The sequence below is a fragment of the Molossus molossus genome, unplaced genomic scaffold (assembly GCF_014108415.1).
Source record: "Molossus molossus isolate mMolMol1 unplaced genomic scaffold, mMolMol1.p scaffold_m16_p_13, whole genome shotgun sequence".
NCBI lineage: Eukaryota > Metazoa > Chordata > Mammalia > Chiroptera > Molossidae > Molossus > Molossus molossus.
In genome coordinates this window covers 21,682,258-22,835,690 of record NW_023425348.1, presented here as the reverse complement: position 1 = coordinate 22,835,690, position 1,153,433 = coordinate 21,682,258, and the positions used below count along the sequence as shown (strand labels likewise).

The 1,153,433-nt window shown below is 35.7% G+C and overlaps 1 protein-coding gene and 2 pseudogenes across 1 annotated transcript; 2 read left to right on the top strand and 1 right to left on the bottom strand.

Annotated features, from left to right (window-relative positions):
- The first annotated feature begins 214,966 nt into the window (after positions 1-214,966).
- On the top strand, positions 214,967-1,115,355 carry CNTN5 (contactin 5). The gene is made up of 26 exons (XM_036258335.1): positions 214,967-215,081; positions 414,924-415,047; positions 573,371-573,378; positions 575,047-575,050; positions 612,761-612,970; positions 638,286-638,409; positions 638,535-638,710; positions 713,239-713,334; positions 754,933-755,136; positions 793,815-793,917; positions 831,374-831,555; positions 841,297-841,433; positions 843,445-843,574; positions 845,664-845,814; positions 966,911-967,038; positions 969,339-969,514; positions 993,507-993,627; positions 1,020,430-1,020,588; positions 1,036,100-1,036,249; positions 1,048,101-1,048,171; positions 1,050,255-1,050,489; positions 1,059,811-1,059,920; positions 1,101,364-1,101,550; positions 1,101,988-1,102,100; positions 1,110,184-1,110,352; positions 1,114,749-1,115,355. The coding sequence occupies exons 2-26, from the start codon at positions 414,984-414,986 to the stop codon at positions 1,114,847-1,114,849; spliced, it is 3,309 nt and encodes a 1,102-aa protein (XP_036114228.1). The 5' UTR covers positions 214,967-215,081; positions 414,924-414,983; the 3' UTR covers positions 1,114,850-1,115,355.
- LOC118629195 lies at positions 590,995-591,149 on the top strand (annotated as a pseudogene).
- Positions 921,758-943,075, bottom strand: LOC118627710 (annotated as a pseudogene).
- Positions 1,115,356-1,153,433: the final 38,078 nt, after the last annotated feature.

Sequence of the window (1,153,433 nt, the reverse complement as noted above, 5' to 3'; positions counted from 1 at the left end):
CTCGTTTTTATTCTTTTCCTTTTTAACTTGAAGAGCATCACACTAGACTTTATAGAGATGTGAGATTTATAAACCTCATTCATACATCTTTTGTAAATGCCAGTGCTAAAGCCACATCTCAGGTTTTCCTCAACAGTAATATAATATTAGTGGATATTCTCACGTTCAGGGGAAAAAAAATCTATATTAACTAAAATGTTATCTGAGTTACTTTTTCATAATATGCACAGCGTGAGAAACATTGTATCATCAAACCTACAAAACTGTATCCTTTGTACGTAACAGTTATGCCTTATATGTGGTCACACCAGTGATCTATCACATGCTATTTAGTCTTTGATGGTGGGTACAGGGATTAATATCCTCATACATCTATCACCACAAAATATATCTAAATTCTTCTTGAATTTATTTTGAATGCTATACCACTTCTATTTGTATGGGTCATCTTGATGGCAGTACCTGAGGCATCATGTTGACTGCAAGGAGTTTATTTTACAGGTAACTATAGAAAGCAGTAAGGCATGGAAGAATGAAAAACAATAGAGGCTATGACTGCCTCTGTTACCATGGCAGGCATCTGATATGTGCTCATGCTGGGAACACCTGGAAGAAATTTTTAAAATGCACTTCAGAATTGTTCATTTGAAAGGAGGTGGTCGAAACATTTCTGCCCTGCTTCCTACTAATTTTGGTTGAAGGTCATTATCAGGGGTGTTAACTCCCCGGTAATCCTGGATAGCTCTATGTCCTTGAAATGAAATGCTGCCAGTGTGCTTGAGAACTCTCAACCATAGTTATAGCTGAAATAATCATAGATGAGCAAAAGAATGTGTTGTCGGCACAAATACTGTCTGGTATACCACTTACTTGGGAAAAAAGCTTTCAATAAATTTCTTATTATATAAAGAATTAGTTCCCTGTGTTTTTCTAAACCTAAGTATCTTATAATAAAAACCCAAAACAGCCCTGGCCAGTTTGGCTCAGCGGTTGAGTGTTGGCCTGGGGACCAGAGAGTCCTGGGTTTGGTTCCTGCTAGGGGCACATACCAAAAAAAAAAAAAAAAAAAATCCAAAACAGATTCATTTTACTTTCTCATTTAATTATAAATCAATACTTCTAAGGAAGCCCCATATCACATTTGAGAATTCTTCCCATAATTTGCATTAAACAATCAAAGTCATTAAACAATCAAATTATCTATGTAATTTTGTCACATTTATAGTATATTTCATAATCCCTGAAAGTAGAGACTGGTTTTATTTATTGTTTATAGGTTCATAGGGTCATTCTAGTTGGCCTTTGGCACTGTTACTGAATTGAATTTCATAGAGCATGTTCATGATATTACTATGTGTTTTGATCAAATTGTTCTTTACCCTTTGTCTTACCAGTGTGATTTATTTTAATATCACCTTATTTGGAAGATTTGTGTTTAAATTTGATTTGCTGGCCTTTGAAGAATCAGAAGTTACATTTCAAATATGTTGAGTTTGAATTGTCTATAGGACATCTAAGCAAGTGGAGAAAATTGTTAGATGTATAAATATGGAACATAGAGGAAGGTGTACAATTTGAGAATCGCCAGCATAAAGATGCTTCTTAAATTAATAGGAATTTTATAAGTTATGTGGAAGCCATGATGGAGGATTTAAACAGTTAAAACTTTAGTAAAGGAGGAGGACCTAACAAAAGATACTGAAGTTAGAGAAGATTTTAGTTCAAGAAGGAAGAATTGGTTCACTAAATAAATTTCCTTCTGAGAGTTTAAGGTGAGTTGTTGGAAGAAAAAAAAAAAAGTTATGTTCATTTTTTTTTTTTTTCATCACCAAAATAAAATTTAAACTATTTATAACACTAAGAAAAATGCACAAATTATAAATATACACACAATGAAATTTCACAAAGTGGACTCATCCATAGTAACACACAGAAGCAGAACATTGCCAGCATCTGAATGGCCTCCTTTGTACTTCTGCTTAGTATCACACCCAAGGATAACTGCTATCCTGATTTCTAACACCATAGGATTGTTTGTCCTATTTTACAAATTTATATAATTTTATAAAAACAAAGTTATATGTATAAACATATAATACATATTATATATTTATTTACTTTTTAGGAATTTTACATAATTTTATTTTTTAATTTTATTTATTTTATTTTATTTATATTTATTTACTTTTTAGGAATTTTACATAATTTTATTTTTTTCAATATTATATTTGTGAGTTTTATCCATGGCACTTCATGTACTTAGTTTTTTTTTTATTCTCATTGTTGAATATTTTTTTACTGTGTAAATAGATTACAATTTAAGAAATGCTTTCCACGACCAAAAGGTGGTTTGATGTGTAAGACATTATTATGTATGGTGCTGCTGTCAACATCTTTACATATATTTTCTAGGAAATACATATATACATTTCTGTAAGAATATACATAGGGATGGGACTGGCAGGTCATTAAGCAGATTATGTTTATCTTTAGTTGATATTTAAAAAGTTTTCTAGCCCGGCCGGTGTGGCTCACTGGTTTAGCATACACCCATGCACCAAGAGGTTGCCAGCTTGATTCCCGGTCAGGGCACATGCCCATGTTGTGGGCCTGATCCCCAGTGGGGGGCATGCAGGAGGCGGCCAGTCGATGTTCTCTCTCATCGATGTTTCTATCTCTCTCTCTCTCCCTTCCTCTCTCTAAAAATCAATAAAGAAAAAAAGAGTTAAAAAAATAAAAAAGTTTTCTAAGTCTAGTTGTACCAATTTATATGCCCATGTCAGTATATGAGACTCTCACTTGTTTCAAATTCTTGCCCATTTTTAGTTGGTCTTTTACATTTATGGCATTATAGTGGATGTCTATTATATTGGAATCTCACTGGGGTTTTATTTCATGGTTTGTTGATTTCTAATGAAGTTAAGACATTTTTCAAAAGTTTAGTAAACACTCGGTTATCTATGGACTGCTTTTCTTCTCAGTGTTGCTGGTTTAAACTTCAGGCTATCAATCAGTATACTGGATGGTGATTAGAACATTTAGATGCCTGTTTCACATAAGCAGTGGTTTTGGGGGGTTTCTTCTTTTATTGGTTTATTATTTGTATTCTAGGGATTCTCCTGAAGTTGTGCAAAGAACTTTGGCATTCACCTGAGCATAAAGTATGGAAAGTATATAAAATATAATTTTCTTAATAAAGATTCAGGATAACTCACAAAACAATAACCTTAGTCACTGTTCCGTAACTGAGCCCTATGAAATTATATTTTCCTAAAACATCTAAGTTATGGAAGTAAGTTAAATTTAAAAAGATATTTGAAAAGTAATTCACCAAAATAATTCTTGGAATTTTGAATCACTGGTATTTAACCTAGTTTTTTAATAATGTTGAAAAAATAAACACAGCATAACTTAGTTATTTTTTATAAATATTATAAAAAAGTTTGGACTGCATTAATATTACAAATTATCACTTTATATATTAATAGAAATATTTAAAATTACTGAAACTTGTTAAAAGTCTTACAATGAATGTATTATATTTTATGTCCATTAATTCCACCTTTACTAATTTTATTTCCAACTAAATACCACAATGTTATCAAGCATGTGGATAATGGGATAAACCATATGCCCTAATGCTTAGAAACTCTGTCATAACAAAAGGTGTAGGAACGGAGGACCTCTGGAACCTTGATCCATGTTTAGAAAGTTATTTTGATAAATTTCAAATACTTGGGTGATTTTTACATATCATTGTTTTTAAATAATCTTTATTTCATAGCGAAAATAAAATATAATGACCCCATTGAATATTTGTGTTTTGTTATTCCTGATAGAATTCTGTATTATAACTTTAAAGATTATGTAAGGTATAGTAATTTGCAATCTGCAGGAATCAGAGTGGTTTATTGTACATTTCTCTTTATTATAAAATTCTAGACAAGATACAGACACATAAAATTTAGTCAGACACTTTTCTCCAGATTTTGAAGGATAGACTTGTGGGTTTATTAATAATTTATCAGAACTACACATTGTACGCAACTTATCAGAATTGTGTATTCTCTGAGATACAGAATGTTAATTAAAAGTAAAATGTTTCAGTTAATAACTTTATTAACCAGCACACCTACACCATGAATCATTAAACTCAACTTCAAATAGACCTGTTATCACTTTGTTTCACTTTACTATAGAAGTAACTTAGAAGTCTCAAGGGTTGTGTGCAGAACAACATTTAGAAACATTCTGCTACTTATTTACACAGATTCTGGTCTCCGCTGCCAGAATTGGGATTTTAGTGTTGTCTAAGTGTTCTCAGTCCCCTAGGGCAGTAGAACTCCCTGGGAGAGCTTGTCAAATAGGCTTGTCCATAACTCACTGCAAAATCTCTAGGGCAATTTAGAAATGTTTTCAAAGGTAAAATGTGTCCTGATCCATTTTATTACTTGCTCTTGGGCTAATATTGAACCTCAGCAGTGTTATCTACACATAACCCTATGCTATTTAGACTAGTGTTAACATTCAGTCATAGGTTTCATACCTCATCCTTTGAGGCACCAAGGATCAGATTCCTCTCTCTTGTTCATAGACACATTAAACAAACAAACAAACTAACAAAAATGCAGTCAAGAATAATTTTTAAAGAGTGACTCTCTGAGTGGAATTTTGCCTTTCTGTGTGTTCTCTTTCCTTCTTCATATAGATCTGATTTATTTTCTGGGAAGGACCATACAGAGCTTTGCTGTACCTTGCTTTAGGAGTTATAGTCACAGTTTTGAATCCCATTTATTTTCAACAAGAAGGAAAAAATATATTTGCAGATATAGAATATGCTCAGGCACATAAAACAATTTTTCATAAGTATTCCCAAAAGTGAGTAAAAGGAAAAAAATTGTATTAAAAATGTGTCACTCTTTAGAGAAGTTTAAACATACTTGAATAGAGAATTATATATAAAATATGGAAACATTTTTAGGTCAACAGATATGTAAATACTATCTTCATTTATGAGGGATTAGAATATGTATCCTATTGCTTTCAGATGAAGTGTTCTGTATGTGTCTGCCGGGTTCATTTTATTTAATGTATAGTTTAAGTCCAATGTTTTATTACTGATTTTATGACTGCATGATCTATTTATTGTAGAAAGTAATATATTTAATTCCTCTGCTATTATTGCTGGATATTTCTCACTATAGGTCTGTTAGTATTTGCTTTATATATTAAGTTGTCCCTAAAATATATATGTTAGGGTAGATAATATAGTTATAATATTATATCCTCTTATTGTACTGACCCCTTTATCATTATATAATACCCTTCCTTTTCTGTTGTTACAGTATTTGGCTTAAAGTCTATAGTGCCTAATATAAATATAGCTATCTTTACTTTTTTTTTTTTTGGTTTCCATTGGAATTGATTTTTTTTTTATCTCTTTATTTTCAGTATGTATATCCTTAGATTCACAGTGAATCACTGGTAGACAGCATATAGTTGCAACGTGTTTGGTTTTTCCATTCAGTTATAATTTGTATTTTGATTTGAAAATGTATTCCGTTTATAGTTAGAGTAATTATTTACAGGTTTAAACTTACTATAGCCCCTTTGTTCATTATTTTCTGCTTGTTTTACAATTCTTTTGTTCCTTTTTTTTCTCTTACTCTCTTCTCTTGCAATTTATTTATTTTATGTAGGAACATGCTTAATTTCATTGTCTTGAACTTTTCAGTATCTACTATGGGTTTTTCTTTATGGCTATCATGAGGCTTGTCCAAAGCATCTTACATTTGTAAGTTTATTTAAATCTGCTTACTACTTAACTTCAAACATATAAAAGCTCTACATTTTTACATTCCCCTTGCACACCTTATATTTTTTGATGTCACAGTTTATATATGTTTACATTGGGATCATGAAGAAATTATTATAGTTATACTGATTTTAATACCCTTTTCTTTTAACCTCTAAACAAGAGTTATAAATGATTTATTTACCTATCACCATTACAACATTAGAGTATTCTGAATTTAAGTGTATATTTTTTACTAGTTTTATATTTTCATATTTCCTGTTACTAATGATCATCCTTTTGTTTTAGCTTAAATAATCCCCTTTAACATTGCTTGTAAAGCAGGTCTAGTCGTGATGAACTCTACTTTTATTTGTCTGGAAAATTTCTGATTTCTCCTCTAATTCTAAAGAACAATTTTGGTAGTCTTCTTGATGGCATTTTTATCTTTCATCTCTGTGTATATATCATGTCACTCCCTTCTGGCTTGCGAATTTTGGCTGAAAAATCTGCTCATGATCTTATGGGGATTTCCTCATATAAAATAATGTTTATATTTTATTTGTTATTACTGCTTTTAATATTATATCCTTGTCTTAAATTTTTGACAATTTAATTGTAATGTGTCTCAATATCGGTATTTTTGGATTCTTCTTATTTGGGTTTCTTTGGAGGGGGGGGGGTTGTCCCAGATGTCAATATCTGTTTCCTTTCCCAGGTGAAGTTTTCATTCATTATTTTTCTGAATAGGCTTTCTGCTCATTAACCGCCCCCCCACCCCACCCACCCCGGGACTTCTATGATTCATGCATTGGCACACTTTCTGGAGTACCACCGGTTCCTTAAACTACCTTCACTATGTTTTATTCTTTTATCCTTTTTCTCCTCTGATTAGATTAATTCCACTATCCTGTATTTGAGTTTGCAGATCTTTTCTTTCAATTTGTCTAGTCTACTATTGAACCCAGTACTGACTATTTTAAATTATTGTGCTTTTCACCTATAGGAATTCTATATGGCAATTTCTTATATTTTTAATCTTTTTCTGAAATTCTCACTTTATTCATGCATTGTTCTCCTGACCTTGATGAACATTTCAAACTCTGTTATTTCAAACTATCTAGTAGTGCCATAAAGTCTCTTTCATTAAAATATGTTACTGGAGATTCATCTTTATTTTATTTGGGATATATTCCTTTGTTTTGTCATTTTCTTGACTGTGTTGGTTTCTGTGCATTACATCAAATACCATCCTTCCCAGTGTTGGCAGGGTTGTCTCATCTCTGAGAGGAACCTCGTCATTTAGCCTGGCCCAAACTTCTAGTTTTCTCTAAAACTTTTGTTATTGCTCAAGCTGCCTACTTTGTTCTTAATGGCTCCCAGTAGATGACAGTGTGAAATGACCTGTCAGTGTCCACAGGGAAGGATTTCAGTTAGTACCTTGATACATACTGATGATAAAATGTAGTTTCAGGCAGCTGCTGGGGAAATACATTGTTAAACCCCTTCCAGGGAGAAACTGGGAAATGGGCATTTTTGCCTTCAGGGCCCAGATGTATAGTCATAGGGGAGTGATTCTGCAGCCATTAAGAACTGCTTCTTTGTTTGATGCTATCCTGTGAGACTCTTAAATGAAAGCCCTGATGGCTGTCAGAGCCAGGCAATGGATCTCCTCTCGGACACCTGCCACAAAAGCAAACTTTTGTTCAAGCTCCTTCTTTGGAGATGTTGGCGACTGTGTTTTGTGGTTACAGTGGGCTGATGGAAGAAGTCAGGGTAGGTGTCCACCTGCTTGCCCAGTCTCATGGACATGGACAGCCCGAGATGTGTGATAAAGCTGGAAGCCGTGACTCTCGGGCAGTAGCTGGTTAGTATGCAAATAGACCCCTTTCCGGAAAGACTGGAAGGTGGGAATTTTTGCCTGCTACGTGTGAACTGGTATCTGAGGGGATAGCTTGTTATGAACTGTTTGTTTGCTACAGTCTGTGGACCTCATGAATGTAAGCCCCATTGGCTATTAGAGCCAGGTAATCAGTGAACTGTCTCTCAGCCAGATGAGATGGGTGAATTTGTGTGTATATGCTATTGCCCAGAGGAACACGGACAACTTGGAGTAGACTGGGAGGTGAAGGTGGGGTGGTGGTCTCTGGTTTTCCAGGTTTCAAGAAGGACTGCAGTCAGACCTTAGGTGTGTGCTGCTTTGGAGTGCTGATCCTTGGACAGCAGCTCTTAAAGTATACAGATAAGGTCCTTTCAGGGAAAGAGTGGCAGGTGGCATTTTGCCTGTTCCCTTTGCACTAAACCCTGGAGTAATAACAGTGATGAATGGCCACACACCCATTAAGAACTTCTTAGTTTGCTAAAGTCTGTGGGTGTCATGGATGGTAAGCCCCATTGGCTTTCAGAATTAGCTGTGTTGGGGGCTTGTCCCTTTGGTGGAGCCTTTAAGTTGGGGTGCTGAATTTGAGGTCCAACCCTTCTTTCCGCAGAGAGAAACTGGGAGTTACCTCTCGATTGTATGCCACTGTGTTAGGAGTGGGGTTAATGGGAAGAGTGTGTCTTAGATTGTCCTACTCATTTCAATGTGGGTATTTTTTCATTCACCTAGTGTGTTGGAATCACTCAGCCAGTTTCTGTATCTCTTTCAGAGGGAACCTGTCCATGTGTCACTATACATTTGTATGTCTATGGGAGGAGGGAAGTTCTGATGCGTCTTACATGGCTATCTTGATCAACTTCCTTGAAGTCTGAATACCTCCTTTTTATTGCATGTGACCTGAACTTATAATTTAATCAGGACAGTGATTTTGTAGGGACAGTTTCTTTGGAGAGATTTAATATGTATTTTACTACAGGCTTTTTATTAGGCAATATCAACAGATTCAGTAGAAACATTTCAAAACTGTTGAATAACCTAAGTGGTTTTCTAATTAGTCTCATTAGTGTCTTTTAGGTATTCTTAGTGTTCATGGGTGTGTCAGACAGGACAGTAAAATCAAAATTTTGATGTTAATATTAACAGGGCTAGTACTATTCTTAGATCTCTGCTGCCTTCAAGTCCCTGTTGAAATCAGTAAGCTCCTCTGTAGCATATTTTCAGTATTTAGTTAGCAATGTGACTAGAGAGACAGGCAAGAGATGCTGAAGAAAATTTATTAAGCAGTGTTTCCTGCCTTCTACTGGGCAGAAGAATTGGTCTGTGCAAGATGTACTTTTTGTTGTTGTTTTTTATCCTAGGCAATCATTGCTGGATATTTAACCAGGTATTGACAGCTAAGATATATTAAAAAGAATGGTGCATTTTCCTTTCAATACACTTTTGAATCAGTTCGCTAATATTTTGTTGAAAATTTTTTCATCTGTGTTTATCAGGGGTATTGACCTGTAATTGTCTTTTCTTTTAGTGTCCTTGTTTGGCTTTGGTTATAAGGGTAATGTTGACCCCGTAAAATTGTTTGGAAGTGTTCACTCCTGGTCATTTTTTTCAGTAGAGTTCGAGAAGTATTGGTATTAATTTTTCTTTAATGTTTGGTAAAATTCCAATGAAGACATCAGGTTCTAGACTTTTATTTGTTGAAAGGTTTTATTTCTGTTTCAGTATCCCTGGTCATTATTGGTCTGTTTAGATTTTCTATTTCTTTATTATTTAGGCTTGTTAAGTTTTATGTTCCTAGAAACTCATTTCCTCTATTAGAAGAAAACGTAAGGGACACACTTCTTGATATTACTCTGTGCAATGTTTTTTTTTTTGGATATGACCCTTAAAGCTTAGGCAACAAAAGCAAAAATTAAGAAATAGGATTGATTCAAACTAAAAGCTCTGCACAGCAAAGGATTGAATGAAGAGACAACCTCTGGAAGGGGAGAAAATATCTGCAAACTATTCATCTGATAAGGGGTTAATATCCAAAATATATATAGAATTCAAACAAGTGAAGAGCAAAACAACAAATAACTCAATTAAAAAATGGGCAAAGGACTTGAACAGAAAGTTCTTTAAAGAAGACATACAGATGGCCAACAGGTATATGAAAAGGTGCCCAACACACTAATTATCAGGGAAATGCAACTCAAAACCACAATGAGATGCTAATACGTTAGGATGGTTATTATCAAAAAGATGAAAATAAACAAAACAAAACAAAAAACAAGTGATGATGCAAGTGTAGAGATAAAGTAACCCTTGTGCACTGTTAGTGGTAATAGAAATTGTACAGTCTTTAAGGAAAATAGTGAAGAAGAAAAAGAAGATGAAGACGAAAAGGAGGAGGAGAAGGAGGAGGAAGGGGAAGGGGTAGGAGAAACTACCTCATGATCCAGCAATCACACTTCTGGGTACATATCCAAAGGAAATGAAATTAGTATCAGTATCTTGAAGAGATACCTGCATTCTCATATTCATTGCAGCATTATTCCCAACAGCTAAGATATTGACACAACCTAAGTGTCTGTCAAGAGATGAGTGGATAAAGAAGATGTGGTTTATATAGTCAATGTAATGACATTCAGGCAGGAGAAAGAAGGACCTCCTGCCACTGAGACCAATGTAATGAACCTGGAGGACATTATGCTAAGTGAAATAAGCCACATAGAGAAACAAAAATTCTATATGATCTCACTGATATTTGGAATCTAAAAAAGTTGAACTCACAGAAACAGAGAGTAGAACAGTGATTACTAGAAGCCAGGGTGAGGTAGGGTGGATATGGGAGATGTTTGTCAATGGGTAAATATTTTCAGTTTGCAGTTATATAAGATTAATAGGTATAGAATTCTAATATACAGACGCTATTACTATACTTAATAATACTCAACCGAACACTCGAAAAGTGCTGATAAGAGTATATTTCAGATGCACTCGTTATTCAAATAAAGTGGTAAGTATGTGAGATGAGTTAATTAACTTGACTGCAGTGATCATCTTTATATTCATATGAACTAATCATGTTGTATACCTAAATGTATATAAAATTTTTATTCAAATTTTTAAAATTAAAAATTTTAAAGGGGAGTGAAGTTTTGGATTAAAGACTTGTCTCAATTTAGGGTGATAAGTTACTACTTAATATCCAGGTACACTCTAGTGCCAGTATACATACACCATAAAAAGTACAGATGGTCCGCCCTGGCCAGTTTGGTTCAGTGGTTAGAGCGTCAACCTGCAGACCAGAAAGACCCGAGTTCAGTCCCTGCTAAGGGCACGTATCTTGGTTGCAGTTTGTCCTCGGCCCTGGTTGGGGTTGTGTGGGTGGCAACCAGTCGATGTGTCTCTCTCACATTGACATTTCTCTCTCTTCCCCCCCCTCCCCCTCCTGCTCTATCCAAAGATAAATGCAAAAAAATGCCCTCTGGTGAGGGGAAAAAAAAAAGTACAGATGTTCCTCCCCTGGTGAAAATGTAGTAAAGTTCTTCATTCCTGCCAGTTATGGTCACTTTAACCTTTCAAAATTTAACATTCTTACCTTAACTGATATATTATAGTTTAATGGGCTCTATGGTAGTTCTGTTATTTTTCTTATTTCTTATTAAATATTAATAAAATGCACTTTGGCTTCTCCTTCACCACTGCAGTAAAGTTGTGCTTCTTATTGCAATTAAATGTCAATGGATACACATCAGTATTTTCCTTATTTGACTTATCTGAAGCATGTGACACACTACCATTTACTCTTTACAAAAGGCAGTCTTTCTGTGGCATTTTTGAAAAGACATTCTCATGGTTTTCCTTCTACTTCGCTTAGAGGCTATTGTAAGTTCTCTTTGCTGGATCACCTTCCTCACAGAATCACCTAAACTTTTACATTTCCAGAGTTGTATGATCTGCCCTCTTTTTACAAAACGTCAGAGCCCAGAAGACATTTGAATTTGCGACTCCTGTTACAGAGTGGCACTCTTCACGGACCATGCCATTTCCTTCATGTCCGCCACTGCTATCTGTATATTGCGGGCTCGTTTTTTTTTTTTTCTCTTCCAATTCAAATTATGACTTTAGCTTTAGAATCAATAGCTCATAGTCTGCTGTGTATTTTGATATGCAGAGCCTCAATATAAGTCAAACACAAAAGTTAAAATACAGGATCCATCAAGCCCACAAATTATTGTGTCTCTTTTTCTCCCTCACTCATGCCTCTTCCTCACCTACATCCCCACCTCTGAAATGTATAATTTTTTTCTTCATGTCTGTATTTTGTCTTTCATAGCATAGGTATTTATCCAAAATCAAGATTAAGATGGACATCTTTATGTCATTTGTTACTTCTGACACCATAATTTCAACTGCAACTATTAGTCTAATACCATCCTCTTACTTGGACACTTAAGGCATGTACTCTGCTTGTAGTCATGTCCTTTGATTAGCCAGAGTGAGCCCACTACTCTAAATAAGCCTCTTCTGTAGTTCCCAAACTGCCATTAGGATCAAGTGCAAACACCATTGCATGACACATGCCCTTCAAGGTCTCACTTCACCACCTGTAAAACTCCTCTCTGGCTCCTCTTCTGCACTCCAGCCCTGCGGAACCTTGTCCACATTAGATTCCTGGTCCTGTGACTTCAACTTTTTTTCATTTGCAACCTTCTCAACCTGAAATCCTGCTTCCTTGCTATAGTAATTGTTCATCAGGATCCCCATTATGTGCCATTTTCTTCACAGAGCATGCCTTCACCTTTAGGGCTCGGTGAGGTATTTTCCCATTCTGTTGTCCCGTAAATGTCTTTATCTTGGGACAAAATGTGAAATGGTATAGGATGTATTAATTTAATTGCTATTTATCCAGCTTGTCTTTTCAAGAATCTCTCAGGGCTCTCTACTAGGCATAGACAGTGCTAATTATATATGTGTATATATATACATATACACATATATATATAATCAACCACTTTATTTCATAATATTTATTTACTAAATAAACCATTAATTTAACATATATATATACATACACATATGTATATATACATACACATATATACATGTTAAATTAATGGTTTATTTAGTAAATAAATATTATGAAATAAAGTGGTTGATAATCATTTGACAAATAATCTCACCTCAGTAATATTAAAAGTAACAAGTATAAAATAACTGAGATACCATTTTTGAGATATTGTTTGCAATTAGGAAATGTTATAAATAAGAACATTTCAGATGTTGATGACCATAGTAAAATGCTCATTTTCATATGTCACTAATATAAGTGAACATAGTTTTGACTTTTCAGATATAACTTGATGCTATGGATCTAGAGACTATACTTCATCAAAACCTTTAACTCAATTCTACTTGTACAGTTTATTGTAAGAATTTTATTTTGAGTTATAAGCAAATTATTGTGTGTCTATATGTCATTAGTTTAATTAAAAAATGAAAATGGATATCAATTATAAAGCACTACTGAATGGTTAAATGTAGCTGAAACTTCTATACTACAGGATAATGCACAGCCAACATAATGATATTTAGGATGAGAACTTTATAATGTAATCCCCTCAACATTCTGCTAATTTCTAAGTATAAAATTTCTTATTCATTTATCCATCCATTCATTTATTCATTCATTCAGTCAGTCACCAAATATTGATTGATTAGCATTAAATATGACAGACAAGGTACATCATTTCTCCATTCTACTGGAATAAGGTAGAATATGAATAAGCAAGCAAGAAAATACATACATTAATAAAGTCTAACAATTATTAAATAAATAAATAAATAAATGTAATTTGTGCTATGCCAGAAATAAGTAGCAGTAGATAGAGGGGCATCATAACTCATGAGGAAGTACAAAAACTCATAACGAAGTGTAATAGGTGGTATCTGATAACTAAAAGAAATCAACCATGCAAAGGGCCAGGAAAGGGCTTTCCACACAGAGGAAAAACACAGTTTTATTTAAATACATTTAAGTTCCTACTCCAAACCTCCATTAGCCTTCTTCACATATTTCTGTTTCTTTATTGTAAGGCCCTGTTATCATTCTGGTTATGTTTGTAATAGGCCCATTCTTTTTACTCCTCTTTATTCTGCAATGCAGTGTCCCTCTCTAGGCTCTCTCCCTTGAAAATATCATGTTCTTCCAAGGTTGCCATCCTCCTCTCTTCTTGGATGTAGGGGCATGCATTCCAAACTGTATTTCAAACATAGACCAACAGAAGAAGCAGCCAGTATATATCTTTGCCTCAGACATCTCATAGGTGTGCTCTCTCAACTGCTCTTTTTTTTTTTTTTTTTCATTTGTAGGTTGTTAACAGTCATTATTTTATTTTTATTTTTTATTTTTTATTGATTAATTTTTGTTACAGATGATTCTCCTTTTTTCCCCCACTGGTTCCCACCTCCCCTGCCCTCCCTGCCCCTTCCCCAGATTGTTGTCCATGTCCACTATTCATGCATACATGCGTATAAGTTCTGTGGTTCATCCCTCCCTCACCTCCCCACTCCTTAGGGGATTGTCAGTCTGTATCCCACTTCCGCGTCTCTGGGACTACCCCATTCCTTAAACTGCTATGTTCATTATATTCCACAAATAAGTGAGATCATATGAAATTTGTCTTTCTCTGTTTGGCTTGTTTCACTTAGGATGATACTTTCCAGGTCCCTCCATGTAGTCTCAAAGGATAAGAGATCATTCTTTCTTAACGCTGCGTAGTACTCCATTGTGTATATGTACCACAGCTTTTTGATTCATTCGTCTACTGAAGGGTACTTGGGCTGTTTCCAGATCTTAGCGATTATAAATAGTGCTGCTACAAAGATGGGGGTACATATATTCTTTCTTATTGGTATTTCAGGCTTCTTAGGGTATATTCCTAGAAGTGGGATCACTGGGTCAAATGGAAGATCAATTTTTCATTTTTTGAGGTGACACCATATTGTTTCCCATAGTGCCTGCACCAGTCTGCATTCCCACCAGCAGTGTACTAGAGTCCTCTTTTCTCCACACCCTCGCCAACACTTGTTGTTTGATGATTTGTTGATGGCGGCCATTCTGACAGATGTGAGGTGATACCTCATTGTTGTTTTAATTTGCATCTCTCTGATGATTAGTGATGATGAGCATTTCTTCATATGTTTCTTAGCCATTTGTATGTCCTGTTTGGAGAGGTGTCTATTTAGTTCCTCTGCCCATTTTTTTTTTTTTTTTTATCCTCACCCAAGGACATTTTTCCATCTTTTGCACAGATAGAGTAGAAGGGAGAGAGAGGAAGAGAGAGAGAGAAACATCGACGTGAAAGGGACACATCGAGTGGCTTCCACCCACACGACCAACCAGGGCCGGGGACAAACCGCAACCGAGGTACATGCCCTCAGCGGGAATAGAACCTGGGTCTCTCCGGACCGCAGGCTGATGCTCAAACCGCTGAGCCAAACCGGCCAGGGCCCTCTGCCCATTTTTTAATTGGATTCTTTGTCTTCCTTTTGTGGAGTTGTATGAGCACTCTATATGTATTGGAAATTAACCCCTTACCTGATATATCATTGGCAATTATGCTCTCCCATACAGTGGGTAGCCTTTCCGTTTTGATGATTGTATCTTTCGCTGTGCAGAAGCTTTTTAGTTTGATGTAGTCCCATGTGTTCATTTTCTCCTTTGTTTCTATTGCCTTAGGTGATGTGTCAGTAAAAATTCTGCTGCGTATGATGTCTGAGATTTTGTTGCCCACAGTCTCCTCTAGGATTTTTATGGATTCATGAGTTACATTTAAGTCTTTTATCCATTGTGAGTTTATTTTGGTGTAGGGTGTAAGTTGATGGTCTAGTTTCATTTTTCTGCAAGTAGCTGTCCAATTTTCCCAACACCATTTATTAAAGAGGCTGTCTTTACTCCACTGTATGCTCTTGCCACCTTTGTCAAATATTAATTGAGCATATTGCTTTGGGTCCATTTCTGGGTTCTCTATTCTGTTCCACTGGTCTATATACCTGTTCTTGTGCCAGTACCAGGCTGTTTTGATTATAGTGGCTTTGTAGTATAACCTGAAATCTGGTATTGCGATCCCTCCAACTTTGTTCTTCCTTTTCAAGATTGCTGTGGCTATTCGAGGACTTTTTTGGTTCCATAGGAACTTTTGAAATAATTGTTCTAATTCTGTGAAGTATGCCATTGGTATTTTGATGGGGATTGCGTTGAATCTATATATTGCTTTGGGTAATATGGACATTTTAATGATGTTAATTCTCCCAATCCATGAACAGGGTATGTGCTTCCACTTTTTTATATCTTGCTCTATTTCTTTTTTCAAAGACCTGTAGTTTTCTGCGAATAGGTCCTTTATTTCTTTGGTTAAGTTTATTCCTAGGTATCTTAATTTTTTTTTGCCACAATGGTAAATGGGATTTTTTGCTTAGTTTCTCTTTCTGTGAGTTCATCATTGGTGTATAAGAATGCCATCGATTTCTTGACGTTAACTTTGTATCCTGCTACTTCGCCAAATTCATTTATTAAGTCTAGTAAACTTTTGCGGGAGTCTTTGGGGTTTTCTATGTATAGTATCATGTCATCTGCAAATAATGACAATTTCACTTCCTCCTTTCCAATTTGGATCCCTTTTATTTTTTCTTCCTGTCTGATTGCTGTGGCTAAGACTTCCAGTACTATGTTAAATAGGAGTGGCGAAAGTGGGCATCCTTGTCTTGTTCCTGTTCTTAAGGGAAATGCTTTTAGTTTTTGCTCATTGAGTATGATGTTGGCTGTAGGTCTTTCATATATGGCCTTTATTATGTCTAGATATGATCCTTCTATTCCCACACTGCTGAGCGTTTTTATCAGAAATGGATGCTGGATTTTGTCGAAGGCTTTTTCAGCATCTATTGATATGATCATGTGGTTTTTATTCTTCATTTTATTTATGTGGTGTATCACATTTATGGATTTGCGAATATTGTACCAGCCTTGCATCCCTGGGATGAATCCCACTTGGTCATGGTGGATAATTTTTCTGGTGTATTGCTGGATATGATTTGCTTGTATTTCGTTCACGATTTTGGCATCTATGTTCATCAGGGATATTGGCCTGTAGTTTTCTTTCTTAGTAGTGTCTTTTTCTGGTTTTGGAATTAGAATTATGCTGGCTCCATAAAACGAGTTTGGAAGTCTTCTTTCTTCTTGAATTTTTTGAAATAGTTTGAGGAGAATGGGTATTAGTTCTTCTTTGAATGTTCGGTAAAACTCCCCCGTGAAACCATCCGGGCCTGGGCTTTTGTTTGCTGGAAGAGTCTTGATTACATCTTCAATTTCTTCTGTTGTTATTGTTCTGTTCAAGTTTTCAATCTCATTCTGATCCAGTTTTGGGAGACTGTGTGTTTCTAGAAATTTGTACATTTCACTTAGATTTTCGAATTTGTTGCCATATAATTGTTCATAGTAGTTGTTAACGATCTTTTGTATTTCTGTTCTGTCAGTTGTTATCTCTCCTCTTTCATTTCTGATTTTATGTATTTGGGTTCTGTCTCTTTGTTTCTTGATGAGTCTAGCTAAGGGTCCATCAGTCTTGTTTATCTTTTCGAAAAACCAGCTCTTTGTTTTATTGATCCTCTGAATTGTTTTTTTGGTCTCTATGTCGTTTATTTGTGCTCTGATCCTTACTATTTCCTTCCTTCTACTTGCTCTGGGGTTTTCTTTTTGTTTACTCTCTAGTTCTTTAAGTTGTGAGGTTAGGTAGTCTATTAGAGATTTTTCTTCTTTTTGGAGGTAGGCCTGTAGTGCTATGAACTTCCCTCTCAGAACTGCTTTCGCTGCATCCCATAGATTTTGTATTGTTGTGTCCTCATTTTCATTGGTTTCCAGGAAGTTTTTGATTTCTTTCTTGATCTCCTCGGTGACCCATTTATTGTTTAATAACATTCTATTTAGCTTCCATGTGATAAAATGTCTTGGTATGTTCTTCTTGCAATTGATTTCTAGTTTCAAACCATTGTGGTCTGAGAAGATGCTTGTTATAATTTCAATCTTCTTGAACTTGTAGAGACTTAGTTTGTGCCCTAACATGTGGTCTATCTTTGAGAATGTTCCATGTGCACTTGAGAAGAATGTGAATTCTGTAGTTTTGGGGTGTAGTTCTCTGTAGATATCTATTAAATCCATTTGGTCTAGTGCTTCATTTAGAGTCTCTCTTTCTTTGCTAATTTTTTGTTTATAGGATCTATCCAGTGATGTGAGCGGTGTGTTGAAGTCCCCTGCTATGATTGTATTGCTAACGATTTCTCCTTTGAAGTCCTCCAATAGTTTTTTACTATATTTTCATGCTCCTATATTGGGTGCATATATGTTTATCAAGGTTATATCTTCCTGTTGGATAGATCCTTTCAATATTACGTGGCCTTTTTTGTCTCTAGTTATGGCCTTCAATCTGGAGTCTATTTTATCAGATATAAGTATTGCTACCCCAGCTTTTTTTTGTTTTCCATTTGCTTGAAAGATTTTTTTCCATCCCTTAATTTTCAATCTATGTGAGTCTTTTGTTGTGAGGTGGGTCTCCTGTAAACAACATATAGATGAGTCATGCTTTCCTATCTAATCAGCTACTCTGTGTCTTTTTATGGGAGCATTCAGTCCATTTACATTTAAGGTGGTTATTGATATGTACTTATTTATTGCCATTTTTGTTTAGTGTGGTTCTATTTTCCTTCCCATTTCTCCTGGTAATTACAGCAGTCCTTTTAACATTTCTTGCAGTGCTGGTTTGGTGCTAATGTATTCCCTTAGTCTTTTTTTGTCTGAAAAGCTCTTTATTTGACCTTCTATTTTGAATGATAGCCTTGCTGGGTAGAGTAGTCTTGGATTCAGATCCTTGGTTTTCATGACCTTAATTGCTTCATGCCATTCCCTTCTAGCCTATAGTGTTTCTTGTGAAAAGTCAGCTGAGAGCCTTATGGGGTTTCCTTTGTAGGTAACCTGTTGCTTATCTCTTGCTGCTTTTAGATTTCTCTCTTTGTATTTAATTTTTGGCAGTTTGATTACTATGTGTCTTGGTATGGGCCTGTTTGGGTTCTTCTTACTTGGGGCTCTCTGAGCTTCTTGAACTTGAATGCCTTCTTCCTTCACCAAATTAGGGAACTTTTCTGTCACTATTTCTTTGAATATATTCTCTAGCCCTCGCTTACTTTCTTCTTCTTCAGGGACTCCTATGATGCGAATATTATTCCATTTCCAGTTGTCCCACTGTTCTCTTAAGGTCTCTTCCTGTTTTTTAATCGTTTTTTTCCTTTTGGTTTTCTGATTGGTTGATTTCTTCTAGCCTGTCTTCTAATTCACTGATCCGGTGCTCAGCTTCCCCTACTCTGCTTTTTAGACCTTCCAGTGTGTTTTTCATTTCTGATATGTCATTCTTCATTTCTTCCTGTTGGTTTTTCATTCCCAGCTGGTTTATTTTCAACATTTCTATGTCTTTACTCATGTTGCTCATGTCCTTACACATGTTGTTGAGCTTCCGCAACATCATGGCTCTAAATTCTAGTTCTGTTAACTTGCTTAACTGCACCTCATTTATTTCATCTTCTGTAGAGGTCTCTTGTTCTTTCATTTGGCTTTTGTTTCTGTTTCTCACCATTTTGGTTATCACAGTGGGCTTTGGAGTCTGCCAAGTTTTCCCAGTGGGTGTTGGTGTTCTGCTGTTTGTGGCTCCCTCTCCTGGGTTTGGATGCACCATGGAGGACCCACTTTAAACACTACCGTCAAGTCTTAGCCTTTCTGGTTAGTGTTGCACGCCCAGGGAATGGTAGTTATCCTCTAGCTTTTATTTTATTTTTTTTGCCTGGAGGCTATTAGTAGAGGTCACCTGCAGACCCTTGGATTCTGTGTTGCCTGGAAAACTCCCTCAGTTGCTCAGTGTATGAGGATTTCCTGAGAGTGAGGCAGGTGTTCGTTGTTGTTGTTGTTAATGGGCCTGAATTAGCATTTCAATGGCCACCAGGTGGGGTTGAATCTCTAAGGGAGGGGCCACCGCCTCTCCCCAGGGCCCTGAGAAAAAGTAAAATGACCACAGTCCTGCGTGGCTGCACTCAGCGAAGGCTCTTAGCACCCTCCAAAACCCGAGTGTCCCTACACAGTTCCAGTCCAGTCTGCCTTCCGTCCGCCGGAGCTCAAGGTGAGTGGCTGCTGCCAATTTAGCCTCTGTCCGGACTCTGCGTTCTGGAGCCGCCTGGGACTTTTAACCCGAGGGTGCTGCTTCCCGCCAAGGGCGGCTGTGGCTGTGGCACCAACTGAGGGGGTTGCACTCAGCAGAAGCCCCAGGACTGAGTCGCGGTAGCCGGACACTGCAGAGGTGGCAGTAGCATCTAGCACAGTCCCCTGGTCCACGCGAGTCCGCGGGGCGCCCTCCGAGGGCTTAGCATGCAGAATTCGCAGGACTCAGCCTTGGTAGCAGAATCCCGCCAAGTCCCCTGTTCTCCGGGAGTCTGTGTGGCTCTAGCCGAGAGCTTAGCAGGCTACAGCGTTCCCAGGGCCCATGCAGGGTGGCAAGGGAGGCAGTGGGAGTAATTTCCCGCCGAGTTCCCTGGTCCCGCCGAGTCCCCTGGTGCCCACGATTCTGTGGGCCTCAGCTGAGAGTTTAGCAGGCTACAGAGTTCCCAGGGCCCATGCAGGGTGGGAAGGGAGGCGGTAGCAGTAACTTCCAGCCGAGTTCCCTGGCTCCTGCCCAGGCCGCTGCGGACCCTGGGCTCTCGGTCCCCTCTTGCATCCTCGCAAGCCTACCAGGATTGAGTGGGTGTTTCTGGTTAAGTGGTCCTCCAAGATGTCTTTTGGCTGCCCTTTCCTGACGGTTTGCCTTTATTTTCGTTGTAAATCCAGTTTGGTCTTGGGAGATGGTCTGTGTCGCTCCATTCACTTCGCTGCCATTTTCTAGATCCAACCTGCTCTTGAACTTTATATCTGAAACCTATTTATTTTGTCCTTGAATTGGCATATCTTTCAATAAAACCAATTCCATTAACTCAAATTCAGACCTACAAATGCACCCTTAATATATCCTTTTATCTCTTTCTTGATGATCTTATTTCCTTCACTGTGTCATTCTACCTACACATTACTCATTCATAAACCCTACCTAACATGTACAGGCATCCATTCTTTTACCAAGAGCAGCATAGTTTTAGGTCTGAAATATGTCCTTTTTGTATCTCTTCTATATACACCTTTATCTTATTTTCTAAGGCTGAAGGTTATCAGGTATCACATAGTTGAGATGTAGGGAGAGGAAATGGCAATATGTAATGTAGTTTTAATTGCCATAAGCAGCACAGGTGTAAGGGAGAAAGAAGGCATAAAAGGAAATTGGGTTGTTATGGACTGTAGATATCTGCATTTCATCTCCATATTAATGGCTTTTGACCAACACTATGATTATGTAACATATAAAAATGTAACATTAATTACATATTTTATTATGAGTAAATTAGACTGCAATGTGAAAATATAACTTATTTTTTATTTTTAATGAAACATGTTAAGATATTGAAAAATAATTTTTAATTTTGTTCATGTATTAAGCAAGCAATGTATTTAATGATGAAGTACACAACTGCCTTATACTCATGATAATGTTAAGAATAAGCATGAGTATGTAATATAATAATTATACAAAAGCTTTCTGTTGCCATAAATTTACTTGACATACCACTTTATTTATTAAGATATGTGCAAATGATCCTTAGTAAGGCTATGCATACATCGTGTGTTTAAACTTCATACACACTGTATACTTGCAGATACAGTAATCATTAAACATCTCAATTGGTGATTCTAAAATCTATACTGAAGCAATTAAAAGAAAGCAGGCTGGTTTTAAACACACCATCTTCTGAAGCAGGCACAATGTATATTTTTATTTTTTGTTAATCCTCACTTGTGGATATTTTTTAATTGATTTTTAGATAGAGCAAAAGGTGTGGGGAGGGGAGAGAGAGAGAGAGAGAGAGATGTGAGAGAGACATTGATTGGGAATCAAACCCACAACCCTTCAGTCTGAGGGTTGACCCTTTAACGGGTGAGCCAAACTGGCCAGGCACAATGTATACTTTTAGAAACACAAAATGTCTTCAACATCTATTATAACTGTTCTAAGCTATTGAGTATGCATGGTCCCACCTACTTAATGATATTTCTCTCAGTTTCTCTCTCTCTCATTAACACTTATTGTTTTTAAAAAAATTTTTTTTATTGATTTTAGAGAGAGAGGAAGGGAGAGGGAGAGAGAGATATAAACATCAATCAGAGAGAACACCAACTGGCCATCTCCTGCATGCCAACATTGGGGATTTGGCCCACAATCTGGGTTGGGGATTTGGCCCACAATCTGGGTATGTGCCCTGACCGGGAATCAAACTGGTGACCTCTTGGTGCATGGATCAAAGCTCAACCTCTGAGCCACACTGGCTGGGCTCATTAGCACTTATTGTATGAGGTAGTTTTCTTATCACTTAGGTAAGAATTATATAGATGATATTTTAAATTAAGCCAGGGTAAAAGAATAAAGCTATGAAGAGCCAACAGAAATATTCTAAAAGGTTATTATTTTTCATTCAGTTGGCTTCATAATCTTTTGCCTAATCTATTCTTTAAATTATATAAAGACATAAGTATTTTTGTTTGTAAGGAAATGCATTACACCACTACTTAGTTACCACCCATCACTTCTAGAAATAGTGTCACCTAAACACTCTCCTATGACAGGTAAAGCTCGAAGCACTCAGGTCTGCCAGGTCTAGAACACTAATGCTATCTGTGTTCTTTATTATTTTTCCCAGAAAAATCCTTGCTTATACATAAATCTACCAGACATGGAGACAGAGCAGAGGAAAGAATGTTTTTTCTTTTCCACTCTTTTTTAACACTGAGACTCTTGGGTTATAGACATTCTCTTGGCATTGAAAGAGAAATAAGAATAGTCTATGTACCCGTTTTTCTATCAGTGATATAAAACCAGAATTGAGTCTTTTCTTAATTAAAAATATTTTATACAATTTATTAGAATTAAAATTATTGCATATTTGTGATAGCAAAAATTTGAGCAGATTTTTAAAAAATGTAACTTATTTATGTTTAATTTTATATTATATACCAAAAAAGTACAACCTTTCTCTTTCTATTATCTCAATATATAGCATAGAAATATTTTAATCAATACATATACACATACCACAATTCAACATAAGTTTTAGATGTTTGTATTATTAGCAATTTTTTTTTCTTTAATAGTGCTAGCTTTTTTTCCTCTTTTCTTATCATACTCTATTCTAGGTATAAATCTCTCTAAGCCCATCAGGAAGATGGGTTAAATGGTAAACAGAGGTAAAACACTAAAAGTTCCTATTTGGCAGGTTTAACATACAAGCATTTGGCAGTTATGTTAGGTGAGAATGAGTGGTTTTTAAAAATGCTTAATATAAAGCCAGGTACATTTTAAAATTTTTCCTTCAATCACTTCTAGCTCTTAAACCAAAGTAATCTTAGTGTTTATTTTCAAACCATGTTGAAAAGCATTATAGGATGTTTCTGACATTTAAAGCAGTGGCTGCTTCAGCTATTGGCTATTTACCTATAATTAGTTGATTGAGCATTAGAAGTAAGACTTTAGTGCAATGAGATTTGCAACCTTGTTAAACGGAACTGTTTCTCTTTTACTACCTCTAATTTTAATTATACCAATTAATTCTCCAAATCCATAAATAACATTAGAAAACCAGCACTAAAACATAAAACGAAGCACTCATTTGCTGAATAATATAGATTTGATTAGTTTGAATATATTGAAATAAAAAAATAATTGGTCCTCACAAAACATATATGAAGCAAACCTTCAGTCCAATATTTTACCTCTACAAGATTCTCTCTGTTTTGTGTTCTGAACAACAATAGATGTTCTAGCAGAGAAGCAAACAAATAAAACTGCAGCTACTTGGCTAAAGAATAGGTGTTGCTTGTTACTAGACTAAAGGGGTCTGTTTGTGCACATAAAAGCCCAATAAACATGAATAGGAGCTTGCAGCAAAGAAAGTACGAGTTTATTAGCTGAGGAAGTGGTATCAGGCTCTGAGCCTAAGGTGAGCTAATTTCCCAGATGGCTTTTAGGGGATGGGTTATATAGGGGACTCACAGAGTTAGGGTTGTGGTCTCTGCTGATTGGTGGGCTGGTCAGTGCTAGGGTAGGTGTAGTTGATAATTGCATCTGGTCCTGATGTCAGCTATGGTTTTGCAAGGATGTGGTCTGTGGGGTTGTTCTGGAGCTGAAACTAGATGTTATCTCTAGTTTGACTGAAACTCTTTCTTTGTAGTTAACAGACACCCCCAGGCTTTGTTCCTAAAATGAGTTGATGCCAACCAGAACCTCATTATCCTGAGGGCTTAATGATTGAGAGAGTGGACATGCAAGGGAGAAGGAGGCAGGTGAGACAAGGTGCTGGATAAGGCCAGCTTAAATCAAAAAGAAAAGAAAGGAGAAACGGTATATTAAAGAAATGAAGTTTTAGCATAGTTACAGCTTTTGCCCAGATAGTAGAAACAACTGGTTGTGAATAGAGTGATAGTTCTACAGAAAAGTCAAGAAGCATTGTAGTCGATAAATTTAGTCTAGAAAGGTTGTTTGGATTGTGGAATGCTCTGATTTAAAAAATTGGAATTGAAGAGAAAATTAAGCTTTTTATATGTATATTTTACTATAATATAATTAATCATATGTTATAGAGACCCAGGCAACTAATTTCACGTCAATTGAGGAGCATTTGAAAAGCACTTATTGGATTAAATGGCATTAAGTCTAAAGTGGTTTATTTTTCAAATACAATCTGTGTTTAATGTTTTTTATCTTTGACTTTTAATTTATCTTGTTGAATGTTTCTTTATTTAAAGATAAGTCCCCTGAAGTAATCGATGTTTGAGTTGAAACAATAAAAATTCCTATTTGGCATTTTTGATGTATAAGCATTTGGAAGTTATGTTAAATGGGAATGCGTGATTCATTATCTCTAGGATTTTATTTGGAGCAACTTTGTGGGTTAAAATACTGGTTGCTGCCCTGGCCAGTGTGCTCAGTGGTTAGAGTGATAGCCCGCACATGGAAGGGTCGGAGATTCAATTCCTGGTCAAGGGCATGTACCTGGGTTGCAGGTTCAATCTCCAGCCCCAGTTGGGGCCCATGCAGGAGGCAACCAATCAATATGTCTCTCTCACGTTGATCTCTCTCTCTCTCCCCTCCCTCCCATTCTCTCTAAAAACCAGTGAAAAAATATCCTTGGGTGAGGATTAACAAAATAATAATAACAATAAAATAAAGTAAAATATTAGTTGCTTACAAGAGCAACATTGGAGGTAGAAAGAGTTAGGGAAAGGGTCCAAGAATCTTTTTCAATGTGTAATTATGCGATTTGTAATGCTTATTAGGTATGATGTCTAGCAGATACATATATCCATATGTATACAGATATATGTATGGATATATGTATCTAGAGTTTAAATAAATTCAAGGCTTGAGATAGAGATTTGAGGATCATCAGCATACAGAGAAACTATGCAATTAGAGAGGAGAGTGAATTTCTGAATAGCTTTGAAAAGATGCCAAAATTTAAAGGCTAAGCAATGGAAATGGGAGAGAGATAAGAGAGGGAGGGGGGAGCGAGGGAAGAAGAAAGAGAAACAGAGTCTTTCTTACCCTGCAATAGATACTTCTAATGCATTTGTCACTTCCACTACATGTACTGATCCCCAAACAGTACACCTCAAGCAGGAGGAGTCTGCAAAAGCCGCCTGTGTTTTCAAGGAAATTAAACTACCTAAAAGGGAAAAAGCAAGAAAGGGCATTTAAAAATGAAGTGATATATAGGCATAGCGACACAAAATGCAAGTTAATGACACAGCTACAAAATAAGTGATGCTTGTTTTGCAAATTTTCCATTATTTATTTCTGATTAGAAGTTCACATTATTATCATACATTGTCCACAATGTGTTAGAAAATTGGTTAGAACAATTTAAGTAATTGTTATAAAAACTGTGTTTATAGTAGCTGATATATTAAGACCCTTCATTATTAGAATTATATTCTGGCTAAGTTTACCCTCTTGTCTGGGAAACCCATAAAATCAGGTGACAAATTAATAAAAAGGAAACAATTTAAATTGGGAGTGTCAGCTATTCTTATTTTACAGGTAGGATATTTTGATACCATGATATCTCAATAAAAACAAATATCAGGAATATTGTGAAGTATAATGTGAGCTTTGTAACATGTCACTGATATCAGTGGATAAATTTCTTGATTATATTTGCTAATGAAAATGTTCTAATACAATGAATTCTAAGACTTTTTCATTGAGTTTTTTTTCCTTCATTCTTTTTGTAAAATAGATTAAAACAATCTATTGGATTTGTTCATTTTTCATTTGTAAATATAACTCCTTTTCCTCACAATTTAAGTTTATAAAAATTAAAATTAAATGGGACTTTCCTCTAGGCAATTTTTTTGTTACTCTGAAATGCATCAACAGTGGTTATAAATATTTAGAATATTTTATTTTACTCTACCTATCATCCAAAATTAGATCTTGAGCTCCTTTTTGTCAGATAAAAGACAGAATAGCTTAAGCAACAACCATGGCCATCTCTACCAAAAATGATGATGATGATGATGATGATGATGGTGGTGATAACGATGGTGATGATGATAGTGATGATGATAATGATGATGATGATGATGATGACGATGATGATTGTGAAACATGAGGACTTTATAGACCATTGAGAAAATGCTTGCTCCTCAAATATTATGTAACCTTGAACAAGTTACTTAAATTCTCTGTTTCAGTTTCTTCAACCCAGAAATAGAACAATAATAAATTGGCTAGCATAAGAAGTGCTATAAAGATAAAAATATTTAAAAATGGAATAATGTATGTGAAAACTTTTTTAAAAAGTACAATACTTTGATTTATTTTTTTATAGTAATGGTAGATTTGAGCAGCCATCTCCTCTTTGTGTACAGTTGTGTCTCCAATATCTAAGAAGGTTAGCCACACAGAATTGATTTGTTTTATATGTAAACTTAATAGATGTATGTGCTTATAAATGTCTTAACACATCAGCACCCTGAATTAATCAATCAAGCTAGTTAACCCTAATGGTTAATGTCAAAATTATACTTTGATGTATATAAACTGTGAAATACTTATATTTAGCCAGTATTTCCCACTTGAAAGGAAGATTGGAAAAGTATCCTAAGGATACTTAAAAAAGGGGAGGGGGAAAGATAATCAGTACATCATACCCAACTATAAAATAATTTACACAGGGATTAATGAATAAAATCCAAGCAAAAAATCTAGGGTTTTCTAGAAGAAAAGGTAGACATATATATATATATATATATATGATCTCAGTAAAAAACAATTTGCATAATTTTGTTTGTTGTTCAGATAGAATGGGAGGGAGGGAGAGAGAGAGAGAGCGAAACAGAGAAACATTGACGTGAAGGGGATACATGGAGTGGCTGCCTCCCGCACAACCCAACCAGAGCCAGGGACAAATGGCAAGTGAGGTACGTGCCCTTAGCAGGAACCGAACTCAAGTCTCTCTGGACCACAGGCCGACGCTCTAACTGCTGAGCCAAACTGGCCAGGGCAATGTATATAATTTTTTTTAAAAGATTTTTTTTTTTTTTTTTTTTAAAGGAGAGAGAGAGAGGAAGGGAAAGGAAGAGAGAAAAACATCAGTGTGAGAGCAGAATATAGATTGGCTGCCTCCTGCACATCCTCTACCAGGGATCAAGCCCACAACCTGGGCAAATACTCTGGGAATTGAGCCAGCAACCTTTCCATGTGACAATACCTGACCAACTGAGCCACACTAGCTACAGCAGATCTGAATAATTTTTTTAAAGCCTAGATACTAGTTCATGAATAAAGATAAGTTAGACTACATAAAAATGAAACATTTCTATATTATTAAAGACAAGTGCCAGACCGAAAATATTAATTGCAAGAAAAGAAGTTCTTTTAACAATATAAAGTTCACTTAAAACACAGTAGGAAAAAACTTGTCAATCAATTAAAATAGCCACGACACATAAATTAAAATGAAATGCATATGGCTAATTAATCTTTGATTAGATTTTTAAACTCATGAGTAAGTCAGAAAATACTAATTAAAACAAGATATTTTTCCCATCAGATTAAGCAAAAAAAGATTAATAATAGCTCATTTTTAGGAGGATGCACACATACTGGTATTCTTATAGCTCTGCTAGTGATACTTTGAGTTAATAAGACATTTTTAGAGTATTCTACAATGCTATTAGAATTTTAAGTATACACACATTTGACCAAGTAATTCAACCTGTAGGACTTTTTCTACAAAGTTAATTTCAGTTGTGCCCTAAAATGAAAGTATACCGTAGGCTATCAGTATTACAGTAAGCATTCCATCTCTCTCTCTCTTCCTTTATTTTGACTTATTAACTTTTCCCTCAAACTAAGTCCATTGTTATCCTGGCCTTTTTAAAGGTGATATTTACCCTGTCAATATTGTTCTTTTTCATAAAACTTTGAAGAATATATATATAATTACATACAGTTTAATTACAATAACTATCAATAAAGATATGGTGATATTACAATGTGCACAAATATACAGTGTGCTAAAATATAATACAAAAATTTCCAAACAAAGCTCAGATGTAAAATCTGTATTTGAATAGTAACATTATATAAACAAGCTTGGTGCAAAGTGTCACTGAGAGTGTTCAGTCCTACACACTGAGTCTTTTTATAGTAAGTAGCAATTATAATTCTTATCTCTAAAGTCATTGGGTTAAAATATACACAAATAGACTTTGTCTAGTAAACATTTGTCCATTTTCAATTAGAAGACTTAGAAGACATAGTAGTATTCTTTTGAGGAAATTTTTAGGAAATACATATACTTTTAAAAAATTTTAATGGCTTTGCTACAATCTCTATGTGGGTCATTTTTAATTTGGTAATGTATCGTTCTATGAAACTGTCCTTTTATCTAGACTTCTGTGAAAAATCAATATACCATTTCCCTATTTATTTTTGAGCAATTGAGTTGCTTTCAAAATCCACACCACACATTTTGTTAAAATATATTGCTGCATTTAGTAACTATCTTTATCTTTCAGAGCTACATTTTTGGTACATACACGTGCAGCAGAAAAAAAATGATATGAAATTGTATATTAATACCACATATTAAAGTGAATGCTAAACACACATATACATGTATATTTTATCCTCACCCGAGGACATTTTTTCCATTTTTGTTCAGATAGAGTGGGAGGGAGAGAGAGGAAGAGAGAGAGAGAGAAACATTAACATGAAGGCAGACACATTGAGTGGCTGCCTCCCTCATGACCCCAACCAGGGCCAGGGATGAATCACAACTGAGGTAGGTGCCCCTGACGGGAATCAAACCTGTGACTCATTGATCCGTGGGCTGACACTTTAACTGCTGAGCCAAACCTGCCAGGGCTCCGTGTGTATTTTTTAAAAGAATGTCTTGGTTTAAATAACACCTACTCCGGAAATTGAGATGAGGACATCTTAGAATACAAACATTAAAAATAAGCATCACAGATTACTACCGTTTTTCTCCAATCTAGAATAGTATTCACGTGGCATATTTGGATTGCTTGGTCATCTCATGTTATACTATTTACATAAAAATATTCTAATTTTTTAGAGAGGTCAAATAACGTCTTGGGAAAGACTGAGGACTCTTTTGTGATATTTGGATGTCAATCAAGTCCAGAATATGATAAGCAGCTATATCTAAGTAAATATTTTTATATATTTGGTGTATATCCATTCATTTATGCAACAAAATTCAACACTCCTTAAAGAATTAAAACAACTTTTATATCTCTGCATCATTTAACTTTATATGTTTTAAACTATATTTATCAATAAGAGTGGCTTGAAAAATATTCCAGTTCACCTCAACAAACTGCACTACCTGCTAGATTTTGTTCTAAACACGAATGAAGCAAAATAGAACACAAACAAACAAAACACCTGGGTTTAGAATTCCTATAGTAGCAGAGGAGATTAAAAATTAATAGTTAAGAAATTGGCCCAGCCAGTGGGGCTTAGTGGACTGAACGTTGTCCCATGGACTGAGAGTTGTCTCGTGGACTGAGAGGTCCCGGTTCCATTCCTGGTCAGGGCACACATCCAGGTTGTGGGCTCAATCCCCAACGGGGTGTGCAGGAGGCACCAGATGTTTTTCTCTCACATCAATGTTTCTGTCTCTCTCCCTCCCCCCCCCCCCTCTCAAAAAAAAAAAAAATCAATAAAAACATTTAAAAAAGAAGAAATTGAGTGACATATACCAAAACACTGGTTTCTATAGGGTATATAGTAGGTGCATAAGGGAGTGGTATTCAACTACATATAGAAAGTTGGGGAAAGCCTTCTATGTATTTATTCGCTACATAACTGTCACCTTAATTAATGATTTTACTTTCTTTGACCAAATAGAGATAACATATCTAGACAGTGATTAGGCAAATAATTCAACTAACTTGAAAGACCAAAAAAAAAAAAAAAAAGTGGAAATAAACTTTCTGCCTTCCTGAATTCTCCACTTAGATATCTTCTTTGTCATCTCAAATATGACATGTTAAAACCTTTTTGATATTCTGCTCCCAAACCTGTACCTCTATAGTCTTCTAAACTTGGTAAATGAATTTGTGTAGGTCAGGTCAAGGACCTAAAGATCTTTGAAAGTGTGCTTCTTCTCCCTCAAATGTTCTTGCCTGGATACCAACAGCTCTTTCCCTCATGGTCTTCAACTGAGAATAGTCAGTTTCATTAATTTGCATACATTTTGGTTTTCCTTAAAAATGTGGCTGGTTAGTAGCTTTTTATGTATATTGAAGGAAAATACAGTATTAGAAACACTATTAAAATTCCAAAATAAATTAACTTTAGGTACCATAATTTTTCCATAGTTATGCAATTATGATCTTAAACATGGCAAAGGGAAATAGGAGGTACAAGTTTAGCCCTTAGTTTTAAGATGAAATTATTTGCTAGGAATATGATATTATAAAATTAAAGTAAGCCAAATTAAATTTTAAAAGCTGAACAAACAACAAAAAGTCTCCTCTGTAGAACTATTCAGAATATTATTAAATAAATATCTTGCACAGTGTATCATGTACAGCACTGATTTTTGTGAGGTATTATGTTAATGAATGTGGACACATCTTATATTAAAGGAACTTCTTTTGGGTTATTTAAACTCTCCATGAATTATAGACATATTGATTATTGAAACTTTAAAAACTGAATATCACTTTATGAAATTTGGTCTCATTACTCAAATTTTACACGGGTAGTTGCCGAGGTAGTATTAGTGGAATTTATGAACTCTGTCTTGCCTATCTGCTCACTCAAATGAAAATGATATGTGACTTTTCAGGCCTCAGTTATCTCACAGACCGATAAAATTAAAAACAATTTATTCAAGATTACATTGGGTAATGCTTGTGAGATTCTGTTTTACTTTAGTGCTATATTGAATTTTAATAAATGCATATTTATTGAATGGGTATGGTTGAAGATACACACACACACACATATATATATACATATCCACACTATTGTTTATTATACATCCCATCAGGCTCAAAAGGGACAGGTAAACACATGGTTTAAAGATCTAATACAATATTTATAGCCTAAAGACACTTCAAGGGAAGCAGTTATCTGCAAGGTAACTTTTAAAGTAAAGATTCCATTAATTTTCTAAATTCCATGGCATAAGGCATAGATTAATTTAACTGGTAAATTTGTCATATTAATAAATAAAGGAAAACATAGAGAAAGTGCCTGTTTTACCTCAATAAGTATTTTTGTTGTTAGTCATTTGAAGTTTTTAAATAGGTCAATGAAGTCTGGTCTAAAAAGTAATCAAGTCAAGAAAGAAATTGTATTAATTGTCAGAAAGTTTATTGTTTTAAATTGACTTGTAATTTAGTAATGCTTATTAACCTCTTATTGCATGCCAGGTTCTATTTTAGACCAAGGAGCACAGATGAACAAAATGAGATTAGTTCAGCTTGCATGAGATTTAAACTTTAATTGAGAGGGTGCACACAGTTAAATACAGCATTAAAATTATGATATAGGAACATCTCTTGATTTTCTGATGTTTATCAGAACATCATATTCCCTTCCAATCTTTTGTAAAGGATGTTGAAGTAATTTGGCTAGTGTACGAAATAAAAATGTTAAAGGCCAGTGATTTTACTTTTATATCTTGGTCATACACAGTTAATGATTTGGGAATTATATAGCTCAACTTAGCTCATGGCTTGAATTTTTTTGTTATTGTTAATACTCACCCAAGGATATTTTTCCATTGATTTTGTTTGTTTGTTTTTAGATAAAGTGGAAGGGAGGGAGGGAGGGAGGAAAAGAGAGAAACATTGATGTGCGAGAAACACATCGATTGGTTGCCTCCTGCATGACATGACCAGGACCAGGTATCAAACCTGCAACTGAGGTATGTGCCCTTGACCTGGAATCAAACCTGAGACCCTTCGGTCAATGAGGTGACATTCTAACCACTGAGCCAAAGCGGCCAGGGCTCATGGCTTATATCTTTATGAAAACATATGGGAAAACATGGTAAGCACATGAAATGCTTTGTTTTGCTTTTTGATGGATATGCAATGACCATAAATATTGTGCAAAGGACATGAGCTATGTCTTAGGTAAAAGTATAATAGTACCTCAGTTCCATCATCCATACAAATCTATGGATTGTGTTCTACTTCTGCCATGTCTGTTTCGGCCTTCAATTTTTGCACTATATCTATCTAGAACATCACCAGCAATCTAATGTGACCTATATTTCTCTTGTCTGCTATACTGAACTAATAATCATTATTTATAACACTTAATTTCTCAAGACCCAAGGGGAGTAAATTCAATCAGTCTCACACACCAACAGTGCAGACTTGCCATCTAGTGATGACAGAAGGTAACTATGGATTTCAAAAATCACTACAAATATTTATGAAGCATTTACTCTGATGTAATGACAAAGTTACAAAGATTAGTAAGATACTGAATTTGAGCCAAAGAGCGCAAAATACAGTAAGGGAGAAAAGACACAAAAACAACTAATTTTGAGGCAAAACAATTTTTTAAAGGAAGAAAGAGTTACATATTATATGATGAGAGATCACAGAAGGATGAAGAATGAATTCTGACAGATCTTGGAAGTATTGATTGTAGGAGATAGAATTTGAACTGGTTTCTTACAAGACTAGAAAGGTTTTAATGGTCAGGATACTGGGGAGCAGATGTATTTGTTTACCAGATTTACACATTGGAATGAAAGAGTTAGAAATTTTGGAAACATTCTATAGCTATTACAGTGGATGTAGGGAAGAGGACTTTTAGGGGAGAAATCCCAGCATATCCCGTTTTTCATTAAGGTCTAGAATAGTCTACCAATAGACATGTACCAGAAATTCGGTTAATATTTGTTTAAATATTAATTACTGAAATATAATTAGGAGATATGATCATAGAAAATTCTTGGGAACTATACATAGGGATATTTAAAAGTTCTTGTTTAATCTGTGAGGAATAGGACACATTATTGAGTATTTTTGAGAACCTATGGCATTCACTACAATTTGCATACTCAATGCTCTGTTACTGTTTCTTCCTTATAATGGAGTCTCAATTTTATTTCAGAGCAGCACATTTATGGAATGATATTTCTCCATCTCCTTTCCATATGAGGATTCTCAAATGATATATTTCTGCCATTGAAATAAATGCAGAAATCACTGGATTGGTTTACAGGGGAACCTGTAAAGAAAGCCTACAGGGATGCTTGTCCCTTGGTCTTCCCGATTATGGCTGGAGCTCCTGTAGCCCACCTCTAAACATGGAGCAGGACACTGAAATGAAACCAGCTTCCTGGTTACATCAGGCAACTATTATAGCAGCCCTGGACTGATTCACTCTAAAAATATTATTTATGTGAGAAAAGTAACGCTGTAATTGCTTAAGCCATTTGTTCCCAGATTTCTATTATTTGGAGCCAAACAATTCTAAAATTATACAGATGCTGAGTAAAATGACCTTACTCAGCCAGTACCATTGTAGGTGGCAAAGAATGAATTGAACTCTGGGATGTTTGGAACAAGAAACTAGCTAATGTTATATTGTCACTAAGGATTTTTGTTTTGTTTTGTTTTGTTTTCTTTATTGATTTTAGAGAGAGAGGAAGGGAGAGGGAGAGAGAGATAGAAACATCGATGAGAGAGAACATTGATTGGCTGCTTCCTGCATGCCCCCCAATGGGGACTTGGCCCACAACCTGGGCGTGTGCCCTGATGGGGAATTGAACCAGGCACCTCTTGGTATATGGGTCGACGCTTAACCACTGAGCCATACCAGCCGGGTGTCACTAAGGTTTAATCACACTTTGCCACTATGGACACTATTCCCCATATCTCCCCAACAAGTAAACACTACTCATAATGCAAGGAAAGTGTCACCATGATGCCTTGCCTAATCTCCATTCATAGTCTATCCCTTTTTCCTATGTTTATTTTGCCATTGTTACTATTGCTTTCCCATCCCTACCCTTCCTTAGTGAACAGAACCTCATTTTTTTTTTTCTAGAAAGCAAAATTATTTTGCCCTGGTGGTGTGCCCAAGTTGATCTAAACCAATAATAGCTATCCTGTTCTGGTTTTCTGGTTTGAATAATAATTGTTTTCTCTGATTTCTGTGCAGCTATGGATGTTCATATCACCCAGTTCTTGAGAAAAAAGAATAAGAAACAGAGACAGATGCTTCCTAGAAATGTTTTCTTTCATTGATAAAAGAAGAAAGCCTTTGTATTAAAAACAAAACAAAAACTTTGCCCTTTCACCCTCTTGCTTCTGCCTTTATTTCTATTTTTTCTTTACTACCCCCCTTCTCTCTGGTCACAGCTATACTGTTGTCTGTGTCTATGAGTTTCAGTTTTATATTCCACATATGAGTGAATCGTATGGTTTTTAGCTTTTTTTGTCTGACTTATTTCACTTAGTATAATATTCTCAAGGTCCATCCATGTTGTTGAAAAGGGCAGTATTTCTTTTTTTCTTGTGGCTAAGTGGTGTTCCTTTGTATGTCTATACCACATCTACTTTATCTGACCATCTATCTCAGGACACTTCGGTTGTTTCCGTAGCTTGGCCACCATGGATGCTGCTGCAATGAACATAAGGGTGCTTGTATCTTTGTGAATGAATGTTTTCAATTTTTTCTGCTAGATATGCAGAAGAGGGATGGCTGGATCATATGGGAACTCTATTCTTCATTTTTTGAGGAAACTCCATACTGTTCCATAGTGGCTATACCAGTTTACATGCCCACCAGCAGTGAATGAGAGTTTCTTTTTCTCTGCAACTTCTCCAACACTTATTATTACTTGTATTATTTATAATAGTCATTCTAACAGGTGTGAGGTGGTACTTTATTGTAGTTTTGATTTGTATTTCTCTAATAGCTAGTGAAGTTGAACATCTTTTCATATTTCTGTTGGACATTTTTATGTCTTGGGAGAATCTGTTCAGGCCCTCTGCCCATTTTTTAATTGGATTCTTTGTTTGTTTGGTCTTAAGTTGTAGAAGTTCTTCATATCTTTTTGGGTATTAACTACTTGTTGGAGCTGTTGTTTGCCAGTATCATCTCCCATTTCATTTGTTGCCTTGTTGATTTGTTGGTAGTTCTTCTACATTTAAATGAACTCCTCGTGCTTCGAGCTGCAACGGCAGTCTTAAAACCACAAGGTAATAAACCTAAACATGAAATGTCAGCATCCCACTGATGGGAAAATTCTGGGTCATTTTTGGTGGCCAGCCATTTCTACACTTCATGTCTTGTGTTAAATTATGCCTCCTGCTTTCTAAAATTGCTGACCAGCACAGAAAGCAATAATTTTTTACTGTGCACTAGTTGCTTTCTATAATGCATTATCTAATATTCACAAACACTGTAATACTACATATAAAGAAATAGAGGCTAAGAACATCAAAGTAATATGTCTGAAGTTGCACAGCTCAGAGAAAGATGTTACTTGAGTGATACCAGTTTCTTTATTTCTTTTATTATTTTTAAATTTTTTAAATGTTTTTACTGATTTAAAAGAGAGAGAAAGGGGTAGGGAGAGAGAGACAGAAACATCAGTGGGAGAGAAACATTGATTGGCTGCCTTCTGCACACACCCTACTGGGGATTGAGCCTGCAACCCAGGCATGTGCCTGGATCAAGAATCAAACCGGCAACCTCCTGGTACAAGGGGAGGATGCTCAACCAACTGAGCCACACAGGCTAGGCACAAGTTTCTTTGATTTAATTAAAGATGCCTGTGCATAATTTCTAACCCCACTCATAAAAAGAACAGTTGACATTTTTCTTTTACCTTGTTACTTTAGAAATAAATTATTAGTGAATTTCATCAGTGGAGACAAAGATTTCATTTAATGATAATTTTAAAAGACAAATCCAAGATGATCATTTTAGTTTAAATCACTAATTTTATCTATTATTGTTAGAAACAGAGTTAAATTGGTCAGATGGTAGACTTCTTTAAGCGTTCCTCATTTAATATGTGACAGTCTGCTTTTAGCTTCTCTCTTTACACCAAACATTATTTTTTTACGAAGAAATTATAAAAATGAGAATAAAAATTGGATCTTTTTTACACACCATATTATTGAACTCACAGCATACTCAGCAGTCTTTATCGCAGTAACTCATGTCATTTGCAAAAGATACAAAATCATAAATAAGAAATATTCTTATTGAAATGTTTCCGGATTATTGATTAACTTCAATTATTATAATTTTACAAGAATATCACTTTGCAGAAACAAAATAGATTTAGATTGTTTTCTAGAATACACTTCATTTGATTCATATAAAACAGAATAAAAATGAAAGATCTCTGGAGTCTTAACAAATCTTAATTAATTGAGTCTTCCTCAGGCGATAGGCTTTTCAGTTCTTTGGAATAACATCCTTTGAGCATGTGTGTCTGTTTTCTCCAATTATTTTAATAATTAATCTTTAAATTTTTTCTAATTATCTATTTTCAAATAAATTTCAATAAAATGATTTAGCAATTTCTTTAAAATCTCTATTTAATATACATTTTAGCAATATCATGTTTTACTTTTATATTTCCAAATATATTCTTTATATATAGATTCCTCATGTATTTCTTATTTGGTTATAAACTAAAACTTATTTTCTCAGTGACATTTAAGATTGTCATAATATTTACAAAATAATAGAAGTTTCAGATTCTAATCTCTTTTGGAATTATTAGACATGATATACACTAAAAACTGGTCGGGTTTGTTTATTTCTTGATTGGAATGGACTATTTAACCTCCACCTATATTTGGTTCCCCACAGAGATTTTCTTGAGTGTACCACTTCTTTTTGTGTAAACAAGTAGCAATTCATTGTTAGTATAACTCTTGCTTGGAGGTGAAAACAATGCAAATATGTGGAACTAGTTAAAAATTGTACCTTACTTTGTTGCAAGTTTTTTGTATTTTCTTGTAATACATTAACCTGATTTTTAAAAAATTCACTTTACTTCTCAGATTAATATGAATAATTAAAAATCTTATTTAGAAAATATACTTGCAACTGAAAAATAATAAGCTCAGAAGTATCTGTAAACATTGAAAGAGAAAAGAATTTCAAAGATATATAGTAGCTGAGTCAAATTAGTACAACACATTAAGAATAAACTGTAATATTTGTGAACATTTAGTTAATTAGAGCTTCATTATTAGAACTCTATTTATCATATGGTTATATAGTGTAATTCTGCTCTTCAGAGTAACATTTTTTTTTGGCAGTGTAATGAAATTGGAAAATTAATCTGAGAATCAAAATCTCTAATATAATTATTAAAAATTATAAAATGCCTATAAAGAGCAAATAGTTTTCTGATAATCTATAAATTAAAATGTAAAATAATAAATATGAAATCATCATTTATTTCAGACATTGCCATTCAGACATTGCTTCTTTGATTATGCAGCACAAGTTGGATGTGACTGACATTGTAGTTGTGTGTGGGTTTGTGTGTACATATGAAAAATGAATATATTATATAGCTAGCATAGCATATATGCTGTATATGCATATTTATATGTATATGAATTTATATTAGAAAGATATCTCTACATAGAAGTATATGTATGTGTGTGTGCACGTGCACATGTGTGCATATGTGTATGTACATATTTAGAGAGAGTGTAAACAGTTTCTATTCCTTTGAAAAAATCATATAGGCAACAAAACCTTGCCTAGTTAATTGTTTACAAATAACTTTCCATTTTTATAAGTCAGAGCACATAAAAGCAATTCTTAAAATGATTTTGTTTATATCAGTGATTTAATGAATATATTTTTGGTTCTAGAATGAAGTTTACTGCAGCATACAATTTAGCATTTATCTACCAATCAGTAGTTAACGGGATTGTAAACCTGATAGTTGTATGACTGTTTCACATCTTGTTAAACCATTAATAAGGATTCATAAAACACAGGTGAAAGTTAAGCTTTTTTTGGTTTGTTTATAGAGGCTGCCAGTCTGAAATAATAAAGGATCGTTCATTAAATTCACTAAATAAGCAATATTTCAGAGACAAATTAGATTATAATTATTATGTATAACCAAGTAATATTACAATTTGAGAAGGTCAAATATAGCATTTCATGCATTTTGCTAGCATTTTCATTGCCATAGTTATATTTGGCTATTAATTAATTGGTTTTACCTTAGATACCTACAAGTATACTGTTGTTATTTCAGAGGGGAGAAAAAGGGAGGATGCTAACATTCAAATGTATATTATTTTGGCCTCAGTTAGGGTATTTTTGGGTAAATTGAAAATATCAAACTCAAATTAATTTTCTCTCATAACAAGAAGCTGAGAGGGGAGAAACTTCACAGTTGTTTAATTCCATAGCTCAGTGATATGGCACAACCCATGACTTTGCATTTTTCCTCTTTGATTCAGTGTTTCCCATCTTCAAATATAAGAGATCACATCTAGAAATGATACGTCTCTTCACAGTGAGACAACAATCCTTGGAAATTCCTATCACATTGGTCTGACTTGGTGTATGTGCCTATCTGAAGATATCATTAAAAATAGAAATAGAGCCCTGCTGGTGTGGCTTGGTGGGTGAGTGTTGACACATGCACCAAGAGGTCGCTGGTTCGACTCCCGGTCAGGGCACATGCCCAGGTTGTGGGCCTGATCCCCAGTGGTGAGCAAGCAGGAGGCGGCCAATCGATGTTCTCTCACATCGATGTTTCTGACTCTCTCTCCCTCTTCCTTCATCTCTCTCTAAAAATCAATAAAGAAAAAAAAATTTTTAAAAAAAGGAAACAGAATTTCTAAGATTATCTTAGACCATCATCTTGGGTGAGATGGTGGTTGAGAAATAAACATTGATATTCTGCAATATCTATCCTTAAACTTTTATGATATGAGTAATATATGTTGAAACTTTAATCTATGGACAGTCCATTTATTTTGATATTTAAAATTTTTATTCCTTGAATCAACCTGGAATATAAAAAACAATGATTGGGGAACCATAATTTGTTGGTCCCCTAATATAGACATCATTTAAAAATGTGAGTTTGTTTTCTTAAGACTCCAAACCTAAAACTGGAGTTCAGGTACTGAGCCAAAATGATGACCAATGTACACTGGAGGGAGTTGTGGATGACCGGAATGACATGATGGTAGCTACGAGACATGTCTGGACTGTCTTTGATTGTATAGCAGACACTGATTTTAAAAGGTCATACATTTACACTCTCGTGGCAGAGAGGAAAGCGGCCTGAGCTCAGGAAGTTGGCCTAGCATTTTATATGCCTGTCACATGTACGGTGGGCACAATTTAGTTTTTTCCGTTGGATTTGTGCCCATTATATTGTAGTAAGGGCAGTCTCCAAGCCTTAGGTCTATTTGAAGAATATATTTCTTTGAGTTACATCTTGGTTTAGTTCCATAATTTTATTGAAATATTTTAAAAGAAGCAGTGTTAGATCATTTGTTTTTAAATCTTGCATAGGGTTATTGAAAACAACATCCACCACATTTTTCTAAAACCCAAGTGAAATACTTCTTTTAAATTTAATTGCTTGAAAAACTATTCTACCCCTGAAGGAGTAATATGCCATATATATATATATATATATATATATATATATATATATATATATTTTTTTTTTTCATTAACTGAGAAGCCTATGATGGGTATATGGATGATTTTTGTTGGTGGTATTGTCAGAAAGTTTACTCCCAAATTTGATAAGAAATTATTAGAAAAAATATTAAAGTTTTAAGAATATATTTGATGATATTTTTATCTCAGTCTTAACATTCTACTGATCTATTGTTCAGTCTCTGTGGTTCAGTTGCTTTTAAAAGTATTTTGTTAGATTTGACAAAGTGTTTACAAACTGAATCAATTTAATATTAAAAGGCAAGAGATAGTTCAGACTTATATAAGAAAATACAGGTTGCACTATGTAAATTATGCAAATAATGATTATTCGCAAGATGGTGTGTAAAAAACTAGGAGTTGCACAAATCATTGCTATTGTTATTTTTGTCTAATTAGATCAGCACTTATAGAAATCTAGCCTGTGACTATTTCTATTTGAACTATAAACACAGCTACAGCCCTGGCTGGTTTGGCTCAGCGGTTAGAGCGGCCGCCTGCGGTCAGGAGAGACCTGGGTTCGGTTCCCGCTAAGGGCATGTACCTCGGTTGCAGTTTGTCCCCGGCCCTGGTTGGTCGTGCGGGTGGCAGCCACTCGATGTGTCCCTTCACGTCGATGTTTCTCTCTCTCTCTCCCTTCCTGTCTCTCCCTCCCACTCTATCTGTACAAAAAATGGAAAAATGTCCTCTGGTGAGGATAAAAAAAAAAAAATACAGCTACAGAACTTATCATTTTATAAAATTAAATTTTAGTTTCTATGATAATTGAGAGTCAACTACTTTTGTAATCAGGAACTTATAACCCCATATGAGGGACAACTAAGATAAGAATTTTTATTGCTTTCTGGATAGTGATTCATTGTCTAATAAGTACAGTCATGGATGGGGTTTTATGAATGACACTGGGATATGTGAGAATTTGTGGGTTTATTCACTTTATAACTAGCACATGGTAAACAAATACCTCTATATAATATCCAGATTCAATATAGCTTCACTGTAATTCTTTAATAATGTCTCCATAATCTCTCATAATCTATTTTGATATAATGAGGAGAAGCTTGAATATTAACAACCATATGTAATATCCACAATATGGATATTAAAAATGCACCTGATATAAAGGCTTATTTTTATAAATTTATTCTTATCAGGAATATATTTTTTATAGAAGTAAACCTAAAAGTCATGGCTACAGACTCAGACTACATCATAACCAATTTTGATAAGAAAATGAAAGAGAAGTAATATAATAGCTTTAATGAAATACCACACACAACAAAGATAGAATGTCATGAGTAATCCGAAAATATAAAGGCAAACTTGAATGAAATACATTAAAGTATGTCAACTATTATTACTTTAAGGGAAAGCAATAAATTAGTGGAAGTTGAAGAAATAGATGAAAGCTTTGGTAGAGTATTTGAAAACCTTCTGCACACTCTGTGGACTGTTAGTGCCACTGCATTCATGTGAACACAACTGTGGACTCTAAATAAATTGACCTGGCTCCAGTTTGAGCATTTGCACTTATGAGCTTTGGACCTTTATGGATGTAGCTGAAACTCCTTGAACCTCACACCCTCACCTGTAACATGCTGTTAGTTTCTCTGCCTCCTTGCCCAGATGATGTAAAGATCAAGTATTAAAGAGCTTTGTGAACAACAAATTTATACCTCTAAATGTTGTTCTTTGGAGGGTAATGATTAAGGAAAAGAATAAAAACGGGAATAACATCTCAGGTTTCTCAAACAACACAAACAAAGCATGACTACTGATAGCAGAATACAGAATATTTGTTCTTTGTCCTTGTTTTAGAAAACGTGTTCTCTTTTGAAGCATTGTATGTGATAATACTTATGGCTGGCCTCCAGAGTGATCTCTGAGTATGCATATGCCACTAGTTATAAAAGAACTAGAGCTCCTGAAATGTCTGCACCATGTAATATTCATGGCTTGGAGAAGCAGCGAGAGATTATAAATACACAAGTAGATGTAAAATAAGTTTTGTATTCTTAAAATATATGTATCTTTCCACACACACTTATATATATATACACAATAGTATTAGAGGACTCATTAAGAAATATTAAGTAGGAACTAAAGAGAAACAAGAACAAAGTGTATATTGCTAAAATCTAGGTACCATTAATAAGGCAAATAAAGGCGTTTTCAAATATTTGACTCACCTAGGGAAGAAAAAGAAGAGTTTGGGTACACTGTTCCTGGCACTGGCCCCCTAATTGCGTTGATGGCCCAAGGCAAGACAGAGAGAGAGAGAGAGAGGAAGTGAGGGAGAGAGGGAGAGAGAGAGGAGATAGTTTGCATACAGATGAGTATATTCATGATTTTATGTAAAGATTGAATTTTTGTCACTTTAACAGGGTAAAAAAAATCATCTTTATATGTCTGAATTATGTTATATACAATCCTCACCTTGGATTGTGTACTATACAGGGATAATATAATATACAAAGAAAGAATCTAAGTTTTTCAGGTATACAAATAATTGAATAAACATAATCTAAACATTTAGGTTAAGTAATTAATAAGTTTTCAAGAAAGATAAACTTTATAACAGATACTAAAAACTGCTAGTAAAGGGAATATTTTTTGCATTTGGAGCAAAAAAGAAATTATTTTTTATTTTCCTAATAATAATTACTAACATTTTATAGCATTTATTATATGCCAAACATTGTCCTATATATTTTAGAATATTACTCAATTATATTAAGTAGAATCTAATATTATTCTTATTTTACAGATAAAAAAATAAGGGAGATTAACTGTATTTTCCAAGGTCACACAGAAAAAAATATATATAAAAGATAGAGTTCGATGAGTACCCACTCAGGTTGGCTTTGGAATTTTGTTATTAAGCACTGTTAAGATACACTGCTCTCCTGAGGCAGAAAAGATTAATAAAGAAACAAGGAGTATAAGGGCTGAAGGGCTGAAGATGGGATTATTATTATGATAGGAATGAGCATATTTCTGCTTTATTTTTTATCCTGGTAAAACATTCCAAAAGTGTATTTGAATAATAGAATGACAGGGAAAGCTGATCAACTACTATGATGTTAAATTGTGGAGGGTAGGGAGCATGCTTTATTCTTCTTGGTATCTCCATGGCCTGACATTAAACATGGCATGCAGGAGGAGCTCAGTATATGGTTACTGAATGAACACCGTTTTGGAGAGGCTGAATAAAACAAGTTTTAGAAACAGTAGGAAACCTGATATACAACTTTAAGGTGAACAATTTATGTTGAAACTGTTGTGCATAGAAGACTTTCTTATTGGGAAAATTTATAAAATCAATAATTAGAGAAGATCGCTTGGGGAATAATACAGAGAATTGCAGAACTGCTTAAAAGTAAAAATCAAGTGAAAGAGTTGAAAGGTAATCAATATTTATACAATGTTTATTACCTAAAGACAGATGGATGACATTGAGAAAACAATTCTAAGAAAAAAATAAACCCAAACATAAAATGTAAACATGGAATATGGGGAAAAAACAAATATGCTAAATAGTGGAAAGCAAAAACTAATTAAGCATGACTACAATAATTCGAACTTATTTTAAATGTTCTCATTCACCGTGTAGTTCTCATAATATAATACTGGTCTTCAGGTCATGTCTGAACTTGGGAGATTTAGTCAAAACCAGCAGCAGGCTATGATGACAGGTTGGTCTCTTGGTTTTCTAATCCATAAGGTGTGACTTTGGACAAATCACTTTATTTCCCAGGGGCTTGGTTTCTTGATGTCTAAATATATAAGGTGTATTGGATGATCTGTAAGGTTGCCTCTAGTTCTAAGTTTTATTACTGTATCTTGGAATTAAAAGTCATGCTCTAGATTATTATAGTTTTAAAGAATTATATACATATAATTGTAGATCGCAAAAGAGAAAAGAAACATTTTTGTCTTTTATTACAAGTGATTTATAAGCCATTAAGTAGGGCTGAGGAGATGCATTTTCAATTTTATGTTATTTCTTAATCCAAAGGAGGCTGCTGGCTCCTGGCAGCTGCTACATCGGCGTTTTGCAGGCACACACAAACCCTCTTTTAAATGCTGTGTTCTCAGTGCTGAACAGTCAGTGATCATGAAGTCATGATGGCACTACCAAGAAAAAAAAATGATGTCATGTCAATTTACAACCTTTAGAAAGGCATTTCTAAATTAAATGGAAAAATATGCTAATGCAATAGTAAGGCTTCAACTTTAAAAGTAGAAAAGTCAAGACCTACAGAAGTTATGGTTTTCATTATCATTATTGACATGATAGTATCGCATACACTGTATCTATTAGTGTTTTTTAACCTAATTTGTAATCCAAATACCATGTTTTTAACCTAATTTAGCTTCATTAGGGGATTTTTAGAATGCATTTTACAAATTTTGCACTTTATATTTGCATTCTTAACTTTATTGAGAAATTATTTCATAAATGCATATGCCAGAAAGGTTTATATACTAAAAATAAGCAATCAACATAATATTCTAGATCATATGTAACATTCACGTAAAGTTTGTCAGAATTTGTATGTATACAATGGTAAGTTTTTCTCTACTAAAAAAGTTTAGTTGTCTAACTTACCATAGTAGACTGCCTATATTCCTTTATTAAATATTATCTGACATTAGCACTGTCTCATCTAATCATTTAGTTCCTCTTCCTTCAGTAGTTATCCTGTCAATTAATTATCAATATATGGCCCATATTCCAGTTTTCTCTAACCACCTCCCATTAAAACAATCCTGCTCTCTGTCCCTATTCCTTTTGATATATTAGGTGGTGAATTCCTGTTTGTTGTCGTAGATATGGGACATAAAATCAGCTAATATGCTTTAAAAGAATTAAGTTATCCATACTTCACTCAATCCAACTGAAACAGAATTTTTTGAGATGGTTTGTTTTACATACACATTTTTTCAAAAAGTTACTAGTGTGATTCCAATGTATTTCTCTTGCTAAGAAACATTTTGTTTGATATTTCCAAATTAAAGTTTTATTTTTACTAACATTGTCATTACCATTAAAGTATTAATGATCAGTAATGATAATATATCTCTCATTTTCAATTACATTAGCTTTTAAAAAATACTCTCAGGATTTTAATGCCAGGGAAGGAATACTATGAGAATTTAATTTAGAACCAATGGAAAGTTACTTCGGAATTACTTCAGAGACTAGATTAATATTCGTGTGGTCAAGTGTAAAGAAATTCCTCAATCAAAACAAGCAGTTTCATTTTAAAGCCAGAACCATAACCATTATATAAATTTATGCCAGCAAACAATAAAAGACAGACACATATCTGTACATCTTTTATATACAGAAGGCAGATATGGTGGGAAACAATGTATCAGAGACTTCAGATAAAAGTTCCAGTTCTTCCACCATGGCTAAGTGATACTAGTTAAATCACTGACAATCATTAAGATTCAGTTTCTTTATATAAAAAAATATGATAATTATACTAATCTCTGAGTAACTGATAAGAAGAATAAAGGAGACTATGTGAAAATGTTTGGTAAACCTAATGCAAGTTATTTATAAAAATATTGTTGTTACAGATTAATTTCAATGTAAAGAGTTGTGAACACATGATTTCCCATTTATTTATAAAGTTTTTTTTTAACTGAATGAGGGTTTTCTTCTTCATTCAGAAAATAAATGCATTTTGCCTTCTGATAAGAAAATTGTGCTCAATATTTTGTATTCAGACTGTGGAATAATGACACCAGAATTCAACTTGAGTCAGGAAACCTTCATTTGAGATAACATATCTACATCTTTTTTTTTTTTTTATGTATCCATAAAAAATTATAATATCTTCCCAACTAACAAATTAATTCCGAGAATTAAAACTCATAAATTTTGTAAAATAATCAAGTGGAGAAGGAAACTATTAATTAAATAACCACACAGTTGAATCTGTAGTGGCAAGCAAAGAAGAATTCTAAAGAGAAGAAATTGAATAGGAGAACATTTAACAGAAATTTGGCCTAATTGGGGGCCTACTTGAGCCAAGATCTGAAAAAATGTTTACCAGTAAGACCTTGGTTTAATTAGCAGTGAGATTCCTATTATAAATTAAATGAGATTTAAGTATATTTTTTCCCTCAAATAAAATAACTCTGAAAGTAGCTAATCCAGGGCTTATTTTGGTAGTTTCTGGGTTCTCTACAACCTATAATACCTTCACGTTGAGATTCTCATCCACATGGTCCAAAGTGGTGGCTAGAACAAAGCCATCACAATTAATATGCAGTCAGTAATGGAAAAAGAGAGAAAGAAGACATATCCCCTTGCTGGAAGGTGACTTCCCTAGAAGTTCCACAATATTTCATAATAGATTTTATCATCAGAATGTATTGCTGCAAAAAAGGCTGAATGTCAAATTCATGCTTCGATTGTGACATTGGCAAAGTTGGGTTCTATTTAGTGGGGAAGGCAGGAGCTAAGACAGTGGTCATTAGCATTCTCTACTGTTTTTGTCAAAACAATGACAAGATCGTTTTCTGAACAAAGAGAACATCATATACAAAAGTGAAAAGAAGGGTTGAAATCAGGCTAATAAAAGCACATTGTGAATATTTGACCATATTAAGAAAACTGGAAATCAGAGAAGGAACATAGTCAAATTCCTATTTTGAAAAGACATTGTGGTTGCTTTATGGAGAAAATATTTTATGCAACCATTAGTATACGGATATTATATTCAGCTATTAAGGCAATCCAGGCAAGAGATGCTGGTAGCTCAAACCAGGATGATGGCAATTGATTTTTTTTTAAAAGATGTTATTTAGTAGGTTAAATCTATATGACTTACCATATTGAGGATAAGAAAATAAGTACAAAGATGACATCTTTATTTTATCAAAAAAATTTTTTTATTGATTTTAGAGAAAGAGGAAGAGAGAGGGAGGGAGAGAGAAAGAGAAACATCAATGAGAGATTAGATCAAGTGGCTGCCTCCTACATGCCCCACACTGGGGATTTGACCCACAACCTGGGCATGTGCTCTGCCTGACCAGGAATCGAACCGGCGGCTTCTCGGTGCATGGGTCGATGCTAAACCACTGAGCCACACCAGCTGGGCCAAAGATGACGTCTTTCATTCTTTTCAATTATATATTAGTTATATTACAACTGAGATACAGAATGTCATAAGATCATGTATTATTTACTTTAATAAGATTTATGTAATGTTCTTGATTTCTAAATGTGGGGTTCTTCATCTTTTCCTAACCTTTCAGATCGATTCATTAGTTGGCCAGACTTCCTAGATTAAAAATATTATCTGCCTTTTGAACATTCTTCGTAAGTCACCTTGACTACACACAGGACAACCTAAAGTTCTTCTTTCCTCATGTTAGAACCAATCCAGAAGCTCAGAACCAGGCTCTACTGAGTGAAAGCCCCGCCTGTAGTGAAAGTACCACGTAATCGCTAAGTCGTTATACAAATGTAGGTATTATTATGCAAATAAATTTTTATTCAGATATTTTCAATTCTGATTATTATAGTATTAATTTTAATTATATGCTATATATATATTAAGACATATATTAATTAATTATATTATTTATCCAGGCATTACACATTTTCCCTCTGATGAGTGTATACCATTATATTTGGAAATTAAAATTTCTGCATTTAAATGTAGATATAGGTGTTAGTTCTAATGTATTAAAATCTTAGGCTTACTACTTTATGAATGTTTATCATCTTGTAACAAACTGCCCTTGAAAGGGGCCTGAATATATATATATATATATATATATATATATATATATATATATATATTATAATCTAGTAGGAGGAAGGAGAATATAGCTCTGTGAACACACAAAGAAAAGAGGCAGGCACAAGGGTGTTCATAATTTAAACCACCATAGGAGCAGGAAAAATATGAAGCAGTTCTAGCAAGCTTTAGAATTCACTGGAGGGGAAGGAGGCAGGAGGTTGTTTTTTTAAGTGTTAAAGAGGTAGTTGTGTCTAATCAAAATAGAGTCCTAACTAGGAAAATTTATTGAAGAGTCAGGAAATGGAGTGGGACCAGACCTTAGTAAAGGGTTAGGATAATACAAAAGTGCAGGCTTCAATTCATTAGGAAGATTGAATAAAAGTGCCTTTCTCCTTTTTACCAGAGAATTTGGCAATCCAAAATACCTCTTCACAGACATGGATTTGTCAGTCTACTGTTGGATTATATGCAAGTATTCCAGAGGGGTCAGATGCAGTATTAACGTAGATTATATAAGGCTCTTTCTCAAGAATCCCAAATCTTTTCAGTTAAGAGAGTGGATCCTAGCCGAACTGGAGCTACTTAAACTCTTCAGTGGTTTCTAATCTTTCTCAGGCTGAAAGCTCTTGTAATAGTTTACACAGTTGACATGATCTTGGTTCTAGGTCCACTCTGACCCTATCTGCTACTTCTCTTCTTCTACTTAGCCCCTTTTCATCAGTAGTGAACTTTCTGCTATAAATTAAACCTGAACAAGCCAAGGACCAAGCCCAATTCCAATCTCATGGCATCTGAAGCTTACAGTCCTACTGTCTGGAACATCTTACCACAAATGCTGCTTTGTGCTCACTTCTTCACTTATTCCCAAGCTCTTTCCAGTACTGCCTTATCAGTGAGAGCTGAAGACAGCATATTCACCACCCAGCATTCCCTGTCCCTACCCTGCTCAACTTGCTTTAACATTTGACCATCATCTGACTCTTTTAACATGCTACTTGCATGTTTATTTTCTCTCTTCCCACTATATAAGGGCCATATAGTGTCAGGAGATGGAATAGTGCCTGGCACTTGGTAAACATTCAATAAATATATTTGTTGAGTGAGTGAATAAATGAAGGATTCAACAAATTAATTTTAAAAAGAAGTATTTTCACAGCTGAGAAACAAGAAAAGCCAAAGAGCAGGTTCTGTTTGCTTTCTTGGAAATCACCTTTATGTGCTCCTGTTCAAGTAGGGGTTATTTTTTTCTCACATAAAAAAAGTTAAGCATGGGTATGGTCTGTCAAAGATTTATAACAGAGTGTCTGGGTATCAGTGTGGTGAGCAGACTGAAGGTGTGGGCTGGCATGTGAGTGGTTACATGTCCAGAGCATGTAGCCGAACCAGCGAGAAGGGGGAAATACATTTAGTACATGAAAAGTGACCTTAGTGACTAGGTTGTTAGGCTAAAGCCAGTAAAGCGAAGATGTATTCTTCATGAAAAGACCAAAATAAAGTACAGAATGCTACACAAGTAAAGAAGCTGAAGTCAGCAAAGTTATGCAACGCATATAAAGTACATTGCACAAAAGGATAAAGACATAAAAAATTTAAATTCTATTAATTGTTCAGAGACAACTGATGTAGATTGGCATCAAAAGCAGCATCAGTGGAAACAGAACAAGCTCTTAAATTGGAATGACTGATCCTTGAGAAAAATCAAAGAAAATCTTTAAGCCCCTGTGATATTTTAAACACTATTTACCATGTAACCATTTATGAAGTTAATGGGAGAGAAGTAAAGTAGCAGATGAGAGAGACAAATTCTATAACTAAGATATTGAACAGACTTAGCCAGCAGCTTTAAAAAGCTAACAACTCGAGAGACAGGAGGAATGAGTGGCAGTTACGCAAATTGCACTTATACCTAAAATTCTTTGGAAGGATCTAGTTTCTGAAAAATTGTTTGTACATTGGTTTTAGAGTACATTTTCGTGCCTCTCAATAGTTTTAAATATATTAAAAATAAGTACTGTGTGACATGGAGCAAATTTTATCTTGTGGTTAATTTTATTCATCTCTACAATGAATGAGTTTAATATTCAGAACTTTAGGTGTAACATTATATTTTTCTTAATGTAAATAAAAAATTTTAAACATCTAAAATATGTACTTTGGAGTGGAAAAGTAATCCACTCAGCAAATATGCATTTAATGCTAAAAATATGTCAGGCACTGAACATATAACATGAAGCAAGATATCAGTATATAGCTATAATTGACCTTTGAATAACACACAACACAGGTTTGAACTATGCAAATCCATCACATGCAGAAATTTTCAAAAAATACTATAAATGTGTTTTCCTTATGATTTTCATTCTTTCTTTTTTTTTTAATGTTTTAAATCCTCACTTGATGATATGTTTTGTTGTTGTTTTTTTAGTTGACTTTTAGAGTAAAAGGAAGGAAGAGAGAGGGAGAAACATGAATCAGTTGCCTCCCATATGCACCCTGACTGGGGATCAAACCTGCAACCTGGATATGTACTCTGACCAAGAATCAAACCCACATCCTTGTGGTGTACGGAATGATGCTCAACCAACTGAGCCACCTGGCCTCTGGGCCGTTAAGATTTTCTAAATAACATTTTCTTTCCTCTAGTTTACTTTATTATAAAAACACTATAGATGTAACATACTATACATGTGCAATAAATATATATACATTATGCATTTTAAATTACCTTCTTTTTTTGTTGTTGTTAATCCTCACCTGAAGATATTTTTCCATTGATTGTGAGAGAGAGTAGATGGGAGGAAGGGAGGTAGGGAGGGAGAGAGAGAGAGAGACATCGATTGGTTGCATCCTGCAAGAACCCGAACTCTGGCGATGGAACCTGCAACCCGGGTACGTGACCTTGACCCGAATCAAACCTGTGACCCTTTAGTCCAAGAGCCAAAGCTCTAACTGTTGAACCAAACTGGCCAGGGCAAATTATTGACATTCTTACAAATATGTTCAAATGCACGTCTATTTTGATATAACAAACATAAATTACACTTGCAATGAAATTAAAATATAATTTGTTTTACCTAATGTATATACATTTTTTAAAAATAATTTTTTATTTTATTTTTTTGTTACAGATGTTTCTTGTATTTTATACCATTGACACCCTCCTCCTCATCCCCCCAGCCCCGTCCCCGGCTTTGTTGTCCATGTCCATTGGTTATGCATACATGCATATAAGTTCTGTGGTTTATCTCTTCCCACGCCCCCAACCCCTCTTCTGAGGGAAGTCAGTCTGTGCCCTACTTCCATGTTTCTGGGTCTGCCATATTCCTCAGAGTGTTATGTTCATTATATTCCGTATATAAGTGAGAACATGTGGTATTTGTCTTTTTCTGCTTGGCTTATTTCACTTAGGATAATACTTTCCAGGTCCCTCCATGTCATCTCAAAGGATAAGAGATCTTTCTTTCTTACAGCTGCATAGTACTCCATTGTGTATATGTACCACTGCTTTTTACCCATTCATCTACTGATGGACACTTGGGCTGTTTCCAGATCTTAGCTATTGTAAATAGTGCTGCTACAAATATGGGGGTACATATATTCTTTCTGATTGGTGTTTCAGGCTTCTTAGGGTATATTCCCAGAAGTGGGATCACTGGGTCAAATGGAAGTTCAATTTTTAATTTTTTGAAGTAACACCATATTGTTTTCCATAGTGGCTGCACCAGTCTGCATTCCCACCAGCAGTGCACTAGAGTCCCCTTTTCTCCACACCCTCGCCAACACTTGTAGTTTGATGATTAGTTGATGGCAGCCATTCTGACAGGTGTGAGGTGATACCTCATTGTTGTTTTAATTTGCATCTCTCTGATGATTAGTGATGTTGAGCATTTCTTCATATGTCTCTTGGCCATTTGCATGTCCTGTTTGGAGAGAGGTGTCTATTTAGTTCCTCTGCCCATTTTTTAATTGGGTTCTTTGTCTTCCTTTAGTGGAATTGTATGAGCACTCTTTATATATTGGAAATTAAACCCATATCTGATATATCATTGGCAATTATGCTCGCCCATACAGCGGGTAGCCTCTCCGTTTTGATGATTGTATCTTTCGCTGTGCAGAAAATTTTGAGTTTGATGTAGTCCCATGTGTTTATTTTCTCCTTTGTTTCTATTGCCTTAGGTGATGTATCAGTGAAAATTCTGCTGCGTATGATGTCTGAAATTTTGTTGCCTATAGTCTCTTCTAGGATTTTTATGGATTCATGAGTCACATTTAAGTCTTTTATCCATTTTGAGTTTATTCTTGTATGGTTAAGTTGATGGTCTAGTTTCATTTTGTTTCATGTAGCTGTCCAATTTTCCCAACACGATTTATTAAAGGGGCTGTCCCTACTCCACTGTATGCTCTTGCCACCTTTGTCAAATATTAATTGAGCATGTTGCCTTGGGTCTATTTCTGGGTTCTCTGTTCTGTTCCACTGGTCTATATGCCTGTTCTTGTGCCAGTACCAGGATGTTTTGATTACAGTAGCTTTGTAGTATAACCTGATATCTGGTGATGGGATTCCTCCAAATTTGTTCTTCTTTTTTCAAGATTGCTGTGGCGATTCGAGGTCTTTTTTGGTTCCATATGAACTTTTGAAGTACTTGTTCTAATTCTGTGAAGTATGCCATTAGTATTTTAATGGGGATTGCATTGAATCTATAGATTGCTTTGGGTAGTATGAACATTTTAATGATGTTAATTCTTCCAATCCGTGAACAGGGTATGTGCTTCCACTTTTTTATATCTTCCTCTATTTCTTTTTTCGATGACCTGTAGTTTTCTGTGAATAGTTCCTTTATTTCTTTGGTTAAGTTTATTCCTAGGTATTTTAATTTTTTTGCCGCAACGGTAAATGGGATTGTTTTCTTAGTTTCTCTTTATGTGCGTTCATCATTGGTGTATAAGAATGCTATTGATTTCTTGACGTTAATTTTGTATCCTGCTACTTTTCCAAATTCATTTATTAAGTCTAGTAAATTTTTTTTTTTTTTTTAATCCTCACCCGAGGACACTTTTCCATTTTTTGTTCAGGTAGAGTGAGAGGGAGAGAGAGGAACAGAGAGAGAGAAACATCGATGTGAAGGGACACATCGAGTGGTTGCCACCCGCACAACCGACCAGGGCCGGGGACAAACTGCAACCGAGGTACATGCCCTTAGCGGGAACCAAACCCGGGTCTCTCAGGACCGCAGGCCAACGCTCTAACCGCTGAGCCAAACCGGCCAGGGCAAGTCTAGTAAATTTTTTAATGTAGTCTTTGGGGTTTTCTACGTATAGTATCATGTCATCTGCGAATAATGACAGTTTCACTTCCTCCTTTCCTATTTGGATCTCTTTTATTTATTCTTCCTGTTTGATTGCCCTGGCTAAGACTTCCAGTACTATCTTAAATAAGATTGGCGAAAGTGGGCATCCTTGCCTTGTTCCTGTTCTTAAGGGAAATGCTATTAGTTTTTGCCCATTGAGTATGATGTTGGCTGTAGGTCCTTCATATATGGCCTTTATTATGTCGAGATATGATCCCTCTATTCCCACATTGCTGAGTGTTTTTGTCAGGAATGGATGCTGGATTTTGTCAAAGGCTTTTTTGGCATCTATTGATATGATCACCTGGTTTTTATTCTTCATTTTATTTATGTGGTGTATCATGTTTATTGATTTGTGAATATTGTTCCAGCCTTGCATCCCTGGGATGAATCCCACTTAGTCATGGTGAATAATTTTTTTGGTGTATTGCTGGATCCGATTTGCTAGTATTTCGTTCAGGATTTTGGCATCTATGTTCTTGAGTGATATTGACCTGTAGTTTTATTTTTTTGTAGTGTCTTTTTCTGGTTTTGGAATTAGAATTATGCTAGCCTCATAAAACGAGTTTGGAAGTCTTCCTTCTCCTTGAATTTTTTGAAATAGTTTGAGGAGAATGGGTGTTACTTCTTCTTTGAATGTTCAGTAAAACTGCCCCGTGAAGACATCTGGGCCTGGGCTTTTGTTTGCTGGGAGGGTCTTAATTACCTCTTCAATTTCTTCTGTTGTTATTGGTCTGTTCATGTTTTGTATCTCTTCCTGGTCCAGTTTTGGGAGACTATGTGTTTCTAGAAATTTGTCCATTTTGCTTAGATTGTCAAATTTGTTGCCGTTTAATTGTTCATAGTAGTTGTTAATGATCTTTTGTATTTCTGTGGTGTCAGTTGTTACTTCTCCTCTTTCATTTCTGATTTTGTGTATTTGGGTTCTCTCTCTTTGTTTCTTGGTGAGTCTAGCTAAGGGTCCATCAATCTTGTTTATCTTTTTGAAAAACCAGCTCTTTGTTTCATTGATCCTTTGAATTGTTTTTTTGGACTTTATGTTGTTTATTTCTGCTCTGATCTTTAAAAGTTCCTTTCTTCTACTTGCTCTGGGGTTTTCTTTTTGTTTGCTCTGTAGTTCTTTAAGTTGTGAGGTTAGATAGTCTATTAGAAATTTTTCTTGCTTCTTGAGGTAGGCCTGTAGTGCTATGAACTTCCCTCTCAGAACTGCTTTCACTGAATACCACAGATTTTGTGTTGTTGTGTCTTCATTTTCATTGGTTTCCAGGAAGTTTTTTATTTCTTCCTTGATTTCCTCTGTAACCTATTCATTGTATAATAACATGCTATTTAGCTTCCATGTGTTCAAATGTCTTTGCATGTCTTGTTGTAGTTGATATCTAGTTTCATGCCATTGTGATCTGAGAAGATGCTTATTATGATATCAGTATTCTTGAACTTGTAGAGACTTAGTTTGTGTCCTAACATGTAATCTATCTTTGAGAATGTACCATGTGCACTTGAGAAGAATGTGAATTCTGTAGTTTTGGGGTATAATTCTCTGTAGATATCTATTAAATCCATTTGGTCTAGTGCTTCATTTAGAGTCTCTATATCCTTGTTAATTTTTTGTCTAGCAGATCTATCCAGTGATGTCAGTGGAGTGTTGAAGTCCCCTGCTCTGATTGTATTGCTATTGATTTCTCCTTTGAAGTCCTCCAGAAGATTTTTAATATATTTTGGTGCTCCTATATTGGGTGCATATATGTTTATCAAGGTTATATCTTCCTGTTGGATAGATCTTTTCACTATTATGTAGTGGCCTTCTTTGTCTCTAGTTATGGCCTTCATTCTGAAATCTATTTTATCAGATATGAGTATTGCTACCCCAGTTTTTTTTTTTCCTTTCTGTTTTCTTGGAAATTTATTTCTATCCCTTCACTTTCAACCTATGTGAGTCTTTTGTTGTGAGGTGGGTTTCTTGTAAACAACATATAGATGAGTCATGCTTTCTTCTCCAATCAGCTACTCTATTTCTTTTTATGGGAACATTCAATCTATTTACATTTAAGGTGATTAGTGATATGTTCTTATTTATTGCCATTTTTGTTTAGTGTGGTTCTATTTTTCTTTCTATTTCTCCTGCTAGTTACAGCAGACCTTTCTACATTTCTTACAGTGCTGGTTTGGTGCTAATGTATTCCCTTATCCTTGTTTTTTCTGGGAAGCTCTTTATTTGACCTTCTATTTTGAATGATAGCCTTGCTGGGTAGAATAGTCTTGGATTCAGATCCTTGTTTTTCATGACCTTGATTACCTCATGCCATTCCCTTCTGGCCTGTAGTGTTTCTGTTGAGAAGTCAGCTGAGAGCCTTATGGGGTTTCCTTTGTAGGTAACCTGTTGCTTATCTCTTGCTGTTTTTAGTTTTCTCTCTTTGTCTTTAATTTATGGCACTTTGATTACTGTATGTCTTGGTGTGGGCCTGTTTGGGTTCTTCTTACTTGGGGCTCTCTGTGCTTCTTGAACTTGAATGCCTTCTTCCTTCACCAAATTAGGGAAGTTTTCTGTCACTATTTCTTCCAATATATTCTCTAACCCTTGCTCAATTTCTTCTTCTTCTTCGGGGACTCTATGATGCGAATGTTATTACGTTTCCATTTGTCCCACAGTTCTCTTAAGATGTCTTCCTGCTTTTTTATTGTTTTTTCCTTTTGGTTTTTTGATTTGTTGATTTTTTTTTTTTACTCTATCTTCTAATTCACTGATCCGGCCCTCAGCTTCCTCTACTTTGCTATTTAGACTTTCCAGTGTTTTTTTTTTTATTATTTTTATTTCTGATATGTTATTCTTGATTTCTTCTTGGTGGTTTTAAATATCCAACTTGTTGATTTTCAACATTTCTATGTCTTTACTCATGGTGCTTATGTCCTTACACATGTTGTTGAGCTTCCTCAAGATTATGGCTCTGAATTCTAGTTCTGTTAACTTGCTTAACTGAACCTCATTTATCTCTTCTTCAATAGAGGTCTCTTGTTCTTTCATTTGGCTTTTGTTTCTGTGTTTCACCATTTTGGCTATAACAGTGGGCTTTGGAGCCTGCCAAATTTTCCCTGTGGGTGTTGGTGTTCTGCTGTTTGAGGCTCCCTCTCCTGGGTTTGGATGAGGCACGGAGGACCCATGTTAAACACCACTGTCAAATCTTACTTTCCTGTTTAGAGTTGCTAGCCCAGGGAATGATAGTTATCCTCTAGCTTTTTTGCCTGGAGGCTATTAGTAGTGGTCACTAGAAGAACCTTGGTTTCTGAGTTGACTGAAAAACTCCTTCAGGTGCTCAGTGTAAGAGGATTTCCCAAGGGTGGGGTAGATGCTGGTTGTTAATGAGCCTCAATTATCATTTCAATGGCCACCTGGTGGGGTTTAATCTCTGAGGGAGGGGCTGCCACCTCTCCCCAGGGCCCTGGGAAGGAGTAAAATGACCACAGCCCTTTGGCTGCAACTCAGCAAAATATCTGAGTGCCCTCCAAATCCCAAGTGTCCCAACACAGTTCCAGTCCAATCTGCCCTCCCTCTGCCCGAGCCCAAGGTGACTGGCTGCTGCTAATTTAGCCCCTGTCCTGGCTCTGCGCTGTGGAGCTGCTTGGGACTTTAACCCCAGGGCGCTGCTCCCAGCTAAGGGTGCAGCTCCCAGCTAAGTCCAGTCTCTCCTGGCTGAGGTTGTGGCAGCTCCCAGCCAAGGGCGTAGCACCTAGCCAAGGGCGAAGTTCCCATCTGAGCCCGCAGGTCCCAGCTGAGACCGCTGCCCGTCTCAGCCGAGGCACAGGCAGGTCCCAGCCGCGGGCAAGGTCGCAGCGGAGACCGCAGGTTCTAGCCCAGGCAGCTGCAGACCGTGGGCTCCTTGCCCCCTTTCGTGTCTCCGCAAGCCTACCAGGATTGAGTCAGTGTCCCTGGTTATGTGGTCCTCCAAGCTGCTTTTTGGTTGCCTTTTCCTGACGATTCGTCTTTATTTTCGTTGTAATTCCAGTTTGGTCCTGGGAGATGGTCTGTGTAGCTTCCATTCAGTCCGCTGCCATTTTTTTTTGTCTCCCGTTAACCTAATTTTCAAAATATGTTTTTTACTGATTTTGTTTGTTTTTTTTTTAGAGAGGATGGGAGAGAGAAAGAGAGAGAGAGAGAAACATCAATATGAGAACGAAACATTGATTGGTTGCCTCCCATACGCACCCTTAATAGGGAGGGATAAAACCCTCAACCTGGTTTATATGCCCTGAGCGGAATTAAACCTGATTCCCGTTGGTGCAAGGAGTGATGCTGAACTAACTGAGACAAACTAGCCAGGCTATATGCAAGTTTTTGAAATATATTTGTCTTTTAGCTCATTATCTGGCACTTAAAATATTTAATAAATGTCATGTCATCTTATTCAGAGTTATTTATGCTATATAATTTTATTATTCTACAGAAGTACAAAGGAAATAATTTTTAAAACGGCAGTATTACACTACTAAAGAGCTCGATGTGTATTCCTTTACTTGGAATCAATAACACCAGGAATTTTGTTTGTGTAGAATAATGGAGAAAATTTTAATTATTGTGAGAAAAAAATATTAATCTCTAATAGAAGTTTAAAATAAATACCTAAACATAGAAGGCGCTAGAAGAAGTAACATTTAGCATACAGGTGAAAAGACTAGTCATTTGTGTACAAATTCTATTTGACATCGTATAGTGTTTTGTTTTGTTTTTAAAGTCACATTTAGTTTACATAAATCAATCCCAAATTATAAATAAATATTCTGAAACTAAGTTAGGAAGCAATTAGGTGATTGAGTATATATCTAAGAAGATACACAAGAAAAAGAGAGGATAAATGTAAACCGAGAAACCAACTTGCTCCAATCTTCTCTTTGGGAGAACACAAGAGAAAAAAAAACAATTAAGAAAGAAAAAGCATCAAGAATGAAAATAACAAAACCAGAAAAGAGAGTCTATCTTTCTCAGATGGTATGGTTAGTGAGATTTACATGAGTAGTTTGATTAGAATAATTTAATAACAATATTGTTTGATTCATTAAAATACTTTTTGAACACCTATGATGAAAGTGGTTTATAAAAAAACACTTAAAACATGAATATGGTGAGTTAAAAAGTAATCTTGATAGGGTTTATGGGTGATAGTTAGGAAAATTAGCACTAAAATAGATGAATTTCTTTAAAAAATAAAAAAAACCTTGGTCTCCTGAACTCAGAGACAATGGACAGTTATTTCTCAGAAGTTGTTTTCCTTCAGGCACAAAGCAATATACAGTAAAATCATGAAAAGGATCTTTTCTGTGACCTTAATTAGGATCATTGTGAAATAGATTGAACTGTTATCTTATACTTTGCCTATTTGAATACATTTTTAAATATATAAATACATTAAATCTGAACTAAAAATTTCCATAACTAAATAAGAGCTAACGATTAAAAACTTTTTCCTAATTGGAGCTAAAAGTATGTTTTTTTTCTTTGGTTAAAAAGTAGGGGCAATAAAGTAGAAATGTTATAATGATTTAAAAATAATCCATTAATACATAGGCTTGTCAATACATCAAATAACAGGTTCTTCTGCAAATGCGTAACAATATTACATATTATTTAAAAGCAGAAATAAGAGAACATTTGGAAATTTTCCTTAGAGATAATTATACAAAAATAAAATTTAATTTACAACTGAATTTTCTTATCAACATTTCTTCCCAAGTAAATGTTATTGTCTTTGGTTCTATTCCATCACAAACCACACAAGGAGAAAGTATTTTATCCCTTATAGTTCCTAAAAAATACACAATAAAGGGAAACTTTTTTACTTTAAATTCTCTTTTTCATCATGACACTCACAGCTAAACTTTTTACCAAAGATTTCAAGTTTTTATTTTGTTGGGCAGAAATATTTTCTTCACTGAACATTTGTAGCTACATTTAAATATTTATTTATTTATTTATTTGATAAAGGAAGGGAGGGAGGGAGAGAGGGAGAGAGAAAAACTGATTTGTTGTTCCACTTATTGATGCATTCATTGGTTACTTCTTTCTTTCTTTTTTTTTATCCTCACTCGTGGACATTTTCTATTTTTTATTTATTTTTTGCACTTATCTTCAGATAGAGCAGGAGGGAGAGAAGGGGGAAGAGAGAGAGAAAAACATTGATGTGAGAGAGACACATGGACTGGTTGCCACCCACACGACCCCAACGGAGGCCATGGACAAACTGCAAACGAGGTACATGCCCTTAGCAGGAACCAAACCTGGGACTCTCTGGTCCAGAGGCCGATGCTCTAACCACTGAGCAAAACCGACCAGGGCCATTGGTTACTTCTTATATGTGCCCTGACCAGAGAGCAAATCCATAACCTTGTCTTATAGGGACAAAACTCTAACCAGCTAAGCTACTGGGCAGGACTGTAGTTACATCTTTGAAATATGTACGTTAATTAGTTTTCAAAGTTTCATAACATAAATTGAACTTTATTCTTAATATATTTTGCCTTCTGTAACTAGTTTTCTCACACAGTGCATTTTATTCAAATCCAGTGTTTACTGTCTTCATAGTCATTGTAATAGGATGTTGGGTGTAACTTTTCCTACTATCCTGAAATTGTCTTCATGAACACAGGATTGAAGACAGTGTAACAGTACCCACGTTGTCTAAAGAGATACTTCCCTCAGAAAAGTAACCACTTTATCAATGTATAAAATAGGACTGGGGGGAAGCAAGAGATTAAGCAGCAGGGATACTTGTAAAATCAGACCATGGCTGAAAGAAAATCAGTTTGGGATCCTAATCTCTGCTGGAGTATCTGATTATCAATGCACTTGTTGATTTTCCTTGAGTCTGATGATGAAAAAAAAGAGAAGACAGATTACACCATAGAGGTATGAGGGTTGAGCAGACAATTCTCAAGGATTTCCTGTGGATCAATGGACAGTGAAGACCCTTCTTGCCGGTCTCTGACCAAACAACATTGAGTGATAATTGAAATTTCAGAAAAAGAAACTGAGAGGAGTGTGCCTGTAGCTGCTGGAGCTAAGGGCTTGAGAAGAGCTTCACCCGGGCTTTTCTCCCTAACTGTTATTTGGATCCAATGAGAACTGCAGTAGTTTGATGTCCTCACCACAGAGCATTGGCAGTCAGCATAAAATGAAGTGGCACACAACCCAAAGTGAAGATTATAATTAAAGACAGTAAAGTAACAAAAGGTGCCTTCTCCCTTATTAGCCCTAACCAGCACTTAACACCAGAGAAATCCACTACGTAAGGGAAGTGGCCGTATCCTAGATACCACAACACTGCCCATCTACTTCAGGTACTGGAGTGTTAGAAGCAGTCACTTAGCCAGCCCTGCTCCTCAGTTCTTTCAGGGCCCTGGAATCTCAAGCTTGACTGGCAGAGTTGGAAATGAGTGGAAAGGGGGGAGTTAAAGTACTGAATCAGTTACGATATATGAGTTTTAAACTGGTCTGTGGTAGATTTTAATAACTAAAAGAGCCAAAAACTATGGGGATATATATATATATATATATAAAAGATTTTGTCACTTCTTTTACAAATTTAAGATCAGAATGTTTTTTGACAAATTTCTTCAGTTCTGTTTATTTTTATGCTAAAATTCTTCAATTTGGTTATTTATTTTCTTGATCTTATATTCTACTCATAACAACTTCAAGTGAACAGTATCAGTATTACTACAAACTCGAAATCTACTAAGAGGCCATTACAATTTCTTTGCATGTCTCTTTATTGTTTAAATATTGTGCTTTTAAGGCAATTATTTTGTGTGTGTGATAGTTTTGACACTATGCTTATACCTAAATTGTTGATTTGTTTAAATTGTAGAATTTTGTTACTTTTTTTCCCTATTTTTTTTTTCTTTATTGATTTTAGAGAGAGAGGAAGGGAGAAGAAAAGAGAGACAGAAACATTGATGAGAGAGAACATCGATTGGCCGCCTTCTGCATGCCCCTCGCTGGGCATGTGCCCTGACTGGGAATCAAACCAGTGACCTCTTGGTGCATGGGTCAACACTCAACTACTGAGCCACACCTGTGGAGCATATTTTGCTACTTTTTAACTTGATTTTATTTCCAATTGTGTAAAATGCTTTTGATTATATAATATGTAAGAATAAAAAACACATGGTGATGTACATTTCAGAAAAGATTTATTTCATCCCTGAACTTTCCTTTCCCTATGGATAGACATTTCTATTAACTGTTGACTAAGTTTTGAGTTTATTATCACAAATATAACCAAATATGAATAAGTATGTATCCCTTTCTTTTACAAAATCTAGCATATATCAACACTATTCTGTACTTCATATTTTTATTTAACATATATTCTGGAAATTATTTTAGTATAGATATCTTTCACATTCTTTTTACAGGTGAGTAGTAATTTATTGTACAGATATACCACCATTTATTCAATCAGTCTTGGGTGATGAACAGTTGGTTTGATTTTTCTTTTATTATTGAAAATAATGCTAGAATGCATACTCATGTACATATGTCATTTCATGTTTTAGCAGTGTAGCTATTGTATAGATTCCAAAAAATGAAATTGCTGATACAAAGGTGATTGCATATGTGATCTTGTTGGAGATGGTCAAGTTGTCTCCATTTCTCAGTCTCACCATTTGTATATGTGTGTCTCTTTCATCACATTCTTGCCAACAGAGTAGACTGTCAGACTTTTTATGTTCTGTTTTTCTGATCAATTGTAAATGGTGTCTCACTATACATAAATAAAGATTTTTTCTAAGACTTAGGCTAAGCAACTTTTACGTTTATAGGCTGTTTGCAATTAGAAACATGATTTTTCATAAACATAATTATATGAAAATACACAATTAATTTAGTTTTTAGCTATGAGGTAAATAGCTAAATGTTAAGCTATGTTTGCTTTAATTTTTTTATTTTCTTGAGGTTTTCCTTTTAATTCAAATTAGTTAAAGAAAAATTCAGTTTTAAAATTAGAAAACCAGTATATAAAGAGTATAGCTATATATGCTAGCATACTTCAATGTATAAGAAAATATATTTAAATGGCATTAGATACTGGAGTTACAAATTATAATTACCTTATATTACTTTATGAAAAGTATCAAAAATACGTAATATCTGTCATTCAGATATTGAAGTATTACTGTATATACATCATGCATTTCTTATACCATGCAAGCTACAAATATATAAAGCTTAGCTAAGACATGCTTATTTAAATCTACCATATGGAAACATTATATTTAAAAAGAACATTCACTGGTTGGTATAAATACTGAGGACAGAATGATAGATCTTTACTTATGTTATATTTGTTTTCTGGAGACTTTAGTTAAAAGTAATATTAAGTTGTATCTGCTATAAACAGATGCACATATAGCAGCACTGAAATGCTAACTCCAAAGTAAATGACCATGTCCATTTGTTTCTGGCAGTTATTTCTTTTGCCACTATATATTGTACATAATTATAGACTGTGTGTTACCACTTGAGAAAAACATTCATAATCTGTCATGAAGACTCAGAGACCAGTTCAGTTTTAAGTAGACTTACTGTTTGTTTGTTTGTTCGTTTTGTGTACCTTATTAGGATACAGCAGTACTCCATCTTACCTGGGTTTTTGCTTTCCAGTTTCATTTATCTGAGGTTAACTGTGGTCCAAGTGTATCAATTGGAAAATTCCAGAATAAGCATTTCATAAGTGTTAAATGGTGTGGCATTCTGAGTAGCATGATGGAATCTCACACTGCCAGCTCTGTCTCACAGGAAGTGAATCATCTCTTCATCATATACGCACCCTGCCTGTTTGTCACTGCATAGCCACCACCTGGGTGATCAGTCATATTATCATAGTACTTGTGACAGGTAACCCATATTTTACTTCACAATGGCCCCAAAGTGCAAGAACAGTGATGCTGGCAATTCAAGTAACCCTTATAGAAGCCTAAAAACGGTCACAATGCCAATGTCATTTACCTCACTTCATATCATTATGTAGTGGTATCATCCATTACAAGAAGGGGTGAGTACAGTACAAAAAGATATTTTGACAGAGAGAGACCAAAGTCACATAACTTTCATTATAGTATAATGTTATAATTGTTATACTTTATTATTAGTTGTTGATCTCTTACTGTGCTGAATTTATAAATTAAACTTTATCTTAGGTATGTATATATATATATAAGAAAAACTATTCACAGTTTCATTTATCCACTTGGGGCTGGAATATATCTTTACCAGATAAGTGGGGGAGTGTGGCTACTATATAAGCATGAGCATAAGCATAGTTGCAATGTGAAATTATTATTTTACAAATAATAAGTTTCCTGTAGATGGATATCTTTCATCCAAATTTTTCTTCAATATTTAAAGACTAATATACAAAGCCCTATCCCACTATAAACATAAAAATTAGAATAAAACATGATTTTTAATATATAGCAAAGCTGAAAATAAGAAAGAGAAAGCCCTAAGAACCAAAAGTGAAAGTGAACACAGAGTGAGAGCAGAAAGCATAGTTTGAAACTGAATGGCTCAGGTAAGCATGAAAATTGTGAATTGCATGTTCTCTAAGACTCAGGATCTAAAATTGTACGGGGATGGTAATCAAGGATACCAGCATTTTGTGCAGAAGGGAGTTGCAACTGATCTCTGATAAATTAAAGAATTAGGAAGTATGGACCCATGTCTAAATATAGTACAAAAAAAATCTGCTTCCTAGGTTCAGAATGGCACATGAAACTGTCCTTCCCATGCACTGTAAATGACTAAAGAGCTATAACTGAAAAGTGGAAACCCAGGCTTATACTCTACATAGATGTTGGGACTTTTCAAACTGCACTAAAGGTGCTGAAATTCTGAAGTGCAATTAATGACATATGATGCTGATATGGTGTAACCTATGAGTCCATACATAGACAATGCAAGTGAAAATTGAAATGTACAGAAAGATATTTCAGAGGAATTACATTAGTATCTATAGATTCAGACTATGAATTGAAAACAATTTCTGCAGTGGATGATTTTTCAGTTAAAATATTGCATCCTTAAGAGGTGAAGAAAATAGTCTACTCTAAAAAAAAAAACTACATTACAATGTATATGTTTTAGAATTAATAGAGAAAATGGTTGGGATAAAAACAATAAAGTAAGATTAAAACATTTTGATAAAGGAACAGTAACATTTGAAAAAATAAGACTTTAGAAATAAAATATTTTCTTAAATATTTACTAGACATATTAATACTAGTTTATTCTGAGCTGAAGAAATATTCATAAATTAGGTGTAGTTTTAAGGAAATCACCCAAAGCAAAGATAAAAATGTTAAGAATGTGAAATTAGAGTTAATAAATAAAGACAGTAAAATAAAAATCTCTAACCAGTGTTTAATAAGACTAGTAGAGGAGGTGAATTCAATGAAATAGTGGTTGTTAAATTTTAGGAGCACAGAGAGACATTAAACTGCAAAGATGAAATAAAAAAACATTAAAGTTATGAAAGAGAAAATGTAGATTTCCTTCAAAGAATTGCTTTAAGACATACAGCAAATATTTCCCAGTAACAATAAAAACCATAACACAGTACAACAATATTCTATTTTCATTGGATATATTCTAAAATCTGTGATTTCTGGGAAAGACTATCCATAGTCTTAATTATGTTGTCATGTTTGTTTTTTCAAAAACTTAAATATTCTTCATTCTAAACAGCAGTATACAAAAGGACTCTTTATACTAAATTTTTGTAAAAGTAATTACTCTTTTTTATTTTTGACAAATTGATTTTTAGACATTGTATTTTATTATGAATTGTATGTCCCTGATATCTAGGGAAGTCTGAAGTATTTTCTCACATGCTTAGCACTGGAATTTCATTTTCTGTGAATTACCAAATATTTGCTTAAGTTACTTTTTGGATTTTGGTCATATACTTGTTCATCTGTAAGATGCTAGTTTAAAAATAGACTAAAATCTGGAGTGCTTGTAATATGCACTGGATTAAAAATGGACTAGAATTCAAGGGCTGTTTATAATATATTGTACCTGGATTTAGATTTTATTTTAGTAAGCATATTTTTTAAAGTGATTTTGTTCTACACTTTATGTATATTTTACTCTACTTTTTAGAATTTCACAAAAATAGTTTGTCAATCCTATAAAATGTCAAAGCCTATTTAAATGACAGCACTATGGCTTTTACTTCTCTTTTAAATTAATGTATTTTATATTTATTGTTGAAAGTATTACAGATGTCACCCCCCCACACACTTTTTTTCCCATTGGCCCCCTTCTCCCTGCTCCCACCACCTCCTGCTTTTCCCAAACTATCGTCTGTGTCCGTTGGTTTTGCATATATGCCTGTAAGTTCTTTGATTTATTTCTTCCCAACCCCCTAACACCCTTCCCTCTGAGATTTGTCAGTCTGTTCCTTACTTCCATGTCTCTGGATCTATTTTGATCAACAGCTTACTTTGTTCATAATACGTTACTTCTTTCCTGAGTATTTTAAGAAATTCTGTATCACCAACACTTGTCTTGTCGCAGGGGATGATATAGCACAGAACTCTGAGTACTGTACATTCAATTAAAAAAGTGAGTCACAAGAGAAAAATTTTAAATGTGAAGTCCTAAGAATGTCTATACAAATTTATTTAGTTATTTTTTTTAGTTTTAGATGGTATTGGTGATTGATGATAAAAATCCATGTATGTTTAAGTCAAAGATGATCTTTAAATAACTTAAATACCAGTTCCAAATGAAGAAATAGATACTAACATTTTGTCTCATGTATTACAAATATTTCACAATCTATTTTTGTTATTTGATTTTGTTTGTTGGATAGTTTACCTTACAAAAAATGTAAACTCTCGTATTATCAAATGTGCTCATCTTTTTTATTAGAGCTTTGAGTTTCATTTTTCACATGGTGTGTGAGTGCATCTGTATGTTTGCATGTGTGTGTATTTTCCCATTGTTATCATTTTCTTTTTTCTTTTTTATATTAAAGTATTTAATCCATTTGGAATGTTTTGAAACTAGTTTTTGTGTGTCCTTTAATCTAGGTGATACTTTATGTTCTTTCTGTTGTGAAAGAAAACTTATTATTTTCCCACTAGGTTTTAGTAGAATTTTTTGATATATTAAATTTCTACATATACTGATTTTATATTCTAGACTTTCTATTTTGACTTACATATCTGTGTTTCTATATTTGTGACAGTTTTATATTCTTGGGATAGTGAAAGTGTTGTGTATTTTACTGTATGATGAACCAAGTTCTCTCTCAAAGTTATTTTCAAAATTAAGTTTAAAAATTGTTTAACTATGCCTGGTCAGTGTGGCTCAGTGGATTGAGCTTCATCCTATGGACTAAGAGGTCTTGGTTCAATTCCCAGTCAGGGTACATGCCCAGGTTGCGGACTCAATCCCCAGTAGAGGGTGTGTAGGAGACAACCAATCAATGTTTCTCTCTCACATCAATGTTTCTATCTCTCTCTCCTTTTCTCTCTAGAATAATCAATAAAAGCATATTTTTAAAAAAATTGTTTAACTAGATGTGCACATTAAAAATATAAAAAGAGACAATAAAAGAATGGAAGAAGTATGTATATCTTCCAATCTAGAATGGAAGGGGAATGAAGAAAGTATTATTATTTCAATTGAAGTCAGAAAAAGAAAAGTAAGACAGAAAAATCACATAACTTAGTAAATACTCGAATCAGATAGTTCAAAGTCAGGAAATCATAAGAGAAATTGACTTAGAGGATAGGAATAAGAAAGTGAATATACAGGAAATAAGTTTAACAGAGAAGGAGAAGAATTTTATGGAGGAAAGAAAATACCACCTATATTTATCTATTATGAATTGTTCTATCTGTTTGCCCTCTCTAGCGCCCCGCCCTTTGTCATAATAATTAAATTCCTAAGCACACATAAAATAGTTCCAAAATTGAATACATACTCGGCCACAAAGCAATTTCTAACAAATTCCATGAATGCATGTTATATACAACACTTTTTTTGACAATACTAAAAAATTACAAATTTTATAATTATTGCTCAACACTTACAATATATAACAATAAGATATTACAATAAATGTTGAAACCAGCCCAGCTGGTGTGGCTCAGTGGTTGAGCATCGATCCATGCACCCAGAGATCGGCAGTTCAATTCCTGGTCAGGACACATGCCCAGGTTGCAGGTCCATCCCTGGTGGGGGCGTGCAGGAGGCAGCTGATTGGTGTTCTCTCTCATCAATGTTTCCATCTCTCCTCCCTTTTTCTCTCTCTTAAATCAATAAAGTAAAACATATATTTTTTTAAAATTTTAAACCGTACATTCATATTTAAGGAAATGCATAAGTATTTTTATAAATTATTAATTGCATACATAGCAAACTCTTAGGAGCTATTTTCTATTGAAGAAACATTTCTTCCTCTAAAATTGAAATTCTCCAATATATGTTAATTGAGAATAAGATCCAGAATATAGAAATTCAACCCACAAATATTTTTATATATCTACTCAATAATATATAAAATTAAGAAAATTAAAATTTGATGTATTTTCACTCTTTTTCTTCAAGCAGTATTACATTTCCAAAAATAAGAACATCTAAAAACATTGTACAAATTATTTAATAATAGTTACATTTTTTCCAACCTCACTGCAAGTATGTCACCTTGAATAATATTGCCTTGCCTTTCTTCACCAACACTTTTGTTCTTACTTCTGCTTGCTCTTGAGCCTGTCTGTCCCAGTTCTTAGAATGGAAAGAACATTGTATTGAAGCAAAAGAGACCTAAGTTCAATTCTCAGTTGGATTACTTAATTATTAGATAACATTATGCACAAGGATTCACTTAATTTATTCATTACATTCTAATTTTAAGAAGTAGATAATGAGAAAATTGAATATTGAAAGAGAAATGAAATAATTTGTGTGATAAACATTAGGTACTTAAGGCATGCCAGTTGTATACAGATGGACTTCCTCTGTTCTCTAGCCTTAAAAATAAATATCAGCCCTGGCCGGTTTGGCTCAGCTGTTGGGGCATCGGCCACGGACTGGCGAGTCCAGGGTTCGGTTCCCGCTAGGGGCACGTACAAAAAAATAAAAATAAAAATAAATAAATAAATAAATAAATAAATAACAGTTTAACTTTGTTGCACATTCCCTGATGCCTTTCTCTTTTTTTTGTAATTGTTGAAAATACTATAGACAGCCCGGCCAGTGTGGCTCAGTGGTTGAGCATCCACATGCCCCAATTGTGGGCCCAATCCCCAATTGGGGGCATGCAGGATGCAGCCTGTCAATGTTCTCTCTCATCGATGTTTCTGTCTCTCCTTCTCCCCCCTCTCTCTCTAAAAAACCAATAAAACCATATTAAAAAAAAGAAAGAAATATTACAGATTCTTTCCTTTTTTTTTCTCATTGACCCCCTCCTCCTTGCTCCAACACCCCTCCTGCTTTCCCCCACCTAATTGGTTGTGCATATATGCATACAAGTTCTTTGGTTTATCTCTTCCCACTTGTCCCACCCCCATCCCTCTGAGGTTTGTCGGTCTGTTCCCTACTCCCATGACTCTGGATCTCTTTTGGTCATCAGCTTATTTTATTATGTTCCATAAATAAATGAGATCATGTAGTATTTGTCTTTCTCTGACTGGTTTATTTCACTCAGCATAATCCTATCCAGGTCCCTCCATGTCATCTCAAAGGGTAAGAGATCTTTCTTACAGCTTCATAGTATTTTGTTGTATATATGTACCACAGCTTTTTTTATCCACTCATCTGCTACTGGGCACTTGGGTTGTTTCCATTTTTTAGCTATTGTAAATAATGCTGCTATGAACATAGGGATGTATATATTCTTTCTGATTGTTGTTTCAGGCTTCTTAGGATATATTCCAAGAAGTGGGATCACTGGGTCAAATGGAAGTTCTATTTTTAATTTTTTGGGGAAACAGCAAATTGTTTTCCATAGTGGCTGCATCAGTCTGCATTCCCACCAGCAGTGTACTAGAGTCCCCTTTTCTCCACACCCTCGCCAGCACTTGTTGTTCCATGATTTGTTGATGGCAGTCATTCTGGCAGGTGCGAAGTGATATCTTATAGTTGTTTTAATTTGCATTTCTCTGATGACTAGAAATGATGAGTATTTTTTTCTCAACATCTGCTGACGTATGTCTCCTGGCCATTCGTATGTCTTGTTTGGACAAGGTCCTCTGCCCATTGTTAATTGGATTGTTTGTATTCCTTTTGTTGAGTTGTAAGAGTATGCTATATATTTTGGATATTAACCCCTCATCTGATATATCATTGGCCAATCTAGACTTCTTGAGAGTGTCCTTTTCATTTTGATGCTGGTTTCTTTTGCTGTGCAGAATATTTTTAGTTTGATGTAGTCCCATTTATTTTTTCCTTTGTTTCTCTTGCCCTAGGCGATTATCAGTGAAAATTCTGCTATGTTTGATGTCTGAGATTTTTCTGTCTACATTGTTTTCTAGGATTTTTATGGTTTCACAACTGACATTTAAGTCTTTTATTCAATTTGAGTTGATTCTTGTGTATGGTGTAAGTTGGTGGTCTAGTTTTATTTTATTTTTTTTGCATGTAGCTGTCCATTTTTCCCAACAACATTTATTGAAGAGACTATCTTTTCTCCATTGTATGCTCTTGCCCCCTTTGCGAAATATTAATTGTGCATATTGTCTTAGGTCGATTTCTGGGTTCTCTGTTCTGTTCCATTGATCTATATGACTGTTCTTGTGCCAGTATCAGACTGTTTTTATTAGAATGGCTTTGTAGTATACTTGATATCTGATATTGTGATCCCTCCCACTTTGTTCTTCTTTTTCAAGATTGCTGTGACTATTCAGGGTTTTATTTATTTATTTTTTTGGTTCCATATCAACTTTTGGAGTATTTATTTTAGATTTTGTTTTGTTCATACTCACCCAAGGACATTTTTCCACTTTTGTTCAGAGAGGGAGAGAGAGAAAAACATTGACATGAAAGGGACACATTGAATGGCTACCTCTTACATGACCTCAACCTGGGCTGGGGACAAATTGCAACTGAGGTATGTGCCCTTGACCTGAATTGAACCTGCGACTCGTTGGTCTGTGGGCTGACACTCTAACTGCTGAACCAAACTTGCCAGGGCTATTCTAGATCTTTGTAATATGCCTTTAGTACTTTAATAGGGGTTGCATTGAATCTGTAGATTGCTTTGGGTAGTATGGACATTTTAATATTGTTGATTTTTCAAATCCATTAATATGGTATATATTTCCACTTTTTTATGTCTTCCTCTATTTCTTTTTTCAATATCCTGTAGTTTTCTGAGAACAGGTCTTTTACTTCCTTGGTTAAGTTTATTCCTAGGTATTTTTTTGCTGTTGTTTTGTTTTTGTTGCAGTGGTAAATGGGATTGTTTTTTTTCTTTAGTTTCCCTTTCTGAGAATTTATTATTGGTGTATAAGCAGGCCATTAATTTCTGGATGTTAATTTTGTATCCTGCTACTTTGCCAAATTCATTTATTAAATCTAGTAGATTTTTGATGCAGTCTTTAGGGTTTTCTATGAACAATATCATGTCATTTACAAATAATGACAATTTCATTTCCTGCTTTCCAATACAGATCCCTTTTATTTTTTCTTCCTGTGTGATTGCTGTGGCTGAGACTTCCAGTACTATGTTAAATAAGAGTGGTGAAAGTAGTCATCCCTATCTTGTTCCTGTTCTTAAGGGAAATGCTTTCAATTTTTGCCCATTAAGTATAATGTTGGCTGTAGGTTTTTCATATATGGCCTTCATTATATTGAGATATGATCCCTCTATTTCCACTTTGCTGAGTGTTTTGTTTTGTTTTTTATCAGAAATGGGTGCTGGATTTTATCAAATACTTTTTCAGCATCTATTGATATGATCATATGATTTTTATCTTTCATTTTGTTTTTGTGGTGTATCACATTTATTGATTTGCGAATATTGTAGCATCCTTGCATCCCTGGGATGAATCTCACTTGGTCATGGTGAATAATTTTTTTTACATATTCCTGGATTCAATTTGCTAATATTTTGTTAATAATTTTGGCATCTATGTTCATCAGGGATATTGGCCTGTAGTTTTCTTCCTTTATAATCTCTTTATCTGGTTTTGGAATTAGGATTGTGCTAGCCTCATAAAAAGAGCTTGGAAGTCTTCCTTCTTCTTGAATAGTTTGAGAAGAATGGGTGTTAGTTCTTCTTTGAATGTTCAGTAAATGCCCCTGTGAAGCCTTCCTGACCCAAACTTTTGTTTGCTTGCAGTTTATTGATTACAACTTCAATTTTCTTAGTTGTTACTGGACTGTTCAAGTTTTCTGGTGTGATTCTAGAAATTTTTCCATTTCGCCTAAGTTGTCCAATTTTTGGCTCCCTTTTTCGTCTCTCTCTATCCCTGCCTTCATTTAGAGTTAATGATCTTTCCATGTCATCCTCCCTGTCCTTTTGCTTCATTTGCTCTACACTTACCTCACATTATTGCAATTATTTGCTTAAATGTCTGTTTCCCATAAGGGTGAAATCTGAAAGTATAAGCTGTGCATTTTGACAAATGCTGTACATAGAGTTATAAGAATTGTATCAGATAAGGAGCATTTTACAAAGAGATTAAGTGACTTTGTTGGTTTAAGTATTTAGAGTATTTTGCATACTTATGAACATGATCAAAATGATAGGTTATAGGCTGTTTGTTGCTCTGTGACCCTAGAAGCACAATAGACCACGCACAGTGTGCAGGAAAGCTAGATGGGGAAAAACAAACAAACAAACAAACAAACAAATATATGCTCTGCTCCTAGTTATCATGATTATGGTGCTCCAGTCATGTTTACTTATATTTAAAGGGAAGACATGTCAAAAGATTGAAAAAAGACAGAACTGTTTGATAAAAAGGGGCATACATGTAAACATTTATCATAGGTTTATAAGAAATTAACCATGTATGTTCAACCTTTTGTGTATTATAAAATACTGCTATTGACCTTACAAGGTGAAAGGGAGGGAAGTTACATTTTGTAACTAATGTCCTTTCATTCAGTGTTGTTTCATTATAATGTTGATGAGACAAAGAAAAAGATTCTCCAGTAGAGCCACCGTCTGTGTGGAGTTTGCAAATTCTTCCCATGTCTGCATGAGTTTTCTCTGGATCAGAATAGGCTCTAGCCATCCATGACCCTGAATTGGATTAAGAGGCTGAGAAAATAATTACCAGACTTGTTTTTATTTAATTTATTATTATTATTTTTATTCTTGAAAGCATTACAGATGTTCCCTTTTTCTCCAACCTTACTTGTTTTTATTAATCTTTCTTAAATTTATGTATAGCTCATATATATTTTTTAATGATTAAAATGAAAAGTATTTTGGGTCTTCATTTAGAAGTTTGATGATGTTTTTGTGATCAGAAATAGGTTGTAGAAACTACTTCCTCTTTATAGCAATCAGTCTAAGGTAAAATTGGTTTTGTTTTACTTTGTTTTGCTTAGTCATAGTCTTATCAATGATGTTAAGTGAGGACTCACTGTACTCATTTTATATTCAAGCCAAGAAACAGACATCAGTACCCAAAGTACTGTTTAGACTTCTATAGCTTCATTTCACCATTGCCAATATTATTCTACTTCACCGACCAATTCATTTGTATACCTAACCTCTGATAAGAATTACAGAGCGTTGCACACTTTTTGTTAGTGATTGCTGTGTCTGCATCCCTATGTAATCTGACACCAACACTCCCCAGCTGCCCTGTGTGTGTAGCTTTCTGACTCAGTGTTTCTCTGCCAAGATAGAATAGTGGGTTTGAAGGAAAGTATTTAGCCATTATCATGCAGGTACAAACCTGGAATTACAAAGTGGTTAGCACTCTGGGAATAGAAGCTGGAACATAAATACTACCTTTTTTCATTGGTTGGACAGACATTTCTATTTCCTAAAGTTGTGCTGGACTTCATGGTTTATTCAAGCCAATCAATTAACAATGAATTCAATTTACGTTTATTCAGTGCCCAGCATGCTAACAACATTATAGAAAATATAAGTTGAATTGACTCTAAAATTAATTTATTTTGACAATGGTAATGTGAAGATCCTTTAAAATGTAGATCACAGATAATTAATTAATGTCTAAGAATTCAAAGATAACAGTAAACAATATAAAATTTTCAAATATATAAGAGATATAGCCTTTGTTTTGGTTTCTTTGCTATATGCTGAAGTAAAATGTACTAAAACTATAAGTGAAATCAAGGGGAAGCCTTAGATGACTTTAATTATCATTCTTAATAATATAACAAAATTAGCCCTATAGGAAATAATAAATTTCATTTTTTATTTTTTATTATTCAAACTCTGGATTTAAATATTTTATTATTTTCGTTATTTTGTACTATGCATTGTATACTACAATGCAAAAAATGCAGTTCAACCCTGGCCAGTGTGGCTTAGTGTGCTGGGCATCATCCCATGTACTGAAAGGTTGCCAGTTTGATTCTTGGTCAGGGCACATGCCCAGGTTGGGGGCTCTATTTCTTGTAGATCTGTAAATTGAAATTCAGTACATATCCAGAAAAAAACAGAGAGGGGGAAAGAGAAAGAGAGAGATTGAGAGGGAAGGGAAGGGAAGGGAAGGGAAGGGAAGGGAAGGGAAGGGAAGGGAAGGGAAGGGAAGGGAAGGGAAGGGAAGGGAAGGGGGTAGGGAAGGGAAGGGATGTGGGTAGGGAAGGGAAGGGATGTGGGTAGGGAAAGGAAATGAGGGAGGGAGGGAGGAGGGAAGGAAGGAAGGAAGGAAGGAAGGAAGGAAGGAAGGAAGGAAGGAAGGAAGGAAGGAAGGAAGGAAGGAAGGGAGAGATTAATCTAATATCTACTTAGCATTTATTTTGTACCAGAGAGACCTCGCTAGGTGGTAGTTGACCTCATGTCAGTACTCATCCTGGGGATAACCCTCACCTTAAATATTATTCTTGCAATTTTGCTAGTAAGAACACTAGAGCTTAGAGAGACACATTAGTAAAAGTTTACCTCCCAATGCAATAAACTTGGAACTTATTTGAGGTCCTTCAGTGCTATTATACAGAATATCCTTTGGGCTTCATGAAAGTTCAGATTGCTTTATGTACCATCTAACAGCAAAATATTGACTAACTGATTTGACTTTGAGAAGAGAATGTTGGTGTAGTTCACTTTATGAAGGAGAGAGGCATTTCTGAATTTATTACATGATTTTCACTCTTGCATTTTAAATTTGTTTTATAAAGCAAAGTACAGTAGCGTTTACTATATGAAAAACACTTATGATAAACCTTTTTTTTTTTGTTAATCCTCACATGAGAATATTTTTTCATTGATCTTTAGATAGAATGGAAGGGAAGGAGGGAGAGAGAGAAAAAAATCAAAGTGAGAGAGACACATCGTCTGTTTGCCTCCCACATGACCCCGACCAGGCAGGGATCAAACCTGCAACCCAGGTATGTTCCCCTGACGGAGAATCAAACTCATGACTCTTCAATTCATGAGTCAATGCTCTAACCGCCGAGGCAAATGGCCAGGGCTGATAAACCTTTTTGTAAACTTACAGAACCCTTAAAAGACAATATTAACTGTAGTTGCAGAATTTCATGTATTTTTTATGGCAAGTGCTATCTGTTGCATAAGCCTAGTGCTGTTTTAGTAACCTTAAAATAAATTTCACATTTGGAAACTGGCTTGTAAAGATGCTGATCGATCTAGAATAAATGCTTCATTATTTTCTAAATGAGTACTCTTAGTTTAAGAGTCTTATTACAGTGATCTTGGTTAATACAAATATTTCATAATAGTCTATCAAATCAGTAATAAATATTAAGTATATATTAGACTTTTATATGCTTTGGGAAAACTAGTTGTTTATGCAAAGGTGATTGTTAATTCTCAGATTCTTGAGACATAGAACATCAAAATTCAACGAACTCATAAATTAGTGTTTGCAATAATTTTCCAAGACGAGATTTAAATTTCTGACAGTATGGAGATTGATAATCATGTCTAGATCGGAGAAATTCTCTAAATTGCTATATCATATCATTCTCAGCCTGAGAAATTTTACATGAATGTTAGAATTTGTGACCATACTCTTCTTTATCCCTGTAACAAGTGTAATAGTTAAATATTCATATTATTGAACCTACTATTAGCATACCTCCTCCTTATAGCAGAACGATTAAACTGACTCTCAGAGGAAATGTAGTGTTATAAGAAAAAGGGTCATTTTCTTTTATTCTTTTGCCATTTTGTCAGAAAATCATGACTAGCTTCTGGCCATGACAAAAGTTATGTCAGCATCATTATATAACACCTGTGATCAGTGCAGAATGGAAGAGGTTTAAGAGCCAGAACTGAGTATATAACTGAAAAGTTTCTCTCTATAATGTTAAATGCACTGCTCAGTCCCCTAGAGTAAAGTAAATGGCCTGCAGCGAGGTCTGAAGAAAGCTCTGAAACCATGAATATAGCGGCATGAAAGCTGGCACAGAGGTATTCAGTTCTGAACCTGCTTTGCTTCAAAATATTAAGCCTACAGTTCCTTGCAGCTCTTATTTCCAAGGCATTTTTAGCTCATTGTGCTGAACAGGTGTACTTTCTGAGCTGGATTGACATTCTGGAAATATTGATCCGACAGTTCAGTGAACTTACATTCTATTAAATAAGTGTTCATCACATAACATTAGGTTCCCTCAGTCCAAATACCAAAGAATTGTGTTTTTATTACAAAAACCTTATGTTTACCTTAAAATAAAATAGTCTGATAATTTAAATTCTGAATTGCAAGTGTAACCTGAAAACTTTGATTGTTTAGAATTAATGTAGAATAAATATCTGAGAAGCTCAAAGAGCAAAAACAAACACCACCATCACAACAACAAAAACACAAGAAACCACTCTGGAATACACGTTTTCCTAATTACTGAACAATACCAAAATTTTCTGAAAAAGAGAGTTCCTAATGATGGATCATATTTTCTTCTGTGGAAAAGACATCACATAAAGCATCATGTCCCATGTATATAATACCTAGGTCCATCTCTATTGCTCTAGAAGAAGCTGTTTTCTGTCAAGGAACAAAGCGATGCTGCTGCCTTCCCTTAACTCCCAGGATGGGCTATCTGGTGTTGCAGTAATTCATATCTGACTTCCTTTTCATTTTCTCTTCTCATTGGCTTGTTCTCAGTGTCAAATTATTGTTAATGAAAGGTTTTATTGGAGCATTAAAGGGCTTCTGAATCCTCACCTTTCTAAAAATATCATTATTCTACCATTTTATTGATTGATCATTTCTCTGGTTATAGAATTATGGCTTGAAATCATCTTTGAGTCTCATCTCTGAGTTACTCAGTGCTTTGTGAGAGCACAGTAGGTTCTTTCTTATCTATTTCCTACTCTTGAGTTCTTAAAATTGCCATATTGGTTACCTACCAGTCAGGAGATTTGACAGCCCCCTTTGATTTTCAGAGTGTTTATTTTATTTTTTTAATGTCTTGTGCCCATTGCCACTCTGAATTTCCCATGATTTAATTATATATATATATATATATTTAATTTTCTATAGTCTTTGATATAGGAGATATTGTCTGTGTTCAATTCATCATCTTTAATCTGAATTTTTACTGTGACTTTCCAAAAGTGTTTTTTTTAATCATTCTTAGATAAAGTTTAAAAATAATTTCTTATGTGCAAGATAAGTCAGATTAATAATCAGTGCCATGTCTACTTTAGGAGCAATAGTGAAGTAAAATTTCTAAACCCCAAGATATTCTATTTGCATGTACCACCTTTCAAATAAATGTAGACATCCTTTAAATAAAACAGAATTTGAATTTTAGAATACTGCCAACAAGTAGGATAATACGTCATTCCACATGTGTCTACTAGTTTTAGAAACCTGAACCCAAAACAGGGAAAATTTAAAAAAAGAAAACGAAAGAATCCCCGGATGCAGATTTATCATCATGAGTGTTTCTCTCAATTAGTCTTGCCCAGAATACTGCAATTCCTCTCTTCCACTTCTGGAATCTTTAAATAGTAATGACTTACTCCTAGGCATAGTCTTTTAAGTTCTCCTTTTCCCCAAACCAAAACTCCCTTTTCTGCATGTACTGTAATTTCTGTAAACTCTGGAGCAGACTAATGGTATGTGATAGACTGTCACCCGAGTGAACATCACAGCCAATGCCCACACATTGCTTTGTGGAAGAAGATATTTCCTTTGTCAGATTCTTGATATTTCCTTTATACATTATCACCCCAACACAGATGCAGCTTTATATTTGCTAGTCAGAGATGTTTTCATGTGCAGGAAATTTAATTTGGGAGTCAGGATCTCAGCTATCTTAAGAACTGACTGATCTCTGAGGGTAAGCTACACCCACAAAATCCTAGCATTTATAAAGAGTGGTTGCCTACATCTTATTAATATATAATTCTATTGTAATAAGTGAACATTTAAAATGGGATAGCATATGGGATGGAAAAAATTTGGTGACAGATATACTTAGATTCATATACTAGGTTTCCACCATTCAGTGCTTCTATTATTTATTGCTATAAACAAATTACCCTAAAACTTAGTCGTTCAAAACAAAGGATTACTATTATTTAAGTTTCCATGGATTAATTAGACTCACTTGTGAAGTTCTTGCTTGGGGTTTCTCTTGCAGCTGTGGTCAGATAGAAGCTGAGGTGAGAGGCATCTGAAAGCTCAGGTGAGGGTGGATGCCAAGGCAGCTCATTCATCCAGCTCGCTCTTGATGCTGGCTGTTTGCTCTGAAGTTAAGTATGGCAGCTGACTGGAGCACCTACATGTGACCTATCTGATCTATCCATCTGGTTTCCCACAGCATAGTAACTGGGTTCTCAGGGGAAAAATTTGAAGAGTGAGCATTGCAAGAAGCTGCTGCAAAGCTTCTTATGACCTAGCCTCAGAAATCACTCAATATTGCCTGAGTGACAGGACCGTCCAAGATTCAAAGGAAGGCACAAATACCAAGACTTGTGGTACACTGCCGGAAGGAGGATATTCTGTAGACTAGCTCCCCAAAAAATTATCTAAAGTGAACTATTGTAGACTGTTGAAAGATTATCTCCTGCTATGTTACAATAAAATTCATATTCATTCATTCCTATGTTGAAGTGCTAATCTCCAAAACTTGTGGTTTTGGAGGTGGGGCCTTTGAGAGGTAATTAGGGTGATATTAGATCATGGGAATGAGGCCCTCATGATGAGATTAATGTCCTTATAAAAAGAGGTAGAGACAGGAGAGCTCTCCTTCACCAAGTGATGACACAGCAAGAAGGCAGCCATCTGCAAGCCAGGAAAAGAGCTCTCACTGGGAACCAAACCCATTGCCACCTTGATGATGGACTTCCAGCCTCCATAACTGAAAAATAAATTCTCCTGAATAAGTCACCCAGTCTGTGGACTTTTGTTATGGCAGACTGAACTGACTAAGACATTCCATCTGGGGATAATTAGTGTAACTCATGTTACAACTCTTTTGAAGTATCTTTCAGTAAGCACTGGAAATAGCTATTGAATTAATTTTAAACTTTTACAGTTATTTGGCCAAATCTATATTTACAAATAGACACAATTTATTTATTTTTTATTTTTATTTATTTATGTTTTTTGTTAATCCTCACCCAAGGATATTTTTTCATTGATTTTTGAAAGAGTGGAAGGGAGGGAGGAAGAGAGAGAGAGAGAGAGAGAGAGAAACATTGAAGTGAGAGAGACACATCAATTGTTTGCCTCCCCCATAACCCTGACCAGGGCAGGGGATCAAACCTGCGACCCAGGTATGTGCCCTATACCTGGAATCAAACCCAAGACCCCTCAATTTGAGGGCTGATGTTCTAACCATTGAGCAAGAGTGCCCAGGTCCAAATAGTCACACTTTAAATAGTATAGAAAAGCAATAGTTACCCACAAAATCCTTTCCTAGCTTCAGTCCCATATCCAGAAACAGCATTGTTAGATAATTTCTATTTTTAGCTGAAATGTATTTAAAATTTTATTGTGGCGCGGCTGGTGTGAATCAGTGGTTGAGCATCGACCCATGCACCAAGAGGTCCCCAGTTCAATTCCTGGTCAGGGCACATGCCCAGTGGGGGGCATGCAGGAGGCAGCCAATGTTCTCTCTCATCGATGTTTCTATTTCTTTCTCCCTCTCCCTCTAAAATCAGTAAAGCAACAAAAATTGAAAATAATAAATACAATTTTATTGCTATATATTTTCACATCCTGCATTGGAAAACATTAAAATCTTGAAATATTTAAATATCTACTTTTGTCATTGTTTTATGTCTATAATGAGAAAGCAGTTGAAATTTACTTGTTTTGTTTTCTTAAAGGAGCATAGTATTTGTCTTTTTCTAATAAATTTTGGAATCATAGTCTACAATTTTATGAGGTAAAACATAAGTTTTTGTATTTGTATTAGTTTTACACACTATAAAGAGTGCTTTGGCTCTGGTAAAGTTACTTTTTGCTTCTTTTTAAATTATTTACCTGATTTCTTACTATTTTGTTGATTCTTTGAGGTTTATTAAAAATACAATTCATTTCTTTTTCTAAATTATATATTCTATGTTTATATTGAATCATTTTATGAATTAATTTTATTTATTTTAGAAACAATTCTCATAATTTCTAATAGCTCCTGTTTTGTTCCTGATTTATTTATTTTTAGAGTATTTTTTTTATGTTTTAAATATTATTTCTTTCAACCAATTTTTTGAGTGTTTATTTATTTTTAATTTGCATATTTGATTTTTATTTATTCATTTTCTATAATTAATTCATTTATTTTTGTTACAGATGTTTTTCCTTTTCCCCCCATTAATTCCCCCCTTCTCCCTCCCCCTTGCCCTGTCCTCAGCTTTGTTGTCGATGTCCATTGTTCATGCACACATGCATATAAGTTCTGTGGTTTATCTCTCCCCACCACCCCCTCTTCTGGGGATTGTCAGTCTGTACCCCACTTCCACGTCTCTGGAACTACCCCATTCCTCAGACTGTTACGTTCATTATATTCCACAAGTAAGTGAGATCATATGATACTTGTCTTTCTCTGATAGGCTTGTTTAGCTTAGGATAATACTTTCCAGGCCCCTCCATGTCGTCTCAAAGGATAAGAGATCTTTCTTTCTTACAGCTGCATAATACTCCATTGTGTATATGTACCACCACTTTTTTATCCATTCATCTACTGATGGACATTTGGGCTGTTTCCAGATCTTAGCTATTGTAAATAGTGCTGCTATGAACATGGGGGTACATATATTCTTTCTGATTGGTGTTTCAGGCTTCATAGGGTATATTTCTAGAAGTGGGATCACTGGGTCAGATGGCAGTTCAATTTTAAATTTTTTGAGGTAACACTATATTGTTTTCCATAGTGGATGCACCAGTCTGCATTCCCACCAGCAGAGTACTAGAGTCCCCTTTTCTCGACATCCTCGCCAACACTCGTTGTTTGATGATTTGTTGATGGTGGCCATTCTGACAGGTGTGAGGTGATACCTCATTGTTGTTTTAATTTGCATCTCTCTGATGATGAGTGATGTTGAGCATTTCTACATATTTCTCTTAGCCATTTGTATATCCTGTTTGAAAAGGTGTCTATTTAGTTCCTCTGTCCATTTTTTTAAAAAAAAAAATTTTTCTTTATTGATTTTAGAGAGAGAGGAAGGGAGAGAGAGAGAGAGAGAAACTTCAATGAGAGAGAACATCAACTGGCCACCTACTGCATGCCCCCCACTGGGGACCTGGCCCATAACCAGGGCATGTGCCCTGACTGGGAATCGAATCAGTGACCTCTTGGTGCATAGGTCAGTGCTCAACCACAGAGCCACACCAGCCAGGCCCTCTGCCCATTTTTTAATTGGTTCTTTTTCTTCCTTTTGTTGAGTTGTATGAGCACACTATATATATTAGAAATTAACCCCTTATCTGATATATCATTGGCAATTATGCTCTCCCATACAGTGGGTTGCCTTTCCATTTTGATGATTGTATCTTTTGCTGTGCAGAAGCATTTTCGTTTGATGTAGTGCCATGTGTTCTTTGTCTTCTTGGTTTCTGTTGCCTTAGGTGATGAATCAGTGAAAATTCTGCTGCGTATGATGTCTGAAAATTTTTTTTGCCTATATTTTCTTCTAGGATTTTTATGGATTCATGAGTAACATTTAAGTATTTTATCCATTTCAAGTTTATTCTTGTGTATGGTGTAAGTTGATGGTCTAGTTTTATTATTTTGCATGTAGCTGTCCAATTTTCCAAACACCATTTATTAAAGAAGCTGTCTTTACTCCACTGTATGCTCTTGCCACCTTTGTCAAATATTAATTTGAGCATATTGCCTTGGGTCCATTTCTGGGTTCTCTTTTCTGTTCCACTGGTCTATATGCCTGTTCTTGTGCCAGTACCAGGCTGTTTTGATTGCAGTGACATTTGATTACAGTGAAATCTGGTAATGTGATCCCTCAAACTTTTTTCTTCCTTTTCAAGATTTCTGTGGCTATTCGGGGTCTTTTTGGTTCCATATGAACGTTTGAAGTATTTGTTCTAGTTCTGTGAAGTATGCCATTAGTATTTTAATGGGGATTGCGTTGAATCTATGGATTGCTTTGGGTAGTATGGACATTTTAATGATGTTGATTCTTCCAATCCATGAACAAGGTATATACTTCCACTTTTTTATATCTTCCTCTATTTCTTTTTTCAATGAACTGTAGTTTTCTGTGAATAGGTCCTTTATTTCTTTGGTTAAGTTTATTCCTATGTCTCTTAATTCTTTTTTGCTGCAGTAGTAAATGGGATTCATTTTTAGTTTCTCTTTCTGTGAGTTCATCATTGGTGTATAAGATTTCTTGACGTTAATTTTGTATCCTGCTACTTTGCCAAATTCATTTATTAAGTCTAGTAAATTTTTAATGGAGTCTTTGGGGTTTTCTACATATAGCATCATCTCATCTGCGAATAATGACAGTTTTACTTCCTCCTTTCCAATTTGGATTCCTTTTATTTTTCCTTCCTGTCTGATTGCTGTGGCTAAGACTTCCAGTACTATGTTAAGTAAAAGTGGCAAATGTGGGCATCTTTGTCTTGTTCCTGTTCTTAAGGGAAATGCTTTTAATTTTTGCACATTGAGTATGATGTTGGCTTTCATATATGATGAGGTCTTTCATATATTTACTGTATTATGTCGATATATGATCCCTCTGTTCTCAGATTGCTGAGCGTTTATATCAGAAATGGGTGCTGGATTTTGTCGAATGCTTTTTCAGCATCTATTGATATGATCATATGATTTTTATCTTTTTGTTTTTGTGGTGTTTCACATTTATTGATTTGCAAATATTGTACCAGCCTTGCACCCCTGGGATGAATCTCACTTGGTCATGGTGAATAATTTTTTTGATGTATTGCTGGATTTGATTTGCTAATATTTTGTTAAGCGTTTTGGCATCTATGTTTATCAGGGATATTGACCTGTAGTTTTCTTTCTTTATAGTCTCTTTATCTGGTTTTGGAATTAGAATTATGCTGGCCTCATAAAAAGAGCTTGGAAGTCTTCCTTCTTCTTGAATTTTTTGAAATAGTTTGAGAAGAATGGGTATTAGTTCTTCTTTGAATGTTCAGTAAATGCCCCTGTGAAGCCATCTGGGCCTGAACTTTTGTTTGATGGAAGAGTTTTGATTACATCTTCAATTTCTTTTGTTGTTATTGGTCTGTTCAAGTTTTCTATTTCTATAAATTTGTCCATTTCGCTTAGGTTGTAGAATTTGTTGCCATATAATTTTTCATTATATTTGTTAACAATCCTTTGTATTTCCGTGGTGTCAGTTATTATTTCTCCTCTTTCACTTCTGATTTTGTGTATTTGGGTTCTCTCTCTTTGTTTCTTGGTGAGTGTAGCTAAGGGTCCATCAATCTTGTTTTATCTTTTCAAAGAACCAGCTCTTTGTTTCAGTGATCCTTTGAATTGGTTTTTTTTTTTTTTTTTTTCTCTCCATGACATTTATTTCTGCTCTGATCCTTACTATTTCTTTCTTCTACTTGCTCTGGGGTTTTCTTTTTTATTACTTTCTAGTTCCTTAAGTTGTGAGATTAGTTTTTAGAAATTTTTCTTGCTTCTTGAGGTAGGCCTGTAGTGCTGTGAACTTCCCTCTCAGAACTGCTTTCGCTGCATCCCATAGATTTTGTGTTGTTGTGTGTTCATTTTCACTGGATTCCAGGAAGTTTTTTTATTTCTTATTTTATCTTCATGGTAACCCATTCATTGTTCAATAACATACGATTTAGCCTCCATGTTTTCAAATGTCTTTGCATGTTCTTGTTGCAATTGATTTCTATTTTCATGCCATTGTGATCTGAGAAGATGCTTGATATGGCTCAACTGGCCACCGTCCTCTGTGGCCACAACTCAGCAAAAACTCTGAGTGCCCTCCAAATCCCAGGTGTCCCCACAGAGTTCCAACCCAGTCTGCCCTCCCTCTGCAGTAGCCCCCAGGTGAGTGGCTGTGGCTATTTTAGAGCTCAGTTCTGGCTCTCTGTGCTGTTGAGCGGACTTGGTCTTAATTCCCCAAGTGCGCTGCTCACAGCTAAGACTGCTGCTGTCCATGGGCTCCCAGCCCACCACCCTATCGCACCTCCGCAGATCCTACCAGTGTCCCTGGTTATATGGTCCTGTCCTGCTGCTTTACTGTTGCTTTTTTCTGAAGATTTGTCTTTATTTTAGTTGTAATTCCCATTTGTCCTGGGAAGTCGTCTGTGTAGCTTCCATTCATTCCTCAGCCACTTTCACTTCCTCTATGCCTATCTTGTGCACAGCTGAGTCACACATGCCTCTCTGGTGCCCTGCACTCTGTAGGTCCTGTGGGTAACTGGATCACACAGTCCCTTTGAGGACCAGGCTCTATGCCTATCTTATGGGCTACTGGGTTGCACACGCCTCTCTGGTGTTTCAGCACCCCACAGTTCCAGTGGTTAACTGGATGGCACAGTCCCTGTTGGGTTGCACAGGCCTCCTTGGTGTGCCAGCACCCTGCAGGTCCTGTGGACAGGCAGCTGGATAGCACCAGTCCCTCTTGGGCTCTGGCTTCCCACAGCTCTTGTGGGCTGCTGGGTCACACAGGCTTCTCTGGTGCCCCAGCACCCTTTAGGACCCACAGGCAGCTGGATTGTACCAGCCCCTCTTGGACTCCGGCTTCCTCCTGCTCTTGTGAGCTGCAGGACCGCACAGGCCTCTGTGGAGCCCCAGGTCCCACTGCTGGAGGCTGGGGAGTGCTGCTGCCCAGTGGGGCTCAACTCCTGCTCAGCTTTTGCTGTAGTTTTGGGGGATGGTTCTCAGCTGCTGGTCTGTACTTCTGTTGCCTGGGGATGGATGTCTGTTCCCCAGCCTCTGTTTCTGGGGGTATATCTTGACTCTGATTGGGCTGCTAGTGGGTGATGGTGCTGGGTTCCGAGGCTTCTGTGACTGAAACCTCTGACACCTTGGGAGCTCCACTGCTATGCACTGGTCTGTGTTGACACAGAGTGTCCATTGGTCTGATGGTGCCAGGTGCGCTGGTGGGCTCAGGTTGCTGGGCCCTAGCTGCTCCCACTGCCCTTCCCTTCAGAGTATGTTTCAAATGGGTGCAATACCTATTTTAATCTGCATATAAAACTTGGAATAATTTTTACTTTTACTGTTTTTTATTTTATTTTATTTTTTATATATATTTTTTATCCTCACCCGAGGACATTTTTCCGTTTTGTTGTTGTTGTTGTTCAGATAGAGTGGGAGGGAGGGAGAGAGAGAGAGAGAGGGAAACATCAACATTGATGTGAAATGGACACATCAAGTGGCTGGCACCTGCACAACCCAATCAGGGCTGGGGACAAACTGCAACCTAGGTACATGCCCTTAGCAGGAACCGAACCCAGGTCTCTCTGGACCGTAGGCCAACGCTCTAACCACTGAGCCAAACCGTCCAGGGAAGTGTTTTTTTTCATTTTCTTGTTTTTGTTTTCTGTTTCCTGAATTATGTGTTTCCTCTGGTGTCAGTTTATTTGCAAAATGATTTAATGTATCTTTGTGATGTGCCTGCTTTCGTCTTCTGTCTGCTGACTGTTTTTTTGTTTTTTTCATTAGTACGTATATTCCTAGTTCGGGTTTCCTCTGACATTGTGTTGGTAGATTCGTTTACAAAATATCTCCATGTTTAGGTGGAAAATCTTTCTGAATAGGTACTTTATATTTATATAAGTGGGCGGTATATGTACTATCAGGCATCATTTTATGATGTGTATGTAATAATGGATTGTAAAGGAGGCGGCTGTGATGCACCCCAAACTTTGGAACTAGGGAGGATTTTCCTGCAGGGAAGTTTTCACTCTCCCCAGATAGTTTGTCCTTTAAAAAACAAAACAAAACAACAAAAAAAAAACACTTGCTTTTATATTTGTTTTTCAGTCTAGGGTTAAACACGAGGCAGTGTGTGCTCTGCAACTCAAGATGGGAGACCCAGTTAATCCATATATCGTCACTTGCTTCTGCCCTGATTTTTCTTCTACTCCCAATTGTGTTTGAGTATATGTGTGTGTGTGTAATTTTTAAAGGATTCTGAAAGAATTTTATTCCCTCATTAACTTAGCTTCACTAAATACAGTTCCAACCAATAGGCTGTTGCAATGATCAGAGCTTCGACCTTGTTTTTTGTATGGTTTGCATGCTTTCCATGGCTTGTTGACTCTCTTTCATGACAATAACTTTAGCAAAGTCAAGCACATAATTTAGATAGCAATTGAAATGCAAATAATTTTATTTAACTTATTTTACCCAAAAATTACTTCCACATGTAACAAATAAAGTTGGTAAATAAACATACAAACCAAAGCACTAGTCTTGCCTTGTTTATCACTACCTAGATGGTGTCAAATTACTGTTTTCTATGAAATGAGAAGAAATTATAATTCTCAGTATAACAAGCATCGTATAAAATGGATACAAATGATTTTTGTTGCTGCTAGTCTTGTTCACAGGCAGTATCATATGAGCCCTTGCTAGTTTAATTTTTTTCATTGTCTTTCTTTGAAAATTTATGTGATGTTGAAATATCATGACTCATTAAAATCTGAAACAGGTATACATAAAATCTTATTTATAATAAAGTAGATATAAATTGAATAATTTTGACTCAAATAGAACTGTTTGTAATGTTGTATAGGAAGAATCTGTAGGACACACCATATGCAGTAATTATAGTAGCAGCTCTCAAAGGAATAAAGCACAAGAAATTGTACTGCACCCATCTGCAGCCACCTAAATTAATCCTCAGAGGAGGGATGTACCAGTCTCAAATAATCAGTAATAATTGTGTTGTATTCCTGAAGCACACTCCAAGAAGTAGTTTCTCCTACTCGCTGAATTGCCTAAACAACTGAAATTTATTAAGCTCTGACACAAACCCATGATCAATGGAGATCCAAGAGATCTCAGTACACAGGTAACATTACTATTACAAGCGTTTTTTCATTATTGTTTTAGCTTTATATCTATTTTTTATTAGATGAATTTTGCTAATAATACAATTTTATTTACCATAATAAAAATAATTTTAAGTACTTGAAGAATCAAAAACATGGAAAATAATGATTTATAATAAAATATACTAACTGTGATAAAGGGATTTACTTATATTTACACTATTCTTTTAACTTTAGAAGGTTGTCTGCATTTTCAAGCAGTCTACCACATGGTCATGTCACTCATTTTGCAGGGAGCATATATAAACTGTATACAAAAATAAAAGTTATTCTACAATAAGTAATACTAAAAGGTTACTGAATTTAACTCTAGTTTGAGTTATTTCAAAGATGTCTTTGTTAATAATAATGTCCTTTATAAAGCCATTGAATGATGTTAATTAAATCTCTGCTTAGTTTCACAGTTGTGTTTAATTAGCTCAATCACTTCTTGAAATGTAACTGGCTATAAAAAGAATGATCTATTGACAGAATGTTTAATGGCAAATTGTTAGCTGCCAGATTTGATCCCTAAATGATCATTGGAAATGTGGAAAAGTGAAATGCATCAAAATCATTGAATTTATAAACAGTCTCTGTAGCTGGAGAGGTTAGTGAATGTAATTCAAATGGTTTCCTTTCTATATTGGAAGGGAGTTATACAATATGAGTTTAATGGCATATGTATTATGTACTGAAGCTTTTCAATAAAGGCAGAAATTACATTTACAATACTCTTACTATGGTTATTTGAAATATGATTTTGCCTAGACAGACCTTAATCTTTGGCAATATAAAAAGTGCCATGAGGTACATTGGACTTTAATCCTGCTTATGGGAAAGTTAAATTAATACCCTAAGGATACATCTTCTGCAGAGAGTCATAATTATTACTGAGCTATTATAACAATATACACTTTCTTGAACAAATCCACAATAGGTTTATAAACAAGATTTCAATTAAAGTTACTTCCTAGAACATGAGAAAGAAAGCTAGTTTTATTGTACTGTTTCATAAAAACACAATTCTAAACTTACTTTTTTAATGGGTAGGAGATAGTGTGCCAACATGGTTTTGTGTAATCTAGGAAATCCTCAATATTTCCAAATGATCAGTTAGTAGTTGAGAGGAGGAATGAGATTCAAACATAAGAATCTTATAATAATGTCAAGCAAAAACAATTATACTATCTAAATAGTTGACTTATAGAACTGTTTGGCTTTCAAAATGAGAAAATGTAATTTATTTTTTCAATAAAGTTATTTGAAATAAATATTGGATCAATATTTTATTTATCATGGAATAAAATAAACAGCTATGTTTGTATTACATAAATCAAATGATTGCTATTAAGCACTTTATGCATCTGAATTTTCAAGTTACGATGCAAAATAGAGGCAAGTGATTTATTTTAATAGTATTGAATATATTTAAGCATTTAACATGTAGAAAGATAGATTTATTAAATTGTAAAACAATTGTATAAAATATCTAAATACACATAATGCTCTACTAATACAATACCTATCAGAGAGCCAATTGTGATTCATCTGTATTAAGAATATAGCTCCATAGTCGAAACTCCAGTGATAACTGGGAGCCTTACAGGTGCTTCAAAGAAAATAGTAAGGTCCTTCTGAAGGTTTTAGATTTGTTATTTGCTGTTTAATCTGTATTATTGATCAGGAATAACCACCTATTTTAAAAGTTGTAGACAAGTAAATATTCTTGTAATATATTTTTTTTTATTTTTTTAACAGAGCAAGGGGCGGGAAGAGATAAAACAAAGAGCTTATATGCATATATGCATAACCAGTGAACACAGAATAGTGGCGTGAAGGTGGAAGAGATGGGAGAGGGGAGGAGAGGTTCAATGGGGGGGGGGGTGAGACATCTGTAATACTTTAAACAGTAAAGATAAATTGAAAAATAAAAACCTCATACCAAAATATTGCCCAAGAGAATTCCTACTCCTATCTTCTATAATTCTCATCTGTAACACAACTATAAAACATTTTTATAATGTATGATCTAGAAATTGATTTTAGAGATCATTTAGTTGGAGGATGGCAACTACATATTAGTTCAGTGGCATCTGCATATGGGTCTGAGTGATGAGGGATTCAGAGTGAGAGCTCGTTCAAGCTCCGAAGGAAACAGTGCTGATGATAATGGCTATGTATATTATAGATGGGCATGTATGCTTATGTAATTTTTACAGATCTTTTTTTTAAATTTCCCATCCCCAGGTCCCAACATCATTCTTTAAATCAGTCAATCAATCAATATAAAAGACTTTTAGCGTAATCTTTGTTTAAATCAAATTTAGTGCTTAAATTATTATGACTGTAAAGATTGGTCTTAGCTATTTCACGTATTGGAATAGGATTACATTTTCTTTTTGGGGCAGTATTATTTTCCTAGAGTTTATCATTTCCTACTCAGTTTTTTTCTTGACTGCATGCTCTAGTAAGGAAGATACCATGTTCACTGCTGTACCCTAAAATATCTAGTGTAATACCTGAAGGCTATTACAAGCTCAAAATTTTTGTGAAATTAAAAATATTTATTTTCTAAACTTGAATAGAACTATAAAATTTCTCTCTTTATTATCAGTCACATTCAGCTAATTCTTAGGTTCCATTTTAATTCTTCTAGACACTTTCCTAAAGCCCTATACATTGCTGCTCCTGTCTGGGTGGATTTTTTCTTGGCCTACTACATAGCTGTGATTCTAGGATTTCCCTTTTATTAGCATCCTGGAAATTCTTCTTCTTTTTTTCTTGTATAAGTTCTCTTATATCTTGGATTGCATGATATTCTTTTTCTTTGTTTGCTCACTTGTTTTAGTGTAAGCATATTCTTTAGTAAGTTACTATGAAAGAATGTATAGATAGAAGACTTTATTTTTTATTTTTTATTGATTGGCTTGCCTCACTGAATCTTTCTTCTGTTGTCTTAACTTTGAACAAGGCAGCCACGTTCATTTCCCAGCCTTCCAGCTTATCACCAGGAAGACTTTTTTTTATTGATCTTAGATAGAGAGGTAGAGAGAGATAGAGACATCAATGAGAGAACATGGATTGATTGGCTACCTCCTGCATGCCCCCCACTGGGGATCAGGCCCACAACCTGGGCATGTGCCCTGACTGGATATTGAACTGATGACCTCTTGTTGCATGGGTTGATGCTCAACCACTGAGCAACACCAGCCAGGCTAGATAGAGGACTTTTATAGAGTAACTAGATATTAAATTCTAGGTTAGAAAATATTTTCCTCATTTTTCTGACAGTTCAGATTTCTAGTAATGCTTTTATAAAGTCTGATGACATTGTGATATATCTATGACATATTTTGTGATATGGCTTTTTGAACTGGAGGCCTTGTTATTTGGGAATATCTATTCTACAATGCTGAGAAATTTGATATTTTCATGTCTTGATTAATTTGCTCTTTTATTCTGGAATATTTTCTAAATTTGAACATAGCATTACATTAACCATGTAATTTTCCTTTATTTTTATTTATTTTTTTAAATAATTAGACTGAAAAATTTGCTCAACTTTTTTTCAGCAGTATGATTTCAGTTATATATGGTATCTTATTTTCAACTTTGAAGTTCAAATTCTTTGAATATCACTTTTAAAATATTTTTATAGCATCTAGTATATGCTATCATGGGTGCTTTACTGTTTCTGGATCAGTGAATATATTTATATATTTTTTTTATTTTCTTAATGTTATCTTTTTGTTGGTTAAATGTTTGATTTGTTAAGTTTAGTTTTGTTTGAATTTCTTTATTTTTAAGTTAGAAGGTTTTAGTGATGATTGATTTTGTTTCTTAAATTTAAGGTTCCAAAAAATGCTCTTTGGCAGCATTGTGTATGTTGGCACAACTTTCAACAAAATGTAGTATAGGCAAAATAAAGAGCATAATAGAGGCACAGAGTCTTGAGAGAGCATGGCATCCTAGGAAACATAAAGTATTTGAGTGTGGCTAGAACTTGGGGATCAGAGAAAAAAAATTACTTTATGTAAAGCACTCTCATTAAATTGAATCATCAAAGGGTAAAATATATATATATGTGTATATATATAAATATATATAAAGTATCTCAGTATATAGTACTGTAGTATAATGCAATTATTAGCTGTACTAGATACCAGAAAATATAGTTTCTATTGGCTGTGTGAACTTTGACAAATTCCTTAATTTGTGTAATCAGTTTAGTGGTTTGAGACCACTTTTATTTTTCTTCCAACCCTGATTTTATTGACGAGATATTAGCAACCACAGTACTATTTGGCAGGTCCTTTTGAAAATTCTGACATTTCTGCATCTCCCTATTAATTTAATGACCCCCCAACTAATCTGGTGGAAACTTTTTTTTCTTGCTCACACCATAGAATGTTTTACACATTGTTCCAAATGTAGATTCACTCAATTTCATGCTGGCAAAGAATCCAGGTTTCAATGAATTAGAGAAACATGATGATATAGATCCAATGATACTAAAATTCTAGTCCTCATCCAGCCAACTACCCAGATGATACTTAAAATCTCTCTACAGCATCCCCGCCAGTGGCTATCTTGACAATGCTTGAATATTTTAAGTAACCTTCAGCTAGGTACTCTAATATAAATCTATGCTATAGACTGCTCTGACTATAAGTTGCTTCTTTTTTTTTTTTTTTTTATCCTCACCTGAGGACATTTTTCAATTTTTTGTACAGATAGAGTGGGAGGGAGAGGGGGGAAGAGAGAGAGAGAGAGAGAGAGAGAGAGAGAGAGAGAGAGAGAGACGTCGATGTGAAAGGGACACATCGAGTGGCTGCCACCCGCATGACCAACCAGGGCCGGGGACAAACTGCAACCGAGGTACGTGCCCTTAGTGGGAACCAAACCCGGGTCTCTCTGGACGGCAGGCCGATGCTCTAACCACTGAGACAAACCAGCCAGGACAGTTGCTTCTTATATCATTCTTGTAGACATTGTTTTAATTTTCATGGCTTTGGAGGTTGTAATTAAGTGGAGTCTATCATGAAGTGTTATTTCAAGAAAGAGAGATAATGGATTTCCACTGCCTAGCCCAGTGCATGGTTCTTTAGCACTCAGAAAGTGTTAGTGATTATTTGCTCTTCAAATACTCCAAGATAGCTATCAAATTATTTTCCTCGCAAATTCAGGTTTATCTTCTCAGTTGGAACCAAGCCAAATTCTTGTAATTATGCCTCAGCTGAGAGTGTTTTTAAGGCCACTAAAATTTTAGGTCGCTATAGCTGTTTTTTTTAATCATTCTTAAATTGTGAAGTCACTATCATGCTTTAGAAGTAGAAACAAAGGCAACAATGAGGAGGCTGTTAAAATCATTCAGGAAGAGATGATAGAGGTTAGTGTAGGATAGCAGCTGATAAGATCAAAGGAAATAGATTTCAGTAAGTTTTGGTGGTAAAGTTCATAGGTTTTAATAATGGATTAGATCTAGTTTGAAGGAGAATGAAAGGAATCAAGGTTGATTTCTTGATATTTGGCTTAAACAGCAGAGGAGATTGTAGTGCTGTATACTAAGATGGGGAAGATTTTGGGGGAATTAGATTTTGTGTGTGTTTTGGACAACATTTGAAATGACTGAAATATGTCTGAGAGGAGGTCTCATATAGGACAATGGCTGAAGATGGCTAACTGAAAACATATCTCATTTTAAAATCATGACTACTAACCTCAAAAGGGCAACTAGTCATTTGGCCAATCCTACTACATTTCCCTTACCGATGCGCTCTCCTACTCTGTGAGGCTGGTGCTTCTCAAAGATAATGTACAAACACATCACTTAGAGATCTTATTAACATGCAGATTATGAAAATTTTGTGAGATACCCAAGATTCTTCATTTCTGCTGAACTCTAGATGACACCAATATTAATTGATTTTGATTCACTTTGAATAACAAGGTCTGACGTAAGCAATTCTTAGTTTTATTTAATCTCATAGTTCCTGATGCTCACTATTAGCTATACTTGCCTTATTTAAGGAGAAAATAAAGGAAATCAGAAGAGAATTTTTGCATGCTATCACATGCTATCAACCCCCTCATTTGGTAGGTCCTCCCTCTTTCAAAAATGGGCTTCTATATAAAGCCAGTCCCTCTGCCTTTTTACTAGACTGCATCTCATTTCCTCAACAATATTAATCCCATAATTGCTATCTCCTTTCCAGGCATCATTACATTTTTACTTTTAACTGAATCATTCTCTTCAACATGCTTACAGGCTAAGATATACCATAGTTTTAAATTAAAAAAGAAAGTCCTGGCCAGGTGGTTCAGTTGGTTGAAGTATTGCCCCATACACCAGAAGTTTGTGGGTTTGATTCCTGGTCAGGGCACATACCTAGGTTTGGGTTCGGCTGAATGATGTTTCTCTCTCACACTGATATTTCTCTCTCTCATACACACACACACACACACACCCTCTCTCACTCTAAAATCAATAAAAACATTTCTTGGGTGAGAATTATTTTTTTAAGTGTCTTGATGTTCCTTGACTACCCTATCTTTGGCTAAATTAAATCATTTCCAAAAAAGTATATACTTTTTTTTAAATTCCTTATTTTCCATTTTGTAGTGATAATTCTACTAAATATTGCTAAGACTAATACTTTTCTTTACATTGTTAAATCTAATGGTATATTCTCAGTTTTCATTTTATCTAATCTATAAAGATCATTTACATCATTCTTTTTTTGAAACACTATCTTCCCTTGGCCTTTGTGACACCCTTCCCTTTGATTTTCCTCTGATTTAGCTAGTTTGGCTTCTACTCCTTTTTTCTGGCTTTTCATTCTTTTTTAACCTCTATATTCTTGAGTACCTTGGAGTACCTATAGGATCTCTTTTCTACTATATCTATATAACAGTTATCTAGATCAACTTATACTGTTTCATGTTTCTTATGTGTTATTGATTCCAAGAAGTACATCTTTAGCCCAGATATTTCCACTGACCGGCAATCCTAATATTTAAGATGGCTGTGTGATTTGTTGTTTAGATTAGTATACTTTTGAATGTGAATATAATTATTTCTTTGACAACATGTGTGAACCAGGACTAACAATGACTATAAACTGTTTTATATGATCACCATATCTATATCCTATGTTCTCTCACCATTTGCATTTGAATTTTGTGACAAAGATGGTTATGAAAAAATATTCATTTTTACTTCTTTAGTGATAGAAAGCTGACTCTTCATCTGAGCACATAATATCCTAGAATAAGAACTCAATATCCCAAACTCTCTTGCAGTTGGATATGACAAGGTGACTAATTCTGGGCAATACAATATAAAGTAGATCGGTATGTGAAACATCTAGAAAGCAGCTTCAATGTTGAGTATGTGCCCTGCTGTTACAGTGTTCCTGTTCTGCCTAGATAATGAATGCAAGAGCCATTTAGAAGCTCAAAGTAGAAGACACATATGGAGGGCAGCAGTAGAAAAAATGGAAGGAGCTTTGATATTGATACTTTATGAGGCATCAAATTAGCCCCCTAGACTGCTTTTATGTGAAAGATAAACTCTTGTATTGTTCCAACTTTTTTTTTTTTGGTATGTGCCTCTAGCGAGAACCGAACTTGGGACTCTCTGGTCCGCAGGTCAATGCTCCATCTGCTGAGCCAAACTGGCCAGGGCCCAACTTTTTTAAATTTAGTATTTATTTCAGTTAAAACTAATGCTCACTAATAGAGGTGTCTAAAAGTTATTAATTAATTATTTATTTGACAAATATTTATTAAATGACTGGAACTTTATAGGTATTTGGGGAAATGGTGATGGTGTTTTGAACATCTGGTAATAGGAGGAAGGTTGATAGTCTAAATAGTGTCATCTTTTAAAAAAGGGTAGATTTCCTTTTTTGGCAGGTGACAATGAGTCAAGATTTGAACCAGGTGAGCAGTTCACCCATGAATGTGTCTGGACGGGGGTTCTTCCAGGCAGAGGGAATATCCATACAGAGACCCTGGATTAGAAGTGTGCTTGTTCAGCTCTGGCCGGTTTGGCTCAGTGGTTAGAGTGTTGGCCTGTGGTCTGGAGAGACCCAGGTTCAGTTCCCGCTAAGGGCACACGCTTGGTTGCAGTTTGTCCCCAGCCCTGGTTGGGGTCGTGTGGGTGGCGACCACTCGATGTGTCCCTTTCACGTCAGTGTTTCTCTCTCTCTTCCTCCCACTCTATCTGAACAAAATATCAAAAATGTCCTCGGGTGAGGATAAACAAACAAACAAAAAAAGAAGTGTGCTTGTTCAAGGGGAAGTATGAAAGCAAGTAAAGCAGGAGTTGACTGTTTAAGTGGAGACTATGAGATGAGGTCTGAGAGGTAGTGGAGAGGCAGATCATAAAGCGCCTATAGACTATGGTAAGGACTTTGGCTTTTACTGTGAGTAAGATAAAGACTGTTGCAAAATGTTGAGCAGAAAAGTGACATGATCTGAGTTTAGTTTTAATAAGCTCTCACTGTCTGTATTGTGAAAATATACTGTGGGGATAAGGGATTTGAGCAAAGGTAGAGAGAAGCAAGGGAACTGGTTTGTAGGCTACTGAATTAATCAAAGTGAGGGATGATGGTTGTAAACTCAATATGTCCTAACTATAATGCTTGACTTTTCACCACTGTCTCCTATCCAAAGAGCTCTTTTTGTAGGCTTCTGTATCTCAGTAAATAGAAGCTTCTTTCATCTAAACACTTACACCAACACCTTTGGGTATATTTGGAATCATTTAGAAATGAAAGCTTAGAGAAACTTGTTGATATTGATTTTTATGCATTTGTTCCTAAGGCTCAGTTGTACCCTGTCCTTCTCAGTTTTATTTAGTGATTTTTAAAATTATGTATGATAATACAGTATTCTCTTAATAAATTCTTTTCTATATGCAAAGTAGCTCACAGTGGGTTTCTGTCACTCGAAGACATTTTGTTACCAAAGTCTTTATAATTATTTACAAGTCATCAATACTTGTTAATTTGAAATGACAAATAGTTTCTATAAACTATATTTTTACATTTGCTAAGTAACTATTGAGTGTGTATTATATGATATTTTAATCCAAATATTAAAAACAACAGCACTGTCTTATCTTTAGAAATAAAGAGAAATATCCATTAATACTCTAGAATTTTTATTACATAAATATTAATTCATGAAAAATGTAAGGTGAGGAATATGAGCAAAATTTTACATTCAGAATTATCACTGTCTCAACTTTATTGTACTCTTTGTCAGGAGTATGCTATATAAAATGAATTTCAAATCACAATTAAATAATTGTAGGTTAAAAAGAAATCGTGATTACCCATCAATAGATGACAGTCATTCTAAAGTTACATTTTAAAGATGTAATTGCTTTTATTTGCATTTTCCCAGTTTATACTGCAATAGAATATGTATGCCTGAATAGAATTTATATAATTTTACTTGTGTTTTTAAAAATGGTACACATCAAAAAGTCTGACTAATGGGCCAGATTAATACCAAGAGGCACTATATTCAGAAAACATTATTATGTTTCCTTAACCCCATATAATTCAACATAGAAACAATACAAAAGCTATAAATAAATGAAAAGACTCAAATAATTTTGATTTTCACCTGATGAATAAAATTATATATTTAAGCATCAATTTTGTAGTCTATCAAGTGGGTGATCCAGTACATAAAAATGAAGAGATAACCAATTCTGGGGTTTTCTCGCTTGTCCTAAAATTTATATAATTTACAGACAACTTAAGTTTCAACAGTCAGAGAAATGATTCAGTTATTTTGAAATTCAGGTAAATATGTTTAAGGGGTTAAAATTAGACAAATTAACTATAAAAGATATCTATTATTAAATCCATTTCAATATAATTCTGTAATTCAAACAAAAATAGCTTTGATAATTTATACTTATTCATAGATAGCTTTAAATTTTCAAACAATTTAAATTCAGCTTTTAAAGGATATATTTCTACTTTATTTAATTCACAATGGATACATAATAGAAGGAAAGGATTAAATGTCTTAAACTAGCTCAGAGACACATAATAGAGAGAAAACTTAATTTCTTTCTAAAGTTCTATTTCTTAGCTTACTAAGGAATAACTGATCAGTGGGACTTGTTTCCTGTTTAAAAATTAGAAATGTAAAATAAGTTTATGCATAATAATACAGGTATATGAATTCCTTTTTTTGTCTCAAGAGTGACATAAATGTCTCATACGTTCACACAGAGCATATCTTTTCAGCTTATTCTTCCCTGGGGGAAAACACATTAATAGTTATGCTTTCCCCTTTTTAGTGTTTTTTTTCAGATTGATGATCATAACCTTTTTATTCTTTTGTATCCCAAGAGTGAGATTTCGGCTGAAATGTGTTTTATAAAATTTAAAGTGAAATAAAATAAATAACCTGTAATGTTATCTAGATCTTTATATCTTTTATATTAATTTTATTTAGAGGCATACTTTTGGATTAACACATGTATATAATGCATAAACAATTTTAGGACTCTGGGAAGTAATTTAGTATGAGCCCTCATTCTATATTTTGCTGTAACACACACAAACACACACACTCAATATACACATCACATGTATTGTTATATTATTTTGTATTTTTAATTTATAAGTAAAAATTTTACTTTTATTTAATGTAATATATGAATAACTAACAAGTAAAATGATTTAAAACCACTACATAAACACATTTAATAAAGGTCAACATACTTTTTTGTCTTCAGTAACCTGTCTTTTAGAGACTAATCCCCATATATTTGATTATTGATGCCATATATGTTATTTTAGCAAAAAATTCAAATTAAAACAAGAAACAGTACCTGTTTTGTTTGCTTTGTATGGTGCTTGCTAAGACAAAATATTCACATTTTACAAATATATATTGAGTTGATGAAACTAACATAAATTATTTGTGTAAACTTTACAGAATGCAGGTGATATTCATTTATAAAACTATGTTAATCATTCAACAAAAATGAGAAAATGTATACACATATGTAAATAAGAAGGATAGACAGAAGGAAGGAAGGAAGGAAGGAAGGAAGGAAGGAAGGAAGGAAGGAAGGAAGGAGGGAGGAAGGAAGAAGAGGAAGAAGTGGAGGAAGGAAGGCAGGGAAGAAAGACAGAAAAATGTAGTAAGTTATGAATTAACCCAAAGGGAAAATATAATGTTCAACCCAGACTCAACTTCACTAAACTTAGTCTAATCTGAAAATTACTCAGAAGTTGTATTGTTCATATGAATAAACATTAAAATAAAACTTTCAAACCTCTTTTATGAATATTTCAAAAAAGCAAATAAATGATATATTACACATTGTATTCATAAATCACAACAGCATATCATTGCTCATTTATAAACCTTTGCATTTGGATATTCTCTCTGACTGAAATTCCAAAGACTGCAAGACTCAGATATATTGTATTAAACTTAGGGCCCAGTTTTTGTTTTTGGTTTTTCATTTAAAATTATAAATAATTCCATTTCTAACATATGGTATAAAGTTTCCATTGCAAAATTATTTTTGTGTTTCAAGTCAATAATTTAAAGTTTACTAGTATTTTTCTTTGTTTGCTCTTCATTATAAATAACTGTTTAGATCAATTTAAGAATTCTGTAATATGTACTAGGTGCCTAAAAAAAAACAAGACATTTATTAGGTATATAAACATATTTATTAGGAAACAGAAATGACTCCCGCTCACTCTATTCTTCATCCCTTGGTCAATTTATACTTTTCTTCAAGAGTGTTGATAATGATCATGGATCCCCAGGAACTCTGCTTCAGCTTCCAGTGTGTTTATCTTTCCTTTGTCAAAGAGAGGGAGAGGAGTGGGCTGGAAAACGGTTTTATTAGGGATTGTACTTAATTAGTAGGAAATCCTCTCTGCCTATTCACATAACATGCTGTGCTATGTTATGCTATGCTATGCTATTCCTTCCTCCCTGTTTGTGTCCATCAGAGGGGGAAAAAATAGCTTACTGATTCTTCTTCTCTATAGTTTTTATATTAGAAATGTAAGAAAGTGGGAAGTGGGTCTGATAATCTTAACTACAGTCACTTATTCAGAAAAAGTTCAGTAAATCACAACATATTTCTGGCTTTATGTTAATACTAACCTAATGTAATTATTGGATTCAATTGAACTAAAATATATGTATTCCTTACATTTTAAAAATAGTATGGACTTAATCCATTGTTTTGCCTTGCTGTCTCTGAGTTCTGTCTGTGTCTCTCCTTTAATGAACAATATGAAAATTTGTATTTAAATGGACTTATCTTAAAAGAATATACAAAGAAGTTTATGTAGAATCACAGAATCTTAGGTATGGAAAAATCTTCAGTGTCATCTAGGAGTATAAACAAAACTTGAGCTCTATTTACATCATTACAACAAAATCTTCTCTCTTACCACTTGAAAAGCTCCAGCAACAAGGAATCTCCCACTCTGTCAGAAACTAATTACATTATTTGATAGCAATAATTTTCACAAAGTTTTTTTCTCACATTAAGTGGAAATCTGCCTTCTGAAACTTCCTCTCATTAATAGTTCTGTCACTTGAAACCAATTATATCAATCCTAGATTCTGCTGCCACATGCAACTCCTCAAATATTTAGAGTGGCTTTTTATGTCTTCCCTGATTATTCAGTTCTCCAGCTAAGTCTTCCCAATTCCCTCAACCATTCATGATAGACTATAGTTTCTTAAGTACATTCATTTGTTATGGTCTGTATAACTGTTTCTTCTCCTCATACATCATGAATCTCAAAAAGATAAAAGAATGGGGTGTCAGCATTCCTAACATAAAGCTAGGCTACAGAGAATGCCGTGCAGTGGACCCATTACAAGTGGGACATAATTTTTATAATCTAATAATGTTAATAAAAGGGCTGCAAACAAGATAATAAGAATATTAAATATTTTATCTGCATGCCACAATTTAGCTGACAGATCTTCTAAAACCAGTCATGTTTCTATTTTTTATTGCTATTTATGTATTTTATTGTTATCCCAACATAAAACCGATGTTCAGTGTATGCAGTGTAAGTAATTATTAGTTTAATGTGGTTTTGACCATCCCACCACTGACTACCCCTGCATTTATTGTATAGCAACATAGGTAAATTTCAACATAGTTACCTTTGCCAAAAAATAAGCTCAGGAATTTGGCAGCTGCTCACTAAATATGACATAAGTACCATTCAGAAAGAATAAAAGTAACTTGGGTAAAATAACACAAAATTTTCAATTGTTCTAGATGATATTTGTAATGGATGCAGTGATGTGTATCCTAAACCCCATCTCATTTAAATGGAATCATTCATTTCACCAGCTAGAGAGAGTGATGATGAGTGAAAGCTCACAGCTGGGTCCCTTCCACACTGGAAAGAATCATCACCTTAGGTCATAGCCTCTTTATAGGGGAACTCATGTCCAATCACTGGTGAATGCAGAAAATAAAGGCCTAGTGTTCAGGTCAAGGACTCCAGTGTAGTTATTCTTAAAAACTGGAAATGAGAATCACACATTTCAGAAATGGGGATGGTATTTTGAACTGGAGATTTTGGAGTATTTGTTTTGAAGGGCTATTGGGAGCTTATTTGGGAGCATGTTAAGTTTGAGACATTTCTAAGACATCCAAGTGGAGATGTTCAGAAGTTCTAAGGAAACAGAGTTTGGAATTTAGATGCGTGATCAAGTCTAGCAATATATGCTTGTTAGTTTTCATAACAGACAAATGGCATTAAAGCCAAGAGACTAGATGAAATCTCAAAGGGAGTAAGCGTGAATAAGACATCTAAGATGTTCCCCCTGGCTCATGTGGCTCAGTTGGTTGGGCGTCATGTGGCCTCCTATGTTTGGAGAGGTTGACCGTTGATTCCCTGCCTGGATTGAGGTTTGGTCCCTAGTAGGGGGTGTGCAGGAGGCAGCCAGTCCATGTTAAGCTCTCATATCTATGTGTGTGTTTGTTTTTTTTCTCTCTCCCTCTCCCTATAACAATATATATATATATTTTAATTTTTTAATTTAAGACACACTCTGACATTTCAGGGTTGAAGAGAGGTAGAGAAATCATTGAGAAAACAGAAGAAATACAGAAGTAGGAGGAAATTGAGGCAAAATGGGTATGTGGCCCTCCATGTAGGGCAATAGAGGCCTGAGAGAAGAGAGTGAAAAATGGTTACTGCTGAAAAGGGAACAGAAACTATTTTGTGTCTCTTTTTATATTTCACAAAGTAATTACCCATGCAGCAGAAAGAGTCATTTACCCAGCAAAACTCATCTCTTAGGAGTGAGTTCTGTTATGACTATCTGAGAGGTTTAGAATTTCACTTCAAAAGCATTCAAGAAATAAGCTTTGTTTAGCCTTCCTTGGATAATCTTTACCTATTACCATTAAGAATTTTAACTCTGTTGCATAGGCCCCAAACATTCCAACGGTTTCTTTTGACTTACCAGGACAAAATCTTTTAGGCACTCCTTAAATTCTCACTACCAAATCTGTGTAGCAATGTTTCAATGCTTATGCAGATCTCTGATGAAAAGTTACAGATTCTTTTTCCTTAATTAGTTTTTTTTAAATACAATTTATTGATTTCTTTTTCATATGTGCTAAAAATGTTGATAAAAAAATTAGTACTGCCATAGATATCTTGGCATCTTGTCTTAATAAAAAACACTTTATTTCATAATATGTACTTAAAATACTCAAAGTGGATTGGCATGAGAGGTTGATATCTCTACAATTAAGTATGTAAATCATAAATTCATAAGACAGATATATTTGAGGAAGTATACTAAAGATCACTTAGTCCTGGAATTAATAATCATTTAGTAAAGTACATTAATTTAAGTCATTATGGAAATCGTGATATTTCACAATGTATCATAAACTGTTCAACAATTTAATAAATAATATTTTATTTGAAAAACCATGGGTACAATTTTTAAAATGTTATATATATGGCTATACTCTATTAAAAATGCTTTAGGCTTGCCCTGGCCGGTTTGGCTCAGCGGTTAGAGCATCGGCCTGCGATCCAGAGAGACCCGGATTCGGTTTCCGCTAAGGGCACGTACCTCGGTTGCAGTTTGTCCCCGGCCCTGGTTGGGTGTGTGGGTGGCAACCACTCGATGTGTCTCTCTCATGTCGATGTTTCTCTCTCTTTCTTTCTCCCTCCTACTCTATCTGAACAAAAAATTGAAAAATGTCCTCAGGTAAGAATAAAAAAAAAAAGCTTTAGGCTCTAACAAAATAACTAGAAATAAATTCTAGCCAATCTATCAAAGAATTTCATTCTTAAATGTGAAATTTAGAAGAATGCCACCACACTAAAGGAGCAGTAAAGTCCCCAGAATGCCCTTTCACATACTCTAGTGTGTACATACACATAGTATAGGTGTGGCACAAAATATTTATTAACGTTGTTTAAATATATAGGTCACAGAGAAGTGACTGAGTAATATTTGACTCTGTGCACATTTTCACCAGTCATCTTGCACTTCCTATCTTTCATCCCTATAGTTTATCTCATTTGTAACTTTCTCTCTTCTCCACAAAGTCAGCCTGCCAAATGTACCCAGCTAAAAGGCTGTCTCCATCATAACATCTTATTTTGAACTCAAATAGAACTCCATTACATTTTATTAGCCTATGAGTGGGCATTTTTCTTATGGATAATCTATCGTGAAAGCAATATGAATGTATCTTTCTATCTCTCTAAATATTAAGTTTCTAATAGGCAAAGATAACCTGTATATGTTGTGTCTTCATCTATTCACCTTCCTGTGGCTCATATCACTTCATACATGCTACTGCTGTTTAATATTTTTTTGCTACACACAGTGCAAAACAGAGCTCAGTTCCAATACACCTTTACTAGTTGTCCAACATGAGGTAAATTAGTTACCTTTTTAAGCATCAGTTTTTCTCATTTATCAAATAAAATTAGTAATGCCTACTTCTGAATTCTCTAGGAATTTTACAGTATGATAATTATAAAATTTATTATCACAGTTTCTTACATGAAGTAGTGGAGATTTATTCACAAAATGTTAGTTCCCTTAATTCACAAAAGTTATTAAAAATTATGATATGCCTTCATGTGACTACAACATTGTTTGTGTTCAATAACATCATTTTAGTAATTGCCTGGAGGCAATTATATTTTCATGTTAGTAACAAAGCTTAAACTCTTGGACTAAAAAGAATTACTAGTGGTCAGAAAAGAAACCCATTCACCTTTGGTTAGGGTAATAATTTTAACATGCTGGTAATGGAAATCAACACATTTATTTCTGAACAATTTTATATAGTATTTTGAAAATTCCTTAACATGCTAAATTTTTTTAAGTATAGAATGATACCACTTAGAAATCATTTTTCAGTTTTTTTCTACACACATTTCTATGAATCATAAGTATTTTTAATATAATTAGGATCATACTATATGTCTGTGTGTAATTTTTATTTATATATCAAGCAGTTTGTCATGCCATTAAATATTCACTTACAGTGTGTACATACTAATGTATTATATTGAGTATATGAACTCATAAAATTATTTTATAATTTAATATTTTATATATTATCCAAATGGTTTACTTAGTTTGGGATTCTAGATAAAACATGTCATATTACTAATGTGTTAAATATAAGAAACATCTCTTTCTTGAATAGACCTAAATTAGTGAAATGAGTTGTTTAAGTTATTATTGTAGGTCATACTAATATCCAGTAATATGAATAGTTGTTAATTGATGCATAGATGTTTTCCTGTATTATTTAAATTTTAGGTTTTTGCTTTTTGTTTTTTTTTTACCCCAGACATAATGTTTAAATAAAGAGCTTCTGTACTTAAAATTATTATTTTTATCACTTAAATGATAATATTAAATTATGATTTTAGGAAAAAAGGCAGGACACAGCATGAAGACAATAAGTGGGGAAAAAAGAGTAAAGCACATTTTATCTCCAGGAAAGAAGCCAGTGACTGTTACTCAGAACGCAGAAGGAGAGCATGATTTTAAACATTTAGAGAAAATCATGAAAGCCTGAAGGGCTTTCCTCCAGAGGCACCTTGAAGGAATTCATGTTTCTAAAATAGGAAACATTTATCAAGACTTCGAGGACAGAAGCATTTACATGCTACAGTGTCAGCATAAGTAGAGCAAATGAACTTTCTGGTCTCAGTGGTCACTTTGAGATTTCTGTCAGCATGGTGTGCTTTTCTCTAAAATATATATATATATATATATAATATATATGTATATAATATATATGTATATAATATAATATATATAATCTTATACATTAATGGACAAATAAAAAAGTTTCCTATTGCTACAAAACTACTGATATTTTAAAATAATAGGTAAATTGCAAACTATAACATAGCAAACTTTCATTAAAATTTCCCAGCACTAATTTTTTTTGTGTGATTATTTTATAAAGGATTCAAATTTACATTTGATAGTTCTTCTATTATCAAATTTTCATACTTAAAAGAGCCTAGAAATCATTTTTTTCTCTGATGGTGGTGTCAATGTAGAACAGTGTATATGCTTTATAGAATTGAAAAGGTGATACTCCTTTTGCCTAGCAAGAACACCATTATGCTGGCCCTGAACATAGCAAAATGTGATAGCAAAATGGATGTCAGCCTGTTTGGAAAAAAACAAAATACAAACCACAACAAACAAAATCCATTAAGCAGTTAGTTAAGCATGAAATGTGACCTTTTAATTTTGGGGTGAATTTGCTTAATTTTAGGAACAATGTCAAATTACCACAAACTATATTATCTAGTTTTAGATAGGAAAAACCCATGTTATGTGTGATTGGCTTGTTTTCATATTGGCTTGTTTACTGTGTGTTTATTATTTTGACATTTAATGAGGGCTGTAGGAAGAAGCAGAGCAAAAGCAATGATCATATATGAAAGATTTTGTCATATCAACTGAAAGCCGATTATCAGTGATTATTAAATTTTTGGCATGATATCCTATCAGTCTGTAACCATATTTTTTCCCTTTTTAATCCTAGACCTGTTTTAATTTACTGTGGGATACAAATGTTATATCATTTCAGTTTTGTAATTAGCAATTGCCAAAATGTCCTAGTACTAAATCTGGGATTAGCTAGAGTCAATATGTACTTACCCAAGTGATCTGATAACTTTGGTTTGCCTATTAAGTTCCTGGAATGCATAGCTTGCTTCCCAATTTAGTTCATAAAAAAGTGAGCTCTTCCTCTGTGCCAATTTTAGGGTCTGGGATATGAGAGTATAGATAATGGTAAATGAAAAAAATGATGACAATATGATTCTTTAATAGAAACAGGAATTTAAAGGTCATTTTTACACAATGTTGTATACAGAGAGGCTGTATCATAGAATTGTACACTTGAAACCTATATAATTTTATTCACCAATGCTACCCCAGTAATTTTAATTAAGAAATAAAGGTGTAAGACGTTTATAGATTTTTATGGGAGCAAAAACACAGGGTGCTTTGTCCGTCCAGGGAGGGAGTTCTGAGAAAAGGCTTTCTGCTGAAAGGCATTTTCAAGTAACTTGTTTTCTTAAAACCAAAGCCAGGCATTCAAGGCTTCATTTTCCTCCATGTCCACATGGCTACATTTAATTTCAGATAACACAAATACAAGTTCTTTATAGTTGCTTTCTCACAGCTGAATTGAATTACTCTAAATAAGACTTTTTAAGCCAAGAGAAATATGTCATTCACTCACAGCAAGGGAAGAATTAGTTTCTCTAAAGCTGCTTTTTCATGATTCTCTTATAATCAATGAAAATCCCCAAACAGGAACTCCTCCGCTAACATCCTACTTAAAACACACACAAAAACTAAACAAACTACAGAAATGAAAACATTTCCAAAAGCTTATTCTATTTGGAAATATGAATTTTGGGTATGTGCTGATTGGCACACAGGTATGAATAGCATACTGGTTCGAATTTTAGAACGACGTTTCAAAGCCCTCAAACACTAATATTCTTTGTTTGTGAGTGGTGACAAACCTTGACCCTGTGTATTTTGTACAGAGTTAACAAGCAAACAAAAAAATAGAGTTAAGTCATAATGAAGGAGTAAATGGTATAGAAATGGAATACACATTTAAAAAGTTTAATCATATGTGGATAAAGTACCTTGTCTATATAGATAGATATAGATGTAGATATAGATAAATGTAGATATATAGATATAGATATAGATAGATAAATAAAAGTTGAAAATAAATGAGGAAACAAGTTACCTATGAAAAGGAAGGAAAAAATCTGAAACGTAAAATCGGAAGGGGAGCACAAATAGAGAATTCTGTGTTCCTCAGTGATTTATTCCTAGAATTTAGCAATATAGTCACATATAAAAGATGCTCACTAATAATTTTTGAGTATTTACAGACATTGCAGAGTTTTTTTTTACTTTTTTAAGTTTAATTATATAATTTCACCCATAACTCCTTGTGTATATATTTATCACTGTACCTATTGCATTATTGAAATGACTTGTTTTGTGTATGTCTCTTCCATTACTTTAAAATTATCCTAGAGTGCATGATCCAGGTCATAATTATATTTTTCTCCATTACCTATAGAGTCCTGTGTCTAATAGATAATGTTAAACGGACTGAGCTGACACAGATTCCATTGTGTCCCTCAGCACCATCACTGTCAGTAACAACAGGTCAACTACAATAGTCCTGAGAAACTACGCAGCTGCCATGTCAACTACGTGGGGGAGGGGGGAGAGTGCATTTAAAGTAACTACACTCAAATTAATCTCATATATATTTATAAACAAACATTAACACTCATTCACTTTTAATGGTTTAGGAAATTTACTCATTCATTCATTCATCTTGAATGTTCTAGGGAAAAAAATTAGGGAGCTGAATTTCTTCATAACAAATGAAACCAGTATATATTAAAAGGAAGTAAGAGAGGGATGAAAAATAAAAAGAAAGAAAAAGTAAAAATTTCAGATAAAAAGTAATCAAACATAAGGCTAAAGTTATGCTTTATTCTCACATGTACATTTTGGTGACCTATTCATGAGCCACATATTTAAACCAGTCATCTAATTGCTGAGAAGAAAGAAAAAAAAAATATTATCAGTTACATAATTTGATACCCCCCAAGATTAAAACCATAAAAAAACAGTTACCAGAAAACAATATGTCTATTCAAGTATTCTTGAATATGTCACAAATGGCTCTGTAATAATAGAGAAAAGTGTTCTTGATGATATACTTACAATAGACATATCTATTAGTTAAACAGAGCTATTTTTTATAGCAGTCATCAATACAATAGCATCTGAATACACTATCTTATTTAGATCTGTTTAGATTTTAAAATATTTTAAAATACTTGAAAAATTGGTTGGATTTATTTTCCTTTGAATTTTATTCACTTAGTAGGTTTTATCAGTACTGAATTTTGAGTATATCATATGTAGGATGGTGAAGCAAATGTTTGGAATGCCAGTAGAATTTTCCTGGATAAAGTTTAGATTCCGATGTTTTAGTAGACAATTGAACTGGGATTAGGTTTTATTAATTCTAGTGACAGAAAGTGACTGGAATCTGGCCTCTGGGGTGAACAAAAGGGAACATGACACACTTTTAGAAAAAGAAATTGATTTGAAACCATTCCAGTACACAGTAAAATGAACAGTAAGAAGTCCATAGTTATGGAGTCGTCAATAAGTTTTTAATCTGAAAAGAAAAAAAAAGAATGTAGACAATAAACGATGTTCACCATGATGAAGATTCTCTGTACTAGAGAATAGATTTGCGTAGTAGTATTTTCTAGTATACTATTGACAATAATTCTGAAAATTCCCTACATAACTAACTTGGTTTATTTGTTTAAGTATTGGAGAATACTGGTTCTTTTCATTCTGCTTGTCTTCCTTTGATTTCTTTCTTTTTCATTACCCTTCTGTATTCCCTTCCTTTCCTCCAGCATTTTCCTTTCCTATTCTTTCTTTCTTTTGGAAATACCATTTGTATCCTTTTAGATGTTTGGCACTAGATGCCAAGCCACTCAATTAAACCTAGTTAGTTGTCTGTTTAGGCCATCTTGTTTAAGATAATAAAATAATGTCATTTGCAAATATCAAAAGGTTTTGTTTTTGGCTCTGTATCTCAAGAGGTTATGTATCAATGTGTACAAAATTTTCGTAAGATAATTAATAAAACCAAAACAATGAAGACTGAAGGACTCCATGCTTTGTGTTCTTTTAAATAACATTTTTTGCTTTATATTTAATAATATTTTCAAATTTTAGAACCCCCCCACACACACATACACATGCACACACAATACACATGCACACACACAAAAATAGCAAAAAAGAATTATGAATTATATCAGGCCAGATTCTGGTTCAATTACTTACTGTATCTACAATTTTAGACAAATTATTTTCTCCAAGCCTTGTTCTCCTTATTGGTAAAACAGAGATAAAATAGTATCTTTCTCATAGAATATGTGTTAGGATTATTAAGTGACACGGTCCATATAAAATGCTTAGTTTAATGCCTTCCATAGAGCATGTCCTTTAGAAATGTCAGCTATTTATAATAATGTTATTACTGCTAAAATTAAAACTATGGATAATTGCACTGCTGTTGTAATGTGGTTTATGTCCTTCTAGTCTTTTTCTATCAATACAAAACACATTAACAATACCTGCTAAATATACTGTTTTTACTTGGCCATTATTGTGAATATTTTTATTTGGAAATTATTGTGAATATTGACCCAGATCATTAATATGCTATGTTAATATGACATTTAATGGCATAATAACTTTACATTATAATGATCCTTAATGACATTCTCATTATTTCCACGTTATCTGTTCTAAGCATAATGTTGCTATGGACAAACTTATACATACATATTTTTATTAATATCTCTGTTTTTTTCCTTATAATGCATCATTAGAAATAAAAAGTGCATTTAAAAAACTCTAACTATATGAAATACCTGTATTTCAGAAAGGGTTTTAAAACATATACTCTTATCAACATTGCATTGGAATGTCTACTCCAAAATCTTTCTAACTCAAGGTTTTATTATGTTTAGACTCTACTAGTAGTTTAAAATAATTTATTATTGTTTTGACATACATTTTCTTGATAATATTTATTTAATATTTCACATAAGTATTGATAATTTATAGTATTTCCTTTATTAGCTTCATGGTTGTAACAATCATAAGGCAAAATATATTTCATATAAGAATGAAAGGAATTATTGCAGCCATCTCAGATAATTTACCACACAATCTAAGACATTGCTCCTTATGTTTCCACTTATATGTGTAACCTAAGGAACAATATAAATGAACAAAACAGAAACAGACTCATAGATTCAGAGAACAGACCAATGGTTGCCAGAGGAGAGAGGTGTTGGGGGACTGGTGAAAAAGGTGAAGGGATTGAGAAGTACACATTAGAAGTGACAAAACAGTTATGAAAATATGATCAATGATACTGTAATAACTATTTATGGTGCCAGTTGGGTGCTGAAAATATCAGCGAGAAGTGTGAAGTATATGATTGTCTGCCCACTATGATGTACACTGGGAACTAATACAAAATGGTATTGAATGTGAACTGCAATTAAAAAAAATTAAAAAAAAGAAACTGCTTGTTATTTTTCAAAAATACTTTCATAACATTTTTATTTATTTTTACAGGTGAAATTTAGATTCATCATCAAGTTTCCGCTCTCTCATTCAAATCAAACTGCCCCTCATTCTGCCCAATCCATTTTGAATTCTTAAGGGAATAACATTATATTTGTAGATAATTGCCATCAGTAGATTATTCGTTATTTCTCCATATAAATATATTGAACTTTCTCGTTCTATTATTCTTTTCTATTCCTAAGACATGTTTTAATTGTCTATGTAATTTCTATATAATTTGAGTTCTTACTTATGGTGTCTTTTTTTTTTTTTTTTTTACTTTTCACCACTTTATTTTTATGATGTCTTTTTATCACAATATTTTTCAACTTGATAATCCTCATATACAAAAATATTTTTTTTTACCTGTATATTTATTTCTGTAGAGTGGTTCCATGTAATTAATTATAATTTCAAAGTATTTTTTTCAAAACATATTTTTAATTAGGCCATAATGCCACCCCACAATATTGAAGACAATATGCATGTACTTTTTATGCATGTACTTTTTTTCATATTTTTCTTTGTATTTTAAAAAATATCCTATTGAAATGAGTAAATTGCTATTTTTGTGGGATAAATTTTTGTGTTTTAAAATTTTATAAGGTTTTTGCTATTTTTGCAAGATATAGATCTATTCAAAATTGAGGCTTCTATTTTTAATTTATTAGAAGATATGATTTATTTAATTAATCACTTAATGAAATTATAGAGGGCCAGTATGTGCTTCATACTTTTATCAAAACTTAAAAATGAATGTATAAATATAAATATTATTTAATTTTAAATTATTGTATGTAAAAATTATGGGACCAGTTTTTTTTTTTCTTTTATTAATTAATTTTTGTTACAGATGTTCCTCCTTTTCCCCCCACTGATTCCCCCTCCCCCTCCCTCCCTGCCCTTTCCCCAGTTTGTTGTCCATGGCCACTGTTCATGCATACATGCATATAAGTTCTGTGGTTTATCTCTCCCCCACCACCCCCTTCCTGAGGGGATTGTCAGTCTGTACCCCACTTCCACGTCTCTGGGACTACCCCATTCCTCAGACTGTTATGTTCATTATATTCCACAAATAAGTGAGATCATATGAAACTTGTCTTTCTCTGTTTGGCTTGTTTCACTTAGGATGATACTTTCCAGGTCCCTCCATGTCGTCTCAAAGGATAAGAGATCTTTCTTTCTTACAGCTGCGTAGTACTCCATTGTGTATATGTACCACAGCTTTTTTATCCATTCGTCTATTGATGGACACTTGGGCTGTTTCCAGATCTTAGCTATTGTAAATAGTGCTGCTACAAACATGGGGGTACATATATTCTTTCTGATTGGTGTTTTAGGCTTCTTAGGGTATATTCCTAGAAGTGGGATCACTGGGTCAAATGGGAGTTCAATTTTTAATTTTTTGAGGTAACACCATATTGTTTTCCATAGTGGCTGCTATGGGACCAGTCTTTATGATCAAACGTAACTTGATTTTACTTTACCTTCTTCAATGTATATCATTAGTGGTTATAATCCACAGAACAAAGAAAAAGTCAATAAAAGCTCTAAGTGACCATATTGCTCCTGATGTATTTTTTTTTAAAGTGGTACATTATATGAGTAACAGAGCACTAAGGAGAATAATCATATCAAAGGCTGCACATTCTTTGTTATATAACTTATAATAGCTATTCTATACGTTGAAAATAAGGTCCTTCAAAGTAATTGTTATGAGGACATTATATACGCATAAATAATAGGGGAAATAGAGCACTGCATTTTTTGGAAAACGGGGTAAATCATGGCACACATCTGTTTAGGTGAGAGGACTTATTGGACTTAATGCCCTGTAGTGAGATCAGTTAGATGCTTTAGAAAGGTATTGGAATATATATATAAAAAAGGAGCATTTGACTTTTATATTCAAATCAGGAAGAATTAATTGATTTGTCAGATAAAGACTGGAATATGAGTCTACACAATCTCAATTACCAGATTCATTCTGAAATTATTTCCCAGAAATATCTACCACTGCTGCGTCTTACACACCAGTTTGGAAGCTCTGGTATGGTTGCAATTTAAGAAATCTTTTTGAACCAAGTTAGTTTGCAAAATTCATTATGGATCTGTTAAATGAAAATTGTATAATAACATCATACAATTTGGAAGCATTATGATTTTGGCACATTGCCTAACTTGGCAACAGAAACAGTTTGTAAATAAGAATTCTAACTATCCTGTCACTATGCTAAAATATTTTTTGTCATTTTTTTCACTGTTTTCTCAAAGAATAGTTTTTCTTGGAAATGTTATAATTGATTATAAGGTTTTCTATCTAGGTACCAGGGTACAATCTGCACCTCATATGACTTTATGCAGTTGTCAGATGAATGACCCTTACAATGAGTAAACTGATTAACCTAATAATATAACTCATCCATAATTATAAATGTTAAAATATGTTGATAAGAAAATGTTTCATTGTATTATAATCTTTGTGAGTATAGAACACATGGCAAAAGCAGAAAAGTAATGAGTTCAATAAAAAGTGTCTATAACCCTAATTTCTAAATATAATTTTTGTTGACTATGATATTTCATTATAGATTTATGCATTATTTCTCTATTCTTCTGTACGTCTTTAGATACAACTTTTGTTGACTCTGATAATTCATTATAGGTTTATGCCTTACTTTATTTTTCTATTCTTTTATACCTCTTCATTAGGCTCCCCCCCCAAATTTCCATTAATTATAAGTAACAGTGTAAATTATTGTACATAAATATTTGATCATATTACTGATGAATAATGATATTATTTAAATTTTATTTTACTGAATTTATTGGGGTGACACTGGTTAACAAAATAATATAGGTTTTAGGTGCACAGTTTCTCAATTCATCATCTGTACACTCCATTGTGTATTCACCACCCTAAGTCCAGTCTCCTTCCATCACCTTTTATATCCCCTATACCCTTCTTCAGCTCCCCTCACCCCCATCCCCTCGGCAACCACCACTCTGTTGTCCATGTCCATGTGTATTTTCTCTTTATTCTTTTCTGCTTTGCTCAATCCCTCCACAACCCAATTTAGACCCCACCCCAATCCCTGTCAGCTTGCTCTCTATTTATGAGTCTGTCTTTATTTTTCTTGTTCATTATATTCCACATATATAAAAATTATACTAAAATTAATTTTTTCATGGAAGTGTAAGACTTTATAAACATTCAAACTAATGGAACTGAAACAGGGTAAAAATTAATTTCTAATAATATTCTGAGGTTAAATTAAATCGAGATTTAGTCAGGTTTAATTATCAACTGAAAAAGCTCTAAATTATTTTCTAGTTTCATTTTCTGAGTCTTGAGTGATAATATGTTTATGCAAGTATGATTTCATTATGGATCAATGGTTTACGAAGGTTTAGTTTCTAGTCCAAGTTAATGGAACCTTTTCTGATGTAGCCATAATGTCTCATACATGTTAGGTGACCTCCATCTTTCCATATGAATTGGTCATAAAATGGTTGAGGCCTGGAAAATTACTATGGGAGGGTGATCTGTAAACCAACTGTGGCTTTCCATATATAATAGGACACTTGTTCACATCTAATAATAACTCATCTCTTTTCATAGACTCATGTACAGATTCATCAAATTATGACAACTAGGATGGGACTAGGAACCATGAAAAGTCACATTAGAGACTAAAAAATGTTGAAAATTGAATGCTTCTATTGTAGTATTTTAATTTATGTACTAGTGAGGCATTTTATTACTATTCAGAATAGTGTTTTAAAAACCCTGTTTCAAATGCACACACATTAGTGTGGTAAATCTGAAGCATAGGTCACAATGAAAGTAGACATATAATGTAAATTTCTGTATCAGTTTTTTTTTTAAATTATCACCCAAAGATATGTTTTTCATTGATTCTAGACAGAGAGAAAGGGAAAGAGAGAGAGAGAAACATCAATGTGAGAGAGATACCTCCATCGGTTTGCCTCCCAGACACGGTGCAGACAGGGATTAAACCTGCATCACAGACGCACCTGCCCTGACTAATAATCGAACTTGGTTCCATGGACAACCCTCTTACCAACTGAGCCACATCGGCCAGGCTCTTTATACTTTTTTGTTTGTTTGTTTGTTTGTTTTTTTTTTGTTTTTTGTTTTGTTATCCTCACCCGAGGATATTTTTCCACTTTTTGTACAGATAGAGTGGGAGGGAGAGAGAGGAAGGGAGAGAGAGAGAGAAACATCGATGTGAAGGGACACATCGAGTGGCTGCCACCCGCACGACCAACCAGGGCCGGGGACAAACTGCAACCGAAGCACGTGCCCTTAGCGGGAACCGAACCCGGGTCTCTCCAGACCGCAGGCCAACGCTCTAACCGCTGAGCCAAACTGGCCAGGGCTCTTTATACTTTTTTAATTACTATTTCAAACTTCCATTTTTTTACATGGTGAAAACTTCATATTACACAATTGGGGGAGATTTTCCCCTCTGTTTTTGCCTATGGTTGCCTTTAAATTCCACAGCATTTTGAAACCTAGGGTTTTGGGATAAAATTCAGAAAAAGAATGAGAAAAAATGTGTTAAATATTTGCAAGGGAGAATGAACAATAGGGAGGAATAGGAAAGCAGTCATTTTCTGATCTTTCAGGATACTGCTTTCTGTATTCTCCTTGTTTGATCCAAAAACTATAATGAGGTTCATCAGTTTGCTATGCTATATCCAAGCTACATTTAAACACATAAGAAAATGTTTACCTGCTATGCATAACATATGGGAATCTTTTAGGGCCATCTCAACCCTGACTGCCTACATAGTGGGCAACGAAACAAGCCTCTTCCTCCCTCTTTTTTCTCCTCCACCTCCTCCTTTTCCTTCTTTCCTTTTACTATGCTCATCATGGAAAAATATCTGTTCTTGCAACTTTTGGATCCCTAAACCTATCTAGGAGTTTCTGTCATTCTTTTGGATTTAAATTATAAACTCTGTATAAGGCATCTCATAATATATGCATTTTTGTTATTCATTAACGTGTTATTAATAATAATATAAATAACCAGTTTCATGTGAGTAGGCTCCATGCTAATAAAAGAAAAATTATTGCCACTCAAATTCCTGTGGTCAACTGAATTAATTCCCAATTCTCATCTTATAGTTAATTGATTTAAAACATGCTGAAAATTATACTTTATTTAGTGAGGTAACATAGCTTCTTGTTTAGCCCTTAAAGTTATTACTTTAACTTTTATAATGTCATGTAGAAGCAGTAGAGAAAAGAGGAATTTTTCTTCAATAGGTTTTCATTAGCATCCTCAGGAATTTCTGAAAGTATGCCATGCACTTTTTCAGAGATTCTTTAAGTCTCAAGAAGCATGAAACAGTGACTTGTTAGAAGTTAAAAAAAATGAGAAATGTTTTTAAATTGGAAATTAAAATTATTCAACACTACTTAGAATCTCTGGTGGCAGAGCAAAGAAACTTTGTTTAGCAATCCCACCAGGTGATTCTGATGTAGCTGAAGTCTGAGAATCACTGTGTCATGTTACTTGCTTTCTCTTGTCTTCCCCTCCTGGGCATACAGAAAAAAAATAGTGAAAATATATTTATTTATGCATCCTTCTCAAGGGAAGTCGTATTTAACATCAGCAAATTTCCCAAAGATAGAATTCTAATTTATTTTTTTTCATAACATAAGATAGATGCTTCTACATCTTCATGACTTCATGTAATTTTCTATTACACTTTTGGATTTTTTGTCCTTATGTCTTTTACTTCCTTCTCTGACTTACAATCACATTCCTTAAAACTCTGTTCTGAATATTTCCTGAATTTTGGCACAATCCTGGCCATTAGAAACAGAGAGGTTTCTTTGTCATTTGCCCAGACTCTGGGCCTCTAACATAGTGACCTAGTACCATTATTTCGCATCAGGACAGTCATAATAATAAATAGCTCACATCTTCTTGATATCTAAATATCTCTCCATATAATAAGTATTATTTATTATTTAATCTATAGTATTCATTATTTCATTTAATACTAATATGATTCTAGAATGCTTGACTTTTTAAATTTACTCTTTTCTCTCATTAATTATCATTCTGTAGTGATTACTTCCATGTGTGTATGAATGTGTGACACATACATACATAGATATTTCATATTTCTAAATAATTGAGAATAAGAAAACCAAATAACTAAATTTGCTATCATTTTATACAGTAAGACTAAACTTTCAATGGGTTCTAGAGTGACTGAGCCATAACTTATTGAGCGAGATTCAATGCATGACCACTCTGTCAAATGCTTAAGCAGAACACAGTTTCATTGGGATAGTGCTTTTAAAGGTGTAGTTATTATTTTTTCTTTTTAAAATTGAATTATATTTTTTATCACCATTTATCTCCTCTGTGCTCTATTTCACCCACCCCCACCTCCCTGCAGTCAGTAAAGGTGTAGTTAACCTTGCTTTGTCAACTCTGGACACTGGTGTCCTAATTGCAAGAACCAGACAGTGCCAAATGTAAGACACGTGTCATGATCCTCAGATGCATGGTAGGAGCAGAAAAAACATTTAATGTTTGTTAAATGAAGAAATTAAACTTTGTGAAGACAAGATGCTTTGTAAACTAAACCCATAAAATGAGAACTACCTGAAGTCTATTACATTTAAGCACAAGACACAAATGATTAAGACTAATAATGATTAAATTATGACATTGATCCTCAGTTCTGTATCACTAAACAAATAAAAACAAAGTAACAAATCCTTTACTAGTGTGACTAAGGGGATAGTTTCTGTTTGAGTTTAGAATTCTTTCATGATAGTATCTGGCCCTTAAAACCAGACATACAGTATATGTTAGTATAAGAATTGTATTATTTGTAACTACTAAAAACAAACCATGCAGCATAAATATAATAAATGTGAAATTTACAAATTAAAATGGTTTTAAATTAGTAATTACTCTAAATATTTCCTGCAACAAGTCAGTATGCAGATACATACAATTCCAAATTTAATGGATATTTCATGTGAAATATATATTTTTACATCATTTATGTAAGTAGTAAAATTTATTTTTTTCAACCCTTTTTTATTTTAAAGTTACCCTCCATCTTTACTAATGTGAATGCTCAAGAATATCTTTGTGCATGTTCCTTTAGCAATTTATTTCCTTGGATGTATTCTCCCTTCATGTAGTCTACAAAATTCTAGCCAATTATTGCATATCTGCCAACAAAAGACTTTGTATTCTCTATCCTGATTACTCCTTTCTTTGATTGTATTCCCTCCTTTGATACGATTCCTTCTAGTGCTTTGATAGTAAAACTATGTTCTATTCTCTTGGGATAAAAGAGTCACTTAATGATTAGGGATTAACCTGAAAACAACTTCTTCTTTAGGCTAAAATGCAAGCACTAAAATCACTAAATTTCTACTCAGTGTTGAAAGGAAGTTGTTCTGATTAACATTTTATGTCCAATGAAATGCAGGCCATGTAGTTATATAAGTGTGTGTGTGTGTGTGTGTGTGTGTGTGTGTGTGTGTGTGTGTAGAAAGAGAGAGAGAATTTTTTTAATTTTGCTTGGCTTATATGGTTTTTAAATTGTTTTTAAAAGTGTTTAATCACTCTTTTAGAGCATATGGTCCTTTTATAACTCTATGGAAAAAAAATCCATGATTGAATAACTTTAGGTAACACTGAATATTTTATCATGTCTTAAAAGGACCATGATTCACAATCACATAATAAAAGCTACAGGATAGTCTGCAGTAAATAAATAGATTTAAATATTGCATTCCAGAGTTTTTCAAACACTTTTCATTATTTTTATTTTATTGACTGGAATACATTTAAATCCTCCAAATTTAGTGTCCTAGATGAGAAATCAATAAAAATACAAACACATAATTTCTCTTTATTATTCAGAGTACTTTTAAAAATTTTATTATGTTATGCCACACAAAATGTATAATCTGACAATGTACGTGATTTTAACACTGAGGTTTAAAGGCAGGCAAAATTAAATGCATGCAATAGTTCTTCACAAGTGGAAAACAAAACATGGCAGAAGGATTTGTCAAGATTATTAATTTTAGTTACTATGTTACAGGTGGCAACCACATCATTTACAATATGAGATATGATGTTGCTTTGAAGTAAAATATTGGCCTATTAATTTGGCATCAATTAATACTTCAAAAATATGACTGGTGGAATTATGGGTCTATGGAGAGGAGTATGGAGAAAGAACATATTTCAAAGGAAAGAAAACTTTAAATTATTATTTCATTCAGACCTTACTAACAGATCACCCTAAAGTATGCATCTGAAGACAACTATTAATTGTGTTTGTCTTATGTTGATAATTCATTTTCTGTCTCCCCCTGTTGGAATGTAAGCTCCATCAGGACAGATTATTTTGTGTTTTATTCATAACTATATCCCTAGTGACTAGACCATTCCTGGCAGATAACTGGCTTGTAATAAATATTTGTTGAATCAATGAATTATTATGAAAAGTTAAAAATTTATTATTTAAAGTATTTAAACTTTATTGACTTGTCTATTTAACCCTTCCTGTTTTCCCTTTCCCAAACTGTATCCCTTGTGGACTTAGCATTATACCTAGTAAGCTACAGATTTAAGACAGTATTTCAAAAACTATGGTCTGAAATCATTGGCACACAATCACTAGAACACTTTGTTTAAAAATGCCTGCTCTGAGCACTATTTACAATAGCTAAGATCTGGAAACAGCCCAAATGTCCATCAGTAAACAAATGGATAAAAAAGCAGTGGTACATATACACAATGGAATACTATGCAGCTGTAAGAAAGAAAGATCTCTTATCCTTTGAGACAACATGGAGGGACCTGGAGAGTATAATGTTAAGTGAAATAAGCCAGTCAGAGAAAGACGAATACCACATGATCTCACTTATTTGTGGAATATAATGAACATAACAGCCTGAGGAACGGGGTAGTCTCAGAGACGTGGAAGACAAAAGAGTATCATTTTTGTTATAATTCCAATACAGAGAGGCATATGCAAAAATTATTGACATCGCTGTCAGATGACATACACTCAAGTTCATATGCCTTCACATATATGCTTAAATTAAAAGAGTTTAGGTAGATTTTTACTGTTGATATATCTTTGTTTCTACCTGCAATTAACTCCAATAGAAAAATAGTTAAGACTCATTTTCGGAAATGTATAATTATCCTTTATACTTATGACCATTTTTGCACTTCTTTTATTTTAATTTTTATTGCAAAAACATTTATATGTGATAAGCATAATAGAAACCAGAAAACAGCTTTACAGTACCTTGACTATATCCCACTGAAGGGCATTAGTTAAAGTTCAAGTTTTTTGCCATGAAAAGCTTAGGTTATTACCTTCAGCACTTGTGACATTTGGGCCAGATGATTCTTAGTTGGAAGGGGTGTGGGGGATTGTCTTGTGCATTGAAAGAGGTTTATCAGCATCCCCAGTCTCTACTCACTAGATGCCAGTACCACCCTCCAAGCTGTGAAAAGCAAACATTTTTTCCAACATTGCTTAATGTTCTCCAGAGGGCAAAATTACCTGTGTTGAAACCTACTTTTTAAAGAGATTTGGATGAGACTGAATTCCCTGGATATTTTCTTGACTGACATTAAACAAAGTTATGGAAGTTAATATCACCTGATACTCATCAACCTGATTAGTTTAACCCAAATTATTTGCATGAAGTTTCAACAATTGGGTTCAATAGTAACCTACTTTATTCTACCTATTAAGAAAGATGAGATGTAAGATCATATAGTCATATCACAAATTTAACTGGAGAGGTAGTTGTTATCCAGTGAACTCATTATACACTGTTAGCCAAGGCAGGTAATGCTACAAGAACTAGAGTTGTTCATCATCATTACACATATTAAAATAATCTAAATTACACTACCCACACATTATTTCATCTAATTATATAATAACTGGCAATGGCAGGAAGGCAGTGTCTGTTAGCCAGCAGGTCCTTGGAGAATTGGCATACTGACTGTATGACCAAGTTGGCCTCAATATAGAGGTTTACAGATTAATAGTAGAAGGACACTTTTTATATTGTCAGGGGACAAGAGCAATCATTACAGAGAATTGCAGTGCAAGTAGTAATAGTCTGAAGTTTCTGGGATGCAGCCATGATTTCAAAATAGAAGCTATGATTGTCCCTATAAATGCTTCCAAATGCTATACGCTGGATGATTATGGTAGTATATTCCAACAGATGCCAAATAGTAAACTCAAGTGTGAAATCACTGTATTTTAAAAATATCTTTATCAAATGAGGCTTAGCATGGAAATATTTGGAAAGACAAACCACCCCAACATGACATTTTATAAACTGACTGGTCCTTCTCTGAGAATAAACAATATTCAGACTATGAAGTTGAGTATTATAGCAATAAAAAGCAGTATTTAACAAAAACTAAGATAATTACTAATCACACTAGTATCTATATGAATGTGATACTAAAAAATTAATAAAGCAGTAGTTTAGAATTACAGCCAAATTATGAACAACACTGTACTAATACATATGCTGTTGGTTTGCAACTTAATGTTTGGATTGAAAACTTTTCAATTAATTGAGGGTTAATTGTTTTATAAAAAAGTTTATATCTTTACTAAAAAAAGTGTAAAGTCAGAAAATCAAAATGAAATATTGTAATAGTATAATCAATTATATAGAATTTTCTATATGCCTAGCCCTCTTCTATAATATAGAAAAAAATTTAAAGCTTCTTTGCTTAATTTTATGGAGTTACTAGTATTTATTATCACAATGGGTGTTAAAAGTAGAAGAAAGAGATTCCAGGATGGCTGTGGAGTAGGTGGAAGCTTCATTCAATTCCTCCTTGTGCCAAACCGATTTACAGCTAAAGTATAGAGCAGTCAACCTGTATAACCAACTGAAGGTCAGCTAGGCAGGAGCATTATAATAAAAAATTTACAGAAGACACAAAGAGCCTGGTTAGAAGGGGAAGACATGGAGAGGGTTGGCCTCTGCTCCCACGTGAGGCATCTGAGAAGCCAGAGGGATATCTCAGATGCAGAAGTCCTCCCTGAGGAGTGTGGGGTCACAACTCCATATCGGAGACCCCCAACCCAGAGCACCAGGGTCAAGGAGAGGAGCTTGTGTAGCATCTGGTAGAGAAAATCAGCAGGATTCTGCCTGGAAGAGGAGGGAGTCTGCTAGAAAGGGCCAGTGCACAGGATCTTGCACTTGAGCACTCAACCGGGGCTCCGGTAGAAGGAAGGCGACTCGGGACACATGGGAGTCATAAAGAGAAGGCCCGGGTGGCGTGGCCTTGAGGACAGATTAAAAGGTCAGCCACTGAGGTCCTGGTCCTGAGTCAGTATTTCACACAGTGCTCAGGCTCCAGCTTCCCAGGATCGAGTGTACCTGTTCTTGGAGCACCAGCCCCAAAACTGCACTAGTCCAGATTTCCAACTACTGGTGACACCACCCTTCCAAGTTTGAGTCTGGCAGAAAGATCTCTTAGGTTTACCCATAAGGGACCTTTAATGCACTCTTTTTCTGGAGAACCTCTCAGCAGACACTCAGAGATTTATTGACCTGTGTGACTTTGAAATGGGGGCCAGTCTTACCCATGACCTGCAGATTCAGCTGGCATCACCCCTAACAGGAGAGTATTTTGGTCCACCTTACCAAGTCACAGTGGCCCCATCCTGCTGAGCTCAGTTCCACAGGGGGAAGGGAGCACTGCTTAGAGCTGGGAACTTTGGAAAGAATTTCCTTCAGAGGCCCCTGTTCTTCCAGTGAGCACAGCTGCAGAGCTTGGGTAAGCTTAGCACCTTTACCCATCTAGTGGACTCAGCTGGTGCCACTCACAGTGGAAGACTATTTTGATCTGTCCAACCAAGTCTCAGTGGCCCCACCCTGCTGAGCTTGCTCCTGAAGTGGGGATGGCTGGTTGCAACCAACCTGAAACTTCAGTGCCCTCATCCTGGGAAAGCTAGATTCGGAGACTCTGGCAGAGACTGAGTAGGGCAATGGAGTAGGGGCCATTTTCTCCCCGTTGAGTGCCTGACCAAGTTGCCTAAGTAGTAGACCCACTAGTTCCATCCTCCTGACCCCAGTTTCCCTGCCCTATCAAGTTTGCACCTGGCAGAAGGGTATGTGGGTTGTGGATAGCCTGGGCCCACTCTACAACCTTTCTTTGGAAGTCTCTTGAGGAAGTCCACGTAATCTCAGTGGGTGGTAGAATTGTCAACAGGCGGAGGCAGAACTCAGGGAACCTTGGCACTTCTATTGATCTGCTCCCAGCTCAGAGTTTCAGAAAGCTAACTTTTTTACACTACTTGGCCCCTCCCATGCACACCCAGACCCAGTAGATGCAGCCACAAACAGTATGGCAGCTCCAAACATATTCCAAGACCTACTACTCAAAACACCTGACATTGACCTGCACAAGAACATTGCCCAAATGGATTCAGAACCAACTCAACCAGTGTTGGGCTTCAAAGCACACCAAAGCTCAACTCAGCTAGCCACACAAGCAGCACACCCAAAGGGTGATTGCGGCAGGCACTAGACCCTGCTTGGAACAACTCTGCCTCAGGAGGAATCCCCTCCACAGGGACTCATACATGATAATCAAGGTTTATTCTTATAGTCAGCCAGTCTGACAGTTAAGTCCACCCATGAACAGGCCAACTGCATTCAAGACTCTACTACAGCAGGAGAGCACACATAACTTACACAAGAAATATTCTTTTGGTCTTCTTGAAATCTTGCAATTTTCCAGATTACCTACCTCAGGTGATCTAGAAGATTGTGCCACTGAGCCCTAACTGACATCATAAAGCCATCATAACAAGTTTGGGAGTCATAGCAGATCTCCCAAATACAAAAAGACAAACACATAAAGGCAGGAAAAAATGGGGAGAGAAATAAATATGCCCCAACTGAAAGAATAAGAGAAATCTTCATTAAAAAAGTTAAATGAAATGGAAGCAAACAAGATGCAGAGTTAAAAACAATGGTTATAAGGATGCTCAAGTATCTTTGGGGAAGAACGGGCAGTCTCATAACTTAATCAAAGAGATAGTAAGCATTATAAAGGACATAGAAACCACACACACACACACACACACACACACACACACACACACAGTCAGAAATTAAGAATACACTAGGAGAAATAAACAGCAGGTTACATGAAGCAGAAGATCACATCAGCAATTTAAAGGACAAGAGAACAGAAAACACCCAACAGGAGCAACAAACTGAAAAGAGAATTTTAAAAATGAAGAAAATCTAAGGGACTTCTAGGACAACATTAAACATAACAACATCTGCATCAGAGGGGTATCTGAAGGAGAAAGTAAGCAAGAAATTGAGAAACTTTTGGAGAAATAATGGCTGATAATTTACTTAACTTAGTGAAAGAAAAAAAGACACACAAACCCAGGAAGCACAGAGAGTCCCAATCAAGATGAATTTGAAGAGGCCCATACTAAAACATATTATAATTAAAATGGCGTAAGTTACAAATAAAAAGAGAACCCAGGCCAGTTTGGCTCAGGAGAAGCAACTGGCATGAAATATTAAAAGTGATAAAATACAAGGACCTACTACCAAAACAACTCTACCCAGTAAAGCTATCATTTAAATTTGAGTGTGAAATGAAGAGTTTCTCAGACAAGAAAAAGCTAAGGGAATTTGTTACCACCAAAACCATATAACAATAAGGGTAGAGGGCCTTCTTTAAGAAGACAAAAGAGTAAAAAAGAAATAGAGAGTGTGAAGAACATAGGTTTAATGAATAAAATGGCAGAATATAAGTACCTATCGATAATTACTTTAAATGTAAAAGGATGAAATGCTCCAATCAAAAGACATAGAGTACCTGAATGGATAGCAATACATGACACATATGTCTAGAAGAGACACACTTCAGAACAAAAGATACACACAAACTGACAATAAAGAGATGGACAAAAAGTTTATGTAAATGGAAGTGAAGAAATAGGTGGATTAGAAAAAATTATATCAGAAAAAATAGACTTCAAAACAAAGGCCACAACAAGAGACAAAGACATTACATAATACTAAAGGGATTGATCCAACAGGAGGATATAACCCTTGTAAACAAATATACACCCAACATAGGAGCACCTAAGTATATAAAGAAAAACTTGGTGGACATAAAGGGAGATATTGATAGTAATACAGTCATATTAGGGGTCTTTAACACCTCATTGACATCAATGGATATACAGTGATACCTCGGTTCTCGAACGCCTCGGATTTCGACCAAATCGGTATTCGACCAGGAGATTCGAGAAACTTTTGTCTTGGAATCCGAACAAATATTTCGAACTCGAACTTCCGAGATGAGCCGAGTTGAGCCGAATGGCGTTCATTCGGCCCAGCGTGCCTTGCTTGCGTCATCAGTGTGAGTGCAGAGAGAGAGTCACGCTTTGTGGAGAGAGTCACGCTTTGTGGAGAGAGTCACGCTTTACACTGAATTTAACCCTTAGACATACTGTACACTTTTATTTCTTGTTGAGACTTATGTTTTTCTACATATTATATACAAATTAGGCCAGTAAATAGGCATTTTCTGGGGCTTGGAACGAATTAATCCAGTTTCCATTATTTCCTATTGGTTTCATTGCTTCGGTTCTCGAACAATTTGGTTCTCGACCGTCCTCCTGGAACGAATTATGTTCGAGAACCGAGGTATCACTGTATATTCCAGCAAAAAATCAACAACAGCAATCTTAAGTGACACACTGGACCAAATGGCTTTAATTTACTTTTACAGAACATTTCATCCGAGAGCAGCAGACTATACATTATTCTTTTTTTTTTTATCCTCACCCGAGGACATTTTTCCACTTTTTGTTTAGATAGAGTGGGAGGAAGAGAGAGAGAGAGAGAGAGAAACATCGATGTTAAAGGGACACATCGAGTGGTTGCCACCCGCACGACCCAACCAGGGCCGAGGACAAACTGCAACCTATACATTATTCTTAAGTTCACAAGGAACATTCTCAAATATAGACCATATGTGAGGATGCAAAAGGAGTCTAATACAATTCAAAAGGAGTGAAATTATATCAAGCATCTTCTCTGACCTCAGTGGTATGAAACTAGAAATCAGACAATGAAAACAAAACAACAACAACAAAAACACCTAAAAATAACGAAACACATGTTATTAAACAATATATAGATTGACAATAAAATCAAGGAAGAAATAAAAAGTTATCTTGAGGAAAATGAAAATGAACACACAACAACCCAAAATTTATTAGACACAAAAAAAACAGTCCTAAGCAGGAAATTCATTATAGGACTATCTCAAGAAGCAAGAAAAATCTCAAACAATCTAACCCTACACCTGAAAGAACTAGAAAAAGAACATTAAACAAAGCCAAGAATCAGTAGAAGGAAGGAAATAATAAAGCTTACAGTGGAAGTAAATGGCATAGAGTCTAATAAAACACTACAAAAGTCAATGAAACCAAGAGTTAGTTCTTTGAAAAGATAAAGAAGATTGAGAGACCTTTATCCACACTCATCGAGGGAAAAAGAGGACCCAAATAAATAAAATTAGAAATAAAATTGGAGAAGTAACAATTGACATCAAAAAACAAAATGGATTGTAAGAAAATACTGAGAACAACTTTATGCCAACAAATTGGACAACCTGGGCAAAATAAATAAATTCCTAGAAACATACTATCTTCCAAAACAGAATTAGGTAGAATCAGAAAATATGAATAAACCAATTACAACTAATGAAATCGAAGCAGTAATTTAAAAATCCGAGCCAAAAATAAAAAAATCCTAGACTGGATGGCTTCACAGGCAAATTTTGAAAACATTTAAAGAACTAACACCTATCCTTTTAAAACTATTCCATAAAATTCTAGAGGAAGAGCCAAGCTATTTTACAAAGCCAGCATTATCCTAATTCCAAAACCAGATAAAGACACTACAAAGAAAGAAAATTATTATAGGCCATTATTTTTGATGAACATAGATGCTAAATTCCTCAACAAAATATTAGCAAACTGGATCCAGCAATACATTGGAAAGATCACTGTAGTGTTATTTATAATAGTCAAGATCTTCAAAGTGCCCATCAGTAGAAAAATGGATAAAAAAGGCTGTGGTACATTTACACAATGGAATACTATGTGGCTATAAAGGAAGGAAGGAAGGAAGGGAGGGAGGGAGCGAGCGACAGCTTGGATGAACCTGAAGATTATTATGCCAAGTGAAAGACAAATATCATATAATGTCACTAATATGTAGAATCTAAAGAACAAAATAAACTGATGAACAAAATGGAACCAGAAGCATTGATACATGGAACACTGACAGCTGTCCAAGGGGAGAGGTGTTGGAGGACTGGATGAAAGAAGATGAAGAGATTATGCTAAAAAACACATATACACATAATACGTAGACAAAAACAGTGTGAAAGGGTAGGTGGAGTTGAGCAAAGAGGAAGGAAATGGGGCTGGAAAGAGACTTTCCCTGGGGCAATGATTGCATTATGCAGTGTGAAGATGATATTTTTTGAGTTGTATGCTTGAAACTTTTACCACAATAAATTCAGTAAAAGATTATATCATATACCATGATCAACTGGGATTTATTCCATAGGTGCAAGGTTGGTACAATATTCACAAACCAATAAACGTTATACATCAGATAACAAAATGCAGAGTAAAAATCACATGATTATATCAATAGATGCAGAAAAAGCTTTTGATAAGCTCCAGCACCCATTTATGATAAAATCTCTCAGAAAAATGGAAGAAAGGGAACATAACCTAATAAAACCCATATATGACAAACCCATAGCCAACTACTCAATTTCGAAAAATTGAAAGAGTTTTCCTTAAGATCAGGAGCAAGTTAGGTATGTCCACTTTCACCACTCTAATTCAAAATAGTACTGGAAGTTCTAGCCAGAGCAGTCAGACAAGAAGAAGAAATAAAAAGCATCCAAATTTGAAAGGAGGAAGTAAAATTGTTGTTATTTGCAGATGACATTATACTGTATACAGAAAAATGTGAAGATTCCATCAAAAAACTATTAGAATGGATAAATGAATTCAGTAAAGTATCGGGATACAAAATTTATATTCAGAAATTTGTGGCATTTTTATATAGTAATAATGAACTATCATAAAGGGAAACTAAGAAAACAATCTCATTTAAAATTGCAACAACAAAAATAAGTTACCTCAGAATAAATGTAACCAAGGAGGTAAAAGACCTGTACATGGAAAATGATAGGATGCTGAAAGTAGAAATTGAGGTAGATACAAATAGGTGGAAGCTCATACCGAGTTCGTGGATAGGAACAATTAACATTATTAAAATGTCCATACTACCCAAGTCAATCTGTAGATTGAGTGCAATCCCTATTAAAATACCAATTGCATATCTCACAGAACTAGAACAAATATTTCAAAAATTTATACGGAGCCACATATAATTAAGAAGAAAAGGTTGGAAGAATCATGCTGCCTGATTAATATAAACTGTACTACAAGGCCATAGTAATCAAAACAGCATAGTATTGACATAAAAAAAGACCTATAGATCAATAGAACAAAATAGCCCAAAAATAAACCTACAACTTTATGGTCAATTAATAGTTGACAAAGTAGGCAAGAACATACAATTGGTGAAACACAGTCTATTCAAAAAGTGATGTTGGGAAAAGTATACAGATGACATGCAAAATAATAAAAGTAGACCATCAACTTACACCATAAACAAGAAAAAACTCAAAATGGACTAAAGACTTAAATGTAAATTGTAAAACCAAAAAAGTTCTAGAAAAAAAAAAAACAGGCAGTAAAATCTCAGGCATTTCTCATAGCAATATTGTATCTCCCTGGGGAAGGAAAACCAAAGGAAAAAAATAAACAGATGGACTACATCAAACCAAACAGCTTTTGAACAACAAAGGAACCATCAACAAAATGAAGACAGCCCACTGAATGGGAGAACATATTTGCCAGTGATACATCTGAGAAGGGCTTAATTTCCAAAATTTATGAATAACTTACATAACTCAACCCCAAGAAAACAAGGTACTCAATTTAAAAATAGGCAAAGGACCTGAATTGACACTTCTCCACAGAGGACATACGGATGGCCAACAGACATATGAAAGGATTCTCAGTGTCACTACTCATCCAAGAAATACAGATTAAAACCACAATGAGATATCACTTTATGCCTGTCAGAACAGCTATCATCAATAAATCAACAAACACAAGTGTTGAAGATGCGGAGAAAAGGAAACCGACATGCCCTTTTAGAGAGAATGCAGATTGGTACAGAAATTGATAATCAGTTTGGAATTTCTTTAAAAAATTAAAAGTGGAACGACCTAACTAACCAGCGATTTCACTACTTGGAATGTATCCAAAGAAACCTTAAATACTAATTTGAAGAATATATACACACCTATGTCCATTGCAGTGTTATTTGCAATAGCCAAGATCTGGAAGCAGCCCAAGTGCCCATCAGTAAATGAGTGGATTAAAAATGCTACATTTACACAGTGGAATACTACTCCACCTAAAATAAGGAAATCTTACTTTTGTAACAGCATGGTTGGACCTGGTGATTATTATGCTATGTGAATAATCCAGTCAGAGAAAGCCAAATGCCCTATGATTTCACTGATATGTGGAATATAATGAGCTAACAAGCAAAATAGAAATAAAATCATAGATACATAGAACAAACTGACAGCTATTAGAGGGGATGAGAGTTGGGGGCTGAATGAAAAAGATGAAGGGATTAAGAAGAAACAACCCCACATTAAGATGGATAACAGTATGGTGGGGGAAATGGAAAAGGGGAAAGGGAATAAATGGTGTTGGAAAGAGACTTTACTTTGGGTGGTAAGCAAAAGGCACAATATGCAGAAGATGTATTGTAGAATTGTACACTTGAAGCCATACAGTTTATTAACCAATGTCATCACAATAAATTCAATAAAAATACATGGAAAACTCAAAATTATAATGATATTGAATTTTGTTTTATTTTAGAAGTCTTATGGTCCATAGTCTAGATCAAATAAATTTTTGCGTATAATGGTAAAAAAAAAAAGAAAAAACGAATGTAACTGAAAATAAAAAGCTCAATATTTAGATATAGAAAATTGAGGTACACATTTTGATGGCATCCTTATATTTAGAGATATAATTTGATTCAATTTTCTGGCTTCATGTCTTCATTTGTAAAAAAAAAAAAATGTGTGTGTTTGTGTGTGTGTGTTTTAGGGGAAAATAAAGAATTTATTCCAAATTCTGGTATATCAGTATATTATGCTAATCACTTTCATTACTTTATTTCAAATAAGAAAATGCAGCTTTATGATGATCTACCATATTTTCTGATATGATAATTGATGTGACAAGACCTTGCTGAGAGATATAGGTGTCTAGTACTCTGTGTGACATGTCGGTATTCAGTAGCTCTGATCAGTTAATGAATTAATGTATTGTTACAAAAAAGATGAAATTTAATATCCAGAAGGAGTGCTCACAGAATTAATACATATAATAATTGCACAAAATATATGCCAGAAATATTCTAAGTCCCTTAAAAGGGTTGTGTTATTCAAAATTCTATATATTCTCTATTATAGGGATTTTTATTATTCTCCTTTTACAGATGAGGAAACAGAGGCAACAGCTTGTCTAATATCTAACATACGGGAACCAGGGATTTAAACCAAGATAGGAGAATACACACTCTTATCTATTGTGGTACATACTTCTCTGTTCAAATGTTTACAATTATATAATTATACCCAGTGTTGATAATAGAACATTGCAAGCATATTCAGTATCAATTATATTCCATAAATACTAAGGCCCAAATAGTGTCCTTTTTCATTCTCTGTGACTACTTTCAGGCAGATTATAGTAGATCAGGCATTCTGAAAAGAGTTATTTCTGAGTTTGTCATATAATAAGGCAATACTCCTGTTGGAGTATTTGGGGATGAATCCCATTGGGATAGTTATCTGATTCTCAATGAAAGTATTATAAGCATTTTTTGTGATAACTGAATATATATATAATCTTGACATAAATACAGTGATTAGGTGATGAAGCTCTAAATAGTGTTGTCTTCTATATTACTTTGTTCTGTATTGCTACATGGCAAACCTGTCACACTTAGCATGGATCGTTTTGGAACAAGGTCATTTCTTTAATGCTGAGATTGTGTAGTGATTGCTTGACATTATAAATTCATTGGGTGTTGATTAATGTCCAATACTAGGAAATACATAAAGGATATTAAATTTTGAAAATGCTTTGGGGTAATAAATTCTTAATTCACTGATAAATTTAAAATACCAATAGGGAAAGTCAGGTGATATAAGTTTGAAAAAAATGTTCATTTCAAGGAAATAGCATGTAACTATATTAAAAATCTAGAGAGATGTAGGATATTTACTGCTTTTTAAAATTTCATGACAATTAAAAAAAAATTAAATTCTAGTGTATTTGTATAAGTTAGTTGTTGTTTCACAAGGATTCACAATTCTACTTTAATTAAAACATGGATGGTATTGTGTTAGGGTAGCAAGTACTATAATATAATCTTATGTTCTAATAATATCTCAGATACTAGTTGACATATTGGACAAGTCATTTATCCTCTCTGGGGTCTGAGTTTCTTATTCTCTAGAAAAATACTTTAAAATTTTTCAAAATCTAAGGTTCTAATGTGAATACTATCATCTGAAGATAGCATACAAGATTTTGAAATTAGTTCATAAGGTATAATTTTGAGTACTATATATTTTTCTAGTGTACAAAGGTTTTATTGGGTAAAAATAACTGTTGATAGCCACTTCCTAAATTTTAAATTTTACTAAGATTAGAAATGATAATTTTCTGATGCCACAATAACCTAGAAATCCGATATAGCTCTCCAGGGAAAAAAAGTAATAGATTATTATTCAACTATGTGTTGCCCTTTAAAGTTCTTCATTTTAGAATTTTAAAGAAAATGGGTTGTTTGTATTTTTATATTGTTGTCTCAATATTCTTCCTACCAGTGTGATATATGTTTTATAAGTCATTTAATATAGTAGAAAAGATGTGATTTTTACTCTGTCAGATCAATGTGAGATAATGATTCCTTCTATACCTGTGTGGAGAGGGTATGTGTTTAAGGAAAACAAGGTCAATCAATTCAAGCTGAGTTATTTTAAATGCCTACAAAAAGGGGAAAAAAGGCAATCTCAACTAATAACTAGCTAGTTAGTTATTAAAATAGGAGTTTATTTATTTATTTATTTATTTTCCTTTTATTGATTTTAGAGAGAGAGGAAGGGAGAGGGAGAGAGAAATAGAAATATTGATGAGAGAGAACACTGATTGGCCACCTCCTGCATGCCCCCTGCTGGGGATTTGGCCCACAACCTGGGCATGTGCCCTGACTGGGAATGGAACTGGTAACTCCCTGGTGCATGGGTCGACGTTCAACCACTGAGCAACACCGGCCAGATGAAATAGTAGTTTTTTAAATGTGCAACAGCAATACACAAATTAACTAGTAATTTACACAATAAACATAGATGGTAATATATAGAGTAAATATATTTCTAACTTAAAGAAACATTAAATTTGATTCTCTGCCCTACCTAAGTATTTATTTGAATATTGAACTGCAGCTACCCCAGTTGTCAAGTAGAATTATCCAGTGACTTCTTTATTTTATGTGAATATTTGGATATTTAGCCTAATAATCCAGTTTGAAGAATAAAGGAAGAATGTTAGAAGTTAAAAACTCTTTCGAATATGATGATAATGTTTAAGTTCATAAAATACAGAAATGGTGGGCAGAAAGCTTCCTTGTACCCATGGTTTAATGGATAAGCTTTTGTGTCTTGTCATGAAAAGCACAATGATAGGGACAGATAGAATAGATACAGCCTTAGTATTAACTTACTTTTAAAAAAAGGAAAAAAGATAATTTCCCAGATTTAAGTTAGTATAAAATTATTTATAAAAATATTAATTTACATTTCTCTTTCCAATGGCATCTTCACTGGGGACTTCAGTCCGCATCTTTATTAAAGATTCTTCATTGGCTTCTGAGATACAGCTTTCACTGATTCTCCATTTTATATCACTCCACTCCTTACTCTTGTTTCCTTTTATCTGTTCTTCCATTGATAATTTAACAGTATTTATTTTCAGGGAACCATTCCTGAATGTCTTGTTTTGTTTTTGTTTTTTTTTTCATATGTGTTCTTCTTGTTAATTTGATAATATTTTTGTTCTTCAACTATAACTCATTTATCCATGCCAGATATCAATTTTAGGTTTTACTCATCAATGTTCTTTTAATTAATGACTATTTCAAACAGATTGGGTTTAAAAATCACATCTAAATGTTTTCAAAACTTTTTCTTTTCCTGCAGTATCTTCCTAAAATTAGTCTTTAATAGTCTTATTTCAGCAATAAGGAGTATTAAAATGACCAAATTCTCAACCCAGACTGGCTTGTGGTTGTGGCGAGGAGAAGGTTCTATTGTCTCACGTAAATCAATGGTACAATTTTTTTTTTCTTTATTTTATTTTATTTTCAATTTTATTTTTGTTACAGAAGTTTCTCCTTTTTTACTCCATTGACACCCTCCTCCGCATCCCCCTCTCCTCGTCCTCAACTTTGTTGTCTATGTCCATTGGTCATGCATACATGCATATAAGTTCTGTGGTTCATCTCTTCCCACCCCCACCACCCCCTTCTGAGGGTTGTCAGTCTGTACCCTACTTCCATGTTTCTGGATCTACGCTATTCCTCAGACTGTTATGTTCATTATATTCCATATATAAGTGAGATCACGTGGTATTTGTCTTTATCTGCTTGGCTTGTTTCACTTAGGATAATACTTTCCAGGTCCCTCCATGTCATCTCAATGGATAAGAGATCTTTCTTTCTTACAGCTGCATAGTACTCCATTGTGTATATGTACCACAACTCTTTTATCCATTTGTCAACTGATGGACACTTGGGCTGTTTCCAGATCTTAGCTATTGTAAATAATGCTGCTATGAACATGGGGGTACATATATTCAAAATGGAAAGGCAATCCGTTGTATGGGAGAACATCATTGCCAATGATACATCAGATAAGGGGTTAATTTCCAAAATATATAGAGTACTCATACAACTCAACAAAAGGAAGACAAAGAACACAATTAAAAAATGGGCAGAGGAGCTGAATAGACACCTCTCTAAAAAGGACATAGAAATGGCCAAGAGACATATGAAGAAATGCTCAACATCACTCATAATCAGAGAGATGCAAATTAAAACAACAGTGAGGTATCACCTCACACCTGTCACAATGGCCGCCATCAACAAATCATCAAACAACAAGTGTTGGCGAGGGTGTGGAGGAAATGGGACTCTGGTATACTGCTGGTGGGAATGCAGACTGGTGCAGCCACTATGGAAAACAATATGGTGTTACCTCAAAAAATTAAAAATTGAACTTCCATTTGACCCAGTGATCCCACTTCTAGGAATATACCCTAAGAAGCCTGAAACACCAATCAGAAAGAATATATGTACCCCCATGTTCATATCAGTGGTACAAATGTACACTCCCATCAGCAGTGTATAAATGTTTCTTTAGACCTATCATTCACATGAACTGGATATTAAAGTTTTAACAGTATTTCTCCAATTTAGGAATGTGAATTGTGGTTTAAAATTTAAATCTCTGATTTCTAATTAGTTTGCTTGTTTTTTCACAGAATTTGGCTATTTATATATTTTTTTTTAAATGCAGTATTAGTTAAACTTATTAGCACATTTTCTACTGGGTTGACACCTCTTTATCCAGTCTATGTACTAATTCTTTAGAGATATTTGTGCTGCAAATTATTTCACCCAATTAAGGTATAGTTGAATTTATCATATTTTTCTTTATTATTTTCACATTTTCCATCTTATTCATTAATATTTTCCTATCCCGAGAAGGTAAAAATGTTCTCTGAAATGTGCTTGTTTTGACTTCTCATTTTGCTAGGGTTCTGTTTTTGGCTTCCTTTCATATTCCATGGGTTTATTTGTCCATGCCTATGTCAATATCATATATAACTCTTTAAATTTTTAATTTTTTTGCACTTTGATGTTTATTTCAGTATAAACTTTATAAGTTCTATTAATATTTTTAAATTTTAATTTTATTAAATCTATATATAGGTTAACTTGAGATTGTCACTTTCAGATGATTGAATCTTCCTGTCCTTGAAGGTGACATTTTTCTCCATTTATTTTTATGTATATTCTCTGATAAACATATTCCTGATTATTTATGATTTTTCTTGTAAATGTAATTGGTATTTTATTACTTTTTCATTCATTGCATCTGGTGTTTATAAATATAATTTTTTATATGTATTGACTTTACATACAGAATTTTGCTAAAACTCATTAAACATAACAGTTCACGTGTAGATTCTACAGTATTGTCTATATGAAAATTCATGAACAAAAACATATATGTAAATACTATTATGCAATAACATGCACAAACTCTATGCATTTATATATATATACACATATATTATTAAATTATTTTAAAACTAATTTGTAGTATTATATGTTTAAAATGATATATATAAATTTTGTTAACTTATCCTTAACTTCCTAACATATTACAATAAGACATGGTGGTATATTCTTAGCTTCAAGAGTGGTGAAAAATACTAATATTCAAATAATGCTATATTAGATTTTGTGAAGAAAGAATTTAGGTGGAATGAGTTAGTTGACGATGATGTCATGGAGGAATTTATACTGCATAGTTGAGGTCAAGAGAAATGGATATAATATTTGAGAGAAGGAAAAGCATATTAGCATAATCTTTGGAAATATATATTTATACCTCCACACACGTACACACACACATACGTATACCCAAACACATTAACAGCATGAATGTTCAGTGACCCTATTACTTTGGTGGAATGGGGTAAATTATGTGAACCTGTATAAAGTCCTGCCTAAATACAAGGTTGGGAAAAAGTATGTTTATAATAGTTTGTATGAAAAATAACATAGTAATTAATAAATAATTATACAAGAATAAACTCTGTGTTTCACATACTCACAACTGTGAACCTTTTACCCGCTCTATATATAATGCAAACTCAATTGACAGTTATTTATACAAGAAGTATAGTTTCTTCCCTTTTAATCCAATTGAGAGAAAAAATAGTGAGAAGGTAGTTTTGCAATGGTTAAATTTATCTTTACATGTAATGTAACTATTCCACTGGTATACCCTGCTAATTTAATTTTCTGATGTTTCTAAAGGCAGCAGTAGAAGTAATAATATGAATCTACCTATTCCAGATTTCTTATTACTGAGTCAAAGTGTAAAGTTGATACCTTGAATAGAAACTTTTTCTGTTCCTATTTTAGTAATCTTAGTTTCATAAGAACAAAAAACTGTCTCAAAGGATCTTATTTTGATGTGTGTAAGGACCTGTTTAAAGCAATAGATTTTTATAATAGTATATGCTTTAGATTAGTTAACTATAAATGTGCTCAGCAAATATTGACAACATAAAGTTTTCTCATGTTATCCCAATTATGTATTGACTATTGAAATATGGGAAAAAAAGTAAAATGTGGTAGATAAAAAAATGATTCTAGAAAATAATTATACAAGGAAGATACAGAAGCCCTAATATTTCTGTTAGTATTCAGTTTGGCTAGGAATTCTGTGTCCATTAAATAACATACTATTTTGAACAAGCCAATATTTTTAATGAGGTTTTGCAGTGTTAAATTATGGTATAAAAAGTAAAATACTGGTCCAACAAGATAAAAAAAAAGAACGGAGTAAAAACAGTAATAGTTAAGAAATTATTTCTATAATATACATTATCTTTAGCAAAGTTCGTAGAGAGAGTCATTAATTTATCACTTGAGTAGAATTGAACAGTAAACATTTGTTAGGTGAATAGTGCAGTGAATGTTAATGCTAGAAATGAATCTAATGATTTGTTATCAGTTATTTTTAAAAATAGAGCCAGAAAATAAAACAGTTGATGAATGTAATTGAGCATGTATGATAGTGTTTTGAGTGAACAAAGGAAAATAAAAGTAAAGTTATCATGAGTATTTAAAATTAATGTTTACAGTGAATAAATTGAAGAACATTTTTACTCAATATGAATTCTGTTTAAAGATTTTAGAGTGACTAATAATATTTGAACTGATTTGCTGAACAAATTAAGTAAGTAAACTAGAGGCACATATATAAAATAAATGTTTATGCGAAGTTAAAATAACTAACTTTTTATCACATGAAATTAAGAACTGCAGAAATAGCCCTGCCGCTGTGATTCAGTAGTTGAGCATAGACCCATGCACTAAGAGATCACTGGTTTGATTACCAGTCAGGGCACATGCCCAGGTTGTGGGCCAAATCCCCAGTGGGGGGAGGGGGATGCAGGAGGCAGCCAATGGATCTTCTGTCTCATCAGTGGTTCTCTCTCTCCCTCACCCTCTCCTTTCTTCTCTCTCTAAAATCAATAAAGAAAAAAACAATTTTAAAAAATGCAAAAGTATATTCAGGAAATAAATAAGCCTCAGCAAAAATATACATCCCTTTGTTAGTTTGTGAGTAATGAAGAGCTAGTAACCAAATAGAAATCTGTTTAATAAATATACATCCCAAAAGTTGTACATTTTTACAGAATAAAAATATGGTCACTCCGCCCTGGCCAGTTTGGCTTAGCGGTTAGAGCGTCGGCCTGCGGTCGGGAGAGACCCGGGTTCGGTTCCCGCTAAGGGCACGTACTTCGGTTGCAGTTTGTCCCCGGCCCTGGTTGGTCGTGCGGGTGGCAGCCACTCGATGTGTCCCTTCACGTCGATGTTTCTCTCTCTCTCTCCCTTCCTCTCTCTCCCTCCCACTCTATCTATACAAAAAATGGAAAAATATCCTCAGGTGAGGATAAAAAAAAAAAAATATGGTCACTCCAATTTTTATTTTTTGTGATATCTTTTATTGTGTGTTGTTTATTCATTTTTCCAGTTGTGATTAAATAAGTCACTGGTATACTTCAGAACAGTTGTTTCTGAAGATAAGGAACTCATGGTTGACACTCAAAATGTTTATTGCATAAATCTATATAAGATTATTGATGTGAAAAATAATTATCAGTAGGTTATAAATACATGTATTCATGAATGACAGACAGTATTTTCTTCTACAATTTCGTAGAAGAGCATATACAATTAATAAACATATTCAGTATATCTTTAGTTTTGCTGAAAATAAAAAAACAAAAAATATGAAATGAAGAGCTCATTTCACTGCAGTTTTAACTAATCTGGACATTAGGGGACAAATTCTCTATGGCTTAGATATGTTTGTTACACATCTGGACATCTAAACTCTTTATAATGTATATAAATGTCAAACATTTAGATTTTTATAAATAAAGGCTTTCTCTGGTCTCACTGTACAATTTCTTAGAGAAATGAGTGTTCTTTTGAAATTGAAAGGTTCCTGCAGCTATTTGTGATAGAACTGCCAAAAGCCATCTATGAAACTATTAAGAGTGAAGAACTATTATATTTGAGTTCAGCATAGTTTTGGAGAGTACATTTTATATACTATATGGTTATATTTCATTTGACCACAGATTGCAATTGGAATTGGACTGAAAATCTTTGAGTTATTTTTATAGAAAACATTTCATAAAGTTCAGAAAATAGTAATAGAAAATGTTATTATAATAAAATGCCAGATAGAATTATATATTTTAAAAGTATAATGTGTGAATAATCAATGGAAAGGAGTTTTACTAATATCAACTCTTCGTGTAAACAAATAATTTATTTCAATAGTTTCTGTTAAACTTAGGGTAGAGCAATTAAAATTGCAGCATATTTCTTATACTCATAATGTACATATAGAATATAAAATAATGAGACTGATTTTTACTCATTATTTTAGATTTACATTCTATGCATTTCTGTGATTTTATAACATTTAACCTACAATCACATATAAACTCTCCTACAAAATGTTTTAAGAAATAACACGAACAAGTACAAATTTGATTTCTTGCACAGAAAAAATAGTACTTGTTCCATGTATCATTTAAGACTTCCAGGAAGTAGATGTTTTAAGTGTCTTAAAGGAAATGGATAATGACTTTATGACAATAATGAGGAAAATGCTGATAACAATAATAGGTAAAAACTTACTGAGTACTTATTGTCTACCAGGCAATCCAGTGCTTTGTTCATATGATCTAATTTAGTGCCCACAGCAACCCTATGAGGCAGAATATTATTATTATTATTATTATTATTATTACATTTGTGAAGAAATTTAAACTTTAAAAAATCAAATCGTTTCCCCCAAATCACTGAGAGACTAAATAGCAGAGCCAGATTCAAGTCTTGGTCTGCATCATTCTCAGGGCCTGACGTACAAGTTAACGAAGGTGCAGGAGCTTTGGAAGAAAGGTGGTAGGAACGAGATCTGGGAGAACTGGGCAAATTTATTTCTGTTCTCTCTTGATTAGATTTTGAAATAATAACTCTGTTGTTTTCAGAGTAGTTTCACATATAATTACTCAAACATATCTATATCCCATGCATAAAGGGAGGCAGAAAAAACAAGGTGTCATTTCAAATATAAAGATAGTGAGCTATCATAGGTGGAGTATTGTTCAGAGTTTTAGAACCTTATTGTAGACAAGTAGAGAATAAACACATGCCCACAAACTGCATTAAAAATAATGCTGCTTTTAGTAGTTTGCCAAAGACCAAATCCTAAGTACATATGTTAAAGGAGCTGTTATTTCAGGATGAGGGAGAGCAGCACTTTACAGACATTGATTCAAGCAATTGAAAACATTGTGGATTTTCATTTATTTTCAAATGAAATGGAGTTCTAATTCATTTTTACACTTATTTCTAATATTAAAGGAGTTATAATTTCCAGATCTGGTTGTAGCAATTTTAGATTCCAATTTTAGCAATTGATAAACATAGTCATTTTTAAGCTGAAGCCGAGGACATGAAGACTGTCTTCTAATTATCATCTTAACAATGTTTATCTTCATAAGAATAGTTTACATAAATGATCTAAGAAGCTGAGCTTTAAGGGAAGTATTGTAAAAGAGTGGAGAATTCAACTGTTTTGGAAAAATATAAACAAAAGTATGTAAACATCATAATCATAATTCTCTGTAGTGGCATAATATCTACAGAGGAATCGCCAGGGACTTCACCTTATTTTTTAAATCAAGTCTTGAAAAAAGTATCATTCCCGTTTTACACCTGAGAAAGGTGACAGGCTGACTCACTGAAAGTCCCACAGGAAGAGAATGGAAGCTTACTCAGATGAAATCTCACATTCCTTTCTATACCATATCTCTCTCCTTCTGGACATCTAAAAATAAAATTCTCACTAAATGTGGAAACCAAATTCTTGTGAGTGCAATCTTAAATGTCTATTACTTACTTATTTTCAGACGACAACACAGTATATTCTTAACTGCTTGTGACTGAACCTGTTATTACTTTTTTTGCCTATGACATCATATTGAAAATCACTTCATTTTTTATGCACATGAGTATTTTATGTACATTTCATTTAATTACACAAGGAAGAAACTTTTGAGTTAGTGAAAAATTATTCATCTCCAAACATTTAGAAAATAATATCTAAAATTCAGCTTGAAAGAGTTTAATTAGACATTATAAACTCATTTATTGTAGTGATCATGCAATGTCAAATAGGGTATCCAGGTTTTTGGTGTGTGTGTGTGTTTTGTTTTGCTTTTTTGTTTGTTTGTTTGATTTTGCTAGATTGAATTACAAAGAAAAAAGGAAAAATAATTGAGAAGTGAATGTAAATTACACTCTATACAGTCAATAGATGAAGTCATGATTTGGGAAATAGAACGGACACTCAAATATAAAATGTTTCAAAAGCATGCTTTTAGGTAGATTTTATATTCTAAAATGAACCATATCCAGAATTATATTATTTATTTCCAAAAAAAAGTAATGTTTCCATCTTCAGGAATTAAATATTGATGGCTAAAGAGTAATATGTTTATAAGGGAAGAAAAATTTAAGGAAAAGCATACTATTATTTTCAACTTATGAGTGGTTTTTAATAAATAGTATGAGTTAATATGCATGTTATCACATATAGTCCATGCACATATTATAAGATGTATGTGTGTGTGTATATACATATATGTATACACGTATATATACACGTATACATATATATAGTACAGTGTTTGTTATTGCATTTGTTATACAAACACAAATTATATGTCTATAAATGTATCTTCATGAATATAATAAATATAACCAAATAGCCAGGATTTTTTGTGTGCATGACATTTATTTTTCATGTTAGCAATTTAGTATTTTCTTTCTGCACCCCTAAACTCCTATACATATATATGTTTATATACTTTTACATAGACACTAATATTAGGATAAATACTAGTTTTTTGCTTAAAAATATTATACTAAATATACTTTCTTTGTGCCTTGATTACTCTATGATACTTTCCTGTAGTGGTGATGAGCTAAAATAGCTCTAATTCACTCCATTTTAGTATATGGCACAGGCAAGTCACATGATTCTCTTTTGATGGGCATTCTTTATTTCTACATATTTCTCTCTGAACTACTGGGCTTTTATTTCCATGGTATAGATTCCAAGGCTAAAAACTGTTGATTCTTGGTTGAAAGGTATCTATGTGTCTCTGCGTTGTTGTGTGTATTATGTAAATTTTAAAATTTAATAGAGTTTTCTCAAATTGCTTTTGAAATTATTGTAACATCACATTTCTAGTAATATTGAATGATAGTACCCTTCACTCTCCATTTCTGAAAACAAGTTGTAGATTTGCTTACTTCTTCCAGACTACTGGCGCATAAAATATCTCATTATTATTATAATTTCCACTTGCTAGGCTAATAGTGAACTTGAGCATCCTTTCCTAATTTTTGGCACTTTGGATTTGTTGCTGCATGAACTGTCTTTTTATAACCTTTGATCATTTTTTCCTTATGTTTTTTTTTCTTGTCATCTTATAAGTTCTTTTTGTATAATATAAATATTAATTCTTTATCTGACACCTGAAATGAAAGGATTTTTGAGATAAAGTGCTATCTTATTGAATTTGTTGTTGGCATTTTTCATTATGCAAATATTTTAAATTTTTATAAAATCAAACATGACTATCTTTTTTTTTTCCTCACCCCAGGACATTTTTTGATATTTTGTTCAGATAGAGTGGGAGGGAGGGAGGGAGGGAGGAAGGGAGGGAGGGAGAGAGAGAGAGAGAGAGAAAGAGAGAGAGAGAGAGAAACATGGATGTAAAAGGGACACATCATGTGGTCGCCACCCACACGACCCAACCAGGTCAGGGAACAAACTGCAACCGAGGTACGTGCCCTTAGCAAGAACCAAACCCAAGTCTCTCCATACCCCAGGCCGATGCTCTAACCGGCCAGGACATGACTATCTTTTTATAACATCTGGGGGTTCCCATTATTCTAAATAGTGAGTCTAGCCTTTCCTGACACTTTTAATAATTTATCACGTGTGAGCATTTAATTACTTCTCTTGTACATGAACGTATGTGTGTGTGTTTGTGTGAATGTGTATAATAATTGCCTTCCCTATATTTTGTATTTCTGTTTATAGGTGCTGATTACTAACATGTAAGAAATATAAAGTCAACATTATAATAATAAGTTTTAATATAAAATGTCTCTTGGATTTTCTAAGTTTATAATCACATAATCAAAAGTAAATTCTTTTATCTCCTTTTAGATATTGCCAAATATAAATACACTTTGTCTCAAAACTTAACCCAAGTGATCAATAAAATACATATATAGTTAAAAGTAGCATAACATTAAAAATCATATTCCATATTTATAGTTTTCTTCGGAGAATCAGTTTGGTACTACTGGGTGAACATGAGAGTTCTATTTATATATTCAAATTACTAACTATATATCCTTGATCAATCTAAACCAGTTCACTTGTCCATAAAGTAAGAAAAAAGCCTACCATATAATATTTTCTTAGTATCAGTTAGAGCTCTGGATGCCACTTGGGAAACTAAAAATGCTGTGTAAGTATAAAATCACTAACTAGAAATTTCAAACTCTTCAAAAGTAGGAAATAGTTATTTCCCTACTTTTAATTGGATTATTGTGTATTGACCTTTGGGATTACTCAAGCTGAATTTGTCTCTAAAGGCAAAACTTAGAGATTATTATAGAAATAACGCCTTTTTTCATTTGTTGAAGCTTCCATTTATCTTAAAGTCTACTATGCCATTATTTTTCAACCAGTAAAAAATATAATCAGCCAAAATGTACAAATTAAAAGTTTTGGAATATTTAGAAGTGAACTTATAATGCAAATAATGGGACATATAGAACATTATGTATCACATGTTCTATGACTCTTGGGTAAAAAGATAAGCAATAAGAAAGTTGAATTGAGTCTTGGAGTTGATTCATGATATGGAATTCATGATAAGCTTATAATCTCATTAAAGTATATAGTGATCAATAGACAGTATCTTTATAATGGCAACAAAATAGAAATACCAATTAAATAGCCACTGTGTATTGGATTCAATGTGTTAATATATTAATTTTTTAAAAGTTTTATAATTTAAATTATAATACATTATATATATGTTAGCAGTTATGTATTTAATATTTAAATAAATCTATATTTAACTTAGATAGTACCAAAAACTGTCTTTGGATTTTCTAAGTTTATAATCACATGATCAAAAGTAAATATTTTATCTCCTTTACCTCCAAAACATCACAATAGGAAATACAATAATAAACCATTAAAATCTTTGGGATAAAGATAAATGTCATTGTCACTTCTTTGTTAAAACAGTTTAGTAACCTATTTTATATAAATAAATAAATTTATATTTTAAGGGACTGCCTTGGAGCTGAAACATCAGGCTCTGAAACATACAAGTGTTCTCAGTTCTGAAGTGTAATTTTCATAATTAACAACAAGATATACCAAGACAGGTATAGGGGAGGAATAATTTTCTCTTTATTCTTCTAGGTTCTTGGCTGACCCCTCCCCATTAATAAAAAGATTAATAGAATAAAAACTAACGGAAGTTTAATAACATATATATCTTCCCCATATATGGGAGATACCCAAGAAAACTAACACCCCCAAAATGGCACAGTTCACCATCTTATATACCATCTTCTGCTAAAGACAAAAGAAGGTATTGAGGAGAGGGAGGCCAGTTATGGGAAGTTATCAGGCGAAGCAAAGTAAACTCTAGGGTATGGTTGTGATGCAGATTCAAGTTAGTTGCCTTCTCCCTTGATAAGAGTTGGCAGAGATTTACTCATACCCCTCTCCTTACAAATGGAGATTTCCCTTATAAATATATGTGTCTCTTTTGGAGGGGTAACTCCCACTTGGTTTGTTGTTTCTTTTTATTTTTCTCATAAACTGATATATTATTTATTTTTAACTTCATTTTTATTGTTGACACCATTACCTGTACCCTCACCATACACACACACCCCACTTTGTTCACTTCCACCCAGCTCCCACCTGATTCAACATAATCCTTATGCCAAAGAAACATCTTTTAAGGTGACATATTCTGCTTCCTTTCATAGTTAAGGTGGCAGGTGTATTTGAATTTGACAGCACTCTGTGGTAGCTCTGTGTAGACTGACTTCTCTGAAGTTTACAATTTTATCATGACATATTATTGGTGGCAGAAATCTCTCAGTACAAACTGTCTGACGTAGGACAATTATCTTCACTGTTTCTTTTCTACTTTTCTCTTTTGTAGTTCATCTTGTACATACATATAAATGACAGTACCGTAAAGAAATATGAAATTAAATTTACATCAGTTCTTTGAAATCGGGTTATAAGATAGCCATGTTTTACTGTGCTGTTTTGTGGAGTCACCTTTAATTCAAAATATTAAAATGAATTCTATTGCTTAAAGTTATTTATGCATTTATTTATACAGATTTGAGGTAGTTGAGAATAACTGGGATTAATTTAAATTTAAAAGTCCAGCCAGGCCAGTGATTAGAGCCTCATCCTGCACACCGAAGGATTATGGGTTCCATTTCGGTCAAGGGCGTATACCTGCGTGGCAGGTTCAGCCCATGGCCCCAGTAAGGCCACATGTTGGAGGCAACCAATCGATGTGTTTTTCTCACATTAATGTTTTTTTCGCTCTTTCCCTCCTCTCCCCCTCCCTCCTTCCCATTCTACCTGAAAATCAATGAAAACAAAAAATCCTTGGGTGAGGATTAACAAAAATAATAATAAAATAAAAGACCAAAGTAAGAAGCAACAAGTATTGTTTTGAGGTAAAAAAAAAAAGAAAAAAGAAAAAGAAATGCTGGAAAGCACTGATTCAGGCAGAAACCCAGATCATCTTTTGATGAAGAGTTGAAGACAAGTGGTATTTATGAGAATGGGAAGGGAAATAATTACAAGAATAAAAGGAAGGAATTTCTATTGGTGTTAGTAAGCCAAAGAAAGAATATATAGATGCCAATAAATCACATTATTCTTTAACAATATATGGTGGGGTTAATTCCAAAAAAATATCTTCCAATTCTTATTAGTAGTCAGGATGTCTCCTTTCCTTTTAGTTTTGTAAGCAGTTGTTTGGAATACAATGTGATTTAACTCAGGCTAGAGGATATTTTTTCAGGTCCAAGCATTCCAAAGATTTAAGGAGTAAGACAGGCAAGACAATTCCTGTGGGATGTCAGCTCCAGTTCCATTTTGAAAAAGCTCTGTTTGTATTATTTTTCACACTGTAGTGACCTACACTTCTTTTCTTGTTCCTGTAACACCTACCACAGAGGTGCCTTACTGTGTTTTCTTTTTCTTTTTAACTTTTTAAATTGATTTTTAGGGAGAGAGGAAGGGAGAAGGAGAGAGAGAGAAACATCCACCAGCTGCCTCCTTCATACCCCCTACTGAGGATCAAGCAGGTGCCCAGACATGTGCCCTGACCAGGAATCGAACCAGAAACCCCAGGTGAATGGTGTGAAGCTCAAACAACTTCACCACACAGGCCAGGACACTGTTGGTTCCTAATAAACATTTCTTATGGTGAAATGTGTTAAGGAAGTATGGATAGTTGGATTACATATTATAACTATATATTTTTTTTCTACCTTAGAATGGATTTTATGGGATGCTGTGAGTCTGATTACATAAAATGCACCAGCTCATTGATCCTTAACTAACATTAAGTTAGTGAAAAGTTCTATCATCTGAAGAAGACTTTTGGAAACTGACATTAATAATTCAGATTTCTGAAAATAGTGAAGTAATTTGGGGGACCAGCAGATATCTGAAATGGCATTTATGTATTTTCTATTCTCTTTCGCATCCAGAATTTTTGCTTGGAATGCCCTCAGTAGTAAACATACTTGCTGAAACTTTCTTCTCAGTCCCTTACCTTTTTTTTTTTTTTTTTGAGCAGTGTTGTATCTTCCTGAAAAGCTGTGTGATATCTAATGATCAATTATGGTATATGCTAGTTGAACTTTGCTGTTTGCAAATTGTATTTATAATAAAAACAAAGTTTAGAAATATTATACTAATATACCTCATATTTTATATAAATATGATGCATGTGGTACATCTGATTATATTCTGAAGAAATTAGTTTTATCTAATTAATTTTTCTGGAAAATTAATTCTGATAATAACACATACACATTGTACCCTGAACATCTAGGAAAATTGTGTAAAGCTAAGGATAGCTTAAAAATCTTGCTTTAATTGGAAAAGGGGAAAAGGAAAATAATTTGGCTACTTATAAAATGTATCCAAATGCTACTTTAGTTGTTATCCAAAATAATAAACTAAATAACCTAATCAATGTATATGTATTTATTCCTTATTTGATATTCTGTTTATAGCTCTGATTGCATTTTTCTGGTAGAATTATATTGAGCCGTCTCCTTGAGAATGCAGGAATTATAAGGCAAAAATACCAGTTATATACTTAAATAAAAATGCACCCTAATAAAATTTCTGATTTTAAAATAGTGTAACTCTTGCTCAGTTGATGTCTATTTCTCTAACTGTGGGTTATAAAGCACAATGCTTATTCTAAATTTTACACAAAAATACATATTTAGTCCTGCTTGTTTTTCTAAGCAGGTTAAATTAGAATTTGTAGGCTAAATAATTAGGCAAAATTTATTTGGATTTTGTTTAACCTTTTAAATATTTTTGTTTTATATTTAAATATCTTCTCATTTTATTGAAATTACTTAAATATACTATTAAGAAAAAATTCTATAGAATATGACTCTATATTATACAGGTATTATGAGAAACACGGAGTTAGAAAAGCTTGACCACAATTGGATGGATGATTTTGTGAGGTGTTGTATTTTTTAAATACATTTATTGGGGTGAAGTTGGTTCATGAGATTATATAGGTTTCAAGTGAACAATTCTATGGTGAATCGTCTGTATATTCCATTGTGTGCACAGTGAACAAAGTCAAATCTTCTTTAACCATATGTCTGATCCAATTTACCCTTTACTACCACCCTGCACACTGTTTTGGGGTGATGATGAGAACACATTGGGCACTGGAGCAGAGTAAATACTAAAAGCAAAAACAGAAGTAAAGGAGACATACTTGGCCAACTTCACAGTGATACAACTTGAAGATGATGGATTTTATTTAATGAAACTACAAAGTTTGTGGAAAACTATTTTATTAAGTTCTCAGTAGTTTCACAGATTTTAAGGAAACTTTATATCTAAAACTAAAGCATTAGAAACTCCCTCTTACCATTATTTTTTCCAGTTTCTTTAACTGCTTTGTGAACTAAGAAATTATTTTGGTGAGGATAAAATATATTGTCCAAGGACAATTTCTACATAAAATAACATTTGCTTTTTTTGTTTCATTTTCTGGAAAATGGATATTGATTCCTCTTCCTTTTGGGAGTGCTAAATATTAGCATGACAGATTAGGTAGTGATATTAGTTGAAACATTTATTATCAGTTAATTTTATGTTTCTATAAAACCTTAAAAGTGGTGAAAATTCTTAAGGAAATTTTATTGAAGAAATTATTAATGTTAACTATTAAACTAGACAAAGGAAGCAAAGTCTCCTAAATGAGTGTATTTAATGAGCTTAAATGAATTAAGGTAAACACTTAAAACTTAGAGTATTATCAATGAATTAAAATTTATACAATGATTTTGCCATACTGACAGCTGTCACGGGGGAGACGGTGGGGTCTGGGTGAGATGTGCAAAGAAAAAAGAAAAAAAAAGATTCATGGACACAGACAAGAGTCTGGTGAGTGCCAGAGGGAGGCATGGTGAAGTGAGGTGGACGAGGGTAAAGGGGGCATAAATGGTGACGGAAGGAGACTTGATTGGGGTGGTAAACACACGATGCAATATCCAGATGATGTATTGTAGAACTGTACACCTGAAACCTATATAATTTTATTATCACTGTTACTCCAATAAACTCAGTTTAAAAATTTTAAAATATATTAGGGGTACTTGCAATTGTAATGAGTATAGAGAAAACTATTCAGAAATTTGGAGTGAGAGTAATATTGGAGGAAAATATGTCTTTTTTCATGGAACTATAAAAATGGGGAAATTGTTCATATTGTAGAACTGAGTCCAAATATGATTTTTACTGAATCATTTATTTTAATAGGTGTTTAGAAAGGGGGAGTATAAATTTGTCATTGTTATCATTGCTTTTGCCACTGGCAACAGGATATAATAGTGAAAGTTAATTTGGGACCATGACCCTATATTGGCACTCTAATTACTTGGCTTAGCAGCAAAATGTAGCCTAAGGACAATAAAACTGGGGAAGACAACATGTCAGAAAATTGGAATGATTAAAGCTCTAGGCAAAATGATTAGAGGTATTGCAGATTGCAGAAAGAAGGTTGAAATATTTGTATCTTCTTTAAAGGGCTCTCCCTCCCTAATGTTGAAAATAAATTGCTGCTTGACTTTGTGTTTTCATTTTTAGCAATTTAGGAGGAAGGCTGCTGTCTGGCTCCACTCCCACCCCACCCACATTTGAATTCAAATATTTATGTCTTGCAGAACACGTCGTTTATTATTAGGACCGTGGTATTTCCTGCCTTTTTACCTTTGTGATACAGTTTTTACCCATTAAATGAAGAAGGCTTTAAAATAATAATAAAATAACATTTGTTCAGTAAGCAGCTAGTGTGTGTCTGTTACCTACTAAGTTTGACATAAGTGATGGACAGATGAATACAAAGCTAACAAGGCTACTCTTGAGTCCCATACATTACTGAATAATTTGGATGTCAGTGATGGAAATGTGCATGAAAAGATCATGACAATATGGAATTGTGTATCATAGGATATAAATGCGCTGTACATGAGAAGAATAGAGAATTAGTGACTAAATTTGTGCAGAAGAGGTGGAAATAGGGGAAGTATGAAAACAAGTTCACAAAAGAGACAGTGATTGAGCTGTTCCTCGGTGAATAAATAATATTTTGCCTGACAAATGTGATGGAAATAGACATTTCAGCAGAAAGATAGAGGAAAATGAGCAACTGCAAACAACTATGAAAACAAGAGCCATATGGTATTTTCACAGAACTGCGAGCCATTAGTTCAGTGTGGAACATCTAGGACGAGAGACAACAGACACATTTAAAAGATCTAGTATTTAATACTAAGAAAAATCTGAGCCATATTCTGTAAGTAGTGGAGAAGAGTAGAAGGCTTTAAAAAGGGATGGAAGTAATGGATACGACTAAAATCCTAGAACCTCATGTGCTAGCATCATGGAGAAAACTTGAGAGGATATGACACTGATAATAAGAATCCAGCTAACAAGACCTGAAATAGTTTTTAGGAAGATGGAGACCTGAAATAAGACATTGGCTTTTGAGAATAGAATTCCCAGTGATAAGATTATACATAGTTAAACCAAATAACCAACTCGTTCTAACAATATGACAAATAGCCATGTGTTTGTCAGTTTTTTTATTTTTTTATTTTAAGATAAAACAAAAGTAAATGATGGAATTATTCTTAGAAATATGTAGAATAGAAAATATAATTCTTCTTCTTCCACTTTGTGCCTTTAATGTAAAATTCAGTCTTTCTAAAGATTTATATTTTTTGGTTTCTAAGTTACAATCCATGTGTACCTCAAAAATATAACAAACTCTGGTCCTTCTTTCTCATTATGTAAGCTAGAGAATGAAATTTAATTAAACCCATTTCTTCATTCAATAGTAGAAGCCTTGCTCGTTTAATTGATACTTGGTCAAAGCAATATTGATATGATAAAAGCAAATCTATTTCTAACCCTAACAATTAAAACATTTAAATGGGCTCCATCTTCATGATGAAAGAACATAAAACCACTATCAGCTGCCCATAAAATCAATGGAAAACATTAATAAATGAATTAGCATTCATTTCATTGGGTCCCTTTTTAAAATTTTCTAATGTACTAAAACATTAAAGTGTATAGATTCATCTGTGAGCACCAGATATCATTCATTCTCTCTCCGTCTCTCTGTCTCACACACACACACACACACACACACACACACACACACACACACACACCACCCAGTGTCATAGTATTTTTAATATGCAAATCAAATGTTTTGTAGTGTGTATAATCAGTGGGAAATGATTAGGTCAACATACATCAAATATATTTCTGAACAAATATATGGTTTAAAAAACTATATTGTTAGATCTACCCAATTTTTAAAAAAGTATATGTATAATAAATTAAAGGCTTTTAGTGTAGTTGGTTGATTTTTCTTTTGCAGCATTTGTCTAATGCTTGTTTAATTCCTTTTAAAGTATGTGTTTAGACAGGTCCTAGCATTTGCTTGTGCCTACATTTAACCTAGATAACATTTTAGAGAAAACTCTGTTGTGAAAAGGATGCTAATCTCCAAAGACCCTAAAATCTTGCTCTGTAAAATCAGTCTCTTGATGTAAGCATTTGGCCGGTTTTATGCTGAAGAGCTAGATCACAGCAATTACAGGCTTGTATTTCCTGGCAGCGAGACAAGCAAGGATAGATTTCCTCTGTTTTATGTTTGTGTTAATTTAACCTGTCAAAGTTAATCATCCTGTCTGAGTGCCAAAGCACCACTCTGTTGAGCACCAAAGAGCTGCCTGGTGTTGTTGCCCCATTTCCATCTCGGCTAGAGACTTGCTAAGTGTCCTTTGTTAAACCTGTTTGTCTCTCAGTATATTTGTTTTTAAAACAGAATAAATCATTGTCATTCTTATTTTATATTTATGCTCTATTTTAACACTTTGAATAATATTTTTAATGATATAAACCAGAAATTTTATTTCTGTACCCTGATTTGTTTTTAATTATGGGAAAGAAGAAAAACAAACTATTAATAACAAATGTTACTTGAAAAATGGTGTACTTAAGAGAGCTGATCTGTTTTTTTGCTTGCCATTTAACACTGAATTACTTATACAATGCAGTTTTTCTTCTAAACAGACATAATTCAAATGAGAAGATCTTGCAGTTTGTATATAAGAGAGAAAGCATTTCTTAAAACCATTTTAATTTTCTCATAGTAAGAGTAGGAGTCTAGCTTCATGCCCAGATATATCCTCATAATAAAAATATTGACTGAATTTTCATTGGTCATAATTTATTTTGATACTGAAGCCTATTGGTTTATCTAGGAAAGTCCACTATTTGAAATATAAAATATTTATTATATAATTGCAAATATATTAGAAAAGTAATATAAACTAATGCCTTTGGGAGGAGTATTTTTTCTGAACAACATGTCTTTAGAGCAAAACAATCCTACAAGAAATAGAATTTAAAATAAGCAAAGTGATTCTCATGAAGATTCAATTTTATAAATGATAATATATGATTGTCTAAATTGGGTAGTTTTTCTGCATTTTTTCTGAAATATCAAGCTCTTAATCAGGCAAGAAATAGAAAATAAAATGATAGACTTGGCAGATAAATTCTTGAATGTTTTACACCATCATTACATAAAACTGCTTAAGGTTTATGTGCATCTTTTTCAATCTACTTGTTTACTTCCAACCCTTTCCTGAGCCCTCTGCACTAATTCACCCCTTCTCTGCCAGGCCTCCAAATGATCTGTTCTGTGTTTATTTTAATCATTAAAAGTATGGGTTCACAATTCTTCCAGTTTAATCTACACAATTTTATTTTTATGTAAGCACAACTCTCCTCTCCATTTTGCTATAGTTCAGAAAAATTGTGAATCAAATACTTTTTTTCAGTAGCTTCTTACCACAGGGATTATCGGTGGTGACCTAATCCTGAGTGCTTCAGTAAGACAGCATCCGTAATCTGCTCTTTTTCAGGGTTATCACTCTAAATGTATCAAGGTCAGTCTTTTCTATTGAGTATAAATATGAGTCTACGTAAGAGCTCTCCCCTTGACTATCAAGATTCATCTTAATTTATGGAACATAATTTTTTCTACTAATAGGATTTCATGCATTAAGGGAGAAATATAATAAGAATTTAGGAGCATGGAGTCTCTCCAACATTTTTATTATTATGCCTATAAGCTCTCTATTATATACTTAAAAATAAATAATACTAAATCCAAATCTAATCAGAAAGCTGGTACCAATAAAACCATTGTGGCTCTGTCCTATCTAATGTATTAATTATCTCTATGGGACTTTGCACATTTTCATATTCAACACAATGGCAGTGATCTGATAAAAGTTTGCATATTGTTAAAATGACAATCAGAGTTGTAAACATACTTTTCTCGACTGTATACTCCATGAGTCAAGGGATAATATTTATTATCTTCACCATCACGTGTTCAGTATGTAGAACTATGTTTGGAACATGATGAATATTTTTTAAATGAATAGATGAATGAATTTACTGTTTTATATTCTCAATTTCTAAATTGACTTAAGTTATCATACAACAAAAAACGTTTTATGTTAAAGTTAACTTGTATCTTATGATATTAAAAACATTTCAGCAGCCCGGCTGGTATGACCCATGCACTAAGAGGTCACCGGTTCAATTCCTGGTCAGTGCACATGCCCAGGTTATGGGCCAAAACCCCAGTGGGAGACATGCAGGAGGTCGCCTGTAGATGGTCTCTCTCAATGTTTCTATCTCTCTTTTCCTGTCCTTCCTCTCTCTCTAAAATCAATAAAGAAAAATTGTTTAAAAAATTTTAGGCAGACTTAATTTTTAACTAAGAACAATTAAGTACTTGCTAAAATAATGTAACATATTAATGGAAAATGTCTTTTTATTTGTTTTAATATTTATTTTGATAAAAACACCTTTGGTAAATAAAATAATATATTTTAATCAGTATTATGTTAATGTTTTAATCTTAATAAATGTTAGTCCTACTTTTCAGTTGTCACAAAGCACCAGAAACATTTAATTTATGGGATAGGAAAACAGACATTAACAAATTTATTTATTTTCAGAATAATGTCTTAAATGCAGTATAATAATAATGACTAACACTTGTATTAGTTACCGAATTTGGGGTAACAAATTACCCCCAAACTTAGCAGACTGAAACAACATATATTAATTATTTCAGTTTCTGAGTGTATTTCGTTGGGAGAGACTTAGGTTTTTCTGACAAATGTTTCTCTTGAACTTGTCCTTGTGTTGGCTGGGGCTGCAGTGGGTCCAGAGGCTTAACTGGAAGTGGAGAGTCACTTCCAAGATGGCTCATTCACCTGGCTGTTACCAGGTGACCTCCTGTCCTTGTAGACTTTCGCAGGAGGCCTCAAGGACTTTTTCTTAGTTATGCTGTAGTGTTCTGATAGTATAGCAGCAGCTTTCCCCAGAGTGATTAATACAAGCGAGACAGTAACTCTGTGTTTTATGACCTGCTCTTGGAAGTCACACTCAATCATTTCCACCACATTCTGTTGTTAGACGCAAGGCACTAGGTAACAGCTCACACTCAAGTGGAAGAGTGTTAAGTGCCATTGAACGTAAGTGCATTGAAGATACTCTGGTCATATTTTAAAACTAACACAAGATTATATTATCAAATTTCAGTCCATCATTCAAGGTTTATACATGAAAACTTATTTAATTCTCACTCCAACTTTATGATGTAGGTATTATTTGTTAGTCCATTTATTCATAATATCTGAGTCACAGAGAACCTGAGTGTATTTCCCAAGGGTACAAAACAACATGGTTATATCACATTTCCAGCTCGGGTAAGTTGGTTATAGAATGCATGCTTTTAAATGCTGCCCCATGCTGCCTCTTTAACTGTGTTTGGCATAATCAATGGGAACCTTTTTACACAAATAGTAATTAATTTTAGTTTTTAAACTGCAAATCACAGTTTACTGATTTGTCCACTTAAAGATTTTGCCATTCAAGTCCTGTAACTCATACGAACTTCCCTTTTAACCTCACAGAAATACTACTTTAATTTAATTATATTTTACCTAAATTTAAATTATTTCAATAATTTATTTCCTCTCATTCACATATATTATTTTACATAATATGGAAACTATGGTGAAATGTACTCAATCTTAGAAATTAACCTGTACCATGTGACATACATTAAAGGAAATATTGATCTCATTCAAGTATAAAGAACACATGCCATTGCAGTGTGACTGCAGAAACAGTTTCTGTAATTCCTAAATTTTGATATTTGATATTTACATTTGTGTATATACATATGTACAATACAAATATTTATTTTTAAATATAAACCAATTAAAATTCAAATGGTCATCAGAACTATATCTTAGTGTATCCTTATCAGTGATTATGTTCATTTATTGACCAAAGAGGAAGAAATTTAAAACTATATTTGAAGATGATATTCCTTATAAAATTTCCTGTTGAAATCAAATTAAGACATTTATATTGAGAAAGTAAAATATATAGCAGATTTTTAAAAAAATTGAAAGCATGTCCCATTGATTTCAAATTTACACAATGTAAATGAAAGTTATTGTGCCAAGAGGATGTGCTTACTCTTATAGCTAAGGGTACTGTATTGTGGAAAGAAAACTCTCCAGAGGTAAGGGGAACCAGGAGTCAAATTTGTGAGCCTCAGTGTTTTGAGGAGGGTGGCCCTATTTTTTTTTTAAGAAGTTTTTGCTGATTTTTTTAGAGAGACAAGGAGAGAGACAGAGAGAGAGAGAGAGAGAGAGAGACAGAGAGAGAGAGATACATTGATGTGAGAGAGAAACATCAATCAGCTGCCTCCTCCACACCCCCTGCTGGGGATTGAGCCAGCAACCCCAGTATTTGCCTTGACTGGGAATCAAACTGAGACCTCTCAGTCCATGGGACAATGCTCAATTCACTGAGCTGCACTGGCCGAGCAGAGGGGTGGCCCTCAGTTTACCGCAGAGAAAGTCTAAAGCATAAGGGGCTGCCTGGATGGGGTGGCTCAGTAGGTTGAGCACTGTCCTGTGCATGGAAAAGTTGCTGGTTTGATTCTTTATCATACGTGGGTAGCAGGTGCAATCCCTGGTAGGGACACATATGTAAGGGAATCAGTCAATGTTTCTCTCTCACATCAATGTTTCTCTCTCTCTCTTTCTCTCTCCCTTTCTTCTCCTCTGTAAGCATGTTTTCTGGTGTGGACTAAAATAAACAAACAAATAAATAAAACACAAGGAGCTTCTTCTGCACTGATTCTTGTTTGGAGCTTACGAAGGCTACCGCTTTTGTGATTTTATTCTCCAAACTTATTCAAATACATTGAACCTCAGTAGAAGAGACAAAGCAAAATTAATTTTCTTTCCCACCTTGCAGATGATTCTTACCACAGAATGCACATTGACTTAAACAAAATGTTAATGTCGGAGAATACTAGACCTTCTTCTCTAGTGTATCCCAAATGGAGAAGTCAACTTTATTTGCACAGAACCATTTTTCTTAGAAAATGAAAAATACTGATTTATACTTCTTGGTGTTTGTCTCTCTTTTGGTTCAATATGAAGTGAAAGTAGATATGAATGAAAAGAGAAATTCTTTTCTTTCTAGTTAAGATGTCACACATTATTACTATAGAAATAGTTTCCAAACTTCTTTATCTTGTCTAGATTTAAATTTTATTTTGATACTTTTCTGAGAGAATTTAAGATAACTGATTATTTTCTCATTTGTTCTGTGCATTATTTTATTTATTAGAATTTATAAGCATGATTGAATTTGAAAAATAACCATACTTTGTTGAAATTTAATTCTAATTATGCTTGATGACTTTCTGAATAGTCAAATGAGTTTAAAGCTTATAAGGCATACAAATATTTATCATTTTAATTGGTTTAGACATTAACCGACATAAAAAATACTTTGCTTCTTATAAAACTTGTAGGAAAAAAAAGTACCTTTCATAATCAGTCCTCTATAACTTTGTTAACCGCTATCCACATATAGTTATTTATACCTATATTTAATTAAAATAAAATCTTAAAAATTGTAATTTCTGCCTGGCCATTGTGGCTCAGTGGTTGAGCATGGACCCATGCACCAAGAGGTCACCAGTTTAATTGCCTGGTTAGGGCACATGCCCAGCTTGTGGGCCAAATCCCTAGTGGGGGGCATGCAGGAGGCGGCCAGTCGATGTTCTCTCTCATTGATGTTTCTACCCCCCTCTCCCTCTCCCTTCCTGTCTCTTTCTAAAATCAATAAAGAAAAAAAATGTTTAAATGTTTTTTTTTTGTTTTTGTTTTTGTTTTGTTTTTTTTGGTGACACCAACCACACTTCAACTGTTCAGTAGCTCATGTGACTAGTGGCTACAATATTGGAAAGTGCAGATACCAAACATTTTAATCATCACAGAAAGTTCTATTGTATATTCTATTTTATCCATTTACTTACAGATTTTTAATAATTTAGAAAGTAATTCTAAATTTTAAAAAATTATTTTCTTTATTTATTGCCATTATTCTTTCTTGTTAAGGCACATGCCTAGTTTGAATTTATGATCTAATGGTGACACAAGATCATCTCAAAAAGTCATGTATGTTTTTTCTGACTTTTTGGAAATGTTTGTTAACATTCTTGAATATTGAATTAGTTATATCTTTTTAACAGAGAAGAGACTTGAATTTAGTAGGTGTTGAATTTAGAAGGTATAATTTCTCACATTTCTTAATTCAGTATCTTAATTCCTGTAGAATGTGCATAAAATAATGCAAGTGGACAGAAAGACTACAAATATGTCTTGTTTTTACAAAAAATTTGAGAAGACCTTATTTAAGTCAAAGAATCTTCAGGTTTATGTAGTTCACACATAGTAACTATTCAATTAATAATTAATATCTATTAAGTGGACAACAATCTGGGGAAGGGGCAGGAAGGGGAGGGGAAGGGGGGAATCAGTGGGGGGAAAAAGGAGAATCATCTGTAACAAAAATTAATCAATAAAAAAAAATTAAGGCAAATATGGAGATAGAAACAACTGATTTACATTTTGTGATTTTTATAATAGTGAAGTAGCAATCTTTATCTAGAGATTATTGGATAAAAAAATCTACCACATGTAATATGCTTAAATGTATATAAAGTGTGTGTGTGTGTGTGTGTGTGTGTGTGTGTGTGTGTTTTCTAATGCTAACTCACTAGCTTATTCTGTGAGACTTAGAAAAGTTTGTTCATTTCTCTAAAGCTTATTTTTTATATAAGTAAATGGAGAAAATTTCATTTCTCAAGGATTATTGGATAATATCTTTAAAACATTTAGCAAGTTTAAGCAGTTTAATAAATGCCAGATATTATTAATTTCAATAGTAGTTGTAGAACTTATCACAATTCTTTACAAATAAATTATAGTACACCACAATATTATGAATATTTTATAATATGGAAGTACAAATTATGCAAATATCCTAAGTTTTATAATTTTTGCTTATATATAAACTTGGATGTGAATATGCATCTATAGATTCATATATATATATACCATAGTAATAAAATATTTACTAATTTATTATGAATGTAAATATTATTAAAGCTACTAATTTGATGAAATACTATATCTCATGAACTCTATAGAAAAACCAAGTTAGTTGATAACAAAAAAACTAAGTCAACAAACACATCTTTGATTTTCATATCACTGCTCCCCAAATTAGTATTTCCTCTTCTAGGTGGATAAGACACTATATATTTTACTTACATTTTGCATTATAACTATATTATATATGTTCATATTTAGTCATTATAATTATGCAGCACTTAGACAATGCTTGCATGTAACATATGGCTAATAAATACTTTTGAATGTGTAAACATATTAATGAGGATATTGTATTAATCATTTCTCTATTATAAACTACCCCAAAACTAATTAATTTAAAACAACAACCATTTATTATTTATTGGTCATGAGTTGGCGTCTATGGGCAGTTGTGAATTGGGTGAGTAGATTTGCTACTTTTGACTGGACTGAAATATATTGGGCTTTGACTGGACTGACTAAGCTTACTCTACTTTTTATACATGATGCCTCATCACCCAGGAGGTAAGCATTTGCTTGCATACTTTGTGGCTAAATAGGGTGCTGAAAGAACAAGTGTTAAGAGTATCTTGGGGCACAGACTCAGAAATGTACAATATCACTTCTTTTACACTCTATAAAATATTTTTTCAAGGGTCATCTTCTCAATAGGAGATGAATCAAAGTCATATTAATAGGTCATTAATATAAGAAATGAAATAATTGAAATCATCTACCACAGGCAGATCCACACATCTCTGCCTTGCTCTTGCCCTAGGAAGCTTTATAAATATATATACCACATCATAACCACAAACAAATAACTTACAAAAATAAGCAGAAAAGACTCAAACATAACACTAAGTATAAACATCAAATGACAAGAGAAGAAACCAAGAGAAGAAGAAAAGAACAGAATAACTAAAAAACAAACAAACAAACAAAAAAACAGTTAACAAAATGACAATAAGTAATATTTGTCAACAATTACTTTGAATGTAAATGGCAAACTAGTCCAATCAAAAGACATAGGTTTGTTGAATAGATTGAAAGAAACAAGATCTGTCTATAGATATATAAGATGCCAACATGAGACTAACTTCAGATCTAAAGATATACACAAACTAATAGTGAAGGGAAAGAAAAGATATTCCATGCAAATGGAAACCAAAAGAAAGTTATGGTAGAAATACTCATATCAGACAAAATAGACTTTAAGACAAAGACTGTAACAGAAGACAGAGGTATTACATAATGATAAAGAATTGATCCCCAGCCAGTTGGCTCAGTTGGCTGGAGCATTGGCCTGTGCAACAAAAAGTTGTTGGTATGATTCCTTGTCAGGAAACATACCTAGGTTGCAGGTTTGATCCCCAGTCAGGCTGAATACAGGAGGCAACCAATCGATGTTTCTTTCTCACATCCATGTCTCTCTCCCTTCCTTTCACTCTAAAATCTATAAACATTTCCTAGGGTGAGAATTAAAAAAATAATAATAATTCAATCCAAGAAGATGATATAACATACAAAAATATTTGTTCATTCCACATAGGAGCAAATGTATAGAGAGCAAATATTAACAGACAAAAAGGGCAAAATTGACAGTAATACAGTAATAGTATGGGATTTTACCACACTAACATCAATGTATAGATCATCCATAAAGAAGAGCAATAAGGAAACATTGGCCTTAAAGGTTATATTAGATCAGAGTACATTAACAGATGTATACAGAACATTCATCCTAACCAACAGAATGCACATTCTTTTCAAGTGCACTTGGAACATTATCCATTGTGGATTACATGATAGGCCACAAAACATGTCTCAGTAAATGGAAGAAGACTGAAATCATAGCAAGTATTGTATCCAACCTCAAAGATATGAAACTAGAAATAATTGCAAGAAGAAAACTGAAGAAACACAAATTCATGGAGACTAAATAACATTGTGCTAAACAATCAATGTGTTGAATAAAAAATTTAACAGGAATTTAAAAATACCTTGAGACCAATAAAAATAGACACACAAGTTTCCATAAGCAATTCTAAGTGAGAAGTTCATACTGAGACAGACCTGCTTCAAAAAACAAGAAACAGTTGAAATAAATAATCTAAGTTTACACCTAAAGCAACTAGAAAAGAATAGAGTCCATTTAGTGGAATTATAAAGATTAGAGCAGAAATAAATAAATGAGAAAGAAACATAGAAAAGAACAATGAAACTAAAAGCTAGTTTTTTTGAAAGATAAATTAAATCGATAAACCTCTAACCAGACTCATCAAAAAAAGAAGAAATATTGCCCAGAAAAACTTAGAACTGAAAGAGACTTTACAAATGGCATCACAGAAATACAAGGGATCAGAAGAGAATACTGTGGAAAATTATACGCCAACAAACTGAAAAACCTGGAAAAGAAATAGATAAATTCCTAGAAGCGACACCCTTCCAGAACTGAATCATGAAGAAATAGAAATCCTGAATAGACTAAATACAAGTAATGATTTCCAAATAGTAATTTAAAAAATAACTTCCCCCAAAACAATGTCGAAGACCAAATGGCTTAACATGCAAATTCTAAGATTTAAAGATGTAATGCCTGTTCTTCCTATGTTATTACAAAATACTGAAGTGAAGGAACACTTCCAAACTCATTTTTACAAGGCCAGTATTGCCATCATACTAAAACCAAAGACAAAAAAATAAAAAATAAAAAAAATTACAAGACAAATATTCTTTATGATTGTAGATGTGAAAATGCTTAACAAAATATTAGCAAACTTAATTCAGCAATACATTTGAAGGATTATACATTATGATCAAGTGGAGTTTATATCAGGGATGCAAGAAATGTTCAACATTAGCAAATCAGCATGATAACACCACATTAAAAATGAAGGATAAAAATCATTTGATCATCTGAGTAGATGCAGAGAGAGCATTTGACAAAATTCAAGTGTTGGCCAGGATGTGGAGAAAAGGGAACCCTCATACACTGTTGGTGAGAATGTAAAATGTTGCAGTCACTATGGAAAACAGTATGGCTATTCTTCAAAAAATAAACAATAGAATAACAATATGATCCAGGAAATATGATCTGACTATCCAAAGAAAAGAAAAACACTAATTCAAAGAAATATATGCACCTCTATGTTCACTACTCCATTACTTATAATAGCCAAGATATGAAAGCAATTTAAGTATCCATCTGTCGATTAATGGATAAAGAAGATGTGGGTGTTTTATACTAAATGAAATAAGTCAGAGAAAAACAAGTATTGTATGATTTTAGTTATATGTGGAATCTATAAAACGAATGAACAACAACAAAACCGAAACAGACTCATAGATACAGGAAACAAACTAGTGGTTACCAAAGGGGGAGGTGTTGGGTTGTGGGAAAAATAGGTGAAGGGGATTAAGAAGTACAAACCTCCAGGTATAAAGTGGGACTGGAAGGTACAGAACAAGGAATACAGTCAATATTATTTCAATAACTTTGTATAGTGACAGGTGGTAACTAGATTTCTTATGGGTATAATTTTGCAACGTATGTAAATATTGAATCACTATGATGCACTCTTAAAACTCATAGGATATTGTATGTCAATTTTAAGTCAATTAAAAAGATATTTGAGCCCTGGCCGGTTTGGCTCAGCGGTTAGGGCGTCGGCCGGCGGTCCGGAGAGACCCGGGTTCGGTTCCCGCTAAGGGCATGTAGTTCGGTTACAGTTTGTCCCTGGCCCTGGTTGGTCGTGCGGGTGGCAGCCACTCGATGTGTCCCTTCACGTCGATGTTTCTCTCTCTTTCTCCCTTCCTCTCTCTCCCTCCCACTCTATCTGTGCAAAAAATGGAAAAATATCCTCGGGTGAGGATAAAAAAAAAAAAAAAAAGATAGTTGAATATAATTGTTCTATAATTAGGATTATTGCAAATAAACACAACCAAAGAACTAGAATTGTTAGAGAAAAACAATAAAGTATTTTTAAATTAACATATATATTTCCATTGCTTTCCCAGTATCATTTGCCTGTTTAAACTGTTATAAGTAAAATATGAAGGACATGATTTATTACAGCATAATATATGTCATTATTTTGCTAATCTTATAGAATAGCAAACACATACCATGTGTTTACTAGGTGCTATAGGAAGATGATTTGTATTAGATGCAGTTCTTTTACCCTAGGGAAAGTTTCATTTAAAAAGTAAATGTTAGGCATGACGTTTATCCACGTCATTTTTAACCAGTTACATTTTCTCTATTCTGAAATAATCACTTGCATCATTTGCCTGTGTATGGTTTGTACTCACAGCATTTGAATACTAATATTCTGGCTTCATATTTTTTTCTAACCTTGATTTCTACATTTTATATATTCATTTTCTTGGCTTTGATACTGGATTTATCCTCTGCAATACCTGCAATCATACAATTGAGGCTAGCTGTGCCTGGAATTGTTCTTTTAGAATCCTTGTTCACTGTATTACCACACTGCTATGTAAAGACCAGTGACAGCCTATTGTTTTATTCCTTGAATTGTGCTGACACTGTTGTTTTCTTTCTGAGACACTGTGTTTGTAGTTCATGACAAGAGAAATGTGTTCCTTTTTTTTTTACCTTCTCATTTTAAATATATAGCATTTTGCTATTTGCAGTACAAAACTTTGTAACTCCAGTAAGAGAAAGGACTCATATATATCTAAGAAGAAAGTTGGCTTCTTTGATGCCTATTTTAAATATAGATCCTTGAAAACCAACATGTATCACAGTAATTTGGTATATTAAAACATAAAACAAGTTTAGGAACTGTGGTGGATACAAAGCCAAACATTGACTAATTTCCAGTACAGAAATATTTGTAAAAACAAGAAAGGGTTTTAAAAAAGCCTCTAGGTGACTTTGTAGAATGTAGAGCCAGGTAAATCCACACAAGCTATAGATAGAAAGGAACTTAAGATTATTGAGGTAAGTTTTTTAATACAGACAGGTGTGGATGTGAACACGGCTTCAAACAAGTGCTGCTGTATATACGTTTTTCATATGCAGGGACAGAAGGCACAACTTTGCATTCAGAATCAGGAATCTGCTTGGCTCCAGTATTAACACACAAATTGTCCCTTCCTTTAGTGTCAGTGTTTTCTTTAGCAGAATCAATTGTTATAAGATAAAAATACTTGGAAGGCTTAGTGGTGTAATCAAATACAACATTTATTATATGCTCACTACATACTAATGCTGGGCAAAGCCTTTTAATTAATATAATTTATTAACAACAAACCTTTCAGTTATTCATTTGTTTAACAGATATAGTGATGAAGACAATGCAGAGGATTAAAGACACTAAAAACAATGAAAATGAGATCAGTTTGTCCTATTCCAAAATTCATTTTTTCTCACTGTGGCACATTTCCTAGAAAGTAAGATTCTTTATGTTTATGAGATTTTTATAGTAAACTATTACAAAATCTTGTGCTCTAGAGAGCAAGTTTGGTATGGAATACTAGAGATGATGTGCTATAATGATGATGATAATGAGCTACAACTTTTATGTCAAAGGCACTTTATTTTCTTTTTAATTTTTTTTATTATTATTTTTTTAGAAAAAGAGGAAGGGAGAGGGAGAGAAATTTCTGTGTGAGAGAGAAGTATCCATCAGCTGCCTCCTGCACACCCCCTACAGGGGATAGAGCCAACCATCTCGGGCATGTGACCTGATCAAGAATTGAACCAGGACCTTTCATTTCATGGGACCTCGCTCAATCCACGGAGCCACACTGGCTGGGTGTCATAATTACCTTAATACATGTTTTATTTTCTTTCCCCTCAATATCTTTTAGAAGAGTCATATCAGAAAAGCATTGTTGTTATACCCACTTTCAAGGTGAAGAGACAAGAACTTAAATACCATAGTCATCCTAGAAAGTAAATATCTTAGCCAAAGAAGTATGACTTATTTACATATGACCATTAATAAATAGTTATAAAGGGTAATATGTCTTAAATACATATTACTCAAATGTATTCCAAAGACAACACATGCCATTTTCACCAATTTCACTATATCCTTGGAATTAGTGACTTCCTGTCAATATAATGGAATATAGCCTTATAGCTTGGATTCCATCTCAAACTTGTCTCAGCTCTTTTAAAGAAAAATCGGGGTGGCGGGTGCAATAACAAATGAAAATATTAATATAGTATAGAATCCAGGGGATTAAATATCACTCTAAAAACATCCACCTCCCAAACTGCATCCACTCTTACATTCGGCGGTTTGGTGTTTTGTTATCTCAATATTTCTTTTTAATACTTTTCTATCTCAGTTATATTTAATCTTTCTGTTGAACCTATTACACTAACTACCTCCTTTTTATTTTTCAAGGAAGTCTTTTGATTATCACTCTAATCCAAAGAGGAAGCCACACCAAAATGCATACATGTCTCAGCTGGTGAACTTTAGTCTGCTGATTCGCCAAGACACATTCTGGTTCAGAAACTAGACTGCTGGAAATGTCTCACCCTTATTCACCAGAGCAGAAACAGTTGGAGCTTGCTATGCTGCACTGAATTCTAAGATAGTCTAATCAATCTAATTCCGTCTAAACCTATTTACCCTGTCCAAGAGATCTGCTAATGAGGATTGCCAGTAACTTCTAGTTCTTGACACTGATCTCCAAAAGTGAGTTAATGAACCAATTTAAAGGGACATGCTTGACATTTGCAAATTAGTTTTCCTTGCTTATTGAGGCAGCTTTGCATTGTTTTGAACTGATGTGATTGTCATTAATTCGTTCCTTCATGTGAGATTTTTATACTTCAGTAAACTTGAAAAGACATCTTAACTGAATAGGTACATGTTATCATTTTAAATGTATTTTTAAAGTTTTTTTTATTATTCATAATAATGACTTTAGGATTTTAAAAACTTTATTCCTTTATTCTACACAATAATACTGTGCAATTTTGTGATGATCCCCATTCCCAATTGAAAGTAACACATTTTGCACAATAGTGTGTATTGTCAATAATTACAGGTTGTTCAGTGCTTTCACCAGAATGTACAAATGGGTTTTATGGTTTAAATATCTGCCTCATAGGGAAAAAAGGGAGGCACATTCACATATTTTTAGACAGCAGCACATAATATGTCTCTTATTTAAAATCTACTCAGAGAAGAGGGGGGAAAAGCAAATCAATTATTTTTAAAAGGTGATATATTTCTGTTTAATTATAAAAGAAATATATTAATTTAAAAAATAGAGAACAGCCCTGGCCAGTTTGGCTCAGCAGTTACAGTGTAGGCCCACAGACCAAAGAGTCTCAGGTTCAATCCCTGTCCCTAGTCAGTGTTGTGTTGTGTTGTCCAGGAAGCAGCCAACCAATGTGTTTCTTTCTCATTGAAGTTTCTCTCTCTCTCTCTCTTTCTCTCTCTCTCTCTCTCTCTCTCTCCCTCCCTCCTTCCCTCCCTCCCTCCCTCCCTCCCTCCTCTATCAAAAAAATAATGGAAAAATATCCTTGGGTGAGGATTTTAAAAAGAGAACATTCACCGAAGTATCCATTAATCTATTTTACAAAACATATTTGTGTGGCCACTCTATTTTAAGTCCTGAGCTAAACACTGAGCATCTAAATATAGATGATAAAGGTATATCTTTCCTTATGGGGTTTAAATTAGGATGGATAAAACAGACACCGAGAAAACAAACAAATAGAGTTTTACAATTTTTTTTATATGAAATAAACCATTCGTGATTGAGAAAATTAATGCGAGCTAAGGGAAGGCTTATTCTATCTAAATTAAAACTCTGCTTAATAGTATCAAAAGCATTGAACCAAGGGATTAACAACACAGTTCTGGGTTTGCCTAAGATGGAGAGTTGAAACTGAACCCCAAATAAAGGTAAGAAAATAAAAAAGATACGCATTCAGTGAAAGTGTTCACTAGAAAAAGTTGCCAAAAAGGAAGACAATGTGGAAACATGTCTCAACATATTAATCAAAATAAGCACAGATAAAAAGAAAATCTCAAAGATAGGAGAAATGAATAAAATTAAAAGATATAATTAGTATCAGAAAAAAAGAGATTGAGAGAGAGAGTGACGAAAGTCATTATTCAAAGTGATGGTGACTAGAAATGATCTAGAAAAATCAAAGGGATTTTCAGATTTGAGAAGCACAAATCCAAACCAAGAAGAATAAAAAGAAATCCTAAGAGATGTAGGTGTCAGATTATATGGAGATTTATAAGCCATGAGAAAATGTATTCTAAATTGTATGTAATCCCAGGCATTTATAGGTAACATGATGTGACACGTGTATGTATGTGTATACACACATAAATTGCTCAACTGTTTGATTAATATGTTTAAATTTATTTTCAATATTATTAATTGCATTGCTGAGTTGATAATATGCCTTTAGATCCATAAATTATTTTTTTACATTTAATGATTAACTGGAAGTTCTACCTGTTGTCAGGTTTTAATTTATGGGATTAAAACCTGTCAATTAAATAATTTCATTTCCTTCAGGTTTTAAAATATCTATTTAAAAATGATTATTATTGGGTAAGTCATGATTCACTTAGAGCTTTTCTCCTCATTTCCTTCAGCCAAGAGGTGCCTGTGTATAGCAGAAAGTTTTGGGGATGTCATGGAGACTGGAACAGTGCCTCATATTTGCATGTGTGTTCTTGTTTTGATGTCTACTAAGGTAGGAAACCATAATTTTAAGTGGGAGATTCAGTAAAGGAAGGCATAGTTACTAGATCTGGAATACATAAATGAGCAGAGAATGGTAGAGATGTACATTCACAGTAAAGAAAACACACACACACACACACACACACACACACACACACAAATAGTTGAGGATGACAATGGTAGTGGTCAGCCTGAATGATATACTGTAGGAGGAAGCTATGGACAGACAGCAGGGATTCATGGTGATCTAAGATACATAGTGAAAAGCAGAGAAAGTAAGGTAAAGGTAAATTTCCCATTTACCTTTAAATGATCATCATTCTTTCCCACTATGTATTATTACTGACTGGAGGACATTTGGCAATATCTTCTGTTCCTATGAAAAGAGGGAAGAGCTATTTTTCTGATTCAGTTCTGCTCCCCTAAATTTGTGTAGCACGTACATCTCTTCCCTATACCCAGTCTACTGTCTGGTCCTACTACTCAAGCTGTGGGTTCTCTCATTTCCAGCTCGCCTAATATGCTGCGCTCCTAAGGGAGTGGGCCTGCAGAAACAGAAATGTTGTGGTGAGGTAAGGTCTGCTTCAGCACTGTTTTGAACTTGACCTAACTATAATGCAGCTATTCACCTAAGAGTTGTCTCGTACTTCCAAGACAGATGAAGAGAATTCAAATGACATATTTGTCCATCTCACGGGTGCTGTGAAAGACTTAAGGTTACAGATGTTACTTAGATGTATCCAATCCTCTGGGAAATGCTTTAAACTTGATAGGCTATCAATGTTTTCAAAGTCTCTGAAATTTTAGGTTAAGAGATATTATCATACATATTAACAAAATAAGCCTAACTATAAATCTTTGCTAGAAGAGCATCTTGCTGGTTCCTGAAACTAATTAAAATAATTTATAAAAATAAGGTATTCACAGTTCTTGATTCATATGTTTCTAGTAAATAAAATAAGCTCTTTTAAGATAAAATATAAAAAACTTACTTTGTCATATTATACCAAAAGATTTAAACTAAACTCTCTAAAACAAAAATATGATATTTCTCTTGAACTATATAAAAAAATAAACCACATTGTAAAACTTTGCAAATCTTAAAAAGCTGTAATATTTTAATTATCTTTTAGCATATCTATTAAGGTTGGCTGCACTGTCTCATGATTTCAGAATACGTCAAAGACATCTCCTTAAATAATATTTTCTTTTAATTTGAGGAATTTATGTACTTTCTGGAAAGAGAAGTGTTAGGAAGACAAGCTAACTGTCTTTTTAAATATTTAAAAGACTGTTGTTTGAGACAGTGGGGCGATCATCTCTCTTTCACTGAAGACATTTTAAGTAGAAGCCATGTAAAAACTCAGGATACTATAGCCCTGGCTGGTTAGGCTCAGCGGTTGGAGCATCAGCCTGCGGACCAGAGAGTCCTGGGGTCAGTTCCCACTAGGGGCACATACCAAAAAAAGAAAAAAACAACTCAGGATGCTGTAAACAGCACTAGTCGAACTGGTTGACATTTATATTTCATCCCATTTTATGCACTCAGTTAGGAAATGCATTGTAGCTTTTAAAGGTAAAATGCTATACGTGTGTGTTTCTGGATATAAAGAACAGAGATGAAGATGGTTCAGCATGGTTTTTAAGGAATGTTTTAGAAGTGTAAAAAAAAAAAAATAGTGTACCTTTATCCAGTAAATATAGTGCCTTCTAGGTTAAGTTCTAGTCGTAAGACTGTCTCTCTCATTATTCAAATACCCTTTCCTCTCATTAGTCACAAAGACCAACTTACAGTCTAGCTGAGAAGCTGCTATCCTTAAAGCTATTGCTTATTTAAATTTTACTGTTTAATTAATTCCTTGCCACTACCAGTAAATTATATGTGACTATAGAGGACCAACGCATTAAAAATATAGCTACATTTATATTATGCAATATCCAGGAATGACTTTGAAAATTGTTAGTTTTCTTGAAAGTATGTCATGTGTTTCTCTGTATTTGAAAACGTTAACTCACTACAAACTAATGAAAATAGTTCTATAATATTACATCAGAAAATCACTTGTTTTAAGAAATGTTTTATTACCACCAACTCACGTCTTTTTAACAGCTAAAGTAACTTTGAGGTGATCATAATATTAGTTATAAATTTGGAGAAGGAGGAGAGGGACGAAGGATAATAGGGAGAAAAGAAGGAGAAAGGGAAAAGGGAGAAGAGAGGGAGGAGCAGCAAAAGAAAGAGGAAGAGAAGAATTATTTTTCCAATACTCTTCTCATTTAATTCTACATTCTCAAAGACCTGTATCTTCCTCTTCACTTTAGAATGTTCATTGTGTTTTGTCAGCACTGTGCTGCAGACATCCATGCTTACATGATAAAATGAACAGGAAAAATCTGTTTTCTTTGTATTTTTCCTTTCTGACATCCAAGCATAAGCAAAAATGTCCAGAAGCAAATGAACCAAATGATTGTGGGTAATTAGCTAGTGGAATATATTAAAGCAAATTGTTTGCTATATATAAGCAGAGTTTTGGCTTCTTTTTCTCCCAATTGGACACTCCCTGAAATTTAGCCAATTATAAGTTAACTCTGAGCATTTCTGCAAGACGTTTTCTAGAATGTTCAAGTGGTTTTAAACATGATATAATTTCATCATAATGTTCATCTACTGATATTAATAGAATGGAGTAATTTGATCTCTTTTAAATAATAACCTTTAGATTAGGCTTTTATCACAGTATTTGGTATCATTTTGAGCTCTACAATGAGGTAATTGATCTCATTGTTATTGTGTGCCAATTTCAAGATACATAATTTTCTTGACTGTCATTTATTACACTTTATAATCACCATGGGTGATGACTACAACTTTAATGTAGTTCTTTTTTGATTAGTGTAATGTCATTTCCAAGTTTCATTATCTACAAAGGGTAGAAGAATTTTGTCTCTATGCCTGTCAAGTCTTACACTTTACATGAACACTAAATTCAGTTCAAAGAATCTATTAAAACAACTTTCATTAAATCACCCTTGCTTAAATAAAATGAGCTGTTATTCTGAAAAAAACTACACATATAATAATAAAAATCCTTAACTGGGGAGTTTAAAGTACTAACACATCTTCACTATTTGCCAAATACAAAGTTAGGAAAAACAAATTGTTTATCACATATCTTTATCTGTAATCTCCAGAAACATCTTCACCGGTAATAGGAGTTTTGTATTTGGTTTCCAAATCTTCATGGAGACATCATGAAAGAGTGATATTTATAAAGTCAGAGCTATTTGTATTCCTAGTTTTACCACTTACTACCATTTTTTCTTAGAAAACTTATTCATTTTCTCATTTTCATTTTCTGATCGGTAGAATGAAGATAGTGACATCAAGTTCTTAGACTTACTTTGAGGTGATAATATATGTAAAAGCAACATAATATCACTTCCTAGACTCAGTTTAAGTCTCTTTCTTCATCCACAGTTACATCAAGCTTTTTTTTTCTTTTTACCACTGTGTCTGATTTATTAGTGTTTTTATCTTTATTTTCTATTTGAAACTTAAAATTTTCAGAAAAATCTATTAATTAGGATGAACTACAAGTGGACTATTTGATTAGGTAAGAAATAGTCTCCCTTTTTTTCATTATTCTGTTAATATACATGGGATACATATACGTATTGCATATTGTAACATTCTCTGATCATTTCAGAATGAAGAATTACATTGTTGGGAAATCAAGTGGTAGACAAAGCCGGTTACGTACTTAATATATTTTTCTCTTCTTCCTCATTGACAAACATTGATTCATTTGAATAAGCACCATTATACTCAAGCAAAAATACTTGCTTTTTCTAAGCTTTTTATTTTGGAACTTTTTAAATATTCTTGGCTCATCCTATATAGTCCATATTCTCCAAATTATGAACATTCTGCTTCAGTTATCTGGGAATTTTTTTCTTTAAATACTTCTTGTGCCTACTCATACCATTCTTTAATTCACTGAAGAACCTGTCTCCATCCTTTCAATCTTCCAGAACCAATTTTATCTCATAATATATATTTCCCAAATATTCAAGGGTATTTCTCAATAAGTGTCAATCATTGTAACAGATCTAATTTAAAATTTTACATCGTCATGAATGAATTGATGTCCAACTACAATTGGAAATAAATACATTTTTTTAAATAGTATTCACAAGACAACAGTGATTTTTTGTTATGAATGATGTAGCTTTTTTGTTATAGTCATCTGGGCTTAGTATCTAATGTCTTCTCTTTTGCAAGATTGTAGTTTCTTTCTGGAGTTTACACTACTAAGTGCTTTTAAAATGTAGATGAATTTCTAGTAACTGTTTTGATGATGTCACTATTTTCTTTATAATTGTAAAGTGACAGTCTGCTATAGTGAATAAAAATAATGTGGGTATATTTTAATACTCCCACTAATTATTTTTCATATTTAAAACAAAAACCCTCGTTTGCTGGTTACTTATTGAGGGCTTGGCACCGTAATTACTTTTTTTGATAATCACAGAATTCTAGGGGAATTAGCTATTAGTATCCTTGTTGTAAAGTTGAAGATAGAGGCTTACACAATTTCTGAAACATGTCTTACAAATATCAGAGACTAAATGCAAGTGCTTGTCCTAGTAACTCTAAAGTAGGTAATCATTTTTCCTTACTTTTTGCTAAAGTTTATGGGTATATGTGACCAGAGAGTTGAAATCCTGCATGATTGAGTAAATACCAGGGATCTCTAAAATAATTCAAGGTAAAAAGAAATATTTGTGGGTATCCTCACCAAAGAGTTTTCTAGGTAACACAATAAAAAAGATAGAATTGACATTAGTTTTTTAAATTCAATTTTCACTACAGAATGATTTATTATATCATTTGTATGGTGGGGATGCAGATCAAGTAGGGAAAATGTGAATTCCTTTTCTAGCTGCTGGAGGTCTGTTTTATGTAGAGACTCCCATTTCCAAAAATACCACAAAGTATTATCTCAATTAATGGAAGAGAAAGAGCTCCAACAAGCTTTCCAAAGACTTCTACTATATAAAACTTTCTTTTTAGTATTTAACTACTATGGTCATCACTGGTGAAATGCTAGCTTTGTAAAATTTATCTAACTTTTCTAGTTTTTTATTAGTGTTCATTATGCATTCAGTATCTAATAATTTGAAATATTTTTATGTGATACTGTTATCATAGCATAACTATTTTTGGCATTCTATCAAATATATTCTCCCATATTACGTGTCTTATAACATGGCCGTTGATTTGGATATACAGCCAAACACAGCTCTCTGTCCAAATGTGTAACTAATTCTTAACAATTGAACATTACAAAAATATCTCTGAAAATGTGTTTTTATAGTTTATTTAACAAGAGATGTGATCATATAAAAAACAGTGAGAGACCTGGCTGGTTTGGCTCAGTGGTAGAGCATTGGCCTGCAGACCGATGAGTCCTGAGTTCGATTTTGCTCAAGGGCAGGTATCACGGATGCGGTTTTTCCCAAGCCTTGGTCGAGGTCATGTGGGAGGCAACCAATTGATGTGTCTCTCTCACATCGATGTTTCTTTCTTTCTCTCTCTCTCTCTCTCTCTCTCTCTCTCTCTCTCTCTCTCTCTCTCTCCCCCTCTCTCTCTCTTTCCCTCCCACTCTATCTGAAGTTGAATGGAAAAATATCCGTGGGTGAGGATTAAAAAAAAAAGTGACAGATTATTTTATTAAAATCAGGATATTTTTCAGTAAAAATAAAATATTTGGACAAATCCAATACCTCTCTGATTATCATTTTCTTCATTTATTCAATGAAGAGTTTAGAGTAAAGGTTTTCAAAGGTCACTCTTTGCTCAATATTTATCAAAGTTGATATTTCTGCAATAATGGGATTTACTCAAACTATATTTTTAAGGCATTAGAATAATGACATCTGTTATAAAACTACTGCCTTAGTTTGCTTGTGCTACCATAACAAAATACCCTCTCACACTTATGGTGGATGGAAGTCCAAGATCAAAATGTCCGTTGATTTGATTCCTGGTGAGAGCTCACCTTCTTTCCGTCTTCTCACACACCTCTCTTTTATGTGGACATCTCTCTCTTTTCTCTTTTATTTATTTACTTATTTATTTATTTATACACTTTCTTTTTTTTTATTGATTAATTTTTGTTACAGATGTTTCTCCTTCCGCCCCCCAAATTCCCCCCGCCCCCTCCCTCCCTGCCCTTTCCCCAGATTGTTGTCCATGTCCACTGTTCATGCATACATGCATATAAGTTCTGTGGTTCATCCCTCCCCTACCTCCCCCCTCTTTAGGGGATTGTCAGTCTGTACCCCGCTTCCGCGTCTCTAGGACTTCACCATTCCTCAAACTGTTATGTTCATTATATTCCAGAAATAAGTGAGATCATATGAAACTTGTCTTTCTCTGTTTGGCTTGTTTCACTTAGGATGATACTTTCCAGGTCCCTCCATGTAGTCACAAAGGATAAGAGATCTTTTTTTCTTACAGCTGCGTAGTACTCCATTGTGTATATGTACCACTGCTTTTTTATCCATTCATCTACTGATGGACACTTAGGCTGTTTCAAGATCTTAGCGATTGTGAATAGTGCTGCTACAAACATGAGGTACATATATTCTTTCTGATTGGTGTTTTAGGCTTCTTAGGGTATATTCCTAGAAGTGGGATCACTGGGTCAAATGGCAGTTCAATTTTTAATTTTGTAAGCTAACACCATATTGTTTTCCATAGTGCCTGTACCAGTCTGCATTCCCAACAGCAGTGCTCTAGAGTCCACTTTTCTCCACATCCTCGCCAACACTTGTTGTTTGATGGTTTGTTCATGGCGGTCATTGTCACAGGTGTGAGGTGATACCTCATTGTTGTTTTAATTTGCATCTCTCTGATGATTAGTGATGATGATCATTTCTTCATATGTTTCTTAGCCATTTGTATGTCCTGTTTGGAGAGGTGTCTATTTAGTTCCTCTGCCCATTTTTTAATTGGATTCTTTGTCTTCCTTTTGTGGAGTTGTATGAGCACTCTCTATATGTATTGGAAATTAACCCCTTATCTGATATATCATTGGCAGTTGTGCTCTCCCATACAGTGGGTAGCCTTTTCGTTTTGATGATTGTATCTTTCGCTGTGCAGAAGCTTTTGAGTTTGATGTAGTCCCATGTGTTCATTTTCTCCTTTGTTTCTATTGCCTTAGGTGATGTGTCAGTAAAAATTCTGCTGCGCATGATGTCTGAAATTTTGTTGCCTACAGTCTCCTCTGGGATTTTTATGGATTCATGAGTTACATTTGAGTCTTTTATCCATTTTGAGTTTATTCTCGTGTAGGGTGTAAGTTGATGGTCTAGTTTCATTTTTCTGCAAGTAGCTGTCCAATTTTCCCGGCACCATTTATTAAAGAGGCTGTCCCTACTCCACTGTATGCTCTTGCCACCTTTGTCAAATATTAATTGAGCATATTGCCTTGGGTCCATTTCTGGGTTCTCTGTTCTGTTCCACTGGTCTATATGCCTGTTCTTGTGCCAGTACCAGGCTGTTTTGATTACAGTGGCTTTGTAGTATAACCTGAAATCTGGTATTCTTATCCCTCCAACTTTGTTCTTCCTGTTCAAGATTGCTGTGGCTTTTTGAGGCCTTTTTTGGTTCCATATGAATTTTTGAAATAATTGTTCTAATTCTGTGAAGTATGCCGTTGGTATTTTGATGGGGATTGCGTTGAATCTATACAGTGCTTTTGGTAATATGGACATTTTAATGATGTTAATTCTCCCAATACATGAACAGGATATGTGCTTCCACTTTTTTATATCTTCCTCTAATTTTTTTTTTTTTTTCAATGACCTGTAGTTTTCTGCAAATAGGTCCTTTATTTCTTTGGTTAAGTTTATTCCTAGCTATCTTAATTTTTTTTTGCCACAATGGTAAATGGGATTGTTTTCTTATTTTCTCTTTCTGTGAGTTCATCATTGGTGTATAAGAATGCCATCAATTTTGTGACGTTAATTTTGAATCCTGCTACTTTGCCAAATTCATTTATTAAGTCTAGTGAACTTTTGATGTAGTCTTTGGGGTTTTCTATGTATAGTATCATGTCATCTGCAAACAATGACAATTTCACTTCCTCCTTTCCAATTTGGATCCCTTTTATTTTTTCTTCCTGTCTGATTGCTGTGGCTAAGACTTCCAGTACTATGTTAAATAGGAGTGGCAAAAGTGGGCATCCTTGCCTTGTTCCTGTTCTTAAGGGAAATGCTTTTAGTTTTTGCCCATTGAGTATGATGTTGGCTGTAGGTCTTTCATATATGGCCTTTATTATGTCTGGATATGATCCCTCTATTCCCACACTGCTGAGCGTTTTTATCAGAAATGGATGCTGGATTTTGTCTAAGGCTTTTTCGGCATCTATTGATATGATCATGTGGTTTTATTCTTCATGTTATTTATGTGGTATATCACGTTTATGGATTTGCGAATATTGTACCAGCCTTCATCCCTGGGATGAATCCCACTTGGTCATAGTGGATAATTTTTTTGGTGTATTGCTGGATCCGATTTGCTAGTATTTTGTTCAGGATTTTGGCATCTATGTTCATCAGGGATATTGGCCTGTAGTTTTCTTTCTTTGTTGTGTCTTTTTCTGGTTTTGGAATTAGAATTATGCTGGCTTCATAAAACGAGTTTGGAAGTCTTCCTTCTTCTTGAATTTTTTGAAATAGTTTGAGGAGAATGGGTATTAGTTCTTCTTTGAATGTTCCGTAAAACTCCCCCGTGAAGCCATCCGGGCCTGGGCTTTTGTTTGCTGGGAGAGTCTTGATTACATGTTCAATTTCTTCTGTTGTTATTGGTCTGTTAAAGTTTTCTATCTCCTCCTGAACCAGTTTTGGGAGACTATGTGTTTCTGGAAATTTGTCCATTCCACTTAGATTGTCAAATTTGTTGCCATATAATTGTTCATAGTAATTGTTAACGATCTTTTGTATTTCTGGGGTGTCAGTTGTTATTTCTCCTCTTTCATTTCTGACTTTGTGTATTTGGGTTCTCTCTCTTTGTTTCTTGGTGAGTCTAGTTAAGGGTCCATCAATCTTGTTTATCTTTTTGAAAAAACAGCTCTTTGTTTTATTGATCCTTTGAATTGTTTTTTTTTTTTTTTTGGTCTCTATGTCATTTATTTCTGCTCTGACCTTTACTATTTCCTTCCTTGTACATGCTCTGGGGATTTCTTTTTGTTTGCTCTCTAGTTCTTTAAGTTGTGAGGTTAGATAATCGATTAGTGATTTTTCTTCTTTTTTGAGGTAGGCCTGTAGTGCTATGAACTTCCTTCTCAGGACTGCTTTCGCTGCACCCGATACATTTTTGTTGTTGTGTCTTCAGTTTCATTGGTTTCTAGGAAGTTTCTGATGTCTTCCTTGATCTCCTCGATGACCCATTCATTGTTTAATAACATGCTATTTAGCTTCCATGTGTTCAAATGTCTTTGTATGTTCTTCTTGCGATTGATTTCTAGTTTCATGTCATTGTGATCTGAGAAGATGCTTGATATGATTTCAATCTTCCTGAACTTGTAGGGTCTTAGTTTGTGCCCTAACATGTGGTCTATCTTTGAGAATGTCTCATGTGCACTTGAGAAGAATGTGAATTCTGTAGTTTTGGGGTGTAATTCTCTGTAGATATCTATTAAATCCATTTGTTTAGTGCTTCATTTAGGGTCTCTGTTTCCCTGCTAATTTTTTGTCTAGAGGATCTATCCAGTGATGTCAGCGGGGTGTTGAAGTCCCCTGCTATGATTGTATTGCTATCGACTTCTCCTTTGATGTCCTCTAGAAGTTTATTAATATATTTTGGTGCTCCTATATTGGGTGCATATATGTTTATCAAGGTTATAGCTTCCTGTTGGATAGATCCTTTCAATATTACGTAGTGGCCTTCTTTGTCTCTAATTATGGCCTTCATTCTGAAATCTATTTTATCAGATATGAGTATTGCCACCCCAGCTTTTTTTTTCTTTTTTGTTTGCTTGGAAGATTTTTTTCCATCACTTCACTTTCAGTCTATGTGAGTCTCTTGTTGTGAGGTGCGTCTCTTGTAAACACCATTTAGATGGGTCATGCTTTCTTTTCCAATCAGCTACTCTGTGTCTTTTTATGGGAGCATTCAGTCCATTTATATTTAAGGTGATCATTGATATGTAATTATTTATTGCCATTTTTGTTTAGTGTGGTTCTATTTTTCTTTCCATTTTTTCTGGTAATTACAGCAGTCCTTTTAATATTTCTTGCAGTGCTGGGTTGGTGCTAATGTATTCCCTTAGCCTTTCTTTGTCTGGGAAGCTCTTTATTTGACCTTCTATTTTGAATGATAGCCTTGCTGAGTAGAGTAGTCTTGGATTCAGATCCTTGTTTTTCATGACCTTGATTACTTCATGCCATTCCCTTCTGGCCTGTATTGTTTCTTGTGAGAAGTCAGCTGAGAGCCCTATGGGGTTTCCTTTGTAGGTAACCTGTTGTTTATCTCTTGCTGCTTTTAAGATTCTCTCTTTGTCTTTAATTTTTGGCAGTTTGATTACTATGTGTCTTGGTGTGGGCCTGTTTGGGTTCTTTTTACTTGGGGCTCTCCGTGCTTCTTGAACTTGAATGCCTTCTTCCTTCACCAAATTAGGGAAGTTTTCTGTCACTATTTCTTCCAATATATTCTCTAACCCTTGCTTACTTTCTTCTTCTTATGGGACTCTTATGAAGCGAATATTATTCCGTTTCCAGTTGTCCCACAGTTCTCTTAAGCTGTCTTCCTGTTTTTTAATTTTTTTTTTTTTCCTTTTGGTTTTCTGATTAGTTGATTTTTTCTAGCCTGTCTTCTAATGCACTGATCCAGTCCTCAGCTTCCCCAATCTGCTTTTTAGACCTTCCAATGTGTTTTTCACTTCTGATGTCATTCTTCATTTCTTCCTGTTGGTTTTCAATTTCCGACTGGTTTATTTTCAGCATTTCTATGTCTTTACTCATGGTGCTCATGTCCTTACACATGCTGTTGAGCTTCCTCAAAATCATGGCTCTAAATTCTAGTTCTGTTATCTTGCTTAACTGCACCTCATTTATCTCATCTTCCGTAGAGGTCTCTTGTTCTTTCATTTGTCTTTTGTTTCTGTTTTTCACCATTTTGGCTATCACTGTGGGCTTTGGAGTCTGCCAAATTTTCTCTGTGGTTGTTGGTGTTCTGCTGGTTGTGGCTCCCTCTCCTGTGTTTGGATGAGCCAGGGAGGACCCACTTTAAACACCACCGTCAAGCCTTAGCTTTTCTGGTTAGTGTTGCTAGCCCAGGGAATGGTAGTTATCCTCTAGCGTTTTTTTGTCTGGAGGTCACCTGAAGACCCTTGGTTTCTGAGTTGCCTGAAAAACTCCTTCAGGTGTTCAGTGTAAGAGGTTTTTCCAAGGGTGCCACTGCTGCTTGTTGTTAATGAGCCTCAATTAGCATTTCAAATGCCACCAGGTAGGGTTGAATCTCTGAGGGAGGGGTCGCTGCCTCTCCCTAGGGCCCTGGGAAGGAGTAAAATGACCACAGTCCTGCGTGGCTGCACTCAGTGAAAGCTCTTAGCACCCTCCAAAACCCGAGTGTCCCCACACAGTTCCAGTCCAGTCTGCCTTCCCTCTGCCGGAGCCCAAGGTGTGTGGCTGCTGCCAATTTAGCCTCTGTCCAGACTCTGCGTTGTGGAGCCGCCTGGGACTTTTAACCGGAGGGCGCTGCTTCCAGCCAAGGGCGGTCGCGGCTGTGGCACCAGCCGAGGTCATTGCACTCAGCAGAAACCCCAGGACTGAGCCGCAGTAGCGGGACACTGCCGAGGTGGCAGCAGCTTCCAGCAGAGTCCCCTGTCCCCGCGAGTCCATGCTGCACCAGCCGAGGGCTTAGCAGGCAGCAGAGTTCGTAGGCCTCAGGTGGGGTCGCAGCCGAGGCGGCAGCAGCAACTTCCCGCCCAGGCCGCTGCGGACCGTGGGCTCCAGGCCCTCTCTCGAGTCCTCGCAAGCCTACCAGGATTGAGTCGGTGTCCCTGGTTATGTGGTCCTCCAAGATGCCTTTTGGTTGCCCCTTCCTGAAGATTTGCCTTTATTTTCGTTGTAAATCCAGTTTGGTCCTGGGAGATGGTCTGTGTAGCTCCGTTCACTCCGCCGCCATTTCTCCGGTTTCTCTCTTTTCTATAATGCCATTACTTGCATTATGAGGGGCCCCGCCTCATGACCTAATCTAGTCCTAATTATCTCCCAAAGACCTCATATCTAGCAATTATCACATTGGGAGTTAGGGCTTCAACATACATCTTATAGTAATTGAATGTCTTCTAATTACCTTTGCCCCAGTTGTGTTATGGATTAAATTTTTTTTTTTTAATTTTACTTTTCAAAAGCTGACTTTCTGAAAACATGAATCATGAAACAACCTGAGAAACATAAATAAAATGAATCATTAAAATAAGTGTCCTTAAATTAAAAGTGTACAATTATATAAAGTATAGATACGTTTTATGTAATGTATGACACATGCTCTATTGTAAAACAGTTATTAGAAAAGTGAGTATCTTCTCCATTTCTTAATCTATAAAAAAGAGAAATTAGCTATTCTACCTGAAATTGCCTAAAACAGGAAACAGTTGTTTTGAATGTGATAAATGAGCAGGTGGCTAAGCAATGCATTTTGACTGAGCATAGTGAATTCACACTGAGGCTAACAACACCTTTTATTGATAATCTTCTACCATCTGTTCTGAAGATTTAATCATACATAGAAAAAGGCAGGTGAGAAGAAAAATGCAAATAAGTGGCAATACTTAAATTCTGAATCATGCTGTGATTTTGCAAAGTAGATCAGTGCTAATGTTGCTTTTAAAACCATTACAATGTTTGAACCAGGAAAGTGGATGGTTAATTTCCATTGATGGGACATTCGCTGATATGGATCGGAAGGTGCTTCCATAAATGTCAGACTCACAAAGTTAAAAAGTTGGTGGGAACAGTCCTAATATAATTTAACATTTGTATGGGCTGACATGTTCAGTGTGGCAAAAACAAAAGAATAATGTACATGGTCATGAGCATCTCAATTAATATAAATGAACAGGCAAAGTGGTAATTATGGGTAGAATAGATAATTTATGAAAGTTTACAATGTTAAGAAACATAGTTGCCACATTGACAGGTGCTTGTTGGGCAGAGCTCTTCAAAGGTAGTAATAAGTCAAGGTAAATCTAAATCTGGAAGACCAAAGGATAAGGGCCTTCCCAGTGAAATAAGCAAAACAGAGCACTTATGTGTGAGGAATTAAAGAAAAGGACTGAAGAAATGGACTGGGGGATGTGGACATTGAGATGAATAACAGGTAAGGTACTATCTGGAGCCAGGAGCAGGAATAGCTAAGTGATTCAAGAGTTGCCAAATGGGTTAAAGTCCAAATAGAAAAAAAAAAAAAAAAAAAAAAGCTAAGATAATTAGTATTAGAATAAGAAGTACTGTCTTTAGAGTGGTAGTTCAAAAGATAGATGTTGATATTGAATTTTGGAATGCTGAACTGTGGACCTCATTGAACTCTTCATCCCAGAAAAAGCAGTAAAAATATGTAGTGAAAATCAGCCATTTCAGAATTCTGCAATTATTCAAAGTCACAGAATTAAGTGAAAACTCTATCCCAGAGAAACTTTGGAATTCCAGTAAAACATTTGGCTCTGTGATGTCTCAAATTGGGGCCATTCCCATCCCCTTTTCCTGCCCAGCTCTTTGGCACAGTAACCAAATTTCAGCAGCATTGCAGATAATGGAGAGATCTCACCACATTTATAGGTTTGTAAAAAGCCCTATTCTCAGAGCATAGTCAATATTTTACCAAAATTATGTCTTCCTGGGAATTCTCTAGTATCAAAGACTAGTAGGTATTTGATTTGACTGGGTTCAGAATTGGTAAAAGAAGCATACTCCAAGGGCATTATTGAAAAATAGCAAACTGCAGACAATATCTCTGCTGCCTAAGGGTGCTTTGAGCTTGCTGGAAGGAGTTGGAGCCCAGGTTTTGGATTTCACCTGCCCTCAGAAACAAGCTCATCAAAGGTTACAAGCCAGGAGCAACAGTCAGTGATGGTCCCTCCCCCTGAAATCCATCTATTCCATGGGAGAATCATTATGCTGGCTCAAGACCCTAGAGAATGCACACCCCAGCAGGGAGCAGCTATTTTCTAGGACAGCCAACCACCTTGGGAGCCTGCAGATTATTACTGGCTCGCTTGTGGGGGTATCCTAGCTGCAGCTCCAAACTTCATGGAGTTTTCTACTATTTACTGGTATCCACCAGCCAGAGGAATGCTTTTCTTCATTGCAGGAGCAGCTACTCAGATTGGTGTGGCAAACTCCACAATTCCTGGGATGGAGGTCAGCACAGGGCTGAACTTGGTCTGCTCCCTGTGTGCTGGCCTCACGGTATATGCCTTTGTGGTCGAGCTGGCTGTCAGCACTGGGTGTGGCTGTCAGCACTGGGTGTGGCCCAGAAGAGTCTCTTGGTGCTGCTGCTGTTCTTCTCAGTCATGAAGCTGGTCATCTCTTTTTTGTCCACCTTCTTAGGCTTCCCTGTCATATTCTACTACACCTGAATGTCCCTAAAACCTGGCCCATGACTATAGCTACTCCTCTCAAAAGTCTACCATAACAGGTGCAGCAGCCCCCAGCCACAGCCTGAAACCAAAACACCTGCTCTTCCTGAAAGCTGAACTCAACAGGGCCTCCAAGGACACTTCTCTAACACCCAGCCTCTCCAAGTGTTTGTTAACTCTCCACCAGGGAGTTGGCCCACCCTTTATCATGCCAGCTCCATAGATTACTATCCCAAATGTACACACACTCTAGCATGGAGACAGGGGCCTGCTCTTGGTGTCTAGGGAACATTAATCAATGTTGCTGCTTTGCTATCAATAAAAGGTTGAAATTTGGCTTGAGTCAAAAAAAAAAAGTTTGATTTCAATTGGTACAAACCATGCAAACCATAGCTTATCTGGGAATTTAAAGGAATGCCAGAAAAATAGACTACCATAAGGAAATTTGAAAATCTCCAACATCTTTCTGCATTTACAAAAGGACCATACAGGCTCAGAGCTGCGTTTGCCCAGGAAATACCAAGGAAAGACAGCACCAGTCACTAGCATGTGGCTGACTTTAGAGGTGCTGAGCAAGAAAGAGGTTTAAACAAAGGTTGTCCTATAAAATGTCACTCTCAGAGTAGCAGACATAAACACAAGGCATTTAAGGAAATCTTCAGACCAATTATTGGCTAGCAATCTAATTATACTGACTCAAGCATGGACCCTTTATAGTCAGTTTTAAAACTAAAATGAATCTTTAAAATATAGGATAGCAGAGAACTCAGTGGTTACACACAGCAGGGAACAGGGTCCACAGAATTGTTTGAAGAAAGTACTAAACAAGTAAACAGTACCAACATAAACAACAATGACAACAATAAAAGCACCACTTCAACAAACCTGAGGAACAGAAGGTGGAGACATCTGAGATCAAAGTTGTTACAGTATGTCTAGTTTTTGACAACAATGATGAGAAAAATATAAGACATACAGAAAAGGAGGAAAATTTGTCACAAGCCCAGAAAAAATGTACAGCCAATCAAAAACATACCTGGGGAGGCATAGATTTGGGATTTACTAGAAAAGAACACTTTAAATCAGCCTCCCTGACACTTAGCCCTCCCTGACTGCTTCCTCACAGCAGGCCCTTAATAAAGGGTTGTTGAACTGAACTGAATGATGATCAACACTTCATTTTATTTTGGGGGTATAATTCATATGTAAAAACTGCACATATTTAAGATACACAATTTGATATGTTTGGACATATACACACACTCATAATGCCATCACCACAATCAACATAATAAATATATTCATCACCTTCAAAAGTTTCCTGCTAAACAATAGTTTTAAATGAATATCCTCCACTCAAAAAACCCAAAACATTGAAATTTATAAAACAGATATATAAATAGTGGTGGTAGTTGGATGTGAGGGAAGTTAAAATTTCACTACAAATGATATTTTAAATAGTAAAGGTGTCAAATAATAAACCAATAGAAGATAAATTTAGAAAATTAAAAAATATGTGCAAAATAAATAACACGGTCCTGAAAACCCTATGGCACAAAGAAAATAAATTCTAATGGTACTTAGAAAATTTTGAAATAAATGAAAAGGAAAATAGAACATATCAAAATTTATAAGGTACAGAGATTCCAAAATGGCGGCAGAGTCAACAGAAGCTACACAGACCGTCTCCCAGGACCAAAATGGAATTACAACTAAAATAAAGAGAAATCAATGGGAAAAAGAAACAGAAAAGCAGCTTGCGAGGATCACATAACCAGGGACACTGATTCGATCCTGGTAGGATTTCAGAGGCATGAGAGGGGGGCTTGGAGCCTACAGACAGTAGCGACCTTAGTATGAGCAGTGCCCTCCAGTTAAACTCCCAAGTGGCTCCACAGCACAGAGGCAGGACAGATGCTAAAATAGCCACAACCACTAAACTTGGGCTCCGGCAGAGGGAGGGCAGACTGGACTGGAACTGTGTGGGAACACTCGGTATTTGGAGGGCACTCAGAGCTTTTGCTGAGTTGCACCCACACAGGACGGTGGCCATCTTACTTCTTCCCAGGCCTCTGGGGAGAAGCAGCAGCCCCTCCCTCAGAGATTCAGACACACCCAGGTGGGCCTTTGAAATGCAAATTGAGGCTCACTAACAACCAGCATTTGCCCCACCCTTGGGAAATCCCCTTACACTGAGCACCTGAGGGAGTTTTTCATTCAACTGAGAAACCAAGGCTCTTCAAGTAACCACTACTAATCATCTCCAAGCAAAAAGCTAGAGGATAGCCATGGCTGGTTTGGTTCAGCGGTTAGAGCGTCGGCCTGCGGTCCTGAGAGACCCGGGTTCGGTTCCTGCTAAGGGTGTGTACCTCGGTTGCAGTTTGTCCCCGGCCCTGGTTGGTTGTGCGGGTGGCAGCCACTCCATGTGTTCCTTTCACATCGATGTTTCTCTCTCTCTCTCTGTTTCCTCTCTCTCCCTCCACTCTACCTGAACAAAAAATGGAAAAATGTCCTCGGGTGAGGATAAAAAAAAATTAAAAAAAAGCTAGAGGATACCTGTACCATTCCTGGGCTAGCAACTCTAACCAGGCAAGTAAGACTTGACAGTGGTGTTTAAGGTGGGTCCTTCCTCGCTCATCCAAACCCAGGAAAGGGAGCCACAAACAGCAGAACACCGACACCCATAGGGAAAATTTGGCAGGCAGGTTCCAAAGCCCAATGTGATAGCTAAAATAGTGAAACACAGAAACAAAAGCCAAATGAAAAAACAAGAGACATCTACCAAGGATGAGATAAATGGGGAGCAGTTAAACAAGTTAACATACCTGGAATTCAGAGCCAGGATCTTGAGGAAGCTCAACAGCATGAGTAAGGACATAGAGATATTGAAAATCAACCAATTGGAAATTAAAAACTACCAAGAAGAAATGAAGAATGACATATCAGAAATAAAGAACACATTGGAAGGTCTAAATAGCAGAATAGAGGAAGCTGAGGACTGGATCAGTGAATTAGAAGATAGGGTAGAAAAAATGAACCAATCAGAAAACCAAAAGGAAAAAAAAAGACTATTAAAAAACAGGAAGACAACTTAAGAGAACAGTGGGACAACTGGAAACGTAATAATATTTGCATCACAGGAGTCCCCGAAGAAGAAGAAAATGAGCAAAGGTTACAGAATATATTCAAAGAAATAGTGACAGAAAACTTCCCCAATTTGGTGAAGGAAGAAGGCATTCAACATCAAGAAGCACAGAGAGCCCCAAGTAAAAAGAACCCAAACAGGCCCACACCAAGACACATAGTAATTAAAATGCCAAAAATTAAAGACAAAGAGAGAATCCTAAAAGCAGCAAGAGATAAGCAACAGGTTACCTACAAAGGAAACCCCATAGGGCTCTCAGATGACTTCTCAAAGGAAACATTACAGGCCAGAAGGGAATAGCATGAAATAATTAAGGTCATGAAAAACAAGGATCTGAATCCAAGACTACTATACTCAGCAAGGCTATCATTCAAAATAGAAGGTCATATAAACAGCTAATGACATATAAGAGACAAAAAAAGGCTAAGGGAATACATTAGCACCAAACCAACACTGCAAGACATGTCAAAAGGACTACTGTAATTAGTAAAAGAAATAGGAAGAAAAATAGAACCACAGTAAACAAAAATGGCAATAAATAAGTGCATATCAATAATCACCTTAAAAGTAAATGGACTGAATGCTCCCATAAAAAGACACAGAGTAGCTGATTGGATAAGAAAGCATGACTCATCTATATGTTGTTTCAAGAGACCCACCTCACAACAAAAGACTCACATAGGTTGAAAATGAAGGGATGGAAAAAAATCATCCAAGCAAATGGAAAGGAAAAGGCTGGGGTAGCAATACTCATATCTGATAAAATAGATTTCAGAATGAAGGCCATAATTAGAGACAAAGAAGGGGACTACATAATATTGAAAGGATCTATCCAACAGGAAGATATAACCTTGAAATACATGTATGCACCCAATATAGGAGCACCAACATATATTATAAAATCTGGAGGACTTCAAAGGAGAAATCGATGGAAATACAATCATAGCAGGGAACTTCAACACCCCACTGACACCACTAAATAGATCCTCTAGACAAAAAATTAGCAAGGAAACAGAGACTCTAAATGAAGCACTAGACCAAATGGATTTAATAGATATCTACAGAGAATTATTACACCCCAAAACTGTAGAAACTATAGATGCACATTCTTCTCAAGTGCACATGGGACATTCTCAAAGATAGACCACATGATAGGACACAAACTAAATCCCTACAAGTTCAAGAAGATTGAAATCATATCAAGCACCTTCTCAGATCACAATGGCATGAAACTAGAAATCAATTGCAACAAAAACATGCAGAGACATTTGAACACATGGAGGCTAAATAGCATGTTATTAAACAATGAATGGGTTACCGAGGAGATGAAGGAAGAGATTAAAAACTTCCTGAAAACCAATGAAAATGAACACACAATAACAGAAAATCTATGGGATGCAGTGAAAGCAGTTCTGAGAGGGAAGTTCATAGCACTACAGGCCTACCTCAAGAAACAAGAAAAATTTTCTAATTGTCTAACCCCACAAATTAAAGAACTAGAAAGCAAACAAAAAGAAAACCCCAGAGTGAGAAGATGGAAGGTCAAAAAATTCAAGAAGGAAGACTTCCAAACTCCTTTTATGAAGCCCGCATAATTCTAATTCCAAAACCAGAAAAAGACACAACAAATAAAGAAAACTACAGGCCAATATCCCTGATGAACATAGAAAACAAGATCCTGAACAAAATACTAGCAAATCGGATCCAGCAATACACCAAAAAAATTATCCGCCATGACCAAGTGGGATTCATCCCAGGGATGCAAGGCTGGTACAGTATTCGCAAATCCATAAACGTGATACACCACATAAATAACATGAAGAATAAAAACCACATGATAATATCAATAGATGCCGAAAAAGCCTTAGACAAAATCCAGCATCCATTTCTGATAAAAATGCTCAGCAGTGTGGGAATAGAGGGATCATATCCAGACATAATAAAGGCCATATATGAAAGACCTACAGCCAACATCATACTCAATGGGCAAAAACTAAAAGCATTTCCCTTAAGAACAGGAACAAGGCAAGGATGCCCACTTTTGCCACTCCTATTTAACATAGTACTGGAAGTCTTAGCCACAGCAATCAGGAAGAAAAAATAAAAGGGATCCAAATTGGAAAGCAGGAAGTGAAATTGTCATTGTTTGCAGATGACATGATACTGTACATAGAAGACCCCAAAGACTCCATCAAGTTTACTAGACTTAATAAATGAATTTGGCAAAGTAGCAGGATACAAAATTAACATCAAGAAATCGATGGCATTCTTATACACCAATGATGAACTCACAGAAAGAGAAAATAAGCAAAAAATCCCATTTACCATTGTGGGGAAAAAAAAAAAAAATTAAGATACCTAGGGATAAACTTAACCAAAGACATAAAGGACCTATTCGCAGAACACTACAGGTCATTGAAAAAAGAAATAGAGGAAGATATAAAAAAGTGGAAGCACATACCTTGTTCATGGATTGGGAGAATTAACATCATTAAAATGTCCATATTACCGAAAGCAATTTATAGATTCAACGCAATCCCCATCAAAATACCAACGGCATACTTCACAGAATTAGAACAATTATTTCAAAAGTTCATATGGCACCAAAAAAGGCCTCTAATAGCCACAGCAATCTTGAACAGGAAGAACAAAGTTGGAGGGATCAGAATACCAGATTTCAGGTTATACTACAAAGCCACTGTAATCAAAACAGCCTGGTACTGACACAAGAACAGGCATATAGACCAGTGGAACAGAACAGAGAACCCAGAAATGGACCCAAGGCAATATGCTCAATTAATATTTGACAAAGGTGGCAAGAGCATACAGTGGAGTAGGGACAGCCTCTTTAATAAATGGTGCCGGGAAAATTGGACAGCTACTTGCAGAAAAATGAAACTAGACCATCAACTTACACCCTACACGAGAATAAACTCAAAATGGATAAAAGACTCAAATATAACTCATGAATCCATAAAAATCCCAGAGGAGACTGTAGGCAACAAAATTTCAGACATCATGCGCAGCAGAATTTTTACTGACACATCACCTAAGGCAATAGAAACAAAGGAGAAAATGAACACATGGGACTACATCAAACTCAAAAGCTTCTGCACAGCGAAAGATACAATCATCAAAACGGAAAGGCTACCCACTGTATGGGAGAGCATAATTGCCAATGATATATCAGACAAGGGGTTAATTTCCAATACATATGGAGTGCTCATACAACTCCACAAAAGGAAGACAAAGAATCCAATTAAAAATGGGCAGAGGAACTGAATAGACACCTCTCTAAACAGGACATACAAATGGCTAAGAAACATATGAAGAAATGATCATCATCACTAATCATCAGAGAGATGCAAATTAAAACAACAATGAGGTATCACCTCACACCTGTCAGAATGGCCGCCAATCATAAATCATCAAACAAGTGTTGGCGAGGGTCTGGAGAAAAGGGGACTCTAATACACTGTTGTTGGGAATGCAGACTGGTGCAGCCACTATGGAAAACAATATGGTGTTACCTCAAAAACTAAAAATTGAACTTCCATTTGACCCAGTGATCCCACTTCTAGGACTATATCCTAAGAAGCCTAAAACACCAATCAGAAAAAATATATGCACTCACATGTTTGTAGCAGCACTATTTACAATAGCTAAGATCTGGAAACAGCCCAAGTGTCCATTAGTAGACGAATGGATAAAAAAGCAGTGGTACATATACACAATGGAGTACTATGCAGCTATAAGAAAGAAAGATGTGCTATCATTTGAGATGACACAGAGGGACCTGGAAAGTGTCATCCTAAGCGAAACAAGCCAAACAGAGAAAGGCAAGTATCATATGATCTCACTTATTTGTGGAATATAATGAACATAACAGTCTGAGGAATGAGGTAGTTCCAGAGACTTGGAAGTGGGGTACAGACCAACAATCCCCTAAATAGGGGTGGGGTGGGGAAGAGATAAACCACAGAACTTATGTGCATGTATTCATGAACAATGGACATGGACAACAAAGCTGGGGACAGGGCAAGGAGGGTTGGGGAGGGGTAATCAGTGGGAGGAACATCTGTAACAAAAATATATTAATTAATTAATTTAATAAAATAAAAAATAGCCAAACTTTTACCTAGAATGACCAAGAAAAAAATAAAGAAAACTCAATTAAATCATGACCTTACAGAAATAAAACTATAATAAAGCAATACTGTTAGCAATTATATACCGTTGAATTAGATACCTTCCAAGAAAGGAATGTGGAATTACTGCTTAAGGGTACAGAATTTATTTTGGAAAGAGTGGAAATTCTCTATAATTATTTTTTGCTGCAAAACTCTCTGAATGTGCTAAAATGGCAGAACCATACACTTAAAATGGGTGACCATGATGGTATGTGAAATATTTCTTCATAATGATTTTTTAAAGAGTAATACTCCTGTACTTGAGAAATGTATAAAAAAAAATGGTACAAAGATGTTCTTCGATATGTAGAAGTTTCTGAAAACAGAATGGAGCTCCAGAGTACACTATGATTTTCAAACAGAAATATTTATAGCCATGAAGACGGGCAAGAATTTTCTTGTGACTGCTGTTAATAGTTCATATAAATACAAATTTTGTATTTAGTGTTTACTATAACATAGGCTATAAAATATTTGATTTACACTTAAAAATATAGGTATATAGCACTGCATCAATACTTATATGCACATACATACATACATATACATATATGTTTACATAAGGATATATACAATATACTAAATATATAAATAGAATATGTCAGGATATTTCATAACCTTTAAGAGATAAAAAACAAAATTATATAAATAACAATAGTTTTAAAATATTTATCAATATGCTAATTTTGAAGTAACAAGTATAAATTTTTTATTCAGTATAATTTTTGTTTATTTACCAACACCCTACTGACCTCCTATTACAACTCACATGTTCTTCAGTGCTTATTGATTTTAGAAGAAAGTTAATTTTAAATGTTAAATTCTAAAATGTGTCACTCTGTATATTTATGTTGAAATAGCCCAGAATGTTCATAATTTTCATAAGAACTGGACTCGTTTTTATTTATAAAGTAGTTTGAATAGATAATGTTACAATATAAAATACTAAACTTAGAATCAGAGCATGTGATTTTAAATAGTGGGTCACTGTACAAATATAATTAATATTACAAATTTGAAGCACATTTATCTTCAAAGCAATTTAATGCAAATTAGAGTAAATGATTTAATAGCAGCATAATTATATCTACCTTGTGATAGGAAATGACACATGAGATTAAAACTAGAGGAAAGAAATAGAACATCTTGACCCAAACTACCATCTCTGTAGCTCAATTACATGCCACTGAATGTAGGCTTTAGTCCTATATTCCCTTTGGTAACTATGTTCGAAGTGCTTGAATAGTACTCATCAGCACTAGTGATTAGCATTTTGAGGTGGAGCACTTCTCTTTAGTGATTGTGTCAGAATTTCTACAGGTGATTTGAAGTTTGAAAAAGATAGCAAGGTGACTATATTTATGTTAAAAACGTCGATTTATCGTCATCTTAATATTTTCTTTTTTTAAAGTTATCCTTACTCTTTAGTATTACCATTTTTTAAATAAGTAGCATGTTTGTGCGTACCTGTAAATGGCTTAAAGTCTCCCCTCTTCCAAAACACAACCTTCATCTATTTGTTGTCTGTTAGAAATATCTTCCAGTTAGTGCCTGTATCAACACTGGTAAAGTCCCTTTCTTCATGTATCTTGTACTATGAAAATAGCAATATTTAAAAATAATTTAAAGCTAAAGGATAGTTGTTCTTGATCTGGAGGAAGAGTAAAATTTGTAATATAAATTAAGATGTGCCTGTACTTCCTGTACACAGGACCTCTCTTCCTGTCTTCCCTACCGACAATAATCTAATGCTTCTAATCAAGCGTTATGCATGCACTGATTATCCCAGACCAAGACTACCTTGAACAGTCCCCACAGTCCAGGGTTACCTCTCAAAATCTCTAAACTCTTCCATCAAAAAACATTATCTTGGTATACTTTGGGTTGACACGCTAACCGCTGAACCATACTGGCCAGGGCTATCTTGGCATACTTTGTATAAGAAAAGTAATTAGATTAAAATAATTCATGTATAAATCAATTTGCCTCACTTCTGGAGTTGAGGATACAAAAAAGTGTATATATCTTTAAATAAACAATTTAGGACTAATTTCAAGGTACCTGCAAAAATGGCCTTCACTATTCTGAAAACAATTGAAGAATTACTCTGTGAATAATTCATATTCTAGGTCAGTTTTATTGATGTGATATATTAAGACTGGCCTACCGTTAGGCCTATTATATATAGGCTTTCGAGTAACTGAGAAAAATATTTTCTTTTCTATAAAATTAAGCAGTAAATTTGAAATTCACATTACTGTTAGTAGTAGTCAGCGTTGCCATTTTAGCTTTCTAAATAGGAAATAGAAAATTGTGCAGTTTTCATTTTGAGTTTTACCTTATAAAGTTTTCTAAAAGAACTACAAGAAACAATTATTTAAAAAATTGAATTTCATACAATTTCTTAAATGTTGAAATTTTATCCAAAGCTGCCACATTCTTCTAGGTAACTATATAACATAAGTAATAGGGAAAAACTATACTTTGTTTTTTTAAGGTGAGCAGCATGGTATTACGCTTTGTGTTACAGTAGGAAAAAATGAATTTAAGTGTCAGATAATTGATTCAAAATACAAGCTATGACTTTTTTTTTAAATCTCTGGACATTGAGAAACTTACTTATCAAATGTGAGTTTTATTTTCCCCATAAGTAGAATAATGCTTGTATTTTATGGTGGTTGTGCACCTACACAACAAATGAGGTAGGGATATATAAGCAAGGCAAAAACATGAAGCATATAAATATAAGGTAAATATATATATGATATAAAAAATAAAAGACCTACCACAGTGCCCATAAAATTATAAACATGCAATGAACTATCATTATTAGTATAGTAATTAGTTAGCAAGATAAAGATATTTCCAAGTTATTTTTCTAGAGCATGAATTGCTGATGTGTACATCTCGAACTTTTAGACATAAGCTCAACTAAAACATTTAAACTGGCCCTGGCCGGTTTGGCTCAGCGGTTGGAGCGTTGGCCTGCGGTACAGAGAGACCCGGGTTCGGTTCCCGCTAAGGGCACGTACCTCGGTTGCAGTTTGTCCCCGGCCCTGGTTGGTCGTGCGGGTGGCAGCCACTCGATGTGTCCCTTCTCATCGCTGTTTCTCTCTCTCTCTCTTCCTCTCTCTCCTTCCCGCTCTATCTGAACAAAAAATGGAAAAAATGTCCTCGGGTGAGGATAAAAAAAAAAAAAACATTTAAACTGTTTTTATATATTTATAACAAAGTTTTAATTGTGGTAACAAAAAACAGAGTTTACCATTTTAACCATTTTCAAGTGTATAGTTCAGTAGTGTTAAGTACAAATCCATCAACTTGTGAAAGTATTAAGGAATCACAAAGTCTTGTTTCTGATTTTTGTAAAAAAGTATTGTTTGTAAAAATGAATTATCCTCATGAATATGGCTTTAAATTTCCATTCCCCATTGGTGTGACAACATTCATACTTTTTGTTAGCATTCAAATTAGGAGTGAAAACAACTATACTGATTTATTACAATGACTAAAAACTATAAAAGTAACTAACATTGATTGTTATATATTCATTTTTTCCTGAGTTTTAAAATAAATTTCAGATGATATTTTCTTGGTCCTTTATAAGACAAAGTAGGAAACCACGGCCTCCATAAAGTAAGTGACTTGTGTAACAGTTATTGTCTCGCACTAGAACTAAAGAACACTGATATCTAGTTAAACATTCTTTCTAAATCTTTAACATATTTTTATTTAAATATATAAGCTTTCAAGATAAAATAGTGAGTAATTATTAATTACTCCTGGTAATTTTTCTCCTTTTCTTTTCATGGTGATTTCTCTTTTATACTTTGGTATTGATGAAATGAATTTTTAGTGTTTTTTTTTGTTTTGTTATGTTTTTAGTAAGATCAAGGTAATGCTTTTGTTATTTTGTTCATTTACTGAGGAAACTAAAAAGAAAAAAAGAAAAAAAGTATTCTAAATATTCTTAAATTCTCCCTAAAAACATTCAGCTTTTTCTAACTATAGTAATGGGATAATTATATTATGCCTGTGGCATTTATCAGAGATTCATCTGTCTACACTGAAATTAATGTAAGAGGCTTCTATTTGTTGGATTAGAGCTCTAATATCATTATTCAAAATGTGAGCTGCTCCCTATTTGAATCAATAAAAGGCTGAGATGTCTTGACAAGCTATATTTTTTCTAATATTGATCTTGATGACCAAGCTGGTGCCCTAGAGTCTAACCATTGATTTTAAAGGAGAGGTCTGTCAAGTTGGAGGCCAATGTTGTGCTATTAAACAGATCAGGTCTTGTAATTAAAGAAAATGTTAGACTGTCATATTTTACAAGAGGACCATGGGAATATTTTCACACAATTTTCAAGCAAATTAGAAGGTATGCAGACCTGCTGGAGCCAAACACATACACCAAGCACAGCATAAGCTTATGCAAAAGCTAAATCAATGTTCAAATGGTATGTGATTCATTGGCTTTCTATTTTCCCAAGACTCAATGATTTAAGGAATAATTTATGATTCCTGGCTTTAATAATATGCCCTGCTGCATCAACTTAAAATGCATCAAACTATTCTGAAAGAAAGTAACATCCAAATGAAAAGCTAATTTACTGTCAGAATAATTGAGCATATCCAAACTGTATTCTACATACTCTGCTTCTTTTCTGTTCCCTTTTAGTACTAACTGTAAATCATAACTTACTTCCCTGCTTTTATTACATATGTTCTTTATTCTGTCCATTCAAGAAAGATTTACAGAGAACCTACAAGTAAAGAGCTGTTGAAGTGCTCATCTTAGAGTAGAAGAAACAGGTTAATAAACAAATATAATATATTTATTGTAATATAGGTGTAGTACAGATGCTTTTAAAAGATAAGAAGTGAGTGACTAACTGATTTAGAGATAGTTAGGAAAGTTTTCATAAGCTGTTATTGAGGTGAATTTTAGTTTCCTGTATAAAAATTGAGTCTTGACATTTTACAAATACATGATAAGATCTTATTTATGTTTTAAAATTGATTTTTGAGGCTAGGGGTACTCTAAATTGATAATAATAAATATAGAGATTTTATTTTTTTATTTTTTTATTTTTTAGCACCACAAACATCAACTCATTTCTTTTTATTTATTTATTTTTTATCCTCATCCAAGGACATTTTTGCATTCATCTTCAGATAGAGTGGGAGAGAGAGAGCGGGGAAGAGAGAGAGAGAAACATCGATGTGAGAGAGATACATCGACTGGCTGCCACCCACACAACCCCAACCAGGGCAGGGGACAAACTGAAACTGAGGTATGTGCCCTTAATGGGAACCCAACCCGCACTCTCTGGTCCGCAGGCTGATGCTCTAACCGTGGAGCCAAACCAGCCAGGGCATAAATATAGAGATTTTAAATGTGGGGAAAAAAATACTAAAACAGCAAGAAGAAAGTGAAACAGAAACACCAACAATTTTCAAAGGAGGAAATACACATGAGTATAAGCATTTAGAAAAATGTCCATCCATTATTTTGTTTCATTTTTTTATTGATTTTAGAGGAAGAGAAAGGGAGAGAGAGAGAGAGAAATATTGATGTGACAGCGAAATACTGATTGGCTGCCTTCTGCACACCCTGTACTGGGGATTGAGCTGGCAACCCAGGCATGTGTGCTGACCTGGAATGAACAAGCAACCTTTCTGTGCATAGGACAGATGCCCAGCACACTGAGCCACACTGGCCAGGACCACCAATTATTTCTTCACATATTTATTTTGTCCCAATCTCTCTCCTTTCCTTCTAGAATTTTTATTATACTTATATTAGAACTATTGCCCATGTGACTATGATTTTATGCTCCGTACCTCTCATATTTATTATTCCCTTTCAGCTTAAATTTACATATTGTCTATTGACCTATATTCAATTCCCTTGATGTTATCTTTGGCTGTGTTGAGTCTGCTGCTAAGCCTAGTCAATAAGTTATTAATACTTGATATTTTATCTTATCACTCTAAAACAGAGATTTAATTATATATAGTTCTCTGAGATCTTCATTTTTCATCTTTTCCATATTTTTTTTTAAATTTTTTTTATCCTCGAGGACATTTTTCGATTTTTTGTTCAGATAGAGCGGGAGGGAGAGAGGAAGAGAGAGAGAGAGAAACATCGATGTGAAGGGACACAACGAGTGGCTGCCACCCGCACAACCAACCAGGGCCGGGGACAAACTGCAACCGAGGTACATGCCCTTAGCGGGAACCGAACCCGGGTCTCTCTGTACCGCAGGCCGACACTCCAACCGCTGAGCCAAACCGGCCAGGGCTCTTTTCCATATTTTTATCTTTATTTAATGTTAGCTATAATTATTTAGAAATCATTTTCTGCTAACTCCAGTGTCTGGATCATTATGGGTATGCATTTATCAACTTTTTTTTTTTTAGTTTTTATCAGTCACTTTTTCCTATTTTTAAAAAATATGTAGTTGTTTTATTTTTTTTTATGTTAGACATTGAAAGTAATGCATATTGTTGAGATTTTAATTCCTATATTCTTCCTCTAAAAAAAGAAATGTACTTTGTTCCAGTAGGAACCCTGATGCTTGAGGTGAAGATTTTGCTTTGTAACGTTTGGTTTGTATGATTTTCTTTTTTTTTTTTTTAATCCTCACCCGAGGACAGTTTTCCATATTTTGTTCAGATAGAGTCAGAGGGAGAGAGAGAGAGAAAAACATCGACGTGAAAGGGACACATCAAGTGGTTGCCACCCACACGACCCAACCAGGGCCAAGGACAAACTGCAACCGAGGTACATGCCCTTAGCAGGAACCGAACCCAAGTCTCTCTGGACCGCAGGCTGACCCTCTAACCGCTGAGCCAAACCGGCCAGGGCGATTTGTTTTTTTCTTAATCTTAAAGCCTAGTTCTTGCTCTTATGTTGTGGTTCTTTTTCCAATTTGCATGGTGTTTGGGGACCAATGGAAAGAAATAGGGTGTCCACTCAATCTCTGTCTTCTGACTGAGCCAGAAAAGTGATGATGTCTTCCCAACACTGGGAGACCCCAGAGCCTTCACTTGTTCTCAGCCTCACAACAGCAGCTGCCTCTAAAAAGTTCCAAAGTTTTTCTGTGTTCTTTTGCAGTCTAAGAATTGGCCAAAGATAAAGAAGTATTTTTATACAAATATTGGGGATTCTTTTTACACTATTCCTTTTTAATTGGGATGTCCTGTTCCATCAATCACAGCTTCTTCTGTAGCAGCTCCAACTTGTAAGATGTGCTCAGTCACTTACCAAGACCATTGCTCCATATTTGAGATCTACCTTCCTACACTAAAGACCAGAAAATATTTCAAGACATAGGTGAAGGTGGTAGTTATTTAGTGCATTCACCTCTATAAAGAATCCTACATTGGCGATTGTCCAGGGCCAGTATTCAGTTGCTTTATATAATAATACTCAAAAAACAATTGTTTTATGTAATTCTATTCAGAAGTAAACACATAGATTGATCTCCAAATTATTGTTCCAAGTGAAAGACAAAAAAAAACAAAAAACACATTATAGCAAATAATTCTGTTATGTAAAAAGCTAGAAAATGCAGTGACTGGTAATGCCATTGGACGGAAGGATTACAAAGAGGCATGAATAAACTTTTAAGGGCATTAGAAATGTTCATTATCTTGACTGAGGTGATTGTTCATGGATGAATACATATAATAAAACTCATAAAACCTATACACTTTAAATGTGCACACTTTAGTGTATGTTAGCTACACCTCAAAAGTTGTGAATACACACAAATGCACATGTATATATATAAGGATACATCTAAGGAGAGATACATGATGCTGATAGAAAATGTATAGTAACATCATAAATAAATATAATAATTTAATAATGCAATTTAGTAATATGTATCAAGAGATTAAACAAATGTTCAACTTTTTAAACACTGAATCCCAAGAATATATTATAAACTGTAAACAAATGTGTTTTCAAAAGGACATTTATAACAGCATAATTTAAAATCCCAGAACACTTGATGCAAAATAAATATCCAAAAGCAGTGCAACCTTAAATAATGGCATAGCCATGTAATGAATTAATAATATAATTAATTATTAAACTAAAAAATATTTTCATAATAAAGTTTGCTTCTTTTATTCTTCTTACCATTATATTTGTACTGAGGTGCATTACATACAGTTAATTTATCACAGTGTATATTTTAATGAATTTTGAAAAATATACATACCTGTGTAACCACATTCCTAATCAAAACATACACTACTTCTATTCCTGAGAGGTACCCTTGTGACACTTTCATTTAATTTGTACCATAAATAGGCAACCATTTCCTGATTTATATCACCATGGATGGGTTTTGCCTGTTTTTGAAATTAATATAAGTGATATTAAGGAGCATTTACTCTTATTTCTTGAACTTTTCCTTAGCATAGTTTTGAGATTTGTTCATTATTGTGTGTATCAGAATGCTTTATTTTTATTTATAAAATTATATCACAACTTGTTAATACACTATTGGTTGAATTTTGTCAAACATTTTTTCAGCCTGTATTAAGATGTACATATGCCTTTTTTGTGTTTTTATTTTATTAATATAATTAATTGGTTTGCTAAGTTTTTAAGAAAACTATGTAGCATTCTTTCCCAGTAGGTCATGATATACTTATTATTTTTTTTTTTATCCTCACCCGAGGACATTTTCCATTTTTTGTTCAGGTAGAGTGGGAGGGAGAGAGAGGAACAGAGAGAGAGAGAGAGAAACATCGATGTGAAAGGAACACATCGAGTGGCTGCCACCCTCACGACCAACCAGGGCTGGGGACAAACTGCAACCGAGGTACGTGCCCTTAGCGGGAACCGAACCCGGGTCTCTCAGGACCGCAGGCTGACGCTCTAACCACTGAGCCAAACCGGCCAGGGCTATACTTATTTTTTTTATATGTTGGCAGGTTTACTTTGCTATTTTTTATTTTTTTTACAAAGATTTGGGTATCTATATTTATAAAGAAATTTATATATTTTTTCTTATAATGCCATTGTCAGATTTTGGTTTCAGGGTTGTATTGACTTCATAAAATGAGTTGGAGGTTGAGATACTTGAGCCATCTTCATGGCCACACCCACAAGAGTGAAGCTTTTCATTCCAGTGAGGGGTACCAGGTATGCAGTGAGGAAGCAAGTCATGGTCAGATAATATAGACCCTAGCAGTTCTAATACATATTTAATAGATTTCCTTCAGTAAATGTTTGTTTCTTACGGTATACTCCCAGGACATTTTCTAGAGACTTTAAACTTGTTAAATAATTTTCATCAATTATTGTTGTTTCTCTAGGGAGAGGATTCAAAGAGCTCATCACACTACCATTCCTGAATTTGTTCATTAGGTATTCTTTTTATTAAAAACAAGAAATTCTTATTTTGATATTTTCCAAAGGTATAAAAATTATTTTAAATGTATTTTAACTAGTTCTTGAAATATAGGTTCTTTTCAAAGAGTATAACTTTCGAATAAATTAAAAGTATAGTAATTTTAAGGAAAGCATACCTTAATTTTCATACTAGTTTGGTGTAGTATTAAAATTGACCATATCCTTGAATATGTAGGATTCCAGTACCTTTAGCTCTCTAACCATCCTCAAAACCCCAAGGAAAGATTTTAAAGTATTTTCTATTAAAGAGTACAAATCGCTAAATTTTTTGTTGAGGTTGGTCTAGTTAAAAGAAAGGATGGGGAGAAGTAATAAAGGGGGAAAGGCTGAATATTTGGGGTCTGCATATATTCTTGTTCAGTACCTCTTCCTGTCAATATATAAAGGGGAAAATGCCCTTGGAGAGGACCATGGTCTTCATAGAAACAACATGGTTCAAAACCCTGGTCGGTCATAGAAGCCTGGAAATTCTACCCAAGTCGCTTTGATAGGCTCCATGAGAGACAATAAAACGTATTTGTTCCATCCAAAGTCTGGGTAGGTTCTTCCTTATACTGTGGCAGATGAGCAAAGCATAAAATCAATGTTAATGACATTTATTTAAAACTTGGCTTACAGACTCTTGGAAATACATTGCTTGGTAAATTAGGCATTTATATCTCATTTATAGTTAAGTAATCAAGGAGAAGAAAGGGGCAAAGAAGGAAGTTGAACTCAGGTCTCCTTTTGAGAGCAGGTGGTTGAGAGGGTGGTTAATTGTGCCCAAAGCTACCAAATTTTGACACTGACAGTGCTTTAAAATTGGAACAATGTTGGCTACTTAAAATAAAATTTTCTTAACTCAATTCTTCAACAAAATATTATTCTGAGTTTTATGGTCAGCACTGTAAAGTAGCCTTGAGGAAGTCATTTTCTTTCTTTTATCTCATGATACTTCATTTTAAAAATAGAAACCTGAAAAAAATATTTTATTTTAGCTTCTCTTTATCTGAAAAGTATTTCTTTTTCCTATTTACTATCTAGAAATATAGCTTCCAAAGTTCTTTTCAGACTTTTTATCTCTTAAAACACTGTTTCTTAAGGCATCACAACAGGTGCTGTTTTGTTAACTGTCACCTCCTTTTAGCTGGGAGAGAACTTTGAGAAAGCCACCAAATCCTTCTTTGACTGCAATCAGACCTGTATCATCAAATGAAATATTGGAAATGCAGTATAGAAGATTTTAATGGATATAGTCATTCTACTCTTCCGCTGTAAAAAAAAAAAAGAATGATTTTATTCAAAAGGGAGCAGAAGGAAGAGATAAAAGAACAGGATCACCCTGTATTATTTGGAAATATACCACACCCAATTCAATTTTCTATAGACCTATGCCTTCCTCTCAGAAATCATCCTGTTACCCAAGATTTCAAGGTTGGTTTTGTTGTTTTTCTACCACTGTTATTTTCTCTAGGATACCAAGTTCAATGAATAGAAATCAAATATAAACCAAATAATGTTTAATTATCAGCATGTAAGTTCACACTAGGAAAATACTTTTGAAGATATAGGTCATGATTCAGGAGTAAAAGAAAATTATCTTGAAATACATAGATCATTCTGACCCATTTTCAGCTTGACTTATTTATGTTTTGACATAGATCTTCACTTATTTGGTTATAAAAGAGGTCTTATTAAATTCACTGTTATTTGAATTATTAATGTCTAAGATAAACACATTCATCCAATAATTTATTTTAGGCTCAAGACTTCCATAGCTGGCTAAAAATTGCTCAGAAGGTGTTAACATTGAAAAAGCAGGATAACTCTCACCTTTTGAATGAAAGGACAAAATGATTTATTTAGAATTTGATGGGTATCCTTCCTGCTTAGGTGAATTTTTTTTCTTTATTGATTTTAGAGAGAGGAAGAAAGAGGGAGAGAGAGATAGAAACATCGTTGAGAGAGAACACTGATAGGCTTGCCTCCTACATGCTCCCCACTAGGGATTGGGCCCACAACCTGGGCATATGCCCTGACCAGGAATCTAACCGGCAACCTCTTGCTTCATGGGTCAATGCTCAACTGACAGGGCCTGCTTAGGTGAATTCGTTTACCACAGAACACAGTCCTTGTGTTTGAAATAAAGCATCTTAAAGTGTACATTTTCAAGGAAGGATTGATTTACATTAACTTGACACTTGGTATTTCTATATTTTTTAATTATAAAGGCCATTTAACAAAGCCTATTTATACTGTGTCTATAATAATCAAGACAAATGAAAGGCAAATATTTAATTATTTACATCTGGAATAGTAAATATTGTGTTTCAAAAATGTGCCATAGTTTTATATCACTTGACCTTAGTCATAGCCCAGACTTTATTGACCCAATAAAGCATTTGTCCATGAAAGGATATTCTAGAATGAGTATACGCCAGGCTCCAGATAAAGAAAATTGGTAAGGGCTGTCTTGCCCTTACGTATCTGGGGATATGAGTTAAAATGTAGATTTGAAACTAAATTAACTCAAAAGAGTCAGAAATATGTAATATGTGAAAGCCATTTGAGCATGTATAAGCAAATTTCAAGATCCAAATCAACAAATATTTAGTAAATTGAATAATGACATTTTTGTGGATATGCAGAGCTTCTCAGTGGGATAAAATATGTAAAAAGTGAAGCATAAATTTTCCAAACATCATATATCCCTTTAATTACCAAAAATAATTATTTATTGTTAGTCCAAGTGGAGTGTGTACATGTATATGCTATAAAATACTTTTATTAACTGAAATGCTTTAGCAATCCACAATTGCTCCTCTAAACTTTAGAACTGTACAGATATATAGATAGTGTACTGCATGAAGGACTTTGAATTGCTGTTTCATTCATTTCATGAATATGGATATGTCCTATATATATGTTGGATTTACAGCGTCTCTCCAAATAACTACTCTCAGTGGTTCAGTGGTGACTAAGTTTGTGAAGGCTGGTGTTACTTTTATAATCACATAAGAAGAAAGAATATTTAATTTCTGGGCAAAGAAAAGACAAAATCCAGCCTTCACTGGAGCAAGATTAGAAGGAAATTTAGGCTGGAAGGAGAAATCAGAGTAATTGGTTGGCACACAGCCAGAGGAATATATTAATATAATAACAACTGCTACTACTGCTCCTCTTAATTACCAATAGCATGTGGAAGAGAGTCGGAGAAGGGAAAAGAGGGAGGAAAAGACAGATGAGAGGACAAAGAAAGGGAGGAGGTGTTCAAGAATAATTGAAATATCCATAACAAGTCATAATATGAATATATTAAGATGTGAAAATAATATAGTGGGAAGATGAATGGAGAGTGACTTCTCAGAGGAGATAATCATTTCGTGTACAGTAAATGGTGAGGTTTTGTAAAATTAGGGACCCTGACTCAGTGGAACTGGCGTGATCCTGATATTCTGCACTTCTAACAGTCTCCCGGGTAACATGGATGCTGCTGTTCTGCAGACAGCACTTTGAGTAGCAAGATAAAGGGTGGAGAAAGTGTGGATGTCTATTACAGGCAGGGTGAGTGAAGCGTTCACTTTACATTGTGGAAGTATGAAAGCATTGGGTCTGGTGAGGAGTTCAGGTAATGAAGTTGGATAAAAGTAGATTGTAAATGGCATCAGGCTAAAGATTCTGAGCATTAATTTTGGCAGAGAGAGGTCTACAAATGCCTCTGTTCATAAGCTTGGCACTGTAGTTTTGTTTGTAAGGAAACAAACAGGTTATAGTTTAAAAGACGAGACAAATCAAGGTAGTGAGAGAAAAAGCACAAGAAAAGCTGTCAGATGGTTGTTGCCATTGCTCAAGAGAGAAAAGCACAGGTTAAAAATGAGCATTGAAGATGGCAAGGAGGGTCCCGATTTGGCAATTATTTCTGGGTTATAATCACAGAATATAGTAAATTATTAGATGAAACAGTTGAGATCAACAAACGTCAAGGAAAATGATGCTTTATATTTTGTTTTCATTTTGCTTTTGCCAAGTAACTGCATGAATGAACTAACCACAAGAATAATATGTAGTATTTTAAAAAGTTAAACTTATAGGGGGTGTCATAATAATGAGGTTGAGGAGCCCATATGGTAATCATATATGTGTACTGGTTAGACACCTATAGGTTTGGAAGATAAAGGCTAGAAGTGGGTCACTGGTGTTGACAATTAAGAGTGAAGGGGACTGTACTGATTGAACATAAACAGTAAGCCAGTTGTTTTTTCATACTAATTTCTTTTAATTATGAGTCTACTATAAATGTAGCAAAGCTGTTTTGATAGAATTATACAAATAAGAGGGAAGGAAGTTAATTTATGTAACCTCGTGGGAATGTGTGCATATGTGTGTATAAATATGAAATTTGGAGCTGGGAAAGTAATGCCAATGATATTTGTCCTTTTAATTGGATGATAAATGGAGCATATGCCTTTTTTTTTTTTTTTCAAGAGAGGCCATTCCTGTTTTCTAATTATGTGCTCTGGATGCAGATGTCCCCAGAAAAGTGTCCATGAGCTTTGCTCCAAGGCGAAAGGCATCCTACTGTAGATGCTGACAAATAGGTTAGTAAATTACCATATTCAAGTTTAGGGCTGATGATAACTACAAATCAAAAAGTAATTGATGATGCCAAGCGGTTCTTCAATATTCATATCCCTGAAGTCCCATCCCTAGAGAGAGGCATCTTTGTACTGCCACTTAGTTGTTATGGCATTGTACTAAAATCAAACAGTTTTAAGAAAGGCGGATATAATAGAATTATTTATGCTTTTTTGTAGTAAATTCCAGAATTTCTTAAAGACTGAGAAAATACTTCATGTATTGATTATTTCTACCTATATATGATCAATCTTCTCTAATTAGAACTCAGAGTTATCAAAATAAACATGTAAATGTTGTACATCTCTCATGTATTTGTTGTTTTCAAATGGGATCTCTTCTCCACAGAAGACACACACATGGGTGGGGAATTGGAGAACATGTTTTAATTCAAGCCATTTCCTCCCATGTATGTTTATGAATTACAGAAATCTGAACCATAATATTCTAAACACCTCAGTTAATCTTTAGTTTTGAAATTAAACCTTTCAACAGAGGGAAAAAAAACAAAAAAAAACAAAAAACAAAACAACTTTCATTCCATTGATGTGAAGGAAATCAATTAAAAACAATTGGAGGAAACAGTGATAACAGATGTCCAGCTCCAAGCAGAGTCTAACGAGATGATTACGGCTCTGGCGGCCAGCCAGACTGCGAGGCTGCTTTCCTGGGTGTTATTTTACTGACAGTACCTTCACGACATGTGTACCTCGACACCAGAAGTGCTAACAGCTGTAGTGCCCGTGGAAGAAAGGCAGCAACGACCTTTTTCAGCGGTAGTTGCTCTCACAGGTTCTCTGCACCCTGGAGAATAAAGTCTATAAAAAGTGACTTCAGCCTGGCCCCTCTTTTGTGAAGATTTTTGCTGCGGTGTCTGAAAAGCAGTTTTGTTCCATGACATTGGACTTAGGGGAGATAAGAGTTTCTCAAGATAGAAGACATGTGGTAAATGTGTGACTAATGGCAGTAACAAGGTTGGCCTGGGAGTTCACAGTGTTATGAAATGAAATATTTCAACGACCGTTTCTGTGCTCGGTTATTTGCTACAGGCAGCCCCTTTGACCCCTCAGTGAGGAAGCCAAACAGGACTAAAGGAGAAAAATTCGAGTTATTTTCAAGTTAGATGCTATTCTTAACTAATAGTGACACAGGTAACAGTGTGACGTTTAGTGGCTGCTAAGAGTGGTAGAGCTTCGTGCTGTGGGCAAGTGGAAAGGTCAGGAGGTAAGTGCGCACCTGTGAGGAAAGGGCTCAAACGAGAAAAGGTGAGATGCGGTTTTAGGGAAGTTTGTTCTTGAAACTCTACCCAGTCTGTCTTGGTGTGTTCAGGGCTATTCTTGGCAAATCAGTATGTCACTAACATTTGAGCAAACTCTTGAGAACCAAAGCATACGGTGCTGTTTACTATCAGGGAGCCACTATCCGCTGATAGCTGATTTTTTTAAATATTAAGACTCTTTTTTTATTTTACTGTTGCTACCATTTTGGTTTTAGAAATGGGAAAATTTCTTTAGCTAAACATAATTAACTTTCCATAGTTGAAAAAGCATTTAAGAGACACTCTATAACAATTAACTTATTATAAGAAAATTTCCTTTAAATGTTTCAATCACTGATGCTGTATAAAATAAGCAAAATTTTAGTAAAAAGTCTGTACTTTGAATTTTATAAGTTTGTTAACTCTCTTCTTTCTGAAAACTCTATTTTAAAATTTCGGTATAATACTTTTTTATTGATATTTCAAACATCCCCTATACACAATGAAAAGACTTTTAAACTGTATGATATCCAGAAATATGAGATAGTTGAGAAACATAAGTATCTATTAATGACTCTAAATAAAGCTGAAGGAAACAGGAAAGTGAGAGATAAATCTATAATTAAGCATGAATCAATCACTGTGCCCACAAATGTGTTTTCTTCATGTGAAGTTTGATGTCCAGTGTAGTAAAAAGAACTATGTGATTTTGTGTAGTTAATGAGTGACTAGAACGTATGCCAACTCTCAGTGTTAGGGTTCTCTCTAATACTACATCCCTGGACATGCTCAGAAAGCCGAACATTAGAATATGTATATTTTAAGGCACTTATACTGTGATTCAGGTTAAAATGGAAACCTCAAATAATGTTGAGGCAATCTAAATAAACTAATTAAATATGATGACATGACCTCTTAGAAGTTAAAAAAAAAAAAAAAACAAACTTTTTGAATATTAAGGACATTTTTTGTAATTAACTCTCAGTCGGGCAATGAGAGGGAGAGAAGCCTTAGGAAAAAAAAGAATTATGCATTATCCAAAATGTCCGCAGGGAAGTCTGCACATTTTTTCCATTTCATTGCTAATGAGTCATTTTCACCTGACTTCTGCTCCCACCACTCCCCTCTGAAGAACCAGCTGTCAGTTTCCACAGCTGAGTGGGTTTGGTACCAGACAGGTGGCAGCAGGGTGGGGAAGAAATTGTGTCAGTGGGATATAGTTAATCTGGAATTAGGATGATCCACCTGGTATCATTAAAAATTGACTGCATGTCATAAATGATTCGCTACAATATAATTAACACTTAAATTAAAAGTTACAGTTTTAAATATCTTTAAAAGACAAATAAGAATATTTGGCAATAATTGAATATATGAACAGTTTTCTATACAATATTATGTCAGTAAAGCCCATTTTAAAATGATATAATATTATATTTTGTTTATAGAAAAAGTGGATTGGACTATGCTAGTCTGGATTCTCACATATACTTGCTCTGTAACCTTCTGTAGGCTATCGGCTCTTTGGAAAAATCTGTCTTGACATCAGTAAAAGTAGGTTGAAGTTTAAATGGCCTGATATATTCAGAAATGTTTTCAAACTGTGATACTTAATATGTGTATAAGAATGTAAATAACTGCTATCATTGGTATTTATTCAACAGACTATTTTTAATTCTCACAACAACCTGGAAAACAAGTCTAAGTTCTTTAATGCAGAAAACAAGAAGTCTCATCACATAACTCAGCTTATCTTCCTGACCAAAACTGTGGCCCTTCATGATTGATTACATTCTGCTATTTTTTTCAGCTGGGAAGTCACCTCTACCTGAAAGCCTTCCCTGGATGCTCAGTAATGGTCTGGGTTCCCTCCCTGTGATTCCACAGTTTCAGGCTGACCCTTCTATTATGGCACTTATCACACAACCATGAACTTGGCTGTTCAACAGGCTTGTACTTTCACTGCATCTGCTTAAGGACACGTCTTTATCCTCACATTTGAATTTTTAAAAATATTTTTCTTTATTGATTTTAGAGAGAGAAGAAGGGAGAGAGAGATAGAAACATCAATGAGAGAGAACATCAACTGGGTGCCTCCTACATGCCCCCCACTGGGGATTTGACCCATGTGCCCTGACCAGGAATCCAACTGATTGACACTCAACCACTGAGCCACACTGGCCAGGCTCACATTTGAGTTTCTAATAACTAGCACAGTGCATAGCACATAATGAGACAATAATAGTTATAGTCATGCACTGCCTAATGACATTTGGTCAATGATGGACCACATATACTACAGTGGTCCCATTAGATTAAAATGGAGCTGAAAAATTCCTGTCGCCTATAGACATCATAGCCATTATAATATTGTAGCACAAAACATCACACAACATGTTTGTGGTGGTGCTGGTGTAAACAGACCTACTGTGCTGTCAGTCACATAACAGTATAGCACATACCAACATGTACAGTACATAATGCCTGATAATGTTATGGGTTTATGTGTTTCCTATACTTTGCTTTTTATTTTTATTTAAAAGTGTACTCTTTCTACTTATTTTTAAAAAGTTTCCTGTACAACAATATGTCATGTTACACTGACAACAGCCTTGGACATTTCATATTAACTGAGTCTCTTGAATGCATCATTTTCTCTTGTGCTTGATTTTATCTCAAAATGTTTTGTATAATAACATGCTGTATAGACTTGTAGCCTAGAAGCAATAACCATATAGCCTAGGTATATAGCAGGACATACCATCCAGGCTTATGTAAGTATGCTCTATGATTTTTGCATAATGATGAAGTCATCTAATGATGCATTTTTCAGAATTAATACCTGTTTTTAAATGACACATGACTATGCATGTGTGTTATTGAGATCAACTAGTTTTATGAATATATATATGTATATATATATTCAGAAACATATAAATAACAAAAAAACAACTAATATCCAGCCATTTATTTGATACACATTTTGAATTATCCTGGCTACAGCATGAAGATTATTTTATGGTGTCTTTCTGTTTGTTTGTTTTGTTTTTTCTATGGAATTTTTTAGAGAGAGAGAGAGGAAGAGAGAAATATTGATGTGAGAGAGATACATTGATTGGTTGCCTCCTGCATGCCCCCTACCAGGGATTGAGCCCACAACCTGGGCACATGCCTTGACTGGGAATCAAACCAGGACCTCTTAGTCCATAGGACACTTAATCCATGGAGCCACACCAGCCAGGCATGAAAATCATTTTAAAGTGGGATAATGGTGAAATGCAGGGAGACCAACTCAGTAGAAAATGCAAAAAAATATGCTCATTTAAAGTGGTAATGGACCAAAAAAGACCTTGAATAGCCATAGCAATCTTGAAAAAGAAGAACAAAGTAGGAGGGACCACATTACCATATTTCAGGTTATGCTACAAAGCTACTGTAATCAAAACAGCCTGGTACTGGCACAAGAACAGGCAGATAGATCAGTGGAACAGAATAAAGGACCCAGAAATTGACCCAAGACAGTATGCTCAATTAATATTTGACAAAGGTGACAAGAGCATATAGTGGAGTCAAGACAGTCTCTTCAATAAATGGTGTTGGGAAAATTAGACAGCTACTTGCAAAAAAGAAGCTAGACCACTAACTTACATTATACACAAGAATAAACTCAAAATGGATAAAAGACTTAAATGTAACTTGTGAATCCATAAAAATTCTAGAAGAGACTGTAGGCAACAAAATTTCAGACATCATACACAATAGAATTTTCACTGATGCCACACCTAAGGCAAGAGAAACAGAGGAAACAATGAACACATGGGACTACATCAAACTAAAAAGCTTCTGCACAGCAAAAGAAACAGCCATCAAAATGGAAAGGGATCCCACTATTTGGGAGAGCATAATTGCCAATGATATATCAGATAAGGGGTTGATTTCAAATATATATAGAGTGCTCATACAGCTCAACAAAAAGAAGACATAGAACCCAATCAAAAAATGGGCAGAGGACATAAATAGACACCTCTCCAAAAAGGACATACAAATGGCCAAGAGACATATGAGAAAATGCTCAACATCACTCATCATCAGAGAGATGCAAATTAAAACAACAATGAGGTATCACCTCACACCTGTCAGAATGGCCACCATCAACAAATCATCAAACAACAAGTGTTGGCGAGAGTGTGGAGAAAAGGGGACTCGGGTACACTGCTGGTGGGAATGCAGACTGGTGCAACCACTATGGAAAACAATATGGTGTTACCTCAAAAAATTAAAAATTGAACTTCCATTTGACCCAGTTTTCCCACTTTTAGAAATATACCCTAAGAACCCTGAAACACCAATCAGAAAGGATATATGTACCCCTATGTTCATGGCAGCACTATTTACAATAGCTAAGATCTGGAAACAGCCCAAGTGTCCATCAGTAGACTAGTGGATAAAAAAGCTGTTGTACATGTACACAATGGAATACTATGCAACTGTAAGAAAGAAAGATTTCTTATCCTTTGAGATGGCATGGAGGGACCTGGAGAGTATTATGCTAAGCGAAACAAGCCAAGCAGAGAAAGACAAATATCACATGGTCTCACTTATTTCTGGAATATAATGAACTAAACAAACTGATGAACTAAATTGTCCCAGAGACATAGAGGTGGGGTACAGACTGACAAGCCCCAGAGGAGGGGGGTTGGTGGGGGGAGAAATAAACCACAGAACTTATATGCATGTATGTATGACCAGTGGACATAGACAACAAAGCTGGGGATGGGGTGGTGGGGATGGGGTGGAGGGTGTCAATGGGAGAAAAAGGAGAAACATCTATAACAAAAAAACATATTAATAAATAAAATAAAAAAAATAAAGTGGTAATGGAAATGGAGAAGACAGAGATCTAAAACATACATAGAGATCAAATAAAAATGATTTGTTATATATTAAACAATTGAATTTATAAGATGAGAAAGACTGAGATATAAGAGGAATTTTGTTTTGTAGCTGGGAAGATGGTGAAATCATTCACTGAGACAGAACACCAGATGATGATTGATTAAGGTGTTCGTCATCTTATTAGGAGGGTTGATGAAGGGAAAGGGATATAGTTCCTGGTTTCAACCTTACACATGTTAATTTTATCACAACTTTGAGAAATCCAAAAGAAGAAAGGGTTATAAATGCGGAAATTGTTCATGTATAGGTGGTATATTGACATCTTGGATTGCCTAGGAATAGATTGTAAAATAGAAATTTAAGAAGACCAGAACTAAACTTTGATGAATCCCATACTTAAAAGACTGGAGAGGAATATGATCCCATTAAGGGTCAATAAAAGAAAAGAAAAAGGAAATATTGAAAATGATGGTAAATATCAATGAGGAAGAGAAAATAAATGAATGTGAGGTGTAAACATGAAGGGAGTAAATACAGATAACTCTTTTGAGGAATGTGGTTGTGTTGTATATGAGTGAAATAAGGCAAAAATTAAAGGAGAATGTGGTGGTAAGAAAGTTGATGCTTAGTTGACTGGACCACAGGATGCCCAGACATTTGGTCAGACATTATTCTGAGTATGTCTGTAAGAGTGTTTATGAATGAGATTAATTTTGAATCCAAGGGTAAGTAAGGCCATTGTTCTCCCTAATGTGATTGGCTCCCCTCAATCAATTGAAGGCCTGACTAGAACAAAAAGACTGACATTCCTGTAAGAGGAAATTTCTTCCGTTCAACTACCTTCAAGTTGGGATGTCAGCACCTTCCTGCCTTCAGACTTGAGCTGAAATATTGGCTTTTCGTGGGTCTTGAGCCTGCCAGCCTTCAGTCTAGAATTGCATTAATGGCTCTCCTGGTTCTCAGACATTCAGAATCAAAGTGGAACTATACCACTAGCTCTCCTATGTCTCCAGCTTGCTGATTCCAAATCTTGGGACTTATCATGTGTTATACTTGAGATAAATTCCTTGCCATATTATATCTCCTATTGGTTCTGTTTCTGTGAAGAAACAGAACCAATAGGAGAAATTGAATAAATACATGTAGGAGACAAATGTTTTTAAATACCATTAAGAATAATCCCATTGTGTCCACTGATGTACCTCTTATGTTATTATGTAGCAATTGGTTGCATGCAATTGACATTCAAGTTCTTGAAAATGGATCAGATACTCAGTAACTTCCTCAAGAATGTTGCTGGCTAAAGACCAGTGGGCAAGAAATCAAAATCTATACCTACAATATGGATTGATTCATGTCGGGAGGAAACCCTCTCCTTTCCAGGTTGTAAGGATATCAGTGTTGCCAATGTATTCAACTTTTCACCAAATAGTTGGTTGAAGTCCTCATGGAATAGGATCATACTGATGGAGGGCAGTGGATAGGCTCAGTATTGATCTCTATTGCTGGCAGGTTGGAAATTCTACAGCAGGAGTATATATATCAGCTATATTGAAGGATCTCCCATGTTGTTGGGTCTCTGCCTAACCACTATCCCTGCCAAGATGGCCAGTGTGTTCATTAGTCCACATGCTTCTATTAGAATAGCTGATAACAGGGTTTTACTTAGTTGACCAAGCCATTCTGTTTACTGGTTTGTTTAGTGTTTCTTCTTTAATGGATGCTACAATGATCATTCCTATATATAAATCTATGTCTATTCTTCACATATTCCTGTCCACAATTGGAATAGTTTGCCAGAGTTGCCAGACTGGGTAACTTAAAACACAGAAATTAATTTTCTCATAATTCGGGATGCTAGAAGTTGAGGATGAAGGCATTGCCAGGTTTGATTTCTTCTGAAATCTCACTCCTTGTCCACTTTCTCTGTATTCCCATTGTTGCCACTTTGTGAACACTATTTTGTGTGTCTCCCTGTGTGTCCATATTTTCTCTTTTTATAAAGATATGGGTCATTTTGGATTAAGGCCTACCTAAAGACATCATTTTAACTTAATCACCTAGTTAAGAACTTACCTCTAAATATTGTTACATTCTGTAGTACTGGGGGTTAGGGCTTCAATATATACATTTTGGAGGAACACAATTTAGCCAATAACATCAGCCTTTGAATCATTTTCCTTGCAGCCCCTGACCAATGAGCCAACCCATATACCACTGTTTACTATTCTTTTATATATTCTTACTTTGGGCTATTTCTCTTTCAACAAAAATTGGATGACCAGGTTCACTTTCCCTTAAAAGATGTCTCTCATCCCCCTGCAGACATCCTTCAAAGTCAGCCTATTGTAATATGCTCAGTTTCAGGATACAAACACATATGAGGAGACTAAGCTCTCACTCAAGCTTGGCTTTTGCCTGTCTTGGTCAGCTGGCCACTGAAGCCCCTCCAAAGGCATAAGGATGATACAGTGGTGAAGATGTTGAAGTCAGCGATACCTCCACTGACACATCTTTGCATAACATCACATAGAATCAACAGATATCCTTTACAGACAATGACGACAACTGTTCCAATTTATAATTCTTCTGATTATTTCTGATCTTGGATGCATTGTCTATATTTTTACCTAGAAGGAATGGGTCATGTCAGAAAGTTCAGAGGGAATCTAATATTTTTGGAGTGTTTTAGAAGATGTATTTATTATGTCTCAGCATCCCACTCCTTTCCAACCAAATCTTTGATGTGGGGGTGACAGATTTGTTAGGTTTGAGAATTAAAACTATCTGGAGCTCAGCTACTTTTATAATTAACTGAGACTGCACTTCAATGTCTGTGCCTTCTTCCTCTAAGAGATTATAATCTTTATATGCTATTAATAGGTGCCCTGGTGTTCACACTTTAGATTGGTGATTAACAGTAGTATGCTGGAAAACCAGTTAAGTATATATAAAATTTTCTAATTTACTGCGTTTGCTGATTCAGAGTTTAAGTACTCTCACCTTGGCTGGATGCAAGCATTGACAGGAGCTTGAAACTTTCTGAATATTTTGTAATTGGCTATTGCAAGTGAGCTGACCCCAGCACACTGCTGGAGTGACTTCGAGCCTCTTAGTTTTTCACAAGTGAATTCATAGAACCATCTTTGAATAGATTCATGATTTTTTTTTCAGTAGCTACTATCAAATATTTGAAGAAAGAAAATCACTACTTTGATTTAAAAATAAACAATTAGAAACAAAATGGATTTTCATCAATTAGAAAAAACATACATAGTAAACTTACATATTTTTCTCCTCTTTCAAATGTAGTATAAATTATTCATGAGTGGCTTTATTATTATTGACAGTTATATTGTGACCCACTTCAATGAAATTTGAGGAAGAATCAGACCCTGATGTTTAGCATTTTGTTTTGTACCTTCCTTGGTAGTCTCTGTAGAAAGGCTAATATGTGACAGAAAAGCATGTTGACTAATTTTCTCATGTCTGAAGGAGGTCATTTCAGAAGTGTTGAAATGTCCTCAAACAGCGAGATGGTAAAAATAGGAATGTTCTGCTGTTATATATATCCATTCCAGATCTGTCAGACTTATCTTTGTTAGTTTCTATGTTTCTGAAAATTCTTATACTTAATATATATTTTTAATAGAAATTTTCTTCATTTTTGAATAAAGTGTACATTATATAAATAAGTATTAACTATGTTGCTACCTAGTTAAATTCAGTCATCTGTGTGTATATTTTAAAGTAGATTTAAAATTGCATCAAGAGAATTCTTACTTTGGGTGAGATGATTTCATGAGTGCATGAAGGACTTTAGGAGGTGATATAAATGGATATGATATTAATATATCACTTAATGCATGACAGTACTGCTAATAAAAGATGTAATAAATTTCAGATTTGTAAGAACACAAAATAATTAAATCTTTCTGGAGTTATCAAAAAAACTAGAATACTTCATGCCTATTCTGAACAGAAATTTTATTATGATTAGATGCTCTTCACGTAGACAAGTGTTCATTTGAAGCATGGAATGGTGCTAGATACTATCTTAGAGTTAATATGTTGTTAATAAAGATTAAATATCAATTTATAGGTTAGCTATATGTTTTTATGTTAAATTCAGTTATATATATTCCTAGTCATCCATACTTTAGAAATGAAAAATTTTAAAGTAGGTTTTGCAAAAATGTTTTTCTCCAGCCTGATAAAAATAAGAAAAGAGATGAAATATAAAGAAGATACATGCATTGGAGATGATTGAAAATACATACAGTAATCTAGGAATGTAGAAGAGAAAAGGAAAATACCAGGTAGATTGCATGATTTTGATAACTTTAGGCTTGTTGTAAGAACTTACTATTTTTACAAAATAAAAATTCCTTATTAAATAAAAAAACAGCAGAACCACTGAAGATAAATTTATGTTGATCAAAAATGAGTGAAGCAGGGTTATGAATAATGAGACAGCTCACCTTTTTTAACAAGTCACTTAGAATTTCTGGGTGGAATTTGATCTACTCTTAAAAGAAGTGGAGAGAAAAAGATAGGTTGGCAAAGGTCATAACTTTTCATAAGGTAGGATTGGGGATATAGCAACTGACATATGTAAAACTGAATTTAAAAAGAACTTTCTCATCTATTATTTCTTGAGCCTTTTTATTACAATCATTTGAGTAGACAGAGGGGATCTGACATTATTGTCCCCATTTTAGGCACTGGCTCAGAAATGCGAAATGACTTGCTCAAAATCTAAGAGTAGGTAGAAGCCTGAGGAAACCTGACTTTGGCTTCAGATAAAGTGGTTTCTTCACCCCAACATAGTGTCTTAAATATAGGCATGAACCTAAGAATACAAGACTTAAAAGTTTTGCTTCTGAGATGTAAAATTGGGAGCATTCAAAAACAAAAAGACCATATCTACATCACCATTTTATTATAATTTTTTTTTTATTTTGCTCTATTAACTGATAAAGTGGGCAGATAATAATTAGACATATCCATTCAATGTTCAATATATATCAGGTATATTGGTAAGCTTTTTATGTGCATTGTCTCACTTTCAGCTATTTATTGTTAAATATGATATTAGCTTGTCTTATACAGCCTTTAGTATTTTGAGGTTCATTTCCACTATATTGAGAGTAATTACCATAAATGGATCTTGAATTTTGTCAAATCCTTTCTCTTTATATATTCACATAATCATGTTATAACTCTTCATTTTGTTAATGTGGTGTATCGCATTGATCAATTTGTGAATGTTGAATCATCCTTATATCCCTGTAATAAATCCCACTTGATCACATTGTATAATTCTTTTAATGAATTGGTGAATTTTGTTTACTCATATTTTGTTGATAATTTTTGCATGTATGTTCATCATGCATATTGGCCTATAATTTTTGTTGTTGTTGTGTCCTTGTTTAGATTTGATATCAGGGTAATACTGGCCTTGTAAAATGAATTTTGAAGTATTTCTACCTCTTCTATTTTTTGGAATTGTTTGTGAAGGACTAGTGTTCAGTCTTTAAATAGTTGGTGGATTTCACCAGTGTAGCCATTTTGTCCTGGACTATTTTTTTGCTGGAAATTATTTTTATTATTGATTTGATATCTGGTACAGATATTTATATTTTCTGTACCTTCATTATTCAGTATTGGTAGAATTGTATGTTTCTAGGAAATTAACCATTTCTTCTAGGTTTTTCACTTTTAAATTCTCACCTGAGGATTTTTTTTTAAATTGATTTTAGTGAGAGAGAGGAAAGGAGACAGAGAGAGAGAGAAACATTAATGTGATAAACATCTATCAGCTGCCTTCAGTATATTCCCAACCAGGGATCAAACCCACAGCCTGGATATGTGCCCTAACCGGGAATCAAACCCATGACTCTGGTACCCTGGAAACACTACCATCAACTGAGCACCAGCCAGGGTATTTCTTCTAGGTTTTCAATTTGTTCTTGTAAAATCATTCATAGTAGTCAGTTACGAACTTTAGTATTTGTGTGGTATCGGTTGTTTTGTCTCCTCTTTCATTTCTTATTTTAATTGAGTTCTGTCCCTTTTCTACTTGGTAAGTCTCACTAAAAGCTTGTGGTGTTTGTTTATTGTTTCAAAGAACCAGATCTTAGTTTCATTGTTGTTGTTTTTTTATTTTATTTTTAGTCTGTATTTTATTTATTTTCACTCTGACCTTTGTTATTTCACTTTTTTCTATTAATTATGGGTTCAGTTGTTCTTTATCTAGTTCTTTGAGATATAATGTTAGGTTGTTTATTTCAGATTTTTTTTCCTTCATGTGGGCTTTTTAAAAATTTAATTTACTTTAATTTTTTTTCTTTTTTTGCTATGCTGTTTTCTCTTTGAACACCTTCTGCTGTACACCCAAAGTTTTGATATGCTACATTTCCATTTTAAAGATATTTTCTATTCATCTTTTGATTGCTTCTTTGCCCCTTGCTTATTCACTAGCATATTCTGTAATCGTCACATATTTATGAATTTTCCAATTTTCTTCTTGTAATTGATTTCTAGGTTTAACATTATGGTAAAAATACACTTGATGTGATTTCAGTCTTTCAAAAATTTATTAAATCTCCCAGCCATTGTGGCTCAGTGGTTGAGCGTTGACCCATGCACCAAGAGGTCACTGGTTCAATTTCAGTCAGGGCACATGCCCAGGTTGTGGGCCCAATCCCCAGTGGGAGGCATGCAGGAGTCAGCCAATCATTGTTCTCTCTCATCGACATTTCCATCTCTCCCTCTCCCTTCCTCTCTCTCTAAAATCAATAAAGAAAAATATATTTTTTTAAATTCATTAAGTCATTTTTCCTAAAATATTTCTATCCTGGAATATGTTCTATGTATCTATGAGAAGAATCTGTATTCTACAGCTGTTGGATGGAATGTTCTGTAAATATCTATTAAGTTATTTGATCTAATGTATAGTTTAAGTCCAAAGATGCCTTTATTTTCTGTCTGGATGATGTGTTAAATGTTTTAAGTAATCCATGAAAATTTAGTTAGGATAATATTCTTTAATGTTTATCATGAAATATAAATTACAAAATAAAAATTATATCTGAAAACAACAACTACATAAATATATTTAATTAGAATTGTTGTATGTGCTGATATGGATAACAGCATAGTAATTTCTGTTTAAATAGAGACTTGATATAAAATATTTAATAAGAATAGGTTTTATTTAAAAGATCAATTGTAATCACAATAATATATTTTTTTCTTAATAGGTGACCTTAAATGATTGCCATTCAAAATCGACTAAGCATCATTTTTGCATGACTACTGTAAAAGGATAACTTGACAAAAACCGGTTCCTTTTTGAAGTTCACAATTTGGACCCTGTTTCAGAAAGCAGGTATAGTTTATCTTTTGTTAATCTGCTTTTAAAATTGAAAAGAATGTTGAAGGGGTAAAGAACATAAAACCTATATGTTTCATTTATGGAAATCCTGAACAATACCTCAATATATTAAAGCTTAAATTTTATATACTCAAAATAAGTGTTTTATCTTTGAATTGAAAAAGACCTTAATTGAGTCACTACGCACAAACACTAAAAATATTCTTGAAATAATATCAAGGTGAAAAACAGTAAAATATTTTCTTTACTAAAGTTTTAATTTGATAATAAGAATGACAAGTGCACACATATGAGTTAATTTGCTGTAAACAATAAGAGGAACAATACTCTTATGTAGTCTCCTGTTTCATAATATCTTCCTCAATAAACATACAAAATGCTAGTGAATGGGTTTATAATTTTTGACAGCTTCAGTTTGAAGGCAATTCCATTGTATAAGCCAGAAGTTATGGTCAATAAAAGTTTGCGTCATTCCACCTTAATAGGGAATCTGCCAAATGAAAGTGACGTTTATGCTCTTTTCTCAGCAGCTCCACACTCTTATGTGCTTATAAAACAACCAAAATTATTAAATGTAAATTCAAACTATTTTGAGTGAAAGTGACCATTGCATACCTTAATAATAGTCCTTTAAATACATTCATTAAAATATTTTAGAATACACCTGGACAGTTTGGCTCAGCAGTTAGAGTGTTGGCCTGCAGTACAGAGAGATCCGGGTTCGGTTCCCGCTAAGGGCGCGTACTTCAGTTGCAGTTTGTCCCTGGCCCTGGTTGGTCGTCTGGGTGGCAGCCACCCGATGTGTCCCTTTCACGTCGATGTTTCTCTCTCTTGCTTCCTCTCCCTTCCTCTCTATCTGAACAAAAAATGGAAAAATGTCCTCGGGTGAGGATATAAAATAAAATTAAAAAAATTTTAGAATACAAAATTTGATGTTTAATATTCACAGTTAAGTGGGCATTCATAGATTTTCTTAAATTAAACCCACAGTGTGCTACTTACATGAATATTTATGTTGTATTTTAGATAATCAACCAAGGATGTCAATTAATTTTGGATATATAATTATATTTGTCTTCTAATTATTTGTAAAATATTGACAATATCACACTCGAATCCAAGGCTGCCATATATCTGCCCTCTAATATGTCAAGTTAATTTAAGTTAATTGATTCAACATATTGGGAAGTATTTTTCTCAGCCTGTTCTTTGCTTTCTATTTTGTCAGTCTTAATTAGAGTTAAGGAATGTGACTAAATCTAAATTTGCGAGCAGTTCTGTAGGAGAGTGTAAGAGTCAAGGGTTTGACCAATGTGATTTTACTTTATACTAATCATGCCCGGACCCTGGAAGGTCACTGCAGAAACTTTTACATTTTAAGTATCTTTTATTCATTACATTAAATCATACTAGTTTGTCATTTTCATTGAAAGCCCGAACTGCACCAGGTATCCTTAAATTAATTTTGTGGAGAAAAAAATCCCATAAATTTTACATTTCCTCAAAGACTAGAAAACAAGTGAAGAGAACACATAAGGAAGCAGGTAGACAGTATGATAGTGAATCCTCAAACTATGGGAAAGAGTGAGTTCCCCATAAATTAATCCATTGCTATGTTCTAATATTAGTTTTTTAAGCCAAATTTTGCCATCATAGTGATCTCAGAATAAGTTACATGTAGAAAATAAAATTAAGATAATGATTTGTATTCTGTCTAGAAATAATGTATATACATTTTGGAAGATATTTCATATATCTGTGAATACCAGAAATAAATCATATGTAGACACCTTAATTGAATTTTGGTTTATTTATGGTTCTTGTGACATTTTCAAAGAAAGACAACTGAACACAGCATAGCAGCTGTAGGTAAGAGGATTTGGGATCTAATGCTTACTTCCAGATGGATGACAGATATGCAATTTAAATGTATGGTTAGACATATCAACAGATGGAAATAGAATGGAGTGAATGTCTTTGCCACCTGTGAATTGGTGCATTCTATCAATTACCAACGAATTATATTAAATTAAAGTAGTTCAACAGAACTCTAATTAATTTTTGAGAAGAGACTTTTTGTCACCCTATTAATAAGTCTACATTTCTAGTTGCGGATATAGAGCTTGCTTAACAGTACAGGGAACCTATAGAAGCAGGTGTGGCAGAGTGTAGTTCAGCCTTGTCATGTCACTCCTGTTATTGCTCTGCCCAACTAATTGAAAAGCATATGGGTAAACTAGGAAGCAGTTGAGACAAGCAAGACAGACTGAGCACTTCAAAAAGATGTAAGTGAATTAGAATTGATGAATCTTGTGACAGTGGATTCACAGTGTCACTTTAAATAAAACTCCATTTCATTCATGTACTTGTACCTAATCTGTTCCCACAACTACTCAAAACATTGATGGAGACACTGACAGTTTCATCTTGACACAATCAACTAAATTCCTGCTATAATAAAAGGCAACATATATTAAAAGGGGTCCTTAGTTCAGCCTCTGAGAATGAAATGGCTCACTCAATAATTAACACAATTCTGTCCAGTAGGTGTTGGCTCAGTTCCAAGAGAAAGAACTTTGTTCCATTAGAGAAGCACCTAAGTGGCTCTAGGTTTACAGATTTTCAGAACTGGCAGGATTTTTATCACTTGATGAAATAAACAAGCAAAAAAACCCACCCTCTATTGCTTAGTATTAATGTATACAACTACAGAGTGCTACAACTGAAAGAAATAAGAGTCGGGTGTTCTCCCAATCTCAAAACTGGAAAAGTTAATTTAGATCCTTAGTGGTCTTGAAAATTTTGTAGAAATTGGAAAGAAAGAAAAAAAATTTTATGCTTATGTAGGTTGTTACATTGTGTTAGAATATTAACAGCCCTGCTATTTCCTATAATGTTTATAGTGTGGTATCCTGAATTGACAACATAAAGGAATGGGGGAGGGGTGTTCCATGGAGATAGTTTTTGCTGAATATTAGAAACAATTTGTAATATTTGTAGTGTTTACAATGGTCCTTCAAGGATAGTATGTTCAAATAAATGGGAATGTACAATTTATTTTTTTTTAAATTTATTTACTTATTTTTGTTACAGATGTTTCTCCTTTTCCCCCCACTTATTCCCCCCTCTTCCTCCCTCCCCACCCTGTTGTCCATGTCCATTGTTCATACATACATGCATATAAGTTCTGTGGTTTATCTCTCCCCCACCCCCCTCTTCAGAGAATTGTCAGTTTGTACCCCACTTCTACCTCTCTAGGACTACCCCGTTCCTCAGACTGTTATGTTCATTATATTCCACAAATAAGTGAGACCATGTGATATTTGTCTTTCTCTGCTTGGCTTGATTCACTTAGGATAATACATTTCAGATCCCCCCATGTCGTCTCAAAGGATAAGAAAACATTCTTTCTTAAAGTTGCATAGTACTCCATTGTGTATATGTACCACTGCTTTTTTTTATCCATTCGTCTACTGATAGACATTTGGGCTGTTTCCAGATCTTAGCTATTGTAAAGAGTGCTGCTACAAACATGGGGGTACATATATTCCTTCTGATTGGTGTTTCAGCCTTCTTAGGGTACATTCCTAGAACTGGAATCACTGGGTCAAATGGAAGTTCAATTGTTAATTTTTTGAGGTAACAACGTATTGTTTTTCATAGTGGCTGCACCAGTCTGCATTCCCAACAACAGTGTACCAGAGTACCCTTTTCTCCACACCCTCACCAACACTTGTTGTTTGATGATTTGTTGATGGCAGCCATTCTGACAGGTGTGAGGTGATACCTCATTGTTGTTTTAATTTGCATCTCTCTGATGATTAGTGATGATGAGCATTTCTTCATATGTCTCTTAGCCATTTGTATGTCCTGTTTGGAGATGTGTCTGTTTAGTTCCTCTGCCCATTTTTAATTGAGTTCTATGTCTTCCTTTTGTTGAGCTGTATAGCACTCTATATATATTGGAAATTAACCCCTGATCTGTTATATCATTGGCAATTATGCTCTCCCATACAGTGGGTTGCCTTTCCATTTTGATGATTGTATCTTTTGCTGTGCAGAAGCTTTTGAGTTTGATGTAGTCCCATGTGTTCATTTTCTCCTTTATTTCCGCTGCCTTAGGTGATGTATCAGTGAAAATTCTGCGTATGATGTCTAAAATTTTCTTGCCTACAGTTTCTTCTAGGATTTTTATGAATTCATGACTCACATTTAAGTTTTTTATCCATTATGAGTTTATTCTTGTGTAGGGTGTAAGTTGATGGTCTAGTTTTATTTTTATTTTTTGCATGTAGCTGTCCATTTTTCCCACAACCATTTATTAAAGAGGCTGTCTTTACTCCACTATATGCTCTTGCCAACTTTGTCAAATATTAATTGAGCATATTGTCTAGGGTCCACTTCTGGGTTCTCTATTCTGTTCCACTGGTCTATATATCTGTTCTTGTGCCACTACCAGGCTGTTCTGATTACAGTGGCTTCGTAGTATAACCTGAAATCTGGTAATGTGATTCCTCCTACTTTGTTCTTCTTTTTCAAGATTGCTGTGGCTATTTGAGGTCTTTTCTTTTTTGTTCCATATAAACTTTTGGAGTGTTTGTTCTAGTGTTGTGAAATATGTCGTTGGTACCTTGTTGGGGATTGCATTGAATCTATAGATTGCTTTGGGTAGTATGGGCATTTTAATGATGTTGATTCTTCCAATCCATGAACAAGGTATATGCTTCCACTTTTTCATATCTTCCTCAATTTCTTTTTTCAATGACCTGTAGTTTTCTGTGAATAGGTCCTTTATTTCTTTGGTTAAGTTTATTCCTAGGTATCTTAATTTTTTTTTTTTTTTTGCTGCGATGGTAAATGGGATTGTTTATTTAGTTTCTATTTCTGTGCATTCATCATTGGTGTATAAGAACACCATTGATTTCTTGACTTTAATTTTGTATCCTGCTACTTTTCCAAATTCATTTATTAAGTCTAGTAAATTTTTGATGGAGTCTTTGGGGTTTTCTACATGTAGTATCATGTCATCTGCAAATAATGAGAGTTTCACTTCCTCCTTTTCCATTTGGATCCCTTTTATTTTTTTCCTCCTGTCTGATTGCTGTGGCTAAGACTTCCAGTACTATGTGAAATAAAAGTGGCAAAAGTGGGCATCCTTGCCTTGTTCCTGTTCTTAAGAGAAATGCTTTTAATTTTTTGCCCATTGAGTATGATGTTGGCTGTAGGTCTTTCACATATGGCATTTATTATGTCGAGATATGATCCCTCTCTTCCCAGATTGCTGAGTGTTATTATCAGAAATGGATGCTGGATTTTGTCATAATGTTTTTTCAGCATCTATTCATATGATCATATGATTTTTATCCTTCATTTTGTTTATGTTCATTTATTGATTTGCAAATATTTTACCAGCTTTGCATCCTGGGATGAATCCTACTTGGTCATGGTGAATAATTTTTTTGATGTATTGCTGGATTTGATTTGCTAGTATTTTGTTCAGGATTTTGGCATCTATGTTCATCAGGGATATTGGTCTGTAGTTTTCTTTTTCTTTTTTGTAGTGTAATTTTCTGGTTTTGGAATTAGAATTATGCTGGCCTTATAAAATGAGTTTCAAAGTCTTCCTTTTTCTTGAATGTTTTGAAATAGTTTGAGGAGAATAGGTATTAGTTCTTCTTTGAATGTTCGGTAAAATTCCCCCATTAAGCTCTCCAGGCCTGGGGTTTTGTTTGCTGGGAGAGTCTTGATTACCTCTTCAATTTCTTCGGTTGTTATTGGTTTGTTCAAGTTTTCTATCTCTTTTTGATTCAGTTTTGGAAGACTTTGTGTTTCTAGAAATTGGTCCATTTCGCTTAGGTGTCGAATTTGTTGCCATATAATTGTTCATAATATTTGTTAATAATCCATTGTATTTCTGTGATGTCACTTATTATCTCTCCTTTTTCATTTCTGATTTTGTGTATTTCGGTTCTCTCTCTTTGTTTCTTGGTGAGTCTAGCTAAATCAATCTTGTTTATCTTTTCAAAAAACCAGCTCTTTGTTTCAATGATCCTTTGAATTGTTTTTTTGTTCTCCATGTCATTTATTTGTGCTCTGATCCTTACTATTTCCTTTCTTCTACTTGCTCTGGTTTTTTTGTTTTGTTTTGTTTTCTTTCTAGTTTTTAAGTTGTGAGGTTACATATTCTGTTAGAAATTGTTCTTCTTTTTGAGGTAGGCCTATAGTGTTATGAACTTCTCTCTGAGAACTGCTTTTACTGCATCTCATAGATTTTGTGTTGTCCTGTGTTCATTTTCATTGGTTTCCAGGAAGTTTTTAATTTCTTTCTTGATCTCCATGGTAACTTATTCATTGTTCAATAACATGCTGTTTAGTCCTTATGTTTTCAAATTTCTTTGCATGTTTTGTTGCAGTTGATTTTTAGTTTCATGCCATTGTGATCTGAGAAGATGCTTGATATGATTTTAATCTTCTTAAACTTGTAGAGACTTAGTGTGTGTCCTAACATGTGGGCTATCTATAAGAATGTCCCATGTGCACTGGAGAAGAATGTGAATTCTCCAGTTTTGGGGTATAATTCTCTGTAGATATCTACTAAATCCATTTGATCTAGCACTTCATTTAGAGTTTGTGTTTTTTTGTTTTCTAGAAGATCTATCCAGTGAAGTCAGTAGAGTGTTGAAGTTCTCTACTATGATTGTATTGCTATCAATTTCTCCTTTCAAGTTCTCCAAAGGATTTTTAATATATGTTGGTGTTCCTATATTGGGTGCATATAAGTTTACCAAGGTTATATCTTCCTGTTGGACAGATCTTTTCAATATTATGTAGTGGCCTTCTTTGTCTCTAATTATGTTCTTTACTTGAAATCTACCTTATCAGATATGAGTATTGCTACCCCAGCTTTTTTTTTTTTTGCTTTCTATTTGCTTGAAAAAAATTTTTCAAACCCTTTACTTTCAACCTATGTGAGTCTTTTGTTGTGAGGTGAGTCTCTTGTAAACAACATACATGTCAGTCATGCTTTCTTATCCAGTCAGCTCCTCTGTGTCTTTCTATTGGAGCATTCAAACCATTCTCATTTAAGGTGATAATTTATATGTACTTATTTATTGCCATTGTTGTTTAGTTGTGATTCTATTTTTCTTCCTATTTCTTCTACTAAGTACAGCATTTCTTTTAGGATATCTTGCACTGCTCGTTTGGTGCTAATATGTTCCCTTAGCCTTTTTTTTTTTTTTTTTTTTTGGTCTGGAAAGCTATTTATTTGACCTTCTATTTTGAATGATAGCCTTGGATTCAGATCCTTGTTTTTTTCATGACCTTGATTACTTCATGCCACTCCCTTCTGGCCTGTAGTGTTCCTGTTGAGACGTCAGCTGAGAGCCTTATGGGGTTTCCTTTGTAGGTAACCTGTTGCTTATTCCTTACTGCTTTTAGGATTCTCTCTTTGTCTTTAATTTTTGGCATTTTAATTACTATGTGTCTTGGTTTGGGCCTGTTTGGGTTCTTCTTACTTGGGGATCTCTGTGCTTTTGAACTTGAATGCCTTCTTCCTTCACCAAGTTAGGAAAGTTTTCTGTCACTATTTCTTCAAATATATTCTCTAACCCTTGCCCATTTTCTTCTGCTTCGGGGACTCCTATGATGTGAATGTTATTACATTTCCAGTTGTCCCACAATTCTCTTAAGCTGTCTTCCTGTTTTTTAATTATTTTTTTTTTCTTTTGGTTTTCTGATTGGTTGATTTTTTTCAACCTGTCTTCTAATTCACTTCTGATCCAGTCCTCAGCTTCTTCTACTCTGCTGTTTAGTCCTTCCAATGTATTCTTAATTTCTGCTATGTCATTTTTTATTTCCACTTGGTTGGTTTTCAATGTTTCTATATCTTTATGCATGTGCTGATGTCCTTACTCATGCTGTTGAGCTTCCTCAAGATCATGGCTCTGAACTCTACTTCTGTTAATATTCTTAGCTGCATTTCATTGATCTTATCTTTGATAGAGTTCTCTTGTTCTTTCATTTGGGATTTGTTTCTTTGTTTCACCATTTTGGCTATCTCAGTGGGTTTTGGAGCCTGCCAAATTTTCCCTGTGGGTATTGGTGTTCTGCTATTTGTGGCTCCCTCTACTGGGTTCGGATGAGCCTGGGTGGGCCCACGTTAAACACCACTGTCAAGTCTTACTTTGCTGGGTATATTTGCAAGCCCAGGAATGGTTCATTTATCCTTTAGCTTTTTCCTGGTGGCTAGTAATCTCAGTTATTCAGTGCCTTGGACTGTAGCCTTGGTGTTCTGCCTAAGAGGATTTCCAGAGGGTGGGATAGTTGCTGATTGTTACTGAGCCTCAATTTTTATTTCTTTGCCTTACCTGGGAAAGGCTGAATCTCTGAGCAGAGGGACTGCTGCTTTTCCCCACAACTCGGGGAAGGAGCACACTGGCCACCGTCCTTTGTGGCTGCAACTCAGCAAAACCTCTGAGTGCCCACCAAATCCCGGGTGTCCTCACAGAGTTCCAGCTCAATCTGCCCTCCCTCTGCAGTAGCCCCCAGGTGAGTGGCTGTGGCTATTTTAGTGCTCTGTCTTGGTTCTCTGTGCTGTGGAGTGGGCTTGGTCTTTATTCCCCAAGAGCACTGCTCATAACTAAGACTGCTGCTGTCATTGGGCTCCCAGCCCACCACCTTCTCGCACCTCTGCAGATCCTACCAGTGTCCCTGGTTATATGGTCCTGTCCTGCTGCTTTTCTGTTGCTTTTTTCTGAGAACTTGTCTTTATTTTAGCTGTAATTCTTATTTGGTTCTGGGAGATCATCTGAGTGGCTTCTTCTTACTCTGCCCCCTTTTTTACATCCTCTAAGCTTACCTAATGCGTAGCTAGGTTGAACAAGCCTCTCTGATGCTCCTGGATCCTGCAGGTCCCACAGGTAACTGGATCGCACAGTCCCTCTGGGGACCAGGCTCTATGCCTATGTTATGGGCTGCTGGGTTGCACAGGCCTCTCTGGTGCTTCAGCACCCCACAGACCTCATGGGTAACTAGATTGTGGAGTCCTGCTGGATTGCACATTCCTTTCTGGTGCTTCAGCATCCCAAAGGCCCTGTGGGTAACTAGATCACGCAGTCTCTGCTGGGTGGCACAGGCCTCTCTGGTGCCTCAGTACCTCGCAGGACACTTGGGTAACTGGATTGCACAGTCCCTACTGGGTGTCACAGGCCTATGTGGTGCCCCTGTACCCTGCAGTTCCCGGAGGCAGGCAGCTGGATAGCACCAGTCTCTCTGGGGCTTGTTCTTCCCACTGCACTTGTGAGCTATTGGACTGCACAGGCCTCTGTGGAGCCCCAGGTCCAGCTGCTCGTGACTGGGTAGTGCTGGTGCCCCGTGGCACTCAACTCCTGCTCAGCTTTTGCTGTAGTTCTTGGGGATGGGTCTCATTTGCTGGTCTGTGCTTCTGCTGCCTGAGGATGGATTTCTGCTCCCCAGCCTCTGTTGCTGGGGGTATATCTTTACTCTGATCGGACTGCTACTGTGGGGTATGGTGCTGGGCTCCGGGCTGTTTGCGGCTTCCGTGACCAGCACCTTGGGAACTCTACTACTGTGCACTGGTCTGTGTTGACACAGATTTTCCACTGATCTGATGGTGCCAGGTGTGCTAGTGGGCTCTGGTTGCTGGTCACTAGCCACTCCCAGTGCCTTTTCCCAGGGAAGACCCAGGATATTCCAAAATGGTGATACCTCCCCGTGGTGCAGAGAGCAGTGCCCTGAAGTGCTGCTTACAGCAGTAACTGGCTGCTCCTGTCCACAGCACAGGAACCTTCTGCTCTGCATCTCTGCACTGCAAGAGTTTGGCCGTCCACCTTCACGTCCACTCACACTCCCTCACATACTCGCTCATGCTCTCACACACTCACCCTCCCTCCTGTCCTGCCCACCGCCATCTTCTGGGAATGTACAATTTTGTAATAGTTAGGAAGGGAGATGGAATAGTCCCTTCCAAAATTGTTGCTTAATAATAAAATTATAATTCATTTTAAGATGTGTTACAAACATCTGTATTTTGCCATTTATAAAATTAGTTACTTAATTTTAACTGTATTTGTAGGTTTGGAGGGAAGATATTATTTTAAAATATTTTATAGGAAAATTTTTTATATAAAGTGTACCAAAATGTCTAGGTATGTTAATCAAAATAGAATGCCTCAAGTAATTTATCAGTTTGAAAAAATAATGCATAATCTCTATCATCTGCCATTTATAGAGGGGGTGGATTGCAGTGGATAACAAGGGGTATCTTTAATACAAGGTTATTTATAGAAGATATGTCAGTGAATTAATATTTCTCAAGTTTATTGCTAAGGATATGAAAGGAAACTAAGTTTACCTAGAGCAAGTAGAGGAAAAAAGCAACATAATACATTTTAGTGAAATGTTATGACAGTGTGCTTACAGATAGAGGTCTTATATACCTTTAGAGGAACAATGCAAGATGTTCACCATTCACAACTTGTAAACATTTCAACAATTCCAGTCATTTGAATGTATGCAAAATACCTCATACATGATACCTACCTAGTAAATAACTTTTATTGAATATTTCTATTGTGAAAGAATTTATTGAAACAGAGAAAATACTGACATTTAGACTGTGTCATTCTTTCCTACACCTTTAAATGCCAAGGGAGACTAAGCATGGAAACAAATGCCAAAATGATTTTTCTGGAGCAGTTTTCAAATATGAGAACATTTCTGTGTGCTCATACGATGGAAACCTTTAGTCTGAATGCTCAGCTTCCTGGCTGCCTCAAAGCTACCCTAACAAAACATAGGAGGGGCTCCTTCTCTACCACTAGATGTTTGAGATTTAGTTTGTCTGTCTGTACTAAGCCTAGTATACAGACAGACAAATGATTACCATGCAGACTTTTCCCTAAACATGATCACATTTGCTGAGTGTATGAGGCAATTTTGACAAATGGAAAATTACAGGTTTTGGAATAAATCAGACCCAGAATTGAAGCTCTCATGTAAGTTTGCTGGCTTTAGAAAGTCGGGCTTAATTTTTATGAACCTCGAGATTTCTTCAGCTTTAAAAAGTGGATACTGTTTCATTTTGCAAGTATATGAGATGTTGATATTAAACATGTTTTTCTATCTGTGTGTCTAAACATAAACACACACACACATATACACATATTTGGAGTTGGGATTCTGGACGGTGTTTAACATGATTGCTATTGTGATAGAATGAGAACAATGTGTTTACCACTGAGTAGAACAAACTTTATTGGGTATCTAGTAAGATTTTTGCGACAGAGAAAAGAAGAAAGAAGAAAGGAGAGCAGGAGGGAGGTAAAGGACACAGGAAAGAAGTACAAAGGAAAGGGAAGAAATCAAGGAAAGAAAAAGAAAACGAATGCTATAGGGAGGAAGGCGGAAGGGAAGGGAAGGGAAGGGAAGGGAAGGGAAGGGAAGGGAAGGGAAGGGAAGGGAAGGGAAGGGAAGGGAAGGGAAGGGAAGGGAAGGGGAAAGGAAAGGAAAGGAAAGGAAAGGAAAGGAGAAAGGGAAGGAGAAAGAGAACTAAAAGAAAGAAAGAGGAATAAATAGAGGGAGGGAAAAAGAGAGAGGAGGGGCAGAAGAGAAAATATAGATATGGTCCTTTTTCTTGTCACATAGTATTTGCATTCTAGGGCTGGTGTAGGATATAAGATGAACAGTGAAGTGGTTCATTTGCCATAAATTATTAGAAAATGAAATATTTTTTAAAAAACCACTCCTAGTCATGATCTACAACATTGATTATATAATACTCTGATGGATTTTGTGTTGGCACATTGCACTATTTCCTCATTCTTATACTCTCCAGTATATTAGAGGACCTGGGGGCCTATTAACTGCATTTCTCTGAAGACCTGTCCCTGAGATTTAGGATTAGGTGCCAATCAATAAGATTTATGGGCTATTGAAGGTATAAGAGAATTAGAAGTCTTATCACTGTCCTTCCAGCGACAGTGGCCCTGGATGTTTTTCTTGGAATCATCTGTGTCCATGCTGGAAGCTATGATCCCTGGGGGCAGTTATCTATAGTTACATTGTTTCTAACTCTTTCAAAGCTAGCAGTTAACTGAAAATTTATCAGTGGTCTTTTCTTACATTTGTTCTTTGATCCTTCTAATAGTTTCCAAGCACCTAATGTATGAATCCATTTCTGTTTGAAATACCATGAGTTTTCTTTTTATTTTCTTGACAGGTAAAGAATATGTTTAAACAAACAATCCCAAAATAAGCACATATACAGCCCAAATATATACAAAAAACAAACGAAATGCATAAAAACATAGATATATTATGTTCATTGATAGGTAGACTCAATTTCAAAAATGTATCAATTTTCCCTCAATTAGTTTTATTTTTGTGTAATTTCACAACTAAGATAGTGTGTTAATTGGACAGGGTAGACTACTGAGATAGACCTCTGAAATAAAATAGCACAGAAAATGTTCTATGTCTCTGTAAAAACTTGTTAAACAAGTGATATATTGCTGCAGATCAGTGGAGAAAGAATGTACTATCCCATAAGTTATTCTAGTAAAATACATTATCCATAAGAAAAATATTTAAATAAAATCAGATCTTTAAGCATTCCAAGCTAAACTACAAACAAACTCCACTTAGATTTAAAACATAAACTTAAATGGAAGAATTTTAAACATTAGGAAGAAAACATGCTAATAATTGTATTACCTCAACATAGAGAAAAATATTTTTAACCATGAAAAGCAGTCTGAAAACAAACAAAATGACAGATGTGACTACAGTTTTTAAAAGGAAAGAAAATAAGATTATGGTGAAATGTCTTGGTACCCATACTTTTAATAGCTCTCTTTTGCTTGTAAAATAAAAAACAGACTCTGATGCTGGCAATCAGTACTTTCACAGATGTGCTGTAGAATAACTTTCCAAGTTAGCATTTTACCAATGTGCTCAATTGCACTATTGTCTGTAACTCTTCACCTTTTTCTGGATCTGTATTATTTGCCATGTGACTTCCCAGTTCTTCTAAATGTGAGTCAAATATAGTATTACTTGCCCTTTAACTTTGGGCTTAGCTATGTGACTTGCTTTGGTCATAGAATGAGGCAAAAGTAATGGTTCATCAGCCCTATAGTTAGGCCTTAAGATATGTTTCATATTTCCACTAATCCTGTGGCTCTTTTCCCATTCACCAAGAACATAAGGAGGAAAAGAGATATGTGGAGTAAATCCACCCCAGGTAAACCATCCCAGCCAAGACTAGCCTTAATTAGCCACCCAGTATAAACGAGTGATAATATATCTTTGCTGCTCTAAACTTGGAGATAGGGGATGGTTTGTTATGCAGCCGTGGCTGACTGATATCACAATTATCCAGAAAGAAATTTATGTTCCACTTATTCTTGATAGTCATTGTCCCTAAATATGCATTTCACTGCCCTTTCAAATTCCACTGGTATTAACCCTAGTTGGCATGCATTATTCCTCCAGTTTTTTCTCTTTTCATGTTCAAGATCAAGATAAAATACTCTTTCTACAATACATTTCAGTTTCTTTGTGTATGAAATGAAAGAAATATGCTTCATACTATCATCAATATTTGTTAGTTTTATTTTTTATATAGTACTTTTAAAAGTTAGACACTTTAATTTTACACTAAGCTCTACCTTCCATTGAATTTTACACATAGTGTATTCTTAATATCTAAACCAAAAATGTACAAATAATAATTGATATAAATGATATTCATTGTTATAAAGACAGATGTTTATATTACATAGAGAAATTAATTTCACTCCAAAATTCTTCTTCCAGATTTGTTTTCCCTTACTTTTCTATGGGGAGAGAGTTGAAATCAAATAAAATGAGTTGAAGATCATGCCTCTACAGATGTTAAGAAATCTTTAAATGATGATCGACCATCCTCAGGGCTAATGTGTAAAAACTGGGAAGTAGAAAATCCCTACAGCTAATCTATGGAGAGTTAACAAATTAGACTCCGAGCAGTAACGATTACACTGTAAATGGTTTGCTAGTGACAGTATTATGCCTTAGTAAACTTTTATAAAATGTGATGTCATTTCATGAATGATATACTTCACTTAGCACAATAGCACTTCTTTTTTTCTTTGAAAATATTTTTATTTTCTTGGATCATAACTTAGAAATTGGTACTGCTATATGCTTTTCAGTAATTAGTTCATATGTAGAAGACATGAAAAATTGTCCACAAATTTTCTCTGGTAGCTTTTAAATTGCACACAAGGCACCAGATTTTGTAATTACTTAGTCAATTGTAGTCCATAACCGGGTTTGCAATTTTAATTTTTTTTTAATTATGCTATTAATTTATCACTACATTAAGCAAGTTAATATATTTACTTTACAAACCATTTTTTTCTTACCTAATTTTCTTCTGTCATGTTGAGGATGGGAGGAGCACTTGTAGTAAAAAGCTGTTGCTCACACATGTTCAGGTGAGTTGGGGACTATGCTTGCACATATGATGCAATAGATAGGTTTCAGGAGAATAAAGAGGCTTAATATTTGCAGTTGCTTAAAGTTACTATAAATGTTCTCTTTTTTTATGCTTTCTGGAATGGTGTAAATCTGTAAGAGTTAGCTTGATCCCCATTTCATAAATTTAGCCTACAGACAATATCTCTGTTGTGCTAAATACTTCATACCACCTATGTGTTTTTCAAGTAGATACATTATTAAAATAATTAAACATTTCATCAGGACGTACATCCTGAATATAACTTTTAACATTAAAAAATATTTTATATTAAGCTAGCATGTGGAATGGAAGGTATGAAAGGCTCTCTGAGGTTTATTTGGGATAAAGAAGAAGGTGAAAAATGACCCTTGTGTTTATATGTCACTATAGCACATCATTCTAAGATTTCAGTGATGCATAACAGTAGAAATAACAGAGATGAGTACAATAGACTTTTCCATAGACTGAGTTTTCCAGGTCATTTAATCCTCTCTAGTGTCTTCAGAACACTCCAACCGAGTTAATGATAACAGATTGTCACATTATTGTCCTCATGATCACCTGTTTGGGTAGAAGATAAAAAATGCTATGCTCCCAGAGCTTTGGGTAATAATATAGTGATCATCAACTCATCATATTCCTCTCTCTCTCTCTCTCTCTCTCTCTCTCTCTCTCTCTCTCACACACACACACACACACAGACACACACACACAGAGTGATATGAATTGTTGTGTTGTGTCATTTCATTAGAAACTAGAGCATAAACTCTGAAGAATGAAATCAAGAGCTGAGAAATAAAGATAAGCAAGAAAGGCCAAAATACGCAAGGCTTAAGTGATAAAAGGCTTGATGTCTTTTCCTCTCAGAATTTCTCAGACTTTTACTCACAACCATGGAAGCAATTTTCACAGAAATGGTTGTCTGGCTTCCCAGTTCATGACAGATTAAAAACAGAACGTGAGAAGATAGCTCCATCTTGCACCAACTTCCCTCTGAGGTTGCACATAGAACATGCTTGAGGATTGTTGCACCAAAGAGATAGGAAAGTGCATTAAATGTGTCCTTCATTGGTCTCACTGATTGAAGGTTAACTTTTGGAGAATTAAATCCTGGGGCCATTTTTGGCTGCCCTGTGTTGGCTGACAAAGCTTCCATGGTTGCAGAGAAAGCCTTGAGACAGAGAAGCAATGATGCAATGCAGACCCAGAAGGAGAGAAAGTGTCAGTGAACACAGGAACTGTCCTCTGCAGCTGCAGGTGAACTGAGGGATTAGGGATTGGAAATTACCAGCATCTCCTATTGAGGTGTAATTAAAATCTGGTCAGATTCTCTGAAAACATAATAATTCCTACAACAGATTTTTTTCAAAGAATGGGTGAGCCTTCTTCACCCTTACCTTAGACTTGGGCTAAAAGTAACTTGATTTTAGATTGATTCTGTGATTTAATTTATTGGACAGACATGTCTGCTTACACATAATGAAGTCAACAAATATGAACTAATTTATTGAATTTAGTATGTAAAACACTGAGACAATTCAGTCAAAAATATCAATGGATTTTATCTATTAGGTATAAAGAGTCAAATACATTGTTTAACAGAATTGTCACCTTTTTGTAATATATTAATATCATCTCATATTTTTTTAAAAATTATTGTTGAAAGTATTAGAGATGTCCCCCTCCCTGCCCCATATTGACCCCCCTCCTCCCCACTCCCACATCTCTCCTTCACCACACTATTGTTTGTCCATTGGGTATGCATATACGCATGTAAGTTCTTTGGCTTATCTCCTCCCGTTCCTCCCTCTCCCCTTTCTCCTGAGGTTCTTCAGTCTGTTCCCTGCTTCCATGTCTCTGGATCTATTTCATTCATTAGATTCCACATAAAAGTGAGAACATGTGATACTTGTCTTTCTCCGACTGGCTTATTTCGCTTAGCATAATACACTCCAGGTCCTTATATTTTAGATGGAGAACCTGAGCGTAATTAGAGCACTCAGAGTTGCTTAAATGACATGGTGTTACACCATGCAAGACAGGGTAAAAACTATAGTGGAATCCTTACCTAATATTTATTTTATCATTTGTCTTACATTCCCCTTTGCTATTACTTATATTGTGGAAAATAATAATTTTTCTATTTACATCAAAAGTTTATTTATGTCTATGAACTAAACAATTAAGAATAAGAACTAGGTACAGAAAAAAGAAAAATATGACAATTATGTGCTAAGAGGGTGACTAGCTTAGGGGTACAATTTCTATAATCATTACAAAGTCTTAAGTTGTAACTAAATATTGTAATAACTATGTTTTGTATACTTTATGTTTATACTTTAAAATTTAAGTTGACTTAGAAAGTTACTTTAACTTAGTCCTTAAGGACAATCATTTTAAAATCCTGTGGGGATACTTACAGAGCATTTGTTAATACCTTTTGGAGCTAGAAGGGAAATCATAGTGTAAGTTCTTGATAATTTTTCTATGTAATTTGTTTTGAGACAGGCAGTGTATTGTCTTTTCTAATATTTAGCTGTATGACAAATGAGGATAAGCAAAATCTTTGAAAAGGCTTTTTGAAATGTGTATTCTACATATAGAATTTAAATTAGTTTATAGAATTACAGTAAAAATATTGTTACTTTTTCAGGAATATCTAGTTATTTTCTGCTTGAGGCCTTTTAAAGAATAAAGATGATAATATTTGAGAAATATTTTTAGGAATAGCTAAATGTGTAATGTAAAGAATCATTTCTGTGTTCTATAAAAAGTTAAATTAAAAAATAAGATAATAACACTACACTAAATTAGTTTTCCTTACAATTAAATGACTACTATCATATAAAAATTGGCCTAATTATTTAACTGTAGTATACACTTTCAGGGTATTGTATGTCGTGTTATATGCTTTAGTTTAACTTTAATCCATGAACTTATTTGTTTGTAAAAATGAAATTGATGTAATATAGGAAATGCTTTCTTTCTATTTTTTTAAGGAATAGCCTCTTCAACTCTGTCTCCCTCCCTCCCTTCATCCCTCCACCATCCCTTCCATTCTCTCTAGTATCAAAAGAAAAAGTATCCTTGGGTGAAGATAAGAAAATTTTAAAAAAAAGTGTTCAAAGTCACACAACCAATATTAACCTTATGTCAACAGGGTGTTAAATCTTCTGCCTTTCTATCACATAAGGTATATAGTAAGAAAAACATACATGGAGAAGACTCAAAGCTTAGTTCTATTCAGATGTTAATTGTATACATTTGCTGTTATGCATATAAAATTATTATTTAATTCTCCTCAGAATAACTATAAAATATATTTCAATTTTATATACTTTTACCTAGCCTCTTTGATATAGATATATTAAAATTTTATTGTATTGTTTTCAAAAGTTAATAGCAACAGAGTACAAAACCTCAAGTATTTAAAATAAAACTTTCAAAACAAAAGAGTGACTACATATGTTAATGCATATAATATACTATTGAAGGAGAAAAAATGAAAATATTTTATATATATTCATACCACAGTAACAGAATACATTTTAAGTCGTGTTTTCTTTCAGTTCTTGTCCATAAGCATAAATAATTTCACAGTTATAATGGTACCATAGAAATAATTCTATATTTGACTTTTTCCTTATAGTATATCTTACTCATGTCAAGACTGCTTTTAAATATTGACTTTGTATATTAAATATAGCTTATTAGCTTGTCACGGATGTACTGTGAGGCAGGGCAATAATTCTGCTTAATTGATCAAACAAAAAGGAAGTGTAATTAATTTTGAAGAGGTAATGCAAATATTGTGAGCTAATTTATCTTCAGATCTGTCTATGTAGCACTGCAAACACCTGCTTCCCTTTTTCTATTCTTGCAAACACTCAGACTGTGCTGTGCCAAGGCCTTGATCTTCTGGGGCCTATTGGCCCCTTGTTATTTACACCCACATGGGTTGTGACTACTCCACAGACCCAGAGAGAAAGCTCCTGAGTTCTCCACTTAGGTGGTCACAGATGTGTGAGCTCCCTCACAGTTTTTCTGCTACCAGTAGCCACACTCTAATATCAAGGAGTTGAACCCATCAGTATGTTTGTGATTGAGGAATTAGGTGGAGGTACAGAATTGCAACAGGGAAGGAAAGAACAGCAGTTGCCATAACTGCCATTTTCTAGCAAAAACAAGCAATTCTGAAAAAAACTGTGTGGCTCTGGATCGAGTCTACTGCTGAACTAGCTTTCCTTGCTGTGGCCTTGACCCAGTACCCTACTGTTTTTTAAGACAACTCCATCCCCACAATAGAGAGACATTTTTATTAACTTATTTTTTTAAGAAAGATGTGAATTATTTCCCAATAGAATTCCTAAATGAAGGTAATCAAATTTTAGAAAATCTTTTACTTTAGAGTGATGAGAGGAGACAGGTTTGGTGCTCATTTTCTTTCTTTTTTTCTTCCTCCCTTTCTCCCTCCCACCCTTCCTTCCTCCCCCCTCCCTCCATTCCTTTCCTTTCCTCCCTTCCTCCCTCCCTCCCTCCCTCCCTCCCTCCCTCCCTTCCTTCCTTCCTTCCTTCCTTCCTTCCTTCCTTCCTTCCTTCCTTCCTTCCTTCCTTCCTTCCTTCCTTCCTTCCTTCCTATTTTCTTCCTCTCTCCCCTTCTCTTTTTTCTTCTCATTCTAAATGATGGATCAATCCACCCTCCCGAGGTCATCATACACCACTGATCAGATTATTCACTGCATAAGGTTCATGGCCAAGGAGGAAATTTGAGCCTGAAATACTATTTATGCTCCATTTGCCAAAAAAAATTAGGGCTATATCTTCCTATGTGGGTGTTTTTTTTCTAGTTCTCGGAAAAGTTTACTAAGGCTGGTAGCAACCCTGCCCTCCCTCTTCCTGCCACAGAGCTATTCAAATCCTGCTTCTTAGAGGTCAGTCAGCTGCCTCTCACAGACAGTGAACCCAAAGAGTTAATATATCCAGGTATTGTACAGTAATTTTTACTCTGTCTTTCTCTATAGAAACTTATCCGAAAGTTTTAGCAATTGTTTAGCAGAAACATCTTAACTATGCAGTATCACAAAATACATTTATTTGAATTGAAAAAAGGTAAGATTTATGGGTCAATTGAGATATTGGTATTCTTTAAATATTAGTTCAAATGGCATTTTTCTTGATTCCTTAAAAGTGAAATCCCTCCACTTTTTAAATTACATAGCAGTCCTATTTGTCTCTTTGTTCTCCTGCTATTGTTGCATACTTCCTGTTTTGCATGTTAGTCATTTGTATGAATGCCTGTGCCTTCTTCTAGGTTTTATATTTATTCATGAAAAGACTATATTCTATTCATCTGTGATCCCATGACTGGTTGTGCATCAAAAGAATACTCTGCAGAAATGAAACATACTAATGTAATTCTATGTCTGGAAGATATTAAGGAGAGCTATGAAGCTATAACAACCCTAAATAATATAAATTCAAAGCAGACTGACCCATTTGAGTCTGTTGATATGTTTTGTATTTATAGAAAAAAAATCTATACATGAATCAGTTTTGTCTCAATCATCATAAAAATTGTGTTCTATTTTAACATCACCTTAAAATGGAAGTCTATCCTGAGAAAACTTAACATCATATAGATATTAAAAAACAGAAACACATATTTGCATGCACACATGTTAATATCATACCCAAAGCTAGTTCTGTTAACCAGTTTTATTACAAAAAAGGAAGAAGCTTTTGCCTATGTTTACACAACAGAAGACATATTGGGCAAATCATTTGTATTTTAAATAAAAAATTAAAGTAATCCTGTGGAAATTATTGGAAACAGACATTAGAAACATTGCCAAAAAAAATTTACAGGAGTTATGGGTCTTAAGTCCTTCCTTCCTTTTTGGCTTGAACCACACCAATTTTTATGACCTGTCTTCTTCCCAATTTTAGTTTGAATTATATATACTCTTTCCAGTCATCAAAGCACTGGAAGTGGAGGTGAACTTGAGAAGAAGACTAAGTATTGGTAAAATTGTTTTATTGCTTTCACCACATCTCCAGATTTTTAGGAAACAGGATTATTCAGTGGTTATATGGCGCTTATCAAAGGGGTCATCATAGTTCAGAAAGTAAATTTTTGTGAAGGAAATGTTTTCCTTTGCTTTTAATGAATACAGTGATGAAATTAGTATACTGTTAATGACACTACAATTATCATTCATTCTGGGTAAATGGTTTTATATTTATCATCAGGAAAAATATGGATGAACCACATTGTTAGAAATTGTAGACTAGTTCAGATCAACTTAACTGATATCTTCACTCCTATATTTGTATAATTTTATAAAATATTGATATTTATCACATTTTTGGAAAAACTAAAGATAGCCTAAAAATAAACTTTCTACAAATGCACTCTTAAGTGTTTTGCAAAGCAGAGCATTATTATAAGTAAGAATTGGAGCACATAAAGAAAAATATCAGTCATCTCTAAATCACTTCTTTGAGCTCTAACATTTTATAATTTTTTCCAGCACATTTTGGTTTTATTGAATGAAAAATATTTTCATTTGTCTGGAGCTGTATTTCAATGTCTTTTGTAAATTGACATTTTATCATTGATAAAAATTATATTGTTGATATCTACATAAGGATTATCTGAATGTGTCTGTATTATGGAATATTTTGTCCATATTCCAAATAAGAAATTACAAATTTTGAATAGAGCATTTATGTCCTAGAATTATAGGACCTCTGAACTAAACAAACAAACAAAGAACCTTGAAATGTCATTAAAGATATCTGCTCACTTAACCTTTGAAGATGCTTTATAATATCTTAGACTTTAACAGTTCTCTAAATAATTAACGATATTTTTCTTTTAATTTTGCTATAAGAAATTGTTTTATTGAGGCAGAAATGTTATTGCCATAATTTCCATCATTTGTTTTTTGTCAAATCCTTTAAGAAATAAAGATGCAGCAATTCATATGGTGCTTTTTCTGAAATATAGCTAAAGGTCATTGAGTGAATGCTATGTACCAAACACTGTGCTCACCATTTCATATGCATTGTGTCATTTATTTATTATATCAAGTGTATGAGGCAGGCAGTTACCTGCCAATTTTTTAAAAATCTCTAGCTAATTATCCCTGTTTCATTCAAAGAGTCATGTCTCCCAGAGTTTCAGGTTCTATCATAATTCTAGTTATTCTCTGAACTATTACAATGGTTTTGTCCATGGCCTGTGGTGTATTCTGGTAATATCCCTGCTGTTTGTTTTGTTCTGTTTTAACAGCATGAAAAGGCTATAATTTTCAGGGATACAAGAATGACATAGGGCTTGTCAAGTATTGCAAACATTCAAATAAAGAGAATAAAAGATACACATGGATCTCAAAGTTTACATTCCCCACTCAACAAGAACAAAAATAATCAGTATAATTGAATGCAAGCTATATATAGAAAAAATAAGTTATATTAAAATTTCTCTGTTTTCTTACATATAACAAGAAAAACATTGAGTCATAGTCACTTTCCTCTGGTTGGTGAGCAGCCCAGTCCTCCTTTGCATGTGTCTGGACTGAGATCAGTTCGTTATGTACTTTAGATGACTGGGGAAATAGGAAAAGAATTTAGTAAGAAGATGTTTAACAACAGCAAGCAGTGTACTTACTAATTTCCAATTCTCTTACAACCAAATTCCAACTTTACCATGCTATGATCATCAATGATTTGGGGATCTGAGGTTGGTAAGAGTTGTTTTTCTCAGGGGAACTCTTGCCAAGTCACATCACAATCATTTCTTTCCATCATAGTGTGCTAATTTTATTTACCAAAAAGGGCATTCATCTGCTATTGCCATAAAATATGAATTAAAGAATATGGTCAGATTCCAAAATGGCGGTGGAATGAATGGGGAAGCTACACAGACCATCTCCCAGAACCAAACTAGAATTACAACTAAAATAGAGACAAATCGTTGGGAAAAAAGCAACAGAAAAGCAGCCTGTGAGACCATATAACCAGGGACACTGACTCGATCCTGGTAGGATTGTGGAGGCACGAAAGGGGGCCTGGGAGCCCATGGACAGAAGTGGTCCTCTTAGCTGTGAGCAGCGCCCTTGGGGTTAAACTCCCAAGCGGTTCCACAGCACAGAGACCCAGGACAGAGCGCTAAAATAGCCACAGCCACTCACCTTGGGTTCTGGCACAGGGAGGGCAGACAGGACTAGAACTGTGTGGGGACACTCTGGATGTGGAGGGCACTCAGAGCTTTTGCTGACTTGTGGCCACACAGGAAGGTGGTAATCTTACTTCTTCCCAGGGCTCTGGGGAGAAGTGACAGCCCCTCCCTTGGAGTTTCAACCCCACCCTATGGACCAATGAAATGCAAATTGTGACTCATTAACAACTAGCATTTGCCCCACCCTCAGGAAATCCCCTTACACTGAACACCTGAGGGAATTTTTCATTCAACTGAGGACCCAAGGCTCTTCAAGTAACCATGACTAATAGCCTCCAGGTAAAGAGCTAGAAATAACTGAACCATTCCTGGGCTTGTAACTCTACCCAGGAAAGTAACACTTGACAGTATTGTTTAACGTGGGTCCTCCCACACTCATCCAAACCCAGTAGAGGGAGCCACAAACAGCAGAACATCAATATCAACAGGGAAAATTTGGCAAGCTCCAAAGCCCACTGAGATAGCCAAACTGGTGAAACAAAGAAACAAATCCCAAATGAGAGAATGAGACCTCTACCAAAGATGAGATAAATGGGCAGCAGTTAAACAAGTTATCAGAGCTAGAATTCAGAGCCATGATCCTGAGCATTGGTTTTCAACCTTCCTAATGCCTTTATTTCAGTTCCTCATGTTGTGGTGACCTCCAAGCATAAAATTATTTTTGTTGCTACTACATAATTGTAATTTTGATACTGTTATGTCTTAGGCAACCCCTGTGAAAGGGTCGTTTGATCCCCAAAGGGCTCGGAACCCACAGGTTGAGAACCGCTGATCTTGAGGAAGCTCAACAGCATGAGTAAGGACATCAACACCATGAATAAAAACATAGAAACATTGAAATTCAACCAATTGGAAATTAAAAACCACCAAGAAAAAATCAAGAATGACATAGAAGAGATAAAGAACTCACTGGAAGGACTAAACAGCACAGTAAAGGAAGCTGAGGAATGGATCGGCAAATTAGAAGACAGGGTAGGAAAAAATCAACCAATCAGAAAACCAAAAGGAAAAAACAATTAAAAAAACAGGAAGACAACTTAAGAGAACTGTGGGACAACTGGAGACAATAATATTCACATCATAGGAATCCCCAAAGAAGAAGAAAATGAGCAAGAGTTAGAGAATATATTGGAAGAAATAGTGACAGAAAACATTCCTAATTTGATGAAGGAAGAAGGCATTCAAGTTCAAGAAGCACAGAGAGTCCCAAGTAAGAAGAACCCAAACAGGCCCACACCAAGACACATAGTAATCAAAATGCCAAAAATTAAAGACAAAGAGAGAATCCTAAAAGCAGCAAGACATAAGCAGCAGGTTACCTACAAAGGACCCCCATAAGGCTCTCAGCTGACTTCTCAACAGAAACACTACAGGCCAGAAGGGAATGGCATGAGGTAATCAAGGTCATGAAAAACAAGGAACTGAATCCAAGACTACCCTATCCAGCAAGGCTATCATTCAAAATAGAAGGTCAAATAAAGAGCTTCCCAGACAAAAAAAAAAAAAGACTAAGGGACTACATTAGCACCAAACCAGCACTGCAAGAAATAAAATAATAATAATAATAATAATAATAATAATAATAATAAATGCTGTAACTAGTAGAAGAAATAGGAAGAAAAATAGAATCACACTAAACAACAATGGCAATAAATAAGTACATATCAGTAATCACCTTATATGTAAATATATTGAATGCTCACATAAAAAGACACAGAGTAGCTCACTGGATAAAAAAGCATGACTCACATATATGTTGTTTACAAGAGACCCACCTCACAACAAAAGACTCAAACAGGTTGAAAGTGAAGAGATGGAAAAAAATCTTCCAAGCAAACAGAAAGGAAAAAAAAGCTGGGGTATCAATACTCATATGTGATAAAATAGATTTCAAAATGAAGGCCATAACTGCAGACAAAGAAGGTCACCACTAAATATGGAAAGGATCTATCCAACAAGAAGATATAACCTTGGTAAACATATATGCACCCAATATGGGAGCACCAAAATATATAAAAAAAAATCTCTGGAGGACTTCAAAGGAGCAATTGACAGCAATACGATCATAGTAGGGGACTTCAACACTCCACTGACTTCACTGGATAGATCGTCTAGACAAAAAAAAAAAAAAAAAAAAATTAACAAGGAAACAGATACTCTTAAAGAAGCACTAGACCAAATAGATTTAATAGATATCTACAGAGAATTACACCCCAAAACTGCAGAATTCACATTCTTCTCCAGTGTACACAAACTCTCTACAAGTTCAAGAAGATTGAAATCATATCAAGCATCTTCTTAGATCACAATGGCATGAAATTAGAAATCAATTGCAACAAGACATGCAAGGATATTTGAACACATGGAGGCCAAATAGCATGTTATTAAACAATGAAACGGTTAACAAGGAGATGAAGGAAGAGATTAAGAACTTTCAGAAACCAATGAAAACAACACAAAACCTTTGGGATGCAGCGAAAGCAGTTCTGAGAGGGAAGTTCATAGCACTACAGGCCTACCTCAAGAAACAAGAAAATTTTCTAATAGACTATCTAACCTCACAACTTAAAGAACCAGAAAGCAAACAAAAAGAAAACCCCAGAGCAAGTAGAAGGAAGGAAATAGTAAGGATCAGAGCACAAATAAATGACATGGAGACAAAAAAAAACAAAACAAAACAAAAGAAAAACAATTCAAAGGATCAATGAAACAAACAGCAGGTTTTTTGAAAAGATAAACAAGATTGATGGACCCTTAGCTAGACTCACAAAGAAACAAAGAGAGAACACAAAATCTGAAATGAAGAGGAGAAGTAACAACTGACACCACAGAAATACAAAAGATCGTTAACAACTACTATGAACAGTTATATGGCAACAAATTCGACAATCTAAGCAAAATTGAGAAATTTCTAGAAACAAATACTGTCCCAAAACTGGACCAGGAAGAGATAGAAAACTTGAACAGAACAATAACAACTAACAAAATTGAAGATGTAATCAAGACTCTCCCAGCAAACAAAACCGCAGGCCCGGATGGCTTCACGGGGGAATTTTACCGAACATTCAAAGAAGAACTAACACCCATTCTCCTCAAACTATTTCAAAAAATTCAAAAAGAAGGAAGACTTCCAAACTTGTTTTATGAGGCCAGCATCATTCTAATTCTAAAACCAGAAAAAGACACTACAAAGAAAGAAAACTACAGGCCCATATCCCTGATGAACATAGATGCCAACATCCTGAACAAAATACTAGCAAATTGAATCCAGCAATACATCAAAAAATTATTCACCATTACCAAGTGGGATTCATCCCAGGGATGCAAGGCTGGTACAGTATTCACAAATCAATAAATGTGATACACCTCATAAACAAAATGAAGAATAAAAACCACATGATCATATCAATAGATGCTGAAAAAGCATGATGATAAAATCCAGCACCCATTTCTGATAAAGACGCTCAACAATGTGGAAATAGAGGGATCATATTACGCATAATAAAGGCCATGTATGAAAGACCTACAGACAACATCATACTCAATGGGCAAAAACTAAAAGCATTTCCTTTAAGAAGAAGGAACAAGACAGGGATGCCCACTTTTTCCACTCTTATTTAACATAGTAATGGAAGTCTTAGCCACAGCAATCAGACATGAAGAGGAAAAAAAGGGGATTCAAATTGGAAAGGAGGAAGTGAAACTGTAATCATTTGCAGATGACATGATATTATACATAGAAAATTCCAAAGAGTCCATCAAAATTTTACTATACTTAATAAATGAATTTGGCAAAGTAGCAGGATACAAAATTAATGTCAAGAAATCGATAGCATTTGTATACACCATTGATGAATTCACAGAAAGAGAAACTAAAAAAACAATCTCAATTACCATCATGGCAAAAAAAAAAAAATTAAGATATCTAGGAATAAACTTAACCAAAGAAGTAAAGGACCTATTTGCAGAAAAATACGGGTCATTGAAAAAAGAAATAGAGAAAGATATAAAAAAGTGGAAGCACATACCTTGTTCATGGATTGGAAGAATTAACATCATTAAAATGTCCATACTACCCAAAGCAATCTATAGATTCCATGCAATCCCCATAAAAATACCAACAACATATTTTACAGAACCAGAACAACTACTTCAAAAGTTCATATGAAACCAAAAAAGACCCCTAATAGCCATAGCAGTCTTGAAAAAGAAGGACAAAGTAGGTGCGATCACCCTACCAGATATCAGGTTATACTACAAAGTTACTGTAATCAAAATATCCTTGTACTAGCACAAGAACAGGCATATGGATTAGTGTACCAGATATGGACCCAAGACATTATGCTCAGTTAATATTTGACAAAGGAGGCAAGAGCATACAATGGAGTAAAGACAGCCTCTTTAATAAATGGTCTTGGGTAATTTGGACTGCTACAGTATGTTAAAAAATGGAACTAGACCATCAACTTACACTATACACAAGAATAAACTCAAAATGGATAAAAGACTTAAATGTGACCTGTGAATTTATAAAAATCCTAGAAGAAAATTTAGGCAACAAAATTTAGGACAATGTACGCATCAGAATTTTCACTGATACATCATCTAAGGCAACAGAAACAAAGGAAAAAAATGAACACAAAGGGACTGCATCAAACTCAAAAGCTTCTGCACAGCAAAAGAAACAACCATCAAAATGGAAAGGCAACCCACTGTGGGGAGAGCATCATAGCTAATGATACATCAGAAAAGGGGTTCATTTTCATAATATATAGAGCACTTATATAGCTCAACAAAACGAAGACCCCAATTAAAAAATGGGCAGAGGAGCTAAATAGACACCTTTCCATAAAGGACATACAGATGGCCAAGAGACATATGAAGAAATGCTCAACATCACTAATCATCAGAGAAATGCAAATTAAAACAACAATGAGGTATCACCTCACACCTGTCAGAGTGGCCACCATCAAGAAATCATCAAACGACAAGTATTGGCGAGTGTGTGAAGAAAAGGGGACTCTAGTACACAGACTGGTGCAGCCACTATGGAAAACAATATGGTGTTACCTCAAAAAATTGAAAATTGAATTGCCATTTGACCCAGTGATCCCACTTCTAGGAATATACCCTAAGAAGCCTGAAACACCAATCAGAAAGAATACATTACTCCTATGTTCATAGCAGCACTATTTACAATAGCTAAGATCTGGAAATAGCCCAAGTGTCCATCAGTAGATAAATGCATAAAATGGGGTGGTACATATACACATTGGAGTACTATGCAGCTGTAAGAAAGAAAGATCTCTTATCCTCTGAGATGAATGGAGGGACCTGGAAAGTGTCATCCTAAGTGAAACAAGCCAATCAGAAAAAAGACAAATACCACATGATCTCACTTATTTGTGGAATATAATGAACATAACAGTCTGAGGAATAGGGTAGACCCAGAGATGTGAAAATGGGGTACAGCCTGACAACCCTCAGAAGGGGGGGGAGGGAAGAGATAAACCACAGAACTTATATGCATGTATTTCATAACCGATGGACACGGTAAACAAAGGCGGGGACAGGGTGTGGGAGATGGAGGGAGGGTGTCAGTGGGGAAAAAAAAGAGAAACATCTGGAACAAAAATAAATTAATAATAAAAAAAAGACTGTAACAACTTGACAATAACAGAGTGACAACAGGATGAAAGGCAGAGTTGTTGTTGGCATTTAATAGTTTTACATATTTGTTTTACTAGCAAGGGTTAAACATAAAATGAAAACTAAGATGGTAATTCCAGACTGTTTCAATCAAATGCTTTAGTGGTGTAAGGTATCTCTTGGCATAGTACTTATAAGTACAGGATTTGGTGTCAAAACATTATAGAATTAAACTTGCTGTTGAAACCTTCCATTTCTGACACCTTGGTAAACTGACACAACCTTCTGAGATTCTGATCACCCATTGGTGATATGTGGCATAAGTACTACTGCTTTGCACTAGTAGGAGGTAAAATAGAGATAAGTAGGTGTTTAAAATGTTAGTTTATTCTTTAAATAAAAGTCTATGGCAACAACAACAACAAAAAGAATATGGTCAAGGTATGGAGTTTATTATAGACAAAATACTATACTTATTTTGAACAAATACAGGAGAATATGTTGAAAAATTTATATCTTTATATATTTGAATTATCATTAATGAATGACCATGTTATTTATTTAATGACAATAATTTATTAGGTTACTAACAAAATTTAAATAATTTCACAAAAGGATAATTGTTGTTCATCTGTTTTTCTAAAATATATTAAAACATTCTCCTGAAGAAGTTAGACTGGTTCAAATTTCAAGACCTAGAACATAGCAACAACTCAACTACTACTCTATAGTTTTAACATTCCTGATCTGATTTGAAAAACTCTACTGCTCAGCCAGTGTGGTGCAGTGGTTGAGTGTCGACCCGTGCACCAAGAGGTCCCTGGTTTGATTCCTGGTCAGGGCACATGCCCAGGTTGTGGGCCAAATCCCCAGTGTGGGGCATGCAGGAGGCGGCCAATCAGTGTTCTCTCTCATCAATGTTTCTATATCTCTCTCTTTTGCTCCCTTCCTGTCTTTCTCAAATCAATGAAGAAAAAAAAATTTTTTTAAAGAAAAACTTTTTATAGATGAGGCTTTTTGCTTGTGAGTGGACCCTAAATAATTTGACTAATCTTCAATCCAAACTGAACAAATCGCTGATATCTAAGCCTTTTAACTTCTGTTGGAGAAGCATTAATTTACATATTGCCTTGAGATATTTTTCTTAATTCCTTATATGCTCTTAGTCCCTCTCCTAGGTAGGTGGCATGGCCCCAGGATTCTTCATACCCATCTACCACTGGTTAGCTATGATCTACCTTGTTCCAGATGAAAGGTTCTTGATTTGCTTGTTAACAGCGTCTATGTAAGATGTATGGCTCTTAACATTATTATTTTTAGCTCTGGAAAGCTGCCTAGATTATGCTTGACGCTGACATACATTTCTCCTCCACAAAGTGACCCAGTTGGTACCCAGGTGCTCTGCACATGTTTATTCATCTATGCATTCCACAGGTACATACCAAGCTCTATGTGCCTCAGGTCAGCAATGTAAATAACAAAGCATGCAACAAAAATGCCTGCCATCACAAAGTTTATACTATAGTGGGTAAGTTCAGTAAATTAAAAAATGAATAAATTAAGTAGCTTTAAAAGGTGTTAAGTGTTATGGGGGCGGGTGCACTTTGGGGATAAAGAAGCCTGAATCTGATACAGTGTTCATGAAGACCTCCTGAGAAGACAGCTTTAAAGCCAAAACTTAAAAGAGGGAGGCACCTTCCTGATGGAATTAAAATATATGCCCTTGAGAAACCTAAACCTAAATCTCCTCCATTGTACAACTATAGATATCTTATTTTTGTGGAAGACAGGAAAAGTACCTGACAAAGATGTTGGTAGGTTTGCTAATCTTCTCCTCTCAACCTTTAAGGGAAGCGCTCCTTGGCTTCCTAGCCCATTTTGATAGTTTGTTTGTTTGTTTGTGGTTTTGATTCAGTTCGTGGCAAGGTGGATAGAATCTGTATCAGTCCTTACCTTCCTACTACATAGGTGCATGCACTGGGTTTGGGCATATGTTCTTGTTTTTAATGATCTTTTAACCTTTATTTATTATAGATATGCCATGGTATAATGGATCACTTGGGGGTATTAAACACTTGGATGGTAGCAGTTCTGCTCCAGACCATATGGAAATGCTGAGGAGGGGGAAGTTTGCTTCCTTGTGGATAAGCTTTAAAAGGGAATTAATTATGTATGAATTCAAGATGGCCATGTAGGTAAATGCAGCACTTGGAACCTCTCACAACCATATCAGAATTACAACTAAACTACAGAACAACCATAATTCAAAACCTCCTGAAATCTAGCTTAACAGAAGAAGCCCTATAACTAAGAATATAAATAAGCCACATCAAGACTAGTAGAAGGGATGGAGGAGCAGAACAGGCTGGTCCTACACCCAAATATGGTGGTTAAAATCAGGAGGGATGCCTCAGCTGTGGAGGTCCCCCATGAGGAGCCAGGGGTACCAGCGCCACACCAGGGCCCCAGCCCAGGATCCCAGTGACAGGAAGAGAAGCCCCCATAACTTATGGCTGTAAAAAACAGCAGGTTTGTGGCTGAATGAGACAGAGGACTTCTAGAGTCCCAGGCATTCCTCCTAAAGGGGCCACACAGACTTGGTTGGACTCACTCGCTATGAGCTCCAGCACTGGGGCTGCAGCTGAAAATGCACCAGGAGGAGAAACTGCAGTACGCAGGGAGGAACTGAATTGTCTGTCAGGACTAGAGCTGGAGGGGCAGCTTTCTCCCAGACAGAAGAGCTGGCAGAGGCCATTCTTCCTGTGTGATCTCATTTTTCTGGCATCTGCTTTTCACCTTTCAAAAATTGCTATGTAGAACAACAAACAAATATATACATACAGATACCCACCTGAATATCTAAAATTAAAACACACATTCATCTGACAATACCAAATATTGGCAAAGTGTTTGGGATGCCCAGAACTCACATTCACTGTTGGCGGGAGTATAAAATGGTCCAACCACTTTGAAAATGTTCCTGCAATTCTTAATAAAATAGATCAGTCCAACTCTTAGGTATTTACTCAAGATAAAATGAAACATGTGTCCACAAAAAATACATGCATAGACATATCTCTTTTTATTGCACTTCACTTTATTGTGTTTCTCAGATCATTTTTTTGTTTGTTTTTACAAATTTAATCTATGACCCTGCACCAGCAAAAAGATTGTGACTCACTGAAACCTCAGATGATGGTTCAAATATTTTTGCAATAAAGTATTTTTAATTATGGTATGTACATCGTTTTTCTTAGGTATAATAGTATTGCACACTTAGTTGACTACAGTATAGTGTAAACATAACTTATATGCACTGTGAAGCCAAAAAAGTTGTATGACTTGTTTTATTGCGATATCTGCTTTATTGCAGTGGTCAAATTTACAATATCTCTGAGGTATCACTGTATAACAAAAACCATAGCAGGTTGATTCATAATCACCTAAACCTAGAAACAGTCCTGGTGTCCATCACAGATGGATAGACAAACACATTGAAATATACATATGCAGTGGATACTACATAGCAGTATGAGGGAATAAACTACCAAACCTTACACAGAGGAGTAACTACTGTGTGATTCTGTGTTTATTCAGTTCTCAATAAACACAGGCAAATGTCATCTACAGTGGGAAAAATAAATCAGAAAAGTAGCTATCACTGAGGATTGGGTAGGTGATGACTGAGAAGGTCTGAGAGAGAACTTTATGGGATGATGTCCAGTGATGTTTTAAATGATTAAAGAATGCAAAACAATCACATTTAAGCAACAGAAAACACTTATTGTATAACAGCTAAAATTATTTTCTTCTCCAGGAAAAGTCTATTCCAGTAAATAGAGAAAAGGATGTTTTTACATGTTTCCTCTAATTCTCCATTTTGTGCATTTATCTCCTTTACCTGTTAAGCAGGATCCTTCTCCTCCAAGTTTGAAGAAGGAAAGGGGTAGAAAGGTGAAGTCTGGGGAAGGTATTATTTGACTGGTAATTTTATGAGCTGGTACTTATTCCAGTGTTTGACATATATTTAATACTAAATCTTTATCTGCAGAAATTTTGAATGTTTTTCAGAGACATTCCACAAATTGACCATTTCTCGAGGTCTCTCCCCTGCAGTTCTCTTAACAAAGATATATGGTGGTCACTTACAATTCCTCAGCTCCTAAACCTACACTCTCATATTGCCAGTCTCTATTAGCTGAGGTCTACTGATAAATCTCCTTAGCGGGTTCTAAGACACCTCCGGTGCCCCCGCTTTTATAGATGGTGTACTTGAAAATAGTAGATGTGACCTGTGGAAAATATGTGCTGCGCTTCATTTTAGTGGGAATGGAGTTATTTCTCAGCCTGAGCCCTGTGTTCCTCTATCACCGACTCCTTCATAGCCACCCACAACTTTATTTTCTCAAATGTCAGTCAGAGGCAATCTACTCTGACCTACAGGTTCCAATGGCCACATATTAAACTCTCCTGGAGGTGTTTTAAAGCCTCACTTGAAGGTCTTGATGTGAAGGGGAAAGCACAGCTGCATTCTTTGAAGACCAGCTGGAGAGTACTCAAAGCACCTTTGAATTTCTTCCCGATGAAATCCTCTCTCTGGTCTCTAACTTTTTGCTTGGCCTCACCAACACCTTGTACAGGCTGATTGTATGTACTAGCTCATGGTGACTAAGTGGTTTGAAAACCCAGCTCTAGTGAACTATCCCTTCATTTTGCAATATGCAATGTCTGCCCTATATTTGCTGTCTTGGGTTTTCTTCTGAAACAAAGACAGAAAGAGTCCCATTTTAATTCTGTTACGCTAGTAATTATTGAGTTTTATTTTGTACTAATACTAGCCTCAATCAACTACAGTCCCTAGTGTTTTGCATACATCATCTCATGTACTACTCACAAAACTACAGGAATAATGATTGGCTCCATTTTATAACTATAGACACTAATGCTTATAGAGAGTTTGGACAACTTTTCCTTCCAAGTTTGTGCAATCTCTGGGGATGGATCTGATATTCAAATCGAGGCTTGTGTAACTTAAAAGCAATATAATTGTTGTGGTATACAATTCCTCCTATGCTTACCCCTTATTTTTCTTTCATTTTAAAATACTTATTCCTGCATTTAATTTATGGTGTTTTATTTTAACTTATATATAAAATACCTAAACACCGGTATTTTCTGAAATAAAACATGGTGTAAACAGGAAACACACAATCATTTTTAATTTGACCCCAATTTACCTATGTTTATTCCTCTCCATGCCTAGCTCTCCAAATTCAGTGCAACATTTCAAGATCTCCAATGAAATGCTATATAAATCAAGTATGAAATATGAAGTTCAGTGTTACTAAGGCTATCATCCGAATAGAAATACCAAAAGATTACAGCCATCTATTTTGTTCTCTTGCCAAATAGACTAGACATCTGCCAAGGAAGCTCACATCTCCAATGAAGTAGAAATTGAGTTTGAAAATACAGAGTTAAATATCCACTGTAGCTAGAACCTGATTAGAATGTAGCATTTCTTTTTACCCTCCTGCCAAACAAACTTTGCTTCTGTCTAGGAAATGGAAATTTAAAACAGATGACATTGACAAGACAAATGCCATTAATAGAGAGAGAGATATGCCATGTACAGCACAGACTGAGACATTAAATGTCCAGCATTAAATAAAACTAGAAAGTCCAGAATTCTTCAGTGTGTCAGACTTGTACATGATAGCTGTGTGTATCTCCAGGCGTGTGATTAGACCAGCGTGATCTTGGAAGAGCCCGTTTTGTTGCCATAGAACCTGCCTTTCTGAAAAACTGTGGAGTGACCTTAAAGCATTGAAGAGGCAATCTGGGAATAAACGTTATATATTTATGATGCCTATTATAGCTGAAATGTTTCATTCTTTAAATTATCTCATGCATAGACAGGTATTTTGAGAGTTTTAATGCAGTTGAAATGACTTTTATTGCTCCTCTTCTTTTCCACAATATGTTTATTTTTCTGGTTTAGTTCTTATAATTTATATAATAGCAATAATAACTGATGTAAAAAGAGAAATTGGGACCTGTCCAGTGTGACACAATGGTTAGAGCATCAGCCTGTGCATCAAAGGGTCACAGTCATAGGTCTGATTCCCAATCAAAGGGTCAAGGGCATCTGTCTGGGTTACAGATTCCATCCCCAGCTCTGACCCAGGCCACTTGTGGGGGGCAACCAATTGATGTTTTTCTCTCACATAAATGTTGCTCTCTCTTTCTCTCCTCTCTCTCTCTCTCCACCCCACCCTCCCTAGTCTTTTGTAAAAAAAATCAATGGAAAAAATATCCTCGGGTGAGGATTAACAACAACAAAAATGATAAGAATTGAATCATGATAAGCCAGATATAGAAAATTTTATTTTCTAGGATTGATTTAATGGGTCTTTGGAGCCCCTATTTCTTAAGTAAGAACAAAGAAAACAAGAATTAAGCTTGCTAAATAAACCTCAGTCTTCTGTACTCTCCACCATTTCTGTGTGAGTAAATAGTCATTAGTTCACAGAACTCTCTAACAGAGCATGATCTCCCAGACAGGGAGCATACTCCTCCACCACTCCTTCCCCAGGTGTTTCTGCCAGCAAATGAGAGCATAACTGTTCTAGTTAGAAGACAAGAGGAAGGCTCTGGTTTTCGTGCTGTCCTTATGGTTGAAGTATCATGTCCCATCTGTCAGTGTCGTCTCTCTTCTTGGTTGGCAAGTGTCAACACCTGGCACAGTTCAGAAGGTGTTTTGTGAGTCTGTCCATGCTGGAGATGACAATCTTCCCTCCCTGACTGGAAGAACCACTTCAGCCTCCCTGTCATACCACATATCTCCCGAATCTGGGCTCTGAATCTCCTGAAGTCCCTTCCTTCTGTGCCATCACAAGCTACCATCCCCTCCCATGCCCTTCATAAACTTGAAGATGCCCTATAAACCCTGCAGACCATGGCAAAGAGGAGGTACTATCTAGGGCCCATTGTCCTATTTCCAATCTGTTGGACAAGACACAGGAGAGGCAGAAAGGCACCCTACCTATTCATTCCTGCTTTGGCCCCATAGGAATCGCTCTCATTTTATAAATATTTTGCTTCTCATTTGAATTGATGACGTCATTTCATTTACATATATGTCCTGCAAATTATTAGCAGAGTATGTAATTCTTGTAAAAAAGAATGACTCAGGGAATTCTGGGTACCTGACCCTTGTTTTAGTTCTGCAATATGAAATTCAGGAATGTACTTGTCTCAAGTCAGAGTTGTGAATGGTGATTCTTTTCTGGTCTATGTATGTCTTACTGTACCTAGCAGTCACATTACATTCTACAACTCTGAGACTACTGAGGTGCAGACAGTTTAATTGCTATGGTCTCCAGCACATACAGTGGTCTCCTCTTATCCATAGTTATACTTTCTACAGTTCTAGGTACTCACAGTCAACTGAGGTCTGAAAATATTAGAAGGAAAACTCCAGAAATAAACAATTGCAAGTCTTAAATTGTGCACCGTTCTTAGTAGCATGTTGAAATTCCATGCCATGTGAATCATCACTTTGTGCAGAGTATCCATGATGTATATGCTACTCACCACTTAGTCACTTAGGAGCTCTCTGGGTTATCAGGTTGACCATCATGCCACTGCAGTGCTTGTATTCAAGTAATCCTTATTTGGCCCAAAGTTCAAGAGTAGTGATGATGGCAATTCTGATATGTTGAAGAGAAACTGTAAAGTGCTTCCTTTAAGAAATAGACAACTTCCATTACAATGTTCTTCCAAAAGTTTCAGAAATTACAACAAAACAAAAAGACTCCAACTGTTTAGAATCCCCAATCACTGACAGGATCTGCTCCTGACATTCAACCATAAACATCATCATGGCTTGATAAGCTAGGATCCCCTGAAGCAGATAATTCTCCTTAGTTTTTTTTTAATTTAATTTAATTTTTTATTGAATTTACTAGATGATATTGGTTAATAAAATTATATAGATTTCAGATGTATAATTCTATAGTAACATTATCTGTATATTGTATTGTGTGTTCACTACCCCAAATTAATTCTCTTTTCATCTCCATTTATTCCTCCTTTACTTTGTTCTACCTCTCTATCCCCCTTTCCCTCTGACAGTTACCATACTGTTGTTTGTATCTATCAGGGATTTTTTTTTCTTTAATTCTTTCACCTTTTTTACCTAGCCCCCAACCCACCTTTCCTCTGACTGTTGTCAGTCTGTTCTCTATATCTATGAGTCTAAACAAAATAAACTAACCAACAAGATACTCCTCCTTCTGACTTATCACCAGAAGGTCAATAGTAGCCTTATGGTAGTCACAATTACCTCGCGTTTTCTCATCTCAGAGGCATTGTATCATCTTATTATCATCACAATAAGAAGAGTGAATACAATACAATAAGTTATTTTGAGAGAAAGAGCATTCACATAATTTTAGTATAGCATATTATTATAATTGTCCTAATTTATTATTGCTGTAGTTAATCACATAATGTGCCTAATTTCTTAATCAAACTTTATCATGGTATGTCTCTCTCTATATATGGTTTGGTACTATCTGCTGTTTCAAGCATCCACTTTGGGTCTTGCACCATATCCCCTGCAGGTGGGAGAGGAATTACCATACACTAAAAACATTGAATCGTGGTCAGATTTAGCTGTGAATTTAAGAGTAAGTCAAAAGAGTGGTTCCTCATTCCCTCAGCCTTATCATCTGCAACTCTGTCCCAGTAGTGAGTACAAGTGGGAATCACCAGGACATTTGCAACTCTGTCACTGGAGAATGTGGTTGATCTGTCCGCTGTGTCCTGATTTTGTTAATTCCTTTCTCTAGTCTTTAGATAAATAAACCTATTTGATTACCCACATTCTATCTGTGTTTGGCTCACCATCAGTCTGAATCTGTTATTGCCATCTATCATTACAGTGGTTGAGGTATTGTTGTGTATAAGTAACTTTTTTTTTTTAACTTCTCTTTATTGTTGAATGTATTATAAATATCCCCCATTTCTGCCCCCATGACCCCCTCTTCCCCACTCCCACCCCTCTCTGTCTTTCGCACACTATGGTCTGTGCCCATTGCTTATGCATATAAATTCTTTGGTTTATCTCTTCCTGCTCCCCTCCCCCCTTCCCTTTGAGATTCCTCAGTCTAAAAACCAATTTGTACTTTATAATCCCTTCACCTTTTTCATCCCTCCCTTCAAACCCCCTCCCATCTGGCAGCCAACAAAAAGTTCTCTGTATCTATGAGTCTGTTTCTGTTCTGTTTATTGATTTGATTTGTAGATTCAGTTGTTGATAGATATGTATTTATTGCCATTTTATTGTTCATATTTTTTACCTTCTTCAAGAAGACCCTTCACCATTTCATATAATACTGGTTTAGTGATGATGAACTCCTTTAGTTTTTTCTTGTCTGGCAAACACTTTAAAACATTCTGTATTTGAAGAGTATGGGTGGGGATAGAAGTGTTTATTTGGGAGACAGTGCTTTTTGTTCAGGCAACCAGGGATTAGGCTCTGAGTTCTGTCACATTGCAGCTGTGTAACTGTGGTCAATTAGTTAGCGTCCCTTACTTTTAGGTTCCTCATCTATTAAGATGAGAATACCTTCTCATACAGTTTTTGTGACCATCAAATAAAATAAGATGGGTTATGTGCCTAGTACAGCATCTGGGATATAATAGTTCACCCAATAAATAATTTGACCTGTAGTTTGGCCATATCATAGATTTACTAGGCTTTTTTTTTTAACTGTGGTGAAATGTACATAACAAAATTTACTACTTTAGCCATTTTTAACTGTACAATTCAGTCTCATTAAGATCACTCATTGCCACTGTTTTCTAAACTTTTGCATCATCCCCGAACTCTGTACCCATGCCAATATATTTATAGCTATTAGCAATATTGTTATCATAACAGTATACTATACTATAGTTATAGTTTTAACAATATAGTTATTAAATAACTCTCTATTCTCCTTTTTCTTTAGCCGTTGGTAATTTATGTTCTACTCTTCATGTATATGATTTTCTCTATTCCAGATGCCTCATATAAGTAGAATTATATAGTATTTGTTCTCTTGTCACCGACTTATTTCATGTCATCAAGTTTCATCAATGTTGTAGCATGTATCAGAATTTTATTCTTTTTCAAGACTGAGTGATATTCTCTTGTATGCAGATACCACATTTTGATTATCCAGTCATCTGTTGCTTTTGTTGTTTCTACCTTTCAGATATTGTGAGTAATGCTGGTGTCAACATTAATGTTCAAGTATCTATTTGAGTCCCTGTTTGAAGTTTTTCTGGATATACCTAGGAGTGCAATTGCTGGATCACACAGTAATTCAATGTTTAACTTTTTTAAAAAAATTGATTTTAGAGAGGGATTAAGGGAGAGAGACCAGAGAAAGAGAGAGTAAAAAAAAAAATCAATGTGAGAGAGATACATTGATCAGTTGCCTCTCATATGCACCCAACCAAGGATTGAACCTGCAACCTTGGCTATTGGGACAACACTCTAACCATCTGAGCTACCCAGCTGGGCCATTTGCCCATTTTTAAATTAAATTGTTTGTTTTATTGTAGGCTTTTTATATGTTTTGGATAATAACCTAAAATTTCTCCTATTTCTGTGGGTTGTCTTTTCACTCTCTTGATGATAACCTTTGATGCACAAAAGTTTTTAATTTTGATGAAATCCAATCAATCTATTTTTTTTTTCCTTTTGTTGTATGCACTTTTTGGAGTCATGCCCAAGAAAATGTTGAAAATTTAAGTTTATAAGATTCCCCACTATGGTTTTCTCTAAGAGTTTTATAGTTTTGACTCTGATGTATAAGTCTTGGATCCATTTTGAGTCAATTTATATAGATATGGTATAAAGTAAGGGTCCAACATTATTATTTTGCATATGTACATCTAGTTTTTCCAGTAGCATTTATTTAAAATATGGGCCTTTTCCTATTGGTATCTTTGTCAAAAATCAATTGATCAAAAATATGAAGATGTATTCCTGGGCTCTCTAATTTATTGCATAGGTCTATAGGTCAGTCTTTATGACAATACTTCACTGCTCTTACTACTATGGCTGTAAGTTTTGAAATCAGAAAGTGGAAGTCCTCCTATTTATTATTATTATTTTTAAGATTGTTATAACTATTCAGAGTCCCTTGAGATTCCATATGAATTTTATCATGGGTTTCCCTCTTTTCGAAAAACAAACACACACACCCCAAAATCCTGACACCAGTGGCATTTTGATAGGGTTTGCATTAAATCTGTAGCTTGTTTGGGGTAGCACTATTGTCCTAATAATATTAAGCCTTCCAGTTTATGAGCACAGACTATCCTTCATTTACTTATGCCATCTTTAATTTTTTTATCGATGCTTTATAGTTTACAGTGTGCAAGTCATTTTGCTCATTGTTTAAATTTATTCCTAAATTTAATTTTTTATTAAATTTATTTATTTTTAAACATAACCCTTTGCAATTTTGATTACCAAACTCTATTTACAAAGAACATTTGTTGTACTATAATGTGTCAGGTAAAATGTAGAAACTGACATTAATTTGTAAATAGAAAGAAAGGAAATACTATTAGTCATCTTTTACAAAGTTATGCTGTATTGTGCTACAATAACCAAGTATTTGTTGTGCACATCATGTCAGCTCTGGGTGAGGGCTGAAGCCCTGGGTTCTGTAATGGTCTGGAACTGCTCCATGTCTCTTCTGCGTCTGGGACCCACATTGAAAGGCAGCCCTACTGGGAACATGATGTTCTTTAGTGTCAGAGGACAACACCAAGAGGGTAAACAGAAATACGTAATATTTCCTAAATCTTTTACTGGGAGTTAGCCAACTCTCAATTTTATCTATATTTCCTTGATCAAAGAAAATTCCAGGGTTACACCCAAGATTAATGGAGCAGGGAAATGTCAGGAGCAAGGAGGGAACAAATAATTGTGAGCAAACAATCATTTCCATTGCAGGTACAAGTAAGGAATAGCGTTTCATATTTGTGATTGTTAGTTTCTTTTAGTATAGACATGTGTCTCTTATCTGGGTGCTATCATCCAAACTGTTTTCTTTCTTTGTGCATCAGAAGAAAATTTCTTCTTTCTTCACATAAAGACATAATAATTGAATGAGAGCATAATTATAAAATGCTTTGAGCAAAATAGAACCAAAGTGATCAATTTCTAGTTTATGATGCTTACTAAAAAGACTCAAGATTCTTTATATTTTGAAATAGCAAATATCCATGGAAAAAAGGTACAGGGCTGAGAGGGCAAGAAAGTAAAATATCTATTTGATAAAATTTATGAGTCATGAAATATTAATAACAAAAATTGGAATTTTAAATAAATTAAGATTTCCATTAATGTGATAATTGTGTTTATTTTTTTATTAGATGGTTTTAACTAAATTGAATTGCTTGTTTGCAAAGCTCAGACATATCAATATGCTGTATTAACTTCCTTAAGTATCCAGTTCACAGCAATAATAAATTCTTATTTTCACTCAGGTGGTTATAAGATTAGCATAATATGTTAATTTTTCTAGCTTATCCAACATGTATTTAGCATATCTTGCTCACTGAAGTGCACAATGTGTTTCTTAAATGTTTTTATATAAGCCTACCTCCTTGCTTATAGGTAGCTCAAGATTATCACCTAAAATTCAGTCAGATGAAATGGATGGTGTTAAAAAACAAAATTCAACTGAGTAAATTTAAACATTTAATTGATTTTTTCATGATTCATGAATCAGGTAGCATCCCATTGAGCTTTTATAGGCAGAAGGGGGTTGGAAAGGAAGATTCTAACAAGGATTTAATTGTTTCTGTCAAGATCACCTTCCTAAAGGTGGTTAAAGGGGTCTTTCTATTGGGTTTACCTTACTAGTGCTGACCACATAATTCCAGGTTGACTAGGTTAGATACTCAGCCTTGGTTTGGTGACCTGCGCCAATACAGGTGACTCCATTTTGGGCCCGTTGCTTCTTTTAAAAAACAAAAACAAAAAAACAATGGGTTAATTGAGTAAGGACATAAGGATAAGACCTAGTCTTCTATGATTCCATTTTAATTAACGGGACAAGCAAGTATTGAACACTAGTTGACATTTCAAGCATTAATAATGCTTATAATGTCAGAGTATAAAGATTTTGTGAAAAATTGAATTCAAATTTGAACAGAACCCTCCAATCATTTTGTGAGAACAAGATACCTTCACTTCACAGCTTGGTTAAATTATAGGGCATAAAAGGGTAGTGAAGTGCCTAGAGAAAAAGGATCAGGAAGATATGCTGAGATTAATGGCCCTGTGTAGGAGTTAAGTGAGCCATAGTGGGGGTAGACTAATATACTTTAGAGAATTTCTCCTCTTGAAATGTCCACAAGTTGTTATTGAGTGATTTTAGGCAGCAGTAGTATATGGTCAGATCTTCACTTTAAATAGATCACTCTGGCAACTGAATAAGAATGACTTTGGTAAGAGAAAAGACTAGAGGCAAAGACATACTTGAAAGGCTGTAGCTAAATGAAATGAAGACCCAAATGAGTATCTAAATTAGACCAGCAGAAAGAGGTCAAGTGACCCAAAAGGTAGGAGTGTGGGTTTTGCTGTCAAATTGACCTGGCTTTACCCAGCTTCCCAGCTCTGCTACTTAACACTCTGACACTGTATACTGTTCTTATTCAATATAACCCTCAATTTCCCTTCTCATTTGTAAATGAGCATAACACAAGTGCATTTTTCATAAAGCCTTTATAGGGATTTAGTGAGTAAGACATACACATTTAGCATCATGTCTAACAGATAATGAATATTCAATGAATCAGAGCCAGTATTCTAATAGGTAACATAGTTTTCAAAGTTTGTATTTTTAGCACTAACCTGCCTCTAAGCCTTCTGACTTAAATTTTATGGACTTTCTACTCTACCATATGACTTCAAAGAACATGTAGAGATAATAGAAAATAATTTTAGACAGGTTTAAAGGCAGTCTAGTGTTATAGCTGGGGGTCTACTGAATGACTTTGGCAATCCATTTTATTTCATTTCAAATTTTCTAATAAGTACTTTCTTTGTATCAGAATTTGGTGATAAGCTAAGCTGTTCCTCTGACAAGTTACTAAATAAGTGAAATATATATAATATGTAATAACTTTACTGAAGTACACAGATTGTTTCAGATTGTTTCATATTCCTCTTGGTATTCCTCATGCATAGTGTGGTATGGGATCTGACACATAGCAACCCTGAAAAAAGGGTTCCTGTATGAATACATTACCCTCTTTGTGAGAAATGGCTAATCAAATGTAGCATAATTGATTTGAATAAAAATAACAGATTAATGCAAATAGCAATGAACAACTGTCAGGGAGTGGAAGCCGTTCTTACCCTGCTCTTCTCTGGTAATAGATTGTGGATGCTTTTCCTTAGAAATTATTTTCTTTCAGGGTTGGCTGGGGCAAAGGGTATCACGGAAGGTTTTCGTTATGGTATCAGAAACTTAAAGGTGCCAGAGAAAAACCCTGAGGTCCCAGAATCCCATCCACCCTTGTTATTAACAGATTCTCCATATAAATCGCTTCAATTTAAAGTGAAATTACTGAAAGCCTTAATGTTATTGCTGGTTTGCTCACTAATGATTATTTTTCTTGCTCTGTTATAATGCCCTGCCTGGAAAATCTGTTGCAAATGAGTGGCCAGAATTTATAATACGTCTAAGGAAGTAATTTCCACACGTGGTTAATGATTTTGCATCCTTTCAGCTCAGCCTTTACACCCCTCCATCCCTGCCTAACTCATTCGGTTATAGATATTAATCACAATCACAGGACAGGAAATACTTTATTGTAATGTTTAATAAGTTCACAACTCTTCAAAATTATTTGCAATGTGAATGTTGGTAATCATTGCCCTTTAATGCTATGAGCATATCTGAAAATACTGAGAAAGGAAGGTGTCCATTGACAACAAAGACGAAATAGCAAATATTGATACAAAAAAGGACAACATTCCCTTTCTTCAACTTTAAAGAAGATTAATAGTTATAATTAAAGATCACTCCCATAGGTGTGCATTGACTCAAACCAGGCTGAGCCCCGCAAATACTGCTCACAGGCCAAATCCCAGTCTGTATGTGGGTAAATACCTCTGTGACGTTGCCACAGGGAGTTGGCTTCTCTGTGCATTGACAGAAATGAGGCAGTAATTAGAAGTGAGTGACAAGGTGCTTTTCATCTTTGATGAGGAAAGATTTTTTGTGTCAAAATATCTCACCAGAGGAGTAATTTTCTCTGTGTGCATTTTTTGTCCAGAAAGCATTTTGCATGATAATAGAAAGGGGGGAATTGTTTCTGAATGTTGCTTGGTGACAAATAGCAGACACACTGTCTTTGCAGATAGCAGGCGTCTGAATGCTGTCATATTGTGATACAGACAGATAGGACCCAGAGTAAGCTGGGGATATTTACAATGAAAAAGTAATTTGTTTTTGATAGAATAAAATCAAAGATATTAAAATGTTTTTATGGTATTATGCCACTAAAGGTTTAAAATTACCTGACAAGATTTAATCATTCAATTCTGAATACTTTTTAAGGATTTAATCATCTGGAATTTTCAACACAATGAGGAGACAAATAACCAGTATAATACATTTGCTGTTTTACAAAACCTGCCTTGTCACTCAAAATATGAGCTGCTGTCAGTTCAGACCATTTTCAAACAATCCATAATTATCCTGGGAAATAATCTGCCTTGACTATACCAAACTGGAAAATTTAAAAACAACTACTCATGAAGTTTAAAGGTTTGAAACATGAAAAAAAGAAGCATAAAAAAACTCTAATTTTAGTTTTGCCTGGTATTAGTTTCTATAAGTTTGAAAGGAGGAATTTGATCTTAAACTTGAAACTGATCATGTTAATAAAACAGTGCTTTCTTCCATTATTTCTTTTCATTGCAGGGTATTGCAAGAGCATTTTTTGGAATATAAATTAGCATATAGCAATGAAAGGTAATAGGAGGTGGAAAGAAAGAGAGGAACTATCTGGAAATATGAATCTGATACACATTGCTATTTGTGTAATACCAGTATACTGTTATGGAAAATGTAGTAAGATCAGCACTTTCTAAAGAATCAGTAAATTAGGATTATCCGATTGAGAAAATATTAGAGAAGATCTGTCAACAAAAGAGAGGCACGGGGGAGAGAAAGGACTCTTAATATTGGACTTCAAAGAAGAATTTGATTGAGTTAAGAGCACCAACATCCAACTATGAATATCCTAGCCTGTAACCTATTGTAGGCAATTAGAGGGTGTACAGTATTAAGATGTTGAAGAGTCTTTTGTCATAAAGTGAGATAAAAAGGAATAGACTTGGAAATAAAGTATTATCCTAATTTCTGAAGTTTAATTTTTTGAGTACCTTTATTAAATTCAGGCTGATGATGTTCTCTAACAGGAGTTTGCAATAGACATTATCAACTTATCTTTCAAGATCCTATTTGTCTATGGGTTTTTTATTGTTGTTGTTTGTTCTCACCTGAGAATATTTTCCCATTGATTTCTAGATAGAATGGGAAAGAGGGAAGGGAAGAGAATCATCGATGTGAGAGAAACACTTCAATTGGTTGCCCCTGCACAACCCCAACCAGGAATTGAACCTTGACTGGGAATCAACCCCCCAACCCCCCAGTCTGTGGGCCAATGCTCTAACCATTGAACAAAACTGGCCAGGGCTGTCTATGGATTTTGATGTGACTATAGTCCTTGAAAAAACTGGGATCACAATGCTAATGTTTGCCCAAATCAGATGGCCAGTAAACAAATTAATTTTGTTTTCTCCACATTCCCTTTTATCAATTAATTCAGAATAACTGTGAGAACTTAATATTTATTGGGTCATTCAGAATATCCTTGAATATGTTACTCAGAACTCTCAGCCTAAAAAAAATATATAGCTCCATATTTGTTTTAAATGCCCACAGTTATTTTAACTTTATATTTATTTTCAGAACATTAGATTTATCTTCAGATCCTAAAACAGCTAATTTAATAATAAAAGATCATATACTGATAATTATTTGATGTGCTGTGTTTAATCAGTTATTAATTATCAGTGCTTACAGTATATCACACAAGGTTTGTGTTGAGGCCTTTATGTGTATAATTCTCATATTAGTGCTGGGTGCATTACATGTATAATTCCCATATTATCAATCAGAAAATGAATGCTTAGAGTGCAATATAACTTAGCCCAGGTCTCATGGTTACCAAATTTCTTGCATTGGACAAAATTAAACAGCAAGGAAAGTTTTATTCACAGCTGTTGCTGTAGGGGAGGAGATTGAACTCTACTGAACCAAAAGATGGAAGAGTTTTAAGCACTAGGTGAGCTGCTGCAAAAGTGCTGGAGGACATTCGGGAAGAGGTTGAGCAAAGGCATCTGTTGAGCACATTAATGCTTTCCTGAGTTTAGATAGTTTTTTTTTTTTTTCCGTCAAGGATTAGGCTATCTGTGTTCACCCACCAAAGTTAGGATCTTACTCTCCTAGAGACTGGAAAAATCTTCCTTATAATTACATTTCAAAGAGATGATACCCAGTCCTTGACAAAGACATTCTATGGGTCATAAAACTGACAAGAGACTAGATTTATACACATTTCAAATGGGCAGAGAAATAATTTATAAGGACATGTTTTCTAAAGTAAATGTCCTTTAAAAAGGGAGGTCAATGACCTGTATTGAGGAAGACACCTGTGTAACATTTAGTCAAGCTGAGGGCAATGTTAGGGCAATCTCAGTCAAAGTTCATGTTAGACACCAGTGCAAGAGCTCCTTACCCTGACTTTATACTGAATCCTATTTATACTGCTTTCCCACCAACAACTGAGAATATTAACTGCTTGTCCATAGAACAGAGGTTTGTTTTCTGACCCCAAATTGTAGAACAATAATAAGCTATTTTCAGTTAATATTTATTTGCTGGGTGTATTCTGAATACAAAAGAACTTTAAAATATTTTAGAAAACATTTGGATAAATTATGTCAAAATACAGTTGAATAATTTTGGATTTGCCTATAAAAACACACCTAGGTAATAGTAGAAAAGAGATTTGAAATCAGATTTTTCCAAAATCTTATAGTTTATGTGTCTTTTTTCATCATTTCAAACTATATGGATATTTATCATTTTATTCAATAAATGATTACTGAGGCCCTGGCCATTTGGCTCAGCGGTTGGAGCATCAGCCTGCAGTCCCAAGAGACCTGGGTTCAGTTCCCGCTAAGGTAAGGGCATGTACCTCGGTTGCAGTTTGTCCCCGGCCCTGGTTGGTCGTGAGGATGGCAGCCACTTGATGTGTCCCTTTCATGCCGATGTTTCTCTCTCTCTGTTCCTTTCTCTCCCTCCCACTCTACCTGAACAAAAAAATGGAAAAATGTCCTCGGGTGAGGATAAAAACAAACAAACAAACAAACAAAAACAAATAATTACTGAGTACCTATATTGATTTACCTGGCACTATGCTAGGTGCTGGAGATATTTCTATGGGCAAGAGAATTAAGATCCCTTCCTTTTGGAACTTACAATCTAGGAAGAAGCAGATATTTTATTGACATTTTTATAATTAGTTAACCATTGTGATATGTGCTTTGAAAGGAAACATAAAAAGTTCTGTGAATACAAAAAACACTCCCATCAAACTTAGACAAAGCAGCCCCGGCCCATTTGGCTCAGTGGTTAGAGTGTTGACCTGCGGTCCAGAGAGACCCGGGTTCGGTTCCCGCTAAGGGCATGTACCTTGGTTGCCGTTTGTCCCCGGCCCTGGTTGGGTTGTGTAGGTGACAGCCACTCGATGTGTCCCTTTCATGTCGATGTTTCTCTCTCTCTCTCTCTCCCCCTCCCTCCCACTCCATCTGAACAACATCAATAACAAAAAAAGTAGATTTCCCCAATGCAACTAGGACCTGACTCTGCCAGATGAAGAGAGAATCTGAGAGAGCAGTGGTGAAGGTCACCCTACTACTTTTCGTCATTTACCCCAAACAGAAAGAGACATACTTTCCACTCCTGCAGGAAGATGCTTCAATACTCTACTACTTCTAAGAAAAAGGATCATCTCCTTACTAGACGGTCATGTAGCCAACGAAAGACTATTAAAACACAGCTAATGAAAAGTCACCACATCCCCTCTGAACCCCCCTTTCCTATTATAAAAGAACGATCCTCATCTTTGTTCTCTGGACTTGTATGAGGTTGGCCATTAGACTGCATGTGCTGAACTACAATTCTCTGTTGTTCCCAAATAAACCCATTTTGCTAGAGAAATATCTGTCTGTCTGTCTGTTTAAGGTGAACACATCAGAGAGCTGGCATAAAGTACAGAAATGGGATAGGTCCTCTAGAGTCAGGAATGTGTGAGGATGAGGGATATTGTCACTGCTTTGTGTTGAAACATATACATTATAATTTGTTAAATTTGGTCAGGGCTAGTTTGTACAAGACTCTTGTGGCAAAGCAGAAATGAGTTGCTGAACTTTTGAAAAGAATGGATTATTATGAAATTTAAATAATGGCAAAGATAATAAGAAACAAATGCCTGTGGGTATTTGTTTCCCTACCTCTTCTCCTACAGTGTTTGGGAGAACATGCCTCTAGCATTTGATTTCCAGCAGCTGTCAAGGCAGGGAGCTCCCCTCACCAGGGTGAGCTTGCTCTGCTCAGAATAATTGGCTTCACAGCCTTCTGTTGAGGGGAGGCAGCTTGATTCACCAGATTTCTATTTTTGCTCATTTGTTTGTTTCTTGGAAAAGAAAATGCATGTTTTCTACACCACATATAAGTCCTTACTTAGTGAAGAAAGCTTTGTTAGTAGAAATAAGAAAAATTAACCGATAAAGATTAGCTGTGGGTGATAGTTTGAAATATAGCATGCATCACTCTATATTCAAATTATATCATTTGTAAAAATGTACAGATTTTAAAATTCATATATGATATAATTACATAAATATTTTTCAAGATATAATAGATTTATTTGATATATAGTTGTCCTTAATAATTACACACACACACATATATTCCTTACAACACATGTATATTGAGTAATTAGTCAGAATAGGTCAGAATTGAGGGCTGGAGAAATATAGAAATCAGACAGTCATAGTGTTTGATGTTTTTTTCATGAGTCCAGTGATATTGAGGTGAGAATTTGATGGACTGTTTTCTTAGTGAAAAATTAAAATGAGGTTAAATTTATTTCATAGAATTTTGCCTTTATATTGATATCTAATATTAAAGGATAAAAAGAGAACCAAGATTGTCCTAGGTACAGGGATCAAACTTTAGGTATCATTCTTCCCACATTTTGTTTTCAGCTTGAGTGCTTTTTATGTTCTAGCAGGGCTATTTTTAGCTTTCCTTAATAATGCCTTTAATTTACATGCATTTAATATTTTTAAAAATCACCCCTTACCAAGAAAAAAACATATAACATGAAGTATAATTTTTGTGGTCTTAGGTACAATCATGTATATTACTTCTTTAAACACCTAAGTATAAAAAGCCTCAACTATTTTCTGTGGCACATTCGTGTTTTCATGCGTACATGTTTATATGTACGTGTTTAATTGTGAAGTGCCAAAGCCAGTAAGAAAGCATGAAACCTCACAGAAACAGTTATTGACACTATACAGGGAGGGAAAGAGAAGCTGCCACATGTACTTATGATAAACGCATTTTACAGGAGAGCAGTTCACATCATGTTTCACAAACTCATACTTGCTCTTGGAGAAAATCTAATCCAAAAGGTTATATTTCCATTGACTTTACACATACATATGTTTTCTCTTTACTTATTATTAGCCATTTTAAAATATTTTAATTGTTCTGTTTGATAGCCTGTAGATCATCATTGCAATACTCAGAAGTATGTATTTAAAAAAAACAAATGATTGTGGTACCATATAAGCTAGAGTGCAAAGGAAATGAAACAAATATTTTAAAGCATGACACACATGTCACCAAATAACAAAATATAAAAATATAAACCCTTAAAAAATCTAAAGGAAGACTGTAAATATGCTGGGCACCTGGCACTATGGAGGACCTCTTAGAAAGGGAGGGGTGGGACAGTTCCATATCTGAATGGAGACTCATCAGTTATTGCCAACAAGCTTGCAGTTTTAAGATCCATTTGAAAAAAGGGAGAAACTTTGGCTAGAAATCAAGGCTTAATGATGCTATAGAATAGGACATTTCTCAAGCAATTTTTTTTATGTCTGGTTCGTATTGTACACAAGTTATGCCTAGATTTATCTACAAAATCCTCTATGAAACACTTTGACATCTAAGGTTATAAAATCCAAGATTCCTTAATGCATAAAGTATTTTTTTTTAACCAATCACTTGAAACATGACATTGAAACATGGGCCATTTTTTACATTATAATTAAGTTGTTTAAAATATATTAATGAAACAAGTAACCTATGAATAGCCATGTCTGAGTAAATAAATTTTATCCTGGTGATTCAGAGCATGTGAAAAGAAAAAATAAGCATAAAATAATTAGGAACATATACAGTGCACAAAATAATAAGATATTATTTACAAAATTCTTCAGTTCCTCAGTAGTATGTTTATATTTTTATTGTAACTCTACGATACTATATTATGCCAGATCAATTTACAGTACTTTATCACCTACTCGATTCTAAATTGTTCAAAGTCAGACATTTACAATGTATTTGTTCTTCTCTAACCAACTTCTAACATATCAGTAGAGAATGATTTTATATATTTATACAATATATTATTATATAAAAACTAATGTATTATAGCATTATATATAAAAATATATGACATTTTTGTAGCTTTACAGGAGAGTACTTGACAAAAAATTGTATATACTTATGGTGTAAAGTGTGATGTTTTGATATGTAGATATACATATACATATATATATATTCCACCTCACCTGATTTCTCTCTCAGACACTAAGAAACTTGACAGTGACAATAATATCTTACAGATATCTATCTATCTATCTATCTATCATCTATCTATCTATCTATCTATCTATCTATCTATCATCTATCTATCTACACATTGTAAAATGACCACCAAAATCAAGCTAATCAACATGTCTGTCACCCCACATGCTATCTTTTTTGTTTATTTTTATGGTGAGAATACTTAATATCTACCAACTTAGCAAATTTCAAATATACAATACAGTATTGTTAACAATAGTTACCATGCTATACATAAGATTTCCTAAACTGATTTATCTTGTATAGTAGAAACATAAATTACTTTTCACCCTAGTTTTAAAATGTAAAGATGCATCTACATACAACATTTTCATATTTAAAGACCCAATTAGTAGAAGATTTAAACTGTCCTCTATGATTCCAGGAAACACCTATGTTCTTGCGTAAGGTGGATGTCAAGAAATATTTCTTGAATGGGAAGAGTAGCAGGTGGGACACAGGGGCGCTTTGCCTGGATACGAGGTTTCTGAGGACAGACCACTGCCACCTCACCGTAGAGTAGGAATACAGATGAAGATTTGACACAGAAAAATAGAGGTGAAATGTGCATGAGAAACCTAAGTAGGAATTTTCTAGAAAGCTCATTTTCATAGTAGGCACCTAGTATTCATAAAGTATTTTTTCTTGATAAATTGAAATCCTGGCTGCTATTTGGATTTCTCTGTAGTCTACATATCATATTCCTTTATCAGTAAGGTATTGTCACTGTCAAGTTTTTTAGTGTCTGAGAGAGAAGTCAGGTGAGGTGGAATCTGGCAATGAGGAATCAGACTGTGCAGTGATGGAAAACCAAAAAGTTCAGACTTCAGTTAGAGGTTCTAGGTCCAGGAAAGTCATCTCACTAAGATACAAAACTGAATGGAGCACTGAGACCAGAAAGGTAGAGACTAGAAATGAAGGATTCTGATAGACTAAGAGGAGGTGGTCCTTAAGAGACATCTTGGAAGCTCGCTACAATAAATTATATGCTCAGTCTTTCATATTTCCCATTTTTATTTAATTTAAATTAACTGATGTTTTTTATTATTTTTATTACCAAAAAAACTAACATGGAAAAGGAAATCAAGCATATACACAAATGTTCTCATTCCATTAACATTTCTATATTTTTAACATAATAATGAAAATTTATACTTTTCTTACTATTATATTGCTTAACTATTCACAAGTCTAATTTGCCCCTTATGCCTGAGGAAATTTATCATATACTTTCTCTAAAATATGACAAATATCATATATCAAATCAAATGACATGTGTTACTTCTTAAATTTATTGTTCATATAACCCAGAAGTATAAGTAGGATGTTATCAAAACATTTTATCATTTTTCAAAAGAAATCTCTAGAAACAGATAAGAAAGACATTTTCAATTTACTCACTAGTAAATGATATAATAGAATTTTACACACTCTAAGCTCTAATTTTCTTTGACTAATGACCAAAAGTCAAAGGTCCAATTCCATAGCTAGAAGAATGTCTGCCCTGTTCAACATATCTATTTATAATTTCACATTCATTTTCTTTTACAGATAATATCAAAATGTAACAAATAAATTTGACTAAGTATAAAGCACAAAGCCTTTGGCATCAGATACATCCAAATCTTGGTTCTAACATTTATTGCCCATGAAGCTCAGCACAAGTCATTAATCTCTCTTGGTCTCAGTTTCTGAGTATATAAAACAGAGTAAAATAAAATAAAATTTTTTGCATGTGTGATTGTTGATGAGAGAAATTGTTTGTGACTGAGTGTGTAGTGGTAGGTAGGTAGGTAGATGATAGATGATTAATAGATAGATAGATAGATAGATGATAGATAGATATATAGATAGATAGATGATAGATATAGATAGATAAATGATAGATACATAGATGATATAGATAGATAGATACATAGATAGATGATAGATAGATAGATAGATAGATAGATAGATGATAGATAGATGATAGATAAATGATAGATATAGATAGAAAGAAAGATAGATGATAGATATAGATAGATGATAGATAGATAGATGATAGATAGATAGATGATAGATAGATAGATAGATAGATAGATAGATAGATAGATAGATAGATAGATGATAGATAGATAAATAAGAAACTCTGAAAAAAACAACAGCAGAAGACTAACTGATTCAGCTAATATAAGTGTTGAAGGTGTTGGTGGAAAGTGGGTGGGGAACATTTAGAATGTTCACAAAAGAGTGCCTCAGAGTTCCCACCTTGGATTCTGGGCTGGACAGGAAAGACATGAGTCAAAAAATAAATAAACCTGGAGGAAATGGAGACAGCAAGTGATTGAAGTGTGAGAGAAAAAAAGAAAAATAAAGTTATAGTGGAAGGAGTAAAATATTTGACTTGAAAGAATCCTTCACATAAGCCAGATGGCAAGAAATTATTTCCAGCACACTAGATAATATTGGCAATTATGGTTTCTCCCAGTTACTCCAACCACTATCATTTACCCAAAGACCGCAATGTGAGTACAATGGAGAAAGAAATGCAGATACTGACTTGATAGTGACACCCTGTTCCCCAAGGACCATTCCAAAAATAACACTTCTATTCCTGTAATTTCTACATTTCTATATCATATCAGAGGCTGCCAGCAGTTAATAATCCTTCCTATTCTCATACCCACACAGCTTATTCTGCAAAGCTTAGCCACACACACAGTGAACTATGAGGTGTCTCACTAAGGAGTTAGGGTGGGCTTGATATAGGTTATGGGCTTTTGCTGGGTGATTTAGAAAGGGCTTAAGGAGGTAGGGGATCTGTTTTGCATTAGATTTTGTCAGGAAGCAGGGCAGTTTGATGACCGGGTATCTAAAAGGTTTTTGTCTAGGACGTGTGAGGATCAAAGCAGGTCTATCTAGAGTTGTCATTGTTAAAAAAAGAAAAGAAAGCACTCATATTAGTTGTGAGTGGGGTTTTTTGTGTGTGTGGTAGTCTAGTATCCTTGTCTTTTTCTTCCAGTCCAACAAGTTTAAAAATTGGTTTTGTTTTTTCTCAATTTTACCATGTCACAAAATACCTTGTCTTGTTACTGTTGATATTCTGTAGAATTGTTTATATTCTGACTGTTTTCTGTTAATTTCTTTTATTTTAATCTTTATTAAAGGTTCAGATTTTTTAAACATTTTGTGTATATTGCTTTACATTCCTTCCTTAGCCACTCCTAATTTTCTTCCTCTGTTCTCAACTTATTCTAAAAATCATAAAGCGCCACTTCAAATAATAGACTTATTAATCTTTGTCATTTAGGCTTTCCATAAATCAGTCCCTGACATTGCTATATCATAACCTCAGTTCTACTCCACAACCTCCATTTACAAATGTGAGAATACTTGGTAGTGACAACTGAAGTGTTACAAATTGTTCCCACTCCAGAAAGTTCCTAGAAGCTATCTGTCTTTGAAGTTTATGAAAGACAGTATGGGAACCTAGTGTATAGAATAGTTCCTTGCTGAGTCTTAGGGTTGACTCTACACTTTTTTCTTTTTTCAGGATGGAAACTTTCTCCACAGAAATAATTTTTATTATTTTTGCAACACAATAGTGACCTTTAGCTGAGAGAACAAAATGGCAATGGGGAAAGGTATCAAAATGAATAAATAAGTTACTTTTTAAAAAATAAGAGCAAGGCACTATCAATGGTAATAGTTTAACATAAATTGAAGAACTTAGTTCTATAGTTCTCTGCATATGGTATCCAATAAAATAAATAAAATAGCATTCATTATTTATTTAATATTCTTTTAGTACTATGGTCTCCTGACAAAATTTTTCTAATTTATTGTTTACTCCCTGCCTCTGCCCATCTTCCCTTACTAGGAAGATACCTTCATAATAGCAAGGGACTTTATTTTGTTCTTTATTATTTAAATCATGTCCCCAGAACCAAAATAATGTGTGGCATCTATTAGATACCTAAATATTTATTACACAAATTCATGAATTACATAGATAACTATAATAAATTTAAGATTGTGCCATAATTGAAAATTTCAAAATGAAGAGAATCTGTGGTGGGATTAGGTAGTGATGATAGAAGGTAGAGGAGTAAAAGACATTTAAGTAGTTATCAGTAGATAATAGATTTCTGGTTCAATAACCTTCTCAATTGAGATGTCAAATCTAATTAGTGTTTCAGCTCAAGTGCCACTGGAGACTGAGTAGAATATAATCAATATGACATGAAAGGAGATATTAATGATTGAGTGTTATATCTGACCCAGAGAAAATACTACCAGCTATGCCCATATTACCATCATTGAGCAAAATTTACTTTAAAAATTTTTATTAATTCACCCAGCTGATGTGGCTCAGCTGTTGAGCATCGACCCATGCACCAAGAGGTCACCAGTTTGATTCCCTTCCCGATCAGAGCACATGCCCAGTTGTGGGCCCAATCCCCAGTGAGGGGCATGCAAGAGGCGGCCAATTGATGCTCTCTCATTGATGTTTTTATCTCTTCCTCTCCCTTCCTCCCTCTCGTAAAAGAATCAATATAGAGAAAAAATTTTTTTTTAATTTTTTCATACACTCTAAAAATTACCTTGCCCCAAAAACATATGGAAATATAAAAAACTATATGTGTTATATATGGTATATGTACACACATATATATAAAATACTGTGTGTGTGTGTGTGTGTGTGTGTGTGTGTGTGTGTGTAGTTAAAATGATACATCCTACTTTTGAGAAAAAACATTTCTTGCCCTGGCCAGTTTGGCTTAGCGGTTAGAGCGTCAGCCTGCGGTCCAGAGAGACAGAGGTTCGGTTCCTGCTAAGGGCATGTACCTCGGTTGCAGTTTGTCCCCGGCCCTGAATAGGGTAGCGCAGGAGGCAGCCACTTGATGTGTCCCTTTCACGTTGATGTTTTTCTCTCTATATGTATATATTTTTCTCTCTCTCCCTCCCACTCTTTCTGAACTAAAAGTGGAAAAATGTCCTCAGATGAGGATTAAAAAAAAAAATTCTTATGGCCAAGATGATAATTTGAAAAAATATTTGATCTTTGTCTATTCAAAGAAGCTAATGATGTTTCTAGATTTTTTTCAGGGAATATTGTACATCTCAACATAAAATCAGTATCTTGCTATTTATCCACAGCTTTATTTCATTCACTTGCCTTCTCTATCCAAAACATTTCTATAGAAATGAAAGTGTTTTGTAAACTATAAATCCCTTTAAAAATGTACAATGATCATGACACTATTTCTATTATTATTCAAAGGAGAACATTGTTCAAGTCAGTTCACTTAAATACTATTTCTCAGTACCACTTGAATACCAGACATGTTTTTAGACACAGGTTACAATGAGAACCCTTATTATTTTGAATTACTATCAGGTACAGTGGTTTTCAAAACTAGTTATATATTAGAAACATCTGAAGTGTTTAAAATATTTTAAAACTAGAACCCAGCTACAGCCCAAATGAATTGAAATCTCTAGGAGTGGAACTCAGGCATTATAATAGTTTGTAAAAATCTCCAGTTGATACCCGTGTGCTCATATTGACAACTGCTCATTTAAAGAGTGCTATGTATGTATATAGGTAAATTTTTTTAAATTCCATATCAGCATAACAAGTACTATCATAATATGAGTTTTCATGTAACCAATAGAATCAACAAGATTATCAGGTGGGGGATCAGTTAACCTGAGATTTGAACAATAAAGAAGCTTGACACTTTTCTGAAAGTTAATGGGGTGATTTAGACAGAAAGAAAAACAAAGAACAAAAACATGACATTACTGACAGAAATCTGCTAGGTTCAAGCTCATGGGACTGCACAGATAGAAGAAGACGCAGAGGGAAGAGAAAATACAATTACAAAGACTTTTGTTGTTTAAAAAAAAAAGGAGATTAAAAAATACCACTCCATGATAATTTGACAGGCCTCAATTTAAGATATGATAAATAATCATAATAGTTCCTATTTTTTCCCTTTATTTTGTGATGAAAGATCACATATACCTGTATATGCTTTTAGATAAGTTGCTCTTTTCCTCTGTACCCACTTGCCTTCTCTTTATGATATGAATAGACAGGTGACTTCACACTGACTAATTAACTCATGATGCTCATGGGCCAGAGATAGGTGATCTACAAATAATGTTTTACTGGTTTTTTTTGTTGTTTTTATTGTTTTCTAATTTAGGGTGGACCTTCAGCTTTTAACAAGATTCAGTAATACACACTGTATTCCCAAACAAGTCAGAGGAACCCAGCAAAGTATCTCACTAGTGTCTATAAATGATTTTTATTTCATTAAAATATTTTTATGGCCTGGCCAGTGTGGCTCCGTGGATTGAGCATCGTCCCATGGACTGAGAGATTCCGGTTTGATTCCTGGTCAGGGCACATGCCAGGTTGCGTGCTCAATGCCTAGTAGAGGGCGTGCAGGAGGCAGCCAATAGATGTTTCTCTCTCACATCAATGTTTCTCTATCTCTCACAAAAAATCAATAACAATGTTAAAAAATAAGAATATTTTATGAAGATGAAGTAATAATTTTTATTATTTTTGTTGTATATAAACATTTAAAGCCTTCAAAGCAATAGAAATCAAATGACCTGAAAAAAAATCATGAGTAACTGTTTTTATTGTTTTTTTCTGAGAGACAGGTCTCATATATCTGTGGTTTTATGCTGAACAGAAAAAAAAAATTAATAATGAAGTACAACATACTTTAGAAACTGGTTTTTCTATGTACTAATTAGAAAATTTTGAGGCAAATATTGCCATTTATGTCTAATTAAGTTATTGCTGTTATTTTTTTCCATATTTTGTTTCTGACTAAATTTATATAAGAACAATGACATCATAGCTAGTAAACAGGCTATGCAAGGGAAGCATTACCTGCCCTCCGTTGGTGCTCTTCAAATACTCATATTTGTAGGTTTAAAAAGCTTTTTTTTTACTTTTCACATAAGCCTACATATTATACTTCTGTTTTACTGGGCAAGACAACCTATACTTTACTTCAAGTATGTTTGTAATTTTTTATGGCTGCTGTTGTTTTTGATATACAGTATTTGGAAATGCTTGTCTTAACAAGGCAGAAGCTGCTTCACCCGCGGCTTTCCACATGGAGGATCATCTGATGGTAATGACATGTTTCCAACAGTGTCGTGGAATCTGCCAAGGACACAGAAGCCCTGTGCAGATGTCAAGACTGCTCAGTATGGCACTGCCATGGTTAATGCACCCGAACTCTAAAGTGCCTTTAAATTCCTTTCACATATAAGAGGACATTTGAAGTTCAGCCTCCAAGAAAGAGTATTAAAAAGACCAGGAGGGTTTCATCCAAGTTCCATGGGTGATAAAACACATCAATCTGAAACATTACTAATGCGTTGCTGATTCCCTAGCCATTCTTGGCATTTGCTGTAGCCGAACAATGATAGTGTTGTTCCATCAAGGGAAAATGATCCCTCCTCCCCTCAGAAAGCTTTTTACAAGGCACAGCTATAAAGTGCTAGATTTATTAACAATTTCTATTTCAAAAGAGGCACTGTTTGCATGGCAGTAAAGCTGTGCTTTAATGCAAATGCAGCACTTCAAGCCTGTTTTCGTAATGCCTTCACAACCCCTGAAAATAATGTATCCCTGGGTGTCCTCCTTTACTTTTAAACAATTTGGGCAAACCGGCTCAAGTTGTAAAACTACAAATGTACTTCCTTTAACATAATCATAGTTGTGTACACATTCTGGAATTTTCCAACGTGCTTTTAAAAATTTGATTGATGTTTGATTGCCAAAATGGGAATGTACCTGCCAATTTCACCTTACATCCAAGGGTTCCAGAAAACAGAAATGTGAGGATGTACTCCAGCAAAATTTGAACAATGATAAAACTGATTCATGGTGTTGTGAAGATCTGTATCCAAGTTTTATATACAAAAAGCTTCATGGGGAAACATCTGTATGCCAGTTTCCCATGGTAGATCTGAGTCCAACGAGTGTTTTTTGGGCTATTTTAATTATCTTAAACAATAAAACCTGTTTCAAACATACTCTAATCTTGAGTAGCCCTTCCCTTTTACTGTATGTTTGTGTTTTAAAAAGAAAGAAGATACTGCAGTTTTCAATTAAAATGTTTATGATTTGGCAATTAAGGATTATTAGATGAGCATCTAAGGATTGTTTCAAAGATAAATTTCATGAAAAGGAGAATAACAGATTTTGAACAATAAAAATCTCTTCGAAAGTAATATATACAATCTATATTGGGTCAGACAAGGCTACAACTGGTGACTTGGACTGAGAGGAAATAATAGATGTTACATTTTATTCATAAACTAATAATTTCATAGTAGTGTTTCAGCAAAGGAGAAAAATACATTAAATGTCTTGGTGAGAAACTGAGTTACAGCATGATTGCACAGATAAGTAATCTATCTCTTTGAAAGACAGTAGTTCCTAATAATGAACTCGACTTTTGTTTTTAGATTGCTTGGGTATCATTTAGGCTTTTTTGTTGTTGTTGCAAGTGGCAGACAAACCAATGTAAAATGGCTTAGGCAATAAAGGGAGCCTATCAGCTCATACAACTGGAAGGTCAACGGTTAAAGAGAGCTTTATCCAAGGATGTCTTGAGAGATCTCTGTCATACATTCTACGAGGTCAGTTATCCTTACACAGGCTTCCTCGTGTTTTTAAAATGGCTACAGCCATTTTAAGCTTCACATATGTAGAAGGAACATGAACATCTATCTCCAGTGTAGTTATTTTAAAAGACCTGTGGAACTTCATGACCTGGAATTTTCAGCACGATTTCCTTGAGGGTCATGTGGCCGCCCCTGAACAAATCTCTGACAACAAGGACTAATGGCAGGTATTAGTGACTCAAGACCTTTTTTATTTTTTAACCCAAACTTTGTGGAGAAGTGGACAGCGTGCCCTTATTGGCCTTCAGTGAAGCAGAATCCACCTCTGGAACTTCAGTAATGTCAGTTTCCTCTGAGGCATTTGGGAAGTGTGGGAAAACAAAAGGTAATTGAAGAAAATTCTCAGTACTTAGGATAAGCCAGAGAGTGGGAAAAAGATGCTGGGTAGGCAACCAACTAATGTCCACTATTCTAAGTCATTTCTCCTCAAGTTTAAATATCTTATTGACACTCAATAAGATTCATTAAAATTCATCTGTCTTGGTGATTTATTTTTTTGTGTTCATGTGTGTGTGTGTTTCTGGTGCTATTTCTAGGGAAGGTTTTGTTTATTTAACCTGTGCTGTTCATTTTATTGAAACTTTAATTAACTATAAATATTTTGTCCACATATATAATATATATGACTATAAGCTAGCCATATACTCTCTCCAAGTTGATATCTTTTCTTCCTAGACATATATTCTCTCCTCATCTAAGCTATGATTAGCAGGAAGGATAAGTAATAGAGGCTTATTTTCTACAGAATGTTTGACTTATGAAAAATATAAATCATAAGAAAATGTCAAAACTAATCAACACTGTAATTATCCTTTGAAAATTCTATTATCAACATTTTTATTATTCTCTGGCTAAGACCTATGTTTCACTGCATTCTCTGTTATCAATAAATGATTTTATTTTTGCAAGAAATATTTTGTTACTACACTGGAATGACAGTAAATTTAGTTCCAAATAACCTGGGGTTAAATAAGTAAAACTTTTATAAATCTCTTATCATTATTATGTACCATTTCCCCTAACTATACTTGAACTTTTAAATGGATTTCAAAATATTTATTATGAATAGCAGTGTACACACCAATAGAAAGTTAGTACTAACTGGCTAGAATGGGTTCAGCTATCAACCTGACATATGGCCATCATAAAATGGTCATCATAAGATGGTCATCCCATCTAAAAAATGCCCTTTCCACACTCAACTGAAGGTTTTCTCTTGTTTTCTTTCTGGGCCTCCTACCACCCAGCTACATAGCTGTGCCTACTGCCCAAAACCCTCTAGCTCCATCTTCCACACTTCCACCTGTCTTCTCCTTGACCTCATGCTGAGATTGTTCTATGTACTTAGACATGTCAGCTGTCTTCAGTTCCAGCCCTTTCCCATGCTGCTGTAACATTGAATGGTTCTTAACCTTGATTGCACTTTGCAACCACTGATGAAGCTTTTAAGTATCTCAGTCAAAAGAGAGTGCAGTTCTAAAATATACATAAATAATTCGTGAATAAAAACATCAGTTAGAAGTAAAAAACAAATCTTAGTCAAGCAGCAACTAAGACAGATTAAATAATAATATCTGGGGGTGAAGCCCATGTATCAGTATTTTTTTAAAAATCCCAGTTGATTCTGATATGCAGGCAGGATTAAGAACCTTCACTTCACCCTCCTAACTCCTGATTCTCTTTCAAATCTCTGCCTAAATAGCATTACAGAAACTTCCCTTCATGCCTCAGTCCTCTGAAAGATGCTTTCACAGCTTCTATATTTCTCTTCCGCAGTATTTTGCACACTTGTAAGCTACTTGAAAGTAGGTATGGTGTATATTTAGTTCACAAGTGTATGTTCATTTCCTGGAATGATGGGCAAACAATAAATATGAACTGATTAGTCCTTGTCACTAGGATAAGCCCATTAAAATCAGATTGCTGCTCATAATGAGACCAAAATGGAAGCAACTGACAAATTGTACTTAAAGCTCTGAATGAGTAAAAAAACAACATAAAACTTTTACCACTGTTAATATAAAATGGACCTTTGCTCATAGCACTTAGGTCTAAATCTGCAGTTAGGATCGCTTGTAAAGAAAATCTTGCCTAGTTCTCAACACTTTTCTGTGACAGAACAGGTTTACTTCTCAACCTACTTTCATCACACACACACACACACACACACACACACACACACACACACACCACACCATACCACAACCACTAAATGAAGTGCTCTGGGTATAATTTGCAGTGGATTTCAGTCCAAATCACTTAAGACCCAGAGAGCGATGAAAAAATTGTATCCTTAAGCCAGTTTAAGACCTACCTCTCCAGATCTTATTTTCTACACCAGGTTAAGCCTCTTCTTGATGGGATAGAGAGTAGAAATAACCACTACCTTCAAGAAAAGTCTACCCAAGCCTCTACTGTGTATAATAAAGTTCACATCATAATTCAACAGTAACCCATTCTAAATTATTGAGCACTGTAACTTTAGCCTTGCAGATAAAGCACAGTACTGATTAAAGCAAACTGATGATTTGTTTTGTTGTTATAGATTGGAGTCAGCCTGGTATAGACATTACTTTTATGTAATTCTCATCAAACACACACACACACACACACACACACATAATCACACACTCAAACATACAAGTGAAATTGTGATATATTTTGTTTTAGATTTGGCACAGTAACTTTTGGAAAGAAAGTAGCAGTGTGACTAATGGGATATGAAATGTCTGAAAACAGGCAGATGCAAATCAGAACCTAGAATTTGCCCCAAGCAGTAGGAACTGAATATGATTAGAGATTTAAAATTAATTTGGAAAGTTATGGTGCAGGATTTCATTTAGTTATTCCTTAATGGTTTCTTAATTAATAAAAATTACATTAACCAGAATGGGCCTTTTCTTTAATCGAATCTGAAAGTTTGATTACTTTTGGATTCAAGTTAAAACTTAATTTTAAGAGAGTTATCATCATAATTCTTAAAACTTAGACTACCCTGTCCTAGATATCAGGTGCTAAAGCATACTTTAATGATCTAAGTAGTAAAAACACAGCACAGTACCTGCCATGTAGGAAATGTCTGATAAATACTGGTGAATAATTTAATACTTAAATAACATAAAACCCTTGCCAACAGATGCAAAAAGGAAATCAAATATTTGCTTTTAAAAGAAAAACATATGTGTTATTTATAAGAAAAAAAGAGCCCAGCTGGTGTGGCTCAGTGGTTGAGCATCGACCCATGCATCAGGAGGTTGCTGGTTCGATTTCCAGTCAGTGCACATGCCCAGGTTGTGGGCCAGATCCCTAGTGGGAGGCATGCAGGAGGCGGCCAGTCGATGTTCTCTCTCATCGATGTTTCTATGTCTCTCTCCTTCTTTTTCTAAAAAAACAACAAAGAAAAAAAATTTTTTAAAGGAAAAATTAAATTTAAAACAATTATATCTGCTACTTATAGTGAGTTTATGACATACATAGAATATGTTTAAAATATTATAGTTTTACTCATTAGATTAAAATAGTCTTATTTCAGATCCTTACCATATTGTATCAAGTTTAGAATTTTAAATCTATTTGCTTATGCACTAATGAGGTATAATTTAATTTTTCAGCTTTATTGAGCTATAATTGGAAAATAAAATTGTACAATATTTAAAGTACACAATATGATTATATATATATATATATATATACATATATATATATATATATATACCGTGAAAAGACATGATATACATATAGAATGTAAAAGATTCCCCTGAGTTAATTAACATTTACCACCTTGTATATTTACCATTTTTTGAGAATACTTAAGTTTTACTTTCTCAGCAAATTTCAATTATACAAATGCAATATTATTAACTATAATCACCATGTTTACATTAAGTATTAATACCTAATTTATCTTATAACTGAACGTTTGTATCCTTTTATCTACTTCTCTGTATTTCCCTCAATTCCCACCCCTGTCTACTACCTTCTACTTTTCTGTTTCTGTGTTTGGCCTTTTTTGTTGTTGTTTTATTATATTCCACATATAAGTGAAACCAGGCAATATTTGTCATTCTCTACCTGTCCTATTTCACTTAACCTCAGGTTCAACCATGCTGTCACAAATGACAAGATTAAACTTCCTATTTAAGACTAAGTAATATTCCATTGAATATATTTCATGTATTTCTGATCCATTCATCCGATGACAGACATTTAGATTTTTTCCATATCTTGGCCATTGTAAATAATGCTGCAATAAACATGAGAGTACAGATATCTCTTCAAGACAGTGGCTTCATTTCTTTTGGGTATGTACCTAGAAATGTGAGCACTAGCTCATATGGTAGTTCTGGTTTAAATTTCTTGAGAAAATTCTGTACTACTTTCCATAGATACTGTTTTAATTTCTCAACAGTACACAAGGGTTCTTTTTTCTCTACTTACTTAGCAACACTTGTTACATCTTGTCTTTTTAATAATAGCCATTCTCATTGTGATTTTGATCAGTATTTCCCTGATGATTAGTGACATTGAGAACCGTCTCATGTATCTGTTGGCCATCTGTGTATCTTCTTTGAAAACTGTCTTTTTAGATCCTTTGCCCATTTTTCAATAGAATTTTTATTTGCTATTGAGTTATGTGAGTTATTTATATATTTTGTATATTAACCCCTTATCAGATATACAGGGTGGAGCAAAAGTAGGTTTAGAGTTGCTCATATGGAAAATAATACAATAATTAATAAAAATAATGAATAAATTCTGTATTTCTCATACAGCTGTAAACCTGCTTATGCCCCACCCTGTATTAGTTTCAAATACTTTCTTTCATTTGGTAAGCTGCCTTTTCATTGCACTGATGGTTTCCTTTGCAGCGAAGATTCTTAGTTTGATGTAGTCCCACTTGTTTATTTTTGCTTTTGTTATCTTTGCTTTTGGTGTCAAATCCGAAAAAAAAAAAAAAAAAAAAAAATCATTGTTAAGACACAATGCAAGAAGCTTACAAGTTATTTTTTTCTAGGTTTCATAGTTCCAAGTCTTACAGTCATGTGTTTTAATCCACTTTGCATTAATTTTTGTGTATGTTCATTCTTTTGCATGTGGCTATTCAGTTTACCCTACGACATTTACTGAAGAGGCTTTCTTTCCCATAACATTGAATGTTTCTCAAAAATTCATTTAGCATGTACATGTGGTTTCTTACCTGGTCTTTCTATTCTCTTCCATTGATTTATGTGTCTGTTTTTATAGTAGTACCTTAACTGTTTTGACTATTATAGCTTTGTAATATAGTTTGAAATTAAGAAGCATTTGTTCTTTTTCAGGATTGCTTTGGTTATTTGGGGTCTTTTGTCGTTCTGTCCACATTTTAGGACTGTTTATTTTTGTGAAAAAAATTATTGAAATTTGCCCTGGCCGGTTTGGCTCAGCGGTTAGAGCGTCAGCCTGCGGTCCACAGAGACCCGGGTTCGGTTCCCGCTAAGGGCATGTACCTCGGTTGCAGTTTGTCCCCGGCCCTGGTTGGGTCGTGTGGGTGGCGGCCACTCGATGTGTCCCTTTCACATAGATGTTTCTCTCTCTTCCTCTCTCTCCTTCCCGCTCTATCTGAGTAAAAAATGGAAAAATATCCTAGTGTGAGGATAAAAAAAAAAAATTATTGAAATTTTGATATGGATTACATAAAATGTTAGCATGCTTTGGGTAGTATAGACATTTCAATGATATTCATCTTTTCCGTTCATTAGCATAGAACACCTTTCCAATTATTTGTGTCCTTTTGAAGTTTTTTAAACAGTTTCATATAGTTTTTAATGTACAGGTCTTTTAACTCTTTGGTTCAATTTATTCCTAGACATTTTATTCTTGATATAACTGCAAGTGGAATTATTTTCATAATTTCTCTTTGGAATAGTTTATTGTCTGTGTATAGAAATACAGTTGATTTTTGTATTGTGCAACTTTAGTGAATTTGTTTATTAGTTCTAACAGATGTGAAATCTAGATTTTTCTGTATATAATATCAAATCATTTGCAAATAGTGACAGTTTTACTTCTTTATTTGCGATTTGCATGCTTTGTATATCTTTTTTCTTGCCTAATAGCTTCAGCTAAGACATCCAGTATTATGTCAAATAAAAATAACAAAAAGTAGGCATCCTTATCTTTGTCCTGATTTTAGAGTAAAGGCTTTCAGCACTTCACCATTGAGTATGAAGTTACCTGTGAGGTTGTCATATATGGTTTTTATTATGTTGAGGTACATTTCCTCTATAACCCACTTTGTTAAGGTTTTGTTTTGTTTTTTGTTTTTTGTTGTTTTTTTTTAATCATAGAAGAATGTTGAATTTTGTCTAATGCTTTTCTGTATTTATTGAGATTATTATATGGTTTTATCTTTCATTTTGTTAATATGATGTAACATATTTATTGATTTTCGGGTGTTGAATCATCCTTGCATCCCTGGAATAAATCTCACTTGAGCATGGTGTATGGTCCTTTTAAAGTGTTTTCTATTTTGGTTTACTCATATTTTGTTGAGATTTTTCTATATATGCTAATCTGAGATATTGACCTGTAATTTTTTTATGGTCTGGCTTTGGTTTCAAAGTAATTCTTCCCTCATAAAATGAGTTTAGAAGTGTTTCTTTCTCATCTATTTGTGTGTGTGTGTGTGTGTGTGTGTGTGTGTGTGTGTGTGTGTGTGTGATAGTTTTTGGAACCTTGGCATTAGTTATCCTTTAAATGTTTAATAATATTAACTGGTGAAGCCATCTGATCCTAGACTTTTCTTTGTTGGAAGATTTTTTTATTATTGATCAATCTCTTTACTAGTAATTGGTCTGTTCAGAGTTTTTATTTCTTCATTATTCATTCTTAGTAAATTTTATATTTCTAGAGACTTAATCTATCTCTTTTAAGTTTTCCTGTTTATTCACATTTAATTGTTCATGGTACTCTCTTATGGTTTTTAAATTTGTGTAGTATTACTTCTGATGCTTCCTCTTTCATTTCTAATTTTATTTATTGGAGCCTTCTTTCTTAAGTCTATGAACAGGTTTCTCTATTTTGTTAATATTTTCAAAAATGCAGCGATTAGTTTCATTGCTTTAAAAACACTTTTAGTCTCTATTTTATTTAATCTTTTCTCATTTTAAATATTTTCTTCTTTCTTCTAACCTTGGTCTTAGTTTGTTCTTTTTGCAATGTATTGCGGTGTAAAGTTAGGTTATTTATTTGAGGTTTTTAATATTTTTTTCTTAATGTATATGTTTATGCTATGAATTTTCCTCTTAGGACTGATTTTATTGTAGCCTATATGTTTTGGCATGTTGTATTTTGATTTTCATTTGTCTAAAGATATTTTTTTATTTCTCTTTAGAATTCTTCTTTGATCCATCGGTTGTTCAGGTGAATGTTGAGTATTCTAGATTTGAATTTTCTAGATTTCTTCTTTAAATTAATTTTTAGTTTCATTCTACTGTGGGCAGAATAGAGGCCTAATATGATTTCAACAGTCTGAAACTTATGAAGACATGTTTTTGGCCTAACATATGAATTATTCTAAAGAACTTTTCATGTGTGCTTGACAAACATATGAATTATTCTAAAGAACTTTTCATGTGTGCTTGACAAGAATGTGTATTCTGCTCCTGTTGAATGTAATGTTCTGTATACTTCTGTTAAGGTCATGAGAAATAATAATGTATTTTAAGCCCAATTTTTTAAATTGATTTTCTGACTGGATTATCTATACATTGTTGAAAATGAGGTATTGAAGTCCCCTACTGTTATTATATTTTTGTTTATTATTCCCTTTGATCTGTTTATGTTTGCTTGATATATTTAGTTCATCTGATATGAGTATTTTAAATATAGGTCTTACATGGTATTAACTCAGTGTTTCTAAGGTTCCTTTTCCTGTGTTATTTGTTTGTGTGTTTTAAATAAAGTGAAATAATTGCTAATAAGCTTTAAGACTCGCTAGTTATATTTTCAGATATCTGAATCATTTCTATTGAAGTGCCCACAATATAGTCAAGTATAATTTTAATTATACTAACACAAGAATTTAATGAAACAGCAATAATTCTTAAACTCACATTAAAATATTTATGAAATTGTATACAGTTAGTTCTTAAATTATTATTTAAAAATCTTTTATTATCAATATATTTATTTTAGCTCATTTATTCTTCTGATTTTTTAAATAAGTAATATTGGTTTATTCTGGAAAATGAAAAATAATTTAATTAAATTGTATCACTTTAAAAATCATTTACTAACTTACTCCAGCCAAAGTAAATAATGCCTCTTGTATTATTAAGTCTATTTGTAGTTTAAAATCTTAAAATAATTTCTAAATCTCCAGGCTTATTTAATTTCTTTTATAATGTGGAAGATGAAATAATCCTCACATGTATAATCTATTAAGAATACATATAATACTAATTCAAAAATAAAACCTGATCTTCAAATCTGATTCTTCTGCTAAAAATAAAAATAGAATAGATATTTGTAAATACTAAAATAAATGTTCATATTATTTTAAATGGATAACAAATCCATCCATTAGCTTCCATTTTCTATGTCATTTTTCTAATTTCAAATGTTCAGAATTTAGAATAATGTGGAAACACTTTTGAGTCTTAAACAAACAAACAAACAAACAAACAAACAAAAAACACCTGCAAATTTAGCAAACTAATGAATGGGAATGAAAAGCCCCGGATTTATGTTTTGGTGCTGCTATAAAATAACTGAGATCTCTGGTCACACCACATGTGCACACACAATCCCTTTCTAAGACATTACAACATTGTATAGTTTACAATATACTTTTACCTGCAGCATTGAAATAGATTCTTAGAGCTTTCATGTGGAATTGGCAAAACAGTAAAATTATTATTTACAATTTGCAATATTAAAAAATAAAGCCTGATGTTTAGTATCAGTTTGCTCTAATGTTAAATTTGAATGATAATTATATATAGTTACACTCTGGAAAAAAAGTTAGTGAAGATTTAATATAAGACCATCTGGTCCCAAATTACTTTCTTTTCATTTAATGGAAGCATTTTTTTATTAACTAGGTCTCCATGTTCCTATAGAATTCTATTTTCTAATATTAGGCATATAGGCAGCACAAACTGAATATTTAGGTAAACTGTATTCTGATTATCAGCATGACTTTTAACCTGTACACTGCCCATACACAAGAAAAAAATATAAAGAAATTTAATACAGTTCTCATAATGGTAAAATGAAACAATGCATAGAAAATGCTGAAAATGTTGTAAACTGAAATGTCATAAGGCTGAAATAGTTCACATTATGTGCTTTTTAATAGAGAGATTGTGGTTCAGATATTCAGTTAATTACCTATTAGCCGTGTGGAACATGAATCTCACTAAAAGTGAGATTTTCTCTTATGGCAAATAAAACTTAAATGATATTTTTAAGGTTATTATGAGGAATAAATGAAATAATATGTGATGTTTTAGCATAGATCAGTGGCATAATAAGTGCTCAACAAATAGCAATTATTATAGTTATTATACTCGTGTAAGGGTAAATGTCTCAAGGAATTGTTGTTGCTGTTGTTACAATCATTATTAATGGAAATGTAATACCAAAAAGAGGAGAAAGATGACCTCTCTCCTCTTTTTATTTCGATTAATAAAATGCTCATCCTCCTTTATATGATTTAGAGGAAGTTAACAATCCAAAACCTTACATGATGACAATTCTTTTAGTTATTGTTGCTGAAATATCCCTGGTGTTGACAGATAAAGCTATTTCTTTCATGCAGCCCATCAAACAATACTGACTTTCATACCATCTGCATTTGCCAATGATTGTGCTGACCTGAATGCATGAGTTTGGATATTATTATCAGGCCCCTAAGGCACCTAATAAAACCTTCACTAATGTATTTCAAATGATGACAGTCTGTTTTCTCCTAAAAATGTACCAATTCAGAGACTATCTAAAAAGTATCTTTCTTTTTGAATTTATGGTGAAAGGCAAATGGTGTACCAGGAGCAAGATCTTGTATACAAAGTTTGTCACACATCTGTCACATTCTCAATTTTTAAAGAATAAATAGTAAAGAAAAAATAAAGGCAGATTTTAAAATCAAATTAATCATTCCATATCTAATTTAATAAGCAAAACAACGGGGATGCCTAACCATACAAAGTAGAAGTGGAATAGTTATATTCAATTTACTATAAAATAAACTTTATTGAGAATTGGCTTTGAATACTGCATAGAAACAAAAATACAAAGATGTATAGGTTAGTCTATCTGGGAGACATGTGTGTAAACAGAAAATTGCATTCAGTTGTAGTGGTTTACATAAATTTATATACAAACTCAGAAATAAAACAATCAATTTTTCCAGGCTATTACAGGAAAAGCCACTTCAAGGAGAAATAGGCTAAATGCTGAAAGAAGAACAGGAGTTGTACAAAATAAAAATACCCAATTGGAAGGAAAATCCAGTTAGTAAAAATACACACACTCTAGAACATGGAAATAGGAGTTTGATATTGCAAAAATACACTTCAGGACATAGGAAGGAAGAAGTATGTAGGATAATCAGACAAGCATTGGTTGGAGTAAAAACCATGGTTAACTAAAGAGTTATCCAAAGGTAGTTGACAACTACAACTATGTGCCAGGATCTGTGATAAATGTGTTTTGTTTGACATGATTAATCCTCACAACTAGTTAGGTTAAATAGTATTGTAACCAATTTATAGTTTGTGAAACTAAGGCTTGGAGAGCTAAGTAAATTAATCAAGGTCATACTTCTTTTTTTTTAATCCTCAATGGAGGACATTTTTTCCATATTTTATTCAGATAGAGTAGGAGGGAGAGAGAGAGAGAGAAGCATCGACGTGAAAGAGACACATCGAGTGGTTGGCATCCACACGACCCAACCAGGGCCGGGGACAAACTGCAACCTAGGTACATGCCCTTAGTGGGAACCGAACCCGGGTCTCTCTGGACCGCAGGCCAACACTCTAACCGCTGAGCCAAACCGGCCAGGGCAAGGTCATACTTCTTATAGGTAGTAGAACTTATGTTCAAACCTAAGTCTGACTCTTTGGGCCATGTTTTATTAACTGTGTCATCATGCCTTTCTTCTGATTGTTCTTTTTTGTCACTTACCATTTTTTGTTACCCTTTTACTGGCTTCTCTTGCTTCATCTTTTTTGTTCCTTGAATATTGTGGTTACCCAGAATTTCATTTTTGTAAAAGTGAAGGAAAGTATGTACAATTAGATAGAAAATGTATGTGAATTATACAAGCATTTCGCTAGAAATAAAACAACATGGGGATAAAATCAGAATACCGTCAGAAACTATCATGCTTTGATTAGTGAGCACATATTAAATTGTAGGATAAAATACAGAAAACTAGGTAAATAGCCTATAGATACCCATCAAACTGTTTAATTAGTATGAGAATAAAATGATTAAAAATTAAAATTACTTAAGCAAGTTCTCAGGCAAATTCTCATTTCTATTTCTTTCTTAACGAGGCTTTAATTAGCTGAAATTACATTAGGGAAGTTTCATGCCTTCTATATCTTTGCCAAAGTACAAAATACTCTCTTTATTCAGAAACGATGGGTGTAAGTGGATAATGAAACATATTCCTCAGGAGAAGGCAAAATTGTAGTCAATTTAGTATTATTGAATATCAACTTGTGTGTATTTTTGGCTAAACAAAATTAAAGTTAACAGTAAGCAAGGGAAAATTTGGTTAGAAATATTTCATGGTGTTTGTTTTTCATATTCCTCTGTAAAATGCTTTGAAGGAAAAAGCATAAAATCTATTTTATTATAAAGATTTAATATATCTTTGTAACATTACAATAAAAAAGGAATTATCTGTGATCCACATTAAAATTGTCATCTTCCAAAATATAAAATAAACACCATGCTAAAATTATAGAATAACTTTATTTTTCTGCTATTCCAGAATTAAAGTAGATGCTAGATTTCTTATGGTTTATGAGAAACTGTGATATGAGATTATTTTCAAACTAGTAATTATTTTTTGCTTTTTCTTAATGGTACACACAGTTGGACATGTTAAGCTTTTCTAGAATAAACATACGGAGGAAATAAACATTTTGTAAAATACCTAAAGGGCTTGCAATCCTTCAAGTAATTTTTGTTTCTACATAAAATACAAGAGAATTTTGATTATCTACAGTCCAGGTGATTGTGACTTTTGCCATTTTTACAAACCCAGTAAACATCCACCTGTATCATTTGCACTTGTGGTTGTAAAACCACAACTTGTATTTATAAACTTCAATCCATCAGCATCCTTAAAAATTCAATATAACATTTCCCTTTGAAATTAAGACATAAGACATTTATTTTTTTTATCCTCGCCGAGGACATTTTTGCATTCATCTTCAGATAGACTGGGAGAGAGAGAGAGGGAGGAAGAAAGAAAAAGAAAAATCAATGAGAGAGAGAAACATCGAGTGGTTGCCACCCACTTGACCCCAACCGGGGCCAGAGACAAACTGCAACCGTGGTACATGCTCTTAGTGGGAACCAAACCCTGGACTTTCTGGCCCGCAGACCAATGCTCTAACCGCTGAGTCAAACTGGCCAGGGTTAAAATATAAGACATTTGAGGTACATTGGAGAAATAGAAGTTACTACTGCTATCATAAGCGAATGTATCTATGACCCCAAACAGTAAATAGCAAAAACAATCAAAACTGTGAAGATACTTTAATTGGAGGAAAGCATTTTCAAGGAAGCTGCTTCTGTCATATATTCAACATATTTAAGGCTGCCTCCCAAAATGGAAAATAGCCCAACATTAAAAGGATAAGGCATCTTTCTATTTTATTTTAATGAGGAAAGTGCGGGTGAAATAGTAATACAGAACTGTCAGGGACGTGAAAGCACTTGAGAATGGACTAAGCTCCTGGTGATACATGAAAGGAGGAAAAGGAAGAGAAGGGGTATCTATTTAGCACCCCCAATATTGCAGACTAGGTTTCTTGCCTACACTATCCCACTGAATATGAACCCTTTGCCTTAGGTGCTATCATTCCAGCTTTATAGATGAAAAAAACTGAGCAATTCAAAATGTTTGACTATTTGCCTAAGATCTAATAGCCAGGAAGATACAAAGTCAATATTTAACCCCATAACTCTGATGCCAAAGGCCAGCCTCCTCTTGATTATGACCGTTTCTTCACATTGTCTAGTTGTTGATATCCTTGACAGTTCAAGGAGTATTAGTGATGCGTTTTGTAGAATATCTCTAAATTGGTATTTGCCTGTTTTTCTCATAATGAGAACAGGGTTATATATAATTTAGAGAGGAAGATGAAAGAGTAAAAACAATTCTCAACAATAACACCTTATCAAGAATAAATATTGTCAACATGACTTATCAAAGTTGATGTTGCCCTTCATCAACTCTCATAAGTTTCTCCATGTACAACGATACTTGTTTTTCTCCCTTTTCATTGTATACTCTTATGCACAGACCACACTTAAGCAATTATGACCCACCTCCTTAAGAGCAGCATATCTACATAAAATTTTGGAAATCTGCACAAATTGAACAAGGCAATATGGCAATGTGTTATTTGAATCATTTTAAATTAGAGAGAGAGAATCAACTCCTCTATTAATCTGCAAAATAGATCTCTGCTCAAGTTCCTTTTTTAGTAAAGCATTATCTTCAGTCCTGAACAGTATGCCAGTTCTGTTTCTATCTTTAATGTCCTTTCTGACTTTAGTAATCCTGAATTATTCCATTTTCAATAGTCTGATAATGTGCAATTCTTATTTGTTGAAATAATATACTTGATATTTCTAGTAATTCTCATTACTTTTATTCAGAAACAGTTTTTAATCATTATTTTCAATTGACATTGAAATAAATGTTATTCTGATCAAAATATTTTTAGTTGGAGTTAAGTTTATCTTTAAACAGGAACAATAAATCATGAATTAATACATATTGGTGGTTTTATTTATTTTTTAATCCTCACCTGAGGATATGTGTAGAGAGGAAGGGAGAGAGAGAGAGAGAGAGAGAGAGAAAGAGAAGAGAGAAACATTGATATGAAAGACAAACATCGATCAGTTGCCTCCATACAAGTCCTGACCAGGAATCAAACCTGCAACCATTTTAGTATACAAGAGAATGTTCAAACCAACTGAGCCACGTGGCCAGGGCAGTGGTTTTACTTTGTACAGAGAGGTGGACATGATGAAGGAAAGAAGAGCTTTATAAAAGATACAAGTTTGGTAGAACAAGGACAGAAAGCAGTGTAGTAATAGTTGTTAAAATGACTAAAGTGAGTGAACTCACAGAATTGCTTAGACAGCCCATTGCAGCCATCAAGTGTGGATTATATTTTAATAGTGCACTACAATGACCTAAAAAGTGAACCAGAAATGGAAGTTAATTTGTGAGAATAATATGGCTACTTAATAGAAGAAAAAAATGTATTGGGAAAACTAACACGTTGTCTTTAATGAGTAAAGGTAACTATCATTTATTGAGCACTTACAGTATTCCAAGCCAAATGTTTGGTGCTATCACACATCATCAACCTATGTAACTCTCAGAAAATAACTTTATGGCAACATTGTGTATGTGTGATGAAGGGGTCTATTCACCCATCAAACATTAATTAAATTTCTAGGTATCACAAGGTGGTGTAGTAGGGATATCATAATTAAGTTGTATGCTTGTTCAAGGACTAGTTTGCAAAACACATTTATAAGTAGATAATAGCAAGAGGATAATTAATATCTTGGCAAAATTATGTAGAGAGTGGGGAATGACAGGAAAAGAATAGTAAACTCTGCCTTGGTTGCATCTTAGAGTTTCCTAGCTAGAAAATGAGAAATAAAGTTTAAATTCAATTCACAAACCATGTAGCCTTGTTTTATTTGTCCCAATTTATAAAAACATAGCAAGTTCCTTTAGCGTTTACAGAAGAACTGACACGATTAAAGCAATGGATGTAGACAATGCTCAGAACCAACATGGAGTGGTAAAATGAATATGCCTTTCCTTTTCTTCATAAAAGGCTGGCAAGCTAGATCGATATTGCTGGAGCCATGAAAAAGTGCTCTAATATGTTAGATGCCTGATTTGAGTGCTAACTATGGAGCAAATGGCTTCTAAATGTAATTTCTTTACAAATATTTTTCTTGAAGATGAGAGAGAGAGAGAGAGAGAGAGAGAGAGAGAGAGAGAGAGAGAGAGAGAGAGAGAAAATTAAACAGCTGTAAATTTCTCCAGAAAGTATTAGTCAGATTCTTCTTAAATTTCCCTGGGCAACAATCAGCAGACTTCTCATTAGAAGGAACTTTAAAAGGTGTGCCGATTTGCAAAACATGGCATGAGTAATGTACACATTACTTCCATAATTGGTTTTGTGCATACATATGGCACATTCTATTTTGGAAATTCACCCCCTCTGTGTTCATTATACCTATTGTTCACTCTACTCCATGATAATCATTCATAGTTACCAGTCACAGTTTATTATTAGAAACGTAATGAGTCACAAGTTTTATACCTTCTTTCATCTTAGAATTTTCTAAACCACAGTATATGGTAATAGAAAGCAAGTGGATTGCACAAATTTACTTCTGGATATTGACCTATACATTTTACAGAGATTATCTAAACTTTAATAAGTAAGTCTTCCCTTTTATTATCCTTAATGAATTCTACTATTATACTCAAAGCAAATGGTTTCCTTTATTTAATAATACATGTTAAACTTTTAATAAATCTGTGTTGGCAATATAAATTTATTCCTACATTTTATATTGAGATATACACAATGTATAGCTTCAGTTTTCAGTTAGAGAAGCCAAACGTCACATAAGGAAAAGAGAGGGGTATCTGTTCTTTTCAGCATAGCACCAGGCTTTTGTGTGGCGTGGAGATGATCTCAAGGAGAAGTACCACCTAGGCAACCCCTTTCATTTGAACTTTTCTAATTCAAATTATTCCTATTCCTACAGTTCAGAACCCAAGGAATTAGATGTTTTTGCCAGATTCTAGATCCTCGGACAAAGATTTTAAGCACTAAACTGTTTACAAATCACCATGCTAAGCACCATAGTCTCATTGTAACTATGGAACACCAGTTTCATATCTTAGGTATGATTCATTTGTAAAACAGTCTTTTGACCCCACATATATATTAGGAAAATTAAGAATACACGCAATCCTATTAGACCTTAATTGTGACCTCTGGGCCTGACTAGGTATGTCCCTTTGTACTATTTTGATACTGTAAGAAGCATATCACAATAAAAACAAATTATTGGCGAAATGAAACTATTAAATATTATAATTTGAAATTATTTCAAGTTACATTAAAATGTCTTATAGATGTGTAAGATTTTCCTGTGTGATTATTATATAGGAGAAAGATATTATCTGGACCTTTTGAAGAAGGTAAAATGCCCCCAATTTTTCATACATCTCTCTTAGAAGCTTAGAATAGAATTCTGATTAAGGCATTATTCTGTACATCGGTGAAGAACAGGGGGGAAATAAAGATGGATAGACCACAAAATACCATTCAACATTTATTGAATATGTTCTGTATACCAATCACAGCTACTGTGACACTTCAAATATATAGAAAAAGCCTATCTACAATGTACTCAGAATCTGTGGTTTCCAATTAGCCTTACTCTAGTAGGTAATTATGAAGGCTAATTCTAAAGAATGAATAATATTTAGCACTGTAATCAGTTTCACATTTCATCATCACTCTCATCTCCATAATCACCTAACATGTTTTATACAGTATTGTATGCCAGTCACTGTGCTAAGAATTGTTTATATTTTATTTTACCTAATCCTCACATTGAATCCATGAAATAAATGCTGTTTTAATTCCATTTTACTGAGGAAGAAATTGAGCCTTGAAGAAGTCATAAAATTTATATCAGAGTCAGCATGAACACAGTCTAGTTTTTCAGTGCGCTATCATGCTGCATTCTCTATTAATTTCTTCCTTTGCAGAATAATCAATATTGTATCATTGTTTTAACCCATAAATTAGGGTGTACTATTGTTATATATTTCTATAGGTAAATCAATATGTATAACTTTGAATTAGAAGATTATCAACAAGTAATCAGAACAGGATAGGTATAACTAATTTAATTGTTTTTTATTGCTGAAAGTAAATCAGCAAGCAGACATCAACTACAAATTGCACATTTGACCTTATGACTTATTATAAACTGTAGTAGCAGATGGAGTCCAAGACCAATAATATAGTTTATCTGTTTGCACCTTGATATCCTTTTATTTCACGGCTCTTTAAAGTGAGAACTCAGTAATCAGAGAATAATCTGCCTCTGCTGTTTCTCTGTAAGCAAATTAATGTGTATCCAAGAACCCTGGAGAAAATATTTAGAGTCAAATATTAAAAGGGGTATAACTTTAAAGGGAGCAAATAAAAAAAAAGATTAATGCACAGCAGAAAACCAACCTCAAAACGAGATTAGTCACAAATATTCTGGTATGATAAAGGATAAATTAAAATATGACAAGGTTTTACTATGACATTCAGTAAGGATAAAATATCAGTAATACTAATTTGAAGCCTAATTTTTCTTATAAATCTTTATTGACTGACAATTAAATCTATACACAGGGTGAGGCAAACAAAGATTTATAGTTGTGAGTATGCAAAACACAGAGTTTATTTATTAATAATTGTATTATTTTACATATGAACAACTGTAAACCTACTTTTGCCAGACCCTATATTATTCATGGCTCTCTTATAAAATGTTTATAAAATTGGTATAAGTACTATAGTGAGAGACTTCTCCATTTGCAAGAAAAAAATACTTATATGTATAATCTTAGCTACTCTGCCAAAACCAATTTTTCTGTCTAGAATAAATTGATTTTTGGCTGTGCATAAATTAAATGTCAACACATCTCTCACAAATCTACTTATGGGCAGCCAAAAACCAGGCTGTGGAGCTGGAAAACAAGTCAATACAAATAACTGTATCTTCTCGTTACTCAACAAATAACACAAAGGAAAAGGAGCTTTTGTGATCCTAGTATGTCATTGTTAATTAGTTGATTTTTGGAGAAACATTCTACATCCTTTTGCCTTCCCACCATGGACTGTTAAAGCTGTTATAGATTATCTTTCTGTCCAGCTATGTCTTATAAAACATTATCTCCAGTTGAACAAACACTAAAAAATAATTTAAAATACTCATTTATAATGTAATATTGGTTTAACTTTTCATTTTTATATATTCTATTTAAATTGACTGACAATACCCTCTAAAAGTTTCAGCTGAGCACGTGCAGGTGATGTTCTTCCTCTGCCCCCACTAAAAAGTGTGTGTGTGTGTGTGTGTGTGTGTGTGTGCTTAATGAGTGTCTATTTAATGTCAAACACTCTTCTAAACACTGTGACTTATGCAATACAAAGGAAAACTGAATTATTAACTATCTAAAAAAATCCAGCAATTGAACAAATACATATAGAGTATGCTGTGGAGTAGATAAGTGCTAAGAAGAAAAATAGGGCAGGATAAAAGGATAGATATTGGTAGAGTTGTATTTTGAGAGGATCCTTTTATAAAAGGTGATATTTGAGCAGAGACTTGAGGTATGGGGGGCATAAGTGTGGATATTTGAGAGAATGTGTTCAGGCACACAGTGGAGTGTACAACACCCTGAGACTACAGTAAGCTTGATGTTCTCAGGGTCTCTGTGTTTAGAGTAGAGTGAGAGAGAAAAGGATGGTAGGCAATTAAAGGGGTAACTATGTTAAGGATATTTAATTTTATTATAATAGAGAATGGTAGCTGTTAAAAGATGGTATTGTCAGTGGTTTTTAATTGCCTTTGGCTCAAAGTTATAAATGTATGAACTATAATATTTTTTCAAAAAATAATCAATTTGAGATGACATGGAGAAACCTGGAGAATATACACCCTAAGCGAAATGAGTCAGTCAAAGAAATATCACATTATCTCACATATTTGTGGAATATAATGAACACAGGAAGCTGTTGAACAGAAGAGATCCAGAGACATAGAAGTAGGGAACAGACTGACTAACCGCAGAGGGAAGTGGGGTAGGGTGGGGGGAATGAAAAACCAAAGGATTTATATGCATATAGGCATAACCAATGGACACTGACAACAATGAGGTGAAGGCAGGGGGTGGGGACAGGGGGAGCAGGGAGAGAGATGTCAGTGGGGGAAAGAAGGGAGGGACATCTGTAATACTTTCAACTAATAAAAATATATAAAAAATCAGTTAAAATTGACAACTCAATCTCGTAATCCTCAAACTGTATGCTCTTATGGATTGTCAACAAAACATGGGAAAAGGTAAATTCTGTAATACCCAACTCCACTGATATGTTAACTAGTTAGCAAATAGTTGTGCAATAAGCCCTTTTCATTATTGTCAGTTACATAATTCTTCAACACTCTAGAGTGGTAGAGGGACATCAAAAGAATATTATGAAGTGAGAAATTGAGATCCATAGAAGTTGAGTGACTTGCCCAAACTTAAAAGTCAATTAATTATGCTCTTGATTTTGTCAATATATATATATATATTTTTAAGTCTAAGTTTCATTAAAACAAAATCAGGCAATGTAGAACATGACACATAATGGTGTACTGGGGTCAACATATATCTGATTTAATATTTTTGTGTGCGTATCTTCCTAACTCCAAGTGCAATGATGTCACATTGGAAGCTTGAAATTAGCCATGATGGGAATATTATGAAGACTGACAACTGCTACAAATCAGGGCTGTATGTTTTTTACTGAGAGCTTGATTACCAGGCCTTTGTGATTATAGATTTTTTTTTTTTATCCTCACCCAAGAACATTTTTCCATTTTTTGCACAGATAGAGTGGGAGGGAGAGGAAGAGAGAGAGAGAGAGAGAAACATCGACGTGAAGGGACACATCGAGTGGCTGCCACCCGCACGACCAACCAGGGCCGGGGACAAACTGAAACCGAGGAACATGCCCTTAGCGGGAACCGAACCCGGGTCTCTCCGGACCGCAGGCCGATGCTCTAACCGCTGAGCCAAACCGGCCAGGGCTAGATTTTTTTATATCATATTTCTTTGCATTAAAAATGAACATTTAATATTAGTCCTGTATTACATTTGCTATATTTTATTGAAAGTATGTGCTTAAATGAAATTTTAAATTCCAAAAAGCAGACTACCGACCTAGACTCTAAGGACAAATATGTGTTGACTCTAAACACTATTATATTAATAGAGAAAATGTTTGATGAGTTATCTTTTAAAATTATTAAATTCTTTCAAGTTTAAAACAATTTTGATCTAATATGTCAAGAGTTTGATTATGTTTTATATGTTTGTATTTTTTTTCAGTAAATCATCTTCACATTAGGTAGACCTAATCTAATGTCAGTGATAATATACAGTGTGATTAGACACATTTATAGCTTGATTTCCTGAAAATATGGATTATTAAAATACATTTTTATTAGCCAGTAGTTATAACCAGGGTAAAAATTCTAAGTGTAAAATAATGACATGAGCCCTGGCCGGTTTGGCTCAGCGGTTAGAGCGTCCGCCTGCGGTCCGGAGAGACCCGGGTTCGGTTCCCGCTAAGGGCATGTACCTCGGTTGCAGTTTGTCGCGGCCCTGGTTGGTCGTGCGGGTGGCAGCCACTCGAAGTGTCCCTTTCACATCGATGTTTCCCTCTCTCTTTCTTCCTCTCTCTCCCTCCCACTCTGTACAAAAAATGGAAAAATGTCCTCGAATGAGGATAAAAAGTAAATAAATAAATAAATAATGACTTGAGTATGTCAAGCTACACTTATTACCCAACAAAACACTATCCATACTACAAATCTAGTTCATTTAACATTAATGATATTTTTCCTGGAAATGCATAGAAGATATTTTATTAAGGATAAAACTTAATTTTATTTCTAAATGGGTTTTAATTGTCTTTATAGTTCTTAATGTTGAATTGAAATGCTAAACTGTTCCAGCCATTTTATAAAGGTTTGAGTTGAGGATCTAATGTATATTAAGTTATAGTACTCTGAGAGCAACGACTATTTCCGTGTGTTACAAATTCATAGTGCCACAAGTAGAATTTTTATTTATTACTTTCAATCTTCAACATATGCAAATTGTAAATCATTTTCTTTTAATAGTAAAACCTAGTCTACGTATTGTTAGATTTAATAGTCTGTATTATTTGCATTTTCGTGAGATGAGGCAGTCATCCGAGGGGAATGGGATATATTCAATTTTGGTAGTATATTAGAAAACCTTTGTGTTTAAACCATGATCTCTGGTAAGTTATTCAGGTGAACTTTGTTATGTTGATATGGACATTTTAGTTTTTTTATATTTATGAAACTATAGCCTTGGTCACAAAAGTTATTTAAGAAGTGAACTGTTCGGTTTATACTGTAACTATTTACCAGCTATGAATGGGAAAGATTATTTGCATGTCCCTAATTACTCACATGGTAACAGCAACAACAACAAAACAACCATTATGAAAGATTTCTAAATATTTCACCATTCTCCTCAGTGTCTTTTAAAATACAGATCTTGCAAGGCCTGCCAAGGAAGTTTGCACTGCTGTCGTAGGTCTGGAGGACAAGACAAGCTTGCAGTCCTAAGGAAGGATGCAGCAATCCTTTCATCAGTATTCAAATGGTTCTGGGGATTGGAACATCCTTCTAACGTTTAGATCTTCAGACATCCCTGCTTTTCTGTTTGCTTCTCACCTAGAAATTTTCCTTGTAGAGAACATTTGATTTTATTATTGGCTCTTCAGCCAAAATAAATTTTCTTATTGGAGGCTTTTAGTACAGAAAATCATTCCTGATTATTGAGACTAACTTGATGCACTTGGTTTTAGAAGCCACACCAACTACCTTTAGGAAGAATTCCTTGGGATTTTTTTCTTCCCACGGCACTAGGGCAGCTGACAGCCTTTGAAGCTTCTTGGCCTCTTCAGTAAATTCCACCCAATACCTGTTCTACTGACTCTGCCAGTTATTTTTCTAAAATATCTACATAATCATGTCATGATCATGAATAAAACTTATGTCTCCCTATTGCCTCCACACAAAGTTCATATCCAGTTACATGATATGCAAGACCTTTAATTGTTCAGAAATTACTCATGTGAATTGTGGAAAAGTTCAGGCTTTGGAGGCAGATGAACCATCTAGCAGAACATATGCTTTGCCACTTAGCTAGTTATGGCACTTCCCATATTCTTCTAAAGCTCAATGTCTTCATTAAAAGTGAATATTATATACATGAGAAGATATGCAGAATATCTACCTAGTGCAGGGCCTGCTACTTTGTAAGTACCAAAGTAAACGAACAGCCAAGTTTATTTCTACTTGCCCACCTCCTGTTTCTCAGGAAAGCTCATCAACTATGCAGAGAGCATTTATCTTGCCACCATCACCTTCCATGTCCAGCTGCCCTACTGCATAGCCCCAGGGATGGGCTTCAAACTGGAGTCATATGAATTGTACCCTCTGGAGGTGTAAATAGATAACATCACTTGTCATGGCCTCACTCATTTTCCAGAGCTTAGGGTATGCTTCTCGATTGGTTGAAAGGGTAATAAAAAAACCCGAATTTCTCAGAACTTGAAAGGTTCATTTTATATCATTATAAAAATGTTTTACGAATTATTGCAATTCTTTATTTCTGGGTTAAGTGGTTACTTCTGCTTTTATCCTCTGACTCCAAATGAATGTGGAAACCATGCTGTGCCTAGAAGAGCTAATTGGTTGTTTTAGCTTATTAGGGCTGGAAGTGTTAAATACAGATCCTGACAGCAATGAAATTAAGGACAATACTAAACCAGAGTTATATGGACTGTAGCTAATGAATGGTATGTATCATGCCCAGTTTTTAAATTGGATCTTTTACTTACAGTGGATTGGGTTATGCAGAGGGGGTGGGATGAGGGGAAGCTGGAGGAAGTGATGTACATTTCTTGGGAAATTTAAGTTGGCGGTGGGTTTGCAATTTGTGATATTTCCCTTGACAATAAAACAATTGCATAACTTCTTGTTATTCTTATACACCAATGAATTACTTCTCTGTATAACTCATAGAGGCTTGTTAATTAATTTTATTATTTCAATAAATATTCAGCAAACACTATGCACCAAGTATAGTGATCTTCACCAGATATGTGGTAGTCAGCAAGATGGAGACTGTTCCCACAAGACTCTCACAGTCTAATGAAGGAGGTAGATAATTAAAATAAAGTAGCATAAGTATTACAGTCAGGGTAAATGCAGGGTGCTAGGGAAACATGTCTAGCACGCAAAGATTGTTAGAGGTGATTTAATTCAACTCTCTCATTATAAATGTAAAACCATGATTCGATTGACTGTTGCCTTGGTTTGACTCAAATGCCCTCTTCAGTGAATCTTGAATAACCAGTCACCTAGGCCCCTTTAACAGAAAGAAAATTACTTCAGTGAAAAAGTATTTGGAAAAATAAAATAAGTTAAAAAATAGGGGGAACAAGTTTTCTCCAAAAGAATACATAAACTATGTGTCACAGTTTGTAGATAAATGTCTTTTTTTTTTTTTCAGTGTACATGACAACACTGAATTTTTAGAAAATTTAGCCTCAAATTCAAAACAAAGCATGTCACTGTTAATAACAATAAATTATAACAGTTCACCTATGTGATGGTATATCCATAAAAAAAACTCTGTATTGAAACAAAAAGAGCAAATTTCTAGAGCTCAAATCCCATACTTCCAGAACTTGAACAACATACAGAACCCTCCAAAGCCTCAGCACCCTTGTCTGAAGATTAATAATGTTCACATAATTGAATTGTGGTGATTAAATAAGATAATTATGAAAAAGTACCTTGTTGAATATCTGATACACTAAAAGCAGTCAATCAAAGGCAGCTTAAACTAAATTGCTACTTAACTGTGAACTCTCAGTTCTTGTTATTACATTAGAAACTATAAGAAAGATAAAACTTTTTTTTCCCATTTGGAATAAATTCCTGCTTATATTTTGTATTTCCAACTTGAATTTTACCCTCATGTGGACAAAGGACTGGACAGTTCTCAGCATCCCTGCCGTTTGTTTTCCAGGGAAAGGCAGGCTATTCTCCAGTCGCATTTACAGAAATGTAGTTTCTGGAAAAGATGGACAGACAACAGGACTCTTCTTTCAGATACCTCCTTCTCATTCTTTTTTTTTTTTTTAATCCTCACCCAAGAACACTTTTTCATTTTTTGTTTGGATAGAGTGGGAGGGAGAGAGGGGGGGAGAGAGAGAGACAGAGAGAGAGAGAGAGAGAGAGAGAGAAACATCAACGTGAAAGGTACACAAGGAGTGGCTGCCTCCCGCACGAACCAACCAGGGCTGGGGACAAACTGCAACCAAGGTACGTGCCCCTAGCGAGAACCGAACCCGGGTGTCTCTGGACCACAGGCCGACGCTCTAACCGCTGAACCAAACTGGCCAGGGCCCTCCTTCTCATTCTTTCCTCCCTCCCTCCTTATTGCCTGAAAATTATAATCAGTTCTTTCATTAAAAAGATTCTTTCCATCAGAAAGAGCCCTCAAAAACAATAAAGGAGGAACTTTCTTTTATATTCAGGATGTTATTCAAGCTGTATATTATTCATTGAAAAGTTTCTTCTAATAAATACTTACAGAGTGACTACTATGTGCTAGGTACTGTTTTAAACTCTGGGGAGAAAGGGGTGAACAAAATATTTCACATCCCTTAGTAGAGGTTATGTGGTATTGAGGAACAGAAATAAAATAAATAAATAATTAAAGCATAATTTCTAATAGTGAAAAAATTCCACAATCATTCACTGACCAATGCTCTAATTGCACTTTAAAGAAGTTACTAAGGAAACTGGGAAGGAGGAGCCCATGCTGTATATATTCTCATTATTGAAGGAAACTAGAAAAACAGAAACAAAATTTATGAGCAAAAGTATCTTTTTTCCTTTCTTGTTGCAAATAGCTACCTTAGAAACCCTGTGAATAAAACTGTTGCCATATACAAAATAATTCTATTATGTTCAATTTTCTAAATAGAGTTGATCCTTGAATGACACAGGTTTAAACTGCAAAGTTATACTTACACATGGATGGATTTTTTTCAATAAACACCTGTACTGTTTTCCATCTGCAGCTGGGAGTTCATGGATGCAAAGGGATGGCTGTATGCATTATCTATGCATTTTGCACAGGGAACTTGAGCATCTGCAGATTTTGTTATCTTTAGGAGTTCCTGGAACCAATCTACTGGGTACTATGAGCAAAACCAGGGGAGGCAAAACTTCCATGCATAGTTTTGACTGAGTGGGGGTCAGCACGCTTAAGCCCTGTGGTGTTCAAGGGTCAACTGTAATGTGCTTTATTCTGTATGACATTGGTATGATAGTGTTGAAGTGTAAAAATAATTTGCCATTTTTATTTTATTTTTTTTCTACTTCTGGGTGATAGTGCATTGCATATTTCTGAAATTCAGGAGCTCTATAAATATATATTTTGGTGAAGTTTCTGTAAGATTTTCTTAGTTGAATAAAACAGCTCAGAATTCACTTTGATTTGTAAATCTAACACAGAAATTTGAGTAATTCTTCTTATTTCTCAAAATCCAGTTATTGCTCTTATTTACTTTGCCTTTTAGAATTATGTTTTTTAGTGAAAAATAATAACTGTCCTACATATCTTGCAAATAAATCAACAACTTACCATAGATTTTTACATGCATCACAAATTTCCAGACTCAAATTTTGTGGTAATAATGTCATCCTGGAAAGAACTGCAGCTATCTGTTCAGGTGTACTGAATTGCTACTTGATAGGAATAATTACCTTCTACCCTCACTAGGTAATTGTCTTTTGATTGAGGTCATCAGAGCAATCAAGACAGTGAGAGGTGGAAATCTCTAGTAGGAAAGGAGACAAAGGGAAGACTCATGATCAGAATTTTGAAAAGAGAACAAGAAAGGTGACAATTCTTTATAATATTTTACTTTATAATAATAATATAAATAGTAGCAGTCATTAAAATCACCATTATGTACACCCTAGGTTAATTGGTTTTATAGCTTTATTTTTTTGGACTGAAAAAGTAAATATTTTAAGCCTTTGATTAGGATCATTAATACATTCATATGAATGACACTCCCTAATTCAGTCTAAAATTATTGATTTCACAAATATCTTGTAAAAGGTACTTTACTAGGAACTGGGAGAGAGAGAGAGATGGGAACACTACAAAGAATATTCTTGTCCTAATAGAGTTTACATTCTGATAATTAAAAAAAATAAAATAAAATAAAATTTATATTATTTTAGATATTAGGAACAAAGAGAATTTAGAGACAAAGAGGATAGAGAGGGTTTTTATAAATAGAACCATGAAAAAGAAATCTTTGGTTAACTGACAATTTTTTAAGTAAATAATGTGGACATTGGAGTTAGACCTCAGTTTTTTAGTTTGGCTAAGAAAGAATTCAGAGCCAAGAACTCAAATAAAAGCACAAGTTTATTTAGAAAGTCACAAAGATAGTAGAAGTGAGCTGATGGGGCTGTGTGGACTCAGGAAACAAGTTACAGGGGCAAAATAAGGGCCCTTGGAGTTTAGGAGAAGGAATGCAAAGGTACATGCCTAGAGGAAAAAGAAGGGAAAGGTGAGGACTTGCTCCAGAAAGAGTTCCCCTGAGGAAACACAGGGTGGGGGGAGGCATAGGTGTGCTCAAGAGACAGAGAACACACATTGGGACCTTCACCTTAAAGGCTTTTTTAAAAAAAATAAATTAATTGATTTTTAGAGAGGGAGAGAGAGAGAAACATCAATGTGAGAGTGAGGCATTAGGTGGCTGCTTTCTACATGCCCCCTACCAGAGATGGAAGCCACAATCTGGACATGTGCCCTGACCAGGAATCAAACTGGCAACCTTTCACTGAAAGGTTGTACAGGACAATGCCCAACCAACTGAGCCACACTGGCCAGGCTTTAAGGGCTTTTATCTGTTTTTTAAAGTTGGGGATTTTAAGAGGAAGATCCCATAGAATATTCATTAGCTTTCCAGGTGTGCTCTTTCAGGGTCATTGTCTCCACTGATAGGTTGGCATTTGAGCAGGGGGTCATTTGTCATTGCATCTGGTCCTGATGTCAGCCATGGTGTTGCTTTGTTTGGTTTTGCTGTTTTTCTGCTCGAAACTGAAACACAACTGAGGCCTAAATGTTATCTCTTATTTGACCAAAACTCTGTCTCTGTGGTCCTAAGGCCCAAGTCTTTTTCCTTGATTATTTGATATAGGTCAGAACCTTATTGTCCTGAGGGCTTAATGCTTAAGGAAGTGGTCATACAAGGGTTTGTATTGACCTGGGGCCCGGAGGCTAAGGCTAGATTCCATTCTTATGTTGGCCTCTTGGCTAAGGTGACTAAATAACTCCATTTTTATCATCAATGGACCTTCCTCGATATTTTTCCAATAATAGGTTAATTACCCCTAGAAATAAAGGAATTTTGCCTAAGATTATAGTTGCCCCACATGTTGGGAAGCATTTGCAGTTTTCAGGATCTATAATTGCAGGCAGTTGCAGGCACTTGTAGCCCAGTAAATAATGCTAATTTTGGCTTCTGTAATCGCTGTCACACCCACTATTGTACCAGTCCTCTGAGGGGGAGTTGGAGGCAAAAGGAGGATGTGGCTTCTGTCTTTAAAATCGGATGTGTAAGAAGAATCCTGGCTGCTGATCTGAGGGAGACTATGCCCCCCACAGCCCGCTGGCGAGAATAAAGCACTCCTTTACAATATGGCTGTGCATCTCTCGTTATCTTGCTGACACATTATAACAGTATGAGGCTATTCTCTGGTCCCCTTGTTCCTCCTCTAAGGGGGTTAAAATGCATAACTAGAGATATGAAAGTTCAAGGGATCTAAACCACATGACTAGCAACATGCTAGAGGAGGAAAAGTCACCCTTGGGGTACGGTCCTAGCCAATAATACTGGTTTTCCCATTTTTGGTCATTGCCAGGCACCTGGGACTTTCCATCTTGGTGACATTATGTACCTCTTCTATCATTCCTGCTCTGCTCATGCCTAACTGCCTACCTTATCAGTAAGACTCATCTTGGAGATGAGCTTGCTTACAGAGAAAACAGTAGTTTAAAGTGTATCGAATGTTTAAGGAACTTAAAGGATACCACTGTGGCTAAGTGTAGTGTGAGCAAAGGATGTTTTAGAATTTTGCAGATCAATAAGTGCATTCTACTTAACTTCCAAATTCAGACTTGCAAATACTGGCAAAATATAATCAATAACAAAATCTTCTCCAAATTCAGAAATTCCATCTTCAAAGGTAGTAGAGAAACAAAACACTTTTATTATTGAATGAGCATTGAACAAGAACATGATGTTGCCTCTCACAGGTAACCAGTTAAGAGATTGCAAAGAACAAAAGGAGTCTCACCCCTTATATAACAAAGTGAATACAACTCAATACATAATGTGTCTTCATGATAAACAATAGTCCTCAAGTGAGAGTACTTGATAGCACCTTTCGTCATACATAGTTCATCCTAACATGACCTAGTAATGCCAGTGGCCATTTATGTTAACTTATTGGCTTTATCTAGAGGGACAAAAAATATCTATCTTTTTGAGGGTAGCTAATTTTGCAACTTGAAGCAGGACACCCACTGAAGCCATGCTCCTATCTTCACAGAAACTGAGAGAGAAGGGTACTAGCTCCTTGATATTTACATTTCAAAGAGCTGGCTCTCAGGTTCTTGAGAAAGACATTCACAGGTGATAAAGCTAACAAAAACCTTTTTTTGTTACTAAAAAGATTCATTATTATTTCAAAGAGATACAGAAAATAATTATATTTTCAAGTTTTCTGTGGTAAATGTTATAAGGAAAAGTAAGAAGAGGGAAATCTCTTCCATTATTTTTAACTGAGGGGACTCAACACCCCTTTTTTTACTGGTGCTTGTCCTTATATAAGGAATACTTACATCCATGCTTTTTAAATTTGAATGTGTATAGGAATAGCCAGGTGATAGTTTTTTAAATGTAGATTCTGGTTTAGTGGATGTACTCTTGGGCCTGGATATCAAAATTCACAACAAGCTCTCTGAGGATATCAATACTAAAACTCAGAGTTATACTGTTATAGTAACCTTATTATTATTTAACAAGAAAGGAGTGAAGGGATAACTAGATAATATAGACATGCCATTTTTACAGCTTTGCCAGGAAGCTGCAAGTTAATACTCTCCAGGTCTTTCCCCACAGTTTGATGGGGGAAGGGATTGAACAAGGGTAATTGAGAGGCATGCCCAATAAGGTCTGAGTAACATGGGAAAACGCTTTTCTGTCAGTCACACCTGGGAACATGTCACTGGCTAGAATAGGCTTGGCCACTACAAGGGCATGGAGTCTGAGATGCATAATCTCCTCAACAAAGGACATTCCCTGTCTTATTTCTTTGTTCTTCTGGTCCTATTATGACTCCTGTTGCAGGGGAAGCATTCTCTTGCATTCACCCACTGTGGCTCATTGTCATGTGGACTCCACACAATGGATTAATAGACTGAATCTAGCTTGATGCTCTGCTGGACCCAGCTCCACCATGGAACAAATGCTCTGGACACTGGCCGTGCTTCTAGCTCTGCTGAAACCCCAGCTGCATGTCTTGTAGGACTGGATTAGGGGAACTGGGATTTTGGAACCCAAGAGATACAATTTCAAGCAAATAAAAATAATTTATTCTCCTGTGTGAGTCTCAGAAAATTCCTTTTCTGAAGATATTGAAAGAGCCCCAAAACTTAACTTTGGTGAGGAGAGAACGAGAACAAGAGTTGGCAAAGAGAGGATAGAGTTGAAAACTGCTAGGATCAATAGATTAGATGTTTTTACTGGAATCCAGGTGCTAAAATGATGAGACAGAAAATAGAAGGAGGAAATTGAAGAGTTGGATATGCAAAATTGCTCTAGTGAAAGTAATGAGGTTCTGGGTAATGACATGATGCAATGTGATATGGAGTGGTTGGCTGAAGTATGGTTAACTAGCCAGATTATCAAAGTAAAGTAGATTATAAAATTAAGGGGCAAGAGTATTGGAATAATCACTGCCTTGATTCTGATATCACCAAAGTTATCAGATTCCTTTGGATGGGAGTGAACAGTAACTAGACATTAAATCTTCAAAAAATGAGGATAGTGACTCTAGAGGTACAAATGACTGCCAGGAGGAAACTTGCTAGGCAGTGTAAGTTGATGGCCTGACCTTCAAAGCAGGGGCTTTTCAGAGAAGATGGATGACTAAAGTTCTGGAAGCAGTAATGAGGAACAAAGAGAACATTCACCTCACTCCAAGCCCAGTGTTCTGAAGTGTCATGTAGAGAAATCATGACCACTTGAGGGTGCAGAAGGAAAAGCAAGGTCCTCTAGGGAAAACCAGGTTTTGTTTAGAACAAGAAGGTGAAGGGGTGGTTAAGAAAAAGATGTTGAAAATATAAGTAATCTTGCTAAAAACGGACTGATTTTAAAATCACAGAGAAAAGTCAATAATTATAATTTTTCTTATCGTTTATTTGGTAAAATATAAAATGTGTGTGTTTGTGTTATACTTTGACTTTCAGATTCCATTATTATAATAATTATATTATTTACTGTAAATCATATTGTGTTCACATTTACAATAATATACTTAGTATTAAAGATTTTTTCTTTTGATTTAACACATTAAAGATAGCCTTGTGCCTGGCCGATGTGGCTCAGTGGATTAAGCATCAGTCCCATGGACTGAGAGGTCCTGGTTCGATTCCTGGTCAGGACACATGTCCAGGTTGTGGGCCCAATCCCCAGTTGGGGACATGCAGGAGCCAGCCAATCGATGTTCTTTCTCACATCAATGTTTCTCTCTCTCTCTCTTTCTCTCTAAAAAATCAATAAAATATGTTTAAAAACAAAGATAGTCTCGTGTTAATTTATAATATTACTTCCTAGGTATGCAATTAAAGTATTGCCAAAGTTACTATGTCTAATATTTAACTTTGATGAGTACCATTATTAAGTAAAATGATACAATAATGTGCAAGAAACTAAGAGGGGACATTTCTAACTTATATGATTCTTAAGATTAGAAAATACTATAATGTGATTTTAGTCAATACATGATAGTTGACAGATACTTACAAATGTGATTTATGGAAGAGGTGGTTTCTTGAAGTAATTTTTAAAAGGAGGAGATTGAAATTTGACATTGATTATATATCGTCCAACGCTTGGTGACACAAGAATGCTATTGCTTTGTGACTTATATTAAACAGGTTTTGCAAAATTGTGTTGTATAAGGCTAAAATATTTTATAAGACTACTAGAAGTCACAGATCTGAAAAATATAGTAACTAAACTGAAAAAATATAATAGATAGGTTAAACAGCAGACTAAATGAAGCAAAAGGAAGGATCATTGAACCCAAAGGGCAATGGAACTCACTCTGTCAAAGCAGCAATAACAAGAAAAATTTAAAAAGAATGAAAGTGAAGAAAGCTTATGGCACAACATCAAGTAGACCAACATCTACATTATATAGGTCCCAGAAGGAGAAGAGAAAAATGATCAGAAAACTTATATCTGAATAAATAATAGCTAAAAATGTTCCTAACTTGGAGAGACACAGACATCCAGATCCAGGAATTTCACAGAGTTCCAAACAAGAAACCAAAGAGATCCACTTCAAGACATGTTAAATTTAACGTGTCAAAAGTTAAAGACAAGGATAATCTTAAAAGCAAAAAGAGAAATATAACCTGTTACATACAAGGGAACACCCATAGGACAGTCAGCAGATTTTTTAATCAGAAACTTTGCAGGACAGAAGGGTGTGTTCCAATATATTAAAAGAACTGAAGGAAAGAAACAAAAAACAAACAAAAAAAACTTCTAACCAAGAATACTTTATGTGGCAAAGTTGTCATTCAGAATCAAAGAGAAGTACAAGATAATCAGAAAGTAACAATGTGGCAATAAGTACATGCCCATAAGTAATCACTTTAAATGTAAATGAACTAAATTATCCAGTCAAAAGATAAAGAGTGGCTGAATGGATTTTAAAAATTCCTCCCTTATGTGTTGCCTACAAAAGACTCACTTCAGGGATAAGGACACACAGACTAAAAGTAAAGGTATAGAAAAAAGATATTGCATGAAAATTGAAACCAAAAGAATGCTGGTGTAGCTATACTTACATCAGAAAAAAATAGGTTGTGAAACAAAGACTAAAATAAGAGAAAATGCAGGGCATTACGTAATGATAAGGGGATCACTCCAGGAAGAATATGTAATATTTTCAAATATGAATGCAGCTAATATAGAAGCACCTAAATATGTAAAACAAATATTCACAGACTAAAGGGTGAAGTAGATAATCTTACAATAATAGAAGGGTACTTTTATACACAGCTTACATCAATGGATAGATCACCCAGATAGAAAATTAGTTAGGAAACCTCAGCCTTAAATGACACATTAGGCCAGAATGATTTAAAGATATATATGGCACATTTCATCCAAAATCAACAAAATTCTCAAGTGCATACAGAATATTCTTCAGGAGAAATCATATTAGTTAAGGTACAGGACAAGTCCTAATAGATTTAACAAGACTAAAATAATATCAAGCATCTCTTCCAACCATAAGAGTATGAAACCACAATCAATTAAATGAGAAAAAAAAAAAACTGTAAAATTTACAAATATATGAAGATTAAACAGCATGCTGCTAAACAATCAGTGTATTAAATAAGAAATCTAAATAGAAATCAAAAAGTATCTTGAGACAAATGAAAATGAAAATGCAACATACCAAAACTTATGGGATGCAGTGAAAGCTGTTCTAAGAGGAAAGTTTATAATGATAAATGTCTATATCAAGAAACAAGATAAATCTAAAATAAACAACCTAACATTACACCTCAAGGAACTTGAACATGAAAAACAAATTAATCTCTCACTTAGTAGAAGGAAGGAAATACCAAAGATCACAGTGGAACTACCTTAAATAGAGACTAAAAAGACAATAGAAAAGATCAATGAAACTGAGAGCTGGTTCTTTGAAAAGGTAAACAAAATTGGCAAATCCTTCAGCTAGACACACCAAGAAATGGAAAGGATTCAAGTAAGTAGCATCAGTAGTAAAAGAGGAAATGCTACATTGGTATCATTTACATCACAGAAGTACAAAGGATCATGAGACTACTATGAACAATTATACACCACCAAATTTGGACAAACTAGAAAAAAATGGATAAATTCCTAGAAACATACAACATATCAAAACCAAATTATGACAGAATAAAAAAATCAGGACTGCCCTGGCCGGATTGGCTCAGCGGTTAGAGCGTTGTCGGCCTGTGGTCCTGAGAGACCCCAGTTCGGTTCCCGCTAAGGGCGCGTACCTCGGTTGCAGTTTGTTGCTGGCCCTGGTTGGGTTGTGTGGGTGGCAGCCACTCGGTGTGTCCCTTTTACGTTGATGTTTCTCTCTCTTCCTCTCTCTTTCTCCCACTCTATCTGAAAAAAAAAAAAAAAAAAAAGGAAAAATGTCCTTGGGTGAGGATAAAAAAAATAAAATGATTAAAAAAAAATCAGGAAAGACTGATTACTAGTAAGAAAATATTGAATCAGTAATCAAAACGTTCCAACAAACAGAGATCAGGACCAGATGGCTTTACCAGTGAATTCTATCTAACATTAAAAGAATTAATATCAATCTTTCTCAAATTCTTTCAATAGAAGAGGAGGGAACTCTTTCAAACTCATTTCAAAAGGCCATTTTTACCTGGGTACCAAAACCAGACAAAGATGCCAAAAGAAAAAACAAAGAAGAAAAATAAAGGCCAGTATTCCTCATGAACATAGATGTAAAAATACTCAACAAAATATTAGCAAACTGTGTTCAACAGTACCTTAAAAGAATTGTACACCATGGCCAAGAGGGATTCATTCCAGGGCTGTAGGAATAATTTTACATCAGAAAATCAATCAATGTGAAATGCCACATTAACAAAATGAAAGATAAAAATTATGTGATCATCTCAATAGATGCAAGAAAGCAGTTGATAAAATTCAACGTGCATTCATGATAAAAAAAAAAAAAAACTCTCAAAAAAGTTGGTATAAGTTGGTATAGAGGGAATGTACCTCAATTTACTAAAGGCCATATTTGTCAAGCCCACAGCTAAAAAACAAAACAAACAAAAAAACTGAAAGTCTTTTTGTTTCAGAAAATAATAAGCAGATCAAAAAGGACACATTAGCAGATACTGTTATCATTATTATTGTTGTTCTTATATATTTGTCGCTTCAGTGTGTTTGATGTTATTGCTCTCATGAAGATTACAGTTCCAGCCATAGACATACAATCTTAGGAGAAGAGACAAGATGGTTTAATTTGTTTTATCCTTTAATTAGTAAAGTAATGAATGAAGTGGGGTTAGAAGTATGTGCTGCACACAACCTTGATTTTTTCTCCATTGTTAAGAGAAAATTTTGGTGCAATGGAACTCTCCTATTTGTCATTCAGCATATTTCTGAAAAAGCAATAGATAGCATTCCTTCTTTTGAAAATGTTTTGTCATTCCTAAAATTATGTATGGAAATTGGCTTTATATTCCATGCTTACGTTAGCATAATAGATGTACTTTAGTCTAGTGAGTTGAGCTTTGGGAGGTTTTCATTTTATGAAACAATATACTATATTATGTTGTATATTGCAGGTAAAGCTAAAACATTTAAATCATTTCCTCTGGGTCTATGCAACAGAAAGCAAGATGCATAGCTTTTTATTTTTTATTTTTTGCTATGCTCAGAAGTCTTTACTATAATTCAAAACTTTTCACACATTTTGGAGTCTGTGCAAAGAATAACATAAGGCAAGTTTATTCCAGTATTGGACACAGCTCCTCTAATCAGAATCATTTTAATTTTTTTTTTTTAACAAGAGCAAAATTTAAAATCTGATATCTGGAGAGATAAAGTGATTTGTCTTCAACAGCTGTGTTTGTTTTTATTATTCATTTTCAGAAGCATGTTCCATAAACAGGTGCCCCAAAACCTCTGTGCAATTGGTGCACATATTTAGAAATCCACTATTTATACTGGGTGTGTTGTTTTGACAATTTAAGAAAAATTTCTTAATTAAAAGAAATACTGTACTCCTTAATTTGTTAGCAAAATCAGTAATCGAGAATATTTGGTACATATTGTTTAAAATGTAATTTTACATTCAATTTCAGGGCTGTAGTTACTGTATTATCTAACAAAGAATATAATCTCAGTCATTTAGTCAAAATGCTTGAAAGTGATGTAGCCTAAGTCTAAATAAATTTATTGAAATAATTAATTTCAGTTATCTTTCTTTTAATGTTTGAAATGATGCTTAAGTAAAGAATATTGCAATATGATAATTGGAAGAACAAATATATTCTCCCTTTTATTACATGCAAGGCAGTTTGACAGTTCTCCTATGACATGAGTAAAAAAAGATGTACTTCTTTTTTGATAATAATATTCATAACTGCATTTATTAGCACATACTCATTTTGCTAGGCTATTCATGTACATTATTTCTGTATTCACAACAACCCCACAGAACTGTCATCTTTTGTGGATGATAAGTGTATCTGTCAAGGTAGTATGGATATGTCATGTTAATAAATAATATCCAAATATCACTGATTTAGAATAATAAATTTTATTTCCTTCTCAAGAACATTCTGCTGCTAGGTGATTCTCAGCTATTGTGTAGGCTGTAATTCAGAAATTAAGTCTTTTGGAATTTTATGGTTTTGCTATCTCAACAGGGACAGCCACACTGGTAAGGACTCGGAAGGAAACACCCAGAGAGTTCACACTCTCAAACCCACACCCTCTGTGTTTTAGCCTAGACATGTCACATCTCTTTATTTCAACATCACTTTGTCCACCTGATTGCATGGATCTATTTAACTGGAAATAAAGCTACAAATTGAACAGAAAACATTACATATTTGGTAAACATTATCTGCTCAGACAAATGAGGAGGACATGTAAGTCTCAGATTGGTCAAATAACTTGTCTATAATGTACAATCAATAAGATGCAGTACTTGATGTTGGGGCCAGTTCTGTTTGTTACCAAACCCACACTATTTCTTGTACATGGTGTACTCTCCTTCACTGGGGAATAATATACATAGAGAAGCTTTAATTTATTCTCATGTTATGACATACACATATGGGCAATGAAATTGTATATGAAGACATGTATGGGAAAGGCACAAATCAAAATTCTGTGTCTGTCCCAGACATATTCAGAATTACAGTGCAAGAGTTTATAGCTATTAGGAAAAGATGGAATTCGACTTTAAAATGATCCATCATTTCATCACATTTTCATAGACATTTCAGGTTTAAACATGTTAACTAAATAAGATATTACAAACCAGCTAATATACCAACTCCTCCTATGACAATGGTACCAAAGGTCTTACTATTCTAAAGGAATAAGAACAGCCCTGACCAGTGTGGCTCAGTTGGTTGGGTGTCATCCCAGCTACCAAAAGGTTGCTGGTTTGATTCCCAGTCAGGACACATGCCTGGGTGGTGGTGTTTTGCTCTCACATTGATGTTTTTCTCTCTCTGTCTCCCCCTCTCTCCAAAAATCAATAAAAATACCTTTTAAAAAATGATATAAAGGAATAAGAACAGATCATTAGAGTCAGGGACACCTGATTTGAATCTTCATTGACTATTGTGGTTGCAGTGATGTCAATTACTAAATATTGAGTGTGGTTCTGAGGATTGTGATAAGCACTTATGAATATGACTTTACTCCTACAGAGAACACTATGAGATAAGAACTATAATTCCCTCCATTTCACATATGAATGAATGCAGACCTAGTGAGACTACATTACTTGTATTGAGATTCACAATGAGATTGGTCAGACATCGTGGTCTTGGCAGTAACTATGTTTGATGGTTCTGAACACAAAATAGTTTCCTGACATCTTGCACAATGTACTTTACTTTTGAATCTTAGTCACTTCATAATATTTATTCAGGATGCTATGCTAAGGTAGCATTTTTCCATCTTGTATATATTATTTTATAGTGATTGATGTTTCTCACATGATTGTGTTTAGCATTAACAAATATTGCTTTGATTTAGTTGATCTGACCTGTTATCTGAAAAACTTTATCACCTCCAGATCACTTCTGGCAACATGTCTCTACCTTTTTCAGAGAAGCAACAACAATGTTTTGTGTATGTAACACTATGTCTACAAGTACTCTCAAATTGTAATATATCCTCACAAAAATTCTTTTTTTTTTTTTTATCCTCACCCGAGGACATTTTTCCACTTTTTGTTCAGGTAGAGTGGGAGGGAGAGAGAGGAAGGGAGAGAGAGAGAGAGAAACATCGATGTGTAGGGACACATTGAGTGGCTGCCACCCGCATGACCAACCAGGGCCGGGGACAAACTGCAACCGAGGTACATGCCCTTAGCGGAAACCGAACTCGGGCCTCTCCGGACCGCAGGTGGACACTCTAACCGCTGAGCCAAACCGGCCAGGGCACAAAAATTCTTATAACAATTTCCTTGACCTTCACAGTCTTTTTCCTCCCACTTCACTAGTCATCATCTTCTGTTCTTTGCAAGCTTTCCTTCCTGTCAACTTCTAGATGTTTGAGTACCTAATAACTTCATCCTGGGCCCCTTTAATTTATATTTTATAACCTCTTCAAAGAGATTTTCTCTACCTCTAGGCTGTTAATTCCGTCGATATGCTGGAGACTTACAGATGTCTTTCTTTTGTATCCATCTGTTTACTGAGCTCCATCTTCTTATATCCAGGTTCTTACTCAACTTTGTGTTTTGGATGCCTGTTAGGTAGCTTACATTTACAATGTCCAAAAGTGAAGCCTTTTCTCTCTAAAAGTTTCACCAATTCTTCGAGTAAGTAATTGAAAATACAAATTTTAAAAGGTTGTGTAGACTCAGGAATCTAGTATTTTACATGACAAAGAGTACTCATTCAGACTGTGCCAGATAAATGTTGATGATCTTTAATGATAAAAATATGTGATTTCCTTAAAGATACTTAGCTCACAAGGGCTTGTATGGGAATCACAGATGGGCGTGTTGCTATGTAATTCTAGGATTGGTTTAGGACTGTATATTATTATCTAAAATTTTATTTCATATATTCCTCTTTTATGTTTAATAAATGTATTTTAGGATAAAGTTAAGTGCGAAACTAATCCAATATAGTCCAATTAAATTACATCAAATCAATTGTAACATCAATAATATAAAACACTTAAACATTATTTCCTATTTAATGTAGCTTTTCTGTTTTGTAGCTGATCATATAGTATATTCAAAGTAATGAATCTGAATGAACAAAAGCTATACAAAAAATTATAAAACCTCCCAAATTTCCACTACCATGAGGCAATCACTATTACAGTGCCAGTGTATTTCCTATTTATTCTATATTTTATAGATGAGATCGTGTTCAATATAGAGTAAGTCATCCTGTTTTTATTGCTTACCAAAAGATTGTTTATATATCATTTGCTTATAAGTAATCATTTTAATGCCACATTTAATTAACAAGTAAAGATTTTTATCATGATAAAAGATTAATAATAAAGTAAAAAATGATTTATTCTGGATCCATTTATGATGCACTTCAATTTTACAAATTCTAGTTGGTATAGCAAACATTTAATAGGACATAATTGAAATACCTAATAACAATTGATTTTATATTTTTGTAATTCTTTTGTAAAATGTAGATACTTGAATAATAAATGAGAACATTAATTGATGTTTAGCATAGGCTGAATCTACTATAAGGAGTATTAATATTATCTCCATTTTATCAGTGCAGATTCTAAAATAGCAAAAATGTGTTGCATGCTAATTGTTCCAGCCAATGATTATTGGACAGGAATTGGGCCTGGCAGTCTGACTGCAGAACCTGGGATCCTAATTACACTATTCTATGTCCTCTAAAGGATCTTCAGATATCTTCTCACCACTTTTATTCTCCTTTGTTTTCTTTTTCCCTTCTATTTTCTTTTCTCTTCCCTCTCCCTTTCTTCCCCCAACACCTCTCTCACACACACATATATAACTTTTTTAAACAATTTTATTTATTTAATTTCTGAATACATTATATACCAGATGCTTTAAAGACATAAAAATATCTAAAAAATATACTAATATGTTTTTCTCCAAAGCCCTGATTGTATTATTCATTGGGTCTACTCAATGTCAGAGTTACTATTCTTTAATCTTTTGTATCAAACTAGAATGTTTCTATATACATAAATAAGAATATGTCTATGCCTCTGGCATTTGTTCTATAGCAAATCAACAATACATATTAAATGTCATGTTTCAGGGATATGTTAACTTTTACACACACTGCAAGAGCCTTGGTGATACTAGAATGCCACAGAACTGCTGGCAGGTAGTGAAAAAATAAATAATAAACAAATACATATCATAAGTTAGATAATTTGTGGATATAAATAAGCATATAGAATAAAACGTAAGCATAAAGTGGGGTAGACAGTGATATTTTGTGAAAAATCTGTATTTTAAATAGAGTAACTTAAATGATGAGATGATGAGATGATGAGACATGGCAAAATTTGATTAAAGAACATCCAAGAGAGAGAAATAAGCTTGGATTAAAAGTCCAAAGGACAAAACAAGGGTTATGTACTCAGGGAACTAACAGAAGATCAACCAATATGTCTACAGCATAGAGAGTTATGGGAGAGGAGATAGATCAGGAGACAGGTTAGAGATAGTTTATGCAGATGTGTAGGCCACTAGATGCAGTGAGGATTTAAGGAGTCAATATGCACCTTCAATTTAAAGAAATGTTAAGATAAAATTTAGGGTCTCAATTTTAAAATATACCTGTTCAAATGTGCCAAATACTGAACGCTTAGTGACATTGCACATTTACATCTAAATGTAGATATATATTTAGGTATAGATAAAATACATGCACTTTTGCCACTATCCAACAATTAAGATTTTACCAGCTGTATTCAAGGAAATACATTAGCATTTGGAATATAATTTAAAATATATACAAAACATTTAAATCAGTGTAGATGTGGGTGGAATGAAAAATAAAATATATAAGACAATACAGATAATTCAGATAAATTAGAAAAACAGCAAATGTTAAAACATTAAAATGATTGAAGACAGCAATAAATGTATTAGGTTTCTTGTGATTATGATGAGGATTTAATTCACTCCAGCTTAGTTCCTTCAGTTAAAAAAAAAAGTTTCTTCCCATTTTTTTCATAACTTGAATACATGAAGATAATTACAACTAAAAGCGATTCATCTTGATAAGTGCTCTTATAAATTATAGCAGCGAATTAGGGTTATTGGGACACAGCTGAGTTAAAAGGGGTATGTTTTTCTGTTGAAATTTTCTTATTAATTGAATGACTTATGCAACTAAATGACAACTGAAATTATTACTAAAATTTAAATCTAAACTGTTTTGTTTGAACATAAAACACAATTTTATGTTTTCTTGGTTTGAACCCCTATAATTGAGAAATTTCTTTATTCAAAAAGTGTTAGTTCGGCCAGTGAGGCTCAGCAGTTGAACATCAACCCATGCACCAAGAGGTTGTCGATTCAATTCCTAGTCAGGGCACATGCCTAGGTTGTGGGCCAGATCCCAGTGGGGGGTATGCAGGAGGCAGCCAATCAGTGTTCTCGCTCATCAATGTTTTTCTCTCTCTCTCTCACTTTCTCTGTCTTTAAAATCAATAAAGGGAAAAAAAATATATTAAAATATGTTATTAAGAGAATGTTTATATACCATTATACCTAACATGAGTAAACAACTCAGTTTTTCTAATCCACTCTGCTATCTGTATAGACATTCACAATTGCTTGTTGGATAGTTATTTGGACAGATAATTCATTAATTAGACTGTATTATTAAAACCTATAAATAGAATGCTCTTATTCTTTTTCTGTATGCTTCATATTTGGTAGAGTTTAGTGAGGATCTTGGAAAGATTCACAAAAGGGAAAAGAACACAGAGGAGCAAGTTTGGGAGTAGAAAAGGAACAGATATGTCCAGGTCAGAAAGTCACTGGCTAGAATTCAATCCCATGATCACCATACCCTATTGCAAAGGAAGCTGAGAAATGCAATTAACTGTGTGCTCAGTAAGAGGAGAAAAACACACATTTTGCTGAATCATTTGCAGCTACTATTTAGATAATGTCATTGCAGAGCAAGTAGAACAACACTTTGTATTTGATAGCTTGCTCTAAGGCTGCAGTTGTGTGACCCTGTCCTTTTTGTTTAGCTGTTCATTTATAAATGGTGCTTCCCAGTGGCTTCCCCAAGAAAGCATCAAAATATTGAGACTAATTTCTGGTTAGGACAATTCAAGCTAGATATGTCTTCTTTACCTCTTTTACATTTATATACAGGGTTCTTTTCTGCATTTTATCCAGAATTTTATTTAAAAAATAAAATGATCTCTAATTTCAAGCAAAGTATGTATTGCCCTAATTTTTTTGTAGGTTTCCTTAGAACTTTTTTTTTAATATGCAGATTTTTAAAAAATTAATGTATTGGGGTAACAATTGTTAATAAGATTATATAGGTTTCAAGTGTACAGTTCTGTGATACGCTATCTGTATATGGCATTGTTGGCCCGCCACCCAAAGTCAGATCTTCTGTCACCATATATGTCACCCCCTTTACCCTTTCTTATCTCCAGCCCGCTTTTCTCTGCTTACCCCCACACTGTTGTCTGTGTCTATGAGTTATTGTTTGTTTTTCTTGTTTGTTCATTTGTTGTTTGCAGTTTTATATCCCACTTATGAGTAAAATCACAGTTCTTAACTGTTTGTCATTTCTGACAACATGGATAGATCTTGAGAATATCATGATAAGCCAAATAAGTCAGACAGAAAAAGTTAAGAACTTTCTTACATATGTCAACCATGAAACTCTCCCACATTAATATGTAGCATCTAACATTGGCTCTTGCTCCTTGCATTGGACATGTAAATAAACTTTTGGCAGAACCCATTTTCTCTCCAATATGAAACTAATAAATTGGCAGTTCCTTCTTAAGGGGCAGCTGGAAATTAACATCTACCTCTTTCCATTGTCACTGATGGTTGGATTCAGGTGAGCCAAAGTAACTAATCACAATTTGACACAAAATATGAGTTGAACTATTCCAATTGTCTTCTCAGGAGATTAAATTGTAACATTGCCATGAATCAAACACTTGGGTATATGGGTATCAACAGAAGGAATCTTGACCATATTTGGTACCTCTGTAACACATTGGTAATCTTACACTTTGGCTTTAAATTCTTTGATTTAAAAATATATATGTGGCCCTGGCTGGTTTGGCTCAGTGGTTGGAGTGTCGGCCTGCGGTCCAGAGAGACCCAGGTTCGGTTCCCGCTAAGGGCACGTGCCTCGGTTGCAGTTTGTCCCCAGCCCTGGTTGGTCGTGCGGGTGGCAGCCACTCGATGTGTCCCTTTCGCATCGATGTTTCTCTCTCTCTCTCTCTCTCTCTCTCTCTCTCTCTCTCTCTCTCTCTCTCTTCCTCTCCCTCCCTCGCACTCTATCTGAACAAAAAATGGAAAAATGTCCTCGGGCGAGGATAAAAAAAGAATATATATATATATATATATATATATATATATATATATCCAGGAAAAGACTAAAATCTTTTTAAAGTCATATTTAATTTCTTTTGAGATTTGGCACTGCATATATTTCCATCAATGCCCAGCCTAACCAGACTATCATTGAGCTTTTAACTAGCCTACCTCTCTACCTTTCCTTCTGGTTGGTTGAGGAGTTTTTTCAGGAAAACACTCTGATATCTCTTCATCGAACTGACCACTATCTCCTCCAGGGTCATCCCCTAATCATCCTAAGTAGAATTGCTCTCCTACTTCTTTGATTTGTTTCATATATTGTAGTTATTTGAGTGCATGCCTTGCTAGCCCTGTTTCATTGCAAGTACTGGACTCAGGCTACCCATAACTATGGGGTTGTTTATTAAGTATACCCATGTCAATCAAAGAATAAGAATTTTTGTGGATATTATATTGAGGATAGAGTCAATGAGCCTTTCTGTCATTCTCTTTTATTTTAATCTCTATTATTTGATATGACTCTGTTTGTCAACGTGTGCATGTATTTATGTGAGTATATGTCTGTGACACCTAAAATAGAAGTTAGATCAAAGACATGAAAATCTTTTTTTTTTTTTTTTTTAATTTGTAGAATCTAAGCTTTAGTTTCTTTCTTTCTTTTTTTTTTTTTTTCCAAATCTTTATTGTTGGATGTAAAATGTATTACAGATGTTCCACATTTTTCCCCCATTGACCCCCCCTCCCCACTCCCGCCCCCCTCCCACCTTTTCCCACACTATTGTCTGTGTCCATTGGCTATGCATATAAGTTCTTTTGTTTATTTCTTCCCACCCCCCAACCCCTTTCCCTTTGAGGTTTGTCAGTCTAGCAATGAATTTGTGCTCCTTAATCCTTCACCTTTTTCACCCGTTCCCCCAACCCCCTTCCCAACTGGCAACCAACAAAATGTTCTCTGTATCTATGAGAATGTTTCTGTTCTTCCTGTTCATTTTGTTTGTAGATTCCATTGTTGATAGATATGTATTCATTGCCATTTTGTTTGTTCATACATTTTATCTTTTTTTTCAAAAAGACCCTTCATCATTTCATATAATAACGGTTTGGTAGTGATTAACTCCTTTAACTTTTTCTTGTCTGGGAAAGTTTTTATATGTCCATCAATTCTAAATGACAGCTTTGCAGGATAGAGTAATTTTGGTTGTAGGTTCTTGGTTTTCATCACTCTGAATATTTCTTGCCACTCCCTTCTGGCCTGCAAAGTTTTTTTTTGAGAAATCAGCTGACAGCCTAATGGGAACTCCCTTGTAGGTAACTAGCTGCCTTTCTCTTGCTTAAGCTTTAGTTTCTTACTGCTCGCTTGTCACCATCCCTGGGAAAATGAAAAAAATAAAAAGAATATAAAAATCTCTACATTTCAAACCTGTATCATAAGGTCAAAGGGAAGCAGAGTGAAGATAGTATAACCAGTACTAATGAGGGATCTTTGGGCAGAGACCAAGACTGTGAACCAAGTGCTACAAGTCATGACCCCTTGAGAACGGTCAGAGGCTGCAGTGGCAGAGGGTACATTCCATAGAAGGGGTTGTTGTCCCTTCTGCGGGCCTCGTGGCTGACCAGTCTTATACAAGTCTAGTTACCTATATAAGATGTTAAGACTTTCCCAAATGTGTACTCCTTTATAGTGCCTGGGACTGTGCCACTTAAACAGTAAGTATTCAAAAATAGTCAAATAAACTGATAAAATAACTTACAAGAGAATTGCAGTGTGAGTATGAAAGTATTTTGAAAATTAAAAAAAGAAACTGAAAACAAGTCATAAATTTAAGAAACAAAGGCAAGGATTGAAATTCCTAGAAGATTGTTGGATAAATGAGTGTCTGCATCTACTTATCAAAATGCTGACACAAATGAAAACATGGAAACATTTTCTTTGATCCTAACACAGGTGGATCTAAATTGCAAGTTATTCAAGAATGATTTTCTGCTGCCATTTTTCATTTCTATTTGTTTGTTTGTTTATTTGTTTGTTTTTTAGTACGTGCCCCTAGTGGGAACCGAACCTGGGACTCTCTGGTCCGCAAGCCAATGCTCCAACCGCTGAACCAAACCAGCCAGGGCATTTTTTGTTTTTATCTCAGTATGTAATTGTGGTGAATTGTTCAGAAAGACACTGAATAGCCTCAAATTGTTACTGATGCTTTTTATGTAAATATTTTTAAATGATTTTTTATTAGTGAAAATCCTGTCTACATTTTGTTGGCACTTAGACAAAAACTTTGCAATAAATGTCACAGTCAGTTTTTGCCAACAGTCAAAATCAAAACTCCAAGAAAAATGGAAATAGATGTCACTTCCCATTTGTAAGAGGCTTGAGAATTATGAATTTATAAATATTTATTAGCAGTGGGTCAAACAGAACTTTGCTCTTTCCGTTACAGTTTATGCCTGTTGGTATATGTAGTAAATATAGAAGAGCTTTCTTCAGTCAGGGCTACATGGATTGAAAAATTAGAAACAGGATAATATTAGGTGGTTTTCTAGGAAGTGGTTCATTGCCTGGTGACCTACAACTGTACATAGAGTACTTGTTTTGGTTCATTAATTTTTCCTAGTCTGAAACAGATAGCATTGCCAGTGGTATTAAACTCTGTCCAATTTGGAATAGAAAAGGAGGAGAACATTTTCTATTTAGGCAATAAATAACATTGAAAAAACTGTTATACACTACAGAGAATTTCTTGTACATTAGATCAAGTTACAAGTTATCTGTTTGTCAAAAAACAATACTAAAATGAAGAAATTTTAAGAAAACAAAATATGGAGGCTTAATTGATATTGTGGTTTAATTAAAGCACTTTTCATAGTTTTAAAGGATGGTACTATATGGGAAAAACTGAAGGGCTAAAAGAGCTAGTCTTGCTGTGTTTATATTCTCTGTGCACTTATTAGTGAACAAAAAAGTATGTGAAAAAATATAAAATATATTTAATCAATGATTATCTATCTTACATTTATTTTATAAGCAGATATGAAATTTATTGATTACTTGTCTCTTCAGAGGGAGCAAACATTTTTTACTGTATTTTTTTTTTATCCTCACCCGAGGACACTTCCATTTTTTGTTCAGGTAGAGTGGGAGGGAGAGAGAGGAAAAGAGAGAGAGAGAGAAACATCGACGTGAAAGGGACACATTGAGTGGCCGCCACCCGCACAACCAACCAGGGCTGGGGACAAACTGCAACCGAGGCACGCGCCCTTAGCAGGAACCGAACCCGGGTCTCTCAGGACCGCAGGCCGACGCTCTAACCGCTGAGCCAAACCGGCCAGGACCACATATATTGTTTTAATATTTATATTTATATATGAAAAGTTAAGCAGATTTAGAAGGCCTTACTTTTCTGATATTTCCACTTGATTTTCTATTTTATTGAACATTTATCCTAAAAAATAGAATATACTTTAAGATGAACTTACAACCAAGATTTAAGGAGTATAGAAAAAAGAATGTGGAAAGTTTGGATCATTTGAATAATTTTGGTGGCTTTCTTAGAAATTCAGAGTATCTTGAAATAAAGTGGGATAAAATTCAGTTTTATTCGTTCCAGAGGACTGTGTATGTTTAAAGTCTAGGTATATCTGTGGGATCTATAATATAATCTTTTAAGATAATTTGATTTACACATGGTTAAATCTAGTCCCTCCTTTTTCCTATAGATATTCATCAAGCAAGAATATTGTCATCTTGACACTGGATAGTTGATAGTTTTTCTTCATTTTATATATGTGTCTGAATATTAACATGGAAAAGAACTTAATCAGAAAATAGTTAATTTATTCTGCAGTTCATGATTTAGTTTTTCACCTTACAGGAGATATATCTATCTAGCTACCTACTATCTATCTATCTATCTATCTATCTATCTATCTATCTATCTATCTATCTATCTAGATATAGATATACCTAGAGATAGATATAGATATAGATATATTGAGTTAAGTTTTCCTGCAGTTAGTGAAGTAAGGGTTAGTCATAACTTTTTGGCAATAAGTTTATAACATGTATAGCAAATCCTACAGTATATTTTCTTAGCAACTTCTCAAAGTGTTCATGTTTCCCAGAAGATAGAAATTGCTTGATAAAAGTTAGTTTTCTTCATTTCTTAATGAATAAATTCTGTCTGCTCACACAGTGACTCGTTTCTTCATTTTATGTCTTATCTTTAGTAGCACACATTTATTACACACCTGATGTCAGACTTGTATGTACATCTTATTAATCTATATTTATCAAATGTAAAACATTTTCTTTGATCCTTTATATTATATCTATTGTTCTCATCTTCTGCCTTCAAAGAATTAGAATGTTGCTGGATGAGGAATGAGAGATGTTAACTTGGAGATGGACAGTGTCTCCATTTGCCATTCACTCAGTCTTTTTTTCCCTCATTTTCAGAGGACAGAATATTTGTTTCTTTGTAAATACTTCCTTAGAGTTGTAGAAGCTTGTGCTCCTTATTCCTGTGACCGCACCCTATCAGGCTTTCCTCTCAAATTGCTCTGATTCACTTTCCTTCGCTGACTTCTCTTCTTTCTACATTTTACCTGTGGCTATTTCTGAAGGTTTGGTGCATATTACTATTTTTGTCTGTGGCACATTTTCCTAAGACCTCAACTTTGGAGAATGTGCTATTGGTCTCATTATTTAGGGTCTGTCTGCTCTCCTGCATCTGGTCAAATGTACATTTAAAAAAATATTTATATTGGTTTTTAGAGAGAGAGAGAGACAGAGACAGAGAGAGACAGAGAAAGAGACAGAGATGAAAGACAGCAATCCACTGCTTCCTGCACACCCCCTCCTGGGAATAGAGCCCACAACCTGGGTATGAATCAAACCACGATCTTTTTGGTGCAGGGAAGACGCCCAACCAATGGAACTGCACTGGCCTATGCTTTCACTTGGCTATCTCAATTTTACCTCAAATTCAGTAAATTTACTACTAATTTCAATATTATTTTACCAAGATTATTATTTTCTCCTTGCCATTTGTCTCTTTCAGTCAATGAACCTACTAGCTTGTATGTAATACGGATTTAAAATTAACTTTTAAATAATCTGCATTTTGTTGTTGTTGTTATTTAATTTAAATTTTATATTCAGCCAGCCAGTCTGGTCTATATACTATACAATTGTGCATCTTAAAAGTGTTTTATTGAACTAAAGTTTTATCAGGATGTATATAACTTATTATGTCTGTATCTTTCTTGTATTTCTCTTTCTGTCACCAAGATATCTTGCCTATTAATTCACTCGGCTACTGTCTCTTAGCTGACTTCCCTGCTCATATATAGTCAATATATTCTAGGCTAGTCTACCTTTGAAAAACATAGTTGAACTTCAGCCCTCAGCCTGCTCTTCACAAGTGCCCAATACCCATCTCTACACCTCAGCCTGGCTTTCAGATACCGCTTTATCCAGGGAGTCTCCACTTGCTTTCTTGTGTGCCCTTCTTTGTCTTTTCAATCTATTACGTACAACCCCATGTTTTAAGGACAAGAAAAATCCCCAGCTTCTCTCTCCCGAGGCCCTTTTTTTATGTATGCCATTGTTATATTTATTAAGCACTTCTCAGCAGTTTGTCTCCCCGACCCTTTAAACTTAAAAACTGTATCTTGCAATATATATTGTTAAAATTTCTCTGAACATTTAGAACAATGCTGAAAACAGAAGACAAAACACTCAAGTTGCCTGGGTTCAATTTGTGGCTCTACTACTTAAATTTACTTAAATTCCCTGTGACAGTTACTTCATGTGCAAAATAAAATATAATAAATTTTCTAATTCAGGGGTTTGTGAAAATAAAATTAATCAACATGAGTAAAGCACTTATAAAACTCTGGTTATGTGGATATTCTAATATATCAGATCAGACAATCAGCATGATCTGCTTGAATAAATTACTTTATAATAATTTTATACATTTATTTTATACATAGTCTTATGATAAATAAACATACATAGAGATATTTGTGAACTATGTGGTTAAATGTATAGAGAACCATTAAATATTCAAAAGAGGAGGGGTTTTTGAAAGTCACCTTTTGTTGGAAAAATAGAAATGGAAATCATAATGTAGAATCCTACAATGGATTACCTCAGAAGACTTGTGAAATGACAAAATTTCTATAAATACTACCTGCAAAAAAGCAGGAATTTGTTTGACTACATTAATAAGCAAGAAGTTTAGTTGCCAAACTGTTGGGGGCCCTAACATATGTAAATGTTTTCTGTTAATAGCTAAAGTACATCATGTATATGCATAATTTATCACAAGTTTTAAAAGAACTTGTGGAGAAATAGTAAAAAAAAAAAAAGAAAATACAAACCAGTAAGAGCCTAGAAACCTTTCAATTTTATAAACATTATATCAAATATATCATTAAAAATAATCATTAAAATCACATATACAGTGCTGGGCCAGTGTGGCTCAGTGGACTGAGCATCATCCTGTTGGATTCCGGTCAGGGCACGTGCCCAGGTTTCTGGCTTGATCCCCAGTAGGGAGTGTGTAGGAGACAGCTGATCAATATTTCTCTCTCACATCGATGTTTCCAGTTCTCTCTCCCTTCCTCTCTCTCTAAAAAATTAATAAAAACATTTAAAATCAGATATACAGTAACTACAATTTGTGTAAGACGACTGAATGTGAGCCTCTGCCTTAGGCACTTGCATTCTTTGGTTTCATGAAATTCTGTAGTGAATGTTCCTATGGTAGAAACTTACTCTTGTTTTACGTAACAGTCTCTCACTACTTAACATGAGATTGCCATTATACTAGTGGACACAAAGAGGAACAAACACTTGCATATTTCTTCAAGGACCTACCAATTGCTCAACAGATTTTTTAAATGAGTTTTCAGTTTTCAGAATTCTGTTGAACATTTGTGAGTTTTCCTAACTACACTCAAAGTTCATGGGTAATGATCTTGCACATTAATTTTAAAGCTGACTTAAATAGAAGCCATTAGCTAAATAGAAATTATTGAATTTCAGTTGTTCTCGGCAATCTGTTCCCTCAGAACAAAAAGTAAAAATGTTAAAGAACTTTAATTGCTTCCTCAAAATTTACAATATTTGTATGGTTTGAAAATTAATTGCAACATTCAAAATGCTCTTTCTAATATGATCAAAAAATACTTGAGGGGTTTGCTAATTTTTGTGTAATTACTGATTTCATTTAGCATTTCCTATATAAATGGTGCAGCAATATTCCAGAATGCAACCCCCCAAAATTTACCAAGTCTCTACTGGTGTGGCTCTGTACTTGGGCTCATGACCCACTGTCCAAACGAAGTCACTTTGGTCAGGCCCGCATGTGGGAAAGACCTATAGGCTCTGGATGTATTATTGTTTGTTTCTTTTTTTTTTCTCTATACAATGCTGTGACCAATTTTAAAGATTTTAAAATAAGTAATCTAGAATGGATAGTGAGAATCATTAGTATTTTATTAATCGAAAAATTAACGCAGATACAAAAGTAATTGACCTAGGTTAAAAGTTCAGTTGTAAGTAGAGACATTTAATATTAGGTCAATTATATCATAAAGGCTACTAATTCAGTGCATTTATATATATATATACTTTTTTTTTTTTTTAGGATAACCTCCAGACTTAGTAATTATATATTTCAAATGAGCATACAACCTCATGCTAATATGTTTAAATCAGCTTGTAAAGGTTGTCAAGAGTATCCTAAAACTCTTTTAGGGATATGCTTCACTGCCTAGGGAAAAATAATTGAAAAGGGTTAATTATGCTACTGATTGGTTTTTTAAGGCTAGGTTTTAGAATAGTTTGGTTGACAGCAAGATGAAGACAAAGAATCAGACTTCTCTAGACCCCCTCTGACACGGGCAGGCACAGCTTTCCCCTTATCATCAACATTCCCCATCAGAGGAGTTTTTTGTTACAATCAGTGAACCCACACTGATACATTATAATCTCTTAGAGTCCATGTGTACATTAGATGCCACTCTTGGTTTTGAACATTTTATGTGTTTGGAAAAATATATAATGACATGTATTCATCATTATAATATCATACAGATTGTTTTCACAGGCCTGAAAGTCCTCTGCACCTCACCTATACGTCCCTTCCTCCTACTCCCCATCTCTGCCAAACACTGATCTTTTGCTTCCTATCTGTCTGTAGTTTTGCCTTTTCCAGAATGTCATCTAGTTGAAATCAGATAGGCTTCTTTTCAGATTGGCTTCTTTCACTTAGCAACATGCATTTAATTTTCCTCCATGTAATCATGGTGATTGCTTTTTAGTAATTAATTTCATTAATATGTCCACTTTTGAGTAAAATTATTTATGAAAACCATCTAATAGAGTAGATATAGAATTACTTTATAAAACTGTTTAAATTTAAAATGAATCTTATTATATAATAACTATTACAATAAATACCAAGATAAAATAAGATTATATTAATAAAATAAAACACTATGCGCACCCTGGCCTGTTAGGCTCAGTAATTAGAGCATTTGCCCTCGGACAAAAGAGTCACGGGTTTGATTCAGATCAAGGTCATATACCTCAGCTGTGGTCCCCAACCCAGGTTGGGGTTCTGCAGGAGGCAACCAATCGATGTGTCTCTCTCACATCGATGTTTCTCTCTCTCTCTCTCTCTCTCTCTCTCTCTCTCTTCCCCCTCTCTCTCCCCCTCTTCCTCTCTCTCCCTCCCACTCTATCTGAAGATGAATGTAAAACTATCCTAGGGTGAGGATTTAAACAAAAAAAGAAAAGACTGTACAAAAAATGGTTAGAGAGAAATAGTTCCATATTAGGTAAAAATTCATAAGTATCTTTAAACAGTTAATGTTAAGATTTTAATTTGCAGTATTAAGGAGGGGGAAGAGCATGGCAGGGAGAATGACACTGCTGAGATCATAGCATTGTGATTAAAATTCCATTACTCACTTGCTGTGTCCTTGGGCAAAAGAAAAATCTCTCTTATTTGTATTTTTACCCTTTCATAGAACCCTGTGCATTATACCTCTTTAGTAATTAACAAACTCTGACATTTTACAGTGAATTAGTTGATCTGTTGTTTAATATTTCTATTTTATATCTGCATTTCCTACTAGGCAGCAAGATCCCTGAGGGTTGGAACTCTGACTGCCTTGTTCCACGCTATGGTGTATTCACAGTATCAAGTATAAAGTCCAGTACAAAGTAGGTCCTCGATAAATAATTACCCAATAAATTAACTAAGAAATAAATTAACTGAGAGAGTAGTGGTGAAGACTAGTAATTAAAGATGGAAAAAATTCAGTAGTTTCAATACACACTGATTGCCTCATGAGTTAACAATTAATTCAGATATTTGTACTATAGCTCAACTACTTTCCAAAGTAGAATCCTAAAAGCCCCTGCTTTGTTCTGTCCTTATATCTGCCTCTATTGCTAGTGGCACTGAGGTAAATCGCAAAACTATTAATAAAAGTTTAGATAATAATAACAGCAAGAAGAATGGCTACTAATAACTACTTACTCTCAGCTACACTAGATGTTTTATTTATATTTATTACCTAATATATTCCCACAATAATCTTTAAATAAAATCTTCTGATAGATTAAGAAACTGAGATATGGATAATTAACTTTGTCCATTCATTCAACGGCCATCTGAGTGCATACAACTTGACAGGAATTGTGTGTAATTTGTACATATAAAGTTAAACATCACAGATAATAGAAGGCTGACCAGGATTAAATTCAAATCTCTTGGTTCCAGTGCTGTGCTCTTTGTTATACTGCAGTAATGCAGTAATTCTTATTTTGCTTTATCCTAAGAACAGTAGTAGCAAAGAATCAAATATTTCTAAGAGAAAATATATATTAAACTGCAGTGCAATGTGGACTGGTGTATAGACATAGTTTTAGAGAGATACAGGTTTTTTTTAAAAAATTATGGTAATGTTTGAAACAAAAAAATAGATAAATATTATTATTTATTTTGTGAGTCTATTATTTAAATTTTAAGATTTATTTATTTATAGGCTATTTTCTTTACAGTTCATATTAAACTTATTAGTTCCCAATTTGTTTAAGTTTTATCACCTAAGAACCATACAACTGATCCCATTGTTTTATTAAAAGGAATATAAAGAGTTAATTTTCTCCAGTAAGTCATGCTCTGTGGCTGATAACACAAAGCTAAAATTTAAATTAAAAAACTAGATATATAAAAGGTGTGGAATAACATTAACTTAGTTTCTATTAAGGCCTTATTATTTAATGCTTTCATATTTATGTTTATTGCTGTGTTATTGATAAACATCCTCATGTTGCCATTGCGATGGGAATATTTACTCAATGGAAGAATGAAGAAAGTTGCCTGAGTTTACAACCAGTAGAGCAAGTAATCAATCAAATTCAGATTTTCTAACTTGTAAACCAATTATTTCTCTACTACACTGAAAAAAATTATATTTAAAATATACCAATTATATGCTCAGCAATAGAGATTTAAAAATAATAAGATTCAGCCCAGCTGGTGTGGTTCACTGGTTGAGCATTGACCCATGCACCAGGAGGTCACCAGTTTGATTCTTGGTCAGGGCACATGCCCAGGTTGTGGGCCAAATCCCCAATGGGGGGCATGAAAGAGGTGGCCAATCAATGTTCTCTCTCATTGATATTTCTGTCTCTCTCTCCCTCTTCCTTCCTCTCTCTCTAAAAATCAATCAAGAAGGAAAAAATTTAAAAAAAGAAAGAATCAATATGTCTTTGGCACTGTAGTTTTATATATATATTATTCCAATAATACATATGTACACACAAAATTACACAAAAGAAAACCATGATTATCTGTAATGGATGAGGATATTAATGACCAGAGAGTTTATGTAACTGGCCCAAAATCACAGTGCTAGAAAGCAAAAAGCCAGGACCCCGTCTCAAGGCTGTTTATGTTCATCTCCATTTTCCCTGATATTAAGCACTATGCTAAGTTTTGTAGTTTAAATATCTAGGTTGAGACTCAACTTTAACATTTTGAAGATTAAATAACACTTAAAAATTTGGCAGGGTCTGCAGTCTTTATTTAGATATGAAAATTGTGGAGTCCTTGTAAGGCATTCAGGTAATAGTTTCCAGTAGGTAGGATTATAATGATGAACCTAGGAGAGAGGTCAAGGCAGATGATATAAAACTTGCAATGTTAGTCTTAAAATAGCTTTATAGTTTTTCTTGAGAGATTATTGAATAATGATTCTTGCAGAAACTCAGAAAATGAATATTTCTCACTGACAAATAGTATTGCTATTGGAAATATTCACATGTGTTACATATTATATGTAGGTAATATGTGTGTATGTAATATACATAGTGTGTATATATACTACATATATGTGTAATATATGTGTATGTATATATGTATATAGAGTTAGTTCTCGTTATCCATAGTAATGTTCTGTAAAGTTACAACAAACCCTGAATTAGTGAATACTGAATCATTGCTGTTAGGGGAAATATATATATATGACATAGATTCAAATCTTAAATCCTACAAACAGCTCCTTCTAGCAGATTCTATTTCTTTTTTAAAATTTTTAAAATTTTTTATCAATTAATTAATTTATTTTTGTTACAGATGTTTCTCCCTCCCTGCCCTGTCCCCAGCTTTGTTGTCCATGTCCATTGTTCATGCACACATGCATATAAAGAGAAAACAAAGTTCAGAAGTGTTAAGTGACTTTCTCAAGGCCACCCAACTAACAGGTACCTGAGTTGGGATTCAAATACCATCCACTGACCACAGGCCAGAAGCTCCTTGTATTACACTGCACTACCACCACGTCCTCTGGCCATTTCCATATGGAAGTTGAAACAAGGAGGCGCCATGTTGCCTTGTTTAACCTCAGCTGGGAAGGTGTTAGTGGGGTGACTCAATTATCTTGCTGCTCTGCACATGCCTGATAATGATCAGTAGATCACTCTAAGTATTGATCTTAGGGTTACAAATAAATTTTAGTGAGTCGGCAAATTCTCAAGTACAGAATCTTAAATAATGAGGAGTGGCTATATCTAGATAATAAGGGTTATTCTACCAAAAATTAACTCAATAAAGCAGTGATAATAAATGTAAAGGGAAAATCATAAGCATAAACTATCTATGTTCTCCCCAACATAGTCTGAGAGAACTGTCTCTGTTTACCCAGTTATTAAATTAGTATTAATTTGTGAAAGGGGTTGCTTGTAGTATGCTCTTCTTAGTGAGATTTGAGATCATAGCTTAAAATCAAAGGAACTGATAAGAAACTTAAAAAGTTAATAAATTACTATCCAAATGCAATGGCCTGGGACCATTCTTAACTAGAGCAACTATTTTCACCCCACTTGTTCTTTAGAATAAAATTGAGCCATATTATAGCCTTCACACAGAATAAAGTAAATAAAGGTGACTCCATGTTACATTATAAAACTTTGTAAGGTGGCATTCAGATTAGCATACTAAGAAATTAAGGAAGGCCTAGAAATCTGCAAATAGTTTATCAAAATAATTCAACTTTAAAATTCTTGAACTACATATGGTAGAGTTCTATTTAGAAATTTCAATAAAATAGGACCTCAAATCTTACAAATGTCAAATTAACTCTACAAATGGCAGATATGTTAGTATTTACTATAGTTCAGATTTTATCACATGCCAGTTTTTTATTGAAATTAGTTTTTATACATTAGAAAGAATCATGGCAGGATTATTTTATTGTTGACTAAATGACTTAATGTTAGATATAAAAAATAAAATTAGGCTTGCATTTGATGTAAGATATTTATAAATACCATTGTATTCCTTTTTTAGACAAAGTGCCTAGATAAGAGCCGAATTGATACATAGTCAGTTTTAAAATTTTAGCTGAATTAGTTTTGAAGCCATAATCTTTCCATGTTTAAATTATTTTATATAGTTTTGCCCTGGCCGGTTTGGCTCAGCAGTTAGAGCGTCGGCCTGTGGTAGAGAGAGACCTGGGTTCGGTTCCCGCTAAGGGCACGTATCTCAGTTGCAGTTTTCCCCGGCCCTAGTTGGGTCGTGCAGGTGGCAGCCACTCAATGTGTAACTTTCACGTCGATGTTTCTCTCTCTCTCTTCCTCTCCCTCCCTCCCATGCTACGTGAACAACAACAACAAAAAATATCCTTGGGTGAGGATAAAAAAAATAAATTATTTTATGTAATTTTTCAGTTTGGATGATATTAATTTATTAGATTATTCCCATTTACCTTGGGTTATTCAATAAATCACACCCTACTGGACAAACATTCAATTTTTTCAAAATATGCTATTTACTTTTTTACAAAGTTGCTCCAAAGGAAAAATTGCTGTGTACTAAAACTTTATAGTAAAGTTCTGGTGCAATTGTATAATATTGTCAGTTTTTGGAAGCATTTAAGAATCAAATGGAACTTTAGTGATTATGTGTATCAAAATCCTTTGAACTTCATGTGATGAAACCAAAGATGAGACATTTGTTGGCCAAGTCATTGATATAGAATAGATTGGAAAACAGACTATTAACTGTAAAATTCTATATAAACTGAAATAATGTAATTATTACTTTTGAAATTCACTCAAATAGTCAATAGCTATCAAGATTAATATAAATTTGTCAATTCTCAGTTCAAATTTCTTAGTCTTCTGTCAGACTAAAATACACACACACACACACACACACACACAAGTTTAAGGTAATTACAAAACTGTAGCGCTTCCTTAAGTATTGTGGTACATTGTGGTTGTAATGCACCTTGATAAATCATGCCAATAGCAGTAGGTGAGCCAAGATAGTGATGATAATGAGAAAATTAAGAAAAAGAAGGGTATAGGTATACATCTTAAATTATCAGGCAAGTATTTTTTGCCAGACAGTGTTGCTAAACATTTCCATGTATTTTATCATACAATTTAACAAATAAATCCCGAGAGATACTCATTAACTTCCCTATCTTATAAATGGAAATAAGAAATATCATGTAACTTTACTGATGTAGCAAAGCTAAAAAATGCAGGGCCTGGATTTGCAGCTGGTATGTTGTGCTGTCAGTCACTTTTTATAGCACTTCCCAGATTCAAAATATTTTGCCTGTACTATTTTTTGTTCTTATTTGGATTATAACATGTAAAAGTAGTGGCAAAAGAATTTGTGTAATATTGTGGAAAAGCAAAGGCTGGAGAGAGGGAGGAAACTCAGGTAGAGAACTGAGAACAGGGAGAAAAGTCCTTGAAGCACTTCCTTTAATTTGTTATTGAAATCACTTTTCTGTAGATTTCCAGTGGTAGACACAACTCATTAAGAGATTAGTGTTTGGATTAAGGAATGGAAGGTTGACTCTTTATTACAAGATTCCCTTTATCTAATATATAAAAAAACCAAACAAAATATTAAAAATAATAAAAAAGTGAAAACTATGTAACAATAGTACCAAATACAATTTTAATCTAAACCTAATGCAAGAAATTTCAAAACTTGTGAACAAGGAAAACAACAGACGATGCAACAAAATCTTGAAAATTGTTATTACTATCTGAAACGTAGAGATAAATGAACTTTGTGCCCTTAGGTTGATTCTTCAATAATGTAAAATAATAGTGTTAACAGCGAGACCAGGAGAACTCGGCTCTTGTCTTCTTGAAGGACAGATTTCAATCAAGAGAGAAAAAGCAGCAAAGCAAGCAAGAATTTATTAGCCGCAGCAAAAACACCCTTAGAACAGTGAAACGAGGAAAGACATAGAAGAAGCAACAAGAAAGCCTAGGCTGGGCTGTTTTGGCTCACTGGGAGGTCAGAGAAAAGGGGGCCTTGGAGACAGGTTCAGAGGGTTAGCCCTGGTGGAGCTACCTCCGCCCATTGCTGCCCTGGTTGCAAGCATCCTGGGGTCCCTTAGAGGGAAGAAGGGGAAAGGCAATGGCAAGGGCATGCTCCCCTGGAACGGAGCGCTCACTGGGTCCCTTCGTGTTGAGGGTATTCATCTCTCACTTGCATGTGGGAATCTTAGGGAAGTTCTCAGGGGAGGGTCTTTTTTAAAAAAATCCTTAACAAGGTTATTTTTCCATTTATCTTCAGCTAGATTGTGAGGCAGAGAGAGAGACATAGATGTGAGAGAGACACGTGGATCCCATGACTCTTTGGTTCTCAGACCCACAGTCTAACTGCTGAGCCAAACCCACCAGAGCTCAGGGGAGGGTCTTAACAGAATATTCATCAGCTTTCCAGGTGTGCCCTTTCAGGGTCGTGGTCTCCACTGATTGGTTGGAGCCAGAGGAGATCATTAATCAATGCATTGGTTCTGAGGCAGCCACAGAATCACATGTCTGGTTTTGCTGCTTTTCTGGGCCTGGAGCTGAATTACATGTGAGGCTTAGATGTTATCTCTAGGGAGGGAAAGTTCAGTGGGTCTAAACTGCATGACTAGAGAGATGCTAGGGAGGAAAGGTTACCCTGGGGGCAAGGTTATTTTTTCCCCAGGTTTTGCCCCTTGCTAGGCATCCAGGGCTTTATGCCCTGGTGAGTTTCTGTACCTGGCGGCCCATAGTCCTTGCTCTGCTCATGTAACAGTAGGAATGGCTTGGGGGAGGGGGGACGAGAGAAACAGGGGGAATGATCAAAGGGAACGTCTCTGATATAAGTGAGGACTCAGGGAATGTGATACAGCTTCAGGTGGAATGAATCCTGATGTTGGACAATTAGGAACTTCTCGCGAGAGTTGAGAGAGCTAAATTATTCTGTTCAAGTTTGTTTATTTCTTCAGCTGCATTAGAATCCTGACTTTCACTCAAGTTATGGAAAGATAGATAATATATGAAATACTCAGCTGTAATACTTAGCTTAAAGGGCTAAGATTTATAGTTTACACAAGAAATCACCCCCAGTATATCTACCCAAAGGAGATGCCCAAACAGAGTTTCTGAGGATAGCATAATGAAAAGAAACTACATTGAACAGTCAAAATATGCCAAGTGGGGAGGGGATGAGAAAAATAAAAGTAGAATATTAAAAATATTAAAAATAAATAAAGATTCCAAGCTAGAAAATAAGAAGACACAGGAAATAACCAGTTATTTTACTCTATAAAACTACCTAATTATATTAAAAATTAATTAGTGTGAGACATTAAACAAGAAGATAACAGGACTTCCATTTGGCACTGTTGTAGACTGATACTCTAAAAGATAGTCTGGAATAAAACATAATATATCTGTGCCCTGACAGGAAGGCCAGTCCCCCACCAACCAACTAACAAACAGAAACAAAGTTGATGTGTTAGGAGAGAGTAGTAAGCATTAAGCAAATACAATACTATTTTGTTTCTTTGGTTGTTTTGTTTTGTTTTGTTTTGTTTTATCCTCACTTGAGGACATTTTTCCATTTTTTGTTCAGATAGAGCGGGAGGGAGAGAGAGGAAGAGAGAGAGAGAGAAACATCGATGTGAAGGGACACATCGAGTGGCTGCCACCCGCATGACCAGCCAGGGCCGGGGACAAACTGCAACCGAGGTACGTGCCCTTAGCGGGAACCAAACCAGGGTCTCTCTGTACCGCAGGCCGACGCTCCAACCGCTGAGCCAAACCGGCCAGGGCTCTTTGGTTGTTTTTTAAAGGCAAATTTATACACTGCACTGAACCTAAATCCTGACAAGTGATGGGTGGATTTGCTGAGCCTGAGGTAAGCCAGTAACCTGGCAAGAGTTCAGATGGTTCCAGGTTAACAGTGTTCCTTGGCTCAGGCAGAAGGAAATGCAAAGTAGAAAAGTAACTCCAAATTTGGCCTTAAATATTTTCACAGATAAGGTCATCAAAATATGACTTCAAATAAAAGATCAACTCAAGAAAAAAAACCATCAGGAATAAAGGTGGGTAGAAGCAAGATCCAACAGGTTTTAGTTTCTGTTACCAAAGTCCTTTTATTTTTGGAATAACCAAAATAGTATATAAAATTTCCACATTCAATAGGCAGCTAAAAATAAAAGATAGTAATCTAGGAGAGAAGATTTAAAGAAAAGCATTGGAAATAAATAGTTAAAAAACAAAAACAAAACGTTGGGAATGAGCAGAAATTGGGGAACTAATCAGGAGCGATTAGTGTTGCTGAAATTAAGGGAGAAATTTCAAGAGGGAAAGCATGGTCAATACTATTCTGCAACAGAAACTCAAGAACACAGAAAGGCCACTGGATTTAATACCGACCTCAATTTAACCTTCCTCTCTTGTCTGACTGATCTTTGCAAAGACTCCTGTATTTGCCAGCAAAAGCAGCCATAGAGGAAAGAAAGCACAGGGGTGAGAGAACATTGCATTTTTCTATTCAAAATTATTAATAGCCAGAAAACATTAAAAAAATGAAACATTATCCAATGAATGAATACATTGTTTCAAGCCACTAAAGGACAGTTGGATATTATTTATTTTCTTTAAGCATCATACTGTTTTGCTTTCTTATATATGTTTTTCCTCTGTTTCTCTTATAGCCACTTTTCAAGACACGCAATTATTATTATTATTATTATTATTATTATTTTAATTTTCAAAGTATGGATTTGGCTTTGCCCTTTGCTCATAGCAGAAAGAGTTACCATGACAAACAGGGACTCTGTCAACACACAGGTCTTTTTTTAAAAGAAGTCTATTTAATGCAGAACGTCAATTCTATAGTTTCTAAAGATAGTCTTCATTGAACTTTCCCATTACTCTTTTTCCACCTTTTTTCCATTCAGAGAATTTCTACAAGTCTTTCATTTCAAATCTCTTGAAATGAAACAATTGTGTTAAGTTGGAAGCAAACTTTTCTGAAACTAAAAGGGAAGTGAATATGAAAAGAAAAGTCAACTGAGGTACACTTGAAAGGATCATCAAGCCACCTACAGAATAGGTGTTCCTCAGAGGGACCATGAGACACTTTTAGATAATTTATGCTAATAAAAATTGAGGAAAAATACACATTACCAATCTGTTACCTTTGACTGTAATAGTTGGAATATGAATCAGTGTTAAATAACAAAATTGTAACAGCTTGAAATATTAAGGATACCTTGTGGAGAACTAGCAAGAGAATAATGATTCTCTTATGTGCAGAGCTATATGAATCAATCTCTAGAACTAAACTGAAATCTTTCTGTAATGTTTCTGAGCAAGGGATTCAGGAGACATAGGGACAGCTTTAATCGAATATTGTAACAAAACAGTCCATCTCAAAAACACCCCACGTAGACTTCCTCTCTAGCACTTGCATTTTTATGCTGCCTTTCAACTATTTGTTCTTTTACCATTTGAGATAGAAGGTCTAAGTTTTGTTTTAATACATACTGAAAAAAATGTAAGTTGCCATAGCACTAAACCACAAGTACACAAATAGATACCCCTAATTATCAATGTAGGGAAATACCACTTCTGTTATTTTTATTATTTTTAAGTTGATAGAACTAAATTTTAGGGTGTATACTCAAGAAGCAATGCTAGACATTTTATTTTAATAAACATAATCATTAGTTATTTTTATATATTCAACAATGATGGAATATTTCCTATGTTTCAGGCAGTGTGCTGGGTAGTTTCACAAAGTGGAAAAGAAGACAGGCAAGGCCTTTGCTCTAATGGAGCTTAAAATCAATATGAGATAAAATTTTTCTGGAGATTTCCAAAATTATTTGTGATTAGTGGATAATATTAATCATGTGAAGGAATGAATGCATGCTTATGTATGTCAGTGTGTATACAAATAACGAAAAATGCATCAGTGGGGAGAAAAAATCAATCTGTTTATGCACGAATAACACAAATAGTGGTCGTCAAGAGAGTTTAAGGGAGGAAGATGTTGTTCTACCTAGGGTGATCAGAGGCAGTTAAAAAAAAATAGTATGATTTGAGGTATCTCAAAGAATGGGTAGAATTTCAGTACTTGGAGAAAAAAATAATAACTATGTGAGGGGAAAAGGTCAGGAGAATAGAACTTCATTACCCCTGTCCCTAATATTCTTACTATATTGTGAAAGAGACAAAAATTAGCCTGGCCCGTGTAGCTCAGTGGTTGAGCATCAACCCATGCACCAAGAGGTCGCAAGATCGATTCCCAGTCAGGGCACATGCCCAGGTTGTGGGCCAAATCCCCCATGGGGGCAGCAGGAGGCAGCCAATCAATGTTCTCTCTCATCAATGTTGATGTTTCTATCTCTCTCTCGCTCTCCCTTTCCTTCTCTCTAAAATCAATAAAGAAAAAAACAAAAAAACAACAAAAAAGGGGACAAAAATTAAGCCCTTTAAAAAGTTCTGTGAAATTATGCACTTTGAATATGTTTAAATTGAAATATAATTTTTATTATAACTTCAAGAGCTATAATTTCCAGAGAGTGTAAATGTTATTAAGTAAAACTGTAATACCATCTTAATAAATATGGTCAATGGAATTGAAATAATTACAACTTGATAATCACCATTATTTTTTAAAATAAATGATCAAGCTTATCTTTTACCAGTCAGAAATTGTAAATCATTTATTTTTCTCCTTGAACTGCAATTTTCACTTAGATTAATGTAACATATTTTATTCTTGAAAGTCTTCTATCTTATCATAGTTCTCATTAATTACTTATTTAAACTTTTGTTGCCGTGAGACTCTAATTATTAATATTTAGGGACTGAGTAATCATTCTAATATTAGTACATAACTGGTTTGACATATTTAAATATATTAAAATTGTAATAAATTATTAATAATAGTATTACTTTGAATGGATCTATTAAGGAGATGAATGAGGCTTTTTTTTAGCTAGTTTTAGTATCCATGGATGAATATTAATTATTCTAAGAAAACAAGTTTTATTATTAATTCTATTCTTATTTTTATAGATTGAAATGTTAAAAAATTATCTACAAAGTATGTAGATGGAAAAAATGGGGTTTTAAAACATTAATACAACTCAATTTTTAAAAAATCTTTCAGTGTTATAATTTAAAAATCAGAAATCTATAATGAAAAGTCACTTGTAGTGAACAATCAATCAGCTTACACCCAAAACGCATATGAGTTATATGTTACAGAAAGTCTCACTTTTATAAAGAAAGGTAATGCACTTTTTTTTTATAAAGAAAAAAAGGTGTGTTTAAGAGAAAGTTAATTGTGAATTGGCACTTTATAAAGGAAAATATACATCTCTATTATAAATGTATTTTCATGTGGACTAAAATTTAGTAAAACTGTGCCTGTAAGTTGAGGTTCTGAAAAATGATTTTTTAAAAACAATCTGTGTCAATACTACATACTCCGTGAAACATTTTTGCAGACACAGAGGGATGCCTATACTTGAGTTTGAAAAAAAAAATAATAATAAGGCTGTATGAACACATATAGCTTGGGACAGCAAATAATTCCACGAGAAAGTTAGTAAAAGGATACTTGAAATCTTTGAGGGATTGACCAAATACAGTTTGGGTTGAGGAGTACATAACTCATTAGTCAGTGGTGATTGTATTTGCAAATCTAGGAACTGAATGGAAACATGATGTACTGTAAGAAGCAAGTGTGAAAAGTCTCATGTCTTCTGAGGTAGTAGTATATGTAACACAGAGGTTGAAAATTTTAGTAGAGAAGTATGGGGAGACCAGATGATAATAAGCATTATAAATCAAGTTGTGCAGTACAGACTTACACCAAGGACATTAGTGAGCTACTAAAGGGATTTTAGCAGGGAAAATAGCTCTGTATTGTTTTTAAGACTACCTAGGGGCAATAGGAAAATACATCTGAGTGAATACAAGGTAACAGGAAGATCAATTAGCAGGTGTTTGGGGGTAATCAAGGAAGATATGGTGATTGCTTGACATGAGCTGATGGCAAAGAAGAAGAGGGGACACAATAAAATTTGAAAGAGATTAAGGATATAAAATTGACCTAACTGAGCTAACTGTGGAGACAGAGGAAAACATATTTTCGTCACTAGGTGTTACTGGGAAGTTAGAATGAAACCAGATCATGGAGTTTGGGGATGCAAGTTGAAGGAAATGGTGACTCTATTTTTAGGTATTTGGAAACATTTGAAAGTTTCTAAGCAGTAAGACTAACAGGATAGAAATGACATTTAGGAGTATTAATACTGTTGAAATATGCGATTAAAATCGAACTAGAAGAATGTGTGAGGAAGTGAGTATAATTTTAAGTGATATTATCCTGAACTATGGTAGATGAAAGGGAGACAAAGGATAGTTTTAATTCAAGAGGTATTATAAAATAGAGCATGGAATGATATGATGAATTCAACCCTTCAGTAATTTTTTTTTCTATCCCAGTTATGTGCTAGTCACTGTGTTCAGACAGAGCAATGAACAAGGTAAGTTTACAGTCTAATTGAGCTTAAGGTCTAGTAGAGAAGAAAGTAATTAAATATGTATGTATATACATTCACAGTGGTGATGTGTCTTAGAAAAGAAGTACTAATAAAGGTTTTAATGAGAACTGGGAACAAAATGACCCAAATATTTTAGAGATGTGAGAAGGGCAATTAAGGAAGTCAGTTAATGAGATATATGGACTCAGACTTGTCATAAATCATGTATTGAAAAACATATATTATTACTAGAAACAGAAATTAGGAGGGGGTTATTTATATGTAGGACTAGAGCTTAAAAACTTAGAGTGTAATTATATTCCAAATAAAAGGTGTAGTAAAGAATCAAATTATACAAAATATCAGGAAAACATGAAACTTTTTATGTAAAGCAATGAGAATTACAATACATGTATATAGCAGTAGAAAGCATAGTTTCCATGCATTTTTGAGAAGTAGCATTTCTTTGTAAGATGTCTTCAAACATTCTATTTCCCCTTCCATTCTTTTTTAGGAAAGACATATTTACTCTCTTCAGTAAACAAAGATATAGGGAACACTAAGAGGAAATAATTGTTTTTATAAAGCTTAAAGTCTAAATCAGGAGATTAGACAATATTTGTGAAGTTTAAAATATTTAGAAGGAAGAGTGAAAAGATAAAGTAAAATATAGCTACTTTTAGCCAAGATATAATAACTGAACAGATGTACCTTCATACCTGAAACAATTAAAACACTACAAAATATATAAACCAATGGTTTCTAGATATTGCATACCAGACAACCTAAACAGTGAATCATAAAAAAAATGAGGGAACTGGAAATCTCATTCACTACTAGTGAGACTGTAAAGTGATAGAAATTTGCATTATGTTCAGTGAAAAAATAAAGAAGATTTCTGGCCTGGTGTTGGAGCATCATCCTGTACACCAAAAAGTTTCGTGTTGCACATACCTAGGTTGTGGATTTGATCCCTGGTCAGAGCACATACAGGAGGCAACAAATTGATGTTTCTCTCTCACATCTGTGTTTCTCTCTCTCAAAATCAATAAAAACATATCTTCGTATGAAGATTTAAAAAAAAAAATTAGGAAGAAACAAAAGCAGGAATGAAGTAAAGATTGTTCTATCCATTTTTTTCACAGTTACAAAGTACTCAAGTTAGCCAAAATTTGAGGAGAAACAGCCTCAGTTCTCTAACTGACATGAACAAGCATTATACTGATGTGCCCCGAAAGAGACACTAGCCCACCAGGTTTTCACCACTGCAGGTTGATTTATACTACCTTCCGGTAGTATTGTGATCAGTGGAGCATAAATATTGGAAATACTCTCTTCTTTAACAACGTTTTCGAAACTCAGTGGTACTGAATTTGCTCACCTCTTTGCTGCTACCACGTATACTTCTCTCTTAGCACCTGCTACCTCATTGGTAAAATAATGATTTAGACACCGGGACTGCAGGAGTATGGGCAGAAATGCCAACTAGAAAATGCAATAGAAAAATGATTGAGAAATCTGGCTTTCACTAAAGAATTAGACTCATTATACTTTGAAGAAAAGTCTGATGTTCCAATCTAGTGCACTGTGTAAATGAGCATAGAGTCCTTAAGATAGAATCCATCCTTTGTATATGTAAAATAAAAAATAAAAATAATATTTAATATATTACAGATTGCTTTGCCTGGTTGGTAATATTTGTTTGAATAGAAGTACCTATGGCTTCTGAAACTAAAAATATAAAATTCTTTGTGATCTTACATTAATTCTTATTCTGTATATAAATGTGAATATTTAAAGACACAGTAATCAAGGAATTAATTTTATACTTCATCTAGTCAGAACCTGGTCTTATTATGTAGCTACATATTTTAAATAGCAGTTTTAAAAATAATGTAGATGTATTGATTTTTCTGAATATAAAAATGAAATACAAAATTGTGATGATCATAGTGTTCTCCACCAGTTTTTTTTTTTTGTTTTTGTTTTTTAACCAGGTTTATACTTTTCTTTCACATTATTGCAGTTAGATGCAGCTGTTGAAAGAACACTTGGAGTAAACTTTTTGGCTTAATAGGCAGAATTACACTAAGCATTCCTTGGACTCTCTTTAGTGATTTCTGTATTCTGAATGTACATTTGGGGAATATCATATTCTAACTTTGAGCATAAGCACATTTTTAAAAGCATGTTCACTTTATAAAACTGAACAGCTGTTCCATCAGGGTGAATTGGGGATAAATGAGCACATTTCAGCATTGGTAGTTGATATAGTCCTAGATATTCATCCTTTCTGAAGAAGGGCCAGCTTTTATTTTAAATCACAAATCTACCCATCAAACATTGTTCATTGATGGTCTATTTTCAAGATATTCAGTAGGAAATATGTGTTAAAATTGGCAAATAGATTTAAATATACTTATAGGTCAAGGTGAGCATTTTTAAAAAGTGAGAACTTCTGTGTGTATTGGGACTATGACTTTTTGTTCCCTGGAAATATAACAGAAAAGATGGCTATTATTTCAGGTTATTTCATTTAAACCCAATCATATACACTTGAGTGTTTTACGACATTGATTAAAGTCTGCATATATAATTTTACTACTATTAACTTAGAGATTTGATATAGAAATTAAAACTATGTAAAATTGGATTCATATAAGAAAGCTGAATTGGAGTATGAAATATTTTTTCCCCTGAACAAAACAAATAGTAACCTATGGGAAATATGTCATAATATTTGTTTTAAAATAACTTTAAAAATTGTTATAATAGAAGAATGGTCACTAATTCACTTTAAGTTAAAAGTCCTGGCCAGTTTGGCTCAGTTGGTTGAGCATCGACCCATGTAACTAAAGGTCTCAGGTCTGATTCCTGGTGGAGCACATGCCCAGGTTGCGGTCCTGCAGCCAGTCAATGTTTTTCTCTCACATCAGTGTTTCTCTCTTTTCCTTCCTCTCTAAATTCAATAAAAACATATTTATTCTTAAAAAGTCACAACTTTTAGATTACAATGTGCACAGTAGTGAGCATGAGAGCTTTAGTTAACTGTTTCATTATGGTAAAATTTTGCATTTACAAAGTTTTGCTTAATTTTTTTTTAGAATATTTGGAAATAAACACAGAGGCATGCTTAAGATCCTCAAATCTTTTGTTAGAAGTTATTTAAAAAGTGTTTTTCTACGTTGACTCTTTTCTTTATAATTTACCCTTTATAATTAGGACTGTAATTCATTTGGAGTTTTCTGTTATAGGTGGTGTAAGATTAGGATCTAATATTATTTTGCCATAGAGAGCTAGTTTTAAGTATAATATCTTCTAAACAATTCTTTTATTTAATCATTAATGTGTGACACTACTTATACTACTTTATCACGAACATCGGTCCCTGTTGTTCACTCCTCGTCTGTGCTGTTTTGTTAGTTCTCCATTCAGTATCATTGGCCTTTTTGCTCATGCTCCAATATTAGTCTTTAATTTTTAAAAATTATTCTGGCTTTGTTAAATATCCCTTTATTGACTAGGCAAGCCCTAAAGCCCATTCTAACTTTATTCTTCTTTTTAAAACTTGACTTAGGTATTCATGGAACTTTATTCTTTCATGTAATTTCAGTATAAGTATAGCAAGTTTCTCACATATTTTGCCCAAAATTTTAATTGAAGTTTCACTGAATTTATTCACTTATGGGTAATTGTTTTTTTAGAATATTATAATGTTATATAATTACATAATATAATATAATATTAGAGTTCTTATAAATGTAAAATAACACATCTTGTCCAGGAACAAATTATATATTCTTATATATTCAGGTGTTTTTATGTCCTTTAACAGCTTTTACTTTTTCTCTCATTAAAAGGTTTGTGTTTTCTAGTAACATTCCAAGGACAAGGGCAGTATGCTTGGTCAAAGGCATAATTAGAGTATGTTGTAGTAATTTAGTAGAGTAATACTACTAAACTACATAGAGTAATTGTTTTTAAATTACATAGAGTAATTTAAAAACAATAGTAAGATAAAAAATCAAAATAATATGTTCTGTATTTTATAATCACCATGAATTGGCAACTCTAAATGTCTGATAGCATGTAATTAAAAATAATCAATTCTTCACTTTTCTGTTTTTACTGTAATATTTTCTTAATTTATTTTAACTTAAACAATTAATTACCTGTATGTAGTTCATTAAAAGAAAATGTTCAGAGTGTGTTTTTTCTTGCCCAATTCTTTAGTTCTTAGTGTTTATCTCAATTCTATTACTTCCATATTTGCCATCAAGTTGTTTCTTCCTAGAATACTGTATTTGCTCTGCAGTATTGTACAAGCTCTCCCTTCTTTTCAATTGTAATATTAGAGTTATTTCTGCTCTTAAATATTAAAATATATAGCAATGTATACTTAAATGTTGCTATTTTTTTCATACTGACCTTAAAATGCCTCATCTCTCCCTTTTTATTTAACTTATATTGGTAGCTTTACACATCATTGTAGTTTGAGTTTCCTTCAGACTGTTTTTGTGTCATGTTTTTTGCTCAGATTTTAAAAGCACATACTTTTGCCCTGGCCGGTTTGGCTCAGCGGTTAGAGCGTCGGCCTGCGGTCCTGAGAGACCGGGGTTCGGTTCCCGCTAAGGGCGCGTACCTTGGTTGCAGTTTGTCCCCAGCCCTGGTCGGTTGTGGGGGTGGCAGCCACTCGATGTGTTCCTTTCACATCGATGTTTCTCTCTCTCTCTCTCTCTGTTCCTCTCTCTCCCTCCCACTCTACCTGAACAAAAAAAATGGAAAAATGTCCTCGGGTGAGGATTAAAAAAATAAATAAATAAATAAATAATAATAATAAAAGCACATACTTTTGTTTTGTTTGGGGGTTTTTTTGCATTGCACTGTGGATAGTTAATGGAAGATCTCTAAAATTTATTTTTGATTCCTGTTATAAATGTTCAAGATATTTTTACCTCTTGAGTCTTCAAGATAATATTCTACACATGATATTTATGTTGAGATATTTTTAATATATTTATTTTATAAATGTTACATATTTGAATGTTTTTTGATAGGTGCTCTATTTGTATCTAATTGTAGATGACAGATAGATGATGATAGATAGATAGATAGATAGATAGATAGATAGAGTTGATTACCTTTGGCCATACTCAATATGCATATTGAGTAAACTCTTATCTCAGATACTCTGATGACTAAAAGTTTTATGCATAGCTATTAGTTCACATTCTAGGGTCAGAGAAGTATCCATGCATTCATCCTGTGAGGTCTTACTTAGAAATTTATTCTGCCCTTTTTATTTGAACTAATGAAATATATTAACATACCACAATGTTCAACATGAACTATGAACTAAAGCATATTCTGTCTCTATCTGAACTGTAACCATTGTTCATGAGTACTTAAATCCAGAGAAATTAATGAATTACCCATGAATTTCTTTTATCCATTCCCAACAAAACTGTCTCTCACAATGTGAACACTAGCTGCCTCAAACACCCATAATTAATCGCTGGTCTATGTGACAGATGGCTACACAGTATAGCTTATAGAATCATTGCAATGATTCTTTCCAGTCTCATTCTTTCCATCTTTCAGTTTGTAAGTTAATCTTACTTTAAGATTGTGAGTTTATGTTTCCCCACCTTATCATTGATAATTTTAGTGGAGGTTATGGAGAGGCTATAAACTATTTCATATTAATATGTTGTTGGTATGTTTAAGAATAACTTTTGTAAATGTCACTGTATTTATTTGTGGTAACTTGGACAAGTGGATGGAAGAGGCATGTGAAATCCAAAGTTACTTTTGCTTATCTTTCATATTTATTTTTGGCTCTCTCAGCATTAATACAATTCTATTTGTATGAGGTTTATAAAGTTTAAAATTAATTACTAATTATTTTATTTATTTTCTTTAAATTTACTTTGTATTCTCCACACAAGCTTTTTTTCAATTTCTTCATCCAAGCTCTAAACAAACCTGCCACCTCTGTGTCTCACTCTGAGGAAATTAGAATAATGGTGGCCTCAGTGAAGTCTCAGCATTCAAAATTTATCTGTACTTCATCCTTTTCCCTGCCTCAGTCAAAATAATATCCCTCCCTTTCCAATGTGATCGTTCATTTGCACTCTTAAGTCTACCCATCCAGATTCCTCTAGCATTGACTTTGAGCGAGTGAAAAGGCAGTAAGTCTTCAACTTACTTCATTTTCTTACTCTTGCTCTCCAGTAGTTTATTTTCAAATAGAAAATTTTAAAAGTTTTCTATTTACCACTTTGTAAATTACTTGAGGGTATAAAATATTTGAGGGTATGTATCTTACCTATTTCAGCCACTAATAATACTCATTTCAGCTCTTTGCCCATAGGAGGCACCCAAATTGATTTATGAAAAAGAGTTCAAATTATGGATAAAGATTTGAAGAAGAGCTATTACATATAAGCTCAGTCTTAGAAACATGTTTAAATTTTTAATTTAAAATAGAAATATATAGTGAAAAACTATAAACATCTTTCTTTGTAACCATGGACTAATAATTACACAAGTTGTTTTGTCTCTTATTCTGTATCTTAGCTTTATTATTAATATGAATCTTTTGGGTTTAGTTACTCTACTGCTAATCACAACTACTGTCTACTATCTGTTTCTCCAACAATTTATTTTTACTCTGCAATATTTTTAGGGTGTGTTTTAGTTAATTTCTATAAATTACTTGGCCTTCCCTGCTTATATGAGCCAAATTTAGTTAATAGTATTTATAATAAATACCCATTGTCATCTTGTTAAGATATATGTGGACCAAACTGCTTGTATTACATTGAGCATTACATCAACTTTTTGTCCTTTGTTATTTACTGTGAATTAAAATGATGATTTTTCTTTATATGTCAAAAAATGGGACATAAGCACACAAAAGAACTTAGTAAAATAAAAAGTAAAAAAAAAAAAATTGACTTTCAAAAAAGCCTTAAAAGCTATCACTTTCAAATGAAAAAACAAAAACAAAAAATGGACAATTGATTTTTGTTGTTTTCATTTCAAAAACATTATTTTGATCACATACAGAGATTTTTTAAACTGAGCAGAGGTTAACCAAAAATTATGGAGTGGGAAAGAAATAACACATATTGGACTATTTTCTTACTATACAGAGAATAATTTTTAAAATTTTTCTTGACTATAAAATGATGAGAAGTAAGGCTTATAGATTGGGGCAGGACGTTATAGAATCCCTAGATAACTAACTGTAGGGAAACAATGGACACAGAGGACCTGTGTCTGTCTTTGCATCTGGAATTCTGGAAAGAGTCAGCTTCACAAACATGCTGCATGTAGGTAAGAACCTGCAGATCATCTGAGGGAAAGGGATCCATTATGGGGGAGGAACTATTCAACAAAAGAATATTACAGAATTTCTAGGAGCTATCTCTGTTTATGGTCGCCTCCTCTAACAATTATTTAATGTAGCAGATGCCTGCAGAGAAATGACCACAGAGGAGATACTTGTTATTTGATGCCAAGATCTTTTCAGTCAATAAATACTAGATGATTGTAGGGATGAAGCAAATAGTCAATTATAACTCGAGTAGCCAGGTGTCCCTAGGGAAGGGTTTATAAAATAAAACTCATTTTTTTTAAAGCGAAATGCGGTTCTTTGCCAAAAACATGGCAATTTCTTTTCTTCCCTTGTGTATTTTTTTTTTTTTTTTTGATGTCTCTAACATACTTTCCTGACAGTAGACAACATGTGGATTATCTCCAACCTTCAGGAAAACAATGACTCATAACATGAAACATCAAAAATGTCTCTATTTCTTTTCAACCAGGAGATTCCTTTGCTCCTATAAATATTTACCTAAAACCTCTCTAAAAACTAAATCATTATAACAAAATATGTACGTGAAGGCAACTTGCAATTAATTGAAAACAATTTCTGCTCTCCCATTCACCCATTAACCAAGAGGGCTCACTCAAATGTCATGAAAGAGCCGGAGAAAATCTACCCACACTGACTGCCTCCTGTCCACCTGTGTTTCCATCCACACTCAGAATCAAAATAGGCCACGTTTTGTCTCTTCATGCAGCCGCTTTCTTGTCAATACTTCCTTATAAGTACTGCTTTCTTTGAAATCCTCTTTTTTTCTCTGTCCTGTTGCCATTTCTATGTCTCATTAAAAAAAAAGAAGAAGAAGAAAGGTAAAATATGCATATGGTTAAAAAATATGTACCAAATCAATATAAAAAAATAAATATCTATTGTCAAAACTCCCTTTAATGCAAGCTCTGTTTTCCAGAAGTCAGCAGAGTTAACTGTTGATTTTCTCCTCTCAGTTACTTCAAAAATTTTAAATGTAATACTTATGTCAATATTTCTTGCATTAATTCCAGACATTATCTATTGAATCTTAGATTTGAGAAATGAAGCTTTGAACACCTTACATTAAGTCCAATGTTTTTTCGTTTGTTTGTTTTTATCAATATCTCCCTACAACTATTGACCTCTTAATTTTTCAGAGTACCCCTTGGTTTCTCATGAAGATATTAGTACTATTGCTCTTCTTTCCATTTCTACTCCCTTTTACTTCTCAACTTTTGTGACTGTATTTTTACTGTCATATCATCCACGTAAAAAACACTTCTACTCGGATAATATTCTTGTCTTTTGTGTATCATATTATAAGTTAATTCTAAAAGGTAAAAAGCAAAAACACAATTTATATTAATTTTATTTATTTGTCTGTTTCTTTATTTTACTGCAGAACAAGTGGTGTGCTAGGATTTTATTTTTTCATTATAGATCCCGTGTCCCTAACCCTATCATTCTGTGGATTATATTCATAGCTTTCAGTCAAACGATTTCTCTCTAAACTTCATTAATTATCATAATAATATATTTTAGCTTGCTAAAATAGTATTTTCTAATATACTATCTTCACACATATGCCCTCCAAAATACCTAACTATATTTTTTGTTGAAAAAAATGTAACATTTTCAGCATATCACTTTATTTTCAGTGCATCATTATAATGTTTGTTAAAAATAGCCCCTCAGTCGTTTTGATTTGCATCTCTCTGATGATTAGTGACGTTGAGCATTTTTTCATGTCTCCTGGCCATTCATATGTCCTGTTTGGGGAAATGTCTGTTTAGGTCCTCTGCCCATTTTTAAATTGGATACCTTGTCTTCTTTTTGTTGAATTGTATGAGTACTCTATATATTTTGTAAATTAACCCCTTATCTGATGTATCGTTGGCAATTATGCTCTCCCATATAGTGGGTTCCCATTCTATTTTGATGCTTGTTTCTTTTGCTCTGCAGAAGATTTTTAGTTTGATGTAGTCCCATGTGTTGTTCCTTTGTTTTTCTTGCCTTAGGCATTGTATCAATAAAGATTCAGTTGGGTGTGATGTCTGAAATGTTGTGGCCTACATTTTCTTCTAGGATTTTTATGGATTTATGGGTCACATTTAAGTCTTTTATCCATTTTAAGTTTATTCATCTGTATGGTGTAAGTTGATGCTCTAGTTTAATTTTTTTTTTTATTTTTTTATTTTTTTGCATATAGCTGTTCATTTTTCCCAACACCACTTAATAAAGAGGCTGTCTTGCCCTGGCCTGTTTGGCTTAGCGGTTAGAGTGTTGGCCTGTATTCCAGAGACCTGGGTTCGGTTTCCGATAAGGGCACGTACCTTGGTTGCAGTTTGTCCCTGGACCTGGTTGGGTTGTGCAGGTGGCAGCCACTCAATGTGTCCCTTTCACATCGATGTTTCTCTCTCTCTTCCTCTCTCTCCCTCTCACTTCATCTGAACAAAAAATGGAAAAATGTCCTCAGCTGAGGATAAAAATAAATAAATAAATAAATAAATAAACAAATAAAGAGGCTGTCTTTACTTCATTGTATGCTCTTGCCACCTTTGTCATATATTAATTGAGCATAATGACTTAGGTCAATTTCCAGGTTCTCTGTTCTGTTCCATTGATCTATATGCCTATTCTTATGCCAGTACCAGGCTGTTTTGATTACAATGGCTTTGTACTACAGTCTGATATTCAGTATTGTGATCCCTCCTACTTTGTTCTTTTTTAAGATTGCTGTGGCTATTAGGGGTCTTTTTTGGTTCCATACTAATTTTGGAGTGTTTGTTCTAGTTCTGTGAAATAAGTTGTCAGTATTTTAATGGGGATTGTATTGAATCTATAGATTGCCTTGGGTAGTATGGGCATTTTAATCACAATGACTATGAGGTATCACCTCACACCTGCCATAATGGCTGCCATCAACAAATCCTTCAACCACAAATGCTGGCAAGGATATGGGGAAAATGGGACTCTAGTGCACTGATGGTGGGAATGCAGACTGGTGCAGCCACTATGGAAAAAAATATGGTGTTTCCTCAAAAAATTTAAAATCAAACTGCCACTTGACCCAGTGATCCCACTTCTAGGAATATACCCTAAGAAGCCTGAAACACCAATCAGAAAGAATATATGTATCCTGTGTTAATAGCAGCACTATTTACAATAGCTAAGCTCTGGAAACAACCCAAGTGTCCATCAATAGATGAGTGGATAAAAGCTGTGATTCATATACACAATGGAACACTATACAGCTATAAGAAAGAAAGATTTTTTATCATTTGAGATGACATAGAGGGATCTGGAGAGTATTATGCTAAGCGAAATAAGCCAGTCAGAGAAAGACAAGTATCACATGATCTTACTTATTTGTGGAATGTAATGAACAAAATAAGGTGATGAACAAAATGGACCCAGAGACATAGAAGTTGGGTTCAGACTGACAAACTTCAGAGGAACGGGCAGGAAAGGGGGGGAGGGAAGAGATAAACCAAAGAACTTAGCATATAAGCATAACCAATGGACATAGACAATAATGCTAAGGGTGGAGGAAGAAATGGGAGGAGGGTGTCTGGGGGGGCGGGAAGGAGAAATATCTGTAACAAAAATTAATTAAAGAAAAAAATGAAATAAATGGCTGTTCCCACAATAATCACCATCTCTGTTTTTACAAATAGTTAGAAACTGAAGCTCTAGGCTGACAACAGCTCAGAGTGGTAGTATATGACAAAGGTAACATGTTGCCTCCTGGGAGATAAAATAACAGCAGGTATATATCTATGGTCGGAATTAGAGAATAACAAACCTGGTTTCAGGTCATAGTAAAGATTATGATTGTCTATAGTTCATGTGTTCAGATTGTTAGAGAACCCATCAATCAGAGCTGAACATTTCATCTTTGTTCAATGATGCTTTACTAGGTGAATGTGTATGAGATGATCAAAATTTGTTGAGGAGTTACGGACTTCAACTTGCCCTCCTACTACAGTTCTGATAACTATATTTGACCTTCAGGATCACTATATTTGACCCTATAATGATCAAAGTATTTACTATTTGTGTGCTACAATGAACCACTTCTAAATTTCAGCAAATTAAACAAACAAAATATGATTTTTTTTTTCATTTTTTGTGTGTGTGTGTTTTAATTAACTGTCTTATGATAGTGAGGGATATCTCCTGGGAACCTTTTGTCTAGTGGTGACTCTGGACTTCAGAATCATTCTACTGTGTGGCTTTGACATCTCAAAAGCCTTTACTTATAATCATAAGGATGGAGGTTTGCTCCCTAACCAAGGATCTGGGAGGAAATTTTAGACACCAGGACAGTGTAGGGAGATCACTACCTTACACATTTTGTTGTCCAGAAAAAGTCACAGCGTACCTATTTAATTACATAGCATTGTGGAAAATGTAGTCTCTTTTTATTAAAAAAATTTTTTTTCTTTATTGATTTTAGAGAGAGAGGAAAGGAGAGGGAAAGAGAGAGATAGAAACATCAATGAGAGAGAACATCAGTTGGCTGCCTCCTTCATGCCACCCTCTGTGGATCAGGCCCACAACCTGGGCATGTGTCCTGACCAGGAATCGAACCGGCGACCTCTTGGTGCAGGGGTCGATGCTCACCCACTGTGCCACAGTGGTTGTGGGCAGATTTCATCAGCCAAACGAAAATATAGTCTTCCTGTGTATACTGCAAGAAGAAACCAGATTGTTGAGAATCTACCCAGTCATGTCACGCAAATGCCATGCCTTCTGACAATGGCTAAATGTCATGTCAGGATGGGTGGCTTTTCCTTGGAGGATCAGTAATGTAATGAACAACAACAAAAAATGGTATGTGGGAATTGGTTGAAAAATATTGGAAAATCGGGGGGAAATGAGCATTATTCTGTAGCCTAGAAGTTTAAAAACGCTTTATTACAGAAAACAAACAAAAATGTTGGAATACCATTTGTAAATCTCAATAGAATACCATATGATAGATTCATAAAACAAGGGCAAAAAGTCATACATAGCTTAAGATAAAAATATTTAATTTACTCTTCTGTTTAAAAAACAAATGCCTTTGCTTTTCCTTTTTATTTATGTTTTCTCTCTTTTAATGCAGTGGTACAATTGACTATTTATTATTAGTTTGAATTACTCTGAATTTGGAGACATTCCTCTTAGAGCAATTAGGTGCCAACCGAACAGGTATCCTTTGTTTGCTACTTGCTACACTACAGTTTACTCAGTCAAGAAGTAGGTTAAATGATGTTTAGGTGAGTTTTCATTACCCCAGAGATTCCTGTAACTAAATAAAAATCAGCCCACGAATGCAGTAAAGCATTATTTATTCTGGTGTGTAAGCATGTAAACATGACAAAGTGAAGCTGTTAAAACAATGAAATATTAGCCCTGTAAAGTTGTGGAGCACAATTTAATATATTACAGCATCAGACTTACTCTTATGAGTCTGTGATTTTGTCATATATATTTTTAAAGTTCTCATTCTCTCTAATGGTTTCTGGCTGTAGGGAACTTCACAGGTGCTTTATTTACTGATACTGACATCCCTGTGATGGATGAAGGTTTATCACCTGAGACTGTTTGCTCCCACTCGAATCCCTACAATATTACAGAGTCTATGCAGTTTACGACATGTATTATTTTCACGTAATGATCCAACTAAGATAATATTTATATCAATTAGGGAGCAAGACACCTATTTTGTAACATAGATTGTGCCAAGAGAGGATATAATCACAGGACTTCAGAAAGATGCTGGTATTACCCTATTTCTCCTGCAGACCCTTTGCCAGAAAGGCTGTGGAGTTGGGAGTGCAAGGGGTGAGAGTACAAGAAAGAGCAGGAACAAGCGAGAGACTCAGAGGGCAATTGAATCTAAAAGAGAAAATTTTAAAAATAAGAAGATGGAAGTTTAACTTGCACTTAAGTCTTTTTTTATATCTGGACATATTCACTCCCAGAATTTGGACAAACTATTTTATTTCTTAGATTTCTTACTTGGTAATATCATACGTTACATAGAGAGATAATTACTAAGTTTTTCTTTAAAAATGTATTGGGAATTTATATTTCGTATGTTCATAACTTTCAAATAGTAATGTTATTTTATGATTTTAATTAATCTTAAAAAAATAGGTGCTAAATTCAATCATCATTCACTGATTTTGAAAAACAGAAAACACATAATTTAGGGTTCCACTATTTGGGGCTTAAGTTATTATATAAGGTAATAAAATGAGAAAAATAAAAAAATAATGTATATATGAGCAGAATGTTGTACTGAACATAAAGTCAGTGGAGAATGTACAGTTGTTCAGTGGAGAATACCAGTGCCATTTCTGTTCACCGTTTCAGCGCCTCAGAGTTTACTCTCAGTGCACCCCTACTCCTTTAGGACTGGTGTCGAACCCTGTGAGGGCTGACGTTTAAGGGATGGATAGCACACCAGGAACCCATGAAATTAATTTTTAAAGAACAGTTTGAAAGGTGAAATAAAAGGTGGGATTTTACCTCAATAAATCAAAGGAGGAGAATATCTTTTCCCATCTTCTTATTCCTAATTTTAGTATTTTTCTTGATATATTAAATGCTTTTTCGTATTGTCTTGAAGGAAGAAATCCAGCTCCAACAATCAGAACTTAGCCAAAAGAAGTTCTCTATCAAGTATAAATTAACATTTGTAAGGCAGAGGTAATTAATTCTACAGAACAGATCAATGGCTGACAAGCAAGGTGCTGAGGAAGTGAAATGCAAGCATTAAACAAATTATGCCTCCAGATATGCAATCATACAGAATATTCTAGATGAGATATTTGAACGATGGATGGGAAGCAGTATCTGTGAAGTTATTTAGAAAGAGTCATAAGTAACTGAAACCGTATGTAGTAAATAAAATATCCCCTGTTTTTAAATAACTACAGATTTTGATATATTTGCATTCTGTCTAAATTCAAAACATGAACTCAAAATGTAGACCCTGCTAATCATAATTAAAAAACAAAAACATAGAAGCAAAATAGAATGATAAAATATATCAGGTGTGGAATCTGATGAACCAGAAGTCAAGTATAAACTGACACTCTTCCTGATTGTTAATGTTGGGTATTTTATCCTCATGGAGCTCAACTTACTCATCTGCAAGCATGAATGTTCATGCTGTCCACATCACAGACTTGAGGAATGCAAGAGAAAAGAATTGTAAAACGCCTTACACGGTGCATGGCACATGTAAGCTCTCAAAAATAAAAAAACAGTAAGATCATTAGAGACTCACTGGAGTATAACAGCCCCATATAGGAAGATATTAATTTAATATTGGTCAATTAATTTTTATGAAAACAGGTTATCTTTTAGTGAACATATTTTTTCTAAAAATAGAATAGATAAAACTAGGGAAAATTACAATGTTTTTTATAAAAATAGAGTTAGAAAAACTGAGTTAGATATCAGGAAAGATTGGTCAGAAGCCATTAGTGAAAAGACACAAGGGAACACTGCCTTGATGATGGAAGTTCTGGCAACAAGAGGAAACATGATCGTAGTGGAAGCCAAGGAAAAAGCTAGTGAGCACAGAAAAACCCTGGTGAGTCCTCTTTCTCTAGGAACTCAGTAGTAGCAAAACCTAGAAAGAGTTTAAGATTAGCTCTCCAAAAAGAGGTAATGACATAGGCCAGGGAGAGGAAACAAAACTGGCTAATGTAGAGGGAGCAAACAAACAAAAAAATCCCAGAATATTCTAGAAGAATTGAAATGGCATGCATGTAGCCCAACTCCGTATATAATCATGAGACTGTGAGAGTGTAAATCAACTATACTAAGTATCTATTCTTTGAAATTAGAGTTTCCTTCATACAGCTGTAAAGGGTGGAATGTACCTGACAGGTGATAGCTACAGTGGAAGGTGATGAAAGTGCATCACTAAGTGAAAACTGAGGACATGATAGGAATCTTCAGGATTTTTTGTGAAGGGGTTCAGAACGGGCCTCCCCCATGATGTGCCACTTTGGCATGTGAATTATTTTGAACTGAAGGCAATAGAGAATTTTCAAATACAAGAAAAACTTTTACTTTTCCTTTAAAGAATTGAAATTGGGGGCCTTTCCCATAATGAGTTATCACCATAAGTAACTGTGCATGTCCTATCTATATGGCAGGGCAAACATCTAATTACTGAACATTCGCTCATCTTGTCATCCTATGATTGTCCTTCTCCCCTCTGAAACCCCACGACCTTTATTCCAGTCCTTAGCTTAGAATGTCATATAATACCTTATTTACTTTGCTGTCTCTGTACCTCTCAATTATGTTGGGTCTCTAACTTTCTCATCATGTATGTAGGGTTTCCAATTTGGACATGTTCTCCTATTAATCTGTCTCATGTCAATTAAATTTTTAGACCAGCTGTGTGAAGCTAGAAGGGTACAGGAAAGTTTCTTCCTCCCTGACAGTAGCAAAAATATTCTCCCTCCTTAATTCTTGAGTGATAACTTCAGAAACTCACCTAGAAAAATTGGAAAAAAATGTCCCCTGGATAGACTTCTATTTGGGGTATATTCCAAAGCCCATAACACTCTACCCACCTGACAAATTTTCATCGAGTTGATTTTGACTGGATATATCTCATTTCGTGCCTTGCCAGTAACTGTTCATTCAGGTTCATGGTCTTCGCCATTTTATACCCGCTGCCCTTGTGATATGGTTATAGTTACCTAATAGGTCCCCATGCAGCCATAGTGGGTTTAGAGTGGAGACTATAGTTTACATTTCCATGTCTTTTTGTCATTTTTGTTGCTTTTCTCTAGTTCCTCTTAAAATTGTGCTCTTTAAACAGGATCAATTTTTATAATAAAGTATAATATATAAAAATGTATTTTCTTTTTATAGCTCTTAATAGCATTATTGCAGTTCAGGAAAGAGTCACTGTGCCAATAGTTGTTCTTATAGGTTTAGGCTTCCCATATGTATATTTAGTTATTTACTACCACAGCTAACTTCTTCGTCAAAACTTTTATTATCTGAGTCACTGCAATTGTTTCTTACCTAGTTTTTCTCATTTTAATTCATCCTATTCCCAGGTCATCTTTTTAAAGCAAGTTTTGTTTTGTTAATTGCCTCTACTACTTTATTAACTAGCACCATTCTTCCTTTTCCACAAATGATTCTTTGCAAAACCTCTCCCTCACGGTATTCAGACATGGGATAGGACAAGCTCAATTCCTGCCAGATAAAAGCAAGTAGGTTCTGATTTTCTGAAATTACCCATTGTGCTTCACACCTGTGTCTCCAATGATGGTCTTAAGAGTGAATACATAACACAGTAAGAAAAAATGAGATGTCAGTAGTTGGATTTTCGGACTACTGGGGAAAAATTTTTCTTCTCCCCTTGTAGAGAGGTAAACATTAAATTTATTTTCTTCTTGTGGACATCACAGTGAGAGTATATGAGGTCTGAAACCATTGCAGCCAGCTGTTTTTGTCACCAGGGGAACTAATTTTAGAATGAAACTCATGTTAGAGTGAGTAGAGCTAAGAGATGTAGCACTGACTGGTGGAGCAAATGTAAAACCAGTCCTATCTCTGATCTTTGCATCACACAAGCCAATAAATCCCCTTGTTGGCCTAAAGCAGGGTTGAATTTCTTCCTTTCTTCCTTATGAAAAGCATTTTATGAGATAGAATATTTTTGGGTCAATAATATCACATCTAGAATTTTATAATGCTACTTTGAGTTAACACCCAATTTCTTGAAATTGGAACATAGACTACTACCTAGTAATCTTCTTTCAATAGAACATTTAACAAAAGTGTTAAACGTAGTTAGTATCAGTGAATTACTGGTAGAAGCTTTTTTGTTTTGTTTTGTTCTTTTTTTTAATTTTTTTTTTTATTTTTCAAATCTTTATTGTTGGATGTAAAATGTATTACAGATGTTCCACATTTTTCCCCCATTGACCCCCTCCTCCCCACTCCCGCCCACCCACCTTTTCCCACACTATTATCTGTGTCCATTGGTTATGCATGTAAGTTCTTTGGTTTATTTCTTCCCACCCCCCACAACCCCTTCCCCTTTGCTTCTTAATCCCTTCACCTTTTTCACCCATTCCCCCAACCCCCCTCCCAACTGGCAACCAACAAAATGTTCTCTGTATCTATGAGAATGTTTCTGTTCTACCTGTTCATTTTGTTTGTAGATTCCATTGTTGATAGATATGTATTCATTGCCATTTTGTTTGTTCATACATTTTCTTTTTCTTCAAAAAGACCCTTCATCATTTCATATAATAATGGTTTGGTAGTGATGAACTCCTTTAACTTTTTCTTGTCTGGGAAAGTTTTTGTATGTCCATCAATTCTAAATGACAGCTTTGCAGGATAGAGTAATTTTGGTTGTAGGTTCTTGGTTTTCATCACTCTGAATATTTCTTGCCACTCCCTTCTGGCCTGCAAAGTTTCTTTTGAGAAATCAGCTGACAGCCTAATGGGAACTCCCTTGTAGGTAACTAGCTGCCTTTCTCTTGCTGCTTTTAAGATTCTCTCTTTGTCTTGAACCTTTTGCTTTTTGATGATGATGTGTCTTGGTGTGTGCCTCTTGGGGTTCATCTTGTTTGGGACTCTCTGTGCTTCCTGGACTTGTATGTCTGTTTCCTTCACCAAGTTAGGAAAGTTTTCTGCCATTATTGTTTCAAACAGGTTTTCGATTTCTTGTTCTTGCTCTTCTCCTTTGGGCACCCCCAAGATGCGAATGTTGGCATGCTTGAAGTTCTCCCAGAGGCTCCTTACACTATCCTCATTTTTTTGGATTCTTTTTTCTTTTTGCTGTTCTGTTTGGGGATTTTTTGCTTCCTTATATTCCAAATTGATGGTTTGCTCCTTGGATTTACATACTCTATTATTGAAGCTGTGTAAGTTATTCTTTATTTCAGTTAATGCCTCCTTCAATTCTAACTGTGTATCCATGATTTCTAACTGGTCCTTTTTTATGCTCTTGAGGTCCTCCCTAAGTTCACTGAGGTTCTCACTAAGTTCATCGAGCATCCTTATAAGCAGTATTTTGAACTCAGTATCTGTTAGGTTGCTTATCTCCATTTCGCTTAGTTCTTTTATTGGGGTTTTGTTCTGTTCTTTCATTTGGGACCTGTTTCTTTATCTGCTCATTTTGGCTGCCTCCCTGTGTTTGTTTCAGTGTATTACTTAATGAGAGGTAGGGGGCTCGCTGAGACCCGATGCTGCTCGTTTGAAAGAATTTAGGAAAGACCTGAAGCAGGATCCAAGACAGGCCAATCCTATGGTTAAGCAAGTGGCAACAGCTTGGGTGGGCTTGAAAGTTGGGTGGGGTGGGGCGGGGCCTCAGGGAGTCAGCAGGGCGGGGCTACCAGTGTGAGCCAGGTTGCTGGAGTCCCAGATATGGCTTCTCTCTGCCGCCCCCGGGAAGAGCTCACCAAAGGAACAAAGGCCTCTTACAGCACGTTTGTCCCCCTCTCCAGCCCTTGCTCCAGTGCCAAACATCTCAGTTAAGTCTGTGTGCGGGCCCTTTAGGGAGCTGCCTGGGGCTCCAGCCACTTCATCTTCCCTGAGACTCAGTTTCTGCTGGTTTTTCCAGCCAGAAGTTATGGGGACTTCTCTTCCTGGCACTGGAACCCTGGGCGGGGCACCTGGTGTGGGATGGGGACCCCTCAGTCCTCAGGAAGGACCTTCCCAGCCGCGGGAGCCTCCTGATTTTTATCCGCCACACTTGGTATGGGACCAGCCCCTCGCGCCGCCGCCACCGCCGCCCCTCGCACCGCCACCCCTCCTACCAGTCTGGATGTGGCTGCTGCTTTAATTCCGTAGTTGTAGGACTTCCACTCAGCTTGATTTCAGGCGGTTTTGAATGATGATTGTTCTGTAGTTTAGTTGTAACTTTGATGTGGTTGTGGGAGGACGTGATACCGTGTTTACCTACGCCGCCATCTTGACCGGAAGTCTTGTTTTGTTCTTTTTTAAAACTAACTGCTAATTAATTCTTGTTGAAAAAGTTGCCAATCCAGATATTTACTTGACACAGTTGTCATATCTATTTTGGTGACCATAAAATTTTCTCCAGTTTTATTGAGATATAATTGACATACAACATTGTATAAGTTGAGTATACAACATAATGATTTGATATGTGTATATAATGTGAAATTATTACTATAGTAAGTTTAGTTAACATCTATTACCTCACATAGTTACAAACTTTTGCATAGGATGAGAGCTTTTACCATCTTCCCACTTAGAAACTTTCAAATATACATTATAGTATTGTTAGTTATAGTCACTATGCTGTATATTACATCCCAGAAATTATTTATCTCATAATTGGAAATTTATTCATTTTGACCACTTTCACCTATTTCCATCTACCCCTATCTGCCACCTCTAGCAACAACCAATCTGTTTTCTGTTCCTATAAGTTTATATTTTTTAAGATTTCATATATAAGTGAGATCATATAATATTTGTCTTTCTCTGTGTGATGTATTTTACTTTGCATATTTTTCTCAAGTTTCATGCATGTTGTCATAAGTGGCAGGATTTCCTTCATTTTTATAGCTTAATAATATTCCACTGTATGTGTGTATTTGTATATCTATAGCTATGTCTATATCTATATCTATATTTCTATATCTGTATCTATATCTATCTATATCTATATCTACATCTATCAATCTATCTATCTATCGATCTATCATCATCATCATCATCATCTCTAGCTAGCTATGTGTATTACATTTTCTAGTTCCATTTACACATCAATGGACCTGTTACTTTTATGTCTTAGCTATTGTAAATAATGCTACAGTGAACATGGGTGGGGGATGTAGATATCTCTCTGAGATAGTGATTTCATTTTCTTCAGATATAATAAACCCAACAGTAGAATTGCTGGATTTTATGATAGTTCTATTTTTAATTATTTAAGTAATCTCCTACTATTTTTTCATAGTGGCTGCACCAATTTACATTACCAGCAACCATGTACAAGAGCTTCCTTCCTTTTCTCCACATCCTCACTAGCCCTTATTATATCTTGTGTTTTGATAATAGCCATTCTAACTAGTTTGAGGTGATATTTCATTATGGTTTAGATATGCATTTCCCTGATGATTAGTGCTACTAAACACATTTTTATGTACCTTTTTGGTCACTTATATATTTTCTGGGGAAAAGTCTATAAGTCTATTCAGGTCAAACTCCCCTCCTTTTTTTTTTAATCCTCACCTGAGGACATTTTTCCATTTTATGTTCAGACAGAGTGGGAGGGAAAGAGTGGAAGAGAGAGAGAGAGAGAAACATCGATGTGAAAGGGACATATCGAGTGGCTGCCACCTGCACGACCCAACCAGGGCCAGGGACAAACTGCAACCGAGGTACGTGCCCTTAGCAGGAACCAAACCCGGGTCTCTCTGGACTGCAAGCCAATGTTCTAACCACTGAGAAAAACCAGCCAGGGCCCTCCTTTTGTTTTTTGCTATTGAGTTTTATGAGTTTGTTATACATTTTGGATATTAACCCCTTACCAGGACTGTGATTTGTAAATACCTTCTCCATTTTCATAGGTTGTATTCTCACTTTGTTAATCTTTTTTTTTTTTTTTTTGCCATTTTAAAAGCAAAGACAATTTAAAATTTATTTAAAAAGAAAAGCATGCTTTTTAGTTCAATGTAAAATCCCATTTGATTTCATTTTCTGCTGTTACTTGTGCTTTAGGCATCATAGCCAAAAAGTTATTACCAAATCAATGTCAAGAAGCTTTTTTCCCTATATTTTCTTCTATACATTAGTAGCATTTCTATACACTAACAACAAATTATCTAAAATTTGTTTAAAAAGACCCAAATGCTGATATTTACAATATTATTAAAAACAATATAATACTTAGGAATAAATTTAACCAAGGACATGAAAGAGCTATACACTGAAAACTATGACACTGATGGAAGAAACTGAAGAAGATACAAGTGGAAAGTTATCCTATGATCATGGATCAGGGGAAAGCCATCTCTACATCCAGTACAATCTTTATGAAGATTCCAATGTCTCTTTTTATAGAAATAGAAATCCATTTGGAACTACAGAAGACCCCCAAAGCCACACACACAAGTCCTGACAAAGTAAACTGGAGGCATAACATTTTCTGACTTCAAACTTTATTAAAAGCTGTAGTAATCAAAACAGTATGGTACTGACATAAGACAGACACATAGATCAATGACATAGAATCTAGAGTCCAGAAATAAATTCATGATTAAACAGTGAGTTAATTGTTAACAAGGGAACCAAGTACTCAATGGATAAATGATAGTCTCTTCAATAAATGGAGTGAGGAAAATTGGATATTTACAAACAAATGAATTAAATTTTACCCATATTTCACACCAGTCACAAATGTTAACTCATAATGAATGATAGATTTAAATGTAAGACCTGAAAATATAAAACTCCTAGCAAAAAATGAGTGTTATAATCATTTTTATAAATCCTTCAGACAGACAGTTATGTATTTCAAATCATATTGTTTTCTGTTTGTATGGCTCTTCTATGAAATTTATACTATAATATAACTAAAAATACTACTTTCCTCTTTATGGTTTAGTTGAAATAGAAAAAATTAGATGTATCTAATAAAGTAGGCTTTATCAAGAGTATATGTGCTGACTCTTATCTTTCATGTGATTATTTTTTAATTTGAATAAGAATGGTAAGACTGACTGATGCAATATTTTACCATGTCAAGTTCTGAATTTCAGCTTTCAGTGAAATGGGTTTCTGGGAGTTGGAGAAAAGTGAAAACAGGGCAGTGAATATAAGAATATATATATATATATATATATATATATATATATATATATATATATTTGGCATAATGAAACAGCAAAGCATATTCAAATGTTATCAATTATTCTTTAATAAAATTACTTCATACCTTTACTTGGAATGCTATTAATATCCCATTAAGAATAAGGTTGTCATATTTAGCAAATGAAATACCGAACTCCCAGTTAAATATGAATTTCAGATAAACACCAAATAATCTTTTAGTATTAGTATGTACCATACAATACACAGTACATTATATTTTATCTTATAACCATAATTGAACATTGATATCCTATTTTCATAATTTGTTTTGCTGGATATTTTTAAATCATTAATTCATATTTCCTTTTTGTAACCAGAGGAACATAGAAGTTATCTTAGTATGATGAAATAAACAGAATACAACATATAAAAATATTCACTCAAAAAAACTCCTTCCATGAAGAAATCTCTTTATGTTGTTTGGAGTTCATTCAATTCAATACAAGTGTAATAGAACGTGTACCCATTGGCACAGCTGACTATCAGAATATCAACATTTGTTCTCATTTTTTGTAGTATTCATTTTCACCTAGAAGGTGGTGCTTGAGCCAGTGATCACATTATTTTTATCCCCTTCACAGGTATGATCCTTTGATTAGTTTCATCAGTGGTAGGGATGAGTGCAGGGGTGAGTGCCATGTCTTGGCCAGATGGATGCAGGATATAACAAGGTCTCAGGAGGTACAATATGCATCTTATCCTCAGGGAAATGGTGCCCTTTACTGAAAAGTACTGACCACAATAGTTGCCAACATTTATGTTCTATGTGTGATTACAGCAACCTTATTTGAAGCCAATACAAATGCAAATTTCTGAAGAATCTGTGAGTGTCTTAATAAGATGTGGCATTATTAATGTAGTACAATTATAATAAGTGAGGGAAAAGGTTGTAAAAAATGACTACAGTTTAGGACACATCAACTTCCTTGTACTTTATCTAAAGGAGGTGAAAGATCTCTCAGCTTTAGAAACATGTGCCCTCTTCAATAGAAACAAATATTTTCTTATAGGGTAGCACAATAACAAAGGTGAGGGCGATTAAAGACTTAACTTGTTAGTCAAAGTTACTAGTTTCAGGGACCCAGGTAGATAGATTGATATAGAACTCAGAGATCTAGTAGGCTCAGATATTGCAGAAGGAAAGTTAAAAGTAGAGATAAACAAAACTGATTAAGCCTCATGTGGTTTGTTTTTATTTAGCTGCAAAAGATCTATTGCATTAAGCTTTGGGTCTTATTTGTTTGTCTTAAGGAGAAGGTCACTAAAACCAAAACTTCTAGTGATCATTTTAAAAAATATCTTTGTGACCTACTGTCCTCCCTGAGTTGAAGAACACTTTTTTTTTTTTTTTGCATCTGCCTTTATGGCAAATTCAAAGAGGTAAAAATAACTTCATTGGTTACGTTTATTAATGTTTCTTCAGGCCAAACTGTCACTTATAATCTGGGAGGTCTTTGTTTGATCTTATATCAAAAGCCTGAGTAAATCTGTGCTTATGCAATGATAGTAACTTAAGGCAAATAGAGATATTGATTAACCTCCCTTTTAAGTCATGCTAATTAACACTGATGGATTCCTTTAAAAAATATATTGTAAGACACATGTTCCTTGTAATTAAAGATAAATGAAGAGACCTGAAGAGTTCAAAATGGAAAAGAAAATCCCTTCTTTCACAAATCTGTTTTACTTTCCAGCAGTTCCCTTTGAATTTTTCAGGAATATATATACATATCAATCAAAAGTGAAAAAATATCCTTGGCTGGTATGGCTCAGTTGGTTGGTCATCACCCCAGGCACCTATAAGTTGTCGGTTCAATTCCTGTTGGGGCACAGTGGAGGTTGCAAGCTCTATTCCTGGTGGGGTCATGCAGGAGGCAGGTGATGGATTTTTCTCTCTTTCTCTCTGATTTCCTCTCTCTCTAAAATATCAATAGAGTACATATTTTAAAGATGTATACATTAATTTTCTTTTTCTATTTTTATTTTATTCAATTGTCCTCTATATTTTCTTTTTTTAATTCCTTTTTCACATACATTCTGTATAAAACTTGCTTTCTGTTTCATCTAAGATTATATTTAGGATGTTATGCTGTAGCAGAGCATATCATTCTATTTAATGGTCACATAGTCTTCCATGGTGTGCAAATACCACAATTTATTTATTATTTATTTTAGCATATTTGCATTATTTCAAGAATTGTATTCATGCAGACATATAGCAATGAATCTATTCCCATTTACAAGTTTATTTTCCACTTAAGCTACTCTATTATTGTGTAAGGTTACTGAACTGAAGTTGATTGTGGAAAGTGTGTTTACTTAAATATTATAGATAGTAACAAATCCCCACCAAAATGTTGCATAAATTTATAATACTAGTAAAACCTATTACAGTGTCTTTTCTTTAATCTGGGTGCCTTTTGGAAGATAAAGACCTCAGAAAGTTGCGTGCAATATTAAAATACTGTATCTATCTATCATCTATCTATCTATCTATCTATCTATCTATCTATCTATCTATCTATCTATCTATCTATCATCTATCTATCTAGCATCTATCTATCTATCTATCATCTATCTATCTATCTATCTATCTATCTATCTATCTATCTATCTATCTATCATCTATCTATTTATCTATCTATCATCTATCTATCTATCATCTATCTATCTATCTATCTATCTATCATCTATCATCTATCTATCTATCTATCTATCTATCTATCTATCTATCTATCATCTATCATCTATCTATTATCTATCTATCTATCTATCTATCATCTATCTATCTATCTATCTATCTATCTATCTATCTATCATCTATCTATCATCATCTAATTTTGTGTATGTGTACCTGTGTGTGTTTAATAGAACTGAATGAACGTAGAAGTTCCTTTTGAATCTATTATTCTCTGGATTGCCACTGGAACACTCAGTGATGAGCTGCTCCTCAGCAATTTGCTTTTCAAGTAATGATTGTTCTTCTGCTTCTTCATGAAATAAATGAGGTCCAGGTCAACTCAATTATGAAGGGAGAAAACACTGAAATTAATGCAAGTCACTCAGAATAGGTTTAAATAACCCTAGACATGTTTAACTAACATTTCATTTAAAGAATGCTTGAAGTCCCACTTCCTCAATAAGTCCTTTTCCAACTAAGGGAACCTGAAGTGCAGATGCAGCCTTCAAGAAACCACTGACACAGCAGTGCTCTCCTGGCTTCCAGCAAAATGCTGCAGTTGCAAAGTACCTGATTTGCATCTTTAACAACAAGGGGGCCCACTCCTCCATCAACAACAAGTTCTGAATTTTATAGTTAGGTAAAAGATATTCTGATTAGCCAGGGAATCAGTGATTCAGTCATTCATTCAGTCACCCACTCTGCAAACATTATTTAGTGTGCTATTTCTAATATAACATCATCATTTTCCTTTAGATAATAAGGCACACCTGGTTTGGAAAGTAATTTTATCTCTGGCTCTTTGACATTGGGTATGTTATTCAAATTCTCCGTGATAATACCATAATACACACACACACACACACACACACACACACACACACACACATTATCCCAAAAAAGGTATACATGTACTTTGAATAATTATAAAGCCAGTGTTTATTAAAATACATTTCATTTTCAAAATGTAATAGAATCTACAGATACCCTGAATACTTTTTTGGGGGGTATACCCTGTATGGGAACAGTTAACTACTATTTTGCATTACTTTCACTATTTAACAAAAAAACATGTACATGGCCTGATGAATAAAATGACTCAAAGCTAAATAATGATTCTGCTCTCTTTTTTTTGTTTTTTTCATCATTCTTCAGTGTAAATCATTGTTCTGATAATCTGATTATTAGCCAAGAATTTCTGGTTTATGAACATCCTTAGGTACAATGCTAATAGCTGTTTTGAAACTGCCCGTGTGTAGTTTAATCCACAAAATGCACGTGTAGCTACTCTTCCCACCTTGAAACAACTGTGACCCCTCAGCACCTTAATTAATCTTGCCTCTTTATTTCCCATATACACATTGCTGACAACCAAGATTGATGGGTTTCATAAACAGTCTGTGTTGTAAAGAGTAAAAGTAGTACACACTGTAGAGTACTTAGTTTTACCTCAGTTTTATTTCTTTAGAACCTTCTGTTTTAAATATTGCAATTGTTTCTTGTATCTTTAATACTCTACCAGTTATTTATTATAAACAAAATCAAGGTTCTGCTCTAGGCCCTTGTATTTCTCAATCCACACAGCCTCCTACCAGTAAACAAAAGACATACAGGGGTGGGCAAAAGTAGGTTAATAATAATAATGATAAATACAATAATTAATAACAATAATACAAGAATCAACTGTGTTTCATGTACTCACAACTGTAAACCTACTTTTGCCTTCCTTCAATTATGTCTTTGTCCTTTAGTACGCTTTATGGAATGATAGCAGAGTCTGACAGCAAGCTTGAAAACTTGGGAGTCACCTTGGGTTCCCTGTCTCTGACTTCTAACATTGAAAAATTACTTAACACTGTCAATTTCTCATCTTAAATAACTGTTATCTCTCCTAGCCTCTCTAATGGTACTTTCTGCACTGTTTTTCAAGTCTTCTTTAATTTTTACTTGGATTATACAAATATAGTTTTGCCAGGATTATACATATTTTTTTCAAAATAGATCCCTTGTGTAACTCTAAATTCCCTTGTGCCCTTCAGTTCCTCGATATATTTTGTCACCCCACACATACAATGTGTATATACACTAAGTACTAGAATATGAGGACAGCCTGAATCCTGTCACCTATTTGATTAGTCACCTCTAGGTGATTAATTCTCATTCATCTCTACCAAGCATAAATAAGTTTGTTCCCAGGAAAGGCAATGCTTTACCCAGGTAAAAACAATAGTCTTTCTGCAAAAGTTATGCCAAGATCCTCAGCTACAATGCTTATTCCTTTCATGGCTACCTAACAGCTATTAATCCTCCAAAGCTTAGTTCATCTATAATCTAATCACCTCCAGGAAGCTTTTCAGGATTCTGGAAGTTCGGAATAACTATCTCTCTTAATGTGGCCTATGGCAAAATCAGTTAGAGCACAGTTGTTGGTTTGTCTTTTACCTTTCTAGACTGCAGACTACTGAAGAACAGAAACTGAACTATTTGTTTTGTAATCCCCAGATTCTACTTATACTGTGCTTGGCATATAATAGATAATTAATAGATAAACAGACAGATCAATCTACACTACAGGCATATAATATATATTAGTAATATATTATTTATAATATGTGTATATTATCTATATATTTTATATATACTTCTACGATGGCATGGAATTGTGTTTCATTTTTTTCTTTCAAAAGTTTTTTTCTGTTAGTTGGTATAACCCATTATTATTTTAGTTAATAAGTATTCAATAAATATGAAATAAAATGAGTTAAACTAATTAAAATATGGTTTCAATTATAATGAATTTTTAACAAAATCCTAGTTTTATAGAATGGTTTATATGTTCCTATTTAATATTCATTATTTGCTTTATGTTTATTTGGTCATCGCTATTTTGGCTGTTTGGTTTAAAATTTTTTTTAATTAACATTCAGGCTAATGAGTTTGAATTTTAAATCTGTAGTGAACAGGGGCTGAGCAGATTTAACATAATTTTAACATGACCACTCAACTAAGCTTTTTTTTTTAATAAGAATTTTGACATAATCTAATATTTTTATGATAATCTTAGCACTCATGAGTTTAGTCAAGTGCTTTTTTCTCATTTGGTATAAAAGAAATTAAATTATTTATGAAAAGGTTATAAAATTTGGGACCCATTAACAATTTAGTAGCCTGCTTCGATAATTCTAGTCTTTTTACCTCATATAGGAATTTTTATATATATATATATAATTGATTGTAGAGAGAGAGGAAGGGAGGGGGAGGAAGAGAGAGAGAAAGAGACAGTGAGAGACATCAGTGAAGTTGCCTGCCATATGTGCCCTGACTGGGGATCAAACCCACAACCTTTTGGTATAATGGGATGATGGTTCAGTCAACTGAGCCACCGGGCCAAGGCTGGGAGTCTGTGTTTTGAAGAACTTTGAATTTTAATCAGGAAGGTATTCTGAGAGTGAATGAAAGATTTTTCATTGTAAGAATACCTTTCTTTGCTGACTTCACAAACTTAACCACTTGTTGCTTGAGTTTTCCTGGACACTAAGATTGGATTATGCCAGTGGCCTTTGATGCTGCTTTCCGTAATCAGCCATGAACCCCTCGAGCGCAGGAAACATAGTACATTGCTCTCAAAATTCTAAGTGAAAAAGGAGAGAGAGAATGTAGAAATCAAGGAAGTGACAAGAAAGTATAAATGTTTGTGCCCATGCCCTCCATTCATTGCTGAAATCCAAAACCCTAAAGTGATAGTATTAGGAGGTGTGGCTTTTGGAAGATGTTTAGGTCATGAGGACATACTGATCTCTAACTGTAGAAATTGACTGTGTAATTTGGGGATAAAAGGGCATTGATTATCAGTACCTCTCATTGTTCTCTAATATTAATATATTCAGAAGGGAGAGAGAGTAACTCAATTTCAGAAGCTAGTATGATGTGGAGAGAATAGAATTTTCAGGAAATTAAGGAGTTTTTTTCAACATTTGAAAAGTTCACTCTGATCATGTCTGCAGTAGGTTCAAAGAGTGATATGAGGAAGTGGAAGAGTTTGCCACATGGGATGAACTCAGCCTCTGGGAGATTCTGTGATCCTACTAGCTGGATCTTTCTATTGTTGTGTTCTGTTTAATGCTTGAAAGGTTTGAAGGCTAGAAGATAACATGATTATATGCTGCCCTACATAATAATACAGACTTCCCAATTTAGAATTAAATAATAATAATAATATGAACGTTTGCATTTCTCCAAGTCAGTAAGAGTACAGGCCTCATTGCACTGCAGAAGGATCATCCTCTTCTCCCAACTTAGAATTTTCTTAGCCTAATCAGCGAGGAGCCTTTTACAAGGCTCGAGGTCGTTGGCCCATAAATGAATGACACTGTCCAGGCTAAGGGCTAGCTAATCACCAGTTCCATATTGTGCATGTGCTTATTACTGTGTGTTCTTTTTACTTTTCAAAGCTGTAACAGATCAGGTGCAGCAGCTTCTGCTTCCATGTTAGAGCTGCTTCACTAAACTGGAGGTAATCCTTCACCTTAGGCTACTGCATAATGCATTCCGCTTGTTGCTCTGAGTACTTCTGACAGCTTTAACATTTCTTATTGGTGGTTGAGCTTGGACTTTTTGATCCATAAATCTGAGTGGCATGGTTCGTCCCCACTGTCATTATTCCTGGATCAGCAAAATAATCTGGGAGCCTTGTTCAGGAGCTGGACTGAAAATGAAAGTACCCCCAAAATAAGTTATCTCACTATTTTCTAGTGATTGTGTTTAAAAGTGAAAAATGCTCTCTTTGGATGTACAGTATAAGGTAGTTCTTCTTCATTGTTGTAACCATCTTGTCCTCCCTTTACAATATGTACATTATGCAGATTTTAATACATAAAACCTTTATTTTTTTAAATGAAGGCTGGTTCACATCCCTCTCATAAGTCTACATTGTTAGATACCACTGTCTCCGGCTCATTCTTAGTATTCCACGTCATTATTTGATGTAGATAGGTCATTTGTATCTTATATAACAGACATTGAAATTTAATATATAAAAAATTCAACTAGTAAAAGTGTTTTTGTAGGAAGATTAAAAGACCTAAATGTTCTCTAAAACATCATTTGTAAAAATATGAATTTCAATGTAGTGCATAGTTAAGTATAATGAAATAAACAAGAGTTATAAATGTCATTTTAAAGTTGCTATCTGTTCATTTCATAATAATTCTAGTAATCTATTTGAAGAAAGTAATGTAAAATCCACCCAAATCCTAGAGGTATTTGTTAGAAAATGGAAACGACAAAAATATTCAAGAATGCACTAACTGATAATACTATGGTAGAGCAAGCTGAGGAAATATTCCAGGGCCATGGAAAATTGTGTTTATTAAACATATGTAAGGACAGGAAAATGGTATTTATATGGAAAAGGAACATATGAAACGATTTAATTGTTATTAAAATGTTTTAATCCTTACCTTTAGTAAAAAATTTATTTTAAATATGACCATCATCTACACATATATATATGTTTTTTTAAGTTTTTCAAAGCAGTTGTCATCCTACTATTTATAAACATAATGACATTTTCCTTTCATTCTATTTTAATTTAACTTTTAAAGTAATATAAGTTATGATTCATTAAAATTATTTTTTGGCCAACAAATGAGTTGTGACGTGTGACCAATCTTAATCTAACTGATCTAAACTAGGTTATAAATAATATATTTTGAGGCTATTCTAAGAGAAATACAACTCAACATTAATATTTGTATATCTGAGTACTTTTATATCTGAGTACTTGAATTTGGGATATTTTAATTTTTCTTCTATTATGTTCTGAATTTTTAAAAATATTGACAATAAAATATTTTAGTATAAACATGACTCATTTTTCACTTTTCATATTTTTTTTATCAAGTGTTTTCTTTTTCCTTTCAACTTCCTTCCATTTTTCAGTAGAGTCAGGCCTAGGTCTTAATTCCCATATTGTATTTTGTTGAAAAGAGTAAAGTCAAAGTAAAGGATTATTACATAAATCAATGTGTGGATAATAGTATAAATAGCTTCCAATCTTAACCCAAATGTACTTTTATGAAGTAAATCTTTGTTTTTCTTCTTCTTCTATTCACATAACAGAGAACAATTAAAGTCCACTAATTGTTTTTTTTTTTTTTTTTTTTTTAGGGAGTTAATGTAGTCAAATAAAATTACATTTTTATATTGAAAACAAACTGTGCCTAAAATATGTACTCAGGATTAAGACAGAGTTATGTTTTGGAGCTAATGTATAAAATGCAAAAATGTTGCTGAAAGAACATAGATGTTGGAGCCAAATCAAACCATAGTGTGAACACTGCTATATGACTGCCTAAAGATGTCACTGGAGAGCTTATTGAGTCTTTGTTTCCTCAGTTATAAATTTGGAATAATATCTGCCTCATAATTCTTTTGAATAATTAATGGAATTACTACATGCAAAATACATAGGTTCATGACTACCTTGTATATTAAGTGCCTTCTTTTCCTTTTTCCCAGATACTGAATAATATATATTTTTAAAATATTTTTTTATTGATTTTATGTGAGAGAGGAAGGAAGCGGGGGGGGGGGGGCAGGGAGAGAGAGAGAGAAACATCAGTGTGAGGAAGAAACATTGACCAGCTGCTCCTGCACGCCTCCTACTGGAGATCAAGCCTGCAACCCAGGCATGTGCCCTGAACAGGAATCAAGTTGGTGTCATTTTGGTGCACACTGGCCAGGGCATTAAAATATATTTTAATTTTAAAAGAAATAACTGAAATTCAATTTAAAAACATAAACTCATATACATATAGTGTAGGCTTTTATGTGAACTCGTGTCTTAAGTAATACACAAGGTAAATTTTAAATATAAATTTATGAAGTATAAAAATAAAGTGGCAAAAAAAAACACAGCATACTAGAAGAGAATGTGGGGAAAAATTACAGTTATTTGATGTAAGGAGAAAGTATTTTTGAACTAAAAGAAGTAAGTTGAATGTAAATCATCATATAGTACTACACTTATAAAAAGTAAATGCTCATGTGTATTTCTGAAGTTTTGGCTAACAAGAATAGAAAGTGTTCTTTGAGCTCAGCTCTTTATTTCCTAAGATATTCATTTAAGAAAGAAAGTTGCTATTATTTTATTTTAAAATATTTTTTCTTTATTGATTTTAGAGATAGAGGAAGGGAGAGGGAGAGAGAAACATTGATGAGAGAGAACATTGATTGACCACCTCCTGCATGCCCCCCACTGGGAAATGGGCCCATGACCTGTGCATGTGCCCTGACTGGGAATCGAACTGGCAACCTCTTGGTGCATGGGTCAACACTCAACCAGTGAGCCATAGCAGCCGGGCTATTTTTATTAAGTTTGCTAAAAAAAGCAGAAGTCATTTTACCAGGGTACATGAAAATGTTCAAAATAAATATTATGGATAAGTATTAAACAGGTAGATTTAATAAAAGAAGAAATTAAGAATAATTTAATACAGATCTTTATGCACATGCAAAATAGGAATGGCAAAATGCTCCTTGTGCTCATTGACAGGTGATAAGGATATTGGTTAAATTAGCAAAAAGAGAAAGAATAAAAACTGCTATTGAATTCATTTTTTTTTTTTTTTTTTTTATCCTCACCCGAGGACATTTTTCCATTTTTTGTTCAGGTAGAGTGGGAGGGAGAGAGAGGAACAGAGAGAGAGAGAGAAACATCGATGTGAAAGGAACACATCGAGTGGCTGCCACCCGCACGACCAACCAGGGCCGCGGACAAACTGCAACCGAGGTACGCGCCCTTAGCGGGAACCGAACCCGGGTCTCTCAGGACCGCAGGCCGACGCTCTAACCGCTGAGCCAAACCGGCCAGGGCTATTGAATTCATTTTAAAGCAGAATTGATCAAGACAGTGTTTAGACTCTGATACAACTAAATATTTGGTTGAAATTTTAGAAATCTAATAAATTAATAAAATAACATAATCTGCCAAAAGGTTATATTTACATTGGAGTTGGATCCATTTATACAAACAACTAAATATAAACAAAAAGTCAAAAGACCAATGGAACAAAAAAATATTATAGAACATTTAATATAAGGCTAATTTTTAAAAATATATTTATCTTCTATGTTAATTTCATGAATTAATTTTCTTAATATGTATAGAAAAAGTATTCCCAAGATTATATGAAAAATTCAAACAACTTAATGAGAAGCAACACTGCCCAGCAGTAAACACAGAACACTGGGGTTGGGTTCAGATCCTGACTCCAAATGTTAACTAGCTTTGTGACTCTGTATGCAATTTTTCTTAGCCTTTATTTGCCTCAATATTTTTAAAATGGATAATAAAATATCTGTTTTTGTTGAGAGACATAAATGACTTAATACCTACATATTATGTAGAATAGTACTTGGCATATAATAAACACCCAGTATGTTTCAGCTTTTTTAATTATTGTAGGAAAATAGTCAAAGAACATTGGCAGAGAATACTCACACACAGAAAAGGGAATATAAATAGGCAGCAAGTATATGAACTCTAGCCATCCATGCTTGTAAACAAATAAATGCAATAATAAGATACCTTTTTGACATAACAAATGAAAAGAGTTCTCTGGTGATGTATGAATGGGGAAACATGGACTCTCACACACTCTTGGTGAGAATGTAATTTAGTAAACACTTTTTAGAGCAATTTAGAAGCAACCATTAAACTAAAACTGTACTTATTTTTGACCAAGAAATTTCACTTCTAAGATCACTGATATTTAAAATGTCTCAGTATTGTTGATGGAAAACTAATGGATTCAATGTAGTAGTTACATTTTGAGTAGTAAGTGTTTCAAAAGAGTGCATATACCCACTCATGCATAATAGATGTATATGTTTATATATGTAGATAAAGATAAACTAAAAAAAAATTATAATGATTCCTTGGAACCAGCTGTGATTACAGAATGGAAGATACTAAATTTCCATTTTTAAACTTAAAAAAAAAGTGAAATTGTAATTTTTAAAGTAAGAATATTTACATTAAAAAAAATAACATTTCAACTATAAATTAAGTAGCATCACATATACTAAACAGAATAGAAACCAAGTAACTGAATAAAAACTCCATTTAGTAAACTCTACTTATCTTTAAAAGCTTGTTTGATTCCATTTTTCTTTATTAGAGCCAATTATTTTTATATATTTTTCATAAAAGAATCAAAAGGAGAGGAAAACCTGCTAAATGAGAGCCCAGACAAAGCAAACAAAAATAAATAAATAACAACAATTAAAATTCCTGTTGTTTAGAAACTTTTTGATAAAATCTATGCAGTACATATTCACTGCCTAAATGGATTTAGCTAAATGTCTATTAGAGAAAAACAACCTTGTATTTTGAAATCTATTGAGCCCTAAGATTCAGAGGAAAATGAATATTTTTTTTTTAGTTTTTAAATTTTATTTTATTAATTAAATTATTTTTGTTACCGATGTTTCTCCCTTTTTTCTCCTAGACACCCTCCTTCCAATGCTGACCCTGTCACAGGATTATTGTCTATGTCCATTGGTTATGCTTATATGCCTATAAGTTATTTGGCCCTGCCCCCCACCCCCATCCTCTGAGGTTTGTCAGTCTGAGTTGTACTCCTTTCTATGTCTCTGGGTCTATTTTGTTCATTAGCTTATTTTGTTAATTATATACTTCACAAATAAGTGAGTCATGTGGTATTTGTCTTTCTCTGATTGGCTTATTTTGCTTAGCATAATGCTTTCCAGGTCCTTCCATATAGTCTCAAAGAATAAGAGATCTTTCTTTCTTACAGCTGCAGTGTTCCATAGTGTATATATACCACAGATTTTTTTTATTATAAATTTATTTTTATTACAGATGTTTCTCCTTTTTTTCCCCATTGACACCCTCCTCCCCATCCCCCCCCCCACCACCCTGTCTGGCTTTGTGGTCCGTGTCCATTGATTATGCGTACATGCATATAAGCTCTGTGGTTTATCTCTTCCCTCCCCCCACGATCCCCTCCTCTGAGGGTTGTCAGTCTGTACCCTACTTCCATGTCTCTAGGTCTACCCTATTCCTCAGACTGCTATGTTCATTATATTTCAGAAATAAGTGAGATCATGTAATATTTGTCTTTCTCTACTTGGCTTGTTTCGTTTAGGATAATACTTTCTAGGTCCCTCCATGTCTCTCAAAGGATAAGAGATCTTTCTTTCTTAGAGCTGCATAGTACTCCATTGTGTATATATACCACTAATTTTTTATCCATTCATCTACTGATGGACACTTGGGCTATTTCCAGATCTTAGCAATTGTAAACAGTTCTGCTATGAACATAGGGGTAGATCTATTCTTTCTGGTTGTTATTTTGGGATTCTTAGAATATATTCCTAGAAGTGGAAACACTGGGTGAAATGGCAGTTCAATTTTTTTATTTTTTCAGGTAACACCATATTGTTTTCCATAGTGGCTGCACCAGTCTAAATTCCCAGCAGTGTATAAGAGTCCTTTTTTCTCCACACCCCGGCCAGCACCTGTTTGATGATTTGTTGATGGAAGCCATTCTAGCAGGTGTGGGATGATACTTCATAGTCATTTTAATTTGCATCTCTCTGATGATTATTGACACTGAGCATTTTTTCATGTCTCCTGGCCATTTGTATGTCCTATTTGGAGAGGTGTCTATTTAGGTCCTCTGCCCATTTTTTAATTAAGTTCTGTGTCTTTCTCTTGCTGAGTTGTATAACCATTGTATATATTTTGGAAATTAACCCCTTATCTTATGTATTATTGGCATTTATGCTCTGCCATATAGTGGGTTCCCTTTCATTTTGATGCTTGTTTCTTTTGCTGTGCAGAAGCTTTTTAGTTTGATGTAGTCCCATGTATTAATTTTTTCCTTTGTTTCTCTTGCCGTAGGCATTGTATCAATGAAAATTCTGCTGCGTTTGATGTCTGAAATTTTGTTGCCTACATTTTCTTCTAGGATTTTTATGGATTCATGAGTTGCATTTAAGTCTTTTATTCATTTTGAGTTTATTCCTGTGTATGGTATGAGTTGGTGGTCTAGTTTAACTTTTTTGCATGTAGCTGTGCAATTGTCCCAACACCATTTATCGAAGAGGCTCTCTTTACTCCATTGCCACCTTTCTCAAATATTAATTGAGCATATTGTCTTAGGTCAATTTCTGGGTTCTCTGTTCTGTTTCATTGTTCTATATGCCTGTTCTTGTGCCAGTACCAGGCTGTTTTGATTACAGTGGATTTGTAGTATAACCTGATATCTAGTATTGTAATCCCACCTACTTTGTCCTTCTTTTTCAAGATTGCTGTGGCTATTTGGGGTATTTTTTGGTTCCATATAATCTTTTGAAGTATTGTTCTAGTTCCATGAAATATGTCATTAGTATTTTTTTTTTTAATCCTCACCCAAGGACTACATCAAACTCTAAAGCTTCTGCACAGCGAAAGATACAATCATCAAAATGGAAAGGCTACCCACTGTATGGGAGAGCATAATTGCCAATGATATATCAGATAAGGGGTTAATTTCCAATACATATAGAGTGCTCATACAACTCCACAAAAGGAAGACAAAGAATCCAATTAAAAAATGGGCAGAGGAACGAAATAGACACCTCTCCAAACAGGACATACAAATGGCTAAGAAACATATGAAGAAATGCTCATCATCACTAATCATCAGAGAGATGCAAATTAAAACAACAATGAGGTATCGCCTCACACCTGTCAGAATGGCCGCCATCAACAAATCATCAAACAACAAGTGTTGGCGAGGGTGTGGAGAAAAGGGGACTCTAGTGCACTGCTGGTGGGAATGCAGACTGGTGCAACCACTCTGGAAAACAATAAGGCGTTACCTCAAAAAATTAAAAATTGAACTTCCACTTGACTCAGTGATTCCACTTCTAGGAATATACCCTAAGAAGCCTAAAACACCAATCAGAAAGAATATATGTACCCCCATGTTTGTAGCAGCACTATTTACAATAGCTAAGATCTGGAAACAGCCCGAATGTCCATCAGTAGACGAATGGATAAAAAAGCAGTGATACACATACACAATGAAGTACTACGCAGCTGTAAGAAAGAAAGTTCTCTTATCCTTTGAGAGTACATGGAGGGACCTGGAAAGTATCATCCTAAGTGAAACAAGCCAAACAGAGAAAGACAAGTTTTATATGATCTCACTTATTTGTGGAATATAATAAACATAACAGTCCCAGAGACACGGAAGTGGGGTACAGACTGACAATCCCCTAAAGAGGTGGGTGGTGGGTGAGAGATAAACCACAGAACTTACATGCATGTATGCATGAACAGTGGCCATGGGCAACAAACTGGGGAAAGGGCAGGGAGGGAGGGGGAGGGGGAATCAGTGGGGGAAAAAGGAGAAACATCTGTAACAAAAATTAATTAATAAAAAATAAAATAAAATAAAATAAAAATCCTCACCCAAGGACATTTTTTCGTTTTTTGCTCTGATAGAGTGGAAGGGAGAGAGAGGAAGAGAGAGAGAGAAACATTGACATGCAAGGGACACATCCAGTGGTTGCCACCGGCACAACCCAACCACAGACAGGGACATACTCCAACTGAGGTACATGCCTTTAGCGGAAACCAAACCCGGGTCTCTCTGGACCGCAGGCCAATGCTCTAACCACTGAGCCAAACGCAAACCGGCCAGATTTAATGGGGATTACATTGAACCTATTGATTGCTTTGGATAGTATGGACATTTTAATGATGTTTTAGTGACATTTTAATGAATAATGTATATGCTTCCACTTTTTTATATCTTCCTCTATTTCTTTTTTCAGTGACCTGTAGTTTTCTGTGAAGAGGTCTTTACTTCTTTGGTTAAGTTTATTCCTAGGTATCTTAAGTTTTTTTGCACAATGGTAAATGGGATTTTTTTAGTGTCTGTTTCTCTTAGTTCATCATTGGTGCATAAAAATGCCGTTCATTTTTTAATGTTAATTTTGTATTCAGCTATTTTGCCAAATTCATTTATTAAGTCTAGTAAATTTTTTATGGAGTCTTTAGGATTTTCTGTGTACAATATAAATGTCGTGTGCAAATAATGACAGTTTCAGTTCCTCCTGTACAATTTGCATTTCTTTTATTTTTCTTCCTGTGTGATTGCTGTGGCAAGGACTTCCAGTACTATGTTAAATCAGAGTGGTGAAAGTGGGCATCCCTGTCTTGTTCCTGTTCTTAAGAGAAATGCTTCTTGAACTTGAATGCCTTCTCCCTTCACCAAATTAGGGAAGTTTTCTGTCACTATTTTTTTGAATATATTTTCTATCCCTTGCTCATTTTCTTCTTCTTCGGGGACTCCTATGATGCAAATATTATTACGTTTCCAGTTGTCCCACAGTTCTCTTAAGCTGTCTTCCTGTTTTTTAATCGTTTTTTCTTTTTGGTTTTCTGATTGATTGATTTTTTCTACCCTGTCTTCTAATTCACTCATCCAGTGCTCTGCTTCCTCTTCTCTGCTGTTTAGATCTTCCAATGCATTCTTTATTTCTGATATGTCATTCTTCATTTATTCCTGGTGGTTTTTAATTTCCAGCTGGTCCTCAGAGATGGTTTGTTTAGCTTCCATTCTCTCTGCCGTCATTTTGGAATCTTTGTCTTCCTGTTTTTTTAATTGTTTTTTCTTTTTGGTTCTCTGATTTGATGGTTTTTTTCTACCATCAAAGACAATTTAATTCAATCATCAGGTCCTCTGCTTTCTCTACTCTGCTGATTATTTCTTTCAATGTGTTCTTTATTTCTGCTATGTCATTCATTTCTTCTTGGTGGTTTTTCATTTCCAATTGGTTGATTTTTAATTTTTCTATATCTTTATTCATGCTGTTGAGCTTCATCATTATCATTACTCTGAACTCTAACTCTGATATCTTGCTTAATTGCATTTCATTTATTCCTTCTTCTGTAGAATTTTCTTATTCTGTCATTTAGGATTTGTTCTTTGTTTCACTATTGTGGCTGCCTCAATGGGTTTTGGAGCTTGTCAAATTTTTCCTGTGGGTGTTGGTGTTCCGCTGATTGTGACTCCCTCTACTGGGTTTGGATGAGTGTGGTAGGACCCATGTTAAACACCACTGTCAAATCTAACTTTTTTGGGTAGATTTGCAAGCCAATCAAAGGTTAAGGTTTCCTCTAGCTTTTGCCTGATAGGTAATAGTCTCAGTTACTTGATGAGCCTTGTGTTGTACCCCTTAGCTGAATGAAAAAATCCCTCAGGTGTTCAGGGTAAGAGAATTTCAAGTGGGTGGGGCAGATGCTTTCTAGGTGCTAATGAGTCTCAATTTGCATTTCTCTGGCCTGGCTAGATGGTGTTAAGTTCCTGTAGGAGGGGATGTTCTTCTCTCTGGTGCTCTGGGAAGGGGCTCTTTGAGTAATATGCCTACTGTCCTGTGAGGGAGTGATTCAGCAGAAGACTCCTGGTTCCCTCCAAGCTCTCCAAACTCCCAAATCTCTCCACTGGACAGTTCCAGTCCAGTCTGCCCTCCCTCTGCTGAAGCCCAAGCTGAGTGGCTGTAGCTAATTTAGTGCTCTGTCCTGGTACTCTACGCAATGGAACCACCTTGGGATTTTAACCCTGAGGGAACTGCTCACAACTTAAACAGCCCTCAGTTGCTGTCTGTGGGCTCCCAGCCTGCTGTCTTTGCCCTCTGCAGTACCTACCAGGACTGATTTTGTGTCATCTTTTAATTTCTGGTTATATGGGTTGTCTCTAGCTGCTTTTTTTTTATTTTTATTTTTTATTTATTTATTTTTTTATCCTCACCCGAGGACATTTTTGCATTTTTTGTTCAGACAGAGCGAGAGGGAGAGAGAGGAAGAGAGAGAGAGAGAGAAACATCGATGCGAAGGGACACATCGAGTGGCTGCCACCCGCACGACCAACCAGGGCCGGGGACAAACTGCAACCGAGGTATGCGCCCTTAGCGGGAACTGAACCCGGGTCTCTCTGTACCGCAGGCCGATGCTCTAACCGCTGAGCCAAACCAGCCAGGGTTCTAGCTGCTTTTTTGTTGTTTTTCTTGATGATTTGTCTTTTTGTTTTTTAACTTATCTTTATTGTTGAATGTATTACAGATGTCCCTCTCCCCCCCACCCCCTGACCCACTCCTCACCAATCTCTCTCCCTCCTACTTTCCTCACACTATTGTCTCTGTCTATCGGTTATGCATATATGCATATAAGTTCTTTGGTTTCTCTCTTCACACTTCATCTCCCCCCTTCCCTTTGAGTAAATCAGTCTAACAACCAATTCATTCTTTCTAATCCCTTCATCTTGATTTGCTTTATTTTAGTTATAATTTTACTTTTGTCCTGGGAGATGGTCTGTGTAGCTTTTATTTACTCTGACACCATGTTTTAGAGTGGAAAATGAATTTTTGTAGTATTAGATAAACATTGTTCAGCTGACCAGAATTTTTTTGTGTGTTTTTCATCATTGCATATGTTTACTTTAATGGTCACTATTTTAATCTGTTGAACTTTCTCAAATTAACAAATTCTATTTTATATTGTTTTTTTTCTTATAGCCTTGAGCAATTAAAATTAATAATTGAGAATAAAAAATTTTAAATATATATAATCACATCAAACATTCTTTTTGTATACAAACACCAACAAATGAAACCCAACATGGTGTTACAAATGCTTATGTAAGGGAAAAAAGTTATGTTTTCTTGAGGCTTGCACCATACCCAACAAGAACACCATCCAGTGAGGAGCTGGTACAGGCCAAAGATATTTTCACCGCCTGGAAGATAGCTCCCCTTGACATGCTTTCTCCCCTTCCAGTTACCTCTAGAAATAACCTCTTCTTTAGGGTTTCCACAGAAAACAAACAAACAAATATTGTAGATGGCTCAAATTATATGGTGGGAGAAAGCCATATAATTCTTTTCAGTTTTATCTCCTTTAGAAAAGTGGAATGGTCCCTGGCCGGTTTGGCTCAGCGGTTAAAGCGTCGGCCTGCGGTCCTGAGAGACCTGGGTTCGGTTCCCGCTAAGGGCGAGTACCTCGGTTGCAGTTTGTCCCTGGCCCTGGTTGGTCGTGCGGGTGGCAGCCACTCGATGTGTCCCTTCACATCGATGTTTCTCTCTCTCTCTCTTCCTCTCTCTCCTTCCCGCTCTATCTGAACAAAAAATGTCCTTGGGTGAGGATTAAAAAAACAAAAACAAACAAACAAACAAAAAAAAAAAGAAAAGTGGAATGGTCAAGAAAATAAAGAAAAAGAATAGCAAACACATTTGCATATACAAACACACACATGCACATGCACACACATACATGCACATACACCCCTCTGTCACCCAAATTGATAACTTCAGATCAATGACACCAGTGATATAGTGACTTATAAATGCAAATTTATTTCTTTATTGTTAATGTAGTTGATAGGAAGCTTAAAAATACACTTGCTTTTTTAAATTATAAGAAAAGTTCCCATTATAACTATGTTTTTAAAAAATTCTGGCAAAGTATTTTACTTCTTGATGAGATTTAATCCTATGTGTAAATTGTTGATATTAAAAGATATAGAAGCCTGTTTTGCTTTGCTTTTCTATCTTTCATTTTCTTTCTTTCTTTCTTTCTTTCTTTCTTTCTTTCTTTCTTTCTTTCTTTCTTTCTTTCTCTCTCTCTCTCTCTCTCTCTCTCTCTCTCTCTCTCTCTCTTTCTTTCTTTCTTTCTTTCTTTCTCCCCCCCCTTTTTTTTATTTCATTGCAATGCACATAAAAATTAGCCTGAGAGCCCTGGCCGGTTTGGCTCAGCGGTTAGAGCGTCAGCCTGCGGTCCTGAGAGACCCGGGTTCGGTTCCCGCTAAGGGCGCGTACCTTGGTTGCAGTTTGTCCCCGGCCCTGGTCGGTTGTGCGGGTGGCAGCCACTCGATGTGTTCCTTTCACATCGATGTTTCTCTCTCTCTCTCTGTTCCTCTCTCTCCCTCCCACTCTACCTAAACAAAAAATGGAAAAATGTCCTCGGGTGAGGATAAAAATTAGCCTGAGATACTTATGTTAAGTGGCATTTTGTAAGGATATTTCAATCCCAACAAGAGATATAATTAGCATTTTATACAATGAAAAATGAAATGGCACTTATTATGACCAGCATTAATAGTATTTCTCTGATATTTTCAGTTATCTGATAAGTGGAAGAAGAAATGATGGAGGAAGCTAAATCTGTTTGAATTTTTTCTATTTGCAATAATAGTGATAGTTTCTTTGCAAATGCTATATAAATTTATTCCTTACAACACCTTATAGACAGTTTTTAATATCCATTTTTAAGATAAAAATCAAATGCAGAGAGGTTAAGTATAAAGTCAGAAATATGAGCCATAGCCCACACTCTTCTCCTTACCACAAATATAATCAGTCACCAAACTCTATCACATTTTTCCTTTTCAGTGTCTTTTATATCAAACCCCTTTCTCTAAACTTTCTCGATTACTGCCTTTGATTTTCATCATCTCTTGTCTGCATCCTTGAAATAGTCCTCAGAAAATGTATAGAACCCCCTGCACTGCCTCTCTTTTTCTACATTATATTTCTATGCTTTATAAAACTAAACACATTTTATATCTATTACTTAATACCCTCCAGTGTGTCTGAATTTTTCATAGGATGGAGTCTGGAACTCTTGGCAAATTCTACAATATTCTCTGTAATCCTGTCTCTGCGCATCACTCAAGGTTTATTTTCACAGGACTTTCATTCTATTTCTCTTCCAGACTTCTCAGCCATCTCAAGATAATTATAGTTCTGAATCTATTTTCTACTGCTTTACCTCTGAGTATTTTTCTTACCTGTCTCCCTCTAACTTGAGCTCTCTACCTCCTGAGTCCCAGTCCCTACCTAATTGTCTTCTATAAGCTAGTGATAATGTCACTTTCTACATGGAGCATGTTCACACCTCTATCCCTAGTCTCTGACCTCTCCTACATGTAACTTGACAACTCCTGCCACTTACATATTACTACTGAGGCCATCTAACTTTTGTGTAATAACTTACATGAATTTCTCTATTAAACTGTGACTTCCTCCAGTATAGGAAAACTGTTACAGTTTTGTATGCAACTCTGGTAACCAGTACGGTTCTTGTGACATAGCAGACAATATTGTTTTGGTTGTAACAGAATATTGTTGGAAGATAAAAAGAGTAGTACATTAGATAAGGGGAAGGGTTGACTACTCACCAACTATGAGGGAATGAATTATGAGTCAATTTAGGGTATCGAAAAATGTATAAATTATGGACCTTCTTTTATAGTTTTATAAATATTGTGATTCAGTTCTAATTGTTCTCTCTCTCTATCTGTGTGTGTGTGTGTGTGTGTATGTTACAGATTTCAAAATTCCAGTAGACTAAAGCTGATTTTATTAAGTTGAGTCAGGAATGTACAACTGAATTAATAATAATAACAAGTTCACGTGGTTAAATGTGACCAATAGGTGCTATTCACAGTGAAGGAGCTTTGTTGATAGCCAGGCCATCACCTTATGAGATGTCTACTAGAGCATTCAATATAATTATATACCTGAAACCTGCATAATTTTATTAAGCAATGTCACCCCAATAAATCCAGTTTAAAAAATTTAGCTGACTAGATAGTGATCAACAGGAAAAAAGAACATGCACCTGTACAAATGTTTATCGGCAGAAAAACAATAAATCCAAAAGTATGAAACCACTGAGGCTTCTGAGACTTTAAGAGCCAAAGCAACTAGACGTGAAGGATCAGTAAGATCTTCAAAATCTTTTCAGCTGTATCTATTACCCTTGAGAGAACATGCAGGGATCTGGAATGTATTGTACTAAACGAAATAAGCCAGTCAGAAAAAGGAAGTATCACATGATATCACTTATATGTGGAATCTCATGAACAAAATAAAGTGATGAATAAATAGAAACAGAGGCATGGAAACGTGGAACAGACTGAGGAACCTCAGAGGGAAGGGGACACAGGAAGACATTAACCAAGGAATTTACATGCACATAAGCATACCCATGGACATAGACAATAGGGTGGTGAAGACCTGGGACAGGATGGAAACCAAGAAAGGGGGGCAATGGAAGAAAAAGAGGTGGGGCTTAACATCTGTAATACTCTCAACAATAAATATTTAATTAAAAAAAAAATATTTTCAGAACTCTTTAGTCCTAAATTATGCATATAAATACAGTGACTGTAATTATGGTAAAATTTGAATTCCAAAGGAAAATAGTAACAATAAGGTTAATATTATCATTGCAAAAATAATTTTTCTATATGGCAACGATGAATATACTAGGTATTCAGTTAAACATATCATAGGCTTATGGTCTTCTTCCATTGCTTTTCATGGAAGTAAGTAGGATTGCCTTTCATCACTTTTAATTCAGAAAATTTTAAGTCATCCTTGATATTTTTTTTCTCTCTCCCTGCATTTTATATTTAATTTCTCACCCAATACTAACAATTATGCCTATATAATATTTCTTAAAATGTCTGCTTTGCCCACCTTCCCTGCAATACTCTACTTCAAATTACCATTACTTTTTATCTACACTAGAGAACTAGCCTCCTATCTTAAGAACTAACTGGTTTAAATGCATCTACTATTCCAATCTCCCCATTTCAATTTGTTTTTCATATTACATCTAGAAGTTACTTTGCAAACACAAATCTAAGCATCTCCCTATCTCATCTGTAAGCTTTCAGTGGGGTTCAATAGCCTCTAAAATAAAAGCAGAATCTCATCATTTGGTCCAACAGTTCCTTATTTCTAACTTCATCTCACACTGGCTCTGCCTAATAAAACAAGCAACAAACTGGTTGCTTGTCCTTTGTTGTTGGACATTTCTCATTATTGTAGATGTTGTTGTCTGAATATGGAGTTATCTCTCAGTATTATTGTTTCACTTAATTAATTTATAAGCATCTTCATATTCTCAGTTCTAGTGAACTTTCTTAGTGAAGACTTCTTCAATCTCTCGGCTAGGTCAAGTTCTGATAATATATATATATATTCTTACTCAATACTTTTATTCTTAGCTGCCCTTCCAAGAATTGTCACAGAACCAGTTTTACCCTTGGAACCATCATTATTGGATTAGTATCTCTATGCTGTACTCTATTTTGTAGTCTGTGAAGGCATGATTTTATGCAAGTATCTCTGTTCTTTAGGTGTCTACTATATGACAACAATAGCTATTTGTTGAATGCCTGTGTTAATGAATGTTCATTAAAATGTTACAGATCTCAGATAGCAGGATTTTACTTTATTGTTTTGTGGTTTGTATGTATTTTATATATTTTTATTTGAATTTTTGAAGTAAAACAAAGCTAAAGTAGCTTATTTAAGGTGATTTGAATATGTCAGTTTGCCTTCATTCTAATTTTATTCTTATCTAACATAATTAAAAAAGAATATATTACAAATATATTCTTAAAATCCTGCCTTCACAGACTACAAAGTAGAGTACAGCATAGAGACACTAATCCAATAATGATGGTTCCAAGGGTAAAAACTGGTTCTGTGACAAATTCTTGGAAGGGCAGCTAAGAATAAAAGTATTGAGTAAGAATATATATATTATCAGAACTTGACCTAGCCGAGAGATTGAAGAAGTCTTCACTAAGAAAGTTCACTAGAAATGAGAATATGTTCACAGTAATATTTCTACTTTTTGTATCTATTAAAAATTTTTATAGTTTGACAATGCCAAGTTTTAATCTGAACTTCATTCATGAGTTGATAAACGTTGGCTTGTTTAACAGAAAAAAATATAAGTTTTCCATTCAACAGTTATCCAAAATAGTCTAGGAATACGATTGTATAGTTTACATGAAGAAAATAGCATATTGTTCTGTCAATAAAGTTGATATGACCTAATTTCTACCCTAATCAAGACTGTACATTTCTATGTCAGAGACCATGCATTTAATGCTTTTCCCTCAAAGAACCAGGAGAAATCCAGGCTCTAAATCGGTAGTCAATAAATAATGTACTCGATTTTTCTCCCCACATTCACACCCTCTTAGCTGTTTGGATGACTTCCGTGGCATTTCTGCAGTAACCTTTTGTGCCAGTTCACTGAGCCAGAATGTTTAAATGTTTCTGCACAGCATTTATTGTATGCTCGCCTTGGCTTCTATAGCATATGAGAATTCAATACAACCAGAAAAGTATTTAGTGAATTGAAAATTAAAGAATTTATGTTAGATTCTCTTGCTGAATATTTACTTGTGGATTTATATACAGATACGAAAATACCACAGCAGAAGAAATTAATAACACTAAATGTATTTAATCTTTTCTAAATAACTGCTTTTTATAAATATTATACTCATCCTTATTCCCTTTTTAACCCTCTCAAGTCCTGCCAGTGATGCTAAGGTGAACTCACATGCATTATGCACAATCGAAATGCGAACACAAAAGAGACAGAGGGCTCCTTACTAGGATTATGGAGGAAGGCAATGTAAAGATGTTGCTTTTTTTCCTCCTGACATTTTACTTTTCCTTCCTGGTACCTAACAGTAGTTTTAGAACAAAATTTATTCAAATATATTCCCCTATGAATTAGCTTGGGATGAGTTTTTTTTTTTTTTTTTTTTTTTACTAGAAAGAAGAATAAGCAACATGCTCAACATATAGAAACTTTTGCTCTTTACCTTTGTAGTTCTCCCCCCACCCCCATGAGTAGCCTCCTAATACTCAGCATAAGAGGATTTAGAGCTTGGATAATGAAGAGAAAGAATAGCAAATAGTCTTTGATGAGGCTGTCAACCATAGGGCTATAAAGGCCCAGATCACATCATGAGAAATTGCCTTTATGAAACTGACACACTTGGAGGAATTGGTTTGTTGGTTTAAATTAGGAATTGGAGGCAGCAGAAGGAGAAGATATGGACACCAGATAGAGGAAGAATTTTGCTTGTTTACACTAAAATGAATTGTTTACTATGGAGAACATGTATAGAAACATCATTGTTGGTGGTTATTGTTTTCTTTTAAATAGAACAACTCTGTTGTTGCGGGAATTTAGCTATCTGTTAGGATGCTCAGCCTAACTCATATGAGCCTTCATAAAATTATACCAAAAAATTTTTTTAAAAATTATATATATAGTAGAAACATTTTGAATAGAGCAAGTCTATTCTCAAAACATCATCATGGAGTTAGCAGGTATTAAAAGTGGATTATTTGTACCAAGTTATTGAATTTTCATCATTAGCTGAGGCCACTCAGTCTGATTTAAAATACCAGAAACTGCCCAGCTGGTGTGGCTCAGTGGTTGAGTTTTGAGCCATGTGCTAAGAGGTCACTGGTTTGATTCCTGGTCAGGGCACATGCCCAGGTTGTGGGCCAATTCCCCAGTGGGGGGCATGCAGAAGGTGGCCAATCCATGTTCTCTCTCATCAATGTTTCTATCTCTCTCTCCCTCTCCCTCTCTCTCCAATCAATAAAGAAAAAATAAATAAATATCAGAAACTAAGTGGTTATTTTTATAACAAAACTGGAGAATAAAATGTTAAACATTGTTTTAAAATATGCTAAGGAATGGTATACTATTGGAACAAGTAATGGTGTCCTAGAAAGTGTTATTCCCATTTACATGAGGGGACTTTGACGCACAACGAAAACAACATTTTATGTAAAAAAGGAAATTTCCTAGAGCAATTCACTAAAAAGCTATATAAATTTTTTTTTCTGGTAAACAGACTTTTATTTATTTTTAATTATTATAGATTTATTGTAAGACATACTAACTGATAAGGATAATTCTCCCTCTTCAGAAATGCAAGTGGATTATTTAACAACGTATAATGCATATTTTCAAATTGTTTGGGTTTTCTGCCTTTATTATAATAAAATGATTATGTGATCAATGTAATAATGAAAAGAAAATAATTTTGTCATACTTTCTAGCTGCTAATTTTTCAGGGACATTTATATTTTAAAAACTGGCATATATCTTTTTTTATTGATCTTCTTTAATATCTTCTGAACTGATGTAATAGTCTCTTACCTTCTCTCCTTGTTACTAATCCCTGCCCATCATTTATATGCTATATGAATCAACCTTCTACATAAATCTGATTAAGTCACAATCCTACTAAAAATCATTCAATGACCTCTCTCTGCTTACACAATAAATTCTAATAAAGTCAAAGATGTTGATTCATGATCTGGCCATAATTAAATCTTCTCTCCTTTTTTTTTTGTTTTACACATTATGTTCCAGTGATACCAAAACATATGCAATTTCCTACATTCTTTCATATTCTTTCTCCTTGTAATATTTGAATGAGTTCCCCTGCTTTGCATTGTAAAGTCTTTTTTATCTTCTAAAGCCTAAAATATTCAGCTAATGACACTCTTCCTTTCTGTATACTACTCATGTACATTGGACTTACTCGTATATTTGTTCTTATTACTCTGTATTTGAACATATTGGTAAGTTACTGTCTACATTATGAGCCTTTGAAAACAGAATGCTTGTTTATTTTTGTATCCCTAATGCCTACCTACCATATTTTATTAGCACATATCTAGGAAGAATTGTTCATCAAAAACAGAATAGATGCAGAATTAGACTCAACAAATGTTAATTTTTTTTTCTCTTTGTTGAATTCATACTGTTGTCTGCCAGAGTTTAGTTTGGAAGTTAGGCAAGAACAGGCAGTCATTAATTTACAAAAAGGTCTAGATTTTTTTGCCATAACCTGTTTTCTTTAAAGCCCCAGTGAGCCAAAGATAAAGGATTTCTTTTATTAGAACAAAGGAAATGAGAAGAAACTTAAAAAATTCAGCAAGGCAGTCAGTGTCCTTTTTTTTTTTTTTTTTATAACTTCAGTGTTTAAAAACATTGAATAGAATAATTCTCCAAAATCTCCTTAGGTAACAGATAATGTATGAACCTATATGCCATAGCAACAAGTAGGAAAAGGTGAGTCACATCCTTTGGTCTGATTCACACTTGATTGTGCATTAACCTGGTTTGCCCGGTTGCTATTTGGGTAAGGTTCTCTGAGTAGGCTCTTAAGTCTAATTATGCAAGTTTGAAGTTAATCCAAGATGGTGGTGGCATAGATGGAAGTTACAGTTATGTCTTCCCAGGCCAAACTGGAACTGCAACTAAAATATAGAACAATCATCCTGAATAACCAAATGAAGACTAGCTGAAGTCTTATAGCCAAGGATTTACAGAAGAAGCCAAATTGAGACTTGTAGGAAGGATGGGGATGGAAATACATGCAGTAGCTGAGAACCCAGAGGGACATCTCAGCTGTCAAGGTTCCCCCTGAGGAGCACCAGAGCTGGGAAGAGAAACCCACATAACATCTGGCTTTAAAAATCAGCAGAGATTCTAACAGTGAGAGGTGGGAGTCTGCTAGAAATCCAGGCACCCTCTTAAATGGCCAATGTACAAAATCTTGTTTGAAGCCACCCTCCCTGGGCTCCAGCGGAGGGAGGGAGGATTGGACTCTCTCCCCATGTGAGGAGATACTGGGGTTTGTGGTTCTTGGGAGAAAGCTGAAGGAACAGCCGCCAGGGTTCCTACTCTGAGTCCCTCTTCCATACAACCCACAGACACCATCTGTCTCAGGTGGAGCACTTCCCTCTTTAGCCAGGTGGAATGCACTGACCCCACCCTCCAGATTCCCTGTTGCCCCGCCCTGTGCAGAGGGCTCAGCTGCCTTGGCCCAGGCCACAGAGGTCGCAGAGGACTCAGGGTATTGGAGACTGAGTTGTGGCTCTGGACCAGGGGCGATTTTCCCCACTTTCCCTCAAGCCTGACAATGAAATAATACCTTCACTAATTTATATATCTATACCTGTAGGTCCTTTCCATAAAATATATAGTAAACCACAGAAATACCAAAATGCTTAAATATCTATGGTTAGATGACTTTCAGAGCATATTAATTAGGCTTCCATAAAAACAAGTGGAACTTCTGAAGAAATAGTCTTGTTTGAGTCATTTAGAGAATGGACAAACATAAAAGGAATATTAATTGATATGGGTCAGTTGTCATAGAAATTATGACTATAGAGAAAGTACATTGTCATATTTTCTTATGTTATTGTCATTATTTATTATAAAAATTTGACTTATGAAGGGGCCTTAGCTTTTTTGCATCAGAAAGACCTTGTCTATTAGCAGAATATTATAAAAATGATAGCAGTTTGAAAAAGAAGTGAGAACACTAGTTGATGAATCAGGAAATTAAGTCCAATTGTGATGCTAGGGGTTAGCTTATGATTTTTTAAAAATTCAAAGTTTGTTTAGGGAGACTAAATATACAAGGCTGCAGTCATGACAAATGTATGGTTGGGCTAAGTAGTGTGGACGCAGAATTCACTTTAAATTAGGGTGAACTGGAGCCATTTAAAGGACAGATAAACTTGCACGAGATGACACAAATGAAGTGACAGAAGGTATTCCTGAGTTGGTATCAGAAGAATTAAAGGAGGAGCTACAAGATACAACAGTTTGAGAGAATGCAAGACCTGTTAGAGTGGAGTAGGGGTCCACTTTAAGAGAGCAAAAGGAAAAATGTGGTTTTAAGAGCCAGGAAATCATTGATTGAAGTCAGTAGAGACTTGAGCATGAATTTCTGATCCAAAACTCAATGATTGACTTAGTATTTTTTTCTTCTGCAAAACATATCCCCTAACTAGACTAGAAAGAGGCTAATTGCTAATTTGATTACTGTGATAGGCAAACAACAATAGCAACAAACACAGACAAGAGGGAAAAAATAAAGAATGAACTTACCATAATATATTAAAGCAAGAATAGAGAAAGATATACTTTTATGTTTTAATGTTTTTAATAAAAATAACATTTTTCCTTTGAGGCAAAGTCTTATTTTTCAGCTCATTAGATTTGCAAGTAAAACAAAGATACCTTCAGATTTATTTTAAGCAATGAATAGTGAGGCTAAAATTAGAGCTTTTCAGTTTGCTAATACTCAGTACAGTCTCAGGTCCTGCTATGCCAATGATCTGATTTAATAATGAGAAACAAAAATATTTAGAAAGAAAGAATGTGGATAAAGAATAAAAGACATGCCCTGGACAGTTTGGCTCAGCGGTTAGAGCATCGGCCTGCGGTCCGGAGAGACCCGGGTTCGGTTCCCGCTAAGGGCATGTACCTTGGTTGCAGTTTGTCCCCGGCCCTGGTTGGTCGTGCGGGTGGTGGCCACTCGATGTGTCCCTTTCACGTCGATGTTTCTCTTTCTCTCCCTCTTCCTCTCTCTCCCTCCCACTCTATCTGTGCAAAAGATGGAAAAATGTCCTCGGGTGAGGATAGAAAAAAAAAAAAAAAAGAATAAAAGACATGATAGTGTGGTTTCCTTTCAGATGCTTTAAAATAAAGCTCATCCCACTAATTTATACATTAAGAATTTGGGGACCAAGAGCTGCCAGCTGCTATGTGGTCTCCTTTGATACTTAAAACAGCCCCAAATACCTCATTCAATTCATTAGATGACTTCATTTCAGAAATCATGCTTTTTACTGAAATCTGAAAGCAGAGCAGTCCAGAACTGGCTTTACAAAGAGACAAATGGTTTATGCAAGAATAATTCAAAAGGAACATGGAGGTGTCCGGATTGCTTGTGGTTTTAGCAACAGTGATGCATGGATAGTTTCTGTGTGTATCTCCCCAGATTACAGCTCATCAGCAAGTGAGAAACTTCAGCAAATTTCTTTCAAGTTATGATCATTGATTCTTAGAGGTATAATGATACTTTATCTAGCGAATCAATGAACATTTATTCACCACCTACTATATACAAGGCGTGCCATCTTATATGATAAAGTGTAAAACTGTGCTATTGTTTCTCCACAGCAGACACCTATATATATCATGGTTGTGTCATTCCCATTTCAAAGTGAACTTGATATTGCATGAATCCGCAGCTTGTAAAATTCATCCAACATACAGAGAAACACACCACTGCTGCCTTTTTTATTTCCAAGATCATGAAACTACTCTGGTGTTTAAGTCACAGGAAGATACCTTTACACCAGTTTCACAATTGGATCTGATTAAACAAACAGGCAGTGTATTTGTAATTAAGCATGTGGACAGAAACACAAAGAACCTGATTACCCATGTGCTCATTGTAAGCCTGTTAACGTCTCAATGTCTCCTGAGCTTCGTTGCCCTTTTAACTAAGAGTAAACCACCGTCTCCCCTCCCGTGGGAAAGCTGGTATGCCTGAAATAGCTCATTGTTTGCTTTTGGGCTAAATGCCTCTCCTGCTGGCTGGTTTAGCTATTGATTATACTTATGACTGCTTTGCTTCAAGAATTGTAATCTATCTAACATTTGTTCAGCAGAGCTGATGCCCCTAACCTTAGGGTTTCCTGGGTGGCTTCTGACTGACCTTGCATTCCTTTCCAGAAACTACCGAGTGTATGCACAAAGGATATGACTCGTATTTCTCATTTAAGTATCCTCCCAATCCCTTTATGCAACAGCTGGCTGAAAATCCATTACATCGTGCCTTTAAAATATGAAAAATAGGTTTGATCCATTGCAATAAATATATGAATACAAAAGAATATAGTGTAAAAGTTAATCCCAGGACCTCCAGTCTGAACATGGCAGAGAGATCTCATCATTTCTCTCTTTTTCTATGTATCATATAAAAGCAACAAGGTAAGTAGGACAACAAACAAACAAAAAAACTAAACCCTTCCATTTTCACTGAAATGGAAAGGCATATACCATTCATAGACTGGCCTGCCAAGAGTAGGCATGACTCTCACCAAAGCCGTGTGGAGCAAAGTGCAGCAGAAGCCTAGAAAGGGGAAGTGAACAGAATGACAGTACAATTTCCTAGGACGTGCAGTAAAAATAAACTTTCATGAAGGCATAATGCAAACTCAGAATTAGAAAATACCACAATTTGCATCAGGCAAGTGTCAGGATTTAGGGTTGGTGGGGATCAAGCAGGAGCTGCCCAGGAAGAACTGCAGCACAGACCCACAGAGGACGGCCCAGGGGACGGCTTGCGGAAAAGGACAAAGCATGCGCTCCTCCGAGGAAACTCCTCCAAATACCCAGGCCAGAAAATCCAACTCATTCTTTGAGGAGCATTGTATAAGAAGAGGTTGAACCCTGGCCAGTTTGGCTCAGTGGTTAGAATGTCGGCCCATGGACCAGAGAGGCCCGGGTTCGGTTCCTGCTAAGGGCACATACCTTGGTTGTGGTTTGTCCCTGGCCCTGGTTGGGGTTGTGTGGGTGGCAGCCACTGGATGTGTCTCCTCATGTCAATGTTTCCCTCTCTTCCTCCCACTCTATCTGAAAATAAATGCAAAAATGTCCTCAGGTGAGGATAAAATATAAATAAAATTTAAAAAAAAAGAGAAGAGGTTGAAAAGAATCAACATACATACGCTAAAGAAAACCTTTGCTATAATAATGATTCCATGAAACAGAAAATTCACACTAACATTTTACCACAACCTAGAAAAGGTAATAACTGCTCTCAGTGAAAGAATACCAAAAATTTTAATTCAAGAGCTCAGGGAAAAGATGATGAAGCAGCAGTTGTTTAGTAAAGTGGACATTTTGAATTCAGTATAAGAGAAAATTGTTAAAACAATGACAAAAAAGGACAGTGTGGAAAACACCATAATTATGGAATACAGAATTAGAAAGAAAAATGAAAACAGAAATAAGTAAAATAGAATTAGACAATGTTAATCACATAAACAGTAGTCAAAGAGATTCGATATTTACATAATTGGAGTTTTCTATAAAGACCAAAACAAAATATTTAAATGTATTTAAAAATTGTTAGAGGAGTAGCAGGCATTTAATAAAAGCATTGTTATTTTTCTGTTTGTGTTTTTGGTATTTGTTAGACATTATATATTTGCAATGTGCAAGCATTTTTCTCTGACTATATAAGCATTTACTTTAATATGTACGTACCTTATTATGTATGCATAATCATTTTTTTTTTTTACAAAGAAGGACCCCAAATTGTATGAGCTTCAGGTCCACCAACCCCTTGACCTGTCCTGTGTAGTTATATTCCCCCACCCATTAGAAGGATATAAATACTAAAGGCACATTTTTCATTATTTCTAATAATCCTTTTGAAATCTGTCTATAATGAAAAACTGTAGGTTAATGACTGCCTAATTTTTCAAGGTAAAATGATTTTGTCTTATTTTTTTTTTTTTTTTAGGTAATCGTGCAAATATATTTTTTTTAATTTTTAAATTTTTAAATTTTATTTTTGTTACAGGTGTTTCTCCTTTTTTATTTCATTGTCACCCTCCTCCCCATCCCCCCCCCCCGCCCGTCCCTGGCTTTGTTGTCCATGGCCATTGGTCATGCATACATGCATATAAGTTCTGTGGTTTATCTCTTCCCACCCCCACCACCCCCTCTTCTGAAGGTTGTCAGTCTGTACCCTACTTCCATGTTTCTGGGTCTACCCTATTCCTCAGACTGTTATGTTCATTATATTCTATATATAAGTGAGATCATGTGGTATTTGTCTTTTTCTGCTTGGCTTGTTTCACTTAGGATAATACTTTCCAGGTCCCTCCATGTCATCTCAAAGGATAATTACACAGGTCTGATATTTAACTGGTAAATAAACTAGTTGATACTTACATACCAATTGGTAAAGTGGATAAATAGCTGCTATCCCCAGGGTACTGCCTCCTCCTTCCCACTCTACTGTCTAGCAGGTAGCCATACCATTAACATCAGGCATGGAATTGGGGATCTAATACTCAGATCCAGTTCTGCTTATTTCTGTTTGGAAAAGTCAGTGCAAATACCACCCAGATCCCTCAAAATCATAACTGCTAGGCACTGTCATTTTATCCAAAGGAGGTAAAAGAAGATAGAGATTTCATTCCCTGGTTTCCTGCTTTGCTCCAAGGAATTGTGGATGAGGTTACTGAAGGAGCAGGCTGGTGCCTTGGAGCCTAAAAGCTAGCACCCCCCCCCCCCATTTACTTACACCCAGGCCAGTGTAGTAAGAGCACAGCAAAAAAGATACCCCTGTCACTGGTGAGGGCACTGGAACCCCAGTCGACAAAAGTCAGAGCTCCTGTACTCCCAAGTTCAGTGGGCAGCCATTGAAAGCCCTTCACTGCAGGGAGACTGCTCTAGGTTCCTTAGAATGTTAGCTGTGACATGACCTGAGAGAACAAGAGGACAGGGGTTTGGTGCTAATGGAATCTAAGGAGCACTTCAGGCTCTGTGCATATTGCGAGGGTTCCCTAAGGGTTTCATTTAGAGGAGATTAGAATTGGGGATGCTGAGATGTCCCTCTTTTCACCATCTTGATTAATTTCTACCTTTTAATGCAGCAAGTTTTTAAAACCTATCAAGAGCTTGAATTCGTGGCTACTAACAAAATACATTTGTAAATGTAAATGAATGCTAACTGCCACAATGCTCTGCCTCACATATCTGGCCTGAGGGATTAGGCTGATGCTTGAATAAATAGCTTTTTTCATTTAATCAATTATACAGATATTGGATATATACTTTTAAAAATTGTATATAGTATTATATGGACTAAAAGCAAATTAAATGCATTTGCTGTTAACTTGGCAGTAGCTCAGAAAATTTAGTACCATGAATACTATTGTTGATACAAAGACAAATTCTCTGTTTATCGATATTATCACTTAATAACTATCATTTTAGTGCAATTGTCATTCAAACAGGTTGACATGATTCCTTATGTCAAATCATGACTTAGAAAGGAACTTTACTTAGTACGTGAGAGTTGATTTAAACAAAAGATCACAAATATGCTTTGTAAAAATAATTTGGGCATGGTTCGAATAATTTGATGAACAGTTTGTACTACACATGATCAGTTAATAAATGGTACTTTGCAGCCCTGGCCAGTTTTTCTCAGTGGTTAGAGCATTAGCCTGTGGTCCGGAGAGACCCGGCTTCGGTTCCTGCTAAGGGCATGTACCTTAGTTGCAGTTTGTCCCCGGCCCTGGATGGGTGGTGCGGGTGGCAACCACTCGATGTGTCCCTTTCACGTTGATATTTCTCCCTCTCTCCCTCTCTCTCCCTCCCACTGTATGTGAACAAAAAATGGAAAAATGTCCTCGGGTGAGGATAAAAATAAATAAATAAAAAAAAAATAAATGGTACTTTGCAAACAAGCACACACATATATGTAATTAGTTTATTTAAAGAATGAGGAATATAGTTTAATGTTTTATTTACATTTTAACTATATATTGTTTTATATTACTGTCAAGCTTGTTATGTAATTGGAGTATCACCCCAGTAACCAAAATAATACGGGTATACTACCTGACTGGGATAACCATTCCAGAGGGGAGGAGTACAGTTCAATGGATATATAATCTTTCTCATATTGAGGTGGTCTGGGAGAGCTTTTCGAGTAGTGATAAGTCAAGTATAATATAAGGATGAATAAAAATAAGAGCATTCTGGATTTAAGCAAGGCATGCAAAAGGTAGTATATTGAAAGGAAGCCACTTATGTTCAGAGACCCTGAAAGAAGTCTAGGGGGCTGGAGTGAATAAAATAAAGAGTGGTGTGTGTTGAGGTTTGGGAAGTAGTTGGAGGCCAGACCATGTAGATTGTCATAGGCCATGATGGTGAATATCGTGTATATTAATGCAGAAGCCATGATGTGCATTTTTAAAAAATTTTGTAGATCTTAATCTGGCTATGGTGTGGACAATAAACTAGAGAGCATCAAGTGACATTAGAAGACCAGATATTAGGAACTTTTACTAGTCTAGGCAAAAGAGGATGATAGCTAAGAGGAGGCTATTATTGTACCCATGAAGTGATGGATTAACATGAGGAAAACTTTATAGGATTTGTGAATGTGGTGGATATGGAGGATGAGAGAAAGGGGGATAGTGTTGTGAAATTTAATTCATCCTTAACTTTGTTAAATTTGAGCTACAAATACTAAGCCACGTGTTAATTTTATTCTCTTCTTCTTTGATGCTACAGTTGGGGGGGAAGGTGTCCCTTAAAATATTGTTGCCAAAATCTGCTTTGGATCATGTTCGAATCCCATGGGAAGGCCACTCTCAGAGATTCTGATTCAGCTGGTCTGTTACAGGGCCTGCGCACTGGGATGTCTCAGAAGTTCCCCAGATGATTCTAATGTACAGCTGGAGTAAGAATCACTGCTCTAGTGAAACGTGAGGTTGACTGACCTACAAAGTTTTAATAGAAATGAAATAGGCAGCAAATTAGAGATAGTTTATAGGGGATGAGAAATATTACAAAATCTTTGTAAAGGTACTATTTTCTCTCTCTCTCTCTCTCTCTCTCTCTCTTGTTCTCCATCTCTCCCATGCCCAAACTTGCTAGATTATGTTCAGATTTCTTTTAGAATAAAAACCCTTCCAGTTGTGGTAGACAGAATTAAACCCACTGAGCATTTTAGAATTGTCTTTAAATCAATAAAATCATGCTTCTTTTTAATACCTTTTTTCTTTACAATGCAAAACAGAAAAAAGTAGACAGATTCTAATTAAGGCAGTTTTAGTATACTTGTGTGTTGGTAGTTTTTCAGTTAGTGAACTTTTCAAAAATAGCAGCATTGGCCACATTCTAAGCTAAGTTATAGATCTGATAGTTTGTGAGGAGCGGGGGGGAGAGGGGGGGGGGAGAGAGAGAGATATTGAGAGAATCTAAGTGGATTATTTTATTGGTAAGAATTTAAGGTGATTATAGTTTCTTTCAGCCTCGGAATCTAAGTATTTCAAAGTGGCATTTATTCAGGTAATGATGAATACATTTATTAATGTATTCTCTGTATTTTGGGGACATTATTTGAATAGATACACTAGATTATCAACCTTCATATACAACTCTTTTTACTGGAATTGGTAACCAGTTATGATTAGTTTTAAATACCAATGTTCCTTTTAGCAAATATTTAGGAATTTAAAAATCTGTAACAACTAATATATAAATATTATTTATTTCATAACAGCTAAAAATATTACACCCTGTCTGGGAGATGTTAACATGCATAAATTACATCCTCTGCTCTCAGAAATCTTAAAAACAAGGAAAGACAGGTTGGAAAATAAATAAACTCAATAAAATATTAAATTTATTGAATGGCATGTAACTTGGAAAAAATGCAGATAACCAATAAAATAGTTTGCTTCCTATTCTAAGGATATAAACCAGAAAATTGCAGCAAGCAAGACCTCCCAATTTAGGGAAACTTGCTCTGCCCCTCACATGGAAGAGGAAGGGAAGAACTAGGGTATGACACTAATAGCTGCTGTGTTCTAAGCTTTGGGATAATTGCTTTTCATACATGATATCGTTAATGCCCATAGAAACTCTTTGGAGAGGATACTGTTATAAATACTGTTCTACAGGTGAGAAAAATAAGACTGAAGGAAGAACTGTTCAATAGAAATCGAAAGTGAACCACAAAAGCAAGACATTTATGTATTTAAATTTTTTTACTAGTCACATTTTTAAAAGCTAAGAGAAATTAATAATAAAACATATAATAGCCCTGGCCAGTTTGGCTCAGCGGTTAGAGCGTCGGCCTGCGGTCCGGAGAGACCTGGGTTCGGTTCCCGCTAAGGGCACGTACTTCGGTTGCAGTTTGTCCCCGGCCCTGGTTGGTCGTGCGGGTGGCAGCCACTCGATGTGTCCCTTCACATCGATGTTTCTCACTATCTCTCCCTTCCTCTCTCCCCCTCCCATTCTATCTGTACAAAAAATGGAAAAATATCCTCGGGTGAGGATAAAAAAAATAAAATAAAATAAAAAATAAATAAATAAAACATATAATAAAATTAAATATGTTATTTAAAATATAATCATTTGAACATTTAATTAATATAAAAAAATTACTATTTTACATTTCTTTCTTTTATATAGTCTTTCAAGTCTATTGTGTAGTTTACACATACAGAATCACAATACTAACCGCATTTCAAGTGCTCGGTGACCACATATGGCTTGTAGCTACTCCAGCGCAGACTTAGAGATCAGAAATAAGGTGCCCACGGTGTGCACATTGCTAAAAGAGAGTAGAGCTGAAATCCAAACCTGTGTGGTCTAATGCCCCCAAGCATGAGCTCTTAGATCTACAGTGTATTTTCTAGGAAGATATAATCTTAGATTCACAAATCTAACTTGAAATGCTCTTATTAACACAGAAAATTCAAAAATATTCGGAAAAGTATATGCACCCTTATTCACACAAGAAAAGAAGTGGTCTTAATGAGGTTAAATAAAGTCCTGAAGTACTCACAATGAGTAGATAATGGAGTAGATATTGAACCCACAAATGTCCAGTTTCAAATATCGTATTTCAACTGCATCACAGCCAGCAATAACTAAATTCACCGAAGAAGGAATTCAAAGCTAATCGGGCTCCCACTGGATATAAAAGATAATAATTCCAAACAAAGCAGGATGTCCTTATGTTCAAGCACTCCTCTATCATTTGTTAAAATTGTCTATGCCTTTTTGATCTCTTTAAACATAAATCATAACCACCACTTCTACTAACACTACTACCACGAAAACATTCATTTTGCCCTTAGGGCTCATATTTTCCTAGGTTTTCTATTGACAAACAGCTAAATAGGTGTGTAACTAAGCGTCTAAGAACCATGCCCAGTATTTAGATTGTACACGTGTGTTAGGAATACATTACCCCATGGGCATGGTACTGCTGTAATGACACAGCCTTCTGGGAAACACCAGAGGTAGTCTCAGGCAACAGGGAAGTGGGCGGATACCTGAATGCTTGATCACTAATGGCCTAGAAAATTTCATGTTATGGTGTCTTGGGTTTTAAATTAAATGTCAAATGTAATTTGCCACTGAAAATGTGAAGTGTGGAACTGCCCTTAGAGATTCTAAGAACTCAGTTCTCTAATTGGTGGCTGCCTAATACTGAGTAAAAACAGTTCGAGACCATTATTTGGTGAATTATCACACCAGCTTGCCCTAGGAATGTGTGGATTTTTTCCTCCTACATTTTGAATCTGTAGTCAGCTCTTGAGACAGTATTTAAAATGTGTGGAGTTCGATGTAATATTAAATACAGTGGACATGATAAACTTCTTCCTTTGGAATCATGCCCCCATTTATGTCCTGATCTCTGATATTTAACATCAGGATGTTTTTGAAAGAAACTGAAGTAGCACATATTCAATGTGTAGTAGTTTATTTATTTATATTTTTTCCTGCTGACAAGGCCCTGTATTACTAATAGGCCTAATAATAGGATTTCCAATCCACTTAAATGCATTAGCATTATATCTTTCTAAACTATCTCTACATTATTGGTACTAAAGTCTAAAAATGCAGGCTCACATACAAAGACATCATTTTTTACTTCCGGTTTTAATTAGAAACTTAAAAAACAGGTACAATTAAATATGCCCATAAAAATAATTGATATGTCCTTTAATAGTAGTCAATTTGTAGCACTATTAACATTATTCAGAGTGGCAGTTTTAAGAACATATTGGAGCAATTCAGGTGGAAAATGGCTAAGAACACACTCAACAGCGTTTAACCACCATAACTGCTTCAGACGGTGAGTGCCACTCGGTGTCTCCAGCAGCGGCCCCTTTGCTTTAGTCACGTCATCAAGTTCACCTCCGGCCTACCATGTTGTGCCCCTTGTTCCTAAGAAAAATGACTCTTGTTCTAAAAGTATACAGCTTCAGAATAAAACAAATTTAACTTCAGAAATGTATCATTGCAAACATAATTTGTAAAGAAAATATTAATGTGGCCAAATTTTCCTAAAGGAGGGATTTATTTTACTTTCAGAAATAAACTGTTTGGCCAGACTTCTCTTCCACAGAGCAGGGAAACCCAGGTTAACTTGAAAGAACACTTGGGGATGTCTTGTGGGTCACGGGGAAGGCCACACAGACTAGGGCAGAGGGGCGAGGCAGCAAACTCAGCTGATAGCATGTCAGGATGCAGTGTATGGCTAGGAACCACTCTCTTCTTTCCCCTTTAGCCCCATCTTTCTGAACATAATAAAGACAGATCTCATATGTGCTTTACTTCCAAAACATTGTCACATACATAATTTTATTTAATTCTGTCAGCAATCTTATGAGGTAGAGTATTTTGATGCCACATTAGAGGTGAAACATGTCTTCTAACTTGTCCAGCACCACTGTACCTCTATTAATAACCTGAGCTTCATACCAAGTCTATTATAAATGATTATATATACTAAACTGATAAGTTTGAAATTCAACTTTATTACAATGTTATAGTTCATTCCAAAGTGCAACAAAGTTATGTTGATAAAAATGTAAATTATTGTGAGACTGCTTATATTATATCTTTCATTTATATATGAGGAAGCTAACTGTCAGAATGGTTAAAAGTTTTTCAAAATATCACACAACTAACTGAGATGTACAATTCATGTCTGTTCTTTCAAAATCTTATGTTCTTTCCATAATATAACAAATGCCTCACATGCTATAGTCACTTTAGCAAAAATATTAAAAACTTTTTAAACTCTTAAAGGAAATGTGTTAACACTAAAGAGTTTGCACCATGCATTTCTATCATTTATCCCACAGCCCCACTGTACGAAATATTAACTAAGCTTATTAACTTAGAAGTTTGATTCAGTGATCTCATTTTTATAATATATTTTTAAATTTTAGATTTTTTTGTTCCTTTTGTAAAAGTGTCTAAGCAATTACGCACAGTATATCCAAAGCTGGAGAATTTGCCTTGGTTACAGATACTTTATTTTTGTTCATTCATCTGAGAAAAAGTGAGCCAGTTCCAAAAATATTCCCCTCTTCATCATGTTTGCCCTTGAGTAAAGCGGTTCGGTTTGGTGGATGTTAAAGAAAACAAATTACTGAGAAGATGTCTGTATAGTAAGAAGCTTCTGTGTTGAGAAAATTGAAATGAATAATCATAGGACAGAGAAATTCCCAAGAACTAAGGATAATTAAACATGTTCTGAGTTTCGAAGACCCAAAATAAAGAAATACAATGCATGTTTCACAATCACAATGTCATATATGCTTAACATTAGAATGTTTTTGTTTTGTTTCACTTTGTAGACAATTTGATGATAAATCCATCACAATTGGTCATTTATTAAGTGTCTAACTATGCCAGACACTTTTCTGGGTGCTTCAGAAGCAAGTAGATGGCTTATTCCTTCAAAGTGTTCACAGATTAGACCAGAAAACAAACTCATAGTCGATACACTATTTGGGTGAGAATTGGGATATAAATATAGCATTACAAAAGCAAAACAAAGTGTTAAATTAATGTGGAGGTCAAGAAAAAAAATAGAAAGATACAAAATTTTAAATATGGAAAAAAGCATCAGTCTAAGGAGCTTTAAGGAATTTTAGTCATGGGAAGGAGCATGAGCAAAGAAGAAGCATAATAAGCTAGGAAAGGACAAGTAATGCTTAATGACTATAAGCAACCTCAGCTTGGAAGCTGTGTCCATCTTGCTCACTATTGTATCAACACTGCCTAGCATGGAAACTAGTGTATGATAAGTGCTCAGGTGCTCAGTGAAGAATTAATGAAAATTTAGGGTGTGTATGGGCGGTATATAAGTCTGACCAAGAACCCATAACTGATCCTAAAAATGGTTGCAATAAAAAGAAGCTCAAAGAACATGAAATAAACATTAATAAAAACACCAGGAGAAATAGAATAATTCATAGTTATAGTTGAGAATTTCAATACTACTCTCTGCAGAAATATAGAAGAATTGAAAAAAACGAACAACAGACACAATGAAATTGACATTTTAGAACACTTTAACCAACAACTGAAGAATATAGATTCTTTTCAACTGCTGGTGAAACATTCATCAAGATAGACAATATCATGAATCATAAAAACAAACTTCCCAAATTCAAATCATTTAAATAATACAGAGAATCTTGTCTGATAATAATGGAATCAAACTAGAAATCAATATAGACAACAGGAAATTTTTTAAACACTTGGATATTGATTGACACACTTCTAAATAATCCATGTGTCAAAGAAGAAGTCTAGAGAAAATAAAAAATACATAAATGCAGTGCTGCGAGGGAAATTTATCCCAGTTATGCAAATCCTGGAGCAACTGAAAAACCCATGGGACTTGGGCCTAGGTAGGCAAAGAGTCCTTAGATTTCACACCAAAAGTCCAAAAAAAGAGAAAAAATATGTAAATTAGATCTAATCTATATGGCATTGTTCTGTTAAAATAAAACACCTGTTGAAAGGCTGCAGATGATATTTGCATACCATATATCTGACAAAAGACCTGTGTCTAAGAGTATATATAAAGAACTTTAAAAGCTCAACAGTAAAAGTACGAAGAAATCAATGAGAAAATGAGTAAAACACACACAAGGACATTTGACAGAAGAGGATATACAGCTGGAATATGAGCACATAAAAAGATGTTAGACATCATTAAACATTAAAAAATGCAAATTAAAAGCACAATGAGACATCCCTACACAATAATCACAATGGCTAAAATAAAAGATAATAACATCAATAGTGCTGAAAGTTGGTAAAGATGTAGAAAAATGAATCCCTCAACATTTCTGGAGAAAATATAAAATTATGTTATCATTCTAGAAAGTCAGTTTGGTAAGTTTTTTGTTTTTAAACTAAAAATGCATATATCGGATTACTCAACAATTATGCTTTTACATATTTGTCCCAGAGAAATTAAAATGCTGCACTTTCGCCCTGGCTGGTTTGGCTCAGCGGTTAAAGCATCAGCCTGCGGTCCAGAGAGACCGGGTCTGGTTCCCGCTAAGGGCACGTACCTCGGTTGCAGTTTGTCCCTGGCCCTGGTTGGGTTGTGCGGGTGGCAGCCACTCAATGTGTCCCTTTCACGTCAATGTTTCATGTCTCTCTCTCTCTCCCCCCCACTCTATCTGAGCACAAAAATAAATAAATAAATAAAATTATTAAAATGCTGTGCTTTCTTTAAAACTTGTGCAAAAGTGTTGATATCAGTTTTATTTGAAATATCCCCAAACCTGAAACAACTCGAATGTTCTGCAATAGATAAATAGTTCAACAAAGTATGATAAATCCATACCATGGATTACAACTTAGCAATGAGAAGGAATACTTGCCACGACTTTGAAGAACCTCAAGGGAAGTGTGCTGATTGATGTCAATCTCAAATGGTTACTTGGGCCATGATTCTATTTATATAACATTCTTGAAATAATATAATTATAGATTTGGAAAACAAAATACAGTCATGCCCCACTTAATGACTGGGGTAGTTTCTGAGAAATGTGCTGTTAGGTTATTTCATCATTGGGCAAACATCATAAAATATACTTTCACAAACCTAGATGGTATAGATAACTACACAGGGAGTCTATATTGTATAGCCTATTGCTCCAAGACTACAGGCCTTGCAAGATGTTGCTGTACAAAACAACACAAAATTAAATCAAGCACAAGAGAAAATTATGCAGTCAAGAGAGGAGGTAACCCACGATATTTAAGGCTTCTGCCAGAATTACACAGCATACTGTTTTACAGAAAACTTTATAAGTAGAAAGAGTACACTCTAAAATAATGATAAAAATTATAAGAGAGTAAATATATAAACCAGTACCATAGATGTTTATTATCATTATCAAGTAGTATGTAGTGCAGTGATTTTCAACCGGTGTGCCACAAGAATCTTTAGAACATGCAATATCTGACTATTTAGTCAGGGGCACTGACCTCTTTTCTCTTAGACTGTCAAATAAAAAAAAAAAAAATGACAACAACCAACAGAACAATAGCCATCAGTGTGAATGAGTCAAAATTATACATATTTTTGTCAGATCGTATATATATATGTATATGTATATATATGCATATATATATATATGCGTGTCACAGAATGTTAGTAGTTTATATGTGCCATGAAATGAAAAAGGTTGAAAATCACTGATGTAGTGTAAATAATTGTATGTGCTATACTTTTGACAACTGGTAGTGCAGTAGGTTTCTTTATATCAGCATCACCACAACCACGTGAGTAATGCGTTCTTTACAACATTAGGACAGCTATAAGGTCACTAGGAGGTAATTTTCAGCTCCTTTATAATCTTATGGTATCGCCATTGCATATGCAGTCTATTGTTGACCCAAATGCCATTATGTGGTGCATGACTCTACCGGTTACTAGGGATGAGCCTCCACAGAGAGGGAGATGGTGGAGAAGGCCATGAGGAAGCCTTGTGGTGATAAACAGCTCTGCCTCTTGATTGGGGTAGCAGGTACATGAAGCGACAGGTGTGATAAAATTTCATAGAATTAAACACACACATACACAGATACACATACACATGAGTGCATGTAAAGCAATGAAATCTGAGTGAACTGTACGCACATCAATATATCTCATGGTTATTATACTGTTCTTTAGATGGTAATATTGGGGGAAGAAAAGTGAAAGTTGCATAGGGCTTTCCTTTACATTTTTTCAACTAGTACCTCCTTGTGACTCTATAGTTGTTTCAAAATAGTGTAGAAAAATAATTTATAATATATAATCTGCTTCTTGCTTTAAGTTATGAAATAGAAAAGCTGCTTTATCTTTCCCTTCCTCAATTTTGTGACTTCACTTATATAAAAATTAATTTAAGAATGTCTTCCTGAAATAATAAAGTGGGATGTTGTTAGCCAGTCAAAATACGTAAAATTATAAATTTTTTTATTAAAGTTGAATGTGAAAAAGATCTTGATTTAATGCATTTTAAAGATGTGAAATACTTTAATAAATGATGTTGGGAAAATTGGACAGCTACATGCAAAAATATGAAACAAAACCATCAACTTACACCATACACAAGAATAAACTCAAAATAAAAGACTTAAATGTGACTCATGAATCCATAAAAATCCTAGAAGAAAATGTAGGCAACAAAATTTCAGACATCATACGCAGCAGAATTTTCACTGATACATCACCTAAGGCAACAGAAACAAAGGAGAAAATTAACACATGGGACTACATCAAACTCAAAAGTTTCTGCACAGCAAAAGAAAATGGAAACCACTAAAATGGAAAGGCAGCCTACTCAATGGGAGAGCATCATTGCCAATGATACATCAGATAAGGGGTTAATTTCCAAAATACATAGAGTGTTCATACAGCTCAACAAAAGGAAGACAATCCAATTTAAAAAATGGGCAGAGGAAGTAAAGAGACACCTCTCCAAACAGGACATACAGATGGCTAAGAGACATATGAAGAAATGCTCAACATCACTAATCATCAGAGAGATGCAAATTAAAACAACAATGAGGTATCACCTCACACCTGTCAGAATGGCCGCCATCAACAAATCATCAAACCACAAGTGCTGGTGAGGGTGTGGAGAAAAGGGGACTCTAGTACACTGCTGGTGGGAATGCAGACTGGCAGCCACTATGGAAAACAATATGGTGTTACCTCAAAAAATTAAAAATAGAACTTCCATTTGACCCAGTGATCCCACTTCTAGGAATATTCCCTAAGAAGCCTGAAACACCAATCAGAAAGAATATATGTACCCCCATGTTTGTAGCAGCACTATTGACAATAGCTAAGATCTGGAAACAGCCCAAATGTCCATCAGTAGACAAATGGATAAAAAAGCAGTGGTACATATACACAATGGAGTACTATGCAGCTGTAAGAAAGAAAGATCTCTTGCCCTGGCCGGTTTGGCTCAGCGGTTAGAGCGTCGGCCTGCGGTATGGAGAGACCCGGGTTCGGTTTCCACTAAGGGCATGTACCTCGGTTGCAGTTTGTCCCCGGCCCTGGTTGGTCGTGCGGGTGGCAGCCACTCGATGTGTCCCTTCACATTGATGTTTCTCTCTCTCTCTCTCTTCCTCTCTCTCCCTCCTGCTCTATCAGAACAAAAAATGGAGAAATGTCCTCGGGTGAGGATTAAAAAAAAAAAAAAGAAAAGAAAAGAAAGATCTCTTATCCTTTCAGACGACATGGAGCGACCTGGAAAGTATTATCCTAAGCGAAAGAAGCCAAACAGAGAAAGACAAGTATCATATGATCTCACTTATTTGTGGAATATAATGAACATAACAGCCTGAGGAACTGGTTAGTCCCAGAGACGTGGAAGTGGGGTATAGACTGACAATCCTCAGAAGAGGGGCTTGGGGGCAGATAAACCACAGAACCTATATGCATGTATGCATGAACAATGGACATGTACAGCAAAGCTGGGGACAGGGCAGGGAGGGAGGGGGGAATCAGTGGGGGGAAAAGGAGAAACATCTGTAACAAATATTAATTAGTTAATTAATTAAGATGTGAAATAGCCTAGAATAGCTACAAATGTCTTCAATACTAACTAAGCCGAGCAACTTAATGCTATGAAAAAGTTACTATTACATGACATGATTTTACACTTCCAGTTCTCTCAATTATCAGATTATGATAAACCGATTATATTCTTTCACTGAAACTGAAATCATGCTGGCCCTTGGGTTCCTTGTCACAGTGCTGCCCTAGATGGGCTCTGAATCTCACATTCCTTTTAGGTTCTAAGTGCTTAAAACAATTCTCCTGAATTATTTGATGTTGAGGAGTATAACTAATTGTACCACATCTTGTCTTTCACAATTTACTTATATTTGCCACTCTATGCACTAAAGTTTAAGAATTTTTTCACCTACTTCAGTGAATTAAGGGAAACACTGTGGGGAAATATAAGGCTCATTTTGTGTTTTTACACTTTTTATCTGTGAGGTTTCAAGGACTTAATGAAATCAGGTAACGTTGCTGAGCATCAGGAAAGGCTGGTGCTGCCACAATACAGACTGAAGAAACTGAGGCAAAGAGAGGCAGTTGATCAGGAACTTGGATTTGCCCAGAATTTAGTTTTTTTCAGTTTCCATACTAGTCCCTACTGACTTGATCACATTGCTGCTCTGTAGCTACTCTGAAAAAAATCAATAGCTGTCATTTGTATTAAAGTTTGAAGTATAAAAAGATATAGTACACATTCCTTTAGTCTCTTTTCCATACATTGGGATTTTTTTTATAAATCCTTTGTCAACAACATAGGAGGCCACACTTACAGATTCTTGTCATATTGCTAGTAAAATTCCACCAGGAGAGTTGCCTAATATTTAATAACAATACTATATATTTATATGGGTCATGTTCCCAAGGTTTTGTTTTGTTTGTTATTGTCATTAAGCTGTCATATTTTCCTTGTCCTTAGATAATATAAATTTTTTAGGCAAAGGATTTTAATATGGAAATAAAGAACAAAGATGTATTCCCAAGGAGATTGCTATCAGCTGTTTCAAACATTGCCTTGGATTTATCTACAATTCCCAGTTTAACCATGTGCCTATAGCAAAACATCATTTAAATACTATTTAGCCCTGTGGTATCTACTGCCAGACAAAAATAAAGATGCAAAATGCCAGTTTTTCTGAGGACAGACAGGTTAAATTTTAAGTAAATCATTAAATCCCAATTTGACCAAGATTAAGCACAATTTTAACTGAAAAAAAAGATTCTTATTTCTATATTTAAATAAATTAATAGAAAATTAAATACCAATATAAATATGGGCTCGTCTCTCTTGCTACAGTCCATGACTCTAAAATCTTATTATCACATTATACAAAGAAGAACTTTAGGGTTCAAGATCCTTTGGATTTACCCAGTACTGCTTCTTCTTTTTAAAAATTCTTTATTGTTGAGAGTATTACAGGTGTCCCTCCTTTTTTTTTTTTTTTTTTTTATTTAGAACAATGCTGACCTCATAAAAAGAGCATGGAAGTCTTCCTTCCTCTAGAATTTTTTGCAATAGTTTGAGGAAGATAGGTGTTAGTTCTTCTTTGAATGTTTGATAAAACACCGATGAAGCCATCTGGACCTCAAATTTTGTTTGCTGGGAGTTTATTGATTTCCTCTGTATCTTTTTGCATTGTTCTTTCTGTCAAGCCATCGAACCTCTCTTAGAGACTAACTTTGACTCATCAGAAAACACCTTTATATGCATCTGAAATCTTTACCAACTTTCCACTGTTAGGTAATGAACAGAACATACATCTGAAATTATACATTTAAAACTCTTTACCCACAGCTTCCTACCTTATGTTTTACAGCTTCAATAACTCAGGTCTCCTTTTTCAACATTCACACATTTCCCCTTCACCAAGATGCTCTTACTGCCAGAAACCAGGCTGCAAGTATAAGTCATTCCATTGATTTTCAGAAGAACCTCTGCTCAAATGTTTAGAAACGTGTTATCTTAAATTCTCCAACAATTCTGAATTTAGAATACATTTTCTTAGCAGTAGAAAATGGAAATGGCAACTTGCAGATATTATTTAGCTCTCTAGCCCAGGAATGAGAAAACAGAAGAGTGAGTACTGATGCCGACATAGAATCATGTCAGGTATTAGTCAAATCCCATCACTTTTTTACATTCGTTTGTCCAACCTGGAAAAAGGGAGTGTCATTCGTTTCTGTGTACTTTATATGACAAAATTAGATATTACTGGAAAGTATATGCATTTAGAAATTTAGGTGTGATAAGAATAGTTTATTTTTATTATGACGATGTAAAAAAATCCAAACTTCTTTTTTAGGCTTATGAAAGCTTTGTGACGTACAGATTTGATTTCCTACTTCTCTCTCCTGGGCACTAGTATCCAGCCATGTTGGCCTTCTCTCTGCATCCTGGATATTTCAAATTCATTTTTAAATTAAGACTGCACTTGCCCTTAATTAATCAACTTAATAATTTATTTTATCATTTCCACATTAGAGATTTTGAAATGAGGGATTTTTATAGTGAGGAGTGTGAGTGTGAGCATTTCTAGAAGATATAGATAATTCTAATTAGGTTTGCAAATAAAAAGTTATTTTAATTAGCTAAGGTCCCAAATGTTTGAGGTGAAGTAGTGGAAAATGTGACAAGATTTATAATTTGTATCAAACTGTGGAAACCTTCTAATGTTGTACTAAGTGATTTAAGTTTCTGTTTTATAGGACATGTGAACAGTTATGTATGTGCTAAATTCTGTGTAAAAGAGTTTCAACTATATTTCTCTTCATTACCAAATACCTGTGCAATCTTAGAAAATTTACTTAACCTCTAAATGTCGCAGATTTATCATGTTTAAAATGAGAATAATACATTTATTTCATAGAGCTCTAGGTGTTAAATGAGTCTCCAAAGATAAAGCACTTAGAACACTTCCAGGCATATAGTAAACATAGTAAACACACGAGTTAGTTTCTGTTATGTTCCTTTGTTCATTTCAGAACTTCCCATATATTATAATTATGTATTATTTTTTCAAAGATTAACAAACATGGTTTCCCTCCCCCTCCCCCTCTCCCCTCCCCCCTCCCCTTTATTAAGATATAATTGACTTCTCAGTTTTTGATTGAGTGGAAAGAGCTTTGTTTAACTGTTCACCTTTAATTTTCGTTGTGTTTAGAGTTATAGATAGATGGTCATGCTTACTAGCACATTATTCCAGTTGTTTTGGATCCCATCACTGCTGTTATTAGGTCAACTGAGAAGCTGATTTCCCTACTTTTATAATTAATACCTTTTTTTCTCTCTGGCTGTTTTTATCTTTGGTATTCAACATTTTCAATATCATTTGCCTAGGTAGTAATCTTCTTGGGTTTTTTTCAGACCTTCCGGAATCCTAAAATTGTTCAATTTCATCAGTTCTGAAAATTATCTCTTTACATATTGTTTCATCCATTCTCTTTCACTTTCTGGAAATCTGATGAAATATATAGGACATTCTAACTATATCCTTTATTCTGTTTATTGTCCTTTCATATTTTATACCCATTTGTCTTTCTGGGCTGCATTTCAGATCATTTCTTTATCTCTTTTTCTTATTTTTCATAATGCTAATTATTTTATGTTTAAAAACAGACTTCCGCTGGGCCGGTGTGGCTCAGTGACTGAGCATCTATCCATGCACCAAGAGGTCACATGTGCGATTCCCTGTCAGTGCACATGCCCAGGTTGTGGGCCAAATCCCCAGTGGGGGCATGCAAGAGGCTGCCAATCGATGTTCTCACTCATCTATGTTTCTATCTCTCTCTCTCTCTCACCCTTCCTTTCTAAAAATCAATTAAGAAAAGAAAAAACAAATTAAAAACAGACTTCATACATTTGTTTTATAATTAGTCTGAAAAGTCAAATGTCTGATGTCTGCAACGTCTGATTCTGACTTTTACTGTTTCTGATCATTATTACTCATAATGATTTGTTTTCCTGTATAGTTTGTTAATACTGACTATAAACTTTTTACTATGAAATATTCTTTATTCTTTCCATCCATTCTCATGATTTAAGACTGGAATTTTTCTTTTATAATTTTCTGCGTAGTGTATCTCTCTGGAGAGAGATTTTCAGCTCATCCCAACTATAATTTTGAAGCCCTTGGGCAGCTTAGGTGTAGATGGGTGGGCAAAAGGAGGCATACAGTTGTAATACAGATGAATAATACAATAATAAACTGTGTTTTGCAGACTCAAAACTGTAAGCTTACTTTTGGCTACCCTTGTGTGGAAGTTTATATCTGAATACCTATCTTATGTGTGCCCTAGGCTTTGTTTTTGGTCTCCCCCCCCCCCCACACACACACACACATACACATACAAGCCATGATCACCAACTTAAAGTTGATTAGGGTTTGGGAAGTGGACAAACAGTAAAAGTTAGCTTCATTTCTCAGCTTGCTGCTTTTATCTAGTTTTGATCTTTAATAAGTTTTTATTCCTTTCAAATCAGTCTATTGAAGCATTTAAAAATCTTTTATAATATAATTTATGATATTTTAAGAACTAAATTTTGTCATGGTATCTAGTTCTGATATTACCAGAAAGGGAAATATTTTCTGTCACCTGGCCATGGACGGTACTCAGAATCCCAACACAAGTCCTGTCAGAATTTACAGGGAGGCCGGCGTCAGGTTCAACTAGCCACTGTCCTGTCTTTACCCTTTCCTTAAGTCAATCAGCAGGTGATGGGAATCATGAATTATTTCTGATACCAGATTCCTAGAGCCATTTTCTTTTAGTCTGGTCCTATCTTTATTAAGTGCACTGTGTGGTATTAAATAATTTTGAGGCATTTTTACTACTCTTGAGTTTTGAATAAAATTACGAAGTTGACATTGATTTGAAATCTCAAAAGACTAGTGTTTCTCTTTCTTAAATCTTTCCTATATACTTTTCTTCAGGGCAGGTTCTGTTAAGGTCAAAAGAAGTTCTTAGTTTTAAAAGGATGAGAAAGACCAGAGCTATGCTTAGTTACACTGTCCATAACCATATTATAAAGTCCCTCCAAAATACGTAAACATTATGAACTCAGATTTCCATCTACGACCCATAGTAGTTTGTCAAGGACACAAAATGTAATTTATTTTATTGTGAGTCACAATATCATAACTCACTCTCATTATGTTTGAAAGCGAGAATTCTGTTTATCCACCTCCTGACACAGCTGCGTGGTAATCAAGGGATGTATGATAGCAAGCATGACAAGACCAGCACATACTCTTTTGTTTCTCTGCTAGATCTTCTTTTGCATTTTATTATCTATATTTTATCCAGGTGCACTGGGGTAGGAAACTTCAAAGACATGCAGAACACAATTCCTCATAAGGGCTTTTCTCAGTATTCCTTTTCTGTGAGCCTTGCCCTGGCCTTGCTCTGCCTGTAAAGGATATTTATTCATGCAAGAGTGCCACTAGCCCCAGTCTTAACAAAGTGTCATTGTTGAGATACAGAATATGGTACACTGAAAAAGAGATATTTGATCATTTTATTCTTTTCAACAAAATATATCCAAGTCCCTCATACTGTAGTCTGTCACATACTAATCAAAGTAGAAACACTTTTACTCAACCTCCACTGTTCTTATTTGCCAGTAACTGACATCCTTTATTATCTCCTTCGTCTGTTTATGGAGAGTGTACATGTTGATGTAATTAAGTTATTCAAATAAACATTATGCAGATAATGCATATGAGTGCACCAAGAATGAGAAAAAAAAAAGATTAAAAGAAAACAACCCAAAGGCTAATAGTCTTGGACAAACTGAATAAAATGCATGACTTAGGAAATGCTATTATCATAGATGTGGGTGAGAAACTGTACAAAAATAATACAAACCTTCAAGGATGTTATTGTCAGACCACTTTACATATTTCTGCACTACTTTGAAGAAAATAAAAATTGTATATGATAGATTACAGGCAGGATATATATATATATGACTCATGATGTTAAAAGAAAGTGTTTTTCCACCAGAATATTGATCATCAGATTAAAAATAATCTCATTCTTATATAATATTGGCCAAATAATATAAAGTTAAATTATATTAGTTAAATCACAACATTTAAGTTGTGAATATATGATTTTTAAAATGATTTTCTATTAACTCAGTACCAGGCTCAACTCTGGCAGATAAGAGAGTTTCTAGAGACTTTTGTAGACATTGCTGTGAAGTTCTTCTGTAAGAAATGATTAACTTAAAGGTCTATATTATTTTACCTTTGTTCTGGCTTTTACTAGCTATGTGACCTGGGCAAGTCATCTTCACAAATAAGAGATATCAAGTTAGTTAATAGAGGTTGTATAGATAAAATGCGTAACACAGTGCCTGGAACATAGATTTACATAAATGGTAGCTGTTGCTAGTATGGAACATTTAAGGGATAGTGATTTGTTTTGTTTGTACCATCTTGTGCCAGATAAATTACTTATGAGAGGCTCCAGTTTATTTATAATTATTATTCAAAAATATTAATTTAGTACCTACTAAAAGCAGGCAGAGTCTGTTCTGGATGCTGAGTCTACAAAGGTGAAGAAGACTGGCAGTCTTGCTTTCATGGATATTACACCCCAGTGGTAGAAAAAGATAAATAAAAAGTAAAAGCATAACCTTAAGCACTGATCACTGCTAAAAAGAGAAATAAAGCAGAGACAATGTAGTAAAGACCAGTGACAGGGCTGAGAGGAATGTTGGAGTGGCTTGCTGTTTTGAGGAGAATGATCGTGATTAAGAACACTTGAGGAGCAGTCTTCAATTACTTAAAGCTGTGCAGTAAGGTAAAAACTGACAGAAAAGGGGCTCAGGCAAAGGAAACAGTGAGACACTGAATGCTGAACAAGAAAATCGCTGTGGTGGGACTGAAATATAGAATGCTAGAAGATGCAATCAGAAAGTTATATACGGTTTTGTGGACTATGTAAGGAATTTGGGTTTTATTCAAAAAATAAACTACTGAAACAAGGAAATAATGTAGCCTGACTTATGTTTTTAAAATATAATTCTAACTACTGTGTGATAACCTACATGGTGTCAAAGTATAGGAAATAGTTTCTACAGAACTGCAGAGAGATCAGCAGGCAATGATAGAGAAGTTTTCTCTCTCTCTCAATCTGTCTCTCTCTCTCTTTACACAGTCATGTACACACATCATTAACAAGGAGGCGGTTTCTATACGCAACTTTAAGAGAAAAATAATAACTAGCCTGGAGTGGCTCAGTTAATTGGGTATCATCCCTGCACCAAAAAGATTGCTTGTTTGATTCTGGTCAGTGCACATGGCCAGGTTGCTGGTTCTAACACCAGTAGGGGGTGTGCAGGAGGCATACTTTCACACCACTGTTTCTCGCTCTCCCTTACCCTCTAAAAATAATTTTAAAATATTTTTAAACGATGAAAAAAATGACTAATTTGTGTTTAGGGACAGTATGCTATCACTTGATTTATTTTATAAAACATATGTTAAGTAATCCTATTTCAGACTCCAAAAAAGTAGTGATGTTTTAGAATACTTGTCTGGGCAATCAACTGCCCAATGCATGTATTATTTATAATTTATGGCTTAATACTAAAACAATGATCTGTTTATTTTACTTTAATTGCAAATATTTGTAATGATTCAGGGAAAAATGTGATGCCATTTCATATATTTTTCTTTGAATATCACAGGTGATAATGGAGTCTAAACACTGAAATAAGGTCTTTTAAAAATGGGAATTTTTAAAAGTGATTTTGATTAGTAGTTTCCAAATTAGGATTTATAACTTCTCAATCTCTTGATGAACAACAAACAGTTTAGTGTACAATTGTTAGTCTCCCTTAAGATATACATCCTGATAAGATTTAACATTTATGAACTGTTTGTAATTTAAACTGGCATGTAGTAGAAACTTAATATATGTCTGATTAATTACATTATTTTATTACTTTGATACAGGGATTTTATTAAAGTCATGGATTAATTGTGTTTTAAATAGAGGCTTATAAAAACTTACATACTTCAGAACTAAATAAAATGGAATTAACATTATTCAGGTAGAGCACTCACTAATAAGAGATTTCCCCCTTTGGGTATAACTATATTAAATTATGACTTAGCTTAAAGTGATGATTATCCATATTTTTAAGATGTTTTGTAGAAGATAGAGATAACCTCTATGTCTATAAGGAGAAATGGATTGCCAAGAAGGAATTGTTATTTAAGAATCATGAATACACTATAAAATTATTTCTCAATCTCTTCTGGCCACGAAGGACTTTGCTGACACCTGAAAACTCAGAAGTTACCTGTTTATTATAGGAATCTCCAGCAGACATTTGTCAAATTCTTGCAGGAAGTTTTATACTACAATTTTATATTTTTACATTTATTGTATCTTTTAGAACAAATAAAGGGACCAAATGATATTCATGTGCTATACTGGTTATTGTTATAAAATAGCAATAGACAAGAAAATTTTAAATAGTCATTAAAATCCTTATTTCCCTTAGTTCTGGCTAAGAAAAGATGTTGAGAGAAATAGCTCACCAAAGGAGGGAACTATAACACAGTACAGATAATCACAGGAGTTATAAACAAAGGCAGCTGACATTAATAATTAAATGATAAACATTCCCTGAAGTGGTTTAGATGTGCTACGGGCACATGTGTCGTCACTTGGCTAATTGATCATTAGTTGTGTTCTAGACTAGAGGAGTATATATTAGTGTAACTGGTTTCTCCACCATATTTTTCTAGTACAATAATTTGTCTAATGTAATAAATATACCTCTTATACATTCCCTGTGAGAAAAAAATTTATCCCCATTAGAGCATGATATTTTTATTCTATGTAAGGGAATATTCAATATAAATAAATCTGATAGGGAGTTTATCACTCCTCTGAAGTTTTTGTGTTACAGTTTAAATTAATTCTAATGGAAATTGTATTGTTGTTGTCAATATCCAAGTCTATATTAATCTGATCTTTGCACTGAAAGTTGTTTATCATTTTAATATGAGATTTTTAAAAATTGGTTTGGGTTTGCTTTTTTTGTTTATTTTCTGTTTTTAAAAACTGTTATCTATCTCAATAGGGCATCCTTTAATGAAGAAACGTTACAGCGGCTTAACACACTGCAACGCAGGACATCTTAATGATGAACATGACTTTCTCTTGGAAACTGATTCTGCTTCTGTCCGTCGCTGGGTGTCTTTCAGGTAAAAGTCCTGTCTTATGTATCAAATCACAAAAATTTATAAAACCCCCCATTACAAAATATATTTAGGTGTTCTTTTAAATATATCAGTATTCATACTTTTCAACAAAAGACAAATAACCCTTAAATCTTCGTTAGCATTGCAAAAAGTCATATACAACTCAATATAAGATACTTAGAAAAATACTATCTAAAGGTTAATAAAATGAGCTGCCACCTAACATCACTGACTTTCATTTATAATATAAACCATTGTTAGCCTTCAGAATATTTGTTAAAATATGTATTTGTAATTTGTAGCAGGTAATTATAAAAATATCACAATTACAGTCCTCAGTTTCACCATATAAAAGCAGAATCATGCTGGCTTTATCACACACACACACACATACACACACAATCATTTATAGCCTTTCTACCACAAGTGTTTTCTTTTTTTATTGTCTTGGCTTCTGCACCTTTGTTTTGATCAATTTTATTGTTCTATATCTTGGATCTAAAATGAGATATTTTATTCTGCAAAGGTAGTTAATGTTTTTTTGGAGTAGTGCTATCAAAATGCAAAAAATTAAAATTCCAGAAGATTTTTTTTGTTTAAATTTAATAATGTCTAGAAATTATATGTAGTGGTGCTATACACGTAACATTTCAGCAATTAGATTTAACTCAGTGGCTATGATCTGTTATTAAGTACTATCAGTGTAACTTCAACTCTGCATGATGGATGAGTCTTCTTTAAAACCAAAAATGTAATCCTCAATTTAAATTGTGCTCAAAAACTTTGTTTATGTACAGATATAAATCTAGTATTTCAGTCATATAAATGCATGTTGTATATTTAAATATACATATTTACATGTATTTAAAGGCTTTTAAAAGCTACATAAAAACCTCTCTCTTATTGAAATACTAATAATTAACTGCAAAAACAACATTGATTTTTTTTATTATTATTATATGTGGGCACCATTGCTTCCCAGAAAAAAAAAAAAACAGGTTTAAGAGACATGAAAGGTAAGATAAGAGTTCTATAAAATGTTGGTATTGCCAATTGTGAAAAATAAGTAAATACTTTCAGAGACATTTAAATTAAATGTAAACTCTGGTCTAGTAATAGTATGGTTACCATGAAAAAGAAATAAAGAGTCTTCAAACATTTTATCCTATTCAGGTTTTTTCTGTGTGGTTTTACCTTCTTCCCTGCTGAGCTAGTCTATTTCTCTTCTTCCTTTTCAATGTTATTCTTCTCTTCAACTCATAAACTAACTGAAGGGAATGGAGACCAGCTTGTGAGATAGAATAAAGGATGCTCAATTAAGTTTGAATTTCAAATAACCAACAAGTAATTTTTTGTTTTAGTTCTAGTGTTTTCCATGCAATATTTTAATTTCATTTTATTTAAAATTTAAATATAATTAGTGTCTAGTGTTTTTATTTATTAATCTGACAAGGCTAGGTGGAGGGCGAGTGGTCGTCTGTAGTCTCACTTCAAAGTTTTATTTTCTTGTACTAGCACAACATTATTTTCCCAAATAAATGGTCACTTCAAAGGAGAGATTATACTGTGGTTGTGGCAAGATGAAAATATTCAGCCTGAGGTGGGGCCCATAATTGTTAGATTTCCAGCTCATAAGGGAGTCAAAGTTCAGTTCTTTTCATAGAGTAAACTGAAACGTTGGGAGACAGGAAAATGAGGCTGAGTTTGCTACTCAAATAATATATAGACAGAGTTGATAAGAAGGTGGAAGCAAAGGACATTTCTAATTTTTGCATAAAATTTGATTCTAATCATCTGCATTTAATATTAAGTAAGCATCTATAACAGTTATTTTTAAATGATTAATTTCTTTTCTGCTATAGATATGTTTATAATTAATTAGATACTTGAAAGAATCAGCTATCAAGGATAATTATATTCAAAACTTTCCCCTTTGCCTTCTTATTTTAACAAATTATATTAGACTTACATCCTTATTATACTCTTTTTACTTGGTAATACTTACCTTCAATTTTTACTTTATTATTTAGCATTTTATGCTATAGTTTTATCTGATTACTGCCTTTATTTGTCTATGAGTATTACATTAGAGGACCTGTTTGGCACATTGATTTGATTACTCTTCCAGAAAATTAGGGTAATTAAACTATAGGTCATGAGAACACTTTATGTTGTTGCCGCTATTTGAACCAGCAAAATCAATTAAAGAAATAAGAGATGATCCCGGCTGTATCCTCTGTTTATTTTATTTATTCATTTTTTAATGGATGGATTATGTATGGCGTGTCTAACTAGTTAACAGAACACTATGTTTAAAAACTGGCTGTTAAGAGCAATAAAAGGCTGAGAGCGTTCATCGGGATATACAACCTCATATTAAAATGGGCTCATAATTAAAATAATGAGATACCACAGCACATATCAGAATGGCTAAGATCTAGAAAAACAGAGCAATAAAAACTATACCAATTACTGTTGAGGATGCAGAAAACAGCAGTGTTCATTCATTGCTGCTGGGAAGAAAAAATGGTGTAGCCACTTTGGAAGACAGGTGGGCAATGTTTACAAACAGTCTTACTCTGGCTGGTTTGGCTCAGCAGTTAGAGCATTGGCCCGTGGACCAGAGAGACCTGGGTTCGGTTCCTGCTAAGGGCACGTACTTCAGTTACAGTTTGTCTCCGGCCATGGTTGGGGTTGTGTAGGTGACAACCACTCGATGTCTCTCTCTATTTTTCCCTTTCTCTCTCCCACTCTCTCTGAAGATAAATGCAAAAATGTCCTCGGGTGAGGATAAAAAAAAAAAGCTGAATAATCTTACCATATAATTAAACAATTAGACTTCTAGGCATGTACCTAAGTGATTGTATATATTTTTTTAACCAATTTTATTTGTCATTTATATATATATCTCTTTACCATGATAAAATGTGCATAATGCAAAGTTTGCAATTTTAATCATGTTCAGTATATACTTCAGTGGTGTTTAGGTACATTCAGTGTTGTGCAACCATCACTACCGTCTGTCTCCAGAAATTTTCCATCATCCTCAATAGAAACTGTGTACCCATTAAATAATAACTCCCCATCCCCTCCTTCCCCAATTCCTGGTAACTTCTGTTCTAGTACTTTGTACCTCTATTCTACTATTTGTCTATTCTGAGCACCTTATATAAATGAAATTATACAATATTGGTCCTTTAGAATGTATGCTCCCACAAAATGACTGCACAGAAATATTTAAAGGAGTTTTACGAATAATCACCAAAACTGGAAATAAGCGAGATGACCTATAATCAGTGATTGGGTAAATGAACTATGGAAATTTCATACAATGTAATACTTTTCAGTAATAAATAGTAATGAACTATTACACCATGCAAAGACATGATGAATCCTAATATGCATATTGTTAAGTGAAAAAAAGCCAGTTTGAATAGACTACATATTATATGACTCCGTTTATATGATATTTTGAAAAGGGAACAAACTATAGGAACTGTATAGATCAGTGATAAAATCAAAGCTTTTCATGGCCAGGAGTTGAGGTCAGGACATGACTGAATGGGTGAATGAGACATAAGGCACTTTTTTAGGGTGGTGAAATTATTCTGTATGATACTGTTATGGTGGATGTGACATTAAGCATTTATCAAAACCAACCGAACTGTATAGCACAGAGAAACCTTAATGTATACAAATTAAAAAATAATCTGTACAGCTTTGGTGGGTTGCTCAGTGGTTAGAACTTAGGCCTGTGGACTAATGAGTCACGGGTTCGATTCTGGTCAAGGGCACATACCTCAGTTGTGGTTCGTCCTCTGCCCTGTTTGGGGTCATGCAGGAGGCAGCCACCAGATGTGTCCCTCTCACATTGATGTTTCTCTTCCTCCCTCCCTCCCACTGTATCTGAAGATAAATAGAAAAATATCCTGAGGTGAGGATTTAAAAAAAAATCAATACAAAATAGGATTAGGCCTAAAATAAAATGTAGTTAAGTAGTTAAGGGTATTAACAATAGATGAAAGTTTCAAATATATTTTGACAATAAAATATATTGGACTTGGTAAGTGATTAAATATTTTGTGTTAGAGGAACTACTTTTGTTTTTGTTTTTTAAATTTACTTATACAGGTAGATGATATTGCCATTTACTTGGGCACTGAATAAAATAGGAGGTATAAATATAGAGTGAAAAAATACTGAGATCAGTAATGCACATGTTAAGTTTCACATATCTGTCTGTGACAGACTCGGGTGAAAATGTCTGAAGTTTAGGAAAGATGACTATCTAAAAGTAAATTCAGTGTTTATTGTTTCATGGATGAATTTGAAGGTCTAGAAAGGGAAATAATCACCCCAGGATTATGTATATAGTAAGGCAAGAAAGAAATTCCAAGAAGCAAGTGCTTTAAAAGGGCAAGAGAATGTATTGTTTGGAAAGAATCGAAGGTGAGTTATGAGTTTGGGGAGACTCTAGGAAAGTGATAACAGAACACCTTGAAAAAGGGAGTTGTCAGCAGGGACATTTTTGAGTTCTACCACATATTTATTTGTATAAGTGAATGTTTTACATGCAAATAATCCCCATCTTAATTCATTAACAATAAACAAGATGGACTATTTCTCCAGCTTTATTTCAGACAATGACAGTATGAGCACTGTAATCTAAAACATTAGCTAAGCTTTAAAAAAAAGAGCTTTAAAATCAGTAAAATCATTTTATCAATATGAAATAATTATATAAAATCAAAGCTTTTCATGGTATAATGTGTAAAAACATTTGGGGGAGGAATCATAATCACTATAGCCTAGTTGTGAATTTATTTGTGACAAGAAGCATCAATATTGCAACCTCTGTACCCAAATCCATGTTATTATTTTCTTTAAAAATTATTCTTCAGAGATGAATTATCCTTCAAATATGTGTAGATGTAGTGAATGGGAGGAGATCGTATGGTTCAAGATTTATTTTTCAATTTATAAGCAAATTCACTTACATTTCCTTGGCTCTTGGTAAATTGCTTTTATTCTATCTCCATGCTTAAACCAACAACCACAACAAAAACGAAGAGGTTTAAATTGCCCGTCCCTGTTATACAGAGTATCCTACCTGATGGGTTTCTTAATCATCATACTCCTTTGGAATATGGCTAATATTTATTCTAGTTTATTTTTAAATATTTAAAAATTGTACAAATGTATGATAATAATGTTTATTACAAATAAGTTTCTTTCTGTGAAATGTAATAAAATGGCCTGATATGACACTGAAATTAAGGGAGATGGTACATGTGAAATAAGTCCTATCTAAATATACAAATATTAATTATCAGTGTTTATTATTAAAATAGGCTAGAAAGAAGCTATTATTAGATTCATTAACATACAATCATTGGTTGAAGATTTTTGAAAAAAGCATTTTATTTGCACTCCCCAGTACCAGCATATATTTTTTCAATATCCCAAATATATTTCTATCAAAGTTATAGACTTAAGAATATTTAATTATTAAAACTGTGTATATTTATATCTCTTCTAAACTGAAAAAATATTCTAACTGAATTTATAAATCTTAGAGTTAAAAATAATTTGGAAATTATGTGGTCCCATTTCTTTTTACTTGGGCAAGTAAAATATTATTTGTTCTCAGTAGAGATGATACCCGGAGAGGTTCTGTTACATGCCCCATGCCGCATAGATGGTAACTAGTAGAAGAATAATAAGTCTGTCTCATATAGAAAGGCTTTCAAAATCCAGACAACATGAAGGTGAGATATGAGAGGCAAACCAGTTAGTTGTTCAGAGCTACACTGACCTCCTTCTTGCATAAATATATCTAGTTACTTTCCCCTGAATTACTTTCAGATATTTCTGATGTTAAGCTCCCTTGCTTCAAAAACAACAATAACAGTGACAATTTTTTTTCTTCTACTTTGATCCTATTTTCCACCATTGGGTTAAATTTATTTTATTGGAGAGGTGACAGTTTTTTTTGTTGTTCTGCTAAGAGGCTGATACACTATTGAACAGAGAATGTCTGACATTGATAAGCTTATGCAAATGCTCTCTTTCTTCTTGGTGGCATTGTGGTACATAGCCCAGAACTTTGTCACTGTCAGCTAGTGCTGCCTAAGAACTTTAAAAGGGAAATGAAAATAGAAGTGTTCCAGAAAATAGGTACCTGATAATATTAAGTCTGACTGGCCTACTGCAGTGGAGAAAGAGAAATGGATTATGGCTCCTCCATGATCATTTTAAAATTATGTATGTGCACATTGTATTGGTCCCTAGGAAGTCATGATGATAATGAAGCTTACCTCAGTGAAGGAAACCAAGCTGACTCTTATCAAGCTGTGCACTGGCGGTATTAGACATGTAATTAATCAGTGGACAATTTAATTTTTCCTTGTCAGCAGGGGAGCATCAGTTGAATTTAGTGAGTTTTATTTTGTTATTTTTATCTTAAAGGCAAATAAAATGTTAAAAGCTATCTATAATTGTCAGCAATTTCTGTAGTGTAAAAAACTGTAAATTAAAGAGGCAGATTCAACATACTAAAGAAATGAGAGCAAATATGTGTTTTCAATGTTTTTGAGATTAAAAAATAATTAACTAATTTGTTATATTATTTCTCTTACATAAAAATTATTTAAAATATTTTCCAATAAAGTATTAGGTAAAGAGTAAGCAATGTATATCAGAGCATTTTATAACCTGGAAAGTGTCATAAAAATTATCTCATGCTTCTTAAAGTAAACTGATTTTTCCTGACATTATGATTATCAACACTGATAAATCTTTACTGATAGAAAATTAATCATAGACATGGGTTCTCTTTGTTATTCTAAAATAATGCTCAAATAATTATATTGTATCCAGTGTCTTTGAGAACTTATAAGCAAATGTTTACTATATTATTTTTTAAGCAGAGATAAATTTCCATCATGGTAATACTACTAAGAAGTATGTCAATTTAATATGAAGATTGTGTTCTGTTTTTTGTTGTTTTCTTTTTTTTTCTTTATTGAAATTAGAGAGAAAGGAAGGGAGAGGGAGAGAGAGAGAAACATTGATGAGAGAGAACATCGATTGGCCGCCTCCTGCATGCCCCACACTGGGGATTTGGCTCACAACCCGGGAATGTGCCCTGACTGGGAATCAAACCGGCAACTTCTTAGTGCATGGGTCGACGCTCAACCACTGAGCCACACCAGCCAGGCAAGGAGAATATTGTTTTATAGCTTAGCATGAACTTCCGGGAGCCCCTATGTAGTTATTTGAGCAAGAAAACAGCTACTTTACTATATCTAATTGTCAAGTACGGGTCTATTCTGCATAAAAAGTTGGGAGACAGATACATTCATTGAGCACCCAAGCAAGCTGAACTCAATTAAAACACAGAAGAAATGCAGGGAAAATATTCTGCTCTCCTTGACTTTAAGTAAATTTTATGAATTTGTCAGGACTCAAATACCAAACCTATATCATGTGTAAAATAAATCAAATATAACTAGTTGTGAGAATGAAAAATTGTTAAGTGTTGTATATTTTCTTCTGTTTATTTTAGCTATTTTGGGAAATCTAATTTGGCAAAACATCAATCAAGTTAGCTGCACATTTTTTTAAACTTTGTCAAATTTTGTATTTGGTGATATTTATTTGAAATAGGTGTTAACGACAATATTTAATTTTTCTAGTATTTGAAAAAAAAAATGCTTTTCATTTTCTCACTGAAGTGTTAATGCTGAAATTCGTCAGAGAACTCAGTCATTCCTCCTGGTGTGTTTCTGACAGTGGCTGTGCTTGTGGCATGGACCTAATCTCAGGAGGGGTTGAGAGTATGACGGCACCATCCAATGGTCCAGATCAGGGATAAATACAGTTTTAAGTGATGATCTTTTCCTTTTTTAGTACTTGCATATTTTGAAATTATGATTTTAATATGCTTAAGTTAAAAATTCAAAATCATTTATTCTATATAAACAGACAATGCCTTTTCTATTTGATGTTTCACACATAAGATGTTCTATAAGTATGGGCACCTATTTTTTATAAATGAATGAAAAGAAATACTTGTTTGATTCTTTTCTTCTGTTAAGAGAGGCATAAGCTATGTTTCTGGTTATAAAAATTTCTAATCAGAAAAAATAAAAAAACATGAATAACTTTGTATTCTCTAACCTGTTCACTCTAATTTGTTTCAATACCAACACTAAGCTGAAGCTTCTTTGGACATAATAAAGTTCTAGGTTAAAGAAGTAGCAATTATCCTAAGTTAGTTTAAGGAACTGTAAAAATAGCCAGTAAAATTTGAAAGAAATAAAAAAAGGAAGCAAATCAATAGGGGGGAAAGAAGGAAGCAAAGACAGAGAAAATAAAAATGTAAAATCTGTGAATCATCAGTGCCTTTGATCAGGCTGCTCAGGCCTCGTATGACCCATTTCCCCTCAGAACATAGGTCTGGCAGATTTTGCTTCAAGAGTTTCTAAAGGTCTCTACTTGCTCCTCCCTAGTAATTCAGAGATAAAAATAGCTGATTATGCCTTTGCTAGAGCTATTGCTGTTTAAAGCCTAAACTGAGAAAGAATATTCAACTTGTCCTCTGGATCCATATTTGTTTCAGCTTAATACCCGAAGGAATGCATTTTTTTTTTTAAATGAGGTTAAGTAGAACTCAAAATGAAATATTTGCTTAATTTATGGTTAAGTTTGTCTTCTAAAAAAATGTCATAGCTATGAATAAAAATTCCAAATGGGTATGACATATATAATGTGTAAAAAGTGTTGTATATTGGGGATAGAGATTACAGAGATAAAAGACATTTTTTTAAAGAAGTTTCCATTTCCAGTTCCAGTGTCCTAATAAATTGTATCTCTTAGCCCAATTAACTCATCTGTCTGTTAATTTAACAACTATTAATTCAGTGCCTACTATATATTGTTCTAGCCACTGAGGCTACAGCAGTGAATAAGAGTTATAAAATAAGGTTCTTGAAGAACTCACATTTTAAGTGAAAAGATAGACAGCTTGGTAAGAAACACAATAATACAAGGTCTTATTGGCATAATTCCCAAAAATAAGTTTAATAGAGTAACAAGATAGTAAGTTATGTGTCAGATGACAGGGTACCAAGGTGTTACTTTACATGGGATGATCAAAAAATAGATCTGAATAGATTTTTAAATAAACACCTGATTAAAGTCAAGTCACATGAATATCTAGGAGAAAGTGTTTCAACAGCAGAAGCAAGTGTCAAAGTCTTCAAGTAGGAAGGGACTTACTGTATTTGAAGAAGAACCAATATAGAATAGAGAAGAAGCTATATGGATAAAGAGAATTTATGAAGAGGAGAATGATAAAGGCTAAGATAAATAGGCAATGATCAGATCATATTTTAAGAAGATCACATTTTAGCATCAACATTAAAATATCATGTTAGATATTTTATGGACAATAAATTATAGAGCTTGGGCAAGAATATAAGCAGAGAGAATAGGTAGGTTGCTATTGCACAAATCTGGGACAGCAAAAATGATTTAGACCTGTAGATATTTAATGGCTATTTATTGATTGAATTATAAGTCAGAAGTAGTATGTACCTACCAATAAAGAGCTAACATGATTTGCAGATGTATTAACAATGTCTAGAATAAGGGAGATCTACTTTGCATCTAACATGCTAACAGTGACTGTGATATTATGTTCAGTTCTAGGCTCAATTATATCATGGAAATATAGGTTAACAAGAGTGTATTCAGTGGAGGAAAAGCAAAGTGATGAGGAAAACTTGAAACCATATTTTAACAAAAATAATAAAGGAACTAAAAAATGAGAACTAGCCCAGCTGGTGTGGCTCAGTGGTTGAGTTTCGACCCATGCACCAAGAGGTCACCAGTTCAATTTCTGATCACAGCACATGCCCAGGTTGTGGGCCAAATCCCCAGTGGGGAGCATGCAGGAGGTGGCCAATCGATGTTCTCTCTCATTGGTACTTCTGTCTCCCTCTCCCTCTCCCTTCCTCTCTCTCTAGAATCAATAAACAAAAAATATATTTTTTTAAATGAGAACTAAATTAAAGATTCGGTCAATGTTTAAGGAAATTTTTGGCCAAAGATTCAAGGGAGACTTCCTTCTTGCAAAATCTTTTCTAAATTATTTAATTGTTGCTTTTTGTAAGCCAATGAGTAAAATATTCAGAACTCCAATATAAAGATGTCTTAGGTGGCAGGCAAAAAGTGTTTTTGTAGTTTAACTCTGGGTATATATGCTGCTCATATCTTATAGAATGATTTGACCTGCCTCTTTTATATACAGATTAACAATAATGACTTTCAATGTCAAATTGTCTTCTTTATTTGGGACATTGAGCGATAGCCTTTGAATATTGTCTAATAAAAAGCAACTATAATTAGCCCTGGCCGGTTTGGCTCAGCGGTTAGAGCGTCGGCCTGCGGTCCGGAGAGACCCGGGTTCGGTTCCCGCTAAGGGCATGTACCTCGGTTGCAGTTTGTCCCCGGCCCTGGTTGGTCGTGCGGGTGGCAGCCACTCGATGTGTCCCTTCACGTCGATGTTTCTATCTCTCTCTTCCTCTCTCTCCCTCCCGCTCTGTCTGAACAAAAAATGGAAAAATGTCCTCGGGTGAGGATTAAAAAAAAAAAAAAAAAAAAAAAAAAAAGCAACTATAATTGTTCATGCTAAAAAAGATATAAAGACTTTGAAAAATAAGGCTATTATTTAAAATATATCATACATAAATATCATTTTCAGTATCCCGATCTCTTAATGAGATGCATCAGCCTATTATTTTTCATAGCAAGGAAGAATTGCCTCGGGAAAATAGGCAGAAATCTTGTCTCAAATGACAGAATTTTCAAAAGTTAGTACTACAAGCAACTGCTATCTTTATTTTTTATTTTTATTTTTATTGAATTTATTATGGTGACATTGGTTAATAAAACCATACAGGTTTCAAGTGTGCAACTTAAAAAAAAACATCATCTGCATACCACATCATGTGCTCATTGCCTAAAGTGATCTCTCTTATCATCCCCATTTACAGTATCTCCTCTTTGCCCACCTCCACAAACCCCCAACCTCTTACCCTCTGACTAAAAAGAAACTGATGACCATGTCTATGAGTCATATATATACACACAGTTTGTTTTTTTAATCCCTTCACCTTTTTCACCCAGACCCTCAACCCACCTCCCTTCTGACTGATGTCAGTCTGTTCTATGTATCTATGTTTCTGTTTCTATTTTGATTGTTAAAGTATTTTGTTCATTGGATTCCACATATAAGTGAGATCATTTGTTATTTGTCTTTCTCTGGTTGGCTTTTTTTACTTAGCAAAATAATCTTCAGTTCCACCCATGTTATCACAGAAGGAAAGATTTCCTCCTTTTCTATAGCCACATAGTATCCCATTGTGTAAATGTACTGGAGCTTTTATATCCATTCTTCTACTGATGGGCACTTAGACTGTTTCCAGATCTTGGCCATTGTAAATAACACTGCTATGAACATAGGGGTGCATTTATCATTTCAAAATGGTATTTAGTGTATCTTTAGATATGTTCTCAGAATGGTATCACTGGATTAAAAGGTAGTTCCCTTCTTAATTTTTTGGAGGAAGCTCCATGCTGTTTTCCACAGTAGCTGCACCAATCAGCATTCCCACTAACAGTGCACAAGAGTTCTCTTTGCTCCCTATCCTGGCTAGCACTTGTTTGTTGATTTATTGATGATAACCATTCTGACAGGTGTAGAGTGATATATCATTCTGATTTTAACTTGCATTTCTCTGGTGATTAGTGACTTTGAACATCTTTTCATATGTCTGTTGGCCATCTGAATATCCTCTTTGGAAAAGTGTCTACTCATATCCTTTGCCTATTTTTTCTAACATATATATATATATTATCCTCACCCGAGAACATTTTTTTGTTTTTATTCAGATAGAATGGGAGGGAGAGAGAGGAAAAGGGAGAGGGAGAGGGAGAGGGAGAGGGAGAGGGAGAGGGAGGGAGAGAGAGAGAGAGAGAGAGAGAGAGAGAGAGAGAGAGAGAGAGAGAAACATCGATGTGAAAAGGACACATTGAGTGGTTGCCACCTGCACCATCCAACCAGGGCCAGGGACAAACTGCAACTGAGGTTTGTGCTCTTAGTGGGAACCAAACCCAGGTCTCTCTGGACCACAGGCTGATGCTCTAACCGCTGAGCAAAACTAGCCAGGGCTCCTTTGTTTATTTTTTAATTGGATTGTTTATTGTCTTGTTGTTGAGTTGTATAAATTCTTTATATATTTTGGAGATTAACCCCTTATCAGATGTATCATTGGCAAATATGTTCTCCCATTCTGTGAGTTTTTTAAAATTTTGCTAATAGTTTCTTTTCTGTGCAAAAGCTTTTTAGTTTGATGTAACTTCATTTATTTATTTTTTTCTTTTATCTCCCTTTCTGAGGAGATCTATTGGCAAAAATATTGCTACAAAAGGTGTCTGAGATTGACTGTTTATGTTTTCTTCTAATATTTTTATGGCTTCACAACTTACATTTCAGTCTTTTTTTCCATTTTGAGTTTATTCTTGTATATGGTGTAAGTTGGTGATCTACTTTCTTTTTCTTTCTTTTTTTTTTTTTTTTTTGCATGTACCTGGTCAAATTTTCCAAACACATTTATTGAAGAAGCTGTCTTTACCCCATTGCATGTTCTTGTCTTCTTTGTCAAATATTAATTGACCATATAGGCATGAGTTTATTTCTGGGCTCTTTTATGTTCCATTGATCTATATGCCTGTTCTTAAGTGAGTACCAGGCTGTTTTGATTACAGTGGACTTGTAGTATAGTTAGATATCAGGCAGTGTGATACCTCCAACCTTGTTCTTTCTCAAGATTGTTGTGGCTATTTGGAGTCTTTTGTGGTTCTGTATAAATTTTTGGAATATTTGTTCTAAGTTCTATGAAATAGGCAATTGGTATCCTAATAGGAATTGCATTGAATCTATAGATTGCTTTGGGTAGTATGGATATTTTAATGATGTTAATTCTTCCAATAATTGAACATGGCATTTGCTTCCACCTATTTTTATCTTTCTCAATTTCTTTCTTCAGTGTCTTATAGTTTTCTGAGTATAGATCTTTTACCTCCTTAGTTAAATTTATTCCAAGATACTTTTTTGTTTGTTTTTGTTGTAATATTAATGATATTGTTTTCTTAATTTATCTTTCTGATAGTTCATTATTGCTATATAAAAATGCCACCAATTTGTGAATATTAATTTTGTATCCTGCAATTTGACCAAATTCATTTATTACTTCTAGTATTTTTTTGATGGAGTCTTTAGGGTTTTCTGTGTACTGTATGTTATCTACCTATAATGACAGTTTTACTTCCTCTTTTCCGATTTTAGTTCTTCTTGTCAGATTGCTGTGGCTAGAATTGCTGTGGCTGTGTGGAATGAGAGTAGTGAAAGTGGACATCCCTGTTTTGCCCCTGATCAGAGGGGAAACACTTTTAGTTTTTGCCCATTGAGTGTGATGTTGGCTGCTTGTTTGTCATACGTGGCCTTTTCTAATATTTTAGATGTAGGGTTAAATTGTTTATTCAGTACTTTTCTTTCTTCTTGAAGTAGCCCTGTAATGCTATGAATTTCCCAATCAGGACTGTTTTCACAGATTTTGGGTTGTTGTGTTCATTTTCACTTCTCTCCATGGATTTCTTCTTTGATCTCATTGTTAACCCATTCATTGTTTATTAACACACTATTTACCCTCGTGTTTTGAGTGTTTTTAAGTTTTTTTCTTGTGATTGATTTCTATTTTCATACCATTATGGTCAGAGAAGATGCTTGATATGATTTCAGTCTTCTTAAATGTATTGAGACTTGTTTTATTTCCTAACATGTGCTCTGTCCTAGAAAATGTTCCATATGCACTTGAAAAGAATGCATATTCTGCTGCTTTGGGGTCAGATGCTCTGGAGATACCAATTAAATCCATCTGATCTAGTGTGTCATTTAAGGCTACTGTTTCCTTTTTGATATTCTGCCTGAAAGATCTATCCATTGCTGTCAATGGGGTGTTAAAATTCCCTATTATAACTATGTTACTCTCTCTTTCTCTCTCCCTTTATGTCCATGAGGATTTGTTTTATATATTTAGGGTTCCTGTGTTGGGTGCATAAATGTTTGTAAGGGTTATATCTTCTTGTTCAGTTGCTCCTTTTATCATTATGTAGTATCCTTCTTGTCTCTTACTATAGCCTTTGTTTTAAAGTCCATATTGTTTAATATAAGTATTGCTATCCTAGCTTTATTTTTTTGTTTTCATTTGCATGGAGTATTTTTTTTCCATCTCTTTACTTTCAGTCTGTGTGTATCTTTTGTTCTGAGGTAGATCTCTTGTAGACAGATTATACATAATGTCTTATTTTCTTATCTATCCAGCTACCCTATGTCTTTTTGTCTTTTCATTGGAACATTTACACCATTTACATTTTAAGTAATTATTGATGCCCTTTCTTGTGCGACTTAGTAGGTTGGAGCATCATCCCGTGAACTGAAGGGTCATGGGTGTGATGTGTGATTCCCCATCAGGGCACCTACCCATGTTGCTGGTACGACCCCTGTTGTAGGTGCATGCGGGAGGTAACCAATCAAAAGTTTTCTCTCACATAGATATTTCTCTCTCTCTGTCTCCTTTCTTTACTCTCTCAATAAAAAACATATCTTTGAGTGACATTTTATAATTTATATAGACATGTTTCTCTCTCTCTTTTTTTCTTTCTTCTTCTTAAAGTAGGACCTTTAACATTTATTGCAATACTGGTTTGGTGGTAATGAACTCCTTTACCTTTTTTTTTTTTAATGAAAAGCTCTTTATTTCACCTTCAATTTTAAATGATAGCCTTGCTGGATAAAAAGTCTTGGTTTTAGTATCTTGCTTTTCTTTACTTTGCAAATTTCATGCCAATCCCTTCTGGCCTTAAGTGTTTCTATTGAGAAATCTGCTGATAGCCTTATGGGAGCTTCCTTGTAGATAACTAACTGTCTTTCTCTTGCTGCTTATACGATTCTCTCTTTATCTTTAAGCTTTGGCATTTTAATTATGATGTGTCTTGATATGTGCCTCTTTGAGTTCATCTTGATTGGGATTCTGAACTTCTTGAACTTGTGTGACTTTATTCTCTATCAGGTTAGGAAAGTTTTCTGCTATAATTTCTTCAATCAGGTTCTTGATGCCTTGCTCACTCTTTTCTTCTGGTATCCCTATGATGCACATGATGTAATACTTGATCTTATCCCAGAAGTTCCTTAGGCTCTCCTCATTTTTTAAATTTTTTTGTTTTTGTTGTTTTGCTTGGGTGTTTACTGTTATCTTGTCCTCTAAATTGCACAGTTGTTATCTTTAAATAGCTAAAAGTTTTTTTAAATACAAGCAATTTAGAATTATTGTCAAAAATCTAAAGGGACAAACCAAAATACATAAAAATAAGAGGTAGAAATAATTTGTTTAAAAAGATTTTCTAAGCAGTCATACTTGCTCATTGGTAGAATAAATTCTATCTCAAGAGAGTCTATCAGTTCTCTATAAATATACAGTATTTTAAGCAGGAAGTAAATGATTATGATGTAAAAATAGTTGTTCCATCAAAGGGCTTGCTCAGTCAGATGACAGATGATGTAGTCTTCCCACCTCCTAATACTTAGGTCTGTGATCCTATTAATTGGATTTTAAGGAATAGTTATAAGTTTTTAACTTTATATGTATTATATATTTAATAACAGAAGATATTTAATAATAGAGTATATACCAAACAAGGGAAAGGTGAATAATTTTACGTAGAAGCACTAGGAATGGAAACAGTGGGTTGGAGGTTAGAAATACTATATGGATACCTCTAATAGTATTGACAATTATTGGATAAGAGGGTTAAAAGAGGAGGAAATAAAAAATGCTGTTTTGAGCCAGCATGTGGGAGAAGAGTGGAACCAACAATAGAAATAAATGCTAAAAAAGATTAGTTTGAAATTAAACATGGCAAAATATGATCTTATATTGAATTTAAGATATCATTATTGTCAAATAAAATGCAATGGATTCATCAAAAATTAAAACACTAGAGCCCTGGCCAGTGCCACTCAATTTGTTGGATCATTGTCCCATGCACCAAAAGGTCACAGGCTTGATTCCCGGTCAGGGCACATACTCAGGTAGTGGGTTAGATCCTGTTGGAGTGTATATAGGAGGCAACCAAATGATGTTTCACTCTCACCTCAATGTTTCTGTCTCTCTCAAATCAGTTTCTTTTAAAAAAGTGTGTGCTTGGCTGAGGATTAAATAAAAATACTGGAATTTGTTTTTTTATTCCATTATGAGGAATAAATTAGCAAGAATCTAATCTTATTTAGAGTCCATCCAAGGAGATTTATATTTTCTAGTAATAAAATATACTTGATTATAAAATGGTCTTTTCCTGAACTCAGGTGATATTCTGTGAAGCTATTCTGCTAGGTCAGAACATTGTTTTAAATATAGTTTTCTAATAAATGATTCATTTCAGAGTGCAAGATAACACATTTGGAGAACAATAGCTTAGAATTAGGACAGACTGTGTACTGATTTTAACTTTGCCACAAATTATGGGACTTTGGGCAAGTTATCATGTACTTGTATGTTACCCAGTGGCTTAGGTTGCACTATTTTAAATCCTCTTTTACATGCGAGTAGTACATTATAATCATCTCAGAAGTTTTATAAAGCCTCAAAGTTGAGAACAATAGACATTAAGTGATCCAGTATTTAAAAGAACAGTGCTAGACACATCCACGTGTTCTTTACTAGAAGATGTCAAATATGGCCCAGCTTAAAAAATCAGAGAATTGAAAATTTAAAGAAAGTTGAGAAAAACAAAAAGAAATGTCATTAGATTATATAAAGCTGATGAAAGTGAACTTTTTTCCCCCATCACTAAGGGGAGAAAGAGAAGAGGAGATACTTTCCTTGAGTTAAGAGAGGAAGCTCCAGAGAAATGCCATGTCATTATGAGTGTCAGCAGGAAAGAAAGCCTTGGCCCTCACTCCCCCACTAAATGCTTGCTAAGCTACGGAAGCTCAGGTGTCCACAACAGAGAGAGTGATGGAGCAGAACATGCTAGAAAAATCTTGGGAGGGTGGGCAAAGAAACTAATTCTTATTTATTTATTTATTTATTTATTTATTTATTTATTCATTTGTCACAAAGTTGATGAATTCTCCTTAAAGGCTGGATGAGATTAAAAGGTCATAGAGGATACAATAAATTCTCACATTTAGAAGGGCAAACATTTGTGAACTTTTGTGGGGGCAGAAGTTGATCCTGCAGACTAGCCAGGCTTGGGCCATCTTACTGGATTCTAGCCAATGCCCCCCAACAGAAGAAGAGGAACTCAGAAAAAGAAAATGAAGTTAGGTTCCTAGAGGCAAGAACTCAGAGAGATGCATCAACATCAGACATTAGTAAAAGAGTACTATTATTACTCTCTTTTCTTGTTTGTTTTGTTTGTTTTTGTTTTTTATCCTCACCTGAGGACATTTTTGTATTTATCTTCAGATGGAGCAGGAAGGAGAGAGCGAGGAAGAGAGACAGAGAAACATCAGTGTGAGAGAAACACATGGAGTGGTTGCCACCCACATGACCCCAACTGGGGCTGGAGACAAACTGCAACCGAGGTACGTGCCCTTAGCGGGAACCGAACCCAAGACTCTCTGGTCCGCGGGTTGATGCTCTAACCACTGAGAAAAACCAGCCAGGGCTATTTTCTATAAAAAATGTATTGAATGCTGCTCTGATTCAGGCAGTGTCCTGAATACTGTTGGGGTTGGGGGAACAGAGAAAAAGACCACCCTACATAGTCTTCATTCAGAGAGTTTACAGACATTTGGACTGAGAAGCAAATTGGAAGTTACACTGAGGAAGAAAAAATGCCCAGGAGTTTCTGTGGTATAGAAAATACCTTATATGAATCATAGCTTCATTCGAGATCTTTCTTGAACCCTTTAGTGGCTAATTCATGAAATAATCCATGCCAAAGTGCTTCAGGATGATTAGTCAGGGCTCAAGTGGATGGTGAGGTAATGAGTGTATTTGAATAGGTGGAAAGAAAAGAAAAACGCATTAAAGCAGAGAGAAACACACTGCATTTTGCACAGAGGTCCCTAGCTCTGCCTTATATTTTTTGGCACATTATAAAGATTTTTGCTCAATTTCCATCCCTTTTCCCCAAGCACTTATATTACATAACCATATGCTCTAACTGGACTTCATATTTAGGAAAATAAATTGAGATTATATGACTTGCAGATCTATAAATGATTCATCTTAATGTTTGGAGAAAGCCTGACATCCAGAAAAAATAGATGTTTTACTAGAAGAATGTGCAGAAGTTATGACATTTATGTTTTTACTAGGCATTTTGCTGTAACTTATGCTAATATAGTAGTTTGTTATTGAATGTTATGATTTTCATTTAATTAAAAAACATGAGTAGCAGATCGTGTTTTGTTTTGCTTGTTTTTTTCTTTTTTTGAGGTAGAATGTAGAAGTCTGTTCTTAGTGATAAATAATATAGAACAAAATGGAATGTTTAACGTGGCCTATGGGAATATCACATGATAATTATCCTAGACATCTATTCAGAACAATGTTTAGACAATTTTTCAATTGTTGCTTCTAAAATATTTAAAGATGATTCTGCATTTTTGAAAACTTTTATAGTGAGAAATTGATTCCCAAAGGTTTCCATTGTGTTTATTTGTTATTAGGTATGAATAATAGCCATAATCACAAAATCTTTTGAAATTGGTCTGAGGATTATTTATCAGTTGAAGGCATTTGTAAGAAAGATATGAATTGTACATTGTGTTCTATACTGAGTTCCTCAAACTATTTCTCAATTTACAATTACAGGAAGTTCTCCCTGAACATCATTAATAGATTCTTAGAACTGAGGTAGAAGGATGTATAGAGAATACTGCTTTACTATAGGCTAATGGATATAAACAAGAATTTAAGTTTCTATAGCATCTCATCAAGGTTATAACAAAACAACACTGAAGAAAACAATTTTATTCAAAGATCTGATGTATTAACTTTAATATTGAATATTTAAATTATTCGGCTTTTGCCCTGACCGGTTTGGCTCAGCTATTAGAGCTTTGGCCCGTGGACCAGAGTCCCAGTTTGGTTCCTGCTCAGGGTACGTACCTCCATTGCAGTTTGTCCCCAGCCCCTGTTGGGGTTGTGTGGGTGGCAGCCATTTGATCTCTCTCTCTCAGGTCAATGTTTCTGTCTCTCTCTTCCTCCCTCTATCCCTCCCGCTCTATCTGAAGATAAATGCAAAAATGTTCTCGGGTAAGGATATAAATAAATAAGTAAGTAAGTAAATAAATAAAGAAATAACTTGGCTTTGTTCTCTCTTTGGGGGAAACATATATGCTATGTTACTATGCCAGGCACTTTAGGATGATCCTAGTATTGCCCTAATATCCTGTTACCCAATAAAGAATTACACCACTTTCCTCCTAGATTTCCATGTTTTAGTCACATTGGCCTTGTTTACTCTTACATCCTGGTACAGGGCTTCTCACACACTAGGGTTGGAGCACCTACAGGCACCCTGCAGTTGTTTTATGGGCTAATGGCTGACCTCTGTTTATCTCCTAAAATGAGGACAATCTAGGGTGGTAAAAACCACATCAACATGACACAATGAAACAGATCTTGATACAAATCATCATGGTAGCAGAGGTCCTGCCTGTGTTGAGATCTACATCACTGGGACAAATTTCTGAAATGTGATTAGACTTTCTTAAAATGAATAATTGTCACAGTTGCTGTTAAGGAAAAGTAATTAATTATATGAAGTAATTATATAGTTTTTTCTCAAGTATGCATAGGCTTGACTTCTTTCTTCTAGAAATTACAAGAGCAGTCTTGTTTGGATCATATAGGGAGTGTGCTGTTTGGGGCCAGTCCTGCAGGATAGAAAATGCTGTCGACAAAATGTGAAACATGTAAATATAAACTGTGTCTTTCTAAGGGAATGATTTTGAAGGGGCAGCTTTAAAATGAACATCCTTTCTGGTAGAGGGAAACGCTTCATTCATGTCATCAGCCTGCAGACTAGGATCACAACAAACCAGAGAGACATAGTCACACCACCTGTGATTCTGTAATTTCAGAGGAAATCTCCATGAATAAGATGCAGAACTGCAATAATTTTAAAATTTGATGAATGAGCATATTTAAATATTTTGATTAATTTCAAGTTAGAATTCAATAAGTTCTAACCTAATCATGCACTATTCATGTATTCAATATTCTAAAGCACCAAATCCAGAAAAAATATTTTAGAAAAAGAATCTCAAATAAAGAATATGTATATTTAGCCCTAGTCGTTTTTGCTCAGTGGTTAGAGCATTGGCCTGTGGTCCAGAGAGACCTGGGTTCAGTTCCCGCTAAGGGCATGTACCTCGGTTGCAGTTTGTCCCCGGCCCTGGTTGGTCATGCGGATGGCAGCCACTCGATGTGTCCCTTTCATGCCAATGTTTCTCTCTCTCTCTACCTCTCTCTCCCTCCCACTCTATCTGAGCAAAAAACAGAAAAATGTCCTCGGGTGAGGATTAAAAAAAAAAAAAAAGAATATGTATATTTAGAATATTAAAGCAGTCATATTGCCTTGAATAATTGTTGTAATAGAAAGTGAATCAGAGGTAATGGTAGCAATATTTGTCTGGAGTGAATTTCTCAGATATTAATTAACATATATTAGTTAATATTTATATTTTTAACATAGTTGAAGGAATATATTTGAATAGAAAGTAGTAATTTGAACACAGACACTTTCATGTTAATATCAATTTAAAAATTAATTGTTATTACATTCTAGTCAAGTATATATGAAACAAATGCCATATCTTTGACATTGGGATAAGATCAACAGGACACAGTGTTTACAAAAATATAAAACAAACATCCTGTCCTTATAATATTCTTAAAATATTCTTGTGAGTGGAATAAAATTAATGAGCAGAAAAACAAATGTAAATAATAGAAAATAAGCCATAATTTAGAGAATCCACACATTATGTTAATGATCAAGGAAGGAAGTTTTATAAGAGAGCAATTAGGGAGAGAGTCATTAGAGTGGTGGGTCTATAGCCAGTCCTTAAAGGGTGAATTTGAGGTATTGAGAGGGAAGAAAATGCCATTGTGAAGGGAAATGTCTGAGTAGAGACATACATATCAATATTCCAATGGGGAGAGTATAGTGAGCTAAGAGGAGAGTGGTTTAAGAGTGTTAATCAACTTATTGATTCTCTAAAATATCATAGTATTTATTTTGTAAAATATCATAACTCTAGGAATACTAGTCTTGTAATGTATATAATGCATGGTATATATTAAGAAAAAGGTATTCAAAACTTATTTTTGAAACTGCTTATAAAAAGTTCTAAGGTATGACTGCGAAATCATGTTGCAGATTTGGTATGGAAAAATAGCGACACTTATTTACTGGACATGTTTCCTGGTTGCAGCTCTTCCTGGTAGGTTTTTGCTTTTATCTCTGACTCTTCTCTGTTTTCTCTAGTTTTCCTTAGCTTCAGCCAGAGAAGCCTTTTAACTCTCTACCAAATACATCATACACATACTCACATCCAGCACTTGGAGCATTTCATTCCACCCTTCTCCCTCACATGCACTTCTATTTTATTCTATCTGTCCAATTCTTATTCATTCTTCAAGAATTTTGACTATCATTCAGGGGAAGCTTTTCCTAACCCATCCATCCCAGAATGATATTGGCCTCATTCAAGGCCATTGATTGTGTAGTATGCACTATTCATTTGGCACAAGTAATATACTCCTTTTTAAAATATTTTATGTCACCTTGATACTTGGTTACCATCCCATTAGTGCTGTTGTTGGTAGTTTGTAAGGGAGGAGGAAGGCATTATGGAGCCCATGCTCCTTTACTTAGTGGCCAGTGGCTTTGTGGTGTGTCTTATGGTCTGCGGATCCCCCAGAGAACCTTGGCCATCTGGCTTGGCTAGCTAAAACAAAAGATGAGAAGTCAAGGAGGATTGTGCCCAAACATGATTGTGTAGGGAATTTAACTTACTGTAAAAACTTCAGCTTTTACTCTGATTGAAACATGGTGCCATTGTAGGATTTTATCAAAGAAAGAAAATAATTAAACTATGTTTTAAAAGGAACTCTAGGAGGTAGGTGGGGATATGGGGAGGCTAATACAGTGGTACAGGTAAGAAGTGATGGTGGTTTAGACCAGCTTGGTAACAGAGGAGATGGTGGTAGTTTCTGCATATATTTAAAAAATTACAGCTAATAACAGGTCCCAGTGGTTTGCACATGCAATGTGAGTGATAAAAAGGGACCAAGGGTGACAGGGATGATGACACCTAAAATATAACAACATAGGCATTTGATAAATAAGTTTAAAGAAGGAATGAGTAAAAGCAATTATTTTTCTACCAAGACTGGCTTTTACAACTGACTTAAATACCTGTCTGATATCTGGCCCTGTATTTTCTTTTATCAATGGGGAATGCTATTTCTTCCATTATAATCCTGAAACCCAAATGTATATTTTAGTTATTTATGGATTAAGAGCATAAAGATGTTTGATCTTCTACAATATCCCCTTGATTGCCAGAATGCCCGAAGGATACATAATAAAAAATAAAATAAAATAAAAAGCTTTATGTTACAGGCCAACAAGGCACATAGGACATAAAAATTGAATGTAAACCCTTGTCACTAGTACAAAAGGGACTGTCAGTTTTTAGTGATTTTCTAAGTGATTCTGTCACACACTGGGACCCCATCAGTGCAATTTCAACATTTAACTGCCTTTATTAAAAGTACATATCATCATGTGGCCACAAAAGCATGATATAACAGAATACTATTTGCTTCTTTTGTCTCCACTTTCTTCATCATAGAAAAAAGCTGTAGAGCAGTGCTTGCAGGAGCTAATTAATTCTGTATGAAGCAGATATTTTAAAACAGAGAAGACTTTTATCAACATGCACAAAACAAAGTTAATGTTTCAACATATTTTAGGTTGATTTGTTCTCTCTATCAGCAAAATTCCACCATCTAAAAGCTGTTCATACATTATTGTTTTTAACCTCATATGTTCTTTTCTCTTATCTATGTTTACAGATGACCTGGAACAGAATATGCAATTTCTGTCAGATCCCCTGGATTTGGATTATGTCCACTCCCTGCTTTTTAGTGTTTTCCAGAATCTCTCTCCTTTTCCCAGCTGAATGACAAGATGAGGTCAAGGACTAGAGTGTACATATGTGAAAAGCATTCTCTTTTATATACAGAGATTGTGGAATGACTAAGGATATTTACCTCCAGGGCTGGTCCACTTTAAACAGTTTCTTATAGAAGTAGCTGATGATTTAATTGCTACACAGGCCTGATTGTTGATCTACCTAGTCTCTCTCTCTCTTTTTTTTTTTTTTATGCATGGTATATTCACTATAATAGCATATTTTTCATTGGATTAATGGAAAGTTTTACTTTATTGTGAAGAAACATTTTAATTCCAGACTTATGTGACCTAGCCTTGCTACTCTTGTAGCAGTGTAGAAGGCAGTGTTTATTTTATTTGCCGTGAGGCTTTGACTGAGAACAGCTTTCCTGAGTGGAGTGCTTTGGTTGGTGACTTTTGTCATTAAGTGCAGCCATGTGAAAAGCTGCAGATAATGCAGACAAGTGAGGCTTTAACACTCTGCCTGTCTAGGGGATGTTGCTGATGTCTGGACAAAGCTTATACTCAGAAAGTAGCCTTGGTCTGTTTCTTTGTGTTCAGATCCTTATGTAAGTTCATATCATTCAGTTGTTCTTCATCTGTGCACTGTTAAGGAGGGCATCGCACTTTAAGAGCAAATAAAAGTTAACTCTTGCACTCTATCCACGATATAATGGGATATAGTGGGGTATTAAATTCACCTTGGCCTGTTCTGACAGTATGAGCTCTTAACTTGGAATGCAACTGTGAAAAGAAGTGCTTTAGTTGCAACGCAATAGGTAGTATCAATTTTGCCCAGCAAAAAGCTGTAGGTGGTTAACAATGGCTTGCCACACTGCTGTTAATGGTAGCACTTTAGATTTGTACAACCCTGTAAGTGGTAACATTTAAACTCCACACAACAATGTAAAAGGTGGTACTTTAATCTCATTCAAAAAGACTCTGGCTGGTTATCCTCACTTTCAAGTTGATTTTTGATAAGACACATAGGTGATAATGTAGATTATTTTCATTACCATTCTCATCAAGTTACAGGACATTAAATTAATATTAAGTGCCTGGCCAGTGTGGCTTAGTGGATTGAGCATCATCCCATGGACAAGAGGTCAGAGCACATGTCCAGGTTGGGGTTTCCATTCCCAGTAGGGGGCGTGCAGGAGGCTGCTGATCAATGTTTCTCACATCAATGTTTCTATCTCTTTTCCTCTCTCTCTCTAAAATATCAATAAAAACATTAAAAAAATATATTAGATGAAAATTTGTAGAAGTTTCTTTAGGGTCAATGATTTCCCCACATATAAAAAAGTAAATTCAATAAGAAAATAACTTAAACCTCTCAAACATGTCTTTTTTAAAATTTTTTTAACTTAAAATATTAGCAAAAATAGTAGGTAGACTGCAACTTTGAAACGCAATATTGACTACAGAAGAGCAAAATGGAATCTATAACAGAAATCAAGAGCATATGATAAGGTATAAAGTAAATGGTAAAAGCATGAAATACCAGTCTTCTAAATAAAAATAACTAATAACACAGAGGTTGTATCTGTGATGCTATGAATGTCCATTTCTAAGCAGTCACTGAATTTCTTTCTTTCAAATATATGGTACACTGTGTATATACTGTTAATTGCAGATAACATTGTGGGTTTCATCAGTAAAATTAGTAAATATTGAACGTTAGTGTGGTGCACTTCATCCATGAAAAGGATCTTCATTAAGCATTTTAAAACTCTTCTGGTTCAAGGTGTGGGTCCTGGCCTAGTCCTATTAATATCACCTGGTTACTTGATAGAAATACAGAATCTTAACTCCAGTCTACTGACTCAGAATCAGCATTTTAACAAGATCCCCTTGACTCAGATACATTTTAAAGTTTGAGGAGCATTTATCTAAAAGACCTAAATAATCTTTGGGGTCTTGCCTTAGTGAAAATTTCATCCCGGGCCCAGGTGTCACAAGCCACAAGTCATGGAAGCTGTTAATCAATTAGGTTAGAGTCCTTTGTTTGGTATTTTGGAGCCACTTCAATACTTACTCTAAGGTTTTCAGAGATCACCCACATCCTGGATGTGAGATGCTGCCTTGTACCAAGAGAGAGAATTAGGACATCATCAGATCAAGTAATCTGGAATCCTACTCAAGGAACTGAATTCGATCACAGATGAGCCTGCAGTTGGAATAGTAAGATTGAGGAGTTTTTCCTGGAAACCCAGAAAGACTTAGAGATTTATTTTCTCATGGAGACAATGTAAACAAAAGATCACAGCAATATACCAAGATCCATCTCTTGTATGAATTTTTCATTTAATATACTTTAATTCAACCAAGATTTTTAAACATCCTATAAATACTCAAGAAAAATCATGGATTTGGGGAAAATTTATAAACTTTAATAGGCATGTTTCTAAAGAAGTCTGAAGCAAATCAACTTAAATCGAAAAACAGTTTTCTTGTGTGTCTTTGTTTCAGAATTTTAATTAACATGGCATGCTTATTAGTATACTTATAAACCATGGAGACAGGCATTAAATAAACATGCAGGGGGAAGAAAAGGCTCATTTCCATTGAATCTTTTGTTAGTGAATAGCCAATTCTCTACTGAGAATTTTCCTGATGGAGTGCTAGAACCTGACTGATTTTTTTTTTCATTTATTTACAAAACACAAATTGCTCTTCTTTTCTGGGGAAGCACCAGTTCATCAGTATAAAAGGAATTCTGTTTGCCAAACTGTAAAGCTAAAGATGTCCATTAGACACAAAGATTCAAAATTTTATAAATGGACAAAATTATAATAATCACAATTATATTAGGTTGAAATAGTTATGTGTATAACACGAATACAATTGAAAATTGATTACATACTCTGTTCTATTATTGATTCTGTTATACTTGAGATGGTTTCTTCAACCAATAATTGGCAGAGAAAATAAATAGCACTAAGTTTTTGAGAGAAGTTTTCTTTATATATTTAAATTTCAGATAATATTCACAGTGAAGTATTCTCTTTCAGGCCTCAACTGCATAATGAATTAGAGTTAAGGAATGGTGTCTGATCTAGAAGACCTTTCTATTGTTATAAAAGGGTGTATTTTTTTTTTTCAATCCTTACCTGAGGGAGGAAGGGAGGGGGGTGGAGAGAGAGAGAGAGAGAGAGAGAGAGAGAGAGAGAGAGAGAGAGAGAGACTTGGTTGTGAGAGACATTGAATGGTTGCCTTCTGCACAACTCCTGACTAGGGCTGGGATCTAACTGCAACTGAGGTAAGTACCTTGACCAGAATTGAGCCCACCACTCATTGGTCTTCTGGCCGATGCTCTAACTGCTGAGCCAAACCAGCCAGGGCTAAAAGGGTGTATTTTCAAAAATACATAGAGTATGATTCATTTAAGTAACAAAATAATTGAACATGTACTGTCAGATATAAACAAATAAACAGAGTTTCATGAACTGTTCTTGGCTCTGAAGCCTCCGTCTTCCATGTAGCAAGTGATTGATTCCAACCCAATCAATTAAATTCAGTCTACCTCAGTAATGTTTTCAATCACTGCAGGTTTGAATAGTCTCATGTAGAATAGAGATTTGCAAAATTCAATGATTTCTTATCTTTCCCCTTTCTATTGCTAACTCTAAACTTCCAAAACACTTTAAGCTCACCGTGAATGATGGTAGTAAGACCAGCTTTCAAGGAGTAGAGTCTCTGTTTATGTTTAGGACTCTCTGAGGAATATCAGAGGTTACTTGCCTAATTTGTGCTCAGTACATACTGGTAATCAATTATAAACTGCCAGGGTCCTCACCCAGTCTGATTTCAGGCACTGGCTGTATCTAAGTGCTTGTTTTCAGATGCTCGGCTTTCTCCACTCATTCTGACTCTTCTGTGTGGCACGCTTAGTGTTTCTCAAGTATCCAGCTATCACCCCTCTAAAGCCTTCTATACCATCAATTCTATGGAGAAATGATCACATTTTCCCTAGCTCTTCAATGAATGTTCTACTCTACAGCTCAGTGGGGAATTTTCTCTTTTGGATGCCTTGTTATGGTGGGCTGAGGACTGGTAACCCAGCCAGCGGTTGAGAAGCTGTCCTCACTTCCCCGGGTCTCCAGCTCAGTGACTCCTTCGTAGTACACCTCAGTTCTTCAGAAACAGGAAGCTCTCCTTCATGTCTTTCTCCTTGCCCTGACCACTGGCCCTCTCTTTCTGGTATTCACCCACAATTCTGAGTCATGAGGACGTGCCTAGAGATTCTGTTGGTTGCAAGAGTCCTGAGGGAACATGATGGCCCTGCTTATTGTGGGAAGCCAGTGAAGAATCATAATTTCAGACTCTCTGTTTTTGCTTACTCAAATCTATTCACACAACTTCTCTTCTGCAGATCCTTTTCATACCATGTATGTGTGTGTGTTTCGGAAACCTTTTTTGATTCTTTAATAACTTAGTCGGATTAGGAAAGTGTGCCCTTTGGAAAGGTTTCTTTTTAATTTAGAATCCAAATGATAGCTCATTTTTTCTCAGGTATGAGCTAAAATCTAGCACTTTCTATTTAGCACTTAGATGGGAAGGGACAGTTGATAACCTAGAGGAGCAGGGAAGGATATATGTAGGTGACACTTCACATTATCATGTTATATGTGATCATAAAATATTGCTAGTATTACTGTAGAAATTTATGGCTTTCACAGTAGGGAACAATTCATATTTTAATATACATGAAAAAGATCATTTTTACTGACACTCAATGATATATTTCATTTTCATTCATGATAAATATTAGTTAAAGTCATTTTTTAAAATGCCATAAAACTCAAAACTGTTCCTATGATATATATGCCTTTAATAGTGCTCTTTATTAATCAAATAAGATTAAGGAAATTGGATATGATTAAGTTATGAGAGCTAACATTTAAGAATGTTATAATTATGAGTCAGTTGCACTTCTTGGAATCTATTTTAAAAATGCTACACATGGGTGGTGAAAGGTTTTCAAAGCAGCAAAGCATCATCTCCTCATGATATAGACTGTCTCAAATAAGTATCTTTGAATCTCAATTGGTCATTTTGAAATATTTTTTTACTATAAATAAGACATCTACATTATGCAGGCATTGAGAGAATTATTGTTGTTTTAGATAACTATAGTAACTTCTTTAATCATTTTATTAGCTGAGGTTTTTAAAATGCTTCCAGTTTCATAGGCTGGATATCGACATGTAACTTTAGAAGAGAACAGTTTTCTGACAGGTTTTAACAATTGATTCACCCATGTAAGAAATTGATTTTAACCAGTTATTGATTTGTCTATTATTTACATATGATATCTGTCAGATCTTATAACAATATTGAACATGCTTTAATGATGTCAGCTGTCTATTAAGTAATGTTTCAATTTGAAATTATTTTGGTGTTATTTTCAAATACAGTATTTTGGCCCAATGGACACAGATGTTACTGCATCATGTCTTTTGAAATACAGAAAGATGGTTTATACTTATTACATATAAAGCACTTTAAATATCATATTAAACTCCCCTCCTCCTCCACTGCCAAGTACCAATGTTAATATGCTTACATCCAGACCAAGTTCTATATGCAAATTATTTTCACCCTTGGGTGGCCATCTTCAGTGTTTCAATCAGACTAAAAATAAATTTTTGTTAATGTTTATAACATATTTAATTGTGTCGTTTTGATTTCTTAAAAAGGTACTTTGTTTGTTAAAGCTTAAAATCCCTATGGGGAAAAAGTGACAGATTTATAAAACATTTATAAATCAATACAAATAGATAATTAATAAGGGAACTCAATAAAGGTCATACTACTTTAAAATTTTAGCAGAAATATACCTTTCTGATAATGGCAGAATTTAAGGTAGATTTTTTTTTTGGTGAATCCTCAGCCGAGGATATTTTTTCCATTGACTTTTAGAGAGAGTGGAAGGGAGGGAGACACATTAATTGGTTGCCTCCTGCAGCCAAGGATTGTGCCTGCAACCCAGGTTCACGCCCTTGACTGGGAGTTGAACCTACAACCCTTCAGTATGTGGGTCGATGCTCCAATCAGTGACCCACACCAGCCAGGGAAAGATTGACTTTTAAGTACTGATAAGAAAAGATTTTAAAATATTTTAAGTATTAATGCATTACTTTGTATGTGAGCAAAATGTCCTCTCTTGCAATAGAATTTGTGAGGTAATGCAACTTACCACGAAATTAATGCAGCACATTTAATGATTTGCATAATGTTTATTGTACTTCATGCTAATTAGGTATAATGTGATGGCTAAGAGGAAGGCCAATAACTTAACTTTGCCCCCTCCTGATTTACCTGAGTATAGGTAGGCTAAGGGTCCAGTCACTCTGAGTCTACCCCAGCTTCCCAGGGCAGATTGTCCCTCCTTACCCCAGAATGAGTGATGAACCCAGGAGGATTGGGGTACCTTACTATGAAATCCTCTGCCAACCTTCTGCAACTACAAGGCCAGTTTAAGAGGGAGGTAAGCAGAAGATAATTTTTTTAAGCATGTTCATAGACAGAGTTGTCCAGCAGTATCAAAACACCTAGCTGATTTGAAGTGAGGTTCTCTAGTTCCTCGAACAAATGGATGAAAATGGTATATCACTTAAGTTGTAGAAAAATAAAACAGTTTTTATGCTCTCTCTCATTCCACTTTGCTGCCTCATTAAATGTGAGAGAAAAGAGATACCTCTGAGATGAACTCAATGAGAAAGACTGTTGCATTTGGAAATAAATAACGCTCTGTAATGAGGGATTTTAACTACTTTCTTTTCCCAGCTCTGTTTATTAAAGAAAAACTCTACTGTTTAGCATAGAAATGAAAAACAAAACCAAATGTAACAAAACAATCTAGGATGACATGTTTTTCAAGTAACTTAAAGGGTTTTTTGTTGTTTTGTTTTGTTTTTAATCCATTTGATCAAGAAACTCTTCTGAAGTTTTCTTTGACACTGAATGGGCAGCATGTTTACTACCAGGATAATTGTCTTAGTGCCCTTCTTACTGTATATTCCCTCAAATACTTATTTATTTACTTTTTTGAGCCTCTGTGTTTTATATTAAACTAAACAGCAAAAATCATGTCTATCTTGTCTCACATTTTACCTCCAATGCACTTGATAGTTATTCCCTAAATATCTGTTAAATCAATTTCTGATTTACCTGACAACCTCCTATAATTGATAACCATATCTATATCCTAGTTTGGATCTTTATCCAAAATGTGGCAAGAAGAACTTAGCAATTTTTATATTTTCTAATTTAAAACTTCAAAAATATAGTTATTTCTTTCTTTTCCCTCTTCCCTACGTTGGCTAAGCTTACTTAGTCAACTATCAAGTTTGATGATGTTTTCTTTCCGTCTGCCTCTCTCTTGTATACCTCCTCCTCTTTTTATCTGGCTGTAATTACTTCCTGTCAATAGTTTGTTGCCCCTCAAGTACCTTCTACACATTAATAATAGAAAAAGCCTTTGAAATGCCTTCTTCTAAACTGCTCAGAAATGTTCCTTGCAAGCAAAAAAAAAATCTAAATGTGCCTCATACTTAAAGTACTCCACAGGAATTTCCACCACAACCTTCCCAAATCTATTATACATAAACTCTTTGCCAAAGCAAACTTTGTTAAATACCTAATCTAAAACTGTCCTTTGTTAAATCTCATTCTATTTTGAGACCAATCAGTCACATCTTCTCCCTGAAACTCTCTTTGATTTCCCCAGGATGGTTCTGGCTTTCTCTCCATTTGCTGTGCTACTTTATCCCTGGGCCAGCCATTTGGCTAGGCTGCATGATGTTTACATTTATGTGCAAACATCTCGCTTCCACGCTTAACTTTATTTGCTCAGTGATAGGAAGCATGCCCTATACCTTTTTAATTTTATCACATCACAGACTAGCATATATATGTAAAATGCATAGCCATTTAACACATATATTAATAAATTGATATTATGTATATCTACATCTATATATGTGTATAGCTATATATAGGTATAGATATAAATGTATATGATATGCCAAATTTTCATTAATGTATCTATATGGATAGAGATATAGAGCCCTGGCTGGTTTGGCTCAGCGGTTGGAGCATCGGCCTGCGGTCCTGAGAGATATAGAGATAGATAGATAGATAGATAGATAGATAGATAGATAGATAGATAGATAGATGATAGATACACTTATATAATCACTATAATATAGAGATTCCTAATTCATCTTATGAAATACAAGTTCTCAAGAATCTAGTAATTGATAACAGTCATGCGGATAAATAAAGAGATGTAGACAAGAGAATTACCATGAGACAGAGACAAATTCTTATAGGAATATATATCATATTATGTATAATAAATTTGAGGGTCTGATTTTGTATATTTACCTCTAGCCTCTATTATGATCATCTACTTTATTGAGTAATTTAATCAGAATAAAAATATGTTTTTTTAAAAAATTGAAATAGATTTAGTCAATAGTCATATAACTTGCAAATTTACTCAATTAAAGAGAGATATTTAAAGGGCAAGAGCAATATTTATGCTCTTTGGTCTCGATAGTCAGGTGAGCCAAGAATACAGTGGAAATTCCAACTAAAGGAGCAGAATGTTCAGTGGAGATTGTACTGATCAGCACCATTTCTGGTTACCCAGTTGTAAGCCCTATCCATAAGTTAATGATACAATAGTGAAAAAACAACATTCAAATAGCTGAGTAACAGAGCAACAAGTGATTTAGGTACCACCACACAATGGGAAAGTCTGGGGTAGAGTTCCTGCAATGTAAAAATAAACACATACATACATACATACATAAATGAATAATAATCAAAAGTTTCTTCTATATGACAAACATGTTCTATCATCTGCTAAAAAATAGTTTTAATCTTAAATAAGGTATTTAATGAATCCATGTTGTTATACCTAATAGCTACTTGCATACCAGGTGTTAGAAGTCTTTTGGGTTACTTGCAGTGGTTGGAAGCTGCTGCCTTGCTTATTTGCCCAGAAAAATTGCTCTCAGCAAGGAGGATCAGGCCTACAAAAACAACAGAATAGTTTGTACTCCTTGTTATGGTAGCCCTCGAAAACTAATATAGGCAATAGATTTACCCAGCTATGCTTCCCATTTTTTATGCATATCTACATGCAGATTATTATGACAGGAACAGAGTGCTTCATGTGAGTTTCAAATCTCAAGGTAATAGCTATGAATATGCATTAAGTGGAGATCACAGAACTGTGGAGTATTACAATCTTACAATGGGAATAGACATTGTAACGTGAGTTTTGAAAATTAGTTTTAATGCTCTTCTCCTTTCTCACTAATAATTATGCAGGTCTATCTCTTAAACCTGTCCTTCACCTTCCTATGCCAGTTTCACATGATTATTCCCTGATGTCCACCTTTCTTCCTGGAATTGACATTAGAATGACAGATAATGCAAATAGGTTAAAATGGATTCTTGTAGATCAATCAATGCAAAAAAATCTAGGCAGAATTCAAATTTTTATCCTCTTTGTCCTATTCATATTTATAGTTATGTAAACTGGCCTTGTATTACAGTATGAATGTCTATCTCTAAGGCATCTATTCTTTGTGACTTTGAAATCTCTGCTTTTCTCTTCCACTTAAAATGCTCAGCTATTTGTAAGGGACAAGAAAGATGTGTGTAGGAAAACAAGGACCATTAAAAACACAGAGCAACATTTAAAGGGAATATGTAGTACTTATTTTTTTGTTTTGGTAGAATCATATCCTTTTAGATTAGAAGTTAAAAAAAAAAAATGTGTCCACTGGAAATGTTAAGAATGTGTTTTCTACATGAGAATTTAGTGCAGGAATTTTAGTCAATGCAATTAAAGTGTTTTAGTAAGAATTTTGGAATACTTTAGTGAAAGAAAGTGTCTTTGACACACAACTCTGTGTGGAAATAGAGGCTAAAGGAGCTTTCATGTTCTAGAAACACTGACTTCTGGTGGGCTGTCATCTCTGTTTGTGAGCCTGTAGTGCCTCTACAATCCCAAGATTCCCCATGCCTGTTCCTTATCCACATTGTGCATATCATTGTGTGATTGTCCCCGAAGAGTACACATGACCTATTGTTGCAAAAAAAAAAATTATATTCCAGAGTTTTTCATCTGGGGTTAGAGATTATCGAATCACAATTCAACACTGGCTCTGGCAGTGTTGGGTAAGACTGTCGCAGGGAAAGAGGAAAAGGAGAAAGCAGGAGTCCTTGAGTGCTGACAAGATCATGCAAGAGTCTAAAACTCCAAGATTAGATTAGGGCAAAGTAAAAAAAATAAAATTAAATAAAATAATAATAATATATATATATATATATATATATATATATATATATATATATGAAGATCTGCACTAAGTCAAGCACACCCCTAAAATGAGAGGGTGTATGAAGCAAAACACAACTGTGCATTGCAAATCTTCAATAATATGAGGCATTATTAAGGGTGTACTACATGCTAGACACATATTGGATACTTATATCATATAATCCTCACAATTTTAGGAACATCATATGTGACTTACCCATGTTCACACCTTTCTGGAAAGCTGTTTAATTCAAGTTCTGCCTAACTTCAAAACTGGTCTTTCTCAGGTACCACAAAACAGAAGAGAATCAAGTGATCAGTGGTCATCCAAATGGCAAGTAATCAGGTCTAGATGAGCATCTTGCCACAGGTTTGATCTGAAAATGGATGTAGAAGCAGGAATCTTGCACAGTGGGATCAGGGAAGTCAGTCATTGGTTGTAGGTCCAGTGATTAGCTGTAGAACATTCCAGGTGGACCTTCTGTCGCTGATTTACCTGGAATGGCATTATTATTATTATTTTTATTTTTATCCTCACCCGAGGACATTTTCCCATTTTTTTGTTCAGGTAGAGTGGGAGGGAGAGAGAGGAACAGAGAGAGAGAGAGAAACATCGATGTGAAAGGAACACATCGAGTGGCTGCCACCCGCACGACCGACCAGGGCCGCGGACAAACCGCAACCGAGGTATGCGCCCTTAGCGGGAACTGAACCCGGGTCTCTCAGGACCGCAGGTTTACGCTCTAACGGCTGAGCCAAACCGGCCAGGGCTGGAATGGCATTATTTATCATAGATACCATGATATGGAATAATGAGATCCAAGTGATGAATTTATGGAGAAACATATTTTATTTTACCAGATAGTGCTATATAATCAGATTCAAGTACTGAAGACAAATTTAAGCACAGTAGGTTTAAAATGAATACTGGTACTGTATATAAGAGGTGGGACCATTACCCTTGGAAGGGGAACTCTGTGACAAAGGACAGAGACACTTGTTACAGTATTATGTGAAAATCAAGTGCAGTTTCAGCTGAAGTATAGTTTCAGCAAGTAGGTGAAAAGAACCTCAAGGAAACGTGATAACACCTGACACTAAACAAAGCTGGGATTCTAGTAGCTACATGTTAGAACATAATGGAAGGAGGATGGAAAGTTAAAATGAAAGGCAGCGGGCTTAGTTTAGATGGTTTTCATTCAATGTTCCTAATGAGAGCAGTTCTAAGAGGTTTTCCCAACATAAATGTATAGCAGGAACAGGGGAAACAGTGGTTTTAGAAACTCAGTAGAAAGAGTCCTTAAATGGAGCAATAAGGAAGCAGAGCCCTGTACATAGAGAAACGCAGGGGTGGGCACATAATTATAAGCCCAAAAGACTACATGTACATGTAAGCACATGACTGAAACTGCTTATTACTGGGGCGGGCAGGTTAGGTGGTTCTGCTGCTGAAGGCATCAGACCTGGTAGTGTAGTAGCCTGGTTCTTTGATGAGTGATCCAAAATAGAGAAAGCTCTTAACTACTTCTTTTAAAGTAATTCAAACTATTTTAAATCTCTATTTTTTTCAAACTTTCAGCAAATGAACGGTCTTTTTCCTATAGATGCTACTATACCATCATACATCAGAAATTCTATTTGACTATTTACCTCTCACAAACATTCTGAAATAAATACCCACCTCTTTAAATCCACAGTATTTCTTATTACAGGAGTTCTCAAGCCCCTGACAACTATATACTGACCTATACTATATTGCATTTCAATAGCATAGTGAGTTCAGAAAATGATACATTCAGAAAGCTGTTTAAACTCACCAGTATTTAGAGATCCCCAAAACAGATATAATTAATCTGAGTAAATTATATACAGCTATAATTTATCGGGTTGATTCAAGGGAGATACATCTTCCTAAAGACATAGAATTAATCACAGCGTTTCTTAAATTTATCTGAGAATTTAGAAAAGTTAAATATAAAATAAAAGTTATTTCAGATTCTTAAGCATGCTATTAATGGGTCTGTGGTTAAGAGTAAATAAACAGTGAAAAATGGACTTGAGTTCAATTTCTTTTAAAGTAAAACTTTATTTATTTATTTATTTAAAGAAAGTTTTTTATTGATTCAAGGGAGACAGCGACACATCAGTTTGTTGCCCCAATTAGTCATGCATTCATTGGTTGATTCTTGTATGTGCTCTGACTGGGGATGGCCCTGCAATCTCGGTGGGTTGGGATGATGTTCTAACCAACTGTGCTACCTGGCCAGGTTAAGTGAAACTATATTTAAATCTATAGTTCTATTCAACAGCTATGAACCTACCTATTTCAATTATTTCAATTCTTTCATGTTTAATAGTATAACCAACCCAAGCAATTGAATAAGGTGAAAGGAAAGATGCATAGTCTTCACTACAAACAGATAATCTGTTCCTTACTCCAGCATTTAAACAATTTTTTATTGATTGATTTTTATTTATTATTTATCTATTGAGAGGATGAGGGAGAGAGAGAAAAACAACATTTCCTGTTCCATTCGTCCATGCATTCATTGGATGTATGTACTCTGACTGGTGATCAAGCCTGCAACTTTGGCATATTGGGTCAGTGCTGTAAGCAACAGAGCTACCCAGCTAGGGCCAGCTTCAGCATTATTTTAACAGCTCCATTTGACCTGGAATCAAAATTATAGACAAGAACACTGTGTTTGTAGACAAAGGTCCAGGAAGTCATTTTGTATCTTATGATGCTATAACTTTAAGCAAACACTGTGAAAAAGATCTCAAACTCTTTAAAAATATGGATAACAGACATCTAAAATCCTACAATATAAGAGATGCTTTGTGGAATTTATTCCATAAGGGAGTGTAAAAGGGAGTTAACTGGGTTTGTTGTTTATAACTACTACTGCATTTTAAAAGTCTTAACTGGAGCTGCCCTGGCCAGATGGTTCAGTTGGTTGGAGCATACACCAAAAGGTCGTGGGTTCAATTTCTAGTGAGGGCACATACCTAGGTTGCAGGTTCAATCATGGTTTGTGGCATGTATGGGAGGCAACCAATTGATGTTTCTCTCTCACATCAATATCTCTCTCTCTCTTCCTTCCTATCTCTTTAAAATAAAAAAGTATATCCTTGGTGAGGATTAAAAAGAAAAGACTTACCAGAGCCATAATCTTCAAAGATCCATACATTACTCAACAACTAATATGTAGCAGGCAATTGCACTAATATTTTCTCAGTCTTAATAGAAACCCCTTGAATAGATAATATTATTTAGACTTCCCATATGGAAGATACTGAAGCACATAAATGTCAAATATAGAATTTTGAATTCAGAAAGCTACTAAATTGTACAATTTAGATTTAAACCCAGATTTCCTGACTTCAAGACTAGTGTTCTTTCTACATAAAGCAAGATGTTCCAAGAACAGTACAGGCTTTGGAGTTTGGAGACAGGTGAATGTGCTTAATGTAGAAAGACTCTCCCACTTACCAATTGTGGAGTAAAGGCTGGTAACTTCATCCCTCTGATAACATCTTCCCCATCATCTGTTGGGTGAAAATAGCAATATATCCCTTATAGTGTTACTATAAGGCGTACAGATAAAAAAAGATGCCTAAGATATCATCAAGATTTAGGTACTCTGGATGGCTTAGGTAAAAAGTTAGTTTTTTTTTTTTAATCTTAAAAATTGTATCATGTAAACACTCTGTTGAATTTTCTTTTTAGTTTATTGAATGTCCTTTTTAGTACGTAGTCATTAAACTCTTATGTCTTCTTTAGTCTTTTTGAACACTTTTGATATGGAGAATCCTGAGTCTCATAAATTGACAAAGGCAGCCTTTACAAAATAAAAGATACCCTTTATTTTCTCAAAACATAAAAATTATAGTTTTGCCATATATTTATCCAGTTAATCATAATTTTGTCAACATGCTTTTCATACATTCAGTGATTCTTTATTTCATATTATTTAGAAATATTTATTATGAATCTGTTATTTGAAAGGCACTCTGCCAGACCACAGAGGTTGAAAACACAATACTGAAGGAGAATAACAAAATCTACACTAAGTTTCTACATTTTTCTGTACATTATGTTTGGTTAATTATAAGTCTGCATGTTTCATTAAAATCTCCTGATTTTGCTAAATATGTTATAATAGGCTAAAAATGTTGCTTGAATTTTATTTTCTACATTGTTATAACTATAGAATACTTTAAAAATCTAACATATTATATAATAGAAGTTGGTTCAGATTCTCTAAGCATCAAGATGCAGCATATGTGTTCAGAAAACCAGCAATAAAATTTCAAATGTGTTTAAAATATTATTTTATTTTGTGTTCATTTAAATAAACTCCTTGAAAGTTAAAGAATTTAGGTGAGGCAGTTTTCCTCTAATGGTCTTTTATCCAAATATACTAAAATATAATCCCATGTTTTCATATGTTCTGTATGTGCTTGTTTTCATAGAGTAATGATAAGTTGAAAATATCTGTATCAAATATTTTCATCTGTTAATTATTTTTGCCATGTAAACATGATCATCTCTCTGTTTTTAGAATCTATTCTTCTCAAGTTCAAGCTTTAATACTTGTGTGTGTGTGTTTTTGTTGTTGTTGCTAAGAGTTCTGGCTTTTAGCAAGGGCTATCTCATTGACTTGAGAGAGGATCACCTAACTTCCCTGGCTATTTAAAGGAAGAGAAATGTGCAAAATTGGATTAGTAATTCATAGTATTAGGGGATAGAGTAATGTGGGCTAGGGGTGGAAAGAAATCAGTATTCATGTTATATCTCCCAATTCCCTTGACTTTTCTGGCTATTTCCATGACCACTGCTGCAGGCCTTGCTCCTTAATCCAGGAATTTAAATTTAAATGCTAAATTAGAAATATCTACCTTGTGAGAATAGAACTTTGGAAATTATGGGAAACTATCCTATTTTTTCCCAGTCTCTTTCCATACTTTTTTTTTTTTTTTTTTCTTAATCCTCACCCAAGGATATGTTTATTGATTTTAGAGAAAGAAGGAGAAAGAGCAAGAAAAATCAATGTGAGAAACATCCATTGTTTTCTTCTATATGGGTAAGTGCCCTGACTGGGAATCAAACAGGCAAATTTTGGTGTGGAGAATGACACTCCAACCAATCAAGACGCCTGGCCAGGGTCTTATTTATTTATTTATTTATTTATTTATTTATTTATTTGTTTATTTATTTTTCTTGTGCTTTACCTGATATTGGTGATATATAACATGGCAGCCAATATTGACAAAGTACAACCCTATTAGAAGTATCCTGTTGGTGCAATCCCCATGAAAATCCCAATGCCAATTTCAAAGAAATTGAACAAAAATTCGTCAAATTTGTATGGAACCACAAAAACTCTAAATAGCCAAAGCAATCCTAAGAAAAAAGAACAAAGCTAGAGATATTACACACCCTGACTTCAAAGTATTACAATGATACAATAATCAAAACAGTACTGTATTGGCAGGAACATAGATAACACAGACTAATGAAACAGAATTCAGAGCCCAGAAATAAACCCACACATTTATGGGCAACTGATTTCTGATGAAAGAACCAAAAACATCTCCTAAAAATAAAAGTACCCTTTTGACCTTTACAACCTTTATGTAATTTCCTAAGAACAAATTGATACTTAAGCCTTTCCTGTGAGTTTTTCTTTTCTAATAATGGTGGTTGTAGGAGGGGTGTGTATGTGTGTGTGTGTGTATGTGTGAATGAAAGTAGAGATAGTATAATGCTAAGAAGTTAATAAAGTACAATTTACCAAGACCACTTACTAGATTATCAAGATGCTATAATACATGAAAGGATTATTTATATTTGTCCTTCTATTATGCATGTGGAAGGATCTGCTTCATTATACAGCTATGTTGCTCTATTGTCCTATTTGACTGTTGGATGTCTCTAGGTGAAGGAAATAAACATAAAAGTCCAGGAAGCACAGACGAACCCAAAGAGGCCCACACCAAGGCACGTAATAATTAAAATGCAAAAGGTAAAAGACAAAGAGAATCTTAAAAACAGCAAGAGAAAAGCAATTAGTTGCCCACAAGGGAGCTCCCATAGACTTTCAGCTGATTTCTCAACAGAAACTTTTCAGGCCAGAAGGGATTGGTGAGAAATATTCAAAGTAATAAAGAGTAAGAACCTACAACCAAGATTGCTCTACCCAGCAAAGCTATCATTTAAAATTGAAGGTCAGATAAAAAGCTTCCCAGAGAAGAAAAAGCTAGAGTTCATTACCACCAAACAGTATTAGAAGAAATGTTAAAGGGTCTTCTTGAAGAGGAAGAAGGAGAAGAGAAGGAGAAGGAGAAAGAAGAAGAAGAAATAGAAATAGAAATAAAAAATGTGAACAATAAGCCCCAGAGTTGCTATGGCTTATGTTGAGCATCGACCTATGCACCAAGAGGTTGCTGGTTCAATTCCCAGTCAGGGCATATGCCCGGGTTGTGGGTCTGTGGGGCATATGTCGATGTTCTCTCTGATTGATGTTTCCATCTCTCGCTCCCTCTCCCTTCCTCTCTCTCTAAAATCAATAAAGAAAAAATATTTTTAAAATATAAACAATAAAATAGCAATAAATACATATCTATCAACAATTGAATCTTAAAAAATCAAAAATGAAAGATCAAGCAGAACAGAAACAGACGCATAGAATACAGAGAATATTTTGATGGTTGCCAGATGGGATGGGGGTTGGAGGAAATGGCTGAAAAAGGTGAAGAGATTAAAAAGTATAAATTCTTTGTTACAGAATATCCATGGGGATGTAAAGTAGAACATAGGGAATATAGTCAATAATAGTCTAATAACTATGTGTGGTGTCAGGTGAGTGCGAGATTTATCAGTATGATCACTTTGACTCATGTATTAAAAAATGATTTTATAGGAGATAATCCACAATTTCCTACCTTTTTTGAGAATGACTAGTGATATTCCTCCTTCTGAATAATAAAGCCCATCTATTAAAACTGACTTGTCTCATTCATTTACTTTTATTTTCTTTGTTTCTGATCTTTTTAATTTGAAATAATTAAAATATAGAGTCATAAGAAGTTGCATAAATAATTCAGAGAGTCTTTACCTAGTTTCCCCAATGACAACATCTGGCTTAACTGTAATATTATCACAACCAGGAGATTGACATTAGTGAAATCCACAGACCTTATTCACATTTTTTATATACCTGTTTTATATACATTCATTATGTTTGTATGTGTTGTATGTATTTAGTTCTATGTATTTTGATCACATGTACATATTTGTGTAACCACCACTGCAGTGAAGACACAGAATTATTTCCTGACTTTAAGGATCTCCTTGCTGCCCTTCTACAGCAATGCCCCTTCCCCTCTCCTCCCTCCATAACATTAGCAAATCGTTAATGTGCCAGACATTAGAGATAAAATGTAAAATAAAATAAGTAGTTATGAATAATAAATTATCTAGGTTCTGAAATCAGTCAACTTGGTTCTACAAACAGCTTTACCAGTTGCTGTCTATATGACTTTGAACTTGACCTTCTTAAACAGTTTCCATTTATAGTGTAGATATGTACTATCATGTCCTTCAAGACCTCTGATGACTATGTCTAGTAATTCACTATGATGGCAAATATTCTTATTAATTGTGTTATTCTTTTGAAGTTTACAATCTAGTAGACAAACAGGTAACAAGATATTATAAAGCATTTTATTAGCTAGTAGGTGATTACTATAGGAGAATTATTGGAGAATCTAACCTAGAACTGGGGGAATTAATTTGAGGAACAGATTATTGAAAGGAGTGATAAAAACAACAGCTGAGATTTACGGGATGAATGGGATGAGGCAGATGAAGAGAGTGAAGGACTTCTCAAGGAGATTAGAGGCTAGAAGTAAAGAACACAATTTCAGAAGACTGAGGAGAGGACCTCCTAAGACAAGCCAAGGAGTCTAAATTTTATCTTGAGAACAATGGAAGGAATTAAAGAGAGTAAAATTATGACATAAGATTTGTATTTCAGAAAAAAAAAAAATCATCTTGTTATTGACCCAAGAAATGTCCAAATCTGTAGAAAAATTTTTATAAGATTTTATTTGAGATAAATTGACCACTTGCAGAGAAGCAAAATCTCAATAACTCCAATGAATGACAGGTTTTGCCGTTCCTTTTATATGTTTAGAATTAAGGAGGGGACTTAAGGAAGATAACATAAATGTGGGAGAAAGCAAGATGGGAAATCTCTGACTGCATTACAGATGCAGTGGTTACCTCCAAGGGGTCTGAAAAAGAGTATCACTCCACTCCAATTTCAAAGGTGTGTTAACCTAGATGCATACAGTAAAGATAAACCTTTTACTAAAGGAGTTATATGCCTGGAGTGTGACTACCCACCATGACCTGCCCAGTTAGGAATTTATAATCAGATCACCTTATGAGGTGCCTTACTCAATGGACTTGTCAAATTTATTACAGATCTCCCTTTTTTTGTGTGTGCAGAATGCCTGCAATACAAATTATTATTCAAAGGAGGGGAGGTTGGTGGGCACATTTATTTATAAAATGAAGTGCAATTCTAAGCAGGATAATAGTTCATTTTCAATAAATATCTGGTATAGATGTTCTTTATATGATATTTGACTTATAAAACATACATAATTTATTCATAATTTTTCTGAAGACTGTTAAGCAGTTTCTATAAAGCTGAGCTAAATGACCAGATAGAAAATTAAAAGATAAATTTAAATAAAGACTAATATCATATTATGCTTTGAAAAAGCATTGTAACTCTTATTATCATCACTAAAAATTTAGGAAATGGACTCAGAATTTTTATAGTACTAAAAGACTTTTTTCCAATATGCTGAGCATTGTTGAGATCAACATATCACCACCCTAATCTTGTGCATTAGCAATTGGAGAGATGAAGGAACTTAGCACATGCATGCAAACCAAAGGAAGCATGAATAAATAAATGAGTAAAATGAAGCCTCTGGGACTAGTCAGTCTGAAAAAATACATGTGGAGAGGAAAGGTAAGTCAAATCTCCTGTAGTGTCCTATGCATAGTTTTATTACAGACTTTATCACCTGCTTTGTTCATTATGGTCTTACTTTTCTGCACCCTGTACTAAAAAACAAGTTACTTAGCATCAAAATCCAATCATATTTATCTGTAATTACAGCATCTAATATGACATCTCACACGATAACCTAAACTTGGGAGAGGTCAATTTAGAATAACAAGTGTTGATCACTGAATAGTCTCCATGAAATTGTTATATTGTAAACTAATTGAATGAAGGGGTAGGATGAGAGGAACTGGCTTCATTTCTTTGAAATTCTGAGCAATGATTTCATGTGCCAATCATTTTACACATATATTGGCCTTTTTGATTCTTCACTCACTTTGTGTCTAATGTTATCTGCTCTAATCTCTGTGGAGACAGATACTGTATTTAACAGTTTTGTTTTTTTTTTTTTTTTTCACCTAGTAGAAAAGGAAATTGATAATCTCTGAAGCATCTCTATCTTCAGCACAAAGTTTCACTCAATACATGTTGTTATTGTTATTTTATAATAAAAGTGATTTACTAAGGAAAACTAAGAGACTAAACCTGCCTTCAGTTTTTCTAAAATATGGCCGGTAATAAGGTGACCATATGTTCTAGTTTACCTGAAACTGCTCCTGTTTGTGTCTGTTATACCAGGGTAATGATTAATAGCTCCTCCTTTCACACTCAAAATGTCTGGATTTGGATAATAAATTATTTGGTTAACCCTACCATAGTGCATATTGACAGAGTCTGAAATAATCAACAAATTTGACTTACTTTGCATTCCAGATGGGTATCTATAGTACCTAGATTATCCAATTTAAAAAATGTTAATAGACATTAAAATAATTTAATAGTCTATATTAATATTATCAAGTGGAAAAACAAAAAGTACAGAATTATACATAGAATGCTTATAGTAATATTATCTCCTTTATCCCATTCAATATGATAAAAAAACTAACTATTAAAATTGTTAAGCCCTGGCTGCTGTGGCTCAGGCCAGGGCACAGACACAGGCTGTGAGTTCCGAGCACAAACGAGAGGTGATTGATTACTGTTTCACTCTCACATCAATGTATCTCTCTCTGTCTCTGTCTCTCTCTCTCCCTCTCCCCCCTTTTTCCTGTCTGTCTATAATCAATTTTAAAAAATGTTAAAAGCAGTCTTTTTCTTGATCAAAGCAAAAAAACCCACAAAACTGTTTAGATTTTTAACAGTGATTTTAAGCACTCTAAAATTGTGCTGGTAGATCAGTATAGGATACATTAAATTTATCAAAGATATATGAACAGTTAATTTTTATTTTGAGGAAAATACTTTATATAATAAACATATAAACAACAAGTTAAGGATTATAATACATAATTTATGCTTTTGTTTAATGTTTTCTTAAATTTTTTATCATGGTTACATGGCATGAAAGTCAACATTTTACCCCTTTTAAATGGAAAATTCAGTGGCATTAAGCACATTCATAATGCTATGAAACCATCACCACCATCCATTTCCAGAACTTTCTCTTCTCAAACTGGAACTGTTATTTTTTTAAATACAGGAATATTTATTTTTATTATTATATTTATTTGTATCAAAATAACATTTAAATACATTACTCAAAAAAAGATATTTTTATAATTATGTTTATTTTTTACTACTGTGATGCTGTTTTTTTAATTAATTTTTTTTTTTATATTACAGATGTTCATCCTTTTTCCCCCATTGACACCCTCCTACCCACTCCTACCACATCCCCTAAACCCCCTTCACCGCACTGTTGTCTATAGATATTTTCATTTCTAAACTCTGTGCAGTTGTTCTAAAATGCCCAATAAATGACTTGGTCTTTTACTAGAATGTGTTTAATAGATTCAAAAAACCTTTGTTCAGTTTTTAAAAGCCTATAATAGGTAAAATACTAAGGAATAAAGCTTTGATAAATTCGGAGCCCTGAGAAATTTTAGATTATAATTCCTGTGCATTACCCATAAATGTTTATATTCTTCTTGCAAATGCTGAAAGTAAATCTGCAAGATGATATTGATTCACAGCTGAGAAGAATCACTGAACTTTAGAGCCACACCATTTTTAATCATTAGGTCTGTCCTCAGGGCTAAGTGTAAGAATTCTCAGTCTGTGTGCTCGCTGTGTATCTTATCCATAACTAGCTCTACAAGTTCTTTTATAGTATTCCATTATCTTGTCTTTAACGTTCTCTCGAAATATGCATTTAAAAATATCTTAATAGTTTATAATTAAATGAAAAGTAAACATGTTCTTTGCGAGTGTACCATATTTTATTTTATTTTATTTTTCTTTATTGATTTTAGAGAAGAAGGGAGAGGGAGAGAGAGGTAGAAACATCAATAGAGAGAACATCGATCTGCTGCCTCCTGCATTCCCCCCACTGGGGATTTGGCCCACAACCTGGGCATGTGCCCTGACAGGGAATTGAATCGGTGACCTCTTGGTGCATGGGTCGATGCTCAGCCACTGAGCCACACCGGCTGGGCCAGTGTACAATATTTTATTATAATATTGCAAAAAAATCTTATGCCTTTCTTTTGATATATCAGAAATATTTTGTCTTCTGAGTGAAAAAGTAATGATTTAGCAGGATTTTAGAGCCATTTTATTTTCTTTGATAGTTTGCCACACCAAACATAAAGTGAATAAATAAAGCTATTATTTAAAATAGTTAACTACATGCGTACTTTTAAAGACTGATGGCCCAGCAGTTAGTACTAGCAGAAGTCCCAGGAAAGCTATATGTAACATATTAAATTGTGGGTATGGAAAAGCCAAGCAGTGGAAAGCTTAGCAGCATACAATCTCACGGTGTTTTTCATTCTGCAGACACACATAGGGAATGCTAAAGAAGGCACATCCCTGAGCCTATGAGTTATCAAGTTAAAAAACTGTGAATTTATCAAAGAGAATACTAAGTGTACACCAATAGACATAAAGAAATAGGAAAAAAACAGCAATTAAGATTAGAGATATTTAACCCTCTAACTATATTTAGAATTATTTTAAAAAATTCTTTCTTTACATTTTCTCCTAGTAAATTCATTTAATAAACATTTGAATGCCTATTTCCTACAAGGCACTGTGCTAGCCAAAAGAGACACAAATGCCAGACAACATATAGTCTCTACCTTCAAGGAACAGAGTCTGGAGGTAGAGAACAGAAACTAAAAAGATTTCTTGGCACTATATAAATGTATAAACCAACAGATTGTAAACCTTATACTTACACAATGTTATATGTCAATTATATCTCAGTTTTTAAAAAGACATTTATTATAGTGGAAGGGCTCTGATAAGAGTAGGTACAGGGTGCTATGGAGCACTGGAAGACCAATAATGATGCCCAAGAGAATTTCATTTAGGTTGTGACCTTCAAGTTCAATCAACTGGACAGAGCAGAAAAAGCAAGCCAGTCAGAAGGAAAACAATGTGCAATAAACCTGGAATGAAGAGATGTCTTAAATGTTAAAGTCAAATAAACAAATAAAAGCAGTGTTTTTGAGTGATTAAGAGAATTTGATTATAAAATTTAAGCTATCTATGAAAAAAATGGTATTATAAAATGGTGACTATATATAAGAGTAGAAAAAGATGCCACAATTAAAAAGCTCCAAGTAATGAGGACATTTTGTTTAATTTCAAGAACAATGGATATCAGATATTTCATAATTTTAAAAGTGCATTATGTGGTCCATAAATATTTATTGAATAAAATGTGCTTATAATTTAGGGAATAATGCTTTTTATACCACTTTATATTCTATTTAGAGGGGTTGGTTCAAGCAAGTAAATACTATTTTTTTTAAAATTTATTGGCTATATAGAAGAAGAAAACTATAATACTTATGATTACAAATATATTCTTTCTTTATTAGTTATTGTTATGATAGGCAAGTTATTCTGAAAATTAGAAAAGTAGATTAATCAGACATGCAAAATTATCTTCCCAATATGCTTATCATTGCTTACATATGTCTAACAGAAAATATAGTAGAACATTTATTAGTAGGTATAGAATTCTATGGTATGGTTCTATGGCATGACTTTCTTTAAGTAAATGGAAATACAGTATTGATAACATTTTCCAAGAACTGCTATCCACTCAGGATTTGAAGGTTATTATCTTCTGTTATTTTCTAAATAGCTGACTGATTTCTCCAACATGATAATAAAACCTGACTCATTTTATCTGGAATACTTCAGAAATACACACAGTTGGGTGGTTTACACCTTATTCAGTACAGGCACTTACAGCATGAATCTTTTTAAGAGTGTGGTGTTGTACTTTTCTCCCCTACCAAGGCACTCATTGAACACATCTTCTTTCTGTTGCTTAGTTCCTGGATATGCTGAAATCCTGCTTCATTTACATAACTTTTCATTGGCATGTAGGATTCAGCAAGTTAAGTTAATAACTGTGTATTTGCAACAGCAGGAGACTTTTTGTTCCTAATGTTTTTGGATCATATATTCCAACCAGTTAAAATAAAATTTACAACACCCTGCTGTCTTAAATGTAAACGAGCTTGCACTCTATTTGGTTTAATGAAATGAAAGCCATACTGTATGACTAGAGAGAAAAAAGCCTTTGGTTCTCTGCTGAATTCATAATGAAAACAACTGTTCTGGTCTAAATAGATCATGAGAAACAGGGTTGTTCCAAAACACTAAAAAAAAAAAAAAAAGATTTATTTTGTATTAATCAACAAAGTAGAAAATTCTAATTATATTATCTGGGGAAGATTTAGAGATTGAATTTTGAACTAATGCGTTTTTTAGGTACTTTGTAATGCTTCCTGTACATTTAATTGAGCTGTGGAATGATATCAATCACTCTCTCAATGAAAGGATGATTCAAGAATAATGTTGAGCCAACCTCTCTCAGCTTTGTTTTTAGTAGAATGCTAATTAACAGAGAGATGGTAATCTAAATTTCATTGTGTTCTTAGATTTGGGAACAGGTGTAATGGCATTGATTAGTCAATGAAAAGGCCAGTTTCCTGGAAAGGTTACACACATGACTTTCGCTAACTTTTAATTGATTTTCCCCCATGGTGTTCTGTTTCACCTTTTTATTGAAAGACTAAGAAAACCAAATGTCAAATAAACCCACATGTGTACAACTTAATGCTCTTTTTCAAAAAGCTTAACATATTTCCAAATATAAATCTCCACTATGATTGAAGTCTAACCCCGTGTTGAGCTTTAACTCCATTATTCTTTTTTTTTCTTATCCTCACCCAAAGACATTTTTCAATTTTTTGTTCAGATAGAGTGGAAGGGAGAGAGAGAGAGAGAGAAACTTTGACATGACAGGGACACATTGAGGGGCTGCCACCCGCACAACCAACTAGGGCTGGGGACAAACTGCAACCGAGGTACATGCCCTTAGTGGGAACTGAACCCGGGTCTCTCTGGACCACAGGCCGACGCTCTAACCGCTGAGCCAAACCAGCCAGGGCTAACTTCATTATTCTTTCCATTATCTATGTTTTATTCAATCAGAACTACTTACCATTTTGTTAAACACCCGCTATGCTTCCCTGACTTCTTCCTTCAGTTTGGAATTGCCTATTTGCCATATATATAATTAAAACCTTTTTCTTCTTTTGATCCAGTTCAGTTGTTACCTCCATTTGATCATGTCTTGCCTGATAATCTTTCTCTACCAGAATGATCACTCTTCTGAGTTTACAAGTGTTCTTGGTACTTATTTGCCAATTAAAATTATATTAATTAGAGTTTTTTTCAGCTGTGACAAAAATACCACTCAGAATAGTTAATACAATAAAGAATGGGGGAAATTATTGGTCCCGGCAAATGGGAAGTTCAAGAAATAGCCATGATTTTAGGCTCAACCATATCTGAGGCCTCAAATTAGGTAGTCAAGGTACTCCGCCTTTGACTTAATGTTCTTTTCCTTTGACTTGGTTTGACTCTCAGTCACTCTGTCTCCAATGGGATGGCATTGATACCCACCAGTATCTGCAAGCTTAAATTCTGTTTAAAAGATAGCATTCTTTTTTTATTTTTCAATGATTTCAACACTGGTTCCAGCAAAATTTATGATCACATTAGCCTATTTTGAGCCATCTGTCTCCCCAGATGAATCACTGTGATTAAGATAATGGAGAGCCCTTTCCTCACCCAGAGACCGAGGACTGAGGCCAGCCCCACAAACATCATATGGATGAGAAAAGGAAGGGATAGCTACATAAAAGAAATCTGGACTGTTTTTACCCAAAAAAAGGAGGGATGGAGAGTTAGAATGTTTAGCTGAAAAGAAAAAATATATAAAAGCTATATACTATGATATCTGTATTTGTGGTTTATTTGCATATATGTGGTATCTGATTTATAAACTGAGTTTGAGATGCAGTTTATTCATCTGTATAGCTATCAAAAGCTAACTTTCTAATAAACATTCATTTACATAACTGAAGTTCTCTTTTTACCATAGGGTTGAATGAAGGTTAATACAACAAAGAATGAACAATACAGTGTCAACCTCACACTTACAAATTAAGGATGAGAAGTTGATCTTCTGTCTACAATTGTTAAATCTAGTGATCAGAAGATAAAAGTGTATCTCAATACATTAAATTAAAAACTAAAGAAAAGTCAAAGGCAAAATTTATGGTAATCTTCTGAACCTTATTTTATAATAAATGAAAGCCATTTATTAATGGTGTCTTTCGGTTGGCTTATTCTCCTTCCCATACTGTAATGAGCACATTGTGTCCCACACACTTGACAAGACTGGGAGCTTATTAATAGAAGAACCTGTTTCCTTGTGCCCTTCTGGATATTCATTGTCTAGTCCAGCAGGTATAGTGGTTATTTTAAGTAATAGTTTTGATACTTATAAAGGTAAAATGTTTAAAGATAAAAGCACTGTATCTTATATGAAGAAATGCTCAACATCACTAATCATCAGAGAGATGCAAATTAAAACAACAATGAGGTATCACCTCTCACCTGTCAGAATGGCCACCATCAACAAATCATCAAACCACAAGTGTTGGCGAGGGGATGGAGAAAAGGGGACTCTAGTACACTGCTGGTGGGAATGCAGACTGGTGCACCCACTATGGAGAACAATATGGTTTTACCTCAAAAAATTAAAAATTGAACTTCCATTTGACCCAGTGATCCCACTTCTAGGAATATACCCTAAGAAGCCTGAAACACCAATCAGAAAGAATATATGTACCCTCATGTTTGTAGCAGCACTATTGACAACAGCTAAGATCTGGAAACAGCCCAAAATGTCCATCAGTAGATGAGTGGATAAAAAAGCAGTGGTACATATACACAATGAAGTACTATGCAGCTGTAAGAAAGAAAGATTTCTTATCCTTCGAGACAACATGGAGGGACCTGGTAAGTATTATCCTAAGCAAAACAAGTCAAACAGAGAAACACAAGTATCATATGATCTCACTTATTTGTGGACTATAATGAACATAACAGTCTGAGGAATGGGGTAGTCCCAGAGACGTGGAAGTGGGGTACAGACTGACAATCCCCAGAAGAGGGGGTGTTGGGGGAGAGATAAACCACAGAACTTACATGCATGTATGCATGAACAATGGACATGGACAACAAAACTTGGGACATGGTGGGGAGCGGGGGGAATCAGTGGGGAGAAAAGGAGAAACATCTTTAACAAAAATAAATTAATTAATTTTAAAAAAAGCACTGTGTCTCTAAAAAGATTATTCTATTTACTCTGTCCTTAAATAGTCTCACTACTAATACTTGAATGGTACTTTTTTTTCAAGCTTTCCTCCTGATTGACTAAATAGTCATTTCATATCTACCTGTAATTTGTGAGTTGCATTTGCCTTTTGAGCTTACTTCAAATAATCTATATGAGTTTCTAGGTGAACATTAATTCTCCTTGTCAGATAAATTATTGTTTTTACTTGATAGTGTTCAGTAAGAATTAATTGATGTTTCACATCTATTTGCATATTTTGATCTTCATGTATCTTTTCTGCAAAATAATTTTTAAAAATACAGTGTATCGCCACTTAAAAAATTCTCTCAAATAAAATTGGCAGATGAGGTAGTGAGTTTGAAGATGAGAACAAAGATATTTGCCGGGGTAGGGGGGGAGTAGGTGGGATAGCCTTTGACCGAATATTGCCAGAACAGATTTGTTTTTGTCATTATGGGCTAAAAGACATTAAGTACTTGGATGGAGTAATAAATCATTAATAATTAGTTATATTTTTCTTGATTTCTACAAATACCTCTAACATTCTTTATATATAAAAAGCATAAGATAGAGAAATTCATTTCTGAGAAGCATTCTACTATACAATTATTAGCCTACTGAACCAATGTGATAATAATAGTAATACTTTGTTCTATGTATAAAAAGTTCATTCTTATGCAGATATAGCCTATCATTTCTGTAAATACAGTTCATCAGTTATAGGGAGAGAACATGAAGAGGGTTTAGGAACCCATCACCACTAAAGGGCACATGTTGAAAAACAGTTCGAACCCATGCCTGCTGGTGCTGAGACTACAACATGAGTTTTACCTCATAAGAGTGCCATGTTATTTCAGTTACCTGAGAGTTCTGTTTTGTCTGTTATGTTATTATTGCCAGTTTATTTTTCCTAACATGCAGTGCAGTGTCTGACGTGTAGTAGGAGAATTAAGTGTTCCAGAATTAATGACTGGATACCTATTTATTAAAGCCATCATGAGGGAAAGAAAATGGACTCCTGGGTACCCTTTTCTTCTACATGCATGTGCTTTTGCACTTCCTAGTGATCTGATGTTTATTTAAAATGCTTTTCATATTTGACTTCTTTACCAAATGCTTGGGATTAAATTAATGGAAGAGAGCACGTGGATGCCATGAATTAATTAAGTGGAACATTACTTTTATTCCTCTTATAGTAACTAAAGTAATTGTGTTTCAGGGAAAGAACATTCTTTGGAAAGTTGTGAGACTAAATAGAACAGACACATTACCAGTAGCATGGTCCTCCCCCCCACCCCCCAGTAAAGGCTCTAGCAATACTGGCTCTTTCTTATTATGCTTGAATTACCCTTTAATTGATGTAAGATTTGATATAGGGAAAAGAAATGTTAATTTGCACCAATGTAAAAATTGAACTGTATTATTTCTTAATTCAGGGCCCAAATACATTAAAAGTATGTTTATATTTTTATTTATTCATTGAGAATTATTTTCATATACCCCAGAGAAGTAACAGCTATTAATAATAAATGACTACAGGGGTATAGCATTACATCTTATACAAACCTTCTGCTCTAAATATACCCTATCACTTTCACTCAGGCAAGGTAATGAATATATTGACTCCCTTTATGATAATATGTATTCATACGAGGCACTTGCTTAGATGTTGCGTGACCAAGTAGTGAGTGCAAATACGTGTAATATGTGATCTTCCATCAAGTATCACATGAGCTCCTGGCAGGGAATGATGGTTACAAATAAATCTAATCAAATTCAGAATTGATATCCTCAAAATACAAGAGGGGTGTTCGAAACAGAAATACATAGAGTGAGGCAGACTTCATAAAATTTTGAAGTAGGCAAGGAAGGAAGCACAGAAGCTTGTCATGTAGATTACGGGGATTCCTTGCATGGACCACATGGGTTTGTTATGTGGAATGTGGTGTGGGAGAAGAGATACAGAAGTTGCAGGCAGAGAGCCCTGTAAGCCAAGACATGGGCACCAAGCGAGACTCAGTCTCGTTCCACATATAGAGATTAATTCAGCCTGTCAGAAACATACTTTTTGTGCAGGAGATTAATGAGAAGTGACAATGGAAAGACTGGTTGGGTCTACAATGTGCAGTTCCTCAGACCTGATGTAGAGTGTATAAGGAATTTACTGGGATGTGAGAAATTTCTGAATGTTTTTTACATCACAACATCAAATTATTAGAATGTCATTTCAGGAAGAGTATTTTAGCAGCAGGATTAAGAATATTTATAGAGCCCTGGCTGGTTTGGCTCAGCGGTTAGAGCGTCAGCCTGACCCAGGTTCGGTTCCCACTAGGGGCGTGTACCTCGATTGCAATTTGTCCCCAGCCCTGGTTGGGTCGTGCAGGTGGCAACCACTCGATGTGTCCCTTTCACGTCGATGTTTCTCTCTTTCTCTCTCCCTCCCACTCTATCTGAACAAAAACTGGAGAAATGTCCTCGGGTGAGGATAAAAATATATACATTTATAGACTTTTCCATTGTTCATTCAGTTTGATGCAGCTGAAATTCCTCTTTTTATCTATGTCTCTGTGTCTACAAAGTCTGTCTTTCAAGTTCAGTGCAAATGTCTCCTTTAGGAAGGCTTCCCCTGCCCTGCCATACTGAAATAAGCACTCCTAGCAATTGCATTGCTGGTTTTCTGTTTAATTGTTTTTGTGTTTGTTTGTGGTGCTATTTTCTAGTACAGAATACAATATTTGTGTTAGGGTAAAACATATAAACTAAATCTTGAAATATTTACATCTTGGGACACATAGAGAAAGTACTATGCTGTATTAAAATTTCAAGTTGAAATAATGTATTTATTTGAAAGCTTCAATAATTCCACAGTGCTCAAGAGAACGACGAAAATGGTGATTACTAAAGCACTGAATCTGCCCTATGTTATTTGTGGTCAGCTGAGTATCATTGCATAGTATTTCACAGCCTCCTTAGCATGGCGAAGAATACCAAAGGAGGTTTACTACAACACCCTTTTCTTGTATAGTTCCAGGACAGAATATACCAAGGAATAATGCTTGTGGAAATTTGGAAGGCAAAAGAGGAGAGGTCAGTCACAAGCACATTTCTGGGAAGAAGATCATCTACTCCGAGCCTTTAACTTATGCACTGCAGGCAGCAAAAATTGTTGGCACTCACTCTCCTTGAGATTTGGCACAGTCCCCCGAGTCACTGGAATCTATTAGCTATGGCCCTAGCCTTACTTCCCAGCCCTTCCAACCTTTAAATAATGCTCTTAGTTACTTTTATATTGAACGGTTCCAATTTGCAGTACCTAGAGGACCTTTGGTTTTCTTGACAAGAACTTGACTGATGCAGTTTCTATTCACAAAGTAATTCGTATTCTAGTTAAAGATTTATTTAACAAGTAGAATAGAATAATGGTGTTACCAACCTTGATTAAGGTTACAAAATGGAAAAATGTTCTTTTAGTACAGTCAGAAGAAAAACAACCACCCTGCATTTAAAAAATAGATTGCATTTTCTGCTAAAAATAATAGTTATTTGAAAAGAGAACCTCAAAATTATTAGCCAAGAGATGGATTTTAATTGAAAATAGAGTCATAGAAAAATTTGATTAGAAAGAGGATTTAGAGCAACTGATATATTTTTTTAATAAAATACACTCAGAACTGGAAGATGACACCCTTGACAGATTTTCTTTAATTGAAAATGCAGTTTTATTATTTTTAAAGATTATCTAATATTTGATTTTTAATTATTATGACTGAATTTTCTTTAATTTTATGTTTTAGTTTATTTTTGAATAATTGTTTATTAATTTTCATTAACCTACTAGAATAATATATGTTTAACATTTATGCTTTCATAAATGTTTATGTATTAAGGTTTTAATGCATTTACATGTTTTTGCATTTTAAACCTATTAAATGATTAATTTCACTGTTTTATTTTGGAGGAAGGGCATATATTTCTGCTCTTTTATGTTAGCTCTTTAGTAACAATCTTAGTTTGTGTTCCTTCAAAAGACCCTAAGAAAAAAAATTAATTCAAGTGATTTAAATAGTTTTTTGGGTGGAGGGGGGTATTCCATGTTCCCAGTAGGAGACAGTAGATGTAGGGCAGTAAGGGAGAGTAGTCAATAAATATCAGAATGAAAATGTTATTAAGCAAATTACCACTGTGTGTACATAAACATAATTCTACTTGGGCACTTTGGAAAGAACATGTTCCTCAAAATTAATTGGAGGGGCAAGAATGAGATCATTATACACCAACTCCTGTCAGGCATTAATGTCAGCTCAGGTGACATTAATTACCACAAACTTTCCTGGGAATTCAACTGGAGGCCAGCAAAAGCCTCATGCACCTGTTGGTGTTTGGCACTTGAACTAGCCAGGCACTACAATTATAAGGCCCAAGAGGATATGAACAGAACAGACAAATTTGGTGCAGCCAGCTTGAATGTTTTATTCATCTCAGGATTTTGTACATTACACAGACTTCTTCCTCTTTCCATTTTACACCAAAATACAGTTCTATGTCAGACGGTCACCTTGGCCACTACATCAGGGACGCACATTCAGCTACAAATTGTAGACATTTTATTCCTATTTGCATTGAATTGACTGGAGTTAAACTAAACATATTTGGTAGAATAAACCTGAATTTTATCAGGCAAAATCAGTGATAATCCTTTAGCTACATACACTTCTCCTACAGCCTTGAAAGTAGCAATCAGGGTGAGTCTTTCATCACCAACTTGGTCCAAATTACAGGCACATTAAGGCCTGGTTTATTCTTTTATGTTATCAACATCACTATCATTTACATGTAGCTAGTAAACATTGTATTAATATTTTTAGAGTAAATATTTAACTCATTTAAAAGCGTAGTTACCTCTGTATTATATTTTACTTCTTTATTTGTATTTTTTAAAATATAGTTTTATTGATTTGTATAGAGAGCGGAAGGGAGAAGGAAAAAGAGAGAGAAACATCAATGTGAGAGAGAACCATCGAATGGCTGCCTCCTGCATGCCTCCTGTTGGGGATCAAGCCTGCAACCCGGGCATGTGACCTAACCAGGAATCGAACTGGTGACCTCTTGGTGCATGTGTTGACGCCCAACCACTGAGCCACACCGGCCAGGCTACTTGTGTCTTTTTAAAATACAACACTGCTGAGAATGGAAAGCTATTCTAGATCGAAACACGACTTTAGTGAAAACATAACCTCATTCTTTCTGCTATTTGAAAACTTTTCTCGCTCTTTTAAACAGATGTTATTTTTAAGATATTGATATATGATTCAATAGGCATCAGTAGTTAGTACTAATATTAAGCTGTCCTCCAGTTTGTTCACAATGCACCATGTAAAATATAAATTTTACTATTTTTACCAAAATTAAAATAGGAGATCTGCATAAAAGTTTGAATTATATCTATCTACACATATTTCCTTGGGCCCAGAAATAAAAGTTTAGTATTTTATACACACACAGGGCGGGGGGAGCACATTTACAACAATTACATATAATTTTTCAGAAAATTCTTATAGGTAAGAAGATATTTAGAGAATTGAAAAAGGGCATAAGGACAGGTTAAAATATGCTGCATCAATTATTTTGGTTTCTTTTTTTCTGTTTTGTCAGTGAAATGGAATTGCATCTGAATAATGGCTTACCCTTATACTGAGAAGCAGAGCTGTTTATGAAAGCTCAAACAAGTTAAAGTTGTGACAAGTTAATTTGTAGAGAATTTACTGTTAAGATAATTGGACACTGACACCTGCATGTGACAGCATTATTGGAAAAATTCCGATGGACTCAGCACATAATCACAAGTACAAATTGAATACTGAAACAAACAAAAATTCAACTTCTTAAAACTATTCAATGATCCTGAAATATGCCTTCCTAAATACAGATTAAATAATAAGTATGTTAAGACCATGCCAGAGAAGTGTAGGCCTAGTAATGAAAAGAACATAGTCTATTACTATTAGGGGGGTAAGTGCCCTAGATAGTAATTGCCTTTTCATTTTTTTCTGTTTTGATCACAGAATCAAAGAAGATAGTGGTTAAAGAACATAATACAAGAGATTAAATTTATAAAGGCATGTGGATTGTTGCTTTGCTGGGGAACTTAAGAAATATATAACTTAAAACTGGTATTTTACCAACATATTGAATGAGAGAGATTGTTCCTATTTTTTCTACTTGGCCAAGAGTCCAACAGTTAAAAAGTTAATAACAATGTTTCTCTAAATTCTAAAAAAAGAAAGACATTATTCTTGGGGGCAGAAAAATTTCCTAAGATCTGTTAAGAAGTGACTCAAATGGTCCTGTTACCCCAGCATCATCTCAACATCCTTCTCCCCAGCCTATAGAGTAAAATATTAATGTTATCAGTGGAATTGGCCCAGAGAGCAGTCATTAGGGGTGCATGATATATGGGGGAAAGTGTGTTCAAATAATGTAAGGTTGGTTTCACTAAAAGAATCATTCATGACTTTTAGTCATGTCCGAAAGAAGGGAAGGTAGCATCTCATTGTCGTTGTTGTATGTATAATTCACAACTAATTTGTTTGTCATCTCTATAAATTTAACTGCATTTTCAGAGAAGTAGGAAGAAGTGACTGAGCAGAGAGAAGCGTCTATGAGGAGGCTGCCTCGCCTTCAGGAGAGGCAGGGAGCCACACTTGAGCTCTCTACGCCCACTACACACATACACACACACATATATGTAGAAAGGTAATGGAGCCATAAATATATATATATATATATATATATATATATATATATATATATAGAGAGAGAGAGAGAGAGAGAGAGAGAATTAAAAGTTAAAACTGAAGCAAAATACATATCACAAAGTAACAAAATGAGATGGTAAATGCATTGCAGAAGGAAAATAGAAAAATATAAGTTGACCACTAGACTATATTGAGGAGAATGTTCAAGAATTCAGAATATTTACTCTCTTTCTCCATTAATATATTTGGCTTTAGAGAAAAACATTTTACCTTTTGGAACCTTAGTTTTTTGTTCACAGAATAAAGACAAGAAGTAGAAATCCAAGAGTACTTTGAGCTATAAAACTTTATTATGAAAATTTAAATTTTGTAAACTCTCTACTTCTCAAAAGGTTGATATGCACATTAATTTTTGCTAAAAGAATGACTTGGTTTTGAATTAAATATCAAATCTATCTTACATAAAAATTTTTAAATTTGTAACTTTATGATGAATTATTATTATTCAGTGATTAATTTAGAATTAACAAGGATACGATAGGTCTTTCTTCTTATTAGAGAGTTTATTTTCTCAATTGCTATATTTTATCTATCAATATGACTTTTGCCAGAACAACTGAATTGACCGAATCACCACCTAGTAGTCAAGAAATCTTATTTCTAGCACCAACTCTTCTATCATATATATTAAGTATGTTACATGCCTTCACATATAAAATGAGTTTTGAGGATTTTGCATAACACCACCCACATCTCATACTTTGGATTTTGTGTCATTAAAATTTTTAATTATTAAATATTACTCTCTATGATTATCAAGAAATCCACTGAGAATCTATGATTTATATGCAATTTTAATAAAAATAACAATTATAATAACATGAAATTTGTGTAAATATTCTGTTAACACAATTATTCAGCCTGTGCTATGAAAATATAGAATGCATTTTCAGATCTATTTCTTGGCACTTTGTTTATATTGCTTCAGACACATAAATGTTAAAGGATTGACTTACTTTGATAAAATTTCTATGTGATCATATTTGATAAAAAATATCTAACTTTAATATTCATATTACTATTAAATAAAAATGTTCCAATAGACTTTATTTAATTGAAGTGAATTGGCAATATACATATGTTCACACTGTGGAAGATTGGGAAGATGTCATTATAATTTATATTTTCCATTCATTAAAGACTGAAAACCCAAGCAACTTAAATGTCTATGATAGGAAAATCATTAAATAAATTATATTACATTCAAATAATTCATTTAATATAAAAAAAGATAGTTATACACTGATAAAAATAATAATCACCACAATATTTGGTTGTATTAAAGAAAAGTTTCACAACATTGTGTTTGGCTTTGTTGGTGTGCATATACATCTCGACTATTGCAGGGAACAGCCTTAAAATAAACAAATAAGTAAACAAGCACACTGCTGACAGTGATAACTCCCGGAGAAGGAGTAAGAGGTTATCAGGTAGCAGGGTTGTGAGAAAGACTGTCCATGGTATACCTTCCCTTTTTCTGTTTGATTTGCTTTAAACACGAGGACAGTAGTAGTTTCCACTAATTGTCTTGCTCTAATTTCATGTCACTCAAATGATTGCACTAGCAGCCCTGCACACACGGACACTGCCACCATCCTTACTGCCTGTTCCACACAAGTAAGGTTTATGGACGCGGATGATAGAGAACATGAATTTTCTCAAGACAAAGTCTTCCTGTTTCTTAGTCACAATTCAGATTTCTGTTAATATTTAACTACTAATTCTGTGTGTTGGAGTTGGCACTTTATGTCAGCAATATAATGTAGAGTAACTAATTCCCATATCCTGAGGTATACTCCTGGGTTTTAGTAATTTGTAGATTAGACAGTAGAAACTTTATATCAAGTCCTTGACCAACTCCTAATTATTTACCATGTCAAAGATTCTTTAACATTGTTCTTTTTATTGCACCCTTGTGGACCATTTGCTAAAAAGCAATTTGCTATTTTGGAGATAAATTAGCTTTATTACTTCCTGTTCATGTACATTGAAAAGCAATGTGGACTGTTATTTTCCTTATCCCATCTACTACCCTCAGCATCGATGTACCAATTAAATCTAAAAGCCTTTATTTTTTGCATCATAAAAAGGTAGAGTGTGGGTTATTTCTCATGATTAAAAGCACAAAATATTTTCACTAATTTACCCTGCAGAATCTCTAATTTTTGTTCCCATAAAATTAATCATATAAAGCCAGCAGGGGAAGAAACACACTGAGTGCTTTTCAGAATACTGAAATAAAATTTTAGCTTAATTTTATGTATGTGGAAGATAATTGTTTGAGATTTAATACTATACTAAATATCCAGAGAGAAAGTGGCACACGGAGTTATTGAAACATTTTAGTTCAATAGGAAAAAGACAGAAATGGATAAAAGAATATTTCTCTTACTTTAAATAACATGTTTTAGAACCACGCAGTGAGCCACTTACTTATCTGTTGGGTATTATCAGTATAGGTAGTCATAGCATTAGTAAAGTACAGAATGGGTTTTGTAAAAGTTTTCAGGGTACTGAGCAAACTCCTTGAGTTAGTAAAGAAGGACTAAATTAAATAAAGATTTTTCAATAAAAGCATTTTTAATAATTATATAATTATAATGCCGTAAGGGCAGTGAAACCGGTTTTGTATTGCAGATAGAAAAGCTATGATGTTCTGTTTATATTCATTTTCTTTAATTCCATTATATTTATTTTTATAATGAATAATTATATTACTAGGCAGTTTTACCTGACCTATCTGAAATACAAATGTATGTACGTATTTTTTGATCTTCATATGAGTGATGCCAAATTCTCGAATTTAACAATGTAATGGCAAAAAAGATATAAACAAGTACATATAATCTAATGTAGCTAAATATATACTTATATTAAGTAATTAGGATAAAATTATATCCTGTAAAAGAATTCATAGCTATTATCATTATAAAATTTGTAATAATACAAATACCTTTTTAGCTTTAGTCCAGCTGAAATGCAGCTAGAGTCCTGTGATTATCTTTAGGGAACTGGAACACTGCCAAGGTGGAATGATGATTTAGAATGACTCCAAGGGCTCAGAATTACACAGACACCTATGGGTTGGACCTGCTTGGGGTTTCTCTACTCTTGAAGTCCTTCTTATTTTCTACTAGCTTCCCAAACTAATTTCTGCTTAATACCCCAGCTACCTGGACTTAACCACATTCTGCTTCCCAAATCTGAAAGTAGAGAACTTTTTAAAATTAGTTTTATACAGATTTTAGCAATACTAGAATTAAGAGCTGAATTAGGATGCATGGGTTTAAAGGACTCAGGATTCAATAATTTTTAATGACTCCACTAAATGCAGGGGAAAGTCTCGGGGAAGCTGATCTGCCTTGCTCGGCACTAGATTTTCAGATTCAAAAAGTTACTGGGTTTTTAATTTATTGAATATTTTTATATTCAGATAATTTTATTTATTTATTTATTTTTATTTTTTAAAGAAAGTGGTTTTTTTGTTTTGTTTTGTTTTTCCTCACCCAAGGACATTTTCGCATAGAGCGAGAGGGAGAGAGAGAGGAAGAGAGAAAGAAACATTGATGTAAGAGAGACACATCGACTGGTTGCCACCCACATGACCCCAACCGGGGCAAGGACAAACTGCAGCCAAGGTACGTGCTCTTAGTGGAACTGAACCCAGGTCTCTCTGGACCAAAGGCGACACTCTGACCACTGAGCCAAACCAGCCAGGACGTCCAGGGTGTTTTGGGGTTTTTTATTATTATTTTTCTTTATTAAATTTTAGAGAGAGAGGAAGGGAGGATGAGAGAGAGAGAGAAACATTGATGAGAGAGAACATTGACTGGCCACCTCCTGCATGCCCCCCACTGGAGATCGGGCCCACAAACTGGGCACGTGCCCTGACTGGAAATCGAACTGGCAACCTCTTGGTGCATGGGTAGACGCTCAACCAACTGAGCCACACCAGCCAGGCCAGATGATTTTACTTAAACCATCACTAATGTGCACACTCACTTAAGATAGCTTCTAGGGACCACAACAATGACCACCTTCTTTTAGTTTGAGACAGAGTACATTGCAAATATAATTATTATATTCTTTACCCGAGTGTGAATGGAAGTGTAACTGATTGCATGCTAAGAAGATGTATCCATCCCAGGTAGTTCAGAATGTGTACGTATTTAGGACTATATGTTATAACACATATTTATCATTATAACAGCTTCTATTGCAAGAGCATCTCAAGGTATTCGCTACTGAAAGGTGCAAAAGGCAGCCCGTTTCCCCACAAGATGTCAAGTCCGGTACAGATGACAAAACAATGCTAATAGCAAAGCCACTTACCACCCAGTAAAGTAAGCCCTTTGATAGAGGTATGTCCTCAGTGCTCCTAACCACAGAGGAAATGCCCACTGCTTTCTCTTAGATGGGAAAAGAGTGGTGATAGGAGGGTGCTGTAGACAAATATTGCACTTAAAGTAGAAAGTTTAGAGCTTTTGAAATACTGTGAGGAAGTTTGTGCAAAGCAAGATAACAGTCAGAAACACTGAAAATGCATACCGGTGTGGGAGAGCATGGCCCATTTGGGAGACAAGTATTTCAATACAAGAGAACAGAGCACATATCTGGGAAGGCTGAAGGTCAGGCAGAAAGAGGAAGAAGGTGAGGTTGAGAGCAAGGGAAAGTGTTTGACATTGCCCAAGAGGTTGGCATAAACAGTGTCTTGATCAAACATCAAAGAACTTCAAGCAAAGACGGAATCATCAGATTTGTATTTTAGAAAGTGAATCAGGTGATGATAAGCAGGACATATTAGAGGTGGGAGGTTAGACTACAGGAAATTTAAAACAGGCAAGGAAATGCTTTTTTAGAAAGTAGTATGCAATGGTCCAATAAAGAGTTTTAAGGGGACAGGCCAAAACCTGATTAACATATATACTTAAAGGATCATTGAAAGATGAATGCCCACAAAAATAAGTGAGGAAAAAAAATGCTTAGGGAAGAAGAAAGGAAGGTGATGAAAATCAAGGAAAGAAATTTTATTCACCAGTGCAAATATCACCAAGTCAAATTAGATAAAATTAGGAAGGTATAATCAGATTTGGGAATTCTGAGAGCATTCATTATTGCTAGAGGAATTTCAAAGGAAACGTGGAGAAGACAGTGGATACTGTGGTGATATAAGTTTAACAATGTTATACACATGTTGAAGATACTCTAAAATATTTCACTAACATTCTAATCATTGTCCTGATATTTAAAACAATCCTTTTATCCGACCAAAATTGTGGATAGATTAGAATATACTAATAGTCATGTTAAGTAGGAAGAGGTATTGTTAATATTTGGTATTGTGAAAACCATAGAATTCACCCAAAGAGAGGTAAATAGACAAATGTGACAGAATAGTTTAGTATGCTTGAGAATGTGGGGTCAGGGGCCAGATTGCCTGAATTTAGATTTGAGTTCTAACACCAGTAATGTTACTTTGGACAGTTAGTTTAATCTTTCTTTTTCTCCTGTTTCAAAGTGATAAAATAGTATGTAACTCAAGAACTGGTGTCAAGTTTGAAAACATAAATTGGAGGTAGTAGTTGTTACTCTAGAATTATAATTTAAAGCCGTTGCATTAACAAATGTCTGTCTTCTCATTTTACAGTTTTCATTAGGGATTTCTTGTCTTCAACTGTACCTATTATTTTATTCGGGACAGTTTTAGCTGGATGTACTGGTTTGTAAGAACTGCCATAACAAATTCCCACAGACTGGGTGGCTTAAACAAGAGTTGTTCATTTTTTCAGTTTTGGAGATAAAAGTTTGAGATCAAGGATCAACAGGGTTGATTTCTTCCTTGGTTTGTATATGGCCATCCACTCTCTGTGTCTTCACATAGCCATTCTTCTGTACATTGTGTCATATGTACTTATAAGGACACCAGTCATATTGGATTAGGCCCCTGCTCAATGACCTTATTTTAGCATAGCTCTTTGAAGACCCTATGTCCAAATAAACCATGTTCTAAGGTACTAGGTGTTAGGACTTCAGCATATGCTTTTTCTTTGAGGGGACACAATTCAGTCTATAACACTGAATACAGTTCAGCAGATCAAATTTAATAGATTTCAAAGCCCTCCCAAATCTGATTCTCTCCTGATAACAAAAAATCACCAAAGTCTATTTCCCAAATTTTAGAATGCTTTTAATGATCTTTGATGTTTATTTCTCCCGCAGACTTATATCTGATCAAGTGCAATGTCTTCTTGATTCTGTTGTCATATGATTTCTCCTTATCTTCAATTTCATCTTCAGGATGACATCCACTCAACTCATACACACTGTTGATATTTTGCACTTGGATTATTGTACAGTTTCCCATCTGCTTTCGCTGTTTCCAGTCTCTCTTACTCAGTTAAATCTATGCACTGCTTCTCAGACAATATCTTAAAGCATCCTTCCTCTCTCAAATACGTTTTATTTTTTTAATGTCTAAGGATGAGGAACTCTGCCCAGTCACCCCACCTTACATTTTCCCACAGTCAGTACTGGCCAAGAACAGTGGTGGATTGAGAAGAGCAGTAAGTGAGATGATAGCTTCTGGAGGAAAGTGACCCCTGTCATTACTACTCCTTCCAAACAGCTTCCTGCCTCACCTGCTGCCTAGTGGGAGGAAGCTGTGTAACTTGAAACCTCCAATATATACAGGGGTGAGCAAAAGTAAGGTAACAATAACAATAATAATAAATAATGCAAAAATAAACTCTCATACTCACAACTGTAAACCTGCTTTTGCCCACACCTGTATGTATTAGAGGTAAGAGGTTGGTTGGACTATGGTAGTTTAAAAAGGCAAGAAAATGCTCTTAGATGTTAGTGTGCAGTGGTCCAATAAAATGTTATTTATATTAATGTGTATATATACACACATGTATATATATAAATATTAATATGTATATATTTGGGGAAAAGTATAAGAAGGTACGTTTGCCAGATGATAATAATGGTTCCTGGATGGAAGTGGAGAGGGGGCATGAGTTTGGCTATGAAAACTAGGAGAATTTTATTCTTCACTGATTATAACTTTGTTTTTAAGTGTGACATATCAAGGAATTTTTTTTCCCTTTTCAATTTTAAGTATTTTTTTAATGAGTAAATATTTCAAATGTGGTTTATGTATGTCAATAGTGTATAATGTGAAAACCATAGTCATAGAGAATCAAAGGCAATAAACTCAACAATCACAGAAATAATCACATTCTCATTAAATACAAGATTTACTATTAAATATTAGCTTTATCCTTCAGCAAGTCACTTAAATTATTATTTTTTTTTTTATTTTTTTATTTTTCCACATCTTTATTGTTGGATGTAAAATGTATTACAGATGTTCCACAGTTTTCCCCCATTGACCCCCTCCTCCCCACTCCCGCCCCCCTCCCACCTTTTCCCATACTATTGTCCGTGTCCATTGGTTATGCCTATAAGTTCTTTGGTTTATTTCTTCCCACCCCCCCAACCCCTTTCCCTTTGAGGTTTGTCAGTCTAGCAATGAATTTGTGCTTCTTAATCCCTTCACCTTTTTCATCCATTCCCCCAACCCCTTTCCCAACTGGCAACCAACAAAATATTCTCTGTATCTATGAGAATGTTCCTGTTCTTCCTGTTCATTTTGTTTGTAGATTCCATTGTTGATAGATATGTATTCATTGCCATTTTGTTTGTTCCTACATTTTATCTTTTTCTTTAAAAAGACCCTTCATCATTTCATATAATAACGGTTTGGTAGTAATGAACTCCTTTAGCTTTTTCTTGTCTGGGAAAGTTTTTATATGTCCATCGATTCTAAATGACAGCTTTGCAGGATAGAGTAATTTTGGTTGAAGGTTCTTGGTTTTCATCACTCTGAATATTTCTTGCCACTCCCTTCTGGCCTGCAAAGTTTCTTTTGAGAAATCAGCTGACAGCCTAATGGGAACTCCCTTGTAGGTAACTAGCTGCCTTTCTCTTGCTGCTTTTAGGATTCTCTCTTTGTCTTGAACCTTTTGCATTTTGATGATGATGTGTCTTGGTGTGGGCCTCTTGGGGTTCATCTTGTTTGGGACTCTCTGTGCTTCCTGGACTTGTATGTCTGTTTCCTTCACCAAGTTAGGAAAGTTTTCTGCCATTATTGTTTCAAACAGGTTTTCGATTTCTTGTTCTTGCTCTTCTCCTTCTGGCACCCCCAAGATGCGAATGTTGGCACGCTTGAAGTTGTCCCAGAGGCTCCTTACACTATCCTCATTTTTTTGGATTCTTTTTTCTTTTTGCTGTTCTGGTTGGGCGTTTTTTGCTTCCTTATATTCCAAATCGATGGTTTGCTCCTTGGATTTACGTACTCTATTATTGAAGCTATGTAAATTATTCTTTATTTCAGTTAAAGCCTCCTTCGTTTCTAACTGTGCAGCGATTGTTTCTGACTGGTACTTTTTTATGCTCTTGAGGCCCTCACTGAGTTCATTGAGCATCCTTATAAGCAGTATTTTGAACTCAGCATCTGTTAGGTTGCTTATCTCCATTTCGCTTAGTTCTTTTCTTGGGGTTTTGTTCTGTTCTTTCATTTGGGACCTGTTTCTTTGTATCCTCATTTTGCTGCCTCCCTGTGTTTGTTTCTGTGTATTACTTAACGAGAGGTATGGGGCTCGCTGAGACCCGATGCTGCTCGTTTGAAAGAATTTAGGAAAAACCTGAAGCAGGATCCAAGACAGGCCAATCCTATGGTTAAGCAAGTAGCAACAGCTTGGGTGAGCCTAAAAGTTGGGTGGGGCGGGGCCTCAGGGAGTCAGCAGGGCGGGGCTACCAGTGTGAGCCAGGTTGCTGGAGTCCCAGATATGGCCACTGTCTGCCGCCCCAGGGAAGGGCTCACCAAAGGAACAAAGGCCTCTGACAGCACGTTTGTCCCCGAGAAAGCCCCCTCTCCAGCCCTCGCTCCAGTGCCAAACAGCTCAGTTCCTCCCTGTATTTCTCTGGTGCCCCTGGAGCTGCCTCCCCTCCGAGCTTAGAGGGAGAGAGTCCGACAAGTCCGTGCGCGGGCCCTTTAAGGAGCTGCCTGTGGCTCCAGCCAGGTCAGCTTCCCTGAGCCTCAGTTCCCGCTGGTTTTTCCAGCCAGAAGTTATGGGGACTTCTCTTCCTGGCACTGGAAACCTGAGCGGAGCACCTGGTGTGGGACGGGGACCCCTGAGTCCTCAGGAAGGACCTTCCCAGCCTCGGGAGCCTCTTGATTTTTATCCGCCACACTTGGGTGTGGGACCAGCCCGTCGTGCCGCCGCCGTGCCGCTGCCGCCACCCCTCGCGCCGCCGCCCCTCCTACCAGTCTGGATGTAGCTGCCTTTTTTTTTTAATTCCGTAGTTGTAGGACTTCCATTCAGCTTGATTTCAGGCGGTTTTGGATGATGGTTGTTCTGTAGTTTTGTTGTAACTTGGATGTGGTTGTGGGAGAACGCGATACTGCGATTCCCTACGCCGCCATCTTGACCGGAAGTCTTAAATTATTTTTTGAAATATTTTTTCCTGTATTGATTTTAGAGAGAGAGGAAGGGAGAGGGAGAGAGAGACAGAGAACATTGATTGGCTGACTCCTGCATGACTCCCACTGGGGATCGGGCCCACAACCAGCCAAACTAGCCAGGGGAAGTCACTTAAATTCTTTAAGACCCAGTTTCTTCTCTTTTTGCCAGTCTTTATTTTATTTTATTTTATTTATTTTTTTAAATTAATTTTTGTTACAGATGTTTCTCTTTTTCCCCCATTGATTCCCCCCTCCCCAGTTTGTTGTCCATGTCCACTGTTCATGCATACATGCATATAAGTTCTGTGGTTTATCTCTCCCCCACCACTCCCCTCCTGAGGGGATTGTCAGTCGGTACCCCACTTCCATGTCTCTGGGACTACCCCATTCCTCAGACTATTATGTTCATTATATTCCACAAATAAGTGAGATCATATGATACTTGTGTTTCTCTGTTTGGCTTGTTTCACTTAGGATGATACTTTCCAGGTCCCTCCATGTAGTCACAAAGGATAAGAGACCTTTCTTTCTTACAGCTGCGTAGTACTCCATTGTGTATATGTACCAGGGCTTTTTTATCCATTCCTCTACTGATGGACACTTGGGCTGTTTCCAGATCTTAGCTATTGTAAATAGTGCTGCTATAAACATGGGGGTACATATATTCTTTCTGATTGGTGTTTTAGGTTTCTTAGGGTATATTCCTAGAAGTGGGATCACTGGGTCAAATGGAAGTTCAATTTTTAATTTTTTGAGGTAACACCATATTGTTCTCCATAGTGGGTGCACCAGTCTGCATTCCCACCAGCAGTGCACTAGAGTCCCCTTTTCTCCACACCCTCGCCAACACTTGTGGTTTGATGATTTCTTGATGGCGGCAATTTTGACAGGTGTGAGGTGATACCTCATTGTTGTCTTAATTTGCATCTCTCTGATGATTAGTGATGATGAGCATTTCTTCATATGTTTCTTAGCCATTTGTATGTCCTGTTTGGAGAGGTGTCTATTCAGCTCCTCTGCCCATTTTTTAATTGGATTCTTTGTCTTCCTTTTGTGGAGTTGTATGAGCACTCTATATGTATTGGAAATTAACCCCTTATCTGATATATCATTGGCAATTATGGTCTCCCATACAGTGGGTAGCCTTTCTGTTTTGATGATTGTATCTTTCGCTGTGCAAAAGCTTTTGAGTTTGATGTAGTCCCATGTGTTCATTTCCCCCTTTGTTTCTATTGCCTTAGGTGATGTGTCAGTAAAAATTCTGCTTCGTATGATGTCTGAAATGTTGTTGCCTACAGTCTCTTCTAGGATTTTTATGGATTCATGAGTTACATTTAAGTCTTTTATCCATTTTGAGTTTATTCTCGTGTGGGGTGTAAGTTGATGGTCTAGTTTCATTTTTCTGCAAGTAGCTGTCCAATTTTCCCAACACCATTTATTAAAGAGGCTGTCTTTACTCCACTGTATGCTCTTGACACCTTTGTCAAATATTAATTGAGCATATTGCCTTGGGTCCATTTCTGGGTTCTCTGTTCTGTTCCACTGGTCTATATGCCTGTTCTTGTGCCAGTACCAGGCTGTTTTGATTACAGTGGCTTTGTAGTATAACCTGAAATCTGGTATTGTGATCCCTTCAACTTTGTTCTTCCTTTTCAAGATTGCTGTGGCTATTTGAGGCCTTTTTTGTTTCCATATGAACTTTTGAAATAATTGTTCTAATTCTGTGAAGTATGCCATTGGTACTTTGGTGGGGATTGCGTTGAATCTATAAATTGCTTTGGGTAATATGGACATTTTAATGATGTTAATTCTCCCAATCCATTAACAAGGTATGTACTTCCACTTTTTTATGTTTCTCTATTTCTTTTTTCAATGACCTGTAGTTTTCTGCGAATAGGTCCTTTATTTCTTTGGTTAAGTTTGTTCCTAGGTATCTTAATTTTTTTTGCCGCAATGGTAAATGGGATTGTTTTCTTAGTTTCTCTTTCTGTGAGTCCATCATTGGTGTATAAGAATGCCATCGATTTCTTGACATTAATTTTGTATCCTGCTACTTTGCCAAATTCATTTATCAAGTCTAGTAAACTTTTGATGGAGTCTTTGGGGTTTTCTATGTATAGTATCATGTCATCTGCAAATAATGGCAATTTCACTTCCTCCTTTCCAATTTGGATCCCTTTTATTTTTTCTTCCTGTCTGATTGCTGTGGCTAAGACTTCCAGTACTATGTTAAATAGGAGTGGCGAAAGTGGGCATCCTTGCCTCGTTCCTGTTCTTAAGGGAAATGCTTTTAGTTTTTGCCCATTGATTATGATGTTGGCTGTAAATCTTTCATATATGGCCTTTATTATGTCTAGATATGATCCATCTATTCCCACACTGCTGAGCGTTTTTATCAGAAATGGATGCTGGATTTTGTCGAAGGTTTTTTCAGTATCTATTGATATTACCATGTGGTTTTTATTCTTCATTTTATTTATGTGGTGTATCACATTTATGGATTTGCGAATATTGTACCAGCCTTTCATCCCTGGGATGAATCCCACTTGGTCATGGTGAATAACTTTTTTGATGTATTGCTGGATCCAATTTGCCAGTATTTTGTTCAGGATTTTGGTGTCTATTTTCATCAGGGATATTGGCCTGTAGTTTTCTTTCTTTGTTGTATCTTTTTCTGGTTTTGGAATTAGAATTATGCTGGGTTCATAAAACAAGTTTGGAAGTCTTCCTTCTTCTTCAATTTTTTGAAATAGTTTGAGGAGAATGGGTATTAGTTCTTCTTTGAATGTTCGGTAAAACTCCCCCGTGAAGCCATCAGGGCCTGGGCTTTTGTTTGCTGGGAGAGTCTTAATTACATCTTCAATTTCTTCTGTTGTAATTGGTCTGTTCAAGTTTTCTTTATCTTCTTGATCCAGTTTTGGGAGACTATGTGTTTCTAGAAATTTGTCCATTTCGCTTAGATTGTCAAATTTGTTGCCATATAATCATTCATAGTAGTTGTTTAACGATCTTTTGTATTTCTGTGGTGTCAGTTGTTACTTCTCCTCTTTCATTTCTGATTTTGTTGTATTTGGGTTCTCTGTCTTTGTTTCTTGGTGAGTCTAGCTAAGGGTCCATCAATCTCGTTTATCTTTTCGAAAAAACAGCTCTTTGTTTCATTGATCCTTTGAATTGTTTTTTTGGTCTCTATGTCATTTATGTCTGCTCTGATCTTTACTATTTCCTTCCTTCTACTTGCTCTGGGGTTTTCTTTTTGTTTGCTCTCTAGTTCTTTTTTTTTTTATCCTCACCCGAGGACATTTTTCCATTTTTTGTTCAGATAGAGTGGGAGGGAGAGAGAGGAAGAGAGAGGGAAACATCGATGTGAAAGGGACACATTGAGTGGCTGCCACCCGCACGACCAACCAGGGCCGGGGACAAACTGCAACCGAGGTACATGCCCTTAGCGGGAACCGAACCCGGGTCTCTCCGGACCGCAGGTGGTCACTCTAACCACTGAGCCAAACCGGCCAGGGCTGCTCTCTAGTTCTTCAAGTTGTGAGGTTAGATAGTCTATTAGAGATTTTTCTTGTTTTTTGAGGTAGGCCTGTAGTGCTATGAACTTCCCTCTCAGAACTGCTTTTGCTGCATCCCATAGACTTTGTGTTGTGTCTTCATTTTCATTGGCTTCCAGGAAGTTTAGATTTCTTCCTTGATCTCCTCAGTGACCCATTCATTGTTTAATAAATGCTGTTTAGCTTCCATGTGTTCAAATGTCTTCGTATGTTCTTGCAATTGATTTCTAGTTTCATGCCATTGTGATCTGAGAAGATGATATGATTTCAATCTTCTTGAACTTGTAGAGACTTAGTTTGTGCCCTAACATGTGGTCTATCTTTGAGAATGTCCCATGTGCACTTGAGAATAATGTGAATTCGGTAGTTTTGGGGTGTAATTCTTTGTAGATATCTATTAAATCCATTTGGTCTAGTGCTTCATTTAGAGTCTGTGTTTCCTTGCTAATTTTTTGTCTAGAGGATCTATCCAGTGATGTCAGCGGGGTGTTGAAGTCCCCTTCTATGATTGTATTGCTATCGATTTTTCCTTTGAAGTCCTCAAGAAGTTTTAATATATTTTGGTGCTCCATTATTGGATGCATATATGTTTAACAAGGTTATATCTTCCTGTTGGATAGATCCTTTCAATATAATGTAGTGGCCTTCTTTGTCTTTAATTATGGCCTTCATTCTGAAATCTATTTTTTCAGATATGAGTATTGCTACCCCAGCTTTTTTTTCTTTTTCGTTTGCTTGGAAGATATTTTTCCATCCCTTCACTTTCAATCTATGTGAGTCTTTTGTTGTGAGGTGGGTCTCTTGTAAACAACATATAGATGAGTCATGCTTTCTTATCCAATCAGCTACTCTGTGTCTTTTTATGGGAACATTCAATCCATTTACATTCAAAGTGATCATTGATATATAATTATTTATTGCTATTTTTGTTTAGTGTCGTTCTATTATTCTTCCCATTTCTCCTGGTAATTACAGCAGTCATTTTAACATTTCTTGCAGTGTTGGTTTGGTGCTAATGTATTCCCTTAGCCTTTTTTTTTGTCTGGGAAGCTCTTTCTTTGACCTTCTATTTTGAATGATAGCCTTGCTGGGTAGAGTAGTCCTGCATTCAGATCCTTGTTTTTCATGACCTTGATTACTTCATGCCATTCCCTTCTGGCCTGTAGTGTTTCTTGTGAGAAGTCAGCTGAGAGCCTTACGGAGGTTTCTTTGTATGTAACCTGTTGCTTATCTCTTGCTGTCTTTAGGATTCTCTCTTTGTCTTTAATTTTTGTCATTTTAATTACTATGTGTCTTGGTGTGGGCCTGTTTGGGTTCGTCTTACTTGGGGCTCTCTGTGCTTCTTGAGCTTGAATGCCTTCTTCCTTCACCAAATAAGGAAAGTTTTCTGTCACTGTTTCTTCAAATATATTCTCTAAACCTTGCTCCTTTTCTTCTTCTTCAGGGATTCCTATGATGCGAATATTATTCTGTTTCCAGTTGTCCCACAGTTCTCTTAAGCTGTCTTCCTGTTTTTTAATCGTTTTTTTTTTTCTTTTGGTTTTCTGATTGGGTGATTTTCTCTACCCTGTCTTCTAATTCACTGATCCGGTCCTCAGCTTCCCCTACTCTACTTTTTAGACCTTCCAATGTGTTTTTCATTTCTGATAATGTCATTCTTCATTTCTTCCTGTTGGTTTTTAATTTCCAACTGGTTGATTTTTAACATTTCTATGTCTTTACTTATGGTGCTCATGTCCTTACACATTCTGTTGAGCTTCCTCAAGATCACGGCTCTGAATTCTAGTTCTGTTAACTTGCTTAACTGCACCTCATTTATCTCATCTTCCTTAGAGGTCTCTTGTTCTTTCATTTGTCTTTTGATTCTGTTTTTCACCATTTTGGCTATCACAGTGGGCTTTGGAGTCTGCCAAATTTTCCCTGTGGGTGTTAGTATTCTGCTGTTTGTGGCTCCCTCTCCTGGGTTTGGATGAGCCAGGGAGGACCCACTTTTAACACCACCTTCAAGTCTTAGCTTTTCTGGTTAGTGTTGCTAGGCCAGTGTTGCCTGGAGGCTATTAGTAGAGGTCACCTGAAGACCCTTGGTTTCTGAGTTGCCTGAAAAACTCCCTCACGTGTTCAGTGTAAGAGGATTTCCCAAGGGTGGGGCAGCTGTTGGTTGTTAATGGGCCTCAATTAGCATTTCAATAGCCACCAGGTGGGGTTGAATCTCTGAGGGAGAGGCCTCTGCCTCTCCCCAGGGCCCTGGGAAGGAGTAAGATGACCACAGTCCTGTGTGGCTGCACTCAGCGAAAGCTCTTAGCACCCTCCAAAACCTGAGTGTCCCCACACAGTTCCAGTCCTGTCTGCCTTCCCTCTGCCGGAGCCCAAGGTGAGTGGCTGCTGCCACTTTAGCCTCTGTCTAGACTCTGTGTCGTGGAGCCGCCTGGGACTTTTAACCCGCGGGCGCTGCTTCCAGCCAAGGGCGGCCCTGTGGCACCAGCCGAGGGCGTTGCACTCAGCAGAAACCCCAGGACTAAGCCTAGGTAGCGGGACACTGCCGAGGTGGCAGCAGCTTCCAGCAGAGTCCCCTGGTCCACACGAGTCCATGCGGAACCAGCCGAGGGCTTAGCACACAGAGTTCACAGGACTCAGCCTCGATAGCTGCGTCCCGTCGAGTCTTCTGGTCGCAGCCAGTCTGTGCCAGTCTGTGTGGCACCCGCCGAGGGCTTAGCAGGCAACAGAGTTCGCAGGACTGATGCGGGGTCGCAGCCGAGGCGGCAGCAGCAACTTCCCACAGAGCCCCCTGGTCCCCTTCCAGGCCATTGCGGATCGTGGGCTCCTGACCCCCTCTCGCGTGTTCACAAGCCTACCAGGATTGAGTTGGTGTCCCTGGTTATGTGGTCCTCCAAGGTGTCTTTCGGTTGCCCCTTCCTGAAGATTTGCCTTTATTTCCGTTGTAAATCCAGTTTGGTCCTGGGAGATGGTCTGTGTAGCTCCATTCACTCCGCCGCCATTTTTTCTTCACTATTTTATTTTTATTTATTTATTTATTTTTATCCTCACCCAAGGACATTTTTCCATTTTTTGTTCAGATAGAGCAGAAGGGAGAGAGAGGAAGAGAGAGAGAGAGAAACATCGATGTGAAGGGACACATCGAGTGGCTGCCACCCGCACGACCAACCAAGGCCGGGGACAAACTGCAACCGAGGTACGTGCCCTTAGCGGGAACCAAACCCGGGTCTCTCTGAACCGCAGGCCGACCCTCCAACCACTGAGCCAAACCAGCCAGGGCTTTATTTTATTTTTTAAAATATGTTTTTATTTATTTTTCTAGAGAGAGAGGAAGGAAGAGAGAGACAGAAACATCGATGTGAGAGAGAAACATTGGTTGGCTGCCTCCTGCATGCCCCCTACTGGACATCGAGCCCACAACCCAGGCATGTGCCCTGACCAGGAATTGAACCAGGACCTCTTAGTCCATGGGACAATGCTCAGTCCACTGAGCCACACTGGCCAGGCAATAGTCTTTATTTTTGTTATTACTTTATGTTATAGAAAAATTTAAATATAAACCAAATCAGAAAGAATACTATGATGAAACCCCATGCACTCAACAGCCAACTTCAACAATTGTCAACTCATGACCAATCTCATATCGGGCAATCAGTAATCAGATTATTTTGAAGCCAATTCTAACATCATGTATAAATAGTTCAGTAGGTTTTACTGAAACAGTAAGACTCATTGTACTTAAAAATACTACTATCATACCTAAAAACACACACACATACCCCCCCAAAAAAAAAACAACAACACAGAAAACCCACAAATAACCTTTCATGTCATCCAATATCTGGTATTCAAATTTCCTCATTGATCTCATAAATACTTATACAATTTATTTCACTCTTAATAAGGTCTGATCATTGCAATTGGTTAGTATGTCTCATGACTCTTTTAACCTATAGATTCTCTGTCTGTTTTTACCTTATAATTTATTTTTTGATGAATTGGAAAGTAGGTCCTGAAGTAAGGCCTAGTTTATTTAAGATAAGAATAATACTATAAAAAATTCACAGTTCTATTAAGATTAGATTTTATACATTTTTAACAGCCTGGACAGCATAGAGCAGGCGCTCAGTCAATGAGAGCTGACAAAACTAGAAACCATGGCAGTAGAAGTGTATAACATAAAAATTCAACCTAGCACTTGTTATTACTCTACTCCCTGCCTTTCCACCTGCCATTTGCTGAGTCTAGGAAGTTTTTGTTTTCTGAGATGTGACCTCTGCAGGGACTCTGAATCGCAGGGATATGGTAGCATTTTTATTTTTACAAATATGTTTTTCAGTTATGCGCTTAGCTGCAAAAACAAAGTAAAGAGGAGAAAGAAAAATGTCTTTTAAATGACAGCATCCCAAGGGAAAGTGACAAGCTCATGGTTGGTAGATAAATTATGTTTATATATTGGTATGTTCATGTCAGTTTTGTTACTATATTCAGGCTGGCACTTGGGGGTTCATAGCTTTCATTTTATTACAGTCACTTTATATATAAAAGTATAAAACCCAGGGAAAAAGTATGTCCCAAGTGGTGTGCTAAAACAGTATTTTGAAACAAGAAAAAGCTTTTGTCTGCTTCTTTCCCTGCTTTTGAATGGAAATAAACAACAACAATAAAAATTTAGACACCTTTTAAAATGGAAAAATTTTAATTAAAATTTATTTTTACTCTCTTGAATACATTTCATTCTTAGGAACCAAACTGGAAAGCTATATAAATAGGAAAGAATTTTTTATGTTCTATAAATTCCTGAGTTAGGGAAAACATAGACACCTCTGCATATACCAATGAAACACTTCATAATTCATCTAAGAACAAAAACTAGTGGGAATTCTATTTTTATCCTTAACTATTTTTGACCATTTTCAGTACTATAGCAATTTGGGGGAGATGGGTAACCTAACTAAATAAGTACTTGCTAAAGTTGAAAAAGCACTGTCGCTGCTATCTATCAAGATATGTAGGCACATTTTGCCATAGCACACAAGGAAAATGTTAATTAGAGCAGGTTTTATTTAGTTAGTTTTTCTATTTTCTCTTCTGGATTTCTTCTCCACCGTTCTCTGTCCCACCCTGTCCCTGTTCTCGGATTGCACCAATGGTCTTTTTTCACTCCAGTTTTTATTTGGGTTGAAGCTACCAGAAACACAGATTGAAGATCAGAGAGCAAAGGAAAGTATTAGTTTCCTGGTTTCCTCTTGGCCAGGTCACTGGTAGTTGCTTGTATTCTTCTATTATATACCACAACTCCATGGGGCAACTATCTACATGTAACAATAACATCTTCTGGCCTAGTAACCTGGTAGGTTAGAGCGTAAATGACTCACCGCTGTTGCTATCTGCAGAATATTACACTGTTACTTTGATGGTTTTTGTAAACTATGTTAAGTCTTTGGCATATTGTTCCATCATATAAAAATAATAACAAGCTATTCAAAGTTAACTGTTAAGTGTTCTATCTGATCCTGTCCAAACTCTGATACATTTTTAATAACAAAATTGTAAAAAAGAACTTAAACCACTATCAACTGAATATCAACAGATAAAATATTGTAAAATCACATGAATACATATAGCCATATAAAATTCTTTATAGCATTAAACTTCATAGAGCATATCTATACAGATCACATGGATGACTCCTAACCTCTTAATGTAGAAGAAAAAGAGTTAATTGCAGTATGTTGTATAAAACAAACTGATACCATATGGCATTTATGTACATATACATATAAAAGGAAATTGGAAGAACACACATCAATTCATGATAGTAATTATCTTGGAAAGGGAATTGCAGGTGGTTGATAAAAGAGAGTATGTATCCATTTTACTTGTGAAATTACAAAAGAAGAGAAAAAATGCTATGTACAGGTAAATAACATGTAATCAGATACAATAACAATTATTTTTCTGATGATGGTAAAAGGTGTGTTTCTTATATTATTCTTTGTACTTTTATGTTTTTAAACTGCTCTAAAATAATCTTTTTAGAATATGTGCACATCAAACTGTCAGGAACATAAAAGTTACTCAATAATGTAACTATTATTTGTATTGTTATTTTGAAATTAAGCATTACATCAGTTTTTTCTGTACATTTTCTAACTTCTTGGCTATACCTATTATTATTGATATACTTATGTTACTTAAACACTTAAAATATTCTTCATATATTTAGTATTCAAAGAACGTCATTTAACATCCGTAGCTCTGGTCTTATCCTCCTATATCCCTGGGCCAGCCTCTCTGCATTTCCTATCCTTGGCCTACTCCTTATGTTAATAAGACTCTTATAGATTATTTTTGTTTATTTATTTATTATTAATTTAATTCAAAAATGACTTTTATTAAATGTATTAGGATGACATTGGTTAATAAAATTATATGTTTTAGATGTACCATTCTATAATACATCCTGTGTATATTGTATTATGTGTTCACCACCCCAAGTCAAGACTCCTTCCATTAGCATTTATTCCCTCAATACCCTCCTCTACCTCCCTTGACGACCCCCACCCTTTCCTTCTGATAATCACCACACTCTGTGTCTATGAGGTTTTATTTTTTGTTTGTTTGTTTTTGCTTAGTCCCTTCATCTTTTGGGTGAAAAATGGGAAGGGAGTTTGGTTGGTGTGGCTCAGTGGTTGAGTGGCGACCCATGCACCAAGAGGTTGCCAGTTTGATTCCTGGTCAGGACACATACCCAGGTTGTGGGCCTGATCCCCAGGGGGGGGCATGCAGAAGGCAGCCAGTTGATGTTCTCTCTCATGGATGATTTTATCTCTCTCTCCCTCTCACTTCCTCTCTCTCTCTCTCAAATCAATAAAGGAAAAAAAAAAAAAGGTGAAGTGATTAAGATTGTTTGTGTGTGTGTGTGTGTGTGTGTGTGTGTGTGTGTGTGTGTGTTTTAATTCACCTTTAGGGTAAGTATTGGCCATATATGTAAGAACAAAACTCCTATTTTCAAAGACTTGGTCTCTTATACTTGCCTACCTCGATGTTCTTGTAACTGTTTGTAATGAGACCAGGATCAAATTGATTCTCACAGGGATGGAGTGAGACCCACTTGCATATACATTCAAGACTTACTTTTAACTTTTGTTCTTCTGTCTTACTTTTCCCATGTCCTGAACTCTGACAGGAATTTAATTGACTTGCCCTTGATTTTTAAGAAAGAGATCTAGCTGAGTCACATTTTTTTCTTAAAACCCACAATGTCATTTGAATATAATATGATACCAAATACGAGTTTTTTTAAATGATAAAGAGCACTGCATTGCGTCTCAAGCACCTAGTTCTCTAACACATGATGAGAACAAAATAAATATTAACAAATGTTTAAATGAATGTATTACACAAAAAATTAATGACTTTAAGGGGTTAAAATTGAAATATTTCTAACAAATATTATCTTTGTCTACAACTGGACAGACTCAGTAAGATGGAAATTGGAATGTCGGCAATTTATTAGAACCCAATCTTGAAAATAACACCTATAAGGAAGTGAGGGAGGCAGGATTAGGCAGAGAAGTGTTGTTGAAATGCTGCAACAAGCAACAGAGCCCTCAGCTAATTCCAAAGAAAGCCCTGGTGCTCAGAATGACCCTTAGACTTGAGGAATGGGGCTGACTCTTTAACTCCTGCAGATAGCAGACACTGGAGGTGGGCTACCCCATATCCATCTATTCAGCAGGAACAATTCCCAGACCAGCTAGGAAATGAGCACCTTGGTCCTGGCAGCCTGGGGAAAGGTAAGGAGAAATAGATATGTGTGAAGAACTTCATTTCAGAAACCTTGAAATCTTATTGTAACAAATGGAGCATGCAAACTATCAGGAAATAGCCATTGGACTTTTAATAATTCAGCTATCAGGATTTCTTAAGAGATGCAAAGAAAAGACTATATACTGAGTGAGTGGGCCAAATTGCTAAAGAACTACTTTAATTGAAAAGAGTCAAATCCGTTAATAATAATATAGCTACAAGAAAAATAATGTGTAAACGCCCCTAACAGCAGAATTTTAGTTACCAAATTGTGAATTGGTTCCAGTCCTCCTGGACCTGGTTCTCAATAAGGAAAGGCCAGGCCCTGGCCAAGTAGCTCAGTTGGTTAGAGCATCATCCCCATATATCAAGGTTGTGGGTTGAATCCCTGGTCAAGGCACATACAAGAATCAACCAATGAATGCATAAATAAGTAGAACAACAAATTGAAGTTTCTCTCTCTCATCAATAAATAAAAATTAAAACAAAACCAAAAATAACAGTAACCACACATATACACAAAAGGGAGAAGTCAAAGTTCTTACCTCTGTATGGGAAGTGGAGGGAGGGAGAATTTAAAGGGGAAGGCATGTCCTGGAACTTATAGGTGAGGAAATGGCAAGCAAGGCATCTTGAGAAGTGGACGTGCAATGAATCTGTAACACCTTGACCATGACCTGGGATCTGGACTATGAAAGGAGGCCTGAGAAGAGGGAGATTTCTGGAGGCAGTGTGACTCTCCGTGAAGTCCCAGCTGGTCACAGGACCCATGATATTTTCATTAATCGTTCGGCAGGGGAGGTAACTGCTGCTAAGAGGCATCAAACTTCAACTGAAACTGGGACAGATTTGATCTTAAGGTTGGCTAATTGGATAAACTTTCCTCACCCTCCTATCCTCCCAGATCTGTCCCCATATTAAAACTTTTATTAACTTCACAATAAGAACAACTAATATTTATTATTTTGTTTGTCATTACTTCCCTTCTGTGAGAGAATTACTTCTTTCTCATTCCAACTTTTTGGTTCATTAAGGGTTGCCAGTCACTGCATCTAGCTCCTCTAATCACAGGGATGGACATGTGACCTCATTCCTTTGGACATACTAGTTGAGCCAATGATGGGCAAGAAACCCAAGTCAGATTATTCAGAATCCTCCTCTGAGAATGTGAAGCTATCAGGGAAGATTTTATTCTGTTCAAAAGAATGAGAGAGTAGCAGTCTTGAGTAACCTCTGGTCATGTGCCCTGCTGTGTTGGAAAAGTCCCATTTGATGTGCTTTATGTAACTGTAGAAGATGGGACTGAGGTAGAGAGACAAGGCTCAGAGAGATAATGAGTCCAGAGAGTATCCAGATTCCCCATTGCCCCAAGTGACAGGTTCTATACTGGTATTCTGTAATTCTGTTACATACATCAGTAAATTGCTCTGCTTTTCTTTTCAAGCCAGTTCAAATGGTTGGATAGCTGTTATGTGCAGTAGAAACTGTCTTAGTATAAGCATTTTATAATTTCCAGATGCTGAAGTAAGCTTTTTAAATGCATTATTTCAATGTAAAACTCATTCCTATGTGAGCAAAAAAACAATTTATGATAAATAGATAGATGATAGATAAATAGATAGACAGATAGGAATGTAGATTTATAAAAGGCAATACTTTATGGTAATAAAGAGAATGGATCTGTAACTCTATTACCTGAGATAGAATTCTGTTTCTAGCACTATAATTTCAGTAATGTATGCTTCTAGACTAATTTGGATTCAGTTTTTACATCCATAAATAAGGATGATAACTGTATTTACTTCATAGAGTTACTGACTATTAAATGAATTAATATACATATATCACTTAGAACAATGAGTGATATATATAAACATTCAATATAAATATTCTTTTTATTATTGTTTATATATAAATTGCAATGCATATGACACAAGGAATACATATAGATTATCAAGACATGCTAATGTTAATAATAATTATGATATTAATGATAACTACCACTGTCTGAACTCTATGTGTGAGGAGTGTGCTAAGCACAACCGGTGTGATTTGGAGGGTGATCCGCACAAACCATACATAGGTGACAGCTCTATGGCTTTTGAATGGAGCTCAGTTTCTCTAGTGATATTACATTACTTTTTAATAACATTTTATTTATTTAAATGTAAATATAGTTTAAATAATTTTAGTTAAAATAACATTGAAAAGAACAGTATTAACTTTTGGAACTTAATATATGTGGTCTTAATACATTTCACTGATTTTAAAACAAAAAAGCCTATATTCTGTATGTATACATGTCAATTTGACCTTAAAATTATTTTTCAATGAGAAGTATAAATATTCCCACATACAAAAACATATAACTTCACGTGTAAAGCTATATATAAATCCATGTGTTTACATCCAAACATGGCCCATACCCCTCTGTTCTCTGAACACCATTTACAGAAAAGACTATCTCCAGCTACACAGAAATAGTAGACATTAATATTGTGTATGATTCTTCTCCATGACTCACAGATGAAACATGAGATGCTGCTCATTTTGTGATGAGTTTCAGCTGAGAATTTCTGAACATATTTGAGAGGGAGAAAATGAAACTTTCTTTTCTCTTACTCTCCCCCCACCCCACCCCTTTCTCTCTTTAATCTGCTTCACAATTGACAAGGTATTGATTTCTTGTATTTAGACCGGACTATCACTGAGATCTGGGAAAAGCTGAAGATGGAAGGACAAGAAAAGTTGAGAAAGGAAAGGAGAGTGCCAGATTCTGCCCTCTATCCCCCTTGACCTCATCATTTAGAAAATAATCTCATCTAATAATGTACTATAAATAATTGATTCTATCTATAGTATTTCAAATGGAGAAAACTTTACATTAACATAAGAATTTGAACTTTAAACTTTTTTAAATCACAGATTCTCACCAATATTGTGAAACATCTTTAAAAATATGTTATATAGCCCTGGCCGGTTTGGTTCAGCGGTTGGAGCGTAGGCCTGCGGTCCAGAGAGACCCGGGTTCAGTTCCCGCCAAGGGCATGTACCTCGGTTGCAGTTTGTCCCCGGCCCTGGTTGGTCGTGTGGGTGGCAGCCACTCAATGTGTCCCTTCACATCGATGTTTCTCTCTCTCTCTCTCTCTCTCTCTCTCTCTCCCTCCTGCTCTATCTGAACAAAAAATGGAAAAATGTCCTCGGGTGAGGATAAAAAAAATATATATATGTTATATATATTAGGAGAAGAAAGCCATTAAAATTTTCCATTTAGAACAGTTTTTCTTATTGATCAATTCAAATAAATCTATTTCAGCAAATCTTCACTAAACATTCACTAATAAGAGCAAAGCATTGTACGTCATAGATATATTAGAAAAGTTCCCTAGAACTTTATTAGAAAAGTTTGAGTAACACTATTACTCTAATATGTTCATTTTATTTTTGTAATAGAGAATAGAGACTAAAGGAAATTATGCAACAGGATTCCTTCTAAAACAGTTTTCTGTACACTACCAATAAATGGACAGTCATGCATTCTCAGATTCTTGAATTTAATATTGTACTTTGCAGTTTAAATACATTCCAAAAGGTTTGTCCCATAAATGTTGACAATATCAAGAAACAAAATGACAACGAAAAAGATTCTGAGATAAAATTATATTACTGAGACTTATACTACACTGTAGTTAAACATGCTTTGAAGTTTGCTAAAGAAAGAGTTAGTTAAATAGGTAATCTATTCTTTGATTGAATTGATACACAATAAGGGTTAAACAAAAACAGCACAAAAGTTTTGCAGAACAAGTCCAAGTCACTAGTGCAGTTAATTTGTTTTTGTAGAGTCCATTTCTCAGTATTGATTTTAGATCTGGGCAATGCTTTGCCAGGAGCCAGAGCTATTTGAAGTTGAAAGCATTTGCTCTATTTTGTTTATTTTGTTGGGAAGCTCATGTCTATGTACAATCACTGACCAAAAAAAAAAAAAAATTTGAAAAATCATGTCAAAAGTCAAGGAGCTTGATAGCGATATGGATTAATACCTATTTTTCTATCTGGAGGGATTACAATAAACTTGTTATTCCATTTTTACTACTAGTTGAAGGTGGTAAACTCATTCTATCTATGTTGTTAATTTCCATATATCTTCAGAAAAAAAGGCAAATGTCTTTTTTTGTTAATTCTCACCCAAGAATATTTTTTTCTCATTGATTTTTAGAGACTAAAGGGTGGGAGGGAAGGAGAGAGAGAAACATCGATGTGAGAAAGCATCAATTGGCTGCCTTCCATTTGAGCCCCAGGATCAAACCTCCAACCCAGGTGCATGCTCTTGATCGAAATTGAACCAGAGACCCTTCAGTGCATGGGCCAATGCTCTAACCAATGAGCCACACAGGTCAGGGCAAGGCAAATGCCTTTATAGTAGTAGTCTTGCTATCTCTACCAGACACAGAATGAAAGGATCAACCAAAAAGTTAACAAGTTAACATACAAAATATCATGCAGTATTTTTCAGCCCTGTACCAGCACATACAGTAAATCTGCTCACATACATGCCTAGCTGGCTGTTCAGTACAAGTGCTATTTAGGATGTAATGTTGTCAGGCACTTGTTAGCTTGTAGGCTGAATTCTTTGATATTCTGAAAGGTCTTTGGAGAAGAATATTGTATCTTATTTATTTATGTAATTCTTTATCAGGCATATTTTCTATCACCTAATAGATACTAAGAATCATTTGTTGAAGAAATAAATAATGAAAGTATCAACATTTTTATTGAACTAATAATTGGAAATATTTGACAAAGACTAAAAAGAAGACTGCATTAACAAAAACTTGCAGCCTTTTTAATACCAGTTCTCTTACCAAATAAATAAATAAATACAAACTTTCTCTACAAATAATTTTCCATCATTTTGTAAAAATATTTTCCAAAATATTTTTATTATTTTGAACCTATTTAAAAATTTGGGATTTATTTATTAATTATTTAGTTTGCTCATAGTCAAAATTAATGAGCATCTCTCTCTGGAATCCTGAAAGAAGGAAAACATAAATAAGGTAGATTTGTTGTTGGTAGAAAAATCAGAATATATGAATATATTGACTGGGTATTATAAATATAAAATATCAACATTGCAACTTTATTTTCCCTAGAATAAACTTCAAGTTTTTCATGCATAGAGATGGACACAAGTATCTGAATAATGAACAGAAACATAACAAAAAATATTTCTTTGTGAAATACAGGACAACCCAAACTACAGTATGTGTTGTAAATTTACTTTTGTTTTGTATGAATAGCTAGACTATTACAAAATATTTATTAACAGAGAAAAAATGAAAAAAAGCAAAGCCATGAGTCAGATATTTTATTTTCATCAGGAAAGAGATTTAGTATCTCCAAGAAGGGGGCTCACTCAAAAAGGCAATTCTTAATGAAAAATTAAGGTTTTTTGTTTTTTTGTTTTTCTATAAGACAAGTAAAGAGAACAGGGAACAGTCTGGAGATTTGATTTATTTGGTCTGTTTACTCAGAATTATCTATGCTATTGCCAATACTTTACATTGTTTATCACTACTTGATTACAACATTGTATTTTCAACTTTTTCACAAATGAATATTCCTTATACCAAACCTCTACCATTTTTCATTCCCATAAAAGTGATTCCTCGAATACATATGTGTACAACAGGATCCTTTTTCTGTTTTAGGAAGAGTTGTAATCTACCTGAAATGCATTTTTCTTTGCATTTGGAACTTACCAAGAATATAAAAGTAATTTTTTTTTATTCATTAACTGGTAAGTTATATGCCAATCTGAAAAATGAAACCTATTTCTATAAGAAAGTTTTTGGTATGGATCATTTTTATTCAAGTTGAAATCTGATATTACAGAGCCACAAAAGACACATAAAAGTCATGACAACAGTGAATTAATTTACAATAAGAAATATAATATCAAATAGGCTACTCATGTTTAGGGTCAATGTTTTCTATCCTTATTAGCAAACCGAGTGGAAAAGCAAGTATTATTCATGAGGGTATTTGGTAAGCATGAGCTCTGAGCCAAGTGGATTTTATTCACTCATCTGAACAATTGATTACAGCAAACTGAGGTAACATAATGCATCCATCTCTATTATACTAACACGTGAGCTACATGAATAAGACCCAGGCTATAGTAGGCCAGGCTATTTATATCCAGATAGCACTATGAGAACACTACCAATGTCTTTGTCCTAGTTATAGATTTCATGTAGGTTACTCATTTTCATTTAATTCTCTGTTCCCTTAGATTAAAAAAAAAAATTCCAAGGTGACTTTCTGGGATAAATTCTTTTTTAGTTATGAGAAACAGCATTTAGCTACTTTTCTCTGAGTTACTATCATCTTGTACTTCAAATCTGGGCAGCAATCTCTTCTCATCCTTCCACTACAAATGAGACAATATCTGGTAAAGTTTAAAAGTTCCAGCTCTGAAATTGAATTATCTGGGGAAAGATATAGAATCATAGGTAGAATAGAGATCCTAGGACCATTCATTTAAGGAGAATATGTCTAGAATACAGAAAGTGCTCAAATGGTTATATACTTTTTTTTCACAGCTTGAATAGAGAATATGTGTTTTGGAATCAAATAGATATTTCATTCATTTAGCAAATATATATTTGAGAGCCTCCATGTACTATTTGAGGAATAGAGTGATGAGCAAAAACAATGAGATCTGAAAAATATTTGAGTGTTTCCTGTATTCCCTCATTGGCAGAAGTTAACTCTAAGAATAAAAAAAAAAAAAGAAGCAGATTTATTTTTACTTTTTTCCTACTCCCACCTCTATAAACCAGAGTTGGGAAAATAATAATGTAGGAGAGACAGCTCTGTATTCTTTAGCTGTCATGTGGATAGCAGGGATAATCTTTATAATACCTCTTCATAGAGCATCAGTCACCTTAGGGTAACGGCTTGAAATATCAACATATTCAGTTGGGAGGACTTGACCCATGGGTCCCAGGGCCCTTCAGCCCAAACTGAGAATCTAGTTTTTCTCATTCAGCTTTTCTCTTCTCTGAAAACTCTGCCTTAATATGTTTGGCTACTTCATTTCTTACTGTCTTCAACTATTTAGAAACACTTATAATAACAATCTATCTTTATAAATGATGTTTTCACACAATTGTCACTCCAATGGTCAGTTCATTCTCTCTCTCTCTCTGTCTGTCTCTCTGAATATATATATATAATCTCCTTAATGGGTAAGGATAATTAATATTTTCCTCAAAGGGTATTTGGAGCAAGAAGATCAAATGGTCATCAACTTGCTTACCTTGCAGGTTTCTTGATGTGTGGTCTCATCTCATTCATCTCTTGATACTCTTTAGAGAAATATTACTAGAATCTGTTTGGAGACCTGGTTCTGACTTTGCCTCAGTAGAAATCATTGTCACACCTGGTTGAGGTTGGGCCCTTAGAGAACACAGATGTGAAGATGCACTGTGTTCAGGAGAGCTGTCAGTCCTGCTCAGGATGTAGGTCCATGGCTGTAAAAAGGCCCGAAGCACAGCCCAGGTAGTAGTCTTTTCTCCTCCTCCCTACTTCAGGCTTTAAAGGAACCAAGTTTCTATCTTCATAAAAGACACTAAATGGGGACAATAAGAGAAAATGTCTTATTTTTCTAGATTTAATCCTCAAAATATATTTCAACTCAAGAAGAAAACTTTCAAGAAAGTACTTGCTATTTAGCATGTATAATCCAGGTGGGATCTGGCCCCCTTAAAGAAGAAAAGTGACTTAACATAAAATACTAAGATTGTATAGGTGACTAAATTGAGCACATATATCTCAGCTAATGAGGTCTGAAATTTGAAAATGAAATAAAGATGCCATAAACCATTATCACAAATTTAATAATTTTTATAAGATAGCTTCTTGAATTATTTATTAAATATTGGTTTCTCATAGTACTTCAACAGTTGAGAAAAAGGAAAGAGGTTGAGGAGTTAAAATATGGAGAGGGTGGAGTAATTTTAAAAAGAATTACTCTCCTTTCAAATCAGTTCACTTTGGAAACTCTGATAGAATTTCTAAGCTGCAGATAGGCATTTTGATCCAAAGCACATTTAAATTTAATATCATAGAACAAGTTCTTTTCATGCCCCTAGTAAGAATTGAAGTGACAGGTATAAAGTGTTTTAGCTATTAGACTTTCATGAATGATATTCCAAATTGTAAAATATTTTGTGTTTTATTTTTATCAGATTTGTGTTTCATTTTTGAAAACAGACTTGTAAAAAACCTAGTTAAAAGAAAAAGAAGTGTTATAAATTAAAACCCAGTTTCTTCTCTAATACACTCTTATCAGTGCTTCCTTTTTTAAAAAATTCCATCCACTCTCTCTGTATCATACATTCTTTAGCATGAAAACCAACTATAAAATTAACTTAAAAATTCTCATCTCAAAGTATCTTTATCTCTGCTTCTCATAGGACTGAGACAATGCCTTAATAAGAATTAGAGTAAATGAGTTAGATTGTGGATAAAAATCTAAAAGATTTGAATTGGAAATGAATAAAATGCACTGATTGCATCATTTTTCTGTTGCCACATAACCAATTAATGGAAACTTTGCAGCTTCATACAACTGTGGAGCCCGAGAAGAAGCATTCTTTATATGTGAACCCTGAGCAGGAATTTACCTGCTGAGGTGGACTCCCCATGGTCATCCATGGGGACAATGTTTATGAATAAAAGAGTCTAGTGGCCATTTGCTGACAGGGGCTTCTCACATAATCTGCACACTGGGAAGAATCACAGATTGAACTCTTGGCTTCCCACACTATGCCCTGCTTGTTTACACTGTCTGAGTCCACCACTGCGGGAAACCCTGGTTATGTCTTTCTACCCCTGGACTGAGACCTGCCCTTTCCAATCAGAAATGTACAATTTGAGCACCTCATTGCATATATCAGACCTCTGAGAACATGAGTGGACACATTTGCTTTAAAAGGTGCCTCCCCTTTGTCTCAGTGAGACGCCATTCGCTAGCTACCTGAACTGTCTCCTTGGTATGCAACTCCTTTTGTCCAAATAAGTGCTTATTATTCTTTATTACAGTCTAAATTTTATTTTAGTTTACACAACACAAATACATTATCTCACAGCTTCTATCGTTCTGAAGTTGGGGCACAATTTATCTGGTCCCTTTGCCCAGAGTCCCACCAGGCTGAAATGAACATGCTGGCAGAGGCTGCGATCTCATTTCTCATCTGAAGCTTAGGATCCTCTTCCAAGGTCATTTAGGCTGTTGGCAGAATTCAGCTCACTATGGCTGTGAGACTGAGGTCTCCATTTACTAGCTGGCCATCAGGCAGTGTGGTTGTTACCTCTTAGAGACTGTCCCCAGGTCCTACCCATGTGACCTTCTCACAACATGACACCTTATTTCTTCAACATCAGCAGGACAGTCTCTCTCCAGGAAGGTATGATAAAGTCTGATACAATGTGAAATAATCACAGGAGTGGCTGACTACCCACCTTTGTTATTTAACACAATCTAACCGGAAAGGGGCATCTCACCTTATTCACAGATACTACTCACGTTCAAGAGAAGGGCATGCACATCAGAGTGGCATTCCTTGAGTCCATCTGAGAATTCTGCCTACCTTAGTGACTTATTACAAGTCTACAGTCACTTATTCCAAGTATAAAATTTCAAAGCTCTAAAAATCCAAACATTTTATTTTTTATTTATTTATTTTTTTTTTATTATCCTCACCCGAGGACATTTTTCCATTTTTTGTACAGACAGAGTGGGAGGGAGAGAGAGGAAGAGAGAGAGAGGGAAACATCGATGTGAAAGGGACACATCGAGTGGCTGCCACCCGCACGACCAACCAGGGCCGGGGACAAACTGCAACCAAAGTACGTGCCCTTAGCGGGAACCGAACCCGGGTCTCTCCGGACTGCAGGTGGACGCTCTAACCGCTGAGCCAAACTGGCCAGGGCAAAATCCAAACATTTTAAAATCATTTGTTAATAAAATCTTAACAGAACTGACAAGTAATTTTAAAAATTTATTTAACCCATTGAGTACAAATATGCATGTGTGTTGCCAAATTATTAATATGCCTGAGTATGAAGTGTATTATGTATAAGTGGGGTGTTCATCAATATACTATGTTAAGTATTACCTTTCCAAAATCTGAAAGAATCCTAAATACTGAAATACATCTGCCTCCAAGGTTTTTAGATAAGTAACCTTTAAATTTGGACAGATTGTATTAAATTTCTCTGAAAAGGAGCTCATTGGGAAAGGGATTATTTCAAGAATATAAACCTTGGAGTAAGCTTAACATTTGCCGAATTAAATGACCTTCATCAGAATAAGGATGAGAAAAGGCAAAGAAAAAAACATATTGTTTGTTTATACTTCAAGTCTGAATTTCCTGTTTCTAATTTCATTGTGACTCCTTTGATAAAAAGAAAAATATCAACAGATAGGATTGCATATTATGCAAAAAAGTGAGGGAAAAGTTTTCTCTCATTTGTTCAAGTTATTCAATTAATGACCTCATATAGAGACAGATTAGATTTGTACTACTAAACATTAGAAAAAAGGAGAATAGTTTTTTATTTTCTGAAAATGTATGGTATGTTAAAAGCAAGACTTTTTAAAATAAGCTATTTCAATCTCATTTTTCTCTCTTACTCAAAATATCTGGCTCTCAAGGGCAAAACCAGTTTCACTTAAGAGTCTAATTTATCCATCCAGATTTTGAGTCAACTAATAAAAATTTTATATACTTACAGCTTTTTTCTTCTTCCTATCTTTCAACCTTAAATCAGTAAGCAGATATATGAGAGAATTACCATATTTTAAAGGAACCAATGGGTATCTTGGTTATAATAGCTAGGAAAACCAGTCCTCCATCCGTATCTCACAATGCTAAATGTAAAATGTGAGAAGGACAAAATAAAACAAAACACTTATAACCAAGAAAGATATGTAAATTGGACTGTCACCAAATGTCTCTGTACTCTGAAATGTCTTATAATTTACACGTAAGATATGTGAATTTACAAGCAACACCTTAATGTGTGCTTGAAAGCAGTGCTTGAGTTAATTAAATGAGCTCCTCGGAGAGCACAGATCTCATTAGATCTTTGCTGTAGTCATGTTGGACTTTGAGAATTTAATTCAGGATATCCAATTCCAATTCCTCATAATAAGCACAATGATTTTACAGGAGCTTTTTTTTTTTTTTTTTTTAATGTCATTTTAACAATGGATTGTTATGAAGTTTCTAAACTGCCATTTAAAATGATATATTCCTCTTTGTCTAAACAGTACTAACGCAGTCAGTCAATCAAGTCAGTTAAATCAAACTACTGTTATTTCCATTTAAAAAATAATAATAAATCCATCAAGTTAAGTGCAAAACAAAACAAAAGGCTGTAAATGGATTTTTTTCACTCTTTGATAGTCATAGAAATACTTCACTGTCATGTAAACAAATCAGGTGAAAGCTTAATAGGCAAGTTATCACAGCTAGGACTTTGATTTTCAAACAACCGTCCCAAGTCATCTAAAAAGAGAATACTGAGTCATTACTAAATGTTTAAGAAAGCACTCATATATATACTATATGTATGTATAATATATATATATAATACATATATGTATATATATATTTTCCCTCATTAAGATAGAACATATTCATAGATATGAATGTATTAGCATTGTTTAGTTTATGGAGCTAAAATATATGTTACAAATAATCTGAACAGTGGGAGAATTTTTGGATTGGTAGTCTCCTCTTCCTCCGAAAGAAGCTTGGTAGGGAGTTCATTGTATTCATACATACGCAACTGGGATTCTACAGAGGACAAACATTACACTGAATCTGGTAAAGGTGGAGTTTCACTTAGGGGTTCTAATAATGTGAAAGAGGCGTAAAGACAATGAGGGGAACCAAATCATTCATGCCGCAGTGCTACAGGAATGGTACTGTACTGTTGCAGGTTCCAATTGGATCAGACTTTCTGATAAAGATTTACTGGTGAAGTTACCATGTTGGGTGAGAAAAAAATGAAGACCTTAGTTGTATCTGGGGTGGGGCAAAAGTAGGTTTGCAGTTGTTTGTATGGAGAATAATACGATAATTAATATGTAATAATACAAGAATAAACTCGTGTACTCACAGCTGCAAGCCTACTTTGCAGTACCTTGTGTATGAAACTGTTTTTTCTGTAAGCAAATTTTATTCCTAAAATGATGCCCAGTATGTATTAAAAAAGTCTGAGCATTGACAACATTTTCTGCAATGCTTGCTTGGACCAGAAGAAAATTACTTGTAGCAAATAAATCTTGGAAGCTGTGTTGCATAAGAAAAAAATTACAAGCATTTATTTATAATCCTTCAATAGACATTCTACAGCTTAAATATTAAATATGTATACTCGTGAAGGAGAGGTGTCCTTCCTTCCTGAGAAGAATCTCTTGTATGCTTCTTTCTAAGCTAGTTGTCCATCCATTCAAGACCCAGTTTCACATTCTTCTCAAAAAGTCTGGAGCTCTTTGGAAGCAAGCAATTGTAATGTCAGTCAATCACTTTCTGAAATTGATCATACACACTAAAAGATTAACTTGGCCTAGGAGGCTACTGAATTATCGGTCTTTCTTATCCATTAATATAATAGAGGTTTGTTGCGGGGCCTCTGTATAGCCAAATAGAGTAAAAAACACAAATATATTAAACTTATTCCTGTCATCCATCCTACCTCTCTATCCTGCTATAACTTCTTCATCATTTAACAGTGACATGAAATATGATAAAAGAGATTGATTAAAATAACTGTGTCTGGTTAAGCTTTGGGGATATTAATTTGTATTTTTTAATACTATCTCATCCCTCTCAATTTCACATAGTTAGATCTTTCCTATCTTCCCTTGGAAAATTTTATAGAACACAAAGTAGAAAATGCTGAAAGACAGAACTCCTCCTATCTAGAAATTGAAGATTATTGAAAAGATGGTTTGAAGTGTCAGCGGTAAGAAGAAAACTGGATGGCTGTCCTTTAAAGCAGCATTTGAGAAGGGAGAGATTCCTGGGTATTGGCAAGACAGACAGTTTAGCAAGTTGCCAGGTTGGCCAGGACTCACGCCTTGGTGTATAGACTGTAAAGTGGACCTGGTAAAATCTCAGAGGGTGCAATTGTGTGGGACACTCAGGAAAACTAGACCTGGTGCCAGATGATCTCAGTCCTAGCAAAGAGGCTTGTCTCCACAAGAAACACGGATGACTGGAAGCCAGGAGAAACATAGCTCACACCACAGAAACAGAAAGTCAGGAATGATCACATGAGCTAAATAAAGAGTAAACTCCCTTCCTTGGGTTTTTGAGCATTTGTAAGCCTCTCTCATTCTGTGGAGAGCCTCCAAAATATCCAAAGCAACAGTTTTCTGCCATCTCAGAAGAGTAGGAGTTTAGCATCTAATTTAATTTAATTTGGTTCAAAGACAATTTTTCAAAGTAAATGTTTCTTGAACAATTAATTTTGTGAACTGAAAGACATGCTCTTTCCAAAAAAGTCAAAGATTAAAGAAGAAACACTCAAATAAATATATAGTAAATACAGCTAGCTTGTTGAAAAAACACAAACCACCAAAAACCAAAAGCCACGTAGAAAGTTCTACCAAACCTTTATTGTCAAGTATAAAAAATAAACATTCGTAACACTAATTGTAAGAGTTTCTGGGGGTAGGGAGCTTGTAAAGGCATAATCTTTCCAGAAATGTTGTGGGATGAGTGGAAATCATGAATATCTCCCAAAGCATATAATGGATATAATGAATAGTATAACATACCTGCAAAAAGTACACCTTCATCTATGTGGTGGGGTTTGGAGGCTTGAGGTTTTTCACATTTAATTCACTGATGGCCTAGCTACTGGAAGTGAGCACCAGGCCAAGGCTGTATGAGTCCATTGAACTGGTCTCCATGGTCTCCATGATTGCTCTAAAGGGTGTGACGTTCTTCCCATATCACTGCAACCTGGAAAGGAGTTTTGCCTCCACTGTTTAATACTACTCAGTAATGACAGTTTCTTTTAGAAAAATATTTTTAACTTTCCCATGTGTTTCATAAGATATATTTCTTTTAAACCACAAGTTAAAGAGACCTAGAATAGCTTCTAGATACTTGAAATGTTGCATGGTTGTGCTGTCAGTTATGACATGTTATAATAAATGGTGATACAAATGAAACATCTGTTTGATCACTTACTGACTACATCTGTTCTGTCACACTTGACACATTAAGCAGCAGAACATGAAAATTTCAAGAAAAATGTGTAAATGGGAGTGCTAGATCACTGATTTCGAAGGGTGAGATGAGTGAAGATGATTTGCTCTATTCAGAATGTATTGCAAAGGTACCAGCCCCTCAGTTCAGCCTTGTTTCAGCACTCGGACCCTTTCAGTAATGGATCTTGTATTTTGTAACTGCATTTATATGCTTTTAAAACAACACGGAAATATATGTGATCTTAATTTATATTTTGCCATTAAACATATTTTGAATACTTATTTTTACCAAGTACTTTTTAAAAATTACTGGGATATAGCTGTAAACAAAACAGCAAAGCCCCCAGAAAACACAAAAAATATCAAGTAAAAAAGTTGTAACAAGTAATGTGGAGAAGAGCAAAGTCAGCTAAGGAAATAAGGGAAGAGTGTGCCAGTTTACATAGGGTGGTCAGAGAATAGGAGCTCTATGTTAGCTCCTGCAGACCTTTGAAGACTTGATCAATGAAATCAAATCCACTTTCATATAGAACAACGGCTTAGAGTCAGAGCCAAAACTCTGATTTGAATGGAGGAGTGTTTTCTATAGACTTTCTGAATGATCAGATTGAACTTAAATTTTATACTCTGATTTGATCTTAATGTGTCAGGCAGACAGTTGATATTTTTAGCAAGGTATCAAAACTAGAGAGTTTGTAATACATTATTTACTCTTGTGTTACTTTAGAAATTTAGATTATTTATTGCTTCTGAAAATATAGAGAATGTCATTTTCTTATTTAGAACCCTCCTCCTTTAGGATCCATCTCATCCTGCACATCATTTACATTGTTCTAGCATAATCCATTGTATATTTTGTCTCCACTCCTAGTCATAATTGATTGATCCAGGCAGGAGCACATCACCCAAGGTTGTCAATGGGACTCATTTATGGGATGTTCAGGGTTGGGGATGGAAGAGATTTGGTCAGCCACTCTTGGGAATAAAATATGTAAATCTCAGGGACTATCAGCAGGACAGTCTTTTCAACAAATAGTGCTGAAATACATATTCATATGCAAAACTATGAACTTGACCCACGACTCATTCTATAAGCACAAATTCACTGAAGATGTATTAGAGATGTATATGTAAAACCTAAAACTATAAAACTTCTGGAATAAAAAAGTATGTAACATTAAGTTGTTCAGAGTATTCTTAAACACAACATCAGGGGCATGATTTAAAAAATTAATAAATTAGAATTTTTAGAATTAAGTCTCCTTTCTCAAATATTCCATGCAGGGAATGAAAAATCAAGCAATAGACTGAGGGAACACATTTACAAAGCATATATCTAATAAAATACTTGTATCCAGAATATATATAAAGAGCTCTCAAAAACTCAACTAGGAGAGAACAAACACCCTATATTAAAAAATGGAAGGGACAAAAGATTTCAATACATACGTCATCAAAGAAATTATACAGATGACAAATAAACACATTAAAAGGAGCTTAACATCAATTGTCATTAGGGAAATTCTAAATTAAGACCACAGTGAGATCACACTGAAAGCAGAAAAATTAAAATTTAAAAGACCGACCGTAGCAAGTATTGGTGATTAAATGGAGGAACTTTAATTCTCATGTTCTTCTAGTGGGAGGAAAATAGTATAACCACTTTGGAAAAGCATTTAGCAGTTTTTAAAAATGTTAAATACACACCTACCACAGGATTCAGTGTGATTCTACTCCTAGTATTTACCTAAAGGAAATTAAAGCACATGTTCATGTAAAGACTTGCACATACATAAATGTTCACAGCAGCTTTATTTGTAATACTCCCAACCTGGAATCTGCTCATATATCCATTATCAGGAGACTGGATACATTAATTGTCTATCTTTATACAATGAAATGCACTCTGCAATAAAAAGGAATGAACTATTGATAGACATAGTATTGAAGAATCTCAAAATAATCATATTAAATGAAGGAATCTAAACTAAATGAGTATATACTGTTTGATTCTATGTATGCAAACTTGAGAAGGTGTAAACTGATCTGTAGTGAATGGAAGCAGAACAGTGATTGCTCGATGTTGGAAGGTGGGGCAAAGGGAATTACAAATGGGATAAGGAAACGTTGAGGAATGATGGATATGCTCATTCTCTTCATTGTGATAGTGGTTTCACAAGGCATCAAAACTTATTCAATTATATATTTTATATATGTGCTGTTTTACTATATTTATGTTACATGTCAATAAATGTGTTATAAAACCGAAAAAGATTATTCTTATAGACTAAATGTTAGATGATGATTACCTGAATTAGGGTAGTGACAGGGTCATGGAAATAAAATAATAAAATGAGGATTTGTTTTTACAGTAGAGCCAACAAGAGAATTAGGTTTAAGGCTTGAGAAGCTAGGTAGAAAGTAGTTCTATGTCTATAATGTTTATTAAATTTTTGGAATTCCAGGTTCTATAGAAGTGATTCCATTTTAGTTATAGTGGAAATATAAATTCAGTGAATAAAGTTTTACTTAGAAGTTGCTCTCTTCGTTTTACCCCTCAATGGTTATCTCTCTCTCTCTCTCTCTCTTTTTTTTTTTTGTCATGTTTTCTATACTAGTACGCTATGTGAGGTTTTATTTGGAAAACTAAATTCTTTTCTGAAAGGGAAACCTGAAAATCACCATATTAGCATCTAGGAAAATGTAGTGATTATTCTTTCAGTCTTCCTTGGAAAAAAATAAGAATATGAAAATATTGGTATTTAAGTATATTTCATTTCATTCTTATAATCCTATTATATTGGTAGTAACAACCTCAACTTTTACATAAAGCAATAAGATCAGAGATGTTCAGTGAGATGCCCAATGTCCAAAACACACAAATAATTAGGATGATATTTAAACCAGGGCTGATAATAAAGTTTATGTCCTTTCCTCTACAGCATAGAAAATCTCTCAAGACTTAATCATTAAAAAGTATAAACTATATTTCTTAATATACATCTTTGCTTCAAACCAGTAATGAAATTAAAATAAGAATTTCATAAGGGAAATAAAATAAGAAACTAAAGTGACTTACAGTGGGATCATAGTTAATTTTAAACTTCCTTGAAGTTATCAGTAATTAGTGGGATACACATATGTGCAGTTTATTAGTCACTAAATATCAAGAGTAAATGATAATTTAATAACTGAGATTGTTTAAATTTTTTTTATATATTATTACAGATTAGAATATGCTATTTCATTAAAATTGTTGTATACATATCAAATATGTATAGATTTACTTGGTATGGGATATATAGGTTTCAAAGGTATCTAAATTTTTTTCAGACAACTAATTATATATACTCCAGAATACAAGACTTTAAACATGAGAGGTCTACTATGAGAACATATCTATTTTTAATTTATAAAGAAGCAACTTATAAATTTCATTAATAAAATATTATGAATATAGACAGACTATCATAAAAATGATAGGTCAAGTTGATTATTCATTTTTTGTTGTTATTTTCAGAACAGATAATACTTTCAAATTCATAGACATTAAGTAGTTCAAATTCAGTAGAGGGAACGGGCTTTATATAAATAAATATTATCTTTCATCATTTTCTATTAGTGGATTTGTAATTCCAAACTATATACTTATAAATACTAAAATATGCACTAAAAATATTTAAGCACTAAAAATATTTCTAAGAAATATCAGACAAGTTGTTCATCACAACATTGTTAACAACAGCATAAAATTGGAAACAATGCAATTGACTAGTAAGAGGGAATTAACTAAGAATATTTGGTATGTCTATATGATATAATAATAAATAGCTATTAAACACTGTTTGGACAACAATATGGGGAAATATTTATAACATAAGAAGATAAGAGAAAACTGTTGCACAACAGTATTTACAATGCTATCAAAATTTTATTAGAACAAGTTAGATCGAAAAAGTACTAGACACAAATACATAAAAATACAGTGATGTCTATCTCTTGGTGTAGTGATGATAGGTGATGTTTATTTTCTTATTTATGTTTTTTTCTTATTTTCTACATGTACTTACATTCAGAAAATATTTTGGAAACAATTTATATATTTGAAGCAAATATAGTACTATCAATGGTGATGCAGTATTAATTTATAAGCTCAAATACTTTAGTGTGTGTACTGAGCACCACCATTTTTGCTTTGGGGAATTCAAGTACCCTGAAACACCTCTGTCGTAGAAATTGGCATCACATGAGCACTTTTTATACATGAAGAATTCTAGGCTCCAGTCAGAGCCACTGATTCAGAATAAGCATTTTAAAGCGTTACCCAGATGTGTACGCATTACAGTTTGGGAAGCATACTCTATAGGACAAAACCTCCATCACTAGAAATATTATACTTGCTTTTTAAAAAATGATTTTTTTTATGTATTGATTTTTAGAGAGAGACAAAGGGAGAGGGAGAGAGAGATAGAAACATCAATGAGAGAGAAATGGCAGCCTGCTACATGCCGCTCACTGGAGATTTGGCCCACAACCTGGGCATGTGCCCTGACTAGGAATTGAACCAGCGACCTCTTGGTGCATGGATCCATGCTCAAGCACTGAGCCACACTGGCCAAGCTATACGTCTTGATTTTGACTAAATGAGTACAGAGGCTATATTGTAGCATTTAACAAAATATTATAAAACAATACATTAATCAGATAATTATGTAAGACGTATTGCTTCACATGTCTATTTGCATATTGGGTTGCATTTTGAGTCACCTTTTAGCCATGCAAAGTACATTATTCGTATAGATTAGTGTTATCCAATAGAAAGCCATAATGTAAACTATATAGACACTTTTAAATTTTCTAGATTTGACAAACTGAGTGAACACTGAGAGTACAAAGTATCCTTTAACACAAAACTATATAAAACAAAACACTAGCTAGATAGTGGATTATTTTTACTGTTTTCACCCAGTCTTTTTGCTTTCTAATCATTCTCCCTATTTGGTCATTGGGAGTGAAGAATTCACCTTATAAGAGGAAGCAAAACCATCAACTTTTTTACTTTTAACTTAAAAAAAGGTATTGTTCAGGTTAAAAACAAGCTGTTGATTGGAGCTGCAATGGGGCACTGGCCAGTATATTTGTTCTATTTTCATTGACTTTTTTAGCTGGAGAGTAAGGTAGAGATGGTTGAAATGAACAAGATAGACAGATTTCAGCACAGATAGGTTTGGCTTCTGAGCTGAACCTTAATTCCTCTGCTTTCCTGTTGCTTCTGGTTTCCTTTGCTGTGCAGAAGCTTTTCAGTTCCACTTGTTATTTTTTATTTTGCGGCTTGTACTGCAAATGCCATGTACCAAAATAAATCACTGTGGAGAGCATGCCAAGGAGCTTCATTCCTGTGCTTTCTTTTAGGAGTTTCATAGTTTTACTTTTAAGTTTTTAATCCATTTTGAGTTCATTTTTGTCGATGGTGTAAGCAATGGGTCCAGTTTCATTCTTTCACACGTGAATATCTAATTATCTCAGAACCATTTATTGAAAGGACTATCTTTTCTCCATTGATTTTTGGCTCCCTTGTCAAATATTAGTTAACCATATATACTTGGGTTTATTTCTGGGTTCTTTATTCTGTTCCATTGTTTTATTTGTTTTATTGTATTGAAAACATAAAAAAATACTGTCAGGAGAATATCATGCTGGGAATATTATTTATATATTATTTACCTCTTGTCTCACCTCTGAGATAGTTCACAGAACTTTTCAAGATTGATCTATTGTATTTTTAAAATACAAATAAAAATTACTTCTGAGAATTTTCAGATGCTTATTGATAATAGTAATAGTTTAGGGTAGAAAAGAAACTAAGTTTAGAGGCATAACATTGCCTATCTAAATTAAAGACATATTGTGTGTGTGCAATAATGTATACACTTACCTAGACACATACCTGGTTTACTGAGAACTCTCAATCTTCAAAGGTGTACACATGAAAAAATGTTAATTTTCTTGTGACCATTCTGCAAATATGCTGTCGCGATTCCTTTACTTCCTGATCAGCTGAACTCTAAATGACCATGTCATCAGATTCTGTAACTTCTTGTCACTTGTTATTCCAGCAGTCCCTGTCTGATTCTAATGATCCAGTGTGGTTTATTCTACAACTTGAATTGTACCCATGTCTCAAAATTCCACTGTGCCTCCTCTCAAGCACCAGTCACACCTATCTGTGGTCTGCACCTGGCTCACGCTTCTTTCTCTCTGCTCCTATCATGTGGGCTACCTCTTCCAGTATTAAAACAGGGAAGAGGGAAGGACCAGACAAGTGCCTCCATCCTTACCAATCATTCTTTCCTTTTTAGGTTTGACTTGCTGATGGAGCTCATTGTCTTGTCTATAGGCTCATCTCAGATGCACGCTGGCTGCCTTAGGCTCTCCCAGACATCTCTTACAAGCTTTCACAATCCCCTAAGAGTTTTGTTCCCCAGTGGGAGGGGGTGCTGCAAGCTTTATTCCTCTCACACATATCCCATGCATGAGCAATCTGAACAATGCTTCACTCACAATCTCACCCACAAGCTGCACAGTGTATTTGAGGTCTGTCTTATGATAGGAACAGAGAATTCCAGCAGAATGTTCCTGGATCCTTGCAACCTGACTGACCCAATTCTTTCTTTTCTTTTCTAGTAGTATCACAAAGAAGAGCAACCTTACTTAGTAAATGAAGTTCTAGCTTCTTGTAGGCCTGTGCATTCTTTACTATTCTTTTTTTGGCCCCTGTGCCTTTGCTGTGGGAAAAAGAAACAATCCCCAAAACAAAAGAGTAGGGATAACTTCTTATCATCAATGCTACATTCTACAAAATCTTAGTTCCACTCTTCTAGTCCTTCTTTTGTACTGACCTAGTGGACGCTGTTAGAAGTGGGCTCAGAGGGCTGGTGGTTTGTGGTGGGCTCATTCTCAGAGGTCAGGCTATTTAGGAAGCCTTCCAGAGTGGGGGTTGATCCAGCTGGGAGTGGTTCCCTGAGCATAAAAGGTGAAATGCTTACAACACTTTATCCTGGCCTTCTAGCTTTAGCTGCAGTTCTAGAATAACAGGAACTATCTCGCTTAATAGTTTTCTATGCTTCCTACTGTAACTATGACTATATGTCTCAGAGGTGATGGACATTTAAGTTTTACAGGGACAGCACTATCAAAAATAAAAGAAATATGTCAAAGTCTTATTTCATGGGGAATATAACAGTGACTGGAAGCAAAGACTCCACCAATTCTAAACTCCTTTGCAAAAAGAAGGGAATAGTAATAACAACTGTGTTGAGCTGCGGTTAACAATTTGTATAAAGCACAAAGAATAGTGTCTGTTAATATAAGGTATTTGTTCTGTTTGTTGTTATTTTTCTTATCACTCCCATGCTTTGGCCTGCTCCCAATGTAAACAACTTCTTCAAACTGACCTCGGATTGCTGTGGATGCCTGTTCATTGTCCTTTGCTCCATCTATGTGTTAGTGCGCTTGTCCATTCTACTGAATAATCTCGCAGTCAAACTTGCCCCATGCCCTAACTCTGAGAGGTTACTGACTACGAGTGCTTAATACATGCACTCTTCTAGGATACTCATTTCCCCAGTCAGCATACCCTTCAATACAAATTAGAATTTTCACCCAATAGTCCTGGATTAGTGGGGTGGCTTTTTTTGGTAGATTTCTGAGGATTTTTAAAACCTAGCTCTAAAGAAGCTGTCTGTAGAAAAGGAATAAACAAATTCCATGTCATTCTAAGATCCTCGTGGGTTTTGGTAGAAGAGTGCAGCAATTTGGTAGAAGCAACTGCCAACAAAAATAGAAACAGATTCATCCAAATGGAATTTTTTAAAATTAAAGTTGCATAAAACAGTGGAAGGAAAACTGAAGAAGAGGTCAAGATGGCAGTGTAGGTAAACACCTCCTCCCACATCAAAATTACAACTAAACTACAACACAACCATCATTCAGAACCGCCTGAAATTGAGCTGAATGGAAGTCCTACAACTACGAAATGAAAGAAGCAGCCACATCCAGACTGGTAGAAGGGGCAGAGGCGCAGACCTGCTGGCCCCACACCCATCATTTCTGGCTGTAAAAACCAGCAGGGACTGAGGCAGAGGGAGGCTGCGGCTGTGGAATCCCAGCAGTTTCTCTTAAAGGGCCTGTGCACAGTTTTACTCAGACCCACTCCCTCTGAGCTCCAAGGCGAGGCAGCTTGAGGGGCACCAGAGAACAGGGAAGAACTGAGCTGTTTGGCCTCCAGACGAGGTCTGGAGGGGCAGCTTTTTCTTGGATAAACATGCTGGTGGAGGCCGTTGTTCCTTTGGTGAGCCCTTCCCCCAAAGGACACGCAGACTGCCACCATATCTGGGATTCCAGCAACCTGGCTCACACTGTTGGCCCCGCCCTGGTGATTCCCTGAGGCTCCACCCCTCCCAACTTTTGGGCCCACCCAAGCTGTTTCCAAAGGCTTTACCATAGGATTGGCCTGTTTTGTATCCTGCTTCAGAGTTTCCTCAAATATCTCAAACAAGCAACATCTGGTCTCAGCGAGCCCCATACCTCATGTTAAGTGGCCCCAGGCCTGGCACTAGAAGCAGCCAGTCTTGGTTCACAACTTGGCTTTTCCTGGACACCTCCAAGCCCAGCACAAGAAGCAGCCATCTGCAGTTCACTTTGTAGCTTATGCCGGGTGGCCCTGGATAGAGCACAGTCAGTGGCTGACCTTTCCCCAGAGCCAGCTCACCTGGTGGACAGCTTCAGACCACATTGAAACACCACCACCCAACCACCTCCACAGGTGACACACTCAATAAGTGGACTCAGTGGGTACCAGAAGCCTACTGAAGTAAGTCTTGCTCTGTTTGATGGGCCCTACACAGCCGATCCTCCAAGAAAGTCAGAGGCCAGTGGTCAGTGGGCATAGCCAGTCCTTGCAGCTGATCAGCCTCAGTAAACCCCTCACATTGACATGCCAACAGCAATCAAGACTCAATTACAACAGAAGGGTGCACAGTCCACACTAGAGGTCCACCTGGAGGGCCCAGCTGGAGTGATCAGGAAGGCTGTGCCACTGGATCCTACAGGACACCTACAACAATAGGCCATCCTACAAAGCCTAGGAGAGATAGCAACCCTACCTAATACATAGAACAACCACAGGGAATCAACCAAAATGAGGAGATAAAGAAACATGTCTCAAATGAAAGAAAAGAACAAAACTTCAGAAAAAGAACTAAACAAAATGGAGATAAGCAATCTAACAGATGCAGAGTTCAGAACACAGGTTATAAGGTTGCTCAGGGAACTTGGTGAGACATCCAAGGGACTTAGTGAGAACATCAACAACATAAAAAAGGGCCAGTCAGAAGTTAAGGATGCACTAACTGAAATAAAGAATAATTTATAGGAAATCAGTAGTAGAGTAGATAAAGCCAAGAAGCAAGCCATCAATTTGGAATATAAGGAAGCAGAAAACACCCAACTAGAACAGCAAAAAGAAAAAAAGAATATAAAAAAATGAGGGTAGTGTAAGGAGCCTCTGGGACAACTTCAAGCATGCCAACATTCGCATCATAGGGATGCCTGAAGGAGAATAGAGAGAGCAAGAAATTGAAAAACTATTTGAAACAATAATGACAGAAAACTTCCCTAACTTAGTGAAGAAAACAGACATACAAGTCCAGGAAGCACAGAGAGTCCCAAACAAGTTGAACCCAAAGAGGGTCATGCCAAGATGCATCATCATCAAAATGCCAAAAGTTAAATACAAAGAGAGAATCCTAAAAGCAGCGAGAGAAAAACAGTCTGTTACCTACAAAGGAGTTCCCATAAGACTGTCAGGGGATTTCTCAAAAGAAACTTTGCAGGCCAGAAAGAACTGGCAAGAGATATTCAAAGTGATGAAAAGCAATAACCTACAACCAAGATTACTCTATCTTGAAAGCTATCATTTAGAATCAATGGACATATCAAGAGTTTCCCAGACAAGAAAAAGCTAAAGAAATTCATCACCACCAAACCAGTATTACATGAAATGTTGAAGGGTCTTCTTGAAGGTGAAGAAGAACAAAAATATGAACAATAAAATGGCCATTGATACGTATCTATCAACAATTGAATCTACAAACAAAACAAATGAACAAGCAGAACAGAAACAGACTCATAGATACAGAGAACTTTTTGTTGCTGGCCAGATGGGTGGGGGCTGGGGGGGATGGTTTTAAAAGATGAAGGAATTAAGAAGTACAAATTTGTTGTTAGACTGATAAACCTCAAAGGAAAGGGGGGAGGGAGTATGGGATGAGATAAACGAAAGAACTGCTATGCATATATGCATAACCAATGGATACCGACAATAGTGTAGGGAAGGCAGGAGTGGGTGGGAATGGGGAGGAGGGGGTCAATGGGGAAAAAAGGGAGAAACATCTGTAATAAATTCAAAAATAAAGATGAGTTTAAAAAAAAAAGAAGAAGAAGAAGAAGAAAACTGAATGTTACATAGACCCTGGGTACTAAATTCTGACTCTGCTTCATACCAGTTGTAAAACCTTAAGTATAACATCTCAGCGCATTGCAAAATAGAAATGATTATATCTGATTTCTTACCACACAAAGTTGTGTAAGATTAAATGACATATGAGAAAATACTCTGAAAGATGTAAAGCTCTCCATAGATATAATTGTTAATAATAATGTTTGGTACATTATCTTGTAGCTCTGATAGTGTTACAAGATGCAACTCTTGTCTTATTTCAGACTTTCAGGGATGTTGTGACTTTTGAGTGGAATAATAAATATGCAAAACTCTTAACAAATTGCCCAGTATATAATGAACTCTAGATGCTTTCTTATCATTAGTATTACTGTGATTTATAATTACTATTAAATTACCTAATTCTTACATTAAACCATGAGTTCTTACAAAACTTACAATAGAGCTACTCTGTTTTAGTCAGCTTTGCACAATAGTGCCCAGAATATGGCAACGACTTAATAGATGATTGTTGAATTAATTAATTAATAATAATTACCTTAATATAAACAAATTATAACATCACAAAAAAACATCAAGTGTCACAATGACACAGTAAAGAAGATAAAAATTCAGAAGCCTCCTGGCGCTGAAATGCTAAAACCGATGCAGAAATAAATATACACGTTTTCGTTATAAGATTTTTCCAAAAAATGTATTTCTGTCTCCTAAGCCCTTCATCAGAATGCGGCAGTCAGTGTGTGCTGTGCTGGTATGTGTGAAGAACCTGATGCAATAGAATTACAAGAGCTGCTACCTATAAAATTTTATATACTGCAGACTTTGAATCTGCATTTCTTTGCAGAAGTGATAGATTTTTTTTTCGTAATTTGATGGTAGCTAAGAAAAAAAACTTAAAAAAATTAGCAAGTTCTTGAACTTGCCACTGTGAGAAATGAATCTACAGACCAAAGTCTAAATCATAAAAAGGAAACATTTATTACTTAAATAAAAGTGCTATAAATTAAGTAATTCGACAGTATGTAAAACCTGTGGTGTGGAATCTTGTATGCTAAGCACGCTGCTTAAAGCGTCTTTCTAATATGTACAGGACATATTTGACCACAGTTCTAAAAATTCAAACTCATTTTCAAGCTGAAAACATATTTAGATTTTTATCTCCTGGCCAATGTTTTTGTTTTTTTTTTTTTAATTTTATTTATTATTATTTTTTTTATCCTCACCCGAGGACATTTTTCCATTTTTTGTTCAGGTAGAGTGGGAGGGAGAGAGAGGAACAGGGAGAGAGAGAGAGAGAAACACTGACGTGAAAGGAACACATGGAGTGGCTGCCACCCACACAACCGACCAGGACCGGGGACAAACTGCAACCGAGGTACGCGCCCTTAGCGGGAACCGAACCCGGGTCTCTCAGGACCACAGGCCGACGCTCCAACCGCTGAACCAAACCAGCTAGGGCTATTTTATTTTATTTTTAAATAAAATATGTAAAACTCCAGCAGAACAAGTTTTTGTTAGAAAAAAGTATGTTGCATAATAATAAATTGATACTAAGCCCCTGGTTATCAGGCGAAGATGTGCTTCCTGAGTTAAACTCGTTTATGTTTTATCCACCATTGCTCAGAGAGAGAGAGAGAGAAGTGTCTTCCTTTCTTTAATTATCTCCTCTGTTCAAGCTTAGCTCAAAGACCTAAAGCCGCAATGGTGAGTGTAGTGAAGCGAGTCTCTTTACATGTTCATGGGAACAGTTTTCACAACAGGCATCTGAGCCCATACGTGCTGCTGTTACGTATGATGAAAGTTCTGATCCAAAGGGCAAGTACATTTTATTATTTCACTTAAAGACAAAGGGCTATAAAAGCATTAAGGAGAAAGAAAGTACTTTAGAAGAAGTATGGTAATTGGAAATCTAGTTATGGGAGAGTTGATAAGGAGAGTCCATGTTTCAGTAAAATGTTGTGTAGCTAATAGATGTGATTTAAAGGATACCATTGAAAATGAAAGCCAGGTGGTAAATTGGGGTGGAAAGTAGAGGCTAGATTTAGGCATTATAAATTATCAATACAAGTATAGTCAATAGAAGAAACATGCTAACTTTCATTAAATACCAAAAGAAATTTTTAAAAAGAAAAGGACAGTAAATTGAAAAACACAGTAAATAATACATATTGTAATTATACCAAAAAATGAAAGTGTTATACCCAAACATATCAGTCAGGTCAATAAGTGTGATTAGGTTTAGCTCATCTTTTAAAATAAAAAGATCTTAAAATCAGCTTATAAATCAAAACCCAAATCTATGCTGTATACAAAAAATACACTTAAAGCATAGTTATTCCAAACATTTTAGGTAAATAAATGGCAAAAATGTATCAGGCAAATGGAAAGAATAAGAAAGCAATCCTACTATCAGACAAAGTAGAATTCAGACCAAAAAAGCATTAGAGACCAAAAAAAAAAAAAAAAAAAGTCATTTTACATTGATAGTAGCCACAATTCATGTTATATGAAAATGTGTATATATGTACCAAATAATACAAAACACTACACACATAGAAGAGAAACTTCAGATGATGCAAGGAGATACAAATAGAAAAACAGTAACAATAATTTGGCTACTTTCCTGTTGAATTTTCTTTTCCTTATTGACTTGAAAATGTTTGTTATATATTTGGATATAATTTTTTAAAGTCATGCATTCAATATTATCCACATGACTAGTATATATCTATTGGACTACATAACTTGTATTTTCTATTATGTCTTTTGATGACAAAAGTTTCTAATTTAATTTTAGTCTATTTTTTTCCCTTACCATATGTGAGGTAATTTTCCTGTGTTATGTTTCAGAAACATCGTTGTTTTAAAACCTTTCACTTTTTAATATACTTTCCACCTTACATTATTTATGACAAGAAGTAGAAGTTAAGTTTTACTTTTTTTCAGAATGGGTAAGACCTGATTCATTATGACTTCTTGAAAAGACTGTACTTTCCCCAATACTCTGCATTACCTCCTTCGTTAGATACCAAGTACACATATAAGCAAAAACCCATTTATGGATTCTTTATTTTATTTGTTTATTTGTGTATCCTTGTGTCAGAACCCTACTGCGTTAGTCATTGTAAGTTTATAGTAGGTGTTGATACCAGTTAGACCCTCTCTAACAATGTTCTTCCAAGCTATCTGGGCTATCTGGGCAACTTGCATTTCCATACACATTTTAGGAGTTTGCCAGATGAGATTTTGATTAGTACTGCATTGAGACTGTACATCAATTTGAGAGAATATTGGCAGATATAAAATGCAAGTCTTCCAGTTCATAAATATGGTGTATTTCTCTATGTTTTGTCTTCTTTAATTTTAGGAAATAGTGCTTTATAGTTTTCTGTGGAAAGGTCTAACATATCTTCTTTTGTATCTTTTGTAGTTATTTGATTATTTTAATAATATTATATATGATTTTATAAATTTATTATATTTTATTCATTGCTGATCTATATAGAACATAGTGTATTTATTGAATATTTTCAGTAGTTTTTATACATTTATTTATCAGTTATAATCATGTTATCTGTGACTACAAAAAAGCTTATTTTTTTCCTTCCAATTCTCATTCATTCGCGCCATATTGTATTGGCTAGAATCCCCAGTCTGATATTGTATTAAAATTCTGACAGCCACATATTTGCCTTCCTGCTTATCTTAGCTAATGTTAGTTCTTAGTTTTCCTTCCAGATTCCCGTTATATAATTGATAAAATTATTTTATATTCCTAGCTTTCTAAATTTTTTTACCATAAATACATGCTAAAATTATATTAAGATGATTATATTTTCCCACGTAGTCAGATAACATGGTAAATTATATTGATTTTCATGTTAAACTAATCACATTTGTCTAAAGAAGCCTAACTTGCCCCAAGTGTATTATATTTTGAAAATTATATTACTGTATTCTGTTTGCTAATATTTTGTTTGGATTTTACTTATATGTACACAAAAGAGTAATTTTTTTCCAATTATTGTAATAATGTTATGCTTTCCACATTATTACATGTATTAATGTTACACTGGTCTTATAAAACTAACTGAAAATATTTTTTCCTTCTCTTTTTGGAGGGGAGAGTTTTATTAAGATTTGTGCTCTTTCTTTTACAAGTACTAGATATAGTGATAAAGCCCCTTGGACCTGGAGTTTATTTTGTTGAAATTCTTTTAATTATATGCTCATAATCATTAATAAATAAAAAAAAAAAGACCCTTCATTTCTTGTAGTTTTTTTATGAGGGGGGTTATTATTTCTTTTGTTTGTTTAGAATTTATCTATTTTAAGTAAATTTCAAATGTATTGTCATGAATCTGTAATATCCTTTTATGGTTTTTAGTATTTTTAGGATCTACATTGATATTCCTATTTTGGTTCCAGATATTGGTGATTGTTTGCCAGTTGTATTAATGGTTCAAAGAACCAACTTTTGCTTTATTATTTCTATTATATATTTGGTTTCAATGTTATTAGTTCCTGCTGATACTTACTTTACTTAATTTTTATTTTATTATTTTTCTAATTTGAACATCTCTTTGATAAGCTATTTTTAGTCTTTTTCTTCCTAAATATATTCACTTTGCATAAATTTTTCTTGAAGTATGGTTTAGCTGCATCCAACAAATTTTTGTCACATTCTCATAGTATTAACTTCAATAATTTTTTCTAGTTTCCATTAAACTTTTTTAAATATTTATTTAATTCTTTATTTTCTTCATCCTTGGAAAAAGAGAAACTCATCCTATGAAGTATAATAATTTATTTTATTTCTTCCATCCTCATTTATCCTCTATGCCCTCTTACACCTCCACTCCACCCCACAGCCTGCAATCAGCACACTCTTGTCCATGTCCATGAGTTCTCTCCCGTTTTTCCTTTTATTTTTGGTCAATCCCTCCACAGCCCCCCACCCACCACCACCACCAGATCTGTCTGCCTGCTCTCTATGAGTCTGTCTCTATTTTGCTTAGTAGTTCAGATATTCATTAAATTCTACAGATGAATGAAATTATATAGTACTTGTCTTTCTCTAGAAAGATATTGCTCATTGTCCAAGATACTGGGTATTTTATTTATCCTTTTTTCTTTAAATTTAATGTTTTAATTCATTATTTTATTTTTTTTACATTCTATTTTATTTTTATGTTTTTAATTATTTTTTTTATTGTTTTAAGTATTACAGATGTCCCCATTTTTTTCACCCATTGACCCCCTCCACCCTGTTCCCACCCCCCTCCTGCTTTCCTCAATCTAATTTCTGGGTCCATTGGTTCAACATATATGCATATAAGTTCTTTGGTTTATCTCTTCCCACCCTCCCACCCCCCATCTTACTGAGGTTTGTCAGTGTGTTCCCCACTTCCATGATCTGGATCTATTTTGATCAACAACTTATTTTGTTCATGGTGTTCCATAAATAGGTGAGATCATGTGGTACCAGTCTTTTTCTGAGTGGCTTATTTCACTCAGCATAATACTCTCCAGGACCCTCCATGTCATCTCAAAAGTACGAGATATTTCTTTCTTACAGCTGCATAGTATTCCATTGTGTACATGTACCACAGCTTTTTTATCCACTCATCTACCAATGATACATCAGATAAGAGGTTAATATCCAAAATATATAGAGTACTCATACAACTCAAAAAAAGGAAGACAAACAATTCAATTAAAAAAGGGGCAGAGGACCCGAATAGACACTTCTCTAAACAGGACATAAAATGGCCAAGAGGCATATGAAAAAATGCTCAACATCTCTAATCATCAGAGAGATACGAATTAAAGCAACTATGAGATGTCACTTAATTCACTATTTTAGATATATTATTTTAATTCTTTATCATCAAGTACACAGAAAATTTTGGTGAATGCTTAATATGTATTTGAAAGTAATCATATGTATATTCTTCAGTTGCTGGATACAGTCCTCCACAGGTCCCCTAGGTCATGTTGTTTTTAACTGTTCAAATCTTGTATAATTATTTGATATTGTTTGTTTTTTCTCTCTCTGTTCTATTAGGTAATAGAGAGGTATTTAAAAATAGTCCACTATTGTTCTCAATTAAACTATTTCTATTATTTTTGTCAAATTTGTTTTATATACTTTAAAATATATTATTAGATAAATACTAATTTAGAGTTAAGTTTTTATTTAATGATTATTTAATGAAAGGTCTCTATTAATCTCTGGAAATGTTTCTTCCTGGAAGTCTAAGTTTGATGTTAGTAGCTTTCTTTGCTTAATGTTGCCATGGTGCACATTTCATTTTATTTTTTTAATTTCAAATTTTCTGCATTATTATATTTAGTTGTGTCTCTTCTAGGCGGTATATAGTTGTATTTTGTTTTGTTTTGTTTTGTTTTTGCAGGTTGACCATCTTTTTCCTTACTATATTTTTTTTTTGTTCAATTTAAGTTCTAAAATATTGAGGTGGAGTCAACATGTTTTTTGTTTTACTATTTCACCCTTCTGCTGTATATTCCTTTTCTTCTCTTGAATTCTTTCACAGTATTTTTATCATTTTGTATTTTCTCACTTCATAATTTATTATGCATTATTTTACTGTTATTTTAAGGACAATCTGAAGCTTCAAACATGCACTGTCACTTGTCAAAGCCCAATAAGAACTGGTACTATTACTGTCCCAAGTAATATGAAAACTTTAGAACAGTTTCTCATTTAATCCTCTTGTACATACTACTGTTTTCATTTGTTTTATACTATATGTATCTTTCAGTCTTCAAGTAACTGTGTTATTATTGCTTTATACAGTCATTATTTAAATAGGTTTGCCCACCTATTTATCCACAGCTCTTAATTTCTCCCTGCATCTCTGATTTCTATTCCTCCTCCTTGGCCTTCACCACATTATTGTTCATGTCCATGAGATTGCATGTATGTTCTTTAGCTAATCCCTTCAATTTCATTAATATTTCTTTTACTGGGCCTGCTGAGAATGAATTAACTTAGTTTCTGTTTGTCTAAAATATCTTTATTTTGATTCATATTTGAAATATATACATATATATTGCTGGGAGAAAATTCCTGTGAGTTTTATATTGCTTCTTTTTGTTTTCTATCTTGGTGTTTTGATATACTTCTCGAACTTGCTCCTCTAATAATGAATTGATATTCCCTCTTTTTAGAACAGATACAGAAATTTTCAATTAGGAACTTATGTTTTTCTAGCCCAATAGTCCTCTCGAAATACTTTTCAAAATTTTTCCTGCAAACTGTCTCTTAGCTTTCATATGCAGTTTCATTGTAATATATAATATGCTTAATTTCCTTTCCATCTCAGAGATACTGTTACTGTTTGTTGGTTCTCTTTGGCTCTGGTGTATGTTCTTAGGAACTCTAGGTGTTGGCAAACTGAAAAGTGAATTAGAACTCTAATTCAGAAAACTGGAGGACTCGGCTTATTGATATGGACATTTTTTGGTAACCTGGGACAAATGTTAACTTTTCTCTCAGCCACCCAAACTCTTCTCAGGATCCTGACTCCACAGTTCAGACACCACCTTGCCTTTCCACAGTCCAGAGGTGAGCAGTCCTCAGACCAACTATTTCTGTCTAGACTCCCAAGAACTCAAGGCCTCACAAGCCATTTTACTCAGGAGAAGTAAATAGACGGGCCTTGTTAGTCTGTGTGAAGAGCCGTGTCTAGATCATCTTCCTAGAGGCCCACACACGTATTTTGTTCTGCACATTTTGGGGGTACTAAAACTGCCCTTCCCAGATGGAGAATCGCACCTAAGAACCTATCAACTCATACAGATACTAAATGTTATATTAATAAGGTCAATGTAATACTACTTAATGTATCAAAACTGTAATTTCCTAAGTAAGTAGATGCCAGACAATACACTATTCTTTATAAATATAGGTTCATAATCTCATATAATCTACCTCATTGTATGTAGAGTCTTCTTAAAAACAGAAAAAAAAAGTTTTGAAGTTATCTTCTAGGCAGTTAGTTACTAATTACCCAAGTTGAAGTGTCGTAGGTCTTATCTTATGGTGCATCTTAAAGGTCAAGACCAGAGGCACACATTAAATTTTCAAAATGCTCACTTAGCAATACTTTATGGGCTGTACCTCATTCTGATTGCTCAAATTACATAGAAGATACTTCATGGTATTCTTTCGTGGGCTGTATGAAAATGAATACTACATTTAGGTAGCTCAGTGATAATTGATACCACCAGAGACACAGATTATAGGGAACATAAGATTCTGCTGCCTATATGTACATGTACAGTTCTCATGAAATAGGTTCAGTTACTTGCAAAAATCTTAATAATATGTCTTGATGTAGCATATTGTGTTTCAACAAAAGTAAAAATAGGACCAAGTGCGGGTTCTGTCCTGTGACACAATAGGAGCTCGTTATATTTCGATCTTATTTGCATCAATCTTTATGCCTGTATTTAATATTCAAAAGTATAACTTTGGTCAGCAACATTCTGAAATATAGTTTTGAATAATTATCTGGCTATTTGGGTATTTTCAGGATTTCCTGAGTTATAAGATAGGTATAAGTGATATTTTGATTAGCTATTACGCTGCTTATTTATTTTATAAATCAGCAGTGAATTCAGGTTATAATATATTCAACATGGTTATTTTTATTAACTTGAAAAATCTATGATTTATATGGACATGTGTAAGGACACCAAATAGTTGTAATATAGTGTAAATCAAAATAAAAATGGAATAATGTCCTTTGGTCAGGATAAAAGAATAAATAAAAAAATAAAAGGGGAATCAGTTGGGGGGAAAGGAGAAACATCTGTAACAAAAATAAATTAATTAATTTATAAAAATACACAAGTAAAAGAGTTGAGTGGAAAGAGAAACAAAGTTGACAAGGTGAAGGTTATGTAATGAGTCACGCTAAGCAGAGGGCACAAGGGCCCCATGGCGGGTCACAATGATGCCTTCAAGGATGGAGTAAAGGCCAGTGGGGTTGAGACAGCAAAGAGTAAAGGGAAACATGAGTCTTTGTACACATAATGCCTGGATTTAATAGTTCACAAGGAAAGAATGGCATTTCTTAAATGTAAAACCAATGTATTAATAAAATTTTGGCAAACTAGATTGTTGCTTTGATTTAAAAACTATGACACAATTGCTCTTTGAAATGGATAATATTTGATACCATGAAAGTTCAGTTTAGCTTGACAGATATTTATTGATTTATTCTAAAGGCAGGAAAATGAATATGATAGACCCAGAGGCATAGAAAGGAGTATGGTTCAGACTGACAAACTTCCGAGGATGGGGTGGGAGAGGGATGAGACAAACCAAACTTACATGCACATATGTGTAACCAGCGGACATAGACAACAATGCTGGGGGCGGGGGTGGGATCAGAAGGAGGGTATCTAGGGAGAAAAAGGAGAAACATCTGTAACACAAATAAATTAATAAAAATTGCAAAAAGAATCTATATGTATCTAAGACTCCTAAAAGGCTTTTTGAATGAGATGGAGCCTGAGCTGACACATAAAATCATGCAGAACTTATATCCGGGATATAAGGGTGATCAAAATAGAAAGAATTGCATGTGAAGGTGTGAGAAAATAATATGGCAGAGAATAATACGTAATTTAGTATTACTATAATGTAAAAGCCAGAATAAAATAATTGTTAAAGCCATGCATCACAGTAGGCTCTGTCAGAGCCATTCTTAGTGACTGGATTTTATCACTCAGAGATTGGCAAACTTTTTGCCAGCAGGCTAAATTAGGCTTATTGCCATTATTGGGTAAATAAACTTTTATTGTATCATAGCCAAATTCATTAACTAAATGTTGTCTATAGCTGTTTCTACACTTCAACAACAGAGTGAGTAGTTTGTGACAGAAATTGTATGGTCCACAAAAGCAAAAATTATTATCTAGCATTTTATGGAAAATTATGCTTATCCTTTGATACATAATGTGTCTATAAAATTTTCAAACAAGAGAATGTCACTTTTAGATTTTATTTTAACTAAAATATAGGTATCACTTTAAAAAAAAATTTTCAATTACAGTTGACATAAAATCTTGTGTTAGTTTCAGGTATATAACATACTCATTACACATTTATATAACTTATAGGTACCAGTTTTTGAGTATGTAACCTATGTTAGACTAGATGATTTACGCATATTAATCAGATCTCAGAACTCCCCTCCTGGGAGAGATTAAAATCTCCATTTTACTGATATAAATTTGAGATTTAGGAAGGTTAAGTAACTTCTAAGGCCCAACAATTTTGACATTTGGAATCATATATAAACCCTGTTCTGTCTGACTCAACGACCTGTACTTTTCCACAGCCTAGCAGAGGATTGGAAAAGTGAAGACTAGAATTAGATGGAGTTCGGTTATGAGGAATTTGTTGTAGGATTCCCACCAAGCCATGATCTGGATCTGAATTAGGTAGAAGAACAATAGAGTTAAATTCAAGAGGTTAATATGAAAAATAACCAGATAATCTAGTCTGAAATATTTATCCTTGATAGTTTAGGTGGAGTGAGTAAGGAACCATGAAAAGTTGGAAATACCTTCAGGTGTTCTGGTTTGGGTGGTGGGAAGGATGATGGATAAAGGGTATTCAGTAGAGAAATCAGATCCAAAAGGGTAGTAAAAATGATAAGTGATGTTTTGTACAGTGTGTATATGTTCAGGTACCTCACTTAGATCTAAATGAAGGACACCAGGCTTTTTAATATAAAAGAATAAAACTCAGAAGAGACATAGGACATGTGCTTGGCAGACATTCATTGGCTTTAGCAATGAGTTCACTTAAGTACTGAAGCTTACTTTTATATAACTTAACAAACTATTGTTAAACATATATTCTTATAAAAGTCCTTTTTGTTTAGAAAGGGGGACTTTATTGCAGTGTTTAAGAGAATGCTGGAAGCCAAGTGCCAAATTTCAAATCTTGCCTCTATCATTTGCTATAATCTGAGACAAATTATTTGCTTTCCCTGTGCTTTGGTTTTATCTTCTGTAAAATGGTTATTAGTAACAACACCTATAGGAATGCTGTAAGGATTAAATGAGTTAATAAATGTAAATGTTTTAAAATAATACTTGCATATGTTAAGCACCATACAGTTGTTAACATCTACTATATTTATTTGTTTATTTTTAAATGATTTTGACATTTAGTATACTTAAATAGAATTTTTCTACATAATTTACATTGATGTTTAGTCTAAAATGCAAAATCATAAATATGAGCTAGAAGAAGAGGCTAACCTGAATTCAACATTTTCTTTATTTGTGTATATCTCATCTATTTTCACCTTGCTTTTCTAAAAAGACCAATCATTCCTCTTTTAAAAATATGTTTTTATTGATTTTATAGAGGAAGAGAGGGCAAGAGAGAGAGAGAGAGAGAGAGAGAGAGAGAGAGAGAGAGAGAGAGAGAGATGTGACAGAGAAACATTGGTTTGTTGCTATCCTGCATGCACCCTGGGGTTTAAACCCACAATGTGGGTATGTGCCCTGACCAGGAATCAAACTGATAACCTTTTGGTGCATGGGATGATGCCCACCTGCCAGGGAATAAAAGACCAATAATTCTTAACAGAAAACTATATAAGCCATGACCCTGGAGCATTAAGTAAAATTAGCATGAAGAAATTGCCCCCCACCCCCAGAAACTCAGAATCATTGGAATATATTAAAGGAACATAGAAGCAACTAAAAGAGCTCCCAATGGACAAAGCTGGAACTATTTGACCAATAATATAATTGCTGTATATTAGATTAATACCCAAAGTACAAAATATATATCCTTGATTTTATACTAATAATGGGTGATTTATTAAATAAGTAAATAGGGGAGGAGACAAATCTTCTGCCCAGAAGAATATCAAATAGTTTATGTAGATATTCTGCACTTAAAGAGGAAGAACAAAATTCTCCACATTTTGAAAGCAGACTCTGCATAGTGATTCAGGAGTAGGAAAGGGGTGGGGTGGGAGCAGTTTACGTGGAGAACCTGAAGACACTTTCTCAGTATACAATCAAGGTGAACATCAACAGTAAGTCATGTTGTATTATGTACCTGTGATATGACTCAACGAGAATGCCACTTTATCTCTGTAATCTTCTGCCTCAAAACCATAAACCCAGGAAACTCATGAGAAAAATTTCAGACAAATCCAAGTCATTCTATAAAATGTACTCCTGCATACTGACATAAACACCAAAAAAAACAACAACAAAAAACCAAACAAACAAGTAATAGGTGAGAAACTATCACAACCCAGAGGAGCATAAGAAGATGTGATGAATAGTTTCTTATGGTATTCTGTATGGGATCCCTGAACAGAAAAAGAATAGTAGAAAAAACTACAGAAATCTGAATAAAACATGGACTTTAACCAATAATAACATATTGATATTGGTTCATTAATTGTGAAAAATATACCTTACTAAATGCAAAATATCAATATTAGGAAAAACTGAGGGTGAGGTATACAGAACTCCCTCTACTATCTTTGTAATTTTTGTAAAAATCTTTATTCTAAAATGAACAGTTTATAAAAATAATCAGTCATATCATGTAAAATAGGAATCATGAGGTCATTTCTTCTTCTATACTGGCCAAGAGCTCTTAAGATAATGTCTTTATGCAACTGATTTGTTTTTCCTAAAAAACAAAATGATAATTCAATATTAACCATCATCGCTATTGTTTCACTATATGTTTTTTTTTCCCCAATTACAGTTTACAAGCAACACCATTTTGTATTAGTTCCAGATGGACAGCATAGTGTCCAATCATATACTTTGCACAGTGATCCTCCCTGTATTTCAGGAACCCACCTGGCATCATACATCATTATTACAGTGTTACTGACCATTCTCCCCATGCTGTATTTTAATGTCTCTGAATATTTTGTAACTACCACTTAGTACTTCTTAAACCCTTCACCTTTTTTACCTACTTCCCCAAACCTCTCCCCTCTGGCAATCCTCTCTGTATATGTGCATCTGTTTCTATTTTATTTGTATTTGTATTTTGTTCTTTAGGTTCCACATATAAATGAAAGCAAAAGTTATATGCAACCCCAATTCATTATAAATGCTGCTACAACTTCCCACCCGCATGTTTTAAGATACTTATGTCAGGACAACAAATGTTATCAATAATAAACATTTTTGGAATATTAAATACCATTTCTATGACCAGCCTTGACACCAAAAAAAAATAAAGCCTTGCCCTGGCCCGATTGGCTCAGTTGACTGGGTATCATCCCCTGCACAATGCACCCAAAGGTTGCCAGTATCGATTTCCCGATCAGGGCACATGCTGGGGTTGTAGGCTTGATCCTGGTTTGGGGTGTGCAGAAGACAGCTGATCGAGGTCTAGCTCTCACATCAATGTTTCTCTTTCTTTCACTCTCCCTTTCTTTCGCTCTTGAAAAATTAAAAATCTTTTAAAAAAAGAAAGAAAAAGAAAACTTTCTACCTCAATTTTTCATACAGTAAAATGTCAAAGCAACCGGTATATGACTTATATTTTTCAACCATTCAAAATTTTATATATATATATATATATATATATATATATATATATATATAAAGGCATGAGCCAAAAGTTTACAGTTGTAATACAGTAATTAATAAACAATAACAAAAAGATAAATTCTGTGTTTTGCGTACTCACAACTGTAAGCCTACTCTTGCCTACCCTTTCATATAAATATAAACTCTCGAATTATTTAAAAAAATTTTTTTCTTCATTGATTTTAGAGAGAGAGGAAGGGAGAGGGAGAGAGATATAGAAACATCGATGAGAGAGAACATCAATTGACCACCTCCTGCATGACCCCCACTGGGGATCATGCCCTCAACCTGGGCACGTGCCCTGACCAGGAATCAAACTGGCAACCTCCTGGTGCATGGTACTGAGCCACACCGGCTGGGCTCAAATCATTTTTTTTTTTTTTTTTATCCTCACCTGAGGACATTTTTCCATTTTTTGTTCAGGTAGAGTGGGAGGGAGAGAGAGGAACAGAGAGAGAGAGAGAAACATCGATGTGAAAGGAACACATCGAGTGGCTGCCACCCGCACAACCAACCAGGGCCGGGGACAAACTGCAACCGAGGTACGTGCCCTTAGCGGGAACCGAACCCGGGTCTCTCTGGACCGCAGGTCGACGCTCTAACCGCTGAGCCAAACCGGCCAGGGCTCAAATCATATTTTTATCTTGGTAATGTTTTAACTGAAAAACTGCTCCTGTGGAGGGCTAATATATAATTATACTTGTCATTTTTAAGTGCTTAGGATCTACTAAGTACTAAACAAAGATTTTTTTTAATATTTAATCTTTATCATAATTATATAAAATAGGCATAATTATTTCTGTTTTGAAGATGAATAAATGAGTCTGTTTTGAAGATGAATAAATCTGTGACTTGACACAACTAAAAATGGTCATTAAAATTTGATTCCAAATGCATGTACACATTTCTCTAGCACATTTTATCAGTTTTCAGTAATACCTACATTGATAGGACTTCAATATATACAAGCTTTGGTTATGAATAAATTTAACCATTCATTTAACACAGGTATCAGACATTTGAGTAACTACTGAAAAACTCACTGTCATTAGATTAAAGGAACTTTGAGATTGTATTGCTAGAAATGATTCTATGTGAAATTATCCATCTATAAGATTGTAAACAGAATGAGACTGGAAATATAAATAAATCTAAACAAATTGTGGTGAACCTGTAGAGGACTGTTGTGAGCTGCTGAGCACCATTATAAATGAAACAAGAAAAAAATATATAAATATCTCCAAATAACTTTACTTTTCTGGCTCCCAATGACTAAACCCACCCATAAACTTGAATTCTATCCTGTTTGACTCAACATTTCTATGGTAGTTTCTGTGCTGTCCCAGACATGGAAAGCACTTGATATCCACATAAGAACTTAAGAAGTGTTATGTAAAATCAAATAATTATGAAATTGATATAAATTGGGAGGTGAAAATTAGAACTCAGGTGGCTTTTGATTTCTTCCTAGCATATTAGTAAATTGACATTGATGAGTAGCCCTAAATCACACTGTACAACTCAGAATACCATAGTTTCTGGATGAAGGTGACAAGTGGAACAAATGAGATATATTGTTATTCATCAAGATAAAAATATATACTAAGAACTAGAAATGTTTTCTCCTTTCTTCTTACTATTAAATGCTGATCAAGAAAGATTCTCAATATGTTAAGTATGTTATAAAAAGAGAATCAGATTTCATCCCAAATTCTTATTAGTAAGGAGATGTTTATTGCACGCCTACTATATTTAAATTCTTGAATACAACCACTGTATTTTATCTATGTACACAATCTATATATCCCTGTGGGAATATGCTGCTCTCTCTGATCCATGATACTTTTTTTTTTCCTATCCTCACCAGAGAACATTTTTTGCATTTATCTTCAGATAAGAGCAGGAGGGAGAGATGGGTGAAGAGAGAGAGAAACATCGATGTGAGAAAGACTGGTTGCTGCCCACACAACCCCAACCGGGGCCGGGGACAAACTGCAACCAAGGTATATGCCCCTATTGGGAACCGAACCCAGAACTCTTTGGTCTGCGGGCCGACGCTCCAACTGTTGAGCCAAACTTGCCAGGGGCTCCATGCTACTCTCAAGATGAATTACATCCGGTTTCAAAGATACAAAAAGAAGAAGTAAAAAAATTAAAAATGCAACTGTTATCCCCAAAAGACCTCTCTTTGTCAGTAGTGACCAAGTCTTTCTCAGAAAATAACATATTTCTTTCTTTTAAAATGTGTATACATTGCCCAGAAAATCTTGAATTTATAGAATTTCTAGTTATTCCAGTAATCATTTTGGGATAATGTAGTTCATTTTAATAAGATTTAGTTCAGTTCAAGCAGTGATTCTGCTTTTGGCAGTACCTAAGGCTTATTTGGTGAAAAGCCAATGAATTAACCACAGAAAGGAAGCTGTTTCCTCAGATACTCCAGGTTTCATTAACTGCTCACTCTAGAGCTGTCATTCAGTAATGTGTACAAATCTCTCTTGTACACATGAATATTCTTATTCTGTCCTTTTTCCTAGACTTCTGTTTCATTATCACTTACATAAAATAGTACTTCATTAGGTGTCCTTCAGAAATGCAGGAGTTCCCTCCAGTTCCAGTGTCCTAGAGTGGGTCAATGAGTCCGGATGTCATCTAAGAGGATTTTTTGAAATTGTTAAAATTCTAATCATAGCCGGTCTACATTTTCACCATTACCAGCTGAAGATCACTGTAATTTTCATTCTTCCTTTCTTTGGAAGTGACCCCACAATTCTGGTCAATTCAATAATACAAGTACAGTGGTGAGTGCTCAATGTATGATTTTGAATTCCTGCAGTCCAGAATATGGTCCTTCTATACTGGATAGGTTATAAGCATCTTAACTCACTTAAACAAGCTTGTGACCCATTTCTCGACTTTATAAAAGTTTGCTTGTTCTTGAGCATCTCATTTTCCCTGATAAATAGACACCTAGGTGAAAAGGAATACAGTTATTTGTGGACTCATAAAATAATATGTTTAGAGGTGGGAAAGGGGAGGGCCTATTAAAACACTGGAAAGAGAGTAGTTTGCTCAAAAACTAAACACAGAGAACTCAGCAGAGGGTGATGAGTTTGAAAAGTCAGCTTTTAAATTAGAAAAATAATAGAACTGCCAAACTATAAAGTGCTTTGAAAGCTTAGCAAAATTCCACTTTAGTGAGAGTAGAGAGGGATGTCATCAATGCTTTTCCAAAGAAAAGGTATGTTTCTATTGAAAGAAACATATTAATCATTCATCAAATAGTTAGTAATTGAATTCTGTTAGGTGCCAAGATTAAATAAAGAAAGAGTTGAGACAGTGGCAAGGTTTTTTCTTTACTAGTGGCTGGTTAGAACTGCCACAAATTAACACAGGGAATAGTTATAGAAGGGGGAATAAATGTGGTGGGTGAGCAATGGGTAAAGCTATGTAGATGGAACAGTCATCTTACACATTGGAAAATGTTGATAATTGAGAGCAAGCTTTAGGTCTGGATATTTAGATTTTGTTATAATTTAAAAGCATAAAAGCATAGTGATCATCCAGGACTTTGTATAATGACGAAAAAAAAAGAAAAAGATAAAAACAAAAAAGAACAATAGCAATATTTAGGAGATAAGTAAAATAATGATTAAAAAAAGAGTTGTATATATTATTTATAACTGTAAGAAAATCATTTGGTGCAGCTGGTGTGGCCCCATGCTTGAGCACCGACCCGTGCACCAAGAGGTCGCTGGTTCGATTCCTAGTCAGGGCACATGCCCAGGTTTGGGGCACGATCCCCAGTGAGGGGCATGCGGGAGGTGGTCAAGCAATTTTTTCTCTTATCGATGTTTCTATCTCTCCCTCTCCCTTCCTCTCTCTCAAAAAAGAAATCAATGAAAAAAAAAAAAAAAAAGAAAGATAAAAGAAAAGCATTATTTGGAAGTTGGGCCCATATCTAAACAATTAATTTTATTAAAATATGTTTATTACCACATTATACATGTGCACATAGTCTTCACTTGTGCATAATTTTAATTCATTCGATACAAATATTCAATTATCATCCTATAATAAGAATTAAAAATTAATAGGTGGTGATTGAGCAACTTTCTTGCTTTTTTATTTAGCAATGTTTATAAATACAATGGAAATGTAACCATTATTTAAAGAGGTAATTCACTATCCCTGTCCATTTTTGGAAAATAGCAAAAAATCTTATCAGTATTAATTAAACTTATTGATTTAAAATTCTCATTTTCCTAAATTTGATCTTTTGATGTCAGAAACGATTTTTCCTTCTTGAGTAAAATTTCATTATAAATAATATAAATAATGATGGAATGAGTGTTAAAATTTTTTAATGAGCTGGCTCTGTCTATCCATTCATCTATCATCTATCCATCTTTCTCTCTTTCTACATTTTTAAAACTTTTCCTCTCTGTGGAAGACTCTTACACTCTGTTTAAGTAAGCTGTTCAATGACCTAAGGAAATAAGAGTTCATTCTTGTCATAATAGAATATTGATTTATTTTTTGTTTGTTTTTTAACTATAAGGATACAGCATTAACTGTGCAAACTGTAGCATAATCAGAGTAGCTTGAAATTCACTAGGTGTAATCATGTGCTGTATATCTCAATTAATCTTGCAGGCTGTGGCTAATCACATTCCCACCAGGCAGGATCACACAACTCACAGAGCCAGGATTATTAAAATCCATATTTCACGTTAACAGCCATGTGGTCGAGATTAGTTCCTAAGTAGTAATGCACCTGCCATAAATTCCTCCTCTCTGTCATCTTCTGAAATACTGCTCTGTCAGAAGAGGAAAACTACATGATGAGCATTTGCAGTCAGTTTACACTTTTTTTTCCTATTGGCCAAGTAAAATTTATCTTCATCCCTCACTGTTTTTAATGCACTATAGAACATGAATAGTATTTAAACTTCATATGGGAAATGAGATAAAGGCCAGCGTGGCCAGGTTTTCTTATAAACATAAGGATTTTTACTTTAACTCACTGTCCTAAACAAACCTAAGCTAATATAATAATTCAGGATTACAACTTCAAAAAAGTCATTGCACATTTGAGTATCTAAAGTAATTTTCCTTCCAAGACTATTAAAAATTAAAGACCCCTGTATAATCTACACATTTAGTTGTGCATGAATTCTAAATGGAAATTAGAGTGAAGATAATAATCAGTTAAGAATAAAAATGTCCAGCTTTTAGCCTTAGCTCTGTTATTAAGTGAACAATTAATAGTCTCTGTTTTTCATAAGACTTGCATAAAATTTACATTTGACTTTGTTTTCTTCAATCTGACAGAATGCTAATCACTTGGAAGAAAATGAAGAAGCAAGCTCAAGCTTTATTAACTTGAGTGTAAAATATTTCTATGTGAGAGATGCCAAGAAACATTTATTCTCCTTGCTGAAACATATAGTATTCCCCAAAGATCTCTCAGCAGTCTTAGCTAAAATGTTCTGTGTTATAGTATTTATTTGGTGAATATTAAAGAAAGTTTAGAAATGTCCCTATTTTGACCAAAATGGGAAACTTATTTTGTCATTATTAATAAAATAATGGCATGCATAAATACTTTAAAAGATATAGAGCACTTCCACAAGCCCTTCAAAAGAATCTTTAAAATGTGTGCCTTGTAGAGATATAGTTATTATTAATATACTTGGTTTGTCAACAAATCTTTTCATCCCATTTCTATAGAAGTTTAAATATGGAAGTGAGCGATCGTCAGAGGACTAACTTTTAAAGCTAGAGAAAAATTATGACCTAGACCACTGAATAAATATAGAGAGATTTTCCCTGGTTTGGTATAAAATTCACATCTTTCCCTACTTTGTGAAATATAGAGAAAATATTATAGTGATGAAAAATGAATAATGCTGTACAACTTGAGTTTTCAGACCTGTTAAGAAAATAAATGTTAAGCTTGCTATTGAGTTAGTATAGTTCTCACATGCACATATGTAATGATATCTTCAATTTCCTGTTTTGTAATTTAAATATTTAAATGCATGCATGTGATAGCTTCATGACACATACAAATTTAGTCATACCATAAGTAATGTCACAGTCAAACAATCAAACTTTAACTGGAAAGAGTAAGTAAATAGAAATGTAAAAGTTGACAGATGCATTAGCTTTCTCTTTTGTACATATAGTTTATAATAAGATGCTTTCAACATCATCTTTCTCCTAAAATTGCTTTTGTTTCCTCCCTCCTTGGTGAATGCATCTCTACTTGAAACTAAAGAAAGAAGTGTCACACACACACCCCCACACACACACATGTCGTAGTTATTTATAATAGCTAAGATCATGGAGCTCCAGTGGTGCAATTGGTTAGTGTGTGGGACTTATACAATACCTAATATCTGGAAACAGCATAAGTGCCATCAATAGATGAGTGGATAGAAAAGATCTGGCACATTTACACAATGGAATACTATACAGCTGCAAAAAAAGAAGGAACTCTTACCCTGTGTGACAGCATAGATAGACCTGCAGAATTTTATGCTAAGTGGAATAAGTCAGTCACAGAAAAACAAGTATCACATGATCTCATTCATCCATAGAATCTAATAAACAAAATAAACTGACAAACATAATAGACCAGAGACATGGATGCATGGAGAGGGGTGAGGAGATGAAAAGAGATTAACCAAAGAACATATATACATATATGCATAGCCCATGGACACAGACAGTAATGTGGTAAAGGCCTGTGGTGGGGTGGGGGCTAGGTGGAGGAAAGCAAAGAGGGGAAAAATGGAGGACATCTATAGCAGTGTCAACAATAAAAAAGAAAGAAAGAAAGAAGTATCACAGCATTCCTTCTCCTGGTATCACCAACATTTTTGCAATCAGTGGGGCTAAAAAAACTCTGCTCATTTTGACTAATTCTTCTTTTCTTTTATTCAAAGTCATAAATCCTGCCAAACCTGGGTTATCTTCTAAATGTGTCCGTTCTTTTTCTTCTTAATATTCCCGTTCAGTTTACACTGTTTAGAATTAACTCTCAATTTGATTATGGCAAGAACCTCCTACTAATCTTTTTGTCTCCCTTCCTCTCTTATTTAAATCCACCCTCCTCCCACTTCTACTGGTAGAATTTTCACACAATAGTATTCTTTGCCATCCTTTTTCATTTAAAGCCTTTCAGTAGTTTCCAAGTATTTCCACCAATAATATGCAAATTAAGTGGTTTCTAAATGTTTCCACAAATAACATGCAAGTTACTTATTTAGCTAATCTTATTAGCCAAGTCATCTTTTTCTTTGAGATAAGCTTGATGTACTAAGTGTAACATTCTGTTTACAAGGAATTGTTTTACATATTTGACTTTTTCTTTTTCTTTCTCTCTAGGATACCTAACTGGTCTAGGCTCTTGTATCTAAATTGGCTATTCTTCACAATTCCTTAAGGTATTTGTTAAATATACAGAATGTCAAGATACCTGGAAATCTGGCTTTAACAATTATCTGAAGAAATTCTGTTGCTACTGCTATGACATTCAGCAGTCACGAAACTAGATAACCTTTTGCTTTTTTTTTTTTACAAACTATATCAGTTCTTTTTAACCCAACACAAGCATTTTTCCCTCCAGGCAGCCTTTTCTGATCCCACACAGTTTCAGGGTAGATCACCAAATTGCTTATATCATTAAGAATTAGCAGTTCTGAGACTACAACTCAAGTCAGTCTGATTTTATACTTCATAAACCTTTGTTGTTGTTTTTTTTTTAATTCTCACCCAAGGGTATTTTTCCATTTATCATCACATAGAGTAGGAGGGAGGGAGAGAGAAAGAGAGAGAGGGAGAGAGAGAAACATCGATGTGAGAGAGACACATTGACTGACTGCCTCCCACACGACCTGACTGGGGCCAGGGAAGAACCCAAACCATGACTCATTGGTCCGAGGGCTGACTCTAACCACTGAACAAACAGGCCAGGGCTTCATAAACGCGTTTAAATATATACTTTATTTATTGTTGACAATATTACAGATGTCCTCCATTTTTCCTCCCCTTTCCCTCCTCCACCCAACCCCTTCACCCTCTCCCCAGGCCTTCACCACACTCTTGTCTCTGTCCATAGGCTACACGTATAAGTGTATAAGTTCTTGGGTTGGACTCTTCCCATCTCTTCCCTGCCCCTCAGAGATATGTCAGTCTGTTCTATGCCTCTGGACTTACTTTGTTGGTCAATTTATTTCATTCATTAGATTCTACAAATAAATGAGATCATGTGATATTTTCTCTCTATCTTATTTCACTAAGCATAATAATTTCCAGGTCCATCAATATCCATGCTGTCTCAAAGTATAAATTACCCACCTGTGCACAGAAAATGGACTTCCACCCAGAATTAGTCTTTGGGATAAGAGATAACAAGTTAAATCGCCCACCAGATATTCTGAAATTTTCCTCTTTTCTCTGACCTCCTAATTTTTTAAATTTGCTTTAAGAATATTTGCTTTTTAGAAATATCTTACTCCTACTTTTATTCTATTTCATTTTGTTTTGATACTTCCCTATTTTCAAAGTCAAAATTCAGAAAAGACAATTACTGGTTTGTAAATTAGTCTTATCAATGGCTTTTTGTAATCCCGTATCTTTAAATTTTGGAAATAGTACAGAAATTCAGTATACGTATTGATTCTTTTAAAACTTTATGGAAAAAAACATAGGAATGATTTATAATATAGAGAAGATTTAAAAAATCAGGCTCACTTACCTAGAGATATTTAAGTAAAAGGTAATATGATTTGGAGGAACGAGCCCAGAGCACCTAGATTTGATTCCCATCTAGCCAGATCAGGATATACTTGGCTAAATTACTTACTCGCTTTCAACCAAATATTTTTATCTGTGAATATAAATGAAATATACTTTGTGTTATAAAATTTGACAATATATGTAAAACATCTTGTGCAATAGTAGCTTCTTTAAAGTGAATTATTACTACCTGGATCAAAGAAGAAATAAAACTCAACTTGTGTTCTTCATAGTTGCAGTGATTTAAATCTAATAACTTTTCATGAGTTTCTGGCTGAGCAAATCTAAACCCTTCCCATTATACCATAGTACCCCTTACAAAATGAAAAGAGTATCGGAATTAAAATCTCTAGAACTGGGTTTGAATTCAAGTCTATAGTTTTTCAGGTGTTATACCCATGAAATTTCCTTTATCTCTCTAAGCTTTAATTATATCTTCTTCATCTGTAAATTAATGTTAATATATCATCAGAAAATTATAAAGAAGATTAAATTAGATAATGTATGCAAAAAGGCCTTGAACAAGTCTTAACCTAAATCTACAAACATGAATACATATTTCATGATTGTAATGGTAATGGATTTAAATTTTTGGGTAGTTCTAATTATATTGCATTCAGTATATGATTTGTTTTCAAGAATTTACAACTTAGATCTTGCTTTACTTTTTGGTAAACAAAAGTTTACAAACACGAACATTTACCATGTGCCTTGCACCAAGAACACATTTTATAAATGTCAAATTATTTAAAACCTGAAACTGCTCTATGAACAAGAAATAAAATTTCATCTTCATTTTATGAAAGAAATTGAAGGATAGAGAGGTTAAGTAACCTCTTCATGCTGAATCAGCTGTCAAGTGGAAGAATTAGAACTCAAATCCAGGAGGTTTCAGTCAGCTTGCATTAAGGGTAAATGACTTGCCGTGCTAGATTGTAGCAGTTTTCCAGCATGGGCCAGCAATGATTCAATACTTCCCATACAACCCTTCATCTAGCAAAGGAGTCTCCTCCCCACCCAATGATTTAAAGGAATAATAAATTTTGAATGATGGACTTTTTGATCTATGAATTAACCAAAGAACATCATGCATTGGGCTACATTATTTATAAAAATGACCCTTAGAACCATGATGAAAATTTTGTTCTTAATAAAATGTCTTTCTCTGAATAAACATGAGATCCAGAGCATACACACTTTTAAAAAAAAATCACTCAACAACTGCATGATTGCCAATAAGTTCTTTTAAAAGAAAAATGAACATTATCCCTTAAAAAAAGGTTAAAAAGCCCTGGCCAGTTTGGCTCAGCGGTTAGAGCGTCGGCCTGCGGTCCGCAGAGACCCGGGTTCGGTTCCCGCTAAGGGCATGTACTTCGGTTGCAGTTTGTCCCCGGCCCTGGTTGGTCGTGCGGGTGGCAGCCACTCGATGTGTCCCTTCACGTCGATGTTTCTCTCTCTCTCTCCCTTCCTCTCTCTCCCTCCCACTCTATCTGTACAAAAAATGGAAAAATGTCCTCGGGTGAGGATAAAAAAAAAAAAAAAAAAAAAGGTTAAAAAAAAAAAGGCCACGATTTTTCCCTAAATATTTCAGTGGACCTTATGTTAAAAGTTCTAGTGTGTTTATTTCATGTAATCAAATTCTAAATATTTAAATTATTCAAGAATTTTGTAAACACTCAATATGTGAACATTCATTTTATTATACTTATATAAAAAAAAAAAAAACAGACAAGCCTACATATGCACATGCATAATTGTATATAGAAACCTCACCAGAACAATAGATATATTTCTGGAAAGTAGTTTGTAAATTGAACAGTCTGAAATTGGGAAATATTTAAATTAAACCAAGATAATTACAAATGAACAAGTTTTAATAAATAAATAATGCTTTTATGTTTGGGGGAAATCTTAATGGAAATTTAAAAAGGACTTTGTAAGGTGTATAAACACATCACTGAGTTTGGGTTAGTTGGATTTTTTTATTAAGGAAAGGATATTGAAGTGAATTCATGCCCTTTGGGGGTTTTATCTCAGAAAGGATTAGAAAAGAGTCCTTGGGTTTAGAGTTATATATTAGAAAAAGTTCTAACAAAAGTTGATTCCTGAGAAGTTTTATTGATGTTTATTTTACCATTATATCAATGAGAAAAGTACATTTGGGATTTCTGCATTCGCTGTATCTTCTTTCTTCTTTCAGAAATGTTTCCTCTCATATTCTACATTTATTGCACTACTTTTTTGTATGTACTATAAATAAAGAATGTACATTAGAGGCAGGGTTTCCTGATTTTTATGAACTAACTCATAAATGCTGCATTTCCTTGGCTGACACTTTTCAGGTACAGTCAGGGCATTTTCTATAGCACCATTCCAGGCCGCCACTGTTGCTGCTTTTCCCATCGTTCCTACCCAGCTTCCTACTCAGTGGCAAGAACCCCACGTGAACTCCTTTGCAGAGACTTGCCCCATTCATTCAATATGGACCCTACTCTAACTCTAAGGATTCGGGGGAAAAACAATAACAACAACTTCCTCCACATATTTGTCTCTGTTCACTCTGATAAAAACTACCATGACACACTGCTGTAACAGAAAGAGAGAGGAGAGAGAGAGAGAGAGAGAGAGAGAGAGAGAGAGAGAGAGAGAGAGAAGCTGTTGATTGTAAGTATGTGTTGGAGAGGAAACAAAGACAGCGAGGCTGAAGAGTGTGTGTCGGGGGATTGCTCCTACCCCAGCTCTGTCCCAGATGTGTGTGTAAGAGAATAGATAACAATTGCCTACATCGCAAGTGTGACGTTGTTTTCTAGAGCAGCAATCTCATACTCAGGGAAATAAAATGATGCTAAAGCAAGTTCATTACTAGAGGATTAAGAACGTATTCCAAAGTTAGCAAAGCATTCGGGATTTTTAAAGGAGGAATAGGTATTTTTTAAGAAAGGACAAGAGAGGAATAAGTAGGAATTAATTTTGAACAAGTAAAAAATCCTTTAAAAGTAAATTTTGTTAAAAATTGATTTATTAAATATATTTGGAACACAAGTAGAAGATAAGTTGGGATTTAGAGTTGTTACATAAAATATAAGATTGCTAGTTAAATTTGAATTTCAGATGATGGGTAGTTTCTATAGTATTACTAGGTTCTATGTATTGCATGTGACATATGAAGGAGTCCTTTGCTTGCTAAATATGGCAATCCTAGTTAGATATAGTCCTGTAAGTCCCAGTGAGGACTTAGAAAACTATTTTTAAGTGTTCTTCCATCTTATAAGTAAATTTTGATTTTAAAAAAATAAGCTTTTAGTAGATTTTTATAGGAAAAAAAATAGTAATATTGACCAAAGTAACTGTATGGAAATAGGTGATGATGAATCTATTATTTTTGGCCTTTTGTAATTTCTATAGACTATTCTTTTTTTAAAAACAGTAACACTTTCATGAGGCAGAGATGATTTTTGTGGTTATATTGTTATTCCATGGTTCAATCCTAGCTCCTAACTTTTTCTTAGAATTCAGCAAAATTATAATAAAACAATTTTGCTTTCATACAGGATATTCCTTACAATGTGAATATTCTATATTCTCTTATTCATCTTTCAAGAGATACTTTTAGAACCTATCCTTCATGTAAATGCTAGGCTAGGGTGAACTGCAGAGCAAATTGTTGGAGTGGAAATTGCTTTCTGTATTATAAATGTGTATATATGTCCACGGATAGAAATATGGAACCCAATGTACTGTTAACTATTAAGATTTCAACTCTTTCACTCAAGGGCATAAACTACACATTTCCAGAACTAGGAAAACAATTCAAATACTTGTACTTTGAGTTTGAATGTAGCCAAACCCAGGGCATTTTATTGTAGAAAGTAAACAATCCATTTTCTCCCTTCATTTAGAGAATGCATTACTGAAAAAAGAATTCTTGCTGTCTATGTACATTGTAAAGGAACAAAGCCTGGAGAATTGAATTATCTGCATAGCTGAGCAAAAAATAGCTATTCTGTGCTTGATATAGTCAAATACTTTTCATAGAATACTTACATTTTGTGAACAGAATTAGGACCAAGCAGGACATTGAAATTACCCCTAGATATAGAACAACTTGTGGTGCAGATGATCCATAACTTTGAGGACATATTTTCTTTAAGTCTTAGAATTTAAAAATTAGGCATTACATCATCAGTGTAAAAGTCGTACTTCTGAACTTCAAATATAATCATGATACTAATGTTATTAAATAAATAAAACATTTTAATATAGCTACAGAAAAATAATTACATAAATTATAGAGTCCTTGGTAGCAGTAATTTTGTCTTATTTTACCAAAGAGAAGTATTGCATTTCATTGTAGAGTCCTTTTGTAAGCCACAGATCACCTGTGTATATACACTCCAGAGGAAAAAAGCAATCAGTATTGCAACTAGTATAGCACAGATTTAAATTTTAATTTTTACTGGTAGCTTATAGCATGAAGTTGTTTATTATATACAATATTTAAAATCTTGAATGGGACCATCTTCACCATCTTGAGCTCTACATTACAACAGGAATCTACCTGGTGAAGCATACATCTGATCGTTTGCTGTTCTTTTCTAGATAGGTTAAGAAAAAATAAATTAATACTAAGTACTGACTGTCCAAGTGCTCTGTGCATTATGCTATTTGCTTTACATATGTTATTTTATTTACTCAAAGGAGAATGTTCCTATTTTAAGGACAGGCGTTATCATCCCTTTTTACAGACAAAGAAATGAGGGCTCAAGAAGTATAGCAAGTAGCCCAGAGTCATACCAAAAGAATAATGGCATTGAAGCCAAGTATCATTTAGTTCATAAATCTCATGTTATATTCCCTATATTTCCCCTAATTGAGAGGAGATTATCATTTTTGATGGAAATATAATTATACATAATATTAACACATTAAGCAATTTAGTCTGATTGATCCACAGCTCAGGTACAGAGCCGCCTTCAAGCTCTCTGACTCCCCTAGGTTATTTTTGGCAATGATAGGCACTAAGAACAATGAAGAGCAATGGTTGTGGAATCTGAAAGCTTATATTTAAATCCAGGCCCTGCCATGAATCAACCTTTTTATGATTTCTTCTTCTCACCTTTAAAATGGATATAATAATAGTACCTAACCTGGTTTGTTATTAGGAATGAGTTTGTTATTAGAATGATTCCTGACTCCTAGTAGTTCTTCAGTAAATACAAACTAATTTACTTGTATGGAAAATGTTATTTTGTAACAGCAGAGAGAAGAAAAGAGCTTTCAGGAGAGAGGAGCCTGGATAAAATAAAATGATCCCTGGGGTTTAGCAATTAGGTGGTAAAGGCAGCAGTTGGAAAAGCTGATTGTTGTTTGTTTTAGAGGCTTCATGTAAAATCAGCAGGAACATCTTTCTATATATATCTAGCTGACAGAGCAAAGGCAGCATGAGGGCACCAAGAGGTAGAATTAACCCTGGCTTTCTGTTGTAGGGGAAATGGTGAGGCTGCACCAGCATTTGATCAGGCCATGTGTGTTGTCGAGGGCAGGCTGTGTAAGAACAGGAGAACAGGGTGGACCCCAAAGTCCAGTTTAAATCTGTATAGTTTCAAGAGCCTTATTGCATACTCTCCTAAATGCCTTGGGTGTCTTTGCAAGGAAGAGTGCATGGACTGAAGGCAACAGCAGCAATTTCAGGTATCATGGTAACATGGTATACAGTGGTATCTTCACATGAGGAAGATCTAAAGCTACTGGTAGAATTTAATATTTATATTGCACGCATACATATATGTATGTAGATGATATGCTTGAATCATGATCTCTTTATTTTACATATTCATAAATCAGCCCCACCCCCTCACATAAAATTAATGTCTAATATGTTAGGAAAGTAGATTTTTTCAAGCAAATATATATTGAAATGATGGAACAATGGACTCCCACAAATTATTTTCTTGTTAGAAATGAAGAGAAAAAATAAGTCATTAGCATAGGCATAGGTGTTCATTCCCCAGTAACTATAACATTGTTGGTTTCTGCATGTGGTTTTATTCATCTAATTTCAAAGAAGCATGTTGTTTTGAAGATTTTCATGAGCAAAATGGTCTTGAATAAATATATTAGCATTTATACTGTGTATCTTAGAATTTAACATTATATTGCAATCACTGAATTTTATACTTTTTTTGTTTGTCCTTTCAATTGTGAACCCTCTTAGATCAGCGCCTATTTTGTTTATCCTTTATGAGCCTGTAACAGTCCCTAGTAGAGCAGAATGCCCATGTAGTTATTTTAACATATTATTAATTGATTCAAACAGTATCCAATTTTCTGCCTCTTCTTATTAGACATTACAGTAATATTTTAAACTGATGACTGACTGCGCTTCTGGAAATTATCTCCACCCTGGAAGCTTACTGTGGCTTCCAAGATATGCTGGCTTCTTATCTCCCATACCTCTGCCATCCCTCCTCAGTGTCCAGAGTGAGCTCACCCTCCTCTCTCCGTCTCCATCCAGACCCTGTGTAGATGCTGCCATTTATCATCTGCCTTCTAAACCACCCCCATGCAAGTTTCACAGAGCACTTAAACTCATCGTGTCCGTGGGACTCATCAACTTCAACCTTTCCCATTTATTTTATATATCTGCTATCTCAAACTCCTTGCAGCACTTCCAGATTGTAATAAACCTCACATCTTCAGTGTTCACAGCGTTAATGCTGCAACCAATGCTTGTGTAGGGGAAAGGCTAGAACTCAGTATTTTTAGGGTAGGGGCTTTGTTTTAAATACTTTTTGTCTCTGAACTCTAAAATTAGAATATATCCCAAGAATATGTTAGTAGAATGAGTAAAATTGTGATTTGGATGTTTATTCATTCAAAAAGTTTTAAAAATGAAAATATTTTATGTTCAAGCATTGTTCTAAATGCAGCATATGTTGAAGAAAATAGAAAAAAAATTAAGATGTAGTTCCATATTTTGGAAGCATACTGTGCGAGCAACTAAGTGAATCAACTATGCTTTCATTTTGTAATTTTAAAAAACATGCTGTAGCATTGGTAAAATTACAATTGAGCATCCTTCTTCCACTTTTTTTGTTTGTTTGTTTTTCCTTTGCTTAGTATAGAAACCCACAAATTGGACATCTGTATTTGCTGTTTTTAAATGGCATGCCAATTATTTTTCTGCCCTTTTGTAATAAGAACTGCAACCTTTACTATTTATAGTTTTAGTTTTAACCTTTCTACATCTATTGAACTTTCTAGAGTAAGAGTAAATCCAAAGTTGTCACTATTCTCTTGAATATAGAAAATCAAGGGAAAGACTCTTATGTAATATAGATTAATAATGGTTATATACATTATTTATTTTTAACTATTTAAAATGTCATTATAAATTTACAGAAGAGCTCTATCTGCTTATATAAAATGTAGGAACATTTCTGATGGAGATTGTGGGTGTGTACTACCAATACAAGCCTTTTAGAAATAGGAAAATGTTATGGAAAAAAGTGAGGGAACAGTTCTTCCATTTTGTCTTTTAGAGGAGGAAAAGAGGTGTGTTTTTTTAAGTTTTCTGCTTTGGCTTTTCTTATTCTTTAATTAAACAGGTGTTCTGAATCCAACACTTTTACAGAAACATTTGTTTCATTACATGCAGATAAATCAGAGGTAAAATATGGATGTATTCACATATGGTTTCCAAAAATGAGTGATAAAAAGAGGGTAGAAAAATGTGTAATATAAAATCCAGGTGTTTTTCAAATGCACAAGTACTTTAAATGTTATTCTGAATGGAATGCTCCTGGATAATGTTCAAAATGATCCTGAAATTTGAACACCTATTATTCAAAGAAGGTTATAGTTGAACAAAGCAGTTTGAGTTGCATGGATTCAATTCATCCAGGACAAACCAACATTCAGGAGCACTTTAGAAGCTTTACTACCTTGTTCTTCTGTCCCTCATTGCCAATTCCCACCCTTTGTTTTCTTTTCTGCATTTTATTAATTCCCTTATTCTGAAATGCCAACCTTTTGTTTTCTCATCCTCACCCAAGGATATGTTTATTGACTTTGGAGAAAGGGAGAGGGGGGAAGTGGGGGGAGAGAGAGAGAAACGTCAATGTGGGAGCCCCCTGTAGGTGCCGCAACCAGGAATCTAACCCACAAACTAGGCATGTGTGCTGACTGGAAATCAAATCCACACCCCTTTGGTGTACATCACGATTCTTCAACCAACTGAGCCACATCAGCCAGGCCAAAATGCCAAACTTTGTTAAAGAATGTAATATAACTCTATTAAAGGGCCTCCATTTAGTCATGCCAAAAAATAATCTTCAGGAGTCATCATACATCTCTATGAGCCATTTTGTTTATCTCTGCTAATGACCCTATTCTTCATCATTGTTCTTTTAAGCTTTTCCACTGTCTTTTATTTATATTCATTAATTTTCTGACTCAATCTGTAAATTTTTATTAATCATATGTGTCAGGCATTGTTCTAGGTACAGTGGGAAATAACAACAACAAAAATACAAAAATGCATTTTTTGACAAACTAATTTGTTCATAATATACATTGTTAATTTCTAAATTTGTCTTAGCATAGGTATAACAGATTCTAGTCCCAGAAATTCTGATCTGGGAGAGGATCCGGGATGTTAAAAAGTATTCCTTCAGCCATGCTGGTGGGGCTCAGTGCATGGACTGAGAGGTCCTGGTTCAGTTCTATCAAGACACATGCCCAGGTTGCAGGTTTGATCCCCAGTAGGGGGCGTGCAGGAGGCAGCCGATAGATGTTTTTTCTCTTACATCAATGTTTCTATCTCTCTCTCTAAAAAAAAAAAAAAAAAATTAATAAAAACATATTTTAAAGTATTCCTTCATTGTTCTCATATACAACTGGTTTAGGGAACCAGATTTAGATTAGTAGAATGTGTTTGAAAATTGGAAGAAAAAGCAGGGAATCGTGAGCTTGGAGATGGTTCTTGTGTCTGTATGAGTATGTGTAAAGCTGAGAGAATGAGAAAGTGCAAAAGGAGAAAAGACTAAGATAAAAGTTTGCAGCACATTTCTGACCTGGTCACAGGCTTCAGAGTAATAAAGTGTAAGGACAGTGTTCTGTAGCATCAAAAAGTTAGCACGTGATTTAAAGTAATTTTAATTACTATTCACTGCAATCTTACTATGTACCAAACGCTGCGCTGTCACGAATATTAACGTGTTCAAATTTTTTTTTTTTTCTAAAAATACAGTTGATATTCAATATGGTATTAAGTTTCAGGTATAAACAACAGAAATTCAACATTTATATATCTTATGATATAATCACCACAATAAGTCTGATCTTTTATTATAGTTATTATCATACTAAGTTATTCTCATAAGAATTATTACAATATTATTGGTTATATTCTCTTTGCTATACATAACAGTCCCATGACTTACTTATTTTATAAGTGGAAACTTGTACCTCTTATTTTCCATCATATTTTTCACCAATTTCTCACTCTTCTCCCTATTGCAACCACCAGTTTGTTCTCTGTATCTATGAATCTGTTTCTGTTTTGTCTTCTTCTGTAGATTCTATATATAAGTGAAATCATATGGTATTTGCATTTATATATTTTGGATATTAACCCCTAACTGGATGTTCATTGGCAGATGTCTTCTCTCACTCAATAGGTTATCTTTTCATTTTGTTGGTTTCCTCTACTCTGCAAAATCTTTTTCGTTTGATGTAGTCTCATTCATTCATTTTTTTTCTTCTCTTTCCTTTGCCCAAGGAAACATATCCAAATAAATATTGCTGAAAGCTATGTCCAAGACTTTACTGCCTATATTTTTTTCTAGGAGTTTCATGGTTTTAGGTCTGATATTTAAATCTTTAATCTATTGTTTTTTCTTTATTTTATTTTTTCCATCACCATTTATCCCCCCTCAACTCTCTTCTCCCATTCTACAGTATTAAGACTAGAATTCAACCCTCTATCTGCTACACTTTCATTGTATGCATTATTCGAACTTCATTCTCCTTAAGTTTTCTAACCCATAATAAAAATTAATAGATTTTTTACTCAAGAGAAAAAGAAACAGTTGATAGAATAAAGTTCCAAAGAAGAGAGTAGGGAATGGGATTAAGGTCACACCAGTGAATCTTACTTAAGAAGGGTACTTTTTCCTGAAGAGCTGGTATGAGGATATATTGAAAATATGTGTGGAAACGTATTCAAGGAAGTGCAACGTATACACCTATAAAAGATGCTTCTTATACTGTAGCAAAGTCAGAAAGGGAAAGTATGAAATGAAGCAAGATTTTGCTGGGGTTTTTTGTGTGTATTTTTAAAATATATTTTATTGGTTTTTTAGAGAGAGAGAGATAGAAACATCCACTGGCTGCCTCCTGCACTCCCCTGCGAGGGATCAAGCTCTCAACTAGGCATGTGCCCCGACCAGGAATTGAACTGGGACCTCTTAGTCCATGGGATGACGCTCAATCCACTGAGCCACACCAGCTGGGTGATGAAGCAAGTTTTTAAGGCAAGAAATTTAAGGAAGTTCAAACCAGCCCTAATATCTTTAATGTATGAGGAAGAGTAGAGGTGCTGAGACAGGTCAGAGAAAGGTTTTGACCAGAGAATTCTGAATACTCCTAGTAGGACGTTAGCCTTCACTGTACCCACAGCTCTCAGACTTTCACTCCTACCTCCTCGCACGTGTCATGTACCTGGAGACGACCAGGATTCCCGATTCTGCATTCTGATCCCCGTGTGGATTTTCACATCTTTTTTATTAATCTTATCCCACTTCTCCCCCATCCACACTCCTCAAACCCTTTTCCCTCTGAAAGTCAAGGTCAGCAGCAAAACCCCTGAACCCTGAAACTCCTCTCTTAGAACTCCCTCAAGCAACATGCTCTGTTGAAATCCGGTACTCTCCTAAGCACACCTTTCCCTCCAACTCTCACTCCTTCACTCTTTACTGTCATTATCATCATTACATTACTAACATTCTTGCCTTATTCTGTAAATGAGGTAGCCCCCCAAAAATCTGTCATGAAAATAGGAGCAGTGTCCTCTTTATTTCTCGCTTCTCATAGATTATTTTTCTCTTTTTCTGGAAAAAAAAAATTCAAACAAGATCCATTAGTCTTTATTACAGTCAATTAATGTTAAAGATTTAAACACCAAGTTCACTGTTATATTTTTCCGATATACGCTTGTCCTAATTCTCAGTGATGTCAATATTCACATACTACTCTTTCTAATACCCAGCCCTATGAGTACCTGGTCTCTCTTTTAATCATCTTACCCTTCAGATTTTCTCAGATACCTATTCCCACTGTCATATCCTAGATGTCATTACCAAGAGCCTTAATCACTTTCTAACAACACTCTTTTTTTTCTCCCAAATCATACACTCCAGTGTTTCAGTTTCAACAATCTTTCTACCATTTGAATCCACAGTCCGTTGCTCCTAACACTTTTTCACTGTCCATCACTACTTCCATTCCCTCAGTGTCAGTATCTTTTTCAAATGAGAAGGCGGGGTACAGAGATCTTGTCAAAGTCTCATAGCTACTAATTATTTGAGCTGAGATTTTATCCTAGGCACCTAGGCTCCAGAGGACTTGTACTTATTTATGAAGAAATACTTTCAGCTAGTGATTAGTACATGTACCATAAATATTGGTTGAATCCAAAAAGCTGAATAACAGCATCTCAAATATGTTACAGAAACACGGGAACTAGCTCAGCTGGTGTGGCTCAGTGGTTGAGCATCGACCCATGCACCAAGAGATCACTGGTTCAATTTCCAGTCAGGGCTCGTGCCCAGGTTGCGGACTCAATCCCCAGTGGGGAGCATGCAGAAGGCAGCTGATTGATGTTTCTATCTCTCTTTCAGAGTGGATGTCATCCAGTAGTATCTTATCTACTGATGACAAAAGTAAGTCATTGTAATTAAAAGCTTTATATATGTTGCCTATTAGGTGAGATCAGGAAGCGCTCATTAAGGCTAATTGTATTGAATTAAGATGGAATTTGCATTGTACATCAAGTCATAAAAGATTGCATGTATTAGGCAAGTGTGAAGTTTTAATGCGTGCTTTTAAGATTAAGTAGAATACCTGATCATGTAAAAGTAACTTAAAGTCTATTGTAGAGTCTCAAAGTGGCCCGACAAAGGGTAGAAAACATCTGAATTTTCTAATTGCCTGCTTACCTCTGTAAATTGATGTATAACTTGCCTTTCACAATTTTCCTCAACCTCTGGCTGGCCTTAGGAGACAGTGTTGCCATACTATTTCACACTTAGCATGGGAAGCACTGAGATTTGTGTGAGGGACACTGTACAAACCAAAAATAATTTTAGACTGTGTAAATAATATTAAGCAGCTATGCTAGAGAGTGATTTTCAAAGTATCCCCAAAAAGATGCATTTCTAGCATGCCACTAAGAGGTATTTTTATTTTTTAATTATATTAAACTTTGATATTTAAAAATACTTTTGAATAGTATTTACATATTGTGGGCAATCCTTTGATCCAAAAGAAAATATTTTAATCTCTTTATAACTTTTTCTTCCCTTAATTTTATGGAAAAATAAAGACAAAATGAATGCATTTACTAAACACTGACTATGAGCAATAAATCTCAATTAATTTATTTATGTTTAATGATACATATTTCCTGTATTTCAGAAGTACATTTGTTATATAATGCAAGTCCCCCTAGTATGTCTGCATGTCCTTCAGGCTCCACTGTTTAGCAATTGCATCTGAAGTCCTTGGCTGTGCCCTGCTTTCCTGCAGGTTCGAATGGTCCAACAGTCAACTTGCACAAGCTTTATTAAACGCAAACAACATGTGCTGCAGTTTTTGATGACCTGGCCTTCTGTAAAGATGTGGCCTTTCAAATCTGATCATTGGGAGGCAATCTCCAAATTCTCTCCATTAGTCTTTCTTAAAGACACAAGCTACTTCAGAATATCCAAATACATAAATCCAGGGCTGAGACTGTGAGTTTCATGGAAATATGAAACTTTTTTAAAAGCATTATTCCCTTTTAGACATTTGTCAGTGGTGCTTCCAGCCTCTCTCTTCACCTCTGGGGCCACTGCTTATTTAATCACTGAGGAGTAGACTCTGAAGTATGGATCTCCATGAAATGAAAAGGATCTCCATCTCCTCCTCCATGAAGTCCTGATACATTAGAAGGAAATAGTAGCAAAACAGGCACTTACTTGTCTGGGAGGTCTGCCATGTGGTTTATCTTTTGCATACTCATGTCAGAGTTAACAGACAAGTAATAACAGAATAATTTTCATTAAAAAACAAAAAAGAAGAAGGAGGAGGAGGAGGAGGAGGAGGAGGAGGAGGAAGAAGCAGAAGCAGCAGAAGTCGCTGCCGCCTGGGTTTTTAAGCCAAATTGCCCGGATCTTCAGTGGGGTGATTTCAACATTAATTGGGGCACCTCTTGTGGTGTGCTAAGTAAGGGAGATCCAGTGGTGAATAAGACATGTTCCTGCTCCTCAAAGCAACTCTACCACAGTGGAGAGACACTGGTATAGCTTTCATAAAATATATATGAAAGTAAAATTTCATGTGGGTATTAAGGAGGATGAGACTAATTCTAGTCAGGGTGAATATGTGGGACAAGCTTCAGCGAGGGCATGGAGATTGGGAAGGAAGAAAAATTGAATGCCAACTGTTAAGCCAGCATGTTCCGCACTATGTTGAATTAGTGTATCTGTCCATATGCCTCTTTACTCAAGCTCTTAAGAACAGAAACAGACAGTATTATGCCCTAATTGGCTTCTGATTCTCAAAGACAAGTCAGGGTCTGCTAAGGCATTTAAGTAAGAATACTAAACTTTAAATGTAAGCATCTTTTTACCTGACTGGTTTTGCTATACAAAGAGAAGACATAAGAATTCTATATTGACTTCCTAAGTAAAAATCTGGGAATAAAGATGCTGGATGAAAGTCATCACTAACCTTGCCTTGACATCAAACTGCAGTTCACCACTTCCTGGTGTCCCCCCTTTTTGTTTTAGTAATACAAAACCACTCATTGTAAGACACCCTGTGTCATGCCTCCAAGAGCTGCCATTTGTCTGCTATTGAACTAGACATGTATGAAACCATTCATTCAACAAGTGTTTATGATATATACATAGCCAGATTTATGTTTGTGTTTGTTGTACTGGGATTTCCAATATATCATGTCCTTCCTTTGTAATGATAAATAGCATATAAATTATGATTGTTCAGTTATAATGTGTTCTTCATTGCCAAATGAGTACTGAGTCATATCCTCAACACGTGTAACTAGCTAACCAAATTAGAGGGGGAAAACGATATAGAACTGGAAATCTGGAAAGCATTTCTAAATAGACTTTATTTTCTGTTACACTCTTTACATAGGGAAGTATCTCATTAGTAAAACTCTTTCTCATGTTGTTAGAAGTCAAGTTCTTATTTCTTGTTGTTAGGGTGGCTCCAATCATTAGCATGTTCATCAAAATGCAAAGACTTTTTTCTGGTCTTTAAGCCCTCATTTCAGGACCTTAAAGTTCAATGGACATGGGAAGAAAACTTTTCTTAACGTAAAGAGTTGACCAAAGTTATTTTATTAAAAATCGGCATATTCATCCCTACTACTTTCCATCCATGCTACCTCATTTCCATTTTAATTCACAAGTTAATTCTATCCTTAGGGTAAGTCCCTCTTTCCAAAAAACCTTCCCTAATCCCCAGGCTGGTATGGATACTCTCTTTACCCCACTGTGCTTCTTTAGCATCTTTGAGGCCCTCTTAGGGTCTAGACTACAAACTGCTACCAAATCACTTCCACCACACTCTATTAGTTAAGGCCAACATGAGGCCAGCCCAGATTCAACAAGAGGAGAAATAAACTCCACCTCTTGAAGGGAAGAGTAGAGAGGTGGGAGGAATTGTTGGTGCCCATCATTAGATATGATCTATATACACGCCCACTTGTGATTTAAAAAAATAAATTTAGTCAGTGAAGTTTTTGTAGTTTTATTTTCTACAATTTTTATTTTCTAAAATATAGGTATGGAGCCAAATATAGGTATGGAACAAAATATTTGAATTCAGCAATCGTTTGAGTTTTATTGGGCAGGGGAAAAAGATTTGGCAGGAAAGGATTTAAAGATATACACAAGGCAGTTGTTATAGCAGATAAAGAGCCAAGAAAAGAAATATGAGTGTGGATATTGAAAAACTGCATTGGGGACCTTTTGAGGTTAAGGAATTATTGGGATGGGAGTAATAGAGTTATTGAGCTGGAATGATATAAAGGGTGATCAGAGGGCAGATATAAAGAATCATACAGCCTGGCTGGTGTGGCTCAGTGGATTGAGTGCCATCCCATGGACTGAGAGGTCCTGGTTCAATTCCCTGTCAGGGCACATTCCTGGGTTTCAGGCTCAATCCCCAGTAGGGAGCATGCTGGAGACAGTCTATCAATGCAGCTCGATGTTTCTATTTCTCTCTCCCTTCCTCTCTCTGTAAAAAAAAAAAAAAAAAAAAAAACCAAAACCAAAACAAAAAATAAAAAAATAAAAATAAAAACATATTTTAAAAAATTATAGTTACTGATAATGATAAGGAGACAAAACATAGAACCAGAAATAAACCAGTGACAAGGCAATGTAATAACCAAGTATGTGGTATAGTTCTAAGAATTAGCCTTAAGTTTAGAACAGACAGTGATCACTGAAGGCTGAAGTGGAAAGGTTCCAGACAGGAGGTAAGAATTAGCTGAAACTTGCAATACGCAGGAACTGGCTAAATAAAGGTGCAAGAACAGGCACCCTTGGGACTTGGTCACACTATTTGCACAGAGTGCATCAGGCTTTCGCACTCTCGCGTACACAGTTTGGAATTTGATTTCTGGGAAGTGGGAGTCATTGAAAACCTAATTTAGTAAACAAAAGATATGAAAATAATAATTTAGGGAGACAAATTTGACATTAAGAAAACTATGCAAGGTTGACTTTTGTAAAACTAAAAATAAAAAGATCAGTTAAAAGGCTAGTGTGACAACCCATTGTGATGAAGCATTTCTTTAACACATTCTTATTAGTGTAATTAAAAGATTTGCCATTTTACAGATATACTTGGTTGGGAAAGTCGAGAATAAAAAAAGGAAGAAGAGAGAGCCCTCATATTTTTTTAAAAAACATGTGATAAAAAGCACATGGTCTGCAGATGGCCCTGGAACAGTAAAATGCCTCAGCGAGGCTGTTTCCAGTTGACCCTTTGCAAATTTGACTATATCTCATGGATCCTGATATCTTGCCACAAAGTCCTAGAAGGCTGTCTTGGACCTGCTTTGGAAGCCAAATAAGGAAAACTCAAAAGATAACTTTAAGAGTCTGTAGAAACAGAGTAAAGAAAGTAGCTGAAGCAGTAAATAGGCCCATTTCAACCAAGAGTTGCCTCAGCCAGCAGTCTCTTAACTGGAGAAAGATGGTGTTATCTCCCAAATGCCTATTTACAAAAATGCAAGGCACAGCAACAGTGCTGATTTCACAATCCACATCATCAGATTCCTAATTTGCTTTAGAAGAGACTTCTAAAAGGCATTGATTTTACTTTCTGTATCTACTGGCTTCCAGTGATTCCCAGACAAGAAAGATGCATTTGTATGTGCAGTGTTTATCATTATACTGATATTTTTGCTTGCTTCCTATTGAGTACCAATAACCCCTAATTCTTACAAACAGTTTGAACAACAACAACAACAAAACAACTGTGTATACCATAGTCTCTTTAAAAGCTTCTAGTCTATTATATTATGATATAAAGAGAATCTCTGTCAACTTTGGGGATTCATTCATTTATTTAGCATATATCCACTGACACTTACTATGCATGAGACACTGTTCAAAGATCTTGTTATGATTCTTACTTTATTTAACTTACATTCTAGACTATGCTAGGTTAACAAATGGCCCCCTGAAAAAGCTATTTCAGTAATGGGCTGTATCAGAATTCTCCTCCCTGTAAACATAAAGAAAGTAAACAATGGCATGGTTCTTCCAGCTGGCTGGTTGCTACTCCTTTATTTGCACACTACCTTACATATTGTCTCAGTAGTGAACACTGAGATACCAAGTAAATAATTCCCTATATGTCTATTATAGTTTAAACAGAAACTATGTGTTTGTTGTATATACCTGCTTATATTTTGATTAAATTTCTCTGTACATGTTGTGGACCACAAGAAAACTGAGTAATGAAGATTGAATTTATTAACTCATAGAATAGTGTGATGCCTACTATGTGTTAGGAATTGGGTATGAAAGTCAAAATAATTGAGTATTTATGTAATTAAAGTAAAATACACCAATTTTTTATATACATGGAAAGCATGCTTCAATAGCTTCTTTATTTTTTTCATTTATTTTCTTTTCCTGTATTTTATATTTTCTTTTATTCTCTCTCTCTTTCTCTTAATTTCTTAATTATTTTCAGCTACTAAAACTTGTAGATGAAATTGTTTTATAAGATTTATAGATTTTTTTTGATGGTGGGACATAACACATCAACATAGGGAAGACTTGCAGCTTTGAAAGAGAGGAGGCTGCTGCAGAGACACCTGGTCACACAAGGGCAGTGTGGCAGCTGGCTGCATCTGTAGCAGCAAGGAGCAGCTGATGTATGGCAAATGGAGTAAAATAAGTGAAGTTTCTCAGGGCTTCCTGAAGGTTGGCTAATTTGAATAAATTCCTCAGGTTCAGGAGCATAGAAGCTCTTTCTACTTGTGCGGTACCTGGCCCTGGCATGATTAGGGCTGGGACATAGTGGCCCAGAGTATAAATGTCTGGTACAGAAAGGGGTGGGTGCCCTGGCCCATGTGGCTCAGTGGGTTGAGCATCCTTCTGTGCACCAAGTTGGCTGGTTCGATTCCAGTCAGGGCACATACCAGGGTGTGGGTTCATCCCTAGTTGGGGGCGTGTGCGTGTGCGTGTGCGTGTGCATGCGTGCCAAAGGCAGCCGTTTTTCTCTCACACGGTGCTCTTCTCTCTCTTTCCCTCTCACTTCCTCATTCTCTAAAAAAAATTAAAATAAACATTTGTTTTTTAAAAAGGGAGGTGAGGATGTGGACTTAATCTCAGATACTGAAAAAGGGGAAACTGCCTGGCCTCTAGCCAGTGCCTGAAAACTGGATCAAGACAATATTTAAAGACAAACAAAAAAACTATTATCTAGCTGTATCTAATGCATTTGATCAGGTTTGCATAAGATACCATTTTCTTTCATCTGTCATCTAGCAGGGTAACTTTATTACTCCTTTCAAGTCCGGGGAACTGCACCAGTTAGCCATGCATATATTATCATAGTCATCATTCTTTTTCTTTTTTTAAATTTTTTTCTTTATTGATTTTTAGAGAGAGAAAGGAAGAAGGTATATTGCATTACATTAGGGAGAGAGAAATAGAAACATTGATGAGCGAGAACATCGATTGGCCGCCTCCTGCATGCCCCTCACTGGGGATCCGGCCCACAACCTGGGCATGTGCCCTGACCAGAAATCGAACCGGTGACTTCTTGGTGCATGGGTTGACACTAAACCACTGAGCCACACTGGCCAGGCATAGTCATCATTCTTGAAGTGTGAGAACAATACTAGAGGGATACATTATCATCTATGTCTATCAAATATTTTGCTTTTCTTATTACGTACACCACACTTTGCATGTGTGTGTGTGGTCCTATTTAATCCTTAAAATAATCACTTTAAATATGTATGATCTCCACTTTACAAGTGAGGATTACAGGTGAAATACTTTGTAACTTGTTCAGTGAATGGCACAGGAGAGGCTGCCTGATGCCACAGCCTATGTTTTTACGTGCTGTACGTACAGATATATCCTCCATTAATGCCAAAACAGCATTGGCACTTTGAATACAGTGGTGAACAGGACAGACAAGTACCTGCCCTCAAGGATCCTACATTCTAGTGGATTCTTCAGAGACAAGCTAACCATTGAAGACAGATCTTTGAGAGATATTGTATGTATTTTTCTACCAATATCTCATCTCCTACAGTCTTATAGCTCAGTGTTGTATGATTAGGAAATATTAGAAACACAGAATTTTAAATCTTTAAACAGCCACTTAAAAAATAAAAATAAACAGATGACATTCATGTAATAATATATTTAATGTAACGCAATATACCCAAAATATTACTGTTGCACCATGTATTTATGAAAAAATATTAATGGGATACTTTAATTATGTTTAAGTTACCAGTTCTGCAAAATCTAGAGAGGATTTCACACTTATAATGCATCTCAGACTAGTCACATTTTAGGTGCTCAGTACAACACAGTTTTGGTGAAAATAGCTGCTGCTATCGGACCCTCCTAATCTATGAGAAATGCAAATAATTATCCAATTATTTAATTTTCCAGTACCATCTACAATTAAATCTGCATCATCAGTGAAAAATTACAAAGTGTGCCATCACTGATACCAAAATACATAAGAAAATCAAACAACTTTGTAAAATCTAAGAATTCCACAGCAATCCTGCCAAGCACAGGGAGCACGTTAAACCTCGTAGTTTTACTAATAGTGCCTCCTGTGTCACGTTTCTGAGTAGTGTTCGCAGTTTTCACTCCCACACTTTTAGTCAAAGAGGAAAAAAATCTTCCAATTACCCTCCACCACATACACATTCCTCCAGTGAACCCTTTAAAGGCTAGCTGAGAGTCTACTGTGCTCCCGACGTCTTTTACTTCTGCTCAATCAATTTACTGTAACCTGTAATATTCGAACTTTCCGCTCTCCTGCAGCTTACTCAGTTTTCATTAGTTGAAGGATAATTATAATCCAAAGTGGAATATAAGTGTGACATTAATGTTGATATATACAGTTTATATATAAACCATAAAGCCATAAAAGACTATTTCTGACCAGTGAATTTAAAGAAAAAAGTAGAGCACAAACTACACGTTCCAGGTAGCTTAATAAAGTGGAACGTTATCTAGACCAAGAATTGGAAGTCTTTATTTCCGGTCTCCGTTTTGCTATTTACTAACTTTAAACTGTAGGGAAAGTGTTTTTGTCCATTTGTACTGCTCTAACAAAATACCTCAGATTGGGTATCTTATAAACAGCAGAAATTTATTTTTTACAGTTCTGGAGACTTGAGGTTTGAGATCAGGGTGTCAACATGGTCAGCTAAGGACCTGTCCTGGGTCTTAGACTTCTTGTGTCCTCATATGGCTAAAGTGGCCAAGGGGCTCTGTGGAATCTTTCTCTCTCTCTCTCTTTAAAGTTAATATGATTTTAATTTTTTTATTTTTCAATTACAATTTACATTTAATGTCATTTTGCATTAAGTTTCAGGTGTACATCATAGCAGTTATGCGATAATATACGTTACAAAGTGTTCCCCGTGGGATTTCGTTGTTTATAAAAGCACTAATTACATTTATGAGGGCTTGATTCTCATGATCTAATCACCTCTCAAAGGCCTCACTTATTAACACTATCATCTTTGGGAGTTAGAATTTCAACATATGAATTTAGGGGATATACATATTCTGACTATAGCAGAAAACAAATTAACAAAATGATCCAAGCACCTGAATTTGAGTACTTTCCCAGCAACTGTGTAATATAAATGTTCATTTTCTAAGAAATGCAATTTATAATATTTAAAGTTGGTGTAATTTAATACTTCTTACTTTACATAAGTATTATAAAAATTAATTCTTGCACTTACAAACTATTTACTGACCCTACTATAAGCCACTTAACTAGGCTCTGAGGATAGAGGAATAGATGTAATATTTCATTAATTGCAACATGCACATTTTTTTCAATTTTCATATCCCTAAAATCAAATATCTTACCATTGGTGATGTCTTATGATTATTGTGAACTATATTCTTACAGTTTAAAAATCTCTGCTATTGTGGTACAATGAAATATAGTAATAAACAGTTCTTGCCTTCAGGTTTAGCTGAAAAAAACAAAGTAGCTCATAGAACTAAATAGCAATGTCTATGTAATTTTATTAGAAAATATAAGACATACTACAAGATCACAGAAAAATAGGCAGAAAAGTCATTTTGAGTAGTATAATGGGCTGCATTGTTTACCTTCAATAAGTGTACGTTCAAGTCTCCTCAGTATCTCAGAATGTGACTATATTTGGAGACAAGGCCTTTAAAGAGGTGTTAAGTTTAAATGATGCTATTAGGGTGGCCCTAATCCAATTTGACTGTTATCTTTATAAGAAGAGGAAATTTGGCCCTGGCCAGTTTGACTCAGCAGTTAGAGCGTCGGCCTACGGTCCAGAGAGACCCTGGTTCAGTTCCTGCTAAGGGCACGTACCTCGGTTACAGTTTTTCCCCCGCCCTGGTTGGGTCGTGAGGGAGGCAGCCACTCGATGTGTACCTTTTACGTCGATGTTTCTCTCTCTCTTCCTCTCTCTCCATCCCACTTTATCTGAATTTAAAAAAATGGAAAATGTCCTCAGGTGAGGATTAAAAAAAAGAATAAGAAGAGGAAATTTGTATAAATAGATGCCAGGGATGCATACACACACATGCAAGACCTTATGATGACACAGTGAGAAGGCAGCCATCTTCAAGTCAAGAACAGAGGTTACAGAAAGAAAAACAAACCCATCGACACCTTGATCTTAGACTTCTAGCTGCCAGAACTGTAAATAAAAAATTCTATTGCTTAAGCCACCCAGTATGTGGTATTTTGTTATGACAGCCCTGGGAGACTAATACAAGTGATCCAAGAGAGCTCTTAGAATGGTAATGTCTCAGCTGAGTCTGAAAGAATGAATTGGAATTAACCCAGTGAAAATACCACTGAAGAAAGAAAATATATAAAAGGTCAACAAGCACATGAAAAGATGCTCAGCATCACTGCTCATTAGATAAATGCAAATTAAATCCACAATGTTCTATCACCTTACACCTGTTAGAATAGAAAAGACAAGAGATAACAAAGGCTGGTGTGGATGTGGAGGAAAATGAACCCTTTCACATTCTTGGTGGAATTGTGACTTGGTACTACTATGGAAAACAGTAAAGGGGTCCCTCAAAAAATAAAAAATAGAACTACCATATGATCCAGCAATTCCACTTCTGGGAATATATCCAAAGGAAATGAAAACATTAACTTGAAAAGATATCTGTATTTCCATGTTTATGGTAGCATTATTTACAGTATCCAATAGATGAAAACAACCTAAGTGTTCATCCATGTATAAGTGGATAAAGAAGTAGTGTTACACATATATAATGGAATATTTTTTAGCCACTAAAAAAGAATAAGGAAACCCTCACTATTTGCAAGAATGTGGATGGATCTTGAAGGCATTATATTAAGTGAAATAAGTCATACAGAGGAAGATAAATACTGTATGATCCCACTTATATGTGGAATAAAAACAAACAAAAATTCAAACAAATACAAAAGAAATCAGACTTGTGTACCAGAAGGAGAGGGTAAAAGAAGGAGAACTTGGAGGAAGGAGATCCAAGGCACAAATTTCCAGTTATAAGATAAACAAATACTAAGGATGTAATGTACAGCACGATGACTATAGCTAACACTGCTGTATGATATACAGGAAAGCTGTAAGGAGAGTCGATTCTAAGAGTTCTCATCATAAGGAGAAATTTTTTCTTCATTTTCTTTTTATGTTATCTATATGAGAACATGGATATTAGCTGAACTTATTGTGGCAATCATTTCACAATACATGTAAATCAAGCTATCATGCTGTCCTCCTTAAACTTACACAGTGGTGTATATCAAATATTTCTCAGTAAAGCTGGGGGAAATATATTATTGAAGGGCAAAATATTCAAAGCAGAAAAGAACTCAGGTGGATAAGATATGAGAAAAAACCATGCACTCATAGGACAGCAACAAATATGTGAATCCATATATATAATATTATAATAGTATTAATGTACTAATTATAGTATAATTTATTATAAAATATGTTGTTTTATATATTTAATTATTATAATCTTTGCTAGACTACATTTGTCACACATGAGAATAAATACCGTGTGTGTGTGTGTGTGTGTGTGTGTGTGAAGAACCTTGTACAGACAAGGTTCTAGTATAATAAAAATAGTTGATAGATTAAGAGTTCAAACATTTTTTATTGTTTTTTCTCTCTTTTTATTATTTTTTTCTTTACTGATTTTTAGACAGAGAGGAAGGGAGAGAGAGAGAGAGAAATAGAAACATCATTGAGAGAGAATATTGATTGGCTGCCTCCTGGGTGCCCCCACTGGGGATTGGGCCCCCAACCTGGGCATGTGCCCTGACCAGTAATCGAACTAGTGACTTCTTGGTTCATGGGTAGATTCTCTACCACTGAGCCACACAGGCCAGGCAAGAGTTCAAACATTTCAGTCTACTGGAATCTACTAAATTTCCTTTTTTATTTTTACCACTTTCTGTGTTTCCCACTGTCATTTAGATTTTACTGTCATAGTTATTCCCCATACATTTTTCTTACCACTCTTCTCACCCATTATGTAATTATTATTCCTCTTCTGACTTTAAGAGTGTAAATATAAATCAATTTGGAAGTTCACATAATTAACCTAAAGCTTAAAAATCTGCCCTTTTTAAAAATTACAAGTAGTGCCTTTCTCAATACGTTTCATAGCACTGTTGTGAAAATGATAGTGATGCAATCCATTATAAAATTTATGTGTGTGTGTGTGTGTGTAACATGTCAATATATACATATATTTATATATATTACACAGGGCATCATTTTTGCTTTGAAGAAATACATAAGAAGAGTATGGATACTAACATAAGATTTCACTTCAAAGCAGATTGTATTTTGGGGGAATCTTTTACACCTCAGGTTGACATTTACATCATTTTAAAGATCAGGAAAATATAGCTTGGAAGACATAAATATTAAAATATTCATTCAAAATGAATGAATAAGCAAATAAAGCACATCTCTCTCTGTCTGAAAAATTCTGGAATTCTCATTTGACTCGAGTATGTATCATATTACCAGGAGGAAGGAAAGGGGTGGGGTTTGTTCAGCAGTGTCTCTGGGCAGAGAGAATGGAGTCTAGCCAGCAACTGCTTCCCAGGTCAGGATTGCATGATTGTCCTCACTGTTGCTTCTGTTCAGAGAGATTTTCGTAAGGATGCATGATTAGTTTTACTATAGAGTCTGGCACCGGGTGAGCATTTAAAACATACAAGTAAATTGAAGTATTAAGTCTAGGCAGGAGCTTTTAAAACCTTTAGTGTCATAAATGTGACTGTAACGTGTTGTGTTGTCTGTAGGTTAAAATATATCAATCTTTATATTTTAGGCATTTGGCAAATGCTGTTTCCCTTACTAATTTACCCACATGTAAATTAATATGATAAATACACCCACAATCCCCAAATATTATGAAATGCTATAAGATTATTTCAAAAGTTTGAAGATAAAATAATTTAGTTGTAGTTAACGACTTTGAGAAAGAATAAACCCAATTATAAAGCAAAAGTGTTTTTGAAAGAACGGAAAAAGGTAAGGTTTTGTTTAGTTTTCTGTTCTTTACTGGGCTTATAAATATGAAATACAAGTACAGGAGTTTATCCTTCTCTAAAGGGGTATAGGTATGGGTGAAAAGGCATACTGAAAATGTAAGTACCATTAGTATAATCTGAACCCCAGAGTGCTTACATGGAAAGGATTTGCCCATTGCTATGACTTGAATGTATCTCACCAAATTCATCTGGTGAAATCCTAGTGCCCAGTGTGATGGTATTAGTAGGTGAGGCTTTTGTGAGAGGATTAGGTCATGAGGCAGAGACCTCATGAATGTGATTAGTGCCTTATCCCTTATCGAAGAGAAAATAGAAAGATTTCTTGCCCCTTCACCCATGTAAGGATACAAAGAGAAAATTGCAAGTTGCAAGAGGACTATCACTTGACCATGCTAGCATGCAGATTTGGGACTTTCAATCCCCAGAATTGTGAAAGACAAATTTCTGTTGTTTATAACGTTGGCAGTGGTGTTAAAGCTCATTTCTTGAGTTTGGCAAAGAAAGAATTCAGAGCCAAGAACTCTGAGTGCAAGTTTATTTAGCCTCTTAGAAAGAAAGTCTCAGAGGCTTCTAGGAGAATGGAGCCAGCTGGGCTGTGAGGCCTCAGGAAACAAGTGACAGGGGCGAAGGAAAGGCCTTCGGAGCTTAGTAGAAAGACATCAAAGGATGCGTGTCTAAGGAAAGAAGGGGGAGGCCCAAATTTGCTCTAGAGAGAGAGTACGCACACTAGCTCCCTTGCCTGAAGGCTTTTTATCTGTTTTCTAAAGGTGGGGATTTTAGGGAGGTCTTAGGGAAGGATTTTGATATTCTATTCAGGGTCCAAGTCTCTAGGGAGAGGTCAGCACACTTGGGTAAGGGTCATTGGTCACTTCAGCTGGTCCTGATGTTGGCCACGGTATCATTTCATCTGGGTTTGCTACTTTTTTTGGGCCTGGAGCTGAAACACAAGTGAGGCCTCAATGTTATTTCTTGTTTGACCAAAACTCTGTCTCTGTGGTCAACAGCCCTGAGGTCTTGTTCCTAAGATTATTCGATGCTGATCAGAAACTCATTGTCCTCTGGAGCTTAATGTTAAGACAGTGGTCATGCAAGGGCTTGTATAAGAGTCCTGTGAGGTGATTCTCCAGCTCCCTTGCTCCTCTTCTAGGGGGTCTAAACCTCACAACTAGCAACATACCAGGGAAAGAAAGGTCGCCCTGGGAGCACAGTCCTAGTCTGTAATAGTTGTTTTCAGTTGTATCCATTGCTACACGACTGGGACTTGCCACTTGTGACATTCCATACTGGCCTACCCTGCTCCTGCCTAACTTCCTGCTCCATCAATAAGGCTTCCAGTCTGTGGTATTGGTTATAGTAGCCTGAACAGACTAAGACACCTGTCTTACTAATCGCTATGGGTACATGTTCAATAAAAGGTGAACTAGCTTGTTAAAGACTATGTGGTATAATAGCATTGCCAGTTTATAATATAAATAAATAATATGTATTCATTATTTTGAGAAAGTCAAATAGGAATAGCGCTGTCCATTTTTTAAGTAAAAGTGAAGAAATAAGCTTGAGAGCACATTTGTGTCAGGGCTGCCCCTGGTGCACTGGAAGTTTTACGTGAAGTAGAAGGCAGCTCCCTTCCCTTCTACTGCTTGTAGCTCTGGCATAGAGAACAGAAACAGGCTGAATTTCAGCCCCTGGTTGCGCCCTCAGCAGGTACTACCTGTAATGCAACAACAGAAGGGACAGTGAAATATGTACAGAGCACTGTAGTGAATTTATCATTGTTTTTAACTGAAGAAATACAAATGTCTAGTATTAATAGTACTTAATCTCCCCTCACTCCCCCTCCAAAGAAACCATCAAAGTACATGTTGTGGCCCACTCCTGCCTTGCTGTACATGGTACCTGTGCTGTCAAAACCCATTCAACGTTACAACATCTGCTTACCAGCAATTCTCTTCATTTGACATTATTTCATTTTTACCTATTGGAACTCTATCCATTTCTTTTGTTTGTTTTCAACTTAAATTCCACATTTCCTAGAAACATTTTTAGCCCAGATAATATTTTTGTCTTTGGAATTCTGGCAGAGTATTATTACCTGGAATATTTACGTGTGTTCGATTACTATTTATTTTCCTCGTTAATGTATTGCCCACCTTCTATAAGGCTTTGAAGCAGTTTACAGTTTAATAGGTTAAAAATTCATAGTTTTGGGGAAATAAAATAGAAGAGTATATTAGTCAGGGTCCTCCAGAGAAACAGAAGCAAGAAGTTTGTGTGTATGTGTGTGTTTATATAAATGCCATATATATATATATATAGATATGTGATATAGTATTTTATATATATAAACTTATATGATATAGTATTATACACACACACACACACACACACACACACACACTTATTTTAAGGAATTTTTCTCATATGATCGTATGATTATAGACACTATCAGGTCCATGATTTGTAGGTCAGGTCAAGAGGCTCGAAATACAGACACCAGTTGATGTTGCCGTCTGGAGTCCGAATTCTACAGAGCAGCTGGCTGAAAACATAGGCAGTTTCTATGTTTCAGTCTTGAGGAGAACTCTTTCTTCTTCAGGAAACCTGTCTTTGCTCTTCAAGCCTTCACCTGATTGGATGAGGCCTAGGTAGGGTAACTCTCACTGAGAGAAAATAGTCAAGCAATAACAGTTTAAGTTACAGTTGAAATTCTAATTAGGCCAACAGTAATTACAATAGTTTTGTATCTATCAGAAAAACTAATGTAAATCACTAATTTCAATACATCTACATCTAAAGTTAGCATTAAGTGGTCAGTGTAATTTGTCCCTTTTTCAGGGTAACTATAGTATTATGTTTAGGGGTTTTTGTTGTTTTTCATTTATTTTTTTATTTTTTATTGTTGAAAGTATTACAGATATCTATGTTTTTTCCCCATTGAACCTCTCCTTCTCGCTCCTACCTGCCTCCTGCCTTCCTCAGCCTAGTGTCCATGGGGATTGGTTGTGCATACATGCATATAAGTTCTTTGGTTTATCTCTTCCCTCCCCTCCCACCCTCCATCCCTCTGAGGTTTGTCAGTCTGTTCTCTTCTTCCATGATTCTGGATCTCTTCTGGTCAACAACTATTTTGTTCATTATGTTCCACAAATAAGTGAGATCATGTGGTATTTGTCTTTCTCTGACTGGCTTATTTCGCTTAGCATAATACTCTCCAAGTCCTTCCATGTAGTCTCAAAAGATAAGAGCTCTTTCTTTCTCACAGCTGCATAATATTCCACTGTAAATGTACCTCAGCTTTTTTATCTACTCATCTACTGATGGACACTTGAGCTGTTTCAAGATTTTAGCGATTGTAAATAGTGCTGCTATGAACACAGGGGTACATATATTCTTCCTGATTGGTGTTTCAGGATTCTTAGGCTATATTCCAAGAAATGAGATCACTGGGTCAAATGGCAGTTCTATTTTTAATTTTTTGAGGAAATGCCATATTATAGTATTATATTTTGCCCAAGTGGTGCTATTTTTTTTTTAACTGCTAAATAGTGGGATTCTGTATATTATGAAAACCTCCTCTGTTTCCTAAATCTAATATACCAGGAAATTCACCTCTTAGATGTAATTCATAGCTTAAAAATGAACCCTTTAGCCTTGGCTGTTGTGGCTCAGTTGGTTGGAGAGTTGTCCTGTACACCAAAAGGTGGTGGGTTTGATTCCAGGTCAGAGCATATGCCCAGGTTTCAGGTTAAATCCCTATTCAGGGTGTGTGTGGGAGGCAACTGATCGCTGTTTCTCTCTCTCTCTCTCTCTCTCTCTCTTATATATATATATATAAGACACACACACACATATACATACATATATAATATATTATATATTAATATATATACATATATATTTATATATAAATCAATATCAATAAAAAATTAAGCATTTTGGAAACTTTCTACTTCTTGTCCTACTCAATTTAGAGTTTTATTAAAAAGAGAAATCAACAAAATTGTGTCTACCTTAAGGCAGAGTAAGTATTTTCTCTCTATTCACTAGCATGTTATATCCTGGTTCTATATGACTGTCTGGTATTAGAAACTGTAAAATATTCCATTGAATGCATTTTGTTAAAATTTGCCTGGTAGCCCAGCTGGTGTGGCTTAGTTGGCTGAGTGATGTCCATGCACCAAGAGGTCTCTGGTTCAATTTCTGGTCAGGGCACATGCCCAGGTTGCGGGCTTAATTCCTAGTAGGGGGCTTGCAGGAGGCAGCCAATTGATGTTTCTCTCTCATTGATGTTTCATTCTCTCTCTCCCTCTCCCTTCCTCTCTCTGAAGTCAATAAAAACATTTATTTTTAAAAAAATTAAAATGTGCCTGGTAAGATGAACTTTTTCATCTGTCTATGAATTCCCCACAGTCTCCTCCAATGAGGGTGCAGCATTTTACTAACCAGGAGAAAAACACCTTAATTTCATGGTTTACAAATAAGGAAAATAATACTTTCAATAATGAAAATTAAGATCTATAAAAGAATAGAAAGGAAATGTAACTACTAAATGTTATGCAAAGCAGTGTAAAGAGCCATTCATTTAATTAGAACATAACATAACCATGGCATTCAGCAAGCCCTCTACCAGCTATTCCAAGTAGAGCAAAGTGTGAGAGACAGGATGGTGAGTCTGTCTGAGGTTGGCATCTGAGCCCTGTGACCTGCTAAGTCATTCTGTATTCACTGAATCTGTGTTCTCTCTTATAAAATGTAAATTCTAGAGTATATTCCAAATGTAAGGTATGTCAGATAGTACTTAACATTTATGTGTTCTTCTTCTGGTAGGATAATGCAGTAAATGTAGGCCTGGGATGGGAAGCAAGAGACCTTGGTTCAAAAATGAATAATTTGCTCTCTTCTGCCAACTCAATATTTTTGAATGAGAGTAATTTTTAAATGAGGCTGTGGTAGAAGGAAGGAAATCTCCTGGGTCTTTTATAGCTCTAAAACTCAGTTTTATGGATAGCTTTGTTTTAAATAGCTATGTAGATATTTTTTTCTATTTAAATTAGATCAATAAATTATAATTTCAGGGAAGTATTAGTGACTTGTGCAAGACCCTATAGGAAGCCAGCAGCTATGTGGAGATAAGAAATTTAGACTGGAGCCCAGAATCTGTCACTGCTGGCTGTTTCACGGAAATTCTCTACCTTGATAATACATTCTGTTACTATAATCTAATTGATTCTGATCTTGTAAATCATTATGGGAAATATTGATGCTCTAGGCACACTGTCATTATGTGTTTCAGAACCTGTGCTAATGGATCAGAAGAACCAGAAACATAAGGCATAGCTTCTGCCCCAGGAAACTCAGCCTCACAGAGGATTTTGCATATTGCCATTTTTGTGTCAGGTTGTGTGGCTAAACTCAGTAAAGTACAATGTGCTGTGGGTACTTTGATTAGACTGTTACCTTCAACATTTTCTATGCGATATCTCAAAAGGAAGGATAGGAAAAATGCATTTCTTTGCTCATTAACAGTATGGTGAAGAAAGAGATACATCATTTTGAAAGAACAATGAAGAATCCTAGTTATATCACGAATTTGTACATTAGATATGACATTTTAAAATCCTGTGCCTGATTATGTATGCACACAAAACAACTATAAATCACCCTCTTCATACACATTTTCCACTTAATCTTCACAACAAACCTGTGGGATAGATTTATCCTACTATTACAAAAGATGAATCTAATGTTCGGATATTAGGATGTATAATTTAGCTATTTGTCTTCCTCATTAAATTGTAAGTTCTTGGGAAAGAGCATGTAATAGTGGAAACAAGTTGCTTATCCTGAATTATATGTCCCATGAGCTGTGTGTACCTGAGCAACTTACTTAACCTCTCTAAATATTGGTTTCCTTGCCTACAAAGCAGAATAATGTAAAAAGAAGATAAAGTCTTGGTAGGGCCTGGTACATATTAGTTATGCAATGCATGCTTTCTACGTGTAGGACACTATTCCATATGGTGGAGAGCCCACAAATAGGTCTTAGTAATTGTGTGGGAGGGATGTCATCCAATAATATCTTCATGAGAACTTTTTATACAACTCGCTGCTTAGCATCTCTAAAAGAGTCAAACCCATTTATTAGTTATTTATAAAATAATAAATAACTTGCAAATGATAGAGGCATGTCATTTTAATAAGTTAGTGAAAGCTTAAGAGATTGTTGACTAAATCTATGTATTAAAGCCTTTAACTTTGACAGATATTTTCTTATAACATAATTCTTCTTAGTTTATTATTCAAACACTGCAGCATAGTGTTACAGAAACGGTGAATACTGAATAAAACTTAAACTGAAACACACACATGGGAACCTTTATTTATCTTGACTTTTATACCTTGGTCAAACCTAGCACATAATATGAAAGTTTTCACACCAAAAAAAAGAAAAACCCATATGTTGCAATTTGGGTGAGAAAAACACAATACTTATAAACACATCTGAGCTAATAAAAACAATAGCTGAAAAAAAGCTGTGGTACATATACACGATGGAGCACTATGCAGCTGTAAGAAAGATCTCTTATCCTTTGAGACGACATGGAGGGATCTGACAAGTATTATCCTAAGCGAAACGAGCCAAACAGAGAAAGACAAGTATCATATGATCTCACTTATTTGTGGAATATAATGAACATAACAGTCTGGGAAAGGGGTAGTCCCAGAGACGTGGAAGTGGGGTGCAGACTGACAACCCCCAGAAGAGGGGGTGGTAGGGGAGAGATAAACCACAGAACTTATATGCGTGTATGCATGAACAGTGGACATGGACAACAAAGCTGGGGACAGGGCGGAGGGGGAAAGGAAGGGGAGAATCAGTGGAGGAAAAAGGAGAAACATCTGTAACAAAAATAAATTAATTAATTAAAAAATATATATATCCAATCACCAGGATAGTGACTACCGACTAGAGCATTCAGGCTCATCAATTCCCATTTGGAACCCAAGTAACTACTGCCCGTTCTGAGGCTTATGTCCAACTGACCTCTTTTTCACAGAGGAGACACCAACATTAACCACTCCTCAAAACGAAGTTGCTCCTATTTTTGAAAGAGTATCAACCTGTGACAATGGAAACCTACAGATTAAGAATGTAGCAAAGTCCCTGTAGAGGCAGGACACATAGAGGATAGTGTTCCCTTTAAACAACATTGGAGAATGTTAAAATGGCTGTAGTTGTGACATGTAGCCACTCACACTGCACTCAGAAAAGACTGAGACTCTTGAAGCACACACACACAAAAGTGAGGGAATTCTGTCCCTCAGTGTGGGGAAAATGAAGAACAGTTGACTTATCTGCCAATGTAAAAGCTGTGTTTTAAGACCTAAATTCCAAAACTTTCAGGGAGGCCTCATTTTTACCTTCTATTGCTTCATTTCCTGCACAATTCAATTTCACAATTACAAAGATCAATTCTTGCAAGTAGTTGATTGATTGCCATCATTGATCTTGTACACAGAGGGTGGGAAAAAAACATACATAAGTCTTGCTTGACATTTCAGCAAATTTCCTTCATTAAGTGTTTATATTGGCAAACCTGAAATGTATGTTCTTGGCTTGGAAATGCTTCCCTGATGAGCATAAATTGCTGGTCACCCCCCTGCTCATCCTTATAATTTTTTTTAAAAAATGAGGACAGTGGTAAACAGAATCGAAGAAAAGAAGTGCCACTTTCTAAATGCAAGAGGAAGAAACACAAACAAAACTTGACTAGAGTCAATGTAAACCGACTCTGAACTTCTAAAACCCTTCCAGAAATATCAGAAAATATTTTTATCCCTAAATTTCTTTTCTATCCTTTCCTAAAGCCTCAATATTATATTTTCTACAGACTTTCTTACAAGGGTGTATTGGTGTTCTTAGTGGGAATTGAGTCCCTTTGGCTAAGAATGGGAAATAATACTACAATGCTCAGCTAAGCAGTTTTTGCAGGGCTAACCTATGTGTCTCCCTGTGAAATAGCTTTCGTCTAATTTTCATATCTATTGCTAGACAGCACCTACCTCTGTTAGAAAGGATTCTCTAGGTCTAGCTCAAAAAATATATAATAATTACTATTTTATGACTACTGCTGTGGGTACCGAAAAGGAGCACCCTCACACAGTTTCAAGTATTTGCTTTCCTTCTCTGTGCCTTCTCTCAAGCCTCCTTCCTGTATGCCGTGAAGACATTTAATTCAATTCAGTAAACATTTCGGAAGAGTATTCAGTACTTTGTTGGGTACAGGAAGTACACATTAAAAAGACATGAGCAGTGCTTTTAAGGAGATTATTAACCGATAAGGATCACAGTCATGTAAACAAATATAATCAAATGTGATAAGTGAACACATCAGAATGCACTGAAGTTGTTGAGGTAAGAGAGAAGCAACAGTGAACTCTCCCATTGATGGTGGTGAAAGAGGTGATCAGGAAAGCATCCTCAGAAAGACAACCAAGTTGAATTTTAGGTTATGAGGTTTTGCTTTTTTTAAGATCAAAATACATGGCCAAGGTTTCCTGAAAACATTTAAGTTTTAATTTGAAAAACAACAACTGTATTCTAATCTTGGAAACTTTTCTTCCTTGACCTCATCCTGCTCCTTTGCCCTGCTACCTGTTTTTATGGCTGATGAATCATGACTTCTCTGCTCAACTCTGCTGACTACTGCAATCTGTCTGTTTCTGCTATAGCTCCTCTACTAAACCAGAATCTTTTGTTATTGTCCCTTCCTGTCTTTTTCCTTTCTTGACTGCTGCCTCAGAATTAACAGATTTTATTCCTATATGCCTCATCAACTTTACTTATTAAGCTTTTCAGATGAAATGTTTTCACCTCACTGTTTCAATTTTCTCATCTCTAGTACAATAACACAGTATCTTCTTCAAAGGGTCCTTGTGAGGGTTAACTTAGTTTCTATGTGAAAAGTGCTTAGAGCAGTGTAAGACACAATGTACATACTCAATAAATATTATCTGATATTGAAACATTCAAGAAAAGCACCTCACACCGAGGAGCCTAACCTTACCTTTTCAGATAAACTGCCTGTTTATCCTCCTGGAATACTTCCAGTTTGAAACTAGATCTTTCAAATTTCAGTAAATATTTGAAAGAATGTAAAAGGTGATTTGGGCCAGATACCACTTTTCTAAGTCCAACAGAACTTTTTCAAGTGTGAGTAAAAAGGACACAACTTATACTTCTGTCTTTTTATCTAATGTGCATCTTTTTTTTAATCTAAAGTAAGTATATTTCAGTTATAGATTATTTTATGATAGGTCCCAGTAGGGGATCATTAGGGGTCAATTTAGAGGCTGCAACCATACCCAGCTCTCTCATAGTTAAGTGTAGCCATACAACTGTGCTCTTGCCAATGGCACATAAATAACACTACTGGTTCTTGACCTTAAAACCATAGGATATTGAGTTCCCTGCTCCCTTTCTTCTTTCATTTTTTTTTTTTTTATCCTCACCCGAGGATATTTTTCCATTTTTTGTACAGATAGAGTGGAAGGGAGAGAGAGAGAGAAACATCGACGTGAAGGGACACATCGAGTGGCTGCCACCCGCACGACCAACCAGGGCCGGGGACAAACTGCAACCGAAGTACGTGCCCTTAGTGGAAACCGAACCCGGGTCTCTCCGGACCGCAGGCCGACGCTCTAACCGCTGAGCCAAACCGGCCAGGGCCCTTTCTTCTTTCTATTGGCTGGGAGGTGGCGGAAATTGAACCACCTGCTATTGATACACAAGTAAAAGTCAAAAATCAAAGACAACATGCACAAGTAGCCTCAAAAACTCTGCTCACCTTTGGATGGATAAACAAGGAAAGGAAAACAAACTAACAAACGAACTTCATTTTCATGTCAGTTAGAGTAGATTGGTCTGTACCCAGAGAAATGCAAATCGGTTTTGACTTGCAGAGAAGTAACTTAATCTCTATAGTAAGTGTAAATGTATATTGAATTGATATACTTTGAGATATTTCCTCTCTATACTAATATTCTGAGTCTCTGCAGTCCAAATACTTGTGATATTTAGCATCTATCCTACTTCTAAATATAAAAAAAATATGTTTCTTTGAAAGTGAAGGAAGACCAATTTAGTGCTTATATGTTCTTTACCTTATCTACTTTTACCTTAACTACTATTTCAGTTTAGTTGTAGGGCACAAACCTATAAGCACCAATTGTAGCAATGTCATAACTCTATCAGATTGATATATGTCTACGCAATCTTACATGGGCTCCAGGAATCATGAGACTGATGTTTGAAAAACTACAAGGAGTTCTATTCTACCTAGTAGCTAAGAGCAACTCTTACCTCTTCTATCATTGAAAATACAGGTAATATATTAAATTATGTTTTCCCCAAAAGAAAGATTACGTATTGTCAAAATCTAACTAAATATACTATATATCGCTATCCCTTAAGAGAGAGAAGAAATAGAAGTATCACTTGTAATAAGTGAAATTAAGTGTGAACATTTATGCTCATCACAGGAATAATATCTTTCTAAACATAATCTCTGAGAAAATTTCTTCTTAAAGCATCAGAGGTATGGTGCAATTTATATTCATACGTTTTCATCTCATTAGAATCTTTTGTGAGCAATCTTTAGCCTGAAGCATCTGTTTCTGCCTGTAGAAATAAGGTTAGAAAGCAAAATTGAACTATGTGGGTTATCAAAGTTCACAATAAAACTGTTCTAGATGAAATTTACTTTGACCTTTCAATTAATTAACCAACTTAACTATTAACCTCACCTCTTACAGTATTAAAGAAGTGAGATGTTTGTCTCTCACAACGCTAATTTTAAGCCTGCATGGGAGAAGATCATAGTTTTTCTCATCAGTTTAATGTCCTTTCCCCAGAAGAAAAATGTGCATTTAAATAGGAAATATGGGATGTATCAAATTTAACATAACAACTTCTCTTGAACTTTTCAACATTTTTATTTTCACCCTAAGGTGAATTTATTCACTTCTCTCTTTTGTAAATCAGAGAATCAAACGCTTCTTGTACAGCACTGTTTAAAGCCTCTGCACCCTCACATCTTTCCAGCTACATTCTGCCCTATATAATAGTAATGCAGGTTGCATTTCAATTACTGGCATAAATATTTTGAATTTTTCCAATAAACAAAATACAGTTGCTACATATACACAATTGCCCACAGGGATACATTAAGATTTTCCTTTCTACATATTTAAAGGTGACCTGCTGCTGATGATTTTCATTGAGGAATTGTTTTAAGTTGCTTGACTGCCATATACAAGGCCGATTCATTGGAAGCATCTTATCCACTCCTCTAGGCTGTCACTTAAGACCCTAGGACACCACTGAACTGAGCCTTTCTTTCCTCTGAGATTTCAATAGCAAGTTCAGCATTATTAGCAACCTGTCTGAATATCTGGGGAAATAACTAAATGAACTAACAGATAAATTTATAAATATACCAATATATAACAAAGTATAGATTAAGTTATACTCATAACATCAATATCCTTAGAATGTTGGGTTCTTGGAATGTAACATTCTTGAGATATTAGAGATTAAAATAAATGATCTAACAAAAATAAATAAATGAGCTAAACATCACAATTTTATTTTTTAAAATTTCTGCTCTTTACTCAATATACTAAATATATTCAACATTCTTTTTTGTGCCTTTCTCCAATTTTCATTTTTTTATCTTTAGCTTTATTGTTGAAAATATTACAGATGTCCCCCCTGCCTCCTCCACTGATCCCCCTCCTCGCCACTCCCATCCCACTCTAGCTGCCCCAACACTATTGTCTGTGTACATGGGTTGTACACATATGCATATAAGTTCTTCGGTTTATCTCGTCCCACCTTCCCCTCTCCACCCCCCTTTCCTCTGAGGTTTGTCAGTCTGCTTCTTACTTCCATGTCTCTGGATCTATTTTGATCATCAGCTTATTTTGTTCATTATATTCCATAAATAAGTGAGATCATGCGGCACTTTTTCTCTGAATGGCTTATTTCGCTTAGCATGGTACTCTCCAGGTCCCTCCATGTCCTCTCAAAAGATAAAAGATCTCTCTTCCTTATATCTGCATAGTATTCCATTGTGTAAATGAACCACATCTTTTTTGTCCATTCATCTACTGATGGGCACTTGGGCTGTTTCCAGATCTTAGCAATTGTAAATAGTACTGTTATAACATGGGGGTGGATATATTCATTCTGATTGGTGTTTCAGGCTTCTTAGGATATAGTCCAAGAAGAAGGATCACCAGTTAGTTTAAATACTCATGATTATTTAAGTTTTGAGTTTTCTCTGTATATTTCTCTAAGTAATAAATAAATTTATTGAACTTATGATCTTAATTATTCTTACAAACACAAGTGCCAAGGTATTGCACAATGTTTGCCCCTTTAGAATTCTAAAATACATCTTCCTGCAAAACATGTTACTACCTTATCTGAACTAATTTAAGAATACAGTGATACCTCGGTTCTCGAACGCCTTGACTTTCGACCAAATCGGTATTCGACCAGGAGATTCGAGAAACTTTTGTCTTGAAATCCGAACAAATATTTGGAACTCGAACTTCGGAGATGAGCCGAGTTGAGCCGAATGGCGTTCATTCGGCCCAGCGCGCCTTGCTTGCGTCATCAGTGTGAGTGCAGAGAGAGAGTCACGCTTTGTGGAGAGAGTCACGCTTTACACTGAATTTAACCCTTAGACATACTGTACACTTTTATTTCTTGTTGAGACTTATGTTTTTCTACATATTATATACAAATTAGGCCAGTAAATAGGCATTTTCTGGGGCTTGGAACGAATTAATCCAGTTTCCATTATTTCCTATTCATTGCTTCGGTTCTCGAACAATTTGGTTCTCGACCGTCCTCCTGGAACGAATTATGTTCGAGAACCGAGGTATCACTGTATTGGAATCAAATCTTAACCATGCCATAGCCACACAGCTTCCTTCAAGAGAGGAGAATTTAAAAAGTAATGTATGGGGTAACATGAAGGACAGAAGATTATATACAAGATAATCTCCAGGAAATGAAGCAGGAGAGTGTAATTGTCTGGCCTACAGAAAGTCATCTTTAAATTTGCATATTTTGACTATAATCTGGAGAAAGGCAGAATTATGTCTGTCTATTATAGAGATGTGGAGACTCAACAAAGGGTAACAACCAATAGGTGTATAGATTCTGAGGTCCTCTGATAGATTTATAGCATTTTAGGCAGTATTTCTCTTGGTGTTTGCTTTTTGTCATAATACTTTTTTTTTTTTTTTTTGCAAACATTGAAAAAGAAAGTGCTGAAGTAGCCTGCATATGGCCATAGAAAATGACCCAGATGCCAGCTACTTCTTGTCTCCTAAAACCTCAAAAGATAGATTTTTCACCTCCGGTTTCCGTTCCCTGTAGAATCTGGTGCCCTCCCAAGATTCAGCAGATGTATGAGAGCTCACATTCTCAGGTTCTCCTTTGCTTTCTGCTTGAACTACTCCAGTTCATTTATCACCTTGTGGTTCCACACATGCCATCTCAGCAGCACTCAGTTTTAAGAAGATAGAAATCTTAGCCCAATGTTGCACTTAAACAAGCAAGCAAGCAAAAAAGAACCCCCCCCCCCTGAAACTGACATTCGCTGGGTAAGTTCAGAGTTGTGCTTCAGGTGCTATGCACTGGTAAGGTCTAACTGGTTTGACAGCCTACAGCTGTTGCCTGTTTTTGATCGATCAGTGAGTCCATCTTCATTTGTGGTGCCCATGCCATACAAGCTGTCAAAGATGGTAAATACCATCCTTGAATGTGGTAGGGTGGGAGGAAGGGTGGGGATCTTGAAAACTTCAGGAATACAATTTCAACAAAGAATATCCATGTCTAGTTTCAAACGCTCTCCAGCAGCTCCACCCTTTAGCTCACCTACCCAGTCCCTTTTTTTCTCACATCTTTTGGACTCTCCTCTCCCTCACCCCTAAATTCTATTCATTTACAATGTTGAGTAGCTTAGCTATCCTGTTCTTTTATTTACTGATTTTCCTTCACCCATGACTCAGGTTCACAAATTCTAGGACTGAATAGTTTATGATTTTTTTTTTCTTAGACAGAGACAGTTGCCTCCTTAAGAGTCATCGTGGTACCGATTATAAGGATCATATTTTATTTGTTTGTTTATTTAGCAGACTTGATTTTTAGAGCAGTTTCATGTTCACAGTGAATTGACTTAAAGACACAGAGCTTCCATCTACTCCCTGCACCTCCCCTCCTATACAGAGAGCCTCCCTCACATCTGGATTTTGGTAGGAACAATTCACAATTAGGAATATGACAATAAAACCAGTGTTATATAAACAACTATGGTTGTTATTATGTTACTTTAAGAGAGTCAATGTTCATATGTATATTAGTTATATTGAAACCATTCTCTGACATCACCAAATGGTAATCGGCAGTTAGCCCATATCCCTCAACTACTCTCATATGGACCTCCAAAGAGGAATTCAGAATCAGCATAACTGACATTTCTGCAGCATAGAAGAAATCTTTTATATTTCCATTATTTTTCTTCTTTTAACCAATCCTTAAGAAAAAAATAAATCGGACCCCTTCTGACATTTGAAACAACCCATTTGTTTCTAACTGATCTTATATGTTAGCATTTCCAACCTTGGAGAAAGGATCTGAAGAAAAACAGGAGACATGACCACAAGTGCATTTTTCTCTCACTTCTGCACATTCACATTAATAATGAATGTAGATTGAGCTGCAATATCTGGAGACCCCTGGATATGCTGTTTGGATTTTCCCTGCCATCTCAAACTCAGTGTTTCTAAAACGAAATCTAATATCTCACTGTACCCCCTGTAAGCCTCACTAACTTGGATTCCTTTAGCAAACTCTCTGTCTCTGTCACTTGCATTCCCATTCTTAGTCTTACATGACTCGGAATATTTTACTCTTTCTTTATGTTCTAATAGTCAACCAATTTTAAAATTAGATACTTTTTAACCTTTAAGGTTTATTTCTTTCTTAAAAAAAAAAAAAGAATCCCCATCTGTTTTAGTCCCATTGCCAACAAACATCCTTCCTACAACCATTCTTCACTCAACCCCAGATATGGGGTCATCACATCATAGCTCAGTAGGTATTTAGTGACTTCCTTGCTAAATTCTTATGTTCATGTATCTCAGTCAAATAGAACTGACCTAAAATTTATTTTAATAATTTTACTACCTTCCTAGGAAATCTCCATCCTCGATTTTCACCTTCTTGAAATCTATGCTTGGATTTATGCTTATATGCTTTCATAATCAGACTGTACTCTATCTATTCAAAATTATTTAAATAATTTGGTTGGGTACTTCACTTATCCTACAAATATATTATGTAAATTTCACTCAAAGAATTTCTTTTAAGCCTTTTTTATAGTACTTGTTATGTTAAATCATCACACCTATGATATCTTTAATTGAACAAATCAAACATTGTCATTTACTTGTGCTGTGACCTTGGGTGAACATGCTAACATTTTGGGCCCAGTTTTCTTCTCTGCGGAATGGAGTTAATACCCACCTTGCAGATTTGCTCTGTGGATTGCCTAAATAATGTATATAAAAACACTTGTATCTACATAAAGTATAAAGCCAGTAAATGTTAATTTCTTTAGTTCTCCAGCTCTCAAGAAATTATCTTGGAACTCTAATGAAATTCTGTTTTTCTACACAGATAATATGGAATCAAATCCTAATATATTGAAAACACTTCAAACCCTGGCTTTGCTTTTTCTTTAAGACTCATTGCATGACCTTTCTCAACAGTGCCTTTAAATGCTACCAGTCTCAACTGAATAACTTCAAAATACTCATGATTTTTTTTTTGCCACTATGTTCTCACAAACTATTTTTTCTTCCATATATGTCTGTGTGTATGTGTGTGTGTGTGTGTGTATGTGTGTGTGTGTATATATTATATATATATATATATATATATATATATATATATATATTTTAATCCTCACCCGAGGACATTTTTCCATTTTTTTTGTTCAGGTAGAGTGGGAGGGAGAGAGAGAAACATCAACGTGAAAGGGACATATCAAGTGGCTGCCACCCACACAACCTAACCAGGGCCAGGGACAAATTGCAACCGAGGTACATACCTTTAGCGGGAACCAAACCCAGATCTCTCTGGTCCGCAGGCCAATGCTCCTCATATTTTTTATTCAGTCTTCTATTCTTTCTCTAAAGATTGCTAGGGATTCAATAAGCAACTTAATGTTACCATCTCCTGTTTATCTGTTCTACAGCATTCTCCTTAGGTTTATCATGAAAGTCAACAACATTCTGTAGACACAATCTGCAATTAATTTGCTTAAGTATGCTTTTTATTTCATGTTAGTCTGCTCTCTTAAATAAACTATAAGCTCCTTGTGCATATGATCATATAATATTTCTTTTATTCATATTACCTAGCATATTGCTTTACACATAGTGGATGATAAATAAACTATTGATTGGTTGATTATGAACATTTTTTTAAAAAGATATGTATAAAGAGAAAAGGGGGTAGAATAGTTTTTTTGAAGAGGTATAAAGCACTATATCGTGTGTTATCATTACGATCAGTCCAGTGTTGACTGAGCTCTGAGAACTGTGCTGCTAACAAGGCGGAAGAGAGAGTGATGATATTTTACCAACCAGGCAATGGTGTGACATGTTTACAAATTCTCCATATGAGTTAGTAAGATTTATTTTTTTTTCCCTAGAATTCTACTCTAAAATTGAATATTTATAAGAAACCAATTCTGTGATTCTATATAAAAATAATAATCATGAAAGTGATGAGTTGATATTTTAGAGCCTTCTATACATCATACACTTATTTGACAATTTAAAAATATTTCTATCTTTACAATAACTTGGCAAAGTAGGTATTATTATCCTTTTATATATAAAGAGACATATATAATCAAAGATTAAAGAGCTACTCTTAGATTACAAGGCTACTAATTAGAGTCAGAACTCATACTTATATAATTGGTGATTTAGTGCATCATTTCTTTCTTATATAAAAAGAACATGCTTGAAGGAGTTAATGAAAATAGTCCTATAAGATCTGCAAAACTATAAAGTTTAAATACCTTGACAATGGGTGACAATGATGAAATTTACCTAAGCTGCTGTGTAAATGTTCAAAAGTCTTAACCACACCAAGTCTCGTGAACAGACTATTCTTTGTGTGTTTATTTAATAGGACAACTCTGATCTTAGCAGAGAGAAATTCCTTCAGCTCATTCATTGAGCTTCGATTTGTGACAAGATGCAATCTACCTTTCCCTAAGCTTCTTCTTACTTTAATAGTTTTTGGTATTTATATTGGCTGGAAAATTGTCTGTGAAAAGGCTATGCTAACCTATGCAAATAATACAAAATTGGTGGGCTTATATGTGTAGCCTTTAATCATATGCTTACAAGGGACCTAGTAAAAAGAAGTATAGGTAGAATTCCTTCTTAGAAAAAAACAATAATTAAATATAATCATTATATTTTATAAGTTACCTTTACAAATTCCATTCTGTGGTTCTTAAGGAAAGCCAATACTTTCTCACTGAGAAAAGCATTCAAGAAACAAGACAGGACTGTCCGACTTTATTCACAGTATTCTTGTCTCTCAGAGTTTAATAATGACAACTTGAAAAATTAACAAGCCGTCAAGTCACAGACTTTCTTTGGCCCAGACTGTTCTTATTTATCAGCTTTTGTACCCTATAGTTGACAAACTTAATGGGATATTGAATGCTTTCATATGTCCCTGAGTAGCTTTTGCTCATGTTATCACACTTTGTGATAAGTTGTGATGTCAAAATGCCACTTGAAAAAATACACTTCTTAAGGTGTTTAGAATTGGAAGGCAGCTTAGAAAAATAATCTAGTAAAATTCTTTCGAAGTCTCTAATTCCAATACTAGATATTATAATACAGCTATAACAATGTGGGAAAAATATGAAAGAAACTGCCAATAGAATGAGAAAACAAACCACAGACTAGGAGAAACTATTTGCAAAAATATATCTGATAAAGGATTATTATCCAAAATATATATATATATATATCTAAAAAAAAACAACAATTAAAACTCAATAATAAAACAATTAGCCCAAATCAAAACAGTCTAAAGACCTGAACAGATACCATACCACAGAAGATACAATGACGGCAAGTAAGCAAATGAAACATGCTGAACATCATATGTCATTTGTGAATTGAAAATTAAATGGTAAGATACCTTCATACACCTATTTATAATGCTACAAACCCAAAGCCCTGGCAAGCTGTCACATCATAGACAAACACTGGCTAGGATGTGGAGCAACGGAAACTCACACTCATTACTGTTGGGAACGCAAACTTGTACAGCCACTTCGGAAACATTCAGCTATTTCTTACAAAACTAAATATACTTCTGCCATACAATCTAGCAACTGCAACCCATGGCATTTACCCACAAGTGGTGAAAATATATATTTACACAGAAACCTGTATATAAGTGCTTATAGCAGTTTTATCATAGTTGCCACAATTTGGAAGAAACCAAGATGTCCTTCAGCAGGTAAATGGATAAATACATCCAGACAATGGAATACTAATCAGCAATAAAAAGAAGTGAGCTATCGAGGATACATATTGCATATTACAGAGGGAAGGAAGTAAATCTTAAAAGGCTACATACTGTATGATTTCAACTTCTTCACATTCTGAAAAAGGCAAAACTACGGAGACTAAAATGAACAGTGGCTGCCAGAAGCTGGGGAGAAGGAAGGGGTGAATAGGCAGAGTGCAGAGGGTATTTAGGGCAAGGAAACTCTTCTGTATGGTAGTATAATAGTGGATATGTGTAGGGTATTTAGGGAAAGGAAACGCTTCTGTATGATAGTATAATAGTGGATATGTGTAGTTGATATTTGTCAAAACCATAGAATGTGTGCCAACAAGAGTGAATCCTAATGTAAACTATGAATTATGGGTAATAATGATGTGTCGGTGTAGGTTCCTTGACTGTAACTACAATACGATTCTGGCATAGGATGTTAAGGGTAAGTAATTTTATTTGTTGTTGTATCATGTTAACCACAACTTGACAAAGACATCCAGTGAATATCAGTGCATATTATTGTTCCTCTATTTCAGATATCGATTCAAAAGACAAAAAACAGTAAATGTTTCTAAATGGTCTGTTTTTCTTTTGTTTTATTATAAAATGTTTACCTAGGTCTCAGTTGTCCTAGGTTTTGAGGAAAAACTGATGAATTACAAAAGAGGTGTACTCTGAGGTAACTTCTTGTAGTATAAGGGTAATATAGATGTGAAAATAATTATAATTTGGGTAAAATGTGATAAATACAATAAGAATTATATAGCGATTAAGAGTGTTCAGAGAGTAACACACATTTAAAAGTATGATTTAGTTTATACAAAAGATTTCATATAAATTAGATGATGAAGCCAACTATGAAATTTCTTCCCTTGTTTCTTCATTCATTCATTCATTCATTCATTCATTTAATGATTTAAGAAGCAAACCACTCTAGAGATGGGGTCTCCAAATTGAAATGTCTGTACACAAACACAGTCCAATTGGTGGGAAGACAGCAGGAAGTTTTAAAGGCGAACATTTTTCAGATCCTTATGTTCCCTATAATACTTTTCTTAAAACTGAGCTTGATATCACTTCTGACATGGAAGCTTTAGGCATGGTCTAGCCATCACAATCTTCTACACTGCTCTTTATCAAAGATAAAGACCATTGTTAGGCCATAATTAACCTTATAAGGTACAAAGGTCAAGGGTGAAAAAAACACTTGAAAACCAAACAAATGACAAGACCCTAATGTATCGGCATTTGTGACTCACTTTTTTTTTTTTTTATCCTTACTCGAGGAAATTTTTGTATTTATCTTCAGATAGAGCGGGGGGGGGGGGGAGAGACAGAGAGAGAGAGAGAGAGAGAAATATCAATGTGAGAGAGACACATCGCCTGGTGGCCACCCACACGACCCCAACTAGGGCCAGGGACAAACTGCAACCGAGGTACATGCCCTTAGCGGAAACCGAACCCAGATCTCTCCAGTCTGGAGGCCAACGATCTAACCACATAGCCAAACTGGCCAAGGCTGTAACTCACTTTTCTTTCCAAGTCTTCTTTTTAATAAAATTAAAGGAGAAACAAATTGAGTTGTTTGCTGATAAATTCATAAAAACATTTTGACTATAGATAATTGTGCCTTTCAAATATAAGTTAGAGTTAAAAGTATTAAGTAATATTTTAAAACAAAATTTTTTCTATTCTCCTCTACTTAATGTATAAATACGTTTTCAATTCAATGCCCCACCAGTGTGATACAGTGGTTGACCATCATCCCAAGCATCGAGATCACCAGTTCAATTGCTGGTCAGGGCACATGTCCAGGTTTTGGGCCAAATCCCCAGTGGGGGGCATGCAGGAGGCAGCCAATCGATGTTCGTGCTCATCGATGTTTCTATCTCTCTCTCCCTCTCCCTTCCTCTCTCTCTAAAGTCAATAAATAAATAAAAAAATTTATAAAGAATAATTTATGTATTTAAAAGTGAAAAATAAAAAAGCCATGTTCATCTTACTAAGAGACATATTTTTAAGAATATTTTGTTTTATCTAAATATTTGTATTTATTTGTTTTCTTAGCTGTGTACATTTTGACAAACTTAGGTTTATATGGACATTTTGTACTGAGAAACATTATAGGGTAATCATAAAAGATTTTCAAGCATGAATGTATATAACATTGAAAAAATTCTGTGACCAAAATGAATTGGAAATACATGTTCAAGGAAAAAAAAAAGAGAGAGAGAGAGACAACATAAAACTCCTGACTTGTGAAAAAAGCTTGTTTACATCTTTTAAAATAAATTATGGCAGGTTTTAAATAGCCATGGCATTTAGATTCTCTTGCTTTTTCCAAAAGAACAACATAATGGTGTGTTGGGAATATATCATTAGCAATTATTTAAGTTCATATTGAAAAATGTCAAATGTGAAACTACAAATGTATAATGGTATATATGAGTTTTTAAAACATTTCTTATGGAACTATATGAACAAAAAAAAAAAAATCTTAAAGACCAAGGTTCTAAGTCTTATGTGCACAAAACCTTTGTGAGAAGTGTGGAGTGTGTAGTTGTTTAATTGTTTGATGAGGAAGATAAAATTAATAGAGAAGAAAAGACTGAAAAGATCGTGGAGTTCCTGGAAAGCGAAGGAGTTGCTGTCTGGGCTAGTGCTATCCGATGGAAACACAGTGTGGTCATTTGTGTACTTTTACATCGTGTGAAAAAAATAAAAAAAACAGATAAAATTAAATTTAATAAAATATCCATTTTATTATAATATATTCAAAATATCATTCTGAGATGTGGTGAAGGCAATGATACATCTTTGAATTCTGGTGTGTATTTACACTTATAAACCATCTCAGTATGAACCAGCCATATTACAAGTGCTCAGTAGGCGCATGTGCTAGTGGCTAACCTATTGGGCAGTTCAGGCCTAGGCCACCATTTCCTAAATGTCATCCATGCATGTGCTACTGCTATGATTTTCTATGTCTCTCTACTGCAATGTAACACATGTTCTGGTTTGTGTCATTTTCGCATATTTACTATATTGACTTTTTATTTTCTTTTTAAATTTTTTTTCTGTATTGATTTTAGAGAGAAAGAAAGGGAGAGGGAGAGATAGACAGAAACATTGATGAAAGAGAACATTATTGGCTGCCTCCTGCATGCCCCCCACTGGGGATCTGGCCCACAACCTGGGCATGTGCCCTGACTGGGAATTGAACCAGTGACCTCTTGGTGCATGGGTTGATGCTCAACCACTGAGCCACACTGGCCAGGCTTAACTTCATATTTTTTAATTTATTCATCATTTTACATATATTAACGAACAGTAATTTTAAAAGGTGTATCATTGTTTTCACATGTCATATACAGAAGACAATCATAAAAACAAATACAATTTAAAATGTTACTATATTTCAGATAGATATTTTTACCTGAGGCCAGTTCTCTGTTAGGAAGACTGAGGAACAGTTATTTAAAAGACATAAAATACATGATGATAAGTTTTTCTTTAAAATTATCAGGATTAAAAAGAGAAAGCATAAGCTTCTCACTTCAATATTTACTCCAAAGTGTCTGTACCCCTGAAATCATGCCTATGCCCCCAGTGTCACGCACCCACACTGAGATTTAATCATGGGAATGTTCTTTAGTTCTTTTGTAGGGCCCCTAGATAAAACTATATTTTATAATTCATTCAGGCTAACCTATGACTTAAGTACTAGAACTTTATATAAAAATATAAAACTCAAAACACGATTTTAATTCTGTTTCTTTCTACATTTCTTTGTGTTAGTGAATTTTATCATATTTCATTGGGGTCTGACAGACTGGTTATATACTGTGGTAAAAAGAGGAGCTAAGGAATTCTGAAAGTTTAAAGTCAGTAATAGCTGTAGAAGAGACTATGCTATGTTAATACGTATGCATCATAGAGAAACCTCAAAAAATATATGGAGTGATAGATTTTGAAAATGACTGATCTCTACTTATCTGTAGGTAATCAAATGTCAAGGACATGGACTTGTGTTCTTTCTGGTTATATTAAATGAGAGTAGCCCAGAGTCTAATACCATATATAATATTAAGATAATATAGTGCAAGTACATTTATATCTGCCAAAAAACAGACTCTAGGCACCTAGGCTTTATTACTCTGAATAATTTTACTAGCACTTTGAATATCATTTGCGATTAGAGAATATAAATATGTCCCCCTGGTAATCAAATGTTATTGCAAATAATATAGTACTTTCCACTGACAACATATCATTCTATTGTGATTTACCTGTTAGGTAAATATATTTGTAGAAATATATAACTTCATAGCTTTATGTTAGATGATAATTATTTCATTAAAACTAGAGGCAGTTCAACATGATACTTTAAGAAATTGACTTTACTAGAATGCAAATATATTTATCTCCAGAATATGAGAATCCTCCACTGTTCCTAGCACAGAGAAGATATTAAAAATATATATTTCAAATGAATGAATAATTTCATTCCCATTAGTAGGCCCTTTGAATAAAATGCTTACAGTGTCATAGCCCCCAAAAAACAAGATAGAAAATGTTATGTGTTGTATAATTTCCTAAGTAAAATGCAGAGATGAATTGTATTAGATGATAACAATAGTGTACTAGGTCTGGAAGGATTATGGATAACTCTGTTTTACTTTCCACTTTCCTGCAATAAAATTATATTATTTTATTGAAAAATAACATACAATTTTAAAAGATGACCATTTGCCAAAGAGGATGCAGTTTGAGTTACTAAAAACAGAGGTTTAGACCACACTGCTTTCCAAACATTACTCAATGTTGCCTTAAATCTTTTGTTGATGTCCCCATCACTGGAATCTACCTTCTTTATACATTGTTCACCTGTCAGATTTATCAGTTCAGTTGGGTTCAGCATGCTTTGAAACATGCCCAAATGATGCCTGTGGTAACGGAGGTGTTTTGAAAGTTGCATGAATTAATTCTTTCTGTCTATAAATGATAACTCCAGTGTATTCAAGAGCACTCCAATTTCCTGGAAAACAAAACAAACAACAGCAACAACAAAATACTGTGAGCTCTTCAGGTCTATCTCAGATCCCAACCCTTTCTGTTTTAGAAGAGAAATTGTGTTTGGGTCATCATTCTTATTCTTCAGATACTTGATTACTACGAATTGTTCTCTGGTAGCCCTAGAACATTTCAGTCACTTGCCACTCTCTGATTTTTCCCCCGCTTTCTCCCACTATTCAGTCCAATGTAGATGTTCTGCAGGATTTTTCACAAGGGTTTTGTCAGTACTCGGTAATAGAGTATACCTCTATCTCTCTCTGTCTACCTATCTATCTGTCTGATTACACACATACATCTGGATGTACACCAGTCCCCTTATCTGCAGGGAATATGTTCCAAGACTCCCAGTGGATGCCTGAAATTTCAGGTAATACAAAACCAGTATAGAATGTTTTTGTTTTTTTTTTGTATACATACATATATACCTATGATGAAGTTTGATTTATAAATTAGGCACGGTAAGAGAGTAACAATGTTAAGTAATAAATAAAAAAGTTATAAAAATATAGTGTAATAGAAATTATAAGGATGTGGCATTATTAAGGAAAATAAAAGTTACTTGAAACCAGCAGGACGATACCCTGACAGTCAGTCTGATGATGGAAATGGCTGCTGAGTATATGCAGGGAGTATATGCAGATGCTGGACAAAGGGATGACCACATCCTCTGCAGGACAGAGCAGGGTGGGGTGAGGTTTTATCACACTACTCAAAAGGGCATGTACTTTAAGACTTCTGAATTGTTTGTTTCTGGAATTTTGCATTTAATATTTTTGGACCACAATTGACTATGGGTAACAAATCACAGAAAGCAAAACTGCAGATAAGCTGGGACTACCCTTTTTATTTTATTTTATTATATTTTATTTTATTTATTGACTTTAGAGAGAGAGGAAGGGAGAGGGAGAGAGGTCGAAATATCGATGAGAGAAAACATTGATTGGCTGCCTCCTGCATTCCCCCCACTGGGGATCAGGCCCATAACCTGGGCATGTGCCCTGACCAGGAATTGAACCAGCAACCTCTTGGTGCATGGGTTGATGCTCAACCACTGAGCCATACCGGCTGGGCACCATAGTGATTTTTATTTTTTTCATGTTTTAACTAAAGCTTCCAGTTATTACTTTGTTTTATCTCTTTTACAAGTGGCTAGCTCAACCACTTGTTTAAAAAATATATTTTTATTAATTTGTTTTTGTTACAGATGTTTCTCCTTTTTTCCTCATCGACACCCTCCTCCACATCCCTTCCACCCCTTCCCCGGCTTTGTTGTCTATGTCCATTGGTCATGCATACATGCATATAAGTTCTGTGGTTTATCTCTTCCCCCTGAACATCCCTTCTTCTGGGTTTTGTCAGTCTATATCCTACCTCTATGTCTCTAGGTCAATTTTGTTTATCAGTTTGTTTAGTTCATTATATTCCACAAATAAGTGAGATCATGTAATATTTGTCTTTCTCTGATTGACTTGTTTGGCTTAGCATAACACTCTCCAGGTCCCTCCATGTCATCTCAAATGATAAGAGATCTTTCTTTCTTACAGCTGCATAGTACTCCCTTGTGTACTTGTAGCACAGCTTTTTCACCATAGTGATTTTTAAATGGTTAGTTTTGAAGAATTTCAGACTGTTTTCTGGTGTTAAAACTAAATTTGCTTTGCCCCCAAATGTAATTAATCCGATTTCTCCTCTTTGCTTCATGAAATCTTATAGCTACAAAAAATCTTATTGACTCAGGCCAAAATCTTGGGCAAATTAATAGGTAAAGAAAAGTGTTCTATGTTATAGAAATTTGTTTAAAACAGAACACCTTTACTTCTTCTATAAGAGCTGTCTCCTTAACTGTCCCCAAGAGTCTGGGAGAGGCAGTCTGTGGTAATCACTGTTTCTGTCCTCGTGGTCTCTGCCTTTACTCCTTTGCTTCACTCTGCACTGTCGCTTTGCTTATTTTGTAATGACATTCCTCTCCATTAATGAGCAGGATTTCAGGTCCATCTGGAACATGAGTCTGTTATGGCTCGTCATAATAAATCTTCTTTCCAGATATAGGCATCTCTACTCCGTTAAAGATATTATAACCATATATAAAACAAGGAACATAACACTCTTTAAAAATGTATCAGTAAAATACTTACCTGGCAGGGGAGATACCATGATCATGAAGGTGAGATACCAGGCCGGGGCTTACCCATTGCATTCTGGATGTGCTGACCCCTGCGATCTCTCCAAATGTGGGGAACACGATTGCACGTCGTAGGGGACTACGTTCACGCTGTCCTCTGGAAAAAAATATGTATCAGTAACCCAAGTATCTGTTTTTTGGTGATTTGGTTTTATCATAAAATATCTTTACTTGGGGATATGTTTTACAGTCACTTGAAAGTGTCCCTTTCGTGTGGATCAGACTTCTAGATCTGAAGCACACAGCTCATGCTTTGGCAGTGCTACGAGGAGGGAATTGTGGCCAATCCCTTCCATCTCTGCAGATGCTCTGTAGCTAAGGCGATCCAAACCCATTGTTACTGTGACCACACTGAGTGGTTTTACGGTACCATTGGAATGATGCCTGGCTCTAAAAGACTTGCTCTTGAGTGATAACATTTTTTTATTTTCTGCCAGCATAGTCTCCCATTTCCAACAGCATTAGGAAGTAAAACATCTTGTTTTTAAATATAGCCATTTTCACTTAGAATTTTTTTAAATTGTGTTTTAACAATGCAAAGCCATACAGCATGATATAAAACCTATAAAATGCAGACCTCCTGGGAATAGCTGGTTGAGTTAATTAAATAACTATTCATCAGAATATTGAAAATGAGTCTTTGTGTCATTTTGGAAATAAAGGTTAACATCTAATCTAATTAAAAGAATATAAAAGTATGTACTAACTGATGTTTCAACTTCCCAAGAGTTTGCAATCAAATAAAAAACCCTTTTAAAACATAGGTACATCGCCCTGGCTGGTTTGGCTCAGCAGTTAAGACCAGAGGGGCCTGGGTTTGGTTCCCGCTAAGGGCATGTACCTCGGTTGCAGTTTGTCCCAGGCCCCGGTTGGGGTTGTGTGGGTGGCAATCAGTCAATGTGTCTCTCTTGTGTCGATGTTTCTCTTTCTCTCTTCCTCCCTTCCTCCCTCCTGCTCTATCTGAAGACAAGTGCAAAAATGTCTTTGGGTGAAGATAAAAAAACAAACAAATAAACAACAACAAAAAAAACACAGATACATCACATAAGAGAAAGAAAAAAAACATGCAAAAATAATTTTAAAAACAATTTTAAGAATTATTCTATAAATTATTATATTTTATGCATCCATAGGCTTTTAAGGGTAGGTAGTTTCCTTTGGGCATATGTCTAAGTATAAGATAGGCAGAAATATAGATAGAATGAGAAAGCTTGATTCATAAATCTATATCTTTCTACATACATACAGGGGTGAGAAAATAGGTTTACAGTTGTAACAGAAATAAATACAAAAATTAATAAATAAAAATACCAGAATAAACTCCGTTTTGCGTACTCACAGCTGTAAACCTCCTTGTGCCCACCGCCTATATGTATCATATATGTGTATATTGTACAAGTAGAATCTGAGTAGTTGTTTTGCATTCTGGTAATTAATAATGTTAAATATTAATCTACTTTAAATTAAGTTTTCACTGGAGGGGTAGTTTTGATTGCTTTTCAATTATTTCCTTAGTTGGCATTTCAATTTAAAAAAACTAACAAAGAGGAAAGGAAAAATTTAAAAATCAAAAACAACAATGTAATAAATAACAATATGAAAATATGTATTGATAGTGAATCATTTACATCTTCCTATTCTTAGGGTAATTCTTTGAAAATTCGATTGTTCTCTTAATCATGGTTCCTTAGAATTTATATTTTTATTGCTAATTTAGTATTCTAAGTAAAATTTTTCTCTTCTTTTGAAATAATTTTCACTTTTGTTAGTTAGCCATTTAGTTATTTTTTCAATACATATTTACTGAGCGAACACTCTGCACCAAGAATTGGAAGAATAAGGAGAAGAGGACACTCTGTTCATGAAGACATCCATGGAGCCAGAGCGTGACAGAACTGTGTGAGCTGAAGGAGCCACAGGTGTAGCACCCGTGGGAGCAGAGGGAGCAAAAAACACTCACCCATGAAAGGTAGAACTGTCAGGAAAAGTTCTTCAGTAGGTAGGGATATTCAACCTAAGTTTTAAAAAATTTAGTTTCAAAATTAATGCCATTTATAGACAAAAATTATCTCTAATAGTATTTCTTTTCTGCTTTGTCAAATGTGATTTTTGGGTGAAAAAATGTGGCTGGAATCATTTTTATACAAGTCATACTGAGATTAAAGTTATTATTTAAAAGAAAATAACAAATTTATATTTATAAATTTCATATTTATAAATATTAAAATTATAAAGTGTTAATATTATTAGTAGCACTCCTCTTTCCTCTGTGACCCCTATTTCTTTGTGATGATGATTCAAAAAACATTTGTCCTGTTAACTTTTATTTTCAAGTTTTAATGTTCAAATGAGCTTGGATAAATATACAGCATCGCCCTCTACTGGACAGAAGCCCATCAATTCATGTGGATTTTTTCTTATCTTATTATAGGAGTTTCAATGACTGATAAAATAATAATTAAAAAATGCCCACTAAAAATAGTATCATATTATTTTACCTTAACATACTTACAATACTACTTTGACCTCCCTGCAGTGACTAGAAAAGCTCAGGCACAGCTCAGCTTCATATCCCCAGAATGACTATGAGATGTAAACAAACGTTCTGCTTCCTCCAAGAATTAAATTATTTTGGAAATGTGTCTCTTTTATTCTTAACCAAAATTGTGTTGAGGTTTTTGCTTTGTTTTACTTACTTTTAGAATATTCTCCCTCATTAGAATAACTACCAACCTAATTCCCAGGTAACCAAATTTTGATGATTATTATTACAACTTTCAAAGGGTTAAATTGAGCAAAATTTTTATCACAGTGAATATTACATTTACTGCAATATTTATACTTTCAGACAATTTTATATTTAGGAAAAGCAAGGTTTACAGTAAGGCAAGAATCTGTTTTGAAGTTCACATGTTCTTCAAATAGCATGTTTACTGCCCATGATTTAAGTTTTTGCACATGATTAGAAATACAAAATCCCTGCACATGGCCCGAAAGAGCATGCAGTGAAGAACTCGAACCTCTCAGAGGCCACACAGCACATCACAGCTCCTTTATCCGGGGCACTGCTGCGGGCAGGCCGCTCGGCTGTCATCCTGGTGTTCAGGACCCTCACTACATCCTAGGAGATACTTTCATGGCAACCACAGTAAGTTGGAGCACTGAACAGAGCTCAAGGCCCCCAGGAGATCAAACTCTCATGGGTTTCCATTGAATCAACATATTTGAACATCCAACAACACTGCACATCTATAAACAAGTATTTGAAAATACAGTACTAAACACAAATGTTTTTGCATGTCCCTGGCTCCTGTTAAAACCTGGTAGAAGCTGTGAGCCTGAGTAACCTCGTCTCTCCTCAAATGCATGTACGCATGTCTTATAGATGATTTGAAGGGTTCACACAATCCCTAAAAGTTGCCAATAGATCAAGGTCAAGAACTTACATGTAGTTTATTTCACAAAGCTGGAAAATTTAGAAAAAAATATGTATATTAATGGATAGACACATCTTTATTTAAATAACTTGTTTTTCAGAAAACATATGTAAGAATCTGAAGTGCTGATTTGGTTGTGATTGTCAAATATGTTCATGCATGCTTACTGTAATGAAATGATAGTACTCTTTCATTTGTTTCTAAAGAATCAATACAAATATGGATTTTAAAAGAGTGATCATCATAACCAAGGAAGAAAAAAAGAAGGCAAGGTATAGAGTGAAGAATATTCACAAATACATTTTAAAAAGAAGAGAAAATGTATTGCATTGGATAGAAACCAGAGCTTGTTTATTCTTTTAAAAAGACAGTAATCATGAAATTAGGATCAGTTCAAGATTCTATACACTACCAGGGAAAAAATCAAGGGATGTTTCAACATGACATTGTGCCATAGAGTTGACCCTTCTACTTAAAGAATTGTAATTGCTAGTAAGCTGAAGGAGAAAAAACAAATAAACAGATTTGTTTTACAATTTACAGTTCTATTTTCTTTTAGAGAAGAAAAATACATTACAAAGTATAAGAGTCAAGACTATGTAGATTTACAAGTACATGATTTTTCTCCACTGACCTTGACCAGAATCAGAGGAATAACAAATCTGAGATGTATCGGAGCTATATTAAACCTGTAATATGAAAGTCAAATTCTCATTCATGATCTCATTCTATATGGCTTAAGTTCCTAAAGAATTTCTCTCCTAACTTTCTCAAAATGTGTAGGTAACTACAGCATCTGCAGATCTAATTTTAATTATTATTTATTTCATTTCAATGTGGTTTATTTTATTATCATGCCATTATAATGCTGGGTAATTAAGAATGGTGTCTAAATCATTCTTACTAAAATCTTAACAACTCCCTCTGTGCCCTTGGTCCATCTCACTTCCATGGTTACAAGACTACAAAACCTTCCATAACTCTGCCGTGTTTTATCTCCCATGTCTCTCTCTCAGTTCTTACAGTCTGTCTTTATATAACTCTCTGATATGGAAAGTGTATACAGTTTCCCTTGGTATAATTTGTTTTCAATTCTCCTAACCTCAATATCTTTCTCTATGAATTTTTCCTCTAATGGATACTGTCCACTCATCAAGTTTCACTGCTTTTTATTATCATAAATAGACCTGGTTTTCAATAATGTATAGCCATAAACTCATAATGCTATGGAAGCCATTTCAAAATAGATGTTCAAACACTGTTTTGGGTAATAAAAGCCAGAAGTACTAATAGAGGTGAATAATTTAAAAAACAGGACTTCTTTAATATATAAATTTTGATACAGATGTAACAACATCTCTTATTCACTGTGTAGCTCATGAGCAAATTAACATTGTTACATTATCTGTTTTGTAATGAGAAATTACTAAAAATCAATTATTCTTGTAGCTATTAGGTCTCTTTTCTATGTAACAATACTTACTCAGTACTGACCACATACAAAGCACTGTGGTAGACCCTGTGGGGGGTTAATTCGACTTTTTACATTATTTCAGCAGATGAGAACTCTACTGTTTATGCAGATTTGGCTAAAGACTCCTGTGAGAAAATGCATATGAAATCCATCACGAGAAAATACAGTTATTAAAAATTTTATTTAACCACCTTGGCCAGATTAAATTTCCCCTCAGTACAAAGAGAAAATTATTCAATTTTGTCACATGTAGTTTTTTTCATCTTTTAGGTCTACAAAACCTACACTTTTAGCCGTGGAGAACACGTTTATTAAAAGAGCTCTATTTCAGATTTCATCAGCAGAGGTCTTTGAATACTATATGTTAGATCACATTTTGACCAAAAATTTCTATTAGAATCCCCCAAATCTAGTGGTTTCATTTTTTCTTAACCTCTTCTTTAACATCATGATATAAAATCTAACACCTCCCTTAAACATAACAAAATAACTTGAGAATCTCTATTTTCCTAAGACAGCAATAATAATTATAAGAAATAATTCTATGTTACTTTTTAGAATTAGGAGGTGTATATCACATTGATTCTAATTTTAAGTTTTTATTGTACTATTAGGTTTAATAACAATAACAAAAATAATAATCATGCTACAATTTGTAGACTTCTTATTTTGTACTAATGTACTTGACAATTCACACATGTTATCTAAATCTTTAGAACAGCCACGTGACATGGTTAATATTATTCTGATTTAACAGAGGACTAGAGAGATTCAGTAATTTACCCAGTGTCAGGGATTGACAGAGTTGGGATTTCAATTCAAGGAAAATAGTTTTGAGGAGTAGAAAATTATATCTTTAAAAATATTTTACACCCATGCCCAGCCGGTGAGGCTCAGTGGTTGAGTGTCGACCCAGTTACAAAGAGGTCTCCAGTTCGATTCCCGGTCAGAGCACGTGCCCCATTGTGGGCCAAATCCCTAGTGGGGGCCGTGCAGGAGGTTCTCTCTCATCGATGTTTCTCTCTCTCTCTCCCTCTCTGTCCACCTCTCTCTCTAAAAAACTTATTAAAGAAAAAATAATTTTACACCCAGTAATGTATATTACAGAATACAGTATACTGAAAATGGAACTGTAAGTAAAGTACACTTTACTGTAGAAAAAATGGGCAATTGGATAATCATTACTTATCTTCCTTTGTTTGCAACAACTTTGTAAGATTTCTTCCAGTTTTGATGAAATTTTTACAACTTTATTTCATGTTGTGTTTTAGAAAACATTTTTTAGTGTTTGAAATATTAGATATCTTAAATTTTTTAAGCTCTTAAATCTGTTGTGGTCCATCCATCTGGTCCCACCATGACAATTCCTCAATGACTAGGGAACATGTTTCCATGCTTGAGATGAGAAACTAAATAAACTCTATGTTAGGGTTTAAAATACTTTTCCATCATCAATAAAAATTCCATAGCAGCACACATTAGAAAATATTGGGTAAAATATGCCCCAAAATTCTACTTTTATAGTATCACTGAAAGGCTGGTAGTTTATTTATAGTTATACTTCATTGCATCAGAAGAATAATTAACAAAACTAAATATGGCTGAGATTTTAATTTTGTTTATAATATGGTAAATACATTTATTTAGGAAAATATACTTAGTAAACTGACCAAAGGAAAGTGATTTGACCAAATACATGTCCATATATGCAAAATATTAAGGATTTAATATAAAGATATTTCTAGTGAAAAATCTTAAACATGGCCAAGCTGTTTTACTAAACAATAGTGGTTTCTAAGAATAGTGCAACTTATCTTTAAAAAAGCTAGATTGTTAAATTATTTCATTATTCTTTAAAAGTAAATTCAAACTCTAAAATTATACCTAACATGCCAATTCTCCTAATTCTATGGGTTCACTCAAACAGTAATATTAGATTAAGACACTTATTTTTTCCAGTTTTATTGAGAAATAATTGGCATGCCTTACTGTATAAGTTCAAAGTATGATTTGTATATATTACTGTGAAATGATTACTACAATAGGTTCAGCTAATGTCCATCTTCTCAAATAGATAAAATGAAAAGGAGAGAAAAAAGAAAAGAAAACAATTTTCTCCTTGTGATGAGAACTCTTAGGATTTCCTCCCTTATGTACCACACAGCAGTATTAGCTATATCACCACATTGTACATTACATCCCTAAAATACACTTCTCTTAAAACTATACACAAAGATTTTTTTCAAGAGAATAAAGTTTGTTTACATCAACCCCATATGTTTACTTAATACGGAGAGATCACTTAATATGGGAGGACGAAAACACTTTTTAACATAATAAAAAGTTAATTTATATATCAAATGTTTGATTTTATCTTTGAATTGTAATTTTATTTTATAAACTAAGATAAAATGATTCACGAATCTTTAGTTCCATAAATAATAATAACAATAATAATAATTAGTTATATATAAATAGAACATCCCCCAAATTACATTTTTATAACATATTCACTGCTTCATAATCAGCACATGACAGCGTTGGGGAAACAGCACGTGCAAAGGCTGAACAGGAAACACTGCCTGATTCACTTTAGAAACCATAGGTAATTCTATATTGATTGATTAAAATCAGAGAGAGGGAAGACAGGAAAGAGAAGATAAGAATTTGGACAAATAGATAAGAAGGACCTTGTCTTTCAGAAGGTATGTTTGCTTTGCCTGGAGGTTTAAAAGAATGATGGCAGTGGGGGCAAGCATGATCAGATTTCCATGTTAGAAATATTATGTCCATGAGGTTGGGGAGCATGGACTGGAAGACCTGAGGAGAATTTAGGCGAAGATAGAGTTAACTAGTGCAGTGCTTGTGGGTTTGGAGAAAGTAGAATTTGGAAAGTATGGAGGTTGTATTAAAGCCACAATTACCTGGGGAACACCTAGGAGGACATCTCACCCAGGCTATTAGATATAAATATCTATGGCACGGTGAGAAGAAAGATCTAGGCTATTTTTTTAAAAGCCAAAACAACTGACCCCATGTCAAATCACTTATTTGTACAGAGGAAAACAAATCATAGCTATTGTTTGGTGTGGTAAAGGCAAACCAACTTGTTAATTGAATGGATTTTCACTTTTCAGCTAGGTGTTTTGGCAGCTGGTAGACACAGCCTTGAATCACTGTTTATTAGGGCCCTGGAACTACAGCTCCCTACTCTCCGGGGAAGCAGTGTGATTTCACCAACCATTGTAATGAAGAATGAACATTTTCAATATGATATAATTAAACATTATGGGAAAGAATGGATTAGGGTCCTTTGTGACATTTGGCTAAACATGCTAGCTAGCAAAAATACACAAATGAAGGTCACATTTGCAATTATTATAAAAGTGTCTACATTTTAATTAGGTAGCTGATAAATGTCATTGAGCCTTAGCCACTGACCAACTGTCATTAAAAAAAAAAAGGAAAATGTCACCTAAAAAGTCAAATTTTTTTTTGCATTGTCATTAAATTAAAACTTGTAGCCACAAAAAAGTGTGGTCAGCATTAAGGTGTTAAGTAGGCTTAGTGACAATCTCAAATAAAATTTAAAAAAATATTTTGACAGTATGTAAAATGCACTGACAACACAGATTTCCAAGTGTTGTTTTGTAAAGCTGGTTTGCCTTCACTATGGAGCCAGATGGAACCACACTAGTTTTGAAAGGCTCTTCTTATCTTAGAGAGTTCAGTGTAAATAATATTTTTTGGCCTGTGAGTTTAGCTTAAATTAATTCTTTATTCATTTGAATGAAGATTTACTGACTTTCTCCCTCCCATGGCAAGTCAATCCTAAACTTCAGGTAATTTTGTACCTGATATAAGAATTTCAAAAAATTGCCCAGCCGGTGTGGCTCAGTGGTTGAGCAATGACCCATGCACTAAGAGGTCGCCTATTCAATTCCCAGTCAGGGCACATGCCCAGGTTGTGGGCCCAAACCCCAGTAGGGGGCATGCAGGAGGCAGCCAATCGATGTTCTCTCTCATCGATGTTTCTCTCTCTCTCTCCCTCTCCTTCCTTTCTCTATAAAATCAATAAAGGGAAAAAAATTTTTTTTTTTTTTAAATTAACACTACTTCTTAGAAATGCTGAAGATATTTTGAACTTTACAGTACTATTCAAAATCATATTTCCTCTTCCCCTGAAAAACATTATGTAAAACTTGAATCATCTTAATGCTAATATGAATTTCCTTTTAAATTTGCATTTGAGCCCTGGCCGGTTTGGCTCAGCGGTTAGAGCATCGGCCTGCGGTCCTGAGAGACCCGGGTTCAGTTCCCGCTAAGGGCACGTACCTTGGTTGCAGTTTGTCCCCGGCCCTGGTTGGTCATGTGGGTGGCAGCCACTCGATGTGTTCCTTTCACATCGATGTTTCTCTCTCTCTCTGTTCCTCTCTCTCCCTCCCACTCTACCTGAACAAAAAATGGAAAAATGTCCTCGGGTGAGGATCCAAAAAAAAAAGAAAAAAATTGCATTTGAAAATAACACCGTGAAAAGTAAATATATGTAATTCTTTTATGATCAATTTGACTAATATTTCTGTATCTGGATTTTTGAACCAGTCATAAATAAATTCAAAAAATGTAAAAGGCAAAATAAAGTTAAGAAAATCAAAAAGAAAATGATCAATAGATTTGCCTATGTGAAAATGTAAATCATCTTCTATAGTATACTATTATCAAATAAAAATTCACACTACAGTAAGTGGAATTGATGATCATAGTGTACAAAACACTTTTAGGAATAAAAAATTATTCAGTAATAGGAAACAAAGAAAACTATTTTATATATAATTCAATGAGGAAATGGGCATGTGAGAAAATGAAATATATGACTAAAAATCAAAACACAAATACAAACTAATGAAATAGAATTTTCATTAGCCTATTTTAAAGGATAATTGACATTAGCAATCATCTAATAAAGGGTATATAAAATATGATAATACAGTGTTAAAAATTATTGCTGTCTCATGATGCTAACAGGAGTATAAGTCAAAATTACCAGAGGGGGAAAAAAAAAAAAAAAAGGCAGCAAGAGCTATTTCATATTCAAAAATTTCACTTCTCTGATGCTCTTTTAAGAAAATTATTAGTAATACAGACAAAGATTTATGTACAAGGATATCCTATATCATTATATATGACAGAAAAATCCATCACAGGGACATGGTTAAATAAATGATAACAACTCACATCATTGGAATATTATATAATCAATAAACTGTTTTTGAAGAACATTTGCAACAGGATTTAATATTTACAATGTTATGTTAAATAAGAATTAGGCCCTGGCTGGTTTGGCTCAGTGGACCAGAGAGTCCCGGGTTAGATTCCCACTAGGGGCACGTACCAAAAAAAATGAAAAATAAATAAAAATTAGAAGTTTACATGTATAAAGTAATCCCACTTTTCTTCAAACAAAACAAAATATCTGTTTATATCTTTGTTGGTATATCTGTCTATAAATCAAATGAGAAATATCAAAGTTTGGTTTTGCAAAGGTACTTGTTCTGGATACTAAGAGATTATTTTGATTCTATAGTGAGCATATGTTTTTAATTAGAAGCTTTAATATTAGAATTCATGAGAAACTTAAGTTACTGCTATTACTTTTGATTATTAATACCTCATAATTTTTTCCATAAGGAAAGGTTTAAGAGAACGACCACTCTGAACCCAAAGGATTAAATGGCAGCTGAGCTAAACACTCTCACAGATTGAGAAAAGTACCAGATGCCTATTCCTTTGAAATTAAATGCATATGTAAGTAAAAGTTTTGATTTGGATCATAGTAGAGTTGTGATCTGTAAGTACCAAGAAATAACAGTTCCACAGTTGGGAGTTGCTTTCTGGAAGCAGAGTTTGTTACATACTAAGGGCCATAGAGACATTCTGAGTCAGGCTGCAACATATTAGCCAACTCCATGTATTTGTCATTATTTAACTAAGTACCTGGACCAAATCAGCTCTCAGTTTAGGCTAGAAGACCACAAACACAACAGATACATGAATTTAAATGATTTGTAGGTATTTCTTCTGTTAAATGAGTATTCACCACACTTTGCTAAAATTACATTGAGAAATTATCTTTTGATGTCTTCTTTGAAGAAATTACAGTTAGTTGCACAGATTCCAGTTTATTTCAGTATCTGCCTCACTAGCATAGAGTTACTAGGGTCAAAACTGTGGGACTCTCTGAAGAAAAATTGCCTTATTGCCGTGAGGTCATTCAGGGACTTCAATAGCTAAGGTCCCTTGAAGAGATTTCTAAGCAACTTTTTCATGGGCTAGGTAGCAAAATAAAAGTCAGATACCTACTTTATTTTTTTAAATATTTACTTTCAATTTTTGAGATAGAACAAAGCTCAATTAAAATTTCATCTCTAGCTCCAAAGCCTTTTGTATTGGTATCAATTGCTTCTTCTACATGTCCCCACACAGTTACTGGATTGAACAGTAATCCATTTATGCATATATTTCACTCTTCCTTTTAATATTGTGATTTGTGGCTTGGCCATCAAGATGAGACTGTGATCACTGGAAATAGTAACATAGAGCTAAAGAAAATAACATAGGGATTTCTTTAATGATTAAATATATAAGGAAATTGATTTGCTCAGAGCAGCTGCACAAAGCAGGAGCTAAGGCACCAACCCTAGTGGGAAGTGCAACTTCCTTGGACTCTACTAGTTTCCTTACAGACACACATCTGAACAAGCTTGTGTCCATGTAGAATGAGGATTCCACAGGTCTGGGAGAACCCTTTATCCTCTTAATTGGGGAGTGTGGCATTCTGCCCTTATTGTTGTATGGCTTCAGCCTACGCAAGCATAAAAGATCACTTCTCATGCATCCTCTATTTGCAGAGAACTAAACCCCATGAAGACCTTCTCTCTCTCTCTCTCTCTCCACACACACACACACACACACACACACACAATCTGATTGGCTATCAGTTTCAGACTGAGATTTTTTTTTAATTCTATGATCATAAAGTGGTGTCCCTGAAATTTACATTGTTCTACTCGTGGTTTATAAGAACTCTTTGAAGGCAAAGGTTTTATGCTTTATGACTTTTTGTATTCCATAGTTACCTTTCAGTTTGGGATACATAATAGTTGATCATTTTATATATGTTAAATAAATGCTAAATTTCATATTACATTATGTGTGTCTATGTAGCCCATGCATTTTGACATTCTTAGCTACCTAAAAGTCCATGAATATAATAGCCATCTTGAATTTCACTTTTAAATTCACAATGATTTAATGATAAAATTAGTTCACCCACATTATATAGATTCTAGGGAGAATACTGCACAGCACAAGAAACATGGGACATAATGAGACATATATGTTTATTTTTTATATCACTGCATATAAAGAAAGCATAACTTCCTATAAAATATTTTCTAAAATTGTGGGAGAAGACATTTTGTTTAATTATTTTTCATTGTAGCATTTATTGCTAAACAATATCAGCTTTATTTGATTTATTATTAAATACTATCCGAACTATCAAATGCACAGGGAATAGGAAGGTAAAAGCTAATATAATCATTACAAAGTTAAAACTTCACTGAAACCTTTAATTATCTACGACAAGAGGGAATTCTTTAATCACTAAATTAATTTGGTTGTATTTCACAACTAGCTCCTTTCCTAACTAATTTCCTCAGTGATTAGAAAACAATATTCATATTATGAAAGAAATATCAATTTAATGCAATCACACTTTATGCCTTTAGTAATTTAAAGAAATATCATCTAAATACTATAAATTAAAAAAAAATACTTTTAACAATAGTGAAAAGATATGCAAAACAGAACTGAAAGAAACTTTTTTTTTTTTTGTAATCAAAGCATATATAATACCCAGATTAAGGTGTAATAACTTTTATGGAATAGCTGTGATATACAACTAAGCATTTCATATTTGGAAAAGAAGATAAAGTTCTTCAATTCTTAAATCATATGACTTCAAATGTAAAAAGTGTATCTGAAAAGGAGTGGTAGGAATAATTTAGAGCTATGTTGTTGTTGTTGTTGTTTTTACCGTTAGTACCCTGTTAGTATGTCTATTTTTCTGTCTTATGCAAAGAAGACTATAAATGCAGTGCTCTTGAATTTTTTTCTTATAGTTTAGAAGTACTACAGTTTAGATAGCTGGCTTTGGTGCTTTAAAAATGGTTAGTTTCATCCTCTGCTAATCCTTTCCCACTCCTGCAGCTAAAACACTATAAAGTTTACACATAAAACATTTCTTCAAGAAAATGCTGAGTTGAGACATCAAATGCATCTGACTTGGGCTATTTCAAACTCTCCTTTGCCGCAGATGCAGACAACCAAATTGAAATGATGTGCATTATTTATAAATTATTTACCATTTCTAAATATGCTTCACATGACTGGCTTTGCTGAGGTGCTGCATCCATCCATGCCAGCTTCACAGAACAGTAGCAGGCTAAAGTTGCACAGTTAACATTAATTCTCATCAAAGCGAGAACAGCCTTAGCAATTACCCTGAAAAAGGTCAGATATCAAATTTCCTTATGCTGACTTTGATGCCAAATTAGGTCACACTGCAGGCTTGGCTATTGCATGACTTCTGCTCTTTCTGTACACTGTGTCATCAATATACGGTGGCATTTTTGCTCCCTTGACTTATGAGTCAGTGGTTAAGCATTAATATTCTTCAAAGCTTCACATATCATTTGGTGCCATAGTTTATTTATATTTATCTTTATATAAGAGCTTTAGTAAATATTTAAAATCAAAGCAGAACTATGGGGAATAAATGAATTTGTACAAAGACCTGTCATTTCATGAATTTTTGGTGTTGTATACCAAAAATACTTTGGTGGTAAAAATTAACAGTGTCACATGGTCAATTGAAAGAAAAAATTCAAATATAGATTCTAATGGCAATGTCCTAGTTTTTATCATCAATATTTTTAAAGAACTTTAAAGTTACTCATTAGCATGCTTTTCACACTTAGGGACAGAGATAAAAATCTGAAAGCTTTTTAGTTTCAGGAAATTTTAAACATATTAGGGGATTAAATATTTTAAAATGTATTCTTTAGTATAATGACTATTTATCTTTACTTATTCATTAATATTGCCAGAAGAAATTCTAGTTCTACTGATTCTAATTCATTATTTCATGAATATTATTTACATTCCACGGCAATGCTGTATCTATAAAAAGACATTTTTTGTAATGTAAAAGCAATGCCATTTGTTCCAAAGGTGCAAGTTGTGATGATGTTATTCTGACTTAATAGACCACACTTTTATTAAATAATATAAGTTCAGTGGTCCCAGGGTCATTTGATTAGAAAATATTTAATGAAGGCATTAATATTTACTCTGACCCAATCTCCAGCTGGAATTTCATGGTGTGAGAGCACCAGGTTAATTGAGTTTTATCACAAAATCCTCTAGACCACTTTAGAAGTAACTGTAATGCATGATCCCTAAGGTCTGATCTATGAGAAGCAAGAAAATAGAAGAAAAAATGATTAACACATAACTATGCTGACATCTTCAGCATAGATATTCATTGCAACTTTAAAAAACTAATGGAGATTTCTCTGACAATGAATTATGAGCCACTTTTCTTTCCAAACCCTGAAGAGGAATATGGAGAAAAGGTGGGATGGTCTTGCTTTAACCAATAGAAACACAAGGATATACAGGCATTGAGTTTTTTGTAACTCATTAATTTCCATCAGTAGCAATTTTATTTTTTTTGATTCACTCATGGGACTACACCTGTCAAAAAATTTAAAAATGTAACTATCCCCCTTCAATTTTTCACTCTTTTAATTCCTCAGATTAAAATTATTACAATTTATTATTTATATGTTTGTATTTTCTAATTCAACCTGATATAGCAGTCATAAGCCCAGTATCCAGTTATGTCCACCAGATAATAGTACAGGGTAATGCCTAAAGTGTACCTAATAATAAAAGTAACTAAAAATAATTATAATTTATTAAGTTCTTACAATGAACCAGGCAAAGTTTTAAGTGCTGTCTGTATAATAATTATTTGATTTCTAGGACAACCTAAGGAGGAAGTACTATTGTTATTCCCATTCTAAAGGTAAAGAAACCAAGCCACAGCCATTCATCTGTTGCTCAAAACCACAGAGCTGCTTGTGAAGTAGAGTCCAGATTGAAGTCCAGAGCATCTAACTTGCAGAGAGGATTATTGACAGAGCTGCCCTCGTCTAAAATTCTCAGTCTATAAAATGAATGGCCAGGGTGCAGAAAGATGCATACACCAGAGCCAAGAGAAGAGTTGTGTTCCCAGGAACTGAGTCATGATGGCAGCAAAGTTAAAAAAAAAAAAATGTTTTTTGCAAGTTTTCTCTCAAAGCAAGTTTTCACTCTGTTTTGCTCGGTTTTCACTTGATTATATGGATCATAGTTCTTAGTTTTATATATTTTAGAATAATTTTGTTTGTTTATTTAATGTTCCTCTACTAATACTTAACCAATTTTTAACCCTTTAACAATATTCCCAGATTGTAAATTTTGTGAGGGCAAGAACCATTTGTGACTTACAACTATATCCACAGCTCCCAATGAATCATAAAAATTCCACAAAGAGTTGTTGGAAAAAATAATGAATGCTGAATGAGATGGGATGAATGAGGGAGCAATGCTATCCGTGTTTGCTGAAAGAAAGCAAGGAGTTATGTGGAAAAAAATCCAGTCCAGAGTCCATCAACGCCACTTAGCATTTATATTTTATTCAGCGTCTTTGAACTCCTGGGTGCAGAATTTAGACCCAAACTTTCCTCCTTTTCTTAAATGATAGCCCTTGAAATGTACCTAAAAACAGATTTTGAGCCCTGTCCAGTTTTGGTTAGTGGTTAGAGCGTCAGCCTGCGGACCAGAGAGTCGGGTTCAGTTCCCACCAAGGGCACGTACCTCGGTTGCAGTTTGTCCCCAGCCCTGGTTGGGGTCATGTGGGTGGCAACCAGTCAATGTGTCTCTTTCACATCGATGTTTCTCTCTCTCTCTCTCTCTCCCACTCTATCTGAAGATAAATGCAAAAATGTCCTTTGGTGAGAATGAAAAAAAAAAAAGGTTTTGAGCCCTGGCCAGTTTGGCTCAGCGGTTAGAGCGTCGGCCTGCGGTCCTGAGAGACCCGGGTTCGGTTCCCGCTAAGGGCACGTACTTCGGTTGCAGTTTGTCCCCGGCCCTGGTTGGTCGTGCGGGTGGCAGCCACTCGATGTGTCCCTTTCACATCGATGTTTCTCTCTCTCTCTCCCTTCCTCTCTCTCCCTCCCACTCTATCTGTACAAAAAATGGAAAAATATCCTCGGGTGAGGATAAAAAAAAAAAAAAAAAAAAAGGTTTTGAGTCCTGAATTAAAATTTTCCAAATGATCTATCTCAGAAGATGCTTCTCAGTGGCAGAAGTCGGGAGTGTTTTAAGAGCTGAGGCAGAACCACCAAAGGAGAGTGAGTGAAGGGCTGTAACTAGAGGAAGCACATATTGGAGTAGCAAAGACGTGTTGGAGTAGCAAAGACGTGGAGCTCTGTGCGAGTAACTGAGCCTAGAGTAAAGCTGGAATTCATTTGGGAGGAAGCTGATTCATGAATTAGATCATTTAATGGATAGTTTAAGTGGAAAATATTTTTTTTCTAGAATATACCAACATTTAGAAGCTGAGTAGACCAAAAAAAGGACTAACAAAGGAGTTAAGGAGTAGCCAGTGAAATAAAATGATAAATTCTAGAATCCTGGAATCACATAAAGATAACATTTAAAGTAAAATGAAATAGTTGACCCTGTTGAGTCCTGCTAACAGGTCTAGTACAGTAAAAACTGATCCTTAGATTTAACAATGACCTAGGTATTGTTACCCTTGAAAAGAGTCGTGATTGTGGAATCATATAAACGGCTGCTTTGGAGAGGCTCAGGGAGAAAGGGAAGCGAGAATGAAACACATTGACCATCAGGAGCTCTTTTCAAGAAACGTTGCTGTAAAGGAAATAGGTGGAAGGAACGGTAAGGTCAAACAGATTTTTTTGAAGGTTAGAAGATGTTTGTATAGTTACAGGAATGATGTTACAGGGAGACAAAAATTAATGTTGGAGAAAAGATACAGGTGTAGGCAAAAGTAGGTTTATAGTTGTGAGTACAAGAAACAGTTCATTCTTGCATTATTTATTTATTAATTCTTCTTTATTTGTATGATTCCCTATGAATAACTGTAAACCTTCATTTTCCCACCCTGTACAGGGAATTTTCTAGAAAGATATCCTTGAGCAGTCAAGGTGGAATAGAATGGGATTCAGTGCACTCAAGTGGAGGAGTTAAGCTTTAAGACACACAGTGTCATCACAGTGCATCAGGGAAAGCAGAGCAGAATATATGGGTGTGCCTGTGAGTGCTGGGAGCCTGTGAGGAACCCTCTCTTCAAGTTGCTTCTGCTTTCTCAATGAAATAGGAATTCCAAGAAGGTGTGGAGCTGGAGGACAGAGGATGAGAGGTCGTGTATCCAGTAGGTGGGGTAGCAAAGGGCCTAGGGAAACGGGACAGTATCACTGGGAAGCTTAAAGTTTCACCTGCAGCGAATATCATGGACTGAGACCTTTCGGCATGACTGTTCTTCTTCAGCTGCGTTCAGGAACAGAGCGTGCTGGTAGCTGGATTTAGACTAGACAGGAGATTTAGCCTATGTAAACTATAGAAGGTAAGGGCAGAGGGGCTGAAGGTACATTGAAGGGAGTAAGTAATGGCCACAACCTCTGACCTGGACAGGGAGGGAGCTGAGGGGAGATGAGGGAAGCAGGACAGTGAGAGAGTACTTATATCAGTAGCTTGTAAGTCTTGAAGGGTTTGAGGTCCTAGAAAGAAAGAGATGAAATAAGATAAGATTGACAAAAATGCAAATGCTTGAATTTGAACTTAGGAAGAGGGTGCCATGTTTTACACGCTCAATAGGGCCTGTGTGTGTTACATCACTTCAGTCTCTCAAAGTTAAGGTTGAAACAAGGTCTTATAATTGAAACGCCATTTTCCCATTTATTTATTCTAATAATCTGTTTTCCAGAGCTGAGGATCTCCAGAACTGGGATTGAGGAGTAGGAAAATTAAAGATGTCAGAAAAGGGGCTGGGCAGCTAGGAGGGCATCATATAGAAAGGTTGAAATACTCCAGCTTGGCCAGGTGGCACAGTTGGTTGAAACTCTGTCCCATGCACCAGGAGGCTGTGGGTTCGATTCACGGTCAGGGCACTTACCTATGTTGCTGGTTCGATCCCTGTTTGGGGCGCATATGGGAGGCAGCCGATCGATATATCTTTCTCATTTATGTTTCTCTCTCTTTCTCCCTTCCTCCCTCTCTAAAAATCAATTAAAAGTAAATAAAATAACTTAAAAAAAATACTCCTGGGAGACCTCACTGAATTGTGTATCAGACCAGGATACTTACTAATGGAGGCCACAGGCTGAGGCCAGGTTCTGTATGTCTAATGCAATGGAATTGGCAGTTTAGGGGTTCCAGACTGTCTCCAGGGCTTGCAAAGTCCTTTTCACCTCCTGGCTCTGACCTTACTTTCACACCCACTGTGTGCTGTGTATGGAGCACTCAGGCTGTTTTGATACTGCTAGGCCCCCGTTCTGCAGGGCTAGTCTCACTGCACTGATAACCACACTGTCAGCTGGCCTCTGGTCTCCATGGAAAGACTCTCCTTCCTTCCCTCAGTGACATCCACTTTCCTGTCCAGGTTCCGCCACCTCTGCTTTGCTCTTAAATGCTGGTGCTCCTCCGGCTTCCATTTCCAACACTCTATTTCTCATTATACAAATTTTCTTGGCAAACTTATCCATTCTAATCATTTTAATAACCACCTCATTGATTGCCATTTAATAATCTCTTGTGAGGCTGCATTTCCTTACATTTGTAGAATCTTATGATCAACATAAATGCCTTAGATGCTAGCACCTCAATGTTTCCACCTGCCCAAAACCGAATTAATGAGCTTTCACCTCAAGCATGTGCCATCTCCTACATTCTTACCCATCTTCCAGAAGCAGAGATCACCCTCAGTTTCTTACTTGCCCACCCTTGCCTCCAATCTAATCCACCAGTCATTTTGTTAATGTTATTCCCGTACAGATTATCCTCTCCTCATTTCTGGCTAATCCTTGCCTTTATTACAACTTTAGGCTCCTGCATACTCATTTTTCTTTTTGTCTCATACCAAATGGCACTGTGGCCAGAGTGATCTTTCTAAAACCTATTGCTGTCTTTTCAGATGTATGATGTATTAGGCATTTCATCTCTGGTCCCTTGCTTACTTATCCAGCCTTCCTGTCCTCTCCCCTCTCTCCCTGGTGCTCTGAGCTCCTGACTGCTTAACCTCCAAGCTGCCTTTCCTTTCCAGGTCTTCATGTATTGTCTTTCCTTTATCAAGAATATTTTTTCTTCTCAGAGCTTTGCTAATGACTAATAATTACTAATGGGCTTTCAGGACTCAGTTTAGACAGAATTTCATTTGGGAGGTATTTTCTGATCTCCTTAGCCTGAATGAGAAGATTCCTCACCATGGGAGGGAGCCAAGAGGTCCCTGCATTTGCTTTTATATCACATTAGATTAAAGTTGCAAGCATAGTTGCCTTTCTTCGCCACTAGAGTATACGCTCCTTGAAGGATGATGCAATGTCTTGTTCACCTTTGTATCCCTAAAATGTATCCCATGCTAAGTTCTCATTACATGTTTGTGGAATAAATCAATGAATGCATAAATTGTCAGATTTTTAGTAACAGCTTTAGGCTTCACTTTAATTGATGAAAAAGGAATCTCCACTGCAACAGGTGCAACTGATTACTAACAAATGAAGTCCTGGTGTGGAGCACACAGCCAGGTGAACATCTGGCTCATCTCTATTGACATGGAGTGGCATGTCCAATTTACTGTTCCATTGGGACAGTACATATATTGTTATATATATGGTTTCTAACTAAATGATGGTTTGAACCTCATTATGGCCCCTTCTAGCTTTCTACTGATAATCCTTATCTAGCTTTAAGCACTATAAACCATACTCTCACACTCCATTTCAATTGTTAATGCTAGCATGAGATAATTCTTTGTATTTTTTTTTCTTTCCATGCATGAGCAGGGTAGGCAGCTAAAACATAAGGCGACAGACTGCACTGAGAAATGAATAGGTTCTGAGACTACAACTACAAACTACCTTAAAGGAAAACTCATTCTCTTTTCATTACCTTATACCTCTAGGTGCCAAAACTTGCATTTAATTCCAGGTTTTAAAGAAGATTTTATGTCTACCCATAATCTATTCTCATATAACTTTGCCCAGGAGAGGTTAGCTATTTCCAGTTAAAATTGATCCACCTTCACCAGACTTATGGTTGAACATAAATACTGAAAGATACGATTCTCATTACAGCTGCTAATAGGTTTGTATTACACATATTATTTTAAATGTGGAGAACATCGACAAATATCCTTTTTCAGGTTTCCGAGAAATCATATTTACAATTTCACCAGAGCAGAAAATGTTAAACTTAATTCAATGTTTAACACTTAAAGTGTTATATTCAAATCACAGAAATGCTTCTTGCATTCCAAAATATCTCTGAGGTAGTATAATGATTCTAAGTAATTTTAATTATGAGAAAGCATACTAACAAGATAAATTATTTTTTTTTTTTATCTAAAATTAAGTACAAATGTCAGATACCATGGAAAAAAATGTCTGAGTCTTAAAAGTATTTCCAAGATCAACAAATTGTCAAATTCAATTAATGTTAGACCTTGAAAAAAATTCCAATTTCAAACTGTTTTTTAGAATTCATCACAATTAGTTTGTATTTTTAAACATTTGATCTATTTACTGAACTGACTCTCCCCTGTAGACATAAAGGAGTGTTAGTACAGCCCACTTCCTGCACTATGCACATTGTTTATGATGAAAAAAGTCTTGGGCACTAAAGTAAAATATGAGCATGCCATTCCTCAGTAATCAATACAAGCAGGACTTTCATTATAGTATCCCCATTTGACAATATTAATTACATAGATTGCACAACAAAATCTATAAAGCAAATTCATCCAAATTTTTACATTGCATAGTAAATTTGACTGCTTTTTAAGAATATGAGCATAATTTAAGAGCCTATTAAAATAGATATAATACATTAGATGCATTATTTACTTTATGATAAATTTTAGATGATGAACCAATCTATATTTATGAATTTTGTTTTTATTTTTCTAATCTATATTTATAGAATGTAATTCAAAATGTCAGTTTTTCCCCCTTTTTGTATAGTAAAAAAGGAACTGATCTAATATGAGTAAATATATATTTTAATATTAAGGCAAACAAAAACTTAATTCCCAAATATCCCTTACAAAGAAAATGAAAGACTTAAAATTTTGGGTGTCTTCTCTTTTTCTTTCCTTCCTTCTTCCTTTCTTCCTTCTTTCCTTATTTCTCTTTTTTTCCATTCCTCCTTCAAATCTTCTTTCTTTCTTTTAGAACCACAACTTTATGACTAGTAGAGTTTCCAGAAAATATTTTAAAATATAAAAGTAACATTTTATTTTTGCCCACTTTTACTGTAATTTGCATTTAGTTGCAGCTCCAAAGGAATTTTTCAACAATGTCTTCAGAAGAAATAATTTGCACAGGACAAAATAAAATAGTCTCCTCCGAATTCATGTTTTCTTATTATTTTCTCCTACAGAATATTCTGGAGCTCTTCCTGGTCTCCCTACTTCATATGCTGCTTTGTTAAGAATTAAGAAGAGTTCCTCTTCATCCCTTTTCAGTTCAAAGACTAGAACACGATACAACAGCCCTTCATTAGGAACACTGAGCGTTTCTTCACCAAGCTGGCGAGGGACAGCTCAACATTATCATTCCCCCATCAACCTTTATCATTCATCAGATGCCTTCAAACAAGATGGTAAGTGTCAGAGGAAAATTACACCTTTTGGAGTTAAACCAGCAAGAACACTTTATTCAAGAAAATTGCAGTAGGGGTCAAGGCTATTGCAATAGTGAAAATAGGTTAACTCAATTCCTCTGAAACAGAAAATGGGAGAGTTTTTAAGACCTGGAAAAGTGGAAAACATTGAGCAAGAGGACAGTCAATGTGGTTAGGTCATCCATGTGTACTAATTGGTGGTTGTCAAAGTTAGTCTCTTACCTCCTTTAGAATGAACGAGAGGGGTCCTCTCCTTCTTGATGATTACATTTTAAAGAATGACTTCCATTCTTTGAGAGGTCCTTGAGAAATACATCCCTATGTTTTAAAACTGGCATGAAACTGGGAGATTTACAAGTTGCAGGGGCAGAGAAGAAATTTTTATCACAAGTTTTCTAAAGTAAATGCTCTAAAAAGAGGGAGCTACGGGCTCCAGTTAGTAGGAAACCAGCCTAAGTTTGGTCAAGCTGAGGGAAATGTTAAGGGCATCTTGGAATAAGTTAGCTTTCTGCTCCACACATATTTCAAGAAATGCTTATGTATTTAATTATATCCTAGACATGATTTAGGATTAAGACTAAATAATAAATTCATAGACTGAAATAAAAAATATAAAACTTCTGAAAGACAACCTAACAATAAATATTAAGAGCCTCAAATACTCATATCCTTCAATCCATTGATTTCATTTCTAGAAATGTATTCTGCATAATAAAATAATAATGCACACAGAGAAGTAAGTATATACTTAGCTTTATTTATGGGTGGAAAATAATAAATCATTTAAATACCCAATACAAAGATATCAATCAGTTACATGAAGGACTACTATGTAGATATTCACATTGTGGTTTGAACATTTTCCCAATGCTCTCTAACATTCTCATTTTCAATATATCAATAAAACAATACAGGGTTAATTAATAGCCCTGGCACCTGATTATTATTACCAGGTTCTGTGCCAGGCTCCTTAGTATAACTTATATCAATTATACTCTTAGAAACTATGTAAGATGGACATTCTTACTATTTTACTATTTTCAATGGGAATGGAAACTCGAGGGCAGATAAATATCTTTGAAAAGGTCACACTGCAAATAAGTAGTGTTAAAGAACAAAATTGAAAAATTTGATTGGCTTTATTAAACTCATGAGTAGAGCAACATTTCATTTAGCAACTAGAAGGGCACTTCTAGGGGTTGTTCAAGATGAAAAAAAATTTTATAGGTAGAAGCAGGTGGCAGGGGATTATTAGCAAAAGAAAATAAAGGATAATTATTTCCTCTCTTTGTTTTGGGAGTAAAGAAATGTCAGGGGTTTATCTCCCATATTACCTCACTAATATTCATCAGAAATTTCCAGTCTGATTGGTTTAAAATTTCACTCTATGCCGGCCAATGTGGCACAATGGTTGAGCATCGACCCATGCACCAAGAGGTCACCAGTTCAATTCCTGGTCAGGGCACATGCCCAGGTTGTGGACCAAATCCCAGTGGGGGACATGCAGGAGACAGACAATCCATCAATCCATATTCTCGCTCATCGATGTTTCTATCTCTCTCTCCCTTTCACTTCCTCTCTCTCTAAAATCAATAAAGAAAAAAGAAAGAAAGAAATAGAACTCCACTCCTAAGAGAAGCTGAAACTGCAGTTAGGTTAACCATATTCTGGTTTGGTGACATGGCTTAGCAAAAGTGAATCCATAGGGACTATTGTTTCTTTTTTAAAAAACAATTTCACCTTTTTATCAAACTCTTAGACTCAGAGAAACGATCAGATATTACGGCAACAATACCACTTTCAGCCACCACTCTGTAGTTCTCCCAGCGTTTACTGATTGCGTGTGATATTCACAGGCCTGATGATTTTGTTTAATTCCTGGGATAGTCACAAGTCATGGCTTCAGGTTCAAAGATGCTTAATTTGGTCTTCATTCCCTTTTTCTGTTCCAGTCTTGGGGATATCTTTTGCTGCGAACATACATTCCAAACTTGTGAAAGGGAAGTCATTATGACAGCTCTAAGCAGGATCATTCCCAATGCTTGGAATGCACTTTGAAGCCAGTCTCTGAGACCCAAACCAGTCAAAGGAAGACCCTGTTAAGTAGTCACCCTTTTAAACCAAATGGCTTTCTGAGTGATCTTATGTAACTGGGTTTCAACTTCCCTAGAAGTGTTGATCTAGGCAGAGCAGGTGATGTTGAGTACAGCACAGAAAACTTCTTGCTCAGCTAAAAAATAATCAAGAGCTATTCAACATCTCTAGATGTTAAGGAAAGATTATTCCTATTTACATTTACTACTGGCCAGGGAAGTAGGACCCTGCCAAAGTTAGCGAACCCTGAATCATGTAAAGTCTATTGGTAGGTCCCTTTTCAACAGTTGTGGGCATGGTCACATCATCTAAGAAGCATCGCCCCGCTGTGCACCAGCACTGTAAGCATTCCTCAGCCCAAGGAGAAAGATAACCACCACAGGCAAGTACAAACCCAGTCAGGGTACAATGTCCATTCATGCCAGGGGTCAGTTAGGTTTTCTCGTAACCTGAAATAAAAAGTTGGTTTAAATTCCAGAGGTTACCCCTTAGCAATGACCTGGAAGATATAGATGATGGCAGGTGAATATCAGTATAAAAGAAAGACAGAAAAGAAGAAAGAGTTTTATGTGCAGCTAAGGTAGGAAGTTTCAATCTCTTGGGTGGAAGCAGTCTACATCAACATCAGTTTCTTCTTCTCTTAGTCAATTTTGAAGGTCTCCAGTGTTTATAACAGAATCAAATGTCAGGTGCAACCTTTAGCTGTGAGGTGTGTTTCCAAGGCTCAGTGCCTTCTGGTTTTTCAGCAGTGGCAATAGCTGGGAGTCCTTGCTAAGATTCCTTCAATAGGAAGGGCTCAAGGGCTGTCCTTCTTCGATGATGCTTCTGGAATACCCATTTTCCAGGAATTAGAATGTAACCAGCAGCATCCCTTGAATGGGGGTCTAGAAAGTCTTCCTTCCCCTGTTAATAACAGGCTTGAGCATAAGACATTAAAGACTTACAGTCGTCAGTGATACTAGTATGAGACATCAAGGGATTAGCAGAAGGTATATACCAATGGGCATTGATCTAACCAGTGACTATCTTGCATAAAGCAAAAACACGCTGTCTTTGCCATTATGAAGCATCAGCCTTGCAGCAGGACAAGACTTGAACCAGTCTGGATAACACTCATGCTACAACAAAAACATTAATAATCCTTATTAAGTAACAGTGGAATGAAGTCCAGCTACAGGTGCTCAAAAGTTCAGATGAAGGAAGTCTGAGGCCTCTCAGGACCAAGGAATTTTTCTTAAATGCACTATCGTGGAGGATATGCACTGCCCCCAAAATTGGGTTTGCCAGGGAGCTTGGAAGAACCACATGGCTGTCTTGGTTTTTTGTAGTTTTGACTATTCTTTTAATTTACAGCCATTTTTCTACTCATCTTACTTTGTCTCATTCAGGAGCAGACTGTTGCCATGCTACAAAAACATCAGTATGGCCAGAGTCTGGTACTGAAGGGTCATTTTTGCAGAAGCTAAGTGGACCTCATCCACATGTGCCACAATTCTTATAGATTGTATTCCTGCTGCCTTTGCATGAAAGTCAGCCAGGGCATTTCCCTGATACTCAGGTTCAGTTCTGTTAGCGTGAGCCTCAGTTTTGATGACAGACATCATGTACCAGAACATATCAGACTTCCAGGAATTTTACATATCTGAAACTTTTATATATAGACACGACATAAAGAAGACTTATTCTTTTTTTTTCTAAATTTTTTTCTTTATTGATTTTAGAGAGAAAGGAAGGAAGAGGGAGAGAGAGGTTGAAACATCAATGAGAGAACATTGATTGGCTGCCTCCTGCATGCCACCTACTGTGAATTTGGCCCACAACCTGGACATGTACCCTGACCAGGAATTGAACCGGCAACCTCCTGGTGCATGGGTCTACACTCAACAACGGAGCCACACCGGCCAGGCAGACTTATTACATCTTATTTGACAATGTTACCAGTGTAATTTAACATATCAAATAATCCTAATTAGTTCAAAATCTCCCTTTTTATAAGGAGAGAGACAAATCCTTTGATATTTTCCCTGAACCCTCTGAAAAATATCAGAGTTAGTTTGGGGTCAAAAAAAGATTATTCAGTATTTGATTCTTAAGAAGTTTGTCAAAAATATCAAAAGGTTATAAAACACTTGGCTAAATAGGATCACCCGTTATTATGAAGCAATACTTAATTATTTGACCAAAGTGACATCAAAAGATTTCAAAGACAAATACAGAAGGTTAGCTTTTACTACTAAGAAGATTTGGTTTTCTTAAGTAATCAAAGACCTAATTCAGAAAACATAAAACACAGAAAATTATTTGGATAAAATACAGAGTCTTTGCTTTCTCAATAGATTAATTGAAAAGAGAAACCTTTCAGCGGATGAAAGAAAATTAAGTTTGGGGTTTACATAAGAACACCATTGATATTAAAGTTTAATTTTTAAAACCTTACAATTCAAAGAGCCAGCTTAATTACACAGGTAAAATTCTCTCTTTATCTCTCTCTCTTCAACTTTTTGTATATATTTAGTTTGTTTTTTATAGCCAGACTTTCTAGTTTAAATAAAATTACTTCCATTTTCCTTAATAAAAATGTATCTTCATTGTTTATGCTATTTCTGAGCCAAACACACACACACACACACACACACACACACACACACACACACATTTTACTGTCCATGCTTACATATATTAGAATTTTTAATCTTTGGAAACCTTAAATTTCAGTGAAATCTAAGAAGTAAACAATAATAAACTGTCTTTTATATTACAGATTGTGGCTTGGCAAATTTATAAATACTTCTTATTATTTTTGAAAACATGTGCTTTGTCAGGGTAAATTTCTCAGCAGGACATAGACATGTTTACAATAAATGCAAAATTATCTTTAATTTTTCTATAATAGGAAGCTAAAAGTACATAAACTTATTTCCAATAATTACTTTTTTATTTTTATTTTTTCATACTTGGAAATGATCTAGATATTTAACATATTTCTATCACTTAATTTAACTTAGCAAAACTTTAAGGTTTCAGGTTACTGAAAAGATTTGGGAAACTTATTTGAAAAATTTACCTAAAAACTTTTTACACTATTTTTATATATCTTAATTTATTCACTCTTAATTATTTTTAGATTACTTATAAAAACTATTTATCAAGTTATTTTGCTTAATTACACGTTTTAACAGAGATAACGTGAACTTATTTGACTAGTGTGACCTAACAAGAAGGGTTTGTCCACCCAGCGCCAGCAGAGCCAAACACAATGCTGAGAACAGCAACTGCAGGAAGATTGGCTATTTTACTATGAGTGGCGCCACCTGGAGGGAGTGGGAAACTAATGCTCTGAAGCTCGAACTCCCAGATGGTGTGGTTACAGATTATACCGGGAAAATTTGTAACCACGCAGAAACCTTATTTTCTTTAACATGGACTTTTATTTTGATTTTTTTCCTTTGACTCAACTGGCCTCACCTAGTTCCCAGACTCACCCATCGTCTTCTCCCTTGCTTAATCAGTAAGTCCTCAGGAAAACGAGGTTCTGGTCAGCATCCAGTAGTCTTAGAAACAAGGTCCTGTTCTATTGACTACTGAGAGTTTTCAATCAAACTAAACATGGTATTTGGCCTCAGTTGTGTTTTAGCTGTGGACCCAGGAAAGGGAAACAATCCCACAGAACAAATCCTTAAGGAATTGGACGGCACAACTTCATGGCTGACATCAGTATCAAATGCAATGTCAACATGAAAATTCATTTTTCTCTTTTACTGGACTGAGTAGATAATCTGAATATACATATATATTCTCAAATCTATTTGAGAATCCTCCATGGGTTTCAGAAATTCTTGACCTGTGGTCCTTAGATGGGTTTTACCTAGCAGTGGAGGATACCTGCCTGAGAGGGATCATAGATAGCCTTAGGTGGTTTTGTTTTGAATAGATAACTGTTCAGTAGTCTTTTCTCAGTGGACAAGCAGTTCAGATAGAATCACTAGAATGAATACTCAAAGGAGTACAGAGGGAAGCAGTAAGAGTTATGTCAGCCTTATAGTTTTTTGACTAAGGTAACTTTTATCTCTTTAATTTGCCATTAGACTGTGCAGTGAATCTTTACAATTGTGAAACAATTTGTAAACTTATTCATGACAATTAAAATAGATATCTCATTCTGTTGGGAACTCTTATTTTCAAGTGCACTTAAATAATTGCATCTAACAAGAATTCTCATCACAATGGCCATTGCAACTCAAGAATCTCCAGCAAGGTTCTCGCTCCTTCGCAAATATCTGCAGCTTCTGGGACTACCATTCTTAACCATAAAATAAGCAGGTGTGCCAAAAAGCTGCACACTCAATTTTTGCATATGAAGGACTCAATTTCCTAATATTCACGTGAAGGTCTCCTGTTGGACCCAGTCCAGCTCAAAGCGAATCCAGTTTGATTCCAGACCTAGATTTTAAGTTGAACCCAGTTTAAAGTCCCACTCCTGTGAGAAGGTAAAACAGCAACTAAGTTGCTTAACTTTCGGTTTGGTGATATGGTTTAGCAAGAGTGATTTCGTTTTGGCCTGTTGTTTCTTTTTTAACAGTAGTATGGGCGATTTTTGTTCATATATCTACTGATTTAACTCCAGTACACTTAGGGCTACATTTTAATTATGTTTGATGAAGCTTTTTTTTTATCCTCACCCAAGGACATTTTTAAAGGTTTTCGATAAAGCTAAGCATTCAAAGAAACATTTTGCAAGAACTAAACTACCTGGAAAGATTCTAAATATGTCAAAGTAGGCTGTGGTGCCAAGCACAAGCGAACTCCTGCTGCATGGTTACGGCAATTGTTTCTATGTGGAGCATCATCTCCTAGTGTTGCCATTTACATTTTATTTAAGCATAGTGCTACTCCTTAAATATGTTTTATTTTTCAAAATACTTATACTTAACAAACTTTTTTAATTCCCATAATGTTCTATGAAAGACAATATGAAGAGAATTAAAAGAAAAGCCACAGACTGGGAGAAAAAAAATTTAACGTCTGATATATGGCTGTTCTCTAAAATATAGAAAGAATTCTTAAAACTCAATATAAGAAAAGAACCAGCCCTGGCCAGTTTGGCTCAGCATTTAGAGCATCAGCCTGCGGTCCAGAGGGACCCAGGTTCAGTTCCCGCTAAGGGCACGTGCCTCGGTTGCAGTTTGTCCCCAGCCCTGGTTAGGTCATGCGGGTGGTGACCACTCAATGTGTCCCTTTCACGTCAATGTTTCTTTCTCTCTCTCTCTCCCCCTCCCATTATCTGAACAAAAAAAAAAACAAAAAAAAAACCCTGGTTAAAAAGATGGGACAAAGACTAATAGATGTCTCATCAAAGAAGATACACAAATGGCAAATAATTGTGACAAGATTCATCACATCATATGCCATCAGGAAAATACAAATTAAAACAATGTTTTAATTGCACACCTACAAAAATGGCCAAACTCCAGAACACCGGAAACACCAAATGCTGGGGAGGATGTGGATCAACAGGAACTATCATTCATTGTTGGTGGGAATGCAAAATGGTACAGTCACTTTGGAAGACAGTTTGGCAGTCTCTTACAAAGCCAAACATACTCCTAACATAATCCAACAATTATTCTCTTGGTATTTGTCCAAAGGAATTGAAAATACATTTCCTCATAAAAACCTACACATGGATGTTTATAGCAGCTTTATTCACAATCGCCAAATCTTGGAAGCAACCAAGATGTCCTTAAATAGGTGAATGAATAAATACTATGGTATATCCAGATGATGGACTCTTATTCAGTGCCAAAAAGAAATGAGCTATCACACCATGAAAAGACATAAAGGAGACTTAAACACGTATTACTACATGAAAGAAGTAAATTTAAAAGGCTACATACTGTAAGATTTAAATTATTCTATGTCCTAGGAAAGGCAAAATTATGGTGACAGTAAAAAGATTAGTGGTTGTCAGAGATGGGGAGTTGGGGTAGACATGAATAGGCAGACCGCAGATGACCTTTAGCCCAGTGAAAATACTCTGAATGACAACATGATGACGACTATGTTATTAAACATCAGTCCAAACCGAAGAATGGACAAAACTAAGAATGAACCTTAGCATAAACTATGGACTTTGGGTGATTATGGTATGTAATGTATGCTCATCTTTGGTTAAAAAAAAAGAAAAAGAAAGAAAGAAAAGAAAAGAAAAATGCACTATTCTAGTGAGTGATGTTGATAATGAAAGAAGGTCTGAATGTGTGGGGGGTGGAGGTATATGAGAAACTTCTACCCGCCTTTCCATTTTATTGTAAAGCTAAAACTGCTCTTTAAAAAAGAACAAAAGCCTCTAAATATCCCATTACATTAACTCTAATGTCATACTCATCAGGCTGAAATGTGTTGTGATTTCTGTTCTTTAGGCAGCATTATTTTACGGATGACAACAGATAGAATGTACAATCATGCACTGCCAGCCTAATGACACTTCAGGCAGTGACAAACCACATATATGACAGTGGTCTTGTAAGATTCTAATGGTGCTCAATTAACTGTAAGAAATGGAAGTACATGTAGTTCAGGAGCGTTCTTCCCCCTTTGACAGGAGCCACGTTGTAGGGTTTGGCCACTTTCACTCACAGCACCTCAATTTTGAGGGCACAGGTTACATCTCAATCAGTGAGCCTCTGACTTGTTTTAGCACAAAGGAGTCTGTCCCCTCACTGCTGCATATTCAGAGGGAGCTGCAGCCCTCCCAGACCTAGCGTGTTGCTCTTTCAGAGTGCAGTGCTGTAAGTTCTTTCGTGAGTACCTAAGGTCTTGTACAAGGACACTGGTCCACAGCAGCTACCTGAACAGGTATGAAGTGCCACTGCCACCTGAGTAAACGCTTTCTGTGGTAGTGTGGAGCCAGCCTGTCGCTGTATTTTGGAAATATTTTCAGGTTGTAATGATGTAAAACATAGATACGTTTTATTTCTTCCATCAATTCAATGCCAGAGAGAACCCTTTGTGCCACATAAGGTCAGTGGAGAAAAAGCAAATTTCCAAAGACCAAATAGTGACTCTTCAGTTCTACACTCTCTCAGTGTTACACACCCATTGTATTTTAATGAAGATTACAAAGTTTCTTGATCTGATCACCGCTCCAACATGCAGGAGCCAGAACACATCACCATGACAATCCACCAAGTTCCTTTATCTCCGCATATTGTTTTCTCATTCCTACTGATCCTCAGGTCACCTTTCACTCCCTCTTAACAGTTATTCCTATGGTGATTTATTCTTCTCCCAGCCTGGGTCTCCTCTCCTTGGTATTTCCAGTTACTCCCGCCCACATCGCAGTCCATGGAAGCCATTAACAGCTTTGATATTCTGTTTCTAATCCTGTTGGAAGAAAACAGGGGTGGGCTTGTGGGCCAGTGTTTATAAAGCCTAGGGTAGTGCACAGTAATGTCCTAGGCCTGCACAGTCACTCATCACTCACAGAAAAACATAGTCCTGCAAGGCTCATTTACAGTAAGTGCCCTGTACAACGGCCTACTGCATTCAGTTCAGTAACATGCTGTAAAGCAGTGGTTCTCAACTTTCCTAATGCCAAGACCCTTTAATACAGTTCCTCATGTTGTATGTGGGCGTATCTGCATGTGGGCAGGCCTGCCCAGAGACGGATAGAGGAGCGGTGTCTCACTTCCTAAGACCATCGGAAATATGTGTTTTCCGATGGTCTTAGGCGACCCCTGTGAAAGGGTCGTTCGACCCCAAAGGTTGAGAACCGCTGCAGTAAAGGTTTGTAGCCTGAGAGCAATAGGCTGTACCGCATAGTCTAAGTGTGTAGTAGGCCCTACCATCTAGGTTTATGTAGTGCACTCTGTGATATTTGCACAATGATGAAATCACCTACTGACACATTTCTCGGGACATATCCCCATAATTAAGTGACACGTGACTGTATTAAGTGGTCAGAGTTATGAGATACTTTTGTATTTGGTATAATTTGGTCTACTCCTTTGTTTTCTTGATCCAAATGTAACTTAACATTGCTCACAATGATAAATAAAATACAGCTAGAAAATACAAACTAAAACACATGAAAAAGATGAAAACAAAAAATATTCAGACACAAAATGCAGCCAGGTTTGAGACTAATTTAAAGTGTCTATTCATACCTGCTTTGGATAATTAGCAGTCAAGGAGATAAAGCTGGTCAGTTATATATTTCCTAATTTTCAGGGATTAAAATGAAATAATAATTGAGTAGAAGCACAGCTATTGCTGCACCAAGATCATACAAATTTTTCTACAGGTCCTTATTAATAATTAATTAATTGATACAAAGGCCAGTGACCTGAACATTATTCTTATTGGCTCTATAACAGTGAGTTTCATCTGCTTCGGTAAAGACAGATGAAACTCAAGATTCAACAACAAAGTGAAAAGTAATTATCTAAAAATGTGCTTCTTAATCTTTAATATAGAATTACTTGGATATATTGTTAAAATAGGAACCCTTTCAATAGATCAAGAGTTGGGCCAGATAATCTGCGTTTATAAAATGCTCCCAGGTGATGGTGATGGTGATGCTGCTGGTCCATGGACCATACTTTGTGTATCAAGGCTCTAGGCTGGGAACCAATTTGACATAATTTAAGTCTGCTGTTCTAGATTAACCCATATTTAGAGTATCAGGAAGAATGAATAGTCTGAGTATCTTTTCAACTAATCTTTTATAACTATTGTTTTCTCATCTGAGCATTTGATAGATCTTGGCTAGATGTGACTGAGTTTGTTCTCTTTGACAAGAGCCTGACATATGGCTTGTGTCAGGTAATTCCCTTTAGCCTTAATAGAGAGTAAAGCCGGGGTTGACATGCTCTTGTGAAAAATGAGAGAACTAGCAGAGTCTGAATACAAAGTCATCTCACTCCTGCTCAGAAGTAAGCCCAGAAGTACCCCAGGTAGAGCTAAGGTTTTTCTAAGAAAGGTAAAAATCTAGTTTGCAGAGCGATTGGGAAAACAATTCCACTTCTGTATATCCAACCTGGAGAAACTCCCACACATGCTCAATGAAATGTAAAAGTCTGTTCACTGCAGTATGTTTTTTTATTAATATTTTTTTCTTTTATGATTTTAGAGAGAGAGGAAAGGAGACAGAGATAGAAACATCAATGAGAGAGAACACTGATTGGCTGCCTCCTAAATGCCTTCTACTGGGGATCAGGCCTACAACCTAGTCATATACGGACCAGGAATTGAACTGGCGACCTGTTGGTGCCTGGGTCAACGCTCAACCACTTAGCCACACCGGCTGGCTGCAATATATATAATTTCAAAAAATTAGAAACAATTTGATGTCCATCAGAAGGGACATGGATACATAAATTCTACTTTTCAATCAGTGAAAATGTAAAACTGTTAAAGTGAATAAGCTATACCGTTATGACACAAAATGAACATACCTCAAAATATTATCGTTAGTGAACAAGAAAAGTTACAGAACATTATACATAATACACTAACACTTAAGTAAAAAATAAAAATGATGTATACTATTTATGGATACATATATGTGGTACAATTTTAAAAACGAGCCTGAGATAGCAAGTTGACTATAGCACTTACTGCTGAGGACAAAGGGAGAATGCGAGCAGGAAAATGGTTCCAGGGTAGGGAAAATAGAACTCAACTGTGTGATGTTTCATTTCTTAAAATAAAAAATATGAGACTAGCCCTGGCCGGTTTGGGTCAGCAGTTAGAGCGTCGGCCTGCGGTCCAGAGAATCCTGGGTTCGGTTCCCGCTAAGGGCACGTACCTCGGTTGCAGTTTGTCCCCGGCCCTGGTTGGGTTGTGTGGGTGGCAACCACTCGATGTGTCCCTTTCACATCGATGTTTCTCTCTCTCTCTCTCTCACCCTCCCACTATATCTGAACAACAACAACAACAAAAAGTAAAAAAAAAATATATATATATATATATATATATATATATATATATATATGAGACTAATGTGGTCATATCTGTAATAGGTAGAATCTAAAATGGCTCACAATGAGGTCCACCCCTTGGTATTTACAGTGCCATCTCTTCTCCTCTCTTGTGAGGTGAAGTTAGGAACCTGCTTCTGGAAAATAGAATATGGCAAAAGCAATGGAATATGACTCAACACTGGGTTACAAAAGACTCTGGCTTCCATCTGATTTCCATCCAAAGAAGAATGCTTAATCTAGACACAAATAACAAATCTGGACCAACTATAGGGATTGGCTGCCTAGAAAATAATACCAACCTGTTGAGATGATCACAAGATAACACAGAAAGTTAAAATAGATCAAATTTATGAAGATACCTTAAAATCATGATAGTATAAGAGGAATTCTCTACAGAAAATTTAGAAGTAGGGTGAGGACATCGACAAAATGGACAAAAGCTACATTTCTGTTATCTCATGATCTCTGTTGGGAAAGCAAATGTAGCTTAACTGGTCCTCTGGCTCTGAGCCTTTCACAGGGTAGGACTGCAGTCTCAATCCCAAGGCTTAAATGGGTACAAATCCACCTGTAAGCACACTCACCTCCATGACTGCTGACAGGACCCAGTTGCTGAAGGCTGCTAGACTGAGCGTCTCCATTACCCATGGCTCTCAGCAGGCCTCTCTACAGGGTAGCTCACAGCATGGTAGCTGACTTCCCAATAGCAGGAGCAAATCAGAGCAACTGAAGGCAAACAGGATGGCCTCGAGAAAAATGTAGGGGCCAGTCATCGACACTTGGTTGAGGTGAGGAAGTGGTCACAGTCAGTGAATAAAATATCCAAGCTAGCCTCTCACAGAGAGAAGAGACGTGGAGCAGTGCCTGGAAGGGAGCGTGTGCTCACTGGAGCTGAGCAGTCGGAGAAGTCCTCCAAACGATTTTGCTTTTAACTTGGTATTGTTAATTTGGGCAACGACTGTGATCACTCCTCACATTGTTCCACAAACCAAGAAGTATTATCTGGTTTTAAAAAATACTGAGTTGTTAATAATTATTCTAAAGTAGTTGTTTGAATATAAGTAGTGTAATTTCATTGATTTAAAAATTTACTAAGGTTTAAATGATAAATTCTTATGATAATATAGGTTACTTGAGAGCCTTTAAGAGTCAGCACCTCAAATACCTACTAAATATGTCCTGCTTTTGGTCATTTTGTGATTTGACAAGGATTAACCACTGCTGGTAATATACATGTCCTTTCCTTTATAGATGAAAAAAGCTAAAATATTGGTCTTTGACTTAATCTGTTTATGTTGTGGTGGTTTTAGTAGGAGTAAAATTGAAAGAGTAGGGTTCATCTTCTATTTATGATGAGATGGTTAGGTTTTTATATTTTATGTTCTTTGCAAAGAAACATTCTGAATTAGGAGGGATTCTGACTAGAAAGTACAGACTTCTACTAGGGGAACCTATTTCTGAGATTCAGAGACTACAAATGCTATCTCAGGTGAGAAAAGGGTGTGTTTTTTTTTTAGAAGCAGTTGAAGTGAATTATTTCTTAGTAAAGTTAAGCATATAATTTTGGATCTCTTCAGTTCCCTCAATGATAAACATAACCTAAAATTTAAATAACACTCTGAATCTGCCCTGTTGGAAGATTCCTGCAACCTACCAAATTTGTTGCTTCATATCCTCAGTACCTTTGGCTGAATTTCATTGTTAACATGGCTCATTTCCAGATTGGACTTGGTTTGTGGGCAAAGGCTTCAAGACCCGAAGTGAACTCTGTATTGACAATTTTCTGTGTTTCTTCAAAACACCCTTTGCTGGTAATTTGTTTTGAATTTCCAAATGCAAAATTTAAGTGATCTTTCTTGCGAATAAAAATTCTCTCTGGGAGGGGGAAATGGTATTTTACTTGGATAATATATTCCCATATAAATCAGATTATTTCAGTTTCTCTCAGTTTAGAGACCATATTCTAATAAAACCTTACAAACTCATGACCACTTATTCAAACTTTATAATTTTATGTTTATAATTTTATCTTTATAATTTTATTCTTAATTTTGAGAGCTATTGTTATTGTTTTATATTAGTATGCTTTTCTTTTCAGTTTAACTATATGCCATTGGAGCAAAGACCGTCCTATATACTCCTCTTTATCCTCTGCCAGCCCTCGGAGCAGTGCAAGCTTACTGGGAGCTAAACAAACACTGTTAAATAAGGAGCCATTATTTGAGGAACTTGAAGTCTGAATTTAGGTTGAATTTCTACTCTGTGACAGAATATTTGCCCAAACATTTTTTTAACTAAAAGTTTGGATTATAAATGAAAAGGAGGAAAGAGCAATATCTTCCCTCTGTTGATAGGGTTGTCTAGTGGTTTGTCATCTTCTGAATGTAATAAGGGATTGATACCTTATGATCATTTTCACAAATGATAGCATCTCTGAATCATCTGACCTCTCTTCTACGGCTATATTAGAAAATGACAAAAAAATCTATTAAACACTGAATTTATATTATGTGTGCAACATAATGCCCCTATCCATAAAACATTTATCATAATGCTTTTTAATAAATAATGCTTTAATTCTTGGGAGTCCTTGAAAGTTTCATAATGACAGTTTATACTTGTTTGACTTTTATACAGAATATTAATTTCAATTTTGAAAGGCAGCGTAAAGTTAAAGGAAGGTTTAGATATTTTCTTTTTTTTTTTTTTCAAATCTTTATTGTTGGATGTAAAATGTATTACAGATGTTCCACATTTTTCCCCCATTGACCCCCTCCTCCCCACTCCCGCCCCCCTCCCACCTTTTCCCACACTATTGTCTGTGTCCATTGGTTATGCATATAAGTTCTTTGGTTTATTTCTTCCCACCCCCCAACCCCTTTCCCTTTGAGGTTTGTCAGTCTAGCAATGAATTTGTGCTTCTTAATCCCTTCACCTTTTTCACCCATTCCCCCAACCCCCCCTCCCAACTGGCAACCAACAAAATGTTCTCTGTATCTATGAGAATGTTTCTGTTCTACCTGTTCATTTTGTTTGTAGATTCCATTGTTGATAGATATGTATTCATTGCCATTTTCTTTGTTCATACATTTTATCTTTTTCTTCAAAAAGACCCTTCATCATTTCATATAATAACGGTTTGGTAGTGATGAACTCCTTTAACTTTTTCTTGTCTGGGAAAGTTTTTATATGTCCATCGATTCTAAATGACAGCTTTGCAGGATAGAGTAATTTTGGTTGTAGGTTCTTGGTTTTCATCACTCTGAATATTTCTTGCCACTCCCTTCTGGCCTGCAAAGTTTCATTTGAGAAAACAGCTGACAGCCTAATGGGAACTCCCTTGTAGGTAACTAGCTACCTTTCTCTTGCTGCTTTTAAGATTCTCTCTTTGTCTTGAACCTTTTGCATTTTGATGATGATGTGTCTTGGTGTGGGCCTCTTGGGGTTCATCTTGTTTGGGACTCTCTGTGCTTCCTGGACTTGTTTGTCTGTTTCCTTCACCAAGTTAGGAAAGTTTTCTGCCATTATTGTTTCAAACAGGTTTTCGATTTCTTGTTCTCTCTCTTCTCCTTCTGGCACCCCCAAGATACGAATGTTGGCACGCTTGAAGTTGTCCCAGAGGCTCCTTACACTATCCTCATTTTTTTGGATTCCTTTTTCTTTTTGATGTTCTGAATGGGCATTTTTTGCTTCCTTATATTCCATATTGATGGTTTGCTCCTTGGATTTACATACTCTATTATTGAAGCTGTGTAAGTTATTCTTTATTTCAGTTAATGCCTCCTTCAATTCTAACTGTGTATCCATGATTTCTAACAGGTCCTTTTTTATGCTCTTGAGGTCCTCCCTAAGTTCACTGAGGTTCTCACTAAGTTCATTGAGCATCCTTATAAGCAGTATTTTGAACTCAGTATCTGTTAGGTTGCTTATCTCCATTTCGCTTAGTTCTTTTATTGGGGTTTTGTTCTGTTCTTTCATTTGGGACCTGTTTCTTTGTCTGCTCATTTTGGCTGCCTCCCTGTGTTTGTTTCCGGGTATTACTTAATGAGAGGTATGGGGCTTGCTGAGACCAGATGCTGCTTGTTTGAAAGAATTTAGGAAAAACCTGAAGCAGGATCCAAGACCGGCTAATCCTATGGTTAAGCAAGTGGCAACAGCTTGGGTGGGCTTGAACGTTGGGTGGGGCAGGGCGGGGCCTCAGGGAGTCAGCAGGGCGGGGCTACCAGTGTGAGCCAGGTTGTTGAAGTCCCAGATATGGCGGCTGTCTGCCGCCCCAGGGAAGGGCTCACCAAAGGAACAAAGGCCTCTTACAGCATGTTTGTCCCTGAGAAAGCCCCCTCTCCAGCCCTCGCTCCAGTGCCAAACAGCTCAGTTCTTCCCTGTATGTGTCTGGCGCCCCTCGAGCTGCCTCCCCTCCAAGCTTAGAGGGAGAGAGTCCAATAAGTCCATGCGCGGGCCCTTTAAGGAGCTGCCTGGGGCTCCAGCCGCCTCAGCTTCCCTGAGCCTCAATTCCTGCTGGTTTTTCCAGCCAGAAGTTATGGGGATTCTCTTCCTGGCACTGGAACCCTGAGCGGGGCACCTGGTGTGGGACGGGGACCCCTCAGTCCTCAGGAAGGACCTTCCCAGCCGCGGGAGCCTCCTGATTTTTATCCGCCACACGTGGGTGTGGGACCAGCCTGTCAAGCCACCGCCGCTGCAGCTGCCGCAGCCGCCGCCACCCCTCACACTGCCGCCCCTCCTACCAGTCTGGATGTGGCTGCTGCTTTAATTCTGTAGTTGTAGGACTTCCATTCAGCTTGATTTCAGGCGGTTTTGAATGATGGTTGTTCTGTAGTTTAGTTGTAACTTTGATGTGGTTGTGGGAGGACGTGATACCGCGTTTACCTACGCCGCCATCTTGACTGGAAGTCCTAGATATTTTCTTTAAGAAAACTGTGAATGGCATTATAAAATGCAATTCCTGATTAAACAGTCCAGAATTTCTGAAAATTATCACATAAAATATATTAATGACCATTAAAAGTACATTTCCTATACCTGTGTTGGACATAAGAGACTACTATTTCCTCCAGTCTAGATTATGTTATTGATACACATAGGTCACATTCTATGAATAAGCTAGATAAGACCATAAATTCGAGCTAACCAGCAGGTGAAGAGGGTTGGGATCTAGCATGAGACCTAATCTTTGAGAAAAAATGGGCACAGAGGTAATTTTTTAAAAGAAAGTCTGAAAGGGAAGTTTAGGATCTAGGGAGGCATGCTAATCTCTGGTCATGATCCAGGTAACAGTTGAAAACATGATCCAGTGTCAGGAAGTAAGGCTTCCCTAAGAACCTAGCTGCAGGAGTCTCGGATTAGGTGATACTTAAAATGTCTTGGTAGGAAGAAAGTTAGTATCTGAGCACCCTATCAATAAGTGGCAGTAATTTCAACAGGGGTTAGAGAGGGCGACATAGCAGCTTGAGCCCAGGACAGGACTCTCCGAGGGAAATCATCGTTTCCATAAATGTAATACATAACTATGTTTCAAGAAACTCCACTGGGAGAAAGGCAGACCAGCCCAGCCAGTCGTCATTTCACAGTGAAGTTTTACATTGTTGCTCAGGCACCTCTTAAGGAAGACTACAACCAACACCATGCTAACTTCAGGCAGTCACTGTTTCTTGCTCTAGTCCAGCGATTTTCAACAGTGTGCCACAAGAATTTTTGAAACATGTAATACCTGACTAGTCAGAAGCGCTGACCTCTTTACCCTTAGATTGTCAAATAAAAAAATGACAACAGCCAACACAACAATCTCTGTCCAATATGAATGAATCAAAATTAGACCTTTTTTTTTTTGGACAGATCAGCAAAAATTATATATTTTGGTGTGCTGCAAATTTTTAGTAATTGGTTTATGTTTGTCATGAGATGAAAAAGGTTGAAAATTGCTCCTCTAGTCTGATTCTAAGAAGGGGTGGCACCTCCTCTTCAGAGGTGGTCCAGAAATTTGTGAAACAGTTTTGGTTGTTTCAATGATTCTAGGATGCACTACTTTAATTTATTGAGAGGAAACCAGGAATGCTAAATGACTTATAATTGTAATGTGCAGGACTCTTAATTGTCCTGCTAGATAGTCACATGAGTTGAAAATTCTTACACTTTTTTGACACTAGAATCTAATTCTGTATTATATTATATACAAAGTATTTTTTTTTACATATAATGCATATGTCAATGAGAAATTGTGTAAATTAGAACAAGATTGTATTTAATTTTGTTAAGAACTTTACCAAGAGTTGTTGACCTCTTAGAAAACCATATCACCTAACACCAACAGTACTCATGATATCTGAGTCACCAACACCACACTTGGATCAGTTAGCATTTGTAGCTGCTACATTTATGGAGATTTTATGTACAAAAGCACGCTTTGATTACCTCTTTATGTCTTCTATTATCATTGTTACTGAGAACTTACATATGAATTCAATAACATATGTTACTTCTCTTTTATTTGCCCTTTTATTACATTTAAAATTGTGTATAGGTAAGTTAGAATATTTATTAATTTTTATAAAACAAGAATTATAAAATATTTGTTATTAAAAGGATTTGGAAACCACTAGCCTAAATATGGACATGCAGTACTTTTCCTCATTTCTATATCGTGTTTCTGGGCTTGCTGAGACCAGAATGGATGAGCTCATTGCTAAAGCTTAGGGATGACAACATAGAAAAGGAGAAAGGGAATATATACATGGATTTGATTTTTGATTTACAAGCATAACTTAGTCATCATCTCCAATTTATGTCACTCTATATAATTACCTTCAAACCTTGTCCCTGGCTTATCTCCGTGGATGAGACCATCTTGCTCAAACAATTCGGATGATCCCACAGCACATCTTAGTTTTCTGACACAAATCTAAGAGAAAGCTATCCAGAGATAATCAATTATTACCTTTCTCACATGTCTACCATCTACATTTTGGTTAACTATTTGAAGATCTACTGCTTCCATAAATGCAAATCCTTTTGGGAGGAATATATGTTTCCCTCAGAGAAGACCCTGCCCTCTACCAGGATACTGAGGCTTAACTTGCCATGTGGTTGCCCTGTAGAGTACAAGACCAATATCCCACAACCCCAAACTGGTTCAAATACAGAAACTGATTACACTACAGATACACCAAAGTGTATGAAAATATCAGTTATTCATATCATGAAGCTTTTGATGAAAACAGGGTGGGCTGGTCTGAAAACAACTTGAGCAGGGGATGGGAAGAAATGGGTAGCTTTCATTTTTATTGTGATTGAGGAGTGGGGTTGGGCTGCGAGTTCCAGTGTGGGCTGGGGTTTGCATGCTGTGAACCCTACCTGAGTCAGGAGAGGAATGCTTACCAACTACTCTGCCTGGCGTACCAGCTTTCCCTGAGGTGAGGCAATGGGATAAAGCCTGGTGGAGCTTAAAAGCCATCAGTGGTCAAAGATCAAAAATAGATTCAGATTCTTGATTACATAATTACATAGTGAAAGTCAGCCATGTAAAAATGTAAAGCATGAATCACAGCATCCATGTAATATGCATGTCTAAATAGTAGCACTGGGCTTTCTAGAAGAGTTAACAAAATAGGATTTAGGAATAGAGACAGAGGATAAAAACCCATTTTCAGAATTTGGGCACATGAAGAAGAACTGGTGCTCAAGGCTTAAGTAGAAAACCAATTACAGAACTGCAGTACTATAACTGATAAAGTTAGATAGAAGGTTGAATAATTGAGTATCTTCTGTCATAGGCTCTAGGCCTTGGAATACAATTTAACTAGGTAGTTATCAAGAGGCTTGAACTAAAGAAAAAAATATATAAGTAGGTCTTTATAGTATAACGATAATATTTACTTCAGTGAACATTACTTCCTAATCATATTCTATCCTTAAAGTTTGGAAATAATTTGTTTAAATGCAATATTAATCAAAATAAGAAATTCTGGATATTATAACAATTTCTTTTTTATTAATTAATTAATTAATTAATTTTATTTTTGTTACAGATGTTTCTCCTTTTTTACCCCACTGACACCCTCCACTCCATCCCCCCCACCCCATCCCTGGCTTTGTTGTCCATGTCCATTGGTTATGCATACATGCATATAAGTTCTGTGGTTTATCTCTTCCCTCCCCCCACCACTCCCTCTTCTGAGGGTTGCCAGTCTGTACCCTACTTCCACATTTCTGGGTCTACCATATTTCTCAGACTGTTATGATCATTATATTCCACAAATAAGTGAGATCATGTGGTATTTGTCTTTCTCTGCTTGGCTTGTTTTGCTTAGGATACTTTCCAGGTCCCTCCATGTCGTCTCAAAGGATAAGAGATCTTTCTTTCTTACAGCTGCATAGTACTCCATTGTGTATATGTACCACAACTTTTTTGTCCATTCGTCTACTGATGGACACTTAGGCTGTTTCCAGATTTTAGCTATTGTAAATAGCGCTGCAATGAACATGGGGGTACATATATTCTTTCTGATTGGTGTTTCAGGCTTCTTAGGGTATATTCCTAGAAGTGGGATCACTGGGTCAATTGGCAACTCAATTTTTAATTTTTTGAGGTAACACCATGGTGTTTTCCATAGTGGCTGCATCAGTCTAAGACTATACTTTCGGGGATCATTTCTATAGTTTGTTATAACAATTTCTTAACACAATACACACTTCTTTCTTATTCAAATCATATTCCACTCAGTTCTTCTATGAGTAGTTTTCCATATAGAGAGTTTGGGAACTAGAGTTGGTCTCTCTAACATCTGTGATATCTACTAGAGCCTTGCTGGCATCAATGCTTTCACCTTCAGCTAATTGGCAAAAGAGGAGAGAGAAGATGGTGGGCTATGCATGATTTTTGTAACTAGTGCAGGATTTCACATACCCTTATTACTGATAATATAGAGGCAATTGAAGAGATAAGGACTTAACCACCAAATTTGAAAAATTCAAACAATTAGGAAAAGAATAAAAATATAGAAGTTTTTACAGAGATGATAAATAAAACATTTTTAAAAATCTAAGTTATGCCTGAGTTAAATGAAGAGAACAGAACAAATGAAAATGATATATTCTTGAAAAAGAAATTCTTGAACCTACAAGTTAATACAGTTACACCAATATGTATCTAGCAAAATTCTTGAAATTAAAGGTTGAGGAAAGAGGTGTATAGACATCCAGGCATAAAATCCAGTCCTGAGTAGTGAGGAAAGTCAATCTGGAACTCAGATATCACCATGGTAATATTAAATGTGAACAGAGAGGGAGTGGAAGAATATCTCTAGTGATCAATAGTGAATGCCAAATTTGATACCCAGTCAAGTTGTCTTTGAGTTATAAAGATAACAAAAATTTTTTTTAAACCATATAACAAGAAATATAGCACATATGGTCTTTTTTATTGGGGAAAAAAGAAGAAACTTAGAAATAAAAACCCATGATGAGAAGACATAATAAATGTTTAATACCGTAACAGTAATAACTATGACTAAGAAACCATGTGAACTGTGATTAACAAGCAAAACTGAGAAAATTTAGGAAATAAACTTGGAGGAAGTGAGAAAAAGGGTGTTGATTTCATTCTTTGTAGCAGAGAAACATCAAATCACTTCAAAACTAAAACAATTTTCTTCTGAAGAAAGAACACTTGAGATACGAATCTGATCTTTCACAGACAATCACCACTAACATTTTAGGTTCAGCCATCTACAAATATTTTATAGTCTGTTCAAGGAAAAAAATAAAAACTCAAAACATTAGTCCTATGAAAAATTAGCATTGTCTGTAATGACATCTGCCTGTCATCCAACTACCTCAAAGATTTCTATCTTGTTAAGTAAAGATTTTGATTTATTGGTTATCAGGATCTTTGTGATGATCTATTGTCATATAAGTTTAAAAGTCTGTCTACACAAGCTACAGATTCCATCAAGCTAAAAACTGCAAAATATAAGAACATTGTTCTAAGCAATGAATGCATCATCTTTATCAATAGGTGGAGTTGACAATTATAGGAGAATAAATCAAATAATCAGTCTGAGTTTACCTATAATACTTTCTTGGTATGTAACTTTAAAACCTAATCTTTTCAGCGACAGTATCATCATTGATACCATCTGCTGGGCATTGGAACAGCCTACTTAGACACATGCTCCTTACGATCAGCCTTATTTCTAAGAGAAAGAGAGAAGGAGAGAGAGAATGAGTGAGGACACACTAAGATGCCTTTGGAAGTGACAATGAACAACAAAGTGATATGTAACAGAGTATGGGCAGTCATAATAGAATAAATGTTGGTTGATTAGCCACTTGTTTTACAGTCCATAATTTAGCAATCTTACTCCTCTGCTATAGCCCAGACCGACAATCTTTCATTTCTCTTGTCTGTTTTGACAATTTTCAGAACATCAGACTTGAAAACAAAGAGGCTTAGTTAAAATCCACTATTTACTCTGTGTCTAATTTTGCAGAAGTTTCTCAGAAGCTCAGTTTTCATCTTTGAATTAGAAATAATTATAATGCTCAACTCAGAGAATTAAATAATATGAAAGTGCTTTATAAATGTTCTAACATAAATATAATAATAATTATTATAAGTAATAGTAGTAGTGTAATCAGGTTCTAGATACCAGCAGTCCTGGATTTATATTCCAGGTTCATCATTTATTTGATATATAAATTTAGTTAATTGAATTCGGCCTCAGTTTTGTCATCTATAAAATGGGGGAATTAATTCTGGCCACATGGCTATTGTGTTACATAATGTAGTGCATATACATTTTTCAGTATAATGTCTGGCATACAGTATTGCTCCACAAGTAAAAGCAATTATTATTATTATTTATTATAATGTATTGAGTACTTATGATTTACTATGTATAAGTGTTAATGTTAACTGATCTCATTATAATACTGTAAGGAGACATTATTACCTACCATTAATTAATTGAGCAGCAAAAGATAAAAGTAGTTGGCTCAAGGCTAGAAAATGATAGTACTGGAATTAAACTAAAGTGCTTCTGATTCTAAAGCTCATGAGTTTTGTAATGTATAAATATGTAAAATATATTTATTAAATGTTAATTTTATACATCATAGGCATTTATAATATTTATCTAAGTAATCGTTTTAATGTGTGAAGATTAGAAAAGATTATTTTTTTATGACTTGATTGTGCAGTTTAACTCTGATTGGGAGTTTGATGAGGTTTCATGTGCTTTGCTAATTTTTATAAAATTTATTATGTTGAAACAACAAATACAGTATTTTGACAATAATTTCCTTTGGTTATTTATTTATCCAATCACTTAGTTTCTTTATTTTTAAATAAAAGTTTTAAGTCACAGCAATATAATTTGGTATAGAGAAGCATGTGTCAGTTATTTTCATAATATTTTTTGTTGTAGGTTAAGAAAAAGAACCTCAGCTAGGTTACCTAGGACTCAAAGAAAATACTTCTTAGTGTATACTCCTTGTGAGTGTATAGTTTTTAGTGAATGAATGTTTAGAATACCATGAACACTTGTTTACTTTGCCCAAAAAAGAAGGGATATTTAATGCATTTAAAGACAGAAAATCAGTTTACCCATATTTTAAGTATTAAGGTATACATCTTTTTCAGTTATAATTTTTCAAAGTTCAAGTTTCTTGGGACACTCTTTCTTGCATATGTTTCTTGATATTTTCTTATGGTTATCGATAGATGATGTAAACCTCGAATTGTTCAGTACAGTCATTGGAAATACGTATATTCTAAAATCTTCCCTCTTTATTTTTCTAAAGCAGTGAGTTTAAAAGAGGGCAGTTTGCCCGGCCAGTATGGCTTGGTGTTTGAGTGTCGACCCATGCCCCAAGAGGTCACCAGTTCAATTCCCAGTCAGGGCACATGCCTAGGTTGTGGGCTCAATCCCCAGTGGGGAGCATGCAGGAAGCAGCCAGTCAGATGTTCTCTCTCATTGATGTTTCTCTCTCCCTCCCTCTCCCTTCCTCTCTCTCTAAAATCAATAAAGAAGGTCAGTGATGATGGTAAATATCTTACAATACAGAGTACAACTTCACAACACAGAATATCCCAAAATATCACTTGTGCCAAGGTGAGGATCTTAATCTAAAGTTATCATGCGAACAAATTCATGATTAATAAAAATAAAGCAAAACGCTTTTACTTTTTCCTAAGTTCACAATTCAGAATTCTACAGATCCTAGGTATCCATATGATTCTGTAAGTTCTTACACCACTGCAGACAACATGACGCACACTCCCACAGCACATTTTCTCACCATTTCTACAGCAGAACTATCTCCCTCGAGCTCAACCTGACACAAGGAGCCTCTTTTATTACTAATTTTCCATGAAATTTTATTAGTTTAAAATTATCTTTACTATAGAATTTCTGAGTATTAACTAATTAAATGAGAGAGAATCTAGTATCTGGCATACAGTAGACAGTTAATAAGTTTAAATGCTCTTCCTTTTGACCCTCCTTTTTATGCCTTTTCTCTTCTGATCTCATTTATTTTGTTTACCTACTCGTGAACATTGAACTGTATACAGTTTTGACATTTTTCACTCAGTTTTTAAAAATTTTTGAGGACATTTTTCATTTATTCCATGAGAACATATTTATTTGCATTACAGAATTTCTCCCTACACTCCAGCATTATTAGCACTTAGTAGTGCTTGACTGAATGAGTGAAGAAAGGAATATAAGAAGAATGTATGAAGACTGATTTTTTTAATATCTGTAGTATCCAAATAATAACAAAATATTAATGTTTTTTTCTTTATGTACATTATTTTTAACCTTCTAAGAGTTTTACAAATGTTATGGTTTTTTAAATAATATCTTTGTTTCATATTATTTATATGATTTTACTCTGCTTTAGATGAATACAAAGATATATTTTTTTAAATGTACAAAAGCAATGCTTGAAATGCTTGTTTTTCTACTATGTATCATATTTTTATAAGTAGTCTTAATCAGTTACAAAAAAAGTCTATTTAGGTCTCTCCAATTTATTAAAACTATATAATGTTTTATTAAAGCTACACTTTTATTTTGGTAATATACCTTTGAGTACAAGGAAATGGCAAGAGTTTTGATTGCAAACATAATTGAGAAAAAAAAAAAACATGTCTTGATATTTCAAGAAATTTTAAAGTATGTCTTCTTTGGTTCTTATAGAAAGTGTGGACTATGGGCCAGTATTTGTGCAAGAACCAGATGATATAATTTTCCCAACTGATTCTGATGAAAAGAAAGTAGCTCTGAATTGTGAAGTTCGTGGCAACCCAGTTCCCAGTTACAGGTAGAAATTCACTGTTATATATTTTTCTTAAGTTTTAAAAATTCCCTTAATTGAAATTCTGACAATCTCATGGAGTGTTTTAATGTCTCAATTTATTTACTATCTGTCTTCTTATTTTTTCTCAGATGGCTTCGAAATGGAACAGAAATTGACTTGGAAAGTGATTATCGCTATAGTTTGATTGAGGGGACCTTCATTATAAGCAATCCAAGTGAAGCAAAAGATTCTGGTCATTATCAGTGTTTAGCAGCCAACACTTTTGGAAGTATTCTTAGTAGAGAAGCCATACTTCAGTTTGCCTGTGAGTAAAGTTTATGTGTGTTTTTTTTCCCCCCATGTATATGTATATATTGTGTATATATGTAATTTTAAAGTTTCCTTAGGCAAAAGCATAAGACTCAAATTTTAAAACAGTGGAAAACCTTGGTAAGGATTAGAAGTATGCCAACAATGTGTTTCTTCCTGAGATATTTTGAAATTCCCTGAAATATTTGCCTTCTTCAATTTTTTAAAAAATTAATTTGAGAGAGAGAAATATTGATTTGTTCCACTTATTTATGCATCATTGGTTGATTCTTGTGTGTTGTGTGTGATCTGACTGGGTTGAACCACCCAACCAGGGCTGCCCTCTTAAAATAAACAACATTTTAGCCTGGGAGGTTAAAAAATCTATTCACAAAAGCAGATAAAGTTTTAGAACTCAAATATCTTTAAAAATCTATAGATTTCTAATCCTGTGTGCTTTTTAAAATATCTACGTATTCTGCTGTTTATTATAGTCTATTTGCTATAGATTCTTCTGGACATAAGATCACATATTATAAATCTTTTGCTTATGGTCAGTTAACCAAAGAAATGCCTCTGAAATAGTAATATTTTAGATTCTCACTAGAAATTTTTAACCAGTTGTCTCAGAATTTTTTTAACTAAAAAAGGATACCATATGTAATCATACATATATACTATAATATATACATTTTCTAAAATAGATCATATATCTAATTAACTAAATGTATTCATTTTTAAACTCTTGAAATTATTTCACCTACAGTGAGGTCTTACACTAAATTGAGGATAGGTTACTAGCTGAAAAAAACCTTAGTATTATTTCTTAGTAAGAAATCCTACTTGATTTAAATTCTGGAGGATTACAAATTATAAAATATAGATAGGAAGGCCATGAATCTTTGTGTTAATAATTTATATGTAACTATATTGACTACATAATTCATCACAAGACGATTTTTAAGTTAAAATTACGCCCTGAAGAATGGAATAATTGATTTTTCTCGATATAATCTTCATCGCATATTATTTCTAATTAAACCCAGAATCCAGTGTGAAAGAGAAAAGGAAAGAAATAAACAATAATGGATCAGTTTGGAGAATGTTGATCTAGGCCCTAGAAAAATCAAAATATTATCTTTTAAAGTAGAGTTTGGCCAAGGAGTTTATATATGTACTTTATTTACACCAAATATACAATGATAGTAACCTGGGTATTTTCTTTTTTTTAATTTTATTTTTATTACAGATGTTTCTCCTTTTTTACCCAGTATTTTCTTTTTATTCTAGAAAATAGTTATATGGTACATCAAAGAACCTAATACTTTTTAGTATACACATTTAAAAAATAGCCTAATAAACAAAATAATCCTCATAATTGCTTCTCTGTTCAACAAAGACTTTTCAAGACAAATACAGCAAATCCAGAGAATATAATATACAAATATTACTGGCTTATACCTTTCTTTTTTTTTGTTATTATATATATATATTTTATTAATTCATTTTTGTTACAGATATTTCTCCTTTTTTTCTCCATTGACACCCACTTCCCCATCCCCTCACCCCCATTACCAGCTTTGTTGTCCATGTCCATCAGTTATGCATACATGCATAGAAGTTCTGTGGTTTATCTCTTCCCTCCCCCCACCTCTTCTGAAGGTTGTCAGTCTGTACCCTACTTCTACATCTCTGGGAATACCTTGTTCCGCATTTTTTAATTGGGTTCTTTGTCTTCCTTTTGTTGAGTTCTATGAGCACTGTACAGATTTTGGAAATTAACCACTTATCTGATGAATCATTGGCAGTTATGCTCTCCCATACAGTGGGTTCCCTTTCCATTTTGATGGTTGTTTCTTTTGCTGTGCCGAACGAACCTCTTGAGATTGATGTAGTCCCATGTGCTCATTTTTTCCTTTGTTTCTGTTGCCTTAGGTGATGTATCAGTGAAAATTCTGCTGCATATGATGTCCAAAATTTTGTTGCCTGCATTTTCTTCTACGATTTAAAAAAAATTTTTTTTATCCTTACCCAAGGACATTTTTTCATTTTTCATTGAGAGAGAGAGAGAGAGAGAGAGAGAGAGAGAGAGAGAGAGAGAGAAACATCGACATGAAAAGTACATATCGAGTGGCTGCCACCCGCACAACCCAACAAGGGCCAGGGACAAACTGCAAAGAGGTACATGCCCTTAGAGGGAACCGAACCCGGGTATCATCTCTGTACCGCAGGCCGACTCTCCAACTGCTGGGCCAAACTGGCCAGGGCTTTTCTAGGATTTTTATGGATTCATGAGTCACATTGAAGTCTTTTATCCATTTTGAGTTTATTCTTGTATATGGTGTAAGTTGATGGTCTAGTTTCTTTTTTTTTTTTTTTTTGCATGTAACTGTCCAATTTTCCCAACACCATTTATTAAAGAGGCTGTCTTTCCTCCATTGTATGCTCTTCCCACCTTTGTCACATACTAAGTGAGCTTAAGATCTTGGGTCAGTTTCTCTTTCTGTAAGTTCATCCTTAATGTATAAGAATGTCACTGACGTTAATTTTTTTATCTTGCTACTTTGCCAAATTCATTTATTAAGTCTACTAGATTTTTGATGGAGTTTTTAGGGTTTTCTATCTGTAATATCATGTCATCTACAAATAATGACAGTTTCACTTCCTCCTTTCCAATTTGGATCCCCTTTATTTTTTCTTTATGTCTAATTGCTGTGGCTAAGACTTCCAGTACTATAATAAAATAAGAGTGGCAAAAGTGAGCATTCCTGTCTTGTTCCTGTTCTTAAGGGAAATGCTTTTAGTTTTTGCCCATTGAGTATGATGTTAGCTGTAGGTCTTTCATATATGGCCTTTATTATGTCAAGATATGATACCTCTATTCCCACATTGCTGAGTGTTTTTTATCAGAAATGGTTGCTGAATTTTAAGCATCTATTGATATGATCAGGTGGTTTTTATCTTTGATTTTGTTTATATAGTGTATCACATTTATTGATTTGCAAATATTGATCCAGCCTTGCATCCCTGGGAGGAAACTCACTTGGTTATGGTGAATAATTTTTTTGAAATATTTCTGGGTCCATTTTGCTAGTATTTTGTTGAGGATTTTTACATCTATGTTCATCAAGGATATTGACCTGTAGATTTTTTTCTTTGTAGTGTCTTTATCTGGTTTTTGAATTAGAATTATGCTGACCTCATAAAACGAGTTTGGAAGTTTTCCTTCTTCTTGAATTTTTTGAAATAGTTTGAGGAGAATGGGTGTTAGTCTTTCACTGAATGTTTGGTGACATTCCCCTGTGAAGCTGTCAGGGCCTGGGCTTTTGTTTGCTGGGAGAGTCCTGATTACTGCTTCAATTTCCTTAGTTGTTATTGGTCTGTTCAAGTTTTCTATCTTTTCCCAGTCCAGTTTTGGGAGATTTTGTGCTTCTAGAAATTTTTCAATTTTGCTTAGATTGTCAAATTTGTTGCCATATAATTGTTCATAGTGTTTGTTAACAATCCTTTGTATTTCTGTGGTGTCAGTTGTTACTTCTCTTTCATTTCTGATTTTGTGTATTTGGGTTCTCTTTGTTTCTTGGTGAGCCTAACTAAGGGTCCACCATTTTGCTCATCTTTGTTTCATTAATCCTTTGAATTGCTTTTTTGTCTCTATGTCATTTATTTCTGCTCTGATCATTACTATTTCTGTCCTTCTACCTGCTCTGGGGTTTACTTTTTGTTTGCTGTCTAGTTCTTTAAGTTGTGAGGTTAGATTGTCTCTTAGAAATTTTTCTTGTTTCTTAAGGCAGGCCTGTAGTGCTATGAACATCCCTCTCAGAAATGCTTTTGCTGCATCCCATAGATTTTGTCCTCTAGTGTGTTCATTTTCATTCGTTTCCAGGAATTTTTAAATTTCTTCCTTGATCTCTCATTAATCCATTCATTATTTAATAACATGCTATTTAGCCTCCATGTTTTCAAAAGGCTTTGCATGTTCTTTTTGCAATTGATTTTTAGTTTAATGCTATTGTGATCTGAGAAGATGCTTGATATGACTTCAATCTTCTTGAACTTGTAGAGACTTAGTTTGTGCCCTAACATGTAGTCTATCTTTGAGAATGTCCCATGTGCACTTGAGAAGAATGTGAATTTTGTAGTTTTAGGGTGTAATTCTCTGTAGATATCTATTAAATCAATTTGGTCTAGTGCTTCATTTAGAATCTCTGTTTCCTTGTTAATTTTTTGTCTAGAGGATCTATCTAGTGATGTTATCAAGGTGTTGAAGTCCCCTGCTATGATTGTATTGCTGTCGATTTCTCCTTTGAAGGTCTTCAGATGATTTTTGATATATTTTGGTGCTCCTATATTGGGTGCATATATGTTTACCAAGGTTATATCTTCCTGTTGGATAGATCCTTTCAATATTATGTAGTGGCCTTCTTTGTCTCTAGTTATAGTCTTCATTTTGAAATCTATTTTATCAGATATGTGTATTGCTACCCCAGCTTCTTTTCCTTTCCGTTTGCTTGGAAGATTTTTTTTCCATCCCTTCACTTTCAACCTATGTGAGTCTTTTGTTTTGAGGTGGGTCTCTTGTAAACAACATATATATATATATATCATGCTTTCTTATCCAGTCAGCTACTCTGTGTCTTTTTATTGGACCATTCAATCCATTTACATTTACGGTGATTATTGATATGTACCTATTTATTGCCATTTTTGTTTAGTGTGGTTATATTTTCCTTCCTATTTCTTCTACTAATTGTAGCAGTCCTTTTAACATTTCTTGCAGTGCTGGTTTGGTCCTAATGTATGCCCTTAGCTTTTTTTTTTTTTTGATCTGGGAAGCTCTTTATTTGACCTTCTACTTTGAATGATAGCCCTGCTGAATAGAATAGTCTTAGATTGAGAATCTTATTTTTCATGACCTTGATCACTTCATTTTACTCCCCTCTGGCCTGTAGTGTTTCTGTTGAGAAGTCAGCTGAGAGCCTTATGGGGGTTCCTTTGTAGGTTACCTGTTGCTTATCTCTTGCTGCCTTTAGGATTCTCTCTTTGTCTTTAATTTTTGGCATTTTAATTACTATGCATCTTGGTGTGGGCCTGTTTAGGTTATTTTTCCTTGGGTGTGTGTGCTTCTTGAACTTGAATGCCTTCTTCCTTTACCAAATTAGGGACATTTTCTGTCACTATTTCTTCAAATGTATTCTCTAACCCTTGCCCATTTTCTTCCTCTCCAGGGACTCCTATAGTGCAAATATTATTACCTTTCTAGTTGTCCCACAGTTCTCTTTTTCTGTCTTCCTGTTTTTTAATTGTTTTTTTTCCTTTTGGTTTTTTGATTGGTTGATTTTTTCTACCCTGTCTTTTAATTCGCTGATCTGGTCCTCAGCTTTCTCTACTATGCTGCTTAGTTTTTCCAATGTGTTCTTCATTTCTGCTATGTCATTCTTAATTTCTACTTGGTTGGTTTTCAATGCTTCTATATCTTTACTCATGGTGTTGAGGTCTTTACTCATGCTGTTGAGCTTCCTCAAGATCATGGCTCTGAACTTTACCTCTGAGAACTTGCTTAACTTCATTTCATTTATCTCATCTTCGGTAGAGGTCTCTGGTTCTTTCATTTGGGATTTGTTTCTTTGTTTCACTATTCTGGCTATCTCAGTGGATTTGGAGCCTGTCAAATTTTCCCTGTGGGTGTTGGTGTTTTGTTGTTTGTGGCTCCCTCTCCTGGGTTTGGATGAGCATGGGAGGACCCACGTTAAACACCACTGTCAAGTCTTACTTTACTGGGTAGATTTGCAAACCCAAGAAAGGTTCAGCTATCCTCTAGCTTTTTGCCTGGAGGCTATTATTCAAGGTAACATGAAAAACTTCCTCAGGTGTTCAGGGTAAGAGTATTTCACAAGGCTGGGGCAGATGCTAGTTGTTAATGAGCCTCAATTTGCATTTCTTTGGCCCACTGAGTGGTGTTGAATCTCAGAGGGAGGGGCCGCCGCCTCTCCCCAGAGCCCTGGGAAGGAGTAAGATGGCCACCATTTTGCTTGGCTGCAATTCAGCAAAAATTCTGAGTGCCCTCCAAATCCTGAGTGTCCCCACACAGTTCCAGTTCAGTCCGCTCTCCCTCTGTCAGAGCCAATTCAGTGCTCTGTCCTGGCTCTCTGTTCTGTGGAGCTGGCTTGGGATTTTAACCCCTCAGGTGCTGCTCACAGTTAAGGCCGCTGCTGTTTGTGAGCTCCCAGTCCCCTTCTTGCACCTGTGCAATCCTACCAGGATCAATTCAGTGTCCCTGGTTATATGGTCCTTGAAAACTGCTTTTGTGTTGCTTTTTTCCCAACGATTTTTCTTTATTTTAGTTGTAATTCTAGTTTGGTCCTGGGAGATGGTCTGTGTAGCTTCAATTCATTCCACCACCATTTTGGAATCTCCTATACCTTTCTTTTTGCACTGTATAATCTGACACACATACATCGAATCATAATAGCCAGTATATCAGTTGTTTTAGTTGTGTGTTTTTTCCTCCCCAAATCAGCAGTGGTGGAAAAATATGTGAAGTTTTCTACATGCTTCAGAGAAGAAATATGTTTACTAAAGGATCCTACCTGTCTTTTAAAAATATTTTATTAAATTTACTGGGATTACCTTGGTTAATAAAATTATATAGGTTGCAAGTTTACAATTCTATATTACATCATCTGTATTATGTGTTCACCACCCAAAGTCAAAATCCTACTTGTCTGTATGACTGCCTTCCTAGGATTCCTGAAAAGACTAGTCACAGTTATCAAATACTCACCTCCAACTACAGTGAGTACACTGGCACCAGCATTTACAGCTCAATAATTAGGCAAGGAGAACTCACTGTTATCTATCTACATCTACTATCTATCTGTCTGTCTAGCTAGCTTGCTATCATCTGTCATCTATCTATCTTACCTATTCAGTATCAAGCTGTTTTGAGCTTAGTTTAGAGCAATATTTGCTTTATTTTTAATTTAAACATCTGAAAAAAAAAAAAAAAAAATATATATATATATATATATATATATATATATATCGGTTTTCGAACGCCTCGGTTTTCGACCAAATCGGGATTCGAGAAACTTTTGTCTCGGAATCCGAACAAATATTTGGAACTCGAACTTCCGAGATGAGCCGAGTTGAGCCGAATGGCGTTCATTCGGCCCAGCGCGCCTTGCTTGCGTCATCAGTGTGAGTGCAGAGAGAGAGTCACGCTTTGTGGAGTCATGCTTTCCTATTGGGTTTCATTGCTTCGGTTCTCGAACAATTCGGTTCTCGACCGTCCTCCTGGAACGAATTATGTTCGAGAACCGAGGTATCACTGTATATATATATATATATATATATATATATATATATATATATATTTGTTGATAGCATTTATATCCCTGCCCCTTTCTACTCACACTACTCTCGACTCAACACTGTGTTCTGAAGGCCACCATGTGCATGTCAGCCCAAAGCACCTGGCGGAAGCAGTCAGTCATTTACATGGGGAAGGCTACTTCTGCCTCAAAGTTAGTCCCCCACTAGATAGCATTATGTCTTTGTGGATGAAATAAAAAATTACATTCTTTAGATTTAGATTTATCTTTTTTCCAGGTGATCTTTAGGGGGAAAAATACCAGTACAGATGGTAGAAAGAAAGGGTGAAGGGTCAGTCAACTTGGTTTCTAGCATACTTGGGTGTGAGCATGGGTGTTACAAGAATCTCAGAGTCAAAGTAGTTATGTAATTAAGGGCAGAAAATGAGGTTGGTATTGGTGAGAAAAAAGAAAAGGGGCTCTGAAAAGAAATGAAAAGATCCAAAGGTAAAGTAAGATCAAAAACTTTGTGGCAACTTTCCTTTACATTATGATTTTCTGTGTCCAGCATAATAGCTACATAGAGCATTAAATCACTGTTCATTGATAATAGAATGTTTCCAGTTGAAAGGATTTTTGTGGGTGGAGGAACCTCATTACTCTAGACACATTTTAAAGCTGAAATTATTAATCGTTTATCTCCATCAACTGCTATTTATGTAAAAATTTAGATATTTATTACATAACTAACATTTCAAAACTAATATATTTAGTACATTTAGATAATTATTAAAACCCATTTAATCAAATTAAATATTTAAATTTAATACAAGTCTATTAAATGTTTTAAATGTCATAAAATTTGCAAATTATTGAAATTATTATAAAATTTTATATTAATACTTACAAATAAACTCTGTCTTGTGCTTATTCTTAAGTTATACTTTTATACTTTACAGTTCACAACAATTGTATTATGCAAATATTTTTACCTTTTATACATTGATTTTATCATATATATAAAATAACTTTATCACATATGTTTCTCTGCTGTGATCTTCTAAAATAAAATAGAAAAGAGGATCACATTACCAAATCTAGAGTCAGTTTCTGAATTATCAACAAATGAATTTTGGTTGCTTCATTCAAAAGTGCAACCTGCTCAACAGACTTGGCTTCTTTTATAATTTGAACGTTATTTTTGTTTTATCAATGATACCTTAAATCTATAGCTTCTTTCTTTAAGGTTTTTCAGTTTACACTTATATCAGCAATGAGTGTATTTTTTAAAATATCTTTTTATTGATTTTTTATAGAGAGGGAGAGAGAGAAACATCGATTGGCTGCCTCCTGTACTTCCTCTACTGGGAATCCAACAGGAAACCTGGGCATGTGCCCTGACAAGGAATTGAACCAGGACCTCTCAGTCTATGGGACGACGCTCAATCCAGTGAGACACACCAGCTGGGCTTAAATGTATAGCTTTTACATAGGCTCTTGCTTTTTGGAATACAACATTTGTTTAAAATTATGTGATTTGAAGAACTATTGGACAATGTTAAATAAATATCAGATTGGTCTTCTCTAAATATACTTACAGAAAAATGTACTAATGTATATGATAAATAGATACATATTTATTTGAAGATTTAAGATATCCATATATTAACAATCTCATATTTATTAAAGACAAAATATAAATATATCCTACTAGTCATGTTTCTTGTGCATAAAAATTACATATATACATATATGCATAATATAAATGGTGGTTTTGAGTAACATTAGAGTTGTATGAGTTTTTGCAGATTTAACTTATTTATATACATATGCAAATTGTCACAGTCTGGCTATTGTGATTCCCTTAATACTAGCTTCGTTGTCCTCTTATTAACCAGAAATACATTTAAAAGTATTCTAGCTTTCTTCTAATAATATCTTTATCCCTACCCACTCCCCAAGTCAGACCTAGATTCAGCTACTTCATTGACCATAATGTTATAGAAACAGAAATCTAGATGCTAGAAGTCCATGTATGATTGTTTCAAGTAAGTTCTAGTGGTGGTTAAGATGACATTGCTAAAATAGTTTAGCAAAAGAGATTTTTAAACACAACTTTTAAAAAAAGTCTCAAGTTTGCATTAGTAGCTTGTATATGGGTAGGCAAAATTAGGTTTACAGTTGCTCATATGGAACATAATACAATCACTAATGAATAATAATGCAAGAATAAACTCTGTGTTTCACTTACTCATAACTATAAACCTACTTTTGCCAAGCTCTGTATTTATTGAATACTTAACTTCTGTGGCAGAAATGTTTTAAAATACATTGACTCGTTACATCCTTATAACCAACATGAGTTGTTATATTATAAAATGTAAATTCAATTTACAGATGATATATCTTATTTCACTATAGTGGTACTCAACCTTTTTCTATTTTAATATAAATATGTATTCACTTTATGACATTCACAACTTAATTTTCAGCTCTCCTCTTAAATAATAATTATATTGTAATTTTAAAAAAATCCTTTTATGCTTTCTTCACCAACCACTATTTTGTATTTAATTTACTAATACCTAGATGATACAACAACAAAAATTAGAAACAAAAAATAAGTACATAATTATTCTGCTGTTCTTCTCATTGTTCAAATTTAGTTAATAAACCACTTGCTTAATTTTTCTTATGGCAGTTTAAGACTTTAAGGGACATTGAGTCTTTTTATAAATCTGGAATTTGAGGATTTATAGTAACTTTGGTATGTAGTTATTTTTTCCTGTTATATTATCTATTTTGATAAAACTATTTTCTTATCATTTAAAAATATTAACTAAATGATATATGGTTAGAAACTGGAAAGCTAAAATTTCTACATGAATTTGAGACAGGACAAAGATTACTGTGGTTATTACCAAAAACTGACAATATTGTCATAGATTCTAGCTTTTGAAGGGAATGGTGATAATGGTGATAATCACCTTTACCTGATGATTTGGCAGTAATAAAAGTTACATTTAGTGTGCGGAAAAATTAAGTTAAGTGTAGAACATACTTAGCTTCTCTTAAAGCTTTATTCCAATTGACTTTTCACTCAATATATCAACAAATGCAAAATAGCAAATATATACATATATATATATATATATATATATGTATTACATTTATACATTAATTTTACTAATATATTTTATCTTAACTTCATTCCAAAGGTAATTTATATGACTTGCTATATAAAATTATGGACCATAAAAAATAAATAGTAAGTAAGTAAATAGAACACCAGGAAAAAATACATTTCTTCATAAGAAGTTGAGGTAGTATAAGCTATAATGTCTCGTAATTATTGTAGTCAAGATATAAATATTTCCCAAGGACTCCCAGTGGTCAGAACAGAAGGGAATTTTTCCCAAGTTTCTTAAGAGAAGAAAAACTTTTCTTGACATTTAATTCTCATAGAAATTTCTCATTTGAGGCTTTATATGGAGATCATAACAACATCCCTACATCATTTCAATAGCAAGTTTAATTAGCCTGACATAAAACCAAGCCAATTATTTAAATATAACTAGAATTTAATCATGAAGCTATTCACTGCATTCATTTATAAATCCTTTTTAAAATTTGATTCTAAGCAGCTAATGGATTTGAGCAGCTTCCGCATACTTGCTCATTTCCCCCTTTTAACCACCCCTACTTGTCTAAATGTCTGTCCATGAGCACCTTTCACTTTAAGTTCTCCTTAAATGAATACTTAAAACATTTCTCAGCTCAGTTAGTGTTAATAATGTACTTTAGCATTAATAAATACACACTTCATAGGGGTATAATAAAAATTGAGGTGGAGAACTCATGTCTGTGAACTGTTTTTCAAGTTCCGAAAGAAAGACATAAACACAGAGTTGGCATATTATTGCTAGTGATGATTTTACTGATTATCAATAAGATTTTTTTGACAAAGTATATTTTATTCCTGTAGTTTATGTTCATCATAAGGATAATTTCCTCATCTAGTATAGTGATTTCTCTTCAGTGACAAGCAGGAATGAATCATATAAAAGTTTGTCACTAGATTAGCTTATTACCATGCTGATTAGAATTTGGAATTGATAATGTGACACTGCACAGTGTCAAGCATCCTTCAGAAATCCAAAGCTCCTGGCAGACTTTCCAAAGTTTGGATTTTTAGAAAAATTCATACCAGCAAGTCAAATAAAATGAATCAAGAAAAAAATATCTTTATGCTGCTTCTTGCTTCAAAAATAACTTTATATGCCATCCCTGTTAAACTGATATTTCATAACTAAATTCAAACATATTGCTTTTCAGGGCATTTAGATTATTTTGATTCAGAATATTTTATTAGTTTCCTTGAAGTGGTTGATTAAAATAAACTCCTTAGAGATTATATACTTTTTATGGACTTTGTATTTAAGCCCTTTTATTTAACCTTTCACTTTTATACAAAACTCAAAAATTACTTCTCTAGCTTTTTCATAACTTTTTCTCCTCATGTAATATTGATCTTAGACTTTAAAAGCACATTTTACTAGCATTTAACATCCATTGGAAATATTAGAATAATTGCTAACTCCACAGAATATCCAAAGCTTTATTTCATTGGCGTTGAGGCTTTCTTTATACATAATAATTTCATTTAAGCATTTGAAAATTAGTTAATTTGAATGAGTCACATTGGCATGATTGATTTTATTATTTGTAAAGGTATCCAATTTTATTACAAAATAAATTAATATTAGTTTGTAATGTCTTCTATAAATTAAACAACTTTTTTAAACAAAATTATTATTCAATATGTTATAAGTCTTTCTTTAAAAAGATAATTATTCTGCTCACAAAACAGATACAGTGACTGTGAATGTATGGCTCCTTGACAAACAACAGTATGGATTTTTTGAGAACACAAAACTTTTTAAACTAAAAATACATAATTTTATGCTTTAAAAGACAGTTGTGATAAGTGAATCAAAGTTTAAATATGTGGCAGATTGTTCTCAAATCCTTATTCTATAACATAACTTCTAAATTTGCAAGTATTTTATTTATTAAAGTAAATCAGAACACATAATTTTATTATTTATGGAAATCATGACTATGTCCTTATGTCACAGATGACCTCCAGCAAAATGAGCCCACTTACCTGCTGACTCAGGGCACATTTGCTCTCAACACTCTTCTGCTTGCTTTTCAAAATGGGGTAAAGCAGTTCTTCACTCATACTGTGTGAAGCAACCCAGAAAAAAACAATATCAGGGAGTATGTAAATCCTATGACTCTTATCAGTCATGCCCATTTACTTAATTTATTTCTCCTTAATCCTGAGCACAGTGCCTTTAGAGACCTTTCTTCAGCACAGAAAATTCTAAGGTATAAAAGTAAAATGGAGTTTTAAATCTCACTTGTAGTGCTAGGTTTACTTGATAAAATAGTGGCTCCCTATCAGGACAATTTATAATCTAGGTGAATATAAAGACACTAGTATAAAACAAAAAGTATAAACATTGGGAAATGCTACATAATAAATTCACACAGAGAAAAGAAGCAGGATTGTGGGAGAATAAAATAATTTTAGTTTAATGTAGTTTTATTCTGACATTCAGGAGAAAATACCCAACATTTTAAAATCTTGGTTGGTGCTCAGGAAAGGCAGGTGGGAACTGTCCACAGAGCACATTGAAATATTCAATGAGTCCCCTTTTCTCCACACCCTCGCCAACACTTGTTGTTTGATGATTTGTTGATGGCAGCCATTCTGACGGGTGTGAGGTGATACCTCATTGTTGTTTTAATTTGCATCTCTCTGATGATTAGTGATGTTGAGCATTGCTTCATCTGTCTTTTGGCCATTTGTATGTCCTGTTTGGAGAGGTGTCTATTCAGCTCCTCTGCCCATTTTTTAATTGAGTTCTTTGTCTTCCTTTTGTTGAGTTGTATGAGCACTCTCTACATATTGGAAATTAACCCCTTATCAGATACATCATTGGCAATGATGTTCTCCCATACAGTGGGTTGGCTTTCCATTTTGATGATTGTTTCTTTTGCTGTGCAGAAGCTTTTTAGTTTGATGTAGTCCCATGTGTTCATTTTTTCCTTTGTTTCTGATACACTGCTGGTGGGAATGCAGTCTGGTGCAGCCACTATGGAAAACAATATGGTGTTACCTCAAAAAATTAAAAATTGAACTTCCATTTGACCCAGTGATCCCACTTCTAGGAATATACCCTAAGAAGACTGAAACACAATCAGGAAGAATATATGTACCCCCATGTTTATAGCAGCACTATTTACAATAGCTAAGATCTGGAAACAGCCCAAGTGTCCATCAATAGACGAATGGATAAGAAAGCAGTGGTACATATACACAATGGAGTACTATGCAGCGGTAAGAAAGAAAGATCTCTTATCCTTTGTGATGACATGGAGGGACCTGGAAAGTATTATCCTAAGTGAAATAAGCCAAGCAGAAAAAGACAAATACCACATGATCTCACTTATATACGGAATATAATGAACATAATAGTCTGAGGAATACGGTAGACCCAGAAACATGGAAGTAGGGCACAGACTGACATCCCTCAGAAGAGGGGGTCGGGGGGTGGGAAGAGATAAACCACAGAACTTATATGCATGTATGCATGACCAATGGACATGGACAACTAAGCCAGGGATGGGGCGGGGGTCCGGTGGGGAGGGGGGTGCCAATGGGGTAAAAAAGGTGAAATATCTGTAACAAAAAAATAAATAAAAAATTAAAAAAAAAAAAAAGAAATAATGAAACCAGGAGGATGTTTCATCAAGAGAAATTATACTAACCTTTGGGAATAGACACATTTCTCTGATAGAAAGATAGTAAAAGGTAGAAAGAAAGGGATTAGTGAAGGAGACAAGAAAAGAAGGATCTGAAAGATGCAGGGAAAGGCCAATGAAATAATAAAATACAAATGGCATGCAGGGTTTTAATGTGGGAACTATCACTGTGTCAGATGCTGTAACACTCAGAAAAGACCTTGGATTTTGAGACCTTCAAAAACCAAGTTCAGTGATGATAGAGGCAGAAATCAGAATTCAAGGCAATTAAGTGTAAGATATTGTAGTGGATATTGATTTTGGCCACAACAGAAAGAGGATATATAACAGAATTTTGTTGACATGACACGACAGTGAAATATAGTGGTATTTGGGGGTAGAAAGAAGGGAGTTAGTATAGAAGAAGATGCTAAAAATACAAAATATAGAACGTCTATTGAGATTAGTGAATATCTTCTTTTCCAATTAAGATATTGGTGTCCTCTAGACTTTAATCTTTTTCCAAGGAAATATTCTGCCACATGGAAGATCCATTGTTGTAAATACTATGTTGAACTTGAAAATATTTTGAGTTTAGGCTCTCACCACTTGGCCTACAAATTTAAACAAGTAAAGGATGATGAAACCAGGCAGCGAGCTATACAATTCTCTACTTTCCCAATCCTTTTAACACTAATTCTCATTTTGTAGTCTCTAGGGTTTTGATTTTTTTCCAGTGAAATACAACTATTATTTCAAGAGAAGTAGAAACCACATTACTATTGCCATAATTTTATAACCAGAGGAAGAATCACATGGTGGTAAGGTTTAATGGAACCACTATTTCACCTATTCAAAAGAACAAGGAACTAAGATAACTGTGTTGTTGCTCAGAATGGTCTCAGAAGCCGTGATTTCATGGTCCCAGCTTCTATGTGAACTTTCTGCAGTGTGTTTCACTTTCATTTTTGTTTGGACTCCAATGTAGTACTTTGGGCAAATTTTGGAATTTTATTTGGGGTTTCTCATTGTAAACCCTAACAGTCCTACCTGTATTTAAGCGGGGCTTTTCTAACTGAAGGCCACTTCCACTGCTGCATGCAGCCGTGTTCAAAGTGGACGTGGCTGTGGGCTGTGTAGGAGGCCAGGTTACCGCACCCGGGTCGTCTTTCACCGCCGTGTTTCAGATTCTCTCAGACATTGGCCACTTAACCTCGTCTATAGATTGGACAAGATTGGACCCCTGAGGTGTATTTATGGTGCTTAGTCTCTAGGTTTAGACCAAGATGGGACCAGTGTGACTTCTATGCCAGGCTATGTTTTATCCATTCTGAGGGATTTAAGAGACAAGTATAATTTGGGAGGCATGGTAACCACTTCATAAGCCACTTAGCCCATCCTTGTGGACATGAATGTATTTATTCGTTTGCTTTTTCTTTTAAATAATTTTTTGAATTACACACACACACACACACACACACACACACATATTTTAAATTCAGGTATAACTGACATATAACACTGTTAGTTTTAGGTGAACAACATAATGATTCAAAATTTGTATATATTGCTAAATGATCGTTACAAGGCCCCTTAACTTCTGTCACCTTACATAGTTACAATTTTTTTTTCGTGATGAGAACCTTTAAGATCTGCTCTCTTGGAAACTACCAGATGTGCAATGCAGTAGTATTAAATATAGTCACAATGCTGTACATTATATCCCTATGACTTTCTATAACTGAAAGTTTGAACTTTTTGACACCCTTTAATCATTTCTCTCATATTCCACCTCTGACCTCTGGCAACTGCCAATCTGTTATCTTGTTCTCTGTATCTATGAGTTTGTTTGCTTGTTTGATGATGTTTTAGATTCCACAGATAAGTGATTTGTTTTTCTCTGTCTGACTTATTCCATTAAGCACGATGCCCTCGAGGTCCATCCATGTTGTCATGAATGACTCTTTTACATGCCTAAATAATACTCCATTGTGTATTTTTTTTTATGCATCCATCAATGGACATGTAGCATGTTTTCTAACCTAGCTATTATAAAAAATGCTGCAATAAACATAAAGGTTCATATAACTTTGAGATAGTGTTTTGTGTTTTTTGATTCAAATACCCAGAAGTAGAATTGCTGGATCATAGAGTGGTTCTGTTTGTTTATTTTTTGAAGAACCTCCATACTGTTTTTTGTAATAGCTACACCACTTTATATTCCCACCAGCAATGCAGGAGGGTTCCTTTTCTCCACATTCTTGCTAACAGTTTTTATTTCCTGTCTTTTTGATAATAGTCATTCTGGCAGGTGATATATCATTTTGGTTTTGATTTCCTTTTCCCTGATGATTAGTGATGTTAAGCTTCTTTTCATGTGCATGTCAGTCATCAGTATGTCTTCTTTGGAAAAAATATCTATTTAGATCTTCTGCCCACATTCTAGTCATACTAATTTTTTGCTATTCAGATATAAAATTTTATTTGCAAATATATCAGATATATGATTTGCAAATATTTTATGCCATTCAGTAGGTTGCCTTTTATATTGTTTATGGTTTCCTTTGCTGTGCAAATTCTATTTACTTGAATATAGTCCCAATATTTACTTATTTTTTGGTCTATTTTATTTTTATTTTTTTATTTTTGAAAATATTACAGATGTCTCACTTTTTCCAGCCATTGACCCCCCTCCTCCCTGCTCCCACCTCCTCCTGCTTTCCCCAAACTAATGTCTGTGTCCATTGGTTGTGTATATATGAATATAAGTTCTTTGGTTTATATCTTTCTACCCCTCCCACACCCCATCCTTCTGAAGTTTGTTAGTCTGTACCCTATTTCCATGACTCTGGATCTATTTTGATCTACAACTTATTTTATTCACAATGTTCCACAAATAAGTGGGATCATATGGTACTTGACTTTCTCTGACTGGCAAATTTCACTCAGCATAATATTCTCCAGGTCCCTCCAGTTTGTCTCAAAGGGTAAGAGACCTTTCTATCTTACAGCTACATAATATTCCATTGTGTAAATGTACCACAGTTTTTTTATGCACTCATTTACTGATGGGCAACTGGGTTGTTTCCAAATCATAGCTATTGTAAATAGCTTTGCTATGAACATAGGGGTGCATATATTCTTTCTGACTGGTGTTTCAGGCTTCTCAGGATATATTCCTAGATGTGGAATCACTGAGTCAAATGCCAATTTTATTTTAATTTTTTGAGGAAGCATGATATTGTTTACAATAGTGGTTGTACCAGTCTGCATTCCTACCAGCAGTATACAAGAGTACCCTTTTCTCCAAACCCTCGCCAACACTTTTTAAAGGATTTGTTGATGACCAACATTCTGGCAGGTGTGAAGTGGTGTCTCATGGTGGTTTTATTTATTTTTTATTAATTTATTTATTTCTGTTATAGATGTTTCTCCATTTTCCCCACTGATAAGCCCCGCCCCCTCTCTCCCTGTCCTGTCCCAGCTTTGTTGTCCATGTTCATTGTTCATGCATACATGCATATAAGTTCTGGGTTTATCTCCACCTCACAACTCTTATGGGAAATTGTCAGTCTGTACCCCACTTCCACGTCTTGGAGACTACCCCATTCCTCATACTGTTATGTTCATTATATTCCACAAATAAGTGAGATCATGTGATATTTGTCTTTCTCTGCTTGGCTTCTTTCACTTAGGATAATACTTTCCAGGTCACTCCATGTCGTCTCAAAGGATAAGAGAGCTTTCTTTCTTACAGCTGCATAGTACTCCATTGTGTATATGTACCACTGATTTTTTATCCATTCGTCTACTGATGGACATTTGGGCTGTTTCCAGATCTTAGCCATTGTAAATAGTGCTGCTACAAACATGGGGGTACATACATTCTTTCCGATAGGTGTTTCAGGCTTCTTAGGGTATGTTCCTAGAAGTGGGATCACTGGGTCAAATGGAAGTTCGATTTTTAATTTTTTGAGGTAACACCATATTGTTTTCCATAGTGGCTGCACCAGTCTGCATTGCCACCTGCAGTGCACTAGAGTCTCCACACCCTCCCCAACACTTGTTCTTTGATGATTTGTTGATGGCAGCCATTCTGACAGGTGTGAGGTGATGCCTCATTGTTTTTTTTTTTTGGTTTTTTTTTTATGAATTTTTATTTATTTTTTTGTTACAGATATTTTACCTTTTTACCCCATTGGCACCCCCCACCCTACCCCCCCTCCACCCTGTCCCTGGCTTAGTTGTCCATGTCCATTGGTCATGCATACATGCATGTAAGTTCTGTGGTTTATCTCTTCCCTCCCCCCCACCTCCCATCCCCTCTTCTGAGGGATGTCAGTCTGTACCCTACTTCCATGTGTCTGGGTCTACTGTATTCCTCAGACTGTTATGTTCATTATATTCCGTATATAAGTGAGATCATGTGGTATTTGTCTTTTTCTGCTTGGCTTATTTCACTTAGGATAATACTTTCCAGGTCCCTCCATGTCGTCTCAAAGGATAAGAGGTCTTTCTTTCTTACCGCTGCATAGTACTCCATTGTGTATATGTACCACAGCTTTTTTATCCATTCGTCTACTGGTGGACACTTGGGCTGTTTCCAGATCTTAGCTATTGTAAATAGTGTTGCTATGAACATGGGGGTACATATCTTCTTCCTGATTGGTGTTTTAGGCTTCTTGGGGTATATTCCCAGCAGTGGGATCACTGGGTCAAATGGAAGTTCAATTTTTAATTTTTTGAGGTAGCACCATATTGTTTTCCATAGCGGCTGCACCAGTCTGCATTCCCCCCAGCAGTGTAGTAGAGTCCCCTTTTCTCCACACCCTCGCCATCACTTGTTGTTTGATGATTTGTTGATGGCGGCCATTCTGACAGGTGTGAGGTGATACCTCATTGTTGTTTTAATTTGCATCCCTCTGATAATTAGTGATGATTATCATTTCTTCATATGTCTCTTAGCCATTTGTATGTCTTGTTTGGAGAGGTGTCTATTTAGGACCTCTGCCCATTTTTTAATTGGGTTCTTTGTCTTCCTTTTGTTGAGTTGTATGAGCACTCAATATATATTGGAAATTAACCCCTTAAGTTTATATGGAACCAAAAAAAGACATGGCGATTATGCTCTCCCATACAGTGGGTTACCTTTCCATTTTGATGATTGTATCTTTTGCTGTGCAGAAGCTTTTGAGTTTGATGTAGTCCCATGTGTTCATTTTCTCCTTTCTTTCTGTTGCCTTAGGTGATGTATCAGTGAACATTCTGCTGCGTATCATGTCTGAAATTGTGTTGCTTACATTTTTTTCTAGAATTTTTATGGATTCATGAGTCACATTTAAGTCTTTTATTTATTTTGAGTTTATTCTTGTGTAGGGTGTAAGTTGATGGTCTAGTTTCATTTTTTTGCATGTAGCTATCTAAATATCCCAACACCATTTATTAAAGAGGCTGTCTTTTCTCCATTGTATGCTCTTGCCTCCTTTGTCAAATATTAATTGTGCATCTGTCCTGGGTTGATTTATGTGTTCTCTGTTCTGTTTTATTGATCTAGCTCCCTGTTCTTGTGCTGGTACCAGGCTGTTTTGATTACAATGGCTTGGTAGTATAACTTGATATCTGGTATTGTGATTCCTCCCACTTGGTCCTTTCTTTTCAAGATTGCTGTGGCTATTCGAGGTCTTTTTTTGGTTCCATATAAACTTTTGAAATGTTTGTTCTAGATCTGTGAAATATACCATTGGTACTTTAATAGGGATTGCATTGAATCCATAGATTGCTTTGGGTAGTATGGACATTTTAATGATGTTCAGTGGTCCAATCCATGAACAAGGTATATGTTTCTACTTTTTTATATCTTCCTCTATTTCTTTTTTCAAAGTCCTGTAGTTTTCTGAGAACAGGTCTTTTACCACTTTGGTTCAATTTATTCCTAGGTATCTTTTTGTTGTTGTTGCAATGGTAAATGGGATTTTATTTTGGTTTCCCTTTCTTAGTGTTCATTATTGGTACATAAGAATGCCATTGATTTCTGGATGCCAATTTTGTATCCTGCTACTTTGCCAAATTCATTTATTAAATCTAGTAGATTTTTGATGGAGTCTTTTGGGTTTTCTATGTACAATATAATGTCATCTGCATATAATGACAGTTTTATTTCCCCCTTTGTTTCTTTTTGTCTAATTGCTGTGGCTAAAAGTTCCAGGATTATGTTAAATAAACAGTTCCTTTTCTTAAGACAAATGCTTTATATTTTTACCCTTTGAGTATGATGTTGTTGGCTGTTGGTTTTTCATATATAGCTTTTATTATGTTGAGATATGATTCCTTTATTCCCACTTTGCTGAATGTTTTTTTATCAGAAATTGCTGGATTTTGCCAAATCCTTTTTCAGTGTCTATTGGTATGATAATATGATTTGTATCTTTCATTTTGCTTATGTGGTGTATCACATTTATTGATTTGCAAATATTCTACCAGCCTTGCATCCCTGGGATAAATCCCACTTGGTCATGCTGAATAATTTTTTTAATATATTGCTGGATCTGATTTGCTAATATTTTGTTGATGACTTTTGCATCTGTGTTCATCAGTGATATTGGCCCGTCGTTTTCTTTCTTTGTAGTGTCTTTATCTGGTTTTGGAATTTGGATTATGCTGATGCATAGAAAGAGCTTGGAAGTCTTCCTTCCTCTTGAATTTTTGGGAATATTTTGAGGAGAATGAGTATTAGTTCTTCTTTGAATATTAGTAAAACTCCCGTGTAAGTCATCGGACCCAGCCTTTTGTTTGCTGGGAGTTTATGGATTATAGCTTGAATTTCCTTAGTTGTTATTGGTCTGCTCAAGTTTTCTATCCCTTCCCAGTTCAGTATTTGGAGACTGTGTGTTTCTAGGTATTTGTTCATTTCACCTAGGTTGTCCAGTTTGTTGGTGTATAATTGTTCATAGTATTTTCTAACAATCCTTTGTATTTCTGTTGTTTCTAAAACTCTTATTTTTCAGTCCACCATAAGAAAAAAGAAATCTTCATATCATCCAATTCTTAATAGGTAGATGAATTTAGAGCACTGTCTTTCCTAGTAGTTTACAGGACATTAAATAACATTTTAAAAGGATCACATCTGTCCCAACAAAATAAGCAAAAATATGTCTATAAATTGTCAGTAAAGAACATCAAATGAGGTCATTAATATCAATTATGTTTTCATAAACATAGTAAATCATTTACCTAAGAAATCACAACTTTATCAGATTTATTTAAATTACAATTCATAAAAATTTTATGAACAGTCATTAAATTTAAAAAAACAAAAACAGACCAATAATATAATTGCTGAAATGGAATGGGCATGTTTATTATAATTTCTGAGTCCCAGTGTACCAGTATGCAAGCAGATTTAGAAAGCTTGACTTACAATTATTATATTTTTAACTTTCCACTATAAGAACACAAGAACTGGAAAACATCAATATTTTGCTAATTTTGATTTATTACGACATTCTGATAGATAAATAAAACAATGTCCTTCCCCATTACAACGTTCTGTGGAAGAGTTTTATTCATTTAATATTGTGATGTTTTATATTTTAGAGATAGTTTCCTGTTATTTCTTAAAATGTTTTCTTATAATATAAACAGTATACTCAATGATATAAGCATTAATAGTATTTAATGACAATGCTAATAATAATTGCTAAAACTTATTAAGTGATTATTATGTGCCAGACACTGGCATAAGCTTTTTGCTTATACTCTCATATTTAGTCACATACAAAAATACCATAAATTGGGCATTATCCACATTTAAACATATTGAAAATAAGGAAATTGAAGGAAGTAGTTTATTTGCCAAGGACACATAGTTATAGATAAAACTGAAATTCAATTATTGTTTTGTATGACTGTAGACTCAGATCTCAATAAAATAAAAGGAATAATATCCCCCTGATGTTTGTGGAGTTTTTTCATGTGATAGCTAATTAAATTACCTGAACAATTGTGAGGTTTTGCTGAGTTGTCTCACAACCTCTAATTCTGAGATCAGAAAATTGAAAATTAAAAAATTGTAGATCTTACTTATGGCCACACAGCTTAGATTAAAGATTTGAACTTAATCAATTTGATACATCTGATACATCTGATATACTTATGTATATTTATATCAGCTTTGCTTTCAACTTCAGTATGTTCACACAGGATTACTCTTTGGTTTGCTGCTTCCCAAAGACCTTACATATTCACCTTGATTATGAAAAATGATGCCACACAGATAGCATGCATGCTAACTGCTTTCACTGTAATAAATCAAGTGTTGCATAGTTTCATATTATGTTGAGGACTTCATATTGGTTTTTAATAAAATGCAGGATAACTCAAAATAGCCCTAATTATAAGGGAGGTGAAATAAATATAAATTGTGGAATTTAACTATCAGTATCATCAGGTCATACTCAATTCAGAAGATTCATTGAGACTATGGCAGCCTCATTAATATGGTCTACCAAAGCTGATCTTCCAATATAAACTTAATTCAGCCTATTGCAGTAGTGTTCTCTTAGGAGAAGGCTAGTCTTAGGAATTAGGGATATCCAGATGCTACTTTAGTTCAAACTATTTTCTAGCACCTAAAGTTTATAGCTATTGTTACTATTGATAACTAAATTACAACTATTTTAATAGCTAATAATGTTAAAAATATTTACTTTTAAAATTAATGCTTTGGACAGAGGCCTTAACTGCCATTCAAATTTTATGATTTCGGTTTCTACATTTTGTAAGCACTAGTAATTTAAAATTTAAAATGTAAATCAAATTACATATAGTATATTTTTTTGCAACATAATCTGGATGACATTGTAAATATGGATAATACTAAATGAGGATTTAAATATAAAACAAAAATTAACTGTCAGCCTTCCCTGACCAGTTTGGCTCAGCAGTTGGACATCAGCCTGCGGACCAGAGAGTCCTGGGTTTGGTTCCCGCTCGGGGCACATACAAAAAAAGAAAAATTAACTGTCAACCTAATTTTGTTGGCCCTTACAACCCTGGCACCTGGAATTCATTTTGAATAGTGAGGTTTTATTTGATATTGTCAAATACTTTCAGCATAACTAGCTAAGGACAAATACAATATTTCAGTACATACATTTTTACATGGTTTTATTAAACTAGAAACACTTGTCCTTGCCCAGAGTCCATTGGAACTCCTCAGCCACAAAATGATATCTTTCATCTTTGCATCTAACAGATGTTATTTTTACCCCTGGCCTCTGCCATGGAGACAAATTATCATCTCCTTATAAAACTATAAAACAGAATTACTTTTCTTTATTCATAGATTATACAGACTTTGTAAGCCTGTCTCATTCTTAAAATTTACAACTTTGCACAGGAGAGGAAAAAAGAACAAAAACGTTCATGTACATTTTAATACAACCTTGTACAAAAATTTAACTTTCTTAATTATTTTTAAATAAAATTTAAAATATTTTATTATTTAGTTTAACAAATAATTACTGATTAATCATTAATTATAAATAACTTTTGAACCATTTTCTCAGGAAGCTGGTAGCAGGCAGGACCAGAGGGAGGGTGAGTGTGTGAGAGAGTGAGCGAGTGTGTGAGTGGACATGAAGGTGGACGACCAAACCCGAGCAGTGCAGAGACATGGAGCAGAAGGTTCCTGTGCTGTGGATGGGAGCAGCCGGCTACCCTGGTAAGCGGCCCTTCAAGGCGCTTCTCCCTGCGCCTCGGGGAGGTCCCATCATTTTGGAAGATCCCGTCCCGGGTCTTCCCTGGGAGGAGGCAGTGAGAGCGGCTAGGGCCCAGCAGCCTGAGTCCACCAGGCACCTGGTACCATAGGACCAGTGGACACTCTGTGACAACCCAGACCGGTGCACAGTAGTGGAGCTCCCAAGGTGCAGGTCACAAAATCCAGGGACAGCCAGGAGCCCAGCACCATCCCACACAATAGCAGCCCAATCAGAGTCCAGATATACCCTCAGCAACAGAGGCTGGGGAGCAGACATCCATCCCCAGGCAACAGAAGCACAGACCAGCAGCTAAGTCTCATCTGCAAAAACTACAGCAAAAGCTGAGCAGTAGTTGAGCCCCATGGGGCAGTAGCACTCCCCAGCCACCAGCAGCAGGAGCTGGAGCTCCAGAGAGGCCTGTGTGGTCCAGTAGCCAACAAGTGCAGTGGGAAGCTGGAGCCCAAGAGAGACTGGTGCCATCCAGCTGCCTGCCCGCAGGAACTGCAAGGTGCCAGGGAACCAGAGAGGCCTGTGCAACCCAGCATGGACTGTGAAATCCAGATATCTGTGGGACCTGCAGGGTACTGAAGCACCAGAGAGGCCCTTGCAAACCAGCAGGGACTGTGTGATCCAGTTACCTGCAAGACATGCAGGGTGCTGAAGCACCAGAGAGGTCCATGAAACCCAGCAGGGACTATGCCATCCAGTTACTCGCGGAACCTGTGGGGTGTTGGAGCACCAGAGAGGGCTGTGCTAACCAACAGGGAACGCAAGATCTAGTTACCTACGGGGCCTGTGGGGTGCTGAAGCACCAGAGAGGCCTGTGCCACCCAGCAGCCCATAACATAGGCATAGACCGGGTCCCCAAAGGGACTGTGCGATCCAGTTACCCACGAGACCTGCAGGGTACAGGGGCACCAGAGAGGCCTGTGAGACCCAGCTGCACTCAAGATAGGCATAGAGGATGTGAAAATGGAGGCGGAGTGAATAGAAACTATGCAGACAATCTCCCAGGACCAAACGAGAATTACAACTAAAATAAAAACAAATCCTCAGAAAAAAAGCAACAGAAAAGCAGAAGGGCAGGACCATATAACCAGGGACACTGGTAGGATCTGCGGAGGCTCAAGAGGGTGGCGGTCTGGAAGCCCATGGACAGCGCAGTCTTAGCTGTGAGCAGTGCCCTTGAGGAATAAAGACCAAGTACTCTAGCAATACAGAGAGCTGGGACAGAGTGCTAAAATAGCCACAGCCACTCACCTCGGGGCTAGAGCAGAGGGAGGGCACACTGGGCTGGAACTCTGTGGGGACACCAGCTATTTGGAGGGCACTCAGAGTTTTTGCTGAGTTGCAGCCACAAAGGACGGTGGCCAGTGTGCTCCTTCCCTGAGCTGTGGGGAAAAGCAGCAACCACCCCCTTGGAGATTCAGCCTTTCCCAAGTGAGGCAAAGAAATGCAAATTGAGGCTTATTAACAACAGCATCTATCCCACCCTCTGGAAATCCTTTCATGCAGAACACCAGGGCTACATTCCAAGGTCCTGAGTAACTGAGACTATTAGCCTCTAGAGGATAACTGAACCTTTCTTGGAATTGCAAATCTACCCAGGCATATAAGACTTGACAGTGGTGGGCCCACCCAGGCTTATCCAAACCCAGTAGAGGGAGCCACAAACAGCAGAACACCAACAGCCACAGGGAAAAAAATGCAGGCTCCAAACCCAATGAGATAGCCAAAATGGTGAAACAAACCCCAAATGAAAGAACTAGAGAGTTCTATCAAAGATGAGATAAATGAAATGCAGCAAAGCAAATTATCAGAGGTAGAGTTCAGAACCATGATCTTGAGGAACCTCAACAGCATGAATAAGGACCTCAGCACCATGAGTAAAGATATAGTAACTTTGAAAACCAGCCAAGTGGAAATGAAGAATGACATAGCAGAAATAAAGAACACATTGGAAGGACTAACTAGCAGAGTAGAGGAAGCTGAGGACCGGATCAGTGAATCAGAAGACAGGGTAGAAAAAAATCAACCAATAAGAAAACCAAAAGGAAAAAATAATTAAAGAATAGGAAGATAGCATAAGAGAACTGTGGGACAACTGGAAATGTAATAACATTCACATCATAGGAGTCCCCAAAGCGGAAGAAAATTGTCAAGGGTTAGAGAATATATTTGAAGAAATAGTGACAGAAAACTTTCCTAACTTGATGAAGGAAAAAGGCTTTCAAGTTCAAGAAGCACAGAGAGCCCCAAGCAAGAAGAACCCAAACAGACCCACACCAAAACACATAGTAATTAAAATGCCAAAAATTAAAGACAAGAGAATCCTAAAGGCAACAAGAGAAAAGTAACAGATTACCTACAAAGGAAATCCCATAAGGCTCTGAGTTGACTTCTCAACAGAAACACTACAGACCAGAAGGGAGTGGAATGAAGTAATCGAGGTCATGAAAAACAAGGATCTAAATCCAAGACTAGTCTACCTAGCAAGGCTATCATTCAAAATAGAAGGTCAAATAAAAAGCTTCTCAGACAAAAAAAAAAAAGGCTAAGATAGTATATTTACAACAAACCAGCACTGCAAGATGTGCTAAAAGGACTGCTGTAATTGGTAGAAGAAATAGGAAGAAAAATAGAACCACACTAACCAAAAATGGCAATAAATAAGTACATATCAATTATCACCTTAAATGTGAATGGTTTGAATGCTTCGATAAAAAGACACAGAGTAGCTGACTGGATAAAAAAGCATGACTCACATATATGTTGTTTAGAAGAGACCCACCTCACAACAAAAGATTTACATAGATTGAAAGTGAAGGGATGGGAAAAAATCTTTCAAGCAAACAAACAAACAAACAAACAAAAAAACTGGGTAGCAATACTCATATCTGATAAAGTAGATTTCAAAATGAAGGCCATAACTAGAGACCAAGAAGGCCACCACATAACATTGAAAATATCTATCCAACAAGAAGATATAATTTTGGTAAACATATATGCACCCAATATAGGAACACCAACATATATTAAAAATCTTCTGGAGGACTTCAAATGAGAAATCAACAGCAATACAATCATAGCAGGGGACTTCAACACCCCACTGACGTCACTGGATAGATGTTCTAGACAAAAAAATTAACAAGGAAACACAGACTCTAAATGAAGCGCTACATCAAATGGATTTAATAGATATCTACAGGGAACTACACCCCAAAACAGTAAAATTCACAGTCTTGTCAAGTGCACATGGGACATTTCATGTTAGGGCACAAACTAAATCTCTACAAGTTCAAGAAGACTGAAATCATATCAAGCATCTTCTTAGATCACAGTGGCATGAAACTAGGAATAAATTACAAGAAGAACATGCACAGATATTTGAAAACGTGGAAGCTAAATAGCATGTTATTGAATAATGCATGGGTTACCATGGAGATCAAGGAAGAATTTAAAAACTTTCTGGAAACCAATGAAAATGAACACACAAGAGCACAAAATCTATGGGATGCAGCAAAAGCAGTTATAAGAGGGAAGTTCATAGCACTACAGGCCTACCTCAAAAAGCTAGAAAAATTTCTAATAGACTATCTAACCTCACAACTTAAAGAACTAAAAAGAAAACCCCAGAGAAAGTAGAAGGTAGGAAATAGTAAAGATAAGAGCAGAAATAAATGACACGGAGACAAAAAAAAAAAAAAAAAGAATTCAAAGCATCAATGAAACAAAGAGCTGGTTTTTTTAAAAGATAAACAAGATTGATGAACCCTTAGCTAGACTCACCAAGAAACAGAGAGAACCCAAATACACAAAATCAGAAATGAAAGAGGAGAAATAATAACTGACACCACAGAAATACAAAGGATTGTTAACAAATATTATGAACAATTATACAGGAACAAATTCGACAATCTAAGCAAAATGGACAAAATTCTAGAAACACATAGTCTTCCAAAACTGAACTGGGAAAGATAGAAAACTTGAACAGACAAATAACAACAAAAGAAATTGAAGATGTAATCAAGACTCTCCCAGCAAACAAAAGCCCAAGCCCAGACGGATTCAGGGGGAATTTTACCATACATTCAAAGAACTAATACCCATTATCCTCAAACTATTTCAAGAAATTCAACAAGAAGACTTCCAAACATGTTTTATGAGGCCAGCATAATTCTTATTCCAAAACCATAAAAAGACACTACAAAGAAAGAAAACTTCAGACCAATATCCCGGATGAACATAGATGCCAAAATCCTGAACACAATACTAGCAAATCGAATCCAGCAATACATCAAAAAAATTATTCACCATGTCCCAGTGGGATTCATCCCATGGATGCAAGGCTGGTACAATATTTGCAAATCAATAAATGTGATACACCACATAAACAAAATGAAAGATAACAATCACATGATCATATGAATAGATGCTGAAAAAGCATTCGACAAAATCCAGCATCCATTTCTGATAAAAACGCTCAGCAATCTGGGAATAGAGGGATCATATCTCGACGTCATAAAGGCCATATATGAAAGACGTACAGCCAACATCATACTCAATGGGCAAAAACTAAAAGCATTTCCCTTAAGAGCAGGAAGAAGACAAATATGCCCACTTTTACCACTCTTATTTAACATATTATTGGAAGTCTTAGCAAAAACAATCAGACAGGAAGGAAAAATAAAAGGGATCCAAATTGGAAAGGAGGAAGTGAAACTGTCATTATTTGCAGATGACATGATACGATACTTAGTAAACCCCAAAGACTCCTTCAAAAATGTACTAGACTTAATAAATGAATATGGCAAAGAAGCAGGATACAAAATTAACGTCAAGAAATCGAGGGCATTCTTATAGACCAACAATGAACTCACGGAAAGGGAAACTAAAAAAAACAAAAAACAAACAAACAAAAAACCCAAAACATTGCTATTTACCATTGCGGCAAAAAATTAAGGCACCGAGGAATAAACTAAACCAAAGAAGTAAAGGTTCTATTCGTGGAAAACCACTGGTCATTGTAAAAAGAAATAGATAAAGATATAAAAAAGTAGAAGCACATACCTTGTTCATGAATTGGAAGAATTACCATCATTAAAATGTCCATACTACCCAAAACAATCTATAGATTCAATGCATTTCCCATCAAAATACCAATGTCATACTTCACATAACTAAAACAAATCCTTCAAAAGTTCATATGGAACCAAAAAAGACCTCGAATAGCCACAGCAATCTTGAAAAAGTAGAACAAAGTTGGAGGGCTCATATTACCATATTTCAGGTTATACTACAAAGCCTCTGTAATCAAAACAGCCTGGTACTGGCACAAGAACAAGTACCTAGATCAATAAAACAGAACAGAGAACCCAGAAATGGACCCAAGGCAACATGCTCAATTAATATTTGACAAAGGCGGCAAGAGCATACAGTAGAGTAAAGACAGCTTCTTTAATAAATGGTGTTGGGAAAATTGGACAGCTACATGCAAAAAAAATGATACTAGGCCATCAACTTACACCATACACAAAAATAAACTCAAAATGGATAAAAGACTTAAATGTGACTCATGAATCCGTAAAAATCCTAGAAGAAACTGTAGGCAACAAAATTTCAGACATCATACGCAGCAGAATTTTCACTGATACGCCTCCTAAGGCAACAGAAACAAAGGAGAAAATGAACACATTGGACTACATCAAACTCAAAAGCTACTGCACAGCAAAAGAAACAACCATCAAAATGGAAAGGGAACCCACAGTATGGCAGAGCATAACTGCCAATGACATATCAGATAAGGGTTAATTTCCAATATATATAGAGTTCTCATACAACTCCACAAAAGGAAGACAAAGAACCCAATTAAAAAATGGGCAGAGGAACTAAATAGACACCTCTCCAAACAGGACATACAAATGGCTAAGAGACGTATGAAGAAATGATTATCATCACTAATTATCAGAGAGATGCAAATTAAAACAACAATGAGGCATCACCTCACACCTGTCAGAATGGCTGCCATCAACAAATCATCAAACAAGAAGTGTTGGCTAGGGTGTAGAGAAAAGGGGACTCTAGTGCACTGCAGGTGGGAATGCAGACTGGTGCAGCCACTATGGAAAACAATATGGTGTTACCTCAAAAAATTAAAAATTGAACTTCCATTTGACCCAGTGATCCCACTTCTAGGAATATACCCTATGAAGCCTGAAACACCAATCAGCAAGAATATATGTACCCCTATGTTCATAGCAGCACTATTTACAATGGCTAAAATCTAGAAACAGCCCAAATGTCCATCAGTAGACGAATGAATAAAAAAGCTGAGGTACGTATACACAATGGAGTACTATGCTGCTCTAAGAAAGATAGATCTCTTATTCTTTGAGACGACATGGAGTGACCTGGAGAGTTTTATCCTAAGCGAAATAAGCCAGGCAGAGAAAGACAAGTATCATATGATCTCACTTATTTGTGGAATATAGTGAACTGAACAGCCTGAGGAATAGGGTAGTCCCAGAGATGTGAAAGTGGGGTGCAGATTGACAATCCCCAGAAGAGGGGGTGTGGAAGGAGAGATAAACCACAGAACTTATATGCATGTATGCATGAACAATGGACATGAACAACAAAGCTAGGGACAGGGTGGGTTGGAATGGGGAGGGGAGAATCAGTGGGGGGAAAAGGAGAAACATCTGTAACAAAAATAATAAATTAATGTAAAAAAAAATAATAACTTTCAAATGGTGAGTCACTAGAAACTGAGAAGAAATACAAGGTCAAACAGATGATTCAAATGATTAGCTTTAAAAGGATCTTAGATGGTGACAGAAGGAGACTCTACTTGGGGTGGTGAATGCAAGATACAACATACAGATAATATGTTATAAAATTGTACCCTTGAAACCTGTATCATTTTATCAATTAATATCACCCCAATGAATTCAATATTTTTTGTAAATCTTGGAGAAAAAATGCACATCATTGCATTCTTACAGAGTATTAGAGCTCGTTAGAGAAAGTTCTACCTCCTAATACCTCATTTAATAAATGAACTGGTTTTTCTCAATGGCATAGTAAAGGCATGCACGTAACATGGTGATTCCATTCACCTTAATGATAAATTCTAGATGTTGATGTGCGAATGTACGTGTGTATGTGTGTGTTTGATTAAGACATGACTTTGATTACATTAAAGAGGCTGAATACTCAACTAGGCCATAAACTTGCACTACTTATAAAATATTAATCTAAAAAATTAGTGATCAACATCAGTATAAGAAACATAATTGAGGGTTATGTTATCTGGGACCTTTGTTGTGTTTGAGATAATATCTCTATCTCCTTTATGACCTCTCTCCTAGTAAGGGGTAAAGTGAGGAGAAAATATGTTAATTGCTCTTTCTTTCATCAGAGTGGAGCCTAATATAATGAGAGAGATGGGGTGTGAAAGACAGTTGCTCTCCTCAGGACTACATCAACAAGAGCAGTTACAGAGGGAGGTAAAGAAATTGAGCAGTAGAGTCATTGAAAACAGTGGAGCAGTGGTTTTCTAATATAAAAATCAGTCAAATTATTGCATGTAATAAGGATAAAGAAGCTGTGTTTGTCAGTTAAGAGAACCTGGCTGAATATATGGACAGTACTTCCATTAAAGGAATTAGTAGAAATTACTGTATGGGAGGTTAAGAAGTGAGCATATGCTAAGAAATTGGAAACAAATATTTGCTTCTTTAAAAGTTAAGCAGTGAATGAATCGTGGAATTTACAATAATAACTTAAAGGTAGGAAGACACACATAGAAAATCCTATATTCTACTGAAAAATAATTTGAAACAGCTTTTAGTCTTCAGGAATGAAATGCATGGGTGATCTAGCATCATCTCTCTCCTCTTTTTACGCCCAATTAATTTTTACATCAAATTTTCTAACCATATCTAACTTAAACAGTTATTTCTGAAACAGGCGTTCAATGTCAGCATTATATAAAGGTTAGGTTCTTCGCTCAATTCTACTCACATGTCAGTACCAAAATTTACAAAAGAATTTACCTTTATCCCACTTAGGCTTACTAAAAAAATCCATGATTACCTAAAATTATGTCTTTGCAGAGAGAACTACAGTAGAAATGCTGGCTGTGGTTTGACTTACCCACTCTCTGACATTTTCTGTGCTGTGATTTTAGATATCTTCATACTGTTGCATCCCTATGTCAACCTTTCCCCTGTATGTGGCTCATCAGTTCAGTAGAATTGACTTTTATGTATCACATACTGTGAAGTCATTTCCCGCTGACATTCCACATCTTATTCAGTGTCTGTTGTCTTTGCTTTTGTCCCTATTTCTTTTTTCCACTCTATATAGGTATTCCCAAATTTGGGGCAACTTGCTTTCTCTCTCTCTTTCTCTTCCTCCCTCCCTTTTTCACTTTTTTTTCATAAACTACTTTAGACAATGTCTCAGTTTCAACTCTATTTTTATGCAGTATAAATTCATATATAATAATCCATGTCATTGTCTGACTGTATTTCTAATATCTGGTGCCATATTGCTTGTGAAATATCTCCTTCAGTACCACAGTGCTAATTTATTTTCTTTTTCTCAAAAACTGCCAGGTTCTTAAATTTCTCTTTTATAAATTATAACAATAATGCCTGACTAGAAAACTTGGGATCATCCCTCATTGCCCCCTTCATTATTTATTACTACTCCATATTTGATCAATTTCCAAACGTCACACATTCATCCTGTCCTTACCAAAGGGCAACCACCCTAATTGAAGTTTTTAAAGTAGGTTTTACCTGGGCTACTGGGATAACTTCCTGAGTAGTTTAGTCATCTCTGTCATCTCAAACCACCTCTTGTGTCTCTATTCCCCGATTCTTATCAAGACTCCCATCCTTTAAAAACCCTCATGTTGCACTGAGTACTAATAAAAATTAAGGACCTCCACTTCTGTACTCAACCGGTCTTTCCAGACTTCGTCCCCCTCACTTTTGATTCTCATATATTATTTATTGCAGGCAATCTGTAATACTTCTTTTTCTGTCTACTCTATACAGACACACTGACCTAGCATGTCTTCTTATTTCTATGGTTATTGGCATCTCACCTCTTCTTCAAGTTATGAAGCACATGTTATGTTTTCCATAACATTTTCCCTGATTCTTCCTGGAACACCATGACTTCTCTGTAATGACACATTCTTTATACTCTATGTAAGTGACTTGAACTTTAAGAATCTGTGTTCAAATACAAGCTTTTAGCAGGAAAATTTGTGGCAAGTTAAACATTTCCTCATCCGTAAAATGGGGATAATGTTACTATCGATCACACAAGAAATACATGAGAAAAGATATGTGAATCTGTTTCACGATGTCCATGAAGTCAGGGATCATTTGTTGCTCACTAATATATCCCAATGCCTGAAACTATGACTAGTATATACAGTTAAATTTATATACATAAATTAGTATATATATTGTGTATATAATATTAGTCTTCAATGTATTATAGTAATTTATAATCATGTTTCATTTACTAGGGAAAGAAATCTATCTACTAGGTATTTATTGAACACTTACAATGACATAGATACTGTCCTTTCTCCATGTTTCTGTTTTTGTGCCTTCTCTGCTCAGCTCCTGCATGCTTGGTGTTCCAGTTTGCATCCCTCTTCCGACCTCATCCTGTCCATTGTCCTTGGCTCATAGCATTGTTCTTGGACCCCGCCTGATACTCTGCTCCAGTTACACATAGGCTTTACTTGATACCACAAAGCCTAATATATGTCATAATGAATCTCTTTACCACGAAGTTTTCAGAAATTGGATATCACATCAATGTATTAACATGCTAATGAAAAAAGGCAATAGAATCTTTCCTGTGTTTATAATATAATATAAACATGTGAACGTGGACACTCTTGTAGCAGTTCCATATACCACATAAATGCTTCAAATATTGTAATAATACTTATGAATCCTTAAAAATAAATATAATCATATAATACACATGTATGAAATTAGTAAGAAAATATCAGTTCCAGAAAGAGGAATCAGTTGCTTATACCTTGATCAATCACAACAAATTCCAACAAGACAGCAACTGTGTGCTGGATATTGTAATAAGAATCTTCCATCACTTTTATGTCCTGAGAACTTTATCCAAGGTTGTTTCAAAGGTCACCTTTACTTTCACACTCTCTCTGTATATTTTTGTCCTCTGTACTACAGTAATATACATATATTGTTGGGATTTTTCTATAGTATATTATACGTCACTACTACAAGAATACAAGTGCTTGAAAGGTTGAGACAAAATCTTTGAATCCTTAAAAATGAAAATTTTTCACTGGAACATCACAAATATATATTGGATTAACAAAAAAATCTGAGATACTGCAAGAAGAATTTAAATAAACTCTATGTATTTATAAGATATACAAATATGAAAATTGTAATAATATAGCCCCTAATCAAATTATTTTATTTTACCAGGAGAAAATCTTTATGATTTATAAGTATATAAATATAATAATATTTATATCTCAAAATCAATATATTCTGATATAAAATAATTGAGAAATGATGCATGAATATGATTTCATAGAAGGAATTGAGAAAATACATATGTAAGTATTCTGAATAATCATTTATAATAAGACATAAATATTGGAATTTTTGAGTCAGTAAGATAAATTATATTTATCTCATAATTACCAAAACTTTTCTTAAAATATAAAATAAAAATTGTTATTTCCCTAAGCCACCTGGAAGTCTTTTACAGCCCATTAATTAATAGTAATATGTGATTTGTTTAGTTTATTGTATTTTCCACAACTCATTAAATTTGGGTTTATATGTAGTTGTAGCTTGCTTTGGTTTCACTTGTTTTAATTATTTTTTGATGATTTAAGACAGTAGCCATATGGATTAAAGTGTTTTTTTTTTCCTGCACCATGTACACCATAGTGGAACTATGACTGTGCTTATTTATGTATATTTTAAAGTACAAGAGTTTTTCTTGAGAATTTGCTACTGGTTTTTATATTATATTGTCATAGTTCAGTAGTTTCACACATTAGCAGAATCCAGAGATGTATGAGGATTGGAACTCTAGCTTCTGGAATAGAGGACAATAATAACGTACTATCTGCTGACTAGTGGGTGGTTTCGAGAGGCTGTCAGAGCGGCATTGCTCTAAAGTGCGCCTGTGAGTACAGAAGACCAATAAACTGTCTTTTTACCAGGCACTCGGAGAATGATACTGCTCAACAATTTCCTTTGAACATTTTATAAAAGTGCAGAAGCAGTGATTCCTTCTCTTGGTTTATTAGTATCAGCTCCATTTTAAATACAAATTTACCTTTTATTAATTACCAATATTGTGTTTGGCACATTAACCACTTAACATATATATAATTTTAATTCTCAATATCACCCTACATGAGAGCCATTTTATTACAGTTTACTGCTGAGTAAACTGAGGCTCAAAGAAATCACAATTATTTTTCATGGTCTACTTTAAGCCTTCCCCAAACTCGGGGTGCCTGCCATCCCTGGGGAGTTTCAGTTTTTTGTACACTTGGTGCAGATATAGGCATCTTGTGCCTCCCAACCACCTGATACCATCATCAGAGCTGAAGTCCAAGAACTGGCACTAAAATGTGTTGAGTACTTTTGTACTGTTTAGTGAATCAGAGTCAGGACTATCAGCTGGCTTCTGTGGCCATTTGTGAAGGAAGACTTACAGGGAGCTGGGACCTGCTGGGTCCCATGGGTTCTAAGGCCAGATAATATCTCAGCTTCTTGGGTTCCCCTCCCTTGTAGACATGTCTCTTCACCTACATCACTAGTACAGTAGTTATCAACTCCCACCACAACTTCCTATATATCACCCGTGTAAAGGAATGTGGTTGTTTGGGAGACAGAGCACATAGGCCACTGGAGATTGTGCAGATATTTGGGGACTTTAAAATTTTAGGTGGGTAGAAACCACATGAGGCAATGCACTGCCACATGGAATATACCAAAGAAGGACTCCATCTGAAAGGGTCACACATATGTTTTGAAGTAAACCTGGATTCCAACCCTGATCTGGGTGACTCAAAACTTGTGTCTTTTCGACTAATTCTCTCTTTCTGGAAACGTGCAATAAACATGTTACATCTTGCAGTGGGAGTTACTGCTTTCTAGATCCAAGAGCTGTAGAGTCTGTTCTCTTGTCTTCTTCACCCTTAATACTTCTTTTTCTTTTGTCATGACAAGGAAGAAGCATAAGGCTGGGTTTTTTAAAAAATATATTTTATTTACTTTTTTAGAGAGAGAGATAGAAACATGGATGTGAAAGAAACATCGATTGGCTGCCTCCTGTACATGCCCCACCGGGAATCTGGCCCACAACCTGGACATGTGCCCTGACCGAGAATGAAACTAGGACCTGTCAGTCCATGGGATGATGCTCAACCACTGAGCCACACAGGCTGGGCAAGGGTGGGATATTAAATAAATATTCATTTATTGAGCACCTACTATGTGCCAGTACCACGCTGGGTAATATTGTGAAGAACTGATGTACCTATTTTCTTTTCCTGCTGTTACAAATTACCACAAACTTAGTGGCTGAAACAATACATATTAGTTATCTTCCAATTCTGTAGAATAGTTCAACCTGGGTGTCACTGAACTAAAATCAAGTTGTTGGCAAACCTGCATACCTTTCAGGAAGCCCTAAGGAATAATCTGTTATCTTGTTTTTCCAGTTTATAGAGCCTACCTACAACTTTTATTTCATGGCCCCTTTTCTCCATCTTCAAAGCCAGCAGCACAGCATCATTCTGACTCCTACATCATCACATCTGATTGTCTGCTTCTGCCTCCAGCTGCTATTTTTTTTTTTTTTTTTTTTTGGTACATGCCCCTAGTGAGAACTGAACCTGGGATTCTCTGGTCCACAGGTGGACGCTCCAACCACTGAGCCAAACCGACCAGGGCACCATCTGCTATTTTTAAGGAGCCGTAGATTACACTGGGCTCACTTGGAAAATCCAGGAGAACCTCTCTTTTAAAATCAGCTGATTAGGAACCAAATGACATGTACAACTTTAATTCCCCTTTTCCATGTAACCTACCATATTCACAAATTCCAGGATTCAATATGGATAACTTTGGGGGAATATTATTCTGCCTTCCACATAGAAATTGAGGAAATAACCCAAGATGTCCCAGACATGATAGACAAGAAGTATGCAAGAAATGTACATAAAACAAAAAACAAAGTATCATGTAAGAAAATATGTAACAATAGCAACCATTATCATAGTCAATGACAATTAAAATTTTCTTATACACCAGGCACTGTGGTCAGTGCTTTTTATACAGTGATTGTTTATATTTTTCAAATAACTTTTTAATAAGTACTTACTCTATTTTGATAAAGAGAAACAGCATTGAAAAGTGCATCTAATGTGTAGTTTGCAGAAAAACAATGAAGCACAAAGGGACTGAACAGAAAGTGTTTGTCACAGGAAATAGTAAGCAGTGTAGTGTGAGAGGGAGGAGATCAACTACATGGGGGCTTGTGAGTGTTTGTTCTGGGAGTTTAGGAGATAAATATTCATAGCATATTCATGAGGAAGATGTTGGCTGGTCTGTAATCTCTTGAGTCTGCACTTGAACAGGTAAACAAGAGGGGATACCTGTAGTTTTTAAATAAGTGAGAGATATGATGAAATCATGTTTTAGGAACATTACTCTGAGCAATATGAAGAATGATTGAGAAAGAAGAACAGATTAAAAATGCTAACAGGCAGTTGGAGTGTTTTCAACACCAAATGACTTGTGAGTTTCAGGGCCAGGATCCTGAATAATCACCCCAGAACACCCTCTTACTGAGCACCACTTCTGTGATTTATTTATAACACATTGCAAACTTAATATTTTGAAAACATATTTTACCTAATAAAACATCAAGTTTTAGGAAAATTCAAGAGGTTAATTATCTCCAATTTTTTTTCTAGTTCTAGACCTTTAAACATTTAGTGTTTTCACATACACTTTTATATCTGGACCTGCAAATTCAGTGAGGCACATGGTATGTGTCCTACAGGTTATAAATAGGAAATTGAAACTGAAAAATTGTGTTTTGTCAAAATCCAGAGTAATGATTTCAATCCTAAACTTATTTCAGAACTTGTTCCCTCTTCTATAGATATTGGATAGTATATAAATACAAATAAAATTTTAGTATATTTTACATGAAAGATATTCTAAGTTTTATTTCTTTCCTATGAAATTGGCATATTCTTACACTTTGATTCTTTATGTAAGAACTTTAGCGACCATACCTCCTTTCTATCTGCCAAAATTTCGATCTTATTCTCTTCCTTAGAATGGAAATATTCATTATGAATACACAGGCGAAATCTCTTCATTTTTTTTCAGACTACACACTAGAAAACAGAATCACCAGCTGCAACTTCCTGACAGGTCAAAAAGTGAGGAATTGATCATATATAATTTTCGATATGGGTAGTGCAGAGTGTCGACTCTGACATGTTGATTTTCATAAACTTTATCTCTATTCAGTTTGCTTCTGCATTTAAGGTATTCAATTCAGATCTATGTGGCAAAGATGATTAGCAAGGGTAACTACTCACTTAGGGATCTATTTAAAAATGTCACAATTAAACTTTTTTCCAGAAAGCTTCAAGCAATTTTAGCTTCCTGGCTTATGCACTATATTGAGGAGCTCTGTTAGCTGAAGGACGCTGTCTGGAAGAGGAAACGCTGGTTTTCCCTGGCCCCTGCCATGCCACCTACTTGGAAGGCACCGCTCTCGGTGGTAGACACACTGATACGGACTCTTGCTGGTGGAACTGGGAATAACATAACAAATGGCTTCATGATTAGGGACATATGCTGTGCCTTTATTTGAAAGGAGGAAAATATTTAATTGCTCTCTAAATAAATTTGATTGCACAAGTATAGAAAGAAGTAGAGAGGTGTTTTTGTTTTTTTTCCAACTGATAGAGAAAAGTGTACTGTTTTATCTCCGGGTTTATAATTCAATCTGAGAGGTCATCTTTTCCAGGAAAAAACTATTTTTCATGCCACCACAATCACAGTACTTCTTTCATTCCCTACCCCTCACCCCAGCAGAGACCTTCAGTGTGTGTTTGACAATAATGATGAAATCTGGATAATAGACAGGAACCTCTTCTGTGAGAGGAGGCCATTGTTTGATATTATTGATGCAATTTGTATGTTTTAAATCTTAACTAGATATGATAACATATGGCTAAAATTATAAAAGAATAGTATTTAAGCATAATGGCAAAATCAGAAATATATTTATTGTTACTGTGTAACACAACTGATAATTTCAATCACTAGGTGTAGTCTGATGTAAACCTTTACCATCAAATATTTATACATAGATCTCTGGGTTAGAAAATTGAATTTACATTTCAAGTAGGAATTTTTCTCCCAGCTTTTCTTCATAATTAGACAATTTGAAAGCTAACTTAGGAAGAAAGAAATAAACAAACAAAAAAACGATGAATCCACCAAAACTTTCACCATATTTCTTCTCCCCATAAGTACGGAAACAGAAGTGAGTTACACATTAACCTCATGTATCTTTAGAAGAAATTTACTGACTTTATTATATTTGGAAAGTTTAATCTGATTTATCTCAAACCTTTCAGAGTCACAGCAATACATACAAATTGAAAATTAACATATTTGCTATGATTATTTAGGTTCTTTTTTTTTTTTTTGGTACGTACCCCTAGCAGGAACCAAACCCGGCACTCTCTGGTCCGCAGCCCGATGCTCCAACCGCTGAGCCAAACTGGCCAGGGCTAGGTTCTTAATGGCCAACTGCATTCCTTCTTTAGGGTTTGCCTGTGGTTAGACCCAGTCTGGATTGACTTTAAAGCATGGGAACACAGGATTCAATGTCTAATTTCTTTATAAGTAGCAATTTACTAATAATAAGATCAAAGCAGTCTTAAAACTATTGAGTTTAAGAAACTACCAAAGGAATTAAGAATAATATGCCATTAAAATTAACCCCTTGAGAGCAGAACTAAAGAGAATATAATCTCTAAACCCTAAATAATAGGATCAAGTTCTTGAAGAAAATATAAGTACAGAGGAGAACAGTTTTTAGTTTATAGAATGCTGGTAACCTACTAAATTGGTAACTGGTAGAGATTTTATAAATCAGAGCTCTATAATTCTTTAATGAGCAATGTAGTTTGATTAAAGTACAGACCTTGGCCAATATGATCTTCGTTTAGATGATCTTACATTTGTCGGCCGGGATCTGGATTGCTTAAATTACAAGAAATTACCGATCTTCATTGCTATTAACATAGAAAAAAAGAATTTTCTTCTTTTAAAATCTATCACCTGGTGGAAAGAGCAAGGATTTGGATCTGATGACAACCAAACCAGAGGTGTTTCCCTTATACCTACGGTTACCCAGCATGAGCCCAGTGTCAGCTCTGGGAGACATGCTGTATGTGCACGCCCAGTACAGAAAGCAATAAAAGGATGCGTGTGATGTCGATAGGAAGGGAAAATGGTGAACGTTTTTGTGCATTCATTGCATTATTTTATAGGACAGCTTAGAATTTTCCACAAATTAAAAGAAAAAAGAAAGAAAAGTAGTAAAAATTTTCAGTTGAAATATGGAGTTGATTTTTCTCATCCAGAGAGCTTTCTAAATACCAGATATTTACTTCTGACTAAACCTAGTGATTGCAATTATTTGTTTAGTTCACTTACGCAGTAGCATAATAGGTATATTTCTCATCTTTCCATAATGTATGAATACTATTTTATATATATTTAAATATAATGTTACTACAGGAGATGGCAGATTAATACCGTTAAACAAATTACTTAATGTGTGATTTAATTAACTGATGAAAGTACTTAGGGACAAAGTAACTGGAAGCTGGTGACACAGTAAGATAAAATGGAAAATTTAAAAATTCACTTATGAACTTCTTCTAGTTCCCATTAGCTTGTCATCTGCACAGTCCCAAAAGTAGGAATAATTTTGAAATACATCAAAGAAAGAATTTTTGTTATCACCAAACTCTCCACCTGTCTGCAGAGCAAGTGATTTTGTTATTTACCGATATGTTCTGCTGATACACAATACACTATGGAATAAAAAAATAACTTTAAACTGAGCTTTTGTTTCTCAGCTTTAATGTAAATATGTTTGGTGATTGAGTTCACCCATCTGAGCTATTTTTTATTTCCAATAAAACTACTATATAGTACATATTTGATTTATAAATTTCTATTCTGATTCCAAAGGCATAACATTTAATGAAAATACATAAAACAAACACAGCCATGACTTGTAATATTAAAAGATTAAACACCTATTTGAAAGAAAGTTTTTGCCTCATGCCCTAAGGACAGCTGAGTTTGCTAAACAAATATAAGTAAAATGTATCACAATCTAAGATACGTTACATAAAAAAAAGAAAAGTTTTGCCCTAAGTTCTCTGAATATGAGATCTGTAAACTATTATAAGTAGATTTTATTTTGTGTAAGCGTGGAGCTGGTTTATAGAGTCTGGGCTTTCTGAGGAGTCATGATTTTTGGTCACAGATAGTCTTCTGCTAATAAATAGATTGGGCATTGAAAAAGTATAAATCTAAGGGGCATTACAAAAGCAATATGTATTTGTTCCTGGAACTGCATTGCTTTAGCTTGTTTTGTACTCTTTCCTGACCTGATACTGATATCCTCGGTTCCTGACCTCTTTCTCTGTCCCTAACCATTCCTTTACACTTGCCCCTGATATCTGGTGATTGATGTTCTTCTAATCCTGATTCTAGGTCCTCCTCAGCAATTGTCTATACTTAATCCACAAACTGGCAGATTCTCTCCTCTGCTCAAGGACATACATGAGCCAGATTAAGCTTCATCCTCAAGATTCAATACACTATACTTAAAGCTAGGATTCCAGTTGCATTAAGAAGTCTCATGGGAAAATAGTCTGAATATATGTACATCAAGTTGCAGTGTACAGTTAGCATGAGGCATTCAAAGTTTTTGGTTTAGGCTTTAAATTAATCATTGATCTTTTTTTGATATGTGCTCCTAGTGGGAACCGAACCCGGGACTCTCTGGTCCGCAGGTCGAAGCACCAACCACTGGGCCAGACCAGCCAGGGCTATTGATCTTTCTTAAGAGACTGCAGTAGAAGAGTTAAGAATAAAATATTTTCTAAATGAAGCCTTTTAGAACTCAGCAAACCTTCCAATGTACGTTATTTCAGTGCCCCATACCTCGTAGTTACCCTGAACAGAGAAGATTATTCAGTTCTACAAAGAATTAATGAGGCTCAGAGACATTAAGTAATTTTCCAAGATCGCACAGAATTTAAGTGGAAGAATAGGAAGAACTTCATCATCTTATTCCCATACCAACTGATCCATTTCATTCCTTCCTCACCAACTGTGTAATAGTGACCAAATTTCTTCTTAACCTTTTTTGTGCCTCAGTTTCTTTTATTCTGTCAAGTGATTTTTCTCTGTCAAAATGAGTTAACTATGTAAATTGCTTTGAACTCCTAGGGAAAAAAAAGAACTGTAGGAGTGATAATTAGATGCCATGGTATTATAGGTGTTTTTAAATGGAGTTGAAAGGTTCATGGAATAGAATTCTTTCCATATTTCATTAATATGGATTTTAAATACCCTTTGGAAGTTAACCTGAAAAGTACTTGCCTTCTTTATAAAGCAAAAAGAAACTTTGTTCTCATCGACTCTAAAACTTTTTATAACAGAAAATGCTCACATTTTACAAAACTCAACAGAGTAAGCAAGAGTTAAAATAGACATTTTTTTGCCAGTAGACGTATCTATATTTCTAATTGAACCACTCACTGAGACCTCCTTGGGAATAATGTCTAGTCTTTCAAAGCCTTTAGGAATTTTGTTCCTGAATTCAGGTGCCCTCGATTCATGTGCCCAAGCAGAAACTAGTTTCATTTACTCTGCCTTTTGAACTTACCCAGACTAACTTCTCTCTCCAAATGAAAGACATATTTATTTCTGTGGATTCCACAGCATTTAAAAAATCTAAATCCTGCCCTGGCCGGTTTGGCTCAGCGGTTAGAGCGTCGGCCTGTGGTCCCGAGAGACCCGGGTTCGGTTCCCGCTAAGGGCATGTACCTCGGTTGCAGTTTGTCCCCGGCCCTGGTTGGTCGTGCGGGTGGCAGCCACTCGATGTGTCCCTTTCACATCGATGTTTCTCTCTCTGTTCCTCTCTCCCCCTCCCACTCTACCTGAACAAAAAATAGAAAAATGTCCTCAGGTGAGGATAAAAAAAAAAAAAAAAAAAAAAAAAAAAAAAAATCTAAATCCAAGATAATTTTATATTTACATTTCTAATCAACCATTCAAAATGAATTCATTTTTATGTTTATGTTTCAATGAACCTTAATTATTTTTTTTAATGGGGACAGTGCTATTTTACCTGGATATAAAGAAGTCACTTTTCACTTAGTTAAAAGTCTTGCTTAATTGCTTAAAGCCTCATGCTGTAGTCGTGTACAACACCGAGTAGCTTTTATGCAACACAGCATCTGAATTTGCATTTCCAACTGTCAGTCCACCTATTTATTAAACTCATCTCAGGGTTGTGAAAGCTGTCATATTGCCCATTGACTTCACACAGAATGTGTACCTTTCACTGTTGGAATAATGTGAATTATTTTACCATTTGCTATCAAGAGTTTCTAGGATATTCACAAAATTTCCATCTTCTGCTTTATTACCGTGAAGGGTAGCATTCTGTGACTCTGCATGGCAATGAACTTCAGACTGAGCAGTCTACTTCAATGCAGTCTACCTTATTAATTACTTATTAAGAAGTAACACAGGTTCCACACCACTTCTTTTCTGTTACATAAGTAGCATACATTGTACACTGCACCAAAATATGTTGGCATTTAGAATCTCAGAGGGAAAAAGATCTTTGAGATTCCAACCCCCGATATTACAAGTAAACAAACATACATAAATTAAGAAATTGGATCTTCTTAGAAGTTAAGCTTTCTAAAATAAGATAGCTGCCTAATGAGAGCTCTGAGATTAGAATCAAAGTTCTTGGTTCCTAGTCTCACCTACTTTCTGCTTTTCCTTTCACACTGTTTCTCCTGGGTGTTTTGTTAAAGAGATGGATGAGCTGAGTTTACTTTGATCAAGAGAAAGCCACTAATGACATGGGGAGAAAGAACCAAAAGCAGAGATGAATTATTACAAAACTTAGAATTTTTCCAATTTTAAACAACAATGCACCGTAGTGTTGACTTGTATACAATAAGTGACAGTATGTGTGGGCTGTAAAAGAACAAGAGAGGTGATTTTTAAAAAACCAACACATCAATGAAACATCTTTTTGCCCCTAACCAATATTTTGGGTGTGATTATTTAAGATAATACTTCCAGAAGGAGCTGGTGATGATTTCTGACAAAGTGCGCAAAAGCAGGGACTTAGCTAAATGGAAGAGGAAGTCTTCATAAGCAGGAAGGTTAAAAAAAATTGTGTGCAATCTCTTCTGTCCTGTCATTATAGAATTCAATTTTCCTTGGTACTGATGAAATATGTCACCAGACCAGATAGTACACATTGCTAGCTTTTAGGGGATGTTGGGAATTTTGAAATTGGACAGGACAGATAAACACAGATGAAACCTGACATCATCCAGAGACTTCAACGCTGCAGATTTAAGAAACTTCTATCAGTGTTATGTTCACACACAGACTTGGCAGGAACTGTTTTTCTTTACTTTTTCTGTGTGTGTGGCTCCGTGTCCTCAATTTTTTAAAATGCTACTTGCTGCCATCTATTGACCTTATTTATGTGCTACCCCTATGCTAAATACTATGAACATATCACTCCATGTAATGTTCATGGCGACTTTATGTAAGCTGGTACATAAAGAAATTATAGATTGAGTGGGTTATATACATGAGATAGGTTAAGACACTGATCTTAAGATCCAGTAAGTGTGGCAACTGGGATTTGATGTTCAGTACATCTAGCAGAAGTCTTTGCCGTTATTAACTCCACAGTGTTAGGACTGGCACCATAAGTGACCTAATATCAGTTAAAATGAGGTTCACAGTTTTTCAGAGTTAATGAAATCCTTACTCCGTGCCAGAAGCATGTCTGAAGAGAATATTTGAGCTGTTTGGTCAATTTTACAAAATACTTGAAATTGAGGGCTTATAAAAAAAAAAAAAAAAAAAAACTATACATAGCAACATCTTGTATAATATTATGAATTGGTTTTGACCTCTGCAAAATGTTGTTTTCTGATCCTGACAAATTATTATTTGTTTAAATCACCCCAGTAGAGTATTCCAAGGACATTATTGTACAATTAGGAATAATAGAATTGTCATCACTGTTTAAGTATCGAAATGTTACTTCAGAGACAGTATAAAATTATCTACCACTTCAACCATCTATTTATGAGGAATCACAAGGAAACTTTATGGCTTTTTTTAATATTAAAAGAGAAAAGTGTCCATATGGATGGATCTTGAGAATATCATGCTAAGCAAAATAATTCAGACACAAAAAGTCAAGAACCATATGATTTTACTCAGGTGTGGGATATAAAATTGAAAGCAACAAATGAACAAACAATAAAAACTCATAAACACAGACAACAAAAAGTACAGTGATTACCAGAGGGAAGTAGGGTGGGTAGCAAAGAGTAAGGGGTCAACTATGTGGTTATGGAAGAACATTCGACCTTAAGTGGTGGGCACACAACGCAATATACAGATGATATATCATAGAATTGTCCTTAAGTAGCCTATATAATTTTATTAACCAATGTCACCTCAATAAATTTAATTTTAAAAACTTGAAAAGAAAAAGAGACAAATGTCACTCTTTGAAACTTAACTTATGAAGTACACCTAAAAATTGTCATGCTTCATTAGGAGCTATTCAGTGAAATAATTAGGGCCAAGTACAAATATATTAATTGACTTTAAGAATTGCGAGCTAGTTTTAATTAAAACCGGCAGTAATTATTTAGCACACATCTGTGACTTCTCTGCAGTTCTGACAGATTGTGCAGCAGCATGAATGTGGCCAGGTCCTTGGAACTGCTGTAGGTATGATGAGAGATCTCTGTGCTGAAGGCATTCTAGAAACAGAAGCCGCTGGAAGACGCCTGTTTGATCTGCACAGCACAGACAGTATAAAAGAGGAGTTACAACCTATGAAACCATTTTTAAGTTTCAACAGTTGAATTATAATGATTACACAAAACAAAATTTGTGCTCCAAACTCAAAAAATCATAGCCAAAACGAGAATGTTTTAGTTCCTTATAAAATGATTTAGATAAGTGTTATTTATGTTTTTTAATAGGGGAACTCATGGTGCATTTCCCTGGGAAAGTCACTTTGATTCTACATTAGTTATGCTTTTTAAAAACTCATTGCAATCCATTATTATGAATTATAGCATCATTGTTCTCATAGCAATAGTGTACATTATGTCAAAAGGTATTTAAATGTTATTTAAAAAAAGCTTGACTCCTCAGGTAGTCTATACTGATTACAATGTCATTATTTTTAAAAGAAAATAAAGGGGAAAGCTTGCCTGGTAAGTGCTGTGTATAAACTAAACCTGCCCTGAGGCAATGATTTTTTTACTGGTACAGAGGCTGCTGGTGCTAGGTTTTCAGTCATTACTCTGATTTGTAGCAGAGGCAGGTCCCCCTCCAGCCATGTATTGCAGAGTTTGCAGTTTATTCAGCAGGCGACTATCTGAGAGGCACAGCATTGCCTGATAACAGTCCATAGCTTCCCAGTAAGTTCCTCCTATCTCATGTCCTTCATCACAGTAGATCACAGTTGTAACCATTATTGGTGATCAGACATTGCACTGAGCTTATCACCACTCTGCTGAGCCTGGATGGGGACAGGAGAACCTTGACAAGGCTCAATGTAGACAGGCATACAACCTGACACGATGCATTAGAATGACTTAGCTTATATTAGCAACGGTGACTGAGGGACTGTGAAGTCCCTACCGAAATGCTAGTAGTGTCAATTGCAGAAGATAACTGTGATTGCAAAGTGATTTTATACCAAGATCACACCTTGTCATAGTTTATATTATAGATATGTTTTCATCAATAAGTGCTCTAGACATTTCTGAGTCGTTCTTCCATTAAAAGACACAGTACTCTTCATAAAATTAATTAATGCTCGGCTTGCATGAAGTGTGATAATTCTCTAAGACACTCCTAAACCACTCACCACTCTGCAAAAAAGGGAGGAAGAAAGACTTGCTAAAAATAAGAGCTATGAGCAATAAGCACCTAATTAAGGGGATTTGGCTTGAAGGTAAAGGCTACGAAGAGTAATATGTTCAAGACCTCCACTTTGGCTCAGAAACAGGACTGAAATATGTCTGAAAACAACTTTGAGAAAGAGCAAGCTGGAACTCACTTGCCTCCTTGTGATATGCTCATGCTGTTTCCTAGCAGAGATTAAGGAACAGCACTATCAAAACAAAACAAAAACTAAGTTTTTAATTGTTTAGGATATACCTGGTCTTTCTAGATTACTTATTAGAAATGAACTTGAAATCTGTGTACTTATAAAAGATGCCTGGCTCCCCACAATGAATCAACTCCTTTTAAAAATAGTGTTTCCATACACTTTTCAGACTCACTGTCTTTTAATCAGAAACCAAACTTGTTTTATTGCAGAAAACAAGGATAGTACTAATGGGAAACTGTGTCTGATGTACTCAGGTTTTTCCATTTAAAAAAATACTAATTCTCTGAAAGATATTGCTAGTATCTTTTGGATCACTAATAAAGGTTGGTATTGGGTAAGATCTACTATTCAAGTGACTCTGCTTTGACCCTTTGTGTTAAAAAAACTTGCAAGGGGGCTGGAATGAGGTGTTCCTCATGGGTCCAAACAGAAGTAAATAGATATTCTTTCCGGAGTAAAACATCCTGAGTATAGGCCTATGGGTTCCCAAAAGTTAACATGAACTATTATGAACTAAAGCTAATTAAACAACCACACGTCACCAATAATAGAGAAAATGTTACAGTGAATAAAAAGGTCAAATAGGAAGAATGTCAGAGTATTAATTCTAAAATTTAATATAACTTTTAGATACAGAATAGAAAATAACTTTATTAAATATTTAAATAAAATGATTGTAAGGTATCTCGCCAAGGAAGAAAGAGAAACGGAGCCACAAAAGCAGGCAAGAAAGTTTTATTGAAGGTTTTGGGCGAGGTTCACTGGTCCACGTGGTGGAGGCCAGAGAAGTCTTGCTGCTACTTTCGCCCAGGGAAGATTTATAGGGGCGTTAGGGACCTGGTTGGGTGATTACGTGTGGCGTCCGGTGACTGGCTAGCTGCTGGGGAGATTCGGGTGTGTCGTATGTTGATTGGCTGGGAAGGGTGGTGGGAAGTGACCAGGAGTGTCGCCTCAGCCACATCCGGGTAAGGCGGAGCGCCCAAGTTAGGTTTCGATTTCTCCTCTGGCCGTCCATTTCCCCGGTCATGCCACTCCCTGGAGCCGACCTTACAATGGTAATATAATAAAAAATAAACAAGAAATAAGACACCAGAGAGATTAGAAAAAGAACCAAATATAACTTTTAAATGAAATATATTAAATGAAAATGTTGAAGTGTAAAACCAGTGTTGAAGCAGAAGAGATTAGAAATAATAATGAAAGAATAAATATTTGAAATACAATAGCTGAGAATTTTCCAAAGTCATGAAAATTATGATTTCACAAATACCAAAATACCAGAGGTGCGATATATACTGAGCAGCATGCATAAGAGAGAAATCCATACCTAGACACACTGTCCTGAAACTGTGCATGTTTACAAAGATCTTAAAAGTAGAGAGAAGAAACAAAGCACTTACAAGAGAAAGATAACTACATTCTGTAACAGCAGCAACAGAAACCAGAAGACAGAGAGATAAAATCCTCAAAGTGCTAAACAGAAAATAGCTGTCAACCGAGAAGTGTGTGATCTGAAAAATTATCTGTTGAAGATAGGAGTTTAAAAAAACAAACAAACTGCAACTAACCAAAAATTGAGAGTTTACCACCAGTAGTTTTACACTAAAGGAATGATTAAGAATATATTTTAGGGCCTGGCCAGTGTGGCTCAGTGCATTGAGTGTCGTCCCATGGATGGAGATGTCCTGGTTCTATTTCCAGCCAGGGTACATGCTGTGCAGGAGGCAGCTGATTAATATTTCTATATCTCTCTCCCTTCCTCTCTGTCTAAAATATCAATAAAAACATATTTTTCAAAAAAGAATATATTTAAAAAAATAATAATCTCAGAAGGAAGAAACAAGAGGCAGGAAGAAATGGTGAGCAAGATATTGGTAAACTGATTACTAGCTAAATTTACATTACAGTATAAAATAATAATGACAACATATACATTTTGAATTAATAAAATACATAACCCACTATGAGATTGATGAAAACGAGATAAGGCAAACTACGTGATGTTATTAACGGTAACTTTCTAGAGGGGTGTGTAAAGCACCAAGGTGCCACTGCACACCCACTGGAATGGCCAACATCCGGAACACTGACACCTCCAGTCGCAGGAATCTTGTAGCAACAGGAAGTCTCATACATTCTAACAGGAATGCAAACTGATAAACCACTTTGGAAAATGGTTGAGTAGTTTTTTACAATACTTAATGTACTCTTATCAAATAATTCAGCAATCACGCTTCTTGGTATTTATCCAAAGGAGTTGAAAGTAAAACTATGGAGTGATGGGGCGGGGGTGTGGGGTGTGGGTGGGGATGGGTGAACAAGCAGAGCACAGAGGATTTTTAGACAATTAAAATATTCTCAAAATTATGATGATGCATATATGTCATTATAATTTGTACAAGCCCATAGAATATTTAACATCAGGAGTGAACCTTAATGTAACTATGACTTTGGGTGATAATTATGTGTCAATCAATGTACATTCATTCTTAGTTAAAAAAAAAATTATTCTTCTGGTATTCTGATGAATAAGGTTGATAATGAGGAGGAAAGATGGTGCTATTCATGTGTCGGAGCAGGGGTACATGGGAAACAGCTCTAATAACATAGAATCTTTAAAGTAAAAATTAAAAAAGGACATGACTCCAAGTCTAATAGAGGATTGAGATGAGATACTATGAACAACTTTAGCAACAAAATTGCAAATTTTGTTAGAATCTAGAAAAGTAAAACTTTCCAGGAGGACATGAAGGCTTAAATAGATCTATGAACATAAAAAAAAAAAAAAAAAAAAAAAAAAAAAAAAAAAAAATTATTATTAATTGAAATGTTCTAACAAAGAAAGTATCAAGCCATTAGGATTGTAACTCATTTCTACCAAACTTGCAAAGGAACTAGAAAAATGAGTATATACATTAAAAAATGAACACGTTCAACTATAAAAATAATCCTTGATAAAATAAAGAATTAAAAATGTAAAAGTCAAAAGTATAAAGCTTTTAGAAAATATATAAAATATGTAGAGAGATCTCTTTATGACCTTAAATTAAAATCTAAACTAAACTCTTTCACTTTAAAATATCGGTATATTTAATTGCATTAAAAATAAAAACTTCTGCTTTTTGCCCTGGTGAGTGTGGCTCAGTTAGTTGGGCGTCATCCCACCCACAGGGAGGTCATTGGTTAGATTCCGGGTCAGGGCACATGCTCAGGTTTCAGACTTGATCTCCAGTAGGAGGCATGATTGGTGTTTCTCTCTCTGTCTCTCCACTTTCTCTCTCTCTAAAATCAGTAAAAACATATATATTTTTAAAACAAAACTTTTGTTATTCAGATTTCAACATAAAATAAATACAAAGCCAAGCCAAAAATATGAGAAAATATATTTGACCATATAGAACTTATGAATGATTAGTAATCAGAATATATAAAATACTTTTGTAAATTAATATATATACACACACATATTTTATAAATAAATAAAATAGTAAATAAACATTTATATATATTCACTTAAGAGGAAATAGATATGGGTAAAATATATAAAGATATTCAAACTTGTTAATAATTAGATATATTTAAATTAAATCCATATTATATATTATCTTATGCCAAATAACGTCAAACATTTAGAAATCTCATGATATCAAGTATTGCAGAAGTGTATGTTATTGAGAACTCCTATACAACCATTGGTAGCATCATTTGGGAAAATGATTTATATTGTAAATTTGTACTGTTAAAAACCCTGAAGCCCAATATTTCACTCTTCAAGATATACTCCAAAGAATGTCTAAATCTTGTATATCATGAGCATGTAAAAGAATGTTCATAGCAGCTCTAGTTGTAAAGGTAAAAATGCCCATCAATATGTGAGGTACACTACATTCAAAAAAATAAAATATTTTGCACCAGTGAAAATCAATGAACTCAAATGTACGCAACAGTGTGAATGAACCTTAGAAAGTATTGAGTGCAAACAAGTTGCAACTGACTTCATATTATTTCTATAAAAATAAAAACTAAAGCCCTGGCTGGTTTGACTCAGTGGTTAGAGCATTGACCTGCGGTTAAGAGAGACCCTGGTTCAGAGAGACCCGCTAAGGGCATGTATCTCAGTTGCAGTTTGTCCCCGACCCCTGGTTGGGTCGTGCGGGAGGCAACCACTGGATGTGTCCCTTTCACATTGATGTTTCTCTCTCTCTCTCTTCCTCTCCCTCCCACTCTATCTGAACAAAAAAATGAAAAAAATGTCCTCAGGTGACGATTAAAACTAACTAACTAAATAAATAAATAAAATAAAAACTAAAGAATAAATCTTATGATAAGCATAAGTGAGGAAAAATTTTTAAGGAAGAAACAATAAGCACAAAATTAAAAATATTTATTATGCCTGGGTCAAGAAGGATTCAAAGGGATAGGAAGAAAAAGAAAGAAAACATAAAACAATTATAGTAGTAACTTTGTTTCTTAAATTTAGTGGTTAGTTCATGAGTGCTCGTTTAAGTTTTTATAACCGATAATTATGTTATATATATATATAACATAATTATATATAACATAAATATATATATTATATATATAACATAACATATATATATATAACATATATATATTATTTTGATTATACCAAACATTATAGATTAATGTATGATAAAAACATCAATATTTTATTTCTTTTGACTTGGATATGAATGGGACATGCAACCCCACATTCTCTCATCCATTTTCTCAGGGCAGTCAATAAGCAGCTGCCAAGGCTCCTGCCATGGTTTTGACCAATGCTGTGGTCTCTGCTAATGGAACTAGAGAGAGAGAATCACTTATGAAGATTGGTAGAGATGGAAATTCTCAAAATGTGATCTGAGATTTATATGTCCTTTAAAAGTGTTATTCTGACCGGGTGAATACATTAAATACTGATGAAAAGCATGGACAAATGTCGAATGTTACTGGAATCTCAGCTCTATACCTTATCAGCTGAGCATGCTAGGGAAGGTCATTTATTTTCCTAAGTCTGCTTTTTCCTTTTTCAAATGAGGTTCACAATAGCTCCTCCCTCAATGGGCGACTCTTAGAACTAAAGGAGATATGCATTTAAAGCACCGAGCACAGTGCCTGGCACATATTTATGCTCAGTAGATGTTAAATATTGTTATTAGGATTTCATGTCTATCCGACATATGATAAGAAATAGATGCTTACTCTCCTATTTTCCTAAATGGCTCAGGGGAAGGAATGCAGAGCTACAATGTTTACTTTTTTCTTTTCAATTAACACTCCTTGACAAGAATGGAATTTTGATATTTCTGTAACAATATGTTGAGGTGGGTGCCTCAAAACAGCCCAGAGACTCAGATGTTGAGAGAGGTCGACAGGCAACTGAAAACAGCAGGCTGCCTAAGCAGCCCGTGGCACGGGTGACACATGGCGGGCGCCGTCAGGCAGCGCCTGAAGCATCACAAAAGGACGCCAGGAAAAGCTTCTTTTCATTTCTAAGATCAAAGAGCCTGAAGCTGAATCACATTTGTTAGGCTTTGATTCATTCTTAGTTGTGAGCTGTCAGCAATGGGCAACATCTTAGGAAAGAAAATCTGTGGAGAGAACGGAGAGAAAAGGGAAAGAAATATCTATAAAGCATTATCTCTTGAACACTTTTTGAGTGTTCAAAAACCAAACTCTACAGAGCGGAGGGATTTTGGTGTAGTTACCATGTGTGCTCTGGTGTCAAAAGGACCTGCATTTGAATTCTGCCCCCAACACACATTAGCTATGTGACCCGAGACAAGTTATTTAATGTCTCTATACTCAGTTATGCCATTTATATAATGAGGCAAGGGGCCTATGTTTTGGGGATGTTGAGAGATTAACAAAATTAGTGCTGTCTTTGACAAAAACCAGCATTCAATATACTTAGTTATCATTATCACCATCATCTTCAGTTAACATCATTAACTGGTTTGTGTGTAATTTTACAAAAATAGAAAACAGGAAAATAAAATTTGTTGTTATACAAACATCTCTTCTTCTGTAACAACTTGAGAGAATGAGTGGGTATTGTTTAAAACATCATCTGAACATAAACATATGGGCATTGATGTAATCTGCAAACATATTCTCTAAAAGGAGAAAGTCTGCAGGATATCCGAATGGACTCCTGTCAGATTCTGATTCTTTTCCCTTCTAAATATGTATAAAATACACACACACACACACACACACACACACACACACACATATATTTGATAATCATTAGAAAATATACAGTAAGTAGTAAAATATTGACACACAAAATGTTAAACTCTCAACTAGAAAACAGGTTTCCATCAAGCTCAAAATATTGATATGTTGGCAAATTTCACTAGACACTTTATACTTTTAACATAATACTGAGGTTAGTCTTTGCCAAGGAAAAATAATACCTCACTTAAAAAATAATTTTTCAAATCACATTCTATATACTAATGTATTGATCTTTACCTTTGTAAATCTTTTCCATTGCCCCAGATGACAACAATTAAAGATCACAATGAAATTGTCACACATTTTTTTTTATCAATTTAACATTCCACTTAGTGTGGAGCCTCATAATTGAACAAATAGTTACTGCTCACCTATTATATGCAGAGAAGCAGAGAAATATGGTCTCTGTTTTTCTCTCAATGTACATTACAGGGGTGGGCAAAAGTAGGCTTACAGTTGTTTGAATGGAAAATATACACATTTATAAATAATAATATAAGAATTAACTGTGTTTCACATGCTCACAACTTTAAGCCTAATTTTGCCCACCTGTTTTCTTCATGTGAAAATTAAATATAGGAATAAAAAGGCAATATAAGTGCAAGAAAATAAAGTGCTAAAACACAGAACACATCTCACTGTGATGAGGTATCGCAACAAAATACAGGAGCCAATTACAAAACCGGGAAACTCTGAGCAACAATATAAAGTAGTAATGGATTATAATCCAAAATTTACAATAAACATCTATAAATCCATACGATATATAGAATTCATTGTATGAAGTAGTAAACGGTGGAGACTAGGCCAATGTTCTATGCAGAATTTCAGGTATTGTACAATAATACTCCAGCCTCGCAAATATGGAGCACAACTCCCACGGCTACAGGTGGGCTGCACTTCCAGACTTCCTTCTGAGGAGGACAGAATGGAAAGGGGAGGGACAAAAAGTAACTTGACGGAGAAGCCTGACAAGCACTACCTTAGCCGGAGACCAAAGACGACACCAATAGTTATGAGTAATGGTGATAATATGTAAACTTGATATCCTTTGATTAAAATCCCACTTTCGGTCTGTAGTCTTCCTCCCGAAAATCCATAGCCCCAGTCTAATTATAAGAAAAATATCAGAACATTTTTAATTAAAGGACATTCTTAAAATACCTGAGCAGTGCTCCTCAAAATTGTCAAGGGAACCAAAAATAAGGAAAGTCTGCCATGGCCTATGTGGCTAAATTGGTTCAATGTTGTTCCGTGCACCTAGAGGTCACTGGTTTGATTCCTGGTCAAGGCATGTGCCCTGGTTGTGGGCTCGATCTCCAGTAGGGAGCATACAGGAGGCAGCCAATTGATGTTTCTCTCTCACACTGTTGTTTTTATCTCTCTCTCCCTCTCCCTTCCTCTCTCTCTAAATTCAATAAAAACATTTTTTTTAATAAAAGGAAAGTCTGAGAAACTCTTACAGCCTACAGGAGCATAAGAAATGACCACAGTGTAATATAGTGTTTTAAGTAGAGTCTTTTTTTTTTTTTTTTTACTTTTTTTTTCTTTATTGATCTTAGAGAGAGAGGAAGGGAGAAGGAGAGAGACAGAAACATTGATGAAAGAGAACATCCATTGGTCACCTCCTGCATGTCCCCCACTGGGGATTTGGCCCACAACCCGGGCATGTGCCCTGACCAAGAATCTAACCAGTGAGCTCCTGGTGCATAGGTCGACGCTCAACCACTAAGCCAACTGGTCGGGCTTAAATGGAGTCTTGAAACAGAAAAAATACATTAGGTAAAAACCAAGGAAATCTGAAAAATTCTGTACTTTTTAACTGTAATATATGAATTTTGGTCCATTAGGTTGACAAGTGTACCATACCTATGAAAGATATTAATAATAGAGAAAACTAGGTGTGGAATATGTGGGAACATTCTTTATTACCTTCTCAACTATTCTATAAATCTCAAATTGTTATCAAAGAAATAGCCCCTTTTAAAAAGCAACATAGCCCTGGCCAGTTTGGCTCAGTGGTTAGAGCGTTGGCCTGCAGTCCAGAGAAACCCGGGTTCGGTTTCCGCTAAGGGCACGTACCTCGGTTGTTGGTGTCCCCGGCCTTGTTTGGGAGGTGCAGGTGGCAGTCACTCGATGTGTCCCTTTCACATGGATGTTTCTCTGTCTCTCTCTTCCCTTCTCTCCTCCCACTCTATCTGAACACAAAATGAAAAAAAAAAATGTCTTTGGGTGAGGATAAAAAAATAAATAAATAAATAAATAAATAAATAAATAAATAGCAGTATAAGTGCTACATGAATGGCATGTCTATTCTATGCCGTGTTCAGCCGAAGAAGGGTCTTTTCAGCTGTCAATCTTGGCAAAAGTTACAGGAGGTGTCGAAAATTGAGTCCATTATTAGAAGATGAAAATTAAATACTTTCATAGGAAATTTTATTTTAATAGGTAAACTCTTGAACATCAGAAGACCTTTAAGTCTCATTTCATTTTTGTGGTGGCATCTCTAATATGAGCAAGGAATATACCAAGCTGCTAATTTTCTGCCCTAATTCCATACCAAGACACCCTTATACAAAATAGCAGTTACTCTTATTTGGCATTACTATAAGAGTCCTATATTAGCACAACTTAAAACATAAGTGGATGTGCAAGTTAAAGCAGGACCAGTGGATGACATCAAGAAAGATGCTGAAATTTTTCTCTCTTACTGAATCTTAAGAAACTTAGCAACAATAATATTTTCTCTGTTTGTTAATAGCATCACACTAAACTATCCCTTTAGTCAACATTTACTGAACACCCACTATGTCACAGCCAGGGTTGTAGACACAGAATATAATAATAAATAGGAAATAGAAGTTTCTCACAAACTAGTGGTAAGTGTTGTTGGCAGGGTGTCTCTGTAAGAACACGGTAGGAATGCACAAACACACATGATTCTTCCTGGTTCATAATTACTGTTAATCTGATTATTTATCTCCACTAAAATGACACCATACTAGTATATGTTCAGATAATAAAATTGCACCAATTTTCCCATTTCTTCTCGTTGAGCATATAAGGGTTTTATAATCTACATGGCAAAGGCAGACAATGCATTTAAAAAAATATATGTCTGGCTTTCCAAATTTTAAACATTTGGAGCTGGGGATAAAACAAAGATAACAACCCTTTTTGTTTTCTGGCGTTTGTTCAGCTGTTGCCATTGCCCTGCCAGTTTCTGTTAGTCCAGGAGGGAATTGCTGGTATCTTTAATGCCAGCCATTGGCATTCTGTTATTAAGAGAGATGAAAACAAAAGTACCTCTCCCTTTTACTGTTGCTATAGTGACTGTTGTACCTCGCTTTTCCACCCACTATCCATTAGATGCAATGTAGGTTTACTTGGAGTCCAGATTTGGTCCTTAGGGTGGCATATTTCACATTTCCAACACATGCTTCATTCATCAGTGGACTTCAGTATTTGCAAGGGAGGTGATCTTTCTTATCCTCACTTTCAAAGAAACAGGTTTCAAACTCAGCAATATCAATCATCCAAGTATCAGAGTTTAATTTCAATACTATTAATCTCCAGTCAAATGTGAAAGCCGGTAAAGGTTCCAGAGTCATAAATGTGATGTGAAGAGCTTTGGCTATTCACAACCTAAAGAAACAACTAGGGAGGTTCAAATTTCATAGGCTGTTTTCTTTATAAGTTTTCTTTGTGTATTTACCACCTATGGTAAATACACCATATGGCAAAAATGTAACTAAAACTGTAAGGAAAAAAAAAAATTCCCAGTACATTTTGACAGGTATTGGTAACAAGAAAAAGCATGAATTTACAGCAGTTGGATCAATAGCTGTTAGAAATTGAACGTTTATGAACAGACACAAATGTTGAAGATGACTGCTTGCTAGCTATTCCTTGAAAAGTATTTCTCATCTTACTGGTAAAATACCGATGATTATTCAGTAAAATACGAGTAATGGCTATAATTTTAATGTCACGATAATCTAAAAATCTAAGGTCAAAGTGTGAAGAAATTTATATAAAATGTAAGCAACCTGGTACTAGATTCAGGAAAGCCCAAATCTTAGCTCCTGATGTGTGTAGTCATGCTTATTAAAAACAAGAGTAAAACATGTTGCTTTCACACTGCATAATATTGCTATGTTGGAGCTTTATCCAAAAGCATCAGCGTATCTTTCTCTATGTACCTCTGGGGTTTACAATAATTTGTAGATAGCATCTTCTGTAAATCTATAGGGTAGAAATTAGGACTAAAGGAGGCACATTGTGCCCTGGCCAGTTTTGCTCAGTGGTTAGGGTGTCGGCCAGTGGACCAGAGAGTCCCAGCTTTAGTTCCCGCTAAGGACACGTACCTTGGTTGCAGTTTGTCCCCAGCCCCAGTAGGGGTCCTGCCAGTGGCAGCCAGTAGATGTGTCTCTCTCACATTGATGTTTTTTCCTCTCTCTCTTCCTCCCTCTCTATATGAAGATAAATGCAAAAAATGTCCTCGGGTGAGGATGAAAAAAAAAAAAAAAAGGCACATTGTATCTGAATAACATAATCCTAGAATAAAGTGTTTAAGGTGGGACATAAAAATATTAAGAAACTTGCCTGATCGGTGTGGCTCACTGGTTGAGCATTCACCCATGCACCAAGAGGTCATGCACCAAGAAGTTGCCATTTCAATTCCCAGTCAGGGCACAAGCCCAGGTTGTGGGCCCAATCCCCAGTGGGTGGCATGCAGGAAGTAGCCAATCAATGTTCTCTCTCATCGATGTTTCTATCTCTCTCTTTCTCTCACTTCCTCTCTCTAAAATCAATAAAGAAAAAAATTTTTTTTAAATATTAAGAACCTTGATAATATTAAACATTAAGAATTGTCAATTGTGCTGTTCCCCATCAGTTCAGTGTCAAAACAAGGCAGCCAAGATAAGAGAAGATCTCATCTTAGTTCAGCAGAGTTACCCTAGATGAATATGCTAGACGTGGGAATTGAAATAAGTCATAAACATCAACCTGCCCTACAGTCAGTAACTAAGAAGGAGATGTGATCTGCTTAGCAAGTGAAATGAAACCCAGTGCACCATGTCTAGTGGCAAATATCAAGGGTGGAAATCATCTCCTCAAAAAGAACAGAGAATAGAAAACTTCAACAATATGGTTCTTATAGGAAAATAAATATTGAAGGAAAGATCAAATGAATCTGAATAATCTGAAGAGGAAAGAAAGAACATAATTACTACAAAAACCAGGGAACATTAAAAAAAATAAAATGTTCAGCAATCACAATAGAATGCCAAATATGCCCTTTGTGGGGAAGAGGGGGGTGATGATGAGTAAACTGACAGAATTAAAGGTGCAAACTAAAAAGAAGGAAAAGAAAATGAAAATGAAGAGAGAAAATAAAGTATAAGTAGGAGAGAGTAACCTAAGAACCCAAAGAGAAATAAAAATGCAAAATGAAACATTATCAAAGACAAAATGAGATAATTTTTTAAGTTGAAAAGAGTCCGGCCGGTGTGGCTCAGTGGTTGAGCATTGACCCATACACCAACAGGTCGCCAGTTCAATTCCTGGTCAGGGCACATGCCCAGGTTGTGGGCCAAATCCCTAGTGGGGGGGAGGGGCACGCTGGGGGTGGCCAATGGATGTTCTTTCTCATCAATGTTTCTATCTCTCTCTCTCTTCCTCTCTCTAAAATCAATAAAGAGAAAAGAGAACTGATGTGTAGATCATACTGGGCTCACAAAATTCTGTGGAAAATAATGAATAAATAGTTATAAATTGACATGGCAATTTTTAATGACAATGTTGGAGAAAATGTTTTATAACTATTTTATTTGAAAATTGAAAAAATCCAGTTAACCTCAGTCTTTTCTTTTATGCACTAAATGATAAATTATGATGAGCACTGTCCCAGGGCTCAGGGAAATTATAACTGAAGAAATATAAATCAGAGTTGACATTCACATCTGAATGTGACAAAAAAAATACCTCAGTTATGAAAAATTCTGAGAAGATACAAATCAAATATGTGCACTTGAAGACCAAGAATAACAACTTAAAAATTTTAAATTTGAAGTTTTGCTGTAAAGAGAAACATGTTTCTCTTTAAAGCTAGTTAATCATAAAACTTAAAGGAAGGACAATGTCAAAAATGTTGAAAGCAGAGATAGCTAACATAAACTACAATAATGTAATAAAAACAGTTTTGGGCTCTAAACCAGATTATATTAATAAAGTCAGGAAACAAAAATGAGTAGTAAGGATTTTAAAATTCTGCTAAGCTTCTCTTTTTTAAGAGAGAGAGAGAGAGAGAGAGAGAGAGAGAGAGAGGTACACACACATATATAGATATACATGCATATATATATATATATATATACACACACACGCATATATATATTAGAATTTTATCAATTGTACCTCATTAAAGTTGGAGAAAAAAGAAAAATAAAGAACAAACAAGATAAACATTTTCAATTTCCCTTCATATTGATCTTAAAATTCTAACCAATTCATTAAAACAAATGAGATGAAAAAAATACACAATATGATGTTATTTAAAAGTGACAAAATTATGCCTGGCTGGAGTGGCTCAGTTGGTTGAGCATGGTCCATGCACCAAAAGGTTGCCTGTTTGATTCCTGGTTAGAACACATACCTGGGTTGTGGGTTTGATCTCCAGTCAGGAGCGTATGGAAAGCCATCTATCGATGTTTCTTCCTCACATCAATATTTCTCTCTTTCTCTCCTTTCTGCTTTCTAAGCATGTCCTCTGGTGAGGATTAAAAAAAAAAGTGACAAAATTAATCAATGTTTGGAAATAGTATATTTCTATGTCTAGTAAAGTCAAAAGAATGATCAGAATAAAGAAAAAAACGTATAATATTTAATACGATAGTCAGGAATTGTAAAAGAAAAAGAAATAGTAATCACTACAAAAGGAAAATATATAATTTCTAGGAGTATTTTCTAAAAAAGTAAAACAAAAGAAAATGAAAACAATGAATGTTATTTGAAAAGCAAACTCAATATTTTTTTACTATATCCTAGTGTCTACAAGTACCCAGAATATAGTAAGCATATAATTTATATTTGTTGAAAGAAAGTTGATTGAGTTATTGAATAAATGAGCTTTTTGAAACAAATACCACATGTCATTAGTTTTACAGTCTCAGCAAACTAGTACAGTTCCTTAAACATAGTAGGAGTTCAATTAAATTGTATTAATTTAATTAAAAAGTATTTACTATTGGTAACAAACCAATTAGTCTCCTGGGATTTCTCTTTATATTTTAATGCTCTATTTTATTCCCATTATTCTCCTGCTAGACAAACTCATGTCTCCAAATTTTTATGTTAATATCTTTCCATTAAAATGTCTCTGTGATGATTATGAATGAGGACTCTGGAATCAGATGTCCCACTTGGAATTCCATCTCTATCTCTTACTAGCTGTGTGATGTTGGGCAATTATATATAACCCATCTGAGCCTCAATTCCTCATTACAAAAGAAATAAACAAAAATTCAGAGTCATTAAAGTACCTAACCAAAAGAAAATTTTTGTAAAAATTAAATGAACTATACATATACATATAAATATATGTTCTGTTCCTTAGTTTAGTGGTTGATAGGTAGTAAGTGCTCATAAAATGTTATCATCATCATCATCTTGCCTCCATTCTTCATATCCTCTAAAGATTTGATTTGAGATGCCATTTGAATTATAAGGTGATAAGATAATTATAATATTTCTCAGTACTAGTATTGGTCATATCTTCTCAATTCAAGAACATAGAATGGCTTACTCTTTACAAAATGTACACTCAACTCACCACTCAAAGTTTATTCATTCAACATTTATTAAGTACCTAATATGGTTCCTAACACATTATAAGCATGCAATGAACATTTGTTTAATGAAGGAAAATGAATGAATAAAAAAAATATGAGCTGCCAACTAGTAAACTGTACAAGACACTGGATACAAAGATGAATATGCTACATCTTCATATAAAACAATAATATTGAATATTTATTGAGGATTTACTATAAACTGAGCCTGTTATAGGATAAATTTGTAAGCATTACCACCCCCCCACCCCCCCGATAATACTTTTAAAGTATTATTATTCTTAATGCATCGGTAAGAAAACTGAGGCTTTAAACAAGCTTGTCTAAGGTTACATGGGTAATAAGTGGAAGAAACAGAATGCAAATCCATGCCTTTCTAATTCTAGCTTTTCTACTTTGCAAATATTCTATTCCTCTAAATCACTTAACAGGCTATATAGGAAGTCATTGACTTTCTATTATAGAACATTATCTGGTAAGCTTTCTGTTTTCTTAATTTCCATCAACCAGACTACAGGTCAGCAAACTATGGCCCATGAACCAAATCAGTGTTTTTGTGCAATCCACAAGCTAAGGATTTATTTTTGCATTTTTAAATGGTTGAAAAATTTAAAAGATAATGCTGTGTGACATAGAAATTACTTGGTTTTCATACAATTTCAAGTGTTCCTTTTGACCTGCGCAGCCTCAAATATATACTGTCTGACCCTTTAGAGAAGATGTCTGCCTAACACTGGGCTGGATTATGTGGGATGCCCTTCAGCAATGTGAGTAATGCATATGTCCTGGCTGATTTGCAGACGAATGTACTATGAACAAATAGACATACCAGCCCTACAAAATTTCTGAGAACTCTTTTCTTGTGCTTTAATGAAAAGTGCTAGAAACAAAAATCAAAAGACCACTAGTATATTGAACTGATGTGGAAACCGATTTTATTCTCCAAATAATTCATGATGGAAATTTCTGCAAAAAGTAATGTTTGCAATAAATTGTTTAAATGTGTATTCTGCCTTTAAAAACATTCTTCTTTAGTTTCATGGAGCTAAATCATATGGGAAGAGAGCAGTGCTTGAGGTTTACAGAGGTCAATTTGTAACAAGTGACTTTTTAAATATGCATCATTTATTCATTCATTTATTCAACCAGTAATTGTTGAATACCAGGCACCGGACTAACTAAGCATAGGCAATGCACTGCCAGTGACCTGGTTTCTGACCCGAAATAATGTGTTTTTGTTTCTTTTTTTCACCACTGACATGCTGTATAATACATATGTGAGTTGCTGTACACAATAAACTGAATCCTCCCTAAAATTTTAAGTATTATCCAAAGACCACTTTACATATTCATTCAGCCTAAATGAAGATCACAAATTAAATCTTCCTGAGGTGATTGAAGCTGGAGAAGGAACACACTGCTACAAGGGCAGAGGGAGCTGGAATCTCAGGCAAGGCATGAGGTTTTCAGCCGAGACCTAAGATAGGTTGCAAATTGATCACCAGTCTGCTGAGTTACGAAATAAATCAGCTCTCTAAGATTTTTTAAAATTAAACAGGGTGTAAATTATTCAGATAGAACTGTTGAGGTTATAGCTTGTAAAAGAAAAAAAAAGTAAATCTGTGGTACTTCATTTAATTGTGCAACAGTAAATGAGCTGAGGGAATCAAGAAAGCAAACAATTTACATTTTAAAGCATTTGAGCAGGGGGCCAGGGATGTTGGAAGTGCTCAGCAATACACACAGCAGGGGGAACAACTTTGGCAGAGCAAAACACCAAACACACATATTAATTAATTATAGAAAATACTGGTAAAACAAAGTAAAAATCAAGAGACCGACACAAACATTCTCATGCATTTCGGGATTCAGTTGGGTTTGGGAGGGGAAAACTTATTGCTTTGCTAAAATATATAGTGCTGACATTCAAAAGCATACTTTTCTACTCAGAGTCAAAAAAACTGTTTTTATACTCACCCGTTAATTATAGTTTTCCATTAGATATATAGAGAAGAAGTGCTTGTCCAGAAGAATTGTTCTAAGTAGCAGATAATAGAGCTAAACATTTCCTTGGAGGAGTGGAAAGATTTAGGGCAGAGAGGCATTTCTCTATAAAAATATGGTAGTGTCCCAGAAATTCCAGATATTAATAGAAATAAATTAGATTTTTAAAATGAGACAGAGACACCCTGAGTTCACCCAAAGTAGAAGAGCAGACATTCCTGTCAACTTCAGACTTCATAGATCCATCTGGTGGCTTGGAGGTGTTACTGCATTCTAGTTTTCTCTACATTCTATGAATAAGGAAGGATGTCATGATGTCCAGTGGCCTATCATTTCCTAAAAAGAGTAACCTTGGACTAACTTCTTTTATTTTTATCTCCTGCTTGACAAAGATTGGATTTGCATAGATATAAAATACACTATATTAAAAAGACAATGTGTGAAAACCTTTAAATATAATTCCTTTTGACATGACTATAAACTCTCCTAAAGTATAATTTAGAAGATAAACAAGACACATTTTCTCAATTATAATAGAATATTTATTTTAGAATTTTTCTATGTTCCTTTACTTTAGATCAGTTATTATAAAACTACAGAAAATGTAGCTTTGTATATAAATGGCATGCATGTTTATGTCAATAATAATGTTTTCCTATTTCAGTTTATCAAATCAATTTTCAAAACATAAATAGAAAATAGAAAATCTCTTTTATTTGCTATTCATTATAATAATAGGTATTATGAATATTCTTTCAAATACATTCTTTTATTGTTGAGACTATTACAGATGTCCCCAATTTCCTCCTGCTTTGCCCCCCTCTACCCAGCCCCTGCCCCCGCCCCCTCAGGCCTTCACCGTATCATTGTCTGTGTCCATGGGCTATGCATATAAGCATACATATTCTTTTGTTTTTCTCTTACAGTCCTACCCTTCCCACTCTTCTTTGAGATCTGTCAGTCTGTTTCATGTATCCATGCCTCTGGTTGCATTTTGTTTGTCAGTTTATTTTGTTCATTAGATTCCATATATTAGTGAAATTATGTGACATTTGTCTTTCTCTGGCTGCCTTATTTCACTTTTAATTATATATATTTCACTTTTATATATATTTTATATATATTTATAATATATTTATGTGTGCAGATAGAAATAGTTCTGAATAATAAGCAACATATAATTACACATTAAAAATAGGGAAAATGAATATAGTAAGAGATGACATCAAAGAGGCAACAAAATGTAGATTGTTTAAGGCCTGTGGACCATTGTTAGTGCTTTACTTTTGCTCTGATTAAGACAGAAGCTATTTAGGGCATATAATTTGACTTGATTTTACAAGAACCAGCTCTGGCTGCCATGCTAAGAATGGACTTGAAAAGATCAAAAGAAGAGGCAGGGAGACCTGTAAGCTGATATCACAAGCAGCAAGGTGTGAGAGATGCCTGTGTGGAAGCTGTAGAAGTTCCACGTTGTTGGAATCTAGATGTATTATGAAATACTATCAATAGGATTTGCTCATGAGTTGTATGTGGTGTGTGAGAGACATAGTAGAATCACAGATAATATTTGCATTTTGTCTTAATAACTGGAAGAATGGAATGATCATTTCCTCTGATGGGAAATATTTTTGCCCTGGCCAGTGTGGCTCAGTAGGTTGAGCATTGGCTCATATACCATAAGGTTGCTAGTACCATTTTGGTTCAGAGCATTAGCTTGGGTTGTGGGCTTGATTCCCAGTAGGGGGCATGCAGGAGGCAGCCAATGTTTCTCACATCAATGTTTCTCCCTCTCTCTCTCCCACTTTCTTCCTCTCTCTAAAATTAACAGAAACATACTTTAAAAAATAAATATTTTGAATGGTAGGTTAGGTGGAAATGGGAATCATGTTAGGATATGTTAATTTTGCAATACCTACTAGACATCCAAATGTAAATGTCAAGTAAACAGAGTGTGTGTGTGTGTGTGTGTGTCTGTGTCTGTGACTGTGCACCTGTGTGTTGCTAGTCAAGGAAGGTGTCCAAGCAAGAATAAATTTGGTAATTCATCAGTGTCCACATGATTTTTAAATACAAGTAAGATAACCTTGGAAATGGTGTGAATTAATAAGTGAAAAGGTTCAAGGGTGAAGTTGGGTCCCAGAAATGTTTGTATATGAGGAAAAATAAACTAATGAAAGGGATGGCACAATGAAGGAGGAGAAATACAAGTGAACAAATTGTTTTTCAGAAGAAGAATGTGATCAACTTTATCAAACACTAATTATAAGTCAAGTTTATGAGAACTGAGAACTTGATCAATAAATTTAACAATGTTGAGATTTTACAGTAGCATTTTGGCTGGTGGAGGGAGATAGCCTGATTAGAGAAAGCTGAGAAAGAATCAGAGATTTTTTGAATAGGGGAGAACAAAAGTGATTAGTACCTAGAGGGTGAAATGAGGTCAAAAAGATACTGTTTTCCCCCATTAAAAAAAAAAAAAATCTTTGGAGAAATACCAGTATGTTTGAATGCTGTTGATGATAGGTGGGTCTTTGACTGGTCACAGACAATTCATTCATGATAAGAGGATGGAGAGCAATATAAATACAGATAAGTGGATACCTATTGTGGTGCTGTTCAAGTCTGACATCTCTGGGAAACAGACTAGGTGAGATAGAGTTTAGTGTAGATGACAGTTATCAGGAAGTGCCCTTGGAATCCACCCACTGGAAGGGAGGAAGAAGGTGCAGATATGGGAAGGACATCATTTGAGCTGTGATACAGGCTTAATAATAGTCCCCAGCTGACACCAAGAAGGAACTCTAAATCCAGAATCAATTGTCTGAGTTGTCTGAGGTTGGACTAAGGTGGTTGGATCACTAGACTCACTCACTGAGCAATTGTTTACTGTGTACTACCCAAGGAAAGGATATAACCTTAGGTAACGTGATTCTATAACAAAGTCCATCTCTAAAGGGGCTGAAGGCTGAAAGCTGAAAGCTGTCTGTCAGTGGAACTCCCAACAGTTGGAACCAATCCTTCATTGAAAGGTAATTGGAGGCATACATTGCAGTTCCCCCTGTCAGTGGTGTGTATATAAATGTTTTTTAGATTCCTATGTTTCTCCAGGAATCGAGCAGGAAGAAGTGAGGGAAGAAGGAGGAGTTTGTGCTCAAAGTGAGTAGATGTAAAAGTATTGTCTAAAGACCTGAGAGAGAATGGACTCCATAAAGGTTAAATCAAATGTATAGAAACTCCGCTAGGGTTCATAGATTTTTGTACAAAGAGCCTGCCTGAGGTTCATGGTCATGAATTTAGAACAAAACTTGTCATGATTGTCGATATTTTTCTCCATCCCCATTTCCTTTCCCAGAGCAAAATAGCTAGCTAGTTTAGTTTCACCAGGCTCAAAGTTGTGCCAGGGGAATAAAATAGAGGGAGAAATGGGTAAGAAATCCTGGTTCTAGGCAACAAAGTAATTATCTAATGGGATATTATAAAAAGTAAAATAGCTAAAGAGGACGGATAGGCCCCAAAGCTTGATAGACAATAATCATATCTATGAGTTTTAGGAATTTATCTACTAAATGACTTGTTGGTTTTACTAAAATACACCCTTACCCTAATTTTATGGGTCTATAATATTCAAAATCTTTATATGCTCTATTATTTGTTATAGTTTTCTTTCTAACCCTCAGCCTTACAATTCCCTGAGACTTTAAATGAATTAAGACTGATCTCATTTTGGGAAAAATTAGACTCAGAAGCAAGCAAATACAATTTTTTAGTGAATTGCTTACCCAAAGTGTGGAAAATTAAGTCAAATATCTAGAACACCTGTCAGGGTTCCTAGACTATCGTCATATCAGTTAAAGAATTTATATACAATTTTCACATTTGAGATTATTTCACCACATATATTATTCACAGCAGAAGTAGTTTTTTGTAATATACATCAAGATACCAGGGAAAAGACCTAAGATCAAAAACATTTTTTCACACTCTTTGGATAATTTATCTTTTTACAAGAGCAATTACAATTTACAGTTTTACTTATAATGTAGTTAAAATTGTATCTTTTAAGGCAAACATACTCTAGAATACTTTGACTTCCTCTTAATTAACAAACCCTTTGGCTGGATGATTCATGTTTAAAAATACGTAAAGTGGAAATAGCAAGCCATAGCAAGAGATTTCTCTTCTGACCTGTTATAAATAACCAAGAAAAAAATAAGAATAAAGAAAGTTTCATTATAACTTGTCATTATCTCTTGTAGATTTACCTCACCATATTTCCAGCTGTATCTTAATTCAATCCTTATTTTCATGTAATAGATAGAAAGTATTTTTTTAACATTCCTTTAATTAACTCAACTGATATTCTTGAAAGACTAATTTTATTAAATAATTAACATATTTTAAAAATGATGTGATATTTTATTCATAGATGTATCATAACAAATATTTCAAAGAATTGTAGCTTTACTTCATGTGACATAATAGGGAAGTATTTAAAGAAATAATCACACTGAAACATTCTAAATGTATCATGATAACTCTAGATTAAAAACATGCTAGTTCCAAAACTGAATTTGTCCTCTTGAAGGCTCAAATTGTTACTGGCTGTAAGATTTTCTGTTTTGCTTGTTTGTTTGTTTTTAATCCTCACCAGAGAATATGTTTTGATTGATGTTTAGAGAGAAAGGAAGGGAGGATGGGATGACACTCCAGCCAACTGAGCCACCAAGCCAGGCCACTGGTTTTAAGTTTTTATTCTTGCTACTTAACCTTAGTGAATGCCAGTGTCCTCATCAATAAGTGGGCACAGTATGTCCTGCTTACTATCTGTTTACAAATTGATCTCAGGCTCATGAGCTCACGCTTGCCCGTAAAACACCACAAGGTACCATTCAACAATCAAAGTTTTATTTTAAAAACTAGTATTATTAAGACTCTTGCACCCTGGCCAAGTGGCTCATTGCTTGAGTGTTGTTCCACACCAAAAGCTGTGGGTTTTATTCCCAGTCAGATCACATATCCAGGTTGCAGGTTCAAACCCTGGGTCTGGTCACATAGGAAAGGTGACAGATGGATGTTTCTCTCTCATCTCTCTCTCTCCCCCTCCCTTTCTCTATCAAAAAACAAAACTAAACAATAAACATATCCTCTGGTGAGAATAAAAATAACATATAAGCCCTGGCCGGTTGCTCAGTGGTTAGAGCGTTGGCCTGTGGTCTGGAGAAACTCTGGTTCAGTTTCCACTAAGGGCACGTACCTCGATTGCAGTTTGTCCCCAGCCCTGGTTGGGTCGTGCGAGTGGCAACCACTCAATGTGTCCCTTTCATGTCAATGTTTCTCTCTCTCTCTCTCTCCCTCCCACTCTATCTGAACAAAATATCGAGAGAGAAAAACAATGTCCTCGGGTGAGGATAAAAAAATAAATAAATAACACATAAAGATTCTTGCTTATTTTAGAGTGTCTCATGGAAGGCTTTGAGTGAGAAAAAATGGCTATGCATTGAAAATGCAAATTTAAGTCTCCCAAAATAAATGTAAGAATTATTTTTTTCATTATTCATGAATTTTCTCATTTCTGTGTCTTTCATCTGTCAGAAATAATTTTAATAACAGATCTTTATGAAGATTATTTCCAAATTACTAAAACCAACTTGTCTATTTTCCAAATGTTGGATTGCCTTTGTCCTCATACCTTTTCCTAAACAGCCACATTGAGTTTAGAAAAAACTGTGACAAGAGCCAAGTTTTTATTTGCTTTTCACATATGTTTAGTTGTTGTGGCAGAAATTCGGTCAGCAGGAAGAGACAGACTACATGCACTCGGAGGATTAGAAAAGTGTGTTTAAAGCACACCGGTGCTGGCCCAGCGGAGTCACCTCCAAAGGCTGAGCCCCGAGCCAGGGTTCCAGCTGCCTTTTATACATGATAAGCCTCTGGGTATTTGGGGGCTTCTAGTTCCACTGTAGTTTAGGCAGTTGGCAGATGTAAGGGGATTACAAAAGCCAGGGGTGGTGTCTCTGCACTGCCTGAGGGGCTGCACCTGGCTTGCCTTCTCATAGTAATCTTTAAGCATTTTTTTTTTCTTTATAGATTTTTTTAAAGAGAGAGGAAAAGAGCTAGAAACATGGATGAGAGAGATCATCGATTGGGCCGCCTCCTGCATGCCTCCCACTGGAGATCGGGCCCACAACCTGGGCATGTGCCCTGACCAGGAATCAAACTAGCAACCTCTTGGTGCATGGGTCAACGCTCAACCACTAAGGCACACCGGCCGGGTGTTTGGCAATCTTTAAGACACAGAAATTAATATTTAATTTTCTAAATGCCTTGCATAGCATAAGTATGTTAATAGCCACCATGATTATTATTCAAGTGTTTTTTTGTTTTTTTTTTTTGTATTTTCTTTTATCTTAAACATTTTAGAATGTCAAAGATAGTTTCTGAATGAGGCATGATCAATTTTTTTTACAGAATATTTACACGGGACACAAAAATCTCGCAGTGATCTACATAATCCTGACGACAATGTTAAAAGTGAGGAAAGACCTCAATATGGGATCACTTTGCCAGTGAATCAGCAAACACCAAGTCAATACTAGAAAACCTGTCCGTTGTTTTTATGGAAATCACAGGAGTGAAAACCCTGAGGCCCCTCAGACCCCCCTCTTAGTTCCTCAATCTTAAAATCTTACATATGAAACTGATACTGAGACTTTAGAATTAATTAAACTCAAATCGTGTTGTGCCTTTTTTTTTTTTTTTTTTTATCCTCACCCGAGGATATTTTTCCATTTTTTGTACAGATAGAGTGGGAGGGAGAGAGAGGAAGGGAGAGAGAGAGAGAAACATCGACGTGAAGGGACACATCGAGTGGCTGCCACCCGCACGACCAACCAGGGCCGGGGACAAACTGCAACCGAAGCACGTGCCCTTAGCGGAAACCAAACCCGGGTCTCTCGGGACTTCAGGCCAACGCTCTAACCGCTGAGCCAAACCGGCCAGGGCATGTTGTGCCTTTTTTAGTTGTCTTTACTTTTTGTAAAAATTCAAGCTCAATTTTGTGAAGTTTAGAGCTCATAGTGAATTTTCTCAGTATTCACAGCACTGTTAACAGCAGAGAATTGAGACTGCCTGGAGCATTGCAGTCTAAAGCTACAAGCACCACCTCCAGCATGAATGTATAACCAGGTGCAATTAGAAAGGAGCACTCCAGTCCCCTTCCTTCTTCCAGGCTCACAGCTCTCCCAAGCCAAACATGCCACTTATTTAGAACAGATTTATGATGAGGAAATCAGTGTCCAGGAGACAGATAAACCTCAGCATCTCATTTCCAGTTGTATAAGATTTGTCTTCATGCCTTGAGCCCTTTTCCCTCCTTCTCCCAGATAACATACATAAGACCGGAAGATCAGTGTCCAGAACCCCTTATGTCTTCTCTCCCTGCCTGTTTCCTACGGCCTCCCTCTCCAACACTTCAAACTATTTCATTTTTCTAGGGACTGGTTTTTTAAAACATTTTTTTTCTCTCTGTGTGTGTGTGTGTGTGTGTGTGTGTAAGAGAGAGAGAGAGAAAGAGAGAGAGAGAGAGAGAAAGAGAGAGAGAGAGAGAAAGAGACAGAGAGAGAGAGAGAGAGCATGTGTGTTGGTATGTATGTTTGCAGCTTACATTTAGGGGATTAGCAAGAAGTGCTACATGGGACGGGACATGTACATGGTCTGTGCTGGTAACACTTGAGTATGGCTGTGATCGACTGAAGCTAGGATGGTCTGGGCTCATGTATCTATTTGGCGGCACAGAGCCCTCCAAGCTGGGTAGAAGGGCAGTATGATTAGTTCATGTATCTGTATCTTTTCTCTAAAGCTTTTCTGTGTCAGCAGTACATAACATGCTTGGTGTGATGTTTGCACTGATAAAATTGTATTAAATGAATTGAAGAAACGTGTCTTACATCTTGTCAACATGCTTTAGATCACACATCCTAAATCTCCATTCTGTCATGTGTCGCTCCCAACCGCATCGCACATTGCACACCTCCTTCCTGCACATGGTTTCACCAGGATGGAGTGTGATCATTGTTAAAGCCTGGGTTCCAGTTAAAGCTCCACTATTAAACTCTGCATGAGCCTCTGCATTTTGAAGGGGCAGGAGAAAAGACATGGGGCCCTGTGATTCTTCACCACAAACTTTCTCTTCCAGTCTCTTGCTTATCTTTCTGTCCATGTGTTTTATAGTAAGTCCAGAAAGAGGTTTATTTCAGTTCATAATTAAAACCTGAATTTTGCAGTCCTTGTTTAAGATGTTTATTTTTACTCATTTTCCCCCTCAAAAGTCAAAAGTAGAATATATAAACAAGTGTTTTTTACCTTGTATGAGTGATAGCAAAATAATCAGAGCCCCGTCCATTAGAGTTCTTGCTTATTTTTTGTTCCATTTCTCCCCTTGATATATCAGAATGTGCAATCTGTTAAATACTGTGATAAGCACTCCAAGTTGTCTGATGAGCACCTCCCGAGAAATGAACCGCTTCTGTTTGCAATGAGAGAAAAACAACCAGCTGTGTTTTGACTCAGACTGTTCTCTAGCTGCCATCCCCACTCCCATCAAGTTTTCCCATAAATCATTCTGCCTCAGATCAAGCAGAATCTTGCGTGACACAAGGACCACTTTCACATTATAAAAATGTTTTATTTTTTTTTCTAGGCAGAAGAATTTAAATTAGAAAAATACACTCTGTGTAAAAACACAGATCTCTTTGGTGTTGTTTTTTTTATATATTTTTATGAAATATAAAAATGATGTATTCACAATAGAAAAAAATCCACTGATCTTTGTACTGCTGGTGTTATAGTGCCCAGGAAATAATGACACAGGCAATTCCATGAGGAAGTATTGAAATGTACCAGTATTAACAGGTGATACACAATTGGGAATTACAGACAAGTGTTATCTTTTGAGCTGTTGTGATCTCAAAACACAGTTCAGGTTATAATAGTTCTATAATTTTCTTTCCTTTTGTGTGTCTATTCGCTATATAATACCTATACTTGAATCTCTCAGAAAACAGCAATTAATATAGTATCGTTTTCTATTAAAATATTCTTTTTAACTATAATAGTTTGATTTGAAATATCATAATAAGCATAATATAAACATGTAGTATAAATGTATTGGCAGCTACACATATACTTTTCCGAAACCATGTAAGAAACTGAGTTAAAATAAACTGATATTCAAATAGCTTTCCAGAGATTATACATTCAATGCGGATAAAAAGAGGAAAGTAAAGCCGTATGTTCTCTAAAGAGATATTGCAGCCCTACTGCCACCGCCTCGCTGTACGTCCTGTGCTGTTGTTGGTGGAGTCCAGGGAAGTCAAACTGGAGCCTCTCCAAGCTTTGTTCTCGTTAGGTCCTTTGTTGGAAAAGAAGCTGCTTCTGTCTCTAAGGACTAGTGCCTATGAATTTAAAGCCACGAGTCACAGATATTTGAAAATGAATGAACTTGATTTTTACTAGAAGTTGGTGTGTATGTTTTAAAATAAAAAGAAAAGAAAAGAAAAGAAAAATAACACTAGGATAGTGGTCTCTTGCGACTTAGAGAAACATAAATATTTATAATGAGACACAGAATTATGAGTAAAATCCTAAACACTTCCTTTAATAACGAATACCTCTTTCACTATTTTTTGGCATTATGCCTTTACTATTTAGTACTCTTTTATGATTTTGAATGTATTTAAGAAGATTTTTAAAAATAAATTTTGCATATACAAGTAAATTGTTAACCATTTCTCACAAAACTTAAGGTTCGAATCCTTCTTTGGATTTTGAAGTTAGTGATTTATCTCCTTCATATCCACTCAGAATATTTTCTTGACTGCTTATTTTAATCATTTGTCAGATTCACAAACATTAAATTTGAGGGTCTGCATTGTATTACTCTAAAACATACTAGTTTAACATGAAATGTGAGAATTTTGAAAAGTCTCTTCTACAATTGATGAATAATGGCAGGAAATGCAGAACATTTTCAACAAGCATTTCTCACCATGGGAACATATTTTTACAGATTGAGAATTCTAGGACAATGTTTATTTATAAAACTACTATCATTTCTAAGAAACTATTCCAAAAATCATGCTTTGATCAACCTAGCCCAAGAAAGAGGAAAGGGAAATATGTACTGAGCTATGAATGTATTAATAAACAGCATGAGAAATACAAATAATACACAGAATTCTTTTGTAGGTCACTTTACTTTTAGGAAAGTATTTGAAAATTTGGAAATGTAACATAATTTAAGGGAAGACAATTAAACACCAATCAATGCTAAAATCCTTCAGACATATGAGTGAGTAAGTGTTTTGATAGCTATAATACTCCCTGAGTAATCAATATAGATGCGTATAATTAATTCATACAGGCTATTCCAGGCTTCTATAAAATGAAAGTAACATGACTTATTCACTCACATTTATAGAAAAGAACATTTTATAGCCTCATTATATTTTGCTAGAGCACACAAGTCTCTCTAATTTGACAAATGCATGCTTGGTTTTACACACCGTTCCTAGCATGACATATAAATGAGGCAGGTAGTTGGACGGCAGTTCTGCTAACCTCTTCTATTTCTCTTCTCACTATGCACGAATGGATTTTATTGGTAGTAGAAACATCAATATGATGTAGGAAATGTAGAGAAATAATAGAACTATTTAAAGTGTTATAAATGTTTTCACCTTATTTCCTTCTACACTGTTGACTTGTATGCGCTATAGATAAAGAGGGTGCATATAATCTGAAAACCCTGGTATTTGTAATTGGGTGGTACAGATTTATTTTTAAGGCCTTCCATTCACTACTTAACAAACAAGAAGAAACCTCGCCTGGATATGAGAGAAAAGTAAGTACAAGTTACAAAAGTAGTTCTTCTTTACACTCTTGTTTGCCTTGCATCTAAATGCTGTGTTATGTTGACAGATCTGGGAAATTTTAGTGGCCGGACAAGAAGTGCAGTCTCTGTGAGGGAAGGCCAGGGGGTTGTTCTGATGTGCTCTCCTCCGCCGCATTCGCCAGGTACAGTAGCTCCCTCCTCTATCACTGCTGCTGTCCTTTCCTCGATGCTCCTTCTTTCAGATGGCGTATTGACTGGGGAAACGTCTCGGTGACATGTGCATGGTTTTCTTGCAATGTAGTCAGAGTACCAGGTGTGTAATTAAAGGGCATATGCTCTAAATATCACTGGACAAGAGACTTAGCTCCTATGATAAGACTGTGTTATTGCCATTCTAACTTTTGACTGTTGTAGTTACGTCTCTGCCTGCCACCAGTGAAGAATACACTGCCAGGAGCACATGGGAAGTGATAAGCTGACAAAACTATTTAGAATGTCAGAGTTGAGCTAACTGAATTCCAGTGCGCACCTTGTTTCAGAACATAAGCTGGAAACTGGGTTGTTTATCACACGGAAACAAAAACTGCTAAAACATATTTTTATGAGTTTCAAATAAAACTATACTATACTTTCTATTTTTTGGCTACTTGAGTTCTTGTAATAGTCATGAATAGGTAAGTACTTTATGGAGTTTGTAGTAACATAATAATAAATTGTGCTTAGGGTAATTATATTTCCTTTTGCCAACTCACAGCTAGTTATGCTCATATTGTTTGAGTCCTATAATTTAAAATGAGTACACCTTTGTGCCTCAGCATAGTTTTTCTATAATACAGTTTAAGATTGGCCAGCATCAGTTAGAGAGAGAGAAAGAGAGAGAGAGAGAGAGAGAGAGAGAGAGAGAGAGAGAGAGAATATCAATGTCTATTTCTACCTGAGAAATAATGAAGAATTTAGAGTGAACAGTTGAAAACAGAATTCAGGGTCCTGGCATCTCAATAATTTTTTCTCTTTGTTTAGTGTGAAAGCCATACTTGTTTCTAGGTTGTATTATTAGTGTACTAAAGAGGTCTAAAGGGGTCTAATTTTGTCCTTCCATAGATCATTCTTATCATCAATTACAATAAGACCTTGTTTAATTTTCTTAGAGTATCTCACCTTTATCTGATCCTCTTTCCAACTTTTTTTTCATTGAAAGAATAGTATACTACATTTCAAAAGGAAAATATTTGAAATAATTTTGAGTTTCAAAATTATTATTAGTAATAATTTCTGAGTTGTACCCACTTAATTCTTATATGTCATTTCCGTCACTCCAATTCTTCTGTGATTGGTTGGGGACTTCAGAGTCTAGTCTTACCTTCAAGCGATTTGAGGTCCAGATTCTTTCAAGGCAACTTGTGTTTTAACTTTTTTCTTATAGGTAAGACAATTGAGGAAAATCCTATAGCATTAACACATGTTGTCTAATGGGTTATTAGACAGATTTTGTTTGAAAAGCACTATTAAGTGAATAATTGTTACAGATAAAAAGGAGGAAGCTGAAGAGGAGGAGGAGAAACCAACAGGCTCTATAGGGATAAAAGTATTGGTTGGCAGACTCCTAGGAGTTAACCTGAGGTGACACCTGTGGGAAAAAAGCAAGATTCTCCAAGATACAATTTATATGGCAAGGCTATTGAAACATGGTTTTTGTTTGTTTAGTTCTTGTTTTTTTGTTTTTATTTTAAAGTGAAATGACAGAGGATACACATAGACAAATTATTCAATTTGCAAAGAAAACTGTACAGACATGATTTCCAGTGGTAAATAAATAGCATAATGAATTGCATACATGATAAGCATGAGATAAGAATATGTTAAAAATTGATTAAATAAAAATGTGATCTCAGATTGAGACGATAAGAGGAAAGCCAGATGATTGCTATTGTAGATATGCCATGAGAACTATTAGTATTCTACTATCTAGTCACTCTGGAGTGTTATGTCAAATCATCTCAACATCAGTGTTATCACAGCAAAGTTTTAGGGGAGACATGCATGACCCAGCATCCAGGCCAATGTATAACACATATCAGATGAGTAATTATCCCTGATCAGCCAAATCTTATACATCTTTAGCTTTGTTGAACATTCCTTTAAGATTCTGGCTTCAAGTGAAACTTCCATATTCCCTAAATCTATATCTTCCCTGCAGCTTTTAAAGTTATGGCTGTTTATTCTCCCAAATTGTATGTACGTTTTACGTTTGGAACAGATATATCCTCCTATCTCCTCACTGTGCATTCTCCCTCATTCCTCCTTACAAACTCTCAGTTTTGAATTTCAAGCCAGTGGACTCTGCACTACATGCCCTGCTCATTCCCTTTATTTCTTAAAGATTTTTCTCCCACCCACACTATCAGCTGATAACCATTTTATAGTAAAAGGAAAACAATTGGAAGATAATGTCCACAACCTTCATCACCAAGTCACACCCTCATTAGCCTCTGTACTGAAGGACTCTAACTTCCCTTTCCTGGTGTGAGGCATTACTGTGCTCCTAAGTAATCCCTAGACATGGGTGTTGTAGTTACTTTGTCTATTTAAAGAAATCTCTCCAGTGAGTCTCCCTTCTGCATCTTTACAGAGATTGTTTACTCCCTTCTGCCTCATTCTCAGCAGATGCAACCGTGCTGTCCCTTCCTCCATGTTAAAACAAAATGAAGCAAAGATTTCTTGATTCTGTCCTCTTCCAGCTATAACCTCATTTTTTTCTGCTCCTCTTCCTATCAAAACTCTTTTGAAGCCCAGTCTGTACATCAGCATATGCTACCCAGTGCTACTCCTCCAATTCTGTCTCCTTCTGGTATGTCTCTGATCCCTGATCCCTGTCTCTTTCTCTTTGTTTTTAACAGATTGAAGTGAAATTTATGTTCCAGAAAATTAACCCATGTCAAGGGTACAGTTTATTGGGTCTCAGTAAATGTACACAGTACTGCCACTCTCTAGTCTTAGACCACTTCCATCACGCCCCAAAGGCATTCCCACACATATCCCCATGCAATTACCGATTTACTTTATCTATATATACTTTTGCCTTTTCTAGAAATTTTATTTTAATGGAATCATATAATGTACAGTCTATGTGTGTGTGAGAGAGAGAGTGTGTGTGTGTGTGCTTGACTTCTTTTATTTAGCTTACTATTTCTAAGTTTCATCCAAATTGTGGCATATGTCGGTCCTTTGTTACTTTATATTACTGAATAGAATTCCATCCTCTGGATACACCCTGTTCTGCTTATCCGTTCCTCAGTTTTGACATTTGTAATATTTTCGGTCCTCAGTTTGTCACTCCTTCCTCCACAAAACACTTGTTTGCAGGATTCCACACTGTTGTTTTCCTCGTACCTTACTTCCTAATCTCCTTTGCTGATATTGCCTCATCTCCTCAAACCCTAAATGTTGCAGTTCCCCAAGTGTCAGTCTTTGAACTTCTTTCTTTAAAATGTCCTCACTCCTTGAGATTTTACCTGGGCAGTTAGGCTTTAAATACCAGCACCTCCCAACATATGTTTCCAACCAGGACCCTGGCTTCGGTATTCAACTGCTGACTCGACATTTCCATTTGGATGGCTACTAGCACCTTGAGGTTAACCATGTCCAAAACCGAACTCTTGGCTCTATCTCCCCGAACCTGCTCTACCCACAGTCTTACCCACCTCAATCAATGGCAGTTTTATTCCTTATAATGGGTCAGGCTTTGGAGTCATTCTTCACTTTTCACTTTCTCTCACCCCCCACATACAAACCATCAGCAATTTTATTGACCCTACTCAAGATTTTTACCCCACATATAACTATCAGAAACTTTGAAAGAGAAATAATAAACAGAAACAGTAAAAATAGATCAACTATATAGTAAGAAAACTTTTCTTACCATTTACCTTTTTCTCATAATGATGTTGGGAATTGTAGAATAGATCAATGAAATGTAATTCACATTATCCACATGGAAGAATAAAAATTTGACATTTTATAGTTTTGCCAAAGGAACAAACTGAAACCTGGAAGATTGGATTTACTAGTTGAGACTACAATCATATTGACAATAGAGATTTAATTCTAGTGCCTTACTAAATCAATTAAAAGGAGAACTCTAAAAATGTCTTGAGGAAGTCAAGTCAAAAATTCTTGCTGAAGAGGCTAAGTGTAGAAAGAATAACCCAGGACTACCCGATGAAAGAGGCATTGGGTTTGATTCCTGCTCTAACACCTATTAGCTGTGATTTCAACAACAGACTTTGCTTTGGTGAGGTGAGATTGTAGTTTTTGAAATGAGCAAATAATACATACAGACTAGAAATCAAAGATCCAATTTCTGTCTCATCTTTATAGTCAAATAGATCATCATCTCAGCATCGCATATCTGTTTAACTGGTGCAGGATTTCATTTGGTCTCACTCTGTTTGCTGCCTTCTTTCAAGTCATAATTAGTTCATCTCACTTTATTAGGATTTTATTATGTGAAGTAATGTGTTGGAAGTAAAAGTTTACTAATATTTTTATCTCCCCTAGTAGATTATAGATTGTAAGTTCTTTAAGTGTACAAAACTTGCCACCTTCTGTTTATATCCCCAGTGCTTAGCACAGTACCTGACACTTAGTAGGTACTCATTTACTGCATGTTAAATGACTGACTGTGTTGATTCTAACCATGAAGCTTGACAGGATTTTAGACACCTCCTATCAGCCTCCTGCTGTTATTTTATTGCAACTCATATTTATGACAGATATTTGGGTCACCTAATAGCACATTCGAATATTACAATTTGATAGTTTAGCAGCTACTATGATTCAGAGGTAACTATATGAAATTATAAATAGTTTATACAACAGAGGAGGTTAAATGATATTCAGAAATAGCCCAAAAATCCATTTTCTCATTCCCTCAAATGGATGTACAATGCACTTTTTTTCTATGAATAAAAGCAGAAGCCAGAATTAACTTATTTGCTCAATTTTTCTGTTTACTTCCCAAGAGATCTTATTAATTCCTGTCAGTAACATCTGTGAATGAAGGCATGTTGATTGGATACTGAAGCACTTATTCATCTACCAGGAAATAAACATATTTTTCTAAAGTGTTAATCACATCTGCTCAAATGATTTTAGTTGCCAAAATACCTCTGTCAGTTTAGTGATATGAAATTCAGGGTTATACTGTAAATAATATCTGTGTGGAAATCTATAAGTAATCCTCATAAAACCTATAACCATATAAAGAATGATTTTATGGTTTAGAGGTTATCACCACAGATATTTTTAAATAAATAAGTCAGTAATTACTATTTTACTTTAAACATATTTTTGTTCTGTTATGTGCAGAAACATTAATCTCAGAAACTTACATTAAAGTAGAACTTAAATTTTGGTGCAAAGTATCAGGTTCTAGTTCATATATATACATATATACTTTACAATATAACAATCACATTTTTATAATTAGTACATGTAATCCTTGCAAAATATCTGAGAGTTCAAGATTATTGTAATGCTGGTTTTATTGATGAGGAATCTAAGCTTCAGAAAAGATTAAGTGAAACACCTGAGCTCTCTTACTTAGTAAATGATAGAACCAGGATTTCAATCTTTGATATATTTTATACCTTATAGTGAGCATTTAGGTTAAAGCTTTACTAACATTTTTATAGCCTGAATACAAACAAAACATTTTTAATAATAGAATTATCGGCCTCTCAATAATAATGCTTATTTTATTATTCCAAGTGTTTTACTTATCTTTTTATTCAACAAATATTTATTGAGTAACTGCTATCTTTTAACCAATGAGCTTTGCCTATTCATATTTATTTCTACTATCTTATTTTATACTATCATTCATTTGCCCTTTTTCTATCATTCATTTGCCCTTTTTTCATTTTCGCTGTGATTTTTAAATTAACTGAAGGTTTTATTGCATTTTTTCTTTTTGCACATTTCAAAATTATATACCTTATTTCTGTTATTTTAGAAATTATACATAAAACCATAACATGCCTACTTAAAGTCATTCTGATCACTTTACATATGATTGCTCTTGGTGATTAATTATACATTTATTTATTAGTCAAATAGAATTTGAAGACAAAAAGAAACTCACATTTATGGCTCTGGACTGTTTCCTATTAACTAAAAATAAGAGTAGTTGAATTATGCATATATCAAGTAGTAGGTACCTACTGTTATGACAGAAAACTGCAAATATAAGTCTGAAGTCTAGAAAATGGATCTGAGCAGAAGATTATATTCCTAAGCATAATCAACATAAGATTGGTTGAGATCTCTCAGGCAGGGAGAGTGTTTATAGTATGAACATTATGTATTTCTCTTTTTGTAGTAAACAGTGTGGGGAAAAAAGAACTAGTTGTTTTGTTTCTATGATACCATCCAGTCTAAATAATTGCAGAACGTGTACATTTATGTGGCACAGTTTCAAGTTATTTCAAATCAACATTGAAATTACTAATATCTTCAGCTTAGATTTTTATCTCCAAATGATTATAAGACTAAGTTGATTGCTTAGATGCAAATGACTCACTGACTAAGGATTTTATTGCTTTACTCCTCCAACATACAAAATCTAGAAGCCTGAAAGGTTAATGCAACTCCCAGGAACACCAGGTACTCTATAGTTGTGGTTGTATTTTCAGGATTATTATTTGTCATATCTGTTATTAGCAGGGAACAAATAGAGCATAAAAGATGTAAAACCTGTCCCAACAAACTTAACATTCAGTAGGAGAAACATGAAGCCATTTACGGCCAGAGAAAAAGCATAAAATACATGAAACACATTTAAAAATGTTTATTTTTTTAATTTTTATTGAGTTTAGAGAAAGAGGAAAGAAGAGGGAGAGAGATATCGAAACACTGATGAGAGAGAACATCGATTGACCGCCTCCTGCATGTCCCCCAAGGGGATTTGGGCCACAACCTAGGCATGAGCCCTGACTGGGAATCAAACCGGAGACCCTGGGTGCATGGGTTGACACTCAACCACTGAGCCACACTGGCCAGGCTATGAAACATGTTTTAAAGTTATTATATCGTTTTTCAAAATTCTACCACCCAGACACCTAGATTTATGTAAACTGTTATCAATTCTAACAACCAAGGATCATTTTTCCTTGATGATCTTGTGAAGTCATGTGGGATTGAGTCCCAAGCAAAATAAATTCCCAGTCTTTGATACATCTAGCCTCCTACAAATTCAAAACCACAGACACAGGTTCATCCAACTCTCTGAAACATGCTCTTCAAGCCAATCAGTCCCTTTACCATCACTTCTTCAATCACAGAATTGTGGTGACACCTTTGTCACTCATGGGAGATACTAGTTAGTGCTTAATGTGTATACTGGGTCTCAAAGTGAAGGAGGACAAAGCCATAATAATTGGTTACATAGGAAGAATCAAGAAAAATGATTAAAGCATTATGTGAAAATGTGAAGATGAAACATTTTATTTATGTGTGTGTGTGTGTGTGTGTGTAAATATATAGAATAGATAGATAGATAGATAGATAGATAGATAGATAGATAGATAGATAGATAGATTTATCCTCACCCGAGGACATTTTTGCATTCATCCTCAGATAGAGCAGGAGGGAGAGAAGGAGGAAGAGAGAGAAGAAACATTGATGTAAGAAAGCCACATCAAGTGGTTGCCACCCACATGACCCCAACCAGGGCTTGGGACAAACTGCAACCGAGGTACGTGCTCTTAGCGGGAACCAAACCCAGGACTCCCTGGTCCAAGGGCCAACTCTCTAACCACTGAGACAAACTGGCCAGGGCTCTGCATATATGTTTTGAGCCATCATAGAATATAGAAGAATGTACAAAGAAATGACCTATATAGCAAAGCTTCTACGCTCAACCTCACAGCAAATACAGGTGTATATTGCACTTGGTTGTCTCTTTAACAATTCCTTATTGTAAATCTCTAATATACAATTGGGTTTTTCAATTTAGAAAAATACTCAAATGGCAATGTGCACTGGAGGACTAAGAACCCTGGTCCTGTGCCAGATGCTAAACCTAGCAGCCTTCACTCCCCATTGCCCAGAGACTCTTCCTCTGTGAAGTATTAGTTAAAATAGAGCTAAGGAGGCCTTCAGGTCTCATGTATAAACTATAACACTTCAGCTGAGACATTTTATACTAAAAAAAAAAAAAGAATTTTTGTTTCCTTTAGATTGAAAATAAATATATATATTTTTAATCCTCACTCGAGGACATTTTTGCATTCATCTTCAGATAGAGCAAGAAGGAGAGAGGGAGGAAGAGAGAGAGAGAAACATCGATGTGAGAGACACATTGACTGGCTTCCACCCTCACAACCCCTACCGGAGCCGGGGACAAACTGCAACTGAGGCAGGTGCCCTTAGAGGGAACCAAACCCAGGACTCTCTGGACCGTGGCCAATGCTTTAACCTCTAATCCAAACCGTCCAGGGCAGATTGAAAATATTTATATCTCAACCTAACTTAAAACAGGTAGTCAGGTTTGCCAGCCTCAAATCCATTGTAGAATCAGGTCCTATATAAGTAAACAAATACAGAGAAGCTAAGTAGGTGGCCCCCTAACCAATGTGAATGTGGTAAAGGATACCAGATAGTCTCTGCTTCCCAACAGTATTCCTAATACTATACTATTCAAAATATTTCACCTGGAATTTGAACTCGGACAGCCAGGGATTCCTGTCCTGACTCTGACACTTATTGTTGGCTTTGTTCGTTAAATTAAGCCTTATCTTTTCTGTGAAGAAAGAATAAAAGAACCACCACACAGGACTGTTGTAATAAATTAAGAGATCATTTCTGTAAAGCAATTAGCCCAATGCTTCGAGGATAGCAAGTATTAAACGCAATTTTTCGTGAAGATCTATCTTCAAGAATCCTCTTCAAAATGCAAATGCTTGTGAGAGAGGTGACACCTTAAATTATTACCTGCTAACATGAATTACCAGTTGGCAGGCATTAGTTGCCATCAAACTGACAAAACAATTAGAACATGAGTGGCACTTGGAAAGGTGAATCTGAGCGTTTGCATGGGAAAGGGATCAAGTGAAAGGAAGAACAAAGCCAGACAGTGACGAGAAAGGGCAGCGGGTGTTGTCTTCAAGGGCTTCTTCATCTAGAATATCTGGTTCCAGAAATTAGTCTCTTAGAGTAGATCTATATAAAATGAGAACCAAAATGTTACAAACATAAATATAAAGCATTTGGTTGATTTTTTTAAAAAGAAATTTTACGTCACAAAATATAAATCTGACAACTTAAAAATTCTGTAATAACTGCAATTATGAGAAGAAACAACCCAAGAAATATTTTTGCACCCCTTTACCTATGACATAGTAAGATAGCATGGCACTTACTGCTTCAACGTTTGTGCCGGCATCTCAAAAAGTAATTGTCCCAGAAATATCTGAGGAGTTCAGCAGTTTTCCCAAGGTCCTTCTTAATTGTTTGATTTCTCTGTGTTGAATCATGTGTGGTGCACATTCTTGTAGGTACTGGTCACTTGATTTGATCTTTGTTAGTGACCATGCTCTAATGATTGCAGCCATTTTCCATATTTGCCTTTATTGAATTTGTGAAATCCGCAACTTTTGCAAGATTTGCAGGTTTACTTTGCAATTTTAAAAGTGATCAATCAATTTGTCATTATGGTCATAAAATGTTGTAATTAAGTGGACTTGGGTTAAATTATTAGGACACAAAGAAATCCACTGTTAAATTTTCACTAGGGTCGGCCATCTTATTAGACTAAAGAGAAGAAAAGAAAACCAATATTTTCATTTTCCATATGGTATCTTATTTTATCTTTATTTCTGCTTTATAAGTTTATTACTGAAACTTACACTTTCTAAAATGAGGATATTGAAGCTCCAAGAGAAACTAGTCTAACGTCCCACATCTAATAAATAAAATGACAAAGATTCACGCTTATGTAATTCCAATTTCAGTGTCCTTTTGACAATAACATATGGTCTTTCCACATTATGCTGAAATTTTATTGAAAATTTCTATACCGTGTATACATAGAACATTTGTCAATATATTTATTACATCAATTCAAATGAATAAGTAATTTTACCAATTATTTTCATTGACTTGACAAAATTGATAACTGAACTGAACATTCAGCACTGCCAAAATTATGTATATAAACAATATATGAAAGTAAATGATATATATATAAATTTTATTATTGTTACCAAGTAGAATAATGCAGTTCTCAGGTCTCTATCTCAGCAATTGTTTAGAAGCCAGGCAGGATTAAGTGAGAATATAAGCACAGTGGATGAAAGGATAGAGAAATAAAGAAATTATTTATTTTTATCATGGATGTTTTTCTGTGAGTGAAAAACAATACTACAAATTTTATATCCTTAAATTACACAGAAAATGACTGTTTGAACACAAACTGTGCCATGTGGTAAAACATTTACAACAAGAGCTTTAACTGGTTGCTTGATAGTTTATAAACTTGGTTCTTATTAATGTGTGTACTTTTTATTCTTTTAAAATCTTCACTAATCAGTTTTAAAATATATCTGTAATCTTTTTTTTTTTTTTTTTTTTTTTTTGCTTGAGTTGCACTTTGTTGTAATATGTTTTCCAGATGTCACTGGAAAGGAAAAGTCAATGTGTTTTGAAGTATTTGTTTTTATTTTTTTAACTGTATCTGACAGAATTTATACCTGGAAAGCCAAATATCACAAAGCAAACACTTCAACCTGGAGTTCATTTTAGATTATTTAGACACCGCAGATGAGAAAAGATTTAGACCGTTGCTGTAACGTACTTTTTACTTCTTATATTTGTTTGGGATGTCTACATTTCTGCGCAGGTTTATTGAATTATCACTGATTGTTTAACTGGATTTGACCACATATTTTCAACTCCTTTAAAATTATCTGTGTTTCCCTTGTTATGAGATATTCTACACAGAAGAGTGGAAATAACAGGCCAGCAAAGCAAGTTGCCTGCTTCCTGGGTTATTGACTCATATAACCTGGAATAATTTAGTGTTGTTAAGTTATGTTGATGAGTCCCCACTTTCATTTGATTTGGGCAGAGCAGTTGAGCAACAGTCAAATCAGTGTAGTACAATGCAGCTAAGTTATATTGAATTGATGAACTTATAAATTAAGAGGCCCCACATTTTCTGAAAAATGTAATACTCCCTTCTTTTCATATGCTATGGCATACCAAAGAAATCATATCTCCTCATTGACTCTGACGCAATAAGGGAAGATGATAAAAAGAAATACACACGGTGGAGTCAGGCAGTTCAGTGTGAATCACAACTATACTAGTCGCTCAAACATTGGTTCAGACGTCAAGGAATAAAACGTATCCCAGCCTCAGTTTCTACCTTAAAAATGGGATTAGTATGAGTCTTGAACACACACAATACTTTAAAATGATATATTTGTATTTTTTTCCAAACTCCTCAGGTAATTAAATAGTACAGTTGATCTCTGAGAGATATGGACAGCAATCACATTGATTCAAAATAGAAAAGCCAAGGAAAGCAAATGGCGGGTGCTGGCTTTAAATGAAGATTGATTAATACAGAAAATAATGGGATCAATAATCCCAGAGTCCAGTTCTTTGTTTTCATCTCTAAGAAATTGTACTAGTCTTTGCCCATATTGTATTTAATTCACCGAACTAAGCACAATCTCATCAAAGTTAAATTTGTCTCAAACAGAGTCCAGCAAACTTTTTCTGTAAATGGCCAAATAATAAATACTTTTGACTTTGTGGGCCATACGGACTCTGCCATAGTTACTTAGTTCTGCTTGTGTAGTATAAATGTAGCCATAGACAACACAAAAATAAATGAGGATGCCTGTGTCGTAATAAAGCATTATTTATGGACAGTAACATTTGAATTCCATGTACTTTTCATTCATCTTTTGAATTTTTTTAACTGTTTAAATATGTTAAATCCATAAAGAAGGAGGGGCAAACCAAAATTCTATTCCTAGGCCTATTTTTTTAAGAGGCTTTCTTATTAAGGTTATTTTTCTCCTAATTCTTCATGATCCTTTCCCTCTTTTTTTTTTTTTTTTTTAAATTCTCGTTCAATGATATTTTTTCCATTGATTTTTAGAGTGTGAAATGGAGGGAGGGCAGGAGAGAGAGAGAGAGAGAGGGAGAAACATTGATGTATCTCTCTCACATCCATCCACCTGGGCCCGGGGTCAAATCTGCATGCCAGGTACATACATGCCCTTGACTGGAAATCGAATCCATGACACTTTAGTCCAGGCGCCAATTTTCTAACCACTGAACAACACTTGCCAGGGCCCCTTTCTCTCTCTTTACTCTATCTATGTTGGGATGGGGTCAGAGACTAATATACCTTATTTAGCACATTCTGGTTGCATGTGACAGAAACTTGATTGAAAACAGCTTAAGCTTAATCCAAACAGAGAATGAATTGACTCTTGACTGATTTATCAAAGGAAGTATAGCATAAGTGTTTAACTCTTGGGCTCTGGGTTTAGAAAAATTCAACTCTGTCCCTTTCCATCAGTGTGACCTTGGAGAAATAGTATAACTTGCTCTTACCATAATTCCCTCTTTTCAAAAGTTTACATGTATGTGATAGTTGAAAAGATTCAATGAGATAATATATGTAAAATTCTTAAATAGTGCCTGCTGTATAGTAAGTACTTCATAACTTAGTGATTACGAGGATGCACCTTTTACTTCATCTTTTTATTATTATGTAAGAAATAATTTATCCTTTTCTACTCCATCCCTTATTAGTATTAAGTACCTACAAACAAGTTTCCTCCTCTTGTCTAATCCGTCACATACTCCACAACAGTCGCCTATGACACCTTCTTTCCTCCTTGACATGGGCGACTGAGGCAGTCTGCAGTGCTGTGCCTTTTCCATGCTCACTAGCAGTCTTGATGTGTTACATACTCAATAGATACTGCTAATTAATCTTCTTTAACCAGTATATAAAGCTGGCCCAACAAACAGATCTTAAAGATCTCATTTTTTAATTTTTCAGAATATATTTATTTTCAAAAATAAATGTAGTGATATTGTTATTTAATAATGCTTAATATAAATCTTACTGTAGAGAATTAAAAATAAATAAAAATGTCTTCGTTTAGGAATTTTAATTAATGCTCTCAATTGGAAAATTAATGTTTGAGACAGGAATACTGTATCTCTTTATTTGGTATTGCTACTTAAATATGTATTATTTTTAATTAACTTATAAAAATAATTAACAAATAATGAACATCAGCAATTTTGTGTACAAGTCAGTGAGCTTTGCAGATAAAGATAGTTATGTAATCAAAATCATAATTATGACACAGAACATTTTTGTAACCACAAGAAGTTCCATAATGCTTCTTTCCAACCAGTTTCCTCCCCTAACTCCCACCCCTGGATCCACTGATCTGCTTTCTGTCCCTAAATTTTGTCTTCTCCGTAAATTCTTTTAAAGGAAATTACACAGCATGTCACTTTTTGAGACTGGCTTCTTTCACTTAGAGTAATGTTTTTGATTTTCATTCATGTTTCAGAGTCAGTAGATAGTTGCTTTTGATTGCTGAGTAGTATTCTAGTGTCTCAATATTGTCACCAGTTTGGTTAGCCACTCACCATACAAAGATAATGGCCTGTTCTAAAATTCAGGTGATTATGAATAAATTCGTGATGAGCTTTGGAGTATAAATATTCATGTAAATACTATATCTTTCTGTGATTTTTAATTTTCATATTACATACACATGATCTTCAGTTTCTGCATGAATGTAACTTGCTTTTAGCATGTTATGGTGCTTTAGTGCTAGTATCTCTTGCTTGCTTCTCTTTGGAATGACACATTATTTTTTGTTTCTGTAAATGTGGAGTCTTTATAGCACATATTTTCCTTTCAGAGTCAAGTTTCTTTCCATTTCTGTTTTAAAAAAGCAAATAGAGAATGACTCGTGCTTATGCCATTGAAATGATCACATAAACAACAGCAGTTAGATTTCTTTTCTTTTTCTTTCTTTTATTTGAAGAATATTTTTCTTAACTCAGAGAGTTTAGCTGTAACTATGCAGTCTCTAGACAGAATCATTTGAAAATTTAACCAACTGCACATATTAATTGACTATCTTTCAGCTTAAATACCAGCTGACAATTGGTAAAAAAAAAAAAAAAAAATTGTTTATTTTGGTTTGTTTAAACCATGCACTCCGATATTAGCCATCAAGATATAGTTGTCCCCTATTAGCATTATCAAAATTATTATTACAACTTTCCTCCCTACCTTTATATCTTTTGAAGAAGTAAAAGAAATAATTATTATATATAGTATATATACAATGGTTTAAACAATATTAAAAATAATCTATGATGATATTGAAAAATAAACTAATAATATACATATAAAGTCATGGGCCACATAACAATGTTTTGGTCAACTATGGACAACATATAAAATTATAATAGAACTGAAAATATCGGTCCCTGTGACATCTTAGTCATCACAATGTGGTAGCACAATGCTTTACACAAATACTTACCATTGTGTTTCAATTGCCTACAATATTCAGTAATTTAACATACCTACAGATTTGTAACCTAGGGGCTGCTGGGGAACAGACTCTGTCCACCCAAATATGGTTATTTGGCATAAGGATTATTTTAGTGTAGCTAATTTTAAGATACAGTAGACATGGGAGAAGCTCTGAAAACCAAGCAGAAGTTACCCTACCTAAACTGTGTTTACATTTGTAAGGGGAATCTCCATTTGTAAGGGTTGTCTCCCTTAGAAGAGGATGATGAACTTACTTTTAGAAACTCTCATCTATGAATAATTCAGTGATTTAAGCCTGCATAGCAACCTTTGCCCTTGTTTACTGTGTTTTTCCTGGTAACCACCCATGACTGGTTTCCCCCACCTCCAACATCTATCTTCAGCTGAAGACGATATTCAACGTGGTGGCTTCTGCCATTTTGCTAAGTTACCCAGGTCTCTCCTGAGTTTTCTGGCTCTCTTCCATATACATAGGAGATATACATATTATTAAATTTTTGTTTGTTTTTCTCTTGTTAGTTTATCTTTTATGACAGGGATGTCTCAGCCAAAAACTCAGAAGGGTGGCTGTTTGGGTTTTGTTCAGGCGGGTGAAGCCGGCTCATGTAAGCATTCACAACGGGAAGAGAGGAAAGGGAGGACTCTTATTTTGCCTTTCTGCATAGGTGGGGAAGGGCCGAGGACCAGGTGGCACTGGGCAACAAAAAACAGGCGAGCTGCCCTTTTCTTGGAAGTGGTCATAAGTCCCACAGAAGCTGGTGTTGGTGGCCTTGAGGAGTTGCGGTTTGTTGGATCTACTGGGGACAGGCTGGCCGATGCGCCAGGGCGTTTCTCATCTTCTCTTCTTTAGCTGGTAAAAGAAGCTTGGAAAAAAGGAGTTTCACCCGAAAAGGTTGCAAAGAATTCGAAAGAGGATAAAATGGCTGGGAAAGGGCCCAGCCCTGATCTCTTTTACTGGTTATGAAACCAGAAGACAAATGGGTCTGGCTGCCCGGCACTGCTTGAGCCAATTAAGCAGAGACAAGGTTGAACTGTATATGATTCAGTCATATCTGTTCATTCCAACATCTCCCGCAGTATGGGAGAGAAGCGGGCCACCCCAAAAAATCTGCTCTGCCCCCTCACTTGTCAGCTGCTTTTAAAGGGTAGAGAAACAATGACTATGTGAGAAAGGGCAGTTGGGCAAAAAGAAAAAAAAATGGGTAAGATTGTTACAGGCAAGGAGGGAGGCATGTGCAGGGGGGCTGCAGGGTCTGGTCACCAGTGAGTCTCAGTCCTGGGTCCAGTGTTCTGATAATCAAGTTGTTCATCTTTCCATGATGTCAGATCATCCCCCTTGTCCTCAGATTTAGGAGAATGGACAGCATTCCCGAGGTAAGCTCCCAAGGTGCACATTCCCCAGCCAGGGCAGAGTGGGCTTTTCTTTAGTCAGAACAAAGCAATCATGATTAACATTGCAAAGGATGATTAACATCGCAAAGGATGATTAACAGTTCTTATAACTATGGCTAGTGCCCCACTATGATTAGTTTTCTTACTTATCTAACATTTTCTATTAATGCCTAACATTTTCTATCCATGTCTAATGACCAGGTGCTTCTCATGAATTGTGGAAAAAATCACAAATAAAAGAAAAATTTAGCCCTGGCCGATTTGGCTCAGCGGTTAGAGTGTCAGCCTGCGGTCCAGAAAGACCCGGGTTCGGTTCCCGCTAAGGGCATATACCTCAGTTGCAGTTTGTCCCCAGCCCTGGTTGGGTCGTACGGGTGGCAGCCACTCATTGTGTCCCTTTCACGTCAATGTTTCTCTCTCTCTCTCCCTCCCACTCTATCTGAACAAAAAATGGAAAAATGTCCTTGGGTGAGGATTAAAAAAAAAAAATTCTGTCTTTTGTCCTGATAGTGAAGCGAAAATTATTTTTCCTCCCTACAGAACAGTAGTAGGCTGCACCATGTAGTCTAGGTGTGTAGTAGGCTATGCCGCTTAGGTTTGTATTACGTGCACTCTATGATGATTGCACAAAGAGGAAATCGCTTAACAGTAAATTTCTCAAAATGTATTCCTGTTGTTAAGTGGTATGTATATACACATACACACATATGTATTTACATTTATTTTATAAGATATAAGAAGATTAATAATTCAATAACAACCTGATATTCTTCAGATGCTATAAGAATATGACCCTGGGCATAGTTCCTTGAAGTTAGCCTTTCTCAATCAGAGTTCCACAAGGAAATTAAGCCCTACAGAATACGATTTGAGTGCCTTTCTCAGTTCTTCCAAGGGTATTACAGAGTTAGCATCATCCTAAATGAGTAGAAGTTAATTTATTATATTCTGTACCTGCTTAGGACATTAGGGATTAGATTTTTTTTCAATAAATAATATATTGGAAACATAATTGCATGTCAAAAATTATTTAAACTTCAATTTCATTTTAATAAATGCAGAGTATTCCAGAAAAATAAGATAATTTATTGAACCTGATTTTTAATATTTGAGGTTAAAAGATTTATTATTTTATAAGTAGCCTTGTAATAAGCATTAATAGATATTAATAGATACACTAAATTCCTAGAGGTGGGATTTTCTTGTGAAAGAATCAGCAGTAATTTCATTGATACGTATTGTCAAAATGCCCTGTGAAAATAGTGGAACCAGGTGACAGCCTCACCTAGTTATCTGTGTGCTGGTTGTGGCTCTTTTCTTAGTCCATTTGTGTCCTGTTGTGTATTACCCTTTGACAAACCTCTGAACTTCAAACTGTTAGACTTTGTTAGTCCTTTGCGGAGGAGGTTATGTGTGGAACAGGGAGAGCAGGTATATTCTCTGGTCCCTTTTTCATCCTTCTCTTTGAGTTTAATAAAGGGCATTCATTGCCTTTCCCTCACATAGCCTCTGACCGCCCTTCTCTGGTTTCATGTTGTCCTTCCATGAAGAATAAAGATTCATATTCTTCCTTCAACTCTATTTCAAGAAAGATGCTTTGCAAACTAGAAGGGTTCCAACTTCACAGCTCCAGTCCCTCTTCGGTGTTCAGACGGCACAAGTCATTATTTTTACCTCCTGCTGAAGACATTTACAGAGGTTAAAAAAAATTTTTTTTCCTAACAATGATAAATAGCAGGGGGTATGGAATAAACATCCTGTCCGCCCATTGGCTTATTTGTTTAAAATGCAATTAGCTTGTTGCCTTAGCAAACATCCAGTTAGTTTTCTTTCAGTTGTTTCAGTTTTGTAAAGTACCAAGATGATTTGTACTTTGCTTTTTCTATTTCTTCGGAGAGTAACAGGAACTAGGAGAGCTTTATCCAATTAATCCCTAGAAATGGCTTCATCTTTTTTCTTTTTCCTTCTACAAAAGGACATTGCCTGCTGTTAAATCCTTAGCTGCACATAGCATTTTAGGATTAGATGAGAAAAAATCCAGACTCTCCCATAATAGCGAAAGGGTTATATGTGACCCTTATTAAAAAGTCCAAACAATATCAAATATCATAGCCTTATCTCTCTAACTCCCTACTCAGTCTGCATCCCAGGGAGAGGGTCCAGGCATGGAGAGGATAATAGCCTCTGGGGATCAAGCAGCCAGATGTGACTACAAAAGTGAAGAAAGTGAAGTACCAAGCACCACTATCATCTTTGTTTCACCATGTAAATAAGTAAAACAGCCTTAGCTGGAATGGTAGTCCCCCCTTGTACATGTGGGGTTCTCCTTACACATTAAGCAGGGAAAAGTTATAGACACCTATTCTTTCATTAACAAACAAACAAAAGAAAACAATGTTTATACAATCCTTACCACATGAAAGGTAAAGAGCTAAGCTCATTCCTGGATAAAGCAAATTAACACAATACATATCAATACATCTTTGCATTATTATTTCATTTTGCAGATGAAAACACTGAGGGGAAAAGAAGATTTTTTGTTCTATGATCTTTCTAAATGTATTTGTGTATTTAAGATAGCCTTTTCGAATATTTTTTAGTATCTCATTAGGCAGAATTTTTTAGAACCATAAAATTATAATAAGCAATGTGACTCTAATTAGAATATGGCCATGTAGGATGGGGAGAGGACAAGTCGGCTGCAAAGAGTTGCAGTCCCAAGATTGCGCTGGAAAGCTGGTCTGGAGGTTAGTGATATAAATGCTTTCTCTTATGCTGCTCTTATATATTGCAAAGAGGCATTAACTAACAGGCATCAAAAATGAGTGCCCTTAGACATGGTGGAGCATTCACTGGAACTGCTCTTCCCCTCGGGGAGAATGAGAGTCTGCAGGGAGAGACAGGCTGACCTCGCCCAATTAAGAAAGCAGTGATGCAGGCAGAATGGCCCGCAGTGACAGGGCTGAGCTTCGGGGATGTGTATTCCTGGGCTGAGGTCCAGGTTATGTCAACAAGGATCATTCTGGGTACCACTTCCGTGGTGCTATATTGGGCACAAGAGAAAGACAGAAAGGGAAAAGGGAAAACTATGGGCTATTTTCTTTGAAGTTCTCAAGTAGTTTCTGAGCCTTGTGTGCAGCCGCTGCCTGAAGCTTGACAAACAGGTCAGGAAGTTGGACAAGAACCGTAATAGCAGCAGTACCTCTCCAATAGAAATGGATACCCCGAAATGTTACAACGCTTCAAGTCTGAAGTTTAACTAATAGATTGTCTTTAACCTAGAATTGAAACAGGCATCAGTAAACTGTGGAAGGTTCAGCCTGCACTGAAAATACACTTTATTACATTTTATATCTTTCCTCATGTTGACTTAAAAAAACGAAAACCTATTGTTAAAGATGTAGAATTCTGCCTTCTGTTTTGGGGTAATTTTTGTATCATGCAAGTGCTTATTAAACTTTAAAAAAATGTATTGTCTTTTTTTCTGAGGATGGGAATCAACAAAGAAATAAACAAAGAACTTAGATTTTGAATGATTTTTTTGGAGCAGGAGGCATGATTTGTGCTAATATGATTTATGTGCTAATAATACTGAGAGTTCACAAATCTGGAATAACATTAGGCCAAGTGGTTCCTTCTATCAAAGAACTCCTCATAATTTCAGTTACATCCTAAATTTGGTTATGACTAGATACATGCCCTTTTTTCTGCCTTGTACAGAAAAACCTACCTAATTTAATCAATCCTTAGTTTCAAATCTATAAAATTTAGATAACCAATCATACACATTCTATTAACACCACCATTTTTACTCCCCTTTTTCCATGTTTGTTTTTCTTATTATTTCTTTGTGTGTGTGTGTGTGTGTGTGTGTGTGCGCGCGCGCGCATATCCCTTAATTTACTTTTTAACACTGGTATGGTGGTGATAAAGTCCTTTAGCCTTTTCTTGTTTGGGAAGCTTTTTATCTCTCTTTTAATTTTAAATGGTAGCCTTGCTGGGCAGAGTAATCTTGGTTGTAGGTCCTTGCTTTTCACCACTTTGAATATATCATGCTGCTACCTTCTGGCCTGTAAGTTTCTGTTGAAAAACCAACTGACAGTCTTATGGGAGCTTCCTTGTCAGTAACTAACTGCTTTTTTCTTGATGCTTGTAAGATTCTTTCTTTGTATTTAACTTTTGCTTTATAAATTATGATGTATCTTAGTGTGGCCTCTTTGGGTTGATTTTTTTTTTTTTAACTCTTTGCACTTCCTGGACTTCTTTGTCTATTTTCTTCATGAGGTTAGTGAAGTTTTGAGTCATTATTTCTTCAAATAGGTTTCCAATCCCTTGCTTTTTCTCCTCTTCTTCTGGTTTTCTTTTTTTTTTTTTTTTTTATCCTCACCCAAGGACATTTTTCCATTTTTTGTTCAGGTAGAGTGGGGGGGAGAGAGAGGAACAGAGAGAGAGAGGGAAACATCGATGTGAAGGGACACATCGAGTGGCTGCCACCCGCACGACCAACCAGGGCCGGGGACAAACTGCAACCGAGGTACGTGCCCTTAGCGGGAACCGAACCCGGGTCTCTGCGGACCGCAGACGGACGCTCTAACTGCTGAGCCAAACCGGCCAGGGCTTCATTTTTTATTTTTGCTGCTCTAATAGGGTGTTTTCTGCTACTTTGTTTTTCCAATTATTGATTCCATCTTCTGCTTCATCTAATCTGCTATTGATGCCACATAATAATATATTTTTCATTTCTGATTGGTTCTTTTTAAGTTTCCTATAACTTTGTTGAATTTCTCACTGAAAACATCTGCTCTTTTCCTAAGTTCCTTGAGAATCCTATAACCAGTATTTTGAACTTTGCATCTGGTAGATTGCTTGTCTCCATTTTGTTTAGGTATTTTTCTGGAGTTTCATTCTGTTCTTTCATCTGGGTCAAGTTTCTTTATCTTATTTTGGCTGCTTCCCTATGTTTGTTTCTATGTATTAGGTAAACTGCTACATCTTCCAGTCTTGGCCGAGTGGCCTTATTTAGTAGGTGTCCTGTGGGATTCAGTGGAGCAGTGTCCCTGTTCCTGTGTGCTGGGTGCTCCAAGGGTGTCCCTTGTGTGGTTGTGCATACTCTCCGATTGTAGTTGAGCTTTGATTGCTGTTAGCATGTCAGTGTATGGTACTGACCTTCAGGCTGCTTGGCTGAGAGAACTAGTCATGACTATAGCAGACAAGATTTGTGAGGGGCTGACACCATGGAGAGTGATTCAATTTAGCAGGATTCTGGTATTTTCCAAGTCTGCCCTTTGGGTGTGCCATTTGTGGTGATAATTGTATGGTGCTCTGTTGTGATCTTAAGCCAGTCACCAAGTGTATTCATTCTGGGACCTCTTTGGAGTAGCTCTGGTGCAGGGTGACGTCAGCTGCTGCCTGTGTCCAGCCTCAGGCCAGCTGGTAGGAGCTACAAAGTGATCTTTAGTTGGTAGCTTCCTATGCTGAGCTTGGAAGTGCCTGAGAGTTGTTATGCTGTGAACCAAGGCCACTACCACTAATGCCATGCTTGGAGACACTTTGAAAGAGGTACAGGGCATGCCAAGGCCAGATGCTGCTTGTCAGGGTTTGTGGATCTTTGAGAGATTTTAGGAATGTCCACAGCATGGGCCCAGGCTGGCAGCTTATGTAAATTAGCTTGTGAAAGAGGTTTGGGCCAGGAGGGGTCTCAGAAAATCATCAGGGTGATGCAAGAGCAGTGTTGGTCTGGTTAGTCTGGTCACACCCACCTTCACCTGCAGAGTTGGTGTGGGGAGGGCTCACCAAAGGAACAACTATGTCTGCAGGCACTTTAGTTCCAGAGAGAGCTTCCCTTCCAGCCATTGCCCTTAAGCCAGGCAATTATTTTCCTCCCCACATGTCCCTGGCACTGTTTGAATTTCTGTCTTTTTGCTGAGCTTAAGGCCAGTGTTTGAGCAATAAATCCACATGTAGGCCCTTTAAGAAGACCTCTGAGTCTCCAATAGCCCTCCTGTCTCACCCAAACTGAGTCCCTGCTGATTTTCACAGCCATCTGTTGCAGAAACTTCTGGTACTGGTGCTCCAGGCTGGGGAGCCCATTGTGGGTCTGGGACCCTTCACTCCTAAGTAGGGACCTCTGCAACCAAGATATCCCCTGCCCCAGTTCTTAACTGCCACACTGGGTGTGGGACCAGCCTATTCTGCACCTCTGCCCTCTTATTTGTCCCAGTCAGGCTTCTCCTTTATATTCTTAGTTAGAGGAGTCCGCTCAGCCAGTCTTCCGGTGCTTCTCAAGCGTGATTATTTTATAATTTAGTTGTAACTTTGATGTGGTCATGGGAGGAAGCAAACACAGTGTATATCTCCTCTGCCATCTTGATCAGAAGTCTTTCCATAATTTTATTTAGTGAATGCTTCTGGGCACCAAGCATCAAGCTATATACTTTACTTAAGTCACTTTTACTTAATGTTTACAAAGTAATGTGAAGGAAAGAATCTCTCCATTTTCAAAACAAGGCAACAAAGACAGAAACAATCTATAACTTACCCAAGGTTATATAAAGATAAGTGGTAAAGGCAAGATTTAAAAAAATGAAAAACTATAAATCTAGCTGAAAGACATTATCTACCTTGTATCTGAATTAGCATGTACAGGATTTGACTCTCTCTAGAGACTCTGAGTTCATAGACTTTATTAAATTTGGTAAATACTTACATTTGTGTACCTTTACCCAGAGTAGACTACCTTTTATTTATTGATTTACCAAACATTCAGTCTTTCAACATTAATTTCTCTATTAAAATAAAAAGCACAAAATTTCAAATCTCATAAGTTATGTCAATAAAATGCCTTAACACAGTGATTTAATAATCTGGAATTTTTTAACATATAAGAAACCAATTATTTTTTTCTTTAGTTAGCTCAGACCCTATTAACTTGATATTCATGCAAATTGTTTTCTCCTTCTATATTATATCTCCTATACATTTGCATTTTGTTTCCATTATCTTGAACGAATTTATATGGCCTTCATTTTTAACATAAATAAGTTCTGGAAACACATATTTTATTATTTTTTAAATCTGGGAAAAAAGTAACCACAAATGATTAAGTAAAAAGAAATAAATGCACTGTTTCAGATTTCACACATAACTTACAATTCTGTATATTCTCAAGGTAAATTATTTATGCAGAATCACAAATGATTGAGTGAAAAGAAATCAATTAAATGTATTGTTTCAGATTTCACAGGCAACTTACATTCTGTATGTTTGCAAAGTGAATTATTTATGCAGAATTGAACAACTAGAAAGCTCATGTAACTGAACTTTCTTCCACACCCTTACACTTTTGTATAAAGAAGAGTAAAATGACAATCTCATGGTGTTCATATTGTGTCATTGTGTCAATATATAGTCAACCTCATCTTGACATTTTAAAAATTATTTTGACGATAGAAAAAAATGGCTTGAAAGATTATCAAACTATTAAAATGGTTTTTGGTTTATTAAAGCAAAATAAATAATGTTCCTTAACATCAGCTGCTTTACTTTTAGTACTTATCTACTTCTATCTGTCTGTCTGTCTCTTTATCTATCTATTTATTCATCTACCTACTTATAAAATGAAATAAAAATGTAATTACCAAATCACTCATATGATTGGTTAACTAGAATATATTAGTTCTAGATTAATCTAGATTAGTGGTTCTCAAACATAAATGATCCCCCCAGGGAACATTTGGCAATGTCTACAGACATTTTTTATTGTCATAAGTAGGGTGGGCATAGGTATGGGAGGGATGAGATACTATTGGCATTAAATAGGTGGAGGGTAGAGGGTAGAGGCAGGACACTAATAAACATCCTACAATGCAGAGAACTATCTCTCATAGCAGTTATCTGGACCTAAATGTCCACAGTGCTGAGGTTCAGAAACTTTGATCTAGATAATAAGAAGCTTACTGAATTAAGATATTGTATATCAGCAATACATTTATACAATTAGTACTCTTTGCTTTTTAGTTCCTCAAATATTAGTATTATTGTACTAGAGAGTATTCGTTCTCAGAAATAAAGATACTGAGTAAACTCATGATCTACTGTTTGATAAAAGTAAAATGGGAAAAGAAAGCCATAGGAGATGAGCAAAGAAGAGTATGGTATTTCAAAGTTATTAAAATTGGAATGGCCCCAAATAGGCCAGCACCCTAGTGTTCTCATAAAGATACTACTACATTATCTAATCATAAAGTATTCATTTAGGCATAGTATTACAGCAATGTCAACATTATTAGGATCTATTTGGTCAACTTCCACATGTGCATTTTAATTTTTTCCCCTGATGCAATCATGGATAGAAATATCAGTATAGGAGCGTGCTTGTCCACATGTAAAGTATAGCTATCATGCTGTGCTTTAAAATTGTGACAGTCCTATCTGAGGACTTCATTACAGAACTAATAAAATCAATGCTGTGTTGCTGCCATTCTACACAAAGATCCAGCACTTCAAGGCACGTGACTTTTTCTCCAGATAGATTAAAGCATTCATTTTTATGTCATCTCTTTGTAATTAAAATAAAAGCTCAGGTTATTAAGTGAGAAGTAAAACTGTACAAAGAAGCAAAATTCCAAAATAGTGGTCTGATAACAAATGAGAAGACATGATTTTTATGAATAAGGCTTCACCACAAACTTTGAATCAATAGTCTTGAGTGAAATAAACTAGGTAAAAGAAATTTATCTTGGAACTGTACTTATAGGTTCTCCTAATTCACCATTTAAAATTCTTTCACTAATTTTCTCCTTCACTTCCAACATTGGCGAAAACAGCTAATACATATTGTTACTTCTGTAAATTCTTTTACTTTAGATCAGCCTAATTGGCTCTACACAACCAAGCAAACTGACTAGAATAGTGGTATTTGATTAAGTTTCATGTGCTTATCACATATCTACAATTCTACATATATAGTAGACTACATGTTTTCCCAGAGATACTGAAAAAAAGCTTCCTCATAAATTATTTTATTTATCACCTTATAAATGGGAAGCTGTGCTCAATATCTTAATCAAGAGATTCATGTTATGACACATAGTAGAAAATATTTTCACTATCACATTCATTCTCTATTCATTCAAAAATTTGTTATGGTGTGCCAGCCATTTTTCACAATATTGGGGTTATGGTGGTGAATGAAATGGGAAAAAGATTCCTGCCCTAAGGAAACTCACATTGTATTACAGAAGACAATATATATATATATATATATATATATATATATATATATATATATAGAGAGAGAGAGAGAGAGAGAGAGAGAGAGAGAGGATAGGAATCATTTGATCACAGATTTGAAAGAAGTTAAGTAGTGAGCCACACAAGTATCTGGGGGAAGGATGTTTCAGGTTAAGGTTAAAATTAATGCACACGTCTTAAGCTAAAAACTAACAGCCAGGAAGCCAGTGTGGCTGGGTGGATTGAAGAAAAGAACGAAGGTGTTCAAGTTGAAAAGACAGCCAGGGGCAAATTCATGTAGGGCCTTATAAGATTTATACATCTCTATCACCAAGGGCTGAAAAATAGTTTAAGGAAACATCTTGTTTCACTAATGATAAAACAACAAAGCACTGTATTTATCATCAGAAAGGGGGTTATAAACTGCTCACTGGAGACTGTAGTGAGTTGAAACTCCTTTAGACAACGAGAGAAATGACATGCAATAACACTTTGGTGCAACTCAAGAGTTGCCCAATTGTGTTTAGTGGCAACATGACATTCTGTTTAAGGTTTCTAAATAAAAATCAAATAATTATAGTTTTTCAATTGTTGCCACATTCTGCAGTGAACATATGACACAGCCCCTGCTCCAGGGTACTATGTAATTGGGAGAGAAGATGGGTAAGGATGAGACAATATAGACAATACCAGTACAAGAGGAGTATGTTGTGTGGAGGATGAGTAGGGAGTAGGGAGGCCATGTAATTTATTTAATATCCAAACTGGAATATTTTTCTAGTGAAAGGGGGTGATTGTTAGTTAATGTTTCTGGGGAAAATGGTGTAAATTATTACTCTTCTAATCAAGTCAGGACACCAGTAATGATAGGTCCATAGAATTTCAGAAAAGAAGTTAATTGTACATTGTAGCAACTTCTGAAGCCCTTTCGAGAAAGTGGCACCAGCATTTGGCTTGTGTCTAGACATGTGACCAGGCAGAAGGAAGGTAGAAATGCATCTAGTCCAGGGAAATAACATTATAAGACATTTTGATTTGAGAATCACCCGAGGATGAAGCACTGATGATTGCAAAGAGTGGGAAATAATAATGGGTGGTTGAGAAAGAGATAGGTTGAGGTATAAGAGCAGAAAGACTAACAGAGTTTAAATTACAGGAAAAAAGAGTCTCATACAAGGGTCATATAGGGCTACTGGTAGGCTTGTGACATGGACAGAGTAAAACTACTACTAAACTTTGACTTGATGTCAGATGGGAATATTGGAGAGCAGCATATAGTACAAAATATACACATATTTTAATTCTACATAATTTATACGCTGTTGCATGCTAAATTGGAATAGAATAGCATATGGGTATATTACTGACATGCAAAGCCAAATCTTTCTTTTATGAATAAATGTATTTTTGTGTTTGAGGCAATGTTTTATGAGTTTTTCTAGACTGCAGGATTGATGCTCCAAAGAAGATAAACATGGCAAAAATTATGTACATATATGTACATATAAATTCTAATGTAGCATTTTAGACAATAATGACCATTTGTGAACACTTACTATAGTCCTGAAATTATGGTAACATTTTGTTTTTAATTTTTCCCCAAATCCTATGAGCTAAATGTTATTGCAATTATTTGACAGATGAATAAACAGAACTATAGAAGTCAGGTAATTAGCTGAAAATTGCACGGCTGCTAGGTGGTCGTGCAAATATTCAAATGCGTTTTGCATTAGTATAAAGTCCATAATCTTGACTCTAGTGCCACATCACCTCATACCTACACGTGTGCTCACTGAGTTGGGCCCCATGTAGCCCAATTCTTACACAGAGGTCCCAAATGGAATAGGAAGCTGGGTACTTAATCTGCATTTCATTTCACTCTAACGCGACATGGTTCGTGTTAGTACCACCGTTGTTTTATTTTTTTATTTTATTTATTTATTTATTTATTTATTTATTTTTTTATTGATTAATTTTTGTTACAAATGATTCTCCTTTTTTCCCCCAGTGGTTCCCCCCTCCCCCTTCCCTCTCTGCCCCTTCCCCCGATTGTTGTCCATGTCCACTGTTCATGCATACATGCATATAAATTCTGTTGTTCATCCCTCTCTCACCTCCCCACTCCTTAGGGGATTGTCCTCAAACTGTTATGTTCATTATATTCCACAAATCAGTGAGATCATATGAAATTTGTCTTTCTCTGTTTGGCTTGTTTCACTTAGGATGATACTTTCCAGGTCCCTCCATGTAGTCTCAAAGGATAAGAGATCTTTCTTTCTTACCGCTGTGTAGTACTCCATTGTGTATATGTACCACAGCTTTTTAATCCATTCGTCTACTGATGGGAAAGGCTACCCACTGTATGGGAGAGCATAATTGCCAATGATATATCAGATAAGGGGTTAATTTCCAATACATATAGAGTGCTCATACAACTCCACAAAAGGAAGACAAAGAATCCAATTAAAAAATGGGCAGAGGAACTAAATAGACACCTCTCCAAACAGGACATACAAATGGCTAAGAGACATATGAAGAAATGTTCATCATCACTAATCATCAGAGAGATGCAAATTAAAACAACAATGAGGTATCACCTCACACCTGTCAGAATGGCCGCCATCAACAAATCATCAAACAACAAGTGTTGGCGAGGGTGTGGAGAAAAGGGGACTCTAGTACACTGTTGGTGGGAATGCAGACTGGTGCAGCCACTATGGAAAACAATATGGTGTCACCTCAAAAAATTAAAAATTGATCTCCCATTTGACCCAGTGATCCCACTTCTAGGAATATACCCTACGAAGCATAAAACACCAATCAGAAAGAATATATGTACCCCCATCTTTGTAGCAGCACTATTTACAATCGCTAAGATCTGGAAACAGGACCACCGTTGTTTTAATCATTTCCTTCCAGTAAACACGTGGGATAAGTACTAGCATTTTTAAAAAATCTGTCTTTCTGCTCTGTCCATTCTCTGATATGGTGTATTTTGATATTTCTTGATTTTCATTTAAGTATTTGGTGTGCAATCTTTTTCTTCAGGTGATCCTTATGAATCAGAATCCCTCATTTTCACTTCTAACAGCTCCTAAAGTGGTGGTTTCTGAGTAAATTTATTATCCTAGCAACAAATTTATATATTTGAAATTTGCAATGATCTCTATAGACAATTTAGTTTTCCTATCTGAAACCACAATATTGCTTAAACTTTCTGGATTCCAGGAAAATTGTAGTATTTTTATTTTAACTTATATAGTTCCGAATAGTCTTGTAATTTAGGAAAGTATCACTGAGTTAATCACCAAAATATTAATGAACCAACAAAGTAGGAACAGATGCTTAGGGAAAAAATACAGCACAGAGCCCACACTTGTGGAGAAAACACAGAACATATCTAAGTAATTGATACTCAACAAAGAAGTCTGAATAAGTTTGGTTTTTAAGACATATATACCTTTTATGTCCAGGAATTCAAGGAAGGGTTAAAGATTAAGGCAGCATAAAAAAGAAAAGAAAAAAAAAAAAAACAGTTCAGGAAACTGAAGTCTGGAAACCAAAATTTGGACAATAAATAAAAAGAAAAAAAGGGAAGTATGAAAAACCAGTAGATTCAGGGAGAATCAACATATTTTTTTCCATTCAAATCTTTTATTTCCATAGTAATGAATTTGACATAACTCTAAATATCTAACATTCATATCTAACATAAATATTAGGCTCAAAATAATGGCTAATCTTAATTACTATAAATGTATCCACTTTAAAGATATATTTCTTCTTTTCAATGTGTTTTTAATTTCTCAAACTTTCTTATTTTTCAATACTGAACTTTTTCTTAATGTCTAGTTCAGAATTTTTGATAATATGTAATTAGAAAAGATTAACATTTGGAAGCTAAGGTACAAACATATTTATAAAAATCAAAAACCACCTGAGTTTTGCAGAAAAATCTCTTGTAGAGTTAAAGAGTAAAGAGTAAATTTTAAATAATTATTATACTTTTTATATTAGTAGTGCAACTTATACCAATTTTTCCAGTTTTTTCAATCAACTAAAAAAAAATTGTAGCCAAAAGTTTCATGCTGTATGAATTCATATCAATAAAAATGTAAAGATTTATTACAGTGATTACATGTCAACAGAGATAAATATGTATTTTATGATTAGGATATATTTTTTTTAAGTAGGTGAGCCATGGGGACAAACTCCCAGAGCAGAAAATATACCATCTCTGTGCCTTTTGATAAATAGACAAAACCCGCATATTTCTATATGGTGCATGGTAACGTGACAAATAAATTACCTTCATTAAGATTTGCATGAAGGATTAATGAGCATTAGTTAAGCCACAAAAGCACAAAGAACATTTATGAAAAATTACATTGAGTGTAAGAAGTTGAGCGGCAGAGGATCTCGTCATAATAATTTATCTTACCTGAAGATTTTCTACTATACCTATTTGATAAATGTAACCGCAGCAGAGCCAAAGTTCCACATTTAGCATGCAAAATTTAGGCAAATCACAACTTTAGAGGGTTTGGTCCTCTGTGACTCACTTACCTAGAACGGAATAATTTATTAAACTTATATTTGTTTCTGTTCATATTTATTCTGCTATAAATCTTTACATTTGCATCATCAAATCTGTATAGCATGAAATGAAAAGAAGTGAATAGATCAAAGAACTTATATGCATTGATGTGTAACCAATGGACATAGACAACAATGCTTGCAGAGTCAGGTGGGGGACAGGATAGGAAAGAGGGTATCTGGGGGGAAAAGGAAAAACATCCGTAACAAAAATAAATAAATTAATTTATATATACATACATATATACCCAGTTTGTGTGGCTCAGTGGCTGAGCATGCACCAAGAGGTAACCGGTTTGATTCCCGGTCAGGGCACATGCCCAGGTTGTGGGCCAAATCCCCAATGTGGGAAATGTAGGAGACAACCAGTCGATGTTCTGTTTCATCGATGTGCCTATCTCTCTCTCCTTCTCCCTTCCTCTCTCTCTAAAATTAATGCAGAAAAAAAATCTATCAAATATAAAAAATAAAAATAAAATTCACTGTCAATGAAAACTGTTGAGTGCTTTTAATTTTCTTTTGCTTTCAGTGAATATAGCTAAATTAAAATCTAATTATTTTAGTTATATTCAAATGACAAGTATTTTTTGCATAAAAGACATATTACTAAATAAAACAGAAAAATGAGAAAACTGCATTTTACTAACCAAGATTTCCATTTTCTTCCTTTGGAATGTTGCCCAAGATAAATGATTTGTACTCATCAAGCACTGCCAACTTGTAGACTCCTGTTAATTCCAGAAAATATTGTATTATTTATGTATGGGACTTTTTTGGTTAAATATTTTTAACAGTGTAAATCCTAAGGAGATCAGGAGTAAATATTCGTGTTTCTAATTGTGTATTAATATTGTGTTTAACCCTATGAACATTCCCACTTCAGACACATTGTGCTGCTGATTTTCAAGAGTTTTTTTGTGTTAAAAGGACATATCTTTACCATTTTACATTAAGACTTTTGTGGCTCTGTGACCACAGTTTAATTAGATTGTGACTCAATGATCAATAGGAATTTTCAGCAACCTGCTTTTGTCTGGCAAATGGGATTTAGACACTGCCTGGATTAGTTTCTATATGAAGCATCAAAGTTTTAAATGGCAAAAGTAGACTCTATAACATATATAACAATTTAATAAATACTTGAAATCACTATTAATCAGACTTTTTTCCCCCAAAAGTAAAGACGATGCTCAGTAAGAATTATTGATCAAGTTATTAATCTCTGTATCTTAGTTTTTGCATTCATAAAATAGGGTTACCTATCCTGTAAGGATTAAATAAATTAATCTACACAGGTCACAATAGAACATACTAAGTACTATATAGGTTAACTAGATCTTACTAAGGCTACACCCAGATCTCCTTCACTGGTAAATGCACCCATCTCATCTTCGGAGAACTTCCCTTGCCTAGGAAATTCCTGCCCTTACTGCACCTCCTTTCCCAGTGCCTGCAGCCAAAAACTGACTGATGCAGTGGAGGATAGCACGAAAGAAGGATTCTCTTTATCTTCTATAGATCCACTCACCAAATCTACAGTGGAATTTGTGGTCCAGAGCCCCAAGTGGAATTAGTCCTAAACTAATCTCTGGTAGGGGACCACATCCTTGCTTAGCTTTTAAATGTTTTGTTTTTTTTTTTCCTTACCCGATTCTGTTTCTCTTGATTTCTAATCCTGGGAACATGCTATTAATCAATCACATTCAAAAGGATCTGCATCTCAGACTCACAGGTCCGTTTCTAGGAAACTGGCCTAAGACAATAAATGTTCATTATTATTGCTCTTATTGTTGTTTTTGTTTTGTTTTTTTTATCCTCACCCGAGGATATTTTTCCATTTTTTTGTACAGAGAGAGAGGAAGAGAGAGAGAGTGAGAGAAACATCGACGTGAAGGGACACATCGAGTGGCTGCCACCCGCACGACCAACCAGGGCCGGGGACAAACTGCAACCGAAGTACATGCACTTAGCGGGAACCGAACCCGGGTCTCTCAGGACCGCAGGCCGACGCTCCAACCGCTGAGCCAAACTGGCCAGGGCGCTCTTATTGTTGTTTTTAAGTTGTCTAATATTCTGATTACCTGGGTCATCTCTAATGGATAGACCACACAGTCTTCCAGTAATTTCCCATGCATCTCTTCTTTAAGCTAAGCTCTTCATAATTTTGATAAGCACAACAAGGTCATATTCCCTGGAAAGTTCTAGGGCACCAGATACTCTACGGTTGATTAAGGGCTGGGATCTGTGAGCTTTAACAATGAATTGTCAAAAGTCTAGAGTGAATGCTTTCTAATGCAAAGTTTGAAGCCTAAATTGAACTTGTGACACTGTTGAGCAAATGCTGGTCCCTGACCTGATGGAGTTTGCAATTCAATAAATATAATTTTAAAACTCCTTAGCAAAGAAAGAAATTTAGGTTGCATTTAGAAAAGAGTTAGTAATGACCTTTATATCCAAATACAGGGCTCCTTAAAAAGTCCTCTGCAGTGTGAAGCATTCCACAGGAAAATAAAAATATCTACTGTCACCCAGTGTGTGTAATCACCTGGACTCTAGAACTTGGAATTCACTTACTCAAAGTCATCTGAGTTGTGGATTCTGTGAGAATGCCAGTTTCCTACTGTTTCTATTATAAATATTCTTTACTTTATATTTTGTTTTGCTAAAGGTGTTTTGAATATATGTACATAAAATTTTACTTTGTCTTGGTGACATATAAGTTTGAACAGAGCTTGACTGTTTCTGACTCTAGGTAACATGCATAATGAACATACATACCTCACAAACTTTAGAAAAGGAGAATTGGTACTTTGTTTTGTTCAGCCAAGATAACTAAAATTTAACACAACAATACAACCTCTCTTTGTATTAAGGTAATTTCATTTTTTAAAAGATATGACAAATTTCTGTCTTGCATTCTTCTCTACATCTTTGAAAATATCTTGATTCTGTAAGCACTAACCAAGTGTCTGTTACACAGCTTTATTCTATTGTTACTTTCAGGATCCTTGCCTCAGGCTGTTTTTTAGGTGAAACTTTCAATACCTGTAAAAATTAAATCCACCTATACAGGTTCAAGGTGAATCTGCATTGTACCCAATACTGCATTATACTGGGTCACTTATCCTGACCCAATAGCTAACCTTTCTTCATTTTGAACAGTCATTTAAATGGCTTGTGTGACCATCAGCACAACCATAAAATACATACATTGCTGTGCCATTATATGGATACTGAAATTGAGGTTCAGCAAGATTAGGGTATAATAATTGAAGCAGTATGATATAATCATTAAATATAAGCTTAGAGTGAAGTCAGACAAATTTGAATTTTTCCTCTGTCACTTATAAGCTGCAGTTTCCACTGGATCCTTCATCTGTTTGGACCTCAGACCTTGCTAATAATAACATCTAGTCCTGTTGTTCTAACATGTAATATATAACTTAAATTACAATTTCCTACATTAATTGAATTTTACAGATGAGAAGACTAAGGTTTTAGTCGACTTAAACAGCATGCCCAAAGTGCATAGTTGATTGATCATGCAGTCCTTCCTGAAACTCTGGTATGTGATTCCAAAGTCCATAGTCTTTTGCACTCAAGACTCTGACTTCTAATCTGTTTGTGTCAGGGGAGGGGAAGAAAACGAAGTGTAAAGTGTGTAAAGGTGTGACTCTTAGGAAGCTCCAGTTCGTTCCTTTCCCAGTCCTACCTCCTTGCATCTCTATAGTACCCTACACAATACTTTGCTTATAATAATATACACTACTCGCTTACTTGTTGGCATTCCTAGTTGTCTTGATTTTAGTCCTCATTCTAAATCTGGAAGGCATTTCATATTTTGAACTGTCAAATCATCTTCCTCAACAGTGTCAGTGAAGATGTGCAAGCAGAGGTGAAATGCCTGACCTTCCACGGAGGCTGTTAACCTGAGAGTCTGGACTTTAAAAATTTTATGCTCTTTCAACTTGCACTCAATTTGCCTAGTAATACTTGAAAACACTTCAGAGTAACTTGGTAAACATGACATTTTCCCTTTTGTTCATTGACAGTACATTACAGACGCTTAAAACAGCCTACATTATTTCTCAGCATCTGTATTTAGCTCAACTTCAAACTTATCTTTTATTAATTTTCTCAAGGCCAAAACAAGTCCATGTAGGTCTTAGAAAATGTGCAGTGAAGTTTAAAATGTTAAAAAAAATTACTTTCTTAAAATTTAGAGAAATGTATTATAATACATGTATAATTTTTTATGTTAGTTATTCACTTATTCATCAAATATTTATTTAACAGCTACAAACCAGGCATCCTATTGGGTTCACAAGAAATATAGTGGTAAAGAGAGTAGATATAGTCACTGTGATGTAGCTAATAGTGACATTTTCTATCACAGTGAAGGTATAAATCAACAATGTAAAAATATATTTTCTACTAATTTTAGATTGTATCCCTTTATGATCAGTAGTAATAGATAACTAATAAGAGAGTTCTCTACAAATTTTTTATAATATCATTAATTCCAAAACCCTAAATGGTAGCATCAGCTACAAATGTTCTAAAAACAAAATAATTGTAATGCAAATTTCTAAAGCCATATTATATCAGCCAGTAATTTACTGTTTCCCTAATCAAATGTCTTTACATCAATTAATTCATCAAAAAGGAGGGAGAAGAACCATAACAGATGATGGAATTATAAAAACAAATATGATCGCAAGGCAATTTGTAAATATTAAAATGTTTATGACATATACTCTACTAAGCAGCACCTAGTAAAAACTAATGCAAAAATACATCAAACTATAAATACAAAACTTAAACTTTTAAAAAATCAAACAAAAATATGTTTTTATAATAAGGAAAAAATTATAATTATAGTTATTTAACTGATACAATATTAAATCTTACATTACAGGAATAACCAGAAAAGAGAAGATCAGGGATTTTGGCAAATACAGCGCATTAAGTGAAAATTTTATCATAAACCATAAAACTGAGCATATTATAAAAATAGAGAAGCTTCTGGCTTTTAGGTGTTCTTTTCTTATAGCTAACAAAGGTAAAGAAAACAGGCTTCCTTAGAGACCTGCATTATAAATTGGGTCAGTGGACAACTCACATGCTATATTCATTGTGTTCTCTTTGACCCAAAGCTTCTGATGTGTACATATATTATTAGGAAGAACAGTTATATTCTAACTTGTAGTTATTAAAGAACGTTGAAATAAATTGCAGATAATTATTCATTGAAATTATTGTCAAGGACTTCAGAGAGTCCAGTATATTGTTGTATTCCCCTTTCTCAGACTTTTTTATTTTTATTTTTATTAATGGCACTTCAATTATAAGAAATGAGCATTATTGTCCATTTGAGTATTCCTGTTTTTAGATCCTGTAGATGTGGGAGTATATCATGTAAGTCATCACTTTTGTGTCAGGGGAGCAAAGAGGATATCATCTGGTTTGTGACACTGAATCAATTACAGCAGTTGTGTTGAAATTCTGCAATGCATGCAGCCATAAAACCTGGACATTCAATGAGGAGAACAGACAGGGCCAACCTAGAAACTTTCCTCCTACCAACATTTAGAAATGATGAGTGAAGTGAAGAAAATTTCAGTATACGGTCAAGCTCACCAGGCAGAAAAGGAAATGCCCACGAAATAAACAAGAACTAAAAACCAGGGCTAAAATCCTAACTAAAATCTGGGAATAGTGTTAATCCTGAGGAGGTCTTGGCAGCAAGGTGGATTGTTTATAAGTCATGAAAATAGACCTGAAAGTGTAGGAGGTCAACGATGAATGTTGATGCTGGGATCATGCCCACAGGGTTGGGTTAGCCTGAGAAGGGAAGTAAGAATAGCAACGCCTGCAGCAAGCCAAGCCCACACTGGGCTGCACCCTAAGGTTAAGGAAATGACTCTCACTGACTCAGGAGGAAAGACAAAAAGTTCTCCCAGGAGAAACTAAAACTTCAAGCCAACACAGCACATGGGACTACAGTGTATTACCATATGATATAAAAAATGCACTAGTGAGATTTAGTGTAAAAAAGAATCCCAAGTAGACATGTGCCAAGTGGGGCTCTTGGTAGAAGCTAATGCAAAAGCATCCTTGAGAGAGACTCTCACAAGCTAGAATCCACAAAGTGTCTCAAAAAGTAATCACTGTCTGCTAAAATAGGGAGTACTCACTGAAGAATTGAATCGAGAACTTCTAAAACATTTTCAGTTGTCCTAATGAAACACACTATTAAAAGAGAAACTCAGCCCTGGCCAGTTTGGCTCAGCGGTTAGAGCGTCAGCCTGCGGTCCAGAGAGACCCGGGTTCGGTTCCCGCTAAGGGCATGTACCTCGGTTGCAGTTTGTCCCCGGCCCTGGTTGGTCGTGCGGGTGGCAGCCACTCGATGTGTCCCTTTCACATCGATGTTTCCCTCTCTCTCTCTCGTCCTCTCTCTCCCTCCCACTCTATCTGAACAAAAAAAAAGAGAAACTCAGAAAACGGGAACAAATCACAATTGATTAAATATTATCAATCTTTTTCTGAAATGAATAATAATATTAAAATTTTACTAGCAATCAGCTGTATTAAATTATTTTTATGGGCCCAGCACAATTGGTATTAAGCAAAGTGGTATAAAAAACAAAGACTGCCCAGCTGGTGTGGCTCAGTGGATTGAGGGTCATCCCATGGACTAAGAGGTCCCAGGTTTAATTCCCAGACAGGGCACATGCCCAGGTTGCGGGCTCAATCCCCAGTAGGGGGCATTCAAGAAGCAGCTGACTGATGTTTCTCTCTCACAATGTTTCTATCTCTCTCTTCCTCTCTCTCTAAAAAATAATTTTAAAAAACAGACCAATGACACTAAAGCTGTGTTTTACTGCCTTCCTGAATTATTTTATAAACCTGACTCTAACATAATACTAAAAACATGATTGATGCTTGTTTTCTTTTTTTATAGTAAACTTTAAAAAAGATGGTAAGTAAATGCTAATAGAAAATGAAAAACCTGATAGCAGAATTTAAACAGCCATCTTCAAATATGTTTATCCCAGTTCATTATTTTTATTCTTGGCACAGTCATAATTCAATCCAAAGTCAGGTTGTCAGCTTTTCTAATGTGTACTATTTCTACTTTGTATATTTCTTGGAATTATGAAATGCTTTGCTATGTAAAACTGAAAACTTATTTTAAAAACTAAATAAGCATTTTGAACCCCCAAATACTCATGTACCTATAAAATCAGGGGGGAAATGCCAATTGTGTATAAATACCTTTTTCTATTCTAAAAATATTTTTCAGAACATGGACTTAACACTGTCAGTATAATAGAAATAGTATTTTAGTGAAAGATAGACTTTATTCACACTTTCTTTTTCCAAAATTTAAAGTAATACAAACCCCAAATGGAGATAACCCCAGTAAAATCTGGTATAAAATAAGCTGCAAAATATCAAAATGTCTGTGAGTGATGTTTAAACAACAAATGAAACTGTTATTATAACAATTAGAAGAATTCATAGTGTTAAGTGTGAGAAGTCCTTCAATTTAGAGTCTAGTTGAGCAGTGAGAGAACAGAATAAAGTATTTCAATTAGAGCCACTGGGCTTTTTTTGAGTAAAGCCACATGGATACTATTACTATATTCTTAGTAAACTAACAAGTACACTAAACGCTGCCAAGTGAGTAACTGTAGTTATGAAAAAGAGTTTGCTTTGTAAAATTTTTTTAGAATATTTTAGAGATTTCTGACATTGCCAATGTGCATTATAATTATAAGCTAATATAATATAAAATTTCAAAATTCTCAAGCATCTGCTAGAACTAAAGCCTTAGGAGTAATAAATAATGGCTAAATCTTGCTTAGTATCAATGTTCTCGTTGAAATTTTCTATGGAAAACAGATTAAATAATATTTAAGTACTAATAATTCTTTCATTGTTATATTAGATTCTATTTACTAGTTTTCTTATATTTAAATGAAACACATAGAAAAAGAGCTCTTAAACTAATAATTTTTGAGGGAAGGGTTAATAAAAATGTTATTTTTCATATTTTATAATTACTTATTATGTGTTAAGTTCCTGGTTATATTATTTCATTTTAAAACTTATGAAGTTGATATTGTTCTCATTTTTTTTTTTTTTTTATCCTCACCCGAGGACATTTTTCCATTTTTTGTTCAGATAGAGCGGGAGGGAGAGAGAGGAAGAGAGAGAGAGAGAGAGAGAGAGAGAGAAACATCGATGTGAAAGGGACACATCGAGCGGCTGCCACCCGCACGACCAACCAGGGCAGGGGACAAACTGCAACCGAGGTACATGCCCTTAGCGGGAACCGAACCCGGGTCTCTCTGTACCGCAGGCCGACGCTCCAACTGCTGAGCCAAACCGGCCAGGGCGTGTTCTCATTTTTTAAATGAGAAAAACAAACCTCAAAGAAAGATAAATATTTACTTATTTTAAGCCATCAGTAAGGGGATTTTGGATAGAAGTAAAACCATTTTTATTGTTCCTCACTTGAGTGTATAGGATATACCTACCTCAGATGATGTCTATAAAAATGTTTTGGATTCTTCTCAGGAGTTAGCCTAAAACATCACCTTCCTTAAACACATATTCATGAACATTAATGATTTACCTTTAATGGACACAGCTAATGTAAATCAGCTAAGATAAAAAATTAAATGGTCATATTAATAGCTTGAGAAGGGGTTCTATGCAAAGTTAACTGATCCATGTAAGGTTTTGAAATTAGTTACACTGACTTCCAATATGGATGGATAATTTTTATGCCTCTGCTTGAATATCCAGAAGGGCCGATTAAATGTCTGGCTTCCCACTGGAACCTGGGCAAGGCCAAAGTGATAAATGTATTTTTAACCACTCATGACAGGTAGGTAGGTGAACAGAAAGAGAAGAAGGAAGGAAGGAAGGAAGGAAGGAAGGAAGGAAGGAAGGAAGGAAGGAAGGAAGGGAGGGAGGGAGGGAGGGAGGGAGGGAGGGAGGGAGGGAGGGAGGGAGGGAGGGAGGGAGGGAAAATAATAGCACAAAATGAAATAGGGCTTCCTAAAACTGATTGTAGATTAGAATCACATGTTGATATTTGTAAAAACTCAAGTAAAGTTCTCACTTAATGTGGTAGATAGACTATTTGAAACAACTTTAAGTGAAACTACATATACCTAAACCAATATTACATAAGCTAATTGATATAAAGGAGAATTAAATTCCTACACATCTTATCAATATTATAATGAAAGAACTTTATTTAAGAACTTGCTATAACTTGTATTTCTAAATATATAATTCTGGTGAAAGAATTGCTTGGAATCTGCTCTTTCAACCATAACATAGGTAATTATAACATCTATTGAGATTTCAATGTTACTAGCCTACACACAATACCTTCAATTTCTAATCTTCTGTTAACTGAATTGAATTCTGGTTTTCATCTCCACTCATCTGTTAAAGTTGCCATTCAGTGACATTCCAAATGCCAATCTTAAGTGACATTTTTCTTTATTTACTGAACTATTTGCCTTATTTGACATCATTTAATCTTCTTGAGATGGATAAGCCATGGTTGCCTATGACATTGCATATTCTTCTTCATTCTATTTGAATTTTTGCAATAGTTTATTTTCTCTCACCCTTGGATCATTTTCTTACCTTTATTTAAATTTTTGTGTCTCCCAGAGAACCATCTTCTTATCATATTCACTCTCCCTAGTTAATCTCAACTACTTACATGGGTTCAATTACACCAATATACTGACAACTTCCAAATTGAATTTCCTTTCCTGGTCTTAAAACACATATTTGTCAACTGCTGAAACTCCTTTTCTGGATTTCTCGCACACACCTCAAACCCAAAGTGCCCTAAAAGTGAACAATTGCTTTCTCCTTATTAAACCAGTCTAACTTGGTGCATTTCCATTCTGAACTTCTGCCGTCTTCTACCTAGTCACGCAAAAAAAAATATGAGAATATTTCTGAACTATTTATCTCTTATTTTGTTTTATCTCCAGTATATTTATTGGACAAATGCCCATTTTCTCATTGTTATAATCGTGGTTCTAATTCAGATTTTTTTCAGCTCTCATTTCAGTATGCAGTATTTTCCTATTGCTTGTTCCTGCAGCCTTGCTCTCACTTGAATGGAACATCTGCAGAACCACCAGAATCACCTACTAACATGCATATCTGTGACAACACTATGCTGAAGAATATCCAGTAGTGCCACACGGCATATAAGATAGAGCACAAGCTCCTTAATGTAATGTGCACACCATGTTAATCTGTGTTTAGTAATTTGGATGTATCTCCAATCTTTTCAACCTCTTCTCTGACCACTCCCTTCCTTGGATTTTTTTACTCCAATGCAAAGCTGTCTGTGATGGTCCATTCTTAACACCCAACTCCTTGTCTGAATGACCATCCTCATCTGTGTCCTCAACTGGAAAGCTTTCAGCACCCCATAAGCTCTTCACGTGGTCAGCTCCAACACAAATTTCTCCCTTGGCCTTTATATTCAAACATGCAACTGCCTTCTCAATTTCTTACTAGACAGTATGACAAATTTAATCTGTCAAATTTTAACTGATTTTACTCTACCCACATCTCCAAAGAACTGCAATTTCTATAGTCTTGCCATTTCAGTAAAGATAAATATGTTCTTCTAGTTGTTCAGTTACTCAGGTCGAAAATCTTACTCCTTGATTGTCTCTTTTTTTCCCTCACCTTTCATAACAATTCATCAGCAATTCCTGTCAACTCTACGATCACATTTTTATCAAAACCAATCACTTCTCACTACTTCCTCATTACTGTAACTTCTGCTACCGTTCTAGTGAAAATTATTTATATCTTTCATGGCTATTTCGAAAATAGCCTCTTAGACTAGTGGACATGATTCCTCTTGCTTCCCCTCCCCCAGTCCCTGCTTTGTTCTCAGACTGTCTCTTCTCTACCCAGCAGTCAGACAGCGTTTCAAACATAAACTCACGTGTTCTTGTCATCCTTGTCACGCTCCAGCTCTCTTCACATGCCTTAGTTTTCTTCATGGCACTTATCACCACTCGATAGATACTTACTTTTATTTTCAATTTCTTCCCACTATAATGAAAGCTACATGAGAACACAGACCCTTTTTGTGTTTGTTTTTGTTTTTTACTTAGAACAATGCTGATCTTTTGTGACACTCACCAACATTTGTTAACAAATGAGTAATGACTGTAGCTCAGGAAGTTTTTTTGTTTGTTTGCTTGTTTTTGTATCAACACGAATGCTTAAGTGTCCCTTTCCCTGCTTTCTTTAGAATGGAATATGTATTTTCATTTCATTTTTTTTTTTTTTTTTGGTACGTGCCCCTAGCAGGAACTGAACCCGGGACTCTCTAATCCACAGGCCATCACTCCAACTGCTGAGCCAAACCGGCCAGGGCATGTATTTTCATTTCTTTATTCCACGGTGTTTTATAGGTTTGGGTAGCTATCTTCCATTAGGCTGATCTTCAAGAATGGAAAACTCTCTCTCTCATCTTTTTAATTACAGTGTTATCATAGTGCCAATAATTTAAAACACATTCAATAAACACTGGAATTAAAGGAAGAAAGAAGAGAAGGAAGGAAGGAAGGGAAGAAGGAAGGAAGGGAAGAAGGAAGGAAGGAAGGAAGGAAGGAAGGAAGGAAGGAAGGAAGGAAGGAAGGAAGGAAGGAAAGAAGGACTATGTAAAGGCTAAGCATCCTTAAGAAATAGTCTAGATCTTTCTGTAATCATTAAAACAACAATCATTTGAACATAGAATACTGAATTACATTGATATCTGGATCAAATGGATGTATGGCTGTGTATAGCTAACAATTTGTAAAGGCTTTGTTAGCTGAGTTTTAACTGTTAATAAAATAATGTCTTTCAACAATTAAATTTTGTCTATTTTCAGAGATCATCTATAGCTGGGTATTTAATGAGTTCCCTTCCTTTGTGGCTGAAGACAGTCGGCGGTTCATTTCCCAGGAGACAGGCAACCTTTATATTTCTAAAGTGCAAACATCAGATGTTGGCAGCTATATTTGTCTGGTGAAAAACACGGTGACGAATGCCCGAGTACTTAGTCCTCCAACGCCACTCACTCTACGTAATGATGGTAAGTTGCATGGCCCCAACTGAAATAGTCAGCCATCTCATATGTGAAAAATAAAGATGTATGAGTGTTTTACTAAGCCCTTGAACTTAGTACAAAAGAAATAAAGAGAACATTCGCCATATTTTTAGTCTGAGATTATGCATACCCTAGCATAAAAATTTTGACAATAGGAAAGTGATGATCTATGGATGAGAAATAATAAACATAATGTCAACTGATGCCCAAAAAGGGAGAGAGAATGTAAAAAAATGAACTGTAATAAAGACTCTGCAGCTCTTTAGTGCCTCTATATAGCACATATGCATGAATTGGGAGCGTTTTATAGGTTCGCTTTTCATTACATTTTTATTTTAGCTACCTTCAAATTGAATGTTCAGCTTTTAATATTTCATGGTACAGTTATAATTGTTATTATTACTTTTTCAATAATAGGAACAGTTGGAACTTTAACTTTTAAGCAGAATTCAGGAAGATACGATAATTCTATAATTATAGGTATTGCCATCTATCTAGAGTATCTTCAAATTTAAATACCTCATTTCTAGTTACAGACATTTACAGTTAAGCATTGCATTAAAGACGTCAACTGCTGTATTACAGTGATATGTGCCATGTGGCTTGCTCTGTCATGCAATAAAAAATCTATAAATGCATATTAAGAAGTGAGCTTAAAATACTTATTGTGAAGTTTAAAAAATAATATATTTTAACACTACTCTTTTATATACTTGGTTTTAGAATATATGCTGCTGGAATGTATGGCCATCTAATACACATTCAACAAACACTGGAATTAAAGGAAGGAAGGCAAGAAGGGAAGGAAGGAAGGAAGGAAGGAAGGAAGGAAGGAAGGAAGGAAGGAAGGAAGGAAGGAAGGAAGGAAGGAAGGAAGGAAGGAAGGAAGGAAGGAAGGAAGGAAGGAAGGAAGGAAGGAAGGAAGGAAGGAAAGAAAGACTATGTGAAGGTTAAACATCCTTAAGAAATAGTCCAGATCTTTCTGTAATCATTAAAACAACAATCATTTGAACATAGAATATTGAATTACATAGATATCTAGATCAAATGGATCAAATATGTACAGCTTTGAAATATAGCTAACAATTAGTAAAGGCTTTGTTAGTTGAGTTTTAACTGTTAGTTATATCACAAGATTTTTGTTCATTATTTAGTTTTTTAGCATATATATTTAGACTTAGTAGTAAATATAATACAAGTACATATAACAGCAATAATCCTAACAGGTAGAAAGTATAAATGCAGTATTTATTTATTTATTTATTTATTTATTTATTTATTTATTTATTATTGTTCAAAGTATTACAGATAAGATGTCTCTCTTTTATCCCCCATTGACTTCCTCCTTCCCACTCCCACTCACTCCTGCCTTCCCCAACCTAGCGTCCATGTTGATTGGTTCTTCATACATGCATATAAGTTCTTTGGTTTATCTCTTCCACCCCTCCTACCCTGAATCCCTCTGAGGTTTGTCAGTCTGTTCCTTACTTCCATGATTCTGGATCTCTTTTGGTCGACAGCTTATTTTATTTATTACATTCCAGAAATAAGTGAGATCATGTGGTACTTGTCTTTCTGTGACTGGCTTATTCCACTTAGCATAATACTCTCCAGATCCCTCCATGTCATCTCAAAGTGTAAGAGATATTTCTTTCTTACAACTGCATAGTATTCCATTGTGCATATGTACCATAGCTTATTTATCCACTCATCTACTGATGGACACTTGGGCTATTTCCAGGTTTTAGCAATTGTAAATAGTGCTGCTATGAACATAGGGATGCATATATTCTTCCTGATTGGTGTTTAAGGCTTCTTAGGATATATTCCAAGAAGTGGGATCACTGGGTCAAATGGCAGGTCAATTTTTAATTTTTTGAGGGAACACCATATTGTTTCTCATAGTGGCTGCACTACTCTGCATTTTCACCAGCAGTGTACTACAGTCCCCTTTTTTTCACACCCTTGTCAGCACTTTGATGATTTGTTGATGACTGCCATTCTGGCACAATATCTGTTTTAGAGATGAGGAAGCCAATATTAGAGAGATGAAAGGACCAACCAGAGGTCACACAACTAGGTAATGGCATGGGGGAATAAATAGGAAACAAACATGGAGATTTGGAGACCAGTTTACTCTATTGACAACAGCCAGCGATGAGCAACAGAATGGAAGCAGTGGTGATAGCACTGGTGGTCAGGAAATATGCCTGCACATCAGGAAGGTAGAATTACCAGGATATGACTAATTAAGCATGGGGCTCTGGAGTAGGAGGAAACTTTAGCATAGTTTCTGTGGATTGGTAATCTCTAACTCTCCCAAAAATTTTTAGAAGCTTCTCTTCTTCCCTTAAACTGGACTATGAGCCAATACCCCTTCACAAAATCTACATAAGTATCAAATTTATCTTCTTACTTATAAAATTCAAACCTAACTACATTTCCATTCATACTGTTCTTCCCTTATCCTATTTCAATAGAGATAATACATTATTTCTTCTCCTATTAGGACCATCCTTTTATCTTTGTTGATTATCGTTCCCTCTGGCCTTTTCAGAATGTTACACTATTACTCATTATTTCTTACATAACCAATACCATGTTACTAAACTAATAAATTATTTTTAGTCATCATATTAATTGAATTTACTGGAGCAGTTAAAATTGTTGACATTTTTTATGAACATCTTTATTTTCAAAGAATCATTATCTGAGTAGTACTATATGAAATGCTAAATGGAGATATACAAATAAGTAAAACGTACTCTAAAGTTAACATTTAAGTTAAAAAGAAACAGGTGTAAAACACCTGCTAAGTTTCAATGACATCTTTCAACGACAGTCTTACTTAAGATTTTGTGAAAGAAGTTAGAAAATTTATATTTTTTCTTGCTGTATATTATATAAGGTTATTGTTTCCTTGGTGATTCTTTGCCTACTAATGTGCACTTTTTTAATCAAAGTAATACATCCATATTAGATGAATGGTTTATAAGTGCAAATGAGAAAAACAAAAATAGAAACAAGAAAATACCTCCCTCTCATCAAATCCCATTCCTTAAAACCAACTTTTTAACTTCTTTTATTCTTTGTGAGGCTCACATAAAATACTAAAGATATTTATATTTTGTTTCATCAAGTCAACTGAAATCATTACTGTGGTTAAGAAAGCCCGTAAAAGAGTATAAGATAAATAGACATGGGTTTAGAAACAAACCTGAAAAAATACAGATTACACTGGAAGGATAAAGAATGAAAATACTACAAAAGATTATGACAAGGAGTCTGAGAGATAAAAGGAAAAAACAGGATTGTAGTGTCAAGGAAGCCATGGGAAATGAGTGTTGGAAGGAGAGGTGGGAACACAGCCCACGGTGGTGGACTAGATGCCTGTATATTTGTGTGCTTGTCACCCTCTGAGACCTACAAGCCACAGCTATATCATAATGAGAGTGTGAAGGAGAGGGAGCAGTTCACTAACAAATGAGACATTTTGATTAACTATTTCTGGAAAAATAAGGGAGGTTGTGAGTTAAAGGATTAAACAGGTAGAGAAACTAAAACTTAGAATAAAGGAGTTTAAAGGACTAAGGCATGTGCCCAGTGCAAGCCTGAAGAAGCTCTGAAATTAAAGTTAGCTGGGGGTAGACATGAAAAATGAGACAGACAAAGGGGGATTGAAGGTGTGTGTGTATGTTTAGCATCTATTTCAGTGAAATATCTGAATACCTTCGCTTCTCTGTTCCTACATGCAAAAAGTCCAAAGGGCTTGTCTCCTAACAATATGAATGAACTTTTTTTTGGGTTAATCCTCACCCAAGTATATTTTGTCATTGATTTTTAGAAAGAGTGGAAGGGAGGAAGTGGGGGGAGAGAGAGATATCGATATCAATGTGAGGGAGATACATCAATTGGTTGCTTCCCACACAGCCCTGACCAGGGCCAGGGCTTAAACCTACAACCCAGGCACATGCCCTTGAACGGGAATCAAACCCAAGACCCTTTGGCCCACACTCTAACTGCTCAGCCAAATTGGTCAGGGCATGCATGAACTTTTTATGGGAAGCTGAAGTCCTGAATGTGAATGTTGGCACACAGGCAAAAAAGTATTCTGGCAGGTCGGTATCCATAGCCTGACAGCCATTTCCTTGCTCCCATAGCAAAGCTGAGAATATTGTCCTGGCTGGTGTGTCTCAGTCAGTTGGAACATCATCTGGTGCATGGAAAGGTGGTGGATTCGATTCCTGGTCGGGGTGAGGATTTAAAAAATAAAGAGCTGAGGACTCTCAGCACACTTTACTCAGCCTTCTCCTCATTCCCACCACAGAAGGAAACCAATTCTATGGACTGGGGAGCCACAACTTCCAAACTTCTCATACTTAACATTTATATGCAATTCTAAGTTAACAGTTTCTATTAAAAATTACTGAAGTTACTGAATGGTTACAGAATTTGAACCAGAATAATGTGTGAAAAAAACAGGAAACTTTTAATATGTTAAAAAAAAAGGGTATCAATTAGACTGGAATTATTTTTTAAATCAAAATCTTTCATATCACTATTTGATCTCTCTTCAAAAAAGTTGAAAAGTATAGGGTAGACCCAGAAACATGGAAGGTACAGACTCACAACCCCCAGAAGAAATGGGGGGGGGAGATAAACCACAGAACGTATATGCATGTATTCATAACCAATGGACATGGACAGCAAAACTGGGGATGGGGTGGGGGGGATGGGGAGGACGGTGTCAATGGGGTAAAACAGGAGAAACATCTGTAACAAAAATAAAATTTAAAAAAAAAAGAAAAGAAAAGTATGTTCATAAGAAGGACATACTCCTGAATGTTTTCCCAAGTAGATGGCAAATATTAAATACTATGTCTAAAAATAAAAACTGAATACGATTGTGGGTGAATCCACTTATTTCACCACCGTCAGATGCAGTTCCTGGTTTACAAACCTCTCAGTGCAGGGACAGGCATTAGAGTAGATATTTCTGCAGACGTGGCAAATACCTGTGCAGGGTTTTGAATATAAAAATTACACTTAATCTGCTGTGACTGTAGAGTTAGCTATAAAAATCATTTCAAGGACATTGTGTTTTTATACTTCTCTGGAAAAAAAAACTTTCTAAAAATAATAGAGGCTATATGCATAGGCAAATTATTTCCCAAGTACCAATAAAATTTTACTTTAAAATTATTATGAAATGTCTTGGATTCCCTTAAAGCAAAGCTGAAACAAAATTAGCTTGCAGGTACTTTATTCGAAATTTATCCCGGAAAGTAGGAATGTGGGACGGAGGGGTGGAGCAAAACAGTGAAAGGTGGTTGCATTATGGAGATGACCACTGTGCACAGCTGGGGCTGATCCCAGGGCAGGAGCCTTGGGAAATGCACTCAGAATAGTCTCCTTGGGGGTTTACCAATGGGCTTTCATTTCCCATTGCAGGGTGCTAACTCCACAGGCAGTTAATTTCTGTGCACCTGCAGGTGGCCCTCAGGTGGCACCTCGGTGATACTAGGAGCTTTAGAAGATTTGAAGTGCATAAGTGACATGACGAAAATTTCCTCTGCTGACAATGGAAAATTATCCTCACACATTCACAGATGTGTATTGCATACCTAAGCGTTAGATAACTTTTTATCTAGTGGAGGTACAGCATAGGGAAAACAAGTGCAATAACCATCCTTAAATAATTTACAATATAAGACAGGGAGGCTGTTACCCTGAATACTGCATGTAACTGTGTATCCTAGGATCTGTCTGCATTCATTTAGTGCCCACGAGGCCAATCTCATATATCATTGCTTTAAAAACAAATGAAAAAAATTTAGCTCCAAATGAGTAATACATTTAAGAGTAATACATATTTTTACTAATAGTTTGGAGGTGTTGGCATTGAATGTAACACAGCAACATTTATTAAACACATCACTCAAGCCACATCTCTCTTTCACCAAGCCCTGGTTCCTACAGCTGCCATATCTATCTGCCTCAACATACCTGGGCCCCTCCCCCACAGCACCGGGGCCTGTTTTTCCTTTAGGGTCTTACTGTCTGTATTAAATATGGCAATTTCATACTTTCATTTCTCCTTTCACTTGAGTCCCCAGCTCAGTTGTGAAGATAGTTTTTGCTTATTTTATTTTTATTTAATCAAGTTATGTTTTATTACTACATGAGAGGCATTGTCTGAAAAACTTTACAAGCATTAGGGTGAAGGGATGCGAAATATATACAAGCAGATATAACTTTAAAAGAGAAGTTGAAGTTGTTCTATTAATATCATACAAGATATTAAATGCATTTCTAAAAACAGAGAGGATCACCATAACTGACAATAGGTTTAACTCCTCATGACAAGGTAGCAGCTTCTTTCCACAATGCACGGAGCACAGGACGGGGCCTTCACTCCTCTTTCCATCCAGGCAGGATCTTCTCTTTCAAGATCTCCTCCTTCGTAAGGCACATTCTCTCATCCCGTCTTTAAAGCTATACTGGCTGTAGAGTGCTATATAGATGGTAATGAAAAAAAAAAGTAATGAAAGAGAAAACAAAACCAGAAACAGTCCCTGGGTCCTTTTCCCATCCCAGGAGTTACATAGCGAAGTAGAGAAAATCACTGAAGAAGCAACTTAAGAAAGTAATGTGAATACATTATGCAAAAAGTTGCCTTTGTTAGAGAATTGGTATTTGCCACATTGGGGAGATAAACTGCTATTTGGAGGAGAAATTCTAATGGCTTCTTTTGTTGTTAATGAACTACAATCAAAGTCATCAACTGAGAATGTATATGTAAACAACAGGTTTATTTTTAAGGCAAGAATTGTGTCAACAAGGAAATTATATACAGAATTATCAATTTACATAATCAGTGAATTAATCCCATTAATATGTGACTGAATAATGCAGGTCCTAAGGGCAATGGAAAAATAGTTTTAAATGGCATGCATTGGAAAATGTGCTAGGCTGAGTAATGATCCCCAAGATGCCCGTATCCTAATTCCTAGAAACTTTGAATGTTAGCTGATATGGTAAAGGGACCTTACAAATGTGATTAGGATCTTGATAAGGAGATATTACCCTGGATTAGTTTGGATGACTGTGGCTGCCAGCCCTAAATGTAGTACCAAGTGTCCTCACAAGAGGGAGGCAGGGCAAGACTTGACTACGAAGAGAAGGTGATGTGATGGTGAAAGTAGAGATTAGAGAGGTTGCTTTGAAGATGGAGGAAGGGGCCCTGAGCTGAGCAATGCAAACAGTGCAGCTCTGGAAGAGGGACAGGCAAGGAGATGGGTTTTCCCTAGAGCCCCTGGAGGGAGCGTGGCCTTGCCCTCAAGAGAGGCCACCTTGATGGAAGCCAACAGAAATTGATTTTGAACTTCTGAACTTCAGAATGGCAAGAAAATAAATGCATGTCATTTTATTTTAATTTTATTTTAAATTAATTTTAAAAAATTTATCTTTGTTTTTGAGAGTATTACAGATGCCTCCTAGCCCTCTTCCACCTGGCTCCCACCCCACCCCAGGCCTTTACCACCCTATTGTCTGTGTCCATGGGCAGTGCATATGTGCATAGAAATTCTTTGTTTAATCTCCTCCCTCTCTCCCCTTCCCTCTGAGATTCATCAGTGTGTTCCATGCTTCTATGACTCTGGATCTATTTTGTTTGTCAGTTAATTTTGTTCATTAGATTCCACACATGTGGAATGCATGTCATTTTAAACTACCAAGTTTGTGGTATTTTGTTACAGCAGCCATGAAAAACTAATACAAAGAACAAACAAACATTTGGAGCAAGTTTTTTCTTATTTGTTTTGTGTAATGTTTGAGGTTATTCTAGTCGGGTGTTGGCACTGGCTTGTTCCTGTGCATTTCTTCACTTCTTGGTAGCTTCAAATCAGCCAGTGTGGGTGTATTTACAACATGAAAAACATCAAAGGTACACATCAGGGTTTCTACTTACCTCCATCCCCGGAGAAGTGGTTGTTAAGCAGCATTCTGATGGTGATTCACCATCTAAGATCACAGTCACTGAATCGAAAACAACATTTGATGGAATAAGCATGAATTTAACTGTACCCTTGTTCTACCCCACTTCTCTCTGCTTTGCACCAGATGAAAGCACAGACAGAATGGATCTGAGGTTAATTTGTTTCTGATCCCTGAAATTTGTTTGGCATTCACACAGTACGATGCGGCAAAATCACTCTTATTTCCTGACCAGTGGGCTTATCACAAAGAAATATGACAATTGGGATGGCCTTGGGTATTCTTAATTTTTTCATTTTCTCTTCCAAGTTTTGTTCCTTATGTATTGAATATCCTACCCTAACCTCAGGAGACTTTTTCTTCTTCTAATCTTTGTTTAGAATTTTCAATTTATAGATAGTTTCAAGGGGACTTGGCAAGCTGGTGACAAGAACACTCCTACTCGAGTATATTTAACTATTCAAAAGAAGCTGAATAATATTAAAGTTTTATGTCAAAATTTGCAGGAATATAGAAACTTATTTGGCTTTTATTAATCTTTTATTTATTTTGCTCTGAGTCTCTCACGGAAGCTTATCATCTTGACGTGAATCAAATTAAATAAAAACATCAAAAAATCATTGAATGATTTCTGAATAAGATGAATACTTTGCTTTCTCAGATGTCCTTGACAAGCAGCCATTCCATACAATTCAATATCTACTCAAACAGACTTACAAAAACAAATTTCACTTCTATCTATAGAGATAAGAATTATTATCAAGAAAAACAATATGCATTATTTTATCAACTTTCTCAACATGCCTTAGAAACTTTGTAGAATTATTTAATAAGTGTTTACAAATAAGAACAATTTGCTAAACATGTATCTAATTTAGGCTTTTTCCTGGTTTCTAACATGAAAGCTTGTTACTGTTATTCAGGAAATAAAATTCCAAAGGATGTAAAATTTTGACAACTGACATGGTGAATGTATCATTCTAAATATAAGAAACATGAATTTTGCATTGTTTTTGTAAGGGTAGAAAATGTATGTTCTGTTATTTTAGTCTGACTTTCTCTCCTATTGTCAGACTAATCTAAATGGTCTTTGTTGCTATAGTTCCTTTCTTCATTTAATAATCTACAATCTGGCATAGAGCCACCCTGCTCAAGGAGTTTTCTCAAAATCAATCAAGTGTCTATTAATCAAATATATCAGTGTTTTCTCAGCCTTCATCATTCTTGACCTCTTTGCAATATGTTTAAACAGAAGAATATTTTATTTTCTTGACTTACCTTGCAGTAGACTTCCCCGGGAAGTGTCATCTATGCCGTTCACTGTCTCTTCTCAATGTGCCCCATAAGCCGGTCACTCCATCTCACTGTCCATTCACTCATTTGTCTGTCTTGTTTATACTTGGCATTTTTCCAGAAAGAATTTGAGGCTTATCCTTTTCAATGTAGATGTTTCTCCAGGATTCTACCCCTAAGACTCCTCTAAATTATTTTTCTTTAGCGGGCACTTCTATTTCTCTTTCAATTTAGAATCTTCACCCCAAAAAACTTCTCCAGCTGGTGTCTGTATTGTTAGTAAGATCACCTTTATTCTAAACATCTAACAAAAAAATTTCTGGAACAATTACAATCGTCCTGATCTCTTGGCCACATACATATTGCATAGGTTTGGCAGGCCCTTTGAATGCTACATCTGCAGTGTCGTACTCCACCATCTCGTTTTTCCACTTCTAACTACAACACTACCTCCTGCTTAGATCAGTGGCTTTCAACTGTCTTTTTCTCTAGTCTTTTTTAAAAAATATGTTTTTATTTATTTTTTAGAAAGAGAGAGATGGAAACATCAATCTGAGAGAGAAACATCAATGGGCTACCTCCTGCATGCCCCCTATTTGGGATTGAGCCTGAAAGCCAGGCATGTGCCCTGACCAGGAATAGAACTGGGACCTCTCAGTCCATGGGACGTTGCTCAATCCACTGAGCCACAGCTGCAGGGCTACAGTTCACTCTGCACTCAACTTGCAAGAGCATTGCCACACTCCAGGCTGTGGGAGAAAGTAGAGGCGCAGGTGGACTAGCTGCAACACCGTCTCCTGCCCCATCAAACAAGGAGGCTCACAGAAAGCAAGTTCACGAGAGTGGCATCCTTGTGGAGATTTAAATTAGAATTTATTTTGATGAATTTTGTTTCACATAAATTGGCCACAAAGTTAGATTTGATTTGTCAACTACTTTGTCCTTGGACAAAAGACAACATGTCTGTGATTTAGTTTATTCACCTGGACATAGGAATAGCATGGATACTTGTCTCATAGTGTTATTGTGGAGATTAAATGCATGAGTACATGCAAAACTATTAGAACAGGGCCTGTTACACAGTAAGCTTTAGTAAAGGTTACCTATTAACACAGTATTTATGACTCAGTTCCCATGTCTCACTAGCATGTGGGGTCATTACAGTTAAGAACTACTCTCCAAAACTGTTTCTATTTCTGTAGTGTTTGTTGTCGCTGTTGTTTACTGTGTGAATTCAAACTCCTGTGTCTATAACTGAGGATTTAATAGAGGTTGGGGGCAGGTCATAGCATTGAAAGTAGTTTTGTATGTGATCACTTATCTTCAATCATTCTTCATTCAAAACCTCTCCAGAGTTTTCTACCTCTGTTCCTTTTGTTTCTTGCTTTCTTGAGATGCCCTCTGAACCCCTAGCTCTGCCTGCAAGTATTTGAATGACATCTAAGAACATGCAGCTCCTTAGTTGCAGTAAACAGGAATATAATCTACCTTATAATAAGTAGAATTTTAATTTTATTATAACATATTTTTTATGTTTGTTCATTTTGAAATTCATTTTCCACTTTCATAATATTCACCCATACAGCCTTATGATACCTTTATAGAAATTATATTTTCCAGCTTGATATTTTACTACTCGGTAGAGCTCAGTATCACCTGAGCTTAGAGATTTTATTCTCTCCTACTAAGATATTTCCCACATCAAGGTACATCCCCAAATAGTCAATAAGTGCCATCACCAGCTCGAAGCCCGAGGACTGCTCCATTTTGCCAACACGCTGCTTCCCATACCTAAGGGATTTCACTAGCCGTGACAAGGCATTAGTCCTCCACATGATTTTAATTCACTGCTTTTTCTTTCTTTGTTTAAAAGAATATTTAATAATAAAATTTCTCAAAAGCTTTTGAAAGTCTATGAAGTAATATTAAATAGACCAGCATTTGCTAGTGGGACCCTCAAACACTTGCATGAGAATAATCTAGGATTCTCATAAAAGATGGAAATATGGAGCCATACCCAATATATACCCATTCAAAATCTCTGGACTCATCCTAAATGTCAGCATTTTTAACTCGAAAAATATTGTAAGATGAACAAATTATCAATAAAGATTTCTTTTTGGAGACACAGCGGTGTTGCTGCTTCCCTCCAATCCCAAAGGACACCAGCAGTCCTCTTCCATCTGGAAGCCCTAAGAATGATTTAATCAAAACGATCTCTCCCTAAGAGCAAAGAGCCCTCCTTCTTCCAGTTGCACTGAGTCATCAGGGCCTCCCAGAACCATGCTAAGCCAGAAAACTGCAGTGTATTTAAGAATGTCCACCAGCTTCTAACAGCTGCATCCTTCAGGAAATTCTCAAAAATAAAATCCTAAACTTAGTCTTTCCCTGGGAGGTCTCAGGAGAAACTGGGTCATCAAATAATGTACCACCTGGACCCCACTGGTGGGCTACTGGTTCCTGGTATTCCTTCAGAGAGAGGACTTGGAAGAAAAAGGTAGTTTAAGATCTGTGTGCAAATTGACCTCATCCTATAAATCTCAGAAATCTGCATTTCCGAAAGCACTGCCCAGGTACTTCAAGCATTCAGTACAATAGGGAACCACTGCACTAGTGGTTACTTGCCAAGTGTTGTGGATGTTTTTTTGTTTTGTTTTGTTTTAATGTTGAACATTTCTCCTTTGTACAAGACAGGGGTTTTGAACCAAAGGGGAATGAAAGATATCAGAATCATGTTGGGGAGATCCTGCTAATAATTCAGATTCCTGCTTCTTTCCCTTAGATATTCTGACTCAATGGACAGACAGTGCAGATTAGAGATATTTATTTTTCAGTGCATCCAGAAATTTTTGTGTTCAGTCCGGTTAGGGAATGTCTGACATTTTGTCTTATTTCAATAAGCCACTCTGACTTTGTAGTTATTTTTCAACAGTCACGGTATATCTTAAATCATTCTATTGCCTCTGGAATACTTTTAAATGTATTTAATTCATGGTTCTAGGTCACTACAAAGGCGATTATTAAAATTCAGATTACTAGGCTGTTTTTGGAGGAGTGTTCTTCTAATCAAGTTTCCATATGTGCCCTGAGTCTTTCCATTATATTTAGACAATCTTTCTATTATGAAGATGCCCACTTTCTTACGGTTACCAGTTTTTCTTGAACTTTTTTTCTGAATATAATTTACCTGATTTTCTCTGAGTATCCAATAAGGCATTTAAAAATAAGTCTCCCAGTGGATTATTTAAAATGACTTCCGAGTAGAAAAATGGCGGCGGAGTGAATGGAGCTACACAGACCATCTCCCAGGACCAAACTGGATTTACAACGAAAATAAAGGCAAATCGTCAGGAAGAGGCAATCGAAAGGCAGCCTGGAGGACCACATAACCAGGGACACCGACTCAATCCTGGTAGGCTTGCAAGGACGCGAGAGGGGGCCGGGAGCCCATGGTCCGCAACGCCCTGAGCTGGGACCAGGGGACTCGGCTGTAAGCTGCTGCCGCCTTGGCTGGGTGCCACGACCTCGGCTGGTGCCGCAGACTCGCAGACTTGGCCGCCCTTAGCTGGGAGCAGCACCCGCGGGTTAAAAGTCCTAGGCGGCTCCACGACGCAGTCTGGACAGAGGCTAAATTGGCAGCAGCCACTCACCTTGGGCTCCAGCAGAGGGAAGTCAGACTGGACTAGAACTGTGTGGGGACACTCAGGATTTGGAGGGTGCTCAGAGCTTTTGCTGATTGCAGCCACGCAGGACTGTGGTCATCTTACTCCTTCCCAGGGTACTGGGGAGAGGCTGCAGACCCTCCCTCAGAGATTCAACCCAACCTGGTGGCCATTGAAATGCTAATTGAGGCCCATTAACAACCAGCATCTGTCCCACCCTAGGGAAATCCTCTTACACTGAGCACCTGAGGGAGTTTTTCAGGCAACTCAGAAACCATGGTTCTTCAGGTGACCTCTACTGATAGCCTCCAGGCAGAAAAAAAAAAAAACCTAGGGGAAAGTTAAGACTTGACAATGGTGTTTAAAGTGGGTCCTCCCTGCCTCATCCAAACCCAGGAGAGGGAGCCACAAACATCAGAACACCAATACCCACAAGGAAAATTTGGCAGACTCCAAAGCCCACTGTGATAGCCAAAATGGTGATAAACAGAAACAAATGCCAAATGAAAGACCAAGAGACCTCTACCAAAGATGAGATAAATGAGGCGCAGTTAAGCAAGTTAACAGAACTAGAATTCAGAGCCATGATCTTGAAGAAACTCAACAACATGCGTAACGACATGAGTAAAGACATAGAAATGTTGAAAATCAACCAGTTGGAAATTAAAAACAACATATCAGAAATGAAAAACACATTGGAAGGTCTAAAAAGCAGAGTAGAGGAAGCTGAGGACCGGATCAGTGAATTAGAAGATAGGCGAGAAAAAATCAACCAATCAGAACCAAAAGGAAAAAATGATTAAAAAACAGGAAGACAGCTTAAGAGAACTGTGGGACAACTGGAAATGGAATAATATTCGCATCATAGGAGTCCCCGAAGAAGAAGAAAATGAGCAAGGGTTAGAGAATATATTTGAGGAAATAGTGACAGAAAACATTCCTAATTTGGTGAGGAAGAAGGCATTTGAGTTCAAGAAGCACAGAGAGCCCCAAGTATAAAGAACCCAAACAGGCCCACACCAAGACACATAGTAATCAAACTGCCAAAAAATTAAGACAAAGAGAGAATCCTGAAAGCAGCAAGAGATAAGCAACAGGTTACCTACAAAGGAAACCCCATAAGGCTCTCAGCTGTCTACTCACAAGAAACACTACAGGCCAGAAGGGAATGGCATGAAGTAATCAAGGTCATGAAAAACAAGGTCTGAATCCAAGACTACTCTACCCAGCAAGGCTATCATTCAAAATAGAAGGTCAAATAAAAAGCTTCCCAGACAAAAAATGGTTAAGGGAATACATTAGCACCAAACCAGCACTGCAAGAAATGTTAAAAGGACTGCTGTAATTACCAGGAGAAATGGGAAGAAAAATAGAACCACACTAAACACAAATGGCAATAAATAAGTACATATCAATAAATGTAAATGTATTATATAAATGTAAATGGTTTGTATGGTCCCATAAAAAGACACAGAGTAGCTGATTGGATAAGAAAGAATGACTCATCTATATGTTGTTTACAAGAAACCCACCTCAAAACAAAAGACTCACATATTGAAAGTGAAGGGATGGAAAAAAATCTTCCAAACAAACGGAAAAGAAAAAAAAGCTGGGGTAGCAATACTCATATCTGATAAAATAGATTTCAAAATGAAGGCCATAACTAGAGACAAAGAAGGCCACTACATAATATTGAAGGGATCTATCCAACAGGAAGATATAACCTTGATAAACATATATGCACCCAATATAGGGGCACCAAAATATATAAAAAATCTTCTGGAGGACTTCGAAGGAGAAATCAATAGCAATACAACCATAGCAGGGGACTTCAACACCCCGCTGACATCACTGGATAGATCCTCTAAACAAAAAATTAGCAAGGAAACAGAGACTCTAAATGAAACACTAGATTTCATTTAAATGGATTTAATAGATATCTACAGAGAATTACACCCCAAAAGTACAGAATCCACATTCTTCTCAAGTGCACATGGGACATTCTCAAAGATAGACCACATGTTAGGGTACAACTAAGTCTCTACAAGTTCAAGAAGACTGAAATCATATCAAGCATCTTCTCAGATAATGGCATGAAACTAGAAATCAATTGCAACAAGAACATACAAAGACATTTGAACACATGGAAGCTAAATAGCATGTTATTAAACAATGAATGGGTCACCGAGGAGATCAAGGAAGAAATCAAAAACTTCCTGGAAACCAGTGAAAATGAAGACACAACAACACAAAATCTATGGGATGCAGCGAAAGCAGTTCTGAGAGAAAAGTTCATAGCACTACAGGCCTACCTCAAAAAACAAGAAAAATCTCTAATAGACTATCTAACCTCACAACTTAAAGAAGTAGAGAGCAAACAAAAAGAAAACCCCTGAGCAAGTAGAAGGAAGGAAATAGTAAATATCAGAGCAGAAATAAACAACATAGAGACCAAAAAAAAAACAATTCAAAAGATCAATGAGCCCTGGCCAGTTTGGCTCAGCGGTTAGAGCGTCGGCCTGCGATCCGGAGAGACCCGGGTTTGGTTCCCGCTAAGGGCACGTACTTCGGTTGCAGTTTGTCCCCGGCCCTGGTTGGTCATGTGTGTGGCAGCCACTCGATGTGTCCCTTCACGTCGATGTTTCTCTCTCTCTCTCCCTTCCTCTCTCTCCCTCCCACTCTATCTGTACAAAAAATGGAAAAATATCCTCAGGTGAGGATTAAAAAAAAAAAAAAAAAAAAGTTCAATGAAACAAACAGCTGGTTTTTCGAAAAGATAAACAAGATTGATGGGCCCTTCACTAGTCTCACCAAGAAACAAAGAGAGAGAACCTAAATACACAAAATCAGAAATGAAAGAGGAGAAGTAACAACTGACAGCACAGAAATACAAAGGATCGTTAACAACTACTATGAACAATTATATGGCAACAAATTCAACAATCTAAGCGAAATGGACAAATTTCTAGAAACACATAGTTTCCCAAAACGGGACCAGGAAGAGACAGAAAACTTCAACAGACCAATATCAAAAGAAGAAATTGAAGAGGTAATCAAGACTCTCCCAGCAAACAAAAGCCCAGGCCCGGATGGCTTCACGGGGGAGTTTTACCGAACATTCAAAAAAGAATTAACACCCATTCTCCTCAAACTATTTCAAAAAATTCAAGAAGAAAGAAGACTTCCAAACTCGTTTTATGAAGCCAGCATAATTCTAATTCCAAAACCAGAAAAGGACACTACAAAGAAAGAAAACTACAGGCCAATATCCCTGATGAACATAGACGCCAAAATCCTGAACAAAATACTAGCGAATTGTCTCCAGCAATACACCAAAAAAAATTATCCACCATGTTCAAGTGGGATTCATCTCAGGGATGCAAGGTTGGTACAATATTCGCAAATCAATAAACATGATACACCGCATAAATAAAATGAAAAATAAAAGCCACATGATCATATCAATAGATGCTGAAAAAGCCTTCAACATAATCCAGCATCCATTTATGATAAAAACCTTCAGCAATATGGGAATAGACGGATCATATCTAGACATAATAAAGGCCATATATGAAAGACCTATAGCCAACATGATACTCAATGGGCAAAAACTAAAAGCATTTCCCTTAAGAACAGGAACAAGACAGGGATGCCCATTTTCGCCACTCTTATTTAACATAGTACTGGAAGTCTTAGCCCCAGCAATCAGACAGGAAGAAAAAATAAAAGGGATCCAAATTGGAAAGGAGGAAGTGAAACTGTCTTTATTTGCAGATGACATGATACTATACCTAAAAAATCCCAAAGAGTCCATCAAAAATTGACTAGACTTAATAAATGAATTTGGCAAAGTAGCAGGATATAAAATTCACGTCAAGAAATCGATGGCATTCTTATACACCAAGGATGAACTCACAGAAAGTGAAACTAAGAAAACAATCCCATTTACCATTGCATCAAAAAAATTAAGAGACCTAGGAATAAACTTAACCAAAGAAATAAAGGACCTATTTGCAGAAAACTACAGGTCATTGAAAAAAGAAATAGAGAAAGATATAAAAAAGTGGAAGCACATACCCTGTTCATGGATTGGGAGAATTAACATAATTAAAATGTCCATATTACCCAAAGTAATATATAGATTCAACACAATCCCCATCAAAATACCAACGGCATACTTCACAGAATTAGAACAAGTACTTCAAAAGTTCATATGGAACCAAAAAAGGCATCGAATAGCTACAGCAATCTTGAAAAGTAAGAACAAAGTTGAAGGGATCACATTACCAGATTTCAGCTTATACTACAAAGCCACTGTAATCAAAACAGCCTGGTACTGGCACAAGAACAGGCATATAGACCAGTGGAACAGAAGAGAGAACCCAGAAATGGACCCAAGGCAATATCCTCAATTAATATTTGACAAAGGTGTCAAGAGCATACAGTGGAGTAAGGACAGCCTCTTTAATAAATGGTGTTGGGAAAATTGGACAGCTACATGCAAAAAAATGAAACTAGACCGTCAACTTACATCCTACACAAGAATAAACTCAAAATGGATAAAAGACTTAAATGTGACTCATGAATCCATAAAAATCCTAGAAGAGACTGTAGGCAACAAAATTTCAGACATCATACGCAGAAAATGAACACATGGGACTATATCAAACTCAAAAGCTTCTGCACAATGAAAGATACAATCAAAACGGAAAGGCTACCCACTGTATTGGAGAGCGTAATTGCCAATGGTATATCAGATAAGGGGTTAATTTCCAATATATAGAGAGTGCTCATACAACTCCACAAAAGGAAGACAAAGAACCCAATTAAAAAATGGGCAGAGGAAATATATAGACACCTCTCCAAACAGGACATACAATTGACTAAGAGTCATATGAAGAAATGCTCATCATCACTAATCATCAGAGAGATGCAAATTAAAACAACAATGAGGTATCACCTTACACCTGTCAGAATGGCCACCATCAACAAATCATCAAACAACAAGTGTGGGCGAGGGTGTGGAGGAAAGGGGACTCTAGTACACTGCTGGTGGGAATGCAGACTGGTGCAGCCACTATGGAAAACAATATGGTGTTACCTCAAAAAATTAAAAATTGAACTTCCATTTGACCCAGGGATCCCACTTCTAGGAATATACCCTATGAAGCCTGAAACACCAATCAGCAAGAATATATGTACCCCTATGTTCATAGCAGCACTATTTACAAAGGCTAAAATCTAGAAACAGCCCAAATGTCCATCAGTAGACGAATGAATAAAAAAGCTGAGGTACATATACACAATGGAGTACTTCGCAACTGTAAGAAAGAAAGATCTCTTATCCTTTGAGACTACATGGAGGGACCTGGAAAGTATCATCCTAAGTGAAACAAGCCAAACAGAGAAAGACAAGTATCATATGATCTAATTTATTTGTGGAATATAATGAACATAACAATCTGAGGAATGGGGTAGTTCCAGAGACGTGGAAGTGGGGTACAGACTGACAATTCCCAGAAGAGGGGGTGGTGGATGAGAGATAAACCACAGAACTTATATGCATGTATGCAAAAACAGTGGACATGGACAACAAACTGGGAACAGGGCAGGGAGGGGGGGAGGGGGGAATCAGTGGGGGATAAGGAGAAACATCTGTAACAAAAATTAATTAATAAAAAATGAATAAATTAAAAAAAAGAAATCCGTAAAATTGAAATAAAATAAAATAAAATGACTTTCTTTCACTTTTTCTGCTGAACTAATTCTCACATTTCATCTCAGTTAATTTGTCTAAAATTGAGAAGCTTTATAGTGGATATTTTAAGTTCTCCCTTACCTTGTAAGGATATTGAATTTACAGTCTCATTTATATTCTTCTTTACTGGAGTATATTCTTATTTTGTGATCACTTTTATTATCGCGTGCTAAAAATCACATCCAGGATACCGAGGGTTCTAAAATGATTTCTCTGGAAAGTAATTTGTAATATATAGAGAAGTTATCCTTCCACAGCTCACTCCAATGAGACATTTCATAAACTTATCATGCAATAACAAGACTGGTATTTTTAAACAAATGTGCTGGATCTCATATATTTAAATGAGTGTTGTATTCTTCAAAGAAGACATACTAGGAGGCAATTTACTTATACCAATATAATCTTGCCATTATTCAAAATATTTTAAAACTCATTGATTCATCTTACTGTTTTATCAGCCTTGTTCTTCAGTGCTGTGGAGGGGAGATAGCAGCTGCATTGGTGGAAAGCTAGATAATGATTAATTAATGTTTCTTCTATGCACCAGGCACTGTATTGAAAGCATTTCATAATTCTCTCCTGTAGTTCACAACAAAACAGCATTCTGAGCTAATCTTCTTTTATAGTTAAAGAATCTGCTGCTAAGACAAGAAATAGGTTCTCTTACCAATGTTTCTATGACTCTAACAACTACATTCCTAAATGTTATACTTCACTGATCAGCTCCCAGCACTTTAAAGAACTTGCCCAAGGTCATAGTTGGTGGGAGATATGAATCTAGAGCTCACCTGAAGAGTTTTTTCCTACTGTATCATTATGTTTTCCTTATGCTACTAATGCCAAATTGGAGTCTTGGATTACTCTATCAATATTATCTCCAGTAAAATTTAAAAGGTGTGGTTAGACATGATCTTCCATCTGAATAGGCCTATTATATAAATAATATTTACTTCTTCACAATTTCATTGGGCTAAATGTTGTGAGGGTTTTTCTTTTCAATTTGTCAAAAAGAAAAGAGAATCCATCAGGTTTATGAAATTAGAGAGTAAAGAGTAACCCATAAAAGTAGAATTGGGGTTATGCTGGTTTTTGGAATGATAGAATTTATCTATAGAGAACATAAGGTTGCCTGCTTTATAATGTGTTAATTATCTGTCACAATATCTGTCAAGAGACTACATAGCCTAGTTTTCTTAATAATCAGTAGAGTCTAGTTAATATTCAGCATGCTTTTTTCTTTAAATTCAGATTGTCTTTTAAAATGTCAGAGTGTTAAAGAAATTAATTATAAAGAAAAAGAAAATGAAGAATGAGCCGAATCCAGAAACTTAAAGAATATCTCTATCACTCGCTGGTTTACATAATAAATTAAAGCCAACATAAAGAAAGATTTTGCTATCATCTGAGATCAAATATATGTAGCACAAATCTCATTGATGACCATCTTACAAGAGATTCATATGTATAAATGTTGACCACAGGTTGGTCAGTGCCACAGGCCCTGCTGACTTTGATTTTGTGTAAGCAAAAGACATATTCTCAAGGAGCATTTAGAGAATTTGATATTCAGAAATGTGTGAAAGCAGAAAACAAGTTTTAAAAAAACAAAACAAAACAGTGGGAACAACTTGGAAGTTCAATCCTCAGAAATGAACTCTCAGGCAGATCTGGACGAAGGCAACACCACTGTCTACAGACTGTCCTCTCCCTATGGCACAATGCTAAAACTTTATCAACTAAACATTCATTTAGGTGAAGATGTTACCAGAAATGGGACCTGACCCCTGAGCAGGATTGCCTAGGGCCAGCCTGTAGTGTATGGGTTCTTGACTTCATGCAGGAAAGATTTCACAATGCGCGTCCAGATGATTTTAAGGGTGCCTTTGTTCAAACTGGGGACAGTGAAACAAGGAAGGGCTTAGGACAGAAGAAGCTGTAGGAGAGAGCCTAGGTAGGGCTGCTTTGGCTCCCTGGGAAGTCAGAGAAAAGGGAGTCTTAGGGACAGGTTCAGAGGGTTAGCCTGGGATAAGTTGCAGCTGCCCATTGCTCCCCTGGTTGAACGTCACCTAGGGTCCCTTAGCGTTTAGGAGGGGGGATGGGAAGGCACTGTGGAGTGGACCCAGAAGGGAAGAGTGCATGCTGGGTCATTTGTTTTGAGGGGTTGTAAAGGCTGGGAGTTTAGGGGAGGTCTTAGGAAAGATCTCAATAGAACATTCATCAGCTAGAGCTGAAATACAACTGAGGTCTAGATGTTATCTCTAGGGAAGTGACCATCTGAATCTGGCTATAAATTCCTTGGTCAGTTTATTCAGCTATCTGTCTCAGTTTCTTCAATCTTCTTGCCAAGGAATTTTCCTAGTTTCTTACTATCCCAACTCAAAGAAGCATTATATTTAAAAAATATATATAATCCTCTAAAAGCTCCTTGAGAATATGTCTTTTGTTTACACAAAATCAAAGTCAGAAGGGCCTGTGGCACTGACCAACCTGTGGTCAGCAGAAGATTAGAGATCAGAAATTTTTTACTTTAGTGTATATTTGTTAAATCATATTTCTGTTTGCTTTTAACATTTTACTGAGATAACTTCCCAAAGAGAAAGGAGTATAGATCATATGAGAAGAGAGTTGGATAGAACTGTGAAGGATAATAGGAAGGAATTTGGCATCACTTGGACCAGGCAGAGAGCTTTTGAGCCAGACTTAATTATTTTGAAATTCTGGCTCTGCCTAATTTTTAACTAAGTGATCTATCTGTTCTAAACCTTGATTTCTTGATTTATATAACAGTGATTAAATCTACCTTGAGATTGTTGTAAAGATTACAGTAATTTTGCATGTAAAGAATGTGGCACAGTTCATGGTTGTTTTCTTTTTGTTTGTTTTGTGCGAGACATTCAAGAATAATAAATAACACATTCTTTGACCCTCAAAGAACTCACGGTTCTTGGAGAAGACAGACAGATGGTGGTTCTGTTAACAGAAGCCACAGCTCAATGTGCAATGAGTGAAATAAGGAGGTATCATGCGCCAGGGTGCGAGGAGGACAGAAACTAGCTGCACAGGTTCAGCCGGAGCTTTTGCAGTGTGGAGCTGACCTTTGAGTGCAGTGTTGGAAAAGAAAAGGAGCTTGTCAGTTGCCCTAATTTGGGCAGGCATTATAGACTCTCCATCTGTGAAGAAAGCATGAATAAGATGTAGAAGTGATTAATTTTCTTCTCCCCTCTTAACCACAAGGCTTCTTATTTCTAGGACCCAAAACCCCAAATAGCTATGCTAGTACTATTGATCACTTGTTATGAGCTAGGCAGTATTTTGTGAGTTAAAACAGCAATAAAACTATTACGATATTCCATGGGGAAAAAATGCCTTTGGCTCAAAGCACTGAATACTGTAGAACATAGGTATACAACTCATTCACCATTTAACATTGTGCACAAGTGCGTGGACTCTGGAGCCAGACTTTTTGTATTTAAATCCTCTCTGTAACATTTAATAGCCATGACTTTGAACAAGTTTTCAACTTTTCTGATTCTGTTTCCTCAGAGGTAAAATGAGGATAATTATTAGACCAATTCAAAGGGTTGTGAGGATTAGAGTTGACGTGTCTACAGGAGTTTTAGGGATTTCTACGCTAAAATAAGGAGTTTATATTTCATCAATAAAACAATGGAAAATTACAGATATTTTAAATTATGATAATGCTATTTCATAAAAATTAAGCTAGAGTCATTGTACAGAATGGATTGGATGAGGAACACAGCAGAATCAGGGGTCAAGTGTAATAGTGTTAAGGTCAATGTAGTGAAAGTCTTCATTAAAATTCTGCCTATGGAAAGAATTAGGAAGAGACATGTGCAAAAAATAATACAAAGAATATTATGAAATTCCTTGATTTGCTTCTGAAACCCTCAAACTTCAAATGAGAAGTAAAGAAAATGTTTATCCAACCCAATCCAAGATAGTAGATCAAAATTTTAATAGGAAAATGAAATAAAATGTTCCATCAGAGAAACTTATGGACCATAGAATCCAGGATGACCCAAAGAGTGTCTTGTAGCCAGATAGCAGTTAATCAGTTTACATCCAAGCACTGCAGGTGCAGAATAGACTTCATTTCCTCATTGCTAGAAACCACACGAATGAAGAATGTAGAGAAGTAAACATCATTAAAATTCAATGGTATATGCACTAAATAATGGTTTTAACTATGAAAATAGAGAATAGAGCAAAATTAATTCACCTAAAAATGGGGAGATAAGAAATTTGAGTATGACTTTGAAAGCTGAATGGTAGTTTATAAATAAAGAAAAGTTCAGCCCTGGTCAGTTTGGCTCAGCAGTTAGCGCATTGGCCCATGGACCAGAGAGACCCAGGTTCAGTTCCCGCTAAGGTCGCATACTTAGGTTGCAGTTTGTTCCCAGCCCCAGTTGGGGTTGTGTTGGTGGCAACCAGTTAATGTGTCTCTTTCACATCGATGTTTCTCTCTCTCTCTTCCTCCCTCTCTCTCTCCCGCTCTCTCTGAAGATGAATACAATAATGTCCTTGGTTGAGGACAAAAAAAAAGAAAGAGAGAGAGACTGAGAGAAAGAAAAAAACAAACAAAGAAAGAAAAAGTTCAAAGAATTACAGAGAGAGGCAAAAGCATGTGGTTGTAAAGTATTTGTGGCTATAGTGTGAGATATGTAAGGAGCAGAGTCACTAAATATAGCTAACCACAGGGTAAGTTACAAGTTATGAAGGACTTTGCATGCAATGCTAAGGGGTTCATATTTTATTTTAAAACTATTGAGTAAACTGTTCTTTGAGCAGGAAATCAACATGAATTTTTTTTTTTATTATTGTTGTTTGTTGTTCTTTTTTTATTTTAATTTTTCAATTATAGTTTACATTCAATATTACTTTGCATTAGTTTCAGATATACAGCATAGTGATTAGACAATCATATACTTTACAAGGTTATCCCCTGGACATTTCAAATACCCATGAGACACCATACACAACTTTGTTGTTTGTTTGTTTGTTTGCTTGCTTTCAGGACAATAATTCTAGTACTGGCAGAAAGGACAGACCAGTAGATTAAAATATTGATCAAGAGTATTACCTGGTTTTTTGAAAAAAGAAATGGATTGACAGTATCCCACAAAACTAATGAAAGCCAAGTGAATATGATATAGGAAAATCCAGGTTTCTTTTTGACAAGCAGGTAGAGTGAGGGGTTAAAACAGTATGAAAAGATGAGTTTGCTTATAACAATGTGGGATTTCAAAGGACAAGTTACAAAGATATCAGACAGATGAAAGAAAGAAAGAAAGAAAGAAAGAAAGAAAGAAAGAAAGAAAGAGAGAGAGAGAGAGAGAGAGAGAGAGAGAGAGAGAGAGGGAGGGAGGGAGGGAGGGAGGGAGGGAGGGAGGGAGGGAGGGAGGGAGGGAGGAAGGAAGGGAGGGAGGGAGGGAGGGAGGAAGGGAGAGAGAAAGAAAGACTGAAGGAGAATTAAGAGTAGGATGGGCTAGATAGAAGAGTTCAGATTTGATGGTGAATGTTTTGACCAGTAAAATAATTGGAATAGTTGTGGATAAATAGCTGCAATACAAGGGAGAGCATAATTAGTATGATTAGAAGTAACACACCATAGTAATTTAGGAGTAGGGGACAAGATTTCTTGCTGAGGGAATTACAAATGTTTTTCGGTTTTGATTTTTATTGGAAGGGGTACTTTTTTGTTTATTTTTCCTCCTCCTCCTCCTGCTTCTTCCTCTTCTTCTTCATCTTCAACATAACTACTAAATTGTAGTGTGCATGAGATGATATTAACATAATTTTAGATAAAACCCAACAGCCTGTGTGAAGGCTAAAAATCAGTTAAAGATGAAGTATATTTCAAAAATAACAAGCATCCAGGTACATAGAATATTGGCTGCATAAAGGAGAAGAGTGATAAGTAAAGTTGAAGAGAGAATTTAGGACTAGGACACCAAAGGCTTTGAGTAGAAAACTGAGAAATGTATACGTGAGGAAATAAAGAGATCCATGGCATGTGTTTTAGTAGTTGCAGTCAACTCTCCTGGAATAATCTCTCATTTTCCTAGTTCAGTCTTCCTCAGTTAGAGATGTCATTCTGTCTTGGTAACATATATATTTAATCAGTGATCCATTCAACATCCTGATCTCCCCCTTTCTTGACTTCCTTGCCTTCCATGAAATCATCCTCCATCTCCTGTTGGCCACCCATTACAAAGGTAAAAGCCTGAATTTTGCCAGTACCAATTATTCTGCCTTTATCAAAATCTCAACTTTAAGTAAACAGCTTTCTGCCACAGCCTCCTCTCTGTTCAAATAATTTTATTTAGCACTTTACACTTAATTTTTCAATCCCTCAGACTCTGCAATCCTTTGATCAGTTCACTGTTGCACTGTCTGTCACACCCTCATGTCCTCGAGTGCCTCCCTTTCTAGCTTAGATTCCATAGTAACCGATTATAAACATGTTTCCGTATGTAGTCTCAACTCTGTCTCCTCAATCTCTCCATTAGAGTCGACTCGCTTGGCAGATCTCTAACCCCAACTTCAGCCTTCTTTCTTTCATTTCATGGTTGTAGCTATGTAAGCTAACTGGATAAAAAAACGAAAATATAATTTTTAAAAATGTAAAAATTTTATTTTTCATTGTTGAAAGTATTACAAATGTCCCCCTTTTTCCCCATTGACCCCCTCCTTCCTGCTCTCAGCCCCCTCCTGCCTTCCCCAGCCTAGAGTCCCTGTCAATTGGTTGTGCATATATGCATATAAGTTCTTTGGTTTATCTCTTCCCACCCCTCCCACACTCCCATCCCTCTGAAGTTTGTCAGTCTGTTTCCTACTTCCCTGATTCTGAATCTTTTTTGGTCGACAGCTTATTTTGTTCATTACGTTCCACAAATAAGTGAGATTATGTGGTACTTGTCTTTCTGTGACTGGTTTATTTCACTTAGTATTATACTCTCCGGGTCCCTCTAGGTCATCTCAAAGGGTAAGAGATTTTTCTTTCTTACAGCTGCATAGCACTCCATTGTGTATATGTACCACACCTTTTTAATCTATTTGTCTACTGATGGACACTTGGGCTGTTTCCAGATCTTAGCTGTTGTAAATAGTGCTGCTACAAACATGGGGTACATATATTCTTTCGGATTGGTATTCCAAGCTTCTTAGAGTATATTCCTAGTAGTGGGATCACTGGGTCAAATGGCAGTTCAATTTTTTTTTTTTTTTATCCTCACCCGAGGATATTTTTCCATTTTTTGTACAGATAGAGTGGGAGGGAGAGAGAGGAAGGGAGAGAGAGAGAGAAACACCGACGTGAAGGGACACATCGAGTGGTTGCCACCCGCACGACCAACCAGGGCTGGGGACAAACTGCAACCGAAGTACGTGCCCTTAGCGGGAACCGAACCCGGGTCTCTCTGGACCGCAGGCCGACGCTCTAACCGCTGAGCCAAACTGGCCAGGGTGGCAGTTCAATTTTTAATTTTTTGAGGTAACACCATAGTGTTTTCCATAGTGGCTGCACCAGTCTGCATTCCCACCAGCAGTGTGCTAGAGTCCCCTTTTCTCCACACCCTTGCCAACACCTGTTGTTTGATGCTTTGTTGATGGCAGCCATTCTGGCAAGTGTGAGATGATACCTCATAGTCGTTTTAATTTTCATCTCTCTGATGATTAGAGATGTTGAACATTTTTTCACATCCCTTGGCCATTTGTATGTCCTGTTTGGAGAAGTGTCTATTGAGGTTCTCTGTCCATTTTTTAATTGAGCTTTTTATCTTCCTTTTGTTGAGTTGTATGCATACTCTATATATTTTGGATATTAACTCCTTATCTGATGTATCATTGGCAAATATGTTCTACCAGAGAGTGGGTTTCCTTTTCATTTTGATGCTGGTTTCTTTTGCCATGCGGAAGCTTTTAAGTTTGATGTAGTCCCATTTATTAATTTTTTTCCCTTTGTTTCTCTTTCCCTAGGTGATATATCAGTGAAAATTCCTCTACATATGATATCTGAGATTTTTCTGCCTACATTTTCTTGTAGGATTTATAATGCTGAACACAGGATTTGCTTTGAATTTATTATCTCCTTTATCTTCCAATAACAAATATGACATCTCACAATTTACCTTATATGTGTGCTCTCTTGGCTTTTATCATGACTAATGAACTCTCCTGGCAGGTCTGTGTGCTGTAACCCTTTACTGATTCAACACCCCCTCCAGCTCACATCTTATTTTCTCTGTTCTTTAGAGAAAAACTTCTTCCAAGAGTTGTCCAAACTCTACCTCAAGTTTATTTTCTATTTTCTCTTATATCTCATCCTATGAGGCTTTAATGACCACCACTCATGCCACCAGTGATCTGCACATTGCCAAAGCTCATGAGCTGGATAAAAAGAAATCTGAATTAAAGTAACGACTGAGAGTAGAAGAAAGAGAGTAAGTGGGAAAGACGTGGTAGACACCCAAGTAATAGAACTTGATAATTGATTATAGAGAAGTGGGGAGACTTTTTACACTTATTTGTTTGCAAAATATTTTATTCTTATATGACCATATCACAATAACTTAAAAACAAATTATGGAATTTTATGATTCCATATTAAAAAATTACCTTCAATTTTTTCTCAAAATAAATAAATAAGCATTGAATTGCATTAAAATAAAATCTTCTCAACTCTGTCACCTATCACATATCTACATAGTTGACAACAAATGGATTTATTAATTCCATTATCAAATATCCTGGAGCACTGACTTTGAACAGTTTAAAGACATAAGGGAACAAAACAATGTGGTCTATGTTCTAATTTACCTCATAGATTGGAAGAGAAAACAGATATTAAGCAAAAGAAGGCACATACAATCAGATTGAGGAATGAATTATAATGTAATTAGTTTTCTTTTCTTTTTATATTTTAAATATGTTTTTATTGATTTTTTTAGAGAGAGGAAGGGAGAGAAAGATAGAAACATCTATGTGAGAGAGATACATTGATTAGCTGCCTCCTGCACATACCCTACTGTGGATCGAGCCCGAAACCCGTGCATGTGCCCTGATCAGGAATTGAACCCGGACCTCTCAGTCTCTGGGAGATAGTTCAATCCACTGAGCCACACCGGCCAGGCTAGTTTTCTATTTAAAAAGTATATATAGAGAGATGATATATGAAATATATAGAAACAGAGTACTATATATATTATAGATAGAAAACTATCTCTATATATGGAAAAAATATACACACACACACACACACACACACAGAAAGGGAGAGAGGGAGAGAGGGAGAGAGAGAGGGAGAGAGAGAGACAGAGAGAGAGACAGAGAGAGATTAACTTGGCTGTGTGGGGCAGAGCAGGGAGTAGAGGGACAGGAAATATTTTCTTGAGAAAGTGATATTGGAAGTAGAATTTAGTTGTCTACAAAATTGAAAATGACTTAATGAATTTTGCTTTGCAAACTATGAGAACTTTTCCTGGGGAGCAACATAGAACAAACAGGGGAAGTTGATTTCAGAATTAATATAGTCCTGTATTTGAACCCCTAACCTGTCACTTAATAAGTCAGGGATGTTGAAGAAGTTATTTAACCTTCTCAATACTCAGTTCCCTCTTATTTAAGATTGGGAACATCACACACCTTGCCATGCTGGTGGGGTTTAAAGGCCAGTTCAGCTGCACACGCTGAACATGGCACCAGGTGTAGCAGGTGTTGAACCCATGTTTGTTCCCCCTCTTTACGTCTCGAGTCTCTAATGCACATAAAGCCTGTGATGAGGCTGCAACAATTGACATCCCCTTCAGGAAAGATGTATCTTTTGAACCATAGCATCCATAGAGCTTTTGAAATCAGTAAGAGTTTGTAAAATAAAATAGTGAATTGTTTACAGAGCAAATCAGGGCAGAGCCTGGTGTGTTAGTGTTTCAAATGTGCGAGCTAACAGCGGGAACGCTGGCAACCTCAGTAACCAGACTGAGGTGAGAACACAATCTGTGCCTATTAGAGTGTAAAAATAAACGTTTAACAATAGTTTAAAACAGCCCATTTGTCACATTTTCTCCCAGAGTGTGCAACCAGGCAGCTAATCCACTGAGCTGACAGAGCTAATTCCTCCAGGGTATTTTAAGTCCCTTGGCTTCTTGGTGATTACAGTGTGAATAGATAGATGGCTGTGGGTGAGAAACTATTCTGGAAAGAACAGTGTTTCTGAAGAATGTTAAAAATTTAGAGATAAAAGGCAATATGCGAGTCCTGGCCAGTGTGACTCAATTGGTTGAATGTTGTCTGGTGCACCAATGGGTTGCAGGTTTGATTCCCAGTCAGGGTATGTGTCCAGGTTGCTGGGTTCAATCCTTGGTCAGAGTGCAAGCAGGAGGCAACTGATTGTTGTTTCTCTCTCACATCAATGTTTCTCTCTCACATCAATGTTTCTCTCTCTCTCTCCCTCTCCCTTTCTATCTTCCCCTCTCCTTTCCTCTCTCTCTAAAAATCAATAAAAACATACTCTTCTTTTTTTAAGGCAATGTGGGTAATCATTGTAGGTAGTTGTAAAGCATAGAAGTTCACTCAAGTAAACCTAAATAAGAAACTTTTGTTTTCAGGAAATACATGACATGATATGAGAAAGGAGATATTAGAGAAAGTTAAGGTTAGGGTCTAAAACATGGCATGCCTTCATTGGACTGAGACTGGAAGGTAGCTGAATCCAAATGGTTCTAGGCACCCAAGCAATAGGAGTATATGGCTATTCTATTTCTTCCCCATAATGTGACTCAGCTTTTACACACCGTTTTCTACTCTTCAATTGGCTTAGTCTTATGCACTGATTCGAGTAGATTCCCCTTACCTTCCAGATGAGGTATGTGTGTGCGTATGTGTAGAAACTGCCTCCTCATAACTTAGGTTCACTTTGCCTCTCCTTTATCAGACTTGTGTATCTCACTGCATGCTTTTAATTTCCTGAAGGAAGGACTGTGGACCTAGCAATTTAGGATTAATGTGCTTAATGTAGTAAGAAAAGTTCACCATAGTTCTGTCATCTTATTTTCTCTTTTTTAATGAAAAATAATTATGGTAGAAATAAATATTTGCATTGTATAAAAATACAGTTTCTAATTACATCACAATTGAAATGAACTATGATTAGGGTGGAAAATTCCCACAGAATGATTTAGAGATCTTTCAATTATTGGATTGAGCATTAATGTGTTATTCAGAACTATTATATTTTTATTTTTATTTAATTTTCTTTTGAGTTAGTATAGCTGTTTCCCATTACTAAGCCCAGTGAAACTAGCTTTCAAAGAAGGATCCTTGGCTGTAGAAGTGAGGAACCTAGTTCATTCAATGTCTGATCTGTTGTTATCCTTACATCAGTCTTGAAGACAACTTCAAGAAGTCAAAATACCCAAAATTTTAACTGGTGCCAAATTTTACTCTCTCTCTCTCTCTCTTTCATGTTATAAATGCACAGACAGATAGACAGACAGAACAACACACACACACACTTCATAAAGTCAAGGAAATTTTATGTTAAAAAAAATCACCCATTTTAAATGAGTTTTAAATACAGTCACATACTACGTAGCAAGGATACATTCTGAAATGTGTCGTTAGGTGACTTCATTGTGTGAACATCATAGAGTGCACTTACACTCTATGTAATGACCGTGATGGTATAGCCTACCATACACCTAGGCTACATGGTGTAGCCTATTACTCCTAGACAACAAGCTTGTACAGCATGTTGCTGTATAAAATAACATGAGATTAAATCAGGCACAAGAGAAAAGGATGCACTCAAGAGAGGAGGTAATGCCAAGATGTATAGACTACTGCCCATGTAACATGGCACACTGTTTTATCGCAAACATTCTTTTAAGTAGAAAGAGTACACTCTAAAATAATAACAAAAGTTATTGTGTAGTAAATACATAAATCAGAAACATAGTTGTTTATTATCATTATCAAGTATTATGTACTATACATAATTATATGTGCAATTTTTTCATGAGACTGGCAGTGTGGTAGGTTTGGTTACACTAGCTGCATCACAAACATGAGTCATGTGTTGTGCTACAACATTCCAGTGACTGATAACATTAGATGACCGGACTTTTTCAGCTCCATTATAATCCTATGAGACCAGCGTTGTACAGAGGGTCCATCGTTGACTAAAATACCATTATGCAACACATGACCATGATGGACTTACTATAAAAAGATATGCTTTTGGTTATGTAGATATAGGTATAGAGGAGTTCTATTGTTTTATTTGTGAATAGATATTTATGAAAATGGGAAACACTTCTCTAAAAAAAACCTTTTCAACATGTGTATTCAAATATTCAACTCTGTTATAAAAATTTTCAAGTTTGCTCTATCTAGCATATTGTTTTAATGCTAAAGAACTTATGTTTGTTCATAAAAGAAGATATAGTTGCTTCCTTTAGTATTTACTTGTATAAGTTTCTTCCAAGTTGTTAATGCACATGAAATGAGCCCTTAATGACGGGAGAAGGGTATATTTACCTAAATCAGTGTCAAGAACACAAGAAGAAAATATGTCTTAAAATTCAGTAATCTGAGGAAAGCAATTACAGTGTGAGTCAGACCCTTGATCAATTTATTCTTGAAGCTTGAGAATGGGAAAAATATCTATTGGTTTCTCTGATTTTCAGAATATATACAATAGTGATGGAAAACATCGTCTCTTAATAATAAACCTCTAGTTTTTCTCAACCTCCCTAGATAAAGTATACTCATAAAGGTACATTTATTTGAAAACAGCATAAGTCATTTATTTCCTCTTGTCAGGAGATTCTTCAATCCCTGTATTTACATGAAAATGACTCACATCAAGAAACTGATTTGGGCTAATATACAATTTTTGAAGTGAGAAAACAATATGTTGTCCATCTATCTAAATTTGTGAAATTGTTACTTATTAAGGGCTCATGGGAAGATTAAAAATAAGTCATGTATTACTTTTCTAAATGATTAAGATTTCCAAAGATCGCAACTTTTAATTTATTTGAATACAGTAAGGAAGGACATATTAATGTGTAATATATATTCTCGAACATACCGTTAGATTTTTAAACCCTCAAATACATAAGTGTTCTTATTATATGTAAGAAAACAAATCCAGAGAGGTTCTGTGGTTACCTCAGTGTTTCAACAAGCCAGGGCTAGAGTTAGGATTTGCATAATTTATCTATAAATCACAGGTTAATATTTAATATGTCCTAAAAATATGAGTACAGTGACATGTCTCACACATAGCACAATATCTGTAGGCATAATATGAACTATTTAGTCATTATTTTTCCCTTTCTCATTTTTATTATTGTCAATATTTGTTCTTATTATTTAGTTGAGGTTTCATTTTCTTACCAAGTGGCTTAAATAGCACATTAATATATTTTTATATTCATATTCGTAAAGACAGTAAAACAATTAAAAATGAAACATATACTGAAACTCAAGTACTATAAAGTAAAAATAATGTAAGGAGCTCTGACATCACATATGTATTTGGTGAAATAAAAAAAATCCCCATAGTTTGTTAAATAAATTTAATACATTTTAATGTGCAAATAATATAATGCACAAACTATAATTCACTTCATAGGCCTTTCATTTTGATGCTTCTCCTCAGTACATCTTTATTACATTTATTTGTGTTCAATTTACCAATATGGAATCATTGATAACAATGTGTATGTATGATAGTAACTCCAGGTGCTATCATTAAATAAAATCCGATGCCTATTGGTTGTAGAAATTATTTTTCCAAATGAGTGCTCATGCGGATTTATCCAGCCGCTGCTGAGACATCTTAATAAGGGAATAATAAAATATAATATTCTTAGATATTATTTGTTATCTAATGCCTAGTTATAGTTAAAATTTTTCTCTCACTAATACCTCATGCTCAATGCAATAAAATTAAATTTCTGATAAAATTCTGCAGACTCTCATTGTCACATCACTTAAACCAGTTCCTCCATTTTCCTAACCAATAATCTCTTCTTCCTCTCAGCTCCTATAATACTTTATCTGTTCTTTTTTAATTTAATTTGCCCTCTTTCATTATGAGAATTTACATTCTCCACTAAAAAGTGCAATGTTAAAAAATAGAACAAATGACATACATTGCTGTGTCCGCCCCCAGTCCCACCGCCACTCGATCTCGTCCTTTGTCTAACTGGGAACATGACAGACTCAGAACCCAGACAGATTATGAGATAGAACCTGACATTGGGTCACCACTGAATATGCTAAGCGCAATGAGGTAGCAGTCAGAGGACTCTCTAGGCTGCAATGGAGAAACCCACCTTCAAATAATTTAAGCAAAATAAGAAATTCACTTTATTTTACTGAGAGAAGGGCAAAAAGTTAAATCTCAAGTAGAACTGACGTGCTACCAGTACTCACTGTCTCCCTCTCTCCTGTATCTGCACTGGCTCAATTCTCTTCAATGACAGATGAACTCCTTATGCTAGTGGAAATTCATTGGCTCTCAGATATACAGGCTTTTTTTTTTTTTTTTTCCACCCCGGAGGAACTGAGACTTGGACTCCCAGGTCTCTAGCTCAAAAATTCCAACCTAGCTGTTCATCCATAAACCAAACATTGTGTCCAGGGCAATTGAATAATCTTACTAGCCAAGTGTGAGTTTGAAGCTCATAACAAGTTAATAACTATATCCAGGAATGCAGACTTACAGTAGCTCCTATTCAAGTCACATAGTTAGGAAAGATAGAAGAAACCTTTCCCAAATAAACACTGAGAATATAGGTTCTATTCTTGGAAGACAAGAAACAGATGTTGAGTACAGTTGGCAAAGATGTTGAAGACAAAAATGTAAATACCCATTATTAGGGCCTAAAATCAGCCAAACTTTTTTAACTCATGAGCTAAGCCAAAATTTTAAGGTTTACTGGACATAAATTCTTGACCCTGGCAATGAGTATTACTATAAGTATCAAACAGAAATGTCACTTGAAATATTTAACTGCTAAAACATGGAAAGTGACCAATCAGAACTTATCTCCAGACAATCAAAAAAATCCAGGCTTTGGTGTGAGTACTTGTACATACAAGTTGAATGTAATTTGCCTGTTAGAGCAAGTCATCAATGAATATAATATGATTATAGACCCTCTGCATGCCCCTTTTTTTTTCAGGCACTTTTTCCTGTTATTCTCAAATCCTAAAAATGACAGGTGACATGATAAAAATAATAATTAGTGTTCATTCAACACCGAATTTCTTAAATGTACATAAAATCACGTAGAAAAACTGTTAAAATATAGAGATTGTAACCCCATCTTCAAAAATTATTTATCAGTAGGCTTGGCATGGAACCCTGTAGACTAACATTTTAGTAAGGTTTCCAGATTTTTCTTATGTTATTGGCTCTCTGTGCTGCAACACACTTGGAGAAACTCTGTTGTAAATTGCATTCCACTTACAGAAAAGCACCAGAGCTCTTGTAAATAATTGGAATAAATAAGAAAATCAACAACCATGAAGACATAGAAGGATAGTAATGAACTCTCAGCTGGAAGTCTTCTGTTTATTAGGAATTAGGGTAATTTGGGGTCATCTTCCAATGGTATGTAATTCCAAAGTAGGGCAGTCAACTAAGCCAAAAGAGCCCAGTGTGGGGAAAGAGGTGAAGACACAGCATAGCATTTCTTGAGTGTATTCAGCTTAATACAAGAGACTATCAAAAAATAAGTGAGCTACATTAACTGAAGAGATAAGCTTAATAATGTTATCTAAGACTATGTATCTTATAGGATTTTCCCCCTTCCCTATCACTACCAAACTCTACCCAACAAAATACATTACAGCTACTGCATATGACTTGAGATATTAAAAACAGCAGCTGCCATAAGTAGCGAAGGCAGGCAATTAGCGATTGATGTAGTACATAGGCTGTGCCTGCACTGTGTGTTCTGTGAGTGAAAGTCCCCAACAGAGTGATGTCAGGAAGACAGTTATGGAATGAGGGTCATAAAGCTGCTATTTTTGCCCAATTTCTACCATCAGCTTTCCATGGAACCTTGGGCCACTTACCTGACCCCTTTGACTCTTAGCTGTCTCATCTTTAAAAAAAGAAGGTACATTAAACTGAAAAAAAAACTTTTGTTGTAACACAATTATCCCATGAAACATAAAGCAAAACTTAATTCCTGAATGCAATCAATTGTTAAAGAGCAAGATGTATCTAAAGAGCTGCTCAGTGTCCTTATACTATCACTATCAAAGCAAAACTTAAAATACCTAATCATTTCTTATAGTGCCACTCAAATTAGGTAATATATTTAAAGACACTTGTTCAAACCTTTTAATTTTATTTTATTTATTGATTTTCTTCATTAATTTTAGAGAGAGAGGAAGGGAGAGGGAGAGAGAGAGATAGAAACATTGATGAGAGAGAACATTGATTGGCTGCCTCCTGAATGCCCCCCCCCCCCACCACTGGGGATTGGGCCCACAACCTGGGCATGTGCCCTGACCAGGAATCGAACCTGTGACCTCTTGGTGCATGGGCCAATGCTCAACCACTGAGCCACACTGGCCAAGCTAATTTTATTTTTAATATCTAGTTTAGATATTAGCAAACCTCTTGGGCCCTGGGGTGAGGCTTGGCCATGTCTTTAACCATATGGGAATCATTGGAAGAATACCAGAAAGCCCAATCTGGATAAAATTACTTCCCAAATACTACCAGGAGTGCCCATCCTTTGAGTCATTCCTAAAGATTAATGCTATAAAAGAACGTCTTCTTTGCAATCACAAACATTATCTAGAAGAGAAGAGAGAGAATATTTGGGTCTGGCTCCTATTAGCCAAAAAATATCAGTAATATCTTGGTATTATTTAACGTCAGATCAAGGTATTAAAGGGCCTGAAATGTTGTATAATTCTGGGACCAACTTTAGTAAAAGGGGAAAAAAGTACTAGTATAAAAGCTGATTCTAAAGGGAATTTTTACTCAGTATAGAAAGAGAAATCAAAACAAATTACTGGAGTTTTAGAGATTCAGGTCTCTTTCTTCTGAGACCTCCTTAAACAATTTACTAGAATTCATTATAAACAAATATTTTCTAAATTCAGCCTGACTCTCACTGCCCTCCCACAGCACTCACAAGGACTCATGCAAGTAAGAATGTTAGGTTTAATAAGCTTATGCTTAATAAACATCATGATAAATTATGTGATATTAAATCACTAGCTTAACAGGTGAACAAGGAACAAGAATCCTACAAACTCAACTTTGAGAGCATATGGAGAGGTCAGCATTAGGGACTGCTTCAGGTGGGCAGTCAAAGGCAGCCTCTGAGCAGGATGCCTGGGAATCTTTATCCAGGGCTTACAAGTAAGAGGGCATTAAAGATAAACTTCTTAATATGGGATACACTCAGTCAAGTACTGCTTGCTGGCCAAATCCTGCAATTCAGGAGAGACATAGAAAAAAAAGAAGAAGAAATGAGGAAATGAAAGGAAATTGGAACATGTGGTGGGAGGGCAGGAGAGGGGTATAAAAAATAAGTAGAAGGAAAAAACATCACTGAGGGAGAGAGAAGTGTTTCACCATCTGTTTTGCGTGTACTTGCTGTATATCAGGCTCTTGGTGTGCAGTGAACGTAAGACTAGGAAGAAGCTGAGGGAGTGAGCCCATTGGAACAGGCCATCACATTAAGGGTAATTCTGTCTGCTTCCTAAGTTTATAGTTTAGAAAAATGACACACAGAGGTCACTGTCCTGTCAGAGATGCTTGCCAAGCACAGACAGGTCCAGGAGCCCAATTTCTTTGATGAAAATATCAGTGATTTTTTTTCCTCCTCTATGATTGCTTTACAAAGAACTAGCAACATCAAAAAATAAAAGCAAAGATAATTCAAGACTCATCTCAAATCAATAATAAAGAAATAATAAATAAATACTGAATGCATAAAGGTTTTCTTTGCCAGAGGTAATTTTTCCTCTCTTAGCAGGTCCGGAGCATCTGCCGGCATGTCTTACAACATTTATCTTACTCTGTCTGGGGTTTTTTCTATCCTCACCTCTCTCATCCCACAGGCATACACAAGGGAGTTACACAGTGTTCTACATGCACCCAAACCTATACGTGCAAATATGCCCATAAACACAGACATCCCCAAGCACACTCACAAGCTCCCAGAGAAGCAGCTGTGCTAAATCATAACTAAGTTATCCATAGTGCTTTACACCTAGGGATTTCCTAAAAATTATTTTTTGGGGGAAATTAGCTCCAGGGCTGCATGGGGCTCTAGCACTGGAATTCACCAGGCCTCAGCTAGTGCACCGTTTGTCAATAAGTGAGAGCCCCATCCAAGCTCATGGTTTCAAATGCCATCTCTGGATGATGGCGCTTCCTGACTAGAACTCATCTTGACCTTCCTTCCCTTGTTGCATTATCTGGTTAGATCCTTTCTTCTGAACATCTTTTTTGCTAACAAATTACTCCTAAAAAGAAAGTCATCAGCTTTCCTACTGTAACTGTATTCTTTTCTTTCATTAACATCACCCAACCCCCTCAAGCTAAAGGGTGATGTTATTATTGAGGGGTCCCATACCCTTATCCTCAGCGTTCCTCTTATATGCTAAGTTTAATTCCTTTATGATTTTTTCCAATTAGGGTCTTTTCTCTTGTTTTATTGCTGTTATTTAAGTTCGGGCCATTATCACTATTACCTTGCATTATTGAAATATTGTAACTGATGTACTGGTCTCTGCTCCAATTCTCGTATCTAGATCTCAGCAAAATATCAGTCCCTTATTCTAAAGCTGCGTGGCTCCAGATTACTTACAGATTACAGTTTGAATGTCTTACTCTGATGATCAAGACTCTATTTTTGGGACTCCATTTCCAAATTTACCTAGTATCATTTCCTTTCACATATCAATGTGCCAGAAAAATGGATTTTTCTATTTCTGGTTGTTTCCCATCTCTCTTTGTTCCTACCATTCCATTTACCATTTACTTTCTCTTCTATCTTTTCCCCACTTATACAAATGTAAGGATTACTTCTCATAATCCCCTCGACTGCACATATGACGTTAAGGATATCTCGTTCACAGCACTCATGACTTTCTATCTTGCATTACAATTATTTTGATATATAGCTCTTTTCCCATCCTTGAGTGTACTGTATGTTGCTTCTTTCTTTAAGAATACACTTGCCGAGCCCTGGTCTGTGTGACTCAGTTGGTTGAGCATTGTCCTGAGCATTGAAAGGTCACTGGTTTGATTCCAGGTGAGGGCACATACCCATGTTGTCAGTTCTATCCTTGGTGCATGCAGGAGGCAACTGATCAATGCTTCTTTCTGTGTGTGTCTATCTCTCTCTAAAGCCAATACAAACATATTTTTTTAAAAAAAGGATATACTTGTCGAGTGACTGAGAGCACAGTCTATAGATGATTTATCTTTGTAATGTCCACAATGGCTAGCAAAATGCTTGCATATTATATATTTCAATAAATATATATTAACTTAATAAATAAGTGTTCACTTACTTGGCAATGATAAAGCTCTTGTACTATATATATATATATTAATCAACAATTATTTGCCACAGGAAATGCTTGTAGTTATTTATTTCCTTTGGACTATAATCAGTACCTAAACTACCAGTGTTAATTAACACTTAAATAATTATTATTTTAAAGAGTACTGAACATACATGCAGTCCAATCCTTGAGGAAAGTCATCATAAAGACTGAGTTTAAATGTATTTTGCTTTTTTCAATGCATCAAAAATTTAACATTCATCAAACAGACGTTAACAACCAAAGTACAGTGCTTTTCAATGTAACCATCCCCAGGGTTGAAAAGAAATCGTGACATTAATTTTATGCTTAAAGACTTATTCTTCATTTTCCAGGTGTGATGGGAGAATATGAGCCAAAAATTGAGGTCCATTTTCCCTTTACAGTTACAGCCGCTAAGGGAACAACTGTTAAGATGGAATGCTTTGCACTTGGCAAGTAAGTACATATTCTTCCATAATTAGACACAATTGTTTATTAAAATGTGACATAGCTTATTTTTGAAACACTTATTTTCTAACTTTCATTTTCCCAGCAGCTCCTTGGTGGGACGAAGTAACCAATTATAATGATCTTTCTAGTCATTTCTGTGAACTACAATGTATATAAATTTGTTATTATAACATAGAGGAAACTTCTTTAAATAAAAAAAGAGCCTACATCTCCACTAAGGTGTCTTAAAATTTCAGTATTATTCCTAAACTTTGATTCAGCAATGACATAAATAAAGAGGATAAAAGAATAAGATGCTATCTGTTCCTCACAAATAGAGCTTAGATTTTGATAAGATATAATCAGGCAACAGTATAAAAATCATGAAGGCAATAATTGCCATGAGCCAATTGCTTATTTCAGTACCTCCTGAAATAATGATAACATGATAGCACCAGCTGTCAATATCACAACATGTAATGAATCCCCAAATCAGAAAGATGATTTATACCACATAATGCCTGCTATACTTAATGATTCTATTTCGGAGAGTTTAAGTCCCATGATATATAATTACTTGTCAATGATGTTTACAATGTGAGTTTCTGGCGTAGAGGCAGGAGTGGAATTTTGATTGTATTTGATTAGAGTATTATGATTTATTTAAAGAGTGTGGGGTTTTTTGTTGTTGTTGTTGTTTTCTTTTTTTAGGGTGATAAGCCCTCAGGGTTCTTCTAACTCTATAATTACAATTTGCATAACTGCATCTCTATCAGTTACTAATCATTTAACTTGAGCTGCAAAGAGCTACTATCACAGTGTAACTATAAAGTACTTGGAGATCAAACATGCTGTACAAATGTGCTTAAAGTAGTTTTAGCCAATGAGTGAGGGAAATATTAGCAACTATGAGAAATTTAGCTAGGAAAAGGAGGTTTCAGGCACGAACATAGTAAACACTATGTTTTCTACTATCATTAAAATAATATATATGTGTAATTCTACTTAAATCTAAGTAGAAGCAGGATCATAATAAACTAAAAGCAAAATAAATTGTGGTGTGGTCATTCTTTTAAGTAAAAGATGCCTATAAATAGAAATATATTTTGAGAACTTGATATTCATCAAGGAGGTATTTGGGCAGATATCTGAGGAAGTCTTCTAAACACAAAGATGTTAGTTAAATGAACATGGTTAAATAACACTTTAAAAGTCTTATTTTTGACCATTTGTCCCTGTTGTGGTATCAAGTATGCCTGAAAATGTCCAGAGTAAGCAGCTTACTCTGACAAATACAAAATTAATATATTTTGGTTTGATGCCAAGGGTTTACTATATCCTGCAGTTAAATAATTCTTAAATGCTTGTATTTGCACTAAAGCCACAAACAGAGGAAGGTCACATTGTAAAACACATTAGAGAACTGGATTTATAGAGAAAAAAACCAATATGGGATATTTCCCCAGGGAAGGCTTATTTAATAAGCTAGATATGTTTGCTTTTGGAAGTTGTGAAATATGCTTAGTAAATTGATCATTAAAGTCCCTTTCATTCTAGGTAGGATTCAACACTCATGTTATGTTACTTTAATACTTTGTTTTCTTCAACTTCTCCACTCCTTTACTACTCCCTCTCCCCATACCAACCCAAATAAACAAGTAAAAGGGAAGATAGCCCTGGCCAGGTGGTTCACTTGATTGGAGCATCCTCCCATACACCAAAAGGTTGTGGTTTCGATTCCCAGTCACGGCACATACCCAGGTTGCCAGTCAGCTCCCTGGTCGGAGCACTTAACGGGAGGCAACCAATCGATGGATGTTTCTCATATTGACGTTTCTCTCTCATTCAGTCCCTTTTTCTCTCTCTAAAAATCAATACAAAACATATCCTTGGGTGAGGATTAAGAAAAGGGAAGAGGAAGACACACAGCCAGTCAAGGTCTCTCTTGTCCATTTGATATCTTTTCTGTGAAGTATCACAATTATGAAATTTCAAAAATGTTATGAAGAGGTATACCTCTTCATAAAGACTAATCTACCATTCTGATAAAAGTAAACAAGGTGAAGAATGGCTTTTTGCATACGGTAACCCCTTCAGGGCACATCATCATGTGAGTCCATCATCATGCATTCCCGCATGATCACAGCAGTTTTGAATGAGTACCTGAGTATCTGCTGAGTTCCCACAGCTCACCTGGGCCGCTTCCCACTTTAGCAAGTATGTGATTCTCTGGTGGACTTTGTCTGTCCAAGAAGTTTATTATTTGTTACTAAAAAGCAATCAGGACTTGGCCACTCAGGCTGGTTTTCCTGCTCAGTCTTTCCACAGGGAGTGTTTCAACCAAGTGTTCTTCATAGAGTTTTCTAACCAAACTCTGGCTTGGAGCAGAACAAGCTCTTTTCTCTCCTGGCTTTTGTACTTACTGTTCCCTCTTGGACACTCTTTCCTGTTCTTTCCACACTGGCTCCTACTCATCCTCTGGCCTCCACTTAAATCTCACCTTCTCAAGAGACCATCTATGATTATTTTATCTAACTCACCCACTATTCTCCATCGAAGTACTTGTATTTTTTTTTCTTCATAACCCTTAATAGTTTTAAATTATTTACTTTTGTGATTCTCTATTTAAATTTTTTTTCTTGGTATCAGTCAGTTTTCAGCTGGAAACTGGATCCAACTCAGATGGTTCAAAAGACTTTAGGAAAGGAACAGGTGAAAGGTCTGTGAGCGGGACGAAGAGGACTGGGAAAGAGACCGAGGATGGCACGAAGTCATTCTCACCCTTACGCCAGAATGAGCAAGGGAAGGAGACAGTGTCTCCAGAACCAGGGACAGCAGAAGATATGAGGGGGCAGGGGCCACGCCCCAGGAAGGAGCGTAGTCGCTGCAGTCATGAAGGGACACGCAAAGAGAACACAGCTGAGGAAGGGACCAGGATCCATATCTTGACTTCATTTTCCACATGCCTTCTGTTCTCCTCCCGTGGCTCTTATGGCTGAAATCAACCAGACCCCACAAAGCAAGGCCCAGCGTGTGGGGGAGGAGGAAAATAAACTCAAATACCATGTCTGTTTAATCCGACAAATGCTGTATTACTGACAGATATTAAATAATAAATAATAGATTATGCGTAAAGCATTCTGACAAATGACCCACACCCACTGCACACCTCTGTCTCTTGCCCTCCCATCTTTTCCTATTTATTCTAAATTTACACTTAGATTCTTATTAGTACCTTTTCTTGACAAGTCCTGCCTCACTCTAGCAATTTCTTTTTTAGACCTACATTTTCTCCTTCTCCTTTGATTTTCTTCTCAAAGCTGATTATCGTGTTCTAGTTGTACTTAATGTTTAACAAAAACAATTCAAAAAACTTCTCTTTATCTTTAGACCTTTAGGACAGGTTTATTTATTTGATTTGAAGGATGGGATAAGGTTAAAAATGAGAGGGCCCTGGCCAGTTTGGCTCAGACTTCGGACCAAACGGTTGGAGGTTCGAGTCTCAGTCAAGGGCACGTACCTGGGTTGCAGTTTCGATCCCTGGCCCTGGTTGAGGTAGTGCGGGAGGTAACCAATCAATGTGTCTCTCTCACATCGGTGTTTCTTTCTCTCCCTCTCCTCCTCCCTCTCTTCCACTCTATCTAAAAATCAATGGAGAAATATCCTTGGGTGAGGATTTAAAAAATTAAATTAAAAATGATTGAGATTCATTATATTTAAATACTAGGATGAAGGACAGAGTGAAAGTTTATATCACAGGGAGTGATGTTTAATGCAACATTGGCTTGAAGGACAAACAAGCAGAAGACCATAAACACAGACACTCGCTGTCTCCATTTGCTTCCTCCTAATCTTGAGGCAATCCAGCTTTTCTACTAGAGATCACCATTCTAATCCTGTTATTCATGGAATCAAATGCCTTCCTAGGTACAGGTCCTCTCTCAGGGAAAAGTAATGCATTCATTAATGCAAGGAAGTCAAAAAATGAGAAGTGGGCTTTGAATAGCTCACCTGGTAAATGTATATGAGCTGAAGTATCTTCAAAGAACCTAAATCTGAAATAAATCTGGAGGTTTTGAAAACCATCTATGTGCCAGGCAATGTCGTAGCTCCCATGGATTCCCATAGTCCTTGTTCTCCAAGAGAGGCCGTTCCATCTATAGACACTTTCTGGATGAAGCACCACCACCTGGAGTTCAGTCTGGGTCATCATATCAGGGGCAGCACACACCCTGACCAGGGTGTCCTCCCCAGTCAACCTGTATTTCTAGAGAGATTTACTGCCCATCTTTTTTGTTCCAAATTTAACTGAGACTAAATGACAATAAAGGCAGATTTTCTTACTCTTGAATTTTGCCTACCCAGGCCAAACTGAGAAATGTCTTTTTATTGTTAGAGTCACACTTTTAAACTGTCAGAATACTGTTTCTCTGTGCACAAACCACATTTTTACTCCTCTTGAGAAGGACATTTACTTCTATGGAATCTGTCCCCAGGGGTGTTCAACACTTGTAAGTTAGAGAATGTAAATTGACGCCACCATAGTTGCACACGTAATTTAAGAATATGGAAGCCAATACAATTTCTGTATTCTTAAAGAAAAACAGCAGAAGCCACATGATTTGATGTCACTGAATTTTGCTATTTATTAATATCACACAGGTTCACCCACCTGCCTAATCTGATAAGTAAAAAAATCAAAAGGAAAGCTACAAGTTACCAGTTTTCTTCCAAATAAACTTCTACTTAAATCTTAGCTTACCAAAAATCAAATGCTTTCCCTAGAGACTGCTGCAGTAGAATACAACAGAAGTATATTAGTTGTACTCTGGAAATCTCTCTGAAAATAGATTCATACACTATTGAGCACAGAACGCATGCATGACATGACTGGCATGCTACATTTGGTATTGGTCAATTCTGCAAAGGTATCATTTCCCCTCAAAAATGGGAGATGCTTAAAGAGGATCCGTAGGGAAACAAAGGTGTTTACAGGCTTGAAAAATACAGTAAAGTGTTAAAAAATAAATAAAAATTAAAGGGGGAGCATTCATTCCTTTGGAAAGAAAAGGCTGTTTTGGACATATGGGTTATTATCAAGAGATTGCTCACAAGCTGTTCTCTAGTTTCAACACGATACGGAGGGGTTGGAATTCCACCGGGATGGATGAAAGTAGCAGAATTAGATGGGGTGCAGTGCAGAAGTTCTTGACGAAAAAAGTTGTTGGAGGAAAACTAGCTTGTCAGCAGAGGCAATAGAAGCTCTTTCCCCACACGGCTGTAAGAATATAACAGTATCAATTTGTCTTCTAATAATTTAGAGGGGATGTTTTCTGAACAGAGAGAAATGGTCTGGGTCAGGGTTGGAAATGGAAATTTAAAAATTCTTTTTTGCTGACCGCTCACTCATCTACCCACTCAGGCTGAAAATTAAGAGTAGAAGGCTAGAGTCAAGCCGACTTAATTAACTGTCTTTTGGCAACCACATTATTGCATAACATTTTTAAATGTTAAAATGGTGGCATATGCAGGGAATAGAAGTGCCCTTTTTGCTCAACATTCAGCCCAGAGACTTTAGTTAAGGAACAAAGGGTTGTCTTTGATATTTCCCAAGTCTACTTTTAAACCCTGAACACAGTACTCTTAAAAGGAAATGAGAGAAAAGAGGCCAAAGGACAAATGCAAGTGCAGAATTCCTTAGGCTGCAGGGATGGGGAATGACCGGCCCCGAAAGGCCCTTGAAATCACTACTAACTAACATCATAAGCCTCACCAAATGAGCCTGACCAAATATAGCAGGCTAATTTTTAGGTTGCTAATTTTGTATGGCCTTAAATGATGTTACAAATATCCAAATGACCCTTGGCAGAAATAAAGTTCCCCTGCAGGCTTAGGGTCCTAACATATTTCAGTTTGATGACTCTCTCTATATATTGTAGGTAATTGAATGTTGGTGATATTTTCAACTGGTTGTGCTCAGTTTTTTAGTCTAGTCAGTATAAGCCATTTATTCACTAGGTAGGAGAGAAAAATGAGAATGTTCAAGTATGGAGTTAGTAACTGCAGGGAGAGCCACTCCCTTCTTTGGCGCTAAGATGAAAGGCTTCTAATTACTAAAAATTAGAAGCTCAGAGGTACCCCTCTTGGAACCCAGGCCTCTGAGGAGCAAGCACCAGACAGCCGGGTTTCTGAGGTGGGATTAATGAGAAGCTTGTCCTACAAGCGTTGGAAAACCAAACAGGATTCCTTTGCTGCCTTGGGAAGGGCTTGCTGCTCAGGTGCAACTCAGGTGAACTCACGCAGGCCTGAAGCAGACAGGGAACAGAGTGCACCCCTTTCCTCTAGCCTTGCGGTCTCCCTCTGGCGCCCCTCTTGGTAGTGCTTCTGTGGCCTTCTCACTGTTCCCTCAGTCTAAAATGCAATAGGTCCTCAAATAATTTTTTGTTTAACGTAGTGTTGGTACAATGTTTGTGACGAAAAACATCAATTCCCAACTTGGGCCACTGTCTGTATGGAGTTTGGACGTTCTCCCCATGTTTATGTGGGTTTCTGCAGGGAATCGGGTTCCCTCCCACACCAAAGCTGTGCTGGAGAAGTGAATTCCGTGTCTCCGCTGTCCCACCTGACTGAGTGGGGTGTGTGAGCACCCCTGCAGGGGAAGGACATTCTGTCCAGGGTGGGTTCCCACCTTCAGCTGCCCAGATGGGCTCTGGCCTGGCCACCTACGACCCTAAACTGGAATAAGTGGGTTGGAAAATTATTTTCTTACTTGGTTTCATTAATCTTTCCTAAATGTATGTATAGCTTACATTTATTTCAATGTCAATATTTAGAAGTTTGGTGACGTTTTTGTGACCAGAGTATGTGGTAGAAACTTAACTCTTATTTATATTGATTAACCTTTGGTAAAATTGGTTTTGTTATAGTCGTATTGCTTAAGGTTGCCAATTCCAAGAACCTATGGACAATGTCAAGTGAGGACTTATTGTATCTTTTCTCACAATCTTATTCAGTCTTCAAGGGGTAGGTCAAATGCCACCCCTCTGTTAAATCTTCTCTGCTTTTCATGAGATCCAATCTCTTACCTTTAGAACTAATGACCATCCACCATCATTTTACTGTTTAGCCTGTCCCATTGGTCTATTGTGTGTATCTGTCTTCATTATTATAATACATTTTTGGATCCTAAATTATTTTTATGGGCAGCAGGTGCTGAATATGTACGGTGTCCCAAAACAATGTATACAAAACTTTGAATAATTATAAAGCCAGTGTTTATTAAAATGCATTTTATTTTCAAAATATAATAGAATCTACAAACACCCTGGACACCCTATATTTACTGAATTGAAGTCAAGCATCAGAAATGTGGTCATTCTTTTGTAACAGGAGGTATGTTATTGCCTTGGTTTGGTCAGACAGAAATCTTTAGATGCCTTTCATATGTCTTGGCCCTGAAAATTCTGACCTCATTAAATTAGCTACAGATTTCTGGCAGGTTTCATTTTATCACGTGACCTTTTGCAGATGCCCAGAAAGATCACTAGATATGTCACATAGCCACCACCAACAAAGAAGTAAAGTTTGGTCACTGATGCTTAAATGACCTCGTGCACAAGGGCAAACTTGGGGTTATTCTGTAATAAAATTTAAAAAGCCATAAGCTATAAAGCAATAGTATCTACTATGACAATCCTGCAAGCTAATAGTGTTGCAGGCAGGTTTTTTTTTTTTTTTTTAACTTTACATGTTCCTTATCTTGCTTTTGCAGCCATTAACACACAATCAGATCAGCTGTGCTCAAAAGGCCTTGAACTAGTTACTGTAATAATTATGTGAGTGACCTTTCCAGACTCATCTGAAACCTGGTGGTAAAGGAGGGTGGGGAGGCGGGAAGAGCTCGTTCGATTTCCTGCCCTTTTCAGTTTCTTCTTATCTCTGTTTCAGATTGCTTTTACAAACCTTCTTTTGTTGCCCTCCATCAAATGCCTATTAGGGAACTGAGACATTAAGTAATTTTTTTTCCTTTTTTTGTATGTTTATTGCAAGTAAGAAAGTACCAGTTGTCGATTCATAAAGTCATTTTTTTGCTGTGGTGTATGTTTTCTTTTCCTCAGTCCTCAGCCAAGCTGTCTCAAATGGCTGCTCAGTGTCCCACTGTAACTGTGAGAATGACAGCTATTCCTCGGAGAGTTCCCACGGTCTGCAGCTGGCAAACGTTCCTGAAAGAGCCTGCTCTTTAGTTACAGACTGATGATTTATTAATACCATTGTGAACTGCCGGTCACGAAGGCTGCAGGAATTAAAAATAGACTTTTTGTGATCTTTGTCAATCAAACCAAAATCAAATTACTTAAATGTTAAATTGATAGAAGATATGGGGATAGAAGTTAGTCACTGGGTCTAGGAATCAATAAATGTTTAGCTATCACAGGAAAGCAGTACACGATGGAGTAAGAAAAGTTACCCTTGTGAGCTATTGGTTGCGACAGTATCTTGAAATCAAAGATGCAGCCTCCTTTCGGGTGGTACCCAAAGGAGACGGGTGCTGCAAGAACCTTCAAGATCACAAGGCCCAATATCAATTTGCAGATGGGAAACTGAGACTCCACGGGGAAGGGCTGGACAAAGGCATGTGGCCTTGCTGGCCAGGCTAATGGTTGGATGCCTCTTCATTTGATGTTGTTTATGTTTTCAGTATTCTTCTATAGTGTCACCTATGGAAGGGGGTGTTTTTTATTTCTTTATTTTTGCACTCAGAGAAACAGAACCAATAATTCACATAATTTTTTGCATTTGGAGTTACACTTAACTGACACCATTTGTCTCACTTGTCCAGGGCTGTCTTAGGACCACTTAACCCGCCTCATCAGAAAAATCACATACTTGCAAAGGCCTCATAGCCAGTAAGCTGCAGAGGCAGAACCAGGTCTCCTGATTCTAAACAAACGCTCTTCTCAACTTATCATAGCACTTTTCAGTTGCTAAGAGTAATTTCCACTTTATCAAAGCAAGAAAGCATTTATTTTTTGATGTACTAAGTATCTCAGTGATGGAAAATAAAGGATATGAATATGCAGGACAGACACCAAGGGCATAAAGCAAGAGATAATAAAAATGACTGAGATTTTTACTTGGATCAGTTGAGACTTATCCAAAAGCGTTATTTTGGTTGACTATCCCTGGAATTTTAGAATAGAATAACCTCTTCCACTGGACATTGAGGATCAGAAACTGGTCAGCTGCTAACTTTCATGAAGAGGATATAAGGAAACAGTACATCCATCAGGAGTTTCTAACTTATATCCCATCCCCCACACTAAAAAATAATTCATCAGATACATAACCTTGATACCGAGTGAGTCTTTGGTAGAGCAAAAGTACAAGAAAATTTAACCAAAATATTGTCAAATATCTCCATGTACTTAAAGCTGAACTTCTTTTTCAGACTGGATGGTTTCCATCTCTCACTCAAATTCTAACCACATCTCTGACATGATTTCTCAATGGATTAGAAACAAGAATAAATTTAGGCAAAAGGGGGTGTGAAGAGATAAACCAAAGAATGTATACACATATGTGCATAAACAACAGACATAAACAATAATGAGGGAAAGGCAGGAGGGATGTGGGAGTGGGGAGGAGGGGGACAAGTGGGAAAATTAGGGAACATTTGCAATACTTTCAACAATAAAGATAAAAATAAATGGATTAAAAATAAATAAATAAAAGTCTTAAAGTTCAAAAACATTTTTAGGCAAATTATTTGTCCTTCTGACCTTAGTTTCCTTATTTTGAACACTTCCAGTCTTGGGCTTCTATGTTTTATGTAATCAATCATCCACAAATTCCCACTGATTTTTCTACTAAAAGTTTAAATTTAGTGCAAATGACTCTTCTAAAGGCGATTGAATAACTGTTTTAGAGCTTTTAAAGTTTATTTATGTAACAGAGAACATGTTGGAGCCTCTTTATTTGAGGTCTCATTCTGCCTAATATGTTTAAGACAACACAATTGTTAAAGCTATCACAGTACACAGACTCTATAATGTGGTATGTGTCTTACTGATTCATTGTTCTATGAATTAAGCCTTCTTATCACATGTTTATTCTTGTTATATTGCTATTGTTTGAGCTAGGAAGCATCAAATCTTGTCCACTAAAAAAAAAAAAAAAAAAAAAAAGATGAGTTTAGAATGTTACAGTATTTTCAGATACCATTCTTAGAATAATTTGATGCTAAATTGGAATTTAGGTAACCAGCTCTGCATGACATTAGTATTGAATTCATTTTAAAAATTTGCATTTTCATTTTGATAACTGGAAATTTAAATGCCATGATCATGTATGACTTACTAATATGATGTGTCTTCCTTGACATCTTCCTCTCCTTCAATAGCCAAATACCCCACTTCAAACCTTGGGCATCATCCTTGACCACCCTCAGTCCTTCAGTCCCAATCTGTCAGCCACTTAAAAATCCCTCAAATCCACTTCTTTCTATTTATTTTTTTTTTCTTTATTGGTTTTAGAGAGAGGGAGAGAGAGAGAGAGAAACATCGATGAGAGAGAACATCTATTGGCCACCTCCTGCATGACTCCCACTGGGGATCGGGCCCACTACCTGGGCATGTCACCTCGAACTGGTGACCTCTTGGTGCATGGGTCAACGCTCAGCCACTGAGCCACACGGGCTGGGCCACTTCTTTCTTTTTATTCTATCTGCCACAATCATAGTTAAAGCCTATTACAGTTTAATTAGTTTCTCTCTCTCATTTTTTCTGCAAATAAGACTAGAGCTAACCTTTTAAAAAATCACCACATTGGTGTTCCACCAGCTTTGGGAATTTCTCTGAGTGCTGCTTTCTATCAAGCTCTGCTACAGGCACTTTATTGGTTCAGTCTTCCACAGTTCGTAGACTGTTTGTTACTCCTGGTTTTCATATCACTCCCTGTCTCATTCAGCCTAATACTTCTTTTGCACTTTTAATTTGATTGTTGATTCCAGATTCACCTCTTAATGTCATCTACTTGAGATTCTTCAAACTGTTGTTCCATAGCTGAGGATCCAGACTGGTTCTTGGAACTCCAACTCAGATACAGCTCCCACACACTCACCTCTCCCTACATCATAGGATTTCACTGTCCTTGGAGGTGACCACTGAGGCAGCCACTCAAATATACACTCTTAAATTATATTTCACTTTTTCTTCCTTTCATTTTATCTGTTTAATCACCATAAGTGTCTCTTAAATTTATTCCCGCTTAGTTGATGCAAAGTGAACTTTAATTGATTGAATTAAATCATTCAGCAACATAGCAGGCATGTATGCCCAAGGGGAAGCAGATATAAACTAACATCCTAAAGAATTCTAAGCCTTAGACCACATATACATAGGCATTTAGATTGTGAAGTTAAAAGCTAAGTGCCTGGGTTAGGCTACACCTCAGTGGATGGCTTTACCTTGATGGTGTCTGTTTCCTATATGTCCAGATTTCAGAAACACAATTGTTACAGTTGCTATATGAGCTTTAGCATGATTGAGTTGCCCGACCAAAGCCACTGTGATGAATCCGTTTTTCTTTTATTAATTGCACATTTAAGTTGGTGGTTTCCTTTGGGTTTTGGGGGAGACACTTTAACCTCAGTAGTCACATATTTAGACATCATATTCTGTGGCCTGATGTCAGAAATATTTCTATGAATACCTAACCCCATCAATTCTAGTATAAGTCTCATTCTTTCCAATTCAGAATTTATCCTGAAAATGAAAGGATGCCTCATATCTGCACATCTTTTAAACTTTTTTTCCTAAAATATTTGATACAGGAGAAAACTTTCCCTTATATCTCCGATGACTCTGACACCCAGGACACAGAAGACCACATATAAAGTTTATTTGTTTAACACTCTCATGTTCTTATCAAATGAGTACCAAGAGACATAATTTTATAGTTGCCTTTGGAATATTTCTCAGGGCATCATAAAACTTGAAAAGAGAAGATGAGATGGAGGGAGGATGAAATCACAGGGAAAAGGCTGTTAATTAAATTTTATTTTTCAAAACTACCTCCTCTGCCTTTACCTTAAAGGTAACATTCATTAGCTTTTAGTTAGCCTTGCAATAATATTTATTGTAAAATAAATTACTGTGAAGTTAAAACATTGCGACTTCATATTCTTCAGTTCCATGTTTTGAATCTTGTAGTACTTTTGAAATATGCAATTAATAAAATGTATCTCATGCACAATATATAAAATCAAAGTATTTCTAAATTATCTTATAGCTCATGCACTGCTGCCTTAGATAAATCATTTTATATTTCTCCATTCTATCTAAGCATTTTCTATTTCATATTGCAGTGAAATAGAGGGTTTTATTTGTTTTAGAATTGATACTTTGTATTCATTGTCCCTGGCTGTATTCATTGTCCCTGGCTTGATTTTCAGTGGTAGAGCCACATGTACATGGTAGGATTTGCTGCAATTAGATTTAAGGTTTTTCCTGTACAAGTGAAACATGTGTGTATGTACATATATGTATATGAATTAATGTTAAATCCCCAGAAAGAATATTTCCAATATTTTCAAGAGAAGAAAATATTAAGACACAGGCTAAACATCTTTCATCCTGTTTTTCTTATTCTTTGTTTTATTTGCAATGTAATATAACAGCACTTACCTATTGTTCCTGTCACTGTTTCTGTTGGTAGCTATTTGATGCAGAATAGTTTCCATGTCAGATCTTCATAATAATATTTTTCACTGTGAAGAATAACTTTAGTTGATAGCCCACAGATACAAAAATGATATTCAGTGGGGACATGTGTCAGCAGCTGTTTTATAGTACAGAAGGCAAATGATAAGTACTTTTCGTCATTTCTATTCCCTACTTTTCTTTTCTTTTGGGGATCAAATCAATCTGGTTACAACGTTTAGAATGTCTTATTTATGGCCATTGCTCAAAGGAAGGTACGTTATTAAATCAGGTCACATTTTTATACATCCCTACAGAGAAATGTAGCCTTCTCAACATTTCTGAAAGAAGAACACTCATCAGTGTTTCCTACACAGACACAAGGGGAACAACATCTTCCTGTCTCCACTTTCATGTAACTGCCTTACAGTTAGCCACATTCTATGGAAAAAAGATATGATATATCCAAAGCACACATTTTAAAAAAAATTAACATCTATGAAATCCTGATGTGTTTTACAATGATGGTGTGTCGCTGTTTAATTAGCAATGTTTTCTTTCTTACTGATTCTTACAACAATGTGTGTCATACATTCAGAGATATTTTGGATGCAATGAATGAGAGCAATCAAGGCTCAAGTGGTATGGATACTAAACCCTAGCGTAGTTTTCAAGTCAATGAGAACCCACGTGACTTATATGCAGTTTAATTTTTAAAATCTGAGTTAATAAACAATTATCTCCCCTATAGCATTGGGAAAGTATTAGAAAAATGGTTGTTGACTACATATTTTTATCTTATTGAGGAGGTTGAAATACAAAGAAAGCTAGTCCATAAGATTCCCTCTGCTCATTGTCTTCATCATGTCTTAGTCTCTAGGTTTTTTGACTGTATGTCACAAATAACAGAAAATAGAAGAAACATAGTGATATCTAAAAAGATTATGCAGAAGATGTTTACCCCATCAGGTTCTTGTTCTGACTTCATTTTGGAATTAAAGGAGTAAAATGGAAAGAATAAATATTCTAGTGTATTTTCAGTGACTTAAATGTGTAGAGAAAATAATTTATTGTCAGAAGTCCTATTAGGTAAATTAGCTGTACTGCTGAAGTAGTCTTTCAGGCTGCTTCTTAAAAACTTTACTGAGGTATAATTGGCATGCAATGAAATGTTTAAAGTATGCCATGTGTTGCATTTTAATGTATGTATACCTTCATGGAATCATCACATAGGCACATAGTGAATATATCCAGTACCCATAAACATTTATGCACGTACACTTTTAAAAACATGTTTTTATTGATTTTATAGAGAGAGGGGAAAGGAGAGAGAGATAGTAACATTGATGTGAGAGAGAAACATCATCGCTTGCCTCCTACACACCCCCTACTGAGGATCAAGCCCACAACCTGGGCATGTGCCCCGATTGGGAATCAAACCAGGACTTCTCAGTTCATGGAATGATGCTCAATCCACTGAACCATACCAGCCCAGCTGCATGTACATTTTTAATCTTCCCATTCTTCCCATATGCATTTCCAACCCCAGGAAACCATTGGTCTCATCTGTTTTGTTACTATAAATTAATTTGCATTTTTTAGAGTTCTGTATAACGTGAATCATACAATATGCACTCCTTTTTTTTTTGGTCTAGCTTTTTTCACTCAATAATTATATTGAGATTTGTACAAGTTGGTTGGATGTGTCAATAGTTCTATTCCTTTATGTTGCTGAGTAGTGGTCCATTCCATGTCTATATGATAATATGTTTATATATTTACCTGTTGATGGACACTTGGGTTGCTTCCAAGTTTTGTCTGTTACAAATAAAACTTCTGTGAACATTTATTTAATGTTCTCTACTATTTCTATTATATGTGTTCCTTTTGTGTCAGTTTCATTTGATTTATGTTTTTTCTCCTCATATAAGTTGTATATTTATCATTCTTTGCATACCACGCAATTTTTTTTCTTTAGTGATTTTTAGAGAGAGGAAGGAAGAAAGTATATTGCATTACATTAGGAAGAGAGAAATAGAAACATCAATGAGAGAGAACATCGATTGGCCACGTCCTGCATGTCCCCCACTGGGGATCAGGCCCACAACCTGGGCATGTGTCCTAACTGGGAATGGAACCGGCGACCGTTTGGTGCCTGGGTCGATGATCAAACACTGAGTCACACAGGCCAGACATACCTGGAAATTTTTTAATTGGTGCCAGGTATTTGAATTTTACATTGTTGGATGCTGGTTATTTTTATATTCTTGACCTATGTTCTGAGATGTGATTAAGTTATGTGGAAACAATTATACCTGATTATGTCTTTCTTTTATGTGTTTTTTTTTTTTTTAATCTTTATTTATTTATTTTTTAACAAAGTTTTTCTTTTTTTATTAATTAATTTTTGTTGCAGATGTTTCTCCTTTTACCCACTGATTCCCCCTCCCCCTCCTTCCCTGCCCTTTCCCCAGTTTGTTGTCCATGTTCACTGTTCATGCATATACGTTCTATGGTTTATCTCTCCCCCACCACCGCCCCCTTCATGGGATTTCCAGTCTGTACCCCACTTCCATGTCTCTGGGACTACTCCATTCCTCAGACTGTTATGTTCATTATATTCCACAAATAAGTAAGATCATATGAAACTTGTCTTTCTCTGTTTGGTTTGTTTCACTTAGGATGATACTTTCCAGGTCCCTCCATGTAGTTTCAAAGGATACGAGATTTTTCTTTCTTACCGCTGCATAGTACTCCATTGTGTATATGTACCACTGCTTTTTTATCCATTCGTCTACTGATGGATACTTGGGCTGTTTCCAGATCTTAGCTATTGTAAATAGTGCTGCCACAAACATGGGGGTACATATATTCTTTCTGATTGGTGTTTCAGGCTTCTTAGGGTATATTCCTAGAAGTGGGATCACTGGGTCAAATGGAAGTTCAATTTTTAATTTTTTGAGATAACACCATATTGTTTTCCATAGTGGCTGCACCAGTCTGCATTCCCACCAGCAGTGCACTAGAGTCCCCTTTTCTCCACACACTCGCCAACACTTGTTGTTTGATGATTTGTTGATGGCGGCCATTCTGACAGGTGTGAGGTGATACCTCATTGCTGTCTTAATTTGCATCTCTATGATGATTAGTGATAATGAGCATTTCTTCATATGTTTCTTAGCCATTTGTATGTCCTGTTTGGAGAGGTGTCTATTTAGTTCCTCTGCCCATTTTTTAATTGGATTCTTGGTCTTCCTTTTGTGGAGTTGTATGAGCACTCCATATGTTGGAAATTAACCCCTTATCTGATATATCATTGGCAATTATGCTCTCCCATACAGTGGGTAGCCTTTCCATTTTGATGATTGTATCTTTCGCTGTGCAGAAGCTTTTGAGTTTGATATAGTCCCATGTGTTCATTTTCTCCATTGTTTCTATTGCCTTAGGTGATATGTCAGTAAAAATTCTGCTGCGTATGATGTCTGAAATTTTGTTGCCTACAGTCTCTTCTAGGATTTTTATGGATTCATGAGTCACATTTAAGTCTTTTATCCATTTTGAGTTTATTCTTCTGTAGGGTGTAAGTTGATGGTCTAGTTTCATTTTTCTGCAAGTAGCTGTCCAATTTTCCCAACACCATTTATTAAAGAGGATGTTCTTACTCCATTGTATGCTCTTGCCACCTTTGTCAAATATTAATTGAGCATATTGCCTTGGGTCCATTTCTGGGTTCTCTGTTCTGTTCCACTGGTCTATATGCCTGTTCTTGTGCCAGTACCAGGCTGTTTTGATTACAGTGGCTTTGTAGTATAACCTGAAATCTGGTAATGTGATCCCTTCAACTTTGTTCTTCCTTTTCAAGATTGCTGTGGCTATTTGAGGCCTTTTTTGGTTCCATATGAACTTTTGAAATAATTGTTCTAATTCTGTGAAGTATGCCGTTGGTATTTTGATGGGGATTGCATTGAATCTATAGATTGCTTTGGGAAATATGGACATTTTACTGATGTTAATTCTCCCAATCCAGGAACAAGGAATGTACTTCCACTTTTTTATATCTTCCTCTATTTCTTTTTTCAATGACCTGTAGTTTTCTGCGAATAGGTCCTTTATTTTTTTGGTTAAGTTTATTCCTAGATATCTTAATTTTTTTGCCGCAATGGTAAATGGGATTTTTTGCTTAGTTTCTCTTTCTGTGAGTTCATCATTGGTGTATAAGAATGCCATGGATTTCTTGACATTAATTTTGTATCCTGCTACTTTGCCAAATTCATTTATTAAGTCTAGTAAACTTCTGATGGAGTCTTTGGGGTTTTCTATGTATAGTATCATGTCATCCGCAAATAATGACAATTTCCCTTCCTCTTTTCCAATTTTGATCCTTTTATATTTTCTTCCTGTCTGATTGCTGTGGCTGACTTCCAGTACTATGTTAAATAAGAGTGGTGAAGGTGGGCATCCTTCCCTTGTTCCTTTTCTTAAGGGAAATGCTTTTAGTTTTTGCCCATTGAGTATGATGTTGGCTGTAGGTCTTTCATATATGGCCTTTATTATTTCTAGATATGATCCTTCTATTCCCACACTGCTGAGCGTTTTTATCAGAAATGGATGCAGGATTTTCTTGAAGGCTTTTTTGGCATCTATTGATATGATCATGTGGTTTTTATTTTTCATTTTATTTATGTGGTGTATCACATTTATTGATTTGCGAATATTGTACCAGCCTTGTATCCCTGGGATGAATCAATCCCACTTCGTCATGGTGGATAATTTTTTTAGTGTAATGCTGGATCCGATTTGCTAGTATTTTGTTCAGGATTTTGGCATCTATGTTCATCAGGGTTATTGGCCTGTAGTTTTCTTTCTTTGTATTGTCTTTTTCTGGTTTTGGAATTAGAATTATGCTGGCTTCATAAAACGAGTTTGGAAGTCATCCTTCTTCTTGAATTTTTTGAGGAGAATGGGTATTAGTTCTTCTTTAAATGTTCGGTAAAACTCCCCTGTGAAGCCATCTGGGCCTGGGCTTTTGTTTGCTGGGAGAGTCTTGATTACATCTTTAATTTCTTCTGTTGTTATTGGTCTGTTCAAGTTTTCTATCTCTTCCTGGTCCAGTTTTGCGAGACTATGTGTTTCTAGAAATTTGTCCATTTCACTTAGATTGTCGAATTTCTTGCCATATAATTGTTCGTAGTAGTTGTTAACGATCTTTTGTATTTCTGTGGTGTCAGTTGTTACCTCTCCTCTATCATTTCTGATTTTGTGTATTTGGGTTATCTCTGTTTCTTGGTGAGTCTAGCTAAGGGTCAATCAATCTTGTTTGTCTTTTCGAAAAACCAGCTCTTTGTTTTATTGATCCTTTGAATTGTTTTTTTTGGTCTCTATGTCATTTATTTCTGCTCGATCCTTACTATTTCCTTCCTTCTACTTATTCTGGGGTTTTCTTTTTGTTTGCTCTCTTACTTCTTTAAGTTGTGAGGTTAGATAGTCTATTAGAGATTTTTCTTGTTTTTTGAGGTAGGCCTGTAGTGCTATGAACTTCCCTCTCAGAACTGCTTTCGCTGCATACCATAGATTTTGTGTTGTTGTGTCTTCATTTTCATTGGTTTCCAGGAAGTTTTTGAGTTCTTCCTTGATCTCCTTGGTGACCCATTCATTGTTTAATAACATGCTATTTAGCTTCCATGTGTTCAAAGGTCTTTGTATGTTCTTGTTGCAGTTGATTTCTAGTTTCATGCCATTGTGATCTGAGAAGATGCTTGATATGATTTCAGTCTTCTTGAACTTGTAGAGACTTAGTTTGTGCCCTAACATGTGGTCTATCTTTGAGAATGTCCCATGTGCACTTCAGAAGAATGTGAATTCTGTACTTTTGGGGTGTAATTCTCTGTAGATATCTATTAAATCCATTTGGTCTAGTGCTTCATTTAGAGTCTCTGTTTCCTTGCTAATTTTTTGTTTAGAGGATCTATCCAGTGATGTCAGCGAGGTGTTGAAGTCCCCTGCTATGATTGTATTGCTATGGATTTCTCCTTTGAAGTCCTCCAGAAGATTTTAAATATATTTTGGTGCTCCTATATTGGGTGCATATATGTTTATCAAGGTTATATCTTCCTGTTGGATAGATCCTTTCAATATTATGTAGTGGCCTTCTTTGTCTCTAGTTATGGCCTTCATTCTGAAATCTATTTTATCAGATATGAGTATTGCTACCCCAGCTTTTATTTCTTTCCGTTTGCTTGGAAGATTTTTTTCCATCCCTTCACTTTCAATCTATGTGAGTCTTTTGTTTTGAGGTGGGTCTCTTGTAAACAACATATAGATGAGTCATGCTTTCTTATCCAATCAGCTACTCTGTGTCTTTTTATGGGAGCATTCAATCCATTTACATTTAAGGTGATTATTGATATGTACTTATTTGTTGCCATTTTTGTTTAGTGTGGTTCTATTTTTCTTCCCATTTCTCCTGGTAATTACAGCAGTCTTTTTAACATTTCTTGCAGTGCTGGTTTGGTGCTAATGTATTCCCTTAGCCATTTTTTGTCTGGGAAGCTTTTTATTTGACCTTCTATTTTGAATGATAGCCTTGCTGGGTAGAGTAGTCTTGGATTCAGACCTTGTTTTTCATGACCTTGATTACTTCATGCCATTCCCTTCTGGCCTGTAGTGTTTCTTGTGAGTAGACAGCTGAGAGCCTTATGGGGTTTCCTTTGTAGGTAACCTGTTGCTTATCTCTTGCTGCTTTTAGGATTCTCTCTTTGTCTTAATTTTTTGGCAGTTTGATTACTATTTGTCTTGGTGTAGGCTTGTTTGGGTTCTTCTTACTTGGGACTCTCTATGCTTCTTGAACTTGAATGCCTTCTTCCTTCACCAAATTAGGGAAGTTTTCTGTCACTATTTCTTTGAGTATATTCTCTAACCCTTGCTCATTTTCTTCTATTTCAGGGATTCCTATGATGCAAATATTATTCCGTTTCCAGTTGTCCCACAGTTCTCTTAAGCTGTCTTCCTGTTTTTTTTAATCGTTTTTTCCTTTTGGTTTTCTGATTGGTTGATTTTTTCTACCCTGTCTTCTAATTCAGTGATCCGGTCCTCACCTTACCCTACTATGCTTTTTAGAACTTCCAATGTGTTTCTCATTTCTGATATGTCATTCTTCATTTCTTCTTGTTGATTTTTAATTTCCAACTGGTTGATTTTCAACATTTCTATGTCTTTACTCATGGTGCTCATATCCTTACACATACTGTTGAGCTTCCTCAACATCATGGCTCTAAATTCTAGTTCTGTTAACTTGCTTAACTGCACCTCATTTATCTAATCTTTTGTAGAGGTCTCTTGTTCTTTCATTTGCCTTTTGTTTCTGTTTTTCACCATTTTGGCTATCACAGTGGGCTTTGGAGTCTGCCAAATTTTCCCTGTGGGTGTTGGTGTTCTGCTGTTTGTGGCTCCCTCTCCTGGGTTTGGATGAGCCAGGGAGGACCCACTTTGAACACCACGTCAAGTTTTAGCTTTTCTGGTTAGTGTTGCTAGCCCAGGGAATGGTAGTTATCCTCTAGCTTTTTTTGCCTGGAGGCTATTAGTAGAGGTCACCTGAAGTCCCTTGGTTTCTGAGTTGCCTGAAAAACTTCCTCAGGTGCTCAGTGTAAGAGGATTTCCTGAGGGTGGGGCAGCTGCTGGTTGTTAATGGGCCTCAATTAGCATTTCAATGGCCACCAGGTGGGGTTGAATCTCTGAGGGAGGGGCCTCCGCTTCTCCCCAGGGCCCTGGGAAGGAGTAAAATGACCCCAGTCCTGCGTGGCTGTACTCAGCAAAAGCTCTTAGCACCCTTCAAAACCGTAGTGTCCCCACACAGTTCCAGTCCAATCTGCGTTCCCTCTGCCAGAGCCCAAGGTGAGTGGCTGCTGCCAGTTTAGTCTCTGTCCAGACTCTGCCTCGTGGAGCCGCCTGGGACTTTTAACCCAAGGGCACTGCTTCCAGACAAGGGCTGACGCGGCTTTGGCACCAGCCAAGGGTGTTGCACTCAGCAGAAGTCCCAGGACTATACCGCGGTAGCCGGACACTGCCAAGTTGGCAGCAGCTTCCAGCAGAGTCCTCTGGTCCCAGCGAGTCCGTGCAGCACCAGCAGAGGGCTTAGCAGGCAGCAGAGTTTGCAGGACTCAGCCAGGCTTGCAGCCAAGGCGGCAGCAGCCTCCCGCCGAGTCCCCTGGTCACAGCCATTCCGAGCGGCACCAGCCGAGGGCTTAGCAGGCAGCAGAGTTCACAGGACTCAGGCGGGGTCGCAGCCGAGGCGGCAGCAGCAGCTTCCTACCGAGTCCCCTGGTCCCTGTCCAGGCCGCTCTGGACCGTGGGCTCCCGGCCCCCTCTCGCGTCCTCGCAAGCCTACCAGGATTGAGTCAGTATCCCTGGTTATGTGGTCCTCCAAGGTATCTTTCGGTTGCCCCTTCCTGACGATTTGTCTTTATTTTCGTTGTAAATCCAGTTTGGTCCTGGGAGATGGTCTGTGTAGCTCCATTCACTCCGCCGCCATTTTTCAGATCCCCCTTATGTGTTTTTTTAGACAAGACCTGAACAACATTTACTTTAGGTTTAACTGTTTTCCCCACCACTGAGGCAAGACTTTTTAAAATACTCTAGGCAATGGCTCCTGAACTATGAGATTCTCTACCCTGGCTATTACAGTAGGAACTATTTCTGACCTGAGTGAATTCTGACCACTATTTCTTCCAATCCTTTCAGGATGTTCTTTCTCATCTTTAAGTAGTTTTCTCATGCGTATGCTGATGCATACTAAACTAAATACTCAAGGGAGATTTTTTTTGTTGACTTCTAACATTCTCTCTTTATGCAGTTTGCCTCTTTCTAGTGCTATGAACTCTAGCCACCATACCGAGCCCAGACTCCCACGTCTGTCTCCTCATCTCTGGAAGACAGCTGGGATTTTCCGGAGTCTCCCTCCCTATACTGTAGCTTGGAAACTTTGTCCAAGGAATAAGCTGAGACAGTTGTAAGGGCTCAGCATACTTATTTAACTAATTTTAGGGATCATTGTCCTTTGAAAAGCCTTATGTCCAATATTTTAAGATTAATTTCTTTCAAATCTTTTATCTAGTTTTTAGCTGTTTTTTCCTCAGCTAGTTTTAGTCGCTCAGTAAGAAGTAACTATCTTTAACCAAGAAGGTAAAAATAAATCAATCTCCATGTGCGATATAACATATTTTCTTTGTCTTTATTAGAAGAAGGTATGCCCAAACTCTGGCAATAGAAAAGTCATAAGATTGTCCTTCGACAAAATCATTCCTCAGAGAATTTAAAACAGGAAAGTAAAATTTAAAAATAATTTTCTAATTTAATATATAATCCTCAAAAAATTTCTGTCAAATTAAATTCACAGGAACCTGTAACTCTTCTGTAGTTGAAAAGGTGTATTTTTCAGTGTTAATTGGCAGGATAAGAACCAATGCTTGGTAGTTTGAGATATCTAATTTCAAATAGCAATTCAATCAGTTATCAGATGTATACATCAGATAAGGTACCCTCTTTGAATCTCATTTTCAAAACTGGTGTAGACATACCAATACCTACCTTACAAAATTACTCTTAGATTTAACGAAGAGACTCAGCATGTAAAGGGATATCAATTACACTTGGATCCCTGCTTTCACCCTCCTTCTCTGGAATATTGTGTCACATTGTTTATAAAACACTTGTCTTTGCTCTAATCTTCTGTGTTTTCTGAAATACACTCCAAAACACAGTTCTCTTCTCAAGCTTTTCCTAACCCAGGAATACCAGCCTTTTACAAACTTCATTTTCTCTGCTACCATTCAGCTTTTAGTGGTTTCAACTGAAAATAGATCATAGAAAATTCACTCTCTGGCTTTCTGCTAATGAAACATGTCGCCAAGTGCCTCCATAATGCAAAGAAACTCTGAACCATGAAACAATTTCTATGTATATTAAACATTAGAACATTTTTGTCTGTTTTTATCTTTCCAAAACATTCTTTCAAGTCAAAACCTTCCTTTTTATCCCCATGAGCTGATTTTACATATTCAGCCAAAGTGACATTTTGCTCTGGCTGTGGTTAATATTTAAAATATTTGATATGATTTGTTTCACCATCAAATTTTACATACCAATATTAGAAAATGCCAAGAGGTCATAATATTTGAAAAATGTAAATACTGAGTGAAGTTTTTAAGAAAAAATACATATATACAAAATAGATAAATACTGCTGCATCATTAGTTGTAATTGTTTAATAACCATTGCTATAAGACTCCTGGGATCTGGATATAAATAACAAAAACAGTGGTCAAACAACATGCTTGAGCCATATTCTGGTTTTATTTACCGTGTGGGTTAAAAATGCAAGTGCAATACAAATATCAATGCAACTCAAGAAAAGCAAATTCAAGCCTCTGAAAGGCAAATCTGAACCCGTTTCCCCATAACTGAAATAGACTATGGAGGAATCTACCCCTTTTATAAAATGAGTAATGGGCTATAAGTGTCTCTTGGCTTTTTAAAAAATTTTATTTTAAGTTTTTTACTTGAAAATTGTTCTAATAGATAATGTAAATTTGTAATGTATAAAAACTGGAAATAGCCTTGGCTGGTTTGGCTCAGCAGTTGGAGCATCGGCCTGCGGACCAGAGAGTCCCGGGTTTGGTTCCTGCTAGGGGCACGTACCAAAAAAAAAAGGGAATAAATCTTAACAGCCCGTTTACTCTATCATTACAACAAAATAATGGCTAATATTGTCTATTAATAAATTAAGCAATATCTGCTTGTGTCCTCTATTACAATAATAGAGCACTAAGGCTTATTCTATGCTTTACTAGAATGGAAATTCATTTAGAACACTGTACTCCCTAAATACAAACTAAATAAGTGTAAACCCTAACAAACTGTGCCGTGTTCTGAACTAGTGTGCTATGCTTCGGACTCATACTATCGGTGTGGATACAGAGGAATCAAATTCATCTGTACCAATATAATCAAATAGTCCTATTTCATGGCCTTTTGCAGCGTCCACCTAATGGTAAAGAATGTGACTGTAATAGAGAATAGAATTTACTATCCTCAAAGTAGGAGAAAGCCATAGCTTTCTCATTAGCATGGAATATCACTAGCATGGCATCTTAACCACCTGAGCGATTAAACTGTGCCATAGATTTATATAATCTGTGCACAAATACTACACTTATGCCATATATTCTGTATGCCTCATTGTCCTCTTCTCCCCATCTCTCCCTGACACATAGCCTAAGCCACCAAAGAGATAATATACGTAAATATGTATATTTAACATGTGTAAGACTAATAGCATCAGCATCGTCTTTCTTTTCTTTCTAGTTAGAGAATTGCTAAATTTCTTTGTCAGTTTACTTACCTCTAAAACAGAAAAATAAACATACTTTTGAGGCTTCTGTGAAAATTAAATGATATATCATATAAAAATCTGATAACAAAGTAAAAAGTCAGTTAACAATAACTATATAGTTTTATATTCCAAGAATCATAGGTGAATCAAGAGCCAGGAAAAAGACACTTCCCAAACACAATCTTTTCACAAATTAATACCTAGAGAGAAATTAAATAACTGCCAAGAGTTGCCCATAAAATCACAAAGCTAGGTCTAGAATCCTCGTTGCAAGACCACTTACTATTATACTTTCTCCTGCATAGAACATAGATGGTAGCTTTACATAAAACTCTGGTGGCTGCTAGCATCAATGTTAATGCATTTTAAACTTATTCATGAAAAGGTAAGACATGACAGTAGAGATTTTACTTTTCTTCCTTTTTACTGACAGAATTCATAGGGTCATGTTTCAAGAACATATGAGCCGTAGTTGTACACTGCTTCATGACAGGACGTGTTCTGAGGAATGTGTCCTTAGGCAGTGTGATCGTTGTGCCAACATGACAGAGCCCCAGATGGCACACCTACCCGGGCTGTGTGGTCCAGCCTGTCGCTCCTAGGCTGTACGTCTGTACGTCTGTACAGCATGTCACTCTGCAAAGCAGCACAAGGCTGAATTGAGCACAAGAGAAAATGATACAATCGAGAGACCCAGTAAACTTGAGGTGTACAAGGCCGCTGCTGGCATCACGTTTTACCGCGAACTGCTTTTGTTTTGTAAGTGAAAGAGTACACTCGAAAATAATGATTACCAAGTACGTATAATCAATATCTTAATTAGTAACATTTATCATCATTATCAAGTATCAAAATTATTTATGATCTTTACTTTTTTCCTATTTGTTACGACCCCTCCTTATTCCTCACCATAATGGACTAGAGTATACGTTTAACTGCTTTAGTTACTCTTTCATATCTTCAACTCCTTTGCCACGGAGTTTCTTATTACATCCATTCTTCAAATACTCAGTGAATCCAATCATTCAATGTCTGTATGCTTCTACCCAAGCTGCTTAGCACTGCTGAAGAAAGCAGAGGATGCTACAGAACGGTTCCCCTGTGAACAGGGGTCCCTAGCCTTACCTAGGCCCTCAGTGCTGCCCACTAGCCTGCTGTGTCTTCACCGTAGTTTGTTCTAATCTCACCATTACTGTAAAATCTCCATATCCTGTTTCAGTAGGCAATGTCACGTGCTACCTTACACAGTTCACTAACACTGTTGGGCAAGAAATCGTTTCTCTTCCTGACTCCGAACTTCCAATCTGCGCAACTTCCCTATAACCCTTTTCCTCACCTTTTTTAAAAGAACAACAAAAATGCATCCTTATCACTAATGCACATCGACGTTCATTCTCCTTCCTTAGGATACTCTCTTCATTGTTAACCTTCCCCCTGGTATTAATATTTTTCTCTCTACTGGCATTTCCTCATCTGCATTTACGCTTAATCACATTCCTCCCACATTAACAGAATTCACTCTGAATTTTCTTAATTTCTCTGTACTTCATGTATAAACCAGACAAGTTGATAATCTGTGCTTCATAGAGTTGTTATAAAAAATAAATAAATCCAATATAGCTATAATAAAAAGATTACAGAATAGAAAGCCCAGGACCCCCGCCCCCCCCCCGAACCCTCCAGCAACACAGGCATACTGATTCAACAGCAATACAAAGAACAATGCCCTTTGTGGGAAATTGGGAACTAGCTAAGAAGCTCTTGCATCCGGGTCAAGAGCAAAATCAGCAACATCAAAGTCAGTAGGAATATTTAAGACTCTCTCTCCACAAACCATACTCCTGATACACTGCCCAGAGAGAAGGAAGGGACTAGAACATTTGTCCAACATTCTGATATTTCTCAGGCTGCTTGATGCAATGGCCTCGTGTCACCTGTCTCGGGGTGCTAATGGGACCTGGCAGTGCTAATCACCTGGGGCCTGGAGAACAGGGACCGCAGTATGAACTAGCTCATGCTGCAGCCACACCCCACCCCTTGGCTCAGTGCACAGCTTTTGGGTGGAAAAACAGCTCCCAGCTTCTTCTTGGGGAAAGAAGGAAAGTCCTGGACCATACATTCTGGTTTTTCTGGGGGCTGCTGAGGCACTGATCTCTGTGTCGGATGTGTCAGAGCAGTGCCAAGACACAGCATACCCAAGTCTAGATGTACAGGAGCAACCAAGAGCTGACAGAAGTCTGAACTAGCACACAGGTGTGAGACACCGCAGAAATCCCTGGCTGGGTTAATTCGTGAAGGTCTTTACCTGTGTGAGACCAATTTGTAAAGACTGGGAGATGTGGCTGTATTATCTTCTGTGTAGACACTAATACAAAGTCAAGGACAATGAAGAAACAATAAAATATGTTCCAAAGAAACAAGATAAATGTCCAAAAACGAACTCTAATGAAAATGAGTTCTATGACTTACCTAACAGAATATTTAAAGTAATAATCGTAAACATGCTCAGTGAGGTCAGGCAAACAATACATGAAAAAGTGAGAACTTCAACCAAGAGATCAAATATATAAAAATGTACCAGACAGAAATAAATCATAGAGTTAAAAACTACAATAATTGAGCTGAGAAATTCACTAGAAAGTTTAAATACAGAATAGATAAAGCAGAAAGAAAGCTATATGTGAACTCAAAGACAAGTCATTGGAAATTATGTAGTCAAAGGAGCAAAACATTATTTTTAAATGAAAAAGCATGAGGAAGCTTAAGAGACTTAGGGGAAATGATCAAGTCAGCCAATAAAGAAAAGCCCGGGAACAGATGGCTTTGTTAGTAAATTTTACCAAACATTTAAAGAAGAATCAATGCAAATTCTCAAATTCTTTCAAAAAATTGACAAGAGGAGAACACTCCCAAACTCATTTTATGAGCCTGGCATTACCCTTATACCAAAACCAGGTAAAGCATAAGAAGAATAGAAAACCAAGACACCAATATCCTTGATGACGATAGATGCAAAAATCATCGATAAAATATAAGTACATGATATTGAACAGTATGTTAAGAGGATCATGCACCTTAATCAAATGAGATTCTTCTCTAGGATGCAAGGATGGTCAAACGTATGAAAATGAATTACTATGACACACTACATTAACAAAGTGAAGGATTAAAACCACATGTCTCATTGAAAAAAGCATTGGACAAAATTCAACATGTTTTTATGATAAAAACTCTGAACTGTGAATGAGAGGATATTATCTTAACATAATAAAGACATATGTAATAAGTCCACGGCTAATATCATAATAAATGAAAAGCAGAACACTTTTCCTCTAAAATCAGAGGGAACGCAAGGATTGCCGCTCTTGACACTTTTGTTCAACATAGTATTGGAATTTGCAGAGGAATTAGACAAGAGAGATAAATGAAAGTCCTTTAAGTCAGAAAGGGAGAGGGCAAACAAAACAACTGTTAGAACTCATAAATGAATTCAGTAAACTTGCAAGATACAAAATCAATCAAATTTGTATACACTAACCATAAACTATCTGAAAAAAAAAAAAAAAAGAAAACAATCTTATTTGCAACAATGCCAAAAAGGATAAAAAATGCTTGAGAATAAACTCAATTAAGGAAGTGAAAGACTTGTACACTGAAAACTACATAGTAGTTATGAAGGAAATTAAAGAAGGCACAAATAAACAGAAAGACACCCTGTGTTATGGATAAGAAGACTTCATATGTTAAAATGTCCCTACTTCTCAAGCGACCTGCAGATTCAATACAATCCCTATCATGATGCCAATGGCATTCTTTACAAAAGTAGAAAAAATAGTTTGAAAATTCATAGGGAACCACAAAAACACCCAAATAACCAAAGCAGTCCTGAGAAAGAAGAACAAATCTGGAGGCATCACACTTGCTGTTTCAAATTATATAAAAAAGTTACAGTAACTAAAATAGTGTAGTTCCAACATAAAGACAGACATATAAGCCAAAGGTACAGAACAGTGAGCTCAGAAATAAACCCACATATATGTGATCAACTGATTTAAACAAGGGTGTTAAGACTACACAATTGGGAGTGGATAGTCTCTTGGAAAAATGGTGCTGGAAAAATTGGATATCAACATGTAAAAGAATAAAATTGAACCCTTATGTTATACCACATGAAAAAAATCAACTGAAAATGGATCAAAGGCTTAAATCTAGGACCAAAAAGTATAAAATTCTTGGGAGAAAATGTTCATGGCATTGATCTGGCAATAGTTGTTGGACATGACACCTGAAGCACAGGCAACAAAATAAAAATTTGACAAGTGGGACTACATTCGTCTAAAAAGTGTCTGTGCAGCAAAGGAAAGGACAGGGTGAAAATGTGATCTACAGAATGGGAGAACATGTTTGAAAACCACATGCCTGACAAGGCATTAATATCAAAATATGTAGGGCATTTTGTATTTTGCCATAGCAAAAAACAGAAACAAATAAATAATAACCTAATTTTTAAAATGGGCAAGGACGTGGATAGACATTTCTTCAAAGACATCCAATTGTCTGTATGGGAACATGGGCTGGTCTCAGAATAGACTGTTTTTATTGTAACATTGCTTTTTTTCTAGTAAGGATAGTTAGTAAATTTTATAAAACTGTGGTGAAAGCATAAAAACCATACCAGGCTACAATCTCACACAGACTACCAAGATCCTTTACCTAAATTTGATTCTTGCCTAAGATAATTAAAAGTGATGGAGTCTGGCCAGTGTGGCTTAGTGGTTGAGCGTCAACCCATGCACCAAGAGGCCCGGTTCTATTCCCGGTCAGGGCATATGCCAGGTTGTGGGCCCAACCCCCAGTGGGGGGCATGCAGGAGGTGGCCAGTCCATGTTCTCTCTCATCCATGTTTCTCTCTCTCTCTCCCTCTCCCTTCCTCTCTCTCTCTAAAAAAAAAAAAAGTAAAGGAAAAAAAAAGTGATGGCATGGCATATTCTGAGCTGTGATTCTTAGAGCCTAAGTTGAAATAATACCATGGGAGGCTGTGAGTTAATAGGTTGGTTAAGAATTGGAAAGCAGAGAAATCCAAAACATATACTTAAGTTAGATGCAGTTCATATTTTTTCTCCCTAAATGCCAGTTAGCCCGATTATTTGGTGGCTGAAGCAGTGGTCTCTCGCCTTAAGAGTAGGACCCTCTCAAGCAACATCCAGGCATCATGCTCACTGCCAGTGAAAGTTTCCAGACTTTTACAAATAAAGCTTTTGCCTTCAAACTCTTGTATGTTATGCAGCTAGCAATGATCACCCACATTAGTGGTTGAGACTTATTTATTTACTTATCTATCTATTTATTTATTTATTTATTTATTTATTTATAGATACAGGATCATAAAAAAAAAATACCTTTGTCTCACTAGCATTTTTTTATGTTGGCTTTTTATGTGTTTTCTCAGAGAAAAGTTATAAAACTTGGTTCTTTTAGTTTCTATCAAACATATACAATGTTTCCTTCTTTTTTGGTGCAAGTCACAAAGGAGCCCTAACTGTATGTATGTTCACATCAGATGTAAAATTCATATCTCACTTGTGACTTATGCAAGGAAAAAGGAAGCTCCATTAGACAGACATACAATTTGTGTTTGAATGGTGATCTGCAGTTTGGGAGTAATTTCCTTTGAAATCATTAAATCTTTACAGCTGAGTACACCTTCTGCCTTGACAGATCCTATACATTACCTTATTATGTGTATAAAGATGATCTTTAAAAAATACCTTTGATGACTCCAACAATGGCCGAAGCTCACCCAACACTTTTCTTACTTCCCAGCACTGCACTTGGAGGCTCACCTTATCCTGTCACTTGAATGGCGCAGAGCAGAACACTTGTGTCAGAATTTCAGTGTGGCTTCTTATAGGCTCTTGCTGTCATTAACAGATGTTTTTGAGTCAAGTGAACATTCTCAGTATAGCATTAGCCAAGAAAAAAGCTTCTTTATCTTCTGTAAGAAGATGTATGCTTATTCCACATGAAAATCAAATGTGTAGTTGTACAGATATAATTTGAACAGACTAAAATAAGGAAACGTATAACTCTGCTCTGCCTTACTGTCAGAGGTCACATTGCTACTCATCCTTTTAGTCTAGTTAAAATCAGTTCTCTTATTTATTTATTTTTCTTTATTGATTTTAGAGAGAGAGGAAGGGAGAGAGAGATAGAAACACCAATGAGAGAGAACATCGATTGTCCACCTCCTGCACGCTCCCCACTGGGGATCAGGCCCACAACTTGGGCATGTGCCCTGACCGGGAATTGAATAAGCGACCTCTTGGTGCATGGGTCGACACTCAACCACTGAACCACACTGGCTGGGCAAATCAGTTCTCTTTTTAAGCAACAATCCCACTTTCAGGTTATCACTAAAAAGAAATTGACTTTAAATATATTAAGCAAATTAATATCTGATTATAATCATAGATTATTTTGAAGTCCCGCTCACATACAAAATTAATCAATCAATCAATAAATCATCCTTGACTACAAGTAAGTCATTTAAAAACAGAAAAAAAAAAAATTATTTGCCCTAAGTTGTCATGGACATCAATGAAAATGGAGTACCAAAATGCCTGTAGTAAGTTAGTGCTGCCAGTACACTTAGGATTATTATTAACTTTAATTTAATAATGAGTTGTGTACATCACTGCATAAAGAAAGCTTTCCAAATATGTTTTCAGCCACTCCATCAATGCTTTTCAAAAATTTCACATTCCAGAGCTTCTATCAAGTTAGAGGCAAACATTTTAGGATACTAATCTTGAGAGAGAAGAAAGGAAAAAGGAAGTAAACAGCATTAAAACTTTTATATTTTAAAGATATTGTTTTTGAAGAAAAAATAATGTCTTTTCATAAACTTGCCAATGCTTTCCTGCACACATCATGCATATAGCATACCAAGCTATGTGAAGTTCTACCAATCTGTCATGCTATCTCATACTCTTCTGTGTCCATGCACATGGTCTTTACTGCCAAGTACATATTTTACTGCCAAGACACATTTTATCATCTCTTTGGGTTGCATTCCCTCACCTGCCAGTCTAACATAAACAGTCTTCTTGACTATGTTCTGTTAACCACTGTCTGCTTTCCATATTTAAACCATTTGATTATTTTTTTCCTTCCTAATTTTCATAAATTTAGTAAAGCATTATAACATTCATTTTATTTATCTGCACTTCTAAGACAGTTCTAACATACAGTGATGACTCAGAATGTTATTTGGGGGGGGGGGTCATTTGAGATACTCAGCCTGCCATTGAACCATAATCACTCTTCCTTCTCAAGTTCTCTTCATTCTTTTCCTTGCTAGATCTCCTTTCTCCGTGTGCCCTCAAAGTGAAATTTGTCTCCCAACTATCTTCTCATGCTCCCAGAAGTCTCCTGTCCTGACTCAACCCCACCCCTCAGTGCAGCTTGCTGTCCATGTTACATTTTTTTTCCTAGTCATATCGGATTCCTTTCTCTGGGAGTTTGCATGAGGAGACATATAGGAATTAAGATTTTGTTACAGTGAAATAAATAAAGTAGTTCACAATGGTTCAAGCAGGAGTCAGAAAATCAATGAATATGTAACTGAAAATTAAGGTATTAAACATTTTGGAAAGTGGAAAATAACAATTTTAACTCTGGCCATGACTATTTGAGGTAATGTGTTCTAAAACAGTACCAAGAGTAACAATATTTTGACACCGTTTTGAGGTTTTTACCAATCCCATCTGCTTGACTTCTCCCAAGAGGAACAAACAGCATGAAGTGTATGGTTATCTTTCTTGTGATTTGTTTTTAACAAAATTATCTTATGACATATGGATAGATATCTAATACTTATTCTTTTTTGCTTGACTTGGAACATTGCTAAAATCATATAACATTCTTAGTCATTTGTGACTGTGTTTGCCTCCTCAACCTTTGGTTCTAAGATTTCACCATGGTGTTGAAGGTAGTTGAAGTTTATTTTATTTTATTTTATTTTTTTTATCCTCACCCGAGGATATTTTTTGATATTTTGTTCAGATAGAGTGGGAGGGAGGGAGGGAGGGAGGGAGGGAGGGAGGGAGGGAGAAAGAGAGAGAGAGAGAGAAACATCAACGTGAAAGGGACACATTGAGTGGCTGCCACCCGCACAACCCAACCAGGGCCGGGGACAAACTGCAACCGAGGCACGTGCCCTTAGCAGGAACTGAACCCGGGTCTGTCCGGATCACAGGCCGACACTCTAACCGCTGAGCCAAACCGGCCAGGGCTGAAGTTTATTTTATCTAATAAATATGAATCTAATGTATATAAAACACAGTGATCTATTCTTTTGTTAATGGAATTTTATTGTTACCAGACTTATTTTTTCCCTATTGAAACAGCTTTGGACTTCCACTTCTGCCAAGCATGGCACAATAATTGGTGTCATGCTAGGCCTCAATTCTAAACAACTAAAAACCTGAACAAAATCTAAGGAACAATTATTGCATGTATTGGACAACAGACAGTATGGGAATCGAATCCCTCAGAGAATGAAAACAAACAAGACAAAGTTGACCATCAGCACAGCTTTCTGCCAGGAGGCATTCACTGCAAACTGACCCAGGGAGGGGAACCCAAGAAGAGCAAAACAGAGTCACGGAGCTGAAAAGACAGAGTAGGACTAGCAAGGAGGCCAAGGACAGAATAAGAGAAAGGGGAGCTACACAGAGAATGACTTCCTGAAATCCTCAGTGGGATTTCATTCAGAAGGACCAAATAGTAAGCAGTGAGTGCGCCTAGAGACTTCACACCCTGAGAAAAACTACTAGGAAGGAAGAAACACCGGGCAGCTTACAAAACTGCACATTGCACGGAGTCAGAACAATTCAAACTCCAGCCAACCAGAGCAATAAAATCTTATTGAACAAGTGGTCATTTACTGGAGACCCTTAAAAAGACTTGGCCTTAGGACTAGGGCTAACCTAGTCCTAAAATAAAGGCTATTCTGAATCCACCTCGACAAAGATCGCAAACAAGCCCACAAGGATTAGGCTGAACTACAAGTCAATTTGCTGCGTGCCAGAAAATATTCACCTGTTGTTCAAATAAAATGTAAAATAAAAGTAAAATCCGGGTACTGGACAATGTATAGGCTGTATTAAAAACGTCTAAAAATGTGGAAAGGCAAAAAATAAATTTAAAAAAATTAAATAATAAATAAATTAATTAACAATATGAAAGTTTAGTCCCAGGAGATAAGGGTAGGCAATGATGATGATGATGATGATAATAATAATAGAAGATTAAGTCCCAAAATTATCACAATAATAAAAAATGTTATTCAATTGATCTCCAAGCTTAATGAAACATAGCAGGATAAACAAAAAGAAAATACATCAAGAAACATCATAATCTAATTGCTGAAAAACAATGATCAAAAGAAGAAAATCTTTGGAAGTATTCTGTCTAGAGGTTTTAATCCAGTGAAAATATTCTTCAAATTTTAAAGTAAAATAAAGACACTGACAAAAACAAAACAAAAAACCCCGAATAATTTCTTGTATCAGACAACACTATAAGAAATGTTAACAGTATTGAGATTTTTCAAAAATTAAAAATAGATTTACCGTGCAACTTAGCAATTTTATTTATCTGAATAAAATTAAAACACTCATTTGAAAAGATATTTACACTCCTATGTTTCTTCTGCATTATTTATAATAGTCAAGGTATGGAAGCAACCTAGATGGATAGAGGAATGGATAAAGAGATGTGGTATGCATGTATATATAATGGAATATTACTCAGCAACAAAAAAGAACAAAATTTTGCCATTTGTGACATAGATGAGCCTGGAGGGTATTATGCTAAATTGAATAAGGCAGACAAAGACAAATAGCACATGATTTCACTTACGCTTTGAATAAAAAAATCTAAACAAATAAACAAAACAAAAATGGATTTATAGAAAAAACAAACTTGTGGTTTCCAGAGGGGAGGGACATTGTGGGATGGATGAACAAGGTGAAGAACATTTCAATTACAGTGATAACTTTGCACAGTGATAGATGGTTAGTACATGTGTGAGCACACGGTAAGATATATAAATGTCGAATCACTATGTTGTACACCTGAAATGAATATAATATTGTATACCAATTATACTTTAATAGAAAAAAAACATAGGTTCTGCTAAGAAAAATGTATTTAGGCTGAAAGAAAATGAATACATTTTGGAAACTCCAATTTCCAATGGAATACAAAACAAGAACTTTTTAAAACAAATGTGCATAAATATAAAATAGTATATTTGCTCTTTTTGATTTCTAAAATATCTCCATTAAACAAAATTTATAGATCTCAGATAATTTTCCTAAGGTCACACAGCATTTTTGTGTCCAAATTGTATTTGAGCTTAAATTGTATTCCTTAAAGGCCCATGCTCCTAAGCATCATGCAATGCTAAAAAAATAAATAAATATGAAGAAAATAGATTTAAACAGTTACTGTTTGCATAACTCACTGCTGAAACACAACTTATGGATGAAATAGTTGATTTTCTAGAAAAACATAGTTGCCAAAGTTGATACAGCAGATATTTGAACACAACACAATTAAAGAAAACATAGAGAAATTGAAAACACTGTTTAAAAAAAAAAAAAAAAAAAACTACATTGAAGGCAGCAGACTCAGTGACTTTTGTGAGAGCCCCACGAGTATTCTAAAGAAGATGTAATTTCTCTACTATTTAAGCTATCAGAACAAGAAATGGAAGTATTCTGGCATGTTTACCAAGCTATCACTCATCACTGTGATACACAATTTGTCAAAGCCAACTTGTAAATAAACCAACCAGCAACTCACTAGCAAGTAAGCGCACACACACATACCAACAAAGCTAGTAAGCTATAATCCCACCTTTGAGTATTGATGTAAAAATCCTAAATTAAAAAGAAAAAAATCATGCCCTGGCCAGTGTGGCTCAATTGGTTGGGCATCATCCCAAGTGCATTAAAAGGTTGCCGGTTCCTTTCCTGGTCCAGGCACACGCCCAGATTATGGGCTCCATCCCTGGTGGGGTGTGAAGGAGGCAGCCAATTGATGTTTTGCTCTCACAGTGGTATTTCTCTTTCTCTCCTCCTCCCCCTCCTTCCCCCTCTTTCTAAAAATCAATTTTAAAAATCACAAATTATTTCTCATGTATATTAAAAGAATGATATGCCATGCCAGTTTAAAGGTTATTCCAAAATGCAAGGTTCAGTCTTCCTGGATGTTGTATATATGTACCTAAACAAACAAGCAAAAACTGTCAACTCTAATCCAGCAATAACACTTCTATGTTTTATTCCTAAAGACTAGATCAGAAAGATGTTCAAAATCACACATGGTCTTTATCATAGCATTGTTTATAATAGTGAACATTGATTGCTATCATTCAATAAGGAAAATTAGTGAAAAAATATCCTATCCTTAGTCATTACACTCTATTGTAGAATGTTACAAGAGATGTAAGCAGTGTACAAAAAGCATTCTGTTACTTAAAAGAAAAGAAAAAATCCCAGCAGACCACACAAATAAGGGAGGACAGCTGAAGGCAAGGCATTTAGGACGGGTCTCAAAGGATTGGGAGGATTTTAACAGATATGATTGGAAACATGCGGAGATGTCTTTCTGGGTCAGGAAACAGGAAGGAAGTAGTGAGAAATCAAACTGAAAAAGTAGAGTAGGTCCAGACCATGAAGGGCACTAAATATAGATAGTGATAAATAAATTAGTGGAACAGAACTGAGAAGCCTGAAACAGATTCAAGTATGTGAGAACCAATTAAATATAACAAAGACAACATTCTAAATATTGTGGGGAAACGAGTTTAACGATGCTGAAATAATTAGCTGCATTCCCTATATCACACCAAAAACATGAATATAACCCAGTTATATTAAAGATCCAACTGTTTAAAAATAATTTTATTTTTTCAAGTCTGTGAATCATATATTTTTATTGAATAAGACTTTTAAAGTATTATTGTATATATTTAAAATATACTGCAGAAAATATAAACATAAACTTAGGTTTACAGATATTTTTATAAACAAACAAAAATTCAGAATTCATGAATAAAACTACAAGTATGTTTGTTTCTCCCAAAAAATGTTCATAAAATTATATCACAGATCGTTTCTGAGATACAAAGTCATAATGGTTATAATACACAAAGCATTCTAAAAAATTAATTTAAACAATGCAAACACGGAAATTGAAAAATGGAAGGAAAATTAGAAAAATAACATAAAAAGCAAACATTTCAGAAAAGCACATGCAAATGGCCAATAAATTACAAAAAAGATGTTCAACTTTCTTAGGGTTCAGAGAAATATTAAAGTATCAAATGTCAATTTTACCTTTCAATACTGACAAAAATTAAACAGATTAATCACATAAAATGGTGGCAGGAAAATGGGGAAACAATCTCATATATTACTGATGGGTGTGGAAACTGCCACTATATTATTGGAAAACAATCTGGCAGTACTTATTAAAATGAAAAGTGTACATGCCCTTTGATCCATCAATTCCACTTTTATGAATTTCTGCTGCAGAAAATAGAAGCAATAGTACATGATTTATGTGCAATGTTGTTTGTAGTAATATTGTTTCTTAATGGCAAAAAAAAAGAAAAGAAAAAAAAAAAAACTGGGACTATGCTAAATGTTAAACAATAAGGAACGGTTGATTAAACTCTGATACATCTATGCAATGGAATAAGATGCAGCTATTAACCAGAATAGGCCATGAGTTGATCTTGAATTTAATCTTTTAATAATAGTAATAATAAATATCAAGTATATGAGTTGGAAGCACACATTTTTAAACAAAATAAAAATAGCTAATCATATGTGTATCATAGAGACAAGGTGAGAGGTTACATACAAACTGCATTTGTTGTTACAGGACGAAGATATTTGCAGGATTTGGGGCCAAAATAATTCTTACTTCACTTAGTTCATGACTCTTGTTCAATTCCTTGCTATAAGTATTTATTACATTGTAATATGACCAAATTGCTTTTACTATTTAAACAATTTTACAAAGTTTTTAAATGTAAGGTACAATGTATTAGCACGTATAAACATTGTAAATGAATTGCTTTTCTGAAATATGAAAGAAAGGAAACTATCTTCCCTGTAATCTAACTACTTACTTTCAGGCAATCCGGATGGAAAATGAAGTATATCAACCAGCACATGGTCCTTAATTGTGATAACACTTTATTGCAGTCAGCCTATTAAGTGCTTAAATTACCGGATAACAGAATCTGTGTTCCTAACAGTGGAACGTATATTAATGATATTTTTGCTCCTTATTGTAGCCCAGTTCCAACAATCACATGGATGAAGGTTGGTGGTTACATTCCTAGTAAGGCGCGTCTGCGGAAGTCTCAGGCAGTGCTGGAAGTACCCAACGTGCAGCTGGACGATGCCGGCATATATGAGTGCAGAGCTGAGAACTCTCGTGGGAAAAATTCCTTTCGTGGACAGTTACAAGTATACAGTAAGTGTTCTCAGCAAAGCATGCTATTCTAGTCCTAAGAGACAAACTGAAAATGCAGATTGCTCCGAACTAAACATTATTTTTTTAGGCATATAAAAATCAAGAGATAAGTTATAATACTTCTTTCGTATAATAAAACATCATGAAAGAGTACCCTACACATAGAACTGCTTTAAAAAACAATGAATAGGGAATTATCATGTTCTTTGTACAGCATGAAGAGTTGATATTTGTAAAAAGGAGATGTTTTTCTGGCACCAAAGTCAAACTCTAGATAAGTGAAGAATCTTTATTAATTTAATTTTGCCTTGGGCCTGAATCAGGAGTCACATTCTATTTGCATAAACAAAATCCTGCTCAGCTGTCTTTTTTTTTTTTTTTTTGGTGAATAAAATGTTATTGCAACACAGCCACATTCATTTGTTTAGATATTATCTATGTCAGTTTTTGCACTTATATGACTGAATCGAGTTGTTGGGACAGAGACCAGATAACACAAAGCCTAAAATATCTGATATCTGGTTCTTTACAAAAAAACTTTGCTGACTCCCAGCTTAAATTAATACATTTGTATCATAACCAGCCTTTACAACCTGCAAGTGTTTATTTACATTGTCCAAAAATGCCAAAGAGCCAACCAGGTTGTATGTAAGAATTGGGAAAACCTACTTAAAAATATCTATAATCTCCTCTTTACATATAAGGATTACAAATTGTATCTATTTTTCATAATTTCTTTTCTTATGTATGTCCTAGGTGAGGACACTAAAAAAGAGAGAAATACAATAATCTAGAACATTGATATAGCAAATATGGATGCTTCCAATATGAAATTATCCAAATTACATATTCAGCTGAATCTGCCAAGCAACTGTGACTGTTATTGTAACTCAAGATCAGTTATCCTAAAAAGCTTAATGTTCTTCACAGAGACTCTGAAAGAGTATTTTGAAATATTAATATCTGAATTCAATCTGTTTTTTTATCTCCACCAACACCTTTAGGAATTCAGTATTCCAACCTAATTGACTATGCACATTTTATTCATTCATTCACTGAGTCAATCAATGTTTATTAAGTGCCTATTACTACTCTATATGCTAGCAACAGAACTTCGAAGAAACTCATGGTCCATTGGATTAGATGAAAAGCAAATCCCACATTAAAGCAGAGGATAGTATCTGCTGTGATAAAAGCATGTGCAAAGGATTATGGGAGCACAGTCTACTGCATTCTACTGGGATTTAGGGAAAGCTTCCAGGGGATTTGTACCTTAAAGGCTAAACAGGGGAAAGCATCCTGAAGAAAGATACATGAAGTAATTTAGAAGTTTGTCAGATTGAAGCCCTAGCACTGGTTTAGTTATTTTTAGGACATGGATATTATATTTGGACAAAATCTTTACAGATAAAAATCTAATACCTAAAGACAAGTGTTCACAGCCAGTATTTTGCTACTCAAAACTACACACACACACACACACACACACACACACACACACACACATGCAATGAGTGCCTGTTACTCTTAAGGCTATTTGGGAAAAGGACAAAATCTGTATTATGAAGAATGGTTCACACCTAAATAAGAATTTGATTTATAGTCTGGGACAGAGGCTCCTATTGGGCACTACTCTACTTGTTCCCCTCATACCCCAGCCATTTGAGTCACAGACAGTAACAACACTGCTAGAAATAGTAGAAACAGTTGCTTTCACTCAATAGTGCTGGTGTGCCTTCTGGTGAGAAGGTATGCTGTTAAGAAATAACTGGCTCTCCTTATCATGCACAATTTGATGTGTGCTGTAGGCCAGCTGGGTACAGACAAACCTGCCCAAAGCATGCAGCACTGTGAATAGAAAACAATTAAGGTTGCTGACTAGAAAGAGAAGCTGGGCTAGCTAGCTACTTTGGCAATATATTTCTGACACTTCGGAAGGTATCTTAGAAGAACGTGGTCTTTCTGTGTAGTCCCTGTTTAGGTTGGTTTCCAGTCCTGCTCCTGATTTGCCCTGGATGTTTGTTGCCTGGACGTTTATGGACTGTACTCTATTTCATGTCTAGAAGTACTTTGGTTATTACATGTTCACCCAACTTTTGTACTTTCAAAATTGTTGTGTTTGACTTGAGTGTTTTTCTCCTCACCCGTTAAACTCCGTAAAATGTAGAAAAAAATCTTGGCTAACATTTCCACCTGACTGGCATTTGATACAGATAGCATGATGTATAAAGGTTCCACTGTATTGTTGGCTTGTATTTATAATCTCCTCTTGGAATGCATTTCTGTTGGAAGCTCTGTAACATGAACTTGGAAGAAGTAGAGGTTGACCCTGTTTTATTTAATGGTCAATATTCACACAGTATTGAAAATACAGCTTTTTCTGTGGTTCACTTCCTTTTTGAAAGTGCAGTTATGGGAATGTTTTACATGTTCAGATGTTAGACTCAAAACATGAACCAAGATTCTAAGGTAATGTTTCTGGTCTCATTCTTTTGTCAAATCATTAGAAATGAGTGCTAACATAGGTGGTAGGTATAAATTTAGGGCACATGTTTTAATTCAGAATCTGTATTTTAAACATACACAAAATAATGCAACATAAGTAAAGATACATGTCTAATATTACATAAATAAGTTTAAAAATAATACTCATAAAAGAAAAAATAAATCAACAAAAAATCAAAACAAAATTTTGGTAATAATTTGAATCTTAGAATAAACTGCATGCTTATTCTATTGAATATGTCTTTTGAATATAGAGTAGTTTTATGAGTGAAGTAATTTTTTAATTTCCTTTTCTTGAAGTTTCTGATGATTAGAGCAAAAGACTGTTTTAACTAGTCATACTGCAATTTTAGTCTATATTTCCAATATAAATGGCATCTCACTTCATAAACTTCTCAATCAAAATGAACAAAAGAAAAAGAATGACGAAACAAAAGGGAAAGAAGGCATAAGAAGGAAGTGAGGAAGACAGAAAGGAAAGAAGCAAGGCAGGAAGGAAGCTCAAACAGTTTCTAGCAGTTTTATACATAAGGAGATCTTATAACAGGAGGTGTACTGTGTACAAAAAAATGTTATTGTATAAAGATGTGCAATCTATGAGTTAGTATATGTCATGTACCCTACCAACTAGTGATGTGACACCCTGTGGAGCAAGGGCACTGTCACTATGGTTGCTGAATAGTTTATACTTACTATTTAGACTAGAAATATATCAGTATTAAAATATACCTATAACCAAGATGCTTAAAGAAAATCATATTTCATTGTACTGAGTAGTCAATAAGGTTTTTATTTTCAGTGCTGTATAGTATTATAGTTTTTTTTTGGTTTTTGTTTTTAATGTTGGTAAAAATCTCTGGACAGTATCCCAAATTTTAATGGCTTCTGTGGCTGCAATTTAATGATATATAAGCTTTTTCAAGAAAATGTCTATTTTTTAATTTTGTTGTTATTTTATTTTCCAGCACTAAGCATACACTCAGCACATAGTGGATAATTTTTATTATAAATCTATGCTTATTATAAAGATCAATGCTTAGATATGCACAGTGTTTTTTAAGGTACACTGTGAAGAATAGATAAGAGTCAGAAGATTAAAGAACTAATGAAGGTGATTAAGGTAAAGAATGTGAAGACTTTAGGCTTAATCCATGGTCGATGGGCATAACAGTTTCCGCTTTGACAAAAGACAGGACCAATAACCAACAATATGTAGGTAAATACCTAGTGACGTTTTATTTTTGTTTACTGATTTTAAAAGATTTGTATTGGTTTTCATAGCTATCATCTACTGTAGTATTTTTGAACCTCTAATGGATACTTAGTTTATTAGGCCTTATTGGAACTGTCTAAATAATGCATTTAGTTAATAAACTGTCTCTGGATTACTTGGCCTCAAAGGTATTCGTGGGCTTGTATTTCAGGAACACATTGAATTGGTGGAATCTTTCCCTGAGGCCAAGGATAACATACTAGTTGTTAAAAAGAAAAGAAAATTGAATTGGTAAATTTTTAAAAAAGAACTAATGAAGGAAACAAAGAGTTGTCAAGAGATTATGTTTTAGACACAACTGCACTACTAGGTACATTACATAATATTAACCCTAATAACCCTTATGAATAAGTATTCCTGCTTGACAAATTAGAAAATTAAGGCCTGGAAAGGTTAAGGAGCTTATCAATGAAGGTCTCATTAATAAGAGGCAGTAGAACCAGATTCCAGCTTAGAACTAGAAATGACACCAGAAATCAACCCCACGTATAGGATGCCACCTCTCAGTGAAATACGTGGACCTGAGCGAAGGTAAGGTATGAGAATGGATGAAGAGTAGTTAATTCCCATTTACTCATCTCTTACTGTTAGAGAAAACTGTTTGATACACTGTCCTTTTCATTAGTTCTCATTCTCTTTTTTTCTTTTCTTCCAAATTGTGTGTTTCTATAGTAGGCATGATTTTTAAAGATTTTTTTTTAGCTATTAAATTATATTAAAGGTTTACCACAGAAAATAATGCATAATTATAGATATCTGATTAATAATTTCATCCATAAAGAAAATGTTTCCAAGCCTGTTTCTTTGGAGAAAATTTCTCACCTTTAGTTCTGTTGTTATGAAAATGATGTAATTATAGTTGATAGAAAATAAAGTTCCAGTTATTACATGAGAGTAATGGATTAAGAGGGGGGAAAGTAACCAATATTTTTTATACTCAATCATCATTGTAGCTCATGAATTAGGAATTACCATCTACAGCTACAGATGAAGCTAATTAAAGTGAAATAACTCATTCCTGATCACATATTAGAGCAAGGGCAGGGTAGCACTGGGATTTCAACCTACATTTACCCCAACTTTGTAATCTTTCCAATATACCATGTACATCTCACTGACCCACAGCTGAGAATCCAAATACTGAAAATGATCTATGTGGATAAAATATGTTGACTCCGCAACACTTGAGTACAGGAGCAATGAAGGAGGCCAATAACAATCAGCATTTATCAACAGATTTTCAGAATCTCTAATGACAAGAGATAATAAGCAAGATTTCCTTTACACACATCCGCTTTGTGTTTTAAAAATAATGTAACTTGGAAACTGATCTGAAGCTCAAATGTATTACATAAGTAGTTGTCAACATGCAGTGCATCGGGTGAGAGCACCATATGTCCCTTAAACTGCTCATACACTAAAATAGGAGGCTTGACAAAAGCTAGATAAAAGAAGTTACTAGCTTTTTTACTTTTTAAATTCTGGGGACAGTAAAATAGGCGATTTTTATTTGTAGAACTAACTCTTGGTAAAGTGAATTTGAGTAATATTTTAATTGCATTTCTGTATCATTCACTAAATTTTTAACTGACAGCAAGCAGACATTGTAGCATATTTATCTTTGCATTCTCAGTGCTAAGCATTGCACCGATGATGATGTCCAATAAATATTTGAGGAAGAAGGGAAATCAGGAATTGTTTTTCATTTAATTGATCACTTGTTGATTCTTATGACAAATTCATTTTAGAATCAGGACTCTAAATTAAGCCAAACATTATTTTATTTCTAGTTTTTTCTTTCCCAGATGACCAGTTTTTAATTTAATAGTTATTTTTCTTTCCATATTTTTCATTTTAGTAACTTTAAAGATGTTTTTCGATTTCTTTTTCACTCCTACAAGCTGCATATCCCAGCACTAATTGTATTACATTGTCATATGTCAAATATAATTAATGTCCTATAATCACTTATCATGTGTGGGTCAGTGCTGTGTCTAAAGTAAATGTATATGTCATGTAATTGTGCTCTTGATGATCTCACTATCTAACTGGGGTGTCAAACCATAACTAAAAAATTCAGTAAGTTTGTCAGCAGAAGTGGGGGTAGCAAGTTACTATGTGATTATTTTCCAAGTGAATAAGAACTATAGGTGTCCAGTGAAGGTGCAGATGACTCCCCTTTAAGATCTGGATCAACAATCCTTATATTACTTGGAAAAAACCTTGAGTCAAGACTAGAATTAGCCTGGCTCGTGTTGCTCAGTGATTGGGTGTTGACCCATGCACCAGGAGGTCGCTGGTTCAGTTCCTGGTTGGGGCACATGCTGAGGTTGTGGGCCCAATCCCCAGTGAGGGGCATGCAGGAGACAGCCAATCGATGTTTCTCTCTCTATCCCTCTCCCTTTCTCTCTCTAAAATCAATAAAGAAAAAAAATAAAATTAAAAGAGACATAAAGAAAAAGTAAAACATTCCATGTGGATTGAATGATCTGAAGATGATGTGGGGTATGCTTGGAGACATCAAACCTGTCAACTTGGATTATAGTGGTATTGTATAGTTATGAAGTTGTCCGACAACATAGAATAGAAAAGTTTGCAGAAAGTCCAAATGAGAAAGCAGAATTTAAGATTGCTTTTGCATCTGACCATTTCTATGAGTATGCTTTGCATATAACTTCAAAGAAACTGATTTTAGAAGCCAGGCACAAAAAAAACAGAATCAGTATTTGAAGCTCACTGTGGGAGATCGCTGAGTGAAAGCTTCTAGGCTTAAAGTTGAATTATACAGTGTATTCAAAGGCCTACTAATCCTGACTATGCCAAGGTAAGTCTTCTTAAAGACCAGGTTACATTGGCTGGAAGACCAATGAGCTACTAAAAACAAAATTTCCGTTTAGAAACAAATGTGAAGGTAAAACACCTGAGGTATGCAGCAAATGCTTTCAATCCATTTTTGACTATTTCAAAATGGGGTGGGAGAAATATGCTCCCTGAAATAATGTCTGACTTTAAAAGTGGTTTTTGTCCCTTACTGTGTGACCTTGGATAAATTTTTTCTTATCTTCTCTAAGCCAAAATTTTCTGATTTACAAAATATAATGTTTATTTGGGATCAGTACAGGGATTAATTGATAATTGAGCTCAGTGTCTAGAACTAGCATTTAATAAATGAAAGTTCTTTCTCCTCCCTTCTCAATTGGCTTGGGTTTTAAATACCTGTTGTCTTTTTAGACCCATGTTCTAATATCCATGTGCATTTTCCTTCAACACATCTTCTTTCCTTTCTTATGCTATCCTTTTCTGTGTCATTGACTTTAGACTTCCTCTACCTCAGTATAAACTTCTTAAATGTAAGACATAGGTGTCCTGCATTCCTAATAACTTCTAAAATTGAACAAGAAATAAAGGAGGCAAATGAATCAATGATCAAAGTCCTCACTAGTAGAAAGTAAAACATGTTATAGGTTAAAGGGTTAATGCCGAGGAAAAAAAAATTGCTAGAGAGAATTAATCAATTCAGTTCAATTTTTTTTTTCATATTTATTTCTTTAATTGTTTCAAACAAAATATGTGTGGACAAAGAGTGACTTGTTATTTCAGTATTTTAATTTTAAAAATCAACCAGTGGAGGGATGACACTTTACCTGTATCTAATAGATTTCACACAATTACAATGCTATGTCTTATTTCTTTTTGTAGGTTATAAAGTGTATTTTTAACAACTATCCAATATGTTACTTAACTTTTGGTTATATCAAATGAAATAATCTGTACACATTCACTATAAGAGAGCTTTATGACATGCACAGGAAAAGACACAGGTATCATGCAATACTTTCATACCAGAAGTCACAATATTAAGTAGCAAGGAAGTACAGTGGCATTGAAGGCTGAGGTGAAGTTCAAGAGTAAATAAGGTCAAGAGAGTAGAAAATTCAAGATGTACCTAGAAAATACCAGTTCTTAAAAGTCTCAAATCATTTCCAGAAAGATAATGTCCATGCATTTCTGTTGAGACAGAAGTCTGCTGCAGGATGTGGTCTGTACAAATCTGCAGGCAAGACTGAGAGTTGAGTAGGTTAATTTGATTCGGGTCAGACTCAGATTTCTAAGCAGTATACTGAAGGATAAACTGAGAAGCCATGCTTCACAAAGATGACTCAGTCTTCATTCCCATATTTCATTTTCACCTCGAATGTTCCTCCACATTTGTTTTGCAAATAAATGTGCTGCAGGTCATTTACTGGCTACAAGTAAATACAGTTGTTTGTATGGAAAATAACACAATAATTAATAAATAATAACAGGAGAATAAATTGTTTTGCACACTCATAACTGCAGGCCTACTTTTGCCCATCCCTGTCTGTGACAAAATCATAATGCAAAGAGTCTTAAATCCCAATAGAGAAGAAGTCTGTTTAAGTGAATATGACATAATTCTTGGTTCATTTGTAATGACTTATTCAGTACAGAGATTTTTTTTTCTAGATCTTGACCAAATAGTAAATCTTAGAGCAGTAAAACTGGCTTGTTGCAAAGCAAGCAACGTGTGCTGGCTTATAATGTTAGAAATGTTATCTTCACGTAGTAACATGGAAAGAAAGACGGAAGCCAGAGACTCAAAGCAAAAGAATTACTCCCTCTGTGCCGGACATATTCTTGAACTTGTCAAAAATTGGAGAAATAGGTGGGGAGGGGCAATAAACAGGAAACAGTTCCTTTGATTTTGTTTTCTCTAACTTACTCATAAAAATTAGCTTCTATTTTAAAGAAAGAACCATCTCTATCAATCCCCGACTTTCAACATAAAATGAACATCCGTATACTGGGCATCTCAACAGGGCGCATTACATGGTTGTGCTCCAGGTTCCTTAAAAAACGCCTTTGGGCATATTATCAGGATTATGTTATCACTAATGTTCTTGAGCCTGTTGCCTAACAGCAAAAATCAAGGTAAGACTCCCTCAGCCTGGTGAAACCCAGTCTCAAATTCTGAGGATAACGATGATGAAAACACCTCTAGGAAACTTGGCAAGGGAATACAAAAGTTGGGGCTGGGGATGACATTTCAACCCTAAGCTTTTAAAAGTAGTCCCTGCAGCTCAAAGTTTACTTACCCACCAACTACACTGGGGCCGTGTTCCTCTGCAGCCCCGACTCCCACGCGGGACGGCCCACCACTCCCACTTCCCCCGTGGCCTGCCTGGAAAGAGGTGTAGACTCGTCCTTTCACCCTTCGCGGGCTCTTTCCCAGATCAGAGCCAGCCCAACGCAGGGAAGCCAAGCCGGAGGCGCGTGGAGACCCCGCAGGGCCTGAGCATCCCCTGCAGCAGCGCCTGGCTGGCTGTTTCTCGGTTCAGCGGCTTTGGACCACAGCCACCAAGCACCGTCTCCCTCTTTCATGATCAAGGGATTTTTCTCTGTCGTAAATTTGAAAGCTTTGATATATATAATACATATGAAGAATGCTAGCAAGTATAGAAAAAATTTACATCAAGTAAAATTTGAATTTACAAATTAATATTCTGAATCCATTCAGATTCTATTAGGGGAAAAATAAAACCCCAGCAAACCACATTATTCAGTAAATGGACATGTTACATTACTTCAGCCTGTGCTAACGCTCTCCAATACTTGGAAAAAGTGATGCCCCTTAAGTACCAGATTTCCTGCTAACTAATTTTGCCCTTGGGGAGAATCTAGCCACTGTTTTGCAGTGGATTAAACAATAAGATATACTTAGCTTCTAAAAGTGTTTTCAGTGATCAAAATACCATCACTGAGATATATATATACAGAAAATGAGAGTTCTGTATGTAATAGGATGCTGTGCTCCTTCCAAACACCTATAGTTACATGAGTTGACAAAAATTTTAATGCAATTAATGCATCCATAAAATTGTGAAATTGGTTAAGTGTTTGAGAAATGAAATCACCTTTTTTTAATGCTTAAACTCTTACAGCTTACCCGCACTGGGTAGAAAAACTGAATGATACTCAGTTAGACAGCGGAAGCTCTCTTCGATGGGAATGTAAGGCTACTGGAAAGCCCAGACCAACATACCGCTGGCTGAAGAACGGAGTGCCCCTCTTAACCCAGGTACCCTTAACTACCAACCTGTCCCGGTGTACTTTTAGCAAGATTTCACATAGGATGAATGTCCTCTTTTATTCTTATTGGAATCCATTTCTTACTTATGATATATTTAGAGTGAAAACTACAATATCTAAACAATTCTTATTTTTATCCCTTTTTCAGTGTATTATTTATTGAATTTTTTGTTTTGTTTTGTTTTGTTTTGGGGAGAGAGAGAGGAGAGAGAAACATCAATTTGTTGTTCCAATTATTGATGCATTCACTGGTTGCTTCTTGTATGTGCCCTGACTAGGGATTGAACCCCAAACCTTGGTATATCAGGATGATGTTCTAACTAACTGGGCTACCCAGCCAAGGCAACAAATTTTTTTTCATTAAACTACTTTCTAAAATAATACAGTTTCATTAAATTTTATTAAATTCTATAAATTCATAGGAAAATATCAATGATTATCATAGACTCATTGCCATTTTAGGCTGACTTTTAGATATCATCTAGCTTGTTGCTGTCACTTTGCAAGATGATGGAGATAACCCTAAGCAATAAAGCAACTTGCTCAAGATCACATATCTAGTAAGGAAGGGTATTGGAATAGAATCCTTGTCTTCTGTGTCCTGGGCAGGTTCTTACTGTGGCATCCTGCTATCCATAGATTTAAATATCTTTTTAGATTTTAATATCTTTTTAGCATGTTTATAAAATGACTTAATATGTACTAGATTTGAAAATAAATCAATTACTATTTAATTTCAGAGCAATAGTAATAATTTTAGCTAACTCTTTTGCTTATGTGTGGCCTTTGCAGGAAAGAGGGCAGGGGAGAATAGTTCACTATTTCTGGCAAAAATGGAGGGAGGTGTATAAAGCTGAAATTCTGGACACAGGTTCTGCCCAGGGGCCTCTTGCCTGTCATCTACCAGTCTCTGCTTTGTAAGATGAAGAGATTAGATCAGATCACCCCTGCAGTCCCATCCAGCTCCAACATTCTCTTATTCTAAAATCAGTTAGGCCAAAACAGAGTTACATTAAAAGACAGACAGGAAGAACTGTTAGAAAGAACCGTGGAGTTGTTTAAAAACAACAAAACTGAGAACGAGGGGTGGGCATGCTAAGGCATTGACTCATTGCCTCTTTCCTTCTAATTGTCGCAGGGACACCAAGTAAGCCTGAGAGGGGCCTATGCTGGTCATATATTCTACTGCAAGCATCCAAGTAAAGTTCATTCCATACATTCCACTGGCAGATAACAATCTGCAAAGTGAACAGGTTTATTCTCTGCTGATAGATAATCAAAGCATGGCTACTAACATTTGAAAAAAAAAAAATGCTTTGCTATCATTAAGTAGAAAAGACACCTGGTTGTTTAACAACATTTTAAATTTAAAGTTTGTTTTGAAATGCGCTCTTGGCCTCAGTTTATAATCACTTTGCACATACTCAGTTTTCTGTATTGTTTCTTCTGAGAATGAAGTTTACATTTTTTGACCAATAAATTTATACAGAATCCAGTTACAGGGCAGTTTTTTATTTGTATTTTTTTTTTTTTTTTTTTGTAAAGAAGTGAGAGAAAAGGCAAACTACTGACCAGATCAATATAGTAAAGGGTCTTTGTTGTGACCTTAGCTATATTTAACTTTGATTCTGTGTGTCTGTAGCCTCAGTCCTTTCTACCATTTGAAGCCCTGCTTCTCCTTTATAAAATGAATTCAAATAAAAGCTTCATTTTGTTTTGTATACCAAACAAAAGAAGCTCCACTTAAAAACAAAACTAAACACACAACTCAGAAGAATAACTACAAAAAATACAGTTATAATTTCTTTTCTAAGAAATGGTTATAATTTTCATGAGATGTTATAATATAATCATGAACAGTAAATTGTGTTGCTAAGTTGTCAGATAATGTTCAACTGCATTAATTGCAGGCTTTTTTTTTTCTTGGTCTAGCAGATGGTAACTGCAGAATCTCTATGATTTGTTCACTTTCTTTATCTAATTTTTTAATTTCATTACAGAGTAAGGTTGAGATGGTTAATGGTGTATTGATGATCCACAGTGTGAATCAGTCAGATGCTGGAATGTATCAGTGTTTGGCTGAAAATAAATATGGAGCCATTTATGCAAGTGCTGAGCTGAAAATTCTAGGTATGCAATTTCTAAATAAATAAGTAGGAAAAAATGTTGCTTCTTTCCATGTACTAATTCTCAGTGTACTGAAGTTTTATGACATGATGGTAAAAAGTCTATTTTATGGCTTGAAAAAAGTACTATGACTTGCTAATATATATTTTTTAAGCTTTAGGGGGTAAGTTTACATTGGGTATGTACTATAACTTTTTTATAAGGTTTTTCTTATAAAAACTTTAGTTTTAATCTTAACAGATTTACACAATATGTCTTTCCATGGCATTAAAAAAGTCTTATAAGAAATATATGTTAACTTTCAAGGAAGAATGTCTTGAGGGTGGAAAATCAGAGCATAGACTTCAAGCAGCCTCTCCCTGCTCCCTTAGCAGTGCTTAATAATTTTCCCGAGCTGCTCCTACCTACCACTAGGCATGTGACTCTAGGAAGGCAGGACTCCAAGCTAAGCTCGCTCTCATCAAGGGCATCACCATTTCCATCCTTTCATAGAAGGGGAAGCCTTCCCGAGGCTAGGCACAGCCACCTCGGAGAGTTACACCTTTGTTAAGAATGGAACCAGGACAGTGGCACTACCTCATTATTCACTACAGGAAAGATACAATCCAGTGGAACAGGCTACCCAGATTGAGTTTATTTGGGCTGCTGGAACAGATTTTACTTTTTCCCGCTTGGATGATTTTCTAAACTTTAGTTCTTGGATGTTTATAATACAGAGAGAGATACTTAGGGGATCTTAATTCACTGTCTCCAAAAAGTGGGCAGGCACCCCAAGCGTACTTTCTATTTTTCACTTAAATTCCCAACACATAACATTAACAGAAACACCCAAGATCTCAGAACTCTGAGAACTGACCATTTACAAATTAGCTAAATGTAATACACCATAAGTCAATTTATTAAATTGTGAATGTTTGCACTTAAAATTTCCCTACATGATCACTAATTCATCCAATGTTTCAGTCTCCTAAAGGTAATCAATGAAATATTAATGTACTTTCTTGTCAGCTCACACGCCGGCGTTTCTGAGTTAAAAAGCTGACTCAGCCTTCACCCAGTTAATCATTTAGTCAGAAACATTTATTCACTAGACATAGTTTCAGAATTAACTCTTGTAAATTCTATTCCTAGTAGGCAACCAAAAATGGTACCTGCAATTTCCCCATAAGTTTCTTCACTTTTCTTTCTACTATCCTCTCAATTGCATATGTCTTTTTTATGTGCATACATATTTTAATGTTGTTGAGCCATGCATTATATTGCTATATGACGGAAATAAAATGCTTATAAAATAATTACAAAATTATCAGATTAGTACAATAAATGTCTCAGACATAGTAGACATGTATATACATCTTTCAGGTTCTCTTTTATATTCTAGTATGCCTTTTTAAAAATTTGCTTTGATCTCTGTTTCACGTATTCTTTTAGTCCAGTGTCCTCAACTACAGCTGCACAATGGAACTACCTGCGGAACTATAACCAAAAGAGTCTTGATAAAAATACAGCAAATGATAGTAATGAATGATCAGACCTAGATGAATATTTGCAAACAGTGAAATCAAAAATTTCATTTGATTGAAATTTAAGTGATTCCATTTCTTAAAAATGTGTTTCCATTTCTTAAAAACCACATTCAGTTGTGTGCAGCACTGAAGTGAAATCTGCTTTAGTTAAGACTCACAGGTGGGAAACGGATGACAGAATTGTCTCCCCTCAAGGATCCTCATTTTTCCAGGAGAAGCCCCCAAATAGACTTTATTTGCTGGCCCCTCACCTTTTGCCCAAGGTGCTCATTAGTCTTTTGCAATTAAAATTGATAACCATAATTAAAGCATGTCATTTTTTTTTAAACAGCCTTTGTCTGTGGATTCTACATTGGATGAAATCATCACCTGCTAGTGAAAAGAACAACTAATAAAATAGTTATTAATTAATAAGTTAAATTTTAAGTCAGTGCCTTTACCTGTGTAGATATTATATGATTTTATTAGAAATGTATCCCAGAAGAAAAAGTTGCAAAATATTGATGTATCATACATTAGTAGTATTGTCATTGCTTTGAGTAGAACTAACATTTGCTTTCTAACAGCTTCAGCTCCCACTTTTGCACTGAATCAACTGAAGAAAACAATAATTGTTACCAAAGGTCAAGAAGTCTTCATAGAGTGCAAACCCCAAGGCTCTCCAAAACCAATCATTTCTTGGAAGAAGGGAGACAAAGCAATTCGGGAAAGTAAAAGGTTAGAAGTCTATTTCATAATTGAAACTCTTAATGTCAAACTTTTTTGAGTTGCAGAAGATACACACAAAGTATACAAGAAAGAGTCTTGAAGTAACTGTGAAACATTTCATGAGCAGACTGAAATATGGTTCTGTCTATATAGTGATTAAAAAGTGAAACTTCTTTACCTGTGTGGTGTTTTAGCACCAGTTTGGAATTTCACCAGGTTATGAAGAAAGCAAACACCTTTGTTAAGTGCATTATGTTTGGTTTTCATTTTGGGTCTGCAGATTTGGGGAGGCCCGACTTATCTATGATAATTTTTAGAGAGTGTGTTCTCAGTTCAGTGTTATTAAAAATAATATAAATATATTCTGGATTTTTTGATAATCACTTTATGACAGAATACTTCCAAGTGAGATTTGTACCTGTTTCCTTTTGGTTTTCAATCATGTTGATACAAAATACTATAAGATTATTTCAGTCACTACAAGCAATTGGGAAATGTGCAGAGGAATATATCATGTGTAAAGATTTGTCTTTCTTAAGTAAAGGGTGTCACAGAAGTACAAATGAGAAAAACAGACCAGAGAATGACATCAGTCCGTGTGTACCAGGTTCAAAGTCCCATGCTCCGCCAGTGATGGCCATACTGGTGTTGTGAATGTGCCTCAGCTTTGACAAACAATCTCCTCCAAAATATTTAAATGATGTTCTATATGTTGTTTTAGAGTTTTGTTTTTCATTTGATCTGTAATGATGGAGTTTATACCTCGTTTTATGTTTGCCTAGATCTAAGTAATCATATAAGTAAATAATTTAAGTCAGCATTGGGTCCATTTGAATAATTCTTGATGTAATTTTGGAATATTTTGAAATATTTAAAAAATTTTTTTAAATATTTTTGTTTGCTATTCAAATTGGAGAAACATTCATTTAAATTACCTGTGTCAGATTAAATAATTTGTGGATTAATTGGATTGAATTTAGGTCCAGGGATCTATGCTGCCTGAAAGGGGTGTCATAGGAATTGACACGGTCATATTGGGCATCTCATTTGGAAAGAGATTTTATCTTTTTATTTGGGGCAGGGGTCCTGGTGGTGGGAAAAATAAAAAACTCAAGATCGCTGTTGTGTATGGTTGAATTGCATATGAGTGAATTGTATTTTTTGGACTGTTGCTTATAGAAATACAAAAACAAAACAAACAAACAAACAAAAAAACCACTGGCACAAACCTTATTAAAGCAGAAGAAAAATATTTTGTATTGTAAGGACAAATAATTCACATTGCTTGGTTATCATTTTTTTCTGAATGTATTGAAAAATTTTATATCATCAAAATATATATACCTTTATCAGTTCAAGCCATTCCATTTGAAATGTTTGTTTGTGGGTGGCACTTGAGCCTTGTCCTATTTATTTCAGTTCCATAGAAGGTTCTTCATCATCTATTCATAGACATCTCACTGTGAGTTTGAAAAAATTAGCCTGGCCGTTGTGGCTCAGTGGATTGAGTCCAGTCCCATGGACTGAGAGGCCCCAGTTCTATTCCCGGTCATGACACATGACCGGGTTGCAGGCTTGATCCCCTGTAGGAGGCGTGCAGGAGGCAGCCAATCGATGTTTTTCTCTCTCAAAAATCAATAAAAACATATTTTTAAAAAATTAGGTGACAATTTTTTTGTCAAAGCAAATGTTGAGAGAGGAACAAGATTATGAATTTTCTATTACAATAAATATATGCATAATAAACTTTTTATTTTCCAGAAGTTAAAAAACAAAGTTGTGAATTTTCCTGTTTTCTTGATCCATTTTCTCCTCGCTGGTAACCCCTTGCGTTGGCACAAAAAATACACTGGCCTCAAACTCCGGCTACTCCATTTTTTCCAGAGGTCAATGCTTCCGTGTCAAAGGGCTATTCAGTGAGGAATCTGAAATGTGAATTATTTCTGTTTGTTTCTATTCAAGTAAAAGCAAGACTTGGCCACATTTTCTTAGCATTTTGCCTACTCATATATGTTTAGGTTTGTACAGTGGTTTAATTTAATAACTCCAGCAGTAGAGTACATTTTTACATTTAAAGTGAACAGGAGCACTTGCAAAATACAGTTTTTACTGTTATATGATTTGTTATTATATTGGGCAATCCCAGGATTCAGGAAGAATACAATCTAATTGGATATAAAAACCATTAAACGGTCGAGTATTAAGAAAGATTATAAGATTTAAATAACAATAGAATGAATTTCATAAAGCAGAGTAAAAGACATACATAGATATTTGAAAAACTGCATATTCTAAAAGTTTGAATAGAAGCTTGAAAATTTAAATTCCAAATGTATATATCATACATTCTTTGAAGTAGGATCTCAGTTATGTATGGCACTTATATTCCTACAGAAATTTTAGAGCACGTCTCTTTATTATAAAGCCCACCAACCATTTGTAAAAGTTGTAAACATGATTTCAGTAGAAATGGAGATGTTAGAAAACTGTTAAAGCTTTGAAAACTTGGCATATATATTTCACATTGGGGCTACAGATTTAAATTATGGTTCATTGTACCATTCACGTGATCTACATTAAATATGTTCTTCACTCACCCAAATTACAACTAGAAAAAAAATTAAATGAGTTAGCCTTGTCCATCTTCCACAATTTTCAGTTTTATGGAGGTTCATTCCAAATTAAAGATTGAAATAACAAATGGCAGTTTTCTATATGGGCAAATAAAGGCTAGTATTGTATTTGGGAAAAGGAGTTATAGTAACAATGATGTATTATAAGGGAAACTTTAAATGTGAGAAATACAGCATTTCAAAGCAAAATTATATTAAAAACAATAGCATAAAAATATAATTAAATATTTTAGTTGTAAGAAAGTATTATCTAATCATCTGAAAACATCAGAAACTCAAACAAAAACATTTTGAATCTAGAGTTAACTGCAGTTTAACTCTAAACTGTAATTGCAATGTTGTAACAACTGAAGGTTAATATTAAATTATTTGTTTTATCAACAGAGTGCCAAGTAACTTATTTGGTTTATTCTCTTCTGCCAAATTTTTGTTGAATCTTTCAGGTTTGGTTTTGTTTGTTTTTAAGGGGTGGTATCTTCAAAACACAGATTTCCTGTGTTTTTCTCTGTTTCACTAAAGAATTACATAAACCATTATCCTAAAGTTTAAAATATGATATATAATAACTAGAACATAATAATGACTTTTAGGAAAAATTTGATTAACGAGTAAGTTGCCTGCCTATGTATTACAAAATATTTCATTCATTTGATCCTAAATGATTCATCTAATATATATAAAAAATGTATTATATTAGTGCTTTTTAGTTATTTGTAGTCGCTTGCTGTATATATCACAGAATGAGTTGTTTATATTGCAGAATTTTCAGTATGAACTGCTGCTCCAAGAGTAAATCATATTAATAGTGATGATGACTGCTTAAAGTGTGTAACATTTATAATTTACAAAGCACTTTAACATTGTGGGTAACAGCATAAGCCAGTATATATCAGGACTTAGTTGCTCTGCTAATCCTACAACCATGAGGTTTCAACAAGTTACTTTATTTGTTTTCTTATTCGTAGAGTTAGAATTGAATGAAATATTGTATGTAGAATACATTGGCTAGTGTAGGGTGTTTAATAAGTGTTCAATGAATGTTACTTGTGTGATAATGATGCTACTGCTGTTGATGGTATTATTTAAACATTTGAATCTTTGAATACTGACATCAATTTTAATGAATACTTCTGGAAAGTTTTACCACTTCCCTTTTCTTTAGTAATTGAGGAGACGGATACTTAAGATTTTAGTTATGATTTTTGAATTAAAGGAATCTTTTAGGTCCTTAGTGTGATAACTTTGTTACTCATAAATCTATGTTCCTAAATTGAATTCTTTGTCCATCAGAGCCCCTATCCTCCACTCCTCGTCATCTATTCCTGGCATGGCCGTTCTTACCAACTTGACCTACTCCTAGTTTAGTATCTATTATTTTTTATTAATTTGTTATTGTTACAGATGATTCTCCTTTTCCCCCCCACTGACACCCTCCTCTCCATCTCCCCCCCCCGCCCAATCCCCAGCTTTGTTGTCATGTCCATTGGTCATGCACACATGCATAAAAGTTCTGTGGTTTATCCCTCCCCCAAAGCCTCCTCCTCTGAGGCTTGTCAGACTGTACCCCACCTCTATGTACCTGGGTCCATATTGTTCATCAGTTTGTTTAGTTCATTATATTCCACAAATAAGTGAGATCATGTGATACTTGTTTTTCTCTGCTTGGCTTGTTTTGCTTAGCATAATTAATACTCTTCAAGTCCTTCCATGCCATCTCAAAGGATAAGAGATCTTTATTTCTTACAGCTGCATAGTATTCCATAGTGTACATGTACCACAACTTTTTAATCCACTTATCTACTGATGGACACTTACATTGTTTCCAGATCTTAGCTATTGTAAAGAGTGCTGCTATGAACATAGGAGTACATATATTTTTCTGATTGGTGTTACAGGTTTCTTATGGTATATTCCTAGAATTGGGATCACTGGGTCAAATGGCAGTTCAATTTTTAACTTTTTGAAGTAAAACCATAGTGTTTTCCACAGTGGCTGCACCAGTCTGCATTCCCACCAGCATTGTACTAGAGTCCCCTTTTCTCCACACCCTCACCAACACTTGTTGGATGATTTGTTGATGGCAGCCATTCTGACAGGTGTGAGGTGATACCTTATTATTGTTTTAATTTGCATCTCTCTGATGATTAGTGACATTGAGCATTTCTTCATATGTCTCTTGGCCATTTGTATGTTCTTTTTGGAGAGGTATCTATTTAGGTTGTCTGATCATTTTTTAATTGGGTTCTTTGTTTTTCTTTTATTGACTTGTATGAGCACTCTATAGATTTTGAAAATTAACTCTTTATCTGATGTGTCATTGGTGATTATGGTCTCCCATTTTGATGGTTGTTTATTTTGCTGTGCAGAAGCTTTTTAGTTTGATGTAGTCCCACGTATTCATTTTTTCTTTTGTTTCTCTTGCCTCAGGTGTTGTATCAGTGAAAATTCTGCTGTGTATGATGTCTGAGATTTTGTTGCTTGCATTTTCTTCTAGAATTTTTATGGATTCAAGAGTTATATTTAAGTCTTTTATCCATTTTGAGTTTATTCTTGTGTATGGTGTAAGTCGGTAGTCTAGCTTCATTTTTTCGCAAGTAGTTGTCCAATTTTCTCAACACCATTTATTGAAGAGACTGTCTTGACTCCACTGTATGCTCTTGCCACCTTTGTCAAATATTAATTGAGCATATTGTCTTGGGTCAACTTCTGGGTTCTCTGTTCTGTTCCATTGATCTATCTGCTTGTTCTTGTGCCAGTACCAGGCTGTTTTGATTATAGTCGTTTTGTAGTATAACCTGAAATCTGGTAATGTGATTCCTCCTACTTTGTTCTTCTTTTTCAAGATTGCTGTAGCTATTTGGGGTCTTTCTTGGTTCCATATGAACTTTTGGAGTGTTTGTTCTAGTTCTGTTAAATATGTCATTGGTATTTGATGGGGATTTTATTGAATCCATAGATTGCTTTGGGTAGTATGGACATTTAAATGATGGTAATTATTACAATCCATGAACAAGGTATGTGCTTCCACTTTTTTATATCTTTCTCTATTTCTTTTTTCAATGACCTGTAGTTTTGTGTGAAGAGGTCCTTTACTTCTTTGGTTAAGTTTAGTCCTAGGTACCTTAATTTTTTACTGCGATGGTAAATGGGATTTTTTTTTTAGTTTCTCTCTCTGTTATTTAATTCTATTTTAAATAAGAGTGGCAAGAGTGGGCATCCCTGTCTTGTTCCCATTCTTAAGGGGAATGCTTTTAGTTTTTGCCCATTGAGTATGATGTTGGGTGTAGGTTTTTCATATATGGCCTTTATTATGTTGAGATATGATCCCTCTATTCCCACCTTGTTGAGTGTTTTTATCAGAAATGCATACTGGATTTTGTCAAATGCTTTTTCAGCCTCTACTCTTATGCCCATATGGCTTTTATTTTTTCCTTTTGTTTATGTGGTATATCACATTTATTGATTTGTGAATACTCTACCATTCTTGCATGCCTGGGATGAAACCCACTTGGTCATGATGAATAATTTTTTGATGTATTGCTGGATCCGATTTGCTAATATTTTGTTAAGGATTTTGTCATCTGTGTTCATCAGGGATAGTGGCCTGTAGTTTTCTTTCTTTGTAGTGTCTTTATCCAGTTTTGGACTTAGGGTTATGCTGGCCTCATAAAATGAGTTTGGAAGTGTTCTGCCTTCTCGGATTTTTTGGAATAGTTTGAATAGAATGGGTATTAGATCTCTTTGAATGTTCGGTAAAACTCCCCCGTGAAGCCATCTGGGCCTGGGCTTTTGTTTGCTGGGAGTTTCTTAATTACATCTTCAATTTCCTTTGTTGTTATTGATTTGTTCAAGTTTTCTATCTCTTCCTGGTTCAGTCTTGGGAAGCTGTGTGTTTCTAGAAATTTGTCCATTTTTCCTAGACTGTCCAATTTTTTGGTGTGTAATTGTTCATAGTATGTTTCGATGATTCTTTGTATTTCTGTGGTGTCAGTTGTTACTTCTCTTTCACTTCTGATTTTGTTTATTTGGTTTCTCTCTTTTTGTTTCTTGGTGAGTCTGGCTTAAGGTCCATCAATATTGTTTATCTTTTCAAAGAACCAACTTTTAGTTTCATTGATCTTTTGGATTGTTTTTTGGTCTCTATGTCATTTATTTCTGCTCTTATCCTTATTATTTCCTTCCTTCTACTAGCTCTGGATTTTTTGTTTGTTTGTTTGTTTGTTTACTTTCTAGTTCTTTAAGTTGTAGGGTTAGAAAGTCAATTAGGAATTTTTCTTGTTTCTTGAGGTAGGCCTGTAGTGCTATGAACTTCCCTCTCAGGACTGCTTTCGCTGTGTCCTATTGATTTTGTGTTGTTGTGTGCTCATTTTCATTGGTTACCAGAAAATATTTAATTTCTTCCTTGATCTCGTTAGTAACCCATTCATTGTTTAATAAAATGCTATTAGCCTCCAAGTGTTTGGATGGTTTTGTGTGTTTTTATTGTAATTGAGTTCTGGTTTCATGCCACTGTGATCTGAGAAGATGCTTGATATGATTTCAATTTTATTGAATTTGTAGAGTTGTTTTGTGTCCTAACATGTAGCCTATCTTTGAGAATTACCCATGAGCACTTGAGAAGGATGTATATTCTGCATCTTTGGGGTGAAATGTTCTGTAAATATTAATGAAGTCCAACTGATTTAGTTTGTTTGTAAGGACTCAATGTCCTTGTTAATTTTTTATCTAGAAGATCTAACTAGTGATGTCAGTGGCGTGTTAAAGTCACCCACTACAATTGTGTTGCTATTGATCTCTCCCTTGAAGTCCTACAGAAGTTTTTAGTATATTTTGGTGCTCCCATATTTGGTGCATATATGTTTACCAGGGGTATATCCTCTTGTTGGATTGCTCCTTTTAATATTATGTAGTGACCTTCTCTGTCTTTCATTATGGCCCTTGTTTTGAAGTCTATCTTGTCAGATATGAATATTGCCACACAATCTTTTTTTTTCATTTCTGTTTGCTTGGAAACTTTCTTTTCATCCCTTCACTTTCCTCCTTTGTGAGGTGGGTCTCTTGTAGACAGCATATATATGGGTCGTGTTTTCTTATCCAATCAGCTACCCTGTGTCTTTTGATTGGAGTATTTAAGCCATTTACATTTAAGGTAATTATTGATAAATAGTTATTAGTTGCTATTTTAATTTTATGCCTGTGTTCCTCTCTCTCTCTCTCTCTCCTCTCTCTCTCTCTCTCTCTCTCTCTCTCTCTCTCTCTCTCTCTCTCTCTCCCTGTTTCTTCTTCTTACAACAGTTTCTTCAGCATTTCTTGTATTGCTGGTTTGGTGGTGGTAAATTCCTTTAGCTTTTTCTTATCAGTGAAGCTCTTTCTTTCTCTTTCAATTTTGAATGATAGGCTTGCTGGATAGAGTAGTCTTGGATTCAGACCCTTGCCTTGCATTATTTTGTACACTTCATGCCACTCCCTTCTGGCCTGCATCGTTTCTATTGAGAAATCAGCTGACAGTCTAATGGGAGCTACCCTGTAGGTTACTTTCCCTCTCTCTCTCTTGCTTCCTTTAAGATTCTTTCTTTGTCTTTAATGTTTGCTATTTTTATTATGATGTGTCTAGCTGTGGGTCTTCTGGGGTTCATCTTGCTTGGGACTCTATGTGTTTCCTGGACTTGAATGACTTTTTCCTTTACCAGTTTAAGGAAGTTTTCTGTCATTATTTCTTCAAACAGGTTCTCTATTCCTTCCTCTGATTCTTCTCCTTCCAGTATCCCTATAATGCGAATGTTATATTTTGTATTGTCCCACAGCTCCCTTAAACTTTCCTCCTGCTTTTTAATTTTTTTCCCATTTGCTGTTCTATTTGGATGTTTTTCTCTACCTTGTCTTCTAAGTCACTGATTCGTCTTCAGCTTCTTCTAATCTATTATTGAACCCTTCTGAGGTATTTTTTATAACAGCTATGTCATTCTTTATTTCCTCCTGATTTTTATGCATAGCTTCTACCTCTTTTTTTAAGGTGAAGTAGTTCTCAGTGAGCTCTTCATAATTCTTATTAAGTTGCTTATAGTTCTCACCAAATTGTTTGAGCACCCTTAAAATCATTGTTTTGAATTCTTTATCTGACAAGTTGCAGTCTTCCATTTCTTTTCTGGTGCTTCCTCTTTTTCTTTCCTTTAGATGTTGTTTCTTTGTCTCCCCATTTTAGCTGTCTGGTAGCTCTACACCCAGTGAGGGATGTTTGGATGTGTAAGCAGCTAACTGTATATCAAATAAGGCCACTGTGCCTCCCAGACTGTTTTATTGCGTGTCACCTCTTGCCTGCTGTGCATCCTGGAGGATTGACTACTGGGGCCTGGTATTGGTGTGTCCTGTTAGGTGCTGCTGCTGGATCATGTGGGCCCCTCTGGAGCTGTATTCCCAACTGATCACTGGTGCCACCTATAGCTGTATAGCTCAGGCCCTGTTGGAGCAGCACTCCCTGCTCATACTGTGGGCAGCTGTGTTGCACTGGCCTCACTGAAGCTCTGGCTCTGCGCCAATCTTGTAGGTAGCTGGGTTGTACAGGCCCCGTTGGAGCCCCCACTTTCCGCTGATCCTGTGAGGAGCTGGATTGCACAGTCTCTTCTGGAGACCCAGCTGCATACCTATCTTGTGGGCAGCTGGGTAGCACATGCATTTCTGGTGCCCCACCACCCCGTAGGTCCCACGGGCAGCTGTATGACACAGTCCTTATCGAACCCGGGCTTCTCACCGCTCTTGTGGGCCACTGGGTCACACAGGCTTCTGTGGAGCCCTAGGTCCCACAGCTGGCAGGTGGGGGGTGCTGCTGCCCCATGGGGTTCAGCTCCTACTCAGCCTTTGCTGTAGTTTTTGGGGATGGGTCTCAGCTGCTGGTCTATGCTTCTGTTGCCTGGGGATAGATGTCTGCTCCCGAGCCTCCGTTGCTGGGGGTATGTGTAGACTCTGATCTGGCTGCTACTATGGGGGATGGTGCTGGGCTCCTGGCCGTCCGCAACCAGCACCTTGGCAGCTCCACTAATGTGCACTGGTCTGTGTTGACACAGGGTGTCCACTGGTCCGATGATGCCAGGTGCACTGATGGGCTCAGGTTGCTCAGCCCTAGCCACTCCCACTGCCTCTTCCCAGGGAAGACCGGGGATCTTCCAAAATGGAGGGACCTCCCGGTGGCGCAGGGAGAAGCACCCTGAAGAGCCACTTACCGTGGTAGCTGGCTGTTCCCATCCACAGCACAGGAACCTTCTGCTCCGTGTCTCTGCCCTGCATAAGTTTGGCCGTCCACTTACACTCTCTCACACACCAGCTCACTCTCGCACACACTCACCCTCTCTCCGGTCCTGCCCGCCACCATCTTCCACATGTACCACAGCTTTTTTTAGTTTAGTATCTTTGATACAGTTTTTCTACTAGCAGGCTGAATATTTATTTGTTCCATGATCAGCATTATAGGCAATGTGCAAACCAATGAATATACCCAGGGAGTGAATGGAAATAGGGAAGAAGCTATTTAAAAATATTTTTTACTCTTTTTCTTTTCTTTTTCTTATACAGAATCTCCAAGTTTTGCCCCATCGCTTTTAAAGATCACCAGCACATATCCACTTAGGTTCCTTTATCAATCATGTCTATTTTAATACTAAAACTAATATGATCCAGGAGTACTAAGATGTAAAATGTTCCATGGGGCTTTTCTCCTCTAGTATACTTTCATTCAGAATGTTCTGCTCATCAAACTCACATTGGATTTTCACTCCAGCCCATTATTTCCATTACTTGGCCATTAACTTTTGTTAAAATATAATCACCAGAAGCACTCCAGCAGTGCAAATATTAAGCCTTCATTATTTCATGTTCAATTTCCTGTACAAAAGACAAAGTGGACAAAGACAATCTTGGTTAAAATAAAGAGTGCCTAGTTTTTGGTAAAAGCACGGTTTATTTTGTTTTCTTTCCATCTGCACATGTATGAACCCCATAGAATATGCCATATATGTTTAAAGATTATAGAAATTTTAAACTAGCTGAAATGCCAGTTTCATTTCTAGGCAGAAGAGGGAGGAGGGTACCAGTTACAGAGATAATGGACTATATTTCAAATGGGTGATAAAGATATCCTGCATCCAAGAAAATAAAAAGTATCCTATGGAGGGGCAGTATTATAGCGTAATTTTTCCTTTATGGGACTCTAATCTAAGCAAAGATTTGTCCGAAATCCCTTGTAATATTTCCCTGCTCACCAAAGGAGCTTTGGAACAACGAAGTGTTCTACTTACTCATTTAACATGCATAGAAAATTGCACTTGAAGTGCCCATTAGTTGACTTCTAGTGGGAATTCATGTTGTGTTCATTAGGCAACAATGATCAGGCTCACACACTGACTCACAGACATATGGAAAAATATATATTCCTGGTGTAAGCCCTAAAGGACACTGCTACTGAGGGGAAACCGGGTCTTCTTTCTCTTTCTAAGGAAGAGGAGGAATTCATGGGTATAATTAGGGTCTTGTTTCTGTCCCTTTGTTTCCACCTACATGCTGTGTTTGCTAATGAACAAGCTGTTTTGTTGCTTCCTCTGTGACAATGTCTCTTACATATTAAGAATATAAAACAACGTAGACCCTAGGTATCTTGGTTTTTTTCAGTGTCTATGAAATTGTATAATGACAGAAATGAGCATCCATATATATCTGTTGACTTTCTTTGTAAATTAAAATCTATGCTTTCAAAGGAAATAAAATGATCAAAATGACATTAGTTATCATGATGGCTGACAACATGAGTTTAATATCTGTGAAGGGTTTATAATATCCAATGTGCTACCACTCAGGGATGGTGACTTGCTGATCCATAGGTCCAGCGGCTGAAAGAGATGAGGAGGAAATAGCCTTGCATCTGTGATGGTGGGGTTGGGGTACTGACTTCCTGCTTCCAATGCAAACTAAGTTCACAAGGTTCTGTCTAATAACCTTCACTATCTCCCTTTAAAATGCTAATACAAACTCAATCGGAGAAAACAAAAAAAAAGTTATAGCCGCATTGGAAATTAGTAAATATAGATAAATAAATACTCGGCTTTTAGGAAAAATCACCCCTTCAAGTAATTTCTTAATGAAATTATCGGTGGCTGGTTGAAGCCTAGATTCCTAACATAACTGAAGATAAGAAGCCAGTAGGAGGGATCTTCACTAACCTCGACTTGATGCCCAGGCCTGCTAAAGTCAGAAATTGGGCCCCACTTTAAAAGCAGGCTTGAATTCCTCTACTACATGGAAGCCATGCTTTAAGATGACAAGATGTCACTCCCTAAGTTACTGGAGAAGAGAGTGGCTTGTCTCCCCTGGCTGCTGCTGGGGTTGGAGTTCTTGCAATATCCTGAGAAAGGAAATTTCTGGGACTCACATGGGAGGATGCGATAAAGCAGAAAGCTTTATTTTCATGGAATTACAGTCCTGGGTTTCCAAAGTCCCATTTTCCTTAGTCCAATCATTGAGGACGTATAGCTAGGCCTTCATTGGAACTAAAATCAGAGCCAGTGTCCAGGGTTTCTGTTCCATGTTGGAGCTGAGTACCATCCAGCATCAGGCTAGCTAAAGTCCATTGGTCCATTGTGTGTGGGGTCCACATGGCCCATGGCAAATGCAAGAGAACTAAGAGAGCACACCCCAGCAACAAGAGTCTCAAGAGCACAAGAGTTGAGCACAAACAAGCAAATTCCTTTATTTAGGGGGTTATGTGTTTCAAATATTCACAGGCTTGCAGTGGCCATGCTCATTCCAGCCAACCATCTCTGTTTCCTGGTGTGATTGACAGGCAAGTATCTTCCCTAGGTTACCCCACCTTTACTGGGCATGTGTCTCTCTGCCCTATGTGGTTTTCTCCCTCAGTGTTTTGTAAGGAACATGGCTATAATGTCTGGCCTTCCCTTTGCTCCTTTTCTGATGTTAATAACTACAATGGTATCACCTACCTGACCTTTATCCAAAATAAGTTTTGAGATTTTGAATCTAGCAATGGGATGAGAGAGGACATCAATCCTAGGATTTGAAATGATTAATAAATAAATAATAATGTTAGTAAATAATAATATAGAGGAAGACTCGTGAAATCCACAGATTCTGGAAATTAAATACTTCTATGTATTGCTTCTAGCAAAAGAAGGAATACAAACTACCTCTAATTTTCTAGGATTCATTTTACTTCTACCTACTTATAAGGACGAGAGGATGGGAATTAACAGATATCTTGTCCCCCTCCACGAAAATCCTTGGACACTCACAATTTCCAAAAATATGCTCCTTTCCTCATCTTTACTTAGATTTTTCCCTTTTGTCTCCTCCTCTCCTATAACATGCTGCTCAACTCCACTAACATTTGAAATACTGACTCAGAGAAAGGCTCTCTCATTCTGCCTTCTCACCACTGGAAATGCTCATGCAGATACAATAATCAAGAACCTGTAGTTAGTAGGAAGTTACACGAATGATTTAAGCTAACTTCTTGGTTTCAACTGAGTTCTCAGCATGTACCAATTCACAGCTTTCTGGGTTAGACATTGTCTACACAGATTTTAAAATTGAAACTCAAAGGAATTAAGTGACATGTTCAAGGTCATCCATCACAAAGCTGAGCTTTAAACAACCAAGTCTGGTGCTAGTCAGTGATTCTGGGTCACAGAGAAATGTAAAGGTTCCTCTTCAGAGGTCTTCAAATGTTTTTTTTGTCCTGATTTCACCACCAGTTTGTCTCTTGTTTCCACTATTTTTTTCTTCTTAATTGATAAATATAACAAGACAGACCTCAACTCGCAAAGGGAGGTAACACGAGGAAGTTTGTTACTTTAAGCTGTAAGTGACACACACTATTTCCAGCTCTGCTGTGCTATGAACACCTCCAGTTCGCGGCTTTACATCTCTAGCTAATTACCAGTTTAGCAAACAGTTCATAAATTCTGCTTTTAACTATGGTTCACTTACTCTACTTACTATAAACTGCGGCACGTGTTTCCTGGTTGTGTTCCTTGTACAGGCACAACTTGAACAAACCATTAATTGCTTAAAAGCTTTTCTTTTCCAAAAGCCCCCCAGACTGCAACTTTCAGCTTAATTTGTCCTTAATACAAACAACATTTAAAATACTTGGGAATTCAAGCATCTAAGTACATGCTACTGACTGATCTTACTACCTCCCCAAGTGACTCTTCAGTGACTATAAAATAGTGAAACAGAAGAGTCTGAGGATGTTTAGGAAAAAAGTATTTTATGACAGAGATTTTTAGCTTCCTCTGAGAGTTACAGAGTCACTTCATTTTAGTTTTTGCATAAATTACAATCTACTTTAACTGTGGTTTTTATTCATAATGGGAATTAGATGGCTGGTTACAACTGAGGGCACAGCCAGAATGATAATCTTGACAACAACGAAAAACAATCTGCAGATTATTTCTATAAAAGATAACCTAAACAAAATTTATTGTTATCACGTTTGCTTCTCTTTGCTAGAATTACAGAGTTATTTATGAAAAAAAAATAGATCTATAGACTGATACATGACAGAGAAATACATTTTAAGTTGACCATTCTGTTAGTTGTAGCTGGAGATTTCAGGTACCAATTTATTTCTGTTTTTCTATTTTTCCCATTGTAAATAGTAGCTCCACCTCTCTTTTTCCTGATTCCATGTGGTATAGATACTGTTCTTTTCAGTAAAAGTCATTTTAGTGAAATCAAAACTATATTCAACATATAACGTAGATAAGACACAATGTCATAACAAGATAAGTAAAAGAGAATCCCATCCCCCAAGGAGGCACTGTCTAGTGGAAATAAAACTAATACAGAGCTATAACACGGGATATTTAAGGCAATAATAATATAGGATTATTCACACAGTTAATAGATACTATATGTATTATTAACAGGATATTTAAAATAACTAAAAATAATTACCTTTTATTGAACACTGGCTGTTTTATAAATGTGTATTTTAATCCTCAAAATAATGTCATGTTGCAAGGAAGATGTAATTATCCCTGTTTTACATAAACTGTTGAGGTCACAGAGAGATTGCCTAAGCTCACACACATAGCAAGGTACAGGGCCAGACATAGTCGAGTTCTCTTTGGATCTCAAACAGTTCTTGGTCTGTTCCACTGCATAAAAATGTTGAGAGTTAAGTAGAGGAAAAAGTAAAACTTGGATGGAAGATGAGGGAAAATTTTTTGTATGAACCGCAATTTGAAATGGTTCTTGAATAGGATTTTGATACAGAGATAGAATGTATTTTAGAAAAACACGTTCAGAATTTGCAAGTGCGCAGTCGTGAATCCAGGACACTTTTGTGAAAAGTAAATAATACCTTTTGGCCACAGTATGCACTAGGTGTAGAGATGGAAATAAGTTGGAGAGATTGACTTAGCTGAAGACAAACTGAGGAGGACTTGGAAAGACAGCTAGAGTTGGCTTCATTTAGTAGTCGAACAGTAGTCTTTGAAGCACTAAATACACATCTATTTGGGGGGCATCTACTTTTATTATGTAATTTTAAAAACTATATTTTTCTCTTACAGAAAAATGAACACTAAATATTGCCCCAGTCATCCCAAAAGTAAAAACTAAACTGTTGGCTTAAGTATAAAACATGTAAATATTATGTAAATGTCTTCATTTTATCAGTGAGCTAGCAAGAAGTCAGAAGCAAATGGGAGAGCCAGGATCCGAGCTTGCTCCGAAGGTAAAGTCATGCACAGAAGCTGGCTTCTACCTCACGGGCATTGACTGATACTGAGCATTGGCTTTTACATGTTGCTGGGTTTTGGAGGAAGACCAAACACAGAGCGTGCCTCCTATACGACCTAGCCCATGAATGGCTACCCCTAAAACATAAAAGTGAACCGGATATAAATCCATCCACTCAGAACACAATTAGGAAAATGATCTGTCTTTGTTCTGAATGAAGAGGAAAAACCTTTCACTTAGGTTTTGTTAACTATAGCACAGCAACTTTAATGTACACTGTCTGGGTGGCCTCAGTAGCTCAGTGTACGAACTGAGTTAAGGTAGTTCCCAACAGGAAGTGAACCTAGCAATCAGCTGTCTATAAGAGAGATGTTTATAGCATAAGGAAATAAGAAAACTGAAAACTAATGAGTGAGCCCCAGCTGGTGTGACTCAGTTGCTTGGGCAGCCTCCCATGTGTTGAAAGGTAACTGGTTTGATTCCTGGTCAGGGCACATGCCCTGGTTGTGGGCTTGATCGCCCTGGTAGGGGGCATGCAGGAGGCAGCTGAGTGATGTTTTGCTCTCACATCTCTCTCTCTTTCTCTTGTTCTCCCTTCCTCTCTCTCTAAAATTAAATTTAAAATCTTAAAAATAAAATTATAGAGTGAGAAAAAATTTATCAGTTAAGAATCAATGCCACCCCCTCAAATCTTAACTGTTTCAATATCAAAGGGACTATTTAAAAAATAAAAAAGGTCACTACATGATAAAAGCTTTATTGGACCAGCAAACACAACAATTTTAAAACAGCATGTTACTCATAGCATTGCCTTACAATATGCAAAATAAAACTGACATGTCTATAAGATAAATATGAGTGGCCCTGGGCAGTTTTGTTCAGTGGTTACAGCGTCGGTCTGCAGTTGAGAGGGACACGGGTTCGGTTCCTGCTAAGGGCATGTACTTCAGTTGTGTTTTGTCTCCGGCCCTGGTTGGGTCGTGTGGGTGGCGGCCACTCGATGTGTCCCTTTCACGTCAATGTTTCTCTCTCTCTTCCTCTCTCCCTCCCACTCTATCTGAACAAAAAAATGGAAAAATGTCCTCGAGTGATGATAAAAAAAGAGATAAATATGAGTGAATCCATATCATATTAGGAGAATGTAACACATCTCCCTTGTATTTCAGGACTTAGAGGAAAATTATGGTTTAAATGCTTCTACTAGAAAAGAAGAAAGCAGAAAATGAAAGCGCTAAACATCTACTTTAAGTTAGGAAAAGAATATGAAACTCAACTTAAAGAAAGGAAATAAAAAAAATAGAAAAGCAGAACTTAATCAAGTTAACAAATATCAAACATGGTTGAAGGGTTGATAAATCCAAACATCTAAATATTAGTCCTGTAAAACAACTAAGAACATTGGCACATTTCTAATGAAAGAACATGAAAGAAGACATCAAAAATATTAAGAGAAAAAAAATGGTAATGTAAGCACAGATTCTGCAAATTGAAAAGTAATAAAAGAAAATGAGGAATAGTTGAATGTCAGCAAAGTTGAATACATATAAAAAGTGGATAAATAAAACATAATTTCCCAAAGTGACTCAAGAACAAATCGAGATTCCAAATAGTCCACTAAATATTATATTAATAATTCAAAACCTTCACAAACACATACACACACACACACACAAACTCTAGGCCTAGATGTTTATACTGGAAAGTTCTACCACACAAGTTAAGAACAGATGATTTTATTTATTTATTTTAAATTAATGATTTTTGTTATAGATGTTTCTCCTTTTCCCCCCATTGAGCTATTTCATAGTATAGAAAACAGAGGAAAGAACCTTATCAATTAAATTTGACAAGAATAGTATGAGAAGTAAAAATCAAACTAATCACTCTCATGCACATAGATATTAAAGTCTGAAATAAAATATTTGTAAATAGAAAACAAAATCTAAAAGATACTGCATAGCCCTGGCCGGTTTGGCTCAGTGTTTAGAGTGTTGGCCCATGGACCAGAGAGGCCCAGGTTTGGTTCCCGCTAAGGGCACGTACCTCGGTTGCAGTTTGTCCTGGCCTCGGTTGGGTCGTGTGGGTGGCAGCCACTTGATGTATTTCTCTCACATTGATGTTTCTCTCTCTCTTCCTCCTTTTCTCCCTCCCGCTCTATCTAAAGAAAATACATACATACATACATAAAAGATACTGCATAGCCTGCACTTTGTGTGCTTACATGGACCTTTCCATTTCCATCATGCAGCATGGGGGTGTGGTCTAGGATGCTAACAATGTATTTCAAAGAGTTCTAATGAAGCTCAGGTTTAGCATTAGGTGAAGTTAGTTCCCATGTTGGATCGAGCTGTTCTCTGAAGGTTTTAAGCCATAAATCTGATGGGGTAGTGGTCTTCCTTTTTGACAGTTCCTGTAGCTTTTATTAATTGCAGCTGTGTGACCACATGCTCTGTGGCCTTGGAGTTGTTCAGGGAGGGACAAACTGCATGCTTCCAGGTTTAGTAAAGTTCTAATTTAAAAATCTGTACTAGTTAAAATATACGGTTAAATTAACCATGAATGACTTTTCCCGAACTATATGACATCTAAGGCCAGTATTCTCTAAGCTGCTTGCTGATTTTCCTTTTCTGATGCCAGAGAAGCAATTTAAGTGTCATGTTCTCAGGGGCTTTATGAAAGAAACTTTTTTAGATTTCATGCAAAGCAACTGCAGAGACAGGTGGCTTGGGTTTGGGATTTTCCATAGCAAATCAGACTTTGTACAGTCATCACTGTGCACACTGGCCGTCTTTGGACTGAGACAACTAATTACAATGATGAATACTGTTTACTAAACACCCATTGTGTGCCAGACTGCATTACTTAATATTTTAAAGATGTTATTTCTTTTAAATGTGTTTGCAATGTGTTGGAAGTTGTGTATGTCTGTGTACAAATGCGTAGACATGGAGTAAGGGCAGATAGTGTGAGAATATCTGGGTATAGATCTGATTATGGTATTTTTTGTGCTTCTCCAGAAAAATGTATAGAGTGTTTATGGTTTATCTATAATTTTGTTTACTATACTACTGATCCCTCTATTGGCGTGGATCATTTTATATATGCATATTTTGAAGCTGTTAACGTCTATTATAAGATACTGGTTGGCATATTTACTTAAAGAAAAAGCTAAGAGTTGATACAGTATTTAGGAAATCTTTGGCCTCCCATTTCACATAGTTATCAGTAAATAAATAAATCTGAAAAAAAAAAAAAAAAAACTTCTTTATTTGTAAGATGTTTAGTTGGGCCCCAGTTTTATGTTATATTTATTATTTGTTGATATAATCATTGACAATTTAAAAAACTAAATAGAAGTGAGCATCATCATTTGCTAGTTGTGTGATTTGAGCAATAATAATAATAATAATTGATAACATTTATTATGGGTTTACATCTGGTCAGGAATGTCTAAAAGCATTACACACATTAGCACATTCGATCCCACAAAACTGGTTTTTCAACCATTCCCATTTTACAGACAAATAAATCGCCTGTGGCAGAGAGAAATAATTTCACCATAGTCACACAGCTACTAAGGGGTTATGGCAAGCTTCACCCCTGGGAAATCCAGCCCCAGTTCATGCTCTTAAGCACTTAAGAGAGAAATAGTGTCTCTCATCTACTGAGCTTGCCTAACTATTTCTCTAAGGCTCTGTTTTTTCATTTGCAAGGTGAGGCCAATAACTAACAATGGGTTTTTGTGAGAGGCTAAGATTGTGGGTATTGTCTTAAGCACCGTCTAGCATGTGGGAGGCATTCAGTCAATAGCAGCCTTCTCCTCTCAGCACCTGTTCAACCAGGCCAGGCATTGTCCTCACTGCAGGGAGAGTGGATCCTCACATGTTATCTTCGAATCTCATCTTCAAAGCAAGAGGTGCAATCTCGTTCATTTACTTTGTCCTTCATTTGTTTATATTCACCTAATACCTGTACAACCAGTCTACTCTCTTCTTTCCCACAGAAGTAAAATCTTTTGAACTGCTCAAAGTAGTGTTATCTCCTCAGCTATCCTCACAATCCACATTGTTTAGTCTCTCCTAATAGCCCCCGCTGGCCTCTTTTATCTGCCCTTCTCCACATACAGCATTCTCTATTCAGCAGCCAGTTTTCATTTAAAATGTAACTTGTGTCATGTCAGTTTACTTTTTGAAACTGTCCAGAAGCTTCCTTCTCTATTTAAAGTAAACTCACACCATGCACACCACATGAGATCCTGTATGAACCGATGACTGCTGCTTTTTCCTCCTTATCTCATCACTCCCCCTCCTCACAAAGGTCCAGCACCAGCCTTCCTTCCTCCTGCCTAGGGCATGCTCCTCCTCCTCCTCGTCCTTCTCCTCCTCCTCCTCCTCCCTCAGATGAAACACTGTTGCCCCAGACATAGCACTATTGTCTCCTTCTAGACATCTAGGTCTTGGATTGCATTCTCAGAGGCATTGTTTACCCTGTGTCTGTAATAAAACCCACATTGCAACCACTTACCACACTCTGAAATGTTTATTTTTTTTTATATACTCACTTGTTATCTGTTTCCCTAGACTAGAATCTCAGGGAGGCAAGGGCCTTGATTCTATCTTATTCGGTAACCTCTAGATAATGCTCTGCACATTGTAGAAACTAATAAATACTTCCAAATAAATTGGTTGGAACATGTGCCCAGATCCTCTGCAACTCTTACCCTTTATGTCTCTATGACAGCCTCCCAAATGTGCAGGAAATGAGAACAGTTCAGGCTAAATTATTAGGTATTGTGAGACTGGGAAGAGAGAGCATCATACACCACTCTGGATTTCTCTGAAGAAAAATGTTCTAATAAAGAAAGTGATAGCATTATGACCAGGCTCGTATTATTCGTATGAAGATCTGCGGCTTCTCTCTCGTATGGTTAAGTTAAAATAGCATAGAATTGAATCAGAAACTTGTAAGTAGAAGTAGGGTCAGTTCCTTTTGTCTACTTAAGAAAATTAACTAAACAGCATTGAATTTCCAAGATAGCTTCTTTTATGCTGGTTTTACAATTTGATTGGTCAGCCCCGTGTTCAGGACTCTCACTAAATTAAAAGCAGCAATCAGGAGGTGCGAGCTTTCTCGCCTCCACCTCATTGACCCGGTGAAGCATCTGCAGCGCTTCTGTGGTGGTTTAAATGCTAATATTCAAAAGGCAGTGTTGGAAGCAAACACCCAGCTGTATTTAAGGCCTGCGTTTTTCCTGGCGAATGTGTCTCTAGGGGTGTACCTTTCCGGTGCCCAGACTTTTAAGCACCATCCATATTAAGCACAAATCAGAACACTTTTCACAAACCACTTAATGCTATTTAAAACCCACAAGTAAATCATTTTAACTAAACCCTTTGATATAGCTTTGCTCTCCAAACTGTCCCTATCTGGTTTTAAATGCTATTATAAAATTGTTTTAAAAATTTAGAGGGTGGCATACCACATTAAAGCTGCTATATCTGTATAAATCATGTGTGTGGAATAGAGCTGTGTTCTTCCCCCATACTGAGATCAATGCTTAAAATTTTATGTGATCCTTGTCTGTGTGTGGGGGGTGGGGGATTGGGAGAGGGGACAGAGGGACCAGTGTGCATGCATGTTCCCGGGCACCAGGTTTTAATGCAGTGATTTCCAACCTCCTGTCTCTTGAAGTTGGTTAGGGACTTTGTTGCTTATAGACAAACAAGATGTGCTTCTTGACATATAGGCTGTAAATGGCATCATTTCTGGGTTTCTCAGGACTCGCGCTCACCCCAGCTTCTTCTAACATGCAGAGTTTTTAGGGTCCATGGTTATATCTGTAGGGGAAAAGGCTCAGTTTCATCCTCCGGCCTCCTTTTACAGGTCATCTGTATGTGTATGGGCCCTTCAGCAGGGACAGACGGTATGACTCCTTCTCTCCAGTGACCATCTTTGAGTTCAGCCCCAGACCCGCCAGCATGTCTTGCCTCACCGCAGGGTTTACCTAGAGCCCATGGTATTCTCAGGACAGTGGACGCAGCTCCTTCCTCCCCCAGCTCAGTCCCCGCGGAGCTGGCCTCGCTGCCGGCAGCCCGCCTTCCGCCTTCCGCAGGGGCGCCCCCAGGCTGCAGCGTCCTGGGTGACTTCCGAAGGACCGGCTCGTCAGAGCACACCTCTCCTCAGTGGATGCCTTTTATGGAAGTGGAAATAATGAAATAAGTTTGGGTTTTCTAACTCCTTCTATGGTCTCTACAACTGTAACTTGAGTTCAGGTTACAACCATGATCTCCTGATCATTGCTCAACAATTTTTTCCAAAACTGGTTAAGTCATAAGAATTAAACATGGATCATATTCGAAATGCATGTCAACGACCCCTTTTCCTGGGAATTCTGATGCAGCAGAACTAGGGTGGGTCCCCAAGACTAGAATGTATTTGTATCAGTGCACAGGAGAGTCTCATGAGTAGGCAGGATTAAGAAACAGCTGTTCAGCCCCGCTGGCTGGCTCAGTTGGTTGGAGTGTCATCTTGTACACCGAAGAGGCTGCAGGTTTGATTTCCAGTCAGGGCACATACCTAGGTTTTCGATTTGATCCCCAGTGGTCAGGAGGTGTACGGGAGGCAACTGATCAATGTTTCCTTTTTTTTTTTTTCTTTATTGATTTTTAGAGAGAGATAAAGGAGAGGGAGAGATAGAAATATAGATTGGCCACTCCCTCATGCCCCCGACGGGGATCAGACCCACAGCCTGGGCATGTGCCCTGACAGGGAATCAGAGTGGTGACCTCTTGGTGCATGGGTCGATGCTCAACCACTGAGCCACACCAGCCAGGCCAGTCAATGTTTTTTTTATCACATGGATGTGTCTCTCTTTCTCTCTCTAAAAAATCAGTAAATATATCCTCGGGTGAAGATGAAAAAAATAAGAAACAGCTGTTCAGGATTAGCATTTCCCCTGAAACAGGGGGAGGTGAACAGTTTCACACTCCTGGTTTGTACCAATTAATTCTAATGCTACAGTTTATTTATAACTTGTGTCAGGACCTTTTTCTTACATGAAACCAGACACACTTAGACGTTCTCAAATAATGGGGATTAATCTGGCAATGCCAGAGTCAGGAATCTCTCAGGTAAAAAGATAAAAAACAGGTAGGGGAGCCAGCTCTCCGGGAGCATGAACTGGACAGTTGTCCCAGATCAGGTGGATCAGAAACTTGGTGAGCTGTGGTCCACCGCCTGACTCCAGCATGTGCCTGCCTAGACGGAACCTGTCTCCTTCCTCTGGCTCTGCATCTCATGTGTCTCCCGCTTCTCCTCCTGACCCCAACTGGATCACAGCTCACACTGCAGGCTGTCACTGAGCACGTGCCCTCAATCCGGCCTGGCTGCTCTCACATCTGCTGCGCGAGCAGTCTGTTAACTTAAAGTGGCATTTTTAAATCTCATTAGTTTTCTCACTATCCTTGATTTTTAAAGAGTAAATCTAATTTTAAGCAGTTTCAGAGTTAAATTTTGTTTTATAAAGTTTCATAAAATGTTTAAATCATGAAGTTATTCTCCTAATCACTTGAGTAAAGACTTGTGTGTCAGGTGGAAGGAGAGATGATGTGGTGTCTGGGCTCTGATGCATGTCTCTTCTACGTGGTATCCCTTACCTTCAGCTTCCCCGCGACACCACACGCGTGATCGCGCGCGCGTGCGCGCGCACACACACACACACACACACACAGTTGTTAGAAGCGGATATCTCATAAAGAACTAATAAGCTAAGAGGGTAGGAGGTAAAAAGCAGGATTCCGACCTAGAGAATGAATATATACTATCAGGTGTTTCTTTCTAAAATTACAAAGTATCTTAACTTACATTGAATTTCCAACAACAACCCACAATGTGTTTTGGGGTAGAAGTGTCTAGAAATCCTGCTGTAATTGTTCTTTATTTGTTAAGAATTCACAGTGTTTTTGGAACCAGGAGTGCACACCCATGTTTGCTGTCCTGACATCTAGATGTGCATGATGTCACGCTACCTATGCAAATACATTTAATGTGTGTGGTTCATTATGTATAGTTAATTTCCAATTTGTCTCTTTTTTGTTTTTGGTGTTTGTTAATCCTCACCTGGGGATATTTTTCAATTGATTTTTAGCTAGAGTGGAAGGGATGGAGGGAGAGAGAGACATGGATATGAAAGAGACACATCGATCAGTTGCCTCTCACACACGCACCAACTGGGGCTGAGGATTGAACCTGCAACCCAGGTACATGCCCTTGACCAGGAATCGAACCTGAGACCCTTTAGCCAAACCCACCAGGGAGAATTTGTCTCTTGTCTAATAGCTGATCCTAGGTCAGAGGCTCTCTCCAACTAGCAGCACAGTGAGATGGTGTTTGAAGTGGATCGACAAAGCGGACTGTTTTCAGCACACGTCCTCCCAATTAATGCTTTGGTCTCAAATTTAGGCTCAGGGCAGGCTTCCATGTAAGCTTTTGTGTTTTAAACTACCAGGTTGTATTTCTGATGGCTTCTCAAGCCTGTGAAAGAAAATAATTACAGAAAAGACTTCAGTCAGTTTTTATCCACATGTGTCTTTTGTGATATGTTTAAACAATTCTTCAGATAATATGTCTCAGTTATTTTTTAGCAAAGAACTGTTGTCAGTATCTTTATCTCCAGTCATATTTGTTCTAAACTCTCATCAAAGTGGTCCTGATCTCCATCCAACAGGAATCTGAAGACAAGGTAGAGGCCCAGAGTTCCAGCTGTGAGCTCAGTGGGCCTGCCATTAATTCCTGGTGGACAGAGCTGGCTTCATGCGCCTTCTGTCATCAAGGAAACTGGGCTGTCATCTTCCCCACTGAGTGCTGAGGGTGGGGTCCTTATGGTATCTCAAGGAAGAGAATTTTCTGAGACCCGCATGGGAGGACGAGTGACTTTTATTTGTGTGGAATTACATCCCTGAGTTTCCAAAGTCCCATTTTCTTAATCCAGTGCTGGAAGAAGTGTAGGTGGGGATTCAGTAGAGCTAAAAGCAAAGCCAGTGTCCAGAGTTTCCATTCTGTGCTGCAGCTGGGTCCAGGTCAGCATCAGGCTGGTGACAGTCCGTTAGTCCGTTGTGTGTGGGCCCGCATAGCCTGTGGGCGAACACAGGAAGCAAGGGCATGAGAGCCTGGCAAGCCAGGAGTCAACCCAGAGAACACATTTCTTTGTTCAGGGAATTAAGCATTTCAAATCTCCCCATGCTTGCAGTGGCCACCCCCATTCTGGCCAGTGACTGACAGCAAGCACCTTTACTAATACCCCCAACATTACATGTCTACTTTCCTTTCCTCCAGGCCCTTCCCCCAGAGATCGGGGTGGTGGGGAGAGAATGGACCGGTGGCTCCCTGGAGAGTGGAAAGCGGCCCAATGACCCGCCTACAGTGTTTGGCTTTCCGGTCGCTCCGTTCCTGTTACTAATAGCTGGGTGAATTGCGGCAGTATCAATTCCACATGTGCAGTTGCACAGAGCACCGCACTTAAAGGGGTTTCATGTTTGCTTTAGTGTTTTGCTATCACAAAATGGAAGTTTTTAATAATTTTTGAACAAGGGACCCCCATGATTTTATTTTGCACTGGGCCTCACAAATTAGGTAGCCAGTCTAGTCACTAGATGATTTGCTTGCTGTGTGATCCCAAGCAAGTTATTTAATCTTTATATGCCTCATTTTCTGCATTTGCAAGGAGAAGGAACTTGATCACAACCGTTTCACAGATTGTGCAAGATTAAAAGGGACGATGCTTCAGTGTGGTTAGCACAGCACAGCACACAGCTCATGTTTGACGCCCATTATTCACACCTTGACTGATGTACACCTCCATTCTTTACCTGGGGCTCTTCACATTGCCTCCTGTGTGAGCGTGTCCCACACATCACCCTTTGAAACTTGATTTTTCTCCTACCTAGAGCTCTGTCTCTATCCCCACCATTTTTCTACCACACACAGGCTTGAAATAATAGTCTTCATTGACTGATTGCTCTCCTAGGCCTTATTGGTCACCAAAACTTATCGATCCTGACTACCATATCATTCTTGGACTATCTCAGCCTATTGACTTAAATCCAGTGTCCAAGTTCACTTATATTAAAATGTAAGCTATATATCTTACCATGTAAAATTAATCTCCCTAGAAAGTCATTTTCTCTGAGTACAGTAGTCTGCTCTGAAATTGTTGCTGGGATCCCAGAGCAATAATTCCCATCACTTTTCATGTAACTCCTTCTTGTCATGTAACCACATGGAGGGAGAAGGGGAGAGTAATTTAGGTCCCATGCTTACTTAAAGGCAAATAAAGAAAACTGCACAGTTGCTGGGAAAACCTTCTCCAAGCCATGCAGGTGAACACTGTGACCAGAGGAGAACAGTGTCCAGGAGGCTGTTTCCCCAACAGAGAAACCCAGCTTTGCCTGTGTCTCTGCTCTCCACCTCACTGGCTTTCGATACCAGGTTTCATTCTTTAAGGAAACAGAGGTCAGCAAATTTTAACTGGGAAAAAAATAAAACTTAGTATCACATTTATTAACCATCAGGTACTATATAAATTATCTTTTTTCAAAGCCACTCTGGGGCAAGAAATACCTGCATAATTCTAATGGACCATAATCTCCTCAACACCTTCCATGTATTGAGGAAGCAAATGTTCTTCAAGATGAAAGAAATCTTAGATATCATTCAATCCAGCTTCTTCATTTTACAGATAATAAAACTGAAGATCAGAGAACTAAAATGATTTGTTCAAATTCTGTCTGCTCTCTCTCAGACTTCAGCCATTTCCCAGAATGCCATACTGCCATATATATTGAGAATCAGGTTTATTTTCCGTGAGAATAAAGGGAGGTTAGAATTAAAAAAGAGAGGTTTTTCTGGATGCAGAGTGTCATTCTGCCTGTATGGAGGAATGTTGGTTTAAAAAAAGAGGAGACAAACAGAATAAAAGAAGCTATTCCTGGCAATTGACTGAAAGAAGTAGAAATCACAAAAAGCTTGAGTGACAGGCCAATGAATAATGAGATGAGACAAATCAAATTTTGGTACCAAGAGATCAAAATGAAGAGCAGAGTACAGGGAATGAAAGATGATGTCTAGATTTAACATTCACTTGGAAATCATTTAGAAATCTTAAAACAAAAAGTTCTCTAGAAATAGTGAATATAGTGTTACTTACATTTTTAGGGGTTGAGAGATTTGTGCATTGTCACAAGATATTATTAAAAACAGCTATTCATTTTTCACAGAATGAGACAGAGTGCACATTCTGTATTGAAGGCAAAATTACACTCTCAGTTATTCCCATGTATTTTTCTTCAATAGCAGGTCAATTGAAATTGTGAGTGAATATCAAAGGATAGACTTGAGCATTGTAAGAGAAATTTAATTGGGGAGCATTTAAAAAAATCTTCCATTTGGCCCATTGTCACAATTACCAACATTCTGTAGAGATGAGCTAGCTCATAGGTTAGCTCCATGAGTTAAAAGTCACCTTCTATAAATGGACTGCATATTCTCTTTCTGGTCCATTCGCATTCGTATTTAAGCATAGAGAGACGACTGAGTATTTTAAAACTTGTGTCCAATTACCCGGGGACATCTCAGTATGAATTATAGCCATTATAAGCAAACAGGTTATGAAGTGAGTACAGTATTTGTCTTTTATTATATTCAAAGATGCTATCAGAGTAGTGACTATTTGTATTATATGAGTATAAATATCTATCATTACCCCTGACTTGCAGAATACTTATGAAATATGAATAATACTAGGATCTTAAGGATATGATCTTTCCAGGTAAGGCAGCTCTCTTCTGACTAGTATTCCCATATACCCAATAGCTTGCTGTATTGGGCTGTATTTCTGTTTCTTGGTGTTTTGGATTTTATTTAAGTAAGAAACATTGGTCCCAACCCTCATGCCTACAGTTCTTACTGGAATACTGTCCATTGCAGATCAGAATAGTGTACCTTGGCACCCCCCGTACCTTGAATCTAGAAATATCTTTTAGACCTAGCTGTTGCTGTGCAACAAACCACCCTACACTCGGTGATTTCAAATCATAACCGTTCGTTATTGCTCAGACGTTTTTTGGGACAGCAGGGTGGTTATTCTGCTGAGTTGTGTCACTTGCTTGCAGTCAGTTGCAGGTAAGGTCGGAAGTTTTCCTGATCTTAGTTGGTTTCTTACACATCTCTCATCACATCTGTCTCATCTGTCCAGCATAGCTGGGCTGCCTTAAGCCTGGCCCACATATTCTGTCATTTTCTAGCAGATTTACTAGACTTGTTCACTGGGTTGTAGGCAGATTTCCAAGAGAATGAATGAAAATCTTGCAAGGTTTCTTAAAGCCTACTCTTGAGATGGGCTCTGTCACTTTTGCTGCACTCTACTGGCCAAAGCAAGTCACAGAACCAGCCCAGATGCAGAGTCACCTTGCAAAGAGGAATGAATAGAGAAGGGAACATTTGCTGCCAGGTTTGTAAACCACTTATCATAGACTTGAAGAATTTCTACAGAAAATTTATTTAATTACTTTGATTATAGTTAAAATAAACAAACAAACAAAAAGCACATGCAAAAACAGTGATACCTGGAGAGTCAAGTGACTGATAAGTTGAAAATTTATTTTAATTATTTGATTATAGTTAAAAACAAAACAAAACAAAACAACAACAACAACAACAAAAAACAGTGATGCCTAAAGAGTCGAGTGACTGATAAATTGAGCTAAGGTGACCAACCATCCCTGTTTGCCCAGGACTATAGGAGTTATAGAACTGAAAATCCCACGTTGCAAGCAAACTGGGATGATTGGGCATTCTAGAGGACTATTAAGATTTTCTGAGTTCTAATCTGTTATTCTTTACACTACACTAAGTCGTCCTTGACACCTGATCTAAGTGACTAAGTATCTAGCAGCGTAAGATCAGCCTGCCCCACTCTGCGTCCTCCACTGACATACCTGCTCATACTTAATTCTTTGTTCTTTGGTTATGCCTTGCTTCTTCCAAAAGGCTTAAGGTGTCTTATAAAGCACTGTGCATCATAAGGTGATAACTACATGAGTCTGCATTGCCATTCTTGAACTATTTTGTGTACTTTATTTCTGAATGTTTATTCTTTCTGGTTTGTGCTTTCTCTTTCTCTCTCTCAGTCTAGAATGGGTTTTCTCTGCTGAACTAATTTAATTTACAGCTGCAATTACCTTTTTGGTGATATCTCCATACCTACAGAATTAATCACTACCTTGTATTCTGTGTATCTGGGACCCTGGCCTATATTTTATTTACAGCTCTTATCACATTGGTTCCACCAAGCTGTCTGATTATCTGACTGCATTTTTTACCTTTTATCTCCCTTATTTAACAAAATCCTCCACATGTAGTATGTAGTCAGTAATTTCTTTTGTTGTTGTATTTGCTGAATAAATTAATGAACAAACTATTTTTTTGTTTGTTTTTGGGGTTTGTTTCTCCTTTACATTAATTTTTTTTATCCTCACCCAAGGACATTTTTGCATTTATCCTTAGATAGAATGGGGGAGGGAGAGAGAGAGGAAGAGAGAGAGAGAAACATCAACATGAAAGAGACACATCAGCTGGTTGCCACCCACACAACTCCAGCCAGGGCAGGGTCAAACTGCAACCGAGTTACATGCCCTTAGCGGAACCGAACCCAGGACTCTCTGGTTCGTGGGCCGACGTTCTAACTACTGAGCCAAACCATCCAGGGCATTCTCTTTAAATTATTTTTTACTTTTCAACTACAGTTGACATACAGTATTATATTATTTTCAGGTGCACAACATAATGATTGGACATTATTTATATACCGTACGAAGTGATCACCCCAGTAAGTCTAGTGCGCACCTGACACCATATGTAGTTATTACAATAGTATTTACTATACTGTACTGTACATTCCCAGGACTGTATTTGTAACTGGCAATTGTACTTCTTAATTCCTTCACTTTTTCACTCATCCCCCCAAATGTCCTCCTGTCTGGCGACCATCAGTTTGTTCTCTGTATCTATGAGTTTGTTTCTGTTGTGGTTATTTATTTTGAACAAAGTATTTTCCTGTGGCTGACTACAATGTGAGGATTTTCTTTTCTGTAAGTAAGAAATGCATCCCCCCCAGCTCCAGTTTTGTATGTTATACATTTTTATATTTTATCTCAATGTAATTTCTGCCTCAACTCTGGGTTCTAAAGCTAGAAAGCTGGTCGAGGTAATATTGTTTCTAAGCCAATACTACATACGTGCTGCGTTGGGGTACAAGGTGCTTTCACTGACGATGGTTTGCACTTCTCAATACCTGTTCTGGTCCAGTCTCCAGGGTCCAGAAAACGCAGACCTCGCCCTCAGGAAAGCTTCCTGTGACCAAACCTTCCCTTTTCAGTTGGTGTTTGGCACACTTCTACCACATCACCTATCTTTTTATGTTATCATTAAACACTCAGTTCATTCTCTTTTTCCTCTACCGCTCTGTAAACACCTCGAGGGTAGCATCTGTAGACTATTTGCTATTGCTGTACCTAGCACATGGTAAATACTCAACCAATCTTAGTTTATTTCATGAATTAGTTCATTAAATTAATGAGTCAAGCCAAACATGTAGTTTTGTAGGACGATATTATATAAAGAAAAAGAGTATTTTAGACTTCCTCTTGGTTTGTGCTATGTATAGAACAGCTTTGTATACCCAGAATAGCCGTGTCTTCCCCAAACCTTGGCCACGTGTCGTTACAAGACTCGGCAGGTGAGAGGAGGAAATGTCCAGCTACTGGCTGGTGAATCTCTCCAATTTGCTTTACTTAAACTTGCAGCTTTAATTTAAAGTCTAATTTATGAATAAGATGGATTCACTACTTTGCTTATGTCAACACTGATCAGATATCTATCTGCAAGTCATCAAAAAGATGTTATGGAAAATGTGGGGTTTTAACTACTAGAATGAGAGGTAGGACTTGGACTGTCAGAATAAAAGAAGACATATCAGATAAGAGAAATAACACAACTGAGTGCACAAAATGGAGCGGCACGTGTGTTCCTGCAGTAGTAAGGACCACACGGATAGAGTGCAGCACAAGAACACACAGGTTTGAACAGCCCCGATGATGACTGATGAGCTTGGCATATGAGTATGTATGAGTGAAGAGGAGCATGAAAAGTAACATGTATGAAAGATCAGTGGAGGCAGAGGAACACCTGGGGTCTCTTCTGTTAAACAAGCATGGGAATCTGGCTGTGAGGATGAAAGGGAGCCATATGCTAAATAAAGGCATGTGAGATTAAAGTGAATTCGTGTGTCTGAATTGAGGAACAACCCACTTTTCTAGCCTTGTTGCTCACTGCTGAGCCATATATTGTCTGTGCTTGAATAACACAATTTCTTATTCTCACTGAGTTTATCACATGCTTAGGGATTCCATTGTGTTTGCTTTGGTTCCACTGCTTGATCCTTACTCTCTTCTGAGAAGTTCTTACTTATTCTTCATGATCCAGATTCTCTTTGCCTTCACCCCACTTCTAAAAGGGCCATCACTGTATCTCATAATCTCCAAATGTAATGACTGCTACTCATCTACTGTCTGCTATAACAATAATAGTAATAGTGATAAAGTGAGCAGTTCAAATGGATGAATTCTCTCTCTCCTCTTACAGAGAGAGCATAATTGAAAGGAATTGCAGTTGTGATGGAGATCATGATGAGCTATTTGGAATATACTGGGGACAGGTAGGAGGAAGAACTTTGTCTTGAAGTATCTGATCACCAACTAGGATTCAAAACAGAGCTGGTTAGCCCTGGCCGGTTTTCTCAGTGGTTAGAGCATTGACCTGTGGTCCTGAGAGACCTGGGTTCGGTTCCCACTAAGGGCATGTACCTCAGTTGCAGTTTGTCCCCAGCCCTGGTTGGGTCGTGTGGGAGGCAGTCACTTGATGTGTCCCTTTCACGTTGATGTTTCTCTCTCTCCCTCCCACTCTACCTGAACAAAAATGGAAAAATGTTCTCGGCTGAGAATTAAATAAATAAATAAATAAATAAACAAACAAACAAACAAACAAAATAGAGCTCATTAAAGGCTGAAAGCTGGACATGGTTGACCAAGACATGGTGAGGTGCACACAGCTTTCAAAGCACAGAGCAGAGTGTGGAGAAAGGCTTCTATATTTAAGAAGGAGGACAATGAAGAAACAGAAAATAGAAGCTATGGAATAAAGAGATATGGGAGGAAATCCTGAAAATGTAGTTTTTCAGAGGTAAAAAAAAAAGTTTCAAGAAGAAAAGAAGAGTGTCAAATGTAGAAAAAAAGTAAAAAACTGAAGAAGAGAATAATTTGGTATTTCTCAAGATTCTGATCAAGAGAAAATATTTGAAAGAACAATTTTAGTAAAAGGTATTGGTAAAATGTAGGTTTTATTATGTTTTCTAGATCTTAAAGGAAAAAATAATTTCCCCAGGAGATATTTGAATTAGTATTAGTGATCCTTGGTCATAGTATATGACTCTTCTTCTTTCTATATTACCAGCATTCTCAACATCAGCACCAGACATAATGTGATTAGTTAAGAGACATGGACTCTGTGTGATTTCCTAGAAGGCAGAATAATCGAATCTTTAAGTTCAAAGGTCATGTTACTCTCACTCAATATATGAACTCTCCCTACATCCTCCTTGACAATTAAGTTGCTTCATCCTTCTAGGTGTCAGCCCCCTTATCTCTAAAATAATACACTTGGACTTCCAGCTCTCACTTCTGATGAAATGAATCAGAAGGTAAAGTCACTTAGTGAGATCCCTTCAACTCATATTCAACATGTACACTGTGAAGTATTTGAATCAACATATTATTTTTAAAGTGAAATATTTTTTAAATGTTACTAAACTCTTGAAATCAATAAGTAAAGCATAGTTAACATGGGTACATTACCTTTAGACTTAACTTAAACTTAGAGAATATTTTGCAAAAGATATTAATGTTTTTATTGGCACTTCAGTAGTTGCAAATGAATGCTTACCCGCTTTGCTCCTGATTCTAGCGTTTTGCCTAATTCTGATTTTACGCATCGGTAAATTCTGAACAATCCGTGGCTTGCACCACATCGTGTACTAATTTTGCTCTGACAACCTTGTAATGGGAATTTGAACACATATTACATTTTTCTTGTTAAAACCAGGGAAAAAGGTATTTCAGTGTTTACAGCTCTGTAACCTTGCCTCCATGAAGTGAAGTGTGATGTAGCTATTTCCTTTTACTTTGAAGTCTCATTTTTAAAAACCCCGTTCCACATTCAGCTCTGCTTGTTTCGCCGGTGAACTCACTCACCTTTGGAAGGAGCAGCCACAATCTACCTTGCTCCAGTTAGTGAGGGGTTCAAGAGTAGAGTCTATTTTAATTACTTATATTCTATCCAGCAGTGCTTACAGATGCTACAGGACACCTGGAAGCTATAATTAGAACGCCCTCTTCACGTGGGGGGAAATTTCTACTAGAATGTTATTTGTGCCACGAGGAACCCTTGATGCACACTTAGCAACCAACTTATGCTCTTGATGATTTTCTCCAACACACCTGGATGAGGGTATAGAGATCTTTGAGTTATAGCAGGTAAATGTAATGGTTCAGATGATGAAATAAATAGAAGATGTACAACTCTTTACAGTGTCACAGAATTTATTTAAAATTTTTTTTGTTAAATAGAATTGGAAATGGTCATTATCTGCTTTTCACACATTAAAGCAAACAACAAAACTATGAGAAACAAGTAGAAAGTGTCATGTTTAAGAAGAGTGCTTTCATGTACCATAATATAGTCAGATAGGGGGAGGAAGTTCCAGAACAAATAGTCACACATAGTATCTTTTTTTTTTTTTTTTTTAGTACTCACCAGAAACCAAGTACTACACTAGACACTTTGCATATATCATCTAATTTGACTCATTGAGGAAAATTAGGAATGGACAGGTTGCATAACTGAAACTAAGACTAGTTAGTGGAAAAGTTCAAATTCAATGCTTGGTTTCCTGCAAAGCCTGTAGACTTTTGAGATTCATCTAACTTTGACTAGGAATTTACCAGACAGACAAGAGAAAATACACTTCAGTCAAAAATAGAAACAGAAGTTGTCGAGGCACAGAAGTTTGGGGAGGCTAGAGATCAGGTTGTGATGGGCACGTTTGGGGTGCAGCAATCTGAAACTTGAAGGATGGGCAGGGACCTGATTTGAGGGTGCTTGAACATCATGCTAAGGAAATTGGTCTTTATTTTGATGGCTAAGATAAAACCCTGAAAAATCTTGACCGTGAATACATAGAAAAGTAATATGAATTGAAAAGGGAATCACTTTGGAAGAAAAACAAGTTGAATACATGATCAAGTAATCAAAAAGAGAAGAAATTTTAAAATCATGTATAAGCCTAAAAACAGTTCTCATTCTCATTCTTCAGGAAAAAAATAGATACCAATTTACATTTAGCAAATTAGCAAACAGTTTTTGAAATGTTAGTGCTTAATTGCTGGTGAGATAGGCCCCATTACCCTATGTGTGGGAAATTAAACATTACTGGAATTGCCAATATGTATCTATATGTTTCCCAACAATTTTACTTCTAGGGCTTTACCCTGAGTGTACACACCAGGGTTTAATTCAGCATTTATTAAAGCATTATTTAGCATAGGAACGAAAATGGAACAACTAAATGTCCAATAGGTAAATGATAAAATTATGTGACTATTCACCATTAAACTCATGTCTTTGAAGTACATTTAAAACAGAGACTTTTAATTGTGTAAATATGAAGTATATATTTAACTCTCAGAGAGATATTTTATTTAATCTTCACATTTTTTTTTTAGAAAATTTAAAATAAAAACATTTTTGGATAAAATTCAAGCTTTCCAGTTTCTCTTAAACAGTTACAAAATCCAGCCTGGCCAAAACTGGCAAATCTGAGTAGTGGCTTTTCTCTTTCAATAAGACATGAGCTCCCAATTTGTCAAAAACTTTTCTAGTCTCTATTGTTTCAAACACCATTTTGCCTGGTATTGTATTTTTTTTTTACAGTATTCCCCTAGCCTCATAGGAATTTCTTTAATATAAAGTTATATGAATGAAGCAAAATAAAATATATAGATATATAATTTCATATACATATGAAGGAAAATATAGCAAAGTATGAAAAGGAGTACTTAGGTGAAGATACAGTTGATTTTAGATTATATTAGATGATAGATAGATGATAGATAGATAGACAGATAGATAGATAGATAGATAGATAGATAGATAGATAGATAGATGAAAGAAAGAAACCTCAGATGTATTCCTTTGAGAGGAATGGGAAGGTGATAATGTCTTTCTGGATAGTTTGATCCCTCCATTATTAGACTTTACCTTTCTGCTAGTTTTATACCTGAATCTGGTGGCATTACTTTCTTTATAATTAAGAGATCTATTGTATCCTTCTACAAATATATGTTACTCTAGCCTTTTTTGTCCTATGCAAATATTCTCCATCTTACTTGCATTCTAGTATCCTCATGTTATATTTCACATGAACTTGGAGAGATGCTACTTGACATAGGCAATAAGAAGCAGAGAATGAAACATGTTGCAATGCCCCGGTAATATAGGCAGGGCAGTGAAGAATTAGCCATGATGTAACATGTTCTTTGTATCTTGCACTAATCTAGGCAGATAGCATCTTTATCACAACCAGAAAGGCAGGTATTATAACACCCATCTTGCAATTGAGGAAACTAACATTCATGGGTTAATTTATCCATAGGGGTTACTTAAGTAAAAAGGATTTCATAAGCTTGCCCAGAGTTACTCTGTTACTAAGGGGCAGAGATAGGATTGGGGTTTGGAGGTCATTTGACTTCAGTCTCCTGCTACTGCTATTACATCCCTGTGCCCTGAGGAAGATTCCCAGGCAGCAGAATACCTAGAAATTAACAGGTGCTTCTAGGAGAGATGCATGAGCTGAGTTTGTAAGCAGAGACTATTTGCATCTGTGTGAACAAAGACACAATTCTTTTAGATGTAAGAGGGAAACACTGAGTTCTGTGAGATTTCCAGCAAGTCAAAGAAGCCTTTGGAGACTAGTCTTCTGGAACAACTTGTATACCACATAGCAGCAGTGCTCAACATGTTGTATCAGTATATGTATCTCCTCAGACATGCCCACAAAGTTTAAAGAGTTTACCAGAAAGAGATTACACTAAGAAATTATGACAAACATAACACTTTCCCCACTGAATAACCTATTATTATGAGTCTGCCTTTTAATAGAGCCTATTTCCTTCATCTTCTTTTTCTTGGAACGGGGCATCTTTTTTATTGAGCTATAACTAATATATAACATCATAATAGTTTTAGGTGTGCAATGTAATGACTTGTATACATTGTGAAGTGATCACCACAATAAGTATGCTTAACATCTGTCATCATACATAGCCACAAAAAAATGTGTTTTCTTGTGCTAAAGACCTTTAGGATCTACTCTGCTGGCAACTTTCAAATACGCAATACAGTATTTTTAACTGTACTCACCGTGCTGTACATTACATCCCCATGACTCATTTATTTTAAAACTTGAAGTTTGCACTTTTGACCTCCTTCACTCATTTAACCCAGCCCCACTCCCTACCTCTGGTAACTACCAATCTGTTCTTTGTATCTATGACCTTATGTTTTTGTTTGTTAGTTTTTCAAGATCTGATATATAAGTGAGATCTTATGGTATTGTTGTTTTCTGTTTGACTTATTTCACTTAGCATAATGCCCTCAAGCTCCATTCATGTTGTCACATATCATAAGATTTCATTCCTTTTTATGGTTGAATAATATTCCATGTATATATATATTTTATTTATAGTATATATTTAAGTATATATTTATTTAAGTATATATGTTATATATATACTTTATTTATTCATCCATTGTTAGATACTTAGGTTGTTTCCATATATGGGCTATTATAAATAATGCTGCATTGAACATAGGGTTGCATATATCTTTTTGAATGAATAGTTTCCTCTTCTACAGATAAATACCCAGAAGGAGAACTGCTGGATCATATGGTAGTTCTATTTTCAATTTTTTGAGGAACCTTTTCCATATTGTTTTTTATAGTGGTTGCACCCATTTACATGCCACCAACAGTGCGCAAAGGTTACCTTTTCTCCACATCCTTGTCAACACTTATTTTGATAATAGCCATTCTTACAGGCCTGAGATGATCTCGTGGTTTTGATTTGCTTTTCTCTGATGATTAGTAATACTGAGCATCTTTTCATGTACCTGTTAGCCATCTGTATGTCCTCTTTGGGGGGGGGGGGTGTCTATTAAGTCCTTTGCCCATTTTTTAATTCATTTTTTTTGTTCTTGAGTTGTATGCATTCTTTATAGATTTTGGATATTAACCCCTTAGCAGATATAAGATTTGAAAATATTTTCTCCCATTTAGTAGATAACCTTTTCATTTTGTCGATGATTTTCTGTGCCATATAGTTTTTTACTTTGATGTGCTCCCACTCATTTATTTTTGCATTTGTGGCCTTTGCTTTGGAGCTGCCTTCTTTTTTATCCTCTCCATTGCACTCACCTACCTGACCCATCCTTTCAGACCTCTCAGCCCCTCAGCAGGTTCAAGACAGAAGTCTCCACAGCCAGACCTTCTGTCTCCAGGCTGTGCCCAAGGATCCACACAACAACAAATCCTTATTTATGCTTAAAGGCAAATCTTTAAGACATGTAAATTCTTCTAATGGAATCTTCTCTATATCAGAAGATTCTTTCTTTCACAACATTGCCCACCTCTTACAGTAGAAGTGTGAGGGTCAAGTGTGCTAGCAAAGTGTTTTATTCAGTGGAATGAGAGATGCTTCAGAGGTTAAGCCCTGAAATCACAGGCGTACCATAATAAAACATCATTTCAAATCATGTAAGTTCACCCAGCGTGGCTGATCAGAAAGTGGCTCTCCGGCCCCTGGTGGGTTGTGCTGCCACAACGTTTGTGTCAAGGTACAAAGAGGAAATGGCAGCTGTCACATTTACTCACAGACCGCTAACCACACCCATTGCTAGGAGGTCAGAGAGTAAGGGCCACCCAGTGACACAGGATCTTATAAAATGGATCCTTAACCAGAATATGCAATCTAAGTAGATGTTCTGGGGTCAAGGAGAAAGGTTTGCTAAAGAGATGCTAGACTGTGCAATGCAAAGTTTCCTCTCTTTCTAAAGACACTAAGCAAAGGCTCCCTTTCCTTAGGTTTAGGGCATTTTACAATGGAGGGAAGGGAGTATATGGAAGGGAATAGGGAGGAGAAGGAAAAAAGAGATGAATAAAACTCTTCAATATTAAAACAATGCTAGCAATATGCTAGAATCACTTTATAAAGTAAACTTGCAGTTCAAAGTGTATATTATATGGATAAAACTATCATATACACAGGAAAAATGGGGCCACAGCTGCCTTAAAAACAAGAATAAAATGTATTTGAATCATGATAAGGCTATTTATATTTAAAAATAGGTATTTTTCTATTTGCCCATGAAGTCACCTTAAATTATCTGTTTCCTGGGAGAAGGAAAATAAATAATAATGGCCTCCCTTTCTCTAATAGAAACAACAAATAGTGACACAGTGTTTATATACAATCCTATCCTCACCCAGACAATGTGAAATCAAGTAGCCTGCTATTGTCAGAGACCCCTGAAAAATTCCGCATAAAATCTTACTTCCAAGGGAGTTAGTTCTCCAGCCACACCTGGGACCATTAACTCTGAAAGTAATGTAATATTTTGGCAGTTGGGAGACACACTATACCATCCTATCTATTATGCCTAAGTCTGTGTTAAAAAAAATAAATAAATTCACCCATAGTTAGTAGGCTTGGAAAGTGAACTTGGATTTACTATTTTTGTAACACAGCTTAGACAGTAATAAAGTAGAGTAATAACAAACTTCAGCTAATAAAAGTATCCCCAAGACCACTTTTCCCTGGCTCCCGCCTTGCTCACACACGTGTCAGTGAATTAGGGTTTTATTTCATCGTGCCAGGTATCCTGCAGATTTTGAGGAAAATAAAGGCCCCTTGTGTAAAATACAAGAGTTTCTGACAACTGGTAGATAAATTCCTATTTATTAAAAATAATTTCTTTCATAGCATGAGGTCAGTAGACTTAATGAAAAAATTTCATGGTATAAACAATATTAAAACATACTAATTATGACAATTGCAGCAAATCCCAGAGTGTACTGGGTTATAGAATGAGAGGCTTGTTTCCAGATGCTCCCACCGTAGTTTTATCATTTCCATCCTAAACATTTTGGTGGTTGCTAAAACCAGGCCAAAATACTATGGAATCAAATGTTTGAGAACCATATTGACAAGCAATTTTGAGAACTGAATACAAGTTGATGTATAATTCTATCAGTTAGTTGATAATTGCACTTCTTTTTCTATTATAATGAATCCACTAATTAACAAGTTATTATGAAAAACTTATGTATAAAATCATAGCACTTATAAAAGTAAGAGAAATTAAGAAGTTATAAAAAAACATATGTATAAAACCATAGCATTCATAAAAGTAAATCTTTATTGTTAAAGACCTTTTAATACTCTAGTGAAATATATACACCACTATATTATTTATATATAAATATATACTCATATATTTTAATATAAAAGCATATGTACATATACATATGTGTGTGTGTAATATCCAACTATTCAAAAAAGTAATATTACATTGTTTATAAAAAGCAAAGTTTTCTTTGAGTGAAACCTGGAAAACTGAGTAGGATTTACCTAAACACAATAGTGACTACCCTTTTCTTGTTTAAAAAAAAAAAAAAACCAAAGTAAAATTAGTAAAGAGCATTCTGAGCAGATTGGCTTGACTATCATGGAAGATCTGTATAGGGTCAAAGGCATGGAAAGATTAGAAAAGGTGTTCGACCACACCAGGGGAACCCCAGAAAGCATGGCTGAGGATTGCATTTGGCTTCAGAGAGAATGGGAAGATTATAGGATTTTCCACATTTTCTATCAGATATGATTGAATTTGGATAGAAATGAATGGGATTCGTGTTATATGGGAAAAGATAACATAAAATACAATATGCGGGTGGTTTCTTGAATACATCACCAGACGGCCATGTATAGATAAACAGAAGTAAAAGACGGGAGGTAGAAAGTTGATGCAATAAATCAGACATGTGCTGGGCAAGGTGGTTGGCAGGAAGAATGAAAAGAAACAGACACAGACAACAGCATGGTGAAGGCGGGGGGGGGGAGGGTGTAGACGGGGGGAGAAGAAGGTACATCTATAATACTTTCGACAATAAAGAAAAAAAAAAGAGAAGGTTAAATGGGATAGACACACATTTCTATCACAAAGCTCCAATGAATAATTAAACACGTGTACTATTTCAACTCTGCACATTTTTTCATCACTGTATCTAATCCATATTAAAGTTCAATAATTGTTAATGATGATGCACTGGCCATGTGGAGGATCAGAGTCATTTGCAAAACATATTGGCTGTATGTGTTTTGCACAAATTTATCATAGTCAGAACTGACTACAGAAAAAAATGCAAAATCACGTGGAGAAAGACTTCTCCTTTATAATGATATTCCAACACCCTCGACCAAATTGTCATCTCCAGCATTGACACCTTCATGCCACGAGAACCTTCTATCATCACTAAAGAAAAGCCTATAAAATTATATCATACATAATACTGGGATTATTTGCCTTTTAAAATCTCCAAAGAAGAGACCAGATCACTAGATGATGGTTTGGGGGGGTGTTCCTGAGGTACACACATTTGTGGTTTACCCAAGCAGCTACTTCTTCCACTTTTGAAATATGACTGACCCTAGACATGTTCTCTCTTATCATTTTTTTACATTCTAATAACAAAATAAAAATTACTAATTAAGCATACTTCAGGAATTCTTTATAAATAAGAGAGCAAAGATGGTTTATATTTCAACTTATATTTCAGAGAGATTTTATTGCCTAAATAGCATTTAGAATGAAAGACACCAGTACGTGATTCACCAAAGCAGATTGCCTGGGAAAACTTAAAGTTCTGATTTATTCATCTTCATGATAGGATCTCAGACACTTTATATTTGGCTTCAAATTTGGAATCAGCACATTAATTTCTACCTTTAAATGTCTGAATAGAAACAATAGAACATAAGCAGAACAGAATATTCTCTAAACATCCTAGAAATCTAAAAAATAATGCTGAAATTTTAGCATGTAAGTAAATTATATTAAGGTAATCAGTTTACAAAGAAGCATTACTTGACCAAAAATACCTCTGAAAAGAAGTGTAGCATTTTAAATGCAATAATGAATATTTCTATCCAAATTGATATTTTTTGATAACATAGGGTTGCTCTTTTTCTTGACACATACTTTATTTTATAATTTTTTAAAAAGCAAGTTGTATTCCAGTTCATAATGAGAACATGAACTTAGATAAGTTTTCTCACTAGGTAAAAAATGCATTAGAGAAAGAAAAACATAGGACAACCCATCTATAAGTTATAAAATGTACAACAAAGTACTCAGTCTAATTTGCAATCCATAATAGAGACTAATTCTTTACAGTGTGGGAAACATGACTTACATTTGTTTATAAATAGTACCTTGAAGGGCTCTGTATTTAATTAAATGTCCAAAGACAAATCTGTTTGCCCTGATTGCATCTTGAGAATCAGAGATTGATAGAAGCCACAGGGTCAGGGGAGCCATTTACCAGAGTGATAGTGAAATGTGGGATTGATGGGGCTTCAGTCGGGGATGTTTTATTTGACAATGCTTAGTCTCTGGTAGCAACAACGATGCCGTTTTTATTATCTTTCAGCAGTTGTGCATATGCTCCTGAAAGTGCAGCTGTCCACTGCATGTTGAATTAAAAAGAGGATTTCTAGCCACAGCCTTCACTACAATATAACTCTTCCTAGAGTGTCAATGTGAAAAATGTGAAGCCAAAGTAAATTTGTAACAGGCCATGGCTATCGAGGGGTTCCAAGGGAGAGGTAGAAACACATTTGATTTAAATGTGAGGCCTGTCAATATCAAGACTGGTTATAAATGACACCCACGGTCAGATACTTGAGGGATGGAAAGGGGAAAGTTTGGACCAATCTTTTTTCACTCAAACAACTTTTGTTGGACTATGTAGATACAGTTTCAGTGAAATTATTCAGTTAGCAATTCACTTTAGACAGTGATAAAATACAAGGACAGAGAAACTGAAATACACTGATGAGGCAACATCTCAAGAAGACAGGACACAAAGGACAAAAGGCAGGTCTCGGCAAGTTACCTCTGTGATCCAGATGCATGGCAAAAAGATCTCTGTCCCTGAAGCAGCCCTCAGAATGAAAAGTTTTATTCATAGGAAAAGAGAGTGTAGTATCCCCATCTTCCTTCTAGGATTCATTATTTCCCTAACAGAAGAGTTAATATAATATTTCTGTTTACCTCCTGCCATGTTATTTTAACTTTTCTTTCTTAAAATGATTTTTCTTTCTGAATTAAGTCATTTCTTATCTTATTTTTTCTCTCATTTTTAATACAAAGTTGTATAGAGAACTATTACCTAAAATGCTGCGCCCCCCCCCCCCATGGTTGTCATTCTGAATGTTCATAAATGTCCTCGGCACATGGTGGGACTGCACCTCCCTGCGACTTGGAACTGGGGATGGCTACGGGGCTTACTTTGGCTAATGAAATTTGAGGAGAAGGTGCCTTTGTCACCTCTGGCAAGGAGCTTTAATAGCCAGAAACTGTTCTGCCATTTTCTCCTCCCTCTACCATCAAAATAAACAGGAGCCACTCCAACTGCCTAGGCCAGGAGGTTGAAGCAAAGGTAGATCAGCGCCTCGAGCTGAACTTCAGGGGACACAGCAGGAGTGAGGGAGCAAGGGCCCTGGGTGGTTAGACCCTGAGATTTAGAGTGTATTTGCCATTGCTGCCTGGTACATGTCACTGATGATAATGAACGGGAAAGAAATACATGCATGAAAAGTAGATAAATTCTGGTTTATATTTAAAGATGTGAAAAGATAATACACATTACCCAACACCACAAAAGCAACTTCATTATCTTCAAGTCTTCCAAATCAGTCCACTGTTGGAACATGTTTGCTATCTGCTTAGAGATGCGGTAGGGTACTTTTTAGGATTAACTCCTGTGTATAGTCCTATGAAACTTTAGCAATTACATTTTCCTGCCTCATAACTAGGGTGATAAAAACATGAGAGGATAGAAAACAGGTGAGGCAAGTCTTTCCTTACTTGAAACCATTCAGCTCATTATGAGAGTGATCAAATATCACAATTAATTTTAAAGAAAAAGAAGTGAAAGTTTCAGATCTATGGTTATGACATAATTTTGAGATGAATGCAAAATAACATCACTAAGAAACACAAGAACGCATGTGCGCCTAACCATGGACATAGACAATAATGCCGAGTGGGGACGGGATTGGGAGGAGGGCGTCAATGGGGAAAAAGGAAAAACATCTGTAACAAAAAAGAAAGAAATACAAGAGGCCTGTATGACACAGGTCATTCACTAACATCTTCACTTAATGATCCTCTAGCTGAAAAATTAAGAGCCCCCAAATGCTCAAGTGACACTATCTCAAAAAAAAGAGCAAAATCAAATCAGCACTGTAACCACATTTTTGTTACCTTCAGGTTACTCATTAGAGAAAACCATTGAGAACTATATTCTTTATTTAATGTGATTTGAATCATTTATTCTGGAAAGCAAATCCCATCGTCTCTCTAGTATTGTTCCATGTCTCTCTGTAGTCAGAGCACGTGATCTCTGTATGTGCTACCCAATACCACAGCCACCATACAGCACTTGGAATGGGGCTGAGTGCCACAGGGAACCTGCATTTTTAGTTTTATCTAATTTAAATTTAAGGAGCCCAATGCAGCTAGGAACTACCATATCAGCAGTTCAGCCAGTACCTCCATGTAACTGGAGAGTAGGGTGGAGTCTTCAAGGTGACAAATAGCTTCTGGAAGAGACCAGCACCAAACTTGCAGCGTGTAAAGTCTCCGCACTGCCTAAAGATTCCTAACACGGGAGAGGGAAGTTTAACCACTAGAGAAGGATTATATTGCAAACAACAATGCCAGATGTCTTTTGCCTCCTGAAATAGTTTCAGGCATTGAATTTAAACTGCGAACATAATTTTCCCTACTCATTTTTAATCCCAACAGTCCATATTTCTATCAGGAAAAAAATCCTACAGTGTTTTATATAATTTTTTGCAAACCTAAAATCATCAATATTTTGTTACTTTTACCTTTTTTTTTTTTATCCTCACCTGAGAACATTTTTCCATTTTTTGTTTAGATACAGTGGGAGGGAGAGAGAGAGAGAAACATGATGTGAAAGGAGCACATCGAGAGGCTGCCTCCCGCACAACCAACCAGGGCCGGGAAGAGCTGCAACCGAGGTACGTGGCCTTAGCAGGAACCAAACTCAGGTCTTTCTGGACCGCAGGCCTACGCTCTCACTGCTGAGCCAAACCGGCCAGGACCTTTTACTTCTATTTCAAATAAAAATTATGTTTCCCAAGTTTTGTTTTTATGCAAATTAAAAAGTCTTCTTTTATGTAAAATCTGAGTGATTTAAATTTTTTTAACTCTTAGCTTATGAGTAACAACACTGAGCCATCGCCAAGTGAGTGTTCCATAAATTGATTTCTAAATCTTGCCAGTCCCATGCATCCCGAATTCCCAAGTACAGCCAGTGGAGGCACATTACCCTTCAGTCTGTCTTGGCTCTGTATGTCCTTGATCTATCTGGACCTGCCATCCATGTGAGTATGTACCCAGTTCTTCCACTAAACAGCTGAAGGATGGTTAAGATGTTCACCCTTTGGCCCTGGCGGGTGTGGCTGAGTTGGTTGGGCGTCATCTCGTGCACTGAAAGGTCGCTGGTTAGATTCCTGGTCAGGGCACATGCCCGGGTTTGGGGCTTGATCCCCGGTAGGGGGCGTGCTGGAGGCAGCCAATTGATGTTACACTCTCTCTCTCTCTCTCTTCCTCTGGCTATAAAAATATTTATAAAAGAATATTTCACCATTGGGTATGTATCCAAGGTTTTATATTTTAATAATTTAAAGCAAAGCTACTAGATTGTGTTCTATGGTATCAGATCAAAAATAGACATTCTTCTATTTGTGAGACAACATCAAAATTTAATTTAAAACATAATATTCAGATAAAATGTGTTTTGTGATTAAGATTATTATTGTGGGTAAACTCAAGGAAAGATTTTGGCAACTCATAATCATTAATCTGAGGCCTGTGAGCTGTAACTGGTCTGGCACTGATACCCATTTGCTGATATCAGTCTCAATTTATTTACCTGTATTTGGTTTATGTTCCAAAATGTCAGTTTTATGAGGCAGCCAAAAAGTTTTGGCAGAAAGAATTTTTAAACATTTTTCAATCTTCATCTAAAATAGCTTGACGTTTTATTAAAACTCCTATCACATGTGAAATTTTTATTTTACCTCTTTCCCTAGAATTTTGATTTGACGGATTTTCACATTAACTAGAAACCAGCAGGGGCTCCCACAGGCCGGTTGTTTAAGTGCAGTGTGTAAAGAGTTTTCCAAACCTGGAATCAACCTTGCTTTGCCCTCCTTTTACCGGAGTTCCTTATTTCTGCCCCAAATGTGGTTGTCGGTCCTCGAAAATTTTTCTGCTCCAAGTATTTTTTTATCCTTCTTTCCCCGATTAGCAACCCCCCCCCCCTTTCAGGACTAAGTTTATATGTCACCTCATCTTATTCGTTCACTCAGTAAGCACAGTATAAGCATCCGCCGCGTGTCAGGCACACTACTCAGTGCTCTGTGAAGCGACCTCCCCGGTCCTGATTTCATAAACAAAGATGAGTAAGGACTGCCCCACAGCCCTGTCTCACCTTCCAAGGACCCATCCTTCCACTCACTGTTTTCACTGACTGAGGAGCTTCCATGGCTATTTTGTCTCCATTATTGAACAGCACTGATATCATCAGCCTGTTTGTCTGGGACTCCCTCTTGTTTGGTGTTCAAATCTCAAAAGAGGATCAAGTGAATGTTAGAGACTGCTATAGGTTTAGAGTAAGTAAGAAAGATTAATGTGGCACAATCCTGTTTTCACCCTAAAAATCCCAGTCAAATTTCAGGTCAGTGTATCAGCAAAATGGCTTTAGTTACTGCCATACATTTTTGTATGCAGCAATTACAAGCTTTCTTTTTTATTACAGTAGACAATTAGGGCTAATAAAGAGTAAGATATTATTCATATTTTGCTCACATCACAATCAGTGGCAGAAAACATTTATTGAGTGACTAGTATAATATGCAAAGTCATCTGTAATCATATATATGTGTGTGTATATATGTGTGTATAGATATATGTATACACTTATAACACTAAAATAACAAAATTAGAAGTCTTGAGAGAGGATGGTTTTGAGGGGAGAAGTCAAAATGTATATTTTGAAACATGTTTCTCCCAAAATGTCAAGAACAGTAAAAGGACACCTTTTATACCAGTGATGTTTTAGTAAAAAACCTTTTTTATTATTGATTTTAGAGAGAGAGGAATGGAGGGGGAGAGGCAGATAGAAACATCGATGAGAGAGAGACATCAATATCAAGTGGCTGCCTCCTGCATGCCTCACCCCACTGGGGATCAATCCTGAAACCCAGGCATGTGCCCTGACCAGGAATCAAACCATTGACCTCTTGGTGCATGGGTTGATTCTCAAGCACTGAGCCATACCACCTGGGCAAAAGACTCATACTTTTAAATTATAATATAATTTTTAAATCATATAATTTTAGTGGAACTTGAAAGATTGAGCTCTTTTTAGACATGATTTAAGATTATTTAAATTAAAAATTGGACATCATTAAAAATTATATTATAAAGTATTATTTTGAAACTCAGAAGCCAAGAGATCTCTTCATATGTGGGCCAGTGAGGTTGGCATGGGTAAGAATCTGGTACTGCATTCACATACTACATCAAGCCATTCGTATGAAAAATTCAGGCCAGTGGCCACAAGAGAAATGAAAGAGAGAATGTGTTGGATGGATCTGTCTGAAGCCATTACCACTTTTGAAAGAGAACAATCTCTGCCTGATCTTCCATTCTTCTAGCACCCTAAGATAGTCCCTTATTCACTATATATAACAATAAACCCTCCTGGCACCCAGCCCAAGCTTGGACTCTAGGCATGGATTGTTCTTAAATCAAAAAGTCACATATGGGATCCATCAGCACCAGCAAGCGGAGGAAGCAATGTGAGAACATTAGTCCCCCTGACTGCTGGGTCAGCAGGACTCATCCATAATTCATTCAACCAACAGCAGTTTCGTGTGAAAGGAAAACCACATTTTACATTTTACTTGGCTGTGAGAAAAAATAAACTTATTAATGAACTACTTAAACAAAGAGACATCATTCCTATACTTATATAATCGTAACTTGTAAAATGCCCTGTGAATCAAGGGAGATTTCCTATAAAAATAAGTTTCATGGATATAAATTGGATTTGGAAGAATGAAAAAATAATATATGCAGGTATCACAGCTTACTAGCTTGAGTACCACAGAAAAGTTTTTGAAAAGGGGGATTAGGTAAACATGGTACTCTCATCCTCCCACAACTACATCAAAATGTCAAATGAACTACAGAACAACCATCATTCAGAATCACCATCTAGCTGAACAGAAGTCCTACAACTACGGATATAAAGAAAAAGCCACATCCAGACTTGTAGGAGAGGCAGAGACACAGGACAGGCTGGTCCCACACCCATGTGTGACAGATAAAAATCAGGAGGGATGTCTCAGCTGCTGAGGTCTCCCCTGAAGAACACGGGGTCCCAGCCCCATGACCAAGATCCCCAAGGCAGGGTTCCAGGGACAGAAAGAGAAGTACCCATAACTTCTGGATGTAAAAACCAATTCTGGCCCTGGTCTGTTTGTCTGAGCAGTTAGAATGTCAGCCCGCGGACCAATGAGTCTAGGGTTCGATTCCGGTCAAGCACATGTACTTCAGTTGCAGTTTGGTCCCCGGCCCTGGTCAGGGTCATGTGGGAGGCAACCAGTCGATGTTTCTCTCTCTCTGTCCCTCCATCCTTCCCACTCTATCTGAAGATAAATGGAAAAAAATATATATCCTCAGGTGAGAATTAAAAAACAACAGCAAAAAACAGTTCCGATTGTGGCTCAGTGAGGTGGAGGCCTCTAGAGTCCCAGGCAGCTCCTTGCACGGGCCTGTGTATGGCTCACTCCCTCTGGGCTCCGGCGCTGGGGCAGCAGCTCAAACGGCATGAGGGACATGCGCAAAGAACCGAATTGTCCAGCGTCAGGGCGAGAGCTATGGGGGCAGCTTCCTCCCAGACAGAAGTGCTGGCAGAGGCCATTGTCTCTTTCCTGAGCCCTCCCCACACAGATCTGGCCGAAGGTGCCGTATCTGAGAGTTTATCAACCTGGCTAATGCTGTGGGCCCCACCCTGGTGTTTCCCGGAAACCCTGTTCTACCCAAGTTTCAGTCCTACTCAAGCCATTTCCAGTGGCGTTTCTCCACAAAAGGCCAGCCCTAGCTCATACTTCAGACTTCCCTAAAATCTCTCAAACAATCAGCATCTGACCTCAAAGTGCTGTTTACCTCTGGCTAAGTCACCCCAGGCCCAGCACTACCAACAGCTGGCCTTGATCTGTAGCTTGACCTCTCCTGGGCACCTTCAAGCCCAGCATAAAAAGCAGCCATCTGCACATCACTTGGTAGTTCATGCTGGGTAGCCCTGGGCAGAACTCAGGTGGCAGATGAACTTGCCCTATACCTGCTGGGAGGCCCCAGGGCCTTCTCACCCAGTGCATAGCTTCCTACCACATGGAAGCACCATTCAGCCACCAGTGACACACTCCAGGGGCAATCTTGTCAGGCACCAGCAGAGGTGCATACATACAATGGAATGTGATTCGGCCGTAGAGAGAATGAAATCCTGCCGTCTGCAGCAACATGGATGGACCTAGAGGATAGTGTGCTGAGTGAAATAAGTCAGACGGAGGAAGGCAAATGCCATATGATTTCACTTATATGTGGAATCTAAAAAACAAAGTAAAAAGCAGAACAGAAACAGATTCATAGATACCAGAACATTTTGACGGTTGTCAGAAGGGAGGGGGTTTGGGGAATGGGTGAAAAGGTGAAGAGATTAAGAACTACAAATTGGTAACTACAGAATAGTCATGGGGAAGTAAACTACAGCATAAGGAATATAGTCAATAATATTGTAAGAGCTATGTATGGTGTCATAAGGGTACTAGATTTATTGGAGTGATCACACAGTAAATTATGTAATGTTTAGTGACTGGATGTACACATGAAACTAATATAATATTGTATAGCAACTATAACTGAAAAAAATTTAAAGTAAAAAAAATAAAAAGGATTTGATATGAACTTGGTTACCTAAGAAAAGAGTAAACCCATTTTTTTTTCGGGGTGTGAATAAAGATAGCTTCTGAAAGCCAAGTGGAAGGTAGAACTGCCTGTTATGAGTTTACTTTTCTTTATATAAGACTAGAATGATATCTATACTTTTATTTTTCTTATTCTGTTATTCTTGATGAATCTTATTTTTGGAAGGCAAGTCCTATATTATTTTATATATATATATATATATATTTTTGCACATTTCTTCTAGCAAGTTTGAGTGATAGAAAGTAAAATACAAGATTTAACATAACAAAAGCATTGGCATATGGCGAAGCGATGAAATACTAGAGAACAGCTTCCAAGAAGCTCTTTGGGATAATCAAGCAAATTGAATCAACTGCCTTGAAAGCACATTGGAGGTGGCAGGTGAAGAAATCCTCGGCTTCCTTGACTTTTTCCCAGCCAGTAAATGTGTCCATCAAAGTCGCATTCAGCACTGCTGCTTGGCCGGGCTTGCAGTCAGGGAGAGAAACGGCAGCAAAGGACTCTGAGATAAGCACATCCTTGTCTCTGGGCAGAGGAACTGCCCTCCTAGTTCTTCTGAAGGGAGTCTAGGCGAGAGCCTGGTGCGCCCGTGAGAATCCCTGTGCACCCCTGCCTTAAGCATTCTGCAGGTCAGGGTCCTGGACCTGGGTTCTAGCAGGTCTTGATCAGACATGAGCACTGACCTGCTTTGTGGCCTTGAGTAAGTTCCCTTTCTGAACATCTATTCCTTGTCCTGCAAAATGGAGGAGATACATAGTGCTTTTTCCAACTGTCATGGATTATGACTCCACTGTACATTTATATCATACAATTCTTCTGTGAAGAGAAAAAATACCAAAACACAAAAATTGTAAAATTTTCTGATACAACACTACCTATTGCAAAACAGTGTTTCTGAGAGGATTACATGAGGTTGTGCGTCTGAAATGTCTAGGATACAGCATGTGCTCAGCAACTATTCGTCCCTGTGCCCAGGGTCACCTCCAGGATCCCAGTCTGCTGCCATAATGTCACTGGAGTTGATATAACAGGATTTTTTTTTTTTTATCCTCACCCGAGGATATTTTTCCTTTTTTTTTTTTGTACAGATAGAGAGGGAGGGAGATAGAGGAAGGGAGAAAGAGAGAGACATCGACGTGAAGGGACACATCGAGTGGCTGCCACCCGCATGACCAACCAGGGCCGGGGACAAACTGCAACCGAAGTATGTGCCCTTAGCGGGAACCGAACCCGGTCTCTCCGGACCGCAGGCCAACGCTCTAACCGCTGAGCCAAACCGGCCAGGGCTATAACAGGATTTTTGTTGTTGTTTTGTTGTTAATCCTCAGCCAAGGATACTTTTCCCTTGATTTTTGGATAGAGTGGGACGGGAGGGAGGGAGGGAGAGAGAAAAACATTGATGTGAGAGATACACATCGACTGGTTGCCTCTTGCACAACCCTGACCAGGGCCAGGGATTGAACCTGCAACCCAGGTACGTGCCCTTGACTGGGAATCAAACCCATGACCCTTTGGTCCGAGGGCTGGTATTCTAACAGCTGATCCAAACTGTCCAGGGTGAGATAACAGGATTTTTGAGTACCTAGAGTCTGAAATTATTGGAAAATCAGTTTACTAATTTTGCAGGTCATATTTTTTTAAAGAATGGCATTCTATTTAAACATACCATGTGTTTTACTGTATTTATACTTAACATACCATCTATTAGTTGTTTAGTAAGTGAATAACTGTATATTAATGGACATCGTTCCCTTAGATAAGTGAATGAACGCATCATCTGAGTAGAGTGCCTCTCCACCTAGGCATTAAGAGTGAGGCATCGTGGGCTGTGAGTTTCATTAGACTCTCTCTGTGTAATTGCTTTAGGGTGTGTGACAGAATCCATGGATTCAATATGAACTGTAAAACTTTATCTAACTAGTTGAACTTTAAGGTTCTTCTTTTCCCATCTATGTAATAAGCATAATAATACCTAATTTACAGAGGTTTGCCAAATTTGAAGATAATATCTAACATGTCAAAACTATTTGAGTTACTATTACAACTACCTTTGGTTGTTACAGAATAGTCACAGAGATGTAAATTACAACATGGGAAATATGGTCAGTAATATTGTAATAACTACGTATGGGGGGTACTTGAAGAACTGGGGGACCACTTTGTGGAATATATGATTGGCCACTATGCATATGCCTGAAACTAGTATAGAATAATATTGAATGTAAACTGTAATTTAAAAAAAAAGTCCCTGGCAGGGTAACTCAGTTGGTAAGAGCATCATCCTGATATTTCAAGGTTGTGGGTTCAATTTCTGGTCAGGACACATATGAGAATCAACCAGTGAATGCACAAATAAGTGGAAACACAAATCAATGTCTGTCTCTTTCTCTCTCTCAAAAAAGTAAAAGTAAACAACAGAAAAAAAAATGCATTACTTTTAAGGATATCATGTGTTTTTAAAAGTAACTACTTTAAATTTCCTTCTGTTATATTTCTGAATATAAGCTTTTGGGGGATTGCAGGAGATTCCCTTGCTACCATTGGACTAAACTGCTACTCACTGTAGCAGAATGAAAGTTGCTGACCACCACTGATTATGAATTTCTTATGATCAATATAAAACAAAGATGGAAAAGACGATAAAAACTGGTGTAAAGACATTAGGCTATAGTATCTTTTAACCATGCCTATCTATTATTATTTAGTTATGGTCACGAGGAAATGCCATTGATATAAAATGCAAATGACTTTTTGAGTCAATAATAAATTACCGAGTACAAACTATTCAATAACAGGGAATTGATTTGAAACCAGGCAGCATTTTAGACTTATCTATTGTCTTCAGCTGTGCTGAGTTAATGAGGATTCGTAATTGCTTTGAATTTTAACTAATACATCTTTTTCATTTTGGAAACTGATATAATATTAGTGTCATATTTTATGGTTTACAAAATTACCTGATCGTACAAAGGTTGACAGAATTGACCATAATCAAAGGCTTTGGAATACAATAAGCCATTTTAATGAGTAGAATGTGTTTTCTCTCTTTATGAGTATCCATCTTGTTTTTAAATGTATCTTATGTATAATTATTAAGAACTTGTTGTTTTAAAAATCATAAAATGGATATGGAAGTAGCTCTCATTAACTACAATGTACAATTCACATATGCTTTTATATTTTTCTAATTACATTGTTACCTAGAAAAAAGTTGAGATCCAGTGGTGGTCTTTTACATTTATATTTTATAAACCAGAGAAATTTTATGCATAAATATCAGAATGTGAGCTTTTCATCTCCTTTTAAAAAGAATGGATCAAAAAATATGATTCTAGACATTCTCTGAATTTCCCTTACCAAGCAACACACATGCCTACAAAGTGATCTCTTGTGAAAAGTACAAGGCATAGGAACACTCTCTGAAGACATTAGTCTAAACTCTTGGTTTATTTTGGGACCGTCCAGTTGTATAAACACAGTGTTGCTCTATTCGCAGCTGGAAACAGGTTAAGTTAGAAACACATTACCACAGCTAAAGAAAATAGGTCGATTTGTCCACAGTTATTCATTTACATTTCTCCTTGGGGATCCCTAAGAAGCAAATGATATGCAAACAGCTGCCAGATTATTGTTATGCTCCTGTTGCTATTTGGTGATTGCTGTTTACATGTAAATTACTACTTGGAAAAGGACAACTTCTCTTTACCAGTAACTAGACAGCAAAATGGCTCTTACTAAGCTGTCCAAGATTGATTACTCACAAATACTTAGTAAAAAATCACTTTTTGAGAGTATTTTTCACTTCTGCATTTACTTTAAAAAGTAATTTTGGAATGAATAAAATATAATAGAACAGCTTCACCCTGATTCTGAGCCAGTGTCTATATAATAAACAATTATAGAAAAATGTGTGGAAATAGATTTCTTACTTTGAGGATTGACTCAAGAATGAAAAAGAAAAGAAAACCATGAAGCTAGAGAAGACACTTAAAGACAGATGAGTAGAGATCAAAGATAGTTAATTTATTTCCAAATTTTATCTCTGGGTCAAGCACATTTAATGTGTTTATACCCAAAGATTGTCATGACAGTAGTGATCATTCACCTACCTTGTGTTAAGCAAATAAAATAAAGAAGAGCTCTGATTATTAGTGTTATTTAACACTTTGATTTTTTTTAACAAAATGAAAGTACTTCAAAGATAGGAATACTGATACATTTATAACTGGATTACATTATGTATTCAGTTTTGTATGTTTTTCACTTAACATTACATTAAGGGTAATTTTCCATTATTAATTTATGTAATCATAGCCAAATTTTAATGACTTTATATCTCATTTTATGCCTACATTATCACTTATTTAACCAGTCCTTTATTTTAAAATGTGCATATTTTTAAAATATGTTTTTTATTGATTATATAGAGAGAGGGGAAATAAGCTCTTCTCATCACCAGTTAGATGAGAAATGAGCTACACAGAGATGTAGTCACAACGTGTGGTTTTTGCCTTCTCTTCCCTTGTTGACTCACCTGCCCACCTCCCCAGAGCTCAGTGATCTGTGTCCAAAGATTGTCATGTAGAAACAGGGTGCTGCTGCACTGAGTGGCTGATGGTCAATGGGAGGGACTCCCGGGTGGCGTACCTGTTGCATGGTATCAGTGGGTTTTTATATAGATACCATCAGTAAACACTTTCTAAAAAGTATATATTTTCCTCTACTCGGCCAGTTTTTTAAAGCTAAATGTGTTCTTATTTGTTACTCTACTTGATCCACCAGCAGTTAATACACTCTAGGATAGCCAGAGGGTTCACTGTGGCATCTGTGAATTATTTTACGAGACCAATCCCTTAATTTAGCTTCTAGCATAGTTGAAGACTAAAAGTAAAATCTCCAGCTCTTGCCCTGGGCTGTCTTTTCCTGAGAATGTACTCATCATTGTCTTATATTTCAGAAGTTTGACAGGACTCACTCCCAGCTTTCAAGTTTATGAAACAGTATAAACAAATCCATGTGTCACAGTTTCTACCCTTTAAACAGGACATGTCTTTGCCACTAGGTTTTTCTGTTACTATTAAATGAAAACCAACACTTCCCTTTACAGCTGTGTATATCTACTCTCAGTATTTCACGTGGAGAGAGGAATCAGATTCATAGACAATACACATTAACCTCCTCGGTGGAATAAATAAGAATATCGCCGCATGTCATACTGCTCACAAATGGACAGGATTGTAAAGCACTTTAGTGTCAAACACTCTTTGATGCCATTCAGCTGATTCAAGTGCCACTAGGTCATTTTAATAGTGATAACTTAGAAATTCTTCTTAACTTTTTAAAATTTTATAATGAGCCAGATTTCTAAGGCAAATAGAGGTAGTTTCAGTACTTTAATCTAGAATGTGTAATTCAAACAAAGTATGTGAGTCATAATGCTTTGAGGAACAGAAAGATACTTTTGAGCAACAGAGAGAGGCGTCCATCTTAAAGAATATTCATACTCAAAGTTAATAACAATGAATGGTTGAAATGCAATTAAAAAAGCTCAGTGGATTGTAAACTAATTAGATTAGAAAAAAATGTTTTGAGATAAAATTGAATTAATATTGATTAACACCCACTAGGGTTATGGTAATTGTAAAATTTGCTATGATGCCACATGACATCACTGGCTTAATCAGCAGTGGCAAGCTATTTAGTAATAAAAGAGACTGTCTTTAGGACACATCAAAATAGGCTTATAAACTGCTGTGGTCTAAAACTCTTATGTTGAAAATCAGTGCTCAAGGTTACAGTATTAGGGGGTGGGGCCTTTGGGAGGGCCAAGCTCTCGTGAAGGAAATCAGCCCCCTTATAAAAGAGGCCCAGAGTGCTCGGTAGCCATCTTCCTGCCTGTGACGAATTCTGCAACCTCACCTGATCACGCTGGCACCCTGATCTTGGCCTTCCAGCCTGAAGAACTGTGAGAAATACATTCCTGTTGTTTATAAGTCACCCCTCTGTTGTTTTAGCAGCCCAAATGGACTAAGACATACTCTAAAAATCCACCCTCTTTATAATAATAGCCAACATTTACTGAGTGTTTTCCATGCATCAGGCACTGTGCTCAGCACCTTATGTACAACACCGTGTTTGATATTCTCGAGAACCCTCTGAGATCCGTGCTGGCATTGTCCCCATATTAAAGATACAGAAACTGAGGCTCAGAACTGCCAAAACAGCTCAACGTCACACATGAAACAAGTCGCAGAGGTAGGATTTGAGCCTAGGTAGTCTTTTTTAAATATAGTCTTTTTTAATGTATTTTAATAGCAAACTTAGCAGCAACAGCACAGAAGACAGACACCACCTGAAAACATGTACTTGATGTAGGGCAACTCAGTTAGAAAAAGATGCTGAACGGGTGGAATCGGCGAGTGATACAAGTGCTGCAACCACCATTTAGTTGCCCAGATAGTTTGACTCTACAGCCCCTACTGTTGAGTATTAGACATTTAAAAATTGGTAAATGTAGAATTAATATTCCTTGTTCCTGTTATATTAAAAATGCTAATTTTTTCTATAGATAAGAGACAGCTTACATTAACTACAAGGGCAAAGGCTTGAAAATATGTGTCAAGAAAGTTATTATAGAACTTGGCAGAGAAATCAGAGAACAGAGAAAAGTAAATAATGTGAAATGTAAAAGCATAAAAGAAATAAGGAGGAGAGGCCAGGGGAGGTCACCGGGGAAATGTTTAAAGAGATATCTGACAAGATTCAGTTCAGAAAGATTCCTGGCTCTGAGCCCTGGAAGACAAAGCAGCTAATTTTGGTGCATTGGTATCTACATTACATTGTAATTTAGTCTGAATGCAACAATAGAACTTACAATACTCTCTAAAAAGGGCCTGTGATTCTCGCTCTTCAAGAGTCCTAAAAGAAATAAAGTGGAAAAAGTGATCGGAAACAAGGTAGGATTGTGTAAATAAACTCATGTTTGCAAGACCCAGGCAAGAGCTGTGTGAGGGTTAAGAAATGACTGACACTATGTAATAATAAGCTGCTCACTTAAAAACAGTTTATAACCCAAGGTTCTTCACATGCTAATAAAAGTAGGTTATATACTGTAAACCAGTGGTTCCCCGATATTAGTGTGCATGGGAATCACTTGGAGGGCTTGTTAAAATACTGATATCTGGGCCCCACTTTTCGAGTTTTTGATTTTGTAGGTCCGGAGTGGGGCCCAAGAATTTGCACTTTTACCAGGTTCCTAGAATATTGCTAATGTTGCTGGCCTGGGAAACCTCTGCTCTGAACAGCTAGGTAAGTGTCGCTGCTGCTGAGAGCTGAAGACAGGACATGGCAGAGAACAAAGTGGAGACTGTTATGCTCCAGCCTCTCATTTATGAAGACTTCCCTTTCATGTTTTTTGAATTAGTGATAACATTCCGTCCTTGAAAGCAGTTATAACTTTCTGCTTGGTATTTTCCTGGTTCTCATGAGTTTGCTATGTTGTCTTGCTTGGAAGATCAAGTTGCCCACCTTACGTGAAAGGTTAGTCATATCATTGTACAGCAGGACAGATTTAATTTTGTTGTGGGTCAAGTTTCACTCCCTGGAAGTTATGAAGGTCAAAATGAGTAACAATTTTTCTAAGATGTTTTACCTGAAATCCTGAAATCATGGAACTAGAAAGCTAGATGAATCATAATGATTCTAGATAGATTTTATTAGGGTAGAAATAATGGCTGCTCACTGCCTTAGGCTTTCTTCTCTTACACACTATGGGCAGGTGATCTCTATTGTGTCAATTATCATCTATCCATCAAAACTTGTATCTGCAATCTAAACATCTGCTCTGAGCTCCAGACCCATAGACCCATTTCCTGTTCAACATCTCTACTCAGCTGCCTGACTCACATCAACAAGCCAAAGCCTAGACTCATAATCTCAGCTCTATTCCTAAATGGTCTCTTCTTCCATTCTGCTATTTTAGTAAACAAAAATCACTATATTTCCCTAAACTTAAAGCAGAAATGTATAAGTCATCCTTTATACTTCCATCTTTATTTACTTATTTTTTTACCACATCTAATCAATCAGTAGCTCCAGCTGATTCCCTTTCCTGAGAAATTTTATGATTATACTAGGCAGGAAAAGGGACCCCCTAAGATAACCAGGTCCTAATCCCTGGGACCTGTGGCTCTCTTACCTCATATGGCAAAGGGTTGCAGGTGGGAATGAGATTGCTAGTTAGACAATCTTGAATTAGGGAAGATTTCCTTGGGCTATTCCTGTGGGCCCAACATAACCACAAGTATCCTTTAAAGTGGAAGGGAGAGAGAGCAAGGGAGTTAGAGGACAACGTGACTACAGACAAAGACACAGAGATACAACTTGGTTGGTTGAAAATCAAGGAAGGGGGCATGGAGCCAAGGCATGTGGGTAGCCTGTAGAACCTTGAAATGGCAAGAAAACTATAATGACATGACATCATGCTTCTTTCACCCCCAGAGAGATTTTTATGTGTTGTCCTCTCTTTCTGGAATACTTTCTCTCTGTTCCCATTCCTACCCCAACCTCTCTTACCTAGCTAAATCCTATTTGGCTACCAAGTCTCATATAAACTATTACTTGCACAGGGAAAAATTCTCCAAATTTTCATCACACCAGGTTGAATTCCCTCCTTTCCCATTGTGCATGCTAGTAGGTTCTATAATTATGCACCATAACTTGCTACAATTTGAATTACTTAATATTTATGTAACAATTTGATTAGAACTTATGTTTTCCTCAGTAAACTATAAGCGCCAGGGAATCCGAGGCCAGGACATATGTCCTCCTTCTTCGTTATTATATTCTAATAACATGCACCTGGAATAGACTATGTTATCAGAAAATATCTGCAAATGAGCAAATAACAAAGTGGATGGAGGGTGGGAGGGGAGGAGGGAGGGATGGATGGAGCTATAAAATGTGCTGATAGAGATTTGTGCCATTATAAGTGGCTATACCCATGGTGGGTGGCTCTTTTCTATTCACAGCTAGAAATTTGACGAAAACTTGAAAGATTTATTTTCTATGTATATTTGTCTTAATCCTGACCAGTGGACCAGTAAAAGTCCCAATCCATGAGAGTTATTTGCCATTCTATGACAGTTTTCTGTGTTTCCGTTTTTACACGTATGCACAAGCACTCATCAAATCAACATTCTTTGAAGACCGAGAAAAAAGATTGCAATCACAGGTGCAACTGCGGATGCTTAGAAGCATTCTTAGGGCCCATTTTCATCAGGCCTGCCAAGGAATGACATAATATATAGCTCTGTGAGCATGAATATTTTCTGATTTTGGGGGAAGCTACAGAAGATTTTTTTGTCCCCTCTACAGGTATTTAAATTTACCAGTGAAAAAACTTCCCCCCAAAGAAACAGTGAAAGACCATAAATTTACTAAAGGATTATCATATTATTAAAGTACCACAGTTCACATACCCATTTTTCATAATCTCATGATACCTACAATCAGAATGTAACAAAGAGAATCCTATATTCTACCTCTATAAATAAATCATGTGTGTGTGTGTGTGTGTGTGTGAGAGAGAGAGAGAGAGAGAGAGAGAGAGAGAGAGCGCACTTACTGGATTTGTACAATTTTACAAAACTATAATGGAAATCATGAATTTAAAATATATCCTAATTTTCACAGATGTTGTCTCATTGGTTTAGACCAGGGCCGAGGATAAAGGACATACATAAGTGGAATAAATGAGTAAACTTTCTCCTAAATAGAAGAAGAAGTTGAAATACTATACACACACAACACATAACACACATCCAAATCAAACCCATATTTTTTTCATTGACATTTGCTTTTCCTCAAGGAAAACAATTAAATACAAAGCTGAGAATGCCAACATCTCTGAGCCATATTCAGTCAAAAGATTATATTGTATGTTTCATCCATGTCATTCCTTAATTCATTCTCTCATTTATTTACATATTTATTTAATACATTTTTGAATAACAACCATATGTTAGACACTGTTATTTATTGGAAATACAGCTGCAAACACAACAGTCTCTACCCTCACCCACCTAATAGAACAGAACTGAATACAGTTTAATTTGCGAGCAGTGGAGAGAGTGAGGGGAAGCACTTTCCAGGCAAAGGGAACACTGTGTGTAAAAGCAGTGAGATTGGAAAGAGGCTGGTGAGCAAGGGTCAAGTATCTAGTGACAAAGGGCGAAGGTGCTTCCAGAACTGTGTTGGGCACACAGGGAGTCACCTGTCCGGCCTTACTTTTTGTAAGCTTTTTCATTGCTGAAGAGTTGTGCTGCTAGACAACATTTTGAAGTGCAAGTGTGTGAAGGGGGTCAGAAGAAATAATCCAGAGAGCCTGAGGAAAGTTTATTGTGTGAGTGGTGGGGAGAGAAAGAGATGGCACCATCCACAGGGAGTGCAATTTTGATGGAGGAAAATTGGACCATTTAAATATGAATCTTATAACTTATTGTTGACTAATTTGGAGATAACTTATCTTTCGTGTCCCATAAAACTTTTAGGAAAATATATAAAAACAAGGCCTTCAGAATTCCAATTGTATGCTATTAATCATTTTGTATGTGATGTTAGTATCAGTGAAATCTAAGAACCAGGAGGATATAAAGGGTCACACTGAAATTCATATTTAATATCTTAGGTAACACTTATTCGATCCTAAGGGCAATAGCGAAAAAACTAAATATGAGACTCATCTGATTTTAGTTACAGTTTAAATTTTACCAAAGCTTTTATATGAAATGAGTTGAAAAGAAACAAGAATACACACAGAATCACTCATTAAAAGGCTATGGTAATAGCCCAGGAAGCTAAAGATGGTTGTATGAACTAGAGTGATAGTGATGGAGAAAGAAGAAAGGATATGAGTTATGTGACAGAGAAAGGCAGCATGGCTTGACACAGCATGGGGGGTGAGGGGTTGAGCAGTGGGGCAGAGAGGTGTGCCCCTTACTATGTGTCCAGGGAAGAAGAATGGCTCTGGGATGGGGTGAGGAGGAAGGTCAGTAGTTAAGTTTTGGACGTGTCTTAGCTGAGATATCTGCGAGTTATCCAAATGGCCAGATATCTGTGAGTTATCAGTGGGCAATCACGATGGAAAGATGGGGCTGGCCTCTGGCATGTAGACAGCAGCTGAAGCAAAGCAGGTGGAAGAGCTTGCCTGCAGAGGGAATGGAGCTGGAAGGGAACAAAGCCAAAAGCCTAACAATGGAAACGGAGAAAGAGTGACCAGAGAGATCTGAGGGGAGAATAAAAGGCGTATTTCACAAGAAAGCCAAAGAAGAGAATGTCTCAAGAAACAAATACACTATGCTAATGTACACATTCATGGGAATCTAAAAATCTAAAATTCACATTCCTGCCTTATAATCCAGATGGGTAAGGATGGGGAAGAGGACACAGACAGATTGTTTCAACATGACAGTAACAAGTGTCACAATGAAAGAATGTACATATATTTCTGGTACTTTAGAAGGAGCTTTAATCCAGCCTGCAAAGATAGTTAGGCAGAGAGAAGGGGATGGGGAGGGTTCCAAGCAGGGGCACCAGACTGGACACCAAAGCAGTGAGTTTAGAGAGATGACAGTGAGTCACAGCAGATTCATTTCTGAGAGCAGGCATTGACACAGGAAGAGCATTGAACATCTGAGGGTTTCGAAGAAAGGAAAACCACAAATCTCACATCACAAATTGACTTCAGTCACTGTTTCTTGGTGAGCCCTGGTGGCCATCACTGGACAGCTTCACACATTAGACTGGGAGTGCTATGAGGGTCAAGATCAATGCTTACTCAGCTTTCTCCTAACTGCAGTCGTGAATTATTTACACTTACCCACCTCCTGAACCTGTTTCCTGTTTTAAAATAGCACCCACTTCTGTGGTCTTACTATTTGTCTCCCCAAAATTTATATTTTGAAAACCCAGTGTCCAGGATGATGCAATTAGGTGGAGCCTTTGGGAGGTGATTAGGCCATGGAAGGCAGAGCCCTCATGAATGGGACTGATACCCTTATAGTGGGCTAGCTCACCCCTTCTGCCATTGAGGATACTAGTCGGCAGTCTGCAACCGGCAGATGGCATACACTAGGACCCAACCATGCTGGCACCTCGATCTTGGAATTCTAGCCTTCAAAATGGTGAGCAATATATTTCTGCTATTAATAAGCCATACAAGCTATGGTATCTTTTTGTTACAGCAGCTTAAATAGACCAAAACCCGCACCTACTAGAATAATTGTGAAAATTAAGTAAAAATTGACGGTGGATGTAACACATCTTATCTTGAACTTGCCTGGTACATATGGAAAGCACACCATGTGGTAGATGCTGGTAGTGATGGGGGTGGTGTTAACTGTAGGGGCAGGAGGAGTAGTAATTGCACTAATAGTTGAGAAAATAGAATCTGCTGCTCTCGCCTATGTAATGTTTTCCCTGAAAATTAGAATATTTTTTAAAAGATGTTTTTTGACATTCATGGTTTATTTTTACATAGCGATTTCATGGGTTGGTTCTTTCTGCATATTCTTAAAATAAACTTGATAGTGAAGACATTTTTGCAATTTTGGTGAATCATATGTATCTTTTGAGAATACCATGCAACATTATACTTAAATTTTGAGTAACTAAGCAATAAAATCCCCAAATGTTTTATATGCACTTTTACAACTGAAACCAACTGCACTATTGCTAACGCACAGAAAGTTTCTAATACTGAAGTGAGAGGACTATTTTTCAAAAGCAGTATTTCTATCTTGGTAAACCTAATATTTATGAATACCCTGATTTTTCCTTTCAATATGAAGCAAAACTAGTGCTTTTGATTTATGCTTTGCAAATACAGAAGCAACTCATACTTTATTTTGAGTATTAATTTCTCTATAGGGTTATTACAGACTTTAATTATCTACTGTAAATCATGTAATCCCCTTTATAAAATAATAGAACAGTATATTTTATTATGAATTTTAATTATATTACAAAATAGACAACATAAATGAAAGATATTTGGAAATCCTTCAGTAATTTTCTCAAAGATGGCCACATAGATTTAAAAAAATATCTGCACTGAGGTTTATGTGCAGTCATTGGCAATGAATTTAGTAATGAACAGCAACTTACATATGCAGTTAATGGCCAGTTCAACCCCTGTCACCCTTCACACAGGCTGTCCGCTTTCAGATATTCCATGCACAAATGAACTGTCACCAACAGATAGGGAAAGAATTGCCAATATCAGAGGATTAACTGTTCCATTTAGGATGTCCAGCTGGCTAATGGGATTCACTTTGGTTTGTTGTCAGATTCAGCCTAGCATATTTAATTTTTTTCCCTGTGAAAATATAGTTTTTCATAGAGATTCTGCTCACATAATGCCAATGAAATGGTACCGCGAAAGTTGCAAACTCCAGACTCCCTCTTTATCACTAGCAAGACAGCTCAAAGAAACTATAATCATACTTTTCAATGAGGGATGTATTTATAAGGATTTATTGGACCAAGGATGGATAATCTGACCCTGATGCAATTCACCAACAACCATGTAAAGGTATCAATGTAATCATATGTCTCTCCCTCATTCATGCCCTTAGTATATGTTTATTAACCTACTCGGTGCTCTCAGCAGCAACGAGCTCGATGCCCTTTACCATGAAATCTGGGAGGACAGATGATTTGACTCTGTTACTGATATTAGTTTCATTAGAAGGTAACCAAGGGCATGTAATCAGCTATTGGCTGGTAACTGGAGTTTGAAATTGAACAATATAATTTTGTATCTAATTTCAAAGATGATTTTTCCCTCAAATTCAATGTATAATGTCATTTGATTTTGATTATTTTTTAATGATACCAAAGATGGATTCATAGATGGGAGTACCACCAAAAGCAAAAGTTGGTCCAAAGGGTAAAATGTCAGAAAATAACAAAGGATTGCCAGGACACAAATTAAAAAAACTGCATAGAAAGCTGCTAAAGATACAAATAATAGATTTTTTTTTTTTTTATCCTCACCCGAGGATATTTTTCCATTTTTTGTACAGATAGAGAGGGAGGGAGAGAGAGGAAGGGAGAGAGAGAAACATTGACGTGAAGGGACACATCGAGTGGCTGCCACCCGCACGACCAACCAGGGCCGGGGACAAACTGCAACCGAGGTACGTGCCTTTAGCGGGAACCGAACCCGGGTCTCTCCGGACCGCAGGCCGACGCTCTAACGGCTGAGCCAAACCGGCCAGGGCCAAATAATAGATATTTTAAAACTCCCTAAACATGTGAATAAAAAAAAAAAAAAAAAAAAGAAAATGTCTTTCCACAATTGTTAGAGAAAAAGGGCTCATAGCTGCTATGTCTAGAAAGCAATGTACAAGCCTTGAAACACTTTATAGCTAAATAATTCTAACCTTCATCTGGTCCTTCATAATCTTTCTGCTGGTGAGGGTCTTCCCTAGATGTTGATGGCTACTGACAGATCAGGGTGGTGGTTGCTGAAGGTTGGGGTCTGTGGCAATTTCTTAGAATAAGACAACAATGAAGTTTGCCTCATCGAGGGACTCTTCCTTTCATGAATGATTTTTTTTGTAGCTTGCAATGCTATTTGATAGTATTTTACCTACAATAGAACTTCTTTCAGAATTAGAGTTGCTCCTTTCAGACCTTGCCACCACTTTCTCAAACAAGTTTATGAAATATTCTAAATTCTTTGTTGTCCTTTACAGTCTTCACCAGGAATAGAGTTCATCTCAAGAAACACTTTTTTTTTTTTTTTTTGCTCATTCATAAGAAGCAACTCCTCATTTGTTAAAGTTTTATCAGAGATTACAGCAATTCAGTCACAGCGTCAGACTCCACTTCTAAGTCTGCTTCTCTTGCTATTTCAACCACATTTCCAGTTACTTCCTCCATTGAAATCTTGAACCCCTCACAGCCATCCGTAAGGTCTGGAATCAGCTTCTTCCAAACTCCTGTTAATTTTGCTATTATAACCTCTTCCCATGAATCACAAATGTTCTTAATGGCATCTAGCCTGGTGATTCCTTCCAGAAGGTTTTCAGTTCCCTTTGCCGAGCTGCATCAGAGGTATCCCCATCTGGGCCAGGACAGCCTTGCAGGCTCTATTTCTTAAATAATAAGGCTTGAAAGCTGAAATCACTCCTTGGTCCATGGACTACAGAATGGATGTTGTGTTAATCGGCACAAAAACAGCATTAATGACATTGTACACCTCCATCAGAGCTCTATCAGGTGCATTGTCAATGGACAGTGATATTTTATTTATTTTTTAGAGTAAATATTTTAAAAATTTATTTTTATTGCTGGAAATATTACAGATGTTCCTCCTCTTTTCCCCCCACTGACCTCATCCTCCCTGGTCCCGCCTACCTCCTTCACCTTCCCCACACCATTGTCTGTGTCCATTGGTTGTACACATATGCATTTAAGTTCATTGGTTTATCTCTTCCCACCCCCTCTTCCTGTCCTTTGAAATCCATCAGTCTGTTCCATGTATCCATGTCTCTAGATCTATTTTGTTTGTCAGTTTATTTTTGTTTATTAGATTCCACATATAAGTGAAATCATGTGATATTTGTTTTTCTCTGACTAGCTTACTTCTTTCTTTTTCTTTATTGATTTTAGAGAGCGAGGAAGGGAGAGAAGGAGAGAGATAGAAAGATTGATGAGAAAGACCATCAATTGGCTGCTTCCTGCATGTCCCCCACTGAGAACTGGGCCCACATCCTGGGCATGTGCCCTGACCAGGAATCGAATCTGCGACTTCCTGGTGCTGGGTTGATGCTCAACTACTGAGCCACACCAGCTGGGCATGGCTTATTTCTTTTAACATAATACTTTCCAGCTGAATTCTACTTTCCAGCTGAAAATACTTTCCATAATACTTCCCATGCTGTCTCAAAGTATAAGGTATCCCTCTTTCTTACAGCTTAATAGTGTTCCACTGTGTATATGTACCACAGCTTTTTTATCCACTCATCTACTGACAGGCACTTAGGCTGTTTCCAGATCTTAGCTATTGTAAATAGTGCTGCTACAAACATGGGGGTACATATATTCTTTCCGGTGTTTCAGGCTTCTTAGGATATATTCCTAGAAGTGGGATCACTGGGTCCAATGGTAGCTCCATTTTTACTTTTCTGAAGAAACACCACACTGTTTTCCACAGTGGCTGCACCAGTTCAGTAGTAGTATTTTAAAAGGGATTTTTTCCTGAGCAGTGGTAGTTTACAACAGTTTATCCAGTAAACCATGTTATGAACAGATCTGCTGTCATTTAGACTTTGTTTTATTTATAGAGCACAGACAGAGTAGATTCAGCTTGATTTTTAAGGCCCTTTAGGACGATGAATGAATACTGCTTCAGGTTAACGTCACCAGCTGCTTTAGCCCCTAACAGGAGAGTCAGCCTGCTTTAGAAAGCTTTGACGCAGGCATTGACTCTGCTCCCCAGCCATGAAAGTCCTAGATGGCATTTTCTTCCAATATAAGGCTGCTTCGTCTACACTGGAAATCTATTGTTGGGTGTAGCCGCCGTCATTAATTATCTCAGCTAGATTTGGACAACATGGTGCAGGTTCTGCATCACCCTGTACTTTCAAGTTACAGGGACAACTTCTCTTAAACCCCGTGAACCAGCCTCTGCTGGCTTCAAACTTTTCTTCTGAAGATCCCTTCCTCACCTTTCTTGGCCGTCATAGAATTGGAGAGAGTTGTGGCTTTGCTCTGGATTAGGTTTTGGCTTAACGAAATGTTGTGGTTGGTTTGATATTTTATCCAGACCACTGGAACTTTGTCCATATCAGAATTAAGGCTGCTTGGTTTGTGTGTTCACCGGAGTAGCACTTTTAATTTCCTTCAAGAGCTTTTCCTTTGTGTTCACAACTTGGGTGACTGTTGGCACAAAAGGTGTAGCTCTTGGCCTAGCTCAGCTTTTGACATGCCTTCCTCACCAAGCCCAGTCATTTCTAGGTTTTGATTTAAAGTGAGAAACATGCAGAGAGAGACGAGTCACATGGTCTCACTTATTTATAGAATATAATGAACAAAATAAGCTGATGAACAAAATAGATCCAGAGACATAGAAGCAGGGTGCAGACTGACAAATCTTAGAAGAGGGGGTCGGGGAGGAGGGAAGAAATAAACCAAAGAAGTTATATGCATGTATGCGTAACCATGGACAGACAACAATGCTGGGGTTGGGGGTCAAGGCGGGATCAGGAGGAGGGTGTCAATGGGTGAAAAAGGAGAAACATCTGCCCTGGCCAGTTTGGCTCAGTATTTGGAGCATCGGCCTGTGAACCAGAGAGTACCGGGTTCGGTTCCTGCTAGGGGCACATTCCAAAAAAAAGAGACACATCTGTAACAAGAATAAATTTAAATAAAATAAATAAATAAAAAATAAGTAAAATAAAATACAGACAATCCCCCTGGGAAAAGAAAAATAAAGTGAGAGACATGTGACTCTTCCTTTCACTTGAACACTGAGAAACCACTGTAGGGTTATTAATTAGCCTCATTTCAATATCTCAATATCCCCAAGTCACAGGGAATAGGGGGGGCTCAAGGCGAGACAAAGATGGGGTAACAGCCAGTATGTGGAGCAATCAGAACACACACAACATTTATTAACTTCATCGTCTTATATGAGCATGCTTCTTGGTGCCCCAAAACAATTACAATAGTAATATCAAAGATCACTGATCACCATAACAAATATAATAATGATAATAATAATAAAGTTTGATCTATTGTGAGAATTACCAAAATGTGGCAGACATGATGGGAGCAATGCTGTTGAAAAATGGTGCCACCAGACTTGCTCGACAGTGTTACCACAAACCTTCCAATTGTAAAGAACATACTTTCTGTGAAGTGCGAGAAAGCAGCGCATGGTGGGTAAGGTCTGCCTACATGTTGAAGCCACTCAGAAACCATTTGTGCAACAAAACCGTGCATTCTGAATAGCCATCAGCCTGAGATGTCCTCAGCAGCACCTGATGGTTTGTCGAACGTTGCCTTCATCTTCAGGACTCAGGTTAAATGGTCACAGCCCAGAAAAGCTTTTTCATGGCCTGAAGTCCACCTACCAACACAAACAGTGGGAGTTACTCAGTCTGCTGCTTTTCAACAATACATAATTGTCTTCTACACTATATCAGATATGAGAATATCGTAATTATTCGTTTATATTTCCCCTCAACCTACTCACCTTTTCATAGTTGGTATGTATACAGTGCCTGGCACATACAGAATTCCCAATATGTATTGGTTTAATTCATTGCTATTTGACTCTTTATTACACTTGCTATAAAAATTAACCACTGCATTTTCTGCTGGTATACTGAAGACAAAAAGAGATGACATGGTTCAAGTTGTATGAGGAGAATTTATGTTTCCATGTTGGATATAAGTTCTCATGATATTTTGGACATAAAAGATAAAAAAAAAATACATTTAAATCTCTTCTTAGCAAAATATGCTCCTTAGCAAAAAGTTTGAGGACTAGGCTTGATCATTTTTCTAATTCCCTTTCATCGCTAATCTCTATTTAAACAGAAACATATGTATGAAACATCTACTACTTGCCTGGCATCGGCAAATATGGCTCATTATCTTAAAGAATGGGTAAAATTGCCCATGAATATTGCCCTTTCTACTACTGTCCAACATTGGTTATAATTTCACTGGGCTCTTTCTGATTAATAAATATGGCTGTTGTCATTTGCAGTCGCTGGTGTTAATATTCTTTTCATCTCTCATTTAAGTTTATGATCTCTTGTTTCCATTTGGTTTCAATCATAACTTATAAACTGGTTCTACATAATAGTCCATCATTCACTTTGTTAGAAATATCTTTGCTGTTCTTAGACTTTGGTCGGGCCTCATCCTTGCTTGTGATTTATTGAATAATGGTACGTGACATTATTTGTCATCATTATCTGGAACTTCAATACTCTAAGGCATATAAAAATGATACTCTCCATATATAGATCATTCAGTACTGACTTGACTTTAGGATAGTGTTTTGTTAAATTAGGAAAACAGACATAGTTTTCATCTGTAGCTCAATAAAAATCAGATTAAATACAGAATTGTCATAGCAAAGCTACAAAATCACAAACATCTTGATAACATTAGCATTGAGAATTTGAGAAACCTTGCCCTTGAATATGGTATTCAAGACATGCCATTTCAATTCTTCTATTCAATATAAATGGAAATAAACTTCTTCATATATCACTCCTTATGAAAGTGGCATTTTCCCATCTTTTTAAAGATCACATGTTCATTTGTATTTGGATTTAGGGCCTGCCAAAAATCTGATATATGCTTGTTCCTTTGCTTTTCTAATTTATTTTAAAAAATAAAATGAGCTTTTCCTTGCTTTTCTCAAGGTTTATATCTTCAATTCTGGATGGAAAATAACTAAATTAGGTGTACAGTATTCCTTTAACTTTCCTCAGTTATTTTTATGTGTATCATTAATTAATCTAATGATCAATTATGTTAAACATAACATATAAGTTAATAGTTTTTACTACCTGGACAGTCGCAGATATACTTGAAGCTCTTTTAAGCTTCATCTAGACCAAGATAAGAGGATGATCACCTCCTACTTCTAAAACCAGGTGAGATTTACGTCAGCACTTTCCAGTTTTATAAAGGGCATTAAAATAAACATATACCTGGTTTCCTAAACTTAAAAAAAGGAAAGAAGAAGAAACAACACACAAGAAACCAAACAATTTGGAAAACAGAGAAAAATAATGTATTTCGGCTTTTCATTCTTAGTAGGTTGCATACTAAGAATGGCTATGGAGATGTGACTTCATGTCTATACCTGCAAGGAAAGGTGAATAAGTTATGAATGAATCCAAATATTTTGATCAAAGTAATATTTTTACTAAAATGTATACAATTACTTACACATATGTAAATATATAATATTTTAGCTAAAATATATATTTTAGGTACAATGACATAAAAATATATGACACAGAAGATTTAGAGTGGAGAAATTTTATATTTTACTATAGATTGACCCTAGGTTCTATTTTTCTTTTATATATAATGCACTAGCTCAACAAATATGTTTACAGGGAAGTTATATAAGATGACACTTACACTTCCATTTGAATATTTAAGTTGCTATATGTGTATGGGAAGATTATGATATGAAATTCCTAGTGTAAACAAATTCAGGGAGTTTCAAATGTGAATTTTATTCAAACTGGAAACACATAAAAAACTATTCACTCACTTATTCATTTTAAAAATATATTTATGACCCTGACCTGTTTGCTCAGTGCTTGGAGTGTAGGCCTGCGGACCAGAGAGTCCCAGATTTGATTCCAGCCAAGGGCAAGTACTTCGGTTGCAGTTCGTCCCCAGCTCTGGTTGGTGTTCTGCAGGTGACAACCAGTTGATGTGGCTCTATCACATCAATATTTCTCTCTCTCTCTCTCTTCCTCCCATTCTGTCTGACAATAAAATGTAAAAATACCCTCAGGTGAGGATTAAAAAATATATATAGCCTTGGCTGGTTTGGCTCAGCAGTTAGAGCATCAGCCTGCGGTCCAGAGAGACCTGGGTTCAGTTCCCGTTAAGGGCGCGTATCTCAGTTGCAGTTTGTTCCTGGCCCTGGTTGGGTCGTGCGGGTGGCAGCCACTCGATGTGTCCTTTTCATGTCAATGTTTCTCTCTCTCTCTCTCTTCCTCTCTCTCCCATCCACTCTATCTGAACAAAATAAATAAATAAATAAATAAATAAATAAATAAAATGTGTGTGTGTGTGTGTGTGTGTGTGTGTGTGTGTATATATATATATATATATATATATATATTTATATTTATGGCATACCAACTATGTGCCAGGTAGTATTCTAAATACTGGAAGTCTCATGGGGAAGAAAGCAAATAATATCATAACATATATTTAAATCGAAATACCCAGATGATTAAATCAAAAGATGACTTTTTTCTGCTTAATAACTATCTCAATTTATCCGTTTAATGTTACTTAAATAAAATCTTAGTCATGAAAAAATGTATATGGATAAATGAAGTGTTCTGGAGTAGAAATCTCAAACCTGGAATGGAGTCATTTCCTGGGAACCTAGGCAGGTCACTTTATCACAGGAGGTTTGGTTCCACTGGTGAATTGCAGTGCATTGTCAGATTGGCGGGAAAATGCAGTTAGGGAGCAATTCAAATACACTGTGAAAGTACTTTAACAAAAGGATGCAAAGGATGGCATGGGAGTAAAAAGAGCAAAGCAGTAGCTGAATGTATAATAGTCATTCTCCAACGGTGTGAAGGGCAGATTTGAGAGAGTTGGGAATAGAACCAGAGATACCAGTTAAAAGGGTATTATAAATATCTATGTGAAAAATAATGGGTCTCTAAACATTGACACTGGCAGTGAATTTGAAGAATAAAAGATTGACTTTGGGGATATTGAAGAGGTAGAATTAACAGAACTTGGTTGATAAACTGGGTAATGTAAAGTGAAATTGAGGGAGAGGCATGTAGGTCCAGACTGGATTGGGATGACATTAACTAAGACAGAAATAGCAAAGAGAATGAAATAAGAAAGATAAGAAAATGAGCAGGCTAGAAAGGGATTTGAATTATGAGTGCCTTTGGAATAGCCACCTGTAAAAATCCGTAGGCAATTGGATATATAGGTCTGGTACTAAAGAAAAAGAATGGTTCTGATGATAAACATTTTTCAGTTATTATTTATTCATTCACTGCATATTTATGGAGTACCTACTATCAGACACACAATTTTCTCAGTGCTGGAAGCTCAGCAGTGAACAAAGCAAAGTTTATGCGTCAAATAATTGATGTTTTATTGGAGGAATACGGAAAAAATTGTAACAAGTGCGTAATCTGTCAGATTGTGTTGAATATAATGAAGAGAACATAAAGCAGGGTGACTGTGATAAGGGGAGCCAGAAACAGGGGTGGTAAGGGTTTCTAATTCATATAATGTGATTAGAAAAGACCTGTTCATTGGAGGAACAGCAGAGATTAGTGTGACTCATTTTGTCTGAGTATTGGGGAGCAGGAAAAGGGGATGTGGTTACAGAGATACTAAGAGGGCAGAATATGTAAAATCTTACAGGTCATTGAAGTACTTTGGTTGTCAATGTGAGTCAGATTGGAAGTCTCTGTAGAGGTTGAAGAGAGGAGCAATATTTGTTTTGTTTTCTAAAGAATTGCTGTGACTAGCGGCTATAGTGTATACAATGGTAGAAGCAGGAGACAGGTTAGGATACTACTGTATAAATTTAGGCAAACAAAAAATGGTGGCTTGGACCAGGGTGTCTGGTAGGAGAGGTAATAAGTGGTTTGATTGTGCATGGCTAGTTGAACCAGACCTGAGGAGGGGCAACGGGAGACTAAGACACAGAGACATTATAGACAGAAAAGCTGGGGCCAGGTGGAACACTGCTCTCTGATGGAGAAACAGTGACCCTGAGCTAGCTCAGCAAGTTTATTATATAGCCAACTGAAGGGGGTGGGAGGGGAGTTCAAAAGCTTCATTTTTCTCCAACACCAAATGTGTCCATCAGCCTCTGAGCCCAAGGTCCAGACTGTCGATGCATTCTTGCCCGCGGCTCAGGAGGCTCCTGCGTGCACACAGGCTCTTGCCAGCACACAGGCTCAACAAGTGGCCTTGGGACTAAAGGCTCCTGGGCGAGTCCGTGCAAACACCACAGGAACAAGAGACCTTGGCTCGGCCGCCCTCCACACGACTGTAAACATGTTTTGAAGATAAATGATAAGATTTATTTATTTATTTATTTATTGGAACTGGAGTGTGAGAGAAAGAAAGGAATATAGGATAACTCAAGGATGTTGATGTACAAACTTTGAAGAACCAGAAAAAATGAAAGTGTTCCTTACGAAATGGGGAAGATTGCAGAAAAAGTTGGTTTGGGAGCGCAGGGAACTGAAGTGAGAGCCCTATACATAGGAGATTATCTAAAGGCAGTGGAACATATGCGATGGGAGAAGAACGATGTAGGGTTAGAGATTTGGAGTCTTCAACGTGCAGGTTGTAATTGAAGCCATGAGACTTGATTAGTTCTTCATGGAATAAGTGGTGAGAGTTTGTAGGAGTAGAGCACTTCAAAATTTGGGAGTTTTGGAAATAAAGAATCAGAAAAAGAAACTGACAAGGCACAGCCACTTAAGTAGGATTAAAAAAAAAAAAAAAAAACAGCAGAAGTCAAGAAAATAAAGTATTACAAAGGAATCAAAAGGATTCCTTCTGTCAATGACACTGGTAGATCAAGTAGCATGAGAACAGAGACTTGACCATAAAATAGCTAATTCAGTGGTAACCTTGAAATAAGTAGCAATAGTAAGTGTCAGGGGAAAAGTATAATTGGGTTAGTTTAGGGAGAGAAAAAGAGAAGAGAGAAGACTTTTTAGAGAAAGCAAGTAATAGATTTTTTCCCGAAAGGAGTATTACATCAGGAAGGGAAGAAACTGATGGTTACTCAAAAGGAGGAGAGGAGAATCAGATAGCCCACTAGTCTGGTGCACAGTAGTGTCCACAGCTAGGAGCTATGACAGTTTATCCAGAGAAAGAAGTAGGGTATAAGCTTCCTGGCTAGCCAAAGGGTATTCCTAATGGGAGCCCAGACACGTTCTTTTGACCCCTGTTAATAGTGCCTTGCAGTGGGAGCTGCATTTAGCACAGTCTCAAGGATAGCATAACTGTTTACCTCTGTGTACCCCTGAAAGCACTTTTCCCCAATTGTGTACCTGTTATCTTACTTAAAGTAATACATCTTGAGGACAAAGAATATCTATTAATTTTGTACCCCTAGTGTTTATCAAAGTGCCTGGCACAGAGTATTCTCTAAGTCAACATTTGTTATGTAAGTGAATAAAATAAAATAAACAATGCCAACTTAGGGTTATTTAAATGATTAAGTATATGTGCTGTTTATGGTAAACCGAAGGTTGTTTTACATGTACCCTGTAATATTAGGTGTGACGAACTCCTTCCCTAGTTTTGTTTTTCTTGGTTACATTTGAAATGTGTCTTACATTGAGGCATACTTCCTCGATAACGTTTGTAAGGAAACATCACCCTCCTCCTTCTTATTACCGGAGTGTTAAATGTATTTGAAGACTATTTTGATTATTAAAGCCCAGTGAAGCCTGAAAACTTTAAATGCCTATGCCTGAGTAGGAGACAGGGTCTTCGTTCCAACCAACTTTAATGATGAAAGAACATGAACTAAAAACAGAAAGATGGAAATCATAGGATATAGCATAGTTATGCAAGGAAAGAGAATAGGTCTCATTTTCTCTGCTATCAGACATTAAATACTCCATCTCTGCAGTTTGAAGTCACTCCTGGACAGAATGACAGCATGCAGTGGGACTAGGCCCTGGAATAGGACCTCTCTGATTTCAAGCAAAAGATGGGGTGATGTCTATGAACCCCAGAGTTCAAACTATATTATTCTCATTCAGATTGTTGGGGATATGGAACCCACTCTTTTTTTGTATTTCCTTTTAGTCTTCATTTTAATTAAAAACAACAATAACAACAACAACAACAAAAAACATTTAAAGTTGTCTCTGCTGGGGCAAAAATAATTAGGGGAAATCATATTTGTTCATGCTGAGTCAGAACTTTCAAGGGAAAAGGATCCAATGAAGCCAGAAAGGTGCTAGCATGGAATATCAGTAGGGAAAAAGCAAATGGTATGATTCCAACTTATTTCCCTCATCAGGGCATGATCTCAACCTGTAAACAGTCCAAAAGCTTTTATTATCAAGCTGATTCTCATTTTTGTGCTTATCTTGTATTTTTCTGATGTTATCTTCCTAAGAAAGGTCACATTTTTGTACATCATTCCCTCAATGATTCTCTATAAACAATTTCTATTAAAGTTTAAAAACATATGTATAAATGGCCAATTCAGGTTCAATCATGAATGAATACAGAATTTTATTAAATACTATTTTAACATCTGCTAAAATCAATGTTCATAAAACCACGTCTCAGAATATCAAAATGTGGTCTTAGAAAACAAGTGAATTTTATGCTTTAACAAGTTTAAAACATTGTGTTAAACACTTAAATAACCTTCTTATATCAGAACTTTTTAGAGCATCTGATATGTGCATTTGTTGTATGGCTCTCAAGAGGGATATTTAGCATGAATTCCTCATATTAACTTAATCCCAGAAACTTTTTTCCTGGAATACCTGTTAACAATCTAGATGTCATCCACAAAGTACAATTGGGAAATGCTAAACTGGGTGATTGTATATTTTTATCCTTTAGCATATTGAAGTGGGGAATTATTAAAATACCTTATTCTGGTTATTTCATAGTAAAGCCCTCTATTTGGTTATGATGTTTAAATTTTTTTTTATTCTGCAGAACTCAATTTGTTAGTAACATTATCTATTTATCTATCTGTCTGTCTACCTACCTACCTCTATAGTAGGTGAAAGTGGCCCGTACCTTCCTCTTTTATGCTGTCTTTGTCAAATTTGGGTGTCAAAGTTGTGCTGTCAACTTCACATAATGAATTGGAGTCCCTTCCATTGAAGATATTTTAAATTCAACTTTGTTAACAACATTCAGTCAATCTGTTGACTCAACCAACTGCTGAGTGATGATGGGCAACTAACAATTTCCTGATAACTTATTGTTTTATATATGAGGAGAATGATACCTACTTCATAGAGTTCTTGGGACAAATAAATGAAATTATGCCTGTAAAGCACTTAGCAAATAATATGGCTCTTAACACCAAATAAACATTAGCTGTTGCCCTTGTTACCATTCAGGCCACAAGGCTATTTTTGTCACCCACCAGCAATCACACGTCTCCTTATTGGAGACAGTCATGTCTTTCGGCATGCACTGGCAGGCACTTTCAGACCCCTGTCCCATTTGCTCATTGACTACTAAACTCGGCTCAGTGAATGCTGATGGGTTAAAGTTTCCGAAGAGTAACTCATCCTGGGAGGTATTTGTGTGCCACACAGGCAACATGTATGAACACACGGTTTGTATTTAGATGGAAAATGTGACTTGACAGGAGTCTGGGGAGTCATCACTGCCTAATAGGTTTCCTTAGACCAGTCAATTAAGAACTTGTATTTGCAAAGTGCTCTGCCATCACTGTGTTTCCTTCGATTCTCTGAGCCATTACTATCATCTTACTGATGAAACAGGGACATCAGAGGCTGATTGACTTGCGTGGGGCTACATGGTCTGCAATCCCAGGCCCCCTTGGTATTTGGGTCTCAAGATTCCTGCCAGTCTAAGCAAACAGTGTTAGTGTCTAGCCTGAACAGATAAGAAAACTGAATATAGCCTGATCACAAACTCCGAGAGGCTTTATGGGCTTTTGGTCTGTAAAATACTTTTGTGATTGTCCCCAAATCACTCCATTAATAGCCTTTCTCTAATAGTCATTATTTGCTGATTAAATTGTTGGCCAGTATCTGAATCAGACAACGTGGATTAGAAGAGTTTTATTTTAATACATAAGATATTCTAGCAGAAGCATCACAAGACTTAATCCTTAAGTGAAAAGAAAACAAAAATTGTTCTTTAGCTTCTCTGTAAACACAGTAAATACAGCAGTACAGATAGAATCATGAATACTTTGGAGCCCACAAAGGGATTTTTGGTTCTTTGTGAAAGAAATAGCCAACAGTAATGTGTAAAGTTTTTAAATTCAGGGTTTGCTTAAGAGTGACTGTATTACAGCTTTTCTCCTAGAAATACCTTTGATTAAATACTGAAAGAAAATAGCCCAAAATGTATAGTGATTATATCTGGATGGGCACTGCTGCCGGCCTGCTGCAGGTGGGCCTCGGGCACTGCGGGACCATGTTCTCCAGGTTGCCCCTCACGGTCCCTGGTCCTCACTGGGTTTCTCTTTCGGGCCAGCAGGAGGGTCTCTGTTGTGTACATCTCTGCTGGTTGCCGTGGTTGTCAGCCTCCTCCGCCCACTTCTGCAGAGGGGCCGCAGCCTGCCCACGTTCTTCAAACTGAGCTGCAGAACCTCAAAGCAGCAGGTGGTGCTTGGTTGAACACCTCCCCAAGGAGAACGCCCGGGGTGAGCCTCCATCGGCACGGGTGTAGGCCGGCGTGCTCCTCTTCTGCTTCAGGAGCTGGGCCAATTGCTTCTGCTTCAGGAGCTAGGCCTTTCTGCAGAGCTCCCTTGTCTTCACTCGCCTCCACCTGGGGTTTGGCTACAATTTCTCCTTGTCCAGCTTAAAACCCCGGGCCGGGTAGCGCAGGGCTCAGGGGAGATCCCCTCAGAGTTACTGTCCACCCTGGCTCCTTCCTCGCCTGGGACTGGGGGGTCTCCAGGCCGCCTTGGGGTGCCAGCCCCACTCCAGCCTGAGGTCCACAGTAGGCCATTCCCCCTGCAGAACTCATGGGGTGAGGGGAGAGCACAGGAGAATCCCCCACACTTCCGTCTCGGTCCAAACGCCGGCTATTCCAGACTGCCGCCACAGGAGGGCTCTGGAAGCCCAGCCAGGCTCAACCCAGCCGGCTCCAGCCCTCCTGGCCCATCGCCTTCACCACCTGGTGGGAGCAAGAAGGCAAAGTCAGAAGACAGGTCCCTTCAGGGACAGTCCAAACTCTTTAGCATGACAAAGAAGATCATCTCTGATCTGGCCCATCTCTTCATCTTCATCTTTCACCTGCCCGTCTTACAATAACTCTGGTCAAGGCAGAACCGTGGAGCTTCCTCATGTTCCAGGCAACACCACGTCTCTATGCATCTGGCTCAGACTGTCTCCTCTGCCTTCAGTGCCCTTCACACTCATGAGGGAAAGAGGTGAGCATGGCTGGTCTCCAGTCCAGCTCCGCCAGGGAGCTTTCCATCTGAAACACGTGTGGGAAGTAGAGGCCCACCTTCCTGTTGTATTCTACAGAGAGCAGTGAATGCTCTTGCTATACTAGCTTTTGCACTTACAGTGTAAATACATTTATTTCTTAGGTTGTTTGGTGATGCTTTTTTATTTAGTAATAAATCTTTCAGCAGTAATAAGCTTAAAAAAAAAAAGCTAAAGTGAATGTTTAATGAAAACATTAAGTACTAAATTTCTGTTTCTTAAGAAAATTAACGATGAGCATGTAAGTTGCACAAAACATTGGTTGATATTTACCAAGAGGACTGAGCACCCAAAAAGCAGAAGACAAAAATGTGCTCATGGAACTTCAACGTCACTTCAAAAGTTAATCGATTTTAAGGAAGATTGTGTCCAATTGACAATTAAACATGTGGTCAAAATTTCATATCATTGAATTTATTTGAATAAGGAATCAATAGTGTCCCTATAAAAACAAAGAAAAAACAGAGCGCTGTCTCTCACTGCTGTGAGGGCACAGTGAGAAAACAGCCACTTGCAAGCCAGGAAGGGTGCCCTTACCGAGAACCAAAAATCTACAGGCACCTTGACCTTGGATTTCCCGGCCTCCAGAACTATGAGAATAAATATCTATTGTCTAAGGCATCTAGATGATAGTAATTTGTTATACCAGTCTGAACTAAGACATGCATTTTATAATGAATATAGCTATTTTTATGTAATTATATTTGTATATGTAAATGTACATTATTTTCATTCAACAATGTAAGTGGAGTTCATGATAAATGTATTGTACTTACTGTGTTCCTGACATTGTCTTATAGACACTGGGAAACAGCAATGAGTATGGAACAAAAATTCTCCTCTTCACTGAGTTCTAGTTTGTGTATGAAGGGGTGGAAGGAAGCAGACAATCATCTAAACAAAATTAAATATAGAATTTATCATATTATATTAATTGCTAAAATATTGATTAGGGATGAGATAGAGAAGTCTGAGTATAGGATTTAGATACATTGGCCAAGGAAGGTGTTACTGAGGAGGGCGGAAGCAGGAAGAACCAAGCAGGCCACTATTGTAGTAACCCAAAGATTATAGAGATTTGGGCCAGGATGGCAGTATCAGAGATAAAAAGAAGTAATCAGCCTGGCCGGTGTGGCTCAGTGGATTAAGCATCGTCTCATGGACTGAGAGGTCCTGGTTCAATTCCTGGTCAGGGCACATGCCTGGGTTGTGGGCTTGATCCCCACATGCAGGAGGCAGCTGATCGATGTTTCTCTCTCATATCAATGTTTCTAGCTCTCTTTCTCCTTTTCTCTCTATCTAGAAAAGAAGTAATCAAATTCCAGATTTTTTATTTTTTAATCCTCACCTAAGGATATTTTTACATTTATCTTCAGACAGAGTGGGAAGGAGAGAGAGAGAGAAACACCGATATGAGAGAGACTCATCAATTGATTGGCACCCGTACAACCCCAACCAGGGCCAGGGACGAACTGCAACCAAGGTATTTGCCCTTGGCCAGAATCGAACCTGGGACTCTTTGGACTGCAGGCTGATGCTCTAACCACTGAACCAAAGCAGCCAGGGCTCCAGATTTATTTTAAGTGTTGAACCAGCCTATAGAATTTCCTCATGGATTCTTATGTGTGAATGAAAGGAAGAATGGAGTTTACATTCACTTTAGTTGAGCAAGTGGAAGAATGGTACTAACATTTTACTGAAATGAGCAAGACAGCAGGAAGAACATGCTTTGAGAAGAACCAAGAGCTCAATTTTGTATATGTTAAATTTGGGATGTCCATTAGACTTCCAAGAACAGAGGTCTGATAGACAGATGGACATATGAGAACAGACTTCAGAGGAGAGGTACAATATATATATACAAATTGGGGACTTATCTGCATATAGATTATCTTTAGAGCAACTATACTAGATAAAATCATGCAAGGAAAATGTAGGCAAGAAAGAGATCTCTAAGAACTAAGTCCTGGGGTATTTCAACATTTAGGAGTTCAGAGAGACAAGGAGAAACCAATGGAGGGGACTGAGAATAGGCAGCCAAAGAGGTAGGGAGAACACTGAGACCATGCCATGCCCTGGAAGCAAAGTGAAGGAGGTGTGTCAAAGGGAAGGGAGTAATCACCTCATCTTCGTGGCCAGTGATAACAGGATAAGTGAGATGAGAAAAGAGAATTACACGTTGGATTTAATGACATGTAAGTAATTGGTGACCTTGCCAAGTAGCAGGATTAGTGGTATAGTTGGAGGGAAGACTCATTTTAATGAGTTTAAGAAAAGGGGAGGAAAGAAGTAGGAGGTGGGAAGTCTAGAACACTAATTCGAGGAGTTTTGCTGCCAAGAGAGGCAGAAAAAAAAAAAGCAGTTGCAAAAGGAATAAATGGAATTGAAGGACTTTTTTTTTCATTTTAAAAAATAGGATAAATAATATGTATACAGGCTGATAAGAAAGAACCAGTAGAGAGGAGGAGAAAGCTGATAGTGCAAGAGTGATGTCCATGAATTGGCGAGAGGGGCGAAGGGAAGGCATGGCAGCTGTGCTCCGGACCAAGTGCCAACACAAGAGCAGAAAGGAAAGCAGACAGTAGGGTCCACAAGGAGGGAGTGGAACTGGGAGGCAAATTCATGCGGTTGGAGTGAAGCTATGGAATGGCAATGTGGGATTTTGAGGAGAAAAGTTTTGAAATAATCATTTAGAAAATTAGGAACTGGGCCCACTTAAGACCAGGTATTATGGATTTGCAGTGATGTTAGCTGACAAGGTCATCTGATTTACTGCAATCATTTCCATTTGGTGAGCAAAGGCAAGGAATGGTGGTTAATTGGGTTTAACCAGAAATGGGATTTGTGTGAGGTATAATAAAATGAGAGCGTGACCAAGATCTGCGTATAGGAAGGTGATTATAATGACTAAACATGACATTTAAGTTGGAAGAGGGGGGCTGTGAGGACAGGGGCGGCAGGGACCGTGGAAGGCGGTGATCAGTGCCTCAGAGATGTCTGTGCCATCGAGTGCAGGGATTTGAGAGGGGTGTAGCAAAGGGTAAAACATGGTGGTCAGAGGGTTGTTCGCTTCAGATTGAAATTTGAAGACCAATAGTCCCTAGTTGATTACTGTAGTTAAGTCTTTTGAGCCCAAAGTGAAAGCCATATAATGAATGCTGCTTAGTAGAGTTTATAATTGTCTAAAAATGCTGTATACCTGAAACCAATACCAAATAATACTGAAAGTAAACTGTAATTAAATTTTTTAATTAGATTTATTCCTGACTGGGCAAGTTACCTTGTATAACTATTTGTACAATTCTAAATGGTTCCCCTACATTAATTTAAATGGATGTCACCAAATTAATTTCACTTTTATTCTACACCAGGTCGTTTAATCTATTTCACCTATGCCTACTTCCCAGATTTTATGAAATAGTCTTGGGCAGTATAGATAGAAAGGCTTTTTCTCAAATCAAAGAAAGCAACATGAGCGTTTGTTTTTTTTCCCAAAAGAGATTAACTGCTACTTATATTTTTTTGTGTACCTAAAGTATTTTGAAATATCTTCAGCCACATTAGAATAGGTTTAATTGCCTCTTGGCCTCCTGAGTTTTATGTCTTTATTCCTGCATGAAAAGCTCTTGGCAGGTGGTTCAAGTTAGTCCTCTGTCCTTAGCTCTGTTTAGTAATATCCTTCAGTCAGAATTCTCTCCTGATCCTATCTGCTAGTTTTTCTGACACTCTTAACCCTACACAATGTGATTTTAACCACATCTCCTTTAGGCACAGTTTATTCCTGGAGGAAATAAGCGGTCTTTAGCCTTGACCCTCTAAGTGAAATTACCAATCAGGCTTCCACTGCCCTCTGCTCTGCCAGTGGCTTGGCTGCCTGCCTGAACTGCTGTGACTTCTGCAGCTACTCATTTGTCTCCTCTGCCTCCGTAACCCCGAAGTCTTCGTTTCAGCTGTTGCTGTTTTTTCAGGCTTCACCTCATGCAACAAGGCTCATAGGCTCATTGTATTCTGTAAAGCTAATGAGGTAGCATTATTAGAAGCCTAGATACAGATGCCTTAAAGTGATGTGTTTAAAATTTTAAGGCTAATTACTGGCAGCGCCAGACCTGGAATTCCTGACTTCCTGTTCCAAGCATTTTTCCAATCTGTTTACTACTGAAAAACAACAAAACCCACAAAAAAACAAACAATATAAAACAAAATACACATGCACACACACACACTCTGAATAAAAAGCACTTAGTCATGGAAACCGAAATGAACTTAATGTCAATGTGCTACTGAAGAAGAGGGGTCTAATTAGGCAAATGGAGTGTTGATGAAGGTACCAGCATATGATCCATCAAAGGAGGGAGGGGCAAAAGTAGGTTTACAATTGTGAATATGAGAAACAGAGTTTATGCTTGAATTATTATTTATAGATTATTGTGTTACTTTTCATACAAACAACTGTAAACCTACTTTTGCCGCATCCTGTGTATTTATTGATTGAAAAGAATTGACCCATCTTTTCTTGTGATTTTTTTCCACCAATAAAAATGATATTTTTAGACCCTTAGAAATGCATCTTAAATATCTTTAATATTTATAAATAGCTGTCAGAAGTTTATGCAATTTTAAATTAATTTTTACTAATTGTTACTATAATTTTAATGAATGACCTTTTTCCATGACCACTCTGCAAGAATAGCATCTATAACAAAAATCTCTTCAGAGTAGATGGGAACATTGCTATTTTATAGATGAGGAAGCGAAGGGTCAGAAAGTGAGGTTAATTTGTCAAAGGCCTGAGGGAGATTACATTCTCTCCCAGGGCATGCCCTTCCCAAAGAACTAGACTGCTATCGTGCAGACATCACAGATTATTTTAAAACATAATGTATTCATTTTAAATACTATAACCACAAAAAAATCTCATAAAAATGAGCACAGAAAGAAGTAATAAAAATGTAATTTTCTAATCCACTTGATTTATGAGAAACAGTAAGGGGCCAGAGCAACTAAGCAAACATGGTAAAATTGGATTCCAACTAGAATTTCAAATAATCAAACTCTAATCAGCAAAATTCTTTACATGATATTTATAATGTGGCCACTTCTTGTTGCCACGGGATTGAAGAATTAACATTATTAGATAGTAAATCCTCACAATCTCTTAAATCATTCTTTTTTTTTTTTTCAGAATTGCAGACTAAATTAAACATAATTTAGGACTTCCTCATTAATACTGTTGTTCTCCTGGATTATAAGTACTTTAAAAAGTATTCATTTTTAAACAAAAATTATGTTAACATCTTTGATAATAATGTTTATTTTAAATTTTTAAATGCCATTTATTTAATCAAAAATAAAATGCTGTATTTATTATCTTACCCAAAATTGCTCCAAATTCATGATAAATAATAAACAGATTTAATTCTTTTGATCTACCACATATTTATTAGCTAAAAGAAATGATAAAGATTTCCAAAGTGTATAGACAATTATAAAAGCAAAGTGACTTTACTAATTATCAATCAAATGGCATGAATAATAGAAATGGGACCCGAGAAATGGGTACATTATTTTAGTGAGTGTAAAGAGTGTTTGCTGAGGAAAAACTATGCCAAAGTATTTCACCTGGCATTGTGGTCCCTATATTTTAAGTTTGCCAAACAAACTTAAATATTTTAAAGAAGCTAACCAATAAATCAATAACATGTAAATTATTTTATATTCTAGTCAAATATAGAAAAGAATAGCAAGCATTAAATTATTACTTCTAGTGCATGTAAATTTCAAATCTGTCAGGTACACGTCTACTTGAAATGTTTATCAGACACTAAAGCAATACCTAGTTATTTATTATATTTTAAACATAGCAATTTTACTATATTTGTTCAATAAATATGACAACATTTCTTAATATGCATATTAGTTGAACCTGGATTTTCTTAAAAAAAAAAAAAAATTCCTCATAATGGCATGTTGTTAGTACATAATAAAGCATAAAGAATAAGAAAAAAAGGCCCTGACCAGTTTGGTTCAGCGGTTAGAGCATCTACCTGAGGTATGGAGAGTCCCGGGTTTGGTTCCTACTAAGGGCATGTACTTCAGTTGCAGTTTGTCCCCAGCCCCGTGGGGGTCGTGTGGGAGGCAGTCACTTGATGTGTCTCTCTCTCTTCCTCTCTCTCTCCCTCCTTCTCCATCTAAAGATAAATGCAAAAATGTCCTCAAGAGAGGATAAAAAAAAATTTAAGAAAAAAAAAACCTCATTATTCATGTTCTATATAATTGCATATACTGAGAATCAAAAAATATACAGATAAATTACTAGAAATAATAGAGGTTAGCATTGTTGTAGTTCTATATAATAATAAAAACAAATAGTTTTAAAGAGATACAATTTAATATAGAATTTTTAAAAATCTATGACTCAGGGTAAAAGCTAATTAAAATGGACAAGAATTCATCAAAGGAAAATAATGTTTTAAAAATTTTAGTGGCACTAAAGAAGTTTCAAATAAACATAAGCTATACCACGTTCATAAAATGAAGGTTCAATTGTGTAAAGATAACCATTTTATTTAATATCTCAACAGTGTTTTAACATTGGTTATGGATTAATTGCTTTTGTTTTTGTGGAACTTGACAAGCAAGTTAAAAATTTTATGAAAGTGCAAAAGCTGAAGGTTTGTAAAGATTAAAATGAAGAAAAAGAACAGGATGGAGAACGTGCCTTGTTTCTTTCGCACATCGATGTTTCTCTCTCTCCCTTTCCTTTTCTCTCTCTCTAAAAAAATCATTGGAAACATTTTTTTTAAAATACTCAAATGGATCAAATCCCTGAATGTGGAAGTCAAAACTGTAAAGTTTTAAAAGATAATAGAGGAGACTATCTTAAACTATGGAAGGATTTCTTAAAAGAAAGAAAGAAGAGAAAAAAGAAAGAAGGAAAGAAAGGAAGGAAGAAAAAGGCAAGAATATAGAAAAAAAAGCAACCACTGAAGAACATTGGGGTTTTTTAAATCTGTATTAAAATTATGAAATTTTATTCCTGAAAATACACTTTAAAGAGAGTACTAAGACAAACCTTGGAGTGGGACAAAATATTTCAATCACATAATTAAGAAATATCCAGTATCCATACTTACAATCAAATAAATAAACCAAAACCAAGCCAACACAATATAAAAACAGAGTAGAAAAAATAGCAAACTTTCCACAAAAAAGAAATTCTAATGGGAAAAAGTGGTCAACTCAATGAGTATCAGGAAAATGCAAATTAAACGTAATAATCATCATCATAGTATAATATCCTATATACCCTCCAAATTGGGAAAAAAACATTTAATAATCTGATAATACTAAGTAATAATGGAGCAAAGGGAACTCTTATACCTGCTGGAGAGAGTGTATATTTTCACAACCACTCTGGGAACAACTTGATGTTGTGTAGGAGTGTACGTACCTAGTAAATCTCTTACACATGAACATGAGGAGATATATACAGTAGTGTTCAATATATCATTTGTAATAGCAAAAACTGAAAAAAACCCAAATGCCCATCTGTAATGAAATGATAAATTATAGTATATCCAGATAATGGAATGCTATTCAACAATGTAGATTAATGAACTATAGCTATATCCTGCAATATACAGTAGATGAATCACATAAATATAATGTAGAATGAAAAGATCAAGAAACAAAAGAATGCATAGTGTAATTGTATAAAGTTCAGAAATGGGCAAATTTAAACCATATTGTTGAGGAATGCATATGGAGATTATAACTAAAAGAAAGGCCAGGGGATGATCATTACCAAAGTGAGACTGCTGGGTAGGATAATGACCATGGTAGGCCATGCAGTGGAGTTATAGAAGCACTGGCAACACTCTAGCCCCTATCCTTCACAATGGTGACATGGGCATTCACTTCATCATTTTAAATGTATGCACATGTTTTATGTACCCTTCTCTCTGACATAACTAAAATTTTACTTTGTATTTAAAATATTTACCTTCCACTGAAAGCTCTATATTACAGCTCACTCAGCTAGGCTGTAGACTGGCCGTGATGACTATGTCTTTTCACACTTCAATCATTTAGCTCTTTTTCCTTTTCAAATTTTGTTGTTGTTGTTGCAGAAGAAACCTGAGTGGCAAAGGTCATTAGGTTTTCTTTGTAAAGATAGTGGGGTTGACAGTATAGCACACACCAGTGTCTGCTTATTCTAGTGAACTTGCTGAATATTCACAGCATTACTTGGGTTTAAAAGACCTCTCAGACAGACATAATCTGGAGTGATAGGTGGTTCTCATGAGGCACTATTACTTTAGGCAGTGTTTTTTAAGTACTCTGCAATGCACTCACTTTATCTCAACATGTATATTTTTAAGACATAAAGAAAGATGATTGTTTAAGCTTCCTGTAGAAATGTAGTTTTATTGGGGGGGGGGGAGAGAGCGAGAGTGAGAGAGAGACTAACTAATTTAGGCTTATCATCACCCCTTGAAGACAATCACAATCACAACCATGAACATTCAAAATGTAACAAAACTGGACTGAAAAAAAATGGCAGCAGAGTGAATGGAAGCTACACAGACTATTTTCCAGGACCAAATTAGAATTACAAAGAAAATAAAGACAAATCATCAGGAAAAGGCAACTGAAAAGCAGCTTGGAGAACCACATAACCTGGGACAATGACTCAAACCTGGTAGGCTTGCAGAGACGCAAGAGGGGGCTGGGAGTTGCGGCCTTAGGTTAAACTCCCAAGCGACTCCACAGCGCAGAGCCAGGACAGAGGCTAAAATAGCAGCAGCCACTCAGCTTGAGCTCCAGCAGAGGGACCTGTACTGGAACTGTGAGGGGATACTCGGGATTTGGAAGGCGCTCAGAGCTTTTCCTGAGTTGCAGCCACGCAGGACTGTGGTCATCTTACTCCTTCCCAGGGCCCTGGGGAGAAGTGGTGGTCCCTCCCTCTAAGATTCAACCCCACCTTGTGGCCATTGAAATGTTAATTGAGACCCATTAACAACCACCCTCCAGAAATCCTCTTACTCTAAGCCCCTGAGGGAGTTTTTCATTCAAATGAGAAGCCAAGGTTCTTCAGGAGACCACTACTAATAGCCTCCAGGCAAAAAGCTAGAGGATAACTGGACCATTCCCTGGGCTAGCAACTCTAACCAGGAAAGTAAGACTTGACAGTGTTGTTTAACATGCGTCCTCCCTGCCTCATCCACACCCAGAAGAAGGAACAACAAACAGCAGAACACCAACACCCACAGGGAAAATTTGACAGACTCCAAAGCCCACTGTGAAACACAAAATGGTGAAACACAGAAACAAAAGCCAAATGAAAGAACAAGAGACCTCTACTGAAGAAGAGATATATGAGGTTCAGTTAAGCAAATTAACAGAACTAGAATTCAGAACCATGATCTTGAGGAAGCTCAACAGCATGTGTAAAGACATTAGAACCATGAATAAAGACATAGAAATGTTGAAAATCAACCAGTTGGAAATTAAAAACCACCAAGAGGAAATGAAGAATGACATATCAGAAACAAAGAACACATTGGAAGGTCTAAATAGCAGAGTAGAGGAAGCTGAGGACCAGATCAGTGAATTAGAAGATAGGGTAGAAAAAATCAACCAATCAGAAAACGAAAAGGAAAAAACAATCAAAAAACAGGAAAACAGCTTAAGAGAACTGTGGGACAACTGAAAAACGTAATAACATTTGCATCATAGGAGTCCCCGAAGAAGAAGAAAATGAACAAGGGTTAGAGAATATATTTGAAGAAATAGTGACAGAAAACTTCCCTAATTTGGTGAAGGAAGAAGGCAATCAAGTTCAAGAAGCACAGAGAGCCCCATGTAAGAAGAACCCAAACAGGCCCACACCAAGACACATCGTAATCAAAATGCCAAAAATTAAAGACAAAGAGAGAATCCTAAAAGCAGCAAAGGAAACCCCATAAGGCTCTCAGCTTACTTCTGAACAGAAACACTACAGGTCAGAAGGGAATGGCATGAGGTAATCAAGATCATGAAAAACAAGGATCTGAATCCAAGACTACTCTACCCAGCAAGGCTATCATTCAAAATAGAAGGTCAAATAAAGAGCTTCCCAGACAAAAAAAAAAAAAAAGGCTAAGGGAATATATTAGCCCCAAAACAGCACTGGAAAAAATATTAAAAGGGCTGCTGTAATTAGCAGGAGAAATAGGAAGAAAAATAGAACCACATTAAACAAAAATGGCAATAAATAAATATATATCAATAATCACCTTAAATGTAAATGGATTGAATGCTCCGATAAAAAGTCACAGAGTAGCTGATTGGATGAGAAAGCATGACTCATCTATATGTTGTTTACAAGAGACCCACCTTACAACAAAAGACTCACATAGGTTGAAAGTGAAGGGATGGGAAAAAAAATCTCCCAAGCAAACAGAAAGGGAAAAAAAGCTGGGGTAACAATACTCATATCTGATAAAGTAGATTTCAAAATGAAGACCATACCTAGAGTACCCACTACATAATATTGAAAGCATCTATCCAACAGGAAGTTATAACCTTGATAAAAATATATGCACCCATTATAAGAGCACCAAAATATATCAAAAATCTTCTGGAAGACTTCAAAGGAGAAATCAATAGCAATACAATCACAGCAGGGGACTGCAACACCCCGCTGACATCACTGGATAGATCCTCTAGACAAAAAATTAGCAAGGAAACAGAGACTCTACATGAAGCATTTGACCAAATGGATTTAGTAGATATCTGCAGAGAATTACACCCCAAAACTACAGAATTTACATTCTTCTCAAGTGCACATGGGACATTCTCAAAGATAGACCACTTGTTAGGACATAAACTAAGCCTCTACAAGTTCAAGAAGACTGAAATCATATCAAGCATCTTCTCAGATCACAATGGCATGAGACTAGAAATCAATTGCAATAAGAACATGCAAAAACATTTGAACACATGGAAGCTAAATACCATGTTATTAATAACAAATGGGTCAATGAGGAGATCAAGGAAGAAATTAAAAACTTCCTGGAATGTAATGAAAATGAACACACAACAACACAAAACCTATGGGATGCAGCCAAAGCAGTTCTGAGAGGGAATTTCATAGCACTACAGGCCTACCTCAAGAAGCAATAAAAATCTCTAATAGACTACCTAACCTCATATCTTAAAGAACTAGAAAGCAAAAAAAAGAAAATCCCAGAGCAAGTAGAAGGAAGGAAATAGTAAAGATCAGAGCAGAAATAAATGACATAGAGTAAAACAAAAACAATTCAAAAGATCAATGAAACAAAGAGCTGTTTTTCGACAAGATAAACAAGATTGGGGGACCATTAGCTAGAATCATCCAAGAAACAAAGAGAAAGAACCAAAACACAGAAAATCAGAAATGAAAGAGGACAAGTAACAACTGACACCACAGAAATAAAAAAGATCGCCAACAACTACTATGAACAATTACATGGCAACAAATTCGACAATCTAAGAGAAATGGACAACTTTCTAGAAACACATAGTCCCCCAAAACTGGACCAAGAAGAGATAGAAAACTTTAACAGACCAATAACAACAGAAGAAATCGAAGATGTAATCAAGACGCTCCCAGCAAACAAAAGCCCAGGCCCAGATGGCTTCATGAGGAAGTTTTACCGAACACTCAAAGAAGAACTAACACCCATCCTCCTCAAACTATTTCAAAAAATTCAAGAAGAAGGAAGACTTCCAAACTTGTTTTATGAGGCCAGCAAAATTCTAATTCCAAAACCAGCAAATGACATTACAAAGAAAGAAACCTACAGGCCATTATCCCTGTGAACATAGACACCAAAATCCTGAACAAAATACTAGCAAACTGGATCCAGCAACACATCAAAAAAAGTATTCACCATGACCAAGTGGGATTCATCCCAGGGATGAAAGGCTGGTACAATATTCGCAAATCAATTAATGTGATACACCACATAAACAAAATGAAGAATAAAAACCACATGATCATATCAATAGATGCCAAAAAAGCCTTTGACAAAATCCAGCATCCATTTCTGATAAAAACACTCAGCAGTGTGGAAATTATGTCATATCTAGACATAATAAAGGCCATATGTGAAAGACCTACAGCCAACATCATACTCAATGGGCAGAAACTAAAAGCATTTCCCTTAAGAAAGGAACAAGACAGGGATGCCCACTTTTGCCACACTTATCTAACACAGTATTGGAAGTCTTAACCACAGCAATCAGACAGGAAGAAAAAATAAAAAGTATCCAAATTGGAAAGGAGGAATTGAAACTGTCATTATTCGCATATGACATGATACTATATGTAGAAAACCCCAAAGACTCCATCAAAAAATTACTAGACTTAATAAATGAATTTGACAAAGTAGCAGGATACAAAATTAGCGTCAAGAAATCGATGGCATTCTATACACCAATGATGAATTCACAGAAAGAAACACTAAGAAAACAATCCCATTTACCATTGCGGCAAAAAAATTAAGATACCTAGGAATAAACTTAACCAAAGAAATAAAAGACGTACATACAGAAAACAACAGGTCATTGCAAAAAGAAATAGAGGAAGATACAAAAAAGTGGAAGCACATACCTTGTTCATGGATTGGAAGAATTAACATCATTAAAATGGCCATACTACCCAAAGCAATCTATAGATTCAATGCAATCCCCAGCAAAATACCAACGACATACTTCACGGAACTAGAAAAATACTTCAAAATTCATATGGAACCAAAAAAGACCTCAAATATCCACAGCAATCTTGAAAAAAAAAGAACAAAGTAGGAGGGATCATATTACCGGATTTCGGGTTATACTACAAAGCCACTGTAATCAAAACAGCCTGGTACTGGCACAAGAACAGGCATATAGACCAGTGGAACAGAACAGAGAACCCAGAAATAGACCCAAGGCAATATGCTCAATTAATATTTGACTAAGGTTGCAGAGCATACAATGGAGTAAAGGCAGCCTCTTTAATATATGGTGTTGGGAAAATTGGACAGCTATATACAAAATAATGAAACTAGATGATCAACTTACACCATACACAAGAATAAACTCAAAATGGATAAAAGACTTAAATGTGACTCATGAATCCATAAAAATCCTAGAAGAAAATGTAGACAACAAAATTGCAGACATCATATGCAGCAGAATTTTCACTGACACATCACCTAAGGCAAAAGAAACAAAGGAGAAAATGAACACATGGGACTACATCAAACTGAAAAGCTTCTGTACAGCAAAAGATACAATCATGAAAATGGAAAGGCTACCCACTGTATGGGAGAACATAATTGCCAATAATATATCAGAAAAGGGGTTAATTTCCAATATATAGAGTACTCATACAACTCAAGAAAAGGGAGACAAAGAACCCAATTAAAAAATGGGCAGAGGACCTAAATAGACAACTCTCCAAAAAGGACATAGAAATAGCTAAGAGACATATGAAGAAATGCTCAAAATCACTAATCATCAGAGAGATGCAAATTAAAACAACAATGAGGTATCACCTCACACCTGTCAGAATGGCCACCATCAACAAATCATCAAACAACAAGTGTGGGCAAGGGTGTGGAGAAAAGGGGTCTCTAGTACACTGCTGGTGGGAATGCAGACTGGTGCAGCCACTATGGAAAACAATATGGTGTTACCTCAAAAAATTAAAAATTGAACTTCCATTTGACCCAGTGATCCCACTTCTCGGAATATACCCTAAGAAGCCTGAAATACCGATCTGAAAGAATATATGTACCCCCATGTTTGTAGCAGCATTATTTACAATAGCTAAGATCTGGAAACAGCCCCAATGCCCTTCAGTATACGAATGGATAAAAAAGTGGTGGTACATATACACAATGGAGTACTATGCAGCTGCAAGAAAGAAAGATCTCTTATCCTTTGAGAAGACATGTTGGGACCTGGAAAGTGTCATCCTAAGTAAAACAAGCCAAACAGAGAAAGACAAGTATCATATGATCTCACTTTTTTGTCGAATATAATGAACATAACAGTTTGAGGAATGGGGTAGTCCCAGAGACGTGCAAGTGGGGTAAAGACTGACTAGCCCTACAAGAGGGTGTGGGGGGAAGAGATAAACCACACAACTTATATGCATGTATGCATGAACAATGTACAGGGACAACAAAGCTGGGGAGAGAGTGGAAAGGGAGGTGGAGGGGGGAATCAGTGGGGGGAAAAGGAGAAACATCTGTAACAAAAATAAATTAATTAAGAAAAAAAGTAAAATAAAATAAAAGATGAATTTTCTGCCAATGACAAAAAAAAAAGTAACAAAACTGAACTGAGGAACTGAAGGGTTCAAACATGCTATTTCATTTATTGTTTGCTAATGGAACAAATGTCTTTTCACCCTTAATATTAATAGTAATACATTCTTTGAATATAATACATGTTTCTTGGTAACTGTCTTTTTTCTCCAGTTGCTAAGTAACATTTCACCTTTTATCAGAAGAGCAAGAGAGATGGTACTCACCCTGTTTTGCAAGTCATAGTCCCTGATAATTCAATTCCTTTCTAGAATGCAAAATGAGGCTTTATTCTCACTCGAAGCAGCCAAGAGAGTACAAATAAGACACTAGTTCATTATTGCCTTCATGCCTCCTACAGCCTTAGAACTATGCTACAGTGTATTAAGTATAAAAACTATATTATTTTTAGAGCATTTGGCAAAACTTATCTTCCAAAATTCTGTACTAAGTTGTATTACTTTGACAAGTTGAAAACAAAACTAAAAAGAGATTTCTAGTTTAAAGTTTAATTAGATACATCTTTTGCTAAAATTATTTTTGTTAACAAAGGGAGAGGTCCTCTTCTCCCCCTCTTGCTAGTGAGAGTGGAATTCTTGCTATATCCAGAGAAACAGAATTTTCTGAGACTCACACTGGAAGATGCGATGTAATAGAAACTTGATTTCTGTGGAATTACACCCCTGGGTTACCAAAGTTCCATTTCCCTTAGTCCAGTCATAGAAAGAGTATAGCTGGGGTTTCAGTAAAGCTAAAATCAGAGCCAATATTCAGAGTTTCCTTTCCATGTTGGAACTGGGTCCAGTCCAGCATCAGGATTGCATGTAGGGTCTTCATAGCCGTGGGCCATATGAGAAAATGCAAGAGAGCCAAGAGTCACAAGAGTCACAAGTCAAGCCCACCAAGAGAGCAAACTCCTTTGTTTAGATTATGTATTCCCAGATTTTCCCATGCTTTCAATGGCCAAGCCCATACTGGCCAATGATTTCTGTCCCTAGGTTTGACTGACAAGCACCTTCCCTAGTCATCCCAACTTTATTGAGCATACATGTCTTCCCTTTGTTGGATCCGTCCCCCCAGTGTTTTGCAGGGAATAGGTAGGTGGTACCCAGGGGAGTACAAAGTTGCAGCTTCCTGGTGAAGCTGCCCAAATGACATGCCTATACTGTCTGGCATTCCCTTTTGCTCCTTTCCTATTACTAATAACTAGCTAATTAAAACAGTTATCACTTCGAAGAATCTTAAATTAAGATTGAGTCATATGCCCTTGCCGGTTTGGCTCAGCAGTTAGAGCGTCGGCCTGCGGTCCAATGAGACCCGGGTTCGGTTCCCGCTAAGAGCATGTACCTCAGTTGCAGTTTGTCCCCGGCCTTGGTTGGGTGGTGCGGGTGGCAGCCACTTGATGTGTCCCTTTCACATCGATGTTTCTCTCTCTCTCTCTCTTCCTCTCTCTCCCTCCCACTCTATCTGAACAAAAAATAGAAAAATTGTCCTCGGATGCAGATTAAACAAAAAAAAAAAGATTGAGTCATATAAAGATGGGGCAAAAATAGTTGTGAGCACATGAAACAGAGTTTATTCTTGTATTATTACTTATTAATTATTGTATTACTTTCCAAATGAACAGCTGTAAACCTACTTTTGCCCATCCTTTATAGCTGATAGAAATAAGAAATTGAGATACAAACCAAGTCTCATTATAAAGATTGTTTTATTACATTTGCCATTGTTCATATTGCTTACATATTTTATTTATTTATTTCTTTATTTATTTATTTATTTATTTAGTATGTGCCCTTAGCTGCTAGGGCCTAGTGGGAACTGAACCTGGAACTCTGGTCTGCAGGCTGACGCTCCAACCGCTGAGCCAGACCAGCCAGGGCTGTTTACAAATTTAAATTGTTTTTATTGTCACGTGTAGTCAGTACACAGCACTCTCATTGCACATTTAAATGAATGTTTTATATAACAATGCAACATATGTGCAGATGTAGATGATCAGGATTGATAATGACATAGATAATTATGAAAATATTTCTTACATAAAGACTTCCCCTGGACATTATTGCTACTTATAGTTATTAAGCAATCTTTTCCCTAAAATCAACAAATACAACACACAATTTCCTGCATTAGTTCTTTGGAATTTGCTTTAAATAACACAGATCCTGAAATCAATCTCCTGGCCTACTTCCTATTCACATGCTTTATATCTTCTGGCATTGTTTCTTTACCCAAGTTAATTTGCTTACCCTCTAACCAAAGAATCTCCTTCCAGCTCACTGATTATTTCGCGTTCTCTAATGTAGTCTTCTCTGCTTGATATAGTTTATGTTCCTAGGAACTTTCATTATTTCAAAGGATTTTTCCAAGTGAAAAGAGTCATAACAGTTATTAGTATGTACTATACCTTGCAATAAACATTCTATGTGATTTAGGTTATGTAGTTCCCCAAATAAACTTGGAGTTGTTATTATTATTCTTATTTTATAGATAAAACTACTGAGGCTTAGAAACAGTTACATAAGTCACCCAAAGTCAAAACGGTGCCTTCCTGAGGTCCACCTTCCTAACCATAAGGCAAAGTTGGAAGGATTCTCTAGGGCTAGAACTAGCCGACTTCTTTAAACCTACCTTTGTAGATTGCTGTGCTCATTGCTCTGAATATTTATAGATCCTCATTCAATGTTAAATCAGAAGTTTGAGAGACTAAGTTTCTGTGGCTCTCTCTGTCCAACACTTGGCATTGATGACATACACAAATCACAGCTAAAAATCTACTCTGATAACGTCAGGATGAATATAAGGGTAGGACAAAGTATGTAATTATTAATGTATATTTTTAATATGATTCTGTATTTGTTCTAGCCTAAAACACAATCTTTTGAAAGTGGTAGCTATATCTTCTTTAATCTGTATACCCATCTCATATCACACTGGGCTCATAAATAAATGTCAAATTCAATGAAAAAAATCCATATTTTACTTATAACTAGATGAAGTAGAGAAAACAAGAAGAGCATAGTGTGAGAAATCAGAGGTTTCAATATAAATGTCAAAAATATCAATTTTGTTGTTCTTATTTTCTGTAGCTTATGGTATTATAATTATAACAATACACTACAGATTTATTTAAATCATAGAAAAGGAAAAAATAATAATACTGTTGATAAAAATAAATATAACCAGATAATGTAGTAATTAATAATGAATGTGATTGTTGCAACAATGTATCAGGAAACTAACAGGTATTAGTGGCAAAAGCACAGAATTTAGCCAGAAGATTCTAATCTGTTTTGAATTCTCTAGTTACTGATATGAACAGGTTGCTTACCTTTTCCAACTATTTTTTAAATGGTTCTGATCATCTCTATCACATTTTTAAAGAATCAAGTGAGATATCATACATGAAACCAAGTCATGAAAACTGTACAAATGTACAATTTTATTTTATAATTTTAAAGTAACTGTCAAGCAATCTCATTTCTAGCTGATGGGTTCCAGCCAAGGAGTAGCCTACCAAAAGCAGAACTGCAGGACGAAGAATGGCATATGGGGTAAAGGATGAGGAGGTAGGGTCAGGACTGTGTTGGTGGCAGCAAGAATAGAAGAAATTTAAATAGGCAGTGAGAGTGAAATGAAAAGGCTACATACTGTATGATTCAAACTGTATGACATCTGGTAAAGGCAAAACTATAGAGATAGCTAAAAAATTAGTGGTTGCTAGAAGTTAGAGAAGAGGGAGGATGAATAAGCAGAGCCAGAGGATTTTTATAGAGTGAAACCAGCCTGCTCAATACTACAATGGTAGATACAGATGAGTATGCATTTGTCCAAACTCATATAATGTCCAACATCCAGCATGAACCCTAATGGAATGGCCTTTGGGTAATAATGATGTGTCAGGGGAGGTTCATTGATTATGACTAATCTATGATTCTGGTGAGGGATGTTGATAAGAGGGGGTGGTGTTGTGAGTATGGAGAAAGGGGAAATGTGGGAAGTCTCTGTACTTTCCATCCACTTTTCCTGTGAACTTCAAAATAAAGTTTATTAATTTAAAAAGAGAGGAAGACAACACGGGAGACATTGTAAAGGATTCTGAGATGCAGACTCCCATCTATCCGAAACGAATAATTACTAATGTTATAAAAATAACAGTGCTATAAAAATAATGTTAGAAATAAATGCCCGTTCTGCCTCCCCTGTACAAACGTGGATAAGTATGAGCCTCCTGTGATGTGGCTCTTTCATCTGCTGTGAAGCTATAACTCCCCTGCACTGGGATCAGTGCCTGGCACATAGGATGTACTCAATAACTACTGAGGGAATGAATGAATGAATGAGTAAACGAATGAACCATATCTCCCTCCTAGGGTTGTTGCATGAAATGAGATAATGTGTCAAAAGTGCTCTGTGAATTTTAAAGAGATACATAAAAATACATTTACCTAACAGGAAGTCCATTTTTAGACTTATTGTAAAGAAATTACCAATAAATCCTTTCAACAATTAAATAGGTTACTTTCAAAGTAGTGAGTTCCCTGTCCCTTAGTGTTTAAACATGGAAATTAAATGATCCTCTATCAGATAAGCAATAAAAGTAACTCCTGCTGTGAACATGAGGATAAATGTATAAAGTCCCAGGCAATTTTAAGATTCTACAATTTTTTTTAACTCTTTTATTTATTTATTTATTGTTAAATCCTCACTCGAGGACACTTTTCCATATTTTGTTCAGATCGAGTGGGAGGGAGGGAGAGAGAAACATCAACGTGAAAGGGACACATCGAGTGGTTGCCACCAGCACGACCCAACCAGGGCCGGGGACAAAGTGCAACAAAGTTACGTGCCCTTAGCAGGAACTGAACCAGGGTCTCTCTGGACTGCAGGCTGACACTCTAACCACTGAGCAACCGGCCAGGGCAGATTCTACAATTTTTTTTATGAATGACATCCAACATTTATTGAATGTTTATTGAACATAGTGCTACTCTGCATTTCCTCTTGATCCTTTCAGCATCCTTTCAGACAGGTGATACTATCATATCCACAAGACAGGCTAGGAGAAGAGAAGTTAAGGTGCCTGTTTGTATCACAGGCTAGGAAGTAACTAGGAAAGGATTTGAACACAGATTTATCTAAGGCCTGCGCCTTCACTTGAAAGTATATCACTATATTACATTGCCATAAAAGTATCAGTGTCTCTTTGATTTGTTACTATGGCAATCACTGACCCTTAAATTTTGGTTTTAATTTACCTGTTAACTGACTGTTAGTAGCGGCTTGGTGATTCAAGTCTATTTCATCAGTCCTACCAAATCAAAAGTAGCATTGCTGAATTTATTAACCCTCTACTACAAAATATGAAAAGAAGCAAACACCTATAACATAATTTTTTGGAGTAAAAAAATGGAAACTTTCAAAAAAATCACCAAGACAATATTCCAGCAGTATGGTGAAACTAATTAGCAAATCAGGCTTCATCTGCCTAGGCATTACTACAAACTTTACAATGTTATTATTGTAAAGTACATGATTGCTGCCCCAGGCATGTGAAATGTTCCATGTAGTAAATATCTAATTATCAATCCTAAATTTAAAGAAGCATATTCCACTCAAAGGGTCTTTGTGCTTCAGGATAATGTGGAAATAATTCTGCTGTTCGTGTCATATGGCTCAAGGTAAGTGTTGTTCATCCTATCGTATTTGGCCTCAGATAAGAAATTGATTTAATGGGCTATTACTCATCAACCCTTGGCAATTATGCCAAGAACACCTTTTTAAAATTAACCCATGCTCCCCCAAAGACTCATTTAAAGAAAAATATAACATTTTAGAATTAATGAAAAAAGTTTTGTGTTTCTTCCTTTGAGTTGTTTGTTTCTGTCACCATATCTAATGCAGAGCAGACACTGAAGGGGAGTAGTCACGAGCTTTGTATCAGTGACCTAGATTTCTGTATGCTTCTCTAACAATGTCTTGAAAAATTAGCTTACCTGATGGCTTCCATGTTGGGTCAGATATCTGAATTAAAAACAAAGATCTTTATTTCTGGGTTTCCGGAATGCGTCTTCTTAGTTGTAGAATCATATGATGTTCAGAACCAAAAGTGACGTTAGAAACCATCCAGACTGATGCCCTCAGTTACCGGGGAAAGAAATCGTCTCTAAGTGAAATGACTTGCATATTGTCACACAATCAGTAAGGCAGAAGAAGACTTATCCCCCAAGTGTCTTACTTCCTGGCTTTTCTTCCTATTCCATGTTAAAAATTAGTTCCTAATTATACTGCAGTGTAAGTTCATGTCATTTCCAACCTTTTTAAAGTGGCAAACTGGTACAGCCTCGATGGAGGACAGTGTAGAAAGTCCTCAAAAAACTAAAAATGGATGTACCATATGACTGAGCAATTCCACTTCTGAGTATTCATCCAAAGAAAATGGAATACTAATTTAAAAAGATATATGCACCCCTGTGTTCATTGGTTCATTGCAGCATTATTTACAATGGCCAAGATATGAAAGTCACCAAGGCAGCCATCATTAGACAAATGGAGAAAAATAGATATGTATACACACACACACGCACACGCACATGCCCACACACAGTGGAATATTATACAGCAATAAAAATAATTATTGCCATTTGTGACAACATGGAAGGATCTAGAGGGTATTATACTAAGTGAAATAAGTCAGGCAGAGAAAGACAAACACTATTATTTTATTTATGTGTGGAATCTAAAAAACAAGTGAACAAAAACAGACTCATAGAAGCAGAGACCAAAGGGGTGATTGCCAGAGTGGGGGGGGGGGGGGATAGGTGAAAGCAGTGAAGGGAAATATAATCAATAATATTGTGATAGGTTTGCACAGTGACAGATGATGACTAGAATTAGTGAAGGGGTCACATTGTAAGGTATAGAAATGTTCAATCACTTTATTGTACACCTGAAACTAATATAAGCAATATGATATTTTATACCAACTTTGCTTAAATACAAAAAACATAAATAAATAAATAAATAAATAAATAAATAAATAAATAAATAAATGAAGTGGCCATGTCTGCCCTACTTTCAACCCCTCCCTCCAGATCACAATTAAAGCAGTACAGCGTGGTAAATATTCATGAAGATGAATCAAGAGAATATAATATTAAATTAATCACGTACTTCATTTTTATTGTGCTCTCAGAGTGCGATTAAGATATATCCTATGTGTATGAGACAGATGTTATTTCTTAAGCTTCATTTTAATAGCAGCAGATTAAAAAAACTTGAAATGACTGATACAATGCATTTAAAGAAAGGCAAAAATGAGAGATATTTTCTTAAGAAAATTCACTCATTCATGTATTTATTTGTTAATTCAATAATTTGTTGGGACTGAATCTGAGCCGGCTCCTGTGTTAGACATGAGAGAGACAAGAACGAGCATGTGCAGAGCTGGAACTGCCCTCATGGAACTCCCCATATATGAAAATGGGGAGCAGGATTCAAATAAATATCACACCAATTAATAAATAATAAAAAAATTAGGCTAAAGAATGTACTTTTCTTTCTAAAGGAAAGAAATCTAATCCTAGGCAGACACAGACAAGGGCTGGGGCAGTCACGAAGGGCTTCTCAGGGGAGGTGACGCAATCTGAGAGCTGCAGGATGGGGATCAGTTGCTGGCCAAAGAGAAGAGAGCAGTAGTGGAGTGAGGGGACATTCCAGACCTCAAGCCTGTGGCTGGCATGAGTGCGCTGTATTCAAGAAGCAGAAAAATGTCCATTGAGAATTTTGTATCTGAAAAAATTGTTTCACCTCCTGTGTAGAGAACAAAGCATGAAACAATGGCTGACACATGGTAAATGCTCAATGAATATTTAACTGAATGAAAAAAGGAAAAGTACTTGTTAGGATGAAACTCTGAAGTTTAATTGGTAGCTGAGCTTTGTCTGAGAGCAGAGGTACCAAGACCACACTAAAAATAGCAAGAAAAATGGAACTGCCTTGTTTAAAGATGTCAAAGGTGATGACATGCTTTTCAGCGGTCATCTTCCAACTAAAACGCCTGACCAGGACTCTAAAATTTAAAAAGAAAAAAAGATTCATATTATTTCAGTCAATTTTATGTTGCTAAATAGACATTATTACTTTTAAAGATATGCGTGATCTCAATTTTGTCTCTCAGCTAACACGAATACCATTTAAGTAATTAGATCTGTATTCACAAATTATTCTCACACACACACACACACACACAAAAAAAAAAATTTAAAATTTTCTGTTCTTCCATATTTATATTATATTTAAATTTTCTAGCTAATCTACTTAAAACTTCCCATTGATATAATTATCTTCCACACTTATGTTTGCCAGGACAAGCCACTCACTCTGACCTTCTCTCTATCCCCAGCCGCAAGCTCCTTCTAGTGTCAGGGCCGGTGTACCAGTTATTCCCTCTGACAACAATATTCTTCTCCTGACCTGACTTATATGTCTACTTCTCATCATTTAGATCTTAGCCTAATGTTATTGTATAAAATGACATCTCCACCTTTATTAGGTAAAGAACATGGCACTCCTCAAAAAGTAACTGTTACTGCTTTTAAGAGATGCCACTTGAATGCTTTTGATTAACTTCAGCACAACGCAAGCCACTTGATATGTTTCTAATCCTTACAACTACCAGATAAATATTATTATCCCTCATTTTACAATTGGATTATTCAGAGAGATCAAATTATTTGCCCAAAGTCACTGACCATAACTGGCAGAGTCTGTTTGTCTCAAAAATCCCCTGTGTAGTTATTTTTGCACTACATAAGTTTTGATAGAAATAAATAAAATGTATAAGTGATGCAGTTTTATTAGACTAACACATAAAACATTAGGATGGCTGGACTAATATAGTTTTCTAATTGAATTATCCTCACATTTCTCTAAATCTTTCTATGTGTGGCAGTGCTTTAGCCCTAAACTCAACTGGAAATTTAAATTATGATTGATTTTTTTTCATATTCTCTAGTCAATAGTGAGCTAAAATTCCTTAAATACTTCCAGTTATTCACCAGTCAGATTAGCTCTTGAGTCATGTTAGTAGCCAGGCTGTTTCACACAGGTGAACAGAGTCAGTGAGGCTCCGAAAGGCCCTGAGCAAGGTTTGATATTCTTGTATGTCATCCCCAGAGGAGGACAGTGATCTGCATGTCTGTGGTTGGGTACAAGTTAAAAGTCGGATGTTGGGAACCTGTCTTATTCTGAGACAGATTTAGATGAGATAAAAAGTTCAAGGTAGCCCTGGTTGGTTTGGCTCAGCTGTTAGAGTGTCAGTCTGTGGTCCAGAGAGACCCGGGTTCGCTTCCCGCTAAGGGCGGGTACCTCGGTTGCAGTTTGTCCCTGGTCCTGGTTGGGTTGTGTGGGTGGTAGCCACTCGATGTATCCCTGTCACGTCGATGTTTCTCTCTCTCTCTCTTCCTCTCTCTCCCTCCCACTCTATCTGAACAAAAAATGGAGAAATGTCCTCGGGTGAGGATTAAAAAAAAAAAAAAAGTTCAAGGTAGCTCCCAGAATAAAAAAGAATACAGGCTGATACTTTGGGCTCATGGTAAGATAGAAAGGAAATCATGGAATGTAGCCTGGGATTGAGAAAGAGCTTTGGAGTTTAGGTAAATAGGCAAAAAGTGTGTTAGAAATTCAGTCCACATTCCTCATTTTATAGATGAGAGAGAAGAGGCACAGAATAAAAATAAAGGTCAATTTACAAGTGAAATCAAAAGTGGGGTTTTGTACTGACTACCTAATGCATTTTACTTTACCCTACACTGCCACACATAAAAATCAATTAACTGATGTTGATTTGACTCTGTTCAAAAGTCACTTGAGCTAAATAGTGGAAGAGCTGCTCTCCAGGAGAGAACTAATACAAAAAATAATAAAGTGCATTTTTTAATATTAAAGATCTTAGCCATGGTCAAGCTTTCTAATTAGGTCAGGATAATTTAAAATGGACTAAAAGTCATCCCTGATGGGTTATAAAAATTCATAATTTTGCCCTAGATGCTATCTCCCTGACCTTAGAGGTTTCAGAAGAGCAATAATTTATTTTCACTTCCTATGAGATTTAGACATTTATACAGAGAGCAAACTGTACAGAAAAGAAAATGCAAAAAAACACAAATTCAAAGAGTAATAAAGATTTCAACTTTTTTAAAATGCCTGTCCTTTTCTTTTTCAGTCTGCATTAAGAAATACTGACAGATCTTATGTCCGTATTAATGTGAAATGGCAGATTATTCATTTCAGGACGCTGCGAAAAGCCACAGGGTAAAGATTTGATGCAACCTCAACTATGGTTTTTGACCTAAAAAGTTCACAGTTTGGGGATCTACCCAATTTCACAGCATCTTTCAGTTTTAGAATCAGCTCAGTGGAAAAATTTAGACTCCAGTCCACAGTCACTCCGAAGAAGTTACCTAGCTGTTGTGTTTGGTTTTAATGCGTTTCACTTTGTGAGATTAATTTCTCATTCATGCCAAGCCAAATGTTTCCAAGGGAAAACGAAGAAACACATTTAGTTGACATGGGGTTTTTACCAAAGTATTCAAGAGCCTATAAAGAAGAAGTAAGTTTAATAAAATAGAAAGAAAATTTTATAAATGCTCACAGGTTTATATATAGCTAATAGATAGTTTTTCAAAGTATGGTTCAAAGGAAGAATATCCATAGTTTTTAGTCACTTTGTATTGTTAATAAGGAAAAACTGAAACATTCATGCTAATAGACACACCATAGCACTATGAAATGTATGTAAACCAATGAAAATAGTGAAAGAAATATTTTAACAGTGAGAATAAAGACAGGAATTTCAATTCTATCAAAACAAGTGAATGCAAAATGCCTCACTGTCCCCTCCTACCGTTTCACTCTGCTTCCCTACCGAGGTTAAATAGCAAAGCTCTCGTCGTGGATCCTCATGGAAAAACTGTGGTGTGGAAAATAAATTCATTCTAAAATGTGGTGATTAATCAGATACTCTGATGAGCACTATTTAACCACCACATGTGGACTACTTATTGTGTTATTTTGATGCCCATTTCCTTCTTCAAGTAAGTTTTAGTCTCAGGAAAGCATAAGATGCTGAGGTCTGAGATACCGAGGGATGTGCTAGAAGTATAAGAGGACAGGAATAATGATGTATGGGTTAGAAGAGAGTACCAAGGATCAGGGAACATCACAGACATAATTTGAGCAATAACAACAACAACAACAACCAATTAGAGAATAGTAGTCATCTTCCAGACAATTATGAGACTGGGAAGCAATCTACATGGAGGAAAGCTCTTTGCAAAGACCGAAGATGTAGGATCTTCCAGTAATGACAAGCAGTTCATTACGAATGGGACGTAGGGTGGATGCAGGTATGAGAAAGCAGCTAGGAGTCTGATCTGAGATTGGAAAGGCACAGAGAGATTATGAAGGCTGTCTTGTGTCATGCTAAGGGGTTTGGATTTTATTCTGAATGCAGTGTGGAGACATGGATGGGCATTAAGTCAGGTGGTAACATTATCATATGACACATGGTGAAGACAGTGGAATCCACATGTTTAAATAGGGAGTGGGCTGCTACTGGAGCAGAACTACAGTAATGTAGATGAATTCTCATGAGAAGCTCAAATAAGGTGTGGTAGTGAGAGAAACTGCTAATTATATGTTAAGCCTGAAACCCAAAGCTATGAACATAGCTACCACATAAGGCACCTAGTATTCTGTAAAGAATCCTAAAAATGTAGGAATCAGATAGCTCCTCCAGAGCCTAGGTTTCTGAACCAGTTTTGCTTATTGAGGTATCTCACCAGCAAAGCATTACCTTCCTCATCCACACCCTTCTCACCTATGTTTATAAGAGCCCAGTAGAGAGAAGGACGTTTTTTTTTTTTATCCTCACCCAAGGACATTTTTCATTTTTGTTCAGATAAAGTAGGAGGGAGAGAGAGGTTGAGAGAAAGAGAGAAACATCGACGTGAAAGGGACACATTGAGTGGCTACCACCCACACGACCCAACCAGGGCCAGGGACAAACTGCAACCGAGGTACGTGCCCTTATCAGGAACCAAACCCAGGTCTCTCTGGACCACAGGTTGATGCTCTAACCTCTGAGCCAAACCAGCCAGGGCAAGAAGGACATTTTTTGCAGGCTTTACATTAGTGGAGATTGTTAAGCTTTTTCTTACCCTTCTCATCACCAAACTCAAGTGAAGGGAAGGTTACAAGGACTCAATCAAAGAAAATATAAAACAAGTTATATTTTTCCTTGATTGAACTTTCCTTAGATTACAGACTTGCTGATTGGCTCCTGGCCCTGTTTAAACAGGGGAGGGCGTGGCTGGAGAGAGATGACTGACAGCAGAAAGGCAGTGGCAGGCACACTCCCACCATTTAGAAGGCAAGAGTTCCCACGGGTCGGATGGACTTGGAGAAGGTAGGCAAGCATAAGCTTTCTGGGCTCCAGAAGCTGACAGAGTTGGAAAAGGCAGGGACTAAAGACTGCAGGAGGGGACTCTGCAGTGCAGTGAGGAGGCCCCAGACTCACTGATGTGCTCACAAGAGCCCGTTTGTGGAGGTCTGTTCAGCACTGGCCTGGGGGACAGCAGCTTTTCCCAAAGTGGCAGCTGTATTCCACCAAGGCCACACCAGAAATCCAGTAAGAGACATCTCTTTCCAGCTCTCTCCTTCCTACTCTGACACAGAGGAGAAAAAGAACTGGGGAAAAGGAGGAGAAAAGGTGCAGAGACCATTCTCTATGCTCCTTGCAGCTGCAGGATCCTGGGTCTGAGCCATTTGTCAGTGCAAAGCTAGGGGTAAGGAGGAGAAAAGCAGAAATCAGGGATAAATTTTACCTTTGTAACATCTGAAAGTTATTTAAAAGCTATAGTACCTTCTTGGATGTATGAAGGAGGTAGAAAAATGGTTTTGACAGAACATGGTTCAAGGCAGGGATTAGAAGAAGTAAAACCACTTCCTGTTTGTTCCCCACTGCATTTAGACGGTCCAGTAAGCCAGAAAAAGAGGAGTAGATCCAACCTGACCAATTGGTTATGGAGGGAAAGAAAAAGTAAATGATGACTTCACAGTTAGTACATAAAGAATATGTATTTAAAAAATAAATACTCCAAATTTTTCTTCTCTGGGCACAGTTTACCTCATCTATATAATAAAGAATTTTCTGGTGGTTCTTATCTTTGTTTTCAACCCAGACTCCCTTGAGAATCTGAGGAAAGTTACATACTATACTGTCTCTACAGTATACACTGTACATGCACACCCAGAATTTTTCATACACATTCACGTAAAATAGGTAACATTGAAGTGAGAAGGTGATTTCAGGAAAAAGATGGAGTGCAGTTCTGTATAGGTTAAGTTGGATGTGTCTGTGACAAATTCCTTTAGAAATATCCTTCCGAACAGGGACAATGTAAGTGTGTGTTTGGAGGGATTGTTTTGTTTGGTTAATTTCAAGCACTTAATATTCAACTCTGGCAAAGAGGCCTCCTCCTTCTCACCCTTTCTTCAGAGCCCAGAGTTTGTGAAATTTCTCAATGACTTAGCATACAAGGTTCTACAGTTTCTTCAGGTTGCTTGCAGCAGTGCGCAGAGCCAGGGATGAGATCCCTTCATCAAAGTAACTTCGGCACTCGGGCTTTCTCTGCTTTCTGAAGGCTGTCGTACGTGTCTTTCCGGGTCACCTCACTTCCTTTCACTAAACTGCATCAAAAGAGAAGAGCATGGTGACAGGCGCGCCTCCTTGAGTGTGTATTGCCCTTAGCTTTTAAAATACCTTACTGATTCAGTTGAAGAGTATACGTTTCTCTCATTTCCATCATCTACAGGAAACATGTGTCTTCTCTTGTTACCCTTGAGTTTCCACTTCTGTCAGCTGCTGCTGTGGGTCAGAGCTGCGACCACCCATGCGATCTTACGCAAAGCTTTCTTTTGATGTTGACTTTGGGTCCATGGGTAGTAGCTGGGAGTGCAGAACAAATTTTAGAAAGCAGCAGCCTCGTTTAAAATCTGGCAGTTATTTCAATCCTTTGTGCCTCATTTTCTTTCTCTTTCTTTATCAAATGAGTGTGATAATATGTCCTGGGGTCTTTGTAAGAATTAAAATAAAGTATTAAATGAGCTTTGTATAGGGGCTGGCAGATTGTAAAGGCATGATCAATATTATCAAAACAAACAATATGCCATTTCATTTTTTAAAAAGTAACTTGAGCTCGGCCAATATGGCTCAATATGGCTCGGCCAAGAGGTGACTGGTTCGATTCCCGGTCAGGGCACATGCCCAGGTTGTGGGCCAAATCCCCATTGGGGGGCCTGCAGGGGGCAGCCAGTCAATTTTCTCTCTCATCAATGTTTCTATCTCTCTCCCTCTCCCTTCCTCTCTCTAAAAAAATCAATAAAGAAAAAAATTTTTTTTTAATTTACAAAATTAAATAAATAAAAAGTGACTTGAAGTGCTCTGGACCTCAATTTCTTCATCTATAATTGAGAACGTAGATTCAGTTTAATTCATTCCCCACTTATTGAGTACCAGTTATTGTGGAGCTTATGAAGATAATAAATGAAGGAGGTTATAAATTAGAAGTCATGACAGACGAACAACACATCAAAGTAGGATTGAAATCAGGGCACTGACTGAATAGCCTGGACTATCATAGCAGATGATGACTGATGGAGCCGAGTGACCAGGAAGTGCAGGTCTATTGAGGGAAATACCTGCCGGCTGCCTCCAAGTAGAGCGCAGCTAAGGGTGTTTAAACGTAGGGCTGGGGTGGGGGGTTGCCCCGCCAAGGAGTAGCGGTGGTCCTTGATTGGTCGGGCTGGGTCTTTAGGAGAGTTGTTCTTCTCCTCCAGCAGCTGTTGAGGTCTGGGTGGGGGTTTCAGGATGCGGTTCCGCCTGGCCAGAGCGATAAGCTTTGGTTTTTCTGGAATAAGGGGCTTGGGGCAAGGTTAATCAATAAGAGACTGGGGGTAGTAATATGGAGGTTAAAGTTAACAATGAGAAACTACCATTTCTCACCAGTAAATGAGACTAATACGCAACACACATGGTGGTTAGAACTGTTACCGAAAGTAATCGTGGGAGGTTACTACGCTGCCTCACACATAAAAGTGATCAGGAAATATGTATCAGCAAAACCATTTTAAGACCTTCGTAGGTCCCGGGTCTCTTAGTTTTTTCAAGATATCATCTCAGATTTTATAAAAAATAATAAAACATACTTATAGCCACATAAAATATTTTTTGCTATAAAGTATTTTTAAATAATTGTTATAGCTTTGTAATTAAAAGTGTTACTACAATGGTAAAATTTTTATTATAGTGTTATGATAACTTTTTTTATATAACGGTAGAAGAGGTAAGTTGAAGTAGACTAATTATTGCTATGTTACATTGTATTATTTTTAACACTGTGGTTAATTTTGATCATTTGAGCCAATATTTTTTTTTAGGTCTCAGATCTTTATGTAGGCCCCTGAACACGCTGAAACTATAATGTTCAAATGATAAAACACCCTATCTGTTGTGTACTAAGGAAAAGTGTAACAAACACTGTGAGGAGTTCTGACGAAGCATAAAGGCAGGAATGATTCTAACTAAAGAAGATTAAGGAGGAGTTCAGCTAGATGTTATATTTAAGTAGTGAAAAATAGGTAGGCGTCTGACCATTGTCAGGTATGTGGTCTTGCCTGACTAGAGCAGAGGTCTCCATATAGACGTTTGAACGATTCAGAGATGTGCAAGAGACCCACTAGGGGATGGGGGGAGAGAAAGGAGAAAATGGCATATTTGCTTTTACTAATAATTATAATGTCTAGTTATTGTCTGTTTATAGTATACCTAATATCTTAGTATAATAGTTCAGAGAAGCAATTAGGAAAAAAATCAATAGACTTATCAATAAGTTATTTTACCTAACTCCCCTCTTCAACCAGTTTAAGGATAAGAGTTACTAATATTCCACCATCAAACGAGATGCCACTTCCTCTGAGATGCCTTCCCTGACCACACTCATATCCCCCAGGCTGGTGAGCTGCCCATTCTATGTACTTCAAAAAGTTTCCTGTGCTTACCTCTTTCCAGAATTCATTACCCAGAATGTTAATTTCCTGCTGACTTGTCTGATGCTTCCTCTGGTCCTTGTGGTTCCTAACAGTAGGAACTGGGATTTATTTGTCATCTTTTCCCAGATGACTTCCGTAGTGCTTGGAATTCAGAAGCTACTCAGTAAGAAATTGATGAATCTGAGATACTGTGTCCCCTGCTTCCACCATTCAGTGGATTAATTCCTACCACTCTCTGAGGACTCAGCTCAGATATCACTTTCTCCATAAAAGTTTGTTTCCATTTAGCACTTATCTCCTTTCATTGTAGTTGAATGTATAATTGTCTTTCTTGTTAAGAGGATGGCTATTTCATTCATCAAAACAGGGAACCGAGGTATAGGTATCATTTTAAGTTCCTTCAGTGTTGAATATTGTATATCCATGCTCCCTGGGGGTTATTGCAGAGGTCCTGTAGTGTGGAGGGGATGCTTGATACATTTAACCCGGATTACTTTTAACTAAGGCTCTTCACTCGAAGGTGAGAAAAGCCTCTTCATAGCTGCTCTCTTTCTGGCCTGGGTTCTCTCCTCTGTCCTGATTTGTAGCCATATCCCTGCCTGTGGTTAATGCAAAAACCTGTAGGGGTTCTCATTTCCCAGGAGAATGTGTCCTGTTCACATAAGTTAAGTAGAATATTTACATCAGGTTCCATGATCCCACCTGTTCTCTGCATCACGAACCCCGGGTCAGAGGGCTGACCCTATAGGCTCGCTGTCTCATCCACCACAGGAAGTGGCACCTCTCTCTCTTGCTGTTGACTAGCGGTTACCAGCATCACAGCCGCTATCTTGCTTCTCCAAACCTTGTTAGTGATTTTTCATAAATGCAAAACCATCACTCCAGTCTATTTCATCTCCTGTCTATTTTATAAACATGCTATGCCCACTTTTGATTTTTTTCTCCTTTGCTCATTTTGTTTCTTCTCTTCTAAAAATCTTTCCCTACTTCCAACTACTCATATTGAACCTTTTACTAGTCTTTTCCTCTTCTGAGCTGCACAAGAATTATAGCTTCATACATAAATTTGTTGTTCTGTAGTCCTTGTGTGAACAATTAAATTGTTGAAACTTGATGGACAGAAATTGTATCTTAAAATTTTGTTTATATCTTCTATTATATTTGGCATAGCCCCCAAAATATGGTAATCATTAGTAGTATTGACCAGATATTTCTGGTTTTCCTTGCAGACAAAAGGTAGGATTGTGCTTCCCTACTTTCTTAAGCTCATTTCAGGCCATTGCCTGGCTTTGGCAAAACAATAAAATGTCAGTAGGAGTGGTGTGGACCACTTTCATATGGTGATCTTAAAAGTCATTGTGTTGTTTGTTATTTTTCTCTTCTTTTTAAAAGTATTTTCTCTATATATTAATATGTTTTTATTATTTAGAGAGAAGAAGGGAGAGAGAGATAGAAACATCAATGTGAGAGATATACATCTATTGGCTGCCTCCTGCACACCCCCTACTAGGGATCAAAGCCTCAACCTGGGCATATGACCTGACTGGGAATCGAACCGGGACCTTGCAGTCCATGGGATGCCACTCATTCCACTGAGCCACACCTGCCAGGCTCATTTCTCTCTCTCTCTCTCTCTCTCTCTCTCTCTCTCTCTCTCTCTCTCTCTCTCTCTCTTTATTTTTCTATCTTGGTAACTGGGGAACCATTTCAACCTAGATTCCTGAAATTAGGTAACATATTAAAGAGGACTCTAGGAGAATCTTGATGGACAACATCCAAAAGAACCAATGACAGTTGTTCTTGCTACTTGAGAGAGTCAACTGCCAGTTATGTTTCAACTGGATCATGAATTTCAGATACTAGGCTTGTTGAGAGGGGAAAATCAATCAAAGATAGCATAAAAGATTTATATGAAACAAATGTACTTCACACAAGTGGCCTGTCTCAGATCACACTATATAGACTTTCCCCAAATCTGCAAACCTCTCACACAAAGAGGCTGCATTAGGCTTTCACTGCAGAATTTCTCAAAGGTCTGCACGTCCCACACAAATGGAGCTGCCCTTGGCTCATACTATAGCCTCTCTCAAAGGTGTAGAAACCACCCACACGTAACAGCCAGGCTCCAAGTGCATTGCAGCTCTTGCCAAGTGACCCCAAGCCTAGAGCAAATGATGACTGGTTGTCCCAAACTTGTCATAAATGGTGGTCAGTCTTGGTCTGTAATATAACTCCAACTAAGTGACCACAATTCTTCACAAGTGGTAGCCAGCCTCAGCTCACAGTGTAGTGTTTTCCAAGCACTTCCAAGCCCAGCACAAGGGGCAACCAGATGCCAATTTCTTTGTAGTACCTACCAAAGGTCTCCAAGTCCAGTACAAGTGGTGGCTAATGGTAGCCTGCACTGGAGCTCCTCCCAAGAGGCTCCAGACCCAACAACCTGGTGGCTTGCTTCACCCCAAACCAGAGCTCTACCCAACCAGGTCCACAACTGACATACCTGAAGAGTGGCCTCAGCTGGCAATAGAGCCCGCTAAATCAACTCTTCCATACAACAGCTTACCCACTGTCATCATGGACAGCCCTCACAATGAGTCAGCCTCAGGATCAACCCTGACTACTGACATGGCAGCAGAAATTACGGCCCAACTACAACAGGAGGGCACACAAAACTCATAAAGGGTATGCCTGACTCAGGTGACATGGGAAACTGGACCCCACAAAACACCTACATAAGACCACTCTTTTAAGACTGGAAGACATAGTAGATCTACCTACTACACGGAAACAAATCCTGAAAGTGAGCCAAAATGAGAAGACAAAGAAACACATCCCAAATGAAAGAACGTGACAAAACTCCAGAAAAAGAAATGAAAAGCAGACAAGTGATCTACCAGGTAATGAGTTCAAAACTCTGGTTATAAGGATGCTCAATGAACTTGGAAGAAGAATAGATTAACTCAGTGATAATTTCAACAAAGGAAAGGAAAACATAAAAAAAAGAAGAAGAAGATAGAAAACATAAAAAAGAATAAATTAGAACTGAAGAATTCAATAACTGAAATCAAGAGTATACTGTAGGAGAGAATCAACAACAAATTATATAAAGCAGAGAGTACAATCAGCAGTCTGGAAGACAAGGTAGTAGAAAACACCCAATCAGAACAGCAAAAATAATTTTTAAAATGAGAATAGTTTAAGGAACCTCTGGCACATCTAGCAACATTCACAACATAGTGTTGCCAGAAAAAGAGATAAGGATTGTGAATCTATTTGAAGAAATAATGATTGAAAATTTTCCTAACCTGGTGAAGGAAACAGACATAAAAGTCCAGGAAGCACAGAGAATCCCAAACAAGATTAACCCAGAGAGGCCCACACCAAGACACATCGTAATTAAAATGCCAAAAGTTAAAGACAGGGAAATAATCTTAAGAGTAGCAAGAGAAAAACAATTATGTACCAGGGAGCTGCAAAAAGACATAGACAATTTTAACAGAAACTTGCAGGCTGAAAAAAAATGGCATGAAATATTCACTGTTAGGCAAAGCAAGGACCTACAACCAAGATTAATCTACCCAGCAAAGCTATCATTTAGACTCAAAGAGATAGCTGAAGGAATTTATCACCACTATGCCAGTATTACAAGAAATTTTGAAGACACTTATTTAAGTCAATGAGAAAAGAGAAGAAACGTAAGCAAGAAAATAAGGAAAGAGAAAAACATAACTGACAAAGGCAAACACTTGGCAAAAGCAGTGGCTCAACTGATTATAAAGCTAGTGCAAAGGTTAAATGACAGAGGGAGGACAATCGTGTAATTATGACAATAAATTAAGGGATACACACAAACAGACACACAAAAAAGGTAAAAACAATGACAAACATAACAGTGGGTGGGGTGAGTTAAAATTGTAGTGATTTTATAATGTGTTTGAACTTAAGCTACCACCAACTTGAAGCAAACTGCTATAAACATAGTGTGATGTGTATGAAGCACATGGTAACCACAAACCAAAAATCTATGAGAGATACCAGAAATAAAAAGAAAGGAATCCAAAAACGAGAATTATCAACATAAGAGAGCAAGGAAATAAGAAACAGAGAACTAAGCAATCAGAAAACAATACAATGGCAATAACTACATACTCATCAATAATTCATTTAAATGTAAATTGACTAATGCTCCAATCAAAAAACATAGGATGACTGGATGGGTAAAAAAAACAAGACCCATATATGTGCTGCCTACAAGAGACACACTTAAACTGAAAGACACACACAGAGTGAAAGTAAAGGTATGAAAATAAAAACACATTTCATGCAAATAGCAACAAGAAAAAAGGTAGAAAAGCTGGGTAGTAACACTTATACCAGACAATATAGACTTTAAAATAACGGCTGTAACAAGAGATAAAAAGGGCATTTCATAATTATGCAGGGATCAATCCTGCAGGAGGATATAACTCTTGTAAAAGTCTATGCACCTAATTTAGGGGTCCCTATAAGTAGAAAGCTAAAATTTATAAACATTTTGTCAGACTCATCAAGAAAAAAAGAGGACCAAAATAAATAAAACCAAGTGTGAAAAATAGTGACCACTGACACCACAGAAATACTATTATAAGAAAATATGGCCAAAAAAAATGTATTGTATGTCAACAAATTGGACAACCTGGAATAGATGGATAAATTCCTAGAAACATTCAGTCTTCCAAGACTGAATCACCAAGAAACAGAAAATCTGAACAAACTAATAACTACTAATAGTATTGAGTCAGTAATTAAAAAACTCCCAACACACAAAAGTCCTGAACGAGATGGTTTTACAGGTGAATTTTACCAAACATTCAAATAATTAACACTTATACTTCTCAAAATATTCCAAAAATTGAAGAGGAAGAAAAACTTCTAGACTCATTTTTCAAGACCAGCAGGGCCCTGTTACCAAAATCAGATAAAGAAGTTAAAGATACTGCAAAAAAAAAGAAAATGCAAGCCAGTATCATCCCTGAACAACACAGATGCAAAAATCCTCAACAAAATATTAGCAAGCTGAATTCAGCAATACATTAAAAAGATACAACATGATTGAGTGAGATTTATTTCTGGGATACAAAATTCATTTAATATTTATATATCAATTAACATGATCACCACATAAAACCATGGCTTAAAATCATATGAGTATAGCGATAGATGCAGTAAAAGCTTTTCACAAAATCCAACACTCATTTATGATAAAAACTCTAAGCAAAGTAGTGCTAGAGGATACATATCTCAACATAATAAAGGGCATACATGACAAACCCACAGCAAACATCACACTCAATGAGGAAAAGCTAAAAACTTTTTCTTTAAGATCAAGAATGTACTCTTTTACCATTTTTATTCAACTTATGAAAAGGTGTTCAACATCATTGAGTATCAAAGAGATGCAAATTTAAACCACAATGAGATACTACCTCACACCTCTCAGAATGACTATCATCAAGAAATCAACAAACAAGCCCTGGCTTGTTTGGCTCAGTGATTAGAATATTGGCCCATGGACCAAAGGGTTGAGGGTTTAATTCCTGGTCAAGGGCATATACCTGGGTTACAGGTTCAATGCCTGGAACTTGATCTGGGTCATGTGGGAGGCAACCAAATGATGTGTCTCTATCACATTGAGACACAATGTTTCTCTCTCTCCTTCCTTCCTTTCCTCCCTCCCTCCCTCTTTCCTTTCAACCCTATCTAAAAATCTATGGAAAAATATCCTCAGGTGAGGATTAACAACAACAACAAAAAAGAAACCAATGAACAAGTGTTGGCAAGGACATGGAGAAAAGGGAACCCTTGTGCACTGTTGGAGTGACTGAAAATTGGTGCAGTCATTATGGAAAACAGTATGGCAGTTCCTCAAAATATTAAAAATGGACCTGCCTTATGACTCAACAATTCCTCTGGGTATATATCTGAGGAAACTCAGAACACTAATTTGAAAAGATATATGCACCCCTATGTTCACTGTGGCATTATTTATATAGACAAGATATGGAAGCAACCTAAGTGTCCACTGATATACAAATCAATATGGAAGAGGTGGTACATATATACAATGGAATATTACTCAGATATAAAAAATAATGAAATCTTGCCATTTGTGACAGCATGAATGGACCTAGAGGGTATTTTGCTAAGTGTAATAAGTCAGACAGAGAAAGACAAATACCATATTAATTCACTTATATGGCATCTAAAAATGTCAAATAAACAAACAATACAGAAATAAATTCATAGATACAGAGAACAAATTTATGGTCTCCAGATGTGAGGGGTGGTGAGGGGATGGGGGGAAAAGTAGAAGGGATTAATATTTATGAATTGCCAGTTATAAAAATAGTCACAAGAATGTAAAATACAGTAAATGGAATATAGTAAAAAATATTGTAATAACTATATATGAGGCCAGGTGTATACTACTCTTATACAGGTGATCACTTCATAAGGTATATAAATGTTTAATCACTATGTTGTACACCCAAAACTAATATAACATTGGATGTAAACAGGATTATACTTTGGGTTATTTATCCCAGAGAAATTAAAACTTATGTTTATGCAAAAACCTGTGCCCAAATGCTAATAGCAACTTTAATTGTAATACTAAATTTGTAATCTGCCCAGATGTCCTTCAGTAGATGAATAGCTAAAGAAACTGGGGTATATCCAAACAACAAAATACTGCTCAGCAATCAATAGAAATAAACTATTGACACACACAACTTGAATTAATCTTTAGGGTTAAATTAAGCTAAGAAGTTAAGGGACAACCCCCAAAAGTTATATATTGTAAGATTACACTTATATATCATTTTTGAAATGAAAAAAAAAAAAAAAAAAAAAAGAAATGAAGGGGAAATTAGTGACTGGCAGGAAGGAGGATCCAGGAGTAGGGGTGATGATGGTAGTGTGGGAAGAAGGTGGGTAAGGCTACAGAATGGGAAGGGAAGAATCTTTGTGGTTTGAATTGTTCTGTATCTTGACTATGGTGGTGGATACACAAATGCAAAATGAACACTTAAAAATGTTTTTTTCTTTATTGATTTTAGAGAGGAAGAGAGAGGGAGAGACAGACAGAAACAAGAGAACAATAATTGACCGCCTCCTGCATGTCCCGCACTGGGGATCGGGCCCACAACCTGGGCATGTGCCCTGACCTGAAATTGAACCAGCAACCTCTTGGTGCATGGGTCGATGCTCAATCACTGCACCATACCTACTGGGCCAAAATGAACACTTTGTATAAAACTTAAAACACATACACAAATGAGTCAGTTAAACTTGTGAAAAGCTAAACACAATCAAAGGATTGTATTAATATCAATACCCTGCCTGCACTACTTTATTATAATTTTGCAAAATTTTACTAAAAGGGAGACACTAGAAAAAGCATACAAGGGATCGATCTCTCACTATCATTTCTTAAAACTACATGTAACTCTAAAATTATCTAAACATTTTTATTTAAATACTTTACTATAGCACCAAAAATAGGGATAAATCTGATAGAAGATGTCTAAAATTGATAGACAAATAACTACAAAATACTGCATAGAGAAATTAAAGAAAACCTAAATACGTGGAAATATATGATGCTCATGAATTATAAGACAATATTGTTTTAATTCTTCCACATATTGATCTATAAATTCATAGAAATTTCAATCAAAATGTCAGTATGTTTTTTTTTAGAAATTGACAAGATAATTCTAAAATTCATATGTAAATGCAAAGAACATAGAAGAGACAAAACAGTTTTGAAAAAGAGGAGAGAAGTAGGAAGTCTTCACTGACCTGATTTCAAGACAGATTATACCGATACAGTAATCAAGATAGTGTGGTTTTGGCAAGAAGATAGATAAATAGCTCTGGCCGGTTTGGCTCAGCGTAGAGCGTCGGCCTGGGGTCCAGGGAGCCCCGGGTTCGGTTCCCGCTAAGGGCATGTACCTCGGTTACAGTTTCTCCCTGGCCCCCGTTGGGTCGTGCAGGTGGCAACCACTCGATGTGTCCCTTTCACATCGATGTTTCTCTCTCTTTTTCTCTCCCTCCCCACTCTGTCTGAACAAAAAATGGAAAAATGTCCTCGGGTGAGGATAAAAAAAAAAAAAAAAAAAAGAACATAGATAAATAGATCAATGGATCAGTGGAGAGTTAAGAAATCGACCTATTGATCTTTGACAATGTAAAAAGGCCATGGAGAAAGTATAGTCTTTCCCAAACGTTAGCATGAAACAATTGGATAAAGTTATTCAACATAAATAAATAAATATTAATTTAGATTTATGCCTCAGAGCATAAACAAAAAGTAACCCAAAATGAATCATAAACATAAACATATAGCTTAAAACTATAAAATTTCTAAAAGAAAACAGAAAATCTTTATGACCTTAGATTAGGTAAAGATTTCTTAGCACAACAACAAAAACACAAAGCACAAAATAAAATTGAGAAATTGGACATCATCAACCATGAAAACTTCTGCTCTTGGAAAAATACTCAGACATGCTACAAACTGGCAGAAAATATTTTCGAATCTCATACCTGAAAAAGAGGTTATATCTGGAATATAAAAAGAACTCTCCAACCTCAATAAGAAAACAACTCCATGAAAAAAATAGTAAAATATTCAAACAATCACATCACCAAAGAAGATACATTGATGGGAAATAAGCACATGAAAAGATGTTTAGTAGTATTAATCAGTAGGGAAATGTAAAACTTAAACCGGCAACAAGATTCTAGCACCTACTTACAGTACTCGCTAAAACTAAAAAGGCTGATCATGTCAAGTGCTGTGAGAACACTCATCCAGTGCTGCTAGAAATGTAACCACTTGGAAACAGTTTGCACCTTCTTAAAAAGTTACATCCCAAAACCAGATGATCCAGGCATTATAGTCCTAAAAATTTATCCAAAAGACATGAAAGCAAATATCTATAAAATACCTGTACACAAATATCAATAGCAACTTTATTTGTAATAGCCCAAGCTGAAAATAACCAAACATCTATCCAAAGGTGAATGGATAAACAAGTTGTGGTATATACACAATGAAAGAACTTTTAACTCAGCAATAAAAAGGAAAGTATTATTGATCATTCATGGATGAATCTCCAATTAATCTCAGCTCAATTATGCCAAGTGAAGTAAACTAAACAAAAGAGATATATTCACAATGTTATAATTCTATTTATATAAACTTTTGTAAAAGTGCAAACATATTGTGGTGACAGAAAGCTTATCAGTAATTGATGAGTGATAAGGGTGGGGTGGGAGGGGGCTGGGGAAAAGAATACAAAGGAACACAGAGACCCTTTGGATGTGATGTGTATGTTGACTATTTACTGTGGTAATTGTTTCATGATTGTATCCATATGTGAGAACTTCTCAAAGTATACAGTTTAAACATGTGAGCTTATAGTATGCTTATCGTACCTCAATAAATGTGTAAAAAATTAGGCAGCTTCCCATTACCCTTAGAATAAGATGAGGTGCTTTCCATAGTGTGCTCTGCCCTCCGTGATCTTTCCCCGAGTCTACCTCTCCAGTCTCATCTCGGTCCACTCCTTGCCCCTCCACATGCTGCCATCATAACTGGCCATCTGATTCTTCAAGGTTTTATTGTCCTCACCTCAAGGCCTTTGCAAATTCTATTCCCTCTGCTTTCCCACACTTTGTCTAGTTCACTCTCTCTCATCCCTCAGTTCTCAGCTCAAATACTAGTCCCTCAGAAAAGACATATCAAACACCCTAAATAGTTGAGGTTTCCCAACTTTGTCTAGTTCACTCTCTCTCGTCCCTCAGTTCTCAACTCAAATACTAGTCCCCCAGAAAAGACATATCAAACACCCTAAATAGTTGAGGCTTGTGTATTGAAAACATTACTTGGTACCCTCTACTTTTTCTTTTTAAAATTTGTCACAAATTTTATTGATATTTTTGAGCAAATTTTCAAATAATATTTATTACATACCATTGAAGTATAATAATTTACTTATATTATCTAGTTAGTAGTTTTATAGAACAGTTAGGTGTAATTGTGGCAGTTTTACATGTAAGAAAGTAGGCTAACTGCATAAGGTCATACAAACACACAGGGTCAATGGCAGTGACTTGACCCCAGCCCTCTCTGGTTTGAAAGCATATAATCTTAATTAATAACTGATGATTCTGTGATATGATATCCACTATGATATGATACCAGAAAGAAATCTAACCTGGAAGTCAGAGTACAATCTCTAAATAATACAGCATGAGGCAAGCAGGTGGTACTTGCAGGCAAGTAGTGTACTTGGAAAGATCTAAACTAGGTTGTGTCTGACAACTAAGCCAAACCTGGAAAATATGGAAATGGAGGCTCCAGGAAATGGTCTTGAAATCTGGAATCCAAAATAAGCATCAAGAAATTAGCAATAGCCCCAGGTGGGCTGCTTATTTGGCTGGGGCATTATCATCTAGTGCACCAAAAGGGTTGCCAATTTGATTCCCAGTCAGGAACTCTTCTTTTCAGGACTAGGAGGATACAGTTTTAGGATTTTAAGATCATACCTAAGTTTCAGATTCAGCCTGGTCAGGTCAGGGAGGCAATGGATTGATGTTTCTCTCTCACATGGGTGTTTCTCCCCCCCGCCCCATTTCTCTTTCTCTCCTTCCTTCCCTCCCTTCTTCTCTCTCTAGAATCAATAGAATAGACATGTCTTTGCGTGAGGATTTTAAAAAAAGAAAGGAAAGAAATTAGCAATGAATCCTTGCAAGATAGGGGTAAGCACCATGCCATCCTAGGTAGACTGTGGTACTGGCAGATTAACAACGGAGAAAGAGATCGACTGATTAAGGGCAAGCTGAGGGCCATGGTATCTTCAGGTTAAAGCAGAACTCATGGACAAATTAAAAGACAGAATATACTAAGCAGGACTTGATGCTGGATGCTAGAATGCTGGTTTGCGTTTCTAAGACGTCCTTACCCCCAAGATTTTCACCTCTCTACCCCCTTACACCCTATTCCAAGTTCAAGGATGTCTCAACAAAATTAATCCCCAAATGTGAAAGTTCCAAACGTAGGAGTCACATGGTAATAATAGCAGAGGGGAGAAGATAGATAGAGGTAGACAATTGCAAGGAAATATTTATTCACTATTCAATTATCTAGTAATTAGGTATGTAACAGCAAGATATTATAATGTAAATCACATTGTCTAATCTATTTTTATTTATTAAGTTTTAAAAAATGAGCTCAACTGATAAGCATGTGATATATGAATCAGTAGACAGGCTTTTGATTAAATGAGACTGCCACTTGACAGATAAAAAACTTCACAGTATTTAAAATTCTTCATCCTCCAGTGTATCTGTGGCCTAAAGTACAGGAATGTTCGTAAACTATCCTTTAAAAGAGAATATAATATATTGCCTGCTGTCAGTGAGAAAGGACTTATCTTAAATCAAGAGCTGAAATAGTGCCAGCATCTATGATACACTTCTTTCTTTAAAGGAGGTGAACTTCTAAGCCAAATTTGTCACCTGTTAGATTGGAATTTACACTGGTCAATAAAATCCAGGTATTTCCAAGATATTGACAATCTAGAGAGATTATAGTCATGTAGGTAATTTCAATAGTTTGTTATTCCACAAGAGAATGCCTATTTATTTACAAAACATATATTTTTTGCTTTCAAATATATCTTTTTTGGAGCATTGTATTTTGGGGGTTAAAATAGAATGAATACATTATATTCAAATTTTAGAGAAACTGAGAACTGTCTAAATAAATGAGCACAGTTTCTTATTGAATATCTTGAATGGGTTATATAACTTTTGAGGTAACTGTTTTTCAAAAGTCTCAAGTTAGTATCTGTCCTAGATATAAATTATAAAATAAAATAAGCTGTTTCTAGTTTTCTTTGCTTCTAAATTTGTCTCCATTCTGTCTTGTAAATCAAGTTTAATCCATGTAACTGTTTTTCAAAAGTCTCAAGTTAGTATCTGTCCTAGATATAAATTATAAAATAAAATTACCTGTTCCTAGTTTTCTTTGCTTCTAAATTTGTCTCCATTCTATGTCTTGTAAATCAAGTTTAATCCATATTAAAAACAAGCTGATGTTTTGAAACTGATATCTTTATTGATGACAATATCTAAGTACAAATTCATAAGCAGTATTCAGCAACCTAGAATCTAATCCAATTGTTACCAAAACTTCAATCATCTCAATAACCATCAGTTCTGAGCTATTGGCAAGATTGAAAACACATTTAAAGTATTATCCTAAGTGAAACAAGCCAAGCAGAAAAAGACAAATAGCACATAATCTCACTTATATATGGAATATAATGAATATAACAGTCTGAGGAACAGGGTAGATCCAGAAACATGGAAGTAGGGTATAGACTGACAACCCTCAGAAGAGGGGGTGGTTGGGGGTGGGAAGAGATAAACTACAGAACTTATATGCATGTATGCATGACCAATGGACATGGACAACAAAGCCGGGGCAGGGCGGGGGGGGGGGGATGGGGAGGAGGGTGTCAATGGGGTAAAAAAGGAAAAACATCTGGAACAAAACTAAAATTAAAAAAAAAAAATTAAAAATAATAAAGTAACATTAAAAAGATACTGACTAAACTGGTACAGCCATCCTTGTATCTTAAAAAGTTTAATATTATCACATTGCTATGGAATAAACTCTTTTTTTCAGGACTAGGAGGATACAGTTTTAGGATTTTAAGATCAGTGGAGTCACTGGTTCTTACCACAAGCTACACAGTCAGCTGTTTCCTCTTTTCAAATAGAATTCAGTCCAAACTCTAGTGGTACATCAACTAGAACTACAACAACCATTTCTATTATGTTTCAGGGTGCTTGAGTAGGTTGATGCACCAGTGAAATATATATTTCAGGAACTTAGAAGAGAGAAAAAGACAAAAGTACTAATTAAATTTAAATCTGTATAATTCTGGAATGATGACTACACAGGAGAATACGGTAATTCTAAATGTCAACCTCATTTTCAGTGAACTTTAAAAAATTTTTAATAATGCTGTAATTTTTCACCTTCATATAAAACTCAAGGTCCATTTTTAACAAAGGTCTCGAAGAGCCCAAATTCAAACTCAGGTATCATGTTTTTATGTTTAAAAAGTGCAGTGCGAGCAGCCAGGTATCAGGTCTCAGGTCTCATTTACATACCCCTGCTGCAGGAGTGGGGCTGTAGAGAGACCACCATAAATCATCTCTTGGCTGTATACAATTAATTTTATGTTCTATACTTGTCCTCCTCTATGTTTTTATACTCTTTCTTTCTATATTTAATTTTTGAGATTGCACATGGTTTGAGGTGAAATACCCAATCTTAATATTAAAATATTGCTGAGTGATTTTATACGTTTTAATAACCCAATTCAAGGTCACTTTTTTCCACAAGTTTTAAAATTAACTGTCAAAAAAGTATCAACAGAAAAATAACCTGTAACTTCCTAACCCTTTTAAATATGAGAAGATATTAAGTGGGTTTATTGCATAATTTCTTGAAGGGTAAAACATTTCTAATATCACTGCGTATTTTCCCAGCGATCCTTTATCTTATATGTTGTTACCTTGGAAGTGGTTCCAGATTTCATCAGAGTTTCTTACTAAACTGATTTTCAGTAAAACAAGAGGAAAAAAAATCCTTTTTTAATAATTTCAGAATAGCTATTCTTCCTGACGGGAACCTGAAGATCCTAAATGCTTCTAAATCAGATGAGGGGAAGTATGTTTGCCGAGGGGAAAATGTGTTTGGTTCTGCTGAAATTATAGCTTCAGTATTTGTAAAAGGTAAGAAAATATGGCAATATATTTTATAAGCATAATTCCATGGCCTTATCAGAAAGTGAACAAATATAATATGCATGTATATGTATTTGCACGTATGCGTGTGCATGCTCCTGTTGATCAAAAACATTGTAAAAATACAACTAAGAGCACATTGTCCCTTTCTGTTATTCAGGGGACCATAAAAAAATGGAATGCCTTGTTGGTAGAAATTTAAATATTTTTCTTTGAACATAATATGTGAGAGAATGAAGACAGCTTTGGGGAGTTTTCATTGATGTCTCAAAATTTAAAAGTGTGCTAACAGTATAAAAACATATTTTCTCTACCAAGATTAATTTTAGCATTAATTAGTAATGTTCCCTTATTGCCACTTCTACAGAGGATTTGGGGTAGAAAGGCAGAGAAGGAGGACATGAATGTGATGTGTTGGGATGTGTATCAGAGAAACTGACATACCAGGGCTGCTCTTGGATGTTTGCGTCAGTTGGGGTTTTTGATATGATGTCATTTTTCAATATTTCGAATATTGCTGTTTAAATATTTTTGTTAGGTTTCTATTTTTAAAGTGAACTACATATCAAGCCTAGAACCTTTGAGACCACATGTCACTGCTTAACACTAAGAAAATCTCCTGTCTTAGGCAGTCTCTTTGATTGGCACAGGAATATTTTTCACAATTGAACTATATACCTAATTAATTGTTCCATTTGTGCATGTAGTTTATAGTGAGTTATATTTTGGCCATAAGAAATGTAAATGTTAGTTTGTCTCTTTATTTAGAAATAGAAGAGTAAAATAGCACTGTGATATTTTAGAGTAGAGGCAAACACTAACCGAAAGGACATCATTGAAAAGATGTCTTCATGTATAGCAGAAACTACAGGGCTCAAACTCCGTTTCTGTTTCCAGTCTGTGCCTGGTCCCTCCTGTGTGCTAAACAAGGAGGCAACGCTGGATCCAGAGGCTTTTTTTAAATATATATATATATATATAACAACAAAAAACTTTTCTGTTCATCACTCGTTAAATGGAATATTTACTTACTCAGAATATTCTAATTCTTACAAAGTTTAAACTACACTATGGTGTGACTGTCTTCGCTGATGAAGCCGGAACCTAGACTGCCACACGGAATACCTGGCTACTAGAAAGTTAACGTTTTCAGTGGCATTTCTTTCCTGGTGGAGCACTTTCTTCCCAGTGACTACTCAGAAGGATGTTGCATATTAAAGGATTTTAAGCACCCATGGTTACCAATGCTGCTTCATCAGATTATGCTATTGTCGACAATAGAGCTAGAAAAGAAAAATTGGGCTAATTTTTAGTCATTTGTGTCAGAATTCTTAAGGTATCTACAATCAAGAACCCACTTAGAAAAAAAGACAAAATCAAAATCCTATCTCCATCACATCCCTACTTCATTCAAAATAACAAATCATAGCGTAGCTATTTGGTCATCATTTTTCAAATAATATTTCTATTTTTCAATTATAATTCACAGTTTTAGGTGTCCAACACAGTGATTAGACATTTATATCTTACAAAGTTGATCACTATCTTAAATAACCCTTAGATGTACTGCTTGTATTAACCTTTGTGCCTTTATTGGTTCAGAGTTGCTCTAAAGTTTAGTAAACCCTGTAAGAGTGTATGTATTTTTCTTAATTTAACTGAAACTTGCCCTGGCCTGCTTGGCTCAGTAGTTGGACTGTCGGCCCTTGGACCAAACAGTTGTAGGTTCAATTTTGATCAAGGGCACATTCCTCGGTTGAGGTTCAGTCCCTGGCCCTAGTCAGGGTTGTGTGAGAGGCAACCAGTCAATGTGTCTCTCTCACATCTCTCTCTCTCTCTCTCTCTCTCTCTGTCCCTCTCTCTCCCTCTCTCTATGAAAATAAGTGGAAAATGTCCTTGGTGAGGATATTTTAAAAAACCATTTAACTGAATCTCATTCAGCACAATACTCTCCACGTCCATTAATAAGGCAGTCAGAGAAAGTCAAGTACCACATGATTTCATTCATATGTGGAATCTAAGGAACAAAATAAACTAACAAAGTGGAGACGAACTCATGGATACAGAGAACAGACTGACAGCTGTCAGAGGTGGGGTGGAGGGGACGGTTAGAGGCTGGGTGAGAAGGGTGAACAGATTAAGCAAAGAAAAAAAGAAAGACTCAGAAGGAAGTGTATCTGGAATAACTTATTACATAGATTCCTTGTTTGAGTTTTTCTCTACCATTTAAAATATAGAATACAGGGAAATACTAAATGTTATATTAATAAATGCATTTTTTTCTATAGAACCTACAAGAATAGAACTTACTCCTAAAAGAACAGAGTTAACAGTGGGAGAGAGCATTGTTCTTAATTGCAAAGCAGTTCATGATGCTAGTTTGGATGTCACCTTCTACTGGACACTGAAAGGACAGCCCATCGATTTCGAGAAAGAAGGTGGACATTTTGAAAGCATCAGGGCCGTAAGTTAATACTTTTATTATTTGAGTAATGATAATTTTAGAAATTTAGGTTCAAATGTAAAAAATTTCTTATGCATGAAGTGCTATGGAAACAAAAGGAAGAAAACATTTTATTCAAACAATTACGTTCTTTCATTCTTTTATATTAGTTAAAATAATAGTAATAATTATTTTTAAACTCCCAGTAAGAAATTGGTAATACTATAGTATGCATGTCTGGTTTCTTTGCCACTTTTATTTACGCAATTATTATTGTCAGTATTTTTACATTACTTCTCAAAAAGTTACGTTACTACATAAAGTGTCTAGTGTTATTTAAAGCATTCTTAAGAGTAATTATGACACAATGAATGAATGAAATAACGTGCCTGTACTACTCCCCAAGGAATGGTAATTAGGGGAGATTTTTAAATTTCTCACAGACTATAGAGCTGAGCATGCAGCCCATAGTCATAAAGGCACATTGGCCTTAGATAAACATCATACACTCATTTCTTGTCCACCAAATATTTTCTTTGTAATGTTTTCTTTTATTTTACATATCTACATGGCAATCAACTAAATGGAGTGGGATAGCTTTTGAACAAAATCCTATTGAACCATCACAGTGTCTAAACTCAATAGAGAAGTGGAAAAAATAAATAAAATAAAAAGCCTCCTTCTCCCAGTCTTATTTAAGACATAAAAGAGTAACATGACAGAGGGAGAGAGAGAGAGAAAGACAGATGGAATTAGGGTGGCAGAGAGAGATTTTGGCTGCAATATCTCATCTATATTTGCTAAAGAAATGGATCCAAATGCAACTGATGCCTAAAAATTCAATTCGAAATGCTGTCACATGCTTATTAACATCAGTTTATTTTTCTCCAAACACTTTGAGAAGCACGGAAAACCGCATCTATAATGAGCCCAAACATATAAAACTCAGTTTGGATTGAATTTTATTATAAAGGTAATGTGACACAATGAAAAAGACCTGGACCAAAATCAGGAATTTTCTGGATCAATTTCCAGTTCAGTCTCTAATCAGCTGTGTAGTAGAAAGCCAGTCAACTACTTGACCTACCTGGGCACTAATCTCTTAGAGAAGTAAAATGAACAAGTTGTATCATTTCTAAGATCCTTTATCACTCTAGAATTTAATAAATTCATGCTAGAAGAGTAAAATGTGAGCTGTTACATCTGCCAATGTAACAAAAATTAAACAGTTTCTTCCAAAGTATTCCTTTTATCCTGGTTTACTTAACAATGAATGGGAGAGACTATATACATAAGAAACAATGATCAACTTCATTGTTCATATCTCATTAAATAAATTAATTTTAATTATGAATGGTTATGTGATATGAAAAATATTTGGATCATATTAAGTTAAAGTCATATTTTTCTAATTTATAAATTCCCCTTTTTCCTTTACTTTGAGTTGATAATTCCTTCAAGGTTATGAAAAAAAAAAATTATACCATGAATGTTACAAAACAGAACCAGAAAAAAATGTGATACAAAAAATATTACATTGGAGAACAAAACATTTACCATCAAAAATATATCATCTCAGGATTATCTGTAAACCTTCATTTTAAGTGATTAGATATATAAAGTAAAAATATGTCTAAAATGAATATTGATTTTTCTTTCTATTAGTGAGCCCTCTCTTTATTTTAAAATACCAATAGAGAAATTAATGATCCTGATCAAATTATATGAATTGTTTTTTTCTCTTAGACACTTTAGTTTGATGTCATTCACTTGTGTCAATAAATAATTTTAATCCCTTTCATAAAGTTGGCCATTAGTAGTACTGGCTATATTCCTCTCTACATATATGTTATTCTTGCCCTTGAGAAGGACAAAATGTACTTCTTACTCCCTGTTAGTCCGTATTGTTTCAAGCCATGTTAAAATTAGGCTCTGGATTGTGGACAGTGATAATAAACTACAGAATAGAAAATCAAAGCTAATTATCATATTGAGAAGTGAGAAAAATAATTTAGGATTAGGGTAATGTAGGAATTACCATCTTTAGTGTATTTAGATTTATTAATAGAAGTATGTATATATGTGCTGTAAAAATTGGAAGCTTCAAAACTTCAAGATGTAAAAGAAATTGTCTATCCCATTCTTGCCAATTTTCTCAAACACTGATTGGGTCCTGGATGGCTTTAAGGACATACCCTGGAGAGAAATCCATTGTATGCCATTGAAAAGGCAGAGAGTAAAAGGGGAAAGCATTCCATCTCCCTACTGCCTTTCTCCTTGTGAAGTGATATGTCTGAGAAATTTTATCTTTTAGGAGAAGGAATGAATGTGTTATATAGAAGGGAGACTTGGGAAGGTCTCTGGGTTTTTGTATACCTTCTGTTTGAGGGGCCAGTTGAAGACTCTAGGAATAAGAAGGGCAGGACATGGTGCAGAAGACAAGTGGGGTGGTGGTTGAATTTCAAAGCAGAGCCACTGAAGAGACCACGGGTGTGGAGGAGGTCTGTGCTGAACCAGCAGAGTAAGAAAACCAAACCGAATTCAGGGACATACGCAGGAAGAGTGTGCCTTTGACAGGAGCCATCTCTAGATTAACTGTCCCGAGACCTAACCCACCAGTGGGTGATTGCATGAGGGTTAGGCAGAAGAGAAAGGAGGATATACTCTTTACCCATATTAACACTGCAGAGTATCAAATGAATCAACCAAAGCTCTGACCAAAAAAAAAAAAAAAAAAAGATACTAATGGTATTGAGATTTAGCATCTTGGAAATGTCAAAATATAGCTTAATGATGTTCTCTACCCTTCCACTAGTTATACTGATATTTTTAATACACCGCCATTGGTGTGTGGATAAAGCGCTGGACAAATAAAATAGTGCTTTTGGACTGCATTTTAAGAGAGTGAATAAACATATAATCACATCAGGTTAAAAAAATAATACCTTTGCTTTGCGATTTAAATGGAAACACTTATCATGAAAATGCTTCTTTTTCTCTTGCCCTTTTTACTTTGGCCATGTTTTACCAATCCAGCAATAGGACTGATTTGGAATGAATCCATTCATGAAGCCACTATGAAAAGGATCTAAGCAATGTTTTAGTCCATCAACGTTTGATTCAATTTACCAAAATCACTTTTTAAAAAAAATTTTTTTTGGCAATGATATGAATTAACTGAATGTGACAAATTATATTTTGATTTCAACTCAGTTTTATAAGCTAAGGGCTATGGGGATCTAAAGTAAAAGGCATGGTCCTTCGCCCCTAAAAAAGCACAATTTAAGGCAAAAGACAGCAGGATAGGCTGGTGATCTGCTCTAACAGTGCTATCAACAGAGGACCCTGCATCTGGCTGGCAGGAGTGAATATTTGATCTGGGCCTGGATGGGCAGGATTTTGCCAGGTGGCTAAGAAAAGAAATGCATTTCAGGCAGAGTGCGCAGGCTAAGTGAAAATAGAAAGGCAGAGAATTTAGAGCCTGTTTCAGGACAGTAAGGAAGCAGTGGCCCTCCCAGCACAGTAAGAGCATACGGAAGACAGTAAGTCAGTATTTGTTGAATAAATGTAAAGGGAAGCAGCAGAGGTCTCATTAAAAAGTAAAAGCAGCAATTTCTGAGCCATGGATTTGGGGTTGTATTTTGTCTTTCGCAGGGAGCAATATGATTCAGATTTGTTTTTTAAAAAGTAAGTCTGACACCTGTGTGGAACAGGGATTGAACGTCCATTCTTGACTGGTTACACAGAGACTACAATGAGGAAGTCGACCTCATGAGCTTTGGCCCTAAATAACCATCCTTTTATCAAATAAGGCATTTATGATTGTGTTTTGACACAATGTTTATGGTGGTCAGAGGTCTGTAAGAACTTTGGATTGTCTCAGGATATCTGAAGATGCCATTGACCCCAAAGCCACAGTCTTAGTGGAGGAATGGTGAGTGATTCCTTATTTTCAAGACACGTAAAATTATTTGTTTGAGATGTAGGCTAGTTTTAATTCTTGTAATGCATAAAGAACAGTTACCCATAATATTGTGGAAGCCTGGAATCTGTTTTTTGTTTTGTTTTGTTTTGCTTTGCTTTTTTTGGCAGAGAAAGGAAGTCAAATGTTTGTCTTTGAGATGGTCAACTAAAGAACTGCTCTTTCAATTGTGAGCTCTCCAAACATGATAAGTTGCAATGAAGTGGGCAAACAAATCAAAGTGCATTATTTAGATGGCCCTTCATATTTATTCAAATCTCTAGTTAGAACAATACATTTAGGAAGATAGAGTAGGGATATTTGACTCCAAATTTTAATGAGGAAACTGAAGCATAAGACTTTTCTAGCCCAACAAATATTAAGCTGGGTTAACAGGATTAATACAATGTGATTTTTAAGCTGCATTATGTTTATTCTCCTTTTTACCCTCTCTATATTTACTGACTGTTAGGTGTTCAGCCCTTGTCTATAAACTGTGGGAAACAAAAATAGAAAGAAGATTTGTGTCTAGTCTTTAATAAATTTAAAGATTGCCTAGAAAATTAATAATTCCAGAAAAACATGAACATAAACAACAATTACTAATTTTTTAATACAGCCAAATAGTGTTGGAGGCCAGAAAAGAGATGAATGGGAATTATTAGCATTGTGGAGGAAAACAAAAAAAAAGAAAAGAAAAGAAATTAATTGAGCTCCTACTGTATGCCAAGTACTCAGTTAAAAAATATGCATACAATGGCTCATCAATTCCTTATTGCCATCATATGAAGTAATATTTCTGGAAAAAGGTGCTACTTGACCAAGACCACAGAGGATGGGTAGCATTAGGATAGGAAAAGAAGAAAGAGAGGACCAATCTGAGATGGATAAAGATACTGTATCTCAGGATGGGAGGGATCTTGGAGATTATTGAGCTTGTTCTAAGTTGATATATTATATGGATTCTCCATCAGTATCATGAGTGTCTGCTGTGATCCTTTTAGTGATGGGGAACTCTCTGAGGAAGTCTGTTCCATTGCCAACCAGATCTGAATGTCTGAAAGTGGGAAAGTAGAAGTAATTGTGATACTCTTTATATCAAGCATAGGAATCATGGAGGAACATGGCTGATTCATATCCATGGTTCTTGTGCAGTATTGGGTAAATAAAATGGGGCCAGAATGTAAACTCCTTAATACCTTAAGGATTTTACTTTAGCTGAAGAAGTTCTAGCCTATATCAGTCCTTGTATTATGGTTCCTTCTATTTCTCCTACTTTACCTTATTAGGAATTAACATCTATTTCCTAAGAAGTAAAAGTCTCACAATAAAAGACAGTAAATGTTCAACTGGCACCCTTCTCCTTCCTGGTAGATAACAGTTAATGTTTTTTAAATGAATAAAATTATTATTATACACTATCAGGGTATAATAAGGCTCAAAGCTCTGAGGACCTCTTGAGCATCTGCTCAATCCTCTTCCTCATCATGGTAGCAGATGTGACTCTTGGAGGTACTTCGTAACTAGTCAGGAAATACATCAAAAGGCAGGCCATCATTAGCTCTAACAAAGGCACCTGTTTGCTTTGGCTCATTCTACTCACTAGTTACATTCATACTTTCAAGTAACGTGGCCTCCTGGACTCTGAGCTCTGCCCTCTGCCTCATGGGCAAAGCACTAGTCCTTCCTCATCACTTGGTTCTGTGCCTCCTTGACCCTTGTCTTGCTCAGAATCCCGACAAGTGGTAACTGACCAGCTTTCTGTTCTCTGCTGTAATGTGGTGACTGCCACATATTTGCTTTATAACAATTGTCTCCCAGTCTTTCACCTAACTTAACAGAAGTCACTTTTGTCATTTTAATAGGACCAAATAAAAGAGTAAGGACCAACTAAGGCTTGGGGACTAAAAAAAAAAAAAAAAAAATGAAAGGTTACCCTCAAGGCCTTAGAGTTTTCAGCTCATCCCAGGAATTCCGCCACACCTATTTCCTGGCTTGTCTGTGTTAGAGAATGTGTTCGTACCCACTGTCTTCTCAAAGCAGTGGTATGTCCCATAGCAAAAACAAATGCCCATCTTTTTAGCATGTGTATGTTTCATGTAATCATATGATTATGCCTTTAAAATTTGTGATTCCATAACATTTATATGTTAATAAAATAAGCTAAACTGTGGGGTCCCTAAAAACAGAGGCTAATATGCCATTTTCTGTTTGATCGCTTTGGGTTGTGAAGGTCCACCGACTAGCCAGCCAATGTTTGTTGATTAGAAAAAGAAAATGAAACTGGATAATAAAGGATTTTCTGTTTGGTCAACTACTGCATTATTTCAAAGGTTTTAATATAATTACATACTGCATAAAATTCTGTTACACGTGTTACTATAAAGTAGTTTATTTCTTTGCTTTTTTACACAAAGTTAGATCTTCACTTTAGCACAGTTTGGTCCTGAATGAAAGGTGACTGCCTTAGATGACCTCTGAGACAGTCTGATTGGCAGACCCTTCCTTAATTTCTTGGAGTGTCATCTGAGTACTCTGTGGACCACAATACCTTCAGGATCACAACTGGATGGTAACACCAAGTTGATTATCCACCTCCATTTTTACTCTAATTGGCAGATGGTCTCAAAAAGCAAAATTTGAAGTCTTCTCTTCACTTTTTGTAGTTCATCAACGTAGTAAAATTAAGTAATGCCTACAAAGTTATCACACATCCAAGTCACACAGGCCTCAAATTGTTTATTTAAATATGATCCACCAAAACAAATCTTCTGGATGTGGTACTTACTAAGGGAGGGATACAAAGCTTCTTTATTTATTTAGAAGCCCATTTTTTATAGATTTTTATCTTTATAATATATTTCCATAGCATTATGGGTGATACAAAAGCTACAAGTTATATGAAATGTTTTGTAGTGCAAAACTATAGGCTGGTTGGTTGGATGGTTTATTTATTTATTCATTTATTTATTTATAAGGAAAATAAAGCTTCTTAATAAAGAAAGACAATGTTAGTGTAGCTTGGGTTCTGTGATCTCTGAAGGGAGAAAAGTATCATACTTCCCAGAGATTATCAGAGCTAACCGAATATTTCAGGTTATTGGATTGGGAAAAGTAGAGGGTGAGGACTAGAAAACACTCCTTAACTCTCAGCAGAATTTGTTTCCTTAGATTGTAAACTCTAGAGATTAAGAAGTGATTATATGTCTAGGACTCTATATTATTTCCTTTCGGAAGTCTTGTTTTTCTCAGAAATTGTATTTCCATTCCATATATCTATTAACTCAGACTGGATTTCTATAATACCACATTCTCTTCATATTCGTTGTTTTTAATCAAACTGAAGGATGAATTTAATTTGGAATGAACTGCCTGTTTCTTTGGAAATATGACCAGTGGTAGGTCCCAGTAGGTTTTTGCAACAGTTGTTATTGTTTTTAACCTTGATCGTGAAGTCTATCGGATTTACTTCAGTGAGGTTTATTAAACCAAATTCTCGCCTAACTCAGTCATTTTCAATAGTGCAATGCTTACTTAGACTTCTTGGTCTTTCTAATATGTATAACAAACTTCTAATAAATATTTATATGCAAAATAACACTCCAAATATTATGAATTTCAGTTCAGAATTTCCATTGTATTTATTCAGTATTACTCTAAATTTCTATTAGTTATCCTGCACTACTTCCTGTTCCCAACCTGACAGACTTATTTTATACAACCACAAATTTTTATAAATTACATATGTACTAAACAATTTAGAATAAATAAATAGATGCATAATGTTAAACCCACTCTTTATAAAATTGTAACTTTCAACTTCTATTAAATGTTCAAGTTACTAAAATGAGTATCTAAATTATTTTCAGAGCCCAATACTCATCTTTTTTCAATATTGCAATTTTACCCACAATCCGCATTTACCCACAATCCGCATTTACTTTTGTTTATTTCTTAAGAAGCCTCTATTCAAATCTTGATACATTGTTTAAATACCTCTATCTCCATCTTATTCTCTTGTACTCTTCTCCCTTTCATTATTCATATTGATTCATGGGCCCATTCAAATGAATTAAGTTAGGAAGGATAACTAATTATGTCAGTTTTAACTGGGGACACCATAGCCCATTGTAGTAGATGCCACAGTGTGTTACCCAGATTCCCCTTTAAAACTGAGGCATTCCCCCTTCCCAAGCCACTAAGAGTCTTGGTGGCTGACTGCTCTCAGCTGAATACCTCTCTAGGAATTGCCTAGAGCTCTCAATATATTTGATCAAACCTAGAGCATGTGTAGAACTAGTTAGGAACGTAACATTTTAAATTTACTACTTTCTCAGTAAGTTTAACATTAAATTATATCATCTTGTGAGCAATATAAATAAATATCCTTCATCCATTATAGAATTTTTAGACCAATTATTCTGATTGCTGGTAAGATTTTCGTATATTCATCAAAAATCACTCACACCTGTAAAGTTTGTACTATGATTATGTGGTTACATTTACATTATACAACTTCATTTTTTCTAATATTTATAAACTTAACTATTATGAGCAATCTCTTTTCCCTTTGCCAACCCTACAAATCAGACCCTTCAGCATTTAGTTAACCACCTCAGAATAAATTTGGAAGTTTCATTATTCTATTAAGACCTAGGTTAAATATCCAAATAGAATTTTACATCACGAAGAGAACTCATGCCCTTTTCTTCTCATATGTACTATTTTATTTGATTTCCATAACAACATTGTGAGTCAGGAAAATTATATATAAATGAAGAAACTGAGCCCTCGGAAGGGAAATGGGTGAAGGTCTTGTCTCACCGCTGAGGTGCTGAGCAACACAGACAGATGCATTCACTACCCAGCCATCCTTATTGCTTCAGCTTCTCTGAGCCTATAACTTCACCGAAACGAATGATATTCCAAATCTGGTTTGATGTTTCAAAGCAAAGATATAAAGACCTAAAACTAGCTGTAACTCTTCACCGCGCCATTTTAAAAATTGGAGACATAAAGAGATCTTTTCTTCTCTGCAGTCTGGACAGTATAACCTATTTGTACCTTGCTGACTTGATCATTATTAAAACATTAAATAATATGTTCTGTAACATCAAATCAACAAATAGTCTTTGAATCCTCCCATAAAAGTTACTGAGAAAGTTGAAAAACATCACAAAATACCCTACACCACTTGCCTCTTCAGATGTTCTGTGGGTGTTTCCCATTATTTAAAGCTCTACAATTGTTTCATTTTACAGTGTGTGAACACCTTGTTATCAACTTTCCTTTTTAATCTTTTGGGAAAATCCCTCAAAATGGACATGAGGTGCAGTGTTACATTGCTTTTACCCTGAACACCAGGTAAAAATGTGGACTATAAAGGTCTCCATCGCTCTCCTGAAGGAAATATTCAGTTTCCACGTTTGAGACATTGAAGACTGTATCTATTCTTACTGAGTATGTTATAGCTTGTTGGTTCCACTTGAATTTTGGGCCACAAAATTCAGTTTTCTAGTTAGATAGCTGGTAGGTAAGGTTTCATATTCTGCCCCTTTCCTCACCCTCAGCCACCGGTGGTTCCTTTACCCGGGTCCCGTCTCTTTCCCAGGGCAATGTCAGACTCTACCATGAATACTGCCAGGTCCTCTCCCTTCTACCTTTACATTTCCAGAGATTAGAAACATGCTTGTTTTTCTGAACTCAGCACAGTATTTGGTGTACATTAAAGACCAAATAAATATTTGTAGAGTTGTTAAAGGAATACGTGAAAGTAAGAGTATAAGAACTAAAAACTAGCCATTTAGAGTAGGCCACTTAGAAACAAATGTTGGCTAGCATATTATTTTACTTTATTGTTAAGCAAGGAAAGTTTTTAACACTTGTTTTAATGACAGAGAATGTCAGTGATCAGGAGGGTTATTCATTTTGCTTTACATGAAATTTAAATATTTTTGAAATTGTGCTAATGGTAATAATTTTCTCTGGAAATAGTAATCATAGGAGTTTTTAATAAAAGAAAAATATATGAAATGGATTCTAGTTATCATGTTGAAACAATGCTATGTTTTATTCGTTTTTAATTATTTTTAAAAAGAATGCCCTACATATATATCTATGTATCCAGGGGATATAATTTAGCCTGCAGAGTGATGAAATGCATGGTATAATAAGACCCTTAACACTAGAATTTTTTTACCTTGTAGGAATAATATATAAAAAAAGATTTCTCCCTGGTTTTTGAAGGAAAGGCTCAGTAAATAAAAGGCTGTCCTTATTCTCTAATACCACATAAGGTTTAAGATTTCTATAAGCAAACATGGTTCAGTTTTACACTTTGAAATACTATTGCTATGTAAGTATTGTGTTTTAGACTGACTCCTATGTTATTTCCCAAAGTAATTTTCAAGGAGCAAGGTTTTTGATAGGCCATTATTCTCAAAATATCTTTGAAATTCTACCTTTATTTTGCAATTTCTCTTTCTGCATCTGTTTTGTATTAAATTCTAAAGAGTGCCTAAGTGTTATGATGTCTTTCACTTTAGCTTTTCAAAACCCTCTAGTTTCTTTCATGAACTATTTTTATCACATTATAATATAAAAGCGACTTTAGGCATCCAGAATTAATAACTCAGTAGGTAGCCTCTCAAAGATGTTTTCTCTCCTGGAAAAGGAGGAAGAGGAAATTTTAGAAATAGCTACTGGGCTATTATTATTCACTTTCTTTCTTCATTTGATATACCTTATATAAGGGAAGTAGAAAAGATCAAGTTAGAGAATTTGGAAAGCATGACACCATTTTTTAAATGAATAGGTAATGTCTCTTTAGAGTATTTATCAGTGTGAAATAGATGAATTCTGAATATATCACAGCTCCACAAAGACTTATTGAGCACCTATAAGCTAGGCAGCTGTCCGGGAACTGAGGATTCTGTAGTAATGGTAAAGGGAATACAACTTGATAGAAAGCCACCTTTGAGGAGCCTCGTCTTACAGAGGAACAGACTTATAAACTGATATGTGGCGAGAGCAGTGGAAGAAGTGGGTTTAGGGAACTCAGCCCACGTTGCGCATCATCCATCCTGTGATGCAGAACATACTTCTTAAACCAAATAATACTTGAGCTATTCTTGAAGGGGAATGAAGAATATTGCAGGAAAGCAGGCAGAAAAAGCAGAAGAGGTAAATACAATCTAGGTAGAGACTGAGCATGAGCAAAACATAAAGATACTGAGGTTTTGTCTATCAAATCTCAATAACAAATGGTGATCTTATAGTTAAAGCAAACCTCATCTATTATAGTAATTCTATTTTAAAGAAATCTTCTCATATCACCTATTAAAATTAAGTAAATGACCATGATTATGCTTGGTTCCAATTATAGCAAGTTACATATTCCTAACAAAAGTAAAGCTGCCAGAGTTTTCCAAATTAAATCCAGGGATAAATTACATGTTGCTTCGCATAAGTATATGTGTTTTACATAAATTTACATGTAGCTTGAAGCTTTCTGTGGAGTATATAAAAAAAGAAATTTACTTTTACAATGTTAAGATTCAATATTCAGGGTCATCAAGATAATTCCCTGAGAACCAGTATGTGATTTTTTTTTTTTTAAAAGGCTATTTATTATTCTAGAAGGGCTTCTAAGAATACAATGCAGTTAAGGAAAATGGGCTAAAATTAAAATTTCTACTTTCTTCTACATGTATTCCTTTCTTACTTTATGTATTTTTGAGGACAGAAATCACACCTATCTTGTTAACCATTGTTAGCACCTGGCATCATCCTTGCAGATTGTTGGCTAAATAAAATATTTGTTCAGTTAATTATTATATAAAGAAGTAGAATTCTATATTGTTATATATAGTCACTTTCTCATTTCCTTGCCCCTGTGCTAAATTACCACACCAAAAAAGTAATGTATCAATATCAGGAAAAATTTTAATACATCATTTTCCAAATAGTTAATACTCACCTGTAATGTATAGTACTTTATCAGGACAAAGAATGTATGGCTGAGTAAGGCATGATCTTTCTTTTCTGGAACTCTTTATCTAAACAGTCCTTTAAACAACTATATAAAGTGATGCGCTATTGTATTGAGACATTATCTTGTTGAGAGAAAATAACTGTACAGTTATATTTTGATAGGAACATAAACAGACATATTTATTAATGAACTGATGAAAAGAGATTCTGGATCTATCTAAAACAAACATGAAATATACTGAATATTCCCTACCCAAATGAATTTATAAGTTCTTTTTGCCACACAAGCTGATTAGTTTTTAATATATGCAGTTGATGATAAAACACTTATCTTGGTGTTTCTCCATGGTAACTATATTTTTGAGCTCTAAATCAAAGTCAGCTTTTCATTTTTTCACCAAAGTGGAGGTAATTTTTTTTATTTATATAAATAATACAAGCTTATTGTAGATTACTGGAGCATGCTAAAACTAGAAAGAAAAGAAAGAAAATCCCTTGGAATCACAGTACCTAAAAATAATTACCATTAATCTTTGTAATCATATTTTCAGGGATCTTGTCAAGCACACAGAGACATGTGTTACTCAAGTATAAAGTATTATGCATGCTGCTTTTATTAGGATGACTTTCTTCTACTTTTATCCTCTTATAACAGCATTTATCACATCTTGTTAAGCTAGTTAATATCCTAATGTATGTCCTTCTATATTTTCTCTGTTCTACTATAATCCTAGGGAGATTATATATTTACAAGGATATTTCTGTCATTATTTTTTAAATTAAATTAATTTTTTTTTTTTATCCTTACCCGAGGATATTTTTCCTTTTTTTTTTTTTTTTTTTTGTACAGATAGAGTGGGAGGGAGAGAGAGGAAGGGAGAGAGAGAGAGAAACATCCACGTGAAGGGACACATCGAGTGGCTGCCACCCGCACGACCAACCAGGGCCGGGGACAAACTGCAACCGAGGTACATGCCCTTAGCGGGAACCGAACCCGGGTCTCTCCGGACCGCAGGTCGATGCTCTAACCGCTGAGCCAAACTGGCCAGGGCTAAATTAAATTTAATTTTTTTGTGAAAGTATTATAGATATCCCCTTTTTCCCATTGACCCCCTCCTTCCCATTCCCAGCCCCCTCCTGCCTTCCCCAGCTAGTGTCTGTGTCAATTGGTTGTGCATATAAGCATATAAATTCTTTGATTTATCTCTTCCCACCCCTCCCACCCTCCATTATCATTTTTTTTTAATTGAAACCTATTTTGCATTCTTCTGCATCTCATTACTCTCATTCAATAATCTTGAAAATGCTTTAATGTTATCTGATATATCTTTAATTTATTCTTTTCAATGGGCACATAATAGTCCATGGTATGATTATAACTCTATTAAGTCATTTACCTATTAAAACTATTAACTTAGAAACAGCCCAAATGTCCATCAGTAGACGAATGGATAAAAAGCTGTGGTACATATACACAATGGAGTACCACTACACAGCTATAAGAAAGAAAGACTTCTTATCCTTTGAGACGACATGGAGGGACCTGGAAAGTATTATCCAAGCAGAGAAAGACAAGTATCATATGATCTCACTTATTTGTGGAATATAATGAACATAACAGTCTGAGGAACAGGATAGTCCCAGAGACATGGAAGTAGGGTACAGACTGACAATCCCTAGAAGAGGGGGTGGGGGAAGAGATAAACCACAGAACTTACATGCATGTATGCATAACCAGTGGACATGGACAACAAAGCTGGGGACAGGGTGGGGAGGGAGGGAGAGGAGGGTATCAATGAGGGAAAAAGGAGAAACATCTGTAACAAAAATAAAAAAAAATAAATAAATTTTAAAGATATTTTAAAAAACTATTAATTTCCTGTTTTGAGAGATTTATGGAAAATGTTAAGAAAATATTTTTTAATATCTGCATCCATGTGTATCAACAATTCATTTCTCTGGGCTAGATTGCAGGGTAAAAGAATAAAATTATTTGTAATTTAAATAGATACAGTAAGATTTTTTTTTTCAGGAAATGATATAATATCAAAATATATTACTGGGTGACATCATTATATAATAAAAAATTAATAGCTTGGGTGGGGAGGAGATAGAAAGTTTTTGGTGTGGGCCCCGCTTTGTCCCTACTTAGCTGTATGATTTTCAATGATCATTTTACCTGAGCCTTAATTCTCAAAGTGAAGAAGTTAGAGTAGGTGACTCCTAATGTCCCTAACTAATTCTAAAGTTCTATGATTTTATTTTTTAAATGTATCTTTACTGTTGAAAGTATTACAGATGTCCCCTACTTCTCTCCCCCGTCACCTCCTCCACCCCACTCTTGCCACCCCCAGGCCTTCACTGCGACAGGATCTGTATTCATGGGTTACGCATAGATGCATATAAGTTCTTTGGTTATGATTTTAAATTGTTATGTTCAAAGACCGAATTCGAAGCAACTTTCCAAATATAGCATCCAATAACAGTGAAATTATTTTAATATTTTTTAGTGAATCCTAACCATTTTTTTCAGATGGGATCATTGATAGCCTCAAAATCACATTATTCTCTGTTAAATATTGCATGCCTCCTTAATTCATGGAAGATATTTCAAAAGTCTCATGATGTCCTTAGAATTGGAAAATTTTTAATGCAAAAGGAGCTCCAAACTGGAAAAATAATTTCAAATCAATTCTTCTCTATGACTAAAAATATATTTATATATATATATATAATATCTAGATAATTGATAAAAGTTTCCTATACAACTAAATAATATTTCCTCTTTAAAAGCAATAATAATCTTATAAGTAGAACGTCTTTTTTTTTCTGGGTAAGAGATCAATATTCCTTATTTTATGTAACCAGCAAACACACACAAAAAAGATTCACAGTAATGAAAAGTTTAAATCTTACCAATATGAAAGCTTAGGAAAAAATATATGTGTATATATGGTTATTGGTGTCAATACAAAGATGTACTGCTGTGGAGAGTTTTATAAATATGTTTTTGAAGTATCGGGGCTGCATTATATAGTTACAGAAGAGTGAGGAGAGGTAATTGAATATCATCAGAGATAATTTTCAATCTTAGTCTGAGTAAACTCTGATTTTTATACACTAAGTAATTGGTGAATTCTTTCATAAAAATACAAATGAGTTTTCTGTGGCAAAGTGTCTTGACTCGCTTTCAAAATGACAGTTGAATTTGATTGAGAGTCCTTGACCTTGAACATTTATAGTTGGCTTTTGATTGACACATTTATTCAATATGACCTTTTGTTTTAACTGAACTATCTTCTTTTGAATCTTCATTGGAAGATTGCTGTTGTAGCCTACACTCTAAGCAGTAGTTTGAGTAGTTTTTTTGACGTTGATGTGTTTGAATTCTCTAAAGTCTTGGTGTTTTTGATGTTGATGAGAATCTTAATGACTGAAAGACAGTGCTTAAATGGATGCTGTGACCCAAATTTCCTTCTTTATTGCAATAAGGTAATTTTTCATTCAGAAACTTGTTTCTGAGCATTAGTAACTATCAAATTAGGCTTGACAAAAGAACACTATTTGGCCTTAAAGCACATAGTTGAAATAATACAGCTACTTGTTGAAGATTGCTCTTGCTAAAATATTGCAAATAAAATGTAAATACCTACAATTTTTAAATTTTGAGGAAAAAATAGCCAGATATTTGTGGCAAATTTACATTTAGAAATTATTTATAAAATTATTTCATTTGCAAAAACATTAGGCTTAACAATGTCTCCACTTTCTTGGTTATTTTTTACTTTTAAAATGTCTCTTAACACACTTATTTCATGGCAAAAAAAAAAAATACTATATTCTTTCATATATGTGAAGAGTCTTCTATGTGCCAGACACTCTGCTAGGCACTGGGTATACCACAGCTAAATAACAAAATTTTAACTGGCTGAAATGTAAAGATCTTATTAGCTTATTGAATGATTTTTGAATTGGGCAGCATACCATCCAGTAAATAGAAATGAGCTCTATTTCATTGTGAAGTATACACAATGAAAGATTATTATAGGCAAAAGGAGCAAAAGAGTTTCAGGGTTAAATAACATGTCTATGGAGACGGAAGAGAGCTGTGAGGCAAATTAGCTCGCCAGTGCTGTCCAGGAAGATGACGTTCTTGGGAGAACCTGAATCTGCAATTGGATAAGTATTAAGGCCAAGTTTGCTGATGTGGACTTAGCACAAGTGACTTCATTCGGGCCTTTTGTCCTTAAACAGTAGTGAACCGACATCATCTTTACAAGAATTAGGTGCAAATATGGTCGATACTCACACTATCAAAATAGAGTTAAAAATGCTTTCCAGTGATATTTATCCAGGTATACAAAGGCCTTTTTTTTTAGTTCTTTTATAGTTCAAGAAGATGAGATGAGAAATAGTTTATATTTCAACCCAGCAAGTTCTGGGTTGGAAGTATCTTCTCTAAATTCTTCCTGAAAATCAAGGTCCTTTTCTAGCTCGGGTCACTCCTCTCATATACTAGTCCAGACAACTGCAAGTCAGTAGTCAACACTTTTTTTCTCCTTATAGTAAATCTTTTTTAACCATATTCATAAGTTCATTAGGAACCTTTTCTGTCTTATACCTCACCACAGATAAGGGTTTTGTTATTTATTTATTTATTTATTTATTTATTTATTTATTTATTTATTTATTTATTTATTTTTGCTGGTTCATAAATCAGGTAACCCTTTCACCAACTTCCAATTACGATCTCCTCAAGATTTTTTCAGCCTACCTTACTTTCTTTGGGTTCTTCCCCACCTGGACTGAGGGCCTGGTTGCTGTAAGAAAATGCCCTTAAAGTTCTGTTGTTAACAGAGGTTCTTATACTTTATTGTAAGTGGCTGCACACTTGGGATCTTTACCCTGGGGACATACTTTATTTGTAGCACCCTGGATTTGATGTTTGCCAAGGCTATTTCTTAGGTTACTAGCCCTTGACCACTTGGTGAGGCTGGAGATGAGAAGTATTTTTGTTTTTAAGTCTAGAGTTCTGGCTTCTTCATATTTCCTTTACATTCTCTCTTTTCACCTCATCTCTCTGTATTTATACTTATTATACACTGCTAAAAGAAACCTATTGGCACTTTCAATTTTCTTGCTAAAAATACCCTTAGGCAAATGTAATTTATTCACTATGTATAATGTGTTGTTCACATCAGCTCGGGTGGCAGTGTTATCAAACTTCCCCGCATTGCATAACAGGTCACCTTTTCTCGAGTCTCCAATAGCAATTCTCTGACTGCTCCTCAAGCCCTCACCACAGTCTTCTTGAAGTTGCAGCCAAGATGGCAAAGTGGGTGGATGCTGCTCCACCTTCTCCAATGACACCAAAATTGCAACGAATTTTGTTTATAGAACAATCAACCTGGGTAATTAGCTGAAGACTAGCTGAGCAGAAGTCCTATAACTAAGGACATAAAGAAGAAACCACATGGAGACTGGTAGGAGGAGCAAAATGGTCTGGCCTCGTGTCCACCTGTGGCAGTTGAGAATCTGGAGGGATATCTCAGCTGCAGAGGTCCCCCCTCAGGAGCCAGGAGTCCCAGCCCACACCAAATTCCTCAACCTGGAACACCAGTGCCAGGAAGAAGAGCCCAAAGAACATCTGGCTATGAAAATCCATGGAGACTCCATCTTTCTGGGGGCTGTTGGAGCCCAGATGCCTTCTTAAAGGGCCAGTACACAAACCCTCACAAGCACTCACCTTGGGTTCTGGCAAAGGGGCAGCTGCTTTGGGGGACGGGGGTGGAGGCACCAGAGTCATACAGGAAGAAGCTGAGTTGTGTGGCTACAGGAGGGACAGCTGCCATCTTTCCTGTGTTGAGCCCCCCACCCCCAGCCAAACGTGAATTTTTGGTAGCCTGGTAAACTCCAAGGGCTCCACCCTGATGACTCCCTGAGAACCTGCCCCACCGGTCCACAGGCTCCAGCCAGGTGGTGGCCGGCCTCTGTATACCCTGAGACTTTTGGCTCTGATTACCTCCCAGCACACCCCTCCAAATATTGTACATCACACTCGGGATCTGGTTTCACTATATGAATTTTGGAGGGACACAATTTTCAGTTCATAGCAGAGCCCTTTTGCCTTGATCACTTATGTTAGGCTTAGATAAAGGAATGCCCATTAACCTCTCTACTAGGGAAAAGAGAGTCAGTGGACATATGATTAGATAAGAACAGGAATCAGGGCACAAACATACCACCTAAGTCTGGCATCCACTGACATGTTAAATATCACACCCTCTAGTCCTGTATATCTATGTGGGAAAGGAGGACACTAATGTGATACACAGGGCATGTTCATTCATTCGGTGTTGTTCCTGTGTCCAATTTTGTCATCTAGGAAATAAGTATAATTTAACATTTGTATTTTTATTTTATTATACTAAAATTTAATTGTAATTGGCCCTGTATATTCTTGTTTTGAACTGCTTTACAATGCCTAATCTTCATTTTAACTAAGACGGTGGACTGATATCACGGATGATTTTTATTCAGGACTTTGTGCTTGTAATGCTAAATGAACCAGTTTGGGTATATGGCCATCCTGAATTCCTCAGTGCGTCATCAACTTGATTTTCCCTCTTTGCCTATGTCACCAAGTAACACTGTTTTTACATTTTTTTTTTAGTACTTAAAAATAAATTATTGGAATATGTATTGGAAAGTAAATACCAAGATTCAGTGATGGGATGTTAGAATCGTTTTTACCCATTTTCAGTCTTCAGTTTTTTTGGATGCATTTTATATTTCACCGAACTAGACATAACTATTTTTGTCAAATAATATCTTGTCTAGTATTTTCTTTACTGGTAGCAAATTTAAGTCTTCTAGTATTTTGTCTAGTCTTTTCCTCATTGGTAGCATTAGTATTTTTAGTTCTGATAGGTCCAATTATTGAAGCACCCAAGATAATATTAGCTACTTTCTTAAAAAATATATTAAAACCCATATCATCACAAATGTAAATTCCATTCTATAAAGGTTTAAGAAAGGTGGGGGAAAAAAAGAGAATATATATGTATATTATTTCCATAATATAGGATACTTTAAACAAATTATCCTCCTGGAAAAAGAAATACTGTTACCTGGAAAATATTTTCATTACATAGGATTTTATGTCAACATGAATCATATCTAGTAATACATGCTAATACCCAGCTTTTCATGTTAGAAAATATCTTTTAAATTGTTTTCATAGAATTTATATGCCACATTCCTTTATATAGAAAATGGTTTTTATGTCTATTTGTTGGGAGCTGCATGGCCTTATGTGAGCCCCTTGAGAAAATGAAATAAACCCTAAATGAGAGCATGGACCTGCCACATCCCTCAGGTTTCCGACGGACTCGGTCAGCACTGGAGTCACCGTTTTCAAGACCATTCAATTTACCTTGTTGTTTAGATGATACATTCCTCAAACATTCTCAGGGTGCTTACTACATCTTGGTGGGGGAAAATGCTTTAAGAGTAATTTGCACTTCTGAAGCATTTCCCAATAGCTCACATACGTGCATTTTTTCACTTGATGTTCCTGAATTCCTGAGAAAATCACTGCAGCTGTTATTATCCAAAAAGAAAATGATTTTTCCATAGTTGTAGAGCTTGGAAGGTGCTGAACTAAATTAGAACTTAGGACTTCTTTTTTGAAGTGCAGTAGTTTTCTATAAGAGAGAAAAGGGGGATCCGTATATTAAAATAAAGCTAGGTGCTTAGAAAACTTACTACAGCTATGGAAAACGTTGATAGCCAGTTTGTTGAAGGAGTGAATACCACTTAAAGAAATATTCCTCCTGACTAAGAGTGCAATTACAGTGCCCTTTAAGAGACAACATTTATCAAACACGTACTGTGTGCCAGACACACTGCTATGGGCATTACTTGCATTATCACATTGAAGCTGTGAGAGAAATTTTGAGCAACAGAATAATTTTCCAAAGTTCAAAATTCCGTAAGTGGTAGAGCAAGGGTTCACATAATTCTTTGTCTTTCCAAAACCTTTATGTACTTTGTAAGTACTCTTTTCCCCTGTCTTGCTCCATAGTCTTTTCCCATTTCCTTTCCTAATTTCTTTGAGAGAGAAAAAGAGGGGAAGAGGGGGAACTGCCAAGCAGAGAGAAGAAAGGAAGGAAGCCTTCATGCACCCATAAGCTTACCCAGTAATCACTGGCTGCGTTACTACCTAGCTCAGCTCTGGGAATGCCCATAGCGGATTTCCAAGAGGAATGTCTCAAGGGAGACATTCAAGAAGGTCAAGTGCTCCTTCAGAGACATGAATGAGTAAAGTGCTATGGAAGCATAACTAAACAATGTCAGAACTAAGAAAGCCTAGGGAATGTCCCAGAAGGCTTAATCAAGGAGAAGCCTTTTGTTCTGTGTCTAAAAGTAGCTGTCCAGGCAAAGGAGAAAGAGCACCTGCCACAGAACAGCAGGCAGAGTTAAGGGAAGGATACCCATGCATGGGAAACAAGATGACGGTCGTTCTCTGTTGAAATTAGGAAATTGGACTTTACCCCCAGGGCAACAAGAGCCAGCAGACACTTTGAATATCAAAGTTAAATGAGCTTTCCATTTTTTAAGAAGTCTTTTTTAAAAATATGTTTTTATTGATTTTTTTTTTTTTTTTTTTTTAGAGAGAGAGTAAGGAAGAGAGAGATAGAAACATCTATTGGCTGCCTCCTGCATGGCCTCCACTGGAGCCTGCAACCCAGGCATGTGCCCTGACCTGGAATCAAACCAGGACCTCTCAGTCTATGGGCCAATGCCCAATGTACTGAGCTGCACTAGCCAAGATTTTTTACAGAAGTCTTAACAGGTAGTAAGTAGTATGTTGGATGAGCAGGCACTTAGTCAAAGCAAAAGCCTATAAAGAACTGGACTTGTGAAATGATGACATTCCCTGGATTATTTCAGAGTCATAAGTAAAAGTTACATAATCTGGCAACTGCTCTAAGGAGACTGTGTGGCCCAGAAATGTAAATGACTTAGCCATGTTGCTGGTCTCACAAAGAGGGAACATGCACTCACTTTCTTAAAGAGCCTCATGTATTCATTCATTCAGCAGATACCTGAGCGTTCACATGTGGCATGCATGCTGCTGTATGCAATGCTTGAAGCATTGTGTTAATCACAAGTGGGGTATGTTTATTTGAAGCAATGTGTAACATAATTTGTTCAGTAAGCCAAAGGAAGCAACAAAGAACAGATAGGAGATAAAGCAAGCATCAAAGAAAGCAAGAAAAGAGAGCGTAACCCCTAAGAGAGAAAACGTGAAAATGAGGTTTAGGCTTAAGAAAGCAAGCATCTGCTGTAAGTGACCATTTCATTAAAAGTGCACAAAGGTGTGAAGGTCCCCCCGAAACTGTGTGCTGGGGCTGGGATGAAGTGTGATGGACTCCCATGTGCATTCTTCTCATTCTCTTGAAAGATCAGTGAATCTCCTGAGAGTGTAATTTAGGGTTATATTTACAATCCATTCATTTTACTTTTAATCTTTCCTGTTTAAAATTATAAAAATGGAATGCAGATATAATCCAAAAGAGAAGGGATGGGCCCAAAATGCGACTTCAGCTCCTCATATAGTGTTGGTATTGATAGGTACGCAGTAGGCTGTAGACTTTCCATTCCTGATTGTGATAAAGCTTCAGCCAATTGATCAGGTACCGCACACTATTAATTGCAAGAACCAAGTAAGGGACAATACAGGAAAATATGTACCTCGCCTGCCTGAACTTCTTGGACCTTATGTGATTTTTAATGAAGGCTCTTCTTAACCCCATAAAGCTTTTCTTTCAATATAATTCAACACAAAGGTCAAAGCTTTAGGGACTTTTATCTCGGACAAAAAGAAATAAAATATTTTGAGAAAAAATGGTCTGGAAATTAAGACAATTATTTAATCCTATATTTCACAAAATATTTTTTCAAAAATATGAGACTGAATAATGACTTACAATCATTACTTTTTCTGCTATTAAACTACCACAAATTTGTAATATTGAAAGATAAACAAGCAAATAAAAACAACAACAAAGCAGACAGAAAACGCCAAACTGTCTTTCAGAAGCACATTTCAGGAAATAATAAAGTCCTGTCTGATTATCTGGGCCTCTCCTTGGTTCCTCCATTACACATAGGCCCTATAATTTTCACATTGATTTCTGATTAATGTAATTGAGTACCCCATGAGGAGAGCTTTTTAGAATCAAGGGGGAAAAGGAGATTTTCACATCTAAGATGGGCCCATACTACATAAATGGTAAATATGTTAAAGCATATTTATACCTTATTAAATTATGCTGATTTGAAACTGAATTATTACTTACAATGTTTATAGTTTACTTTCGTTTCCCCATGTTAAATCATAAGGTATTCAAGTGTAAATTTCCTTTTTAAACTTGAAAGAAGTGAGTACTTACTACGTCTAGTACAGATGAGAAAATGAAATGTAAGAGTTATAATTTATCCTAAAGAAATTGGCAGTGTAGGACATTTACTGAACAAATATCACATTCCTTGAAATAGTTGTGATGACATTTTAATGTATTATCGCCATAAAGCATTCCCTTGTAAACAATTAAACCAGATCGTGTCTTAACAATTATTTCATGAGAGAAAAGTTGAATACCCTTAGAAATTCTTATCATAAGACTATTAGAAAGGGAAAAAAAAAATTCAGAAATGCAAGACCAAAAAGAAATGCTCTAATATAGTATACAGTTAAGTAATTCATTTAAATGTTAAGGAATAAACACTAAGGAGGAGGTGGGAGAGAACCCACAAAGTATTTCTGGAAATTCCTTTCATTTTCATGATTTTCGTAAAATTCATTGGTCTATTTCAAAATGAATGCAAATAACTAATCTCTTAAATATTCATCAAGATACTGCCCTCTAAGGAAAAATGCATTATTTTCTTTAAGGTAATTCACCCATCCCATCAAAAATTAAAAGATCTCTAATCTGGGTTGCTTCTCTATAACTTGCTTTAAACATTCTTTCATGTGCTCAACTACTGTTGGAGAGAAGTGTTGAGTTTTCTGAATATGTCATTTCAAGCTGTATGCATCTACCCTCATTCCAGTCAATTGTTGTTAATTGCAAGATGGAAACTGAAAAGTGTATTGGAATTTTGCTATGTCAGTATTTGAAAAAATACCTTGTGAGTGAGTGACAGAAAATATCATATCTTTACATATTCGCAAACAAGGAAAGACAATATTAAGTAATGAAAAGTTTGCACCAGTTATTCTTGAAGTGTAGGTAGGATCATCACTGATTCCATGAATTAACACATCTAAAATACTCTCTCTGGTACTACGTATCTCCTTAACAGCATTTGTTCTTCAACTATGTTCTAATCATCTTGCTCCCAAGAAGAATCAGGTGTTGTGAGCCCCTTTCATGTTTTGTAATGCATTGATGAACAGAGACTTAGGCTGACCCTACTCCCTGATGGTGGTGGTTATGGGAGAAATAAATCTTTGTTAAGTAAAGACACATGGCTTTGGGATCAGCAGTCTTTTACCTAAGCACTGTCTTGTTCTGTTGCCCATGGTGTATTTAGAAAAGGAATCATTCAATAAAGCCACACAAGATAATTTTTTGACTGCTATTTTCTCATAATTAATTTTCACAAGTTGCTATTCCTTTCAGTACTATTTTCTTGCCACAAAAATAGGCCTGTCTCTGAATAACAAAGCAATAATTTTTGCTCACTAATTATTTTTCTTATACCTTTAAAGTTATGAATCTGTGTGCGTATTTAAATATTTCTTAGATATCATAGCTGCTAAATTATTGTATGCAATATTAAATGTTCAAACCCTTTATCAGCAATTGTTGAAAACATAAGTTCCATGTGTTCCTTAAAATAGGGCATGTTTGATTTCTGAATTGTTGTCATATCAATTGTAAACCAAAAATAGGCCCTTTGACTAAATATGCAAAGTTCCCCTTAAACCACCTTGAACTAGGCAGATTTGCAACATTTTAAACTGGCACTTCATCCCTCTTTCAGCAAGCATCCTCTGCAGATTTAATGATCAGGAACATCCTTCTGATGCATGCTGGGAGATATGGCTGCAGGGTACAGACCACAGCAGACAGTGTGTCAGATGAGGCAGAACTTCTTGTTAGGGGTGAGTATGCTAATAGTGCAGTCTGAAGACATGATCACCATAAATTATCATACAAAGGAATTTAAATGCATGGACTTTGAGCACATCAGTACTGTGCATTTTACTTTCAATTTTACAATATATGTCATTTTTGCTTAACCTTTTGCCTTTGAAAATATTACATGGAAATCTGCTCCTTAGTAACAAACAAAACCTACAGATCCAACTTCAGGATCCAAAACACCTTTAGTAATAAGTGGTCACTAAGGGCTTAAATACCTTAATGCCAAACAGAAATTTTAAACAGTCCAGCTACAAAGAGCCTTGGTCTACACAGATAAAATTTGTTTGTGTGTATATGTGTTTTTCATATGCAAAGCCAGTGGAATCCCCAGGCATATTTTTCCCTCTACTAACTTCTAAATTCTGCTTGCAAAAACAGAAAAACAGCATGCCTAATATGGTGGCATTTATAACTGTTAAGTGACAGGGATTTTTTAAGGTCTGAAAATATCAACAGTCTTTCTGTGCAGAAATGACAGTTAAGTGGTTTTTAACTGTGAACCAGGCCGCCAAATTGTATGACCCTATAAAGTTACATATTATTTGAATTAAGTAAACAACAGCACCAATTTCTTTTAAGCACATTATTCCTCAGTATGGGAAATACAGCTGCTAGCATGCATTTCTTTCTTTCTTTCTTTCTTTCTTTCTTTCTTTCTTTCTTTCTTTCTTTCTTTCTTTCTTTCTTTCTTTCTTTCTTTCTCTTCTTTCTTTCTCTCTTTCTTCTTTCTTTCTTCCCCCCCTCTCTTTGTCTGTCTTTCTTTCGTCTGTCTTTCCTCCCTCCCTCCCTCCCTTTCTTTCTTCCTTCCTTCCTTCTTTCGTCCTTCCTTTCTTTCTTCCTCTTTTTTCCCCTTTCACTTTTTATTGCGATAGAAAGTACGTACAGCAAAATTTACAAATTATAAGTGTACCAGCCACACAACTCAAAGAAAAATTACAAAGTGAATACACCATGAAACCACCATTCAAGAAGCAAAGTGGAACATGCCAGAATCCTACCTAGTGCCTCTCCCTTTTTTGTCGTAAACAATTACATTTCACATGGTATGAGTACTGCATGCTAAGACCCCTTGCACAATCTCTGCAAATCAAAATTCAGAAACATATTTTAGATTATCTTGTCTTTTATTCACTTGGAGTGTTTTCCAATGATCATTTTAAAGAATTTATCAATATTATAAGAATCTTGAGCAGACAATATCAGGTATATAGTAAGCTTCATCATCTCTTTGTTTTATTTGTATGTATCATCAAAGGTTTATTGATTTTTGTTAGTGCATCCATCATTGGTCCAAGTAAAGTGTTGATTTGAAGCAAGTGTGTATCTGAGTGAGTGGCAGCTTGTTTATTGTTTGTTTCTGTTCAGAAGGTTCTGTGAACTTTTTACAAATTCACACCAAGAATGTGTATCTGTATTACCTATTATAAAGCATCAACTTTTTAAGGGCTCATCCTCTCATGATATTCCATTTAGCTAAAAATGTTTCTTATGAAGCCTTTTGAAGTTAAAAGGCTTGTGGAGCTGCTCACCCCACACTGCAGTCAGATTTATAGAAAATTCTTTATTCTCATGCTGCAGTCTGTTTGAGATTATTTGTGTTTATTGTGCAACACTTGCTTGGTAATTTAGAAAGATGCTCCTAAAATTGGAGCTTTTCAAATGAATCATGTAGTCTAGAGGATGGTAATGAGAAACTAGGTATTTTCACAGGGCTGTGGGGGCAAATTTAAGTGGCAAACTAACATTCTGCTTGGTGAGTAAAATGAAACTCAACAGGGTTTAGAACATAATTCAGGTTCAGCTTTTCCGTGTTCTGCTCTTTTAGCCTTTGGCTTTCTGCCTGGGAGATGATAAAATGCATACATTTTGGAATTACACTCAAGAGCAATTTCAAACAGGTTCTTATTGTCTGAATATTCATGTAACATTCAGCTCAAACTTTCATCTGAAGATAGTTTGATCAAGTCACCAATTTTCTATTATATATTTTCCTTACTTCTCTAAAATCAGTCAAAATAGCTTGCCTCTCTGCTTGGTTGGTCTTAGACAGATTTAAAAACTGAACTATGGGTTCTGCTTCTTTTTATTTTTTTAAGTTAAGAACTCCTGATAATTGAAGGAACTTGGGTGCTTGACTATTGCGATATTTAATGTTGGCTTGTTAAATAAAAGTCAAAGCAGTTTTATTCTGCCATTTTTTCCTCCCATTTCTTTATTCACTGAAGCATTCTGTTGAGCACAGGCCCCACTGGACCAAAGTGGAGCATTCTAGATGTTTTTCTAATGATGGCTACAATTCCAGCAGCAGAATCCCCAAAACACTCTTTTTCAAACATGTGTCACATAAAAAAGGGACCGAAAAGACAATTCTGCCATCCTCTTCTTCTAGAACACCATCACTGGCTTGTCTGAGCAGTACACTTTCTTCAAGGTTGAGAGTGAGGAACCTTTGTAGGTGGCACAAAATACGTTTTTGTAGCCCTGAACTTCTATTTCAGTGGAGATTTAAGGAGCTAAAAATCTACATTCCCCTACATTGATGAAGCTACTTTTTAAAAATCATCTCTTTTTCCATTAGAGACAGTCTCTGAAATTATTTTGTGCATCTCACCAAATCCTATAACTCTCTACCTGGTCCCCTAAACACACTAGATTGGAGTTCAGATGTGTGGCCCTAAGACCTCACCGTTGCCTCTTTAGAATCTGAGTGTTACTGACTAGTAATGCTCCCTGCTTCTTCTCCCATTCACTCCTTTACTGCTATCTTTCCCCCAAATGCTTGTTTCCACTGTTGCTTTCCTTTGCTTGTGAATGTCAGTGCTATTACTCACCACCTCTATTCCACCATCATACTCCAGAAATTGAATTTTCCCATAAATAATCACCTGAAGCGTAAAATTGCTTGCTCTCATATCTTTAATATTCAGTGAACCAGCATTATAACAGCACCATGCATAATTTGGAGAACCATAATAGAAGTAATGAATATGTTAAAAGAAATTATTATCCTGGAATATAAAAAGAAATTAAAGCCACACCTGAACATCTGTGCACAATTTAAGTCACTTATTCAAGTGTGATACAGCAACAGTAGAGAAAGTATGACAAGACTATGCTACAGGGAACCTCTTTAAAGATGGGTAGAACTGTATTGTGTTATCTAGGATAAAAGAGACAGACCATTACAAGATAATCACACTGAGCAGGATACAGAACTTAGAAAGAACTGATGCTTCCAAACAATATGAAAAGTGATCCAACACAACATAAAAGACTCCAGAAAAAGAAGTGTTTATTTATTTTACTAAATTTAATGTTAGAAATGTGTTTCCCAAAGTGAACATAAGGGTAGAAACTGTCATAGTTTAAATAATAAATGTGTTTTGTCCAGCTAAGGTAACTGGGAACCAGAGGCAGAGGAAACAACAAAAATTTTGCTTCTACTTACAAGTTGTTTTTATTCATATTACTCTGCTTCTTAATGCAAAACAGTAGGTCAAGGAACTCTTGGGATAGTCAAAGAAGAATCAATAATCTCTTGGTTCCTTCTAAACGCACAGCCTATATGTCATGTTCCCCCCAAACTTGAACAATTCTCATTTCTTGAATTACAGTTTCTAAGAAGAATCTGACATGTATTAAATTGAATTTGAGAAGAAAGAATCCATCTCAGGATGTACTGTGTTGAGAGACATCTAACTGCTTTTAACCATCCATCCTTCCTCCCACCCATTACTTCCTATTCAACTGGGGGTTCAACCTGTCTTTCAATCTTACTTTAAACTTCCATCAATTTAATTCCATTCTTTCCAAGAAAGATTTTTTTCTCTTGACTATTTTACCTTTAATTGCTCCTGATTCACTTAGTCACTTTCCACGGCAGAACTAAGACTATTCAAGTTTGAGTGTTTTGTCAATCAAAGACGTCAAAAGGTATTTCTTGATAACTTGACAATTCATTGATTCACTCAAGCATTCATTAGGCACCTACTCTGGACAAAAACTGAGCTTGGCACTTGTAATTAAAAGATGAATCCACCAAGATCTCAGCCCTCTTTGTGGCTCTATATTCACTGGATGAGGAACACTGAAAAGAATGTTCCCAGATAACATTGTCTTGCAGGGAAAATAATAAAATACTAAGAAAAAAAACATAAGCATAGCTACAGGGCCAACTATATAATGGTGAGGCCTGGTGCACAGTGGGAATGCAGAGCCCTTCTTCAGAACTTGATGAGAATTTCAAGACAGTGACAGCAGAGTGTTAATCTAAGTATGGGGACTTTCTAAGGTAGGAGCCCTCTGCCAGCCCTGTGTAGCTATAAAAGTATGTGTAATGTGCAGGAACAAAAGGCCTTTAGTAAAGAGAGGGGGGTCAAGGACAGCAAAATTGTCTAACTCAGTTTTCTCACCTGTAAACTTAGCATATTAGAGCCTCCTCAGAGGTTTTGCCAGCTTTTTACACAAAAGATCTTTCTCAGCATTCTACCCCCTTAGCCTTATCTTTTGAAAGGGTTGTTTATGTATTGAAGTAAATATAATTCACATTTTTCTATTTCAGTTCTCACCAAAACTTCTTATCATCATGAGGTAGCTAGTGTTGCCAACCTAGATAATTTAATTCTAGCCAACAGCAATGAGAGTTTACATTTCAGCTAGTTGTAAAATGATATCTGTTTTGTTTTCAAAAAGCTGAAAACAACCTAAAGATACCAATTACGACCTGATGGAAACCACTTTAGAACCTTTGATTAAATATACTCTAGATTCTAAGCTGTAATTTTTAGTAATTTTCACTAGCAAGAGAGGAAAGTTTGAGAATGTTCCGCCTTTTGGCCTTGAAATATGCAAATACTATTACTTTCCTTTAAAAATATAAAGGAGAACTCAAGGTCAGCGAAAACCTTGACCATAGTTCTGACACGTGTTGATTTGAGAATGAAACCAGTGTCAATGTGCTCCCTCTTTACATCCTCACAACAGCCCTGTGAGCCGTGTAAATTCCAGATTCATATAAACATCTGTCTTTAGCATCTCGCCCCTTCAGAGCGATTCCGACCTTTAAAATCACAAGTATTTAACACAAATATCTTCTGGAAGATCGATTTTGCTTAGTTTTTCTCTCCCACCTTTGCTCTAACATGCAGTGAGCTTATACCTGGAGTTTGCACAACCTTCACATGGTGAAGTAAAGGCTTGAACTCAGAGTCTCCTGTGAAAAAGAGCCAGTAGTCACAAAAAGCAAAGCTGGGTTTGCCAACATGCTGCTATTTAGGAGTCAATGGGCAATGACATATTTTCAGTGTAATTTTTATTTTTATTTTTTTAAATCCTCACCTGAGGATATTTTTACATCTATTTTCAGATAGAGTGGGAGGGAGGGGTAGAAAGAAAGAGAGAGAGAGAGAGAGAGAGAGAGAGAGAGAGAGAGAGAGAAACACTGATGTGAGAGAGATACATCAATTGGTTGCCTCCTGCAAGACCCCGGTCAGGTACCATAACCAAGGTACATGCACTTGACCAACATTGAACCCGCAACTTTATGGTCCATGGGCCAATGCTCTAACCGTTGAGCCAAAATGGCCAGGGCTTCAGTATAACTTTAATCTTAGTTAAGATTAATAGTAAGTAAATTTGCAAAATAATCTACATTTTAGAGCAGAATAAAAGTTTCCTAGTTAATACATTTGTTTTTACAATATTAAATTTTTTTAAATAGATACAAAATATCCTCTTTCTTAAAGAAAATCTAATTTCACCCATGCAATGTCTTACTGGAATTTCTTGCATCATTGTAGAAATTTTAGACAACTGGTATCACTAGTATTAGATAAGATTATTTAAATAACATACAAGTCACTTGCTTTTCTAGCTAAGACTTAGATTAACTAATTCGATTGACACCTATAAAATTTAGTTTAGACATCAAATAGCAGTTTATTTTATTTTCTCTTATGCTTCTCATATGGTTGCTTGCTAACTGTGGAACTTTTTAACAACTGACAACTGACTAAAAAGTAACATTTTGTGGTCAGTCATGTGTTCACATGTGGATTCTCTACACTACATTTTGTTTGGCTCCTTGAGTGACAGTTGACTGAAGTGACCTGACTGGCTGAAATGATTGGAGATGACAGACAGATGACAGGAAGATCTGCAAATAAAACACAAACAAATGAATTGTCATTGTATACAGACAACCAATTGATGATGAAATTTCTTGTTTTCTTCACTCAACAACTGCCTGAAGCCATGTTCTCTTTTAGACATTTATATTTCAGTTAACTGACTTAGATATTTGGGGTTTCTTGATGGGAGCATTTTGTTATTTTGAAACAAAGACTCTGACTTCACTCTTACATTTTGAGAAAAATTCTAGTCAGCTGGGTTTTGTATATCATAGATAGGTTTTGAGTCACAAATTGTAAGGTGATCCCATTTCACTATGTACTTTGTTCCATGGACCTAACCTATTTTTCTTATGTATCCACTCTAATATAAAAATGACATTCACTATTACTTCACATTTATGTAAACCTGTTGAGATAAGTTCTTGGTGTGTGTGTTTATGTTTTAAATGCTGATTTCATTCATTGTTTAGTGATTGCCTACAAGGCGAGGACAGTTCTAGTGTGCAAGGGCAGGAAGGGGTGAGGTGGGATTGGAATAAATGCCTTCTCATACTATGAAGAAGAGCTTACCTTTTATACTGAAAGCTATGCATACCCACCAAAGGGCCAAAGCAAGAGAGGGACATGATTAGATATGCACTTTAAGAAGATCATTCTTTAAACTACAAAGGGTGTTTTAGGGGAGAATGAAACCCGGTGGTTTCTTAGTCGAACAAATGGGAGACCTTGGCAGTAGTCCTGGCAAGAAATAAGAAGGCTTAGAAAAAAGACAATGATAATGGAGATGGAAATGAGTGCACATACTTAAAAAAATAGGGAAGAAGGAGACAGAACCTGTGGAATGTGGAGGCTCACTGGCTATGACAAATGAGAAATAGGAGGGAACAACGAATGCCATTTGTAATGTTCAATGGGAATAAGACCATACATGTTGGTTAGACTAAATCAGTGCCAGGTTATACTTGAAATGCCAGAGTAATTATTAATGAGGCCCCTTTATTTTCAAAACTGTCCTTGTTTAGATGATAAATTATGTGGCCACCCTAATGAAGAATGATCATGCTTTTCACATAATCTGGAAGCTAATAGATTGGGGGTAAAGGAACAACATTTAAGATAAGGCTCTCCAGAGAGAAATATCTAATAAGCATATAGATTTGTGGCTATGGAGCTCAGGAGAGAAACATTGCAATTGAGATGGAGATTGAGCATGATCAAGAGGAAATACAATTACAGAGATGATGTATGAACAATGAGAAGGGGAAAAGGCTCAGGATGGAACATCCATAAACACTAATGTTGAAGAGGAGGCACCTATGAAGGAGATTAGGAAGTAGCTCCTAGAGAGAGAGAGAACTACTGGGAGGAAAGCCAAGGAAATCAAGTTATAAGGACAAATAAAAAAGAGAATTTCAGGAAGGAGAAAGTAAACAACAGTGTCAAATACAAGTAAAATAAGGACCAATATATACCATTGGATCAAACAATTTGAAAGTAATTGATGACCTTGGCAAGGACAAATCTAGTGGAATGAAGAATATAATAACAAATTACAGCAGGTGGAGAAAAGCACGCATGGTAACAGTGTTTCAAGGAGAGCATGGGCTTTGAAGGCAGACAAACCTTTCACATCCCCACAAGCTCTTACTAGTTAGGTGACTTTGGGCAGGTTGCTTAACTTGGACCTTGCTTACTTTCATTCCATTCAGTACTTATTTGCCAGACATTTATAGATCACATAACATGTGGCAGGCCCTGTGTTACGAACCAGCTAACCATGAACAACTTCTGTCCCTGACATGGGCACGTCTTTTTTAAAATATAGTACAAGGAGTGCTGTTACAGACATAAGAGCAGCACATTCTGCTTTCTGATCATAAGCTCCATTAACAACAACAAAAACATTTTAAGTTATTTCTGTATGCCTTTAACTGTGTTAAAGGCTTCATATGAATTATTTTACTTTGTCCATTTAGCATATCATATGAAAGCAATATAAGAGGAGTACCATTTTTAGTTCCAACGTGAAGTTAAGAAAACTCAGCCTCAGAGGAGTTTAGGAATTGTCAAATTTCACCCTAATAAATGAAATAATAGTGAATAGAGTCTAGGCAGACTGACTTCAAAATGAGCATTTTAAATGAATATACTGCCTACTGTTTCCATTTTATTCATCTTTGTATCTCAGAACCTACTTAGTTCCTGACACATTATAGTTCCTGACAACTACTAATAAATATCTGTGAAAGGGAGGAGGGAAGAAAGAGAAGTGAAGGAGAGGAGAGGAGAGGAGAGGAGAGGAGAGGAGAGGAGAGGAGAGGAGAGGAGAGGAGAGGAGAGGAGAGGAGAGGAGAGGAGAGGAGAGGAGAGGAGAGGAGAAAGGGAGGGAGGGAGGGAGGAAGAGAGGGAGGAAGGGAGGGAGGGAGGGAGGGATATATAAGAAACAAGGGAATGGAGTGACCTAGGTGTTAGAGAATTTTTATCAAGGAGATGAGATATGGGCTGGATTAAAGAGCATGCCATCATTTGCTAAGCCAAGAAAGAGTACAGAAGATACTGTACATCAACTTGCAAATATAGCGTTTTTCCACTCCCATTGGCCTCTAAGGATAGGCCTCATGTTCTCTAATCCTTCAAAGTACCTAATCTTTGACTCCTTGACCAGGAGACTCAACATTATTGAATACCACTTTCTATCTTATACCTTGGTCTAAATGACCACTAACCTTACTGACAGATCCAAACTTCTTCTGACCCCTATGTTTTGCCAATTATATAAAATATCAAATTCTAATGATTATTTTCTCGGAACATCTTGTGGAGCTTTTTATCTAGACACTAGGTTTTGATAGAAAGGAATCACTCTGGACATAATGCTACCAGGAATCTTAAGCATCAACAAATAATAGACCTCTTCTTCAATGATCTCTTCTCATTCTCTCATTTGAAACTTTTATCTAGTTGCCACAATAATGAAACAAGGACAAAACTCCTAATTGCTTTAAAAAGTGAATCGCCTTCATTTCATTTGTTCCTGCTATTCTTTCAAATCTTTGATTATCTGTTGTTTCTTACCTACTTATGAGTTAATTACACCAACAGTCATGAAAGCAAAACAATACAAAACAAACAAAAATGGTTTTTGATGTTCAGAAGCATGTCCTTAAACTCACCAATATTAATTACTTAGGCACATTATTGAAAATGCACTTTGTTCATTTGTTTGTTTGAATTGTTTACAAAAATCACCTTCATTGTCCACTTTTCATATATTTTATATAGACACAGCTGAAACCAACCATCAATTCTTTCTAAAACCTGACCTTTTTTTTTTTAATCTTGAATGCATCTGTTTTCTGTGACTGTTACTTAGATTGTTTTAGTGTGTGTTTCAGTAATTTGTTTTCATGTGAAACCTAGAATAAGCCTTATAGAACACATGCATACTACATGCCCTTTTTTGATAAACCAAATGACTCAAGGACTCAAGTTCTAAACACGAGTTTTGCTGAATGTTAACTCAATGATTGATCACATCTTCAAGGAAGATGATAAAAACTTGGTAAGTTCACTTTAGTCTCTATCCCAAAATCTTGTTTTATTTCAACCTATGTTCCAAAATACCCAATTCTTAATTATTTTCTTGCTTTTGTGTAACACCATACAACATGTAGCCTGGTGTCTGAATGTTTCTTCACTGAACAACACAAAATCTATGCAGATTGAACAGACAGAGGACTAACATTGATTGGAAGAAACTTTTACTGACTTTTATTGCAGATGGGATTTTGTCCTCCCGAACACCTGGTGAAGGTAATATCTCCATTTCACTAAGTACTCCTTAATTTGGAATTACAAAGGCAATTAGCTTTCTAATGAGTTGGAGCAACTTAGGTGAAAGAGTAGGGAAAACACTGAACACCAAATGATGCCTGTTAATGCAAAAAAAAAAAAAAAAAAAGTGACTTATTCTTGGTAAAAAAAAAAAGGAAAAGAAAAAAATATACACACACACATATATATTTAAAATAGATTATTCAAATTTCTCTCTTTATTTGTTTAAAAACTGAAGTGTGTAGACCTTATTGTGTGGTATATATGGGGAAATCTAATTTGACACATTGAATGTAAAGATTGGCAATCATGAGCATGTGGATTTCTACCCTATGTTATTGATGGAGTGCATCAGTAGACTTTACATTTGGAAACTTGTGGATCATTGCTGAGGTACCTAAAAAGTGATGGGGAATAGGAAAAAAATATTACCTAACTTTATAAAAACAGTTTATTAAAAATAGAGAATATCCTGTACAAGATTCAAAGGAGGCAGGCATTGAAAATCTGAGATATAAAAGTGACAGGTGCAAGGTTATTTATTACACTGATAAAATAAATATGAAATAAACAGTATTAGGAAAGGTCTGCTGTATTAGTGCTGCATGTGGAAAATTAAGATCTTTGGGAACCAGAGCACTTAGCACGAAAACTAGTTTATAGCTGGTGCTCAGTAAATGTTAGCTGACTCTGAAGCCCAATTTAGAAATGACTCAAGTTGTTAAAATGGCTGTGATAGGAACCATTTTACTCGTCCCATAGAGTGCAGCATAAAAATAACCCAGGCCAGAATTTGAATCTCACTCTGACACCAGCTGGATAACCGTAGGCAAGTCATATTACGTCATCTGGATTTTTCCTTTTTAAAATGGGCATAATAATATTTAATTTGCAGGTTGAATAGGGGAATGAAATGAGATTTCGAATGGGAGAATGCTTCCCAGTAAATGATGGATATTGTTGTTGATATTCTTAAGTAGAGGAATAATTTTTGTTTTCCTAATCTTTCAGATTGAGATGAATCACTGTTCTTCATGGTATGTAAGGGCAGGAAAATGATCTACATTTATCCAGAAGATGATCCTATCTGATTATTTATTGACTGAACTATTCAATAATATTCTGATTATTTTGTTCATCTTGTTAATTTACAATTTGATAATACATTCTAAAAGTTATTGGGAGCATTTTGACTGCCTCTCCTTCCTCAGGGTCAAATTGGCATGTTGATAGGTATCATTGTGTTCTCTGCCAGTGCACTGTCATCAGGATAAACTATGAAAACACCATCAGGGCCATCTCAGTACATTAAGTTAACTGAGCCAATGAAATCCTGCATCACTTTCCTGAAGTGGATTGCCTATATTAACACGTATTTATATGCACTGAGCATTCCATTGTGAAGGCATCTGTCCTTGAGCAAAATGCAATAGCTATCTTAGTGTGCAAGGGAATTTCCCATATGTGAAATAACACTGAGGGACTTTAAGTCCAGATACACAAATTCACCAAAAGGATAAGACTGAGTAAAAAAAAAAGTTAAATACACAAATTATATTTCATTCTAGAAAAGATGTGTAGATGAGGCTGTAATAGAGGGGTCATAGTTCTAAGAGTACTGCTTTTATATCAGTGACAATCGTCACTACCTGCATATCTAATAGTCACCAGCTTGATATCACATAAAATGAACACCAAATATATATTATTAAGTTGGTTTTCATCACAGTATTCACTATTTTTTAAACACATAAATATGCATTCTATTAATGTTTACATAGGACTTTGCCATATCTGGTAATAAGCCAGGAAAAAAATTGGAGAGTAGAAATCCGTTAAGAACACCACCAAGAACTCTAAAGGATTTGGAAGTACTTGTGAAAAAAATATTTTTATTTTCTTTTAAATTGAAACTAAATAGTATAAATGGTTTTCAAGTTCCTCTAGAACTACTTCTTAGATGTTAAAACATTCTAGGTCAAAAGTACAAAGTTTCAAGCAAAGGGAATTTTTTATAAACCACACAAGTTAATTATCTATATCAAAACATCAGCTTTCTCATTTGTCAGCATTCTGATTTGGTAAATTTAAGTGTTTATTAATCACAAAAAACTTTGGCATAAAACAAGTCTGTTTGAATTTCATGTTTTGTTCAGGAGGATACTGGTTCATATAATTACTTTTTTTGTGCCAACTCAAGAAATACAACTGTTATTAGTAAACTTCATTTGAAATACCTAATCACTGTTCAAAGACTTTTTATCACCTGATCTGTATGTATCAGTACATCAAAGCTCACATATTTGTCTCACACCTCAGCTCACAGAATGTTAAGTCAAGCTAATAAGCAACATCAGTCATAGCCCAAATGAACAAGATAGTCTGCGTTACAGACACTCTCCCCATAATCCATCCATTATAAGGAGCATCTGTTACAAATTATCCAACCTCCAGGACTGCTCATTTAAGTGCTTTTTCAAGAGGCTACTGTCTTCATTTCTCCAAATGAGTTAGATGGTGGCACCAGGATTGGACCAAGTACACTGTCACCATATGACAGCAATCATCTATCAGTCTGTGCTAAACTCTAATGGTACATTGCATAATAGTAAACATCTTAGAGTTGTATGGCAAAAACCCTCTGAGTATAAGCCAGCAGCCATCAAGAAAACACTAAGACAGTTTTTTTCTATTATATTTCAGCCACTGCCTGAAAAGTTAAGCATGTAGTGAGTAATTCTCATTTTTTAAGTCCTTAGGAGACTATTGATTTGCTCAATTACTTAATATATGAAATTAATAACCCCAGATACATGTTTCTCAGCTTCTGTTCATTTCTATAATCATTAAACATGTTCCTAGTCTCAAACAGACATTTTGTAGAACATGCATGTTGTTGGTATCAAGGAAAATCATACAAGAAAATCTAAATAAATGGAAATAAGTACAAATTCATACCTCAGAAATAAAAACATATTAAAGGAAATTTCCTAGTTACAGTTTAGTCCATAGTATTGTCAAGAGTGAACCTGTCTTAAAGAGAATGGCTTTATAAATGTGTTGCCCTAATGTGTCATTGGGAAAACTAATTACAAATTCACTAAATGGTATATTTGGGAAAATAAGTCACAGGGATATCTATAAATCATTCATAAATGAACAGTGAGACTGAAAAAATTTAAAAGTCCATGTAGTCATTATTTTCTTGATCTTAATTTGCATTGCAGAATTTTAATTAGCCATACATATTAAACCCAATATTGATTTTATAGGAAGCTTTGTAGAAACATAGTACCTTGCATATTTTAGGACCCCATATGGTATTTTTCTACAGGAGTTCTTTAACTCATCTGTTTAGAGTTTTTTTAACACTAGCTTAATAAATTAATTTTAGGGTAGTATCTGGGTTGCTTAAGGTTGTAAATAAACAAGCTGATTGTTTTAAATTATTCTTGCTAGTTTGTACAATAGACCCTCAAATATTTATTTTCCATTTCAGAAAGATCACCTTCGATGGATGGACAGTACTACTTTTATATTGGAATACATACAGAATGTCCAACTTCAACTCATTGTATAATCTTACATTAAACATTTATGCCTACTAAACTACCTTGAGTCTTTGGTTAATTTACCTTTCACCTGAAGTTTGTGATAATTGACCAAGAAGTGTTTGTATTTTCCTAAAAAAGAACACAAGAATTATTTAAATAAACATCTTAAACACAGTGATATAGAGTCTCACATTGGTAATTAAATGCTTCAGGCAAAAATGGCATAAGTCATTTTAGTTCACAACTTACTGGTCTGGACCAGTCACATTGCACTACCTAACCCGAAGGTGAAAGAGTTCCAGTGACAACTACTTGTTCACAAATTATACCTACCTCTGGTGTGGGGAAGAGGTGCTATGGTTTTTTATTTCTTACAACGTAAGTAGAATACAAGAGACCAAAACTACCGCTGTCATTGAAACTACACTGACAACGTCTACCAACCAACAACAGTACAATAAAACAATATTGGAAAAGTGATTTACTCAATTGTTACAGCTTACATTTGCTACCAAAACTTTATTGCAATGAAAAATACTGATACATTTTTAGATTTAAATACATCCCCCCCCCCCCCGATTTTTCTACAACCCTGAGGGTTTCCATCATACTTTTGCTCTATGGTTTTTTAATGGCTTCTTTCCTTTGACTCTTCTCATAGTCATCGCATCACACTCACAATAAAATCCAAATGTATTACCTTTGCCTTCAAACACTTCTATCATCTGGAACATATTGACCTTTTCAATAGTATCACCCTCTGCACTCTTCACTTGGTTTCAACCATACCAGAATCCTTTCTGTTCCACGAATATGCCAAACTCATCAACACTTACAAATTTTTTCATTGATGTTCTCTGCCTAAAAACTCTTGACTATAATATTTATTTAACCAGCTGGCTCCTTCTTATTATTCATTTCTCAGTTCCCTATTTAATGTTTCTTCCCTTTCCTCCACCAATTTTCACCCCACTTTATTTTCTTTATTGCATTTATTACTATCTGAAATTATCTCATCCATGTGTTCATTGGCAGTTTTCTCCTTCCTAGAAAGTAAAACTCATAAGGGCAGGTACCTTCCTTACCTTGTTTACTGCCTTATCCCAGAACCTTACACACAGCTATTTCCTCAATATTGTAAAAATAAAAAATTTTAATGTGTGAATATGTAATTCTTTTTCCCAAAGAGAGTAATTACATTTTTATAAAGCAAGTAAATGGGAAGGTTGGGTAGTGTATGAAGTAACAATTGAATAAATAATAATCATAGGCACTTAACATCAAATATATTGCCATGTAATATAATATGTAAATAAGACAGAGAGACAGACACAGTGAAATATGAGGAAAAGCTATTTGGGAATGGTGGAAAAGGGATTTCAGATGACTCCTATAGCGGCAATCACAAAACAATTCTTTGAAGTTTGGGCATTTCTGTCTCTATATGTGTGTGTGTTACATGCCATTGAGTGGGCTCCAACTCCTGATGACCCTATAAATGAATGATGTCCACAGTGTCCTGTCCTTAACATCCCTGCTTAGCTCCTGAAAAGTCATCCTATGGCATCTTTTATGGAGTCAATTCATCCTATGTGTGGTCTTCCTCTTTTTTTGCTGCCTTCTATTTTCCCAACATTATTGTCTTTTCCAAAGAATCCTGCCTTCTCATGATGTGCAAAAGTAGGACAGCTCCAGGTTTGTCGTTTTTGCCTCTGTCGATGATTCAAGCTCAATTTGCTCTAGGACTCACTTGTTCATCTTCTGGCAGTCCAGGGTATCAGTAGGGTTCTCCTTCAAATTCATTTTTCAAATGAATCCTTTTTTTTCCTCTCAGCCTTCTTCACTGTTTAACTTTTGCATTTGTATACAGTACATTGGGAATACAAGGGTGTGGGTAATCTTAGCCTTGGTATTTAATGACAGATCTCTCAGTGATCTTTCCAATTCTTCCCCTGCCGCCCTTCCAATTCTCAGCCTTCTTGGTTGAAGTTCCATTTGCATTAATGACTGGATCAAGGTAAGTAAATCTTTAACGATCTCAATGCCTTTATTGTCTATGTTAAAGTTATCTATTTTTTCTGTAGTAGAAGGGATAGTTGGGTGGGATAGTTCAAGCCACAGAGAGTGAATCTGTCAACAATCTTAATAAGAACATGGCAACAAATATGGAAAACAAAACAACGGCCTATAGACTGGAAATGTTCAGTGTACATCCCAATCTTCAATCACAAAAATGCCAAGGAGTGTAGTAATTGTAGGACCATATCTGTAATTTCCCTCTCAAGTAAAGTGATGCTCTTTTGGCTGATGCAGAAATGCCAAGTGTTTAAGCTGGATTCAGAAAAGGAAGAGGCACTTGAGATCTCACTGTGAGCATTCTTTGGATACTGGAGTGCTCCAAAGAATTTCAGAAGAAGGTTATTCTATGTTCTATAAACTACAATAAAGCCTTTGACTGCATCAATGATAAAAACTATGGGTTGTTCTGAAAGAAATGGGCACACCTCAGCACTTGATTATGTGTAACATATTGTGGACAGGAAGCCACTGCAGGACAGAATATGGAAACAGAATAGTTTCCAATAGGCAAAGGTGTCAGACAAGGGTACATTTTGTCTCCCTATTTGTTTAATCTCTATGTAGAACATATGCAAAAATTGGGCTAGACTCAGAGTAAAGAATAATGAAATTAGTGGAAAAATATCAATAACTCAAGATAATGCAGATGACACCATCTTACTGGCAGAAAGCAGCAATGATTTGAAACAACTTCTGATGAAACAAAAAGTGCCAAAGCAGGACTGCTGTTGAACATCAAGACAAAAATTATGACTACAGAAGAAATACAAAACTGTAACAAGATAATAATGCTCTGTAAGTTCCTCAGCATTTTTTCATGATTCCATCCCACTTTTCACTCCACCCTATTCTTTGCAGTCTGAGCGTGTGCGCACGCGCGCACACACACACACACACACACACACATTCTCACAAGAAGAGAATTTAACCTAAATATTAAAAGTCCAAATGCCAATAGCAAAGATGATTCATATGCTGGATTCTGGCTACATGGAGTATATTCTAAAGACATTAAATAGGGGTACTAAAGAAAAAGTTTATATGTCCATTAAGATTTCAGGTTGAATACAGGAGTTTTGGAACTATCAATTGATACATCAGCCAGCTAAGGGCCCACACTTTATTATCTTGCCCTATTTACAACCACAGGGGCCCTAACTTGTGTCCTGGAAGCACTGTGATGTTATTTTTATCTGTGACTTGAGAGATGAAACCTTTGACAACAGCTGCCTCCCCACATTTATTGAGTCTTCTCTGGGGTTTAACATGGACATCACTTAACTTGTACCGTCACCAGCTACACCTAATATAATCCCTACCTGGAATTCATGACTTCCTTGATAACTCTCAATTCAATTTGTAAACTCAGTCAACTCTGTTGCAAGTATAGGGCATAAAGAATCTAATGGAACAAGGTTGACTCAGCCCCTAAAAGTCATGTTTTTCATTTCATATAAACTCTTGACTCTTCCTATATAATATCAAATGTATTGGTCTGCCTTCCACTTAATAACATTTATAGGCTCACTACTCTCGTCATAACAGAGTTCAAACTTATTGTCCTGGTGTTCAAGGCCTTCCCTCAACCTCCTTTTCCCAAGCTATATAGACTTCTGCTACTTTGATCAAACTTAAACTATCTGTTTTCCCTCTCTTCAAAAATGCCTTGAATTTTCCAGTCTTTTGACATATTTACATATCCCGTTTTGCCATACACACATAAAAGTCACCTGTTCCATCAAGTACGAGCCAAGAGAAACTGTTTTCTTGGAATCTTACTGAAAAACCCATCCTTTCAGCCGCAGTAGCTAAAGAACTTTCCATGTATCAGAGATACAAAGTGAACTTTTAAGTCACTTGACTGGAAAATGGCAAGGCATGAATGAGAACTGAGGTCTCCTGGTATCTAGTCAGCCTTCATTATTCAACGCTATCACATGGTAGTTTCTCAAACCCTTTCAGGTCTTTTTTTCTTTTTGTAATAAATGTAGCAATGAGAAACAGAATATTTAATTATGGGTTTTAAAAATTTTGGTCTAAAATTATTTCTCTGATTTTCAATACTTTGTTGAACTTTTTTGTCAAAAGAATATTGATTATTATAGTACATTTTTGATAAGCCCCAAGTCTCTATCCAAAATGATTATTCCATTATCCTATAAGTAAATTATTAAAGCATTTTAATACATTTATTGCATTATGTGTTTACCTATTTGGCTATTGCTTCTAGTCAGCCAGCTGTTCTGTCAGTTTTCCCAACTGACTTGTAATTTTTTAATTCCAAGGGGTTTATCTGGAGTAATTTATTATTGGATATACTCTCTTCTAGTTATTTATGCTAATATATAACCAGTCTTAGCACAGATAAGGAATTATTCCAGTTTTAATCTTACATAAACCAAAGGAGCTCTCAGTTATCCTTTATATCTTAGGATACTTGCAGTTGCAAGTAATAGAAAGCCCAACTCAAACTGATTTAAACAACAGGAAATGTATTGGCTCTCGTGACAGGAAGTAGGTTTTTTAATTGGTTGATCCAGTGTCTCAAATATTTTTTAAGCACCAGTTGGTTCCATCTCTTCACTCTGTCGTCTACAAAGTTGGCCTCACCCTAAAGCTTATTGTAGTCATAATCTATCTCCCTGAATAATAGAGGCTAAATGCTTTCTTGTTCATATACAACAGGAAAAATAGCTAACATATCTCTACAAATGTCCAGCCCTTCATCTGGTTTTGCCAGTTTAGACCATATGGTTACTCCTGAACCACAAATTATCATAAGAAGATTGTCCAGATCTGATGGGCTTAGACGTAGCTTCCTGAACCAATCACTAGCAGGAGCTAGTGAGATGGCCAAGATGGACTAGGCTAACAAGGGCCACCCATATACACTGCATCAAGAAGGGTGAGTCAATATTAGGGAGTGAATCACAAAGTTCATTTAATCTCCATTGTACAATTTCTACCTCTAAATCTATTTTCAATCAATAAAAAGTATTGTCCCATTCATAATCATTTTTAACCCTCTAAAATATACATTTTCTGACTATGCTATGTAAAGTCGTGCCATGTAGTAATGAATAGCATGGAGTTAAAACTCTGATACATATGAAACTAAGAATCAAATTTGAATCCCAGTTCTACTACTGGCATGGTATAGAGCCTTGCGTGAGTCATCTGAACTTGCTGAGACTCAGTCTTCTCATCTGTAGAAAGAAGGCATCAACACCGTAGTTGCTGTAAAGATTAGAGAGAAAGCACATAACATTTAGCATGATGCTTCTACCTTATAGGTAGGCATTAAATCATCATCATTTATTTATTTTGATAAAACCAAATGTGCTGCATAGGTTCTTATTTACATTGATTTAAAAATTTTAAAAAACGAAGAAGCATTGTGAGATCTATGATATTAAAGTTTCTGAGCTGGTGAGAGGCATAACCAGTGCAAATAAAACTATTTACAAAGTACTTTTCACATTCAGTACCCTAAGTAATTCTCACAATAATGATATAAGATAAATAGCATAATTTCCTTTATAAAATTTCAAGAAACTGAGACTAATGAGGTTCAGAAACTTGCCCAGCATTCAGAAACTTGCCCAGCATTCAGAAACTTGCATAAAGCTCTTACATAAAAACGTCAGAACTAGAATAAGACTCTTCTGACTCTATCCAAGTATCTCCTCTTTAGATCCGTTTTTATTGAACTAGAGGGAGCATAAAAACTTCCTAGGCATCTTGTACAAAATACAATTCTGAGGCTCTAGTTAGAGAAATTGCAATTTAGTTACTATTGAGAACAGTCAAGGATTCTACTTTTTTTTTTTTTAACAAACATGCCAGAGATTTTATTGCTCATCAAAGTCTGAAAGACACTAATAGCCTGTTTTGTTGTTGTTGCTTAAAAACACCCCACGATCGGATGGGTGGCTAATTAATAGAATTTAACAAAGAAGAGAATCTAACATAATTAGAATCCTACTTTTTAATGTATAGTATGAGTCCCCTTTTCAGAATAGGGCTATGATATTGTAAAGGTATATCACTCTGTCTGGTATTTTGATGGATCAAAAAGTGAAAACATGCACAAAAATAACTCAACAGCTATGCTAAGCTGTTAAGTTAATAAACAGCAGTCATTCAGTTATTAATTCTAAATCTGTATTTGTAACAGATTATGTGTCAAGCACAATACTAGACACTGGGAATTCAGTAGTGAGCAAATTATAAGCACAGTTCTCTCTCTCCTATACCTAAAATCCAAAGAGGAAAGCCAACATTAATATAAAGAGTCACATAAATATTAGAAAGCTCCAGCTGTGATTTCAACTGTGAATGAGAGGTGTATGGTACTATGAATGTATAATTAGAGTGATATTACCTAGGCAGGGCATTCAAAGAAAATCTCCTCCAAGGAAATGAAACTAAAGCAGAGATTTGAAATTTGAAGCCTAAACAGGTGTTAAGTAGGTAAGTAAGGAGGGAAAAGAATTTTATGCTGAGAAACCAGGTTACATAGTTGACAGGTTAGGTAGGTAGATAGGTAATAATAATAATAATCATGAATATGATGACAATACATAGATATGATAAATGGTGAGCTTTACCAAATTAATTGAAAACAAACTTTCTTTCAAAAATAATAATTTGAACTATTAATTTCTCATTTCAATCGCTAATTGCCCCTGGTTAAAAAAAAAAAAAAAAAAAAAAGAGTTGGTGTATAAATTAGATTAGTAAATAGTCAAGAAATCTGAGTGTCTAGACTTCATTAGGAACATAGGATGGTAAAACAGCGTCTGAGGAGGACTAAAGAGGAAAGATGCAGTACTGTATGAAGCTGCCCTTGGCCAGCCTAGTAAGTCAAGAGTACATCAGGAGACATTTTTTGCATAAAAATAAGTATAGCGTCAATAAATACATTATGCTTCCTAAATAAGGTTGCACCATAATTCTTCATAATTCTAAAGATGAAAATCTCAACAAACAGCTATTAATAGATATTAATAATACATGATGAACTATAGAAAATCTATTTACATCATTGATTATTACTTTTTCATGAAATCTTTTATTGTTATTTATAGATGGGTTTTGTGTCTATGCAAAATGGTTCGATTCATTGTGTAAAATTTAACAACATGGTAAAAATAAAAAAATATTCTTTTTGGCCTAAGTTACTGAGCTTTTTCTCTACATTAATCTAGTCTTCCAGACAGTAGCCCAGTCTCCTCTTCACCTGGTATTGGAAGACATGTTCAGGACTTCACCACGCCTGTCTCCCACTTCCCCAACATATTCCCATACGTATTTAGAAGTAAGAGGTGTCTGTCCCCAACAATATTTATGGGCCTAAAAATAGAACCAATTTAACATACCTTGGCATATTTAATATCAAAATTTTCACTTTAGTTTTAAACTGTTTATAGAAAAAAACCTGCTTAATGCGTTGAATTCCAGTAAATTTAATTTTTCACATAAAACCTCTTTGTGAGAAAAATAACATCAAAGCCCCCCCAAAGCAAATAAAAATGAAAACAAACTGAATGGATCTTCAGAGTAAAATATATCTTGTGGCAATAGGGATATTTGTCAAATCAGTGGGGGTGAAAGTCAGGCAGAGAATGTGATCCTACCTACGTGAGAAAGAGCCAGAAAAGTCCTGTGTGTGGGAGTCAGTCTCAGCATTAGGAAGACGCCCTTAGGAATTATTCTCAAGAGGGCTGGGACAGTTACACCACGAAAATTCTAAAGCCTGGAACCACAAGTGGTTGTTTGAAGGAGAATCGGCAATAATTTTATAAGAAGTCAGTATTCAACTTTCTGTTTGTTATCACATTAATTTGTCATAATTAGCTTTGAACAAGAAATATCACTCTATTGGTTGTCAAGACTAACGCTGACCCTGCTTCAGCTCCTTTCCCTCCTCAGCAGGAGACTGTTTTGGTCTGGTTTGTTTTTTGTTGTTTGTTGTTTTGAAGAAGAAGATTACTTCTATCTCAGGTCCTCCGTCTTCATCCAAAAAATAATAGGGTTGAACTAGATGACTACAGTGAATTTCAAATTTGAAGACTATGTCACATTGCTTAACTATTATATTGTCTTAGGTTTTCTTTTGTGTCACCAGCATAACAACAGCAGCTTTATTATTATGCTGGTGACATGAAAAAAACACACACACAAAACCCTATACATTTTTGTGTGTGTGTTTTTTCAGTTTTAAGAGTCAACGGCTTCTCTAGAGAAGAAAAAGTTCTAACTGAACATTAGGTCCCAGGAATGAGTCAGTGCAGACCAAGAGCAAACGGGGGAGCCCTTGACTGGGAACGGGGCTCCTGCTAGGGGCCTCTGTGCTTCACATCTGCTCAGACATCTTCACCATGAAGAAATGAGGAGACTGTCCATGCTTCTAAATTGTCCACTTTCCAATAAAGCATTTATGTTAGTGGTCCTGTTTAATAGCACCGTACAGGGGGTGAAGGGAGGGGGCCTTTACAGATTTGTGCCCATCTGACACGGAATCCTTACAGTTAAGTATAAAATTAATGAGATTTCTGCTAAATCAGTGGCTTCGTGTAACGTTCACTCACCAGCTACTGTCACACTTGTCCTCTCTGGAATATGTACCTCTTATTAATCTATTTTCAAAGATGTCTTCTGGAAATTAGCAGGAAAATTCTTTGAAGAGAAAATTTACTTTGTGATTAAAAAAAAAAAATACAGTCAAAAGATGATAAAAACTACATCATTATTAATAGGACTTAAAAACAAATTTAGTGGTTGTATTAACATAATATTAGGGCTATTCACTCCTAAATATATATGGAAAGCTAATTGCAGACACATTCAGTATGAAATATCTAAAAAATATTTTTCTCTGTAGGTAGAACATTGGTAAACTAATACTAATACAATAACTATAAATTTAACTTTCATTTTTATTTTGGTTGAAAATTGTATTTAATCTGTCTTAAAAGGTAAAACATCACTTTTTCAGAATATTTTTACCATAACATATTTATAAAAATCTTTTAGATTTACAAGAATTTAGAAAAAAATATCTATTTATAGCAAGTTTCTAATAAAAATGAGCCTTATGAAATCATATGGAAAGCTTTCCCTAGCCAGTATGGCTCAGCGGTAAGAGTGTTGCCCGCGGACCAAGGAGACCCAAGGGTATGTACCTCGGTTGCACTTGTTCCCAGCCCCGGTTGGGGTTGTGCAGGTGGCAACCAATCAATGTGTCTCTCTCACATTGTTGTTTTTCTCTCTCTCCCTTCCTCCTTCTCTTCCTCCAGCTCTATTGGAGATTAACCTAAAAATGTCCTAGGGTAAGGGTAAAAAAAAAAAATCATAGGAAAAGCTTTATATTCATTCATGGAGCTAGTCTGTCATTTTTATTACCATCCCACTCTAAGCTTGACTGAAAAAAACCTGTTAATTCAAATATATTTTGATTGAACAAACATTGGATCTTTGTCTTATACAATAATTATTTTTAAAAATCTTTTACTTGTTGTTACACAACACTTCAAACTCAAAACATAATTTCTTCTGTCCTTTCTCCTTCTCCCTGTTACCTTTCATCTCTTCTTCTACTAATATTTATTGAGGGCCTAATACATGCAGAGTACCATGTTGAATATTCTGACAAATGAAAATTATAAAAAATAATTATAATGAGGTATAAAATATATTCTCAAAGTACTCGAACATAACATTATCACTGCCAGACATTGTTTTTGTTTTGTTTTGTTTGTAAAAAATCTGTCTGTCACTGGATTTAAAAACAACTAGGGCTGGAATCCTATTTTGTCCTCCTGTAAACCATTCATCTCTACCCCACCCCATCCCTCACCACTGAGCACAGCGGTTTATACATACTTGGCATTCAGTAAATGTTTAGTTAAATAGAATATACACAGACTAGTTCATACGTATCACGATATGAAGGCTTTCTTTAAAACAAGGACTTTTAAAAATAATTTTAGAAGTAAACGTTTATTGCACAGAATTTGAAAATTCAAACAAGTATAAAGAATACAATTTAAATCATGTATATCCTCGCCTCCAAACAATAGCTGCTATGTATACTTTAATGAATTTCTTTGCAGTCTTGTCCTTTATGTATTTGGCAAATTACTATTTATACAGTTATATTTACATATAATATTGCATCCCACTTTTTCTTTTATATTGTGAACATTTCCCATATCATTAAATAGTTTTCTATATTAAGCAGTTTAATAGCTGCCTAATATATTACCAGAAGATTTTATGATTTGAGTATTACATGATTGGACAGTTAGTTCTTTATAATGCTTTGTAGTTATAAGTGCACAGCCACAATCAGTATCCTGGATAAATAAACCTTGTTCACTGTCACTGATTAGTTTCCTGTGGATTATATTTGGGAAAATAGCCATATATAGAGAAAAATACTTGGGGATTTGTCAGTTATGTTGTAAACTTCATTTTTGGTTCCAGATGAAGTTTTTACAATTACCTATTCTCTATTATTAAAAGAAATACACCTTTTTTTTTATCCTCACCGAGGACATTTTTCCATTTTTTGTTCAGATACAGTGGGAGGGAGAGAGTGGGAGAGAGAGACAGAAACATGGATGTGAAAGTGACACATTGAGTGGCTGCCACCCACACGACCAATCAGGGCCAGGGACAAACTGCAACCGAGTTACATGCCCTTAGCGGGAACCGAACCCAGGTCTCTCTGGACCGCAAGCCAATGCTCTTACAGCTGAGCCAAACCGGCCAGGGCAAAAGAAATATACCTTTTAAAAGAACCAATTTAAACATTTTCACAGAGCTTTAATATTTAGAAAGGCAAATAATTTTATTTAAGTTAATATTTTCCACAATATTTCCTATCACACATAGGTGGTGGTTAAATGCTTTTTACAAAGGTAAGTAAATATACTAGATGAAATTGAGCAGAATAAATGGAACAATACAGGAGACCTCAACAAATGAATTATGTTGGTCATTAGCTCTGTTTGAATACATTAGCTAAATTTCAAGTCTGTTTTCATAGCATCTTGAAGATCTACCTGACAAATGTCCTATCTATGAGCAACCTCTCAAATCAAACTATTTTGAAATTTGTTCCAATTAACTGTTGCTGCCACAAACTTAGTGGTTTAAAACATCAGTCAATTTACTCTCATAAAGTTGGCAGCTTAGAGGCACAGCCAGGCCCTTACCTGGGGTTTCTCACATGAGTCTTGTGGTGGCTGAAGCTCGAGTCATTGGAAGGCTTCGTCACTCACGAGTCTGGTGCTGGGCTGGGCTGGGCTGCCTGGAGTAGCTGGGGGCCAGGTGGATCTCCCTCTTGCCATTAGCCTCTCCAACTGGCTGGCTTGGACATCCTCACAGAACGGTAGCCTCTGTTTAATCAGACTTCTGATGAAGGCCGTGGTCATTCATACATTGGCATCTTTGATAATAAGCCATACCAAATTTATAAACTCCTAAACCTGAATGGACCCAATTAACTTCTTTCTCTGGCCCTGGTCCTGGATTTCCAGCCTAACGTTGCTTAGTCAGTCAGTTCCACTTCCAAATGATGCTATTGAACCAAATTTGAACTTCAGTACTATTCCAAAATATTTATATTCATGTCTTTCCTCTTACATTATGTGCTTATTTCAGATTTCCCATTCTTCTCTAGTGCCCAGTCCCATTATCACTCAATTACCTTTACTTATTGTAGATGATTTTATCTTCTTTAATGGAAAAAAAAAAAAAATGAGAACCTTCCCAAATGATCTCTCTCAACTGTCCTTATTGCCATCTCAACAGCTTTTTCTCTATATTTTTTTGTTTATTTCTTCATTTCTCTCAGAGAAAAAACTACCATGTCCCATGATTATTTTCTACACTTTTGCCCACAATCCCAATATGTTGTCACTTTCCTGATGAAATAGTCCTTGTCTTCTAAATCTTTGGTCTCTGCTGTCTCCTACTGGTTCTTCTGTCTTGATAAAAATGCTAATTTCTCATTTTGTAAAAGTGTCATTTGCCCAGTGAGGCCTCTAAATTTTTTCTCCATCTTGTCCCTTCCTTGTTGAACTTCTACCGAGGGGTTTTTTCTAACTGCCTCCATGTCTTTAGCTCCTTACAGTCCAGTTCAGCCCTTACTGTTCAGACTTCATAATCACCAAATCCAGACAGCAACTTGCTACATCAGGACTAATTCAGAAAATAAAGTAGTTAATGGTGGGGTTCTTCTTAATTGAGAATACAAGCATTCTTGCTGCTTGAGTTCACCATATTAAGAAATGGAAAAATGTCAATAACTAAGCTGATTGCTTTTTAACCAATAAAAAGTAAGTACATATTTTTAAATGCTCTTAGAAATAGTTATTCTAGAAGTAATAATATAAAGGTATATTTCTCTTCATATTGGATTATGGTTGTTTCTTCCAGCTCAACTCTACATACATGTACATGTATTGATCAGCACTATTCTATACCAATTTTTCATAATCAAATGTGAAATAATCTTCTCATTGTATCCCCCACCAAAAATAATAATAATAATATAATTGCACCTTTTTAAAAATTTTCCACAAAATTTTTTATAACTCATTCCTAGTATTTACTCTTCCTTGCTCTAAACTACCATTATTTTAGATCCTTTCTTATCTCCTCTGGTAGAGCATAAGCTACTTCATAGTCACAGTATAGTATTTGTACACTTTAGGTTTCCTGAATATGAAAAGTAGGCCCATACACCTATAATAGTCATAATGAGATAGTTTTTGTGTCTGGTAGTTTTGCCTATCACCTTCTGTTGCTGCTTCTGTAAGTGATGATTGATTTCAATAGCCAGAATTGATATTGACATTCTTGTCTTTGTTTCTAATTATTTTTTTCTTTTTCTACAAAATATAATGCTAATTGGTAGGTGCCTCCAAGCACACCGTGTTAGAAAAAAATCAAATTTGTAATTATTTTACCCCAAGAAATTATAGAAACTAACTGACAGCCCATCCCTTTTACTTGCAATTTTTATTACTAACTATGTATTTCATTAAGACATTTACATAGTTTGATTGGATCCTCGTGGGAAATGCAATTTCTCATTACTCTTCATCATGGCTTGTACTTAACGTTATCCATTCCCCTTTGTCTGTAGGCCCCCCGGGCCCACCTGGGGTAGTGATCGTGGAGGAGATCACCGAAAGCACAGCCACACTCTCCTGGAGCCCGGCGGCTGACAACCACAGCCCAGTCTCCTCCTACAACCTGCAGGCTCGAAGCCCCTTCTCCCTGGGTTGGCAAACAGTGAAAACAGGTAGGAAGTTTGAAGGCAACATCAGCTGTTTTGCCATATATATATATATACAAGCTCAGTAGGATCATTTTGGATCCTTGAAACGTTGTTATTCATTACCGTATTAACCATTGTTTCCATCTTTTAATAAAGGCTCTTTGCTTTCTTCTCTTCTCAGTTCCCAGGGACGGACCACACCATTTATATTCTTTTGTTTGTTTGTTGAAATAACTTTAGAATCACATGGAAGTTGCAAAATTAACAGATTTCCTGTGGACCCAGCCCTCACGTCCCCCAATGATAACATTTTATGTAACAGTGGTACAATCATCAGTCAGAAAGCTGACATTGGTACGATGCTATTAAATAAACTACAGACTATATTCATATTTTACCAGTTTTTATATGCTAGTTTTAGTGTACAGTTCTATAAAAGTCTATGAAATTTTATTGTGTAGATTCAAGTCACCACCAAGATAATCAGAGAGCTGTTCCATTACTCCAGTTTCTTGTGCTTCCCCTTTATAATCACACATAAAAAGGAAATCTAACATAAAATTACATTATTTAAAAGAATGCAGAATTTTAATGCCTACTTCTAAGATGTGTGAATTATATTTGCATTATTTTAAAGATCATTTCTTCCCTGATGGTTTCCATTTCATGTTATAACTAAACTTGCCCAACCTCTCCGAATGTGCCTCTCTCCAAAGCTATGTGACATTATACTCCTGACAGTTATTAGGAGCTTACTTAACAAGCTGGCATTGAAAAAGTGTACAATGTCTATACAATCTAATCTTCACATGCAGCTGTCTGTACTGAGTAGGGATTTGCGATTTTGTTTTACTATATAAATATAAAAATTGATTTGCCTGTTTAGAAGTAAAATATAAAATCACTGAAATATCTGAGTGCAGTAGCCATAAAACTCAATTAACCGGAATGTTACAGGAATGAAGTGGTCCATGTTGTTGATTAAATAGATTAAATTTGAGAAAAACTTATTTTTGTGTAAAAATGTACAATTTGAGGGGGAGGAAATATATTCATCTGCATGCAAAATATAATTCAGGTTTTCCTTGATATTAGTTTCCTGTATCAATTTATAGAATTCTGTTTTATCATCATTATAGTGTACTATACATGTATACATATTTATGTTGTGATTATTATAATTGTGGGTATTGACCTTATTTCTGGATCTAGTTTAACCCTGCGATACCTCTGCAGACCCAAGAAATTGGGAGAATCTCTAAGTTTGGTAGATGATTCTGAAGAGGACACATATTCAAGCCACATGAACAGGTTTACACAAGAGTACTTATAGCCTCCTTTGCCCTAGTGCCCTCAGGTTTTCCTCAGTGTGACAGCCCTAACCCTTGCTTGGTAGCCAGGAAATGGGCTCACCATAGATCTGGGGTGTGCACTCACCAAACCCATCCCCCTGCCTGCTGCTGTGCTCCCTGCCCACTCTTGTCTCACTGCACACATAGCTTACTACTCGAGGACATTTCCCTGTGGGTGCATTGAGATGCACATTCCCTTGCTCCTCTCATGCCCATGTTCTCCTTCCTCTTACCTTAACTCATGGAATGCCAATCTGGGACACTATTCTTCCTCCTACTAAACCTATAGTTTCCTAGTTACTCTTATTCTTTGGTTTCTCACATCTTGATTCACCTGTTTCTACTTTTTGTTGTTTGATAGGTGATAAATGGATAGATGGATGGATAGGTAGGTACGTAGGTAGGTAGGTAGATAGATAGATGTACAAATATATATATGTTTGTACATGCATGTATACCTATAAAAATCTTTGAATTTTTTTTTGCACAACCAAAGGACAAATGAGATTTTATGTTGTGGGGAGCTCGGACATTTGATCTAAATGTTAGTTTTGGGGTTATTTATTTGTTTTAGAAGTTCCTACTATAAAGTTGCATCTTTATCTTTCGAATATAATTTGAATGCTGGAAACATTTTTAAGTTGGGAGTTGTTTATTTTTAAACTCTGTTCAGCAAGTACTTATTTTTAAAAATCTATGATTGAAATGTATTTTTAAGTAGAGAGTTTTCAAAAATACATTTCTATGAGTGGTCGATTTGATTTGCCTTTGATAGCAATAAGGGCTCTGGCAAGATACCTCTTAACTTAATGAGGTCACTCATTTTTCTAAAACTTAGCATCTGTTAGAGCTACTAGTAGAGGCGTGACATCCTCCAGGCAAATCTGCCAAGGAGCCGTCCTCAACTTTTGTGTGCTCTAAAGTAGCTGTTTTAAATGCATTCTGGTTTTAGCCCCTAGCACAATCTGATCACAACTTCGTTCATGCCCATGACAGGGAAAGAAATCCCTCTAGAGCCGCATCAGCCACTGGGGCAGTGGGTCTTTTGTTTTTATAGTTGCTCCTTTATCCAAAACAATTCCAGCAGAGATAAGCTCTAGTGCATCAATAATTATTAGAAAAAAAAACAATGAGCCTGGAGTTTGAACTCTGATAAAGTTAATGCAATTCATAAGCTAGTATTTAAAAAGTGCTTAAGATTCCTTCATACAGCAGCATGAATACAAAGAATAGTGAGTTCCTCATTTTTGACAAAGGAAGTAATGGGTTGCACATGGAACTCCTAGCTGAGCACAACTGGATTTAACTTATTAATATTGCCTGCCCCAAACTCAAACTCACATCAGGTGACTGTGAATGGGACTAATGTATTCATTTTGAAAAGAATATGAAAACAACTATAGAAAATAATTTCACTTGCAGACTCCATTCTGGTCAAACAAATTGCTTTTGATTTGAAAACCTATCTTTCTTCATGTTATTTAGCTGTGTCAGCAGAGATAGTTTGTTCCTATGTCTGTTTAGGAATACCAAATCACTTATAATCATAGAATTGATTTGTCATTGTTTATTTAAATGTGTTATTTACTATTCTTCTATCAGTGGATATATCTTCTCTCTGTGGATATGTTTTCCACTGATTGATTGGTTGATTAAATTTGTCCACGAGGCAGGCTTATTTAGTTTACATATAATTATTTAATTAAATTCTTGAATGCAATCATTTCACTAGGAAAGTAATTTTGACAAGTTTCTCTCCCTGAATTCATATGGGATCCTTCACTGTCTTTTGGTTGCTGTGTTTTCTGTGAAGCAGAATGTTTTCTTTGAAACTGACTTATCCTCCTTGTTCCAGAAAGAATATCTTTAGAAAATCATACCTGCAAGGTTTTAAAACTACTTACTATGATATATAGTTTCCATTTTCTTTCATCTCCACAATATTGTTTTCAAAATTAAAATCCTAATTTTTATTAAAAAGTTTGTTTCTAATTTATTTCATATTGCCTGCTATTTTATCAAAAAATATTAATAACTTCAACTCATGTTTTTTAACTTATTTTATAGCCCTTATGAGTAGCAATGAATTTAAAATTGCTAAATCTTATTTTTGTTTCACTTTTTAAAAAGGGATTATAATTAAGGATGGTGGAGAGGATGTGGGGTAAGGAAAGGAGTCTTTAAAATCTATATGGTTAAGAAAATATAAACATATGTAGCTTTGGAAGAAGGATTTTTATATTTTAAATTAATTTTCCTTTTTAGCATAAAGCCTGAATAATTCAATCAAGATAAAAACAAACAAACAAACAAACAAAAAAAAAAAAACAGTGCAAATTTTTGTCACAACTATTTGACCTCCCTTTTCATTCATTCAATAAAAATGTATTGAGCAGTTTTCAAATAAATGTTCTAGGCACTTAAAATATATGGGTGAAAAAAATGAAACAGAAAATACCTATCCCTGTGAAGGTTGTGTTCTCATGGGTGAGGATAAACAGTAAAGAGAAAACATAATAAACAAGGAAATTATGTAGCATTTTAGAAGTTAATGGATGGAAAAAATAAACATTATATTGTAAGGAGGATCCAAAGTACTGTGGTAGGAACAGTATTAGTCTGTGCAGGTTGCCATACAAAATACCACAAACTTGATGCCTTAAACAACAGAAATTTATTTTCTTACAGATTTGGAGGCTGGGAATTTCAAGATCTAGGTGCCATCCAATTCAATTTGAGTTCTGGTGAGAATTCCCTCTTGACTTACAGACAGTAGCCTTCCCCCTGTGTCTTCACATGGCAGAAAGAGAGGGAGTGCTCTGATGTCTCTGCTTATGAGGTCACTATTCTTGTCAGATCAGGACCCCAGCCTTATGACCTCATTTAACCTTAATTACTTCTTATTTTTTAACACAGCTTGCATAAATTTATTAAATGATAAGATTTAGCAGCGGAAGTGTGCTGGGCCCATAAATGATAAGACTTAGAATATCAATCCTTCAATACCTTTCTATTTCTCTCAGGATGAAAGCCCAAGTCCTCACTCTATGACTTGGTCCGGAATTCTCTTTCCAAACACATTTTCAAACATTCCCCCTAAAATTCACTCTACTCCTGACTCACGGATCGCCTCATGTTCCTACATAGACTGCTTCTGATGTCTTTGTACTATTTGCTTCTTCAACCTGGGGTGTTTTCCCCAAGATATTGGCATAGCTAAACCTATACTTCTTTCAAAAGTTTATTCAAATGTACCTTCTCAGTGAGGCTTATCCCAGTACCTCTATTTTAAATTGCAACCCGCCTGTGGAGAAAAGGGAACTCTCATGCGCTGTTGGTGGGATTGCAAATTGGTACAGCTACTGTAGAAACCAGTATGGTATGGGGATTCCTCAAATAAATTAAAAATAGAAATATTATACAACCTAGTAATTCCACTTCTGGGTATTTATCTGAAGAAACCCTAAAATACTAATTTAAAAAGACACACGCACCCCTATGTTCATTATGCATTATTTACAATAGTGAAGATATGAAAGCAACCTAATTGTCCATCGATAGATGAATAAAGATGTGGTACACACATATGATCGAATATTACTCAGCCATAAAAAAGAAGGAAATCCTGCCATTTTCGACTAAGTGGATGGACCTAGAGAGTATTACGCTAAGTGAAATAACTCAGACAGAGAAAAAAATATCATATGATTTCACCTATATGTGGAATAAAAAATAAATAAATGAACAAACAAAACAAAGTAAACTCATAAATACAAAGAACATTTTGATGGTTGTCAGATGATATGTGGGGTTAGGGAGATGAGTGAAAAAAAGGAAGGGATTAAGATGCAGAAATCGCCAGTTATCAAAACAGTCACAAGGATGAAAAGTACAGCAGGGGTATTATAGTCAATAATATTGTAATAAATATGTATGGTGTCAGATGGGTACTAGACTTATCAGGGTGATCACTTCATAAGTTATATAAATGTTGAATCACTATATTGTATACCTGAAACTAATATAATATCCTATGTCACTGTAATTGAAAAAAACTTTTAATTATTTAAAAATAAATGAATAAACTGCCCTGGCTGGTTTGGATCAGCCATTAGAGCGTCGGCCCATGGACCAGAAATCCCTGGGTTCAGCTCCACTAAGGGCATGTACCTCTGTTGCAGTTTGTTACGGATCTCTGTTGGAGTTGCGTGGGTGGCAACCTGTCAATGTGTCTCTCTCACATCCATGTTGCTCTCTCTTCCTCCCACTCTATCTGAAGATAAATGCAAAAATGTCCGGGTGAGGAAAATAAATAAATAAATAAATAAATAAATTTTAACCTGCCTGCTATGAACTGTATTGGGTATACCCCCCACCACCAAAATGTTGAAGCCCTAACTCACAGAATAATTTTATTTGGAGATTAAGCTTCTAAGGACATCAAGTAGGTAATTGTACAGTGTGGGGCAAAAATAGGTTCACCATTGTTCATATGAAAAATAATATGATAATTAACAAATGATATTACACTAATAAACTCTGTGTTTTGCACACTCACAACTGTACATCTGCTTTTGCCCCACCCTGTACATATGAGCCTGGAGTTTAAGAGGGAGATTTGAAATATAGATATAAATTGGAAAACTATTGGCATATAAATTGCATTTAAAATCATCAGACCGCATGTGATCTCCAAGTATATAAGTATAAAATAAAGAAAAGTATAACAGTGGAAGGCTAGAGTGTTCCATTAGTAAGAAGTTGCGTAGAACAGCAACCAGGCAAAGGATACAGAGGGAAGGCAACCATTCAGGTAAAAGGAAAACCAAGACCATGTGATAAACTGGAAGACAAAAGAGTAAGTCTATCAAGGAAGAGAAAGTAATCAACTCTGTCAAGTGCTGATGACACTTCAGATGTGATAAGAACTGAGAATTGATCACTGAATTATTTTAGGAACATGAAGATCATTGGTGACTTTGACAATAGCAGTTTTAGTAACATAGTAAGGACTAAAATTTCACAAAAAAGGATTCAAGAGATAATGGAAGAGATTCTAAAATGGCAGCAAAGTGAATGGAAGCTACACAGACCATCTCCCAGGACCAAACTGCAATTACAACTAAAATAAAGACAAATCGTCAGGAAAAAGCAACAGAAAAGCAGCTTGCGAGGACCATATAACCAAGGAGACTGAATTGATCCTGGAAGGATTGCAGAGGTGCAAGAGAGAGGCTGGGAGGCCACAGAGAGCAGCTGTCTTAGCTTGAGCAGCACACTCGGGGTTAAACTCCCAAGCCCATGCCACAGTGCAGAGAGCTGGGACAGAGCACTGAAATAGCCATAGCCACTATCCTTGGGCTCCGGCAGAGGGAGGGTGGACTGTACTGGAACTGTGTGGTGACACTCGGGATATGGAGGGCACGCAGAGGACCCTCCAAAATGGAGAGGACCCTCCATTTTGCTGAGTTGAGGCCACATAGGACCGTGGCCAACTTACTCCTTACCAGGGCTCTGGGGAGAGGAGGTGGCCTCTCCCTCAGAGATTCAATTCTACGCAGTGGGCCACTGAAATGCAAATTGAGGCTCATTAACAACCAGCACCTGCCCCACCCTTGGGAAATCCTCTTACTCTGAACACCTGAGAGAGTTTTTCATTCAAATGAGAACCCAAGGCTCTTAAGTACCCATGACTAATAGCCTCCAGGCAAAAAGGTAGAGGATAACTAAACCATTGCTGGGCTTGCAACTCTACCTAAGAAAGTAAGACTTGAAGGTTGTGTTTAACGTGGGTCCTCCCACGCTCATCCAAACCCAGTAGAGGGAGCCACAAACAGCAGAACACCAACACCCACAGGGAAAATTGGTCAGGCTCCAAAACCCACTGATATAGGCAAAATGGTGAAACAAAGAAACAAATCCCAAATGAAAGAACAAGAGAACTCTGCTAAAAATTAGATAAATGAAATAAAGGTAAGCAAGTTAAAAGAGCTATAATTCAAAGCCATGATCTTGAGGAAGCTCAACAACATGAGTAAAGACATCAACACCATGAGTAAAGGACAAAGAAACATTGAAAATCAACCAATTGGAAAGTAAAAAAAAACCAAGAAGAAATGAAGAATGGCATAGCAGAAATAAAGAATACATTGGAAGGACTAAGCAGCAGAGTAGAGGAAGGTGAGGACTGGATCAGTGAAGTAGAAAACAGGCTAGAAAAAATCAACCAATAAGAAAACCAAAAAAAAAAAAAATTAAAAAACAGCTTAACAGAACTGTGGGACAACTGGAAACATAATAATATTTGCATCATCAGAGTCCCTGAAGAAGAAGAAAATCAGCAAGGGTTAGATAATATTTTTGAAGAAATAGTGACAGAAAACTTCCCTAATTTGGTGAAGAAAGAAGGTATTCAAGTTAAAGAAGCACAGAAAGCCCCAAGTAAGAAGAACCCAAACAGGCCCACACCAAAATACATAGTAATTAAAATGTCAAAAATTAAAGGCAAAGAGAGAATCATAAAGGCAGCAAGATATAAACAACAGGTTACCTACAAAGGAACCCCCATAAGGATCTCAGCTGACTTCACAACAGAAACACTCAGGCCAGAAGGGAATGGCATGAGGTAATCAATAGGAAGTCAAATAAAAAGTTTCCCAGAAGTAAAAAGGCTAATGGAATATATTAGCACCAAACCAGCACTGCAAGAAATGTTAAAAGGACTGCTATAATTAATGGAAGAAATAAGATGAAAAATATAACCACACTAAACAAAAATGGCAATAAATAAGTACACATCAATAATCATCTTAAATGTAAATGGATTGAATGCTCAAATAAAAAGACCCAGAGTAACTGACTGGAAAAGAAAGCATGAATCATCTATATTTTGTTTACAAGAGACCCACCTCACAACAAAAGACTCACAGAGGTTGAAAGTGAAGGGATGGAAAAAATCTTCCAAGCAAATGGAAAGGAAAAAAAAGCTGGGGTACCAATACTCATATCTGATAAAATAGATTTCAAAATGAAGGCCATAACTAAAGACAAAGAAGGCCACTACATAATATTGAAAGAATCTATCCAACAGGATGGTATAACCTTGATAAACATATATGCACCCAATATAGGAGCACTAAAATATATCAAAAATCTTCTGGAAGACTTCAAAGGAGAAACTGATAGCACTACAATCATATTAGGGGACTTCAAAACCCCACTGATATCACTGGATAGATCTTCTAGACGAAAAAATTAGCAAGAAAACAGAGACTCTAAATGAAGCACTAGACCAAATGGATTTAATAAATATCTACAAAGAATTACACCCCGAAACTACAGAATTCATATTCTTCTCAAGTGCACATAGGACATTCTCAAAGATAGACCACATGTTAGGACACAAACTAAGTCTCTACAAGTTCAAGAAGATTGAAATCATATCAAGCATCTTCTCAGATCACAATGGCATGAAACTAGAAATCAATTGCAACAAGGACATGCAAAGACATTTTAAAACATGGAGGCTAAATAGCATGTTATTAAACAACGAATGGGTCACAGAGGACATCAAGGAAGAAATAAAAACTTCCTGGAATCCCATAAAAAAGAACACACAACAACACAAAACCTATGGGATGCAGCCAAAGCAGTTCTGAGAGGGAAGTTCATAGCACTACAGACCTACCTCAGAAAGCAAGAAAGATCTCTAATAGACTATCTAACCTTACAACTTAAAGAACTAGAAAGCAAACAAAAAGAAAAGGCCAGAGCAAGTAGAAGGAAGGAAATAGTAAAAATCAGAGCAGAAATAAATGACATAGAGACCAAAAAGCAATTCAAAGGATCAATGAAACAAAGAGCTGGTTTTTCCAAAAGATAAACAAGATTGATGGACCCTTAGCTGGACTCATCAAGAAACAAAGAGAGAGAACCTAAATACACAAAATCAGAAATGAAAGAGGAGAAGTAACAACTTATACCACAGAAATACGGAAGATCATTAACAACTACTATGAAGAATTATGTGGCAACAAATTTGACAATCTAAGTGAAATGGACAAATTTATAGAAACACATAGTCTCCCAAAACTGGACTGGGAAGAGATAGAAAATTTGAACAGATCCATAATAACAGAAGAAATTGAAGATGCAATCAAGACTCTCCCAGCAAACAAAAGCACAGTCCTGGATGGCTTCACGGGGGAGTTATACAGAACATTCAAAAAAGAACTAGCACCCATTCTCTTCAAACTATTTCAAAAATTTAAGAAAAAGGAAGACTTCCAAACTCTTTTCATGAATCCAGCATAATTCTAATTCCAAAACCAGAAAAAGACACTACAAAAAAAGAAAACTACAGGCCAATATCACTCATGAACATAGACGTCAAAATCCTGAACAAAATACTAGAAAATAGGATCCAGCAATACATCAAAAAAATTATTCACCGTAACCAAGTGGGATTCATCCCAAGGATGCAAGGCTGGTACAATATTCCCAAATTAATAAATGTGATACACCACATAAACAAAATGAAGAATAAAAACCACATGATCATATCAATAGATGCTGAAAAAGCCTTCGACAAAATCCAGCATCCATTTCTGATAAAAATGCTCAGCAGTGTGGAAAAAGAGGGATCATATCTTGACATAATAAAGGCCATATATGAAAGACCTACAGCCAACATCATACTCAATGGGCAAAAACTAAAAACATTTTCCTTAAGAACAGGAGCAAGACAGGGATGCCCACTTTTGCCACATAGTACTGGAAGTCTTAGCCACATCAATCAGACAGGAAAAAATAAATAAAAGGGATCCATATTGGAAAAGAGGAAGTGGAATTGTCATTATTCGCGGATGACATGATTCTATAAGTAGAAAACCTGAAAGACTCCATCAAAAATACACCAGACTTAATAAATGAATTTGGCAATGTAGCAGGATACAAAATTAACATCAAGAAATTGATGGCATTATTATACACCAAGGATGAACTCAGAGAAAGAGAAACTAAGAAAACAATCCCATTTACCATTGTGGCAAAAAAATTAAGATACCTAGGAAAAAACTTAACCAAAGAAATAAAGGACCTATTCGCATAAAACTACAGGTCATTGAGAAAAGACATAAAGATATAAAAAAGTGGAAGCACATACCTTGTTCATGGGTTGGAAGAATTAACATCATTAAAATGTCCATATTACCCAAAGCAATCAATAGATTCAGTGCAATCCCCATCAAAATACCAAGGACATACTTCACAGAACTAGAACAAATACTTCAGAAGTTCATATGGAACCAAAAAAGACCTCAAATAGCCACAGCAGTCTTGAAAAAGAAGAACCAAGTAGGAGGAATCACATTACCAGATTTCAGGTTATCCTACAAAGCCACTGTAATCAAAACAGCCTGGTACTGACACAAGAATAGACGGATAGACCAGTGCAACAGAACAGAGAACCCAGAAATGGACCCAAGGCAATATGCTCAATTAATATTTGACAAAGGTGGCAAGATCATACAGTGGAGTAAAGACAGCCTCTTTAATAAATGGTGTTGGGAAAATTGCACAGCTACTTGCAAAAAAATGAAACTAGACCATCAACTTACACCATACACAAGAATAAACTCAAAATGGATAAAAGTCTTAAATGTGACTCATGAACTGATAAAAATCCTAGAAGCAATTGTAGGCAACAAAATTCAGACATTATACGCAGCAGAATTTTCACTGGTACATTACATAAGGCAACAGAAAATGAACACATGGGACTACATCAAACTCAAAAGCTCTGCTCAGCAAAAGATACAATCATCAAAATGGAAAGGCAGCCCACTGTATGGGAGAGCGTAATTGCCAATGATATATCAGATAAGGGTTTAATTTCCAAAATATATAGAGTGCTCATACAACTCATCAAAAGGAAGACAAAAAATCCAATTAAAAAATGGGCAGAGGACCTAAATAGACACCTCTCCAAACAGGACATACAAATGGCTAAGAAACATATGAAGTTATGCTCAACATCACTAATCATCAGAGAGATGCAAATTAAAACAACAATGAGGCATCACCTCACACCTGTCAGAATGGCCGCCATCAACAAATCATCAAACAACAAGTGTTGGCGAGGGTGTGGAGAAAAGGGGACTCTAGTACACTGCTGGTGGGAGTGCACACTGGTGCAGCCACTATGGAAAACAGTATGGTGTTACCTCAAAAAAGTAAACATTGAACTGCCATTTGACCTAGTGATCCCACTTCTAGGAATATACCCTAAGAAGCCTGAAACACCAATCAGAATAAATATATGTACCCCCATGTTCATAGCAGCCCTATTTACAATAGCTAAGATCTGGAAACAGCCCGTATGTCCATCAGTAGACGAATAGATAAAAAAGTGGTGGTACATATACATAATGGAGTACTATGCAGCTGTAAGAAAGAAAGATCTCTCATTCTTTGAGATGACGTGGAGGGACCTAACCGAAAGAAGCCAAGCAGAAAAAGACAAATACCACATGATCTCAATTATTTGTGAAATATAATGAACATAACAGTCTGAGGAATAGGGTACACCCAGAGATGTGGAAATAGGGTACAGACTGACAACCATCAGAAGAGGAGGTGGTGGGTGGAGGGAAGAGATAAACCACAGAACTTATATGCATGTACACGTAACCGATGGACACTGACAACAAAGCTGGGGATGGGGTGGGGGGTATGGGGAGTATGGTGTCAATAGGGAAAAAAAGGAGAAACATCTGTAACAAAATTAAATTAATGAAAAAATAAAGAAAGGAATAAATAAATAAATAAATAAACAAATACATAAATAAATAGATAATGGAAGAAAATTAATATAGACAGCTCTTTTAAGAATTTTGCTGCACCCTGGCCGGTTTGGCTCAGCGGTTGGAGCGTCGGCCTGTGGTACAGAGAGACCCGGGTTGGGTTCCTGCTAAGGGCACGTACCTCAGTTGCAGTTTGTCCCCAGCCCTGGTTGGTCGTGCGGGTGGCAGCCACTCGATGTGTCCCTTCACGTCGATGTTTCTCTCTCTCTCTCTTCCTCTCTCTCCCTCCCACTCTATCTGAACAAAAAATGGAAAAATGTCCTCGGGTGAGGATAAAAAAAAAAGAATTTTGCTGCAAGAGGAAGTGGAGAAATCAACATATTTTGCAGTCAGAATGTCATAATTTGCTTAGGTTAGAATGGGACAGGGGAACAGAAGAGAATTCGGAATGACCTCAAGATTTTGGCTACGCTGTCTCTAAGAATGTAATTGTTGTACACTGAATAAAAAGTATTAATAAATGATACAAATAAAAATATTTTTTAAGTAGGTAGGGGAACTTAAGGTTGAGAACCTTATCCCAATAGAAACATGTAAGAAGTCATTGGACATATCAGCCTGGAGCTTCAGGAAGAAGTTCATTGCTGAGTTTTGGAGGCATCAGCATACAGAGGGTATTTAAAACCACCAGGCTGGATTAGATTGCCATGCACTAAGAAAACTGGAAAGAGCTAATAGAGCTGGGATGTATGTGGAAGATGAAAAGAAACCAGCAATGGAGACAGATAAAGATAATCAGGTAGGAGAAAAACAGAAGTGAAGTTCTGAAAAATATTTCAAATAGAAGAGAATTTTCAACTGTGTCCAAAGATGATGTTAGGTCAAGGAAAATGAGGACCAGAGACCCAGCCATACGGTTTTAGTAATAGAGACCGTTGGTGATCTTGCCAGGATCAGCTAGGGTGAATGCAGGTTGTAAGAGACTGATTGGAAAGCGCTCAACAGAGAATGGGAGAAAAATAATCAGTGACCCCAAGTAGTAGCCCAAACAACCCGTAAGAAGTTTCAGTATACAAGAAACATAGAAATGGGATAATAAATTTTGAGAGAATTTTGTTTGTGTTGGTTTGGTGAGGAAAATACCTGCATGTTTGTATGCTGATGGGGAAAAAATCCATGAGAGACCTTTGATTGTGGTGGGGAGGAGAGAAACACAACTGAGACGGATTGGCTACTCTTCTCAACATTAACTTAAGAGGGTTACCCCTTGAAAAGTGTTCAGTTTCCTCAAGAGAATTCAGGTTCCCATCAGAGTAAAAAGTTGGAAGAATGTTCAGAGAAAAGAATGAGTATACAGGGAATTTTGCTAATGATGGTTTATACATTCCAAAGGTGGCACCAAAGGATTTCAAAGAGTAAGGAAGGATGGGAAGTGGGACAGAAAAGAAAATTAACAGAATTCTTTGGGGATTAGAATAAAAGAGAAGAGTGGTGACCTGGAAGTCTGGAGGTGCGTGATGAAACTGAAATAAACAGAAGTACATGAAACAGTGCGGTGAGACATGGCGGACCCGAGGCGAGTGTCCAGGATACAGTGTAGGTGAGGGGATAGAGAAGGCTGAGTGTCTGGGGTTCTCTTCTTCCCACCGCTGTGTTTGGCAGGCACAGTTCAGCAGTTTAGCTTGGATGGAACAGTGGCTCCCCCTGCCCCATCTCATTGATTCCAAGGATATTTGTTGTGCAACAAGAGTGGACAGACTTTTCCCTCAGGTCTTCATTTCACTGCTTTAAGAAGACAGCTGTGGCCCAGCCAGTGTGGCTCAATGGTTGAGTGTCGCCCCAAGCTCCGAGAGGTCGCCGGTTCAATTCCCAGTCAGGACACATGCCCAGGTTGTGGGCCCGATCCCCAGTGGGGGACATGCAGGAGGCAGCCAATCAATGTTCTCTCTCATCGATGTTTCTCTCTCTCTCTCCCTCTCACTTCCTCTCTCTCTAAAATATCAATAAAGGAGAAAAAAAACAAAACAGCTGTGCCAGGCTGGGAGGTCTGTCAGATTGCCCACACTGCCTATACTCCAGTATTTACCTTTCACAGAGCTGATTATTTGGTAAATTCGTGGTCGTGTGGTAGACAACCAATTGATGTGTCTCTCTCACATAGATGTTTCTCTGTCTCTGTCTCTGTCTCTGTCTCTGTCTCTGTCTCTCTCTCTCTGTCTCTGTCTCTCTCTCTCTCTCTATCTCTCTCTCTCTCTGTGTCTCTCTCTCTCTCTGTTTCTCTCTCCCAGTCTATCTGAAGGTAAATGGGAAAATATCTTTGGGTAAGTATTTAAAATAAAATAAAAATAAACAGAAATCCAGGACTAATATAAATCCAGAGGATCATTGCAAACCATAAGAGGGATCCTCTTTTTTCCCCATTTCACCCCAGTAACAAATCTTCTTCCAGAAATATTTCCTAGGCAGCAGAGATGAGTGAACAAGAAAAGCAGTCTCAAATAGAGCACGCATACTATATAAGGGAATATTTTACACTGTGGTAACTATTTTGACAAACAGTTTTTTGCTTTTAATAAAATTGAAATTTAGTACAAAAGTAAAAAAAAAAAAAAAAAATAGTAGAAAATTTACTCCAAGGAGAATTCAGAGATTCTGCTTAACTCCCACAAACTGGAGTCTTGAAACTGGAAAGGTGCGTTGTGAATCTGCTGCTTGAAACTGCCGAGTGGCCAAGCATGTTTGCCAGAACCATAGGGGAAGAACTTATGAAATTTCCCTAGAGATTAAAGAACTATTTGCTTAAATTGTAGCATTGGTTGGTTTCTTCTCTGGGGCTGAGTGTTTGACAAAAGGATTTTTAATATAGATAATGGCAACTTATATCATGGCAATTCATCTATAAAGATGAAGAGAAAGCCTTGGCAGTGTGGCTCAGTTGGTTGAGAGTCATTGTCCCATGCACCAAAAGGTCGCTGGTTTGATTCCCCATCAGGGCACATGCCCGGGTTGTGGGCTCCATGCCCAGTAGGGGGCATGCAGGAAGCAGCCAATCAATGTTTCTCTCTCTCTCCCTCTCTGTTCCTCTCTAAAAATCAACAAACACACACACACACACACACACACACACACACGAAGATGAGGTGAAAGAATTCTAATTAACTACAATAAACTTTGACATGTGCAAGTACTTACCTCCTGAAGATTTATTTTGATTTTCCTAATAAGACCAGAGGTGACATCATGGCCCTGTGTGATAGGGCACATGCATCGGCCTGTGGATCCTGTTAGTGCCTGCGGTACCCTTGATTGCCACTCGTAACCATTTTCCAGTCCTCCTAATGACATGAAATCAAATGACATGAAATCTCTGTCTCTCCATAGTCCCAGAAATCATAACAGGAGACATGGAATCAGCCATGGCAGTGGACTTGAACCCCTGGGTAGAATATGAATTTAGAGTGGTTGCTACCAATCCAATTGGGACTGGAGATCCAAGCACCCCATCTCGAACGATCCGCACCAACGAAGCAGGTGAGTCAGAACTCTCTTTGGTACACCTCTAATCACTTTGAAAGCAAACTGAACTAACCATGATTGCTTGCTTTTGTATAATTTTTTTCCTGATTCATTTACCTAGATATCATAAAATCATTTTGGTTAAAATAATTATTTTATTTTATTTGTTTTAAGACCTTTTCTTCCTTCTTTCTACAAATAAAGGTTTCTACATGCTTTAATTCCTTCCCAATCCTTGCACCCATTTTCTGGTTACCATGAAATTGAAGTCTTTTCTTCTAATTATACACTCATTGATATATCAAATCTATAAATTCAGAACAGATTGGCTCACCTTCTGTTTCTCCAGTGGTAGCAGTTACCTTTAACTACAGGGTACTTTCTTAAAACCATCTGACCTGGTATAAATTAGTCTTAACTCACTGCCTTCTGGACATCTATGTGTCAAATAAATACTCATCTGCTTCCTGACTTAGAACACACAGCATTCTTCTGGTCTTTCAAAGTGAAGTATCTCTGATCAAATATTTCTAGTTACCACATAAGGGGAAGTAACAGTTTTATTATTTTTTTTCAATTTGAGATAACTTGCCTATCATCTGGACGAAGCTGAATAAAAATATTTTTTAGTAGAGCTTTGATTACTTTGGACAGAGTTTTGTTGAGATTAATCTTTTATGTCCCTATAAAATTGGATATAAAAAGAGTGTCTAGCAAGGCACTAGCTGAGGCAAACAGAGATGCCAATGATGCTGATCAGTACAATCTGAACACAATGGAGAGCTGGACTGCAGACACACAGAAGGAAAAGAACAAAATTCAGTGACTTTAAATTCGATGATAACATAGGAATCTCAACAATCATTATAATATAAGTGCACTGAGAATGAGGATTTTGTCTTGTTTGTTCGTTGTTCTATCTCTAGCACCCAGGCAAGGCACCAGCGCCCACTGTGTGTTTGTTGAAAGACTAAAAGGGAATATTCCTTGTTTTCCTTTTATATGCCCCTAAGCACAGCAGTGCCTGGGTTAGAGACACATGTACACAGAAAACTAAGAATTAATTGTGTCCATTTTGTATCATAGTTACAGAATTGAATCAAAAATATGATTTGTAGCTTTTTACAAATTGAATAAAGCTTATTAATAATTAAAATAAACTATCAAAAGAGTAGATTATTTCCCTAAAACACACTAGGTCTGGTCCTTTAGAAAAAAAAAAAAAAATGTTTTTTGCCCAGCTGGTGTGGCTCAGTGGTTGAGCATTGACCCACGCATCAACAAGTCGCCAGTTCAATTCCTGGTCAGGGCACATGCCCAGGTTGTGAGCTCAATCCCCAGTGGGGAGCAAGCAGGAGGCGACCAGTCAATGTTCTCTCTCATCAATATTTCTATCTCTCTCTCTCCCTCTTCTTTCCTCTCTCTCTAAAAACAATCAATAAAGAAAAAAGAAAGCGTTTCTCTAAAACACACTGTTTTTTGTGGTTGTTGATCTTCACCTGAGGATATTTTTCCATTGATTTTTAGAAAGAGTGGAAGGGAGGAGAGAGAGAGTGAGAGAGTAAAACATCAATGTGAGAGAAACACATTGATCGGTTGCTTCTGTCAGGTGCCCCAGCTAGGGACAGAGATGGAATCTGCAACCCAGGGACGTGCTTTTAACCAGGAATCACATCTATGATCCTTCGGTGTGCAGGCCAACACTCTAACCACTGATCCACACTGTCGGGACTAAACACACTGTTTTCTTTTTTGTAAAAAGAGAAAGAAAAAAATAAAAGAATCTTGGATGTTCAAATTATTGTATTAAGTATGAATAACCACAAAAAAGATATTCAAATTATTTCCATGTAAAATTTAAGCTACCAAGAAAATAAAACACAAAGAAGCCTAAATTGGTTGGAAAAGATTCATTCACAGAAAAATCCAACTTTTCTGCTTTTGTGACTTGCCTATTATAAGTTGGTGTTTTTGCTACTTTTTCAATAGTGTGAGTTTAAATGAACATTAATTGCCTGGTTGAATTTTCATGCATTCATAAATTCAGCCATGCTTTCATTGTGTACAGGTGTTCATTAATTAAGAGGATAACAGGTTAGTAGTTCTTCATTTTATGTACTCACTGTGCAGATATTGAAATAACTGCCAATGTTAGTACTTATGCATACATGTTTTCTAAAAAGCTCTGCCTTATTTTGCATATTGTTAATTGTGTTTAAACAAAGGCAAAGATTACTGCCTAATTCAGAGGCTCTTTATAAATATTCATTTCGAAAATAAATAATGCGTTTGGGATGAATAATCTTTTTAGACTTTTTATAGCATAAATCTCCTCGTGCTATTAAAACGCATTTTAGTATAAAACACTTACTTTTCCAACTCAAATGTATTCAGATGATGCATTTTAAAAGATTTCTCCCCCATCTGTTTCTGCATCTACCTCAAGCATACTACTCCTGTCTCTCCACTTTATCGAGTTCCATATACACGACGTACGTGAGTCCATTAAAATCTTATGGAAGAGAAGAGAAATAGCATGAAAAATGCATGAATACTCCCCTTTGAAAGCGAGTTGAGGAAGGCTAGTACTGCCTACTTCATGTTTCCTGTGCTTCGGTAACACACAGAGTGAGAGCTACTAATGGTGTCGAGCCAAGTGCTGAGCGTTGTGCCTGTTCTGTCGGGCAGCACAGATTCAAAGGGACACCAATATCCCGAGCTGTTCTCTCAAGTGGCGCACTCTGCCTCTGTTAAGTTCATGTCCTGTGTTTTAAAGGATGATCCTATTCTAATGGACCAAGTAAACTTTGAAAATCAACAGAGCTCCTTGGAAGAGGAAAGGCCCCACATTCAGGATATGGAGTTGAAACTTTTATGTCCCTTTAAAAGTCTCTTATTTACAAAACTATTTATTTATTTATTTATTTATTTTTAATCCTCACCCAAGGACCTTTTTTTCCATTTTTTGTTCAGATAGAGTGGGAGGGAGAGAGAGGAAAGAGGGAGAGACAGAAACATCGAGTGGCTGCCACCTGCACGACCAACCAGGGCCAGGGACACACTGCAACTGAGGTACGTGCCCTTAGCGGGAACAGAACCCGGGTCTCTCTGGACTGCAGGTCGACGCTCTACCACTGAGCCAAACCGGCCAGGGCTTACTAAACTATTTTAAATCCCAAAGCAACTTTACTAAAGCATTTTTGCCTTAGAATTGCTCCTTTCCCACACACCAAAAAGTTAATTTTTCTTCGTCATCTCCTCTAAGATATATTTTGAATTTTCCAATCATCAAAACACTGTTAGTAGTCAAATAAAAAATAAATTGGTTCAGCCTGACTTTGTTTCATTAAGGTATCAAAATAGTAGTATAACTATGTTTTTACTTTAATGAATGTTTGCATGTATTTATTTACAGTACAATTTTATTACAAGTTTTAGAGAGAGAGAGAGAGATCCCTGTACCTTGTTTTGGAAATGTGTTACATCATCAAAACAGTATATAAATATGGGTTGCATAATGAAAATGCTTTCTCTATTATTTAAAAAGATGATACTCATTTAGGATATGAAATTTGAAATATATGCTATGGTAGAAATAAAAAAAATGTAAAAATGAATACAGCAACAATTCTCTCATTTAATTAAACTTTAATATTCTGTAAGTTACATATTCATAACATAATCATTGAAAGATAAATGAAAAGGTGAAAGGACAGAGTTAACAATGTGACCTGTAATTTACAAAGGTTTGGTCTTCTCCATAGTATAATTTTTTTTTTATTATCAATGATCTTGGTATATATCTCAATATTCTTTATTTCAAATTATGACTAATGTTATATATCTGTAATTAAGAGTTTGAGTTTGGGAGTTAGGCAGATCTAGATTAATGTTCTTCTCTTCCACTAACTAGCGGTGAACATAGGTAAGGGACATACACTGTTCCGAGATTCAGTTTTCTCAGTTATAAAATGGGGATAATAGCACTACCTACCTCTTTGGGTCACCGTGTTAAATAGATAATGCATGTAAAGGGTTTAGCATAATGCCTTGCACATGATAAATGCTTAATATTAGCCACTTATTATTATCATTATCACTGATTTCACTGAGTTATTACTTTATTGTGTGGAAATTTAAACCATCGTAATCATGCATACGTTGCTTTTTTCCTACTGAAGAAGCATTTTCAGGTTAAACATATGTTTGTCTATATGGTCAGAGCCATCCAGCTTCTTGGCTTGCAACTGGCTCCTCCAGAAATGTTCCCCCATTGGGAAGTCCCCGCTGCGGACTCTGTGGCACCAGGATGGCTGGGGAGTCAAGAGACCCTTTCAGAGCACGGTGCACAGTTCAGAACGTGCCTCTCCTCTCAGTCCTGTGGCTGGCGCCTCCACACAGCTTTTCTCATCTAGGCAGGGCTCAGTCTATAAGTAGACTGTGACGCGGTCCCAACAGGTAGACATTTTCTTTGGTTCTGTTGGCACAGGTATGACAAAAGGAGCAGAGAAAGAGACGTGTCCAGTGAAACACCATGCTTAAAAAAGTTTGTTCCATGTGAAAATCATCTTCAAAGTTGCTTAGTACACTCTATTCTCTCCTGCAAATTCTCTTTTCACAGTGAAACGGAAAATGTCACACACATACTTCTGGCCACAGAAGGAAAAACATTTTTTTCTACATTTAAGAGATTAATGCTCAGTCAGAGGAAAATGAGTATCAAGTAGACAAACAGATGAAAACCTGTCCTAGCCTTAGCACTTTCTACACTCCGTCATTGTTATATGGCTGGTTTACTAGACAGACTGAACTCTATGGAGCTGAAACATAGAACAGTCTTCCTTTCCTCTCACCGCTGCTCTCCGACAGGCTCCCTCCGAGTTCTGGCTCAGCCCCACCTGTATCCCAGGCTTGTTTAGACACTAGGGCAGTTTCATTCTCAGCTTTTACATTTTTTATTTTTATTTAAATAAAAACTGTAATCTAACTTCCAATTCCATGTTTTTCTCCCTCCATCCCAGCACAGGCTCGACCCAAAGGTATTTATCTGTCTTTTCCCTTCTTCTTTCTACTTCCTTCCCCCACCTTCCAGCTGCTGCCCTCCACGATTCCCAAGTCAGACAAAAAAATAGGAGGAACAACGACTCAGGTGGTACAATTTGTGGTTCTCACATGGTGCTGAGTGCTCCATAGATGACATTTGTCCACACGATGCTTTTTTCCCTTGTAAGGTGCATTGATACTGGAGATTCTCCTATCCCCTAGCAGGCAGCCCTATTGGGTGTGATCCTGACAAGCCTGTTCAGACTCACCTCCCATAATGACTCTTGGCCCACAGCAATTATTTCACATTCCTATGCTGCCAAATTCTAGAAATACACAGTGTTCTCAAGAGCTGATTTGCTCTCTGCTCTAGTAGCAGTGTGGGGGACTGGGCCCTCACACACAATTTCAAGCCTCACGTCAGCCAGTGTGAGGAGTAAACATCTGTACTCTTTGCTCCTCTTCTCACGTAGCTTGAGGGGGACATGATACTCCCACGTGTCTCCTATTGACAGCTGAGGGTGGAGAGAGATGGCACAGCACATTCATCTGCTACACTGACAACCTTCTTCCAAAACACACACATGATTTTATATATATATATGAGCTAGAGAGGGGTAATGGGAAAGGGTCATGACATTTTGTTTCTCTGTTTGTTAGCAATTCTATGGTTTCATCTAGCCCACTTGACTTGAGCATCTGAGGTTACATGTGACTCATCCCAAGTCCAGAAAAGGCTCGTTTGACTTCCTACAACAATTTCTTTAGTGTTATACATTATCTTCCTACTTCTGCAGGGATCTTACTTTGTTTATATTTGTAGCTTTACAGTCCTTGTCCATGATAATTACTTAGGAAATTTCTTTGAGCTCAGAAGTTATGAAAGGAAAGGTGATAGGGCTGCACAGGTGATAGGGTTAGATTAGTTTTCTCTGGGGGTATGTGGATATGCCTCATAAATGGCATTTAATTGGACTTTGAAGGGCAGGTCAAATAAGACTAGGCAGATTTATTTATTAGGGGAAATTAAAACTACAGCTGTCAGGCACAAAGGCAGAAGGCAATGGGGTTTAAAGATCTCACCAGACTTTGTTTCTAAGAATATTATATATAGAAAATATAAAGCATGCAGGTGAAATAATTGGGAAATTCTAAAATAAAATACTATTAATGAGCATTACAGCTCTCTTCAACCTGATGAGTAATTTAGTTATATTAAATAAAAGAAATGTTTCTTAGTAACATTAAGAGAAGGCGAAAATCATATGCAGCGACAGAGCTCTAAGACCTACTCTCGGTAATTAGGAAAAAGGAAGGAAACAGCATGGCTCATATAGAAGATAGTACTTTAAGTCCTGAAACCACTTTGGTCGAGGCAAGTCTTTTCTGCAAAGTGTACACAAGAAATAGATCTTTGGTTTCAGAGGCACTTTGCAAGCAGAGATGGTAACTTGAACAAATGTTTTTCTAAAAGAAACCTAATTGTTAGACATGACTTTTACTGACAAATAAGAATGTGATGGAAGAACAGTAGAAGATGTAAGCACGAAAGATAAGTGGACAATGAGAAGTAATCAACCCAGGAGTAAACATGAAACACTCAAGTTGTACTTTTTCTAACTTTCTAATGCCCATAATACCATCTACCAGTCCTAAATCACGCACCGCGTGCCAGGCCCAGTGCTGAGCACTTGCCCTTCATTGTGTCGTCTAATTCTCATAGTAACTCTCTCAAGCGAGAAGTGTTTATCCTTATATTACAGATCAGCAAACAGATTTATGGACTTTTGAAGACCCAGTAAGTGACAGAGCCCCCTCCTTTCTTGGTGTGACTGTGTTAAAAGGATCATATTTAAAGTTCTTTGAAATTCATGCTTAAATTCATGCAGGCGTACACTATATGTTGATCACTCTGAGTGTTTACAACAATATTTCCATGTATATGGTTAAAAGAATCAATAGTCTACATGTCAACATGCCATAGATGGCACCAAGACAGCTAAGCGTTTTCAGCCTGTGAGAAAAATATTGATTACATTATCTGTTCTTGGAAGAGCATTGCTCAGAAAGAAATGCAGGACAATTGGGTTTCAATCTGTGGACCGTGCAGATATACTTGATTCTCTAAGACAATAGACTTGTCATTTATCACTAGTTAACTGAGGGAGAAAAGCATCTAGCTGCTTAATTCAAAATCAGGTTTGCATCAATTACACTGAAAACACATTAGTTTTTTAAGTGCATATGTATTTCCCTGAACTCCATCAAAGCATTTATTAGATGATTGATTATATTAAGTTTATATTTCTAATAAGAATTACAGAACTTTTACAGCAGAAGGGCTCTAAAAGACTAAGTCAAATTAGTATATATAATGAATATGTTGTTTTATAAACAAAAGGATATAATTAAAATTAGTGACTCCAAAACATTGACTGCAGAAATAATAACTGCGCCACCAACTTGAAAATGAATGGGCATGGGTTCCACTGTTCATCTGCATATATTCAGGGTGTGTAAGCCAGTTAGACTCAGAGTACCCATTTCACACAATGTGGTCCTAACAAGGAAATGTAATTCCTGAGATGCAGCTATTAAAGCCTTGTTTTCTTTTTTCTGTTTGTTTGCTTTTAAAGTTATATTGATATATAATTGACATATAATATTAAGGTATACAGCATAATGATTTTATATATGCATATATTGTGAAATGATTAGCACAATAAGTTCAGTTAACATCCATCACCTCACACAATTAAAAGGTTTTTTTGAGATGAGAACTTTTAAGATCTACTGTCTTATCAACTTTTAAATATACAATACAGGATTGTTAGCTACAGTCCCCATCTCCCTGACTTATAACTCAAAGTGTGTACCTTCTGACCACCTTCATCAATTTTCTGTACCCCCAACTCCTTGCTCTGGCAACCATAAAATTGTTCTTGGTCTCCGTAGGTTCCCCATACAAGTGTTTGTTTTCTCTGTTTAACTTATTCTACTTATTATAATTCCCTCAAGGTGTATCCATGTTGTCACAAGTGGCAGGATTTTCTTTTTTTATGGCTGAGTAATATTTCATATTATAGAGGGGTTGGCAAAAGTAGGCTTATAGTTGTGAGTATGCAAAACAGAGTTTATTCTTCTATTATTATTTATTAATTATTGTTTTTTCCATACAAACCACTGTAAACCTACTTTTGCCCAGATACATACACACACACACACCACATTTTCTTTATCATTAAACAGTCAATAGACACTTAGGTTGTATTCGTGTGTTTAAAACCTTAAATGTTTTATTAGTAGTTTCTATTATGTCTAGTAAGCATTTTTTATTTAAAAATAAATGGTCTTTATATATATACTAAAAACACAATGAAGTATAATGCTTTTTTGTGTTATTTATTGCATATTAAAATCAGAGGTAGTGTGAGTGAGAAAGGATCTTATTTTTTTACATTAAGTTAAAATTTTGTGTCTTGAAAAGAAATGAGTATCTGTAGCAAAACCTCAAAGAATGATTTCACATAATAAAAGGAATTTTATGCAATATGAGTTATTTCTCTCTAGTAGACAAATGGATAAAAAAGCTGTGGTACATATGCACAATGGAGTACTATGCAGCTGTAAGAAAGAAAGATCTCTTATCCTTTGAGATGACATAGAGGGACCTGGAGAGTATTATCCTAAGCAAAACAAGCCATACAGAGAAAGACAAGTATCATATGATCTCACTTATTTGTGAAATAAAATGAACATAACAATCTGAGGAATGGGGTAGTCCCAGAGACGTGGAAGTGGGGTACAAAATGACAACCCCCAGAAGAGGGGTTGGTGGGGGAGAGAGAAACCACAGAACTTATATGCATGTATGCATGAACAGTGTACATGGACAACAAAGCTGGGGACAGGGCGGGAAGGGAGGGGGGAGGAGGGACTCTGTGGGGGAAAATGAGAAACATTTGTAACAAAAGTTAATTAATTAATTAAAAAAAAAAGAAATTACCCATGTTGCTCAAAGTGGAAATTTTCACCAAATTTTTCACCAATTTGTTTTTTATTTTTTTTACTCAAAGAGTTAACACTTTTGAGAAATCTAATTTAAAAAAAGAAAAAGTATTAATGGCCCAGATTGGCTCTGTGGTTAGAGTATCAGCCTGCAGACCAAAGAGTCACGGGTTCGATTCGAGTCAAGAGCACATACCTTGGTTGTGGTTCGTCCCAGCCCTGGTTGGGGTCGTAAGGAAGGCAACCAGTTGGTATGCCTCTTATGTCGATGTTTCTTTCTCTCTCTCTCCCACTCTATCTGAGGATAAATGGAAAAATATCCTCAGTGAGTATTAAAAGTAAATAAATAAATGTCAGTATTAATGGACTGTGGTACTTTACAACTGTGACCTAGAGGTTCCATGCATCCTCTTTTAGATGATGTATGAGGTCTAAATAAAGTAGGAAAGAATCTTCAATGCCTAGTCTGTCCACAAAATTTGTGATCCTCAAAGAAGAGGATTCAGTCCTAAATTTAAAGTATAAACTTAGCTATTTCAATATAATGGACAAAGCAGGTGGCTCTGGTAGATGTTACCTGTAATGTTATTTGGCCATTAGTTGTCAGAGATTAATGTGAACTGTATTCAGAGTACACTTTTTTTTCTTTAAACAAACAAATGCTACTAAGAGAAGCCATAATGGCATAATATTAACAAATTAACTTCTTCCACTATTTGTTTGACCATGCATTGCTAGTCACAATACATAGAACTCTGACATTAGCCACTGAGGGAATATCTGGAACCTTCCATCCCTACCCTTGTACACATAGAGTTAAACCAGTTCTCCTCCTGTGTGCTTTACCCATACCATACACTAAAAAAGCAATTTAGAATTAGTCCTATTTAACACTGGTATGGGGACATGGTGTCATGGTACACGGATATGTCACAGGTTGTTATATGCAGCAATAATTGTGACTACTATAAAAAACTCACAGTAAATGGTTTGTTTGCAGTTCACATGAATAGGACATATTCATAGTTATTGCTATAACATCATCATTATTTTCTCAGTTGTATTTTTTGTAATTTCTTGAATGATAGACAAAGAGGTATCCAATTCCATGTAATTCTAAGGGAATTTATGATTATGAACTCCACATATGAGTAATATTTTTTAAAAATTCTCACCCAAGGCCCTGGCCAGTTTGGCTCAGCGGTTGGAGCATCAGCCTGAGGTTCAGAGAGACCCAGGTTCAGTTCCCGCTAAGGGCATGTACCTTGGTTGCAGTTTGTCCCCGGCCCTGGTTGGGTTGTGCGGGTGGCAGCCACTCGATGTGTCCCTTTCACGTCAATGTTTCTCTCTCTTCCCTTCCTCTCTCTCCCTCCCACTCTACCTGAACAAAAAATGAAAACATGTCCTCGGGCGAGGATAAAAATAAATAAATAAATAAATAAATAAATAAATAAATAAATAAATAAATAAAATTCTCACCCAAGGATCTTTTTTTAATGGATTTGAAAGATAGAGAAGGGGAGAGAGAGAGCAACATCAACGCAAGAGAGAAATATCTATTGGTTGCCTCCCACACTCACCCCGACTGACTGGGAATCGAACACACCATCTAGGTATGTGCCCTGACCAGGAATTGAACCCACAACATTTTGGTGTATTGGATGTTGCTCCAACCAACTGAGCTACCCAGCCAGAGTGAGATATCTTTAGTATGTATGTAACGGTGAGGAAAGAAAGATTGGTAACTGCTGTTGTGTGTATCCTTCTACATGTGTATGAGCAAGAGAAGAATTCATGTTCAAAGTGCTCGAGGACACCAAAGTTTGGACCCTAGTTTATTTGGTTCAATGGAGCCAATTACATATTCACAGACTTTTCTCTTTCACCTCCCTAACCCAAGGAGAATGTTTTTTTCATTCTAGTAGAATATAAATTCTACATAAGTTTTCTGGTATATAAAATGCTGTGTGAGTATCTACCAGTAATTAATAGTCTTTCATAGAGGTAGGTAATATATGGGAGTGAATTTATTGTTTATGAGTATATCAACGTTGTTTAAAAACTATATTCTGTGATATAAATCCAACACTGAAGTGTAAAATTGCTAATGCAGGCTCATAGCCTGGAAAATGATTTCTTTTAATAGTTTTCTTCATTTAACAGTTCTTCATTTGAAAATGTTTCCTTTCAACTGCAGATTTTTGGTTTGGTGCAGTGAAGGGGAAATTTATTCCTTTGACACATTTATTCTTTTAATATTTATTTGAAAAAGTTTCAGCCGGTGCTTATACACTTTGCAGTTTGCAGAGAAATTCATTCTTAGCTTTTGGGGTTTTTTTTTGCTAAGATTACTTTAGAGCTCTTTGTGGGGGTGGGGTTCTCATAAATGGTAATGCTAATGTTAACCTGAGGATTTTCCAGAGTCTATAAGCCCTGAACCCATAGAAAAGACATCACTAGAAAGAAGGAGAAAACTTAGAGGTCAAAGTCTAACTAACCATTAATGGATGCCCTTAATGATAGTGTTAATTATAATGTAGACCTTACTACCACACAGGATTTACAAGAGGACTAGTTTGGGGGTGCAGTATGTGGCCATGAAAAATATATATCACTCCTAGATTTGAAAACGTGGTATCTGTCCCAAACATTTTGTTTAAATACTGAATATTACCGCTCTAGCTTCGAACAAACTTTGATTTGTTTGTTTTAGGATTTTACCCAACCTGAGTAGGATAATGATGTGTTCTTATTGTAGGGACACTTAAATGCCACACCTGTTTATTATTCACTCTCTGCTCGTTTTTATCCACAGTTCCAAAGACAGCGCCCACCAATGTGAGTGGAAGAAGCGGAAGAAGGCACGAGTTAGTCATTGCCTGGGAGGTAAGAAACCTGTCCTCGGATGTCAGCACTTCTCGGTTCCATAGGAAATAAAACTACATATCTAGTGTCTGTACTTGGTGCAGAAAGACTGAATAACTTCCATTTAATTAGGTGAAGAAACACTTTGAGCATGTGTTACTCAGAGAGAGATCACCAACATCATCCTTTCTCATTTCCATACCAGGCCCCCATTGACTTTTCCCCAAGTCTGTGCAATGCCTTCCCATCACACGGGCTATCTCAGAATAAAGTCTGAATAATTAAAACACATCCTCTCATATATTACTTCACATGCTTATTTGGCTTCGCTTGATACTTAGTTATCTCACAGTTAAGTAGCACCCTTGACTTAGTTGGAGTCTAAAACCATTGGGGAGGAAGGAATTGACCTCCACTGATTTTGTGGCATAGTACCTTGATTATCTCATTTATACCAGACAACAATCCTATTAGAGGGGATAATTTTTCTTGTATTAACAATCATGAAACTGAGGCAGAGTTTAACTACTTTCTCTGAGAAGCAGCAGAATCGAGACTTTGATTACAAACTGATGTTCTTTTGTCTCCCTCACCATATGATCTCTAAAGTTTCTTGTCAAAGGAAAGAAGTGTGAGAGGTACATTTATTTTTCATGAAGCCACTTTCCTTTTTTGATGATAAATTGCATTATTATTCGATATAGCTGTGTAGCTCACAAAACTATGCCTTTGAATATGCAAATGGAATTTAAATGAAAATGTCTACTGGAGAAAACTAAACAAATTCCTGACACTCTCTAAGGACAATGATAAAATGTACAGAAAATCTTTTCCCAATAAGAATTTATCCATGAGCACATCCTCTGTCCTGTTCTTATGTCCATTCCCCTGTTCTTCAATAAAACCTTTTGTCTTGGTTTGATCTCTGCAGAGATATTAACTTCCCAATACCTGAACTTCACTGAGATCAAATCTCTCTAAATGGAATTGCCTTCCTGTTTTGTGTCCAAGTCAGCTCAGGCTACTGTAACAAAAATTGCATCGATCGGGTGGCTTAGAGATGACAGAAATGTATTTCTCACAGTTCTGGAAGCTGGAAGTCTACGCTCAAGGCACCGGCAGGCTGAGGTCTGGTGAGGCCTGATTCCTGGTTCATGGACAGTCATTTGCTCCCTCACATGGCAGAGAGCAAGAGAACCCTCTGGTCTCTTATGAAAGCGCTAATCCCATTCATGAGGGCTGTTCCCTTACAACCAAATCACCCACCAAAGGCCCATTTTCCAAAGGCATCACATTAGGGGTTAGGATTTTATCACATAAATTTGGGGAGATATAAAATTCAATGTATAGTACTTTGGTTTAATAGTCTTTGTGTCTTTTACTCTTCTCAATATATTTTTTCCTCAAATCAAAATTCGAAAGAAAAAAAATTTTTAGGAAGTATGTATTGAGTGCCTACAAGGTGTCAAGCATTGTGCTAGGCAGGGCTGGTAACTGCTCCATTGACTAACTAGTTGATCACAATTACTCCTTTTCAAGATGCACAATTGATGCCCATTTAACTAATTAAAATGTAAGTCCTATAATACAGGAAGTTTCTTGAACAATTATAGTCTAATTTTTTCATATGTTGATAAAGCACATAAGCAATTAAAATATAAACAGTAGAAGAAAGGCCTTACATCAATGGCTCCTCGATTGTGCTCGGGGCTCCACAGAGCATCAGCAGTGACAGGGTTTTCACAACCACAGACCACATGGCACTTCTCCCAACATTTTAGATCCTAGTGTGCAGTCCAGGACCTTCGTTTCACATGCAGGACTAATTGGAGCTAATTTGCTTCACTTCAGGAGTTTTCAGTACTCTTGGTACTTTCCTTAAACACCAACTAATATCATTTAATTTTTCATCCTTTACTTTTAAAGCCTTTTAAATTTCCAACGACTGCCAAGTGATTACGCTATGTTGGCTTTTAACGTAGTATAAAGATTTGAGTCTCCTTTTCTCTAGTTATCCATAATTTTTAAAAATTCAAACTTTTGGAAGAAGTGGTGTTTTAAATGTATTATGTTGCTTATAATTAATTGCATTTATCTTCTTTAGCCAGTATCGGAAGAGTTTCAGAATGGGGAAGGCTTTGGCTACATTGTGGCTTTCAGGCCCAATGGGACACGTGGTTGGAAGGAGAAGATGGTGACATCCTCTGAAGCTTCAAAATTCATTTATCGAGATGAAAGTGTCCCTCCTCTTACTCCCTTTGAAGTGAAAGTTGGAGTTTATAACAATAAAGGGGATGGACCTTTCAGTCAGATTGTGGTCATATGTTCAGCTGAAGGAGGTCAGTTTCTCTATCCTTATTACTTTTATTTGACATTTTTAATATTTTATTTTGTTAGATGAATGAGACATTATTGTACAAATATTATAAAATACAGGTACACCAAAAGGGAAATAAAACTCACCTAGAGTCTTGCTATACTTTTTAGATATTTTTTTTCAGATTTTTTCCAAATAAATTTCATTAAAAAAATTGATTATTCCATATATATTGCTTCATGTTCTTCTCTTTCTAATGATCTATGGCAAATATCTTTCCATGATAATAACAATAATAGTAATGGCTGCAGTGTATTCAATTCTCTGGATGGACACTTAATGAATCTTCTATGGTTTGAAATTTAGATAATTTTATATTTGAACCCATTAAGTTTAAAAGTATATAAATAAATTTAAATGAAGAATTCATTTATGTGACCAATAAATAATTATGACTAACCTCACACAACATTGTACTGATAAAGACGTTTCAGACAGGGCTTCCTGTTGGAAGATTTTCACACACAGTATCTTCAATCTCCTGGACCATGTTGCCTAATAGGCATTATTATCCCCTTTGTAGAGAAAGAGAAATTCTTCAAGTTCAGAAAAATTAAAGGTCACACAGCTTATAACTAAGAATAAACTCATGTCTGTGTAATCATTAGGTCCTTGATTTTTCTGTAGCACACTGCCTTCATATGCATAACCTCATGTAATACTCAACAGAAAACTACTAGGTAGGCAGGACCTACTAGGCAGTACAGCCATTACTCAGCTTCCTACATCAACATCCTGGGTTCTGCCAAGTTTTAAAACAAAACTTCAATTCTCTGAGTGAGAGAAAACATGATAGCTCTTACCTCTAAAATAAGCTTTTCTTCTCAGTCCTTCTTCCACTGAAGTGCACAATTTCAATTGGACCTGAGAGTAAAATTAATGCCTTCCATTCCCTAATTTTGACCAATGACTAAGAACATATTCCACCAAAGGCCACACTTACTTGACTTTCCAAATAAGTATTGTCTTTATAAACTGACCCTTTTACTTCCTTTGTGCCCACATTTGCGACTTAAAAAGCCAAAGAGAATTATTAATTTTTAGCACTGGAGTTGATAGGGGGATATATAAGGCCCCGTGCATATTGAAGCACAAAGGTAATGTCCGATTTATGTAAGGTGGTGTTTTCCAAAGCAAACTGCCTTGTATTTGTATAACATAGAACCACATTTTGAAGCTGAAGCAGAAAGTCTCCTACCAGAATGACCAGGAAAGTGAAGAACCAAGTAATAACAAGGAATTATAGATGTTTTGATGAGCTACCCCTGTGCTTAACATCTCAAGTTTCTGGTGTGTTTCAGGTAGAGCTGGTGTACTGTATTAGTTATATTAACACTTACAACCAAATTTGAGATAGAAATCGCAAGCCTCAAACTTGTCAGGAAACTGAGGCTCAGAGAGGTTAAGTAACTTGCTCAAATTGACACCAGGAAGTGAGAGTTGTAAGTGGCTGTAGTTAAGTGGCAGACCTGGGATTTGAACCTAGGTCTATGGGACTCCAAAGCTCATTCTTTTAACCACTATACTACCCTGTTCTATCACATCAGAAATGTATATAATAATATTTTGTTATTGTGTTATATTATTGTATATAATAATATTTTGGGTTATGATACACCAAAAATCTACCTTGAACTACATGTTTTATTCAGGAAGTGCTTACTCTTATTGCTTTAAAATTTCTTCAACCTAATCATCAAGCACATAGCCCCAGAGGTTACATGAGATGAATCTGAGGGGTTTGTGCACATGTTTTTCATGGTGCCACTAATGCTACCTTTCAGAGAGCCAGGTTTGTATGTTCTTGTCCCCTTTTGCTTTGAAATTAAATTATAGCAGCTACCATGGGTTGTTTATACTGTGTTTCCTTAAACTTGAAATGGCTTGCCTTTGGAGATTTCTCTTTCAAGCTAGATAGGAAATATGCACATTTTCTTTCAAAGGCACCGAGGTTGTTATTGTAACACTTCATAGTAACACTTCCTTCATTTTCGTAGACTGAAATATGAAAAACATCCGGCAAATTAAATCTGAACAGAGTCTGCCTTTGTTCTGACAACAAATCCAAACATCTATTTGGCATTTGTTCAATTAAATGTACTAATTTGGAACTCCATGTATAAATATGAGTCAAGTTTTTACATCACTAAATTATGTCCACCAAGAAAGGCAGCACCGTGGAAGGCAGAGTGAGTGCCAGGGGTCAGCAAAGCCCGAGATCAGCCTGCTCACACCGACTGTGTGCTGGGCAGTTTCTTCATCTCTCTGAGCCTTCCCTGCCTCCATTTGAGGAACAAAAGTCTTGTACCGAAATATCTCCGGGAAGAACCAAATCTGCAACTGAAATTTTGTCAGTTTATTCTACATTCTAAAACACTCATTTAAATTTTAATTGACCCAGAATAGGTAGTAATACTAGATCCACTTTTGTTATACAATAAAAAGAAGGAGATCAACACCCTTTTTTAGTCACTTGGCAAATTGGTTTACTTGAAAAGGAGAATACATTTTCGAGATCGAGCCATTTTTAAAGAGTCAAGGCCTGGCCCTGGCCAGTTTGGCTCAGCGGTTAGGGCGTCAGCCCACAGACCACTGAGTCACGGGTTCAATTCCAATCAAGGGCATGTACCTCGGTTGCAAATCGACCCGGCCCTGGTTGAGGTTGTGTGGGAGGCAGCCACTTGATGTGTCCCTTTCAATGCAGTCTCTCTCTCTCTCTCTCTCTCTCTCTCTCTCCCCCCCTCTCTCTACCTCCCACTCTATCTGAACAAAAATGGAAAAATGTCCATTGACATTTAAGGCTTTAAGAGAAAAAAAAAAAGAGTCAAGGCCTGTGGTAAATTCATAAAATAACAGACTGTGCTCATGGAAGCGCAGACACCTCCCCCTGTGTCTACGGACATTCCCGCAGGTTCACAGCGCAGCTTCACCGCCACACTCCTGCCCAAAGCCCGACTGATTGACTGAGACTGCATTTCTCCATAAGAGAACTTCTGCAGTTTGGTTCTTGCATTAGCTTAGTTCACCTGTTTATCACTTAAACTGTCTCCTTATTTTAGATAGATGTATGTAAAGAACAAGAGGTGTGAGACTGGCTTTCTAGTTTTGTGTATGGGCATAGGTCTTCCTTTTCTAAGAAGAAACACCTGATACATGCCTCGAGCGGACACCAAGTCAGGAAGAAACACGCTAGGTTCTGGGTCAAGTGCAGCCACCAGAATTCATGCTGATTGCAGGGAAGCGCAGAACACAAGGACATCAAGACACACCTCCCAGTACTAGTTCTCACCTCATTTCCCACTGGCACGCAGGTGATGAATGACCTTTCCCATCCAGAACATACTTCCAGAGGTGCTTGCCTGCATTCTCCATCCATTCCATCCTTTTCTTTTCCTCTCAAGAAAGCCTATTGAAACGCAAGAGAGAATTACATCATTATGGGGAAACCTTGAATGTGACCTGTTATTAAAAGGATGAATCATCTACACATATTGATACTTGGTAAATCCCTTGGGAAATGGCTTTGAATTGTGACTCTGAGGTTGGTTGTTGCCCTGGAGTTGTCAGAAAAGCTCCAAGGTTTCTGCAACAGAAGCAATCCTGAACTGCTCTGTCTCTGCCAAGCAGCATCTGACATAAGTCTGGAAGGAGAGATTTTTTTGCCTGCCAGAACTTCCATGCACCCTGCACATACATCAGTTATTTATACTCCTTCAACCAAGCAATAATATGTGCACTCTACCCCTGACTTGACTTCAGATACTAGGATATGGTAACATTCTATGCAAGACTCTCATTTTAGAAATAATTCTTTTTTTTTTTTTTTAAGAGTAGCAAAGTTTCAAACTAAGTGATTTTAAAATGCATGGTAGAAGTGATAAAAGTGATTTTTTTTCAAGATGAAAAACCAGATTGACTTTTACTTCTATATTTCCAGAAATACTTATTCATCCAAATTACATCCATTTTCCATTTAATTCTTATTACTATAGCTTTGGAAAGGGAGAGAACCTGAGCATTCAATTACACCTAACGGAGAAATATGGAAAAAATTTAATATAGATTAGTTACAGATTGAAATATTTGTTTATTTGTGATGCAATTCAGCCTTTTCTAGTTGTGTGTGTGTGGGGGGGGGGTGGCTTTTTTCTTGTATGTAAAATGTGTGGTGCTTTTGTTTTTATTAAAACCAAAAAACCTCTCCTCATTTTTAGAAAATGATATGCAATTATCTTCTTGCAAATGGAGCTACCACAGCTCAAATTAAAACCCAACATTCATGAGGTGTTATTCCCAAGATCCGTTTTTAGCTGAAACTGAGCTCAGTGGGATTTATGTGAACTTGAAAATTAATAAATTGGCGTATTAGTTGTAAAATACAAGAAATAATGTCCTGTCTTTGCCAGATGATCCATTTGGATTAGTGCCTATAAAAGTTCAACTACAGCTGTCTTCACCGAATTTTTAAATAATGAAACCATAACCCTTCTCCCAAGGAGTTTATTACGCCCTCCTTTGATTAATTTGTTGCCCACTGCTCCTGGGAAGTCAGATGTATAATCAATATTACAAGCACAGCCCCCCATATTACTTGGAGAACTCCAGCTGCTGGGTCACTTAATACAAATGTATTATCTAAATTCATGGACAAGGTAATGCTGCTCAAAATTTTTAATCGAACAGAAACTGAAATCTATCAATCAGTCTGTCCATTTTATATGCCAAGATTAGAGTGAAGTTAGCCAAGCCCTAAGTATAATATCATCATAAGGAGAGAGAGAGATCAAGAGATCTTTTTAAGTATTTGAGTCTATTAGACATAACATTACTACAATCTCAGAAATAGATTCTTGAATTCTCATCAAATTCCCTGAGTATAATAGAAGTGAGAGATGCCTGAATGTGACAGGATTTATCGGGAGCAATGCAGCTGTGGTTCAAATTCATAAGAAATTCCATAAAATAAGATTTAAAAGGTGATAGTAATCATGTGGCGGGTTAAATAGGAGATGATGGAGGTCTAGGTGGTTTCTGGAAAGACTTAGAGTCTCAACATCAGTAGTCTCGAGAGAAGTCAGGAGTGAAGGGACAAGAAGAGAGAGCAGTAGCAAAGGGAAGAGCACCAGGTGTGTATCACACAGATATAGACACAGAAGCAGAACAGTGTGGTGGTTAGGCCCTAACTGCCTGTTCCAACCCTCTCTCCACCTACTACAAGCTGTGTGACCTTGAGCAAGTTGCTTATCCTCTCTGTCCCTTAGTTTCCTCAACTAATAGTGATACAGAAAATCCCCTTATCTCACAGTGTAAAGACTCCCCCGCCCCCCGCTTCTGCCAGACACAGATGATCCTCTTATCTTGCAGAGCAGAGACCCCAGCCCCTGGCTCTTGTAATCTCCTTAACATCCACCGACCACCTAAACTACAGTGGAACTAGAAGCCTCCAAATACCTAGAAGCTTATCATGTATAAAAGGTGGCGGGAACCCAGGCACAGGGCTCAGCCTTTGGAGGTGACTCTGCTGGGCCAGCATCGGTGTGCAGTAAACAGTCATTTTCTAATCCTCTGAGTGCGTGCAATCTGTCTCTTTCCACTGACCAAATTTCTGCCACAACAATAGCAGGGTTGTTGGAGGATTAATTAACACATATAAGGCATTTGAATAGGGCTTGGCACATATCAAATCCTCAAAACTAGGCAATTATGACCTTTGGTTTTTCTTCTTATCTATTTTACTTGTTCTTTTTACATTCTTCATTTTTAACTTTATTCCATTCACTACTCTGTCAGTTATTTGGAGGTAAGTGGGCAGCAAGAGAATGAATGTTGCCTGTAAAATCTCTTCTGTACTTCAAAACTGACTCCTAGGTGAAGAAGGAGCCAGCCCCTTCCTTGGTGCCCGATTTACAACAACAGAGGAAGGAGCACTAGAGAACTGAGTTGGGCTTGGGGCTCTGTAAGAGCTGGAAGCAGAATCCGGATATGTCACATTATTCATCTGCAAAATGAGGACATGGGTTTAAAACATAGGTTTACAATTCAAAAGCCTATAGAGGTCAGGTCAGAATTATAAATGGATGAACTGTTCTCAGTGTGATAAAATAGAGAGTACAAGGGGCACTAATGAAAGAGTAGGCCCTGACTAATGGGGCCAGCTGCTAATTTTCATTTACCAGCACCCAGGAACTCAGGTTTAGTATCATTCTTTTTTCCCCAAAGAAGCCAGATATTTTTATAAGAAATGGTTGAAATAAATTAACTTATGTGATTTGGGCAAACAAAACATGACTGATGACCAACTGACCATCCATTTGTGAGCTTTGATCCAAGTGTCTTTAGAAAATTTTTTCTAGTTATGACCTTCCATCACTCAGTTACAATGGAATACCCAAATACGGCAGCTGGTTTCAATCCAAACCAGGTATTTATGACACAGCCATTCACTCTTGCCTATAGACAAGAATGTTCACACAAGAATGTTCACTTGGCTATAAATGGCATATACTTAAACTTCTGGAAGTAAACTGGCTGAAATTACATTTTTTTCATGCTGAAATTTTCAGTTTAGTGTTATTTTGGTATAATATGCTCATTTACTTCTAATATTATTTACATCTAGAAGGTGAAACAAATAAAAAATGACTCTAGTTCTTGTTTGATTCATTTACCCTCATTTAATTAGGTGCAACTACAATGTTTAGCCTGAAGAATGCAACTGTAACATGTCAGCCTGGGTCTAATCCTGATTTAAAATCCTCAGAGCTTATAAATAGAAATGAGGATGCTTTTTTGGGAAATAGTTTTCTGAATATTTTTCTTTTTTTTTAACTTTTTTTATTTTTTACTTTATAAAAACATTCTTGTGTCTATTTGAGAAGTACTTAAACTTGTGTAGTGCTACAGAAAACTGATAGAGAAATACTCTTCTTTCTAGAATTGGGAAGAGATAGAAAAGCTGCCACCTAACCACATACTTTGTGCTTCTGAAATTATTTATCCCCCTGAGATCTTCTTCGACAAAGATGTAATTGCTTCAATAATATAAAAGTTGAAAGGAGGCATTTGGCAAACAAATCTCTGCAATGTATTCATTTAAAAGATAAGCAAAACTGCTCCCAAACAGCAAATTTAACCTAAGTGTGGCTGCCTTGAAATCTGAAGATCATATCCTAAATCCTGGAGATCAGGTTGTCCATATCTTCGGAATATGGGCATTTTCTTTCCTTTACTTGCAAAATCAAGAATATTAACTCCTATTAAGTAGCAATGAAAACATTTTTGTTGCAAGCCTGCTGATCTGAATTTTAGGATAATATAGAAGTGGAAGCTTTTCCCAGATGTGTGTGTGTGTATATATATATATAATTATTATTATTATTTTAATCAGGTAGATGCACAAATAATAGGCAGTTGCAAAGTGAGATGAGGGAAACCACTAGCAAAACAAAATAATAAAAATATTCAAAGGGTGACAGCATGAGAAATTACAATTTATATCATGGCAGGAATTAATGTCAGCTTCTGTGTGAAGATTAATGTGAATTTACCAAGGCACTTTGAATTAACACAGTTATAGCATGTGATCTTAATGAAAGCTTTACTAAAAGAAAATCATTGCTTGGTGCAAACACATACATTTGAAAAAATCTTTCATGGATTTCTTTTACAGAAACAAGGGTAGATGTTTTGATTGATATTTCTCAACTAATACTATACATAGGCTCTTCAAATAAATGTGTGACCACCTCCATTAGAAAAAAAAAAAAAATCTGCCCTGGTCTATTTGGCTCAGTGGTTAGAGTGTCAGCCAGCAGACCAAAGAGTCCTGGGTTTGATTGATTCCAGTCAAGGGCACATACGTACCTCGGTGGCAGTTCGGCCCTGGTCGGGGTTGTACGGGAGGCAACCAACCAGTCGATGTGCCTCTCTCACATTGATGTTTCTCTCTCTCTCTCTCTCCCCCACACCCTCCCTTCCACTTTTCTGAAGACAAATAGAAAAAAAAATATCCCTGGGTGAGGATTGAAAAAAAAAATCTGAAAAAAATCAAAATTCCTTTGATATCTCTCATAATGACTTTAAAAATTTTTATTTAGAACTCTATTTTTGCCATATGGTTCCCTAAATCTAAAAAAAAAAAAAAAAAAAAAAATGTTTTTAACAGTAATCTGAGCTCTTATCAGTGATATGGTGTTCATACCAAAGTTTCTACAACTTTTATGGGATAGGAGTTTTTTAAATCGAATTTGTGCAGAACTGTTTGAACTAATGTATGGCCTTTATTCTGCCATTTTATTTAACGTGTGTTTGTGACACAGTATTTATGATTCTGCAGTGTCAAAGCTGAAAATATTTTTTCCTTCACATAGAGTGCAACCTCAAGCAAAGTGTTCCTCTTGACGGATGCCAGTCAGACATGGTGTATTTGAAAAAAAAATAGTGAGAAAGGTCACTGAGCAAAGCGCCAGCATGGAGACCTTCAGGGACTTTTCCTTTTCATTCTACACCTGTCTTAAAAGTCAACCCATGGCTTTTAAATATCATGATTCGTAACAGATTTCTTATACAATCATTGAAATGTAGTTTTGTGGATGGAACAACAACCAAAAAACACAACGCATGTAATTTAGACTGTCTGTGCCTATAAAAGGTAAAAAAAGTTAAGTAATAATAAGTGATATTTGGTGAATGACTATTTTAGGTTCCAAGAACTGTGCTCACATTTTATATGTATTATCCCAATTAAAACTAACCTTAAAAATTTCCACGTTGAGTACTCTTATTTTGCCCACATTGCAAATGAGGGAACTGGGGCATAGGAAGTGAAGCAACTTCCCTAAAGGTAAATAAATATATAATGGTTTTGAAGGCAAAAAAGCAACAGCAGCAGCAGCAGCAGCAGCAGCAGCAACAACAACAACAACAACAACAACAACAACAAAAAGCCAATCCTGACTCCTAGTCCATTCTTTTGATCATTATGGTCGATGGCAGGCAATTTAAGTCAAGCAATTGAACTTCTCCAGAAGTGTCCTACTTAATCCAAGGATAAAGATCTTTCTTGTCTTGCTCGATTTGTCATTTCTGTTGGTAACGTATTGTTGAGACTAGACCCAAGTATAAAAATCCAAAAAGATTATTTTCTTATCTTGTGTTTTTTGTAACTACCACAGCACCACATTGCAAAAACAAGGTGGAAAGATGTAGCATGTTCAAGGGCAGTGCTTTGATAGACATGACTTGTTACCACTGCAGTTTATTATTTTCATTTTCCTTCCTACAGAACCCAGTGCTGCTCCCACAGATGTCAAGGCTACAAGTGTGTCTGTGTCAGAGATTCTTATTGCATGGAAACATATTAAAGAGAGTCTAGGAAGACCACAGGGATTTGAGGTATGAGCAGCATTATTGAAAATAAGCCTTGTTATTTCTGCTGGCATTGCATTCTCCTAAAGAGATGGCTTGGTGACATTTAACAGAATTATATTCCTTTGAAATTTTGCTCTGTGACAAAGATAGTAAGAAGTATACTATTTTACTGACATGTATCATGTTGCTCATTAGTTGGCTTATTTTTCAGTGTAGCAGTCTCTATAGCACCATGCAAAAAAAATTTTTTTTAATGAGATGAAAATAGACCTATTTCTCATAGCTACAGGTGGCTACTTACTTTTATCCAATTTATTGGTTGTTAAAATTTTTTTGTGTATTTTCTTATAATAATTGAATGTATGAAACAAATTTTTCTACCATATTGTCTGTGGCAAATCTTACCTCCTACTGCTGACTTCTCAAATTGGCTTGGAACTTTGTGATCTGTACCTATTTATTCAAATGACTTTTCATTCCTTAAATTTTGCTATTTTTAAACACAGTTTTTCCAGCCTTATAATGGTGAACATTTTCTAAGAATTCATTGACTTCAATGAAATGCTAGCCTCCAGCATTGTGGGGAGTCTGTGAACTTGAATATCCCACAGAAACAAGATCCCTACTCATACAGCTCTAGTCTTTGCCTTTACCAGTCATTGATAGGACCTGGGAGTGGTGGGGATCAGTAATTCATAACAAAAGAGAATTAGCATCCAATCCAAGGTCATAGTTGCCTTTAAATTTTTTCATTGTTTTTCTCTGTTTTAACTCCCACTCAGAGACAATCATCTAGTTTTTTTAAAATGATCAAATATAGAACTTGTACACCAACATGGTTTCCCAGCTAAAAAAACACATTTCTTTATTCTATTTGAGTTTTTGAAGAATGTCTGAGTATGATTAATATACAGCTAGATTTAGATAATGATTACTGTGGTAAAGAGTTTACACTATATTTCTAAGTTATAACAAGGACCATTTATAAGAAACCTATATAAAATCATGGATTTATCTCTCCAGTTTTGCTTCAATTCATTATTTGATGATAGATAATTCAGTATGTATCTTATCATGATTGCATGTTTATTTTATTAAGATCCCTTTTTCTCCTATCCATGCTTCAGGGACCATGTCTATTCCCCAATGAACACAAGACTGGTTGTATGTGGCCAGTGGCACCTACAATAAGTATTTGTTGAGTGAATGAATATCTGGTTCACAATCATCCTCTTTTAATACCAGTGTAGAAGATATTAGGGTAGCCTTCCCAGCTCCCCTTCACTGGGCCAATGCACAGTCCCCGGCTGCTGTGAGTATTAGCTGCTAATGATTCTCAGCTTCCACTCTGGAGAATTGCCCTCCACTGAGGGGTGCTCTTTTACCAGAAAAGTTACCTTTCTTACAAACAGGCAAACCCCAGGCCAATGACTGACTCTGTGACTCTGGTCCCTTCCTCAAGGAGGAAACAAATTGATGATGTAGTTTATAATTCAGAGTGTTGCTGTGTACATCAGAGCAAAACCAGATTACCTGGGACCACACTCTTGCTCAGCTCCCTCTTCTTTCCCTTCTTCCTCCCAGACTTATCTGCAAGCACTCTTGCAATATATAAACACACTCAAATCTCTGTCTCAAGCTCTGCTTCCAAGGAATCCAGCCTAAAACAACTTTGTAAATATAGACCCACTTAAACCTCTGAATCAGAACACCTGGCATGCATGTGTTTAGAAAGCCACACTGTGTTCTGCTTTGCTGAGAAATGAGGACCCCGCTCCTGCATCGGAGGGAGCGGTGCCCCTCTCACACAGCCGGCCACCCTCCACCTGTTTCCCTCCTGCCCTCCCAGCACAACACTCACATTCCCACTGTGATTTACCAGTAATAATAATCTTGCGTGAGGTCCTGCAAAGATCCCGTGGGATTTAGATTTGTGCACAATCCTCCTCTTCCTAAACATAAATCATTCATTTATTAATTCAACAAATACTTATTGAAGGTCTACTAAGTACCAGATCTAGAGGTTAGGAATAAAGCAATGAGCAAAAAATAAAGTCTCTGTTCTCATGAAGCTTATATTGTAGTAGGGAAGGCAAACAATAAACAAACTAACAAATAAGTATGTGATATAATTTCAATGGATGATAATTTCTGTATAGGAAAAATAAAACTAGACAAGAAAGTAGAGTGTGAAAGAATCTGCTATTTATAGAGGTTTGAGAAGTCACCCTTTCTGAAGTTTTGACATTTGGGTAGAAACATGACCAAATGAGAGAGAGGCAGAGAGAGCAGCAACCTCAAAGGCTCCGAAGTCGGAGCGTGCTGGCCTCCTTCAGAGAAGAGGGGGGAGAGGTTCTGGTGAGAGATGCCAGTGACAACAGGGAGGGCGGTCGCAGAACAATGGAGAAGTCTCCAGGATAAAAACCAGGTTACACAGGGTCTTGCAAACTGCAAAAAGGAGTTTGGATTTTATCCTAAGTATGAGGAGAGGCCATTAAAGGAGTTTAAAAAGGAACAGTCAAGTCAGGAACTGACATTTAAAAGCCACTCTGGGTCTAGGGTAGGGATAGACTTTAGAGAGGACTCAGGAAGAACAGCAGAGACAGTCGGTGCAATCTAGGTAACACTGAGGTTGCTTTCGGCTGGGACAGTAGCAGGGGAGTTGATGAGAAACGGACCTTTTAAGATATATTTTTGAATTGGAGGAATAACAGCATTTGATAATAAATTGGAGGTGGAGTATGTGAAAGAGAGGTGTCAAAGATCATACCAGAGATTTTTGACCCAAGAAAGTTGGGTGAATGACATTCACATCAACGAAAACTCAGAAGAGCACATTTTAGAGAGAAAAACCGCGGATTCTGGTTTCGATTTGTTAAATTTCATAAGCCTTTCGATTTCCAAAAAGAGTTGTCAGGTAGGTTTTGTGTTGAGAAAAAGCTAGAGTTGGAGCTGTAACTCTGAGGAATCATCAGTAAAAATGGTTTTGACGCATGTGCTGGCGAGATTCCTGCGTGTTGATAAAGATGTCTGAGAACTGAGCCCTCTGGGTCTCACCATTGGAAACTCCGAGAAGGAAGAGGATCTGGCCAAAGAAACTAAGGGAGACACTTGAAATTCAGAAGCCAAAAAAAGAATTTTAAGATGGAGTGATTTTCTGAGCCAAATACTTCTAGAAAACCCAGAAAGATGAGGCGTAAGATTGCCCCATGGGTTGGCAATGCAGAGAGCTGCTGACCTCGGCGAGGGGGCCTTGACGGAATGTTGGTGATCCAGGCTGGACTGCAGATCAGGATCCGGGTCGCTCGGGAGTGACACGCAGGAGGTCCGAACACAATGTTTTTGCTGTCTGTCTCATTCAAAATGACAGATTATCACAAGCAAAAATGAAATATTTTTAAGGATCCAACATTAATAGGAATGAGTCAAATTCTAGAACAATCATCACATTCTTAAATTAAAATAAATCAACTCAAATTCTGTCAGCTCTTTTTACATAGTGAAACAACACAAAGTCCAAGGGCACAGTAACATTTGCGCTATTTTATAATAAGTTAAAAAATATAGTTTTAAAAATGTGTCATCTTGTTGCTAAAACAAAAAATCAATATCTTGGTAATGGGAAAATTAAATGTACACTTTTTAGAATCAGAAAATAATTAAAACTCTATATAATTTAGTGGCCAACTATGACATTAACTATCATTTCAAATAAAATGTAGTCAGCAAAGACTATTTTTTATTAAGACTATCTCACAAAATGTAGCTTTAAAAATAAATGTAATGTAAGTAAAACTTATCAACATCACTCCCACCCTCTATGATCTGCCTTCTTCTTCCCTTTAAGGAGAACTCTACCTCTGCCCTTCACCTCACCCACCCTGGAACTGACTGCTTTCATCATCTTATTATTTTTTGTTTGTGTGTTTTTTCCCCTTAGTAAATGATCTCCCCAACTAAATATTACTATAGTATAGTAACTCCCCAAAGCTAATATTGTAACTCACCACTTTCTTTCTCTTTTCCTCTATCCCAGCCACAATCCTAGCTGTATTTACTAATGGTAGCATTCCAAGCATCGTGACAATAAAAACAGGTATTTTGTTGTCACCAAAGTATTTGTTAACGGGAAAATTAAACGTACACTGAGGTTGATTTCAAAATGTATGTATTTATACATATAATGTCCTGTGAGTTATTTTTTAGCCATTATTGCAGATTTACCTATAACGTCTGAAAGAGCTGGTCACTATAAAGGCACTGTGCCGTTTTGAAAGAAGTGGAGATGGTGTATGGGGCCACCTCTCTCTTTTTTTTCCCCTGAATTGAAATATGTGAATAAGATATAAAGGTTCTACTCTTATAACTATTGTATTCTAATGGAAAAGACAAATAAAAAATAAACAAGTGAGTAAAATAAGCTTAGATAAGAATACACATAGAGGTTCTAAGGTGGAACACACCTGGCTCCTTTAAAGAACAGAAGGAAGTGGAGCTGCTGGACCTTGGTGAGCAATGGTATAAATAAAATTAAAAGCAGTCAGAGAGTTAAGTGAGCACAGAAAAGATTATGTAGGAATAGGTAGATTATGGAAAGAATTCAAATGCAAGGGAAAGCCATTGGGCCACATACCTGATTTACATTTTTTAAAAAGTCACTCTGGCAATTCTTAATGAAGACTAGAGGAGAAGGGGAGAAAGGTTAGGAGTAGTAGTTAGGAAGTTATCACAAAAATCCATGCAAAAATGATGGTGACTTAGACTGGGTCCTAACAGTGGAGCAGAAGAAAATGAGTCTTATTTTAGAGTCAGATCAGCAGGATTTACTGACTGATCAAATGTGGATGGAAAAGAAATGATTCCTACATTACTGTCCGGTCAAATGAATGAATGGCAATGCCATTTATCAAAACTATTGGGAAAACTTGGACAAAGAACAGATTTCAAGGTGAGAAATAATTTGATTTTGTCTAAATTCAATTTGAAATGCCTATTAGAAATCAAAGAGGATAAGTCAGATAAGCAATAGAATATGTGAGCTTAGAGTCTAAGAGATCAGGGCCGAAGACAGAGGTGGTGGCCATGGAGGCCATTTAAGGCCATGGCACTAGATGACACCGAAGAACAAGTTTCCAAAGGAGAGAAGAGGAAAGGAGAACATGGGAGGAGGACAGGGGGAGGGTTGTGCTAAGCTGTCCTGATGCACTCAGCATTTGGATGTTTAGCTAGAGAGGAGGAATCATCATGGGTTTGGGAAGGGGAGATCAGTTTGGTAGAGGGACAACCCAAGTAGGAGAGGTGTCAAAGAAAGTAAAATTGCTGATCAAAAAGAAGGAAATGGTCGACTATGTTTAAAGCTGCTAAGAGATCAAGACCAATTAAAAGTAGCCAGAGAGTAAGGTGGACAGAGACAAGATTATATAGCAATATGTAGATTATGGAAAGAGTTTGTATTTTATTTCAAACGCCTACTGGATTTAGAGGCTACTGGTGATTTTCATGTAACTTGCATAATCAAATAAGAAATAAACATCTTTTATGTTATCAATTTAGTTACTTCTGATAATAGGCATGTAATACCCCCCAAAAATGATACTGCTATCTAAACTGTGATTAGTAGCAATAATGTGGAAAAAAAGAACCTAAAATCAGAGTTCTCAGTTTAACAACACCTTTATTTGTTGTGGAATCGTCTGTCTTTTGTCAGGGTACCAAGGTGTTTTGATATACATATGTGAGACTCACAACTCTTCAATGTTGGTATTAGACATGGTTAAGCATCAGACCTAACATTTGAATATGTTTTTGCACCTGTCAGTGATTGTAAGTGCATCTAATTGACCACTGCAGAAAACTATTTTTAGCCTCAAACAAAAGCAGTTAAAAGCCATCAAGACAATACTTCTATATAAGAAACTTCTCTTGACATACCCAGAATAATAGAGAAGGTAACAAAAAATAAAGCCTAATTTCTGAAGTTGTGTGCATAGATTTATTTCCTTCTAGGATATGTTTCCTGTTAAATACATACTCAACTGGCATTTTCATATTGATAAATTATCTCTGGAATACATTGGATGAACTAATGATAACACCTCAATGCATTCTCTTTAATAAATAATCAAATTTGAACCTCTATGTGGTTCATTTGACTATGACATATTTATGTTTTTTCTTCTACTAATCGTGGGAGGTTTCCCTTCAGTGAGTGTCCTATGGGGAGAAGATGAACATTGTCAAGGGCATGAAGTCCTCGTGGCTCTTATATCCTTACCTGATCTCTCAGAGCCAGATCCCCATCGCTGCTCTCTCTCTCTCCACTTCTCACTCTGGCTGCTCCTCAGCGGACTTGCAGCCTGACTCTGATTGTGACCTGGATTGGTAGTCAAATTCAGATCTCGTATGTTCCTATCTGATTTTCTGCATGTTTTGTCTGAATCTCATTTATCATTTATTCTTTACTCATTTACTTAATCAGTGAATATTTATTGAATGGCTGCTATGTTTTGGTGCAGTGTGTGGGTTAAACAATAAGGAAGGTAGACAAAGTCTCTGCCTTTATGAAGTTTACAGTCCAACAAGGGAAAAACAATTTCAACATTTTGTTTTTAGTTTTTAATCCTAACCTGAGGTCTTGACCTAAGTCGTGTTAACTCCTTTTGCTGAAATATTTGGTCTTGACATTTTTTTTTTTCTTAATGTAGCCAGCCCTGTAGGGAAGCAGTAAGGTTCTCTGTAGGAAGCTTCCTCTGATACCATTTGTTAATAATCTACCTACACTGGCATTTTTATCTTTTACAAGGAAGCCTCCATTACACCTTAACTGACATAGTAAATAATGAGCCAAGTATTTTGCTTAAACTATGTTCATCTGCAACTAACTTAACACTTTCAAGTACATTAACCAGTTAATTCAAATCAAACTGACTAATTTTTATTATTAAAAAGACTAATTGCTGGTAGAAATGCTGTGCATAGAGTCAGGCCCTGGCCAGTTTGGCTCAGAAATTAGAATGTGGACCCTCAGACCAAAGGGTCACAAGTTCGATTCCCGGTCCAGGGTGCATACCTGGGTTGTAGGTTCCAGACCCCGCCCCAGTTGGGATCCAGGGCAGGCAACCAGTTGATGTGTCCCTTTCACATTGATGTCTCTCTCTCTCTCTCTCCATTCCTCCCTTCCACTTGATCTAAAAATCAATGGAAAAATATCCTCTGGTAAGGATTTTTAAAAAAGATAGAGTCAGGCCTCAGTCTGGCTCGAAAAATCAGTCCATTGGCACCGACAGGGACGGATTAACCAGGAGCAGCATTTGAGGGAAGCGGGATCTCAAGGGGTGGGAGTGCCCTGCAGCCTCGGTCATGGATGTGAGCAAGATGACTGTCAGCATCAATAAGGCCATTAATACGCAGGAAGTTGCTGTAAAGGAAAAACACGCCAGAATTGCATACTAGGCACCCACCATGAGAAAGGGGTGCAGACCTTTTGGTCTGTTGTCAACCGGCTGCCCCTCTCCAGCAGCACTGTGTTCCACAAACTATTCCGAGGTGGACACCCAAACGTCCTGAAGGACTCTCTGAGATACAAAAACGAATTGAGTGACATAAGCAGGATGTAGGGCCACCTGAGTGAGGGGTATGGACAGCTGTGCAGCATCCACCTCAAACTGCTGAGAACGAAGATGGAATACCACACCAAAGTGAGTCTCTGCGAACAGTCCGCCCCTGCCCTCCGCCTGCCCAGCACCTCCATGGCCTTAAGTGTCAGGTCTTTCAGCTAATAAGACAGCTTGGCTTCTCAAGGAGTATTTATACCATCTCCCAGCTGTGAGAGGGGAAACATTTCGTGGGACAACCACGATCAGGCCCTGGGATATGCCCCGTGTCTTCTACACCTTTTGTCCCCTCTTTTGCAAATAGAAGGAGGAACCCTATCCAATCGGTTGCCCTATGCAAATGTTTTAGAAACACTGACATTACTGTTAATAAAAACAATTCCTTCCATTAAAAAAAAAAGGATAAAGTCAGAATGACGACAGCTGCTGGCCCACCAGACCATGGCTTTAATGGCCAGGGGGCTTCAGGACATTTTAGTAATACCATCTCTTTTAATCGCTAAGTGGGTCCACCTATGGACATTTTTGAATGTTATAAATAAGCTAGATTAGGACTTTGGTCTGAAACAAAAGCAATGTGATTCTTTTTTTCCAATAAGCTTTGAAGCCTGCTTTCTACAAGTCTAGTACTACCTCATAAAAACATATAAAATCACAAATTTAGACACTAATTCATAATATTGTATTTTACAAACATTTAAACAATTTTGTTGACATTCTCTTAGAACCACCATTTGAGAATTTTGGTTACTAGCATGGAAGTAGCTTGAGATTTCGTGGCTGCAGAGACTAAATATAGAAAGCTTTGACACTGAGATATGTGGACTGTCTGGCTTATGACAAGCAGCATGATTGAAAATTGAAAATGTGCCATATTTATTGAATGTCTGATTCATGAATAACCATGACTGTCCCTTCTGGATTGCCATTCATGTCATTGGCCTATATAAGTAAGTTATTAGGTTCAGTTTTGAATTTATGAAGCCACCGGCCTCGAGTGTCCTGTGAATGGTAATTCCTGAATCCTAGAGCAGGGCCACTCAAGGTTTTTCGATGACGCCGTGATTTTTATGTGCATACAAAATCAGTGCATTTGCCAGTCTGGCAAGTAGTGGGAGTAAAGAAAGCTAAAGCCAAATTTCATCATCTTTTCTGTGATTTTTCCCAGATCAGAAGAATGAGGAAGGTAACTGTGTGATAATGGAATATGAGATGATTTCTGTTTTCATTGCTCCCCTCATCGACATTTATGAAATATCAGGCACTGTGCTAGGAGACACTGCTCTCAATGAGATCCAGTTCCTGCCTTCAACCTAATTCTGAAGGATGTTTATGTATTGTTGAAACAAAAGTGAAGAAGACATTGGAAAAATACAATTCTCATATCCATAATTACCCCAGGATTCCTTAGCACCCAGATCCTCTAAAGAAATATCAGTGAGAATAAACCCACGACAATGCCCTAAATGGGTATAAGTTTCTGTTTGCATGAGGATATGCTTCTGTTCCTAAAATGTCCTTCATTTCTCTAAATAAAATAATAAATCAATAAAATATCTAGTTACTAATTAAAATAAAAAGAAAATATGTTTGCCGTGGCTGATGTGGCTCAGCAGTTAGAGCAAGGGGCTGCAGACCAAAGAGTTGTGGGTTTGATTTCAGTCAAGGGCACGTACTTCGGTTTTGTTTTGGTCCTGGGCCCTGGTCCGGTCTTGCAGGAGGCAACCAATTTATGTTTCTCTCTCTCTCTCTCTCTCTTTCTCTCACTCTTCCATTCTATCTGAAGGTAAATGGAAAAATATCATCAGGTGAGGATTTAAAGAATATATATATATATATTTTCTAGACATAATTATTTTAAATATTGTATATTCTGCTTGTAAAACAAAATCCCTCATGATTACCAAATGTATGGTGCTTGTACTTTTTGTGGCCTTCTGTAAGAGTATTAATATTATATAAATATATATATGTTTAATGGTTTATTGATTTTTAGAAAAGAAGAAAAGAGAAGAGAAAAACATTGATGTGAGATCCAAACATTGATCGGTTGCCTCCTGCTCACGCCCTACTGGGGATGGAGCCCAAAACCAAGGCATGGGCCCTGACCAGGAATCGAACTAACAACCTCTTGGTACACGGGATGACACCCAACCAATTAAGCCACACTGGCCAGGACTTAACATTATAATTTTAATGGCTGAAATAATTTCAATAAGCAACGATGTATTTTTGTAGTAAGGGAGAAGTGCACAGTGTCCTAGTCTCAATTCCAAAACTTCTGTGCTTACTATTAAAAGGAACAAAAGACAAACAACTTGTCCCATTTTATAATTCTCAATAAAAGACACCCCGAGCGTCTCCTTTTTTTCCTGGGCCATGTTCAAGACTTGCATGTTTATTTCCGACCTTCCTGAGGAAATGAGACTCAGAAGTTCCTTTCAGACATGTCTCTAGAGCCATTTCCACTTGTTGATGGCACTGAAAAGACACCAACTGTGTTCTGCTCTATAAAATAAGTTGTAGTGGGGATTTTTTTTAAGGGGAGAAGAGACAACATTGTCATTTTTATTATTATTATTTTATTATTTGACTCTAATCATCAGAGCAGGAGACAAAAACAAATGGGCCTCACTGATGTCTGACACTAACTCATACTAGGCAGATTGCTCTTAATGTGTGTATCAGAGGGTGGGGGGAGAGAGAGAGAGAGAGAGAGAGAGAGTGTGTGTGTGTGTGTGAGACTGGGGGAGAGAGAGAGAGAGAGAGAGAGAGAGAGAGAAATGGAATTTCAGATATAAATTAAAGGAGGAAAAGATGCTGAAATGAAGCCAGTCACCAAAAGGCGAAAGCAAAGGCTATTTTATTTTCCATATGTGTGTGGGTAGCAGATGTTTTACAGATTCTCTTTGGCTTTTTATTATGACTATATAAAAATATGAATATTAAAAATAAACAGTAAGTGGGTTGCACATTCGATCACCGCCTAGGTCAGGGAGTATGCAGGAGGCAGCCAATTGATATGTCTCTCTCGTGTTAATGTTTCTCTCTCTCTGTCCACCCCAGCCCCTCTATCTAAAAAAAAAATCAGTGGAAAAAATATCCTTGGGTGAGGCTTAACAACAAAAAATTAAAAATTAAAAATTAAAAAAAACAGTAAGAACCAAACAAGATGCCAATTCTACTCTTCCTTTTTTGAAGTTCTGTGGACTTTGATTTAAATCAAATAGCTTTCATATCCCTATTATTAGATTTCCTTCTTAGGAAATCTAATTTTCATAAACTGGGAGCCTAACCAAGACTATTTATGTTTTTCAAAAATTAGCAGGAAATTGAAGAAGTAACGTTTCAGTTTTTCAACTTGTTTCTTCCCTTGCCCTGTTGAAAGGCAACTCTGTAGAGTTCTTTTATTTATTTATTTTTTATTTACTTTCTCTTTATTTATTTTTTATCCTCACACGAGGGCATTTTTCCATTTTTTGTTCAGATACAGTGGGAGGGAGAGAGAGGAAGAGACAGCGAGAGAGAAACATCGACGTGAAAGGGACACATCGAGTGGCTGCCACCTGCACGACCAACCAGGGCCAGGGACAAACTGCAACCGAGGTACATGCCCTTAACAGGAACCGAACCCGGGTCTCTCTGGACAGCAGGCCAACACTCTAACTGCTGAGCCAAACTGGCCAGGGTTGTAGAGTTCTTTTAGAAAGTATGTCATTATTCAGTTTACTGTGTCTGTTTCATTTGCTTCTAGATACATTGCTTCATGACAGAAATTTTCTAATCCAAACCACTTCTCAAATTTTTCTTATTAAAAGTTTAATGAACCATTTTATTTCTAAGAATATAAGCATATTTGCCTGAATATATTGTTTTATTCACAGAAAGAACCAAAGGGGTTTTGATATTTTTTATCATATCAATACCCTTCTGCATTTTCCATGTTTTTCATTCTTTGACACAAATTTTACTGTACCACCTTTAAACAGGGGTTTTCTCATTCCTAAACTCAGCCATCCTGAGCTCATATTCTGGTCCATCCACAATCTCTCTATTCCTCAATGCACACTTGCACACAGAGCATCCGTGCCAAAAATGAAATCACAAATGTACACATCAACTCATTTCATTTTACAAATACTTGGAATTTTTTATCGGCATTCTGTTAGACTGACCCATTTGAAAATTACCAAATTGCAACAAAATCTTTTTCCTTTTGAGGGCTGGGTTTATATCTTAAGCAACTGACCATGTACTTGAGGCAGAGAGATACTAATTCAGTGAGTGTTGAACAGATAGACATAGATAGACATGGCCTTGCTTCCTATACTAAGAAATTGAGAAATTTTATAAAGTGCTTGGATACCAAAAAAAAAGGAAGCTTTACAAAGACACCATTTATAAAAATGCCTATTACTAATGGACTAATTTCTCATTACTAAATGGCTAAGACCTTACTTTTGAAAGGGCAAAACATTTTAAAATCTCCATGGACACAAATTTAAGTGTACAGCTCAATGAGTTACTACAAAGTAAACATACCCTTGCAGCCACACTCCAGGTCACAAAACAAAACATTACTAAAGACTAGAGACTCACCTTGGGTCTCCTATAGTCACTATTCTTATTTTTACTTCCCCCACAAAGCACCCTGACTTCTGAGTGGTTTTGCTAGTTTTTGGAATCATCTGCAGCTTTTTATGTCTTGTATTTTTCATGGAACATTATATTGGTAAGATTCATTCATATTGTTACATGCTTTCTCCTATACTGCATTGTATGTATTTTCCACAATATATTTATCATTCTACCAGTGATGAACATTAGGGTTGTCTCAGTTAAAATATTATGAATAGAGCTTACTCTGTAGAACTGGGAGCCTAACCAGTTCTAGGGAGAATTACCCCACTTGCAACATTAAATCTCCTAATCCATGATCATTGTATAGCCCTCTATTTCTTCAAGTCTTCTTTGATCTTTGTCAATACAGGTGTTGTAGATCATTTCTTTGACTTAACCCTATTTTATTTTTTATTCTTTTATAATTGTAATCTTTGGTTTTGATTTCTATTTTGTTTCTTTAACTTTGTATTATAAGATATGTAAACATGTGAAATACACAAAAAAGCATACTAAATGTCTATGTACTCAGCACTCATTTTCAACAATTAAAAACTGACGAATAATCTGTTTTGTATATAACTCTACATCATCCTCCTCTATTATTTTGAAACAAATCTCACCATTACATCATTTTACCCAACATGTTTCATAATAAATCTATAAAATATGTGCTTTTAAAACATTGCCCTTTCTCTGCTTCCTGAGAAGATGCGTGTTGAAGAATGCACTCAGTTTAAAAGCAGCAAACTCAAAAATCCCACTTCATGCAGCACTTTTAAGGGAAGATTTCTCTTGGTTGCTGCCTACCTTTTTACTTGGTCCTGGTATTTCTCCCTGGAGAATCATACTTTATCATACACCCAAGAATTTGAACAGAGTTTACACTCAGATTCTGGGTCTTAACCCGTTTACAATCACCTAACTCCTGGAATTTCCCTCTGAGGTTTCCAGCTGCTCTTTCTTGCACTAAACTCCATCCTTGGCTGTTTCTGCCTTGGAGGCTGCAGTCTCCCCACACCACAGACATACTCTCAGCGGAAGAGCCGCAAACTAACCTGTTGCTGCTTCAGCTTCTCAAGAGTAAATTCTCCTCCAGCTTGTCTGCTTGTGGATGATTGCCAGGACTTTAACTCTCACCTGGGGCAGGATTTGCATGACCACTTCACTCAGCCAACATTTCTGTCATGGTGTTTTACTGTCTCTAAGATATGTGGTATTATTTACTTTCTATCAGTAATTTCTGTACTCTCTTCTCAGAACTTCTCCATTCTCTCTCTCTCTCTTTTTTAATCAATCTTGATCAAAAGAGATTTACATTTGTTTGGTCTTTTGAAGAATAACTTGGGCTTTATTCCATTTCTTTTTTTTTTTTTTTTTTTAATCCTCACCCGAGGACATTTTTTCCATTTTTTTTTTTTTTTTTGTACAGACAGAGTGGGAGGGAGAGAGAGGGAAACATCGATGTGAAAGGGACACATCGAGTGGCTGCCACCCGCACGACCAACCAGGGCCGGGGACAAACTGCAACCGAGGTACGTGCCCTTAGCGGAACCGAACCCGGGTCTCTGCAGACCGCAGGCGGACGCTCTAACCGCTGAGCCAAACTGGCCAGGGCTATTCCATTTCTTTATTCCACTATTCCACTGTATTCCTTTTCTTTTCTTTTCTTTTCTTTTCTTTTCTTTTCTTTTCTTTTCTTTTTCTTTTTTTTTTTTTGCTGAGTCATATGGTAGCTCTAATTTAATTTTTTCTTTTCTTTATTTTAAATTTGATAAATTTATTTATTTTTGTTACAGATGGTTCTCCTTTTTCCCCCACTGATTCCCCACTCCCCCTTCCTCCCCACCCTGTACCCGGCTTTGTGGCCCATGTCCATTGTTCATGCATACATGCATTTAAGTTCTGTGGTTTATCTCTCCCCCACCACACCCTCTACAGGGGACTGTCAGTCTGTACCCCACTTCCACGTCTCTGAGACTACCCAATTCCTCAGACTGTTATGTTTATTATATTCCACAAATAAGTAAGATCATATGAAACTTGTATTTCTCTGTTTGGCTTGTTTCACTTAGGATGATACTTTCCAGATCCCTCCATGTAGTCTCAAAGAATAAGAGATCTTTCTTTCTTACAGCTGCATAGTACTCCATTGTGTATATGTACCACTGCTTTTTTATCCATTCTTCTACTGATGGACACTTGGGCTGTTTCCAGATCTTAGCTATTGTAAATAGTGCTGCTACAAACATGGGGGTGCATATATTCTTTCTGATTGGTGTTTCAGGTTTCTTAGGGTATATTCCTAGAAGCGGGATCACTAGGTCAAATGGAAGTTCAATTTTTAATTTTTTGAGGTAACACCATATTGTTTTCCATAGTGGCTGCACCAGTCTGCATTCCCACCAGCAGCATATTAGAGTCCCCTTTTCTCCACACCCACGCCAACACTTGTTGTTTGATGATCTGTTGATGGCGGCCATTCTGACAGGTGTGAGGTGATACCTCATTGTTGTTTTGATTTGCATCTCTCTGATGATTAGTGATGTTAAGCATTTCTTCATATGTCTCTTGGTCATTTGTATGTCCTGTCTGGAGAGGTGTCTATTCAGCTCCTCTGCCCATTTTTTAATTGGGTTCTTTGTCTTCCTTTTGTTGAGTTGTATGAGCACTCTACAGATTTTGGAAATTAACCCCTTATCTGATATATCATTGGCAATGATGTTCGCCCATACAGTGGGTTGCCTTTCCATTTTGATGATTGTTTCTTTTGCTGTGCGGAAGCTTTTGAGTTTGATGTAGTCCCATGTGTTCATTTTTTCCTTTGTTTCTGTTGCCTTAGGTGATGTATCAGTGAAAATTCTGCTCCATATGATGTCCGAAGTTTTGTCGCCTACATTTTCTTCTAGAATTTTTATGGATTCACGGGTCACATTTAAGTCTTTTATCCATTTTGAGTTTATTTTTGTGTATGGTGTAAGTTGACGGTCTAGTTACATTTTTTTACATGTAGCTGTCCAATTTTCCCAACACCATTTATTAAAGAGGCTGTCTTTACTCCACTGTATGTTCTTACCACCTTTGTCAAATATTAATTGAGCATATTGCCTTGGGTCCATTTCTGGGTTTTCAGTTCTGTTCCACTGGTCTATATGCCTGTTCTTGTGCCAGTACCAGGCTGTTTTGATTACAGTCGCTTTGTTGTATAACCTGATATCTGGTATTGTGATCCCACCTACTTTGTCCTTCCTTTTCAAAATTGCTGTGGCTATTCGGGAACTTTTTTGGTTCCATATGAACTTTTGAAGTATTTGTTCTAGTTCTGTGAAATATGTCATTGGTTATTGATGGGGATTGCATTGAATCTATAGATTGCTTTGGGTAGTATGGGCATTTTAATGATTTTAATTCTTCCAATCCATGAACAAGGTATGTGCTTCCAATTTTTTATATCTTCCTCTATTTCTTTTTCAATGTCCTGTAGTTTTCTGCAAATAGGTCCTTTACTTCTTTGGTTAAGTTTATTCCTAGGTATCTTAATTTTTTTGCCGTGATTGTAAATGGGATTGTTTTTTCAGTTTGTCTTTCTGTCAGTTTATCATTGGTGTATAAGAATGCCGTCGATTTCTTGACTTAATTTTGTATCCTGCTACTTTTCCAAATTCCGTTATTAAGTCTAGTAGATATTTGATGGAGTCTTTAGGGTTTTCTATGTATAATATCATGTCATCTGCAAATAATGACAGTTTCACTTTCTTCTTTCCAATTTGGATCCCTTTTATTTTTTCCTCATATCTGATTGCTGTGGCTAAGACTTCCAGTACTATGTTAAATAAGAGTGGCAAAAGTGGACATCCCTGTCTTGTTCCTGTTCTTAATGGAAATGTTTTTAGTTTCTGCCCATTGAGTATGATGTTGGCTGTAGGTCTTTCATATATGGCCTTTATTATGTCGAGATATGATCCCTCTATTCCCATATTGCTGAGCATTTTTATCAGAAAGAGATGCTGGATTTCGTCGAATGCTTTTTCAGCATCTACTGATATTATCATGTGGTTTTTATTCTTCATTTTGTTTTATGTGGTTGGTGTATCACATTTATTGATTTGTGAATATTGTACCAGCTTTGCATCCCTGGGATAAATCCCACTTGGTCATGGTGAATAATTTTTTTGATGTATTGCTGGATGCGATTTGCTAGTATTTGTTCAGGATTTTGGCGTCTATGTTCATCAGGGAAATTGGTCTGCAGTTTTCTTTCTTTGTAGTGTCTTTTTCTGGTTTTGGAATTAGAATTATGCTGGCCTCATAGAATGTGTTTAGAAATCTTCCTTCTTCTTGAATTTTTTTGAAATAGTTTGTGGAGAATGGGTGTTAGTTCTTTTTTGAATGTTCAGTAAAACTCCCCCGTGAGGCCATCCAGGCCTGAGCTTTTGTTTGCTGGGAGAGTCTTGATTACCTCTTCATTTTTTTAGTTGTTATTGAAGTTGTTATTCAAGAAGAAGGAAGAATTCTAAACACGTTCTATGAGGCCAGCATAATTCTAATTCCAAAACCAGGAAAAGACACTACAAAGAAAGAAAACTACAGTTGTTACTGGTCTGTTCAAGCTTTCTATCTCTTCCAGGTACAGTTTTGGGAGACTGTGTGTTTCTAGAAATTTGTCCATTTTGTTTAGATTGTTGAATTTGTTGCCATATTGTTGTTCATAGTAGCTGTTAATCTTTTGTATTTTTGTGGAGTCGGTTGTTACTTCTCCTCTTTCATTTCTGATTTTGTGTATTTGGGTTCTTTTTCTTTGTTTCTTGGTGAGTCTAGCTAAGGGTCCATCAATCTTGTTTATCTTTTCGAAAAACTAGCTCTTTGTTTCATTGATCCTTTGAATTGTTTTTTTGGTCTCAATATCATTTATTTCTGCTTTGATCTTTACTATTTCCTTTCTTCTTCTTGTTCTGGCGTTTTCTTTTTGTTTGCTTTCTAATTCTTTAAGTTGTGAGGTTAGACAGTCAATTAGAAATTTTTCTTGTTTCTTGAGGTAGGCCTGTAGTGCTATGAACTTCCCTCTCAGAACTGCTTTTACTGCATCCCATAGGTTTTGTGTTGTGTGTCCATTTTCATTGGTTTCCAGGAAGTTTTTAATTTCTTCCTTGATCTCCTCAGTAACCCATTCATTGTTTAATAACATGCTGTTTAGCCTCCATGTGTTGAAATGTCTTTGCATGTTCTTGTTGCAATTGATTTCTAGTATCATGCCATTATAGTCTGAGAAGACTCTTGATATGATTTCAATTTTCTTGAACTTGTAGAGACTTAGTCTGTGTCCTAACATGTGGTCTATCTTTGAGAATGTCCCATTGCACTTGAGAAGAATGTGTATTCTGTAGTTTTGGGGTGTAGTTCTCTGTAGATATCTATTAAATCCATTTGGTCTAGTGCTTCATTTAGAGTCTCTGTTTTTTGTTTAGAGTCTCTAATTTTTTGTCTAGATGATTTATCCAGTAGTGTCAACGGGGTGTTGAAGTCCCCTGCTATGATTGTATTGTTGTCGATTTCTCCTTGGAAGTCCTCCAGAAGATTTTTAATATATTTTGGTGCTCCTATATTGGATGCATGTATGTTTATCAAGGTTATATCTTCCTGTTGGATAGATCCTTTCAATATTATGTAGTGGCCTTCTTTGTCTCTAGTTATGGCCTTCATTTTGAAATCTATTTTATCAGATATGAGTATTGCTACCCCAGCTTTTTTTGCTTTCCGTTTGCTTGGAAAAATTTTTTCCATCCCTTCACTTTCAACCTATGTGTCTTTTGTTGTGAGGTGGGTCTCTTGTAAACAACATATAAATGAGTCATGCTTTCTTATTCAATCAGCTACTCTATGTCTTTTTATTGGAGCATTCAATCCATTTACATTTAAGGTGATTATTGATATGTACTTATTTATTGCCTTTTTTTTAGTGTGGTTATATTTTTCTTTTCATTTCTCCTGCTAATTACAGCAGTCCTTTTAACATTTCTTGCAGTGCTGGTTTGGTGGTAATGTATTCCCTTAGCCTTTTTTTGTCTGGGTAGCTCTTTATTTGACCTTCTATTTTGAATGATAGCCTTTCTGGGTAGAGTAGTCTTGGATTCAAATCCTTGTTTTTCGTGACCTTGATTACTTCATGCCATTCCTTTCTGGCCTGTTGTGTTTCTTGTGAGGAGTCAGCTGAGAGCCTTATGGGGTTCCCTTTGTAGGTAACCTGTTGCTTATCTCTTGCTGCTTTTAGGATTCTCTCTTTGTCTTTAATTTGTGGCATTTTAATTACTATGTGTCTTGGTGTGGGCCTGTTTGGGTTCTTCTTACTTGGGACTCTCTGTGCTTCTTGAACTTGAATGCCTTCTTCCTTCACCAAATTAGGGAAGTTTCCTGTCACTATTTTTTTGAATATATTCTCTATCCCTTGCTCATTTTCCTCTTCTTCGGGGACTCCTATGATGCGAATATTATTACGTTTCCAGTTGTCCCACAGTTCTCTTAACCTGTCTTCGTGTTTTTTAATCGTTTTTTCCTTTAGGTTTTCTGATTGGTTGACTTGTTCTACCCTGTCTTCTAATTCACTGATCTGGTCCTCAGCTTCCTCTACTCTGCTATTTAAACCTTCCAATGTGTTTTTCATTTCTGATATGTCATTTTTTATCTCTTCTTGATGGTTTTTAATTTCCAATTGGCTTATTTTTAGCCTATCTATGTCCTTAATCATGCTGTTGAGCTTTCTCAAGATCATGGCACTGAATTCTAGCTCTGTTAACATGCCTAACTGCTCTACATTGATCTCATCTTCGGTGGAGGTCTCTTGCTCTTTCATTTGGCTTCTGTTTCTGTGTTTCACCATTTTGGCTCTCACAGTGGCCTTTGGAGCCTGTCAAGTTTTCCCTGTGTGTGTTGGTGTTCGGCTATTTGTGGCTCCCTCTCCTGGGTTTAGATGAGCACGGGAGGACCCACGTTAAACACCACTGTCAAGTCTTACTTTCCTGGTTAAAGTTGCTAGCCCAGGAAAGGTACTGTTATCCTCTAGCTTTTTGCCTGGAGGCTAGCAGTTGAGATTACTTCGTGAGTTTTGGGTTGTCAGTTGATTGAAAAAGTCCCTCAGGTGCTCAGCACAAGGGGATTTCATGAGGGTGGGGCAGATGCTGGTTGTTAATGAGCTTCAATTACTACTTCAATGGCCCACATGGCCATTGAATCTCTGAGGGAGGGGCTGCTGCCTCTCCCCAGAGCCCTGGGAAGGAGCAATATGCCCACCGTCATGTGCGGCAGCAACTCAGCAAAAGCTCTGAGTGCCCTCCAAATCCTGAGTGTCTTGACACAGCTCCAGTCCAGTCTGCCCTCCCTCTGCCGGAGCCCAAGGTGAGTGGCTGTGGCTTTTTTAGCCTCTGTCCTGGCTCTGCGCTGAGGAGCCGCTTGGTAATGTGACCCAAGGGCTCTGCTCCCAGCTAAGGCCACTGCCGAGCTGCCGACCGTGGGCTCCCAGCCCTCGTCTTGCGCCTTTGCAAGCCTACCAGGATGGAGTCAGTGTCCCTGGTTATATGGTCCTCGCAAGCTGCTTTTCTGTTGGTTTTTCCTGTCGATTTGTCTGTGTTATAGTTGTAATTCCAGTTTGGTTCTGGCAGACGGTCTCTGTAGCTTCTGTTCACTCCGCCGCCATTTTGGAATTCTGAGTCATACTTTCTTATCCAATCAGCTACTCTGTGACTTTTTATTGGAGCATTCAATCCATTTATATTTAAGGTGATTATTGATATGTACTTATTTATTGCCATTTTTGTTTAGTGTGGTTATATTATTCTTCCTATTTGCCTGCTAATTACAGCAGTCCTTTTTAACATTTCTTGCAGTGCTGGTTTGGTGGTATTGTATTCCCTTAGCCTTTTTTTTTTTGGTCTGGGAAGCTATTTATTTGACCTTCTATTTTGAATGATAGCCTTCCTGGGTAGAGTAGTCTTGGATTCAGATCCTTGTTTTTCGTGACCTTGATTACCTCATGCCATTCCCTTCTGGCCTGTAATGTTCCTGTTGAGAAGTAAGCTGAGAGCCTTATGGGGTTTCCTTTGTAGGTAACCTGTTGCTTATCTCTTGCTGCCTTTAGGATTCTATTTTTGTCTTTAATTTGTGGCATTTTGATTACTATTTGTCTTGGTGTGGGCCTGTTTGGGTTCTTCTTACTTGGGGCTCTCTGTGCTTCTTGAACTTGAATGCTTTCCAAGTTAGGAAAGTTTTCTGTCACTGTTTCTTCAAATATATTCTCTTATCCTTGCTCATTTTCTTCTTCTACAGGAACTCCTATGATGCGAATGTTATTACGTTTCCAGTTGTCCCACAGTTCTCTTAAGCTGTCTTCCTGTTTTTTAATTGTTTTTTCCTTTTCACTTTATGATTGGTTAATTTTTTCTACCCTGTCTTCTAATTCACTGATCTGGTCCTCAGCTTCCTCTACTCTGCTGGTTAGTCCTTCCAATGTGTTCTTTATTTCTGATATGTCATTCTTTATTTCTTCTTGGTGGTTTTTAACTTCCAACTGGTTGATTTTCAATATTTCTATGTCTTTACTCATGGTGCTCATGTCCTTACATATGCTGTTGAGCTTCCTCAAGATCATGGCTCTGAATTCTAGTTCTGTTAACTTGCTTAACTGCACCTCATTTATCTCATCTTTGGTAGAGGTCTCTTGTTCTTTCATTTGGCTTTTGTTTTTGTGTCTCATCATTTTGGCTCTCACAGTGGGCTTTGGAACCTGCCAAATGTTCCCTGTGGATGTTGATGTTCTGCTGTTTTTGGCTCTCTTTCCTGGGTTTGGATGAGCCAGGGAGGACCCACGTTAAACATCACTGTCACGTCTTACTCTGGTTAGAGTTGCAATCCCAGGGATGGTATAGTTATCTTTTAGCTTTTTGCCTGCAGGCTATCAATTGAGGTTATCTGATGAGCCTTGGCTTCTCAGTTGAATGAAAATCTCCCTCAGGTGCTCAGCATAAGGGGATTTCCCAAGGGTGGGGCAGATGCTGGTTGTTAATGGCCTCAATTTGCATTTCAATGGCCCTCAGGGTGGGGTTGAATCTCTGAGGGAGGGGCCACTGCCTCTCCCCAGAGCCCTGGGAAGGTGAAGATGACAATGGTCCTGTGTGGCTGCAACTCAGCAAAAGCTCTGAGCACCTTCCAAATCCTGAGTGTCCCCACACAGTTCTAGTCCAGTCTTCCCTCCCTCTGCTGGAGCCCAAGGTAAGTGGATGTGGCTATCTTACCCTTGGTCCTGGCTTGGCACTGTGGAGCTGCTTGGGAGTTTAAACCAAGGGTGCTGCTCATAGCTAAGGCCACTGCATGGGCTCCCGGCCCCCCTCTCATGTCTCTGTAAGCTTACCAGGATTGAGTCAGTGTCCCTGGTTATGTGGTCTTCCAAGCTCCTTTTCTGTTGCCTTTTCCTGATGATTTGTCTTTTTTTGTTGTTGTAATTCCAGTTTGGTCCTCGAAAATGGTCTGTGTAGCTTCCATTCACTCTGCCCACATTTTGGAATCCTGTATTCCTTTTCTTTATTGCTTGATTTTTTAAATTTATTAAATATTGCTCATACCTTTATTGTATGCTTCTTTCTAGTTTATTTGGGTTTAAAATGTACTGGTTTATTTATTTCAAATCTCTTAAGGTGACTATATCACTGATTTTTGTCATTTTTAATATGTATGTGAAAACTGTACACCTTCAAAAGTCTGCATTTGTAGCACCATACACAGAGTAAACCATATAGTATGGTTAAGTACATAATAATTTTAAAGATTAATATTCTTCTACCTAAAAGTGTTAACTTTCATATCAAAACTTTTATTCTTTCATTTTATTAATATGTGTTAAGAGACTATTATGTTTACAACTCAACTTGCAAAACGTATTTAAGTACATTTGTTAGCATAAAACACTCTAAGAGTTTTCTCTATTCAATTGGCTGTATTTTAGATTTCAGTAAAGAAGGTGGAGAAGGGAACTAACATTTGATACACTGAACTACATGTATTAAGAACAAATGCAATTTTATTTATAGCCAATCTTCTTTAGTGTGTTTTATTTAGATAGTAGTGACAGCTTCTAGGAAAAATAAATACAAATTTATTCAGTAAATTATATGCATTATTATGTTCCTGCTGCATTTTAACTTCCTCACCTCATATCCTCTAATCACTGTTGAACCGCCTCATAAATATTCAAGAGTTTAACTAAGCATTGTTTATTTATCTTATTTGATTCATTAAATTGCATCCTTTATAGTAAAATTACCTCTAGGCACAAAGCAACTAATAACCCAGCAATCTAATAATACTGACTGTCACTGTAACTCAGCCTATTGATTGTGAATAGCCAATTTAATAACTGTACCTATTTCTAAACTCAGGAGATTAGGAAGCTGGACATTAACTTAACTGAGGCTAGCAGAGACTTTCCTGACCAAAAAAAATGTGTCCTCCGTGGAAAACGTGCTCTGCATTCACAGGATGTTGCCATTCTCTATAGAAGCGCATGACTGAGCATGGGTGTGTGTAAGAAACGAGCAGTGAGGAAGGCAATTGGAGCCCCATCAGGGGAAAGGCCATGGTGTTGCAAACTTTACATGAAAGTGAGAAATTATTGGAGAAAGCAGGCTGGTCATGACGTGTCTGCCTTCAGACCCTCGATTTACACTAGTTACAAGTAACTTTCAAATGTAGGAATGCCAGTGAGTTGAATGGAAGCACACAGAAGTTTTTCTTAATTTCTCTTAAAGTAGCCATAAAAACAACAAGAAAAGGGAGAATCCTTATTGTAAATGCAATGAGGGGTATGAAACTAATTAATTAGTAGTATTTGTAGATTTTTCTTTCCTTGCATCTTGGTGCAATGACTCAGTCTCAAAATCTCATTTTCTAGTTTCAAGCAAACAACGAAATAGCCTCTGGCCTGCTCCCCTTTTATCTTTTTCTTCAGTAAAAAAAATCTGAAGTCACACAGGAAGCTTTGTCTCAGCTCAGGCCTCGGTAGATTCCTTTGTGTTGCTTTGAGAACAGACTTGAGGCATCTACCAACCACCAGGCAGCTACCTGCACAACAGAGGCTGCTGGTCTAGGACATATAGTCTAGAGACGGACGTCTCACCATTCAAGTGAATCCCCCACTCTTTTTTAGGACACTGTTAAAAATCAGTTAGGTTAGTTCCAAGAATTATTAAATGGAAGGAAATTCCTTAAAAGAAGGAAACAAATGATAAGGCTTGGTGTGAATTTCTTCCCCTATAAGAGATTTTCTTGTAAATCAGAAGAAAAATATTAAATATGTGGTTCTAGATATCAATGAGAAACAAAGAGAACATTTCTTTTATTGTGAAAGAGCAATTTAGAACGTGAGGAGAATGCAATAAAATCAAAACCAAAGTAACTAAAATAAAATATTCATTAGAAGCAATAAAATGCAAATTTTTTACTACTAAATATTTAAACCAGTGCTTCAGAGCACAAACCTGAGAAGTAATCTGAGAATGCAAAGTAAACTAAAAAGGAACTTTATTTTGAAGTGAGAAAGAAGATGGCAGACGTGGAGGACAAAAAGAATTGGATCCATCAACAATAGACAGCTGCCAAGAAGACAGAATACATAGAGCAAAAGCAGTAACAGCAAAGAAAAAAATTTAAAGTGAAGAACAAAAATCCAAAAACCAAAAGTAACAACAAAAATGCCTACTTTTAAAATAGAGAAATCGCACAGAGCTTCCAGGAATATTCAAGCTCTAACAACTCCCTCTTTGTGGTGTCCTTAACTGATCTATCACCAGAGTCTGTTGACTTTATCTCCTGAAGACTTGACTCCGTAGCTGTCTGCACATGGAACCCTCCTGCAGAACATCCTCAGTTCTCACCTACCCTAACACTGCCTCCCAGCTGCTCTCCACACCCGCCCTCATCCCTTCCCAACCTGTTGACATTGCAACCACCAAAACAAATTATAGGGTGCCTCTAGATGCCAAAATAGACAATTAAACAGATAAATTAGGATAGTTTCATATGGTGATAATTATAAGTAATAATAACAATAAAACTCAGAATAATTTAAAAAAAAGTGACTACGTGAGGGATGGTTTCTTTACAGAAGTGGCCAAGTGAGGCCTCTTGGTTAAGCTAAAACTTGGCTCAAAAGGAAATCTCCATGTGGAGAAAAAGCTGTGAACAGAGCTTCCAGGCAGAGGGCATCAGAAATGCCAAGGCTCTAAACGGGGACTCTGAATGTTTGAGGCCCAGTTTGCTGGAAGGTGGTGAACACAGTGAGGTGAGAAACAAGAGGAGGCTGGCGAAGTGCTCAGATCCTCTCAGGCAGGGTGTTGCAAGCTACGGTGAAAAGTTTGGAATTGATTCAAAGTCCAATAGGGAGGCTTTTTGGCAAAGAAGTGATCTGATTTACGTACTTCAAAAAAACAAAAAACTTTTGTCTGCTCTGTGATTCTTTTCAAAACACACATTTGATCTTGCCCATGTTTATTCCTACCAAAAGTTCGGGCTCCATCCTTTGTACCTGGCATCAAATTGAGCCACACTCACCCTCAACCTCCACACCAGCCTGATGACTGTTTTCAGGCTACATGTGCACCATTCTCCTCTTCAGACTGCACACACTACTCCTCTCTTCCCTCCCTCTTGGCCTGCCCGGCCCCTACTACTCTATCCATCACCGCTCAGTTGCCTCTGTGTTAAGGAAGCTGTCCCTGACCACTGAGTCTTGTCCTACATTGTAGATCTCTAGCAAGAGGTAGCTTGTCCGAACTGCAATTGCACACTTGTGTGGCTATTCATTCAGTAGTTATTTTGACTAATGTTTTTTCAATGAAAAAACTTTTTTAAAGAGCAGTTTTAGATACACAGAAAAAATGAGCAAAAACGAGAGAGAGTTCCCACATACTTGCATCCTCATACAATGACCATCTCTCCCACAATCAACATAGACCACCTGAGTGGTACACTCAGTGAACCTAACTTGACCATCCAAAGTCCAGAGTTTAAATTAGGGTTCACTTTTGGTGTTGCACAATTTAAGAGTTTTGACCAACACATAATGACGTGTAACCACTATTGTAGTATTGCATAGAAGAATTTCACTGCCCCAAACTCCTCTGTCTATGCTATGTCTTCTCTGACTCAGCATTAATCCCCAACTGCCTGCAGACACAGGACTTGGTAAATAATACATATTCAAAAATTGTTTTCCGGATGAATAGATTATTAATACTTTTTAAGAACTCAAGGCCAGGTAAAATATTTGCATTTCAATTATTTAAAACAAAACAATAAAACCAAGTTTCCTAGGAGAAATAATAAGTCACTTCCAATGGTGCAAAAATTGGATTTCTCTTTTGCAACACAAATAACAACAGAAAATAGAGCTGTGCTTATTAAATTCAAGGAGTACAAAATTTCATGAGCAGTGATCATTGGCTGCAATTAATGATAAAGAAATGGTGAATATAGGATCTATTAGTTGTATTTTAAACATCTAACAGGTAACAAAAATAGGATAAAAGATAAAATATTAGAAAGAATTCTTTATATAGATAGTCATATGTAAATAGGATTATAAATATATCTAGTCATATAAATATAACTATAAATATAAACATATCTATATTTAGACATATATATATATATACACATATATATGCATATATATATTTAGGGGAAAACTCATTACTCATTCAGTAACCACCAACTGTATAGTGCAACAGTGATGGGTTTTTAAATCTGTAACTTCATGTAAGGGAACTGGATTGTATGTAACATGAATAGCTTAGAATCATTATACCAGACAATCAAATATACTATCTGCACAATTAAAATTATTAATATGCTGGAGAATCAACTTTGGAAAAAAATGGGATAACTACTAAGAAACATCCTGCAGATTTAGATTCAACTCTACACTCTTTGATGTGTTGACTGACTCAGAATTTATACTTTCTGCCTGCCACTAATAATATTACATATCATTATAATTTTAAATAAAAATAATTATGAAAGATAAAATCAGAAATAAAAACACTAGGAAAAATACCAGAAAAGGAAACTAATAGACTTACACATATAAAAAAATCAGAAATATTGAAACATCAAGAAATAGAATAGTTCAAGTAGTTGAGGGATAATATGGGAGTTGTCTAAAAATGTTTCATAAAACTTAGGTAAGTAGTATTTTACCTATTTTATAAACAAAGATATAGTGATTCAGTGGTTAATTAACTTGTCCCTTTATATATGTAGCCTATAGATATCAAAAGTAAGATTTAGCCCTGGCCAGTTTGGCTCAGCAGGTAGAGGGTCGGCCCACAGACCAAAGAGTATTGGGTTTGATTCTGGTCAAGGGCACGTACCTCGGTTGTCATTTGGTCCCCGTCCCTGTTAGGAGTCATGCCGGAAACAACCAATTGATGTGTCTCTCTGACATTGATGTTTCTTTCAATCTCAATCTCTCTCTCTCTCTCTCTCTCTCTCTCTCTCTCTCTCTTTCTCCCACTCTGTCTGAAAATAAATGAAAAAATATCCTCGGATCAGGATTAAAAAAAAAGAAAGAAAGATTTAAATATAGGCCTTTTGAGTCTAAACCAATGATATGCCTAGAGCTTGAAATAGTATAACTCTTAGACTCATACACTTATGTAGAAAATTAAAATTGCAAATAGTACAAATTATTCGAAAACCAGTGTGGCATTTTTCTATCAAAAAGCATGCAGATTTTCAGAACTTTGGATTCCATATTCCCCTGTCTGAGCTTCTACATAAGGGAATTAATCCAATATGTGGAAAATGATATACATAAAGATATTCATGCCAACATTTTAATTAAAAGAGCAAATATTGGAAGCTACCCAAATGTTCCACAATAGAACAATGGTTAAAAAATATATGACACACAAGGCATACAATAGAATACTGTTTTAAAAATGGAAAAATACTTATATATAACTATAATGTTAGAGAATAAAATTAGGACATAAATTATAGGTACATAATTATATTAAACATATGTAATAAAAATATAGGAGGGGATACACACACAAAGAAACAATTGTGTGTGGATGGTAAAATAGTAGGTTCTCTACGCTTCTAGTTTTAGATACTTGTATCTTTTTTAATGCTTTTAACCTCAATTCAAGTCATCTCATATAAAGTTCAGAGTTTATGGGTTGATGAAATCTATCATCAGGACAGTAACTGACTAATGGGGAAAAAATTTAAATGAATAATTTCAACTTTAGAAGGAATGTGTTACTTATGAATACTATATTACCTCAGTGCTAATTTAAGAATCACGGAAGAAGCGCTATGTTAAACTCCAAATCTATTTTTTTCTGTTTTACCTCTTCTCCATCAAAAACAAATCAAGTATAAAATAGCAAATAATTGTCATTTTATTGTGAAAATAACAACTCCTCTCATTCTTCTTTTTATTAAATTTTATTTTTCAATTACAGTTCACATTGAATATTATTTTGTATTAGTTTCAGGTGTACAGAATAGTGGTTAAACAATCATAAACTTTACAAAGCGATCCCTCTGATATTTCCAGTACCCATAGTTATTAAATATTATTAACTATAGTCCCTATGCTGTAATTTACATCTTGTGACTATTGTGGACATAGCAATTTGTACTTCTCGATCCCTTTACTTTTTCACTCAGCTCTCCCAACACCCCTCCCCTCGAGCAACCATCAGTCTGTTCTCTGTATCTATGAGTTTGTTTTTATTTTACTGGTTTATTTATTTTGTTCTTTAGATTGCATATACAAATGAAATCATATGCTATTTGTCTTTTTCTGTCTGATTTATTCTACTTAGCATAATGCCCTCTAGGTCTATCCATGTTGTCTCAAATGGTAAGATTTCATTCTTTTTATGGTCGAGTAATACTCCATTGTGTATATGTATCATCACTTTTTTAAAATTAATTAATTTATTTTGGTTACAGATGTTTCTTCTTTTCCACCCACTGATTAACAACTCCCCCTCCCTCAACACCCTGTCCCCAGCTTTGTTTTCCATGTCCATTGTTCATGCATACATGCATATAAGATCTGTGGTTTATCTCTCTGCCCCCCCTCTTCTAGGGATTGTCAGTCTGTACCCTACTTCCACGTCTCTGGGACTACCCTGTTCCTCAGACTGTTATGTTCATTACATTCCACAAATAAGTGAGATCATATGATACTTGTCTTTCTCTGTTTGGCTCGTTTGACATAGGGTAATACTCTCCAGGTCCCTCCAAGTCGTCTCAAAGGATAAGAGATCTTTTTTTCTTACAGCTGCATAGTACTCCATTGTCTATATGTACCACCACTTTTTTATCCATTTGTCTACTGATGGACACTTGGGCTGTTTCCAGATCTTAGCTATTGTAAATAATGCTGCTACAAACATGGGGGTACATATATTCTTTCTGATTGGTATTTCAGGCTTCTGATGGTATATTCCTAGAAGTGGGATCACTGGGTCAAATGGAAGTTCAATTTTTAATTTTTTGAGGTAACACCATATTGTTTTCCATAGCAGCTTCACCAGTCTGCATTCCCACCAGCAGTGTATTAGAGTCCCCTTTTCTCCACACCCTCGCCAACACTTGTTGTTTGATGATTTGTTGATGGTGGCCATTTTGACAGGTTGTTTTAATTTGCATCTCTCTGATGATTAGTGATGTTGAGCATATCTTCATATTTCTCTTAGTCATCTGTATGTCCTGTTTGGAGAGGTGTCTATTTAGTTCCTCTGCCCATTTTTTTTAATTGGGTTGTCTTCCTTTTGTTGAGCTGTATGAGCACTCTATATATATTGGAAATTAACCCCTTATCTTATATATCATTGACAATTACACTCTCCCATACAGTGGGTTGCCTTTCCATTTTGATGATTGTATCTTTTGCTGTGCAGAAGCTTTTTAGTTTGGTATAGTCCCATATGTTATTTTCTCCTTTTTTCCGTTGCCTTAGGTGTTGTATCAGTGAAAATTCTGCTGCGTATGACGTCTGAAATTTTGTTGCCTACAGTTTCTTATAGGATTTTTATGAATTCATGGGTTACATTTAAGTCTTTTATTCGTATTGAGTTTATTCTTATATATGGTATATGTTTATGGTCAAGTTGCATTTTTTTACATGTAGCTGTCGAATTTTCCCAACAACATTTTTTTTTTTTTTTTTTTTTTATCCTCACCCGAGGATATTTTTCCATTTTTTTTTTTTTTTGTACAGATAGACTGGGAGGGAGAGAGAGGAAGGGAGAGAGAGACAGAAACATCGACGTGAAGGGACACATCAAGTGGCTGCCACCCGCACGACCAACCAGGGCCGGGGACAAACTGCAACCGAGGTACATGCCCTTAGCGGGAACCGAACCCGGGTCTCTCCGGACCGCAGGCCGATGCTCTAACCGCTGAACCAAACCAGCCAGGGCCCAACAACATTTTTTAAGGAGGCTGTCTTTACCCACTGTATGCTCTTGCCACTTTTGTCAAATATTAATTGAGCATATTGCCTTGGGTCCATTTCTGGGTTCTCTATTCTGTTTCATTGGTCTATCTGCCTGATCTTGTGCCAGTACCAGGCTGTTTTGATTACAGTGGCTTTGCAGTATAACCTGAAATCTGGTAATGTGATTCCTCCAACTTTGTTCTTCTTTTTCAAGATTGCTGTGGCTATTTGAGGTCTTTTTTGGTTCCATATTAACTTCTGAAGTACTTATTCTAGTTCTGTGATGTATGTCCTTGGTATTTTGATGGGGATTGCATTGAATTTATAGATTGCTTTAGGTAGTATGGACATTTTCATGATGTTAATGCTTCCAATCTATGAACAAGGTATGTGCTTCCACTTTTTTATATCTTCCTCTGTTTCTTTTTTCAATTACCTGTAGTTTTCTGAGAATAGGTTTTTTATTTCTTTGATTAAGTTTATTCCTAGATATATTAATTTTTTTGCCACAATGGTAAATGGGATTGTTTTCTTAGTGTCTCTTTCTGTGAGTTCATCATTGCTGTATAAGAATGCCATTGATTTCGTGACATTAATTTTATATCCTGCTACTTTGCCAAATTCATTGAATAAGTCTAGTAAATTTTTGATGGAGTCTTTGGGGTTTTCTATATATAGTATCATGTCATCTGTGAATAATGACAGTTTCACTCCCTCCTTTCCAATTTGGATCTCTTTTATTTTTTCTTCCTGTCTGATTGCTGTGGCTAAGACTTCCAGTACTATGTTAAATAAGAGTGGTAAAAGTGGGCATCCTTTTCTTGTTCCTGTTCTTAAGGGAAATACGTTTAATTTTTGTCCATTGAGTATGATGTTGGCTGTAGGTCTTTCATATATGGCCTTTATTATGTCGAGAAATGATCCCTCTATTCCCAGATTGCTGAGCATTATTATTAGAAATGGGTACTGGATTTTGTCAAATGCCTTTTCAGCATCTATTGATATGATCATATGATTTTTATATTTCATTTTGTTTATGTGTTGTATCACATTTATTCATTTGCAAATATTGTTCCAGCCTTGCATCCCTGGGATGAATCCCACTTGATAATGGTGAATAAATTTTTTGATGTATTGCTGCATTCAATTTGCTAGTATTTTGTTCAGGATTTTGACATCTATGTTCATCAGGGATATTGGCCTGTAGTTCTCTTTCTTTGTAGTATCTTTTTATGGTTTTGGAATTAGAGTTATGGTGACCTCATAAAATGAGTTTGTAAGTCTTCCTTCTTTTTTTTTTTTTTTTTTTTTTTTAATCTTCACCCGAGGACATTTTTCCATTTTTTGTACAGATAGAGTGGGAGGGAGAGAGAGGAAGAGAGAGAGAGAGAGAGATCGATGTGAAAGGGACACATCGAGTGGCTGCCACCCGCACGACCAACCAGGGCCAGGGACAAACTGCCATCGAGGTACGCGCCCTTAGCAGGAACCGAACCCGGGTCTCTCTGGACCGCAGGCCAACGCTCTAACCGCTGAGCCAAACTGGCCAGGGCGGAAGTCTTCCTTCTTGAACTTTTTGAAATAGTTTGAGGAGAATGGGTATTAGTTCTTCGTTGAATGTTCGGTAACATTCCCTCTTGAAGCCTTCCGTTACTGGGCTTTTGTTTGCTGGGAGAGTCTTGATTACATCTTCAATTTCTTTAGTTGTTATTGGTGTGTTCAAGTTTTCTATCTCTTCCCAATCCAGTTTTGGGAGAGTATGTGTTTCTAGCAATATGTCCATTTCGTTTTGATTGTCAAATTTGTTGCTGTATAATTGTTCATAATATTTCTGTGGTTATTATTTCTTTGTATTTCTGTGGTTATTATTTCTCCTCTTTTATTTCTGATTTTCTGTTTTTGGGTTCTCTCTCTTTGTTCCTTGGTAAGTCTAGCTAAGGGTCCATCAATCTTGTATATCTTTTTGAAAAACCAGCTCTTTGTTTCATTGCTCCTTTAAATTGTTTTTTTTTCATCTCCATGTCATTTATTTCTGCTCTGATCTTTACTATTTCCTTCCTTCTACTTGCTCTTGGATTTTCTTTTTGTTTGCTTTCTAGTTTTTTAAGTTGTGAGGTTATATAATCTATTAGAAAATTTTCTTCTTCTTGAGGTAGGTCTGTAGAGCTATGAATTTCCCTCTGAGAACCACTTTAGCTGCATTCCATAGATTTTGTGCTGTTGTGTGTTCATTTTCATTGGTTTCCAGGAAGATTTTCATTTCTTTCTTGATCTCCATGATAATCCATTCATTGTTCAATAACATGCTATTTAGCCTCCATGTTTTCAAATGTCATTGCATGTTCTTGTTGCAATTGATTTCCAGTTTCATGCCATTGTGATCTGAGAAGATGCTTGATATGATTTCAGTCTTCTTGAACTTGTAGAGACTTAGTTTGTGCCCTAACATGTGGTCTGTCTTTGAGAATGTCCCATGTGCACTTGAGAATAATATGAATTTTGCAGTTTTGGGGTGTAATTCTTTGTAGATATCTATGAAATCCATTTGGTCTAGTGCTTCATTTAGAGTCTGTGTTTCCTTGTTAAATTTTTGTCTAGAAGATCTATTCAGTGATGGCAGCAAGGTGTTGAAGGCCCCTGCTACCATTGTATTGCTGTTGATTTCTCCTTTAAAGTCCTCCTGAAAATTTTTAATAAACTTTGGTGCTCCTATAGTGAGTGTATATATGTTTACTAAGGTTATATCTTCTTGTTGGATAGATCCTTTTAATATTATGTAGTGGCCTTCTTTTTCTCTAGTTACAGCCTTCATTTTGAAATCTACTTTATCAGATATGAGTATTGCTACACCAGCTTTTTTTCCCCTTTCTGTTTGGTTGAAAGATTTTTTTCCATCCCTTCACTTTCAACCTATGCGAGTCTTTTGTTTTGAGGTGGATCTCTTATAAACAACATATATGTGAGTCATGCTTTCTTATCCAGTCATCTACTGTGTCTTTTTATTAGAACATTCAAACCATTTGCATTTAAGGTAATTATTAATATGTACTTATTTATTGCTATTTTTGTTTAGTGTAGTTATATATTTTTTTCTATTTCTTTTACTAATTACAGCAGTCATTTTAGCATATCTTGCAGTGCTGGTTTGGTGCTAAAAAATCCCTTAGCCTTTTTCTGTCTGGGAAGCTCTTTATTTGACCTTTTTTTTTGAATGATAGCCTTGCTGGATAAAGTAGTCTTGGATTCAGATCCTTATTTTTCATGACCTTGATTAATTCATGCCATTCCCTTCTGGCCTGTAGTGTTTCTATTGAGAAGTCAGCTGAGAGCCTTATGGAGGTTCCTTTGTATGAAACCTGTTGCTTATCTCTTGCTGTCTTTAGGATTCTCTCTTTGTCTTTAATTTTTGTCATTTTAATTACTATGTGTCTTTTTGTGGGCCTGTTTGGGTTGTTCTTACTTAGGGCTCTCTGTGCTTCTTGATCTTGAATGCCTTGTTCCTTCACCAAGTTAAGAAAGTTTTCTGTCACTATTTCTTCAAATATATTCTCTATCCCTTGTCCATTTTCTTCTTCTTCAAGGACTCCTATGATGCAAATGTTGTCATGTTTCCAGTTGTCCCGCAGTTCTTTTCTGTTATCTTCCTGTTTTTTAATCTTTTTTTTTTCCTTTGGTTTTCTGATTGGTTGATTTTTTTCTATCCTGTCTTCTAATTCACTGATCCAGTCCTCAGTGTCCACTACTCTGATGGTTATTCCTTCCAATGGAGGAATATCTTTATTTCTGCTATGTCATTCTTCATTTCCACTTGGTTGGTTTTCAGTGTTTCTGTATCTTTACTCATGGTGCTGATGTCCTTACTCATGCTGGTGAGCTTCCTCAAGATCATGGCTCTGAACTCTACCTCTGATAATTTGCTTAGTTGCATTTCATTGATCTCATCTTTGATAGAGTTCTCTTGTTCTTTCATTTGGGATTTATTTCTTTGTTTTACCATTTTTACTATCTCAGTGGATTTTGGAGCCTGCCAAATTTTCCCTGTGGGTGTTCTGCTGTTTATGGCTCCCTCTACTGGGTTTGGATAAGCCTGGGTGGGTTCACGTTAAACACCACTGTCAAGTCTTACTTTCCTGGGTAGATTTACAAGCCCAGGAAAGGTTCAGTTATCCTCTAGCCTTTTTCTGGTGGCCAGTGGTCTCAGTTTCTCAATGACTTGGAATGTAGCCCTGGTATTCTTCATTAGAGGATTTCCAGAAGGTGGAATAGATGCTGGTTGTTAATGAGCCCCTGTTTGCATTTCTTTGCCTCACCTGGGAAAGGTTGAATTTCCTGGGGTTGGGGTGGGGCTGCTACTTTCCCCCACAGCTTCTGGAAGGAGCACACTGGCCACCGTCCTCTGTGGCTGCAACTCAGCAAAAACTCTGAGTGCCCTCCAAATACTGGGTGTCCCCACAGAATTCCAGCCCAGTCTTCCCTCCCTCTGCCATAGCCACCAGGTGAGTGGCTGTGGCTATATTAGTGCTCTGTCTGGGCTCTCTGCCCTGTGGAGCGCGCTTGGTCTTTATTCCCCAAGGGTGCTGTTCACAGGTAAGAAGGCTGCTGTCTGTGGGCTCCTAGCCCACCATCCTCTTATACCTTCACAGATCTAACCTGTGTCCCTGGTTATATGATCTTGTCCTGCAGCTTTTCTGTTGCTTTTCCAAGGCTTTGTCTTTATTTTAGTTGTAATTCCCGTTTGGTCCTGGGAGATAATCTGTGTAGCTTCCATTCACTCCGCCTCCATTTTCACATCCTCTATGCCTATCTTTTGCTCAGCTGGGTCGCACAGGCCCCACGCTCTGCAAGTCCTGCGAGTACCTGGATCACACAGTTACTTTGGGGACCTGGCTCTATGCCTATCTTATAGGCTGCTGGGTGGCACAGGCCTCTCTGGTGCTTCCTGTGGGTAAATGGATCACACAGTCCCTGCTGGGTCTCACAGACCTCTCTGGTGCCCCTGCACCCTGCAGGTCCTGTGGGCAGGCAGCTGGATTGCACCAGTCCCTCTCAGGCTCTGGCTTCCCACCGCTGTTTCAGGCTGCTGGGTCGCATAGGCTTTGTGGTGCCCCAGCACCCAGCAGGACCCAAGGGCAGCTAGATCGCACCAGTCCCTCTCAGTCTCCAGCTTCCCACCGCACTTGTGAGCTGCTGGACCATACAGGCCTCTGTGGCGCCCCAGGTCCCACAGCTGATGGCTGGGGAGTGCTGCTGCCCCATGGGGCTCAATTCCTGCTCAGCTTTTGTTGTAGTTTTTGGGGATGATCTCAGCTGCTGGTCTGTGCTTCTGTTGCCTGGGGATGAATGTCTACTCCTCAGCCTCTGTTGCTGGGGGTATATCTCGACTCTGATGGGGCTGCTACTGTGGGCGATGGTGTTGGGCTCCCAGCTGTCTGCAGCTTCTTCGACTGGCACCTTGGGAGCTCCACTACTGTACACTGGTCTGTGTTGACACAGAGTGTCCACTGGTTCACTGGTGCCTGGTGCACTGGCACCTGGTTGCTGGGCCCTATTTGCTTCCACTGCCTCCTCCCAGGGAAGACCCAGGATCTTCCAAAATGGTGGGACATCCCCATGGTGCAGGGAGAAGTGCCCTAAAAAGCTGCTTACGGTGGTAGCTGGCTGCTCCTGTCTGCAGCACAGGAACATTCTGCTCCGAGTTTTTGTACTGCTCAGGTTTGGTTGTCCACCTTCAAGTTCACTCACACTCTCTCACACACTCACCCTCCCTCTGGTTTGGCCTGCCACCATCTTCCTTCTTCAACCCTGTATCACCACTTTTTTATCCATTTGCTGTTGATGAGCAATTGCGTTCCTTCCTACCATACCTTGTCTATTGTAAATGATGCTGCAATGAACATAGGGGTGAATATATTCTTTTAAATTAGTGTTTCAGATTTCTTTGGATATATACCCAGAAGTAGAATCTCTGGGTCATAAACGGTATCATTTTTAATTTTTTGAGGAACCTCCATACTGTTTTCACAGTGGCTGCACCAGTCTGCATTTCCACCAACAGTGCACAAGGGTTCCATTTTCTCCATGTTCTCGCCAGCACTTTTTGTTTGTTGGTTTATTGATGATAGCTATTCTGTCAGTTGTGAGGTGGTATCTCACTGTGGTTTTAATTTGTATTTCTCTAATGATTTGTGATGCTGAGCATCTATCTTCTCCTATGTCTATTGGCCATGTGTATGTGTATATCCTCTTTGAGAAGTGTTTATTCAGGACCTCTGCCTAATTTTTAATTGGACTATTATTATTTCAGTGTTGACTGGTCAGAGTTCTTTATAAATTTTGAATATCAATCTCCTATTAAGTAGATCATTGGCAAATATGTTCTCTCATCCCTTGGGTTGTCTTTCTATTTTGTCGATAGTCTCCTTTGCTGTGGAAAAAAAATTTTTTTAGTTTGATATAGTCCAATTTCTTTCATTTTATTTTCCTCCTAGTACAAGGGTATATATCAGAAAAAAAATATTGCTAAGAGAAATGTAAAAGAGTTTACTGGCTGTTTTCTCCTTGGAGTTCTATGGTTTCAAATCTTAAATTTAATTATTTAACCTATTTTGAATTTATTCTTGTATATAGTGTAAGAAGGTAGTCTAGTTTCATTTTTTTTCACATATCTGTTGTATCTGTACAGTATTCCCAACCACATTTATTAAATAGACTGTATTTACCTCATTTTATATTCTTACCACCTTTGTCATTTATTAATTAACCGTACAGGCATGTGTTTATTTCTGGACTCTGTATTTTGTTGCATTGAACTATATGTTTATTTTTGCACCAGTACCATGCTGTTTGGTGTACTAGATAGTCTTGTAGTATAGTTTGATATCAGGTAGCATGAAACCTCTAACTTTGTTCTTTTTCAAGAGTGATTTGGCCATTGAGGGTCTTTATTGATTCCATATAAATTTTTGGATTATTTGTTCTAGATTGTTGAAAAATGTCATTGGGATTTTGATAGAATTACATTGAATGGATAGATTGTGTTGGGTACTATGTATATTTTTATTATGTTATTTCTTCCTATCTATGAGCGCAGAATATGCTTCCATTTATTTGTATCTCCAATATTTTCTTTAATGTCTTATAATTTTTCAAGTATACATCTTTTATCTTCTTAGTTAAATTTACTCTTAGGTTTGTTTTTGTTGTTGTTTTTGTTTTTTTGATGCAGTTGTAACTGGGATTCTTGTCTTAGTTTCCCTTTCTGATAGTTCATTATTGGTATATAAAACTGTAAATGATTTTTGAATATTTATTTTGTATCCTGCTACTTTACTGAATTGATTTATCAGTTCTAGTAGTTTTTGATGGAATCTAGGATTCGTTTTATATAATACCATGTCATCTACAAATAATGACGGTTTTACTTCTTCCTTTCCAATTTGGATGCTTTTATTTCTTCTTTTAGTCTCACTGATGTGGCTAAGAGTTCCACTACTACGTTGAATAAAAGTGATGAAAGTGGCATCCCTCTCTTGTTCCTGATCTTAAGGGAAATACTTTTACCTTTTCACTGTTGATTATGATGTTTGTTGTGGGCTTGTCATATTTGGCCTTTACTATGTTGAGGTATATTCCCTCTATTGCCACTTTGCTGAGACTTTTTTTTTTTTTTTTTATCATAAATGAGTGCTGGATTTTGCCAAATGTGTTTTGTGCATCTATCGATATGATCATGTGATTTTTTTTATCCTTCATTTTGTTTATGTGGTGTATCATGTTAATTGATTTGTGGCTATTTAACCAACCTTGAATCCAGGAATAAATCTCACCTGAACATGGTATATGATCTTTTTAATGTATTGCTGAATTTGGTTCGTCAGTATTTTGTTGGGTATTTTCGCATCTATGTTCACCAGGGATACAGGCCTGTGATTTTCCTTCTTTGTAGTGTCTTTATCTGTTTTTGGAATCAAGATAATGCTGGATTCATTAAAAGAGCTTAAGAATCTTCTCTCCTATTGAAATTTTTGGAGTAGTTTGAGAAGGATAGGTGTTAGTTCATCTTTGAATGTGTAGTAAAAATTGACCTGGGAGGCCATCTAATCCAGGACTTTCATTTGTTGGGAGGTTTGTTTTATTACTGCCTTGATTTTGTTGGTTATAATAGGTGTGATTAGATGTCCTGTTTCTTCTTTATTCAGTCTTGGAAGATTGTATGTTTCTAGAAATTTATCCATTTCTTCCAGGTTGTCCAATTTGTTGGCGTATAATTGTTCGTTGTATTTCCTTCTAATCCTTTGTATTTCTGTGATGTCAGTTGTTACTTCTCTTTCATTTCTGATTTTACTTATTTAGGTCCTTTCTCTGTTTTTTAATGAGTCTGGTTAAAGGTTTATCACTTTTCTTTATCTTTTCAAAGAACAGGCTTTGGTTTCATTGATTTTTGTATTGATTTTTTAGACTCTATTTCATTTATTTTAACTCTGATCTTTATTATTTCCTTCCTTCTACTAACTTTGGGTTTTGTTGTTGTTTTGAATAGCTTATTTAGGTGTCCTTCATTTCACAGAGAGACAATAAAAAGAAAGAATGGGTAGATGCCAACAATCCTAATCCTACTCTCAGATGGAGGCTTCCCAAAATGCCTCTTTGTTTACGCTAGAAAGAAATAATATGTGGATATTTTCAGATTTTCCTCTAGGTTTTAGCTGTTGCTGCCAGAATTATTTTGTTTTTTCTCACAATCAGTTACTTAGGATACATTTTATCTGTTATGTATGTTTAATTTTGTGATGATTAATCATAATATTCAATATTCAATATTTAGAAGTCGAGATTTTATATTGGAACCTGCATTTGCATCAAAATCTGTAATTTATTGAACTTAATCAAACTAAACTCCTATATATTTAATTAATTAAAAGAATTAACCAACTAAAGAACATTGAAACAGAGAACTGAAAATCAGATGTATCACTGGAAAGGAAAGATATGTACTTGCACATCCAATGACATTTCAGTCTGTTTTATATTTTGAAAATAACTTAGATTTCTTCAGTTAAAAATATGCTCAGAGACCAAGCAAGAGAAGCTAGTTCTCAGAATTGGAAACAATGGGACCAATATCATATAAAAGACAATGTTAGAGGAGTCCAGGTTAATCAAACAAATTTCTGAAGTTTATCCATTCAGCTGTATTCTAGTTCAGCTCTGTGAAGAGACAGAGATGTGAAGTAGGAATTTGATTATCATATCAATCTTTAAATATATATATATATATATATATATATATATATATATATAAAGTAGAGATCTATGTTGATGTATCATGGTTCAGTTATAAAAAACTGAATTGCTTCAACTAGTTTAAGTAAGAAGTGTTTTATGTGGTGGTGGGTGTTGCTCAGTGGTTAGAGCATCAGCCTGTGTACTGAAGTTTGATTCCCAGTCACGAGCATGTACCTGGGTTACAGGTTTGATCCTCAGCCCTGGTTTGGGCTCATGCAGGAGGCAACCAATCAATGTGTCTCTCTCACATCAATGTTTCTCTCTCTATTTCTCCCCCTCCACCCACCCTTCCTGTATACTCTCTCTTAAAAAAGAAAAATCAATAGAAAAAATTTCCTCAGGTAAGGATTAACAAAAGAAATGTTTTCTTATAGGTATTAAATGGTTTACAAAATTATTGAGTTAAATTAACAAACTCAAGGGTGATCTTTCAAAGTCAAACCATGGGATCAAGTCGTAAAGGAAGACACTGATGTCTTCTAAGAGCAGGAGGCCACCAGCCCTGGAAGCTCACTCTGCTGCCATGGTTTGGAAGCCACCGTGATCAGGATGGCACCACATTGAGGAAGCTGATGTGATCTGGAGGCCTCTGCTCTTTTTGTTAACTCCAGAATCTCCCCATGCTTGCTGCGATTTGCACCAACAAAATGGATGTCCCGTGCCCTGTTTCTTGACTTCCATAGAGCTAGTGGTTAGACAGCAAGTCATTCATTAATGCTGTCACACCAAGGAAAAGAAAGAAAAATAATGACACCGTTACTATGATTGCCTGCAGAAACGCAGAAGCCACGGACGTTTAACCTCCATGCCACTTGTGCATTCAAATCTCAGGCATGTGCATCTGACTGGCTGAACCTAAAGCACAATGAGATTCCTAACTGCAAGGGACTCTTAGAAATAGGTTTTTGTTTCTCTGTCTTCTTTAATACAAGATGACATACTAGAATGAAGGTAAAACAAATGTTGAACATTAATGTACTGTATCCCTTTGGTTATTCAATATCCTTGCACATGCTTCCCCAATTCAACAACTCCCCAAAAGCAACAATTAGCAATGATGATGCTCCATACTGATGTGGTACAAATATCTCATGTAAATGAAGATGTACTCACCATCTCCCCGATAGTGAGAGCCAGAGAAAGTTTCACCAGTCAATCTGTCCATCTCAGGGTAAGTTTTATTCCTTCTCTAATGAACGACATCAGAAAGCTACCTAACCACAACTCTCTACATAAAAATCTTAGAAGAAAGGTAAGGGCCTGAGTTATTTATTACTTATATACAAAACAGTACAAGGAAGAAAATATGGCGATCACAGTTTTCATTTCATAAAGCTGCAGTTACAATTTGTCACGTCCTTCCTTCTCTACCCAGTTCTTACTCCCCTTGCCTTCAATCAGCATCTAGGCTGGTAGAGGCCTTTAATATATGTGGTGATGCAATATTATTTTTTCTGAGAGATAAGATTTTATAGTGACTTTGTATGGCCACAACAGAAAAAGGCAGTCCTAGATGTGTCCCAGAATAGTTCAAGTTTCAAACAAACTCCTTGCTGCCCACATTGTATAGCAGCAACCTTAGCTGAAAGAGAATCTGAAAAACATGGTGTTCAGCTTTATGGCCTGTACAGTAGACCAAGCACTTGAAGGAGGATACTGTGGGTGCAGTGATCCACTTCTTGCACCACGGTAATTGATGAGGAAAAGGGGAACCCGTTTTTCATTACCTTCAGTAAATAAGTACAGGGAGAAAATCTATTCTTCTATGCACTTATGCATAGTTAAGGTTTAGTGTCTGAAAAAGTTCAGCTTTAGGTAGGCAGAGGCAATTACTGAATCTTACGAAGGAATCAAGTTTGGTAGGAGACCAACCCCGTGAGTTCATAACCAGAAAAGATTATCTCAATGCACAAACTGTGTTTGACAAACAGCTCTTTGTTCCTGCATCCCTCCATAATCTAACAAGGCTATGTCTCTACACTTAAACCACTCCAAGTTATCAGGAGTGTTCTGTCACCTGTTCCCTGTCAAACCCCTACAGCTTGTATAATTCACTTGCATGCACGGCCCTGGAGGAAATAGTCTTCATTCTTCTTTCTCAAATAATTAATTCAAAGAGCCATGGCTTTAAATGGTAAATGGTTCTGATGACCTAGGAGAGAAGTGATCTTCTTCAGTTTCTCTCAATGATTCTTCCTCATATTCTCCATGCTACCAGACTACAGGGTAGCACCTTTTGTTGCTTTACTGAGCACTGCTCAGCACAGATGAAAATCGAGCAGTGACTGAGACTGTGATTTTGGCTTCATTAATAGGACCTGTTAATTGGATGATACAGGAGTAATTTCCTACAGATGAGTGTAAGAAACATTTTTTTACAAATTTCAAATAATCACAAGCACGAGAAATTTTAAAATTGATCTTTCCTTTGGTAATTTGTTGACAGGTTAGTTATCGGAAAGACATGGAACAAGAAGATGCAGCAGAAACAGTCAAGACTAGGGGGAATGAGTCGTCCATCATCCTGACTGGACTAGAAGGAAATACATTATATCACCTCACAGTCAGGGCCTATAATGGAGCTGGATACGGGCCACCTAGCAGTGAAGTGAGTGCAACCACCAAGAAATCCCGTAAGTGACCTGGGCTTTCTGTTTGTTTCAGACTAAAGGGAAACATCTTCTAAGATTTCTGAAAGCCACATGAAGTACATAAGAAGCAGAGTTGAAGGGGAGTTTGGATTCAGAGTCTTGCTCCACGGCTTAGATCTGAATTCCAAAAATAGCTTAGAAAATTCTTCATTCGCAGTAGGTAAAGGTTATCTTCCTTTGAAACAACGCTAAGCAATTTTGACCCGAAAGGGAGATGAAAGGATTCAGGTTCAAAAGCTCAGGAGAGGAACTATTAAAATGACAGTTCTGGAACAAAACCCTCCTTATCTGACTCCAGCTGGAAGGAAGCCTATGGTGCCAGCCAACCATTACACACACGAAAAGACTGAAACACAAGGATTTAAGTGGGGGAGTGTGTTTAAGACTCCTTGTCAGTCCTCTCACTTTTTATTTTGCAGCCCCTAGTCAAGCACCTCACAACCTCAGGTGGGAGCAGCAAGGCCCTCAGCTTTCTCTGGGCTGGGAACCTGTCAGACCATTAGCCAACGAATCTGAAGTCATGGGCTACAAGGTCAGTGTTTCTTCACTCTCTTGGGTAGACACTCCTCCCAAACACTGTTATTGTGAAGATGTGCAATTAATAAGGCATACGTACCACTTTTTTTCTCAATCATTTTCTACCTGTATCTCCAGAAAGAGCCTTACTGCAGTGAGGAAGCCAAGGCAGTCAGAATCAGGGTCAGCTGCACAAGGCATAGGAAGGGGATGGGTAGGAAAAGCTACACCAATTTGAGCACAGGGTCCCAGGAAGCACAGTGTCAGACCCGCAGAATGTAGGCGAGTGTCCTGGTGTTCTCTCCCCACAAACAAACTATGCTGGCAGTTGGCAAGTACTAGAGGACTTGGTTTGATAAAAAGACTTTCTATTAGCAAAGAAACAAAAGAAGAAAAAATACTAGACCAGCACACTGCATAGGAAGGAGTTCATGGCAACAGAAAGCTCCAAAACAGATATAACATTTCACATATGGTCATCCTGCTTTGTGTCAGCAAGAGATCTGGAGATATGAAAACATTTAGAAAGTGTGTTCTTGAAAAACCACTTCATCTCTGGTTTTAAAATATATGTGACCTGTGTATTGAATTGGCCAAACTTCAAATTTTAGTCTATATGTCAGATTCTATTTATTGTCTTAAACACCAAACAGAATCATTAGTAGAATATTATTTATAGCAGAAATTTAAAACATTTAAAGATATTTTAGTGATAATATTTAGACTAAAAAGCATCATTTAGGTGGCTTTTCAACTACCAGGGATGGTAATATTTTGTATATAAAGTGATAAAATTCTAAAGCTAAAACCAAGAAGTTATAAAAGGAATATATTATTTAAGATAAGTAATATCCAGTAAGAATATTAGAAGACACAAACTCTTATAGACTGTAATTGGTATGTATCACAGATACCCTCACATTCAAACTTATGCACTCAAATCTGTCCAAATCCTCAGGGAGGGCAGGTGAGCCATTTCCTGAACCCTTTTCTTAGTCCTCTTTTTTTTCCATACCCTTCCCTGTCCTCACAACTTGTCCTCTAACACAAATATACCTTTCAGTGATTAGGGATAGCAGTATGGTCAATAAGGGTGGTAGACCGTTCAAGAACCAATCTAACATCATTACAATTATGGCATACAATCTCCAAACTGGAGAGGCAAATAGAACACAAGGAAAGGCTAGAGGAAAGCAAACGCTGCCTGGAAGAGTCCTTTGGCTTCAGGTACTTCTCAGGTGAGAAGAGAAACACCATTTGACCTGGGCAATACATGAGGTTGAACATAGGTGTCTCAGGGGAGATGACCCTACACTTTGTTCACAACTGCCACTTCTGTCTGTCATTGCTCTTCCTTTTAATATGTGACTGTCTCCCCAACCAGGCTATATATAGTTAAAGGCAAGGTCCCTGTCTTACTCATCTCTTTATCCCCATTGCATCTAGAATGGATGAATAACGTAATTAACTTTGACCAAGCTAGAGATGTGTCCATCAGTATAGAGTTCTCAACCTGTGGGTCATGACCCCTTTGGGGGTCGAACGACCCTTTCACCGGGGTTGCCTAAGACCATCGGAAAACACATATTTCCAATGGTCTTAGGAACCGAGACACCACTCCTCTATCCAGCTCCAGGCAGGTCTGCCCACATGCAGATGCACTCACATACAACATGAGGAACTGTGTTAAAGGGTCACGGCATTAGGAAGGTTGAAACCACTGATATAAACAAATGTTTTTGTTTGTTTATTCAAGTCAGATATCAGTTAGGACCTTTCAGACTCCTGAGATACAAGTACACTTGGATAGATATTGTATTCCATGCCATGTGAAATTTTGAAGCCCACCCCAATTTTTTTTCCAGTTTCTCAGGGAGTTAAAGTCTATGGCCATTTGAGTCTCGCTGATTCCCCATATCTTAGAGCTTTCCTTCAATTTATAATCACTCCAATATGGGTCTTCAGCCTCTTTTCTGTGATTCCCATAAATTAAAAAGACTCACATATAATGGCTTATACTATCCTCTCTATTTTTAATTATGCCTGAAAATTTCCATAATAAAATAATGAAGACAGAAGTAGCTTAGGTAATGTCAAATATATATCTGACTTTATGGAAATTTGGGGATGAGGGAAGTGGAAGAGTAAAAGATACATAACACAGGGAAACATCTGAAAATTGCCCATAAGAAAGTTTTGTTGTTTTTTTTGTTTTTATTAACTATAATCACCATGCTGTATATTATTTCTCTAGAACTTATTCAAGATCCTGTGCTTATTTGTTAAGTATAGTTGGTATACAATATTATATTAGTTGCAGGTATACGATACAATGATTTGATATTTATATACCTTACAATATGATCACCATACTAAGTCTAGTAATTACCTATTACCATGCAAACTTATCACAATATTATTGGCTGTATTCACTTTCACCATTTTCATTCATCCCCCACCCTTTTCCCCTCTGGCAACCATCAGTTTGGTCTCCATGTCTATGATTCCCATTTTGTTTTGTGGAACTACATGGCATTTGTCTTTCTCTGTCTGACTTTATTTCACTTAATATAATATCCTCTAGGTCCATCCATGTTGTTGAAAATGTTAAGAGTTGATACAGTCACTATGGAAAACAATATGGAGATTTCTCAAAAAACTAAAAATAGATCTACCATGACCCAGCAATTTCACATCTGGTATTTATCTGAAGAAAATTAAAACACTTAATTAGAAAAGATACATGTACTCCTATGTTCATTGCAAGAAAATTTACAATAGCCAAGATGTGGATGCAACCTAGGTATTGAATATATGAATATATAAAGAAGATCCTGTTCTTAAAAGTTCTTTTCAGTCACCCTACAGGGGCCTTCTCACTAGTACTTGTGGTTCCAACTTCTTTTCATTCATATTCTATTCATCTTGCTGACTCCTTATCACCTACCCATTGCCACTAGGAATTTGGAATCCCTACCTTCTATAATGAAGAGCAATTGTCTCCATTAACTATTCCCCAAATGCTCAGGTGATAAATAGGCCTTTAATAGGATCCATCCTTTTCAGGGGCATTTGTGGGCAGAACCAGAAAAAATTAGTCTGTTATATTTTTAAGCACACTCACCATGGATATATAACAGACTAACTGTTTCCAAATTATGCCTTTTAGAATAGCAGTTCTGTTTTAATTTTTGCTTAGGAAACTCTCTATGGATGATACTCTGCTCTCAGTTTTTTTAAGGTAAAATTTGAGAATAGCCTTGACAAAATGTTAGACAATTTTCTTTATGCCTAAAGATAGCTGTCATCACAATTGCCAATCTATACTCTCTGACCTCTTTACTGTCAATAACTATTTCTGACATGTCTTGATAACTCCTTAACTTTCTCATATTTCTCATTCTTATTCATCTAGTCTATATCAGGATTTTAGGATAAGCCTAGATTCTATAAAGCACTTAAGACTGACAATTTAATGTATCTTTTTACTTAGTGTACCTACTTACCAACTCATAGCACTACATCTCCCTGGGTGTCTTGATAAAAATGACATTTAATCTCAAATTCCTTTTGTTATCATCAACTGATATTTTTTTCTGCTTTCACCTTTTATCCCTAAATCTCAACTGATCCACAAATTTGTCTTCAACTCTGTATTTTATAGTAAAATTAGATATGCATTACTGGCTGCATTTTTCTTTGTTATAAGAATTGCAGTTTATTGAACCATAATAACAATGTCCTCTAAAATAGTCACTCCCCTGCCAATCCTCACCAATTTACATACTTTCCCATTTCCATATATTTGCTTTCTAATTATCTCATGTGGATGATCAGAATTCTAATTCATTACACTGCTACAGTCAAAATGAGAAGCATAAATCCTGATACAATTGTCCTTTTTAAGCCAAAAGAAACTGCTCTAGGCATCCTTCAAGAAGTGTTTCTGCATCCTCAAATCTTGATTAAGTACCCATTCTGTGTATTGCTTTACCATCAAATATGTTTTCCTATTGCTACCTATCACACCATGAACAAGGTATGTGCTTCCACTTTTTTACATCTTCCTCTATTTCTTTTAATGGATTGGAAGAATAATTAACATCATTAAAATGTTCATACTACCCAAAGCAATCTATAGATTCAATGTAATCCCCATCAAAATACCAATGACATATTTCACAGATCTCCAAAAGTTTATGTGGAATCGAAAAAGACCCTGAATAGCCACAGCAATCTTGAAAAAAAAAAAAGAGTAAAGTAGAAGGGATCACATTACCAGATATCAGGTTATACTACAAAACCACTGTAATCAAAACAGCCTGGTACTGGCACAAGAACAGACATAGATCAATGGAACCGAACAGAGAACCCAGAAATTGACCCAAGACCATATGCTCAATTAATATTTGACAAAGGTGGCAAGAGCATACAGTGGAGTCAAGACAGTCTCTTTAATAAATGGTCTTGGAGAAATTGGACAGCTATTTGCAAAAAAAATGAAGCTAGTCCACCAACTCACACCATACACAAGAATAAACTCAAAATGAATAAAAAAATTAAATGTGACTCGTGAATCCATAAAAATCCTAGAAGAAAATGTAGGCAACAAAATTTCAGACATTATATGCAGCAGAGTTTTCACTGATACAACACCTAAGGCAATAGAAACAAAGGAAAAAATGAACACATGGGACTACATCAAACTAAAAAGCTTCTGCACAGCAAAAGAAACAATCATCAAAATGGAAAGGGAACCCACTCTATTGGAGACTATAATTGCCAATGATGCATCAGATAAGGGATTAATTTCCAAAATATATGGAGTACTCATACAACTCAACAAAAGGAAGACAAAGAACCCAATTAAAAAATGGGCAGAGGACCTAAATAGACACTTCACCAAAAAGGACATACATATGACCAAGAGACATATGAAAAAATGCTCAACATCACTAATCATCAGAGAGATGTAAATTAAAACAACAATGAGGTATCACCTTACACCTGTCAGAATGGCTGCCATCAACAAATCAGCAAACAACAAGTGTTGGCGAGGGGGTGGAGAAATGGGGACTCTAGTACATTGCTGGTGGAAATGCAGACTGGTGCAGCCACTATGAAAAACACTATGGTGTTACCTCAAAAAGTTAAAAATTGAACTGCCATTTGACCTAGTGATCTCACTTCTAGGAATATACCCTAAGAAGCCTAAAACACCAATCAGAAAGAATATATGCACCCTATGTTCATAGCAGCACTTTTACAATAGCTAAGATCCAGAAACAGCCCAAATGTCCATCAGTAGATGAGTAGATAAAAAAGCTGTGGTACATATAGACAATGGACTACTATACAGCTGTAAGAAAAAAGATCTTTTATCCTTTGAGATGGCATGGAGGGACCTGGAGAGTTTTTTTTTTTTTTATCCTCACCCAAGGACATTTTTTTTTTGATATTTTGTTCAGATAGAGTGGGAGGGAGAGAGAGAGAGAGAGAAACATCGACGTGAAAGGGACACATCGAGTAGCTGCCACCCACACAACCCAACCAGGGCTGGGGACAAACTGCAACTGAGGTACATGCCCTTAGCGGGAGCTGAACCAGGGTCTCTGGGGACCACAGGCCGACGCTCTAACTGCTGAGCCAAACCGGCCAGGGCAATGGAGAGTATTATGGTAAGTGAAACAAGCCAAGCAGAGAAAGACAAATATCACATAATCTCACTTATTTGTGGAATATAATGAACTAAACAAACTGATGAACAAAATTGATCCAGAGACATAGAGGTAGGGTACAGACTGACACACCTCAGGAGAGGGGGTTTTGGGAGGGGGGGTAGATAAACCACAGAACTTATATGCATGTATGCAGAACCAATGGACATAGACAACAAAGCTGGGGATTGGGTGGGGGGATTGGGGAGGAGGTTGTCAATGTGGAAAAATGGAGAAACATCTGTAAAAAAACAAATAAAAATAATTTAAAAAAAATGCCTATTACACCTCATTGCACTGTTACCTGTCTTTACTATGCATTAGACTATAAGTGCCACAAGGGCAGAAACTCTGTGGTCTTGTTCTCTGATGAATCTCTAGTAGAAAACACTATGCCTGGCACACATGAGATGCCCAGTAAATATTCAGTAATGCTCTCATCACTTTGCAACTACATAGAGGCTATGGCTTCCTTCTCTATAAGAATTTTAGTAGATACAATTATTGCATGTGTTATATACTTTTATACAGTTTCTCCCAAGACCATGAATTAAGTTTAAATCACAAAAGATAAAGGAACTGAAATGGAAGGAGCATACATCACCAGAATGTGGAAGGAAAGATCAAGTAGAGGCAGGCCTCAATATATAAAAATAATGCTTTCATCGAAGTATGTTTTCTTATATGTAGGTTAATTCAAGCTGAAAACACATTTTTATTAGAAAATACTATAAATTTTTGTCTAGGTTTCAAAGCCAGTCTGTATTTTGTGATGCAAATGCGAAATGCTGACGATTAACAACAATGATGAAGGAGAGAAATAGCTTTCTGTTATTGCATTTACCATGCACCAAGTCCTGTGCTGGGTATTTCATATGCATCCCCTCATTTTATTCTAACAGAACTGTAAAACAAGTTTATTATCTCTACAGTAGAGACACTTGTGGTTTAGCAAGGTTAGCAACTTGCCCACATTTGCCCACGCACGAATATGTAGAAAATTGTTTTTATTTTGCAGATTTGTTTTTAATCTAGATCTGTATGATTACAAAGCCATTACTCTTTGCACTATGCCAAGCAATCATATTATAAACCCAACAATTATGAAAAAGCACAGAAACAATGAAACTGAATAAAAATGCATTTTCACATATCTTAACTACTCCTACTTGATTAATAGACCCCCAAAAAAGGTTTACTGGAGGTATAGGAGTGGGAACAATACAATATAGTGAAATAGCTCTGAGCTGATCATCAGAATACTAACCTAATGTAATTTCTACCCTAACTAGCTAGCCACATCAGCCTGTATAAATTACATAACCTCTATGACCTTAGTATTTTGATATGTAAACAGGATAATTTTGCATTCTAATTTATTGTTCTGAAATTCTGCCATGAATACATATTCAATTCTAGTACATAGATAGATATCCAGAAAGGCTTAACTTTGCTACCCAATGTATTCAAATACCAGTTCACCAAAAAGAAAGAAATCACTAAAGTAAAAATTAATAAAATTTTAACTTCTTAGCCACGTCCTACATTGTTAAGGCTTTATTATTGATATATTTATCAAATTTTCTTTTTACTTCTTTCAAATGATTTAAAAATGACAACTTTGACTACTGTCGCAGGATACTGTTTACTTCAGTAGCCGGGAATGAAAGACTCCCAGTGGTCTGCCCTCACTACATTCTACTCGAGCCTCGTTTCTCATGTGTCTTCCCACACGTCTTCTCTCCATTCCATACTCCAATGACATGGTTTCTTATTGCTTAGATGTATGTTTTTTTTTTTAATCCTCACCCGAGGACATTTTTCCATTTTTTGTTCAGGTAGAGTGGGAGGGAGAGAGAGGAACAGAGAGAGAGAGAGAAACATCGATGCGAAAGGAACACATCGAGTGGCTGCCACCCGCACAACCGACCAGGGCCGGGAACAAACTGCAACCGAGGTACGCGCCCTTAGCGGGAATCGAACCCGGGTCTCTCAGGACCGCAGGCCGACGCTCTAACCGCTGAGCCAAACCTGCCAGGGCTAGATGTATGTTTTAATCTTCTCTTACTTTTTTCTAGAATTGTTCTCCTCCCCTTTTACAACTGGTGAATTTTACTCATCTTTAAATGTTTAGCTCAGGCATCACCTCCTCTGAAAAGCCTTCCCTAACCCCCAGACAGAATTAAACCCTTTCTTCTGTACTTTCATAGCACCTTCTATATAATTCCAATTGTGGCATATAATCATACATTTGCTTATGTGTCTGTCTAAGCTATAAGCTCCTTGTACTTAGCTCAGAGTGTGACATAGCTCAGACAGTTAATAAACATTTGAAATCCTCAATTGAATAACAAATGTTTAACCCCCTATTATTATTCCTAGGTTTTTTATAGGCAAGAGGGCCACAGTAACAGTCAAGTTATTGAAACACAGAAACCTCAAGCAGTAGTACCACTGCCTGATGCTGGAGTCTATATCATTGAAGTCCGAGCATATAGTGAAGGAGGGGATGGAATGGCTAGTTCCCAGATCAGGGTACCGTCATATTCAGGTAAGTTTTGACAAAATAGGCTTAATTTGATGACCACCAAAAGTGTCAATATGGTGTAAAGCTCATGAAAATTAATATGATGGATTGCCTGGTTCAGAGATTTTGAAAGTTCTCTTTTCTCACTCTGCCCCAAGTTGTAGAATTTCTATAAACCCAAAAAAGGAGATGACGTTTTCATTTGAATGTCCTTAGTTGTGAAATTCCCTGGCCTTTTCTGGCCTAAAGCAGTACCTTGCTATTTGGGTTTTGAAATATTGCTTTGAAACTGGTATTGCTCTAGTTTGACATACCTATTTCTCTACTGTCTGGACTAACCTTATCATTAGATAATGGAGCTTGAGGGACAGGAAAGTTCAAAGGGAATGCTTTTTAAAATTAAAATTTGATCATGTGTATTAGTTTCAAACTAAATTATATACGTTATTGAGTATAATTGTATTTTTGCTGTTTTTTTCCCTACTTTGACAAATAACATTGTGTAAGTTTAAGGTGTACAATGTGTTGATTTGATACACTTATATTTTGCAAAATGATTACCACCATGGCATTAGTTAACACCTCCATCAAATCATATAACTGCCATTTCTTTTTTGTGGTGAGAACATTTAGAATCTACTCTCATAGAAACTTCCAAGTATAGCCCTGGCCGGTTTGGCTCAGCGGTTAGAGCATCGGCCTGCGGTCCGGAGAGATCCGGGTTCGGTTCCCGCTAAGGGCATGTACCTCGGTTGCAGTTTGTCCCCGGCCCTGGTTGGTCGTGCGGGTGGCAGCCACTCGATGTGTCCCTTCACGTCGATGTTTCTCTCTCTCTCTCTCTTCCTCTCCCTCCCACTCTATCTGTACAAAAAATGGAAAAGTGTCCTCAGGTGAGGATAAAAAAAAAAAAAAAAAAAGAAACTTCCAAGTATATACTACAATATTATTAACTAAAATCACCATTCTGTACATTAGATCCCCAGGAATTACTCAGACATTGTAGTTGTTAGCCATATTAATAATTTCTAGCTTTTACTGAGTCCTTAAAATATGTCAGGTATGGTGATAAGTGAATTACATATATCATTTTATTTAATCTTAGTAACAATCATATAAGGTAGATGGCATTACACATTTGTATTTTACAGATAAAATTTAAGTAACTTGCCTAAGATCACATTATTACTAAGTGGAAGAGCCACAATTCAAACCTGGGTATGCCTATCTTCAAGACCACTGTAATCATTACTATACCAGCAAGGGAAACTGATTAAATGAAGGGAAGACGGCACACATTTGGATGAAAGTAATCATTTCGTTGAGGTAGTCAAAATAGGAAGCAAAGGATTTAATTAAATATGCAAATATATAACTAAGAAAGTATTAAGCAATTTTCATTAAAGCCTTATATAAAAAGTGTTTAATGAACATTTAATTAATGGATAATTATAAGCATTATTTATTGAGCAATTATTCCCAACCAGAATTGTCAATCTCAAGAGAAGTATCAAGTGATATCCTGTAGGAATCTGAATGTGCCTCTATTATATTCAAAATATTTATTTGGTTTAAGACCAAAAGTATAGCATATGAATTTTTTTATACCATAAATTGTGATAGAAGGCAAATGTAGGAAATAAAATAATAAGATAGACTGAAACTTTGAAGAAAAGCTATTGACATAATTCTTGATATGTAAATTTTTGCATAAAAGTACAAAAATGAGATAAAGGATATTATTGGGACAATTGACAAAACTTGAATAATGTCTGTACATTGATATTATGGCAACATTAATTTTCTGTTTTTAAAAATTATACTGTGTTATATAAGAAAATGTTTTATTTTTTCCAAACTGCACTGAAGTATTTAGGGGTAACATGCATCATATATGCAACTTACTCTCATGTGGTTCAGGAGAAAAATTTACATATTTAAAGAGAGTATAATAAAGCAAGAATGATAAAACACAAACATTTAAGGAACCAATTAATTCTTTGCTCTATTCTTATAAATTTATGGCACATCTAAAATTATTTCAAGAGGAAAAGTTAAAGGTAAAAAACATAAGATGCAGAAAATTTGACTCTTTCAAAAATTCAGATGAAAAGACTTAAGAATTTGAATATGTTGTGGCCACACAAAAGTTAATATACTTTATAATTCACTTATAAAAGTATAGTTTTAAGAGCAAAGAAAAGTAATAATGAGACATTGATTAATTTACAACTGAACTGTTTAATGTGTCAAATCTTGAAGAGCACCTCGAAAGACAAGATTATTTTGAGACGTGAAAATGATGACAACTCTCTTTGCTTTCTAATCTCAAATTTCTAATAACAACAATACAAAGAGCCTTTACTGAGCCCTACTTATCTTCTTGGCATTACACTAGGTGTTTTTCATATATTATCTTATTTTCTCCTTGCAGCAACCTTATGAGTTAGGTATTTTATTATTCTCTGCACTCAGAGTTTCCTTTCAAACCCTAACATAGTCAAATTCTAAAGTATCATTTGAATAAGATCAACCTCAAGCGTGGAGGTACTTATAAAGACCTTGATTCTCCCATTTATATTTTAATTAACTCAAAAATTCTATTCCATGGTGGTGGGGGAAGGTCAACTTGTGTGTTTTAGTTAAAATGCTTTGTCCAGTGCAACACTTTCCTGGGTTTCTATAAAGTGAAATCTCACACTGTTGTCTACCTTAGACCATAAAACATGAGCAATGATCGGTTTCATCCTTATTTTCCAAAAACTGAAAGCCTAAGGAGTGAGTCACTTGCTCAGATGAAATAGCAAGTTAGTTTACAGCTGGGACGAGAACTTAGTTCAATGCTGTGGCTGTGGCTTTTGTTTTGTTTTGTTTTATTACACCAAAATAATGTGTTTTTGCTTTATGGATTCTATGTGGAATGAGATATGGACTCTACTTAGTATTCTGCAAGTGAGATGTTTTTGTAAAATGTCGTGTAAGTTGATTTAACAAGGACACAGCCACTCAAATAAATAGAAAGAATGTTTTCAGTTTTTATTTATTAAGCATGCACATATCATTCTAGCAAAGGTTTGTCATCATGCCTTTCTTATAGTTCACATGTAGCCAGGCACTTCTCAATAACCCCGCTTTGTACAAGTCAAAAGATATGTAACATCTGCCAGTATGTTGATTAATAGGTTTTAGTAGTGCCTTAGCTGTAAAAACTTGCAAAGCAAAGATGTGTCCTTTTTTTATGTGTGTGGCTTACTAAACAAATGATTCTTTAGCACTTAAGTAAACATCTGGAAAACAAATGTGACTCCATTTCTGTAATGAAAATCACACCCAGAATGCTGGAATACTTAATCTGGCCAGAGAGGATAACATGACAGAAGAATAATTCCAAAATGAGTGGTAGATTTTATTTTTAATCTATCATTAAAGTTTTAACCAAGGCCAATCATTGTCTTAAGAGAGACCATGCATAATAGCATCTGATTCCACTAATCCCTAGCTCAGTTCTATAAGCAAGTTCTATAATCTTTCTAAGCCCCATTCCTTCATCTGTAACAGGGGGATAAATAATAGTACTTAATGCATAGAAAGTACTTACTGTTGTGAAGATCAAATAAGATGATATGTATAAAGGGCTTACTACAGTGCCTGTTGTATAGTTAGCATTCATTAAATATAAATTATGATGATGATACTTCAGAGGACTTTTGGCTTGAAGAACCTTTCCTGAAGTTAAATCTAAGGGTAGCACTTAGTTTGTGATCATGTAGAGCTATGAAAACTACTGCAAACTAATCAATTCAAATCAGTGAGTTCAAGCAAACAACCATCTTATACATTAACTGCATACAGTGTTTTTTGGTCTCAAGAAGGAAGAACTTTTGGTTGTAAGATTGATGAAAGACAGCTCTTTTTTGGCAACTTTGGTATGAGAATCTTGAATTTAAGCCTTCTCAAATGAAATGTCAAATCAATCAAGGACCTTTAAATAAATTAAATAATGTTATTATTAAATTGAAAAATTGGCTGAAGTAATTAAATGATCAATTCTTATTGCCACAAACTTTTACAAGTTATTTTTGCTCTGTGCCCTCAACTATATACTATATAAATAATTTTACTTTTCGTACTTGCAATGTGTGATGTTTTCCTTCAGTGCCTCATTGGTGAAACTTACACTGAAACTCCTGGTGTGTTTGATAAACATGAAATTTCCTTTTCAATACAGTATTCCACATATACTTCTGCCCTCCATAAAACTTATGGGAACCCCAGAAAATATCTTGTTTTATAAATACTAGGGACACTCTCATTAGAAACAGGACCAATGTGGCATTGTCTTACACACCTGAAAACAACTCTTTTTCTAGCTCAAGTAACACCCAAATAATTTGCTCCATTTATGGCTTCTCTTTTTTCACAGGTGGAAAAATCACTAGTGCTCAGTCAACCCTCCACGCTCTCTCCATATCCTCATCAGTAACGTTACTCTTGGCATTGATGATTCCTTCAACCTCTTGGTGAAAACTGAAGACTTAATTTTCTGTTCTTTCCTTTGTTTTGATAATAGTGGTGAATAGTGTACTGTAAGTGGAGACCCAGGACATTGAGATGAGCTTTAAAAACTTGGGATGACACATGATGCACTTACAGGAGGTTGGGGGGAATTTATTTATCCATCAGGTTTTTCTTTGGTTTTTGTCAATGGAGAGGACAGTTCTTGGTCCAATAAAAATATGCAGGTTTTATGTAAAGATTTTTTAAGAAAAGGTAATTTCTGTCAAATGTATTCTTTACTTTTTTAATATGTTGGAATTTTATTTAATATCTGATGACCCTAAATGTGTGCCATCCATTCATTAACTAAGTGGTTTCTAGCACATCTGTTTCAAACACAATTATAAAACAGTGAAAACTTTGGTTAAGTTTCTAAATCTATTGTTTTTCATTTTCCCTTTGGCTGATATTTCAATTGTCCAAATGGAAGGAGATACGAAAAATACTTCAGATGTGTGAGCCATTATAGGATAAGTATACAAAAATGTTCTTGAAAAATATTGTATGATTGCATAGTGAAATAGCAAAATTTGTCAATATGCTATTCTATATGCATCCCTAGAGCAAGTCATTAGGGTAGGGAATAAGCCATTTATATTAGTGCAAGAGAAATAGAAAGTGAGTCCAAATGAATTTAAATGATGTTGTTTTTCATTAAGTACTATGTTACCTAGCAGCAAATATAGTAAATGTTTATTTTTAATAACAAAAGATAGTTTAAAGTCACAAAAAATATGATTACTAAAAACTGCAGACACTGACTTGCTGTGAAGGGTGCTAACTTGTTAATGAAACGAATACAGGCTTAGCTTCCCACTTCCCCACCTCCTGCCAAAACAGAGGTTGAATTATGTCCAAGGTTTTCTTCTAATTGCAAGTCATTTTAAGGACTATGAAAATTGTTGTGCAAATAATTATGCATAAATATAGCCTGTAAATTAAAATGGTTCAAGCATGACAATTTAAAAAAAAAAAAATTTTATTTAATCCTCACCTGAGGATATTTTCCTCTTTATCATCAGATAGAGTGGGAGTGAAGGAAGAGAGAAAGAGTAGGGAAAGAGAGAAACATCGATGTGGGAGAGACACATCATCTAGTTGCCTCCTGCACTACCCGACCAAGGCTGGGGATGAACTGCAACTGAGGTATGTGCCCTTGACTGGAATCAAACCAGTGACTAATTGGTCCACGGGCTGATGCTCTAACCATTGAGCAAAAGCGGCCAGGGCAACAAACAAATTTTTATGTTTAAACAGTTCCATGCATCACATACCACTTATAAAATCTTACCAACTGTAGAAATAAAGAGGATCTCTAGGATAAATTGATTTTTTAAAAATTAAACTGTGGAAACTTGCCCTCAGTACAAGGTAAACCCCATTTAATATTTGGAGGAGTCAACCTGGACCTAACTGATCTGAGATAGTTGTTAGAAAGCAAGGTGCAAGTTTTCTACTAGGTGATATTTTACAGAAGTTCTAACCAACATGAGGACTTGCATCACACCCAGGACAATGCCAGAAGGGAGAGTAATTGCAAAGTCATGTGCCAGAAAACAGCCTGGATACTAACAGGTAATGTTAATGTGAGAACAAAAAGCAATTTCTTTTATAAAATCTAAAGCTGTTCATTCTGCTTTCATCTTTCATAGCAAGCCAAACAAAGCAATATTGAGCTCAAACGTGTGGCTCTCGAGGTCAATTTCTGTAGAATCAAAGGAGAGATTGGAGTTTCTGTTCTGAACATCCTGAAAGATCAGTTTCAGAGCCACAGTACAACTATTTATGCCGGTTAGTTCTTCTCTTTGGGGGAAATTATGTCTAAGACACCCCCAAACAAACAAGAAGTGATTTAAAAGACTATCTTAGTCTTTTAATATTTAAAGACATATTATTATAGTAAATTACTACAGATGGTGAATATTGAAGTCAGTGGCCTTCCTTGATCACCTCCTTTGTAGCAGGAGAGGCTGGACTTTGCAGACAGAGGGTTGCTAACTATTAGGCAGGCAAAATACGAGCTTTCCTGAGTGTGGTACAGCTTGCAGGAGCAAAATGTGCATCTGGGGGGAAAAGCAAGAATATTTAAGAATGGGCAATAATTTTTACTTCATATTTGATTAATTAAACCATTTTTTTTCATTTTTCATGGTGTTTTATACAAGACTTAGTGAAAGATTTTAAGAATCAAGTTATTATTACAACTCTTATAAAACAAAGCCCCCCAAAATATAATGTTGGTATATGGCAAATTCAAATCAACCAATATTTTCAACTTGCTGATGGATGGTACATATCTGACAGAATATTTAAATATAGAATGTCTGATGTTGTATTCTTACAGGAATCAAAGATATGGGATGTTTTTACTCGACATGCACAGAATATGTATTTTGCATCATAGACCTATTTTATAAAATAGGTTTGAAGTGTTTATGTACTTATATATTGCATACTTGTTACTTTGAAGCAAACAAAACAGCATTCCTTATCAAGGTACATTATTTTTCAGCTGCAATACTGAGTGAGCTTTTTCTTGGATGAGATAATAACTACACAGTCTTAAATCACTAAAGAGACTGTATTTTTATATAATGTCAATTGAACTATGAAGAAAAAAAACACTTCTCATAATTAAAGATTCCATGAAAGTGAATGTTTTGCATACTCAAATGAAGGTACCGTGGACCCCATGTCAAACCATTAAATATATTGTATACAATCTGTATATATGTACTATATATAAGGGTATATACCGTGTGGAAGGCACAGTCAGATAATAATTCTGTGTACTGTTCTTGTAACATTAGACCTTTTTAATAAATAATTCTCTTTTTATTGACTTTTATCTTCTCTCCTGTCAATTACATGAATGACATTATTTCACGCAAAACACAATATGCTCATAATTATGATAATATTTTCACACTGAAAATATCATTATCCATAGATATCCATGGTAGTTTCAACTTGACATTTGGAAGTTATATCAAAGAATAAACTAAGCAAAGAAGCAATACAAGTGGGCTACATTCATAGTTAGACTCATGATTTATTTCTTCTCAGGAAGGAGAGTTCAGTAAATGAGTTTCGTGAAGAATTTGTTAAATGCGTACTTCTGCTTCTATTAGGAACAGTGTATACCAATCTATTCCAGGTACAATTCTCCTAGACAGTCAGTCACTCTTTAGTGCTCCTTTAGCACTGTGTGTACATCTCTATTACACTAGCAGTCACAAGATATTGCAATGATTTCTTTATGAGTGTTTCCCTTCCACTATCTAGTCTATGAGATCCTCCAAGGGAGACTATATCATATTCATTTCTCTCACCAGTGCCCGGCACAGTACCTAGCACATATCAAACTAGCAATTAATTGGATTTAATTTAAGGTTGGTCTTAAAAATTCCTTTAGAACAGACTTCTCAGACCTGAATCATCATTCAAATAACCTGAGACTTCAAATCTCAGAGCTCTGATTCAGTAGGTCAGAGATTAGGGAAGATGTATTTTTAAAACCTTCTCAAAAACAAAAATTATATAACTAACGAAGAAAATTTGGCAAAAAACAGTAACATTTTTTTTTTTTTTATAGATTTACCCTTTGGCCTAGCATTCCTGGGTCTAAGAATCAATTCTAAGAAACAGCAAAAATATGCAATGTTATGTGAATATACAAGGTATAGAACAGTAAATATATGCTCACTTTTGTGTAAGTAGGAAAAATACAGATATATTTGCTAACATTCTCTGAAATATATAATAGAAGAATAAAGTAAAGACTAATAAAAATCATTAACTACTAAGGTGGGAGAGAATGGGACATGGAAGCAAGCTCTTTCTCAATGTATTTATTTCATCCAATCCATGAACAAGGTTTATGCTTCCACTCTTTTATATCTTCCTCTATTTCTTTTTTCAATATCCTGTAGTTTTCTGTGAAGAGACCCTTTACTTCTTTGGTTAAGTTTATTCCTAGGTACTTCATTTTTTTGCTGTGATGGTAAATGGGATTTTTTTTTTTTTAGTTTCTTTTTTTTTTGTGGTTTCATCATTGGTGTGTAAGAATGCCATCGATTTCTTGACGTTAATTTTGTATCCTGCTACTTTGCCGAATTCATTTAAGTCTAGTAGATTTTTGATGGAGTCTTTAGGATTTTCTATGTACAATATCATGTCATCTGAAAATAATGACAATTTCACTTCCTCCTTTCCAATTTGGATCCCCTTTATTTTTTTCTTCATGTCTAATTGCTGTGACTAAGACTTCCAGTACTATGTTAAATAAAAGTGGTGAAAGTGGGCATCCTTGTCTTGTTCCCGTTCTTAAGGGGAATGCTTTTAGTTTTTGCTCATTGAGTATGATGTTGGCTGTAAGTTTTTCATATATGGCCTTTATTATGTTGAGATATGATCCCTCTATTCCCACCTTGCTGAGCGTTTTTATCAGAAATGGATGCTGGATTTTGTCAAATGCTTTTTCAGCATCTATTGATATGATCATATGATTTTTATCTTTCCTTTTGTTTATGTGGTGTATCACATTTATTGATTTGCAAATATTGTACCATCCTTGCATGCCTGGGATGAAACCCACTTGGTCATGATGAATAATTTTTTTGATGTATTGCTGGATCTGATTTGCTAATATTTTGTTAAGGATTTTGGCATCTGTGTTCATCAGGGATACTGGTCTGCAGTTTTCTTTCTTTGTAGTGTCATTATCCGGTTTTGGAATTAGGATTATGCTGGCCTCAAAAAATGAGTTTGGACGTGTACCATCTTCTTGGACTTTTTGGAATAGTTTGAGAAGCATGGGTATTAGATCTTCTTTGAATGTTATTTCATAGTTTTGACTTGGGAAGCACATAAATGTTTTACATTAATTTAAAAATGAAACAAAAAGGAAAAAACAAACAAACCTCTAAAGATTAAAATAAATGGAAACTATATGTCAACCAACGGTTAATAAGCTGAAGTTTTTCCTTATAGAAGAATTATAACCACATTGATGAGTATTTCTAGTCAGTATTTTGACAGTACATCCACAAAGGGCATACATAGCAAGAACAACACACACACACACACACGTCAAAAGTATAAAATCTTAAACTACATTTATTGGTCTTCTTGTGAGTACCATAACTACTAGAATTGTTTTTAAACTAGCCAATATATAAATATAAATGTTAAAAGTATTTAAAAAGTAAATATTTAGGATAAGAGAAAAGAGATACATATATAAATTTTTAAGTTAAATAAAATCTGTGATCTTTGACTTAGAAATAACAGTATGAATTCATAGTTTAACATTTTTCTTAGAAATAACCTATATTTTAGATTTGTTAACTACAAAGTTCTAGAAGAACAATGAACACTCTCAATGGACAAATAATACAGAAAATAAATAAATATTGCCCTTTTTTTTTTTTTTTGCTTCCAAATTTCATTCACCACTAAAAGGAACTTTCTAGAAGAAATGGTTGATTTAAGGTCTTAGGTAGGAAATGCACAGAATGAGCCCTTGTCTTATTGTGCCTATGACGACTACCATTTAAGTGAAATAAATTGAACTTTAAAAGAATAGTGACAGCAGTAGATTGAAACACAAGTAATCTTTTAAAATCCATGATTTCATACTAAAATTCACACAAATCTTTGATAATCTTTGCTGGATGCAAGAGTCATCATTCTAAGAATTTTTATAAAAATGTAAAAAGGGAAAGAATTAAGTATGTATCCTGCCTTTCCTGTAAGGACTGTGTATTAGGATAATCAAATAGCTGATGTAGGATAGCTCAGCTTTACAAAAGAATCACAGCTAATAAACGCAAAAGGAATAATAGAGTTTAAAAATACAGTGATACCTCGGTTCTCGAACGCCTCGGTTCTCGACCAAATCGGTATTCGACCAGGAGATTCGAGAAACTTTTGTCTCGGAATCCGAACAAATATTTGGAACTCGAACTTCCGAGATGAGCCGAGTTGAGCCAAATGGCGTTCATTCGGCCCAGCGCGCCTTGCTTGCGTCATCAGTGTGAGTGCAGAGAGAGAGTCACGCTTTGTGGAGTCACGCTTTCCTATTGGTTTCATTGCTTCGGTTCTCGAACAATTCGGTTCTCGACCGTCCTCCTGGAACAAATTATGTTCGAGAACCGAGGTATCACTGTAATAATGTAGGACACTCTTCAGGATGATGATCTAGTTTTTTTTCATAACTCAATATCATGGGGGCGGGGGAGAGAGGAAGAATAGAATTCCCCTTTAAGTTAAACTTAAATGTAAGAAAATGCAAACATCTTGTTCAAATTCTGATTCAGATAAATTGTTCAGGGAAATGGAATATGGATTAGAGAGAATATGATATATTAATTTTGTTAGATGTAATGATGTAGTTACAGTCGTCCCTCGCCACTTTGCACTTCGAATTCCATGGCTTCATTCTATCGCAGTTTTTTCACTCTATCGCAACAGAGTGAAGCTGTGAAAGTCGAAGCTGAAGTGGCAAGGGATGACTATGTAAATGAAGAATCCTACTTTGCAGAAATTAATTTATTGCGGTAGACTCTTGAACTGATTAACCATGATAAATGAGGGCTGACTGTATTCAGAGATTTTTTTAGAAAAAGATGTGTAATGCCGTGATGGCAGAGATTTACTCTAAAATATCACAGAAAAAGAGCAAGGGAGGAAGGAATGGAAGAAGAATGGAAGGAAAAAATTAAGAGAAAGAAAACAAATTTAAGGAATAGATGTGCACCTAAGAACACAACATCAAACTACATGAAGCAAAAGCTAATAGAACTACAAGAAGAAAGAGATGAATCCACTATCATAATTGGAGACTTCAATATGCCTCTATCAGAAATAGACAAATACAGCAAGCAGAAAATCAGTAAGGACACAGTTAAGCTCAACAACACCATCAATCAACTGGATATAATTGACACTATAAACAAATTGATCCGTCAACAGAGGAATACATATTCTTCTCAAGCTCATGTAAAACAATTTACCTAGATAGACCACACTCTGAGCCATAAAATACACCTGAACAATTTTTTAAAAAGTCCTACAATATCTTTTCTCAGACTACAATGAAACTAAACTAGAAAAAAAAAAAAGGATAAATAGAAAACTCCAAAATACATGGATATTACATGATACACTTATAAATAACATATGCATCAAAGAAAAACATCTCAAGAGAAATTTTAAAATATTTTAACTAAATGAAAATGGAAACAAATTATTAAAATGTGTGGGATACAGCAAAAGTAGTGCTTAAAAATATATGGATATATATGTTAGAAAAGAAGAAAGATCTAAAATAAATATCTAAGTTTCCACCTTCAGAAACTAGACAAAAAAAAAAGAAAACTAAATACAAAATGAACTGAAAAAAATAAATATTCAGAATCCGAGCAGAAATCGATGAAACTGAAAACAGAAAATCATTACAGAAAAGTCAACAAAACCAAAAACTGGTTCTTTGTAAAGATTAATAAAATCAGCCCTGGCCGGTTTGGCCCAGTATTTGGAGCATCGGCCTGCGGATCAGAGAGTCCCGGGTTCAGTTTTCACTAGGCCCTAGCTAGGGGCAGGTACCAAAAAAAAAAAAAGATTAATAAGCCTCTAGTCAAGATAACTAGGGAAAAACAGAGAGCACAAAATTATTAATATTATAAATGAAACATGGAACACCATTTAGAGTCTATGAGCATTACAAGGATATTAAAGGAATGCTATGCACATAAATTTGACAACCTAAATGAAATTAAAAAGCAATTTTCCAAAACACATACAAGAAGAAATAAGGCAATCTGAATAGGCCTATATCTATTAAAGACATTGAATCAATAATTAATAACTTTCCAGAACAGAAAGCACTAGGTTTAGATGGGTTCACTGGTGAATTCTACCAAACATTTAAGAAGTAAATTTTACCAATTCTCTAAAATCTCTTTCAAAGTATAGAAGTTAAGAAAATACTTCTGAATTTATTCTATGAGGCCAGTATTATACTAATACCAAAACCAGACAAAGATATGACAAGAAAAGAAACCTAAATAGAATCTAGGAATGTATAAAAAGAATAAAACACCACAACCAAGTGGGATTTATTCCAAGTATGCAAGGCTGGTTCAACACTCAAAAACCAGTTACTGTAATATATTATATTAACAGGCTAAAAAAGAAAAATTACATGATTATATCAATAGATACAAAAATAGCATTTGACAAAATCCAACACCCATGAATTGTAAAAATTTTCAGCAAACTAGGATTAAAGAGTAACTTTCTCAATTTGATAAAGATATTTTTAAATATTTAGTGGTGAGAAACTAGACACTTTCCCCTAAGATTGGCGGGAACTACATCTCCTCTCACTATGCCTTTTCATCACCATACAAGAAATATCAGTTAATGCAGTAAGATAGGAAAAGAAAAGAAAGGCATACATATTGGGAAGGAAGAAATAAACTTGTCATTATTCACCCAGGACATAATCATCTATGTAGAAACTTTTAAATAATCATTAAAACAAATTAACGAGGAATTATAGCAAGGTTGTGGGATAAAAGATCAGTATGGAAAGTCAATTGTTTTTCTACATACCACTAAAAAATAAGAGAGAAATTTGAAATTAAAAACACAATACCGTTTATATCAGCACATCATAAAATTAAATGTGTGCACAATCTATATGAGGAAAAGTACAAAACTCTGATGAACAAAATCAAAGAAGCACTTAATAAATGGAGACCTATTATATGTTTACAGACAGGAAGACTCAGCATTGTCAAGATGTCTGTTCATCCCAACTTGATGTATACATTTAATTCAATCTTTTTTATTTATTTATTTATTTATTTTTATCCTCACCCGAGGACATTTTTCCATTTTTTGTTCAGGTAGAGTGGGAGAGAGAGAGAGAAACAGAGAGAGAGAAACATCGATGTGAAGGAACACATCGAGTGGCTGCCACCCACACAACCGACCAGGGCCAGGGACAAACTGCAACCGACGTTCGTGCCCTTAGCGGGAACCGAACCAGGGTCTCTCAGGACCGCAGGACGACGCTCTAACCGCTGAGCCAAACCGGCCAGGGCCATTTAATTCAATCTTAATCAAAATCCCAACAAATTACTGACAGATTCTAAAGTTTATGGAAAGACAAAAACCCAAGAATAGCCAATAAAATATTGAAGAAAATGAACAAAGTTGGAGAACTGACACCACCTGACCTCAAGAATTACTATAAAGCTACAATAATCAAGACAATGTGGTATTGAGGTAAGAATAGACAAATAGATAAATGAAACAGAATAGAAAACTCAGAAATAAATGCATATAAATATAGTCTTTGACAAAGGAACAAAGACAATATAATAGAGCAATGGTAGTCTTTTCAAGAAATGCTGCTGGAGCTGTAAATAAGAAGGATCTAGTATCCTTTGAGACAGCATGGAGGGACTTGGAGAATATTATGCTAAGTGAAATAAGCCAGTCAGGAAAGACAAGTATCACATGATCTCACTTATATGTGGAATCTAATAAACAAAGTAAACTGGTGAATAAAATAGAAACAGAGGCAAGGAAATGGAACAGACTGATAAACTTCAGAGGGAAGTATACAGGGTAGAAAGAGATTAACCAAAGAACTTACATGTATATATTCATTACCCATTGACATAGATAATAGGGTGGTGAAGGAAAAGTACAAAACTCTGATGAACAAAATCAAAGAAGCACTTAATAAATGGAGACCTATTATATGTTTACAGACAGGAAGACTCAGCATTGTCAAGATGTCTGTTCATCCCAACTTGATGTATACATTTAATTCAATCTTTTTTATTTATTTATTTATTTATTTTTATCCTCACCCGAGGACAGGAACTGGGGTGGGGCAGGAACTGGGAAAGGGGGTAATGTGGGGAAGAAGGAGGGACATCTGTAATACTCTCAACAATAAAGATTTTTTTTTGATGCTATTGGAACAACTGGACATCTATATAATTGCTCTAAACATAAATGGATTAAATTCTCCAATCAAAAAGCATAGAGTGGCTGGAGAGATAAAATAACAAGACCCCACTATATGCTTTCTCCAACAGACTCACTTAAGCTTTAAAGACAAACATAGGTTCAAACGGAAGAGATGGAAAAATATTTTCCATGCAAGTTGAAAACTAAAGTAAGCAGGGATAATTGTATTAGACTTTAATCCAAAAGTTGTAACAAGAGACAAGGTCTTATGTAATGATAAGAGGTCAATTAAGAGGATATAACAATGATATATGCACCCAACATTGGAGCACTTAACTATATTTAGGAAATACTAACAATCCGAAGAGAGAAATAGATAATAAGTACAACAATAATAGGAGACTTCAAAACCCTTCTTTTAACAATTGCTAGATCATAATATTGATGATATATTGTTGATAAGAAGATACTGGACTTGAACAATACTTAGTCTAAATAGACTCAACTGACATATATAGAATTTTCCATCAAACAACAACAGAATACACATTTTTCTCAAGTACACATGAAACATTATCCAGGATATCACATGTCTAGTCAGAAAAAAAGCCTTAGCAAATTAAAGAAGATTGATATAATATGAAGTATCTTTTCTGACCACATGGTATGAAAGTAGAATCAGTGACAGGAGGTAAGCTAAAAAAAATTACAAATGTGTGGAAATTAAATAATATACTTCATACTACCAATGTGTCAAAAGATAAATCAAAGGGAAATTTAAAAATATCTTGAAACAAACAAAAATGGAAACACAACATCTGAAACATATGTTGTGCTGCAAACCATTTCTAAGTAAGAAGTTTATGAAAATGAATATCTACATTAATTAAAAAGAGAGATGCAAATAAACAGCCTAGCTTTACACCTCAAGGAATTTAAAAAGAAGAAATTAAGCTCAAAGTTAGCAGAAGATAACTAAGATCAGAATTGAAATAAATAAAATAGAAACCAGAAAAACATTAGAAAATATCAATAAAACTAAGAGCTGTGTTTTAAAAAGTAGAACAACAAAATAGACAAAAACTTAGGTAGACTAAGAAAAAAGAGAGAAAAGACTCAAAATCAGAAATGAAAAATACATTAAAATTGATATAACTGAAATATAAAGGATTATATAAAAGACTACTATGAACAATTATATACCAACAAATTGTATAACCAATAAGAAATGGATAAATTCCTAGAAACATACAAGTTGACAGACTGAATCATGAAAATATAGAAAATCTGAACAGACCAATGATGAGTAAGGAGATTAAATTTGTAATCAGAGAACTTCCAACAAAGAAATGCCCAGGACCAAATTTACCTCTGATAAATTTTACTAAACATTTCAAGAAGAATTAACACCAATTCTTCTCAAATATTTTAAAAACTTAAGGGAAAGAAATACTTCCAAATTAATTTTACTCTGATACCAAAGCCAGATAAGGACACTAAAAAAAACAAAACAAAACAAAAAAAAAAACCTACAGGAAAATATCCCTGATGAATATCAATGTAAAAACTATCAACAAAATACTATCAAGGTAAATGCAAGGGCATAACAAAACAATCATACACCATGACCAAATGGGTACAAAAATGGGTTAACATAGTCAAATAAGTAAATGTAATATATGACATTAATAAAATAAAAGTCAGAGATATATGATCATCTCAACAGATGCAGAAAATACAAACTTTGACAAAATACAACCTCCTTAAAGGATAAAAACTCTCAACAAATTGGGTATAGAAAGACATACCTGAATATTTTTTAAAATGCCAAATATAGCAAGCCCATAGCTAACATATGTAATAGTCAAAATTGAGAGCTTTTCATCTAAAAACAGGAATAAGCCAAGGGCCCACTCTCACCACTCTTATTCAACATAGTACTGGAAGTTCTAGTCAGGGAAATCAAGCAATAAAATAAAATAAAAGATATCCAAAACAACAATAGAGAAAAAAAAAATTATTTATAATAACATAAAAACAATAAAATAGTTAAAAATTTGACCACAAAGATGAAAGATCTGCACACTGAAAAGTAACTTAAAGGCTTTGATAAAAGAAATTGAAGAAGCCCTGGCTGGCTTGGCTCAGCAGTTAGAGCATTGACCTGTGGACCAGAGAGTCCCAGGTTCCGTTCCTGCTAGGAGCACATACCAAAAAAAAAAAGAAGAAGAAGAAATTGAAGAAGACACACACAAAAAAATGGAAAGATATTCCATGTTTCTGGTTTGAAATAATTAATATTGTTAAAATATCTATGTTATCCACGGTCATCTATATTCAATGCAATCCCTATCAAAATTTCAATAGTATTTTTCACAGGAATAGAAAAAACAATCCTAAAATTAATATGGAACCACACAAGACACTGAATAGGTAAAGCAGTTTTTAGAAAAAATTACAGACTGGTGTGGCTCGGTGGTTGAGCATCAACCCCTGCACCAGGAGGTCACCAGTTCAATTCCTGGTCAGGGCATATGTCCAGGTTGTGGGCCAAATCCCCAGTTGGGGGCATGCAGAAGGCAGCAAGTCAATGTTCTCTCTCATTGATGTTTCTATCTCTCTCTCTCTCCCCCTCTCCCTTCCTCTCTCTAACATCAATAAAGAAAAAAAAAATTTTAAATAGAGACATTACACTTTCTGAGTTCAAACTATACTACAAAGTTATAGTAGCAAAACAGTATGACAGAGGCATACAAACATGAATGAAACAAAATCAAGAGCCTAGAAATAAACCCAAACATATATGGTCAGCTAATATTTGACAAGGAGAAAAAAATACTCAAAGAGGAATGAATAGTTTCTTCAAAAAATGATACTTGGAAAACCAGATGATCACACACAGAAGAATAAAATTGGATCCCTATCGTACACCACTTACAAATTTATCAAAGAATTAAACATAAGACCTGAACCCATAAAATTTCTAGTGGGTGGGGTAAACAAAAATCTCCTTGATATTAGTTTTTGGAAAATATAATTATATGAGCTGATGAGTTATTAACTAACCTTATTGTGGTAATCATTTCATAATATATAAGTGTATCATAACCTTACATTGTATACATGAAACTTACACAATGGTATATATATATTAAGGCAATAATAATAATAATAATGTTAAAATTCTTAATTCTCAGTTGTGGCCTTGTGTAAATGAGAAATCTATGATCCAAGAAGTTTATCACAGTCCTTCTTTTTCCTTCTCCTGACTAAGTTTTCACTCTCCCTCCTCTCCTATTTTTTATAAACTAAGATTCTGACATCACCAGTTTTTTTTTATTAAATAATTTATTTATTTTTCTTACAGATGTTTCTCCTTTTCCCCCATTGACACACTCCTCCCCCACCCTCCCCACCCTGTCCCCAGCTTTGTTGTCCATGTCCACTGGTCATGCATACATGCATATAAGTTCTGTGGTTTATTTTCCCCACCCACCCCTTCTTCTGAGGATTGTCAGTCTGTACCCTACTTCCACATTTCTGGGACTACCCTGTTCTTCAGACTGTTATGTTCATTATATTCCACAAATAAATGAGAATGAGATCATATATTTGTCTTTCTCTGTTTGGCTTGTTTCACTTAGGATAATACTTTCCAGGTCCCTCTATGTCATCACAAAGGATAAGAGATCTTTCTTTCTTACAGCTGCATTGTACTCCATTGTGTATATGCCACCACTTATTTATCCATTTGTCTACTGATGGGTATTTGGGCTATTTCCAGATCTTAGCTATTGTAAATAGTACAGCTATGAACATGGGGGTATATATATTCTTTCTGATTGGTGTTTCAGGCTTCATAGGGTATATTCCTAGAAGTGGAATCACTGGGTCAACTGACAATTCAGTGTTTACTTTTTTGAGGTAACACCATAGTGTTTTCCATAGTGGCTGCACCAGTCTGCATTCCCACCAACAGTGTACTAGAGTTCCCTTTTCTCCACACCCTCGCCAACACTTGTTGTTTGAAGATTTGTTGATGGCAGCCATTCTGGAAGGTGCAAGGTGATACCTCATTGTTGTTTTAATTTACATCTCTCTGATGATTAGTGATGTTGAGCATTTTTTTCATATGTCTTTTAGCCATTTGTATGTCCTGTTTGGAGAGGTGTCTATTTAGGTCCTCTGCCCATTTTTTGATTGGGTTCTTTGTATTCCTTTTGTTGAGCTGTATGAGCACTCCATATATTTTGAAAATTAATCCCTTATCTGATGTATCATTGGCAATTATGCTCTACCATAGAGTGGGTTGCCGTTCCATTTTGGTGATTGTTTCTTTTGCTGTGCAGAAGCTTTTGAGTTTGAGGTAGTCCCATGTATTCATTTTCTCCTTTATTTCTGTTGCCTTAGGGGATGTATCAGTGAAAATTCTGCTGTGTATGATGTCTGAAATTTTCTTGCCTAAATTTTCTCATAGGATTTTTATGTTTCATGAGTCACATTTCAGTCTTTTATCGATTTTGAGTTTATTATTGTGTATGCTGTAAGTTGATGGTCTAGTTTCATTTTTTTGCATGTAGCTGTCCAGTTTTCCTCAACACCTTTTATTAAAGAAGCTGTCTTTACCCCACTGTATGCTCTTGCCACCTTTGTCAACTATTAATTGAGCATATTGTCTTGGGTCCATTGCTAGATTCTCTATTCTGTGTCATTGATCCATCTGCCTGTTCTTGTGCCACTTCCAGGCTGTTTTGGTTACAGTGGCTTTGTAGTATAACCTGAAATCTGGTAATGTGATCCCTCCTACTTTGTTCTTCTTTTTCAAGATTGCTGTGGCTATTCAGGGTCTTTTTTGGTTCCATATGAACTTTTGAAGTATTTGTTCTAGTTCTGTGAAATATGTCATTGGTATTTTGATGGGGATTGCATTGAATCTATAAATTGCTTTGGGTAATATGGACATTTTAATGATGTCAATTCTTCCAATCCATGAACAAGGTATGTGCTTCCACATTTTTATATCCTTCTCTATTTCTTTGTCAATGTCCTGTAGTTTTCTGTGAATATGTCCTTCATTTATTTGGTTAAGTTTTTTCCTAGGTATCTTCATTTTTTACTGTGATAGTAAATGAATTGTTTTTGTAGTTTCTCTTTCTGTGACTTCATCATTGTTGTGTGAGAATGCCATCTATTACTTGACATTAATTTTGTATCCTGCTACTTTGCCAAATTCATTGATTAAATCTAGTAAATTTCTTATGGAGTCTATAGGGTTTTCTATGTATAATATTATGTCATCTGTGAATAATGACAGTTTCACTTCCTCCTTTCCAATTTGGATTCCTTTTATTTTTTCTTCATGTCTGATTGCTGTGGCTAAGACTTCCAGTAGTACATTAAATAAGAGTGGCAAAAGTGGGCATTCTTGTCTTATTCCTGATCTTAAGGGAAATACTATTAGTTTTTGCCCATTGAGTATGATGTTGGCTGTAGGTCTTTCATATATGGCCTTTATTATGTTGAGATATGATCCCTCTATTCCCAAAGTGCTGAGTGTTTTTTATCAGAAGTGGGTGCTAGTTTCTGTCCAATGCTTTTAAAGCATCTATTGATATGATCATATGATTTTTATTTCATTTTGTTTATGTGGTGTATCACATTTATTGATTTGCAAATATTGTTCCAGCCTTGCATCCCTGGGATGAATCCCACTTGGTCATGGTGAATAAATTTTTTGATATATTGCTGGATCTGCTTTGCTAGTATTTTGTTCAGGATTTTGACATCTATGTTCATCAGGGATATTGTCCTCTAGTTTTCTTTCTTTTAATGTCTTTTTTCTGGTTTGGGTATTAGAATTATGCTGGCCTCATAAAACGAGTTTGGAAGCCTTTCTTCTTCTTGAATTTTTTAAAATAGTTTGAGGAGAATGGGTATTAGTTCTTTGAATGCTCGGTAAAATTCCGCCGTGAAGCTGTCCGGGCCTGGGCTTTTGTTTGCTGGGAGAGTCTTGATTACATCTTCAGTTTCTTCTGTTTTTATTGGTCTGTTCAAGTTTTCTATCTATTCCTGATCCAGTTTTGGGAGACTATGTGTTTCCAGAAATTTGTTTATTTTGCTTAGATTGTCGAATTTGTTGCCGTATAATTGTTCATAGTATTTGTTAACAGTCCTTTATATTTCTACTCTTTCATTTCTGATTTTGTGTATTTGGGTTCTCTCTCTCTTTGTTTCTTGGTGAATCTAGCTAAGGATCCATCAATCTTGTTTATCTTTTTAAAGAACCAGCTCTTTGTTTCATTGATCCTTTGACTTGTTTTTTTTGGTCTCTATGTCATTTATTTCTGCTCTGATCTTTACTATTTCCTTCCTTCTACCTGCTCTGGGGTTTTCTTTTTGTTTGCTTTCTAGAGGTTTAAGTTGTGAGATTAGATAGTTTATTAGAAATTTTTCTTTTTGAGGTAAGCCTGTAGTGCTATGAACTTCCCTCTCAGAACTGCTTTTACTCCATCCCATAAATCTTGTGTTGTTGTGTGTTCATTTTCACTGGTTTCCAGGAATATTTTAATTTCTTCCTTGATCTCTATGGTAACCCATTCATTTTTCAATAACATGCTATTTAGCCTCCATTTTTTCAAATGTCTTTGCATGTTCTTGTTGCAATTGATTTCTAGTTTCATGCCATTGTGATCTGAGAAGATGCTTGATATAATTTTAGTCTTCTTGAACTTGTAGAGACTTAGTTTGTGTCCTAACATGTGCCCTGTCTTTGAGAATGTCCCATGTGCACTTCACAGGAATTTGAATTCTGCAGTTTTGGGGTATAATTCTCTGTAGATATCTATGAAATCCATTTGATCTAGCGCTTCATTTATAGTCTGTGTTTCCTTGTTAATTTTTTGTCTAGATGATCTATCCTGTGATGTAGTGGGGTGTTAAAGTCCCCTGCTGCAATTGTATTGCTGTTGATTTCTCCTTTGAAGTCTTCCTGAAGATTTTTAATAAATTTTGGTGCTCCTGTAGTGGGTGCATATATGTTTACTAATGTTATAGCTTTCTGTTGGATAGATTCTTTCAATATTATATAGTGGCCTTTTTTTCAATATTATGTAGTGGCCTTCTTTGTCTCTAGTTGTGGCCTTCATTTTGAAATTTATTTTATCAGATATGAGTGTTGCTACCCCAGCTCTTTTTTTCCTTTCTGTTTGCTTGAAAGATTTTTTTCCTTCCCTTCACTTTCAACCTATGTGAGTATTTTGTTGTGAAGATGGTCTCTTGTTAACAACATATATGTGAGTCATGCTTTCTTATCCAGTCAGCTACTCTGTGTCTTTTTAATAGAACATTCAAACCATTTGCATTTAAGGTAATTATTGATATGTACTTATTTATTGCTATTTTTGTTTAGTGTGGTTATATTTTTTTTCCTATTTCTTTTACTAATTACAGCAGTCCTTTTAGCATATCTTACAGTGCTGGTTTAGTGTTAATATATTCCCTTAGCCTTTTTTGGTCTGGAAAGCTCTTTATTTGACCTTCTATTTTGAATGATAGCCTTGCTGGATAGAGTAGTCTTGGATTCAGATCCTTGTTTTTCATAACCTTGATTACTTCATGCTATTCCCTTCTGGCCTGCAATGTTTCTGAGAGCCTTATAGTGGTTCCTTTGTATGTAACGTGTTGCTTATCTCTTGATGCCTTTAGGGTTCTCTCTTTGTCTTTAAGTTTGGGCATTTTAATTACTATGTGTCTTGGTGTGGGCTTGTTTGGGTTCTTCTTACTTGGGGCTCTCTATGCTTCTTGAACTTGTATGCCTTCTTTCTTCACCAAGTTAAGAAAGTTTTCTGTCACTATTTCTTCAAATATATTCTCTAACCCTTGCCCATTTTATTCTTCTTTGGGGACTCCTATGATGCGAATATTATTATGTTTCCAGTTGTCCCACAGTTCTCTTAAGCTGTCTTCCTGTTTTTTAATTGTTTTTTTCCTTTTGGTTGTCTGATTGCTTGATTTTTTCTACCCTGTCTTGTAAAGTCACTGATCCGGTTCTCAGCTTCCTCTACTCTGCTGGTTATTCCTTCCAATGTGTTCTTTATTTCTGCTATGTCATTCTTCATTTCTGCTTGGTTAGTTTTCAATGTTTCTATATCTTTAGTCATGGTGCTGATGTCCTTACTCATGCTGGTGAGCTTACTCAAGGTCATGGCTGTGAACTCTACCTCTGATAATTTGCTTAACTGCATTTCATTTATCTTATCTTCAATAGAGTTATCTTGTTCTTTCATTTGGGATTTGTTTCTTTGTTTCACTATTTTGCCTATCTCAGTGGGTTTTGGGGCCTGCCAAATTTTCCCTGTGGGTGTTGGTGTTCTGCTGTTTGCAGCTCCTTCTACTGGGTTTGGATGAACCTGGGTGTTGCCGTGTTAAACACCATTGTTAAGTCTTACTTTCCTGGGTAGATTTGCAAGCCCAGGAAATGTTCAGTTATCCTCTAGCTTTTTTCTTATAGGCTAGTAGTCTCAGTTACTCAAGGCCTTGAAATGTAGAGCTGGTGTTCTGCATTAGAGGATTTCCAGAGGGTAAGATAGATGCTGTTTATTAATGAGCCTCTATTTGCATTTCTATTCCTCGCGTGGAAAAGGCTGAATCTTCAAGGGAGGGGTTTCTGCTTTTCCCCACAGCTCTTGGAAGGTGCACACTGGCCACCATCCTTTGTGGCCGCAACTCAGCAAAAACTCTGAGTGCCCTCCAAATCCCAGTTTTCCTCACAGAGTTCTAGTCTAGCCTGCCCTCCCTCTGCCAGAGCCCCTGGTGACTGGCTGTGGCTATTTTAGGCTCTGTTTTGGTTCTCTGCAGCTGTGCAGCAGGCTTGGGAGTTTAACCCTGAGGGCGCTGCTCACAGCTACAACTGCTGCTGTCCGTGGGCTCCTAGTCCGCCACCCTCTCACACCTCCTCCGATCCTACCAGTGTCCATGGTTATATGGTCCTGTTCTGCTACTTTTTTGTGTTTTTTTTTCTGATGATTTGTCTTTATTTTAGTTGTAATTCCTGTTTGGTCCTGGGAGATTGTCTGTGTAGCTTCATTCACTCCGCTGCCATTTTACCGTCTCCTGTGACCTCACGAGCGTTCCAGAGGAGTGATTAGAAAGGGAAAAATAGGAGAACATGAAAATTTCTAACTTAGAACTAATATAAGATTACTCTTGCTCGCTGAGTTTAGCAGGTGTTAAAGCTAATTCTTTATTTCATTTATGCTAACATGGGTTCTTCAGAGAACACACTAGGTATATTGGACTCCACTTTCCATGTTGTGGGAGAGGTATTTACCTCTGGCTAGTCATTTCCCTCAAGTGTCATTACTACTCTCATCAATGCTATTGGGCAGGATTTTATAACAGCATGCGGGACAGCTCTCTCCTATATGACCTACATCTGGTTCATGTGAAACACACGCAAATTCTTTGTCCTACTGAACTCTGTATGCATAAACCAAACCCAATGTGGTAATCTCGACTCAATCCTAGCACAGTATTTAGGCTGCCCAGCTACAGCCCTTTAAATTTCTCAGATGGGAGTAAAAGATAAGAAAACTCTACCATTTTATTCATTCTATGAACATCATTATAAGATCTCGCAAGAGTCTCACTGAGGCCCCTGCATTCAATAATTAGAGGTGGGACACTTATTGTCCCCTTCTTTTCAGAGTACACCTCTTCAAAAATCCTCTCTGTGAGTCTTCCTCTTGTCTCAGTCAACGTTTTGCACTCTTAATGTGGGTAATGTATTTTACAATTATGTGACTGCTTTTGGCTATCTATTTATAAATCCCTAAAGGATCCCTGTCTTCCAGCTCCCTTTGTTCTCTGTTGCTTAAAGTCTCAGCCAAATAATCCTTTTAACAATATGTTATAAAGGGTTTGGAAAAAGGAGTGAAATAGTCAAGAGTTATGCTCCCAAGGACTTACTCTAGTTCTGTAAACAATAGATTGTAGAGGGTGGGCACAAATCTGAAAGCCTAGAAAAGGCTATGTAAGAAGCAATGAGGACATAGACTGGAGCTGTGGAGAGAAGTTACATGCCAGATAGGTATTACACACCAGAGCCTGGAATGCTCATGAATTACATAAAGAGTCAAGAGACAAAAATAAGAATGAAATGTAACTCCTAGATTTTTATCTGGAGCAACTAAGTGAAAGGTAAAGAAGTAAGAATTCAATTTTAGACATGCTAAGTCTGAAATGACTATTAAATATCCAAGTAAGAATGGCAAAGGGGCAGTGGGTATAAAAATCTAGTAATCAAGAGAAATCATCAAGGCAAAAAATATGTACAGGATGTCGCAAAAAAGTGTATACAAACTTTAACACCTGATAACTCACTTAATTCTCACTCCTTTTCAGGTTTATTGATTTGAAATAATGGGTGAAGCCAGACTAAACTTTGAATAAAGAAAATATATTCAAAAGGCTTTTTATGGGGATACATAAAAGATAAAGTTTAAAGTACAAAACCAGCAACCATTGGAGAATTGAGGGCAGCTATTGAAAGAGAATGCGCACAAGTATCAAACGAAATGATTCTTGATGTTTGCAGTTCCAGTGCTTCATGTTCTCAACAGTGTCTGGACCAGAATGGTCATCGGGGTCATCAGTTTGAAAACAGATGTTTTTGAAAACAAAACAATTAAACAATGTCTATAGATGCTATTACATTTTGAAAATAAAATGCATTTTAATAAACACTGGCTTTATAATTATTCAAAGTGTGTATACATTTTGGAGGGATACCCTACATTTGTAGATCAAGAACATTTAAGGGATAATTAAAGACTTTGGGATTAATTGAGATTACCTTGGGATTGAGAGTTTCTAAGAGAAAAGAGGAGAGCAAAGGACTTAGTACCCTTCGGGCATTGAAAATTTTAGATGTTAGAAATATGAAGAGGAACCAACAAATAAGACTTAGAAAGAATGGTCATGTAGGTAGATCCCAAGGGTCCAAAAGGGAAAGCAAATGTTGAGGGAGGGTCATTAGGTGAAAGGCATACTCTCCCATTTTCAGATCTTAAAAACCTAAGAATTTCAACTAGATGCACCTGTGGGTTGCGACCCCTTTGGGGGTCAAACAACCTTTTTACAGGGGTCGTCTAAGACATAATAGTGGCAAAATTACAGTTATGAAGTAGGAACAAAAATAATTTTATGCTTGGGGGTCACCACTACATGAGGAACTATATTAAAGGGTCGTGGCATTAGGAAGGTTGAGAATCACTGCTTGGAAGGGTCAATGTAACATTTTACAAAGCAAGAAAAAAAACTCCTTACTATGTCAGTTAACATATTATCCTACTATTGTAGACACAGTTAGCACTGTGATCATAATAAAGTTTAAAATGCCTTTATCTACATTTACCTGAGTGAGTACTAGATGAGGTTTATTTTTTAAAAATAATATAATAATTAAAAGAACAGGAGGTAAAGACTTTCAGGTACTCCCAAAACAGAAAGAAAAAGTAATATGTGAATTTTCTTTACTATGCACATTCATTCGTTTTCTCTACAAAGAACATGTGATGGACAAAATTGTTCATTTTCAAAGTTGAGTTACCAGATTCCAGCCTTGACGTACTTCCCAATTAACTCTAACAGTGCTTTCAGAAGATGGACTTTGACACTGCCCATTTAATGAACAAATTCAATCAGCCACCCTGTTAGTGAAAATGGAAAACAGATGTCTTTGAGAATGTTCACTAATTGCAGAGGGAACTTAAAAAGCATACCACTACAGAAGCTGTTTTATAGTTATTCTCGCCACTGGATATTTTTTAATGGATTGATCATAGTTTTTCTTTGTCCTATAACAAACTTCCAGCTCAAATTCAGGAGAATATCCAACCCACTGGTATCTTGTTACCTCTCAGCTAAGTCCATGGAAGAAGATTCATGACAAAATAAATGTCTGTTGTTCAAATTACCTCTCTGTAATAGGAAGCCAAGGCATCACCCTCCTATATAAGTTATAAGCATAAATTTCTTGTGTGAAATGGCTTTTGGTTCACTTGAGGTGCCTTTGAATACTAATGCTGAGTGAATAGAAGCTGCGTAATCTCTGTTCAAGTATATAAGGAACGTACTGCTCTATAGAATCAGAGGGTCAGACACAGATCACTGGAATGAGACATTGAATTATATTTTTTCACCTTAGCAAGATCTTAATGCAAGCATTCCCTTAAATCTAACCAGAATCAAAACCAATTGTTTGCATATCAGTACTGAGGTTTCTGATTGCTATGTAAACAGAGAAATTCTACTGCAAATTTCTTATAATCTCTCAATGCCTAGTTCACATTATTTCTCCATGAATTTATAGCTCCTCGTCTCTCCTTTCTCTGCTTGCACCTATTCATATCACTGTGATAGCACCTATTTACATTTTCCTCTAATCATCCACTTACAAGTATATTGCTCATGATCAGTAAACTTAATCATTGCTCTATTCCCTGAGTACCGGTTAGTCCTACAACATAATGGGTCTGTGCAATCATCTCTGGAATGAATGGCTGAATGAGTATAGCCACGTGGTGAGGCATGCAGGGAATGGTTAGTCCTCACCCCCTGGTTAAGTCTTCAACTTATTTTGCTGGAGACCCTACTGAGGAAACATATGAGCTCTTGCCGTTCCTACTAGAGTGGATGCTGTTGGTCCTTCCCAGAACCCTTTTAGTGTTTAGTGTAAACCCAGCTTGTGTGTGTGTGTTGACTGAGAACAACTCATAGCAGAAATCTTCACTAGAAGAGAAATACTCCCCCCCCCCCCCCAGTGCAGACCTGACTCATTGCCAGGGACTAAAGGAAATACAAGAAGGGTAGGCAAAAGTACCCTCTTGGTTGTGAGTATGTGAAACACAGAGTTTATTCTAGTATTATTCTTGATAAATTATTGTATCATTTTCCATTCGAACAACTGTAAACTTATTTTGCCCCACCCTTAGTCCACTGTGGGAGCAATTCTGTGGTACACTAGGTGTCAGAGCTTTCCCCAGGGAAGCCAGTCTCCAACTAGGACTACACCCTGTTTTGCTCACTTCCCTCCTCCTCCAATGAATCACTTGAACAAGGATCCACATCTCAAGTTCTATTTAAAGGACCCAACACTGCTGGTACTAGAAGTGGGTCTAAGAAGCAGACCCTGTGGCTGGGATTCTGGAGCCGCTCATTTGCAGGCTGGATGGCAATCAGGGCCTGTCAGCAGTGGGAGGTGTTGTATTTATGATTCATGGCATGATCTACGGGTGCAATTGCTAAGACCTTCAGCTTTTGTGGGGTAGAAAGGGATACAGGCAATGGGGAAGCTCTGGCTGGTACCATGTTTCAGGTTTGAGAAGTTGGCACTTGCAGACTATGAAATGTAATGACTGTACTTAGGTGCCACAATTCTCTGGAGAGATAACGTGACAGGTGCAATCTATTCATCAACAAGGTGGAGCAAAGTGTGAGAGTCAGAGGACACCATTTCAAGAGATGAGAGATGTTCATCTCCTGCGAACAGAGGACAGACATAAAAGGTCAGTTACAGGACTTTCTTGAAAGAGAAGTAGAGCTTCAGAAGATGTGTTCTCAGTCCCGGCAAGTCTCCTACATCAAAGCAGGATCCTTGATAGGATCCTGAGGCCAACAATGATGTCTGGATAAATAAAAGTCATGCTACCCAACTAATAGCAATAGAATAGGGTTCCTAAGGATTAATTTTAGAATTCAAGGAGATTACTTAACAATGTTTAGGACATAGGATGCACCTGAAAACTTGGCTGATAGTATTTTTTACATAGGATGTGTGGGCAATTATCTTAACATAAAACTTTTACATGAGGTATCCAATACAGTAGATTGGGACTACAAATGGCTGTTTAAAATAAAATTTTAATTACTTGAAATGGAATAAAATTTAAAAATCAGTTTCTCAGTTACAGTAGCTACATTTCAGTCACTTAGCAGCCACATGGGGCTAGTGGCTACTGTGATAGCACAGATAGAAGACATTTCCATCATCACAGAAAGTTCTGTTATGTAAATTTTGCAAAGTAAAAGAATGTTCTTCTTTGAGTGCGATTTATAAGTATAGCAGCTAATGGCACTTATGCCTACATCTGGGTGTGTGGTCCTTAATTGTATTGCCTTCTTATTCCTCATAGATTGAAATTTAATTGAAACAATCCTTGCAGAACTCTGATCTTGTTGAGTGTGACAAGAATTGTTAGTCTACACAGTTAGCATCATTAATGAGAATATCATTTACAGAATATCTATAGTCATTAAAAAACATTTACATTATACGAAGTCTGTTAATTTCCACTGGGATTTTCCCTAATTATAGTAATACTGTCCTTCAGCTATAATCTGAATATAGTGACAATGCCAAGGCCAGCTTAGATCATTTTAAAATTTATTTTGTAATGTCATATTAATCCTTTTCCCATTTAATACTTTCTACTGTTAATTCTAAATCCTGTCAGCAACTTCTGATACATCATTTGCAGTACTTATGCCAATCAAATTATCACAATTCTTCCTTATAAGAGAGCATATCTCAGATTTAATTTTGTCAAGAATAAAATCTGTCTTTCCTGTTTCTTTTGCATTTATTTATGGCCTCTTGAACACTGATGCTCAATTGTTCTTATTGGTTGGAGAATGGACTTACCAAGAGTTAGGCTCTGTGGTTGGCAATATTACAAACTACAGATGTGATGCAAAATCATGTTTCTTTTATGTTTGAGAATAAGGTTGATCCCATTTTTATTCTTTTCTCTAATCCACTCTGGTTACAAGAGCTATTCTGTATGATCATTATTAATTGTATTAATTTATATTAAACGGCTATACTATACAATTCTAAATTTGAAAATCAGAACTTTTTATAAAACTCACTAGATGTGTGTCTCAGTTGGTTGGAGCATCATCCCATGCACTAAAAGGTCACAGGTTCAATTCTTGGTCAGGGCATATACTTGGGTTGCAGGTTCAATCCTTGGTTAGGGGCAGTACAGGAAGGCAACTGATCGATGATTTCCTCTCTCTCCCTCTCTCTCTCTCTCTCCATTATCCTCTCTCTCTAAAATTAATAAGCATGTCCTTGGGTAAATTTTTTTTAAGCCCTCACTAGGTACTTAATTTGTCATTTGACTTTCTAGCAGTTATTTTTGTGTAACACAGGCAGAGATACAACACACAGTAGATGTGATCCTTGCCTTTGATCAATGATAGACCACAAGCAAAGACTGAGCTAGAAGATACATATCACAAATTCATATGTTGTATATTAAAGTAGAAAATTCAAATACAGAAATGTATAAAAAATATATTGTGAAAAATATATTGCAAATAAATTAGATAAAGTAAAAAAAAATTAGACATTCATTTTCATCATGGGTCATTTTGATGGATAGGGAGTGGCCATGCAAAATCCCTTATGGGCAAGCAAAATTTCCCTTTAAAACCACAAAATCTGAGAGATTCCAAAATGGCAGCAGAGTGAATGGAAGCTACACAGACCATCTCCAAGGACCAAATTGAAATTACAACTAATATAAAGACAAATCCTTGGGGGAAAAAAACAACAGAAAAGCAGCTGGAGAGGACCAATATAACCACGATTAGAAAGAGGACACAAAATTGAGTCTGGTAGGAACTGCAGAGGCAGAAGAGGGCGGGCTGAGATCCCATGAACAGCAGCTGCTTTAACTGTGAGCAGCTTCCTCAGGGTTAAAATCCCAAGCCCAGAGGGCCAGGACAGAATGCTAAATTAGCTACAGTCACTTACCTTGGGCTCTGGCAGAGGGAGGGCAGACTGAATGGGAACTGTGTGGAAAGACTCAGGATTTGGAAGGCCATGGGAGTTTTGTGCTGAATCACTCCCTCATAGGACAGTGGCCATCTTACTCAAAGAGCCTTTTCCCAGATCCCCAGGGAGAAGCAACAGTCCTCCCTTTGGAATTTAACACCACCCAGCCAGGCCAGAGAAATGCAAATTGGGGTTCATTAACAGCCAGCAAGCATCTGCCCCACCCTCTGGAAATCCTCTTACTCTGAACACCTGAAGGATTTTTTCATTCAGTTTAGGGCTACAACCCAGTCTCATCAAGTTACTGAAACTAATAGCCTTCAGGCAAAAAGCTAGAGGATAACTGAACCTTTCCTGGACTTGCAAATCTACCCAGGAAAGTAAGATTTGACAGTGGTGTTTAACGTGAGTCCTACCACAGTCATCCAAACCCAATAGAGGGAGCCATAACCATTGGAACACCAACACCCACAGGAAAAATTTGACAGGCTCCAAAATCCACTGAGAAAGCCAAAATAGTGAAACAAATAAACAAATCCCCAATAAAAGAACTAGATAATTCAACAGAAGATGTAATAAATGAAAGAGAATTTAACAAGATATAAGAGGGAGAGTTAAGAGTAATAATCATGAAGAAGCTCAACAGAATGAGTAAAGATATAGAAGCATTGAAAACCAACCAATTGGAAATGAAGAATGACACAGCAGAAATAAAGAACACATTGGAAGGAATAACCATCAGAGTAGAGGAGGCAGAGGAGGTGGAGGATCAAATCAGTGAATTGAAGACAGCATAGAGAAAAAAAAATCAACCAACCTGAGAACCAAAAAGAAAAACAAACAAACAAACAAACAAACAAAAAAACCAGAAAGACAGCCTAAGAAAACTGTGGGACAATATAATACGTAACAACATCCGTATCATAGGAGTTCAAGAAGAAAAAGAAAATGAGCCCTGGCCGGTTTGGCTCAGCGGTTAGAGCATCGGCCTGCGGTCCTGAAAGACCTGGGTTCGGTTCCTGCTAAGGGCACGTACCTCGGTTGCAGTTTGTTCCCGGCCCTGGTCGGTTGTGCGGGTGGCAGCCGCTCGATGTGTCCCTTTCACATCGATGTTTCTCTCTCTCTCTCTGTTCCTCTCTCTCCCTCCCACTCTACCTGAACAAAAAATGGAAAAATGTCCTCGGGTGAGGATTAAAAAAAAAAAAGAAGAAAATGAGCAAGGGTGAGAAAATATATTTGAAGAAATAGTGACAGAAAACTTCCCTAACTTGGTGAAGGTAAAAGGCGTACAGTGCAAGAAGCTCAGAGAGCCCCAAGTAAGAAGAACCCAAACAAGTTCACACCAAGACACATAGTTATTAAAACGCCAAAAATTAAAGACAAAGAGAGAATCCTAAAGGCAGCAAGAGATAAGCAACAGGTTACCTACAAAGGAACCCCCAATAAGGCTCTCAGCTGACTTCTCAATAGAAACACTACAGGCCAGAAGGGAATGGCATGAAGTAATCAAGGTCATGAAAAATAAGGATCTGAATCCAAGACTTCTCTATCCAGCAAGGCTATCATTCAAAATAGAAGGTCAAATAAAGAGCTTCCCAGACAAAAAAAAAAAAAAGGCTAAGGGAATAAATTAACACCAAACCAGCACTGCAAGATATGCTAAAAGGACTGTTGTAATTAGTAGAAGAAATAGGAAAAAAAATATGTAATCACACTAAACAAAAATAACAATAAATAAGTACAAATCAATAATAACCTTAAGTGTTAATGGATTAAGTACTCTGATCAAAAGACACAGAGTAGCTGATTGGATAAGAAAGCATGACTCATCTATATGTTGTTTACAAGAGACCCACCTCTCAACAAAAGACTCACATAGGTTGAAAGTAAAGGGATGGAAAAAAACCTTCCAAGCAAACAGAAAGGAAAAAAAGAGCTGGGGTAGCAATACTCATATTTGATAAAATAGACTTCAAAATAAAGGCCATAACTAGAGACAAAGAAGGCCACTACATAATATTGAAAGGATCTATCCAACAGGAATATATAACCTTGGTAAACATATATGCACCCACTATAGGAGCACCAAAATATTTTTAAAAACTTCTGGAGGACTTCTAAAGAGAAATCAACAGCAATACAATTTAGCAGGGGACTCCAATGCCCCACTGGGTAGATCCTCTAGCCAAAAAATTAACAAGGAAACACAGACTATAAATGATGAACTAGAGCAAATGGTTTTAATCGATATCTATAGAGAATTACACCCAAACACTACAGAATTCACATTCTTCTCAAGTGCACATGGGACATTCTGAAAGATAGACCACATGTTGGGGCACAAACTAAGTCTCTACAAGTTCAAGAAGATTAAAATAATATCAAGCATCTTCTCAGATCACAATGGCATGAAAGTAGAAATCAATTACAGCAAAAACATTTAAACACATGGAGGCAAAAATAACATGTTATTAAACAATGAATGAGTTACCAAGGAGATCAAAGAAGAAATTAAAAACTTCCTGGAAATCAATGAAAATGAACACACAACAACACAAAATCTATCGGCTGCAGCAAAAGCAGTCCTGAGAGGAAAGTTCATAGCACTATAGGCCTACCTCTGAAAACAAGAAAAATTTCTAATAGACTATCTAACCTCACAACTTAAAGAATTAGAAGGCAAACAAAAAGAAAAACCCAGACCAAGAAGAAGGAAAAAGTAGTAAAGATCAGAGCAGAAATAAACAACATAGAGACTAAAAAAAAAAAAAAAAAAAAACAGTTCAAAAGATCAATGAAACAAGATTGCTTGATTCGATACATTGATTCATTTAGTTGATTCTATAGATTCAAAGCAATTCCCATTAAAATACAAGTAACATATTTCACAGAACTAGAACAAATACTTCAACAGTTTATATGGAACAAAAAAGACCCCAAATAGCCAGAGCACTCTTGAAAAAGTAGAACAAAGTAGGAGGGATCACAATACCAGACTCACCAAGAAACAGAGAGAGAGGACCCAAATAAACAATGAAACAAATGAAAGAGGAGAAGTAACAAAGAAATACAAAGGATCATTAACAAATACTATGAACAATTATATGTAAACAAATTGAACAATTTAGAGATAATGGACAAATTTCTAGAAACACACAGTCTCCCAAAACTGAACTGAGAAGAGATAGAAAACATGAACAGATCAATAACAACTAAGGAAATTGAAGATGTAATCAAGAATCTGCCAGCAAACTAAAGCCCAGGTTTAAATGGCTTCACCGGGGAGTTTTATTGAACATTCAAAGAACTAACACCCATTCTCCTCAAACTATTTCAAAAAATTAAAGTAGTAAGATTTCCAAACTTATTTTATGAAGCCAGCATAATTATAATTCCAAAACCAGATAAAGATACTATAAAGAAAGAAAACTACAGACCAATATTCCTGATGAACATAGATGCCAAAATCCTTAACAAAATATTAGCAAATTGAATCCAGCAATACATTAAAAAAATTATTCACCAGGACCAAGTGGGATTCACCCCAGGTATGCAAGGATGCTGAAATATTTGCAAATCAATAAATGTGATACATCACATAAACAAAATGAAAGATAAAAGCCATATGATTATATCAATAGGCACTTAAAAAGCATTGGACAGAGTCTAGCACCCATTTCTGATAAAAACGCTCAGAAATATGGAAATAGAGTGATCATATCATGACATAATAAAGGCTATATTTAAGAAACCTACAGCCAACATCATACTCAATTGGCAAATACTAAAACATTTCCCTTAAGAACAGGAACAAGACAGGGATGCCCACTTTCACCAATCTTATTTAATTTAGTATTGGAAGTCTTAGCCACAGCAATTAGACAAGAAAAAAAAAAATAAAAGGGATCCAAATTTGAGAGGAGAGAGTGAAACTGTCATTATTTGCAAATGACATTATATTGTACATAGAAAACCCTAAAAACTCCATCAAAAATCTACTAAATTTCATAAGCTAATTTGGCAAGGTAGCAGGATACAAAATTAATGTCAATAAATCAACAGCATTCTTATACACCAATAATGAACTCACAGAAAGAGAAACTAAAAAATATAATTACATTTACCATCACAGAAAAAAAAAAAAAAATCAAGATACCTAGGAATAAACTTGACCAAAGAAGTAAAGAACCTATTTGTAGAAAACTATAGGACATTGAAAAAAGAAATAGAAGAAGATATAAAAAAATGGAAGCACATACCTTATTTATGGATTGGAAGACTTAACATCATTTAAATGTCTATATTACCCAAAGCAATCTATAGATTCAATGCAATCCCCATTAAAATACCAATAACATATGTCACAGAACTAGAACAAATACTTCAACAGTTTATATGGAACTGAAAAAAGACCCAAATAGCCACAGCAATCTTGAAAAAGATGAACAAAGTAGGAGAGATCACAATACCAGATATCAGGTTATAATACAAAGCCATTGTAATCAAAACAGCCTGGTACTGGCACAAGAACAGACATAGATCAATGGAACAGAACAGAGAACCCAGAAATTGAACCAAAACATTATGCTCAGTTAATATTTGACAAAGGTAAACAAGAGAATACAATGGAGTAAAGACAGCTTCTTTAATAAATGGTGTTGGGAAAATTGGACAGCTACATGCAAAAAAATAAAACTACCACCAACTTACACCATACACAAGAATAAACTCAAAATGGGTAAAAGACTCAAATGTAACTTATTAATCCATACAAATCCTAGAAGAAAATGTAGGCAACAAAATTTCAGACATCACACACAGCCAAATTTTCACTGATATATCACCTAAGGCAACAGAAACAAAGGAAAAAATTAATACATGGGACTACATTAAACTAAAAAGCTTCTACACAGCAAAAGAAATAACCATCAAAATGGAAAGGGAACCCTTTGTATGGGAGAGCATAATTGCCAATGATACATTAGATAAGGGGTTAATTTCCAAAATATATAGGATACTCATACAACTCAACAAACAAAATAGAAAGAACCCAATTAAAAAATGGGCAGAGGACCTAAATAGACACCTCTCCAAACAGGACATACAAATGGCATATATATATATATATATATATATATATATATATATATATATATATATTTATATATATAATGGTAAACAGCTCTTATTATCAGAAAGATGCAAATTAAAATGACTATGAGTTATCACCTCACCTGCCAGAATGGCTGCCATCAACAAATTATCAAACAACAAGTGCTGACAAGGGTGTGGAGAAAAAGGGACCCTAGTACACTGCTGGTGGGAATGCAGACTGGTGCAGCCACTATGGAAAACAATATGGTGTTTCCTCAAAAAATTAAAAATTGAACTGCCATTTGACCCAGTGATCTCACTACTAGGAATATATCCTAATAAGCCTGAAATACTAATCAGAAAGAATATATGCACTCCTATGTTCATAGCAGCACTATTTACAATTGCTAATATCTGGAAATAGCCTAACTGTTCACCAGTAGATGAGTGGATAAAAAAGCTGTGGTACATATACACAATGGAATACTATGCAGCTGTAAGAAAGAAAGCTCTCTTATCCTGTGAGACAACATGGAGGGACCTGGAGAGTATTATGCTAAGCGAAATAAGCCAATCAGAGAAACAGAAATACCACATGATGTCACTTATTTGTGGATTATAATGAACAAAAAAAGCTGATGAACAAAGTAGACCCAGAGACATAGAAAGTGTGGTTCAGACTGACAAACTTCACAGGTGGAGGGCAGAGGGAGGTATGAGATAAACCAAAGAACTTATATGCATGTATGTGTAACCAATGGACATAGAAAACAATGCTTGGCTGGGGGGTGGGGGGTAGATAGGGAGGAGGGTTTCTGGGGGGAAAAAGGAGAAACCTTTGTAACAATAATTAATTAATTAATTTTTAAAATCATGGCAAATTGATATTTAAAGAATGACAAACAAAAACAAACAAACAAACAAGAAACCCATAGACACAGTCAATAGTATGGTGATTGCCAGAGGGAATGGTGGGTGAGAGAGATAGAAATGGGTAATGGGGGGATAAATGGAGAGGGAAAGAGACAAATTGGGGTGGTGAACACAAACACAATATAATATACAGATGATGTACTATAGATTTGTACACCTAAAACCTATGTAATTTTATTAACCAATGTAACCCTAATAAATTCAATTAAAAACATTTTTTTTTATTCTCACCCTAGGACACTTTTTTGCATTTCTCTTCAGATAGAGTGAGGCGGGGAGGGAGGAAGAGAGAGAGAAACATCGATTTGCGAGAGACACACCAAGTGGCCGCCACCTGCATGACCCCAACTGGGGCGGGGACAAACCGCAACCGAGGTACGTGCCCCCAGTGGGAACCGAACCCGGGACTCTCTGGTCTGCAGGCCAACACTCTAACCACTGAGTAAAACCAGCCAGGGCTCAATTTTTATTTCCGGTCTAGTGCATGTGTATCAGGGGTCAACCACTGTTCTGTCCCACATTGTCTTTCCTCCAAGACCCACGCTTGTAGAGAAACCTTTATCAGATGGCAGAGGGAAGAGATATGGAAAACCTCACATAGGCTTTTAAGGCTTCCCCCAGCAAGGAACACATGCCACTTCCATCACACTTCATTGTCAATATTAGCCATGTCCTCCCTTCTAAGTTCAGGAGGACAGAGGTATATAAACCCCCTCAAGGAGGGGCACAAAAGGGAGAGAAAATAAGGTATTTGGCAATTCATTCCAAAATGTGCACATACATCCTGCTGCCCTGCCCAACTGTTTCCATTTTATTATATTACCTTTAGCTGATTTTTATTAAAATTTAAATATATGTCACTTTTCAGGCTCTGATTCTGAAGAGAAATTGCATTTTTCCAGGTGTTCTACAACACAGATTTCCAATCTAGTTTGCCAGTAATAAAGTAATATTTTAATTTGTTCTTAACTTTTATGTTTATTTCTTATTTCTTATATGGATCAGAATCTAGGAGAGAGGGAAGAGGGAATGAGGCTAGCCAGAGGCTTAAGGTCTACCTGACAATTTCATGCATAGTGCTTTCTGGTCTGAGAAGCACTTTCTCTGGAAAGGAAAGGAATATGCAAGAAGAGGATATCACACATTTTGTCCCATTTAATCCTTCAAGAACCATGTCCAAAAAGTGTTATTATTGTCATTTAACAGGTGATGTAACTGAGACTCAGATAACCTAAGTCAATTACTCAGAGCAGGGATTTTAAGCTATGCCCTGTCAGCCAACTAACTCTCCATTCCCATTAGTGCCAAAAGTATAAGCATCCTTTAAGATCCAGATCTGATGTCATATGCAATAAACCTTTTATTTTGTGGACCTCGATTTAATAGACTTTGCATTTATTTGACGAAATGTCTGGTCCATGTGTCATGTGTGAAAATTAACACCCTGTTAATTTTTAAATGCTTTAACCAAGATTTGCTTATAATTAAATTAATAGATTATTTTTTTGTAATTAATTCACTGTTATTTTTAACAAATTTTAGTAAATGGGCTACATGTTGGAAAAAACACCATAGTAATTTTGCCAACATAAATAAATATTACATATACAATTGTTGTCTACATATTTAAATCCAAGAGTCACCACTTGCAAACAATGTTCAGTGAATGATTAGCACATGATCACACCACATGGCTCTCGGTAACTGGTTCTGTTGTGGCATGTCCTGACTTTCTGCAGCAGTTTTACCCTTTGCCAGCCCACATTCCCACGTGCGTAAGCCATACCCCAGCCCTGTGCATTTGTTTACTCTCGGTGACTGGAGAATGCATGCATTTACTAGACCTATTAAGTATAAATTTAAAATTACACTAATACATATAAAAAACTTTTCTGTGAAATTAAGCTTTTCAGACTTAATTTTAAGTACACAAATGAGTCTACATAAGTAAAAACAGGTAAACTAACTAATTTGTCAATATTTTAACATACACATTTGGGAAACCTACTTTATTATATAACAGACTTTCAGCTTCATTGGACAACTCCTCACCCAAATGTGTCCGTTTTATCAAGGTTTCACTGTACTCACAGAAACCTGCCTCACTGTCCATCTTCTATGCCCAGTTAGGCCTCATCTGTCCCACCTTTGTGTGATTATCTCCCCCACCAGACTATGAGCATCTCCAGGTCAAGAAAGTCCTTATTTATCTTTGTATCTCATCATTAACAGTAATGTTAATAAAATGATAAATGAATGAACTATACATGTAGTTTCAAGGTTGGTCAAAAATACTCAAATCAGTGTATTAAATGAGATAGCATAGAAATACAGTTCAACTAGACAGCCCTGAAGAATTAAAAGATAAGTAACTGGAAATAAATTGGCCTGGGTCCAAATTGTGGCTTAGTCACTGTCAACTTTTGTCATTGTGACACTTTAACTTCCTCGGCTATTAAATAAGGAGACAGGAATAGATGATCATTAAATCTTCATCAATTCTGAAATGCTTTGGTTCTGAAAGGGTACTGTTCTTCTCAGTCACCAAAAGGAACTCTGAAAGGTATCTACCTGTGGATCCTGTTGTGTCTCTATTAATGTCAAGACAAACCAGTCACATCAGCCTTTCTAAAACAGCTCTTCACTATGTTATATCCCTATTATAAGGTGTTGATGAGCTAGGCCATTCAAATTTCTTTCATTAACTGGATTAACTTTGTTGATTCAACTCTATCTCTCATTTTTTATGAAACACAAATATAAAAGTCATATACATCAACAAGTAAAAAACTTGGCTGGGAACCTAAAACTGAATGCAGAAACAAGGCAGAAAATAGATATCAGAGTAAGTCAAAGAGAGGTATGGAAGTTAGGAAACAAAAGTCAATGTGGGGTAAAAATTAAGACAAGACATGCTTTTGGCAGGAAATCTTAAGTATTCTTCCTATTAAGATAGGAAAAGGTTCAATCCAATAAACTAATCAACTCAAATAATATTGAGCCCAGTCAGTGTGTTTCAGTGGAATGAGTGTCATACTATGGACTGAGAGGTCCCCATACGATTCCATTCGAGCACATGCCCAGGGTGTGGGCTCAATCCCCAGTAAGGAGCATGCAAGAGGCAGCCGATTGATGTTTCTCTCTCACATCGATGTTTCCATCTCTCTCCCTTCTTCTCCCTCTAAACAATCAATAAAAACGTACAAAAAACTATGAGTAATTATCACATGCCAGATATTTGTTGGGTACCGAGGAATAAAGGAGTCAGAAAAGAGGGATGAAAGCAAACAAATAATTAAAATAAAATGCCTGTTATAATAAGGATACAAACAAAGAACCATGGTAACAAAGGGAGGCTGCAGTAAACTCCTTCTTAGGAAGCCAGGTAAGTTTTCACAGAATCGTGACATGTGAACTGGGTTTCCAAGAATTGTTAGGAGCTTCTAGACATAAAAAGTTTTCTCCAGAGAGGGAACAGCCCAGGAAATAATATAAAAAAATAAAAGGCCATATGTTTTTGTGGAAAAACAATAATTTTAAAGTCACTAGAGATTGAGATGTGATGAAAATGAGAAAGATGACACTGGAGAGGAGGCCAGATGGTAAAGATTTTCTTTGCCAAGTTATCTGTTAACAATGATAAATTCATTAGGAGGCAGTTCCACTCTTGGACCAAGGCGACCTCAGCCCCTACTCTAGATTCTGGGCTTCAGAAAGTCTTATTTCAGCCTTTGTCAGTCTATCACCCTCCCCATGGGACAAGAATTCTGTAAGGCCAAGCTAACTTGCCTACCTGGAGCCCTACTCACAGCATTTCCCCCAACCCCTCGCTCTTCCAACCCTTATAACCTGCTCCTACCCTTCCACTCTATACTATACTCCAGCTCCTCCTAACCCTAGACTTACTTGATTAAACACCCTCAAATACACTTCCAGGGCCTGCACAGACCCTTCCCCAGCTCCACTCTCCCAAGCACAGACCACAGCACTGGTATGTGCAGTTCAGACACGGGGAGAATGCCAGGGGGCTGCTGTTGACCAAAGGTAGGGTTGTGGACAAAGCTTTGACATCCGTGTGGAGCAGAGCCTGGGTTTGAAGAGAAGCAGGAAGATGTTAAGGGAGTTTCAGGTCACCAGCACGGCCTCAATTTTTACCTTTATCCATGCATGCAAATGTCAGGGCAAGCTTGTAGGAGGTCTCAACTATGAACTGTTTCACATATTTATCTTAACTGTCAGGCTTATTTGACTCCCATATACAAATTAGCGTAGACATTTACACTAAAATTAAAATCTTGCTTTTTTATTCCTAGTTCTTGTGCTGAATTAAATTAATGATCTTCTATACACTTTCAAGAGAGTGGTCCTTCTGTCTTTAAAAATTTATAAGTAAAAACCCTAGACGTCCAATATGGCAAGAAGTCTCCCAAAGGCAGAGCCTTGGGTCTTCAGAAGATACGTCATCATTAACAGAATAAGTGAATAAACTAAGAGTGAACAAGTATTTTCCTACTCCCTGACAGATTTTACTCTTGACTTTCTTTGAGGGCTTAAACCCTTGACCTGTGCTCTGCTGTCCTGAATCCATACCTTGCCTGTGCTTTAACTTTGGTGTCTGCATGCTGCAGAGACTTCTGCTTTCCTATCCATTCACCCAATACCAACTCCACCCCCTTTTTCAGTTTTCTCATTTTCCTGTTGTCATTGGCAGCTGGAGGAACCTCTCCTCCCTCAGCCTCCTAACATAGGACAGATAAAATGCTGCAAATAGCAAACATTCAATAAAATGAGAAGTTACATTTTTGCAAAATTCTATATCCTCAGCAATGATGAACTACATTCCCTATACCCAGTTTCAAAAGAAGGGTCTTAATTTTATCCCTAATTTTAGAGGACTAAGTCACACATTTGGAAGACAAGAACAGAGCATCCCTTAACAAGGCAGCTCCTATACAGGCAGATTCACTGGGAGGACGCAGATGGGCTCTGTGAGAGCTTCATTGGCTTTGACGTGCTCTTGTGTAGCTGTCTCAACTGGCTTCGAAAAGACAGTTGTTGAAAATATAGTTTATGATTCAAGTAAAAGTACTTACTGAAGCATATGTTTCTTGGTTGTTAATAGTTATTTCAGAAAAAAAGATAAATGTGTGTATTCATTCTTAAAATACTTACATTCGACTGTGGTTGTAATTTTTGACTGCATAATGTATTCGATGGAAAAACAAGACAGAGAGCAAGGATGTTTGTGAGTTCTGTGGCTTCCTGTGTATTCGCCAGGGCTCCTGGTTTCTTTTTGTCTCCACTGTTACTGAAGGGAATTAGGGCTTCTGCTCAATCTGCCATGCAGAAATAACTTCTTCAAACAGATTTTGCTTTGTGATACTGAAAATACATCACTGGTGTAACTTTTTAATCAAAACTTATTTCCAAAGTCATTTTAAGGCACAAATTAAACTCGTCTCGATAATGGGCCAATTTTAACATTACATTGTCTTTCAGAGACCCAGTGAAATGAAATGGAAGGCTGAATCTTAGCCTTTAAAACATCATTGGTTAAATGAAGCAGGAGCAGACAATGGGGAGGTGAACATAGTATCTCACAGCAGGGCGAGTTAGGGAATTCTGTCGTTGGAGCTTCCTACCCAATTTTAAAATCAATGTGAAGTAAATTCCATGTCAGACACTTAGGAAACCAACTGCTATTCATTAAAACTACTTCTTAAGGAAAATAGGCTGTGAGTTTGGTTCACTTCTTTAAATAAAGTACATGAACCTTTGAAAGAAAAGCCAAAAATTGACTTATCTTTTAAAATCAGCTTTATTGAGGCTTGCTGAGCTGATTTTTACTTGACGGTGAGAGGGTCAGGCTTTCAAAGCTCCTATGTGGTCAAGGTTAGTACCTACATTTATCTCAATTCCAGGCACATGCCCAGCTTCCCCTTCTCTGTATTAAAGAGGAAAAAAAATCTTCCTAGGCTTAAAGTTCACAGTGACAACAGCTCTGGCTTTGCCACAAAGCTGCACTGCTGAGCAGAATATTAAATGCTAAGGGCCAAACCCACCCTAAGGTGATGACTCTTAGTTCGTACTGAATTCAATTAGACCAGCTTCATTTTCATCATTAAATTATTTTGATGGGAGTCTTACAGCCGTTAAGGGAAGAGCCAGAATTCAATATAATTCACAGAGGTTATGTCCTTGTTTAGTAAGTCAAAGAATAAGTGCAGTTGGAAGGAACCCCTAGCGTAACACCTCATCTATCGCACGCCATTCCCACCACCACCGCTTGGGAAAATGGATTTATTATTCCTAAATCATGCTTGACAAATTGATATCCAGTCTCTTTTAGAGCCTGTCACGTGGCAATTTGCTATTACAAGGGTATGAAGTAAGCTTGCATAAAATAGAGATGAAGGAATACCCCCTGGTCATTGTTGTAATAGATGACTGACCTCCAAGAGCTGAAGCACATTAATAGCTAGCCCTGATGAGTTATTTAGAAACCCTTGGAACTTCCCAGTATGCTGGACACCTCACTGTAGCCAAGAATCCATGCCCTTTATGAATTTATTGTGTAGTCACTGAATCCATGTGAACACGGCTTTCTCTGTAACTTAAGTCATAAAGAACAGAGTAAACAGAGCAACCACTGACAGTGAACATCAAGAAAAATGTGCAGAAGAGTTTGCA

Coding starts and splice junctions, on each gene's coding strand:
- CNTN5 (XM_036258335.1), top strand. CDS start 414,984: ATGATGAACATGACTTTCTCTTGGAAACTGATTCTGCTTCTGTCCGTC. Junction 843,575..845,663: donor TGCTGAGCTGAAAATTCTAG/GTATGCAATTTC, acceptor GCTTTCTAACAG/CTTCAGCTCCCACTTTTGCA. Junction 993,628..1,020,429: donor GGCAGAACTTCTTGTTAGGG/GTGAGTATGCTA, acceptor CTTTGTCTGTAG/GCCCCCCGGGCCCACCTGGG.